The following is a 1,118,233-nucleotide window of genomic DNA, read 5'->3' on the forward strand; positions in this document are numbered from 1 at the left end:
AATTTTTCCTCCTTTAAGACCGATACCTCATAAAATAATTAACATTCATCATTTGTCTTTCTGTTAGCATCAATTTGTAAATGTCTTTTCATTTTTTTAGAATGTTAGAAGGCTTAAAGATTTAGAAGTAATTTTTCACATCTTCAAGAAAATTTCCAAAAGGGGTTGTCCAGTTTCCTATATTGATCCATCCTCAGGTTAGGTGATCAATATAAGATCGGCTTGTGGCTGACTCCCGGCTTCCCGCTGGTCAGCGAACCAGGGTTCCTACGAGCGCTGCTTTCTCTTACCTGCATGCTGTCGACATTGCAGCGTCGAGCAGGTGTAATTACAGCTCCTCCGTCCTATTTACTTGATTCACAATCGCTCTGTAGCATTCAAGTGAATGGGTTGACGGAGCTGCGATGCCGATGAGCAGGTAATCGGTGAAGAGAACTCCACAGGAGCACTGCATTCTCATCGGCTGATCGGTGGGGGTGCCAGTAGTCGGACCCCTGCCCATCTGATATTGATGACCTATCCTGAGGATAGGTCATGAATATAGGAAACCGGACAATGCTTTTTAGTACAAGTTCAGTTCTGAAGTGAGTTTGAGGGGTTTACATATATATTTTAGAAAATACACCCTTAAAATTATTAAAAACTGATTGTAGAAGATTTCTTAAAGGGAATCTGTAACCAGTTTTAAGGTGTCCTAAATAAGGGCAACACAAACCAGTGACAAGTCTCCTTAGCAATATGCTGGGTCACTTTTTTGTTTGACCAACAGCTGGAGCACATGCCGAAGGGGTCTCCATATTCTTGAGCTCACGGCTTTCCCCGCCCTCCTGCTGCCGATTCGTATGGAAAAAAAAATACCTGTCAGAGGCGGTTGGGCGGGGAGAGCCTTTGAATATTGAAACTCATTGACATGTTCTGGAGCTGTTAGAACCAAGCAGCATACAACTGGCAGATTCCCTTTAACCATTTAGGTGTTCCACAGTAATTATAGCAAACTGAAAGTGCAATTTAAAAATTTTCACTTTTTTTGGCAGTTTCAAATTTAAATCAGTTTTTCTATGCACAGCAAGGGTTAACAGCAAAACAAACCAAAATATTTATTACCATGATTCTGCAGTTTACAGAAACATATGTGGCTGTAGACTAACTATTTGGCCACATAGCAGGGCTCAGAAGGGAAAGGGGTACCATATGGATTTTGGAGGGCAGATTTTGCTGAAATTGTTTTTGGGTACCATGCCTCATTTGAAAAGACCCTGAGGTTCTCCTACGGTAGAAACCCCCAAGATATGACCCCATTTTAGAAACTGCACTGCTCAATTTATCGATGGGTGTAGTAAGTGCTTTGACCCACACATTTGTTTCATAGAATTTAGAAGCACTTGGCTGTGAAAATGAAAATATTATATTTTCTAATAAAATGTTGCTTTAGCCCCAGAATTTTTAATTTTCACAGTGAGTAACAGGAGAAAAAGATTACCTATTTTCTCTTGAATATGGGCACAGGGCAGGACTCAAAAAGGAAGGAGTGCCATATGGCTTTTGGAGGGCAGATTTTGCTGGAATGGTTCTCAGGTGCCATGTCACATTTGAAGAGCCCAGGTACCACTACAGTATAACCCCCCCCCAAAAGTGGCAGCAATTTGGAAACTAAACTCACCTAGGGGTAAAGTTTGTCTTGACCTTTTATTTTTATTTAATTTTTTTTTGCTTACCTGTGTCCCTCTTGGTGTTGCTGCTGATTTGTATGTTATGTTATGTTATGTTACTAAGTCCTTGTATAGCGCTCTAGAGGAACTCAAGATGGCCTCAGCAGAGACTGACTCCTTTTCCCTCTGGTAGCTGATCATGTAGTACATTCTTACTTCCTTTTCAAATAGTCAACATGGGATCCTTGGTACGAAGACACCTTGAGTGTGCACTCCATTGGAAACCATTGAAAATATAATGTAGTCAGACAATTGAGCATATACTGGGTTCATATCCACAGAATGCAGAGCTTTACCAAACTAAAAAGCTGAGAAGAAACCGTCTTTGCAGCTATAATACTGTGCTACCACAGAGACTCTACTTCTTTCAGGGCAGACAGCTAGTTCAGGTGGCTGCTGGACAGAGGATCTCTATGCAGAGAGTAACGGAGCATGGACTCAGCTAGTTAGGCGGACATTGCTATACACTGAGCACCGACTGGCGACCTGCAATGGCAGTAAATGTATTAACTTCACTGTATGGGTTCTACATTTACTTCATATACATGAGTTACTTGGGAGCCATTGGTTTTAGTGATTAGTAGAAAGATCTGTCAGTTATTGACAGTTACTGCACTTGTGGTCAGTTCCCATGCTTGTATCCCTGCTGAGATCTGCTTGCCCAACATGTTGGTACGTCTTTAGGGAGAGGTTAAGCTATTGCAATAGAAACACAGCCTTATTCTTGGCTGAATGTCACACAGTGCAGTGTCACTAAAATTTTATCTCCCAGTTAAAACTAGATAGTAGCACGTAAACTTTTTTTCCTAATCTGTTTTTTTTATTTTCTGATTGTAGATTTTTTTAATTCTGACAATCACCTATTGTGAATGGAGGATCCTGTCTTGTCTATACACAGAGGTGATATCCTTGCAGGCAGGATTACAATGAGTTAACTGCAGTAAAGTGATCTGTAGAAACCAAGAAGTGGAGCCAATTATTAGACATAGAGGCCAGTGCGAAAACTGCAGGATTTTTTGTTTAAATCTAAAAAGTGACATAGAAAATGAAAAATAACATAAAAAATTATTTAAAAATGGTAAACATAAAGTGATTTAAACAGCAGGTAATTTTCTGATGACACATAACCCTACTAGTGACACCAACCCCTCAGCCAAGGTAAGATTTGGTAGTTAGTAATAAAAGCTTCCTTATACATCAAAGGTAGGCACCAAGGGGGTCATTAAGTAATCTGAAGTACGCCTAAATTGAGCGTATTTCAGGCACTGTCTGCAACTTTTTTTTGCTTACGCCAGATCTAAAATTGTGGGTGGGGAAGGGGACGAGCCGGCAGTCCCGTCTCATTCAGGATTTCCTACGACTGTTTTAGGCGTAGAAAACGGTCCAAATGTAAGACACCTAGGAAGCTGCCTTACATTTAGAACTAGCTCTGAATGCGCTCAAGTTATGAAAAGCCGGATACACCGCCATGGGCCTTTATTAAGACCGGCCTCTAAAATGTGCCCCCAAATGTTCAGGCACATTGGCTACCTGTTAAGTTTCCAGTCCTGATAGTCCTCTGATATTTGGTCATTTATCTCTTTTTGTAGCTTTTGGGAAGTACCATTCATTTGGCTTCGAATATGCAAAATAATTAGAGGGATTTTTCAGGATTTGCACATTGATGCCATGATAGGTCATCAATATCTGTTTGGTGGGGGCTTGACTCCTGGGACCCCCGCCAAGCTGCTGTATGAAGAGGCCGCTCCGTGAGTGCATAGGCCTCTTCCTAGGCCATGTGACGTCACATTAATCAGTCACGTGACCTAGGCTCAGCCCTGATGAAGTGAATGGGACAGAGTTGTGATACAAAGAAAGGCCACAACGCTCACTGGAGCACGGCGGCTTCCGCAGCACGGTAATCTGATGCCTGCTCTAGGGCTGCAGTATATAGGCACTTCAGGGGGGCGGGTGAAGGATCTGAAGTCCGGTTTGCTTGAGTCTGTGTTGGAGTACTTTATGCCACATTTATCAAATGTCGCATGTTTGATAAATTTGTCTTATCCTTAAACCTAACACTTTTGCCTAGAGCTTCTCCTGTTTTTCTTTTCTCCCACATGTGAATGAGAATTGCTGCAATTCCATTAATATTACTGGTACCCTGCAATGCTGCAGATATGATCCATGAAAGTCAGCAGTAGCAGATCTGCAGCTAATCATTCACATATGAACCTAGCCTTAAAGGGGATTGTGCACTTGTTGTAACCTGTAAAGGAAAGCCTACTTATCGATGCTCCGCTGGGCTCCCTCTCTGAAAAGATTTAGTTTGATGCCTGCAGCCAATCGCAGTGTCCTGTGACAGTTTGTCATGACATAAGGAGAGCTGGTCTCCACCCGGTGTCTTCAACAAGGGAAGGTCTGGAGGAGAAGGAGCAGAAAGCATGCAAATGTACTTCTCTTTACAGAAGTGGCCATTCTTGCACAACCCCTTTAAAGGGAACCTGTCATCAACTTTCTGCTAAATCACTGAGGGCAGCATAAAATAGTGACAGAAATGCTGATGTCAGCGGTGTGTCACTCATGACAGTGGTTGCCGAGAACCAGAATCCTAATCATTGCAACCCAGACCTTGAAGAGTCAAATCTACCTGAGAAGAGTCCTGGTTATCCATAATCTCCTGCTCTCCCCCATCTGCTGATGATTGGCAGTTCTCTTCTAGAGAGAAAGGGAGAAAACTAGGTAGAAGCCGGTCAGTCATCAGCAGGAGAGCAGGAATCCATGAATAACCAGGACTCTTCTCAGGTGGCCGGGACTCTTTTTTCCAGGCCCAGTCTGCAATGATTCAGTTCTCGGCAACCACTTACTTTAAAATGACAGATCGCTGAAATCTACTCACCTGTCTCTGCTTTATTCTGCCATTAGTACAGGCAGCATAAAGTTGATGACAGGTTCCCTTTAAGCATCTCTTTCCATTCTGCATAATCCCAAATCATCCCATCCTTTGTTGTAAGAGATCTCGGTTTCCTTTTATTACTCTTGCTTCGCACCTTTGAAACCTCTCCATCTTTCCTGTATCCATTCCACAATGTGCCGGCTAAAACTGTATCCCCGTATTCAAAATGTGACTACAACAGTGGCAACATTATGCTCGAGTCTTCCTCTTTTTTTTTTTTTTCTTGGTGGCCTGTTTAAGTTGGTTGATAAAAAACGATGGCTTCATATTGTGAACAGGTTAATATTTACGGATTGTAAATTTGCTAAAGTTATGAGTTGGCGCTTCGCCCGAGAATATTCTCACCACAAATGTCATTCTATAAAAACATTGAACATTTTAATGGAGAGCTTCATGGTATTTACACCCTGGTGTTCATTTGAAGAAGCATAGTCCTCACTTGCATCAGTGATGACAGCTTTTCAGTCAGTGGTTCTGCTTAAAACAATGGGCTTCTGATTGAAATTGTTCCTGACATCAATGCTGTATTTTCCTCCTTTTTGTTTTGACCTAAAATTTCTATTCAGCTTTTTTGGGGAGAAAGAAACTTCAAGGGATGAAGAACATTTTGTTGCAAGTCAACTATTGCATTCTTAAAGCACCAAGAGCATCTTCAAGATGCTTTTATTGCTTTGTATGAAGATTTTTTTTTTTAATGCCTTAATATATATTTTGCAGTATGTAGTCTATTTCTTTTAAGTTTTTATGAAGTTCTGCCTGTGTCCAAACCTCTTGTAATTCATAATTTCTTTCTGTTCATCCTTTTCCTTGGTCAAAACATTATATAACAGTCTGCAAACCCCAACCCATAGACCTTTTGGTAAACGGCTTATTCATTTTCTTTTCTAATTATAATGTTATTAGAACAGAAACACATTGATTATATTCCATATGCTCCGATCCGTTGTCCTGCTACAAAACCTTAATTTTCCAGCAGTCCAGTTACCATCATTCTGACCACAGGCCATGATAAAGTAATTTTTCAATTTTATGGTTACTTTTCTCCTGCTGTAAAACTATAAATGTTCTGAAATTACTCTTGTAGAAGAAGAAAAACAAGCCGTTTAACCCACCAACACGTCGGAACTGGGAGAGCAACTACTTTGGCAAACCCCTGCATGAACTTGTGAGCCCAGAGAAACCCATCCCCGTGTTTGTGAAGAAATGTGTGGACTTCATTGAAGAGTCGGGTAAGAAATTATTAGTAAGTCTGATGCAGGAAAAGGTTCATAAATCTATCTTATACACGGAGTGCACAAATGCTATACTGTGCTCAGATGTTTGCTGCAGGCAGTGGCAGTAGATTACCAAATCTGTAAGGAGGTGGCATTTGTTTTATTTCCCTTTTAGATCTAAAGGGGTTGTCTCACTTCAGCAAATGACACTTATCATGTAGAGAAAGTTAATACAAGGCACTTACATTGTCCATGTTGCTTCCTTTGCTGGCTTAATTCGTTTTTCTATGACATTATACGCTGCTCATTTTCATAGTTACGACCACCCTACAATCCAGCAGTGGTGGTTGTGCTTGCACACTATAGGAAAAAGCGCCAGCCTCTCTGGTGCCCGGGACTGTGGCAGTGCGCATAGGCTGAAGCTTTTTCCTATAGTGTGAGAGCACGGCCACCACTGCTGGATTGTAGGGACGTCATAACCATGGAAAAAAGGATAAAATGCAGTGGAAAAATTAGTAAGTGCCTTGTATTAGCTTTGTCTACATGATAAATGCCATTTGCTGAAGTGAGACAACCCCTTTAAACAATTTTTTCTCTTTTCTGTGCAATAAAAGAAATCACAATTACAACCAATACAATTATATGGATTTACATGCACAAAAAAATGGTGGGCAGAAGATAATGCAGAGACAGACATTAAAGGGGACCTTTCATGCGATTTTATTAAGGGATATATATTTCTGTACTTGTGGGGTACCCCCTGCTGATGCTGCCACCCTGCTTAATATTTTAAAAATATGCCTCCTATGCCCCGCCGGATTTCTCCCACTCAGTATGCCAATACTGAGCATCGGAACAGGGAGGAGACGACACCAGGGTTTCTCAATAGGCTTCTCCTTCTCCCTGGCTGTAGCGCTGTCCAATCGCAGCGCAGAGCGTCACAGGAGGTTTTTTTTCTTAGGGAGAAGGAGAAGCCTATTGAGAAACCCTGGCGTCGTCTCCTCCCTGTTCTGATGCTCAGTATTAGCATACTGAGCAGGAGAAATGTGGCGGGGCATAGGAGGCATATTTTAAAAAAATCAACCAGGGTGTACCCCGCAAGTACAGGTGTATATCTCCCTAAATAAAATTTCATGAAAGGTCCTCTTTAAGGTCAACAATGGCATCGCATTTTTGGAGCATGCAAAGGAATTTAAAATCCAAGGTGGCCAAAGTTTATTAAATCTCTACTAATGTTGAATCAGAAGGTCTTTAGTGTCAACAGTCATAAGTTATAGTGTGTTTCTAACATCCCCTAAGCCTTCCTCAGAAAGGGTCGGCAAATGCGGCACAGCAGAGTATTTGTATAAGTGTGTGTTCTCTCCCAACCACCAACGTTGAACAGTGCTGAGATCTTGGCCTAGACACATGGCGATCTGCTGGAGTGATAAAACAAGGTTCAAGATTCTGTCCCTCTCAGTTTGTGTCAACTGGTGATAACTGGCATGTTGATGGCATCACACAAGCATCCTACATGACTTGATCCAATTTTTGAGGTTTCATATAGCTAAAAATATTTGCTTTCCATGCTTTTATGGCCCTCCCACATGCAACAGATTGGAGCTAGGTGCTTGAAAATTTGATTACCCTTAGATCTTAACGACATCTGTCACTCAATTTGTATAAATGTACAGCTTGGCTATTTATTGTGTTGAAATTTCAGTGTTGTGGACTATATTTATATGTTCAAAGAAATTAAAGGGGGTGATGTCATATTAGACATTGGTGGCATATCGCTTGGTAGCATATCCTTGGGACCCGTGTTTTTTTTGTTTTTTGTTTTGTGGCGCCTTCTCTTTACAGCTAAGAACAGGTTCACACAACACATTTGAAAGATTCTCTAGGTGCTATGGGGTACAATATGCTGCCTGAATCCTCATCAAGCTTAACCAATTTGATGGTGGGTCAGCGATCTGGTCTGAGGAGGCATATGCATGGAGGGTCGCACAAACCTCCATGTGATAGTCAACGGTACCCTGACAGCTGTTATGTATGTCATCCTGTCAGACCTTACTCTAGTACAATGGGCTCTGAGTTGCTCCTGGTGCAGGACAATGCTTGGTTTCATATGGCAAGTGTGTAGGCAGTTCCTCCATGATGAAGGAATTTATGCATTAACTTCATGTTCCCCAGACCTAAATTCAATTGAGAACCTGTGGGATATTCTCTAACATGCACCCAACACTACTGGAGCTCACTGATGCCTTTATCCATGTCTAGGAGGAATGCCCACAGGACACCATCCACAACCTTGTATCTTTCGCTCTTTGGAATCCAATTTGTGGATTTGAGCAGAGTGTATGTGTATATGCAGCTGTCCAAAAAATTAAAAGACCACTGCAAAATAGTTTCTTTAGTTTTACAATTTATGGGCATGTGTTTGACTATAATATCAGTTTTCATTTTATTTCTATAAACTACTCTTCGTAGCATCCGCCATTCCCCTCACATTCCAGCTAAGTATTCTTGTAACAGATCCCATAAGAGCGTGTACAAAAATAAAAGTAGGTTAGGGTCACATACATCTCCAAATCCCACAAGCTGCAAGAAAAAGTAATGTTAATCAACATAGTATAGTCTCCCATCTCTTCCTCATTTCCCCCTTCTAGGTGAACAAGGACTGTACGTCTCAACATCTTATAATTACTATCATTAGCACATTTGGCAGTAATAACCTTCAATAAACCCTATAGCAATAGCTGCCATCACATCCTTTAAGGTGGTCTCAGGAGTAGTGATCTCTGGCAGGCCTTCTTCAGTGCTGTATAGGCTATTGCCCGCCTCCCCCTCTTTCTGGCCGAGGGGCTGCTGTTCATCAGCACAGGAGCCTTCCTGCTCCCCTATACCCTCATCTGATGGAGTCAGGGGCCATCTCTTGCACCCCAGTCATGCCTAGGGGACTGTTGTTGTTTATGAGCATAGCGCTCCAGCCGCGCTGCAGCTCCCTGACTCACCGCCGACCGCAAGTCAGGCCAGTCCTCTTCATCGGCGCTATCTTGGAAGCGGTTCTCCTTCTCCTGTCGGCTCTGTGTTTTGCCTTTTTTCGCCGGCATGTTCTCTGAGCACTGAGCTGGATCGCTTGTAGTTACAGCACGAATCGCCACCGCTGAAGGTGAAAAATACAGGATGCTTGCCGGAGCTGATGCGATGTGCGCCTTACTCCATGCGCCGCTAGTCTCCGCCCCCCATTTCTATAAACTTACTAACATCATTTCTTCCAAATTCCGGATAAATATATTGTATTTTTTTATTTTATTTTTTTTATAGAAATTGATGTTAAAATAACAAAACCGCTACAGTAATATTGGACCTCAAATAATGCTTAGAAAACAACCTATAACAGTCATTTTTAAACAACACAGTACTAATATTTCTACTTAGGTGGAGTCCAGAAATCAGTATTTCTCGTGCATGGCATTGGGGGACACAGCACCATGGGTATATGTCCAACTACCACTAGGAGGCACTAGACACAAAAAGTGTTGGCTCCTCCCCGTTGGGCTATACCCTCTCCACAGGCACAAGGCTATTCAGTTTTTGTCTAGTGTCCGTAGGAGGCAGACCTGTCCTGCTTTTTTTGCAGGTCCTGCTGTTTTTTTATTTTATTTTATTTTTTCTCTCTTCTGCAGGTCTAGGTGATCTCCACCGTTATACCTGCTGCAGGCTGGGGCTCCATCGTGTTCCACTTTAGTTGCCCCCCCTGCGGGCGCGTACTTCTGTACCATCGCCGGTCACCCAGTCCCCACAGACTGCATCTGCAGTGGCTTGCCGGCATTCCCACGGTTCCCGTGTTGAGTCTGCCGAAGGGGTGACCCTGCGGCGCCCGAAGACATCAGATGGTGAGTAGCCCTGTCCCTACCTGCCCCAGGGTTAGGTTCCCTCCTGTGGCCAGGGGGGTGGGATCCACCTTAGCTGGGGGTCCTGGGAAGCTTCCATCTTCCTCCACCTTTCTCTTCCCCCTTGGTTGGTTTTTTTCTCTCCTCCCTGGCCACACAGTCTTCTCCTGGGCCTTCCCTGCTACTTTAGTCCCCGGCTTTTGCAGGGACTAGGCCTCATCTTCCATGGCCCGTTCCCGGCTCCCAGGTGCTCTGTTTGCCCTGTTCCGCCCACCCCCAGGCGTCGCTCCCCCCCCTCCTACCCTCCTCACCTAGTTTTGTGGGTCCGGAGGCCCCTCGGTCGGCCGCGATTCGCCCCGCCCCCCTCGCTCCATTCCCGGCCGCCTCATAAATCGAGGCCCCGGCTTTTGGGCCTGCTAGGCCGCGATCTTCCCGGCCCCTCCTCCTTGCTTCCCGGGCTTTTCTGACCCCGCCCGGCCCTCGGGAGGGGCTATCTCCTCCACCCTTTACTGGTCTCTTGTGGGTTATCTATCCAGTGGATAGATCCTCAGTTTTAAAGGAACTGCAGACCCCCTAATTGTCCTATGTACTGTGTGAAGGCAGCTAAAGCTGTACATAGGGATCACTCAAGTCGTTCCCCCCCCCCCCCCCCCCCACCCCTCCTCAATTGCTTCATTTCTCCTGCAGCCTCTATAGCTGCTGCAGCACCTCTTTGGGGAACATGGCATCCGGGTCTAGAATGACAGCCTCTGCTGGCTGCTCTATGAGGGTCTCCTCGGATCGCCACGTGTTTTCACGTGCGTCCGCTGTCTACGAAGGCTGCCATGCGGTCGGCCTGTCCCTGCTTGTGTGCAGTACCTCTTCCCAGACCCCTTTGTGTCCCCTGACCAAATCCTTTTGTGTAGGTCCCTTCTGAATGGTCTCCCTCTTTGTCAACATAGGAACCTTGTCCGACTCTCCCAATCTCTGGCGGAGTCGCTGGACCGCTACCTATCCAATTGCGGCCACCTATGCCCTCCCAGGGTCCTCCCTGCAGATGAGGAATGCTCAGATACCGGGTCCAGCAAGGGGTAGCTCACAGTACAACCTCGGGTGGTCTCAACAGGATTCCACCCCTCCTCGGCATCCTCGGGTCCTCCCCAGGACAGGCCTGAGGCTGGTGACGAATCCTTTCCTGTCATCCCATCCGTTGCCTCTGGGGACACCTCTGCACCGATTCCCTCGGAACAGAGCATCAGGCGGTCTTCCTCCATACAGAAGCCCTCTGGGAGGTCAAGACTAACGTGCACGGAGGAACCTCTCCTACCCAGGGTTGGTATCCCCTCTAGTGGATTTTCGGATGGCGCTCCCCTGACTGCACAGGTATTCAACCGCACAGGTAAGGCAGCCGTCCCCGTGTTTAGCATAATGAGTCACCTACTTGGTGTCTCTGGTACGTACGCCTTCTCCTTAACAGGGGGGTACCTGCACCACTGCCATAGGCTGTACCTGACAAGCCTTCCTGGTTCCCCTATACCAGGGGCTATGCTCTACACATTTGAGTGTTTCCACCGGGTCCCCATCCTGGTGCTGGTGTTCGCCACTCTACCTCATAACAGGGGGTCCCTGTTCTAGGCAAGCGCCTCCTGTAGGTTGTTAAGGAAAAGCAATTACATCTGGCTGTTTCCATCCGCCTTGCTCCTTTTCATAGGTAGAGTACCTACACCTACTCCAGATGCTGAAGCCATTACTCCTGGCTGGCTCTATGGTGTTCCATGCGGCACTATTTCTCCCTTCCGGGCGAGATACACAGGCCGCCTTCAATTGCCGTGGCGATTGCACCTGTCTGTTCCCAGCCACTGTGCTCCTTTCATAGGTAGAGTACCTACACCATCTCCTGATGCTGTAGCCGATACATCTGGCTGGCGCTATGGTGTTCCATGCGGCACTATTTCTCCCTTCTGGGCGGGATATACAGGCCTCCTTCAATTGCCGTAGCAATTGCTCCTGTCTGTTCCCAGACTTTTTTGCTCCTTTTCATGGTGAGTACCTACACCATCTCCGATGCTGTAGCCAATACCCCTGGCGGGCTCTATTGTGTTCCATGCGGCAACATTTCTCCCTACGGGCGAGATATAGAGGCCACTTTCTATTGCCGTAGAATTGCCTCTGTCTGGTTCTAGTCGGCACCAAGCTGCCACCTTGGTCCCTTCATGGGTAGAGTACCTGCACCATCTCCTGATGCTGTTGCTCCTGTCTAGCTTTATGGTGTACCATGTGGCATTTTGTCTCCCTTACCGGACGAGATATTGAGGCCTCCTCCAATTGCCGTGGTCATTGCACCTACCTCATCATAGTGTGCACCAAACAGCCATCTTACTCCCTTCATAGGTAGAGTTCCTGCACCGCCTCTGATGCTGCAGCCGTTACACCTGTCCGGCTCTATGGTGTACTATGCGGCCCTGTTTCCCTTTTTTTCAGGCGAAATAGAGGGCCTTCTTCAGTTGCCATTTCACCTACCTGATTGTAGTGTGCACCTGTCTTGTTCTTTGTGGTACCGTGCGGCCCTATTTTCCGCTTCCCGGGCGGAATATAGGTACCATTGCTAACGCGGTAGCTGTTGCACCTCCCTGGTTCTAGGGTGCACCATGTGGCCACATTGCTCCGATCTTAAAGGTAGTACCTCTACCATCTCAGATGCTGTACCCATTACACCTTTCTGGTCATATCTGCACTACGCAGCCATATTTCTACTTTACAGGTTGAGTACCTGTACCCTCCAAATGCTGTTGCATTCCCAGATTCTGTGGCTATGTTTCCACTCTCCTTAGACATGCAGCCACTTTCCCTATATTTTAGGCGTGTGGTTGTATTACTCAAAGTGCTGGGCCCTATGGTGCAATCTGTGGCCCATACAGTTTCTGTATTACTGGGTGTTTTCTGCCCCAGGTTCTGATCTGTGCTGCGGATGTTGGTTTCACCCTTTTGGTTCTTCCATACATCTCCACTCCGTTTCTGTCGTGCTCAATGGTCTCCTTGTACTTCTCAGGGCACTGTCTACAACAGGCCATCCTGGTTCTGCATATGCATGGTTACCATATCTGGCAGGGGTGGGCCAGCCCAACCCCCACCTTGTCGGTCTAGTGCCACTTATTGTAGCTCCAGTATATGGCTGATCTGTTCTGATCTGCATGGTGGTCCACATACAACCATGCTCCCTACACCATGGCCAGGTGGTTGTTGGCATTTGTGCTCTTGCCATCTCTATAGGGTACTACAGTATGCTGCGCTTCGCGTTACCCCATGTTATAGAGGAGTACTCGCGTTGTTTCCTATTAGAGTGGCCCATTCCTGGTGGAGTACAGGGATCTCCACTGGATCTTCTACCTTGTTGGGGCACGTCGCTGGTGAGCATCGGCTGCTGCAACAGTTTTTCGGTCATCGCTGGATGTCCTCCGCCACATGGAATCCTTCCGGGGTCATCGGCATTTTTCGTCGCTGGACGTCCTCCCTGACGGGTCAGGGACAGGACCACTGAGCGCCACACACCTGCCTGGCAGGTAATTTTTCAGCTGATTGCTCTGGCATCGGACAGGGTCCCGTAGTTCCTTCTGGGTCCAGGTGTTCTCGGTATTCCCTTATATTCTCTGCTTAGTTGTACTACATGTCAGAGGGGCAGTCCCCTTGGACCTTGCCGTCGTTTGCACCTGTCAGGTACTTTCTCCCCCCTGGGAGTTTTCAGTACGCCAGTCGCAGCTGGTTTCTACATTTCTGTGTAGTCTCTCCCGTAGTCTCTTCTGTGTAGGCTTTTTCATGGCGACTTCTGCATTCCTTATGCATATGGATGTCTGTCAATTTAGTGGTACATCCCGAGCTGCTGTACTTGCCCTCTCTGGGACAATGTATACAGTTTGCTAGTCACTGTTCTTGGAATGGATAGTTGTCCATGGCCAATGTCCCTTCCCCTATGTTAGTTCCATTTCTCCTTTCCTGGATATTCTGGCTTGCGTTGTCTTCTGGTGGTTCAGCTCCTGGTTCCTTGTGAGCCCATTCCGGGTACTCCTTTCTGGAGTCCCTGTCCCCGTTCATTTGACCACTCAGGTTCTGCATGACAATCGTTTTTTTTGGAGGGGTCGGGGCCTGGGTTGATTGTTCCCTTTTTGGGTCCCAATAGCCTTGTGGTCTTCTTGGGATTCGTGTCTCTTTTCCCATCCTCCCACGTCAAGTACCTGGTATTGAGTGGTTTAGCGCTACGGTTTGCAATTCCGCCGTATAGTCTCCTTCGGGAGGGACCTCCGCCTGTTGTAGAACCTTTCCTCCTTAGGCTGTTGGGAGTACTCTCCTTCTAGTTCCATGTCTTTCAGTCCAGTGTGTCCTGCTGAGATTTCCTGGGCCTGTATCTGGTTCCTTTTTTCCCTGATGCGTCACATGCCCAGAGTTTCCTCTGGTCTTACGCTTCACAGTGATATCTTGTTTTCAGAGGCTCGTGCCTCGTCTCCTGTTTTTGGAACGCAGGTCTTACTCTTTTTTCCTGGCTTTTTACCTACAACCCCCTCCTTCTCCAAGGGTTGGCGGTTTGCCTTTTTAATAGGGCACTTAACTTCATCACCTGCCTTGCGGTGAGGGGAGACCTGCTCCCTTCACATGTGAGCCTTGTTAGCTTTCTCCCCTGGCCTATCAGGGGTTGGCCACAGGTTTTTTCGCTCTTTGGGTCTGAGACAATTTAGAGCGTTAGGTAGTCCCAACACGCGGTGCTGTCCTAATTTTTTCTCCAGCCCTTGGCTGAGCTCGGTGTTCCCTTTTGCCGCCTTCTTGCATTTGGGATTTTCTTCCAGGCTTTTCTCCTGGGGTGCTGACAGTCTTCACTGACTCTTCCTTGAGGTTTCTTCCTTGTTATGGAACCTCTTGCCCGTTCCGTGTTTTCTACTGTTGGGTCACGTGGTTCTCCTGCACCTGTTTACCCAACCGGTGGCATGGCTGTTCTTTTCCCACCCTCGGGGACTGCTTTGGGACGTCCCATGGTGCTGTGTCCCCCAATGCCATGCACGAGAAAATTGGATTTTTTGTACTCACCGTAAAATCCTTTTCTCGTAGTAGGCATTGGGGGACACAGATCCCACCCTATGTTTTTACTTCCGATTTTCCGGGCTGGTTTCTTGATCTTTCCCGGTACGGGAGTTGTTGGTTCCTTGCCTTTTTTCTCTCTCCTACTGCTTTTGGTACAAACTGAATAGCCTTGTGCCTGTGGAGAGGGTATAGCCCAACGGGGAGGAGCCAACACTTTTTGTGTCTAGTGCCTCCTAGTGGTAGTTGGACATATACCCATGGTGCTGTGTCCCCCAATGCCTACTACGAGAAAAGGATTTTACGGTGAGTACAAAAAATCCAATTTTTGTGGAATTACCCAGATTTTTTATCACAACTTTCATATGTTGTTGCATACTTTCCACCAGTCTTTCACATTGCTGTTAGGTAACTTTATGCCACTCCTTGGGGCAGACATTCAAACAGCTCAGCTTTGTTTGATGGCTTGTGACCATCCATCTTCCTCTTGATCGGATTCTTGAGGTTTTCAGTGGGGGTCAGGTCTCGAGATTAGGTTGGCCATGAAAGGGTCTTCATCTGGTGGTCCTTCAAACGCAGTTCAAAAACTGTGATTGACCTGGCTGTATGACATGGGACATTGTCCTGTTGAAAATAAACAATTGTCAGAGTTGGGGAACATTGTCTAAGCAGAAGGAAGCGGAAGCAAGTTTTCTTCCAGGATAACTTTGTACACAGCTTGATTCATGTGTCCTTCAGTAAGACAAATCTGTCCGATTCCAGCCTTGATGAAACACCCGCACATCGTCAGCCGTCCTGCATCAAATTTCACAGTGGGTGAAAGACGCTGTGTCTTGTAGGCCTCTCCAGGGTTCTGTCTAACCATTACATGACTTGGTGTTGGGCATAGCTGAAAACTGGACTCATCAGAGAAGATGACCTTACGCCAGTCCTCTATGGTCCAATTCTTATGGTTTTCAGTCTGACTTTTCTTTGCTTTTCATTGACAAAGGGCTTTTCTCTAGCTTTGCACGGCTTTAGAAGACTGTTTCGAACCATCCTCGCTGTGCATTTCACCTCCGCTCCCCCTTGCCATTCTTTTTTAGGACACTTTGTCGTCCTATGGTTGAGATTTGAATGAGGTGGTGGTGATCACTGTCACCGGAGAGTTGTTCTTCTGCCAGTCTGTTGGTTTGTTGTGTTCGTTATGAGATTTGGTTTAGCTGTTGGCCTATTCAGCATCTCAATAAGTAGTAGGAGGTGTACTTGTGGTGGAATTCAACAGTCTCTGTTGTAACAACATATTATCAGGACTGTTTTCAAACTCTGCAGTAAATGAATATTGTCTTTACTTGACAGCAAGTAGAGATCTTTCAAAGTTTGCATATTTAAGACCTTTCTTATTCTAAAATGAATGTGCTTTATTTACGTAAATCTCTTTTGAGAGTAGGCTCTTGCAGACATCATGCTCTTTAATCCACATCCTGTTTCAATAATCTGCTGCATTGTGGTCATAGTTATTAGGAGGTTGAGAGCACATATGTGAAAAGAAGGTTGGATTTTTACTCCAGACCTGATCTGAACCAGCAGTAACTCCTGAGCCCTGGACTTCTTTATTCATTAGTGTCCTCTGTGACTGTAGTATATTGAAAGCATAGTTCAGTCTTGTGAATGCATTTATGATGAGATATAAGACTTTGCATCTAAATTCCACCTCCATTCTTTAGCACACCACAACTCCACCACCAGCCGGACCTCCCTTAAAGTTTCTTCCTTATATCAACAAGAAACGATCGGTCGCCAGGGCACATGGGAGGTGATTGGGCTGTGCGTTGGCGACTGTTGCAGTAAATTAATCTGTGCACTTGTGAGTTTACTCTAGGCTCAAAACCAGTCTTGCTGTTCAATGCTTTCCAGCTTCTCCAGAAGTGAAGAAAGTGTTAAGGATCTGTTGGTTCTGTGTGGAGCGTCTGGTAGGCAACACAAGCTGTGTGATTTTGTGCCCAGCCACAGGCTGCTCCAAACAAGAAGGAAGAGGAGCAGATGCTGTCACTATCAGCCACTAAAATAAACAGAAGGATCAATGGTAACAAACATTCCTTGCTTACGTATTGGCTTGATGCTAGAAAATACGGCTGTGTGTGATAAATACCTTTTTAATCCCTTTTAATGTACTGATTCTGCATATTTATTCCAGGTCCTCAGTGCTTTCATACACGCCAGGATGTTGACCTGGAAGTTTTAATTTTTAATGAAACATTTTTGTGGCTTAGTTATACTTTTGAGATTATATGTTCTGACCTGTTTAAAGTGGTTTTCTGGGACTTTAGTCATAATGGCCTGTCCTTGGGATAGGTCATCAATCGTATCTCTGGGATCTAACTCCCATTACCCCCTCAGTCAGCCACAATACTCAAACCTGGTCCTGGGATATCATGTTCATTGGGCACTCACCTTTTCTGCAGCCACGTCTCGATTAAGTGAATAGGAGCACAACAGATACTCTATGGCCACCCACTGTGCTTGATATACTATGAAGAGGCTGCAGCACTTATCCAAGAACCATGGCTCCTTCAAACAGCCGATCATGGGGGATGGGAAGTTTGAGGGCAAGTTATCAATATTTAAAGGGGTTATCCGGGTAAAGATAATAATGACCCAGCTCACTGAATCGTTGTTGTTCGCTGTGGGCTCCTGGCAGTTTTCCAAACACAGCACCGTACATTATACAGTGGCTGTGAGTTGACTTCAATGAGCCTGAGCTGCAACTAGACTATGTGACTGATGTACGGTGAAATCACATGGCCTAGGAAGAGGCCGTGGTTCTCCGAGTGCCCAACCTCTTCTAACAGCTGACTCACAGAACCCCCGCCGTTCTGATATCGATGTCCTATCCCGATGAGGTAATCAGTCGTAATAAACCCCTAAACTGGCAGTAGATCCGCTGAAGGCCTCTCCATAACTTCTGCGCATCCAGCACCAGTTCTAAATGTAAGACGGCTTCCTAGCTGTCTTACATTTAGACCTAAAACAGGTGTAGAAAATGGTGAATGTGGCGGTCCTGCTGGCCCACACCCTTTCCCGCCCCCGCCACGTCCACAATTTTAAACCTGGCGTGAGTGGTATTGTAGCCCACCCCCATTCACTTCAATAGGGTTGAGCTGCATATAGGCCATGTGACCCATGTACAGTGACGTCACATGGCCTAGGAAGAGGCTGTGGCACGCCCGGAACGCCAGCCTCCTCTAACAGCTGATCGTAAACAATATTTATTACAGTATAGGTCAGGGATGCTCAACGTGCGGCCCTCCAGCTGTTGTAAAACTACAACTCCCACCATGCCCTGCTGTAGGCTGTTCAGGGATGCTGGGAGTTGTAGTTTTGCAACAGCTGGAGGGCCGCAGGTTGAGCATGCCTGGTATAGGTCATCAATATTTATTACGGGATAGCCCCTTTAAAGGGCTTCTGTCACCCCACTAAACACTTTTTTTTTTTTTTTTTTTTTTTTTTGGGTCCTAATCCCTATACTGCGATTTATCCATACATAATGTAATTAATCATTTTGGTTCAGTAGATACTGCAAAAAACGTACTTTTATAATATGAAAATTACCTGTCTACCAGCAAGTAGGGCGGCTACTTGCTGGTAGGAGCCGCATCCTCCTATCATAATGACGCCCCCTCCGCATGTTGATTGACAGGGCCAGCGAACGCGCTCGTTCTCTGCTGGCCCTGTCTGAATTAAAAATCTGGCGTCAGCGCCGTACCTGTCTTCAGTCAGCGCAGGCACACTGACGGGAGGACGCTCGCTCGGCCGCTCCATCCTCAATGCGTCTGGGCCGATGACGTCACATCTACACTTGGCGCAGGTGCACTGAGGAAGGAGCGGCCGAGCGAGCGTCCTCCTATCAGTGCGCCTGCGCCGACTGAAGACAGGTACGGCGCAGGCGCCAGATTTTGGATGCAAACAGGGCCAGCAGAGAAAGATCCCGTTCGCTGGCCCTGTCAATCAACATGAGGAGGGGGCGTCTTTATGAAAGGAGGATGCGGCTGCTACCAGCAAGTAGCCGCCCTACCTGCTGCTAGAGAGGTAATTTACATATGATAAAAGTACGTTTTTTGCAGAATCTACTGAACCAAAATGATTGATTACATTATGTATGGATAAATCGCAGTACACAAAAAAAAAAAGTTTAGTGGGGTGACAGAAGCCGTTTAAACGCCTCTCTAGATGTAAAGGATCATTCCAAACTTCATGCTTTTATCCCCTAATTTTGAAGCTGTGGGACAGATAAAGGCATTCGAAGACATGTTTTTGGGCAATTTGGTCAGAAGTCTGGCTCAGATTCTCTAAATTTCAATGCTCCTTGACCTCCTACTGTAAATCTGTAATCTATCACTTTATAAATGTTATTTTATTTTAAGAATGCTTTTGAATACCAGGCACTTCTGCACTAAAATGTTTTTTTTTTTTTTTTTAGAAAATCTAGGCTCCCTACCCACTTCCTCTGATTTCTTCCTTCCTCTTTCATTTTTATTGTGTGCCTTAGCTGCCTGTTACCTCCAATCCAAGTGACAGCCTGTATTGCGACAAACCCAGCTCTTTTGACAGACCCCACTCTTATAATTGATAAAGGGACACCTTTCTATTAAGGTATCACTACATAACAATGCCTTAAAAAAGATAGGATTCCTCTGTTGCCTTAGAATGGTGTTTATTAAAAGCCGGTATACAGCCTGAACATCCAGAACACTTACCGTGTTTGTTTCTCCATAATCCTGAAGCATGCTGTGTAATTGATGGCTTTAAGGGGAAATGCAGATTGTTTGTGGCAGGGGATAATTAGCAACCACCGCTCTGACTCAACACATGCAAATCTGCTTCTTTAATGGTGCCTATCTGGGTACAGTCTGTAAGAGGGTGACGTTTTATATACTCTAACTCCCTGGCTGTGTTTGTGGTAATGACCAAATCAAATTCTTTCACAATTTAGCCTTCTAGAGCAGCTGGCTCCACTGCTTGAGACTCCCCTCATTCTGCTGGGTTCACAGGGTCCGACATCTCACCTGGTCTTGTCAGTCTCATACCTGCACCATTGCTTGAAGTAGCGGTGCATGCGCAGAGGCTCTTCTACCTATGCAGCATAGACTGTCTGGGTGAACCTGGAAGTTTAGCGGCACATGCACAGTCTTCATCTGCGCAGCTCGGGTAGCAGCAGCAGAGCCGCGGTGCTTGGAGCAACGGTGCGGACGCGAGCAGTCCTGTATTTACTTTATCATTATAGGGTACTGAGTGCAAAATGATGGGGAACAATGGGAACTTTTTTTCATTTTAGCACAAGTCTGTGAAATAACCAAAGTGAAATGGTCTGAAGGTCCACTCTGTGTGTGGATGTGTGTGGAGATATATATATATATATATATGTTATGTTAAGTCACACTATTATGACCACTTCCTACTTTCGGCAGCGCGTAGCACATGAAGTCACATGGGTGGGTATATAAGATGTGTGATAGGCTGCCTGAACACTTATCCCTCCGTTGCTGTGTAAAAGGGGATATTTTTAAAGTTGCAAAAAAGGGATGATCACAGGCTTATGGGCAAAGGGTGGCAGTACATTTCTGATACTGAGCAGTTTGTGTGCTGCTGTGGACAAATGGCACCATTGTGAATAAGCAATGTGGAAACTGCAGAGCACCATGTGCCATTGATGTGAGAGGTGAACATTGGCTTCAACAGTGTGCAAGGGCCGACCGCCACGCTATGGTGGAGAGGGTCAGTGCCAGAATGTACTAGGGGTCTACTAGCCGTGTGTTTAAAACAGTTCAGTGAACCCAACTGCATGAGTCTCAAAGCAGACTCTGCCCCTTCTAACAAAGTTGCATCAGCAAAAAAGGCTTACATTTTTTTGTAGTATCAGAATCAGACCTCCACTGATTGGCAAGGGATTTCCTTCAAAATTTAGTTGCGTTTTCTGCTTCACTGAACGTATTGACATTGGCATATCCGGTGGCAACCATCAGAGAACAAACACCCTGCAAACATTGCTGGAAGAACACAAGCTGGTGGTTGCAGCATTATGGTTAGGAGAATCTTTTCTGGGCCCACTCATCCATGTGGAAGGCACTATCAACCGATTTGGGCGCTTTTATGTGGGGGATCTGTGGATGGCGCTGTTATGTGGGGGATCTGTGGATGACGCTGTTATGTGGGGGATCTGTGGATGGCGCTGTTATGTGGGGGATCTGTGGAGGACACTGTTATGTGGGGGATCTGTGGATGGCGCTGTTATGTGGGGGATCTGTGGAGGACGCGGTTATGTGGGGGATCTGCGGAGGACGCTGTTATGTGGGGGATCTGCAGAGGACACTTATGGGGGACCTGTGGATGGCACTATTATAGGGGATGTGTGCTATGAAACATGGGGCCACGAGGGGGCCCAGCATAAGACTCACATATAGCATCTTATGCTGGTTCCCCTCATGGCCCTATGTGTCCCCTCATGTGTCCTAAACTGCGCACATAACTCTCCTATTCATAAAATGGCCAGCCTCTGTACTTTCACTATGAATGCACTGCAGCGAGCGGGCCGGCCGGCGCGTGACTGACGTCACTGTCACGCTCCTCCCACTTAATTCAGGAAGCAGGAGCGTGACTAAGTGACGTCAGTCACGCGCCGGCCGCCTCGCTCGCTGCAGTGCATTCATCGTGAAAGTAAGTACAGAGGCTGGCCATTTTATCAATAGGACAGAGAAAATGTTATCAATAGGGGCCCCTTCATATATAATCGCGGCATTTTCGGGTCGGCCGAATCGCCATATCGCATTTGCCGATTATCGCGATTCGATTATTTTTGCGATATATCGTGCAGCCCTAAAAATTACATAATCGGACTGTTTACTACTTACACTATACACTGCGCTAGTTTGGGGGGTGTTTTGGAGCTTACAGATTTCCTAGAAGTTGAAGTGTCTGCAAGGAAATGATGACAAACTGAATTACCACATCTTGCAAAATGAAGGGGGAACGAACCCTACGTTTAGAAAATATAGTTCTTGTAAGATTCCAATGCAGATGTGGACAGAGCCTGAGCTTTAACATGTATGAGCAGGTTCACAATTTCCAGTTCACGGATCTCTTTCGCTCTCATTGTCACAAGATTTGGAGTGGAGTGCTCTTTTTGTGCACTGCACCTCCAGCCAGGCTTCCTATGTTGTAGGAGCTCCCTTGTATCCTCTCCATATATATCCATTCTAGCAGTATTCTGCTCCGCTTCTGGCGCTTTTTTATATCCCTTTATGTTCGCTGTTAAAAGCTACAGTCTTCTTTTTTTCAGCAGTTGGAGGGTGAGGCAAAGAAATCTTAAATGTTCCATTAACTTTCGTGGACATCTCTGCTCTATAGCTTGGGGTTAAGATTTTCAGCAGAGCGTACTTAAAGATGACTGGCCGTGTACATGCTCCCATTGTTTTACTGCCTCAGGAAGTAAACTTAAGCCATGTATTTTCCTAAAACGTATAAAATGTGTCATTTCATCAGACATTTTGCCTACGACGTAACAAGCCATATTTACATCACTAGGTTTCCCTACAGCACAGTAAAACGACTTTACCTGGAATCGGCAGATCCGAGAACTGCTGGATTGTTACCCATTCTCCGCTTTTAATAGATATGGTGATTGCGTTAGGAGTAAGGCTACTTTCACACTCACGTTTGGTGCGGATCCGTCATGGATCTGCACAGACGGATCTCTTCAGATAATACATCCGTCTGCATCCGTTCAGAACGGATCCGTTTGTATTATCTTTAACATAGCCAAAACTGTGCCAGATTGTGTCTTAGAAAACTGACCCGTCCCCATTGACTTACATTGTGTGCCAGAACGGATCCGTTTGGCTTAGTTTCGTCAGACGGACACCAAAACGCTGTAAGCAGTCCGTCTCCAAAGCGGAATGGTGACTGATCGGAGACAAACTGATGCATTCTGAGCGGATCCTTTTCCATTCAGAATGCAAACTGATCCGTTATGGACCGCTTCTAAGAGCCCTGAACGGATCTCACAAATGGAAAACCAAAACATGAGTGTGAAGGTAGCCTAATACATGATGCCGTTATTTTAATCACTTCTTTATTAGCAGAAGTGTCATGGAGGGAATCTGTAAAGGGGAATCCAAATTCCCAGCACCATCACCAGAATTCAGGCTGCTCTAAAGCATCTGACTTTGCTGACTGCGGTTATACAATAGCCATAGCTAAAACACCAGCAAGTAACTTAAATTAGGTGGTATGTGCATCTTTCAGCCACCAATTGGCTATTTTTAATGTGGATTTATGTTTTTTTTCATTGAACTACCATTCTGATATTGTTAAAAGTTCTTTTTATTTCATATTTTACCCTGGATTTTACTTCACTACATTGCAAAGGGTTAATTTCTTGTAGAAAAGCTTAAAGGGAACCTGCCACCGGGATTTTGTGTATAGAGCTGAGGACATGGGTTGCTAGATGGCCGCTAGCACATCCGTAATACCCAGTCCCCATAGCTCTGTGTGCTTTTATTGTGTAAAAACCCGATATGATACATATGCAAATTAACCTGAGATGAGTCCTGTCCCTGACTCATCTCACGTACAGGACTCATCTCAGGTTAATTTGCATATGTATCAAAAAGGGTTTTTACACAATAAAAGCACACAGAGCTATGGGGACTGGATATTGCGGATGTGCTAGCGGCCATCTAGTAACCCATGTCCTCAGCTCTATACACAAATCCCGGTGACGGGTTCCCTTAAAGCAGGCATCCTCAAACTGCGGCCCTCCAGCTGTTGTAAAACTACAACTCCCACAATGCCCTGCTGTAGGCTGATACCTGTAGGCTGTTCGGGCATGCTGGGAGTTGTAGTTTTGCAGCAGCTGGAGGGCCGCAGTTTGAGGATGCCTGCCTTAAAGCTATTATACCAGACAATAGGCATACTGGTGATTGAAACCTCCACAGTTACAAGAAAGGGACCAGCACTCGCAAGATGGATGTCACATGGTTATAAGGGAAAATAATAGCATTCTTAATACAGAATGCATAGTAAAATAGCGCTGGAGGGGTTAAAACATTTTTTTTATTTATTTTTATTTTACTCTCCTTAATCCACTTGTTCGCGCAGCCCGGCTTCTCTTCTGTCTTCATCTTTGCTGTGCACAGGAAAAGGACCTGTGGTGATGTCACTACGTGCATCACATGGTCTGTCACATGATCCATCACCATGGTAAAAGATCGTGTGATGGACCATCTGAGGAGCGCAGTGACGTCATCAAAGGTCCAATTCCTCAAAGAAGAAGACAGAAGAGAAGTCGGGCTGCGCAAACAAGTGGATTAAGGCGAGATAAAAAAAAATTACATTTTTTTTATTTTTTTAATGCTCCAGCCCTATTTTACTATGCATTCTGTATTCAGAATGCTATTATTTTCCCTTATAACCATGTTATAAGGGAAAATAATACAATCTACACAATACCTAACCAAAACCGGTTTGGGTACCAAACATGCCGATTTTTCTCACGCGTATGCAAAACGCATTACAATGTTTTGCACTCGCACGGAAAAATTGCGCATGTTCCCGCAACGCACCCGCATCTTTTTCAACAACGCCCGTGTAAAACCAGCCTAAAGGTTTTTACATCAAGATGAAGAACCACCGTGAGCAAGAGTTTAAGCAAGGAAACGAGCTCTGCTCATTCATCCAGTGTTATATGAATCCCCAGGGTCCAATTAGTTTCTGCGCACTTGTCCAACAGAAAAACGTTTCTGTTTCTAAGAGCATGTGCGATGGCGGCCTGTGGCTGCAAGCCATGTACATCATTAAAGTCTCATCTTCTTTTAAGGGTCTATTTTATGTGTGGACAGTTTATCTTTTCTTGTGCCCTGTACCATGAATCCACTTTACCCTAAAAGCGATAAATAAACTGCTTGCATTTTATGATTAAAAAATAGGAAAGTGGTTGTGTATTATGTATTTATTTGCATCCGGATCATAATTTTACGTATACAGTTGTATCTAGATGAATTGATATACACAACGGGGTGATTTGCTAAATGTGTCAGAATTCTTACATTTAACTTTTTTAACAAAAAAAAGCTGCATAACAGAGGAATTTGTGTTTTTTGACAATTTTGGCAACTTACTCTGTAAAGTGTTCCCTAGCAAGAAAGGGTGTGATTTAAAGGGTATCTGTCAGCAGATTTGTACCTATGACACTGGCGGACCTGTCACTGTGCACTTGGCAGATGAAGGCATCTGTGATCCTCGGGGCTGTTACTCCTAGAGCAGGGATCAGCAATCTCTGGCACTCCAGCTGTGTTAAAACTATGACTCCCAGCATGCACACTTGCTTGGCCATTCACAGAACTCCCATAGAAGTGAATGCTGGGAGTTGTAGTTTACACTTTGACAGGGCCCTGCATGATGACCATTTCACTGCCTGGCCCTGGGTAACGGTGTGTAGAGGGTGCGGCAGTTGCAGAGCATCATCTAGGTGTAATAGCAACGCCTCATAGAATTAGCATTTATTTAAATATTGTTTTCCTCAGCAATGTGAGGTCATATGTGGCATGGTCCATTATAAACTGTTAAAGTTGAAGATGAAATGATCTCCAAAAGCGGGTGGTCTTATTTTTTATTTTCGTTACTTTTTTTTATTAACGCTCAGCCCTCCCAAAGCCATAACTCAATTTTTTTCATTTACACAGCCATGAGGGCTCAATGTGGAGGGAAGCTGGAACAAAAATTCCAAATGGGATGGAATTACAAAATAAACACCATTCCACCACAAGTTTATGTTTTTTGTTTTTTAACACCGTTTCCTATGCGGGAAAACTGACCTGCTAATTTTATTATCTGTGTCCATACGATTTCTACAATACTACATGTGTATAGTTCTTGTGTTTTAATACTGGGAAAAAAAATTTTACTTTGGGGAAGAAAAACTAATTTTTTTTATTTGCATTGCCATAACTTTTTATTTTTTTGTGTGTGGAGCTGTGTGAAGGCTCATTTTTGCAGGACAATCTGTACTTTTCATTGATACCATTCTGTGGTGTGTGTATAACTTTTTGATTCACTTTTAAAAAAAAATTATGCGCCAAAAAACAACGAATTGGCCTTTTTATTTATTTTTTTTCTCACCATTTGCCGTTTTGTCATCTCCTCAGTTCGAAGTGTAATTAATAAATTGCAGTTAACCGGAACAGTGGAAAAGTTTCATTTCCAGACCTTTCCCTTTTTTTTATTTTTAAAATTTAAAAGCTCAAATTAAAAAAAAACTGCTTTTGCTTAAAACACAAAGGTAATGTGTCATCTTTAACTTTCTGCCTTTCGGGGATCATTTCATCTTCAACTTGCTTAACTGTTCACAGTAACAGTCATTTTCATCAGGGGTGCCACTTTATGAACCTGGAACCAACGGCCTTCTGCTGCCAAGTGCACATGTGACAGGTCAGCCAGTTTCAGAGGTACAAATCTGCTGACAGATGCCCTTTAAGATGCGCCGTCATATTTTTGTCTGTTTTTTCACCTGGGCCTGCAAAAAATTCAAAATGCACCCAGACTGCATCTGTAGTTTGTGAACCTGTGATTTGTAGGCCGCAAAACTGAGGGTCGTATGAATGAGTCCTGTTTGTTGTGCAAACATCTGTGACTAATTTAGCACCAGAAGCAAATGCAGTGATGGAGAAGTGCATTCACTTATTCACTTTTTCTCAGTTCCTCTTCACTTATTTTCTCTTTCCAGTTCCTTCAGCTGAATATATACTGTATCTACTGCTCTTGCAGTTATTAAAATCTAAATTAACATGATTGACTTTGGAGGACCTTTCACTACTCCTAAGGCTACTTTCACACTAGCGTTCAGAGCGGATCCATCTGATTTTTCATCAGATGGATCCGCTCCGATAATGCAGACGTTCGCATCCGTTCAGAACGGATCCGTCTGCATTATAACTTAGAAAAATTTTTAAGTCTGAAAGTTGTCTGAGCGGATCCGTTCAGACTTTACATTGAAAGTCAATGGGGGACGGATCCGCTTGAAGATTGAGCCATATGGTGTCAACTTCAAGCGGATCCGTCCCCATTGACTTCCATTATAAGTCTGGACGGATCCGCTCGCCTCCGCACGGCCAGGCGGACACCCGAACGCTGCAAGCAGCGTTCAGGTGTCCGCTCACTGAGCGCTGGCAGACGGATGCATTCTCAGTGGATCCGCCTCCACTGAGAATGCATTAGGGCCAGACGGATGCGTTCGGGGCCGCTTGTGAGCCCCTTCAAACGGAGCGCACGAGCGGACACCTGAACGCAGGTGTGAAAGTAGCCTTACATGTCTGTCTGTCTATCTATTCTTATGACTCTATGATGTGCCATTCCTCTTATTTCTGCTAGAAGTTATGAATGAATTGCTAGCAGTCTGCAGTAAGGGTACAGAGGAGTGGTAGCAGTTGGGAGTGTGTCCCTGCACAGTCTGACTCTCTCCAGTCAGTGCTGCCATTGTTAGACTGGTAAAGTACACACCCACTACTGGTTAACACCCCTCTGTACCCTTACTGCAGACTGCTAGCAATTAATTCATAACTTCTAGCAGAAATAACAGACACAACATAGTCATAAGAATAGATGCTCCAGAATTGTTACATGGCAAACTCATGTAGACAGACATGTCAGAAGGGGTGACAGGTTCTCTTTTAAGGCCCCTTTATACTAAACATTTTAGTAGGCCATTTTGGGAAGGAAGTGTTCCTTCCTGGCAAGCTTCTGCTTGTCAATGAAGGAGACTGTTGCATTTACATGGCGAAAAGCAATCACTAATGCCATTGCTCATCCCCATACATAGTAAAGTTTATAAGGCTGAAAAAAGACTTCTGTCCATCCAGTTTGGCCTGTTATCCTGCAAGTTGATCCAGACTAAGGCAAAAAAAAAAAAAAAACGGTGAGGTAGAAGCCAATTTTCCCCACTTAAAGGGAAAAAAATTCCTTCCCGACTCAATCAGAATAACTCCCTGGATCAACGACCCCTCTCTAGTAGCTACAACCTGTAATATTATTACACCCCAGAAATACATCCAGGCCTCTCTTGAATTCCTTTATTGTACTCACCATCACCACCTCCTCAGGCAGAGAGTTCCATAGTCTCACTGCTCTTACCGTAAAGAATCCTCTTCTATGTTTGTGTACAAACCTTCTTTCCTCCAGACGCAGAGGATGTCCCCTCATCACAGTCACAGTCCTGGGGATAAATAGATGATGGGATAGATCTCTGTACTGACCCCTGATATATTTATACATGGTTATTAGATCTCCCCTCAGTCGTCTTTTTTTTTTTCTAAAGTGAATAACCCTTATTTTTAAGATCTTTCAGGGTACTGTAGTCCCCCCCATTCCAGTCATTACTTTAGTTACACTCCTCTGAACCCTCTCCAGCTCTGCTATGTCTGCTTTGTTTACCGGAGCCCAGAACTGTACATAGTACTCCATGTGTTGTCTGACTAGTGATTTGTAAAGTGGTTGGACTATGTTCGCATCACGAGCTTCTATGCCCCTTTTGATGCAACCCATTATCTTATTGACCTTGGCAGCAGCTGCCTGAAAATGGTTTCAACAGTTTAGTTTGCTGTTCACAAAAATTCCTAGGTCAGTGTTACCGAGTGTTTTACCATTTAGTATGTACGGGTGACTTGCATTATTCCTTCCCATGTGCATAACCTTACATTTGTCAGTGTTAAACCTCATCTGCCACTTCTCTGCCCAAGCCTCCAATCTATCCAGATCCATCTGTAGCAGTATACTGTCCTCTTCAGTGTAAATTACTTTACACAGTTTAGTGTCATCTGCAAAAAAAATTATTTTACTGTGCAAGCCTTCTACAAGATCATTAATAAATATATTGAAAAGAATAGGGCCCAATACTGACCCCCTGAGGTACTCCACTAGTGACAGTGACCCAACCCAATGTGTACCATTAATAACCATCCTGTGTTTACTATCACTGAGCCAGTTACTTACACACATACAGAAATTTTCTCTCAGTCCAAGCATTCTCATTTTATATACTAATCTTTTATGTGGTACAGTGTCAAATGCTTTGCAGAAGTCCAGATATACGACATCCATTTGATTTGCTGCTGTCAAGTCTAGAACTTACCACCTCATAGAAACTGATTAAATTAGTTTGACATGACCGATCCCTCATGAAGTCATGCTGGTATGGTGTTGTTTGCATATTTTCATTGAGGTACTCCAAGAAACCCTTTAAACAGTTTACCCACGACGATGTTAAACTTACCGGCCTATAGTTTCTATAGTTTTTGGACCCTTTTTGAATATTGGCACCACATTTGCCATGCGCCAATCCTGTGGAACACTCCTTGTCAGTATCGAGTCCTTAAATATCAGAAATAAGGGTCTGGCTATGACCTTACTTAATTCTTTTAGGATATGGGGTGTATGCCATCTGGTCCTGTCGATTTGTCTATTTTAATCTTTTTAAGGCACCGCTGTACTTCTTCCTGGGTCAGACAGGACACTTTTAATGGGGAATTTACTTTTACATTCTGCATTTCATCTGACAGTTTATTTTCTTCAGTGAATACAGTGGAGAAAAAAATATTTAATAGCTTTGCTTTCTTCTCATCGTTCTCTGCAACTCCCCCCTCATTACTCTGTAGAGGGCCGACACCTTCAGATTTATACTTTTTACCATTTATATAATTAAAAAATGGTAGATATAAGTGAAGATATAAGTGAGGGACATTAACATGTGGAGTCACTGTGGGTAGAGATACATGGAGCTAAAAACAACAATAAATTACTAATAGGAGTTTACTATAAACCACCTAATATACCACAGAAAATCTACTACTAAACGAGATAGACAAGGCGGCAAATCATAATGAGGTGGTTATTATGGGGGACTTCAACTACCCAGATATAGACTGGGAAACTGAAACTTGTATATCTCATAAAGGAAACAGGTTCTTGGCAATAACCAAAGACAATTACCTCTCCCAACTGGTTCAGGACCCGACTAGAGGGACGGCCATACTGGACTTAGTATTAACCAATAGGCCTGATAGAACAACAGACGTGCAGGTTGGTGGACACCTGGGAAATAGTGACCATAAAGTAATAACCTTCCAATTATCATTCAAAAGAGCGTTTCTACAGGGAGGAACAAAAATTTCAATCTTCAAAAAAAGCGAAATTTAGCCAACTAAGAGAGGCCATAGGCCTAACTCACTGGGACAAAGTCCTCAAAAATAAAAATACAGCCACAAAATGGGATATCTTTAAAAACATCCTAAAATCTCATTGTGAGAGGTACATACCGTATGGGAATAAAAGGTTAAGGAACAAAAAGAAACCAATGTGGATAAATAGAACTGTAAAGAAAGCAATAAATGACAAAAAGAAAGCATATAAATCACTAAAACAGGAGGGTAGCACTAAAGCACTGAAAAAAATAGAACATGTAAAAAACAAATAAAAGCGGCCAAACTAGAGACCGAGAGATTAATTGCCAAATAGAGTAAAACTAACCCTAAAATGTTCTTCAATTATATAAATGTTAAAAAGTATAAATCTGAAGGTGTCGGCCCTTTTAAAGTAATGAGGGGGGAGTCGCAGAGAGCGACGAGGAGAAAGCAAAGCTGTTAAATATTTTTTCTCCAATGTATTCACTGAGGAAAATAAAAATGACATGCAGAATTCCCCATTAAAAGTGTCCTGTCTGATCCAGGAAAGAAGTACAACAGCGACTTAAAAAAACTAAAATAGACAAATCGCCAGGACTGGATGGCATACACCCCCGTATCCTAAGGGAATTAAGTAATGTCATAACCAGACCTTTATTTCTGATATTTGTGGACTCTATACTGACAGGGAATGTCCCACAGGATTGGCGCATGGCAAATGTGGTGGCAATATTCAAAAAGGGTCCAAAAAACAGAGCCTGGAAACTATAGGCCGGTAAGTTTAACATCTGTTGTGGGTAAACTGTTTGAAGGATTTCTGAGAGATGTTCTCTTAGAGCATCTCAACGGAAATAAGCAAATAACGCCATATCAGCATGGCTTCGTTAGGGATCGGTCATGCCAAACTAATTTAATCAGTTTCTATGAGGTGGTAAGTTCTAGACTTGACAGCGGCGAATCCAATGGATGTTGTATACCTGGACTTCTCCAAAGCATTTGACACTGTACCACATAAAAGGTTAGTATATAAAATGAGAATGCTCGGACTGGGAGAAAATGTCTGTATGTGGGTAAGTAACTGGCTGAGTAATAGAAAACAGAGGGTGGTTATTAACGGTACACACTCAGATTGGGTCACTGTCACTAGTGGGGTACCTCAGGGGTCAGTATTGGGCCCTATTCTCCAATATATTTATTAATGATCTTGTAGAAGGCTTGCATAATAAAGTATCAATTTTCGCAGATGACACTAAACTGTGTAAAGTAATTTACACTGAAGAGGACATTATACTGCTACAGAGGGATCTGGATAGATTGGAGGCTTGGGCAGATAAGTGGCAGATGAGGTTTAACACTGACAAATGTAAAGTTATGCACATGGGAAGGAATAATGCAAGTCACCCGTACATACTAAATGATAAAACACTCGGTAACACTGACATGGAAAAGGATCTAGGAATTTTAATAAACAGCAAACTAAGCTGTAGAAACCAGTGTCAGGCAGCTGCTGCCAAGGCCAATAAGATAATGGGTTGCATCAGAAGGGGCATAGATGCCCATGATAAGAACATAGTCCTACCACTTTACAAATTGCTATTCAGACCACACATGGAGTACTGTGTACAGTTCTGGGCTCCTGTAAACAAGGCAGACATAGCAGAGCTGGAGAAGGTCCAGAGGAGGGCAACTAAAGTAATAACTGGAATGGGGCAACTACAGTACCCTGAAAGATTATCAAAATTAGGGTTATTCACTTTAGAAAAAAGACAACTGAGGGGAGATCTAATTAATATGTATAAATATATCAGGGGTCAGTACAGAGATCTATCCCATCATCTATTTATCCCCAGGACTGTGACTGTGACGAGGGGACATCCTCTGCGTCTGGAGGAAAGAAGGTTTGTACACAAACATAGAAAATAATTCTTTACGGTAAGAGCAGAGAGACTATGGAACTCTCTGCCTGAGGTTAGCCACTTGCTCCTGATGAAGGGGAAACATTGATCCCCGAAACGCGTTGAGCCACATATTTGCTATTAAAGGTGATTTGATCAGAAGCACACTGCCTTGCTGCCATCATTCACTGAGACTCTACACACGATCCTGGCCAGGGGGGAATCGTCACAGGTGTTTTATGCTTATCCTGCTGACAACCCCCCAGTGAAGTAAGTGCCTCATTGGATGTTTGTTCATCCATTTTATTCTTTGTTTTTAACCTCCACCTTCTACCTTCTGTGTTTACCACAGTAGGGACCTCATTTTATTTCAACTATTTTATTTTTCAACCTCTCCTTTTTTTTTTTTTCTAAGTTTTTTTATTTAGATTACAAGTTTTTTATGTATAAAAGATTTTATGTATAAAAGTTTTTGACCTTTATGTATAATATGCCAGCACATTAGCACCTTGATACAAAAAAATAAAAATAAAATTCTAGTGCATTTTCTGCTCGGTTTGGCGCCTTTCTTGTACCTTCCCCCACCCCTATTTTTGTTTTTTCAATATCTGCCTGGGGATGTGGTGATGGTGAGTACAATAAAGGAATTCAAGAGGGGCCTGGATGTATTTCTGGAGCGTAATAATATTACAGGCTATAGCTACTAGAGAGGGGTCGTTGATCCAGGGAGTTAGTCTGATTGCCTGATTGGAGTCGGGAAGGAATTTTTTATTCCCCTAAAGTGGGGAAAATTGGCTTCTACCTTACAGTTTTTTGTTTTTTTTGCCTTCCTCTGGATCAACTTGCAGGATAACAGTCCGAACTGGATGGACAGCTGTCTTTTTTCGGCCTTATGTACTATGTTGCTATGTTATTTTAGGGTTAGTTTTGCTCTTTGGCAATTATTCTCTCGGTCTCTAGTTTGGCTGTTTCTATTTGTTTTTTACATTTTTTTCTTAGTTTTTCAGTGCTTCCGTGCTACCCTCCTGTTTTAGTGATTTAAATGTTTTTTTTGTTTTTGTTTTTTCATTTATTGCTTTCTTTACAGCTCTATTTATCCACATTTGTTTTTTTTTTTCTTGTTCCTTAACCTTTTATTCCCATAAGGTATGTACCTCTCACAATGAGATTTCAGGATGCTTTTAAAAATATCCAATTTTGTGGCTGTATTTTTATTTTTGAGGACTTTGTCGCAGTTAGTTAGGCCTATGGCCTCTTAGTTGGCTAAATTTTAGCTTTTTTGTAGTTTGGTGTTTTTGTTCCTCCCTGAAGAAACACTCTCTTTTAAATAATAATTGTAAGGTTATTACTTTATGGTCACTATTTCCCAGGTGTCCCCCAACCTGCACATCTGTTGTTCTGTCAGGTCTATTGGTTAATACTAAGTCCAGTATGGCCGTCCCTTTAGTCGGGTCCTGAACCAGTTAGGAAAGGTAATTGTCTTTGGTTATTGCCAAGAACCTGTTTTCTTTGTGATGTACAGCTTTCAGTTTCCCAGTCTATATCTGGGTAGTTGAAGTCCCCCATATTAACCACCTCATTATGATTTGCCGCCTCGTCTATCACGTTTAGCGTTAGATTTTCTTCTCCAGTCTCTTCCAGTAATCTGTCAACCCGATCCACGATGTGTCGAACTCAAGCGCCAGGAAGACAACACACCATTCGACGATCCCGGTCTTTGTGACAGATTGCCCTATCTGTACCCCTAATAATGGAGTCTCCCACTACCAGCACCTGTCTGGCCTGCCCTGCTCTCCTGGTTCCCTGCTTACTGGAGCTGACATTCCCCTGACTGGCAGAGGAAGGGTCCGGCTGCAGCAGTGCCATCCCTGGACTGACATCTCCCTCATCTGCCAAACGTGCAAACTTGTTGGGGTGTGTCAGATCAGGGCTAGCCTCCCTGGCACTCTTCCCTCTACCCCGCTTTCTAACTGATACCCAGCTAGCTACCTCACTTTCCTCAGCCTCCTCTCTACCACCCTCCCCCACATCTACCCCATAGAGTGCTTGCTCGGTGAGAAGCAAACTTTTCCAAATTGGCAATGCTTCTCAGTGTTGAAACTCGCCCTTTTAGATACTCAATGTGCGATTCCAAACGGGCAATTTGATCACATTTTGAACAAAGATCTGCACCCTCAAACGGCTGTTCTAGGACTGCATACATTAGACAAGATGTGCACTGGACTGCGCTGTCAGTAATGGAACACATACTAAGTGGGGATTACGCAAGAAAAGAGAAAAATACAATAATTCAGTGATAAGAATCTAACTTAATGTAGTCTCCTCCTAAAGTCCCTCAATCTCAAATCACGTAATCTAAAGTCACGCACTTAATACAAACACACACTGGAAATCAAACACTCGAACGCTCACAAACTTGCGTTGTTTGTTGATTGTATAAGTGCAGCTCTCAAACCAGACAGCTTTCTTTCCTCTGGATTCAAAGGACTGAACTGCCCTCAAGGCTGGCAATTTAACTTCTCCTAATTAGATAGCCTCACCCTAATTACTCACCTGTGCAATAAATAAATAAATAAAATGTAATCCCAGTATACTCTTGTTGCTATGAAGTAAACCAGAATCCTTGTTTCTAGGCAGCAGAGTGGGTTTAGACGGCATAATCTGCTGCCTGCAAACGATGACTTTGGTGTCCACACAAACTATCATATTACGGTTCTTTCCGGTCCCGGACCAGATGTCACAAGCAGCATTTAACTTTCACTGCTTGGGATGGTGCTGATCCACTGGTCACACATCTATAAATTAGCTAGAAAGGTGTCCCTGTAATATTGCCTGGTTACCGGACAACATTTTGGTATGAGCTGTTGTCTTGTGTGACGCTTGGCCATGAGCTAGCAGAAATCTGTGTTCACTTAGCTAGCCATCTGCAGTGAAAAGGAAGCTCTGGAAGTGATCCCCAGTGGATCAGCCTCATCCCATGTAGTGAAAGCTAAATGCTGCTTGTGACATCTGGTCCGAGACCGGAAATAACTGTATGATGATATATAATAACCCACAATGTGTAGTTCCCAGCTGTATCAGATTGGATGCACGTGTTTTTCCACTATGGGTTGTATTTTGTCATTGCTGCTTCGACTATATGTATTTCTCACAAACATTGACGTAACCACATGTAATGTATACTTTTAAAGATCAGATTTACACATCATGTGGCATCTGCTATCCAAAAAGCCAAAGAAGTTTACCAGAGCCCTTTACAGTGTTGGTTTTAAGCTTAATCAAGGGCTAACCAAATATTATACTCCTTCAGTAGCCAATTCAGGAACCCGTTAATCTCTTTATTGGCCAATCAATGCAAAGCTTCATAAATCTCCATGAAAAATGACCACAATACTACTTGGCACCAGGAGCAGATTTCTATGGCCATTGGCTTCCTTGCTCCTGGCAATTGCTGAGTCTTGGTCTCCCCAGCCTGTAAAAATTACTTTCTTGCAAGAAATGTTAGTTTTAAGAAAATATGAATGTTTTCAGTGATTTTTTTTTCCTGACATTTTATGGGCTAGTTATGGTATACGAGCTCTTGTTCTTGATAATCAACATGTACATATGTGTCACCAATCACCCAGCAAACGAGAAAATACACCTTTCATGCATCGCCTGAAAACCTTGTTTGCCAACAGTACATCAGCCTTTGTAAACCAGGATTGTGCTGCTGCTAATACACAACCTGTAAAATCCTGGACAACCCCTTTAAAGGGAGTCTGTCATCAGCATTTCACTTTTTTAACCCTTCCCATAGCTCCCTAGCATGCTTACATTTAATAAAAACGTTACCTCTGGCATCAATCCTGGACTTATAGAACCATCAAAAACGATCTTTATAACTTATGCAAATGAGGGCTCGCAAGTGCCCAGGTGGCGGCGTTACACTCGTAGGTGCCCTGCTTGCTTAGCCTTTTCATTGCGTCCCCCCGCCCCTTCCTACCCTCCGCCCGCCCATCCTTTCCCTCTGACCGCCTTTCTTCTAACTTGTTATTCCGCCGAGATCCTGCGCACTCATCCGTCGACCGGCGCTTGTATGGCATCACAGTAATTAATGCGCATGCGCCGGCTTTGCGCCGTTAGCCGGCACATGCGCAATAGTTACTGTGATGCCGTACTAGGAATGGGCATCGCAGTGCGCATGCGCCGGCCGACGGACTAACTACGCAGGCACGGGATCTCGGCGGAATAACAAGTTAGTAGAAAGGCGGTCAGATGGAAAGGATGGGCGGGCGGAGGGTAGGAAGGGGCGGGGGGACGCAATGAAAAGGCTGAGCAAGCAGGGCACCTACGAGTGTAATGCCGCCCCTGGGCACTTGCGAGCCCTCATTTGCATAAGTTATAAAGATCGTTTTTGATGGTTCTATAAGTCCAGGATTGATGCCAGAGGTAATGTTTTTATTAACTGTAAGCATGCTAGGGAGCTATGGGAAGGGTTAAAAAAGTGAAATGCAGATGACAGACTCCTGGAAACTTGGCACCATGATCCTGTACTATTATCTGCAGTACTACATGTGTACTACTACAGATAAGGAGTCCAGATCTCTACAGTGATCCCCCAAGATACAATGGCCTCAGGTTACAATATTTTCAACATACAATGGTCTTTTCTGACCCATTGTAAGTTGAAACTAGACTCAACATATAATGCCTCAGATCCAACCAATCAAGGCCACTTCTTTGGTAAAATAGCTGTCTTAGGGCTCTTTCACACTTGCGTTATTGTCTTCCGGCATAGAGTTCCGTCGTCAGGGCTCTATGCCGGAAGAATCCTGATCAGGATTATCCTAATGCATTCTGAATGGAGAGTAATCCGTTCAGGATGTCTTCAGTTCCGGTACGGAACGTTTGTTGGCCGGAGAAAATACCGCAGCATGCTGCGCTTTTTGCTCCGGCCAAAAATCCGGAACACTTGCCGCAAGGCCGGATCCGGAATTAATGCCCATTGGAAGGCATTGATCCGGATCCGGCCTTAAGCTAAACGTCGTTTCGGCGCATTGCCGGAGCCGACATTTAGCTTTTTCTGAGTGGTTACCATGGCTGCCGGGACGCTAAAGTCCTGACAGCCATGGTAAGTGTAGTGGGGAGCGGGGGAGCAGTGTACTTACCGTCCGTGCGGCTCCCCGGGCGCTCCAGAGTGACGTCAGGGCGCCCCAAGCGCATGGATCACGTGATCCATGTGATCACGTCATCCATGCGCATGGGGCGCTCTGACGTCATTCTGGAGCGCCCCGGGAGCCGCACGGACTTTAAGTATACCGCTCCCCCGCTCCCCACTACTACTATGGCAACCAGGACTTTAATAGCGTCCTGGGTGCCATAGTAACACTGAAAGCATTTGGAAGACGGTTCCGTCTTCAAATGCTTTCAGTACACTTGCGTTTTTCCGGATCCGGCAGGCACCTCCGGCAACGGAAGTGCATGCCGGATCCCAACAACGCAAGTGTGAAAGAGGCCTTAGTTGCTAGTTAGCAGGTATTCCTGATGTTACCAATGTAGTAGAGTTAATACTCATGATTTCTGAGATGTGTTATCTAAACTAAGCAAACACCTTCAATTATCACCTTGCTTTTCAATGGCTTTTGTTTCAAGATAACACGATTTAACAAATTTGAGTTAAGAGTTTGAGTGCTAACCCTGCTACATCTGTATATGTAAGGACGTGTTTTATCTGTCTTGGTTATCTGCTTATTTTTCAAAAATATTCATTTTCTCTTATCTTGGATGACATTTTAGGGCTTTGGAACAGATTACTCAACTTACAATGGTTTCAACATACAATGGTCTTCCTGGAACCAATTAATATTGTAATTTGAGGGACCACTGTATTTTCTCATACAGCAGTCCGGACTGTGTATTTCAGTACAGCTTTGAGTGCTGAACAAGGGGCAGTAGGCAAATAAAAAATGGCCACCTGGACTCCTTATCTGGAGTGATACTCCTGTAGTAGTGCAGGCAAAAGTCAAAATTTTGGTGACCGATTCGATTTAACACCTCATCAGGCAGCAGCAGAACTCGCATTTATAATTTTTTGCTTTCCATTTAATTTTAGGACTTGGCACTGAAGGTTTATATCGTGTGAGTGGGTACAAAACGGACCAAGATAATATTCAAAAGCAGTTTGACCTGGGTGAGTAGTTTCCATTGTTATGAATTAGAAAATAATTGTACACTTTCCTGGCTAGTATAGTACAGTAGGGTTGTTTTGATACCAAAATTTTGATTCGGTTTCGATACCATAAAAAAGTATTGTGATTCTCGATACCATTTGATACCACAAGAAACAGCGTTCACCGCAAAGGTGTGTGTGTGTGTGTGTGTATATATGTATATGTATGTGTGTATATGTATAATTTATTTATATATATATATTATATCATTTTAATAGTTTGGACTTTTTGGACGTGGTGATAAGTAATGTTTATTGTTTATATATTTTATATGTAAAATTGGGAAAGGGGGTGATTTATACTTAATATTTTGTTGGGTTTTTTTATATTTATTTTTACTTAAAGAGGACCTTTCACCGATTCTTACCCTATGAACTAACTATACAGATATGTAGAGCGGCGCCCGGGGATCTCACTGCACTTACTATTATCCCCGGGCGCCGCTCCGTTCTCCTGCTATGTCCTACGGTATTATCCCCGGGCGCCGCTCCACATGTCTGTATACTTAGTTCATAGGGTAAGAATCGGTGAAAGGTCCTCTTTAACTATTTCCCCCCTTAGGGGCTAGAACCTGGAATCTTTCAATCCCTTGTCCTATTCACCCTAATAGAGCTCTATTAGGGTGAATAGGACTTCACACTCTCCCTGCTGCCCTGTGCATAGCACACACAGCAGCAGGGAGCTTACCATGGCAGCCAGGGCTTTAGTAGCGTCCTGGCTGCCATGGTAACTGATCGGAGCCCCTGGATTACACTGCTGGGGCTCTGATCAGAAGCTGCCACTGCACCACCAATGAGGAGGAGCGGAGGGGACCCTGTGGCCACTGCCACCAATGATTCTAATACTGGGTGGAGGGGGCGCACTGCGCCACCAACTATTTTAATACTGCGGGGTTGAGGGGCGGACGCACTGCACCACTAAAGATAATCAACATTTAATACAGGAGGCAGGTGCGGCACCTGAGGGGTTAACTGCTCCGCGCCAGCACCTGCTACTAACTGCTTGTAACTCTGGTACCCACTCTGGTTTTAAGAATGAGACTCCATTGAGCACTGTAGTGAATAGAGACACACATGCATGGCTGTCTCCATTCACTGCTATAGAACTTCCAAAAATAGGCAAGTGCACGGCCTGCTCTCCATTCACTACAGTGTGCGACGGGATCCCATTCATGAGATGTGAGTGGGTCCCAGAGGTGGTAATTCCACCTATCGGCCTTTATGGCATAACCTTTGGGTTTGTCTTTAATGTCCCGAGGGCAATACCCATTTAACATTGGGTCTTTAGAGATGGCGTCCTCTCCAGACTGGAGGCAGCACCATAGCTGCTAGGTACCTGCTGTTTAACACAGTAGACACCAGGGGCCAGTGTCTGCGATCGACAAAAATACTGATTGCAGACATTTAACCCCTCAGATGCTGTGGTCAAATGTGAACATATATATAAGAGGTAAAAAACCTGGAAGCATGCTCTTCCTGTGCAGGAAAGCCTTCCCCTGACTGAGAATGGGGAAGGTGTTCCTTAGCAGTAATAAGCCAGAGCCTGTATTCAGTGAGGAACAGAAGTATTTGAACACCTTGTGATTTTGAAAGTTCTCCCACTTAGAAATCATGGAGGGGTTTGAAATTCACATTGTAGGTGCATTCCCACTCAGACAGCATTTTAAAAAAACTCAGGAATGCACATTGTATGATTTTTAAATAATTTATTTGTCCTGTACTGCTGAACATAAGTATTTGAACACCTGAGAAAATCTGTGTTGATATCTGGTACAGAAGCCTTTGTTTGCAATTACAGAGGTCAAACGTTTCCTGTAGTTCTTGACCAGGTTTGCACACACTGCAACAGGGATTTTGGCCCACTTCTCCACACAGATCTCCTCAAGATCTGTCAGGTTTCAGGGCTGTCTCTGAGCAACACGGAGTTTCAGCTCCCTCCAAAGATGTTCTATTGGATTTAGGTCTGGAGACTGGCTAGGCCACTCCAGAACCTTGATATGCTTCTTACGGAGCCACTCCTTGGTTATCCTGGCTGTGTGCTTCGGGTCGTTGTCATGTTAGAAGACCCAGCCACGACCCATCTTCAATGCTCTGACTGAGGGAAGGAGGTTGTCGCTCAAAATCTCACAATAAATGGCCCCATTCATCCTCTCCTTAATACAGTGCAGTCATCCTGTCCCCTTCACAGAAAAGCACCCCCAAAGCATGATGTTAACACCGCCATGGTTCACAGTAGGGATGGTGCTGTTGGGATGCAACTCCATCCTTCTTTTTCCTCTAAACACGACGAGTGAAGTTTAGACCAAAAAGTTCTACTTTGGTCTCATCTGACCACATGACTTTCTCCCATGCCTCCTCTGGATCATCCAGATGGTCATTGGCATACTTCAGACAGGCCTGGACATGTGATGATTTGAGCAGGGGAACCTTCCGTGCAATGCATGATTTGAAACCATGAAGGCGTAGTGTTCTACCGACCGTGACCTTTGAAACTATGGTCCCAGCTCTCCATGTCATTGACCAGCTCCTCCCTTGTAGTTCTGGGTTGATTCCTCACCTTTCTTATCAGTGATACCCTCCAAGGTGAGATCTTGCATGGAGCACCAGTCCGATGGAGACTGACAGTCGTCTTTAGCCTCTTCCATTTTCTAACAATTGCTCCAACAGTTGATCTATTTTCACCAAGCTGCTTGGCAATTGCCCCGTAGCCTTTTCCAGCTTTGTGGAGGTCCACAATTTTGTCTCAGAAATATCCCTTTTCTGAAGATACTACCCTTTGGGATAAATGCCCAAAGGTAGACGCCCCTGTAGCGAAATTGACGAAAAAATCAGCACTATCTTTTGAGGACTTGGGTCTCCGAAAAGACCCTATGGACAAAAAAAGTGAATCGTTCCTAAAGAGATCCCGGGAAGCATCAATGTCCATTTTAAGACCTAGTGTGGCATCCACTTACACGGCCAGATCTTTGGCTATCTGGATTAATCAGCTAGAGGAACATCTTATGGCAGTTACTCCAAGGTAGGACATCACCTCTTCCTTGCCCATGATTAAACAGGCGGCAAATTTTTTGGCAGATGCCTCAGTGGACACTATATTAGACTAGCAGCAAAATCAGCAGCCCTTTCTAATGCCACTAGAAGAGCCATTTGGTTAAGATCATGGTCAGGGGACGCAGCATCAAAAAACAAGCTGTGCAGTATACCCTGTGAAGGTGATAGGATCTTTGGATCTGTACTTGATGACATTCTTGAGAAAGCCACTAACAAGAAAAAAGGTTTTCCATCAGACCCCCGTAATTTTCATCCGAAACGAAATTTCACCGGAGCCACAAGGGGCAGGCAAGATGAGAAGAAAAGAGGGTTTTCTTCCAGATGGCAAACGGGTAGAGGAAGAGGAAAAGGTATTCTCTTCAACCCAACAAATTCTTCCCGAAAGTCTTCAGTTCAATGACGCCAGAAGCAGCGTGGGAGGAAGACTAAATAGATTCTTGTCGGCTTGGAAAAGCATTTCCAAGTCTCCTTGGGTTTTGGACGTCATATCAACAGGCCTAAAACTGGAGTTCTCCTCCTTACCTCTGGATGTCTTCCGGGTCACCAGAGAACCAAAAACAATTCAGTCTTTGCTCAGAGACCAAATAAGAATTCTACTACAAAAAGAGGCCATTGTCCAGTTCCCCCAGCGGAAGAGACAACAGGATTTTATTCCCCAGTATTTCTAGTACGAAAACCAAACGGCTCATTCAGAGCAATAATAAACCTAAAGGGCCTAAATAGTTTTCTCCATTACAAACGTTTCAAAATGGAAACAATAAAATCCACCATAAATCTATTAAGCAGAGACTGGATTTAACCGACGCGTACTATCACATTCCAGTCTGCAGTGCCCACCAGAAGTATCTAAGATTCGCAATTCAGGGGGAAGAAGGAATACTTCAGTTTCAGGTTCTCCCGTTTGGCCTAACTTCCTCACCAAGGGTCTTTTCAAAAGTAATGGCCGAAGCGGTAGCAGATTTACATCAAAAAGGCATTTTAATCGTCCCCTACTTGGACGATTTTCTTATTGCTGCCGAGTTGGAGCAGATCCTAGAAGAACAACTGGTTGTTGTGCGGCAGGATCTAGAAAAGTTAGGTTGGATGATAAATCCAGAAAAATCGGATCTTCATCCCTGGAAAAAGAAGATATTTTTGGGAATGTTATTGGATTCAGAGCTTATGAAGACCTTCCTGCCAGTAGAGAAGCGGTTAAAAATCATCCAGGAGATTTCTCTGTTCCGCAGCAGGAAGAAAGTATCCATTCGAATAATTTATGAAGATATTAGGTCTAATGTCTTCCTTGATTCCAGCTGTAAAATGGGCACAGGCTCATTCTCGAACCCTTCAAGCGTTCATGTTAAGAAATTGGGACAAACACAAATCCTCCCTAGAGAAAAAGGTAAAATTTCCCCAGTATGTAAAAAAAATCCCTAGATTAGTGGCAGAAGAGAAATCTATCAGACAACGTCACGACAGTTACCTACTTGAACAAGCAGGGAGGTACAAAAAGCCCATCCCTGTCAAGAGTATCAGAAAAGATATTCAGATGGGCAAAGAGAAATATACATTCTAGCTCAGCAGTACACATAAGTGGAAAAGAGAACAAAATCGCAGATTTCTTGAGCTGAGATACTCTGAAAGAAGGGGAGTGTAGTCTAAAACAAATCTTTTTTTCAGATAACAAAAAGATGGGTTTTTCCAGACCTAGACTTGTTTGCAATAAATTTCAAGATGGTGGCTCACTCCAAGAGAATTATTGGAGCAGGTGCTGCTAACCCAAATAAGAGGGACACCCACCCTCTGAATAGGTATGTGCATTAACTGTTAAAGTAATGGGTGAGCACACTTCATTTGGACTTTTCAATAAAATGTAATTAAATCAAACAATTGAATAGTTTACACGTGTGTACCTTAATAAAAATATAAAACACTATAAAATCCTGTAAGATAAAATGAAATGCAAAAAATGCAATATACACAGCAACGCTTGATCGAACAGAGTCCACACAATTGATGGATACTTCTCAATTTATAGTCAATTCACAATGTGATCAGCTGACTGTATAATGTTGAGTATCCTATTGATATGGATAATGATGGCATACAGATGGATCCATATATGGATGCGAGCCAATATCTGAAATATGTCTCAATTTTCAAGTTCTTGAACCTTTCTTAAATTATTTCAAGATGTTGTTATCGTATTGCCGGCAGTTCTTAAGTATTCATTAGTAATCACTGTGTTTGTAGGCAGAGTTCCTCTTACCTTCCTCGATGTTTATAATGGTTCGGGCGAGGGTCTGGCGGTGCCCGATGATGCCCGCGTCACACTCAGTACACCTCGAGCCTGCTTCCCCGAGTTCTCGCGGGAGTTAGGACGAGACTTACGTGTCTCACGTCCGTACCTTTTTAGTCTTCCGGTACAAAACAGAGGAAGGTGCCTTTTTGGTCCGTGTATAGTTGTTCCGGTGATCTTTCCTCTATCTCGAAATTTCAATTTTCATAGCGTGGCCACGCTTATGGTTGCGGAGGTGCTCTGTACAGGTGTCCGATCAAACCCACTGGTTTGCAACTCGTCAAAACAGAAAAACAAAAAGATTTTGCTCCCTATCCTACAAGGATCGCCCAATTTTCGCTCTCCCAGCCTTGGCCAAAAGAAAATATGTATGCCTTTCCCCCGTTTGCATTGATTCCAAAGATCCTACAACGAGTACTACAGGAGAACCACAAGCTAATACTAATCGCACCTTATTGGCCAAGGAGGTCTTGGTTTCCGTTACTTCTGAGGATGTCGGCAGGGGACTTTTGGATTCTACCGAATATTCCAGACCACATCAGGGTCCAGTGGTACATCCAAAATCATCAGGTCTGCGGCTGACAGCCTGGAATCTGAACGGGAATTACGGAAGAAGGGACTCTCTGAAGCTGTTAATCTCTACTATACTCCACAGCCGTAAAACTATCACGTCAAAAATCTATAATAGAATCTGGAGGGCCTTTCTGAAATTTACAGAAGGTAACACTGGAGCTCCCTTTATGATCCCTAATATCTTAGATTTTCTACAGAGCGGTTTGGATAAAGGTTTAAGCGTTAGCACCATTAAGGTCCAGATTTCAGCCCTCAGTGCTTATTTAGATTCTAGACTTGCAGAGTTGGATTATATTAAAAGGTTTATTAAAGGGGCCAGTAGGAAGGAACCTATGAGTAGAACCACTGTCCCTCCCTGGGATTTAACCTTAGTGTTATCCACTTTAATTGAGTCCCCATTTGAGCCTCTGCCAGAGATTTCTTTAAAATTGCTGACATTAAAAACAATCTTTTTCGTTGCAATTACTACAGCTAGAAGGATAGGGGAGATACAGACCTTTTCATGCAGACCACCATATTTCACAATTAGAGATGATAGAATAGTGCTAAAACACTCTCCCTCCTTTTTACCGAAGGTTGTATCAAAATTCCATTGTGTACAAGAAGTATCCCTGCCTTACTTTGGATCTCCCAACAGGCAGTCAGGAACAAAGGCGGTTTCACAATTTGGACATTCGCAGATCAGTGTTGACCTATCTTAAGACAATAGAAGAGTTTAGGAAGACAGACAGGCTTTTTGTTCAGTTTGCAGGGCCAAATAAAGGAAAAGCTGCAAGCAAAACTACAATAGGCAGATGGATCAGAACGTTAATCCTACTTTGTTATGATCTGAAAAAGGTTTCTCCCCCAGCAGGGTTAAAGGCTCATTCAACGCAATCAGTCGCAGCCTCATGGCCTGAGTCAGCCGATGTACCTCTGGAACAGATTTGCCAAGCAGCCATGTGGTCTTCGCCCTCAACGTTCTTTAGACATTATCAGTTAGACGTGCTAAAAAATAAGGACTGGTCTTTCTCTCGCAGAGTGTTATCTGCGGTTGTCCCTCCCTAGTCTTGAATTTCTCTGTTATTCCTCCTATCAATAGTGCCGCTGTGGGGGGCGTTTGGAAAGATTTCAATTACTTACTAGTAATTGGTTTTTCCTCTAGCCCCCACAGAGGCACGGGGAAATCCCCCCCCCCCCCCACATTATTTTGATTCTGAAGAAATTTTGTTTGTCTCTGAGTATAATCTGTTGTTTAAATAGAGATAAATAATATGATTGCATCCATTTCAGAGTTTCTCGGTTATTTACTGGAGCAGGTAAGGGGAGGGGACTATTTAAAGATCTCCACGTTTCCTGTCCCTGGGGGAGGCGGGGTAATCCTATCAATCATGCCGCTGTGGGGGCTAGAGGAAAATCCAATTACCGGTAAGTAATTGAAATCTTTCCAAACGCCCCCACAGCGGCACGATTGATAAGGAGGAATAACAGAGAAATTAAAGTCACCTTACATCACAAAAAGTGTAATAGCAAGCGATCAAAAAGTCATATGCACCCCAAAATAGTGCCAATCAAACCGTCATCTCATCCCGCAAAACATGAGACCCTACCTAAGATAATCGCCCAAAAACTGAAAAAACTATGGCTCGCAGACTATGGAGACACTAAGGCTACTTTCACACTAGCGTTCGGATGTCCGCTCGTGCGCTCCGTTTGAAGGGGCTCACGAGCGGCCCCGAACGCATCCGTCTGGCCCCAATGCATTCTCAGTGGAGGCGGATCCACTGAGAATGCATCCGCCTGCCAGCGCTCAGCCTCCGCTCCGCTCAGTGAGCGGACACCTGAACGCTGCTTGCAGCGTTCGGGTGTCCGCCTGGCCGTGCGGAGGCGAGCGGATCCGTCCAGACTTACAATGTAAGTCAATGGGGACGGATCCGCTTGAAGATGACACCATATGGCTCAATCTTCAAGCGGATCCGTTCCCCATTGAGTTACAATGTAAAGTCTGAACGGATCCGCTCAGGCTACTTTCATACTTAGAAAATTTTCTACGTTTTAATGCAGACGGATCCGTTCTGAACGGATGCGAACGTCTGCATTATCGGAGCGGATCCGTCTGATGAAACATCAGACGGATCCGCTCCGAACGCTAGTGTGAAAGTAGCCTTAAACATGATTTTTTTTTTTTTGTTTAAAAAATGAAATCATTGCATAAATTAAAAATAAATTGTATACATATTGGGTATCCCCGCATCCGTGACAACCTGGTCTATAAAAATATCACATGATCTAACCTGTCAGATGACTGTTGTAAATAACAAAAAATAAAAACGGTGCCAAAACAGCTATTTCTTATCTTGCCTCACAAAAAGTGTAATATAGAGCAACCAAAAATCATATGTACCCTAAACTAGTACCAACGATACTGCCACCCTATCCCGTAGTTTCTAAAATGGGGCCACTTTTTTGGAGTTTCTACTCTAGAGGTGCATCAGGGGGGCTTCAAATGGGACATGGTGTAAAAAAAACAGTCCAGCAAAATCTGCCTTCCAAAAACCGTATGGCATTCCTTTCCTTCTGCGCCCTGCCGTGTGCCCATACAGCTGTTTTCGACCACATATGGGGTGTTTCTGTAAACTACAGAATCAGGGCCATAAATATTGAGTTTGGTTTGGCTGTTAACCCTTGCTTTGTTACTGGGAAAAATTGTTTAAAATGGAAAATTTGCCAAAAAATTGAAATTCTGAAATTTCATCTCCATTTTCCAATAACTCTTGTGGAACACCTAAAGGGTTAACGACGTTTGTAAAATCAGTTTTCAATACCTTGAGGGGTGTAGTTTCTTAGATGGGGTCACTTTTATTGAGTTTCTACTGTAGGGGTGCATCAGAGGAGCTTCAAATGGGACATGGTGTCAAAAAAAACAGTCCAGCAATATCTGCCTTCCAAAAACCGTATGGCATTCCTTTCCTTCTGTGCCCTGCCGTGTGCCCGTACAGCAGTTTATGACCACATATGGGGTGTTTCTGTAAACTACAGAATCAGGGCCATAAATATTGAGTTTGGTTTGGCTGTTAACCCTTGCTTTGTAACTGGAAAAAAATTATTAAAATCTAAAATGTGCCAAAAAAGGGAAATTTTGAAATTGTATCTCTTTTCCATTAATTCTTGTGGAACCAAAGTTTGTAAAATCAGTTTTGAATACCTTGAGGGGTGTAGTTTATAGAATGGGGTCATTTTTGGGTAGTTTCTATTATGTAAGTCTCGCAAAGTGACTTCAAACCTGAACTGGTCCCTCAAAATTGGGTTTTTGAAAATTTCTTTTAAGCCTTGTAACATCCCCAAAAAATAAAATATAATTCCTAAAATGATCCAAACATGAAGTAGACATATGGGGAATGTAAAGTAATAACTATTTTTGGAGGTATTACTATGTATTATAGAAGAGAAATTAAAACTTGGAAATTTGAATTTTTAAAAAAAAAAATTGGTACATTTGGTATTTTATAAATAAAAAAGAATTTTTTTTACTTCATTTTACCAGTGTCATGAAGTACAATATGTGACGAAAAACAATCTCAGAATGGCCTGAATAAGTCAAAGCGTTTTAAAGTTATCAGCACTTAAAGTGACACTGGTCAGATTTTCAAAAAATGGCCAAGTCCTTAAGGTGAAATAGGGCTGAGTCCTTAAGGGGTTAAGGAGTTAAAATAATTAGGATGGATACAGAAATCCGAACCCGATTTGGCTCAACCCTACTGCCGCACATTTCTCCACAGATATTGTAACTGGACATGTACAGTCGTGGCCAAAAGTTTTGAGAATGACAAAAATATTAGTTTTCACAAAGTTTGCTGCTAAACTGCTTTTAGATCTTTGTTTCAGTTGTTTCTATGATGTAGTGAAATATAATTACACACACTTCATACGTCTCAAAGGCTTTTATCGACAATTACATGACATTTATGCAGAGAGTCAGTATTTGCAGTGTTGGCCCTTCTTTTTCAGGACCTCTGCAATTCGACTGGGCATGCTCTCAATCAACTTCTGGGCCCATTCCTGACTGATAGCAACCCATTCTTTCATAATCACTTCTTGGAGTTTGTCAGAATTAGTTGGTTTTTGTTTGTCCTCCTGCCTCTTGAGGATTGACCACAAGTTCTCAATGGGATTAAGATCTGGGGAGTTTCCAGGCCATGGACCCAAAATGTCAACGTTTTGGTCCCCGAGCCACTTAGTTATCACTTTTGCCTTATGGCACGGTGCTCCATCGTGCTGGAAAATGCATTGTTCTTCACCAAACTATTGTTGGAAGAAGTTGCTGTTGGAGGGTGTTTTGGTACCATTCTTTATTCATGGCTGTGTTTTTGGGCAAAATTGTGAGTGAGCCCACTCCCTTGGATGAGAAGGAACCCCACACATGAATGGTCTCAGGATGCTTTACTGTTGGCATGACACAGGACTGATGGTAGCGCTCACCTTTTCTTCTCCGGACAAGCCTTTTTCCAGATGCCCCAAACAATCGGAAAGAGGCTTCATCAGAGAATGACTTTGCCCCAGTCCTCAGCAGTCCATTCACCATACTTTCTGCAGAAGATCAATCTGAAGCCTTCGCCCTGAAGCCTTCTTAACAAGAATTGAACCTCTTTCCTTGAAGTTCTTGATGATCCTATAAATTGTTGATTGAGGTGCAATCTTAGTAGCCACAATATCCTTGCCTGTGAAGCCATTTTTATGCAACGCAATGATGGCTGCACGCGTTTCTTTGCAGGTCACCATGGTTAACAATGGAAGAACAATGATTTCAAGCCTCACCCTCCTTTTAACATGTCAAGTCTGCCATTTTAACCCAATCAGCCTGACATAATGATCTCCAGCCTTGTGCTCGTCAACATTCTCACCTGAGTTAACAAGACGATTACTGAAATGATCTCAGCAGGTCCTTTAATGACAGCAATGAAATGCAGTGGAAAGGTTTTTTTTGGGATTAAGTTAATTTTCATGGCAAAGAAGGACTATGCAATTCATCTGATCACTCTTCATAACATTCTGGAGTATATGCAAATTGCTATTATAAAAACTTAAGCAGCAACTTTTCCAATATTTATGTAATTCTCAAAACTTTTGGCCACGACTGTAGATCCTTTACACTTGCAAATTGCCAAAGCTAGCATTCCAGCTGGTTCCATAAATGCTCGAATAGTGATAAATCTGGTGACTACTGGGCAGGTCAAGCAATCTGCCTGAGATATTTCCGGAAACCCTTGCTGTGTGTGGGTGAGCATTAGGCCTCATGCACACGACCGTTGTTGTGTTCCGTTCCACAAAATGGGGTTCCGTTGTTCCGTGATCAGTTTCCGTGTGTCTTCCTTTATTTTTGGAGGACCACCAGACATAAAGGAAGGTTAACAAAAATGTCTAAGACAGGTTTGCCATGAAAATGATAGGAATAAAATGGACGTGCAGACGCGGATGACAATCTCGTGTGCCTCTGCGTTTTTTAGCAGTCCCATTGACTTGAATGGGTCCGCAAACCGTTTTCCGCGGACAAGAATAGGACAGGTTATATTTTTTGGACGGACTGGAACCACGGATCATGGACGCGGATAGCAAACTGTGCACTATCCTCATTTTCAACGGCTCCATAGAAATGAATGGGTCCGCATCTGAAACGCTAAAATCGGCGGAACGGACGCGGAGTCAAACAACGGTCATGTGCATGAGGCCTTATCCTGCTGAAAAATGACAATTGAAAGCCATGAGGTAACATATGGCCGCAGGATGTCCTGTGAGCTGTTAGGAGTATAGCAGTATAAGGTCTCATGCACACGACCGTATTTTGTTTGCGTGTCCGTTCCGTTTCTTTTGCGGACCCATTCATTTCAATGGGTCCGCAAAAAAAGCGGACAGCACACCGTGTGCTGTCTGCATCAGTATGTCTGTTCCGTTGCTCCGCAAAAAAAATTGTGCATGTCCTATTTTTTTCTAGTTTGCGGACAAGGATAGGCATTATTACAATGGATCCGCAAAAAAAATGGATGCCATACGGAACGGCATCTGTTTTTTTTTTTTTTTTTGCAGATCCACAATTTGCAGACCGCAAAAGACATACGGTCGTGTGCATGTAGCCTAATACAGCTGTTAGTCACCCTTTCCAATTACAGCCACTGAAGTTCAAATGCTGGTCCAGCTTCCCCTACTTCACTTCCTGATCTGGTTTGAAACGCCAAAAATGGATCACTCGGCTTTGTCATTTCCAGGGTGTGGTCTCTGATCTGGATCATTCAGGATTACGCCAAATTTTTATCCAGAGTCCGCTGTAGATCCAACTAGTATTATATGTTGGTGTCTGATGTTTTTTATTTAAAAAAAAGTTGCTTAATTTCCCTCCTGCGGCTTCTGTGCTTTGCACTTTTGCAGCGTCCTAAAACCGTTCAGTAGCAGATCTGTCTGATGGCTCATTCTCAAATCCATCTCTGACATCTGAACAAATGATCGATTACCTAATCGCAGTTGAACTTTGCTTTGGTCAGTAAATCGGCTTAGTAGATTGTTTATCAGAGGTGAAAGACGGACTGGAGACAGACATGTGAGTCTGACAGATTTGCTACTGAATGGTTTCATGACACTTCTACAGATGTAGTAGAGTTAACACTCATGCTGTATGAGATGTGTTATCTAAACTAAATGTGTTAAGCAAACACCTTCAATTGCTTTTCAATGGCTTTTATTTCAAGATAACACAATGAGTTAAGAAATTTGAGATAAGAGTTTGAGTGTTAACCCTGCTACATCTGTATGTAGGGCAAAGAGCAGAAGCAAAAGGATGCTTAATCCTTCCAGACAGTCAGCTGCTCATTAAGTGGAGGTGAAGAGCTGCATTTATATACAGTGATCACCTCCACAGTATGATAGCTGCTTCTATCGCTCATCCCCATACAACACTTTGCTGCTCCTGGACAGCAATGTCCAGGAACGATGATTGAGGTGTACGCTACATCTGTATGTAGGGCAAAGGGCAGAAGCCAAAGGATGCTTAATTTTCCATAAAAACTATTACAAATGTTTTAGCCCAAAATGTAAGTAAACCAATAATACAAAATGGCTCCAAAGGTTTCTATAGCTTTTGGATGGGAGTATAAGATTAGAAAAGCAAATAGTTTGTTATGGGATGATCAAGGCTATGCCATCCGTTAAATGCTTCTCGCTGTACTAAAAGGTTTTCTCTGATTACAGATAACAGTTTGAACTTGGCTTCTATGGAGGTAAATGTAAATGCAGTGGCTGGTGCTCTCAAAGCTTTTTTTGCTGATCTGCCAGCCCCTCTAATACCATATATCCATCACCCAGAACTTCTGCAGGCTTCTAGTAAGTATGATTCTTTCTCGTCTACCTTACACCTTGCTAGCAGGTACCCTGATGATGACAGTGCTTTAGCACGGTTATAAGGTTATGTAACATTTTGTAATGTTTGGGGAGAAAATTTACTAGGACCTGACCTAGTGTGCTAAACCAAAACATAGAATGTAGCGTATACAAAAATGTAGATGGCTTTCAGGAAGTCTGTCCAAAATAAAATGTTAACCTTAAAGGGGTTGTCCTGCCATATATATTGATAACCTATCAGGATTGGTCACAATATCTGAGCCGCGGGGTGATCAGCTTTTTGAAGAGGAGGCAGCCCTCCACACTGCACGTTGTATCGGAAGTCCAGTATAATGGCAAGTACTTGTAATTAGACTACACCACTGCTACAGAGGAGACGACCCGCAGTGGAACAGCCAGGAAGCCTTCTCCAACAGCTGATCGGCATGGGTGCAGATTTCACCCTTCACATGCTAAACTGTAAAAGTGTGCCACTTGGCAATCCACCCATACACTTTCCACACTTCCCTGCGTTCCAAGCCCCTTAACGACAAGACATGCAGATCCCAATCTATAGTTTTATACAAGCCTTCCTGTTTAAAGGAACACTTCCTTCTGAAAGGGGTATTTTTTATTTTTCGTTTTGGCAATCCTATGCCATTGAAAATTTATAAACAAAATATTTTCCTATTGTAGCAGTCAGCACAGAGGGAAAACTCGTATAGATGGCGAACCCATTTTCTTTTACTGTTGCTGTGAGGGGAAGATGTTATCTGCTAGTATAATAGTAGATTGTATAACCAGGACAACAGTATAACCGTTTTATTGCTTTGATAGGTGTAGATAATACAGAAGAGCATTTCCACTTACCAGTGTAATGTGTAGTACTTTGAGTCACCCTCTCCCCCTCCCTCTCTTTGGCCGCAGTGAGTGAAAAAATCTAACTGTTTGCTGTGCTAAAAGTCCAAACAAAAGAGAAAGAGCCAAGAAAAAGTAGAATACATGGACTACAAAAAACTTATATATTCAGCAAACTATCCACTTCACATATAGGCTGTTAATTTCATAAAAAATGTTGATGGGATAATCACTGTGCAGCGCTGTGGAATATGTCACCGCTATAAGCAACAATAAATACATTTCTAAGATCTACTGTATAAGGAATTACTGAATACGGGTGCTTTGTATTTTGCAGTATGCAAAATGTGGATCCGCAAAAAATACGGATGACATCTGTGTTGCATCCGTGTCTTTATTTTTTTATTTTTTTGCAGACCCATTGTAACTGCCTATTCATGCCTGCAAAACAGACAAGAATGGCACATGTTCTATCTTTTTTGTGGGGCTTTGGAACGGAAATATGGATGTGGACAGTACATGGATGTGCGGTCCGCATTTTTTGCGGACCTATTGAAATGAATGTATCTGTATCCTAACTGCAAAAAATGTGGATTGGATGCAGACTAAAAATACAGTTATGTGAATGGGGCCTTACATGGTTTAGTAACTTTCCACAGAGGTAGATGTATATAATGTATGTATAATATAATAAGACTCAGCTACACAGGAGACACTCAGTCTAAGGCTCCATTCACACGTCCGCAAGTGTGGTCCGCATCCGTTTCCCGAATTGTGCGGAATGGGTGCAGACCCTTTCATTCTCTATGGGGACACTATGTGCTCTCTGCATCCGCATTTCCGGAGCACGGCCCCGATCTTCCAGTCCGCGGCTACCGAAAAAAATAGAACATGTCTTATTCTTGTCCGCAATTGGCAGTACTATGGGGGTGTCGGCCGGGTGTATTGCGGGTCAGCAATACACTACAGACATGTGAATGGACCCTAAGGAAGCTGTCTTCTTCCCCTGCAGAAATCCAGGACAGAATGGAGAGGCTGCATGATTTGAAGACTATTTTATGGAATTTTCCTGCTGCCAACTATGAAGTCTTGAAATACATCATATCTCATTTGAACAGGTGAGTGTTTGTATTTGCAGAAAGTAGGGAATGTATATAAGGAATAATAATTTGTAACCGTGCAATCCCCAGACCTTGGAGAGTGTTTGATATTTCATCTGCAGCGTTCGTATTCCGTACAGTATTAGACGGCTTCTTCAGAAATGTCAAATGCCACAATGATGCAGAATTCACCACGGAGTTCAAACATGTTTGCAAGCAGACTGAAATATGGTTTCTATGGCACACCCATTCGGTCTGAATGGTAGCTGGCATTCATGACTAGTAAGGCTTGCCACGCATAGTCCCGTCAATACGATTACGCAATGTAGAAAGTTTACGCAGGACATGTCGTGATCACTCCTGGAAATGACCAAGCCCTTCTTTATAAAATGATGCAATGGTTTCCCCTGTAAATCGCACAGGGACTGCCCCCCTTATTGTATGCCAGCTAGTTGAAGCATGCATCTGTGTGCCACCTCCTCCCACTCACTTTTTGAGACCGAGCCTGGCATCGTTCTGGGTGAAGCTGACCTAAATAGACGATCACAGTATAACTTTATAATAAAATCAGCCTGGCATAATGAGAGCTTCTCTGGGATTTGTTGTGGTAGGGCTAGCAAGGCTGAATTCTCTGTTAAACAGTTTTATGCTTGCAAATTAAAAGCTGTAATTTGTTCGCACCGCTTCCATTTAGGGCTACACGCGGTTTCTTTATCTCTCCGTCCAACTCAATAAAAGTCTGAGGCGGACGCACATGCTCAGTTCCATCCTTCAGCTGCCAGCAGCCATATTTGTTAGAACCTGTGAAAAGTACAAGGGGAGAGCCACAGTAGAAAGGACAAGTTCCTTAACAAAGAAAAGACAAACCCTCTGGACTGCCAGCTTGAAATAAATGTAGCTGAGCAATGAAAGGGTGGCTACCATAAGGCCCGTTAGTGACCGTAAAAAGACTTATAGGTGATTACTAATGGGTTAATTGTAGCACCACACATTTGGTCTTTCTGTGCACTGTTGGTGTTATGCAATGCCCCTTCCTCCTCGGCTAAGATTGATGTACCCAGTATAAGGAGGAGGGTCTTGTGGTTTATTTTATGCCTTGACTAAGTGCTTTATACGCTCAAAACGCATAGGAGTTTTCCTGTTTTTAGCCTCCTATTTTCCATGGAGTAAATTGTAGTGCTGCTGGAATTTTGGACCTTATACAATAAAGCACTTGGACTGAGACAAACGATTTACCGTAGTTTGTGCATTCTTTGTGGCCTTCCAGTTCTCCCCCCTCCCGTCCATAGACATGTATCAACGTGTGTAATCTGATACTTCTGTGAGTCTTGGAGAAATTTCAGAGGGATGAAACGGCTAATAACAGTAGAACTAAAATATATTACAAAGTTTCTTTTGGCCACTTGTTCTATAGATTTTTGCAAATTTGTGTGAAAAGTTAGTAACCATTTTTAAAAAGGTTTTTTTTAAAAATAAATAAATAAAAATTGTTCATTTAGTGATGAATATTATGGCTGTCTTTTTCTTTTATTTTTAGGGTTAGTCAACACAGCAAGACAAACCTGATGACTGCAGATAACCTTTCCATTTGCTTCTGGCCAACACTTATGCGCCCAGATTTTGAGAACAAGGAATTTTTCTCTACCACTAAGAACCACCAATCGGTTATAGAAAACTTCATTCAGCAGTGCCAGTTTTTCTTCTACGATGGTGAAATTGTTGACTCTCCAAGCGTCACCAGTTCTCCTTCAGCACAGCACTCCAGTCCTGGTCAGCTCGCACCACCTTTGGTCCCTCTGCAGTTACCTCCTCCTCTTCAGCCACAGCTACTACAGCCCACACTGCAAGCCGATCCCCTGGGCATCATATAACTGAGTACCGCTTGGTACTGTTTATTTAATATCTCCAGGTCCTTACTGGAAACAGTCATACAGGAAAAAGGCTAACTTCACCTGTAGTAAAATCTTAATGACACAGAAGCATTTGACTACTTTTAGTTCTCATTTTTTTGTTTGTATTTTTTAAACCCTTTGGAACGTTTAGCAAGAGATGGATCTGTGGCAGGCCTGGTTTGTGAATTTCGCTGCTGCATGGAACTCCTATATAAATACTATACATGTCTTCAGGTGTCATGAAGATACTTATCAGAAGAGAAGATTAAACAGAATAAACAAAATGGTTCTTTTCTATAGAAAACCTAATTAAATTTACAGAAATAAATCATTTATGAAGCATTAGTGCTTTCACAGCCCGGCTAAAGGCTGAGATTTATTTTGGTGTCCGCATCCGTGGTGTGCAGACGTGGGCATGTGTGGGTGCGTGTGGGAGCCTGGCAGTGGGGTGGGTTGTGGATTCGTTGTTGGCGGTGCTTGGAATGGAGCTTATCTTGTAAATGAAACAAAGTAATAATTGTATGTACATATATAAATGTTTGCATATTTGAGGAATAAACATCCATCCATTGAAGCACTGTTTTATTCGACATGAAGGAGCCGCTCTGCAGGTGTTCCTTAACTAGGCAATTGTGACTGCGATTCCAGGTCACAAAATGATCTGGCTACAGTCTAGTTGTTTTTTTTTTTTTTTTTTAGAAATGTAAAGTTTACTTTAAAATGAAAGTCTCACATTGCTCCAGAATCCATACGTATGGTAAGTTTGTAAAGTTTTTCTCTTGTACATTAAGCATTTCTTTTTTTCAGAACTGTTAAAGGGAACCTGTTACCGGGATTTTGTGTATAGAGCTGAGGACATGGGTTACTAGATGGTCGCTAGCACATCCGCAATATCCAGTCCCCATAGCTATCAGTGCTTTTATTGTGTAAAAAAAAACAACTATTTGATACATATGCAAATTAACCTGAGATGAGTCCTGTCCCTGACTCATCTAGTGTACAGGACTCATCTCAGATTAATTTGCATATGTATCAAATCTGCCATCTAGCAACCCATGTCCTCGGCTCTATACACAAAATCCCGGTGACAGGTTCCCTTTAATGTCTATACATTTAAAGGGGGTATTCAACCCATATAATGACCCCCTCCAATGCCTGGGCCCCTCATGTAGGTTATACTTACCCCGCTCATTGGCACCCACGTCGCTTCTGATCCCGACACGGCTGCCGCCACACAAGTCTCTGTAGCATTGTGGGTGACGCGAGGGAGGCTCGTCCCCGTCCCGGCCTTTTATTTGCTGCCTCTCCACCCCAGGGGCCGGATGTTTTTGATCTGCGCGACAGGGAGGTGCAGCGGCAGCCGTGCATGAATCAGAAGTGACGCGAGTGTAAGTATAATCCATATGAGGGGCCCAGTCCCATTTGATCGAAATGATCAAATCCCAATATTTGGTGATTACATCAGCATGTTATTTTGGATTCTAATTACTTCATTTCCCTGCTAGTGAGACAAACCTCTCCCCAAATGCCTGCTTGTTGCCTGCGGTGTTTACGGTGTGACACCTACATCTTGTACATGTGTATGCACAAGAAGAGTCCACACGGTAACGTAATGGCCATGCACCCACTTCATGGAGTCCAGGGAATTGTAATTATATGGTGATGCCATTAAAGGGGTTGTGTCACTTATCATGAAGAGAAAGTTAATACAAGGCACTTACTAATGTATTGTGATTACCCATATTGCCTCCCTTGCTGGCTGAATTCATTTTTCCATCACATTACACACTGCTTGTTTCCAGGGGTTATGGGCACTGCTGCAGAACAAAATGGGGTGGCTGGGATAGGATCAGCAGCATGTGTGCCTATGCATGCTCCTATGGTCCGTGTCACCAGGGGGGGCTGGAGCTTTTTCCTATAGTGTGCAAGCACGATCACCACTGATAGATTGCAGGGTGGTCATAACCACTGGAAACGAGCAGTGTATAATGTAATGGAAAAATAAATCAAGCCAGCAAAGGAAGCAATATGGACAATTACAATACATTAGTAAGTGCCTGGTATTAACTTTATCTACATGATAAATGTCATTTGCTGAAGTGAGACAACCCCTTTAAGGAGGGCGGTACCTAGACACCTTCTATTACAAGGTTCGCTGTACGAAGTGTTCCCTGGCTGTCTTGTCACTCATGTTGTAAGCATATTATAATGCGCCAATTGTGAAGTACCTGTTCTGGAACCTGTCAGTCCTTTATCACGCTTCCATTAGCTAGAGGTTAGTTTACCCATCAGAAATAGATTTTATTCTGCTCTTGTGTCCAAAAATAAGCACAGTAAGAGTTTTCCAATCAAGTGACCTTAGTTCATGGTCACACTCCCGCAGGCGGAGTACTGCTGTGCCACTTCCCAGAATAAGTGTATATTCACACATAGGGGAGATTTATCATTTTCCCCACACCAGTTTTCTGGTGGAAAAAAGTTGCAAACACTGTTTGACTTCCCACACCCAAGTATCATTTCTCCATTGCCCTTGCCACTTTCTCGAAAAGGGGGTGGGCTGGGGCCAGCGCATCCTGTACCTTGTCCATGTATCTTCTTTTACACCAGCTGGGGGCTGACAGATTTCAGTTTAGGCACAATGACTCTGGCGGCTGCGTCTAATTTATGATGAGGTGTACATCTGCCTCTGGCAGCACCTTGGGATAGCATAAATCACAAATTCCACCAATAGTGTTTGTAGTGAGTTTAAAAGCGCATCAGAGAGATGCATGTGCATTTCATAGTTTTGGTGTGGTTGAGAATATTCAGATTTTATTAGGTTTTCCAGTACAAATCAGTACAACAATCAATGAGATGCTGTTCAAACATTACAATGAATACAAAATAAAGCATTCAGCATTCTGGTACAATGTTTAGAATTCTAATAAACCTACAATATTGTTAACAGATAATAGGACAATGTGATCCATAAGAAAATGGTGAACATGGTAAAGTGCTGTGTAGCACAACAACTAAGGAAGAACACCAGTAATTGTGATATGCCAGAACCGCTCATCTAGCACTCCCCCAGACACTCTTCATTTGTTTTTCGGATATAAATGGCTGTGTGATGCATTTCTCATAAGACAATATGTGGAATATGGCAAGCAGAAGAGGATGTGCACCATAAATCCCATCTATGCAGCACTTGCGATCTAGCTTGGTGTGAAGCTGCATATATACATTCATGTTGCATATATTAATTAGGGCTATCAGTTCTGAAAAATTCGGAGTGACAGGTAATTTCTAATGGGTAGCAATTAGCTTTCGTGCCGCTGTTAATATCCCCGACATCACCCAGCGATTGGCATATGGGAGGGTCTCAAACCGAATAGAGAGTATAGCTGGTGACCGGAGAAGGGGAAAACCAGTAACTTTAGACATAAGGTCAAAGACTTCCTTCCAAAAGGGAAATATGGTAGCACAATTCCACCACATATGTGATGGTGTTCCCCTTTCCCTACATCCCCGCTGGCAATATGGGCTATATGTACAGTCGTGGCCAAAAGTTTTGAGAATGACACAAATATTACTTTTCACAAAGTTTGCTGCTAAACTGCTTTTAGATCTTGGTTTCAGTTGTTTCTGTGATGTAGTGAAATATAATTACACGCACTTCAAACTTTTAAAAGGCTTTTATCGACAATTACATGACATTTATGCAAAGAGTCAGTATTTGCAGTGTTGGCCCTTCTTTTTCAGGACCTCTGCAATTCGACTGGGCATGCTCTCAATCAACTTCTGGGCCAATTCCTGACTGATAGCAACCCATTCTTTCATAATCACTTCTTGGATTTTGTCAGAATTAGTGGGTTTTTGTTTGTCCACCCGCTCCAGTCTTGAGGATTGACCACAAGTTCTCAATGGGATTAAGATCTGGGGAGTTTCCAGGCCATGGACCCAAAATGTCAACGTTTTGGTCCCCGAGCCACTTAGTTATCACTTTTGCCTTATGGCACGGTGCTCCATCGTGCTGGTAAATGCATTGTTCTTCACCAAACTGTTGTTGGATTGTTGGAAGAAGTTGCTGTTGGAGGGTGTTTTGGTACCATTCTTTATTCATGGCTGTGTTTTTGGGCAAAATTGTGAGTGAGCCCACTCCCTTGGATGAGAAGCAACCCCACACATGAATGGTCTCAGGATGCTTTACTGTTGGCATGACACAGGACTGATGGTAGCGCTCACCTTTTCTTCTCCAGACAAGCCTTTTTCCAGATGCCCCAAACAATCAGAAAGAGGCTTCATCGGAGAATATGACTTTGCCCCAGTCCTCAGCAGTCCATTCACCATACTTTCTGCAGAAGATCAATCTGTCAGTCTGTCCAGCATGTGCAAGGTGGAGTTCCACCTGGTGGGCACGTCGCATATGAGGCGGTGAGCAGGAAGGCCGAAGTTACGCTGTAGCGCAGACAGGCGAACAGCGGCAGGATGTGAACGCCGGAAGCGCGAACAGACGGCCCGCACTTTATGCAGCAGCTCTGACATGTCGGGGTAGTTGCGAATGAACTTCTGCACCACCAAATTCAGCACATGCGCCAGGCAAGGGATGTGTGTCAAATCGGCTAGTCCCAGAGCTGCAACGAGATTTCGCCCATTATCGCACACCACCAGGCCGGGCTTGAGGCTCACCGGCAGCAACCACTCGTCGGTCTGTTGTTCTATACCCCGCCACAACTCCTGTGCGGTGTGGGGCCTGTCCCCCAAACATATGAGTTTCAGAATGGCCTGCTGACGTTTACCCCGGGCTGTGCTGAAGTTGGTGGTGAAGGTGTGTGGCTGACTGGATGAGCAGGTGGAAGAAGAGGAGGAGGAAGCTGAGTAGGAGGAGGAGGAGAATGTTGCCCTGCGATCCTTGGCGGCGGAAGGACGTGCGCCAAACAGCTCTCCGCCTGGGGCCCAGCCGCCACTACATTTACCTAGTGTGCAGTTAGGGAGATATAGCGTCCCTGGCCGTGCTTACTGGTCCACGTATCTGTGGTTAGGTGGACCTTGCCACAGATGGCGTTGCGCAGTGCACACTTGATTTTATCGGATACTTGGTTGTGCAGGGAAGGCACGGCTCTCTTGGAGAAGTAGTGCCGGCTGGGAACAACATACTGTGGGACAGCAAGCGACATGAGCTGTTTGAAGCTGTCCGTCTCTACCAGCCTAAATGACAGCATTTCATAGGCCAGTAGTTTAGAAATGCTGGCATTCAGGGCCAGGGATCGAGGGTGGCTAGGTGGGAATTTACTCTTTCTCTCAAATGTTTGTGAGATGGAGAGCTGAACGCTGCCGTGTGACATGGTTGAGATGCTTGGTGACGCAGGTGGTTGTGTTGGTGGTACATCCCATGTTTGCTGGGCGGCAGGTGCCAACGTTCCTCCAGAGGCGGAGGAAGAGGCCGAGGCGGCGGCAGCAGCAGAAGAGGCCGAGGCGGCAGCAGCAGAAGAGGTAGCAGGGGGAGCCTGAGTGACTTCCTTGTTTTTAAGGTGTTTACTCCACTGCAGTTCATGCTTTGCATGCAGGTGCCTGGTCATGCAGGTTGTGCTAAGGTTCAGAACGTTAATGCCTCGCTTCAGGCTCTGATGGCACAGCGTGCAAACCACTCTGGTCTTGTCGTCAGCACATTGTTTGAAGAAGTGCCATGCCAGGGAACTCCTTGAAGCTGCCTTTGGGGTGCTCGGTCCCAGATGCCGGCGGTCAGTAGCAGGCGGAATCTCTTGGCGGCAGGTGTTCTGCCTTTGCTCACTGCTCCCTCTTTGTCTTTTGCTACGCTGTTGGCTCGGTCTCACCACTGCCTCTTCCTCCGAAACTGTGAAAGTCAGTGGCACGACCTTCATTCCATGTGGGGTCTAGGACCTCATCGTCCCCTGAATCGTCTTCCACCCAGTCTTGATCCCTGACCTCCTGTTCAGTCTGCACACTGCAGAAAGACGCAGCAGTTGGCACCTGTGTTTCGTCATCATCAGAGACGTGCTGAGGTGGTATTCCCATGTCCTCATCATCAGGAAACATAAGTGGTTGTGCGTTAGTGCATTCTATGTCTTCCACCGCTGGGGAAGGGCTAGGTGGATGCCCTTGGGAAACCCTGCCAGCAGAGTCTTCAAACAGCATAAGAGACTGCTGCATAACTTGAGGCTCAGACAGTTTCCCTGGTATGCATGGGGGTGATGTGACAGACTGATGGGCTTGGTTTTCATGCGCCATCTGTGCGCTTTCTGCAGAAGACTGGGTGGGAGATAATGTGAACGTGCTGGATGCACTGTCGGCCACCCAATTGACTAATGCCTGTACCTGCTCAGGCCTTACCATCCTTAGAACGGCATTGGGCCCCACCAAATATGGCTGTAAATTCTGGCGGCTACTGGGACCTGAGGTAGTTGGTACACTAGGACGTGTGGCTGTGGCAGAACGGCCACGTCCTCTCCCAGCACCAGAGGGTCCACTAACACCACCACGACCATGTCCGCGTCCCTTACTAGATGTTTTCCTCATTGTTACCGTTCACCACAATAAGAAAAATATTATTCGGGCCAATGTATTGAATTAAAATTCAGGCCTTTTCTTACAGACACCTAACACTATCTGGCTATCTATTTAGGTACCGTATTACACTAATACAGGCACACCAGTAATGACAGATTTAGCTGAATATAAATTTGAGGCCTATTATTTAGGCGCTGGGTGACAGGTATACGTTTACGGACAGAATTAGACTTGGATCTGCACTGTAGCGTGTGTGTGAAGTTCTTGAGAATTACCCTATCAGCACCTTGAATCTAATATACCCTTTTAGGGATAGATTTAAAGTAGGCCTGATACAGCAGAAACCACTAATTTTGAGAATTGCAAAATTGGGAATTGTATTTCAACCCAGAACAAAAACTGTGCTTTGACGGACACTAAATAACTTGACCAGCTAAAACAGTAATGACAGATTTGGATGAATATAAATGTGAGGCCTATTTTTTAGGCGCTGGGTGACAGGCTCAACTTGCCCCTGATGTAGTATATGGCCAAAAAATAACCACACTATTGATGGTTAAATGCACTTGGGTGACAGGCTCAACTTGCCCCTGATGTAGTATATGGCCAAAAAATAACCACACTATTGATGGTTAAATGCACTTGGGTGACAGGCTCAGCTTGCCCCTGATGTAGGATATAGCAAAAAATAACCACACTATTGATGGTTAAATGGACTTGGTGGTAGCTTGTGCTGGCGCACCACAAGCCACAAAATGGCCGCCGATCACCCCAGAAAAAAGTGACTGAAAAACGCTCTGGGCAGCCTAAAAACTGTGAGCAATTGAATATCAGCAGTTCAATGATCCACAGCTGTAGAGCGATCACTGAATGAAGTCTTTTGGAGGAGTTAATCACTGCCTAATCTCGCCCTAACGTCGCAGCTGCAACCTCTCCTTATGCTTGTATCAGCAGAGTGACGTGCAGCGCTACGTGACCCAAGCTTATATAGAGGCTGGGTCACATGCTGCACTGGCCAATCACAGCCATGCCAATAGTAGGCATGGCTGTGATGGCCTCTTGGGGCAAGTAGTATGACGCTTGTTGATTGGCTGCTTTGCAGCCTTTCAGAAAGCGCTGAACACCGAACTCGAACCCGGACTTTTACGAAAATGTTCGGGTCCGTGTCACGGACACCCCAAAATTCGGTACGAACCCGAACTATACAGTTTGGGTTCGCTCATCCCTAGTCTTGACATCCCCTTGGGCACCTTATTTCTTTGAGTGACAGGTTAGTAAAACCAGTTTTTTAGCAAAATAAGGCTACGGATCACATTTAGAAGCCCACATTAGGAATCCTGATGAGGCCCTGAACATCAGCATATGTTTAGCTGACAGGGGTTAAACCTGGTGACAGAATCCCTTTAAGTGTAGCACTTGGCATTTATCATGTAGAGAAAGTTAATACAAGGCCCTTACTAATGTATTCTGATTCTCCATATTGCTTCCTTTCCATCACATTATACACAGCACGTATCCATGGTTTTAACCACTCTGCAATCCAGCAGCGGTGGCTGTGCTGTGCTTACACACTATAGGGAAAGGCTGGAAGTGGCATAGCTAGGCCAACACATTTACCTATAGTGTGCAAGCACGGCCACCACTGCTGGCTGTCCTGAGGATCGGTTATAAACGCCTGTAGCTGGGAAACATCCATTCCCTAGTCTAGATCAATAGGCATGATGGTGGCCAGTATATTGCATGTGAACACAGTATGGAGACAGTAATATGTGGGTATTACATAGCAGCATGCTGCGTGTACCTACTATGTGGCAGTATTATGTAATGTTGGTGTTATATTATTATTAGGTGAACACTGTATGGGGTTATTGGTTATATGTGCACATTGAGCAGCAGTAGTGTATGGTTGCTATTTAGGGACTGTAAGGCCTCATGCACACGACTGTGCCGTTTTTTGCAGTTCGCAAACCGCGGATCTGCAAAAAACGGAAGCCGCACGTGTGCCTTTCGCAATTTGCGTAACGGAACGGGCGTTCCATTGTAGACATGCCTATTCTTGTCCGCAAAACGGACAAGAATAGGACATGTTCTATTTTTTTGGCGGGCCAGGGAACGGATGCGGACCCAAACAACGGCCGTGTGCATGAGGCCTAAGCACATGCAGTCTCAGGAGTGGTCCACACCACACCGCTGCCTTGCAGCCTCACAGGAGTACAGGACCAGTATCTGCACACGTATGTATGGCATAATTGGGATCCACATCACAATGACACATGACATGACACAGGTCTTTACCAGGCTGCAGGCCACATGTGCCACATGCCACTACTGGCTGTACAGCCGTTCAGACAGTTCACAGTTCCTCTTCCTGCAAAAAAAGTGAGCCTGCCGTGCACTCCAGCGACTTACAGATAGAGGCAGTGGTGTTGCTATGGCTGGTGTCACCCTTTGCTCAGGGGGGCCCTCATGGTGTGGACTGGTCATTTTTACTAGGTAATATAGTTTAACCGTTTATGTGCAAAAGAGAAAAAAAGAGGTCACTAAGTCAGCTCCAATCAGATATCTGCACATAGACCCAGAGTCTTGGTCTATGTTCAGATATCTGATTGGAGCTGACTTCTTCTTTTCTTCTCTTTTGCACATAAATGGTTAAACTATATTCCTTAGTGAAAATGACCAGTCCACACCATGAGGGCCCCCCAGGCCCCCCCTGAGCAAAGTTTAGTAAATGTGGCGGCCCCAGGCCACAGTTCAGCAGCAGAGTCAGACAGAGAGAAGAACCCAACCCAGCCCCTTATGTCTCCTGGGGCCGTCTGTCTCTATAATAATCACTTATCCCCCACTAATTTATGAATGGTCGGATCTGGGGTTAATTATTAAATCAGATTCGGTAACCTGACCGGTTTCTTCTAATATAAAATAAAGTCAATATATATATATATATATATGCGCAGCAGTTGCTTTACCTTACCTCCTCAGTCCTCCCCTCCTGGCGCGGCAGTGGCCGGTCTGGCTGGCTGTAACTTAAGGTACTACTATTATTAGGTCAGGGGAAAGAGTATCTGTGGATCACTCCAGCTAGACAATGTGGAACAGGTGCTCTTGGTCTGAGTGGCCCACCCAGCCACTGAAGGCAATGGAAAACTATGTAAAGATAGACCAGGCACTCTATATATGTGACCAACAGACGAGATATTTATTATAAAATCAGTTATCTAAAATCATATAAAATAACAGCATACAGTATCAGCATAAAAGTGTAGCACTAAAATATCAATAGTAGCAATCAGACATAAATATCATATATAGTATCAAAATAGCAGCAACAAGCAATGGTGATTTAAAGTCCATCCACATAAACCGCAGATACATAAACCTTACCTCCTCAGTCCTCCCCTCCTGGTGCGGCAGTGGCAGGTCTGGCTGGCTGACTGTAACTTAAGGTACTACTACTATTAGGTCAGGTGACGTGAGTGAGTCACTGGTCTGGTTCTTGTCTGGTCACGTGAGGCCGTGACTCACCACCGCCACCCAATCCCTTTTGCTCCGGACCGGAGGCGGGACTTAGTCCCTGCTGCTGGCTGCTCCGCTGTGGCGCCACTCACCAGGCTGAGGTGAGTCACACACCCCCTTTTACCACGTGACGGACGCCGAAGTGCTTCGCTTGTACGTTCATGTTGTTCTAGTGAAGACTGCTGCGCCGCGCCTGCGCTGCTGCATAGACAGTCAGAGTCAGTGGATGGGAGTCGCGAGGGCCCCCAGGAGCAACTGGGCCCGGGGCAGCTGCCCCTTTTGCCCTGCTGCAAAGACGGCCCTGCATGTAATAATCTAGTAACCACCGGAAGAGACGTGTCTGGCTTACTGAGAGTTAAAGGGGTTGGCCACTCTGTTAGTAAGTAGGGAGATATTACACTAATATATCTTCTTAAAGGGAGTCTGTCACCTCCATATGGCCATATACAGTGCTTACATTGTCCTATAGCACACCTATACATGAATGTAATGGGACCTTTATTTTCTTTACACTTGCAGAAGCTGGAAAAATGAAGTTTAATTCATATGTAAATGTACTTGCAAGGGCCCCGGGGCGGCGTTCACTGTGTTGGAGCCCAGGCTGCTCTGTCTTTTTTCATTGTTTGCCCTCCCTCCTATTCCCTTGCATCATCCTTCGGTGTGGCCGAGATCCCGCGCCTGTGCACTGCCGGGCCGGAGCATGCGCACTGCGATGCCCATTGTGGGCACGCATCGCTTTAACTACTGTGCATGTGCTGGCAAACACCACATTGCTGCTGGTTTTGCGCCGGTGCATGCACAGTAACATAGTACATAAGGCCAAAAAAAGACATTTGTCCATCCAGTTCGGCTTGTTAACCTGCAAGTTGATCCAGAGGAAGGCAAAAAAAAAACCCTGTGAGGTAGAAGCCAATTTTCCTCACTTTAAGGGAATAAAAAATTCCTTCCCGACTCCAATCAGGCAATCAGAATAACTCCCTGGATCAACGACCCCTCTCTAGTAGCTATAACCTGTAATATTATTACGCTCCAGAAATATATCCAGGCCCCTCTTGAATTCCTTTATTGTACTCACCATCACCACCTCCTCAGGCAGAGAGTTCCATAGTCTCACTGCTCTTACCGTAAAGAATCCTCTTCTATGTTTGTGTACAAACCTTCTTTCCTCCAGACGTAGAGGATGTCCCCTCGTCACAGTCACAGTCCTGGGGATAAATAGATGATGGGACCCCTGATATATTTATACATAGTTATTAGATCTCTCCTCAGTCGTCTTTTTTCTAAAGTGAATATCCCTAATTTTGATAATCTTTCAGGGTACTGTAGTTGCCCCATTCCAGTTATTACTTTAGTTGCCCTCCTCTGGACCTTCTCCAGCTCTATGTCTGCTTTGTTTACAGGAGCCCAGAACTGTACACAGTACTCCGTGTGGTCTGACTAGCGATTTGTAAAGTGGTAGGACTATGTTCTTACCACGAGCATCTATACCCCTTCTCATGCAACCCATTATCCATAGTTAAAGCAATGCCGTGCCAACAATGGGCATCGCAGTGTGCAGGCGCGGGATCTCGGCCAGACCGAAGGATGACGCAAGGGAATAAGAGAGCGGGCAGAGGCTGGGGCGGGGAAGCAACGGAAAAAGGGAGAGCAGCCTGGGCTCCAACACAGTGAACGCCGCCCCTTATTCATTTGCATCTGAATCAAAGTTTGTTTTTCCACCTTCTGCAAGTGTAAAGAAAATAAAGGTCCCATTACATTCATGTATAGGTGTGCTATAGGACAATGTAAGCACTGTATATGGCCATATGGAGGTGACAGACTCCCTTTAAGCAGATCTGCCTGGTGTTCCTCCTGTCCTGCTCTCACCACACCCCCCTCCTCTCACCACGCCCCCCTCCTGCCCTCCTCTCACCACGCCCCCCTCCTGTCCTGCTCTCACCACGCCCCCCTCCTGCCCTCCTCTCACCACGCCCCCCTCCTGTCCTCCTCTCACCACGCCCCCCTCCTGTCCTCCTCTCACCACGCCCCCCTCCTGTCCTACTCTCACCACGCCCCCTCCTGTCCTACTCTCACCACGCCCCCCTCCTGTCCTGCTCTCACCACGCCCCCCTCCTCTCACCACGCTCCCCTCCTCTCACCACGCCCCCCTCCTGTCCTCTCACCATGCCCCCCTCCTGTCCTACTCTCACCACGCCCCGTCCTGTCCTACTCTCACCACGCCCCCCTCCTGCCCTGCTCTCACCACGCCCCCCTCCTGCCCTCCTCTCACCACGCCCCCCTCCTGTCCTCTCACCACGCCCCCTCCTGTCCTACTCTCACCACGCCCCCCTCCTGTCCTGCTCTCACCACGCCCCCCTCCTCTCACCACGCTCCCCTCCTCTCACCACGCTCCCCTCCTCTCACCACGCTCCCCTCCTCTCACCACGCTCCCCTCCTCTCACCACGCTCCCCTCCTCTCACCATGCCCCTCTCCTGTCCTCTCACCATGCCCCCCTCCTGTCCTCTCACCATGCCCCCCTCCTGCCCTCCTCTCACCACGCCCCCCTCCTGTCCTGCTCTCACCACGCCCCCCTCCTGCCCTCCTCTCACCACGCCCCCCTCCTGTCCTCCTCTCACCACGCCCCCCTCCTGTCCTCCTCTCACCACGCCCCCCTCCTGTCCTACTCTCACCACGCCCCCTCCTGTCCTACTCTCACCACGCCCCCCTCCTGTCCTGCTCTCACCACGCCCCCCTCCTCTCACCACGCTCCCCTCCTCTCACCACGCCCCCCTCCTGTCCTCTCACCATGCCCCCCTCCTGTCCTACTCTCACCACGCCCCGTCCTGTCCTACTCTCACCACGCCCCCCTCCTGCCCTGCTCTCACCACGCCCCCCTCCTGCCCTCCTCTCACCACGCCCCCCTCCTGCCCTCCTCTCACCACGCCCCCCTCCTGTCCTCTCACCACGCCCCCTCCTGTCCTACTCTCACCACGCCCCCCTCCTGTCCTGCTCTCACCACGCCCCCCTCCTCTCACCACGCTCCCCTCCTCTCACCACGCTCCCCTCCTCTCACCACGCTCCCCTCCTCTCACCACGCTCCCCTCCTCTCACCACGCTCCCCTCCTCTCACCATGCCCCTCTCCTGTCCTCTCACCATGCCCCCCTCCTGTCCTACTCTCACCACGCCCCCTCCTGTCCTGCTCTCACCACGCCCCCTCCTGTCCTACTCTCACCACGCCCCCTCCTGTCCTGCTCTCACCACGCCCCCCTCCTCTCACCACGCTCCCCTCCTCTCACCACGCTCCCCTCCTCTCACCACGCTCCCCTCCTCTCACCACGCTCCCCTCCTCTCACCACGCTCCCCTCCTCTCACCATGCCCCTCTCCTGTCCTCTCACCATGCCCCCCTCCTGTCCTACTCTCACCACGCCCCCTCCTGTCCTGCTCTCACCACGCCCCCTCCTGTCCTACTCTCACCACGCCCCCCTCCTGTCCTGCTCTCACCACGCCCCCTCCTGTCCTCCTCTCACCATGCCCCCCCTCCTGTCCTGCTCTCACCACGCCCCCTCCTGGCTGTGCAGGACTGGCAGGGGCTTAGCAGGGACACTTGTTAAAAGCTGAAATAAAGAAACTTTTGCAGGAGGAAGGGAGTCTGAGGGGAAGCTGTGATGGCTGATCTGACTGCAGACTCTGCTCCCTCTGTTTCCCCTGTACTGAGAGGATCCTGTCAACATGTGAGGAGGTAGCAGAGCTAGGGCAGTGCTGTGGACCACAAACTGAGCAATCCCAGTGTCTGTCCTGTTTACGGCCCCTCTGCTCTGTGTTCTTATCACAGACGTGATATTACAGCCAGACCAACAGTTCAGGAGCTTTAACCCCTTGTAAGCTGTCAGTTTTGCTGATATTTTTCATTCCCTACCTCTGCCAACAGGGTAACCTGGGCACCTTGGTGTGGAGGTCAGGAGGGGCTGAGTTTTTTTTTTTTTTTTTGGGGAAGGGGGGGGGGGGGGCTGATTAGCACTTACTGCGAATAGCTGAAAGACCTTCGATGACATCATAGTCATGTGATCTTTTCAGCAGTGTAAGTTGAGGTAGGACCTGTGATGAGGTCACCGTCATGTGACCAGTGCAGAAAGAGGCAGCGCTCAGAACGGGGGACCTGTGATGCCATGGAATGAATAGAAGTGCCAGAGAAATGCTGGGAGATGTGGTTCTCCCCATTATACCTCCTCCCTGCTTAGTGGGAGGGAAATATGTTACTTAACTGGGACTGTATATTAGTGGGGTTGAAGGGAGGGGAGGGGTGTCAGTTACATAGGACTGTATGTTATAGAAGATTGGAGGGAGATGAGTGGTGTTATTTACATGGGACTGGATATTTTTTAGAAGCCTGGAGGGTAAGGAGTGATGTTATTTACAGTCAGGTCCATAAATATTGGGACATCAACACAATTCTAACATTTCTGGCTCTATATACCACCACAATGGATTTGAAATGAAACGAACAAGATGTCCTTTAACTGCAGACTGTCAGCTTTAATTTGAGGGTATTTACATCCAAATCAGGTGAACTGTGTAGGAATTACAACAGTTTGTATATGTGCCTCCCACTTGTTAAGGGACCAAAAGTAATGGGACAGAATAATAATCATAAATCAAACTTTCACTTTTTAATACTTGGTTGCAAATCCTTTGCAGTCAATTACAGCCTGAAGTCTGGAACGCATAGACATCACCAGACGCTGGGTTTCATCCCTGGTGATGCTCTGCCAGGCCTCTACTGCAACTGTCTTCAGTTCCTGCTTGTTCTTGGGGTATTTTCCCTTCAGTTTTGTCTTCAGCAAGTGAAATGCATGCTCAATCGGATTCAGGTCAGGTGATTGACTTGGCCATTGCATAACATTCCACTTCTTTCTCTTAAAAAACTCTTTGGTTGCTTTTGCAGTATGCTTTGGGTCATTATCTATCTGCACTGTTAAGCACCTTCCAATGAGTTCTGAAGCATTTGGCTGAATATGAGCAGATAATATTGCCCGAAACACTTCAGAATTCATCCTGCTGCTTTTGTCAGCAGTCACATCATCAATAAATACTAAAGAACCAGTTCCATTGGCAGCCATACATGCCCACGCCATGACACTACCACCACCATGCTTCTCTGATGAGGTGGTATGCTTAGGATCGTGAGCAGTTCCTTTCCTTCTCCATAGGATGTTGTTCCAGAACTGTGAAGGCTTTTTTAGATGTCGTTTGGCAAACTCTAATCTGGCCTTCCCGTTTTTGAGGCTCACCAATGGTTTACATCTTGTGGTGAACCCTCTGTAATCACTCTGGTCAAGTCTTCTCTTGATTGCTGACTTTGACACACATACACCTACCTCCTGGAGAGTGTTCTTGATCTGGCCAACTGTTGTGAAGGGTGTTTTCTTCACCAGGGAAATAATTCTTTGGTCATCCACCACAGTTGTTTTCAGTGGTCTTCCGGGTCTTTTGGTGTTGCTAAGCTCACGGGTGTGTTTCTTCTTTTTAAGAATATTCCAAAGAGTTGTTTTGGCCTAATGTTTTTGCTATCTCTCTGATGGGTTTGTTGTATTTTTTTCAGCCTAATGGCTTGCTTCACTGATAGTGACAGCTCTTTGGATCTCATCTTGAGAGTTGACAGTAACAGATTCCAAATGCAAATAGCACACTTGAAATTAACTCTGGACCTTTTATCTGCTCATTGTAATTGGGATAATGATGGAATAACACACACCTGGCCATGTAACAGCCAAGAAGCCAATTGTCCCATTACTTTTGGTCCCTTAACAAGTGGGAGGCACATATGCAAACTGTTGTAATTCCTACACCATTCACCTGATTTGGATGTAAATACCCTCAAATTAAAGCTGACAGTCTGCAGTTAAAGCACATCTTGCTCGTTTCATTTCAAATCCATTGTGGTGGTGTATTGAGCCAAAAATGTTAAAATTGTGTCGATGTCCCAATATTTATGGACCTGACTGTATATGGGACTATGTGAAGGATGGAATCATGGGACTGTATGTTATAGAGAACTGTAAGGAAGATAAGTTATTTACATGGGACTAAAGGGAGAGGACTGGTGTTATTTACATGGGACTGCATGGTATAGAAGACTATAACGCTGGGTTCACACATGAGCGTACCTTGTTGCGCTCTGTATGTGCGATTTTATCGGGCGTCTCACATACGCGGCTCCGAAACTAGCAAACGCCCATTGTCGCGCGTTCCCGGAATTCTATGTACGGGAACGCTCGACCATACGCCCCAAAGAAGCTCCTGTACTTCTTGGGGCGTAGGGCATTTTACAGCGTGTTCGTACGTGCTGTAAAATGCTCAGGTGAGAACCATTCCCATAGGGAATCATTGGTTCTTGCCTGTTGAGCGTTTTACAGCGCGTAGGAACGCGCTGTAAAACGCTCAGGTGTGGTTCCAGCCTAAGGAAGATAGGTTATTTACATGGGACTGTATCATATAGAAGACTGGTGGGAGACGACTGGTGTTATTTACATGGGACTGTATTGTATAGAAGACGAGGGAGAGGATAGGCATTATAATTTATGGGTGCACTACAGAGATGATTATAACTCCGGGGGGTATGGCAGGAGGTATTATAATTACAGGGGGCACTGCAGGGAACATTATAAATACTGTGGGCAGTGGTGGAGGGCATTCCTACTGAGGGCTCTATAGAGGTGCCTTATAGATTATAAGAGGTGCCCTATAGGGAGGCCTTATTAGTACTGAGGGAACTGTAGAGAGCCTCATTACCACTGGGGATACTATTTGGGGGTGGCTTCCGCCTGGCAGTGAGCCCGGTGATGTCACTGGCACTAATGGACATGCTTTAGTGCTGCCTTAGCCTGTAAAATGGCTAGGGCAGCGCTAAAGCCACCCATCAGTGCCGGTCTGTGTTGGGCCCATGTTCATATATGTCTGCATTATTGAGAAAAAAAAATGAATATTTGAATATATGGAAATGATCCTCTAGGACAGTGATGGCGAACCTTTTACAGATCGAGTGCCCAACTGCTCAATATAAGGAGAATAGCAGAAACTCATAATGCTGGCCATACATGTAATAATTGCGGAGACCCTCAAATGCAAGGGCAGTACAAACACCCCACAAATGACCACATTTTGGAAAGAAGACACCCCAAGGTATTCGCTGAGGGGCATATTGAGTCCATGAAAGACTGAACTTTTTGTCCCAAGTTAGCGGAAAGGGAGACTTTGTGAGAAAAAAATAAATAAAATCAATTTCCGCTAACTTGTGCCAAAAAAAATAAATCTTCTATGAACTCGCCATGCCCCTCACGGAATACATTGGGGTGTCTTCTTTCCAAAATGGGGTCACATGTGGGGTATTTATACTGCCCTGGCATTTTAGGGGCCCTAAAGCGTGAGAAGAAGTCTGGAATCCAAATGCCTAAAAATGCCCTCCTAAAAGATACTCATTGGAATTTGGGCCCCTTTGCGCACCTAGGCTGCAAAAAAATGTCACGCATGTGGTATCGCCGTACTCAGGAGAAGTTGGGCAATGTGTTTGGGGTGTCTTTTTATATATACCCATGCTGGGTGAGAGAAATATCTCTCTAAAATGACAACTTTGTATAAAAAAAAAATGGGAAAAGTTGTCGTTTACAGAGATATTTCTCTCACCCAGCATGGGTATATGTAAAAATACACCCCAAAACACATTGCCCTACTTCTCCTGAGTACGGCGATACCACATGTGTGACACTTTTTTGCAGCCTAGGTGCGCAAAGGGGCCCAAATTCCAAAGAGTATCTTTACGATTTCACAGGGCATTTTTTACGCATTTGGATTCCAGACTTCTTCTCACGCTTTAGGGCCTCTAAAATGCCAGGGCAGTATAAATACCCCACAAGTGACCCCATTTTGGAAAGAAGACACCCCAAGGTATTCCGTGAGGGGTATGGTGAGTTCATGTAAAATTTTATTTTTTGTCACAAGTTAGTGGAATATGAGACTTTGTAAGAAAAAATAAATAAATCATTTTCCGCTAACTTGTGACAAAAAATAAAAACTTCTATGAACTCCCTATGCCCATCAGCGAATACCTTAGGGTGTCTACTTTCCGAAATTGGGTCATTTGTGGGGTGTTTCTACTGTCTGGGCATTTGTAGAACCTCAGGAAACATGACAGGTGCTCAGAAAGTCAGAGCTGCTTCAAAATGCGGAAATTCACATTTTTGTACCATAGTTTGTAAACGCTATAACTTTTGCGCAAACCAATAAATATACACTTATTGCATTTTTTTTATCAAAGACATGTAGAACAATAAATTTTGAGAAAAAATTATATAGAAATGTAGTTTTATTTGAAAAATTTTGCAACTGAAAGTGAAAAAGTCATTTTTTGCAAAAATTTCGGTCAATTTCGATTAATAACAAAAAAATTAAAAATGTCAGCAGCAATGAAATACCACCAAATGAAAGCTCTATTAGTGAGAAGAAAAGGAGGTAAAATTCATTTGGGTGGTAAGTTGTATGACCGCGCAATAAACCGTGAAAGTAGTGTAGTGCAGAATTGTAAAAAGTGGTCTGGTCATTAAGGGGGTTTAAGCTAGGGGAGCTGAGGTGGTTAATTAGCAAACCCTGGCCAAAGATTCCTACTGACCCCCTGTCAGGTAATACATCAATCTGATATCATCATGACAAAACCTCATAAACGGGCCTTCTCTCTAGTCTGAGCGGCCCCAACACAGCATGAGTTTTCACACTCCTTATAGGGAACCTGTGTATAGAGCTGAGGACATGGGTTGCTAGATGTCCGCTAGCACATCCGCAATACCCAGTCCCCATAGCTATCAGTGCTTTTATTGTGTAAAAATCCCGATTTGATACATATGCAAATTAACCTGAGATGAGTCCTGTACCTGAGATGAGTCAGGGACAGGACTCATCTCAGGTTAATTTGCATATGTATCAAATCAGGTTTTTTTACACAATAAAAGCACACAGAGCTATGGGGATTGGGGATTGCGGATGTGCTAGCGGCCATCTAGCAACCCATGACCTCAGCTCTATACACAAAATCCCGGTGACAGGTTCCCTTTAAGCCTGGTCACGTATAGAGGCAAGTTGTTTACTGTATAAACAGAAAAAAAGGGCGCACCATAGGGTAAAAACGTTTGGAAATTCGGATTTAACTCCAATTTAGGAGGCTCACCTTATAGGGTTGCGCAATTATAGGCACAACGCTATTGTAGACATGTGGGAGATAAATTCAATCCCCAGAATAACGGTTGGTATGCAGCCACGGATGCAGATGTCCTCGGATAAGCGTGCCTAGGCCCACACAGAGGATAAAAATGTCATGGAGAGAAGGAGCATCCCTCGGCGCAAGGAACCAACCAGAGGCAGATGATGAATCTTCAAGAGTATTTATTGCAATCACACAACGCGTTTCGGGGAAAGGGTCCCCTTCATCAGGTGAAGAATATTGCATAGCAGATAGACAAACATGCTGGATATATATATACATAAAAAGAGGTCACATGCAAACAAGGTCAAAGGGGAGGTGGGCGTCACCTCAAAGAAACCCCAAACTAGAATCCAAGTGATCAGTACACAAACTGGTAAAATAGGATATACATATACAAAAACTAGCCCAGTGGGCTTACAGACTACTCAATAAATATATTTTTAAAAAACATTCACAAGAAAGAACATCGCTTTCAAATGCAGCCCATTGCTGGGGAGGAGGAACAGCATCATACAGGGTCACATGATCGCAACTCCGATCATGTGACTTGTGATGCAGTGCTTGTTGCTGGGTAACGCGACGCTTACAGGCCGGCATGAGAGGAGGCTCGGCATACTGAAGGATCCTGCGTCCTGCTACCTTCTCAATGCGATCGGCAGCGCTGTGAAAGGAAACTTTATAATGCCCTAATTAGCTAGAAGAAGTAAAGGTAACAGCATTATCAACATTATCAAGTAGATCAAGACGAATAAATAAATACATACATGGACGATGGAATGCAAAATACATAAAAAGTATACATGATTGATTCAATGTAATTGATTCATTGAATGCAAAAAAAGGCAATCTGGAGGCAATACCATTGGTATAAATATAAAATATAGAGTATATAAAAAATTCATTAAACCTACAGGACTTCACCATAAAACAGAGTGTGAGGTGTCAGATCCGTCCTTCCTTTGCTTAAAAGAATCTATTAACTTGATTCGATTATTAATAAAAAAATAACACAGTAGGAGAATATAATCTATAAATATGTATATATAGGAATAAGTACACATCTATACAAGATAATGAATGTAAATATATAAATATAAATATAAAAAATATATAAATATGATAGAAATAACAATATCAGTGATTAAAAAATTAATGATAATTATTATATGGTATTAGTGACAATAATACACTCGGTCCATTCTCCGTACAACAATCATGTGACCCTAAAGATTTATTTCAAAAGCCTCATTCAGACCGTTTGGATTAAGGCAATCAAGTTTGAAAATCCAATACATTTCTTGTTTACGAAGGGTCTGAATGGCATTACGACAGCTGTCATTTATCTGTTCAATGGGTGTAACCTTAAACCCGGAGAAGCACCCATCGTGATGTTCTGTCGCATGGCGGGATATACTATGTTGTAAAAATTTATTTTTTACATTTGATCTGTGCTTGTTAAGCCTATTACGTAGAGTTTGGATGGTGCGACCTACATACTGAAGACCGCATGGACATTCCAACAGATAAATGATATTCTGAGAGCCACAACTAAGATGTTTTTTTATGGAAAAGGAATCCCCAGTGGATTTACTGCGGAAAGATGATGTGGTATTGATGGTCAAGCAACATAAACACCTCGATAAATTACATTTATAGCTCCCCAAAAGCCTTGAGACTAAATTGCTCACGGTCGGCTTCACATGTTGTGAGGGTATGCGTCTAAGTCTACTAGGGGCCAGAACATTCTTGAGGGTTTGGGCCCTCCTGAAAATTAGTCTGGGTTGACCAGGTAGCATTTGCCTCAAATGTGGATCCCTTTTTAATATGTGCCAATGTCGGGACAAAACACCCCTAATGGCGTCATGGTTGTTCCCATATGTTGTCAAAAAATTCATACAGAAGTGCTCATTGTTATCATGTGTTTTTTTGGTCTTGGTGAGACACAAACTTTGGGATAGGCCCCTTGCTCTTTCATATGCGGCTTCGATGATCTTTGGGGGATAACCCTTCTTCAAAAACCTATCACGAATGATTTTACTTTGGCAAATGAAGTCCTTGTCAAGGGAACAGTTGCGTCTGACTCTTTTAAATTGGCTGAACGGAATATTCACCTTCCATTTCTTGTAGTGGGTGCTGGAATAGTCCAAATAACTATTACAGTCAACCCTTTTAAAAAAGGTGCGTGTGATAATGGCCTTACCGCTGGCTTGCAATTCTAGATCAAGGTATTCAATCTTAACACGATTGGATGTCCCTGTCATATTTATTCCCCACTTAGTGGACCTCATTTCCTCAAAAAAGGAGGTGATTGAGGCATCATCACCATTCCATATGAGGATCAGGTCATCTATGTATCTGCGATAGAAGACAATATTTTCAGTCCAATATCTAGAACCGTAGATGTATTGATCCTCAAAACGCCCCATAAAAAGATTTGCGAAACTGGGCGCAAATTTCGTCCCCATCGCGGTTCCCTTCCTCTGCAAATAAAGGGAGTCCTCAAAGGTGAATACGTTGTGTGTTAGTATAAATCCAATGCAGTCCTGTAGAAAAACTGCTTGTCCTGCCGGTAAAAGGAGATCATTATCTAAATACCACTTAATGCGTTCAATTCCTTTGGTATGTGGAATATTAGAGTACAACGCTGTCACGTCCAAAGTGATCCAATTGTATGTATTTCTCCACTCAATATCTTTAAAATACTCTATCAAAGCTGTTGAATCCCTTAAATATGAGGGTAGTATAGTAACATATTTTTGTAGCAAAACGTCTACATACTTTGAGAGATTACATGTGAGGGAGGAAACACCTGAAATGATAGGTCGCCCTGGTGGATGCTTCGCATCCTTATGTATCTTAGGTAAGTGGTAAAATAGTGCTGTAACAGGATCAGATACTGAGATAAATGCTTTCTCCTTTTTATCTAGTATGTGGGATGCTGATTCAATAAGGACTTTAAATTCTGAGATATGTGACTCAGTGGGGTCTGTGACCAGAGGTAGATAATATTCCGTATCAGATAGAATGCGAAGCTCTTCCTTGGTGTATGTCTCCCTATCCTGAATTACCACTCCCCCTCCCTTGTCCGCACTGCGGATAACAATATCTAGATTATTCTGGAGGTGCTTGACTGCCGCTTTCTCTTTTTTACTAAGATTTTGACTGCAGGTTGGTTTTTGGTGTAGTCTCCGAAAATCATCCATGACTACATTGTGGAAGGTGTCAATAAAGTTCCCCTTATGTTGCATAGGGTAATATTTAGATGGTGGTTTTAGCCCTGTATGTACATACTCATGGCTTTGAGTATCCGGAGTCACCCCCAGATCCACATTGGCCTTAGGTCTGGAGGATTTTTCCAGAATCCCAAAGTGTCTCTTCAGGGTTAATTTTCGAGTGAAATGATGTAAATCCAAAAATAAGTCAAAACCTTTGGTGGGTGCAGAGGGACAAAAAGAAAGGCCCTTGGATAATAATGATGTTTCTTCAGTGGACAATATGTATTTGGACAAATTAAAAATTTTGACCTCCTCTGGAAGAGGGGTATTGGGGGCTATAATCTTCTTTTTGCTTTTGCCCCCTCTGCAACCTCTCCTACATTTTTTCTTTTGGGGGGTCTTGGGCCTAAAGGGTGAAAATAATTGGCTATTGCCACAGTATTTGGGCCTTTTAGTACCGGGTAGGCCGTAATGGGGTTTAGGATGGGAGGTAGAGATAAAAAAGAGGAAGAGGAAGATGAGGATGAGGAGGAAAAAGGACCAATGGTAGACTGAGTGGTGTTATCCAGCGGATCCATGAGTATTAAGGCAATCGCGGTGTCCCCAGCCATGGTGGTTGGGCCTGATGTGCTAGTATTGAGGTGTTCTAGTCCATGGGGGAATGAGACTTCATGAACGGTGATAAGGGAGTCAACTTCTAGATCAATTGGGGAGGTGGGTGATGAGTGAACTGATGGACAAGGTGGGGAACCTTGGTCAGTGAGAAAAACGTGTGAATATGACTTGGGGGGAGAAAAGGAGGTGGGAGGGAGACTTAGTGGACCACATTTTGATGTGATGTCTGGATCAAATGCGGTGAACGGAATGGCCGTATGAGGACCCGTTGATTCTAACCCTATTACATTAGTGTGTAATGGAAGAATGGTTTCAGGAGGGGCCACTTGTTTGTGGTCCAAGGTGTGCATGGACTGGGAAGAGTGGTCCTGGAAATTGAGTGGGCCCATAGGGGGGATCCTATGTAAGCCGTTTTCGGGCACTGGTAAATCTAATATGGGAGTGGTACCATATACAAATTCAGTAGGCCCAGTGGAGACATTAGTATCTTGTAGTTTTGTTGATGCTTTGGACCGTCTAGAATTATTATAAAAGGTGGATCCCTGGTGGTGACGAGAATGTGAAGGTGGTTTGGATCCTTTGGGGGGAATGGAACCACTGCGTGGGGGTCGATGACCCTGGGTCTCGATGGGAACATGAGATTTATTGGTAGATTTGTAATAGGGAGGGTCCTTGAGCCAATATTTGATATTATCAGTTTTAAAATCGGTCCTATCCCTGATTAATTTTTTGGCTTTTTTATCTATGACATCTTTCTCATATAGAGAGACCTTGCTTGTGGTCATGCGGTCAAACCTGATATATGCTGGATGCTCCTTATGATGGAGGATTCTGTTAAATACATCCATAATAAGGCCTCCAAGGTTGGAACACATGTTCCTGCGTTTCTTGATCAGAAGCTTGACTAATCCTCTGGCACAGTCTAGTAGATAATAATCCCACTCCTTGCATAAGTCTATATCATCATCAAAAGAGTTTTTGAAACGTAAACGGAGACCCCTGGGCACAAGGCCCTCCTGCAGATAGATCTCCAGAAATGTTGCATCAAGTTCATGTTGGATCTCATTAAACATATGTTTTTCCAGGGTTTGAAATTCCGAGAGTAAAGATTTTTCGTCAATGCTCTCATAGACGTTATTACTGAAAGATAGTACCTTAGCAGACACATCCGGGTCAGAACCCTGAATGACCTGGGTCACAAGACGTTCCCGTTGCTCCAGGCGAATAATGGCGTAATCCATTGTAAGGTTATTTTCTCCAAACGTAAAATCTCAGTGCAGCCACAAAATCTGGATCACCAGACGACGAATTACGTATAGAGGCAAGTTGTTTACTGTATAAACAGAAAAAAAGGGCGCACCATAGGGTAAAAACGTTTGGAAATTCGGATTTAACTCCAATTTAGGAGGCTCACCTTATAGGGTTGCGCAATTATAGGCACAACGCTATTGTAGACATGTGGGAGATAAATTCAATCCCCAGAATAACGGTTGGTATGCAGCCACGGATGCAGATGTCCTCGGATAAGCGTGCCTAGGCCCACACAGAGGATAAAAATGTCATGGAGAGAAGGAGCATCCCTCGGCGCAAGGAACCAACCAGAGGCAGATGATGAATCTTCAAGAGTATTTATTGCAATCACACAACGCGTTTCGGGGAAAGGGTCCCCTTCATCAGGCGAAGAATATTGCATAGCAGATAGACAAACATGCTGGATATATATACACAAAAAGAGGTCACATGCAAACAAGGTCAAAGGGGAGGTGGGCGTCACCTCAAAGAAACCCCAAACTAGAATCCAAGTGATCAGTACACAAACTGGTAAAATAGGATATACATATACAAAAACTAGCCCAGTGGGCTTACAGACTACTCAATAAATGTATTTTTAAAAAACATTCACAAGAAAGAACATCGCTTTCAAATGCAGCCCATTGCTGGGGAGAAGGAACAGCATCATACAGGGTCACATGATCGCAACTCCGATCATGTGACTTGTGATGCAGTGCTTGTTGCTGGGTAACGCGACGCTTACAGGCCGGCATGAGAGGAGGCTCGGCATACTGAAGGATCCTGCGTCCTGCTACCTTCTCAAAGCGATCGGCAGCGCTGTGAAAGGAAACTTTATAATGCCCTAATTAGCTAGAAGAAGTAAAGGTAACAGCATTATTAACATTATCAAGTAGATCAAGACGAATAAATAAATACATACATGGACGATGGAATGCAAAATACATAAATAGTATACATGATTGATTCAATGTAATTGATTCATTGAATGCAAAAAAAGGCAATCTGGAGGCAATACCATTGGTATAAATATAAAATATAGAGTATATAAAAAATTCATTAAACCTACAGGACTTCACCATAAAACAGAGTGTGAGGTGTCAGATCCGTCCTTCCTTTGCTTAAAAGAATCTATTAACTTGATTCGATTATTAATAAAAAAAATAACACAGTAGGAGAATATAATCTATAAATATGTATATAAGCCTGGTCAGACCTTCAAAATAGAAGGACAAATCCTTATCACACAGCTGGTTGGTAAAAGAAGGAAGATGACCTAAGGTCACCTCCAATCCATAGACTTCATATTTTTCCCATATTTCCTGGGTTAGGAAAATACGAAATGAACAATCTCTTCAGAAAATGTTTTGGTTCTTCTAACACACCTTCCAGGAAATCCGCAAGTCAATTGGAAATTCCTGCTCTGAGATATAACTGTTCTCAGGCACCCTGTATTATCTTCCAGTCATATTTGGTATCAGATGATGCGTAAAATTGTCCTGATTATAAATTTGACCTACGTGTACAGAGAAACTGGCAAAGCCAAGATTCTGCCAGATTTTCTCCCTCTCAGGGCAAGAACTGCCCCTCTTCCAATTACACAGGGCTGGGCTTGTACGTGTCATAGCCACTCCCAGCTCCAGAGTGGGTAAAACACAGTGACCGACTCAGATCCTGGTCCTTCACCTACCATCTGAAGTCGAATAACATTATGACCGCCTGCTGGACACGGGCACACCGCCATCTTGGATTATTCCTTGCAAAGACTTTATCTTTTACTGGACACTACCACGGTAATTCTGAACTTACAGACATTCTACTCCTTTCCATCTCTTAACTATTTCCATCCAACCAATCTGTTCGACTGGTAAGTATATTTAGTTGTCAGTTTTAATGTATATTTTTGTGTATAGTTTTTAAAATAAAACTAACGATTTAATCGTTCCAGTGCTAAGAACTCTGTCCTCAGAGGAGACATACTACCACATTTATCTTATTTTTATACATTGTTAATTGGTTAGCTAGGTTGCAAATAACAGTTTCGTCCCTTTAGGATTTGCTAGCCGGCGTCTCTTCGTCCCGATTCAATATGACGAGTGGTGGCAGCAAATTAATTTGATTTCCAGCGCAAAATCGATAATTTTATTTTACCGATTGTACATACAATAGCGATTGTATCATACACTGCTCAAAAAAATAAAGGGAACACAAAAATAACACATCCTAGATCTGAGTTAATTAAATATTCTTCTGAAATACTTTGTTCTTTACATAGTTGAATGTGCTGAGAACAAAATCACAAAAAAATAAAAAAATGGAAATCAAATTTTTCAACCCATGGAGGTCTGAATTTGGAGTCACATTCAAAATGAAAGTGGAAAACACACTACAGGCTGATCCAACTTTCATGTAATGTCCTTAAAACAAGTCAAAATGAGGCTCAGTAGTGTGTGTGGCCTCCACGTGCCTGTATGACCTCCCTACAACTCCTGTGCATGCTGCTGATGAGGTGGCGGACGGTCTCCTGAGGGATCTCCTCCCAGACCTGGACTAAAGCATCTGCCAACTCCTGGACAGTCTGTGGAGCAACGTGACGTTGGTGGATAGAGCGAGACATGATGTCCCAGATGTGCTCAATTGGATTCAGGTCTGGGGAACGGGCGGGCCAGTCCATAGCATCAATGCCTTCGTCTTGCAGGAACTGCTGACACACTTCAGCCACATGAGGTCTAGCATTGTCTTGCATTAGGAGGAACCCAGGGCCAACCGCACCAGCATATGGTCTCACAAGGGGTCTGAGGATCTCATCTCGGTACCTAATGGCAGTCAGGCTACCTCTGGCGAGCACATGGAGGGATGTGCGGCCCTCCAAAGAAATGCCACCCCACACCATTACTGACCCAATGCCAAACCGGTCATGCTGGAGGATGTTGCAGGCAGCAGAACATTCTCCACGGTGTCTCCAGACTCTGTCACGTCTGTCACATGTGCTCAGTGTGAACCTGCTTTCATCTGTGAAGAGCACAGGGCGCCAGTGGCTAATTTGCCAATCTTGGTGTTCTCTGGCAAATACCAAACGTCCTGCATGGTGTTGGGCTGTAAGCACAACCCCCACCTGTGGACGTCGGGCCCTCATATCACCCTCATGGAGTCTGTTTATGACCGTTTGAGCAGACACATGCACATTTGTGGCCTGCTGGAGGTCATTTTGCAGGGCTCTGGCAGTGTTCCTCCTATTCCTCCTTGCACAAAGGCGGAGGTAGCGGTCCTGCTGCTGGGTTGTTGCCCTCCTACGGCCTCCTCCACATCTCCTGATGTACTGGCCTGTCTCCTGGTAGTGCCTCCATGCTCTGGACACTACGCTGACAGACACAGCAAACCTTCTTGCCACAGCTCGCATTGATGTGCCATCCTGGATAAGCTGCACTACCTGAGCCACTTGTGTGGGTTGTAGACTCCGTCTCATGCTACCACTAGAGTGAAAGCACCGCCAGCATTCAAAAGTGACCAAAACATCAGCCAGGAAGCATAGGAACTGAGACGTGGTCTGTGGTCACCACTTGCAGAACCACTCCTTTATTGGGGGTGTCTTGCTAATTGCCTATAATTTCCACCTGTTGTCTATCCCATTTGCACAACAGCATGTGAAATTGATTGTCACTCAGTGTTGCTTCCTAAGTGGACAGTTTGATTTCACAGAAGTGTGATTGACTTGGAGTTACATTGTGTTGTTTAGGTGTTCCCTTTATTTTTTTGAGCAGTGTATATGGGCACACCAACCAATCTTAAATGTCTATTGTGCTCATAGTGGATTCGCCTCCAGAAGTATCTAGTGGATGAGACCTGTATGGCAACTGTGGCATAGTACCATGGGATTGGCGGGTGGTTGTCACATTGGTTGGCAGCTTGTGTGGATAGCAGAACCCAAAACCAGCCAGAAGTCCGCTTTTGGGAGATCAGACCAAAAAGAACTGACAAGTGCATTTTTTTGTGCAATTAGAACAATAGGACAGTGGTTACTTAGTATCCTGTCCTGCGAACTTGAGTTCCGGGCGCAAAACGGTACACATTGATAGCGAATAGATTGGTATACATTTTCCCACCTTTTATTCTTTTACTCTTCTTTTCTGAATGTCTGATTCAGTTCCAAATTACCAAAGTTGGTCTGTCGCCGACTTAGAAGCCTTATGTGAGTCGCAAGGCATTGCCATTCTAAACAAAAATCGATCAAAGCTAATCAAAGTTTTGACAAAGAGAGACGGCCAAGCGATGGAGGATTCCAATCCCAGGCAAGAGGCTTCGCTGCCACTTCATTCAATGTCGCCCAGCACCGCCAGCTATTGGAGTGCTGATGTTGCTACTTTAGCTCCTGCTAACCCTTCGGCAAGGAACGAGCAACTCTGGACTGAACTTCACTGCTTTGGGCCCTATGAGCCAGCAGTTGTTACCGGGCCTGACTGACGCGGATTTACGTTTATACCTGCAGATGCAGCTCAAACGACAGGAGCGACTGCAGCAGTTCCAGCTTCAGAGAGAAGCGCTGCAACACCAGCGTGCACTAGAACTGGCCCAAGTGAGAAATGCAGAGCGGTCTTCCTCTCCTAACACTCCTGCTGCAGGAGGCATACCTCTACCCGTGGTCCCGAAAGCAAGGTTTCCAGTTATGGAGAAAAACAGGCACATTGACTTCTATTTACGCTCGTTTGAGAGAGCGTGCCGCTAGTTCTGCATCCCTGAGGATCAGTGGGCTCTACACCTGACGCCTCAGCTGACTGGTAAAGCCCTGGATGGTTTCGCAGAGCTACCCAGAGACCACGGCTGTGATTATCAGACTATCAATGATGCCATAATCGCTAAGTACCAGTTAACTCCTAAGGTTTCCCAGAGAAAGTTCCGTACCATCCAGAAAGGGTCCACAGACTCTTACATGGATGTGGCTAGCCGCTTATGCACCACATTCCGCCAATGGTCTCGAACCCTTAAGAAAAAGACGTATGCTAACCTTGAGGATTTGATGATCCATGACCAGCTCCTCGCTGTATGCCCTACAGACGTGAGACAGTTTGTGCTGGAGCGCAAGCCCCAGTCTGCCAAAGAAGCCGCTGATCTGGCAGACATTTTTGTCTCAACCCGGGTGCCAGACATTCGCAAACCTGTGGTGGCGGATGTTCACAGGCCTATGGTATCAGACATCCGCAAACTCTTGGTACCCGACAGCCACAGAACTCCAGTACTCGACAAGGACAAAGCCTTGTCCCAGAACTGGAGAGGCCGGCCCGCTGGCCCTGTGAACCGTGAAACAACCAGGCCCTGGTGTGAGCTGTGTCGCCGGCCTGGTCACACCAAGCAAACTTGCAACGCAGAGAAGCCAGCCCAACCACCTAGCCAGGCAGCTAGCACTGCGACGACGCCAAGCCCTAAGGGGGCCAACGCCTCCACACCTGCCTCATCTGCTGTATTACTGGTCGGAGGATCCGAGGTGCAAGGCGGATCCCAGAATCACTAGCCCGTCACTGTGAACGGCCAGACTGTCATCAGATTCCGAGACACCGGTGCAGATGTCACCTTGGTCCGTTCACATCTCGTTACGGAAAAGGATATCCTTCCAGGAAAGTACCTTACTCTGACAGGAGTTGGAGTCACTCGCACTCATGTGGCCCAAGCTCAAGTCACCATCGATTGGGGAATGGGATGTCAAAAGCGGGTTGTTGGGGGCCTGGATGATATTACTGTCGCCACAGTGCTGGATGATATTACTGTCGCCACAGTGCTTGGCACTGATTTGGGCACCCTTGTTTGTCAGTTACGAGTACCCTGCGGACACGCAGGAGACCCAAGCAGGCCTCCCTGACAAAAAACAGGTACTGTACAACCCTTTGGGGAAACAGGGAGATGGGAACACTTTACCTGCTATTTTTACCTACTAATGCATCTGGGTGGGAGGTATCAGATTTAAGTGTGCAAGCAACTGAATGTCATTTGCCTAGTTCTGCACCTGTCATTGCTGATCCAAATGCATGTGTTAGTGTTAACAATGGTAATATACAAGATGCTGTACATGTTCTGGCCATTACACGTGCTATGGCCAATCGCCTGAACTCAGAACCGACCGAAGGGACCCCCTCGGGCGATTCTGACCTTCAGGTGGATGAAAATAATGCGAGAAATACCTTGTCATGTGATAATGATTGTGTAACTGCGCTAGCAGACGCTTCCAGTGTCGCCAGTAACCTGGGCTCAGATGGAGCTGTGGGGACAGAACCAACCTTCCCTCTACCCACATATGACCCCAGCGTTAAAGGTAACTCTCCGCAGCTGACATCCTACGTCACCGGTCAGCTGGAGGAGACCTGTGGCACTGCATTTGTTCAGGCCTTGAGGAGTGACCCCAGTCTGGAGACGCTTAGGGCTCAAGCCGGCCAGCCTCCATGCGAGGGCACTCCATATAAGGTCTATTGGGAGAACGACCGACAGTACTGTGAAACTGTGCAGCCTACAAAAAGGTGACACAGGGGCCAACATGAGACAGCTGGTAGTCCCAAGAAAATTTCGAGCATAGGTACTCAAAGCAGCCCACAACATTCCACTAGCAGGACATTTAGGTATCAGAAAGACCCACAAACGTGTTCAGAACCATTTTTACTGGTCCACGATGGGAAAGGACATAACCAAATACTGCCAATCGTGTACCACTTGCAAGAGGGTTAAGAAGGCTGGGGGTACCCGCAAAGCTCCTTTGCAGCCACTGCCGGTGATCACAGAGCCCTTCCAGAGGGTAGCAGTGGATATAATTGGTCCCCTCCCGATTCCTAGCAGTTCTGGCAAGCGCTACATCTTAACGGTCAAGGCGGTAGCACTGTCTTTGCTTAGGTCTTCCACGGTAGCGGGTGCCTTAATCAGGATTTTGAATTTTAACTATTGAGCTGAGTGTGCCTTATTGTAGTTATTTAAAACATAACTTTTATTTTATCTATATTTAGAATATTGTGACACTTATATTAAAACAATGCTAGTGTTGCACTGCTTTATTAGAAGTGTGTCAGGTGAAACTAGCAGCTCAGGTCTTTTTGTTCAAGCGGCAAATTGATCAGAGGGGTCGCCTTCAGAACGATATTTCAGCAGATTGCTCGGCCTAGGTTCTATCCCTACATAAACTAGTCGTGGTGAGCTGGGGGAACCCTAACAGGCTGTAGTCCGGGCACCCGCCCTTAACCCCTTAAGGACCGGGCTCATTTTCACCTTAAGGACCAGGCCATTTTTTGGAAATCTGACCAGTGTCACTTTAAGTGCTCATAACTTTAAAACGCTTTGACTTACCCAGGCCGTTCTGAGATTGTTTTTTCGTCACATATTGTACTTCATGTCACTGCTAAAATTGGGTCAAAAAATTTAATTTTTTTGCATAAAAAAATACAATTTTTACCAAAAATTTTGAAAAATTAGCAAATTTCAAACTTTCAGTTTCTCTACTTCTGTAATACATAGTAATACCCCCAAAAATTATGATGATTTTACATTCCCCATATGTCTACTTCATGTTTGAATTGTTTTGGGAATGATATTTTATTTTTTGGGGATGTTACAAGGCTTAGAAGTTTAGAAGCAAATTTTGAAATTTTCAGAAATCTTCAAAATCCCACTTTTTATGGACCAGTTCAGGTTTGAAGTCACTTTGTGAGGCTTAGATAATAGAAACCTCCCAAAAATGACCCCATTCTAGAAACTACACCCCTCAAGGTATTCAAAACTGTTTTTTCAAACTTTATTAACCCTTTAGGTCTTCCACAAGAGTTAATGGCAGATGGAGAAACAATTTTGAAATTTCTATTTTTTGGAAAATTTTCCAATATAATCAATTTTTTCCAGGAGTAAAACAAGGGTTAACTGCCAAACAACACTCAAAATGGGTTGCCCTGATTCTGTAGTTTGCAAAAACACCCCATATGTGGTCGTAAACTACTGTTTGGCCGAACGGTAGCACATAGAAGGAGGGGAACACCATATGGGTTTTGGAAGGCAGATTTGGCAGGACTGGTTTTGTTTATACCATGTCCCATTTGAAGCCCCCTGTTGCACCCCTAGAATAGAAATTTCAAAAAAGTGACTCCATCTAAGAAAGTACACCCCTCAAGGTATTCAAAACTGGGTTTACAAACTTTGTTAACCCTTTAGGTGTTCCACAAGAGTTAATGGCAGATGGAGAAACAATTTTGAAATTTCTATTTTTTGGAAAAGTTTCCAATATAATACATTTTTTCCAGGAGTAAAACAAGGGTTAACTGCCAAACAACACTCAAAATGGGTTGCCCTGAATCTGTAGTTTGCAAAAACACCCCATATGTGGTCGTAAACTACTGTTTGGCCGAACGGTAGCACATAGAAGGAGGGGAACGCCATATGGGTTTTGGAAGGCAGATTTGGCAGGACTGGTTTTGTTTATACCATGTCCCATTTGAAGCCCCCTGTTGCACCCCTAGAATAGAAATTTCAAAAAAGTGACTCCATCTAAGAAAGTACACCCCTCAAGGTATTCAAAACTGGGTTTACAAACTTTGTTAACCCTTTAGGTGTTCCACAAGAGTTAATGGCAGATGGAGAAACAATTTTGAAATTTCTATTTTTTGGAAAAGTTTCCAATATAATCAATTTTTTCCAGGAGTAAAACAAGGGTTAACTGCCAAACAACACTCAAAATGGGTTGCCCTGATTCTGTAGTTTGCAAAAACACCCCATATGTGGTCGTAAACTACTGTTTGGCCGAACGGTAGCACATAGAAGGAGGGGAACGCCATATGGGTTTTGGAAGGCAGATTTGGCAGGACTGGTTTTGTTTATACCATGTCCCATTTGAAGCCCCCTGTTGCACCCCTAGAATAGAAATTTCAAAAAAGTGACTCCATCTAAGAAAGTACACCCCTCAAGGTATTCAAAACTGGGTTTACAAACTTTGTTAACCCTTTAGGTGTTCCACAAGAGTTAATGGCAGATGGAGAAACAATTTTGAAATTTCTATTTTTTGGAAAAGTTTCCAATATAATCAATTTTTTCCAGGAGTAAAACAAGGGTTAACTGCCAAACAACACTCAAAATGGGTTGCCCTGATTCTGTAGTTTGCAAAAACACCCCATATGTGGTCGTAAACTACTGTTTGGCCGAACGGTAGCACATAGAAGGAGGGGAACGCCATATGGGTTTTGGAAGGCAGATTCGGCAGGACTGGTTTTGTTTATACCATGTCCCATTTGAAGCCCCCTGTCGCACCCCTAGAATAGAAATTTCAAAAAAGTGACTCCATCTAAGAAAGTACACCCCTCAAGGTATTCAAAACTGGGTTTACAAACTTTGTTAACCCTTTAGGTGTTCCACAAGAGTTAATGGCAGATGGAGAAACAATTTTGAAATTTCTATTTTTTGGAAAAGTTTCCAATATAATACATTTTTTCCAGGAGTAAAACAAGGGTTAACTGCCAAACAACACTCAAAATGGGTTGCCCTGATTCTGTAGTTTGCAAAAACACCCCATATGTGGTCGTAAACTACTGTTTGGCTAAACGGCAGGACATAGAAGAAGGGGAATGTCATATGGTTTTTGGAAGGCAGATTTTGCTGGACTGGTTTATTGACACCATGTACCCTTTCAAGCCCCCTGATGCACCCCTAGAGTAGAAACTCCATAAAAGTGACCCCATCTAGGAAACTACGGGATAAGGTGGTTGTTGTTTTGGGACTATTTTAGGGGTAAATTAGATTTTTGGTTGCTCTATATTACTCTTTTTGAGGCAATGTAACAAAAAAATTAAATTCTAAAATTGTTTCTACATTCGCTATTTAGTTTTGTGGAACACCTAAAGGGTTAACGTAGTTTGTAAAGTAACTTTTGAATACCTTGAGGGGTGTAGTTTCTTAGATGGGGTCACTTTTTTGGAGTTTCTAGTCTAGGCTACATCAGGGGGGGCTTCTAATGGGACATGGTGTCAAAAAAAAAACTGTCCATCAAAATCTGCCTTCCAGAAACCATATGGAGTTCCCTTCGTTCTATGCCCTGCCGTGCGGCTATATAGCCATTTACGACCACATATGGGGTGTTTCTGCAAACTACAGAATCAGGGCCATAAATATTGAGTTTTGTTTGGCTGTTAACCCTAGCTTTATTACCGGCAAAAAGGATTCAAATGGAAATTTTGCCCAAAAATGGGTGTTTTGGCACCGTTTTTATTTTATATTTTTAACACCGTTCATCCGAGGCGTTTGGGCAAAAGTTATTTTTATAGCGACGACTTTTACGCACGCGACGATGCCCAATATGTATGGCTCTCAGACTTTGGAGACACTAAGCAGGCATCCTAAAAACTGCGGCCCTCCAGATGTTGTAAAACTACAATTCCCACCATGCCCTGCTGATGGCTGTAGGTTGTCTGGGCATGCTGGGAGTTATAGTTTTACAACATCTGGAGGGCCGCAGTTTGAGGATGCCTGCACTAAAACTAATATTTTTTTGGGAAAAAAAAAATGTTTCCGTGTCTCCAAAGTCTGAGAGCCATAGTTTTTTATGTTCTCTAGTGGACTGTTGGGGATTATAAAAATTTAGTACTCCATGGAAGTGTGATACTCCCTGAAGCAATCGATAATGCAGAGGCCCGGATGATCGGGGCACGTGTCACACTGAGTGGTGGTGTCCTTCCGTATCCCCCTCTTGTGACACACTCTGCACTTTTTTTGGGTTCGTCCCTTCTTTCCAGTATGGGGGACCACACCTGGAAAGTGTTGGCCAGGGACGATCCGGGCGCCTCCAATTCCCGAGGTACTCCGGCCTGCTCTTTCCCGGTCCGAAAAGATCAGGGCCTTGAGGACTGCCTCATAGAATTGGAGGAATGTCCCTGTGCTGCCAGCGCTTCGGGATAGTACAAAAGAGTTGTACATGGCAACCTGTACCAAGTAGACCGCAACTTTTTTGTACCATGCCCGGGTTTTGCGCATGGCGTTATATGGCTTGAGGACTTGATCAGAGAGATCAACTCCTCCCATATACCGATTGTAGTCGACGATACAATCGGGCTTGAGGACCGTTGCCGCGGTACCTCGCACAGGGACTGGGGTGGTGCTGTTACTGTGGATTGTGGACAGCATAAGGACATCCCTCTTGTCCTTATACCTGACCAGCAACAGGTTTCCACTGGTAAGGGCACAGGTCTCACCCCTGGGGATAGGTACCTGGAGGGGGTAGGGAGGGAGGCCGCGTTGATTTTTCCGCACGGTCCCACAAGCGAACGTGGATCTGGCGGCAAGGGACCTGAACAAGGGGATACTGGTATAAAAGTTGTCCACGTACAAGTGGTAACCGTTATCCAGCAGTGGGTACATAAGGTCCCACACGAGTTTCCCGGTAACACCCAGAGTGGGGGGACATTCTGGGGGTTGAATACGGGAATCTCGCCCCTCGTACACACGAAATTTGTAAGTGTACCCTGAGGTACTCTCACAAATTTTGTATAGCTTCACGCCATACCTCGCCCGCTTTGTGGGAATGTATTGGCGGAAACTGAGTCTCCCCTTGAACGCAACGAGAGACTCATCAACCGCGACCTCCCTTCCAGGTACGTAGGCCTCCATGAATTTGGCCCTAAAGTGATCGATGACCGGCCGTATCTTATACAGCCGGTCATAGGCAGGATCACCTCGGGGTGGACATGCTGCATTATCGGAATAATGCAGACATTTCCGGACGGCCTCAAACCGGGAGCGTGTCATGACCATACTGTACAGTGGGGTCTGGTATAGGACGTCCCCACTCCAGTATTGCCTGACACTGGGTTTTTGGACTAGACCCATATGCAGCACGAGGCCCCAAAATGTCCTCATCTCGGCTGCACTGACCGGCGTCCAGCCACCGGGTCTAGCCAAAAATGAGCCTGGGTTTTGAGCGACGAACTGTTGGGCGTACAGATTCGTCTGCTCCACCATCAGATTCACCAGTGGGTTACTGAAAAAAAAACTAAAATAGTCAATTTCAGTAAACCCCACTGTGGGAATCTGGATTCCAGGATTGCCAGCAAAATCCGGAATCTCAGGCTCAAAGTCCACTGGGGGACACCAACTAAGTTCATCGGCAGGGGGCTCCGGTGGACTTATTTGGTGGGCCGGGAAACCAGTACGAACCCCAGGGCGGCTCGTACTAGGGTGGGCCACAGGATCCCTAGCATGTGGGGCCCCTGGCTCCGCCTGGCGGCGTCTCCGCCGCCTCGGTGGCTCATCATCATCCGATGATGATGAGGAGGATGCGGATGACAAAAGGAACGTGGGGTCATCCTCATCCTCACTGGGGCTCTCAGAGTCGGAGGCAATCTGGGCGTATGCCTCCTCGGCCGAGAACATCCGGCGGGCCATGGGTGTGTGTGCGTGTATGTGTGCGTGTGTGGAAACCTTTATTATATGTGCGTGTGTGTGGGGGCAACGGGTGTTCACGTACTAAAAAAGGCAAAAAAAGAAAGGGCAAGTGTTAGGAAAAAAAAGTTCAAATTTGCTGATCAGCGGTACAACACTGATCAGCGGTCGGTGGGGTGGTGCGGTGGTGGGGTGGGCGATGCGCTAACAGTGGACGGACGCTAAAAAGTGCCGGCCAGTCAGCGCACGCAGAAAAAAAAAAAAAAAGTGGTGGTGAGGGGAAGGGGGGCTGGTGGGGGGTGGGGGGGCTGGTGGGGGAAGGGGGGCTGGTGGGGGGCTGGTGGGGGTGGGGGGGGGTGCGGGGCTGGTGGGGGGGTCTGGGGTCTGATGGATCAAAAAAAGTTTTGAAATAAAAGAACTTTTTTTTTTTTTCTAACTTTTCCCTTCTTTCCCTGCCTAACGGTGCCTCTCCCTCACTGACCCTAACCTACCTGGGTGGCGATGGGTGCAGGAGGGTGATGGATGGCGATTAGGGGGACGCAGGAGCTGGTGCCGAACGGTGCTGCACGGTCAGGGTGCTGGACAGGAAGAGGAGGGGAGAGAGGAGCGCAGGAAGTTTGAATCTCGCGCCTCTCTCCCCTGCTCCAATCAGCACCCTGGACAGCGGCGTTCAGCACCAGGGCCAGCAACGCCTCTCCAAATCCTCGGACTGCGATAGGTGGTGTATAATTACGCCACCGATCGCTGTCTTTTTCCGGTTCATCGGGTCACAGGACACCCGAATGGACCGGAAACGCAGAAAACCGCAGGTCTGAATTGACCTGCGGTTTTCTGCGATCGTCGATACGGGGGGGTCAAATGACCCCCCCCTGCATTGTTACGGGATGCCGGCTGAATGATTTCAGCCGGCATCCCGTTCCGATTAACCCCCGCGGCGCCGGAATGCCGATTTTAAGTCAGGACGTACCGGTACGTCCTGTGTCCTTAAGGACTCGGGAAATAGGGCGTACCGGTACGTCCTATGTCCTTAAGGGGTTAAAAGGATGACCCACAGCCGCTGGAACCTCGGATCTATTGCTGCTAAACCCTGACAAGTAAAATTTCTTCCTCAAAGATGTCCGACGCGTTTCACCACAAAGAGTAGTGGTTCTTCAGGGACACAGAATGAAACGCCAGGGCGCCAAGTGCAGTGGCAACAAACTAATTCAAAGTGTCTCTTTTTATGGCGTCTCAACCCCGCCCACTTGGTTAATTAACCAATGGTTGCTGGGTGAGCGCTTTTGGAGCACCTCCCCCTCATGCGTCATGTCATCCAGGACAGACGCGCACATGTATTGGCCCGTTACCTTGTAGCTCGCCCAGTCAGCAGCGCTCTGTCAAACCGGAAGTGACGTTGGTGGGTGGCGTCTCGGTTGCTAAGGGGATCTATCACCACGTCCCCGGCAGGTCCTTGCAGGGTAAAGGTAAACACACTTGGTACATGCGTCCACAGAAGCGAGCAAAGAGATCAACAATCAAAGTTTACATTATGTGTAGTCTGGAGGGTGCACACAAGCGCTCACTCACAGATCTCCCATTCAAACGATTCCAGGAATAAACACTGTAGGTTTGCAGGATTTAAGGTCCTTGCAGGTCACAGGTTCCTTTTGTATATGCAGGTCACTTACTACATTTACAGTGATCTAGAGTGCTTGAGGGCAGTAAGATGCTACAGCTTAGATAACAAATATCGATTATAGCCCTTGAAGGGGGCAGATTTGAATAAAGCTTCTGCCTTCAATGGACCCTGGTTTAGCAGAATGGGCAAATTGAGAGATCCAGGCACATTCTGGCAGGAACAAATGATGGATTATGGCTAGATGTTTACAAAAAAGGCTTATATGAAATTAATTCATTCAAGCCTTGCGGTGTCACAGAGTTTAGTCTATATGTCCATTTTGTTTCGGCTCGCAGGATCATCTTCTCCCAATCGCCACCTCTCTTTGGTTTGGGGACATGTTGTACTCCTATAAATTTAAGGCAGCTGCTATTGCCTCCATGGTGTTGTACAATGTGGCGCGCCACTGATGTGTCTTTTTCATTCAAGACATCATTCACGTGGTCTCTTACGCGTCTCCTGAATTCCCGTTTTGTCTTGCCCACATAATCTAGTGGGCAAGTACATTGGGCCAGGTACACCACACCAGTAGTGAGACAGTTTAATAAGTATCTGATGGTGTATTCTTTGTTGTTGTGGGAGCACGTGAATGTTTTTGTTTTTTTAATATGGCCGCATGCTGTGCAACTGCCACATTTAAAAGTTCCCATGGGCTTTCTAGAGAGCCAGTTTCCTGGTCTTTCTGGTGGTTGAAAGTGGCTATTAACCAGTCTGTCTCTCAGACTACGCCCCTTTCTGAAGGTGATCTGTGGGTATGATCCTAGAACCTTATCTAGATCTAGGTCCGCTTTCAGGATATCCCAGTGTCTAGATAGGACTCGTTTTATTGCCTGATGTCCACTATCAAAGGTGCCAATAATCCGAATATTGTTCTGGTCCATAGTGCCTATTGATCTCTGTTTTTTAGGGATGAGGAGTTGATCCCGCTTCTCACTGCACGCAGATTCGTAATCAGTGCGTAGAATTTCATCGGGATAGCCTCTCTCCCTAAATCTGACTCTCAAGTCTGCTGCCTGTTTTTTTTTATTTTTTCATCGTTGAACAATTCCTCCGAAGTCTGAAGTATTGGCCCTTAGGAATTCCCTTACGTAAAGGGAATGGGTGAGCACTGTCCCAACGGAGAAGGCTATTGCCAGCAGTGCTTTTACGGTAATAAGAGGTGACAATGCTCTGGTTTATTCCTCTTTCGATCAATACATCAAGAAATGGTAGTGCATTTTTTCCGCATGTTGATATAATTTGAGGCCTAGGTCATTGTCATTGATGGTCATAACAAAATCTGCAAAAGATTCCTCCGTACCCCTCCATAGGACGAACACGTCATCTATTAACCTCAGCCAAAGAACTACCTTGTCTTGCCACTTTACCAATGCTTCAGACCCTATGTAATTGGCCTCCCACCAGCCCAGGAGTAGATTTGCGTACGATGGCGCACAAGAACTGCCCATCGCGGTACCCCTGAGCTGGTGGTAGTGGCGGTCGTCAAAGACAAAGTAGTTCTTTGTAAGGCTGAAGTTCAAAAGATCCAGGACAAATTTATTATGTGCTATCAATCTATTGTCACGCATTGATAGATAGTACTCCACCGCATTCAAGCCCAGGTCATGTCTGATAGAACTATAAAGTGCCTCGACATCTATGGTGGCAAGACAAGGTAGTTCTTTGGCTGAGGTTCATAGGCACTATGGACCAGAACAATATTCGGATTATTGGCACCTTTGATAGTGGACATCAGGCAATAAAACGAGTCCTATCTAGACACTGGGATATCCTGAAAGCGGACCCAGATCTAGATAAGGTTCTAGGATCATACCCACAGATCACCTTCAGAAAGGGGCGTAGTCTGAGAGACAGACTGGTTTATAGCCACTTTCAACCACCAGAGAGACCAGGAAACTGGCTCTCTAGAAAGCCCATGGGAACTTTTAAATGTGGCAGTTGCACAGCATGCGGCCATATTAAAAAAACAAAAACATTCACGTGCTCCCACAACAACAAAGAATACACCATTAGAGACTTTATAAACTGTCTCACTACTGGTGTGGTGTACCTGGCCCAATGTACTTGCTCAGTAGATTATGTGGGCAAGACAAAACGGGAATTCAGGAGACGCGTAAGAGACCACGTGAATGATGTCTTGAATGAAAAAGACACATCAGTGGCACGCCACATTGTACAACACCATGGAGGCAATAGCAGCTGCCTTAAATTTATAGGAATACAACATGTCCCCAAACCAAAGAGAGGTGGCGATTGGGACAAGATGATCCTGCGAGCCGAAACAAAATGGACATATAGACTAAACTCTGTGACACCGCAAGGCTTGAATGAATTCATTTCATATAAGCCTTTTTTTGTAAACATCTAGCCATAATCCATCATTTGTTCCTGCCAGAATGTGCCTGGATCTCTCAATTTGCCCATTCTGCTAAACCAGGGTGCATTGAAGGAAGAAGCTTTATTCAAATCTGCCCCCTTCAAGGGCTATAATCGATATTTGTTATCTAAGCTGTAGCATCTTACTGCCCTCAAGCACTCTAGATCACTGTAAATGTAGTAAGTGACCTGCATATACAAAAGGAACCTGTGACCTGCAAGGACCTTAAATCCTGCAAACCTACAGTGTTTATTCCTGGAATCGTTTGAATGGGAGATCTGTGAGTGAGCGCTTGTGTGCACCCTCCAGACTACACATAATGTAAACTTTGATTGTTGATCTCTTTGCTCGCTTCTGTGGACGCATGTACCAAGTGTGTTTACCTTTACCCTGCAAGGACCTGCCGGGGACGCAGTGATAGATCCCCATAGCAACCGAGACGCCACCCACCAACGTCACTTCCGGTTTGAGACAGAGCGCTGCTGACTGGGCGAGCTACAAGGTAACGGCCCAATACATGTGCGCGTCTGTCCTGGATGACATGATGCATGAGGGGGAGGTGCTCCAAAAGCGCTCACCCAGCAACCATTGGTTAATTAACCAAGTGGGCGGGGTTGAGACGCCATAAAAAGAGACACTTTGAATTAGTTTGTTGCCACTGCCTTATATACGTGCGGGAGCGCTGCCACTGCACTTGGCGCCCCGGCGTTTCATTCTGTGTCCCTGAAGAACCACTACTCTTTGTGGTGAAAAGCGTCGGACATCTTTGAGGAAGAAATTTTACTTGTCAGGGTTTAGCAGCAATAGATCCGAGGTTCCAGCGGCTCTGGGTCGACCTTTTAAGGGCGGGTGCCCGGAATACAGCCTGTTAGGGTTCCCCCAGCTCACCACGACTAGCTTATGTAGGGATAGAACCTAGGCCGAGCAATCTGCTGAAATATCGTTCTGAAGGCGAACCCTCTGATCAATTTGCCGCTTGAACAAAAAGACCTGAACTGCTAGTTTCACCTGACACACTTCCAAAAAAGCAGTGCAACACTAGCATTGTTTTAATATAAGTGTCACAATATTCTAAATATAGATAAAATAAAAGTTATGTTTTAAATAACTACAATAAGGCACACTCAGCTCAATAGTTAAAATTCAAAGACACCTCTGAGTAATCATACACTGGGTCACGACTATTGACATCCTGACCCTGAGTATTCTTTTCATTATTAATCAGGATTTTCTCTCATGTGGGTTCCCCGCCGAGATGATCTTTGATCAGGGCTCCTGCTTCATGTCGGAGCTAATGGAAGCCCTATGTGAGAGGATGCAAATTAAGCACACCACTTCCAGCCCAACGGTTTGTGCGAACGATTCAACAGAACGTTAAAGCAAATGCTGGCAACGTTCGTAGAATCGCAGGGGAAGGACTGGGAGCAGCACCTGCCTCATTTGCTGTTCGCTTACAGAGAAGTGCCACAGGAGTCCACTGGGTTCTCGCCCTTTGAACTCCTATATGGACGAGACGTTTGAGGGCCCTTAAAACTGATTCGGGAGACCTGGGAGGGAAAAGGTAACCCCTCAGAAGTCTCCGTGGTTGAATATGTACTAAAGTTTTGGGACAAGATGGAGTTCCTCATGGCCATGATTATGAGAAACCTCTCAAAGGCACAGGCCAAGCAAAAGGCCTGGTATGACCAACACGCCAGAGACCGGTCATACCAAGCAGGTCAGAAGGTATACGCCCTACTCCCTGTCAGGCAGAACAAATTGCAAGCCGCCTGGGAAGGGCCATACACTATTCTGAAACAGGTGAATCCAGTCACTTACCTAGTGAGTCTGGGGGGTAAGCGACAGAAATATGTTAAAAACACATGAGGAGAGAGAGCAGTATGTGTTAGCAGTATGCAGCCAGCTAGAACCAGAAGAGCCAGATCCACTGATAGACCTGCTAGCAGAGCTACAAGAAGTGGCGGAGGATTGGAACATCAACCTCCACCTCTCGTAACCCCAGCAACTTCAGCTCACCGCACTCCTGAGTGCACACTGCGCCACATTCTCAGTCCTCAGAGGAGACATACTACCGCATTCATCTTATTTTTATACATTGTTAATTGGTTAGCTAGGTTGCAAATAAAATGAATAGGCTGAGGTGGCTCACTCCTGATTAGCTCTGACGTGGTGCTACAAACCCAAAAAAGGGAACACCCAACCCTCTAAATGGTAGATAAATGTATATATTTGGAAATGGGCGAGCACTCATACACTCGGCATCCAATTGAGGTATACAGAAAATGTATTCAAATGATGAAATATAAAATAGTACACATAAAATTTTAAACTGCAAACTATGAATAAAAATTAAATTAAAACAGTACAGATGGCTGTAATGGGCAACCTGTATTCAATCTGTAACCATATTGCATACAAAAAGTCGCACTTGCTGTTTGTAAACCACTTCAGACAATTTCCATCTGTGACCGTATATATAAACAGATGTTCCTGTATATTGGAATCAACAATGATAGAATCGCCTAATATATAATATCACATTTGGGCGCATGTGTTGCACCTGTATATAGAGTCACAGAAAAGTCGCACTTGAATGTTTTCCCGATAAGTCGTATCACATTACGCATGTATACTGCGTCTGTAGAGTCTTTCCTTAAACTCCAATTTCGCTGATGCAGAAAAACAATCTTTACAGGTCTTTTTCTTACCTCCTTCCCAGTGTATAATTCGGATATCTTCCGATCACTTTGCGAGGGGCGAACGGGGCGAATAATTGCCGGCGTCTCCCGTCGCACTCCTCAAGCCAGAACAGCACAAGTCTCGAGGGAGCAGCACAGGTCTCGCGGGAGCACACTCGCTCTTCCACCGCAATGTTACCTTAATAGCTGTATGTTCAAATGCTGGGAACGGAGGTGTTATGCTTGTTCCTTATTTTCTGCGTTGTTTCTTCAAAATTCTTTCTGTATGGCCATACAGTTCTTTTTGGAGGACTTTGTCGCGGGTGCGTCCACCTTTCTACCAGACGCGTTTCGGGATGTTACGCTATCCCTTCCTCAGTGGTCAGGTGTTGCCTACCTTGCCTCATCCTTTGTATTGTCTCTAATTGGGCCCAAATTACAAACACCTGCTTCTCCAGACTTTCCGCAATTCAAAGAGGGATTGTGGTATGATGCGTTTTATTAGTAATACTTGTTGCGGTTTTTTTAGTGCGTTTTCTTTTATATATGTGCCTTTTTTTGGCTAAATGTTCCTATTGATGCAGTATACTACTGTATGTAATGGAATTTATATCTACGGTTGCTTATAGTCAAAAACACAAATTGTTGTTCATCGTACTGATAGTATACATATAAATACACATAATAAATATCTATATACACACAATTCATAAATAGGCGACAAGACGACCCAGATGTTGTATCATAGTATCTTAGAGCATTGTTATAATGTGAAAATGTTAATAGAAGAAATATTGATAGAGGAAATTGGATGGGTATCTCGAAACTAAGGAGACATCGCAGCGCCAGAAAAACGGCCTGGCATGCGACATCTAATCGGTGACGAGACACCCAGCCTATAGGAATCCAAATATCTCTAGGTCAGAATTTAATCCTTTCGGTAGTAAGGACCCGAATTCATAAATACGTCGGGATTCTATCCTAGACATTTGTTTGACGTAATCACCCCCTCTCCAGTGTTTTTCTACCTTCTCCAATGCCACAACCACAAGATTTGATGGATCCTGTCTGTGAACATCCTTATAGTGCTTTGATAGAGAATGTTTATCGTATCCTTTCTTTCTGTTAGCTATATGTTCTGCCACTCTTTTCTTTAGTGGTCTTTTTGTCCGCCCTATATATTGTCTATTGCACGGGCATTGGAGAAGGTAGATAACACCGGAGGAATTGCATGTGAGACAATCTTCTATATCCCACTTAAAGTCATTTTGGGTCGAAGAAACAGTAGTTATTTTGCGAGGTTTATTGTTAAGTCTACAACTTATGCATCTCCCACATTTGTAGAAACCCTTTAATGCATCTGGGTGGGAGAAAAAATAGTGGAGGAATCACTCAGCCAAATCAGGAAGCTAGAAAGGAGGGAGTTCTTTGAGAAAAAAGAGCAGAAGAAAAAAGAGCAGAAGAAAAATGAACAGTCAACTAAAGAAGATAATATAAGGGTTATCCTTTCATTTAATGAGAACTATAGGAAGATCCAAAAGATCATTAGAACCCATTGGTATCACGTACTGAGTGATAGAGTTATAGGACATTTGCTCCCAACTGTTCCATCAATTACCTTCACGAAAGCACCCAATCTGGGTATTAAAGTGGCCCCCACTGTAAAATTACGGAAACAAAATAAGATCAGTCTTTCGGGAACCTGGCCAAATTTAAAGGGCTTCTACAAATGTGGGAGATGCATAAGTTTTTAGACTTAACAATAAACCTCGCAAAATAACTACTGTTTCTTCGACCCAAAATTACTTTAAGTGGGATATAGAAGATTGTCTCACATGTAATTCCTCCGGTGTTATCTACCTTCTCCAATGCCCATGCAATAGACAATATATAGGGCGGACAAAAAGACCACTAAAGAAAAGAGTAGTGGGACTCCTTCACTATGCACTAAGTGAAAAGGGCTGGCAAAAATTACAAGGAATCGGCATTCCAATACACACTTTGTTACACATAAAGGAGAGCATCATACACACCCTTGAAAAAATATGATTGATGGCCTGCTGCTGACCCTCTAAAACATTTGGAGCAAGGGCCTGCTCATCTGACCATCTAAAACATTAGGGGCGAGGGCCTGCTGCTTAGCTGACCCTCTAAAACATTATGGGTGAGGGTCTGCTGCTGAGCTGACCCTCTAAAAAATTATATGCCAGGGCCTGCAGGTAAGCTGATCCTGTAAAAGATTGTACATGCGGGCCTAAAGGTGAGATGACCCTGTAAAAGATTGTAGGTAAGGGCCTGCTGGTGAGCTGACCCTCTAAAAGGTTGTAGGTGAGGGCCTGCTGGTGAGCTGACCCTCTTAAACATATGCGAGGCCTACAGGTGAGCTGACCCTCTTAAACATATGCAAGGGCCTACAGGTGAGCTGACCCTGTAAAAGATTGTAGGTGAAGGCCTGCTGGTGAGCTGACCCTGTAAAACATTATATGCAAGGGCCTGCTGGTGAGCTGACCCTGTAAAAGATTTTAGGTGCAGGCCTGCAGGTGAGCTGACCCTGTAAAAGATTTTAGGTGTGGGCCTGCTGGTGAGCTGACCCTGTAAAAGATTTTAGGTGCGGGCCTGCAGGTGAGCTGACCCTGTAAATGATTGTAGGTGAGGGCCTGCTGGTGACCTGACCCTCTTAAAGGTTGTAGGTGAGGGCCTGCAGGTGAGATGACCTTCTAAAATATATGCGAGGGCCTGCAGGTGAGATGACCATGTAAAAAATAGTAGGTGAAGGCCTGCTGGTGAGCTGACCCTGTAAAACATTATATGCGAGGGCCTGCTGGGGAGCTGACCCTGTAAAAGATTTTAGGTGCGGGCCTGTAGGTGAGCTGACCCTGTAAAAAATTGTAGGTGAGGGCCTGCAGGTGAGCTGACCCTGTAAAAGATTGTAGGTGAAGGCCTGCTGGTGAGCTGACCCTGTAAAAAATTATATGTGAGGGCCTGCTGGTGAGCTGACCCTGTAAAAGATTTTAGGTACGGGACTGCTGGTGAGCTGACCGTGTAAAAGATTTTAGGTGCGGGTCTGCTGGTGAGCTGACCCTATAAAAGATTGTAGGTGAAGGCCTGCTGGTGAGCTGACCCTCTAAAATGTTTTAGGTTAGGGTCTGCAGGTGAGCTGACATTCTAAAACATTACATGCAAGGGCCTTCAGGTGAGCTGACCCTGTAAAAGATTGTAGGTGAAGGCCTGCTGGTGAGCTGACCCTCTAAAAAATAATATGCGAGGGCCTGCTGGTGAGCTGACCCTGTAAAAGATTTTAGCTGTGGGCCTGCTGGATAGCTGACCCTGTAAAACAATATATGCGAAGGGCATTATATGCGACGAATAAGCATGTTGATATGATGGAAGAGAAGGAGGAGGATGAGAAAAGGAAGATTCAACCATATACCCTTGTTTGTGGTGGAAGGGGTGCATGGGAATACAGTGTATTCAGTACATTATAAACGGATTTAAAATGCCTTTATGTTCATCAGCTTTCCTCTGGTGCAGTCGAGAAGTTATGGTCAATCCAGGCCTTGATCATTTTTATAAGAGTCAACCTGTCAGCATTTTCAGTTGACAGGCGGATATGCTTATATGTTATAATGCCACCAGCAGCACTAAATACCCGCTCAGACAAAACGCTGGCGGCAGGGCAGGCCAGCACCTCCAAGGCGTAGAGCCCCAGTTTGTGCCACGTGTCCAGCTTGGACACCCAGTAGTTGTAAGGCACTGAGGGATCATTGAGGATGCTGATACGGTCTGCCATGTACTCCTTCACCATCTTCCAAAATTTTTCCCTCCTTGTGAAACTAGGCCACGCATCAGGGTGAGGGTGCTGGCGGGGTGTCATGAAACTGTCCCAGGCTTTGGAGAGAGTTGCCCTGCCTCTGTTGGAACTGCTGTGTGTTCCCCTTGTCTCCCCTCCTCAGTTGCCCAAGGAACTACAGACTCTGCTGCCAGCGTTGTCAGATGGAAATTTTTGGAGCAATTTTTCCACAAGGATTTTCTAGTATTGCACCATTTTGCTCGTCCTCTCAACCTGAGGAATGAGAGATGCGAAGTTCTCTTTGTAGCAGGGCTCGAGAAGGGTGAACAACCAGTAATCCGTGTTGTCTAAAATGCGTATAACACACGGGTTGCGGGAAAGGCAGCCTAACATGAAGTCAGCCATGTGTGCCAGAGTACCAACAGGCAAGACTTCGCTGTCGTCATCAGGAGGATCACTCTCAATCTCCTCATCCTCTTCTGCCCACCCACGCTGAACAGATGGAATTAAACTTCCATGGGTACTACCCTCTGTAGCAGAGGCAACCGTCTCCTCCTCCTCCTCTTTATCGTCCAATTCGCGCTGAGAAGACGAACGGAGGGTGATCTGGCTATCACCCTGTGCAATATCAGACACAACCATGCCTGGTTCTAGGTTGAGTGGCGAGAGCCACAGCTCAGTCTGGTCTCTTATCCCCTGCCACAGCTCTGCGGCGGTGTTGGTTGCTAGTGTTCACGCCCCTGCTCATTTTTGTATGACGGATTTCATCGTTAGGGCCATAGAATTCATTTTAAAACATAATTATTTTATTTTTAACAATACCTTTTATCTACAAACCCAAGGCACAGCAATGGGCACTAAATTTGCACCGTCCTATGCCAATTTGTTTATGGGCATGTTTGAAGAAAAATTTGGCCTTTTATCTCATCCTAATATTAAATTTTATCGTAGATTCATAGATGACATTATTTTTATTTGGCAGGGTGAAACCAGAGAATTATGTGATTTTATTAAAGAACTCAACTCCAACAGCTAGAATTTATCCTTTACCCTAGAATATAATACCACATCGGTGGTTTTCTTGGACCTAAAACTCACCATTGAGAATAATAAAATCACTACTCAAACTCATTTCAAAACTGTAGATGCCAACAGTTACTTGAAATACACTAGTTGCCACCATTCAAAGTGGATTAGAAATATCCCTTATAGTCAATTGAAAAGAATTAGGAGAAATTGTTCTGACCATACCGTGAAGACCCAAATGAGATTCTTAAAAGAGAGATTCAGGGATAAAGGTTACCCGAAAAAATTATTAGAAGATTCGACTAAAAGAATCTCGAAAATATCTCAACAAGAAAGCTTACGACCGAAGATAAGGAATAAAATATCTGATACTAAAGATCCCTGCTCAGTACATCGCTTAAGTTTGGTCACCAGATACAGCTCCCAACACAATCTAATTCGGGAAATTTTGAGAAAAAACTGGTCCATATTACTAAAAGATCCTCTTCTGAATCAACACATCACTCCTACTCCCATTCTGACCTTCCGTAGAGCTAAAACTTTTAAAAATCTATTGGCCCCTTCCTGTCCCAAATTTCACCACCTCCCAAATAAAGATAAAATAATTAAGAAAACCCCAGGCATCTCACAGTGCAAAGTGAATAGGTGTAAGTGTTGTATTATGATTACACATGGCATTAGTAATATAACAAATCCCTTGAATGGAGAAACGTTCACCGTAAAACACAACATGGAATGTAGCACGATGAACGTCATTTATCTCCTCCAATGTTCTTGTTCACACCTTTACGTGGGTCGCACCACACAATCTCTGCGTGAAAGGATGAATGAGCATCGCTCTAACATCATGAGGAAAATACTCACCCACAGTGTCTCAAGACATTATGCCAAAACCCAGATGGCGACCCCTCTTGTTTACGCGTTTCACCAATTGAGCACGTCACACATTGTTTCCAGTCATTGTGAAAAAAAGAAATGTATTGGATATTTCGTTTCAACACCCTAACACCTTTTGGCCTTAACGAATCCCTTGAATAGATATTATATTAATATTTCTGATTATATTTGCTCCTTCCTCGTATCCCCCCATTTTTTATCCTTTTTAATCTATATGTCACATATATATTTATTTATTACTACTTTTTACATACCGTAGCCACTAAATATACTATGTATTCCCTTTTTATTCCTTCTCCTTATCCCCTGGCCCATGTAATTTAGAATCATTCCCAGAGTAAGCTGTCCGGTTTTATTCCTCAGCCCCCTCTATACACTTGAAGGGAAGTGCACCTTAAAACATCTCACCTATCGCGATCCTGTCCGGAAGCGGCTGTGCGTTCCACAGTGGAGCGCACAGTAGTGCCGGGATCCCCGCCGGAAGGCACTGTGCGCTCCATAGTGCAACGCACAGGAAGAAATATTGCGAGCCTAACCGGAAGTCACTTTGCGTTTCACGGTTGAGCGCACAGTTGATCGCGGCGAATATGTATATTTTCCCCTGTTTTCTCCTGAATATCCGCCCGTATATTTATTCTAGAACCTTCGGCGGGCCCTCTTTCTTTTGTTTATATGTGGAAACACGTAAAATTGGCTATTAGAAATGACATACTTCCAGTCCCGCTTTTTTTTTTCCTGTGTACGCCACCCCCATGTGGATCTTTGCTGCTCTATTTAAGTGCCCATTAAAAGGGAAATACACACAGACGGCACATCTTCTCCTAAAGGATAGGAGACCCTGTAGAAAGACCCCTGAAGGTATACTTTGAGTTTTCTGAATTATTTTATTACACTATATCCATCTACTAAACCTTTTGATGAGCTGTTTTGAATGGTTTCTAAAAAACTTTATTTGTAGAAAACCTTCAGATTACGTGGTAGCTCATTTCTATATAACTATTAGCTATGCTGACATGGTATGTAATGTTTTTGATAAACTGTATAGGCCTAGACACCTCTTTTGACTATACAATTGAATTATGTTTTAGTGTTTATTTATATACACTTCTGTTGTTTTTTTATTTATATACACTTCTGCTGTTTTTTTGTTGCCTATTAACATATTTTAACATGTTTTTCTTTGGATGTCACATGTTTGTATTATTATTATTATTATTATTATTATTATTATTATTGTTCTCTCTTTGATACCTCTGAAGAAGGAGGGCTGTGAGACCTCCGAAACGCTTTGGGCCAGCTTTTACTATAATAAACTACATTAAACAGAAGCCTTGGTTGTCGGCTGCCATCAATTGGTATCACCTGATATGCGATCCTGACCAGGGGTGCAGTTAGTCACAGGTGTCTTGAGCTTCATCCTGTGACTATCCCCCCCTGTGAAGTGAGTATTCACATCTTGAGCACCTCTATCAGAAAACTCTAAAATACCTCTTCTTGAGAATATTTTATATAACGACTAGTGATGAGCGGCAGGGGTCATATTCGAATTCGCGATATTTCGTGAATATTTTGTAGAATATTCGTCGAATATTCGCAAATTCGAATATTCGTTATATTTAACGATTTTTTACTCAAAAAATTGGCAAGGTAATGATCGTGTAATATGCGAATTTTCCTAATGCAAATTTTTATTGCGAATTTTTCAACGTACAACTATTAGACAAAGATTATAGCACTATATTAGCTAAATTGCTCTCTATTTGTTTTTGTTTTTTCGAATATTCGCTATATTGCTATAACTTCGTTTTTTCGAATATTCGTAATATTCTAAAACAAGAATATATAGCAATATAGCAAATATTCGATAAAAAAAACCGAATAGAGAGCAATTTAGCTAATATAGTACTATAATCTTCTTTGTCTAATAGTTGTAATTTTTTTCTCATCTGAAGTTCAGATTGGAAAAAAATTACCGGTACAACTATTAAAAAAAAAGATTATAGCACTATATTAGCTAAATTGCTCTATATTCGTTTTTTTTAGAATATTCGCTATATTGCTATATATTCTTGTTTTAGAATATTACGAATATTCGAAAAAACAAAGTTATAGCAATATAGCGAATATTAAAAAAAAAAAAAAAAACGAATAGAGAGCAATTTAGCTAATATAGTGCTATAATCTTCTTTGTCTTATAGTTGTAAGTTGAAAAATTCGCAATAAAAATTCGCATTACAAAAATTTGTATTCTGAAAATTCGCAAACAACACTACTCCTAAAGTCAAATATACTGCAGCCTTCTCATTGGCCCACAAGCTAGAAGCAGGGAGGGATCATGTGTACTGATTAAAAAAAAATCTAATATTCGAAATTACGAATATATATCACTATATTCGAAATATTCACGAATTTTCGAAGAACCTATATTCGCGTTAAAAATTCGAAATTCTAATATTCGTGATCAACACTAATAACGACTACCCTCCAGAGACGGGGGGTTTGATTACTTGACTCACTTTCTTTACATCCTTTGGGAGTGGCGCCTCTAATAGTGTTTTCTTTTGAACCAGGTTACAGTTGGATCCATCCTCCATGGTACCACCAGACCGAGTTCACCCACTATCCATTTTTGTATGGCACAGGTTGCAAATTACAATTCTTTTGTCGTCCGTACTTTCCTCAAAAAAGCACCAGACTGCGGAACATCTACCACTTGGCAAGGGAGATTTCCACAAGGGGTGCTCCAGGGAACAGTTGCAGGTCTGTTTGGTGTGGCCTGCCTTCTCCCTTTTGCCACCCCACTGCCTCTTCCAGCCTGTTGCGGTGCAGCACCAATTTTGGTGAGCTCGTGCAAATTGTAGCCTCTTTTTCCTATTTGTAGTGGAGATGAGTGGTACCCGTGGGGTCTTCTGCTGTTGTAGCCCATCCGCCTCAAGGTTGTGCGTGTTGTGGCTTCACAAATGCTTTGCTGCAGACCTCAGTTGTAATGAGTGGTTATTTCAGTCAACGTTACTCTTCTTTTTTTAATAGCCTTTATTTAATTCTTTTCAGGTTAATACAACAATCCCAAAGGGAAAAATCAATCAGCATGACAATCATACACATAAGCAAGTCCAGATAAAACCATCATTATCATATTGCACAACAGTAAGAAACATAAATGTATCTTTATTACAGAGCATTACTGTCGTCACAAACAGAAATCTGCACTCACTCACTCCACATCCACACACACAAACACACACTTGGGTAATGCAGACCCAATCATCAATGAACCCTCCGCTTGTACCCATATTCCCCAGATTTTGTCAAATCGATCAGGCACTCCTCTTGCTTCGTATGTCAATTTATACATCTGAAGATCTTTGTTAATAAGTTGCACCCACTGATCCACCGTGGGGCACTTGGGTGGTTTCCAGTTCAACAATATGTTCTTTCTACCATAAAACATTAGTAACCGTAGCAATATTCTACTATACTTGGATGGGGTCACATCAGAAACCAGCCCCATAACGCATATTATTGGATCACAGATCCCTGGAAGCCCCAACTTAACACTAATAAAATTGCACACTCCCTTCCAGTATATCTGCATTGTCGGACACCTCCAAACCATGTGAAAAAAGGATCCTCTGTCCCCCCCACATCTGTCACACCCAGGACTCGGTATCTGCCGCATCTGACACAAACGCATCAGGGTCAGATATACCCTATGTATCCATTTGACCTGAATGAGTTGATCTCGAGCGCTTATAACAGACTTCCTCCACCCCAGACGCCATTCCTCCAAGTGAGAGTCTTCCAGTTCTGGGATATCCGCCGACCATCTAACAAATGATCGCTGGATAGGGGATTCTTGCATCTTAATAATTTCAACATAAAAGGAAGAAATTGGTTTGTGTGATTGCTCTCTCCTAGCTGCAGATTCCAGAGGACCACACTTTAAGCTTAGGGTCAAAGATTGGAACTGCTTGTCACAAGCGTGCCTCAATTGGAGAAACCGGTAAAAACTCGTCCGAGGTAACAGGAATTCCGACTGCAGACTCTCAAAGGAGCGAAAGATCCCATCTTGGAACAACTGTCTCTCTTAAGCCCTTTCCTAGGCCAAAATTCAAAATCTGACAGGTGTAAAAGCTCAGGGAGGTGCTTATTACGCCATAGTGGGATATACGGAGACCAGGTTTCTCCTGCTTGGGTATCCATATGTGTATTCACAAATCTCGCCCATGCCTCTATAACCGTCACCATGGCCTCCGTATATCTCCCATGAACCAGAGTTCCGCCTCCCCTATAAACCAAGTTCGCTAGAGCTTCATACGACCCAACTAGCGCCGCCTCCAACACCACCGCTGGATTATTGGCATCCACTCTAATCCACCAGGAAGCATACATCAAGCGTGTTGCTATGTAGTAAATATACATGTCTGGAAGCTGCAAACCCCCTTGCAAGTAGGAAGCTTTCAATGTCTTTCTTGCTATTCTTGGGGTCTGGTGACACCATAAGAATCGAGACATGACTTTGTCTAAAACATCAAAATGGGACTTAGGAATCTTTACTGGAGCTGCTCTATACACATATAATAGCTTAGGCAACAGCACCATTTTAATAATGTTGATTCTGCCTATTAAGGTCAAGGGTAGATTTTCCCAGGCTTCCAGCTTACGTGTAACATATTCCATAGTGGGTCTCAGATTCAAAAGGCAGAATTGCCGAGGGTCTCTATGGATATGAATCCCTAAATAAATAAAGCTGTCCACTACTCTCAGGGGGGACACCAGAGAAATATCTACCCCTTCATCTACATCTACTATGCATAGACTGGATTTAGCCCAGTTCACTCGCAATCCTGAATATCTCCCATATCCATTCACCACATCTAGCAGGGTTTCTAAGGAAGGGCCAGGGTCAGCTAAGTACACCAACAGGTCGTCCGCGTACAGCGACACTTTCTCTTGTATTTCGGCTATCGACCACCCCTCTATCAAGGAGCTATTATTGATTAATTGTGTAAGGGGTTCCATTATCAGGGCAAACAGCAGTGGTGACAGGGGACAACCCTGTCTTGTGCCCCTATACAATCTAAAAGATCGGGAAGTAAAGCCATTTACTCTGATGCGCGCTGTGGGCGCTTGATACAACAGTTGGACCCATTTAATAAAAGAGGGAGGGAAATGAAGGCGGGACATTGTCTCCCAAATAAAATGCCATTCTACTGAGTCAAAGGCTTTCTCATTATCGAGAGACGCCAGGACCCTTGATCCCGCATTATCATGCCTGACCTGCAAATTTGTAAATAGCCTCCTAAGGTTGATATCCGTTGTCTTTCCAGGCATAAAACCAGATTGGTCGGGGTCAATGATAGATAGGACTACTCCACTAAGTCGCTTGGCCAAAACTTTGGCAAAAATTTTGGCGTCAGTATTCAGTAGGGAAATAGGCCTATATGACGCACAGTGGTCCGGAGACTTCCCAGCTTTATGAATAACCACAATGGTAGCCTCTCCAAAGGATTCATAGGCGTAGTTAAACAGTAATCGTGCAGATTGTAACTCAGTATCTAATCTGTACCATTCCACTGGGAAGCCATCCGGACCAGGTGATTTCCCCACTGCCATATCTTCAATCGCAGCTTTAATCTCCCCTTCATCAATAGTTCCCTCTAAGTACTTACAGTCCATCCTCGCTAATGGTGTAAGGGCAATGGCTTGAAGGAAAGATCGGATCTCTTCCGGGGTCAAGCTAATTTTAGAGCTATACAGGTCTGCGTAAAACTGGGCAAACTGCTCGCAGATATCCCCCGGCCGATATACCCTCGAGCCATCCCCACATGTAATGTGCGGGACCACCGTCTGAGGCGCCTCAGTCCTAGCCAGGAAGGCCAAAGCACTCCCGTTCTTATCCCCGTCAGCAAATACTAAGCGCCTTTGATACAATAGCTTCTTCTGGGTATACTCAGTTAGGTGTAAACTAAGTTTCCTCTGCGCCTCATCCCATAGCCTACGACTCTCTGCATTCGGGTTTACAATAAAAGCCTGTTCTTTCTCTACTACTTCTCCTTCTAACTTAGTCCTAGTAGCACTCAACTCCTTCCTGTGCGTAGCTATCGCCTGAATCAGAGTACCACGTAGTACCACTTTAAAGGCCTCCCACTCCACTGACGGGTTAGTTGAGCCCTCATTAAATTCCCAATAGTCCTTCATACCTTGCTGTGCAGACCAAACTACAGGTAGGACCTCCAGCCATTTACTATTGAGTCTCCATATTCTTTCAGCTGGTGTAAGAGGTTGTTTCAGGATTACCAACAGGGGGGCATGGTCAGAAATACCTCTTGGCAAATAATCAGCTACCACCAGAGAGGACAACAGGTCTCTACTAAGGAACACTAAGTCTATCCGGGAGAGTGCTGCGTGAGAGGCAGAATAACAGGAATATTGACGTACCCCCGGATGCAAATACCTCCAACCCTCCGTTAAATCAAACACTTCAGCCCAGGAGCTTAACGCCTCATTGTGGGTGTCACTGGGAGGAAGCCGATCCAGCGAACGGTCTAGGACCGCATTGTAGTCTCCAAGCACAATCAGAGGCATCGGGGCCAAGGATGCTACACGTCTCATAATCTCATCTAATATTTCCCTCCGAAAGGGGGGGGGGACATAAACCCCTACCACAAGGTAGTCAATGCCTCTGATTGCAGCGTGAAGAATCACAAAACGTCCCAACATATCATTATGCACATAATGCAACCGGAAGAGAAGGGATTTCGCCACCAAAATTGATACACCTCTAGCTCTAGAATTATATACAGCGTGGTAGGCTGCGCCCACCCATGGCCTCCGCAGTGCCAAGGGTTTGCATCCCTGCAGATGTGTCTCCTGTAATATCAGTACGTCTGGGTTGTGATTACGTAACAAATTAAAGACCAGAGATCGTTTAATTTTGTCATTGAGACCTCTGACATTCCAGGAGACGAACCGACAGACCGTCATCATGGCGGTTTGATAAAACAATGATCCCAAAAGAACCTGCACCACCCAAGCCATACACTCACACATTCATACCCACTCCTCACATTCAAACCAAAAAACTTCCAAGAAGCCCAAAACACCTGGCACCACCCCCTCCCTGCCCAGATAACCCCAACACATCCAAGCCTAAATACCCACCCCCCATTCATCTCTTAGAGAAAATAGGGACGAAGACCCGTACTCAATCGACTAATCTAGGTAAACCACTGAACCTAACCTAGACAGCAGAGTGTTCTAACCATCACACATTCAGCTCCATCATACAGTGTAGTCATCTGAAAGTATAGACTGAGACCCTCAGCCCAGATGTCTCGTTATACTTAGCCCCTGTGGTCAAGCCAGTCCGAGGCCTCCTCAGGGTTGGTAAAGAATTTCACCAGATCACCATCCTGGATTCTGAGCCGCGCTGGATACATCATGGCGTAGACAAGTCCCTTTTCCCGTAGCCGGGTCCTCACTGCTGTAAATTGTTTACGTTGCTTCTGCACTTCTGCAGAGAAGTCCGGGTAGAAAGAGATCCGGGTGTTGTCAAAATGTATGTCTTTTAGACGGCGGGCAGCCGCCAGCACAGCATCTCGGTCCCTATAGTTCAGGACCTTAAAAATGAAAGGACGGGGTGGGGCCCCCGGAGGTAGAGGACGAGAGGGAATCCTGTGGGCCCGCTCAATTGCAAAAGTCCCTGAGAGATTTATCGGATCCAGGACTTGTTTAATGAGGTTCTCCGCAAACTCCTCAGGTGCGGTACCTTCCGCCTTTTCGGGTAGACCCATAAAGCGGACATTGTTCCGTCTGTTACTGTTCTCCGCGTCCTCAACTTTCGCCATCAGGGTCTTGACTTGAATCTGGAGGGTGTGAATTTCAGAATCTTCACGCTGAGCTCTGTCTTCCACGTCACTTAGTCTCCTTTCCACCTCGGTCGTTCTCTCCCTTATCTTGTCAATATCGTGCCTGAGGAGAGTTAGATCAGCTTGTACATGATCAATTTTAACGGTGAGTGCTGTCTGACAACTGGTGATAGCCACCATAACTTTCGCCAGGTCTCCCTCCGGCTGTGTAGAAGGGGCCCCAACCATTCTATCTTCCGTTTGACTCATATTGTCCAGCATTAATTTAGGCGGGATAGCCGGCCCTGAGGTGCCTGTTTTCCGGCCCATAAAGCGGCCTCTCGTTTGCTAGTGACAGTATTAGCAGGCCACCAACCTTCACTTTCCCCAGGAATAAACGTACTTCAGCTGCGTCACTGAGGTGAATGAGCCTTTACTGTAGAATAAGGGACAACCTCACTACTTCCCAGCACAGCGATCCTCTCCTCCAGGTATGATCCTCTTACAGTCATGTGAAAAAATTAGGACACCCTTTGAAAGCATGTGGTTTTTTGTAACATTTTTAATAAATGGTTATTTCATCTCCGTTTCAACAATACAGAGAGATTAAAGTAATCCGACTAAACAAAGAAAACTGAAGAAAAGTCTTTTCAAGATCTTCTGTAAATGTCATTCTACAAAAATGCCTATTCTAACTGAGGAAAAAGATAGGACACCCTTGCCCCTAATAGCGAGTGTTACCTCCTTTGGCTGAAATAACTGCAGTGAGACGGTTCTTGTAGCCATCTACCAGTCTTCGACATCGGTCTGAGGAAATTTTACCCCACTCCTCAATGCAGAACTTTTTCAGCTGTGAGATGTTTGAGGGGTTTCTTGCACGTACAGCCCTTTTCAAGTCACCCCACAGCATCTCAATGGGATTCAAATCTGGACTTTGACTTGGCCATTCCAGGACTCTCCATTTCTTCTTTTTCAGCCAATCTTTGGTTGATTTACTAGTATGTTTTGGGTCATTGTCATGTTGCATGGTCCAGTTCCGCTTCAGCTTTAATTTTCTAACTGATGGTCTCACATGTTCTTCAAGCACCTTCTGATACACAGTAGAATTCATCGTGGATTCTATGATGGTGAGCTGACCAGGTCCTGCTGCAGCAAAGCAGCCCCAAACCATGACACTTCCACCTCCATGCTTCACAGTTGGTATGAGGTTCTTTTCTTGGAATGCTGTGTTTGGTTTACGCCAAACATGTCCTCTGCTGTTGTGTCCAAATAATTCAATTTTGGACTCATCTGTCCAAAGAACATTATTCCAGAAGTCCTGGTCTTTGTCAACTTTATCGCTGGCAAATGTCAGTCTGGCCTCGATGTTTCTCTTGGAAAGCAAAGGTTTCCTCCTTGCACACCTCCCATGCAAGTTAAACTTGTACAGTCTTTTTCTGATTGTAGAGGCATGTACTTCTACATCAACAGTAGCCAGAGCCTGCTGTAGTTCTCGAGATGACACTTTAGGGTTTTTGGATACCTCTTTTAGCATCTTGCGGTCTGCTCTTGGGGTGAACTTGCTGGGGCGACCAGTCCTGGGCATGTTGGCAGTTGTTTTGAAAGCCCTCCACTTGTAGACTATCTTCCGGACAGTGGAATGGCTGATTTCAAAATCTTTTGAGATCTTTTTAAATCCCTTCCCAGACTCATAGGCTGCTACAATCTTTTTTCTGAAGTCCTCTGACAGCTCTTTTGCTCTCACCATGGTGCTCACTCTCACTTCAACAGTCAGGAGCACACCAAACTAAATGTCTGAGGTTTAAATAGGGCAAGCCTCATTCAACATGCAGAGTAACGATCTACTAATTATGTGCACCTGGTGTGATATACCTGTGTGAGATCTGAGCCAATTTAAGAGGGAATACATGTGAGGGTGTCCTATCTTTTTCCTCAGTTAGAATAGGCATTTTTGTAGAATGACATTTACAGAAGATCTTGAAAAGACTTTTCTTCAGTTTTCTTTGTTTAGTTGGATTACTTTAATCTCTCTGTATTGTTGAAACGGAGATGAAATAACCATTTATTAAAAATGTTACAAAAAACCACATGCTTTCAAAGGGTGTCCTAATTTTTTCACATGACTGTATATTGCAGGAGCAGAAAAGCAGAAGGACAGGAGGGTCCACGGCACCGTAGGTCCAGCACCAATAGTGGAGAGAGAAGGCCCCGAACCTCTGACCTGCAGTTAAGATGGCGCCCGTCACATCAGACACGTGGGGGAAACTTTTACTTCAGCCGGCCAGCCAGCAGAGAACCTGGGGGTCACTCTGACCTGCAGCACCAGGCTCCGCTTGCTCACCGACACCAGCAGGTACAATGTCCGCACGTCCCACCCCTCCCGCTCTCACTGAGAGGTCCGCAGTCCGGGGTGTCTTGCTGTGTGCAGGCCGCGCACAAGGGGGGACCAGTCAGGCAGCGACGGTGACAGCCGCAGGGTAGATGGTCGGGTCACCGGTAAGCAGTCCGGTTGTTGGTTCCCGCCGAGGGTCTCTGGTAAAAAAAAAAACAGGATCTGTGCAGTCAGATAGACAGGATAATGTCAGGATGATAACGGAGCCGAAGTAACTTGCAACCTCACACCATAGCAGTCAGGCCACGCCCCCCCCCCCCCCCCAACGTTACTCTTCTATCAGCTTGAATCAGTCGGCCCATTCTCCTCTGACCTCTAGCATCCACAAGGCATTTTCGCCCACAGGACTGCCGCATACTGGATGTTTTTCCCTTTTCACACCATTCTTTGTAAACCCTAGAAATGGTTGTGCGTGAAAATCACAGTAACTGAGCAGATTGTGAAATACTCAGACCGGCCCGTCTAGCACCAACAACCATGCCACGCTCAAAATTGCTTAAATCACCTTTCTTTCCCATTCTGACATTCAGTTTGGAGTTCAGGAGATTGTCTTGACCAGGACCACCCCCCTAAATGCATTGAAGCAACTCCCATGTGATTGGTTGACTAGATAATTGCATTAATGAGAAATAGAACAGGTGTTCCTAATAATTCTTTAGGTGAGTGTATATACATTTACTCAGTCATTCAGATATTATATATACTGTATATACATACAGGTACATTAGACCATTACACACACACATCACATACATATGTACATAATACAGTACACTACACAGGTGTCATAACCTTGTGTTAAGGTCGTGGCTTCATTTAGTTGCCTGCGGCAACATTTAGAGGTGTTTTCCCTGCTTTGGTGTGCACGGAGTTAAACTTGTTGGAGTGTCAGTTTGAGTTTGCTTGTTGTCAGTCTGTGTTGGAGCTCTGCTACCTGGCTGAATGTGTCATGCTGTGTGAGCCACCCTTAGTTGTCATTGTTATTATTTGTGTCTGTTTCCTGTACCCTTCCTCTTTGGTTTTGTTGTACGTCTAGTGTGGTGTGCCATGTCTGGTATTTGTGGTGTTGTTACCAGCATGGCTGCTTGACGTGTCACTTTTGGTGTGTGTATGTTGCACTGGAGGGGTTTAAGCAATATGCAAGACTGTGTGCTTCCCAGCCTGGAACCTCCATGCTTCTTGTAGCCGCTTCTTGTTGTCATTGGTGCCGTCCTTCCATCTTGGCTGCGGCAGGTAAGAGTTGATAGCATTTGTGGTGTTGCTGTGCTATTTACCTGCCGTACTGTTTATAGTCTTGCACCCTGCCAGCTACTGGGCCTCTGGAGACGCCTGTCATCCGTGTCCTGGATGAACAGGTGTTTTCTGCCCTGTCACCAGCTGTAGGGCAATGCAGGGATACTTAGACTTCTAGGCACGTGGGTATGAGTCCCCTTACCTTTGAAGGGGGCTCATACAGCTAGGAGACTAGGGCCTGTTGAGGGAGGTTTTAGGAGGAGACCAGCTCCCTTTTTCACTGCATTGCAGCCCGGTAGCAAAGGACATTGCGCAATGGGGGGGATTCCCCCACTCCTCGACGTGACAACAGGCATAAGTACAGATATGGAAACACACACATATTACACTGGCACACACTTACCTTCTCAGCAGGTCTCCAGGGTAAACAGTCAGGATTGATGAGAGGACATCTTCTCCTTAGCAGGCAGTGCAGCAGGCTCTCTTCCCCTCTTCCTCTGTCCCGACCGCTGCACGTGGATTACATAACAGCAGAGGAGGACTCTGCACAATGTGCCAGGACAGGAAAGAGGAGCAGAGTGGGGGAGGGAAGCACTGGGGAGGCTTCTGATGGCAGCAGCACATATTGCTGTAGCTTCTGAAAAACAGACCTCTCCTCAGCAGTGCAGCCCCTGAGGGCATGTGCAGGCTGCTGCCTGGAGGCATCTCCTCATGGTAAGAAACCTGCCCCTTGCTGGGGCACATCGTGCACAGGAGAAACAGTGAGGAGAGCTGAAAGGCTGAGCCAGAGGCCCCGGCAAGGACTCTAGACGGAGTTGTTGTGCTAATTGTAATAAGGGGCCTTTCCTCCACAGCCGGGCCCCCTTCCCCTACGGGCCCCATAGCAGTTGCGTGGTCTGCCTCTATTAGAGGTACGCCACTGGACTTCACCACAGAAACGTCTGATTGTGATGATCCACTTCCCACTGAGAAAAAGGACTTGTGGACAGGTTGGAGGAAGTCTCTTGAAGCTTTGTCCAGCCTTCATGTGCACGACCGTATGCTTCCGTGCCATCAACTGAAGATGCAAAGACTATATATCTTTTGCGATGCTTCAGTCAAAGCGATTGCTGCCGTAGCATATCTAAAGACCATTGACATCAAAGAACAATGCCATATAGGATTTGTCATGAGCTGGACCAAACTGGCGCCACTCCGCAAACACACGATTCCCAGACTGGAGCTCTGCGCTGCTATGCTTGCAGTGGAGTTGGCTGAACTTATAACATCAGGAATGAACATGGAAATCGAGGAAGTTGAGTTTTACACGGACAGCTAGGTAGTCCTAGGATATATTTGCAACAAACCAGACGCTTTTACGTCAACGTCAGCAATCGGGTGCTAAGGATCAGGAGATCCACTTGTCCTAAACAGTGGCACTACGTGCCTACACAGCATAGTCCTGCGGATTGCGCGACTAGATCCATCGCAGCGAGCCACCTTAAAGACAATATGTGGTTTACGGGTCCTGCTTTGCTGTATCGTTCGACATCTTGCAGTATCGGATCCGACATGTTCGAATTGGTAGACCCAGATGCCGATGAAGAGATCCGACCTGAAGTATCTGTTCTACGTACAGTGACTTCGGACCACCAGTTCAAGTCCCATCATTTCAACAGGTTCTCCACCTTGATGTTACTTGTTTGTGGTATAGTCTGTTTAGTTCATATAGCTCAGTCTTACGAATAGACATTACCTGTGAGCCAGAAGCCCTGCAAAGGTTGGTATCACTGCAAACACGCCTTTACCGCTGCTAATCTGAGAAAGTCCAAAAACCTAATAATTCGCACTATACAACATGAATGTTATCTTAAGGAAATAGACTACCTCAGCGAGGGCCAAGCAGTCTCCAAAGATAGCGCTTTGAAAAGGCTCGATCCCATCATTGACCAAAATGGGTTGCTAAGATAGGAAGATTCAGTGGTGGCGTCTGTTGAAGTGTTTTGCCCAGCAGGGTTTGAATTTAATTCTATTTCACGTCAGCCAGGTTTTAGTATTCCATCCTGTAGTGATTAATGTGGTAATAGCACCATCTTCCGGTGTTAAAAATGTACTACACTTTGTTTTTACAATTTGTTAATAAAGATTGTTGTATTGTGGGAGGTACAAAGCATTGTGGGAGTGTAATGCATCATGGGAAAGAGAAACCCCCAATCATCAAGGACACACCAGCAGAGCTGTCCTTCTGCATATCTTCTTCTTAAATTCCACCATCCTTGTGCAGGCATATCTGGTGAGAGAGATCTACCTTGTTTCAGGGACATTATGTTATGCAGAGCTGTTTAGTTAGTTGTCATTGTCTCAGGGAGGTTGTTATACTGTTAGATGTTAGACATGCAATCTATGTTAGGCAGCCATTTTACCATGAGCTTCAGTGTTATGCAAATGTTACAGTACATGCTATGCTATATACTTATTCATGTTATTTGTATTCTTATAGTTTTACCACTCAAATACTCCTGTTTTGCCAATAAACAAATTAGACTACAAAGAGCAGTCCTCTTATTTGGAAGACAGGAATGGTTTATGCTGAATGTCACACTGCACACTGTGTGAATGTGTATGAAGACAGAACAAAGCCTATTTGGGCCTTAATGACCAAGCCAGATTTTGGAAATCTGACATATGTCACTTTAGCAGAGAATAACTTTGTAAAGGTTTTGCACATTAAAGTAATTCTGACATTGTTTTCTCGTCACATATTTTACTTTAATTAGGTGATAAAATTTTACTGATAAAATATACGTATCTTTATTAAAAAACCTAAAAAATCTATGAAAATTTGTAAAAATTGTTATATTTTCCTATTTTCAACTGCAATATTTCACATACATACATAAACACTATTCAATATATTTCCACATCTTTACTTTTTTTTGGCTGCACTTACAGAAAACTTTTCCTTTTTTATTTTTTATTTAGAAGGCTTACCATTTTAACATTAATTTAAACATTTTTGAAGTATATATTTTTTCCTGCAACAAGTCAAGTTTTCGGAGGCTTATAAGTGTCAGAATAATAGAACCCCCCCAAAACCCCTTTTACACCAGCGAGTTTTCGGTGCGAGTGCAATGCGTGATGTGAACGCATAGCACCCGCACTGAATCCTGACCCATTCATTTCAATAGGTCTGTGTACTTAAGCGTTTTTATTCACGCATCAGTTGTGTGTTGTGTGAAAAACACAGCATGTTCTATATTCTGCGTTTTTCACACAGTCCTGGCCCCATAGAAGTGAATGGGTCTTCAGTGAAAAACGTTTTTCACTGATGGTCGCTAAGAGACGTTATTTGCAAACCTTCAGTTTTTTATCATGCGCATGAAAAACGAATTGCACCCGCGCGGAAAAAAAACTGATCAACTGAACACAATCGCAGACAAAAATGACTGAACTTGCTTGCAAAATGGTGCGAATTTCAATGAATGCACCCTGAACGCATCCGGACCTAATCTTTATCGTTCGTGTGAAAGAGGCCCATAAGTGACCCCATTTTGAAAACTAGACCCCTTAACGTATTCATCTATGGGTGTAATGAGTTTTTTGAACCCCTAGTTTAAAAAAAAAATAATGCTAAGAAGGTGAAAAAAAATTAAATGTTCATTTTTTTACACAAAAGTGTCAATTTAAAGACAGTTTTTTTTTTCTACAAAGCACATGAAAAGTAAGAAGTACACTGCAAAATGTATCACCCCATTTATCCTGTCTTCAGAAATACCCCCATTGTGGCCCTAATCTTATGTCTTAACACACGGCAGGGCCCAAACATAAAGGAGCACACAGTGGCTTTCAGAACATAAAATTTGCTTGAAAATATTTTAGGCCCCATTGCACACTTGCAATGGCGTTGAGCTACCAAAACAATAGAAAACCCCCATAAATGACCCCATTTTGAAAACTAGACCCCCTAAGGTATTCATCTAGGGTTGTAGTGAGCTTTTAGAACCCTTAGTTTTTTGCAGAAATTAATACTAAGCAGACGGAAAAAAAAATCATTTTTTACACAAAAGTGTCAATTTAAAGACAGTTTTTTTCTACAAATTACATGAAAATGAAGAAGTACACCCAAAATGTATCACCCCATTTCTCCTGTATTCAGAAATATCCCCATTGTGGCCCTAATCTTATGTCTTGACACATGGCAGGGCCCAATCATAAAGGAGCACCTGGGGCCTTTCAGATAATAAACTGAAAATGGTTCAGGCCCCATTGTTAATAAACTTTTCACAGGAAATTGGAGAAAAAATGTTTTTAGATGGGTAACCCTGTTACTGTCTTATAAATATGCCACATTCTAATCTTTGTGGCGCATACAAATGAGAAGTGAAGCTGTGCACTTATATGGGAGGCAGATTTCTAAAAAGGCATTTGCCTGTACATATGACTATGTCTCGCCAACAAAGCAGTTGTCCCGCATTTCTGTCCTTCTGATGCTGTTGTGAGCAGCATTCTGGTCTGACATATATTTGCTTATTGCGGAAAAAAAGAAAACTGAACTGTAGTGAAAAGCAACATGTCCAAGAAAACGGAGCAAAATGTCTCCAACTATGTTGCAAATTCCATTTTGTTCACAAGATACAAGAACACCGATAGGGCTGTAATGACAAGCTGGCATTCAAGGACAGTGACTGTTCGTACGTCTGTTTAGCCCCATCAATCCCTATATGAGAGACGAACGTGCTAAGTGACGCGGTGCACTATAGCAGGCCCCTGCCCGGCAAGGTAGAAACCGATATGCACACAATCAACTAGTCACCTACAGAATATATAAAAGGACAGTGTCCAGAACCGTAGGAACAGTAATGGATCACTAATTCCCAAAATGATGTCAGGATTTCTAGACGTGTTGTGGGGTGTAAGAGGTCCACATAAAAAAATTCTTAATAAAGCCCTTGGTGTACTGAGGAACAACTCAATCATTAGATATCCTCCAAATTAAAAAATATCATGCCAATATCATGATGCAGTAATGTGAATGGAATTAACAGCTTGAATTAACAGCAGGACATAGTCATAAAAAAATGAAATTCGGAAAATTGAGATAACAAATTAGAAAAGGTAAAATATGTTCCAATGTCTGAAAAGAAAATTAGCTCCACAACCAGTGGCGACTCTAGGAGCAATATATAGGGGGGCGCGGCACATAAGTTACCACAGTTAAAAATGGGGGGGGGGCACTAATCATTTTCACTACTTAATCATACTACTGTAAAAAAACAAAATAAGTGTATATAAATAAGATTACAAAATACGAGAGTATGCAGGGATATCTTTTTATTGTACTAACCTAATACTTAAAAGACAAGCTTTCAAGAGTTTTCCTTTCTTCCTCGGTATTGCTTCAGACCTGAGAAAGAGAGAAACACTCTCAAAAACTTTTCTTTATAGTTTAAAGCAGTTTCAGCAAACACCAGGGCTGTGTAAATAATCCCATATGTTAAACATGTCACTAAAGAAGACAAATGAACAGAAGCTCACAGGCTTATTCACAAGAGGGTGAAGAGTTTGGAGAAGGGAACAATCTAGGACAACATAACTAGAGTTGAGCGAACACCTGGATGTTCGGGTTCGACGAGTTCGGCCGAACTTTGGAAAAATGTTCGGGTTCGGGATCCGAACTCGACCCGAACTTCATCCCGAACCCGAACCCCATAGAAGTCAATGGGGACCCGAACTTTTGGGCACTAAAAAGGCTGTAAAACACACCCGGAAAGGGCTAGAGGGCTGCAAAAGGCAGCAAAATGTAGTTAAATCCCCTGCAAACAAATGTAGATAGGGAAATGATGAGTTAACATAAAATAAATAAAAATTAAACAATATTAATTGGAGTGAGGTCCCATAGCACAGAATCAGGCTTCAAGTCACCCACCAATGGAGAAGGTCACTTACTATTATTTTGACCACAGCACCCAGACAAAGGAGAGAGGTCCCACAGCAGAGAACCAGGCATCATATCACCCACCACAGGAGTAGGCCACCATTTAGTTACTTTGACCCCTACACCCAGACGGAGGAGAGAGGTTACACAGCAGAGAATCAGGCATTTAGATCACCCACCACAGGAGTAGGCCACCATTGAATCAGACCCCGGCAACCATGTCAGATGGCACAAGCATAAGCTTTATATCAATCAGCACAGGAGAAGGCGACTTTGACAGACTTTGACCCCTACACCCGGACGGAGGAGAGAGGTTTCAAAGCAGAGAATCAGGCATTTAGATCACCCACCACAGGAGTAGGCCCCAATTTAATGGGACCCCGGCAACCATGTCAGATGGCACAACCATCAGCTTCATATCAATCAGCACAGGAGAAGGCGACTTTGAAAGACTTTGACCCCTACACCCAGATGGAGGAGAGAGGTTTCACAGCAGAGAATCAGGCATCATATCAACCACCACAGGAGAAGCCACCATTGAGTTACTTTGACCCCCCCCACCCAGGAAGAGGAGAGAGGCACCACAGCACATATTCAGGCATCATATCACACACCACAGGAGAAGGCCTCTTTCAGTGATTTAGGCCTTTGGACCCAGACAGAGGAGAGAGGCACCACAGCACATATTCTGGCATCATATCAGCCACCACAGGAGAAGCCACCATTGAGTTACTTTGACCCCTGCACCCAGGAAGAGGAGAGAGGCCCCACAGCACATATTCTGGCATCATATCAGCCACCACAGGAGAAGCCACCATTGAGTTACTTTGACCCCTGCACCCAGGAAGAGGAGAGAGGCCCCACAGCACATATTCTGGCATCATATCAGCCACCACAGGAGAAGCCACCATTGAGTTACTTTGACCCCCGCACCCAGGAAGAGGAGAGAGGCACCACAGCACATATTCTGGCATCATATCAGCCACCACAGGAGAAGCCACCATTGAGTTACTTTGACCCCCGCACCCAGGAAGAGGAGAGAGGCACCACAGCACATATTCAGGCATCATATCACACACCACAGGAGAAGGCCTCTTTCAGTGATTTAGGCCTTTGGACCCAGACAGAGGAGAGAGGCACCACAGCACATATTCTGGCATCATATCAGCCACCACAGGAGAAGCCACCATTGAGTTACTTTGACCCCTGCACCCAGGAAGAGGAGAGAGGCCCCACAGCACATATTCTGGCATCATATCAGCCACCACAGGAGAAGCCACCATTGAGTTACTTTGACCCCTGCACCCAGGAAGAGGAGAGAGGCCCCACAGCACATATTCTGGCATCATATCAGCCACCACAGGAGAAGCCACCATTGAGTTACTTTGACCCCCGCACCCAGGAAGAGGAGAGAGGCACCACAGCACATATTCTGGCATCATATCAGCCACCACAGGAGAAGCCACCATTGAGTTACTTTGACCCCCGCACCCAGGAAGAGGAGAGAGGCACCACAGCACATATTCAGGCATCATATCACACACCACAGGAGAAGGCCTCTTTCAGTGATTTAGGCCTTTGGACCCAGACAGAGGAGAGAGGCACCACAGCACATATTCTGGCATCATATCAGCCACCACAGGAGAAGCCACCATTGAGTTACTTTGACCCCTGCACCCAGGAAGAGGACAGAGGCCCCACAGCACATATTCTGGCATCATATCAGCCACCACAGGAGAAGCCACCATTGAGTTACTTTGACCCCTGCACCCAGGAAGAGGAGAGAGGCCCCACAGCACATATTCTGGCATCATATCAGCCACCACAGGAGAAGCCACCATTGAGTTACTTCGACCCCCGCACCCAGGAAGAGGAGAGAGGCACCACAGCACATATTCTGGCATCATATCAGCCACCACAGGAGAAGCCACCATTGAGTTACTTTGACCCCTGCACCCAGGAAGAGGAGAGAGGCACCACAGCACATATTCAGGCATCATATCACACACCACAGGAGAAGGCCTCTTTCAGTGATTTAGGCCTTTGGACCCAGACAGAGGAGAGAGGCACCACAGCACATATTCTGGCATCATATCAGCCACCACAGGAGAAGCCACCATTGAGTTACTTTGACCCCTGCACCCAGGAAGAGGACAGAGGCCCCACAGCACATATTCTGGCATCATATCAGCCACCACAGGAGAAGCCACCATTGAGTTACTTTGACCCCTGCACCCAGGAAGAGGAGAGAGGCCCCACAGCACATATTCTGGCATCATATCAGCCACCACAGGAGAAGCCACCATTGAGTTACTTCGACCCCCGCACCCAGGAAGAGGAGAGAGGCACCACAGCACATATTCTGGCATCATATCAGCCACCACAGGAGAAGCCACCATTGAGTTACTTTGACCCCTGCACCCAGGAAGAGGAGAGAGGCACCACAGCACATATTCAGGCATCATATCACACACCACAGGAGAAGGCCTCTTTCAGTGATTTAGGCCTTTGGACCCAGACAGAGGAGAGAGGCACCACAGCACATATTCTGGCATCATATCAGCCACCACAGGAGAAGCCACCATTGAGTTACTTTGACCCCCGCACCCAGGAAGAGGAGAGAGGCACCACAGCACATATTCAGGCATCATATCACACACCACAGGAGAAGGCCTCTTTCAGTGATTTAGGCCTTTGGACCCAGACAGAGGAGAGAGGCACCACAGCACATATTCTGGCATCATATCAGCCACCACAGGAGAAGCCACCATTGAGTTACTTTGACCCCTGCACCCAGGAAGAGGAGAGAGGCCCCACAGCACATATTCTGGCATCATATCAGCCACCACAGGAGAAGCCACCATTGAGTTACTTTGACCCCTGCACCCAGGAAGAGGAGAGAGGCCCCACAGCACATATTCTGGCATCATATCAGCCACCACAGGAGAAGCCACCATTTAGTTACTTTGACCCCTGCACCCAGGAAGAGGAGAGAGGCACCACAGCACATATTCTGGCATCATATCAGCCACCACAGGAGAAGCCACCATTGAGTTACTTTGACCCCCGCACCCAGGAAGAGGAGAGAGGCACCACAGCACATATTCTGGCATCATATCAGCCACCACAGGAGAAGCCACCATTGAGTTACTTTGACCCCTGCACCCAGGAAGAGGAGAGAGGCCCCACAGCACATATTCTGGCATCATATCAGCCACCACAGGAGAAGCCACCATTTAGTTACTTTGACCCCTTCACCCAAACAGAGGAGAGAGGTTCCACATCAGAGAATCAGGCATCATATCAACCACCACAGGAGTAGGCCCCAATTTAATGGGACCCCGGCAACCATGTCAGATGGCACAACCATCAGCTTCATATCAATCAGCACAGGAGAAGGCGACTTTGAAAGACTTTGACCCCTACACCCAGATGGAGGAGAGAGGTTTCACAGCAGAGAATCAGGCATTTAGATCACCCACCACAGGAGTAGGCCCCCATTGAATCAGACCCTGGCAACCATGTCAGATGGCACAACCATCAGCTTTATATCAATCAGCACAGGAGAAGGCGACTTTGAAAGACTTTGACCCCTACACCCAAACAGAGGAGAGAGGTTCCACATCAGAGAATCAGGCATCATATCAACCACCACAGGAGTAGGCCACAATTTAGTTTATTTGACCCCTGCACCCAGGAAGAGGAGAGAGGCCCCACAGCACATATTCTGGCATCATATCACACACCACAGGAGAAGGCCTCTTTCAGTGATTTAGGCCTTTGGACCCAGACAGAGGAGAGAGGTCAGAGATTAGCTTCATATCCCCCAGCACAGCAGAAGACCGCTTTATTTGACTTAGGCCTCAGCACCCAGACAGAAGACAGAGGTAGCATGGCAGAGGTTATGGCTTCATGTCACCCGTTAGTTTAACCGGCCACTTTCATCTGGTTAGGCCCCGGCGCCCAGACAGAGAAGAGTTTCATTCAACTGTGGGTTTCATAAAATTTGTATCAAATAAAGAAGTGGCCCGTAGCACAACAAGACATGTTTTAGGCAGTTAATAAGGACTACTCTGCACAAGGGAGGGACAGGTCCTGTGGGATCCATGCCTGGTTCATCTTTATGAAGGTCAGCTTGTCCACGTTGGCTGTGGACAGGCGGCTGCGCTTGTCAGTAATGACGCCCCCTGCCGTGCTGAATACGCGTTCAGATAAAACGCTGGCCGCCGGGCAGGAAAGCACCTCCAAGGCATAACATGCTAACTCTGGCCACGTGGACAATTTCGAAACCCAGTAGTTGAATGGGGCCGAACCATCCGTCAGGATGTGGAGGGGTGTGCAGACATACTGTTCAACCATGTTAGTGAAATGCTGCCTCCTGCTAACACGTTCCGTATCAGGTGTCGGTGCAGATAGCTGTGGCGTGGAGACAAAACTTTTCCACATTTCTGCCATGCTAACCCTGCCCTCAGATGAGCTGGCCGTGACACAGCTGCGTTGGCGACCTCTTGCCACTCCTCTGCCTTCACCTTCCACCTGTTCCCCTGTGACATGTGGGAATGCTCTCAAGAGCGCCTCTATCAGCGTGCGCTTGTACTCGCGCATCTTACGGTCGCGCTCCAGTTCAGGAATTAAAGTGGGCACATTGTCTTTATACCGGGGATCCAGCAGGGTGGCCACCCAGTAGTCTGCACACGTTAAAACGTGGGCAACTCTGCTGTCGTTGCGCAGGCATTGGAGCATATATTCGCTCATGTGGGCCAGGCTACCCATGGGTAAGGACAAGCTGTCCTCTGTGGGAGGCGTATCGTCATCGTCCACCGTATCCCCCCAGCCACGCACCAGTGATGGGCCTGGGCTGCCACCCCGCTGTGAACTTGCGTCATCCTCGTCCCCCTCCACCTCCTCCTCCTCATCCTCCTCGTCCTCCAGTACAGTGCCTTGGCTGGCGACTTGTGAACCTGTCCTCTGCTGCTTAAACAAACCTCCCTCTGAGCCACTTCGAACAGACTGGCCCGAAAGTGTTAGAAACGAGCCCTCATCCTCCTCCTCCTCCTCCACCTGGGCCACCTCCTCTAACATCATTGCCCTAAGTGTTTTCTCAAGGAGACATAGAAGTGGTATTGTAACGCTGATAACAGTGTCATCGCCACTGGCCATGTTGGTGGAGTACTGGAAACAGCGCAGCAGGGCACACAGGTCTCGCATGGAGGCCCAATCATTGGTGGTGAAGTGGTGCTGTTCGGCAGTACGACTGACGCGAGCGTGCTGCAGCTGAAACTCCACTATGGCCTGCTGCTGCTCGCACAGTCTCTCCAGCATGTGCAAGGTGGAGTTCCACCGGGTGGGCACGTCGCATATGAGGCGGTGAGCGGGAAGGCTGAAGTTCCGCTGTAGCGCAGACAGGCGAGCAGCGGCAGGATGTGAACGGCGGAAGCGCGCACAGACGGCCCGCACTTTATGCAGCAGCTCTGACATGTTGGGGTAGTGGTGAATGAACCTCTGCACCACCAAGTTCAGCACATGCGCCAGGCAAGGGATGTGCGTCAAACCGGCTAGTCCCAGAGCTGCCACGAGATTTCGCCCATTATCGCATACCACCAGGCCTGGCTTGAGGCCCACCGGCAGAAACCACTCGTCGGTCTGTTGTTCAATACCCCGCCACAACTCCTGTGCGGTGTGGGGCCTGTCCCCCAAACATATGAGTTTCAGAATGGCCTGCTGACGTTTACCCCGGGCTGTGCTGAAGTTGGTGGTGAAGGTGTGTGGCTGACCGGATGAGCTGGTGGAAGCAGTGGAGGAGGAAGCCGAGTAGGAGGAGGAGGCTACAGGAGGCAGAGAATGATGCCCTGCGATCCTAGGGGGCGGAAGGACGTGCGCCAAGGAACTGTCCGCCGGGGGCCCAGCCGCCACTACATTCATCCAGTGTGCAGTTAGTGAGATATAGCGTCCCTGGCCGTGCTTACTGGTCCACGTATCTGTGGTTAGGTGGACCTTGCCACAAATGGCGTTGCGCAGTGCACACTTGATTTTATCGGACACTTGCATGTGCAGGGAAGGCACGGCTGTCTTGGAGAAGTAGTGGCGGCTGGGAACCACATACTGCGGGACAGCCATGGCCATCAGCTGTTTGAAGCTGTCTGTGTCCACCAGCCGGAATGACAGCATTTCAAAGGCCAGCAGTTTAGAAATGCTGGCGTTCAGGCCAAGGGCTCGAGGGTGACTCAGGGGGAATTTGCGCTTCCTCTCTAAGGTTTGAGATATTGAGAGCTGAACGCTGCTGTGTGATATAGTGGAGACGCTAGTTGACGGTGGCGGTGGTGGTGGTGTCGGTGGCACATCCTCTGTTTGCTGCTCGGCAGGTGGCAACATTCCTCTCGAGGCGGAAGCCCAGGCAGCAGCGGTAGAGGGAGCAGGGGGAGCCTCAGCGAGTGCCTGGTTTTTAAGGTGTGTACCCCACTGCAGTTCATGCTTTGCATGTAGATGCCTGATCATGCAGGTTGTGCTGAGGTTCAGAACGTTGGCAGAGCGTGCAAGTCACTCGGGTCTTGTCGGTAGGACATTGTTTAAAGAAGTGCCATGCCAGGGAACTCTTTGAAGCTGCCTTTGTGGGGCTGGGTCCCTGTTGGCGATGTCCAGTAGCAGGCGAACTCTGGGGGCGGCGGCTCGTCTGCTTTGGCCCCCTGCTCCCTCTTTGGCTTCGCTGTTGTCTCGGTCTCACCACTACCTCTTCCTCTGAACTGTGAAAGTCATCGCCACGACCTTCAGTCCATGTGGGGTCTAAGACCTCATCGTCCTCTGCATCGTCTTCCACCCAGTCTCCCTCCCTGACCTCCTCCTGTTCAGTCTGCACACTGCAAAAAGACGCGGCAGTGGGCATCTGTGTTTCGTCATCATCAGAGAGTCGGTGACTCTGCTGTGGTGGTATTCCCATGTCCTCTTCATCTGGAGACATAAGTGGTTGTGCGTCAGTGCATGGTATGTCTTCCTCCACTGGGGAAGGGCTAGGTGGACGCCCCTGGGAAACCCTGGAAGCAGAGTCTTCAAACAGAAGAACAGACTGCTGCATAACTTGTGGCTCAGACCGTTTCCCTGATATGCTTGGGGGTGATGTGACAGACTGATGGGCTTGGTTTTCAGGTGCCACCTGTGCGCTTTCCGCAGAAGACTGGGTGGAAGACCATGTGGTGAACGTGCTGGAAGCACTGTCGGCCACCCAATTGATTAATGCCTGTACCTGCTCAGGCCTTACCATCCTAAGAGCGGCATTGGGCCCCACGAGATATTGCGGTACATTCTGCCGGCTAGTTGAGGGAGTTCGTTCCCTACTGTGTGCGCCTGGGGCCGAACGGCCACGTCCTCTACCAGCAACAGAGGCTCCACGGACACCACCACGACCGCGTCCTCGTCCCTTAATAGTATTTTTCTTCATTGTTGCGATTCAACTCGCACCACAATGAAATATATTATTTTTTATAAGCAAAATCCCCTCACTGGAATACTTTCAGTCTTTTGACTGTATGGATTACAGATGGAATGACTGTTATATGTGAGTACCGCTTTCTTTGACAGATTCTAGTATGGGTACATATATGTTTTCCCAACCCCAGCACATTAGTTTGCTAATTCCAGATGTATGAAACGCAGGCCTAACTGTATCTAGTATATTGAACGCCAGATAAACTAACTTGGCCTTTTTTAAATAAAAAAAATTCCCTCACTGGAATACTTTCAGTCTTTTGACTGTATGGATTACAGATGGAATGACTGTTATATGTGAGTACCGCTTTCTTTGACAGATTCTAGTATGGGTACATATATGTTTTCCCAACCCCAGCACATTAGTTTGCTAATTCCAGATGTATGAAACGCAGGCCTAACTGTATCTAGTATATTGAACGCCAGATAAACTAACTTGGCCTTTTTTAAATAAAAAAAAAATTCCCTCACTGGAATACTTTCAGTCTTTTGACTGTATGGATTACAGATGGAATGACTGTTATATGTGAGTACCGCTTTCTTTGACAGATTCTAGTATGGGTACATATATGTTTTCCCAACCCCAGCACATTAGTTTGCTAATTCCAGATGTATGAAACGCAGGCCTAACTGTATCTAGTATATTGAACGCCAGATAAACTAACTTGGCCTTTTTTAAATAAAAAAAATTCCCTCACTGGAATACTTTCAGTCTTTTGACTGTATGGATTACAGATGGAATGACTGTTATATGTGAGTACCGCTTTCTTTGACAGATTCTAGTATGGGTACATATATGTTTTCCCAACCCCAGCACATTAGTTTGCTAATTCCAGATGTATGAAACGCAGGCCTAACTGTATCTAGTATATTGAACGCCAGATAAACTAACTTGGCCTTTTTTAAATAAAAAAAAAATTCCCTCACTGGAATACTTTCAGTCTTTTGACTGTATGGATTACAGATGGAATGACTGTTATATGTGAGTACCGCTTTCTTTGACAGATTCTAGTATGGGTACATATATGTTTTCCCAACCCCAGCACATTAGTTTGCTAATTCCAGATGTATGAAACGCAGGCCTAACTGTATCTAGTATATTGAACGCCAGATAAACTAACTTGGCCTTTTTTAAATAAATAAAAAATTCCCTCACTGGAATACTTTATGGCTTTTCACTGTATGGATTACAGGTGGACTGGTATTAGTAGGGGTGACACAAGCACACCCAAGTCCCTGATGTAGGATTTCTATGGCACAGACCACTATTACAAGTGATTAATGGACGTTGGGAGAGATTGTGCTGCAGCACTAGTCCCAAGATGGCCGCCGCCTATCAGCCCAGTAACATGTGCCACAAAATGGTCTGCACAACCTTTAAAAAAAATAGCCTTGGACTGTGCTGCTAAATCGCTATTGGTCTGAATCCCAGGTGTAGATGTCTGACTTGTTTGGAGCTTTGGAATGCACACTGTGGCAGCTTCTGCTGCAACACTACAAGTCGCAAAATGGCGGCCGGCGGTCAGCCCAGGTACATGTGGATGGAAAAATCACTCTGGCCACTCTAAAAATAGCCAATCCCTATCAAAAAAGCAGCTCAGCTGCAGTTGTTCAGATGAATCACAGGTGGAGGAGAGAAATTTGCTTCCAGTTATTCAATTATCCCTGCCTATTCTCGCCCTAGCATCAGCTGCGTCTAACCCTGTTCTATTCACATCGGGAGTGAGCACGTCCCGACGTGCGCACAAGCTTATAAGAGGCTGAGTCACATGCTGCACTTGGCCAATCACAGCCTTGCCAATAGTAGGCATGGCTGCGATGGCATCTTAGGGCAAGTAGTATGATGCATGTTGATTGGCTGCTTTGCAGCCTTTCAAAATGCGCCAAAATACATGCCGAACGACGAACCCGAACCCGAACTTTTACGAAAAAGTTCGGGTTCGGGTCCGTGTCACGAACACCCCAAAATTCGGTACGGACCCGAACTATGCTCGAACTGTTCGCTCAACACTAAACATAACTGAATAGCAAAGTGAGCTGAATTGGAGAATTTTTTTCAAATCAGTTATGTTGTCCTATACTGTTCACTTCTCCTGACTTCTCCAAACTCTTCACCCTTTTGTAAAACAACCCTGTGGGTGTTGTTGGTGTGTGCAACTAATACTACTTACCATGTATCAGTTTTACACAGCCGACCACTTCCTACCTACTTGAAAGTTAAAATTAGACATTCAACTAAGCTACATTTATAATAAAACAATTTACTTACCAAATAAGCTATTCAGTCGTCTGCTGTGCCGTCCTCTGCTTGCTTCCACGGATTCTTTCCCCTCCTTTCAGTCTCTCCTCAGTGCGCATTGTTATTTTGGATCTGTGGATGACTGACTGTTATGGGGAACCTGTGGATGACCGACTGTTATGGGGGCATCTGTGGATGATGCTGTTATGGGGGCATCTGTGGATGACACTGTTATGGGGGATCTGTGGATGACACTGTAGCAATTGACCCCCACACTGCAACCACAGTAGCAATTGTCCCCCACACTACCCCCACAGTAGTAATTGTCCCCCACACTGCCCCCACAGTAGTAATTGTCCCCCACACTACCCCCACAGTAGTAATTGTCCCCCACACTGCCCCCACAGTAGTAATTGTCCCCCACACTACCCCCACAGTAGTAATTGTCCCTCACACTGCCCCCACAGTAGTAATTGTTCCCCACACTGCCCCCACAGTAGTAATGGTCCCCCACACTGCCCCCACAGTAGTAATTGTCCCCCACACTGCCCCCACAGTAGTAATGGTCCCCCACACTGCCCCCACAGTAGTAATGGTCCCACACACTGCCCCCACAGTAGTAATTGTCCCCCACATTGCCCCAGTAGCAATTTGCCCCGACACTGCCCCCACAGTAGTAATTGTCCCCCACAGTAGAAATTGTCCCCCACACTGCCAGTGCCCCCACAGTAGTAATTGTCCCCCACAGTAGAAATTGTCCCCCACACTGCCAGTGCCCCCACAGTAGTAATTGTCCCCCACACTGCTGCAAGTGTTCAGTTTTTTTGGCCTGAGATAAAACCGCAGCATGCTGCGGTTTAATTTCTGTCCTGATAATCAAAAAGACTGAACTGAAGACATCCTGATACATCCTGAACGGATTGCTCTCCATTCAGAATGCATAGGGATAAAACTGATCAGTTCTTTTCCGGTATTGAGCCCCTATGATGGAACTCTATGCCGGAAAAGAAAAACGTGTGAAAGTACCCTTACCATGGAGACCACATGATCAGGGACCAATAGTAATGGTCCCTGATGGTTACTTCAGCACAGTAACTAGTGCGCATGTCTGCACCATTTTGTAATTTTTTTTTATTTTAATGGGGGGGGCCTTCTGCCTTTTATTAAAAACATTGGGGGCCATATTGCCCTGATCGGGGTGCTGCAGGGACCCGATCGGGGCATAAACAATTACTCACTCTCCTCTCCTGAGTGTGCTCATGTGTCGGGCCGCCACAGCCATCTTTGTTGAGGTACTGGGGGGGTGGGGTGAGGATCGGGACCCAGCTTATGGGGAAGCTGGGGGACTCAATCCATTCTCTTACATGAGAGGAGGGAGAAAGCTTACTGCCGGCAGCTCTGCAGTGTATCATTGCGATCACGTGATCAGAGACCGCTTGTCACAGTCCCTGATCACTGCCCCCAGCCCTCAACTACCTCCGGTAGCTGCGGGCAGGAAGCTCCTGCACTTTTTTGTAGCGCTAGCTTGGGCTGAAGTGCCGCCGTAAAAAGGCAGCGTTCCAGCCCAAGGCCCCTTAGTAACCACCGTAAAAACACGTATGGGTGGTCACTAAGAGGTTAATGCATATTGCATATAACCAATCACATTCCAACTTTGATTTTTCAGAGGTTCTTTAAATAATAAAAGGATCAATCTGATTGGTTGCTAGGGGCAATAAAGACAGTTTTGAGTGCAGAATGATGTTGAAAAATTTTTACTTTTTATTTTAGCACGTAAAGACGAAAGGATCTGAAGATTTCCCAATGCACTCTACGCTGGAAAAAAAAGGATGCAAAAGTGTAATATACTATGGTTTTCCATCCTACATCCTTAATGTGTACATGAACCCTATGGAGACAGAAGCCACTATATGGTATCTGACTGAGGCATCCATTTAACGTATACATTAAACGTCTGATCATAATATTATATGAGCACAGCTCAAGAGTGTTTCTGTATATTAGAATAATCTAATAGGTGGTCCAACCACTGGGAACCTATTAATTATGTTTACTATTATTTATTTCACCTACACATTCCACAGCCTTGTACAGAGATGGTCATCACTAACAACTGTCCCTAATGTGACTTATAATCAAAGTTGCCTATCTCAGACACGCTAGAACGATTACATAGGAAGTCAATTAAAGGGGTTTCCTGTACTTAGATATTGGGGCCCTGCAGCTCAGCTCCCATTCAAGAAAGCTACCCTTTTATCTCCAGTGATCCTTCACTGAATATAATTACATTTTGTAACTGAACATTGAAATAAAGATACTCCATTCATGTAGCAGAGAAAATTTCAGAAAATTGCTTATCCATAAATTAATACTATCCAGCCTAAAGCAGGGCATTTCTAGGGGCAATATCCTTTTATTTTCTCTGGGCAAAGGTTAAAAAGATAAAGTATCTCATAGAGATCATCTACTATCCTAAGTTATGGGTGCTGCTGGTTCCATTTTGGGGTCCCAACAATAGAAAATTGCTACCAGGCAGAAGGATGCAGATAAAAATCACAGGCGACGTGTTTTGATCCCACACTGGTCTATTTATAAGGCAGAAGAAATGGGAGAATTACCCAGGAGGTCTAGCAGTAGGCTCAGAAGTCATTAATCTACCAAGGTGCTGCTAAGTATTGTTGTGCCTATTGATTTCACAACCACACCAGGTAGCATTTGTTATAAATAATATCATGGCAACGAGGTTATAGGAGCACTCCTCAATTTTTTTCCCCAACTTTTTTATTACATTTTGTTTTCCCAGTATCTTATTCAGGCCTGATTGTTCGGCCAAATACATATATATATATATATATATATATATATATATATATATATATATATATACACTGCTCAAAAAAATAAAGGGAACACAAAAATAACACATCCTAGATCTGAGTTAATTAAATATTCTTCTGAAATACTTTGTTCTTTACATAGTTGAATGTGCTGACAACAAAATCACACAAAAATAAAAAAATGGAAATCAAATTTTTCAACCCATGGAGGTCTGGATTTGGAGTTACACTCAAAATTAAAGTGGAAAAACACACTACAGGCTGATCCAACTTTGATGTAATGTCCTTAAAACAAGTCAAAATGAGGCTCAGTAGTGTGTGTGGCCTCCACGTGCCTGTATGACCTCCCTACAACGCCTGTGCATGCTCCTGATGAGGTGGCGGACGGTCTCCTGAGGAATCTCCTCCCAGACCTGGACTAAAGCATCTGCCAACTCCTGGACAGTCTGTGGTGCAACGTGACGTTGGTGGATAGAGCGAGACATGATGTCCCAGATGTGCTCAATTGGATTCAGGTCTGGGGAACAGGTAGGCCAGTCCATAGCATCAATGCCTTCGTCTTGCAGGAACTGCTGACACACTCCAGCCACATGAGGTCTAGCATTGTCTTGCATTAGGAGGAACCCAGGGCCAACCGCACCAGCATATGGTCTCACAAGGGGTCTGAGGATCTCATCTCGGTACCTAATGGCAGTCAGGCTACCTCTGGAGAGCACATGGAGGGCTGTGCGGCCCTCCAAAGAAATGCCACCCCACACCATTACTGACCCAATGCCAAACCGGTCATGCTGGAGGATGTTGCAGGCAGCAGAACGTTCTCCACGGCATCTCCAGACTCTGTCACGTCTGTCACATGTGCTCAGTGTGAACCTGCTTTCATCTGTGAAGAGCACAGGGCGCCAGTGGCGAATTTGCCAATCTTGGTGTTCTCTGGCAAATGCTAAACGTCCTGCACGGTGTTGGGCTGTAAGCACAACCCCCATCTATGGACGTCGGGCCCTCATATCACCCTCATGGAGTCTGTTTCTGACCGTTTGAGCAGACACATGCACATTTGTGGCCTGCTGGAGATCATTTTGCAGGGCTCTGGCAGTGCTCCTCCTGTTCCTCCTTGCACAAAGATGGAGGTAGTGGTCCTGCTGTTGGGTTGTTGCCCTCCTACACTTATTTTTTTTGAGCAGTGTATATATATATACTCTCTGTAACTAGTGTTATTGTTATTTCTGTTAATACTACTGTTCAGTAAAGTTACTGTTTTTGCATCAGGAGCTGGTGTCCGTGTCGCTTTCCTTATTCCATGACTTCGCTGTATCCAGGGGTCCCTCCCCGGTTCACGGTCTTACATAGCAACGAAGCAGCCAACATTTTAAAATCCTCCCAGTGGAAATAGGAAATGATATCTCATTAAACTCACAAACGTTGTTGTGTCTTCTGCCACCTGCTGGGGATACCTGCTTGTATATCATCTACTATCAGTGGTGTTTTCTAAGGATTCCAGGGCTGAAAGCTAAATGTGAAAACAGTGTTAACAGAATAAAATGAGGCTGGGTTCACATTACGTTTTTGTCTTATAATTAACGTATACAAAAGCATATAGGTTAAACGGATGCCTCCAATGGACGTCATACAGTGGCATCCATCAGAATAGAGTTCCTTTGTAAATAAATAAATAAATAAATATATACATACAAGTTTTTTTTTTCTGGACTCCGCAAGATGGCATCTCCCAATGGCACCACACCTCTTTTTGCCCCCTGTTAGGCCTGCCTTCAGCTAATTTCGGACAACCATGTGCGCTGTGGGAAACACACTGCGTGTGGGACAGCGTGATGTCCAGTTATGGACACTGCTTCTTTCACAGGACCTCAAGTTATTAAAGATTTATGTGTCACTGCCAGACCTCAGATCTATTGCATTGTATTGAAGGCATAATGTCAGTACAATTCAGTACATCTGAAATAGGGCAGGGACACACAGCCTAATAATTCACTATAATGTTGTGCAGTCCTGTGAAAAGAGCAGCGTCCATAACGGGAAGTCACTCTCCCACACGGAGCGTGTTTCCTGCAGTGGACACAATCGTCAGAAATTAGCCTTATACTTCAGGTCACTTATCCTTCTTTTAACAAAGTATAAGTCATTAGTTCTGGGATTGTGCCGGAGAAATACTGGTGCTTGTTTCCAGCACTGATGCCAGAAACTGGTCAGATCTCTGCCGGATCCCATTATAGTCAATGGGGCCTAGCAGTGCTCCAGCCCTTTCTGGAAACTAGTCTTAGGCTACTTTCACACTAGCGGCACGGACCTCTGGCAGGCTGTTCCGTCAGGTGCACAGCCTGTCGGATCCGTCCTGCGCTAGTGAATGTGTGCCCCCGGACTGCCGCTCCTTGACTATAATGGGGGCGGGGGCGGAGCATGGCAAGAAGCTGCAGGAATAAAACTACGTCATGTCCGAAATTTATTCCGGCAGTCTATCGCCATGCACTGGAACCTCGCCCCGCCCCCATTATAGTCAATGGGGACGGAGCGGCAGTCTGGGGGCACACGTTCACTAGCGGCAGGACGGATCTGACAGGCTGTGCACCTGACGGAACAGCCTGCCAGGGGTCTGTGCCGCTAGTGTGAAGGTAGCCTTACTCTTAACATGGTTATCCAACTTTGGAAAAAAATAAAAAATAAAAACAGCAACTAAACAGTGATACAGCATGAGACTGCTGAGGCCACTGACTGAGAGCAGAAGTTATGTGCCAACTTTGTAAACAAAGACTGTGAGTCTACCAGAGCTTTTTTTGTTATTTTATAACATTTGCAGTTTTTTTTTTAAACTTGGTTCCTGGGGAGAGCTTTTCAGTTCCTATTAACTAGCTCCTTGTTTATATATATGATTATGAGGCACCTTATAATTGAGTCACAGAAAAACTAATGAGAGTATGGGTAACCTTTAAAATATAACTTTTACTATTATATATATAAAATAAATGCCTTTTAGATAATAGTGCAAATTCAATCAGCGGGATGTGAGACCACCCCACTGTAGGGTAGGTAAGTGGTATTACTAGGGAGGGGTAGGAGAGGAGGGGAAGGGGCTGCTGGGTCTCTGCCCCTACTACACACCCTGGTTAAAGAGCCCTTCTCCAGGTCCACCGCAACCTCCTACACTGTCCCTATATCCTTCCCTAAACAGTGCTCTGACTGCCCAGCTTCGTCCTGAAGGGGAAGGAAAGAGAGGGAAGGAGTCCCTAGTATCAATAATACCCACACACAGGGTTGCGCTCCCAGAGCTCTGGGACACAACTAATTTATGCAGTGCTAGGATGATGGAGCCCTGTGTCCTGCATAGACAAGATCGTCAGGTGTCACAATCCGTGAAGCACCCGGCAACCATGAAATTAATGAGAAAAATGCTGTAGAAGACACCAGTTAGCAGCCCGACGCGTTTCTCTGATGTTTGTCAGTTCGTCAAGGGCCTGAACAAATTGATGACAGCACCAGTATCCTTGACTCACCCTCAGGTGGGGGCGGGTCAATAAAAGTTTCACAATTTTTATGCAGTGATCAATAGCGAAAACAAATGCCGTGTTTAGTCAAAGGTTCACAACCTCCCATTGTATGGCAGTATATGGTAGGCCACAATTACATATGGGGGTTTTAACATAAAGAGTTTTACTTATCTTTGGGAAGAAAGACAGTCAGTGGACTTGTTCCCTAAATTCCCAGGCTGGCTTCCTATTCACCGCTAGCCTGTCAGCTGGATCCCGCATGTGGCAGTACCGCCGAGCTTTTTAGTTCCACTAAATACAACTAGATGTCAGGGGTGTTACTACGGCAGGGGTGGCCAAACTGTGGCTCTTGAGCCTCATGCGACTCTTTGCTTCTTCAAGTGCGGCTCTAGCTCTGGAGCCGGGAAGCAGTCAGGCAGGCTCACTTTCCACCCGATGCTCATCTCTTTTCCTGATCGGGCACTGTTGCTACTTTGCAGCTCCAGCTCACTCTCCACTACGTCCTGATGCACACAGTGTGAGAACGTAGTACATGGGGACACACACTATGACCTGACGTTGTGCTCTTCGAGTCACAGTGGAGAGCGTGTCAGATCTGCAGAGTAGCAGGTGCCCAAGCAGGAGCCCAGTGCCTGATCAGAAGAGGGAAGAGATTTTTTTTAAATCATAGAACTGAGCATGGGGGTCTGATCTAAGAATGGGAGGTTCTGATCTGAGCATTGGGGGGGGGGGGGGGGGGGGGGGGGGTGTCATGATCTGGGTAATGGGAGTCTGATCTGAGCAATGGGGATCCAGATCTGAGAAATGGGGATCTGATCTGGGCAATGGGGGTCAGATCTGAGCATGGGGGATCAGATCTGAGCTTGGGGGGGTCAGATCTGAACATGTGGGGTCAGATCTGAGCATGGGGGGGGGTCAGATCTGAGAAGGGGAGATCTGAGCATGGGGGAGATCTGACACTGGGAGTCTGATTTGTATTGTCTGATCCGAGCATTGGGGGTCTGATTTGGAGGTCTGATGAGGTTTGGGGATCTTATTTTAGGTCAGATGAGGATTGGGGATCTGATTTAGGAGATTGATCTGAGGTCTGATGAAAAATATTTTATCTTTTTTTCTCTGCTAATGAAAAATAAGATTTTTTTTTCTATCAGACCTCAGATCAGATGAAAAATATTTTTTTCCTCCTATTTTTCTTTGTTAAAACCTAGGTGACTTGTGTGTAAATGTATAGCTTGTGGCTCCTGGTAGTCATATTTTTTTTGGGCTCTTTGTGTCTGTAAGGTTGGCCACCCCTGTACTAGGGTCTTAAAAGAGTTGGGGCCAAAGCTCCAATGCATATGTGTCAAATTCTTGATCCAAGCCACAACCCCAGTGCTACAGGAATATTTGGATGGACATTACAACCAGCGCTATCATGCATATAGGAGAATACTGCACTACATACCTATTATATTCATGACATTTCCTCTAATGTAAATGTTCTCTTTTCTCATCTTCTACATTCAGTCCAGACACCCATGATGATTTCTTTCAGCCACATTTCTTTTCTGCATCCTCCTGATGCCCCAACGGTGGTATCCTTCTTCTACCCCAATACTGTGCCCACAATGACCTTAAATACTATATTTATGATTAATAGTGCCTTAGAGATAGTCCCCAATGTGCTCCCAAAAGTCCCACCTATAGTATTAATTCTCTCCCATAGTGTCCTCATTAGTAAAAGCGCCCCCCTACAGTGATAATGCTCCCAGAGAATGTCCTTGTTATCAGTGGTGTCCTCCATATTGTGCCCAATAATAATAATGCCCCCCCCATATAGCCCCAGTACTGATAAAGCTCCCAAAAATGCCCCCAGTAGTAATAAGCAGAGAAATGTCCAATAGAAGCAGGCTGAGGAGCGCAGGATACCACAGAATCACTTTATTCATACAACACATTTTGAAAGCGTGGCACTTTTTCATCAGACACAATGAAAGCACAGCATGGAGCAGAATATATACAAATTAAATACCGAAAGCAGACAATAAAAAAATTATAAAATTCGTATAATTTTAAATTGAAATGTATGCATTTTTGCACTCAATAATTAAATAGATAAATAGCATAAATGTTAAGAAGTCAGCAAATAACATGATGGACCAGATACATGTCACGAACCAGCAGGTGTGAACCCACTGTGCCACGTGTCCTACCTCCCCTAAGGGCATTGTCTAAATGAATCCCTTGATTCTTCACAGTACTGATGGTAGGGATAGACTTTCCCGAGGGGAACACCAGGTCGGTACACGAGGCAGCTGGTCCAGGCGGACCAGGAGGTACCTGAGAAAGGTACCAGAAGTACAAGTGTAGTCAGGCAGGTGGAGTCATTACCAGGAGCATCAATGCAGGACCAAAGGATTAGGCAGAGGCATAGTCAGACAGGGAAAAGGTCAGGGCAGGCGGCACAAGTACAGGTCAGGGCAGGCGGCACAAGTACAGGTCAGGCATATCCAGGTCGGCAACAGGAGAGTCAGGGCAAGCAGGCAGGGATCAGACGGTTAGCAGAATCCAGGAACTAAGTACTAGTCAGGAACACACGTAAGTATCAGGATCTTTAGCAAAACACAAGGACCTTGCCCCCCTGTAATACAGGTATAATACACCCTAAAGTGCCCTCAGCAATTATAATGGCCCTCTGTAGTGCCCCAGTAATAATAATGGCCGACTATAGTGCCCCTTTAGATATGATGCACCCCAGAAGTGTCCCCAGTAGTTATAGTGCCCCCCTGTAGTTATAATGCCCCCTATAGTGATGAAAAAAGAAAAAAAATGCTCACCTGACTTCCGGCTACATCCCGCCATCTGTCATGCAGGCCACAGGCTTCTTCTGGCTTGTGCCCTGAGTTGCCGGTGTGTTTGCTCAGTTGGTCGCAATGAAATCAACGCACCACCTGCATTTTGGCGCAGACAGTCACAATGACATCATCGCTTTGTGACCACTTTCACTGTTCTACTGCCTGATAGACTTACGGCCTGGTTGCCTGTGGCCTATAAAAATGTATGATGAGGCAGGGACGGCAATGCAGTTGTAAGGCCAGAGGCCACTACATTCAAGAGCCTGGACAAAACCTCTTTGATCTAGTGATGCTCTTACTAGTTGTGATGTCATAGTACTGTACCTGACAGAAATAAAATTGTGATTTCACAACTGCCTACCTGACTGAAAGAATTTTATAATATCAAAGTATCTTACCTAGCTAAAACTAATTGTGATGTCACAGCATATTACCACTTGCAACATCAGCATTTTACCTCACTTTACTACACTTGTGATGTCACAGAAAGTTGAAAGTTGTTTATCTGACTAAAATCCGATTGTGATGTCACAGCAGTTTACCGAAGTGAAACCCACTTGTGCTGTCACAGTGGCCTACCTAACTAATGTAAAACACAGTTGTGATGTCACAGAAGCTTAGATGACTGAAACCCACATGTGATGTAACAGTAGTGAACCTGAGTGAAAATCACTTGATGTCACAGCATCTTGTCACAGCATCTTACCTGACTAAATACACTTACAGCTCACGTGACAGAAACACATTAGCATACTCAATAAAAATAATTTTACAAGAAATACATTAGCATACCCCCCAACTTTTGAAAAGAATGAATAGGGACAAAATGTGCACCGCAGCAAATTTTTTCCACCCTAGGCCACGCCTCTAACTCCGCCCAAAACATAACTATACACCTAATCCCACCCAGTCCCCTAAATGCCCCCACATAGTAGTTATTCCCCCTTTATGCCACCACACAGTATGTGTGCCCACATTGTGTCCTCTCACAGTAGTTATACCAGATATGTGCCCCTCATAGTAGTTACACCCAGATATGTGCCCCATCACAGTAGTTATACCCAGGTATGTGCCCCCTCACAGTAGTTACACCCAGATATGTGCCCCCTCACAGTAGTTATACCAGATATGTGCCCCTGACAGTAGTTATACCAGATATGTGCCCCTGACAGTAGTTATACCAGATACATGCCCCTCACAGTAGTTATGCCCAGATATGTGCCCCCTAACAGTAGTTACACCCAGATATGTGCCCCTGACATTAGTTATACCAGATATGTGCCCCCCTCATAGTAGTTACACCCAGATATGTGCCCCTGACAGTAATTATACTTAGATATGTGCCCCTCACAGTAGTTATACCAGATATGTGCCCCCTCACAGTAGTTATGTCCAGATATCTGCCCCTCACAGTAGTTATACCAGATATGTGTTCCCTAACAGTAATATGCCCAGCTGTGTCCCCTCACAATGATATGCCCAGTGCTGTGCCCCCTCCCAGTGATATGCCCAGTGCTGTGCCCCTCCTAGTGATATGCCCAGTGCTGTGCCCCCTCCCACTGATATGCCCAGAGCTGTGCCCCTCCCACTGATATGCCCAGTCCTGTGCCCCCTCCCAGTGATAGGCCCAGTGCTGTGCGCCCTCCGAGTGATAGGCCCAGTGCTGTGCCCCCTCCCAGTGATAGGCCCAGTGCTGTGCCCCCTCCCAGTGATATGCCCAGTGCTGTGCCCCCCCAGTGATATGCCCAGTGCTGTTCCCCTCTCCCAGTGATATGCCCAGTGCTGTGCCCCCTTCACAAGCAGTTAAAAAAAAACTTCACACACTTACCTCGCTCCCCAGCAGCAACACCAACAGCAGTCCACACATGGAGCTCCCCACTGGCCCCGCCCCCTGCCCAGACCTGCAGTGTAGAGTGCAGACAGGGGGCTGGAATGATGAAGCAGAGAGCCGATGGGTGGCTCTGCTTCATCATTACAGGCAGCTGTCTCTGCTATCTATGGAAGCAGGGACAGCTGTCAGAAAGTGGGACATACCTCCCCCGTACCGGGACAGCCACTGCAATGCGAGACTGTCCTGCCATATCCGGGATGGTTTGGAGGTATGCAATAGTGTTGTCTCAGCTGTCTGCAAGAGAGAAACATTATAATTTTACAGTAGGTTCCCCAAGGGAAGGCAAATAGAATATTGCTCCTTGACTTCTAGGTGCTAATTTAGGTGGCGCCGAGGGGGTTAAATGAAGGCGGCATAGACTGTGGAGTCGGGAGTAGAAGGGTTAAAAGCTATCAGCAGCTAGCAGCTTGCAGGATGGTCAAAGTTACCAGAATAAAGTGGTGTTTTATTCCTGACTTAGCTGGGCTGCTCATTGTGTTTTCCAGGTGACTCATGGTATCCTCCCCTGCTCCCTGATTGGTGGCTAGAGATGGTTGGGGCCACGGGAGGCAGCAGGTATGGCCACAGAGGAACAGCTTTTTGCAGCTCTTGCTGCACACTTTCAAACTGAGGGCCCGGCTCTTCTATCTCGCCTGATGGCGGGCTTACAAGCGCCCCAGCCATCAATCCCCCCGCCCACCCCTAGCGCACAACTACCGGAGTGGCCGGGTGGCAGGCGGCCCACCAGAAACATCCGCCCACCCGCCCGTCTAAGCCCCTCTCCTGCCCCAGTACCTCGCTGCACCAGGAGCCGGTGGCAGCAGGAGCGCAGCGATCCTCCTGCCTCCAGGGTTCAGAGGACTCCAGCGCTTTGGCCTGCACGTCCGCAGGCCACGCCCACTGCTCCCCAACTTCCGGCGCCGCGGGAACGGCAGCTTCAGTTCCCGCCGGCCGAGTCACAGCCCCTCCTTCCTGTTTGCCCTGCGCACCACACCATGGGGAATCGGCACAGCGAGCGCTCCTCTGCTGAGAAGACTAACGCTACTGCCGCAGATGCAGTCATTTGCCCCTACTGAAGAGGCCCATATGGGGGAGGCTGTTTATAGTACTGCTGCGGCTGTGACAGCGCCGCACACACAGCCTACAGAACAAATCATGCCCCCTCCAGCCCCCCCAATTCAGCTGCTTACTAGCTATGTTCTCACCCCCCCCCACCACTGTTACAGTCAACCCCCCCTCTTCACATCCCAAATGCATCTGCCAACCTACAGATGATCCTGCCGGCTACCGCTCCTCCTGGGCAGGAGCCTGCCCCACGCCAGTCTTCCCGACATAGATCACTTGCAGTTACCCACGACCACCGAGAAAGGCGCAGGTCGGGTTCTCACCGTTGCCGCCGTTCCCGCCATGTATCCAGCGCCCATAGCCGGAGTAGCCGTTCCACACGGTCAAGATCAGTGCGATTGCGGTCGCCTTCATCTTCGGAGTTGAGCTCCTGCGGTTCGGATTCCGGCAGGTCACGTTCTCCTAGTGTGCGGACTCCCAGACATCAGTCACAAAGGCCTTCCCGTGTGGCGGAGTCAGCCAGCGCGGTTCCAACAACAACTCCTCAGGCGAGTTTAGTCGCTCCCACACAACAGAATCCATCTACCGGTGAGTACAATTTTACTGGGGCCTGGGGTGCGGACACAGTAGCCAAAGGTTTAGTTCCTGCGCTTAGGGCCTTGCTAGCACAATTAGACCCCGGTTCTTCCCTGACACAGCCCGCCACGGAGGCTACTCTGCCCAGTAAGTCCAGACCTAGCAACCATAAAGAATCAATATTTTGTGGGTTTAACGCCCTTAGGGGCCCACCTAGATGATGACACCAAAAACAAAATATGGGCTAACCAATACATAGACATTTGGTCACTAATTTCTGTGGATCAGCATACGGTGGACAAAGAGCGGCGCCCTAATGCTGAACGGTTTATAGACCGCTAACCAAAGATAGCTCGTACCATAGGTAATTGGATACAAGCATTCGCAGTCTTGAGTTACACCATGGCTCAGCGCCACCCGGAACTCTCGGCAGACCTCTTTGTGTATATGGACTGTATTTATAGCACGTTCAAGGCGCATGGCGGTACTGCATTGTGGCGGTACGACGAAGAGTTCCGCCGAAGGTTAGCTTTACAACCAGATGTAGGTTGGGGTGTAAAAGCAGCAGATTTATGGCTCCGCCTTATGATGTCACAAAGAACGCAACCCTTTCCCCTCGCGGCCACTGCCCCCTCAGCAAATACACACGGTGCAGTGGCCGTGCGCAGGCCAGGAGCCTGCTGGTTATACAGCGAGGGCCATTGTAAATTTTTCGCCTTCTGTAAATACAAGCACGACTGTTCCGTTTGCGGAGGTTTACACGCCGCTGTCCGATGCCAGCGCCAGGCTTCAGTACACAAAGCCCACATTGCTGCTGGAGGGAAAGACCCCGGTGAGCGTGCACGCGATGTCCCCGTGGCTAGACCAATACCCCAATGAGCAAGCGGCCGCTCAACTTCGTTTCGGTTTTTTCATTCCGTTTTATTTTTCTCCACTACCCACAATCTCTGATAATTTGAAGTCAGCAAAGGATAACCCAGATCAATTGAGAAGCAAATTGGCTAAAGAAGTCACTTTGGGACGCATAGTAGGGCCATTTACGTCCCCCCCGTTTAAAAACATACGTATTTCCCCTTTAGGCCTTATCCCTAAAAAAGAGCCAGGATCATTTTGATTGATACATCATTTGTCCTTTCCAAAGGGTGCATCCGTGAATGATGGTATCTCCAAGGAGGACTCCTCGGTGTCCTATGTGTCATTTGATAGGGCGGTAGCTTTAGTTAGCCGGGCTGGAATTGGCTTTGTTGGCCAAATCAGACATTGAAGCGGCTTTCCGCTTACTCCCTGTACATCCTGATTGCTATCACCTATTAGGCTGTATGGTGGACGACGCATATTACTATGACACATGCCTACCGATGGGCTGCTCTATATCGTGCCAATTATTTTGAACTGTTTAGCACCTTTTTGGAATGGGTCATCTGTTTTGAAACGGGCTCACAAAATATTATCCATTACTTAGACGATTTGTTTCCGCTGGCAATTCTAGAAAATGCCAATTTCTCCTGGATACATTTCGCTTTTTCATGGCTCGATTTGGTGTCCCCCTCTCTGAGGATAAAACGGTTGGTCCGGCGACAATTATCACGTTTGTAGGTATCGAAATTGATACCAACTTGATGGTTTTTCGCCTACCAAGCGATAAATTACAAAAATTATCCGGTTTGATATCGGGTTTTCTCTCAGTAAAATCAGTTACGCTACGACAAATGCGGGAGTTATTGGGATTACTAGTATTCGCGTGCCGCATCATGCCGATGGTCCGCGTTTTTCCCCGTCGACTATCACTGTCTACGCGCGGTGCAAGAAAGCCTTCCCACCACATCCGGTTGACCAAGCAGCTCAAATTGGATTTACATGTCTGGAATTCCTTTTTGGCCCAGTATAATGGCTACACTTGTTACCAATCTTTAGAGATTTCTTCTCCGGATTTGTCATTATTCACGGACGCTGCTGGGTCTACCGATTTTGGTTCCATATTAGGCTATGAGTGGTGCGCAGCACCGTGGCCAGACTCTTGGCGTTTGCGGGGCTTGTGTTCGAACATCACACTGCTGGAGTTGTTCCCTATTATTGTAGCCATCAATGTATGGGGCTCCTGTTTCCGAAACAGGCGTGTTTGTTTCTACACGGACAATATGGCGGTAGTCTGCTGTATTAATTCATTAACCTCCTCTTCCCTCCCAGTTCTCTCTCTACTTCGCCACCTTGTCCTCCGCTGCCTAGAGTACAATGTCTGGTTCCGAGCCCGCCATGTGCCAGGCGTAGACAACCCCGTAGCTGACACTCTCTCTTGTTTCCGTTTTGCAGGAATTCAGGTACCTGTTGCCGGGGGCAATCCAGGAAGGAATCCCATGCCCGCCGACGCTTTGGTTGCGCAGCGTAGATTGTGGGGTGTTGGTTTTTACCTTAAAATACGCAGTTGGCAGGATGTGACTCAGCATTTTCTAATTAGGCAAGCTATTAGAGGTTGGCGAAAGGAGCATATTCGCCGTGAATGTCACCGCCCTGTGTCCTTTTCCTTATTAGTGAGCATATGCCAATTACTCCCCTCTATTTGTGCATCTCCTTATGAGGTGCATTTATTTAGGGCTGCTTTTTGCTTAGCCTTTTTTACTGCCCTTCATATAGGGGAGTTGGTTTCCCCTTCCCTCGCTCGTGCAGGAGGCTTAGGAGCTAGTGACTTCTTCATCAGCGACTCGGCCCTACGGGTCTTCATTAGGCGCTCTAAAACAGATGCTTTTGCGCGAGGTGCCTGGCTTCCATTGCATAAGATTGGCGGCCCAGCTTGTCCCCATGCTGCTGTAGCCCAGTTCGTGTCTACTCGACCCACAGGATCTACTTTCCTGATACATGCTGATGGCACCCCTCTTACCCGTTTTCAGTTTAGGTCCATATTTCGCCGTTGCCTCCTGTCGCTTCACTTACCAGTGGCTGAATTTGGCACACACTCCTTTAGAATCAGGGCAGCCACGGAGGTGGCTCGCGCTGGGTTGTCAGAGTCCGAAATGCAGCGGACGTTGGAAATCTGCCTGCTTTGCTTCATATGTTCGACCTCATTTATTGATCTGATTTTCTTTTAGATGCGGTCCAGCCTACAGTATGTTTCATCGGTCATTCGTACATCTTTTGGGCGGGACAGAGAGCAGAAAGCCGTCCGGGCGGTCGATGCCTCGGTTTTCGTAATATTCAAGCATGCTGGCGGGGTGTCCGGGGCTTACGCTGGTCCCAGGTTCTCCCAGAAGCTGTGGAATTTAGCCATTTAGTGCGATCCCCGGTGATATTAGTTATTCATGCGGGTAGCAATGACCTGTGTCTTCTAAAAATAGCGGAATTGATCACATTAATAAGGGCTGATTTGGAGAGACTCCCCTCTTTCTTCCAAGAGGCGATTATTATGTGGTCGGAAATTATTCCCCGGGTTACGTGGCAAGGTGCCAGGGATGCCACAGCGATAGAAAGGGCTAGGCGCAAGGTCAATAACTGCATTTCGCGGTTTGTCCGCTCTAGAGCTGGGGTAGTCGTACGTCATCGCCAGTTGGAGGGGGACAACGGGCGCCTTATGCGGCCCCACGGTGTTCATCTAAACAACATAGGGTTAGATATTTTCTTGTCTGGTTTACAGGACGGAGTAGAGCAGGCCCAGTTCTTGTTGGGTGGGGGTCGGAGCGCCGTGTAGGAGTACACGGGCTCCTCCGTGCAGGTCGGTGATCAAAGCAAAACGGAGAAGAAGGCGGACTTGCCCACAGAGGGAGTCTGTGGGGCATACCGCTTCTTGAGACTCCAAGTTGTTGATGTTGGTTTGAGGTATACAAAAAAGTTGGTTTGATAAAGAAAATAATTAATAAAGCTGTGACCGACTCTCACCCAACAAAAGAGTATTGTCATGTCGTTATTCCTAGCTGCTAAGTGATAAGGTGGGTATAGGGCTACATTCTCTGCAGTCTAGGTGGCGCCGAGGGGGTTAAATGAAGGCGGCATAGACTGTGGAGTCAGGAGTAGAAGGGTTAAAAGCTATCAGCAGCTAGCAGCTTGCAGGATGGTCAAAGTTACCAGAATAAAGTGGTGTTTTATTCCTGACTTAGCTGGGCTGCTCATTGTGTTTTCCAGGTGACCCAGGGTATCCTCCCCTGCTCCCTGATTGGTGGCTAGAGATGGTTGGGGCCACGGGAGGGTTAAAAAGGGGGATGAGGCAAGTCCCGGCCTTTTTCTCTACGGCACCAGCAGGCAGCGTCCCACCCTCCTGCCCTGGTTTTGATTTGATCGTGTTACAATGGTTATTTGTGGTTCATTTTCAGGTGTTCATGATACTAAATCACAGCGGAGGTCGGTGAACAAAGCAAAACGGAGAAGAAGGCGGACTTGCCCACAGAGGGAGTCTGTGGGGCATACCGCTTCTTGAGACTCCAAGTTGTTGATGTTGGTTTGAGATATACAAAAAAGTTAGTTTGATAAAGAAAAGAATTAATAAAGCTGTGACCGACTCTCACCCAACAAAAGAGTATTGTCATGTTGTTATTCCTAGCTGCTAAGTGATAAGGTGGGGTTTATACATTCTCTGCAGTCTGATGGCAGTGGTGTGCTAGCCACAGACCAGGCTCTCTACAGAATCATTCACCTCTGTAACAATCGACAGCACATAGCACATATGATATGTTTGTCCCTGTTCACTAGAATCTTTGTCCTGATTCTGTTTTTTTCTTTCTCTGATTTTATCATCTGGCTGTGAGTTGTCTAATGGTTATGACTCATGGTTACATGTTCTGGTTTGGCTTTGGTCCATTCCTTTGTCCCAAGCCTATTCTGTCTTCTGGCTATGAGTTTGGCCTTTATATTCTGACTCTGCTCTCATCTGCTGATTCCTGTTTGCTGCTCTGCTTCCCAGTAACAATTCAGAAAGGATTACATACTTGTACAGTGACACACTGCTTGAGATTTATTGAAAGATGCTTACGGGTAAGAGTACATCATTTTGGATGACTTGTCTGACCAAACCATTTTCATGTCCCCATATGATTGAGCACATAGCAAATATATCTGAATTCATCCAAAATTTTCACACAACCTCTGAGGCATACAGGTGCAAATCTGATTAGAATATCATCAAAAAGTTAATTTATTTTAGTAGTTCAAAAAGTGAAATTCTTATAATAATTCATAGTGATCTATTTCAGACATTTATTTCTTTTAACTAGACATTAAGCCTGTTATAATAACGGGCGCTAGAACAGTAGTGTATAAACATTAGTAGAAACAGTCTATATTAAATAGTAAGATAATTTAACCACATTGTATTTCTTGTTTTATTTTCTTTTGTCAAAAATATTTTGGAAAGAAGTCAAAAGTAAATTAATAATAAAAATAAACTGGAAACGTATATATCACGATACAGTAAGTATAGTTTGTAACAATCTGCAATATACAATACCTGAATCAGATATTCAGGAAAAAGGTATTTTTTAACCTCTTGAAATTTTTCTATAAAATTTCTTTATACACAACATTTCTTGTAAATATTCTATCTGAATTTGGCAACAGTTTGCCTTGTTCAGGACCATCTACAACCTTTACAACCACATCTGAAAACGTTCTAACTCTAGATAATGCAACATATAACTGACCGTGGCAGAATACTGGTTCTGGCAAGTAAATGCCAACTTTTTCTAAGGTTTGCCCCTGAGCTTTATTAATTGTCATGGCAAAGGCTAATGCAACTGGAAATTGTCGTCTTCTTAAGGTAAATGGAAAATTAGTAGAGGATGGAGCTAAATAAATACGTGGAATAAAGACCATGTCCCCTTCCGCTGAACCTGTTATTACTTGAGCAATAATGAGGTTTCTTTTCAAGTCTTTAACAAAGAGGCGGGTTCCATTGCACAATCCTCTTTTAGTGTTTATATTTCTGAGGAGCATAATTATTGCTCCCTTTTTAAGGTTCAGTTTATGTCTCGGCATTCCTGTTGGAGTTAACTCATTAAGAAACTCAATAGGATAGTTCTGCATATCTTCCTCAGTTGAGTCATCAATTGAGTTTGAGCTAAGGAATGTCACAGTATCTCCTTCCAAAATGTTTAGCACCTCTTCATTTATGCTATCAATGTATAAGAATACATTTTTTTGTTATCTTTGAGACATCAACAACTAAAATTCTTTCTCCAAAAAAGTTGTTGACAATATTTCTGTACATAAAATTTTTGAAGGGATTTCAATTATTTCTTCAGGCAAACCGTCAATGTGTGGTGTATCACCATTGCCAACTTGGATCAACCAATTGCTGAATTCAGTATCAACTGAACGGATATTGTTTGTAAGGTTAAGTATTTGGAAGTTTTTCCACAGTTTATTATACTTTATACATGCTTCAACAATTTTTGTCACCATGAGGAACCACTGTAAGTGTTTGCCGAAAATCTCCACCAAGTAATAAAACTTTTCCTCCAAAGGGTTTCTGGTTATCCATTATTTCTTTTAGCAGTTTGTCAACCACTGTAAGAGCAATAGACGGGGCCATTGTACACTCATCCCAAATGAGCACTGTAGATGATCTCAAATTTTCAGCATCAGCAGAATTGAGACGCATATTTGATATTGAGTTCTCAACTATCGGAACTATTGGAACAGGTAATTTGAACTGAGAGTGGTATGTTCTTCCACCCTCAAGAAGATTGGCTGCTATACCTGTTGAGGCTACAGGGAGTGCAATGTTACCTTCTCCACGAACTGTGCTGAGAAGGGTTTTGTAAAGATACATTTTACCACTACCTCCTGGACCATCCAAGAAAAAACAACGGTTGCAAAGGTTGTCATTTTTGCTTGCAGACAATATTTTTTCTGAACCTCTTTTTTGTTCTCTGTTTAATGTTTTCTCCATTTCTTCAGCTCTGTATTTTTGTAATTCCTTATCATACATATTCCAAAGTTGATCAGTATTTGGCATTGTGGAAGGCAATCCAAAATCTTCACAGTTTTTGCCATGTAGTACCAGAATGTTGGCTATTTCTTTAAGTGCGATCTTACGACAAATTGTACAATCATCATTGTGTTGTTTATGTTTGTGAACTAAATCTTCAATGAGATATTGCTCATATTTTAGAAAAAGTGCATTCATATTTTGTAATGATGCAAAAACGCAGACATATGCAAATAATTCCCTAAGTTGTTTAGGCATTGTAAAGTGGACAGCCTCTTCCAGAGTGTTCTCCCACACATCGTCATCATTAATAAGTCCTTTTGCAGCCTCTTGGAAAGTGGGATAGACATTACCATGTACTGTCCTCAAATTTTCAAAGGATTCTGCACCAGCCACATGCAGCAATAGTAGACGCAGACAGTAACGCTCTGCATCTGATATTAAGTTGACAGAATACATTCGTCCAATAATTTTTTCTGCACCACGTTGACGCAATTTCCAACAACAATTTTGAAACACATAATGCAAAGGAATGTCAGAATATAATATATTCTTTGCTTCCTCTTTTTGTTGATTCAATTTGAACCAAGCTGTCAGTTGAGTATCACGGTTTAAAGCTCTCTGTACCGCTGTGGGAATGTCATTTGGGTTGAAAAAAAATGATTGTTCTTCAGGCAGATGCACTGCTAATCTATGGATGGTATGGGATTGATAATGCATTTCAAACCCATGCAAACGCCATGCTGCTTCTGGAGCACTGACATACCTAGAATTAATAAATGTGTTTATTTCAACATGATTCAAAGTACCTTGTTCTTGAATGACAACATTTGCACAATCATGACCTTTGTACACATATTTAAAAAGGTATTTGACACTTTTCACTGATGCACAAACTTCCACATTAATGTGGCAATTGTACTTCAACGCTAAGTGAGGATTATATGGTACAACCCAAGAATTATCAATATTCTTTCCGTTAAGAATTATACACTGCTCAAAAAAATAAAGGGAACACTTAAACAACACAAAGTAACTCCAAGTCAATCACACTTCTGTGAAATCAAACTGTCCACTTAGGAAGCAACACTGAGTGACAATCAATTTCACATGCTGTTGTGCAAATGGTATAGACAACAGGTGAAAATTATAGGCAATTAGCAAGATACCCCCAATAAAGGAGTGGTTCTGCTGGTGGTGACCAAAGACCACTTCTCAGTTCCTATGCTTCCTGGCTGATGTTTTGGTCACATTTGAATGCTGGCGGTGCTTTCACTCTAGTGGTAGCATGAGACGGAGTCTACAACCCACACAAGTGGCTCAGGTAGTGCAGCTTATCCAGGATGGCACATCAATGCGAGCTGTGGCAAGAAGGTTTGCTGTGTCTGTCAGCGTAGTGTCCAGAGCATGGAGGCGCTACCAGGAGACAGGCCAGTACATCAGGAGACGTGGAGGAGGCCGTAGGAGGGCAACAACCCAGCAGCAGGACCGCTACCTCCGCCTTTGTGCAAGGAGGAACAGGAGGCGCACTGCCAGAGCCCTGCAAAATTACCTCCAGCAGGCCACAAATGTGCATGTGTCTGCTCAAACGGTCAGAAACAGACTCCATGAGGGTGATATGAGGGCCCGACGTCCACAGGTGGGGGTTGTGCTTACAGCCCAACACCGTGCAGGACGTTTGGCATTTGCCAGAGAACACCAAGATTGGCAAATTCGCCACTGGCACCCTGTGCTCTTCACAGATGAAAGCAGGTTCACACTGAGCACATGTGACAGACGTGACAGAGTCTTGAGATGCCGTGGAGAACGTTCTGCTGCCTGCAACATCCTCCAGCATAACCCGTTTGGCATTGGGTCAGTAATGGTGTGGGGTGGCATTTCTTTGGAGGGCCGCACAGCCCTCCATGTGCTCTCCAGAGGTAGCCTGACTGCCATTAGGTACCGAGATGAGATCCTCAGACCCCTTGTGAGACCATATACTGGTGCGGTTGGCCCTGGGTTCCTCCTAATGCAAGACAATGCTAGACCTCATGTGGCTGGATTGTGTCAGCAGTTCCTGCAAGACGAAGGCATTGATGCTATGGACTGGCCCGCCCGTTCCCCAGACCTGAATCCAATTGAGCACATCTGGGACATCATGTCTCGCTCTATCCACCAATGTCACGTTGCACCACAGACTGTCCAGGAGTTGGCAGATGCTTTAGTCCAGGTCTGGGAGGAGATCCCTCAGGAGACCGTCCACCACCTCATCAGGAGCATGCACAGGCGTTGTAGGGAGGTCATACAGGCACGTGGAGGCCACACACACTACTGAGCCTCATTTTGACTAGTTTTAAGGACATTACATCAAAGTTGGATCAGCCTGTAGTGTGTTTTTCCACTTTAATTTTGAGTGTGACTCCAAATCCAGACCTCCATGGGTTGAAAAATTTGATTTCCATTTTTTTATTTTTGTGTGATTTTGTTGTCAGCACATTCAACTATGTAAAGAACAAAGTATTTCAGAAGAATATTTAATTAACTCAGATCTAGGATGTGTTATTTTTGTGTTCCCTTTATTTTTTTGAGCAGTGTAGTTTGGCCTGTATTTCTTCTCTTTTACTTTGGATAGCCATTGCTATTAGCAATAGTTTTTTGTTGAAATTCCTTCGGAAAATCCTTACAGCATTTGTCATTTGTCATACATGGAGAATTAGGATTGAGTGCTCTGCATGGTCCATGAATCATATGCTTTGTTACAATTGCATGTAAGCGAGGAGCTATTCCTATGTTAGGGATTTCAGCAGAGACAATTTTATCTATCAGTTCTTCATTTTTTGGTTTACAGCTTTCTTTAAGAATGAGAAGTATGTGAGCATGTGGTAAACCTCTCTTTTGAAATTCTATCACGTAGACCATTGCTTTTGGGACTCCAAAAATATGTTTTTTTACTGATGTCATCAATTAGAGCTTTGAGTTTTAGGTGAAATACTCTTACAACTAAATGTGGTTGTCCATCAACAGTTTGTCCATGTTGTAGGTTATGTACAATCTCTTCCCATTTGGGATTGCATGTCATTGTAATAAAAAGATCTGGTTTTCCATATTTTCTGACAATTGCCATAGCATCTTGATAATTTTGTTGCATGTTTCTGGGGCTCCCTGCAAATGAAGAAGGCAAAATATACATTTTTCCAGGACTTAGGCCTGCTTCATTGGCTTCATTAAACAAATGATCCATTAATCCAGAGTATTTTTCAACACGCAATTTAGGCTGATTTTGATGTATATAATTGAGTCTGTTGGCTTCTGTTTTTACATATGCATCAACTATATATTGCTGTGTAAGGCGGCCTGCATTTAAAAAGGGATTAAAATCCTCTCTAATGGAAAGACGGTAACCGTAGTATTGCATTTGAGTGACTCTAACTCTAGGATTGTGTGACTGGTTTGGTAAATTTAAGCTTGAGGTCTGTTTTGCAATGGAATGTCAATTCCCCAGCTTTGATCCCCATAGGGGAATTACAATGGATAAACCATGGGTTCCAAATTAGGATCAAGGACACTAATTCTGTGTGTTTTATTTTTATTTGTATAATCTTCACTTGATTTGCAGTGTATAAGAAGATCTCTTTCAAGTGGTCGTTCGCCATCATCATTTTGAAAAATAAAAGCAACCTCATTATATTTTGGTGCGTTATAGCGCCTTTGGTCATTTTTGCAATTTTGTACTATTGTCATGGACACTTCCTTAATAACATTGTCATTTTTGGCGGCATTCTCTTCATATTCTTTTTCAACTTGGTACAACATTTTGCAGGCCTCGGCAAAAGGATTGAATTGTGCCATAAATGTACTTAATGTTTGCATAAGCTCTGTATTTATTCCTGAGTTGGCAGAAATGTGCATTCTTTGTTCTGCAGCTTCAGAGGGATCTAAAATGTATAATTGCGCAAACTGTCTGTTTTCACCCTGTTGAGGATGCAGTGTTCCTGCTCTGTGACAAATCAAACCATGGATTCAAAAACAGTATGTCCCATAGCCAGAAGGTGGACTAATGTTAGCTCCCATAGATGCAAATGCTAGAGCACTATTTATTGACCTTATATTTTGCATGAAATTTTGGCTGTAATGATGCTGACCCATCATGAGCTGCTGTATAAACGGATTTGTTCGAATTGGTTGAAGATTTACTTTTCCTTTTGAGCAACACTGTGTAAATTTTTGATCAGATGGTCTTTCTCTTTCAAAATGATTTGCTTGACAAAAATTGCATATCTGATTTAAATCTCCACATGTGTGGGGTATAATGTTACCCTCATTAATATTAACTATATCATTTATCATTGCCATTCTTTCTATTGTTGCCCGGGATTCGTTATTTTCCACTCGTTTACTTCGGGCCAGTCTCTGTAATTGTGCATGCCGCAAACATTGTAATTGTCGTTCTTCTGATGTAAGACTTGCTCTCCTAGCTTTTTCTCTTTCAGCATGTCTCTTACGTTTTTGTCTTTCTCTTATATCATTTATCCTCTCCTGTGTGGCTGTTGATAAATGTGTTGTGTCTGTTTGTAGATCTGTTATCCTGCCTCTTTTTATTGCTTGTTGCTGACGTAGTGTTGCTCTCCTAGCATTGTGTGCTTTCACATTTTTCTGACGCTCATTTTCCTTTTCTTCAATAGATCTATTTGCTCGTCTTTGTCTTTCTCTTAGAGATTGTTTTTTACGCTGATTTTCCTGTTCTTCTATAGATCTATTTGCTCTTCTGAATCTTTCTCTTTTAGCATTTTTGTGACACTCATTTTCTTTTTCTTGAATTGATCTATTTGCTCATTTTTTCTTTGTTTTTCAGCCTTTCTTTTTTTGATTTTTACTTGCTGACTTGACTGTTTCTCCAGGAGAATTTGGTTATGTAGGGTTTCATTGTCTGTGTCTTTTGTCCTACTTGATGTGTCCTTTTTTTGGGTGGCATGTTGTTAGTAAAAAGTCCAAGTAATATAGGCTTGTACTTCTATAATTTTATAATATTTTCTCTTACTGTAATACTGACTTATATGTAGCTGTAATATGCGTCACTGGCACTGACTTTTGGCTGAGACTGCAGGCACTGTGTAACGGTCACGTCCACACACACACAGGGGGAAGGATAGTGACCACTGCGCTCCACCCTCACCCCTGGCCCTGCCTACTTGCCTCACGAGTCCTGATGACAGGGGACAACTGGACGACAGTCCCTAACTTAGGATACGTGCAGGGAAGACAGACAAGACAAAATACGGAACATGAACGGACCGGGTCAGAACCAAGAGAGCTACGCAGTACAAAGGGTTAAGCAAAGAATGGTCAGGAGAAGCCGGGGTCAAATACCAGGAGAGTAGAGAAGTACAAGAGGAGTCCTAAGAGAGTAGTCAGGTGGGACCCGAGGTCACAATACCAGGACGGATGCGCAGTACAGGAGGAGCAGGCAAAAGGATCGTCAGGGAACGGAATCAGGTGAGTAGTCAGTAGTCCAACAAAGAGCCAGGAACCTAGAAATTAGCAGGCAACCTGTGGCTAGCAGGCTGCCTGTATTTATAGTCGGGAGTGAGGGTCATGTGACGTGGCCAGCGTCACATGACCAACAGACCAACCAGTCGAGCACCGAGTGATCAGCTCGGCGCTCAAGGCAGACTTAGGAGCAGGGAGCCACCCAGCAGTAAAGCCTCCCTGGGAATGAGGTCAAACACAGATCCTCATTCCCAAAGCTAAGCAACAGTTCTGCGGGCAATGGGGGACCGAGTGCACCTTCGGAACCCCGTTACACACTGTGACTGGTGGCTGATATGACTGCCACTGACTGGTAGTGCTGAGACCACTTGCACTGTGACTGGTGACTGATACAGCTGTCTCTGACTGTTGGTGCTGAGACCACTGGCACTGTGACTGGTGGCTGATACGGCTGGCACTGACTGGTGGTGCTCAGAGCACTGGCACTGTGACTGGTGGCTGATACGGCACTGACTGCTGGCACTGACTGGTGGTGCTGAGACTGTGGGCACTGTGACTGGTGCCTGAGATGGCTGGCACGGACTGGTGGTGCTGAGACTGCAGCTGATGGCTGAAACAGTGGCTGAAACTTACTGGTGGCTGAGACGACTGGCAGTGCTGAGACTGCTGTCACTGTGACTGGTGGCTTATACGGCTGGCACTAACTGGTGGTGCTGAAACCACTGTCACTGTGACTGGTGGCTAATATGCTTGGCACTGACTGGTGGTGCTGAGACCACTGGCACTGTGACTGGTGGCTGATACAGCTGGCACTGACTGCTAGGACTGACTGGTGGTGCTGAGACTGTGGGCCCTGTGACTGGTGCCTGAGATGGCTGGCACGAACTGCTGGCACTGACTGGTGGTGCTGACCCTGCAGCTGATGGCTGAAACAGCTGGCGCTGACTGGTGGCTGAGACGACTGGCACTGACTGGTGGTGCTGAGACCACTGGTACTGTGACTGGTGGCTGATACAGCTGGCACTGATTGGTGGTGCTAATACGGCGGGCACTGTGACTGGTGGCTGATAGAGCTGGCACTAACTGGTGGTGCAGAAACCACTGTCACTGTGACTGGTGGCTAATACGCTTGGCACTGACTGTTGATGCTGAGACTGCTGTCACTGTGACTGGTGGGTGATACGGCTGGCACCAACTGCTGGCACTGACTGGGGGTGCTGAGACCACTGGCACTGTAACTAGTGGCTGATACAGCTCGCACTGACTGCTGGCACTGACTGTTGGCACTAACTGGTGGTGCTGAGACCACTGGCACTGTGACTGGTGGCTGATAGGGCTGGCACTGACTGCTGTTACTGTGATTGGTGGCAATGATTGATGGCTGGCAATTATTGCTGGCACTGATTGGTGGTGCTGGCTAATACTGCTGGCAGCAGCTGCAGTGTGTATCTGAGAGCAATTTCTGTCTGTAATGGTGTCGCTTCTTATGCACTCTGCTCCAACTGACACCACACACCATAAGAGGCGGTTATTGGCCAGCGGCGCAGTTGTGGGGATGGTGTGATTGGACGGCTCCATGCTGTGGGCGGTCCGTATAGCGTGTGGTGCGCCGTGTGTTTATTGGCTGGCGCAATTGTGGGCGGTCCGGGCAGCGACTTTGATTGGATGGCCACGCTGCTGTGGGCTGTCCGGGCTGCATGTGATGCGCCGTGTTTTTATTCGCCGGCAGCCCGGTGCTTTGGGCGGTCCCTGCTGTGTGTGTGTGGAGTGTGTGCTGATTGGTTTGTGCGCTGCGCATGCGCACTTCACTAAGGCTACTTTCACACTGGCGTTTCAGGGTCCGCCTGTGAGATCCATTTCAAGGCTTTCACAAGCGGCCGCAAACGGATCAGTTTAGCCCCAATGCATTCTGAATGGATGCGGATCTATTCAGAATGCATCAGTTTGGCTCCGTTCCGCCTCCATTCCGCCCTGGAGGCGGACACCAAAACGCTGTTTGCAGCGTTTTGGTGTCCGCCTGGCGGTGCGGAGCCGAACGGATCCGTCCTGACTTACAATGTAAGTCAATGGGGACCGATCCGTTTACATTGACACAATATTGGTGCAATTGTAAATGGATCAGTCCCCCATTGACTTTCAATGTAAAGTCAGGAGTCCCTATTAATATACCTTCGGATCTGAGTTTTCTCCAATCCGATGGTATATTTTAACTTGAAGCATCCCCATCACCATGGGAACGCCTCTATGTTAGAATATACCATCATATTTGAGTTAGATCGTGAAAACTCAGATCCGACAGTATATTCTAACACAGAGGCGTTCCTATAGTGGTGGGGACGCTTCAAGTTAGAATATACTAAGAACTGTGTACATAACTGCCCCCTGCTGCCGCACCTGAGGGGTTAATTGTACAGATTTCAGCCCCCTGATCGGGTGCTGCCAGGCAGCAGGGGCTAGACCCCCCTCTCTCCCCAGTATTAAAAGCATCAGTGGCCAGTGCGCCCCCCTCCCCCCCAGTATTAAAAGCATTGGTGGCCAGTGCAGCCCCCCCTCCCTCCCCAGTATTAAAAGCATCAGTGGCCAGTGTGCCCCCCTCCCCCTCAGTATTAAAAGCATTGGTGGCCAGTGCGGCCCCCCCTCCCTCCCTCCCCAGTATTAAAAGCATTGGTGTCCAGTGCAGCCCCCCCCTCCCTCCCCAGTATTAAAAGCATTGGTGGCAGTGGCCACAGGCTAACAACCCCCCTCCCCCCCCTCATTCCCTTCATTGTTGGCAGCGGAGAGGCATTTCTGATCGGAGTCCCAGTTTAATCGCTGGGTCTCCGATCTGTTACCATGGCAGCCAGGACGCTACTGCAGTCCTGGCTGCCATGGTTACTTAGCTTATACTTACATCCGCTGTCTGTGGCCGGCCGGCGCTCCTCCTACTGGTAAGTGACAGGTCTGTGAGGCGCATCGCATCGGCACACACTTACCAGTAGGAGGAGCACCGGCCGGCCACAGACAGCGCATGTAAGTATAAGATAAGTAACCATGTCAGCCAGGACTGCAGTAGCGTCCTGGCTGCTATGGTAACCGATCAGAGCCCCAGCGATTAAACTGGGACTCCGATCGGAAATACCGCTCCGCTGCCACCAATGATGGGGGGAGAGGGGTTGTTAGCCTGTGGCCACTGCCACCAATGCTTTTAATACTGAGGAGGGAGGGAGGGGGGGGGGCCGCACTGGCCACCAATGCTTTTAATACTGTGAAAGGAGGGGGTGGGGCCGCACTGGCCACCAATGCTTTTAATACTGGGGAGGGAGGTTGTTAGCCTGTGGCCACTGCCACCAATGCTTTTAATACTGGGGAGAAGGGGGGCCGCACTGGCCACCAATGCTTTTAATACTGGGGAGGGAGGGGGGGCTGCACTGGCCACCAATGCTTTTAATACTGGGGAGGGAGGGGGGGGCCCACTGGCCACCAATGCTTTTAATACTGGGGAAGGATGGGGGTCTGGCCACTGCTGCGTGGCAGCACCCGATCAGGGGGCTGAGATCCGAACAATTAACTCCTCAGGTGCGACACCTGAGGGGTTAATTGTGCGGATCACAGCCCCCTGTAAGATACCGGTGCTGCCAGGTAGCAGGGGGCAGTTATGTACACAGTTCTTAGTATATTCTAACTTAAAGGGTCCCCATCACTATGGGAACGCCTCTGTGTTAGAATATACTGTCGGATCTGAGTTTTCACGATCTAACTCAAATCCGATGGTATATTCTAACATAGAGGCGTTCCCATGGTGATGGGGATGCTTCAAGTTAAAATATACCATCGGATTGGAGAAAACTCCAATCCGATGGAGTGTGTGCTGATTGGTTTGTGCGCCGCGCATGCGCACTTCACTAATCGGCACACACGCACGGACAACAGCCCTGAGCATGTACACAGGGCTTTTATTAGTACAGATTAGCTTACAGCTAATTAAAACCCAAAAGTCAGTATCTCATAAAATTAGAATATTGTGAAAAAGTTATGTGACTCATGGTGTCACACTCTAATTGGATAATCAACACAAAACACCTGCAAAGTAAGGATAAGCGAACAGAGGTCTGTCCGAACTTTGCTATTTTTCAGACTGCAGACGGCCCCGAATCTTTACGGGTTTGTTTCGGATGAGTCCACTAAAACAGCAAGTAGCCCCATTTTAGAGCGTATATCGGTGGGGAAAAAAAGCACTAGGGAGGAAGAAGAAGGGTTCTCAAGTGACCCTGAGAGAAGTGGGGGTGAGGGATTGCCCTGATTGGCTCCCAGGCTGACAGGCAGCCTGGATGAGCCAATCAGTGTTGCAGCAGGCAGGAATGTGGCCTAGCGGAATGAACAGAATGTTATTCTGTGCTGTGCTGTGAATGAGGGTGGTTGTATGTGACGGTGTCTGCCAAGAAAGTGATCTTAGGGAGTCAAGGAGAGTCAGACATCATTAAAGGGGTTGTCTCACTTCAATAAGTGTAGAGAAAGTTAATACAAGCCACTTACTAATGTATTGATATTATCCATATTGCTTCTTTTGCTGGCTGGTTTCATTTTTCCATCACATTATACACTGCTCGTTTCCATTGTTACAGACCACCCTGCAATCCATCAGTGGTAGTCGTGCTTGTACAATATAGGAAAAAGCACTAGCTTATGTGCGCCCCCATGATCCCGGGCACAAGAGAGGCTGAAGCTTTTTCATATAGTGTGTAAGTGCGACCACCGCTGATGGATTACAGGGTGCTTTGTAACCATGGAAACGAGCAGTGTATAATGTGATGGAAAAATGAATCCAGCCAGCAAAGGAAGCAATATGGATAATAATAATACATTAATAAGTGGCTTGTATTAACTTTCTCTACATCATAAATTAAGGGACAGTCAGAAATCAATCAAGCTTATTGCCAAAGAGAGTGAAGGGAAAGGCTAGGATTCCAAAGAAGAATTGTGCGTATTGTGTAGAATAGGGACAAGCAGGGCAGCTTGACAGACTGGGAGAGAAAAGACAGGAGCTGTGGCTGACTGTGCCTGCTATCAGAAGTGCAGATGCTGCAGTGCAGACCTCAAAAGCAGCACCTGCAAGCAAATACTTTCATTTTTTTCCCACATAGTTCCAAATTTTTTTTTGGGGAGGGATTTAATTTAATGAAGCTGCATATATACATGATTACTGCATCAATACCACCTTTGGAAAGACACAACATTATCGATGAGGGAAAGAGGATGAGATTGTGGATTGGATGACTTACTCCTCCTCTCAGTCGCAGGATGACATGCAGGTGACCTCAGAGACTAGAGCTAGGGGTCACAACGTACCTCCTGCTTCTCCTCCTCACAGCTCAAAAGAAGGCTTTCAGTGGAGTCCTCCCAGTCTTTACTGCCCCTTCCCACTGTCCTATGGAAGATAGTAAAGGAAGTCTCCCTGTTGCTAATGTGGGAGAGCAGTAGACCCCAGACATAGCTGTGTTGGTGGTGGTAGTAGTGGCTTCCAACATCAATAGGCCGCACTATTGATGTTGGAGGCAGCGACAATGGCAGTCGGGGAAGACCAGGGGAAGGGAGCCAAAGAACCACCATGATATACCAGTCTGGTATAAGCAAAAGGGAGGGGGAGGTCTTCAATGACGATTGTGTGCTGGACAGGGCCTGGGAGACAGATCAGGGTGCTGAGGAGAAGACATCAGAGGAAGAGGGTGATCGCAGCAGCAATAAAGAGCAGAAGCCAAGTACCTCCCAAAGAACAGTCAAGGGCACGTCTACTTCGGGATCTGGTGATGTCGCTGACGATGTGGGTGGGTTAGGCCCAAAACATGCCAGAGCTAAGCCCAGCTTGGCTGCCTCTACACCTTCTGTGCGATTATCTCCTGTCTGGCATTTCTTCTCCATTGACTTGTGCAAGCTCTACAAGAGATTAATAAGACGTGGGCAGGCAAACACCAACATAACCACCACAGCTCTATTGAACCACATAAAGCGCAACCCAGTCCACCTTGCGCCAACCAGGCTGCATCCACAAGCAGTACAGTGTATTTCACATTGTTATCATCCCTATCGTCAACCACCAATAATGGAATGTGTCACCAAGAAACAACTCTACACGCCCAGCAATTGGATGGTGCGCAAGTGCAATGAGCAGGACCGTGGTACGGTTAAATGGACGCCAAATTATGCAGTGGGTCCGGATATGGATATATAAGTCTATAGTTTTTGTTTGTGACGCCAATTGCAGCGTGCACAGGGTACTAACACAGGGCCCTTTAAGGTGTTGCAACTCACGTACCAGGTGAGGAATGCCAGAGGGGTATAATGTCTCTGTATGGTAGTAGGTATAGTGTCAACGGTGTCTCCTACCTTGGTACGGCTAGACTCCTGGGTCCTGGCTCACTTGCAATAAAATGAGTGTTGCTAGTAGGAGTAATTGAGGGTTTTGGTAACAGTAAATGAGATCCAGACTTGGGATATAATTCAACTTGTCTTTACTATGACTATGGTAAATCCAGACTATGGCAGGGATCTGTCTTCTGCTCTATCTTCTGCTTGGTGTGGGCCTGACTAGCTGAGGAGGAATTTCACTTCTCCTGGTCTCTGGATAAGTTACTCACAGTTATGCTCACAGGGAATGGCTTTTCCTGGAGGACTGGAGGTGCTGCTTGATTCCTACCAGCACTGAGGCAGAGGGCTCAGTCTAGGGTTGGTGATCTTTGGTCTCAGCCGAGACAGATCCTGGTCTGGGATCCCTATTTCTGGGAGCTCCTACCAACACAGCCTTCCCCTAGCAGGGGTAGCTGGCACACCAACTAAACTTCCTTCTCCTCCCCATGAGACAGGACATGGGTCAGCCCACTTCTGCTCAAAGAGGGGGGAGCTAGACTGGAATGAACTATTCCAGTCTAGATATACTAAACTGAACTAAGACCTGCTAAATACCTTGCTGCCACCTGCTGGTGAACATGAAAATTACAGCAAATTATACGTAACAGGCTTGGATAATGCACATTATTGAGAAAGTGATGTAAACTTATACCAGATGACAGTACAGAAACACTTAACAGGTTGTAGCGGGGAGAAAGAGCTTAGTAACATAACTCTGGGATGTTACATTCCCCTTTAATTTGAGTCAAGCCGTCCTCGGCTTATGCTTAGGAGGGAGAGGAACCAGCTCTGAGGTACCCAATAAATACAAAGTGCTGCGTGACTTACACATAATGACATACATAGACAAAACATGAAACGGATTTCCCCAGGTTCCTGCCCGCTAGAGTAAGGTGTCCAACACACAGTTTCCTTCTCTTGGTATAACCAGGTAACCTAAATACTGCACAAAGAAAAACCTTTACTGACTGACTTTGTATGTCCTGCGCTATAAACACCAAAGAAAGCATGGGGGTGTCTTTACTCTGTAGTCCCGCCATTGTGTAATGGAATGCCCACAAATGAAAGGGTGACTTTATCCTGTATTCCCTTCCTTGCACCAAAGCCTGAGAAATTTGGCTTAAAGCACGATCACTATGGTGACTAAGGGGTAGCTAAATTGTGTGGCTCTAAGGTTTGAGGCGTCTTACCTTAGGCAAATGGCTCAGAATTGGAGGTATTTATCGTCTCCGTAAACCTCTGGCAATATCACAGGAGGATCCCATGGATCTCCTGGAAATAAGACACCTCAAGATGGGAGCAATCCTGAACATGAAACAAGTGGGAAGGAGCAGTCTAGGACTTCTAACGATTCCCAAAGCAGCGGGGGTACCTGTGTAGTAACTGGATCTGCCAGGACTTACCACTCGGTCCTACCCTGGGTACCTATGGATATATATCACCGGGTGTAGGCCATTAGTATTCAGCGTCCGTATGAAGGCAGTCCGTATAAAGGGGGGAGAGAACAAGAGCTGTTAAATACGGCATACTTAGTAAGTTACTAAATTTTTGTTAAGTGCAATGGTAAGTACAATCATCACAATTAGTGCATAAATTCACATTGCGGCACCTAGGATAAGAATACACACAATGGGCAGGTTATCTTAAACGTGGCATAACATGTAACTGGTACAATAAGTGCAAAAATATTAAAGTATGGAAATCACAAAGAGCTCAGGTATCGTTTGAGTCCTTTCCTTGGGTGCAAGCTTTTATGTTGCAATAAAACATTTTTATATTAAAAGTAGTGCAATTTACTAATGCAAGATTAGGCTCAACAATAACTTGAGTCCTTTTTCCAGGAAGTGCTTAAAGTAGTAGAATCCTCTGGAAACTTTAAAAGTCAATTGTAATCCACAGGGATAAAAGAGTTAATTGTAATCCAGGGAGGTATAAAATGTTTAAGAGCACAAGGCTACCATGTAACCTGAGAAAGGGGATAAAACGATGAACTTGGACATGAGGGGGTTAAGTACTGATGGGGGGAGTCCTTACAGAGCATGACCATCAAGGTGAGGACTAACTAGGCAACCTGAAACAGAAAAACGTTAAAAACACACAACTGCCAACAGGTCCTCACCCGTCAGGAATAGTCCATGACGTGGCTCCCAAATGTCATTATTTTTGTAGTAGGACACATTTTAGAGGAGGGCGTCCATGTCCTCCTCGCTGCTTGAGCTACTAAAGTGCATAAGAGGGCGCTCCTGCCTCTGGTAGCTCATTGTAGCAGCTGTGGTAGTGCGCCACTGACCTCTAGTGGTGGCTGGCTGAATTGGCTGTGCTGACAGCCTGGAAAATGCAGCTGTAACATGGTGTAGCCCGGAATCCTTAGCCGGTACAGAGGGACTCAGAACCTCTGGATGAAGGGGCTCTGGCAAGTAGGCAGTAGGTGCCTGAGGCTGCTTCAAAGGCAGTATATATGGCTGCACCTTAGAATAGAATGTTAATACAGAGTTATTAATCTGGCCTACCCGCAGGGTTGGTGGTGCGTCCAGGTCAGGTATAAGTGGAGCAGGTTCAGTCTGGGGCTGCTCTCTAAACCGCATTCTGCCATCCGGGGTCTCTTGTAGGCATCTCACCTTGCCCGCAGAGCCTGGGTCCTCCTGCCAGGTCTCTGGGGTGACTGCTGGGGTGAGTGGCTTGTCCAATAGGGTCACACCAGCGGCAAAGGGACCCTGTACGGAGCGCATGGGGGTATACTCCACCTGGTCCCCCACCTACAGGTTGTGACGGGCCTGCAGCAGGTAGTGTCGCTTTACAGAGCGATGGCCCACGAAAACCTCTGATCCGGAGTAATTGTCCTGTAGGAACCCTGACTCCCCTCTTGACGGAGAACCATAGGACGGTTCCAGTCCGTCTAGTCAGCTTGGGGTCTCCTGGCTGGGGGTCGTCCACTACCTGTTTCACCCATTCCTCGACAGCGGATTTATACTCCCAAGCCGTCTGGGTAAAGGCAGTTATCTCACGGGGCACCTCAGGGTTCAGGCTTCCTGGCTTAATGGGAGGGGAGCTGGGCGGCGGAGTGGAAACACCAGCCACCTCCGCCTCACCAGTGGGTGTCTTCAGTGGAGCAGGCCTAGGGCTGGTGACGATTTCAGGAGCTGCGGGACGCGGTGCAGGGGCAGATGCGGACCGGGCCGGGGCCTCAGGGAGCGCAGCAGCTCCTACCTGTTGTCACGGCCGGTTCCAGTGCCTCTTGGTAGTCATCACAGGGTCCGCGCAACGACATCAACGACGTCCTCCGTGGGAGCAGGTTCGACGTCGGCGCCCATCTTCCGTGACGTCTCGCCTTTTGTGCTGACAGGATCAGAAGCGGAGGGATCCACAGCCTCCAGGGACTTGATCTGAGTCTTGTCTTCCTCCACGGGAACTGGAATCGTGACAGCGGCCTCCTCTAGTACATCAGGAGCGCTGGTCAGGGTAGGTGGCGCAGACTTTTTGGCCGAGAATGAATCCACTGCCTCCGGACTCGTGGCAAAGACGGAGGGTCCACTCTTTTTCAGAGGCTGGGAGACTTGGATCTCCGGCGGGTATTCCTCATAGACTGGCTCTCCACCAATAGCCATCTGATTCCGCCTGGGCTGGGGAAACACCATCTTTACTGCCTCCTTGATCAAGCAGAATGCCAGAGATAAGGGGGAGCCCAGAGGGAGAAGTCTTTATCCCCTTGGCTCACAATAGAAAGTTCATGGTGGGCAGTCTTTAATTTTCCCACTTCTAGGGGGGCGTATTCGACATCTTCGCGCTCTTGAGAGGGCGTCTGAGTTTTCCCGCTTCTGGGGGGCGTATTCGATAGTTATGCGCTCTTGAGATGGTGTTCTTGTCTCTTCCCATCTCTTGGGGGCGGTTACAATAACTTTGCGCTCTTGAAGGGGCGTGTATTCGATACCTTTGCGCTCATGAAAGTCATAAAGATGCTGCGCCATGAGGGAAACATGGCCGATTAACCCTTGCAGTGCTGACGCGCACAATGCAGCGTTTTCTGGGCCAGCAATGAAAGTAATAAAGTCAATTTTTAACGTTTTTACACAATCTGCAGCTCTTGCAATACTGTGAAACATGCGATTAGGTCCGTTTTAGCGCAGAGTTGGATCCGGTTCTGTTGGACAGGGATAGGCACACAATTCAATCCGATCCTGTTCGTGACACCACTTATGCAATGAGCAGGACCGTGGTACGGTTAAAAGGGTTGTCCGGGATTGCGGACATTGTTGTATATGTACAATAGTCCCCTAAATATTACATTCATGCCTGTCCTACCATTAACAGACATTTCTGATGCCCCTTTTGCAATTCACAAAATCTCAGCCGGAAGTGCCGTTCATCTAAGAGTCAGTGACGTACCGGGTCTCTTTCTGCAGAGCGAAGCCTCTTCTTCTGCTTCGCAAGGAGCCCGGTGACATCACCGTCAGCCAAAGTAATTATTCACAGCGCATGGATGGGCGGTAGCTAGGCGGCAACAAACCACGCTAAGCCACGCCCCTCTGGTCCGGTGACGTCACCGGGCAGGGTGTTTTATTATCAGTGAAGGAGGCAGAGTTTAGGGGCGTAACTAAGGGGGAGGAATATGTGCGGCAGGAGGCGGCATATGAATCAGGGGGGCGGATACACGGAGGAGCAGACAGACACCAGAAACCATGCGATGCTGCTCTGCGCTGGGACCCAGAAGTTAGTGCGGCAGGAAGTTACTGCACATATAAACATAGATGTCAACAATCAGTGGGGGACTGTCGGAGCACTGCTGATGTCGAAAAATACATAAAAACATCTGGGGGGACCTTGAAACAGCTATTAATAGTGAGTAAACTGTTTTGTAAAAAATATTTTGATCCCGGACAACCCCTTTAAATGGATGCCAAATTATGCAGTGGGTCCGGATATGGATATATAAGTCTATAGTTTTTGTTCGTGACGCCAATTGCAGCGTGTGCAGGGTACTAACACAGGGCCCTTTAAGGTGTTGCCACTCACGTACCAGGTGAGGAATGCCAGAGGGGTATAATGTCTCTGTATGGTAGTAGGTATAGTGTCAACGGTGTCTCCTACCTTGGTACGGCTGGACTCCTGGATCCTGGCTCACTTGCAATAAAATGAGTGTTGCTAGTAGGAGTAATTGAGGGTTTTGGTAACAGTAAATGAGATCCAGACTTGGGATATAATTCAACTTGTCTTTACTTGTTGCAGCATAAATCCATATGAGTTACAGCATTAGTCTTTAGGTCCCAGCAGGTTTCTGGCAATGTATGGCAGGGATCAATATCTCTTCTGCTTCTATACTATATGCCTGGAGACTATGGCAGGAATCTGTCTTCTGCTCTATCTTCTGCTTGGTGTGGGCCTGACTAGCTGAGGAGGAATTTGGCTTCTCCTGGTCTTTGGATAAGTTACTCACAGTTATGCTCACAGGGAATAGCTCTTCCTGGAGGACTGGAGGTGCTGCTTGCTTCCTACCAGCACTGAGGCTGAGGGCTCAGTCTGGGGTTGGTGATCTTTGGTCTCAGCCGAGATGGATCCTGGTCTGGGATCCCTATTTCTGGGAGCTCCTACCAACACAGCCTTCCCCTAGCAGGGGTAGCTGGCACACCAACTAAACTTCCTTCTCCTCCCCATGAGACAGGACATGGGCCAGCCCACTTCTGCTCAAAGAGGGGGGAGCTAGACTGGAATGAACTATTCCAGTCTAGATATACTAAACTGAACTAAGACCTGCTGAATACCTTGCTGCCACCTGCTGGTGAACATGAAAATGCAGCAAATTATACGTAACAGGCTTGGATAATGCACATTATTGAGAAATTTGCTGCATTTGCTGCTGTACATTTGCATTTGCTGCTGTACAATTTAGTTGAGTCTGCTGCCTTTACAGAGCTAATGGCTTACACTCAGGCTCGCTGGAAGATTCCTAGCCATCATTATTTTTCACAAAAGCCATCCCTGCCTTGTACTCTCATGTGGCGGACAATGTGGACTGTGCCCTGCGATTCTCACTGTGCGGCGAAGTTCATGACATGGTGGAGACCTGGAGCAGCTCTTATAGGCAGGGACAGTACATTTCTTTCACAGCCCACTGGGTCAATGTTTTTTCTAGCAGGGGAGAGGCTGCACCCCGGCAATGAGGCCAGGTCCTTTTGACCCCCCCCACGATTGTGTTGGCCTGGCTCCCACACCAGGCATTAATCCATCTCGAAAGAAAAAGGCTCCAGCACCAGAGTAGACGCTTTAGCAATCCCGGTCTTTATTCACCAAAAATGTTCAGAGTAGATACAGCATACAGTGGCACTGAATCCCACTCACTCCCAGTAGATTTACGCGTTTCGAACAGTAGTGTTCTTAGTCATAATCCATCTCCTCCTCCTACATGGACACGTTTCGTCCCCAACAGCAGCTGGGCACAGTTTCTCGCACTACCCCTCCTTCCTATCAGATGTGTCAGGTCAAGCGTTGCCACGCCGTGTTGGAGCTGATCAGCCTACGAGAGAGTAGCCACACTGGCGAACAGTTTATTAAGTACATTAAGCAGCAAACATCCCGCTGACTGTCACCCCTCTTACTCCAACTGGGAAATGTGGACAGCGGCAATGGGCACAACATTGTGGCTGCCCTGAATCTGGAATTTGACATTGCACATGCTCAAGGATCTGTATGATGGAGGATGACAAAGATGAGGAGCTGCCACTGCAAGAAGAAGAGTCAGAGGTGGAGGAGTAAAAGGACGATGATGAGGATCCACCGGCCAAGACATCTAGCCGTCTCAATGAGGGGCTGAGCTGGAAAGAAGCGGCTCCTCGGGCACGCCGTCCAGAATGAAACAGGCCTTAAAGGGAACCTTTCACTGGGATTTTGTGTATAGAGTTGAGGACATGGGTTACTAGATGGCAGCTAGCACATCCGCAATACCCAGTCCCCATAGCTCTGTGTGCTTTTATTGTGTAAAAAAACGATTTGATACATATGCAAATTAACCTTAGATGAGTCCTGTCCCTGAGATGAGTCCAGTGTTAAGGAGTCCAGCACTGCCCCGCATCCTCAGAATCTCCTCCTTGCTCCCCAACATCAGAAAGCTAAAGCAACGTAATCTCGCGATGCCCGATCCAGCGCATGCGCAGTGTTGTCATAGTGTTCCTTCCCTGTGCTGGCATCAGCCTCAGGGAACGAACTGCGCATGCGTTAGATCGTGCATTGCGAGATTGCGGCGCTCTAGCTTTCTGACATCGGGGAGCAAGTAGGAGATTCTTGATGATGCGGGGCGGTGCTGGGTTTCTTCACACTGAACTCATCTCAGGGACAGGACTTATCTCAGGTTAATTTGCATATGTATCAAATCGTTTTTTTTTTTACACAATAAAAGCATACAGAGCTATTGGGACTGGGTATTGCGGATGTGCTAGTGGCCATCTAGCAACCCATGTCCTCAGCTCTATACACAAAATCCCGGTGACAGGTTCTCTTTAAGGCCTTAGGCAGCAATACATTGAAGGGAAAAAGAGAAGATAACTGCAACTCCCAGCATGTCCAAGCTGTTATTACGGAAAACACGTTGACATACAGGGAAAGGGTATAAGACGAGAGAACTACAACTCCCAGCCCTGATCACATGATGATGACAGCATCACAAGTCATCCAGCTGTAAAACTACTGTAAATGTAATTGGGGGTGGGGCTTTCCTGAACGGCCGGGACCCCTTCCTACAGGGGCTCTATAGCAGCTGTGTGGTCTGCCTCTTTTAGAGGTATGATATCACATGCGATGTTTACTAGTAAACACAAAAAAGGCGCACCATAGGGTGATAACGTACAGCTTGTGGTAAATAAACATAGGACTCCAATTGGAGGCTCACCTTGTAAGGTTGTGCAAACTTTAGGCACAACACTAGTGAAGGCTCATCAAGAATAATCTGGCTCATCAAGAATAATGCCTGAACTCCTCAAGAAGGTTAAACTTGTCAAGATGGATTATCCCTCTGCACAAGAAACCAACCAGAACACTCGTCTCTGTGTGTATCAAGCAATGTTCTTGAAGGAGTGGCACCTATTAGAGGTACGCCCAGGGTGGCCAGACTCCCAGTTTTAGGTCAGACAGTCCGGTTTTCTGGCTCCGTGTCCTCCGGCACAGGGCCTGGATGGACGCAGGAATGTCCTCCTTTTCAGTAGCTCACTCTCAAACAGCATCATTGTACTATCTGAGTGTGAGCTGCAGCAACATATTAACTGACTGACTCTCACCCCCAGCAAGTCACTATAGCCCACGGACATGCTCTGTGGCTGACTGAGGGTAATAAAAGCACCCCGGGCTGCCCCAGTTCATCTTCCCGTCTGAAAGATCTCCCCACCTCCCACCATCTTTTTAGTCGGCAATGGGGGCATGGCTCAACAGAGCAGGGCATGGTTTAGCAGTTTGGGGGCGTGGCTAATGAGGTCCGGCTTCATGGGGTCAAGCCAGTGGCCACCCTAGGTATGCCACCGCTTGTAGTCAATGATGCATTTACTGATGTTAATGTTCAAAATATACAAAATTGTAAGCAGTATGCCCATGTGACAGGTGGCCAGAAAAATGGCTTAACCCCTTAGTGACCAAGCCTGTTTGGGCCTTAATGACCAAGCCAAATTTTGGAAATCTGACGTGTCATTTTAGCTTAGAATAACTTTGTAACGGTTTTGGACATCAAAGTAATTCTGACATTGTTTTCTCGTCACATATTGTACTTTACTTAGGTGGTATAATTCTACCGATAAAATATGCGTATCTTTATTAAAAAAGTGAAAATTTATGAAAATTTTTAAAAAATTGGCACATTTTCCTATTTTCAACTGCAATATTTCACATACATACATAAATACTATTCAATATTTTTATCAGAAATATATTTCCACATCTTAACTTTATTTTGGCTGCACTTACAAAATTTTTTTACTTTTTTATTTGTTATTTAGGAGACTTAACATTTTAACATAAATTTTAACATTTTTGAGGTACATATTTTTTCCTGCAACAAGCCAAGTTTGCAGAGGCTTATAAGTGTCAGAATAATAGAACCCCCCAAAAGTGAACCCATTTTAAAAACTAGGCCCCTTAACGTATTTATCTATGGGTCTAATGAGTTTTTTGACCCACTAGTTTTTTTTAACCCCTTAAGGACTCAGCCCTATTTCACCTTAAGTACTTGGCCATTTTTTGCAAATATGACCAGTGTCACCTTAAGTGCTGATAACTTTAAAACGCTTTGACTTATACAGGCCATTCTGAGATTGTTTTTCGTCAAATATTGTACTTCATGACACTGGTAAAATGAAGTAAAAAAAAAACATTTTTATTTATAAAAAAATACCAAATTTACCAAAATTTTTTAAAAAATAGCAAATTTCCAAGTTTAAATTTCTCTACTTCTATAATACATAGTAATACCTCCAAAAATAGTTATTACTTTACATTCCCCATATGTCTACTTCATGTTTGTATCTTTTTGGGAATGATATTTTATTTTTTGGGGATGTTACAAGGCTTAGAAGTTTAGAAGCAAATCTTGAAATTTTTCAGAAATTTTCAAAAACCCAATTTTTAGGGACCAGTTCAGGTCTCAAGTCACTTTGCGAGGCTTACATAATAGAAACCACCCAAAAATGACCCCATTCTAAAAACTACATCCCTCAAGGTATTCAAAACTAATTTTACAAACGTTGTTAACCCTTTAGGTGTTCCACAAGAGTTATTGGCAAATGGAGATGAAATTTCTGAATTTCAATTTTTTGGGAAATTTTCAATTTTAATCCATTTTTCCCAGTAACAAAGCAAGGGTTAACAGCCAAACCAAACTCAATATTTATGGCCGTGATTCTGTAGTTTACAGAAACACCCCATATGTGGTCGTAAAACGCTGTACGGGCACACGGCAGGGCGCAGAAGGAAAGGAATGCCATACGGTTTTTGGAAGGCAGGTTTTGCTGGACTGTTTTTTTTTACACCATGTCCCATTTGAAGCCCTCCTGATGCAACCCTAGAGTAGAAACTCCATAAAAGTGATCCCATCTATGAAACGACACCCCTCAAGGTATTCAAAACAGATTTTACAAACGTCATTAACCCTTTAGATGTTCCACAAGAGTTATTGGCAAATGGAGATGAAATTTCTGAATTTCAATTTTTTTGCAAATTTTCCATTTTAATCCATTTTTCCCAGTAACAAAGCAAGGGTTAACATCCAAACAAAACTCAATATTTATGGCCCTGATTCTGTAGTTTACAGAAACACCCCATATGTAGTCGTAAACAGCTGTACGGGCACACGGCAGGGCACAGAAGGAAAGGAATGCCATACGGTTTTTGAAAGGCAGGTTTTGCTGGACTGCTTTTTTTTACACCATGTCCCATTTGAAGCCCCCCTGATGCAACCCTAGAGTAGAAACTCCATAAAAGTCACCCATCTAAGAAACTACACCCCTCAAGGTATTCAAAACAGATTTTACAAACGTCATTAACCCTTTAGATGTTCCACAAGAGTTATTGGCAAATGGAGATGAAATTTCTGAATTTAATTTTTTTTGCAAATTTTCCATTTTAATCCATTTTTCCCAGTAACAAAGCAAGGGTTAACATCCAAACAAAACTCAATATTTATGGCCCTGATTCTGTAGTTTACAGAAGCACCCCATATGTAGTCGTAAACAGCTGTACGGGCACACGGCAGGGCACAGAAGGAAAGGAATGCCATACGGTTTTTGGAAGGCAGATTTTGCTGGACTGGGTTTTTTGATACCATGTCCCATTTGAAGCCCCCCTGATGCACCCCTAGAGTAGAAACTCCAAAAAAGTGTCCCCATTTTAGAAACTATGGGATAGGGTGGCAGTATTGTTGGTCCTAGTTTAGGGTACATATGATTTTTGGTTGCTCTATATTACACTTCTTGTGAGGCAAGATAACAAGAAATAGCTGTTTTGGCACCGTTTTTTTTTTTGTTATTTACAACATTCATCTGACAGGTTAGATCATGTGATATTTTTATAGACCAGGTTGTCACGGATGCGGCGATACCTAATATGTATGCTTTTTTTTATTTATGTAAGTTTTACACAATTATTTCAATTTTGAAGCAAAAAAAATCATGTTTTAGTGTTTCCATAGTCTGATGATCAAATAGTCTGAGATGACGGTTTAATTGGCACTATTTTGGGGTGCGTGTGACTTTGGGGTGCGTGGAGAAAGTTTAGTGCGGGCAGCTCCGCTGCCGGCCTTTTCTGTGATCGCCGTGATAAAGTGTATCACGGTGATCACATGATCAGAGACTACTTGTCACGCTTGTCACCTCCAGCAGCTGCGGGCACCAAACTACAGCGATTGATTTTATCGCTAACTTGGGCTGAAGTGCCGCCGTAAAAAGGCGGCGCTCCAGCCCAAGGCCCAGTGTCAGACTGGGGTACCGAGGGCCCACCAGTAAAATTTATTTTGGGGGCCCACCATACGGACACATTAAAATATAATAAATAATCTATCAAGTGTTTTATATGAACATAGGCAGGTTGAGGTGCTGTACACTGAATATATGGAGTGCAGCAAGTCTACTGTGTAATGTGCCACTTGTGCAGGGGGTGGGAGACTAGGGCCCACTTTGCCCAGGGGCCCACCGGGGGATTCCCCAGTACCCCTGTGGGCCAGTTCGAGCCTGCCAGGGCCCCTTAGTGACCGCCGTAAAACACGTATGGGTGGTCACTAAGGGGTTAAAGGGATTCTGTTCGCTAGTTTTAGCATATAGAGCTGTTCATATGCGCTGCTAGATCGCCACTAGCACGTCCGCAATATACATTTTCCATAGCTATGAATGCTTTTATTTAGTCAGAAAAACGATTTTATATATAGGCAAATTAGGCTAGTAAGGAGCCCAAAGGGCTGTTACCAACGTTTCAGGAGCCCAGCCATTCCCACTGTGAAGAATCCCAGCACTGTCCCACATCCTCCAAATCTCCTCCTTGCTGTCCCAACATCACACAGTTGAAGCCCTGTAATTTCGCGCATAACAGCTAGCGCATGCACAGTTTGTTCCCTGAGGCTGAAACTAGCAGAGGGAAGGAACACCATGCCGGCACTGACATGCAGCACACTCGTGCATGCGCGAGATTACGGCGCATTATGCTGTTCACATTTTGACATCATGAGACCAAGACGACACCTAACAATTGATCAACAGTACCTCGCCATTGCAAGGCATCAAGCAGGATGTTCTCAGACGGAAGTGGCCACTGAGCTTACAGTGTCACAGAGTGTCATCAGCAAGTTGCAACAGAAATACAGAAAGACTGGAAGAGTCACAGAAAAGCATAGAAGTTGACGTCTTTTGGCCACATCCCACACTGATGACCGCTTCATTGTGAACAATGCCCTGCGGAACCGGATGATGAATGCCGCACAACTCCAGGCACATTTAAGGGAGGTACCTAAGTGTCATATCAGACCACTCAAAACCATTCATATCAGCATGGTCTGTGTGCTAGATGGCCTGCAAGCGTACCTGACCACACCACCAGGCATAGGCATCATTGTTTTGCATGGGCCAGGGAGAATCTACTTTGGACAAAGAACCAGTAGACCTGATCAAAGTCGATTCACGCTGAGCAGAAATGATGGCTACCAATAATATTGGAGACGTCAAGGAGAGCACTATGCATCTGTTGTCACCAGACAAACCTTTAGTGGTGCTGTTACAGTGTGGGTAGGTGTATGTAGTCAATACACTTTTTTGAATAGTACAGTGACAAGCCCATACTACTTGAATAACATCATTAATCCAAACATTGTGCCGCTGCATGAACAACACAGGCCAAATTTCATCTTCATGGACGAACATGCACCAGCTCATCAAGGTCGCATAGTTAGGGAACGGCTTTTGGAGACTGGGATACCTCAAATGGAGTTGCTTGCACTTTCTCCAGACATGAATCCCATTGAAAACCTATGAGATCAGCTGAGTCGCCGTGTAGAGGCTCGTAACTCTGTACCACAGAACCTCAATGACCTGAGCCTCAGCAGACATTAAGTTGACTGTCAAGCTGTAATTGATGCTCAAGGCCACATGACTAGTTATTGAGACATTGAAATTTTTTGTGATGGTATACCCACCACTGGCGTTGGCTTTTGTTTCAATAAATTGTTTGAGATGAAGAAATCACCATTGCATGCTTATATATAAACTATATACAGTACAGACCAAAAGTTTGGACAGACCTTCTCATTCAAAGAGATTGCGAGGGGATCTCCTGTGCACAGCCCTCTTCAGATCACCCCACAGATTTTCAATCGGATTCAGGTCTGGGCTCTGGCTGGGCCATTCTAAAACTTTAATCTTCTTCTGGTGAAGCCATTCCTTTGTTGATTTGGTTGTATGCTTTGGGTCATTGTCATGCTGAAAGATAAAATTCCTCTTCATGTTTAGAGATGTCCCGAATAGTTTGCCGGCGAATAGTTCCCGGCGAACATAGCTTGTTCGCGTTCGCCGCGGCGGGCGAACATATGCGATGTTCAGTCCACCCCCTATACATCATCATTGAGTAAACTTTGACCCTGTACCTCACAGTCAGCAGACACATTCCAGCCAATCAGCAGCAGACCCTCCCTCCCAGACCCTCCCACCTCCTGGACAGCATCCATTTTAGATTCATTCGGAAGCTGCATTCTCAGTGAGAGGAGGGACAGTGCTGCTGCTGCTGCTGATTCAATAGGGAAAGCGTTAGCTAGGGCAGTGTTCTGTGTCCACAGACTCATCTGCTGTAAGGACAGCGTCCTGACAGCACCCCAAAAAGCCCTTTTCAGGGCTGGTACATCAGTCTGCTTTTTTTTATTTTTATATATATATATATATATATATATATATATTGCAGTTGCCTGCCCGTGTGTGAGAGGCTGCAGGCTCAGTCACAGACAGTACTGTGTACTGTGTGCACACCATTCATACAGGGTGTGACAGAAAATACCTTGCAGATAAAAAAAAATTATATTTAATCTTTTCCTGTGATATAATCACATTTGCAAGCCCGTGTGTGTCAGGCCCACACAGACTGTATTGTGGCCACTGGCTAGGCCTCCACTCATACCGTTACAGGGTGTCACTCACTCAAATACCTTTCAGATAAAAAAAATTATATTTAATATTTTTCTGTGATATAATCACATTTGCAAGCCCGTGTGTGTCAGGCCCACACAGACTGTATTGTGGCCACTGGCTAGTGGCTAGGCCTCCACTCATACCGTTACAGTGTGTCACTCACTCACAAATACCTTGCAGATAAAAAAAAATAATATTTAATATTTTTCTGTGATATAATCACAGTTGCAAGCCAGTGTGTGTCAGACCCACACAGACTGTACTGTGCCCACTGCCTACCACTTATATAGGGTGGCACAGTACCTTGCACGCATAGTAACACTTATCTAATAAAAAATGACAGGCAGAGGCAGGCCACCCCGTAGGGGCTGTCGTGGTCGTGGTGCTGTGATTTCCACTGGCCCTGGAATAATGCCCAGTGTTCAGAGGCCACGTACCCTGAACCCAAAAAATTCGGAGAAAATAGTTGACTGGCTTACACAGGACACCCAATCTTCAACAGCTTCCGCTAAGAACCTTGACGCACCATCCTCCTCCAGCTCAGCTTTGGTCACCTGCTCTCAAGTTACCACTCTCCCGCCCGCCGCCACCACCACCACCACCACCACAGCCACCACAGCCGCTTCACTTGATCCCTCAGAGGAGTTATTTACACATCAGTTGGATGAAATTAGTGATGCGCAACCATTATTGCCAGAGGATGGAGATAACAGGGATATGTCTCAGTCAGGCAGCATTACACACATGGACGTACAGTGTGATGATGATGATGATGTTGTACCCGCTGCTGCTTCCTTTGCTGAGGTGTCAGATACAAGTGAAGTGGTTGATGATGACGATGTGTCCGTGGATGCCACGTGGGTGCCTGCTCGAAGAGAAGAAGAAGAGGGGGAAAGTTCAGAAGGGGAGACAGAGAGAAGGAGGAGACGAGTTGGAAGCAGGGGGAGGTCGTTGCAAGGATCTAGTGGCACAGTCAGACAGCATGTATCGGCACCCGGGGTCAGCCAGACAGCACGCCAATCAACGCATGCTGTTGCCACCACCAGAATGCCGTCATTGCAAAGCTCAGCAGTGTGGCATTTCTTTTGTGTGCCTGCCTCTGACAACAGTGATGCCATTTGCAACCTGTGCCAAAAGAAACTGAGTCGTGGGAAATCCAACACCCACCTAGGTACAACTGCTTTGCGAAGGCACATGATCGCACATCACAAACGCCTGTGGGATTAACAGATGATGACGAGTAGAAGCAGCACACAAGCTCAAAGCCACCATCCTCCTCCTGGTCCAGCATCTTCAGCCACGTCAACCACTGCTGTCCTTCTTGCCCCCTTTCAACCACCCGCCACTCCGCCTCTCACCTTCAGCAGTTCCGACTCATCTGCCCACAGTCAGGTGTCTGTAAAGGAAATGTTTGAGCGTAGGAAGAAAATGTCACAGAGTCACCCCCTTGCCCGGCGTCTGACAGCTGGCTTGACGGAACTCTTAGCCCGGCAGATTTTACCATACCAGCTGGTGGAGTCTGAGGCCTTCAAAAAATTTGTCGCTATTGGGACACCACAGTGGAAGGTACCCGGAGAATAAAAAAAAAAAAAGAAGGCAATCCCAAACCTCTACTCAGTGATTGAAAAGGAAGTCATGGCATCTCTGGCATACAGTGTTGGGGCAAGGGTCCATCTGACCACTGATACCTGGTCTGCAAAGCCTGGTCAGGGCAGGTATATCACCTACACTGCGCAACCTGCTGACGGCTGCCAAGCATGGAATGCGTGGCTCTGCAGCGGAGTTGGTGACACCGCCACGACTTGCAGGCAGGCCTACTGCCACCTCCTCTACTCCTCCTACTCCATCCTCTTCGATAACCTCCTCGGCTGAGTCCTCTTTTGCTGCGGCGTCTGGCTGCACATCAACTGAATCCCCCCAGCTCCCCAGGGGTTATTCCACATCCCGGATACGACAGTGTCACGCTGTCTTGGGGTTGACTTGCCTGAAAGCAGAGAGCCACACCGAACCAGCACTCCTGTCCGCCCTGAACGCACAGGTAGATCAGTGGCTGACCCCGCACCAACTGGAGATCGGCAAAGTGGTGTGTGACAATGGAAGCAATTTGTTGGCGGCATTGAATTTGGGCAAGTTGTCACATGTGCCGTGTATGGCACATGTGTTGAATCTCATCGTACAACGCTTTGTGTCTAAGTACCCAGGCTTACAGGACGTCCTCAAGCAGGCCAGGAAGGTGTGTGGCCATTTCATGCGTTCCTACACGGCCATGGCGTACTTTTCAGACATTCAGCGCCGAAACAACATGCCAGTGAAGCGCTTGATTTGCAACAGCCCGACACGTTGGAATTGAACACTCCTAATGTTCGACCACCTGCTCCAACAAGAAAAAGCCGTCAATGAGTATTTGTATGACCGGGGTGCTAGGACAGCCTCTGCGAAGCTGGGAATTTTTTTGCCACGTTACTGGATGCTCATGCGCAATGCCTGTAGGCTCATGCGTCCTTTTGAGGAGGTGACAAACCTAGTCAGTTGCACCGAAGGCACCTGTAACGGTCGCGTACACACACACACAGGGGGGAGGGAAGTGACCACTGCACTCCACCCTTACACCTGGCCCTGCCTACTTGCCTCGCGAGTCCTAATGACAGGGGAGAACTGGACGGCAATCCCTAACTTGGAATAAGTGCAGGGATGACAGACAGACAAACAACAGGACGTGAACGGACCGAGACAATACCAGGAAAGCTACAAAGTACAAATGGAGCAAGCAGAGAATTGTCAGGAGAAGCCGGAGTCATAAATACCAGGAGAGACGTGAAGTACCAAAGGGGTCAGCAGAGGAACGTCAGGAGGAGGCCGGGGTCAGAATACCAGGATAGCAGCAAAGTACACAAGGAGGAGGCAGAGGATCGTCAGGAATTCAGCAGGAGGTAAGTACGCCAGGAAAGACCAAATCACAGGTGGAACCTAAATTAACAGGCAACCTGTGGCCAGCAGGCTGCCTGTATTTATAGTGGGGAGTGAGGGTCATGTGACATGACCAGCGTCACATGACCGACAGACCAACCAGTCGAGCACCGAGTGATCAGCTCGGCGCTCAAGGCAGACTAGGAGCAGAGAGCTACCCAGCTAGTAAAGCCGCCCTGGGAATGAGGTCAAACGCAGATCCTCATTCCCAAAGCTAAGCAACAGGTCTGCGGGTAATGGGGGACCGAGTGCACCTTCGGAACCCCGTTACAGTACCCCCCCTTTTACGAGGGGTCACCGGACCCAAGACTTCAGGCGATGGCTTTTCAGGGTGTTCTAAATGAAATTTTCGAACAAGTCTAGGAGCATGAACCTCCCTGGCAGGTACCCAAGATCTCTCTTCAGGTCCATACCCCTGCCAGTGAATCAGGTACTGCAAGGAATTACGCACCTTCCTGACATCCACTATTTTAGACACCACATACTCGACAGCATCATTAACAAGAACCGGCGGAGGCGAGGCTTTTGATGGTACTACCGGTTCAAAATATTTTTAAGTAGAGACTTATGGAACACATTATGAATGTGGAATGACTCGGGCAGCTCCAACCTAAAAGATACCGGGTTAATCACCTCCGTGATCTTATATGGTCCAATAAAATGAGGAGCAAACTTTTTAGAATCTACCTTAAGAGAGAGATTCTTGGAGGACAACCATACCTTATCCCCAACCTGAAAATTTACCCCCCTTGAACGTCTCCTATCGGCCTTGAGTTTCTGAGAACTTTGAGCCTTTTCTAAGTTCGATTGAACCCGGGCCCAAACTGTGCACAGTTCAGAGGAGAGCCTATCCGCCTCAGGGTTAGAGGAGGAGACGGATGACCCAGAATGAAAACGGGGATGGAAACCATGGTTACAAAAGAAAGGTGAAACCCCAGCAGAAGAATTGACACAGTTAGTCAAAGCAAATTCAGCCAATGGAAGAAATTTCACCCATAATTGCTGGTCATCAGCAACATACGACCTCAAGAATTGTTCGACAGACTGATTAAGGCATTCAGTCTGCCCATTACTCTCAGGGTGGTAGGCAGAGGAAAAAGACAATGAAATTTTACATTTTTGACAGAAGGCCCTCCAGAATTTGGACACAAACTGCACACCCCTGTCAGAAACAATATTTTCCGGGATACCATGCAATCAAACAATTTCTTTCACAAAAATAGACGCCAGGGTTTTGGCATTCGGGAGTTTAGACAGGGGAATGAAATGGACCATCTTGCTAAACCTATCGACCACCACCCAAACTACAGTCTTACCCTCCGCCGGCGGTAGGTCAGTTATAAAGTCCATCGAGATATGGGACCAGGGTCTACTGGGAATGGGTAGGGGTCGTAGGTTACCAGCAGGGCGAGTCCTAGGTGTCTTGGATCTGGCAAAAACCTCACAGGCTGACACGTAGGACTTGACATCCTTAGTGCCCTCAACACCCGGATGTCCACAAAAGGCAGAATCGTGACACTCACACAACAGCTGGAGACGAAATTGTACGGGAACAAACAACTTATCTGTTGGGGTGGATACCGGTGCCAGATGTTGTTCAGACCTAATGCGAGCCGAGATATCCTGGGTAAGATCTGCTAAGAAGATTTTTGCTGGTAGGATGGATTCAGGTGGTACCTCAGTAGGTTGAAAAGCCTGGAAGCTCCGAGATAATGCGTCCGCCTTTACATTTTTACTTCCCGGCCTGAACGTGATGGAAAAATCAAAACGAGTAAAAAACAGAGCCCATCTGGCTTGACGGGGATTCAACCTCTTAGCAGACTCGAGAAACATAAGGTTTTTATGGTCAGTGACAACAGTTACACAATGCCTTGCCCCCTCCAGAAAATGCCTCCACTCCTCAAATGCTCCTGCGCCGTCCTCGGACGCATCCACCTCCACAATAAAAGGTTTCTCCTGATCAGGCTGGATCAGAATGGGAGCGCTACTGAATGCCTTTTTTAATTTTTAAAATGAAGAAATGGCCTCAGTAGACCAATTCTCCAAATCCGCCCCTTTCTTAGTAAGGTCGGTCAACGGTTTAGCAATTACGGAAAAATTCATAATAAATTTACGATAGTAATTGGCGAAACCTAAGAACCGTTGTAAGGCCTTTAAGGATGAAGGTCTTACCCATTCCTTAATTGCTAGTACCTTACCAGGATCCATCTTGAAGGCGTGAGGAGCCAGAACATGCCCTAGAAACAGAATCTCCTGTACACCAAAGACACATTTCTCTTGTTTAGCGGATAGCTGATTCTCCCTCAACACCTCTAATACTTGTTTAACATGAGACACATGGGATTCGAAGTCAGGAGAGAATATCAAAATGTCGTCAAGATAGACAATAACAAATTTACCTAAGAACTCCCTAAGAATGTCATTCATGAAGTTTTGGAACACAGCTGGGGCATTGCTGAGTCCAAAAGGCATCACCTGATATTCAAAGTGTCCTACCGGAGTATTGAACGCCGTCTTCCATTCGTCTCCTTCCTTGATTCGGATTAGATTGTATGCCCCTTTCAGGTCAATTTTGGAAAACCAGGTTGCCCCCAGAACCTGGTTAAATAAATCCGGAATCAATGGGAGGGAGTATCTATTCTGGACAGTGATTTTATTTAATCTCCGGTAATCGATACATGGCCTAAGACCACCATCTTTTTTCTTAACGAAGAAAAACCCCGCCCCCATAGGAGAGACAGAAGGTCTAATATGCCCTTTACCAAGGCTCTCCTTAATATAATCTTCCATGGCCTTGCGTTCGGGCATAGAAAGATTATAAATTCCTCCTTTAGGAAACTTGGCCCCCTCTACTAACTCTATGGTACAATCATAAGGTCTATGGGGGGGGGGGGTAGAACCTCCGGGGTTGGTGATGAGAATACATCAGAATATTCTTTAACAACAGTGGGTAAAGTATCAGACTTTACTGAGACCCCAGCCTGTACCACGGACAAGCACGAGTCACACATAGGCCCCCATCTCACCAACTCCCCAATGGACCAATCTATAGTGGGGTTATGTAGTCGGAGCCAAGGCAACCCTAGTACCACCTCAGCCGGTAGGTTCTCCAGGACTAGAAGCGAACATCTTTCTGAGTGGCACACACCCACGGTTAGAGAAATCTTCGAGGTACATAAGCTCACCGTACCACCAATAAGAGGAGTAGCATCAATAGCCATGACATGCATAGGAGTTGGTAAGGCAAACATAGGAATACCCAATCTTACAGCATACTCAGAGTCAATAAAGCTAGCCGCTGAGCCAGAATCAATAAAGGCCTTACCCGGCCATTTATCTACTCCCAGAGAAATCGTAATGGGTACCGAAAGCTTACATTTAGAAAATTCAGGGTGTACCTGGTCTTTAGGTTGCCTTGCCTTAGGAGACTTGACAGAGAGGACCTTCTTAGGACACTGGTTGATCCAATGGTCAGGATCTTTACAGTAAAAGCATTTTCCACGTCTGCGGCGAAGATTCCCTCGGGTCATGCCAACCTGCATAGGTTCCTCGGTGGAGACCTCAGCATTGTCTCTGGGATAGGCCTCTGGCTGGACCACCATCTGGGAAGAGAACTGTTGTTCCTGTCGTCTCTCTCTAACCCGTCGGTCAAGTCGGACAACAAGGGTCATCATCTCCTCTAAGGTCTCTGGAAGTTGATAACTGACCAGAAGATCCTTTAATTTATCAGACAGACCTGACCTGAACTGACTCTTCAGGGCTGGTTCGTTCCATCCTGAGGGGACACACCACCTTCTGAATTGGGTGCAATAATCCTACGCTGGTAAATTGCCCTGAACCAGTGCCTTTAGAGCCGTCTCGGCTACTAGAGCACTGTCTGGTTCATCATAGAGGGTACCCAGGGCCTGAAAGAATCCCTCCACAGAATTCAATCAACTGGCGCCAGCAGGTAAAGAGAACGCCCAGTCCTGGGGATCACCCTGTAATCGGGAAATGATAATGCCCACGCGTTGACTCTCGGGGCCAGAGGACACGGGGCGCAAACGGAAGTAAAGTTTGCAACTCTCCTTAAAAGAGAGAAACTTCTTCCGGTCTCCAGAAAAGGGCTCTGGGAGCTTAATCTGGGGCTCAAAATGCGGACTGGAGGCCTGAGGAGTGGAAGAACCTTGCCCTAACTCAAAAGAACTGAGTTTTTCCCCTAACTCCTGCACCCTCTGCGTCAGATAAGAGACATGGTCAGTCAGGGTCACCAGAGGATTCATAATACAGTGGTTATTGGGCCTGTTAATCTGTAACGGTCGCGTACACACACACACACAGGGGGGAGGGAAGTGACCACTGCACTCGACCCTTACCCCTGGCCCTGCCTACTTGCCTCGCGAGTGCTAATGACAGGGGGCAACTGGACGGCAATCCCTAACTTGGAATAAGTGCAGGGATGACAGACAGACAAACAACAGGACGTGAACGGACCGAGTCAATACCAGGAAAGCTACAAAGTACAAATGGAGCAAGCCGAGAATTGTCAGGAGAAGCCGGGGTCATAAATACCAGGAGAAACGTGAAGTAACAAAGGAGTCAGCAGAGGAACGTCAGGAGGAGGCAGGGGTCAGAATACCAGGATAGCAGCAAAGTACACAAAGAGCAGGCAGAGGATCGTCAGGAATTCAGCAGGAGGTAAGTACGCCAGGAAAGACCAAATCACAGGTGGAACCTAAATTAACAGGCAACCTGTGGCCAGCAGGCTGCCTGTATTTATTGTGGGGAGTGAGGGTCATGTGACGTGGCCAGCGTCACATGACCGACAGACCAACCAGTCGAGCACCGTCGAGTGATCAGCTCGGCGCTCAAGGCAGACTAGGAGCAGGGAGCCACCCAGCTAGTAAAGCCGCCCTGGGAATGAGGTCAAACACAGATCCTCATTCCCAAAGCTAAGCAACAGGTCTGCGGGTAATGGGGGACCGAGTGCACCTTCGGAACCCCGTTACAGCACCATCAGCGACCTTATCCCATTTGTTTTCTTCCTGGAGTGTGCCCTGCGAAGAGTGCTGGATCAGGCTGTAGATGAGCGTGAAGAGGAAGAGGAAGAGTTGTGGTCACCATCACCATCAGAAACAGCCTTGTCATCATCGCTTGCCGGACCTGCGGCAACGCTGCAAGAGGAGTATGAGGAAGAGGAGTCAGAGGAGGAATGTGGCTTTGAGGAGGAGGAAGACCAACCACAGCAGGCATCCCAGGGTGCTCGTTGTTGTCACCTATCTGGGACCCGTGGTGTTGTACGTGGCTGGGGTGAAGAACAGACCGTCAATGACATCAGTGAGGACGAGGAACGGGAAATGAGTAGCTCGGCATCCAACCTTGTGCAAATGGGGTCTTTCATGCTGTCATGTCTGTTGAGGGACCCTCGTATGAAAAGGATGAAGGAGAACGACCTGTACTGGGTGGCCACGCTACTAGACCCCCGGTATAAGCAGAAAGTGGCGGAAATGTTACCAAATTACCGAAACTCAGAAAGGATGCAGCAGTTCAAAACAAAACTAAAAAATATGCTTTACACAGCTTATAAGGGGGATGTCACAGCACAACGGGAATCTAACAGGGGAAGAGGTGAAAGTAATCCTCCTCCTACCACGACCACGGCGGCAAGGACAGGACGCTTTACAGATGTGTTGTTGATGGAGGACATGCAGAGCTTTTTCAGTCCTACACATCGCCACAGCCCTTCGGGATCTAGCCTTAGAGAACGACTCGACCGACAGGTAGCAGACTACATCGCCTTAACTGCAGATATCGACACTCTGAGGAGCGATGAACCCCTTGACTACTGGGTGTGCAGGCTTGACCTGTGGCCTGAGCTATCCCAGTGTAATGACCAGCGTCACGCACAGGGAGGGAAAAGGGAAAGCCCTGCCCAAGGGAGAGGGAAAGGTGGTGACCTCTGACTCACCTTGCGGCTGGCACCTGACTGCTCTGACGTCCCTAGACGGGTTCCTCACCCGTGCGGCGATCACGTGCCTAAACCCTGGCTTTCCCTAGAATGAGCCCTAGATAGTGAACGGGCCAGTGGGATCGCTAGTCCGCACCACTGACAGTAAGAGGGAAACACCAGGGAGAGGACAGACAATACAGACAAACACATACACCCAGGTGGGCGACCACAGCAGACCACCAAGGTCCAACAGGGATCCGGAGGGTAACATTCTGGACCAACTACCAGAGAACGCAGCAAAACAGCTCCAGAGGGTCAGTATAGAAATCCAGGCAGGAAGCTCTATATCTGGCAACCAGAGAAGTGGGAGAGGGGAATATAAGGAGGTTGGGAGTGCTGGACAGCTGAGGAGAAGGAGCTACGGATCCCTGAGTGAGCCAAAAAGGGTTGCAAAGCAAACCCAGAAAGCTACCATAAGGAAACAGCCCTATCTTACATAGAGCGCGCAGCCAACCGCTGTGACTTCCTGACCCCGGGTATAACGGAGTCAGGCGTAGGTCTTGACACCCTCGTGACAGTACCCCCCTCTCTACGAGGGGCCTCCGGACACTCAGGACTAGGTCTCTCAGGATGAGAGGCATGAAAAGCCCGAACTAGCCTGTCAGCGTTTACCTCAGACGCAGGAACCCACATTCCTTCCTCGGGACCGTAACCTCTCCAATGCACCAGATATTGAAGAGAGCGGCGGACCCGGGATGTCCCAGGATTAGAATGTACATGGACCTCTGAGGAAGCTAGTCCAGGCACTAGCGATACGCGTCAGGCTTAAGTGCACTCCTCTTGGATGGGTTTTGTATGCTCTGTGTGTTACCATCATGTTTGTATTACCACCACAGGTTTGAGGGAGGTTATTCTGCAGGGATTTGACTGTTGTATTCGTTCATGCATTGCTCTCTCTGTGGGACATTACCACACACGCATAGCCACATATTGCTATATTTCTATTGTACCATCCTTGGGGTTTGCCCCATGTTAATGTTGTTGTTTTTAATCCTTATATTTCAATAAATTGTATATTTCTTTGAGGTGCGGCCACTGTATGGTATTTCTTTGTCTAGTTTTATTCATATTCTCTATATATACCAGGCCAGCACTCTGTTTTCACCATTTTTGGTGTGCCCCCCGTGTTTGAATATTGCAATTTTGGATATCTGAAATTCTAGATTACCATCCACAACAACAGGATGGGGTGGCTGCGGTGACGGTTCTAGAGGTGGAACATATTTTTTGAGTAACGACTTATGAAAGACGTTATGGATTTTAAAAGTCTGAGGTAGCTCCAGGCGAAAAGCCACGGGGTTGATGATGGCTACAATTTTGTAAGGGCCAATGAACCTAGGACCCAGTTTCCAAGAGGGAACCTTTAATTTAATATTCCTAGTAGACAACCACACATAGTCATTCACTCCTAGGTCCGGACCTGGCGACCGTCTCTTATCAGCCATGCATTTGTATTTACCTCCCATATTTTTCAAGTTAGCTTGCACCTTCTGCCATACCGATGAAAGAGATGATGAAAACCGTTCCTCTTCGAGGACCCCAGAAGGCCCCCCCCTCTTTGAAAGTACAGAATTGGGGATGAAAACCATATGCACCAAGAAATGGTGACTTGCTAGTGGATTCCTGACGACGATTATTTATGGCAAACTCAGCTAACGGTAAATATGATGACCACAACTCTTGGTTTTCAGACACAAAACATCTTAGATATGTCTCCAGGTTTTGGTTGGTACGCTCAGTCTGTCCATTCGACTGAGGATGAAAAGCTGAGGAAAAGGACAAGTGTACCCCCAAACGGGAACAAAAAGCTTTTCAAAATTTAGAAATAAACTGGGTACCCCGATCCAAAATAACATTGGAAGGGACCCCGTGAAGCTTCACGATTTCACTGACGAATACCTGAGCATGAGTCTTAGCATTAGGTAGTGCGGGTAACGCAATGAAGTGTACCATTTTGCTAAACCTGTCTACTACTACCAAAATACCTGTTTTACCCGCAGACAAAGGTAAGTCAGTGATAAAATCCATTGACAGATGTGTCCATGGTCTATTGGGAATGACGAGTGGTAATAGAGACCCTGCAGGACGTGTATGTGAAACTTTTGCGCGCGCATAGGTAGAACAAGAAGATACAAAATCCAATACATCCTGACGCAACCTTGGCCACCAAAAAGGACGAGACAATAGCTCCAAGGTTGCTTTACTACCCGGGTGCCCAGCAAGTGCCGAATTATGATGTTCCTTTAATAGTTCAAAACGCAGGTTCAACGGTACAAACAATTTCTCTGAGGGGCAAGAGACCGGGGCGTCCCCCTGGGCCTCTAACACCTTCCCCTCCAGAGCAGAGTGTACCGCAGAAACAACCACTCCTCTTTGAAGAATGGGTACCGGATCACTCACATTACCCCCTCCAGGGAAACAACCAGATAGTGCATCAGCCTTGGTATTCTTTGCCCCAGGACGATAGGTAATAACAAAGTTAAACCTGGTAAAAAATAGCGACCACCTAGCCTGTCTAGGGGTGAGACGCTTAGCTGATTCTTGGTACAGAAGATTTTTGTGGTCCGTAATCACAGTGACGGGGTGGACTGCCCCCTCTAAAAAGTGACGCCATTCTTCAAACGCTAGTTTAATAGCTAATAGTTCCCTATTGCCAATATCGTAGTTCTTTTCTGCTGTAGATAGTTTTTTTGAAAAGAAAGCACAAGGACGCCATTTGCCAGGAGACGGACCCTGAGACAGCACCGCCCCCACTCCCACCTCTGACGCATCGACTTCAACAATAAAAGGCTGAGAGACATCAGGTTGGACTAGTACAGGTGCCGAGGTAAACCTCTCTTTTAGAGAGGAAAAAGCAACTTTAGCGGCGTCAGACCATTTAGAAAAATCAGTCCCCTTCCTAGTCATGTCAGTAAGGGGTTTTACAATAACTGAATAATTTTTAATGAATTTCCTATAGAAATTCGCAAAGCCCAAGAACCGTTGCAGAGCTTTGAGGTTCTCAGGAAGATCCCAATCTAAAATTGCCTGGACCTTCCTAGGATCCATACGGAAACCTGTAGCAGATAAAAAATAACCTAGGAATTGTATCTCCTGATCGGCGAAGACACATTTTTCAATTTTAGCATATAATTCATTCGTCCGTAGGACCTGCAGTACTTGTCTGACATGCACCTCATGTGTTCTCAGATCAGACGAATAAATTAAAATATCATCTAGGTATATTACCACAAACCTGCCGATTAGATGACTAAAAATGTCATTAATGAAATGTTGAAAGACGGCAGGAGCATTGGTCAGACCGAAAGGCATAACTAGATTTTCATAATGCCCCTCAGGGGTGTTAAAAGCTGTCTTCCACTCATCCCCCTCCTTGATACGAATCAGATTGTAGGCCCCCCTAAGATCAAGTTTGGAGAACCACCTAGCACCCGCAATCTGGTTAAACAGGTCAGGAATGAGAGGAAGAAGGTATGGGTCTCGGATGGTTATCCAATTTAATTCGTGAAAATCTAGGCAAGGACGCAGGCCCCCATCTTTCTTTTTAACGAAGAAAAACCCTGCAGCCACGGGTGAAGAAGAGGGTCTGATGTGTCCTTTAGCCAAGCTCTCGGAGATATAATCCTTCATGGCTTGTCTCTCTGGACCCGAAAGATTATATAACCTGGTCTTGGGTAATTTTGCACCGGGAATAAGGTTAACCAGGCAATCATAAGGACGGTGAGGTGGTAACTTCTGACAACCCTTTTCAGAAAAAACGTCCTCAAAGTCCGAAATAAATGTAGGTAGGGTAGTTATGGAGGCGACTAAGCAATTGCTATTTAAGCAATTTTCTCTGCAATGCTCACTCCACTCCGATATCTCCCTGGCCTGCCAATCCACCACTGGATTGTGCGCTACCAACCAGGGAAGACCCAGCACTACCGGAGTGTGAAGCCCCTCCAGAACATAACATGAAAGCATCTCGTTATGGTGGTCCCCTACCCGAAGGTGTAAATTATGAACAATGTGGGTGAGGTTTCTCTGAGACAGAGGAGCAGAATCAATAGCGAATATGGTAATTGGTCTCTGTAGCGTACAGAGAGACAAACCCATAGTGCGGGCAAAATGGGCATCTATCAAATTTACCCCTGCTCCACTGTCTAGAAAGAAAGAAATAGTCTCCGTCTTAACACCAAAAACAATAACTGCTGGCAACACAAATTGCGATGTACATATGGAAGAAACATATACCCCCCGGCTGACATCCTCCACACAGCCTGGGGTTAGTAGTTTTCCGACGGTCTTTTGTTTCTGAGGAAAGAAGGACAGACATTAATGAAATGACCCCTCTCCCCACAAAAAAAACAAACCCCACGCCTATGGCGAGCCTCAGGAGGACGGACCTGACGAGTAGTTCCTCCTAGCTGCATAGGCTCGTCTAAGTCTGTACAGACTAACTGCTGCTTGGGAGGGGTTACCAATTGCTCCGGTTTTTTCAACCTGTCCCTAAGGCGTCTATCTATTCGGATAGAAAGGGACATAACCGCATCAAGGGAAAGGGGGTCTCATATAATGCAAGCGCATCCTTAACCCTTTCGGATAACTCAGAGCAGAACTGACTCCTGAGAGCCGGGTCGTTCCATTTGGTATCCGTAGCCCACCTACAGAAGTCAGAGCAATACTCCTCTACCGGCCGCTCTCCTTGTAGGAGTCTCCGTAAACTTGATTCAGCCAGTGCGACTCGGTCAGGGTCGTCATATATGAGACCCAAGGCCCCGAAAAACTCATCCACTGACCGAAGAGCCGGGGAATCAGAGGGTAAAGAGAATGCCCAGGACTGCGGATCCCCCTGCAGCAGGGAAATAACAACCCCCACCCGCTGTTCTTCATTACCAGAGGAGTAAGGGCACAGTTTAATATATAATTTACAGGCCTCACGGAATGTCAAAAACTTGTCCCTTCCCCCAGAAAATCTGTCAGGGAGAGGGACCTTGGGTTCCGCAACAACCTGGTTACCAGTAGCAACCGCTGGGCTTGCGGTCAGTTGTAATTGCTGCTGTTGCTGGAGGACCGACGCCTTCAATCCTGCCACCTCCAAAGACAGGCCATGAAAGTGTTTGGACAGAGCAGCAATTGGATCCATACTGGATTCTAAGTAGGTAAAAAAAATATATATAATTTTTACCTACACAAAATAAGGGCCAGATATAATGTAATGACCGGCGTCACGCACAGGGAGGGAAAAGGGAAAGCCCTGTCCAAGGGAGAGGGAAAGGTGGTGACCCCTGACTCACCTTGCGGCTGGCACCTGACTGCCCTGACGTCCCTAGACGGGTTCCTCACCCGTGCGGCGATCACGTGCCTAAACCCTGGCTTTCCCTAGAATGAGCCCTAGATAGTGAACGGGCCAGTGGGATCGCTAGTCCGCACCACTGACACTAAGAGGGAAACACCAGGGAGAGGACAGACAATACAGACAAACACATACACCCAGGTGGGCGACCACAGCAGACCACCAAGGTCCAACAGGGATCCGGAGGGTAACGTTCTGGACCAACTACCAGAGAACGTAGCAACACAGCTCCAGAGGGTCAGTATAGAAATCCAGGCAGGAAGCTCTATATCTGGCAACCAGAGAAGTGTGAGAGGGGAATATAAGGAGGTTGGGAGTGCTGGACAAGGAACAGCTGAGGAGAAGGAGCTACGGATCCCTGAGTGAGCCAAAAAGGGTTGCAAAGCAAACCCAGAAAGCTACCATAAGGAAACAGCCCTATCTTACATAGAGCGCGCAGCCAACCGCTGTGACTTCCTGACCCCGGGTATAACGGAGTCAGGCGTGGGTCTTGACACCCTCGTGACACCCAGTTTGCGATAGAACTTCTGGCCTGCTCCGCTTCAAGTGTCCTGTCAGAAAGGACCTTCAGTGCAGCAGGAGGCATTGTCACTGACAAAAGAAGTCGCCTCGGTTAAAAAAGTGTTGATTACCTCACCTTCATTAAGATGAATGAGGCATGGATCCCGAAGGGACTGACAGTGGGGGATACGTTTGACTAACAAAAGGCCTGATGACATGCCTTGGCCTCAAAATGGTCCCCACGCTGCTGTATTTAATGTCTGCATACCGGATGACTTTCGTGAATTCTCCGCCACCAACTAGGGTTCAAGCCGCAATGTTTTAGTCACCTTTCTGCCTTGAAAACATCAATTTTTCCGGCCGCTGCTACAACAGCGGCTGCAACAATAACATTATTTTTCAGGCGTGTGTACATGCCTAATTTTTCTGGCCTCTGGTGCTGCACTGTGGCTGCAAAAACAAAACAAAACAAAAAAGGCACAAACAAGTGTCAATTCCCCTTCGTGATCGTTACCTTGTTGTGGTGAAGGGGCTTGCATATCACAATGAAGCGATCATCACCTCTATGAGTGTGTTGGCAATGTTGCCACAACCCAGATGATAATGCCGTTGCTTCATTATGATCAGACCAAAAGCGATCGGCTGGATAATTTTTCATAGAAAAAATAAATATATATTTTTTTTTTAAGTTGTATGGGTGAGTTTTTAATACATAAAATAAAAAAATCATAATAAAGTCTCTTAATAGTTTATTAGAAATAATGCAGACAATTAAAAAAAATCCCCATCAATTCCAATACAAAGCAAGTACAAAGCTCAGAACTAAATTATTGCAGGATGTCGTAATGGTTCGTTAATTCGACAATGGTTAATCAATTCGACACACGTCCCCGGATAGGGGACGTAACAGGGATTAAACTGATAGGAATAGTACAAACCGGATTCCAAAAAAGTTGGGACACTATACAAATCGTGAATAAAAACTGAATGCAATGATGTGGAGGTGCCAACTTCTAATATTTTATTCAGAATAGAACATAAATCACGGAACAAAAGTTTAAACTGAGAAAATGTACCATTTTAAGGGAAAAATATGTTGAATCAGAATTTCATGGTGTCAACAAATCCCCAAAAAGTTGGGACAAGGCCATTTTTACCACTGTGTGGCATCTTCCCTTCGTCTTACAACACTCAACAGACGTCTGGGGACTGAGGAGACCAGTTTCTCAAGTTTAGAAATAGGAATGCTCTCCCATTCTTGTCTAATACAGGCCTCTAACTGTTCAATCGTCTTGGGCCTTCTTTGTTGCACCTTCCTCTTTATGATGCGCCAAATGTTCTCTATAGGTGAAAGATCTGGACTGCAGACTGGCCATTTCAGTACCCGGATCCTTCTCCTACGCAGCCATGATGTTGTGATTGATGCAGAATGTGGTCTGACATTATCTTGTTGAAAAATGCAGGGTCTTCCCTGAAAGAGATGACGTCTGGATGGGAGCATATGTTGTTCTAGAACCTGAATATATTTTTCTGCATTGATGGTGCCTTTCCAGACATGCAAGCTGCCCATGCCACACGCACTCATGCAACCCCATACCATCAGAGATGCAGGCTTCTGAACTGAGCGTTGATAACAACTTGGGTTGTCCTTGTCCTCTTTAGTCCGCATGACATGGCGTCCCAGATTTCCAAAAAGAACTTCGAATCGTGACTCGTCTGACCACAGAACAGTCTTCCATTTTGCCACACTCCATTTTAAATGATCGCTGGCCCAGTGAAAACGCCTGAGCTTGTGGATCTTTCTTAGAAATGGCTTCTTCTTTGCACTGTAGAGTTTCAGCTGGCAACGGCGGATGGCACGGTGGATTGTGTTAACTGACAATGGTTTCTGGAAGTATTCCTGAGCCCATTCTGTGATTTCCTTTATAGTAGCATTCCTGTTTGTGGTGCAGTGTCGTTTAAGGGCCCGGAGATCACGGGCATCCAGTATGGTTTTACGGCCTTGACCCTTACGCACAGAGATTGTTCCAGATTCTCTGAATCTTTGGATGATGTTATGCACAGTTGATGATGATAGATGCAAAGTCTTTGCAATTTTTCGCTGGGTAACACCTTTCTGATATTGCTCCACTATCCTTCTGCGCAACATTGTGGGAATTGGTGATCCTCTACCCATCTTGGCTTCTGAGAGACACTGCCACTCTGAGAAGCTCTTTTTATACCCAATCATGTTGCCAATTGACCTAATTAGTGTTAATTTGTCTTCCAGCTCTTCGTTATGCTCAAATTTAAATCCTTTAAAATGATACATTTACTCGGATTAAACGTTTGATCTGTCATCTACGTTCTATTACAAATAAAATATTGACATTTGCCATCTCCACATCATTGCATTCAGTTTTTATTCACAATTTGTTTAGTGTCCCAACTTTTTTGGAATCCGGTTTGTACTAGTTAAGACAGCACTCATATAGGGTGTCACAGCACATTGCTCCGTGCACGCGCAGTGCCCCAACTTGGGAGTAAGAGGACTGACCAAGCTGCTTTTTCCATCTCCCGTTTCCTAAAATCAATTCAGTTTGGTGTATCAGAGTTTGGTCTGTCACTGTGAAGGCAGTCGAAGGTTCCCGGCCTAAATTTTTTTTCGCAAAAGGCAATCCCTGTTATGGGACGTAACAGTGATTAAACTGATGAGAATAGTACTACAGAAAATACCACTCATATCGGGTGTGACAGTAAATTGCACGGCGCAGACGCAGTGACCGTGGCGTGGATTCAAACAAAGGGGAGGGAGCCAGCGTTTTTTTAGCCATCTCCCCATTCGAAAAATCTATTAAATAAATGGACCCCAGATTGGGGACGTAACAGGGATTAAACTGATGAGAATAGTACTACAGAAAATACCACTCATATCGGGTGTGACAGTAAATTGCACGGTGCAGACGCAGTGACCGTGGCGTGGATTCAAACAAAGGGGAGGGAGCCAGCGTTTTTTTAACCATCTCCGCGTTCGAAAAATCCATTAAATAAATGGATCCCAGATTGGGGACCATACAGGGATTAAACTGATGAGAATAGTACTACAGAAAATACCACTCACGGGTGTGACAGTAAATTGCACGGCGCAGACGCAGTGACCGTGGCATGGATTCAAACAAAGGGGAGGGAGCCAGCGTTTTTTTAACCATCTCCCCGTTCGAAAAATCAATTCAATTCACCTTTTGGGGACCCTTGGTGTTGTACGTGGCTGGGTGGAGGAAGAAACCTTCAATGACATCAACGGGACATGGCTAGCTTGGTATCCAACCTTGTGCAAATGGGAAGTTTGCGGTTGGGCAAATGGACTGTTTGCGGTTGTTTGCGGTGCATTAAAAGGGGAGTTTGGTCTGTCAATGTCTGTGAAGCGGGCGTAACCCTTACACTACCTGATCGATACAACATCATACCTGATCGTATACACACACTGGATGTTTTAAACCACGTTGTTCAAAAATTTTTTCGATTGTTAGGTGATTTATGCCCTTTATGGATTAAAATCCAACTCTGCGTCAACTATGTAATTTTCCATGGGAGTTTTGCCATGGATCCCCCTCCAGCATGCCACAGTCCAGGTGTTAGTCCCCTTGAAACAACTTTTCCATCACTACTGTGGCTAGAAAGAGTCCCTGTGGGTTTTAAAATTCGCCTGCCTATTAAAGTCTATGGCGGTTCGCCCGGTTCGCCCGTTCGCGAACATTTGCAGAAATTCGCGTTCGCGAACGGAAAATTTTATGTTCGCGACATTTCTATTCATGTTCAGCTTTCTAGCAGAAGCCTGAAGGCTTTGTGCCAATATTGACTGGTATTTGGAACTGTTCACCACCATGCTTCACTGTGGGTATGGTGTTCTTTTGGTGATGTGCAGTGTTGTTTTTGCGCCAAACATATCTTTTGGAATTATGGCCAAAAAGTTCAACCTTGGTTTCATCAGACCATAAAACCTTTTCCCACATGCTTTTGGGAGACTTCAGATGTGTTTTTGCAAAATGTAGCCTGGCTTGGATGTTTTTCTTAATAAGAAAATGCTTTCATCTTGCCACTTTACCCCATAGCCCAGACATATGAAGAATACGGGAAATTGTTGTCACGTACCACACAGCCAGTACTTGCCAGATATTCCTACAGCTCCTTTAATGTTGCTGTAGGCCTCTTGGTAGCCTCCCAGACCAGTTTTCTTTTCGTCTTTTCATCAATTTTGGAGGGACGTCCAGCTCTTGCCAATGTTATTGTTGTGCTATATTTTCTCCACTTGATGATGACTGTCTTCATTGTGTTCCATGGTATATCTAATGCCTTAGAAATTATTTTGTACTCTTCTCCTGACTGATACCTTTTAACAATGAGATCCCTCTGATGCTTTGGAAGCTCTCTGTGGACCATGGCTTTTGCAGTGGGATGTGACAAAGAAAATTTCAGTAAGGACCAACTAAAGCAGCTGAACTTTATTTGGGGTTAATCAGAGGCACTTTAAATGATGGCAGTTGTATGCTGACTCCTATTTAACATGATTTCGAATGTGATTGCTTAATTCTGAACACAGCTAGATCCCCAGTTATAAGAGGGTATGCACACTTATGCAACCACATTATTTAAGTTTTTTTTGTTTTCTTCCCTCCACCTAAAAGATTTCAGTTTGTTTTTCAATTGAGTGGTACAGTTTATAGGTCATATTATAGCCTCATGCACGCGACAGTATTTTTTCACGGTCCGCAAAACGGGGTTCCATTGTTCCGTGATCCGTGTCCGTTTTTTCTTCCGTTGTGTTTCCGTGTGTCCGTGTGTCCGTTTCTTTTGCGTACCGTGAGAAAACAAGGAATGGTGAAAAAAATGTAATTTTAATAACTCCACCCAGGATACTGGTATATATGCTGGTCACCTGAGTGTGGTTTTGTGGCCATTTTCTGTAGTCTTCAGAGGGTACAGAGGTTATTTTGGTTGCTTGTCTTTGCTGTTTCACCATGGCGGATGACTCTGAGGAAGAGGTCTTACTGCATTTGCTTGTTTCTCGGCGATGGGGACAGCGCACTTCTTTGTTGGATGAGGAACCTAGTAGAAGGCGTCGATTTTGGGTCCATACGATAGTTTCCCAACGCTACCGGAAAGGACACTTTCATACCCTCTACAAAGATCTGCGCCTTCATCCTGAGAAGTTTTTTTTCCTTCTGTCGGATGTCAGTGCCTACATTTGATCGCTTGCTGTCGTCTCTATGTACTGTCCTTAACTTTTACACAACATTTCATCTGTTTGCAAGCCCTGGATAGCGGGCAGCACCAGGTGTCTGTTTGATATTAGACGCCAAACAGTCAATAATCGGATACTTCCCGTATCCTACCAATTTATCAAAACTGATCATACCGGGCAGGCTTATTCATGATCAGAGTGATCAGATTGAGCACATCCTCCACAAACTATAAAAAACAAGAGAAGGTGAGTCTCTCGTTAATTCCAAGGGGTGCCTGGGATTTAAACCGGCGGATCCACACACATTCCTTCTGAAGAATTTTACGATACCAGTCGCCACCCCTTCGGGATGGGGGGATAATATCCAGGATCGAAAACTTCAGACAGTTGGGGTTACCACCATGGACGTCGTTAACATGTGACGCAACCGGAGTGATGTTTTTCTTGACCACGTCGTTCACATGTTCGCATATCCGCCGCCTGATTCTCTGATAGTTTTTCCTATGTAGTCCATAGGACATGGACATTGGCATATGTACACCACCCCTTTGCTCCTGCAATTATAGAAGTCTAATTTGAAAGGTCTGTCCAGTTACCGAACATGTGATCACTTTAGCTGTGGATATGAATGCACATGTCTTACACGAGCCACATCTATACATACTGCAGGGTTTGCGGTCGAGCCACGTCCCCACTGCACTTGGTGCTGTGTAGTGGCTGTGGACAAAACGGTCTTTGTGGCTCCTCCCCCGTCTATATGTGACACTGGGTTGCGCAGTAAGCACATCCCTAAGGTCGGGATCCATATGTAAGATGGGCCAATATCTTTTGAGAATCGAGACAACCTGTGTATTTGCTGAGTCAAAGGTCGAGATAAGGCGTACTGGCTGTTGTCCGCTCTGTGTCCTAGGTCTAGGGACAAGAAGTTCTGTGCGGTCCTTATCCAGGACATTTTGAAAAGCCCCCCTAAGGATCGTTTGAGGGTAACCCCTTTCTTTAAATCTAGTCTGAAGTTTCTTAGCTTCACCGTGGAATGTCTCATTCTCAGAGCAATTCCTCTCTGTGCTGAGGTATTGGCCCCTCGGTATACCACGTTTGAGTGGTGTGGGGTGATGACTTTCCCAATGAAGCAGTGAATTGGTTGCAGTCTCCTTCCTGTACATGCCCGCAGTGAGTCTCTCTCCTTCTTTTGTTACGAGCACATCCAGGAAGGTGATGCAATGCAAATCAAATTCACATGTGAACCGTAAACCAATATCATTGGTATTAAGAGCCGCTACAAATTCTCTGAGTTGCTCTGACCCACCCTTCCATACAACAAAGATATCGTCAATGTATCGTGTCCAGAAGATGATCCTTTCGGACCACCAGGTTGATACATCTGGGAACACGTACACATCTTCCCACCAGCCCAGGAAGAGATTGGCATACGTGGGGGCACAAGGGCTCCCCATAGCCGTCCCCCTGAGCTGGTGGTAGAAGCGAGAGTTAAATAAGAAGAAGTTGTGGGTCAGAGCAAACTCGAGAAGCCTGAGAATGAAGGCGTTATGGGTTCTGCAGTGAATATCCCTGGTTTTCAAAAAGTGCTCCACCGCGTATATACCCTTACAGTGCGGGATGGAGCTATAAAGAGACTCGACATCCACGCTGGCCAGTAAACATCCCGGGTCCACGTTAATCATTTCGATCTTGCTGAGGAAGTCCATCGTGTCCCTCGTGTATGACGGAAGGGACACGACGAACTGCCTCAGCACCCGATCGATGTACACACCACAGTTGTGGGTTAGTGAATTCACCCCAGAAACAATCGGACAGCCCTTAAGCGGTGTGATACCCTTATGGACCTTAGGTAGTCCGTAAAAAGTGGCTACAGTGGGATGAGCAGGGAGGAGAAAGTCATACTCCGCTGGGGAGATAACCCTCTCTACCAGGGCTCAGGTTAGAATGTCTTTGAGATCGTCAAAGAAGCAGGTGGACGGATTCGCAGGCAGTATTCTATATCCCTCTTTGTCCTTAAGGAGATCAAGACACATACTCTGGTAGGCCGTATGGTCGAGGATAACCAAATTACCCCCCTTGTCAGAGGGTTTGATTATGATTGATTTATCATTTTCAAGAGAGATTAGTGCTTGCATCTCTGCCTGGGAGAGATTAAAGTAACGGGGAGACATGTGTCCGAGTTCTTCCAGGTCATTAGTCACAATTTGTAGAAATATGTCCACACACTCATAGTTCATAGGTGGGGGCATCTTACTGCTTTTAGGTTTTAGGTCGGTAAATGGACTCTGACCTGGTCTTCGGTTACCTTCCTCCCCTAGCTCACATAGTGTATGCAAAGCCGTGGAATCCCTCTCATTCAGACCAAGCCTTTCACAAGTTTGTCTATTACTATCTTTGAAAAACTTGTGCCATTTAAGGCGCCGGCTGAAAAGATTAAGGTCTTTCGTCCATGTAAATAGACAGAAGTTCGTGGTGGGTACAAATGACAACCCTTTGCTCAATACATTCAATTCTAGTGTGCTCCGTGTACTTGTCGTTAAATTGATGATCTGGAGACCTCCCCTCAGACCTTGTCCGTCCTGCCTCTGTCCCGTAACTGGTACGGGGCCTGACTTCTTTCTAAAAAAGATGGTTGTGGAGAAGAGAGGCTGTTGGAGGAGGTAGCAGCAGAGAAGGATGATGGACCAGCGGGGTATCCCATTCCCCCTACCCAGCCCCTCCCACCACCTCCCCCATCTTTCTGCCATTGTCTACCGCGTCTTTTAGTTTGGGGACCACCTCTACCTCTATATGCACCAGCTGATGGTTCAGTATCAAAGGAATCTATCTCGGATGTAGATATCTCAGATGTTACTGGTTTACTCTTGATGGACAGTTGAGTATACGCCCGGTTCTCTCTGAACTCGGATAGATCCCGAATAAATTGTTTATGTTTTCTCTCTTTTATAATATTTTGGAATCTTTCAACGGATACTTGAAGGGAGGTTTCCCGTCTCGCAAAATCGGGATCGTCCTTAAATGTGAGGTCGAACTTGATCTGTTCTTGTAGATTAACAGATGTTTTATCAAACATCAGTCTCTCTTCCTCAAGGAGAATTTTCATCAAATTTAATAAACTTAGTCAATTCACTCTCCCATCTACTAGTCAGGGACGGTGATGTGATACGTTCTGCAGGTCTCACCTGGAGGCGAAGTCCCTTGGGTACTATCTTGTGCTCTAAGTAGCTCTCGATTGAGCGTACCTCCCACCAAGATTTTATGTTCTCCTTATATCTATTGTATAAATCCCAAAAGACTTGTTTACAGGTGGCAGACGTGCTCAGCCCAGGGATCTCTCTGTCAGAGAAGATGTCTCTGGCCTCTTTAATCAAAGCCTCGGTAAATAAAGTGCCAGATAGAAAATTGGCCATAGTATAATATAAGACATAAACGTCCAGCTGAATTAATGAATAAATTATAATGGGATCATAGAATACACATAGTTCCAGCAAAATTGACCCTCTTAAAACTTAACTTTTACTTAGTTATAATCATAAAATAATACCACGTCCGTGGTTCACCAGTGAGTATCTGTGAAACAAACGATAATCAAAGAAATATAGTGATAGATACTTATACAGGGTCACCAACCATTAATATGGTTATGATGGTTGGTGTACACAGGGCAGGATAGACACTCCAATACTCCCTATTACTGCCCTGTGTACACCAACCATCATAACCATATCAATGGTTGGCGACCCTGTATAAGTAGCTATCACTATATTTCTTTGATTATCGTTTGTTTCACAGATACTCACTGGTGAACCACGGACGTGGTATTATTTTATGATTATAACTAAGTAAAAGTTAAGTTTTAAGAGGGTCAATTTTGCTGTAACTATGTGTATTCTATGATCCCATTATAATTTATTCATTAACTCAGCTGGACGTTTATGTCCCTACCTTCTTGGACACCAATATGAGGCACAGCATTTCTCCAGAGGAAAGGCTCATCGTCACGTTGAGGTAAGAAATATTTTACACTTATAGTTTCAACAGTAATGTGCACTGCTTGTGTCAGGAGGAACATGTGTTAGAAAATGGCTGCTGTTAGACATGTGCTACTGTTTGCAGAAGTAACCTTTCTTTGCCCATAATGTTTTGCGAACATTGTTATGTTTTTTTTTTGTTTTTTTAACTTGAATCCCTGACACATTACCTGGCAATATTAAAGGTTGTCGATTCTTTTTAGCAGGTTTGCAATTTGTGTTCAGCTATCTTCATCATCATGCATAATGTTCACATCATTCTTAAGGCGCCCATAACCTTCAGCATGTCAAGGGTCTAAACACAGTTGTTGTAACTTAGTTGTGGTACTACTGCCAACACCCCAATAGCTGGTAGTTTTTGATAGTGTTGATCACGAATATTCGAATTTCGAATTTTTATCATGAATATAGGTACTTCGAAAATTCGCAAATATTTTGAATATAGTTATATATATTTGTAATTTCGAATATTCGATTTTTTTTTAATCAGTACACATGATCCCTCCCTGCTTCTAGCTTGTGGGCCAATGAGAAGGCTGCAGTATATTTGACTTTAGGAGTAGTGTTGTTTGCGAATTTTCGAATTTTTATTGCGATTTTTTTCAACTTACAACTATTAGACAAAGAAGATTATAGCACTATGGGCTCTTTCACACCTGCGTTATTGTCTTCCGGCATAGAGTTCCGTCGTCGGGGCTCTATGCCGGAAGAATCCTGATCAGGATTATCCTAATGCATTCTGAATGGAGAGTAATCCGTTCAGGATGCATCAGGATGTCTTCAGTTCCGGTACGGAACGTTTGTTGGCCGGAGAAAATACCGCAGCATGCTGCGCTTTTTGCTCCGGCCAAAAATCCGGAACACTTGCCGCAAGGCCGGATCCGGAATTAATGCCCATTGGAAGGCATTGATCCGGATCCGGCCTTAAGCTAAACGTCGTTTCGGCGCATTGCCGGAGCCGACATTTAGCTTTTTCAGAGTGGTTACCATGGCTGCCGGGACGCTAAAGTCCTGACAGCCATGGTAAGTGTAGCGGGGAGCGGGGGAGCAGTGTACTTACCGTCCGTGCGGCTCCCCGGGCGCTCCAGAGTGACGTCAGGGCGCCCCAAGCGCATGGATCACGTGATCGCATGGATCACGTCATCCATGCGCATGGGGCGCTCTGACGTCATTCTGGAGCGCCCCGGGAGCCGCACGGACTGTAAGTATACCGCTCCCCCGCTCCCCGCTCCTACTATGGCAACCAGGACTTTAATAGCGTCCTGGGTGCCATAGTAACACTGAAAGCATTTGGAAGACGGTTCCGTCTTCAAATGCTTTCAGTACACTTGCGTTTTTCCGGATCCGGAGTGTAATTCCGGCAAGTGGAGTACACGCCGGATCCGGACAACGCAAGTGTGAAAGAGGCCTAAATTAGCTAAATTGCTCTATATTCGTTAGTTTTTTTCGAATATTTGCTATATTGCTATAACTTTGTTTTTTCGAATATTCTAAAACAAGAATATATAGCAATATAGTGAATATTCGGAAAAAAAACTAATATAGAGCAATTTAGCTAATATAGTGCTATAATCTTCTTTGTCTAATAGTTGTAAGTTGAAAAAAAATCGCAATAAAAATCGCATTACTAAAATTTGCATATTACACGATCATTACCTTGCCGATTTTTCGAGTAAAAAAATCGTAGAATATAACGAATGTTCGAGTTTGCGAATATTCAACGAATATTCTACAAAATATTTGCGAAATATAGCGAATTCGAATATGACCCCTGCCGCTCATCACTAGTGTTTGATTCATACACCCAAAATCACTTTTTTAAATTATGTTTATAGTCGACAATGGACATAGATAGTTTTAAATCATGTCTTGTATATAACATTATAGGCGCATAAAGTATCTGATGTTCCCTTTTAGTTTCCGCTAACTTTTTTTTTTTTTCTTTTTCCAACAGATTCCTGGCAACTGGGAACTCTTTTGCATCCCTGCATTTTGAGTTCCTTTTAGGAACCTCGACGATATCTCGGATTGTACGTCACACTTGCCATGTCATCTGGCAGCAACTCCGAGAAACGGTGATGCTGCAGCCCAAGACGGACGATTGGATTTGCATCGCTGAGGGCTTCAATATTTCTGAGCAGTTTCCAAACTGCATCGGGGCAATGGATGGCAAGCACATCAGTGTGAAGAAGCCTCCTCACTCAGGGTCCCGATTCTTTAATTATAAACATTATTTTTCGTAAGGGCTGATGGCTGTTGCTGACAGTAACTACCGGTTTATAATGGTTGATATCGGGGCCTATGGAAGCACTGCGGATGCTCGCATCTTTAGTGCTTCTAGAATGGGTGAGCGGCTTCGTGCCAACCAGCTTGCCCTGCCTGAGTCCAGAAGACTGCCCGGATATGCAGGTCCACCGGCTCCATTTGTCATCGTGGCGGATGAAGGGTTTGCATTGACTCCACATGTTATGCGGCCCTTCCCAAAGCGTGGTTTGAATGTCAGGAGGCATATTTTCAACTACTGGTTGACTCGTGCCCGTCGGTATGTTGAGTGCGCTTTCGGGATACTCTCTAGCAAGTGGAGGGTGTTTTTGTCATCCATACAAATGGATCCGGAGAATGCTACCCTGGTGATTCAAGCTTGTGTTGTTTTACACAACTTTACCAGGATTCACGAGGCTTCCTCTTCTGTTGACATGGAAGATCTTCCTACGTCATCAGATTTGGGTTTGGAAAGGACCCTGCATAGACGACCTGGGACTGCAGGCATTGCATTTCGGGAACTCTTTGCAGACTAATTTTACAGCCCAGAGGGGTCCTTGCCATGGCAGAGGGACGCTATTCGTGGCAGTTTTTGAAATCTTCTGGGCTCTTTAGTTGTTTATTATTTTGTAGATAGATTATTAAAATTTACTGTGGTAGCTGAGTGTAGGGACTCGCAAGAGACTGAGGACCCTTGACGTGGGCTTGCGGGCTGAGGTTTTTGGATCCCACATTTAAAAATCCATAATCTTATTAATAAAGATTCTTATGTTGGACTATAAACGTAAAAACACCAAGTTGGAGCTCACCTCACCATACACCACCGAGGAGCACGGACACAGAACCGGAACCAAGGATGAGAAGTAGCAAAAAAATATTGTCCAGCTTCACCTCGCAGTGCGTGTTTTATTAGGAAACGTGCTTAAAAACCAAACATCAGGCTCATGTCATCAACATGTTTCGGATCAACATATATTACAAATATATATATATTACAGATCCTTCCTCATGATACAGAGAATAAGACTGACAAATCTTATATACAGAGTAAAAGCAGTGATTCAGCTGTGGATTATTGATTGGCAATTGGACTGCTTTCACCCCACCCACAGCATATACCACTGAGACACAGGAACAGAACTGCATGAGAAGAAGAGAGGGGAAAAAAAAAATAAAAAAAAATATTTTTTTTCACCCCTCTCTTCCTCCCACGCAAGAACCGCCCCTAAAGGACAAGAGAAGAAGATACATCTAATAATGCAATATTAAATCTTGTCTTTGATTAAGGCCCAAAGGCATACAGGACTGAAATCTAAAAATCCAATAGGCTTCTCTATTGAGAAGAGCTTTCCTATGGTCTCCGCCCCGTTTAGGAAAATTAACTCGTTCAATGCCCTGAACTTTCATGCCAGCAATATTGCCCTGGTGGCAGGAGGCAAAATGCTGGCTGACTGCTGACACATTTTTTACAAAAGCATGAGATATATCTGAGATATGTCTGCATATCCGAACTTTGAGGGCATTGGACGTGCATCCCACATATTGCAATTGACATGTAGAACAAGACACACAATACACCACATGTGTGGTATTGCAGTTAATGTATTGTTGTATCTCAAATGACTGCTGGGCTGCAACAGAGGCCACATTCCGTCCTGTTTGTACGACACTGCAACACGTACAAATGCGGTGCCCGCATTTGAACATCCCTTTAGACCTAAGCCAACATTGTTGTGGTACCGTACCATCTGAAAACCGACTCGGACTGAGTTTTTGAGAAAGTGTTGGCGCCTTGCGGGCAACACATTTTATTCCCTTGTCCACAATCGGTTTCCAGGCGGCATCTGTGCGCAAAACTGTCAGATTCTTTCTGACAATCTTGCAGACATCCAGATATTCAAGACTATAGTTAGTTATAAAGAATGGCATTGCAGTCTGGCCTCCTTGTTTTAAACCTTTGTTTTTTTTATATTTAGGAAAAACCAGGTCTCGCCTGGGTAATGCAAGAGCTGTTTTTTTAGCTGTGTCTATTAAAGACTGGCCGTAACCTCTGATTTGCAGTCGAGCAGTCAACTTTTCTGCCTCTCTGAGGAAGGTGGACTAGACTTATGTTGGACTACTTTTTAAAACATAATGTTTGATTTTTAAATATGCTTCCAAAAACCTTCTAATACCTCATTAAAATATTAATTATGAACCAATTATGTAGCCTAATAAAGTGTGCGTACTTGAAGTATTGTGTGTGTATCTGTTGTGACAAAAATGGTAGAAGTGTTCTAATGTGTTGTAGAATAAAAAGAACATAAGCCACTTTTCTCCAAAAATTTACTGTAACCAAAGAAATCATCCATTCATAAATAACCTTAATTTTGAGGAATAATCAAAATGCAAATAAATTGTTCTGACAAAATTTTTTTACAAAATTAAACATTCACATATCAAATAAGTCTCTAGTGAAGGAACCAGGGGCGTAAGAAGATCCTGGGCGTACCTGTGCCGGATCTGGTGCACCAGCAGAATACATGCCCACATTCATTACTTTTTGGAGCAACTTGTTTATATCAAAATGTATGTCTCCCTGGTATGGGATCGAATACATTTTTAAAACAAGTGCAACGGAGGCCACACAATGATGATGGCTTTCTTTGGGCACATGCCTCATAAGTGGCGCAAGCCCCCTCAACATTGTTTCTTCTTGTCCATCAGTCCTCCTCTGAGCTAGGAACTAGATAACTCAAGCATCTATCATTTCCCGAGTTACTAGCTCAGAGGCAGACTGACGGACATTCCTCCTTCTCCTGGGCTGCTGAGATGTTTGGGGCCTTTCTTGTTCCCCGCCGCTCGTTGCCATAGGCGGTTCTGTGGGCTCCACTGCTGGTGTTTCTTGTGGGCTTGATTCCGGAGAAAAAACGGCTGGGGTTTCTTCACCCCCCAAATCGGAATCGTCCGTGTCTTTTAAATTGTCCACAGTACTGTAGTTAGATGAAAAATTTAAATATATATTAATGTATTATAAAATAACATAACCAACATACAAAATCCTATTAAATTTGAAAACAATATATATGCCTACTATATATAAGGCCAGGCAACATATATCCAAAAAGGGGTCAAAACCAAAAAAGACTATAACTTTTAAAAAAGGACACATAGCATAAACTAGCCATTGATGAACTGTTGCTTTGAACTGTGTGCCAATAGCATAAGTTATGGGAAAAATTTGTTGGGGTGTTGGTTGGTAGCCTGATCAGAAACTTGTAGGTCAGGAGCTAACCAAGTGCTGATATTCTGTCCTTCTATATCTGGCCTGCTCAACCAATGTGCCTCCATATGTTATTAAAATGTAACTCCAAGCATGTCCTAATAGCTGTAAGCTCTCCAGACATGCTGGGAGTTGTAGTTTAACCGCAGCCTGAGTGCCGCAGTATGGATATGCCTGGCGTAATTGAATTAGCCTACACAAGGGCCTTGGTGGGACTTGTATTGTTCCAAAAACTAGAACAATGCTGGGAGAGCAACCCTGGTTTAATTTAAAATGGGCTAATGAAATTACCTTTTTTGGAGAATACCTTTAAAACAGGTTTTTTTTTATAAAAAAAATATTTGAATGGTGTGCAAAAAACATACACCATATTTGAAAGTGTTAAACAGTACTGGAATGAATTAAAAACTCAAACAATGAAAAAACAAAACAAAATCTCTGGTGCATCTCCAATTGAACTATAGAAATTTGAAAGGTGTTTTTCCAACTTATCACACAATGTGGCCTTATTGCTCTGATATGGGCACATTGTCTGATTAGTGTGTGTCCCAACGCTCGAACGTCCAACTATTTATGGCGAACAGAACACGGAGTGCGGTTGCAGGAGGACCACATATTTTCCAGGGTCCGTCCACCACCATGCACTAATCCCCGCCTCTACCATAGAAGTGAATGGGAGGGTGGCGCACATGCCCGGCCCATGCTCCCATTCATTTATATGGGTCAGACGCTATTAGCGGAACATGCACACAGCTATTTTAGGTGTCCCCATAGAAATGAATAGAGGGATGTTGCGCAAGAGCAATGTGGCCTCCTTCTCTTTCATGGCTACGGTTGCAATATAGGTGCAACTCCCAGCAGAGAGACGTGGACCTGAAAGACAATGGCTGCATACCCTATCAATATGCCCCCATTTGATGAGATGAGTAAACACCTTTTGAATACCTTTTGAAATTAACTACCAACAATGTCTCGGCATCATTTGGGGCCTAGCCTCAAAAAAGGAGTAACAACAAAGGTGAAGTGAGATTTTAGACATAATTCTTTGACACATTGGTGGATCAGGGCATCCTGTCTAAAAGCACCACTAACAAGTCTGAAATACTCCAGCAACATTATATATAGCAGACCAAACTTGGAAGAAAGTATGCTATATATATTCGCATTGTGTACAATGACATATATACAGTTCAATACATTGATTGTTAAATAAAGAAGACTTACGGCCTCAACTCCATCACAGGGCGTAGAAAACTGAGTTGTTCAGTAAAAATATATGGACGTTTTTTGGATGAACCATCTCCACTGCGGCTATTTTCAGTGGAGAACTGTTCCCTGCAGCTATTCCACCGAGTCTTGGTGTTTTTAACTGTGAAAACAACCAAAAAATGTTAAACAATATTTGCTTAAAAAAACCCAAAAAAAACGAAATTCAAAAGTGTTCCAAAAAAATAAACAATAATGCCAAAAGGGGATACTGGACAGGACATAGTACAGTCGGGCAGTTGTGGGTGTTATATAATGTTTGTCAATTACTGGAAGGAGGAAATTATTTGTAGATTGACTTAAAAAAAGTCTACTTTCTGATATTGGAAGTAGACAGATGTTTAATGATCAATTCCAACAGGGCACATGTGTCCAAACTTCAGAAAAAACACAGGCAGGGTATACATTACGACTGTGGCCAGTAGGTAAGGTCTGAACAGACATTAAAACATGGTGTGGTGTGGTAAAAAGTTCATAGTAATTGAACAAAACATGGACACAATGGCGTACAGAGAAATGACTGGGCCCAATCACAAATTTGAAAAGGAGGCCCCCCGTACCACAGTAATTTGTTTGCAACACCTTCCTGTCAAGCCGCCCCCAGTCCTGTGGCTAGTAAAGAGCACTCTCTTATACCAGGCCGCAGTTTCTACAGTTTTACACACTGTCTATACTGTTACCAGTGGCGTACCGTCAATATAGGCAGACCACGCACTGGCTATGGGGCCCGTGAGGTTAGGGGGCCCGGCAAGGCTGCATGGCTCCGCCCCTTTCTGACCTGCATACACGCTGCATAACAGTAAGTAGAGAAATAAATACCGGCCCCAGTCCTGTGTTTCCCTCCTTATTCCTCCCCTACTCCTTGCCTCTGCTGATGAATGGAATTGGCCCCTGTCTGTCAGAACAAGTCAAGTACAGCTGGCCAATAATCAGGGATATGCTGTGCTGCCTGCGCTGCTTATTGGCCAGCTGACACCTGACCTCTGCTCTGTGCTCTGCCGGCGTGAGGTGTTACAATCCAGCGCCTTTGGAATGAGAGCAATGTGAGAGAGAGCACTTAGCCCATCCATCTTCCGTGCAGCCCCTGGCCGAGGTCCTAAATCCTAGTGACCTGCAGGAGAGACTGTATGGACGGATTCAAACAGCAGACGGAAGTGCAGCAGTCGGCATCTGTGTGAGTGACTGCGCTGCAATGTGAAGGGAGGAATATAGGGAGGTCTGTGTGGCTTGCACTAGTAGTAATAGCTTACTATAAGTGCAAGACAGTCACACAGCATCTCTGCCATAGACATTCAACCCTTCCCTTATAGACCCAGCACCCCCATAGATATACAACCCACCATCCTGGTATGCTTAAAAGGGACAATCCATTCCCTGCCTCTCATTGCCCTATTAGAAATATCCTATTTTAAAAATGGGCTGGATCCCCCCTGAGAACTTGAAGCATACATATCTCTATGTATGTGTGTGTGTGTGTGTATATATATATATATATATCAAACGAATGATGAGGCAGCACTTCCAGCATAGAGTGAACGGGTGTGGACCCCAAACTTTATTCAAGCGACGTTTCGGCCTGCTCAGTGAGGCCTTTATCAAGCTACATAACAGTGCATAAGACAAGGTATATATACCCACAATTCAATATAAATTAATTACAATCAGTGGTTAGGCGTGTCTACAATTTGATCACATGATCATTAACCATATCATCACATGGCATAAGTGCATACTGAACATTATACATACAAAATATTAGGAGCATACAAAAGTTACATAAGTGATCTGAATAATAATATCAAGAGTAATTCATAAAGAAATAAATAAATTTCTGTGCCTCCATTACAATTAAATAGACTATATATCTATTTAGTACGTGATTCCACATAGTGAACACTGTGCAAGAAGTGTTAGGTGCATAGAGGGTTAAAAACATCGATTGTTGGTACAGCTGTACCTTATCACATATTAAAAACAACAGGACGGAGCTCACCACACTTGGACACTTAGAACCGGCCGGCATTGGCGTCCCCTCGTTGGCTGTGCGCATGCGCCGAGCCAGACGCCTCTGGTCACGCCCCTGATGCCGCCGCGCACCCACGTGATGGCTCCATGGACAGCAGCGTCATCCACTGGAACGCACCATAGGAGCAACAGCTGCGAGGGGAGGGAGGCCAGGGCATGTGACTCAGCGTCAGACGCATCGCACACGGGGGCGTGTTCAGTAACCATAGCGATGTAAACAGTGTGGAGACATGCGGACGATCGCACTGACGCCAGGGAGCATACATGTGCACACGATCAAAATAACAGCGCACCTCTGGGTGTAAGGAACCGGCCCAAAGGAGAGGCATTCAAAACTATGCTAATACGCACAAAGCGATAGCTTAATCCACAATGGCCACCACCATTACACCCTGATTGCGTGTGGTTACAATGGGACACACCTCCCATCTACCTACACCTATAGCAATGATGCGTGTATAGCTCCCCCAGCTCCCAAGTGTGTGGCAAGTGGAATAACACACATCATCCATACAAATTAAACCACTGTTATAAATCCATAGACACAGTGTGCATCATGCTACCAATCCAGGTCATCAGTCGCAGTCCTGCAAGTCTCCACACAATGGTCACTTTCACGTTCATGTATTCAAGGTCATAGGGCGGCTCCATCCAGTACATAGACAAAGGTTCATCAAGCTCATCCAAAGTCATCTAGAATAAATAAGATAAGTATCAATATACATTAGTTGTATTCTCAAAAACGTTAGCACTGTTACATGTCTCGTACACCAGACTAAATGGTCAAGGACCCCCACGCTGGCGAGCGCTGCACACATCCATCACCCACATAATTCCCATCTACATTCCGCATTGAGGCCATCAGGCTTCAATGTATGTAACCTGTGTATCCACATGATCCCAGTGTTTTTTGATGGCATCTGCTACTTGATAGCTACCCTCAGTAAATGTAGAGATGAATGGCACCCTAATTTGTTTGTTAGTGTCCCTAGGGATCCTAGACTCTAGCTCGTCCAATTGTCTGTGAACTAGTCTTTTAGGGTACCCCCTATTGACAAACTTGTTCGCCATCTGCGACAATCTCATGTCACATAACTTAGGGTCTTTGACTATGCGTTGCACGCGGAGAAACTGACTCCGTGGCAAGGTTTTGACCATGGACCGTGGATGACTGCTCTCAAACTTCAAAAGTTTATTACAGTCCGTAGGTTTGGTGAATAAATCAGTCACCAATACCGTGCCTTGTTTAATCACCATGGTATCCAAAAATTGGACCTGCTCGGTGGAGTACGTGAGAGTAAACTGAATCTCTGGATCTATTGTATTCAAAAAAACGTGAAAATTGGCCAACTCGCTCTCAGTGCCGTCCCAGATGACAAAAACATTGTCTATGTATCTCCACCACCCCCGCACTAGGCCGAAGTGGTGGGACACATAGACGTGTTCAGCCTCCAGGCCCGACATGAAAATGTTGGCGTAAGTCGGCGCCATATTCGAACCCATTGCGGTTCTAAGTGTCCAAGTGTGGTGAGCTCCGTCCTGTTGTTTTTAATATGTGATAAGGTACAGCTGTACCAACAATCAATGTTTTTAACCCTCTATGCACCTAACACTTCTTGCACAGTGTTCACTATGTGGAATCACGTACTAAATAGATATATAGTCTATTTAATTGTAATGGAGGCACAGAAATTTATTTATTTCTTTATGAATTACTCTTGATATTATTATTCAGATCACTTATGTAACTTTTGTATGCTCCTAATATGAGTAGGTGTATAATGTTCAGTATGCACTTATGCCATGTGATGATATGGTTAATGATCATGTGATCAAATTGTAGACACGCCTAACCACTGATTGTAATTAATTTATATTGAATTGTGGGTATATATACCTTGTCTTATGCACTGTTATGTAGCTTGATAAAGGCCTCACTGAGCAGGCCGAAACGTCGCTTGAATAAAGTTTGGGGTCCTCACCCGTTCACTCTATGCTGGAAGTGCTGCCTCATCATTCGTTTGATATATTTCGTGGAGGAAGAGCCGACCTCTGTGGGGATTTGCACCCGGTACACCGTGTCTGACTGTGCTGCTGCACTATTTGTGTAATATATATATATATATATATATATATAATATATTTTTTCCTTCCTGCTCTGCTATGTACACGAACAGCATTGTGATGGCAAAGGCTCAAACAACCTGCGCCATCAGCTGTTGGTATAAACCACTGCTTTAACTGTCAGGACTGGAGCTAGAGCCAATTGCACCATTTTAACCCTGATGATGCTCTGTTTGAAAATTGCAAACATAATAAATAATACACATAAAATAAAATAAAAATGTTTTTTAAAAAAGCTAAAATATCCACTAAATAAATTTTTCTCAATTAGGGCTCATGCACACGAATGTATTTTGTTTCTGTGTCCATTCCTTTTTTTTGCGGCTAGAATGCTGACCCATTCATTTTAATGCGGATTCGCATTTTGCAGACCGCAAAATACATACGGTCATGTACATGAGGGTTTATTCCAATTTTCTTCATCAATATCACTGCAACACCCCACAACAACCATCAGCTTTAATAATTGTACTTTTTATTGGGAGGGGGGGGACAATTCTGAGTTTTGCTATGGGGCCCCATGATTTCTATGTACGCCCCTGACTGTTACGGTATATATAAATGTGCTAAAACTGTTGAGGGGGCCCTGACAAAGTATTTTACTCCTCCTCCTCCAGGATGGTCCACTTCAGGGTCATGGTCCAAAAGCAGCTGCTTCACCTGCTTCCCCTATAGCTAGGCCCCTACATGTACATACCACTAGAGCAGGGATGCTCAATGTGCGTCCCTCCAGCTGTTGCAAACTGACAACTCCCAGCAGGCCTACAGCTACAGCAGGGCATGGTGGGAGTTGTTGTTTAACAACAGCTGGAGGGCCGCAGGTTGAGCATCCCTGCACTACACAATTAAGCCCGGGCCACAAAAGGAACATGATTCTGAAGTCACTGAAGTACTTTTCTATATCATAAGGGACAACACAAGGACCGAACCACAAAACGACATTGCTTGCACGTACCTAATTCTGCACGACCTCGGTGATCCGCTTTATCCCATTCGCGCGGCTTTAAGCGACGGGCCACTTTTTCCCACGAAACTTCCTTCCGCACACGGTGCAGATACACAGGGAACCGTGTGTCCCACAGCTCGGGCCTTTCATGGACCAGAGTGATACGTTTGTCCACATTCTATTTTGGCATTTTTAGTTGGTACAGTAAACTAGCCAAATTATGACAGGGAAAAAATATGTGTGTGCCAAATCACCACACAAGGCTCGCCAATCTGGTAGTTTAAACTTCCTGTCTTTTTTTTTTTTTTATTGCCAAAAGGACTTGGAGACAGGTTGCCAGGCAACAGATCCGCAAAAAAAAACGGACGCGGATGACATACGGAAGGCTTCCAATGTGCATCGGCATTTTTTGCGGGCCCATTGACTTGAATGGGTCCGCGAACCATTGTCCGTGAAAAAAATAGGACAGGTCATATTTTTTTGACGGACTAGAACCACGGATCACGGACGCGGATGACAAACGGTGCATTTTCCGAGTTTTCAACGGACTCATTGAAAGTCAATGGGTCCGCAGAAAATAACGGAAAACGGAACAACGGACACGGATGCACACAACGGTCGTGTGCATGAGGCCTAAAGGTGGAACAAGTTCTGAAATGATTTATCTTTGTCTCATTTTTTACAGCACAGAAACCTGACATTTTAACAGGGGTGTGTAGACTTTTTATATCCACTGTATATAATAGATGCAATGGACACAGGTATGTAGTATACCAAGCAGTGTACTGATATGTGAGGTATAGGGTATAATAGATGCAGTGTGTTAAGATATATATATAGTATATACAGCAGTGTACTGATATGTGAGGTACAAGCTAAAATTTATACCTCATACCTCACATATCAGTACACTGCTGTATATACTGGCCAGGAACAGGTAGTCAGAGGGGCTATAAATGGTCCATGGGGGCCTAATTTAGATTCTTCTTATGGGGCCCAGTCATTTCTATGTACATCCCTGGGCAGAGCTAAAACTCAGCTTCGCTGATGCATTACTAGACTAGAGATGTCGCGAACATAAAATTTTCAGTTCGCGAACGGCGAACGCGAATTTCTGCAAATGTTCGCGAACGGGCGAACCGGGCGAACCGCCATAGACTTCAATAGACAGGCGAATTTTAAAACCCACAGGGACTCTTTCTAGCCACAGTAGTGATGGAAAAGTTTTTCAAGGGGACTAACACCTGGACTGTGGCATGCCGGAGGGGGATCCATGGCAAAACTCCCATGGAAAATTACATAGTTGACGCAGAGTTGGGTTTTAATCCATAAAGGGCATAAATCACCTAACAATCCAATTTTTTTTTTGAACAACGTGGTTTAAAACATCCAGTGTGTGTATATGATCAGGTATGATGTTGTATCGATCAGGTAGTGTAAGGGTTACGCCCGCTTCACAGACATTGACAGACCAAACTCCCCTTTTAATGCACCGCAAACAACCGCAAACAGTCCATTTGCCCAACCGCAAACTTCCCATTTGCACAAGGTTGGATACCAAGCTAGCCATGTCCCGTTGATGTCATTGAAGGTTTCTTCCTCCACCCAGCCACGTACAACACCAAGGGTCCCCGAAAGGTGAATTGAATTGATTTTTCGAACGGGGAGATGGTTAAAAAAACACTGGCTCCCTCCCCTTTGTTTGAAGCCACGCCACGGTCACTGCGTCTGCACCGTGCAATTTACTGTCACACCCGTGAGTGGTATTTTCTGTAGTACTATTCTCATCAGTTTAATCCCTGTATGGTCCCCAATCTGGGATCCAATTATTAAATAGATTTTTCAAACGGGGAGATGGTTAAAAAAATGCTGGCTCCCTCCCCTTTGTTTGAATCCACGCCACGGTCACTGCGAGTGCGCCATGCAATTTACTGTCACACCCGTGAGTGGTATTTTCTGTAGTACTATTCTCATCAGTTTAATCCCTGTATGGTCCCCAATCTGGGATCCATTTATTAAATAGATTTTTCAAACGGGGAGATGGTTAAAAAAATGCTGGCTCCCTCCCCTTTGTTTGAATCCATGCCACGGTCACTGCGTCTGCACCGTGCAATTTACTGTCACACCCGTGAGTTGTATTTTCTGTAGTACTACTCTCATCAGTTTAATCCCTGTATGGTGCCCAATCTGGGATCCATTTATTAAATAGATTTTTCGAACGAGGAGATGGTTAAAAAAACGCTGGCTCCCTCCCCTTTGTTTGAATCCACACCACGGTCACTGCGTGTGCGCCATGCAATTTACTGTCACACCCGTGAGTGGTATTTTCTGTAGTACTATTCTCATCAGTTTAATCCCTGTATGGTCCCCAATCTGGGATCCATTTATTAAATAGATTTTTCGAACGGGGAGATGGTTAAAAAAACGCTGGCTCCCTCCCCTTTGTTTGAATCCACGCCACGGTCACTTCGTCGGCGCCGTGCAATTTACTGTCACACCCGATATGAGGTAACGATCACGAAGGGGAATTGACACTTGTATGTGCCTTTTTGTTTGTTTTGTTTTTGCAGCCACAGTGCAGCACCAGTGGCCAGAAAAATTAGGCATGTACACATGCCTGAAAAATTATGTTATTGTTACAGCCGCTGTTGTAGCAGAAAGGTGACTAAAACATTGCGGCTTGAACCCTAGTTGGTGGCGGAGAATTCACGAAAGTCATCCGGTATGTAGACATTAAATACAGCAGCGTGGGGACCATTTTAAGGCCAAGGCATGTCATCAGGCCTTTTGTTAGTCAAACGTATCCCCCACTGTCAGTCCCTTCGGGATCCATGCCTCATTCATCTTAATGAAGGTGAGGTAATCAACACTTTTTTGACCGAGGCGACTTCTTTTGTCAGTGACAATGCCTCTTGCTGCACTGAAGGTCCTTTCTGAAAGGACACTTGAAGCGGGGCAGGCCAGAAGTTCTATCGCAAACTGGGATAGCTCAGGCCACAGGTCAAGCCTGCACACCCAGTAGTCAAGGGGTTCATCGCTCCTCAGAGTGTCGATATCTGCAGTTAAGGCGAGGTAGTCTGCTACCTGTCGGTCGAGTTGTTCTCTAAGGCTGGATCCCGAAGGGCTGTGGCGATGTGTAGGACTGAAAAAGCTCTGCATGTCCTCCATCAACAACACATCTGTAAAGCGTCCTGTCCTTGCCGCCGTGGTCGTGGTAGGAGGAGGATTACTTTCACCTCTTCCCCTGTTAGATTCCCGTTGTGCTGTGACATCCCCCTTATAAGCTGTGTAAAGCATATTTTTTAGTTTTGTTTTGAACTGCTGCATCGTTTCTGACTTTCGGTAATTCGGTAACATTTCCGCCACTTTCTGCTTATACCGGGGGTCTAGTAGCGTGGCCACCCAGTACAGGTCGTTCTCCTTCATCCTTTTTATATGAGGGTCCCTCAACAGACATGACAGCATGAAAGACCCCATTTGCACAAGGTTGGATGCCGAGCTACTCATTTCCCGTTCCTCGTCCTCACTGATGTCATTGACGGTTTGTTCTTCACCCCAGCCACGTACAACACCACGGGTCCCAGATAGGTGACAACAACGAGCACCCTGGGATGCCTGCTGTGGTTGGTCTTCCTCCTCCTCAAAGCCACATTCCTCCTCTGACTCCTCTTCCTCATACTCCTCTTGCAGCGTTGCCGCAGGTCCGGCAAGCGATGATGACAATGCTGTTTCTGGTGGTGATGGTGACCACAACTCTTCCTCTTCCTCTTCACGCTCATCTACAGCCTCATCCAGCACTCTTCGCAGGGCACGCTCCAGGAAGAAAACAAATGGGATGAGGTCGCTGATTGTGCCTTCGGTGCGACTGAGTAGGTTTGTCACCTCCTTAAAAGGACGCATGAGCCTACAGGCATTGCGCATGAGCGTCCAGTAACGTGGCAAAAAAATTCCCAGCTCCGCAGAGGCTGTCCTAGCACCCCGTTCATACAAATACTCGTTGACGGCTTTTTCTTGTTGGAGCAGGCGGTCAAACATTAGGAGTGTTGAATTCCAACGTGTCGGGCTGTCGCAAATCAAGCGCCTAACTGGCATGTTGTTTCGGCGCTGAATGTCTGAAAAGTGCGCCTGAAATGGCCACACACCTTCCTGGCTTGCTTGAGGACGTCCTGCAAGCCTGGGTACTTAGACACAAAGCGTTGTACGATGAGATTCAACACATGTGCCCTGCACAGCACATGTGACAACTTGCCCAAATTCAATGCCGCCAACAAATTGCTTCCATTGTCACACACCACTTTGCCGATCTCCAGTTGGTGCGGGGTCATCCACTGATCCACCTGTGCGTTCAGGGCGGACAGGAGTGCTGGTTCGGTGTGGCTCTCTGCTTTCAGGCAAGTCAACCCCAAGACAGCGTGACACTGTCGTATCCGGGATGTGGAATAGCCCCTGGGGAGCTGGGGGGATTCAATTGATGTGCAGCCAGACGCCGCAGCAGAAGAGGACTCAGCCGAGGAGGTTATGGAAGAGGATGGAGTAGGAGGAGTAGAGGAGGGGGCAGTAGGCCTGCCTGCAAGTCGTGGCGGTGTCACCAACTCTGCTGCAGAGCCACGCATTCCATGCTTGGCAGCCGTCAGCAGGTTTACCCAATGCGCAGTATAGGTGATATACCTGCCCTGACCGTGCTTTGCAGACCAGGTATCAGTGGTCAGATGGACCCTTGCCCCAACACTGTATGCCAGAGATGCCATGACTTCCTTTTCAATCACTGAGTAAAGGTTTGGGATTGCCTTTTTTGAAAAAATAATTTGTCCGGGTACCTTCCACTGTGGTGTCCCAATAGCGACAAATTTTTTGAAGGCCTCAGACTCCACCAGCTGGTATGGTAAAAGCTGCCGGGCTAAGAGTTCCGTCAAGCCAGCTGTCAGACGCCGGGCAAGGGGGTGACTCTGTGACATTGTCTTCCTACGCTCAAACATTTCCTTTACAGACACCTGACTGTGGGCAGATGAGACGGAACTGCTGAAGATGAGAGGCGGAGTGGCGGGTGGTTGAGAGGGGGCAAGGAGGACAGCAGTGGTTGACGTGGCTGAAGATGCTGGACCAGGAGGAGGATGGTGGCTTTGACCTTGTGTGCTGCTTCTACTCGTCATCATCTGTTGATCCCATAGGCGTTTGTGATGTGCGATCATGTGCCTTTGCAAAGCAGTTGTACCTAGGTGGGTGTTGGATTTCCCACGACTCAGTTTCTTTTGGCACAAATTGTAAATGGCATCGCTGTTGTCAGAGGCAGACACTAAAAAAAATGCCACACTGCTGAGCTTTGCAATGATGGCATTCTGGTGGTGGCAACAGCATGTGTTGATTGGCGTGCTGTCTGGCTGACCCCGGGTGCCGATACATGCTGTCTGACTGTGCCACTAGCTCCTTGCGACGACCTCCCCCTGCTTCCAACTCTTCTTCTTCTCTTCGAGCAGGCACCCACGTGGCATCCACGGACACATCGCCATCATCAACCACTTCACTTGTATTTGACACCTCAGCAAAGGAAGCAGCAGCGGGTACAACATCATCATCATCATCACACTGTACGTCCATGTGTGTAATGCTGCCTGACTGAGACATATCCCTGTTATCTCCATCCTCTGGCAATAATGGTTGCGCATCACTAATTTCATCCAACTGATGTGTAAATAACTCCTCTGAGGGATCAAGTGAAGCGGCTGTGGTGGTAGTGGTGGTGGTGGCGGCGGGCGGGAGAGTGGTAACTTGAGAGCAGGTGACCAAAGCTGAGCTGGAGGAGGATGGTGCGTCAAGGTTCTTAGCGGAAGCTGTTGAAGATTGGGTGTCCTGTGTAAGCCAGTCAACTATTTTCTCCGAATTTTTTGGGTACAGGGTACGTGGCCTCTGAACACTGGGCATTATTCCAGGGCCAGTGGAAATCACAGCACCACGAACACGACGGCCCCTGCAGCGTGGCCTGCCTCTGCCTGTCATTTTTTATTAGATAAGTGTTACTATGCGTGCAAGGTACTGTGCCACCCTATATAAGTGGTGGGCAGTGGGCACAGTACAGTCTGTGTGGGCCTGAAACACACTGGCTTGCAACTGTGATTATATCACAGAAAAAGATTAAATATAATTTTTTTTTATCTGCGAGGTATTTGTGAGTGAGTGACACCCTGTAACGGTATGAGTGGAGGCCTAGCCACTAGCCAGTGGCCACAATACAGTCTGTGTGGGCCTGACACACACGGGCTTGCAAATGTGATTATATCACAGAAAAATATTAAATAGAATTATTTTTTATCTGAAAGGTATTTGAGTGAGTGACACCCTGTAACAGTATGAGTGGAGGACTAGCCAGTGACCACAATACAGTCTGTGTGGGCCTGACACACACGGGCTTGCAATTGTGATTACCGTATATACTCGAGTATAAGACGAGTTTTTTGGCACATATTTTTGTGCTCAAAAAGCCTCCTCGTCTTATACTCGAGTCTAGTCTAGCTCCGGTAATACAGGCAGTGCGGGGGGCGGCGCTCAATCACTGACGTCACGCGCCTGCGCCGCCTAGTGGGAGAAGGCGCGTGACGTCAGTGAGTGAGCGCCGCTCCCCGCACTGCCTGTATTACCGGAGCAAAGACAAAGTAAGAATACTGCTGTGAGCGTCGGGGAGGGGGATCTGTGGATGGCACTGTAGGGGGATCTGTGGATGGCACTGTAGGGGGATCTGTGGATGGCACTGTAGGGGGATCTGTGGATGGCACTGTAGGGAGATCTGTGGATGGCACTGTAGGGAGATCTGTGGATGGCACTGTAGGGGGATATGTGGATGGCACTGTAGGGGGATCTGTGGATGGCACTGTAGGGGGATCTGTGGATGGCACTGTAGGGGGATCTGTGGATGGCACTGTAGGGGGATCTGTGGATGGCACTGTAGGGGGATCTGTGGATGGCACTGTAGGGGGATCTGTGGATGGCACTGTAGGGGGATCTGTGGATGGCACTGTAGGGGGATCTGTGGATGGCACTGTAGGGGGATCTGTGGATGGCACTGCCATCCACAGATCCACCTACAGTGCCATCCACAGATACCCCCTCCCCTAAACAGTGCCATCATGGCACTGTTTAGGGGAGGGGGGATCTGTGGATGGCACTGTTTAGGGGGGATCTGTGGATGGCACTGTTTAGGGGGAGATCTGTGGATGGCTCCCTGTATTTAATGCACAGTGTGTGTGTATATAATGCACACACTCTGCATTAAATACAGGGAGTCACCCTCTTGCAGATGTGTGTATATAATGTAGAGTGTGTGCATTATATACACATACACTCTGCATTATAGCTGCATTTCCCACCCTAGTCTTATACTCGAGTCAATAATTTTTCCCATTTTTTGGGGGTAAAATTAGGGGCTCGGCTTATACTCGGGTCGGCTTATACTCGAGTATATACGGTATATCACAGAAAAATATTAAATATAATTTTTTTTATCTGAAAGGTATTTGAGTGAGTGACACCCTGTAACGGTATGAGTGGAGGCCTAGCCACTAGCCAGTGGCCACAATACAGTCTGTGTGGGCCTGACACACACGGGCTTGCAAATGGGATTAGATCACAGAAAAATATTAAATAGAATTTTTTTTTTTCTGCGAGGAATTTGTGAGTAAATGACACCCTGTAACGGTATAAGTGGAAGTCTAGCCACTACCCAGCGGACACAATACAGTCTGTGTGGGCCTGACACACAGGAGCTTTCAAATGGGATTATATCACAGAAAAAGATTAAATATATTTTTTTTTTATCTGCGAGGTATTTGTGAGTGAGTGACACCCTGTAACGGTATGAGTGGAGGCCTAGCCACTAGCCAGTAGCCACAATACAGTCTGTGTGGGCCTGACACACACTGGCTTGCAAATGTGATTATATCACAGAAAAATATTAAATAGAATTTTTTTTATCTGAAAGGTATTTCAGTGAGTGACATCCTGTAACGGTATGAGTGGAGGACTAGCCAGTGGCCACAATACAGTCTGTGTGGGCCTGACACACACGGGCTTGCAACTGTGATTATATCACAGAAAAAGATTAAATAGAATTTTTTTTATCTGCGAGGTATTTTCTGTCACACCCTGTATGAATGGTGTGCACACAGTACTGTCTGTGAGTGAGCCTGCAGCCTCTCACACACGGGGAGGCAACTGCAATATATATATATATATATATATATATATATATATAAAAATAAAAGCAGACTGATGTACCAGCCCTGAAAAGGGCTTTTTGGGGTGCTGTCAGGACGCTGTCCTTACAGCAGATGAGTCTGTGGACACAGAACACTGCCCTAGCTAACGCTTTCCCTATTGAATCAGCAGCAGCAGCACTGTCCCTCCTCTCACTGAGAATGCAGATTCCAAATGAATCTAAAATGGATGCTGTCCAGGAGGTGGGATGGTCTGGGAGGGAGGGTCTGCTGCTGATTGGCTGGAATGTGTCTGCTGACTGTGAGGTACAGGGTCAAAGTTTACTCAATGATGATGTATAGGGGGCGGACCGAACATCGCATATGTTCGCCCGCCGCGGCAAACGCGAACAAGCTATGTTCGCCGGGAACTATTCGCCGGCAAACTCTATTACTGGCTAGACAGACGCTCCCTCAGGGAAGGCAGGGTTAGCTTCCTTCCTCTGAGGTTGGGCCTAATTAATTAAACATTGCCACCTACAGACAGCTTTTTGGAATATATACAAAGCATGAACAGATTAAATAACAAATCAAAAACAATTTGCAAGTACCCTGTTCTGTGGTACTGCATCAGGACCACCTCCATGACTTCAAAGCCCAAAATGAGAAGTACTTTAAATTAATAAAAAACAAGTTTTGCTGAATCTTTTCCCACAAAACTATATGTTAGTCTGGGGCTCCTGCCTGATGATAACTTGAGTGCTCTTGATATTGTTTATTGAGATGGGTATAAGGCACCCTGCCTTAGAGTGCAATGGCCAGAGTATGGTGTAGAAGTCAGGAAATCAGACTAGAGATAGAAGAATAAATGTTTCTCTTTACTGTAGTGCAAATAGGGCATTATGCATCAAGGGGTTAAATCCCTTTTTAGGGTCCTTATACCCTGATGTTTGGGAATGAACATTACTACGAATGTTTATTCACCCACTCATTGCCCTGTGTAAACATGCCACCGACCACCGCAAATGCTTGTTTTTCAGCTGATCACATTTTTTTTTTGCGGCAATAAAATGCTTTTTAGGCAGCACATCTCCCTTTGCATTTGACTGCAGTAAATAAGCAGTGATCGACAGTATATTTAATATACTGTCATGGTTGGCATTTGACCACTGGAATCCACACAATTGTTTGATAGAAACATTTTTCCAGTTTCACTGATTAGTTATCCTACTAAAACTTAACTTTTATCTTAGTTATTTAAAAATAAGCCCCACGTTTTTAGTTATAGATGACTGCGTGTGATAAATCTGGCATATGACAAACCATGCACAAATATAGCAGTACAGTGCACTGAGTAAGGATGAGAATACAGTTAAATCAATTATTACAGTCACCACTCACGGTTTGTTGCATGAGGAATTCGCAATACTTTTCGGTATCCAGGCAGATAGGTGGTCCTGTTGGATCCGCAGAGGTAGCTTTGTCTGCTAAAAAGGTGGTCCAATAATTATTAAGTTACTGACTCTCTTTGTCATGGAACAAATCGATAGGAGAGTATCCCTAGTAGACAATTTGTACCCTGCCTAAAAGCGGAGAGGTCTCCCGCCTAAATGCGGGAGAATCACCCCCTAGGGAGCGACCCCACTTATCGGTGGCTGACCCTGTTATTCTCACCCTACATATAGTCTCTAAGTGCCAGCATAGCCAGATATTTTCATATAATTTCTCCCGACGTGTTTTCTCTGACAGGCGGTACTGTCAGATTCATCAGGGGATGTAAAATGATGAGGGTACGGCTTAATAACCGTTGGCTCAATCGCTCTCTGTTGGTATCCCAGCTGAAAAGATGCAGTCCAGAACGATGTCTGAGACTGTCCCCTTAAAATACCCAGTAAATTATCTTAATTGGCCAGCGGTGAATCACTTACAGCATGTCACGGCGTGCGTTCCACTTCGTCAGTCCTGGATCCGGAAATGTGTCATTCTGCACATGCGCAGAAGACACCGGTGTCCATTGTGGAACGCATGAGGTCAGAATCATACTTGTCAGTTAGTTTCGAGTACTTGTATACATCCGAGTTATATAAAACATCCAAAGGACAATATTTCATTGAGGCCTAGTGGGCTCACTGTTTTTAATCTGTGTGTCCACTCTGCCTCTTTTTGCAGAATTTTTCTGTTGAGGTCACCCCTGGGAGATGGACGTATCACTTCAATTACACAGAACTTTAATGACATGGCATTTCCATCATGGAAGTTCTGTATATGTCTCGCGATAGTGGTGTCTCGTTTGTGTCTGACGTCACCCAGATGGTCCCCAATCCTTCTCCTAAACTCTCTTTTGGTCTTGCCCACATATTGAAGGTTACACGTACACGTACATAGATATACTACTCCTGTAGTTTTACAGTTTGCGAAATCTCTGATGGTGTACGTTTTCTTGGTAGTATTACTACTAAAGGTTTTGGTTTGAATGACATGTGGGCAAGCTATGCAGGAACCGCATTTGAAGGTGCCAAGGGGTTTTCTGTCCAGCCACGTTCCAGGTTTCTTGATAGGTGTATAGTGGCTGTGAACAAATCTATCCCCCAGAGACCTTCCCCTGCGGTATGTTATGGCCGGATATAGGGGGAGGATGTCCTGAATGTCAGGGTCCATCAACAGCATGTTCCAGTATTTCTAAAAAATGTCCCTGACTTCTCTATTACAATTGTCAAATGTTCCTATAAAACGGAAAATAGAATCAGTTTTTGGTTTGATCACTTGTTTTGGAGACAATAATTCTGCTCTTTCTGCGTTTAGTGCCGATCTAAAGGCTTTTTGTAGCGGACGGTCTGGATATCCCCTTTGATTGAACCTGGTCTTTAGGTCTCTAGCTTGATTATAAAAATCTGTTTTGGTGGTGCAATTTCAGCGGATCCGGAGGTATTGTCCCTTCGGAATTCCGCATTTGAGATTTACGGGATGATGGCTCTCCCATCTCAATAAATTATTTGTAGCTGTGGGTTTCCTGTACGTTTTGGTGGTAATCATACCATTATTCAGAGTAATGCATAGGTCCAGGAAAGCCAGGCTATGTTCATTAACCTCTGAGGTGAAATGCATGCCTGTCTTGTTGTTGTTTAGGTCTGCTACAAAATCCGAGAATTGTCTTCTGGAACCGCTCCAGAATATCAATATATCATCGATATAGCGGCCCCAGAAGACAATCCTCGATGTCCAGATGCTATCTTCTGTAAATACCAATGTATCCTCCCACCAGCCCAGGAACAGGTTGGCATACGTGGGGGCACAGGGGCTCCCCATTGCCGTGCCCCTGAGCTGGTGGAAGTATTTGGAATCAAAGAGGAAGTAGTTATGTGATAGGACAAATTCCGTAAGTTTGAGAACAAACAGATTATGGGCTGTGAATTGAGTTCCCCTCGTTTTTAGAAAATGATCGACTGCGCATAGTCCCAGGTCATGGGGGATGTTGCTATAGAGCGCCTCCACTTCTATGGAGGCAAGTAATATACCATCTTCCAGTTGCAAACCGTCAATTTTTGTTAGTAGGTCAGAGGTGTCTCTGATGTATGATGGAAGTGCCGAGACAAAGGTCCTCAATATCTTATCAATATATATGCCTGTATTTTGGGTTATTGAATTGATCCCTGAGACTATAGGACGTCCCTTGAGTGGTGTAAGTCCTTTGAGAATTTTGGGGATCGTATAAAAGGTGGCAGTCTGAGGGTGGGGAGTGAGCATGAATTTGATTTCATCACTTGATATTAGTTTATTTTCAAAAGCTTCAATTAGTAGGGTTTCTAGATCATTACCGAACTCTGATGTAGGGTCCCTCCCAAGTATGTTGTAACATTTTTTTGTCACTTAGGATGGAGGTACACATCTGTTTATAGCTGCAATGATCCATGACCACTAAATTCCCTCCTTTATCTGAGGATTTCAGTATTATGTCATGGTCTTCCTGAATTTTGATCATGGCCTCTATTTCCTCTTTTTTCAGATTCGATTTACCCTTTATTTCTTTTTGTTCCAACTTTTCCAGTTCTTTACTAACTATGTTTAGAAAGAGATCTATAGTGTTTGATTCCATTGGGGGCGGTGATTTAATGCTTTTTGGTTGGTAAAGGGGCCTTCCCCAATGTTCCTATCTCCTTCTGAGAGAAGATCTGCCATTGTTCTGACCAATGGAAGTTCATCCAGGGGGATACCTAATTTAATGCTCTCCTCTAGGTCAATGTGCCTGAAAAACTTATGCCATTTAAGCTTACGGCAAAATAGATGAAGGTTTTTAACCCAGAGGAAAGAATTGAATCTGGTAGTAGGTATAAAGGATGTGCCCTTGGTGAGGACTGCTATCTCTGTCTCAGAAAAGGTTTTGTTGGTCAAATTGATTATCTGATTAGGATCTATTTCTCTTGTCTGGGGCGGTCCCTGAGGTGGTATGGGATTCCCCCGATTCTAAAAAATGGAAGATAAGCCAGATGCTCCAGAGGAGGTAGATCCCTCTGGATATGTGGCCCTCTGATCGCTCCTGGTTTGGTTTCCCCATTTTTTATTTCTAGTTCTGGGGCCTCTTTGTCCTCCATTGCCTCTGTATCTAGGTCTCCCTCGAAATGTATTGTCTGTCGATCTTTCTGTGTCCGAGGATTCTACTTCAGATGAGGAGATTTCTTTTGTGGGCAGTTTGTTTTGGCGTTTAGATGCGTATATGCTCTTTTTTCTTGAATTCCAAAAGGTCTTTTTTGTATTGGTTGTGTTTTCTCTCTTTAATTGAAATATGGTATTTTTCCACAGAGATTTGTAGATTATTTTATTTTTTAGAGAAATCTGGGTCGTCCTTAAATTTTAATGTCTGGTCAATCAAAGTTTTTAGTCTAGTGGATGTCTTCTCTAGAGTAATTCGTTCCTCTGTGAGCAATAGTCTCATAAGGTTCAGGGAACTTTCTGTTAGTGTTTGTTCCCACTTATTTAGTAAATCAGGGGTCTGGGATCTTAATGCTGGCGAGATGGATTTGCGCAGCCCTTTGGGAACAATCTCTGCTTTTATATAGTTTTCTAGAGATTGGGTTTCCCACCAAGACTTGATGTTGTCTCTATAGCATGTGTATAATTCTTTAAACAGTGATATTAGATTACCCGGTGTATCTTTTATCTCAATATTTTTGTCTGAGAAAACCTGTGAGGCCTCAACTAACCACTGATCAGTATCGATGGGACCTGACAGGAAACTTGCCATTATCAGAACACAATTCACAGTAGTAGTTTAGAATAGGTGTGTTGTAGGAACATATAAACTGTTTCACTGATTAGTTATCCTACTAAAACTTAACTTTTATCTTAGTTATTTAAAAATAAGCCCCACGTTTTTAGTTATAGATGACTGCGTGTGATAAATCTGGCATATGACAAACCATGCACAAATATAGCAGTACAGTGCACTGAGTAAGGATGAGAATACAGTTAAATCAATTATTACAGTCACCACTAACGGTTTGTTGCATGAGGAATTCGCAATACTTTTCGGTATTCAGGCAGATAGGTGGTCCAGTTGGATCCGCAGAGGTAGCTTTGTCTGCTAAAAAGGTGGTCCAATAATTATTTAGTTACTGACTCTCTTTGTCATGGAACAAATAGATAGGAGAGTATCCCTAGTAGACTATTTGTACCCTGCCTAAAAGTGGAGAGGTCTCCCGCCTAAATGCGGGAGAATCACCCCCTAGGGAGCGACCCCACTTATCGGTGGCTGACCCTGTTATTCTCACCCTACATATAGTCTCTAAGTGCCAGCATAGCCAGATATTTTCATATAATTTCTCCCGACGCGTTTCCTCTGACAGGCGATACTGTCAGATTCATCAGGGGATGTAAAATGATGAGGATACAGCTTAATAACCGTTGGCTCAATCGCTCTCTGTTGGTATCCCAGCTGAAAAGATGCAGTCCAGAACGATGTCTGAGACTGTCCCCTTAAAATACCCAGTAAATTATCTTAATTGGCCAGCGGTGAATCACTTACAGCATGTCACGGCGTGCGTTCCACTTCACAGAATTGTGTCCAGCTGTGCCCCCAGAAATATGCCCATATTGTGCCCCCAGTAATATGCCCAGATGTGCCCCCAGTAATATGCCCTCAGTGGTATGCCCACATTGTGCCCCTACTAATATACCCAGCTGTGCCCCCAGTAATATGCCCATATTGTGCCCCAGTAATATGCCCAGCTTTGCCCCTAGTAATATGCCCACATTGTGCCCCTACTAATATACCCAGCTGTGCCCCCAGTAATATGCCCATATTGTGCAACAGTAATATGCCCAGCTTTGCCCCCAGTAATATGCCCACATTGTGCCCTCACAGAAAGTAAAAAAAAAACACCACATACTTACCTTCTTCCTAGCAGCAGCAGCAGCAGCAGCAGGACATCAGCTGCTCTAGTTTGTGAAAGAGGCGGAGCTGAGGCTGACTGCCGGCCGGCCCCACCCCCGCATAGACCAGAGGTGTGGAGAGCCGACGGCTCTCTGCTTCATTATGGCAACTGTCTCTGCTTCCTATGGAGGAAGCTGCCAGAAAGTGGGACATACCTCCGCCGTACCGGGACAGCGGGACAGCCACTGTAATCCAGGACTGTCCCGCTGGATCTGGGACGGTTGTGAGGTATGCAAATGAGCCTTGCCATTATTTCTTGAGGCTCTGCTCTCTCTGCAACTGCTGCATCCTCTGCACTTTGACAGGATCAGGCAAGTGTGATCACATTTACACTCTTAAAGTAGAACACATCAGCTTGATGTTCCCTCCGTCCACTGGCTGTAGAAGATGCATACAGGGATGGGATAGAGAGGACCGCGCTACTGTAGATGAAGAGCCACACAGCTTCCTTTAATTGGCAAAAGAGTTTCATTACAGCTTTGCCTGATCATTAAAGGGGTTATCCCATCTTAGACAATGGGGGCATATCGCTAGGGTATGCCCCCATTGTCTGATAGGTGCGGGTCCCGCCTCTGGGACCCGCACCTACAAGGAGAACAGAGCCGGGGAGAGCTGTGACTGGAGGACCGAGGGTTTCCCGGGGTCTGTCCACCACCAGGCACAGCTCCCCGCCTCTCCCATTGAAGTGAATAGAAGCACACCGCGCATGCGTGGCCACTGCTCCCATTCATTTCTATGGGGCCGACGGAAATAGCCGAGCCAGTGCTCGGCTATTTTCAACGGCTCCATAGAAATGAATGGAGGGCGGCTGCGCATGCGCATTGAGCCCGCCTCAACTTTCTCCGCTCCGTTCTCCTTGTAGGTGCAGGTCCCATCAGACAATGGGGGCAAATACTAGCAATATGCCCCCATTGTCTAAGGTGGGATAACCCCTTTAAGTGCTGGGGGCAGTTTTTAAGCTACATAGCCATGGATCAGTTCTGGTGGTACCTTTGAGGATGGGGGCCCTGGGCAGTTGCCCAGTTTCTTTCCTTTAGTGCCAGCCCTGAGTATAGATACTATTGCACTCATGTCTTGCAGCAGATTCAATTCCTAGGATTCAATTCTAACCAAGGACAATCTCTGTGGAGTTTGTATGTCCTGTTTGCATGATACATTGTTGTCTGCACTGTACTATACTACTCCTGGTCCTGTTAATTAAAAGCATATTGTCTTTGTAATGTACTGTAAATGCATTGCTTTACTTGTCTTGCACTGATCCTGGCATTTAGCCTGTACTATAGCTCACAGTTGCATTCACATTCCAGCTGGTTGCCTTTGGGAACAGTTTGCTTGGCTGAATGCCAATGATGCAGTCGGGCTGTTGGTGACTTACTGGCTAGTGCTTCATAGTAACACAGTAACATAGTTTATAAGGCTCAAAAAAGCCCTCTGTCCATCCAGTTCAGCCTGTTATCCTGCAAGTTGATCCAGAGGAAGGCAAAAAACAAACAAACTGTGAGGTAGAAGCCAATTTTCCTCACTTTAGAGGGAAAAAAATTCCTTCCCAACACTAATCAGGCTTCATTCAATAATGAAATGGAATGCCAATTACAAAGAGCAAGCTCTGTAGGGATATCAAGCCAGCAAGGAATGCTGGGTAATATCAGTTCTGCAGCCTTCAGTTTTGTGAATGCAGCTCTGAGATATAACACAGACTGTAATTCTTGATTAGTGCAAATTCTTATTAACTTAAAGAGGACCTTTCATCAGAAAATAGTGTGTTAAATTCTTATACGACCTTATGGGGCTGCGCCCACTGATGTCCGGACACTTTTATTTTTTTTCAAATGGACCCCCCGTTCGGCTGTTATGCTCTCCGTTAGTTTCGTCGCCTCATATGCAAATGAGGCGACGAAGTTATAGTCTGCGTTGTTCTCTAAGTTCTGGTGGGCGCGGTTATGCTCTCCCTGGCAGCGAGCGCATCCAATCGCAGCGTCCCACTCTTAGCCAGGGAAAAGGAGCTCAAGTTCTCGCGAGATTCGCGAGAACTTGAGCTTCTAGACATCCGGACCGAGCGCCATCTTGGAGTCCCCAGCGCAGAGCATCAGAGCATCAGCGCTGCGATTGGATGCGCTCGCTACCAGGGAGAGCATAACCGCGCCCACCAGAACTTAGAGAACAACGCCTACTATAACTTTGTCGCCTCATTTGCATATGAGGCGACGAAACTAACGGAGAGGGTAGCGGCCGAACAGGGGGTCCATTTGAAAAAAAAAAAGTGGCCAGACATCAGTGGGCGCAGCCCCATAAGGTTGTATAAGAATTTAACACACTATTTTCTGATGAAAGGTCCTCTTTAAAACTTGTCACTTGAGGTAGGTTCACACTTACATTTATTGGATTTGGCAGTCTGTTTCAGCAGAAAACAGCCTGCTGGAGTTCACCGGATCTGGCCTAGCTTGGTACATGGAATTTAATAGATGCAATGGACACAGGTATGTAGTATGCCTAGCAGTGTACTGATATGTGAGGTATAGGGTATAATAGATGCAGTGTGTTAAGATATATATATATATATATATATATATACATACAGCAGTGTACTGATATGTGAGGTACAAGCTCAAATTTATACCTCATACCTCACATATCAGTACACTGCTGTATATACTGGCCAGGAACAGGTAGTCGGGCTATAAATATAAGGAATTTAAAGTGGCCCTGTAAAAAAAAAAAGCTAAAAATGGCCCCATGTTGTAGTTGTGTCCAAAGTGAGAGAAAGCAAGGCAACACAAGTAGGTAGGGCCGATATAGTAGGAATGGAAAACAGAGGTAGGCTTGGCCTGCAATACTGTAGTGCAGCACAAAATACCACCCCAGCAGAACCAAATAGCACAGAGCAGCACGAAATACTGCCACCTTCAACACAGTATTGAACTGTATCACTGTCCTGAGGACGGTGATACAGTTGAGGTCAGGAGGGCACCTGCGGTCGTTGTCCAGGTGCACAAGTACCTGATGCTCCTAGCATCAATTAATACTTAGAGCATCAGATCATAATTTACCCAGCTGGTGGCACAAAGGAGGGCAGCCCTCTTGGCATCGACCCACTGGGAAATTTTCCCGTAGGGTCTATGGCCAGTCCGCCCCGGGTACTGCTGTTCACTGCCTGACCCAATTATCTATAATGGGATCTAGCTGGGATCCGGCTGCTTTCTGGACCTAAACCATTCCATTCAATTGCACTACTTACTGGAGTAAAGGTAATGATTAACAAGGCTTATTCCTTAAACCGTTCCCAACCACCAAACGTATATACATGTCGGTGGTCAGGTATTTAAAGATGGTGCCTGCTCGCAAGCGCAACGGGCGCCATAGCTGCAGAGTGCCTGCTGTTTTACACAGCAGGCAGCAAGGGCTAAGGTATGCAACAATTCTGATCACACATATTTAACCCCTCAGATGCCGTGGTAAAATGTGACCACAGCATTTGTGAGGTTAAAAACCGGGAGCACACACTCCCAGACGTGCACCAGTTCCCCTACCGAAGAACGGGGAAGCTGGATAGTGTGTGCAGCAGCCTTGGTCCTCCTGAATGATCAGAGGCTGCCGCACATAACTTCCTATGGATAGCCTGCCTGTGGCAGGATTCCATAGGAACGCAGTGAAATTTTCATATACTCCAATGGTAATGGAACTATTAAAAAGTGTAAAAAAAAGAAAACAAAAGTATAAAAAAATATAAAATTTCAAATCACCCCCCTTTCCCCAAAATTAAAATAAAAGTACATAAACAAAAAAATAAACAGCATGGGCATTGCTGCATGCAAAAATGCCAGCACTATTAAAATATACAAATATTTATCCCATATGACAAATGGCTAAAAGGAAAAAAAGGTAAAATGATTGTGTTTTTTCCAAAGTTTTTATTAGTTTTTTCAGTATTAAAACACAAGAAAAACTATACATATGTGGTGTTGATGTAATTGTACTAACCGGAGAATGAAAGTAACAAGTCAGTTACTGCATAGAAAACGCTGTAAAAACAAAACCCATAAAAGTGTGGAGAATAGTTTTTTTTATTTTTTATTGATTCTACCACATTTGGAATTTTTTCCTGCTTCCCATTACATTGTATGCAACTGTAAATGGTTCCATTAGGGAGTGCAACCTGTCCCGCATATGGCTATGTGAATGGAAAAATAAAAAGTTATGGCTTTGGGAAGGCTGGGATTAAAAAACAATAAAGGGAGAAAAAAATTATAATAGAATTGCCTGGGCATGAAGGGGTTAAAGTGGTTGCCCCAGAATGACACCTTATCAACTATCCTGTGTTTAATGATTGAGGGTTTAACTGCTGCTGCTCCATTCAAGCTGTGTAGGACGGCCAGCGGTAGCCAAGTACTGTACTCTTTCTTTTGCTTACTTATATAGTGCTGACATATTTCACTGTGAACTCAGGGCCGTCTTTAATATTGATTGGACCCTGGGCAAAAATTTACTTGGGCCCCCTGGATCCCGCCTTCCCACACCTTAGCAGGCAATCACGCCCTCCACCACAACACACACACAAAAAATCCACACATCTGGTAGAGTACAGTGAATGACTGTAAATACTTCCAGTTCTGAAGACTCCAGCGGCTCAGGATCAGTGCTCTGGGCAGCTGGGCTCAGGCTGGAAGTGGGCACCGCTCTGCAGGAAGGAGACTAGGGCTCGTCTCACCCTAGCATTACAGTGCACCCCAGCACCCCACAGTATGCAGTATAGCACCCTATAGTATACAGCCCCCCACAGTATACAGTACAGCAGTATAGCACTCCACAATATACAGCACCCACAGTATACAGCCCCCCACACTATACAGTACAGCAGTATAGCACTCCACAATATACAGCACCCACAGTATACAGCTCTCCACACTATACAGTACAGCAGTATAGCACTCCGCAATATACAGCACCCACAGTATACAGTATACAGCCCCCCACACTATAAAGCCCCCCACAGTATACAGGCCTCCACAGTATACAGCCCCCCACAGTATACAGGCCCCCACAGTATACAGGCCCCCACAGTATACAGCCCCCCACAGTATACAGATCCCCACAGTATACAGGCCCCCACACTATACAGCCCCCCACAGTATACAGGCCCCCACAGTATACAGGCCCCACAGTATACATGCCCCCACAGTATACAGACCCCCACAGTATACAGGCCCCCACACTATACAGCACCCCACTATACAGTAGTTTACAGTATATTAGCATAACAGCCCCTGTCACCTTTTTCTGATGTAATCTTCACAAAAAAAGCTCCACGGTTAAGGCAAACTTCTACAGCAACACTCCTGGTAGGACCTTGATGACCTCATAGCCATGTGACCAGTAATATTGCTAGGTTACTGGTCACATGGTGATGATGTCATCTAAGGTCCTAGAGAATCACAGCTCTCACAGTACGCTGCCTGGAGTGCCGGCAGGCATGGCATGGCAGCACCCCCTGTGTAGCTGACCCCTGACCCCCTGACACCCGGGCAGTGGCTAGCAGGGCTCAAGAGGCAGCTGCCTTGGGCCCCCCAGGAGCAACTGGGCCCGGGGCAGCTACCCCTTTTGCCCCTTGTTAAAGACGGCCCTGTGTGAACTACAGACATTATCATGGCTCACTGTCCCCAATGGGGCTCACGATAAGTTCCCTATCAGTAAGGATAATGATAATCAGTATTAGGGCCCATTCACAGGACCGTATTTTTCTTTCCACATCCGTTTGGCAATTATATGGGGCAGGAACTTCCGATCAGCAAGATGCAGAACCCACATGGTTGGTACCCATGTTTTGCAAATCCGCAATTTGTGATCCACAAAAACATAGACAGTCATGTGACTGCATCCATATGTTGTTATTCCTGGACAACCACTTTGATTGCTGTCCACATGTCCTTTTAAAAAGGACAGACTGGGAGACAAGGAGCACAGCAGTTCAGGGGACAGTAGAGTGGGTTATGACATTTGTACGTTACATTTAACCCCTTCCCAACATGCGCCGTACTATTACAGTGCAGCGGGCAAGCTGATCAGGGAGTCCCAGAAGCTGTGCATGCCTAATCAATTCCGGGGCAGGCTCTTACTGACAGCCAGGGCCCTGCTGTATCTACTGGCGTCACTAAAAATGCTGATGCTGGCGGATTAACCCCTTAGATATAAAAATAAGTATAAAGATAATATGTCACTTTCAGCTCCAGTACCGTTTTTGTGCCAAAATTGAGACTTTTTGCACTTTTACAAGACCCTTGCCACTTTTCCTCTATCTTTTTTACAAAAAGTCGGCAAGCCATGGGCAGGAAGACAGCAGGCCATGGGTGGGATCTCATTAGCCCCACTTATTTAACATGTGCACCATTAGACCAAAGATTTACGTGAGCTCCCTTGCTGGCATAGATTTCATTTTCTGGTGTACAGAACTCTAGATGATTATTACTTGGTGCCTAATATGCTGGTGGGGTTTGCTAGTAATACTGGTGCTAGAAATGGCAGGGTGGTGCAAAATGATAGCCTTGGTATGAATAACTGAGAGAACATAACAAACAAATGTATTAACATAAAAAACACTATCCAAGTTCTATCTATACACTACAAATGTTCGATGTGAGTTCCATTGGACATCCTCCCATCCCCAACAGCGGCAGGGTGGAGCATTTCTCTCACTCCCACTTCCTACTATCACATGCATTAAGTGAAGCGGTGTTAGAGTTGATCGGCCTAGTAATTGGTAGCCACACAGGTGAGAAGTTCCTCTCTCCCCGCCAACTCCAACAGGGCAAGGTGATTAGCGACAATGGCTGCAACATTGTGGCTGTGCTGAACCTGGGAGAAATAACACATGCTCCCTGCAAGCCACACATGATAAACCTAGTCATGCAATACTTTTTACAATGTTCTGGCAATGCCCAGATGACTGTCCTTGCATTTCAGCCATTCTTATGTGGCAAAGAACACCCTCCTGGACTTCCTGCAGTGACAGAACGGTCTGCTGTTACACTGATTGATCGGTGACGTTCCAACTCACTGGAATTCCACTTTGCACATTTTAGAGCGTCTGTATGAGCAGCGTAAAGCTGGTACAGCTAGTAAAGCACCCCAGCAGGGAGCATGTGTTGCTTTGAGGTCAGGCAGTGGCAGCTCATGCAAGATGCCTATCACATGCTGAAGCCCTTCGAAGATGCCACAAAATTTGTCAGTAGAGACAACAGCAGCATGAACGATGCCATCCGCCTGATATTTATCTTAGAACAGACGATCACGCTCATGCAACAGGGAACAATAGCGGGAAAGACTGACGAGAACCTAACCACACTACCAACCCAATGTCTTCCGGCATACCTGAATAAAGACAAGGCAACTTTTTTTGTTGGAGTGAGGGTCGGTCACAGTTTATTATTTTCTTTCTCATGCAAAATTCCTCAAACTTTATAAAAAAACTCCAAAACTTCCAGGAGGCTAAGAAGCGCTATGCCAACCCAGTGGGCATGTACGCCTTCTCCTCCTCTCTTATTATTCAAAATCAAACCGACCTCCACAGAAACAAGGCCTATTCCACCCTGACCTAAAGGCCAGATAGGAAAATATCAAGGCCCATGTTATATGTTAAATGTACTCCGTCAGGCCACATCAAGTTCAGGTTGCCCCCTTCGAGTTGCAGAGATCCACGGGAACGAACAAGGCAAGAGATCCTGGCAGTATGTCTGTCTCTCTCTACTGCGCTTGCATCTCTGGCACCCCGCCGAGAGACCCTAGAGCCCATCTCCGACCAGACAACAATCACCTCTTGAAAAAACAAAGGGATACGTTCCAAGTCAGCTCTAATGGACGTAATGAGCTCCGCCACCTTAAGCATGCAGAGGTTATTTCCCCCAGCATGGATGACCAGAATAACAGGGGATTGGACAACCTTACTGATGTTAATGGTCTCTGGCCAGCGAAGACCTCGATTTCCCCGCCAAGTGTCCTCCACATGGCTGCAGCCACCCGGTCAAAACTCGGCTCTCTGCCTGGACCATTAAATATAGTAATGCCCCAGAAAACAAACCGGAGGGAGACCTGAAAGAAAATCAGAATAACAATTCAGGTCTCAATTCCACCCGCTGATGCGCTGCATTTCTGAATCGGGTAACTCCGCCCTGGTGGCTTCCATGGCCGCCTCAATGCAGAAAGAATGGGTGCCGTATTCAGATGGAGGAGGCCCAGGCTCGCAAGGCAGTGATAAAAGATAGAACAAAACTGAAAACGGGTGAGAGGCAAGCCGGAGGCATGGCACAAAGAGCAGTAGCCGACGGGGCGTGAAGCTTGAAACTCCGGCACGGCTCTATAAGGGCAAACTGGGCCCTCAAAACGATACAAAGAAACACAAGCGCCCCGGTGAAAAACATCAGTTTTGGATCGCCGAATAAAACTGAATTGGGGGAGATGTTCTCCAATTCTGAGGGCACCGAAAAAAGAGAGGCAAAAAGCGGCTCGGAAAAGTAACATTTCCGCAGGTGATGCACAAATGTAGCCTGAACCAGTTGGGCAAGGAGCTGATATGAAATAGGGCGCCTGCGCTCCCGCTGGACATGTTCTTTACGCTTGACGAACTATAAAAATTCTGTTGACGTCCGGCCACCCACAAAATTGAAAGTGAAAGCTAACACCCGCTATCCGACGCTATGCGACAACGGCGGAAACCCCTGCAAAAAAAGGGGGCAAAAACCCTACCCATGGGCATGACCCTGCAAGCGAAAACCAGGAGCCCGAGAAGGGACTGTAGCTGCCTCAGGGTGACGGATTTGACCAAGCAAATACCTTTAATGAGAGCAAGGAGTTTGGACAACTTGTCCTGGAGAAGTCGAAAAATCATTAAAGAGGAGTCAATTTCGATTACTAAAAAGGTAATGGAACTAGAGGGGCCAAAGGTCTTGTCTGGGGAATGGAGTACCCCAAAACGAGACATGAAAAAACTAATGGAGTTTAAAAGAAACTGACATTGGGATGAATCGCTGGGGGAGACGAAAAGAAAATCGTCGAAGTAGTGAATAATGGAGCGTGAATCTGTCTCATAGCAGACGACCCATTCCAGGAAGGGAACTAAATCATTTAAAAAAATGGCAGGAGATGAAACAACCCATGGGAAGGCAGGTGTTGTAGTAATAACAGCCATCCACCATGCAACCCAGAAGATGGTAACTAGAGATGAGCGAATAATTGAAAAGTTTGATTCGGCTGATTCGCCAAATTTAACAAAAAAATTTGCTTCATAACGAATTACTTCATCACGAAGCGTATTTTTTTATAAGTAGCGGGTGCAATGACAGGGAGCTGCGATAGCGCTGCCCACATCATCGTACCCCTCAGATGCCGCGTTTATACATGATCGTGGCATCTGAGTGTAAAAACAGTGTAAAATTAACAATAAAATTAATTTTTTTATTAAACTTACCGCCATCTTGCTTTAAGATCTGGAGCGAAATCTTGCGCGGCGCGATATTACGTCAACGCACAGGATTTCGGCTGAGATCTTCAATCAAGATGGAGGCTGGCGGCCCTCACAAGCAAATTGAGGAGGTAAGTTTGAACAGCCCTATCAAAGGAAACGTAGGAGACCGAAGCACCGTCCTTGGGGAAGGACAGGTGGTGAATAAGTCGAAACTTGCTGGATTCCTGCTTGGGGACAAGGCCCAAAGGGGAAACCCGGATGTTAGAAAAGGAAGGGGGGTGTAAATGGGCCAACAATTCTCCCCAACTGCAACTCTTTTAGAATTTTCTTCCGTAACACGTCCGGTTTGGGCTTAGCCAAGGACAGGTTATCAGCATAGGTGGGAAAAATTGAAAAATAAAAGGGACCGAAAAAAACGAAGTAGAGTTGTGCAGCAGCGTCCTTTTTTGGGGTACAGGTCGAGCCACGGGGACATCGCAAACAGCGCTCACCGGGGTCTTTCCCACTAGCAGGCCCTGTGGGTCTTGGGGGTCCCGGGGGCACGGGAACAGCGGATAGCAGCGTGTGGCCCTCCACATATAGAGCACTCATGCTTGTACTTACAGAGGGCAAAGAGTTTGCCATGTCCCTCGTTATAGAGCCAGAATGCTCCAGGTCTGCGAATGGCCACTGGCCCCTGTCCACTGGATGAGGAGGCAGTGGCTGCTGTTGGAAAAGGGTGGGCTCCTTGGGCCATCATCAGGTGAAGCCAAAGATCTGTGGCCTTTACCCCCCAACCAATGTCCTGGTGGCAGGGCCGTCTTTAATATTGATTGGACCCTGGGCAAAAATTTACTTGGGCCCCCTGGATCCTGCCTTCACACACCTTAGCAGGCAATCACGCCCTCCACCACAACACACACACACCAAAAATCCACATATCTGGTAGAGTCCAGTGAATGACTGTAAATACTTCCAGTTCTGAAGACTCCAGCGGCTCAGGATCAGTGCTCTGGGCAGCTGGGCTCAGGCTGGAAGTGGGCACCGCTCTGCAGGAAGGAGACCAGGGCTCGGCTCACCCTAGTGTTACAGTGCACCCCAGCACCCCACACTATACAGTACCCCACAGTATATAGTAGAGCAATATAGCAGCCCACAGTATACAGCACCCCACAGTATACAACACCTCACAGTATACAGTAGAGCAGTATAGCAGCCCACAGTATACAGCACCCCACAGTATACAACACCTCATTGTATACAACACCTCACTGTATACAGCACCCCAAAATATACACGATACAGCCCCCCACACTATACAGTACAGCAGTATAGCACTCCACACTATACCGCACCCACAGTATACAGGCCCCCACAGTATACAGGCCCCCACAGTATACAGGCCCCCACACAGTATACAGGCCCCCACACAGTATACAGGCCCCCCACACAGTATACAGCCCACCACACAGTATAAGCCACCCACAGTATACAGACCCCCCACAGTATACAGCCCCCCACACAGTATACAGCCCCCACACAGTATACAGCCCCCCCACACAGTATACAGCCCACCACACAGTATACAGCCCACCACAGTATACAGGCCCCCACACAGTATACAGCCCCCCCACACAGTATACAGCCCCCCCCCCCACACAGTATACAGCCCCCCACACAGTATACAGCCCCCCCCACACAGTATACAGCCCACCAGACAGTATACAGGCCCCCACACAGTATAAGCCCCCCCCCACAATATACAGGCCCCCACACAGTATACAGCCCACCACACAGTATACAGACCCCCACACAGTATACAGGCCCCCACACAGTATACAGGCCCCCACACAGTATAAGGCCCCCACACAGTATACAGCCCACCACACAGTATACAGCCCATCACACAGTATACAGCCCCCCCACAGTATACAGCCCCCCACAGTATACAGCCCCCCACAGTATACAGTCCCACACAATATACAGCCCCCCACAGTATACAGCCCCCCACAGTATACAGTCCCACACAATATACAGCCCCCCACAGTATACAGGGCCCCACACAGTATACAGCACCCCACTATACAGTAGTTTACAGTATATTAACATAACAGCCCCTGTCACCTTTTTCTGATGTAATCTTCACACAAAAAAGCTCCACAGTTAATTCCTGCTAGGACCTGTGATGACCTCATAGCCATGTGACCAGTAATTGCTAGGTTACTGGTCACATGGTGATGATGTCATTAAGGTCCTTGATCACAACTTTAACACAGTACGATGCCTGTGTAGCTGACAGCTTGACACCCGGGGCAGTAGCTAGCAGGGCTCAAGAGGCAGCTGCCTTGGGCCCCCCAGGAGCAACTGGGCCCGGGGCAGCTGCCCCTTTTGCCCCTTGGTAAAGACAGCCCTGCCTGGTGGAGGGCCAATCGTCTACAAAATTCCTTGTCATATCGCCACCAGGCTGACCCCCCATGTGCCTTGTAGGCACTGTACATGCAGTCTATATAAACAAATAATTCCAAACAGCGTTCAGCGTTTTTAGTTTTTGCGTTTTCGTTTTTCATTCCTTGCCTTTCTGGGGTGATAACATTTTTCCGTTTATCCATATGAGGGCTTATTTTTTGCCGGGCAATTGCACTTTCTAATTCCACCATTTAATATTGCATACGATGTATTAGGGAGCTGGAAAAAAATTCCAAATGGGGTGCAATTGGAAAAAAAAACTATTTCGCAACAGTTTTATCAGTATAATTGAGGTGATACCACATGTATAGTTTTTCTTGCATGTTAATACTGAAAAAAAACTTTTAAAAAAAACTTTTTTTTCTTTAAATCGCCATATTCTGAACCCTATAACTTTATTGTAGTTATGTATATGGAGCTGAATGAGGGCTCATTTTTTGTGGGGTGATCTGTACTTTTCAATGAGGGTGAGTATAACTTTTTATTACATTTTTTGTGAGATCTGAAACGACAAAAAAATGGCAAATCCATTTTACAATTTGCTGTATGGGAAAAATGTTTTTATATTTTAATAGTAAGGGAATTTTTGCACTTGGTGATACCCACCCATGATGTGTATATTTTTATTGTTTACATTTTTTTGGGGGGGGGGGGGAAATGGGGTGATTTTACTTTTTCAATTTTTTATTTTTAAAAACATTTTTTTACGCTATTTTATAGTTCCCATAGGGAACTATAAAAAGCAATCATCAGATTGCTTCTCTCATAGACTCCAATGCATTAGCATTGGAGTGATAAGAGTTACAATGTATTCCTATGGCGCCTTGCAATGGTGGCGGTTGTATAAGGGTCAGCCCCTAGAATTATCAAGTTGCATTTCTAGTGATATTTCACACAGACTGTTATGCCTTCTGCCTGCCACAAGAGGCCACTGTGTCTTTGAGTAAGAAAGAAATTAAGTTGTTGGTCCCAGAGGATGTAGGAGGAGTATGAAGTTCCCAGGCAGGCTGTGTGTTTTTTCCTGGCTGGTGGTGAGCTGAAAGTCTGGCTGCAGTTAGACAGAGCCACAGAGACTAAAATGTGATTCTGAGAAGAGTGATATCGTCCAATTGAGAGACTTGTGGCAGGACACGGAGCCTGGCTAACGTGCTATAGGTTAGCGGGACTCTGGCAGAGGACGGGGACTCCTGGCAGAGTTGAACTTATGTGGATTCCTGCACCTGCAATCTAGAGAGAGGAAAAGAGAAGTTGATGCACATGGAAAGATGGATGAGGTCGTGCTATACCCCTGAGGCTGCCTATCCGGCCCAACAACAAATATCAAGAGGCCCCTATCAGGTGGCCCTGCGGGTTCCTACATCAGAACATCCTCACCCTAATTAACCTTCCCACCACGTTCCTCAATATCCTATACTGAGTCCAGTCAAGTTCTAAGGGCACCTCCCGCACGCAGGCAAAGAGAAGGACGTCAAGAGACACAGTGTTGGCGGTGTGAAAATTACAGACACTTCGCCAGAGGGTGTCGGAGTGATCCGTCTGGAGTAGTGGGGCGTACTGCGGGCGAGGTGGAGAGCTACCGTATTTTTCGCTTTATAAGACGCACTTTTTCCCCCCCAATAGTGGGGGGAAAATGGCAGTGCGTCTTATAAAGCGAACACTGCCATGTTTACTTTGCTGACGCTGATACATCGCAAGCCGCAATGTATCAGAGGGGTGGGAGGAGGGGACGGAGGCTGGCAACACTCGCGGCGGGGCCCGATGCAGTCACTGTACTGTAATACATCGGACCCCGCTCACGGTAATTATCACATGTAAAGTCTATAATCTTCAAGCAGTGTCTCTGCTTTAAACTAGGGCAATCCTCTGTAGTGCAACTCACTATGAAAGCGGCAGGCAGAGCGGCAGCGTAACCTCGCGATTCTCACTCATTCATGGGAAGGAAGTGGGAGGAGCATTAATGAGTGAGAATCGCGAGGTTACGCTGCCGCTCTGCCTGCCGCTTTCATAGTGAGTTGCACTACAGAGGATTGCCCTAGTTTAAAGCAGAGACACTGCTTGAAGATTATAGACTTTACATATGAAAACGGCTTCATTACACTCTGCTTTATTCTATACCAGTACTCACTATGAAAGCAGCGGTCCTGCCGGCGCGTGACGTCACTCACTCGGTCATGCTCCTCCCACTTCATTAATGAAGCTGGCAGGAGCGTGACTGACTGAGTGAGTGACGTCACGTGCTGGCCGGACTGCTACTTTTATAGTGAGTACTGGTATAGAAGAAAGCAGAGCCATTAAAAGATTTTACATATAAAGTCTACTGTGTGCCCTGTGGTGTAATGGGGGTCACTATTCACACAGGGACAATATACTGTGACACATGATACTGTGACCAGCATAAGATCATCTTATGCTGGTCACAGTATCATATGTGTCACAGTATATTGTCCCTGTGTGAATAGTGACCCCCATTACATAAGATGCTATATATGATGCTACATCCCCCGTAGTAGTGCGTCACCCAAAGGTCCCCCATAACAGTGCGTCACCCACAGGTCCCCCCATAACAGTGCGTCACCCACAGGTCCCCCCATAACGGTGCGTCACCCACAGGTCCCCCCATAACAGTGCGTCCCCCACAGGTCCCCCCATAACAGTGCGTCACCCACAGGTCCCCCCATAACAGTGCGTCACCCACAGGTCCCCCCATAACAGTGCGTCATCCACAGACCACCATTAGTTCCAAACCCCTCCAAAAGCACACCATTAGTTCAAAACCCCTCCAAAAGCACACCTTTTGGTTCAAAAATTTTTTTTCTTATTTTCCTCCTCAAAAATCTAGGTGCGTCTTATCATCAGGTGCGTCTTATAAAGCGAAAAATACGGTAAGTTACCCAGCACGGCTCCGAACACCTGGTCGCAGGGTGTCCAACCATACGAGCCGAATTTGAAGGTATTCCTGTCGACTGCTTAGTGGATACCGGGTCACAGGTAACGACTATGCCTGAGTCATACTTCAATCGTTACTTTCAAGCGCTGGCCAAGCCAGAGCGAGAGACATTGGTCCGGGTTACAGCGGCTAATCAACAAAAGATCCCTGTCTCGGGAGTCGTGTGGATGAATGTACGGTTATGTGGACAAGAAGTGGGGAGAAAAGGTATCCTGATGGTCCCCGAGACGTTCAAAGAGGATGTACCGGTTATAATGGGCATGAATATTCTACTAGAATTGGACCAGATCATGTTCACTAAATGGGGCCCGGGTTATTGGAAGCAAGTCACTCCGCACAAACCCACCCAGAAAGCATTTCAACGGTTAATCTGATTCTGTGGGACACAGAAGAATGTCCCAGCACATCAGTCTGTGGGAATTATCCGAGTGCCGGGAAGGGCTACCCTCACCCTCCTGGTCAGGAGACTGTACTGACAGTGCCCGTGGGAACCTTCAGCAAACTTGAAGGTATGGAGGTATTGAACCGGTGGGCCTAGGCCAGGTAGGCCAGGATGCCCTGGTGGCCCGGACACTGGCAGTGGTCCAGAATGGACGAGTACCCATAAGAGCTGTGAATATGGGACATCTAAAAGCCTCCTGGATGCCAGGAATGGAACTAGCTCGTGTGTACCTACATCGGGAAGAAGTGTTGAGTCAGAGAGAAGTGACTCTAGCTCCGGTAGGTGATGCTGTTTGGACCCTGGCAGTTACTGCCAGCGCAGAAGAGGCGCCGACCCGAGAATGGAATTGGATAACCATCTTGGACCAAATGGAGATAGATATGAAGGCTCTCAGTTCGGACCGCTTGCGAGCAGTTGAAACCATGCTGTGGGAGAATCAGACTGCGTTTGCCCGCCATGCCGATGACTATGGCTGCACAGATGCTATCACGCATGAGATACCGACGGGGGAAACTCCTCCAATTCGGGAGAGATATCGGCAGATTCCGCCCAAGTTGTACCAGGAAGTGAAGACATTGTTTAAACAGATGATAGATTCCGGAGTGGTGCAGGGTAGCCAGATCCCCTGGGCAGCCCCAGTGGTGCTTGTCAAGAAGGACTGCAGTATACGATTTTGTGTGGATTACCAGCATTTGAATGCGTGCACTGCGCGAGACTCATACCCTCTGCCTCACATCGAGGAGTCTTTGATGGCTCTAGGACAGGCGAAATACGTCTCCACCCTGGATCTAGCAAGCGGGTACTGGCAGGTACCGGTGGAAGAGCAGGACAAGGCGAAGGACAGCATTCATACTCCCTATGGGACTATTTGAATTCAACAGGATGCCATTCAGGCTGTCTAATGCCCTGGGCACCTTCCAGCGGCTGATGGAGAGATGTCTGGGAGACCTGAATTTTGAAGCCATTCTGATATACCTGGAATATATCATTGTGTACTCCGCTACTTTTCAAGAACACCTGAAAAGACTAGGGCAGGTACTCGAGTGACTGCGATCCCATGGCCTGAAGATATAGCCAAAGAAGTGTCATCTCTTCAAGATGGAGATCAAGTACTTGGCCATACTTTGTCCCAAGATAGAGTGCTGCCATCCCAACCCAGTGCTGCCATCCCAACCGTTCCTCTTATCTACTGATGGCAGTCTCTACGGACTCGGGGGAGTCCTGTCGCAGGTAAAAGATGGACGCGAAAGAGTTATCGCTTATGCAAGTAGGTCCCTGACTATCTGCCTGAATTGGTCTAGGCCTACAATAATCGGGTCCACACCACCACCGGTTACACCCCATACATGTAACTATTCAGAAGAGCTGGTCGGGAAATCGTTGCATTGAACCTAGAACAACCAGAGGACCTAATAGAATGATCAACCACCACATGGGTGAAAGAACACTGTCATCGGCTCCAGACCATCCACCGGTTAGCAGGTCAGTGGTTACAAGAGAGAACTCATACTGATCGTCCTCCAATCCAGGAGGTTCTGTTGCAGCCTGGGGACTGGGTACTGGTGCGAGAGAAACGTCCCAGAGGCAAGTTAAGTGAGTGTTGGGAAGTACAGCCATACAAAGGGATCAAGAGAGTGTACCCTAATGGTCCGGTCTAGGAAGTACGGGTTGAAAATTAGGAGTTTGCCTCAAGGACTTTACATAGGAATATGCTACGGCCATGCCGTTCTGAAGATCCCACACCTGCTCAGAGGACACCTCCTTCTGTCCCGTCCTCAGAACTTATTATCAAGAGGGCGATCAAGTACTTGGGCCATACTTTGTCCCAAGACAGAGTGCTGCCGTCCCAAGACAAAGTGGCTGCAATACAACAATGGCTAGTTCCCAGATCGCTGCGGAAGTTGAAGGCCTTCCTTGGACTGACCGGGTACTACCTGTACAAAGAGGACCGGCACTCGCTGAAGTAGAATTATTCTTATATTTAATGGTCACATACAGAAGGCAAGTGACGCGTTCCGGCTACTATGAGCCTTTTTCAAACATAACGACTGCAGTACTGCAAGACTCATCACACATCAAAGAAAGCTATTTAAATCATAATCACGATTTAACCCTTTAGGTTCCAGGGTTTGCAGGCGATGGATCCAATAGGATTCTCTCCTTTTGAGCATTTTAACCCTGTCACCACCTCTCCTTGGCAAAGGTACGTGTTCTATTATCTGGAAACGCAACTGGGAGATGGTATGTCGGCATTTATCAAAATGATATGGGATGGGAAGTAACAAATTTTTCTTTCTTATTGTAGATTTGTGTTTACAAAAACGATCCTTCATCCTAGTAGAAGTCTCACAGACATACACAAGTCCACAGGGCACTTCAAGATATAAACCAAGAAGTTACTGTTACACGTGAAAAAAACATTTATTTTGAATTTTTCTCCTGTATACGGGTGAGTGAAATATTCACCCTTGATCACACTAGAGCAATGTATACACTGAAGGCATGGGTACGTGCCATTTTTGGGTGTGGAAAAAGTAGCCTGGCGTATATGTTAGATCTTTCGCTACCTACATCAGCTGTAACTAGAATGTCGCAAATGTTCTTTGACCTTTTATAACATATCATTGAGGGAGACTGGAATTCTTGAATATTAGGATAGGCTCTGCTGATGAGGTTGGTGAGACTTCTACTAGGATGAAGGATCGTTTTTGTAATCACAAATCTACAATAAGAAATAAAAATTTGTTACTTCCCATCCCATATCATTTGGATAAATGCCGACATACCATCTCCCAGTTGCGTTTCCAGATAATAGAGCACGTACCTTTGCCAAGGAGAGGTGGTGACAGGGTTAAAATGCTCAAAAGGAGAGAAGCCTATTGGATCCATCGCCTGCAAACCCTGGAACCTAAAGGGTTAAATCGTGATTATGATTTAAATAGCTTTCTTTGATGTGTGATGAGTCTTGCAGTACTGCAGTCGTTTTTTAAATATGCTTTCCTTTTTTTCCACAGAGAACTTGATTCATGAGAACAATTCCTGTCAACTAGTATATTTGCCTGGTCAGGGCGTAAGTTTACCATAATGTATAATGTGTAATATAGTAGTGTTATGTTGCCATTGAGCAACATTGTTGCACAAGTTTGTAATTCTGACATTATGGTGTCCTTTGTTTATCAGGTTGCTATGGTAACATACGTCACTTCCGGCCCCACCGCGGGCAATTTAAATGTGTTTGGTGTCTGTAATCATTATGTTTGAAAAAGGCTCATAGTAGCCGAAACGCGTCACTTGCCTTCTGTATGTGACCATTAAATATAAGAATAATTATACTTCAGCGAGTGCCGGTACTCTTTGTACAAGTACGTGAGGTTTCTACCCTGGACGCGCGCACCGCATCTCTGATACACGGAGTGCCGACTGTGTCTTCTTTGGATTGACCGGGTACTACCGGCGGTTCATCAAAGACTACGCAAAGATAGCAGGCCCTCTGAATGAGTTGTTGAGAGGAATGGCTGGGAAACCCAAGGGGCAAAGTGTTCCCTGGGGACAGAAGCAGGAGGAGGCCTTCCAGGCCCTAAAAGAAGCCCTGACATTGGCCCCCATCTTGGCTTATGCCGACTTCGACAAACCGTTCCTCTTATCTACTGATGGCAGTCTCTACGGACTTGGGGCAGTCCTGTCGCAGGTAAAAGATGGACGCGAAAGAGTTATCGCTTATGACAGTAGGTCCCTATGGCAGAGGACGGAGACTCCTGGCAGAGTTGAACTTATGTATATTCCTGCACCTGCAATCTACAGAGAGAGAGGAAAAGACCACATGCTGGGACAAGTAAGCGACTGTATCAGGAGTCAGACGACACCTGCCCCCACGTACCAGACCAAGACAAGCAGCTATCTTGTGGGAGAATGTGACATGACTGATTTCTGCCCAGCTACCTACAGAACTGTGAGTGTGCACCGGTGCTAACCTGTGATAGGGCATAGAGCAGGAATCTCTAGTCAGAGCGTTGTAGAAGCGTGCCCTGGGTAGCAGGGGTCAGACAGGAAAATATCAGAGGAGAGTAGCCTGTATTTTTATGTTTTGCTGGTTGGAGCGTATTTAGTATATCACGGATCAGTTACCCTTCCTGTAAATTTGTGCAAACTTGTTAACATTGTTCCTGTCATTTGTTGATTGCACCCCTGGTGCATAGGCACAAAACTGTTAAACTTATTTTCCGTCCGTTATATTTTGCTTCAGCCTCCTCGTCTGCGGTCTCTTCCTCCCCTGACCGCTACAGTTACATGCGCGAGCAGACGCCATGTTCAGTCCGGCACTGTACATGTATGGCGCTGGTCGGGAAGGGGTTAAAACACTGCGTTGTCACATGTTATGCTTTTTCATATTCCAAAGCTACCAAAAATTGTCCCTTATCGTGGGAAAATAGTATTTAAACCCACATGATGTTATGGAAAATAAACAGTGGCTTGTTGGGGACCAAATGTCCAAGACTATGCTTTGACAGGGTCAGAATGCCTGCCCATACAAAACACAGAAGCGCTACTTGGCAGAAGAAAGAGTGGCTTGTTGGGACCAAGCCTCCAAAATGATGCCTTAACGCGGGCCTAATGCACGCACAAATGATAATCGTCAGAAGAAAAAGTGTCTCGTTCTAAACGAGCATAGAAAAATTCTCCCTTTCAGTTGAGAGCAGAAGGAATACAGTGTGGAAAAGGTAAGGTAATAGAGGCATGTGGCCGCAGCAGTAGCACCATAGCATGGAACATACAAGGCAGTACAGTTGAGCGAACACCTGGATGTTCGGGTTCGAGAAGTTCGGCCGAACTTCCCGGAAATGTTCGGGTTCGGGATCCGAACCCGACCCGAACTTCGTCCCGAACCCGAACCCCATTGAAGTCAATGGGGACCCGAACTTTTCGGCACTAAAAAGGCTGTAAAACAGCCCAGGAAAGAGCTAGAGGGCTGCAAAAGGCAGCAACATGTAGGTAAATCCCCTGCAAACAAATGTGGATAGGGAAATGAATTAAAATTAAAATAAAAATAAATAAAAATTAACCAATATCAATTGGAAAGAGGTCCCATAGCAGAGAATCGGGCTTCACGTCAGCAGAGAATCAGACTCTTCATGCCATAGCAGAGAATCTGGCTTCATGTCAGCAGAGAATCAGTCTTCATGTCATAGCAGAGAATCATGCTTCACGTCACCTACCACTGGAACAGGCCACTGTCACACATTTAGGCCCTGGCACCCAGACAGAGGAGAGAGGTCCCGTAACAGAGAATCTGGCTTCATGTCAGCACAGAATCAGTCTTCATGTCATAGCAGAGAATCAGGCTTCACGTCACCCACCACTGGAACAGGCCACTGTCACATATTTAGGCCCCGTGTCATGGTCTTACCTTCTTGCTGTTCTCCTTCGTTTGACATGTGCTGGCGGCCATCTTGGTTTCTGGGTTTCTTGTAGCCTTCCACCCTGCGGCTCCTCCTTCCCACTGGGAGGAGCTGGATGCCTAGCTCATATATATAGGAGGTCTGTGGCTTCAGTTCCTTGCTTGGTCCTCCTGTGTTCACATGCTTCTAAGACTGCTGCTGCTTCTGGTTCCTGATCCTGGCTTCGTCTGACTACCCTGCTGGTTCCTGATCCTGGCTTCGTCTGACTACCCTGCTGGTTCCTGATCCTGGCTTCGTCTGACTACCCTGCTGGTTCCTGATCCTGGCTTCGTCTGACTACCCTTCTGGTTCCTGATCTCTGGCCTCTCAAAGACTCTGCTTCGGTTTCACCATTCGTTTGGACTTTTGCTTTACAGCTTTATTTTCAATAAAGCCTTCTTATTTTCACTTATCTCTTGTTGTACGTCTGGTTCATGGTTCCGTGACATTAGGACCAAGCCATGAGTTCTGACGGTACAGGGCCATCCTCGCTACCCATGCTGGTTGCCAGACTTGATCAGCAGGATCACCTGTTGGGTCGGTTCGCTGTGGCGTTGCAAACCCTGCTTGAACGCACGGCTCATTTCGCTCCCGTTGCCGATGGGTCGGTTGTCGCTCCTACTGCCGCTCCGGTTGTTGCGCCAGAGTCTACCCTGACACCTGTTGTTGCGCCTGCGGTGTTTCGGGGTATGACCGGTTCTGCCCCTCTTCCACAGCGCTTTGGGGGAGAGCCAACTCAGTGCCGAGGTTTCCTTAACCAGGTGGGCATTTATTTCGAGTTGCTGCCACATGCCTTTCCTACTGAGAGATCAAAGGTGGGCTTCTTGATCTCGCTGCTCTCGGACAAGGCCTTGGCCTGGGCCAGCCCTTTATGGGAGAACAACAATCCGGTGGTTGCCGAGTTTTCCGGTTTTGTTGCTTCTCTTCAGAAGGTATTCGATGTGCCGGCGCGTGCTGCCTCTGCTGCGAAGCTCCTTATGTCCATCAGACAGGGTTCACGATCCGTAGCTGAATACGCCATTGAGTTTCGTACCCTGGCAGCAGAGGTGGGCTGGAATAATGAGGCTCTGGTCGCTGCTTTCTCTCATGGTCTCTCGGATGCCTTGAAGGATGAGGTTGCAGCTAAGGACCTACCAGTGGAGCTCGAGTCTCTTATTTCTTTCCTGATTTTGATTGACACCAGACTCAGGGAGAGACCTTCCTTTAAGGAGAGCCTGCGGAGGTCTTCTAACAGATTGGCGCCTACATTTGCTGTCCCACCCGTGCCTCCCTCTCCTCCCACGCCTCCTGGGGATGACTTGTCTGGGGGTGAACCCATGCAGCTGGGGTTTGCTCGCCTGTCCGAGGGGGAGAGGGTACTCCGGAGACGCGAGGGTCGATGCATGTACTGTGGTCTCGGTGGGCATTTTCGGTTGGCATGTCCGAACCGTCCGGGAAACGCTCGTACCTGAGATCCTGTCGGGGGCAGATCTTGGGTGGAGTCTCCTCGTCCCCGGTTTCCCGTGTTGACAAACCACTGATCACTGTTGTCCTCTCCTGGGTCGGGGGCTCGGTGACGACCCAGGCGTTGGTGGACTCTGGTGCTGGTGGTTTGTTCATTGATAGTGTGTTCGCTGCCGCCAATTCCATTCCTCTGCAGGCTCGAGGTTCCCCACTGGCTCTTGAGGCGATAGACGGCAGACCCCTTCTGTCGTCACACGTGACTCATGAGACCCTTCCAGTGGGGATAGCCATTGGTGCCGTTCACAGAGAGTCGGTCTGCCTCCAGGTTATTTCGTCTCCACACTACTCGGTGGTCTTGGGGTACCCCTGGCTCCAGAAGCATAATCCGACTTTCGATTGGAGATCGGCCGAGATCCTCTCGTGGTCACCGCAGTGTGGGGCTAGTTGCATCCATGGGTCTGTCAAGTTGCTGTGTACTTCCTCGGACTCTCTGTTGCCTCCTGAATACGAGGAGTACCGGGATGTATTCGATAAGGTGCGCGCGGTTGCCCTACCTCCGCACCGCCCATACGATTGTGCCATAGAGTTACAACCTGGTGCCGTTCCTCCTCGTGGCAAAGTCTATCCACTGTCGGTAGCGGAGAATGAGGCCATGGAGGAGTACGTGAGGGAGGCGCTTTCACGCGGACACATTCGCAAATCCTCGTCCCCGGCAGGGGCTGGATTTTTCTTTGTGAAAAAGAAGGGCGGTGAGTTGAGGCCTTGCATCGATTACAGGGGTCTCAATCGCATCACGATCAAGAACGCTTACCCGATACCCTTGATTTCCGAGCTGTTCGATCGCCTTAAAGGGGCCACGGTCTTTACCAAACTCGACCTGAGGGCGGCATATAACCTGGTAAGGATCAAGGCGGGCGATGAGTGGAAGACCGCGTTTAACACCAGGACTGGCCATTATGAATCCTTGGTTATGCCCTTTGGGTTGTGCAATGTGCCCGCAGTCTTTCAGGAATTCATCAACGATGTTTTCCGTGACCTGTTGCAGCAGTGTGTGGTGGTCTATTTGGATGACATCTTGGTATATTCTGAATCCATGGAGGCCCACATTCTGGATGTCAGACGAGTGTTGCAACGGTTACGAGAGAACAAGCTGTTCGGTAAGCTTGAGAAATGCGAATTTCACCGATCCCAGGTAACCTTCTTAGGTTACATCATTTCCGCTGAGGGGTTCTCCATGGATCCTGAGAAGGTTTCGGCTGTCTTACAGTGGCCCCAGCCCAGTGGTCTTCGTTCCCTGCAGCGCTTTTTGGGCTTCGCCAATTATTATCGGAAGTTCATCAGGGACTTTTCCATGCTGGCCAAGCCTCTCACGGATCTGACCAGGAAGGGCAGTAATTCCCAGGTCTGGCCGCTCGAGGCCATCCGAGCTTTTGAGGCCCTAAAGTCCGCTTTTGTGTCGGCTCCGATTCTGTCGCATCCCAACCCTGGGTTGCCCTTTGTCCTCGAGGTGGACGCGTCTGAGACGGGAGTAGGCGCCCTTCTGTCTCAGCGTAGAACACCAGAGGGTCCTCTGCTTCCTTGTGGGTTTTACTCCCGGAAACTGTCTTCCGCGGAGTGCAACTATCAGATTGGTGACAGGGAGTTATTGGCCATCGTGCAGGCCCTTAAAGAATGGAGGCACTTGCTCGAGGGTTCGGTGGTTCCGGTTCTCATCCTGACGGACCATAAGAATCTGACCTACCTTTCTGAGGCCAAGAGATTGACACCACGTCAGGCCAGATGGGCTCTGTTCTTGTCACGTTTTAATTACGTGGACTCCTACCTACCCGGGTCCAAGAACATCAGGGCGGATGCCCTATCACGGCAGTACTCCGAGCTGTCCAGGGAGGAGTCGATTCCGACTTCGGTCATACCTCCGAATCAGATCCTGGCCGCCATTCGCACCAGCCTGACCTCTCCCCTGGGTGAGCAGATTTTGGCGGCTCAATCTGGTGCTCCCTCTGGGAGACCCAACGGCAGATGTTTTGTGCCTGAGGAGTTGCGCACTCGGTTGTTGCGAACCTACCATAACTCCAAGACTGCGGGGCATCCTGGAAAGAATCAGCTGTCCTGGGCTGTTTCACGTCTGTTCTGGTGGCCTTCCCTACGTTCCGACATCGCCGCATATGTAGCGGCATGCTCCGTTTGTGCCCAGAGTAAGTCCCCTCGGCACCTTCCGTTGGGCCTTCTGCAACCCATAGCCACCGGGGAGCGCCCATGGTCACACCTGGGGATGGATTTCATTGTGGACCTCCCTGCATCCCGAGGCCATACGGTCATTCTCATGATTGTGGATCGGTTTTCCAAAATGTGCCACTGTGTTCCTCTCAAGAAGTTACCCTCTGCACAAGAGTTGGCCACGATTTTTGCCAGGGAGGTCTTCCGGTTGCACGGTTTGCCCAAGGAGATTGTGTCGGATCGGGGGAGTCAGTTTGTGTCCAGGTTCTGGCGCGCCTTTTGCTCCCAGTTGGGGATTCATCTCTCCTTCTCCTCGGCCTACCACCCTCAGTCCAATGGGGCCGCAGAACGATCCAATCAGGCCTTGGAGCAATTCCTTCGTTGCTATGTCTCCGATCACCAAGACAATTGGGTTGACCTTCTGCCTTGGGCTGAGTTTGCCAGGAACACGGCGGTGAACTCTTCCTCTGGGACGTCTCCCTTCATGGCCAATTATGGGTTCCAACCTGCCGTGTTACCGGAGGTATTCTCTCCCCAGGATATTCCGGCTGTGGAGGATCACCTTTCCGTCCTACGTGCTTCTTGGGTACAGATCCAGAAGTCCCTTGAGGCCTCTGCGCAGCGCCAGAGACTCCAGGCTGATCGCAGACGAGCGCCTGCTCCTTCCTACCAGGTCGGAGACCGTGTATGGTTGTCCACCCGCAACCTCAACCTTCGAGTGCCCACTCCCAAGCTGGCGCCTCGCTTTGTTGGTCCCTTCCGAGTGCTTCGCAGGGTAAACCCGGTAGCCTATGCCCTTGCGCTTCCTCCTGGCATGCGGATCTCTAACGTGTTTCATGTCTCCCTGTTGAAGCCACTGGTGTGTAATCGTTTCACTTCCTCGGTTCCTCGGCCTCGTCCGGTCCGAGTGGGCAATCATGAGGAGTATGAGGTGAGCAATATCCTGGACTCACGCCTGGTCCGCGGTCGGGTGCAGTTTTTGGTCCATTGGCGTGGTTATGGTCCAGAGGAGCGTTCCTGGGTTCCCTCCGCAGATGTCCATGCTCCTGCCTTGCTCCGAGCCTTCCACGCACGCTTCCCTCAGAAACCGTTTTTTGCTCCGCGGAGGAGGGGCCCTTGAGGGGGAGGTACTGTCATGGTCTTACCTTCTTGCTGTTCTCCTTCGTTTGACATGTGCTGGCGGCCATCTTGGTTTCTGGGTTTCTTGTAGCCTTCCACCCTGCGGCTCCTCCTTCCCACTGGGAGGAGCTGGATGCCTAGCTCATATATATAGGAGGTCTGTGGCTTCAGTTCCTTGCTTGGTCCTCCTGTGTTCACATGCTTCTAAGACTGCTGCTGCTTCTGGTTCCTGATCCTGGCTTCGTCTGACTACCCTGCTGGTTCCTGATCCTGGCTTCGTCTGACTACCCTGCTGGTTCCTGATCCTGGCTTCGTCTGACTACCCTGCTGGTTCCTGATCCTGGCTTCGTCTGACTACCCTTCTGGTTCCTGATCTCTGGCCTCTCAAAGACTCTGCTTCGGTTTCACCATTCGTTTGGACTTTTGCTTTACAGCTTTATTTTCAATAAAGCCTTCTTATTTTCACTTATCTCTTGTTGTACGTCTGGTTCATGGTTCTGTGACACCCCGGCACCCAGACAGAGGAGAGAGGTCCTATAACAGAGAATCTGGCTTCATGTCAGCACAGAATCAGTCTTCATGTCATAGCAGAGAATCAGGCTTCACGTCACCCACCACTGGAACAGGCCACTGTCACATATTTAGGCCCCGGCACCCAGACAGAGGAGAGAGGTCCCGTAACAGAGAATCTGGCTTCATGTCAGCACAGAATCAGTCTTCATGTCATAGCAGAGAATCAGGCTTCACGTCACCCACCACTGGAACTGGCCACTGTCACATATTTAGGCCCCGGCACCCAGACAGAGGAGAGAGGTCCCGTAACAGAGAATCTGGCTTCATGTCAGCACAGAATCAGTCTTCATGTTATAGCAGAGAATCAGGCTTCACGTCACCCACCAGTGGAACAGGCCACTGTCACATATTTAGGCCCCGGCACCCAGACAGAGGAGAGGTTCATTCAACTTTGGGTTGTTCCGCAATATAATGGTAAAATGAAAATAAAAATAGGATTGAATGAGGAAGTGCCCTGGAGTACAATAATATATTGTTAAGGGGAGGTAGTTAATGTCTAATCTGCACAAGGGATGGACAGGTCCTGTGGGATCCATGCCTGGTTCATTTTTATGAACGTCAGCTTGTCCACATTGGCTGTAGACAGGCGGCTGCGTTTGTCTGTAATGACGCCCCCTGCTGTGCTGAATACACGTTCAGACAAAACGCTGGCCGCTGGGCAGGCCAGCACCTCCAAGGCATAAAAGGCTAGCTCTGGCCACGTGGACAATTTGGAGACCCAGAAGTTGAATGGGGCCGAACCATCAGTCAGTACGTGGAGGGGTGTGCACAGGTACTGTTCCACCATGTTAGTGAAATGTTGCCTCCTGCTAACACGTTCCGTATCAGGTGGTGGTGCAGTTAGCTGTGGCGTGGTGACAAAACTTTTCCACATCTCTGCCATGCTAACCCTGCCCTCAGAGGAGCTGGCCGTGACACAGCTGCGTTGGCGACCTCTTGCTCCTCCTCTGCCTTCGCCTTGGGCTTCCACTGGTTCCCCTGTGACATTTGGGAATGCTCTCAGTAGCGCGTCTACCAACGTGCGCTTGTACTCGCGCATCTTCCTATCACGCTCCAGTGTAGGAAGTAAGGTGGGGTCTTTGTACCGGGGATCCAGCAGGGTGGCAACCCAGTAGTCCGCACACGTTAAAATGTGGGCAACTCTGCTGTCGTTGCGCAGGCACTGCAGCATGTAGTCGCTCATGTGTGCCAGGCTGCCCAGAGGTAAGGACAAGCTGTCCTCTGTGGGAGGCATATCGTCATCGTCCTGCGTTTCCCCCCAGCCACGCACCAGTGATGGGCCCTAGCTGCTTTGGGTGCCACCCCGCTGTGAACATGCTTCATCCTCATCCTCCTCCACCTCCTCCTCATCCTCGTCCTCCTCGTCCTCCAGTAGTGGGCCCTGTCTGGCCACATTTGTACCTGGCCTCTGCTGTTGCAAAAAACCTCCCTCTGAGTCACTTCGAAGAGACTGGCCTGAAAGTGCTAAAAATGACCCCTCTTCCTCCTCTTCCTCCTGGGCCACCTCCTCTTCCATCATCACCCTAGGTGTTTTCTCAAGGAGACATAGAAGTGGTATTGTAACGCTGATAACGGCGTCATCGCCACTGGCCATGTTGGTGGAGTACTCGAAACAGCGCAACAGGGCACACAGGTCTCGCATGGAGGCCCAGTCATTGGTGGTGAAGTGGTGCTGTTTCTGCAGTGCGACTGACCCGTGCGTGCTGCAGCTGAAACTCCACTATGGCCTGCTGCTGCTCGCACAGTCTGTCCAGCATGTGCAAGGTGGAGTTCCACCTGGTGGGCACGTCGCATATGAGGCGGTGAGCGGGAAGGCCGAAGTTACGCTGTAGCGCAGACAGGCGAGCAGCGGCAGGGTGTGAACGCCGGAAGTGCGAACAGACGGCCCGCACTTTATGCAGCAGCTCTGACATGTCGGGGTAGTTGCGAATGAACTTCTGCACCACCAAATTCAGCACATGCGCCAGGCAAGGGATGTGCGTCAAACCGGCTAGTCCCAGAGCTGAAACGAGATTTCGCCCATTATCGCACACCACCAGGCCGGGCTTGAGGCTCACCGGCAGCAACCACTCGTCGGTCTGTTGTTCTATACCCCGCCACAACTCCTGTGCGGTGTGGGGCCTGTCCCCCAAACATATGAGTTTCAGAACGGCCTGCTGACGTTTACCCCGGGCTGTGCTGAAGTTTGTGGTGAAGGTGTGTGGCTGACTGGATGAGCAGGTGGAAGAAGAGGAGGAGGAAGCTGAGTAGGAGGAGGAGGAGACAGGAGGCAAAGAATGTTGCCCTGCGATCCTTGGCGGCGGAACGACGTGCGCCAAACAGCTCTCCGCCTGGGGCCCAGCCGCCACTACATTTACCCAGTGTGCAGTTAGGGAGATATAGCGTCCCTGGCCGTGCTTACTGGTCCACGTATCTGTGGTTAGGTGGACCTTGCCACAGATGGCGTTGCGCAGTGCACACTTGATTTTATCGGACACTTGGTTGTGCAGGGAAGGCACAGATCTCTTGGAGAAGTAGTGGCGGCTGGGAACAACATACTGTGGGACAGCAAGCAACATGAGCTGTTTGAAGCTGTCTGTGTCCACCAGCCTAAATGACAGCATTTCATAGGCCAGTAGTTTAGAAATGCTGGCATTCAGGGCCAGGGATCGAGGGTGGCTAGGTGGGAATTTACGCTTTCTCTCAAATGTTTGTGAGATGGAGAGCTGAACGCTGCCGTGTGACATGGTTGAGATGCTTGGTGACGCAGGTGGTGGTGTTGGTGGAACATCCCATGTTTGCTGGGCGGCAGGTGCCAACGTTCTTCCAGAGGCGGAGGAAGAGGCCGAGGCGGCAGCAGCAGAAGAGGCCGAGGCGGCAGCAGCAGAAGAGGCCGAGGCGGCGGCAGCAGAAGAGGTAGCAGGGGGAGCCTGAGTGACTTCCTTGTTTTTAAGGTGTTTACTCCACTGCAGTTCATGCTTTGCATGCAGGTGCCTGGTCATGCAGGTTGTGCTAAGGTTCAGAACGTTAATGCCTCGCTTCAGGCTCTGATGGCACAGCGTGCAAACCACTCGGGTCTTGTCGTCAGCACATTGTTTGAAGAAGTGCCATGCCAGGGAACTCCTTGAAGCTGCCTTTGGGGTGCTCGGTCCCAGATGGCGGCGGTCAGTAGCAGGCGGAGTCTCTTGGCGGCGGGTGTTCTGATTTTGCCCACTGCTCCCTCTTTTGTTACGCTGTTGGCTCGGTCTCCCCACTGCCTCTTCCTCCGAACTGTGAAAGTCAGTGGCACGACCTTCATTCCATGTGGGGTCTAGGACCTCATCGTCCCCTGCATCGTCTTCCACCCAGTCTTGATCCCTGACCTCCTGTTTAGTCTGCACACTGCAGAAAGACGCAGCAGTTGGCACCTGTGTTCCGTCATCATCAGAGACGTGCTGAGGTGGTATTCCCATGTCCTCATCATCAGGAAACATAAGTGGTTGTGCGTTAGTGCATTCTATCTCTTCCACCCCTGGGAAAGGGCTAGGTGGATGCCCTTGGGAAACCCTGGCAGCAGAGTCTTCAAACAGCATAAGAGACTGCTGCATAACTTGAGGCTCAGACAGTTACCCTGATATGCATGGGGGTGATGTGACAGACTGATGGGCTTGGTTTTCATGCGCCATCTGTGCGCTTTCTGCAGAAGACTGGGTGGGAGATAATGTGAATGTGCTGGATGCCACCCAATTGACTAATGCCTGTACCTGCTCAGGCCTTACCATCCTTAGAACGGCATTGGGCCCCACCAAATATGGCTGTAAATTCTGGCGGCTACTGGGACCTGAGGTAGTTGGTACACTAGGACGTGTGGCTGTGGCAGAACGGCCACGTCCTCTCCCAGGACCAGAGGGTCCACTAACACCACCACGACCATGTCCACGTCCGCGTCCGCGTCCCTTACTAGATGTTTTCCTCATTGTTCCCGTTCACCACAATAAGAAAAATATTATTCGGGCCAATGTATTAAATTAAAATTCAGGCCTTTTTTTACAGACACCTAACACTGTCTGGCTATCTATTTAGGTACCGTATTACACTAATACAGGCACACCAGTAATGACAGATTTAGCTGAATATAAATGTGAGGCCTATTTTTTAGGCGCTGTGTGACAGGTATACGTTTAATCACAGAATTAGACTTGTATCTGCACTGTAGCGTGTGTGTTAAGTTTTTCAGAATGACCCTATCAGCACCTTGAATCTAATATACCCTTTTTGGGATAGATTTAAAGTAGGCCTGATATAGCAGAAACTACTAATTTTGAGAATGGCAAATTTGGGAATTGTTTTTCAACCCAGAACAAAAACTGTGCTTTTACGGTCACTTAAAATAACTTGACCAGCTAAAACAGTACTGATTTGGAGGAATATAAATGTCAGGCATATTTTTTAGGCGCTGGGTGACAGGTATACGTTTAATCACAGAATTAGACTTGTATCTGCACTGTAGCGTGTGTGTTAAGTTTTTCAGAATGACCCTATCAGCACCTTGAATCTAATATACCCTTTTTGGGATAGATTTAAAGTAGGCCTGATATAGCAGAAACTACTAATTTTGAGAATGGCAAATTTGGGAATTGTTTTTCAACCCAGAACAAAAACTGTGCTTTTACGGTCACTTAAAATAACTTGACCAGCTAAAATAGTACTGATTTGGAGGAATATAAATGTCAGGCCTATTTTTTAGGCGCTGGGTGACAGGTATACGTTTAATCACAGAATTAGACTTGTATCTGCACTGTAGCGTGTGTGTTAAGTTTTTCAGAATGACCCTATCAGCACCTTGAATCTAATATACCCTTTTTGGGATAGATTTAAAGTAGGCCTGATATAGCAGAAACTACTAATTTTGAGAATGGCAAATTTGGGAATTGTTTTTCAACCCAGAACAAAAACGGTGCTTTTACGGTCACTAAAAATAACTTGACCAGCTAAAACAGTACTGATTTGGAGGAATATAAATGTCAAGCCTATTTTTTAGGCGCTGGGTGACAGGCTCAACTTGCCCCTGATGTAGTATATGGCCAAAAAATAACCACACTATTGATGGTTAAATGCACTTGGGTGACACAGGCTCAGCCTGCATCTGATGTAGTATATGGCCCAAAAATAACCACACTATTGATGGTTAAATGCACTTGATGAAAGCTTGACCCTGATGTAGGATATAGCAAAAAATAACCACACTATTGATGGTTAAATGCACTTGGGTGACACAGGCTCAGCCTGCACCTGATGTAGGATATAGCAAAAAATAACCACACTATTGATGGTTAAATGCACTTGGTGGTAGCTTGTGCTGGCGCACCACAAGCCACAAAATGGCCGCCGATCACCCCAGAAAAAAGTGATATAAAAACGCTCTGGGCAGCCTAAAAAAAGTGAGCAATTGAATATCAGCACTTCAATGATCCACAGCTGGAGATCGATCACTGAATGAAGTCTTTTGGAGGAGTTAATCTGCCTAATCTCGCCCTAACGTTGCAGCAGCAACCTCTCCCTACGCTTGTATCAGCAGAGTGACGTGCAGCGCTACGTGACCCAAGCTTATATAGAGGCTGGGTCACATGCTGCACTGGCCAATCACAGCCATGCCAATAGTAGGCATGGCTGTGATGGCCTCTTGGGGCAAGTAGTATGACGCTTGTTGATTGGCTGCTTTGCAGCCTTTCAAAAAGCGCCAAGAAAGCGCCGAACACCGAACCCGAACCCGGACTTTTACGAAAATGTTCGGGTTCGGGTCCGTGTCACGGACACCCCAAAATATACAGTTCGGGTTCGCTCATCCCTACAAGGCAGTAAATGGGCTGTTCATGGGTAGCATTAACAGTAGTGGCAGTAGGGGTTTAGCTGCAATGGTGGCAGCAGCTATATGGTACATGTTGACAGGCAGACAGCAACAGTGGCAATGTAGGGCACCGTCAGCAAGGCCAAAAAATAAATAAAAATATTAACAACCTTTGGCCACGGCCTTTATTAGTCAACCTGTGCAATAACTTCATAACTCAAAACCACATAATGTTATAAAAATCCAATCATAACAATCACAGAAAAAACAAGCTCAGCCATAAGCTTGAGCTCAATTAAATATTTACATAGAATACCCCAGGTCAACACAATAAGACCATGACCGAAAAACATCCATTTTATAAAAGGGGTGGGTTGGCAGGACAGACGCTCCTCAGCTTCAGGTAAGGATTTACCACAAACCGGCCCTCTAACTCACATATTTATTCATCTAGTAACCCACAGACCACCAATGGAAACGTGTTACTATGGTTTAAAATCTGCAAATAATTGATATTACAGTGGCTCAACCTGCCAAGACCTCTGGATTAGGTCTACTCTCCACGACACACCCTTTGTCGTTTGATAAAGAAATAATAAACTAATACAGAGCGGAGGGCACTCAATTATCTGTTGTTGCTTAGATTACCAGTACATATTTATTTTATTGTCAACACAAATAAATCAAATGTAAAAATATTAAAATGTACACAAAAATGTATAGTACTATATCATACAGGACACCACATAACAACATCAGTTATACATAAGGCTACAAAGTAAAAAGGTTAAAAAGAATGACTTGATCTCAGTATTAGATGGTGCTAGACAGGTAATTTGTGGTAAATGAGGTTATAACAGTCCACAATAAATCTGGTCTCGATATAGAACCAATATTCATATATTCTACTGGAAATTACCACTTAGTAAATATTGTTTCTTATATAGGATACTGAATAGCCTCCTTTTATACCAATGTGGCTTTCATTATATGTCCATTGCTGCTATTGATGATAATATACCAGTCACTATTATAGATGAAATCCGTTGTTGTATATATAGATGAGATATAGAGATAAGGTATAGAGGGTTAAGGTGAATAATAATGCATGAATAATCTCTTCTATACCATCTCAAGAGTCACTTGTATATTTATAGCAGCTAATATATTTATAGTGGCGTATTCACAAGTTGAATATTTGTAACAAGTTTGTGGTTACATTACTGCTCCTTCTAATCGAGAGCCATTTCTGTGTTCAAGGAATAGTGACAGCGCCGTGTCCGGTAAGTGTAATCAGCTTTCTCCTACAGCGTTCCACGTGATCAGGAGCTGTTGGTTTTGATCCACCGTGGGGGAGCTGGCATATGTGGAGCCTGGCGTAAAGTTGCTGTATCTCGGAGGACCAATTTAGCTTGTATCCGGAACTTGCTGTTATGTATTATTAAATGTCCAATCTGGACTACTGCAGTACATCCTCGATCGCTCCTGTGTTCACTGCTTATGTGGGGGTGAGACGTACTGCAGTAGTCCAGATTGGACATTTAATAGTGGCCCCTGCCCCCTTAACAGTGACCTCCACAGCGGCCTGCCCCCTTAACAGTGACCTCCACAGTGCCCACTTCTTTAACAGTGACCTCCACAGCGACCTGCCCCTTTAATGGTAGGGCTACACGACGACATGTGTCGCGTGACATTTTATCTCAACAATTTTTATAATGATAGTCTATGGTGTTGCACTGAGACATGTGACATGCTGCGACTGCAACAGGACAGTTGCAAAAAATCCATCCAAGATGGATTTTTCGGCGACTATCGCGTCACAGCATGTCACATGTCGCAGTGCAACACCATAGACTATCATTATAAAAATTGGTGCGACACATGTAGCAGTGTAGTTGTGCCCTATGTGTCGTGCAACTTATTGTCGCGTGACACATGTCGTCGTGTAGCCCTAGCCTAAAGCTGACCTACAGCAGTGAAGAAAAATGGCTGGGTTGTTATGGAGACCTGGAGTAAAACTGTGTGTATGTGAAGACTAAGGGCCTGCGAGCTTCTATTGGCTGATAAGGGACATGTGACCATGTGTATGGCAGTTGGTATATGAAGAAAAAGACTTGCAGGCTTGTATTGGCTAATGCAGGTAATTTTTTGGGAATATCTAAGGAACGGTACGTCCTAGGAAGCTATGACCCCCACAAAATTTCTTTCCAGGTAGCAAGGGATGTGCATACCAAGTTTCGTTGAAATTGATGGTTTCGTTTTTGAGTCATCGCGGAACATACACACACACATATATACATCCTTCTTTATATATATAGATGACCATGGTTGTTTCTTGTACATCTATTAGTAGATATACCTTCCACATGACTAAAGCTGTATTACAGATTCTGAATTCCTTAAAACTATATGACTAATAATAGCTGAGATACATCTTATCCTGGTAATGACTGCATGCATGCATATTTTCTTCTGCAGGAATGCATTGACAATTTTATACAATGTCTGACAGTTTACAATAGAGTTTGCATTGCTTTAGGTGTTCATTTTTATCAGGTTGATATATACTGTATGTGGTGTTTCATAATATACAGCCAAATAATACACTTTTGCATCACATTATTATGACCTTTATGTCCTACTTTCGATGTTGGTAGCTCATGACGGAAGTCACATGTTGTGAGACGGCTTGTGGGTATGTAAGAGCTACGATGCCTGTGACTACCTAACAAGACCTTATTGAGTCACTCCCAGCCCATCTAGCTGCTGTCCATGCTGCACACCGCAGTTACTCTGGATATTACCTGGAGGTCATAATAATGTGACTTGACTGTGTATGACTGCGTAACAAAAACATCAAGTAAAATCCAGTGACATTCCCAAACCTCTGGTCACTGAGGTCCCCCGCTGCCTATTAATGTCATTGCCAGAGTTACATAGCACAGCCCTGAGTAAAATGGACATTGACTACAACAAGAAACAGCAAGGGATCCTATTGTCCAGCAGCGCGCTACCAAATTTTGAAGATTCTGGGGGACATTTATCAAGTGAGATCCTTTTCATGTCACTTTTAAAAGGGTTGTCCGGCGGGGGTCACAGGGGAGTGGCGGGGGTCACGTGCTGTCTCTCGTCTCTCTTCCTGTCTGCTGCTGTCTATCATACAGCTAATCGTCGGGGGTTGCTTGGTGTCAGACCACCGTCAATCTGATATTGATGACCTATCCTGAGGATAGGTCGTCAATAGTAAAAGCCCGGACAACCCATTTAACCGCTTCACGTCCGCCCATAGGATATAAACGTCCTATGGGTGGACGTCTATTTCTGAACGGACGTTCCAGAACGTCTTTTCAGAAAGTGCAGCTGCACGCTAATCGTGCAGCTGCTGATCGGGTTGCCCGCTGTCAGTGACAGCAGGGCAACCCTAAGACAAGGCAGGGACAGTGCCCAGGTGTCCCTGCCTTCTAGATCGCTGCAGACACAGCGCTCACCGAGCGCTGTGTCTGCAGAGAAGGAAGCGCTGTGCGCTTCCTGTTCCGGCCCGGCGGTCATGTGACCGCCGTGACCGGAGAGTGCAGGGGCTGTGTGAGGTCTCTCAGAGACCTCGATCAGCCCTGCTGTGAGGCTGTACAGCACAGGATTGCTTCTGTACAGCCTCTCTAGGGGTGCATTTGTCCTGTAACTGGGGCTACTATGTCAGCCCCAGTTACAGGAGAAATCAACTGTGAAAAAAAAAAAAAAAAGTGAAGTAAATGTCCCCCAGAGGTCTTGTATGACCTTATGGGGGACGAAAAGTGTAAAATAAAAAAAATTAAAATAAAAGGTTGAAAATAAAAAAATAAAAAAAAGTTTCACATGTAAAAAAAAAAAAGTTCCCAAGTAAGGAATGAAAAAAACAAATTAAAAATAGAAAAAATAAAAAAAGTATACATATTGGGTATTGCCGCGTCCGTAAAAACCAGCTCTATAAAAATATCACATGACCTAACCCCTCGGGTGAACACCGTAAAAAAAAAAAAAAAAAACTCTGTCAAAACAAGCAATTTTTGTCACCTTGCATCACAAAAGGTGCAACACCAAGTGATCAAAAACGCGTATGTCCCACAAAATGGTACCAATAAAACCGTCACCTCATCCTGCAAAAAATGAGCCCCTACATAAGAAAATCTCTCAAAAAATGAAAAAACTATAGCTCTCTGAACATTAAAACATAATTTTTTTGTTTCAAAAATGCTATTATTGTGTAAAACTTTAATAAATGAGAAAAAGTATACATATTAGGTATCGCCACGTCCGTAACAATCTGCTCTATAAAAATGTCACTTGACTGAACCTCTCAGGTGAACGCTGTAAAAATAAATAAATAGAAACTGTGCTAAAACAACCAATTTTTTGGTCACCTTGCCCCATAAAGTGTTATAATGAATGATCAAAAAATCATATGTACCCAAAAATAGTACTAATAAAACTGGCACCTTATCCCCTAGTTTCCAAAATGGGGTCACTTCTTGGGAGTTTCTACTGTAAGGGTGCATCAGGGGGCTTCAAATGGGACATGGCATCTAAAAACCATGTGGCGCTCCTTTTCTTCTGCGCCCTGCCGTGTGCCCATACAGCAGTTTATGACCACATGTGGGGTGTTTCTGTAAACCGCAGAATCTGGGTAATAAATATTGAGTTTTGTTTGGCTGTTAACCATCGATGTGTTAAAGAAAAAAATTGATTAAAATGGAAAATCTGCCAAAAAAGTGAAATTTAAAAATTTGATCTCCATTTTCCTTTAATTCTTGTGGAACGCCTAAAGGGTTAACAAAGTTTGTAAAATCGGTTTTGAATACCTTGAGGGGTGTAGTTTCTACAATAGGGGCATTTATGGGGGTATCCACTATGTAAGCCCCACAAAGTGACTTCAGACCTAAACTGGTCCTTATAAAGTGGGTTTTGGCAATTTTCTTATAAATTTGAAGAATTGCTTCTAAACTTCTAAGCCTTCTAACGTCCTAAAAAAATAAAATGACATTTCCAAAATGATGCCAACATAAAGTAGACATATGGGGAATGTTAAATAATAAATATTTTATGAGGTATCACTTTCTGTTTTAAAAGCAGAGAAATTGAAATTTAGAAAATTGCAAATTTTTCAAATTTTTGGGTAAATTTGGGATTTTTTCATAAATAAAGGTGAAATATTTTGACTCAAATTTATGACTATCATGAAGTACAATGTGTCACGAGAAAACAATCTCTGAATGACTTGGATAAATAAAGGCGTTCCAAAGTTATTACCACATAAAGTGAGATATGTCAGTTTTGCAAAATTTGGCCTGGTCAGGAAGGGGGCAAATGGCCCGGATGGGAAGTGGTTAAGTCTGGTTTTGCATTGTATGGTTGCACAAAACTTATGAAATGGGTCACAGTTTTCATGTCTTTGGTGCAACTGCATGACTTAATCCTAAAAAATACACCAGGGGGCTGGCTAGCATAGGATGCAACTTTTCTGTGACATTACAAGTGCTGCAGATAGCAAATGTGCCATAATTCAGGTCTAATCTCACTTTTCTGCCTTAAATATAGACCACTTTTAAAAGTATCATGTCTCCTAAATGTTGTCAAAAAGTCGAAATTGGCATGTCGGCCCAAAATGTATACACCATAAACCTGACGTATCTGGTTTGATAAATGTCCCCTTCTCTCTTTTTTTTTTTTTTTTTAATATAGTTCACCTGATTTTTAACCTTTAGATACCAGACCCATTTTGTTGGGCTATAATCCATCTATTATATATATGTGATAATGCTTTGTGACCTTATAAAAGTCTGCATGCAATCCTACCCATTACTGATATTTGTGATAATTTATTGCAGGGAGTACATTATTTACAGGATACTGCAGAACCTCTTTTTGAAGAAGGAGCTTCCTGTACACTATTGAAATGCCTTCGTCATTTTAAAAATCGGGCCTAAAGCATCTATCTATCTATTATCTAAATATCAACATATTTTAGTGTTGGTGACACTGATAAAAAAAAATCTTCACATGTGAGTCCCAACAAATTCAAGTTATCCTGAAGATTCGCTGCTTTTCCTTAAATAGGTGTGTCTCCTGGTGTTGCTTTCTCATAGGAGGCAAATCTAAATTGTCATTGTTATTTCCCAGCCTCTCCCAGGAAGGGTTAAACCTCTGTCTGAAGGTACTTCCCATCATCCTAGTCATATCCATCCTCCCACCCTCCCTGTATCACATCCTAGGTTACTAAGGCAACTGCAACCCTAATGAGCAACATCATCTGAGTTGATGTCACAGCATCCACTAGCAGGTCACAGTACCAGCCGCTCTCCGCCCAGAGCCTCAAACACAGGGACTGCAGTCCAGAAGGAGGTGAGTGAGCCCCAGACCATTAAGTGGCCTCTCCGAGGATGCTGCTAAGGACAGCGGTGACTCCATGTATCTGCTATGGCTCTGAGACAAGTGGTACCCACCCTTGTAGCCTAGGGAGTAGAGGAAGGGAGGGATGGTGCAGATACACAAGGCCTTCACAGGCAGTCTAGAAGACAAAGGCCTCACCGTGAAAACACAGACAGATATTCATCTACAAGAGAAGACACATGGCACCTGCTGCTACACATCTATATAGAAAACTGCCAGTAAAAAAATACACTGCATGTAATAAATGAGCATCCACCTATACACACACATATCGACACACGCTGGGAAATACAACTGCAAGCTGTAACACTATGACGATATCAACCATGGAAAACTAATCCTGTCTCTGTTTATTGCTAGTATTTTATACAATATGATGAATTTTGATGAGCTATTTGCCTACCAGATTTGTGTTAACCAGTGTAAATTATTTTATATTATTTCTGTAAATGGTTACTATGTTCGAATTGTGATGTCTTAGTGAATTATGTATAGAATGATCATTACTGTATCTAGATCTCTGCATAGATATTAATGCTAGGAGCTCACCGCATTTACTCTATTCTGCTGCCAATAACATATATATATATATATATATATATATATATATATATATTCTCATGTACATCCCTCTGGCTCTTGCAAATGAAACTTTATATTCTTGCATTGTGGTATAATTACTGGTTTTGTCTTACTTCTTTTTAATTTTGGGTGTATCACTAGCCTCCTCCATCTGCTGATTTATCATTTTACCATAACACCAGGCCTTGTCATAGATGCTTTGCAGTGTATCATGGTTCTTGTAGTCCAGTTGACTTCAGGGCGTTCCCCGTTAAGCTGTTTTAAAGGGCAGGATGATTTTTGTTTTCACAGAATATTGATTTTCCATTGCCGCCCCTCCCCTTGCTATGCCGGTGTGGTGAAATGCTTCTTTACACAGATGAATGTAAAGAATAGAATTTCTTCCATGTGGTTCTGTTCTTTTCCAGATGTGCTTAACATCTCAACACCCAACTTGGATTAACCCTTTTGTTGCTAGAAGGAGTGCCTCTAACTGGGGGCCCTTTTAAGCCGTGGTCTCTGGAATTGTTATTCAGAGTCCTGCCCTAATTAAAATGTTATTTTAACTCTTTCCTTTCATAACTGTACATCTTAGAAGAGCTTATGTTTAAAAGGTGTCTTTTAAGTAAAAATGGCACAAAATTTACAGGACTTGAGCCAAATTCAGTAAATTATTGTAGGCTTATCTGTAAACTGGATCAAGTACCAGCACTATAAACCAAAATGTAGTTTGAAATGTTGCATTTGCAACTTTTACGTGGGTTTACCTTGCATTGTCTTTAGCACATTTTAGATAAATTGAATTCTACCAACAAATGAAATCCTGTTTTGAGAAAGCTTCATAAACGACATTTCAGGCACTAAATACATGTGGTGCATGCATCATTGCAAAAAATGTCTGTGGAGATCCCTAACCGATGGAAATACTTGACATCTTTGTAGAACTGTTTAATAATCACAAAGAAAGAGTTAATTTGGACCCCCCACTTATACAGTTTAGGTTACCCTTTCTGAGTGGAGAGGCAGCAGGATATAGTTCAGTGACCTTGGGGACATTAATTGCTGCCAGATTCTGTGAACTGCCTGAGGCCTGAAAACTATCCACTATTTATAAGTGTGTACAGATTTCATGCTTGTGACAGGCGGAAATGAGAGGCCACAACAGTAAAATGGGATTGGATGTAAGGGAACAGGAGAATATTGAGATAAGAGGCTCTATGAGGGCATTTAGACAGCAAATATGCTTTATACTGAGAAAACATGAGTGGTCAATGGAATATTTTATTAATATTGTATAATACTCATGTTGAAGAACGCTATCACATGTGTTATTTCAGTATTTTAGTGATTCTTTTAGTGATTTTTTTTCTGTTTTAAATTATGAAAAGTCCGTCACTCATAAAAATATGAATCCATTCCTAGAAAAATGTACTTAAAAGGGTTTTCAGAGATTTTTTACTGATTACCTATCCTCTGGATAGGTCATCAGTATCTGATTAGAGTTGAGCGGACACCTGGATGTTCGGGTTCGACGGTTTCGGCCGAACTTCACAAAAAAGTTTGAGTTTGGGACCCGAACTTGACCCGAACCCCATTGAAGTCAATGAGGACCCGAACTTTTGAGCACTAAAATGGCTCTAAAAAAGTCATGGAAACGGCTAGAGGGATGCAAATGGCAGCAACATGTGGTTAAGAGCATGGCACATGCTCTGCAATCAAATGTGGATAGGGAAATGATTTTAAATAACATAAAATACATTAAAAAAAAATATAATAATCTTGATCTTGAAGGACGAGATCCTTATGGAGTAGGAAGTTGAGGAGGCAGTGGATGTGGCGGTGTAGGTGGAAGCGGCGGTGAAGGAGGGGGTAGCCTACATTGGCTTTTGGTTAAAAAAAATTTTTTCTTTTCTTTAAATTAGGGTACACCCCAAAACATTGGGAAATATAACCTGTGATAACCCCCTCCAGTCGTGCTAAACAAACGCTCAGACAATGCACTGGCTGCAGGGCAGGCCAGCACCTCCAAGGCATAAAGTGCAAGCTCAGGCCATGTGCCCAATTTGGAGACCCAGAAGTTGAAGGTAGCAGACCCATCAGTCAGTACGTGTAGGCGTGTGCACACATACTGCTCCACCATGTCGCACGTCCCCGTGATCTCCACGATCCAATTGAATATCTGCTCTATCAACTTTCAATGTTCTTTTCTGCGCCTACCATGTTGATCACGGTTAGTGGCAAATCAGGGTTTCACACCGGAGAGGGAGCGTGAGAAAGGGATACCACATCCAAGGGAGGTCAATAGCTGCAATGTGATCAAGCTGAAATGTGGGCCAAGTTATTAAAGCGGAAGAATCGAATGAAAAGGCCAATTAAAGACGAATTTTAGAAATTTAAGTCCCTGTCACCTATACAGAGCAGGGGTTTTTCATCGGCAAAAATGGGTTAATGTCACACATCATTGGAACAGACAATTTTAAAACATTTCAGGCCCTGTCAACTATGTAGGGCAGGGGTTTATTCATGGCAAAACTGTGTTCATGTCACCCACCAATTAAACAGACGAGTTTCCAAAAATTAGGTCCCTGTCACCTATGCAGAGCAGGGGCTTATATACAGCAAAATTGGTAAAATGTCACCTGACAATGTAACAGATGATTTTTTGAAATTTAGGTCCCTGTCACCTACGCAGAGCAGGGTTTTTTTCATGGCAAAACTGTGTATATGTCACCCATCAATTGAACAGACGATTTTACAAAAATTAGGTCCCTGTCACCTATGGAGAGCAGGGGTTTGTATACGGCAAAATTGGTAAAATGTCACCTGACAATGTAACAGACGATTTTTTGAAAGTTAGGTCCCTGTCACCTATGCAGAGCAGGGGTTTATTCACGGCAAAAATTGAAAAATGTCACCCAAAAATGTAACAGACAAATTAGTGAAATGTATTTCCTTGTCCACTAGGTAGAGCAGGGGTATATCACAGCCAAAAATTGGTAAATTTCACCCGACAATGTAACAGACAAATTAGTGAAATTTAATAACCTGTCCACTAGGTAGAGCCGGGGTATATCACAGCCAAAAATGTGGGATATGTAACCCAACAATGTATCAGACAAATTAGTGAAATTACTTAAAATAAAATACGTAAAAATTAACAAAAAATAATCTTGATGTATGAGGTGGAGGTCCATATAGAGTAGGAGGTTGAGGAGGCGGTGGATGTAGCGGTGTAGGTGGAAACGGCGGTGGAGGAGGACGAGGTAGTCAACACTGGTTTTATTTTTTTATTTTTTTGTTTAAATTAGGGTACACCCCAAAAGAGTGGGAAATATCAAAAATACAACAATGAGCAATTGCGCTGTAGTATAACAATGGCTGGTAAGGCCGGTATATATGTCTATTCTGCACAAGGTACGGACAAGTCCTGTGGGATTCATGCCTGGTTCATTTTAATGAACGTGAGCTTGTCCACTTTGGCTGTGGACAGGTGGCTGCGCTTGTCTGTCATAACGCCCCCTGCCGTGCTAAACACACGTTCAGACAATACACTGGCTGTAGGGCAGGCCAGCACTTCCAAGGCGTAAAGGGCAAGCTCAGGCCATGTGCCCAATTTGGAGACCCAGAAGTTGAAGGGGCAGACCCATCATTCAGTACGTGTAGGCGTGTGCACACATACTGCTCCACCATGTTGCTGAAATGCTGCCTCCTGCTAAGACGTTTCATATCAGCTGGTGGTGCTGGTTGTTGTGGCGTGCTGACTAAACTTTTCCACATTTCGGCCATGCTTACCCTGCCTTCTGAGGTGCTGGCGGTGCCCCAGCTGCATTGGCGAGCTCTTCCTCTGCCTTCGCTTTGTGCTTCCACTGTACCCCCGCTGTCAGGTGGGAATGCCACCAGCAGCGCGTCTTCCAGCGTGCGCTTGTACTCGCGCATCTTACGATCACGCTTCAGTGATGGAATTAAGGACGGTACGTTGTCCTTGTAACAGGGATCCAGCAGTGTGGCCACCCAGTAATAAGCACAAGTTAGAATGTGGGCAACTCGGCGGTCGTTGCGGAGACACTGCAGCATGTAATCGCTCATGTGTGCCAGGCTGCCCAGAGGCAACGCAAAGCTGTCCTCTGTGGGAGGTGTATCGTCTGTGTCCAGTTATGGCCATGAGCTGGTCTGGGTGCCACCCTGCTGTGAACACAGTTCCTCCTCTTCCATCTCCTCCACCTCATCCTCCACCTCCTGATTCTCCAGAACTGTGCCCTGGCTGGACAATTGTGTACCTGGCATTTGTGAGTGCAGGAACCCACCCTCGGAGCCACTTGTGAATGACTGGCCTGAAACCCTATGAAATTATCCCTATTTCATCTCCTCCTCCTGTGCCACATCCTCTTCCATCATCGCCCGAAACGTTTTTTCAAGGAGGCATGGGAAGTGGGATAGTAACGCTGAGAACGGCGTCATCGGCACTGGCCATGTTGGTGGAGTACTCGTAACAGCGCAACAAGGCACACAGGTCTCGCATGGAGGCCCAGTCATTGGTGGTGAAGTGGTGCTGCTCCGCAGAGTGACTCACCCGTGCGTGCTGCAGCTGAAACTCCACTATCGCCTGCTGCTGCTCGCACAGTCTGGCCAGCATGTGCAAGGTGGAGTTCCACCTTGTGGGCACGTCGTATATGAGGCGGTGAGCGGGAAGGCCGAAGTTACGCTGCAGCGCTGACAGGCGAGCAGCAGCAGGGTGAGAACGCCGAAAAAGCGCACAGACGGCCCGCACTTTCTGCAGCAGCTCTGACATATCGGGGTAATTTTTAAGGAACCTCTGCACCACCAAATTCAGCATATGTGCCAAGCAAGGGATGTGTGTCAAACGGGCTAGTCCCAGAGCTGCTACGAGATTTTGCCCATTATCGCACATCACCAGGCCGGGCTTGAGGCTCACTGGCACCAACCACTCATCGGTCGGTTGTTCCATGCCCGTCCACAGCTCCTGCGCGGCGTGGCGTTTGTCCCCCAAACAGATACGTTTTAAAACTGCCTGTTGTTTACCCCTGGCTGTGCTGAAGTTGGTGGTGAAGGTGTTACGCTGACCGGATGAGGAGGCAGTAGAGGATGATTAAGCGGAGTAGGAGGAGGAAGCAACAGGAGGCAACCTGAAGCGCCCTGCAATCCTCGGTGGTGGAAGGACATGCGCCAAACTGCTATCCGCCTCAGGCCCAGCCGCCACTACATTTAGCCAGTGTGCTGTTAGGGAGATATAACATCCCTGTCCGTGCTTACTGGTCCATGTATCCGTAGTTAAGTGGACCTTGTCACAGATGGCGTTGCGCAGTGCACACCTGATTTTTTCCCCCACTTGGTTGTGCAGGGAAAGGATGGCTCGCCTGGAAAAGTAGTGGCGGCTTGGCACGACGTACTGTGGGACAGCCACCGCCATAAGGCTTTTAAAACTCTCCGTCTCCACCAGACGGAATGACAGTATTTTAAAGGCCAGTCATTTTGAAATGCTGGCCTTCAGGGCCAGGGATAGCGGGTGGGTAGGGGTGTACTTCCTCTTTCGCTCTAGTGTTTGGGAGATAGAGAGTTGAACGCTTCCATGGGACATTGTGGAGATGCTTGGTGACCCAGGTGGTGGCGTTGCTGGGAGATCCTCTGTTTGCGGGGTGGCAGGTGCAACTGTCACTCCAGAGGTGGATGAAGAGGCCCTAGACTGCAGCAGAAGATGAAGCAGAAGGAGCCAGAGACCTTTCTTTGTTTTTGGTGTCTACTCCACTGCAGCTCGTGCTTTGCACTTAGATGCCTAGTCATGCAGGTTGTGCTCAGGTTGAGAACGTTTATGCCTCGCTTCAGGCTCTGATTGCACAGCATGCAAACCACTCGTGTCTTGTCGTCAGCACATTGTCTGAAGAACTGCCACGCCAGGGAACTCCTTGGAGCTGGCTTTTGTGTGCTCGATCCTTTGCTGCGGTGGGCAGTAGCAGGCGTACTGTCGAGGGGACGGCAGCTCTGCTTTTGCACCCTGCTCCCTCTTTTGCTGTGTTGGTGGCTCTGTGCGACCACCTCCTCTTCCTCCAAACTACACAGGTCACTCGCATGACCTTGATTCCATGTGGGGTCGAGGACCTCATCGTCCTCCACATCATCTTCACCCCTGCCCTCCTTGTCGGTCTGCTCCTGTGTTTCGTCATCATCCAAGACGTGCTGCGATGGTCCTCCCATGTACTCATCCTGAAACATAAGTGGTTGGGCAATGGTGCACTCAATCTCTTCCACTTCTGGGGCAGGGCTATAGGGATGGCCCTGGGAAACCCTGTGTCACAGCCAGACAGCTGAGAAGCGCTCACAGGAGCTTCTCAGATCCTCCTCCTTGAATTTCTTTGTTTTGGTTTAGTTTCTCATCTCGTTAGTCTATCTCAGCTGTCATGCAGTCAGACTGATCGCTACCCTTTAAGTTCCTCCCCATAATGCAGTAGTGTGCGGCTGATACAACTTCCTGGAGTGTGTGTGCATGCTGTTCCCAGTTCCCAGTCCTCAGTCCTCAGTCCTCAGTCGTCTGCAGATAAGTGCTGTTTATGTATTTATGTTTTTGTCTTTTCTGGATCCAGGTGACCCTGACTCCCTCCGTGTCAGTGTAGGGAGCCGGTGGTCATGTCCCTTCACTATTGTAGGGTCTTCAGGTAATAGATAGCCGAGGAACGTGGATATGCGGCCATCCACCTTTGGGGTGAGCAGTGAGGGAGAGCGGCAGGTCTATTGCAGGGGTCTCTCTTTGTTCCTTAGTTGTGGATCCAGAGAGACATTGTTTATATGGTTTTGTCTTGTTTCCTGTACACCATCCGTGACATTATCAGCCGCCAAAACAGTCTCAAGCATGGATCCGGTTTCACTTTTGGCTGAACGCCTCCAGGGTCTTTCATTGGAGGTAGCTGATCTCCGTAGGATTTTTTCTCAGTTTCAAGTGACCGGTTCAGCTTGCGTTCATGGAGTTTGTGCTGAGCCCAAGGTCTCGCTCCCGGATACGTTCTCTGGGGGTAGTGAGAATTTTGTGCGTTTTAAAGAGGCTTGCAAACTCCATTTTCGCCTTCTTCCCCATTCTTCTGGTGATGAAGAACGGAGGGTGGGGATCATTGTATCGCTGCTCAGGGGTAACGCTCAGTCTTGGGCCTTTTCGCTACCGGAGGGGGCACGGCCCCTCCGCTCAGTGGATGAATTCTTTTTAGCCCTGGGTCAGATATATGATGATCCGGATCGTATTGCTCTGGCTGAGTCTAGACTACGTCTGTTATGCCAGGGTAAACAATCCGCAGAGATATACTGTTCCGAATTTCGGAGATGGGCAGCTGATACTGGTTGGAATGATGCTGCACTCCGAAGTCAATTTTGCCATAGTCTTTCAGAGGGATTGAAAGATGCATTTTCCTTTCATGAGAGGCCTATCTCCTTGGACTCTGCTATGTCTCAGGCCGTTCGTATTGACAGGCGTCTTAGAGAGAGACGAGAGATCTCTCCTTCCTGTCCTACTCAGTCTCGGAACAGTGCAGCGGTCTCATTCTGTGCGCAGGAGTCGCTGTCAGCCCCTTCTGAGCAGGAGCCCATGCAGCTGGGGTTGATTGCCTCTGACAATAGAAGATTCAGCCCGCATGGGAGGGTTTGTTTTTGTTGTGGAGGTATAAATCATTTGGCAAATGTTTGTCCCTCAAGGAGATTCAGGCAGTTTTCTGGGAGTAATAAAGAGACAAAAAGGAAAAAATCTTTTAAAAATGTTCCGTCTGTTACTATTGGCAGGGTTGAGGCGGAAATTGAAGGTTTTCCGTTTGCTTGTAGTTCCCGTTTTGTCCTGCCTGCTAGGGTGGCGCTAGAGAGCAAGAGCATTTTTTGTGAGATTTTTGTGGATAGTGGAGCAGCTGTCAACCTCATTGATAATCAATTTGCAATAACTCATGGTTTCCAGGTATGCACTTTGGGAAGGGATATTCCTGTTTTTGCTATTGATTCAGCTCCACTTTCTCAGAAATCATTAAAGGGCATAGTTCACAATATCCGTTTAATTGTGAGTGATGCTCATGTTGAGGATGTGTCATGTTTCGTCCTTAGCGGTTTGCCTACTCCTCTAGTGTTGGGGCTACCCTGGCTCACTAAACATAACCCCAACATTGATTGGCAAGCGAGGCAAATAAATGGTTGGAGTGACTTTTGCAGAGAGAATTGCCTCATAACATCTGTTTCTGAGGTTTCTACTAAGACTGTACCACCTTTCCTCTCTGAATTTTCGGATGTCTTCTCTGAGAGTGGAGTTCAGGATTTGCCCCCGCACAGGGAGTACGATTGCCCTATTAATCTCATCCCAGGCGCCAAGCTGCCTAAATCTCGTTTATACAATCTCTCCCAACCTGAGAGGGTCGCTATGCGGGCTTATATCTCTAAGAGTTTGAGAAAAGGACACATACGACCCTCGAAGTCACCTGTTGCCACTGGTTTTTTCTTTGTTAAGAAAAAAGATGGTTCTTTAAGACCTTGTCTGGATTTCAGGGAGCTGAACAGTATCACTATTCGTGATCCTTATCCGCTTCCTCTAAACCCGGACCTGTTTAACCAGGTTGTTGGGGCTAAAGTCTTTTCCAAATTAGACCTAAGAGGGGCATACAACCTGGTTAGGGTCAGAGAAGGAGACGAATGGAAGACGGCTTTCAATACCCATGAGGGCCATTTTGAGAATTTGGTTATGCCTTTTGGTTTGATGAATGCCCCAGCCGTTTTTCAGCATTTCGTCAACAGCATTTTTTATCATTTAATGGGAAAATTTGTATTAGTGTATTTGGATGACATTTTGATTTTTTCTCCTGATTTCAAGACTCATAAGGAACACTTACGTCAGGTCTTGCTCATTCTGCGGGAGAATAAATTATATGCGAAACTGGAAAAATGTGTGTTTGCGGTTCCAGAAATCCAATTTCTGGGGTTTCTTGTCTCCGCTTCTGGTTTTCGCATGGACCCCGAGAAGGTCCGCGCTGTGCTTGAGTGGGAGCTTCCTGAGAACCAGAAGGCGCTGATGCGTTTTTTGGGCTTTGCCAATTATTACAGGAAATTTATTTTGAATTATTCCTCTGTTGTTAAACCACTCACTGATATGACCAGAAAGGGGGTAGATTTTTCTTCCTGGTCGGTAGAGGCGCGTAAGGCCTTTTCTAATATCAAGGAGAGTTTTGCTTCCGCTCCCATCCTAGTACAACCTGATATTTCGTTACCCTTCATAGTTGAGGTTGATGCTTCTGAGGTAGGGGTGGGTGCGGTCTTGTCTCAGGGTTCCTCTCCTGCCAAATGGCAACCGTGTGCCTTTTTCTCAAAGAAACTCTCCTCCGCAGAGAGAAATTATGATGTGGGAGATAGGGAATTGTTGGCCATCAAGTTGGCTTTTGAGGAATGGCGCCATTGGCTAGAGGGAGCCAGACACCCTATTACCGTGTTTACTGACCATAAAAATCTGGCCTATTTGGAGTCAGCCAAGCGTCTGAACCCGAGACAGGCCAGATGGTCTTTGTTCTTTTCAAGGTTTAATTTTGTTGTTACGTTCCGCCCTGGGGTTAAAAATGTGAAGGCAGATGCCCTGTCACGTTGTTTTCCAGGAGGTGGGAATTTTGAAGACCCGGGTCCCATTTTGGCTGAAGGTGTGGTGGTCTCTGCTCTTTTTCCTGAATTGGAGGCAGAGGTGCAGGCAGCCCAGTCAGAAGCTCCTGATCTTTGTCCTCCTGGGAGGTTGTTTGTGCCTCTCGCTTTGAGACACAAGATTTTTAAAGAACACCACGACACGGTCCTTGCTGGGCACCCGGGGGCAAGAGCCACACTGGATCTCATCGCTCGGAGATTCTGGTGGCCTGCGCTTCGTAAGTCGGTTGAGGGTTTTGTGGCAGCTTGCGAGACTTGCGCTCGTGCCAAGGTCCCTCATTCACGGCCATCAGGTCCTCTCCTTCCTTTGCCCATTCCTTCCCGTCCTTGGACACATCTGTCCATGGACTTCATAACGGACTTGCCTCGTTCCTCGGGGAAGTCTGTGATTCTGGTGGTGGTGGACCGTTTTAGCAAAATGGTGCATTTTATCCCTTTCCCTGGTTTGCCCAATGCTAAGACGCTGGCGCAGGCATTTATTGACCACATTGTCAAATTGCATGGGATTCCTTCAGACATAGTCTCTGATAGGGGCACGCAGTTTGTTTCCAGATTCTGGAAGGCTTTCTGTTCTCGCTTGGGGGTTCGGTTGTCATTCTCTTCTGCTTTCCATCCGCAGTCGAATGGCCAGACAGAGCGCGTCAATCAGAATCTGGAGACATATCTGCGCTGTTTTGTGGCGGAGAATCAGGAGGATTGGTGTTCTTTTTTGTCCCTTGCTGAGTTTGCTTTAAATAACCGTCGTCAGGAGTCCTCTGATAAGTCACCATTTTTTGGTGCATATGGGTTCCATCCGCAGTTTGGGACTTTCTCGGGAGAGGGCTCTTCTGGTTTGCCTGATGAGGACAGATTCTCCTCGTCTTTGTCATCTATTTGGCTTCTAAAGAGCATGAGTGAGAGATATAAGCGTGTGGCGGATAAGAGACGTGTGCCTGGTCCGGACCTGAATGTTGGTGATCTGGTGTGGTTGTCTACCAAGAATATCAAATTGAAGGTTCCCTCCTGGAAGTTGGGTCCTAGGTTTATTGGGCCTTACAAGATCCTGTCTGTCATCAATCCTGTTGCCTACCGTCTTGATCTTCCTCAGACTTGGAAGATCCATAATGTTTTTCATAAGTCCTTATTGAAACCTTATGTTCAACCTATTGTACCCTCGCCTTTGCCTCCTCCTCCGATTATGGTTGATGGAAATCTTGAATTTCAGGTCTCTAGGATTGTGGATTCTCGTCTTGTCCGCGGTTCCCTCCAGTACCTCGTTCATTGGGAGGGTTATGGTCCTGAGGAGAGGATGTGGGTCCCAGTGACGGACATTAAGGCCTCTCGTCTCATCAGGGCTTTCCATAGGTCCCATCCTGAGAAGGTGGGCCCTGAGTGTCCAGAGTCCACTCCTAGAGGGAGGGGTACTGTCACAGCCAGACAGCTGAGAAGCGCTCACAGGAGCTTCTCAGATCCTCCTCCTTGAATTTCTTTGTTTTGGTTTAGTTTCTCATCTCGTTAGTCTATCTCAGCTGTCATGCAGTCAGACTGATCGCTACCCTTTAAGTTCCTCCCCATAATGCAGTAGTGTGCGGCTGATACAACTTCCTGGAGTGTGTGTGCATGCTGTTCCCAGTTCCCAGTTCCCAGTCCTCAGTCCTCAGTCGTCTGCAGATAAGTGCTATTTATGTATTTATGTTTTTGTCTTTTCTGGATCCAGGTGACCCTGACTCCCTCCGTGTCAGTGTAGGGAGCCGGTGGTCATGTCCCTTCACTATTGTAGGGTCTTCAGGTAATAGATAGCCGAGGAACGTGGATATGCGGCCATCCACCTCTGGGGTGTTCGCATAGGCTGAGCAGTGAGGGAGAGCGGCAGGTCTATTGCAGGGGTCTCCCTTTGTTCCTTAGTTGTGGATCCAGAGAGACATTGTTTATATGGTTTTGTCTTGTTTCCTGTACACCATCCGTGACACCCTGCTAGCAGAGTCATCAAAAAGCAGAAGAGACTGCTCCATGACTTGGGGCTCAGACTGCTTGGCTGATTTGCAAGGGGGTGAGGTGAAGAACTGATGGACATGGGCTGCAGGTGCCAACTCTGATCTTTCAGCAGGAGACTGGGTGGGTGACAATGTGAAGGAACTGGAGGCACTGTCAGCTACCCAATCTACTATCGCCTGTACTTGTTCTGGCCTCACCATTCGTAGAGCCGCATTCGGCCCTACCAAATAACGCTGAAGGTTTTGTCGCCTACTTGCACCTGAGTACAGTGTTTCACTTGTGTGTGTAGCTGGCACAGATCGATCATGTCCTCTCCCTACAACAGGAGCTCCACCAGCAGCACCACGACCAGGGCAACGTCCCTTATTTGACGCTCTCCTCATTCTTTGCGTTCACCCACCAAACTAACAGATGGTTTTTGTCAGGCAACAATGTAACCGCCAATAGTCAACAATTAGGTTCACTGAGAGTAAGGCTGTGCCGGTGTCATAAAGAAGAAACATTTCTTGAGGTCACACAACAGTGTGACAGGCAAATTTTATACAATTACTACACAGTCCCAAAAAATGTTAATTTGTCAACCAACAATGTAACTGCAGTATTGACTGGTTGTATTTGACTGTGACAAATGCAGCCCCAGATGTAGGATATTGCAAAAAATTGGTGTTTTTGTAAACCCAGAATATAATTGCAGTATTTCAAGCTTGTATTTCACTGTGACAAATGCAGCAAAGGCCCCACATGTAGGGTATTGCAAAAAATGGGTGTTTTTTTAAAACCAGAATATAATTGCAGTATTTCAAGCTTCTATTTCACTGTGACAAATGCAGCAAAGGACCCAGATGTAGGGTCTTGCAAAAAATAGGTAATTTTTTAATACCAGAATATAACAGCACTATCTAACGCTTATATTTCACTGTCACAAATGTAGCAAAGGCCCCAGATGTAGGGTATTGCCAAAAATTGGTGTTTTTTTAAACCCAGAATATTATTGCAGTATTTCAAGCTTGGATTTCACTGTGACAAATGCAGCAAAGGACCCAGATGTAGGGTCTTGCAAAAAATGGGTAATTTTTTTAAACCCAGAATATAATTGCAGTATTTCAAGCTTGTACTTGACTGTCGCAAAGGCACATATGCTGTGCTGGTGCACTGAACTTGCATAAAATGGCCGCCCACCTAACTAACAGACAGATAAAAGTAATTTTTATGTGTCACTGGGCTCATGGCAAGGTAAAAAAATTGTGCACTGCACCCACAAAACAAAATCTAGGTAGATCGCTGAGTTAACAAGCAGTTCTGATAAAAGATTATTTTCTATTCTCTCCCTCACAGCAGCAGCATCCTATTCCTACACTAATAAGAGCAGAGTGACGTGCAGCGCTACGTGACTCCAGCTTATATAGAGGCAGGGCCACATGCTGCACTGGCCAATCACAGCCATGCCATCAGTAGGCATGGCTGTGATGGCTTCTAAGGGCACATGAGTTAAACGCTTGTTGATTGGCTGCTCTGCAGCCTTTCAAAAAGCGCCATTAACTCGGCGAACACCGGACCCGAACTTTTACTGAACAGTTCGGGTTCACTCAACCCTATATCTTATCAGTGGGGGTCCGACACCCGGGACCCCTTTCCGATCAGCTGCTTGAGAAGACACCGGCGCTTGCAGTAACACCACAACCTTCTCTCAGCTTTACATTGGCCATGTGATGTCATGTTCTTCAGACATATGGCTTAGGCGCAGCTCATCCCCTTTGAAGTGAATGAGGCTGAGCTGCGATACCAAGCACAACTGCTATACAATGTACGGTGCTGTGATTGGTGAGCTGAGAAAAGGCTGCAGAGCTACTGCAAGCGTCGGTGCCTTCTCAAACATCTCATAAAATATCTCGTAAAACCCCTTTAATGAAATATTAAATAGTAGTACACATATAATTTAGGCACAGCCAAGCTTAGGGCCTGTTACTTGGCCTGATGCTGGGCCAATAATTAGCGTTTACACACATCAATTGGCACCTTTCGGTAAATGGGGGCCCAATGCAAAGTGAATGGGTGACAAATAATTGCTATTGTGCTTGTTTGTCTCCTATTCAGTTTGCATAATTTTGGCAGCACAGGGAGATATTTAGCGTACAAATGAGGATTCTATTGGTGCCACATGAAAATGTGATTGCATTTGCTCATTTGTCGAGCAATCAGCAGCACATTTACACATTTACACATTTCATTGGCCCGATTCTGTCACGGTGCGGTGTGGGAGGTAAACTCCTAAATTCAGAGCAATAGATCTCAGCAGAACGCTTTTCCTGCCGTAAACCATGTAACTTGGTCTCGGCCAGGGATATCCAATCTGGGTCATCGTAGATAAGACCTAGAGCTCTGAAAAATTAATCTACTGACCGGAGGGGCTGTGATCCGGTCGGTAGAGAAAAAGCCAAAGACTGAGCGTCCCCTTTAAACAATGACATGATAATACCCACTCTTTGACTCTTATCCCCAGATGAGAGTGGACGTAACTCAAAGTACAATTTACACGACTCTCTGAACAGAATGAAATTATCGCTTCCCCCGAAAATCTGTCTGGAAGTGCAACCATAGGTTCAGGACAGGCCTGGTAACTACTACCACCAGTAGTCTGTGATCCCTGGGTCTGCATGCAGAGGTCAGCTAACTCTATAGACAGACCCTGCAATTGTCTAGCCAGCACAGCGATTGGATCCATAGCCTCATTGACATAAACAAAAAATGACGGTTAGTGGCGGTTGATAATGTCACGGTGCAGTGTGGGAGGTAAACTCCACACCGAGCACAGGAGGGAAGGGAAAAGGTACTAGGTATGAAAACTAGGGAAAGGGGAAAGGTCACCACCCAGTGAATCCCTTAATCGAACCCTGACTACTATCAGTACGAACAAACCTCGATGGTAGGAATGTTCATACGCAGGGACCTAGAGCCTTAATGACCCTAAAGGGCCCTGGAAAAAGTGTCAGGACAAAAGATTACCTGTTCCTTCCCAGAAGAAGGAACGGGAGACTCCCTCAGGCCTAATACCAAAATATAGGGGAATACAGCAAACTAGAAATAGGAAAAGACACTTAACTCCGTAGTACGTAGAGGAGCAGGAACTCAGTGGAGAACCAAACACTAGCACTTCCACAACCAAAAAGATGCTATCAACCGCATAGCATGATGGGTGAGACCAGACTAAATAAAGGGGTTGGAATGACCACATAAGCTACACCTGAGATAAGAGGTGTGGTCATAACCCGAAACAACACAGAAACAAGTGAAACCAAAGAGGCTGTCAGATCACATCATGTGCAGCCACTCTCTTAGATCCTCTGACCCCTGTCACGGGAGAGACCGTGACAGATTCTTGGCCCATATAAAATGACCCTTAGACTAAATTCACATCCTTAGTAGCATACATAGAAGATGGGGGTCTAGCAGCAAAAAAATTGCTTCTTCAGATTGTGCTTTACAGCCACTGGGTAGCGTACTGTAGTTATAGCAAAGGAAGCAGTCACATCAGGGCCCTGATGCCTGAAGGGACCCAAAGAGCCCTATTGCAGATTTTGTATTGGGGCCATATTTTGTATTGACACCACCACATTCCTAGTGATTCCTAGACATTTACCAGTGATCCTGGTAAATCCATCCAGTTCCATTTTTCACATTTACTTCCTTGTTTGTTGGCATTGTACTTCTTGTGGAGACCACAAAACATCACTCACAAAAATAAGGACGAAGTTAACCCAGAATTGCCCCCTTTCCAACAGCCCCATAGCAACCCCATGGTCTGCCCCTATTGTATGTAAAAATAAAAACTATACAAAAATGTTATTGTTAGAAATGTCAGGCTTAGGGTGGGTTCACATCTTGTTTTTGCCATCTGTTTAACGTATACTTTTTATTTTATTTTTTTACAATAGAACTCTATGATGAACAGATACCTCTGTATGGCATCAGTCTGAAGCATCCGTTAATGTATACATTTTGTGTGTACGCTAAATGGATGGCAAAAATGTGATGTTAACCCAGACTTATTTCTGGATAGTGTGTTTTTAAAAATAGTAAATAGTTACCCTATTCAGCACCAGGAGCAGAGTAAGGGTACCATGGGCCCTGGGCTGTGTCGAGAGTAGGTAGCCCGATCACCCCAAAATTTTTCAATTGGCTACTACATTATGGGGGAGATTTTTCAAAACTTGTGTAAAGGAAAACTGTCTTAGTTGCCCCTAGCAACGAAACACATTTTACCTTTCATTTTTCACAGCTCATTTGAAAAATGAAATATGAAATCTGATTGGCTGCTATGGGCAGTTCTACTTTACACCAGTTTTCATAACTCTCCCCCTATGAGTGTAATTATTACATACCTTTGCACGTTTACTTTACACACATATTCAAATACAGTAGTTATATACCTATATGTGTATATTTATATTACTCACACGTTCAAGTAACTACAGGGTGGGACATTTATATGGATACACCTTAATAAAATTGGAATGGTTGGTGATATTAACTTCCTGTTTGTGGCACATTAGTATATGTGAGGGGGGAAACTTTTCAAGATGGGTGGTGACCATGGCGGCCATTTTGAAGTCGGCCATTTTGAATCCAACTTTTGTTTTTTCAATAGGAAGAGGGTCATGTGACACATCAAACTTATTGGGAATTTCACAAGAAAAACAATGGTGTGCTTGGTTTTAACGTAACTTTATTCTTTCATGAGTTATTTACAAGTTTCTGACCACTTATAAAATGTGTTCAATGTGCTGCCCATTGTGTTGGATTGTCAATGCAACCCTCTTCTCCCACTCTTCACACACTGATAGCAACACCGCAGGAGAAATGCTAGCACAGGCTTCCAGTATCCGTAGTTTCAGGTGCTGCACATCTCGTATCTTCACAGCATAGACAATTGCCTTCAGATGACCCCAAAGATAAAAGTCTAAGGGGTCACTGGATATGCAAAATTGCTACATGATGATGTGTTTCCCTCTTTATGCACTGAAGCTGGCATGTTCCCTGAGTTTTTCCAGCAAGATGGTGCACCACCACATTATGGGTGTCAGGTCCGAGCATTCCTAGATGAACAGTTTCCTGGAAAGTGGATTCGTCGTCGTGGGCCAGTTGAATGGCCCCCAAGGTCTCCCGATCTGACCCCCTTAGACTTTTATCTTTGGGGTCATCTGAAGGCAATTGTCTATGCTGTGAAGATACGAGATGTGCAGCACCTGAAACTACGGATACTGGAAGCCTGTGCTAGCATTTCTCCTGCGGTGTTGCTATCAGTGTGCTTGCTTTTGCAGATTCTTTCCCCTCCTTTCTCTCTCTTCCTCAGTGCGCAGGCGCACTGTTATGGGGGATCTGTGGATGACACACTGTTATGGGGGATCTGTGGATGACACACTGTTATGGGGGATCTGTGGATGACACACTGTTATGGGGAATCTGTGGATGACACACTGTTATGGGGATCTGTAGATGACACACTGTTATGGGGGATCTGTGGATGACACACTGTTATGGGGGATCTGTGGATGACACACTGTTATGGGGGATCTGTGGATGACACACTGTTATGGGTGATCTGTGGATGACACACTGTTATGGGGGATCTGTGGATGACACACTGTTATGGGAATCTGTGGATGACACACTGTTATGGGGGATCTGTGGATGACACACTGTTATGGGGGATCTGTGGATGACACACTGTTATGGGGGATCTTTGGATGACACACTGTTATGGGGATCTGTGGATGACACACTGTTATGGGGGATCTGTGGATGACACACTTTTATGGGAGATCTGTGGATGACACACTTTTATGGGGGATCTGTGGATGAGACACTTTTGTGGGGGATCTGTGGATGACACTTTTGTGGGGGATCTGTGGATGACACTTTTATGGGGGATCTGTGGATGACACTTTTATGGGGGATCTGTGGATGACACTTTTATGGGGGATCTGTGGATGACACTTTTATGGGGGATCTGTGGATGACACTTAACCACTCTCAAACCCAACTAGTTAAACTTGTTAAATGGATCCCAAACACAATATGCGCAATAATAACACCCCCACCCCCTCCAACACTTAATTAACCCCTTCATGGCCTAAACATTTTTTTTTTCAAAGCAGAACACACAGCTAAATGGGGCTGGGTGGGCTGGCAAGGGAGGGGTTAATAACAATAAATGATGGAGGATCATAGGCCCTGTGGGATAATCCAGAAAACAGCTTTGCATTTTACCCCCGAGCAAAGACCACACAACATTATCCCACAGGGCCATGATCCTCCATCACTTATTGTTATTAACCCCTCCCTTGCCAGCCCACCCAGCCCCTTATGGAAACAAGTAATAACCTAATGGACCTTAATGAATAATTGGCGTCCGTCCAAGTGGTCCAACATGTGTGTGATGGAGTGGAGGCTGAAGCTTCCGCCCGGCAGTGTGTTATGATAAACAAAAGAGCCCGTGCCCTAGCGCAGGGCAAGGGAGCGCATCGGAGCATGAGATGCTCCGATGCTAGCCTCAGGGGGGCTGTCTGGGTGAAAATAAGGGTATGTCCGGGTTCAGCTCTGTAGTAAATGTAGTAAATAGCCTGTGGGGTTCCGTTCCGTTCCGCAACTCTGGATTCACTTGAATCGGCCCGCATACGTGATACAGAATACACACGGCTGGTGCCCCGTGTATTGCTGACTCACCGTATGCAGGCTGCAATATGGCAATGGAGGGGCAACGGCCGTGTGAATGAGCCCTTAATGTATCCACACTCCAAAATCATGCAAACTCCAAAAATCAGTACGTTGTGGAGTCCCTTTTGCCGCAATTACAAATGCAAGTCTCTTGGCACATCTACAACCTGGGATTTTTTCAGGTAAGACTACTACATATTCTTCAAGTTATATGGGTTAGTGCACATCAATCACCAGGTCATGCCACAAATTCTCAATGAGGTCTGGGCTTTGACTAGGTGTCACGGTCTTTGTTGTGCACCATGACACATTAGCCGTACATGGTAGGGGCAACGCGTTGTTGTCAGCATGTATGGGCTTTGCTCTCCTTCTCCTGGTTCCTCCCCTGTCTGGTGCTGGAGGGGTTAACTTCCTGGCTGGGTGTGGTCACTAGGGTTTTATCACCAGTGGCTTCCAGGCTGGAGACTCCAGTCTTTGTTGGTGCTGGAGCTTTGCTCCTGTCCTGGTTGTTTTATCTGGCCAGTCCTTGAGCGCCACCTAGTGGGACATTGATGTCTCTCCGATGTCACCATGATGTCTCACCTATGTTCCCTTTGTCCTTTTCCCATCCTCAATTGTTGTCTTGTTTGGTGTGGTTGGTGTTTTGGGTCTGTGTTTATGTCTAGTTTGGTGTTCCATGTCTAGTATGTTTGGTGTTAGTTTCCAGCATGGTTGTTAGACATTTCCACTGTTTATCTGTTGACCCTCCGGAAGGGGGTTTCTGGGTTCCCTGGAGGGGGAATAACAAGTCGGTGAGCAGTTCTGCCTGGGGCCGCCATTCTTCCTGTTTGCATGGGGGTCCAGTGGTTGATGTGGCCGTGGCAGGTAAGTGCGTGTTGTTTCTGGGCTCTTACTTGCCGATTCATTGGCTGTTCACTGGCTGTCACTTTCCTTGTAGCTAGATCAGTGGAGACTCCTGATTATCCGCATGTGGGATGAACAGGTCGTCTCCTGCTCCTAACCTCATTGCAGGGATCTTCAGGGCGACTCAGGGTCCGAGGTTCCTGTGTATGAGCCCACCTACCATCTGGGTCTGCTCATATGGTTAGGAGTCAGGGCCAGGATTAGGACGGCATTAGGAGGTGACCTGCTCCCTTTTCCTGGTGTCCAGGCCTAGATGATTCCCCATTTTCCTACGCTATACAGTGGGGAGTTTTCCCCCACTCTCCACCGTGACACTAGGCCTGTGATGGCTAACTTCTGGCACTCCAGCTGTGGTAAAACTACAGCTCCCAAGATATACACTTGCTTGGCTGTTCTCAGAACATCATAGAAATGAATGGAACATGCTGGGAGTCGTAGTTTCACCACAGCTGGAGTGTCGGAGGTTAGCCATCACTGGACTATGCAGTTCAAAGACATTTAAAGGGGTTGTCTCATCACATACATGGCTATGCTACCAATGTGAGGTAGGTGCACAGTCACACCTCTGGGACCAACTCCTATTTCCAGAAAGTAAATGAGAAAGCACGGTGCAAGTGTGACCACCCTCCATTCACTTCAATGGGAGTTCCGAAAGTAGACGATTCCTGGCTCAGCTTTTTCAGGCAATCTTATAGAGTTGAATGGAGAGGTGGCCGTGCATGCGCTGTGCACTCCCTATTTATAGGTATAGGAGTTCTGAAAATAACCAAGCACCTCACTCAGCTATTTTTGGAACTTCCATTGACGTTAATGGAGAGCATGTGCACATGCACGGTGTACTTTCATTCACTTTGGGTGGGCCTGTTCACGTAATAGAAGCGCATCCCATAGATGGGACCTGCACCTATCTGAAAATGGTGGCATATCCTAGAGATATGCCCCCAATATATGATATTTTCCAGTTGTAGTTCCTGTCGATAGAAAGCATCCCCACAGCATAATCCTGCTACCAACATGCTTCACTGTCTGCATGGTGTTCTTTGGGTGATAGGTTTGTGCCAACAATAGTGCTTACCATGATGGCCAATACCATACCCAGGTTTGCAGTTGTGCCATATTATTTCCCTTTTTGTTATAATTGTTTTAATATTGCTTCAGGGATCTTCAAAGTTCGATTTAATTTTTTATAACCCAAACTTGATCAATAATTTGCTTCTGACCTGTTTAGATAGCTACTTCATGTTGCTTGCTAAATAGTGTTGCAGATTCACGGGCCTTTCGGAACAGGTGTATTTATACCCACATCATTTAAAAAGAATACCACAGCATTCTCCTGTATGCAAGCAGTTTTTCTTGTCTTTATTGATAGGTCCTCCAGAATTTACAAAAAAATGTCCGACACCAGCGTTTCAGTCCGAAAGCATGGACCTTGTTCATGGCCAGAAGGAGCAGGCAGCGGCTAGTATGTGGTAAGGACATATATACTGTGACTCTCTACGACGGTTCTCTTTCTGTCCATGAACAAATTCCATGTGTTGGGTGGGACGAAAACACTGGTGTTTTTTTTGGAGTGCCGTTGTATTTAAAAAAATTATTAATGGAGTATTCCTACCACTGAGCACCGACCAATCTGCTTGGGTTGCTGGCCAATCTTTTCACTACGATACTCACATCATGTGATAGATCATGTGACAATTGTACAGTCGTGGCCAAAAGTTTTGAGAATTACATAAATATTGGAAATTGGAAAAGTTGCTGCTTAAGTTTTTATAATAGCAATTTGCATATACTCCAGAATGTTATGAAGAGTGATCAGATGAATTGCATAGTCCTTCTTTGCCATGAAAATTAACTTAATTCCCCCAAAAACTTTCCACTGCATTTCATTGCTGTCATTAAAGGACCTGCTGAGATCATTTCAGTAATCGTCTTGTTAACTCAGGTGAGAATGTTGACGAGCACAAGGCTGGAGATCATTATGTCAGGCTGATTGGGTTAAAATGGCAGACTTGACATGTTAAAAGGAGGGTGATGCTTGAAATCATTGTTCTTCCATTGTTAACCATGGTGACCTGCAAAGAAACGCGTGCAGCCATCATTGCGTTGCATAAAAATGGATTCACAGGCAAGGATATTGTGGCTACTAAGATTGCACCTCAATCAACAATTTATAGGATCATCAAGAACTTCAAGGAAAGAGGTTCAATTCTTGTTAAGAAGGCTTCAGGGCACCCAAGAAAGTCCAGCAAGCGCCAGGATCGTCTCCTAAAGAGGATTCAGCTGCGGGATCGGAGTGCCACCAGTGCAGAGCTTGCTCAGGAATGGCAGCAGGCAGGTGTGAGCGCATCTGCATGCACAGTGAGGCGAAGACTTTTGGAAGATGGCCTGGTGTCAAGAAGGGCAGCAAAGAAGCCACTTCTCTCCAAAAAAAACATCAGGGACAGATTGATCTTCTGCAGAAAGTATAGTGAATGGACTGCTGAGGACTGGGGCAAAGTCATATTCTCTGATGAAGCCTGTGTCATGCCAACAGTAAAGCATCCTGAGACCATTCTTGTGTGGGGTTGCTTCTCATCCAAGGGAGTGGGCTCACTCACAATTTTGCCCAAAAACACAGCAATGAATAAAGAATGGTACCAAAACACCCTCCAACAGCAACTTCTTCCAACAATCCAACAACAGCTTGGTGAAGAACAATGCATTTTCCAGCACGATGGAGCACCGTGCCATAAGGCAAAAGTAATAACTAAGTGGCTCGGGGACCAAAACGTTGACATTTTGGGTCCATGGCCTGGAAACTTCCCAGATCTTAATCCCATTGAGAACTTGTGGTCAATCCTCAAGAGGTGGGTGGACAAACAAAAACCCACTAATTCTGACAAACTCCAAGAAGTGATTATGAAAGAATGGGTTGCTATCAGTCAGGGATTGGCCCAGAAGTTGATTGAGAGCATGCCCAGTCGAATTGCAGAGGTCCTGAAGAAGAAGGGCCAACACTGCAAATACTGACTCTTTGCATAAATGTCATGTAATTGTCGATAAAAGCCTTTGAAACGTTTGAAGTGCGTGTAATTATATTTCACTACATCACAGAAACAACTGAAACAAAGATCTAAAAGCAGTTTAGCAGCAAACTTTGTGAAAACTAATATTTGAGTCATTCTCAAAACTTTTGGCCACGACTGTACAAAGGGGACCTTATTAAAACAATTATATGACGTTAGAAGGTAATTGGGTGGAACATACCTAAGGGCTCATTCAGACGACCCATGTGTGCTGTCCGCATCTTTTGCGGCCTTATTGAAATTAATGGGTCTGCACCTGTCCCGCAAATTTTTGAACAGGGCATCCCGGGCAGCTTTGCAACCCCCTCCGCCACTCCTGTGGCTAGTCAAGATCACTCTCTCAGACTAGGCCCGGCAGCCATTCAATCTATTTCCTACAGGGTCTCTTTATATAATTTCATTTTGAAATACTGTTGAGGGGGCCCCTTCTGAGTTCAGGCCCCAAAGCAACCACTTCCCCTGCTTCCCCTATAGCTACACCCCTGGCACTTGTGTAAATAACTGGTTATGGGACATTATAAATCGTACATACTACAAATGGGCTAAAGTCAGCAGCGGGGTAATCAGTGTTAAGCCCAATACTCTTTAATATCAATTATCTTGCATTATCGTATATGTCTTTGAAGGCCCAATGTTTTGTGTGGCAGCGGCGATACAGCACCACATCAACAAGGCCAGGTCCTATTGACATCTCCACATTTGTGTCAGTGTGGCTCCCATACCCAGTGCTTATGTGCCTCCTCCATGTCTTCCTCAATGGACATCTTGTCCCTAACAGAAAGAGGGCAGAGCATTGCTTTTACTCCCTCTCCCTCCTATCATATGTGTAAATTGAAGCATTGCCATGCGGTGTTAGAGCTAATCAGCAATGGTGAGGCTAGCTACACAGCAGATTATTTACTTAAGAGCATCAAGCAGCAAATATCTCGCCACCTGTCTCCCAGCCAACTCCAAAAGATGGTCAGTGACAATGGCAGGAACTTTGTGGCTGAGCTTTATTTGGGGAAAATAACACATGATTTCTGGATTGCTTAGTGATAAATTTAGTGGTGCAACACTTTTTGAAAAAGTACTGCGGATTGCAGAAGGTGCCGGCCTTTCCAAAAGACTGTCTTCGCATTTAGTCCTTTCTTATGTGGCAAGGAACGCCCTCCTGGACTTGCAGCAACAGAAAAGTCTGCCATTGCACCAACTGATCCGCAATGTTCCAATTCGCCGGAATTCCACCTTGCATATGCTGGTGTGTCTGTACGATCAGCAAAAAGTTGTGATTGAGACCATGTCGGCTGATTTCTCCCACTACTCCATGAAGGAGATATCCTGGGTCGGTAGAGTGGCAGCATTCCAGATGATGACATTGCCCAAACTGATATACATATTTAGAGCAATCCCTATCCCAGTCCCAGATCTGTTCTTCCGGAAAGCTCAGGCAATAGTGTCCAAATACATTTGGAAATTATCTAAACCCAGAATTGCCCAGAAACAGCTCTTTTTACGGAAAAAAGCAGGAGGGTTAGGTCTACCCTGCATTAGTGATTATCATACAGCCATTGGCCTGTCATTAGCTAGAGAGTGGTGGGATAAAAATTGCAATAAAGCCTGGCACCAAATAGAATCTCACTCGATTAAGGAAAGCTCCTTAAAAGACTGGTTGATTGGCATATTATGGAACAGAAAAGTCCCTGATGTCCCCCTGCAAATTGTGAAACACGTAGGGAAGCTTTGGCTACAGTTTCATAACACCTATGCGGATTCCACTAATACCCTATTCTCCCATTTAGACACCCGAGCCTTAGAATGGATTTTGAAAGATATAACTCTTCGGAATTGGCAAGAACAGGGAATTAAGAAAGTCTCTCAACTCATTTGCCCAGTAGGAGTCCTCTCGTTCACCACTATCCAACAGTCGTTCCAGCTCTCAGCAGGCGAAATATTTAACTATCTCAGGGTGAAACATCTCCTGACATCGATTATCACTAAACCCCCTCCTATACATGAAGGGATCCTTCAAATATACTGTTCTCAAAACTTGCTGAAAAAAGGAGTGACAGGGCGTATATATGAGTACATGGGGGATAAGTCTGAATTTGCCAAATCCAAATCCTTCCAGAAGTGGGAAAGTGAACTGGGCAGCTCATTTTCTAAGGCTGAATGGTCCTCTGCTATAAGCTTTTTGGCCTCCAATTTCAAATGTGTCACACATTATGAAGCTGGTGTTAAAACGCTTTTAAATTGGTATTTTACGCCCATGAGACTGCATGTTATTTATCCTACATCTTCTCCCAGGTGTTGGAGGGGCTGTGGAAATAGAGGCTCCCTGCTCCACGTCTTGTGGGCATGCCCGGTTGTCACTAATTATTGGAGACAGGTGTTTGCATTGCTAGGTGAAATATCTGGTCAGAGTGACCCCCCGTCTCCTGAAATTGCTCTTTTGTTTCTAGGCATCCAGCATTTCTGCCCGTCATATAGGCCAATACTGGGACATGTTTTACTAAGCGCCAAATTAGTTATCACTCGTCATTGGAAAGAAACAAACCCTCCTAATATTTCGGAGGTGATTGATGAGCTAAATAATACATGCAGATATGAAAGGATGATTCCGCCTTCAGTGATATCTCCTATAAAATACAGGCGCATCTGGAACCCATGGATGGTTCATCCGAAATTCTCCAAGTAGAGAATCTTTAATACTCTGATCCCATGGGAGAGGTAGGGGTTGGGGATTCTCTTTGAAACTGCTCTTATAGGTCCCTCCTGCAGCTAAGCTTCCTGATTAGACGGATGTATGTTTGACACTTGTCACTTAGAGTTTTTCTTAGTGTTTAATGTAAATTCTTGAAGACTAATGATTGCCAAGAAACATGTCCTGATAATGCAACAATTCGATTCTGCGAAATGACCCTTGCTGAATGTTATCAAATCACATTTTCCATTATACCGGAAACTTTTGTGTATGTAATAACATTTGCCATCGGTGGCTGCGTCCACCTCAGATTGTATATGCAGTGTCATGATTGTTACTTTTAAATAAGAAAAAATCTCAATAAAAATGTTGAACTCAAAAAAAAAAAAGTTGTGATTGAGTTCATCATGCACCAAATCACCTCAGCAGGGAGAATGTGTTGTTTTGAGGTCAGGCAGTGGCAGCTCATTAGAGACATATTTTGTGTATTCAGGCCCTTCGAACAGGCCACCAGATTTGTTAATAGGGACAACTACAGCATCAACAATACCATCCCCCTGATATTTATATTAGAGCAAACACTCATGTTGATAGAACAAGGGATGGTGAAAGAAGAACAGCTTCCACATCTTGCTGGCCGACCTGTAGCTCTAGGGGACCCATATGTACAAACTCCCATGGAGGAGAAAGTGGAAGAAGAGATGCTACCACTAGAGGAGGAGTCACTTTTGCTGGAGGACGAGGCTAATGATAATGATGAAGATACTGGCCATGATGGCCAATCATCACATTGGGGGGTGAAACCAGAAAGATCTAGGTCCTCAGTCATGCTAGAGAGAATGGGAAGTTATATTCTTGCTTGCTTATGCATGGACAGGCATATTGTTAGCATCAAGCAATCTGATGATTACTGAATAGCCATGCTTTTAGACCATTGCTATTAGAACAAAATGGGGGAATGTTTTCCTGTTGTTGAAAAGGAGGCAAAATTGTATTAATAGAATACACTGTGTATTCAGCTCGCCACAGCTTTTAATAAGCAGATGCTTGCCGCCTGCGTGTATGACCAGGAGGTCCCTCTCTGCCCCCCACCGAGTCAGCGACCTCCCTCCATCTCTGCTATCACAAGTAGCAAAAGAAGCTGCAGCAGCACCAGCAGCCAGGCTGACGCAAATCAGCAAACGGAGACATACTGCCTGAACAACCAGTTTCAGGCCACTCCCATTGTTTACCTACCTACTGTTGTGTTCCAGACTGTATGGCTGCTGCCACTTCCTTAGCTGCAGTCTCCCTGCTGCCACTACCCAGCCACCACTACTACACCTACACAGCTGCACACGCAATTCTATGGATTGTCTGTGCTGCTTTTGCTGCCTCTGCTATTGCTGCCATATGCCACTATCATGCCTTCACACCTTACTCTTTCCACATCCACACTGTACTGCTTCTGCTCCCAAATAAAATGGACAGAACAAGCCACTTGTGTGTGTGTATAAAACAATGACAAGCATCTGCCTCCATTAAGGCATAATTTTTGGATACTTGTTCACAACAAGTCTTCTGACCATACTGTGCATGTATAAACAGACAAGCATCTACTCTGATTAAGGCATCATTTTTGGAATGCTTGTGGAAAATAAGACAGTTTTTTCCAATAACACAATGTATGTACAACCCCTTCTGTAGGGGCCTATATACTGTGGGGGGCTGTATATTGTGGAGTGCTATACTGCTGTACTGTATAGTGTGGGGGGCTGTATACTGTGGGTGCTGTATATTGTGGAGTGCTATACTGCTGTACTGTATACTGTGGGGGGCTGTATACTGTATACTGTGGGTGCTGTATATTGTGGAGTGCTATACTGCTGTACTGTATACTGTGGGGGGCTGTATACTCTGGGGGGCTGTATACTGTATACTGTGGGTGCTGTATATTGTGGAGTGCTATACTGCTGTACTGTATACTGTAGGAGGCTGTATACTGTGGGTGCTGTATATTGTGGAGTGCTATACTGATGTACTGTATAGTGTGGGGGGCTGTATAGTGTGGGGTGCTGTATACGGTGAGGTGCTATACTGCTCTACTGTATATTGTGAGGTGTTGTATACTGTGGGGTGCTGTATACTGTGGGCTACTATACTGCTCTACTATATACTGTGGGGTACTGTATAGTGTGGGGTGCTATACTGCATACTGTGTGGTGCTGTATACTATAGGGTGCTATACTGCATACTGTGGGTTGCTGTATACTATAGGGTGCTATACTGCATACTGTGGGGTGCTGGGGTGCACTGTAACGCTAGGGTGAGCCGAGCCCTGGTCTCCTTCCTGCAGAGCGGTGACCACTTCCAGCCTGAGCCCAGCTGCCCAGAGCACTGATCCTGAGCCGCTGGAGTCTTCAGAACTGGAAGTATTTACAGTTATTCACTGTACTCTACCAGATGTGTGGATTTTTTGTGTGTGTGTTGTGGTGGAGGGCATGATTGCCTTCTAAGGTGTGGAAAGGCGGGATCCAGGGGGCCCAAGTAAATTTTTGCCCAGTGTCCAATCAATATTAAAGACGGCCCTGCCCCTTCAAGACCCTGCTATTTTTCATCTTCCTGAGCTTTGCTATTTTTGCAAATCTGACATGTGTCACTTTGTGTGGTAATAACTTTGCCAAGCGATTCTGAGAATGTTTTTTGTGACACATTGTACTTCATGTTAGTGGCAAATTTAAGTTGATATAACGTATCAAAATTTAAAGACAATTTGGAAAAACGTTAAAAATTTGAATTTCTCTGCTTTTAAGATGGATAGTGATACCTCATAAATAGTTATTACTTAACATTCACAATCTGTCTATTTCATGTTGGCATTATTTTGAAAATGTCATTTTATTTTTTTAAGATGTTAGAAGGCTTCAAGAAAGTTTCAAAAACTGACTTTTTAAAGGACCAATGCAGTAATGAAGTAATTTTATGGGGCTTACATAATAGAAAACATCCATTTTAGAAACTGCACCCCTCACATTATTCAAAAACTGATTTTACAAACTTTATTAATCTTTTAGGTGTTTCAGAGGAATTAAAGGAAAATGGAAGTGAAATTTCAAAATGTAACTTTTTTGCAGATTTTTCCATTTTTATACATTTTTTCCAGTAACACTTCAAGGGTTAACAGTCAAATACACCTCAATATTTATTTCCCTGATTCTGCAGTTTACAGAAACACCCGATATGTGGTTGTAAAGTGCTGTATGGGGCTCAGAATGGAAGGAGTGTCATATGGTTTAATTTTCAGGTACTTTGTCGCTTATGAATACAGAGGTATTTCTACAGAGGAAACTCCAAAAGGTGCCCCATTTTAGAAACTACACCACTTAAATTTTTGAAAACCGATCTTACAAACTTTGCTAACACTTTTGGTGTTCCACAAGAATTAAATGAAAATTTTTAAATTTCATTTTATTTTAGATTTTTTTATCTATTTTTTGTACAATTTTAATCTATTTTTGCCAAGAAGTGATCCCATTTTATAAACCAGTCCTGTGACAGAATTTACCAAGCGATATAGTAATCATTTTGACTCCACAGGTGTTTTGCAAAAATCAGTGCCCAATATGTTGTGCCCAGAGTACGCAAGTATGACAATTCAGCTCTCTGATCATTATACAATGCTTCCTGGTTTTATAAACACTATACATGTGGACATAACCTTTTCCCTGTACGTACCATGGACATACCACAGGGCTCAGGAGTAAAAGAGCACCATGTGCATTTGAGGCCCAATGTGTACTGATAACTGTAAAAGCTCTGGGGTTAAATATTAATTGAAACCCATGTGAAGTTACCTCATTTTGAAAACTACACCCCTCAAGGTATTTATTAAGGGGTGGGGAAAGCATTTTGACCCTACAGACTGTGTAAAATTAAAATTGCAAGTTTTCCACAGATATGGCATTTCAGTGCCCAATATGTTGTGCCCAGCTCGTGCCATGTGAGACACACCTTAAATTATTAGGCAGATTCTACTGGGTACTGAAATTCCATAAATGTGGATATAAACTGCTGTTTGGGTATGCTTCAGGGTATGGAAGGGAAAGACCACCAATTGGCTTTTGCAACACACATTTTGATGGATTGGTTTATGGAAGCAATATTGCTATTGAATAGCTTCTGTGGTACCAGAACAGCCACTTTCTGAGAACTACAGTGCCTTGAAAAAGTATATATACCCCTTGAAGTTTTCCACATTTGTTTCCCGTTACACTCACAAACTTAAATGTACTTTATTGAGATTTTATATGATAGATCAACACAAAGTTGCAAGTATGTGCTAAATGAAAAGAAAATGATACATGGTTTTCAAAATTTTTCATAAATAAAAATCTGCAAAGTGTGCAGTGCATTTGTTTTTAGGCCCCTCTACTCTGATACCCCTAAATAATATCCAGTGTGACCAATTGCCTTCAGAATTCAAAATCACAGAAATATAGTGGCAAATATGGGGGAACTGCTCAAACCCCAAACACTGTAGCGTGTTTCTCATTGGGGAGCAGTCCCACCGCATGTGGACCGCAGTAAACGACCATCCCCAGCAAAAAATGCGTACAATGTGATTTATATAATTATATTTTTATCCGCACGATGGTCCGTTTTGTGTAGGATGCCTTTGTGGTGCATGTGGACCGCGCCGGCATCCTCCATTGTACGCATTTTTTGCTGGGGATGGTCGTTTGCTGCGGTCCACATGCGGTGGGACTGCTACCCCAATGAGAAACACGCTACAGTGTTTGGGGTTTGAGCAGTCCCCCCATATTTGCCACCATATTTTGTTTTATATGTATTGAATGTGCCTTTACCTGGCATATAAACATTCTTTTGCACCTGGTAACATCCATCACACGGTCTGATATGGGTGTGGCTTACAGTCTTGCTTTATTCACATTGCATTAGTTGTCCTGCTATGCGGTTGTGTGGAAGCTTGGCTGTGAGCTGGATTTCATCACCTTCAGACCGTGTTCACACCATAGTTAGCGTAGTGGTAGGACCCTTGCCATGCTGAGAGACCGTGACGTGGTGCATGATGGGCTCCGATATGTTCCTGACAGGAATATATTGGCAAAAGTCTCAGCTTTTAATATCTGCTTGTATGACTAGCTAGTATAGTCAGTGGCATATCCGTTTGGTGCATTTTTTTCTGTGATTTATGCCTTCAGAATTCACCTAATTAGTAAATAGAGTCCACCTGTGTGTAATTTATTCTCAGTATAACTACAGTTGCTCTGTAAAGGCCTCAGAGGTTTGTTAGAGAACATTAGTGATCAAACAGCATCACGAAAACCAAGAAACACGCCAGACAGGTCAAGGATAAAGTTGTGGAGAAGTGTAAAGCAGGGTTAGGTTATGAAAGATATCTGAAGCTCTGAACATCTCACAGAGCACTGTTCAATCCATCATCCGAAAATAGAAGGCATGTGGCACAACTGCAAACCTGCCTAAGACATGGTAATCCACCTAAACTGACAGCCCAGGCAAGGAGAGCACTAACTAGAGAATCAGCCAAGAGGCCCATGGTCACTGGAGGATTTGCAGAGTTCCACAGCTCAGGTGGGAGAATCTGTCAACAGGACAACTATTAGGCAAGTGCTCAACAAATCTGGGCTTTATGGAAGAGTGGCAAAAAGAAAGCCACTTTTGAAAGCAAGCCATAAAAAGTCCCATTTGCAGTTTGTCACAAGCCATGTAAGGGACAGCAAACATGTGGAAAAAGATGCTCTGGTCAGATGAGACCAAAGATAATTTTTTTTAGCCTAAATACAAAATACTATGGGGCACATTTATCAACAGCGGAATTTTACACGGTGCTGGCGGATGTCACTTTAGGACCAGCGCCGTACATGTATGGCGGGCTGATCGGGCGGGTGCAGGAGCTGCGCCCGCCCGATCAGCATCATGGACACGGCAGTCACTGACAGCCGGGCCCCTGCTGCATACGCCGGTATCAGTGAAGACACCGATGCCGGCGTATTAACTCCTTGCAGAGGGTTTGCGGAGGGTACAGGTGTCCTCTGCATCTCCATCGGGTCCCCGTGCTGCAGTGTCGGTGACCCGATGGCAGAGAAGACAAGCCCAATGCCTTCCATAGGCATCGGGGCTTGCCTTCTACGGAAGGAAGCCTGTGAGATCCACCTTGTTTCCTGAGGCGATGTGAGGTAATTCAACAAACTTTATTCAGACACAAACAATATAACAAAGGTTATAAACTGTCATATCTATATAGCCTACAGGTGGCAGTAAACATGTATAACTCCTAACATCCTCCCTTTCTTGTGAAATCAAGTAATATATAACATAAGATGATTGGATACCACAATACATTCCAAAGGTGACAATGTTTTTTATAATGTATTTAGCATACAAAATCCTTATATCTTGTTGGTGTTCTAATAACCCTAGTTCTAGTACGTCTTGGTGTGGCAGGAGCTTCACATTGTTGCATATGATCATCCATCCCTGTTTCTTTGGGAGTTGTCTCATCTGGAGATGTACCTGGTGTAATCACTTCACTTATTTCAATGTCAGATTTGTCATCTGCAGTCCTCAGAAACTTCCTATTCCTTCTGTACAACTGTCCATTTGCTTCCACTTTATAAGATCGTGGAGCAACTTTCTCCAAACAAATACCTTGTCGCCAAATTTCATCTGTTGACGACGGCCATGTTGTATTCACACTGGCTGACTAATGCTTAGTTCGGGAAGTTCCTTGGCTCCTTTATCATAATATGCCTTTTCTTTTTTGCGTCTTTCAGTTAGGTTCTCGACCACTCCTTTTATAACCTTTGGAAACAGCAGTTTCTGAGCAGTTGGAAGTAAAGTCCTGGTCCTTCTTGACATTAGCCGTTGTACAGGACTACTGCTGGTGCCTTCTGATGGGGTATTTCTCCAGTAAAGAACAGCTTTCCAGATATCCTTGTCATCTCGTTTAGCTTTCTCGCTATTTTTACAGTAGCTTCAGCTTTACAGTTGGACTGACTGTGATACGGGGATGATGTAAGATGTTCAAATTCCCACTCTCTACAAAATCGTGCAAACTCTGAGCTGACAAACTGTGGTCCGTTATCTGTAATTACAGAATCAGGGATTCCATGTCTGCTAAAATGTGCTTTGCAACAATCTATAATTGTTTTAGAGGTGGTATCAGAAACTAAATCAATTTCCCATGCTGGGTGAGATAAATATCTTGGTCAAATGCCAACTTTGTATAAAAAAATGGGAAAAGTTGTCTTTTGCCAAGATATTTCTCTCACCCAGCATGGGTATATGTAAAATGACACCCCAAAACACATTGCCCAACTTCTCCTGAGTACGGAGATACCACATGTGTGACACTTTTTTGCAGCCTAGGTGGGCAAAGGGGCCCACATTCCCAAGAGCACCTTTCGGATTTCACCGGCCATTTTTCAAACTACTTACCACACATTTGGGCCCCTAGAATGCCAGGGCAGTATAACTACCCCACAAGTGACCCCATTTTGGAAAGAAGACACCCCAAGGTATTCGCTGATGGGCATAGTGAGTTCATGGAAGTTTTTATTTTTTGTTACAAGTTAGTGGAATATGAGACTTTGTAAGAAAAAAAAAAAAATAATCATCATGTTCCGCTAACTGGTGACAAAAAATAAAAAATTCTAGGAACTCGCCATGCCCCTCACGGAATACCTTGGGGTGTCTTCTTTCCAAAATGGGGTCACTTGTGAGGTAGTTATACTGCCCTGGAATTCTAGGGGCCCTAATGTGTGGTAAGTAGGTAAATGACCTGTGAAATCCGAAAGGTGCTCTTTGGAATGTGGGCCCCTTTGCCCACCTAGGCTGCAAAAAAGTGTCACACATGTGGTATCTCCGTACTCAGGAGAAGTTGGGCAATGTGTTTTGGGGTGTCATTTTACATATACCCATGCTGGGTGAGAGAAATATCTTGGCAAAAGACAACTTTTCCCATTTTTTTATACAAAGTTGGCATTTGACCAAGATATTTATCTCACCCAGCATGGGTATATGTAAAATGACACCCCAAAACACATTGCCCAACTTCTCCTGAGTACGGAGATACCACATGTGTGACACTTTTTTGCAGCATAGATGCGCAAAGGGGCCCACATTCCTTTTAGGAGGGCATTTTTAAACATTTGGATACCAGACTTCTTCTCACGCTTTGTGGCCCCTAAAATGCCAGGGCAGTATAAATACCCCACATGTGACCCCATTTTGGAAAGAATACACCCCAAGGTATTCAATGTGGGGCATGGCGAGTTCATAGAATTTTTTTTTTTTTGGCACAAGTTAGCGGAAATAGATTTATTTTTTTTTCTCACAAAGTCTCCCTTTCCGCTAACTTGGGACAAAAATTTCAATCTTTCATGGACTCAATATGCCCCTCAGTGAATACCTTGGGGTGTCTTCTTTCCAAAATGGGGTCATTTGTGGGGTGTTTGTACTGCCCTGGCATTTGAGGGTCTCCGCAATCATTACATGTATGGCCAGCATTAGGAGTTTCTGCTATTCTCCTTATATTGAGCAAACAGGTAATGAGATTTTTTTTTTCCGTTCAGCCTCTGGGCTGAAAGAAAAAATGAACGGCACAGATTTCTTCATTCGCATTGATCAATGTGGATGAAAAAATCTCTGCCCAAAAAAAAAAAAGGAGGGGAAAGGCGTCTGCCAGGACATAGGACCCACTTAGCCCATATGCCCTGGCAAACCAGATTTCTCCATTCACATCATTCCGGGATTTTTTATTTTTTTTTTATATACAAAGTGTTTGCCAAAGCATATGAACACCGCCACCTCCTCAGCTCATATGCCTCGGCAAACGTATCTTTTACTGCAGAGGAGAAATCTCGTCTTGCAGCGCCGCATACACCGACTTGTGTGTAATATGACAGCAGCTCAATGCTTCTGTCAGAATGCACATCAGTGCTGCAGCTAGTCGATCGGTTGGTCCACCTGGAAGGTAAAAAAAACAAATCAAACAGTACCAATCAAACAGTCATCTCATACCGAAAAAAATTAGCCCCTACATAAGACAGTTGTCCAAAAAATAAGAAAACTATGGCTTTCAGAATATGGAGACACTAAAAAATATTTATTTTCAAAAATGCTTTATTATGTAAAACTGAAGCAAACAACCCAAAAAGTAGTCATTTTTGGTATTGTCGTGTCTGTATCAACCTGCTATATAAAAATAGCCAAAACAGCAATTTTTTGTTACCTTACCTCACAAAATGTATAATATAGAGCAACCAAAAATCATATGTACCCTAAAATATTACCAACAAAACTGCCACCTTATCCCGTAGTTTCCAAAATGGGGTCACTTTTTAGGAGTTTCTACTCTAGGGGTGCATTAGGGGGTCTTCAAATGTGATATGACAACTTAAAATTATCCCAGTGAAATCTGCCCTCCAAAAACCACATGCGCTTCTTTCCTTCTGTGCCCTGCCGTGTGTGCGTACAGCAGTTTATGATCATAAATGGGATGTTTATGTAAACTACTGAATCAGGGTAATAAATAATGAGTTTTATTTGGCTGCTAACCCTTGCTTTGTTAGCAGGAAAAACAATTGATTCAAATGGAAAATCTGCCAGAAAAGTTAAATTTAGAAATGTCATCTAGTAACATAGTACATAAGGCCGAAAAAAGACATTTGTCCATCCAGTTCAGCCTGTCATCCTGCAAGTTGATGGAAGGCAAAAGAAAAGGCAAAAAAGGAAGGCAAAAAAAAAAGGCAAAAAAGGAAGGCAAAAAAAAAAAAAGTGAGGTAGAAGCCAATTTTCCCCACTTTAGGGGAATAAAAAACTCCTTCCCGACTCCAATCAGGCAATCAGAATAACTTCCTGGATCAACGACCCCTCTCTAGTAGCTATAGCCTGTAATATTATTACACTCCAGAAATACATCCAGGCCCCTCTTGAATTCCTTTATTGTACTCACCATCACCACCTTCTCAGGCAGAGAGTTCCATAGTCTCACTGCTCTTACCGTAAAGAATCCTCTTCTATGTTTGTGTACAAACCTTCTTTCCTCCAGACGCAGAGGATGTCCCCTCGTCACAGTCCTGGGGATAAATAGATGATGGGATAGATCTCTGTACTGACCCCTGATATATTTATACATAGTAATTAAATCTCCTCTCAGTCAACATTTTTCTAAAGTGAATAACCCTAATTTTGATAATTTTTCAGGGTACTGTAGTTGCCCCATTCCAGTTATTACTTTAGTTGCCCTCCTCTGGACCCTCTCCAGCTCTGCTATGTCTGCCTTGTTCACAGGAGCCCAGAACTGTACACAGTACTCCATGTGTTGTCTGACTAGCGATTTGTAAAGTGGTAGGACTATGTTCTTATCAGGGGCATCTATGCCCCTTTTGATGCAACCCATTATCTTATTGGCCTTGGCAGCAGCTGCCTGACACTGGTTTTTGCAGCTTAGTTTGCTGTTTATTAAAATTCCTAGATCCTTTTCCATGTCAGTGTTACCGAGTGTTTTGCCCTTTAGTATGTACGGGTGACTTGCATTATTCCTTCCCATGTGCATAACTTTACATTTGTCAGTGTTAAACCTCATCTGCCACTTATCTGCCCAAGCCTCCAATCTATCCAGATCCCTCTGTAGTAGTATACTGTCCTCTTCAGTGTAAATTACTTTACACAGTTTAGTGTCATCTGCGAAAATGTATATTTTACTATGCAAGCCTTCTACAAGATCATTAATAAATATATTGAAGAAAATAGGGCTCAATACTGACCCCTGAGGTACCCCACTGGTGACAGTGACCCAATCTGAGTGTGTACCGTTAATAACCACCCTCTGTTTTCTATCACTCAGCCAGTTACTTACCCACATACAGACATTTTCTCCCAGTCCGAGCATTCTCATTTTATATACTAACCTTTAATGTGATTCAGTGTCAAATGCTTTGGAGAAGTCCAGATATACGACATCCATTGATTCGCCGCTGTCAAGTCTAGAACTTACCTCCTCATAGAAACTGATTAAATTAGTTTGACATGACCGATCCTTCATGAAGCCATGCTCTAAGATAGCATCTCATAGAAAACCTTCAAACCGTTTCCCACAACAGATGTTAAACTTACCGGCCTATAGTTTCCAGGCTCTGTTTTTGGACCCTTTTTGAATATTGGCACCACATTTGCTATGCGCCAATCCTGTGGGACATTCCCTGTCAGTATAGAGTCTGCAAATATCAAAAATAAGGGTCTGGTTATGACATTACTTAATTCCCTTAGGATAAGGGGGTGTATGCCATCCGGTCCTGGCGATTTGTCTATTTTAATCTTTTTAAGTCGCTGTTGTACTTCTTCCTGGGTCAGACAGGACACTTTTAATGGGGAATTTATTTTTACATTCAGCATTTCATCTGATTTTATCTGAGTTTATTTTCCTCAGTGAATACATTGGAGAAACAAATATTTAACAGCTTTGCTTTCTCCTCGTCGCTCTCTGTGACTCCCCCCTCATTACTCTTTAAAGGGCCGACACCTTCAGATTTATACTTTTTAACATTTTTATAATTGAAGAACATTTTAGGGTTAGTTTTACTCTCTTTGGCAATTAATCTCTCGGTCTCTAGTTTGGCCGCTTTTATTAGTTTTTTACATGTTCTATTTTTTTCCGTATAGTTTTTCAGTGCTTCCGTGCTACCCTCCTGTTTTAGTGATTTATATGCTTTATTTTTGTCATTTATAGCTTTTTTTATAGTTCTATTTATCCACATTGGTTTCTACATCTTCCTTTAATTCTTGTGGAACACCTAAAGGGTTAACAAAGTTAGTAAAATCAGTTTTGAATACTTTGAGGGGTGTAGTTTCCAAAATGGGGTTGATTTTTGGGAGTTTCTACTTTAAGGGTGCATCAGGGGGTCTTCAAATGTGACATGGCAACTTAAAATTATCGCAGTGAAATCTGCCCTCCAAAAAACATATGGCGCTCCTTTCCTTCTGCAGCCTGCCGTGTGCCCGTACAGCAGTTTACAACCACATATGGGGTGTTTCTGCACACTACAGAATCAGGGTAATAAATATTTTGTTTTGTTTGGCTGTTAACCCTTGCTTTGTTACTGGAAAAAATTGATTAAAATGGAAAATCTGCCAAAAAAGTGAAATTCTGAAATGTCTTCTCCATTTTCCTTTAATTCTTGTGGAACACTTAAAGGGTTAATGAACTTTGTAAAATTTAGTGCTATGGCCTGCGGGTGGGTGGCTGAGTATTTCGTTCAAAGGCCTGGGGTATGGACATCTGTATGGTGCGCTGGGACACAGAAGTGGATGTGCTAGCTGATAGTGCTTGTGAAAGTCCAGGTGCAGGGCAGAAGGCATCCGGGCCTTCATCTTGGACAGAGGATTGGCCAGCACTTAACACAGGGGAAAAGGACACTGATTGTGGATCCAGGCATTCGGCACACCTATTAGGATGCTTTGATACCATGTGGCGGATCATGCTGGTGGTGGTGAGGTTGCTAGTGTTCACGCCCCTGCTCATTTTGGTATGGCACAGGTTGCAAATGACAATTCTTTTATTGTCCGCGCTTTCATCAAAAAAGCCCATTGGCAAGGGAGATTTCTGCAAGGGGGTGCTCCGGGGAACAGTTGCGGGCCTGTTTGGTGTGGTCCGCCTTCTCCCTTTTGCCACCCACTGTTTCTTCCAGCCTGTTGCGGTGCTGCGGATCCCTCCCCCTCTGTACTGCTGTCCTCGCTCGGCTTGCCACCTTCCCAGGTTGGGTCAGTGATTTAATCGTCCACCACCTCCTCTTCCACTTCCTCACTCTGATCATCCTCCTGACTTGTTGACCTAACAACAACCTCACTTATTGGCAGCTGTATCTCATCATCATCATCCACCTTGTGAAACACTAATTGCCGTTCCCCACCGCCATCTTCTTCTGACTGTGGATGCTCAAGACTTTGGGAATCAGGGCACAAGATCTCCTCATATCCCTCTTCAAGCGGGATTGGCGAGAGGCCCAAATAAAGGAATGGCGATGAAAAGAGCTCCTCGGAATATCCTAGTGTGGGATCACTAGTTTGCAAAAACTCTCCATGGTGGGAGGAAAGAGGATCAGGGCGATGATTCTGTTGACCAGACTCTTGGCTACTGAGCCTGGACTTTGTGGAAGAAATAATAATGCTTAACCAACTGGAATCATTATCTGCTGCAATCCAACCGACCACCTGCTCGCACTGGTCTGACTTCAAGAGTGGTGTCCTGCGCTGCCCTGCAAACTGGGACATGAAGCTAGGTATCGTGGATGAGTATGTTTCTTGGGCTCTGCCAGCAGGCACAGTTTCACCGCGCCCAGGGCCACGGCCTCTGCGTGCTCCATTAGCAGCACAGCCACTTCCCTGTCCCTTACTGCTCGCCTTCATAATATTAAATGGTATATATGCTTGCAAGTATGTCACACGTACAGTAGCACAGTTTTTTTAAGTGTATGCGCAAATACATTACAGTCAATGTCACAGATATTTGGTATGCGGAAACGTTATACAGGAGAGGTACCACAGGTAATGGCGCTGCTGGCACCAGCGGCTAAGAAAAAATTACAGTCAATGTCACAGATATTTGGGATGCAGAAACGTTATACAGGAGATGTAGCGCAGGTACAGTAATGTCACTGTCCGCATCGTCTACGGAAAAAGTACATTAGATGTCACAGATATTTTTAGGACGCGCACACGTTCAATAGGAGATGTAGCGCAGGTAATGTCACTGTCCGCAGAGTCTACGGAAAAAGAACACTGGATGTCACTGATAATTTTAGGATGCGCAAACGTTATACAGAAGATGTAGCACAGATAATGTCGCTGTCTGCAGCGTCTACGGAAAAAGTACACAGGATGTCACAGATATTTTTAGGATGCGCACACGTTAAACAGGAGATATAGCGCAGGTAATGTAACAGTCTGTACCGGACACCGTCTATGGAAAAAGTACACTGGATGTCACAGTTATTTTTAGTATGCGCACACCTTAAACAGGAGATGTAGCGCAGATAATGTCGCTGTCCGCAGCGTCTAAGGAAAAAGTACACAGGATGTCACAGATATTTTTAGGATGCGCAAACGTTATACAGGAGATGTAGCGCAGATAATGTCGCTGTCTGCAGCGGTCAAACAATTGCAAGCTATTTAGCGCAGGTTGCGCTAAAAATTTATATTGCTGCCAGATACAACAATAGTCCTTAAAAGGACTTTTGGGTTTCTAACAATTGCATGCATTTTAAATTGCTCCAAATTAAAGATGAGTAAACTAGTTTGTACCGAACCGGGTTTGGTCCGAAGTTTGATACTTTTCGGATGGCAGGCGAACCCAAGACTTTTTAGGTTAGTCTCTGACAAATCAAGTAAAACAGCACATAGTGCCATTTTAATGCACATGGTGGGAAAAAAGCACTATGGAGGAAAAAGGGGGGGTCTCACATGACCCTTAGAGCAAGTGGCAGGGGGGGGGGGGAGGTCTTACCCTGATTGGCTCCCAGGCCGAAAGAAGGTCTGGATGAGCCAATCAGTGCTGCGGCAGGCAGGGAGGTCTAGCGGAACGAGCAGAACGTCATTCTGTGGTGGGCTGTGAATGAGGGTAGATGGGTCTTACAGTAAAACCATTTTAGAGAAACAGGGACAGTGAGAAATCGATCAAGCTTGTAGTCTACACCCAGGGGCAGTAAAGGCAAAGGACAGAATTATAAGGAAGATGAGAAATTGTGTGTGTAGAATTGGGACAAGCAGGGAAGCTGTCAGCCAGGCAGTGAGAAGTGAAGAGCTGATGACTCCATGGGATGGAAGATTCTCTGGCTTGTCTCGCTTTGAAATGTTAACCCCAATAATGACTCACCAGCCTGACTTGGTGTAAAGGCCGTAGCGTAAATTTATTAACAATACAACTATTACCAAAAAATTGTACATACGATTATACCTTGTAACATTGTTAACATTAATCCAACATGCAATCTATGACGTGAAGGGATCCTAGAAGGCAATCCGAGTAAAATTATATTCGCCACTCGCGAACCTCCCCACATTATCCAGATTTTAATCCAACTTTAATCCAAATTTACCTTAGCCGCACTCTCCGACCCAAGGGCACCAACTCCTCGCAATTATACCCCTGCAGGGCTATTAGCCCAAACAGGATCCCCCAGCTTTCCATTTACCACAAACCTTGTAGATGCATGCCAAAAAGAGAGAGAGCCATGCACCTCTTCCAATTTTGCCTCCCCGGATCCCCCTTTTAACTGCCACCAGACGAACATACTGTAGGTGTCCCCTCACCTATGCTCGTCCCTCCATACCTTAAAAGCTATTTCCAAACCATCCTGCAAACCCAACGTCCACAGATCAATCCCCACATCATTCAGATGAACTCTGTCCTGCCGCAAAAACATTGTAGATGGCGCCTCCAAATCCTTACGGCCCACCACAAAACCATCCTGTCACCTAACAAAGCAACCTACCTCCTTGTTAATTTTAGCCCGAGATGTATTCAGTTTTTTAACTCACCTCGCAGACCACCAATTCAATCGCGCCACTATATCCGACCAGACCACTAGCAAGGAAGGAAAATCCACCCACAACCGCAGCAAATCCAACTTGACATCCCTAATAATATCTCTAGAGCGCCGGATGCCCAAGTCGTTCCCTCCCGCATGCAACACCACAATGTCTGGAGGACAATCCAAGGAAACGAACCTGTAATTCGCTCACATCAAAACCCAATTGCCTTCCATTCCTACGAACATCTGCTCTTCGGGCCCCCCAAAACACGTAGGAATGACCGAAAATCCAAGTTAAACACATGGCTGCCCCTGCAAAATAGAAAAATACTCAGAATCAGAACATGCTACCACAACTCATACCTTCTTCTGCGCACCAAACACAACAACTAATGGCCGCTATTCCCCGCCTCACAACGCCCCAGCAAGTAAAGACGTATATATGCATGAAAACAAGCAGACTCCCATCTACCTATACGCCGAATAACATCATCCCCCAAACCCCACCTAGATGCTTCCGTTGGCCGCACCAATCCTAAAAGAGTGAGATGCAAACTCATTCACCATTAAACCTCCCGCCGCCAAACACTTGCCACAAACTGAAAACGAGAAAGCGCAGACCGGTCCTGGTGTAGCAACAATGGTCCGCTAATATCCGGCCTTCTAACTAAGAAAGCCTCAACACATCTGACCGGGCAAACCACTGCCCCCGCCAATGGTCGGAGCACAAAACGTGTCCCTCTCCCTTTTGGATCCGTTTTTGATCTCCGCACTACACATTGCAACCCTTCTGCACAACACAAGACATCCTCCCATTGTAGACTGACTATACTCATTCTACTCCGTGCCACCAATTCCGACACCCAGAAAGCACCAAAAAACGCTAATACAAATGCCACCCTAAACAAGCTAATCTCATAGTCCAAGACACAAATGGATCCCACTAGTCTTCATAAAAGTTGCAAAATGTCATACGACACCGGGCGGCGTCAATCCCTAGTAAGTGCATTCCGCTGATAACCCTTTAACGCCTGCCAAACTAAAAAACATTTGGACACATCCATCAGCCCCCGCAAGCGCAACCAAAATGCGGCCGCTGCCACCTGTTTTGATACCACTGAGTAGGACAAGCCCGAACTATAAGTCAATCCCACAAAATAAATCAACACCCTCCGGAAATCGTCCGCTGAACTACAACCCACAGCTTGCTCTAAAAATCATTCCCATTGAGACCACACTGCAGCATAAGCTGACCACGTACCCGTACTCAGGGATTGCCGAATCAACGCTGAGGCTACCCCAAGGCCACGTTCCAGAGCCACCTAGGACAAGGACACCCCTTCTCTTCCGCCCCTGGCACCAGTCGGCGATAAAGATTTCACTGGAAATGAGAAAGTGTGTCAGCCACTGAATTCTCAACTCCTAGAACATGAACAGCCACAAAGTAAGCATTGAAAAACAAACCCCGCAACACCAAATGCTGTGACAAGCGAATCACCGGCGGCGAACTAGCAGACTGCGCATTGATAGCTTGTACAACACCCAAGTTATCACAACAAAAACAAACTTTTTTATTCCGAAACAATTTCCCCCATAACTCAATAGCCAAGACAATAGGAAACAGTTCCAATAAGGCTAGGTGAGTCAGGGAGCCCGCCCCCCGCCACTCATCAGGCCATGACCCCGCACTCCATTGGCCCTGACAGAATGCACGTCTGACGCGTCTGTGAACAGCTCCAAATCAGCATTGGAAACCTGCGCCTCCATCCATACTGATCTATCGTTGAAAAAAGACAAAAACTGCTCCCACACCTCCAGATCGGCCCGTACTTCCGCAGACAACCATACAAAGTGGAAAGGAGAAGCCATACCCACCATAGCCATGGCCAATTGCCGGCAGAAAATCCTCCCCATAGGCAAAATCCGACAAGCGAAGTTAAGCTTGCCCAACACCAACTGGACCTTACGCAATTTTTCCGAAACAATTCCCCCCATAACTCAATAGCCAAGACGATAGGAAACAGTTCCAATAAGGCTAGGTTAGTCAGGGAGCCCACCCCCCGCCACTCATCAGGCCACGACCCCGCACTGCATTGGCCCTGACAGAATGCACGTCTGACGCGTCTGTGAACAGCTCCAAATCAACATTGGAAACCTGTGCCTCCATCCATACTGATCTATTGTTGAAAGAAGACAACAATTGCTCCCACACCTCCAGATCGGCCCGTACTTCCGCAGACAACCATACAACTGCCACCAGACGAACATACTGTAGGTGTCCCCTCACCTATGCTCGTCCCTCCATACCTTAAAAGCTATTTCCAAACCATCCTGCAAACCCAACGTCCACAGATCAATCCCCACATCATTCAGATGAACTCTGTCCTGCCGCAAAAACATTGTAGATGGCGCCTCCAAATCCTTACGGCCCACCACAAAACCATCCCTTCACCTAACAAAGCAACCTACCTCCTTGTTAATTTTAGCCCGAGATGTATTCAGTTTTTTAACTCACCTCGCAGACCACCAATTCAATCGCGCCACTATATCCGACCAGACCACTAGCAAGGAAGGAAAATCCACCCACAACCGCAGCAAATCCAACTTGACATCCCTAATAATATCTCTAGAGCGCCGGATGCCCAAGTCGTTCCCTCCCGCATGCAACACCACAATGTCTGGAGGACAATCCAAGGAAACGAACCTGTAATTCGCTCACATCAAAACCCAATTGCCTTCCATTCCTACGAACATCTGCTCTTCGGGCCCCCCAAAACACGTAGGAATGACCGAAAATCCAAGTTAAACACATGGCTGCCCCTGCAAAATAGAAAAATACTCAGAATCAGAACATGCTACCACAACTCATACCTTCTTCTGCGCACCAAACACAACAACTAATGGCCGCTATTCCCCGCCTCACAACGCCCCAGCAAGTAAAGACGTATATATGCATGAAAACAAGCAGACTCCCATCTACCTATACGCCGAATAACATCATCCCCCAAACCCCACCTAGATGCTTCCGTTGGCCGCACCAATCCTAAAAGAGTGAGATGCAAACTCATTCACCATTAAACCTCCCGCCGCCAAACACTTGCCACAAACTGAAAACGAGAAAGCGCAGACCGGTCCTGGTGTAGCAACAATGGTCCGCTAATATCCGGCCTTCTAACTAAGAAAGCCTCAACACATCTGACCGGGCAAACCACTGCCCCCGCCAATGGTCGGAGCACAAAACGTGTCCCTCTCCCTTTTGGATCCGTTTTTGATCTCCGCACTACACATTGCAACCCTTCTGCACAACACAAGACATCCTCCCATTGTAGACTGACTATACTCATTCTACTCCGTGCCACCAATTCCGACACCCAGAAAGCACCAAAAAACGCTAATACAAATGCCACCCTAAACAAGCTAATCTCATAGTCCAAGACACAAATGGATCCCACTAGTCTTCATAAAAGTTGCAAAATGTCATACGACACCGGGCGGCGTCAATCCCTAGTAAGTGCATTCCGCTGATAACCCTTTAACGCCTGCCAAACTAAAAAACATTTGGACACATCCATCAGCCCCCGCAAGCGCAACCAAAATGCGGCCGCTGCCACCTGTTTTGATACCACTGAGTAGGACAAGCCCGAACTATAAGTCAATCCCACAAAATAAATCAACACCCTCCGGAAATCGTCCGCTGAACTACAACCCACAGCTTGCTCTAAAAATCATTCCCATTGAGACCACACTGCAGCATAAGCTGACCACGTACCCGTACTCAGGGATTGCCGAATCAACGCTGAGGCTACCCCAAGGCCACGTTCCAGAGCCACCTAGGACAAGGACACCCCTTCTCTTCCGCCCCTGGCACCAGTCGGCGATAAAGATTTCACTGGAAATGAGAAAGTGTGTCAGCCACTGAATTCTCAACTCCTAGAACATGAACAGCCACAAAGTAAGCATTGAAAAACAAACCCCGCAACACCAAATGCTGTGACAAGCGAATCACCGGCGGCGAACTAGCAGACTGCGCATTGATAGCTTGTACAACACCCAAGTTATCACAACAAAAACAAACTTTTTTATTCCGAAACAATTTCCCCCATAACTCAATAGCCAAGACAATAGGAAACAGTTCCAATAAGGCTAGGTGAGTCAGGGAGCCCGCCCCCCGCCACTCATCAGGCCATGACCCCGCACTCCATTGGCCCTGACAGAATGCACGTCTGACGCGTCTGTGAACAGCTCCAAATCAGCATTGGAAACCTGCGCCTCCATCCATACTGATCTATCGTTGAAAAAAGACAAAAACTGCTCCCACACCTCCAGATCGGCCCGTACTTCCGCAGACAACCATACAAAGTGGAAAGGAGAAGCCATACCCACCATAGCCATGGCCAATTGCCGGCAGAAAATCCTCCCCATAGGCAAAATCCGACAAGCGAAGTTAAGCTTGCCCAACACCAACTGGACCTTACGCAATTTTTCCGAAACAATTCCCCCCATAACTCAATAGCCAAGACGATAGGAAACAGTTCCAATAAGGCTAGGTTAGTCAGGGAGCCCACCCCCCGCCACTCATCAGGCCACGACCCCGCACTGCATTGGCCCTGACAGAATGCACGTCTGACGCGTCTGTGAACAGCTCCAAATCAACATTGGAAACCTGTGCCTCCATCCATACTGATCTATTGTTGAAAGAAGACAACAATTGCTCCCACACCTCCAGATCGGCCCGTACTTCCGCAGACAACCATACAACTGCCACCAGACGAACATACTGTAGGTGTCCCCTCACCTATGCTCGTCCCTCCATACCTTAAAAGCTATTTCCAAACCATCCTGCAAACCCAACGTCCACAGATCAATCCCCACATCATTCAGATGAACTCTGTCCTGCCGCAAAAACATTGTAGATGGCGCCTCCAAATCCTTACGGCCCACCACAAAACCATCCCTTCACCTAACAAAGCAACCTACCTCCTTGTTAATTTTAGCCCGAGATGTATTCAGTTTTTTAACTCACCTCGCAGACCACCAATTCAATCGCGCCACTATATCCGACCAGACCACTAGCAAGGAAGGAAAATCCACCCACAACCGCAGCAAATCCAACTTGACATCCCTAATAATATCTCTAGAGCGCCGGATGCCCAAGTCGTTCCCTCCCGCATGCAACACCACAATGTCTGGAGGACAATCCAAGGAAACGAACCTGTAATTCGCTCACATCAAAACCCAATTGCCTTCCATTCCTACGAACATCTGCTCTTCGGGCCCCCCAAAACACGTAGGAATGACCGAAAATCCAAGTTAAACACATGGCTGCCCCTGCAAAATAGAAAAATACTCAGAATCAGAACATGCTACCACAACTCATACCTTCTTCTGCGCACCAAACACAACAACTAATGGCCGCTATTCCCCGCCTCACAACGCCCCAGCAAGTAAAGACGTATATATGCATGAAAACAAGCAGACTCCCATCTACCTATACGCCGAATAACATCATCCCCCAAACCCCACCTAGATGCTTCCGTTGGCCGCACCAATCCTAAAAGAGTGAGATGCAAACTCATTCACCATTAAACCTCCCGCCGCCAAACACTTGCCACAAACTGAAAACGAGAAAGCGCAGACCGGTCCTGGTGTAGCAACAATGGTCCGCTAATATCCGGCCTTCTAACTAAGAAAGCCTCAACACATCTGACCGGGCAAACCACTGCCCCCGCCAATGGTCGGAGCACAAAACGTGTCCCTCTCCCTTTTGGATCCGTTTTTGATCTCCGCACTACACATTGCAACCCTTCTGCACAACACAAGACATCCTCCCATTGTAGACTGACTATACTCATTCTACTCCGTGCCACCAATTCCGACACCCAGAAAGCACCAAAAAACGCTAATACAAATGCCACCCTAAACAAGCTAATCTCATAGTCCAAGACACAAATGGATCCCACTAGTCTTCATAAAAGTTGCAAAATGTCATACGACACCGGGCGGCGTCAATCCCTAGTAAGTGCATTCCGCTGATAACCCTTTAACGCCTGCCAAACTAAAAAACATTTGGACACATCCATCAGCCCCCGCAAGCGCAACCAAAATGCGGCCGCTGCCACCTGTTTTGATACCACTGAGTAGGACAAGCCCGAACTATAAGTCAATCCCACAAAATAAATCAACACCCTCCGGAAATCGTCCGCTGAACTACAACCCACAGCTTGCTCTAAAAATCATTCCCATTGAGACCACACTGCAGCATAAGCTGACCACGTACCCGTACTCAGGGATTGCCGAATCAACGCTGAGGCTACCCCAAGGCCACGTTCCAGAGCCACCTAGGACAAGGACACCCCTTCTCTTCCACCCCTGGCACCAGTCGGCGATAAAGATTTCACTGGAAATGAGAAAGTGTGTCAGCCACTGAATTCTCAACTCCTAGAACATGAACAGCCACAAAGTAAGCATTGAAAAACAAACCCCGCAACACCAAATGCTGTGACAAGCGAATCACCGGCGGCGAACTAGCAGACTGCGCATTGATAGCTTGTACAACACCCAAGTTATCACAACAAAAACAAACTTTTTTATTCCGAAACAATTTCCCCCATAACTCAATAGCCAAGACAATAGGAAACAGTTCCAATAAGGCTAGGTGAGTCAGGGAGCCCGCCCCCCGCCACTCATCAGGCCATGACCCCGCACTCCATTGGCCCTGACAGAATGCACGTCTGACGCGTCTGTGAACAGCTCCAAATCAGCATTGGAAACCTGCGCCTCCATCCATACTGATCTATCGTTGAAAAAAGACAAAAACTGCTCCCACACCTCCAGATCGGCCCGTACTTCCGCAGACAACCATACAAAGTGGAAAGGAGAAGCCATACCCACCATAGCCATGGCCAATTGCCGGCAGAAAATCCTCCCCATAGGCAAAATCCGACAAGCGAAGTTAAGCTTGCCCAACACCAACTGGACCTTACGCAATTTTTCCGAAACAATTCCCCCCATAACTCAATAGCCAAGACGATAGGAAACAGTTCCAATAAGGCTAGGTTAGTCAGGGAGCCCACCCCCCGCCACTCATCAGGCCACGACCCCGCACTGCATTGGCCCTGACAGAATGCACGTCTGACGCGTCTGTGAACAGCTCCAAATCAACATTGGAAACCTGTGCCTCCATCCATACTGATCTATTGTTGAAAGAAGACAACAATTGCTCCCACACCTCCAGATCGGCCCGTACTTCCGCAGACAACCATACAAAGTGGAAAGGAGAAGCCATACCCACCGTAGCCATGGCCAATCGCCAGCGGAAAACCCTCCCCATAGGCAAAATCCGACAAGCGAAGTTAAGCTTGCCCAACACCAACTGGACCTTACGCAATTGGGCTTTCTTAACTTTCCGCAATCCAGCCACTTCAACCACCAAATCATTTACTTTCTCTTCTGGCAAACAGCATTCCATGTTTACTGTATCAATAATAATATCCAGGAATTTCACTGAAGTCGCTGGCCCTTCAGTTTTTTCCGGTGCAAACAGAACCCCAAATGCCGCCGCAACATGCTCCATCGTATGCATCAAAATTGAACAAATCCAGGTGCCCGCTGGCCCCAAAAACAAATAATCATCCAAGTAGTGAAGCACAGAATTCCGTCCAGATTCCTGCTTAACCACCCATTTCAGGAATTAGCTAAAAGTTTCAAACAATGAACAAGAAATTGCGCAAAACATAGGTAAACAACAATCCACATAGAATTGCCCCTCCCATTTAAAACCCAACAGGTGAAAACTATACGGATGTATGGGTAGTAAACGAAACGCCGCCTCCACATTCGTTTTTGCTAACAACGCCCCTTGCCCTATACGACAAACCCATGTGACTGCTGCATCAAAGGACGTGTATGACACAGAACAGAGATCCTGATCAATACTGTCGTTCACCGATCTACCCGCCGGGTAGGACAAATAATGAATGAGCCGAAACTTGTTTGGCTCCTTCTTCGGCACCAACTTCAATGAAGACACGCGCAACCCCGGCAACGGCATTACCCGAAAAGGTCCCGCAACACGACCTGCCCGCACCTCCTTCTCAATCTTTTCCCTAACAACCTCTGGCCTGGCTAGCGCCGAAATCAAATTCCGAAAGCAGCCTCCCGACCCCACTGAAGAACACAGAATGTGAAAACCCTGAACAAAACCCATACGTAACAATTCAGCTGCAGCCTTTTTTTGAATATCTATTTAGAAAAGGCAGCATCTCATCCACCCTTACTGGTGTCAGACCTCTTTTGCGCAATCTCATGTCCCTTTCCCTTACCCCAGTTGAAACACTAGACGAGGCTATGAGACCCTCCGCATCCGGAGCATTCGTGCTTAAAACGGCAGTCGGAAAGGAACTTGCAGTACCCCTCATTGAACTGCCAGCAGCAACCTTTTCTACCGCCAGAAGGCGACTCTGCCGCCGAAGCACCCCCTGACGCCCCTCGTAAGGGCTGAGCACCCCTTTTTGGAGCCGCTATCAGCCGCATCCACAAGCTAATATCTTTATGATCCCAAGGAATACTCGGCCGGATAGCCTTACGCTGACGGAACTGCTCGTTGTATCTCAACCATGCCACCCCGCCATATACCCTATACGCCTCACCTATGGAATCCATATATCCAAAAAGCGCCAAACAATGTTCTGGTGCTTTTTCCCCAACAACACTCACCAAGATTGCAAAGGCCTGCAACCAATTCATAAATGTGCGCGGTATCAAACGATACCGACGCCGCTCCTCTTCCTCCTTCTTACTCTCTGCCGGCCGCGCCCTATCCGAATAAAATTTCTCTAACAGAAGTAGCGAAAATATCTCTACATATTCATCCAGATAAATCTCTTCCTGCACCTCCGGTTTCAAGTGTGACCCGAGCGGCCCTTCAAAACACATGTATACCTTGTCTTTCGCGGCATCCGCCAACCGAACCACATCCGCAGTACCCTACTTCTCGCCACTAGTCGTCGCCTCCCCGGGCTGTGAAGTCGCTGGTGTCACAGCCTCCAACGCCGTAACCATAGAGGAAACAGCCCTCTCTGCCTCCACCCCAGGCCCGTTGACCGCTGTAGTCACCCCTGGTCCAGCCTGCACCTGCTATACCCAAGCCGTCGCCGGCACCGGCCCAGACCATACACGTGCCAACAACTCCGCCAGCCCCTCCAACAATTCCCGCACTGCCCGATCCCCTCCAAAAACCACCAGCGTACCCCATACTGCACTACCCCGCACTTCCCAGCCCCCCCTCCGGTCGCAGCAGCCGGCTCAACCCTGGTCCTGATCGTCTCCACTTGGCCATCTTCACCATCTTCTGAGCCCTGGGTCCATTTGCCTTCCTCCGCAGACCACAAGAGCGGCGACTCACCTTCCGGTCCCTCTGGAGCGAGTGTAGCAACCTCCTCTCTGCCCATTCCGGGCAGCCCAGTCGGTGGCCGTAGTCCACTGCCTGTGTCCTCATCCCTGCCAGCCCCTGCCACAGGTGCCTCTGTCCTACTTGCGCTTACTAGGCTCCCACCTACCCCGCAGCCATCTTAGGGGGTGGAGCCGCATCCGCCTCACTCCTCTCTCCCTGCCGCACTTGCCTCCGGCTACCACCAGGGGGCATCGGTGCATTGGTGAGTTCCATGTCTCCCTACCCGTCTCCCCGGCCACCCAAGAGGGAAGCCGTATGTCTGCTGGACCTGGAACCCGCACGCCACACCTGCGCTGCTGCCCCGCCTCTAGGTAAGTTCATGACTTGCTCCCCGCTCCGGCTCTCCAGCAGGGAAGCTGACGCATCTTCTCTGCCTCCTTCATGCCTGGTTAGGGAGACAGGACCGGGGTAAACCCGTCCCTCTCCCGCCGAACCCGACCGCCGTGCAGGATTCCTCCCTGTGCGGTTGCAGGCAGCAATAGCTCCACTACCACGCTGCCACACCGGAGGGTCCCATAAGGGACTCCCTAAGCACCGCCAGACTCAGGGAGTCACTTCAGGGCTCAATCGCTCAGGAGGCCGAGACCTCCTCGCCCGCCCCGTCCTAGCTGGGGCCACCTCCGCTGACCTGCCACCTTGTAATGCTGCCTGCAAGGTCTCCTGCACCCAGTCCAGCAGCTGTTCTAACCTCCGCAATCAATTACTCCAGAGAAGCCATTACATACACCAACGTTTGCACCACGTCGTAAACCACAATAAGCCCCTCCCTGGCCTGCCTTATATACCTGGCGCGAAAACATGTTCCCCCCTTACTCCATGCCCCTTTCTGCTCCTACCAACCCAGAATTAACCCCATACGCCACTGCCTTCTACCGGAGTCAAACTGCATTTCTCTACGGCTGTGCCCCGCTCAATTGCTTTTCGGATGGCTGTGCCTCCTAGCACAACTGCAGCTGCTGCAAACCTCAAAAGCAGCTACCTGCAAGGACATCCTTAATTTTTTTTTTTTTCAATTTCCCAGAATTTCTTTTTTTGGGGGGGTAGGAGCAGAGGTGAGGTAGGAGGGTGTAATAAGCAAAAAAATGCACATCAAGTGCTCTGCCATCAATCTAGCATATCATCTAGAATACTAGTGAGAACTCTCTGTCAGGTCATCTCACATATTTAATGTATTTTTTTAGTTTTTTAGTTTTAGTTTGAAAAACCATATAAATCAGTGATTGAGAACATAATATTAGGGTTAAATCTGTTTATTATCTCTAAACACAGTTTCAATTATTTTTTTGGGTGGGAAGGGGTTATTGAATTTAATTAAACCCGCATATACTTGATCACTACACCAATACACAGGATAGTGCAACAATGTACCTGTGAGTGATAACGTGATATTAACCCCTTCAGAACCCTGCCATTTTTCACCATAAGGACCATGCCATTTTTTGCAAATCTGACATGTGTCACTTATCCAAGCCATTCTGAGATTGTTTTCTCGTCATATATTGTACTACATTATTCGTGAGTACAAAACCTCCTTCACAATTTGACAATAAATATCACTCTTATCAGTATTACCCATGATGTCCAAAACTGCTTCAATACCCATCTTATGATTCCAGTTGTTAGTGCCGCCTGTTCATTTCTATGTCTACAATCCATGAGGGACAAGGTCCACCTGTCTGCGGGCTCAGACTACACTCAAGGGAGAAATAACATGTGATATTGAAGTTTAAACCTTCAGGTTACAAGCTTAGACATATGGCCCTTCTTAGCTTTGTTTGACTTTCCGGGCGAAACCAGCTTCCATGTCTCGAGGCAAGCGAGGTCGGGGAGCGAGTCTCCTTGATCCGCCGGCATCCATGAAGGGATTTCAATAGGAGGGTTTCCCAAAGGGTCCATGCTGCTTTCAGATCCTGGAGATGCCTGATAGTAATTTGCTTCCCATTTTTTAAGACGGCAAGGCCGAAGGGGTACAGCCAGCGGAATGGTGTCCCTGAGGTTTTGAGAGCTTCCAGGAGAGGCCAGAGGATTCGGCGTTTAGTCAAGGTAGAGGGAGCTAGGTCTTGAAAAAACAAGATGTCAGCATTTTCATATTTAAGGTGAGGTGCTTCCCTCCTACTTTTTAATTGCTCTGCAGTGTCGACGTAACTCAAAAGGCCACATACCGTGTCTCGTGGCGGCTCGTTCGCTTTGGGCTTTGGACGTAGTGTCCTATGGATTCTTTCGATTACTATTTGGGCTGCCCTCTCAGGCCCTAGAAGTGTGGCAAACAATTCTCTGGCTGCTTGTGGAAGCGCCTCTGGAGCAACCCACTCAGGTAGGCCGCGGATCTTCAGATTGCGCCGTCGGCTGCAATTTTCTTGGTCCTCTCATTCAGGAGCGCCTTGTGTACATTTAAAACCTCGCCAATTTCTCACCAAAGGACAGGATGGTTTCCTGAGTATTTTCGAGTGCGACTACTCTTTGTCCCAGGTGACGCAGGTATTCTTTTATGTCAGCTATGTATGTCCCTTTTCAGTGACGAAAGCGCTGATTCTAATACATCTTGTAGAATTGCTTTGGATATAGGTAGATCTTTCTTGTTGTCCTATGTTCCGAAGCGTCAGAGATGCTTCCCGTCTCTGAGAGCTTCTCCGCGTCCGAGTGGTGATTTGTACTCAGCGCCATCTTGGCCCCGCTGGGAGTGGCGGGTCGTGGGTTCTTTCTCAGGAATTTGTCCATGTCCGGCTGCTTTGAGCAGGCTGGGGTGATCTCCACTAGGTCTCTGTGCTTCTCTTTCCGACTTTTCCCATGATGGGTCAGGTGAGGAGCATGTGAAGGGGTTATAGAGCCAGTTCTGACGAGGAGCTCTAACTCAGGCGGCCATGCACAGTGTGGTCACTCTCCGCCACCCTAATTATCCATTTGTGTCCAGGTACCTTTAAGCTCCTCCTGGTCACTGGTGCTGGTGAAGTCCCTTGGCTAGACTCAGCTCTAATCTTCACTAGACTTGCTTTATATCCGTACCTAGACTTACTGTCTTGTGCTGGGCTGCAGTAAACACTTGGTTTGTCTTCTCCAGGTTTGATCAGGGCCCAGAGGAAAGAAAGGCTACACTACCACAACCAACTTTATTAACAAACCCCTGGCTATATATCGTATGTGGCGCCAGCACCACCTAGGGGCAAATAGATGTAATGACAATGGCAGCCTGATATTAGGAAATACAATACATTAAAGGGATTCTGTCAACCCATTTTCAGTTCATGTAAATGAGCTTTGTAAGGAGCCCAGCCACGCCCCCCTGTGAAGGAGCCCAGCACCGCCTATGTCCTCCGAATCTCCTCCTTTCGTCACAGATTGCCGTAATCTCGCGATGCGCAGTTCCTTCCCTTAGGCTGATGCTAGCACAGGGAAAGAACACCATTCCGGCACTGCGCATGCGCGAGCTCGCGCATAGCGAGATTACGGCAATCTAACTGTGACGAAAGGAGGAGATTCCGGGGACATAGGCGGTGCTGGGCTCCTTCACAGAGGGGCGTGGCTGGGCACCAGGAAGGTTAGTGCAGCCCCTTGGGCTCCTTACAAAGCTCATTTACATATCTCTAAAATCATTTTTTAAACAAAATAAAAGGACACAGCCCTATAGGACTTGTATATTGGAGACATGCTAGCGGCGATCTAGCCGTGCATGTCCGCAGCTCTATAACCGAAAACGAGGTGACAGAATCCCTTTAAATACTAATAATTATACAGAAATTTAAGGGGACCACTTGTACACACATAAGTGGGACGCTGCAACAACATCGCTGGCACTACCCCTCCTTCCTACGGTATCACGTGTGTCAAGTCAAGTGTTGCCGCAGCTTATGGCGAGCAAATGCCTGCCACCAGCATGTCTGAAAGAGAGGCCCCTCTCAACCCCCCCAGAGTCACCCCTCTCCCGCTGCCACAAGCAGCAGCCAGTTCAGTCTCCTCAGTTTTTCTACGTGCTATGTCAGGCTGAAGCCATTCCGCAAGCCAACAGCTCCTGCCTTTACAACAAGGTTTAGACCTACCTACACTCTGGCCAGTCTCTGGAGCATACCTTGTTCCCTGATCCCATGGATTTCTGAACAGGCAGACTGGAACAGTGGCCTAAACTGGTACAACACTCACTTTTTTTAATCTTGCCCAGCACCGCAGGGGGTCTGGTGACACCCAAGTTCTCCTCCGGCAGTGTCTAATACATCACTTTTGTCAAAATGAACCAAGACTGGATTCGGGAGGATTTTCACACTCCTCTGGCTGAGGCTGGTGAATAGATCTGGCCTTGCTGACTGTGCCCCATCTTGTCACTGTTGCTGCCTGCCTGACTCCATCATGCTGCTGCTGCCATTATGCCACTGCGTGCTAGAAAGACATACGGTGTCGGTCACAGCGGTGGCCAAGATCCATAGGTTAGTGCAAATTACTAAGCGCCACTCCCCAGAACCAGAAGGAACTGACATACACAAAATAACTGTACAACAATTATATCAGAAGGACGTATGTGACAACGGGTAAAATATCACCAGTGCAATGGTAGGAAATTAATGCCACGGATTCAGCATATAGTCAAAGTGCATAGGAAGCATAAGGCCATGCAGATGAAAAGAAGATGGACCTCCTAACACACTCTAATATTAGACTATATAAAAGGTACATTGACGATATTATAATTGTATGGGATGGGACCGCTAAAGATCTATTAAAATTTGTAGAAACTCTCAATGAGAATGAGTGGAATCTGACCTGCTCTGACCTGCTCCCTCAAACATCACCCAGAAGAGGCAGTCTTTCTAGATCTGCATCTGAGTATAGTAAATAATTCGAAACACACTTTAAACAGGTTGACACGAATAGTTACTTTAATTTCAAAAGTTGCCACCATCACCGCTGGAAAAATAATATCCCCTACAGCCAAATGAGGCGAATCCGGAGAAACTGTTCTGACGACAAGGCACTCGTAGAACAGTTGGACTTAATTGGGAAGAGATTCCGCGAGAAGGGCTACCTGTCTGGTTTAATCGACGAATCGAAAAAAAGACCCCTACTCGAAAACCAAAAGGAGAGTTTATTGAATAAAAGAATTAAATCATCGAATTGTAAACATTGCCCCATAAGTTTGATCACATGGTATAATACCAAACATGTAGAGATCAGGAACATCTTAACCAAACACTGGTCAATATTAAAGAAGAATCCCATCATAGGCACGAGTATCCCTATAGCCCCCCATCTCACATTTCGTAGGGCTAAAACCCTTAAAGATATCCTTGCACCCTGTCCTAAATGGAAGGTAGCATCTGACAGACAACTGCCTCTGCCTACAAATACAGTTATTGTACAGTTATTTTGTGTATGTCAGTTCCTTCTGGTTCTGGGGAGTGGCGCTTTTTAATTTGCACTAACCTATGGATCTTGGCCACCGCTGTGACCGACACCGTATGTCTTTCTAGCACCTTGTGGTTGAACGTTGTCAAACACCCGCTATAGCTGCCTACCCTTAACCTTTTTCCACCTTATAATCCCCTTCCTGTCGACACCTATCCATTTCCTTTGGGACTCTTTGTGATCCCCTTGGATTGGAGTAACTTCAACTTTTTCTGTTTTCATTTGTCTATTATGCCACTGCTGCAGCCTACTGAAAATCATGTTTTGTATTGCTGCTGCTGCCTCCATTATGCCACTGCTGCCATCATGTCACTGCTACAGCCTGCTAACCACCATGTTCTGTACTGGTGCTGCTGCCTCCATCATGCCACCATCATGCCACTGCTGTGGCCTGCAGTCCATCATCTTCTGTAAGACTGCTGTTGCCTCCATCAAGCTGCTGTCTACCAACATGCATCATATGGCTGCAGCTGCTGCCATCATGCCACCGCCGCCATCATGCCACTGATGCGGCCTGCCGACCATCATCTTTCGTAAGGCTGCTGTTGCCTCCATCGTGCTGCTGTCTACCAACATGCACCATATGGCTGCTGCTGCAGCCGCCGCTGCCTCAGCTGCCACTGCTCCTAGCTGCTAATCCCCTATTGCCACCACTATTAATGCAAAGCATCTGCCACTACTACCACCACTACTACTATTGCTAATACTACTACTACCCATGGACAGCCTTGTATGTTCCATGCTATACTGCTCCTGCTGCCGCTACTATTTCGGCCACCTCCTGCCACCATATCCGTACCGTACCCTTTCACATCCGCACTGCACTGCTGCTGCTCCCAATTAAAAAGCTGATTTTTTTTAGTTCACAACGAGCCACTTGTGTGTGTTGTAAAAAACGAAATAAAAAGAGATACATTTTCCTAAAAAATTTGAGGCTAGAGGGTGCTATATACCAATTTTCAGGGCAACTGGAGAAACTTTGGTATGGGCCAAATTGATTCGGGTCTGAACTGAACTTTTTAAAAATTTGGCGAACTGAACCCGAAACTAATCTCAAGTGGTTCGCTTATCTCTCGATAAACGGACAGAAAATAGGTGTATACATGGACATAAATGGGGTAATTTATCAAGCTGGTCTAAAGTAGAACTGGCTTAGTTGCCTATATCGACCAATCAGATTCCACCTTTCATTTTTGACAGCTCCTTTGGAAAATGAAAGGTGGAATATGATTGGTTGCTATCGGCAACTAAGCGAGTTCTACTTTACACCAGATTGATAAATGACCCAAAATATGTTCATGACAAACGGACTGTGTAGGCTTTTTTAATAGCCGTTTTGTTTTTCACTGTCATGTGTAGCCTTATACTGTGCTTTTAAATATACAGTATGTTAGGAGTTGTGTTGACAGGCCAGTGCTGCTCCTGCTTCACTCTGCTTACTCACTTTGCTCTGCAAATAAAAATAACAGTAATGTGTAACCCAACTTTGATTTTCCTTCTCAATCCAGCTAAGTGACCCCTTAGCCCAGAATTGAGACAAGAATTCTGTTTCATCCATATTGCTCTGGATTAACTAGTTGTCTGTAAACTGCTATTGATAGGGAGGCTGGTGTGGGGGAGGGTATGTGCGTGGCAAGAAAATAATGTTCCAACTATGTACTGAGCAGTTGTGAATTTTATAGATAGTCTTATCATAATACTTTACATACTAGTCATGTAATGCTGACACTTAAAATGCTTATGACAGGAAAGTACAGGTCACCTTTATAAAACCTACATGTATATCTGAAGGAATCACATAGCAGGGTGCTTCTCTTTGAGCCAAGGACACGTTATGCCCCCTTAGTGCTTCCTCTCAATAAAATGCACCTTAGGGCCCTCACACATTAGAAAGTCCTGTTATAGCCCCTGCACTGTACTTATGCTCCCTTAGTGCCCCCATCACATTAGTTTTTGCCCCTAATTGTCCCCTTACAGTAAGAATGATCCCTTAGCGGCTAGCGCTCCCCTCACAATAGTGCTGCTCCCTTACTACCCCCTTACAATAGTGATGCCTCCATAGTGCCCCCTAATAATAGTGTTGACCCCCTTAGTCCCCCTTACTGCAACCAGAAAACTAACCATGTGGATACATAACATTTTCAATGAGATCCTAAATATATGTTTTTGAGGCTGTGGCAACACTGGTCTGCATGTTCCTGCTGCTGCTTCTGGTTGTCGCTAACTTTTGCTAACCTGTGGTTAAACGCAGGGCCGGTGCAAGGATTTTTGCCAACACAAGCGAAGCCCCCCCCCCGAAGCTCCCCTGGCCCTGGTCCCGTCTGCATCAGCTGGCTTCTCCCCTCCCCTATGTGGTCCTGGTATCTTCGCTCTGCTTCAGACAATCGCTGGTTTGAGGACTGTATTTTTCGCCCTATAAGAAAACCGGCCCATAAGACGCACCTAGGTTTTAGAGGAGGATAATAATAAAAAAAATATTTTCCATTACACCTCAGGTCAGACCAGCAATCAGACCCCCAATGTTAATCAGACCTCAGATCAGACCCCCAATGACTCAGATCAGACCCCCCATGTCAGCCATCAGCCCCCATGTCAGCCATCATGCCCCCATGTCAGTCATGATGCCCACATTTTAGCCATCAGCCCCCCATGTCAGCCATCATGCCCCCATGTCAGCCATCATGCCCACATTTCAGCCATCAGCTCCCCATGTCACATTTCTCCCCCTCAAGGCCTCTATGTCACATTTCACCCCCTTAATGTCACATTTCTCACCCCTCCATGTCACATTTCTCACCCCTCCATGTCACAATTCTCCCCCTCCATGTCAAATCACCTATGTCACATCAGCCCTCACATTTCTCCCCCTCCATCCATGTTGCCACATTTCTCCCCCTCCACCCATGTTGTCACATCTCTCCCCCTCCACCCATGTTGTCACATTTCTCTCCCCTCCATTCATGTTGCCACATTTCTCCCCCTACATCCATGTTGCCAAATTTCTCCCCCCTCCATCCATGTTGTCAAATTTCTCCCCCTTCATCCATGTTGTCACATTTCTCTCCCCCTCCATCCATGTTGCCATATTTCTCCCCCTCCATCCATGTTGTCACATTTCTCCCCCCGCCATCCATGTTGTCACATTTCTCTCCCTCCACCCATGTTGTCACATCTCTCCCCCTCCATCCATGTTGCCATATTTCTCCCCCTCCATTTATGTTGTCACATTTCTCCCTCCTCCATCCATGTTGCCACATTTCTCCTCCTCCATCCATATTGTCACATTTCTCCCCCTCCATCCATGTTGTCACATTTCTCCCCCTCCATCCATGTTGCCATATTTCTCCCCCTCCATCCATGTTGTCACATTTATCCCCCCTCCATCCATGTTGCCACATTTCTCCCTCTCCATCCATATTGTCACATTTCTCCCCCTCCATCAATGTTGTCACATTTCTCCCCCTCCATCCATGTTGTCACATTTCTCCCCCTCCATCCATGTTGTCACATTTCTCCCCCTCCATCCATGTTGTCACATTTCTCCCCCTCCATTCATGTTGTCACATTTCTCCCCCTCCATCTATGTTGTCACATTTCTCCCCCCTCGATCCATGTTGTCACATTTCTCCCCCCTCGATCCATGAAGTTCATCAAGAGAATGCCAAGAGTGTGCAAAGCAGTAATCAAAGCAAAAGGTGGCTACTTTGAAGAACCTAGAATATGACATATTTTCAGTTGTTTCACACTTGTTTGTTATGTATATAATTCCACATGTGTTAATTCATAGTTTTGATGCCTTCATAGTCATGAAAATAAAGAAAACTCTTTGAATGAGAAGGTGTGTCCAATCTTTTGGTCTGTACTTTACATACATAAAAAAACATACTTACATAAAAAAAGATCAATGCATCATATTTGCATGGTTTGTTAGTATTATTGAGTATTATACAGTGGCATTGTAGGGCTCTATTATTATTTGATATAGGAATACATCATTCTGTGGGCATTTTATGGTACTCATATTTATGTTGCAAAAACTTTACTATTATTCTACTCCCCTAGGTATGAAAAGCTGTACGTCATGAGTCTGACAACTACTAGATCCCAAGAAGCAGATATCATGGACCCTAATGATGGTGACTCATATGAAATAGCGCCCTCTTTTGGGCAGGATTGTGTCAAGCGCTCCGAAAAGCCTCCTCCTGTACATACAGCGGCAGACTGGAAAATTATCTTGCACCTGCCTGAAATTGATACCTGGATAAGAAGCACAGCTGAAAGAGTAAGAGGGCTTACACAGTCTGTGCAAGAAGACCCCCAAAGCAAGCATGTTGATGTGCATCTAATGCAACTTAAGGTGAGGACAGTAGATATAGAGAAAAATAGTTTTTTTTCCACTTTATTTTCATGCTGTGCCTACAATATACTCATTGAAAAGTAAATATGTTACTATTTACTATGTTACTAAGTGTGGACTTTCACACTAGCGTTTATGTTTTCCGGTATTGATTTCCGTCATAGGGGCTCAATACCGGAAAAAAACACTTCAGTTTTGTCCGCATTCATTGTCAATGGGGACAAAACTGAACAGAATAGAACGGAATGCTTCAAAATGCATTCCGTTCTGTTTAGTTGCGTACCCAGACCGGAGAGCAAACCACAGCATGTTGTATTTTGTTTTCCATCCTGGGATGCGGAGCAAGACGGATCCGGATTTACCCCCAATGCAAGTCAACGGGGACGGATCAGTTTTCTCTCACACAATCTACCACAATAGAAAACGGATCCGTCCCCCATTGACTTTCAATGGAGTTCATGACGGATCCGTCTTGGCAATGTTAAAGATAATACAACTGGATCCATTCATAACGGATGCAGACGGTTGTATTATAAGTAATGGAAGCGTTTTTGCTGGACCCTGCCGGATCCAGCAAAAACGCTGTGTGAAATTAGCCTTACTTCTGTGTGTCAATGATAGACATAGAAACATAGAAACATAGAATGTGTCGGCAGATAAGAACCATTTGGCCCATCCAGTCTGCCCAATATACTAAATACTATGGATAGCCCCTGGCCCTATCTTATATGAAGGATGGCCTTATGCCTATCCCATGCATGCTTAAACTCCTCCACTGTATTTGCAGCTACCACTTCTGCAGGAAGGCTATTCCATGCATCCACTGCTCTCTCAGTAAAGTAATACTTCCTGATATTACTTTTAAACCTTTGCCCCTCTAATTTAAAACTATGTCCTCTTGTAGCAGTTTTTCTTCTTTTAAATATTCTCTCCTCTTTTACTTTGTTGATTCCCTTTATGTATTTAAAAGTTTCTATCATATCCCCTCTGTCTCGTCTTTCTTCCAAGCTATACATGTTAAGGTCCTTTAATCTTTCCTGGTAAGTTTTATCCTGCAATCCATGTACCAGTTTAGTAGCTCTTCTCTGAACTCTCTCCAAAGTATCAATATCCTTCTGGAGATATGGTCTCCAGTACTGAGCACAATACTCCAAGTGAGGTCTCACTAGTGCTCTGTAGAGCGGCATGAGCACCTCCCTCTTTCTACTGGTAATGCCTATCCCTATACACCCAAGCATTCTGCTAGCATTTCCTGCTGCTCTATGACATTGTCTGCCTACCTTTAAGTCTTCTGAAATAATGATCCCTAAATCCCTTTCCTCAGATACTGAGGTTAGAACTGTATCACTGATTTTATATTCTGCTCTTGGGTTTTTACGTCCCAGGTGCATTATCTTGCACTTATCAACATTAAATTTTAGTTGCCATATTTTTGACCATTCCTCTAGTTTTCCTAAGTCCTTTTCCATTTGGTGTATCCCTCCAGGAACATCAACCCTGTTACAAATCTTTGTGTCATCAGCAAAAAGACACACCTTACCATCGAGGCCTTCTGCAATTTCGCTGATAAAGATATTAAACAATATGGGTCCCAGAACAGATCCCTGAGGTACCCCACTGGTAACAAGACCTTGGTCTAGTAAATGCATCCTTAATATTCATATAGACAGGAGCAAAGCAAACACTGGGGAGGAATTTATCTTCCCCCCTACGTCAGTTGGAAAAAAGTTGCAAATCCTGTGTTTGCGACTTTTTAAACACCACTGCAAATAAATAACTACGCCGACTTTGCCACTTTCAGAGAAGGGCCTGGGACATTTATTTTCTTTTATGCCAGTTTTTTGTTGTAAATGGAAACTAAAATCTACAGCAACCATAAGCTGCCGTACATTTTAGTTCAGGTGAATGGAGTGACGGAGGATGCGCCTAAGTTCTGACAAGGCCTGCGCCTCAAGAAAATTAAGCACATCCTCTGGCAGCATCAAGACCAGTGTACTACATACCAGTCCTGATAAATTTACCCCTAGATGTTTAAAGGGGATGTTTCACTGCATTGGCCTTATGTCAAATTTCCCTTGCTTCCATCTTCACCACCAATTTGTTATGGCAGTCAGTGTGGAACCACTGTCTCAACCAACAGATTTGACTTTGGCTGCTTCTCAGTAGTGATGAGCGGCAGGTGCCATATTCGATTTCGACGAAATTCGCGAATATTCGATAGAATATTCGTTTCATATTCGTCGAAATCGAATATTCGTCATTATTCTAGTTATCGCGATTATTATGCGATTTAAATAATCGCGTATTGCGATTTTAACTTAAGGCTACTTTCCTATTGCTTTGATATCTAGAATTAGCGAAGATGACGAATATGACGAATGTATTCGTCATATTCCTCAATACGAAGATAACAAAGTATTCTACATCTTCGTTTTAGCTACCTATTCGTCAACTTCGCTAATTCTAGCAATCAAATAGGAAAGTTGACTATAGAGACAGCTAAGTTTAATTCGCTATGCGATTATATTACTTTACTTTTTTGAAAAAAAATTAAATAGTTAAATACTATTAGTGCCGATATTCGCAAAAAAAAAATTGATATTCGAATATTCGCGCTCAACACTACTTCTCAGGGAGTTTTCCTGGCATTCCCATGGTTTTTACCCATTAACCCCTGTACAGAGATTTGAACTTTTGCTGCAAGAGAACCACCAGGCCACTATCTCCTGGAGTAGTCTCTGTAAGATTAACAACTCCCTTTTGGAGCCAGGAATGCGTGCCCTATGGAAACAGGTAGAGAGGCCTAGCCAGCAAGCAGGCTGCAGCCTGCATGGAGGGACAGAGCAACCCTGGTGGCCGGACCTGCTGGGGAGGGGAGAGAAGAGGGTGGGTCTGTGCAGCCAGGATACAGAAACCCGGGATCGGTGAGTGAAGCAGTGGAGCCACTGACCGTCGCCATAGCACAATTATTCTAACTTTTCACATGTAATACATCATACAGTTAAATAATTATTATATGATTTTGGATGGTGAAGAGGTTATTGGTTGGAATCTAGGTCAAGAAAGTATACTTATTATTTATTTTTATTATCCTGGAATTCTTAAAGGAATTGGAGTTCAGTTTATCGGGTAGAGGATTCTGAAAGCCTTGCTTCTCTTTGCTCAAGTTTCCATTTAACCCCTTAATGACCACCAATACGCCTTTTCACTTCGGTCACTAAGGGGCCTAAGGCTGGGCGCCGCCTTTTCATGGCGGCCCAGACTAAGCACTGCACAGGTCCTCCATGCAGCAGAGAGCAGAGGCTTGGCTCTCACATGAAAGCCGCGCCCCTGCTTTAGCAGCCAGGATCGGCAGGAGTGCCGATACGGGCTGTTTAACCCCTTACGTGCCCACGAGGCAATGGATGTATGTAAGCTGTCTCCCATCAGCACCCTGCAAGTGATGTGTGTATAAGCAGGCTTGGACCTGGTGCACACCCCAAGCCTGCCTTAAGAGGCGCACCCTGCTGGTCAAGGTCACCATAACACTGACATTAAAATGCAATGTACTATAGGGGATAGTGCATTTTATTGTAGAAGCAATCAAAAGATTGCCTGTTATAGTCCCCTTGTGGGACTATTAAGTGGTTAAAAAAAATTATTGAATAAAAAAATTCCAATAAAAAAATAGTTTTTTTTCTATAGAAAATACGCTTTTCAATGAAAAAAAATTGCAAAAATAAAATCTCCACATGTTTGGTATTACTGCGACCGTAACGACCCACACTACACAATTATCACAAATTTTCCCCTATGGTGAATGGTGTAAAAAGAAAAAAAATGACAGAATTGCTAATTTATTCTTAGTCACCACCGAAAAAACTCAATAGCAAGCGATCAAAAACCTCTAAATGATACCAATGAAATCTCCCCCCTACACAACTCCATAGAAAGAAAAATAAAAAAGTTATGCGTCTTGGGATACAGCAATGGCAATTTCTTTTTATTTTTAAAAGGGGTTTTATTGCACAAAAGTAGTAAACGTTAAAAAAATATGTTTTTGGTATCACTGTAAACGTACTAACCCAGAGAAAAAAGATATTATGTTATTTATGACGAAAAATGATCTCACTTCCAGAAAGAGTTAATAAAAGTTAATTAGAAAGTTACTTGTGCCCCAAAATGGCAACATTAAAAACTGCAACTTGTCCTGCAAAAAACAAGCCCTCATACAGCTATATAGACGGAAAAATAAAAAGGTATAGATCTTGGAAGGCGAAAATGAAGAACAATGCTTGGTCAGTAAGGTCCTAAACAGGCTGATCACTAAGGGGCAGGAGTGTAGCTATAGCGGAAGCAGCTTCTTTGGGGCCCAAACTCAGAAGGGGCCCACCCAGGAGAAGGACTAAAAGATTTCATTGTCAGAGCCACCACAACAGTATTATACAATGGCAGTATATACAGTGACACTATATGTGTAGGAAACAGACTGAGAGGCTGCTGAGCCTCTTCTGAGAAAACGATCTTGGCTAGCTATAGGAGTGGGGTTGCAAAGAAGGAGAGGGTTTCAAAGAAGTTGGGGGGAGACTATTCAAAAATTTGCTCTGAGGCCCAGTTATTTCTAGTTACGTTACTGCTAAGGGGTTAAAATATAATAAAAAAAACCCTCCCAAAATTAAGAACTTTTTGACTACATTGCAGTGGGCTTCCTCCAGTGTTGTCAGCAATATATATATATATATATATACACTGCTCAAAAAAATAAAGGGAACACTTAAACAACACAATGTAACTCCAAGTCAATCACACTTCTGTGAAATCAAACTGTCCACTTAGGAAGCAACACTGACTGACAATCAATTTCACATGCTGTTGTGCAAATGGGATAGACAACAGGTGGAAATTATAGGCAATTAGCAAGACACCCCCAATAAAGAAGTGGTTCTGCAGGTGGTGATCACAGACCACTTCTCAGTTCCTATGCTTCCTGGCTGATGTTTTGGTCACTTTTGAATGCTGGCGGTGCTTTCACTCTAGTGGATGCATGAGACGGAGTCTACAACCCACACAAGTGGCTCAGGTAGTGCAGCTTATCCAGGATGGCACATCAATGCGATCTGTGGCAAGAAGGTTTGCTGTGTCTGTCAGCATAGTGTCCAGAACATGGAGGCGCTACCAGGAGACAGGCCAGTACATCAGGAGACGTGGAGGAGGCCGTAGGAGGGCAACAACTCAGCAGCAGGACCGCTACCTCCGCCTTTGTGCAAGGAGGAACAGGAGGAGCACTGCCAGAGCCCTGCAAAATGACCTCCTGGAGGCCACAAATGTGCATGTGTCTGCTCAAACGGTCAGAAACAGACTCCATGAGGGTGATATGAGGGCCCGACATCCACAGGTGGGGGTTGTGCTTACAGCCCAACACCGTGCAGGACGTTTGGCATTTGCCAGAGAACACAAAGATTGGCAAATTCGCCACTGGCGCCCTGTGTTCTTCACAGATGAAAGCAGGTTCACACTGAGCACATGTGACAGACGTGACAGAGTCTGGAGACGCCGTGGAGAACGTTCTGCTGCCTGCAACATCCTCCAGCATGACCGGTTTGGCATTGAGTCATTAATGGTGTGGGGTGGCATTTCTTTGGAGGGCCGCACAGCCCTCCATGTGCTCGCCAGAGGTAGCCTGACTGCCATTAGGTACCGAGATGAGATCCTCAGACCCCTTGTGAGACCATATGCTGGTGCGGTTGGCCCTGGGTTCCTCCTAATGCAAGACAATCCTAGACCTCATGTGGCTAAAGTGTGTCAGCAGTTCCTGCAAGACGAAGGCATTGATGCTATGGACTGGCCCGCCCGTTCCCCAGACCTGAATCCAATTGAGCACATCTGGGACATCATGTCTCGCTCTATCCACCAACGTCACGTTGCACCACAGACTGTCCAGGAGTTGGCAGATGCTTGAGTCCAGGTCTGGGAGGAGATCCCTCAGGAGACCGTCCGCCACCTCATCAGGAGCATGCACAGGCGTTGTAGGGAGGTCATACAGGCACGTGGAGGCCACACACACTACTGAGCCTCATTTTGACTTGTTTTAAGGACATTACATCAAAGTTGGATCAGCCTGTAGTGTGTTTTTCCACTTTAATTTTGAGTGTGACTCCAAATCCAGACCTCCATGAGTTGAAAAATTTGATTTCCATTTTTAATTTTTGTGTGATTTTGTTGTCAGCTCATTCAACTATGTAAAGAACAAAGTATTTCAGAATAATATTTAATTAATTCAGATCTAGGATGTGTTATTTTTGTGTTCCCTTTATTTTTTTGAGCAGTCTATATATATATATATATATATATATATATATACAGGGAGTGCAGAATTATTAGGCAAGTTGTATTTTTGAGGATTAATTTTATTATTGAACAACATCCATGTTCTCAATGAACCCAAAAAACTCATTAATATCAAAGCTGAATATTTTTGGAAGTAGTTTTTAGTTTGTTTTTAGTTTTAGCTATTTTAGGGGGATATCTGTGTGTGCAGGTGACTATTACTGTGCATAATTATTAGGCAACTTAACAAAAAACAAATATATACCCATTTCAATTATTTATTTTTACCAGTGAAACCAATATAACATCTCAACATTCACAAATATACATTTCTGACATTCAAAAACAAAACAAAAACAAATCAGTGACCAATATAGCCACCTTTCTTTGCAAGGACACTCAAAAGCCTGCCATCCATGGATTCTGTCAGTGTTTTGATCTGTTCACCATCAACATTGCGTGCAGCAGCAACCACAGCCTCCCAGACACTGTTCAGAGAGGTGTACTGTTTTCCCTCCTTGTAAATCTCACATTTGATGATGGACCACAGGTTCTCAATGGGGTTCAGATCAGGTGAACAAGGAGGCCATGTCATTAGATTTTCTTCTTTTATACCTTTTCTTGCCAGCCACGCTGTGGAGTACTTGGACGCGTGTGATGGAGCATTGTCCTGCATGAAAATCATGTTTTTCTTGAAGGATGCAGACTTCTTCCTGTACCACTGCTTGAAGAAGGTGTCTTCCAGAAACTGGCAGTAGGACTGGGAGTTGAGCTTGACTCCATCCTCAACCCGAAAAGGCCCCACAAGCTCATCTTTGATGATACCAGCCCAAACCAGTACTCCACCTCCACCTTGCTGGCGTCTGAGTCGGACTGGAGCTCTCTGCCCTTTACCAATCCAGCCACGGGCCCATCCATCTGGCCCATCAAGACTCACTCTCATTTCATCAGTCCATAAAACCTTAGAAAAATCAGTCTTGAGATATTTCTTGGCCCAGTCTTGACGTTTCAGCTTGTGTGTCTTGTTCAGTGGTGGTCGTCTTTCAGCCTTTCTTACCTTGGACATGTCTCTGAGTATTGCACACCTTGTGCTTTTGGGCACTCCAGTGATGTTGCAGCTCTGAAATATGGCCAAACTGGTGGCAAGTGGCATCTTGGCAGCTGCACGCTTGACTTTTCTCAGTTCATGGGCAGTTATTTTGCGCCTTGGATTTTCCACACGCTTCTTGCTACCCTGTTGACTATTTTGAATGAAACGCTTGATTGTTCGATGATCACGCTTCAGAAGCTTTGCAATTTTAAGAGTGCTGCATCCCTCTGCAAGATATCTCACTATTTTTGACTTTTCTGAGCCTGTCAAGTCTTTCTTTTGACCCATTTTGCCAAAGGAAAGGAAGTTGCCTAATAATTATGCACACCTGATATAGGGTGTTGATGTCATTAGACCACACCCCTTCTCATTACAGAGATGCACATCACCTAATATGCTTAATTGGTAGTAGGCTTTCGAGCCTATACAGCTTGGAGTAAGACAACATGCATAAAGAGGATGATGTGGTCAAAATACTCATTTGCCTAATAATTCTGCACGCAGTGTATATACACTGCCTGTCCCAAAAAAAAGTTGCCACCTGGATTTAACTAAGCAAATAGGTATGAGCCTCCTATTGGATAATTACTGCATAGGCAATTATCTTTCAGCTGGCAACAAGTTATTTAGTAAAAAACAATCAGACTGGCTCACAGTATTTTTGCATTTATTAAAATTACTTTATTGACCCAATACAATGTTACACATATCCTAGTTAATTGTCAACATAACAGCATATATAAATAGGTACTTTAAATGCGGAGCTCTCGCATATACCTAAATGACAGGAGTACTCCAAATATGACCTCTGGTTTTGCTATGTGGTGTCCGTCTGCTACGTATTGAGATAGAATATCTCTAGTGTTCAGATAGTTTATCTGTTGATTTGCCTTGATCTAAACATAAATTGTTCAGCCACTATTCCGTTAGCGGTCGCTGATAGATAGTCTCAGCAACTATGTTGCTTAATATTGCGGTTAGTTTCCTACCTCCTGCCACGAGGTAGTCACTCTGCTCGTTCTTCGCGGCGTCTCACGTGATCCGACCAGAGAGTGGTTTGCTGGTCGGTGATGGTATCCACCTGCGCCGATCGAAGTAGCGGAAGTTGATGTAGCAGTGCCGCGCCGGTGTATTCGGCAAAGACGTCAATATTAGCACACCAATAAGTCAGTCCACTATAATGGTATTATACCGCTTGCACCGCTTGAGGTTATGGCTGATATCGTGCTCACCCTTTTCAAACTGCATCCAGATGAGATGGTCAAGGCAAAAATCTTTTTAAAAAAAATGATGAAAGCAGAAACAAAAATAACGCTCCACTAGCTAGGTCAGGTTCACACTAGTTCGCACTAGACGCGTTTCGGAACCGTAGTTCCTTCCTCAGTAGGCCAACTATGTAAAGAACAAAGTATTTCAGAAGAATATTTAATTAACTCAGATCTAGGATGTGTTATTTTTGTGTTCCCTTTATTTTTTTGAGCAGTGTATATACATACTGTACATACACACAGTACCTTGAAAAAGTTAAAAGTATTCCAACCCCTTGAACATTTCCACATTTTTTCACGTTACAACCACAAACTTAAATGTATTGTATTGGGATTTTATGTGATAGACCAAGACAAAGTTGGAAGTATGTGTAAAGTGAAAAGGAAAGGATACATGGCTTTCCAAAATTGTAATAAATAAAAATATGCAAAGTGTGCCATGCATTTGTGTTCAGGCCCCTGTACTCTGATACCTCTAAATAAAATCCAGTGTGACCAATTGCCTTCAGAAGTCACCTAATTAGTAAATAGAGTCCACCTGTGTGTAAGTTATTCTCAGTATAACTACAGCTGTTCTGTGAAGGCCTTAGAGGTTTGTTAGTGAACATTAGTGATAAAATAGCATCATGAAAACCATAGAACACAACAGATCAGTCAGGGATTAAGTTGTAAGAGTGTAAAGCAGGGTTGGGTTATAAAAATATTTCAAGCTCTGAACATCTCACGGAGCACTGTGCAATTCATAATCCAAAAATAGAATAAGTATGGCACAACTGCAAATTTACCAAGACATTACCATCCACCTAAACTGACAGCCCAGGCAAGGAGAGCACTAATTAGAGAAGCAGCCAAGAGGCCCATGGTGACTCTGGAGGAGCTGCAGAGATCTACAGCTCAGGTGGGATAATCTGTTCACAGGACAATTATTAGTTGTGTACTCCATAAATCTGGACTTTACGGAAGAGTGGCAAGAAGAAAGACATTTTTGAAAGCAAGACAAAAGAAGTCTCATTTTCAGTTTGCCACAAGCCATGTGGAGGACACAAGCAAACACGTGGAAGAAGGTGCTCTGGTCAGAAGAGACCAAAGTTGAACTTTTTGACCTAAATTCAAAACCCAGAGCAGGATACTTTGTATGTTACAGGTCTTGAGCTGTTCACATGCATACAGACTGGCTGCAATGCAAATCAGTATTTAAAGCTACAGTAGTACCCATTTTTTATGTGCGGGAGTCAGCTAGAAGCCCAATTAATATTAATAAAAACTAAATCTTCTGTCTGCTTATGTTTTAAGCATCATAGTTGAACTGGACACTGAAATTTTATTTTTTCCCCCCATAAAACTGTTGAGCACATGTCACACACACAGGGGGGTAGGGAAGTGACCACTGAGCTCAACCCGCACACCTGTCCCTGCCTACTTGCCTCGCAGGTCCTAGTGACAAGGGACAACTGGTCGACAAACCCTCAACTAGGATAAGTGCAGGGAAGACGGACAAAACACACAACAGAGCAGTCTAATGAGCCGAGTCAAAACCTGGAGAGCAGCAAGGTACCAGAGGAGCAAGCAGAGGATCGTCAGGAGGAAGCCAAAGTCAGAACCAGGAGGGAACGCCAAGACCAAGGGATGAGATGGATGGAAGTCTAACACGAGCAGGAGAACAGCAAACGAGGTAAGTATTTGCAGGAAGGACCTCAATAACAGGCAATCTGTGGGCAGCAGATTGCCTGTTTAAATAGGGCGCTGGTGGAGTCATGTGACGTGGCCAGTGTCACATAACTCCTGAGTTCTAATACAGCTGAGCGCCGAGAGAGCAGCTTGGCGCTCAGCCCCATTACGGTTACCATGGGAATGGCCGATGCCGGGCGCGCTGATGACGCAAGCACGCCCCGGCCATCCCCGCCTCCGCACAGAGCGCACAATGACAGTACCCCCCCTTTTACACAGGGCCACCAGACCCAAGGCCCCAGGCGGCAGCTTCTCAGGATGTTCCACATTAAATTTTTTGACAAGTCTAGAGGCATGAACATCCTTAGCTGGTACCCAGGACCTTTCCTCCGGTCCATAGCCTTTCCAGTGCACCAGGTACTGTAAAGAGTTACAGACTCTTCTAACATCCAATATCTTGGAAACCACAAACTCCACGTAATCATTAACCAGTACTGGCGGCGGAGCGGACTGTGAAGGAACAACAGGTGCAACATGTCTCTTAAGCAGAGATTTGTGGAAGACGTCATGGATGTGGAAAGACTCGGGCAATTTCAACCTAAAAGATACTGGGTTAATTACCTCCGTAATCTCGTTCGGGCCTATAAAACGAAGTGCAAACTTTTTGGAGGCCACCTTAAGAGACAAATTTTTAGAAGATAGCCACACCTTATTCCCAACCTGAAAATCCATCCCCTTAGAACGTTTATTATTCGCTTTGATTTTAATACTGTTTGAGCTTTTCTAGGTTCGACTGAACCTGAGCCCAAACTGTGCACAGTTCTGACGAGACCTTATCCGCCTCATGGTTAGAGGAGGAGACGGATGACCTAGAATGAAAACGAGGATGGAAACCGTAATTACAAAAGAATGGGGAGACACCAGCGGAGAAATTAACACAGTTTATCGCAAATTCTGCCAAAAGAAGGTACTTAACCCATAATTGTTGATCATCAGAGACATATGACCTTAGAAACTGTTCCACAGACTAAGTCGTTCAGTCTGCCCGTTACTCTCAGGATGATAGGCAGATGAGAAAGACAATGAAATTTGGCACCTCTGACAGAAGGCTCTCCAAAATCTAGACACAAACTGGACCCCCCTATTCGATACAATGTTTTCGTGAATACCGTACAAACGTACAATTTGTTCTACAAATACAGAGGCCGGAGTCTTAGCATTAGGAAGCTTAGAAAGAGGAACAAAATGTACCATCTTGCAGAACCTATCGACGACTGCCCAAATCACAGTTTTACCCTCCGCAGGTGGCAGTTCCGTGATGAAATCCATAGAAATATGAGACCGGGGTCTACTGGGAATGGGTAGGGGTTGCAACTCAAAAGCAGGGCGAGTTCTAGGGGTTTTAGACTTGGCACAAACCTCGCAGGCCGACACATAGGACTTGACATCCTTGACTAGGGTGGGCTACCAGTAAGACCTCGATACCAGGATGTCCACACAAAATAGAGTCATGACACTCACCCAACAGCCGGAGATGGAATTGTTTGGGGAAAAACAACTTATCTGTAGGTGTTGGTGCCGGGGCCAGATGTTGTTCTGCCTTAATAAGAGCCGTAAGGTCTTGGGACAAGGCTGCTAAAAAGACATTAGCTGGCAGTATGGTTTCAGGTGGTGCATCCGTAGGCTGAAACGCACAAAAACTCAGAGATATGGCATCGGCCTTCACGTTCTTACTTCCTGGCCTGAAAGTGATGGAGAAATTAAAACGTGTAAAAAACAATGCCCATCTGGCTTGACAGGGATTCAACCTCTTAGCAGACTCAAGAAACATTAGATTTTTGTGATCAGTGACAACGGTGACACAATGTTTAGCCCCTTCAAGAAAATGCCTCCACTCCTCAAACGCCCATTTAATGGCTAGCAATTCCCGATTCCCCACGTCATAATTTCTCTCGGTGGGAGAAAATTTTCTGGAAAAGAAGGCGCGAGGCCTTAAATTGGTAAGAGTAGAGGGGCCTTGAGAGAGGACCGCCCCTACTCCGTCCTCTGAGGCATCCACCTCCACAATGAAAGGTCTCTCTTGATCCGGCTGAATCAAAACAGGAGCGCTACTGAAGGCCTTTTTAAGAGTTTCAAATGCTACAGTAGCTTCAACAGACCAGTTATCCAGGTCCGCCCCTTTTTTGGTGAGGTCGGACAAGGGTCTAGCAATTACCGAAGAATTCTTTATAAATCTGCGGTAATAATTAGCGAACCCCAAAAAAACGTTGTAAGGCCTTTAAGGACGATGACCTTACCCAATCCATAATTGCTAATACCTTGCTAGGATCCATTTTGAGAACATACCCAAGATCTGTTTGGCAGCTAATTGATTCTTCCTCAAAATCTCCAAAACTTGTTTAAAATGAAACACATGACTTTCAAGGTCAGGGGGAAAAATCAAAACATCATCAAGGTAAACAATCATAAATTTACCCAAGAATTCTCTGAAAATATCATTCATAAAATTTTGGAACACCGCTGGCGCATTGCTGAGTCCAAAAGGCATTACAAGATATTCTAAGTGTCCAGCTGGAGTATTGAAAGCTGTCTTCCACTCGTCTCCCTCCTTAATTCGAATTAAGTTATATGCCCCCTTCAAATCAATTTTAGAGAACCAGGAAGCCCCCCTGTACTTGATTAAACAAATCGAGAATCAACGGGAGGGACTACTGATTCTTAATCGTTATCTTATTGAATTCCCGATAATCGATACAAGGTCTGAGGCCTCCATCCTTCTTTTTAACAAAGAAAAATCTCGCCCCCATAGAAGATACCGAAGGCCTAATGTGCCCCTTACTGAGACTCTCCTTGACATAATCCTCCATGGCCTTGCATTCAGGCCTAGAAAGATTATAGATGTGTCCCTTGCAAAACCTGGCACTCCCTACCAATTCAATGGTGCAATCGTAAGACCTATGGGGTGGTAAAGACTCGGGGTCAGATGAGGAGAACACATCCATATATTCCTTTATGACTAGAGGCAATGTATCGGATTTTGCTGAGCTTGGACCACAGACAAGCACGAGTGGCATTTAGACCCCCATTTCACCAGTTCTCCCTTGGGATTATGTAACTGGAGCCAAGGCATCCCCAGTGCTACCTCTACTGGTAAGTTTTCAAGAACTAACAGGGAGCATATTTCAGAGTGCCCCCCCCCCCCCCCCACACAGTCAAGGGAATCTCAGAGGTGAAATGCTTCACGGTACCACCCACCATGGGTAGGGGGTGGAATCGATCGCCATGATGTGGATGGGAGTGGGTAGTGTCAAAATCAGAATGCCCAACCCTAGTGCAAATTTATGATCAATAAAGTTTGCAGCAGAACCAGAGTCAATAAAAGCATTATCAGAACATTTGTTATTACCCATGGTGATAGTAATAGGTACTAATACCTTAATATGTCATGAGGAAGGATCGCTATTGTCCTTGATGCGAAACATGTAGACTGGAGTGTAACTGGCTTTGTATCTGCACTGAAAAATAAAGGTAACATTTTAATCGAGCTGGACTTTTCTCACTCCTGTACTAATTAATACCTTACTCTTGACCACGTTTGGATATACCTGGTACCTTGTCTTGGTTGATTTAACGGAGGAAGGCTTCTTGGAGCACTGATTAATCCAATGGTCTGAGTCTCCACAATAGAAACAAGCCCCACGTCGGCGACGCTGATCTTGCCAAGTCATCCCGACCTGCATGGATTCATCAGAAGAAATATCAGCTCTGCTCATAGGACAGACCTCTGGCTGGACTGCCTCATGGGGAAAAAGCAAACGTTCCTGCCGTCTCTCCCTAACACGTCTGTCAAGTCAAACAGCGAGTGTCATAGTCTCCTCCAATGTCTCAGGAAGCTGATAATTAACTAATAGGTCTTTAAGATTCTCAGACAAGCCTGACCTGAACTGGTTTTTAAGGGCTGGTTCATTCCAGCCAGAGGGGACACACTATCTTCTGAACTAGGGGCAATACTCTTCTGCAGGTTGATCTCCCTGAACCAAAGCTTTAAGAGCGGTTTCAGCTACCATGGCCCTGTCAGGTTCATCATACAAAATTCCCAGAGCCTGAAAGAACCCCTCGATGGAACTGAGACAACTAGAAAATGGTTCAGGAAGCTTAAACTGGGGTTCCATATGATGAATAGGTGAATGCGGAGTGGAGAGTGGTCCTGACTAGGGATGAGCGAACCCGAACTGTATAGTTCGGGTTCATACCGAATTTTGGGGTGTCCGTGACACGGACCCGAACCCGAACATTTTCGTAAAAGTCCGTGTTCGGGTTCGGTGTTCGGCGCTTTCTTGGCGCTTTTTGAAAGGCTGCAAAGCAGCCAATCAACAAGCGTCATACTACTTGCCCCAAGAGGCCATCACAGCCTTGCCTACTATTGGCATGGCTGTGATTGGCCAGTGCAGCATGTGACCCAGCCTCTATATAAGCTTGGGTCACGTTGCGCTGCACGTCACTCTGCTGATTGAAGCATAGGGAGAGGTTGCAGCTGTGACGTTAGGGCGAGATTAGGCAGTGATTAACTCCTCCAAAAGACTTCATTCTGTGATCGATCTGCAGCTGTGGATCATTGAAGTGCTAATATTGACTTGCTCACTTTTTTGAGGCTGCCCAGAGCGTTTTTAGATCACTTTTTTTCTGGGGTGATCGGCGGCCATTTTGTGACTTGTGGTGCGCCAGCACAAGCTATCACCAAGTGTATTTAACCATCAATAGTGTGGTTATTTTATGCTATATCCTACATCAGCTGCAGGCTGAGCCTGTGTCACCGAAGTGCATTTAACCATCAACAGTCTGGTTATTTTTTGGCCATATACTACATCAGCTGCAGGCTGAGCCTGTGTCACCGAAGTGCATTTAACCATCAACAGTCTGATTATTTTTTGGCCATATACTACATCTGGTGCAGGCTGAGGCTGTGTCACCCAAGTGCATTTAACCATCAACAGTGTGGTTATTTTTTGGCCATATACTACATCAGGGGCAAGTTGAGCCTGTCACCCAGCGCCTAAAAAATAGACCTGACATTTCTATTCAACCAAATCTGTACTGTTTTAGCTGGTCAAGTTATTTGTAGTGACCGTAAAAGCACACTTTTTGTTCTGGGTTGAAAAACTATTCCCAACTTTGCCATTCTCAAAATAACTAGTTTCTGGTATATGAGGCCTACTTGAAATCTATCCCAAAAAGGATATCTTACATTGAAGGTACTGATAGTGTCATTCAGAAAAACCTAAGACACACGCTACCGTGCAGATAGAAGTCTGATTCTGAGATTAAACCTCAACCTGTCACACAGTGCAAAAAAAAACAGGTCTCACATTTCTATTCAAGCAAATCTGTACTGTTTTAGCTGGTCAAGTTATTTGTAGTGACCGTAAAAGCACATTTTTTTTTCTGGGTTGAAAAACTATTCCCAAATTTGCCATTCTCAAAATAACTAGTTTCTGGTATTTGAGGCCTACTTGAAATCTATCCCAAAAAGGATATCTTACATTGAAGGTACTGATAGTGTCATTCAGAAAAACCTAAGACACACGCTACCGTGCAGATAGAAGTCTGATTCTGTGATTAAACCTTAACCTGTCACACAGTGCAAAAAAAAAACAGGTCTCACATTTCTATTCAAGCAAATCTGTACTGTTTTAGCTGGTCAAGTTATTTGTAGTGACCGTAAAAGCACATTTTTTTTTTCTGGGTTGAAAAACTATTCCCAAATTTGCCATTCTCAAAATTGTGGTGAACGGGAACAATGAGGAAAACATCTAATAAGGGACGCGGACGCGGACGTAGACATGGTCATGGTCGTGGTGGTGTTAGTGGACCCTCTGGTGCTGGGAGAGGACGTGGCCGTTCTGCCACAGCCACACGTCCTAGTGTACCAACTACCTCAGGTCCCAGTAGCCGCCAGAATTTACAGGGATATTTGGTGGGGCCCAATGCCGTTCTAAGGATGGTAAGGCCTGAGCAGGTACAGGCATTAGTCAATTGGGTGGCCGACAGTGCATCCAGCACGTTCACATTATCTCCCACCCAGTCTTCTGCAGAAAGCGCACAGATGGCGCATGAAAACCAAGCCCATCAGTCTGTCACATCACCCCCATGCATATCAGGGAAACTGTCTGAGCCTCAAGTTATGCAGCAGTCTCTTATGCTGTTTGAAGACTCTGCTGCCAGGGTTTCCCAAGGGCATCCACCTAGCTCTTCACCAGGGGTGGAAGAGATAGAATGCACTAACGCACAACCACTTATGTTTCCTGATGATGAGGACATGGGAATACCACCTCAGCACGTCTCTGATGATGACGAAACACAGGTGCCAACTGCTGCGTCTTTCTGCAGTGTGCAGACTGAACAGAAGGTCAGGGATCAAGACTGGGTGGAAGACGATGCAGGGGACGATGAGGTCCTAGACCCCACATGGAATAAAGGTCGTGCCACTGACTTTCACAGTTCGGAGGAAGAGGCAGTGGTGAGACCGAGCCAACAGCGTAGCAAAAGAGGGAGCAGTGGGCAAAATCAGAACACCCGCCGCCAAGAGACTCCGCCTGCTACTGACCGCCGCCATCTGGGACCGAGCACCCCAAAGGCAGCTTCAAGGAGTTCCCTGGCATAGCACTTCTTCAAACAATGTGCTGACGACAAGACCCGAGTGGTTTGCACGCTGTGCCATCAGAGCCTGAAGCGAGGCATTAACGTTCTGAACCTTAGCACAACCTGCATGACCAGGCACCTGCATGCAAAGCATGAACTGCAGTGGAGTAAACACCTTAAAAACAAGGAAGTCACTCAGGCTCCCCCTGCTGCCTCTTCTGCTGCTGCCGCCTCGGCCTCTTCTGCTGCTGCCGCCGCCTCGGCCTCTTCTGCTGCTGCTGCCGCCGCCTCGGCCTCTTCCTCTGCCTCTGGAGGAACGTTGGCACCTGCCGCCCAGCAAACATGGGATGTACCACCAACACCACCACCTGCGTCACCAAGCATCTCAACCATGTCACACGGCAGCGTTCAGCTCTCCATCTCACAAACATTTGAGAGAAAGCGTAAATTCCCACCTAGCCACCCTCGATCCCTGGCCCTGAATGCCAGCATTTCTAAACTACTGGCCTATGAAATGCTGTCATTTAGGCTGGTGGACACACACAGCTTCAAACAGCTCATGTCGCTTGCTGTCCCACAGTATATTGTTCCCAGCCGCCACTACTTCTCCAAGAGAGCCGTGCCTTCCCTGCACAAACAAGTGTCCGATAAAATCAAGTGTGCACTGCGCAACGCCATCTGTGGCAAGGTCCACCTAACCAGTAAGCACGGCCAGGGACGCTATATCTCCCTAACTGCACACTGGGTAAATGTAGTGGCGGCTGGGCCCCAGGCGGAGAGCTGTTTGGCGCACGTCCTTCCGCCGCCAAGGATCGCAGGGCAACATTCTTTGCCTCCTCCTCCTCCTCCTACTCAGCTTCCTCCTCCTCTTCTTCCACCTGCTCATCCAGTCAGCCACACACCTTCACCACCAACTTCAGCACAGCCCGGGGTAAACGTCAGCAGGCCATTCTGAAACTCATATGTTTGGGGGACAGGCCCCACACCGCACAGGAGTTGTGGCGGGGTATAGAACAACAGACCGACGAGTGGTTGCTGCCGGTGAGCCTCAAGCCCGGCCTGGTGGTGTGCGATAATGGGCGAAATCTCGTTGCAGCTCTGGGACTAGCCGGTTTGACGCACATCCCTTGCCTGGCGCATGTGCTGAATTTGGTGGTGCAGAAGTTCATTCGCAACTACCCCGACATGTCAGAGCTGCTGAATAAAGTGCGGGCCGTCTGTTCGCGCTTCCGGCGTTCACACCCTGCCGCTGCTCGCCTGTCTGCGCTACAGCGTAACTTTGGCCTTCCCGCTCACCGCCTCATATGCGACGTACCCACCAGGTGGAACTCCACCTTGCATATGCTGGACAGACTGTGCGAGCAGCAGCAGGCCATAGTGGAGTTTCAGCTGCAGCACGCACGGGTCAGTCGCACTGTGGATCAGACACACTTCACCACCAATGACTGGGCCTCCATGCGAGACCTGTGTGCCCTGTTGCGCTGTTTCGAGTACTCCACCAACATGGCCAGTGGCGATGACGTCGTTATCAGCGTTACAATACCACTTCTATGTCTCCTTGAGAAAACACTTAGGGCGATGATGGAAGAGGAGGTGGCCCAGGAGGAAGAGGAGGAAGAGGGGTCATTTTTAGCACTTTCAGGCCAGTCTCTTCGAAGTGACTCAGAGGGAGGTTTTTTGCAACACCAGAGGCCAGGTACAAATGTGGCCAGACAGGGCCCACTACTGGAGGACGAGGAGGACGAGGATGAGGGGGAGGTGGAGGAGGATGAGGATGAAGCATGTTCACAGCGGGGTGGCACCCAAAGCAGCTCGGGCCCATCACTGGTGCGTGGCTGGGGGGAAACACAGGACGATGACGATACGCCTCCCACAGAGGACAGCTTGTCCTTACCTCTGGGCAGCCTGGCACACATGAGCGACTACATGCTGCAGTGCCTGCGCAACGACAGCAGAGTTGCCCACATTTTAACGTGTGCGGACTACTGGGTTGCCACCCTGCTGGATCCCCGGTACAAAGACAATGTGCCCACCTTACTTCCTACACTGGAGCGTGATAGGAAGATGCGCGAGTACAAGCGCACGTTGGTAGACGCGCTACTGAGAGCATTCCCAAATGTCACAGGGGAACCAGTGGAAGCCCAAGGCGAAGGCAGAGGAGGAGCAAGAGGTCGCCAATGCAGCTGTGTCACGCCCAGCTCCTCTGAGGGCAGGGTTAGCATGGCAGAGATGTGGAAAAGTTTTGTCAACACGCCACAGCTAAGTGCACCACCACCTGATACGGAACGTGTTAGCAGGAGGCAACATTTCACTAACATGGTGGAACAGTACCTGTGCACACCCCTCCACGTACTGACTGATGGTTCGGCCCCATTCAACTTCTGGGTCTCCAAATTGTCCACGTGGCCAGAGCTAGCCTTTTATGCCTTGGAGGTGCTGGCCTGCCCGGCGGCCAGCGTTTTGTCTGAACGTGTATTCAGCACGGCAGGGGGCGTCATTACAGACAAACGCAGCCGCCTGTCTACAGCCAATGTGGACAAGCTGACGTTCATAAAAATGAACCAGGCATGGATCCCACAGGACCTGTCCATCCTTTATGCAGATTAGATATTAACTACCTCCCCTTAACAATATATTATTCTACTCCAGGGCACTTCCTCATTCAATACTATTTTTAATTTCATTTTACCACTATATTGCGGGGTAACCCAAAGTTGAATGAACCTCTCCTCTGTCTGGATGCCGGGGCCTAAATGTGTGACAGTGGCCTGTTCCAGTGGTGGGTGACGTGAAGCCTGATTCTCTGCTATGACATGAAGACTTATTCTGTGCTGACATGAAGCCAGATTCTCTGTTACGCGACCTCTCTCCTCTGCCTGGGTGCCTAGGCCTAAATATGTGACAGTGGCCTGTTCCAGTGGTGGGTGACGTGAAGCCTGATTCTCTGCTATGACATGAAGACAGATTCTGCGCTGACATAAGGCCAGATTCTCTGTTACGGGACCGCTCTCCTCTGCCTGGGTGCCGGGGCCTAAATGTGTGACAGTGGCCTGTTCCAGTGGTGGGTGACGTGAAGCCTGATTCTCTGCTATGACATGAAGACAAATTCTGTGCTGACATAAGGCCAGATTCTCGGTTACGCGACCTCTCTCCTCTGCCTGGGTGCCTGGGCCTAAATGTGTGACAGTGGCCTGTTCCAGTGGTGGGTGATGTGAAGCCTGATTCTCTGCTATGACATGAAGACAGATTTTGCGCTGACATAAGGCCAGATTCTCTGTTACGGGACCGCTCTCCTCTGTCTGGGTGCCGGGGCCTAAATGTGTGACAGTGGCCTGTTCCAGTGGTGGGTGACGTGAAGCCTGATTCTCTGCTATGACATGAAGACAGATTCTGCGCTGACATAAGGCCAGATTCTCTGTTACGGGACCGCTCTCCTCTGTCTGGGTGCCGGGGCCTAAATGTGTCACAGTGGCCTGTTCCAGTGGTGGGTGACGTGAAGCCTGATTCTCTGCTATGACATGAAGACAGATTCTGTGCTGACATAAGGCCAGATTCTCTGTTACGGGACCGCTCTCCTCTGCCTGGGTGCCGGGGCCTAAATGTGTGACAGTGGCCTGTTCCAGTGGTGGGTGACGTGAAGCCTGATTCTCTGCTATGACATGAAGACAGATTCTGCGCTGACATAAGGCCAGATTCTCTGTTACGGGACCGCTCTCCTCTGTCTGGGTGCCGGGGCCTAAATGTTTGACAGTGGCCTGTTCCAGTGGTGGGTGACGTGAAGCCTGATTTTCTGCTATGACATGAAGACAGATTCTGTGCTGACATAAGGCCAGATTCTCTGTTACGCGACCTCTTTCCTCTGCCTGGGTCTAAATATGTGACAGTGGCCTGTTCCAGTGGTGGGTGACATGAAGCCTGATTCTCTGCTATGACATGAAGACAGATTCTGCGCTGACATAAGGCCAGATTCTCTGTTACGGGACCGCTCTCCTCTGTCTGGGTGCCGGGGCCTAAATGTGTGACAGTGGCCTGTTCCAGTGGTGGGTGACGTGAAGCCTGATTCTCTGCTATGACATGAAGACAGATTCTGCGCTGACATAAGGCCAGATTCTCTGTTATGGGACCGCTCTCCTCTGTCTGGGTGCCGGGGCCTAAATGTGTGACAGTGGCCTGTTCCAGTGGTGGGTGACGTGAAGCCTGATTCTCTGCTATGACATGAAGACAGATTCTGTGCTGACATAAGGCCAGATTCTCTGTTACGGGACCGCTCTCCTCTGTCTGGGTGCCGGGGCCTAAATGTGTGACAGTGGCCTGTTCCAGTGGTGGGTGACGTGAAGCCTGATTCTCTGCTATGACATGAAGACAGATTCTGCGCTGACATAAGGCCAGATTCTCTGTTACGGGACCGCTCTCCTCTGTCTGGGTGCCGGGGCCTAAATGTGTGACAGTGGCCTGTTCCAGTGGTGGGTGACGTGAAGCCTGATTCTCTGCTATGACATGAAGACAGATTCTGTGCTGACATAAGGCCAGATTCTCTGTTACGGGACCGCTCTCCTCTGTCTGGGTGCCGGGGCCTAAATGTGTGACAGTGGCCTGTTCCAGTGGTGGGTGACGTGAAGCCTGATTCTCTGCTATGACATGAAGACTGATTCTGTGCTGACATGAAGCCAGATTCTCTGCTATGGCATGAAGAGACTGATTCTGTGCTGACATGAAGCCAGATTCTTTGCTATGGCATGAAGAGACTGATTCTCTGCTGATGTGAAGCCAGATTCTCTGCTATGGGACCTCTGTACAATTGATATTGGTTAATTTTTATTTTTTTAATTTTTATTTTAATTCATTTCCCTATCCACATTTGTTTGCAGGGGATTTACCTACATGTTGCTGCCTTTTGCAGCCCTCTAGCTCTTTCCTGGGCTATTTTACAGCCTTTTTAGTGCCCAAAAGTTCGGGTCCCCATTGGCTTCAATGGGGTTCGGGACGAAGTTCAGTTCGGGTTCGGATCCCGAACCCGAACATTTCCGGGAAGTTCGGCCGAACTTCTCGAACCCGAACATCCAGGTGTTCGCTCAACTCTAGTCCTGACTCATGTAAACTGAGTTTCTCCCCCAATTCCTGAACCATCTGAGTCAAATTGGAAACATGCTCCGTCAGGGTAACCAAAGGATTAATGATAACAGTGGCAATTTGGGCCTGTTATTCTGTCACACACATAGGGGGTAGGGAAGTGACCACTGAGCTCAACCCGCACCCCTGTCCCTGCCTACTTGCCTTGCAAGTCCTAGTGACAAGGGACAACTGATCGACAAACTCTCAACTAGGATAAGTGCAGGGAAGACGGACAAAACACACAACAGAGCAATCTAACGAGCCGAGTCAAAACCTGGAGAGCAGCAAGGTACCAGAGGAGCAAGCAGAGGATCGTCAGGAGAAAGCCAAAGTCAGAAAAAGGAGGGAACGCCAAGACCAAGGGATGAGACGGATGGAAGTCTAACATGAGCAGGAGAACAGCAAACCAGGTAATAATCGCAGGAAGGACCTCAATAACAGGCAATCTGTGGCCAGAAGATTGCCTGTTTAAATAGGGTGCTGGTGGAGTCATGTGACGTGGCCAGCGTCACATGACTCCTGAGTTCTAGTACAGCCGAGCGCCGAGAGAGCAGCTCAGCGCTCAGCCCCATTGCGGTTACCATGGGAATGGGCGACGCCGGGCGCGCTGATAACGCGAGCGCGCCCCGGTCGTCCCCGCCTCCGCACAGAGCGCACCGTGACAGTACAAAAAGCATATTTTCCAGTGTCACCTTCAGCAAATATTTTTTTTTCAATTAATAATAAATAAGTGTACAGTAATTGTATTATCCAGTGTCACTGTTAGTTTATATTTTTGCCGCAGACGGTGAATAATTGCGCTCTTTTTTCAATAAACCTGTTGCAGAGTTTCTTCATTTAACAAGTGTACCAAACCTGCAATCTGTATCTCATTGTTTAACCCAGACCTCTGCTGTACGATGATGGAAGTCTGGTCTTTAAGATGGTGCCCACTAGCAAGCCCAGGGTTGCCATACCGGCCGGGTTTGTTTTTGCTGTTTTAGGGCAGCAGAGTCCCTAGGCTAATGTCTGAAATCAGCAATAATGCTAATCACATACATTTAACCCCCTTAGATGCAGTGGTCAAATGTGACCACGACATCTGAGAGAGCTTATACCAAACCCGCAGTTGTGTGCCTTCCCCTGGCTGAGATCAGGGAAGGCGATCTGTACTAGTAATAGGTTTGAGCCTGTGAAGGCTTCCAGGCCGTTTTTTATTAGTATATATTCCAATGCTGGTCTGCAGATTCTGTAATGCATAGATACCATTTAGAATTGCTTGTTAAAGGCCTCATGCACACGACTGTTGTTGTGGTCCCCATCCGAGCCGCCGTTTTTGCGGCTCGGGTGTGGAGCCATTCACTTCAATGGGGCCGCAAAAGATGCGGATAGCACTTCACAGCAATTGTCTATGCTGTGAAGATACGAGATGTGCAGCACCTGAAACTACGGTCAGAAACTTGTAAATAACTCATGAAAGAATAAAGTTACATTAAAACCATTGTTTTTCTTGTGAAATTCCCAATAAGTTTTTATGTGTCACATGACCCTCTTCCTATTGAAAAAACAAATGTTGGATTCGAAATGGCCGACTTCAAAATGGCCGCCATGGTCACCACAATCTTGAAAAGTTTCCCCCCTCACATATACTAATGTGCCACAAACAGGAAGTTAATATCACCAACCATTCCCATTTTATTAAGGTGGCCTTCAGCCAATGAGGATAAACGGCGGGGTGTGTCTAAGCGGCGTGTCTAAGCTATGAGAAAAGATTATAAAAAAAATTATTAATAAAGTTCAATCCCCTCCAAAAAATACTCTCAAGAGACAAGAGGGCACTTTTTCCATCTAGAGAATTTTTCATTCATTCCAGAGGCGACAAGACTACTTCCCCATGCGAGCTGTGAATCTGTGGAGTAGTCTACCTCAGGATGTGGTCACACAAAAAAAGATTAGATACTTAGAACTAAATAACATTAATGCATATGAAATTGTGTAGAAGTCTTCACTAGAGATGAGCAAATTTTTTAAAAAATTTATTCAGTTTGATCCGAATTTATTTGCGGTGAATTGTGTTAAAAAACAGCTATTTCCTGGCTGCAGAGAGCCTGTATAGTGGTGTAGAACACTGTGCCTTGCAGTAACACGCTGGGAGTCTGCTCTGGTAGTGAAATAATACTGTGAGTCCGTATGACATTCAGATGACAGGCGTCGCTCTTAGGCTACTTTCACACTAGTGGCAAGGAACTCTGGCAGGCTGTTCCGGTGTGTGAACAGCCTGTCGGATTCGTGTTACTGCTAGTGCACGCGCGCCCCTGGACTACCGCTCCGGCCCCATTGACTGTAATGGGGGCGGGCCAAAGTTCCGACGGCAGCACGGCAAACATGTCGTAGTTTTATTCCGATCGCCTCTCGGCATGTTTACCGTACTGCCGCCGGGACTCCGGACCGCCCCCATTATAGTCAATGGGGCCGGAGTGGTAGTCCGGGGGCACGCGTGCACTCGTGGCAGCAAGGATCCCACAGGCTGTTCACCCGCCGGAACAGCCTTCCGGAATTCCTTGCCGCTAGGGTGAAAGTAGCTTTACAATCACTGCACACTTCACTTATTTGGGCAGTCACTGGGCCAAAACTGACCAAATAACTATGAACTCAACCTTACAGGTTGATGTTAGCGCCAAGAAGAAGCGCACTCCTTTTACACAGTCGTCAGCTGATTCCACATAGATGTCTACAGAACCTGTTCTATATAATTGCTTATACAAGTAGAGCCCCCAGACAGAGTGGAGAGGGTGTTAGCAGTAAGTTTGTCTTGATGTCACTGATTATTTTGCCCTTCCTCTGATCCGTCAGAACAATAACCCAAAAAAAACGGATCCTGTCTGTTGAGCATCCGCCTTCACTCGGTCAGCATTTAGTCAGTAATCCATCAGTATACGCTAATGCCCAAAAAATCTAATAAATAAATAAAAAGGAAATTAAAACACCACAAAAATGTCTGTAATTTTCTCACTTCACCACACAACGGCTAATAAGCCCTTTCCCCCCCCACTAATGCACACAAAAAAGGGCTTTAGAACATATAACTGCACCGCTGAATGGCAAATAGGCCCTTATTTTTTCCACTTATACACGCCACAAAAGGCTTTAGAACATATCACTGCACAGCTGAACGGCAAATATATTTTACTTTTGCCACTAATACACGCCAAAAAGGGCTTTAGAACATATAACTGCACTGCTGAACGGCAAATATATTTTACTTTTGCCACTAATACACGACAAAAAGGGCTGTAATTTTTGCACTTCACCACACAACAGCTAATAAGCCCTTTTTTTCCACTAATACAAGCCAAAAAATGCTTTCGAACATATAACTGCACCGCACAAAGGCAAATAAGACGTAGAAATATTTTCTTGTAATAAACCCTATTAATGGCTGTATCAAACAGCACTTGCACCTCAATAAGAGTTTGCTGGAATTAAAAAGCTGCGTAATGGCAATTTGGATCCCCAGTCAGTGCAGCAAGGTGTAATAGGATTGGTCCTATTACCCAGGCTGTAACCTCCCCTACTGAACCCTGTTCAACATAAATGCTGTGGAATGATTTCTCCCTATCCTTTCCCTACACCTTGAATAATCTTTCCCTGCACTTGTAAATCGTATATTTTTAGCACAATGAAGATTTTTCTAGCACTGTCCCTAGCGCCTGTGTAACATCCCAGAGTTATGTTACGAAACTCTTTTACCCCGCTACAACCTGTTAAGTGTATCTGCATTGTCATCCTGTGTAATTTAACGTCACATCCTCACTAATGTGCATTGGAAGCCTTGTAAATGTATTTGCTGTGATTTCCATGTACACCAGCAGGTGGCCGCAATGTGTTTAGAAGGGACTTAGTTCAGTTTAGCATATCTAGACTGGAATAGTTCATTCCAGTCTAGCTCCCCCCTCTTTGAGGAGGTGTGGAATGTTCCCACATCCTGCCTCATGGGGAGGGAAGGAAGTTCAGTTAGTGTGCCAGCCGCCCCGGCTAGGGGAAGGCTGTGCTGGTAGGAGCTCCCAGTTCTAGGGATCCCAACCCAGGATCTTGTCTCGGCTGAGACCAAAGATCATCATTCCCAGCCTGAGCCTTCAGCCTCAGCTGGTGACAAGCAAGCAGCCACCTCCAGAACTCCAGGAAGAACCATACCCTGTGAGCATAACTGTGAGTACCATCCAGAGACCAGGAGCAGCCAAATACCTCCTCAGCTAGTCAGTCTCATATACAGCAGAAGATAGAGCAGAAGATAGTAATTCCTGCCATATTCTCAAGGCACATGATGGAAGCAGAAGATAGATTCCTGCCATACATTGCCAATACCTTCTGGGACCAAAGACTATTGCTGTACCTCATATGGATTACTGCTGCACCAGAGTAAAGACAAGTTTGAATTATATTCCAAGTCTGGATCTCATTCATTGCTACCAAGTTCCTCAATTACTCCTACTAGCAACCCACTCATTTATTGCAAGTGAGTCAGGATCCAGGAGTCCAGCCGTACCAAGGTAGGAGACACCGTTGACACTATTGCCATTATCAAACAGAGACATTACCCCACTCTGGCATTCCTAACCTGGTACATGAGTTAGGAACAGCCTGCCAGAGTTATGTTACGAAACTCTTTTACCCCGCTACAACCTGTTAAGTGTATCTGCATTGTCATCCTGTGTAATTTAACATCACATCCTCACTAATGTGCATTGGAAGCCTTGTAAATGTATTTGCTGTGATTTCCATGTACACCAGCAGCTGGCCGCAATGTGTTTAGAAGGGTCTTAGTTCAGTTTAACATATCTAGACTGTAATAGTTCATTCCAGTCTAGCTCCCCCCTTATTGAGGAGGTGTGGAATGTTCCCACATCCTGCCTCATGTGGAGGGAAGGAAGTTCAGCTAGTGTGCCAGCCGCCCCGGCTAGGGGAAAGCTGTGCTGGTAGGAGCTCCCAGTTCTAGGGATCCCAACCCAGGATCTTGTCTCGGCTGAGACCAAAGATCATCATTCCCAGCCTGAGCCTTCAGCCTCAGCTGGTGACAAGCAAGCAGCCACCTCCAGAACTCCAGGAAGAACCATACCCTGTGAGCATAACTGTGAGTACCATCCAGAGACCAGGAGAAGCCAAATTCCTCCTCAGCTAGTCAGTCCCATATACAGCAGAAGATAGAGCAGAAGATAGTAATTTCTGCCATATTCTCCAGGCACATGATAGAAGCAGAAGATAGATTCCTGCCATACATTGCCAATAACTGCTGGGACCAAAGACTATTGCTGTACCTCATATGGATTACTGCTGCACCAGAGTAAAGACAAGTTTGAATTATATTCCAAGTCTGGATCTCATTCATTGCTACCAAGTTCCTCAATTACTCCTACTAGCAACCCACTCATTTATTGCAAGTGAGCCAGGATCCAGGAGTCCAGCCGTACCAAGGTAGGAGACACCGTTGACACTATTGCCATTATCAAACAGAGACATTACCCCACTCTGGCATTCCTAACCTGGTACGTGAGTTGCAACACCTTAAAGGGCCCTGAGACTGTACCCTGCGCACGCTACAATTGGTGTCACGAACAAAAACTCTTAACTATAATTTACACCTGACCCAGTCATTGCATATTATAGCGTCAGTGTGCATAACCCCAATCTGGCTTACTGCATATTTTGGCGTCACTGGAACAGGATCGAGCTGTGTGCCAACAGAACAGGATCGAGCTGTGTGCCAACAGAACCGAACCCAATTGTGTGCTTAACCGGATCGAATTGCATGTTTCACAGTACTGCAAGTTCTGAGAATTGTACAAAAACCCTGAAAATTGACTTTATTACTTTGTTGCTGTGCCAGAAAGCGCTAAACGTGCGCTCCAGCACTCAAAGGGTTAATTCGCCATATTCGCAAAATTGCGCTGCTTCTTCATGCCCAGAAGCGGGAAAACTCAGGAACGCCCTCTCAAGAGCACGAAGATGCCGAATACGCCCCCCTAGAAGCGGGAAATCTAAAGCCTGCCCACCAAGAACTTTGCATTGTGAGCCAAGGGAGTGAAGTCTCCTCCCTCTGGGCTCCACCCTCACTTCCTGAATGCACCTCGACAGAGGAGCCAAGGAAGATGGCGCTCCCGTTGCCGAAATGGAACCAAATGGTTATCGGAGGAGAGCCTGTGTATGAAGACCACCCACCAGAGATTCAAGTCTCTCAACTGGTGAAGAAAAGTGGTCCCTCCGTGTTTGCCGCAAGCCCGGAGACAGTGGATCCCTCCACGGCTACGGAGCCTGTAACCCCTATTCTTACCAGCTCCGAAGAAGAGAAGGCCGCTGTTGCTGTTACCACTCCTGCGGAAGAAGACGCTACTCCAGCCAAGTCCTCGGAGGCTGTGGATCCCTCCGCTACTTCTGCTGACAGCGTCGAAGGCGAGACGTCCCCCAAGATGGCCGCCGATGCTAAGTCTGCTCCCGCGGATGATGCCGCTGACGTAGCTGCCCAGGCTTCGGACCAGCCTGCACCGCAGACAGCGATTGGACCCCGCGATGACCACCAGGAGGCACTGGAACCGCCCAGTCCGTACTTGCCCCTGTACCACTTCCCGCGGGTCCCGATACCTCCAACAGGCCTAGGCCTGCTCCGCCAAGGACATTTACTGGTGCGGCGGAGGCGGCCGGAACTTCCACTCCGCCGCCCAGTACTACTGCAAAACCGGGATGCTTAAACCCCAAAGTGCCGTGGGAAATTACTGTCTACGCCCAGACGGCTTGGGAATACAAGTCCGCCATAGAAGAATGGGTCAAGCAGGTAGTAGATGACCCCCAGCCAGGAGACCCCAAACTCACCAGGCGGACAGGGACAGTCCTCTGGTTTTCAGTTGAGAGAGGAGTGGTATTTCTCCAAGACAGTCACTCTGGGTCAGAGATCTTTGTGGGCCGCCGCTCAGTCAAGCGACATTACCTGCCACAGGCCCGTCACAACCTGTACGCAGGGGACCAGGTGGAATACACCCCTATGCGTTCAGTCCAAGGACCCTTTGCTGCCGGTGTGACTCTACTGGACAAACCATTAACCCCTTCAGTCACCCCAGAGGTCTGGCAGGAAGACCCAGGCTCTGCAGGGAAGGTCCGTTCTTTACAAGAGACCCCAGCTGGCAGGTTGCGTTTCAGGGAGCATCCCCAGCCAGCACCTGCACCACTTATCCCTGACCTGGCTGCACCACCAACACTACGGGTGGGCCATTTTAACAATTCCGTGTTGACCTTTAACCCCAGGGTGCAACCCTACGTACTGCCTTGGAAGCTGCCCCAGGCACCTGCAAGTAGCCTTCCAGAACCCCTTCAGCCGGAGGTATTAACCGCCTCTGCACCGGCTAGGGATCCCGGCTTGCAGCAGGTTACAGCTGCATTCTCCAGGCTGTCTGCACAGCCAACTCCAACAGCCACCACTAGAGGGCAGTGGCGCACTACTACTGCTGCAACCATGAGCTACCAGAGGCAAGAGCGCCCCCTGATACGCTTTAGTAGCTCCAGCAGTGAGGAGGACATGGATGTCCTTCTCTAAATGCATCCCTCTACAAAAATAAGGAACTATATGGGAGCCACGTCGTGGACTGTCCCTGATGGGTGAGGACCCGTTGGCATTCTGTTTTAAAATTTTTATTTCCAGGTTGCCCTATTTAGTCCTCACCCTGATGGTCATGAGCTGTAAGGACTCCCCCCATCATCATTTAACCCTCATGTCCAAGTTTTCATTGTTTTATCCCCTTTCTCAGGTTACTTGATAGCCTTGTGGAACTATAGTTCTACAATATGCTGCTTTTAAACATTTTATGCCTCCTTGGATTACAATTAACTTTTATCCCTGTGGATTACAATTGACTTTTAAAGTTTCCAGAGGATTCAACGTCAAGCACTTCAAGTCAAAGGACTCAAGTTATTTTGGAGCCTTCCCTTGCATTAATAAATTTGCACTACTTTTATTAAAAATGTTTACCGCAACATAAAAGCTTGCACCCAAAGAAAAGACTCAAACGATTACCTGAGCTCTTTGTGATGTCCTATTCAATATTTTTTGCACTAATTACCAGTCTACAAGTTATGTAACGTTTAAGATAACATGCCCATTGTGTGTATTCTCTCCTAGGTGCCGCAATGTGACCTTCCTGCACTATTTGTGATTATTGCACTTAACAAAAAATGTAGCAACTTACTCAGTATGCCTTACTTTTCAGCTCTTATTCTCTCCTCTCTTTATACGGACTGCCTTCATACGGACGTTTAAAACTAATAGCCTACTCTTAGTGCACAGGTAGGACCAAGTGGTGAGTCCTGGCAGGTCCAGTAACTACACAAGTAACCCCGCTGCTTCGGGAATGGTTAGTAGTCATAGACTTCTCCTTCCCGTTTGTTATGTGTTCAGGATTGCTCCCATCCTGAGGTGTTTTACTTCCAGGAGTTCCATGGGATTATACTACCCTCCTCCTGTGACATTGCCAGAAGAGTATGGAGACGCTAAATACCTCCCCTTCTGAGCCTTTGCCTAAGGTATGGTACCTCAAGCCTTAGAGCCACAATTTAGCTACCCCTCAGTCACCATAGTGATCGTGCTATAAGCCAAAGTCTGCAGACTTTGGTGCAGGAAAGGGAATACAGGATAAAGCCACACTTTCATTTGCGGGCATTCCATTACATGATGGTGGGATTACAGAGTAAAGACCCCCCCCATGCTTTCTTTGGTGTTTCCCGAGCTCAGAACACTTCAAAGTCAGTCAGTAATGTTTGCTTAGTGCAGTATTTGGTTCACTGGTTATACCGAGAGAGGGAAACTGTGTGTTGGACACCCTACTCATGCGGGCAGGAACCTTGGGATAGCCGTTCTATGTTTGTCTATGTATGTCATATGTGTAATTCATGCAGCACTTTGTACTTTATATGGGTACCCCAGAGCTTGTTCTTCTCCCTCCTAAGCATAAGCCGAGGGTGGCTTAACTCGAAGTAAGGGGGAATGTAACATCCCAGAGTTATGTTACGAAACTCCTTTACCCCGCTACAACCTGTTAAGTGTATCTGCATTGTCATCCTGTGTAATTTAACGTCACATCCTCACTAATGTGCATTGGAAGCCTTGTAAATGTATTTGCTGTGATTTCCATGTACACCAGCAGGTGGCAGCAATGTGTTTAGAAGGGACTTAGTTCAGTTTAGCATATCTAGACTGGAATAGTTCATTCCAGTCTAGCTCCCCCCTCTTTGAGGAGGTGTGGAATGTTCCCACATCCTGCCTCATGCGGAGGGAAGGAAGTTCAGTTAGTGTGCCAGCTAGGGGAAGGCTGTGCTGGTAGGAGCTCCCAGTTCTAGGGATCCCAACCCAGGTTCTTGTCTCGGCTGAGACCAAAGATCATCATTCCCAGCCTGAGCCTTCAGCCTCAGCTGGTGACAAGCAAGCAGCCACTTCCAGAACTCCAGGAAGAACTATACCCTGTGAGCATAACTGTGAGTACCATCCAGAGACCAGGAGAAGCCAAATTCCTCCTCAGCTAGTCAGTCCCATATACAGGGCTGGGCCGACACAGAGGCTGGGGAGGCTGCAGCCTCAGGGCGCAGCTTGGGCTGGGCGGAAAAATAAACCTATTTTTAATCTCTTACTTGTCAGCAGCGCAGCGCTGCCGGGCGCCCTCCCCGCCAGTCTTCACTCTAAGCTGCGCTTGTGTTAAGCCACAGATAGGAGCAGGAGGCTGCTGATTGGCCAGTATCAGCTAGCTGCCCTGCCATTGGTCCATCCTTTCACACCCCCTTCTCTCTGGAGCTGAACACAGCAGGAGGCAGGCATTCTCACAGTGGATCATGTGACCATGAAGGAGCATGTGACCTTCTTCTAACAAATCCATTCCAGGCAGCATCTACCCAGCATGTATGGCAGGACTCTGCTGAGCAAAGACCATGTGCCCAGGTGAGGTGACCACAGAAGTGCCCTGGCATCTGTCTTCTGCTGGAAGCTCAATGTGGAGCTTTATGAATGTAAAAACTAATACCCAAGAGGCTAAACAAAACCCTGCTTGTCTGCTTCTGACCCTAATCTTAACACATAACGTTCATTTGATTGCAATTTACTCTAACACCTAAAGGGATTTGTTTAAAGCCTGCTGTTTCTCTAGATGACCTTATGCTGATAGTAGTGTTAATAGAGTCTCAAAGGTCTGTAAAAATAGGGTAACTGCTTTTATAGACCCTTGAGACTCTATTAACACTACTATAAATATAAGGTCACCTAGAGAAAGAGCAAGTTTTTAAAATTATTTTTTTCCTTTAGGTGTTAAAACATAACTTATTTGATTGCTTGAACACCTAAAGGAAATCAAATTAAAAACCTGCTGTTTCTCAAGATGACCTTATGTTGATAGCAGTGGTAATAGAGTCTGAAAGGTCTATAGAAGCAGTTACCCTATTTTTACAGACCTTTGAGGCTCTATTAACACTACTGTCAACATAAGGTCATCTAGAGACACAGCAGGTTTTTAAAATGATTTTTCCTTTAGGTGTTACAGCAATCAAATGAAAGTTATGTTTTAGATCATCTGGAGAAACATCAGTTTTTTTAAATTATTATTTTTTCTTTAGGTGTTAGAGCAATCAAATGGAGGGGGAGAAATGTGACATGGGTGAGGATGGGGTTACATGATGGGCCGGAGACAATGACTGTAGCCTGCCTGTGCCATGGACTGGGAGAAATATGACATGGAGGGCTGATGGCTGACATGGGGGTCTGATCTGAGGCATTGGGGCTGTGCCTGTGAGCTGAGGTCTAATTAACATTGGTGGTCTGATGGCTGACCTGACCTGAGGTGGAATGAAAAATATTGTTTCCTATTATCCTCCTCTAAAACCTAGGTGAGTCTTGGGGTGGGTTGGGGTGCGAGATCATTAATAACAAACATACATATTTAAATGGCGTGGGGGGGGGGGGGGCTTGACTTGAGTCATCTACTGATCAGTGATCATCAGAGCATTAGAGCTGCAGGAATAAATAACCTCTAAATGTCTGGTGGGGCAGATGGGGGGGGACCAAAGACTATTGCTGTACCTCATATGGATTACTGCTGCACCAGAGTAAAGACAAGTTTGAATTATATTACAAGTCTGGATCTCATTCATTGCTACCAAGTTCCTCAATTACTCCTACTAGCAACCAACTCATTTATTGCAAGTGAGCCAGGATCCAGGAGTCCAGCCGTACCAAGGTAGGAGACACCGTTGACACTATTGCCATTATCAAACAGAGACATTACCCCACTCTGACATTCTTAACCTGGTACGTGAGTTGCAACACCTTAAAGGGCCCTGAGACTGTACCCTGCGCACACTGCAATTGGCGTCACGAACAAAAACTCTTAACTATCATTTACACCTGACCCAGTTATTGCATATTATAGCGTCAGTGTGCATAACCCCAATCCGGCTTACTGCACCTGCTGACGTCTCTCCCTGCATTAAGTACACTGGAAAATGGCAGAATCCAAGATGGTTGAGGCTATTTATAGGGCTGTGACGTTACAGGGCTGATATGCTGCATGCATGGCATTATGGGTGATCCCGACTTCTCAGAGTTCCTTGCTCCATGTCCTCACACGTGCAGCAGCCATTTTAGGAAAAAATATGCTTCGCTACCACTTTGTCAGTTTCGACTCTCTCATCTCTAGTCTCCACCCATCCCTTGGTTGAACTTAATGGACATACAGTATATCTTTTTACAACCGTACTATGTAATTTGTGATATTACTTTCAAGAAAGGCATTCAGACCCTTCATGAACTGGTTCAATGCATCAGCTAACATCCTCTGGCAGAGAGCTTCATATTCTCATTGCTCTTAGGTCGTGTTGACATGGCTTCCTTTGCAGGAAGAATTTGCTGCAGATTCCATGCTAGAAAACTGTTGCGTGTCTGCATGGAATCCACGTTTTCAATGGCAGGCCACGGTTTATGGCTGAGACCACGGCAAGAAATGACATGACCTTTGTTGGCCTGGTCACAACTATAAACCGTGGCAGCATGAACAATGGGAAGCAGATCCTGCATGCCGACCAGGCATTTTTTTGGGGTGAGGACTTCGCAACTAGTTCCAACTGCATCATAACGGCCCCTATATTATATAATCCCTGTCTGTGTTGATGATGAAACCTTCTCCCCTCTAGATGTAGAGGATACTCTCTTATAATGGTTAATGGCCTATGTTCAGGGGCATAACTACCATAGCGGCAGACGATGCGACTACTATGAAGCTCAGGGCAAGAGGGGGCCCAGTCTTAGTTGGGATTATCTCCTCTTCTACTGGAGGTAAAAACTTGGTTAGGACTCTACGGGAACAACTTTTCAAATGAAGCAGTGGAGAAATGTCCCAAGGGTCATTTAAAAGGGTTTTGGCAGAAACCCTTCTGTCCTGTGTGGGGGCCTGGTTTGATCCGTGCTATGGGGCCCTTACCTCTCTATGTACCCCACTGCCTATGTCTAAAAAGATCATTAGGAAGACTTCTGTACTATGTATTCATATATTTGTACCAGCCAAATACATTCTCTTTCAAGAGCTGCTTTACATTCCAGAAGTAGCACAACCACTACATGTGAATATACCCTAATAAATAAATATCTAAGCTCACTTGGTACATTATAATAGGGGACACACTGGAATCCTACCAAGTTAGCTCCAGAAGCCTCCAGGGAGGGACAGGTACCAACTCTGGAGACAACTACAAACTCTGAATAAAAATAAAAATGCTGGGCACTCTCCATACAATTTATTATTTATGCTATAAAACCTTAGTATATGACAATAGATAGATAAAGCTAAGACGCTATTGTCCTAAAATCACATACATATGCATTATCCTAAAATCAGTGCTTGAAAGATTCTAAACTTATATCAAATCTACCTTGGTACAGATTTTAAAATATATATTATGTGTTATATAAAATATATATGATCTGGGATGGTACAAAATTGAGCCTCCGTAATCGATGACACAGCAATAGTCTTGAATTATAAGTCTGCGTTTCTAATGATGTCTTATACAGGTTCTCTGAACAGTAACATTATTCGCATCTCCTCCGGATGCAGTGGTGATACAATAGATATGTATTAGATCTCAGTAACTGGTTAGCGGCGTCCCGCTATACTCACTGGTCAGCGGCATCCAGCTGAGCTGTTTCAATAGTTGGCTTTACACTGCTGATACTCCGATTGGTATGCTGCTGGGAAACTTCTTAGGTGCCTCTACCGTATCCCTTGATAGCTCTGGATGCCGCTCCGGTTTGACGAGGAGTCGGTGTCTTACGAGCTCGAACCCACCTTCTCCCACGCTGATGTTTGTTTGCACGTGTTGATTTGCTGTACAGCGTGCAGTGATTTCTGTTAGTAGTGCGTCGGATTTTTAGTTTTCTGGATTGGTTTGGCATCGAGTTATTCAGCAGATGATATTCCGATCCATCAGAGGGGTCTTGAACCAAACGCGTTTCGGGGCTTAAAATCACCCCTTCCTCAGTGGTATTAAGTCCCCCATGAAATCTCCCTTTATATAGGGGTTACAGTTTTCTCTAAAATCCGGTGTGGATTTTTTTCTTTTTTTTACATTTACAAAATCTGGTACGGATTTTCAAAATATCTGGATTCATTAAAATAGTCTATTTCTACTTATTGCAATTATTTTCTTCCTGTGTACCATGCCATAAACGATACTTATATTATTGCCACACAGTTAAAACACACAGTTAAAAACCTATAATATTAGATCAATACTACAGGGAGTCTTTAAAGTCCATTATTTCATATAGACTTCCATATAAGTGGTCTCTATTTGACATAGCACTAAAAAAAAAGCTGCAACCCTCTTGCCGTATTGCTGCGGTTTCAGTGCGATTCCTTATAATTTTAAATATATTTCGTTTTTTTTATATAAAACAGGTATGACGTAAAATCTTATAAAATAATCCCCTATTTTAGAGGACATACAGACCCACATTACCATTAACCCATTAACCATTTATATTTATGCTGTTAATTATCAAAGGTTCACACATATCATTATGATTTTTAAAATTCTTGTGTCTCCAAGTGATCCATAGTTGACGTTGTACTATTTGTTCATAGATTACCTGTAAAGTATTTTTCTTTATATTCTAAGGTAGAGGTGGGGCAAAATGTACAGACGGATGAGCTTGATGGAGGTTCGTGTAAAGATGGAGGCCCACCGTAAAGGGCCGAACCCCCCCAAACATAAATATATTAAATGGGGTTGTGCCTTCGACGGTGGGCGTCCATCACACTCACAAAAATCCGAAAAGCTCAAATTCCGCGTTCAATCTGCCTGGAACAAGTGTGTTCAGTTCTTATATTCTTTGAGTCTCCAACCTTGACATTTTACTTATATGATTTCCCCCCCCTCCAATCTTTATTGACCTTATCAATAGCTGCGAATTTCATACCTGACGGATTTTTGTTATGCATTAGTCTGAAGTGCTTGGACAATACATGTGTCTCTAGACCCTTCTTGATGTTAGTCACATGTTCAGATATGCGTTTTTTTAGGGTCCTTTTTGTCCTTCCCACGTATTGTCTCCCACATGGACACTCTATAATGTATATTACATTCTCGGAATTGCAGGACAAAAAATCATTTATTTTATGTTTATATTTGTTCACTGTTGATATAATTTCACTTGTCTTGCGTGGAAATGTAGTGATTCTACAATTTCCACATTGACCACATCTATAAAATCCCTCCATGTTTATCCAATTCTGTATAGAGCTTGTATCTTTTTTCTCTCTTCTAACTGTTGGGGCCACCGTATTTCCCAAATTTGGGGCTTTAGTTAAAGTAATACGGGGGGTGGTTGGGATTAGGGGTCCTATTGTTTTATCTTTTTTTTAATAAATACCTGCGTATTATTTTCTGGATCTTTTTATATTCGTTATTGAATGGTAATATTATCCGTATTTCCTCATTGTTAACTTCCTTATCTGCTACATTTTTCGTTTAAAAAAAATCTTTTCTTTCTTTTCTCTATTCCTCACTTCGTCTAAAGCTCCATTTATTAGTTCTTTGGGATAATCTTTTTCTATAAATGCTTCTTTCATTTTACTTGCCTCTATTTCGAATTGTTCTTCTACTGTACAATTACGCTTGATTCTTCGAAATTGGCCTTGTGATATGTTCATCAGACAACTTGGTAAATGGCAACTGCTGTATAGAATATAGCGGTTTCTTGTTGTAGGTTTAATATATGTGCAACTTTTTAGCATTTTGTCCTCTACATAAATTTTTAAATCCAAAAATTCCAAAATCTCTTTGCTAATGGTATGTGTGAATTTTAAATTAAGATCATTAAGATTAATCTCCCGCAAAAAATCTAGACCAGTGATGGCGAACCTATGGCACGGGGGCCAGAGGAGGCACTCAGAGCCCTCTATGTGGGCACCCACGCCCTGGAAAAAGTCTATGGCATAGCAATATGCTTTAGACTTTTCCTGCCATTCATCATCCCCAGGACACACTATGAACAGCACAGGCAGCGCATTAAATGTAGGCTATTAATCTATTATAGATAAATGATAAAGGACATGAAAGATATGTTATATTGGTATTTAGGTTAAATTGCCGTGTTGGCACTTTGCGACAAATAAGTGGGTATTTGGTTGCGGTTTTGGGCACTTGGTCTCTAAAAGGTTCACCATCACTGATCTAGACTATTCCTACCCGATTTCCAAATAAAAAACACATCATCGATATATCTTTTCCAGAGCACCAGGTCCGCCCCCAGTCGGGGGGCAATGGCCTGTTCCTCCCAATTCTCACAACTACAAACTCTGGCCTGGAACTGGCAATGACAAGAGAACAAGCTGCTTCTGTTGTAGTCAAATGCCAGTCATGAAGCAGAGGACCATGACAGCCGTAGGAAGAAAGGAAGTAAGAGAAGAGGCAGAGGTTAGCACTGTCTATTGATTGCTAGAGCTGCGACTGGTTGTCTGTGCGCCAGAAACTCAAATCTTCCCCAGCTAGGGGATGGGGTAGACTTGAGCTATAACTTACACCAGTTTCTACCATTAGTCATAGTAAATTCAGCAGGCAACAGTAGGCCCTGTCTCCTCCCATCACAAAAAAAAATAAAAAATCGCAAATGATGGCGTATATATGGCGTGCACCATAATTAGCGACTGTTTAGCATCACTAGTTGTTATGCTACAGTAGCTTAAAGGGGTTGTCCCACGAAAAATATTCTACAGTTTTCAAACAAGCACCTGGATCTGAATACTTTTGTAATTGCATGTATTTTAAAAGTTTTGCGTAGCCACTGAGTTATTCAATAAAATGTATAGCATCGCCTGCTGTTTTTTTTCTTATTTCTTTGACCTGCTCACTGAAATGTTTTCTAAATTAGTCATGGGAGAACCCTTTTAAGTAAGTGAGGAAGTTTGTGATGTCAAATCAGTTGCATGATGGAAACACAGTTGTGATGTGACAGTACAGTAGGTTACTTGACTTTAACACACTTGTGATGTCAGAGCAGGTTATCTTTTGGAAACACAGTTGTGATGTCTCGGCTTCTAACGTGATGACAGTGACATAGGCATAATGACATAGGAAATAGCAATGTGCCATCCTGCCTTCCTGGTGTAAAGAATATGTATTTTTTTCAATATAACATGCAAAGCATCAGATACTCCAGGGGTAGAAGAGGAAATGTAGATATCTTTATTTACAATGCAGAGTACATTTTTAATCATTGTTCTGAATAGCAAAATATCAGCTAATTACTATCCTAGAACATCGAACTGGTCAAAATAACCAGGAATGCTTGTTATGTAGATTATCAGTAGCTTTAGCTGAAACAGGCTAAACAGTGACATTAAAGTACAAAAGAATAGACAGGCAGTAGATAATCCCAGAATTATGCAGGAATGTAAAGTGGCAAGGCTTAGACCTGGAAATAGTCTCCAATAGCACACTTAGGGCGGTTTGGTATTTATGTATTCATCTCATTGTCATCAAAATACAATTTTGTGCGGGAGTGCAAATGCTTCTTCCTAAGCAATAAAGAATTCTGTAGAGATTTCTTGATATTAGACTTCCATCTAGTGGCTTTTTTCAGTACTGCATGTGGAATCAATATATTGCGATGTGAAAAGTAAAAAAAAAAACATGTAAATTCATGCTCATGGGCATCATCTTGATTTATACTATCCTATCCTGTAGAGCAGGGGTACTCAACTAGTTTTATTAAAGGTCCACATACCTGGGTCTGCAGTCAGGTGAAGGTCCGAGCTGAACGCCAACAGTAAAGATGCCATGCGATCATGTGATCCATGCGCGTGGGGCGCTCTGACGTTATAGTGGAGCGCCCCGGGTAAGTCCCAGAATTAGTAATGGCCACATTAGTGCCCCAGTAAGAATAATGCCCCCAGTAAGAATAATGTCCCCATTAGTGCCCCCAGTAAGAGTAATGCCCCCATTAGTGCCCCCCTTCTCTGCTTTTGCAAAAAAAAAAAAAAAAAATTTGCATTCACCTGGCTGTGGTGAACATTCGCTGCTGACTGCAAGCTCAGGACCGGTGCTCCAACGTGATGACGTCTTGTAGGTCCTGTCTTGAGCTTCTAGTCAGCAGGGAGTGTTCTCCACAGCGTGAGCAAATGGAGGTGGAGGTACCGTAATTTTATTAATTTTTTTACTAGCACAAGTTGCGGTGGAGGTAACGGCTGTACTAATGGGCGTTCCATGATGGAAGCGCTCATTAGTAAGGGTACTTTCACACTTGCAGAAGGACGGATCCGACAGGCTGCTCACCCTGTCATATCCATTTTGCCACTACTTCGCCGTGCTGCTGCTCTGTGCCCATCGACTATAATGGGGATGGGGGCAGAGCTACGGCGCAGCACGGTGAGAGGCCGCCAGACTAAAAGTACTACATGTCCGACTTTTTCGTCTGGCGGCCTCACGCCGTGCACTGCCATGCTGCGCCGTAGCTCCACTCCCGCTATAGTCAATGGGGAGTGGCAGTCCGGCGAAATAGCGGCAGGACGGATCTGACAGGGTGAACAGCCGGTCGGATCCGTCCTGCCGCAAGTGTGAAAGTATCCTAACAGTCCTTACAGGAAAATTCTGGCACCGGCAAGGGAACTAAAATACCAGCCTTGCTGGTGAACTACTGGCCGGGTGGCAACCCAAGCCACAGAACAGACATGTGATAGTTTTGTTCCGCATCCAATTCCCATTATTGGGGGATTGGATGCGGCCCCTTAATTACAATGGGGCCCCAAGAGATGCAGACAGCACACTGTGTGCTGTCTGCATCTTTTTTCGCTCCATTGAAACTAAGGGGTCCGCATCCAATGCCCCAATAATGGGAATTGGATGCGGAACAAAACTATCATGGTTTGATGGGGCTTAATCACTTTATTTAATCAGGTTACCTAAAGAAGATGGCCCAGGGGAGATGGGAACATGACACTGGAGTCAGTGACGTGTTCCCGCCTCTCTGTAGCCCTCTCCACGCACCCCTTACTTTCCAAATGTGACATTTATTTCATTGGTGGCAGTGGTGATGTCCCTCCCCTCTCCAGCAGCACGTAAGTGTCCTCTGGAGCTTGAAGCTCCCTTATGTGCTGCCGCTGCTGCAGGGGAGGAGGGACCTGTGAGCGCACGGAGGGAGAAAGCGCTGGTGCCTGCATGTGGAGGGAGCCGTCTCTCACTGCGCCCCTGGGAAGGAGGAAGTTTGCCGGTAAGCTCCGCCTCTTGCACGTACCAGAGTGTGCAGGAGGAGGAGCGCTATATGTGGAGGGAGCCGGCCTGTCTCACTGCGCTCTGGGACAGGAGGAAGTGCGCCGGTAAGCTCCTCCTCTTGCACATACCAGAGTGTGCAGGAGGAGGAGCGCTATATGTGGAGGGAGCCGGCCTGTCTCACTGCGCTCTGGGACAGGAGGAAGTGCGTCGGTAAGCTCCTCCTTCTGCACGGCACAGTGTGCAGGAGGAGGAGCGCTATATGTGGAGGGAGCCCTGTCTCACTGCGCTCTGGGACAGGAGGAAGTGCGTCGGTAAGCTCCTCCTCCTGCACGGCACAGTGTGCAGGAGATAGTGATGGGAAGTTCGGATCTTTTAGGTGAATCGGTTCATTTGAATCAGCTCATTCGGATCAGAATCGGATCTTCGGTTCACTTGGCGAGTCAGACTGCTGAGCTGACTCGCAAGTGAACTGAAGACTCTAGGTGCCGGTGCGCATGCGCAGCTGCTGACTCAGTCAATGACACTGCAGTGAGTCGGCTCTTCAGCTCTCTGAAGTTGAACTCGTCTCTGATTAGTATTGAGTGAGTCAGGAAGAGTGATTTTTTTATAGTAAAGGGAAGCTGAGGCTGACGTTGGACAGGCGGACAGGAGGAAGCTGTCACTGTGGTGTGCAATGTGAATTGTTGTCTGTTGTGCATTGTTCCCCACAGTGACAACAGTCTGACACTGACAGTAGTACAACCAACCAAGTGAAGTGAAATGTGAATGCACAGGGAAAACTATGTGCTGAACTGTGTCATCTGTCCCTTCTCTTATCTCTCTGCTCCTTATCACTGCTGCAACAAGAGCCGACAGCCTCAGTGTAACCTGCTCTACAGTCTGACTCCCGGCTCTTTTAACTCAATGAATCGAATGAGTCACTAACTGAGTCGGATCTTTAGATTCTTGTGACTCATTCCATTCATTTAGACTCCCTGACCCTGCACTACTCCGAGGACTCGAGTCAGAGCTGCTAGTGTGCTGTGCTTGCCTCGCCCCCTCAGCTCTGGTCGGTGATTGGTTGGTGGGCGGGGAGGGGAGGGGCCGGCAGAAGCAGCTTCCACTCTAGGATCATATTACTGACTCCTCCCGAGTCCCTCCCTCAGGCTCCTGCTGCCAGCGTGAGGTGAGCGTCTCTGTCTGCTGTGTCTGTGTGCTGGGACTGAGCTGAGCCGGTTCAAACGGATCGGATCACTCTGAACTGAATCGATTGGAGGAGCGCTCTGAAGGATGGCCGGGGTCCGGACAACTGGCGGCCGCGGTCCGTATTTGGACCGCGGTCCGCCAGTTGAGTACCCCTGCTGTAGAGGTTTAGGCTAGTGCTAAAATGGTCCAGCAGGCTATTCCGGCAGTGGAACAGCCTGCCAGAGTTCATCGTATCTGGTATAGCCGGTGTAAGGGATCGCTCTCTCTCAGGGGGTCGCAGTCACAGACTTTTTCGCAGACAACCGGATTTAATCTCCAAACTGGTGCTTTATTGTGGCACTTCATCACCCACACAAACATAAGCATCAAAATGAAACAAACACCTGCCCGTCTGGGCTCTAACTAATAGACAATAGTTTCCCTGACTCACCTCTAAGCACAGGGTCTCAGGCTCCGAGCCTTAGCAGGTCTGCTCATCAGACACAAGTCCATATGGGAAGAGATCTGGCTTCACATAGCCTCGTGGCCCCTCAGCCACATATGGTCCAGCAGCCTCCAGGCTGTGACCACACCAGCACCCTTGGGGGGAGATGGTCCAGAAGTCCCCCCGACTCTGACCGTGTGACCCTCTTTCTGTAGGCATTGCTGGGCCCCCCAAAGTTCAGGCTTTACAAAGCCTTGTGGCCCCTCAGCCCTCCTGGCTGAGACCACACAGAGCCTCTGTAGGCCTCTGTTTCCAAGTTTTCTCTCTCCAGACTGACACACAGAGGGTTGGTTTTATCCCTCCTTGATTACAGAAGGCGTCACCTGCGATGACCTCAGGTAAAAGACAATACCCGGACTGGAAGGGTGTGGACTGGCAGATCCCACTACCAAACCTATCCACCAGTCCAAATGAAATGCAGCCCAGAACAAAATGTAAACAAAACTGTCTCAGCAAACTATGCTTTGCTGAAACCCCTGCAGCTTTCTGGATTTTATTTATCTCACCCAGCTGAGGTATCTGGGTGGGATATACACACCTTCCAGCACTCATACTGTGAACATTACCACACCGGATACTACCTTTACCCACCTGAGCCCATTGACTATAATGGCACTCTATGGGGATCCAGCATTAGTGCTGGGATTCAGCTGGGCAAAAACTGCTGCTTCCAGTGGTATTTGTTCGGCCAAATCCCAGCACTAATGCTGGAAACAGGCCAGATACCTGCCAAGTCCCATTATAGTAAATGGGGCCTGGCTGTGCTCTTGCAGTTTCTAGCTATGCCAGATGCAATGAACTCCAGCAGACTGTTCCTCTGCCGGAATAGCATACTGGACCATTTTAGCGCTAGTGAAACTAGCCATAGCTTGCAGTCAGGCAGTGGCTCCATGGTAATACAATGGGACATCAGGCTGTTGATCAAGGTCACTCTGTATGCCCCCTTTATGTAAAACGCTTATGAAATGTCCACTTTAACCCCTTCAAGATGAAGCCCATGTCCTTTTTTACATTATCATTTTTTCCTGCCCACATTCCAAGAGCTATAACGTTTTAAAATTTCCAATCAATTCTTCATATTTTGTAGTGGGGAAAAATTATTTGTGGGGTAAAATTGAAAGAAAATTCACAATTCCGCCTAGGTTTTTTGGGTTTTAATATTACGGCATTCAGTGTGCATTTATTCTGCGGTTCAATATGAACACAGCAATACCAGAATTGTATAGTTTTTAATTTGTTTCACTACTTAAAAAAAGATATATAAAAAACTTTGGAAAAAAAATCTAAATTTTCTTAGGATTGCAACAAAAATTCAACAAATTATACTGCTGTGTAAATATACCAGTTACATTTAACACAGTATACTGCAGTTAATATACCAGTTATTTGAAAATTATACTGCTGCGTTAATGTAGCAGTTAAATTTAATGCATTAGGCCTCATGCACACGGCTATTGCCCAGCCATGGCCGTATTGCGGCCCGCAAACAGCGTGTCCACAATATGCATCACGGATGCGAACCCGTTTACTTGAATTGGTCTGCTATTCGGAACTGCGGTGTGGAACGGAGGCACGGAACCCCACAGAAGCAGTACGGAGTGCTTACGTGGTGTTTCTGTCCGTGCCTCCGCACCACAAAAAATAGAACATGTTCTATTTTTTATGGTGCAGATGGATCAAGGACCCATTCAAGTTGTTGACCGTGCATTGGGGACCGCAAATTGCAATTGGCCGTGTGTATGAGCCCTTATACTGCTTTGTTAACCCCTTGAATTTCAGCACCGTACATGTATGGAGGAAGTGGGGGGGCTTAAATGGAACTTCTATGGAACTACAGTCTAAGCAAAACGAAATCATGGGGATCTCCGCATCCCAAAATGATGCAACTATTAAAATATTTATCCCATACGGTACATTGTATGCTATATTAAATGGTGGGATTAGAAAGTACAACTTGTTCCGCAAAATAAAGCCCTCATAAGGCTAGGTGAATGGAAAAATAAAAAAAGTTATGGCTCTGAGAAGACAGGGAAGAAAAATGAAAACGCAAAAATAAAAAACTCATCCGGTGCTCAAGTAGTTAAAGAGAACCTGTCACCTCTCCTGACATGTCTTTTATAGTAACTACTAGCATTCCTCCTGTAAAAACAATTCTGGAGCATCTATTCTTAGGCCCCTTTCACACGGACGAGAATTCCGCGTGGGGGTGCAATCCGTGAGGTGAACGCATTGCACCTGCACTGAATCCGGACCCATTCCCTTCAATGGGGCTGTGCAGATGAGCGGTGATTTTCACACATCACTTGTGCGTTGCATGAAAATCGCAGCATGTTCTATAATCCGCGTTTTTTTACACAACGCAGGCCTCATAAAAATGAATGGGGCTGCGTGAAAATCGCAAGCATCCGCAAGCAAGTGTGGATGCAATGCGATTTTCATGCGTAGTTGCTAAGAGAAGATGTTAGTAAATTGATTAAAGTCAATTTACTGTATTATTTTCCCCTATAACATGGTTTTAAAGGAAAATAATAGCATTCCTAATACAGAGTGCTTGCTAAAATTTTGCTTGAGAGGTTAAAAAATAAAAAAATAAACTCACCTCATCCCCTTGATCGCGCAGCCGGCATCGTCTTCTTTCTTCTTCTTTCAGGACCTGCAAAAGGACCTTTGATGACGTAATTGCGCTCACCACGTGGTGAGCGTGGTGACATCAGCACAGGTCCTGCTGAATGAAGATAGAAGTATCTTCTATTTTCATTCAGCAGGACTTGCGCTGACGTAATCTTCTATCTTCATTCAGCAGGACCTGCGCTGACGTCACCGCGCTCACCACGTGGTGAGCGCGATTACGTCATCAAAGGTCCTTTTGCAGGTCCTGAATAATAACATCTACACAACACCGAACCCAAACCGGAACTTCAGTGAAGAAGTTCGAGTCTGGGTACCACATTCAGTTTTTTTTATCACGCGTGTGCAAAACGCATTGCACCCGCGCAATAAAAACGGAACAACGCAACGCAATTGCAATCAAAACTGACTGAAATTGTGTGCCCCCCCAATGCACCCGGGACGCATCTGGAGCGAATCCGGGACGCCTGTCTGAAAGAGGCCTTATGGCTCTGTGTTGTGCTATTCCTTTTTTATTTCTACTACTTTATTAAAATACCAGTGAGTTGCATTATATTTATTTTGCACATTTATATAGCACTGACATATTCCACAGCGCATTACAGACATTAGCATCACACTGTCCCCAATGAGGCTTACAATCTAAGGTCCTGCATTAATATACCAGTTAATATACCAATTGAATTCAATGCATTATACTGATGCATTAATATACCAGTAATGTACCAGTTAGTTGCATTATACTTCAGTGTTAAAATACCACTTGTTTGTTTGCCAGGACCTGGAAGTCAGACTGAGGTGCAGGGTAGTGTTGGGCGCGAATATTATCACGAATTTAAATCATGGTATATAGCACAATATATATAGTGCTATATACCGTATTTGTATTTGCGAATATTCTAGATTTTTTTTTTAGCAGTAACCTCCCTTCTTGCTTGTGGGCCAATGAGAAGGCTGCAATGGCTTTGTCTGAGCTTAGCAACATCCCTAGCAACCAATAAGAAAGTTGCCTGCCCCTTACTATATAAGAACCTCCCCAGCAGCCATTTTCTGCTGTTTTATGGAGTTCTGAGAGAGAGAGAGAGCAGTGTCATTGCTGTGCTCTGTGCTTTATTGTTTAATTACATTAGATAGTTAGTTAGTTAGTTAGTTAGTTAGTTAGTTAGTTAGTTAGCTTTTATAGATATATAATACAGATAGTCAGTGTATGTTAGATAGTGATATAGTGTAGCTGTTCCAGTGCAGGGTGTTAGGTAGTGTGATAGGTTCTGCTGTCCATACATAGTGCTGTGATGTCACAAGTTCACAACAATACTTAGTGCACCAATCACTAATATGTCACACCTGCTAAAATGTGAAGTTGCACGTATTGCTCAAAAATATGCGCATCATTAATTGCCAATTTGCGCAATCGGGAATATATTGGAGCACTCTATCTGCATATAAAGCTATTGTAATGTTCTTCCCTATCAACCATTTTCTCCAGTCTCAGGAATCTTCTAGTAGCTTAAAAAATGTAGCAACAGTGTCCCACGCCTGTATTGCGCACGCAATACGCGCATATTACATTGCCGATTTTTGCACTCAAGAAAATAATCGCGAATTCTCAAATTCACAAATGATGAATATTCGCCCAAATATTTGCAAAATATCGCAAATTTGAATATTGCTCCTGCCGCTCATCACTAGTGCTGAGGAGGTGACATCTGAGGAGGAGGGTGGTGACCATGGTAGCAACAGAAGAGACAACGTATAGCCAAAACCTAAAAAAAAAACTGCCAGGGCCAGATCTACTTCTATCGCAGTTAGACTGGGAACTGGTGATCCAGCTGAGCACATGCCCAACATATGCCAGACATAAGCCAAGCTTGGCTGCTGATAGCTCTGTTTAAGTAGCTTGGTTTGGCTGCTAATAGCTCTGTGGGAGTATGTCCCGTATGGTAGTTTGTCTCTACAGAGTCACCACAAAAAACACTGCCATGTGCAAGTTCTGCAAGATAAAATTAGCGTTCAAACACAAACATAGCCTCTATGTTTCTGCTTAGTTCTCCAGCCCCTGTACCCCTAGGACACACACACATTTATATCCAGCCTCCTATAGGGCCAGTGCGCACAATTCTAAATGCTTCTCGAGCCAATGGCTAGGGGTCCCTGGGTGTTTAAAGCTCTCTTTTCAAGCAGGGGGTGCCTAAGCATTTAGGTTCCTAGCGACCAGCAAAGGTGTTGAAGTAAAGTGCTTCTCCGATTCTCCTGCGTTTTGCCTGCTTTTATACTACCAGGAATAATGCCCTTAGAGTTAGCTCAAAGCCAAACTGGTTAGCTTGCACAGTGGGTCCACACTCAATGATCTGTATCAACTAATCAGCATTCGGAACAAAATAGTTCTTCTCCCGATATTCTTTGCGACAGCCAGACTGCATCCACAAAAAGTACAGTTTCCTTGTCATCCTTGCCTCCTACTGTTCTGCTCTGTCTTACACCTAGGAAAGAGTCCAATAGATTGACAGAAGAATTACATTTAGGTGAAGGTGCAAACCTAAGCCACATTTAAAGGATGATGAGATAGTTTTTCTTACACCTAGCAAAGAGTCCAGTGGATGACATAGAAGAATTTAATTTGTGGGAAGGTGTGGAACTGTGCCACATTTAAAGGATGATGTGACAAATGTATGTGGAAAGCCAAATCACGTCCATATATTCATATAGAGCATTACATTCCTATGTGATAGCCATTAATATGGAATTGTTCTATACTATTGTTTCATAGTTATGGGCTGACTACATTTTGGAACAGTTTTAGAAAAGATATCACTCAGATTGAATACTGAGCATTAAAGTCAATGGATCAATTCCCATGATCAGTTTTCTGTGTGACCTCTGGTCTGTGCCAAGAAAAATGTAGCATGTACCTCCTTGCTCCGATTTTCCCACAAGACTCATTAATTCAGGTGAATGGGTCTGCAAGAAAAATGGACCACAAATAAGCATAAAAATGTGTAGTGAGCATGGATATCTGAATGCAAGTACCTGCCACGCAAGTATAATACAATACAAGTACCTGCCACAGCTTCCTCTGTATAGTGCCAACCAAAGGGTGACCATATAAAGGGGCACATCACTAGTTATGCTGCCACTTGCTAGTCACTCAAGTTATGTCTTCTCTAAAACAGACACAGAATTATTGCAGCTTTCTGAGCCCTAATAGCTCTCAGGCTTGCTGGTTCTTTTGAGATGGGGTGAGATGTAGAAGGGAACTCCAGGGACAGCTGGACTGGGCGAAGAATCCAGAACAGCCCTGCTGAATCTGGAAAACTTGGGGGTTATAACTCTGCACAGGGAATCTGTCATGCTTGACATAGGACCTTCCTAAAACTGTGTCACTACCAGAGCTTTGGGACGTTCTCACAGCTCTGTTTCTCCACCCCTGTGATGATGTCACTACTAGAGCTGGGAGGAGTTCTCACTGCTCTGTTTACTTTTGGTTTCCTTCCTCCCAGCTGTTCCTCATGCGTTTGATTTCCCTCTCTTTATATCACCCCTCCTCCTATTGTAGGGCGTGGATTATAGTTCTCATTTCAGTTGTAGCTCTTGCTTTAGTATCTTCACTTGTAGCTATCAGTTCACTGGACCTGTGTTCTGCTGCAGCAAGCACTCCGGATATTGCCAGCTGTCCTTGGATCCGTCTTCTCTGCGGCTGCAACACCTTCAGCTAAGTGTACAGACATTGTTGTGTACCTGATTATTTTCTGACTGGATCTGAGGTGGCCACGGTTCCCTCCATATACTGAGTAGGGCACCGGTGGCCGTGCCCCTTCCACTATTGTAGGGGTTACAGTGGTCATCAGTCTTAGGCACGTGGGCATGCCTCGTTCCGCCATTTGGATCCGGGCATGTGCTTTAGCAGCATAGGGAGAGCATTGAGGGTCTGACAGGGGTCACCCTTTATCCTCCCTAGTTTGGGTCCGGTCAGTAGCTCTTTTACTGTGTATACTATTGTTGCTCACATACAGCCGTGACAAACTGTTGTTTATCAGGAAAAAAACACATCTGAACTGTTTCATTCTACGGTAGTTTTGGTGCTTTATATCACATCAGTCTATACTTGGTACTGTGCATGAAGATCTCAGTCTTGCTAGCATACAATGGAAGCCCAATCCATGGTCTTCCTAACCATTATAGATATTTCTGTGTTTGCACTCTAGCTGTCATTATCACATTTTGTGAGCTGGTTGGGCCCACTGATTAATAGTTGAGCTGTTCTATAATGGATGGCGCCATAGTATAACAATGTATTTGCAACAGAGCAATTATTTTGTTACTACATTACAGTTTCTGTAAGTTATACCACATCTAAACAGGGTGGGGAAGATGAGCAGGAGTAGTCTCTGTTTGGTTGACTGCTGATCCATGGGGATGAAGAGATGCCAGTGCAGAACACCAAGGGATCAGGCAAAACCATAGTCAGGGACAGGCCAAGGTCAAAGCAGGCACAGTGCATGCAAACCGATAAACAATCGAAGGTCAGGGAGAGCAGTTCAAAGTTAGTATACAGGGAGACAAACGAAAAAACAGCATGCCTAGCAGGACACTAGAGAACTAGAACCTGTTGCATAGACACCCTCCCATAGAGGAAGATACCTTAAGTACCCCAAGCTGGCCAGCCAGTGATTAGTGGGAATTAGGGTGTGCGCTTGCTGGCCCTTTAAAAACCTGAGGGAGTGCCGTGCCCTACAGACAAACAAAGGGGAGCTTGCTGGCTGGCAAGCAAGCCACAACCTGCATGGAAGAATAGAGCAATCCTGGGTGTCCGGCCTGCCAGAAAGAAGAGGAGGTCAATCCCGGTTGCCAGGGTAATCAGGTCATTTAGGGTAGATGGTTAATCTCGACCTGCCAACTCATTCTTTATGTGCCCTGACAGCCCTGCCCAGAAAACAGCTAACAGGGCCTTATTGTTCTATGACAACTCAGAGGCAAGGGTTCAGAACTGTATAGAATACTGTTCCACAGTTAGATTGCCCTGGTAAAGGCACAGAAGAGATTAGGGAGTAGAAGTGTCAACCAGATTTGACTTGAGGCTACTCCAAAGGGCATTATCATGGCAGTCACCTGGTTTTCATCCTTTAACCTCAGTTCATGAATCTGAACCGCTGCAGGGGAGCCACCAGCCCGCTACCTCCTGAGTAGTGTCTGTTTTGTTGACAGCTGACCCTTGAGTCAGTCTCAGGTCAGTGACAGGCTGAGGTGAAAACAGTCCAAGGTCAGGGTGGGCAGCTCAGGGTCAGTATGGAGATCAGGCTGGGGTCAGGTCAGGCAGAGAAGGGTCAAATCTGGAAAACAAATAACCATATGTCATCACCTTATAAGATGGGGATGCCACTTTAAAGTTGGATGGGAACATTGAGATGTGCTAAATGCAGTGCATACAGTCATGATCATTACAAGACAATGGTCAACACTTTGATGCAGGCTCCTGTATAAAGCAGTTGTTCTCTGTTAGAATGAATGCTTTGAATGGAAAATAGCTCTGTAATATGGTGTATGATGAAGCATGCCACCATCGTCTCTCTATGGTTCCAAATAAAATCAGAGCCATGGAGAGAAGCAGTAGGGCCTCAATGCTGTTATGTCTCTGTATGAATTATTAGTGTATAGAGCTGTAATATGTGTTTGTACAATAGACCTTATAATGTAAAGCTGTAGGAAAGATAAAAACATATAAGGCATTTAGACATGGCTGATTCAACATACTGTAGCGGAAATGATCTCTACATTAATAACATAGCTTGTTCTTCAGCTACATACATTACTCTAGTGTGACTCAGTATTAATGTTACATAGTTCACAGTAATCTGTATTACTGGGCAGTAAAAGACAGATTAGTGTTTCTTTCCACTAACATGACCAGTGAAATGTACCAGCCTCCCAGGCTGCATCTGGGTTAAGGGTCTCTCCCATCTTCTATCACATTCCCCTGGGTAAGAAATCAACTCCTAAAAATAGTCCCTGGGAGGGGCATTGAGGGACTAGCTCCACACAAGACATGGTTCAGTCAGGGCCCTTCCGACTCTGGGAAAGGCCGTAAATCCCAGGTTTGATTGGCAGACCAGGTGTGGAGTCATAAATGGTGGCCAGGTAAGATACATGTGGATTATTTTCAGTTCCTATGTCAGTTATTGTTCTAACAGTCACTGATGGAGACATGTAACTCGTTGTATTAAGACTTCATGACTGTATTTCTTTGCATTACACTTCACCATGTTGCCAGAATGAAACTCTTTTGTAGGAAATGATAATTCGCTTATAAAATGTTATTTTTTTTTGTAATCCTGAAGCTTGCATATACAGAATCTTGTACTTGTAAAAGACCAATTGAAGCTTTATTACAGGTTGTGGGTATTTTAAAGGGGAATGTAAAGCTTAAAGCCTTAGACAGTACAAGCCATTGAAGCAGCTTAGTGTGTTTGTGTGTTTTAGAATCAAAATGTCCCGACAGCTGAAAGTGTAATGGCAGCTGTCTTCTTATGTCATGAATCCCAGGACACGCACAGACACAAGCAGGGGCTGCCCAACGCCATGCTTACTTTACAAAGGCAACAGATTATTTTATCAGAAGGAATAGCGTATTTTAGGACTAAGTTGCAAATAATTTTAGGTCTGAAACATAATTCACAATCGTGGCATTCCTTTTTGTAATTTTATTGCTGTGGACAGCTTGTTATGGTCATATTGAGGTTTTACTAAAGTTCCTTTGTCCATATTAACAAAGGAAATAATTTAGTAAAATATGTTTTTCTAGTTAGGACATTTCAGGTACATTGCCAATATTCTATTTACTCCTGTGTTTATCTGTTTGCATCTGCTTCTTCTGCTGATTTTTTCACCCCTAATATTGATTTTCTCTCTATATGACAGGACATTTGTGAGGATATCTCGGATCATGTGGAACAGATCCATGCTCTGCTGGACACCGAGTTTTCCCTGAAGCTCCTGTCATACTCTGTAAATGTGATTGTTGACATACATACAGTGCAGCTCTTGTGGCATCAGCTGCGGGTGTCTGTGCTGGTCCTGAGGGAGAGGATCCTACAAGGGCTGCAGGACAGCAACGGCAACTATACACGGCAGACGGACATCCTGCAGGCATTTACAAAGGAGGAACAAGAGGCAAGGAATAGCACACAAACTAACCCACCCCATTCTTCAAACCTACAGAATCTACAAAGACATACCTATCCTGCCCCTGCATGCAAAATAATGGATTTTGTTCTATATTTACATCTCTTATTAATCTTCTTTGACGTATACTAACCATGTGTTTACTCACAGCTCACTTCTTTAAATTTAGAAGATATCTTAATACTAAAATAGTTTGTACAATCAAGTACTGAGCACTGGGAAGCTGCTAGTTTATTTTGGGACCCCCATGGCCACTTTATGCCCATGGACCAGTGCCCAAAATAATGTCTTGTCATTACAGCATCTATTTCCTAATGTAAATCATATTGCTATGATCACAGATGCCACTCTCTGACTAATGTAATAACCTTCATCCTTTATAAAATACATATCTCAATGTAGCTTTTAGCAACAAATCAAAATATTCTTTCTGACCAGTTTTTTCACTTTTATGACCAGTACAAAAATGTCAGCGATCTTTGAGGCAGGGTAATGGTCTTCTAAGCTAGAAGGACTTTTAAAGAATTCTACTTTGGAAAATGGCATTTATTATGTAGAGAAAGTTAATACAAGCTACTTACAAATGTATTGTTAGTATCCATATTGCTTCCTTTGCTGGTTGGATTTATTTTTCCATCACATTATACACTGCTTGTTTCCATGGTTATGACCACCCTGCAATCCAGCAGTGGTGGTCGTTCTTGCACTATAGGAAAAAGCGCCAGCCTCTCTGGTGGCCAGGACCATGGCACTGCACATACAATAGGCTAGCGCTTTTTCCTATATTGTGCAAGCACGACCACCACTGATGGATTGCAGGCTGGTTGTAACCATAGAAATGAGCAGTGTAAAATGTGATGGAAAAATGAAACCAGCCAGCAAAAGGAAGCAATATGGATAATAACAATATATTAGTAAGTGCCTTGTATTAACTTCCTCTACATAATAAATGCCATTTGCCAAAGTAAGACAACCCCTTTAAATGGATTTTGCTTAGGTTTATATTTAGCTAGTTATTGAAAGATAGAAAGTCTGATTGCATGAGTTTCCAGTTTATACAAACACTCTTTTAACATGAGAACAGGTATATAGTGGATGGATATAGTGAAAACATTTGGAATCAGTACACCAACTATGTTAAGTTGATATCTTAGGGACTGATATGTATATGACAGTCCACATTTAACTCTTTTCTTTTCTTCAGGATAGGCTGGATGCTCTCACTGAAGTTGATGGCTCTGGTCAATTAACCATTAGATGCCCACCAGATTATCTCTCTCTTGATTGTGGGATTACTGCCTTTGAGTTATCAGACTACAGTCCTAGGGAGGAGGATACGTCACCTCTCCCTGCGAAGCCCTTGGAAGATTGGACATTTAACGCTATGCAACAGGAGTTTCCAGATCTGGTTAAGGGGCCAGGCTTGCTGACAGTGATTCCTGACAAAGAGATAATCCTCGATGCTGAGGTGGAACAAGATTCAGCACCTAAAATGATTGACGAACCAGGGCAGCAGTCTCTTAAAATGTTCACTCCCAGTGAAAGCACCACACCAAAAAGACCTCTTCAGGAGAGTAGTGACCATGGAGGAGACTCCCCCACTCGTCCCTCCTTGCCAAAGAAGGGACTGTTTCTGAATGATGTGACTAACTGGGCACCAGCAGACAACCAGTCGTTCAATGAACCTAACTCTCCTTTACCAGAATGTCCCACCTCCCCCAAAATTCACTTTGGTCTTAGCTTGACTCCCACATACTCCACAGTCCAATCATCTCTTCAAAGCCAGGTACCTGAAGATGATGTCACAAAACAAAATATAGTGGGAAGAAAGAACTGCAGTGAGGGGCACCAGTGTCTGGATAGCAGAGAATCATCCAGCAATGCTGATCATTCAAACTGCAGCACACCAAATGAAAATCAGAAAGATCAACAGGATAACAGACTGCTTGATTCACCACCACAGAATTTAGGGACAGACAGTTGGTATGGGTCAGATGAGTTCCTAGCTTTACCGTCACACTTACACCAAGCAGACCTCCTTACCTTGCACCTAGGTAGCCTTTCACAGCTGGTATCTCCAACTCCTGGAGAGCCCCAACCACCACTGAGGGATGTAGAGGATTGGGAGATCAGTTCAGGCTCAGAGCTTGGGCCCAGCTCTCCCCGTTGTATGTCTCCAAGTACTCCCAGTGAGATGGCATTGTATTTAAATGGCAGTGGCCGATCAACTCCACAGTTTGGTGCTCCAGCAAACAGTGTACGACAGAACAGAGCAGCACTTATACAGAGGCTAATGTGGGATATACAGAGACAGGACAATGATCGGCATGTGTGGGAAAAAATTCAGGTAAGTCACTAATCAATTCACATTTCCCATGTTGTGTTTTTGTACTGTAAGTAGAACATTATAGCAGTTAAACACTAATTGTATAATTACAAGCTCATACAATAATAAAGCCCAAATCCTAAGTCTTTTAAACAGAAGTTGTAGGCATTTTTGGAGGGGACATTAACTCTTTTATGACGAGTCGATTTTCTGTTTTTTCCTTTTTCGTTTTTTGCTCCCTGTCTTCCCAGAGCCATAACCTTTTTAATTTTTCCATTCACATAGCTGTATGAGGTTTTGTTTTTTTGTGGGACAAGTTGTAATTTCTAATGCCACCATTTAATATTGCATAAAATGTATGTGGGAAAAAAAAGTTCCAAATGGGGTGGAATTGAAAAAAAACTCAATTCTGCCAGTTTTCCATTTTTTTTTACATTGTTCATTATGCGGTAAAACTGCTCTTCATTCTCTAGGTCAGTCCGAATCTGGTGAAACCACATATGTATAGTTTTTTCTTACATTTTGATATTGAAACATTTTTTTGTTTTTCGTTGTCATTTTCTGACCCCTATAACTTTTTGTTGTGAATCAGCCATTTTGGCGCCATAAAAACTACTATGCAGCAGCCTCCTGTCATTCTGAAGGACAGGGGCTGCCGCATACATGTCCCGGCACCCCCGATCACCACACGGGGAAGCCGGAACATACCTGGAAGCGCGGCCTTCTGGTATTTCACGCGCTCAGATACTGTGGTCAGATACCGCGGTCAGAGGTTAAATGCCTGTGATCAGTATTAATATAGACTTTTAAGTATATGGTACAATACATTTTATTTGTTGCTTGTTTATTAGTACATAGATTTTTTTCATTTTTTTTGTATGTTTTTTTTTTATGGTTTCAGGTTCAACCCAGCTAATATATGGTAAATCTACACCATTATTTTGGTGGTGGGTGCACAAATTTAGTAGTTAGTTTATTTAAAATAGTTGTGTCATCTTGCTGTTACTAAGGTGGGGTGAAACACAGTATTGACCAACTCCTGGACGGCCGTGCATAAGAGCTACGGAAACAGTGTAGCACAACAAGATATGTTATTTCTGAGTTAAAGGGGCAGTCCAAGTTATTTTTTTGTTATTTTTGGTAACTAACCAAAATGTAAGGGGTTTTCAATTCACTTACTTAAAGGGGTTGTCTGGGTTCAGAGCTGAACCCGGACATATCCCCATCTTCACCCTTCCAGCCCTCCTGACATGAGCTCTCCCTTGCCCTGTGCTGGATAGGGCAGGGCAAGGGCTTTTTTGTTTATATTATTACACTGCTAGGCAGAGGCTTCCACCTAGCAGTGTTCCCGGTGATGTTACTGGCTCTGATTGGCGGGGTCTAGCTCTGCCCTAGCCGTTTTACAGGCTAGGGCAGCGCTAAAACACGCCCATTAGTGCAGGTGATGTCACCGGGCACACTGCTAGGTGGAATCTTACGCCGTGGAAAGCCCGGTACGTCACCAGATCTCCAAAAAATGTCAGGGCGAAAGAGAGCCCTGCTCATATCAGGGGGGCTGGATGGGTGAAGATAGGGATATGTCTGGGTTCACCTCTGAACCCAGATAACACCACGCCCCCCGCACTGCCGATCTGCTGGCTGAGCCGTCTTCCCTGTGTCTCCCCTCCCACTGGATTCTTCAGCAAAGTTTCACACATAAGACATGCTGCTGAGTATCCCAGCAGTCAGACTGCAGGCAGGGCTGCACTTTTATTTACTCCCTTTGCAGAGCAGGGGAGTGGAACGGCAGTCTTTGTTGACACCATCAGAGTTTGTTGTTACAGGACCCCACAGTTCTGCAACTGCATGTAAACTAAGGGGCCAAAACAGAACTAGGTAAATATTATTTTTTTGCCTAAAAGTTGCTTAGCTTATTGTTGACCATCAGATTAACTTTTTTTTTTAATGTAACTCCGACAACCCCTTTAAGGAAACTGCATAGCTTGCTGTGCTATGCCGTTTCTGTAGTTCTTATGCACGGCAATGAGAGCTTCTGAAACAACAAACAACAACAAACAACAGCATTTCCCCACTGAGGGACAATAAAGGGATTTTTTTTTTCTTCTTCTTCTTCAACAGTGCACTGGGGTGCTCTGCTGCTTCCCGGCCGGGAGGTGGTCGGAACTTTGTCTCATCTCACCTTAGTAACGGCGAGATGAGACAACCCCTTTAACACCTAAATTCGTCATAGGGCCAGATATCATATGTAGTCAGGGCTTAGACGGGAATATACTTACAAGGTATGTTTACATAGCCATGCTTGCAGTTTGTGTTTCTTCATTTGTGAATGTTCCCAGGCCTTGGTGGCGCCTGCACAGAATAAGCTACAGTACTTTATAAAGGCGCCAAACACCAGTGTCTGTCTCACAGAAGCTTTCCATGCTTCTGCTCTATTCTAGAAGTAAGTTAATTTCGGTGGGTAAGCAGTTGCTGCTCTCAGTGACTCTCTCATCAGCCATTTTCTAACACATCCAAGACATCAAACATTTTTACATTGATTCAAACTTTCAGACTGCTGTGGTAATGGATCTCTAACAAATTCAATTGTACTTATCGAATGATACAAAATAAAAATATTATCCAAAACTCCAGACAAATGACATTTCCTGCTTATCTTGACAAAATAATTATGAGGATTGACTGCATTTATGGGCATACAAATTCTGTGATTGAAGACATGATTTAAGACGTGCTGTACTGTTTCATATCACCTTGTCATGGAGGATGAGGCTACCATAATTATAATCACACTACTATAAGTGTACTTGAGTTTTCAAAAAAAGTTTGCATAATGGTTGTACATGTTTGTGCAATCATAATTGTGAAGGAACAGGTGTTTTTTGGGCTTCCCTAATGTCTTTCTCAGCCTAATTATTCCCCTCTTCAGCCTCATGGCTAGATGCATTTCTCTCACAAGCAGGGTGTTTCCCTTCTGTGGAATCTGCCAGCACTGTATTGCTGTGACATCCTTTTCCTTACTTCCTACTATGATTATTTTCAGCTCCGGAGCTCACAGAACAGATAGGGAGGGGGAGATCACACTTACAGAAAGGCAGGACACTTCTGTGATGTTCAGAAGCTGTGTAAAAGCATTTTTTTTTTTATCAGGTTCAGGATCTTAGCTGGCTCTGACACGTCCCCACTTCCTCTTTTTCGTCTGCTGTGTCTCTGTTAGGGATGTATCTTGCCGGACAACAGGTGGTGGACTGCAAATTAGGTGGAAGTGAAACCCCTAGTGGCCATGACTTTACAGCTTTTTTTTCAGGTGGATGCAGGCATTTTTTTTTAAAGTGAAGTGATTTAGAAATTTGCTAGTTACACCATTCTCTATTAAATGAAATGAAATTTTGTGAAAGTACAGTGACTCTTTTAGATATGATTCCACTGCAGTCACCGCTTCTATATTGTACTGACACCATAAGGTAGGCCATGCATGTATTTTAAAACCATTGAAGTATATGGGCAACTTACGACATTACTTCCTGATTTTAAAGTCGATAGAAACTTTGTAATCTATAAATGAACTTTTGAGTTTTGGTGGAGAATGGGTGTCGAGCTCAGAGACTTTTTTCTAGTAAGGATTTATGTAAAGGATCTCCTGACAGTCAGGAACAGCTCTTACAAGAGCTAGGAGTTATAGCCAGGGGAGTATAGCAAATCTTCAGCGTATAGCAATCCCCAGACACATGAGAAGAGGCTCTATGTTGAATGTAAAACAGGAACTCTTTATTGAACACACAGCATTGACTTATATACACATGACATACTGAGGACATAACATAGCAGCCAATCCTGTACAGTTTAAACACAAAACTAACCCTATTCAACAAACACACTGGCATTGTCTTTGACGCAATCAACAAAATACAATTACCAAAACACATTGGGCTCTGACTGTGATACCATTACCAAACATAATGGGCTAACTTAATCACTCACAGACAGAAACCACAAATTTTTCCCAAAACACAGAAAACACCTCAAAACCCCACATATCCCCATAATGTATATATATATATATATATACATGGATAGCTCTGATCTGGGTGAACAACATATCCAAAAACCACCCAGATCCGAGCAGGGGTTCCCGAATTCCATGGAAGTCACATTTGGCCAGCCGCAAGCAAGGCTTTCCTGCCCAAAACAGTTCCACAGATTTAAGCTGTGCGGCCGATCTGTCTTCTCCTTCAAAGTTAGCATGGGCCATAATCCTGAGGCAAGAGGCTGGCAAACAGGCCCCTCCAAAACCCAGTGGCGAGGTTATTTTCGCCACACATCTCCCCCTCCCAGGGAAGACTAACCAGATACCTGACCTCACGCCGGTCAGTACCTGAGTTAGTCTGGCAGTCCACCCACAACCAAATACTGGACCTGTTGAATTTGGTAGCCTGTCTCTGTCCAGTGATTCCACCAAGGTTATGTTGGTAACTGGTACTCCCAGTCTCTGTGTTGCTCCCTGGCTTGGAGTGGAGGTTGCTTTGTGGGCAGGGATCAGCGGTACTCTGCCCTGGTGCCAGCGCTACCACGGAAGAAGCCTGGTTGGAGCCTGGTTGTTGGAGGGGGAGACTGACTGTCTCCCGTTTGGATACCCAGCTCTGCTGCTGGATGGGGAGACCGACTGTCTCCCCTTTGGCTAAACAGCCCTGTTGCTGGGGGACAGGACCGACTGTCCCTACCCCCTGTGCTGTAAGTGCAGAGACCACGGTCCCATCAGCACTGTTGTGGGGCTTACTGTCTCCCCCTGGTGCGTTAAGCTGCCGCTGGGGAAACGGGGGTAACGAGCTCCTCTCCCATACATACTTCCAGCCGCTGGGGAGGGCGACCGACCGTCTCCGCTCCCAATACAGTGTCCTGCTGCTGGGGAAAGGAGACTGGGCTCTCTATTCCCTGCTGGATACTCTGCCGCTGGGGGACAGGACCAACTGTCTCTGCCCCCTGTAACTCAACCTGCCGCTGGGGAATGGAGACTGGGCTCCCAATTCCCAATAAATAACATTGCTGCTGGGGTACAGGACCGACTGTCTCTGCCCCCTGTAACTCAGCCTGCCGCTGGGGAATGGAGACTGGGCTCCCAATTCCCTGCAGGACCGGTGGAGAGACCTCGGTCCCATCTCCACTAGCCCCCTGGGGTTCTTCCCAGTAAACCTCCACAATATCTTCCCAGCTGAAGAGGTCTGGCTCTGGGTCTGTCACTCTGCTCTCCTGCTCAGCCTTCTCACTGGAGTGGAACAGCTGCTGGTAGCCCTGTTCCAGCTCCATCTCCCGGGTCACCAGGTGGACCAGGTCCTGCTCAATCTCATGAGTGTCGTCCCAGTCATACCTGCTCTCCCTCCATTCCAAGATATCACGGAACCGGGCTTGTGTAGGGCTCCCAAACTCCAGCTCTGAAAAAGTCTCCCATAATAAGCCAGGTTATTTTCGCCACAATTTATATTTTAACTCCTTAACGCAGAATGCCGTGCATGTACGGCGGGGGATGCATTGCCAGAATGGATTGTGCTGTACATACATGGCGGGATGAACAGGCGGGCACTGGAGCGGTGCGCGCCCGATCACTGCAGGGGTCCGGCAGTCCCTGGTAGCCGGGCCCCTGCTGTATCCGCCGGCATCGCTGTTTACAGCGATCCTTGTGGATTAACCCCTTCTATGCCGCGGTCCGCGCTGACCGCGACATAGAAGTGGTTTGGGGCGGGTGAAGCAGCGCATCGAGTCCCCGCGCTGCTGTGGCGGGGACTCGATGCGTGACAAGGCAGCCCAATGCCGTGCAGAGGCTGCCCAATGCCCTGCACAGCATCGGGACCTGCCTTCTACGGGTGCCGAGGAGATCCAGCCTCAGGCTGGGTCTCCTAGGCAACCTGTTTGTGTACTACTCACTGTAGTACATGAACAGGCAATGGATTACAATACAGATGTATTGTAATGCATTGCAGAGGGGATCAGACCCCCAAAAGGTGAAGTCCCAGAGTGGGACAGAAATAAAGTAAAAAAAAAAAAAAGTAAAACAAAGTGTTTTGAATAAAAAAAAGTTTCAAGTTAAAAAAAAACAAAAAACGCCCCTTTCCCCTGATTTTATAATAGAAAAATTAAGTGGAAGTGAAACCCCTAGTGGCCATGACTTTACAGCTTTTTTTCAGGTGGATGCAAAAAATGAGCCCCTACAATCACCCAAAAAATACAAAAAACTATGGCTCTCAGTCTATGGCGACACTAAAACATGATTTTTTTTTTGTTTCAAAAATGCTTTTATTGTGTTAAATGTAAAAAAAAGTATACATATTAGATATCGCCGCGTCCGTAAAAACCTTCTATATAAAAATATCACATGATTTAACCCCTCAGGTGAACACCGTAAAAAAATTAAAATAAAAACAGTATAAAAAAGCCATTTTGTCAACTTACATTACAAAAAGTGTAATAGCAAGCGATCAAAAAGTCATATGCACCCCAAAATTGTACCAATCAAACCGTCATCTCATCCCGCAAAAATTATACCCTACCTAAGAGAAGCTCCCTAAAAAATAAAAAAAAATATGGCTCTCAGACTATGGTGACATTAAAACATTATATATTTTTTTGTTTCAAAAATGATATTAGTGTATAAAACTTAAATAAATAAAAAAAGTATACATATTAGGTATCGCCGCGCCCGTATCAAACTTCTCTATAAAAATATCACATGATTTAACCCCTCAGGTGAACACCGTAAAAAAGATAAAAATAAAAACTGTGTAAAAAAGCCATTTTGTCACCTTACATCGCAAAAAGTGTAATAGCAAGCGATAAAAAAGTCATACGCACCCCAAAATTGTACTAATCAAACCGTCATCTCATCCTGCAAAAAATGATACCCTACCTAAGAGAATCGGCCCAAAAAAAAAAAAACTATGGCTCGCAGACCATGGTGACACTAAAACATGATTTTATTTGTTTCATAAATGATGTTAGTGTATAAAACTTAAATAAATAAAAAAGTATATATTAGGTATCGCCGCATCCGTATCAACCTTCTCTATAAAAATATCAATGTTTTAAAAAAAAACTGTGTAAAAAAGCCATTTTGTCACCTTACATCACAAAAAGTGTAATAGCAAGCGATCAAAAAGTCATATGCACCCCAAAATTGTACCAATCAAACTGTCATCTCATACTGAAAAAAATGAGCCCCTACATATGACTTTCGCCCAAAAAATAAAGAAAAACTTTGGCTTTCAGAATATGGAGACACAAAAAAAATCTTTTTTTTCAAAAATGCTTTATTATGTAAAACTGAAACAAATAACCAAATGAATGTTGGTATTGTCATGTCCGTAACAACCTGCTCTATAAAAATAGCTCATGATCTAACCTGTCAGATGAACATTGTAAATAACAAAAAATAAAAACAGTGGCAAAACAGCTTTTTTTTTGTTACCTTGCCTCACAAAAAGTGTAATATAGAGCAACAAAAAATCATCCCTAATCATGTACCCTAAAATAGTACCAACAAAACTGCTAGCTTATCCCGTTGTTTTCAAAATGGGGTCACTTTTTTGTAGTTTCTACTCTAGGGGTGCATCAGGGGGTCTTCAGATGTGACATGGCAAGTTAATATTATCCCAGTGAAATCTGCCCTCCAAAAACCATATGGCGTTCCTTTCCTTCTGCGCCCTGCCGTGTGGCCATAAAGCAGTTTTTTACCACATATGGGGTGTTTCTGTAAACTACAGAATCAAGGCAATAAATATTGAGTTTAGTTTGGCTGTTAATCCTTACTTTGTTAGCGGGATTTTTTTTTATTAAAATGGAAAATCTGCACAAAAAGTTAAATTCTGAAATTTCATCTCCATTTCCCATTAATTCTTGTGGATCACCTAAAGGGTTAACAAAGTTTGTAAAATCAGTTTTGAATACCTTTAGGGGTGTAGTTTCTAAAATTGGGTCACTTTTTTGGTGTTTCTACTCTAAGGGTGCATCAGGGTGGCTTCAAATGGGACATGGTGTCAAAAAAACAGTCCATCGGGGGGGCGTGGCCAGCCATGCAGGAGTGAAGACGCTCGTGGTGCGAGCTCCTCCACAGCCCCAGAGAAAACGCTCTCCAGTTATCCACCACCGATGGGCAAAATGTCAAAAAGGGGTAGAGCCGCTCTGTGGTTCCCCTGGCATCCCCCCAAGGGGACTTACCAAGGCTCTTTGCGAAACAGCCCGCTTCACCGGGTCCCAACATGAACGAGCGCACCAAGCGCCTGCAAAATGGCACCGCCGGCCCTGACGCATGCCCGCCTGCAGTACTCCCAGCTGTGCCTGGGTCTCCTCACCCCTCACCGGACCAGCGCAGATCCCAGTCTGCATCTGCATCTGTGCCAACCCTGAGCACCTCTCCCGATCAAGGCCAGCAGCTCCACAGCCTGGAAGATGTCATCCCTGGGCCGCGCTCTGAGCCTGTATATCTCTACCAGAGGGAATCCCTGACAGCCGATGCGCTGTCCTCACGTCCTTCAGCGATGCAGGTCAGTGCAGGGGATCCCCCCTACCACAGAGGTCTCCACAGCCACTGTCTCACCCTACCATCCTGGGACCCAAAGCTCTCAGACCATCTGCAACATCATTTTACCCAGTAGTAGGGTCACCCACAAGACCCCCCTGGTTATGCGCCCCAGATAGCCACGTGGGGCACCCCTTATCACATGGAGATCTCACTTGCCTGGATCAGCTCCGGGGTGATGACCGGGGGACCCCGAGTCAACCACGGAACATGACCTCTCCTCTATACCTGTCGCAGGAGCCCCTCTGCCCCCCTTTCCACTCTCCTGGACCATCCATGGCGGCGTCCCCACACTGGTCCACAGGCTCCTCGTGGGACGGATCCCATCCACACTAGTGTGGCACAGCTTCACCAGACCCACAGACCCCAGCCGCCTGTGCAGCTGCAGCCCTCCAGGGATCTCCACAGTCCTTTCAGAGGCCTTCATCCCCTGCCCCTCTGTTTGATGAGGACTCTCGGCCACCCACTATGGCGGACTTACGCAACCTGATATGCTCGCTACCTTCCAAGGCGGATCTCTCCAGCTTTGCCGCCAACATCTTACAAGAATGTAAAAGAGAGTTTACTCAAGTACGCTCTGAGATGGCCCTACTCGATACAAAGGTGGACTCCGTTAAACAGGACCATGCCTCCTTGTCCGCAGCTGTTCAAACCTTGAAAGACAAAGTACAGTCCCATGATGCACAACTGTACACCTTGCAATATCATCTAGATGACATTGAAAATTGAAGAAGGGATGTCATTTGCAGAATTCATTTCTACGCCATAAAGGAACAGATCCTGCTTAAAGCTCGACAGATGTCCTCTCTGTCTTATGAAGGGACCCCCTTCGTTTTACTACAGGACCTTTCCGGTCACACCTTGGCGCAACGCGCTGCCCTGCGCCCGCTCTTGAACGTCCTCAAAGATCGCAGCATTCCTTACCGTTGGGGTTACCCTTATGCTCTACTTGCGGGTCCCAAGGAACAGGTTGTCACCCTCCGTGACCCTTCAGATATTTCCCACTTTCTACAACATTTGGACTTGCCACCGGTGGATTTGGGACCCTGGCCATCTCTCCTTCCACCTGCTCCTGTGTCATCGGGACGACCCCGTCCACCACCTGTTGACGGCGCTTCTAGATCTTCTGCACCGACCCCACGAGGACGACGACAGAAAAGACCAAGCAGCCTAAAACGCAGATCCCCATCCCACCTCGTCATCTGAAGAGCTTCCTGCGATACCTGTCTGGGACTACTAATGCCTTTGCACATTAGTCTCTCCACTTTAATTACTTGATATTTGCCTATCCTCTTTACCTGTTTTCCTGCTCTCAAACAGCTGGTGATCTTAATTTTCTATCTTTAGCTGCCGGGGCTGTGGTAGGCCGGCTCCTGTCTGGCTGCTACTTTTCCCCAAATAACCAGAGACTCTCCCTTGTGATTTGCCCTGAGTGATAGCCTCTTTAGACCTCTTGGTCACTCTAACTACCTTATCTCACTTCATCTGTTTTTCTCTTTCCCTTTATCCCTCTTACTCTTAATCGTCTCCTTTTCGTTTTTGTCGGCCGTCCTCCCCCTCTCTCCTTGTGTTTTTTTCTGTCCCGGCAGTAATGGCGACATTGAAGGTTGCATCATTTAACGCAAAAGGTCTTAATACTCCTGAAAAGAGGGCCCAGGTACTCCATCACTTTCATCGTCAAAAGGTGCATGTTGTTTGTTTTCAGGAAACACACTTTAAGGTGGGTAGCGCCCAGAATATGCGCCATCGGCACTACACAACCTGGCACTTTGCAAACAATTTGGTGAACAAGACAAAAGGAGTCGCCATAGCGATCCACAAGTCTTTACCTCACCAGGTGCTGGGATGTACTGTCGATCCGGAAGCAAGATACCTGGTCCTTGTACTACTTATTGGGAGACAAGAATTCACCTTTCTTAACGCGTACGTCCCCAACCAGAACCAAGCACCCTTCATTGTAGACCTAATTGACAAAATCACACCTCTGATCCGGGGGACTATTATACTTTGTGGTGACCTTAACCTGACCCATGACCCTACACTTGATAACTCAACTGGGCGCGCTTCCCTTACATACTCCACTTTTAAAAAGGTCAAACGGGCACTACTTCAACTGCAATTACGAGACCCCTGGCGTCTCCAACACCCAGCTGACAAAGATTACACCTTTTACTCTGCCCCTCATGACTCTTATAGCCGTATTGACCACATCCTTATTCAGCAACTGGCCTTATCCTGGCTGGATTCCACACAAATAGGAAACATTCTGTGGTCAGCCCATGCCCCCATATACTGCTCCCTGAATCTCCCCTTTCTTACCAGACAGGAATGGACGTGGCGGTTGAATGAAACTCTCCTTCTTGACACGGGGTGTGCTGCTGACTTTACAAGCTGTATAACAAACTTTTTGTCAGATCACAAAGAGGATACCACCCCGCTCCCGGTCCAGTGGGAGGCCCTGAAATGTGTTCTCTGAGGTGTTCTCATTAAACATGGCTCCCGTCTCAAGAAGGAGAAAGCCCATTCCCTTAAACTCGCACTGCAAAGAGTTACTTCCCTAGAATTTGCCCACAAATGAGCACTTTCCTTGCAAACTCTTCATGACCTCCAGAATGCGTGCATGGAAGCCAAACGCCTCTTGGAGGCATCCTATAAACGCATGATACAAATATGCAGGAGTAAATTCTATGAATATGGAAACAAAAGTGGACGTATGTTGGCAAGAGCTCTACGGGGAAAACTAGCCTCCTCCCACATTCCCGCTGTCAAAAATTCTCAGGACCGTATGGTACACACCACCACGGACAACATTGCGGCCACCTTCCATTCCTTTTACTCACAGCTCTATGACTTACCCCAAACATCTTTACAAAGAATGGGTAACTCCCTGATCCCTCTCTTCTACTTCCCAAATTATCTACACTTGACTCTTCCAGTTTGGAGACTCCATTCACGGACACTGAACTCCAAATAGTTCTCAAGTCTCTATCAGGTGGCAAAAGTCCTGGCCCGATGGGTTCACAGCTAGATTCTACAAGTTTTTCACTTCTATTCTATTCTCTTTCTCCTCTTCTGATCCAGGTCTTCAATGCGGTGTCTCCTGGGCTTCCCTTCCCGGCGCAGGCCACTGAGGCCCATATCACTGTCATCCCAAAACCGGGAAAGGACCAGCACCTCTGTGCTAGTTATCGTCCTATCTCCCTCTTGAATGTAGATCTTAAGATATTTTCCAAATTAATGGCGAATAGATTGAATACTTACCTACCTTCATTGATCTGCAATGACCAGGTTGGGTTTGTGCTGGGGAGGGAGGCCAGGGATAACACTCTCAAAACCCTAGACATTATCCATTATGCTAAATCAAAAAATATCCCCCTCATGATTCTTTCCTTAGATGCAGAAAAGGCCTTTGACCGGATATCTTGGCACGCCATCCATGCTGTTCTTTCACACATAGGTATAGGCCCGATATTCCTGTCAAAGATCCTAACACTATACTAACACCCCACAGCTCGAGTGAAAATTAATGGTGCTCTTCCCCCCCTTCCCAATCCACAATGGGACACGGCAGGGATGCCCACTATCCCCCTTGCTATACGTCTTGGTCATGGAGCACCTACTGGCCTCCATTCGTGCCAATCCAGATATCTTAGGAATAAAGATTGGATCGCAAGAATATAAATGTGCGGCGTTTGCTGATGATCTTCTTCTCTACATAACCAATCCACGCATTTCTTTGCCATCTTTGCTTCGGGAGATATCTCTCTTTGGCGCTTGGTCCAATTTTAAAATTAATATGTCCAAATCAGAGGCCCTAAACGTCTCCTTACCAGACATTCTGACCTCCTCCCTTAAAGCCTCTTTTCCCTTCGCTTAGCCACCAAATGGAATAACATATCTTGGAATAAAAATTACCACTGATCTTTCACGGCTCCACAAACTAAACTTCGCACCTCTCCTCCAACAGTTCCAAAAAGATCTAGATGGCTGGCGCAAACGAGATTTCTCTTGGTTTGGTAGGATTAGTATTTTAAAAATGACCCTGTTACCAAAACTACTCTACCTCTTACAAACCATCCCCCTTCGCATCCCATCCACATTCTGGTCTCAACTTTGTAGATGTTTCACGCCATTTGTGTGGGCACCCGGTCGGCCGCGATTAAAATGGGAAATAATGACCCGCACTAGGAAGCTGGAGGGGTGGGTCTCCGAGACTGTCGACTTTATTACCACTCTGCTGCTTATGCTCGATTATTGGACATGACACATACTGACACATCCAAATCCTGGGTGCAAATTGCACGGGACTCCTCACCGTGTTCCGTAATAGCCCTCCCACGGCTGGTGGGCTCTCCGCACCCTACACCATCGCAACTGTCCTTTACCACCCACCACACCCTTGCAATCTTAGCATCCATAGGTCGACCTACTTCACTGATTGACCCCAAAGGCCCTTTGGTACCGGTAACTGACCACCCCAGATTTCCTCCAGGACATTCATCCCGACCCTTCCTCCAGGGCACAATAACCCGCCCGATCAGGTTCTGGCATGTTCTCTTAGGTTCCGCACTGAAACCTCTGTCCCAAATACTTGAGACCCCATTAGCCCGTAACTCCTTTGAGTATCTGCAACTCCAGCATTTCTACTTCTCTTTAAACAAGACTCACAACACCCTAGTAACATAACATAGTAACATAGTACATAAGGCCGAAAAAAGACATTTGTCCATCCAGTTCGGCCTGTCATCCTGCAAATCAACGACCCCTCTCTAGTAGCTATAGCCTGTAATATTATTACACTCCAGAAATACATCCAAGCCCCTCTTGAATTCCTTTATTGTACTCACAATCACCACCTCCTCAGGCAGAGAGTTCCATAGTCTCACTGCTCTTACCGTAAAGAATCCTCTTCTATGTTTGTGTACAAACCTTCTTTCCTCCAGACGCAGAGGATGTCCCCTTGTCACAGTCACAGTCCTGGGGATCAATAGATGATGGGATAGATCTCTGTACTGGCCCCTGATATATTTATACATATTAATTAGATTTCCCCTCAGTCGTCTTTTTTCTAAAGTGAATAACCCTAATTTTGATAATCTTTCAGGGTACTGTAGTTGCCCCATTCCAGTTATTACTTTAGTTGCCCTCCTCTGGACCTTCTCCAGCTCTGCTATGTCTGCCTTGTTTACAGGAGCCCAGAACTGTACACAGTACTCCATGGGTGGTCTGACTAGCGATTTGTAAAGTGGTAGGACTATGTTCTTATCACGGGCATCTATGCCCCTTCTGATGCAACCCATTATCTTACTGGCCTTGGCAGCAGCTGCCTGACACTGGTTTTTGCAGCTTAGTTTGCGGTTTATTAAAATTCCTAGATCCTTTTCCATGTCAGTGTTACCGAGTGTTTTACCATTTAGTATGTACGGGTGACTTGCATTATTCCTTACCATGTGCATAACTTTACATTTGTCAGTGTTAAACCTCATCTGCCACTTATCTGCCCAAGCCTCCAGTCTATCCAGATCCCTCTGTAGTAGTATACTGTCCTCTTCAGTGTAAATTACTTTACACAGTTTAGTGTCATCTGCAAAAATTTATACTTTACTATGCAAGCCTTCTACAAGATCATTAATAAATATATTGAAGAGAATAGGGCCCAATACTGACCCCTGAGGTACCCCACTAGTGACAGTGACCCAATCTGTGCGTGTACCGTTAATAACCACCCTCTGTTTTCTATCATTGAGCCAGTTACTTACCCACATAGACGTTTTCTCCCAGTCCGAGCATTCTCATTTTTTATACTAACCTTTTATGTGGTACAGTGTCAAATGCTTTGGAGAAGTCCAGATATACGACATCCATTAATTCGCCGCTGTCAAGTCTAGAACTTACCTCCTCATAGAAACTGATTAAATTAGTTTGGCATGACCGATCCCTCACGAAGCCATGCTGATATGACGTTATTTGCTTATTTCCGTTGAGATGCTCTAAGATAGCATCTCTCAGAAAACCTTCAAACAGTTTACCCACAACAGATGTTAAACTTACCGGCCTATAGTTTCCAGGCTCTGTTTTTGGACCCTTTTTGAATATTGGCACCACATTTGCCATGCGCCAATCCTGTGGGACATTCCCTGTCAGTATAGAGTCCGCAAATATCAGAAATAAGGGTCTGGCTATGACATTACTTAATTCCCTTAGGATACGGGGGTGTATGCCATCCGGTCCTGGCGATTTGTCTATTTTAATCTTTTTAAGTCGCTGATGTACTTCTTCCTGGGTCAGACAGGACACTTTTAATGGGGAATTAATTTTTACATTCTGCATGTCATCTGACAGTTTATTTTCCTCAGTGAATACAATGGAGAAAAAAATATTTAACAGCTTTGCTTTCTCCTCATCGCTCTCTGCGACTCCCCCCTCAATACTCTTTAAAGGGCCGACACCTTCAGATTTATACTTTTTAAACTTACTGAGTTTGAGCAGATGTGTGTCTCTCTCTCAGCGGTCCTACATCCCATATCATCCGTGTGCAGGCTACTGATACACCGGCGTTCCTCGTGCCTTCCTCCATATTGTCAGGCCTGGGAGCGGGATCTGGGTAACCACTATACCCCAGCTCAATGGAACAAATGCTTCCTACTATCTCATAAATCCACAATTTCTACCAAACCTCAAGAAACGAGCTATAAAATTGTATCTAGATGGTATAGAGTACCAGCGTAACTCCATAAATGGTTCCCGACAGTGTCGGATCGTTGTTGGAGATGTCTTACGGAGGAGGGCACGATGATCCACGTTTGGTGGAATTGTAGCAGCTTGCGCCCTTTCTGGAACTTTGTACATAAAACAATCAAGGAAGTCACAGGCGTCCCCATTCAGAATTCCCCAGATGCCTTGCTACTGTTCGACTGTGTCCTGGATGTCCCAGCATATAAGGAATCCCTCCTAAAATATATGGTGCAAGTGGTGAAAGCGGTAAATCCTAGGCATTGGAAATCCACCTCTCCTCCCTCACCTGAGGAGTGGTTTGATGAAATCGCCCTATATCAGAGATTGGAAGACCTCATCAGTATTACGCCCTCAGACACCTCACGATATGTGAAAACGTGGGGTCCCTGGGAAGTCTTCCCTTACTCGAACTCATTTCGGAATGCACAGGTCTAGACTCCCTATGGTTAATTGCAGCCTTCTTTCCATTTCCCTCCTTCCCTTTCCGCTCTCCCATTGTCTATCTTCTTATTTGTATGTCTCTTTTCGTTCGTTTCATGTCCACTAGGGCATTTAACTCCATGTTGTTCCATGGTTCATATTGTTCGATACCGGGTTGTATATACCCTTTACAACAATATAAGTACCATAACTGAAGTGTTCATGTCACATGACTTTGAAACTCTTCTAATGTGTTATGTTGGAAAATCTTAATAAAACCTAAATGAGAAAAAAAAAAAAAAACAGTCCATCAAAATCTGCCTTCCAAAAAACATTTGGCATTCCTTTCCTTCTGCGCCCTGCTGTGTGGCCATACAGCAGTTTTTGACCACATATGGGGTATTTCTGTAAACTACATAATCAGGGCAATAAATATTGAGTTTTGTTTGGCTGTTAACCCTTGCTTTGTAACTGGAAAAAATGGATTTAAATGGAAACTCTGCCAAAAAAATAAAATTCTGAAATTTCATCTCCATTTCCCATTAATTCTTGTGGAACACCTAAAGGGTTAACAAAGTTTGTAAAATCTGTTTTGAATACCTTCAGGGGTGTAGTTTCTAAAATGGGGTCATTTTTTGGTGGTTTTTATTATGTAAGCCTCACAAAGTGACTTCAGACCTAAACTGGACCTTAAAAAGTGGGTTTTGGAAATTTTAGGAAAAATTTCAAGATTTGCTTCTAAACTTATAAGCCTTCTAACGTCCCAAAAAATAAAATGGCATTCACAAAATGATCCAAACATGAAGTAGACATATGGGGAATGTAAATGAATAACTATTTTTGGAGGTATTACTATGTATTATAGAAGTAGAGAAATTGAAACTTTGAAATTTGAAAATTTTTCTAATTTGGTATTTTTTTATAAATAAAAATGAATAGTTTTTTTCTCCATTTTACCAGTGTCATGAAGTACAATATGTGACGAAAAAACTACCTCAGAATGGCCTGGATAAGTAAAAACGTCTTAAAGTTATTCACACATAAAGTGACACTGGTCAGATTTGCAAAAAATGACCTGGTCCTTAAAGGGATTCTGTCATCAGAATTTAGGCCTATAACCTAAACATATGGCGAGGTCCCTACTAATACACTGAATCCTAAAGTGACCTCATCAAATGCGCCTGTGGCTCTATAATCATATAAAACAGGTTTATATAAAACCTGTCACTCACGTCACAAATGTGTCCAAGGGGACGTCTCATGATGCAGGGTGCCCGGCTGCAGCCATCTCGTTTTGGTGCCCAGCGCCGCCTTCTGAATTGAAATCGTCGCCCTCCCTTTCATTAGAGCCGCCTACCTCAGTTCATCGCCGCCTCTCTAACGTCCGCTCTCCTCAGCCAGATCCCGCGTGTGCGCACTAGGCATAACCTAGCTGTAGGAGGTTGGATGGCTGTAATAGGGCGGTCAAGGCAGGTTCAAGCGAAGTGCGCCGGCCAGCGCATGCGCACTTTGCTTAACGAGGCCGCTGCCAGGAGTCCGCATGGGCGCATCAGGTTATACCTAGTGCGCACGCGCGGGATCTGGCTGAGGAGAGCGGACGTTAGAGAGGTGGCGATGAACTGAGGTAGGCGGCTCTAATGAAAGGGAGGGCGGCAATTTCAATTCAGAAGGCGGCGCTGGGCACCAAAACGAGATGGCGTCAGCCGGGCACCCTGCATCATGAGACGTCCCCTTGGACACATTTGTGACGTGAGTGACAGGTTATATAAACCTGTTTTATATGACTATAGAGCCACAGGCGCATTTGATAAGGTCACTTTAGGATTCAGTGTATTAGTAGGGACCTCGCCATATGTTTAGGTTATAGGCCTAAATTCTGATGACAGAATCCCTTTAAGGTGAAAATGAGCCCAGTCCTTAAGGGGTAAAAAAATCATACGTGGCAAAATACATAATTGCACGTGATAGCATATTGGCAATATCTTGTACTTTTAAAACTAGGTAAGAGTTCATAAAGGTTCACTTCTCCGAACTTGGATTTAAGTTGGACACGTACACCAACAATCTGGATCCTTTATGTAGAAAAACATTTCCTAGAATCATGAGAACATTGATACATATCTGCTCACACTACACGTTTCTCAACTTTCTTCCTTGTGTTCCAAAATGGATGAAATACTCAATTTTCCCCACAAATATGCAGACCAGCATTAATACAGATGGTCTTGAAGGAAAACGTGTTCTAAGGCCAAGGAATTATGAAACAGTGGCAATAATGCTAATCTTCACAAAGTATATACCGTATTTTTCGCTTTATAAGACGCACCCTATGATAAGATGCACCCCAGATGTTAGAGTAGGAAAATAAGATTTATTTTTTTCATCAGACCTCATATCAGCCCACTCAGAGCCTTTTAAGACCTCAGATTAGCCCATCAGACCCTTATCAGACCTCAGATTAGCCAATCAGACCCCCATCAGACCTCAGATTAGCCCATCAGACCCCCATCAGGCCTCAGATTATCCCATCAGACCCCCATCAGACCTCAGATTAGCCCATAAAACCCCCATCAGACCTCAGATTAGCCCATCAGATCCCAGATTAGCCCATCAGTACCCCCAATCAGACCTCAGATTAGCCGATCAGTAATCCCAGACTTCAGATTAGCCCATCAGAACCCCCAGACCTCAGATTAGCCCATAAATACCCCCAGACCTCAGATCAGCCCATCAGTACCCCAGACCTCAGAATAGCCCATCAGACCTCAGATCAGACTAAAATAAAAAATCATCTTAACTGTCGTGCGCTGCGGCTCCTCTTCAGCTGTCGCGCTCCCATCTTCCCGGCCTGTGCTGCACTGTCACATGACTGCGGCGCAGACTAGGGAGGGTAAGTATTACCTGCACTTGCGGCGCTTCGCTCCTCGCTCCTAATACATACTAATGAGCACTTCCATAATGAAAGTGCTCACTAGTATTTGTTTTATAAGACGCAGGGATATTTTTCCCCCACTTTGGGGGAAGGGGGGGGGAGTGCGTCTTATAATCGAAATATGGTTTATCTATATGAATATATGCATAACATAATCACTCAGGTTATACTCAGGTATAATGTTGACAATTACTTTATTACTCTCACATTTCTCCCCTCTTTTTATCATTATTCCACGAGCTGTATAGATCTCTCTATCTCCCTATTGAAGAGTAAGACAGTTTAGAGAATCTTCCTGCTTACACAAAGTGAAAGAATACCAATTCTTGCAAGTTAGGCAGGGATGTCCGTTGTCCACCTATTATTTACCTTATCCCTTGACCCCCTCCTACATCTCATTAACTCAGATCCCAGAATGCAGGGAATTGGGGTAGGGGCTCAGGAGATGCAGGTTTCAGCCTTTGCCAATGATCTCTTACCATTCTTCTCTAATCTACGCCAAACACTGCGCCCAACCTAAGAGCTGATAACTACATATGGCCCTACTTCGGGATTTATGATTAACCTAGCTAAATCTGAGGCTTTACTGTTGTGAGGCCCTACACCCCCATCCTGGGATCATGACATTCCTATTAAATGGTCTCATACTTCCATTAAGTACCTGGGTATTAATCTTCCCAAAAATCTGAATAAACTGTACTCCATGAACATTAACTGCAAAGAAAAAAGGGGTCAGTCAGCACATCCCTCATTTGAAGGAATTACTTCACTCTTGGCAAGCCTTAACTTTATCCTTTTCAGGAAGGGTCAACTTATTAAAACGTGTTGCTTTTCCCAAACTACTGTACCTCTTCCAATCTCTTTCCATCTATCTCAAGCCAAGAAATGAAAAATTTATCTTGACTATGTTTAGGACTATTATATTAAAGTGTTCCCTTCCACGAATCGCCCAAAAGGTAACATAGTAACATGGTTTAGAAGGCCGAAAAAAGACATCTGTCCATCTAGTTCAATCGTTTATCCTGCAAGTTGATCGAGAGGAAGACCAAAAAAAAAACAGTGAGGTTAGATCATGTGATATTTTTATAGACCAGGTTGTCACAGGTGCGGCGATACCTAATATGTATACATTTTTTTTATTTATGTAAGTTTTACACAATGATTTCTTTTTTGAAGCCCAAAAAATCATGTTTTAGTGTTTCCATAGTCTGAGAGCCATAATTTTTTCAGTTTTTGGGTGATTACCTTGGGTAGGGCATGATTTTTGCAGGATGAGATGACGGTTTTATTGGCACTATTTTGGGGGGCATGTGACTTTTTGATCGCTTGCTATTACACTTTTTGTGATTGAATAACCAACGGTCTCAATAAAATGGTACACTCCCAAAGCATACGATATAACACAACATGAAAGGAGTGCAAAACACACCAATTATGGGTAATAAAATATCAAGTTTATTAATTTCTCAGTAAAAAGTTAGACATGATTTCACAATACATGTATGTACACAAACGGGGACTAACCACAGTTACACATCACCCAACTGTCAGCCCTATCGCAGTATTGCTCAATGATTGTACCGCAGATGACTATTAAATGCTGGAACAAAGTCCCGATAGGTACAATGAGTCAAAAATGAAAGCTATAACATGCAGAAATGTATGTGCCCAAGGAATCAAGGCAACACTGGCATGGCAGAAATCAATCAAGTCTACTAAACCATGAGGTGCAACAAACATGTAAGGCAACATACCAAATTTGCTGGGGCAGACAGCGGGGTGATGGCGCTCCTCGACGCACGTTTCGCATGTGTTCGCTTCCTCAGGAGGAGTGGAAGGTGAGGGGAAAGGGACAGATTAAAAAGCACTGCCTACCAATGAGATACCAGAATTTAGATCATGTGGTATTACACATGACTTCTCGTCACACAAACGGCACATGGCCAATCAGCGCCCGCTACGTCAAACTACTTCCGCCCTTCCCCTGAGGCCGGCGGAGGAGAGGGCGGTCACGCAACAATAATGCAGATCGCCGTCGCCACCGTCAAACCAACGCTAGAGAGAGGGCGGAAGTGGACGCACGGGCCGGACGGTCATGCGCACAAGTGACACAGAAGTTAGTAGCGGTTATCATAATCATATAAAAAATCGCCCTGATACACATTTTGTGTTGAAAACCGCGATCTATGACAAATAAGAACATATCCATATATATCTTATTTAAAACTATCTACTTATCCAATACTATGGCCAATTACATGAGCAGACGTTACATCAGAAAGAGTTTAAAGTAGCATACATTATATACTCAAGACATAATAGAAGAAAGAGTGCATTGTGCAATACAGTTATAAAAAAGAAAAGTGAGCAACATAATCAAACCATTTAGTCCATAATTGTATAATAAATATTAATATACTCATAATTCATAAATAATGTATACAGTGATTAATACATAAATATTACATAAATATTAAGATCAGGGATGATGAAATCATTCCTAATAGTACAGTTTGGTGCACACACGCGAAACCCCGCTGTCTGCCCCAGCAAATTTGGCTTACATGTTTGTTGCACCTCATGGTTTAGTAGACTTGATTGATTTCTGCCATGCCAGTGTTGCCTTGTTTCCTTGGGCACATACGTTTCTGCATGTATAGCTTTTATTTATGACTCATTGTACCTATCGGGACTTTGTTCCAGCATTTAATAGTCATCTGCGGTACAATCATTGAGCAATACTGCGAGTTGGGTGATGTGTAACTGTGGTTAGTCCCCGTTTGTGTACATACATGTAATAAACTTGATATTTTATTACCCATAATTGGTGTGTTTTGCACTCCTTTCATGTTGTGTTATATCGTACACTTTTTGTGATGTAAGGTGACAAAAAATTGTTTATTTAGCACAGTTTTTATTTTAAACTGAGGGGTTAGGTCATGTGATATTTTTATAGAGCTGGTCGATACAGACGCGGCGATACCTAATATGTATACTTTTTTTTTTATTTATGTAAGTTTTACACAATGATTTAATTTTTGAAGCAAAAAAAAATCATGTTTTAGTGTTTCCATAGTCTGAGAGCCATAATTTTTTCTGTTTTTGGGCGATTGCCTTGGGTAGGGTATGGTTTTTTTGGGATGAGATGACGGTTTTATTGGCACTATTTTGGGGTGCATATGACTTTTTGATCGCTTGCTATTACACTTTTTGTGATGTAAGGTGACAAAAAATTGTTTATTTAGCACAGTTTTTATTTTTTACTTTTTACGGTGTTCATCTGAGGGGTTAGGTCATGTGATATTTTTATAGAGCCGGTCGATACGAATGCGGCGATACCAAATATGTATACTTTTTAAAATTTATGTAAGTTTTACACAATAACAGCTTTTTTAAAACAAAAAAAATGATGTTTTAGTGTCTCCATATTCTGAGCCATAGTATTTTTATTTTTTGGGCGATTGTCTCAGATAGGAGCTCATTTTTTGCGGGATGAGGTGACGGTTAGATTGGTACTATTTTGGTGGGCAAACGCCTTTTTGATAGCTTGCTGTTGTACTTTTTGTGATGTAAGGTGACAATTTTTTTTTTATTTAGCACAGTTTTTATTTTTTATTTTTCACGGTGTTCATCTGAGGGGTTAGGTCATGTGATATGTTTATAGAGCCGGTCGATACGGACGTGGCGATACCTAATATGTATACTTTTTACCAATTTTTTTTAACTTTATTTGGGGAAAATGACGTTTTTGTTTATTTTTACTTGAAATTTAAAATTTTTTGGGGGGAAAACTTTATTTTTTCTACTTTTTTTTTCACTTTATTTTTTGGCCCACTTTGGGACTTGAACTTTTGGAGGTCTAATCCTTTACAATGCATTCCAATACTTCTGTATTGGAATGCATTGGCTGTATGAGTAATACTGTGTGTATTACTCATACAGCTTCCGGCCTGTGAGATCCAGGGGGCTGGATCTCACAGGCTCTTCACCGGAAGGCAGCGCGATGCCTTCCTTAGACATCGCGCTGCCTTCCATGCCATCGGGTCCCCCCCCGCCAGCCGCTGCCCGCACAATAAAAAGCCGCAAACCGCAGGTCTGAATTGACCTGCGGTTTGCGGCGATCGCCGACACGGGGCGGTCACGGGACCCCCCCGCGCATTTAGCCTAGGTGCCAGCTCAATAATTTGAGCAGGCACCAGGTTCCGATCACCGGCGGCGGTGATCGGAACTATACATGGCGTACTGGTACCTCATGGGTCCTTAAGGACTGAGGATCCATGCCGTACCGGTACGTCATGGGTCCCTAAGGGGTTAAAGGGGTTGTGTCACTTCAGCAAGTGGCATTTATCATGTAGAGAAAGTCAATACAGGACACTTACTAATGTATTGTGATTGTCCATATTGCCTCCTTTGCTGTCTCTATAGTGTGCAAGCATGGCTTGCATGCGGGTCTGTGAAAATCTTCTTATGTCTCAGTTATATGAAATACCCCCCACCATCTCACATAACTTTGTAAAGTTGATGAATACATCTGCACCCCTACTCTTTCATTGATTTGTGCTTACAAATACACAGTCAATATTCTGCTTATCACAGTACATGCTCGTCTCACATTATGGTAACAGCAGTAAAATGCAGAACTGGTAATTGGTGAATGTGTAGGTAATGGCCTCTAATAAAAATTATATTATTATCATCCTTATTACAGCACAGTGAGAAAGCTATAATAGTTGTAAGGGTAGCAATCACAAATGAGCCACAACCTCTGTGGCTCATAATCTACCTAGAAACAGCAAAGAACAATCAAAAGAAGTTGTGTTATGATACAATATGTCTTTATAAATGCATAAAGATAAATCATACTAGATGGAGCTGAGTCAATGTAGGCATCAAAGGTGTAACTTGAAGTGCAGCAAGCCTGCAGGGGAAGGACTGTGAGTAGGATGGGAGTGGTGGTGGTAATATTCACAGCTCACAGTGAGAGTCTCCCCTCTGGTTCTCCCTAGGGCTGTGCAATGACTGGAGGCTGCCCCCTTTTTTCCTTCAGGGCACACCCTGGACCTTTACGGTCTCCTGCCTGGTGTTAGGTGTGGTGCCCTTGATGTTAGATGTTTGGCAGGGTTCAAAGTAGGAGTGCAGAGGCAGCAGGCGGCAGATGATGGCATCAATAACCAGGCCCATTGGTTGCAATAGATAAAGTCTTTCTTTATTAAATCGATGATGGGAGTAGTAGAACATATAGCAGCAATGCCCTGTTCCAAAGTATATCACAGATCTTACTTTCAAAATAGAGATGAATGGGAAACAAAAATGATAACATTCAGTCTCTCCAAAATAACCACAGGCATGTGATTAGATTCTTATTAACATCTCTACAATTACCATTCTGAGGGGTGCAGAATTCAGGCAAAGATGTACAATCCTTCTCAAAACGTGGTGGGTTCTGGAGGCAATATTCCCTTTCCACAGTAACAAGACAATAACTTACTGTCTGAAGCTTGCACAGTCTGGTTGGTTCTCTGGACTTCTATAAAGTATGGTCTCTTTCTTTTGGTAGTAGAGTGGCTCCTAGTCTCAGAGACAAGAGGTTCTCTGGACTTGGGTTTGGTCTGCAGAAACGCTCACATACAGTCGTGGCCAAAAGTTTTGAGAATGACACAAATATTAGTTTTCACAAAGTTTGCTGCTAAACTGCTTTTAGATCTTTGTTTCAGTTGTTTCTGTGATGTAGTGAAATATAATTACACACACTTCATACGTTTCAAAGGCTTTTATAGACAATTACATGACATTTATGCAGAGTCAGTATTTGCAGTGTTGGCCCTTCTTTTTCAGGACCTCTGCAATTCGACTGGGCATGCTCTCAATCAACTTCTGGGCCAATTCCTGACTGATAGCAACCCATTCTTTCATAATCACTTCTTGGAGTTTGTCAGAATTAGGCTACTTTCACACTAGCGTTCGGAGCGGATCCGTCTGATGTTTCATCAGACGGATCCGCTCCGATAATGCAGACGTTTGCATCTGTTCAGAACGGATCCGTCTGCATTATAACTTAGATAAATTTCTAAGTGTGAAAGTAGCCTGAGCGGATCCGTTCAGACTTTACATTGAAAGTCAATGGGGAACGGATCCGCTTGAAGATTGAGCCATATAGTGTCATCTTCAAGCGGATCCGTCCCCATTGACTTACATTGTAAGTCTGGACGGATCCGCTCGCCTCCGCACGGCCAGGCGGACACCCGAACGCTGCAAGCAGCGTTCAGGTGTCCGCTCACTGAGCGGAGGCTGAACGCTGGCAGGCGGATGCATTCTCAGTGGATCCGCCTCCACTGAGAATGCATTGGGGCCAGACGGATGCGTTCGGGGCCGCTCGTGAGCCCCTTCAAACGGTGCGCACGAGCGGACACCCGAACGCTAGTGTGAAAGTAGCCCTCGTGGGTTTTTGTTTGTCCGCCCGCCTCTTGAGGATTGACCACAAGTTCTCAATGGGATTAAGATCTGGGGAGTTTCCAGGCCATGGACCCAAAATGTCAACGTTTTGGTCCCCGAGCCACTTAGTTATCACTTTTGCCTTATGGCACGGTGCTCCATCGTGCTGGAAAATGCATTGTTCTTCACCAAACTGTTGTTGGATTGTTGGAAGAAGTTGCTGTTGGAGGGTGTTTTGGTACCATTCTTTATTCATGGCTGTGTTTTTGGGCAAAATTGTGAGTGAGCCGACTCCCTTGGATGAGAAGCAACCCCACACATGAATGGTCTCAGGATGCTTTACTGTTGGTATGACACAAGACTGATGGTAGCGCTCACCTTTTCTTCTCTGGACAAGCCTTTTTCCAGATGCCCCAAACAATCGGAAAGAGGCTTCATCGGAGAATATGACTTTGCCCCAGTCCTCAGCAGTCCATTCACCAAACTTTCTGCAGAAGATCAATCTGTCCCTGATTTTTTGGAGAGAAGTGGCTTCTTTGCTGCCCTTCTTGACACCAGGCCATCTTCCAAAAGTCTTCGCCTCACTGTGCGTGCAGATGCGCTCACACCTGCCTAATGCCATTCCTGAGCAAGCTCTGCACTGGTGGCACTCCGATCCTCTTTAGGAGACGATCCTGGCGCTTGCTGGAATTTCTTGGACGCCCTGAAGCCTTCTTAACAAGAATTGAACCTCTTTCCTTGAAGTTCTTGATGATCCTATAAATTGTTGATTGAGGTGCAATCTTAGTAGCCACAATATCCTTTCCTGTGAAGCCATTTTTATGCAACGCAATGATGGCTGCACGCGTTTCTTTGCAGGTCACCATGGTTAACAATGGTAGAACAATGATTTCAAGCATCACCCTCCTTTTAACATGTCAAGTCTGCCATTTTAACCCAATCAGCCTGACATAATGATCTCCAGCCTTGTGCTCGTCAACATTCTCACCTGAGTTAACAAGACGATTACTGAAATGATCTCAGCAGGTCCTTTAATGACAGCAATGAAATGCAGTGGAAAGTTTTTTTTGGGATTAAGTTAATTTTCATGGCAAAGAAGGACTATGCAATTCATCTGATCACTCTTCATAACATTCTGGAGTATATGCAAATTGCTATTATAAAAACTTAAGCAGCAACTTTTCCAATTTCCAATATTTATGTAATTCTCAAAACTTTTGGCCACGACTGTACACGTACTCCCTCTAGCACTGTTCAGGCTAGACTCCTCTCTACTAACTAAGGCCATCACCCTCACAACCTAAACAGTTTGCCAATGTTAACCCTATATTGCCCATATATTGCTGTTAGGATCTCACAATGAGTAAAGGAATTTAACGACAAATCCTAACATTTAACTTGTTAACATTACATTAACTCTTTTGGTAATCGTTAACCCTTTTGCAGTAGTCTTCTGGGTTACTGCAGAAGCTCCTGGACCACAATGCAAAATCTACAACAGTCCCCCCCATTTATGATGCTACAAGTGGATTAATGGGTGTGACTGTTCTATGGTGCATGAAATTCTATGACCTTTGCCGCTGTGATACCTACTGTGTGGCCTATGTGATTACTTCACTAATGGACATCAATGCAGTGTCCCCTGTGCACGAACAGTATATTGGATCTTCAATTTCCAATTGCTAACTTCATGGTACACAAGATATATCTTGTTGGTTTGTATATGGGCCATTATGCTTTGTATCTCATCTCAGTTCAGTACTGCCAGGGTTGACCCTCCATGGCTCTGTGTGTGTGTCTGTGCGCACTGTTTGTCTAATGAGTTAACTTCCCTGCTATATATTTTCTTAATTTGTGTGTCCTGTCCCTGGTTGTGCATCAAGTGCCCTCCGCTTTTTTTCTCCAAGTTCTGTTTTGATCTGTTCAGTTCCTGTCTGCTTGTTCTTTGATGGTGCTTATACAGTATCTGTCAGCCTGGTCTCTCCAGATTGTGTTTGGATCTGTTCTGGTTCTGTGTCTGACTTCTGACCTAGTTCCGTCTGTAATTTCCCTATGTCTGTTCCATGGATTAGTATGTACTTGTCTGATTCAGTATGTGTTTGCCTTTGATTCGCATGTACGCTGTCAGCCTGTTATCTGCCTGGTTCTGTCTTTGCGTTTTGCCTGTGCCTCTGGTGCTTTGTGCTGGAGTCTAACCCCAGAGTGTGTGCTGGCACCTACACCAGGACTATACCAAGAGGTAGCGGCCTGGTGGATCCCCTGCAGCAACGCCCAGATCCTTACAGGGAGTGCAGAATTATTAGGCAAGTTGTATTTTTGAGGATTAATTTTATTATTGAACAACAACCATGTTCTCAATGAACCCAAAAAACTCATTAATATCAAAGCTGAATATTTTTGGAAGTAGTTTTTAGTTTGTTTTTAGTTTTAGCTATTTTAGGGGGATATCTGTGTGTGCAGTTGACTATTACTGTGCATAATTATTAGGCAACTTAACAAAAAACAAATATATACCCATTTCAATTATTTATTTTTACCAGTGAAACCAATATAACATCTCAACATTCACAAATATACATTTCTGACATTCAAAAACAAAACAAAAACTAATCAGTGACCAATATAGCCACCTTTCTTTGCAAGGACACTCAAAAGCCTGCCATCCATGGATTCTGTCAGTGTTTTGATCTGTTCACCATCAACATTGCGTGCAGCAGCAACCACAGCCTCCCAGACACTGTTCAGAGAGGTGTACTGTTTTCCCTCCTTGTAAATCTCACATTTGATGATGGACCACAGGTTCTCAATGGGGTTCAGATCAGGTGAACAAGGAGGCCATGTCATTAGATTTTCTTCTTTTATACCCTTTCTTGCCAGCCACGCTGTGGAGTACTTGGACGCGTGTGATGGAGCATTGTCCTGCATGAAAATCATGTTTTTCTTGAAGGATGCAGACTTCTTCCTGTACCACTGCTTGAAGAAGGTGTCTTCCAGAAACTGGCAGTAGGACTGGGAGTTGAGCTTGACTCCATCATCAACCCGAAAAGGCCCCACAAGCTCATCTTTGATGATACCAGCCCAAACCAGTACTCCACCTCCACCTTGCTGGCGTCTGAGTCGGACTGGAGATCTCTGCCCTTTACCAATCCAGCCACGGGCCCATCAAGACTCACTCTCATTTCATCAGTCCATAAAACCTTAGAAAAATCAGTCTTGAGATATTTCTTGGCCCAGTCTTGACGTTTCAGCTTGTGTGTCTTGTTCAGTGGTGGTCGTCTTTCAGCCTTTCTTACCTTGGCCATGTCTCTGAGTATTGCACACCATGTGCTTTTGGGCACTCCAGTGATGTTGCAGGTCTGAAATATGACCAAACTGGTGGCAAGTGGCATCTTGGCAGCTGCACTCTCGACTTTTCTCAGTTCATGGGCAGTTATTTTGCGCCTTGGTTTTTCCACACGCTTCTTGCGACCCTGTTGACTATTTTGAATGAAACGCTTGATTGTTCGATGATCACGCTTCAGAAGCTTTGCAATTTTAAGAGTGCTGCATCCCTCTGCAAGATATCTCACTATTTTTGACTTTTCTGAGCCTGTCAAGTCCTTCTTTTGACCCATTTTGCCAAAGGAAAGGAAGTTGCCTAATAATTATGCACACCTAATATAGGGTGTTGATGTCATTAGACCACACCCCTTCTCATTACAGAGATGCACATCACCTAATATGCTTAATTGGTAGTAGGCTTTCGAGCCTATACAGCTTGGAGTAAGACAACATGCATAAAGAGGATGATGTGGTCAAAATACTCATTTGCGTAATAATTCTGCACACAGTGTATATAGGGGTTAAGGAGTGAAAACCAGGAAACTTTCAGGATAATGCCACCAGGACTAGCCCAATGTCAAACCAGCTAGATGACACAGTGGTTCCACAACCATTGTCCGTACCAATGTCACAACAGTGCCCTCTCAGAAACACGCATGTGATGTTACAGCTGTTCACATAGTTGACAGATACTGAGGCCCACTTGTAATGTCACAGCTGCTGACTTGTCAGAAATACAGTTGTCGCAATACTTTACCTGATTAAAAATACACTTGTAATGCCACAGTACCCTACCAGACAACACTCTTGTGATATCACAGTAGCTTAGCCGAGACAGACACCAACAATAAAGGACTATTGTACATTTTTGTAAGGTAGAAGTTCGCTTGGATGCAGGAAACCTTTTAGCTGTACATGTTGCATATATGATAGGTCTTCCCGTGGATTAATTTATGCCTACTGGCTGGAGTAATGGTGTAAACAATTTTGTGTGGCTGTTACTGCCCTGGTAGTATTATGTGGTTAACACTGCTGTATGGGCACAACAGTGTGGATTATCTAGTGTGATGTCACTATCTCTTGATACTTACAATCAAAACCAGGATTGACTTTAGTGTTGAAGCCAGAGTAGTAATAAGAGTGTTTTGTGGTGAGGCCTATACCTGACAATTCACAGAGGCATTTGCATTGTATTTATTCACATCATTGAGGCTCCTGGAAGGTGGGTAGCCATTACTGTTGATTTCAAGAGACTGGAACTGGAGCACTCTCCGCTATAGTACTATAAGATTCACCTACATTGTTGGACTGGTCCTTCAGAGTACTAGAGGATCTCTTAGTGGGCCCAGTCCAAGAGAAAAATTGCATTTTGAGCTAATTCTCCACTAGGGTCTATGTCTTAGGTTTTGAATCAATTAGACGTTATCTATGATATAAGGGTTAGGTCCCAGGAGTAATTTCTTCTGGTGGGCCTGGTGGACGAATTCGATAGTGTACACCTACTATTAGTAGGTAGATGTATCATCAGGAATAGCTTTTACATTGTGACTCAGTATAGACAGTGGTGCTTGAAAGTTTGTGAACCCTTCAGAATTTTCTTTATTTCTGCACAAATTTGACCTAAAACTACATATGTTTTTCACACAAGTCCTAAAAGTAGATAAAGATAAAATAATTAAACAAATGAGTCAACATATAAATGGTCATTCATTTATTGATGAAAATGATCCAATTTGGCAAAAGTATGATGCAGTTTTAGGTCAAATTTATGCAGAAATACAGAAAATTCTGCACTGCTTTCAAGCAACTATGTAATTAATATAATTTATAATAATGGCTGTGCTGCAGTAAAATATGTTCATGTGGTCCAATGATTTCATTTTGTGGATTGCACTGCCATCTTGTGGTCACTAGTAGTAGTAGTAGTATTGCACATCATAGAATGAATGTGCTAAGGTTAGAATTTTCAAGTAATCATATACCAGCCATAAATTATTTAAAGGGTTATCCAACCCCTATAATGCCCCCCAAAATGTCCAGGCACGTCATACAGGTTATACTCACCCCAGCACCGACGTCACTTCTGATACCCACACGACCGACGCTAGGGAGGCTTGTCCTTGTCGCGACCTGCTATTGGCTGCCACCATCCATCGCTGGATGTTTTGATCCGCATGATGGGGAGATGCAGTGGCGGCCGTCCGGGCATCAGGAGCGACGTGGGTGCGGGGAAGTGGGGTGAGTATAACCTATATGAGGTGCCCGGGCATTTTGGGCGGCATTATAGAGGTTGGATAACCCCTTTAACTAACTGAATTGGCTTTATTTCTCCATGTCAAAGTAATATATGACAAATTAATGAATTTGACTGTATAGAGTAGAAATATATGATGCGATTCCATTCGGTCAGTTCGCTGAATTACTTGCCCCCTAGACATGTGTTAGGATGGAGCAAAACAGAATGCCTCTTAAAGGCTTCCGTTTTGCATTCCGTCCTAGAATTCCGTTATATAACGTTATAACTCTGTTATAACTGAACCCATAATGGAATTCAATGACGTCAATGCGAACCAGCCCTTAGGGTGCTGACACATATTCCGTTTTATTGATGCAGTTTTTGAAGCAAAAGCTAGGAGTGGATTGAAAAAAAAAGTGGAGAAGTTGTATTTGCCTTTTATGCTTTCTCTCCTGTTATGATCTACACATGATTTTGGCTGAATTTAAAAGCTTGAACATATGGCAGCACCCTAAGGGGCACCTTGAGTGCAAATTTAATGGCACATATGAAACATTGTTATACAATGACAATATTTTACCTTATTAAAATCAGTGGTAATTTCACAGGAATTTAAAGGGGTTATCCGAGCCTGGAAATGCCCTTCCCCACATATGCCCAAGGCCCTCACACTGATTCTACTTACCTGGATCCCCACTCCCTGCGCCTCTCCTGGTCCCCACACGGCCACTGCTGCGTCTTCCCATACGCGGATGAAAACATCTGGTGTTGGGAAGGGGGGAGGGGGTTAGCCAATGGCAGGCGGTGACGGGGACTAGCCTCCTTAGCATTGCGGGTGACACTACTGAAGCTCATCCCTGTCACCGCCTACCATTGGCAGAATTCCCCCCCATTCCCCGACATCCACGCAAGGGGAGAAGCAGCAGCGGTGCGGGGACCAGGAGCAGCCCGGGGAGCTAGATAAGTAGAATCAGCGTGAGGGGCCCAGGCATATGAGGTGTGACATTTCCAGGCTCGGATAACCCCTTTAACTGAATGATGCACATTTGTGATGTGGCAGCAGCTTACCAGTTTGAAACCCACTTGTGCTGTCCTAGCAGTTTACAACACTTGTGATGTCAGTGAAACTGAATGAAACTAACTTGTGATTTTACAGATGTTTACCGGACAGAAAAAACGTGACGTCATAGGAGTTTACTTGGATGAAACCGAATAGTGATGTCATAGCGGCTTACCTGACAAAAACACAATTGTGATGTCTCATTAGTTTATCTAGATGAAAACCATTTGTGTTGCTGCAGCGTTTCTGAGTGAAACCCACTTGTGATGTCACTGCAGCAAATATGAGTGAAAACAACTTGTGATGTCACATCAGCTGTGACAAAAATGCATTTATGATTGCACAGCTACCTGCCACAATAAATGATTCTTGTGATATTGCAACACCTTACACAAAGATTAATAGCATCAGGACTAGTATACTGTATAGTAATTGTATATTAATATCTTGCTGCTAATTTAATGACAGTGGAGTGCTAGCCATAGACCACTTTCGCTATCACACTATTATTTGTAAAATAGAAGTGGCACCCTTGCCTGCAGGGCCCTATGAAGCTGTAAAAGTTGCACATATGGTATGTCAACTCCTTGGCCCTTTAAATATCCTGGGGCCCAGAAGTAGGGATGAGCGAATCAAATCCTAGATCCGAAGTCGCTTCGCTCAAAATTTCGGATTAATGCTAAATCTCCATACAACATTAAAATGTACTGCCCCCGGTGACGCAAAGTCGGCTTCGGTTCCGGGGTACCAATAGGAACCAAATCCGAATTCGGATCCAAGTTTTAAAATGGTTTTCCAGTTTAAAAATCAAATAACGAAGTTATTAAGGGAATAACTGACTTCGCCTCATCTGAGGCCATACATTTTAATGCTGAATGGAGAAGGGTCTCCGTACAGCATTAATCCAAAGTTTTAAGCAAAGCAACTTTGGATCGCTTTGCTCATCACTACCCTGGAGACTTAAAGGGCATCTGTCAGATTTGAACCTGTGAAACTGGCTGACCAGTTACATATGCGCTTGGTAGCTGAAGGCATCTGTGCTGGACCCATGTTCATATGTGTCTGCATTGCTGAGAAAAATTGTGTTTTAATATATTTAAATGAGTCTCTAGGAACAAGAGGGGTGTTCCCTTTACTCCTAGAGGCTCAGCTCTCTCTGCAACTGCCGTTCCCTCTCCACTTTGATTGATAAGGTTAATTGCATTTTCACTGCCTGGCCCTGCAATTTTTTTCCAATTTCATTCCATTTGGATTTTTACCAGCTTTCCAATATATAGTACGGAATGTTAATTGGTGACATTAAAAAGTAAAACTTGTCCAGCAAAAATCAAGCCCTCATATGGCTGTGACTGAAAAAATAAAAAAACGTATGGTTCCAGGAAGACAGGAAGCAAATAATTAAGTAAAGTAAAATGCAAAAACGGAAAATTCTCCTCCTGTCCTTAAGGGCGGTTGTGGACAATCTTTTAATATGCCCTATTAGGATATATAGAAGTCCACTGGTTTGGACAACTCCCTTTATTAGCCAGTGCTGAACATTTTTGCAAAGACCTCTTGCAATCTTGAGATCTCAGCATGAGCCATTCTTGTGCCTAGGCACCATTCATACATTTCCCCTGCAATGACTGATGCAAAGGACATGCATGGCTGCCTGCAGGGGCGGATTGTCAGGGGCTTCAACTGCTGAACCTTTAGCATCTCTGCATTTATCAAAGGGATTTTACATATAGGACAGCCTATTTCAATTAATTAGTGCTTTTAGTAGAGATGAGCGAATTTCATATTTTGAAATTCGTTCACACTTCGATTGTTGGTAAAAGGTGAATTGCACTATGGATTCCGTTACCACGGACCATAACGCAATTCTATGACGGAATGCATAACAGAATGCCTTTAGAAGCAATTCCAATTCCAATTCCGACTGTTAAACTCCTAGATGCATCAGTCAATGATGATTGTTTTTTTAGGTGTCTCCTTTAACTGCGGGGTTAACATAAAAGAAAAAAAATAATGGAACACAAAGCAGAAAATTTTATTAAGAAGTGGGCAGGTATGACTTTAACTCCTATTAATTGCCCTCTGAATGTTATTACATTATGCTAATACTTTATCCTAGCCACTTCAAAAAATGTGAAGCAAAATGTGAAGGCTCATAATTAAAAAAGTGCAATCTAAACATGTCCACATTAGAATAGTCAGCCTCCTGTAGGGAATCTGAAAATACAAGTAGAGTCTTCTATGTATTAGGCCTCCTGCACACAAATATGTGCTGCCTGTTGCCGTATTGCGGACCGCATTTGTCGAAACCGCAATACACGGGCACCGTTCTATGGGCATTCCGCATGACGAATGCGGACCCATTCACTTCAATGGGTCCGCAAATCCAGAGATGCGGAATGATGCGGAATGGAAACACGGAATGGAAACCCATGGAAGCTCTACGGAGTGCTTCCGTGGGGTTTTGTCCCGTACTTCCGTTCAGCAAAAAGATAGAACATTTCCTATCTTTTTGCAGAACGGGCGGATCGCAGATCGATTAGGCCTCCTGCACACGAACGCATGTGCCCTGTGGCCGTGCTGCGGGCCGCAATGCACGAACACCAACCGTGGGGCAGCCGCAGCTAATCGCGAATCCATTCACTTTAATGGGTCCACGATCCGCCCGTTCTGCAAAAAGATAGGACATGTTCAATCTTTTTGCGGAATGGAAGTACGGGACAAAACCCCACGGAAGCACTCTGTAGTGCTTCCGTAGGGTTCCGTTCCGTGCTTCCGTTCAGCACCATTCCTCATCTCCGGATTTGCAGACCCCTTCAAGTCAATGGGTCCGCATTGTGGCAGGCGCAGCACTATGAAGTGCCTTTTGCGCTGTGGCTTTAAAAGAATTCTGATATCTCTGACTTTTTAGTCCAACCAGACTGTCTATTACTCTGTAATTCCTCTAGCGCCGTTCTATGGAAACAGTAGATTTAAAGAGCACACCAAATGCTTGAAATAACTTCTTTATTAACTTCAACTTTTCTTCATGTATAACACTGCTGCCTCCGCAGCAGATAGTCCATGTACAAAACACGTGTTGAATAAAGTATCATAAAATGGCATTATGCATAAGATGGTAGTTCAACTGTTCAATCTTGTCATTCAACATAAAATGGTGGATCTATTTCTCTCTTGAGTATCTGTACTCTCACTTTAAGTTATTTAAGCACTTTATGATCTCTCTGAGAGGTATATCTGAGGTTTAACTAAAAGTTCACTTGCTGAATTTGGTCGCAATTTGAAGTATGCAGTTAGCAGTAACTATTTGCAGATTGGTTGAGTATGATCTGGTATGGTTGTATGCAATTTGGATTGCAATATGGAATTTGAATTTGGATTGTGAACTTTGTAGTTTGCAGTTGGTGGAACTGTAAGTAAACACACATATAACTGGTTCAATATACAGTTCTAATCACTATATTAACAGTAGGAACATTATATAACTGTTTTGAATACCTATTCTGGCCTCTCTGCTTCCATAAAACACGGCTCTTAGTGGAGTGAATGTCTGTTCAGCTTCTCTCCTCTGGTGTAATGATTCTAGCAGCTCCTGCTAGGGGGATTTCCCACATAGGCTGTGTGTGAGGCTGGCTGTGATTGGTCAAAACTCCTGCTGTGTGTGAGACTGGCTGTGATTGGTCAAGACTCCTGCCCAGCAGCAACAGTTTAACTCTATGCTTTCTATTGTTTCTGCTGTGTCAATGAGCTTACCTTACATTATATAATAAATCTTAAAGGCATATTATATTTTCTGCTTCTGTGGACACAAAATAAAACTATTACATGACATCCAAACATAAAGTCACAGTAAATAACTCTGCTTTAGTGTTTAACAGACAAACATAGGAACTGTATTAAGGTTATTGGCAGGTTTAGCTGTATACACATATAAGCTATATTAGCAACCTAGGACAGGTCTTAGCTGGCCATCTACACGCATCTATGATGCAGAATGCACACAGAACAGTGCCTGTGTATTACAATAGGCCATAAAGTGAATGGGTCCGTGATCCTCTGCGGCTGCCCCACGGTCGGTGTTCGTGGGGGAAACTTTATCATGGATTGTAAGCCAGTTTTCTGGCAAATTATGGCAGGCACAATCTTTCTGCTAAAATGTGTGACTTTTTAGAAATTTTCCACTGTTCAGGGCACTTAAACAGTGGGCAAGGCTTAGTGGAAGGGGAAGGACCTTCTTAGCTTGACAGATTGATATGATATCTGTAATGTACACCAGCTCAACACTGGTACAGATTTCAGTCTGTGCTGAACAGACAGACTAAAAATGTACCTTTATTAAGTTGTAAACCAATGTTTAGTTCATATGACAAAATCAGTTGAGGGTACGTAGACTAACAAAGGGTCCCAGCTACAGATGCAACCTGCTCTAAAATGATAAAAACCAGCACGTCAGAATGGCCAAATTTTTACTGTATTACATCGCAGTACGCTTGACTGCAGTACACTTTGTGACCAATAGATGGCAGTGCAAAAGAAGTAAACGGAAGACAAGCTGTTTTGCTTTTTTTAAATTATACACCAGTCTACACCAAAAGTTAAATTTTATTTCCTTTTGTAGAGTTTAAAAGGAATTCCGAAGTTGTTCAAGGTTAAGGATGCCATTAAAACCATCAAAGTTTTCCTAATTAACATTTACTGCACCACCTTCATTCTATTGGTTAGGCCAGCAGGAAAGCAGGAAACTGACTGTCGCGGTAGGGAACTAAGTGAGCCCCAAACTCCACCCGTACCACTGTCCCTACCTACTAACTACTTGCATGATCTGTTCTAAACAACGGCCCTAAACTGGACGGCAACCCCTGCTTAACTAAGTGTAGCTGTCTAAGCGGGAACAAAGCAAGGATAAGATAACAAAGTGACGGATAGTCATCAGGGAAAATTCACAACTACAACAGAGTAAACAGGCGGACTGAGTCAAAACAGGAGAGACAATCACAGACAAAATCAGAATCCAAGGGCAATATCGTACCAACGCCAGGTCAATACCAAGAAGTCACGTCAGGGTTCAAATCGTCAGGCAGATATAGAGTCAGAATACCAGTCAAAAATTCTACAGCAATACACAGCAATTCAGAATGCCATAAGACCTTATTCACAGGTAACCGTGAAAGCAGTTTGCCTGTTTTTAGGGCCACCCAGTGATCATGTGAGACATCCAGGATCATGTGACCCCTGTCATTTCATCAAGCAGGAAGTGCTGGTGTTTGCAGGGATTGGCCGGAGCTCCTGTACTAAGAGTTTCAGCCTGGTAACCATGGAAACTGGGCGCTGGCGGCACTGCTTGCTAGCGATCGTGCCTGCTGGCCTTTCGGGCAATACACTGACCGTTGGAGTGAATGACCTGCCGTGAATATTAATTAAGCAAACTTTGATGTCTGTAATGACAGCGTTCATTTTTAGCAATGTATATATAATTTTGGAATTCCTATTACGTCAACAAATGGAAACAAAATGTCACTTCAGAAACCAGCTATTTTTATAATAAAAGTGTAACGTCCTTTCACTGTATATTTTAATACTATGTAGGGACAGGGATGTGAAGCATTTTTGTTATATACTTTATTAGGGAAATATGTTTTATTTCACTAAGGCCTCATGCACACGACTGTTCTTGTGGTCCGCATCCGAGCCGCAAAATGCGGCTCGGGTGCGAACCCATTCCCTTCAATGGGGCCACAAAAGATGCGGACAGCACTCCGTGTGCTGTCCGCATCCGTTGCACCGTTCCATGGTCCTGCAAAAAAAAAAATTGCATGTCCTATTCTTGTCCGTTTTGCGGACAAGACTAGGCATTTCTACAATGGGCCGACCGTTCCGTTCCGAAAATTGTGGAAGGCACACGGATGGCTTCAGTTTTTTGCGGATCCGCGGTTTGCGGACCGCAAAAAACGGCACGGTCGTGTGCGTGAGGCCTAACAAGTAAGTTACTCAGCATTACTGCAGTTTTCTACTGAACCCGGAAGACCCCTGTCGAGCATATACAGTATAGGCAGGGTGAAACTCTTAGCGCTGGTAATAGGTGTACTAGAGTATCTCCTTGTACTTACCATCAGCACTGACCGCTCCTCTCCCTATCTTCCCAACAGTAAACACCCTAGGAAGACAGAGAGAGCATTGGAACTCTTATCCCTGATACTAAATACAGGGAGATACTGTAGCACACTTAGTATCAGCGCCAAGAGCTTCAGACCCAATCCTCTCCTTTCCAGTTTAGTGTTCGGAAGATAGGGAGAGGATCGGGACTGTAGCGCTTAGTGCTGATAGTAAGTACAGGAAGATAGGACATATCAGGGCATTATGACATAACATAACTGGGCATATTACTGTGAGGGAAGCATACGGTATATCTGGGCATATTACTGTGAGGGGACACATAACTGGACATAACTACTGTGAGGGCACATATCTGGGCATCGCTGCTGTAAGGGGCACATCTTTGGACATAACTACTGTGATGGCACATTACTAGGCAAAAGTACTGTGAGGGGCACATATGTGGGCATAACTACTGTGAGGGGGCACATATCTGGGCATTATACTGTGAAAGGGGCACATATCTGGGCAAAACCACTGTGAAAGGGGCACATATAGAAACATAGAAACATAGAAACATAGAATGTGTCGGCAGATAAGAACCATTTGGCCCATCTAGTCTGCCCAATATATCTGAATCCTATGAATAGTCCCTGGCCCTATCTTATATGAAGGATAGCCTTATGCCTATCCCATGCATGCTTAAACCCCTTCACTGTATTTGCAGCTACCACTTCTGCAGGAAGGCTATTCCATGCATCCACTACTCTCTCAGTAAAGTAATTTTTCCTTATATTACTTTTAAACCTTTGCCCCTCTAATTTAAAACTGTGTCCTCTTGTGGTAGTTTTTCTTCTTTTAAATATGCTCTCCTCCTTTACCGAGTTGATTCCCTTTATGTATTTAAAAGTTTCTATCATATCCCCTCTGTCTCGTCTTTCTTCCAAGCTATACATGTTAAGGTCCTTTAATCTTTCCTGGTAAGTTTTATCCTGCAATCCATGTACTAGTTTAGTAGCTCTTCTCTGAACTCTCTCTAAAGTATCTATATCCTTCTGGAGATATGGCCTCCAGTACTGCGCACAATACTCCAAGTGAGGTCTCACCTGTGTTCTGTACAGGGGCATAAGCACTTCACTCTTTCTACTGCTTATACCTCTCCCTATACATCCAAGCATTCTGAAAGGGGCACATATCTGGGCATAACTACAGTGAGGGGCACATATCTGGGCATAATCTGTGAAGGGGGCCTAATGTGGGCATAACTACAGTGTGGTGGCATAAAGGGGGAATAATTACTATGAGGGGGCATTTCGGGGACTGAGTGGGATTAGGTGTATAGTTAGTTAGGTTTTAGGCTATTTGTTAGAGACGTGGCGTAGTATGGAAGAAATTTGCCGCAGCGCGCTTCGCCACATAAAATCTCTCTTCCTTCTTTTCAAAAGTTGGGAGGTATGTTACAATACTATCAGTCCTAAGTGATGCAGTTCCAATTCTCTCCCTATCTTCCCAGCCTTGGAAACACTGGGAAGACAGGGAGAGGATTGGGATTGAAGCTCTTAGTGCTGAAGTATACGACAGTATGTCCCTGCACCTACTGTTAGTGCTAAGCACTGCAGTCTCGATCCTCTCCCTATTTTCCCTGTGTTTTTAGTGCTGTAAAGATAGGGTGAAGATTTGTGCTGGAGATAAATCAAATGGGATAGTTTGGGCACATACAGTACAATGTGAAAAGAGACAGGCTGAGAAACCTTCATCTGTATGCTCCACAGTGATCTTCAGTGCTCAGTACAACACTAAAGACTGAAGCCTAGCTTTCCTTAGCAATGCTCAGTTAAGGGGTTGCTCAGGAGACTCTTTACACACAGTTTTTAGCGGAAAAAAACTGATTTCCCTAATAAGGTATATTCCAAAAATGCTTAAAGAGGACCTTTCATCGGTCCAAACATTGTGAACTAAGTATCATGACATATACAGCGGCGCTCAGGGATCTCACTGCACTTACTATTATCCCTGGGCGCCGCTCCGTTCTCCCGTTATGCCCTCTGGTATGTTTGGGGACTTGATTATAGTAGGCAGAGACTTTGGGGACTCAGTTATATTAGGTGGAGTCTGCCCTTGTTCTCCTGGGCGTCTGCTTCTCCTAGGCTGTAGCGCTGGCCAATCCCAGCGCAGAGCTCACAGCCTGGGAGAAAAAAACTCCCAGGCTGTGAGCTCTGCGCTGCGATTGGCCAGTGCTACAGCCTAGGAGAAGGAGACGCCCAGGAGAACAAGGGCAGACTCCGCCTACTGTGTGCCAGGCAACGAAAAGCTATCCTCTGTGGGGGTGTATCGTCTGTGTCCTCTGTATCCCCCCAGCCACGCACCAGTGATGGCCATGAGCTGGTTGGGGTGCCACCCTGCTGTGAACACGGTTCCTCCTCCTTCATCTCCTCCTACTCGTCCTCCACCTTGTCATCCTCCAGAACTGTGCCCTGGCTGGACAATTGTGTACCTGGTGTTTGTGAGTGCAGGAACCCACCCTCGGAGCCACTTGTGAATGACTGGCCTGAAACCCTATGAAATGATCCCTCTTCCATCTCCTCCTCCTGTGCCACATCCTCTTCCATCATCGCCCGAAGCGTTTTTTCAAGGAGGCATAGAAGTGGGATAGTAACGCTGAGAACGGCGTCATCGGCACTGGCCATGTTGGTGGAGTACTCAAAACAGCACAACAAGGCACACAGGACTCGCATGGAGGCCCCGTCATTGGTGGTCAAGTGGTGCTGTTCTGCCGAGCAACTCACCCGTGCGTGCTGCAGCTGAAACTTCACTATCGCCTGCTGCTGCTCGTACAGTCTGGCCAGCATGTGAAAGTTGGAGTTCCACCTTGTGGGCACGTCGCATATGAGGCGGTGAGCGGGATGGCCGAAGTTACGCTGCAGCGCTGACAGGCAAGCAGCAGCAGGGTGAGAATGCCGAAAGCGTGCACAGACGGCCCACACTTTCTGCAGCAGCTCTGACATATCGGGGTAATTTTTAAGGAACCTATGCACCACCAAATTCAGCACATGCGCCAGGCAAGGGATGTGTGTCAAACCAGCTAGGCCCAGAGCTGCTACGAGATTTCGCCCATTATCGGACACCACCAGGCCGGGGCTTGAGGCTCACTGGCACCAACCACTCATCGGTCTGTTGTTCCATGCCCGTCCACAGCTCCTGCGTGGTGTTGGGTTTGTCCTCCACACTGATACGGTTTAAAGCTGCCTGCTGTCGTTTACCCCTGGCTGTGCTAAAGTTGGTGGTGAAGGTGTTACGCTGACCGGATGAGGAGGCGGTAGAGGATGAGGAAGCGGAGTTGGAGGAGAAAGCAACAGGAGGCAAACTGAAGCGCCCTGCAATCCTCGGTGGTGGAAGGACATGCGCCAAACTGCTATCCGCATCAGGCCCAGCCCCCACTGCATTTACCCAGTGTGCTGTTAGGGAGATATAACGTCCCTGACCGTGCTTACTGGTCCACGTATCTGTAGTTAGGTGAACCTTGCCACAGATGGCGTTGCACAGAGCACACCTGATTTTGTCCCCCACTTGGTTGTGCAGGGAAGGGATGGCTCGCCTGGAAAAGTAGTGGCGGCTCGGCACAACGTACTGTGGGACAGCCACCGCCATAAGGCTTTTAAAACTCTCTAAAAAATAAATATATCACCAGTCCGCAAAAATTGCTAGGAGTGAAACCCGGGTCGGGCAGAAGCAGCAGACGCTGGGAATTTTATGTGTTTTAAAAAGCTGTTTTAAGAAGTTGTCTTGTAAGTATGGACAAATAAAAGTTTTTAATAAGGAATACGGAGCTTCACTATTGCAGAAGCCATTCTTGTCCACAGAAAACCTTCAGGAATCTGAAGAAAAGAAATATAGATTGGTCTGAGGTATATACCATTTGGGTCCGTGTGGGGATCTAACCAGATTGTATGGAAACGTGGCTGTTCCGATAGAACAAGTGCAACTTACCACGGAGGGATTACATTTACGCTTTGTGTGATACACATCTTGTGAGTATAATCAGTGCAATGCAGGTTACTGTCACATACGGACTTACACTATTATAATTCCATTGGTTGCAGGATATCTACTTAAGGGATATTTGCAGCCCTCAGGCTCTCTTTGTGAACGAAGAAGTAAGAAGGACTAAGAACTTGCACACTGACCTGGACTAGAAGCGCGGTCCGAACCCCATATATTGTACCTGTTTATAACGTGATTGAACCCACATCACTTTTCGGACCTGCTGCATAGCAATTTTTGCGGACTGGTGATATATTTATTTTTTATTGTATCTTGGTGGGACATACGCTGAGTCCAGCAATTATGGATATTTTTGATTTCAGAGCAAATATGGTATGCGATGTTGAAAGTATATTTACTGTAAATGAAGGAATGAAGGAAGAAAAAATGATGGGGGGGTTGTTCGCAGAGCTAGAAAAAGATTTGTGTAAAGAGATTAGAACCACCTGGGAAGTCTTATCCTTAGAGAAATATCTTGCGGAGGGTAAGATCCCAGAGGGTCTACGATGGCAGCTCCCCCTGAATACAGAAGATCCCAAAGACATAGATGATTGGGAAAAACTAATGGATTTCTGTGGCTTTAAAGCCATGGAATTCATTATAAAAATACGTAGACAAAAACTAAAAAACATAGGACAGAATATAGAAAAATTACAAGAAAAATTAAAACCCTTCAAAGCAAACAAAGAATACATTAAGCAAAGTGAAAAATGTCAAGTTAATATTACGGTAGCAGATAAAGAAATAAAAGAAAAGAAACAGAAAAAATATCGCAAAACATGCGAAGAATATGAGAATAAAAAAATATATAAATGGAGATTCAGGTCAGAAGCAAATGGGAAGATAAACAATTTAGAGATGGGTGAGCAGAGAGGAACAGAGGAAAGGAAATATAGTGTCAATATGAGAACTAATGGTTATCCCGGACAACAGTGGGGGGAATGGGATGCTAATAGAAGAAAGGAATATCATGGGGATCGACCCATTGATACATGGGACATGCAGCAGTATAACGGAAACCACTATGGGTATGGGAGGAATGCCAACCATTATCAACGGCCCAATGTAAGGAAACCATACCAACAATATGGGCGATATAATAGTAATCCGTATAAATTTGTAAAAGAGGGCCTCACGGATAGGCAGGTAAATAGGGCAAGACCTATGGAGAGGGGGGAAGAGCCTAGAGTTAAAGTACAAGAAGAGAAAAAGTTAGATCAACAGAATTTTCCACACCAAGCGATCAAGGGTGTACAGAGGGAGGAACAAGAAAAATACGAGAAAGTGCAAGAAAAAATAAACACAATCACACCGAACACCAATACACCGCAAAAGAGAAGGTTCATAGAGGAAAAAGAGGGGGGAAAAAACACAAAATCCGCGAACAAAAAAAGCAAGGTGTGAATGATGGGATATTTAATCTCAGCAGACACACCTTGTCAGAACCCGAAAAAGCGGTACTCAGAAAAGGGTTAAAATTCGCGCCATCGAAAAGTTTAAATAAATTCGATGCCTTTGTAGATGTCCACAAGTACATCAGGAAGTTAAATATAGCCAAATTTTTTGCAGGAAAGGAGTCAGCTAGTAACCAGAATGATGTAGAACAGAAACAAGAATATATACATACGAAATTAAAAGATAAGTCAAAATTTTATCCGAAAAACAGAAATAATGAGTGCATAGATGCCTTTAAGAGAGGCATCTTAAATGAATTGGAAAAAATAGATGCAAAAAAGAAAAGGGGCAATCTAACCAAAAAAGAAAAAGATGCACTAAAAACGTTACAGGAAAATTCAGATATAATAATAAAACCTGCGGATAAAGGGGGGGGGGTGGTAATTATGAATATTGAGGACTATGAAGCAGAGGTATTAAGACAGTTGGGAGACAACAAGACCTATACCGTGCTGAAAAAAGACCCCCTCCTAGAATATAAAAATAAACTACAAACTCTGGTGAAATATGGTGGTGACAAAGGCATCCTGAGCAAAAAAGAGATGGATTATTTAAATATAAAAGAATCAATGACCCCAATTATCTATATACTGCCGAAAATACATAAGAGTATTATAAATCCTCCCGGGAGACCGATAGTATCGGGGATCAATTCTCTTACTAGTAGAATAACGGAGTATATAGATAATTTCCTACAAAAGTATGTACCAATGGCACCTTCCTATCTAAAAAATAGCGGGAGTGTGGTTGAAATAATAAAGGAATTGCAGGGAATTGGGGACAATACGTGGATGGCCACCATCGATGTATCGTCCCTATACACCATCATCCCGAAAAAACTAGGACTGCAAGCAATAAGAGAAACCCTGTACAGTGACCCTGATATGACTAGAATACAAGCGGATTTCATAATACGATGTGTCGAATTCTGTTTAGAACATAACTACTTCTGGTTCAAGGATCAGTTTTACCTGCAGAAGGTCGGGACGGCGATGGGGGCGAAATTCGCCCCCAGTTTCGCTAATATTTTCATGACCAGGTGGGAAAAGCAGTTCATTGACCCCGAGTTAAAAAAATCCAAGAAAGGGGGAACCCTAAAAACCTGGAAAAGATATATAGATGATTGCCTGTTGATATGGGAAGGGGATAAAAACCTACTTGAGACCTTCATTGCCGGTTTGGAAAATAAAGAATGGAATCTTAGCTTTACCAGTACGATCAGTGCGGTTGCTGTGGATTTCCTGGACCTAACTATATATGCCGAAGAAGGACGGCTCAAAACTAAGACCTTTTTTAAACCAACTGATGTAAACGGCTATATAGATTTAACGAGCTGTCATTATGCCCCTTGGCTACTTAATGTACCGAAGGGACAGGTCCAGAGAATCCACCGCAACTGCACTGATTCGGCGATTTTTAAAAAACAAAGCAATGTAATAAAGGAGCGCTTTGTGGAAAAAGGCTATAAAAGTGAAGACCTGGATAGGTGCAAGAAAGATGTAACTGAACAGCAAAAGGGAACCCCCAATAAACTAAAAAAAATGGAGAAGACCATGGATTTCCGTTTTTCTTTCATAACCCAGTTCACACAGTGTTCTGGTGAACTGAAAAACGCAATCAGAAAGAACTGGTCGATTTTAAAAAATGACCCAGTATTGGGACGTGTAATTCCTGAACAACCGACAGTCATCTATAAAAAGGCTCCCAACCTAAAAAATAAATTGGTACACAGCGCAAATCGTTTTGAAAATAAATACAGGAATAAAAAAACGAAAAATAGCTTTAATTGGTGCGGTTTTTGCATTCCATGCAAGAACAGAAAAAGAACAGAAAAATTACAAAAGAATACGCTAATTAAAAGTACCAATAAAGACAAACAATTAGAAGTAGTAGGTGAGATGACATGTCATAGTAAAGGGGTTGTATATGTACTGGAGTGCCCTTGTGGCCTTCAGTATGTTGGACGGACTATTAGACCTCTAAAAGTCCGCATACAGGAACACATAAGAAATATAAAAAAAGGTCTTGAAAGTCATGGAGTATCGGCCCATTATAAAAGATACCACCAAAAAAATCCAGAAGGTCTAAAGTTTATGGGAGTGGAATCCGTACAAAACCATTGGAGGGGAGGCAGTCTTTTGGAAAAAATTAATAGGCAAGAAACCAAGTGGATATACGAATTAGGTACACTACAGCCGGGAGGTCTAAATGTGGATTTCGACCTGCAAGCTGTATTGAATTAGCGAACAAACGATATACAAAAAAGCATGCTCATGTGAATAGGGATTTAATAACATCTGCCTTTTTTGCCCTGGGGATGAGGAGAGTCCAGTATAGGGTTAATAGCAGGATAGGAAAACACTGTGGAGGAACACACCTGACTCCTGATTAGTTGCAATGGATGAATAAGAAGGAGGGGGAGGGTGAAAACAAGTGTGCCCCTGACGAAGCTCTAGGAGTGAAACCCGGGTCGGGCAGAAGCAGCAGACGCTGGGAATTTTATGTGTTTTAAAAAGCTGTTTTAAGAAGTTGTCTTGTAAGTATGGACAAATAAAAGTTTTTAATAAGGAATACGGAGCTTCACTATTGCAGAAGCCATTCTTGTCCACAGCAAACCTTCAGGAATCTGAAGAAAAGAAATATAGATTGGTCTGAGGTATATACCATTTGGGTCCGTGTGGGGATCTAACCAGATTGTATGGAAACGTGGCTGTTCCGATAGAACAAGTGCAACCTACCACGGAGGGATTACATTTACGCTTTGTGTGATACACATCTTGTGAGTATAATCAGTGCAATGCAGGTTACTGTCACATACGGACTTACACTATTATAATTCCATTGGTTGCAGGATATCTACTTAAGGGATATTTGCAGCCCTCAGGCTCTCTTTGTGAACGAAGAAGTAAGAAGGACTAAGAACTTGCACACTGACCTGGACTAGAAGCGCGGTCCGAACCCCATATATTGTACCTTTTAAAACTCTCTGTCTTCTTATAGAAATAAACCGAGGGCTGCAAATGTCCTATTTGTGGATATCCTGCAACTAATAAAAATTCTAATAGTGTAAATCCGTACGGTTGTTTAGCCCTGCAGTGCACAGATTGTACTTACACGGGACTCCACCAACAAAAAGCGTATCTACGATATCCTCCGCAGCTGATTAGATTTTTTGCGGCGAAGATCCACGTTCATACACCACCCAACGGGGCTCAAACCACGGACTTGATTCCAGCACACACCAGATGAGTCTGCTAGTATTCACAATTTCTTTTCCTTAAAAGTTTCTGTAGATACAAGTGGCTCCTACCATAGTGAAGCTCCGATGACTGTTTTAAAAGGTTTATTAGTACATACTTACAAACATGCACTTTAAAATTCGCATTAAAAATCCCAGCGTCTTATTCTTTGCCCGACCCAGGTTTCGCTCCTTAAGCTTCGTAAGGAGCGAAACCTGGGTCGGGCAAAGAATAAGACGCTGGGATTTTTAATGCGAATTTTAAAGTGCATGTTTGTAAGTATGTACTAATAAACCTTTTAAAACAGTCATCAGAGCTTCACTATGGTAGGAGCCACTTGTATCTACAGAAACTTTTAAGGAAAAGAAATTGTGAATACTAGCAGACTCATCTGGTGTGTGCTGGAATCAAGTCCGTGGTTTGAGCCCCGTTGGGTGGTGTATGAACGTGGATCTTCGCCGCAAAAAATTTACACTATTATAATTTTTATTAGTTGCAGGATATCCACAAATAGGACATTTGCAGCCCTTGGTTTATTTCTATAAGGAGAAGGAGAAAGAAAAAAACTGTTTGTATACAGTCTTTTTATGACATGCGCGGTCCGAACCCTATATATATACTGCATGAAAGTGTGATTCACCCCACAACACTCCTCGGACCTGCAGCGGAACATTTTTGCGGACTGGTGACTAGATATTTTTCTTTTTCGTCTCCACCAGACGGAATGGCAGCATTTTAAAGGCCAGTAATTTTGAAATGCTGGCATTCAGGGCCAGGGATCGCGGGTAGGTAAGGGGGTACTTCCTCTTTAGCTCCAGTGTTTGGGAGATAGAGAGTTGAACGCTTCCATGGGACATTGTGGAGATTCTTGGTGACCCAGGTGGTGGCGTTGCTGGCAGATCCTCTGTTTGTGGGGTGGCAGGTGCCACTGTCACTCCAGAGGTGGATGAGGAGGCCAAGACTGCAGCAGAAGAGGAAGCAGGAGGAGCCAGAGACCTTTATTTGTTTTTGAGGTGTCTACTCCACTGCAGCTCGTGCTTTGCACTTAGATGCCTGGTCATGCAGGTTGTGCTCAGGTTGAGAATGTTTATGCCTCGCTTCAGGCTCTGATTGCACAGCATGCAAGCCACTCGTGTCTTGTCGTCAGCCCATTGTCTGAAGAACTGCCACGCCAGGGAACTCCTTGGAGCTGGCTTTGGTGTGCTCGGTCCCTTGGTGCGGTGAGCAATAGCAGGCGTACTGTCTAGGGGATGGCCGCTCCGCTTTTGCACCCTGCTCCCTCTTCTGCTGTGCTGGTGGCTCTGTGCGACCACTGCCTCTTCCTCCGAACTACATCGGTCACTTGCATGACCTTGATTCCATGTGGGGTCGAGGACCTCATCGTCCTCCACATCATCTTCCACCCAGTCTTCACCCCTGCCCTCCTTGTCGGTCTGCACACTGCAGAAAGCCACAGCAGTTGACACCAGTGTTTAGTCATCATCCGAGACGTGCTGTGGTGGTCCTCCCATGTACTCATCCTGAAACATAAGTCGTTGGGCATCGGTGAACTCAATCTCTTCCACTTCTGTGGCAGGGCTATGGGGATGGCCTTGGGAAACCCTGCTAGCAGAGTCATCAAAAAGCAGAAGAGACTGCTCCATGACTTGGGGCTCAGACTGCTTGGCAAGGGGGTGATGTGAAGGACTGATGGACATGGGCTGCAGGTGCCAACTCTGATCTTTCATCAGGAGACTGGGTGGTAGACAATGTGAAAGAACTGGAGGCACTGTCAGCCACCCAATCTACTATCGCCTGTACTTGTTCTGGCCTCACCATTCGTAGAGCTGCATTCGGCCCTGCCAAATTACGCTGAAGGTTCTGTCGCCTACTGGCACCTGAGGAAGGCATTTCACTTGTGCGTGTAGCTGGCACAGATCGACCACATCCTCTCCCTGCAACAGGAGCTCCACCAGCAGCACCACGATCGGGGACACGTCCCTTATTTGACGCTCTCCTCATTCTTTGCGTTCACCCACCAAACTAACAGATGGTTTTTGTCAGGCGACAATGTAACCGCCAATAGTCAGCAATTAGATTCACTGAGAGTAAGGCAGTGCCGGTGTCATAAAGAGGAAAAATGTCTTGAGGTCACACTACAGTGTGACAGGCGAATTTTATACAATTACTACACGGTCCCAAAAATTTTTAATTTGTCAACCAACAATGTAACTGCAGTATGGACTGGTTGTATTTGACTGTGACAAATGCAGCAAAGGCCCCAGATGTAGGGTCTTGCAAAAAATTGGTGTTTTTTTAAACCAAGAGTATAACTGCAGTATTTAAACTTTGTATTTGACTGTCACAAATGCAACAAAGGCCATTAAACATGTTTCTATGTTTCTAAATGTATCATCTTGCCCAAAATGGGTGTTTTTTTATACCAGAATATTGTTATATTCTGGTATAAAAAAAACACCCATTTTGGGCAATATGATACATTTAGAAACATAGAAACATGTTTCATGGCCTTTGTTGCATTTGTGACAGTATATCACACTTGCATTGGACTGTCAGAAATGCAGCAAAGGCCGCAGATGTAGGGTATTGCAAAAAATTTGTGTTTTTTTGAAAACCCAGAATATAATTGAAGTATTTCAAGCTTGTATTTCACTGTGACAAATGCAGCAAAGGCCCCACATGTAGGGTATTGCCAAAAAAAAATATTTGTTTTTTTTAAAACCAGAATATAATTGCAGTATTTTAAGCAAATGCAACAAAGGACACAAATATATTATCTTGCCCAAAATGGATGTTTTAAGAATACCAGAATATAACAGTGGTATATCACGCCTGTATTGGACTGTCAGAAATGCAGCAAAGGCCGCAAATGTATTAACTTGCCCAAAATAGGTGTTTTTTTAATAACAGAATATAACAGCAGTATCTAACGCTTGTATTTTACTGTGACAAATGCAGATGTAGGGTCTTGTAAAAAATGGGTGATTTTTTATAAAACCCAGAATATAGGTTATAGGCAAATGACTATTTGCCGCATTTGTGTGAGGGGAGGCTGGGCATGACGCTTATAAGCCCCAGACTCCTCCTCTCCTTACCAGCGGCTTGTTTCTGGACCGGCGGTTCTTTTCTGCATCACTTCCGGGCGCAGCGGTTTGCACGTGAGTAACAGGCTCTGGCTCCCCATCGGCATCGGCACCAGCGTTGTCATCAGGCAGCGGTAAGATCGGGGCCTTGCGGCCTCATCCCAGGGCAGTGGGGGGGATCGGCACGCCGCATGTTTCTTACCTGCTTCATCTCGGCGGGCGGCAGAGCCGGCTTCCACGTGTTCAGAGCCGTTGTCACGGTGGACAGGATACAAGATACACAGAATACCACCATACAAGTGTCTAGGCAAGAAGCTGGGGATAAAGGTCATCTCCTGACAAATCCCTACCAGCTCTCCCTAGACTTCTATGCCCACGTTCATACCCTGAAGGTGGAAATAAACGTGTCCCCGTGCCTGGGCTGAATATTCCCCAAAATCCCTAAGATGGTGAAAGGGGGAAAGAGGCAGCCTGCTCCCTCAGGACCTGGAGGGGGCAGGCGTCTCTCAAACAGCCTAGACAGACAACCACAAGAAAGCAAAACCAACTTATCTTGTTACTGAGCAGGAACAGCAAATCCTTCCTTCCTTCCTCTGAGCCAGACAGAAGCTGTAACCCGCACAGGACACTGGGAGTGGGCGTAATTTAAACTCAAACCAACGATCCCACCCAGTGCACCTGAAGGGAGGTGGATACAGCTCAACTCAAAACACAAACAAAAGGCTACACACATGCTGCTAACCTGGCAGACCTCCGCACATAACCTGAGCAGGGCATGACAGCCGTGCTCTGCTGCCTCTAGTTGTCCCAGCACGCCATCTGCTGGTCGGCTGAGGCATTACAGCACATAGTTTCTGCTATATCTTCGTTACTACTCTGGTTATGCTTGGGAAGTGTTTTGCCATCTTGTGAGAGAAAAAAAAAAAAAGAAAGAGAAAAAAAGAAATAAAATGTATGGGTCATATGTATATCCAGTCTTATGCTACAGCATACGACGGGGCGGTATACACGGGTTTATACTCAGTCGCACAGGGGTCATATCTGGTTGCAGGGGTGCCGTTGGTTTTGCATTGTTTTATCCTGCTCACGGCACCTCACCTTATGGCAGTCTCTCATGAACTGGTGGGGGGGCATCTCAAACTATATGTTACTTACCAATTACTGGGTCAATTGTCTATAGGTCTGTCATGCCCCGGTCTTGAGGGGTGGTTAGGCTACAGTCCACAACCACATCTTATTATACATGCTTTCCATAGATTCGTGGGTCCTTCTATCTACCGGCTGCACAGGTTCCTACCAGCAGACGCGGCTACATACATAGTGAGCATGTTGGCATCAGGGTCAAGTAAGCTACTATACATCACAGAAGGGGATTATTGAGGTTAGTTGGCATTGAACAGTTGCTAATACTCTGTTTTCACATGTTCAGCTACGTTTCATTCACTGCATCAGCAAGCAAGCAGTTGCCAGGTACAGTAGCGTCGTGGTTGCGTACTCACATTCCACATACGAGGTAGTGGTTGAAAGAAAAAAAAAAAAAGTACACTTTTAAGGCAGGTAGTGGCAAGTCTGTCCGACTGGCAGGACTCTGATGTGTTTATTATACCCTCAGTTATGCTCAAGCCTGTCACGACTACAGGCTACATCTCGATACGTCTGTTACGTCTACAGACACGTTTAAGTCCTGTCACTACTACAGGCAGCAATTCGATATGTCTGTCACGTCTACAGACACATTTAAGTCCTGTCACGACTACAGGCATTAATTTGATACGTCTGTCACATCTACAGACACGTTTAAGTCCTGTCACGACTACAGGCATTAATTTGATACGTCTGTCACGTCTACAGACACGTTTAAGTCCTGTCACGACTACAGGCAGCAATTCGATATGTCTGTCACGTCTACAGACACGTTTAAGTCCTGTCACGACTACAGGCAGCAATCTGTCAAGTCTGTCACCTTTACAGACACGTTTAAGTCCTGTCACGACTACAGGCAGCATTTTGATACGTATGTCACCTCTACAGACACTAAGTTCTGTCACGACTACAGGACACAATCCTACACTGCATGCCTTGTTTCACTGTCATGTTTCAGTCCGCACACGTTCGGGTGCTTTTAAGACAACTTAGGTCACAGTAAATTCTGCGGTGTACACATCTTCCCATATTCAGTCACTTCGGGGAAGCGGTGCTCCACATGCTGCACTGTATCTTGGGGGCCGGTATGGCGGTTCTTGGCACACCGGTGCATTAATCATGTTATGTTTTAGTAGGATGTCTCAAGAATCATTTGTGGGCGATACATCATGATCCCGTGGGAGCGTGGCATCGCATTCCGCAAGAGACTCCACACCATCATTGAGGTCGTAGACTGTGCCCAAATTGATGGCAGAGTTAACCAAGAGAGGCATTCCATTTCCAGCTTCTGCAAGGAAGGCGGAACTGTTTCGTCTTCTGTCTTCATTTCCGGTGGGCCAAAACCAGCAGGAGGTGTCCATGGATACTATTCAGACCTCGCTTACTCAACTGCACGCGGCCATCAACCCCATGGCATCATCGATGTCGAACTTTCAGGCCAGGCTAGAGTCGGTCAAAGCAGGCAATACAGCTGCCTGTTTGGTGGGCCAGAGTCCGGCAGGTTCTTCTAGCTCCCAGGCTAGCGTGGCTGGTGGGTCAGGTTCTACACCCTCTATCGCACCATCCCACTTCATTCCAGCCAACATACGGCAGGACATAATTGACGGCAAGGACGTTAACTTAGCATCCTTACTCATAACAGCCCACGAGGTGCCAGTTAACAAGACCATAGTCTGGTGGGAGGTCTCGGTTGTCCTCAAATCTAAGGATGTGAGGTTAAACAGGAAACTCAGCATACCGAAGTTCATCCTAGCCTTTAGTCTGTACAGGGATGTTGTCTGTACTATTAACCCTCAGCGCAGGGAGGAGTTAGACCTTTATATGTACAAGGTGGTGGATCTAGCCTATAAATATGGTGGGTCCGCCTTTTATGACTGCAGCGGCGTTGGCTCAATTCCAACACACGGTGGATTGGTCCCATATGGATACAGAACTGTTCTGTAGACACTTTGCGGGCCTCAAAGCTCCTGCCTGTTCCAAGTGCAACTCTTACTCCCACATGACAGACTGGTGCTCATATGTGAACAATCCAACACAGTCGCAGGCTAGTAATGTTCCTGGGCCATCAGTCAGCAAAAGTGTCCCCGGGGTAGACAAGTTGGGGCGTCCCATCAAGTATCTGGGGAAGTCTCAAATTTGTAACAACTTTAATTATTCGGCGTGCCTTTACAGCCAGTGTAGACTCCTGCATTTATGTGCTATATGTTTCAGAGCCCACCCCCGTGTGTCTTGTCCACAAAAAAATCAGGATCCAGCATGACTAAGCGTGGTGGACGTCGGTCTCCTTCACACTCTGTTAGGGTCCCATCCAGATGCCGACTGGGTACAGTTTGTCATCAATGGTTTGTCCGCCGGTTTTCATACAGGTCTATTGCCTCTACCACAGACCTCTTACGAGTGCAAGAACCTGTTGTCAGCCTCGAGAGACCCCGTGGCCATTTCTCAGCTCATTCAGGCTGAATTGGACAAGTGGTACCTCATCGGGCCATTCGAATACCCCCCTTTGATTGTTGGAGGGTTAACCCTGTTGGTGTAGTGACTGGGAAATTCAGCAATAAAAAAAGATTAATATATGACCTGTCAGCCCCACATTCATTACCTATACCTAGCCTTAATTCTCTAATCCCTTAAGAAGAATTCTCAATGAAATACACTTCTATCAATAAAGCCGTTCAGGTGATACTGAGGTTGGGTCAGGGGGCTTGGCTGTCTAAAGCAGATATCACAGACGCTTTTAAGCTGCTCCCAATCCAACCTGAGCTGTGGCAATGGCATGGGCTTAAGTGGTTAAACAAATATTACTTTGCCAATAAATTGACCTTTGGCTCTAAGTACAGCCCATGGATTTTTGATCAGTTTGCCAGGTCCCTACATTGGATCCTCCAAGACTTGTTTTGTGTTGTCCACGTCATTCATTACTTGGATGACTTCCTCTTGATAGAACCCCCGGAACATACACCCCAGGACCTACAGGTATTACAGTCATTGTTTGCAGATCTCAGGGTGCCTGTAGCCCCACACAAGGTGGAAGGGCCCAGTACTGCCATTACATTTCTTGGTATTCGTCTGGACACTGGCAGCATGGAAGCTAGCCTTCCTCAAGATAAACTGCTCAGGGTCAAAGAGGCGGTACACAAGCTAGCCCGATTTAGGGTCACTACCAAATCGGATCTCCAGTCCCTGCTTGGTATGCTCAACTTTGCTATGCGCATCATACCCCAAGGCAGGTCGTTAATTTCCAGACTGTTGAAATTGCTGCCACATGCTCGCGATCAGGATAGTCCAATAGTCATGGGTCAGGAAGCTATGGCAGATTTGGTCATGTGGGATGAGTTCCTGTCACAGTGGAATGGTATCTCGTTATTTATCCCGGCAGTTTCAAATAACTCTCCAATAGTTCACACGGATGCGTCATCTTCAGTGGGCTTTGCAGCTATCTTCGCCTCTCATTGGTTTGCCGACCAGTGGCCACCAGAGGTTGTGAGCTTGGAGGGTTTCTCCAGGTGTTCCCCATTATTCAAGATTTACCCCCTCGTGGGGGCCGCTTGGGTATTGGGACCACTATGGAGGAATCAGACAGTTCTTTTTCTAACTGACAACGAGGCATTAGTCGAGATCCTCTCAAAGGGTAGGTCAGGCTCCACACAGATCATGTTCGCTCGACCAGTTAGTAATGGACTAGCGGTTCATCTCGCCACCGCCAGGTCTCTCATGGCTAAAGCCCTGTCCTGTAACACCCTGAGGACATATAAGAAGGCATGGACCTCGTTCTGTAATTTTAAAAGAACCCATTCTTCGGCAGGAGTAGGCAACATTTCTTACCTTACTGGCCTTTGCCACATTTTGCCACTCTCACCTGAAGCTGTCATTTAGCACCATTAAGTTATACCGGGCTGGGATTCAACACCATATGTATCTACGGCATCCTAATCAACCCTCCTTGTTTTCAGCCCATCCTATTAGAATGTTACTAAAAGGTATCCAGAAGGGGTCCGCTGTGGCCCGCCCTACGCGACAGCAATTTACGGGGTCAATGTTCAGATTGCTTTCGGATAAATTACAGAAAAACCCCTTCGGTAAGCACACTAGTTTATTGATCAAGACAGCCATGTACCTAGCCTTCTACGGCTTTCTCAGACCAGGCGAGTTCACCTGCGCCACAACATGCAAAAACTATCTGAGGAAGAATCAGCTGTCATGGGATGGGTCATGTTACATTCTTACCTTAACATCTACAAAGACGGCCCGAGCAGGTCAGCTGACAGAGGTTAGATACTTCCCCACTGGTAATAAATGGTGCCCAGTTGTGGCATTACAGGAGTGAACGCGCTTTATTAAAACTACCTCGGGGGGTGCTCCTCTGCTAAGGCTGGGTACCGCGCCTTTGAGTTGTCAGAACTTTCTCAAATTTATCCGCGTTTTGTTGGGGAATGTTGGTATCAACCACAGTTGCATCACGGGGCATTCATTTTGCATTGGTGCGGCTTCCGCCGCCTCCAAACACAATGTCCCGTTGCATGCTATCAAGAAATTAGGCAGGTGGAAGTCGACTTGTTATGCACGATATATACCAAATCCGCAGTGTGAAATGTACAACGCTTTCAGGAATCTGGTCTTGTAATTCTTGTCAATAAACACTATTGCCTTAAGCTATGTTTGTGGTTTTTGGCCCCTTTAGCCTAGCCTCCGTACAGTAGTCTCGGCATACCCCTACTGCTTAAGGAGAAGTAGGTAGGTAGGTAGGCAGGCAGGTATACTACTCATAAGCCGACCCGAATACAAGTTATAGGCAAATGACTATTTGCCACATTTGTGTGAGGGGAGGCGGGGCATGCCACTTATAAGCCCCAGCCTCCTCCTCTCCTTACCGGCGGCTCGTTTCTGCCCCACCCTCCCAAGTCCCCTTTATTCTAACTACTCAATGGGGTGGGCCCCTTTAGCCTACCCTCCATTCAGCAGTCTCCGCATACCCGTACTGCTTAAAGAGAAGTAGGTAGGTAGGTAGGCAGGTATACTACTCATAAGCCGACCCGAATACAATTGCAGTATATCAAGCTTGTACTTGACTGTCACAAATGCACATATGCTGTGCTGGTGCACTGAACTTGCATAAAATGGCCGCCGACGCCCACCTAACTAACAGACGGATAAAAGTTATTTTTCTGTGTCACTGGGCTCAGGGCAGGGTAAAAAAATTGTGCACTGCACCCACAAAACAAAATCGCTGTAGATCGCTGAGTTAACAAGCACTTCTGATAACTGATTCTTTCCTATTCTCTCCCTCACAGCAGCAGCATCCTATCCCTACACTAATAAGAGCAGAGTGACGTGCAGCGCTACTTGACTCCAGCTTATATAGAGGCTGGGTCACATGCTGCACTGGCCAATCACAGCCATGCCATTAGTAGGCATGGCTGTGATGGCTTCTAAGGGCAGACAAGTTAAACGCTTGTTGATTGGCTCTGCAGCCTTTCAAAATGCGCCATTAACTCACCAAACCCGAACTTTTACTAAAAAGTTTGGGTCCGGGGTCCAAAAATCCTAAAGTTCGGTACGAACCCCAACTTTACAATTCGGGTTCGCTCAACCCTACTTATGATAGTACATATTGTTTGAGGATCACCTTCTGTATAGCTGTTGATTGGCTGACCTCATAGATGTTCATGGTAAGAATATAGTTTTGCTTGTATCACTAGTCAGTCAGTTACTTTACGAAGTACATAGCTGAACTAGAGGGGGTACAGAGGAGGGCAACCAAGGTAATTAAGGAATAGGTTGAATGCAGTACCAGGTTAACATATTTGGGTTTGTTTATGTAACGGTCACGTCCACACACACACAGGGGGAAGGGTAGTGACCACTGCGCTCCACCCTCACCCCGGGCCCTGCCTACTTGCCTCACGAGTCCTGATGACAGGGGACAACTGGACGGCAGTCCCTAACTTAGGATATGTGCAGGGAAGACAGACAAGACAAAATACGGAACATGAACGGACCGGGTCAGAACCAAGAGAGCTACGCAGTACAACGGATTAAGCAAAGAATGGTCAGGAGAAGCCGGGGTCAAATACCAGGAGAGTAGCGAAGTACAAGAGGAGTCCTAAGAGAGTAGTCAGGTGGGAGCCGAGGTCACAATACCAGGATGTATGCGCAGTACAGGAGGAGCAGGCAGAGGATCGTCAGGGAACAGGATCAGGTAAATATTCAGTAGTCCAACAAATAGCCAGGAACCTAGAAATTAACAGGCAACCTGTAGCCAGCAGGCTGCCTGTATTTATAGTGGGGAGTGAGGGTCATGTGACGTGGCCAGCGTCACATGACCGACAGACCAACCAGTCGAGCACCGAGTGATCAGCTCGGCGCTCAAGGCAGACTAGGAGCAGGGAGCCACCCAGATAGTAAGGCCGCCCTGGGAATGAGGTCAAACACAGAACCTCATTCCAAAAGCTAAGCAACAGTTCTGCGGGCAATGGGGGACCGAGTGCACCTTCGGAACCCCGTGACAGTTTAGTCTGGAAAAAGACAGTGTAGGAGAGAACAAATTGCAATGTAAAAATGCATAAATGGACAGTACAGAGATCTTTCTTTTACGCTCCACTTATTTTGCATCTCTCAGCCCTGTGTGAATAAGGCCTCATTCACATTTTCGTGTCAGTGTCACGTCCGTAAAAAAAAGCGTACGTGTTTTATCCGTGAAGATGTCTGTGAAGGATCCTTGATTGGTCCGTGTGTCCGTTTTGTGCTGAAAAATCGATTTAGAAGTTCAGGGAAAGATTATTTAAGTTGTAGGTTAATGATAGGGAGGCATCATCTACACTATAAAAGGAGAATCGGGTGCAATAGGAGAGTGTACAGCCTCGGTAATAGGAGCGATTCTATTACACCTTGCTGCACTAATTAGGGATCCAAATTGCAGTTTATACTGCTGCTTTTGGGTTGTTTGCACTATATGATAGCTCAGTACTTCCAGCAAACCTTGCTTGTTATTGGGGTGCAAGTTCTGTGTGATACAGCCATTTACAGGGTGTATTAATAGGAAACTACTCTTTGGTCTCCTCATGCTGCTAATACCTCAACACTATGTCACTGGGCCACTCTGTAGTCTCCTTCATGCTGCTGCCACTTTACCACTCTGTGGTCTCCTCATGCTGCTGCCACCTCACCACACTGTTGTTTCCTCATGCTGCTGCTACCTCAACACTATGTAACTGGGCCACTCTGTGGTCTCCTCATGCTTCTGCCACATCACCACTCTGTTGTCTCCTCATGCTACTGCCACATCACCACTCTGTTGTCTCCTTATGCTGCTGCCACCTCCCCACTATGTCACTGGGCCACTCTGTGGTCTCCTTATGCTGCTGCCACATCACTGTGGTCTCATCATGCTGCTGCTACCTCAACACTATATCACTGGGCCACTTTGTGGTCTCCTCATGTTGCTGCCACTTCACCACTTTGGGATCTCCTCATGCTGCTGCCACATCACTACTCTGTGGTCTCCTGATACTGCTGCCACCTCACCACTCTGTGGTCTCTTCATGCTGCTTCCACCTCCCCACTATGTTGCTGGGCTACTCTGTGGTCTCCTCATGCTGCTGCTACCTCAGGACAATGTCACTGGGCCACTTTGTGGTCTCCTTATGCTGCTGTCACCTCAACATTATGTCACTGGGCCACTTTGTGATCCCCTTATGCTGCTGTTACTTCACCACTCTGTGGTCTCCCCATGCTGCTTGTACCTTAACACTATGTCACTGGGCCACTCTGTGGTGTCCTCATGATGCTGTTGCCACTTCACCACTCTGTGGGCTCCTCATGCTGCTGCCACATCACTACTCTGTGGTCTCCTAATGCTGCTGCTACCTCACACTATGTCACTGGGCCACTCTGTGGTCTCCTCATGCCGCTGCCACTTCAACACTATGTTACTGGGCCACTTTGTGGTCTCCTCATGCTGCTGCCCCTTCACCACACTGTGGTCTCCTCATGCTGCTGCTACCTCAACATTATGTCACTGGGCCACTCTGTGGTCTCCTCATGCTGCTGCCACTTCAACACTATGTTACTGGGCCACTTTGTGGTCTCCTCATGCTGCTGCCACTTCCCCACTCTGTAGTCTCCTCATGCTGCTGCCACATCACTACTCTGTGGACTCCTCATGCTGATGCCACATCACCACTCTGTGGTCTCCTCATGCTACTGCCACATCACTACTCTGTGTTCTCCTCATGCTGTTGCCACATCACTACTCTGTGGTCTCCTCATGCTGCTGCTACCTCAACACTATGTCACTGGGTCATTTTGTGGTCTCCTCATGCTGCTGCTACCTCACCACTCTGTCATTGGGCCACTCTGTGGACTTATCATGCTGTTTCCACCCTCCCCACTCCATGACTGGGCCACTATTTTGCCTTTTGGGCCTGGTTGACATCATCATTTATTGGACCCTTCTTCTGATCTGTCAGAAGGAAGGAAAAATGAGATGCACAACGGATCCTTTCTATGTAGCAGCTGTAAGGTCTCTATTGTGCATCAGAATTGGCTTATGATTTGGTAGCCAAAAGCAGGAGTGGGTACAAAACACAGAAGACATGCAAATATTCCATTCACGTGTCATCTCTGTTTTGGATCCACTCCTGTTGTTTTTGGCTTTAGAAATACTGATGGATTACTGACCAAATGCTGACTGAGTGAAGGTGGATGTTCAACAAACAGGATCCGTTTTTTGGGGGTTATTGTTCTGACGGATCAGAGGAAGGGCAAAATAATCAGTGATGTCCACACAAACTTACTGCTGACACCCTCTCCACTCTGTCGGGGGGGGGGGGGGGGGGCTCTATTTGTATAAACGTTTAATAGAACAGGTTCTGTAGACATCTATTTGGAATCAGCTGACAATGGTGTAAAAGGAGTGCGCTTCTTCTTGGCGGTAACATAGACCTGTTAGGCTGAGTTCACACTTGAGTTATTTGGTCAGTTTTGGCCCCACAACTGCCCAAATAAGTAAAGTGTGTAGTGATTCTAAGAGCGACTGCTGTCATCTGCGTGTTATACTGACTCACAGTATTGTTTCACTACCACAGCAGACTCCCTATGCATGTTAATGCAAGGCACAGTGTTCTACACCACTATACAGTTTCTCTGCAGCCAGTAAATAGCAGGTTTTTAACATGATTCCCAGCAAATAAATTCGGATCGAATTAAATCTTTTCGGTCCTTGCCTGATTAACCAGACCAGTTGGCTTCTTCTTTCTTCCAGACCTTGCTAAAACGAGTTTGCCTGCTGTATATTGACTTCTGGACTATATTGCGGATCTGCAAGAACTATGCCTGCCCGAGACCACAGCTTGCTTTCTTGTGCCTCCCTTTTGTGTCTCTGATACCTGTGGGTCAGCAGCCTGGTGGCTGACACAGTGAATCTACAACCACAGTAACATTTTAATCAGGCCATAGATTCCGCTGACACAACTTAGATGACTTTGCCTGAAGTATGCCAACAACTGCTGCAACTGCAAGACCACCATGAGTGACTGCTGGATTTCAAATGCAGCATGTCCACTGGCCTGAAAGCTTTGACCATTGCCTCGCCCACTGCCTTACTTACAACTAAAGTCTTGTCTGCAGGAGGTTCCGGTTTACATCTGAACCACGTTATGATGTTTAGAGAATCTCTTCAATTTGCACCAACATTCCAGAGACCTCTGTCTCCTCCATCTTCTACACTGGTCCAGGGGACCATCCAAGTGGATGCCTTCAAAATGGCTGAAGAGGCGCGTCAACGCAGGGGCCCCAGGGACCTGTGTCTGTATGGTGGTAAAGGCGGAGGCATCGTCGTCATGGACTCTTCCTACTATCTGGCAGAATCATTACGCATCCTCTCAGATAGGGATTACTATTGTATTCTACCACATGATCCAACTAATGACTATAAAAAAAGTTTAGTACACCTTATTGATGAGGGTTTCAGTCTAGGTATTATCAATAAAAAAGAACGTGTTTTTCTAAAAAAAAAATATCCCACGTTACCACGTTTTTATTTTTTACCAAAAGTGCACAAGTCCGTGAGTAACCCCCCAGGGAGACCCATTATTTCTGGTGTGGGTTCATTAACATCCAATCTATCCGACTACGTTGACAGTTTATTGCAAAAATATGTCCTACAGCTGCCGTCTTTTTTGCGTGACACTTCGCATTTGATCACCACTTTAAACCCCTTCATATGGAGAGACACCTACTATTGGGCCACATTAGATGTCACTTCTCTTTATAGTAACATCTCGCACACCTTAGGCCTCCGAGCAATAGAGCAAACACTTAGTCTAGACCCTTTGATGTCGAACTCTCAGAAATCATTTGTGTTAGATTCTATACATTTCATACTTCATCACAATTATTTTATGTTTCAGGATGTAATCTATAAACAGTGTAAAGGGACAGCAATGGGGACTAAATTTGCCCCCGCCTATGCCAATCTATTTATGGGTGCGTTTGAGGAGAAATTTGGCCTCCTATCACATCCCAATATTATATTCTATAAGAGATACATAGACGACATCATCCTGATTTGGAATGGAGATTCGTCATCTCTTGTAGAATTTACCGAACAAATTAATAAAAATGATTGGAACATTACTTTCACATTGGAACATCATCGCACTAAGGCCATCTTTTTAGATCTGGAACTAGAAATCATTAATAATAAAATAACTACTAAAACGCATTTTAAAAAGGTCGATATGAACAGCTATCTAGATTATAAAAGCTGTCATCATACAAAATGGCGTAATAACATTCCTTACAGCCAAATTAGCAGAATCCGCAGGAACTGTTCAGACGATATCATGTGTAAGGAACAACTAACCATTTTGAAACAAAGATTTTTGAATAAAGGTTACCCAAACAAATTAGTAAACGAATCAATGAAAAGGGCCCTTGAATTTTCACAAACAGAAAGTCTAAAAGGGAAAAAGAAAATTGTCAGCGAACAAGATGGTACGAAACAATTTAGTCTTAATTTCATCACCCGCTATAATACACGGCATAATGACATCAGGAAAATTATGCATAAACATTGGAACATCTTGTTAAAAGACCCTATTATAGGTACATCTATCCCCAGAACCTCCAAATTAATTTTTAAGAGAGCTCAGACTTTGAAGAACATTTTGGCCCCATCTTGTCCTAAATTAGCCACTGGAGTGAGTAAAGCGACAACACAATCATGTCTTAATCCTTCCATGTTCGGCTTGGAAAAGCCTAGCCCTAAGAACTGTACTGGTCCCCACAAATGTGGCGTAAAAAGGTGTATGTGTTGTGCTATGATCAACGTATGTGGTAAACAACTTACCCTACCCCATCCAAGAGAACACGTAATTTTAAAACGAAATATGTCCTGTAGTAGCACTAACATCGTCTATCTACTACAATGCCCTTGTGATCTTTTATACGTGGGTCGTACTACCCAGTCACTGAGGGAACGTATGAACGAACATCGTTCGAATATACGCCGAAAAGTGAATACACATAGCGTCTCTCGTCACTATGCCCTCTGTCATGAAGGTGACCCCTCCTCTCTGTTGGTTACACCGTTAGAATGGATACCCCACTCCTTCCAAACTCTATGTAGGAAGGAAATGTTTTGGATTTTTAAATTAAATACCCTGTCGCCCTTCGGCCTAAATGAATCACTAGAATATACAAATTACTGACCTCTTTCTGTTTTATGTTTTAAACACTGTCAACCATTTTTTAGTCATATAACAATAACAATTTTATTTAAAAGTCTATTTAATAAAATATCCTCATAATCCTTCCCCCCACAATAACCATTTTATGAAATTGATTTTATATAATTAATTTAATCTAATAGTAAAACATTATTAATATTTTTTTATGTTTATATTTAATTCATATTTATATATATAGAGATACATCCCTCCCTTTAGATTTTTAATCATATTTTCTTGTTAGAATTATAGGTACCATAATACATATTATTATCATCTTTCATTTTTTATTTTTTTATTTTTCATTTCTCATTTTACATATAAAAACTGTTGTTTCGATTAACTATAGTTTTTTAAATATGTGTTTTTAAATAGGCGTTTATTTGTCTTCCCCAGTTATCAATATATATCATCTTACATATTATTATTATTATTATTATTATTACTTTGTATGTTGTTTTGCATACACATACATATGTATAATTTGTATGTACATGTGAGCCACCTTGAGATTTAATTACAGGGGCATCAGCCCCTTTTTGCCCCTATCCACTACGTTGTTTGGGACTGACAGCAGGTGGAACGCACGCCGACAAGCGTGCGTTCCACAGATGTCATGTAGCTCATGGGGCCTCCCATCATTTGAAGCTCCGGCGCTTTACTTGCGGACATCCGGTCTGGCAGCATAATGGAGCGCACGCCGACCCGCGTGCGTTCCATGGTTGCCATAGTTTCCTTGGGGTTTCACATGTCTTCCTGGAGTTCCGGTTTGTCCAAGTGGAACGCACGCGTCACTGTGTGCGTCCCATAGGTCCCGCCCCTCTTTCTATTCTGGTTTGCTGATACGGAGCTACAACCTTTAATATCCCCACTCTGGAGAGGTGATATATGTCTCTATGTAGGGCAGCCTGTCATTTGAAGTGTATTATATGTATGTGTATGGATTTGTTATCTATATGTAGTCTAAGGCCAGATGGAGCACCTTTATGCAAATTTTATGCGTTCCACTGACGTCACATCCGGTTTTTTCAGCAACTACCTAATTCAGTTCAGAATACTCTTATATATATATATATATTTTATCTCCTATGTTTGATTTAGGTATTATTGGATTCTTGCAACATCATTTGTCCCCCAAAGGGACTACTGTAAAACTGTTATAGATAGATTTTTACACCCTTGAGGTCACTGTGTGTGATGTCATTTCTGTAGCCACGCCCACTAGATTTTGGTGCCGATTTTCGTTTTGTTTTGATTCGTTCATTTGGTATATATGTATCTGTAGACAACTACTCACCTTATCTATCTGCTCCTGAGGAAGGGGGATTTTATATGGACCCCCGAAACGCGTTGAGCTTATTTTATTCTCAATAAAGAGAGATTTTCATGAAGTAAAGGATCCGCCTGCTGTTTCCATCTTCACCGCAGATCTGGTCCACTTACCTGGATCTCTACCATTCTACGAACGACCTCGGATCAGGGGGGCATCACCCCGGGTGTCTTGAGTTTATCCTGGAGGTGACCCCCCTTGTGAAGTGAGTGGAAAAGCTCTAAAGCTTTTATTATTTATTATTTGTTTTTATATATTGATCACCTCTATATATATATATATATATATATACACTCACCTAAAGAATTATTAGGAACACCTGTTCTATTTCTCATTAATGCAATTATCTAGGCAACCAATCACATGGCAGTTGCTTCAATGCATTTAGGGGTGTGGTCCTGGTCAAGACAATCTCCTGAACGCCAAACTGAATGTCAGAATGGGAAAGAAAGGTGATTTAAGCAATTTTGAGCGTGGCATGGTTGTTGGTGCCAGACGGGCCGGTCTGAGTATTTCACAATCTGCTCAGTTACTGGGATTTTCACGCACAACCATTTCTAAGGTTTACAAAGAATGGTGTGAAAAGGGAAAAACATCCAGTATGTGGCAGTCCTGTGGGCAAAAATGCCTTGTGGATGCTAGAGGTCAGAGGAGAATGGGCCGACTGATTCAAGCTGATAGAAGAGCAACGTTGACTGAAATAACCACTCGTTACAACCGAGGTATGCAGCAAAACATTTGTAAAGCTACAAAACACACAACCTTGAGGCGGATGGGCTACAAAAGCAGAAGACCCCACCGGGTACCACTCATCTCCACTACAAATAGGAAAAAGAGTCTACAATTTGCACGAGCTCACCAAAATTGGACTGTTGAAGACTGGAAAAATGTTGCCTGGTCTGATGAGTCTCGATTTCTGTTGAGACATTCAAATGGTAGAGTCCGAATTTGGCGTAAACAGAATGAGAACATGTATCCATCCTATGATGGCTACTTCCAGCAGGATAATGCACCATGTCACAAAGCTCGAATCATCTCAAATTGGTTTCTTGAACATGACAATGAGTTCACTGTACTAAAATGGCCCCCACAGTCACCAGATCTCAACCCAATAGAGCATCTTTGGGATAGGGTGGAACGGGAGCTTCGTGCCCTGGATGTGCATCCCTCAAATCTCCATCAACTGCAAGATGCTATCCTATCAATATGGGCCAACATTTCTAAAGAATGCTATCAGCACCTTGTTGAATCAATGCCACGTAGAATTAAGGCAGTTCTGAAGGCAAAAGGGGGTCCAACACTGTATTAGTATGGTGTTCCTAATAATTCTTTAGGTGAGTGTATATTCGCATTTAACATCACAGATTGGAAGTTTGGCGCTCATCCTTCTCCTTCCCCTTGTCGTTTCTTTCACCTCACGGGTTACGGATTTAGTTTTTTCTGTTCTATGTTCATTGACTTAGTGTTTAAACTCTGTTTACACTGATTTGAGCTGCCTACTTCTTTTTAGTGACCTTTTTCTTCACGTTATCACAGTCCTGTTGGCGCCCGTCTTTCCTTCTCTTCAGGGGCATTCAGTTGATCCCCTTATTGAGTTGGGATAACCTTGTTTTCTTTTCTTTTTTTCTTCTTTTTTACGCTCTTGATCTGTATGGTGGTGGCAGGACTCCCAAGCCTAGGGACCATAGTAGAGATGGCTCTGGATGAAGACCATCTCTCTCCAAAGTTGATTTTTACCCTTGTCTCTGTCTTGTAGTGGTATGCAGATTGCCATAAACTCAGCAAACAATCCTGGATTAACCCTGTCTTCATGCCTGTGTGAGGAGAGTCCCCCTATCTCTCGCACATAGTCTCTCAGGGTTCACACTGCACAATATACCTCTCATTAACAGGTTAATACCTGGGGCTGCTTATGAAATGTCCAGAACAAACTGAGTAACTGATTAACGTTAGATGGATGAAAATGATGCTTAATTACTTTCACAATATCCGCCTAGCACAATGCTGCGTTCACTCCCCCCCCCCCCAAAGAGGAAGCTCCACTCACTGTCTGTGTCACTATGGCCGACGGCCCTCACTTGGTTCTTTATGGATTCCTTAGTGATCTGAGACAAACATTATCCTGTTGTCAGGGGCAAATATACAGCAATGCAGCTCACATCACTTTAGTGAACAGTTTTTCCACCAGGCACCAGGTGCCCTTTATACTTAAGGAGTTAGGCCCCATTCACACGTCCGCAATTTCGCATTTTGCGGAACGGAATTGTGGACCCATTCATTTCTATAGGGGAGCACGACGTGCTGCCCGGATCTGGAATTGCGGATGTGCACTTCTGGGTCCGCAATTCCGTTCCCGAAAAAAATAGAACATGTCCTATTCTTGTGCACAATTGTTTACAAGAATAGACATTTTCTCATAAGTGCCGGTGTTGTGCGGGCCACAAAATGCGGAACGCACATCTCCAATGTCCGTGTTTTGCAGATCCGCGGATCTGTAGATCCGCAAAACACAAACGGACGTGTGAATGGACCCTTAGACTCACTCTGTGATGTAATCTGGTGCTAGTGCTGAGATCATGCTGTCCTGGGTTTTGATGCTGGCATACATCTCATGCTCTGCCTCTATGCTGTGACTTGCACATTTCTTTACAACGTTTGCTCTCTGACTTCAGAAGCTCATGCTTGGTGGCCAGCTTCTCCCCCTGAGCCTACAGACACCTCTTTGTCTGTCATTGTTCTGCTCAGGGCATGTGCAGCTTTCCTCCTTCCACACAGTAGCCCTGAAGTGTTCATGAACTTTGGTTCCACTTCCTTCTTGCTGACACACTGTCCTTACATACTCTGGCAGGTTCTGCATACAGAGGAGGGGCAGCTTCTCTGGGTGTTACACCTTAGCATAGTGCAACTGATAACAGTTACTGTATATTATGCCGTCACTGATGATAAACAGTACTATTATTGATCTTCTCCTTTGTTAACACTTATAAATTATCTTTATGATTGCTGAGAAACAAGCAAATAATAAAGATAAAGTTAGGTCGGCGGCCTGGTGCCGCGATGCTACTCACTATGCTCCCTGGACCCATCCTCTGCAGGTTGCAGCCTATACACTTCCTCCCTCTCAAAGGGCCAGTGTGTGCTTCCAAATTCTTACCCAGCCAATGGCTGGGGGTTCCTGGGGTATTTAAAGCACCTCCCTCAGTCACAAAGTGCCTGAGCTTAACGTTCCTGTGACCAGGTGTTGAAGTCTAGTGCTTCTGCAATTCTTCTGTTTTGCCTGCATTTATCCTGTGTTTGTTCCTGTAAGTGCTCCAGTCCTATTAGCTGCCTATGTTATCCTGGTCAGTAGCAGCCACATGTTGTCAAGCAGACAGCAGCAGTGGCATGATGGGGCAATGTCAGCAAGGCCAGATCTATTCATTGGCCGGAGGAATGTGAAAACCCCCTGAATCCAGGCTTGGTTCATTTTGACACTGAAGGAGGACAACTTGGTCCGTTTTGGTGTCACCGTGCCCCCTGCGGCACAGAAAACCCTCTCCAAGATGACCAGGCTGGGCAAGAAAGAAGACAGAGAGCCTACTGGGCCACTGTTCTAGTCTGCCTGCCCAGAAGTCCATGGGTCAGAGAACAGGGTAGGCGCTGGAGACAGGCCAGAATGTAGGTAGAATTGAACCTGGGCATTGAGATGGAAGGTCTCCGCTTGCTGATTTGCCTCAGCCTGGCATAACACATGAAAAACTCCTCCATCATGTTGAGGATACTGAGCTGGCTTCTGCTACTGCAGCTTCTGCTGCTTGTGGCTGCGCAGGGGGTGGCTGGAAGTGGGTGGCTCTGCGGGGGCGGAGAGGGGCCTCCCTTTCCGACACGCTGGTGGCATGAGTCTGCTCACCGAAAGCTGCGACAAGCTGCGTGCACAGTGTTTCCTGGTAATAACTAGAGATGAGTGAAGTTTTCAAAATTTCTATTTGGACGCTTCGCCGATTTTTTCCCAAAAATTTGGTTCGATCAGAATTAATTAGTCACCAAGCACATTATAAATCAGCTATTTCCTTGCCTGCAGGGAGAGTGTATCTTGGTGTACATCACTGTGCATTGCAGAAACATGCATAGCTAGTTCCATGTGGTAGTGAAACTTACTGTGTGTCAGTATAACAGGCAGATGACAGGCATCACTGTTAGGCCTCATGCACACGGCCGTTGTTTTGGTCTGCATCCAACCCGCCGTTTTGGTGGCTCGGATGCGGACCCATTCACTTCAATGGGGCAGCAAAAGATGCTGACAGCACTCCGTGTGCTGTCCACATCCGTTGCTCCGTTCCGTGGGCCCGCTAAAAAAATATAACATGTCCTTGTCTTGTCCGCGCTTTGTGGGCAAGAATAGGCATTTATATTAAAGGCTGTCCGTGCTGTTCCGAAAATTGCGGAACGCGCACGAACGCCATCTGTGTTTTGTGGATCCGCGATTTGCGGACCGCAAAACACACCACGGTCGTGTACATGAGGCCTTAGACTCAGTTCACACTTCACTTATTTTGTCAGTTACGGGTCAAAAACTTACCAAATAACTTAAGTGTGAACTCAGCCTTACAGGTCAATGTTAGCATCAGGTATAAAGTGCTCAACCGTGCAGTGGCCCAAGATTCTACTATAGAAAGAAAGAGCGGTCTCTTTTTACACCGTCTGCTGATTCCACATAGATTGCTAGAGAACCTGTTCTGTTACACGCTGATACAAGTAGTCAGCCCATGACAGAGTGAAGAGGTTTTCCTTTCTTCTGATCCATGTGATGAAAAACCCCAAATAAGGGATCCTGTCTTTTAAGCATCCGCCTTCACATGGTCAGAAGAAGGGTAAAATAAACTGTGTTGTCAACAAGGTCAGACAAGGACACTAGTGACCCCGTCACAGAGTGGTGAGGGTGGCAACAACATGAGAAGTCAATATAGTAGCCCAGTCACACAGGGGTGAGGATGGCAACAGCATGAGGGTGTTAAGCATGAATATTCGAAAAGCGAATTTTTATCTCGAATATCGCCCCTTCGAGAATTTGCGAATATTTTGAATATAGTGCTATATATTCGTTATATCTAAAATTTATCATTTTTTTCATCTGAACACATGATTCCTTCTTGCTTCTTGCTTGTGGGCCAATGAGTCATTGGCCCACAAGCAACTTAAGCAGGGAGGAATCGTGACTTCAGGTGTAACAAAAATCTGAATATTCTAAAAAACTAATAGTTACAGCTCCACATGTCGACACCACCGTGTACTGTACCAAACACCGACAGGCTCAAGGACTGGTCCACCTTCTGCTCAACATACGTGTGCAGGGCTGGTACAGCCTTTTTGGAGAAGTAATGACGGCTTGAGACTCTCCATCTTGGCTCGGCACAAGCCATCAGTTCTGTTTACGGTGCAGAGTCAATCACATGGAAAGGGAGGGACTGTAGTACCAGCAACTTGGTCAGGAGCACATTCAGCTTTTATGCCATTGGAGAAGTGCACGCATACTGTTGTCTTTCTGCAATCACCTCCATGATCGATTGCTGGTGAAATGAGTGACAAGGAGTAGGTGGAGCATCAGGACCAGTCGATGATGGGAAGGAAACACAGCTCCTTTCTGCTAAGGTGGTGGAACCTTGACTGCTGGAAAAGGGTTGTATGATGGTATCATCTGTGTCACCATCTAGTATTCCCTTCTTCCTATGAAATAGCACAGCCAAATAATCCACAGAGCAATAAATCGCTATTATCGCTAGTATCGCTGGTATCGCCGGTATCGCTGGTATCGCCAAATAAGTCCATACATGAGCCAAAGCTGAATGCTGGAACAAGACTTTACTGGAAGCAACACAGCCATTCAAACATACAATTTCTTTTATCCCCTGCTCCCATGCAAGGGAGACACCCACAATAAACATACATTAACCAATAACACAAAGGTTACAACCCACATAACATCCTCCCCTCTGCCTGTGATATAATTATGGTACACAATGGTTAACATAATTATTCCAGGCAGGACAAAACACAATGTCTTCTGTCCTGGAGACAACCGAGGTGTAATTCAATTATCTCTCAGGACAAAGGGAAATCGCCAATACACACGGGGAGACAATAGGACAGACATCACTTACTCAAATATACAATGTCCCACCCTTTACAGTACACATAGACATTTAACACATCCCAAAATGGCACGAATTAGACCAGGAGTTCAAAAGTTAGCAAAAGTCTCTTTGGCCTGGCTGTACTCATGGCTTTTCTGTCCAAAACCGGTTCTACACAGTCTTTTGTCCTGGAGACAATTGAGAAGTGATCCACTTATCTCCCAAGGACAGAGGCAAGACTCCATTAGCCACATGGTAGCAAAAGACAGCAAAATACATGAACTTATATAACTATGCAGCTATTGCATAAAACTGGTGCATTCAACATGGGACCGTAATCACATGGTAAGAGGCTGGCAAGTAGTCCTCTCCAAGTACTCGTGGCAAACTCAAAAGAGGGGAGTTTGTCACAGGTTGCGTCCATTAGGAGATGCCTCAGGCTGTACCACAACATTAGCGCCACAGTTTTCCCAGGCCACTTTATAGTGATGCTCCATGTGTTGATGCAGGGTCGTGGTGCCAACATTGGCACCCTGGCCACGGTTCACCTTCTGCCCACAGATTCTACACACGGTCACGGTTAAGTCCTCCGGCGACTGTGACAACTACCCGCCAATCCCGTTGTACTATGCCACAATTGCCATACAGGTCTCGTCCACTAGAGACTTCTGGAGGAAAATCCACTGCGAGCACAGTAAAAGTTTAAGATTGGTTGGTGTGCCCAAACATGATACAACCTGTAAAATAAAATTATCGATTTCGCGTGGGAAACCAACTTAATTTGCTGCCACCACTCTTCGTATTGAATCAGGGTGCAGAGACCCCGGCTAACTATTCCTAAAGGGAAGAAACGGTTATTTGCAACCTAGCTAACAAATAAACAATTAATAAAAATAAGACAATGCAGTAGTATTTCTCTTCTGAGGACAGAGTTCTTAGCATAGACCAAATATTCAGGCAACAAGGGCAAAACTGCCCTAGTTTTATTATAAAAACTACACACTAAAATATACATTAAAACTGACAGTTAAATATACCTGCCAGTCGAACAGGTAACTTACAGGTCTGTAAGTTCAGAATTATCGTGGTAGAGTCCAGTAAAAGAAAGTCTTTGCAAGGAATAATCCAAGATGGCAGGGTGCCCGTGTCCAGCGGACGGTCGTGATGTTATTCGACTTAAGATGGTAGATGAAGGACCCCGACCTGAGTGGGTCGCTGTGTTTTACCCACTCTGTAGCTTGGAGTGGCTAAGACACACACAAGTCCAGCCTTGTGTAATTGGGACAGGGGGCAGTTCTTGCCCCAGATAGATAAAATCTGGCAGCATCCTTGCTTTGCCAGCTTATCAGTACCAGTAGGTCAAATTAAGAAATAGAATTCATATTTATAATCAGTAGAACTTTTACGAATCATCTGATACCAAATATGACCGGAATACAATACAGTGTGCCTGAGAACCTTTATATATCGAAGCGGGAATCTCCGATTTGCTTGAGGATTTCCTGGAAGGTGGGTTAAAATAACCTCAACCATTTTGGAAGAGACTGTTCATTCCGTATTTTCCTAACCCATGAAATATGAGGAAAATCCGGAAAAAATATGAAATCTATGGATTGGAGGTGACTTTCAGGTCATCCCCCTTCTTGTACCAACCAGCTGTGTGATAAGGATCTGTCATTCTTCTCTGATGTTTCTGACCAGGCTCAGGGTGTTAGGACCCCTGCTGTGCTGGGGCCGCTCAGACTATAGAGAGGGCACTTTTATGGGGTTTTGTCAAGACAATATCAGATTGATGGATGTATAACCTGGCATGGGGTCAGGAAGAATCTTTGGCAAGGATTTGCTAATTTACCTCTGCTCTGTGAGCTGTAACTGAAAGTTTTAACTCTTTGTGTGAATGAGAGGGCTTTTGCGATTTTTGTAATTTTAAAACAGGATGCTTTGGCGATTTATTCGTATTGCCGAGATCGCGAAGCATCACAGCAAATTGATAAGAAATTTCCACACCATCAAAAATTGCATTTTTACCCCCACTACTGTGTGCTGATTGCCTGACGCTGCCTCTATGAACCGGTGCACTACTAGTTGTTTCTGGACAGGTAGGCTCCTGAGTAGCAGACGTTCTACCCCGGGCACGTTTGGCACTAGATCTCATACTGCTGCCACCCTTCTGACTTTCGGCCACGCTTACACCCTGCTGGCTCAGCCGCTGTCTCACGTGCAAGCTGCCACCCTCACTACTGATGATGATGATGAAGCCCCCTGGCACATGCAGTTGGCTACATCATCATCCACTACTGTCTGCATGTCACTGATGTCACCCTTACCAGTCTCATGGCCGTGTCCCTGACTGCTCGCAACACCTGCTCCCATACAACTCTCATCGTCGCTACTTGCCAGCCTACAGGAGGAAAACAAAATAAATGTAAAAATAGAGCGCTTTTTCGCCCCAATTACAGAATCAAGGCCAAATGGAATTACTTATCTATAACACAAGGTGATAGATGAGTAACACAAAGTGTAAAACCAAATAACTGAAACAATTGAGCGCTATTTCACCGCAATTACAGAATCAATGCGCTATAGAATTACTTACAGTATGTATAAAACAATGCGGACACCTTAAAAACAGTAGCATTATACCGCTTTTTAACCCCAATTACAGAATCAAGGCCTAATGGAATTATTTACCTATGGAATGGGGGAGAAGGAGCAGGAGTCTGAGCGGGAGAAGCAGTAAGTGATGATGACAATGTAAAAGTCACTATACTGCTAGTGGATGCAGCCTGGTTGCCGCAAGGGAGACAGAGAAGGAGGAATTCTTGTTGCGGTAGTTAGTGGCCACCTCTTTTTTTCCCATGGGATGAGGTGATGACGCTTCATGTGGTTCAGTAGAGCTGTGGTGCTTATGTCTGTGTTTGACTGCCCATGGCTGTTGTCTTCTGACAGCGTGGAAAAAAACTGTCAGATGACATATATTTCTGCACAGAGCTAGCTGCCACTGAGCTTGCCTTTTCCCTGGCACGTTTCGGGTCTGCTGCCCACACATTATCTGCTGCATCCCCAGTTCCCAAAGCAGATCTAGCCCTGGCAGTGCTTTGGGAAGTTCTAGCCATACGTCACAGGGCAATGCTGCTTTCTTCTGTCAGCGTGGAAAAAAAACTGCCAGGCGGCATATATATATTTCTGCACAGAGCTAGCTGCCACTGAGCTTGCCTTTGCCCTGGTACTTTTCAGGTATGCTGTCCCCACATTATCTGTGGCATCCCCAGTTCCCAAAGCAGATCTATGCCCCGGCAGGGCTTTGGGAGGTTCTGGCCATGTGTCACCTCTGCTCTTTATTGCTGCTGTTCCTCAGCACCCTGATCTGTCTTCCAGATCCTTCCAACACACAAACACCATCATAGTCCTCAGCCTCCTGAAACTTTTATCAGACTGCAATATCATATGGTGGGCTCCTTGGTCCCCCTCTCAATTCCCAGCTTTGTGTTTGCCCAGAGTGCCACTCTCACTATTACTGCCCCTACTGCCACTACCGTGCGTATGGGTGCCACTACTATCGCTACCACCACTGCTATGCATGAGGTCCCCGCCTCCCCCTTAACCTCCTCCTCAGGGAAGTCCAAACGCTGACTGCTCTCACACAAGTCATCAACAGGGAGACTTCCTTGACTATTTGCCAGAGTGCTCTTTGAAGACAGAGGACAGCACTGAACGGCTTCTCTAGGGCTGAAAGAAGGAGGAGCAGGAGGAATACTGTGACCCCCTGTCTCCAGGGCACATCATCAAACAAAGTATGGAACGTTTGCAAGTGTGTTTTTAGGAACTTAAAGATAGAGAGGCACAAATAAATGTTCTTCGCTTTCTACAAACACACTTAAGACACTGCTAATGACAATTAAATTTGAGAATAATGCAGTATCGGTGCCAGTAACAGATTTGGGCATAATGTCTTATGTGCGTTCAAATATGCAGACTTAGAAAAAGCTTTCTCTAGTGTAAAACACTACTATGAGATTATTACCCCCACACCAACACTTGAAATGTCTGGAGATGCTCTATCACAGATTTTGGCCTACTGTTTCAAGTGTTTTCACTTAGAGGTTTAAACGTTACCCTCATGATTGTAGAACACATGTTGCACATTTGTATTGCAGCTAATCCTTCTCCCACACTAACACTTGAACTGTAGAGGGAAGGTGGTTTGATTTCTGTGTACGGTGTAATTTACATTCAGTTTCCCTGGTAGCAAAATTGCATTATACACAGACAATGAGCCCTAACTGGAACTCCGCCCACTTTCCCTGTCTAGTTGCACTACAAGCCCTAGGCAGCAAGTCCACAACAAGTCGTTGTTCTCTACTCTGCTAAAGTGCAAGACATGTATTAAGGCATTTGCCTGGATTTGTGGGAGGGGCTGAGGTCCGCCTCCAGCCTATTTAGGGCACCCCCCTTACCTGGCTCCTGCACCGACTGAGGTCTGAGCTTTGTGAGAGGAAGTCGCTTGTTGGAGTTCTGAGGAATTTACCTGCGAGCCGCTGATTTTCTGAGAGCTTTTTCGTCGCCGTCTGGTTCTGGTTTTGGAGCATTGCTGTTCTTTTCCCAGCTTCACTCGGTTCACTGTGGGTCGCGTTTGCCCGTCAAACTGTGAGTTATTTCGTACGGGTCAGCAGGGCCTCACGGTTGCCCCAGTACCGGTTCATCTCATTTCATCAAGGCGCACCAATGTCACGGTTTTCATACAAGTCACCAGCATTCATTTCTGTCACACCTGTGCATGCGTACTCATTCACAATCCGCACCACCATTCCGGTCATACACTCTGGCGGCATGTGGCAATGGTTCCTGGTTTAAACCCCCCTTTTTCTGTTGTTTTTTTTTTTCACACACGCTGCACCCATGTCACGGCTTCTCGCAGCAGTCACCGGCAGCTCATTGCTCAGGCCTATTCTGACGTCTCCCCACAGGACCGTCACTCCGGTCAGCTCCCTGATGGTCCCAGCCCCATTCCCCGTTTGGTTCACCCCTCAAACATCCATCATTCATGCCCTCCCCCCCCCTCCTCGTATGTCATGTACACAGCACAGGGGCCAGCTGCGGTACACCCAGCACCCCCCCCCCCATTCATTTCAAACTTCACTGGGCTTGCCGCGGCGCGGACATCCCCTCCCCACCGCCTCCTGCCTGTTGCCGCTCCTCCTGCCGCGCGGCCGATGGCGCCCGGCCGCGTCCTGGGGCCTGGTCTGCGCATGCGCGGCCGGGGTTCTGCAAATGCGCAGCGATTTCGTCGGCTCATGCGCAGTGTCCCGGCGGCCGTGGGGGGGGGGACTCCGGACGCATGGGTTCACAAATAAATGGTTTTATTTCACATGCTCCAAATGTCACTCCTTACAGTCACAATCTTCCAAGTATGTTCCACATGACTTACTTTCACTTCACCAACTCACGTTCATGGCCCCCCCCCCCCGGTCATTTACGTGCGCAGTCACGGGGGCCAGCTGCGGTACACCCAGCACCCCCCCCCCATTCATTTCACCTCCACTGGGCTCACCGCGGCCCTGACATCCCCTCCCCACCACCTCCTGTTCTGGTCTGCGCATGCACGGCCGGGGTTCTGCGCATGCGCGGCGATTCCGTCGGCTCATGCGCGGTGTCCCGGCGGCCGTGCGCGCCGCATCTGTTGCGGGGGGCCGCCGTCGGACGACGGGGGAGCCTCCCAGGACGCCCCTCCAGTCACACACTCCCCAGCAGCCCCAATAAAAGACAGGGAAACGCATCAACACCTTTGGAATAAACATGTAAGATCATGAGCAGGCCCTCTTGTCCAAAATCATGTATGGTCTTATAAATGCTCTTCTGGCTGGAAGGGCATAACTTCCCATACGCACTCAGCTGCAAAGTGACTGTCTCAAAATGGTTCTTCACTTTTTGTTTACGATGTTCTACCCCGGGGGATAGGTCATCGAAAAAAAAAAAAGAAAAAAAAGAAATCCATTATAAATTGTTGCATCATAATCAATGAATAGGTGGGAATGGCAGGGGCACGGTCCAAAATGTTCCATTAAAATTGCAGGCACGCGCTTTCCGCCTGGGCATGGCCACACGGCACGCACTGGTCTCTTTCACACCAGGCGCATACTGTCATTTCATGAATAACCGCCATGATCCTCCCGGTCATGTATATGTACCACATGCATTTACACATTTCATCACACTATGTTATGTCTACCCTCCCCCTTATTTTTTTAGGCGGTCAACCTATACTGTTTTACACTACCGTGTATCCGGAGAATTTTTTCTTGGTACCAGGTACGTTCACCTGCTTATTTACCAAAATCTTCCTCACATTTCGGATGGTCCCGTTAGGGTCAGCGTGCTGGCTTAGGGGCACTATCATCCCACTAGGTACCCCCCCCCCCCCCTTCTTTGGCTTCGCCGGCAGTTAGTGGTCCCGCGAGGCCGACACCCCGCCTCAAACGTACAGAGGCACCTGCCCAACGCGCCACCTCGTTAGTAAGCCGTCTCGCATGTTGCATAGAGAGGGCCTCACCTGTCACTCCCGTCCCCTAGTCCTGTCTTACAGTCACCGAGAGGCCAACGCTCCTGCCGCTACCACGAGTGGCCTCATTATCCCCTCGTGCCAAATCATAGGTAGAGCCTCTCAAAGCCGCTTGGCAATTAGCAGGGCCTCATCTGTCACCATGCAAGTGTAATTTTTTCGCCGATCGGCCTAGCTAGCCAGCACGATCCTGCGTGGCCTCAAATTAATCAACTTTTTTATTGTAGTATGTCGCTGGATGGGTTAGAAAACTTCTCCCTACCTGGCACCCCTGCTAGATCTGTCACTGCTACTCATGGGAGACGATCTAGCCAGTCCAGCGTCCATCCGGTCCTGGACAATTCCACGCATCACGGCGGAGTTGAGGAAACTGCATGTTCCCTTCCCCGCCACGGCAAGGAAAGCGGAGCTGTTCCGGCTGCTAGGCGCATCAACCAATACTAGGGATGCGGGGGAAGGACCCAGCCAGTCCGGCACCGGGGACATCCATGCCATGCTGGCCTCTCTGATGACATCTATTTCAACAGTCAACGCCAGGCTGGAGAGGCTAGAATCGGTCACCACGACCCTCTCCTTGGCGGGTCCGCCACCGGCGGCATCACCGGCACCGGCTGGTTTACCGGTGATCACACCGTCCACTAGCGTGGAGGACCAGGAAGTCAACCCGGCGCATATGATTCCTGAGCACTTGAAACGGGATATCCTGGAAGGTAAGGATGTAAACCTGGCCTCCCTTCTGATTGCCTCCCAGGACGTGGTTGAAAACACGACGTACGCCTATGACGAGGTGTCAGTTGTGGTCAAGTCCAGGGATGCCCAGCTCAATAGGAAATTGACCATTCCCGAATTCGTGTTGGCCTTCGGAATCTACAGAGAGGTCATCTGTGCGGTCCACCCCAACAGAAGGGAGGAATTCGACCTCTACTTACACAAACTGGTGGACTTGGGCAACAAATACGGAGGGTCAGCGTTTTATGACTATCACAGGTCTTTTTCGGCGAAGGTGGCGGGGGCTTTCTCCCAGTACGGAGTCCGCTCCAACTGGGCGAGGATCGACACGGTCATATTTTGTCGCCACTTCGCAGGCCTTAGGACCCCAGCCTGTGCGCACTGCTCCTCCACGGCCCACACCACCAATTTCTGCCCGAACACGTCGGTCAGACAGGGCCCCTCCCAGGCAGCTGGTCCCTCCGGACCCGGAAAGACTGGCCCGGGACAAACTGGGTCGGCCGATAAAATTTCTAGGCAAATCCACGATTTGCAATAATTTCAATGAGGGGTCCTGTAATTATAACGGATGTAAATTGTTACATATATGCACCAAATGCTTCCGGGCACATGCCAAGTCCATGTGTCCAAATAAAATGTTTACAAAACCGAATCTAACAACCATCAACATGCCAGTTTTTACCGCGCTCATGTCGCAACACCCCTCCAGGCATCTCTCAGATTTCCTCGTTTCAGGGTTGACAGAAGGATTTCACACGGGCATCCTGTATATGCCAACGGGCACCCTGGAATGTCCCAATCTTTTATCCGCTCTACACAACCCCACCGCCATTGACGCCCTCATAGCCCAAGAGGTAACAGAGGGTTTTGTGCTAGGTCCTTTCAAGACTCCCCCATTCGCCACATGGCGCACCAACCCCATTGGCATCGTCACTGGGAAATCTTCCCAGAAACAGAGGCTCATCATCGACCTATCGGCGCCTCACGGGACAGGCAACCCCAGTCTCAACTCCCTCATTCCCTCGGAGGAATTCTCTCTGCAGTACACCACCATAGATCACGCCATCACGGCCATCAGTCAAGCAGGGGTGGGGGCGTGGCTCAGCAAAACCGACATCGCCAACGCCTTCAAATTACTACCGATTCACCCTACACTGTGGCACCTGCACGGCATCAAGTGGTCTGGGGATTATTATTTTTTCTCCCGATTGACCTTCGGGTCCAAAAGCAGCCCGGCCATCTTCAACGTGTTTGCGGAAGCATTATGCTGGTTGCTATTGAATATAGCAAGGTGCCCACTGGTTTTACATTACCTTGATGACTTCCTATTGGTGGAAGAAAACACTTCCCCCCCTTCCAGCCTCAGAGCCACCATCGAGCTGTTCAAGGAACTGGGGGTACCCCTCTCCACCAAGAAGACAGAGGGGCCAGACACGATCATCACCTTCCTGGGTATCCAGTTGGATTCAGCCTCAATGCAAGCCAGTTTGCCATCCGGGAAGATCCAGGATATTCTCACCCACATAGACGGCTATCTTCAACTCGGCACCTGCAACCGCAAAGAACTACAGTCCCTGCTGGGCTCCCTGAACTTTGCCATGCGCATCATACCCCAGGGTCGCTCATTCATATCACGGCTTCTGCACCTCTTCCCCTTGTTCCTACACGGCTCGCACAGATTGTCCCTGGATGCCCACGCTGCGGCGGATCTGGGCATGTGGAGGAGATTTCTGTCCACCTGGAATGGCAGGAGCTTGTTTCTCCCTCAGCTGTCGGACTCTTCCCCCTCTATCTGGTCAGATGCGGCATCTACCACAGGCTTTGCGGCCATATTTGGGAACGATTGGCTGTGGGGCAGCTGGCCTCCTGCGGTCCAGGGTCTGGAAGGATTCTCCACTACCTCAGCGCTGTTTGAGATCTATCCCATCGTAGCGGCTGCCGTGGCGTGGGGTCATTTATGGGCAAACATGTCGGTCCGGTGCTACTCAGACAACCAAGCAACCTGCCAGATCATCAACAAAGGTCGTTCTAAATCCCTCACAATCATGAGGTTCATGCGAAGACTTACTTGGCTGGCCACCTGCAATAATTTTTTCTTGCATTGTTTCCATGTCCCGGGGGTGTGCAATTCGGCTGCTGACAATTTGTCTCGCTTCAAATTTCAGGCATTTCATCAGGATCTCCCATCAGCATCACCCACTGCCTCCAGCACCCCGTCATTTCAGCAACTCATTCTGGACTAGAGGCCATCATGCGGCATAGCCAGTCTTTGTCCCACTTTTCACTATCAGTCAATACACATAGAACATACAACAGAGCGTTCACGCTTTTCAACAGATTCCTGGTAGAACACAACATCACGCACCCTTTCATCATGTCGTCTGTTTTGGGATTTGCTTCTTTCTGCCACCTCAAACTCAAAATGTCATACAACACCATCAAACTATATCTTACTGGCATTCAACATCATATGCTAATCTTGCACCCTAACTACACTGTGTGCAGAATTATTAGGCAAATGAGTATTTTGACCACATCATCCTCTTTATGCATGTTGTCTTACTCCAAGCTGTATAGGCTCGAAAGCCTACTACCAATTAAGCATATTAGGTGATGTGCATCTCTGTAATGAGAAGGGGTGTGGTCTAATGACATCAACACCCTATATTAGGTGTGCATAATTATTAGGCAACTTCCTTTCCTTTGGCAAAATGGGTCAAAAGAAGGACTTGACAGGCTCAGAAAAGTAAAAAATAGTGAGATATCTTGCAGAGGGATGCAGCACTCTTAAAATTGCAAAGCTTCTGAAGCGTGATCATCGAACAATCAAGCGTTTCATTCAAAATAGTCAACAGGGTCGCAAGAAGCGTGTGGAAAAATCAAGGCGCAAAATAACTGCCCATGAACTGAGAAAAGTCAAGCGTGCAGCTGCCAAGATGCCACTTGCCACCAGTTTGGCCATATTTCAGAGCTGCAACATCACTGGAGTGCCCAAAAGCACAAGGTGTGCAATACTCAGAGACATGGCCAAGGTAAGAAAGGCTGAAAGACGACCACCACTGAACAAGACACACAAGCTGAATCGTCAAGACTGGGCCAAGAAATATCTCAAGACTGATTTTTCTAAGGTTTTATGGACTGATGAAATGAGAGTGAGTCTTGATGGGCCAGATGGATGGGCCCGTGGCTGGATTGGTAAAGGGCAGAGAGCTCCAGTCCGACTCAGACGCCAGCAAGGTGGAGGTGGAGTACTGGTTTGGGCTGGTATAATCAAAGATGAGCTTGTGGGGCCTTTTCGGGTGGAGGATGGAGTCAAGCTCAACTCCCAGTCCTACTGCCAGTTTCTGGAAGACACCTTCTTCAAGCAGTGGTACAGGAAGAAGTCTGCATCCTTCAAGAAAAACATGATTTTCATGCAGGACAATGCTCCATCACACGCGTCTAAGTACTCCACAGCGTGGCTGGCAAGAAAGGGTATAAAAGAAGAAAATCTAATGACATGGCCTCCTTGTTCACCTGATCTGAACCCCATTGAGAACCTGTGGTCCATCATCAAATGTGAGATTTACAAGGAGGGAAAACAGTACACCTCTCTGAACAGTGTCTGGGAGGCTGTGGTTGCTGCTGCACGCAATGTTGATGGTGAACAGATCAAAACACTGACAGAATCCATGGATGCCAGGCTTTTGAGTGTCCTTGCAAAGAAAGGTGGCTATATTGGTCACTGATTTGTTTTTGTTTTGTTTTTGAATGTCAGAAATGTATATTTGTGAATGTTGAGATGTTATATTGGTTTCACTGGTAAAAATAAATAATTGAAATGGGTATATATTTGTTTTTTGTTAAGTTGCCTAATAATTATGCACAGTAATAGTCACCTGCACACACAGATATCCCCCTAAAATAGCTAAAACTAAAAACAAACTAAAAACTACTTCCAAAAATATTCAGCTTTGATATTAATGAGTTTTTTGGGTTCATTGAGAACATGGTTGTTGTTCAATAATAAAATTAATCCTCAAAAATACAACTTGCCTAATAATTCTGCACTCCCTGTACAACAGCTTTATGGCCTCCCACCAAATCAAAACAATACTCAGAGGCATTCAGAAGACGGAACCCGCACGTCCAGCCCAAAGGCTGCCCATCAACAGTCATGTTTTAAAGGCATTATCCGACCTGCTGGACGCCACGCCTTTTGATACAAATACCAACGCTGTCATCAAAACTGCAATTTACTTAGCCTTCTATGGGTTCCTGAGGCCCGGGGAATTCACTACCACCTCTACGTCCCAAACCTCACCTTGTCTCCTTGTCTCCCACTTATCTAAACACCTGGATCACTACATCCTGACCTTACCTCACTCCAAGAGTAGTCAGCATTCACCCGTTAACATCTCATATTACCCCACGCACAACAAATGGTGTCCGGTGAGGGTGCTGGACACCTACAGTCAGCTTCACAGGTTCCTACCCTCTCAACCGCTACTCCAACTTCATGGATCGGTGCTCACCACGACCACCTTCATGATCCATGTCAGGTCATTTCTCACCCAACTGGGCCTTAACGCTGCCAACTACTCGGGGCACTCCTTTCGCATCGGAGCTGCATCCACGGCCTCCAGTGCCAACATCCCTGCCCATGTTATCAAGGAATTGGGACGCTGGAAGTCGTCCGCTTACGCACGATACATTCCCAATCCAGCGCAAGAGTGGCTTTCCAAAGCATGTCGGGTTGAGCTGTTTACGTGTTTTATTGGTTACAAATAAACTGGTTTATTTCCATTTTTGCCCTCTTCTTTCTTAGGCCTACCTCATCCTCGGTTTCGGCACACCACAACCGACTGCATTTCTTTCCCTGCATTCCAGGGCTCTTCTCTGTACTACCGTAAGCACCTAACACAAGTATTAAGGCATTTGCCTGGATTTGTGGGAGGGGCTGAGGTCCGCCTCCAGCCTATTTAGGGCACCCCCCTTACCTGGCTCCTGCACCGACTGAGGTCTGAGCTTTGTCCCTCCCACCACTCCACTCATTTACAACTCATTTCTTTTATGTATTTTCCTTGGGTGGGCCCTCTTCTTTCTTAGGCCTACCTCATCCTCAGTTTCGGCACACCACAACCGACTGCATTTCTTTCCCTGCATTCCAGGGCTCTTCTCTGTACTACCGTAAGCACCTAACACAAATACACACAGACAGAACAACACAGAGAAGGAGTCGTGTGGAAATGGATACAGTACCAAATCGGAAGATGGGTAATCAAATAGCCAAGCCGAAGTCAGAAGAAGATGGGTAATCAAATAGCCAAGCCGAAGTCAGAACCAGACGAGAAACATAGTACCAAAACATGAGACAAGAGTGTGGTCAAAGGCAAGCCGAGGTCAATAATGGAATCCAAACACACACAGAACCGGAACCAGGTGCACAGCTAGGGAATCAATGACTATCAGTGGTACTCATATAAGGCCAGGAAGGGGTTTCAATAGAGCACCAAGTCCCAGGATCATGACCTGATAGAAAAAACGCTTCAGTTTTATCCTAATGCATTTTGAATGGAAAGCATTCCGTTCTGTATGCATCAGGATGTCTTCAGTTCAGTCCCTCTTTCAGTATTTGGCCGGAGAAAATACTGCAGCATGCTGCGGTATTTATTTTCTCCGGCCGAAATTCTGGTATCTATTTTCTCCGGCCGAAATTCCCATGATTCCGGCATTAATTTCCATTGAAATGTATTAATGTCGGATCCGGTACCAAGTGTTTTTCCGGATGACACCGGAGACACAGATCAGGTATTTCAATGAATTTGTTAGACGGATCCGCATCCGGATCCGGAAACAAATGCTATCTGTTTGCATACGGATTTCCTGATTTGGCAGGCAGTTCCGGCAACGGAACTGCCTGCCGGAATCCTCTAACGCAAGTGTGAAAGTACCCTTAGTCAGAATGGTTTGTAGAGTGAAACTAAATCGCACCTCCTCATTCCTATACTATTGACTACTGTATGTAATAAGCAGCATTTCTTATGATAAAACATGGCTATACAGCGGTTATATCAATCATTTGCTGTGCACTATTAAGAGGCAATTAGTATACAGTTTGATCAAAGAGCATAGGCCCACTTACCGTGACAAGGTTGCCTCTTGTTAAGTGGGAACCTACTCTAACCGTAGCGCAGTGCCGTGTGGCGACCACCGCGTCTCCACACTGCTCCAGCAGCCAATGGGATCCAGCAGCCAACCAGCTACCCCGCTGTACAGCGGAGCCACCTAGGCCTCGGATCCCACAGCTCCACCAGCACAGCACAGAAACAGCGACGGCCGCCATCCAGCGCCGCATGTGAACTGGTGCTAAGGGATCACCTGTTCACAGCTTCTCAGGAACTCCAACTGAGATTTGGTAGGAATTAAAACCCTGTGCAGATTACTGCTAATTTAAGTAAAGAGCACCTGTGCCACATGGGGAGGAGTGCTGACTTAGTATGGGGGGAAAAAGACTATAGAGCATTTAAATCATGGTTTGTAGAGTGAAACTAAATCGCACCTCCTCATTCCTATACTATTGACTACTGTATGTAATAAGCAGCATTTCTTATGATAAAACATGGCTATACAGCGGTTATATCAATCATTTGCTGTGCACTATTAAGAGGCAATTAGTATACAGTTTGATCAAAGAGCATAGGCCCACTTACCGCGACAAGGTTGCCTCTTGTTAAGTGGGAACCTACTCTAACCGTAGCGCAGTGCCGTGTGGCGACCACCGCGTCTCCACACTGCTCCAGCAGGCAATGGGATCCAGCAGCCAACCAGCTACCCCGCTGTACAGCGGAGCCACCTAGGCCTCGGATCCCACAGCTCCACCAGCACAGCACAGAAACAGCGACGGCCGCCATCCAGCGCCGCATGTGAACTGGTGCTAAGGGTTTTAATTCCTACCACATCTCAGTTGGAGTTCCTGAGAAGCTGTGAACAGGTGATCCCTTAGCACCAGTTCACATGCGGCGCTGGATGGCGGCCGTCGCTGTTTCTGTGCTGTGCAGTAATCAAAGCAAAAGGTGGCTTCTTTGAAGAACCTAGAATATGAGATATATTTAGTTGTTTCACACTTGTTTGTTATGTATATAATTCCACATGTGTTAATTCATAGTTTTGATGCCTTCAGTGTGAATCTACAATTTTCATAGTCATGAAAATAAAGAAAACTCTTTGAATGAGAAGGTGTGTCCAAACTTTTGGTCTGTACTGTACATGCATCATATGTCCTAGGACAAGTAACACTGGGAGAACCATTTATTGAAAAGGATTTGTGTGTCTTTGTAGATCAAAGATTAAATAACAGCATACAATGTCAATCAGCTGCTTCTAAGGCTACCAGGATATTGTCATGTATTAAACGAAGCATGGACTCGCGGGGCAGGGATGTAATATTACTGCTTTACAAAGTGTTGGTGCAGCCTCATCTGGAATACGCAGTCCAGTTCTGGGCACCAGTCCATAGAAAGGACGCTCTACAGCTGGAAAAAGTACAGAGGAGAGCGACTAAACTGATAAGGGGCATGGAGGGTCTTAGGCTACTTTCACACTGGCGTTTTGGCTTTCGGTTTGTGAGATCCGTTCAGGGCTCCAACAAGCGGACCAAAACGGATTAGTTTTGCCCTAATGCATTCTGAATGGAAAAGGATCTGCTCAGAATGCATCAGTTTGCCTCATTTTGCCTCCGTTCCGTCTCCATTCCGCTTTGGAGGCGGTCACCAAAACGCTGCTGAAACTGACGAAACTGAGCCAAGCGGATCCGTCCTCCATTGACCTTCAATGGTGTTCAAGATGGATCAGTCTTGGCTATGTTAAAGATAATACAAACGGATCCGTTCTTAACGGACACAGACGTTTGTATTATCTGAACGGATCCGTCTGTGCAGATCCATGACGGATGCGCACCAAACGCGAGTGTGAAAGTAGCCTTACTTATGAGGAAATATTCAAATAATTACATTTATTTAGTCTTGTGATATGGCGTCTAAGGGGAAGACACGATTAATCTATACAAGTATACACACAAAAACATGTTTGCCTCTTTAGAGCAGTGTGTATTGTCCTTTCACATCTTTGAAAAATGCTCCCCTCAAAAAATAAAAAAATAACACATAATATATGCAAACCTAGAATATCAGACACTCTTGCAGATAATAACAATTACCCATGTGTGGGGAATTGGGTCAGCACAACCTGTATGTGGTGCACATCACTATGGCGAAATACATATACAAACGAAAAATACAAATGTGATAGCACTCTACATCCAGCAATTTGCCTCCATGCTGGATGAGGCATTGGTGTACATTTTGGCCAACGCGTAGTAAGCCACTCACCACGTCAAGGTCGCCTCTATTTGAGTGGTCCCTAACTCTAGTTCCTACCTGTTCATGGGCCATGACAGCCACACAAAATCCAGGGAATGCAGGTCAGCGTGCACGCCAAGCACACTCTGCTTTTAACCCCGTCCGGTGCCATTACAGCTTTCATCGGATCCAGGGATGCAAGTACCAACATGCACGCTGAGCCCACCATATACTTCTCCTGGAGCCAAATGGCTACTGGTAGGTTCTATATAAGCAGACTCAGTTTTATACTGACTTTAAAACCAGCCTCCAGGAAGGATTGACTGGTCAGGTGTGCAATGACTCCAAGGAGATCGCCACGCCTCCAATATATACTGCAAAGAAAAAATGTGGGGAATTGGGTCAGCACAACCTGTATGTGGTGCACATCACTATGGCGAAATACATATACAAACGAAAAATACAAATGTGATAGCACTCTACATCCAGCAATTTGCCTCCATGCTGGATGAGGCATTGGTGTACATTTTGGCCAAAGCGTAGTAAGCCACTCACCACGTCAAGGTCGCCTCTATTTGAGTGGTCCCTAACTCTAGTTCCTACCTGTTCATGGGCCATGACAGCCACACAAAATCCAGGGAATGCAGGTCAGCGTGCACGCCAAGCACACTCTGCTTTTTTTTTTTTGTAGTATCTTTTTATTTATTAATTTAGCAAAAAGCATAACAAACACATCAAATACAGACAATCATCAATTGAGTCCAGTACAAATCAAATACATGGGATCAATCATAACAGTTCCTCATGACCCAAGTTTGGGACAGAAGAAAAAGATATCACTTTCAGGATGAACAGTACCCAACATATCAATCCTAAGGAAGATTAAAAGTACTGCACACACACACACACATTCACACACGCCTTCATTGGTCAGAACAGTCTTTCAGTCATCTATGGTACTAGAGTCTGGGCTCCAATCCAGGGGTCCCATATCTTCATGAAGCGATCAGGGGTCCCTCTTCTCTCATACACAAACTTGTATAATTCAAGATCAGCATTAACTAGATGTACCCATTGTTGCACAGTAGGATTCTTAGGAGGTTTCCAGTTGAGAAGGATAGTTTTCCTAGCATAATATAAGAGTATTCTATACAGCTTCCTGCCAAATTTGGTTGGAACAATCTCGTTGGCTACTCCCAACAGACTAGTGAGTTCAGTACAGATGTTAGGAAAGCCTAGTTTGTCATTAAAATATTTATGGATCTCTTCCCAGAAGCGATGAATAATCGGACACTGCCAAACCATGTGTATAAGACAACCGTTTTCATGTCCACATCTTGTACAATGAGGGTTCGGCAATTTACCCATTTTAAATAGTCTCACAGGAGTATAATAAATCCTATGAAGCCATTTAACTTGAATCAACTGATCCCTAGCACTTACCACTGTAGATCTCCATGTACAGCTAGATTCTTTAACATGAACATCTTCCAAACCTTCAATGTCCCTTTTCCACCTAACAAATGCCCTGTCTAGGGGGGAGTCCTGCAACGCCATCAACGACGCATACAGGGTCGACACTGGTTTGACCAACGGAACCCTCCTAATCGCTGCCTCAACTGCACCACACTCCAGCTTTAAAGGTTCTCTACCAAACTGAGCCTGACAGGCATGCCTGAGTTGAAGATATCTATACAAACAACGCTGGGGCAAATTAAACTCCTGTTTCAAACTATTAAAGGTTCTAAATAGGCCCTTATCATATAGTTGGGTAAGGTAGCGCACCCCCCTCTGAGGCCAAAATTCAAACTCCAGTAATGAGAACAGCTCCGGAAGCACTCTGTTTCTCCACAAAGGAAAATATGGCACCAAGTAATATCATTCTCATCAGGGTTACATTTCTGACCCCATTTGACCCACATCTGTACTGCAGCAGCCATCGATTGGGTGTAGTGTATTGTAGACCTAGCCCCCCTCCTATACGCCAAGTTCGTAAGTGCCTCATAGGACGCCAATAAAGCTGCCTCCAACACTACCGCCGGGTTACCTGAGTCAGCCCGTACCCACCACGCCACATAGCTCAGCTGCACCGCTACATAGTACATGTACAGGTTTGGCAAGGCAAGACCCCCCCCCCCGCAGGTAAGACGCCTGGAGGGTGGATCTCGCTATTCTGGGAGAAGACTTATTCCATAGAAAGGGAGCGATTATTCTATCCAAAGTAACAAAATGTCTCTTGGGGAGTAACACTGGGGCAGCCCTATATAAGTATAGCAATTTTGGGAGAAGAATCATTTTTACCACATTGATACGCCCAATCAGAGTTAAAGGGAGGTTTTCCCAAGCCTCTAGCTTTCGAGTAATGGATTGCATTGTAGGAGCAACATTCAAATCATAAAATTTTGCCACTTCTTTATGAACAATAATCCCCAAATATGTAAATTGCTCCACAATCTGAAGCTTATTGTTCACCGAAATGCGAGCTGGGTCAACATCATCAACCAGACATAGACTAGACTTAGCCCAGTTCACATGGAGACCCGAGAAACCCCCAAATTGATCAACAACACCTAAAAGGGTATCCAAGGATTTCCCTGAATCTGCTAGGTAAACCAGCATGTCATCAGCATATAATGAAAGCTTTTCTGATATTCCAGCTATTTCCCAGCCTTCTATACCTGAATTAGAGGATATGAGTATCGACAAAGGTTCCATAATTAATGCAAATAACAGGGGGGAGAGAGGGCAGCCCTGTCTAGTGCCTCTACCCAGGGGGAAGGAGTCCGATGTGTACCCATTCACCCTGACTCTCGCCGAAGGGGATCTATAAAGCATTTGTAACCAGCACAAAAATTTCTCCGGAAAGCCCATTTGAGTCAGCACTGCCCACATAAATTCCCATTCTACTGAATCAAATGCTTTTTCATTGTCTAAGGACGCAAGAGCCCTCATACCTCTGTTATCATGTTTGACCTGAAGATTAGTGAACAATCGCCTTAAATTAATATCTGTGGTTTTCCCTGGCATAAAACCTGATTGATCTACCCCAACCAAGGAGAGAATTACCCCCCGCAATCTTAACGCCAATACCTTCGCAAAGATTTTGACGTCAAGATTCAGAAGTGAGATAGGTCGATAAGAGCTACACTGGTCAGATGGTTTCCCCGACTTGTGAATCACTACTATCGTTGCCTCCAGAAAGGACGGTGGCAACGAACCACTTTCCAGTGCATACCTCAACAGCTTCCCGAATCTACTAACCAGGTCTTTAGAAAATCGCTTATACCATTTAGCAGGAAATCCATCGGGTCCCAGGGTTTTCTTGGTTGCTAAGGAACTAATGGCCGTTTCAATCTCCAGGTCAGATATGTCTGCCGCCAGGGCTCCCCTGTCATCTCTGTCCAAAGAAGGAATATTAATACCTGCTAAGAAATTAACAATTTCCTCCGAAGTACACGTGATCTTGGGGGCATACAATGTCTCATAATAGGAGGCAAACTGTCGGCAGACAACTCTAGGCTCCCTCAATAAGATCCCTTGGTCATTCAGAACTCCCGCCACCACCGTTTGCTGTGTCTCAGATCTAGTCAAGTACGCCAAGGCCCTGCCACACTTATCACCATCTGAAAAAATAGTTTGCCTCTGATTTAAAAGTTTCTTCTCAGTATATTCAGTTAAATGCAAAGTAAACCTACGCTGCGCCTCAAGCCACAAAGTCTGCTTCTCAGGGCACGGATCTAGTATATATAACCTCTCCTTATCAGCTAGTTCCGTCTCTAGTTTTATCCGTTTGATATTCAGTTCCTTTCTATGAGTTGCAATAGCAGCAATCAATGCCCCTCTCATTACTGACTTGAAAGCATCCCATTCTACCAGAGGATTCGTAGACCCTTCATTTTCTGCCCAGTAGTTCCCCATTGCATCTAGACTCTCGCTCACCACAGGTAATACCTCGAGCCACATAGGGTTTAACCGCCACTGCTTATCAGTCGAAGCCAGCGGCTGTGACAGTATCAGAAGGAGGGGGGCATGGTCTGAAACTCCTCTCGGTAGATAATCACTAGACCTGATATATGGGGATAAGTCTCTGCTGACAAAGGCCAGATCTATACGAGAGAGTGAGCCAGTAGAAGCTGAATAGCATGAAAATTGTGCATCTGTGGGGTGGAAATAGCGCCACGTCTCTACTAAATCATAAGAATTAGCCCAATGTGATAGGACATTGCTGTGTGAGGCCTGGGGAACCCTTCTGTCCCGTATAGGATCTAAAGTGGCATTATAGTCACCCATAATAATATAAGGTATTGCTGGAAATCCTGCTATTTTAGCTGTAATTAAGTCTAGGACGTCTCTGCGGAATGGCGGAGGAATATATAGTCCCACAAATAGGTACTGCAGGCCTCTGACACAAGCATGTAAAATCACATACCTACCATAAGGGTCTAGCTGCACAGATAGTATTTGAAATGGAAGACTTTTAGCAATTAAAATACACACGCCTCTAGCGTGGTTTGAGTAAACCGCATGATATGTGGGGCCTATCCATGGGCGCCGCAAAGCTAGTACTTTCTGGCCCTGCAGGTGCGTTTCTTGCAATAACATTATGTCAGGGTTATACCTCTTCAGATAATTGAACACTAAAGACTGTTTAATCTTATCATTCAGACCCCGAACATTCCACGAAAGTAGCTTAATTATCGCCATTTATTCTTCCAAAGATAACATCTCCATAGTGTCCGACCAATGAAGGCACATTCACGCACACACACAATCCACATCAAAGAACCCCTCAACAGAGAAACTCTCTTCAACCCACCCATTCCCAACCTCCCTAACCCACCCTGCCCAAACCTTCCTAACATGGTTGAGCCTGATACCCCAAACTAGCAACTCCTGGGTACAATAACCTACCCTAACTCATTAGAACATATATACCATATAGGTACGTTGGTGATAGGAAGCAAGTATATACGTCTACCCACAACAGTGCATAGTCATACAGGGTGTTGCCACCCAGCATACCAATATGGGGTTAAACATCTGATCAATAGACAAAGTCAAAGAACAGGGAATCTAACAGGAGTAATAATGGTGCATTTAAACCAGATACTCCCCCCCTCCCCCAATCATCTTGTCAGCAAAACAATTTAACATTTAATCAAGTATTATATGCTTCAGCTGCCAACACTATAGTATAAACCATCCGCGGTGAGGCCTTGCATTTAGATTTCTCTCAATCCATTCAGTAGCCTCTTCAGGAGTACTAAAAAAACGGACTGTTTCACCATCCTGCACCCTCAAGCGAGAAGGGTAGATCATGGCATATTTCACATTTTTGTCCCTCAGCCGCGCTCGGACCTCAGTAAACTGCTTCCTTTTCTTCTGGACCTCTGCAGTAAAGTCCGGGTAAAAGGACAAACGGACATTCTCATAGCTGACATTCCCCTTCTGTCGAGCAGCTAGCAAAATAGCGTCTCTGTCCCTGTAGTTCAGGATCTTCATGATGAAAGGTCTAGCAGGGGATCCCGGCGGTAAGGGCCTGGTTGGAATCCGATGTGCCCTTTCTATAACAAAGCAACTGGAAAGTGAGATGGGATGTAACACTTCTTTTATGAGCTGTTCCGCAAAAATTTCTGGGGTAGACCCTTCTGCTCGCTCCGGTAAGCCCAGGATACGGACGTTGTTACGTCTATTGCGGTTCTCAGCGTCCTCCGCCCTGGCTTGCAGCATCTGTACCTGTTGCAGCAGCTGCCTGGTGTCATTTCCAGCTGCTCTGGAAGCATCTTCCACATCACTCACTCTTTGCTCCACTGCAGATGTTCTTTCACATATTTTGTCAAAATCGTGTCGCAAACAGCTAAGGTCAGACTGTAGATGGTCTATCTTTGATGTAAGAGCAGCTTGACAGGCAGCTATAGCTTTCATAATTTGAGAGGCTTCAGCAGAGGAACCAGGGACAGGAGACCCCTCACTTTCCTGTTCAGTTTGACTCATGGCGTCCATGAATCGTTTAGCAGATGATGGAGCCACAGAAGAAGTTTTGCGGCCCATAGAAATAGTCCACAGACACTTTAAAGATCTGCTGGGGTTTGTCACTCATGCAGCAAATCAAGATGAGGCTTTATTAAATTCAGCAAGTCCTGCCACACAGCCAAGTAGACTGCCAGATATCTTTACATTCCTCAGGGGGGAGTGGGATAAGTACACCAGCACCACCATTAAACTTTCATATAAACTGTGGTGAACTCTGCAACTTTCATATATAAGGGCTCCCAAGAGGATTACCACTGCAGGACTTCAGGATAATAGTGGAAGTAGGGAGATACAGAGCGTTTCGCCGATCCACTCCGTTTGCTGGGGCAGAGAGGAGCGCCGCTGCACATACACTTAACGGCAAGATGGCGCCCACCGCGCGGCTTCTTCCCGCCTCGGTCTTCGGCTCAAGATTCCAGCAGGTATCGGCAGCAGTCCAAGGTAAGTTGTTAGCAACTTTCAGCAAGCCGTACCTGCACTGTGTATCTTGTGGCGGATCGTGTCCCGGCCTCACTCCACACTCTCCTCAGTTTGCGTCCCTCTGCTCCTCTCCCTCAATCCGTCGGCATCCACAGCACCACAGCCAAAACTCAGCAATCCAGCACTGGGCAGAGTGTCCCCAAGTATGAAGGGGTCCAACATATAGTGAATGCGCTCAAAAAACCCTGATTATGCCAGGTGTATAAAGGATATTTCACAAGATTTTGTAGGAGCACTGCAATCCTGCTTCCTCACTCCATGCTGGCTCGGCCACGCCCCAAACTCTGCTTTTAACCCCGTCCGGTGCCATTACAGCTTTCATCGGATCCAGGGATGCAAGTACCAACATGCACGCTGAGCCCACCATATACTTCTCCTGGAGCCAAATGGCTACTGGTAGGTTCTATATAAGCAGACTCAGTTTTATTCTGACTTTAAAACCAGCCTCCAGGACAGATTGACTGGTCAGGTGTGCAATGACTCCAAGGAGATCGCCACGCCTCCAATATATACTGCAAAGAAAAAATGTGGGGAATTGGGTCAGCACAACCTGTATGTGGTGCACATCACTATGGCGAAATACATATACAAACGAAAAATACAAATGTGATAGCACTCTACATCCAGCATTCTGCCCTGCCTCCATGCTGGATGAGGCATTGGTGTACATTTTGGCCAAAGCGTAGTAAGCCACTCACCACGTCAAGGTCGCCTCTATCTGAGTGGTCCTTAACTCTAGTTCCTACCTGTTCATGGGCCTAGACAGCCACACAAAATCCAGGGAATGCAGGTCAGCGTGCACGCCAAGCACACTCTGCTTTTAACCCCGTCCGGTGCCATTACAGCTTTCATCGGATCCAGGGATGCAAGTACCAACATGCACGCTGAGCCCACCATATACTTCTCCTGGAGCCAAATGGCTACTGGTAGGTTCTATATAAGCAGACTCAGTTTTATACTGACTTTAAAACCAGCCTCCAGGACAGATTGACTGGTCAGGTGTACAATGACTCCAAGGAGATCGCCACGCCTCCAATATATACTGCAAAGAAAAAATGTGGGGGATTGGGTCAGCACAACCTGTATGTGGTGCACATCACATGTATAAAACTGAGTCTGCTTATATAGAACCTACCAGTAGCCATTTGGCTCCAGGAGAAGTATATGGTGGGCTCAGCATGCATGTTGGTACTTGCATCCCTGGATCCGATGAAAGCTGTAATGGCACCGGACGGGGTTAAAAGCAGAGTGTGCTTGGCGTGCACGCTGACCTGCATTCCCTGGATTTTGTGTGGCTGTCATGGCCCATGAACAGGTAGGAACTAGAGTTAGGGACCACTCAAATAGAGGCGACCTTGACGTGGTGAGTGGCTTACTACGCTTTGGCCAAAATGTACACCAATGCCTCATCCAGCATGGAGGCAAATTGCTGGATGTAGAATTACCCATGTGTCCAGCTTAAAAATCATGGTAAAACATGTCAGATTTTTTACCTGCTGCAAACTATTTTATATGGATTCATTTTTGGTAGAATGCATCAGAAATTAATTTATTTTGACTACAGACATATTCGGAAGAGAAATTTGTTGAGCTTTTAGTAATTTCTCAGGGACTATTACAGATGACTTTTGGAATCAATCAAGTGCATGAGGGAGCATATTAGCAGTGTTTCTTAACGCTTGGGTAATTAGCTTTGTACTGCCCACAACCACAGTTCTATTTATTCCATGATTCTCAGAGAAGCAGAGCTGTTTAAAAACAACAAGAACATACTCAGAAAGTTGACTGTATGAGAAAAATCTCATAAATTACTAATGTGCTCGGTTTTGTCAATCTAGGCCCTGATTCTGCATGTTAAACAATGCCAGTTGTATGCATACAGCGAGTGTAGGTACCTATTATTTATCAGAATACAGGCCATTATTTTTGTACTGGCCATCAAGGACTTTCTCTGTGAAGGCCACAGCATCTGTTGATGCTGTAGGATTGGTGGTAGTATCTAGCTTTGAAATGGCCTGTATAAGAATCACATGAAAACGAGCTGTTCCATATAATTTGCCACTGTAAATTGCTTTTATGACCTACTTTTATCAGAGCTATTGTATGTTCCTTCCAAAATGCTACCTGATAGCACCAGAAAAAGAACACACTCGTATACTATTGCTCCTCACATCAATGGCCCTCTAAGCCAGTCATCACCTCATTATGAGTAGACATTCTCTATTTAACCCCTTAAGGACTCAGCCCTATTTCACCTTAAGGACCAGGCCATTTTTTGCAAATCTGACCAGTGTCACTTTAAGTGCTGATAACTTTAAAACGCTTTGAGTTATCCAGGCCATTCTGAGATTGTTTTTTCGTCACATATTGTACTTCATGACACTGGTAAAATGAAGTAAAAAAAATTTGTTTTTATTTATAAAAAAATACCAAATTTACCAAAAATCTTAAAAAAAATGGAAAATTTCCAAGTTTCAATTTCTCTACTTTTATAATACATAGTAATACCTCCAAAAATAGTTATTACTTTACATTCCCCATATGTCTACTTCATGTTTGGATCATTTTGGGAATGATATTTTATTTTTTGGGGATGTTACAAGGCTTAGAAGTTTAGAAGCAAATCTTGAAATTTTTCAGAAATTTTCAAAAACCCAATTTTTAGGGACCAGTTCAGGTCTGAAGTCATTTTGCGAGGCTTACATAATAGAAACCACCCAAAAAGGACCACATTCTATAAACTACACCCCTCAAGGTATTCAAAACTAATTTTACAAGCTTTGTTAACCCTTTAGGTGTTCCACAAGAATTAATAGAAAATAGAGATACAATTTTAAAATTTTTGGGCAAATTTTCCATTTTAATCCATTTTTCCCAGTAACAAAGCAAGGGTTAACAGCCAAACCAAACTCAATATTTATGGCCCTGATTCTGTAGTTTACAGAAACACCCCATATGTTGTCGTAAAACGCTGTACGGGCACACGGCAGGGCGCAGAAGGAAAGGAATGCCATACGGTTTTTGGAAAGCAGGTTTTGCTGGACTGTTTTTTTTTACACCATGTCCCATTTGAAGCCCTCCTGACGCAACCCTAGAGTAGAAACTCCATAAAAGTGATCTAATCTATGAAACTACACCCCTCAAGGTATTCAAAACAGATTTTACAAACGTCATTAACCCTTTAGATGTTCCACAAGAGTTATTGGCAAATGGAGATGAAATTTCTGAATTTCAATTTTTTGGGCAGATTTTCCATTCTAATCATTTTTTTCCAGTTACAAAGCAAGGGTTAACAGCCAAACCAAACTCAATATTTAGGGCCCTGATTCTGTAGTTTACAGAAACACCCCATATGTGGTCATAAACCACTGTACGGGCACACGGCAGGGCGCAGAAGGAAAGGAATGCCATACGGTTTTTGGAAGGCAGGTTTTGCTGGACTGTTTTTTTTGACACCATGTCCCATTTGAAGCCCCCCTTATGCACCCCTAGAGTAGAAACTCCAAAAAAGTGGCCCCATTTTAGAAACTACGGGATAGGGTGGAAGTATTGTTGGTACTAGTTTAGGGTACATATGATTTTTGGTTGCTCTATTATACACTTTTTGTGAGGCAAGATAACAAGAAATAGCTGTTTTGGCACCGTTTTTATTTTTTGTTATTTACAACATTCATCTGACAGGTTATATTATGTGATATTTTTATAGACCAGGTTGTCACGGATGCGGCGATACCTATTATGTATACTTTATTTTATTTATGTAAGTTTTACACAATGATTTCTTTTTTGAAGCAAAAAAAATCATGTTTTAGTGTTTCCATATTCTGAGAGCCATAGTTTTTTCAGTTTTTTGGCGATTACCTTGGGTAGGGTATGATTTTTGCTGGATGAGATGACGGCTTTATTGGCACTATTTTGGTGTGCGTGTGACTTTTTGATCGCTTGCTATTACACTTTTTGTGATGTAAGGTGACAAAAAATGGTTTATTTAGCACAGTTTTTATTTAAATTTTTTTACAGTGTTCATCTGAAAGGTTAGGTCATGTGATATTTTTATAGAGCTGGTCGATATGGACGCGGCGATACCTAACATGTATACTTTTTTTTTATTTATGTAAGTTTTACACAAAAATATAATTTTTGAAACAAAAAATAAATCATGTTTTAGTGTCTCCATATTCTGAGAGTCATAGTTTTTTTTAGTTTTTTGGCGATTATCTTAGGTAGGGTCTAATTTTTTGCGGGATGAGATGGCGGTTGGATTGGCACTATTTTGGGGTGCATATGACTTTTTGATCGCTTGCTATTACACTTTTTGTGATGTAAGGTGACAAAAAATGTATTATTTAGCACATTTTTTATTTTTTACGGTGTTCATCTGAGATGTTAGGTCATGTGATATTTTTATAGAGCCAGTCGATACAAATGCGGTGATACCAAATATGTATACTTTTTTTTTATTTATGTAAGTTTTACACAATAACAGCTTTTTTCAAACAAAAAAAAATTATGTTTTAGTGTCTCCATATTCTGAGCCATAGTTTTTTTATTTTTTGGGTGATTGTCTCAGGTAGGGGCTCATTTTTTGCGGGATGAGGTGATGGTTAGATTGGTACTATTTTGGTGGGCAAACTCCTTTTTGATTGTTTGCTGTTGTACTTTTTGTGATGTAAGGTGACAATTTTTTTTTTATTTAGCACAGTTTTTATTTTTTATGGTGTTCATCTGAGGGGTAAGGTCATGTGATATATTTATAGAGCCGGTCGATACAGACGCGGCGATACCTAATATGTATGCTTTTTTTCCCCCCTATTTTTTACCAATTTGTTTTAACTTTATTTGGGGAAAATGACGTTTTTGTTTATTTTCACTTGAAACTTAGAATTTTTTTGGGGGAAAACTTAATTTTTTCAACTTTTTTTTTCACTTTCTTTTTTTGTCCCACTTTGGGACTTGAACTTTGGGGGGTATATTTCTTTACAATGCATTTCAATACTTGTGTATTGGAATGCATTGGCTGTATGAGTAATCCTGTGTGTATTACTCATACAGCTTCCGGGGCCTGTGAGATCCAGGGGGCTGGATCTCAAAAGGCTCTTCACCGGAAGGCAGCGCAGATGCCTCAGGAAGGCATCGCGCTGCCTTCCATGCTATCGGGTCCCCCCCACAGCCCCATGGGGACCCGATGGCACCGCCGACCACCTCCACCCCGCCAGGTAAAAGCCGCAAACCGCAGGTTTGAATTGGAATTGGTGATCGGAACAACACATGACGTACCGGTACGTCATGTGTCCTTAAGGACTCGGGAAACATGCCGTACCGGTACGTCATGTGTCCATAAGGGGTTAAACGAGTTGTCTTACTGTTAAAGGGCATCTGTCAGCAGATTTGTACCTATGAAACTGGCTGACCTGTCACATGTGCACTTGGCAGCTGAAGACATCTGTGTTCATTCCATGTTCATATGGAGCCGCATTGCTGAGACATTGAAAACATAACGCCTGACCCTGTCAATCAAAGTGCAGAGGGCGTGACAGTTGCAGAAAGATCAGATCATCATGGTATAACAGCTCCTAGAGGCTCATTTGCATACATTAAAACATAATTTTTCTCAGCAGTGTGGGCACATATGAACATGGCACCAACACAGATGCCTTCAGCTGCCAAGCACACATGTAACAGGTCAGCCCGTTTCAAAGGTACAAATCTGTTGACAGATTCCCTTTAAATATGATATTGATCTATAGATATGAAAAATATTGTTTATTTGCCATTTGCTTTAAGGCCTCTTGCACACGACCGTATGGCTTTTTCAGTATTTTGCGGTTCACAAAAAACAGATCTGCAAAAAATACGGATGACGTTTTTTGTGGAATGGAACTTTTGGCCCCTAATAGAACAGTACTATCCTTGTCCGTTATGCGGACAATAATAGGACATGCTCTATATTTTGACGGAACGGAAATATGGAAACGGAAGGCATACAAAATACCTTCCTTTTTTTTTTGCGGATCAATTGAAATGAATGGTTCCGTATACATATACGGAACTGAAAAAACAGAAGGTAAATGAAAAAAACAAAACGTTTGTGTGCATGAACCCTTACCTTTAGTTAAAAAGTAATTAAGTTATGACATTTACTTACACAGTATGGCCCCCAGCTTGTGTTCAAAGCGTATAGCAATGTGCACATTTTGCTATTGAGTGCTGCTGGTTAGGCATACTCAGTTAGTCTCCTCACAGTTAGGACGAACATAAGGGCTCCATGCAATATACGAACGCGTGCACCCTGTGCTGCGGATGCCCGATTCATTGACTTGAAGGGGTCTATAGGATAGGACATAATTGGGAAGCCGACGGAAACACTATTAAGCACTTCCGTTGGCATTCAGGTCCGTGCCTCTGCACCGCAAAAGACAAGACATGGCCTATCTTTTGCTGTATCTTGCAGATCTCTGACCTATTCAAGTCAATGGAGTGCACACGGATGGTGCCCGTGCATTGTGGACCGCTATTTTCTGTCCACAGCACGGAGCCCGAAGAAATGTGGGCATGAGCCCTTAGGTCTATGCATTGTAATCCACGATTCACAGCAGAGAGGAAGGAAGGAGGGAGGAAAGGAAGGTAGGAAGGAAAACTCTGCTCAGAGCTGAGCACAGATGTCATGGATGTAGTAGGGCAGAATTCCAAAAGACAACAAGAAGGAAGGGGAAATACACTAGGCCTCACCGCTAGGGAAGGAAAAGGGTCACCACCTATAAAACCCTGTTCCTGGCCCTAACTCCTAACCGTATGGGCACCTCTCGATGGTAGAGATGCCCATACACAGGAACCTAGAAAACCATGATGACCCTTAGATCCACTAAAGATAATGACAGGGCAAAGACAGCCCGTTCCTTCCCTGGTGAAGGAACTAGCGTCTCACTGAGGCCTAGTAAACAACCAGGGGGGGGGATACAAAATGCAACAAGCGGAGCACTTAACTTCTGAGGATGATGGATGAACAGGACTCCAACAAGAACCACACTCCAGCTCTTCCAAAACCAAATGAAGCTATCCCAAGCAAGGAGTTATGGGTAAAGACAGACTAAATAGGGAGAGGTAAAGGTCACATGATCCACACCTGAACAGGAGGTGTTGACATACCAGCAACACACAGACAAAGTGAAACCAAAAGAGGCTGTCAGATCGCTAATGTGTAGATAATCTTTCAGACCTTCTGAGACCTAGATAAATCAATCAGCACTCACTCTAATGCACGCCGTGCGGGACCAGGACCAGTTTCCACGTGCAATGAAGTAATCTTGCAATAAAATTCCAATGAGCATCAAGTCACTTCTGACACCTGTCACAGATGTGACAGTACCCCCCCTTCTACAGGTGACCTCCGGGCACCCAGGACCGACCTTATCAGGATGAGCTCTGTGGAATGCTCTCACCAGACGACTAGCATTAACATCGATCGCTGGAACCCACATCCTCTCCTCTGGTCCGTACCCTCTCCAATGAACGAGGTACTGGAGGGATCTCCAGAGAACTCGGGAGTGCACAATCCTGCTGATCTGAAATTCTAAATTGCCGTCCACCATGACAGGAGCGGGAGGTAAGGAGGACGGCTCAACAGGTTCAACACATTTCTTTAGCAACGATTTATGAAATGTGTTATGGATTTTCAATTCCTGAGGAAGTTCAAGACGGAAGGCTACAGGGTTAACAATGGCAGTGATCTTATATGGACCAATAAATCTTGGGCCCAACTTCTAAGAAGGTACCTTAAGTTTAATATTTCTTGTAGACAACCACACAGAATCACCGACTCTCCAGTCCGTACCACTCATACGTCTCCTGTCAGCCGCACGCTTATACCCATAATTTTCCGCCAAATAGAAGACAAAGAAGAGGAAAATCGTTCCTGCTCAGGAATGCTGGAATTTTGAGCACCAGAAAATATACCAAACTGTGGATGGAACCCATATGCCCCAAAAAATGGCGACTTATCAGTGGATTCCTGTCTATGGTTATTTATAGCAAACTCAGCGACAACGACAAAAATGAAGACCACTCTTCCTGATTCTCTGAAACAAAACATCTCAAGTAAGTCTCCAGATTCTGATTAGTGCGCTCCGTCTGTCCGTTCGACTGAGGATGAAAAGCTGAAGAGAAGGACAATTGTACACCCAGATGAGTACAGAATGCTTTCCAGAATCTGAAAACAAACTGAGTCCCTCTATCGGACACCAAATCAGAGGGAATGCCATGTAGTTTCACGATGTTGTCGACAAACACCTGTGCAAGAGTTTTAGCATTGCCATTTTACTAAAACGATCTACAACCACCAGAATCACATTTTTTCACGGTATATCCGTGATAAAATCCATGGACAAATGGGTCCAAGGTCTGAAGCAGAGATTCGGAAGACCGAGTATGTGTCACCTTAGCACGTGCACAGGTACCACAGGCTGACACATAGTCCTCAACACACTTACGCAACCCCGGCCACCAAAATCTGCGAGAGATGAGATCGACAGTCGATCTGCTCCCAGGGTGCCCAGCAAGCACCGTACAGTGATGTTGCTCAAACATCTTGTGACGTAATTCGGAGGGAACAAACAATTTCCCCGGAGGACAAGAATCCAGAGCATCCTCCTGTGCCTCCAACACCCTGGCCTCGAGATCAGGATAAAGAGCCGATATGACTACCCCTTCAGATAAAATGGGACTAGGGTCATTAGACTCACCCCTTCCCCCAGTAAAGCTACGCGACAAAGCGTCCGCCTTGACATTCTTAACCCCAGGGCGGTAAGTGACGATGAAGTTAAATCTGGTGAAAAACAATGACCATCTGGCCTGCCTTGGGTTCAGTCGCTTAGCCAACTCCAGGTAGGCCATATTCTTGTGATCCGTAATTACCGTAATAGGGTGAATTGCTCCTTCCAACCAATGCTGCCATTCCTTGAACGCCAACTTAATGGCCAGCAATTCCCTATTTCCCACATCATAATTCCTTTCAGCAGTAGAGAGGTTTTTTTTTGAGAAAAATGCACATGGGCTCCTACCCCTACTTCGGATGCGTCAACCTCAACAATAAATGGCAGTCACGTCCGGTTGCACCAGAATAGGGGCCGAAGCAAAACATTCTTTCACAGCAGAAAAGGCCTGTAATGCCGCATCAGACCAGACAGAAATATCCGCACCCTTCCTAGTCATATCTGTTAAAGGTTTAACCACCTATGAATAGTTCAAGATAAATTTACGGTAGTAGTTGGTAAACCGCAAAAACCGCATAAGTGCTTTCAGATTTTCAGTTCGATCCCAGTCCAACACGGCATGGACCTTCTCGGGATCCATACGAAAACCTGAGGATGAGAGCAGGTAACCCAGAAATTGCAATTCCTGTACAGCAAATACACATTTTTCCATCTTAGCATACAACTTATTCTCTCTTAGGATCTGTAACACCTGTCTCACATGATCCCAATGAGTCTCCATATTAGGCAAATAAATTAGTATGTCATCAAGGAATACAACGACAAACCTCCCCACCAGATGATGGAAGATGTCATTGACAAAGTGTTGAAAAACCGCAGGAGCATTGGTTAACCCAAAGGGCATGACCAGGTTTTCAAAATGACCCTCAGGGGTATTAAATGCAGTCTTCCACTCATCCCCCTCCTTGATCCTTACCAGATTATATGCCCCCCTCAGATCCAATTTAGAGAACACCTTGGCACCGACAATCTGACTAAACAAATCCGGAATCAAAGGATGGGGGTAAGGATCACGGACGGTAATACGATTGAGCTCACGGAAGTCCAGGGTAGCATCTTTTTTCTTTACAAAGAAAAACCCAGCAGCCACTGGGGACTTGATCCATCACCGTGGTGATGGACCATGTGATTGGACCATGTGATCTGACGTCACCACAGGTCCTTTAGCCGGCAGCTCATGATTAAAGAAGTAAGAAGAGACCGGCAGCTACGCGATCAAGAGGAGAAGGTGAGTTAATTATTTTTTATTTTTTAACCCTCAATTGACCACCTGCTAAGCATTCTGTATTAAAGAATGCTATTATTTTCCCTTATAACCATGCTATAAGGGACAATAATAACATCTACACAACACCGAACTCAAACCTGAACTTCAGTGAAGAAGTTCGGGTCTGGGTACCACAGTCAGTTTTTTATCATGCGCGTGCAAGTCGCATTGAACCCGCGCGATAAAAACTGAACAACGGAACACAATCGCAGTCAAAACGGGTTTGCCGCAACGCATCCGGACCTTATCCGGACACGCTCGTGTGAACTCAGCCTAAGTGTCAAAGGAAGCAGTTCCCTTATTGGACAGTACATCCTGAAGGTGAGGACCCCTAGATCTCTCCCTCAGGTGTCTATCTAGACGTACAGCAAGGGACATAGCTGCTTCCAATGACACAGGATTTTCATGAAAAGCCAACGCGTCCTGCAGTCTCTCAGAGAGACCCTGACAGAATTGGCTACGGAGAGCAGGATCGTTCCACTCAGTATCGGTAGCCCAACTCCTAAATTCAGAGCAATAGGTCTCCGTGGAACGTTCTCCCTGCCGCAAACTCCGTAACTTGGTCTCGGCCTGAGCGATCCGGGTCATCGTAGATGAGACCCAAGGCTCTAAAGAATTCATCTAAAGACCGGAGGGACGGTGATCCGGTCGGCAGAGAAAAAGCCCAAGATTGGGCGTCCTCTTTAAGCAATGAAATAATCATACCCACACGTTGACACTCATCACCAGAAGAGTATGGACGAAGCCTGAAGTATAATTTACATGACTCCCTGAACCAGATGAAATTGTCACAACCCCCGGAAAACCTGTCCGGGAGAGCTACCTTCGGTTCAGGGCAGGCCTGGAACCCACCACCGGAACCAGGAGCCTGTGGGCTCAGAATTTGGGCTCTGGATAATGTCACGGATGTAGTATGGGAGAACACCAAAAGACAACAAGATGGAAGGGAAAAGACACTAGGCCTCACCGCTAGGGAAGGAAAAGGGTCACCACCTATAAAACCCTGTTCCTGGCCCTAACTCCTAACCGTATGGGCACCTCTCGATAGTAGAGATGCCCATACACAGGAACCTAGAAAACCCTGGTGACCCTTGGATGCCCTAAAGATAATGACAGGGCAGAGACAACCCGTTCCTTCCCTGGTGAAGGAACTAGCGTCTCACTGAGGCCTAGTTAACAACCAGGGGGGGGGGGGGAATACAAAACACAAGCGGAACACTTAACTTCTGAGGATGATGGATGAACAGGACTCCAACAAGAACCACACTCCAGCTCTTCCAAAACCAAATGAAGCTATCCCAAGCAAGGAGTTATGGGTAAAGTCAGACTAAATAGGGAGAGGTAAAGGTCACATGATCCACACCTGAACAGGAGGTGTTGACATACCAGCAACACACAGACAAAGTGAAACCAAAAGAGGCTGTCAGATCACTAATGTGTAGATAATCTTTCAGACCTTCTGAGACCTGTCACAGATGTGACAACAGATTAGCAGCAGGACGCATAAAAGAAAAAATGATGAGAATTGTATTTTAATATGATAGAAATAAAGGAAAATAACTATTAACAGCTTTTCTGGATTTGTGAAATTTATCCTTGGTTTAACTCCTTTAAGCTTGTGAGAATGAAGTAAAATGAACCAAACTGTAAAGGACAAAGGATCTCCTCTGTGTTAGGGCTTGTTCATACGACCGTATGGCTTTTTCAGTATTTTGCATCCGTTTTTAACACATCTGTGTTTCCGCTTTTTGTTTCAGTAGTGTTTCCGGTTCTATTCCATTTTTCCATTCCGTTTTTCCATATGGCATATACAGTATACAGTAATTACATAGAAAAAAATGGGTTGGGCATAAAATTGTCAATAAATGGTTCTGCAAAAAAGGAACTGATAGAGAAGACCTACGGAGTACATTCCGTAGGTGTTCCTTTTTTTTGCGGACCCATTGACTTGAATAGAGCCACGGAACGTGATTTGCAGTCAATAATAGGACATGTTCTATCTTTGAACGAAACGGAAAAACTGAAATACGGAACCATTGAAATGAATGGTTCCGTATACAGAACTAAAAAAATGGCCTGTATACGGAACGCAAAAAACATTCGTGTGAACGAGCCCTTAGCTGAAGGATAATATTTATATGCGCAGACTGTTTTTGGTGCATTACTGCCTCCAACATATTTTTTATTGCCGCTCAATATCAAAGTTCAGACCAAAAAGATCTTGTACTGCGTTCATAAAGCATAATGCGAAGGCCTCAGATTTATTGCTGCTAATTTTACAGCCAAATAGCCCTGTGTTTCCTGCTGACATTTTTAAAGGTAGGAAGTGGCAGAATTGCAATGTCCTGCCATAGAATAATTTGATTTGTCTTTTGTAAGTGAGGCAACTTAAAAATTTTCTACATAACGTATTGTAAACCTCAGGAATTCACCTTAAACTAGTTTTCCTAATTCATAGTAAAATATGAATTAGGAAAGAAGAAAAGAAGCTGAAGATCTTTGTATAATTTAATTTTTTTTTTTGCAAAAAACAGTAATGTATTCTAAAGAGAGGAAGAATTAGGGCCAGTTTACATGACTAATAAAAAAAATTCATATGGTTTTTTGACATGTCTTTTTTTTTTACCAATGAGTGTTCCATACAAAGCTGCAATTTCAGCTTGAGGTTTTTGAAACAGATCTACGCCAAAAAAGCTCCGAAAACGGTACACAAAAAACATGGACTTACATGGAGCTTTTTTTTAAAGGGGTATTACAATCACATACAATGGGTGCATATCGCTAGGATTGTCTAAAAGGTGCGGGTCCCACCTCTGGGACCCCAATGAGAAAGGAGCAGGGGGAACTATGGCTGGAGGACCCCGGATTTCCCGGAGTCCATCCACCACCAAGCGCTGCTCCCCGCTGCTCCCATAGAAGTGAATGGGAGTGCACCGCACACACGCGGCCCCTGCTCCCATTCATTTCTATGGGGCACATGGAAATTTTTGGCAGCCCCATAGAAATTTATGGAGGGCAGTTGCTCATGCGCAGTGCGCCCTCTGTTCATTTCCCCGTTCCGTTCTTATTGTAGGTGCGGGTCCCAGAGGTGGGACGCGCACCTATCAGACAATGGGTGCATATTCTAACGATATGCTCCCATTGTCTGAGATTGCAAAACCCCTTTAATGCTTACCATTAGAGTTGAGCGAACACCTAGATGTTTGGGTTTGGGTGAGTTCGGCCGAACTTTCATCCGATCTCAGCCCCCTGTAAGAGATCGGGTGCTGCCAGGCAGCAGGGGCCAGACCTCCCTCCCCAGTGTTAAAATCATTGGTGGCCAGTGAGGCCCCCCCCTATTAAAATCATTGATGTCCAGTGCAGCCCCCCCACCCCTAATTAAATTCATTGGTGGTAGTGGCCCCCATACCCCCATCATTGGTGGCAGCGGAGCAGCAGTTCCGGTTGGAGTCCCAGTTTAATAGCTGGGGCTCCGATCGGTTACCATGGCAGCCAGGATGCTACTGCAGTCCTGGCTGCCATGGTTACTTAGCACTTTTAGCAGCATTATACTTACGTGCGCTGTGTGTGGCCGGCCGGCGCTCCTCCTACTGGTAAGTGACAGGTCTGTGCTATAAGCAATGCGCCGCACAGACATTTAATTTACCAGTAGGAGGAGCGAACGGCCGGCCACAGACAGCGCATGTAAGTATAATGCTGCTAAAAGTGCTAAGTAACCATGGCAGCCAGGACTGCAGTAGCATCCTGGCTGCCATGGTAACCGATTAGAGCCCCAGCGATTAAACTGGGACTCCGATTGGAACTGCTGCTCCGCTGCCACCAATGATGATGGGGGGTGTTAACCAATGATTTTAATTAGGGGGGGGAGGGGAGGCCGCACTGGACACTAATGATTTTAATAGGGGGTGGGTGGGGGTGGGGGGGCCGCACTAGCCACCAATGCTTTTAGTAGGGGGTGGGGGGGGGGCGCACTAGCCACCAATGATTTTAATAGGGAGGGGGGGGGGCTGCACTGGCCAGCAATGATTTTAATACTGGGGAGGGAGGGAGGGGGGGCCGCACTGGCCACTAATGACTTTAATACTGAGGAGGGAGGGGGGTCTGGCCCCCTGCTGCCTGGCAGCACCTGATCTCTTACAGGGGGCTGTGATCCTGAGGGGTTAATTGTGTGGATCACAGCCCCCTGTAAGAGATCAGGTGCTGCCAGGCAGCAGGGGGCCGTTATGTCCACAGTTCTCAGTATATTCTAACTTGAAGCGTCCCCATCACTATGGGAACACCTCTGTGTTAGAATATACTGTCGGATCTGAGTTTTCACAATCTAACTCAAATCCGATGGTATATTCTAACATAGAGGCGTTCCCATGGTGATGGGGATGCTTCAAGTTAAAATATACCATCGGATTGGAGAAAACTCCGATGGTATATTAATATTACCCAAACACCGAACCCGAACTTTTACTGAAATGTTCGGATTCGGGTGCCGAACACCGTAAAGTTCGGTACGAACCCGAACTTTACTGTTCGGGTTCGCTCAACCCTACTTGCCATTCATTTCAATGGGAGATTCAGCACTGATTCTGCAACAAGGTAGGACATGCTGCTTCTTTTTTCCATAAGTGCTGCTTTCCATTAAAATGAATGAAAGGCTGTTTTGAGGCATTTTTTGGAGCTGATTTTGAGGGAGAAACACTCCAAAATCAGTGCCAAAAACTCTGCGATCTTTTCCTGTGGCAGGTGCAGCACTATGAAGTGCCTTTTGCACTGTGGCATTAGAAGAATTTTGATATCTTTGACTTTTAGTCTAACCAGACTGTCTATTACTCTGTAATTCCTCCATCGCCGTTCTATGGAAACAGTAGGTTTAAAGAGCACACCAAATGCGTCAAATAACTCCTTTATTAACTTCAACTTTTCTTCATATATAACACTGCCGCCTCCGCAGCAGATAGTCCATGTATAAAACACGTGTTGAAAAGATATCACAAAATGGCGGTATGCATAAGATGGTGGTTCAACTGTTCAATCTTGTCATTCAACATAAAATGGTGGATATATTTCTCTCTTCAGTATCTGTTGTCACGGCGGACAGGAACTCAGATACACAAACAACCAAATACACAAGTGTCTAGGCTAGATGCTGGGGACAGGTCACCTCCTAGCACATCCCTGACTTCTCTCCCTATGCTGCTAAGCCCACTTTCAGACCTTAACGGTAGGAATGAAGTGTCCACGTGCCTGGACTGCAAACACCCTAGAATCCCTGAAATGGTGAGAGGGGAGAAGGGTCAGAAGACACACAAATAGCCTAGACCGCAAACAACACAAACAGAAATCAAACTTATCTGAGCTGGAACAGACAATCCTTCCTTCCTTGAATCCAAGGCCAGACATAAAGCTATAACACGCACAGCCCTCTGGGATTGAAGGCAATTTAGGCCAATGACCCCACCCAGAGCACCTGAAGGAAGGCGGATCCAGCATGATTCCAAAACAAACAAAAGGTTAGACACGTGCTGCCAATCTGACAGACCTCCGCACACCGTCAGAGCCGGGCATGACATCTGTACTGTCACTTTAAGTTATTTAAGCACTTTATGATCTCTCTGAGAGGTACAGTCAGGTCCATAAATATTGGGACATCGACACAATTATAAAATTTTTGGTTGTTGACAGCAACAGATTCCAAATGCAAATAGCACACTTGAAATGAACTCTGGACCTTTTATCTGCTCATTGTAATTGGGATAATGAGGGAATAACACACACCTGGCCATGGAACAGCTGAGAAGCCAATTGTACCATTACTTTTGGTCCCTTAACAGGTGGGAGGTAAATATGAAAACTGTTGTAATTCCTACACCGTTCACCTGATTTGGATGTAAATACCAGCTTCTGTCTCTGGTAAATAATGATTCCAGCAACTCCTGCTAGGGAAATTCCCAGACAGGATGTGTGTGACGCTGGCTGTGATTGGTGAAAACTCTTGCTATGTGAGAAGCTGGCTGTGATTGGTCTAGACTTCTGCCCAGCAGCAACAGATTAACACTATGCTTTCTGTTGTGTCACTGAGCTTACCTTACATTACAAAATGAATCTTAAAGGCATATTATCTTTTTCTGCTTCTGTGAACACAAACATCCAAAACATGATCTCACAGTTAATAACTCTGCTTTTGTCTCTAACACATAAACATAGGAACTGTATTAAGGTTATTGTCAGGTCCAGCTGCATAAACATATAAGCTATACTAGAAACCTAGGACAGGTCTTAGCTGGCCAGCTAAAGGAACTTAGGGTGTTTTATACACTTAGGTCCAGATTTACTAATGTTCGTGTAAATTCAGTCTGAGACACTGTGATAAATCTAGTGCAGGTTTAGACAGCCTACGTAAGTTTATGCCATCTATAGGTTTAGTAAATATGCCCCAGCATTCTTTTAGGAAAACTGCACTACTTTTTTTTTTCCAAAAAAGCCAGAAGTGTACCCAGCAGCAAGGAGAAGTATAAATCCTTCCTTAATATTTTCACTTACTTTTGAATGTACAGGTACTTCTGGGTTTTGCTTTAAAACAAATAAAAAACTAAATGAAAAACAGCCACAGAAAACTGCAGTGAGTGTTTTTTAAAAAAAAACTATATGTGGTACCACCCTTAGGGCTCATGCACACGACCATATGTATTTTGCGGTCTGCAAAACGGATCCGCAAAAAATACGGATGACGTCAGTGTGCATTCCGTATTTTGTGGAACGGAACAGCTGGCCCCTAATAAAACAGTACTATCCTTGTCTGTAATGCGGACAATAATAGGACATGTTCTATTTTTTTGCGGAACGGACATACGGAAACGGAATGCACACAGATTAACTTCCATTTTTTTGCGGACCCATTGAAATGAATGGTTCTGCATGCGGTTCGGACACGGAAAGAAAATACTTTCGTGTTCATGAGCCCTTAAAGAGGGCTTGTCAGCAGTTTTGACATGTCTGTTTTAGTAAATGCATATTTTCCATAAAATAATTCTAGAGCATCTTTTTTCATTTATAATTCTGTACAATTCCCCCTGGAAATAATGGAATAGATTGACAACAAAGGGCATATCTAATCTGTGCTGACATGACAAACATAGATTGACAATGCCCTTTTGTCAATTTATTCCCATATTTCCAGGAGGAATAACTGAGAAATGGCACAATGCAGATTTCTAAGACAAGATGCTCCATAATTACATTTGCATAATCTTTACACTAATGTTACATATATATATATATATATATATATATATATATAAAACAAGAAAAGACACCGCAGCACATCCGTTGGTGAAAAGTAGTGGATCTTTATTCACCCTTGCGACGTTTCAGTCCACTTGCTGGGACTATTATCAAGCAATGCATCATACAGCAGTGTGGGTATTTATGTGAACAAATCAATTAATATACATAAGTGGAAATTAACAACATATATGGAAAAATATACAGTAGAGCATCTCATACATAAATGAGAAAATACACATAGTGTCTGGAAAGCCGTATAGTCAATCCAGTTATTCATATAAAGTACATCCAATATTGTGATCTATCAAAAACATGATACAATTTACAAGTGATAATCAACATGTGTTATACTCATCACCTGTGAAAGTACGAGTGTAGGCAGGACCGACATGGAATCAGGTGGGCTCAATGGCTGGCGGATACACTATTGCGGTATCACCGCATGGATACGGCGTCCCGGAACTAAAGCTGCGCATGTCCGTGATGTCATTCCAGGGATAATTACGTGATCCCTTGTAAGAGAGTAAAACTGTGTCTGCGCATGTCTGTGAGGTCATCCCTGGAGCAATCACATGATCTCGAACAGAGACATCACATGATCCCATACGGAGGCGTCACCTGACAGGCCGCATAGCAGTCTATTGTAGTAAAACATCTAATGCCAATGCAAGCGTATTCCATCAATATTTATAAACAGTATAGGCTATTAAATCCGGATGTAAACTATCGGGTGACGTGCTATCTTGCGATGCACTGTCATCCGAAAATTATGAAGAGAAAAGGTGGAGAGCAGCGGCAGCCGTTATCCTCCCATAACTCTCATTGTGTAATAACCCTATCAGGTGAGAAACATCCTATAAAGCCATAAAGTAACGCTTGCTGGCGTATATTTAAGGGAAACAAAAACAAAAACACAATCTAATAAATATGCAGCTTTCACGGGATGAGTCGTGCATTTGCTAGAGTATCCACCCTCCTGTTGAGCGAACCCTGTCATCCATGGGTCCTGTAAGTGATAAAAATAAAAAATACATTATCCAAATGTATTAATAAAAAAAGGACAAATTTTTCAATATGGGTCGACAAGGACTAGACAGTCGGAGATCATATGAATAGCCATGGTTTATATTCAACATTCAAACCCCCGGGTTTAACCGTTTGTAGTTTAAAAATCCATTCGGATTCCCGCTTTTTTAGCATTTTTATGCGGTTTCCGCCAGTTCGCGGTAATGGGACATGATCAAGGATCATAAATTTTAAGTCACCTTCAGCATGGCCCATGTCCGCAAAGTGATGCGAGACAGGCAGATCCTTTCGTTTCTTACGTATCGAGAAACGGTGTTGATTAAAACGGGACTTGAAATCACAAGTGGTTTCGCCCACATACAATAACTTGCATGGGCACCACAGAACATATATTATAAAGCTTGAATCACAGGTCAAATAAAATTTGATGGGATAAATAACCCCTGTGCGGGGATGAGTGAAGTCACGCCCCTTCACCATGTATTTACAGTTTACACAGTGAAGGCACGGATAACTGCCAGTTTTTTTAGGAGCCAGAAGTAATTGGCGTGTGCTTTTTTGTGGGCCTATATCGTTTTTTACAAGCTCATCTTTTAGATTGCAGGCTCTCTTGTAAGACATAATTGGTCGAGTGGAGAATTCTAAAATATTTCTATGTTCTGTGCTTAGAATCGGCCAGTGTTTGTTGACAATCTTGCTTATGTAAGGGCTTGCTTCACTAAAAGTGGATACAAAAGGTATTTTATGGACTTGATCCCTTTTAGTACCCTGAAACAATTCCCTTCTTTCTTTTTGATTAATACGGTTTAGTTGTTGTTGTAATATGATAGTCGGGTAGTGCCTTTGTTTGAAGCATTGTGTCATGCTGTCTAAAGTTTTGTCTAATGAGGAGGGATCACTGACAATTCTTTTTGCTCTAGTAAACTGGCTATATGGTAATGACTGCACCATCGTCCGAGGGTGAGCACTGTCAAACCTTAGGACGGTGTTGCGGTCAGTAGATTTAGTAAAAACCTCAGTGCTCAACACATTTCCCGTGAATCGAACATTGACATCCAAAAAATGTATTGTATTTTCAGAATACTCCAGCGTGAATTGTATATCGGGGATCAGGCTGTTTAAAAAATTGTGGAACAATTGTAGCTCATTTGCTGAACCCGTCCAGATGACAAAAATATCGTCTATGTATCTCCACCACCTCAGCACATGGCTGAAGTGGTGGGACACATAGACGCATTTCTCCTCCAAATAGGAGACGACCATGTTGGCGTACGTGGGGGCCACATTCGTCCCCATGGCCGTCCCCCTAATTTGCATATAATAATCATCTCCGAAGAGAAAATAATTATTATATAAAATCATTTGTAGCAGAGCCAGAAAAAAAGTTTGTGCCTCTGTAGTATAGTCAGAATTTTCCAAGGCAGATTTCACCACGGTCATGCCCAAGTCATGCTGTATCGAAGTGTACAGACTGACGATGTCGAAGGAGGCCAAAATGGCGTCCTCCGGCATCGTCACGTCTGCCAACTTTATCAGAAAATCAGTTGTGTCTTTCAAGTAGGATTTAGAATTGACCACATAGGTCTGTAGAACTTTATCTAAGAAGATAGAAGCATTACTAAGTAAAGAGCCACGGCCGGAAACAATTGGTCTACCGGGCGGGCACTGAAGGTTTTTATGGATTTTCGGTAATAAATAAAGTAATGGGGTAACCGGATGCTCTATCAATAGGAACTCACTAAGTTGATCATCTATGAGGCCCATTTGTGTGTATCTGCCAACAAGTGATTTCAATTCTCGCTGTATGTCAAATTTGGGGTCCCTTTGGAGTTTTGCATATACAGCAGTGTCAGATAACTGGCGGGTAGCTTCAGCTAAGTACATAGAGGTATCCATGACCACTATCGCACCGCCCTTGTCGGCGGGCTTAATGGTGAGAGAGTGGTCATGGATTAACTGATCGAGTGCCTCTAAATCCTGTTTGGTCACATTTGGATGCTGAATGTGATCAAAAAGGCCCGAATGTTTCAGTTCCTGTATATCTTTCAACACTGCATCTGAAAATACCTCAAAAGCTTTAGAAGATATTTGTGGGGAAAAATCTTTTGTCACACGTAATCCCCAGTTAGACAAGCATAATTCATGCATAGACACACTAGTAGTACTCTGTACATCCTGAAAATGTATCTTCAGTTTGATTAATCTAAAGAAATATAAGAGATCAGCTTCCAGTTCGTACCAATTTATAGCACTAGCTGGACAAAAATTAAGACCTTTTTCAAGCAGTTGTAATTGTGTCGAAGTCAACAAATGAGAGGAAATATTTACCACTGTCCGTTCGGTCAGATGTTGGTCTTTCGCAAAGTTTTGTGACTTCTTGTCTTTACGGTATCGGTTTCTATGCTGACCGCCCCTTCTTGTGGTTTTCTTATGCTGGTAGATTGAGGTCCTACAAAAGTGGCGGAATTGTTGATGTTTGATTCGTCACGTTTCTTCCCTTTCTTTTGGCTTTGATTAAAGCTTTGTCGATTGCCGTCAGTCCAATTGTATATGTGACCTGTAGTATAGTCCATTGTATCCCGTTGCCATTTCCCTCTTTTTGTTTCCTGAATCTCGCTTTTGAGTTTATTCAAATGGGGTTGAAGTTTATTCAAGTATTCATCCAAATCCTGTGGGGACAGAGTTGCCTTTAGGGAAGCCTCCTCCTCCATCTTGCTCACTGTAACGGACGTCAATTCTTTGCGCATAAATTCAATGTTGAGAAGCATCAGATCTAAAGAATATTTATTGGAGATACGTTCATATTGAGAACGAAACTCCAAGTCATGTGAGTACATAGAGGATCTTGGTTGTATGCGCATGCCTCTGGGTATACGATTAGTTTTAACGTATTCAACTAAGGTTGCAGAATGCAGTTCCAGAGTAAGACATTTTTTGACATCGCGTTCATACCTCTTTTTAATGTCCAGTAGTGAGGGAACGGAAAGGAAGTCCACATCACCCGCACAGGTCTCCACGATCCTGTCCTTGTCGGCCTCAGTATATGAAAAAATAGCGGGTGAAAACTGATTGAGCAGTGGATCCATGGTTGCCAATAGTATGCAATAATGATACTGGAGATGAAAAATGGGTGCCAGCTCCTGCGGTATAATGCAGACTGTGTAGAATCAGGGCAGCACTCCTTGTAACAAACCGATGGGTGCCAGCGGTGTAAACACCTTACCAAGGTGTGTGATATAAAACAAGAAAAGACACCGCAGCACATCCGTTGGTGAAAAGTAGTGGATCTTTATTCACCCTTGCGACGTTTCAGTCCACTTGCTGGGACTATTATCAAGCAATGCATCATACAGCAGTGTGGGTATTTATGTGAACAAATCAATTAATATACATAAGTGGTAATTAACAACATATATGGAAAAATATACAGTAGAGCATCTCATACATAAATGAGAAAAAACACATAGTGTCTGGAAAGCCGTATAGTCAATCCAGATATTCATATAAAGTACATCCAATATTGTGATCTATCAAAAACATGATACAATTTACAAGTGATAATCAACATGTGTTATACTCATCACCTGTGAAAGTACGAGTGTAGGCAGGACCGACATGGAATCAGGTGGGCTCAATGGCTGGCGGATACACTATTGCGGTATCACCGCATGGATATGGCGTCCCGGAACTAAAGCTGCGCATGTCCGTGATGTCATTCCAGGGATAATCACGTGATCCCTTGTAAGAGAGTAAAACTGTGTCTGCGCATGTCTGTGAGGTCATCCCTGGAGCAATCACATGATCTCGAACAGAGACATCACATGATCCCATACGGAGGCGTCACCTTTTTTTATTAATACATTTGGATAATGTATTTTTGATTTTTATCACTTACAGGACCCATGGATGACAGGGTTCGCTCAACAGGAGGGTGGATACTCTAGAAAATGCACGACTCATCCCGTGAAAGCTGCATATTTATTAGATTGTGTTTTTGTTTTTGTTTCCCTTAAATATACGCCAGCAAGCGTTACTTTATGGCTTTATAGGATGTTTCTCACCTGATAGGGTTATTACACAATAAGAGTTATGGGAGGATAACGGCTGCCGCTGCTTTCCACCTTTTCTTTTCATAATTTTCGGATGACAGTGCATCGCAAGATAGCACGTCACCCGATAGTTTACCCGGGGTGTTACATCCGGATTTAATAGCCTATACTGTTTATAAATATTGATGGAATACGCTTGCATTGGCATTAGATGTTTTACTACAATAGACTGCTATGCGGCCTGTCAGGTGACGTCTCCGTATGGGATCATGTGATGTCTCTGTTCGAGATCATGTGATTGCTCCAGGGATGACCTCACAGACATGCGCAGACACAGTTTTACTCTCTTACAAGGGATCACGTGATTATCCCTGGAATGACATCACGGACATGCGCAGCTTTAGTTCCGGGACGCCGTATCCATGCGGTGATACCGCAATAGTGTATCCGCCAGCCATTGAGCCCACCTGATTCCATGTCGGTCCTGCCTACACTCGTACTTTCACAGGTGATGAGTATAACACATGTTGATTATCACTTGTAAATTGTATCATGTTTTTGATAGATCACAATATTGGATGTACTTTATATGAATATCTGGATTGACTATACGGCTTTCCAGACACTATGTGTTTTTTCTCATTTATGTATGAGATGCTCTACTGTATATTTTTCCATATATGTTGTTAATTACCACTTATGTATATTAATTGATTTGTTCACATAAATACCCACACTGCTGTATGATGCATTGCTTGATAATAGTCCCAGCAAGTGGACTGAAACGTCGCAAGGGTGAATAAAGATCCACTACTTTTCACCAACGGATGTGCTGCGGTGTCTTTTCTTGTTTTATATCACACACCTTGGTAAGGTGTTTACACCGCTGGCACCCATCGGTTTGTTACAAGGAGTGCTGCCCTGATTCTACACAGTCTATATATATATATATATATATATATATATATATATACACTGCTCAAAAAAATAAAGGGAACACTTAAACAACACAATGTAACTCCAAGTCAATTACACTTCTGTGAAATCAAACTGTCCACTTAGGAAGCAACACTGAGTGACAATCAATTTCACATGCTGTTGTGCAAATGGGATAGACAACAGGTGGAAATTATAGGCAATTAGCAAGACACCCCCAATAAAGGAGTGGTTCTGCAGGTGGTGACCACAGACCACTTCTCAGTTCCTATGCTTCCTGGTTGATGTTTTGGTCACTTTTGAATGCTGCCGGTGCTTTCACTCTAGTGGTAGCATGAGACGGAGTCTACAACCCACACAAGTGGCTCAGGTAGTGCAGCTTATCCAGGATGGCACATCAATGCGAGCTGTGGCAAGAAGGTTTGCTGTGTCTGTCAGCGTAGTGTCCAGAGCATGGAGGCGCTACCAGGAGACAGGCCAGTAAATCAGGAGACGTGGAGGAGGCCGTAGGAGGGCAACAACCCAGCAGCAGGACCGCTACCTCCGCCTTTGTGCAAGGAGGAACAGGAGGAGCACTGCCAGAGCCCTGAAAAATGACCTCCAGCAGGCCACAAATGTGCATGTGTCTGCTCAAACAGTCAGAAACAGACTCCATGAGGGTGATATGAGGGCCCGACGTCCACAGGTGGGGGTTGTGCTTACAGCCCAACACCGTGCAGGACGTTTGGCATTTGCCAGAGAACACCAAGATTGGAAAATTCGCCACTGGCGCCCTGTGCTCTTCACAGATGAAAGCATGTTCACACTGAGCACATGTGACAGACGTGACAGAGTCTTGAGACGCCGTGGAGAACGTTCTGCTGCCTGCAACATCCTCCAGCATGACCGGTTTGGCATTGGGTCAGTAATGGTGTGGGGTGGCATTTCTTTGGAGGGCCGCACAGCCCTCCATGTGCTCGCAAGAGGTAGCCTTACTGCCATTAGGTACCGAGATGAGATCCTCAGACCCCTTGTGAGACCATATGCTGGTGCGGTTGGCCCTGGGTTCCTCCTAATGCAAGACAATGCTAGACCTCATGTGGCTGGAGTGTGTCAGCAGTTCCTGCAAGACGAAGGCATTGATGCTATGGACTGGCCCGCCCGTTCCCCAGACCTTAATCCAATTGAGCACATCTGGGACATCATGTCTCGCTCTATCCACCAACGTCATGTTGCACCACAGACTGTCCAGGAGTTGGCAGATGCTTTAGTCCAGGTCTGGGAGGAGATCCCTCAGGAGACCGTCCGCCACCTCATCAGGAGCATGCACAGGCGTTGTAGGGAGGTCATACAGGCACGTGGAGGCCACACACACTACTGAGCCTCATTTTGACTTGTTTTAAGGACATTACATCAAAGTTGGATCAGCCTGTAGTGTGTTTTTCCACTTTAATTTTGAGTGTGACTCCAAATCCAGACCTCCATGGGTTAAAAAATTAGATTTCCATTTTTTTATTTTTGTGTGATTTTGTTGTCAGCACATTCAACTATGTAAAGAACAAAGTATTTCAGAAGAATATTTATTTTAATTAATTCAGATCTAGGATGTGTTATTTTTGTGTTCCCTTCATTTTTTTGAGAAATATATATATATATATATATATATATATATATATATATATACACACACACTGTACATATATACAATGTGTGAATCTGATCTTTAGGGCAGGCATTAAAATTTCAGTAGTGGTGAAAATAATATAACACTAAAGACATCTAAACACATTTAGGATAGCTTGAATGTGCTAGGCCTAAGGCAATATTTTTGGTTTTAGCCTCTGAAATATGTTGACTTTTCTATGTAGGTATTTTGGTTTATCTAAAGCAAGTAGAGCTGTATTTCTATTATAAAAAAAATAATACATTGAGTTGCAGCTTTTCTATACTTGTTGATAAAACAGAACACCAGAGGGCAGTATTGTTGTGTGTGATTTATCTTTATTTTATTTTACCAATTATTTGTCTTTTTTAAAACACAGGGCTTTGTATCCAAGCTTGATAAATTTATCCACTGGTTGCAAGATGCTATGGAAGCCACCGAGAACTGGACCTCTCCTCAGCCTGAAACAGAGGCCCTACAACTCTATCTTCATACACACCTGGTGAGGGGGATGAACGAAAGGAATGCAAGTTATCAGAACCATATTGTCTGTGTTGTAAATTTTCACAAAATTTTGTTCTGTGTTTTTCACTTCTAATTAAAGGGGTTGGCCGGTTTCCTATATTTATGATGACCTATCATGAGGATAGGTCATCAATATCAAATTGACACCCCCGCCGATCAGCTGTTACATGAGAATGCAGCGCTCGAGCGAGCACTGTGTTTTCTTTACTGTTTACCTGCTCGCCATCCTTATTGCAGTGACATGCAAGTGTTATTGCAGTTTCTCTGTCTCATTTACTTCAATGGGAAAGAGCAGATTATAACTGCTCCTTCCCTTTGAAGTGAATGGGATGGTGAAGTTGTAGTTACACCTGTGATGTTAATGATGAGCAGGTAAACAGTGTATATTTATTTATTATACGCACTTATATAGCGCTACTATATTCCACAGCGCTTTACAGACATTAGCACCAAGCTGTCCCCAATGGGGCTCACAATCTAAGTTCCCTATCAGTATGTCTTTGGAGTTATGGGAGGACACCGGGGGAGAACATACAAACTCCATGCAGACAGAGCCGTCTTTAATATTGATTGGACCCTGGGCAAGAATTTACTTGGGCCCCCTGGATCCCGCCTTGCCACACCCTAGCATGCAATCACGCCCTCCACCACAACACACACACACACACACACAGAAAAAAATCCACACACCTCGTAGAGTAGTAAACTTTAATAATGATGAGTGGCCACTAGAGGTGTTCCTTGGCAGTAATGTAAATACTGCCTTTTTTTCTGAAAAGGCAGTGTTTACATTAAAAAGCTTGCAGAGACATGCTATAGACACCAGAACTACTACGTTTAGCTGTCGTGGGTCTGGTGACTATAGTGTCCCTTAACCCCTTAAGGACTTCGGACGTACCGGTATGCCATGTTTGCCGAGTCCTTAAGGACCCAGGGCAGACTGGTACGTCCTGTGTAGTTTTTATCACGGCCGCACGGCCGTTGAAATCATTCAGCAGCCACCCTGTGACAATGCCTAGGGGGGTCCTGTGACCCCCCCGCATTGCCGATCGCTATAAACCGCAGGTCAATTCAGACCTGCGGTTTGCAGCGCTTATGCAAGTTTCTGATCCCTGCGGTCCGTGACCACAGGGATCAGAAACATCAAAGTGCCTATATCTCGATGTTAACCCCCCCCCCTCTGCAGCCCTCTGCGTTTTTGTGCCTGCGGGAGCAGCGGGGGGGAGGATTGCGGGCGGTGCGGCAGGCGGGCGGGAGGCGTGCAGCAATGTGGGGGGCGGGTGCGCGATCTTCCGCCCGCCCCCCGTTTATTCTCAGGATGACCGAGCGGTTGAATCAGAGTGTCAGCTCATTGCTGACACTCTGATTCAAACGGCTGACATCTGTGCAGATGTCAGCCATTTTAACCCCTTTCATGCCGCTGTCCAGGTCCGCTGTATGGAAGAGGTGAAGAGGGAGGGAGCTCCCTCTCCCATCGGGGGCTGCTGTGCCTTTGCAGCCCCCGGACAGGATGGGGTCATAGAGGGAGGGAGCCAGGGAGCCCCCTCCCTCCCCTTCCCCATCTGCTCAGTTGTGGCAGACTGGGAAGGTTCCCATGGCAACAGGACGCCTTCTCAGTCATCCTGCTGTCCATGGTGCTGAACAGATCTGTGCTAAAGGCAGAGATCTGTTCAGACAAAGTGTGAGCGAAATACAGTGCAGTACACTATATAGTGTACTGTACTGTATTATACAGACATCAGACCCACTGGATCTTCAAGAACCAAGTGGGTCTGGGTAAAATTTATTTAAAAAAAAGTGAAAAAAGTAAAAATAAAAAAAACAGATTTATCCCTGATTAAAAATAAAAATATTCCCTACACATGTTATATATCACCACGTCCGTAACGACCCGATCTATAAAACGGTCATGTTACATTCCCCGCACGGTGAACGCAATAAAAAATAATAAATAAAAACTACGATGAAATTTAAATTTTACCCACCTTACTTCCCACAAAAGGTAATAAAAGTGATCAAAAAAGTCGTATGTACGCCAAAATAGTACCATTCAAACCGTCGTCTCATCCCACAAAAAATGAGCCCCTACAGGAGACAATGGCCCAAAAAAAAAAAAAAACTATGGCTCTCAGACTATGGCGACACTAAAAAAAGTTTTTTTGGTTTAAAAAATGATATTATTGTGTACAACTTAAATAAATGTAAAAAAGTTAATATATTAGGTATCCATGCATCCGTAACAACCTGTTCTATAAAAATAGCACATGATCTAATCTGTCAGATGAACGTTGTAAATAATAAAAAATAAAAACGGTGGCAAATTTTCCATTTTAATCCATTTTTTCCCGTAACAAAGCAAGGGTTAACAGCCAAACAAAACTCAATATTTATTGCCCTGATTCTTTAGTTTACAGAAACACCCCATATGTGGTCGTAAACCTCTGTACGGGCACACGGCAGGGCGCAGAAGGAAAGGAATACCATATGGATTTTGGAAGGCAGTTTTTGCTGGACTTGTTTTTTGACACCATGTCCCATTTGAAACCCCCCCCTGATGCACCCCTAGAGTAGAAACTCCAAAAAGTGACACCATTTAAGAAACTACACCCCTCAAGGTATTCAAAACTGATTTTACAAACTTTGTTAACCCTTTAAGTGTTCCACAAGAGTTATTGGCAAATGGAGATGTAATTTTAGAATTTCTATTTTTTGTTACTTTGCTTCACAAAAAGTGTAATATAGAGCAACCAAAAATCATATGTACCCTAAAATAGTACCAAAAAAACTGCCACCATATCCCGTAGTTTCCAAAATGGGGTCACGTTTTTGGAGTTTCTACTCTAGTAGTGCATCAGGGGGCTTCAAATGGGACATGGTGTAAATAAACCAGTCCAGCGAAATCTGCCTTCCAAAAACCACACAGCGTTCCTTTCCCTCTACGCCCTGACGTGGGGCCATACAGTGGTGTACGACCACATATCGGGTGTTTCTGTAAACCGCAGAGTCAGGGCAATGAATATAGAGTTTTGTTTGGCTGTTAACCCTTGCTTTGTTAGTGGAAAAAATGGATTAAAATGGAAAATTTGGCAAAAAATTTTAATTCTGGAATTTCATCTCCATTTGCCATCAACTCTTGGGGAACACCTAAATGGTTTATAATGTTTGTAAAAATCTGTTTTGAATACCTTGAGGGGTGTAGTTTTGGATGGTTTCTATTATGTAAGCCTCACAAAGTGACTTCAGACCTGAACTGGTCCCTAAAAAGTAGGTTTTTGAAAATTTCAGCAAATTTTCAAGATTTGCATCTAAACTTCTAAGCCTTGTAATGTCCCCAAAAAATAAAATGGCATTCCCAAAATGATCCAAACATGAAGTAGACATATGGGGAATGTAAACTAATAGCTATTTTTGGAGGTATTACTATGTATTATAGAAGTAGAGAAATTGAAACTTGGAAATTTGCTAATTTTTCCCAAATTTTGGTAAATTTGGTATTTTTATATAAATAAAAATGATTTTTTTTTACTCCGTTTTACCAGTGTTATGAAGTACAATATGTGACGAAAAAACAATCTCAGAATGGCCTGGATAAGTAAAAGTGTTTTAAAGTTATCACCACATAAAGTGTCACTGGTCAGATTTTCCAAAAAATGGCCAAGTCCTTAAGGTGAAATAGGGTCCTTAAGGGGTTAATAAAGAGAAAAAAAAGAATCAGCACAAAGGTATCAAATAAAATGGCTGTATCATTATTCTAAAAATTAAAAAAAAACACAACTTCTGACACACTTATATAGTATTTTGCAGATTACTTTTTTTTTTTTTTTTTTTACTATGTACAGATAGTACTGTACTACTAACCCCTCCAACCACCCCTACATACAGGGTAATACAGCGCCACATACCTCTTACATCCAGTGACGTCTCTTTGATGTAGATGTTCTTTTTCCTCATCTTCTCCTTTCAGACCAGACCACCATTTTTCAGCCATTTCTCGTCACTGCAGTTTGACAAACAAAATCTTAGTTTACTACTTTTCCATCATCCTCCCATGTTCTGGACAAATCATCCTACCACCCCCAATACTGTGCCGCTGTGCTCCCCAATACTATACTGCAGAAACAGATAAACCCCCTGATAATAGTAGTACCATGCAGATAGTGCCCTTCAATAATTATTGGCACACAGTGCCCTAAAATAACTGCGCCCAGCAAATCGTGCCCCTGACACTAATAGTGTAAACATAACGTCCCCCAAAAATAATTGTGGTAAGCTGATACTGTGCCAAGGTGCCCCCACAGTAATAGTGCTCCCAAAAGTCCCACCAATAGGAATAATTATCTGCTAGAGCACACATGGTAGTAATGGTGCTCCTACAGTGCCCCCAACATGTCCCCACTGTGCCCCAGAAGTAATAATGCTCCCATAGCGCCCATACTGGTAATCATGTTCCCCATAGACCCCCAATAGTAATAAAGCCCATCATAATGCCCCCAATAGTATAAAATACCCCCTTTTAATGCTCCCAGTTGAGCTAATGTCCCCATAGTGCTCCCATAATGTGCCAGTATAAAATACCCCTATATAGTGCCCTCAGTAAATGTCCCCATATTGCTCCTCAGTCGATGCCCTCGGTGTCCCCCATAATTTACAAGTATAAAATACCCCTTCTTAGTGCCCCCCATAGATGAGCCCATAGTACTCCTCTCTCCCCTTCCCCATAGTACCCACCATAATGTGCCCCAGTATAAAATGCCCCAATACAGAGCCCCCATATAAATACCCCTTCTTTGTGGTCTCAGTAGAAGCCCCCATAGTGTTCCTCTCCCCCCTTCAGCCATATAAAATACCCCTTCTTTATGGCCTCAGTAGATGCCCCATAGATCCCCCCCAATAATGTGTCAGTAACAAGTGCCCCATAGATGCCCTCCAATCATGTGACTGTAACAAGTGCCCCCATAGATGCCCCCCAATCATGTGCCAGTAACAGGAGCCCCCATAGATGCCCCCAATCATGTGCCAGTAACAAGGGCACCATAGATGCCCCCCAATCATGTGCCAGTAACAAGTGCCCCCATAGATTCCCCCCAATCATGTGCCAGTAACAACTACTCCCCAATCATGTGCCAATAACAAGTGCCCCCATAGATGCTCTCCAATCATGTACCAGTAACAAGTGCCCCCATAGATGCCCCCCAATCATGTGCCAGTAACAGGAGCCCCCATAGAGGCCCCCAATCATGTGCCAGTAACAAGTACCCCCATAATGCCCCCCAATCATGTGCCAGTAACAAGTGCCCCCATAGATGCCCTCAATCATGTGCCAGTAACAGGAGCCCCCATAGATGCCCCCAATCATGTGCCAGTAACAAGTACCCCCAAAGATGACCCCCAATCATGTGCCAGTAACAAGTACCCCCCAATCATGTGCCAATAACAAGTGCCCCCATAGATATCCCCCAATCATGTGCCAGTAACAAGTGCCCCCATAGATGCCCCCCAATCATGTGCCAGTAACAGGAGCCCCCATAGATGCCCCCAATCATGTGCCAGTAACAAGGGCACCATAGATGCCTCCCAATCATGTGCCAGTAACAAGTGCCCCATAGATGCCCCCCAATCATGTGCCAGTAACAACTACTCCCCAATCATGTGCCAATAACAAGTGCCCCCATAGATGCCCTCCAATCATGTACCAGTAACAAGTGCCCCCATAGATGCCCCCCAATCATGTGCCAGTAACAGGAGCCCCCATAGAGGCCCCCAATCATGTGCCAGTAACAAGTACCCCCATAGATGCCCCCAATCATGTGCCAGAAACTGGAGCCCCCATAGATGCCCCCCAATCATGTGCCAGTAACAAGTGCCCCCATAGATGCCCCCCAATCATGTGCCAGTAAGTAATACCATATAAAAAAATAAACACTTATACTTACCTCCATCAGGCTGGATGTGTCCTGCGCTGCACGGCTCAGGTGGCGCGATGACGTCATTGCACCGCCTGCAACGGCCTCTGCCTGCAGCCTATCAGAGGAACGGGGAAGGGAGATGACTCTCCCTCCCCTGCCCCGCCGCAGCACATCTATCTGAATCGCTGTCCTGAGGACGGCCATACAGATGACTATGGAGATGAGTGCTTCCACAATGGAAGCACTGATGTCCCTGTGCCCTGCCACCGCCCCCCACTTGTCACCAGGGCCGTGCCACCTGTGGCCATCACCTCACTTTGCCTAATTGGCGGTGTGGCCCTGCTAGCGCCCCCTGGAATTTAGCGCCCGGAGCAATGGCCCCCCCCACACTAAGCCACTGGTCAGCAGGGTTCGAAAGGCAGCTGCCTTGGGCCCCCCAGGAGCAACTGGGCCCGGGGCAGCTGCCCCTTTTGCCCCGCGTTAAAGACGGCCCTGCATGCAGATGTTGTCCTTGGTCAGGTATGAACCTAGGACCCCAGCGCTGCAAGGAAACAGTGCTAACCACTGAGCCACCATGCTGCCCATTCACCATGTGAAGCGAAAGCAGAGCTCGCACAACTGTATTATCCATTTCTCGAATAGGACCAATCAAGATACATTTTATACAATGCTGGGCATTGCAGTTGCCCTCACAATGTGATTTTATAATTATTCAGCTTCTGGCTTTCCATATACAGTATCTCTGCATAATGTTTATGTTCTTGTTTTGTTGTAAAAAAAAATAAAAAATTCAAAATATTCAATCTTCTTAAATAAAAAAAGGAAATCTGAGATTAACTAAATTAATTAAATTAAACTAAATTGACCATCAGAATAAATGTGTTTAGTCAATGTTTTGCAATCAACATGATGCCAGAATGATATGAAAAGTCTTCCTTGATCTCTTGTAGAACTTTAAGCAGAGTGTGGATGGTCACTGTTCACTAAAGGATGCAGTCCTAGAAGAAGGTCATCGACTAATGGAAGTGCTGGTTTCTCACAGACCAGGTAACCGAACCCATATAAAAGAGGATTCTAATAATTTTGTGCTTGATTTATATAAGATTACACATGAAAGCCTTGAAGGACATTATATAAACTATTAAGCTAACCATTATAAGGAGACATACAAGGAAACGGACACAAGGTCTGCCTGGATAGGGAATCCTTCGTATTGCCACGGATGAAGGTCAGCACCTCATGGGCAACGGCTGATGGGAGTAGAAGTTTGTAGTAGCAAAATCAGGAGAGGGAATTTGTAGTTAATCATAATAATATATAACAATACAGTCTTAACTCTTTTAGAAACACACTTATCTGCCACAAATGTCAAGGGAGCCTACAGTAACTGAACAGAGATAAGCTCACGTCTCTACTCAGAATCCTAAAATGCGTGCGCAGAACAAAACAATGTTGAAAGACCTCTATGCCTGTGAAATTGGCATTTGGGACAATGATCTGGAACTGCAGGAGAGACTTATTGAAGCCACACAGAAAATATAAAGTCCTTTGTATATGCTACAGTTAGATCATTTCATAATGTGTGTAACATCTCCTGTGCTCGATTCTAGCTAAACCAGAAAAAAGACATTTAACCACCTCAGGACCGCCGTACGCAGGATTGCGTCTTTGCGGCGGTCCTGTTGTTCTGGGTGGACGCGCCGGTGCGTCCTCTCGCGAGACGCGAGATTTCCTGTGAACGCGCGCACACAGGCGCGCGCGTTCACAGGATCGGAAGGTAAGCGAGTGGATCTCCAGCCTGCCAGCGGCGATCGTTCGCTGGCAGGCTGGAGATGTGATTTTTTTAACCCCTAACAGGTATATTAGACGCTGTTTTGATAACAGCGTCTAATATACCTGCTACCTGGTCCTCTGGTGGTCCCCTTTGTTTGGATCGACCACCAGAGGACACAGGCAGCTCAGTAATATGTTGCACCAAGCACCACTACACTACACCCCCCCCCCGTCACTTATTAACCCCTTATTAGCCCTTGATCACCCCTGATCACCCCATATAGACTCCCTGATCACCCCCCTGTCATTGATTACCCCCCTGTCATTGATCACCCCCCTGTAAAGCTCCATTCAGATGTCCGCATGATTTTTACGGATCCACTGATAGACTGATCGGATCCGTAAAAATCATACGGACGTCTGAATGCAGCCTTACAGGGGAGTGATCAATGACTGTGGTGATCACCCCATATAGACTCCCTGATCACCCCCCTGTCATTGATTACCCCTCTGTCATTGATCACCCCCCTGTAAAGCTCCATTCAGATGTCCGCATGATTTTTACGGATCCACTGATAGACTGATCGGATCCGTAAAAATCATACGGACGTCTGAATGCAGCCTTACAGGGGAGTGATCAATGACTGTGGTGATCACCCCATATAGACTCCCTGATCACCCCCCTGTCATTGATTACCCCTCTGTCATTGATCACCCCCCTGTAAAGCTCCATTCAGATGTCCGCATGATTTTTACGGATCCACTGATAGACTGATCGGATCCGTAAAAATCATACGGACGTCTGAATGCAGCCTTACAGGGGAGTGATCAATGACTGTGGTGATCACCCCATATAGACTCCCTGATCACCCCCCTGTCATTGATTACCCCTCTGTCATTGATCACCCCCCTGTAAAGCTCCATTCAGATGTCCGCATGATTTTTACGGATCCACTGATAGACTGATCGGATCCGTAAAAATCATACGGACGTCTGAATGCAGCCTTACAGGGGAGTGATCAATGACTGTGGTGATCACCCCATATAGACTCCCTGATCACCCCCCTGTCATTGATTACCCCTCTGTCATTGATCACCCCCCTGTAAAGCTCCATTCAGATGTCCGCATGATTTTTACGGATCCACTGATAGACTGATCGGATCCGTAAAAATCATACGGACGTCTGAATGCAGCCTTACAGGGGAGTGATCAATGACTGTGGTGATCACCCCATATAGACTCCCTGATCACCCCCCTGTCATTGATTACCCCTCTGTCATTGATCACCCCCCTGTAAAGCTCCATTCAGATGTCCGCATGATTTTTACGGATCCACTGATAGACTGATCGGATCCGTAAAAATCATACGGACGTCTGAATGCAGCCTTACAGGGGGGTGATCAATGACAGTTGGGTGATCACCCCATATAGACTCCCTGATCACCCCCCTGTCATTGATCACCCCCCCTGTCATTGATCACCCCCCTGTCATTGATCCCCCCCCCCCCCCCCTCTGTAAGGCTGCATTCAGTCTTTTTTTTGGCCCAAGTTAGCGGAATTTTTTTTTTTTTCTTACAAAGTCACATATTCCACTAACTTGTGACAAAAAATAAAATCTCACATGAACTCACCATACCCCTCACGGAATCCAAATGCGTAAAATTTTTTAGACATTTATATTCCAGACTTCTTCTCACGCTTTAGGACCCCTAGAATGCCAGGGCAGTATAAATACCCCACATGTGACCCCATTTCGGAAAGAAGACACCCCCAGGTATTCCGTGAGGGGCATATTGAGTCCATGAAAGATTGAAATTTTTGTCCCAAGTTAGCGGAACGGGAGACTTTGTGAGAAAAAAATAAAAAATATCAATTTCCGCTAACTTGTGCCAAAAAAAAAAAATTTCTATGAACTCGCCATGCCCCTCATTGAATACCTTGGGGTGTCTTCTTTCCAAAATGGGGTCACATGTGGGGTATTTATACTGCCCTGGCATTCTAGGGGCCCCAAAGCGTGAGAAGAAGTCTGGTATCCAAATGTCTAAAAATGCCCTCCTAAAAGGAATTTGGGCCCCTTTGCGCATCTAGGCTGCAAAAAAGTGTCACACATCTGGTATCGCCGTACTCAGGAGAAGTTGGGGAATGTGTTTTGGGGTGTCATTTTACATATACCCATGCTGGGTGAGATAAATATCTTGGTCAAATGCCAACTTTGTATAAAAAAATTGAAAAAGTTGTCTTTTGCCAAGATATTTCTCTCACCCAGCATGGGTATATGTAAAAAGACACCCCAAAACACATTCCCCAACGTCTCCTGAATACGGCGATACCAGATGTGTGACACTTTTTTGCAGCCTAGGTGGGCAAAGGGGCCCACATTCCAAAGAGCACCTTTCGGATTTCACTGGTCATTTACCTACTTACCACACATTAGGGCCCCTGGAAAATGCCAGGGCAGTATAACTACCCCACAAGTGACCCCATTTTGGAAAGAAGACACCCCAAGGTATTCCGTGAGGGGCATGGCGAGTTCCTAGAATTTTTTATTTTTTGTCACAAGTTAGTGGAAAATGATGATTTTTTTTTTTTTTTTTTTTTTTCATACAAAGTCTCATATTCCACTAACTTGTGACAAAAAATAAAAACTTCCATGAACTCACTATGCCCATCAGCGAATACCCTGGGGTCTCTTCTTTCCAAAATGGGGTCACTTGTGGGGTAGTTATACTGCCCTGGCATTCTAGGGGCCCAAATGTGTGGTAAGGAGTTTGAAATCAAATTCTGTAAAAAATGACGAGTGAAATCCGAAAGGTGCTCTTTGGAATATGGGCCCCTTTGCCCACCTAGGCTGCAAAAAAGTGTCACACATCTGGTATCTCCGTACTCAGGAGAAGGTGGAGAATGTGTTTTGGGGTGTCATTTTACATATACCCATGCTGGGTGAGAGAAATATCTTGGCAAAAGACAACTTTTCCCATTTTTTTATACAAAGTTGGCATTTGACCAAGATATTTATCTCACCCAGCATGGGTATATGTAAAAAGACACCCCAAAACACATTCCCCAACGTCTCCTGAATACGGCGATACCAGATGTGTGACACTTTTTTGCAGCCTAGGTGGGCAAAGGGGCCCACATTCCAAAGAGCACCTTTCGGATTTCACTGGTCATTTACCTACTTACCACACATTAGGGCCCCTGGAAAATGCCAGGGCAGTATAACTACCCCACAAGTGACCCCATTTTGGAAAGAAGACACCCCAAGGTATTCCGTGAGTGGCATGGCGAGTTCCTAGAATTTTTTATTTTTTGTCACAAGTTAGTGGAAAATGATGATTTTTTTTTTTTTTTTTTTTTTTTTCATACAAAGTCTCATATTCCACTAACTTGTGACAAAAAATAAAAACTTCCATGAACTCACTATGCCCATCAGCGAATACCCTGGGGTCTCTTCTTTCCAAAATGGGGTCACTTGTGGGGTAGTTATACTGCCCTGGCATTCTAGGGGCCCAAATGTGTGGTAAGGAGTTTGAAATCAAATTCTGTAAAAAATGACGAGTGAAATTCGAAAGGTGCTCTTTGGAATGTGGGCCCCTTTGCCCATCTAGGCTGCAAAAAAGTGTCACACATCTGGTATCTCCGTACTCAGGAGAAGGTGGGGAATGTGTTTTGGGGTGTCTTTTTACATATACCCATGCTGGGTGAGAGAAATATCTTGGCAAAAGACAACTTTTCCCATTTTTTTATACAAAGTTGGCATTTGACCAAGATATTTATCTCACCCAGCATGGGTATATGTAAAAAGACACCCCAAAACACATTCCCCAACTTCTACTGAATACGGAGATACCAGATGTGTGACACTTTTTTGCAGCCTAGGTGGGCAAAGGGGCCCACATTCCAAAGAGCACCTTTCGGATTTCACTCGTCATTTTTTACAGAATTTGATTTCAAACTCCTTACCACACATTTGGGCCCCTAGAATGCCAGGGCAGTATAACTACCCCACAAGTGACCCCATTTTGGAAAGAAGAGACCCCAAGGTATTTCGTGATGGGCATAGTGAGTTCATGGAAGTTTTTATTTTTTGTCACAAGTTAGTGGAATATGAGACTTTGTAAGAAAAAAAAAAAAAAAGAAAAAAATCATCATTTTCCGCTAACTTGTGACAAAAAATAAAAAGTTCTATGAACTCACTATGCCCATCAGCGAATACCTTAGGGTGTGTATTTTCCGAAATGGGGTCATTTGTGGGGTGTTTGTACTGTCTGGCCATTGTAGAACCTCAGGAAACATGACAGGTGCTCAGAAAGTCAGAGCTGCTTCAAAAAGCGGAAATTCACATTTTTGTACCATAGTTTGTAAACGCTATAACTTTTACCCAAACCATTTTTTTTTTACCCAAACATTTTTTTTTAATCAAAGACATGTAGAACAATAAATTTAGAGCAAAATTTATATATGGATGTCGTTTTTTTTGCAAAATTTTACAACTGAAAGTGAAAAATGTCATTTTTTTGCAAAAAAATCGTTAAATTTCGATTAATAACAAAAAAAGTAAAAATGTCAGCAGCAATGAAATACCACCAAATGAAAGCTCTATTAGTGAGAAGAAAAGGAGGTAAAATTCATTTGGGTGGTAAGTTGCATGACCGAGCAATAAACGGTGAAAGTAGTGTAGGTCAGAAGTGTAAAAAGTGGCCTGGTCTTTCAGGGTGTTTAAGCACTGGGGGCTGAGGTGGTTAATGAGCCAAAGAAACCCCAAAGAGAGCTGGTAAGCAAATGGGGAAAACGTAATATAATAACAATTAACAAACAAATAACCTCAGCAGAAAACTACCTTTACCCATATCTAAATGAATTTTAATCTTGGTCTAAAATAAGAAAACACCTAATATAAATGCCTTATTTACACACCGGAAATTTAACACTAGATCCCCAAATTTTCTTAGATAGATTCATATAAGTTGTGACTACCATTACTGCTTTCCCAGGAATGTGAAAAATCATTTGGCTTTATGAACAAAATGTCAGCAGAACTGGTTCAGCACTGGACCTTTTTCAGACATAGGATCCCACTAGAGATGAGTGAATTTCTTGAAATTTCTTTTGGATCTTATTCTATGGGTACTTTGACACTAGCGGCAAGAAACTCTGGCAGGCTGTTATAGTCAATGGGGCCAGAGCGGTAGTCCGGGGGCACGCGTGCACTAGCGGCAGCACGCATTCGATAGGCTGTTAACCCACCGCACAGCCTGCCCGAGTTCCTTGCCGCTAGTATGAAATAAGCCTAAACAGTCAGTCAAATTTTTTTTGATTTGGGTACTAAAACAGTCCAAAAAGATGCCTTAACAGGGACAGATGCCTGCCCATATTTATACACACACACAGTAGTGGCGGCTAACATGATGACAGGCAGACAGTGGCAGTGGCATAATTGGGCAGTCAATAAATAGTCACCATCAGCAATGGCAGATCTATTCATTGGCTTCAGCCAGAGGTGTGTGAAAATCCTCACAGATCGATGATGCATTCATTTTGACACTTGCAGAGGACAAGTTTGTCCTTTGGGTGTGCCAACGTCGCTTGCCACAGAGAATACCCTCTGTGAAATGACATTAGAGGCTGGACAAGACAATACAGTGACACTGCTCAGAAGTTCATGGGGTCAGGGAGCAGGGTATGTGCCGAAGAAAAGACACAGTCCAAGTGGGACTGAACCTGGTTGTTCAGGTGGTACATATCTGTTTCCTGGTGCACATCAGCCTGGTGCAGCAGATGAAAAAAACTGCTCCATCATGTTCATCAAACTGGTGCTGCTGCGGCTTCTGCTACTTGTCATAGCAGAGAAAGTGGGAGGTCAGACATGTGGGAGTCAGGCATCTGCCAGTGAAAGCTGTTGCAAGCTGTGTACACAGGTAATACAAAAATGTTGACTCCCTTTTGTCATCACAAAAACATTTCCCCATTTTGCTATGATAGAGAGGATCACAAAACCATGGCTATCGGTTTGATTTATGCTAATGATATGACTGTCAGCACTTAAGCAAGTTGGCATTCAGCTGGCCATGCTCACCAGCATGCTGAGGATTCAGATCTTTCAGGGTCTGTCCCCGACTGTGATGATTAGTCATGACCAGTGTTGTTGTCAGCATCATCATCATTAGCCTCATCCTCCTGCTTCTCCTCCTCCAGTGGTACAGATGTAGCCAAGCTAAAATTGACTCTGATAACACATGTCACAGTGTTATCTTGTGACAAAAGCCATTGAAATCCATTGAAAAAGTCAATCAACATTTTCTAGCCATTGTTTACTTAAAGTATTAACCATCAATTTGAGTTCAGCTACATCTGTAGAAAGATGTAGATACTGATCTTCTTCCACCATCCCATGTAGCCTCAGTGGGAGTGTTTGTTCTAAATTCAAACTTGGTAATCTCTTCAAAGGGCCTGAGTATGCAACACATGTCCCTGATGAGCTGTGGTATGGTTGTACATGATGTAATCATTGACCACGTTATGCTGCTCCTACTGACTCTCCAGCATGCCGTATGCAAGGTGGAATTCCAGTGAGTTGTTAAAGTCACATATCGAGCAGTGTAATGACAGACCAATCTGTTGCTGCAAGTTCATGAGAGCATTCTTAGCTCTATAAGAACAGCTGAAATGCATGGATACTCTCCTGGACATGGCCAGCACCTTCTGTAGCCACACAATTTCAGCACTAAATTTATCACGTGCGCCATGTAGGCAGCATGTGTTATTTCCCCCAAATGCAGCATAGCCATGATGTTCCTGCCATTGTCGCTGACCACCTTTCCAAGTTGTAGTTGGTGGGGAGATATCCAGTGGGACATTTGCTGCTGGATGCACTTTAACTTCTGATCCTATCTGTTGCTTCTCACTCCCAGGATCATCAGACAGCATGGCCAAGCTTCAGTTTACACCTATGAAAGGAGAGAGGGAGGGTGTAAGCAATGCTCTATCCTGTTTCTGTTGGGGATGGAGGATGTCCATTGAGGAAGATAATGCATAAACACCTGCCCAACACAAATATGGAGGTGACTTGGCCTAGTTGCTGTGGTGCTGTGTCACTTCTGCCATTGAACCAATCCCTGCCTATAACAGCTATTCCAGGCCCACATTCTCTACTATATGAAAGTACAGGTTTGGGATGGCCTTTTGGAGAAATAATGACTGAGAACTGAGCAAAGATGAGGAGCATGATGTGTCATGTTTTACGGCCAGCTGGCCATGAGCGAACCAGTTCGGACCAAACTCCTAATTTTGCTATTTTTTGGGACGGCAGATTAAGGGCTCTTTCACACTTGCGTTGTCCGGATCCGGCCTGTACTCCATTTGCCGGAATTACACGCCGGAACCGGAAAAACGCAAGTGAACTGAAAGCATTTGAAGACGGATCCGTCTTCAAAATGCGTTCAGTGTTACTATGGCAGCCAGGACGCTATTAAAGTCCTGGTTGCCATAGTAGTAGTGGGGAGCGGGGGAGCAGTATACTTACAGTCCGTGCGGCTCCCGGGGCGCTCCAGAATGACGTCAGAGCGCCCCATGCGCATGGATGACGTGTCCATGCGATCACGTCATCCATGCGCGTGGGGCGCCCTGAGGTCACTCTGGAGCGCCCGGGGAGCCGCACGGACGGTAAGTATACTGCTCCCCCGCTCCCCACTACACTTTACCATGGCTGCCAGGACTTTAGCGTCTTGGCAGCCATGGTAACCATTCAGAATAAGCTAAACGTTGGATCCGGCAATGCGCCGAAACGACGTTTACCTTAAGGCCGGATCCGGATTAATGCCTTTCAATGGGCATTAATTCCGGATCCGGCCTTGCGGCAAGTGTTCAGGATTTTTGGCCGGAGCAAAAAGCGCAGCATGCTGCGGTATTTTCTCCGGCCAAAAAACGTTCCGGTCCGGAACTGAAGACATCCTGATGCATCCTGAACGGATTTCTCTCCATTCAGAATGCATTAGGATAAAACTGATCAGGATTCTTCCGGCATAGAGCCCCGACGACGGAACTCTATGCTGGAAGAAAAGAACGCAAGTGTGAAAGAGCCCTAACCTTAATCTTTTCAGGTTCGTTTTGTACGAATCCACTAAAATGGCATGTAACATAATTTTAGTGCATATGTTGGCTGGAAAAAAGCACTAGGTAGGAAGAAGGGTTCTCACATGACCCTGAGAAGAAGTGGGCGGGGGGGGGGGTTTCCCTGATTGGCTCTCAGACCGACAGACAGCCTAGATGAGCCAATCAGTGCTGCAGCAGGCAGGTAGGTGCCCTTCAGAACGAGTAGAATGTTATTCTGTGCTGGGCTGTAAATCAGGGTGGTTAGGTGTAGCGATGTCTGCCAAGAAAACAATCTTAGGGAGTCAGGGACAGTCAGAAATCAATCAAGTTTGTATTCTACTGCCAGGGAAAGTGAAAGAATAGGGTAGAATTACAAGAAGTGTGTGCATAGAATAGGGACAAGCAGGCTGTTACAAAACCCTCAACCGTCTTACCAAGAGCCGGCCACCAGAATCTCCAAGCAATGAGATCTACTGTGGCTCTACTCCCCGGGTGCCCAGCAAGGACAGTATCGTGGTGCTCCTTAAAAACCTTGTGTCGTAAAGCGAGAGGCACAAACAACCTCCCAGGAGGACAAAGATCAGGAGCCTCTGCCTGGGCTGCCTGAACCTCTGCCTCCAAATCAGGATAAAGAGCAGAGACGACCACCCCTTCAGCCAAAATGGGACCCGGGTCTTCAAAGTTCAAAGTTCCCACCTCCCGGAAAACAACGTGACAGAGCATCCGCCTTCACATTTTTAACCTCAGGGCGGAACGTGACAACAAAATTAAACCTAGAAAAGAATAAAGACCATCTGGCCTGTCTCGGGTTCAGACGCTTGGCTGATTCCAAGTAGGCCAGATTCTTATGGTCGGTAAACACGGTAATAGGGTGTCTGGCTCCCTCTAGCCAATGCCGCCATTCCTCAAAAGCTAATTTGATGGCCAACAACTCCCTATCTCCCACATCGTAATTTCTCTCTGCGGAGGAGAGTTTCCTTGAGAAAAAGGCACACGGTCGCCATTTGGCAGGAGAGGGACCCTGAGATAAGACCGCACCCACACCCACCTCAGAAGCGTCCACCTCAACAATAAAAGGTAGAGAGACATCAGGTTGTTCCAAAATGGGAGCGGAAGCAAAACTCTCTTTGATACTAGAAAAGGCCTTAAGCGCATATACCGACCAGGAGGAAAAATCTACCCCCTTTTTAGTCATATCAGTGAGTGGCTTAACAACAGAGAATTCAAAATGAACTTTCTGTAATAATTGGCAAAACCCAAAAACCGCATCAGCGCCTTCTGATTCTCAGGAAGCTCCCAATCAAGCACTGCATGGACCTTCTCAGGGTCCATGCGAAAACCAGAAGCGGAGAGAAGAAAACCAAGAAATTGAATCTCCGGAACCGCAAACACACATTTTTCCAGTTTAGGGTACAATTTATTCTCCTGCAGAATGAGCAAGACCTGATGTAGGTGGTCCCTATGAGTTTTGAAATCAGGAGAAAAAATCAAAATGTCATCTAGATACACCAGTACAAATTTCCCCATTAAATGGTAAAAAATGCTGTTCACAAAATGTTGGAAGACGGTCGGAGCATTCATCAAACCAAAGGGCATAACCAAATTCTCGAAATGACCCTCAGGAGTATTGAAGTCTTCCATTCGTCCCCTTCCCTGACCCTGACTAGGTTGTATGCCCTAGATAGGGTTGTAGCCAGCTCACCTCAACGTCCTGCCCGGCAGTGCACGGAGCGGACTCAAGCCAGTCCTTTTGGAAACAGGAGAAAATGAAAGAAATGCTCCAGCACTACGGTAGATGGTATAAAAGTCCCAGTCTTTAATGTCACCAAGAATCCAGGTGAGTACAGCAATCACAAAAAACACTGGTTGTATGCCCCTCTTAAATCCAACTTAGAAAAAACTTTAGCCCCAACAATCTGGTTAAACAGGTCCGGGATCAGAGGAAGCGGATATGGGTCACGAATTGTGATACAGTTCAGCTCCCTGAAATCCAGACAAGGTCTTAAAGGGTTTCTATCACTTCGTTTCACATAATTAGCTGTCAGACACTAGCGATCCGCTAGTGTCTGCTCTGCCAAACCATCCTAATATAATTGCTTTTGAGGCAGCCGTTTTGCTAAAAAAATAACTTTTATTAATATGCTAATAAGCCTCTAGGTGCTATGGGGGCGTCATTAGCACCTAGAGGCTCCGTCTACCTTCACAAACTGCCGCCGCCCAGCGCGTCCCTCCAGCCCGCCCATCTCCTCCGGAATGCGATCCTCCCTGTGAGCGTATGTATTCTGCGCATGCGCAGTGAATGTCTGACCGCTTCCCTGCTCAGACATCTCCACTGCGCCTGCGCGATGACGTCATAGTGCTCCGAGGAACAGGCGCAGTGGAGATGTCTGAGCAGGGAAGCGGTCAGACATTCACTGCGCATGCGCTGAATACAGGCGCTCACAGGGAGGATCGCATTCAGGAGGAGATGGGCGGGCTGGAGGGACGCGCTGGGCGGCGGCAGTTTGTGAAGGTAGACGGAGCCTCTAGGTGCTAATGACTCCCCCATAGCACCTAGAGGCTCATTAGCATATTAATAAAAGTTATTTTTTTAGCAAAACGGCTGCCCCAAAAGCAATTATATTAGGATGGTTTGGCAGAGCAGACACTAGCGGATCGCTAGTGTCTGACAGCTAATTATGTGAAACAAAGTGATAGAAACCCTTTAAAGAACCATCTTTTTTCTTAACAAAAAAGAAACCCAGCGGCAACAGGTGACTTCGAGGGTTGGATGTGTCCCTTTCTCAGGCTCTCAGAAATATAAGCACGCATAGCGACTCTTTCAGGTTGGGAGAGATTGTATAAACGTGATTTTGGCAGCTTGGCGCCTGGGATGAGATTGATAGGGCAATCGTACTCCCGGTGAGGGGGCAGCTCCTGGACACCACTCTCGGAAAACACATCCGAAAATCCGGAGAGAAAAGATGGTACAGTCTTGGTAGAAACCTCTGAAAGAGACGTCGTGAGGCAATTCTCTCTGCAAAAGTCACTCCAACCATTTATTTGCCTTGCTTGCCAATCAATGGTGGGGTTATGTTTAGTGAGCCAGGGTAGCCCCAACACTAGAAGAGTAGGTAATCCGCTTAGGACGAAACATGACATATCCTCAACATGAGCGTCACCCACAGTCAAACGGATATTGTGAACTATGCCCGATTTTTGAGAAAGTGGAGCGGAATCGATAGCAAAAACAGGTATATCCTTTTCCAAAGCGCATACCTGGAAACCATGTGTTATAGCAAATTGATTATCAATGAGATTGACAGCTGCTCCAATATCTACAAAAATCTCACAAACAATGTTTTTGCTATCTAGCGCCACCCTGGCAGGTAGGAGAAAACGGGAACTAAAAGCAAACGGCAAACCTTCAATTTCCACATCAACCTTGCCAATAGTAGCAAATGAAAAGTTTTTAGAGGCTTTTTTTCTTTTTGTTTCTTTATTACCCTCAGAAAACTCCCTGAATCTCCTAGAGGGGCAAACATTAGCCATATGATTTATACCCCCACAACAGAAACAAACCCTCCTCTGAGAGCTGAATCCTCTACTATCAGAGGCAAGCAAACCCAGCTGCATGGCCTCCTGCTCAGAGGGGATTGAGAGAGACTGAGGCCCCTGCGCACTGAATGAGACAGCCCCACTGTCCTTGGACTGAACATGACAGGAAGGAGTGGTCTCTCCTCTCTCTCTAAGATGCCTGTCAATACGAACAGCTAGAGACATGGCAGACTCCAACGAGGCAGGTCTCTCATGAAAAGCAAATGCATCTTTCAATGTCACGGTTTATAATGTCACGGATGATGTTGCAGATAGCTGGAAGTTATGGATAAACATCCGACTGGCTTGATCCCAAACTAAGGAGCATAAAGGAGACCCCCTGGGTCTCACAGGGTAGCAGGCTGTAAGTGTATTACACTGTGTAATACACTTACAGCCAATGCATTTTTCCCATAATTATATTATATATAAAAAAAAAGTAGATACCTTAGGTATCGACTGGCTCTATAAAAATATCACATGATCCACACTGTCAGGTGAATGCTGTAAAAAGAAAAATAAATAATAACAGTGCCAAAACAGCCATTTTTCGGTCACCTTGCCTCACAAAAAGTGTAATACCAAGTGATCAAAAAATTATATGTACCTCAAAATGGTACCTATCAAAACGTCATCTCATCTCGCAAAAAATGAAACCCTACCTAAGACAATCGTTCAAAAAATAAATAAAAAATATGGTTCTCAGAAAATGGCAACACAAAAACAAGATACTTTTCTTTTCAAAAATGCTTTTAGTGTCTAAAATGTAACAAAACCAAAAAATATTGACACATTAGGTATTGCCACATCTGTAATAACCTGCTCTATAAAAATATCACATAATATGCCCCCTTAGGTGAATGCTGTAAAAATAGAAATAAAACTGTGCCAAAACAGCCATTTTTTGTCACCTTGCCTCACAAAAAGTGTAATACCAAGCGATCAAAAAAATCATATTTACCCCAAAATAATACCAATCAAACCGTAATCTCATCCTGCAAAAAATGTAATCCTATCTTAGACAATCACTCAAAAAATATAAATAAGTGTCTCTTAGAAAATGGCAACACAAAAACAAGATTTTATTATTTTCAAAAATGTTTTTACTGTGTAAAACTTAACAAAGATAAAAAATAGACACATTAGGTATCACCACATCTGTAACAACCTGATCTATAAAAATATCATATGATATACCCTGTCAGGTGAATGCTGTAAACATAAATATATAAATAAAAGCTGTGCTAGAACAGTAATTTTTTGTCACCTAGCCTTACAAAATGTGTAATATTGAGTGATCAAAAAGTCATATGTACCCCAAAATGGTACAAATGAAAACATAACATTATCCCACAAAAAATGAACCCCCACATAAGACAATCGCTCAAAAACTAAAACTCAATGGCGCCTGTAATCAATATCTGCGCTGCAATAGCCATATGGTGCTCCTTCAATTCTGAGTCCTACCATGTGCCCCTACAGCAGTTTACCACCACATATGGGGTGTTGCCATGTTCAGGAAAAAAATAATTAGCAAATTATGGGATGCTTTTTCTCCTTTTACCCCTTGTGAAAAAAAATGGGGGCTAGAGCAACATTTTATAGGAAGAAATTAAACTATTCATTTTCACAGCCATGTGTTTCCAAATTCCGTAAAACGCTTATGGGGTCAAAGTGCTCAGTACATCCCTTAATAAATTCTTTGAGGGGTCTTGTTTCCAAAATGGGGTCACTTTTTGAGGCTTTCCACTGTAGTTATATCAGGGTGTCTTCAAATACAAAATGATGCCCAGAAAACATTTCAGGAAAATCTGCCTCCAAAAACTATATGGCGCTCCTTTCTTTCTGACCACTGCCATGTGCCCCTACAGCAGCTTACTACCACATATGGTGTATTTCTGTAAACTGCAGAATCAGAGTAATGCAGATTGAGGTTTTTTTTGCTGTTAACTAGTGATGGACGACCATCGGCGTTCGTGGCAGGCCCCATTGACTTTAATGGCAGGCGAACCTGAAAAACCTTCAGGTCATATTTGCAGCCAACAAATACTTACTAGAAGTGCACAAATAGTCCCACAACATGGACAGGGGATCATTGGCAAAAATTCCCACAAAAAATATGTATTTTAAACAGGCGCCATTTTTTACCTGTCTTAGTGTTAAAGAGAAACTCTCAAAAATCTGCCCTGCTGGAGCCTAGAAAATTTTTATTTTAGGCCACGGGAGTACAGGCCCCAAAAATTAGGCATTCACCTTACAGAAAAGAACTTGTGATGATGTGGCCACTGGATAAAATTTAGGCGGTCACTGCATAAAATTTTTACTGTAGGCCACTGGAGTACGGGCCCCAGAAATTAGGAATTCACCTGACAGAAAAAGCATTTTATGCCGCTGTATATACATAAGACAATGACCATTCTTTGTTCTGGGTTGTGGCGGATATGTGTGGGCTGGCATGAGGAAATTCAATTACACGTGGTCGTTTCAGGTGTTGAATTCCTCAGAGATCCATGCCTCATTCATTTTTAGAAATGTGAGTTAGTCCACATTGTCGTGAGCTAGGCGAGTGCGCTTATTGGTCACGATCCCCACTGCTGCACTGAACGTCCTTTCGGACAGGACACTCGATGAGGGGCAAGCCAAGAGTTCCATGGCAAATTGTGCCAGCTCTGACCACAGGTCAAGCCTGCACATCCAGTAATCCAGGGGTTCCTTGCTTCTCAGAGCGTCCACATCGGCCGTAAACCAGATTTAGTCGGACACCTGTTGGTCTAGGCGTTCCCTGAGGCTGGATCCGGAGGGCGGCTGTTGATGGGTTGGCTGCAAGAATGATCTCATATCCGAAGTGTCCAACACATCTTCAAACCGCCCTCTTCTTGCAGGTGCGGTAGGATTGGTACCCGCACCTGTTTCGCTGTGGGTGGAAATTCCTCTGCCAGCGCCCGCAACAGCATAATGCAGCTGTCACGGCTGAGGATGGGGAAAACCCTCAGCCGTGCGGTATCAGCATAATGGAGTCGCTGCAAGGCCAGGACAGAGAATTAGGGAGCTGGTCGCCTACTACACATCCATAACTCTGACCCTGTCTCCTATCCGTATGAGCCAACCCTGAAGGTAGGAGGGCTCATACTCCGGAACCTGATATTCCTGCTCGCTCTCAGGGTGGCCCTAGACTAGGAGCAGGGTAAGACGACCCGTTCCTCCTAGACACGGAGGAACAGGAGTCTCACTGGCCATGCTACATAGAAAGGGGAAACATAAACAGACATATGGCAATGACAGGTAAGTGAGACTAGTTCCACACTTACCTGCCACAGACACACAACCTGGAACCCACGTGCAAGTGCTGCTATCAACAACCAACATAAAAGGACACAGCACACAACAGACATCACACGGGAACCCAGTAAACCATATGCTGCAATAACAGATAAACCATAAACTAACACCAGACATAACGTTTATGACAACCAGGGTGGCCCTCACTGGCAGATGGTAAATAAGCAGGAGGATGTCTCCAGCAAGCATGGCTGAAGCACCCTCTCTGACTACTGCCTTCCACTGAGGCTTTATAGGGCCAAGTAGCCACACCCACAGTCAGACACACCCAGTGCACACACACACTAGGAAGGAAGTTAACCGTTCCAACACCAGGGAAGGGAAAACAACAACTTAAAGGGGAAGTGCACACAACACATATAACACCCTGTGCACACCGATAAAAGGCACACCTAAAAATAGAGGTTGCCAGGTGCAACCGCATTCCTACTGTAGCAAGCTGCCTAGCACCGCTCAGGCTGCTCTGCTGCCACACAATGTTGCCAGCGGCAACCACAGGTGAGGCAACATACTATAGCCCTCACCTGTGATTGACAACAACACCAAGACCGCAGGCAACTGCATGCGGTTAAGAGTCACGACCATGACCATGGCCGTGACAGCAGCATCTCTCGCAGCAAGGCCTGGAAATGATGCATTCTGCCAGCCCTCTGTGATGCTGGTAACATGTCTGCTATTTTGGGTTTGCACGAGGGGTCTAAGTATGTTACAACACCCAATACTGGTCCTTGCCTTTTATGCTTTTTATATGGGGGTCCCTTTTCAAACACTGGAGCATGAAGGCCCCCATTTGCACTCAATTGGAAGCGGTGGAGTGCCCTGGCTCCTGCTCATCGCCAAGGAGAATGTCGTCCTCGGTCTCCTGCCCCCAGCCACGGCTAACACCAGGGATCCCCGAAAAGTTTAAAGTCCCCCTCAAAGCCTGCTCTTCTTTCTCCTCCTCCCTCCAGCCACCATCCTCTTTTGACTCCTCTTCAGACTCCTGATGACTTGTCTCAGATAGAGTAGCCCCCCCCTAGGAATTCATTCAGCATTGCGACTTCCTCATCTTCCAGCTCATTCTCCTCGACGGCTTGATCAATGACACGACACATTGCACACTCCGCCTATACAAGGTGGAGTTCCAGCGTGTCAGGCTGTCACAAATCAGGCGACTGACGGGCAAGTGGTGTCGCCGCTGAACGTCAGCAAGGCGAGCCATGGCTGTGTAAGATCTAAAATTGACAGAGATTTTCTTGGCCTGCCGCAAGACATCCTGGACCCCAAGGTATCTGGCAATAAATCTCTGCACGACTAAGTTCATGACGTGCGCCATGCACGACACGTGTGTCATTTTGCCCTGTTTCAGCGCGCTCAGCAGATTGTCACCGTTGTCGTACACCACTTTACCAACTGTCAAACTGAGCGGGGTTAGCCACTGATCGGCCTGTGACCGCAGAGTTGAAAGCAGTGAAGGACCGGTGTGGCTCTTGGCTTCCAGGCACAACAGCCGCAGCACAACATGGCAACATCTCACCTGGGACGTCGAATAGGTTCTGGGGAGCTTGGGGGCGCAGCGGAAGAGGCGGTAGCAGTGGAAAAGGAGGACTCAGCCGAGGAGGAGACGGAGGATGGAGTAGGAGGAGGAGAAGAAGAGGCACGCCTGTATGCAATCCGTGGCGGTGACACCAAATCCCCACGAGAGCCACCGGTTACATGCTTGACGGCCGTCAGAAGGTTCACAGTGGGCAGTAAAAGTTATGTATCTTCCCTGCCCGTGTTTGCTAGACCACATTTCTGTGGTCAGATGTATCTTGGCACTGACACTGTGTGCCAGAGATATATTCACTTGCCACTGATATAGCTCTGGGATGCCCTTCTGGGAGAAATATTTCATTCTGCGGACCTTCCATTGCGGTGTGCCAATGGCCATACATTTTCTAAAGGCCTCAGAGTCCACCAGTTTATATGGCAGTAGTTGGCGGGCTAGTAGTTCCGATAAGCCAGCGGTCAGCCGTTGGGCAAGAGGGTTATCCAGCGTCATCAACTTTTTATGCTTGAACATTTGGGCCACAGAAGCCTGCCTTCTGCCAGATTAACGCGACGACAGCACGGTGGAAGGTGGAGTGGAGGACAAATGGGAGGAGAGAGGAGAAGGAGAAGAGGCAGGACGTGGAGCGCCAGGAGTTTAGCTTTGTGGGTTCTGACGGCGTTGCTCCCACTGGGCTCGGTGATGGGAGGCCAGGTGCCTTCTTAAAGCGGTTGTCCCTAGGTGAGTGTTGGGCTTACCGCGACTTATGCGTTGAGAGCACAGGCTGCAGATGGCAACACTATTGTGAGCAGCTGACACTATAAAAAATGCCCACATGTTCCGGCGTCCTCGGAGCACCAGAAATGACCGTGCATGGTGGATGGCTCACTCCAGATACATTTCCAGTCTCCTTTTGGCCTACTGTGCCCTGCGAGCTCTGCCTGCTTCGCCTCCTTCTACTCCCTCTCTGCTGCTCCGTTTCTCCCTCTGAACTCTCTTTTCTTCCTCTCTTGTGGGCACCCATGTGACGTCCATTGACACAGCATGTCCGTCACCTTCACCACCACTGACCTTTGTGATCTCGGAGTAGGCAGCAACAGTGGTGACCACCTTCCTTGGGCTGATCTGGGTATTGTCGTCAGACCGCTGGGTGGCGGCCGTTGCTACCTCCTCTTCCTCATCCGATGTCAAGAATGGCTGAGCATTGGTAAGGTCTGGAAATGGAGGGGAAAATAATTCCTCTGACTTGAGTGGAGGGGCTATGGTGGTGGTGTATTTGGGGGTGCACACAGCAGAGAGTGAGGAGGGTGCAAATACAGAGGATGAGGAGGGTGCAAAAGCGGAAGGCTGAGTGAGCCACTCAACCCACTCTGGTGCGCCCTTTTAAGTAATCGCACTCGCCTTCTCCAACTTCCCACTTAGGCTCCAGCCTGGTGCACCTGCCCGACCCCTACCACCCCTGCGGAATTGCCTGCCTCTTCCTCTGCCTGTCATTTTAAAAATGACGCTGTGCCTCAGTCCCTAGAGAAGAGCAGTATTTTTGGAAGCAGGTATATTGCAGGCCTCAATCAATATTTGGTAGAAACAGGTATAACAAACCCCTAAATCAGTATTTTGTGGAAGCAGGTATATCACAGCCCTCAATCAGTGTTTTGTGGAAGCAGGTATATCAAACCCCTTAATCAGTATTTTGTGGAACCAGGTATATCGGAGGCCTCAATTAATATTTGGTAGAAACAGGTATATCGAACCCCTTCATCAGTATTTTGTGGAAGCAGGTATATCAATCCCCTTAAACAGTATTTTGTGGAAGCAGGTATATTGCAGGCCTCAATCAATATTTGGTGAAAACAGGTATATCGAACCCTTTAATCAGTATTTTGTGGAAGCAGGTATATCGCAGGCCTCAATCAATATTTGGTGAAAGCAGTCATATCAAACCCCTTAATCAGTATTTTGTGGAAGCAGGTATATCGCAGCCCTCAATCAATATTTGGTGGAAGTAGGTATATCAAACCCCTTAATCAGTATTTTGTGGAAGCAGGTATATCGCACCCCTCAATCAATATTTGGTGGAAGCAGGTACGTATAACGAACCCCTTAGGCTACATTCACACGTCAGTATTTTTCTATAATCCGATTTTTGGTCCGTTTTTTGCGGATCCGTTGTTCCTGAAAATGTTTCCGTATGTCATCCGTATGTCATCCGTTTTTTGCGGATCCATTGACTTTGTATTGTACCAGGATCCGATTTTTCAGGAAAAGAATAGGACATGTTTTATATTTAAACGGACATGCGGAACGGAACAACGGAAACGGACAGCACACATTGTGCTGTCCGTTTTTTTCCAGGACCCATTGAAAATGAATGGGTCCAGATCTGGTCCTGATCTGTTCCGCAAAAAACGGAACAGATCAGGAAAGAAAAAACGTACGTGTGAATGGACGATATACGTATAAGGGGTTCGATATACGTACCTGCTTCCACCAAATATTAATCAGTTAATCAGTATTTTGTGGAAGAAGGTATATCACACCCCTCAATCAGTTTTTTTGGGGGCAACAGGTATATCACACCTGTTGCAATTAGTTGTTCCAATAGCGTTTGTCCCTCTTTATAGCTGCAGTATCGCAGAAGCACCGCACACAACTGCTGCACAATACACATGCACTATAATATACTTTCTATGTTAGAAAGTATATTATAAGTATATCACACCCCTCAGTATATCACACCTATCGATAGCACACCTATACCAGTCCTTAAAATGACTTTTGCGGCCCTATTAGCTAGTGTTTGGTGTCCCTAACAACCTGTCCCTGCGCCACAAAGCAACCTCTCCCTAGACTGGCAAAACACAGAATGTAAAATAGCTGCCAGATCGGATTCTTTTATAAGGTGGGGGGTGTCCATGTGCTGAAACATCTCAATTGGCTGTCCTGTCCCACCTGATGGATGTGTCATCGGTCAAAGTTCGGCGCAATACAAAATAATATGGCGCCGGCTAACATTGCCATATGTTCGCATGTTCGGCGAATCGCAAACGTGCAAATTTTGCCGCAAACCGACCGCCAGGTGAACCACAAGGCCATCTCTACTGTTAACCTTTGCTATGTTGCGCGAAAAAATTGATTAACATGAAAAATTAGCAAAAAAATAAAATTTTTACATTTCACCTACATTTAATTCTTGTGGAACACCTAAAGGGTTAACAAAGTTTGTAACATCAGTTTTGAATAATTTGAGACGTGTAGTTTCTAAAATGGGGTATTTATGGGTGTTTTTCACTACGTAAGCCCCTCAAAATCATTTTATAACAGAATTTTGAAATGTTGGCATTCAGGGCCAGGGATCGCGGGTGGGTAGGGGGGTACTTCCTCTTCCGCTCCAGTGTTTGGGAGATGGAGAGCTGAACGCTTCTGTGGGACATTGTGGAGATGCTTGGCGACCCAGGTGGTGGTGTTGCTGGCAGATCCTCTGTTTTCGGGGTGGCAGGTGGCACTGTCACTCCAGGAGTTGGATGAAGAGGCCGAGACTGCAGCAGAAGAGGAAGCAGAAGGAGCCAGAGACCTTTCTTTGTTTTTGAGGTGTCTACTCCACTGCAGCTCATGCTTTGCATGCAGATGCCTGGTCATGCAGGTTGTGCTAAGGTTCAGAACGTTAATGCCTCACTTCAGGCTCTGATGGCACAGCGTGCAAACCACTCGGGTCTTGTTGTCAGCACATTGTTTGAAGAACTGCCAAGCCAGGGAAGTCCTTGAAGCTATCTTTGGGGTGCTCGGTCCCAGGTGGCGGTGGCCAGTAGCAGGCGAACTCTCTTGGCGGCGGGTGTTCTGCTTTTGCCCACTGCTCCCTCTTTTGCTACGCTGTTGGCTCGGTCTCACCACTGCCTCTTCCTCCGAACTCTGAAAGTCAGTGGAACGACCTTCATTCCATGTGGGGTCTAGGACCTCATCGTCCCCTGAATCGTCTTCCACCCAGTGTTCCTCCCTGACCTCCTGTTCGGTCTGCACACTGCAGAAAGACGCAGCAGTTGGCACCTGTGTTTCATCATCATCAGAGACGTGCTGGGGTGGTTTTCCCATGTCCTCATCATCAGGAAACATAAGTGGTTGTGCGTCAGTGCATTCTATGTCTTCCACCGCTGGGGAAGGGCTAGGTGGATGCCCTTGAGAAACCCTGGCAGCAGAGTCTTCAAACAGCATAAGAGACTGCTGCATAAGTTGAGGCTCAGACAGTTTCCCTGATATGCATGGGGGTGATGTGACAGACTGATGGGCTTGGTTTTCAGGCGCCATCTGTGCGCTTTCTGCAGAAGACTGGGTTGGAGATAATGTGAATGTGCTGGATCCACTGTCGGCCACCCAAATGACTAATGCCTGTACCTGCTCAGGCCTTACCATCCTTAGAACGGCATTGGGCCCCACCAAATATCGCTGTAAATTCTGGTGGCTACTGGGACCTAAGGTAGTTGGTTCACTAGGACGTGTGGCTGTGGCAGAACGGCCACGTCCTCTCCCAGCACCAGAGGGTCCACTAACACCACCACGACCATGTCCGTGTCCGCGTCCCTTACTAGATGTTTTCCTCATTGTTACCGTTCACCACAATAAGAAAAAAAATATTTGGCCCAATGTATTGAATTCAAATTCAGGCCTTTTTTTTTACAGGCACCTAACACTATCTGGCTATCTATTTAGGTACCGTATTACACTAATACAGGCACAGCAGTAACGACAGATTTAGCTGAATATAAATTGTAGGCCTAGTATTTAGGCGCTGAATGACAGGTATCCCTTTTTCGGACAGAATTAGACTTGGAAATGCACGGTAGCGTCTGAAGTTATTGAGGATGACCCTATCCGCACCTTCAATCTAATATACCCTTTTATGGATAGATTTAACCTTGGCCTGATAGAGCAGAAACCACTAATTTAGGATATTGCTAAGTTGGGAATTGTATTCAACCCAGAACAAAAACTGTGCTTCGGCAGACAGCAGACAGTATTACAATTGGCTAGCCACAGCTGAAACACCAGATTTAGGGTACTACTATTTTGGCAATTGTATTTTACCCCTGATGTAGGATATAGCAAAAAAAAAACAACACACTATTGATGGTTAAAAATAAACTTGGTGGCAGCTTGTGCTGGCACACCACAAGACACAAAATGGCCGCCGATCACGCCAGATAAAAAAAGTGACTGAAAAACGCTCTGGGCAGCCTTAAAACAGTGAGCAATTGAATAGCAGAGGTTGTATGATACACAGCTGTATATCGATCACTTCAGTAAATAAATCCCTGCCTAATCTCGCCCTAACAGCAGCAGCTGCATCCTATCCCTACACTGATCAGAGCAGAGTGACGTGCGGCGCTACGTGACTCCAGCTTAAATAGAGGCTGGGTCACATGCTGCACTGGCCAATCACAGCCATGCCAATAGTAGGCATGGCTGTGATGGCCTCTTGGGGCAAGTAGTATGACGCTTGTTGATTGGCTGCTTTGCAGCCTTTCAAAAAGCGCCAAGAAAGCGCCGAACACCGAACCCGGACTTTTACGAAAATGTTCGGGTTCGGGTCCGTGTCACGGACACCCCAAAATTCGGTACAAACCCGAACTATACAGTTCGGGTTGGCTCATCCCTACTAATAAACCTTTTAAAATAGTTACCGGAGCTTCACTATGGTAGGAGCCACTTGTATCCACAGGAATTTTTAAGTAAAGGAAGTCGGGAATACTAGCAGACTTATCTGGTGTGTGCTGGAATTAAGTCCGTCGTTGAGCCCTGTGTGGTGGTGTATGAACGTGGACCTTCGCCGTGAAAAACCTAACAAGCCGCGGTGGAGTGCCGTGTAAGTACAATCTGTGCACTGCAGGGCAGCACAACCGTACGGATTTACACTATTATAATTTTTATAAGTTGCAGGATATCTACAAATAGGACATCTGCAGACCTCGGTACTTTTCTAAAAGGAGAAGGAGAAAAAAACAGTTTGTATACCATCTATTTATGACGCGCGCGGTCCGAACCCTATATGTATACTATGTGAATGAACCCCTGCTGTGCCTGGGTGACAGGGGCCTAAATCTCTCAAAATTCTCTGTTCTATTGCTGGGTGACAAGAACCTACTTTTGCCGTGAATGAACCCCTGCTGTGCCTGGGTGACTGGGGCCTAAATCTCTCAAAATCCTCTGTTCTATTGCTGGGTGACAAGAACCCACTTTTGTCGTGAATGAACCCCCTGCCTTTTGCAGCCCTCTAGCCCTTTCCAGGACTATTTTAGTGCCGAAAAGTTCGGGTCCCCATTGACTTCAATGGGGTTCAAGTTCGGGTCAAGTTCGTCGAACCCGAACATCCAGGTGTCCGCTCAACTCTAGTTAAAGGGAACCTGTCACCAGTTTTATGGTGTCCTAACTAAGGGCAACATAAATAAGTGACTGATTCTCTTAGCACAATGCTGGGACACTTTCTTTAATTGACCCAGTCAATCTGCCAACATCTTGTATTGAAAAGCTCCAGCTGATAATGATGAGTCCTGAATATTCATGAGCTCCTGACTCTGCCCGCCCACCTGCTGCTGAGTGACAGTTTGTTTCCATATGAACCAGCAGCAGGTGGGCAGGGGAGTGGCTATAGCTCAGAATTAAATATACGCTGGACTCAATGACATCACGCCGGACTCAAATCAGCTCATTAGCATGCGGCATCTTTGTGTGTATATTATGAGATAACCATCTGTCACACCAGTAAGTGAATACATCTAAGGCACTTTTTAGTAGTTAATGATTGTATATAATTAGTTAGATTATAATCAAATATCCACATGACAGGTTCCTTTTAAGAGTCCTTCAAATATTTTTCTCACCCACAACATAAGTTAAACTAACTGGTCTATAATTATCTGTGGAGGACCTAGATTCTTTTTTGAATATGGGCACCACATTTGCCTTGCGTCAGTCACTTGGCACTGTACCAGTACCTAGAAAATCTTTAACAATTATAAACAAGGGCACAGCAATGACTGAACTGAACTCTTTAAGAATTCTTGGGTGTAATCCGTCTGGACCCGGAGCCTTGTTCACATTTACCTTATTTAACTTAGCTTGGACCATATCTAGAGTTAGCCAGTTGAGTATATTACTGGATGTACGAACAGCCCTGGCACCACTGATATCAGCTCCTTTCTCTTCTTTTTTTATGTACGGTACAAAGCTAAAAAAGCCATTTTTTAATTCTGCCTTTTCCTTATCTCCAGTGACTAACCCCCCTTTACAGTTATTTAGGAAACCTACCTGCTCAGACCTTGGTATATTTAGCATTTATAAATGTACAGAAGTGTTTGGGATTTGTTTTGCTCTCTTTTGCCACCTGCTGTTCGTTTTGTATTTTTTCTGATTTTATGTCCTTTTTTCAGATTGTATTCAGTGATCCTTAATTTTCTTCCTCCCTCATTTTTTCCCCTCCAATTTTCTAAGTAAAATGGTGCTGGCTGCTGTTTTTATGCAATTCGTCCAAAACAAATTAAAAAACTTTAGACTTGATTTGATGAATTTAGAATTTAGTTTAGAATCGTTTACTTGCAGTTATTGCAGCATAAGAGGGTCACACCAGATACTAAAAGCAACGGTTCACATACTTTTGCCACTCACAGACATATCATATTGGATCCTTTTCCACATTGGATAAATGACCAAGTGTAATTTGTTTTACTTCATCTACTTTTTATGAATTAGGTGAAAATCTAATATAGTTTTAGGTCAAAATTATGCAGAAATACAGAAAATTCTGAAGGGTTCACCAACTTTTAAGCATCACTATATATATATATATATATATATATATATATAGTGGCAATGTAAACATTGAGGTGTTGTTTGCACCAGGAGCGTGTCACCAAGGGGCCCGGCCTTGGTGGAGTAAAAGCCCAAGTCCAGGTGTCCACTAAAGTAGTTGGGGGACACCATATAGATAGTGTAGCTGGTTCAGCTATTTCAGGGTGGGCTTTTACTGGGAACAGGCAATGTGTTGGGTGGGTGCCTGTTCCCCATGCTCCAGTCCGGGACATAGGGCATGCTCACGTCCAGGGATTCCATTTAATCTGGTTTCTGGAATTGGGTGTGTCTCACTCTGGAGAGTGTGCAGACAGAGGCCTGGTGAGGCTCTGTCAGTGTGGTCTTAGCTAGGCAAGGCTGAGGGGCCACAAGGCTATGCAATAGCCTGGACTTTGGGGGATTCAGCAACGCTCGGGAACAAGCATTGAAAGGTCAGAGTCGGGAGGACTGCTAGACCACAACCCCCTCCAAAGGTAGTGCATTTGTTACAGCCTGAGGGCTGGTGGACTGTATGTCTGGGGTAAGCGGCACCTGGTTCCATGTGGGAACGCTATCGTATAGCCGAGTTAGGGATACGATGTTTATTATGTTTAGGTAGAGCCCAGATGGGTAGGCTTTTGTTTTATGCCATGTTGTGTATGAAGAGTGTAAAATAAATCACACTGTTTGGACCTGAAACCCAGTGGTTATGAAGATAATTCTGTGAGAATGACCCCTGAATAAGAGACGATCCCTTACATATGGTGGAGGATGCGGACAAGTTGTCCATGAGAGAAGGACAACGGTCAGTTGCTAGGGGCAACGATGAGACTGCAGGTGCTGATAAAGGCTGTTTTTTTGCCGTGTGTGGAGTTGAAGGGCCGGAAGCTTTTTTTTTTTGTCCAGTGGAGCAGGTGCTGCTCGTAAGAGTGTGGACTATTTTTCTGTGGTGCAAGTAAAACTGCAGTGAATTAAAGGGCCAGTAGCCCAGCAAAAGTGGACTTGTGGCTGAAAGTTTTTCCTGCTACCATGGGTCTCGGGGAAGAGTAGGTCTGGCGGCGCTGGTGCATACAGCAGGCAGAAGAAATGGCCATAGCAATTGGCTACACTAAAAATGAATTGACGAAATTTGATGCAGAGCGAGAGGCTTTGGAGGCACAGTTGCAGCTGGCCTTGAGAAATGGGTCCTCAACACTGTATGGACCCTGTACAAAGTTCCAAGAGGTTGGTGGTGTGCCGGGACTATCGGGGGAAAAGCAAAGATATGCTGTTGCCAAGGGCAACCGTCGGGAAGATAAAGAGGGGGAGAGCGGTTCAGCTCTCAGGAGGTCGAATGTTCCCTACCAGTGGAGACAGAGTCCTAGAGAGGGTGTGCTGAGGATCTGCGAGGCTGTTGCTAAGGGCAACCAACCACAACAGCGCGCGGCTGCCCAGCAGTTATGGAGCAGAGCAAGTGGCTCATATTCTGCGGCTGGAGATCTCAAGGACAGGTCTCCCGAGAGTGTGACTCTACATCTGGAAGGAGGATGGAGTCATAGCGTTTCTCATAGCAACCACTGCAGTCAGGAGTCTGCAGGTGATTTTGTAATGGAGGATCCTGGCGTATCCTTGGATTCTGGGACTGCCGAACCCATGACATCGCTGGGTAAGATATCGTCCCTGTTATTAATTATGTGACAGACCCAGTGACAGTGAGCCGGCGGCAGGGGATACCTGCTGGGATGGTGAGTGATAAATCACCGAGGCGAGTAACTGTTTCGGAAGTGTGTGACATTGGAGAAAACGCAGGGTCTGAACAGGCGGGTAAGCCTGCAGGACTTTGCGGGGGAGAAGGTTGTTGTGTTGCCCAAAATGCCCGTGACCAAGGCTAGGTATGGGGTGGCGAAAATTAGAGACCCTATGATGGCCCGTGTAAGAGGTAGCACAATATGCTGTACAGACATGCGGTTAATGAGGACTATCAGGTAGTTCTCACTGAGTGTGAGGCTATAGTGACAGCTGGGACTGATGGACTTGCTGCCGTAAATTCGCCCGTACAGGAGAGAAAGTTGTTCCGTGATTTGTGGGATAGAAACACTTCTGCGGTCGGTCACGTAAATCCCGCAGAACTGGTACCTAGCCCATTAAATGAAGTGACCATTAGAAACAGTGGAGCTGATAAGGTGCAAAGTGATGGTACCATGTTTGCCGAAATGCATAATGGGAATGTGATGTCATGTGAAATATGTGATAATAATGACATGCCTTTTCCTTTGCAGGCTGTGATTGGTGAAGAAGCTCCCCCTGTTGGTAAACATGTGTCTGATGTAAAAGTGTTGATAAATGTTGAAGGAACACCACTAGTAGACCCCATTCTAGACAATGTGGTGGGGCTAGAGTATGTACCACACATACCAGAAGTGGGTATGCAGTCTCCACGGGGTTCTGTGGTTACTGAGGAAATGTCCAATGTGGGGATTAGCTCGTGTGTGCCCCTAGAGGTCAGGGATGATAATGACAAGAGTGGGACACGTGATATATGTAATGTGGCTGATAGCAGCTCAGAGAGTGATGTCAGTTTCTGGTGAAACTAAGGTGGTTACTAGTAGTGACCAGATGACAGTTATACCTGACGTGACAAGAGCTGAGTGGGGAGATGGCAACTTAGTGTCTGAGACCCATACCCATTCAGGAGTAGATGACCTGACAGGTCAGTACAGCTACAAACTTGAAGATGCTTTCACTCGCTTTGCACAGTCCCTAGATACACTAGAGAAGGGACTAGCGGTAATCGCAGAGCAACTGCAGAAAGCTCCAGAGGAGTCACAGGAAGAGACTCAAAAAGAGAGGAAGGAACTGAAGGATCTAGAGTCACAAATAGAAGCGGAAATTCTCCAACTTCAAGAGGAACTTCTAGCTTCTGAGCGATCCAGACGTCATGCAGAGCAGGAAAGGGATGAGCTGGCTGATGAGGTCTTAAACAGTGCCTCAGAAAAATCTGCTCTCTTGGAGGAGAAAAGACATTTGGAAGCCAGGATGGCTCAACTCGATCAAGAGTTGCGTGATCGGATGGTGGACCTGGACCTAGATTGGAGAAGAAACAGAAGAAGTTTGACCACCTCCTGGTTGAAGAGAAATACATATTGGCTCGATATGCCGAAGAACGTGACCGAGCAGAGGCTGATGCTCGGGAGAAGGAGACCAAAGCCCTCTCCTTCGCCAGAGCCCTTGGAAAAGTGCTTGAGGAGCGAGATAAATATGAGAGGCTGAACAGGCAACTCAGAGCAGAGATGGAAAATCTCATGAGCTTAAAAGATGACGTCGGGAAGAACGTTTTTGAGTTGGAGAAATCTAAGCGTGCTCTCGAGCAACAGGTGGAAAAGGAGAAACCTGAAGAGGAGAGTCCTCTGAAAGACATCAAGAAGTCTAAGCCAGAGCCTGTTAAGAATGGGACTAGAGATGGTGGAGCCGTGGTGCCGGCAGAGGCAGAGAAGAAGATGGAAGATGTATCTGCTGAACCAGTTGATGGGGCTGATGTGGATGCAGAAGACAAGAGATTCATGGCAGTGTGTGGCCAGGACCTGGTCATGAAAGAAATTTCCTCTGCTGTCAATGCCCTCCAGAAAGCCAGCAGTCTTCTGGGGAAGAAATATGGGGAGACGGGTGACCAGTATGAGGATCCTGTCAACTACAATCGACTGGCTCTCCTGAATCCTGCCCGAAAGGATAACAATATCCTGGGTGATGAGCCTATTGAGAAAATACCAGAAGACGACGAGTCAAGTGAAGACCCTAGTGTCCCCAGTACCTCCAACCTTGATGAGAAAGAGGAGGAGGGGTTTAGATTGGAAGTATATGATGCTATGTCTGCGAAAGATGAGAAAGCTAACAAAGTGAATGAAGACCCCAAAGGAGACTCAAAGGCTGAAGAAGCTAAGGCCGATGAGTTGGAGTGGGAGAAATCCTCAGATGTTCCAAAGACCAAGGATAAGGCTGAAGAGGGATCTGCCGAAGTGGGGAGAGCCACTGAAGAAGCAGAAGACTCTGATACTGAAGCCAAACCTGAGGTAACCCCTGTGGGGACTAAAGGAGGAGGCGGGAGCTCCCCGTGGAAAACGCGGCTGTAAAGGTTGCGGAAGTTAAAGGTTGTGGGCCTAAGAAGAAATCTAGAAAATAAACAAGCCAGAAAGCTAAGTTCTCCAGCAAAGAGGAGACGGAGGAGGCCCTTAGACACTGTAGTCTAGGTAGAAAGGCAGTGTTTATGACAAACCAAGCTCTGATGGCCTGGGTATGGCAAAATAAAGGGAAGCCTGTGACGCTGGCCATCTCTTCCAGGGGGATTGTTGAGCCGGAAGATGGCAGTATAATGCGGATGCCTTATCACGAGCATCCGGTTGGTACATGTGTTCACCCCCACAGGTTTGAACAGAGGGTGGGGAATATGTGGCAATGTGAACATTGAGGTGTTGTTTGCACCAGGAGCGTGTCACCAAGCGGCCCGGCCTTGGTGGAGTAAAAGCCCTAGTCCAGATGTCCACTAAAGTAGTTGGGGGACACCATATAAATAGTGTAGCTGGTTCAGCTATTTCAGGGCGGGCTTTTACTGGGAACAGGCAATGTGTTGGGTGGGTGCCTGTTCCCCATGCTCCAGTCCGGGACATAGGGCATGCTCACGTCCAGGGATTCCATTTAATCTGGTTTCTGGAATTGGGTGTGTCTCACTCTGGAGAGTGTGCAGACAGAGGCCTGGTGAGGCTCTGTCAGTGTGGTCTCAGCTAGGCAAGGCTGAGGGGCCACAAGGCTATGCAATAGCCTGGACTTTGGGGGACTCAGCAACGCCCGGGAACAAGCATTGAAAGGTCAGAGTCGGGAGGACTGCTAGACCACAACCCCCTCCAAAGGTTATTGCATTTGTTACAGCCTGAGGGCTGGTGGACTGTATGTCTGGGGTAAGTCGCACCTGGTTCCATGTGGGAACGCTTTCGTATAGCCGAGTTAGGGATACGATGTTTATTATGTTTAGGTAGAGCCCAGACGGGTAGGCTTTTGTTTTATGCCATGTTGTGTATGAAGAGTGTAAAATAAATCGCACTGTTTGGACCTGAAACCCAGTGGTTATGAAGATAATTCTGTGAGAATGACCCCCGAATAAGAGACGATCCCTTACAATATATATAAACACACATATATATATATATATATATACACTGAACAAAAATATAAACGCAACACTTTTGGCTTTGCTCCCATTTTGCATGAACTGAACTCAAAGATCTAAAATATTTTCTACATACACAAAAGACCCATTACTCTCAAATATTGTTCACAAATCTGTCTAAATCTGTGTTAGTGAGCACTTCTCCTGTGCCGAGATAAATCATCCCACCTCACAGGTGTGGCATATCAAGGTGCTGATTAGACAGCATGAATATTGCACAGGTGTGCCTTAGACTGCCCACAATAAAAGTCCACTCTGAAATGTGCAGTTTGATCACACTGCACAATGCCACAGATGTTGCAACGTTTGAGGGAGCGTGCAATTGGCATGCTGACTGCAGGAATGTCTACCAGAGCTTTTCCCCATGCAATGAATGTTCATTTCTCTACCATAAACCATCTCCAAAGGCGTTTCAGAGAATTTGGCAGTACATCCAACCGGCCTCACAACCGCAGACCACGTGTAACCACACCAGCCCAGGACCTCCACATCCAGCATGTTCTCCTCCATGATCGTCTTAGACCAGCCACCCGGACAGCTGCAGCAACAATCGGTTTGCATAACCAAAGAATTTTCACAAACTGTCAGGAACTGTCTCAGGGAAGCTCATCTGCATGCTCGTCGTCCTCATCGGGTTCTGGAACCTGACTGCAGTTTGTCTTCGTAACCGAATTGAGTGGGCAAATGCTCACATTCAATGGCGTCTGGCATGTTGGAGAGGCGTTCTGTTTACGGATGAGTCCCGGTTTTCACTGTTCAGGGCAGATGGCAGACAGCGTGTGTGGCGTCCTGTGGGTGAGCGGTTTGCTGACATCAACGTTGTGGATCGGGTGGCCCACGGTAGCGGTGGGGTTATGGTATGGGCAGGCGTATGTTATGGACAACGAACACAGGTGCATTTTATTGATGGCATTTTGAATGCACAGAGATACTTTGACGAGATCCTGAGGCCCATTGTTGTGCCATTCATCCACGACCATCACCTCATGTTGCAGCATGATAATGCACGGCTCCATATTGCAAGGATATGTACACAATTCCTGGAAGCTGAAAACATCCCAGTTCTTGCATGGCCAGCATACCACCGGACATGTCACCCATTGAGCATGTTTGGGATGCTTTGGATCGGCGTACCTGATCAACTCTATGCGACGGAGATGTGTTGCAAGTGGACTTTTATTGTGGGCAGTCTAAGGCACACCTGAGCAATATTCATGCTGTCTAATCAGCACCTTGATATGCCACACCTGTGAGGTGGGATGGATTATCTCGGCAAAGGAGAAGTGCTCACTAACACACATTTAGACAGATTTATGAACAATATTTGAGAGTAATGGGTCTTTTGTGTATATAGAAAATGTTTCAGATCTTTGAGTTCATATTTTTGTTCAGTATGTATATATATATATATATATATATATATATATATATATACACACTCCCCTAAAGAATTATTAGGAACACCATACTAATACGGTGTTGGACCCCCTTTTGCCTTCAGAACTGCCTTAATTCTACGTGGCATTGATTCAACAAGGTGCTGATAGCATTCTTTAGAAATGTTGGCCCATATTGATAGGATAGCATCTTGCAGTTGATGGAGATTTGATGGATGCACATCCAGGGCACGAAGCTCCCGTTCCACCACATCCCAAAGATGCTCTATTGGGTTGAGATTTGGTGACTGTGGGAGCCATTTTAATACAGTGAACTCATTGTCATGTTCAAGAAACCAATTTGAAATGATTCAAGCTTTGTGACATGGTGCATTATCCTGCTGGAAGTAGCCATCAGAGGATGGATACATGTTCTCATTCTGTTTACGCCAAATTCGGACTCTACCATTTGAATGTCTCAACAGAAATCGAGACTCAACAGACCAGGCAACATTTTTCCAGTCTTCAACAGTCCAATTTTGGTGAGCTGGTGCAAATTGTAGCCTCTTTTTCCTATTTGTAGTGGAGATGAGTGGTACCCGGTGGGGTCTTCTGCTGTTGTAGCCCATCCGCCTCAAGGTTGTGCGTGTTGTGGCTTCACAAATGCTTTGCTGCATACCTCGGTTGTAACGAGTGGTTATTTCAGTCAACGTTGCTCTTAGATCAGCTTGAATCAGTCGGCCCATTCTCCTCTGACCTCTAGCATCCACAAGGCATTTTTGCCCACAGGACTGCCGCATACTGGATGTTTTCTTTTTCACACCATTCTTTGTAAACCCTAGAAATGGTTGTGCGTGAAAATCCCAGTAACTGAGTAGATTGTGAAATACTCAAACCGGCCCGTCTGGCACCAACAACCATGCCACGCTCAAAATTGCTTAAATAACCTTTCTTTCCCATTCTGACATTCAGTTTGGAGTTCAGGAGATTGTCTTGACCAGGACCACATCCCTAAATGCATTGAAGCAACTGCCATGTGATTGGTTGACTAGATAATTGCATTAATGAGAAATAGAACAGGTGTTCGTAATAATTCTTTAGGTGAGTGTATATATACAGTGGATATAAAAAGTCTACACACCCCTGTTAAAATGTCAGGTTTCTGTGATGTAAAAAAATTTAAACAAACTGAAATCTTTAAGGTGGAGGGAAAAAAAAACGAAAAATAAATAAATCAATAATGTGGTTGCATAAGTGTGCACACCCTCGTATAACTGGGGATGTAGATGTGTTCAGAATTAAGCAATCACATTCAAAATCATGTTAAATAGGAGTCAGCATACACCTGCCATCATTTAAAGTGTCTCTCATTAACCCTAAATAAAGATCAGCTGCTCTAGTTGGTCTTTTCTGAAATTTTCTTAGTCGCATCCCACAGCAAAAGCCATGGTCCACAGAGAGCTTCCAAAGCATCAGAGGGATTTCATTGTTAAAAGGTATCAGTTAGGAGAAGGGTACAAAAGAATTTCCAAGGCATTAGATATACCATGGAACACAGTGAAGGCAGTCATCATCAAGTGGAGAAAATATGGCACAACAGTGACATTGCCAAGAACTGGACGTCCCTCCAAAATTGATGAAAAGACGAGAAGAAAACTGGTCTGGGAGGCTACCAAGAAGTCTACAGCAACATTAAAGGAACTGCAGGAATATCTGGCAAGTACTGGCTGTGTGGTACATGTGACAACAATCTCCCGTATTCTTCATATGTCTGGGCTATGGGGTAGAGTGGCAAGACGAAAGCCTTTTCTTATGAAGAAAAACATCCAAGCCAGGCTAAATTTTGCAAAAACACATCTGAAGTCTCCCAAAAGCATGTGGTAAAAGGTGTTATGGTCTGATGAAACCAAGGTTTAACTTTTTGCCCATAATTCCAAAAGATATGTTTGACATAAAAACAACACTGCACATCACCAAAAGAACACCATAAACACAGTGAAGCATGGTGGTGGCAGCATCATGCTGTGGGCTGTTTTTCTTCAGCTGAAACTGGGGCCTTAGTTAAGCTAGAGGGAATTATGAACAGTTCAAAATATGTCACAAGGGTGTCGAGAACCACGCCTGACTCCGTTATACCCGGGGTCAGGAAGTCGCAGCGGTTGGCTGTGTGCTCTATGTAAGATAGGGCTGTTTCCTTATGGTAGCTTTCTGGGTTTGCTTTGCAAACCCTTTTGGCTCACTCAGGGATCCGTAGCTCCTTCTCCTCAGCTGTTCCTTTTCCAGCACTCCCAACCTCCTTATATTCCCCTCTCACACTTCTCTGGTTGCCAGATATAGAGCTTCCTGCCTGGACATCTATTCTGACCCTCTGGAGCTGTGTTGCTGCGTTCTCTGGTTGTTGGTCCAGAACGCTCCCTCCGGATCCCTGTTGGACCTTTGTGGTCTGCTGTGGTTGCCCACCTGGGTGTATGTGTTTGTCTGTATTGTCTGTCCTCTCCCTGGTGTTTCCCTCTTAGTGTCAGTGGTGCGGACTAGCGATCCCACCGGCCCGTTCACTATCTAGGGCTCATTTTAGGGAAAGCCAGGGTTTAGGCACGTGATCGCCGCACGGGTGAGGAACCCGTCTAGGGACGTCAGGGCAGTCAGGTGCCAGCCGCAAGGTGAGTCAGGGGTCACCACCTTTCCCTCTCCCTTGGGCAGGGCTTTCCCTTTTCCCTCCCTGTGCGTGACGCCGGTCATTACAAAATACCAGTCAATATTGGCACAAAACCTTCAGGCTTCTGCTAGAAATCTTTCAGCATGACAACGACACAAAGCATACATCCAAATCAACAAAGGAATGGCTTCACCAGAAGAAGATTAAAGTTTTGGAAGGGCCCAGCCAGAGCCCAGACCTGAATCCAATTGAAAATCTGTGTGGTGATCTGAAGAGGGCTGTGCACAGGAGATGCCCTCTCAATCTGACAGATTTGGAGTGTTTTTGCAAAGAAGAGTGGGCAGATCTTGGCAAGTCTAAATGTGCCATGCTGATAGACTCATACCCAAAAAGACTGAGTGCTGTAATAAAATCAAAAGGTGCTTCAACAAAGTATTAGTTTAAGGGTGTGCACATTTATGCAACCATATTAGTTTATTTTTATATTTTTTATTCCCTCTACCTAAAAGATTTCAGTTTGTTTTTCAATTGAGTTGTACCGTTTATAGGTCACATTAAAGGTGGAAAAAGTTCTGAAATGATTTATCTTTGTCTCTTTTTTTTTTTACATCACAGAAACCTGACATTTTAACAGGGGTGTGTAGACTTTTTATATCCACTGTATATATAAAAAATGAAAAAAGACTGCAGCACTTTCAATTGGTGAAAAAATGTGAAGTCCTTTATTTACCCACGCAACATTTTAATCCGCTTGATGGGACGTCGCGTGGGTGAATAAAGGACTTCACATTTTTTCTCCAATTGGAACTGCTGCGTTCTTTTTTATTTTATTGATGGAATAGTGGTCAAGTTTATACTGCTGGCACTCCTTCTCTTTATACTAAGGTGTGCTGTCCTGGATTTGTTTGTTTGTGTGTATGTGTATATATGTATATATATCCATGCATATAATCTATATATATAGGATGAACCTAAAATGCACTATAACCTTTACAGGTAAACTTAATGTGACCTTCTATAAACTTTTGAATGCCATGTCCAACTGTTCAATGTTTCAGTACTTTTTGCACAACTTGCTGATCTCTAACAAGGAGCTTAATGGCAAAATTTGCAACAGGTGTTTGATCCATAAACTGCCCAATACATTTCCTAGTTCAATTAGAATTAGTATTTTAATAGTCCTCTTCATCATGCTGTTCACATTTTGACATCATGAGTCCAAGGCGACACCTAACAATTGATCAGCAGTACCTCTCCATTGTGAGGCTTCAAGCAGGATGTTCTCAGACGGAAGTGGCCACTGAGCATACAGTGTCACAGACTGTCATCAGCAGGTTGCAACAAAGATACAGAGAGACTGGAAGACACATAAATGCATATAAGTGGATGTCCTTTGGCCACATCTCACACTGATGACCGCTTCATTGTGAATAATGCCCTGCGGAACCGGATGATGAATGCCACACAACTCCAGGCACATTTAAGGGAGGTGAGAGGCACCCAAGTGTCATGTCAGACCATTCAAAACTATTTACATCAGTATGGTCTGCGTGCTAGACGACCTGCAAGGGTACCTGACCACAGGCGTCGTCGTCTTGAATGGGCCAGGGAGCATCTAATCTGGACAAAGGGCCAGTGGGCCTCAGTGCGGTTCACTGATGAAAGATGATTCACGCTGAGCAAAAATTATGGCTGCCAACAATGTTGGAGATGTCAAGGAGAGCGCTATGCATCAGCCACTGTTGTCATTAGATGAGCCTTTGGTGGTGGTGTTACAATGTGGGCAGGTGTGTCTAGTCAATACAGAACTGCCCTACACTTTGTGAATGGTACAGTGACAAGCCCATACTACTTGAATAACAACATTAATCCAGTCATTGTGACTCTGCATGAACAACACAGGCCTAATCTCATCTTCATGGACGACAATGCGCCAGCTCATCGAGGTCACATGAGACATCATTGTCAAGCTGTAGTTGATGCTCAAGGCCACATGACAAGTTATTGAGACAATTTAATAAAATTCTGGGGGTATACCCATCACTGTTGTTGGCTTTTGTTTCAATAAATTGTTTGGGATGAGGAAATCATCATTGCTGATTCTACTTAAATGCCGTACTTTCATGATATATTATCACTGTAGCATAAGCTTTTAGGGTTTTGCATACATTTCACCCGAAAGCCAAATATCCCTTTTTGTGATAAGGATATATTATATATATATATATATATATATATATATATATATATACACACACACACACACAGTCAGGTCCATAAATATTGGGATATCGACACAATTCTAAATTTTTTGGCTCTATACACCACCACAATGGATTTGAAATGAAATGAACAAGATGTGCTTAAACTGCAGACTGTTAGCTTTAATTTGAGGGTATTTACATCCAATTCAGGTGAACGGTGTAGGAATTACAACAGTTTGTATATGTGCCTCCCACTTGTTAAGGGACGAAAAGTAATGGGACAATTGGCTTCTCAGCTGTTCCATGGCCAGGTGTGTGTTGTTCCCTCATTATGCCAATTACAATGAGCAGATAAATGGTCCAGAGTTCATTTCAAGTGTGCTATTTGCATTTGGAATCTGTTGTTGTCAACTCAAGATGAGATCCAAAGAGCTGTCACTATCAGTGAAGCAAGCCATCATTAGGCTGAAAAAACTAAACAAACCAATCAGAGAGATAGCAAAAACATTAGGCGTGGCCAAAACAACAGTTTGGAACTTTCTTATAAAGAAGGAACGCACTGGTGAGCTCAGCAACACCAAAAGACACGGAAGTCCACGGAAAACAACTGTGGTGGATGACCGAAGAATTATTTCCCTGGTGAAGAAAACACCCTTCACAACAGTTGGCCAGATCAAGAACACTCTCCAGGAGGTAGGTGTATGTGTGTCAAAGTCAACACTCAAGAGAAGACTTCTCCACAGTGAATACAGAGGGTTCACCACAAGATGTAAACCATTGGTGAGCCTCAAAAAAAGGAAGGCCAGACTAGAGTTTGCCAAACGACATCTAAAAAAGCCTTCACAGTTCTGGAACAACATCCTATGGACAGATGAGACCAAGATCAACTTGTAACAGAGTGATGGGAAGAGAAGAGTATGGAGAAGGAAAGGAAAGGAACTGCTCATGATCCTAACCATACCACCTCATCAGTGAAGCATGAAGGTGGTAGTGTCATGGCGTGGGCATGTATGGCTGCCAATGGAACTGGTTCTTTTGTATTTATTGATGATGTGACTGCTGACAAAAGCAGCAGGATGAATTCTGAAGTGTTTCGGGCAATATTATCTGCTCATAATCAGCCAAATGCTTCAGAACTCATTGGACGACGCTTCACAGTGCAGATGGACAATGACCCAAAACATACTGCAAAAGCAACCAAAGAGTTTTTTAAGGGAAAGAAGTGTAATACTATGCAATGGCCAAGTCAATCACCTGACCTGAATCCGATTGAGCATGCATTTCACTTGTTGAAGACAAAACTGAAGGGAAAATGCCCCAAGAACAAGCAGGAACTGAAGACAGTTGCAGTAGAGGCCTGGCAGAGCATCACCAGGGATGAAACAGCGTCTAGTGATGTCTATGCATTTCAGACTTCAGGCTGAAATTGACTGCAACCATGTATTAAAAAGTGAAAGTTTGATTTATGATTATTTTTCTGTCCTATTACTTTTGGTTCCTTAACAAGTGGGAGGCACATGTGCAAATTCCTTACACCGTTCACCTGATTTGTATGTAAATACCCTCAAATTAAAGCTGACGGTCTGCAGTTAAAGCACATCTTGTTCGTTTCATTTCAAATCCATTGTGGTGGTGTATACAGCCAAAAATTGTATAATTGTGTCGATGTTCCAATATTTATGGACCTGACTGTATATACACTGCTCAAAAAAATTAAGGGAACAAAAAAATAACACATTCTAGATCTGAGTTAATTAAATATTCTTCTGAAATACTTTGTACTTTACATAGTTGAATGTGCTGACAACAAAATCACACAAAAATAAAAAAATGGAAATCAAATTTTTCAACCCATGGAGGTCTGGATTTGGAGTCACACTCAAAATTTAAGTGGAAAAACACACTACAGGCTGATCCAAATTTGATGTAATGTCCTTAAAACAAGTCAAAATGAGGCTCAGTAGTGTGTGTGGCCTCCACGTGCCTGTATGACCTCCCTACAACGCCTGTGCATGCTCCTGATGAGGTGGCGGACGGTCTCCTGAGGGATCTCCTCCCAGACCTGGACTAAAGCATCTGCCAACTCCTGGACAGTCTGTGGTGCAACGTGACGTTGGTGGATAGAGCGAGACATGATGTCCCAGATGTGCTCAATTGGATTCAGGTCTGGGGAATGGGCGGGCCAGTCCATAGCATCAATGCCTTCGTCTTGCAGGAACTGCTGACACACTCCAGCCACATGAGGTCTAGCATTGTCTTGCATTAGGAGGAACCCAGGGCCAACCGCACCAGCATATGGTCTCACAAGGGGTCTGAGGATCTCATCTCGGTACCTAATGGCAGTCAGGCTACCTCTGGTGAGCACATGGAGGGCTGTGCGGCCCTCCAAAGAAATGCCACCCCACACCATTACTGACCCAATGCCAAACCGGTCATGCTGGAGGATGTTGCAGGCAGCAGAACGTTCTCCACGGCGTCTCAAAACTCTGTCACGTCTGTCACATGTGCTCAGTGTGAACCTGCTTTCATCTGTGAAGAGCACAGGGCGCCAGTGGCGAATTTGCCAATCTTGGTGTTCTCTGGCAAATGCCAAACGTCCTGCACGGTGTTGGGCTGTAAGCACAACCCCCACCTGTGGACGTCGGGCCCTCATATCACCCTCATGGAGTCTGTTTCTGACCGTTTGAGCAGACACATGCACATTTGTGGCCTGCTGGAGGTCATTTTGCAGGGCTCTGGCAGTGCTCCTTCTGTTCCTCCTTGCACAAAGGCGGAGGTAGCGGTCCTGCTGCTGGGTTGTTGCCCTCCTACGGCCTCCTCCACGTCTCCTGATGTACTGGCCTGTCTCCTGGTAGCGCCTCCATGCTCTGGACACTACGCTGACAGACACAGCAAACCTTCTTGCCACATTCGCATTGATGTGCCATCCTGGATAAGCAGCACTACTGAGCCACTTGTGTGGGTTGTAGACTCCGTCTCATGCTACCACTAGAGTGAAAGCACCGGCAGCATTCAAAAGTGACCAAAACATCAGCCAGGAAGCATAGGAACTGAGAAGTGGTCTGTGGTCACCACCTGCAGAACCACTCCTTTATTGGGGGTGTCCTGCTAATTGCCTATAATTTCCACCTGTTGTCTATCCCATTTGCACAACAGCATGTGAAATTGATTGTCACTCAGTGTTGCTTCCTAAGTGGACAGTTTGATTTCACAGAAGTCTGATTGACTTGGAGTTACATTGTATTGTTTAACGGTTCCCTTTATTTTTTGAGCAGTGTATATATATATATATACAGTACAGACCAAAAGTTTGGACACACCTTCTCATTCAAAGAGTTTTCTTTATTTTCATGACTATGAAAATTGTAGATTCACACTGAAGGCATCAAAACTATGGCATCCACACATGTGGAATTATATACATAACAAACAAGTGTGAAACAACTGAAAATGTGTCATATTCTAGGTTCTTCAAAGCAGCCACCTTTTGCTTTGATTACTGCTTTGCACACTCTTGGCATTCTCTTGATGAGCTTCAAGAGGTAGTCCCCTGAAATGGTTTTCACTTCACAGGTGTGCCCTGTCAGGTTTAATAAGTGGGATTTCTTGCCTTATAAATGGGGTTGGGACCATCAGTGGCGTTGAGGAGAAGTCAGGTGGATACACAGCTGATAGTCCTACTGAATAGACTGTTAGAATTTGTATTATGGCAAGAAAAAAACAGCTAAGTAAAGAAAAACGAGTGGCCATCATTACTTTAAGAAATAAAGGTCAGTCAGTCAGCCGAAAAATTGGGAAAACGTTGAAAGCAAGGGCTATTTGACCATGAAGGAGAGTGATGGGGTGCTGCGCCAGATTACCTGGTCTCCACAGTCACTGGACCTGAACCCAATCGAGATGGTTTGGGGTGAGCTGGACCGCAGAGTGAAGGCAAAAGGGCCAACAAATGCTAAGCATCTCTGGGAACTCCTTCAAGACTGTTGGAAGACCATTTCAGGGGACTACCTCTTGAAGCTCAAGAGAATGCCAAGAGTGTGCAAAGCAGTAATCAAAGCAAAAGGTGGCTACTTTGAAGAACCTAGAATATGACATATTTTCAGTTGTTTCACACTTGTTTGTTATGTATATAATTCCACGTGTCAATTCCTAGTTTTGATGCCTTCATAGTCATGAAAATAAAGAAAACTCTTTGAATGAGAAGGTTTGTCCAAACTTTTGGTCTGTACTGTATATACAGGGCTTTTTTTCTCAGAGAAAAGGTGGTGGAACTCACCCCCCCTCCCCTGGCCACGCCCCTACCCACCCCTAGGACCGCCCCTTTAGAGAACAGGGATACACTGTGCCACACAATACTGTATATTGTGTGGCACAGTGTAGAGGTATACTGTACATTGTGGGGCACAGTGTAGCGGTATACTGTATATTGTGTGGCACAGTGTATGCTATATGTCTATAACATAAACATATTTCACATGAAAACTTACTGTTACTTGGCTTGGCCCTTGGGGATCTCGGACACCACTTCAACACTTTGGCCGGGGGCTCGGCGGAGCTGATGTTGTGTTTTATCCTAATGAGAGAGATTTCATAATAAGGATTTGGAGAAGGGGCTGAGGGGTCACAGAACAGGGAGAGGCTGGTGCTGCTACTAGGGGGGGTCATACCATGGGGGAGTAATAAAGCCCACCATAATGCCCCCAGTAGAAATAATTCTCCTTATAATGTGACAATGCAAAAAATACCCCCTTATGCCCCCAGTTGAGCTAATGTCCCTCATAATGTGCCAGTATAAAATACCCCTTCTTAGTGCCCCCCGTAGATGACTCCATAGTACTCCTCTCCCCCCTTCCCCATAGTACCCACCATGTGTCCCAGTATAAAATGCTACTGTACAGAGCCCCCCATATAAAATACCCCTTCTTTGTGACCTCAGTAGATGCCCCTATAGTGCCCACCAATAATGTGCCAGTAATAAGTGCCCTCAATCACGTGCCACTGCCAGTAATAAGTGCCCCCATCACGTGCCAGTAACAAGAGCCCCCATCACGTGCCAATAATAAGCCCCCATCACGTGCCAGTAATAAGCCCCCCCATTACGCGCCAGTAATAACCCCCATTACGTGCCAGTAATAAGCCCCCCACCCATTACGCGCCAGTAATAATCCCCCATTACGTGCCAGTAATAAGCCTCTCCCATTACGTGCCGGTGCCAGTAATAAGCCCCCCCATTACGTACCAGTAATAAGCCCCCTCCATCATGTGCCAGTATTAAGCCCCCCATCATGTGCCAGTATTAAGCCCCCCCATCATGTGCCAGTATTAAGCCCCCCCCATCATGTGCCAGTATTAAGCCCCCCCATCATGTGCCAGTATTAAGCCCCCCCACCCCCCCATCATGTGCCAGTATTAAGCCCCCCCACCCCCCCATCATGTGCCAGTATTGTAATAAGCCCCCCAATGTGCCAGTAACACTATTGTAAAAAAACAAAAAAAAACAAAAAACGTATACTTACCTCAGTGTCAGCGATGCGATGCAGGCCTCTGCCGGCCTGTGTCCCGCACTGTATGGCTCAGGCGGCGTGATGACGTAATCGCGCCGCCTACGCCGGCCTCTGATAGGCTGCCAGCCTAGTGCCTGCAGCCTATCAGAGGAAGGGGAAGGGACACGCCTCTCCCTCTCCTGCCGCAGCACAGGCAGATTACTTTGGAGATGAGCGCAATGGAAGCGCTCATCTCCCTGTGCCCGGCGGCGGCGGCTCACTAGGGGGGGGGGGGGCATTTTAGTTGGGGGGGCACAGCGTGATGTAGGGGGGGGGGCCGTAGGGATGTAGGGCCATCAATATAAAGTACTGCACAGGGCAATACTGAACTTAAGGCCCTCGATGTACGTGTATATTTGCATTATTGCATTTTTCTTCTGTTAACCCTTGCTTCCTGTGACCAGATCATTGTGACAAATATGGATCTGTTTGATTCAGCAAATGCAAAAGTTTTGAAGAAATCCCTTTCACTTAAATAATCTATCAAGATTTTTTTCTACAAGAAACGTGATCACCCACATTTCTAGGTACAAGTTTATTCCTATAGAGGGCGGCATCTGTCAGTGGCTATCTGAGGGTAAAGCTGGCACAGCCTGTCCTTTGTATGCAGTGAGACTCCCAGCTGTGACTTGTTATTGAAGCATGAAATTCTGCATGAAATAGTAATGAGTTACAGGGAAAGCACACAGTGACGCTGAGTATCATACTGTGTGTCTGTAAATAACAAGCTGACTTCTGATGTATTATTAAAATTTACATTAACACTGAGACCTCCACCTAGTATGACAAAGATTGTTATATACACATAGTGCCCCTGAGTCATACATATAATATAGCCCTTACAAAAGCATCTACTAAAGACAGGATTGATCAATGCAGTTTAGGATTGAGATTAAAAATTCAGTATAGGTGCCATTTAATTCACTGAGCAGTAAACTGACAATTCCATACCGGTGTTTTACAGAACAAATCTAAAACATTTCACTAATATAAATGTTGTATTCTCCGTTAATATAAATGTTTGCATATTATGAACCCAACTATATGTTTGCTGTATTGCAGATTTCTAATTGACACTTTTACATTCACTTTGACTTATAGACCCGCAGAATTTACCAACATACATACAGTACATATAACATGCTCATTGATTTTTTGCCCCAAAAGTGTATTTTTGGCATATAATTGTCCCATACAAATGTATTTGCCTCAGCTGTATTGAAAATCACAGTCAATTTCACTTTTCTGTACAACTGTATACTAGAAAAAAAGTTGTTTATACCAAGTGATATGTGTTTTTGAGTCAGTGGAAAACTCATGCAACTGTATAGACTTACAGTTGAATACATCTGGGCATATGATCAGTGGATCATGGAAAATGATTCCATCAGTCATAATTCCCAAACATGGGGTCAATCATGATCAGCTGAGGCATTTATTTTCATGTCTGGAATATGCTATCAGACTGGTCTCCAATTTCCCTGTTTTGCATATGGGGGGCATTTCATTTATGCCCAGTCCATCTCTACATTGACATTAGAACGGAGCAAATCGATTCCAAACTAATTGGATTTGTTACTAATTTCACAAGAATTCTGACAAGCGACACAAAGGTTTTGGTGATTTGTTTTGGTAAATCACACAAAACGGTGCCCATTTTACTGTAAAAATTAGTAGGAAACGGGGCAGGGAGGAGGAAAATGGAGAATCATATGACCCTAGGAGGGAGGGGGGCTTGCCCAGATTGGCTCAGAGGCCGATAGTCTGTGAGCCAATCAGGGAGGAGGATTTTGGCAGGACCTTCAGTCTCTGGGCTTACACAGAGGCCACAGATGTCATTCTGAGCTTAGCTTGCAATGTGAGACCAGTGTGTTGGATGTCTGGCAGAAAGCAAGACATGTACAGGCCAGCAATCTTAGGGTGTTGTTGGGAGAGTCAAGGGACATATTTAGTTAGGTGGATTAAATGAATAGGTAGAAAAGACAGGGTTATATCAGGGAAACATTGTTTTAGGCCTCTTGCACACGAGCGTGTGCTGGCCGTGCCCGTGTAGTGCGAACCGCAAATTGCGATTCGCAATGCACGGGCACACTTGAAAGGGGTCCACGATCCGTCTCTCCTGCAAAAAGATTGGACAAGTTCTATATTTTTGTGGAACAGAAGCACGGAACAGAACCCCACGAAAGCACTGTCCATTCCGTGGTTTCGTTCCGCACTGCATCTCCGGATTTGCGGACCCATTCAAGTGAATGGGTCCGCATCCGTAATGCGGAATGCACACGGACGGTGTCCCGTGTTTTGCGGACCCACCGTATGCGGGCCGCAATACAACCACGGGGCTGGCTGCCTGTGTGTAGTGTCTGTGTGTGTGTTAATAAAAATAAAAAAAAACAGAATGCGGTCCGGACGGGCCCCCAGTGGCGTAGGGCCCCATAGCCACTGCTATGGTTGCTATGGCGATCCCTACGCCACTGCACGGGGGACACATGGCCGTGTGCAAGAGGCCTTATACTGAGGGCAGCTGCTGGCAAGTGGAAAGCTACTGCATTAACCAAAATCCTGCAGTTCCTTTTCTGTGGCCAGCATTTTTTTTAAAGAAAAGCCTGACATTTCTGCAGTTGCTACATGTTTTATATGCATATTCGAACGCAATCCCAGCAGCGTAGCATACATTTCGCTGCTGACTTGTGCAATTGAGCATTTTTTTCCCCTCAAAACCAGCTGCAATTTGACCACTGTTTAAAAGTGTGCAGTTCAAAGCACTGTACTACTCTACTAATATACTAGTCCAAGTTTATATGATATTGCTGAGATAATATACTAATTAAATATGCAGCATTATACTGTTGCATTAATATCCTAGTTAAATTTAACCTAGTTAATTGTGCTATCATAGCCCCCTGTAAGAGATCAGGGGCTGCCAGGCAGCAGACCCCCCTCCCTCCCCAGTTTGAATATCATTGGTGGCCAGTGTGCGGGCCCCCCCTCTATTGTAATATCATTGGTGGCCAGTGTGCGGCACCCCCTCCCTCTATTGTAATTTCATTGGTGGCCAGTGTGCGGCCTTCCCTCTCCCCCCCCCTGCCCGATCATTGGTGGCAGCGGAGAGTTACGATCGGAGTCCCAGTTTAATCGCTGGGGCTCCGATCGGTAATCATGGCAACCAGGACGCTACTGCAGGCCTGGTTGCCATGGTTACTTAGCAATATTACAATATTACAATATTAGAAGCATCATACTTATCTGCTGCGCTGTCTGTGACCGGCCGGGAGCTCCTCCTACTGGTGAAAGATCATTAAACAATGCGCTGCACAGACCTCTTATAGGGGGCTATGGTATGCACAATTAACCCCTCAGGTGCAGCACCTGAGGGGTTAATTGTGCGGATCACAGCCCCCTGTAAGAGATTGGGTGCTGCCAGGCAGCAGGGGGCAGTCATGTACACAGTTCGTAGTATATTCTAACTAGAAGCGTCCCCATCACTATGGGAACGCCTCTGTTTTAGAATATACTGTCCGATATGAGTTTTCACGAAGGGAAAACTCATCTCTGAAAAAGCTTTTATGCAGACGGATCTTCGGATCCGTCTGTATGAAAGTAACCTACGGCCACGGATTACGGACGCGGATGCCAATCTTGTGTGCATCCGTGTTCTTTCACGGACCCATTGACTTGAATGGGTCCGTGAACCGTTGTCCGTCAAAAAAATAGAACAGGTCATATTTTTTTGACGGACAGGAAACACGGATCACGGATGCGGCTGAAAAATGGTGCATTTTCCGATCTTTCCACAGACCCATTGAAAGTCAATGGATCCGCGAAAAAAAAACGGAAAACGGCATAACGGCCACGGATGCACACAACGGTCGTGTGCATGAGGCCTAAAGCAGTTAAATTCAGCACATTAAAGTGGTTGTGCAGCCTGTTTGTATTGATGACCTATCCTCAGGATAGGTCATCAATATCTGATCTGCTGGTGTCTGACACCCAGCACCCCCCACCCCGCGCCGAGGAGCTGTTTGAAGAGGAGGCAGCGCTCCATGCAAGCACTGCTTCTTCTTCATTACACTGCCCACCGTCTTGGAAGTGCAACATAATTACAAATACTCACTCAATTCACTTGAATGGAACGAGTACTTATAATTACATTTTGCCACCTATACAGGGGAAACACTGTGTACTGAAATGAAAAGGTAGCAGTGCTCGCATGGAGGACCTTCTCCTCTTCAAACAGCTGACCAGTAAAGGTGCTGGGTGTTGGCCCCCTGACAATCAGATAGCCTGCCCTATCCCTTTAAACTGTTGTTTTAAATTTAAAGCATTATACAATTGTGTTAAATTCAACACACTTTTCTGTTCTGTTATTATACCAGTTAAATCCAATGCATTATAGTGTTGTATTAATAAAGCAGTTAAATTCAACACTTTTAGGCCTCTTTCACACGACCGTATGGCTTTTTCTGTGTTTTGCGGGCCGTTTGTTCCGAATCCATTGTTCCGTTTTTTGTTTCCGTTGTGTTTCCGTTTTTCCGTTCCGTTTTTCCGTATGGCCTATACAGTATACATTAATTACATAGAAAAAATTGGGCTGGGCATAACATTTTCAATAGATGGTTCTGTTGCCACTTCTACTACCCCTAAACGGCTGCACATCTGCTTTGTCTATTAGGTTCCGCACTGCACTGCTGCTGCTCCCCAAAAAACGGGAGAATTTTTTTTGTGTTTTTCAAAACAAACCACTGATTATTCCGATACTACAGTGTGTGTATAGAAACACTGGCAGGCATCTGACCCCAATAAGGGAAAATTTTTGAAACAATTTTAAATTTAAGCAATATAGCATATACGACGGTACAGTATGTTTTTAAACATGCTGTTTGTTAACACCATAAACCATGTGTTTACCTATAGCTATTTAAGTCAGTGTCACTTTGACATTATTTACTATTCCTATCATTGCATTAAAGAGCTTGAAAGAGGAAGTGAGAGAGAAAAAAACTCCAAAAATAAAATATATAAAAATAAAATAAAAAAATGAGAGTGTAATTTACAAATTTTCAGGCTAATTGATTCATTCATTCACTAATTTCAAGGACTTTGTTAATCTCTAAGGCCTCCTGCACACAACCGTTTTTTCCCCCCGTTTACTGGGAGTTTTTTGCGTTCCGTATAGGGTCCGTATACGGAACCATTCATTTCAATAGTTCCGCAAAAAAAAAGGAATGTACTCCGTATGCATTCCATTTCCGTATTTCCGTTCCGTTTAAAGATAGTACATGTCCTATTATTTCCCGCAAATCACGTTCCGTGGCTCCATTCAAGTCAATGGGTCCGCAAGAAAACGGAATGCATACGGAAGTGCATCCATATGTCTTCTGTTTCCGTTCCCTTTTTTGCGTAACCATCTATTGAAAATGTTATGCCCAGCCCAATTTTATCTGTGTAATTACTGTATACTGTATATGCCATACGGAAAAACGGAACGGAAAAACGGAACAGAAATGGAAACGCAACGGAAACAAAAAACGGAACAACTGATCTGTGAAAAACGGACCGCAAAACATTGAAAAAGCCATACGGTCGTGTGCAGGAGGCCTAATTGGCATCTATGCCAGTGTTAGCAAAAAAAACAAAACAACAACTTGCTGACAGGTGTTGTAAAGTTTCCCCATACTGCCCTCTTAATAAAAGTCTGGCCAAAAACACCTATTTTCTTTCATAGTCAGTTATTTTATTTTTAAAAAGCAGGTAATTTTAAAAAGTGGACTGGTAACCACAAAACACAGGTGTAAACCAGGGCTTAACTTTTTTCATTTGTATCACCTACTATACATATAGTACACTCCACTTTTCTTTGCAGAATGCAGAATGCTCTTTTCTTCATTAGGCTAGAGGGCACCCTTATTTGTGGGAAATGCTGGCAGGAAACAAAGCAGTCCTGGCTTCTTACATATGCAGACACATTTTGTCACTGATAGTTATTTACAACTGATTTACAATGTTGTTAATGGACTATGTCAGGAACAGCTCACCAGCTGTAAGACTCTGTAGAGGTTAAAGTGTCCTCCACCTTTGTGCTGGTGCTAACAATTCTGGCATTGCTGCAGATGTTTACTAAGTGGTCACATCTGTTTGGAGTAAATAGTCATTCAAGGTAAACACCATTTTTAATTGCATTTACCTTACTAAATATCCCCCATATGATCAGAATATTTATGACCCATGAACACCACAGGCTGTGTTGAAGACCGAGCACCTGTGTTGTAAGATGTCACCGGCTGCACCTTGCACAATGCAGGTGATATATGAATTTTGTCATGTACATGATCACTTTTTCATACAGAGCATTTGTCTCAGAATCATCATGTTTGTCCCTTTTATACAGGATTTCAAGAGATGCTGCAGATGATAACTACACAGTGGAAGGAGCTGCAGAAACAGATACGAAGGCAGCATGGCTGGATTATGGGTGCTCTTGATACACTCAAGGCAGAAATTCTTTTGAAAGATGAGTTTCCAGAAGATGTAAGTGAATCACAGGTGAGACAAAAAGGCCTCACAAAAGGGCACACATTGTTATATATGGACTGGTAAAAGGTGTTCATTCTAGGCGAGTCCCAGTTCATATTCATTCTGTCCCTGCCACATGCGAGCAGTTTATACTCATTTGGTAATTCTATTTCTGCCCCAAGCAAGCAGTTCATACTCAGTTGTTCACTCCTTCTCTGCCCTTGCAAGCACTTCATACTTAGGCCTCATGCACACAACCGTTTTTTCTGGTCCGCATGGGGCCGCAAAAGATGCGGACAGCACTCTTTGTGCTGTCCGCATCCATTGCTCCGTTCCGTAGCCCTGCAAAAATAATATAACATGTACTATTCTTGTCTGTTTTGCGGACGAGAATAGGCATTTCTACAATGGGCAGTCTGTTCCGTTCCGCAAATTGCGGAAGGCACACAGGCGGCTTCCGTTTTTTGCGGATCTGCGATTTGCAGACCGCAAAAAACAGCACGGTCGTGTGCATGAGGCCTTAGTTTATAATATTTTCTCTGACCCATGCAAGCAATTTATACTTGATTGGTAATCGTGTTGCACCCCCAAGCAAGCAGTTCATACTTGATTGTTCATTCCTTCTCTACCCCATGCAAGCAGTTCAAATTCAGTTGGTCATTCCTTCTCTGCCTCTTGCCAGAAGTGTATTCTTAGTTACTGTCTCTACTGCCTCTACACGTAAAAAAATAATGGGCTTAAAGGGAATCTGTCACCTATTTTGACCATATCAAACCGCTAACATAGCAATGTGGAATAAAGTACCTTCATTCCTGCATGTGTCTTCTTTCTTTTATTCAACTTTTCATTCTTATTAAAAAGCGATTTTTCTGATATGCAAATGAAGTCTCAAGGTGCCCAGAGGGGTGTTATTACTCTGCTCTAGTGCCCAGTAACGCCCCCCTGCAGTGCCCAGCCGGCCTCTCTTCCAAGCCCAGCACGCCTCCTAAGAAATAAATGTCCTCCCCCATACTTGCCGAATGGCGCCGCCCCCTCCACTACCTCATGTAATTTATTCACTGCACCGTCCTTGCTTCCTCCTCTCTTGGCCTACGGCGCCGCCCCCTCCCCACTACGTCATTTAATTTATTCACTGCACCTTCGTGGCTTCCTCCTCTCTTGTCCTCCAAAATCCCGCGCAGGCGCAGTATCGCTGAGTGCCTGCGCCGGTAGGATATTACTGCTCCAGAGGGCAACAGCCTCAATAGTGTCACTGGGCATGCACCGAGCCCAGTGACGTAATCAAAGCGCTGTTGCCCTCTGGAGCAAGAGTATCGCACAGGCGCAGGCACTCAGCGATACTGCGCCTGCGCGGGATTTTGGAGGACAAGAGAGGAGGAAGCCACTGTCATGGTCTTACCTTCTTGCTGTTCTCCTTCGTTTGACATGTGCTGGCGGCCATCTTGGTTTCTGGGTTTCTTGTAGCCTTCCACCCTGCGGCTCCTCCTTCCCACTGGGAGGAGCTGGATGCCTAGCTCATATATATAGGAGGTCTGTGGCTTCAGTTCCTTGCTTGGTCCTCTTGTGTTCACATGCTTCTAAGACTGCTGCTGCTTCTGGTTCCTGATCCTGGCTTCGTCTGACTACCCTGCTGGTTCCTGATCCTGGCTTCGTCTGACTACCCTGCTGGTTCCTGATCCTGGCTTCGTCTGACTACCCTTCTGGTTCCTGACCTCTGGCTTCGCAAAGACTCTGCTCGGTTTCACCATCCGTTTGGACTTTTGCTTTACAGCTTTATTTTCAATAAAGCCTTCTTATTTTCACTTATCTCTTGTTGTACGTCTGGTTCATGGTTCCGTGACTTTAGGACCAAGCCATGAATTCTGACGGTACAGGGCCATCCTCGCTACCCACGCTGGTTGCCAGACTTGATCAGCAGGATCACCTGTTGGGTCGGTTCGCTGTGGCGTTGCAAACCCTGCTTGAACGCACGGCTCATTTCGCTCCCGTTGCCGATGGGTCGGTTGTCGCTCCTGGGCTCGCTCCTACTGCCGCTCCGGTTGTTGCGCCAGAGTCTACCCCGACACCTGTTGTTGCGCCTGCGGTGTTTCGGGGTATGACCGGTTCTGCCCCTCTTCCACAGCGCTTTGGGGGAGAGCCAACTCAGTGCCGAGGTTTCCTTAACCAGGTGGGCATTTATTTCGAGTTGCTGCCACATGCCTTTCCCACTGAGAGATCAAAGGTGGGCTTCTTGATCTCGCTGCTCTCGGACAAGGCCTTGGCCTGGGCCAGCCCTTTATGGGAGAACAACAATCCGGTGGTTGCCGAGTTTTCCGGTTTTGTTGCTTCTCTTCGGAAGGTATTCGATGTGCCTGCTCGTGCTGCCTCTGCTGCGAAGCTCCTTATGTCCATCAGACAGGGTTCACGATCCGTAGCTGAATACGCCATTGAGTTTCGTACCCTGGCAGCAGAGGTGGGCTGGAATAATGAGGCTCTGGTCGCTGCTTTCTCTCATGGTCTCTCGGATGCCTTGAAGGATGAGGTTGCAGCTAAGGACCTACCAGTTGAGCTCGAGTCTCTTATTTCTTTCCTGATTTTGATTGACACCAGACTCAGGGAGAGACCTTCCTTTAAGGAGAGCCTGCGGAGGTCTTCTAACAGATTGGTGCCTACGTTTGCTGTCCCACCCGTGCCTCCCTCTCCTCCCACGCCTCCTGGGGATGACTTGTCTGGGGGTGAACCCATGCAGCTGGGGTTTGCTCGCCTGTCCGAGGGGGAGAGGGCACTCCGGAGACGAGAGGGCCGATGCATGTACTGTGGTCTCGGTGGGCATTTTCGGTTGGCATGTCCGAACCGTCCGGGAAAACGCTCGTACCTGAGATCCTGTCGGGGGCAGATCTTGGGTGGAGTCTCCTCGTCCCCGGTTTCCCGTGTTGACAAACCACTGATCACTGTTGTCCTCTCCTGGGTCGGGGGCTCGGTGACGACCCAGGCGTTGGTGGACTCTGGTGCTGGTGGTTTGTTCATTGATAGTGTGTTCGCTGCCGCCAATTCCATTCCTCTGCAGGCTCGAGGTTCCCCACTGGCTCTTGAGGCGATAGACGGCAGACCCCTTCTGCCGCCACACGTGACTCATGAGACCCTTCCAGTGGGGATAGCCATTGGTGCCGTTCACAGAGAGTCGGTCTGCCTCCAGGTTATTTCGTCTCCACACTACTCGGTGGTCTTGGGGTACCCCTGGCTCCAGAAGCATAATCCGACTTTCGATTGGAGATCGGTCGAGATCCTCTCGTGGTCACCGCAGTGTGGGGCTAGTTGCATCCATGGGTCTGTCAAGTTGCTGTGTACTTCCTCGGACTCTCTGTTGCCTCCTGAATACGAGGAGTACCGGGATGTATTCGATAAGGTGCGCGCGGTTGCCCTACCTCCGCACCGCCCATACGATTGTGCCATAGAGTTACAATCTGGTGCCGTTCCTCCTCGTGGCAAAGTCTATCCACTGTCGGTAGCAGAGAATGAGGCCATGGAGGAGTACGTGAGGGAGGCGCTTTCACGCGGACACATTCGCAAATCTTCGTCCCCGGCAGGGGCTGGATTTTTCTTTGTGAAAAAGAAGGGCGGTGAGTTGAGGCCTTGCATCGATTACAGGGGTCTCAATCGCATCACGATCAAGAACGCTTACCCGATACCCTTGATTTCCGAGCTGTTCGATCGCCTTAAAGGGGCCACGGTCTTTACCAAACTCGACCTGAGGGCGGCATATAACCTGGTAAGGATCAAGGCGGGCGATGAGTGGAAGACCGCGTTTAACACCAGGACCGGTCATTACGAATCCTTGGTTATGCCCTTTGGGTTGTGCAATGCGCCCGCAGTCTTTCAGGAATTCATCAACGATGTTTTCCGTGACCTGTTGCAGCAGTGTGTGGTGGTCTATTTGGATGACATCTTGGTATATTCTGAATCCATGGAGGCCCACATTCTGGATGTCAGACGAGTGTTGCAACGGTTACGAGAGAACAAGCTGTTCGGTAAGCTTGAGAAATGCGAATTTCACCGATCCCAGGTAACCTTCTTAGGTTACATCATTTCCGCTGAGGGGTTCTCCATGGATCCTGAGAAGGTTTCGGCTGTCTTACAGTGGCCCCAGCCCAGTGGTCTTCGTTCCCTGCAGCGCTTTTTGGGCTTCGCCAATTATTATCGGAAGTTCATCAGGGACTTTTCCATGCTGGCCAAGCCTCTCACGGATCTGACCAGGAAGGGCAGTAATTCCCAGGTCTGGCCGCTCGAGGCCATCCGAGCTTTTGAGGCCCTAAAGTCCGCCTTTGTGTCGGCTCCGATTCTGTCGCATCCCAACCCTGGGTTGCCCTTTGTCCTCGAGGTGGACGCGTCTGAGACGGGAGTAGGCGCCCTTCTGTCTCAGCGTAGAACACCAGAGGGTCCTCTGCTTCCTTGTGGGTTTTACTCCCGGAAACTGTCTTCCGCGGAGTGCAACTATCAGATTGGTGACAGGGAGTTATTGGCCATCGTGCAGGCCCTTAAAGAATGGAGGCACTTGCTCGAGGGTTCGGTGGTTCCGGTTCTCATCCTGACGGACCACAAGAATCTGACCTACCTTTCTGAGGCCAAGAGATTGACACCACGTCAGGCCAGATGGGCTCTGTTCTTGTCACGTTTTAATTACGTGGTCTCCTACCTACCCGGTTCCAAGAACATCAGGGCGGATGCCTTATCACGGCAGTACTCCGAGCTGTCCAGGGAGGAGTCGATTCCGACTTCGGTCATACCTCCGAATCAGATCCTGGCCGCCATTCGCACCAGCCTGACCTCTCCCCTGGGTGAGCAGATTTTGGCGGCTCAATCTGGTGCTCCCTCTGGGAGACCCAACGGCAGATGTTTTGTGCCTGAGGAGTTGCGCACTCGGTTGTTGCGAACCTACCATAACTCCAAGACCGCGGGGCATCCTGGAAAGAATCAGCTGTCCTGGGCTGTTTCACGTCTGTTCTGGTGGCCTTCCCTACGTTCCGACATCGCCGCATATGTAGCGGCATGCTCAGTTTGTGCCCAGAGTAAGTCCCCTCGGCACCTTCCGTTGGGCCTTCTGCAACCCATAGCCACCGGGGAGCGCCCATGGTCACACCTGGGGATGGATTTCATTGTGGACCTCCCTGCATCCCGAGGCCATACGGTCATTCTCATGATTGTGGATCGGTTTTCCAAAATGTGCCACTGTGTTCCTCTCAAGAAGTTACCCTCTGCACAAGAGTTGGCCACGATTTTTGCCAGGGAGGTCTTCCGGTTGCACGGTTTGCCCAAGGAGATTGTGTCGGATCGGGGGAGTCAGTTTGTGTCCAGGTTCTGGCGCGCCTTTTGCTCCCAGTTGGGGATTCATCTCTCCTTCTCCTCGGCCTACCACCCTCAGTCCAATGGGGCCGCAGAACGATCCAATCAGGCCTTGGAGCAATTCCTTCGTTGCTATGTCTCCGATCACCAAGACAATTGGGTTGACCTCCTGCCTTGGGCTGAGTTTGCCAGGAACACGGCGGTGAACTCTTCCTCTGGGACGTCTCCCTTCATGGCCAATTATGGGTTCCAACCTGCCGTGTTACCGGAGGTATTCTCTCCCCAGGATATTCCGGCTGTGGAGGATCACCTTTCCGTCCTACGTGCTTCTTGGGTACAGATCCAGAAGTCCCTTGAGGTCTCTGCGCAGCGCCAGAGACTCCAGGCTGATCGCAGACGAGCGCCTGCTCCTTCCTACCAGGTCGGAGACCGTGTATGGTTGTCCACCCGCAACCTCAACCTTCGAGTGCCCACTCCCAAGCTGGCGCCTCGCTTTGTTGGTCCCTTCCGAGTGCTTCGCAGGGTAAACCCGGTAGCCTATGCCCTTGCGCTTCCTCCTGGCATGCGGATCTCCAACGTGTTTCATGTCTCCCTGTTGAAGCCACTGGTGTGTAATCGTTTCACTTCCTCGGTTCCTCGGCCTCGTCCGGTCCAAGTGGGCAATCGTGAGGAATATGAGGTGAGCAATATCCTGGACTCACGCCTGGTCCGCGGTCGGTTGCAGTTTTTGGTCCATTGGCGTGGTTATGGTCCAGAGGAGCGTTCCTGGGTTCCCTCCGCAGATGTCCATGCTCCTGCCTTGCTCCGAGCCTTCCACGCACGCTTCCCTCAGAAACCGTTTTGTGCTCCGCGGAGGAGGGGCCCTTGAAGGGGAGGTACTGTCATGGTCTTACCTTCTTGCTGTTCTCCTTCGTTTGACATGTGCTGGCGGCCATCTTGGTTTCTGGGTTTCTTGTAGCCTTCCACCCTGCGGCTCCTCCTTCCCACTGGGAGGAGCTGGATGCCTAGCTCATATATATAGGAGGTCTGTGGCTTCAGTTCCTTGCTTGGTCCTCTTGTGTTCACATGCTTCTAAGACTGCTGCTGCTTCTGGTTCCTGATCCTGGCTTCGTCTGACTACCCTGCTGGTTCCTGATCCTGGCTTCGTCTGACTACCCTGCTGGTTCCTGATCCTGGCTTCGTCTGACTACCCTTCTGGTTCCTGACCTCTGGCTTCGCAAAGACTCTGCTCGGTTTCACCATCCGTTTGGACTTTTGCTTTACAGCTTTATTTTCAATAAAGCCTTCTTATTTTCACTTATCTCTTGTTGTACGTCTGGTTCATGGTTCCGTGACAGCCACGAAGGTGCAGTGAATAAATTAAATGACGTAGTGGGGAGGGGGCGGCGCCATTCGGCAAGTATGTGGGAGGACGTTTATTTCTTAGGAGGCGTGCTGGGCTTGGAAGAGAGGCCGGCTGGGCACTGCAGGGGGGCGTTACTGGGCACTAGAGCAGAGTAATAACGCCCCTCTGGGCACCTTGAGGCTTAATTAGCATATCAGAAAAATCGCTTTTTAATAAGAATGAAAAGTTGAATAAAAGAAAGAGCACACATGCAGGAATGAAGGTACTTTATTGCACATTGCTATGTTAACGGTTTTATATGGTCAAAATAGGTGACAGATTCCCTTTAATGTTGCTTGTCCTGCAGATGATCTTTGTATATGTTTAATAGTGTGTATTCCTTTAAAGAGGAGGACTCGAAGTGCTGTGTCCCATAGGTGTACCACACCAGGGCCATAAAATATTTGTTACATTAATAAATCATAATAACGATTTCAATCTCATTTGGTCACATGACTCCATCTAATGAGCAGTTTGACTAATTAAGAAAAAGTGGGTGGAAGCAATAGCAGTTTTTATTTGAGCTCTGTCAGTGGAAAATAGTGTTTGCAGTCTAGTGCAGTTTTTATGCAAATTGTGCAATGCAGGCCTTTCTACCAGCATAAGGGTTAAAATTTTTACTATTTGCCTACAGGAACCCTTAGAGGACACCATTTTTCCTCCTTAGAAGTATAATATATTTCAAAGATACGCTCAATGAACAATACCACGTCATTAAAGTTGTACAAACATACTCTGTTCTCCTCTCTCCTGGCACCCATAAAACCTTGTTTCTTATTACCTTCAACATATGTTCTTGTTGTTGTTGACTGTGTGTGGTGGTTCCCCCTCAACCCTCCTCCTTTTCGTCCCCTCCTAAATGATCCCCCTCAGAGCTGTAAAATATTTTGAATGCTGATTATTTTGTCCTCAGAATCATAATGCAGTAGACCGATTGCCTTTCAAGAATTCCCAGACCGATCTACAGATTTGTAAGGTTTAAAATTAAGAGTACAGGAGGATACAGGCATGTGTGCATATGTTTATACAGTTTATATTCCTCAATGCAGTCTTTAGGGTTTGACCTTGGATACTAATCTTAAAAAAAGGTGATACCCATACTGCATTTCATAACCGTTGTTATCATCATATTTTATATGATTAAGTCCTCATTCAGACTGCAAACCGCAGTTCCGCAAAACACGGATACTGGCCGCGTGCGTTACGCAAAATGCGGCCAGCCCTATGATAGAAATGCCACATTTTTGTCCGCAATTCTGGACAAGAATAGGACATGCTCTGTTTTTTGTGGGACCGCAGAACGAAGGTACAGATGCGGACCCATAAATACGGTCGCGTGAATGAGCTCTAAATGAGAGAGAGTTAGTTTGGACTGTTTGGGGAAATATATGTCCTGAATAGGTTACGCGCTTCAATTATAGTGTTAGCATACATATTCACTGTCTTCTATAGTATATTTTTTATCAGGCTCTTTTTAAAGGGGAACTAAACCAAAATACAAACAGAAAAAAAAAAGAACCAACAAAACGTAACATAATCTCCTTATGTGTCTTTGTTATTTGCTTTTGTTTCGTTAGTAATCACAATTACATACCATGAAACACATAATAGAAAAAAAGTACAGTTGTGTTCAAAATTATAGCAGTGTGTTTAAAAAAGTGAATAAAGCTCAAAATCCTTCTAATAGCTTCTATTTCCATACACACAAATGCATTGGGAACACTACATATTCTATTACAAATCAAAACATGAAGATAAATATATAAAATTTGGTTGTACCTCAAAATTTTTGGAACAAAAGTGAATATTAGACTGTTCAAAAAAATTGCAGTGTTTGTATTCTTCTTTACAAACTCAAACATTCACTATATAAACTGAAAAATGTTTGAAGATTTTGCTTTCCTTTGAATCACTTAACTAATATTTAGTTGTATAACCACTGCTTCTGAGAACTGCTGTACATCTGTGTTGCATGGAGTCAACCAACTTCTGGCCCCTGTGAACAGGTATTCCAGCCCAGGATGATTGGACTACATTCCACAGTTCTATTTCTTGGTTTTGCCTCAGAAACTGCATTTTTGATGTCACCCCACAAGTTTTCTATTGGATTAAGATCCGGGGATTGGGCTGACCACTCAATAACGTCAATCTTGTTGGTCTGGAACCAAGATGTCGCACGTTTACTGGTGTGTTTGGGGTCGTTGTCTTGTTGGAACACCCATTTCAAGGGCATTTCCTCTTCAGGATAAGGCAGCATGACCTCTTCAAGTATTCTGATTTATTCAAACTGATCCATGATCCCTGGTGTGCGATAAATAGGCCCAACACCATAGGATGAGAAACATCCCCATATCATGATGCTTGTGCCACCATGCTTCACTGTCTTCACAGTGTACTGTGGCTTGAATTCAGTGTTTGGGGGTCATCTGACAAACTGTCTCCGGCCACTAGACCCAAAAAGAACAATCTTACTTTCATCAGTCCACAAAATGTCTCTTTAGGCCGGGCAATGTGCTCTTTGGCAAATTGTAACCTCTTCAGCACATGTCTTTTTTTCAACAGTGGGACTTTGCGGGGGCTTCTTGCAGATAGCTTGGCTTCACATAGGTGTCTTCTAATTGTAACAGTACTCACTTGTTGTCTCAGACTTCAGCCATGTTTACTATTCCTCCTTCTCCCCTTCTTATGCAAGTTTAGGGGGGGAGCTGGGTATAGTCTGGATAATTTTTGTAATACACTGCGAGAGTGGCCATTTTGTTGGAAGGAATCTCCTAGTTAGTAATGGTACAAAATGCATTTGGTTAAATCATGTGGAACTATAATAGACTGCAGAATACTAAAACTACCAAGATAAATCCCCCTCCCACTCAAATATATACAAATATAACCCAGACAAGGGTTGTAGCGACAATTAGTAAGATAAAATGCCTGTTCTGATGGAAACCTTCCCCATCTGTCAAAAATCTATTAGTTTTTCCTCTGTAGTGATAGTCATTAATACTGAAGCGTGTAAGGCTTTTATTACGGGGCAACAGTGGATATTATAAGGAGAGGGATTTAAGAGGAGAGGAGCAGGATGAACAGGAGAGGAGGAAGATGAACAGGAGAGGAGGAGGCGTTGGTGGTGCAGGGGGATGAGGCTAATCATGCTGATGATGAGGACACTGGTCATGACAAATCACTGCTGTGGAAGGCGGAGCCTGAAAGAACTGGGTCCTCGGGCGCGCTTGTCAGCATGGCAAGCTGAATGCCCGCTTTTTTAAATGCTGACAGTCATATCATTAGCATCAACCCGGTGCACATCAGCAAATGGATACATACCTTTCTGAAAAACCAAGAACAGTCCTACCTGGACTGTACCCTTTTTATAGCACATACACCATACCCTGTTCCTTGATCCCATGAACTTCTGGGCAGCCAGACTGGAACAGTGGCCAGAACCCCCAGTTTGCTATTGGCGTACTGTCTTGTCCAGATTTAATTAATCCATTAATTCAGAGACAGAATTCAGTGTGGCTGGTGCTGTTATCACACAAGTTCTTCACAAGTGTAGAAAGCATTACATTTGTGAAAATGAATGGAGCTTGTCTCTGTAAGGATTTTCACACACCTCCAACTGAGGCCAATGAATAGATCTGCCATTGTGGACAGTGGTCCTTTATCTCTGGCTGAGTTATGCTACTGAGACTGTCTGCATGTCCATTTTCCATACAGTATCGCTGCTGCTGCACCAGCTGCTACTTCCACTGCTGTCACTACTACTACCTTTAAACAGCCACACAGCTGCTGCCTTGTCTATCAGGTTCCATAATGTGCTGATACTGCTGCCACTACTATTACCCGTACATGGCCACACATTTCCTGCCTTGTCTGTGAGGTTCCACATCCATGCTGTACTGCTGATGCTTAAAAAAAAAAGGGATAATTTTTGGACACTTGATTAGAACAAGCCACTTCCTTTTCTGACACAATTATGTGGGTGTGTACAGTCGTGGCCAAAAGTTTTGAGAATGTAATAAATATTGGAAATTGGAAAAGTTGCTGCTTAAGTTTTTATAATAGCAATTTGCATATACTCCAGAATGTTATGAAGAGTGATCAGATGAATTGCATAGTCCTTCTTTGCCATGAAAATTAACTTAATCCCAAAAAAACCTTTCCACTGCATTTCATTACTGTCATTAAAGGACCTGCTGAGATCATTTCAGTAATCGTCTTGTTAACTCAGGTGAGAATGTTGACTAGCACAAGGCTGGAGATCATTATGTCAGGCTGATTGGGTTAAAATGGCAGACTTGACATGTTAAAAGAAGGGTGATGCTTGAAATCATTGTTCTTCCATTGTTAACCATGGTGACCTGCAAAGAAACGCGTGCAGCCATCATTGCGTTGCATAAAAATGGCTTCACAGGCAAGGATATTGTGGCTACTAAGATTGCACCTCAATCAACAATTTATAGGATCATCAAGAACTTCAAGGAAAGAGGTTCAATTCTGGTTAAGAAGGCTTCAGGGCGTCCAAGAAAGTCCAGCAAGCGCCAGGAACGTCTCCTAAAGAGGATTCAGCTGCGGGATCAGAGTGCCACCAGTGCAGAGCTTGCTCAGGAATGGCAGCAGGCAGGTGTGAACGCATCTGCACACACAGTGAGGCGAAGACTTTTGGAAGATGGCCTGGTGTCAAGAAGGGCAGCAAAGAATCCACTTCTCTCCAAAAAAAACATCAGGGACAGATCGATCTTCTGCAGAAAGTATGGTGAATGGACTGCTGAGGACTGGGGAAAAGTCATATACTCCGATGAAGCCTCTTTCCGATTGTTTGGGGCATCTGGAAAAAGGCTTGTCCGGAGAAGAAAAGGTGAGCTTTACCATCAGTCCTGTGTCATGCCAACAGTAAAGCATCCTGAGACCATTCATGTGTGGGGTTGCTTCTCATCCAAGGGAGTGGGCTCACTCACAATTTTGCCCAAAAACACAGCCATGAATAAAGAATGGTACCAAAACACCCTCCAACAGCAACTTCTTCCAACAATCCAACAACAGTTTGGTGAAGAACAATGCATTTTCCAGCACGATGGAGCACCATGCCATAAGGCAAAAGTGATAACTAAGTGGCTCGGGGATCAAAACGTTGACATTTTGGGTCCATGGCCTGGAAACTCCCCAGATCTTAATCCCATTGAGAACTTGTGGTCAATCCTCAAGAGGCGGGTGGACAAACAAAAACCCACTAATTCTGACAAACTCCAAGAAGTGATTATGAAAGAATGGGTTGCTATCAGTCAGGATTTGGCCCAGAAGTTGATTGAGAGCATGCCCAGTCGAATTGCAGAGGTCCTGAAAAAGAAGGGCCAACACTGCAAATACTGACTCTTTGCATAAATGTCATGTAATTGTTGATAAAAGCCTTTGAAACGTATGAAGTGCGTATAATTATATTTCACTACATCACAGAAACAACGATCTAAAAGCAGTTTAGCAGCAAACTTTGTGAAAACTAATATTTGTGTCATTCTCAAAACTTTTGGCCACGACTGTATGTGTAAAACACAAGATGGCATCTGCCCCTGTTACATCATTTTTGGACCTCTTGTTCAGAACAAGCCACTGCTTCTTCCAATACGATTGTGTGTGTATATACACGGGCAGGCATCTGCCCCTATTAAGGCATACTTTTTGGACTGCCTGCTTGTTGAGAACAAACCACTGCTTCTTCCAATACTACTATGTGTATAAACACTTGTAGGTATCTTCCCTCCAATAAGACAATTTTTGCAACTTTTTAATTTTATAAAAATATTAATCTATGGTACTGTGTGTTTTTAAACAGCCTGTTTGTTAACACAAGCCACCATGCATTTACCCACAGCTATTTATGTCACTGTCACTCTGACATTATTTTTAATGCTGTCTTTGTGTTCAAGTGCTTAAAAGGAAGGGAGAGAGAAAATAATGAAAAATATAAAAAAGATGAGAGAAAGTCTTACATCAGTTTTCAGGCCAATTGAAGCACTTTCAAATTTATTTTGACCAAAATTGAATTTTTGACCAATTCTGAAAGACTAAGAATACATGCAAGGCTATGAAAGACTAGGGGGTCATTTATTATACTGAAATAGACCTATATTAGATGTATTTCAGACACACATGACGGTGCAACAGTTATTTGCGCTGCAATCTGCAACTTTTTCCTGCTCATGTCGGGTCTAAAAAAGTGGGGGTGTTGTGGGCGGGGAGGGGGGGCGGTCTGGCAGGCCTGTCTCATTCATCATTTTCTACGCCTAGTTTAGGCGTAGAAAATTGTCTAAATGTAAGCCAGCTAGGAAGCTGGTTTATATTTAGAAGCGGCGCTGGATGAGCACATCTTCATAACTTTGGCGATCCACTGCCAGCACAGGGACTTAATAAATGACCCCCTAAGTTCACATTACTTTTTTGAGCAGAGGTTTAAATGAATAAATTGTGAGTTTTACTGACTCTTTTCCCACAAAACTATCAATCTGCTCAATCTATAACATTCTGCCTGCAGATTGATGTCATGGTAAGTGGGGATAAGAGGAACACCAAATAAACAAACAGCGACAGGAAAACAGACTAGGCCTCAAAGCTAGGGAAGAGAGAATGGTAACCTCCTAACAATCCTTAAGCCTCTCCCTGACTGCTGACAGTATGAGAAAGTCCCGATGGTGAACAGGGGCAGATTTAGTGCATGATAGGCTCTGGGCTGTCTACCCAACTCGGGCACCCTCTCCCCCCTCCCTCCATTTTAGTTTTATTTATTTTTCTGTATGAAGAGGCTGCGGTGCTTCGTAAGCGCCAAAGTCTCTTCCTAGGCCATATTACATTGTTCACATGGTCTAGGTGTAGCTCTGTCTCATCTGAGTGATTGGGTCTCATCTGTAATACCAAGCACAGTGCTATTAAATGGACAGAGCTGTGCTTGGTAAGGAGCAAAGAGACTGCGGTGCTCACTTTAACATCGTGGTCTCCTCAAACAGCTGATTGGTGGGGGTGCCAGGAGTCAGACCCACACCATCTCATAACTCTCTGAGTACAAATTTCATAGAGGTTACCTGCAGTCCTATGTAACACCCAACCAGTGGCGTAACTACCGGGGAAGCAGGGAAAGCAGCCCCGGCAGTGTGTGTAACAGTTTATTTTCAAGTTAAATATTGATTCTTGTCTTAATGTTCAGGGCCCCTTCACAGCAGCAGCGGCTGACCAGGCCCCCTCGCTAATGTGATCTTACTGTCTCCTAATGTGTCTGGGATTCCCACAAACTCCAATGTATCAGTGTATCAGAGGCAAAGCATATACCCACACAGCCATAAAGGCTGCATTGCAACTGATATGAGACTTCTACTGTTATAGCTGGCTATGTGTACATCTATACACATGACAGCTGCCCCAACACACCCAGCACTGCTTTATCTCTATATGAAAGCTGTCCCAGCACACTCAGCTCTGCTATATCTCTATATATGAGCAGCTGTCATGTGTATAGATGTACACTTAGCCAGCTATAACAGTAGAAGTCTCATATTTTTTCAGTCAGCAGCAAGGCAGCAGAAACTTTTCTGAAATACAAGCACTCACTCCATATATGGACATACAGGGCGGGACACAATACAGGGCGGGACACAGGAAGAGGCTGCATCGCATCGCTGACATGGAGGTAAGTAGAAGTGTTTATTTTTATTTTTTTAATACCCGACCGTTACTGCCATGGGGGGAGCGGGAGGCACTTGATACTGGCACATGGGGGAGGGGGGTTGGCACCTGATACTGGCACATGGGGGGGAGAGAGGCACCTGATACTGGCACATGGGGGGGGAGAGGGGTTGGCATCTGATACTGGCACCTGGGGGGGTTGGCACCTGATACTGGCACATGGGGGGGAGAGAGGCACCTGATACTGCCACATGGGGGGGGAGGGAGAGAGGCACTTAATACTGGCACTTTTTTTGTGGGGGGGGAGATGGCACTATGATACTGGGACATGAGGGGGAGGAGAGAGGCACTTGATACTGACACCTGGGGGTGGAGGGGGGTTGGCACCTGATACTGGCACATGGGGGGGAGAGAGGCACCTGATATTGGCACCTGGGGGGGTAGGGGGGTTGGCACCTGATATTGGCACATGGGGGGGAGAGAGGCACCTGATATTGGCACCTGGGGGGGTAGGGGGGTTGGCACCTGATATTGGCACATGGGGGGGGGGGGGAGAGGCACCTGATACTGGCACCTGGGGGGGAGGGGGGTTGGCACCTGATACTGGCACATGGGCGGGGGAGAGGCACCTGATACTGGCACATGGGGGGGAGAGAGGGGTTGGCACCTGATACTGACACATGGGGGGAGGGAGAGAGGCACTTGATACTGGCACTTTTTTTTTGTGGGGGGGGGAGATGGCACTATGATACTGGGACATGGGGGGGAAGGAGAGAGGCACTTGATACTGGCACATTGGGGGGGAGATGGCACTATGATACTGGGACATGTGGGGGGGAGGAGAGAGGCACTTGATACTGGCACATGATTGAGGGGCATCTATGGGGACACTTACTGGCACATTATTGGGGGGCATTATGGGGGACACTAGGCCGGCAGCCTATCAGAGGCCGGACACTGAGGGGCATCTACTGGGGCACTATATATGGGGCATTTTATACTGGTACATTATGGGGGGCACTAGCAGGAAGGGGGGAGATGAGCACTATGGGGGAATTTACTGGGGGCACTATATAGGGGTATTTTATACTGGGACATTATGGGGGCACTATGGGGACATTAGCTCAACTGGGGGCATTACAAGGGGGTATTTTTGCACTGTCACATTATAAGGAGAATTATTACTACTGGGGGGGCATTATAGTGGGCTTTATTACTCCCCCATGGTATGACCCCCTAGTAGCAGCACCAGCCTCTCCCTGCTCTGCTATCCCTCTGCCCCTTCTCCAAATCCTTATTATGAAATCTTTCTCATTAGGATAAAGCACAACATCAGCTCCGCCGAGCCCCCGGCCAAGTGTTGAAGTGGTGTCCGAGATCCCCAAGGGTCAAGTAACTGTAAGTTTTCATATGAAATATGTTTATGTTATACACATATAGCATCCACTGTGCCACACAATATACAGTATACCGCTACACTGTGCCAAAGGAGTGGGGTTTACACAGGAGGAGGGAGGTGCGAAGCGCGCTGGAGGGGCCCTTACAAATATTTGCTGTGGGGCCCAGTCACTTCTAGTTACGCCCCTGCACCCGACATAACACAGTGAACTATTGTGTTATGTGGGGTATTACATAGGACTGCATGGAACATCTACTACATTATCTGCACACATAAAGTTATCACTGTTATCTGGGCTGTTACATAGGACTGCAGGTGACAAATTAAAATGTTAGTTTTACATACGATTATGATTAAAAAAAAAGACTTGGAGGAAAAGATGAGACACAGGTCACAGTAGTGAGCCAGCTCTACATATAAGGGGAATACAACATCACATACCTGTTACATCCAGTGACATCTCTTGTCATGTAGATCTTCTCTTTCCTCTTCTCCTCCATTTGACCAAGACCGCCATGACAAATTCTTTCAGCCGCATCTCGTCTCTACAGAGTTTGTTACACAGACACGTTAGATTTCTCATAATTTGGGTCCTTTATCAAACTGGTGTAAAGTAGAACTGGCTTAGGTACCCATAGCAATCAATCAGATTCTACCTTTATTTTTCCAAAGGAGCTGTGAAAAATAAAATGTGAAATCTGTTGCTATGGGTAACTAACCCAGTTCTACTTTACACCAGTTTGATAAATTACCTCAAAGGTCCCTATAGTGTCTACAGCTATTATAATGTCCCCTAGAGTGCCCCCAGTAATAATAACACCCTATATTGTGCTCCAGGTAATAATGCCTGTATAGTGTCCCCAAAAATAATGTCTCCTAATAGAAATGCCCCCACACTGCCCCCATATAGTAATTTCCCCCACACTACCCCCATATAGTAATTTCCCCCACACTGCCCCCATATAGTAATTTCCCCCACACTACCCCCATATAGTAATTTCCCCCACACTGCACCATATAGTAATTTCCCCCACACTACCCCCCATATAGTAATTTCCCCCACACTACCCCCTATATAGTAATTTCCCCCACACTACCCCCATATAGTAATTTCCCCCACACTGCCCCATATAGTAATTTCCCCCACACTGCCCCATATAGTAATTTCTCCCACACTACCCCATATAGTAATTTCCCCCACACTACCCCCATATAGTAATTTCCCCCACACTGCCCCATATAGTAATTTCCCCCACACTACCCCATATAGTAATTTCCCACACACTGCCCCCATATAGTAATTTCCCCCTCACTGCCCCATATAGTAATTTCCCCCTCACTGCCCCATATAGTAATTTCCCCCTCAGTGCCCCATATAGTAATTTCCCCCACACTGCCCCATGAAGTAATTTGCCCCCACACTGCACTCCCATGAAATTATTTTCCCCCATACTGCACCCCCTGAAGTAATTTGGCCCACACTGCCCACCATGAAGAATTTGCCCCCACACTGCACCCCCTGAAGTGATTTGCCCCCACACTGCCCCCCCTGAAGTGATTTGCCCCCACACTGCCCCATGAAGTAATTTGCCCCCATTTAACAATCTGCCCCCCCGAACTGATTTGCTACCACTCTGCCCCCCCCAAAGTTGGCGCACGCAGAAACCAAAAAATAATTAAAAGCTAATACTTACCTGTGTCCGACATGGTGAGGCAGGCACGCATTCTTCATCGTCCTGCATGCCTCCCGGCACAGGTGCGCGATGATGTCATCACACACGCCTGCACCAGGATTTCACTACCGCATAGGCCATGAAGCCTATGGCGGTGATCGGCGGCGGGGCAGGGAACTATTCGCTACCGTGCCCAGCCGCAGTATGTGGGCGTTCGGGTCGGCGTTGGGCCCCCCAGGGATGCCGGGCCCGGGGCTACCGACCCGAACAGGATAGGATGCTGCTGCGAGGGAGAGAATAGGAAAGAATCTATCTGAACTTGTTGTTAACTCTGCTATCCACAGCAATTTTTATTTTTTTTGTGGGTGCAATGCAACATTTTTGTACCCTGCCCTGAGCCCAGTGACACAGAAAAATAAGTTTTATCCGTCTGTTAGTTAGGTGGGCGTCGGCGGCCATTTTGTGCACGTTCAGTGCACCAGCACTGCTTATGTGCCAGGGACAATAATTTAATCCTGTTCTTTTAGTTCAGTGGGCAACATATACCCATTTTTTAGGTGCACCCATAGGTAATCCATCAGGGACCCAGGAGGTGACATATTCACATTTTTTTCTGTAAAGTACCCCTGTGCTGCATATGTGAGTGTAATCAATTCAGTAAATCCATCTGTTAGATTCTGGGGAAGACAAATAATTATTTTTTTTTGCACTGCATTTGTGATAGTGAAAGAATATCAGTTAAATCTATCTTTTTAATTGTGGGTGAAAAAAAATCATCTTTTTTTTTCCATAAAGTACCTTTGCGACCTGCACTGCAAATCTGATGTTGAAGTGAAATATAATCAGTGAATACACCTGGCATATCTGTTAGATTCTGGGGGGACAAATACATTTTTTTTTGGCCATAAAGTACCTTTGCGGCCTGCACTGCAAATTTGATAGTGAAATAAAATCAGTAAATCCATCTGTTTCACTGTAGGTGAAAAAAATCTTATTTTTTTTCCATAAAGTACCTTTGCGGCCTGCGCTGCATTTGTGACACTCCAATACAACCGTAATATACTGCATTTTTCTTTGAAAAAAACACCCTTTTTGTGCTAGATTGTACATTTGCGGCCTGCGCTGCATTTCTGACAGTCTAATACAACCGTAAAATACTGCATTTTTCTTTGAAAAAAAACACCCTTTTTGTGCTAGATAGTACATTGAAAGTAGATAGTACATTGCACTGCAGTACATTGCACTGCATTTCTGACAGTCCAATACAACCGGTAAATACAGCATTTTTGTTTGAAAAAAACACCCTTTTTGTGCGAGATAGTACATTTGCTGCATTTCTGACAGTCGAATACAACCGTTAAATACTGCTGTTACATTGTTGGTTGACAAATAAAAAAAAATTGTGACCGTAAAGTAATTGTATTAAATTCGCCTGTCACACTATTGTGTGACCTCAAAAATGTTTTTTCTCTTTATGACACCGGCACAGCCTTACTGTTAGTGAACTTAATTGTTGACCATTGGTGGTTACATTGTCGCCTGACATAAACCATCTGTTAGTTTGGTTGGTGAATGCAAAGAATAAGGAGAGCGTCAAATAAGGGAAGTGGCACTAGTTGTGGTGCTGCTGGTGTTGGTGGAGCTCCTGTTGCAGGGAGAGGACGTGGTCGATCTGTGCCAGCTACACGCACAAGTGAAACACCTTCCTCAGGTGCGAGTAGGCGACAGAACCTTCAGCGTTATTTGGTAGGCCCGAATGCCGCTTTATGAATGGTGAGGCCAGAACAAGTATAGGCGATAGTAGATTGGGTTGCTGACAGTGCCTCCAGTTCCTTCACATTGTCTCCCACCCAGTCCTGGGCTGAGCCCCAAGCAGGCTGAGCCCCAAGTCATGCAGCAGTCTCTTCTGCTTTTTGATGACTCTGCTAGCAGGGTTTCCCAGGGTCATCCACGTAGCCCTGCCCCAGAAGTGGAAGAGATTGAGTGCACCGATGCCCAACCACTTCTGTTTCAGAATGAGTACATGAGAGGACCATCACAGCACGTCTCGGATGATGACAAAACACAGGTTCCAACTACTGTGGCTTTCGATAGTGTGCAGACCGACAAGGAGGGCAGTGGTGAAGACTGGGTGGAAGATGATGTGGAGGACGATGAGGTCCTTGACCCCACATGGAATCAAGGTCATGCGAGTGACCTGTGTAGTTCAGAGGAAGAGGCGGTGGTCACACAGAGCCACCAGCACAGCAAAAGAGGGAGCAGGGTGCAAAAGCAGAGAAGCCATTCCCTAGACAGTATGCCTGCTACTGCCCACCACACTAAAGGAGTTTCCTGGCGTGGCAGTTCTTCAAACAATGTGCTGACGACAAGACACGAGTGGTTTGCACGCTGTGCAATCAGAGCCTGAAGCGAGTCATAAACGTTCTAAGCCTGAGCACAACCTGCATGACCAGGCATCTAAGTGCAAAGCACGAGCTGCAGTGGAGTAGACACCTCAAAAACCAAGAAAGGTCTCTGGCTCCTCCTGCTTCCTCTTCTGCTGCAGTCTTAGCCTCTTCATCCACTTCTGGAGTGACAGTGGCACCTGCCACCCCGCAAACAGAGGATGTGCCAGCAACGTCACCATCTCGGTCACAAAACATCTCCACAATGTCCCATGGAAACGTTCAGCTGTCTATCTCCCAAACACTGGATCGAAAGAGGAAGTACCCACCTAACCGCGATCCCTGGCCCCGAATGCCAGCATTTTCAAATTCTGGCCTTTGAAATCCTGTCATTTCGTTTGGTGGACATGAACAGTTTTAAGAATTTTATGGCGGTGGCTGTCCCACAGTACGTTGTGCCCAGCCGCCACTTCTTTTTCAGGTGAGCCATCCCTTCCTTGCACAACCAAGTGGGGGACAAAATCAGGTGTGCACTGCGCAACGCCATCTGTGGCAAGGTCCACCTAACTACGAATATGTGGACCAGTAAGCACGGTCAGGGATGTTATATCTCCCTAACAGCACACTGGGTAAATGCAGTGGCGGCTGGGCCTGAGGCGGATAGCAGTTTGGCGGATGTTCTTCCACCACTAAGGATTGCAGGGCGTTTCTCTTTGCCTCCTGTTGCTTCCTCCTCCTACTCCACTTCCTCTACCGCCTCCTCATCCGGTCAGCGTAACACCTTCACCACCAACTTCAGCACAGCCAGGGATAAACGACAGCAGGCAGTCTTAAAACTTATCTGTTTGGGGGACAAACCCCACACCGCGCAGGAGCTGTGGACAGGCATGGAACAACAGACCGATGAGTGGTTGGTGCCGGTGAGCCTCAAGCCCAGCCTGGTGGTGTGCGATAATGGGAGAAATCTCGTAGCAGCTCTGGGCCTAGCCGGTTTGACGCTCATCCATTGCCTGGCGCATGTGCTGAATTTGGTGGTGCAGAGGTTCCTTAAAAATTACCCCGATATGTTAGAGGTGCTGCAGAAAGTGCGGGCTGTCTGTGTGTGCTTTCGGCATTCTCACCCTGCTGCTACTCGCCTGTCAGTGCTGCAGCGTAACTTCGGCCATCCCGCTTACCGCCTCATATGCGACGTGCGAGTTCAAGCGCACGCTGGTAGACGCTCTGCTGATGGCATTTCCACCTGACAGCGGGGGCACAGTGGAAGCACAAGGTGAAGGCAGAGGAGGAGGAAGAGGTCACCAACAGAGCTGGGGCACCGCCAGCACCTCAGAAGGCAGGGTTAGCATGGCCGAAATGTGGAAAAGCTTTGTCAGCATGCCACAACAACCATAACCACCAGCTGATATGGAACGTCTTAGCAGGAGGCAGCATTTCAGCAACATGGTGGAGCATTATGTGTGCACACGCCTACACGTACTGACTGATGGGTCTGCCCCTTCAATTTCTGGGTCTCCAAATTGGGCACATGGCCTGGGCTTGCCCTTTACACCTTGGAGGTGCTGGCCTGCCCTGCAGCCAGTGTATTGTCTGAACGTTCAGTTAGCACGGCAGGGGGCGTTATCACAGTCAAGCGCAGCCGCCTGTCCACAGCCAATGTGGACAAGCTCACGTTCCTTAAATGAACCAGGCATGGATCCCACAGAACTTGTCCTTACCTTGTGCAGAATAGATATGTACACCGGCCTCACCCAGACATTGTTATACTCCAGTGCACTTTCTCATTGTTTTATTTTTTATATTTCCCAATGTTTTGGGGTGTACCCAAATTTAAACAATACAAAAATAAAAATAAATACCAGGGTTGGCTAACTCCTCCTCCTTCACCGCTACTTCCACCTCCACCGCCACGTCCACCGCGTCCTCAAACTCCTACTTCATATGGACCTCCACCTCCTAGATCAAGAGTATTATTTTTTATTTTAACGTATTTTATGTTATTTTAAGTCATTTCACTAATTCGTCTGTGACATTCACCAATTTTTGTCTGTGATATACCCCTGCTCTACATAGTGGACAGGGAAATACATTTCACTAATTCGTCTGTTACATTGTTGGGTGACATTCTCCAATTTTCGGCTGTGATGTACTTCTGCTCTACATAGCGGACAGGGAACTAAATTTAGAAAAAACGTTTGTTACTTATCGGAAGATGCGCGACTACAAATGCACGCTGATCGACGTGCTGCTGATGCCATTCCCACCTGACAGCGGGGGCTCAATGGCAGCGCAAGGTGAAGGCTGAGGAGGAGGAAGAGGTCTCCAACTCAGCTGGGGTACCGCCAGCACCTCAGAAGGCAGGGTTAGCATGGCTGAAATGTGGAAAAGCTTTGTCAGCACACCACAACAACCAGCACCACCAGCTGATATGGAACGTCTTAAGAGGAGGCAGCATTTCAGCAACATGGTGGAGCAGTATGTGTGCACACGCCTACACGTACTACTGACTGATGGGTCTGCCCCTTCAACTTCTGGGTCTCCAAAATGGTCACATGGCCTGAGCTTGCCCTTTACGCCTTGGAGGTGCTGGCCTGCCCTGCAGCCAGTGTATTGTCTGAACATTTGTTTAGCATGGCAGGAGGGGGTTATAACAGACAAGCGCAGCTGCCTGTCCACAGCCAACAAGCTCAAGTTCATTAAAATGAACCAGGCAGAGATCCCACAGGACTTGTCCGTACCTTGTGCAGAATAGACATGCATACCGGCCTCACCCAGACATTGTTGTACTCCAGCGCACTTTGTCTTTCTTTTATTTTTTATATTTGCCAATGTTTTGGGGTCTACCCAAATTTAAACATAAAAAAATTATAATAAAATAAAATAAAAACCAAAACCAAGAAGCAGTGTTGGCTACCTCCTCCACCGCCGCTTCCACCTACACCGTCACATCCACCACCTCCTCAACCTCCTACTCCATATGGACCTCCTCCTCCTCAACCTCCTACTCCATATGGACCTCCTCCTCCTAGATCAAGATTATTATTTTCTATTTTTACATATTTTATGTTATTTTAAGTCATTTCCATATCCACATTTGTTTGCAGAGCACTTGCCAAGCTCTTAACCACATTTTCCTGCCATTTGCAGTACTCTAGCCCATTTCCATGACTTTTTTTTATAGCCATTTTAGTGCTCCATAGTTGACTTCAATGGGGTTCGTGTTCGGGATCAAGTTTGAGTCAAGTTCGGGTCCCGAACTCGAACATTTTTGTGAAGTTCGGCTGAACCCGTCGAACCCGAACATCCAGGTGTCCGCTCAACTCTATTGACAGGTCAAAGAATGAGTAACATGTTGGTGCCAAATCAATCTCTATCATAGAGCTTGGAAACATGGTCACTTAACTGATGTATATGGTACTTCATAGCCTTTCTTAAATGACAGAATAGAGTATTACCCACACGTCTCTGAATTTCAGCAATAATCAGCAGCCGTGATGCAAACCAACTAAAATATTGTCTTATTTTCCTAAAGCAAGCAGTGAATTTCTCTTCCAGAAATAGTCAGTTTAATTACACTTAAAAATAACATTTTTTAATTAAACACTCAGGTAAGCAGAAATTGATTTGAATTTAAAAAAATAAAACAATTAGACATCAAAAACCTTAGCAAACTGATTTGCAGTGAGAAATGACGAGAGTGTAGGGATGGGATATAAATTGTTAGATGGTATCATGCCCTTAACACCCCCCACCTACTCTAGTCTGAAAGTCTCCCACATTCAGCACTCTATTTTCCCTTTTTTTATTATTCATCTTGGGGAATCAGGATGAGAAGACAGAGTCAATACTTCCAGCATTTTAATTAAAACCGTTAGCGGAATAAATCCATTTCATTATCAGTTAATGAAATACAAGGTCATTTTACCACGTGTGATGACTGGTGAGGGTGGAAGGGGAAATATAACTCTTTGGCTGCCAGAGGAGGTTTGTATCCAAGGTGGAAAATACTTTACTGACCACTCTGTAAAATGTGGAGAACCTAACTAATCTATTGGCTCATATTCTAATGCTGCATCTTTTTTACAAAACCTAGCTGTCTGCTTAATTCAAAGGTTTTGTAACTTGTTCAAAGTCTTTAGAAAAGGAATGATCTTATAATATTTCATACACCTGCCATGGTAATTCAGGTCACAACCTATCTTTAAAAATGAAGAAGCTATAGCAAACAATGTGTGCACTATTTTGCACAATAGTGCATATGTCTGTAGATTAGAGATTTTCTTGAAATTCGTTTCTGGTCTGATTCACTGAATTTATGTAAAAATTTGATCCAAATATGAACTGATCCTACTTGAATCTAATATGCTCCAATTGCCATGACATAAAACACTCTCTGCGTTCCCACATAATGATTCTTTGGAAAAGAGACATTCAAGCTAGTCTCTTTTCCAAAAAGAAAAGAAAACAGTGATAACAGAGCTGAGCAAAGGAAATTTGCTTGGCTGTCTGTCAGGCCTTTGTTAGGGTACTATTTCTCCTTATGAAGGGTGCCAAATATGCATGAGGACTATCGTAAGCCGATCAACACTCTACTTTGTTTCTTGGAAAAAATATATGAAAATTAGCACATCTTAAATCTGCTGGCATCATATAGGCTTAGGAAATCTAATTTGAATATCTTTCCCAGAAATCCAGAGGTGTGTTGCCTAGACTGTAATACCCTGCTCATGTAACACATATATAGAGTACACACCAGAAAAAGATTTACTGTATATTGCCCAGAAACCCAGAGTAGCATACTAGTCTCTCTATGTCTTTCATCATGTGGGCTAGTTAGAGTCTGAACTTTTTGGGAATTTAGGGATTAATTCTGAACCAGGAAAATGTATTTGTGTCTTTACTGTAGATGTATGAGCAGATGTGTAACTTGAAGCTCCTGGGCCTCAAAGCAAAACATACAGATGTAGCCGAGCAAAACTTGATGGTTAACACGTTAAGTAAACAATGCAAGAAAATGTTAATTGACTTTCTCAAGGGATTTCAATGGCTTTTGTCACAAGCTAACACTGTGACATGTGTTATTAGAGTCAAGTTTAGCTTGGCTACATCTGTATAAAAGAGTCTCCCTATTACCACCTGCTTTTTAATACACTGGCATCTCCATATGTGGGAGAGGGGCATTTGTGCCTTCTTAGGCTTTAGTGCTCAGGTGTGACAACTATGTTCTGTACCCCTTATAGCTTCAACTCTGTTGTGTATAAAGTATTTACATGTACTATTAAATATATCAGCAAGTAACTAAAACTATTATACACATTTTATATTATTAGCTCCTAACAAAGTAAATATTTTATGGTCATGCTTCTTTTTAATTGTAATGTATTTATGTGCAATTTATATGGCCCAAATAGACAATGTTCTGAATTTCCCAATGATCTTTGACAGTGTGAAAATCCATTTTGTTCTAATGCTGTCTAATGCTTTGCTAATTAAAGTGTGCATGTTAATTAAAGCAGAGGCTAATGTTAATTAACTATATTAATGGGATCCTGCATTGCACCTGCCTAAAACACTGCCTTCATTTTTCAACATATCTCAATTAAAACATAATTTATTTTCTTTGCTTATAATTTTTCTTTTCATTTAAATAGCAAATAAAAAATGCTAACTTCTAAAAACCATTGCCATGACAGAATCGTTTAAGTCAGTAGCAGCCAATTTCATGTAAGGCTAGGTTCATAGTTCCGTTTGGCTTTCCGGTAGTTTATTCCTGCAAAGGAGCAGACTACCGGAATTACTGTATGATTTTTTGCCCGCCAGATCCAATTATAGTGAATAAAGATCTGGCAGTGTCCCGCTATGCTGTAGTGGTAATTCCGGTTGTCTGCTCCTCTGCTGGGAAAGACTACTGGGATGCTGAAAGGAGATGTGATCCTAACCTAAAACAGAAAGATTTAAGCAATCAGTCATTTTAGGACATACTAGAACATTTTTAGGAAAGGTAATATGCTTGTAGTAACATATATAGAAATCAGTCTAAAAAGTTAGGAATCCGCAGTCATTTTAATTTGATAATGTACCTAAATTCCATTTTTGTAAAAAGAGAGATATTTAGTCTTACAACCACTTTTCTTGACGTTATGCTCAGTTATGTACATTTTGTATCCGTTTTAGGGCTCTTTCACACCTGCGTTCTTGTCTTCCGGCATAGAGTTCCGTCGTCGGGGCTCTATGCCGGAAGAATCCTGATCAGGATTATCCCCATGCATTCTGAATGGAGTGAAATCCGTTCAGGATGCATCAGGATGTCTTCAGTTCCGGAACGGAACGTTTTTTGGCCGGAGAAAATACCGCAGCATGCTGCGCTTTTTGCTCCGGCCAAAAATCCGGAACACTTGCCGCAATGCCGGATCCGGAATTAATGCCCATTGAAAGGCATTGATCCGGATCCGGCCTTAAGCTAAACGTCGTTTCGGCGCATTGCCGGAGCCGACATTTAGCTTTTTCTGAATGGTTACCATGGCTGCCGGGACGCTAAAGTCCTGGCAGCCATGGTAAAGTGTAGTGGGGAGCGGGGAGCAGCATACTTACCATCCGTGCGGCTCCTGGGGCGCTCCAGAGTGACGTCAGGGCGCCCCAAGCGCATGGATCATGTGATCGCATTGGACACGTCATCCATGCGCATGGGGCGCTCTGACGTCACTCTGGAGCGCCCCGGGAGCCGCACGGACTGTAAGTATACCGCTCCCCCGCTCCCCTCTCCTACTATGGCAACCAGGACTTTAATAGCGTCCTGGGTGCCATAGTAACACTGAAAGCATTTTGAAGACGGTTCCGTCTTCAAATGCTTTCAGTACACTTGCGTTTTTCCGGATCCGGAGTGTAATTCCGGCAAGTGGAGTACATGCCGGATCCGGACAACGCAAGTGTGAAAGAGCCCTTAGCCATTTCTGCCTGAAATCCGTTATTTTAGATAAGGGAAAAAATACTTTGTGTAGAATTTTTTTCCCGTCTAGAACAGGCATGGCCAACCTGCGGCTCTCCAGCTGTTGGAAAACTATAACTCCCACCATGCCCTTCTGTAGGCTGATAGCTGTAGGTAGTCTGGGCATGCTGGGAGTTGTAGCCTCAGGTTGGCCATCCCTGGTCTAGAAAATAATGAATCTCAGGCGGAAATGGCTAAAATAGATGCAAAATGTGCATAACTGAGCATAACCAATGCTTAAAATACTGTATCTGTTTTTTGTTTATTTTTCTGTTCTTCTTAAGGATCAGAAGAATAGAAAACTAAATGGTGATGTGAACCCGGCCTTAGATCCGTTCACCAAATTGGGCCAACCAGTTATCTGAAGCCATTCCCAGCAGCAATGCATAAGAATTTGGAAAAGTTTTTAAATTGTACTTAAAAAAATATATATACATTTTTCCCAAGTAGCAGAGAGAGACTGATTATGTATCTTATATAGTTTTAATGTTAATTGTAATTTCAAAAAGTAAAAATTTTTCACATGTTGCAGTGAGAGTTTACTTATTATTAATGATAAGCGCCCCTATCTCTATGTTCATAGTTTCAATAATCCATTTACCTTCAGAAGCGGAAGAAATCCAGTGGCCATGCAGCCATATTTATTGCCTCAGTCAGACTGCTTATCTCTTTTTCCTTGGGTAAGCAAATTATGAGGTATGTTGAAATACAACATGCCTGATCCTTGTTTTCCTCAAAACAAGTTATTTGGGGACATTTAGGTTGCCCTATACATATTAAGTTGTCAATTGATCCTGCCATCATCTGAAAGATCTATGTAATGTACATAACTGGCTTGGATTAAACATTTGATGCACAGAGACCATTATCCAACAATGGCATCAAGGGAAACTTCACTCTTTTTTATAAACTTAGACCTGGTTTTGCTAAAGAAAGCTACAATTGAATCCAGATACTGCCACATAATGTTTTACTTATCTGTTTTTATTTTTGTAAGGTATATTTTCTGTACATGGGTAAGAGGCGGTACATGATTATGAGGCATCTTGTTTGAGCTGTTGATTACCACATTTAGAGATACGGTGTGTGGTGAGATATGCTATAAAGTGTGTTTTTACCATGTTCTGTGACCTGTGCAGATGTCATTGTGCAGGCAGGGGATGTAGTTAAGCTGTGACCACTACCTAATGTCATTTCAGGACTTTTGAATCCCTTCTCTCCCTGCCTTGCTTTACATTTGTAGCACTCATGTGGTCCAGGAGATGAGTCCAATATATATATTTTTTTGGACACATAATGCTTACCAGCAATATTCTAGCAGTTTAATTTGTTTCATCCCTGCTCAGTTGAATTCATTATAGGCAGCTGTGTCATGCGATCTCCAGTTTGACCAGAGCTTGCACTCCTATGCAGACAGATTAGTCTCTCCTGTGTGGCTGACATTATGTGCACTACAGGCTTGGATCATCATCTATCAAATCCCTCCTTGCAGCTCTCCGATCTCTCCCCTCCCCAACCTGCCCCACCTTTAAACCAAGCACAAGCAAGAGGCAGGGGAGACAGAATAAAAAGGCATCACATGGGATGCACTGGCATTCTGCAGTGTACATTAGGGAACAGCCGTTCCGTGTCACTGATCTATCACTTGCTGCCTCTGTGTACATCTGTGCTAATATTTCTATTGCTCTGCTCCTTTATAGGAGCAGAACAAACATAAGGAAAGTGACGAATTAGCTGCATGCTGGACACAAATTACACTTAATAGATCCCATTATAAAGGGGTCCATCAGGTTTCTAGTATGGTTGAGCGAACCCGAACTGTAAAGTTCGGGTTCGTACCGAACTTTTGGACTTTTGGACTTTTCGTACCGAACTTTTGGACTTTTCAGTAAAAGTTTGGGTTCAGTGTTCGGCGAGTTAATGACGCTTTTTGAAAGGCTGCAGAGCAGCCAATCAACAAGAGTTTAACTCTGTGCCCTTAGAAGCCATCACAGCCATGCCTACTAATGGCATGGCTGTGATTGGCCAGTGCAGCATGTGACCCAGTCTCTATATAAGCTGGAGTCACGTAGTGCTGCACATCACTCTGCTGTTACTAGTGTAGGGAGATGATGCTGTGCTGTAATGGAAAGAATAGGAAAGAATCTTTAATCAGAAGTGCTTGTTAACTCAGCGATCTACATAGATTTAGTTTTGTGGGTGCAGTGCACAATCTTTTTACCCTGCCCTCAGCCCAGTGACAGAAAAATAACTTTTATCCATCTGTTAGTTAGGTGGGCGGCGGTGGCCATTTTATACAAGCTCAGTGCACCAGCACAGCATATGTGCATTTGTGACATTCAAATCAAAGCTTGAAATACTGCAATAATAATCTTGGTTTAAAAAAAATACAAATATATGGCAATATCCTACATCTGGTGCCTTTGCAGCATTTGTCAGTGTGAAATACAAGCTTGCAATACTTCAATAATTTTCTGGGTTTAAAAAAACACCAATTTTTGGCAATACCCTACATCTGGGGCCTATGCTGCATTTGTTAGTGTGACATACAAGCTAGAAACACTGCAATTATATTCTGTTTAAAAAAACACCTATTTTGGGCAAAAAACTAAATTTTCAGCCTTTGCTGCATTTGTCAGTGTGAGATACACATGTTAGATACTGCTGTTCTAAAAAAAAAAAACACCCATTTTGTGCAAAATAGTTAATTTGCGGCCTTGGCTGCATCTGTGTGAGATACAAGCTTAAAATACTGCAATAATATGCAGGGTTTAAAAAAACACCCATTTTTTGCAATACCCTACATCTGGGGCCTATGCTGCATTTGTTAGTGTGACATACAAGCTAGAAATACTGCAATAATACTCTGTTATTAAGAAAAACACCCATTTTGGGCAAAATACTTAATTTGCAGCCTTTTCTGCATCTGTCAGTGTAAGATATGAGCTTGAAATACTGCAATAATATTCAGGGTTTAAAAAAACACCCATTTTGGGCAATATCCTACATCTGGTGCCTTTGCAGCATTTGTCAGTGTGAAATACAAGCTTGCAATACTTCAATAATTTTCTGGGTTTAAAAAAACACCCATTTTGGTAAAAAAACTAAATATGCAGCCTTTGCTGCATCTGTCAGGGTGAGATACACGGGTTAGATACTGCTGTTCTATTCTGTTAACGACAGCAGGCAGTTTTAAAACTTATCTGTTTGGGGGACAACCCCACACCGCGCAGGAGTTGTGAACGGGCATGGAACAACAGACCGATGAGTGGTTGGTGCCAGTGAGCCTCAAGCCCAGCCTGGTGGTGTGCGATAACGGGCAAAATCTTGTAGAAGCTCTGGACCTAGCCGGTTTGACGCACATCCCTTGCTGAATTTGGTGGTGCAGAGGTTCCTTAAAAATTACCCCGATATATCAGAGCTGCTGCAGAAAGTGCGGGCTGTTTGTGCATGCTTTCTGCGTTCTCACCGTGCTGCTGCTCGTCTGTCAGCGCTGCAGTGTAACTTCGGCCTTCTCGCTCACCGCCTCATATACGACGTGCCCACAAGGTGGAACTCCACCTTGCACATGCTGGCCAGACTGTGCAAGCAGCAGCAGGCAATAGTGGAGTTTCAGCTGCAGCACGCACGGGTGAGTCGCTCTGCGGAACAGCACCACTTCACCACCAATGACTGGGCCTCCATTCGAGACCTGTGTTCCTTGTTGCGCTGTTTCGAGTACTCCACCAACATGGCCAGTGCCGATAATGCCGTTCTCACCGTTACTATCCCACTTCTATGCCTCCTTGAAAAAACGCTTCTGGTGATGATGGAAGAGGATCTGGCACAGGAGAAGGAGAAGGAAGAGGGATCATTTCATAGGGTTTCCGACCAGTCATTCACAGGTGTCTCCAAGGGTCGGTTCCTACACCCACAAACACCAGGTACACAATTGTCCAGCCAGAGCACAGTTCTGGAGGATGACGAGGTGGAGGACGAGTAGGAGGAGATGGAGGAGGAGGAACCGTGTTCACAGCAGGGTGGCACCAAAACAAGCTCATGGCCATCACTGGTGCGTGGCTGGGGGGATACAGAGGACACAGACGATACACCTCCCACAGAGGACAGCTTTTTGTTGCCTCTGGGCAGCCTGGCACACATGAGCGATTATATGCTGCAGTGTCTCCGCAACGACTGCAGAGTTGCCCACATTCTAACTTGTGCTGATTACTGGGTGGCCACGCTTCTGGATACTAGTTACAAAATACCGTCCTTAATTCCGTCACTGGAGCGTGATCGTAAGATGCGCGAGTACAAATGCACGCTGGTAAACTGCATTCGCACCTGACAGCGTGGGTATATTGGAAGCACAAGGCAAAGGCAGAGGAGGAGGAGGAAGAGGTCGCTAACGCAGCTGGGGCACCTTCAGCACCTCAGAAGGCAGGGTTAACATGGCCGAAATGTGGAAAAGCTTTGTCGGCACCCCACAACAACCAGCACCACCAGCTGATATGGAACGTCTTAGCAGGAGGCAGCATTTCAGCAACATGGTGGAGCATTATGTGTGCACACGCCTACACGTACTGACTGATGGGTCTGCCCCCTTCAACTTCTGGGTCTCCAAATTGGGCACATGGCCTGAGCTTGCCCTTTACGCATTGAAGGTGCTAGCCTGCCCTGCAGCCAGTGTATTGTCTGAATGTTTGTTTAGCATGGCTGGAGGGGGTTATAACAGGTTATATTTCCCAATGTTTTGGGGAGTACCCTAATTTAAACAGAAAACAAAAAATAAAACCAAAAAGCAGTGTAGGCTACCTCCTCATCCTTCACCTCCGTTTCCACCTACACCACCACATCAACCGCCTCCTCAATCTCCTACTCCATATAGACCTCGTCCTCCAAGATCAAGATTATTATTTTTTATTTCTATGTATTTGATGTTATTTTAAATTATTTCCCTATCCACATTTGTTTACAGAGCACTTGCCATGCTCTTAACCACATTTTGCTGCCATTTGCAGCCCTCTAGCCCTTTCCATGACATTTTTAGAGCCATTTTAGTGCTCAAAAGTTCGGGTCCCCATTGACTTCAATGGGGTTTGGGGTCAAGTTCGGGAACTTTTTTGTGAAGTTCGGCCGAACCCGAACATCCAGTTGTCCACTCAACTCTAGTTTCTAGCATTTTACTGAACAAAAAAAAGTACAGCTTGCTGCCCTATTTTGTCCAGGATTTTGATGGATTTTGTGAAGACTCCTAAAAGAGTCTCCAACACAGAAGTGAACAAAGCTTAAATGGGTTCTCTGGAAATTAAAGGGGTTATCTAAGTTATATTTATTGATGACCTATCCTCAGGATAGGTTATCAATATCAGATCGGCGGGGGTCCGACACCCGGCACCCCCTCCGATCAGCTGTTTGAAGAGAAGGCATGTGCGGTATCAGCGCTGCCTCCTCCTCACTGTTTACCTTCTAGCCGTTGCATCTGCAGTGGTGAGCAGGTGTAATTACACCCAAGCCGTCCCATTCATTTCAATAGGAAGGCTTGGGTGTAATTACACCTGCTCACCACTGCAGATGCAACGGCTAGAAGGTAAACATGAAGAGGAGGCAGCGCTGACACCGCACATGCCTTCTCTTCAAACAGCTGATCGGAGGGGGTGCCGGGTGTCGGACCCCCACCGATCTGATATTGATGACCTATCCTGAGGATAGGTCATCAATAAATATAACTTGGATAACCCCTTTAAGGAAATGAAAATACGTAAATATTACTTTATTATAAATATATTCCCAAATACCTTTTATTAGTTATAATGGCTCATTTTGTCTAGGGAGCAATGATCATTAGAATCAAAATGTCCACTGTCCTATTAGTACACACAAAACCTGTCCTAATTACACAGCAGGACAAGTTATCGTATTTTTCGCCCTATAAGAAGCACCGGCCCATAAGACGCACCTAGGTTTTTGGGGAGGAAAATAAGAAAAAAAAATTTTTTAACCAAAAGGTGTGCTTTTGGTGGGTTTGGAACTAATGGTGGTCTGTGAATGGCACTATTACTGGGGATCTGTGAAGGACACTGTTATGGGGGATCTGTGGATGACGGACACTGTTATGGGGGATCTGTGGATGACGGACACTGTTATGGGGGGATCTGTGGATGACGGACACTGTTATGGGGGGATCTGTGGATGACGGACACTGTTATGGGGGGATCTGTGACGGACACTGTTATGGAGGGATCTGTGGCTTGCACTGTTACAGGGGGATTTGTGGCTGGCACTGTTATAGGGGGATCTGTGGATGGCACTGTTATAGGGGGGATCTGTGGGTGGCACTGTTATGGGGGATCTATGGGTGGCACTGTTATATATGTGCCATCCACAGACCCCCCACCCCATAACAGTGCCATCCACAGACCCCCCCAGCCCATAACAGTGCCATCCACAGACCCCCCACTCCTTAACTGTGCCATCCACGGATGTTCCCCATAAAACTGATCCACAGATCCCCCCCCCCCCGCGCCGCTCCAGTATACAAATATAAAATGTCTTATTCAATTAAAAGTGATTACACATGCCCCCTCACTCCTAATAGTACCGTACATCCTAACAGCTTCTGTACAATCCAGGCAGGCGCGTCACTCACAGATGTCACTTGCCTGCGCCGCCTGCTTCATTCATAAAGTAGGCGGCGCAGGCACGTGACATCAGGGAGTTACGCTGCCGCCCGCCCGGCCTGCCTGCCTGCATTCTACTGAAGCTGTTAGGATGTACGGTAATAATAGGAGTGAGGGGGCATGTGTAATCACTTTTAATTGAATAAGACATTTTATATTTGAATATTGCAGCACTGGAGCGGCGGGTCTATAGTACAGTGACTGCACCGCCCCGCCGCTATTGCCGGCCCCCAGCTCCTCCCAGTCCCTCCCCGCTTGATCGTACATCGCAGCCTGCGATGTAAAACTGTCAGCATTAGCCCCATAAGACGCAGGGGCATTTTCCCCCCATTTTGGGGGAAGAAAAAGTGTGTCTTATGGGGTGAAAAATACGGTACTTCACACTGAGCTAAAGAGCTAACTCATCCTCCTCTCTGCTCTGCTTGTCAGGGATTATGATCCTGAATACAGTTTAATATGATATTTAGCTGAATCTTTGTGGGAATGGAGGACAGACTGTGGTAATGTGGGGCTGTGGTATAGGAGACTGCATACAAGAGCTGCTGCTCATTAGCCAAATCTGCTCATGAACTCAATTCCAACAGAGATTCAGCTAAAGATATTATTATCTGTATTCAGGATCATAATCCCTGACAAGCAGAGCAGAGAGAAGGGTGAGGCAGCTCTTTAACTCAATCTTGTGAAGTAACTTGTCCTGCTCTGTGTACTAATAGGAGAGCTGCCATTTTGTTTCTTTTAATGATTGCTCCCCAGACAAAACAAGCCATTATAAGGTATTTGGGAATATATTTATAATGAAGTAATATTTAAGTATTTTCATTTTTTTAATTCCCGGAGAACCCCTTTAAGGTCTCCTGTACATGGCCGTATTCGTTTTTGGGGTCCGCAAAACACGAATACTGGCCATGTGCATTCCGTATTTTGAAGATTGGTACATTCTGTCCTCTGTTAGAAATGCCTATTCTTGTCCGTAATATGAACAAGAATAGGACATGTTTTTTGTTTCTTTTTTTGCAGTGTGCTGTTCACATCTTTTGTGGCCCCAAAATGAAATGAATGCGGATTGGATGCAGACCAAAACTACAGACATGTGCATGAGGCCTAAGTGTGATGAAGCACCATACCCTCTGCCTCTGCAAGGCCAGAGACACAATGTGAATTGTAGGCTGCTTTAGGGGAACCCTATCTGAGGAGAGGAAGATGTTAAGATGGCAGACAATCCATAAATGGCACATAAACTAAAACAGGTATACACAAGTCATAAATAGGAGCCTCAGCATTATTCTTTAATAATAGCCTATGATGTGCTATTCAGGCAAAAGTCCTTTTAAGTACAACTATGGCTTACTTGAATTTTATTTAAGAACTGTATAATGGTATAGTTCCACAGGTTTATTATAACCCTCAGTGCCATTTACTATTACATAGAGGTGGGTCGAATCAAATAATTTTTTTCGAATCCGAAAAGGTTCTCGAATCTATTGAATCTTTCGAATCTTGAATCTTACGAATCCTGTACATAAGAATTGTGTGAACAGTGTAAGAAACAAAGTGATCCAAACACTTATGTGGATGACACTGCTATGTGGGGGATCTGTGGATGGCACTGTTATGGGGGGATCTGTGGATGGCACTGTTATGGGGGATCTGTGGATGGCACTGTTATGGGGGGGATCTGTGGATGGCACTGTTATGGGGGATCTGTGGATGGCACTGTTATAGGCGATCTCTGGATGGCACTGTTATGGGGGATCTGTTGATGGCACGGTTATGGGGGATCTGTGCGGCACAGGCACATGACGTAGTGAGTGACGCGCCGCCTGCCCGTCCTCCCGGCCTGCCTACTCCCTCCTCTCTGCTATGGAACTTAATGTTGTAATGTAAGTAATACAGATGGATTAATATATCTCAACAATGCAGGTTAGATCATAAGATTATACTACAGTGAGCGGGGCCGGTGCATTAGAATACAAGGATTGCACCGGTCCCCACTGTCATGGATTAGTCGGATTCGAATTTAGTAAATGAGGTCGGGATTCGAGTCCACGAATCCAACAAGATTCGAGGGATTTGTGGATTCGACTGATTCGTCGTCCCACCTCTACTATTAGATAAGCATCTATCCCTTTTTTCAAATGATGACATAGTATTTGCCAGGGGCGTAGCTAGAAGTGACTGGGCCCCACAGCAAATATTTGTAAGGGCCCCTCCAGCGCGCTTCGCATCTCCCTCTTCCTGTGTAAACCCCACTCCTTTGGCACAGTGTAGCGGTATACTGTATATTGTGTGGCACAGTAGATGCTATATGTGTATAACATAAACATATTTCATATGAAAACTTACAGTTACTTGACCATTGGGGATCTCGGACGCCACTTCAACACTTGGCCGGGGGCTCGGCGGAGCTGATGTTGTGCTTTATCCTAATGAGAAAGATTTCATAATAAGGATTTGGAGAAGGGGTAGAGGAATAGCAGAGCAGGGAGAGGCTGGTGCTGCTACTAGGGGGTCATACCATGGGGGAGTAATAAAGCCCACTATAATGCCCCCCCCCCCAGTAGTAATAATTCTCCTTATAATGTGACAGTGCAAAAATACCCCCTTGTAATGCCCCCAGTTGAGCTAATGTCCCCATAATGTCCCAGTATAAAATACCCCTATATAGTGCCCCCAGTAAATTCCCCCATAGTGCTCCTCTCCCCCCTTCCTGCTAGTGCCCCCCATAATGTACCAGTATAAAATGCCCCATATATAGTGCCCCAGTAGATGCCCCTCAGTGTCCGGCCTCTGATAGGCTGCCGGCCTAGCGTCCCCCATAATGCCCCCCAATAATGTGCCAGTAAGTGTCCCCATAGATGCCCCCCCATCATGTGCCAGTATCAAGAGCCTCTCTCCCCCCCACATGTCCCAGTATCATAGTGCCATCTCCCCCCAATGTGCCAGTATCAAGTGCCTCTTTCCTTCCCACCCCCCATGTGCCAGTATCATAGTGCCAAACCCCCCCATGTGCCAGTATCAAGTGCCTCTCTCTTCCCCCCATGTCCCAGTATCATAGTGCCATCTCCCCCCCCCCCAAAAAAGTGCCAGTATCAAGTGCCTCTCTCCCCCATGTGCCAGTATCATAGTGCCAAACCCACCCATGTGCCAGTATCAAGTGCCAACCCCCCCCACATGCCAGTATCAAGTGCCTCTCTCCCCCCCCCATGTCCCAGTATCATAGTGCCATCCCCCCCCCCACAAAAAAAGTGCCAGTATCAAGTGCCTCTCTCCCTCCCCCCATGTTCCAGTATCAGGTGCCTCTCCCCCCCCAGGTGCCAGTATCAGGTGCCAACCCCCCTCCCCCCCATGTGCCAGTATCAGGTGCCAACCCCCCTCCCCCAGGTGTCAGTATCAAGTGCCTCTCTCCTCCCCGCCATGCCCCAGTATCATAGTGCCATCTCCCCCCCACAAAAAAAGTGCCAGCATCAAGTGCCTCTCCCCCCCCATGTGCCAGTATCAGGTGCCTCTCTCCCCCCCATGTGCCAGTATCAGGTGCCAACCCCCCCTCCCCCCAGGTGCCAGTATCAGGTGCCAACCCCTCTCCCCCCTCCCCATGTGCCAGTATCCGATGCCAAAACCCCCCCAGGTGCCAGTATCAGGTGCCAACCCCCCTCCCCATGTGCCAATATCAAGTGCCCCCCGCTCCCCCCATGGCAGTAACAGTCGGGTATTAAAAAAAAAAAAAAACACTTCTACTTACCTCCATGTCAGCGATGCAGCCTCTTGCTGTGTCCCGCCCTGTATGTCCATATATGGAGTCAGTGCTTGTATTTCAGAAAAGTTTCTGCTGGGATTCGAACCCACGACCTTCTGTATCAGAGGCAAAGCACTTAACCACAAGACCATAAGAACTGCCTTGCTGATGACAGCTGCTCATATATAGAGATATAGCAGAGCTGAGTGTGCTGGGACAGCTGTCATATAGAGATATAGCAGTGCTGGGTGTGTTGGGGCAGCTGTCATGTGTATAGATGTACACTTAGCCAGCTATAACAGTAGAAGTCTCATATTTTTTCAATCAGTTGTAATGCAGCCTTTATGGCTGTGTGGATAAATGCTTTGCCTCTGATACACTGATACATTGGAGGTTATGGGTTCGAATACCAGACACATCAGGAGACTTTAGGAGACAGTAAGATTAGATCACATTAGCGAGGGTGCCTGGTCAGCCGCTTCTGCTGTGAAGGGACCCTGAACATTAAGACAAGAATCGATATTTAACTAACTTGAAAATAAACTGTCACACACGCTGCCGGGGCGCCGGGCCCCGAAGCAGCTGCTTCCCCGGTAGTTACGCCACTGGTATTTGCCATTACTACCTCTTGAGGTATGGCATTCCATAGTTTGGCTACTTTAACTGTAAAGAATTATTTCCTGTATTGATGTCTGGATCGTCTTTCACAAAGAATGTCCCTTGGTCCTTTGTAAAGTCCTTCGAATGAATAAATCATGTGACTGGTCTTTGTATTGACCACACCTGTATTTATATATCTAAATGAGATCAGTAAGTGTGGGCCAACTATGCCAACTAATTGGTTTGGCTTTGGGCTAAACCCTAAGGGCGTTATTCCACAGCTCACCTTTTAATCCCCTGTACAGGGATCTGGACTTCACTGCAGGGGATCAACCAGACAGCTACATCTTTGCATAGTCTTAGTATAGTTAGCAGCTGGCCCACTGGGGTCAGGGACTGTGGTGCAAGCACCAGGAGCTCAGAATAGCGAAAATGCACCAAAACCACAGGTACAGACTAAACAGTTGCATACTGATTATGTGGTTTTTGGCAGAACTTGATTGTAGCAAAGTAGGCTGAGAGGCAAGAAAACCGGACCACAATTGTACAAATAGTCATAACAGTCTCTAATACTGAAATTGTAAATATTTGGCAACTGGAGACACTAGGAGAACTTGCGGGTAGGTTAGTGGTGGATTCAGATAGAAGGCATGCTGGAACCAAGACTGTAGCACAGACAGGGCAGACATACTAATAGAACTTAAACATGGACTTGAACTGAAAGCTGAACTATGAGGTCAGGAGTACATAGGCAGGATTTGTACACAGCACAAACACAGATGGGAACACAGACTGGATAATGAAAGAGAATCACTGTCTTCCAAAGACCTTTGCTGGTCACAGGGAACCTGAAAGCTCAGCCACAGTCTGCCTAAAGAGAGTGCCTTAAATACCCAGGGACCTTCAGCCATTGGCTTGGGAAGGTTTAGTAAGCATGTGTCCTGGACAGCAGCATGCGTGCTCTAAGGGCACACTTAAGAAGATAATGGAGGCAGACCACACAACTGCTATGGGGCACAGGGGGAACCCAGTGTTGAACCCCTTTCTATTCTCGATGTAAAAACACCCCATTTTCACACAGCCATCACTAGGGGGAGCTCAATGCAAAGAGATTTTTTTCAACTTCCAGTAAATTGTAATTGCATTAAATTCCTATGCACTGAGCTCCTCCTAGTGGTGACTGCAGGTAGCCACCTTTAAAATAAAAAGGAATCTTTTTTGTGAATGTACGGTATATTTTCCAATGAAAAATATGGTGGCCAGAATGAGCGCCATATTTATTAAGCACCTTTTCCACTTTTTCCGACACAGAAGGTGAGGTGGCAGAAGACCTTTTTTATTATATATATTTTTTTAAGTCTTCCACTTAATAAAAAATAAAAAATAAAACATTTGCATTGCCTGAGAGTGATTGTTGCATGCATATTGGGAAACTTGGCAGAGCAGGGGGCCATTAACTATGGGGGCCTATGAGATCTGTGTATCTGCCTCCAACACATCACAGAAGGACATGATGATCAGGCAGGAAGAGTTCTATGCCGATTGTGATGTCGTAGAGAAGGGGAGGACTGGATGGTGCAAGGGGAGGTACCCAGTGAAGAGGCGGGCTTGGGCTCATGGTAGAGGCCGTCTTGGGCTCCTGGAACTTTTATTCACACCCCGCTGGGCGCTTTAAGGCCACATTAGCATACCAATAAAAATGCTTTTTCTGCCGTTCTAAACTAAGAATAATACTAACAAATGTATGTTTTTGATTATGTTAAGCAGCACAACATAGCATTGCCAAGGGTTGGAGTCAAAATAGGTGAGAGATTCCCTTTAAAAAATCCACATTTAGCTTCAGTGTCCTTATTTACTAGCACCTGATCCCAGTTTATAAGACTGAGCCCTAATCAACTGAATTTAGCTTTTCTAAAGTTCCAGGTTTTTATAGCTCCCTTTTTTTAGGACCTTATTAAATATTATATTGAAACTCATCATATTATGATGTTATCCAAGTGCTCCCGGACTTGTACATCACATATTTACTGTTTGAAAAGACCAGATCCAACAAATTATGTCTCCTTGTCAGCTGCAACAAGTTCGATGTCCCAACCAACAAGCGCGGTCCAATCGCAGCACAAAGCGTCACTGCCAGGGAGAAAAAAAACTCACTTTCTCCCTGGCTGTGACGCTTTCTGCTGTGATTGGACCGCGCTACAGCCAGGGAGAGCGAGACGCCCATTGAGAAATAGGGCAGTCTCCTCCTCCCTGTACCGATACTATCCATTAGCATACCAGGCGGAAAAAGTGAACGGGGGCACAGCGGGCGAACGTAGCGACACCTAGACAAAATAGTAAGCGATATTACATCCCTGCACTATGCCCTACATAACCTGCTATAATGTCTAGACCCATGAAAGGTCCTCTTTAAGCACTGTATAGGGCTTACATTGCCATTTAGTTGGACAACTGAGAATATATTTTTAAAAGATGACTGCTGTCTTAAAATAGAACTGTTCTAACAACTAGGGCACAAGAAGCTTAGCATAAACACAATTTGGAAATAAATCCCATTAACCTTCATACTTTGCCTTTCACATCTCTAAATAATATGCTTTTTACTGTAATGCAATGAAGTGCAATGGCTAAAGAGAGACACAGACCAAACTCTTTTGCTTCATACAGTATTGCCTAGAGACATATGGGGACATTTATTAAAACTGACATTTTATAAGTTGGTCTTAACCTCTGCCCCACTGGCTTCAGATCCTCCATAGTTATTAAGAGGCTCGCGCCCCTTAATAAATATGGTGTATCTTGGTAGGTCTGTGTGCCAGAACTGAAATCTATGGCAGCTGAATTTAAATAAAATGTAAACAAGTTTTCTCTCATAAATTGTAGTAAATTCCGTTTGAAGGCTCTCACAAGCGGCCCCGAACGGATCCGTACAGCCCCAATGCATTCTGAGTGGATGCGGATCCACTCAGAATGCCTCAGTCTGGCTCCGCTTGGCCTCCGTTCCGCTCAGCAGGCGGACACCCGAACGCAGCTTGCAGCGTTCGGGTGTCCGCCTGGCCGTGCGGAGCCAAACGGATCCATCCAGACTTACAGTTGACACAATATGGTGCAATTTTCAAACGGATCCGTCACCTATTGACTTTCAATGCAAAGTCTGGACGGATCCGTCTGACTAACTTTCACACTTAGATTTTTTTGCGAAATATAATGCAGACAGATCCGTTCTGAACAGATACCATCGTTTGCATTATAGGAGCGGATCCGTCTGTGCAGACACCAGACGGATCCGCTCCGAAAGCAAGTGTGAAAGTAGCCTTAACTCAAGTGTGAACTTAGCCTCAGGGCTCATGCACACGAACGTATTTTCTTTCCGATTCCGTTCTATTTTTTTGCGGACCGTATGCAGAACCATTCACTTCAATGGTTCCACAAAAACAACAGAAGGTACTCCGCGTGCATTCCGTTTCCGTATTTCCGTTCTGCAAAAAAGTTGTGCATTTCCTATTATTGTCCGCGAATCACGATCTAAGGCCAGATTCAAGTCAATGGGTCCGCAAAAAATACGTAACGCACATGGAACAAATCCATATGTCATCTGTATTTCATCCGTATTTTTCGGATACATACTGTAGAAATGCTATGCCCAGCCCATATTGCTCATGTGTTTGGTCATTAATAAGTTACTGTATCCGTTTCCGATCCGCAAAAAACGGATCAAATACGGAAACCATACGGATACTGTTAGATCAAATAAATAAATAACAAGGAAATTAAAACATCCCAAAAAAGTTTGTAATTTTCTCACTTCACCACACAACGGCTAATAAGCCCTTTTTTCCCACTAATACACGCCACAAAAGGATTTAGAACATATAACTGCACAGCTGAACGCCAAATACGCCCTTACTTTTTTCCACTTATACACGCCACAAAAGTCTTTAGAACATTTAACTGCACTGCAGAATGGCAAATACATATTTTTTTGCCACTATTACACGCCAAAAAGAGATTTAGAACATAACTGCACCGCTGAATGGCAAATATAATTTTTTTTGCCACTAATACACGCCAAAAGGGCTTTAGAACATATGACTGCCCCACTGAATGGCAAATATATAATTTTTGGCACTAATACACGCCAAAAAGGGCTGTAATTGTGTCACTTTACCACACAACGGCAAATACTTTTTATGTGCCACTAATACATGCCAAAAAGGGCTATAGAACATATAACTGCACCGCTGAACGGCAAATATATTTTTTTGCCACTAATACACGCCAAAAAGGACTTTAGAATATATAACTGCACGCCTGAACAGCAAATATATATTTTTTGCCCATTGTGGGTAGAGATACATGGAGATAAAAACAATAATAAATTACTAATAGGAGTTTACTATAAACCACCTAATATACCAGAATCCACACAAAATCTACTACTAAACGAGATAGACAAGGCGGCAAATCATAATGAGGTGGTTATTATGGGGGACTTCAACTACCCAGATAGAGACTGGGAAACTGAAACTTGTATATCTCATAAAGGAAACAGGTTCTTGGCAATAACCAAAGACAATTACCTCTCCCAACTGGTTCAGGACCCGACTAGAGGGACGCCCATACTGGACTTAGTATTAACCAATAGGCCTGACAGAACAACACACGTGCAGGTTGGGGGACACCTGGGAAATAGTGACCATAAAGTAATAACCTTCCAATTATCATTCAAAAGAGCGTTTCTACAGGGAAGAACAAAAATACCAAACTTCAAAAAAGCTAAATTTAGCCAACTAAGAAAGGCCATAGATGATTAAAATACAACAGTAACAGAATACACATAGATTTGCGTTCACTAATAGTGATCCTATGTGATAAGGATTACCCTATAATGACGTACCCACTCAGTGTACATAAACATACACAAACAGAAGATAAACTGAGACTAAAACGGGTATAGTAGCAAAATATAAATATACTTTATTGGGTGATATATAAAAATAATTAATTAGACATAATGTAATACATCAGATAAAAAAGTGGACTACACCTGAGGGGACATAACGTAGTCACACAGAAATAAGGGAGGCAACCAAGAAATTAAAGACACATATAGAACACCCTTACACATAAGGATATCACATCTATTTGTCATGAATGTCAGAAGAGACAGTATAGATATAGATCTCCAAGCATACATATGCATATAAAAGACCTATCCAATGCGTCTAGAAGTGTCGCAAATATCAAGACCGTATTAGTATGTACCCATATGTCTACTCATGGATAAAAACTGCCTGTGCACTGTAACAAAATCCAACATGAAGACATAAATGTGCAGTAAGCCGGATTGGACTAATGCACACTGGCGCAAACAATATGCACTGACTGGGTCAGGTGTAAATGATAGTTAAGAGTTTTGTTCGTGACGCCAATTGCAGTGTGCGCAGGTTACAGTCTCAGGGCCTTTTAAGGTGTTGCAACTCACGTACCAGGTAAGGAATGCCAGAGTGGTGTAATGTCTTTGTGTAATAGGGGGTATAGTGTCAAAGGTGTCTCCTACCTGGGTACGGCTGGACTCCTGGACCCTGGCTCACTTGCAATAAATGAGTGTTACTAGTAGGAGTAATTGAGGAACCTGGTAGTAATGAATGAGATCCAGACTTGTAATATAATTCAACTTGTCTTTACTGAAGGCAGCATTAACCCATATGAGATACAGCATTAGTATTTTAGGTCCCAGCAGGTATTTGGCAATGTATGGCAGGGATCAATATCTCTTCTGCATCTAGCATGTTCCTGGAGCTCTCTTGCAGGATTAGTCGTCTGCTTATGGCTCTGTAATATGTGGCAGGAATCTGTCTCCTGCTCTGTCTATCTTCTGCTTGGTATGAGGACTGACTAGCTGAGGAGGAATTTGGCTTCTCCTGGTCTCTGGATAGTTACTCACAGTTCTGCTCACAGGGAATGGTTCGTCCTGGAGATCTGGAGGTGCTGCTTGCTTGTCAACCAGCTGAGGCTGAAGGCTCAGACTGGGGATGAAGATCTTTGGCCTCAGCCGAGGCACGATCAGGGCTGGGATCCCTAAAACTGGGAGCTCCTACCAGCACAGCCTTCCCCTAGCAGGGGTATCTGGCACACTAACTGTAACTTCCTTTCCTCCCCATGAGGCAGGATGTGGGAACATTCCACACCTCCTCAAAGAGGGGGGGAGTAAACTGGAATGTACTATTCCAGTCTAGATATGCTAAACTGTTACTAAGATCCTGCTAAACATTGCTGCCACCTGCTGGTGTACATGAAAATTACAGCAAATTACATGTAACAGGATTATAATGCACATTTGTGAGGATGTGATGTTAAATTATACCAGATGACAAGATAAATACACTTAAATGTTGTAGCGCGGTAAAAGTGTTTAGTAACATAACTCTGGGATGTTACATTCCCCTTTACTTTGAGTTAAGCCGCCCTTGGCTTATGCTTAGGAGGGAGAGAAATCAGCTCTGGGGTACCCAATAAATACAAAGTGCTGCATGAATTACATATAAAGACATACAAAGACAAAACATGAAACGGCTTTCCCCAGGTTCCTGCCCGCTAGAGTAAGGTGTCCAACACACAGTTTCCTTCTCTTGGTATAACCAGGTAACCTAATACTGCACAAAGCAAAACATTACTGACTGACTTTTGGGGTATTGTCCACCAATACCAAAGAAAGCATGGGGGTGTCTTTACTCTGTAGTCCCACCATTGTGTAATGGAATGCCCGCAAATGAAAGGGTGGCTTTATCCTGTATTCCCTTTCCTGCACCAAAGCCTGAGAAATTTGGCTTAAAGCACGATCACTATGGTGACTAAGGGGTAGCTAAATTGTGTCTCTAAGGCTTGAGGCGCCTTACCTTAGGCAAAAAGGCTCAGAAGGGGAGGTATTTATCGTCTCCGTATACTTCTGGCAATGTCACAGGAGGAGGGCATTACGATCCCATGGATCTCCTGGAAATAAGACACCTCAGGATGGGAACAATCCTGAACATGAAACAAGCGGGAAGGAGCAGTCTAGGACTTCTAACGATTCCCGAAGCAGTGGGGTTACCCGTGTAGTTACTGGACCTGCCAGGACTTACCACTTGGTCCTACCCTGGGTACCTATGGGTATATATCACCGGGTGTAGGCCATTCGTTTTCAGCGTCCGTATGAAGGCAGTCCCTATAAAGGGGGGAGAGAACGAGAGCTGTCAAGTTAAGGCATACTTAGTAAGTTGCTACATTTTAAGTTAAGTGCAATTGTTAAGTGCAATCATCACAAATAGTGCAGGAAGGTCACATTGCGGCACCTAGGAGAGAATACACACAATGGGCATGTTATCTTAAACGTTACATAACATGTAAACTTGAAATGAAATTAGTGCAAAAACATTATGCAAATAGCAGTGCAATAATACGCTCAAATAAGGCTTGAGTCTTTTTTCTTGAAGTGCTTGACTGTGGTGCAATAAGTCCATAAGTCACTTGTAATCCAATGGGCAACAATAGAGTTAATTGTAATCCAAACAAGGTAGTGGGTGATTTGCACGATGGGTAGTTTTCCTTACAGAAAAGTCTGGAAATCTTCCTCCTGGATCCCATGTTTGAGAATGCAAAAGTTCTTCTTTAACCTGGGTGCTCTCATCAGCTGTAATTCCAGCAGAAACTTCATCTGCAATCTCCTGGTGGCTTTCTGTGGGAGAACTTGGAATTGCAGGATCACCTTTCACTGGAAAATCCTTTGTAAGCCTTGGCTTTTTCCTGGCAGGTGACAGGTTCTCAGAACAGCAATAAAGGATAGACCCTTGGTCTTTCATAGCAAGAAGCTCTGGATTCTGTGGTGGTTCCAGAGTACATGGAGCAGTATCAGTGGATTCCTCCTTATCCTCAAACAAATCAGGGCAGTGCTCCTGTTTGATGAGTTCAGACTGTACAGTAGCAGTAGGCCCATAGATTTCTGTTGCGGCAGTAATAATAGTCACAGACTGGCTCTTTTCTGGCTCTGCTACTCTAGTAGTCAGGGGCAACAGTGGTAAAATTCACCTGGCAGATGGCCTACTGCTGCCTACAGGAGGGACTGGGAGTCTTCTTCGCTGTGGTTGCAGCGGTTGAAAGTCTCTAGGGGCAATGACAATGTCCACAGGGCAGTCCTTCTCTGACTCTATTATGGCAGTAGTTATAGGCATGATGTAGGTGGCTGCAGCTGCTGTGATGGGGCTCCACTGACCTCTTGTGGCAGTTCCTGGTACTGCCTTGGTAGTGAGGCTGGTGATCTCTAGCGGGACCTCTGGGTTAAGGTGGCTTGGCCTAGGGTTGCCTCCTCTGGGCGGCGGAGTGGGAGCTCCGGCCGCCTCCGCCGCACCAGCATGTGTGCGTGGCGGAGCTGGCTTGGGCCTACCAGGGGTATCAGAGTCCACTGGGCATGATGCAGGGGCAGCTTCGGACCGGGCCTGGGCCTCAGGGAGCGCATCTGCTCCTATCTGATGTCACGGCCGGGTGGCCGGTTCCGATGCCTCCTGGTGGCGCGCGGGGACCTCCGCGATAGGTGACGTCATCGTGGCTGTTGCTGAAGCTGTAGTCCGCTCTGCAGGAATCGCAGCTTGCTTCTGGGCCGGGACATCAGTCGCTGGGGCAGACGGTAAGATGGTTGGTGCGGTCGTCACCTCCTGTGTCTTGAGAGGGGCGACATCTGCTTCCGCGGGAGTGGGCTGGAGTGCGGTGACCATCTAGGCTTGTTGTTGGGAGGTATTCCCTGCCGCCGGACTTGCAGACCGGGTGGCCGCAGCTGTAGTGGCAGTGCTGCGCATCATTGGAGACACACGTTTCTCGCCAGGGGGTTCCTCTTTAAAAGGGTCATCATCCCCGAAGACGAGCTGGTCCCACTTGGGTTGCGGCACTGTCGACGCCATCTTCCTTGGCTCCTCTGTCGGGGTGCATTCAGGAAGTGAGGGTGGAGCCCAGAGGGAGGAGTCTGCACTCCCTTGGTCACAATGTAAAGTTCGTGGAGGGCAGTCTTTAGTTTTCCTGCTTCTAGGGGGGCGTATTCGGCAATTTCGCGCTCTTGAGAGGGTGTTCTTGACTTTTCCCGCTTCTGGGCATGAAGAAGAAGCGCCATTTTACGAATATGGCGAATTAACCCTTGGACTGCTGGAGTGCACGTTTAGAGCTTTCTGGCACCGCAACAAGGCAATAAAGTCAATTTTCAGGGTTTTGCACAATTATCAGAACTTGCAGTACTATCATCCGGTTAAGCACACAATTGGATCCGGTTCTGTTGTCAGGGATAGGCACACAATTCGATCCGATCCTGTTCCAGTGACGCCATTTTAATGCAGTAAGCTGGATTGGACTAATGCACACTGGCGCTGTAACGGTCGCGTACACACACACACAGGGGGGAGGGAAGTGACCACTGCGCTCCACCCTTACCCCTGGCCCTGCCTACTTGCCTCGCGAGTCCTAATGACAGGGGACAACTGGACGGAAATCCCTAACTTGGAATAAGTGCAGGGATGACAGACAGACAAACAACAGGACGTGAACGGACCGAGTCAATACCAGGAAAGCTACAAAGTACAAATGGAGCAAGCAGAGAATAGTCAGGAAAAGCCGGGGTCATAAATACCAGGAGAAACGTGAAGTACCAAAGGAGTCAGCAGAGGATCGTCAGGAGGAGGCCGGGGTCAAATACCAGGAGAGCAGCAAAGTACACAAGGAGCAGGCAGAGGATCGTCAGGAATTCAGCAGGAGGTAAGTACGCCAGGAAAGACCAAATCACAGGTGGAACCTAAATTAACAGGCAACCTGTGGCCAGCAGGCTGCCTGTATTTATAGTGGGGAGTGAGGGTCATGTGACGTGGCCAGCGTCACATGACCGACAGACCAACCAGTCGAGCACCGAGTGATCAGCTCGGCGCTCAAGGCAGACTAGGAGCCGGGAGCCACCCAGCTAGTAAAGCCGCCCTGGGAATGAGGTCAAACACAGATCCTCATTCCCAAAGCTAAGCAACAGTTCTGCTGGCAATGGGGGACCGAGTGCACCTTCGGAACCCAGTTACAGGCGCAAACAATATGCACTGACTGGGTCAGGTGTAAATGATAGTTAAGAGTTTTGTTCGTGACGCCAATTGCAGTGTGCGCAGGTTACAGTCTCAGGGCCTTTTAAGGTGTTGCAACTCACGTACCAGGTTAGGAATGCCAAAGGGGGGTAATGTCTCTGTGTAATAGTGGGTATAGTGTCAACGGTGTTTCCTACCTGGGTACGGCTGGACTCCTGGATCCTGGCTCACTTGCAATAAATGAGTGTTGCTAGTAGGAGTAATTGAGGAACTTGGTAGTAATGAATGAGATCCAGACTTGTAATATAATTCAACTTGTCTTTACTGAAGGCAGCATTAACCCATATGAGATACAGCATTAGTCTTTTAGGTCCCAGCAGGTATTTGGCAATGTATGGCAGGGATCAATATCTCTTCTGCATCTAGCATGTGCCTGGAGCTCTCTTGCAGGATTAGTCGTCTGCTTATGGCTCTAAAATATGTGGCAGGAATCTGTCTTCTGCTCTGTCTATCTTCTGCTTGGTATGGGGACTGACTAGCTGAGGAGGAATTTGGCTTCTCCTGGTCTCTGGATAGTTACTCACAGTTCTGCTCACAGGGAATGGTTCGTCCTGGAGATCTGGAGGTGCTGCTTGCTTGTCAACCAGCTGAGGCTGAAGGCTCAGACTGGGGATGAAGATCTTTGGCCTCAGCCGAGGCACGATCAGGGCTGGGATCCCTAAAACTGGGAGCTCCTACCAGCACAGCCTTCCCCTAGCAGGGGTAGCTGGTACACTAACTGTAACTTGCTTTCCTCCCCACGAGGCAGGATGTGGGAACATTCCACACCTCCTCAAAGAGGGGGAAGTAAACTGGAATGTACTATTCCAGTCTAGATATGCTAAACTGTTACTAAGATCCTGCTAAACATTGCTGCCACCTGCTTGTGTACATAAAAATTACAGCAAATTACATGTAACAGGATTATAATGCACATTTGTGAGGATGTGATGTTAAATTATACCAGATGACAAGATAAATACACTTAACATGTTGTAGCGGGGTAAAAGTTTTTAGTAACATAACTCTGGGATGTTACACATGCGCATAGCAATCAATCACTTTGGTGGTCCCACATATGAATAGCAATCAATAACTTTAAATGGTCCCATACTCATGCACATAGTGTCATCTGTCTTATAGGTAGAGAACCAGACTCTATATCCATGTGTGAGCATGCACATAAATATCATAAGGCAAATAAGGCTGTTGCCAATACTTTCAATAGAGCTATACAGTCAGGTCCATAAATATTGGGAAATATATCCCAACATATATTGAAAAAATAAATAGATAGATAGCTGCATAACTAACTCATGTATATATACAATTAATAGTAATTGATAAATAAGTGCTAAAAAAGAGGGAAAGACAATTCATAATAAGGTGGGCCTTTGATTCTGTCACAAAAAGGGTGTGTGGAAGGGTGCAAAACTGACTCCACCCACACCTCTGTCCCTGCCTACTTGCACTTACCTGTCCTAGGTAACGGAGCACAACTGGGCAGCGGTCCCTAACCTGAGTAAGTGTGAGAGAGACAAACAAGACAGACAAACAAGCATAGTCTAAACCAGGAGGTCAAAGCGGTACCAGGGAGCAAGCGAAAGCCAGGATTCAAAACCAGGAGAAGCAACTAGACACAGGGAGCAGGTGAGGACAAGTCAAAAGCCAAGCAGGAGTCAATAGCAGGAGATGAAACCGGACACAAGGAGCAGGCGAGGACGAAGATGATAAACGAGCCAAGATTCAAATACCTAAACCAGGAAATATCACTGAGGAGGATAGACCGAGTGTAGGACCTTAATCACAGGCAACCTGTGGCCAGCAGGCTGCCTGTTAAATAGAGGGGAGAAGGAGTCATGTAACCTGGCCAGCATCACATGACTCGTTCCCCTGCATACAACTGAGTGCCGAGTGCCCAGCTCGGCGCTCAGACTCCTCACCATTACCATGAGGGCGTAGGATGCCGGCCACGCTAAGGAGACGTGCGCGGCCGGGTCCTCCCCGCCCCCCCGTTGCTCTGGAGACGAGGACGCAACGCATATCTTTGCTCTAATCTCACCACAGGACGCCGGCGGCACTGAGGAGGAGGAGCACGAAGCCGGCGTCCTGTGACAAAACCCTGTTAATGGCTGTATCAAACACCACTTGCACCCCAATAACAAGAACGGTTTTCTGGAATTACAGAGCTGTGTAATGGCCATTTGGATCCCCAGTCAGTGCAGCAAGGTGTAATAGGATTGTTCCTATTACCCATGCTGTAACCTCCCCTACTGAACCCTGTTCAACATAAATGCTGTGGAATGATTCCGCCCTATCCCTTCCCTGAACTTCTATACAGCAAAATAATAGTTTTAAAGTTTTTTCTACCACTGTCCCTAACGCCTGCTGACGTCTCTCCCTACACTAATTACACTGGGAAATGGCTGAATCCAAGATGGCTGAGGCTATTTATAGGGCTGTGACATCACAGGGCTGGCTGGCTGCTGATTGGCTGCATGCATGGCATTGTGGGTGATCCCTCAATCCCAGAGTTCCTTGCTCCATGTCCTAACACGTGCAGCAGCCATTTTAGGAAAAAATGCAATTCGTTACCACGAAGTGTGAAGAAATTCGGATTCGAATTCCACTTCGTCAACTTCCATTCGCTCATCTCTACTCACAACAACCAATCACATCAAAGCTTTCATTTTGTGTATAAGCTGTACTGTAATTGGTTGGTATGGGCAACAAAGGCAGTTTTTATTTAACTTAATAAAACAAAAGTAAATTTGTAAAACAAAATCTGGGAAGTAACACTTTGCTTTCCACATTTTATAGGAGTGTTTGACACACATACTGGAAAACTTGGTGGGGCAAGTGGGACCCATACTATGTTTCAGTATGGAGCCCTGCTAGATCTGTGTACATTCCTATGTACAGTGTAGTGATGAAACTCCTGAAATTTTGAAATACATTATAGTATAGCAGGCATGGAAAAACTGCTGCAAAGTAACAATGCTTTCAAAAACAGAAGTATTAATAGTTTACTTTTATCAATTAACAATATACAAAGTGAATGAACAAAAGAGAATTCACAATCAAATCAACATTTGGTGTGACCACCCTTTGCCTTCAAAACAGCATTAATTCTTCGGCACAGAGGTTGTTGCATATGCAGCGGGGGCGCCTCCCCCCAGGGCCTTTAAGAGTAGAAAAAAGTACTTGTTTTGTCGTAATGCCAATTGCAATGAAGCAACAGGGGCACAGGGCCCCTTTCAGTAATACCGTAGGTGGTGGTATCCAGGTGTAGGAATGCCAGAGTGGTGTAGGGTGGCCTATCATGTCCCTTTAGGTGTTGTGCACGTGTCACAGTGCTCCTACCTGGATATGCTGGACCCTAGGCGTTGGCTCCGCAGCAATGAATAGGGGGTTGTTGATGAAGGAGATGATGAAATAAATTGAGTCTAGACCTTGTGTTGAAGCTGATAAACTTCTCTCTGCTACTTCGGTTGCTCTCTGGCTCTGCTGTGCTGACAAGAATAAATAGGAATATTTTTCTTTCCTTTCTGCTGTAGTTAACTGGGTAGTCTGGTCTGTCTCTAACTTTGTCCAGGGAACTTTCTTCTCCTGGCTTCTGAGGTTTCTTTGCTGTGGCCTCCAGATCCAGCAAAGCTGAAGGTGCTCTAGCTGGTCTAGGCAAGGCTCATCCAGCAGGGACAGGCTCCCGCTTCCTTCCCCTAGCAGGGGGTACTCTATTCTGACCTCTAACTAGCTAAACTTCTCCCTAGAGGGAGAAAATAGAATGGAAATAAGGTTCCATTCTATGTAATATAGCTCTGCCATATATGCTGCCACCTACTGGTGAACCAGGCATATTACATGTTAACAGTAACATAACAATATTATGAATACACATTGTGCAGGACCTGGACCTGAGCTTAACCATAGGAGATAGTGGCTGGGTGCAAAGGTGGTAATGCACCTCTGGGGCATTACACATACATCTTGGAGAACTAACCAAAGATCTTCTGTGGATGTAGGCATACTCAAAACTTTCTGTCTCTCCATGTAATCCCATACAGACATGTTGAAATCATGGCTCTCTGGGAGACGTATCATCACTTCCAGGATTCCTTGTTCTTTATGCTGAAATAGTTAATGGCATTGGCTGTATGTGTGGAGTAATTTTGGAGTAATTTTCCTGCTGCAGAATAAATGTGGAGCTAATCTGATGACTCTGTGATGGTATTGCTTGATTGGTAATTATCAGCATGTATTTCTCCGCATTGTGGACACAATTAATCCTGACCAGATTCCCAACTCCATTAGCTGAAATGCAGCCACAAACTTCCAAGGAACCTCCACCAGCTTTCCCTGTTGCCTGCAGACACTCATTATTATACTGTTCCCCCTCCGTTCAGCAAACGGCATACAGCAGTTTCGCAATACACTGGGCACTGGCCGTGATCACCACGGATGCGGACCTATTCACTTGAATGGGTCCGCAAATCCGGAGATGCGGTGCAGAACAAAAGCACGGAACTTATTCAATCTTTTTGCGGAAAGGACGGATCACGGACCCATTCCCGGCCGCCGAACGGACGTTGCCCGTGCATTGGGGACCGCAAATTGCAGTCCCCAATGTACGGAATGAAACCACAACGGCAGTGTGCAGGAGGCCTAAGTATGAAAATGAAGATCATTGTTACCTGTTCGGAAAAATTGGTTAATCATACACCTGACTATAACCCTACAAAATCCCTGATTTTGTGCAAGTGTACCGAGAGGAACTGATGTTATTCTGAAGGCAAAGAGTGATAATACCACATATTGATTTAATTTACTCTAGATTTGTCTTTTGTTCATTCACTTTGCATTTTGTTAATTGAGAAAAGTAAACTATTAACACTATTTTTTTTAAAGCTAAAAACTTTTGCACAGCACTGTGCATTTGAGCAAATCTTTCCTATTAAAAAAATATACATAATTCAGTTTAAGACAATGTATTTCAGCACTATATAGGAAGACAATCCATGCAGCCCAGTTTTAGTCAATGTACCTGAAAACATAAATTCATAGCATGATTATAGACTCTCAGCTGAACAGATAAAAGAGATATTAGAGATTGTGGAAACACACAAGGTGTATAACGTGATAAATTTCTCTGCCAGCTAGGTGCCAAAATGTTTGAATGTGGATCAGAATCACCCTTATGTTGGACCTCACATGCAGTATACACTTTAAATTAAACATAACAGGTTTTTTGACTTGATGAAGGATAAAAAAAAAAAAAGCAGATCGGATGTGGACTAAAACTACGGCCGTGTCCTTACTGAGTCCTTAACAGTCCTTAACCTGAGGATAGGTCATCAATATTAAAAGCCCAGAGAACTCCTTTAACTATAGAACAGCTTGCAATTTGCAGTTGCAATTTAACAGATTTAAAAAAGTTTCAAGTCTATTGAAGTGATCATATATACAGGTATTTTTAAATTCAGGGGTCCTGACTCTTGATGATCTTGTGTTATGTGAATATGAAAACTATTTTGCAAACATTTGTATATTAATTATAACAAAATTGATAAATAATTGAAAATACTGCACTCTTCTTTACTGACCCCCATAATTAAATCTCTTCTGTCTTGCCCCAGCTGTTCAATGTGCAGAAATAAGAAATATTTCTTCTCTTGATCTACCACAAATCTTATACTTCCTTTCTCCAGGAGGATGAGAAATTTAATATAACAAAAGGCATGTTCCAAGCCGGTTGTATTATGCACTAGGTCTCAGTATCTGAGCAAATGTAAATAGCATTTTATTTAAAACATCTGTCCGCAGTGGGATAGATGAATGCACGTGTCTGCCATCCAGCTGTTGACTTATAATGCTGTGAATAATAATAAAATAAAAAGCCCACCGAAATCCTCAAATCCCGAGGACAAGAATGCAGTATTCAGGATCTGACCAGCGGGTGTCCTAGACAAAACCGCCTAGGATTTTATCTTTTCCAGTGCTGCCACTCTACTGTTCTTAGTCAGAATCAGCAATACTCTCTATGAAGGTTCAGATAAGGCAGATAGACAGATGTAAGATCATATTCCAGGTAGAGATGAGTAATCAAAGCTGTTCAGACTATTGTAATGCCAGACGGTAAGTTATCAGCAGCATGTTTATTCACTGAGTTACACATTATTAATATTATTATTATTTATTATTAAAGCGCCATTCATTCCATAGCACAGTACATATGAAAAGGGGTATATATACATAATAATAATCCATAATAATTGGCACTAAGCATAAACAAGGCGAGTTACAAACTGGTACAGAAGGAGAGAGGGCCCTGCCTGTGAGGGCTTACAATCTACATGGTATGGGAGAAGGACACAGTAGGTGAGGGGGAAGCTGGTCATGGTGGTATAGAGGCAGCAAGTTCACTGGTTGTAGACTTGTCTGAAAAGGTGGGTGTAATGGGGCGCCAAAGGCGCACTCGGTCTCCCATCAGCCGCAGACCTGCTGCTTAGCTTCGGGAGTGAGGATCTGTGTTTGGCCTTGTTCCCAGGACGGCTTTGCTAGCTGGGGGAGGCTCCCTGCTCCTAGGTCTGCCCTGAGAGCCGAGCTGATCACTTGGTGCTCGACTGGCCACGTCACATGACCCTCACTCCCCACTATAAATACAGGCAGCCTGCTGGCTACAGGTTGCCTGTGATTTTTGTCCTATAGGATGTGTACTTTATTGTTATTAAGCTACCTCTGGAATTTGAACCTCGATCCGCCTCTTGACATCTCTTCTGCCTGCTCCCTGTACCTTGACGCTACCTCTCGGATTTTGACCTCGGCTTGTTTACAGATTTGTCTTTGCCTCTTCCCTTGTTCTGACGTGACCTCCTGGACTGACCTCGGCTAGTTGACCTGCCTCGCCTTCCGTTTTTGTTCTACCTCTTGTCTGCTTATTGTAACTTCTCAGTGGCTGTCCTCTTCCCTGCTGTCTCTTTCTCTCTGCTTGCACTTAGTAGGTTAGGGACTGTCGCCCAGTTGCGCTCCGTAACCTAGGGTGGGTGGTGCAAGTAGGCAAGGACAGGGGACCGGGTGGCAGCTCAGGGGGTGCACCTCCGCTCTATCTTGATTCCCGTGACTCTACCTGTGACAGTGGGTTTTTAGGTTTCTTTTGAAGGATTCCACTGTCGGTGAGAGTCTGATATGATGGGGTAGCAAGCTCCAGAGTGTGGGGGTAGCACGGGAGGAATCTTGGAGGCGATTGTGGGAAGAGGTGATAAGAGGAGAGGAGAGAAGGAGGTCTTGTGAGGATCGGAGATTGTGTGTGAGGATGTATCGGAAAAGTAGCTCAGAGATGTAGGGAGGGGACAGGTTGTGGACGGCCTTGTATGTATTTGTTAGAATTTTGAACTGAATTCGCTGGGCAATGGGGAGCCAGTGAAGGGATTGGCAGAGGGGAGAGGCAGAGGAGTAACAGGCTGAGAGGTGTATTAGTCGAGCGGCAGAGGAGTTGAGGATAGATTGGAGGGGTGTGAGAGTGCTAGATGGAAAGCCACAGAGGAGAATGCTGCATTATCTAGGCGGCATTTTCACAGATTCAAAGTTGAGGAAAGCACGGATGCGGGAGATGTTTTGGAGTTGGAGGCGGCAGGTGGTGGAAAGGGCTTGGATATGCGGTCGGAATGAGAGGGCAGAATCCAAGGTCCAAGGTCAACAGCATCAAAGGCAGAGGACAAGTCAAGGAGAAGGAGGATAGAGTAATGTTTTATGGTTTTGGCTGTTAGTAGGTCATTGGTGACTTTGATAAGGGCAGTCTCAGTCGAGTGGTGGGGTGGTGGGGTCGGAAGCCAGATTGTAGGCGGTCAAAGAGGGAGCAGGAGGAGAGGTGAGAGGACAGTTCCGAATGGACATGTTTTTCAAGTAGCTTTGAGGCATACGGAAGAAGTGATATGGGGCGATAACTGGACAAAGAAGATGGGTCAAGTGAAGCCTTTTTGAGGATGGGTGTAATAGTAACATGTTTAAAAGCAGAGGGGAAGACACCAGAGGTCAGTAATAGGTTGAAGAGATGAGTTAGGGCTGGGATGAACATTGTGGTGAGGTTAGGGATGAGGTGTGATTGGATTGGGTCGAGTGCACAGGTGGTGAGATGTGATCTGGAGAGTAGAGTGGAGAGTTTTTCTTCTGTAATGGTGGATAAGCGGGTTTTGGGGGAAGAGGACCAAGCAGTTGTGCAGAGGGTCTGTGGGGACTGTGCACTGAAGCTTTCTCTAATGTTGACGATCTTTTCTTTGAAGTATGCGGCAAAGTCCTCGGCTGAGATGAGAGGAGAGGAGAGGAGAGGAGGAGGGTGGGGGTGCTGGGGGACGGAGAAGGAAGTTGCTTAGGGCTGTGGGCCAGTGAAGATATGAGAGATGAGAAGTAGGCCTGTTTTGCATAAGCGAGTGAGGCTTTGAATATGAGGAGGGATTGCTTGTATGCGGTGAATTGATCTTTAGAATGGGATTTCTTTCATCGCCGCTCAGCAGCCCTGGAAGCTTGCCTGAGTTTTTTGGTCAGGTTGGTGTGCCAGGGTTTTCTGTTGATTTTTCGGGTTTTGTTGTGTGTGAGGGGGGCAACAGTGTCCAGAGCTGTACTTATTATCTTGTTATATTGTGTTATATAGGGTGGTGGCAGCATCTGTGTCTTGGAGGGAACAAATAGTAGAGAGTGGCAGAAGAGAGTCAGAAAGCAAGAGAAAGTTGAGATGTTTAAGGTTCCTGCAGAGGTGTGCTAGTGTGTGGACCAGGGGAGCTGCAGAAGAGACCAATGAAGAGAAGGTGAGTAGGTTGTTGTCGGATAGGGGGAGAGGGGTATTAGAAAGGTTGGATAGGGAGCAGAGGCGGGTAAAGATAAGATCCAGAGTGTGACCATCTCTGTGGGTGGAAGCGGAAGACCACTGTGAGAGGCCGAAGGAGGAAAAGAGAGATAGGAGTTTAGAGGCGGCTGAGTGGCAGGTGTCAATAGAGATGGTGAAGTCACCCATGATGATAGTGAGGATGTCAGCAGAAAGAAAGTGTAGTAACCAGGTGTTAAAGTGGTCAAGAAAGATGGTGGCTGGGCCTGGGGGGCTTTAAATGACAGCTACTTGAAGGTTGGAGGGAGAGTAGATGCGAACAGTGGGTACTTCAAATGAAGTGAGCGTAATGGAGGGTGGCAGTGGAATTGGGCTGTAGGAGCAGGTGTCTGATAGGAGAAGACCAACTCCTCCACCATGTTTGCATTCGGGGCGGGGTGTGTGAGTGAAATTAAATCCACTATATGAGAGTGCATCGGGGAGGAGGTGTCAGAGGGAGTCAGCCATGTTTCTGTGAGACCCAGAAAGGAAAGTTTTTGAGTAATGAGAAGATCATGAATGTAAGACAGTTTGTTACAGACAGAGTGTGCATTCCATAATGCTCCTGGAAGAGGAACCAAAAGGAGCAGGGGTCAGAGGAATAGTTATTAGGTTTAAGAGGTTGCAGAAATTTGTAGACTGAGATTTGTACTAGGACGTAGAGGTGATAGTGGGGATTTGCTGAGGGGGGCCTGGATTTGGTGAGATATCACCAGCATTAAGGAGAAGCAGAAAAAGTGTTAGTTGGTGAGACTAAAAGAGGGCAGGAGGTATCTGTGTGTGCTTGGGAAGGTAGTGTTTTACGTTGCCAAACAGGTTTGTGCAAGCGGTCAGATGAGAAGGTAAGATGGAGGGAGAGATGAATAGTTCCTTGCTGGGTGAATGGATGTGGGGGTTTTTCAGGAGGTTTTGGAAAAGTGGGAAGAGTAAGATGAAAAAGTGAAATATCGTTTGCATTAACTATTTCTGTAATTACCTGTGGTCCCCTTCTGGTCCAATTCTGGTATAATTCGGTATGTGCACTTAAAGAGTTACACTTGAAAGATGTTACATTGATAAGACCAAGGCCTGAAAAGACCTAAGGACTTAGATTTATACCACTCAGTGTTCAATCAGGTGTGACCTAGAGGGCTACATTTGGCCTAATCAAGGGAGTACCAGATACAGGGGTGAAATTGTTAATGTAAACAAATACTCCATAAATCCAGCAGTGAAACAGACATTAAAAGTTCAATGTAGACATACCAGGGAATGAGAAGGAAAGATGACTGTGGAAAAGCTGGGTGTAGCAGTTAGCTTTACATAATACATATACACATCACACATCCAATTCTTCTTATGATCCATCCTGACTACTTGGTATAGAAATGCAGACACCAATAAAACATATGAATTATTATAAGGCATGCAAATATTAGCTTTTTACTTAAAACCACCTCATCCCCCACACTTGAAATATTGGTGAAATAAGTGACACAAATCCTTATCCTAAAACTTTACACTAGTTTTTATAAATCTCCACCATTGGATCACTTACATTTAAAACTCTAAATGATGTCCATACACAAACTTATCACTCAATTTTGATTATAAAGGTTTGCTCACCAGACCGACAACATCCACCATGTTAATGTCCTCTATGCCCATAGTCCTCTCCACTTCTGCGTCCTCTACTTGCATGTTCACTGCATTCAAACTCCACTGTAATGGATCCTCATTGCCTACAGGTCCACACTGCATAGTATGGGAAATGGTGGACGAAAAAAAAGGGGGTTGGGGGAGAATGTGTGGAATCTGGTTTAAAAAGGGTACCCCAGCTATTTTATTTAAACTTACAGACAGCATCTTGTACATAGGCAGGTAGAATAAAAGCTCTTAGTACCTGACTAGTTGTTGTTGTAACCAAAACATCCAAATTCCAAAACCTTAAAAACGTTAAACTACAACAACAACAACAACAAAAAACATTTTTGTTTGATCCTGCTCAGTGGCTGTTTTTTTTTGTATGTGTTTTTATTCTTTTGGTACTGTTTAGATGGTTTCATTTTTGATGTGCTTTTGCTGTCTTTTTTTTCATTTGGGGGGCTTTTTTTTTGCCTCAAATTAGTAAGTTGGGAAGTTACTAGGTTTAAAAGATAGGAAAAGTACTGTTCACATTGGTGCCTTAATTTGCTTCTATAATGCTCTGTTACAGTTGCTGACAAGTAAAGTGCATGAGAAGACCCAAGCTATAAATCAAATGCAAAAGCACCAATAAAATAGGAAAGTACATACCAGGGTTTCTTATGCAGACTTACATCTCCTTATTTACTTCTTGGAACAGCATATATATATATATTTCTTTAGCTGGGTTGCCTATTTTCCTTTAGTGACCAGTGTATGTATAGTGTTCTTACCTGTATGCTGTGCCTGCTTTATGCAGTATTATCCCCATGTCTGCTCAGAGTTTGTCCCTCACATGGATTTTGTTCTTCTATTGTATGTGGATTCCTCTCTTTTATTTTTCTTTTTTTTTTTTATCAATATATACTTTTTAATATTATTCAGTAAATGTTATACTTTTAAGTCCTCCTTGGCACTTTTTTTTGTTCTGGGGTATAACACTGTTTTGTCTTCTGATTCATCTATATCTTAGAGTGTGCCCCACTATTAGGTCTATTGTTTGATAGGTTCATAGATTTTAGGATTTGCACAACAGATCAATTTCCACAACTAAATAAAAAAAGTTCCAAAATTTGTTCCATCTCATTTACTTTGCTGGTACAAAATCTGTGCAGAAAAAATGCATGTAATCCGCATTGTGTGCAGCCACCCTTAGGCCTCTTTCACACGGGCATCGTGTGTGAGGGCCAGATAGGATGCGGGTGCGTCGTGGGAAAATCGTGCGATTGCGTTGCGTTATTCAGTTTTTTCTGCGCAAGTGCAATGCATTTTGCACGCACGTGAGAAAAAATTGAATGTGGTACCCAGACACAAAGCCGGACTTCTTCACTGAAGTTCGGGTTTGGGTTAGGTATTCTGTACATTTTAATATTTTCCCTTATAACATGGTTATAAGGGAAAATAATAGCATTCTTAATACAGAATGCTAAGTAAATTTAGGGATGGAGGGGTTAAAAAAATGAATAAAATTAAACTCACCTCATCCACTTGTTCGCGCTGCCTGGCTCGTCTTCTTTCTTCTTCTTTGATGACCTGAGAGGAAAAGGACCTTTGGTGACGTCACTGCGCTCATCACATGGTCAGCCACATGGTCCATCACCATGGTGATGGACCATGTGATAAGCGCAGTGACGTCACCAAAGGTCCTTTTCATCCCAGGTCATCAAAGAAGAAGAAAGAAGACGAGCCGGGCAGCGCGAACAAGTGGATGAGGCGAGTTTAATTTAATTTTTTATTTTTTTAACCCCTCCATCCCTAATTATCTTAGCATTCTGTATTAAGAATGCTATTATTTTCCTTTATAACCATGTTATGATTTTACATTGCAGCCTATGAGAGACTCAATATGTTTCTATGGAGTCCTGCTACTTCAAAAGGCCAGAAGCTGCTATATCACCAATCAGCTCCCTTGACCTTAGCTTGTAGGAGCTGTTCTGTCCCCAAGAGAGCAGTACTTCTGGGAAAAGACCACTCAGATGCTGTGATTGCAATTGACCAAAGTATCTGAGAAGGTAAAAATCCATGATCGGCACGACCGATCACGAACAATGCCTCTGGGTGTCTGCTATATAAAACAGCAGGCAGCCGGGGGCTATGGTGCCCGCTCAGCTCCTGAGTGGGCGCTATCTTTAAAGATGAGACATCCACCATACACGGTGGATGTCAAGAAAATTGTAATTTGATGGACATTATGGATCTGGTGAGCAAACCTCCATAAGAAAAACTGAGCAATAAGTCTGTGTATGGACACTGCTATTTGAGCTCTGAGGCAAATAATATTTTATATAACTGTGTGGCTGACTAAACTAACTACAGCAGACATCATTGCAGCTCTGTTATGTGTGTACACCCTGTTTAATTTTATTATTTTTTCTATGTGCATTACAACTGCTGGCCACCGAGTGGCACTGTTGGGACCATTGTGTTTGACAGTTACTTGCAGCATCTATGTGATTTATTTTTAATTGTTATTGTTGCAAGGACAGGGTGCATACTGTTTGTTAGCAACCTATGACTTATCTGTTCACTCCACAGGTAAATGAACCTCTCAGTCCCTTACAAGCTCAGAGAGATGCAGTAACCAAGATGTCACTACAGCTGAACAGCACAGAGTATACTGAGACCAGCCATCATTTTGATCCACCTCCACCGAAAAGTAGCATGAGATGTGACAGGTGAGGGCATCTCTCTCATTGCAGAATCATCAAATAACTACTTAACTTATGAAACATTTTATATTTGATTATTTAAAGGCGTTCTCTGGGATTTTTATATTTTATATAATCAGCAGGGGCCCAACTTCTAGCACCCTGGCAATCAGCTGCTCTGCATTAGCTGGTGCTGGTATTACACAGCTCCCATTCCCAGTGTTGCAGAACTTTATCCCTTTGCCACACAGAGCTATATATTGTAGCAGTCTGACGTCCTACATTTCTATACTGGTTAGGCTACTTTCACACTAGCGTCGGGGCTCCGCTTGTGAGCTCCGTTTGAAGGGTCTCACAATGCATCCGTCCAGCCCCAATGCATTCTGAGTGGACGCGGATCCGCTCAGAATGCATCAGTCTGGCAGCGTTCAGCCTCCGCTCTGCTCAGCAGGCGAACACCCGAACGCGGAGGCAAACGGATCCGTCCAGACTTACAATGTAAGTCAATGGGGACGGATCCGTTTGAAGTTGACACAATATGGCTCAATTTTCAAACGGATCCGTCCCCCATTGACTTTCAATGTAAAGTCTGAACAACTTTCAGACTTAGAATTTTTTCTAAACTATAATGCAGACGTATCCGTTCTGAACGGATCCAAACGTCTGCCTTATAGGAGCGGATCCGTCTGTGCAGACACCAGACGGATCCTCTCTGAACGCTAGTCTGAAAGTAGCCTTATTAAACCAACCTTCCAGTCAGAAGCTCAAAAATGATATGTATAGTAACAGTCAAAAGTTTTTGGACACACCTTTTCATTCTATTTTATTTTTTTACTTTTTTTTTTCTAGATTGTAGATTCATATTGAAGACATGAAAACGATGAAGGAACACATATGGAATTGAGTAGCAAACAAAAAAAACTGTTAAACAAACCAGAATGTTTTATATTTCAGATTCTTTAAAGAAGCCCCCTTTTGTTTTGATGTGATAATCACTTGAAATGGTTTTCAATTATCATGTATAACTTATTAAGAGTTAATCTGTGGAATTTCCTGCCTTCATAATGTGTGGGATCATCAATTGTATTCTGCAGCTGTTATAATCCATATTATGGCAAGAACCATTACTTTAAGATATTATGGTCAGTTAATACGGAATTTTTCGAGAACTTTGAAGGTATCCTCGAGTGCAGTCATGAAAACCATCAAACATTATTATAAAATTGGCTCTCATGAGGACCGCTCCAGGAAAGGAAGACAAAGAGTTACCTACATAAATGCATTACAGAGATCAACTTGCAGACACATCTCACCATCAACTGTTCAGAGGTGGCTGCAAGAATCAGGTCTCTGTGGTCAAATTGCTCCTAATGAGAAACAAGAATAAGAATAAAATTATTTGGGCCAAAACACAAGGAATATTTATTAGAACATTAGAAATCTGTACTTTGGTCTAATGAGTCAAAATCTGAGATTTTGGTTTCCAACCTCCATGTCTTTGTGAGATGCAGAAAAGATGAGAAGATGTTTTTTTCATGTGTGGCTCCCACTGACAATGTGAAGGTGTGGGGATGCTTTGCAGGTGACCCTGTTGGTGATTTATTCAAAATTCAAGGCACACTTAACCAGTATGGCTAACCACAGCATTCTGCAGCAACATGCCATCCTATCTGGATTGCAATTATTGGGACCAGCCATTTGACCAAGAAGGAGAGTGATGGAGTGCTGTGTCAGATGACATTGTCTCTACGATCACCGGACCTTAATCTAATTGAGATGGTTTGGGATGAGTTTGACTGCAGATTAAAGAAAAAGCAGCCAACAAGTGCTCAGCACCTCTGTGAACTCCTTCAAGATTGTTGGAAAACCATTCCAGTTGACTACCTCATGAAGCTGATTGAGAGAATACCAAGAGTGTGCAAAGCTATCATCAAAGTAAAAGGGGGCTACTATGTGGAATATAAAATATAAAATATATTCTGGTTGGATTACCACTTTTATATCTTCTACTTAATTCCATATGTGTTTCCTCATTGTTTTCAAGTCTTCAATATTAATCTATAGTGTAGGAAAAAATGGAATTAAAAGGTGTGGTGTGTCCATCATTTGACTGGTACTGCAAGTCAATACCTTCAGGGAATGATTTCTTGCTATTTCTTTTCTCAGATCCTGCTCCTTGATTATTTTTTTAGCTGAGCTCTGTTAGGGCAGAGCTGAGATCTCTGACTTCAGTTTAGCTATGCTGCCTAGTCTGTGATAGTCTGAGACACATGCCCTGTCTCATCACTGGTTCAGGCTGCAGCAGCCATGAGACCTTAAACCTAATTGACTGCTATGGGCATCTGTCAAGTATGACATAGAGTGTGCATCTAGTGGGCATTCCATGCATGGGGTACAGAAAATGAAACCACCATTGTCTGGGATTTCATTTTTTTTTTTAAAGGACTTTTTTTTCCAGCAGCTCATATGCCCCACAATCCAAAAACATAAATTCATCTAAGAAAAATTATATTTTATTAAGAAAGCAGTACATTTATTGGAAAATGGTTCTTAATTGGCAGGTTAGACATTTAAGATGATTCAATGGGTCATTTAATAAAAGACATTTCCCTAGAACATAAGTTATGACACGCTAACAGGCTGTATTGGTAATCTTGACCCGTATGTTTTGTTAACTCAAAACTATGTATGGTGGTTGCCCCTTCAAGGGAATCTTTTTCACCATGAAAGCTTGTGCATATGCCATGACCCACTTGGTTTAAGAGGCCTATGATGTCAAGCCTAATGGTGGTCAGGGAGCCCACTGTGGCTCTCTAGTTCAAGCATCTACAATCCAGTATATATGTGTTCACTGTAACATTAACAGTAATTCGCTAATTAAATTGATTACTCACAGAAGCTTGTTATGTTTTTCTCTGCAGTGTCCATGACTTGGAGGGAGACTGCCAGGAATTTTGGGACTGGTTGCTTGACATGGAGGCTACTGTACAGAACAGTCTTGGATTATTGGTTTCTGAAGAGCAACATCTACAGATGTGCAAGGTTGTTAATTAATATACTAGCAATGTAGCGTAACATTTGAAAATCACAAAAAGGGACAATACTAGCAGCGCGCAGAGCACTGGCAGTTGAGTCAGGCCTCTTTCACGTGGTCAGTATTTGGTCAGTATTTTTGCATCAGTATTTGTGAGCCAAAACCAGGAGTGGGTCCAAAACACATAAGAGGCACAAATATTTCTATTATACCTTTTCTCTGTAGGTACCACTCCTGGTTTTGGCTTACAAATACTGACCAAATACTCATGCAAAATACTGATCACATGCTGGGGAGCGGACAGCTCCCTGCTTCACCATTGCAATCAACTGTCTCTGCATCCTAAGACTGCTGACAGATAACCCAAGACAGCTCTGTTCCCCTGCTTGACATTATTCAGTTGCATTGCTAACATTTCATTTATACTGTATATTGTCACAATTGTACGGTATACTGCTTTTGGGCCAAGTGCCTAATTAAGGGCTCACTAGTCCCAGTGCAAAAGCTCAGCTTGCCCCCCAGCACAACTTCTCCGCACAGTTGCCAGCTCTAGCACATCTGTATCCTTTTAGCAGTGTTTCTGGGTCTTTTAAGTGACCCATTATTGCAGCACTAGCAGCCAGTGATTACAATGAAGTTATAGCTTCTCTGATTGGATTTGTCCACTTCACATCAATGAGCATCTAAGGTGTTTGTTGGAGGAAAAGGGATTTCACATCACATTGTGTTTTATGTGCTATTCTATGCATATACTTGCTCTCTGGTGTCAGCTAGTGCATGAACATCCAACTTTAATCTACTTAGGTTAGAGGAGCTGATATGGGCCTTATATTAGTTACTGACTATCCCTCCATCACCACCTCCACTCTAAGTATTGGTAGTGGTGGAGTATAGTTTCTTGTACAGCTCAGCAGTCTCTTCCATATAGACATGTGATATGATACCACTGTAAGCCTTGCAGCGACAACTTTTCTTCCTTTTCTCTGTGCTCACCTACTGCTACTTTTGTCTTTAAAAGGTTAGTGATCTTTCTAAAAGTGCGGGGTGTTCCGCACAGTAAATTTCCTTCCCCTGTCTCAAACACTCCATTGTCTCAAATTAATGAAACTTTGGATGCCAAATATCAAAGCAATTCATAAAAGTGTTCAAACAAATACTCGGCTCCAGAAACCTAAAGGTAGTCACATGTTGTAGGCAAGTTCAAATTGAGAGAAAGTGGGGCAACACAAGTAGGCATAGCCAGCAATACTGTAATTGAGCACAAAATACAGCTTCTGCAGAATGAAGTATCACAGTACAGCACAAAGTACCACCACCCTTACTGCAATATTTAATTGTTTTAATGTTCTGAGGACGGTGATGCAGTTAAATTCAGGGGGGCACCTGCGGCTGCCGACCAGGTGCATAAAATCCTGATGCTCCTACCTTAATTAATGTTGAGAGCATCAGCTTAGTATGTACCTGTCCAGGCAGCAGCCGTGAGAAGGACTCAGAAGAGTCATATCTCACAAGTAGTTATATTTCAGTAAGGATGCCTCAGACTGCATAAAACATAGAGTAGTTCACTGTAATATGCAAGAAACATTGCTGTGCCACACTGCTGGCACACAAATGTAGGCAGATTTTAGAAGTAACAGCTGTGTAGGGAAATCTCAGAACTAGCAATATCTCAGTGGTGCTCCTGTATTAGCTATTCAGTAATTTCTTAGCAGGGATACCTAACAAGCAATTGCATTTGAGACTTTCTGACAGGCCACGAAGCAGGTACAGTATGTGACAACCTTGCAGGATACCTTTGGAGAACCAGAATATTTTTTTTTTCGAGTGGCCATTAAGGTTTAAATAGTGACAAGCTCATTACAACCACGCTAATGAGTTTTATCAATAAATATTGTTTTTCCAGACGCAGGCCTATTCATACTTCCCAACTTTGTAAACAAACAAAGAGGGACACATTGTGCGGTGCGCTTCGCGTGCAGCAGCACATTTTTTCCTCATTAGGCCACGCCTCTAACTCCGCCCATAACTCCGCTCATAACTATACACCTAATCTCACCCAGTCCCCTTAATGCCCCCACATAGTAATTATTCCCCCTTCATGCTGTCATGCACAGTATTTATGCCCACATTGTGTCTTCACAGAATTATGCCCAGCTATGTGCCCCCAGTAATATGTCCAGTTGTGCCCCCAGTAATATGCCTAGTTATGTGCCCCCAGTAATATGTCCAGCTGTGCCCCCAGTAATATGCCCACATTGTGCCCTCAGTAATATGCCCACATTGTGCCCCCAGTAATATCCCAAGCTATGTGCCTCCAGTAATATGCCTAGTTATGTGCCCCCAGTAATATGTCCAGCTGTTCCCCCAGTAATATGCCCACATTGTTCCCCCAGTAATATGGCCACATTGTGCCCCCCAGTAATATGCCCACATTGTGCCCTCAGTAATATGCCCAGATATTTGCCACCAGTAATATGCCTTGTTATGTGCCCCCCAGTAATATGCCCACATTGTGCCCCCAGCAATCTGCCCACATTTTGCCCCTTAGTAATATGCCCACATTGTGCCCCCAGGTAATATGCCTAGTTATGTTCCCCCAGTAATATGCCCACATTGTGCCCACAGTAATTTGCCCACATTGTGTTCCAAGTAATATGCCCACATTGTGCTCCCCAGTAATATGCCCAGCTATGTGCCCCCAGTAATATGTCCAGCTGTGCCTCCAGTAATATGCCCACATTGTGGCCCCCAGTAATATGCCTAATTATGTGCCCCCAGTAATATGGCCACATTGTGCCCCCCAGTAATAGGCCCAGATATTTGCCCCCAGTAATATGCCTTGTTATGTGCCCCCAGTAATATGTCCAGCTCTGCCTCCAGTAATATGCCCACATTGTGCCCCCAGTAATAAGACCACATTGTGCCCCCCAGTAATATGCCCAGCTATGTGCCCCCAGTAATATGCCCACATTGTGCCCTCAGTAATATGCCCACATTGTGCCCCAATATGCCCACATTGTACCCCCAGTCATATGCCCAGCTATGTGCCCCCAGTAATATGCCTAGTTATCTGCCCTCAGTAATATGTCTAGCTCAGCCCTCAGTAATATGCCCATATTGTTCCCCCCAGTTATATGCCCACATTATGCCCCCAAAAAATATGCCCACATTGTGCCCCCCAGTAATATGCCCACATTATGCCCCCAGTAATATGCCCACATTGTGCCCCCCCAGTAATATGCCCACATTGTGCCCCCCAGTAATATGCCCACATTGTGCCCCTCACAGAAGGTAAAAAAATAAACACCACATACTTACCTTCTTCCTAGCAGCAGCAGGACATCGGCTGCTCTAGTCTGTGAAGGAGGCGGAGCCGAGGTTGACTGCTGACCGGCCCCGCCCCACGCACAGACCAGAGGTGTGGAAAGCTGGCAGGGAGGATGGATGATGAAGCAGGGAGCCGATGCTGGCTCTCTACTTCATCATGATACAGGCAACTGTCTCTTCTTCCTATGGACGCAGAGACAGCTGCCAGAAAGCGGGAAATGCCTCCCCCATACTGGGACAGCCACTGTAATCCATCTTTTTTTTAAATTGGGTCTGCAATGAGTGGCAGGCCACAGGAAGGATCTCCGCAGCCCGACACATTTAACAACATGGGCACTGGAAAACTCTTGCACATTACACTGCAATCTACTCCAGCTCCTGGCTGAAGTAGATTTCAGTTCTGGTGGATGGGTCGCCCGAGATGCACCAGAATTTGTAAGAGGGGTTTGCCTAATTGTGGTGCATCACACACCAGCGTGCATGAGCCCTAACATTGATCTCAGTCTGTCCTTGGGAGGCCATTCATGACTATGTCGACTCCTGTTTACATGCAGCAATTATCACAACTAGACCTGTTTTAGGACGTTTTTATCACACCAGATCCATTTTAATAATGATTGCTAATTTTAGCTATGTGCGAAGTTTTAAAAAATTCTATTCAGCTGCCTCACCAAAATTTGACAAGAAATTCAACTCGTTACGAATTACTTTGTAACAAATTTCATTCCATTGTATTGAGCGGGCGCAATGATGGGGAATGGCGATCACGCCGCCCCACATCATTTAACCCCTCAGATGCCGCGTTTAACGCTGATTGCTGCATATGAGAGTCACATTCAGCCTACCAGGGAGTTAATCAGGGGTTAAAACAAAAAAATATATGCACTTACCTCATCCATTCGATTGTGGAGAGGCCGTCGCGTGCCAATTCTCACCCGCGCTGATGTGTGTTGTATCCAAAGTATCAGATATCCTTCATATAGCAACATCAAACTATAGGGTCTCTCTGCAGTAAATATGATTGCTTTAGTCATTGACTCCCTGTTCAATCCCACATCACTATCTATGGCATTTTAAAGAGGTTGTCCGGTCCCAAAATCATTTTTTTTTTTTATGTACTCCTAATACCCCTCACTAATATATATATATATATGCCCCCAATGCCTGTTTTTTATGTCTGTGCTTTCTTTCCCCCTGCCTCGGCATCAGACCATCCACGCAGATCTGTTTACATTCCTAGCTTCCAGGTTTGTTGAATAGGAATCTTTATTGACAAAGCCTGGCTGCACTGCACAGTGAGTCACAGGCTGGCCCTGCCCCCACTGTTCAGTCTGCAGGAGCTCTCACTCAGTGTCTAAATCCCATCACTGACCATCTCCAGAGTTCTTGAATAAGCTTGAATAAGCAAGCACATCCAATCACATCTGTATCTAATCCTGTCATGTACGATACAGTCTGGTGAGCTATGTATCTAATCCTACCCTGTGTGATACAGCCTGCTGAACTGTGTATCTAATCCTATCATGCACAATACACCCACCTGAGCTGTGTATCTAATCCTACCTTGTATCATACTGCCAGCTGAGCTGTCTATCTAAAACTTTATGTACACACAGTGGCGTTTCTTTGGCATCCCCCTTCAATACTTAAAAAAAATTGTACCCACTCAAAGTACTATTGCCCTCATTGTACAACCCTCACAGTAGTTTTGTACAAATGTGTGCCCTCTCACAGTAGTTATGCCCTATCTGTGCCCCTTGCACAGTTGTAATGCCCTCTTTGTGCCCCCTTCACGGTAATAATCCCCATTGTTCCCCCTTCACATGGTGATGGATCATGTGATGGACCATGTGATGAGCACAGTGACGTCGCCACAGGTCCTTTTCCTCCAGCAAAGAAGAAGAAAGAAGAGCAGCCGGGCTGCGCAAACAAGTGGATTAAGGTGAGTTAAATTTTATTTATTTTTTTAACCCCTTCAGCCCTATTTTATTAAGCATTCTGTATTAAGAATGCTATTATTTTCCCTTATAACCATGTTATAAGGGAAAATAATAATGATTGGGTCCCCATCCCGATCATCTCCTAGCAACCATGCGTGAAAATCGCACCTCATCCACACTTGCTTGCGGATGTTTGCGATTTTCACGCAGCCCCATTCACTTCTATGGGGCCTGCATTGCGTGAAAAACGCACAAAATAAAGCATGCTGAGATTTTTACGCAACACACAAGTGATGCGTGAAAATCACCGCTCATGTGCACAGCCCCATAGAAATGAGTGGGTCCGGATTCAGTGCGGGTGCAATGCGTTCACCTCACGCATTGCACCCACGTGGAAATTTCGCCCATGTGAAAGAGGCCTAAGTTTGTGTTGACGTTACTGATTAAATTTGCCCTTCCTCTTATCCGTCAGAACAATAACCCACAAAAAACGGATCCTGTCTGTGGAACATACGCCTTCACTCGGTCAGCATTTGCTCAATAATCCATCAGTATTGCTAATGCCAAAAAAAACAGGAGTGGATCTAAAACAGATGACAGGTGCATGGAATATTTGAATGTCTTCTGTGTTTTGTATCCACTCCTGCTTTTGGCTACCAAATCATAAGCCAATTCTGATGGGACCATACAGGCCTTACAGATGCTGCACAGACAGGATCCGTTGTGCGTCTCATTTTTCCTTCCTTCTGACAGATCAGAAGAGAGGTCAAATAAATGATGATGGCTGAAAGCCAAAATGTCACAGCTGAGGATGGGGAAACCCTCAGCCGTGCGATGCCAGAAGATGTTTGGTCGCTGCTCGGCCAGGACCACAGGATCAGGGAGCAGGTCACCTCCTATCGCGTCCCTAATCTGACCCTGACTCCTAGCTGTATGAGCCTACCCTGAAGGTAGGAGGTCTCATACTCCGGAACCTGGCGTCCCTATTAGCCCTCAGGGTGGCCCTGAACTAGGAGCTGGGTAAGACGGACCTGTTCCTCCAGGACACGGAGGAACAGGAGTCTCACTGGCCAAGCTGCAAGGAAGGGGAAACACATACAGACATATGGATATGGCAGGTGAACAACACTAGTTCCAAACCTACCTGCCACAGCCTTGCTGACTGGAACCCATGCACCAGTATTGCTGTCCACACAAACATCAAGGAGACAGCACACCACAAAACACACAGGAAACCAGGACATCCATAGCTGTAATAAACACGGGAAGGATAACTTGACATCATACATAGGTTTTATGACCACAAGGGTGGCCCTCACTGGAAGATGGTATAATACCAGCAAACAATGGCTGAAGTACCCCTCAGATACAGGCATCCAGCGGAAGCTAAATAGCCCTGCGCCGCGGCCGTACCTCTCTTCAATCTGCGCAGGCGCACTGAGAGGCGGCCGCTCGCTCCTCAATGCTCCTGCGCTGGGTGTAGATGTGACGTCATCGGCGCAGGCGCATTGAGGAGCGAGCGGCCGAGTGAGTGGCCGCCTCTCAGTGCGCCTGCACAGGGCCAGCACAGAACGATTCCGTTCCCTGGCCCTGTCAATCAACAAGCAGAGGGGGCGTCATTACCATCGGAGGATGCGGCTGCTACCAGCAAGTAGCCGCCCTACTTGCTGGTAGCAAGGTAATTTACATATTATAAAAATCGATTTTTAACAAATTCTACTGAACGAAAATCATTAATTAGCTTATGTATGATGAGATCGCAGTGTAGGGATTATTAGTAAAGAAAAAAAAACAAAAAACGGTTTCATGGGGTGACAGAAGCCCTTTAACAACACACTCACCTGTTACCGCCGGCAACGGCATGTGTGGCAACCATGTCCTGGGGAACAGCCAGCAGGCCGAGACACTGCCACCACATGCACACAAGACCACACGTTGCCGCGGACAACCGCAAGGGAAGGGAGGTGTCACAGTGCATGCAAACATAATAAACCCTGTGCACACCAGACATAGAAAGTGCACACCATACAAACAAAAGGCACACCTACAAAGACAGGTTGCCAGGTGTACCCGCATGCACCTGACAGCAAGCTGCCCAGCAACAGCTCAGGCTGCTATGCTGCCAAATACAAACATGTTGCCAACGGCAACCACACGTGAGGCAACATACAAGCAGCCCTCACCATGTGGTTGACAACAAAACCAAAACCACAGGCAACTGCATGCGGATAAGGAGTCACGACCATAACCATGGTCGTGACACAAAATAGTGGACCAGTCATGAAGTGGGGAGGGTGGTAAAAGCATGAGAAGTCCACAGAGTGGACCTATGACATTGTGGTGAGGTGGAAGCAGCATGAGAAGACCACAGAGTGACCCAATGAAAGGGTCTGCAGGTGGAAGCAGTATGAGGAGGCCACGGAGTGGCACAATGACAGAGTCTGGAGGTGGCAGCAGTATCAGGAGGCCATCGAGTGGCACAATGACACAGTCTAGAGGTGGCGGCAGCAGCAGCATCAAGAGAAGGCCACTGAGTGGCACAATGACAGAGTCTGGAGTTGGCAGCAGTATGAGGAGGCCACCAAGTGGCACAATGACAGAGTCTGGAGGTGGTGGCAGCAGCAGCATCAGGAGAAGGCCACAGAGTGGCACAATGACAGAGTATGGAGTTGGCAGCATCAGGAGAAGGCCACTGAGTGGCAAAATGACACAGTCTGGAGGTGGCGGCAGCATCAGGAGAAGGCCACTGAGTGGCACAATGACAGAGTCTGGAGGTGGTGGCAGCATCAGCATCATCAGGATACCACAGAGTGGTAAGATGACATAGTGTGGATATGGCAGCAGCAGCAGGATACCACAGAGTGACAAGGTGACATAGTGTGGGTATGGCAACGGCAGCATCAGGATGCCACAGAGTGGCAAGGTGACAGTGTGGATATGGCAGCAGCAGAATCAGGATACCACAGAGTGTGAAGGTGACATAGTGTGGAGAACACAAAGTGACCCAGTGAAAGAGTGGGGCCGTAGGTGGCAATACCAGTACCCGCTGACGAAGGTGTGTGATAGAAGGAGCACTTGGCATCAGATGTGTGGCATCAGGCAGGTGGCAGCATCAGAGTAGTAGCTGAGACAGGTAGCCAGAAGAAATCTGTCTCTTTTTTCAAGGTTTGGGTGAGGTGGCATGGATGATCTAAATCAGATGCATCAGACATTGGTGGGTAGAAATCCTGGCTGATCCACCTCTGATTCCCCTTGACAAAGGTCAGTCTCTCCACATTTACAGTAACTATGGCCCCCGCTGCACTAAACACCCGCTCTGATGCCACACTACTGGCCGGGCAGGACAGCTTTTCCAGGGCAAACTCTGCTAGTTGCAGCCATAAATCCAGTTTGGCTGCCCAGTAGTCCAGTGGATCTTCAATGTGGGTTGGCAGGGTGCTGTCCAAGTATGCCACAACCTGCTGGTTCAGGTCCTGCTCCAGGTCTACCTGCTGCTGCTGGTGAGAAGTTTCTTCTCTATGCGGGTGAAGAAAGCTACTCATTTGCGTCTGTAGACTCAGGCTGCTGCTGATGGAGCTGGTACTGCTCCTGCCACCACACCACTCCCCAGTAGCCATGTAAGCGCAGAGTGGAATATAAGCGCAGAGGGCCCCCCGGTCAGACCTGTGAGAGGATACACGATGGCGCAGATAGGCAGCAGCCAACTGACTACATAGGATGTCTATGTAGTAGTTCAGTTTGTCCTCCCTCTCAGTGGGTGTAAAAAAGGCCCCCATTCAGGACCGGTAGCAAGAGTCCAACAAGGTGAAGAGCCAGAAGTCATCCCTCTGCCGAATGGTGACAATTTGACTGTCACTACGCAAGCAAGTGAGCATGCATCGGGCCATTTGTGCAAGTGACTGGAAGGGATTCCCTGCCTCCATCTCCACTGCATACTGCCACAGTGTTTCTGGGTCATCTGTCTAGTCTTCCTCATCGCCATGTAGCTCCTCTGGCTGCACCTGCTCCTCTTCTCCTGTCACCTGAGTAGAAAAACCACCCATTTCGCTACACATTGCCTGTGCTCCAATGTCCTCCTCCCCCTCCTCTTCCTGTTCAGCCCCCACAGGGCTCATGTGGCCATGAGATTTAGGCGCCACGTCTCCAGTCCCCTGACCAGACAGATTTACCACCATATGTTCCAGGACATGAAGCACTGGAATGACGTTCTTCATCCCATAGTCCTGGCGACTGACAAATAACGTGGCATCCTCAATGGGTCTGAACAAACGGCAGGTGTCACGCATGAGCTGCCACTGGCTAACCGAAGTTACACAGGGGAGTACTCCTATCCGCTTGCATCATCAAGAAATCGTTGATGGCCTTTCTCTGTTTGTAAAGTCGGTCCAACGTATGGAGGGTGGAATTCCAATGGGTGGAAACGTCGCATATCAGCCTATGTTGGGGGATGCTGTTCTGCCGCTGCAGCTCAAGGAGGATGTGTTTTGCGGTGTACGAGTGCCAAAAGTGCATGCAAAGTTTCCTGCCCATTTTTAGGATGTCTTGCAGATGGGTGGAAGACTTCAGGAACTGCTTGACAACCAGATTGAACACGTGTGCCAGGTAGGGCGCATGGCTCAGCCCTCCTTGAGGCAGCACCGACACAATGTTCTTCCCGTTGTCAGTTACCATGGTTCCAATTTTGAGTTGTTGGGGAGAAAGCCAAGATTCGATTTCTTAACAAAGCACACGGAGCAATTTCTCCCCTGTGTGACTCCGTTTGCCCAGGGAAATGAGGTGCAGAACAGCGTGACACCGCCGTGCCCTGCACATGTGGTATGCTGTAGGGACACTGTGACTTGTCCCTGCAGTGGAGGCTGAGGACATGGTGGAGGATGAGGAGGCAGAGGCAGACATTGTCGCAGGACCAACAGCGTGACAATGTGAAAGCGGAAGCGCCGTGACCTGTCCAAGTTGCTGGTGTGGCTGTGCAGGAACCACATTCACCCAGTAGGCCGTAAAGGACATATACTGTCCCTGACCATAGTTACAGCTCAACACGTCGGCGCTGCCGTGCACTTTGGCAGACACCGACACGCTCAAGGACTTGCCCACCTTCTGTTCTACATATTTGTGCAGGGTTGGTACTGCTTTTTCGCAAAGAAATGACTGCTTGGGACTCTCCACCTCAGCTTGGCACAAGCCATCCATTCTCTGAAAGGTGCAGAGTCCACCACTTGGAAAGGGAGGGACTGCAGCACCAGCAACTTGGCCAGGAGCACATTCAGCTTCTGTGCCGTTGGATGAGTGCACACATACTGCTGTCTCTTGGCAATCGCTTCGGTGATCAATTGCTGACGGAATGACTGACGAGGAGTAGGAGGAGGAGGAGGATCAGGAGCATCTGGACCAGCAGAAGATGGGAATGACAGACAGCTCCCTTTGGCTGAGGTGGTGGAGCCTTGACTGGCTGAAACCATGTGCATGCCACTGGGTGATGCAGTGGTTTCTGCGGCAGGCTGGACCACCACATCGGAGCCCCGGCTCTCCCAGACCACTTTATGGTGATGCTGCATATGTTGACGCAGGGCCGTGGTGCCAACATTGGCACCCTGGTCACGCTTCACCTTCTGCCCACATATTCTACATGTTAACCTCCTCCGGCGGATTAACAAAAAACTGCCACACCGCCGAGTAGGTGATTTTCCCCCCAACAGTCCGCACTGACTGACTGCTTCTGCCTCCGTGAACCCCTGCACCACTACTTCCCGGGCAGGTAGGCTGCTGCAAAGCAGGTGGTCTACCCTGGGCATGTTAGGCTTCCGACCTACCACTGCTGCCACCCTGCTGACTCCCAGCCATGCTACCACTTTGCTGGCTCAACTGCTGCCTCACGGACAAGCTGCCACCCTCTTCTCCCAATGATGATGAAGCCCCTTCTGCACCCAGCTCCCAAGTGCAATCGGCTTCATCATCATCGAGTACTGTCTGCACGTCACTGATGTCCTCCTCAACGGTCTCTGGGTCAGGAGCCTGACCACTCGCAACACCACCTCCCACGCCACTCTCCTAATCATTACTCGCCCGCCTAGTGGAGGAAGCGGCGGATGTCTCCTCCAGAACTTGGCTGGGCAGTAGCTGCTGACTGTCCTTTAGTAGCTCGTCTTCACTGTATAGTGGAGCTGAGCCCACAGCATACAATACTTCTGTGGCTAAGGGAACAGCAAAGGGCAGAGGCAGGTTAAGGACAGGTGAGGGCACAGGGCCTGCTCCCAGGCCATGGCAACTAAGGGTTGTGTCTGACGAACCCACCTACTGTTGGCTGGGGGTGTCTGATGTCACTTGGGATGAAGTGGATGACCGAGTTAACCAATCAAGACCTGCTGGGTTGCTGGGCAAGATACGACACCAGGAGCTCAGGCCCCCTGCTGCGACCTCTGCCTGCTCCAGAAACATTTAGGCCACTCCTCTGTGCATGGCCTGGCACTTCTCTGTCTGACATACTTTTAGCTGAACTAAATAAATTAAAAGCAAATAAAAATACCCCTAAAAGCGACAAAATATATTTTTCTTTTTGTACTGAAATAGGCTACTAAACGCTTTCACCACAAATAACTGCAACAGTGAAATGCATAGATATTTTTCTTTTTGTACTGAAATAGGCCACTTAAAGCTTTCACACAAATAACTGCAACAGTGAAATACGTATATCTTTTTTTTTCTGTACTGAAATAGGCCACTAAATGCTTTCACCACAAATAACAGCAGCAGTGAAGTTTGTATATATTTTTCTTTTTGTACCACTAACGCCACTAAACGCTTTCACCATAAATAACTGCACCAGTAAAGTGCGTATATATTTTTCTTTTTATACTGAAATAGGCAACTAAACGCATTTACCACAAATAACAGCAACAGTGAAGTGCATATATACCTTTATTTTTGTACTGAAATAGGCCACTAAACGCTTTCAACGTGTATAACTGGAGAAGTGAACTGAGAATATATTTTTCTTTTTGTACTGCAATAGGCCACTAAACGCTTTCACCACAAATAACTGCAACAGTGAAGTGTGTATATATTTTTCTTTTTGTACTAAAATAGGCCACTAAAGGCTTTTCAACATAGCACTTGGACCCCAATTACAAGAACAAATTGCTGGAATAACAGAGCTGTATAATGGCTATTTGGATCCTTAAATAATCTTTCCCTGCACTTATAAATCGTTTATTATTTTTTTTTCCACAATGAGGTTTTTACAATTGCTGTCCCTAGTGCCTTCTCACGTCTGTCCCTGCACTCAGAAAGCTCAAAAATGACTGAATCTAAGATGGCCGCTGTATTTATAGGGCTGTGACATCACAGGGCTGGCTGGCTGCTGATTGGCTGCATGCATGTCAGTCTGGGTGATCCAAACTTCCTAGACTTCCCTTCTCCATGTCTTCACACGTGCAGCAGACATTTTAGGAAAAATGTGATTTGTTAAAAGGAAGCGCGAGGAAATTCACATTCATTGCGAATAGGGATAAGTGAACCCGAATTGTATACGAATTTTGTGGGTGTTCGTGACACGGACCCGAACCTTTACGCAAAAGTTCGGGTTCGGTGTTCGACGCTTTCTTGGCGCTTTTTGAAAGGCTGCAAAGCAGCCGATCAACAAGCGTCATACTACTTGCCCCAAGAGGCCATCACAGCCATGCCTACTATTGGCATGGCTGTGATTGGCCAGTGCAGCATGTGACCCAGCCTCTATTTAAGCTGGAGTCACGTAGCGCCGCACGTTACTCTGCTCTGATCAGTGTAGGGAGAGGATGCAGCTGCTGTTAGGGCGAGATTAGGCAGGGATTAACTCAGCAAAAACACTTAATGAAGTGATCGATCTACAGCTGTGAATCATTCAACTTCTGCTAGTTAATTGCTCACTGTTTTTAGGCTGCCCAGAGCGTTTTTCTGTCACTTTTTTCTGGGGTGATCGTCGGCCATTTTGAGTCTTGTGGTGTGCCAGCACAATCTGCCACCAAGTCCATTTAACCATCAATAGTAGTTTTTTTTTTTTTTGCTATATCCTACATCAGGGGCTTGGCTATGCTTATTGTCACCCCTAGAAACTCAGGATAGAATTTTCTATATTTTATTGAGGGGTGAAATTCACTTGCAAAAATAGCAATCCCCTAAATCTGGTGTTCCAGCTGTGGCTAGCCAAGTGTAATACTGTCTGCTGTCTGGCAAAGGATATACACTGCTCAAAAAAAATAAAGGGAACACTTAAACAACACAATGTAACTCCAAGTCAATCACACTTCTGTGAAATCAAACTGTCCACTTAGGAAGCAACACTGAGTGACAATCAATTTCACATGCTGTTGTGCAAATGGGATAGACAACAGGTGGAAATTATAGGCAATTAGCAAGACACCCCCAATAAAGGAGTGGTTCTGCAGGTGGTGAGCACAGACCACTTCTCAGTTCCTATGCTTCCTGGCTGATGTTTTGGTCACTTTTGAATGCTGGCGGTGCTTTCACTCTAGTGGTAGCATGAGACGGAGTCTACAACCCACACAAGTGGCTCAGGTAGTGCAGCTTATCCAGGATGGCACATCAATGCGAGCTGTGGCAAGAAGGTTTGCTGTGTCTGTCAGCGTAGTGTCCAGAGCATGGAGGCGCTACCAGGAGACAGGCCAGTACATCAGGAGACGTGGAGGAGGCCGTAGGAGGGCAACAACCCAGCAGCAGGACCGCTACCTCCGCCTTTGTGCAAGGAGGAACAGGAGGAGCACTGCCAGAGCCCTGCAAAATGACCTCCAGCAGGCCTCAAATGTGCATGTGTCTGCTCAAACGGTCAGAAACAGACTCCATGAGGGTGATATGAGGGCCCGACGTCCACAGGTGGGGGTTGTGCTAACAGCCCAACACCGTGCAGGACGTTTGGCATTTGCCAGAGAACACCAAGATTGGCAAATTCGCCACTGGCGCCCTGTGCTCGTCACAGATGAAAGTAGGTTCACACTGAGCACATGTGACAGACGTGACAGAGTCTTGAGACGCCGTGGAGAACATTCTGCTGCCTGCAACATCCTCCAGCATGACCGGTTTGGCATTGGGTCAGTAATTGTGTCGGGTGGCATTTCTTTGGAGGGGCGCACAGCCCTCCATGTGCTCGCCAGAGGTAGCCTGACTGCCATTAGGTACCGAGATGAGATCCTCAGACCCCTTGTGAGACCATATGCTGGTGCGGTTGGCCCTGGGTTCCTCCTAATGCAAGACAATGCTAGACCTCATGTGGCTGGAGTGTGTCAGCAGTTCCTGCAAGACAAAGGCATTGATGCTCTGGATTGGCCCACCCGTTCCCCAGACCTGAATTCAATTGAGCACATCTGGGACATCATGTCTCGCTCTATCCACCAACGTCACGTTGCACCATAGACTGTCCAGGAGTTGGCAGATGCTTTAGTCCAGGTCTGGGAGGAGATCCCTCAGGAGACCGTTCGCCACCTCATCAGGAGCATGCACAGGCATTGTAGGGAGGTCATACAGGCACGTGGAGGCCACACACACTACTGAGCCTCATTTTGACTTGTTTTAAGGACATTACATCAAAGTTGGATCAGCCTGTAGTGTGTTTTTCCACTTTAATTTTGAGGAGTGTGACTCCAAATCCAGACCTCCATGAGTTGAAAAATTGGATTTCCATTTTTAAATTTTTGTGTGATTTTGTTGTCGGCACATTCAACTATGTAAAGAACAAAGTATTTCAGAAGAATATTTAATTAATTCAGATCTAGGATGTGTTATTTTTGTGTTCCTTTATTTTTTTGAGCAGTGTATTTTTTTCTGGGGTGAAATTCAATTGCCAAAATAGCAATACCCCAAATCTGGTGCTCCAGCTGTGGCTGGACAAGTTTTTTAGTGTCCGTCAAAGCATAGTTTTTGTTCTGGGTTGAAATTCAATTCCCAAAATAGCAATACCCTAAATCAGTGGTTTCCGCTGTTGCAGGCCAAGTTTAAATCTGTCCGTAAAAGGGTATATTACACAAACTGTTAAATTACAATTGCTGAAAGCATAAGCCTTTAAATTTGCATGCACTATTGTGCATCTCACATAGTGTATTTCTGTCCGTAAAAGGGTATATTACATTCAAGGTGCAAATTCAAGTGCTGATAGGGTCATCCTTAATAACTTCACACGCTACCGTGCATCTCCAAGTGTAATTCTGTCCGTAAAAGGATACCTTTCATCCAGGGCCTAAATACTAGGCCTACAATTTATATTCCCCTAAATCTGTGGTTACTGCTGTGCCTGTATTAGTGTAATACGGTACTTAAATAGATAGCCAGATAGTATTAGGTGCCTTTAAAAAAAGGGCCGAATTTGAATTCAATACATTGGGCCAAATAATTTTTTTCTTATTGTGGTGAACGGTAACAATGAGGAAAACATCTAGTAAGGGACGCGGACATGGTCGTGGTGGTGTTAGTGGACCCTCTGGTGCTGGGAGAGAACGTGGCCGTTCTGCCACACATCCTAGTGAACCAACTACCTCAGCTCCCAGTAGCCGCCAGAATTTACAGCGATATTTGGTGGGGCCCAATGCCGTTCTAAGGATGGTAAGGCCTGAGCAAGTACAGGCATTAGTCAATTGGGTGGCCGACAGTGGATCCAGCACGTTCACATTATCTCCCACCCAGTCTTCTGCAGAAAGCGCACAGATGGCGCCTGAAAACCAAGCCCATCAGTCTGTCACATCACCCCCATGCATATCAGGGAAACTGTCTGAGCCTCAAGTTATGCAGCAGTCTCTTATGCTGTTTGAAGACTCTGCTGGCAGGGTTTCCCAAGGGCATCCACCTAGCCCTTCCCCAGCGGTGGAAGACATAGAATGCACTGACGCACAACCACTTATGTTTCCTGATTATGAGGACATGGGAATACCACCTCAGCACGTCCATGATGATGACGAAACACAGGTGCCAACTGCTGCGTCTTTCTGCAGTGTGCAGACTGAACAGGAGGTCAGGGAGGAAGACGATGCAGGGGACGATGAGGTCCTAGACCCCACATGGAATGAAGGTCGTGCCACTGACTTTCAGAGTTAAGAGGAAGAGGCAGTGGTGAGACCGAGCCAACAGCGTAGCAAAAGAGGGAGCAGTGGGCAAAAGCAGAACACCCGCCACCAAGAGAGTTCGCCTGCTACTCGCCACCACCACCTGGGACCGAGTACCCCAAAGGCAGCTTCAAGGAGTTCCCTGGCGTGGCAGTTCTTCAAACAATGTGCTGACGACAAGACCCGAGTGGTTTGCACGCTGTGCCATCAGAGCCTGAAGCGAGGCATTAACGTTCTGAACCTTAGCACAACCTGCATGACCAGGCATCTGCATGCAAAGCATGAACTGCAGTGGAGTAAACACCTTAAAAACAAGGAAACTCACTCAGGCTCCCCCTGCTACCTCTTCTGCTGCTGCCTCGGCCTCTTCCTCCGCCTCTGGAGGAATGTTGGCACCTGCCGCCCAGCAAACATGGGATGTACCACCAACACCACCACCTCCGTCACCAAGCATCTCCACCATGTCACACGGCAGCGTTCAGCTCTCCATCTCACAAACATTTGAGAGAATGCGTAAATTCCCACCTAGCCACCCTCGATCCCTGGCCCTGAATGCCGGCATTTCTAAACTACTGGCCTATGAAATGCTGTCATTCAGGCTGGTGGACACAGACAGCTTCAAACAGCTCATGTCACTTGCTGTCCCACAGTATGTTGTTCCCAGCCACCACTACTTCTCCAAGAGAGCCGTGCCTTCCCTGCGCAACCAAGTATCCGATAAAATCAAGTGTGCACTGCGCAACGCCATCTGTGGCAAGGTCCACCTAACCACAGATACGTGGACCAGTAAGCACGGCCAGGGACGCTATATCTCCCTAACTGCACACTGGGTAAATGTAGTGGCGACTGGGCCCCAGGCGGAGAGCTCTTTGGCGCACGTCCTTCCGCCGCCAAGGATCGAAGGGCAACATTTTTTGCCTCCTGTAGCCTCCTCCTCCTACTCGGCTTCCTCCTCCTCTTCTTCCACCTGCTCATCCAGTCAGCCACACACCTTCACCACCAACTTCAGCACAGCCCGGGGTAAACGTCAGCAGGCCATTCTGAAACTCATATGTTTGGGGGACAGGCCCCACACCGCGCAGGAGTTGTGGCGGGGTATTGAACAACAGACCGACGAGTGGTTGCTGCCGGTGAGCCTCAAGCCCGGCCTGGTGGTGTGCGATAATGGACGAAATCTCGTCGCAGCTCTGGGACTAGCCGGTTTGACGCACGTCCCTTGCCTGGCGCATGTGCTGAATTTGGTGGTGCAGAAGTTCATTCACAACTACCCCGACATGTCAGAGCTGCTGCATAAAGTGCGGGCCGTCTGTGCGCGCTTCCGGCGTTCACATCCTGCCGCTGCTCGCCTGTCTACACTACAGCGTAACTTCGGCCTTCCCACTCACCGCCTCATATGCGACGTGCCCACCAGGCGGAACTCCACCTTGCACATGCTGGACAGACAGCCATAGTGGAGTTTCAGCTGCAGCAGTGCAGAACAGCACCACTTCACTACCAATGACTGGGCCTCCATGCGAGACCTGTGTGCCATGTTGCGCTGTTTCGAGTACTCCACCAACATGGCCAGTGGCTATGACGCCGTTATCAGCATTACAATACCACTTCTATGTCTCCTTGAGAAAACACTTAGGGCGATGATGGAAGAGGAGGTGGCCCAGGGGGAGGAGGAAGAGGGGTCATTTTTAGCACTTTCAAGCCAGTCTCTTTGAAGTGACTCAGAGGGAGGTTTTTTGCAACAGCAGAGGCCAGGTACAAATGTGGCCAGACAGGGCCCACTACTGGAGGACGAGGAGGATGAGGAGGAGGTGAAGGAGGATGAGGATGAAGCATGTTTACAGCAGGGTGGCACCCAACGCAGCTCGGGCCCATCACTGGTGCGTGGCTGGGGGGAAACGGAGGACGATGACGATACGCCTCCCACAGAGGACAGCTTGTCCTTACCTCTGGGCAGCCTGGCACACATGAGCGACTACATGCTGCAGTGCCTGTGCAACGACAACAGAGTTGACCACATTTTTACGTGTGTGCGGACTACTGGGTTGCCACCCTGCTGGATCCCCGGTACAAAGACAATGTGCCCACCTTACTTCCTGCACTGGAGCGTGATAGGAAGATGCGCGAGTACAAGCGCACGTTGGTAGACACGCTACTGAGAGCATTCCCAAATGTCACAGGGAAACAAGTGGAAGCCCAAGGCAGGAGGAGGAGCAAGAGGTCGCCAACGCAGCTGTGTCACGGCCAGCTTCTCTGAGGGCAGGGTTAGCATGGCAGAGATTTGGAAAAGTTTTGTCAGCACGCCACAGCTAACTGCACCACCACCTGATACGGAACGTGTTAGCAGGAGGCAGCATTTCACTAACATGGTGGAACAGTACGTGTGCACACCCCTCCACGTACTGACTGATGGTTCGGCCCCATTTAACTTCTGGGTCTCCAAATTGTCCACGTGGTCAGAGCTAGCCTTTTATGCCTTGGAGGTGCTGGCCTGCCCGGCGGCCAGCGTTTTGTCTGAACGTGTATTCAGCACGGCAGGGGGCGTAATTACAGACAAACGCAGCCGCCTGTCCACAGCCAATGTGGACAAGCTGACGTTCAAAAAAATGAACCAGGCATGGATCCCACAGGACCTGTCCATCCCTTGTGCAGATTAGACATTTATAACTACCTCCCCTTAACCATATATTCTTGTACTCCAGGGCACTTTTTTAAATTTTACCATTATATTGCTGGGCAACCCAAAGTTGAATGAACCTCTCCTCCGTCTGGGTGCCAGGGGCCTAAATATCGTAAACTGGCCTGTTCCAATGGTGGGTGACATGAAGCCTAATTCTCTGCTATGGGACCTCTCTCCTCTGTCTGGGTGCCGGGGCCTAAATGTCTCACAGTGGCCTGTTCCAGTGGTGGGTGACATGATGCCTGATTCTCTGCTATGACATGAAGCCTGATTCTCTGCTATGGGACCTCTCTCCTCTGTCTGGGTGCCGGGGCCTAAATATCTGACAGTGGCCTGTTCCAGTGGTGGGTGACATGAAGCCTGATTCTCTGCTATGGGACCTCTCTCTAATTGATATTGGTTAATTTTTATAATTTTATTTTATTTTAATTCATTTCCCTATCCACATTTGTTTCCAGGGGATGTACCTACATTTTGCTGCCTTTTGCAGCCCTCTAGCCCTTTCCTGGGCTATTTTACAGCCTTTTTAGTGCCGAAAAGTTCGGGTCCCCATTGACTTCAATGGGGTTCGGGGCGAAGTTCGGGTCGAGTTCGGATCCTGAACCTGAACATTTTCGGGAAGTTCAGCCGAACTTCTCGAACCCGAACATCCAGGTGTTCGCTCAACTCTAGATGCGAATCCAATTTTTCCTGAAATTCGGATTGAATTCCACTTCATCAGCTTCGATTCGCTCATTTCTAATAGTGACATCCACAGGGCCCCCATAACAGTGACCTTTCTGAGCTGATCACAGTCATTTGCATGAGCCCTAATACTCATACTGAGCACCCCATAACAGTGACCTCCACACTGCCCCCATAATAGCGACATCCAAAGGCCCCCATAACAGTGACATCCACGGCGCCCCCATAACAGTGACATCCACGGCGCCCCCATAACAGTGACATCCACGGCGCCCCCATAACAGTGACATCCACGGCGCCCCCATAACAGTGACATCCACGGCGCCCCCATAACAGTGACATCCACAGTGCCGTCATGTGCAATCCAGTGCCCCCTTTTCCATCCACAGTTTCACAAATAGTGCAGGAAGGTCACATTGCGGCACCTGGAAAAGAATACACACAATGGGCATGTTATCTTAAACGTTGCATAACATGTAAACTTGAAATGAAATTAGTGCAAAAACATTATGCAAATATCAGTGTAATAATACGCTCAAATATGACTTGAGTCTTTTTTCTTGAAGTATTTGACTGTGGACAGGAACAAAACGTCCATAAGTCACTTGTAATCCACGGAAACAATGAAAGTTAATTGTAATCCAAACAAGGTAGTGGGTGATTTCCACAGTGGGTAGTTTTCCTTACAGGAAAGTCCGGAACTCTTCCTCCTGGGTCCCATATTTGGAGGATGCAAAAGTTCTTCTTTAAGGGCTCTTTCACACTTGCGTTGTTGTGTTCCGGCATAGAGTTCCGTCGTCGGGGCTCTATGCCGGAAGAATCCTGATCAGGATTATCGCCATGCATTCTGAATGGAGAGAAATTCGTTCAGGATGCACTAGGATGTCTTCAGTTCCGGAACGGAACGTTTTTTGGCCGGGGAAAATACTGCAGCATGCTGCGCTTTTTGCTCCGGCCAAAAATCCTGAACACTTGCCGCAAGGCCGGATCCGGAATTAATGCCCATTGAAAGGCATTAATCCGGATCCGGCCTTAAGCTAAACGTCGTTTCGGCGCATTACCGGATCCGACGTTTAGCTTATTCTGAATGGTTACCATGGCTTCCAGGACGCTAAATTCCTGTTTGCCATGGTAAAGTGTAGCGGGGAGCGAGGGAGCAGCATACTTACCGTCCGTGCGGCTCCCGGGGCGCTTCAGAGTGACGTCAGGGCGCCCCACGCGCATAGAGGACGTGATAGCATGGATCACGTCATCCATGCGCATGGGGCGCCCTGACGTCATTCTGGAGCGCCCCGGGAACCGCACGGACGGTAAGTAAGTATACTGCTCCCCCGCTCCCCACTACTACTATGGCAGCCAGGACTTTAATAGCGTCCTGGGTGCCATAGTAACACTGAACGCATTTTGAAGACGGATCCGTCTTCAAATGCTTTCAGTTCACTTGCGTTGTTACGGATCCGGCGGGCACCTCCGGCAAATGGAGTGCACGACGGATCCGGACAACGCAAGTGTGAAAGAGCCCTAACCTGGGTGCTCTCAGCAGCTGTAGTGGTGCGCCACCGCCCTCTTGTGGTGTCTTTTGGAATTGGCTGAGCAGTAAGCCTGGTGAATGCAGCTGTGACATGCTGCAAGCTGGGATCCCTAGCCGGTGCAGAGGTGGACAAAACCTCCGGCTGAAGGGGCTCTGGTAGGCAAACAGAGGGTGCCTGGGGCTGCTTCCGTTTCAGAATATAGGGTTGCACTCTGGGATTGAAAGTCAGGACAGAGTTATTTATTTGCCCCACCTGTAGAGCTGGAGCCGCAGGGATTTCAGGGCTCACTATGGGGACCTCTGGGTTTAAACGTCCCGCTCTGGCGGTATTAGCTTTGGGCGGCGGAATAGAAGTTCCGGCCGCCTCCGCCGCACCAGTATGTGTGCATGGCGGAGCAGGCTTGGGCCTATCAGGGGTATCGGGACCCTCAGGGAGCGGTGCAGGGGCTATTCCGGACCGGGCCTGGGCCTCAGGGAGCGCGTCTGCTCCAACCTGATGCCTCCTGGTGATGTGCGGGAGCCTCCACGATAGGTGATGTCATCAGGGCCATCTCCGGAGCTGGTGATGCGGGTAGGTTCGGAGCTTGGGCAGCTTGGCTGGCGGTGGAATCCGCAGGAGCAGGCTTGATGCTGGCGGCCATCTTTAGGGACGCTTTGTCTGTGCGTTCGGCCATCGCGGAGGGATCCACAGCCTCCGGGGTCCGGACTGGCGATAGGACGTCTTCATCCGCGGGAGCGGGTTCAGGAACGGCGGCCATCTTTGCTTGAGCAGCGGCGGCCGTCTCGCCACCAGTTGAGGAACTCACAGCCTCCGGGGACACTCCAAAAGCGCTGGGGCCAGCTCTCTTCACAAGCTGGGAGACCCAGATTTCTGGTGGGTGAGCCTCGTACACTGGTTCTTCTGGTATCGCCATCTGGTCCCACTTTGGCTTTGGGGACTGCGCCATCTTCCTTGGCTCCTCTGTCACGATCAGTGCAGGAAATGCAGGAAGTGAGGGTGGAGCCCAGGGGGAGGAGTCTGCACTCACGTGGCTCGCATTGCAAAGTTCTTGGTGGGCAGGCTTTAGATTTCCTGCTTCTAGGGGGGGCGTAGTCATCATTTTCACGCTCTTGAAAGCCATGAAGACACTGCGCCATGAGGGAAAAATGGCTGATTAACCCTTGCAGTGCTGACGCGCACAATGCAGTGTTTTCTGGTCCCGCAATGAAAGTAATAAAGTCAATTTTCATGTTTTTTTGCACAATCTGTAGATCTTGCAGTACTGTAAAACATGCAATTCGATCCGGTTAAGCACACAATTGGATCCGGTTCTGTTGGCACACAGCTCGATCCTGTTGGCTTACAGCTCGATCCTGTTCGTCACGCCAAAAATGCAATGAGCAGGACCGTGGTACGGTGGCCAATTATGCAGTGGGTCGGGATAGATGTATAAAAGTCTATGGTTTGTTTGTGACGCCAATTGCAGCTTGCGCAGGGTACTGTTACAGGGCCCTTTAAGATGTTGTAACTCACGTACCAGGTGAGGAATGCCAGAGTGGGGATAATGTCTCTATATAGTGTCAACAGTGTCTCCTACCTTGGTACGGCTGGACTCCTGGATCCTGTCTCACTTGCAATAAAATGAGTGTTGCTAGTAGGAGTAATTGAGGAATTTAGTGGTAATGAATAAGATCCAGACTTGTAATAAAGTTCAACTTGTCTTTACTGGTTGCAGCTTTAATCCATACAAGATACAGCATTAGTCTTAGGTCCCAGCAGGTATTTGGCAATGTATGGCAGGGATCAATATCTCTTCTGCTTCTATACTATATGCCTGGAGAATCTGGCAGGTATCTGTCTTCTGCTCTGTCTATCTTCTGCTTGGTGTGGGCCTGACTAGCTGAGGAGGAATTTGGTTTCTCCTGGTCTCTGGATAAGTAACTCACAGTTCTGCTCTCAGGGAATATTTCTTTCTGGAGATCTGTAGTACTGGAGGTGCTGCTTGCTTGTCAACCAGCTGAGGCTGAAGGCTCAGTCTGGGAAGGGTGATCTTTGGTCTCAGCCGAGACAGATCCTGGTCTGGGATCCCTATTTCTGGGAGCTCCTACTAAACACAGCCTTCCCCTAGCAGGGGTAGCTGGTACACTAATTAAACTTCCTTCTCCTCCCCATGAGACAGGACATGGGCCAGCCCACTTTTGCTCAAAGAGGGGGTAGCTAGACTGGAACGAACTATTCCAGTCTAGATATACTAAACTGTTACTAAGGCCTGCTGAACACATTGCTGCCACCTGCTGGTGTACATGAAAATTACAGCAAATTATATATAACAGGCTGAGAATAATGCACATTATTGAGAAAGTGATATAAATCACACAGGATGACATTATACATACACTTAACAGGATGTAGCGGTGGGTCACACCCCCCCCCCTGCACTGCCAGCTGCTGCTTATTACTCTCTCCCAGGATTCTTAACCCCTTCAGCTGCACAGACTCAGGGCTGAAGTGATTACTGTGTAGCTGTAGGTGTTCTGTCAGAAAACCTTAGATCATCAGATTCCCTTACCCCACGTGACTTCCGTGGGTGTGTGCCTCCGCACAAGTGTAGTACCGCGGCAAGGCGCCTCCGCGCTGTGTTACTGCGCCCTGGCATGGGTAAGGTAAAATTACAGTAAGCATTGACTTGTGGACGCGCGTGCGCTCTTAGGGGTAAGGAGATCCGACGGTCTTTTGTTTTGTTAAATCTCCTTACCCTCACACTGCGCACGCGCGGATTGTAAAATCTCATTACCCTCACTACACAGCGCGCTTGAAGATAAGGAGATTTTACAATCCGCGCGTGCGCAGTGTGAGGGTAAGGAGATTTAACAAGACAAAAGACAGTCATATCTCCTTACACCTGAGAGCGCTCACGCGGTTGGGCGCACGCGCAGTGTCCATGAGTCAACGCTAACTGTAATTTTACCTTACCCATGCACTGGTACTGCGCTTACGCGGAGGCGCCGTCCCGTGGTACTGCGCTTGCATGGAGTCGCACACCCCCGGAAGTCACGTGGAGTAAGGGAACCTGACGAGTTAAAGGGAACCTGTCACCAGGATTTTGTGTATAGAGCTGAGGACATGGGCTGCTAGATGGCCGTTAGGACATCCGCAATACCCAGTCCCCATAGCTCTGTGCGGGGTAAAAAAAAAATGCGATTTGATACATATACAAATTAAGCTGAGATGAGTCCGGTCCCTGACATAAGTCAGGGACAGGACTCATCTCAGGTTAATTTGCATATGTATCAAATCGCTTTTTTTACACAGTAAAAGCACACAGAGCTATGGGGACTGGGTATTGCGGATGTGCTAGCGGCCATCTAGCAACCCATGGCCTTAGCTCTATACCCAAAATCCAGGTGACAGGTTCCCTTTAAAGGTTTTCTGACAGAACAGACAGTGAGGAGACAAATGCTGGGCACAGGAGCTAAAAGAGAAGTTCTGCAGAGCATTGCAGGAAGGGGGAAGATCCTCTGTGTATTAGCAGTGTACAGCTAGGACATGTAGTTCTACACATACAGCATGCTGCTGAGACTCCCAGCAGGCAGACATGTCACTCAAGGCAATACTTGTATCCACTCCCTTAGCAGTGTCATTATACAGCTGGGACTTGTAGTTTTACACACAACATGCTGCTGAGTCTCCCAGCAGTCAGACATGTCACTCAGGGCAGCACTTGTATTCACTGCCTTAACAGTGTTATTGTACAGCTGGGACTTGTAGTTCTACACATACAACATGCTGCTGAGTCTCCCAGCAGGCAGACATGTCACTCAGGGCAGTACTTGTATTCACTCCATTAGCAGTGTCATTATACCGCTGGGACTTGTAGTTCTACGCATTGTAAGGGATCGCCTCTTATTCGGGGGTCATTCTCACAGACTTTAGGACACCAGGTTTCAGGTCCAAACAGTGCATTTTTTTACACTCCAACCAATATAGGTCATCATGAAGTCGCAGCTTCACCTAACACATGTGACATCCACATAAAATAACAAACACTTGCCCGGCTAGGCTCTAACTATCACAGAGTTTCCTGACTCACCTAGGTCACAGTTCACACCCTGTGAACCCATGCGGCTTTGTCAGCCAATGTCCCACAGCCTCCTGGCTGTACAGAGCACAGTATGCCCACTGTCTCTAGTTCACTGTTTCTTGTGGTGGATTGGGGCTCAGTAGTCCCCCCAACTTCAGGTTATCTCCCAGCCTCGTGGTTCCTCAGCCTTGCCCAGCTGAGACCACACAGACTCTCCAGAGTGAGCCACACCCAAGATCCAGTAGCAGGATTAAATAGGATCCCTGGACATGAGCATGTCTCAAGTCCCGGACTGGAACCTGGGGAAACAACACCTCAATGTTCACATTGCCACAGCATACAACATGCTGCTGAGTCTCCCAGCAGGCAGACATGTCACTCAGGGCAGTACTTGTATTCACTCCCTTAGCAGTGTCATTGTACAGCTAGGACTTGTAGTTCTACACATACAACATGCTGCTGAGTCTCCCAGCAGGCAGACATATCACTCAGGGCAGTACTTGTATTCGCTTCTTTAGCAGTGTCCTTGAACACCTGGGACTTGTAGTTCTACACATACAACATGCTGCAGAGTCTCCCAGCAGGCAGACATCTCACTCAGGGCAGCTCTTGTATCCACTCCCTTAGCAGTGTCATTATACAGCTGGGACTTGTAGTTCTGCACATACAACATGCTGCTGAGTCTCCCAGCAGGCAGACATGTCACTCAGGGCAGCACTTGTATTTACTCCCTTAGCAGTGTCATTATACAGCTGGGACTTGAAGTTCTACACATACAACATGCTGCTGAGTCTCCCAGCAGGCAGACATGTCACTCAGGGCAGCTCTTGTATTCACTCCCTTAGCAGTGTCATTATACAGCTGGGACTTGAAGTTCTACACATACAACATGCTGCTGAGTCTCCCAGCAGGCAGACATGTCACTCAGGGCAGCTCTTGTATCCACTCCCTTAGCAGTGTCATTGTACAGCTGTGACTTGTAGTCCTACACATACAACATGCTGCTGAGTCTCCCAGCAGGCAGACATATCACTCAGGGAAGCTCTTGTATCCACTCCCTTAGCAGTGTCATTGTACAGCTGGGACTTGTAGTTCTACACATACAACATGCTGCTGAGTCTCCCAGCAGGCAGACATGTCACTCAGGGCAGCTCTTGTATCCACTCCCTTAGCAGTGTCATTATACAGCTGGGACTTGTAGTTCTACACATACAACATGCTGCTGAGTCTCCTAGCAGTCAGACATATCACTCAGGGCAGTACTTGTATTCACTCCCTTAGCAGTGTCATTGTACAGCTGGGACTTGTAGTTCTACACATACAACATGCTGCTGAGTCTCCCAGCAGGCAGACATGTCACTCAGGGCAGCTCTTGTATTCACTCCCTTAGCAGTGTCATTGTACAGCTGTGACTTGTAGTTCTACACATACAACATGCTGCTGAGTCTCCCAGCAGGCAGACATGTCACTCAGGGCAGCTCTTGTATCCACTCCCTTAGCAGTGTCATTATACAGCTGGGACTTGTAGTTCTACACATACAACATGCTGCTGAGTCTCCTAGCAGTCAGACATATCACTCAGGGCAGTACTTGTATTCACTCCCTTAGCAGTGTCATTGTACAGCTGGGACTTGTAGTTCTACACATACAACATGCTGCTGAGTCTCCCAGCAGGCAGACATGTCACTCAGGGCAGCACTTGTTTTTACTCCCTTAGCAGTGTCATTATACAGCTGGGACTTGTAGTTCTACACATACAACATGCTGCAGAGTCTCCCAGCAGGCAGACATATCACTCAGGGCAGCTCTTGTATTCACTCCCTTAGCAGTGTCATTATACCGCTGGGACTTGTAGTTCTACTCATACAACATGCTGCAGAGTCTCCCAGAAGGCAGACATGTCACTCAGGGCAGCACTTGTATTCACTCCCTTAGCAGTGTCATTGTACAGCTGGTACTTGTAGTCCTACACATACAACATGCTGCTGAGTCTCCCAGCAGGCAGACATGTCACTCAGGACAGCACTTGTATTCACTCCCTTAGCAGTGTCATTATACAGCTGGGACTTGTAGTTCTACACATACAACATGCTGCAGAGTCTCCCAGCAGGCAGACATATCACTCAGGGAAGCTCTTGTATTCACTCCCTTAGCAGTGTCATTATACCGTTGGGACTTGTAGTTCTACTCATACAACATGCTGCAGAGTCTCCCAGAAGGCAGACATGTCACTCAGGGCAGCACTTGTATTCACTCCCTTAGCAGTGTCATTGTACAGCTGGTACTTGTAGTCCTACACATACAACATGCTGCTGAGTCTCCCAGCAGGCAGACATGTCACTCAGGGCAGTACTTGTATTCACTCCCTTAGCAGTGTCATTATACAGCTGGGACTTGTAGTTCTACACATACAACATGCTGCAAAGTCTTCCAGCAGGCAGACATATCACTCAGGGAAGCTCTTGTATCCACTCCCTTAGCAGTGTCATTATACAGCTGGGACTTGTAGTCCTACACATACAACATGCTGCAGAGTCTCCCAGCAGGCAGACATATCACTCAGGGAAGCTCTTGTATCCACTCCCTTAGCAGTGTCATTGTACAGCTGGGACTTGTAGTTCTACACATACAACATGCTGCAGAGTCTCCCAGCAGGCAGACATATCACTCAGGGAAGCTCTTGTATTCACTCCCTTAGCAGTGTCATTGTACAGCTGTGACTTGTAGTTCTACACATACAACATGCTGCTGAGTCTCCTAGCAGGCAGACATGTCACTCAGGGCAGTACTTGTATTCACTCCCTTAGCAGTGTCATTATACAGCTGGGACTTGTAGTTCTACACATACAACATGCTGCAGAGTCTCCCAGCAGGCAGACATATCACTCAGGGAAGCTCTTGTATCCACTCCCTTAGCAGTGTCATTGTACAGCTGGGACTTGTAGTCCTACACATACAACATGCTGCTGAGTCTCCCAGCAGGCAGACATATCACTCAGGGAAGCTCTTGTATTCTCTCCCTTAGCAGTGCAGGGGGAGGGGCAGAGATTGTTTTTATTGCAAGTAAACAAAGGGCCAGAAGAGAACCAGGGAAATGAGGAAATAAATATTAGTTTGCCTAAAAGTTGCTTAGCTTAGTTATATGTCGCTGACCATCAGATTTACAGTGCTATGTCTTTTTTTTCCATAACTCGGACAACCTTTAATTTCTAGATTTAATGCTCCTTTAAAGGGAATCTGTCAGCAGATTTTTACCTATGAAACTGGCTGACCTGTTACATGTGCATTTGGCAGCTGAAGACTTCTATGTTGGTCCCATGTTCATATGTGCCCACATTCCTGAGAAAAATGATGTTTTAATATATGCAAATGAGCCTTTAGGAGCAACTGGTGCATTGTCATTACACCTAGAGGCTCTGTTCTCTCTGCAACTGCCACACCCACTTTAAATGACAGGGCTAGACACTGAAAAGATTATCACGCTTGGAACTGTATAGGTGTAATGACAACTGCCTTTAGCTGCCAAGCGCACATGCAACAGGTCAGGTACTTTCATAGATACACATTTGCTGATGTTTTAATATATACAAATGAGCCTCTAAGAGCAACGGAGGTGTTGTCGTTTCACCTATAGTCTTTTCTCTCTCTGCAACTGCTCCACCGTCTGCACCTTGATTGACGGCCAAGTTAATGATGTTTTCAGTGCTTGGTCATGTCAGTCAAAGTAGAAAGAGCAGGGTACTTACAGAGAGCGCACAGAGTCTACTGTATGTGCAATGGCAATGTCCCCATTGCCCATAGAGGCAATGTGGGCTCATATGAACATGGGACTAAAACAGATGCCAAGTGCATATCCACCAATCAGGCATTTTCTTACATAATACAGCAGATCAGTACAGAACATCTAGCGCTTTTGGTAGCTTTACATTATTCTTCTCTGTGTCCTCAGTTCATGCTGACACCATTGTGAATATCTAATTGAAAGGGACTGAGCTTGAAGTGTGTTTCCCAGCCACTGCACAGTGTTTGGAGCTATGCTAGTTCCAATGCACCAATGTACGTTAAACTGATTGGTGGGGGGCTTCCTTTAACTGATTGGTAGTTGGACCGATCTGATAGTGACCTATTCTAAGCATACAGTCAGGTCCATAAATATTGGGACATGGACACAATTCTAACATTTTTGGCTCTATACACCACCACAATGGATTTGAAATGAAAACGGACAAGTTGTGCTTTACCTGCAGACTGTCAGCTTTAATTTGAGGTATTTACATCCAAATCAGGTGAACGGTGCAGGAATTACAACAGTTTGCATATGTGCCTCCCATTTGTTAAGGAACCAAAAGTAATGGGACAATTGTCTTCTCAGCTGTTCCATGGCCAGGTGTGTGTTATTCTCTCATTATCCCAATTACAATGAGCAGATAAAAGGTCCAGAGTTCATTTCAAGTGTGCTATTTGCATTTGGAACCTGTTGCTGTCAACTCTCAAGATGAGATCCAAAGAGCTGTCACTATCAGTGAAGCAAGCCATCATTAGGCTGAAAAAACACAACAAACCCATCAGAGAGATAGCAAAATCATTAGGCCTGGCCAAAACAACTGTTTGGAACAATCTTAAAAAGAAGGAACGCACAAGTGCGCTCAGCAACACCAAAAGACCCGGAAGACCACGGAAAACAACTGTGGTGGATGACCGAAGAATTCTTTCCCTGGTGAAGAAAACCCCCTTCACAACAGTTGTCCAGATCAAGAACACTCTCCAGGAGGTAGGTGTATGTGTGTCAAAGTCAACCATCAGGAGAAGACTTCAGCAGAGTGAATACAGAGGGTTCACCACAAGATGGAAACCATTGGTGAGCCTCATAAACAGGAAGGCCAGATTAGAGTTTGCCAAACGACATCTAAAAAAGCTTTCACAGTTCTGGAACAACATCCTATGGACAGATGAGACCAAGATCAACTTGTACCAGAGTGATGGGAAGAGAAGAGTATGGAGAAGGAAAGGTACTGCTCATGATCCTAAGCATACCACCTCATCAGTGAAGCATGGTGGTGGTAGTTTCATGGCGTGGGCAATCATGTATGGCTGCCAATGGAACTGCTTCTCTTGTATTTATTGATGATGTCACTGCTGACAAAAGCAGCAGGATGAATTCTGAAGTGTTTCGGGCAATATTATCTGCTCATATTCAGCTAAATGCTTTAGAATTCATTGGACGGCGCTTCACAGTGCAGATGGACAATGACCCAAAGCATACTGCAAAAGCAACCAAAGAGTTTTTTAAGGGAAAGAAGTGGAATGTTATGCAATGGCCAAGTCAATCACCTGACCTGAATCCGATTGAGCATGCATTTCACTTGCTGAAGACAAAACTGAAGGGAAAATGCCCCAAGAACAAGCAGGAACTGAAGACAGTTGCAGTAGAGGCCTGGCAGAGCATCACCAGGGATGAAACCCAGCGTCTGGTGATATCTATGCGTTCCAGATTCAGGCTGTAATTGACTGCAAAGGATTTGTAACCAAGTATTAAACAGTGAAAGTTTGATTTATGGTTATTATTCTGTCCCATTACTTCTGGTCCCTTAACAAGTGGGAGGCACATATACAAACTGTTGTAATTCCTACACAGTTCACCTGATTTGGATGTAAATACCCTCAAATTAAAGCTGACAGTCTGCAGGTAAAGCACATCTTGTTTGTTTCATTTAATATCCATTGTGGTGGTGTATAGAGCCAAAAATGTTAGAATTGTGTCCTTGCCCAATATTTATGGATCTGACTGTAGGTCATCAATATTTAAAGGAATGTTTTTTTACTATGGCATTGTACTCATTTTCAGCTAAAATAATTTTTTTAATTAGTCTTTATTACAAATATGGAACCCTTTTTTCTAGAGGAATCTGAATTTTCTCTCTGCTCCGTCAGCCAGCTCACCTGACGGGCTTCTGTTATAATAATACAACCGGCTGCATCCGTTAAGAACAGATCCGGTCGTATTATATTGAAAATGAAGAAACCGGATCCAGCACTAAAACCAGTGTAAGGTGATGGGTGCTGTGTCTGAAAAAAATTGATCTGGAACCATTGACCTACATGGTTTTTGGTGCTAGATCAGACTTCTTCAGTTTCCCATACCACATACAAAAATGCTCCTCGCAGGGATTTTGTGTCCAGCATGGGAATGCAACCAAACGGAACGGAATGCATTCTGCTGAACTCCATTCCAGTTTGTTCAGTTTTGTTCCTATTGTCTATGAATGGGGACAAAACTAAAGTGTTGTGCTGCGCTTTTGAGACTCTGTGCCGGATCTCAAAACCGGACGACACAAAGCAGATGTGAAAGTAGCCTTAAATTAGTGTTTATGACCTCTTAGTAAATTAGAGATAAGGGTTATTAGATGACCAGCACAAAGTGAAAGTAAAAAGTACTATTCACACAGCTAGACAAACAGTTAACCCTTTGTGACAGAACAGCTCAATATTTTTAATAAAGACCAATTTAAAAAAATATTTTGAGTCCAAATGCAATCATAAAAAAACTTGCCTCCGAAGGTGTACATAGCCTTTAAGTCACAGAAAACCCTTTTGACAAATAAATATGTATGATTTACATAGGAATACAGATAACACAGTGTATTCATGTTAGGGTACTTTCAAACTAACATTAGAAGAATTTGGCAGGCATTTCAGTTGCTGGAAATGCCTGCCGGATCCGTAAATCTGTATACAAATGGATATCATTTGTTTGCGGATCCATCTAACAAGTGCATTGCAATACCGGATCTGTCTCTCCGGTGTCATCCGGAAACCGCATCCGGTATTTATTTTTTTCACAGATTTAAAGGTCTGCGCATGCGCAGACCGGAAAACCGGATAAGTTTTTCTAGAACACTTGGTACCGGATCCAGCATTAATACATTTCAATGGCAAGTGTTCCGGAATTTTGGCCAGAGAAAATACCGCAGCATGTTGCAGTATTTTCTCTGGCCAAATACCGTAAAAGGGATGGAACAAATGAGATCCTGATGCATCCTGAACGGATTGCTTTCCATTCAGAATGCATTAGGAGAAAACTGATGCGTTTTTTTCCGGTATTGAGCCCCTATGATGGAACTCAATACCGAAAAACTTTAACGCTAGAGTGAAAGTACCCTTAATGTACCCTTTAGCAGATGTTCTTTCCCAAAAGCTGGCTTTGGGGTAACTCTGACCATGCCTAATCAATGGAAATGCTATATTAGTTTATAAAACTCATCCCCTTTATTATTCCTACAAGCAATATGATTCCATTTTTGTGGTTTACAAGGTTTATTACTCATTTAAAAAAAAGGAGAGTCAAGCGTGAGCTGAGAAGCTAGTGTTTCAATCAATTAGTTATGCCTTAAGCAAGGTGTACCTCATTTGGTAAATAGATTTTTTGGTGGCATAACTAAATGTGCTCCAAGCATATTGTACATGGAAACCTATTTTTAATTAAATATAAAAAGCTATAACCCAAACATTTCTGGTGCTGAAAGGGTTTGAAAAGATTTTTGACCAAAGCAAGCAAGAAGAAAAACAAAATAATCCGCAATGACAGAGAATAAGGTGGAAACATAAGGAAGAGAGTGAGTGGGGGGAGGGGGGGGGGCATATTCCATCCGAAATACCAACCTTCCATAAATCAAGCTCATTTAGGCAATTTTATGGATGTAAATCTATAAACTGTCATGTCAGAATCACTGAGAACATATGGTGTATTTCACCGACCAGATTGCTACTCATAAAACCTAAAATTGATAACCAGCAACAAAAATACAAGAAAAGAGCCTACCATTAGTTTCATCAAATCCTCAGGTTACTTTCTGATCCTTTGCTACTTATCTATTCTCTTGTTTATACTGATATTTAATATGGTTATGTTTTAAATTCTTCACACCCAAGCACAGTTTTAAGCATATAATGTGATATTTTAGAATTTTAAATGCCGTAAATCATCTATGAACCGTGGCTTATCTATCATTATTAGTACAAGATTGTTCAAATTACACAATCAAGTTTCAGACACAGAAATTATTCTGTTCATCCTGATCCATAATCATTACATGTTTAAAATGGGCATAAAGGCAATACTAAATTGTAATCCCAGGAGCCTGTAGGCACAGAACATCTTCTAGTCTCAGCATATAATAATAATCTTTCTTTGTATAGCACCAACATATTCCACAGTGCTTTACAATCTGGGATTTCATGTACAAACAAAGCATTTAAAGTAGGTCATACCTTAAAGTGACTGGCCACCCTTGAATGCAATGTTTTACCTAAAAAGTTTAAGAATTTCTCAATATATCTACATTGAAGTGGTTGTAGCTTTTCTAATACAAAGCTCCAAATCCCCTATATAAAAACGCACCCAGTTGTGTTTAGCTCTCAAACGCAGACCTTCTGGCCTTATAAAGGGATGCAGGGTATAACTAAAAAAAAACATCACATGCAGGCTGTGTGCAGCCACCACAAGGGGGAGTTTACAAACTAACTGCATACCGTTATACATCAAACTTATTGATTGGCAAACTGGTCCTTTCCTAGCATTTCTGGCAGGTTAAGCAGCAGCAGGCAGTTCAGAGCAACAGGTACCAGAGTAACCATCTTACAGTTACATGGGGATTGCAGACATCAAAATAGTCCCAGGGCTATAAAAGGAGGATGGTTTTCATCAGTAGGTTCTTACACAATCCAAAAACAAGAGCCAGAAATGAAAGCTTTCTACATAGTTCCCAGCTGTATATAGAGCCATGGTACATTTTTAATTAAATTGTTATGGGATGGGTGTGGAACCATTGTGTCAACCAAACAGATTTGATTTGGGGCTACTCCTAGGGTATTATCCTGGTAGTCCCCTGGTCTTCAGTTTTTAATCACTATTCAGGAATTTGGACTTTACTGCAGGGGAACAACCAGGCGCTACCTCTTGGAGTAGAAACCATTTGGTTGACAGTTGGCACACTGGGGTCAAGAGACACCGATGCAGAGCACCAAAGAATAATGCAAAAACCGTAGTCGGGGACAGGCAGGGCAGGTAGAGTACATGCAATCTCCTAAACAGTCCAAGGTTAGGGTGGGCATCTCAGAGTCAGTATAGAGATGAGGCAGAGATCAGGTTAGGCAACAAAGGGTCAAAACCCAAAAACAGGCAGAATTTTATATAATTCTAGAGAAGCTTCACCAGCAAGCTACTGGAGCCCAGCCTATCAGTTACCAGCTGATCAAAAATATAATGCGGAGCTCACACATGTATCTATAAAACTGGAGTACTCCAATACATGTGACCTCTTTGCTTTCAAATGTTATACATTTTCTCCCATATACAAAATAATTCGACAATTTAAGATTATAGCAATCGTATGAGTAAGTGTGATTTTACCAGTAGTTGGAACCTATATGGTTCGAAGGAGAATGTCCTTGTTGCAATTTTTGAATGGTAAAAATTCACACTTAGCGGCGCTTGCAGCTGGTAGATACCTCACGTGCAGCCCGTGCTTGTTCACTGCCGCCTAGCTAACAGTGATCGCTCGTGTCGATCTACGTGGCATCCCACGTGACGAACCAAAAAAAGGATTCGCTGATCCAGATAGATGTAATGTAATACGCAATTCACTGTTGTGTGACGTAGCTAGTATAGCAGAGTCCGATTGGCGTGATTGGTATAACCGAGGCCTATAAAGCAGAGTTTGATTTTGGTATAAAATTCGATTCGATGCAGCAGAGTCAAATCGGTACATAAAGCATACTGACACAGGCGGATCGGCTGAGATGGTATTTTAGCCTGATGTCCATTGATGACGGTATCGGACTCACCGCCCTCGATGTAAACAAATTCGACAGAATAAAAATAATAATAATCGCAAGATCCTTTAGCGATGTTTGGGAGAAACGCACAGAAAGCTGGGTCACATTCACACTAGACGCGTTTCGGAACACAAGTTCCTTTCTCAGTAGTGAAATATAAAATGCATTTTATATTTCACTACTGAGGAAGGAACTTGTGTTCCGAAACGCGTCTAGTGTGAATGTGAACCAGCTTTCTGTGCGTTTCTCCCAAACATCGCTAAAAGATCTTGCGATTATTATTATTTTACCTATTAATACATTTTTATTAAAAGTGTTTTTTAACATATCATTAATAATTTCTTTTTATAGATGTTATATTATTAAATCATTACATATACTATACAACATATAACAGACAATCACACAAGGGCTGTATGCCAAAAGCCAGGTATGTGCAAGCCAACAACCTATCCATGAGAGAGGTACAGTCGGCATACTTTCAAATGGCAGCCTTGTGCACTATGAGATAACTAGCAATAATCACACCTCAGGAAAACCTCATGGGCTATGATATTGCCAGAACCAGCTCTCATCTGACTGAGAGCCAATAAGCCTAGAAGTATAGAAAGGTTATTGAATATAATATTAGGACAATTAGAATACTGAAAATTGTTATGCAGCCGTCCTAAGCAGTGAGAGAAGAGTTAGCTGGCATCCAAAAAGAAAAGTACAATATTTTTCACCCTAATGATAATGATCTAGGTGTGCAGGTCCCCCCAAGCCATCCAACTTAAATCAAGCAACTTTGAGGCTTACTGGTTCTCAGTCAAATGAGAGCTGGATTTGAATGTCTCATAGTCCACAAGGCTGCCATTGTAAGGTATGCTGACTGTACTTGTCTTATGGATAAGTTATTGGCATACAGCCTTTGTGTAATTGTCTGTTTATAATATGTTATAGGTAATGAAATTGCGTGCGCAATATGCGTATATTACATTACAGATTTTTGCAAATTTGTGGCGAATATGTGGCTAAAAAATCACATATCACGAATTCGAATATTGCCTATGCTGCTCATCACTACTCACTAGGGTAGTTATTGTAAGAGAACTCCACCCAAGGAAGCAACGAAACCCAGTCTTCATGGTGTGCATAAAAGAGGTGTCACAAATAGTTAACTAAAATCTGATTAATGCATTCCACTTGCCCATTGGATTGTGGCTGGTAAGGCTCCTTTCACAACACCGTTTCTCCTTTCCGTTCTCCGGCTCCGTTGAGGAGCAGGAGAACGGAAAGGACAGATTCTGCAGATAACTGAGACCTAACTGAGCGTAACGGAGCCTAAAGACCCCATAGACTATAATGGGGTCCGTTCGGTGTCCGCTCATAATATGATTTTTGAGCGAGACGAAAGTCCAGATGTAAGAATTTAAAAATAAACTGCACACCTAGATCAGATACAATATGTAAGGACACATCATGTAGCCAGAAAATGTATTTCAGGAACAATTAGCCAGTTTACAAGCAGAAGGAGGACAGACATGGGCACAAAGTCATCCATTTTAGAAAATCAGTCAGCCACCACTCAGATAATAGTGCATTCCAAAGAAGCAGGAAGATCTGATATAAGATCCATGACTATGTGCTGCAATGGCGCTTCAGGTAGAGGCATATGAGGCAGGAGTTCTGAAGGTTATTGTTTAGGAGTCTTATTTTGGGCACAGGTGGTACAGGAAGCTACATAATCTTTGATGACCCAGAGATTGAAGACCAGCAATAATGTTGGGAGATCAACGTAGCAGTTTTGTGGAGTTTGGAGTGATGCCTCCAGGCCAGGACTTGATTCCTTTTGGCCACAGGGACATTTATATCTTGCCAATCATTATGTCCTTAAGCTGAACTGCAGCAATGGAAATGATGCGAGCAGGATTAATGATGTGCTAGAGTTCCTCTACCCAATCAGCCGGGTCAAACGAGCAAGAGAGGGAATTTGCCTTGACCTTCTTGTTAGCTGAATGGAAATGTTGAATAAAATAAAACCGTACAAAGAACAAGGACCACCAGGTATCCACTCCTTTGCATTTACCCCTGCTAGGCATTCTGTGTATACTGTATTTCTGTAAAACTGTAAAACACACATTGCAAACTTTTAATGCAATAATGTGCCCTACTATCAATATAACAATGCAGTAAAGGTGGTTCTGTCTACTGTGTAATTTGCGTTTAACAACACTGGTTCAAAAAGATTTCTGTACTATAAAACACACGTTGAACCTTGTAATGCGATAATGCAACTGTCTATCACCAATATAACGATGCAGGAAAGGCGATAATATTTCTGTCTATGGTGTAATTTACATTTAATTTCACTGGTATAAAAATGGGGTTATTGCTGTAAAATGCTTCTGCTTTAATGCAACAAGTTTAGTAACACTGATATTATGCACTGAAAAATGTGCTGTGCTGGCAATAAGCCTATGTAGAAACTTGAGGTTTAGAAAAAACAAACAAAAAAAACAGCTTTATTCAAATGGAAAAAAAAATTGTTGCAAGTGGCTGGTTTTGTACTGCAGAAATGCTAGAATGAGGTTCTGCTGCAGGTGTATTATTAAGTACTGTACCCCAGCCCTTACTTTCTCAAAGCTTTCCCTGATCAAAGTCCCTATTATTCTACACAATTATTTCTTTCTATTCCTTCCTTCATCTATTCTGTTACACTAGAATTGATGCTTGCTTTTGCCTATATATACTGTCTAAAATAGTTTTCTGACACACGCTGCAAAGACCCATTCATTCTCATCAACAGCTCCACACAGAATGATGTTCTGCACAGGCATCTTCCTGCCTGCTGCCACCTCTGATTGTTTTTTCAGCCCCGGAGCCAATCATAGCAAGGCTTACCCTTCACTTCTTCCCAGGTTCATGTGACCATTCTTCTTCTTCCTCCCTCGTGGTTTTGCCTGCCAACATGTGCAGTAATATGTCGCTGGACACCGTTTTACTAAATTCATCCAAAGCAAATCAGTAAAGTTTCAGGTTCGTGTGACGGAAGAATTTTTGTGAAATTCGTTACAAACCAGGAGTCGTTTCATTCATCTCTAATATATATATATATATATATATATATATATATATATATATATATATTACCACAAATATTGCAGCAGCACAGTCAGATGTTGTGTACTGGGTGCAAAAAATCCTCACAGAGGCTGGCTTCTCCTCCAGGATATATATTCATATATACACACTCACCTAAAGAATTATTAGGAACACCTGTTCTATTTCTCATTAATGCAATTATCTAGTCAACCAATCACATGGCAGTTGCTTCAATGCATTTAGGGGTGTGGTCCTGGTCAAGACAATCTCCTGAACTCCAAACTGAATGTCAGAATGGGAAAGAAAGGTGATTTAAGCAAATTTGAGCGTGGCATGGTTGTTGGTGCCAGACGGGCCGGTCTGAGTATTTCACAATCTGCTCAGTTACTGGGATTTTCACGCACAACCATTTCTAGGGTTTACAAAGAATGGTGTGAAAAGGGAAAAACATCCAGTATGCGGCAGTCCTGTGGGCAAAAATGCCTTGTGGATGCTAGAGGTCAGAGGAGAATGGGCCGACTGATTCAAGCTGATAGAAGAGCAACGTTGACTGAAATAACCACTCGTTACAACCGAGGTATGCAGCAAAGGATTTGGGAAGCCACAACACGCACAACCTTGAGGCGGATGGGCTACAACAGCAGAAGACCCCACCGGGTACCACTCATCTCCACTACAAATAGGAAAAAGAGGCTACAATTTGCACGAGCTCACCAAAATTGGACTGTTGAAGACTGGAAAAATGTTGCCTGGTCTGATGAGTCTCGATTTCTGTTGAGACATTCAAATGGTAGAGTCCGAATTTGGCGTAAACAGAATGAGAACATGTATCCATCCTCTGATGGCTACTTCCAGCAGGATAATGCACCATGTCACAAAGCTCGAATCATTTCAAATTGGTTTCTTGAACATGACAATGAGTTCACTGTACTAAAATGGCCCCCACAGTCACCAGATCTCAACCCAATAGAGCATCTTTGGGATGTGGTGAAACGGGAGCTTCATGCCCTCGATGTGCATCCCTCAAATCTCCATCAACTGCAAGATGCTATCCTATCAATATGGGCCAACATTTATAAAGAATGCTATCAGCACCTTGTTGAATCAATGCCACGTAGACTTAAGGCAGTTCTGAAGGCAAGAGGGGGTCCAACACCGTATTAGTATGGTGTTCCTAATAATTCTTTAGGTGAGTGTATATATATATATATATATATATATATATATATATAAAACTAAACAGAAAAAACAGAGTCACAGTCAATAAAGGAGTGGTTGCAATCCCTCAGGAACCTTGGGCACAAGGTCCACTAAAATATCCAAATGAAATAAAATGAGGCAGCACTCCAGTGAATGGGGTGTTGGACCCAATTTATTCCCCTGCAACATTTCAGCACAAGCGGGGAATAAATTGGATACAACACCCCATTCACCATTCACTGGAGTGCTGCCTCATTTTTCTTCTTTTGCATATACAGTATATATATACAGTACAGACCAAAAGTTGGACACACCTTCTCATTCAAAGAATTTTCTTTATTTTCATGACTATGAAGGCATCAAAACTATGAATTAACACATGTGGAATTATATACATAACAAACAAGTGTGAAACAACTGAAAATATGTCATATTCTAGGTTCTTCAAAGTAGCTACCTTTTGCTTTAATTACTGCTTTGCACACTCTTGGCATTCTCTTGATGAGCTTCAAGAGGTAGTCCCCTGAAATGGTCTTCCAACAGTCTTGAAGGAGTTCCCAGAGATGCTTAGCACTTGTTGGCCCTTTTGCCTTCACTCTGCGGTCCAGCTCACCCCAAATCATCTCGAATGGGTTCAGGTCCGGTGACTGTGGAGGCCAGGTCCTCTGGTGCAGCAACCCATCACTCTCCTTCATGGTCAAATAGCCCTTACTTTCAAAGTTTTCCCAATTTTTCGGCTGACTGACTGACCTTCATTTCTTAAAGTAATGATGGCCACTCGTTTTTCTTTACTTAGCTGCTTTTTTCTTGCCATAATACAAATTCTAACAGTCTATTCAGTAGGACTATCAGCTGTGTACCCACCTGACTTCTCCTCAACGCAACTGATGGTCCCAACCCCATTTATAAGGCAAGAAATCCCACTTATTAAACCTAGTCTTACACACGCCTCTCCAGACGAGCAGCGACACTCTCCTAGTCACCCGGCTCAGACTTGATAAAGGGGACTTTAGCACCCCGAAACGCATTGTCTTACGAATAAATGGAACACTACTGAAACTAAAATACTGTCTTTGATTGGTTGTTTTGTGCGCCCTCAGCAGTCCACACGCTCCACTTAAGGTTCCGCGTACTCTCTTCACTTATTAAACCTGACAGGGCACACCTGTGAAGTGAAAACCATTTCAGGGGACTACCTCTTGAAGCTCATCAAGAGAATGCCAAGAGTGTGCAAAGCAGTAATCAAAGCAAAAGGTGGCTGCTTTGAAGAACCTAGAATATGACATATTTTCAGTTGTTTCACACTTGTTTGTTATGTATATAATTCCACATGTGTTAATTCATAGTTTTGATGCCTTCAGTGTGAATCTACAATTTTCATAGTCATGAAAATAAAGAAAACTCTTTGAATGAGAAGGTGTGTCCAAACTTTTGGTCTGTACTGTATATACACTGCTCAAAAAAATAAAGGGAACACTTAAACAACACAATGTAACTCAAAGTCAATCACACTTCTGTGAAATCAAACTGTCCACTTAGGAAGCAACACTGAGTGACAATCAATTTCACATGCTGTTGTGCAAATGGGATAGACAACAGGTGGAAATTATAGACAATTAGCAAGACACCCCCAATAAAGGAGTGGTTCTGCAGGTGGTGACCTGACCACTTCTCAGTTCCTATGCTTCCTGGCTGATGTTTTGGTCACTTTTGAATGCTGCCGGTGCTTTCACTTTAGTGGTAGCATGAGACGGAGTCTACAACCTACACAAGTGGCTCAGGTAGTGCAGCTTATCCAGGATGGCACATCAATGCGAGCTGTGGCAAGAAGGTTTGCTGTGTCTGTCAGCGTAGTGTCCAGAGCATGGAGGCGCTACCAGGAGACAGGCCAGTACATCAGGAGACGTGGAGGAGGCCGTAGGAGGGCAACAACCCAGCAGCAGGACCACTACCTCCGCTTTTGTGCAAGGAGGAACAGGAGGAGCACTGCCAGAGCCCTGCAAAATGATCTCCAGCAGGCCACAAATGTGCATGTGTCTGCTCAAACGGTCAGAAACAGACTCCATGAGGGTGATATGAGGGCCCGACGTCCACAGGTGGGGGTTGTGCTTACAGCCCAACACCGTGCAGGACGTTTGGCATTTGCCAGAAAACACCAAGATTGGCAAATTCGCCACTGGCGCCCTGTGCTCTTCACAGATGAAAGCAGGTTCACACTGAGCACATGTGACAGACGTGACAGAGTCTGGAGACGCCGTGGAGAATGTTCTGCTGCCTGCAACATCCTCCAGCATGACCGGTTTGGCATTGGGTCAGTAATGGTGTGGGGTGGCATTTGTTTGGAGGGCCGCACAGCCCTCCATGTGCTCGCCAGAGGTAGCCTGACTGCCATTAGGTACAGAGATGAGATCCTCAGACCCCTTGTGAGACCATATGCTGGTGCAGTTGGCCCTGGCTTCCTCCTGATGCAAGACAATGCTAGACCTCATGTGGCTGTAGTGTGTCAGCAGTTCTTGCAAGACGAAGGCATTGATGCTATGGACTGGCCCGCCCGTTCCCCAGACCTGAATCCAATTGAGCACATCTGGGACATCACGTCTCGCTCTATCCACCAACGTCACGTTGCACCACAGACTGTCCAGGAGTTGGCAGATGCTTTAGTCCAGGTCTGGGAGGAGATCCCTCAGGAGACCGTCCGCCACCTCATCAGGAGCATGCACAGGTGTTGTAGGGAGGTCATACAGGCACGTGGAGGCCACACACACTACTGAGCCTCATTTTGACTTGTTTTAAGGACATTACATCAAAGTTGGATCAGCCTGTAGTGTGTTTTTCCACTTTAATTTTGAGGGTGACTCCAAATCCAGACCTCCATGGGTTAAAAAATTTGATTTCCATTTTTTTTTTTTGTGTGATTTTGTTGTCAGCACATTCAACTATGTAAAGAACAAAGTATTTCAGAAGAATATTTAATTAATTCAGATCTAGGATGTGTTATTTTTGTGTTCCCTTTATTTTTTTGAGCAGTATATATATATATATATATATATATATATATATATACACAGTGGATATAAAAAGTCTACACACCCCTGTTAAAATGTCAGGTTTCAGAACTTTTTCCACCTTTAATGTGACCTATAAACTGCACCACTCTATTGAAAAAACAAACTGAAATCTTTTAGGTAGAGGGAAGAAAAAATATAAAAATAAAATAATATGGTTGCATAAGTGTGCACACCCTTAAACTAATAGTTTGTTGAAGCACCTTTTTTTTTATTACAGCACTCAGTCTTTTTGGGTATGAGTCTATCAGCATGGTACATTTTAACTTGGCAAGATTTGCCCACTCTTCTTTGCAAAAACACTCCAAATCTGTCAGATTGTGAGGGCATCTCCTGTGCACAGCCCTCTTCAGATCACCCCACAGATTTTGGCTGGGCCATTCCAAAACTTTAATCTTCTTCTGGTGAAGCCATTCCTTTGTTGATTTGGATGTGGGTCGTTGTCATGCTGAAAGATGAAGTTCCTCTTCATGTTCAGCTTTCTAGCAGAAGCCTGAAGGTTTTGTGCCAATATTGACTGGTATTTGGAACTGTTCATAATTGCCTCTAGTTTAACTAAGGCCCCAGTTCCAGCTGAAAAAAAACAGCCCCAAAGCATGATGCTGCCACCACCATGCTTCACTGTGGGTATGGTGTTCTTTTGGTGATGTTGTTTTTGCGCCAAACATATCTTTTGGAATTATGGCCAAAAAGTTCCACCTTGGTTTCATCAGACTATAACACCTTTTCCCACATGCTTTTGGGAGACTTCAGATGTGTTTTTGCAAAATGTAGCCTTGCTTGGATGTTTTTCTTCGTAAGAAAAGTCTTTAGTCTTGCCACTCTACCCCATAGCCCAGACATATGAAGGATACAGGAGATTGTTGTCACATATACCACACAGCCAGTACCTGCCAGATATTCCTGCAGCTCCTTTAATGTTGCTGTAGGCCTCCTGGTAGCCTCCCAGACCAGTTTTCTTCTCGTCTTTTCATCAATTTTGGAGGGACGTCCAGTTCTTGGTAATGTCACTGTTGCATCATATTTTCTCCACTTGATAATGACTATCTTCACTGTGTTCCATAGTATATCTAATGCCTTGGAAATTCTTTTGTACCCTTTTCCTGACATACCTTTTGACAATGAGATCCCTCTGATGCTTTGGAAGCTCTCTGTGGACCATGGCTTTTGCTGTGAGATGCAACTAAGAAAATTTCAGGAAAGACCAACTAGAGCAGCTGAACTTTATTTGGGGTAATCAGAGGCACTTTAAATTATGGCAGGTGTATGCTGACTCCTATTTAACATAATTTTGAATGTGATTGCTTAATTCTGAACACAGCTACATCCCCAGTTATAAAAGGGTGTGCACACTTATGCAACCACATTATTTTAGTTTTCCTCCACCTAAAAGATTTCAGTTTGTTTTTCAATTGAGTGGTACAGTTTATAGGTTACATTAAAGGTGGAAAAAGTTCTGAAATGATTTATATTTGTCTCATTTTTTTACAGCACAGAAATCAGACATTTTGACAGGGGTGTGTAGACTTTTTATATCCACTGTATATATGTATATATATATATATATATATATATATATATATCCCACTCTTCTGTGATGTGCCTGTGCCTCTGACCACAATAGGAAATACCTACTCTCTACATTCTTCCTCTTGCACTTCCTTGGTGTCCTCCTCTGAATTGCACAATACTATGAGCATTACATAGCTACTGTATAATTTACACAATGTTTGTTGGGGCCCTTCCACTAGAGGCTTACTGCTGTGCCTGTAGGTTATTCCAGCCCTGCAGAAATTTACCAGTTGTGTTAGATTTTTTACTTTGTATTTAGTGTAAACTGCAACACGATAGGTATGTTACCCACATATGTATTATCCATTCCATCATCTACTAAGAATGCTCAAGATTCAGAACTTCAAAATAACAGTCAACATTCTCCATAATGCATTGTAAGGGATCGTCTTCTTTCAGGGGGTCACAATCACAGATTTCTTCACGGACACCAGGATTATAGTCCAAATGACGGTTTATTTTCACCAGCCCAAACATAAACACCTGCCCGTCTAGGCACTTGCTAATACAAACATCATATCCCTGACTCACCTAAAGAACACAGCTTAGTCAGTCCGCTCATTAACCAACAGTCCACACCAGGAAGAGATCAGGCTTCACATAGCCTCATGGGTCCTCAGTTCTCCTGGCTGAGACCACTCAGAGCCTCTGCAGGTCTCTGTTCCAAATCACTCTCTCTTCCTAACTGACAGGAGGTGCTTTATCCCAGACCTCACCTGCGATCCTCTCTGGACCAAGGGAACACCCATCCTGGAAGGGCATGGATTGGCAGATCCCACTTATTTATTTATTTTATGCACTTATATAGCGCTACTATATTCCACAGCACTTTACAGACATTAGTATCCAACTGTCCCCAATGGGGTCACAATCAGTATGTCTTTGGAGTGTGGGAGGAAACCAGAGTACCCAGAGGAAACCCACACAAACACGGTGAGAACATACAAACTCCATGCAGATGTTGTCCTTGGTCAGATTTGAACCTAGGACCCCAGTGCTGCAAGGCACCAGTGCTAACCACTGAGCTACCATGCTATCCAACTTCCAGTCCTTTCTGCCAATCCAACTAAAATCCAGGCCAGAATATACCAGAAACAAGCTTGTCTCAGCAACCTACATGCTGCTGAGACTATTGCTTCCCGGATTTTAGCTATCCCACCCAGCTGAGGTATCTGAGTGGGATATACACACCTTCCCGCAGTGTCCACCTTATAACAGTATGTTCTCATTTTTTGTTTAGTTGATAAAAAAGTAACACATTTTTTTGTCACGTCTAGTTTAAAGAAAAAGACTATAGCATATATTGGTAAAAATTGCTGCTTTAATTAAAATTCATTGATATGAGTTTGAGGTGCATTTAGATGGGGAATGCCAGCTGTTTACTGTGTCATATAGTAAGCATGAGAATTATTGCTATCACTATGACGTAAATTATTATAGAAATGCATCTGTTCTTATTGAATTGTAAATTATATCAAGTAATTTGTGTGATGACATAGGTATTGTCTAAGCTGTTAGACAATATGCAAAATTTTAGAGCTGTCAATGGTATCTGTAATCTGTTATTCTTCTCTGTTTTACTAAGGTATATTTTTACAGGCAGTTTATACATTGTGGAGGATTTTATTAGTTTTTTTATGCAACATACCGCATGCTGTTGCCTGCGGTGGTTGCCGTTGGCAACATGCTCTATTTATGTGCCTGGCAGCATAGCGGCCTGAGCTGTTGCTTGGCAGCTTGCTGCAGTCTGCATGCGGTTGCACCTGGCAACCTGTCTTTCTAGGTGTGCCTTGTTGTAGGTTTGGTGTGCACATGGTTTGTGTGTGTTCACTGACACTTCCCTTCGCCTGTGGCTGCCCGTGGCAACGTGTTGTGTTGTTTACATGTGCTGGCAGTGTCTCGGCCTTCTGGCCGGCTCCCTTGACACGGCTGCCGCGCATGTCTTTGCCTGCGGTAACAGCTGCAGGGTAATTGTGTGTGTCTATTTCCCTTTTAGTTGTTGTTTTCCCTTCCCTGGTGTTGGAAGGGTTAACTTCCTTCCTAGTGTGTGTGTGCACTGGGTGTGTCTGACTGTGGCTGTGGCTACATGGGCTATAAAGCCTCAGTTGAGAGCTGATGTCTGAAAGGTACTTCAGCCTTGTGTGTAAGCTGGAGGCACCCTCCTGGTTTATACCATCTGCCACTGAGAGCCACCCTTGTGGTCATAAATCTTGTTTGATGTGATGAAGATGTGTCTGTTGTATGTTTCTTATTGCAGCTTATGGTCCTGGGTTCCTGTGTGATGTGTGGTGTGTGCTGTGTCCGTTTGTGTTTTAGGACAGCAGCACTTGCGCATGGGTTCCAGGCTTTGTGTCTGTGGCAGGTGGGTGTTGTGCTTATGGCATTTACCTGCCATTGCCATAGGTTGCAATAGGAGGGATGCGATAGGAGGTGACCTGCTCCCTAATTCTGTGCTCCTGGCCAAGCAGCGACCACCATCTTCCATCATCGCACGGCTGAGGGTTTTCCCCATCCTCAGCCGTGACAGTATGACCACAAAGGCTTCTCATCGGGCTATTCCCTCGAAAAAGGGTGAAGCATGCATCGCCATATGCTTATGGGGTGCATGCGCGTTCTCCGGAGGGAGAGCGTTGTGGGGGTATCGCCGCGGACAGCGCGGTGAGTGGCTTTTCTCTGCCATCCCTTCACCGTGTTCTGTTTTGGCATCCCCTTATTTTTATTCTCTCACCGTGGTGTTTTTTGGTGTGAGGTTGCACGCCTTCGGAAGAGGGTGCAGCATGCATTCGCCATATCTTTTGGCCTGCATGCGCGTTCTCCGGAGGGAGAGCGTTTTTGGGGATCACCGTTAACGGCGAGGTTGGTGGCATATTCCCCGCCACCTTACCTTCCGTGTTGGTGATCCCTCGTCCCTCTCTATGTTCCTATCTCTGGTCGTCTGCTGGCAGCATTCCGTTAGTGTTCCGGCTGTGTGCTGGGTAGGAGTGTCTGTCGGCAGCGACTGGAGTGGGGACGTTAATAGAGAGTGGACGCAGTGTCAGTGCGGTCTCCTCGGGCTGTTTCTTTGCTGGTCTCTGGTTCCTGTGTGTTGTTCCAGAGGCTGGCAGTCGGATCCTGGTTCCTGTGTGTTGTTCCAGGGTCCGGCAGCAGTCCTGGGGAGACTCGCTGGTGCTGACACTGATTCCCCTTCTCCTATCCCCTTGTATTGGGTCCCTCTCTGGTTTTCGTTTTTTTTGGTGGGGGGGCTTTGAGGGGTGGGAGTGTCACGACCATGGTCATGGTCGTGACTCCTATCACAGCATGCTGTTGCCTGCGGTCTCGTGTGGTTGTTTCAGCCACAGGTGAGGGCCGCTTGTATGTTGCCTCACTTGTGGTTGCCGTTGGCAACATGCTCTATTTATGTGCCTGGCAGCATAGCGGCCTGAGCTGTTGCTTGGCAGCTTGCTGCAGTCTGCATGCGGTTGCACCTGGCAACCTGTCTTTCTAGGTGTGCCTTGTTGTAGGTTTGGTGTGCACGTGGTTTGTGTGTGTGCACTGACACTTCCCTTCGCCTGTGGCTGCCCGTGGCAACGTGTTGTGTTGTTTACACGTGCTGGCAGTGTCTCGGCCTTCTGGCCGGCTCCCTTGACATGGCTGCCGTGCATGTCGTTGTCTGCGGTAACAGCTGCAGGGTAATTGTGTGTGTCTATTTCCCTTTTAGTTGTTGTTTTCCCTTCCCTGGTGTTGGAAGGGTTAACTTCCTTCCTAGTGTGTGTGTGCACTGGGTGTGTCTGACTGTGGGTGTGGCTACATGGGCTATAAAGCCTCAGTTGAGACCTGATGTCTGAGAGGTACTTCAGCCTTGTGTGTAAGCTGGAGTCACCCTCCTGGTCAGTGCAGTTTCTAGGTAAAATTTCTCTCAGGGCGAGTGTCCAAAAAAACTCCCCCCCCCCCCCCCCCTCCTCAAAACTGCTCGATGAAATAAGTGTCTTCCCATTGTAAAAAATGTGTAACCACATTGCACGGACGGTCACAGTGACGCACCCAGTGACCCACTGTCCCACAGACTCAGGCTCTCACTCACAGCAGGCTTCTTTCTCAGCACTGCTCCGGGCGGGCGGTAACAGGCAGGCAGTGCGGGCGGCGGTGCTCACCTCACTCACTGTACGTCACGCGGCGCATGACGTACAGTGAGTGAGCGCTGCCGCCCGCAGAGCCTGCCTGTGGGGGGACATTATTTTTAATAAGGATCACTATGGACATTATTTAGAATGGAGGCTGCTGTGGGTGTCATTATAACTGTATAATGTCTTATAGGCCTAGTCCTGAGTTATATTACCCTGCCCTGTATAATAATGTACCCTGATACCCCTTAGTTATATTACCCCAGGGATGGGTACATTATTATACAGGGCATGGGCAGGGTAATATAACTCAGCTCAGGACTAGGCCTATCAGACATTATAGTTATAATGAGTAATGACACCCACAGCAGCCTCCATTCTAAATAATATCCATAGTGATCCTTATTAAACTTAATGTACCCCACAGTGACAGTGGTCCCCATTTTCATGTCTCCCACAGTGGCCCCCGCCCCCATTGTAATTAATTTCCCCCCCCCCCCCACAGACCATCACTCGCCTCACAGCAGGCTTCTTTTCAGCATCAGCACTGCTCAGGTGCTCAGGGCGGGCGGTAACAGGCAGGCAGTGCGGCGCTCACTCACTCACTGTACGTCCCGTGCCTGCGCCGCCTAGTGGGAGGAGCAGGCGCATGACGTCAGTAAGTGCCGCCCGCATGTACCGGAGCTGAGTGACTGGACTCGGTAGTACGTACGGGCACTGTCTGAAGAGTGAGAGCAAGGCCGGCTCCAGGATCATGTGGGCCCTTTGGACGATAAAGTCTCAGTGGGCCCCCTTACACAGTGGTAACTCTCTGAGTACAGATAATACAGTAGATATCACCTGCAGTCCTATGTAACAGCATAGATAACACAGTCATGGCTATCTGAGTACAGAAAATGTAGTAGTGTTACCTGCAGTCCTATGTAAAACCACAGATAACACTAGTGCTGATAATGTGATAGTGTTACCTGTAGTCCTATGTAAACCACAGATAACACTAGTGTAAATCATGTAGTAGTGTTACCTGCGTCCTTATTGTGCCTCCCTGTGCCTCTACCACAGACTCCATGCTGGCGGTGCTGCCTCCTCTTCCATCTTCATCTTGCCCTGCACAGAATGTCCTGATGCAGCTGTGTCAAGACAAAGGGAACACTGTGGGCATGGTGATGGTGACACACACACACACACACACACACACACACACACACACACACTGGCCCTCAGAATACACCTGGATCTGTATGATAAACCCCCTTAATTGCACCAGATTCCACTCCACTTGAACCCCACTGCCCCTGAGTGCTCCACCTGCCCCCTCATATCTCAGCTCCACCTGCCCCCCTCATATCTCAGCTCCACCTGCCCCCCTCATATCTCAGCTCCACCTGCCCCCCCTCATATCTCAGCTCCACCTGCCCCCTGATATATGAGCTCCATATGCTGCCCCTCACAAGTTCTGGTTCTCCAGCAGCACATCCTACCTCACTCTGCATCTTGCAGGTACAGCCCCTCCTCCTTCAACAAGCTGCTGCTGCCGTCAGGGTTTGTCATGTGACCATTGATGTCACAGAACTCCTTCTAACAACTACATTCTAGCATAGGATCGATCATCCACCGAAACAACTCCATCTACCCTGTTCTGAGTCCTGGGGCCGCCCACCCCAGCAGTGCACATGGCGAAAATTGTCTGCATTGCTGGGGTAAGCTGCCCCAGAACTCAGAACAGGCAGGACACAGCTGCAGAAGTGAGCGGGCACAGTGGGCCCCCCCAGGAGCAGGGGGCCCCGGCATTTGCCCGGGTTTGCCGGGTGGTGGCGCCGGCCCTGAGTGAGAGGACTCGGCACTCGGGCGCAGGTCGCAGGGCAGGAGAGATCTCAGAGCGAGGGAGCCAGGGCGCACGGCAGAGAAACGACAAGAGGGCGCCCCTGCCGGTGCCCCCCTTCTGACAGCGCCCCGGGCGGCCGCCCGGCCCGCCCGCCCCTAGAAACGGCCCTGCTCCTGGTTTATACCATCTGCCACTGAGAGCCACCCTTGTGGTCATAAATCTTGTTTGATGTGATGAAGATGTGTCTGTTGTATGTTTCTTATTGCAGCTTATGGTCCTGGGTTCCTGTGTGATGTGTGTGGTGTGTGCTGTGTCCGTTTGTGTTTTAGGACAGCAGCACTTGCGCATGGGTTCCAGGCTTTGTGTCTGTGGCAGGTGGGTGTTGTGCTTATGGCATTTACCTGCCATTGCCATAGGTTGTATATGTTCCCCTTTTATTGTAGCCTGGCCTGTGAGACTCCTGTTCCTCCGTGTCTAGGAGGAACCGGTCATCTTACCCTGCTCCTAGCTTTAGGGATCTGCGGAGGGTTCCTAGGGATCCGAGGTTCCGGAGCATGAGCCCTCCTACCTTCAAGGTCGGCTCATGCAGCTAGGAGTCAGGGTCAGATTAGGGATGCGATAGGAGGTGACCTGCTCCCTAATTCTGTGCTCCTGGCCAAGCAGCGACCACCATCTTCTGTCATCGCACGGCTGAGGGTTTTCCCCATCCTCAGCCGTGACACATACAGGTGAAACTCGAAAAATTTGAATATCGTGCAAAGTTCATTTATTTCAGTAATCCAACTTAAAAGGTGAAACTAACATATGAGATAGACTCATTACATGCAAAGCGAGATATTTCAAGACTTTATTTGTTATAATTTGGATGATTATGGCTTACAGCTTATGAAAACCCCAAAGTCACAATTTTGAGGTACCCTTTTCTTAGGGGGTATGGATTAATTAGCTGACTAGAGTGTGACACTTTGAGCCTAGAATATTGAACCTTTTCACAATATTCTAATTTTAAGCTGCATTAATGTAATTCCTTTTAAATTGCATTACAGAAATAAATGGACTTTTGCACGATATTCCACTTTTTTGAGTTTTACCAGTATAAGTTAATGAGCACCTATATAAAAGTGTATTAAAGCATTGCACGTGTATAACAAAAAAGGGTCTATTTTTGTGGCAGAAACAGCTGCCATTCTACACATAGCCAATGGACTGGAGTGTTGCTCAGTCCTTGAATGGTGTAGAATTGCGATACTACTGTAAATGCAGAATTCTAACAAGAGTGGTGCTGTTTCTGTGAAAAAAAAGCAGACCTTTTAATAACTAAAAAATACCTTGCTCCTTATATCTGTACATACCTAAATAACTTTCTTCCTGAGAAGCTAATCTATGAAAAAAAAATACATTCACAAGCCACAAACAAACAGTCAGGTCATAAGGACAGAAAGTGCAGTATTTATCCTAGAATGTCCTGGTGCTGGAATGTGCACTTTTGGCAGAGCAGCTATCCCTCAGGATGAGCTATGTATGGGTGAGAGTATCCGCACGCTGTGCTGATTAGCATGGCTCTCAGACAGGCTGCACTGGCCTTCTGCCCACAGGAAGTCTCTCCCCACTGTCACCTCTTTATGTTTGGCACAGAAAAACCTTATCTGTATAGAGGGTCAGATGGTCACAACCCCAAATCCCCTGTAAGGTTAACACCTGTACATAGTTCTTTTTAGCTTGTAGTACATTATCCTCTATTACTATCACCCTGTAACTATATATTGTTGGTTCATGTACTAGGATTTAGTATTTGTTATAATTGTAGCAAGTTACATTATAACATTATTTTACATGCCTAGTTACATTATACAGTAGCCTGTAAAAGGCAATATACCGATATAGTATGCAGACAAATGTCACATGGGCCAGAATTCAGATTTTCACAGTCCAGTTTTGAATAATTGTTCAACTGAGGAGGAAGCTGTGTCAATGTAAAGCAGATCATGCTTCCCTGGATGCTGAGGATCTAGCACAGGCTCATAATACCATCTTAGAAAGTTAATTATTCATAAATCTATTCTTCTGAATAGGAGAGTTTTATATAAAGCAATACATAGTCTATGCCAGACAGCCATCAATGAATGTTCACATTACTGGGCAGGAATGTAATTTTGACTAATATCATAATATTTTTTTATTGCAGTATTTCTTTATAGAATAAAAAAAAACTTAGGCTCATGGCCATGGACAATCTACATTTGCATTAATAATGATAAAACTGTCGAGAAATAATTGTTTCATGCAAAACAGTGATAGGCCAGTAAATATTGACATTTTAAGCAAAAGATGATGTAATCAGCGCAGGGCAATGCCAATTACTGATGACACAGTGACTGAAGTGGCCCCCTATCTGCTATGTGAACGAGAGGTTTAGAGGCAGTCTAAGCATTTCCCAGTGTGGCTGCTGTGAATGGGATACAAGTGCACAAAGGGGACTCTGTGCACAGCAAAAAAAGACCCTCCCCAGCATCACCACGACAACCAGAATACACACAGAACTTCCTTCAAATACTGGTTCCATCCATCACGGGCTCCGGAAGAAGCAGAGACAATCCCAGGGCAGCAAGCCTAAGTCTAGAGAACTATTGCCTCTACTACTCAACACTAAGCAATTAATTGTGTGAGCTATATTCCATGCAGTGTACAGTAATACTGTGGCATTTCCTCATGAAATATTCCATACTAATTGTAGAGAATGACCAAAGTAGGTACTGCAAGTACGATATACCACACTAGCTACATTATATATAACTAGCTAAATTATATATAACTATTATATGTTTGCACCCAAATAAATGTATACACCTATTGAAACCATTCAATTTATCTAAACTAAGATTATTTTTTTGAAATCTGTTTCCTGTTATGTTTAGTAGTTATAATAATTTTAGAATAAGTTTTATCTGACTGATGGAGCTTCACTAATCCCAACAACGGGGTAGGCCAGCAGGGAGAGGACAAGCTCTCTTGGTAGGGGTTTCAGTATACTTCCCTGAAGTAAAGCATAAAAGTTATGGGATGGACAACCACACATGGCCCTGTTGCTCTCCCTTCTCCACTAGTCCATAGTATATATTTTATTTATAATATATAATCCTCTTTTCCCTCCTTCTTAGCTTCAGTTGGTTTTACAGAGATTTAAAAGACGGACATTGTTTTAGATTTTTCAAGAGATCAAAGATAAAGGCTACAGGCTGAGCCATTAGAGAGCTCATCAAACAGATTTTACATTGAATGTGGCTGAGCAGGATAAAATGTATGTGAACACATGCAGGCAGCAAAAGACACATGGTTGAAGATTTTTTATAAAACCATATGTAAAAAATGATTTAGCCAAAAAAGCATGCAATAAAAGTAAACATACATACAATAAATTTACCTCCAAAAGTGTCATTAGCATCTAAAAAAACTAAATTTAGCCAGTATACTGTACAGTTACTATAAAGCTTTTCATAAATATACAAGAAATGTAGATATTACACCTCCAAATATGCCCTTCCTGTAAATAAATAACCTCACAAATCACAACAGATGTAGCAGAGTTACGGTACTGTAACAGTCACTACTAGAGTTGAGCAAATCGAAGTTTACAAAGTGGACTTCAATCCGAATTTCAGGAATAATTAGATTCACCGTGAAGCAGAATTTCCTTGTGCTTCGTGATAACAAATTGATTTTCCTCATCCATCTGAGTGCAAAGAGGTTGCCGTGGCCATCTTTCTTGAAGATTCCGCACAATATCTTGTGCGCAGTGACATATGACATCACCACACCGGCCAACATGATGACGTAATTACGTGCTGAACAAGATTTTGCGCAGGATCCTCACAAGGCCTCTTTACGCTCAAATGGCTGAGGTACGTACAATTAAACTTTTTTTTTCAATGAGCAACCCCTAAGAACTTAACATTAACTAGATGTGATAACTCCCCAGAGTCTGCTAGTTGTTAAAACAAGACGTGTTTTTTCTTGCCTTTTTTATTGCTTATACAGTATATAGGACTTGAAAGAAGCCAGGACACAAAGATGTACAAAATTTGATAAAAATTAGAAAAACCATTAAAAATATCATAATACACATGCTACTGTAAAAAAGTGAAAAGGTTGTGTTTTAAAATGAATTTTTTTCATGCATTTGATCAGGGATACATTCAGTTCCCATTTCTAATGGTTAGCATTGCTTTATGTCTTGACCACTAGTAGGTGAATGGTCAGATATGGAGTTGTAAATGATTTGATTCATAAAATTTATTTGGTTTATCATGTACAATGTGGTCAATCTGGGGCACAAAATCGCTTGCAGTGTAGTACAAAGTGATTTAACTCTAGTCTATTCCAGCTGCTGCATATGAATTGACAAAGTTGTACAGTATTTTTAAAACATGGCATATTTTATTTTAAAACTACTACTACTGCCTTTGTGTTGTATTGTGTTGTATTGCAGCTCAGCAATTTTAGGCCACTTTCACGCAGTCAGCGTTTGGTGATATGCATCATTGATTCTGAGACAAAATAAGGAGCTGGTCAAGAACACAGAACAGGTGCAAATTTTCTATTACACTACTCACAAATAGTTTGGTATATTTGGCTTGTCGTTGAAATTTCAGGATAAACAAAAAATGCACTCTAATCTTTACTGGTAAACTTAATGTGAACTGAAAAGAATGGCGTGGTATTAAACAAGCAGGAAGTGCTCAAACCCACATGCAGTTTTGCATATATACAGGGGAGCAAATCCTGCACTTGTGGCCCGTTGCTAAAGACGATCCCCAGCAAAAATGCATACAGTGGAGGATGCCCGCAGTGAACCACAAGTACCACAATAGACATCCTACACAAGATAGCAATTATGTGGATGTGATAATCAATATAACAATATAACAAAATAATAGCAAAGACAGGTGCACTCTGCGGTCTTACTAAACCCTCAAACTGATTTTAAAATTGAGAGATTAGCCAACATATCCTACGGTGTAGGACATGTTTGGGCCCGAGCACCGCGCCAAGGTTTCTCAAGTAGCTCGGGATCTAACACTCACCTACCTGGGCCATGTGGGCAATACCAGGAGCCAGTGGGCAAATTACAGGAGCATGAGGCCGACTCACAAACAACTCGCCAGTTACCTCCAGCATGTAACCATGCTAGCAATGGGAGGAGGGAGGAGTCTGCGAGTCCCACTCAAGACTGGCTGATATGGCCCAGGCCTCACAGGTGCACCTAAATGTAGTCTGTAGATGGAAAGCAGGCACATTTAAATTGGAGTTTATACACCTCCAGGCATCTCTATATATACAAACTTAAAAAAATGGCGTGGTATTAAACAAGCAGGAAGTGCTCAAACCCACATGCAGTTGTGCATATATATACAGGGGAGCAAATCCTGCACTAGTGGCCAGTTGCTAAAGACGATCCCCAGCAAAAATGCATACAGTGGAGGATGCCCGCAGTAAACCAAAAGTACCACAATAGACATCCTACACAAGATAGCAATTATGTGGATGTGATAATAAATATGACAATATAACAAAATAATAGCAAAGACAGGTGCACTCTGCGGTCTTACTAAACCCTCAAACTGATTTTAAAATTGAGAGATTAGCCAACATGTCCTACGGTGTAGGACATGTCTGAGCCCGGGCACCGCGCCAAGGTTTCTCAAGTAGCTCAGGACCTAACACTCACCTACCTGGGCCATGTGGGCAATACCAGGAGCCAGTGGGCAAATTACAGGAGCATGACTTAATGTGACCTTCTCTAAACTATTGAATGCCATGTCCAACTGTTTAGTGTTTCAGTACTTTTTACTCAACTTGCTGTTCTCTAACAAAGAGCTTAATGGCAAAATTCACCACAGTTGTTTGATCCATGAATCTCCCAATACATTCCCTGGTTCAATTATAATTGGTATTTAAACAGTCCTCCTCATCATGCTGTTCACATTTTGACATCATGAGACCAAGACAACACCTAACAATTGATCAACAGTACCTTGCCTTTGCGAGGCTTCAAGCAGGATGTTCTCAGACGGAAGTGGTCACTGAGCTTAGAGTCTCGCAGAGTGTCATCAGCAGGTTGCAACAGAGATGCAGAGATACTAGAAGAGTCACAGAAAAGGCATAGAAGTGGACGTCCTTTGGTCACATCCCACAAGGATGACCGCTTAATTGTGCGCAATGCCCTGTGGAACCAGATGATGAATGCCACACAACTCCAGGCACATTTAAGGGAGGTAAGAGGCACCCAAGTGTCATGTCAGACCATTCAAAACCATTTACATCAGTGTGGTATTTGTGCTAGATGACCTGAAAGGGTGCCTGACCATACCATCAGGCACAGGCGCCATCGTCTTGCATGGGCCAGAGAGCATCTACACTATACGAGGGACCAGCGGGCCTCAGTGCTGTTCACTGATGAAAGTCGATTCATGCTGAGAGTGCTATGCATCAGCCACTATTGTCACCAGACGAGCCTTTAGTGGTGGTGGTGTTACAGTGTGGGCAGGTGTGTCTAGCCAACGGATAGCCAACCTGCGGCTCTCCAGCTGTTGCAAAACTACAACTCCCAGCATGCCCAGACTGCCTACAGCAGGGCATGGTGGGAATTGTAGTTTTACAACAATTGGAGAGCCGCAGGTTGGCCATCCCTGGTCTAGTCAATACAGAACTGCCCTACACTTTGTGAATAGTACACTGACAAGCCCATACTACTTGAATTAATCCAATCATTGGCCTCTGCGTGAACAACACAGGCCTAATTTCATCTTCATGGATGTCAATGCGCCAGCTCATCGAGGTAGCATCATTAGGGAGCTACTGCTGGAGACTGGGGTACCTCAAATGGAGTGGCCTGCATTTTCTCCAGACCTGAATCCCATTGAAAACCTATGGGATCAGCTGAGTCACTGTCTAGAAGCTCGTAACTCTGTATCCCAGAACCTCAATGACCTGAGGAATGCCCTTCAAGAAGAGTGGGATGCCATGCCTCAGCAGACAATAAGTTGACTTGTGAACAGCATGAGACGTCGTTGTAAAGCTGTAATTGATGATCAAGTCCATATGACAAGTTATTGAGACATTGACATTTTTTCGTGGGGGGTATACCCACCACTGTTGTTGACTTTTGTTTCAATAAATTGTTTGAGGTGAGGAAATCACCATTGCATGCTCCTATTTAAATGCCCTACTTTCATGATATAATATCACTGTAGCATGAACTTTTTAGGTTTTCCATAAATTACACCCGAAATCCAAATCCAAATATCAGTAACTTTTTGTGAGTAGTGTATACCTTATCTTTGTGTAGGCTGCACTCCCGACTTTGGTTTACAATCATAGTAACATAGTAGCATAGTACATAAGGCCGAAAAAAGACATTTGTCCATCCAGTTCGGCCTGTTATCCTGCAAGTTGATCCAGAGGAAGGCAAAAAAAAAAAACCCTGTGAGGTAGAAGCCAATTTTCCCCACTTTAGGGAAATAAAAAATTCCTTCCAGACTCCAATCAGAATAACTCCCTGGATCAACGACCCCTCTCTAGTAGCTATAGCCTGTAATATTATTACGCTCCAGAAATACATCCAGGCCCCTCTTGAATTCCTTTATTGTACTCACCATCACTACCTCCTCAGGCAGAGATTTCCATAGTCTCACTGCTCTTATCGTAAAGAATCCTCTTCTATGTTTGTGTACAAACCTTCTTTCCTCCAGACGCAGAGGATGTCCCCTCGTCACAGTCAAAGTCCTGGGGATAAATAGATGATGGGATAGATCTCTGTACTGACCCCTGATAAATTTATACATATTAATTAGATCTCCCCTCAGTCGTCTTTTTTCTAAAGTGAATAACCCTAATTTTAAAAATCTTTCAGGGTACTGTAGTTGCCCCATTCCATTTATTACTTTAGTTGCCCTCCTCTGGACCTTCTCCAGCTCTGCTATGTCTGCCTTGTTTACAGGAGCCCAGAACTGTACACAGTACTCCATGTGTGGTCTGACTAGCGATTTGTAAAGTGGTAGACTATGTTCTTACCACGGGCATCTATGCCCCTTCTGATGCAACCCATTATCTTATTGCCCTTGGCAGCAGCTGCCTGACACTGGTTTTTACAGCTTAGTTTGCTCTTTATTAAAATTCCTAGATCCTTTTCCATGTCAGTGTTACCGAGTGTTTTATCATTTAGTATGTACGGATGACTTGCATTATTCCTTCCTATGTGCATAACTTTACATTTGTCAGTGTTAAACCTCATCTGCCACTTATCTGCCCAAGCCTCCAATCTATCCAGATCCCTCTGTAGTAGTAAACTGTCCTCTTCAGTGTAAATTACTTTACACAGTTTAGTGTCATCTGCTAAAATTGATACTTTACTATGCAAGCCTTCTACAAGATCATTAATAAATATATTGGAAATCATTGATCAAACAGTAAGGTCTCATGCACACGACCGTATAGTTGCCGTGCGCATGTTGTGGACCATAAATAGTGGTTCGCAATATACACGGACACCAGCTGTGTAAATCTCATATTGCGGTGCAGACCCACTGCCTTGAATGGGTCCGCAATCCGCAAAATACTGCAAAAGATAGGACATGCCCCATCTTTTGCGGTGCAGAAGCACAGACCCAAAAGCCCACGGAAGTGCATCCGATCCATGCCTCTTCTCTGCAAAAGATAGGACATGTCCTATCTTTTGCTGTATTTTGCCGGATCACGGAACCGATTCAAGCCATCGGGTTAACGGCCGGTGCCATGTGAAGCAAGGAAGCTGGCTTACATTTAGACTGGCGCTGGACACAGCGAAGTTATGTAGAGGCCGGCGCCTCTACATAACTTTGACGGATTCACCAACAGCTATTATAAGCGTCGTCTAAAGTGCCGCTCTTAACAAATGACCCCCTTATCGCTACAAAATATAAAATACAAATAACAAAAAAAATATATACAGAGCCTGCTACTAGAGACTCCCAAGGCTGTACAGAGAAAGGGGCTTACATTTTTTAATAAAGACCAATTGAAAATATGATTTTTAGCTCAAAATGAGTACAAAGCAATAATAAAATAAACTGCCCCCAAAGGAGTACAGTCGTGGCCAAAAGTTTTGAGATTGACACAAATATTAGTTTTCACAAAGTTTGCTGCTAAACTGCTTTTAGATCTTTGTTTCAGTTGTTTCTGTGATGTAGTGAAATATAATTACACGCACTTCATACCTTTCAAAGGCTTTTATCGACAATTACATGACATTTATGCAAAGAGTCAGTATTTGCAGTGTTGGCCCTTCTTTTTCAGGACCTCTTCAATTCGACTTGGCATGCTCTCAATCAACTTCTGGGCCAATTCCTGACTGATAGCAACCCATTCTTTCATAATCACTTCTTGGAGTTTGTCAGAATTAGTGGGTTTTGTTTGTCCACCCGCCTCTTGAGGATTGACCACAAGTTCTCAATGGGATTAAGATCTGGGGAGTTTCCAGGCCATGGACCCAAAATGTCAACGTTTTGGTCCCCGAGCCACTTAGTTATCACTTTTGCCTTATGGCACGGTGCTCCATCGTGCTGGAAAATGCATTGTTCTTCACTAAACTGTTGTTGGATTGTTGGAAGAAGTTGCTGTTGGAGGGTGTTTTGGTACCATTCTTTATTCATGGCTGTGTTTTTGGGCAAAATTGTGAGTGAGCCCACTCCCTTGGATGAGAAGCAACCCCACACATGAATGGTCTCAGGATGCTTTACTGTTGGCATGACACAGGACACATGACACCTTTTCTTCTCCGGACAAGCCTTTTTCCAGATGCCCCAAACAATCGGAAAGAGGCTTCATCTGAGAATATGACTTTGCCCCAGTCCTCAGCAGTCCATTCACCATACTTTCTGCAGAAGATCAATCTGTCCCTGATGTTTTTTTTGGAGAGAATTGGCTTCTTTGCTGGCCTTCTTGACACCAGGCCATCTTCCAAAAGTCTTCGCCTCACTGTGCGTGCAGATGCGCTCACACCTGCCTGCTGCCATTCCTGAGCAAGCTCTGCACTGGTGGCACTCCGATCCCGCAGCTGAATCCTCTTTAGGAGACGATCCTGGCGCTTGCTGGACTTTCTTGGACGCCCTGAAGCCTTCTTAACAAGAATTGAACCTCTTTCCTTGAAGTTCTTGATGATCCTATAAATTGTTGATTGAGGTGCAATCTTAGTAGCCACAATATCCTTGCCTGTGAAGCCATTTTTATGCAACGCAATGATGGCTGCATGCGTTTCTTTGCAGGTCACCATGGTTAACAATGGAAGAACAATGATTTCAAGCATCACCTCCTTTTAACATGTCAAGTCTGCCATTTTAACCCAATCAGCCTGACATAATGATCTCCAGCCTTGTGCTCGTCAACATTCTCACCTGAGTTAACAAGACGATTACTGAAATGATCTCAGCAGGTCCTTTAATGACAGCAATGAAATGCAGTGGAAAGGTTTTTTTGGCATTAAGTTAATTTTCATGGCAAAGAAGGACTATGCAATTCATCTGATCACTCTTCATAACATTCTGGAGTATATGCAAATTGCTATTATAAAAACTTAAGCAGCAACTTTTCCAATTTCCAATATTTATGTAATTCTCAAAACTTTTGGCCACGACTGTACATTGCCTTTAAGTTCTGCAAACTATGATATTAATAACCAAAACTGAATATTTTATGCATACAGAAATGGCACCAAAACTGAATCCATGCGAAGATATGGTTTGCATTTATGTAGGAACATTATAAATACACCAAGCTTGTATTAATACAAACAGGCATTAACTGATATAATGATCTATGATGCTTGCCTTGTTAATGGTGTCTGTAGTCCTATAGACTCTATGTTCTGTCACAGTGTTATTTATATGTAACTAGAGGAAAATGTATAGTGTATTTAAATTACCATAAAAAATACTGTGAAGAAAAGAAACCACAAGATTCCAAAGGGTTAATAACAAATTTCTTTAGTTCTTGTGTGACACTGTATAAATGGTGATTTACAATTAGGGATAAAACTAAAGCAAATTAGCTTCAGATAATTATAGAATTCTGAGTACAGATGAGAGGGGAAATTCTAAACTCATCAGATTTGTTATAAAGTTTACAAAAATTCTGCTGCCAAATGATTCGTGCAAAATGGCATCTGCACTATTTTACTGTGAAAATTGGAGGGGAGAAGGGCAGGGAGGATGAACAGGGAGTGTGCCCTGATTGGCTCAGAGGCTGACAGACAGCCTGTGAGCCAATCAGTGAGCAGGATTTTGGCAGGTTCTTGAGTCTCTGGGCTAGCTCAGAGGGTAGATTGAATCAATAAGTAGAAAAGTCAGAGCTTTATCAATGTATAGGGTTCTTTGTGTGTTTTATACTCAGGGCAGCACCTGACAAGTGGAAAGCTTCATGTAAATGCACTGCAAATCTGCCAGTCTGCAAATCTGCCATCACCAAAATCCTGCAGTGCCTGCAGAAACATCATTTTATTTAGCAGCCAGTTAAATCCAACGTATTATACTGCAACGTTAATATAGCAGTTAGTTGCATTATACTGATGCATTAATACATAGAGTAAGTTAAATTCTACACAAATCAAATATGTTCCAAATGGCCTAAAAATAGACATTCTGGGGTTTCCTAGGACTCAGATTTTGATATCTTTTTGTTATCTCTTTCCTTTAATTTTTATGAGCTTTTGCTCTTTCTCCCCCCTCCCCCCTTTTTAACCTCTGGAATGCAATGACAGCAATAGCAAATAATGTCAGAGTGACCCTGACATATATAGCTATAGGTACACGTATGGGTGATGGTGTTAAGAGTGTGTTTAAAACTGGCAAAAAGGAGGCAGAATTCCTGCCAACATTTCTACACACATAAGTGTTAATTATCTGAAGAAACAGTGGCTTGTTCTGAACGAGCCTGTAAAAATTCTTCCTTTTATTGGTAGAAGCAGCAGTACAGTGTGGATGTGAAAGGGGTAGGGTAATAGTGGCATGCGGCCACAATTGTAGCGGCAGCAGCAGGAGCACAGCATGAAACAGACAAGGTAGTGGATATGGTAGTGGCAGCAGCGGTATTGAAAGTAACAATAGGGGAATTAGCAGCAGGGCATAGCACCTGTGATGGCGGCAGCGGTATGGAATAGAACATGATGGTAGGCAGGCAGTCAGCGGGAGTTGCAGGATGGCAGCAGTAGCAGCAGCCATAGATTACGGAACATAATGGTAAGCAGAAAAAACACCCATAAAGACCCGTAGGGACACACTTACAAAAAATATGAAACTTTATTAGGTAATTAATGACAAATAATTACAACAACACATGATTTGAGACAAATATCTAAAACAAGTTAAGCAGCAATACAGGTAGTGTTGCAAGAAGTAGCTCACCTGCTGACTGACAAGGTATAAAATCCCAATATCTAAACTTGCTCAACACAAGGGCAAATGAGCAATAACAAATGATATACCAATGATCGCCTGGAAACTATCTCATAATCCCAAATGCCTTGTGTGCAAAAATCCACACAAGGTACCAGTAGGAAACCATCAGTGGATATAAAAACTACTGGCAGATAAAAGGGAAAAGGGACAGAAAATACCTTTGAAATGGTACAATACAGGGATCCAACCTTCAGTCAGCTATGAGCACACCCCGACGCACGTTTCGCTCCGCTTCTTCAAGGGAGCAAAACGTGCTGCTTTACTTGTCTTAGATACTTGTCTCGAATCATGTGTTGTTGTAATTATTTGTCATTAATTACCTAATAAAGTTTCATATTTTTTGTATGTGTGTCCCTACGGGTCTTTTGGTTTTTTATGTGATGTCATGCATCTTACCAACATCTTGTTGGTTTAATAGGTTGTAATAATGGTAAGCAGGCAGACAGCGGCAGTGGCATGATGGAGTACCATCAGAAAAGGCAGATCTATTCATCAGACTCAGCCAGAGGAGTATAAAAATGCTCACAGATTCAAACTTCATTCATTTTGACAAAAGTGATTTTTTAATAGGGGCCAACTTTGTTAGTTTTGGTGTCACAATGCCACCTGCCACGCAGAAAATCCTCTGTGAGATGACACTGGAGACAGGGCAAGACAGTACAGAGAGAACATGCTGGGCCAATTTGGGTCACTGTTCCATTCTGCCTGCCCAGTAGTCCATGGGTTTAGAAAACACAGTATGCGCCAGAGAAAGGCCAGAGTCCATGTGAGACTGAACCTGGGTGTTCAGGCAGTATTGCTCAATTTGCTGATTTGCATCAACCTAGTGCAGCACACTGAAACATTTCTCCATCATGTTGAAGATATGGAACCGGATGCTGCTGCAACTTCTGCTGCTTGTTCTAGCAGAGACAGTGAAATGTGGGTGACTCTGTGGGGGTGGAGAGAAGTCTTCTTGTCAGATACATGAGAGGCAGTAGTCTGTTCGCCGAAAGCTGTGGCAAGCTGCATACACAGTGTTTCTAGGTGATAAAGCAATCAGGCCTTCATTCGGCAATGGGAAAACATTACCCTATTTTGCTCTGATAGCTTGGGTCTAAAAGTGTTGCTTGACAGTAAGCATATGTCAGTCATTACATAAGCAAGCATACAGTTTGCCATTCTGCCAGCGTGCCCATGGACCCAATTATTTCTGTCTCCACCCCCACTAGGATGATTGGTCATCATGGCCGGTGTCATTGTCATTATCATCAGCCAAGTCCTGATGTTCCTTCACCATTGAATACTCCTCCAGTGGTAGTTCCTGATCCTGAACTTTTTTCTCCATGGGACTTTCTCCATGTGGGTCCCCAAAAGCTATATATATAAGCTGTTCTTCTTCTGTCACCCCTTCTTCTGTTGAGCGTCTGCTCTAAGATAAATATCAGGGGGATGACGTAGTTGATGCTGCAATTGTCTCAACTGACAAATCTGATGGCCTCTTCGAAGGGCCTGAGTATATGACTGGCATCTCTGATGAGCTTCAACTTCAATGGCAGACTGTTCTGTCACGGCAAGTTCAGGGGAGCGTTCCTTGCCATATAAAATAGCTGACATGTGAGGACAGTCTCCTGGACATGTCCAGCATCCTCTGAAAGCCACTGTACTTCTTTAAAAAAAAGCATTGCATCGCTAAATTTATCATGCAGGGAGCATGTGTTATTTCCCCCAAATGCAGTGTGGCCACAATGTTCCTGCCATTGTCAACCTTGCCAAGTTGGTTAGTTGGAGACAGTCAGCAGAATGTTTGCTACTTGATGTATTTTATCAAATTCCCTGCAGTTTTTATGGAGGTTCTGGCCATACGTTGCCTCTGGTCTATATTGTCACTGCCACCACTCCCAACACCCTGTTCCTCTGATGTTACCTCCGCCTCAGCATCCCAATCCAGCTTCCAGGTACTGTCCAACACACAGTCATCATCACACTCCACACTTGTGGGCAACTTGGCACCCCTGAAGACTCCCACCCCTAGTGCCACTGTCGCTACCACTACTAACAATAGTGGCTACAAGTGCCACTACTGCCATCACTAACACAGCTATGAATGGGGTCCTCCACCTCTGCCCGAACCTCCTCCTCATTGCAGACCAAACGCTGACTGTTTTCACACAAGTCATCAACAGGGAGACTATCTTGAGTATCTAACACATGGGGTTTTGTTGCCTCTTCTTAGGAAAAAAAGAAAGTGACCCACTAGGAAGGGACAATGAATACAGAGAAGATGCAATTGAAAGGCCTCTCTGGGGTTACAAGAAGGAGGAGCAGGAGGAATGCTGTGACCCCTGGCTCCAAAGCACAGTATAAGACTCAGATGTGACCCACATCATCCTGTTTTGACTGAGAGGAGGAGTGAGCTATCTATTCCACAATCTCATCCTCTTTGCTGTCATTAATAATGTGATGCATATCGGAAGCCAGGGAGAACTGTGACCTAGTACAACTATTACTAGCAGGCTGTCTGGTGCTGCTATTGCTGTTATACTCAAATTCCGACTCTCAGATGACAAGGCCTGGGACATTTTATTTTGAGGACTATAAATGAAAAGTCACAGGTTTCATATAAATAAAAAGTCATGAGTTTGGTAAATAAATTATTAAACATTACTAGCAAAATTTCAAGAGTAATTTAAAGAGCAGAAGTAAATTGTAATTTAAAGACAGAGGTGCAATGAAATGTCCCTCCCCTTGTACAATCACACTGCAAACTTTTGTTGACATTTTAATGCAGTAAAATGTGTATGAACTACATGGTCTAAAACAGTAAAGCATACACTCAGGTATAAAAATGCAATTTTGAACTATAATGTCTCATGTTATAATGCGTTCACTAACACGTGTATAACAATGCAATATTTGCTGTAAAATGTCTTTGAACTACGTGTTCAATAACACGGGTATAAAAATGGTGTTGCTTTTGCTGTAACTACCCATTATTTTGCAGTAATATGCAACGTGTAATATGAAAGCTATCTTGCAATAATATACAATATTGTATAATAATGGCGTTACTGTCCTAAAATGCTTTTTCTATAACTAATCATTATCTTGAAGTAATATGCAATGTGCTTAACCCCTTAGTGACCACCCATATGCCTTTTTACAGCGGTCACTAAGGGGCCTTAGGCTGGGCCAATGTTTTTTTACGGCGGCACAGTCTAATTGCTGCACGGGTCCCCTGTGCAGTGGGGAGCGGGGACCCGGCTCTCACATGAGAGCCGCGGCCCTGCTCTAACAGCCCGGATCGGCAGGAGTGCTGAGTCGGCCTGTTTAACATTTTACATGCCGCGGACAATGGCGCCCGCAGTGTGGGGCATATAAAGCAAATGTTTTATATAAAAGAAAGGATCAAAGGAAAATTTTCAAAGGAATTGATCCTAGAGGTGGACATATAAAACATGTCAAAAAGAGTTTGTTGTTAATTTATTTATATTGTGCAATCAGTAAAACATGGTATTATTATTATTATTTATTATTAAAGCGCCATTCATTCCATAGCGCTGTACATATGATAAGGGGTGCACATACATAATACAGGAGAGAGGGCCCTGACCGTGAGGGCTTACAATCTACATGGTATGGAAGAAGGACACAGTAGGTGCGGGTTAAGTTGGTCATGGCAGTATAGAGGCAGCAGGGTCACGGGTTGTAGGCTTGTCTGAAGAGGTGGGTTTTCAGGTTTCTTTTGAAGGATTCCACTGTAGGTGAGAGTCTGATATGTTGGGGTAGCGAGTTCCAGAGTATGGGGGATGCACGGGAGAAATCTTGGAGTCGATTGTGGGAAGAGGCAATAAGAGGAGAGGAGAGAAGGAGGTCTTGTGAGGATCGGAGAGTGCGTGTGGGGGTGTATCGGGAAAGTAGCTCAGAGATGTAGGGAGGGGACAGGTTATGGACGGCCTTGTATGTATTTGTTAGTACTTTAAAGTGAATTCGTTGGGCAATGGGGAGCCAGTGAAGGGATTGGCAGAGGGGAGAGGCAGAGGAGTAATAGGGTGAGAGGTGGATTAGTCGGGCAGCAGAGTTTAGGATAGATTGAAGGGGTGCGAGAGTGCTAGATGGAAGGCCACAGAGGAGAATGTTGCAGTAGTCTAGGCGGGAGATAATGAGGGCATGTACAAGCATTTTCGCAGATTCAAAGTTAAGGAAAGCACGGATGCGGGAGATGTTTTTGAGTTGGAGGCGGCAGGTGGTGGAAAGGGCTTGGATGTGCGGTCGGAAGAAAAGGGCAGAATCCAAGGTCACTCCAAGGCAGCGGGCTTTGTTGACTGGGGAGTGTGTGCAGCCATTGATCATGATAGATAGGTCTGTTGGGGGGGGTTGAACAAGATGGGGGAAAGATTATGAATTCTGTCTTATCCATGTTAAGTTTAAGAAAGCGAGAGGTGAAGAAGGATGATATAGAAGATAGACATTGTGGGATTCTTGATAGTAAGGTGGTGATGTCTGGACCAGAGAGGTAGATTTGTGTGTCGTCAGCGTAGGAGTGATACTGAAAGCCATGGGACTCTATGAGCTGTCCCAGGCCAAAAGTGTAGATAGAGAAGAGCAGGGGTCCTAGGACAGAGCCTTGCGGGACACCAACAGAGAGGGAATGAGACGAGGAGGTGGTGCGGGAGTGGGAGACGCTAAACATCCAGTCTGTGAGGTATGATGTGATCCAGGAGAGGGCCAGGTCAGTGATGCCAAGAGATGAGAGAGTTTGCAACAGAAGGGAGTGGTCAACAGTGTCGAAGGCAGAGGACAGGTCAAGGAGAAGGAGGACAGAGTATTGTTTCTTGGTTTTGGCTGTCATTAGGTCATTGGTGACTTTGGTAAGGGCAGTCTCGGTCGAGTGGTGGGGTCGGAAGCCAGATTGTAGGCGGTCAAAGAGGGAGCAGAAGGAGAGGTGGGAGGACAGTTCTGAATGGACATCGTCTACAAGCGTTTATGCAAAAATATAAATGATTTATTATACAATAACTTAAAATACAATCAAAGCTTAAGCAATAGAAAAAACTCAATAATATGCAATAATACACAGTTATATGCAGTGCCCTAAATTCGCCACTAGATGGCCCTAACACAAATTCCAGCGTTCCTTATTACTTCTCAAACATAAGTATGTAATACAACGTCCCGACCACAATTATGAGATATAAAACTAAATAGTGATAAAGATAAATACGAACCCTTGCTCTGCTCAAACTATGACCAATCTCGGATATCGGGTAGTATTGCGACACAACTGATAAATTATCAGGACAGATATTGACTATGGAATTGAATATTCCAATCAGAGAGTTTCTCCGATATCTTTTATTCAGTAATATGCATCTTTACTGAATAGTGATAATATTGATGTAGCACTTTAAACATTATACATCCACACTAAAGCGGGGAGTTACTAAATATCAAGCCAATTAATTCAATCAATACTACACATAATAAAGTTATACGCTACCCGAGAACGCAGATGATATGCCGAGTCTAAGGGAAGTTAGCTCTAAAGTCCATTCTGATCATTGGGACTTTTCTCCTGGGGGTCCCTCCTTTTTTCTTTTCCTCCTTTTTTCTCTTTGTCCTCTTTTTTTCGTTATTTGTTTCTCTGTGTCCCCCCCCCCTTCATATGTATGTGGTTTATGATCACAAACTTATCAGTTAGACCCACCTTCGTAACTTGGAGTTTCCCAATCATTGTCGGTTAGGCGTGTACATATGATAATGACTGTGATGTCACCGTATCACCCAGAATGCATTTCGGCTGTTGGAGCAATGCTACCTAGGTGGCACTATTGCATAAGCTATTAGCATCATACTAGTAAGGGTTAAATGTTCAGGTCTGGCTTCATCTTACATTCCATACACATAACATATGGAATCCTAAATCAGAACTAAAGGGATTAACTTTGACACATGTACCAATTAAATCATAGACAATCAGGTATCAGTTTGACATCTCCTAAACTTATCAAATTTATGAGACAACCAATGAATATTTTTCTCATCTATGTATATGTGTCCCAATATCAGAATCATTGGAACCAATAATAGAAAATATATGGATCAAAATTTAAACAAAAAGTAATTTCACTACTCAGTATATATTCAAATAATCACAATTTTTATTAGACATTACATAATTACAAAAAAAACTGGCTTCACATGATTAAGAACATTTAAAATCTTATAGGTTGGGGGTATATGGTGATATTAATCAATATAAAGTGCAAGTGCATCACGGTTGCATACATATAGTATCCTTACTGACCATAGTATATAAATATATCAGCAGATATCAATTGTATCAATTGTTGCTCTACTCAGCTTAAAAATAATCTATAAAGTGCTTCAATGAAGTATTTCAGTGGGGCATCACACAATAATTATTACATTGATGCCCATTTGGTATCATGCAACACTTGATAATGCGGGATCAGAATTTTATATTAGATTATACCACAATATAATGATATGGTTAATAACAAGGGGTTAAAAATAAATAAAAATTGAGATTATTTGAATATATACTGAGTAGTGAAATTACATTTTGTTAAAATTTTTATACATATATTTTCTTATAATCAAATTTATGGTACCGATAAGAATATAATAGACCTTGTATTCTCACAGACATGTCTGCCTCCTCTATCATTTCAATGGGTGATAGATTGTTGGTTAAAATAACATCGCTTTTAAACTAACAAAGTCTATACTTAAAATTCTTCTCATAATTTTTTTAGTAGTACATGCTTTCCTAGTGAGAAATGTATAAGATAATAGATGCATTGACATCCTTCATAATGTTTAACAACATAAAACATCACATATGTTCTATTGATCATCTTATACTAAGAAAACTAAGGTTCATATACGTGTATACAGATATCACAGATTTTCTGCTTCACCAATAGACATCAAACTGTAGGGATAATTAGTACAGGATAGGTCTAGAGAATATCCTTATCTCAGTCATAAATCTATAAGGAGACAAGAATGACTTTTCTCAGACTGGTACATCTACAGAGAAGAAATGATATGAACTGTGTCCTGTCCATGAACCCATTTCGGCCAACTTTAAAATACATACAAAATGGTGAATATATCAGAATATGCCCTCTTATATATAATCAAATCCACTATAATTATGATATTTAGATATAAATGTTATATACCTATGAAAAAGCACAACAAATCCCCATTATTAAAATCTAATACATTGAAATAAATTGGATTTTATTGGAATGTCAAAAACGCTTTTTATACGGGTTCCCCAAAAACTGGGGTGTTTGGACTCGGTTTGTAATGTTCCAGCCAGAGCTTTGCTAAAGTGATTCTGAAAAATTGCATCCCATTTTGTATTTCATTGTGATAGATCTGTGTATTGAAGTCAATACGCTCCTTTAGGAATAGAAGTTCTTGTTTAAATTGTTTGTTACTCTCATGAAGATTTATTGAGTGGGTCTATAACTTTGAATTTAAGTTGGTGGTGACGATAGTGTCCTCCACAACAGAATATAAGTCCAATAGATGTTGCTTCTGATTTTCCATCTCTGCAGGAGTAGTCATCAGATTCCTTTTTAGCGAACCGATCTGAAGTTTCAATGTCTTAATAGAGATGGAATTAGCAGCTGATACACCGGTGGCAACGACAGTGTCTACTACGCCAAAGATTATGGCAGCTGCAATCGCAGAAATGAACCACTTTGGTCATTGACTCGTGGAAAACTGTTCCCTGGTCAGGGTCTTTCTTGTTTGTTGCAGGATTTGTGTAATCCGTTATTGTGAATAACCGATGTGTATTTGATACCACATCTTTATCTCTGGAGACTGAATCTCGGAAACATTGAACTGTCTTTCAACGGAGATGCGTGGATCCAAACTGACGTAGATCTTCTGGGATAGAATCCTCTTATTCGTCAAGATGAATCCCGTGGTATTCTGCAGCATGATCCCAGATGAAGGGCCTAGTACAACGATCGGATCAGCGTGGAACTCCTTCCCCAAGATTTGGACGATGTAAATAACAGCAACAATCCTTGATGCCATTTTGCGCCTATAATATATTGTATGACAAATATAAGCACATACATCTTTCCACTTTTCTTTTTATCTACCCTACAATAAAAGAAGTCATACTACCATACATCTTCAATTTGGCATAGTTTTCTTTCTTTAACAGAGCAAGTTCTTGGTTCAGAAGTGAATCAAGAGATAATTAGTTACAGAGGAAAAAACATGAGGATAGATTAGTACACTCATTTGTTTATATGATACTGATCCTGGGTTTCTGTCTTTAGCTGGAACCTTGATATCTCTTCACTCCTCATCATCCGGTAATCCTTCCATTTTGTGAAGTTGTGACCTAGGATGACAAACACGTAATTGATTAATATGCACCCATTTCTCTATAAATCCACCCCCCTTTGGAATTTTGATCTTGTAGACCACAGGTGACAATTTGTCAATGACGACATAAGGTCCCTTCTAAGAAGGCAGGAACTTGCTTTCTTTCACCTGATCCCTGGCAAAGTTATAGAGATAAACCTGATTGGAAACCTGGTATTCCTTTTGAGCAGTCCTCAGGTCATAGTAGGTTTTGGCGCTTACAGCTTTCTCTAGATTCTTCTGGGCAAATGCATGCTGAAGGTGCTTGCGTAGATTCTCCATATAATGATGAGCTGTTGAAGCATTTATCAAATTGTCAAACTATTTATCAAAATGTCAAACATTCCACCCATTTTGTGAATAAACAAGTCATGGTTAACATATATCTGCTGCCTTTTGATGAAGTTGTTACTGGTCCAATAAAGTCAATCTGCATGTCTGACCATGGCATGGACATCCCCCTTTTCATCGGCGGTGCCCGATGAGTGGGTGCTTTTGGCTGGAATTGAGGACAGATTAAACATCCTTGACAATATGTGTGAACGTCTTGCAACATATGAGGCCAATAAACATAATCTCGTGATAATTCATACGTTAACTTCTCACCTCGATGACCAGCTGTTGGGGCGTCATGGGCGTACTGTAACATCAATTCTCGGAATGCCGCGGGCACCACCCATTGTGAGGTACCATTCTTTGAGGTTCTTACCAACAATCCATCCTGTAACGAGAATTGGGACTTACCTTTCATCAAAATCCATAACTCTTCTTTGCCTAAACAGTCTTCCACAGTTATGGGACAATTCTGTGGATCTTCAATGTGTTTGTAAAAGATACCAATGACTGGATCCCCTTTTGACTCGCAATGAGATCCTCACTAGGGGAATCTTGGCTCCATTGCACCACATTGGCTTCGGCCTCCTTTTGGGCCTGTGTTCTTGTCGTTGCCTCCACTTGAACCGTTCCCATAAGGTCATCAGCATTCAGGAATTCTCCATTAATGGCTCCTTGTTTGGCAAAGGAATCTACCAAATCATTCCCTTCCTTATCCACACTTGGATATTTTAAATGGCCTCTTACCTTTTTCCAGTAAATGGTGATACCGTGGGTGATAACTATCTCGTCGATTGTAAAAAACTTTTTTCCAAGCTTGTTGTTGCTTCTTACCATGTTAGACCTTTTCTATCTAGGGAAGTACTCCACAAAGCTGTTGTGAACATAATTAGAATCTGTGATTATAACAAACTTTCTGGTAACATTTGATATTTGTATGGCTTTATACACAGTGGTAAGCTCTGCGACCTGGCTACTTTTGGGACCAATTTTGTACCCCACGGACACATCTGGGAATATATTATTCCACACGACTGCGATACCTGCAACCAATGTACATTCAGTTCCTATATTGGTATGGAAAGAACAGCCGTCTACATACTGTATACACATGGTAAGGATTTGCAATACTCTTCTTCATAAAATTTGTAAGATAAAGATTGTTCTTCCAGGAAATCATTTCCTGTTGATTCATCTTTATGTCCTGCATTGGTACAATCGTGAAGTTCAGCTAATCCTTTAACAACTGGATTCTTATTATTTTGTTTGTATCTGATTTCCAATGGCCATCCCATTAGGAACATCATCCAGGCGGTTATCCTGCTGTTTGACAGATTTCGATCCTTGTTTCTATCACTTTGCAAATATTGCAGTGGTTGGTGTGCAGTTTCCACAATTATCTTTTTGCCTTGGATAAAACTCCTGAAATATTGAAAAGCCCACACTGTTGACAGTAATGCTTTTTCACAGTCATTGAATTTTACCTCAACCGGTGATAAGGACTTGCTGGCATAGGCGATGATCTTATTCAGGTTTCCCTGTTTCTGGAAGAGGACTGCACTTTTGTCGGTGATGCCTGTCTAAATGAAGAAAGGTTTCCCACCATCTGGTTAAGCAAGGCATGGAGCTTGGGTGAGTCTGGCTTTAAGCTCATTCACAGCTTGCTCATGGCATTCACTCCATTCCCATTTCACTCCTTTCTTCAGCAACTGCAAAAGAGGTTTCATAATCTTGGCATAGTTGTCTATGAACTTACGTGAATAGTTCATCATAACCAGGAAGGATCTCAACTCCTTGAGATTTGTAGGTGACTTCGTATTGGTCACTGCTTCCATCTTCTTTCTTTTTCTGCGGGTTGATTCCATCAGCAGTGATTTAGTGACCTAGGAAATTGAGTTTGGTACAACACCATTGAGCCTTCTGCAAAGAAAGTTTCACACCAGCTTTCCTCAGTTGGGTTAGTACATGCCTCAGTTCCTCAATGTGTTCCTCAAAAGTTGTGCTTTTGATCAGGACGTCATCCACATAGGATAAGGTACCTCGTTCAGTGGCATCAGGCATCGCCTTATGCATGAACACAGCAAACTCCTGGCCTGCATTAATGTACCTGAAAGGCAATCGGGTCCAGGCATATTGCTCCTTCCCAAATGTGAAGGCCAATTTGTATTGATCCTTCTCGTCTACCTTAATCATCCAATATCCTTGCGCACAGTCAAGAGCAGTGAAAATTTTGGACCCCTGTATTTGCGCCAAACACTGGTCAATATACGGCATGGGCCATCCGGACACATATACCCATTTATTTAACTGCATCAGGTCCGAACAGAAGCAAAATTGACCATTTGGTTTGAGAATCTATAGAGATTTGCTCTTCCTCCCGTTCCTGAAATTCTGGAAAGATTTCAGGTTGACTTAACTCATAAGCTTCTTCATGCTCACTAGTTAAATCGTTTTGAGTATGGCATACCTTCTCTTTTCCTTGTTGGCATGACTCATACTCCTTCTCATCGTTCTCATGGTTGAAAACCAAAGATGATTCTTCAATGTGGCATGTTCTAACTTCAGGACTGAAAGAATAAAAGAGTGGATATTGAATAACCCCTCAGGTGTTGAGGAAAAATGTTGTTCCACTACTTGCTCATTCATCAGGAATAATTCCAATGACATCATTCTGGAATCCAAAAGTGTAATACTTCGAATCCATACCTAGACCAATTATGGTACCTTTTTGTAAGGATATGCTATGGGGAGCCATATTATAAATTTATGCAATGGAGTCTGATGGATGTTTACCATAGAAGTGGGCTTTACCTTCAGGCTGAGTTGCTGCATCCGGTTAGACAAACAGATCAAAGCATCTGCATTCTTCAGTTTTTGCCCCTTCTTTACTTGATTGGAAAGAAGAAATGGCTTGCACCCTTCAGGGATTTTAACCTCATTAGCAACCATGATACTTACAGCATAGGGCATCTGTTGTCCCCATCTCAAGGCTTGCTCTTCATCTTGGAACCCCTCCAGGTCTCCAGGTAATCTGGACCATAGAGTAATGTTGACCAGATCAATCTGCACGGCAAATCGGTGTAGAAGGTCATTACCTAAATACATCTGGTACTGTGGTTCATTCAACACGATGAATAAATATTCTGTAGTCTTATCTCCTATGGAAATAATCAATAGACATCTTGCAATCACATTATGACTCTGAGAATCCAGATCATGAATCCATTGGTCCTGTGGGGAGGAACCTTTAATCACTTTAGGGTTGGCGACCTGTTTTAAGAGACCTAGGCCTATATAACTGGCTTTGGATTTTAGATCCAACTTGGCATATTTCACCCGGGCTATATTGTTCACCTGTATGGGAATCAATAAGTTATAACTGACCTTCTCAATCCATACCATGGATTGAGTATGCTTGGTCAGGTCCGCAACTTCGTAATTTCCCCCTACAAGAGAAATAGTTAATACATCCCCACCCAAGGTTACCTTTTCAATTCTGTCCTTCTGGATGGTTATGGTATGAGCAGTACCACTGACATCTTCCCCAGGCTTACAATTTTTCAACATAGTGACATCCGGCGTCCGGTTGTTTCCGAAAACAAACTTTAACCCCTTAAGGACTCAGCCCTATTTCACCTTAAGGACTTGGCCATTTTTTGCAAATCTGACCAGTGTCACTTTAAGTGCTCATAACTTTAAAACACTTTGACTTATCCACGCCATTCTGAAATAGTTTTTTCGTCACATATTGTACTTCATGACACTGGTAAAATGAAGTAAAAAAAAAAGATTTTTTTTTACATAAAAAAATACATAATTTACCAAAAATTTTGAAAAATTTGCCAATTTCAAAGCTTCAGTTTCTCTACTTCTGTAATACATAGTAATACCCCCAAAAATTGTGATGACTTTACATTCCCCATATGTCTACTTCATGTTTGAATTATTTTGGGAATGATATTTTATTTTTTGGGGATGTTACAAGGCTTAGAAGTTTAGAAGCAAATCTTGAAATTTTTCAGAAATTTACAACCTAATTTTTAGGGACCACTACAGGTCTGAAGTCACTTTGCGAGGCTTACATAATAGAAACCGCCCAAAAATGACCCCATTCTATAAACTACACCCCTCAAGGTATTCAAAACTGATTTTACAAACTTTGTTAACCCTTTAGGTGTTGCACAAGAGTTAACCCATTTTTTCCACTAACAAAGCAAGGGTTAACAGCCAAACAAGACTATCTTTATTGCCCTGACTCTGCCGTTTACAGAAACACCCCATATGTGGCCGTAAACTACTGTACGGCCACACAGCGGAGTGTAGAGTGAAAGGTGCGCCGTATGGTTTTTGGAAGCCAGATTTTGCTGGACTGTTTTTTTGACACCATGTCCCATTTGAAGCCCCCTGATGCACCCCTAGAGTAGAAACTCCATAAAAGTGACCCCATCTAAGAAACTACACCCCTCAAGGTATTCAAAACTGATTTTACAAACTTTGTTAACCCTTTAGGTGTTGCACAAGATTTAATGGAAAATAGAGATACAATTTCAAAATTTCACTTTTTTGGCAGATTTTCCATTTTAATATTTTTTTTCCAGTTACAAAGCAAGGGTTAACAGCCAAACAAAACTCATTATTTATGGCCCTAATTCTGTAGTTTACAGAAACACCCCATATGTGGCCGTAAACTACTGTACGGCCACACAGCGGGGCGTAGAGTGAAAGGTGCGCCGTAATGTTTTTGGAAGCCAGATTTTGCTGGTTTTTTGACACCATGTCCCATTTGAAGCCCCCTGATGCACCCCTAGAGTAGAAACTCCAAAAAAGTGACCCCATTTTAGAAACTACGGGATAGGGTGGCAGTTTTTTTGGTACTAGTTTAGGGTACATATGATTTTAGGTTGCTCTATATTACACTTTTATTGCGGCAAGGTAACAAGAAATAGCTTTTTTGGCACGTTAATTTTTTTTGTTATTTACAACATTCATCTGACAGGTTAGATCATGTGGTAATTTTATAGAGCAGGTTGTCACGGACGCGGTGATACCTAATATGTATACAATTTTTTTTATTTATGTAAGTTTTATACAATGACTTCATTTTTAAAACCAAAAAAATGTTTTAGTGTCTCCATAGTCTGAGAGCCATAGTTTTTTCAGTTTTTGGGCGATTATCTTAAGTAGGGTCTCATTTTTTGCGGGATGAGATGACGGTTTGATTGGCACTATTTTGGGGTGCATATGACTTTTTGATCGCTTGCTATCACACTTTTTGTGATGTAAGATGACAAAAAATAGCTTTTTTTACACCGTTTTTATTTTTATTTTTTTACGGTGGTCATCTGAGGGGTTAGGTCATGTGATATTTTTATAGAGCGGGTCGATACGGACGCGGCGATACCTAATATGCATACTTTATTTTTATTTATGTAAGTTTTACACAATGATTTCATTTTTGAAACAAAAAAAATCATGTTTTAGTGTTTCCATAGTCTAAGAGCCATAGTTTTTTCAGTTTTTCGGCGATTATCTTGGGTAGGGTATGATTTTTGCGGGATGAGATGACGGTTTGATTGGCACTATTTTGGCGTACATGCGACTTTTTTGATCACTTTTATTACCTTTTTTGGGAAGTAAGGTGGGCAAAATTTCAATTTTCTCATAGTTTTTATTTTTTTATTTTTATGGCGTTCACCGTGCGGGGAAAGTAACATGACCGTTTTATAGATCAGGTCGTTACGGATGCAGCAATACCTAATATGTGTAGTGTATTATTTATTTTTTTATTCAGTGATAAATGTTTTTTTCACTTTTTTTTACTTTTTTTTTTTACCCAGACCCACTTGGTTCTTGAAGATCCAGTGGGTCTGATGTCTGTATAATACAGTACAGAACACTATATAGGGTTCTGTACTGTATTTTATTTACACTGAACAGATCTCTGCTTTTAGCACAGATCTGTTCAGCACCATGGACAGCAGGATGCCTGAGAAGGCGTCCTGTTGCCATGGGAACCTTCGCAGACGGGGAAGGGTGAGCACGGGGCTGCGGGGGGCTGTCGGGGGGCTCTCTCCCTCTCCATCGGGGGGCTGCAAAGGCACAGCAGCCCCCCGATGGGAGAGGGAGGGAGCTCCCTGACCGATGACAGTTAACCTTTTCCATATGGAAAGGGTTAAACGGCTGACATCTGCACATATGTCAGCCATTTATACCAGGGTGTCAGCAATGTGCTGACACCCTGGTATACCCACTAGACGCCAACGAATTTTCAATCCCGCCTGCCGCACCGCCCGCCTCCCGCAACGCCCGCAACACCTGCGACACCCCCCCTGCACCTTCCACCCACATAAATCATGCAGGGGTGCAGGGGGGGTGCAAATCGGCATTTTGGGCATTTAAAAGTTTCTGATCCTCGCGGTCAGGGACCGCGAGGATCAGAAACTGCAGAAATCGCAGCAAACCGCAGGTCTGAATTGACCTGCGGTTTGCGGCGATCGCCGATACGGGGGGGTCACATGACCCCCCCTGGCGTTGTGACAGGATGCCGGCTGAATGATTTCAGCCGGCATCCCGTTGCGATTAACCCCCGCGGCGCCGGAATGCCTATTTAAAGTTAGGACGTACCGGTACGCCCTGAGTCCTTAAGGACTCGGGAAATAGGGCATACCGGTACGCCCTGCGTCCTTAAGGGGTTAACAGAGTTAAGCCTTTTTTCGATAACATGACAACTACATTAGGGTTGTGCATTGCAAGAATATTCATAGGCAATAGGTGCCTTTAACTGAGTCCAGATTGCTTCATTGATGAAGTCTACTATGGAACTCAATCTTTTCAGGAGGTCGATTCCTATGATCAGCCGATCATATGGAAGGTCCACAATGAGTGTGGGATGTCTAATTACTTTCTTGCCTATTTTAAATTTTAAACATGCTCTACCTCTTATCTTCAAAGCGTCTCCGCCTACGCTTTTCAAAGAGCCATCAAACTATTTCAATTTCGGCCTCTTTGCTGTGACATCCATAACCTGTTGGAAATAACTATATGACAATATAGTGGCTTGTAATCCCGTGTCAAGTAAACCCCTAATTGGCCCGATAAATTCATCTTGGAGATAAGAATTAACAAAATATCATCCTTCAACCTGAAACAAATCACATAAGAAATTAGGATGTTCACTCATCTGACGCTTTTTGAGGATTTGATCCTTTTGCAGCGATGCAACTTCTGGAGAAACCTGGACATTCTTACTGCACGCGGCAGCACCCCCCAATTTTGAGGAAAACTGGATTATATCACAGCTTTCAGACGGCAGCTCACAGATTGACACTGAGATGATGGGATCACTCATTGGAGAAGACACATAAGTGAACAAATCTACATGGTTGGACTGCAAGATAGACAACACGTTAAACACCTTCTCTTTGGCCTTAATTTTAGGGTCAAGAACTCTGCAAGGCAATATAAGATTAGGAATCACATTAGATTTTTCTACAACCAGCTCGGTAGCCTTGACCTGGCCTGGGCTCTGACCCCGCCCTGCCTGCTTTATAGGGCTGAGCTGGGACTTGCGGACGCCTCTAAAAAAGGCTTAAGTTCAAAACGATCATTTAATTTGTGCACAGTTTGGTTTTGTGGTGTATCCTTACTAGAGGTGGGTGAAGTAGAGGTTTTAGGCCTACCTTCCTTCTGTTGTCTGGGCCAGTTATTCCAGTGCCTGTATTCCGGGGGACCCAAATTGTAATATTTGGGATGGTAGTTAGACCTCTTATCCCCCTCTGACCCATTGGGGCTATGAGGCATTGTTTGCTTGGGTCCTATCTGTTGTTGCTGGGTTCATTGGAAAGCTCCTGTAGATGGAGGGTACCTGCATGACTGTGTTTCAAATCCCAGGTTAGGGTTTATTTTAGCTTCTGCTACGTTTTGTTCTGGGGACCTTTTGTATCTTCTCTCACCCGTAGCATGGCACTGACTGATGTTATACAGTGAAGTAGCAGCCATCACCAATCTGTCCAAGGGAGCTTTAAGATCAAGATCTCTAGCTAGGCAAAATTTAATTTGCATAGACATTGCATCATAAAACAGTTGTTTGAATTCCCCAGATTCCCAATATAGGGACCTATACTCTAACCCATTGGCATTATTAGGATAAAGAGGAATTCCCGGGGACTTTGATTGGATCTACATGTGAATTTATAAATATTAAGTTTTGCAGCAGTAATAGTCAGTTAAGTGCCAAATTCTAATTTCACCTCGTGCAAAACATCCTGCCAATCCCGGATCCCCCTGTCTCTTAAGGAAATAAAGTAGTGGCAATACTTATTTTCAAATGCCCATGGTAAATGACCCCATCTAAGAAACTACACCCCTCAAGGTATTCAAAACTGATTTTACAAACGTCGTTAACCTTTTAGGTGTTCCACAAGAATTAATGGAAAATAGAGATACAATTTCAAAATTTCACTTTTTTAGCAGATTTTCCATTTTTATATATTTTTTCCAGTTACAAAGCAAGGGTTAACAGCCAAACAAAACTCAATATTTATGGCCCTGATTCTTTAGTTTACAGAAACACCCCACATGTGGTCGTAAACTGCTATACGGGCACACGGCAGGGCACAGAAGGAAAGGAATGCCATACGGTTTTTGGAAGGCAGATTTTGCTAGACAGTTTTTTTTGACACCATGTCCCATTTGAAACCCCCCCTGATGCACCCCTAGAGTAGAAACTCCATAAAAGTGACCCCATGATTTTTGGTTGCTCTATATTACACTTTTTGTGAGGTAAGGTAACAAGAAATAGCTGTTTTGGCACCGTTTTTTTTTTTTTTTGTTATTTACAACATTCATCTGACAGGTTAGATCATGTGGTATTTTTATAGAGCAGGTTGTCACGGACGCGGCAATACCTAATATGTATAAAAAAAAAATATTTATGTAAGTTTTACACAATTATTTCATTTTTGAAATAAAACAAATCATGTTTTAGTGTCTCCATAGTCTGAGAGCCATAGTTTTTTCAGTTTTTGGGTGATTATCTTAGGTAGGGTCTAATTTTTTGCGGGATAAGATGATGGTTTGGCACTATTTTGGGGTGCATATGACTTTTTGATCTCTTGCTATTACACTTTTTGTGATTTAAGGTGACAAAAAATAATTTATTTAGCACAGTTTTTATTTTTTATGGTGTTCACATAAGGGGTTAGGTCATGTGATATTTTTATAGAGCCGGTCGATACGGACGCATCGATACCTAATATGTATACTTATTTTTATTTATGTAAGTTTTACACAATGATTTCATTTTTGAAGCAAAAAAAATCATGTTTTAGTGTTTCCATAGTCTAAGAGCCATAGTTTTTTCAGTTTTTGGGAGATTATCTTGGGTAGGGTATGATTTTTGCGGGATGAGATAACGGTTTGATTGGCACTATTTTGGGGTGCATATGACTTTTTGATCGCTTGCTATTACACTTTTTGTGATGTAAGGTGACAAAAAATTGTTCATTTAGCACAGTTTTTTTTTTTTACGGTGTTCACCTAAGGGGTTAGGTCATGTGATATTTTTATAGAGCCGGTCGATACGGATGCGGCGATACCTAATATGTATACTTTTTTTTATTTATGTAAGTTTTACACAATGATTTCATTTTTGAAACAAAAAAAATCATGTTTTAGTGTTTCCATAGTCTAAGAGCCATAGTTTTTTCAGTTTTTGGGCGATTATCTTGGGTAGGGTATGATTTTTGCGTAATGAGATGACAGTTTGATTGGCACTATTTTGGGGTGCATATGACTTGTTGATCCCTTGCTATTACACTTTTTGTGATGTAAGGTGACAAAAAATGGTTTATTTAGCACAGTTTTCATTTTTTATTTTTTACGGTGTTCACCTAAGGGGTTAGGTCATGTGATATTTTTATAGAGCCGGTCGATACGGACGCGTCGATACCTAATATGTATATATTTTTTTATTTATGTAAGTTTTACACAATAACAGCTTTTAAAAAAAAAAAAAAAAGATGTTTTAGTGTCTCCATATTCTGAGCCATAGTTCTTTTATTTTTTGGGTGATTGTCTCAGGTAGGGGCTCATTTTTTGCGGGATGAGGTGATGGTTAGATTCGTACTATTTTGGTGGGCGTTTGATCACTTGCTGTTGTACTTTTTGTGATTTAAGGTGACAAACAAATTGGTTATTTAGCACAGTTTTTATTTTTATTTTTTTACGGTGTTCATCTGAGGGGTTAGGTCATGTGATATGTTTATAGAGCTGGTCTATACGGACACGACGATACCTAATATGTCTATATGTCTTTTCCCTATTTTTTACAATTTGTTTTACTTTCTTTTTGGAAAAGGATGCTTTTCTTTTTTTTACTTGAAACTTTTAATTATTTTTTTGAAAACGTTAATTTTATAAACTTTTTTTCCCCCACTTTATTATTTGTCCCACTCTGGGACTTCAACATTACAGGGTCTGATCCCTGTTTTAATGCAGCACGATACATCTGTATTGTGCTGTATTGAACTGTTAGTGTCTTACACTGTAAGACGCTAACAGTTGCCTAGGAGACCCAGCCTGGGGGCTGGGCCTCTTAGGCCTCCGTACATGCCAGGCCGATGGTTGAGGTGAGGGAGCGCAAGCCTCCCATATGCCGCGGTCAGCGCTGACCGCGGCATATGAGGGGTTAATCCACCGACATCAGCATCATCACCGATGCTGGTGGATGCAGCAGGGATCCGGCTGTCAGTAACAGCCGGATCTCTGCTGCTGATCGCGGGACCGCACGCGGGGGGGAGGAAGGACCACAGGACGAGAATGCTCGTCCTCTAGCATTCTCGTCCTGGGTCGTTAAGGTGTTAAGGGGGTACTGACTTCTAGTATTGCATACAGGACTGGTGGCAGCATCTTTAAGAGATGTTGGTCTTTACTGTCGTTACTTTTAAGCACACCAAAATAGGTTAGATGTCTCCTGACTGTACTAAATGATGTCCATACATCCATACATTCTCTCTTGGCTTCCGCCTGCAGCTCCCTTAACCATGCAGTTACTCCCTGATCCAAACCCAACCGTGAATTTACATATTCAACAATGTTGTGGATTAACTGTTCCGGGCTAGATGGAATATCTCCTGTAGCATCACCATAACCCACCTCACTACTGGCTGCGCTTATTTTCCCTACCAATAATTAGTACACTGATATATGAACAATCTGGTTATCTAAAAAAATTTATGGAACGTTTTACTAGTAATGAATTAAAAAATTTCAAAGGAATTGATCCTAAAGGTGGACATATAAAACACGTCGAAAAGAGTTCGTTGTTAATTTAATTACAGTATATTGTGCAATCAGTAAAACATGGTACAAGCGTAGATGCAAAAATATAAATAATTTATTATACAATAACTTAAAATACAATCAAAGCTTAATCAATAGAAAAAACTCAATAATATGCAATAATACACAGTTATATGCAGTGACCTAAATTCGCCACTAGATGGCTCTAGCACAAATACCAGCATTCCTTATTACTTCTTAAACATAGGAATGTAATACAACGTCCCGACCACAATTATGAGATATAAAACTCAATAGTGATAAGGATAGATACAAACCCTTGCTCTGCTCAAACTATGACCAATCTTGGATATCGGGTAGTATTGCGACACAACTGATGAATTATTAGGCCAGATATTGACTATGGAATTGAATATTCCAATCAGAGAGTTTCTCCGATATCAATATTAGATCTTTTATTCAGTAATATGCATCTTTACTGAACAGTGATAATATTGATTTAGCACTTATACATCCGCACTAAAGCGGGGAGTTACTAAATATCAAGCCATATAATTCAATCAATACTACACATAAAGCTATACGTTACCCGAGAATGCAGATGATATGCAGAGTCTAAGGGAAATTAGCTCTAAAGTCCGTTCTGATCATTGGGACTTTTCTCCTGGGGTCTCTCCTTTTTTCTTTTCCTCCTTTTTTCTCTTTGTCCTCTTTCCATTTTCCTTCTTTCTTTGTTTCTCTGTGTTCCCCCTTTATCTGTGTGTGATTTATGATTACAAACTTATCAGTTAGACACACCTTCCTAACTTAAAGTTTCCCAATCATTGTCAGTTAGGCATGTACATATGATAATGACTGTGATGTCACCATATCACCCAGAATGCATTTCAGCTGTTGCTGCAATGTTACCTATTCATAAGTATGTTTCACTATTGCATAAGCTATTAGCATCATACTAGTAAGGGTTAAATGTTCAGGTCTGACTTCATCTTACATTCCATACACATAACATATGGAATCCTAAATCAAAGGGATTAACTTTGACACATGTACCAATTAAAGCATAGACAATCAGGTACCAGTTAGACATCTCCTAAACGAATCAAATGTATGATACCGATAAGAATATTATAGACCTTGTACTCTCAAAGACATGTGTGCCTCCTCTCTTATTTTAACGGGTGATTGATTGTTAGTTAAAATAACATCACTTTCTCTGAACGGGAACTCATTAACAAAGTCTATACTTAAAATTCTTCTCATAATTTTTTTTGTAGTACATGTGTTTCTAGTGAGAAATATATAAGACTAGCAGAAGAAGAACAATTACCTTCAGAGTGTCCGCCCCTTTAACAGTGCCTGCCCCTTTAACAGCGATGTTCATAGTTGCCGCCCCTTTAACAGTGACCTTCACAATGCCCGCCCCTTTAACAGTGACTTACACAGTGCTCACTACTTTAACAGTGACCTTCTTAGTGGCCGCCCCTTTAACAATGACCTTCATAGTGCCCGCCCCTTTAACAGAGACCTCCACAGTGCCCGCCCCTTCAAAATCTACTTTCACAGTGACCGCCCCTTTAACAGTGACTTTCACAGTGACTGCCCCTTTAACAGTGACTTTCACAGTGACCGCCCCTTTAACAGTGGCTTTCACAATGACTGCCCCTTTAACAGTAACCACCTCTTTAACAGTGACTTTCACAGTGACCGCCCCTTTAACAGTGACTTTCACAGTGACCTCCCTTTTAACAATGACTTTCACAGTGACCGCCCATTTAACAGTGACTTTCACAGTGTTCGCCCCTTTAGCAGTGACTTTCACAGTGACTGCCCTTTTACAGCGACTATCACAGTGACCGCCCCTTTGACAGTGACCGCCCCTTTGACAACGACTTTCACAGTGACCGCCCTTTTAACAGTGATTTTCACAATGACTGCCCCTTTAACAGTTAATTTCACAGTGACCTCCCCTGTAACAGTGACTTTCACAGTGACTGCCCCTTTAACAGTGACTTTCACAGTGACTGCCCCTTTAACAGTGTCTTTTACAGTGACCTCCCCTTTAACAGTGACTTTCACAGTGACCGCCCCTTGAACAGTGACCGCCCCTTTGACAGCAACTTTCACAGTGACCGCCCCTTTAACAGTGACTTTTTTACAGTGACCGCCCCTTTAACAGTGACTTTCACAGTGATCGCCCCTTTAACAGTGACTTTAACAATGACCGCCCCTTTAACAGTGACTTTCACAGTTACCACCCCTTTAACAGTGACTTTCACAGTGACCGCCCCTTTAACAGTGACTTTCACAGTGACCGCCCCATTAACAGTGGCTTTCACAGTGACCGCCCCTTTAACAGTGACTTCCACAGTGACCGCCCCATTAACAGTGACTTTCACAGTGACCACCACTTTAACAGTGACCGCCCCTTTAACAGTGACTTTCACAGTGAACGCCCCTTTAACAGTGACTTTCACCGTTACCGCCCCTTTAACCGTGACTTTCACAGTGACTGCCCCTTTAACAGTAACCACCTCTTTAACAGTGACTTTTACAGTGACCGCTTCTTTAACAGTGACTTTCATAGTGCCCGCCTCTTTAAGAGGGACCTTCATAGCGCCCGCCCCTTTAATAACAGTGACCTCCACTGTGCCCGCCCTTTTAATAAACAGTGACCTCCACAGTGCCTGCCCCTTTAAGCAGTAAAGAAAAATGGCTGGGTTGTTATGGAAACCTGGAGTAAAACTGTGTTTATGGCAGTTGGGTTTTGAAGAGAAAGACTTGCAGGCTAGTATTGGCTAATGTGGGTTATTTTTGGGGAATATCTCAGGAACGGTACGTCCTAGAGAGCTGAGACCCGGTCTAAAACCTTCTCGGACACCTGATGTACCTCTGTGCCAAATTTGGTGAAGATCGGTCCAGTCGTTTGGTTGCGCATAAAGAACGTCTAGACAGACTTGACAGACAGACATCTAGACAGACAGAAATTCATTTATTTATATATAAGAGATAATAGATGCATTGACATCCTTCATAATGTTTAACAACATACTGTAAAACAATACATATGTTCTATTGATTATCTTATACTAAGAAAACTAAGGTTCATATACGTGTATACAGATATCACAGATTTTCTGCTTCACCAACAGACAACAAACTGTAGGGGTAATTAGTACCAGATGCGTCGGGCATAAATCTATAAGGACACAAGAATGACTTTTCTCCGACTGGTACATCTACAGAGAAGAAATTATATGAACTGTGTCCTCTCCATGAACCCATTTCGGCCAACTTTAAAATACAGTTGCAAGAAAAAGTATGTGAACCCTTTGGAATGATATGGATTTCTGCACAAATTGGTCATAAAATGTGATCTGATCTTCATCTTAGTCACAACAATAGACAATCACAGTCTGCTTAAACTAATAACACAAATAATTAAATGTTGCCATGTTTTTATTGAACACACCATGTAAACATTCACAGTGCAGGTGGAAAAAGTATGTGAACCCTTGGGTTTAATAACTGGTTGAACCTCTTTTGGCAGAAATAACTTCAACCAAACGTTTCCTGCAGTTGCAGATCAGACGTGTACAATGGTCAGGAGTAATTCTTGACCATTCCTCTTTACAGAACTGTATCAGTTCAGCAATATTCTTCGGATGTCTGGTGTGAATCGCTTTCTTGAGGTCATGCCACAGCATCTCAATCAGGTTGAGGTCAGGACTCTGACTGGGCCCCTCCAGAAGGCGTATTTTCTTCAACATCATTCTGTTGTTGATTTACTTCTATGCTTTCGGTTGTTGTCCTGTTGCAACACCTATCTTCTGTTGAGGTTCAGCTGGTGGACAGATGGCCTTAAGTTCTCCTGCAAAATGTCTTGATAAACTTGGGAATTCATTTTTCCTTCGATGATAGCAATCCGTCCAGGTCCTGATGCATCAAAGCAGCCCCAAACCATGATGCCCCCACCACCATACTTCACAGTTGGGATGAGGTTTTGATATTGGTGTGCTGTGCCTCTTTTTCTTGACACATAGGGCCAGATTTATCATTAGCTCAAGTCAGAATAATGAAGTGAAAAAGTCGCAAATTTTTGCGCATTCGATAAAGCTGCGCAAAAATTTGCGACTTTTTTCTGCTCTGCACTATGCTTGCCAGTTTTCAAAAAAATTGGGCGTGTTTTCTTATGCAAATGAATCTCTAGACAGATTTACTATTGCGACTAGAGTTGAGCGGACATTTGGAAGTTCGGGTTCGGCAGGTTCGGCTGAACTTGAAAAAAAAGTTCGGGTTCGGGACCCGAACTTGACCCCGAACCCCATTGAAGTCAATGGGGACCCGAACTTTTGGGCACTAAAGTGGCTCTAAAATAGTCCTGGAAAGGGCTAGAGGGCTGCAAAAGGCATCAAAATGTGCTTAAGAGCATGGCAACTTTTCTGCAAACAAATGTGGATAGGGAAATGACTTAAAATAACATAAAATACAGAAAAATTTAAAATAACAATCTGGATCTAGGAGTAGGAGGTTGTGGAGGCGGTGGATGGGTGGATGTGGCGGTGTAGGTTGACGTGGCGGTGTAGGTGGAAGCGGCGGTGAAGGAGGAATAGGTAGCCAACACTGATTTGTGTTATTTTTTATTTTTAAATTGGGGTATCCCCCAAAATATTGGGACATATAACAAAATAAAACTAAGAATAAGTGCACTTGAGTACAAGAATGGATGGTTGAGGCTGGTATAAATGTCTATTCTGCACAAGGTACAGACAAGTCCTGTGGGATCCATGCCTGGTTCATTTTAATAAACGTAAGCTTGTCCACATTGGCTGTGGCCTGTGATAATGCTCTCTGCCGTGCTAAACACACGTTAACACTATACACTGGCTGCAGGGCAGGTCAGCACCTCCAAGGCTGACAAAGCTTTTCCACATTTGGGCCATGCTAACCCTGCCTTCTCAGGTGCTGGCAGTGCCCCAGCTGCGTTGGCGACCTCTTCCTCCTCCTCTGCCTTTGCCTTGTGTTTCCACTGTGCCCCCGCTGTCAGGTGGGAATGCTATCATCAGCGTGCGCTTGTAGTCGCGCATCTTTTGATCAGTAACAGATGTTTTCACTAAATTTAGTTCCCTGTCAGCAATGCAGAGCAGGGGTTCATTCACAGCAAAAGGGGGTACATGTCACCCAGCAATACAACAGAGGATTTGGAGAGATTTAGGCCCCTGTCACCCAGGCACAGCAGGGGTTCATTCATGGCAAAAGGGGGTTCATGTCACCCAGCAATACAACAGAGGATTTTGAGAGATTTAGGCCCCTGTCACCCAGGCACAGCAGGGGTTCATTCATGGCAAAAGGGTGTTCATGTCAATCAGCAATACAACAGAGGATTTTAAGAGATTTAGGCCCCTGTCAGCAATGCAGAGCAGGGGTTCATTCACGGCAAAAGGGGGTACATGTCACCCAGCAATAGAACAGAGGATTTTGAGAGATTTAGGCCCCTGTCAGCCATGCAGAGCAGGGGTTCATTCACTGCAAAAGGGGGTACATGTCACCCAGTAATAGAACAGAGGATTTTGAGAGATTTAGGCCCCTGTCAGCAATGCAAAGCAGGGGTTCATTCACGGCAAAAGGGGATACATGTCACCCAGCAATAGAACAGAGGATTTTGAGAGATTGAGGCCTCTGTCACCCAGGCACAGCAGGGTTTTTTTCACAGCAAAATGGGGTTCATGTCACCCAGCAATACAACAGAGGATTTTTAGAGATTTAGGCCCCTGTCAGCAATGCAGAGCAGGGGTTCATTCACGGCAAAAGGGGGTACATGTCACCCAGCAATAGAACAGAGGATTTTGAGAGATTTAGGCCCCTGTCACCCAGGCACAGCAGGGGTTCATTCACGGGAAAAGGGGGTACATGTCACCCAGCAATAGAACAGAGGATTTTGAGAGATTTAGGCACCTGTCAGCAATGCAGAGCAGGGGTTCATTCACGGTAAAAGGGGGTACGTGTCACCCAGCAATAGAACAGAGGATTTTGAGAGATTTAGGCCCCTGTCACCCAGGCACAGCAGGGGTTTGTATACGCCAAAAATGGTAAAATGTCACCCGACAATTGAAAATAAGAATTTTTTTTAAAATTAAAATGGCTCTAAAATAGTCCTTGAAAAGGCTAGAGGGATGTAAAAGGCAGTAAAATGTGCTTGTCACGGATGGTGTTACAGAAAACTAGAAGACACAAATGAAGATCCGACTGACTTGATCCAAAACTAAGGAACAAAAGGGTAAGCCCTGTAACAACCCTAGCTCTCACCCTTACTGCTCAGCCTATGCAAAAATCTCAATGGTAGAAAATTGCATAACCTCGTTCCTCGACTGTATGACACCAGAACATCCTATAATAGTGAGGGGACATGACCACCGGCTCCCTACACTTAATACGGAGGGAGTCAGGGTCACCTAGGATCAAGCCCACAAGAAAACAGAAATAAAGAAACAGACTTATCTTGTGGATGCAGCAGTAACAGCTTCTAGCATCAGCACACTCCAGGAAGTTGTATAAACTGCAAAGTGATGCAGTATGGGAGGGGATTTAAAGGGATGCAATCAGTGCAACTAGATGACAGCTGAGAGAGGGAAACGAGATGACAAAACGAAAGCAAAACAAAAGAACCTCAAGCAGGAGGTTCTGAAGAACGTCTGTCAGAGCTTCTCAAATGTCTGGCGGTGACAGTGCTCCAGTAGTGGGCCCTGGCTGGCCAAATTTGTACCTGGCCTCTGCTGTTGCAAAAATCCTCTTTCTGAGCCACTTATAAAATACTGGCCTGAAAGTGTTAGAGATAGAGATGACCCCTCTTTCTCCTCCTCGTCCTGGGACACATCCTCTTCCATCATCGCCCTAAGTGTTTTCTCAAGGAGACATAGAAGTGGTATTGTAATGCTGATAACGGCGTCATCGCCACTGGCCATGTTGGTGGAGTACTCGAAACAGCGCAACAGGGCACACAGGTCTCGCATGGAGGGCCAGTCATTGAGGGTGAAGTGGTGCTGTTCTGCAGTGCGACTCACCCATGCGTGCTACAGCTGAAACGCCACTATGGTCTGCTGCTGCTCGCACAGTCTCTCCAGCATGTGCAAGGTGGAGTTCCACCAGGTGGGCGGGAAGGTCGAAGTTACGCTGCAGCACTGACAGGCGAACAGCAGCAGGGTGTGAACGCCAAGAGTGCGCACAGACGGCCCGCACTTTATGCAGCAGCTCAGACAAGTCGGAGTAGTTGTGAATGAATTTCTGCACCACCAAATTCAGCACAAGCGCCAGGCAAGGGATGTGCATCAAACCTGCTAGTGCCAGAGCTGCAACGAGATTTTGCCCATTATCGCACACCACCAGGCCGGGCTTGAGGCCCACTGGCAGCAACCACTCGTCGGTCTGTTGTTCTATACCCCGCCACAACTCCTGCGCAGTGTGGGGCCTGTCCCCCAAACACATCAGTTTCAGAACGGCCTGCTGACGTTTACCCCTGTCTGTGCTGAAGTTGGTGGTGAAGGTCTGTTGCTGACCGGATGAGGAGGTGGAAGAAGAGGAGGAGGAAGCTGAGTAGGAAGAGGAGGCAACAGGAGGCAAAGAATGATGCCCTGCGATCCTTGGCGGCGGAAGGACGTGCGCCAAACAGCTCTCCGCCTGGAGCCCAGCCGCCACTACATTTACCCAGTGTGCAGTTAGGAGATATAGCGTCCCTGGCCATGCTTACTGGTCCACGTATCTGTGGTTAGGTGGACCTTGCCACAGATGGCGTTGCGCAGTGCACACTTGATTTTATCCGATACTTGGTTGTGCAGGGAGGGCACGGCTCTCCTGGAGAAGTAGTGGCGGCTGGGAACGACGTACTGTGGGACAGCAAGCGACATGAGCTGTTTGAAGCTGTCCGTCTCTACCAGCCTGAATGACAGCATTTCAAAGGCCAGCAGTTTAGAAATGCTGGCATTCAGGGCCAGGGATCGAGGGTGGCTAGGTGGGAATTTACGCTTTCTCTCAAAGGTTTGTGAGATGGAGAGCTGAACGCTTCCGTGTGACATGGTTGAGATGCTTGGTGACGGAGGTGGTGTTGTTGGTGGCACATCCTCTGTTTGCTGGGCGGCAGGTGCCAACGTTCCTCCAGAGGCAGATGAAGAGGCCGAGGCAGCAGCAGAAGAGGGAGCAGGAGGGGCCTGAGCCCTTTCTTGGTTTTGTCTTGCATGCAGATGCCTGGTCATGCAGGTTGTGCTAAGGTTCAGAACATTAATGCCTCGCTTCAAGCTCTGATGGCACAGCGTGCAAACCACTCGGGTCTTGTCGTCAGCACATTGTGTGAAGTGCCATGCTAGGGAACTCCTTGAAGCTGCCTTTGGTGTGCTCGGTCCCTGGTGACGGTGGCCAGTAGCAGGCGAACTGTTTTGGCGACGGCTGCTCTGCTTTTGCACCCTGCTCCCGCTTTTGCTACGCTGTTGGCTCGGTCTCACCACTGCATCTTCCTCTGAACTCTGAAAGTCAGTGGCACGACCTTCATTCCATGTGGGGTCTAGGACCTCATCGTCCCCTGCATCGTCTTCCACCCAGTCTTCCTCCCTGACCTCCTTTTCGGTCTGCACACTGCAGAAAGATGCAGCAGTTGGCACCTGTGTTTCGTCATCATCAGAGACGTGCTGAGGTGGTATTCCCATGTCCTCATCAGGAAACATAAGTGGTTGTGCGTCAGTGCATTCTATGTCTTCCACCCCTGGGGAAGGGCTAGGTGGATGCCCTTGGGAAACCCTGCCAGCAGAGTCTTCAAACAGCATAAGAGACTGCTGCATGACTTGAGGCTCAGACAGGTTCCCCGATATGCACAAGGGTGATGTGACAGACTGATGGGCATGGGTTTCAGGTGCCACCTGTAAGCTTTCTGCAGAAGACTGGGTGGGAGATAATGTGAACGTGCTGGATCCACTGTCGGCCACCCAATTGACTAGCGCCTGTACTTGCTCAGGCCTTACCATCCTTAGAACGGCATTAGGCCTGACCAAATATCGCTGTAGATTCTGGCGGCTTGTGGGACCTGAGGTAGTAGGTTTAGTAGGATGTGTAGCTGTGGCAGAACGGCCACGTCCTCTCCCTGCACCAGAGTCTCCACCAACACCACCACCACGACCATGACCGCATCCATTATTAGATGTTTGCCTCATAGTTAGCGTTTACAAAGCAAAGTAAAAGTGGTTAAGTCGGTTAAAAAACATAACCGCCAATAAAAACCCTGATGTAGGGTATTGCACTAAAAAAATTTTTTTTTAACTCTATATGACAGCGGTATTTGTGGCCTAAATGTGACACTCACTTATGCACGTCTTATCCCAGATGTGCAGTAAATCAGAGGCTTCACCCCAGTAACCAAAAAGGCGTATTTCTGCCCTAAATGTGACACTTACTTATGCAGGTGTAATCCCAGATGTGGAATATATTAGAGGCTTTTTTCACCCCAGTAACCAAAAAGACGTATTTCTGGCCTAAATGTGACAATCACTTATGCATGTGTAATCAGAGATGTGCAGTATATCAGAGGGTTTTTTCACCCCAGTATGCCAAAGCAGGATTTCTGGCGTTAATGTGACAATCACTTATGCACGTGTAATCACAGATATGCAGTATATCAGAGGGTTTTTTCACCCCAGTAAGAAAAAACCTGTATTTCTGTGCTAAATGTGACAGTGACTTATGCACGTGTAATCACAGATGTGCAGTATATCAGAGGGTTTTTTCACCCTAACCAAAAAGCTGTATTTCTGTCCTAAATGTGACAGTGACTTATGCACGTGTAATCACAGATGTGCAGTATATCAGAGGGTTTTTTCACCCTAACCAAAAAGCTGTATTTCTGGCCTTAATGTGACAATCACCTATGCACGTGTAATCACAGATGTGCAGTATTTCAGAGGGTTTTTTCACCCCAGTAAGAAAAAAGCTGTATTTCTGTCCTAAATGTGACAGTGACTTATGCACGTGTAATCACAGATGTGCAGTATATCAGAGGGTTTTTTCACCCTAACCAAAAAGCTGTATTTCTGTCCTAAATGTGACAGTGACTTATGCACGTGTAATCACAGATGTGCAGTATATCAGAGGGTATTTTCACCATAACCAAAAAGCTGTATTTCTGTCCTAAATGTGACAGTGACTTATGCACGTGTAATCACAGATATGCAGTATATAAGAGGGTTTTTTCACCCTAACCAAAAAGCTGTATTTCTGTCCTAAATGTGACAGTGACTTATGCATGTGTAATCACAGATGTGCAGTATGTCAGAGGGTTTTTTCACCCCAGTAAGAAAAAAGCTGTATTTCTGGCCTTAATGTGACAATCACTTATGCACGTGTAATCAGAGATGTGCAGTATATCAGAGGGTTTTTTCACCCCAGTATGCCAAAGCAGGATTTCTGGCCTTAATGTGACAATCACCTATGCACGTGTAATCACAGATGTGCAGTATATCAGAGGGTTTTTTCACCCCAGTAAGAAAAAAGCTGTATTTCTGTCCTAAATGTGACAGTGACTTATGCACGTGTAATCACAGATGTGCAGTATATCAGAGGGTTTTTTCACCCTAACGAAAAAAACTGTATTTCTGTCCTAAATGTGACAGTGACTTATGCACGTGTAATCACAGATGTGCAGTATATCAGAGGGTTTTTTCACCCCAGTAAGAAAAAAAGCTGTATTTCTGGCCTTAATGTGACAATCACTTATGCATGTGTAATCACAGATGTGCAGTATATCAGAGGGTTTTTTCACCCTAGTAAAAAAAAAGCTGTATTTCTGGCCTTAATGTGACAATCACTTATGCACGTGTAATCAGAGATGTGCAGTATATCAGAGCGTTTTTTCACCCCAGTATGCCAAAGCTTGATTTCTGACCTTAATGTGACAATCACTTATGCACGTGTAATCACAGATGTGCAGTATATAAGAGGGTTTTTTCACCCTAACCAAAAAGCTGTATTCCTGTCCTAAATGTGACAGTGACTTATGCACGTGTAATCACAGATGTGCAGTATATCAGAGGGTTTTTTCACCACAGTAAGAAAAAAGCTGTATTTCTGGCCTTAATGTGACAATCACATATGCACGTGTAATCACAGATGTGCAGTATATCAGAGAGTTTTTTCACCCCAGTAAGAAAAAAAGCTGTATTTCTGGCCTTAATGTGACAATCACTTATGCACGTGTAATCACAGATGTGCAGTATATCAGAGGGTTTTTCATCCCAGTATGCCAAAGCAGGATTTCTTGCCGTAATGTGACAATCACTTCAAATCAACTTGACAAGACTGCTAAATTTTGTATTTCATGGATGAGTTTTTAACCGCAAGCTGAATAAACGCATATTCCTTTAAAGTGGAGCTGGATTCTTCTCAACTTCTTTCTGCAATCACTTATGCATGTGTAATCACAGATGTGCAGTATATCAGAGGGTTTTTTCACCCCAGTAAGAAAAAAAAGCTGTATTTCTGTCCTAAATGTGACAGTGACTTATGCACGTGTAATCACAGATGTGCAGTATATCAGAGGGTATTTTCACCCTAACCAAAAAGCTGTATTTCTGTCCTAAATGTGACAGTGACTTATGCACGTGTAATCACAGATGTGCAGTATATTAGAGGCTTTTTTCACCCTAACCAAAAAGCTGTATTTCTGTCCTAAATGTGACAGTGACTTATGCACGTGTAATCACAGATGTGCAGTATATTAGAGGCTTTTTTCACCGTTACCAAAAAGCTGTATTTCTGTCCTAAATGTGACAGTCACTTTTGATTGTCTAATCCCAGATGTGCAGTATATTAGAGGGTTTTTTCACCCCAGTATGCCAAAGCTTTATTTCTGGACTTGCAGATAGTCTATGCTGGTGCACGATCGTTGCATAAAATGGCTGCCGATCAGGTATTGATATTGATGAAATGAAGAAAAAAAAGTTAGTATTCAGCAGTAGTTGGCTCAGGGCAGGCTTAAAAAAATTGTGCACTGCACCCACAAAACACTTTTTCTGTAGATCGCTGAGTACATAAACCAGATCTTGATAAGATCGCTCCCTGATCTCTCCCTCACAGCAGCTGCAGCCTCTCCCTACACTAATCTGAGCAGAGTGACGGGCGGCGCTAAGTGACTCCAGCTTAAATAGAGGCTGGGTCACATGCTGCAGTTGGCCAATCACAGCCATGCCAATAGTAGGCATGGCTGTGATGGCCTTTTGGGGCAAGTAGTATGACGCTTGTTGATTGGCTGCTTTGCAGCCTTTCAAAAAGCGCCATAAAAATCGCCGAACACTGAATCCGAACTTTTACGTAAATGTTCGGGTGCCGAAAAACCCAAAGTTCGTGTTCGCTCAACTCTAATTGCAACTATTTAAAAAGTCGCAAAAAAGTCGCAAAAAATGCGCAATTTCACTCCAGTGAGGACCTTGCTTATCTTATAAGACTTTTTAATAGAACACGCGACTTTTTCGTAAAGACGTGCGACTTTTGTAAAGCTGCTTACTGACGAATAAACTGCTACCGTCAAACCACATTTATCACAGTATTAAAGGGCCGATCATAAATCTGACTTAGCTAAAACTGACTTTAGCCATATGTGAAAGTGTAGTGAGCTGTCAGAGTAATGATAAATCTAGCCCATAGTGTTGTGTGTTTCTTCCAAACAACTCAACTTTGGTTTCATCTGTCCACAGAATATTTTGCCAGTACTGCTGTGGAAAATCCAGGTGCTCTTGTGCAAATTGGACAGCAGTGGCTTCCTCTGTGGTATCCTCCAATGAAATCCATTCTTGCTTAGTGTTTTACGTATCGTAGATTCGCTAACAGGGATGTTAGCATATGCCAGAGACTTTTGTAAGTCTTTAGCTGACACTCTAGGATTCTTCTTCACCTCATTGAGCAGTCTGCGCTGTGCTATTGCAGTCATCTTTACAGGACGGCCACTCCTAGGGAGAGTAGCAGCAGTGCTGAACTTTCTCCATTTATAGACAATTTGTCTTACCGTGGACTGATGAACAGCAAGGCTTTTGGAGATACTTTTATAACCCTTTCCAGCTTTATGCAAGTCAACAATTCTTAATCGTAGGTCTTCTGAGAGCTCTTTTGTGCGAGGCATCATTCACATCAGGCAATGCTTCTTGTGAAAAGCAAACTCAGAACTGGTGTGTGTTTTTTTTATAGGGCAGGGCAGCTGTAACCAACACCTCCAATCTCATCTCATTGATTGGACTCCAGTTGGCTGACACCTCACTCCAATTAGCTCTTGGAGATGTCATTAGTCTAGGGGTTCACATACTTTTTCCACCTGCACTGTGAATGTTTACATGGTGTGTTCAATAAAAACATGGTAACATTTAATTATTTGTGTGTTATTAGTTTATGCAGACTGTGATTGTCTATTGTTGTGACTTAGATGAAGATCAGATCACATTTTATGACTAATTTGTGCAGAAATCCATATCATTCCAAAGGGTTCACATACTTTTTCTTGCAACTGTACATACGAAATTGTGAATATATCGCAATATGGCCTCTTATATGTAATCAAATCCACTATAATTATGATATTTAGATAAATGTTATATACTTATGAAAAAGCACAACAGCAGCATGTTGCGATCTTGGGGTACCGATGTGTATGAAGGCTGGCTGGGGTCTATGAAACCTGGCTGGTCAATGTCAGAATAGCACTGACATTAAAATGCAATGCACTATAGGGATTGTGTATTGCATTTTAAAATCAATCAAAAAGCTGTATGTTGTAGTCCCCGTGTGGGACTATTAAGTGGTAAAAAAAAGTAAAAAAAAAAAACAACACATTTATTCAATAAAATATCCTATAAAAAAATTAAAATATGCCTTTCAATTTAAAAAATTGCTAAACAAAAAATCTCCCCCATATTTTTGCTATTGCCGCGTCCATAATGAGCCGGACTACATAAATATCACGTAAATTATCTCCTACAGTGAATGCCGTAAAAAAAAAAAAAAAATAGACAGAATTGCTAATTTATTCTTAGTTGCAACCGAAAAAAATGTAATACCAAGTGATCAAAAAGCGTCATTTACTCCAAAATTATACCAATGAAAAATACAAGTTGTCCCGCAAAAATCAAGCTCTCAAACAACTCCATAGAAAGAAAAATAAAAAAGTTGTGGGTCTTGGGAGGCGGCAATGCAAAAACATTTTTTTCTTTTAAAAAACGGGGTTTTATTGCAGTAGTAAAAGTAGTAAAAGTAAAAAAAATCTATATGTATCTATATGTATCACTGTAATCGTACTGACCCACAGAATAAAGATATCATTCTATTTATAACGAAAAATGAACACCATAAAAAAAAAAATTATAATGTAAAAACTCAGTGGCAGTATTGCTGTTTTTCCCATCTCCCTCCCAGAAAGAGTTAATAAAAGTTAATCATAAAGTTATGTGTACCCCAAAATGGCGCAATTAAAAACTTCAACTTGTCTCACAAAAAACAAGCCCTCATAAAGCTATATAGACGGAAAAATAAAAAAGTTATAGCTCTTTGAACGCGACGATGAAAAAAGGAAGAAAATGCTTGGTTAGTAAGGCCCAAAACAGGATGGTCACTAAGGGGATAATAACATAGGCATAATAATGGCATTATTGACGTTATCTTGCAGTAATTTGCAATGCGTTTAATAACACTGATTTAATAATGGCATCATTGCCATAAAATGCCTTTGCTATAACTGAAAATCATCTTGCAATAATTTTCAAGGTGTTTAATAACAGGGGTATAATAATGGCGTTATTGCCATAAAATGCCTTTGCTATAACTACCCGTTATCTTGCAATAATATGCAATGCGTTTAATAACATAGGTATAATAGTTTTATTGCCGCAAAATACTTTTGCTATAACTAAATCTTGTAATAAAATGCAGTGAGTTTAATAACACGGGTATAATAACAGTGTTTTTAATTTCCATGAAATGCTTATGTTATAGCTATTCATTATCTTGCAGTAATATGTAATGCGTTTAATAGCACGAGTATAATGGACTGAAATTATTTTTAGAAAAAAAAAAAATGACTCAGCTATTGGGGTGCCTACAATAAGCCTATGAACTGTAGAAACTTTAGGTTTTCAAAATAAAAATCTGGCTGTCCATATCCAGAAATAATGAGTCTTTTTTTCTTGCAGGGGGTTTTGCAATGCAGAACTAGCTGCCAGCAGCAACTATTTTAAACACATAACCTGGAGACCAGTCCTTCACTCTTTAAAGCTTCCCCTAAAGCTTTTGCTGATCACATTCCCTAAAATCTACCTAGTTATATCTTCCTATTCTCTCCCTGTAGTTTCCCTAATGCAGCTACATTACTGACTTGAGTCTGCTATTGCTTTTTCTCAGTGTTATGTGATTCTTCATCTTCTTCCTCTCTCATAGTTTACCCCACCAATATTGTCAATAAAATGGTACTGGGTGATGTTTTTGTGCAATTTGTCTAAAACAAATTGCAAAAGCTTCAAATTCATTTGGCTGATAAATTTCAGTTAAATCCGTAAAGAATCCGATTAGTTTACAATTGATTCACTTATCTCTAATATAGTCAACAATATAGTTATCTCTAATGTAGTCAACAGGCTGAGTTCAGCAACAAAAACTGAATTTTTTGGTCAGGATACAAAATTCTATGCTTTTCAAACAGTTTGGAGGTTCAGTCCACTTTACACAGTGATAATTTTGGGTTCACACACAAGTTGATCTTTCTCCTCAGACCAACATACAGTTTGCTCTGCTCTCTCTGACAATTTGGTTTTCATCAAAAACAGTGAACTCCATCTGGGCTCCTGTTCAAGTAGACAATATCTGGGATTGAGTACGGGAATCACATTCTTACCCTGGCTATTCAGGTACGCCTAAGTCCTGGACTTGAACTCCAGTAAATAAAACAAACACAATGACAAAGCGTCACTGGTCACTAATTCCCCCAGGACTTACATCACTAAGACAAGACACATAAGACAAGACACATACCTGTCATCCACCACTTGATTGTTTATATATTGTATATTGTCAATACCAATGTGCAGTGTGTCTGTCTGTTAATTACGGAAAAAACACTTGCAATTTTGCTACCATTTAATAATCTGTCACTTGGCATTATTGAAATAGGCCTTATAATAAAATTTCTGGTAAATGACACAGTGATAAACGAACATCCGTTAGCCAGAATGTGGGTGACTTTAGCAGTAGCAGCACAGTCGGCACTGAAGGGTTAAATAGAATAAGCTATATGATCTGTATGAATGACAGGATGTTGGGTGACATCATACTAGAGGGTGAATGTATTTACATTAGCCTTATTTCCATATAAGGAATTGTTTCTACTCAGCACCATTGTATATGTGAACTACATCTGTTTCCTGTATGTATGTATGTATGTATAAAAGGCCGTATTCTCAAGATAAAATCAGAGCTGTCTCTAGGACCATACTGTGTGTGTGTCATTGACATAGCTCTCCAGGCGCCTGTCATTGGGGATGAAGGAGAAATCAGGGTGCATACAGAAGTAGAACCCTTTCAGGCACCACACATCCTGCCAGTAGTAGTGCCATACCCCAGTGAAGTACCGTATTTTTCACCCCGTAAGACACCCTTTTTTCCCCCCAAAGTGGGGGGAAAATGCCCCTGTGTCTTATGGGGTGAATACTAATGAGCCGCTTCCATTATGAAAGCGCTCATTAGTACCGGAGGACTGGGAAGTTGTAAAGGCTCTGTACTCACCACTTCCTGGTCCTCGGCTGTCGGCTGTGCAGGGCTGCGCACAGCATGAGGGCACTCTGTTAACTCATACTGTGCGCGACGGTTCACAGAGCACAGCCGACAGCAGAAAGAAGAGGATCGCGATGGTGAGGACCGGTGGCGTCCAGGAGCAGGAAAGGTAAATGTTTTTTTTTTTTTTATTTGCACTGATGCCTGGGGGCAGACATATGGCTGGGGGCTGACATGAGGGCTGATGGCTGACATGAGGGCTGATTTCTGACATAAAGGCTGGGGGCTGACATATGGCTGATGGCTGACATAATGTCACGGCAGACAGGATACCAGATACACAGAAAATAAACAGACAAGTGTCTAGGCAAGAAGCTGGGGATAAAGGTCACCTCCTGACAAATCCCTACCAGCTCTCCCTATACTTCTATGCCCACGTTCAGACCCTGAAGGTGGGAATAACGTGTCCTCGTGCCTGGGCTGAAGATTCCCTAAAATCCCTAAGATGGTGAAAGGGGGATAGAGGCAGCCTGCTCCCTCAGAACCTGGAGGGGGCAGGCGTCTCTCTAACAGCCTAGACAGCCAACCACAAGAAAACAAAAACCAACTTATCTTTTCTGAGCAGGAACAGCAAATCCTTCCTTCCCTCCTTTCACAGAGCCAGACAGAAGCTATAACCCGCACAGGACACTGGGAGTGGGCGTAATTTAAACTCAAACCAACGACCCCACCCAGTGCACCTGAAGGGAGGCGGATATAGTTCAACTCCAAACAAAAACAAAAGGCTACACACGTGCTGCTAATCTGGCAGACATCCGCACATAGCCTGAGCAGGGCATGACACATAAGGGCTGATGGCTGAAATAAGGGCTGATGGCTGACATGAGGGCTGATGACTGACATATGGGCTGATAGATGGTTCACATGAGGGCTGATGGCTGAAATGAGGGCTGATAGATGGCTGACATAAGGGCTGATAGATGAAGGTTGAAATAAGGCATTGGGGATCTGATCTGAGGTCTGATTCACATTGGGGTCTGATTGGGCCTGTAAGCTGAGGTCTGATTAACCCTTTTGATACCGGAGGTTTTTGCCTTTTCATTTTTCTTCCCTATTTTCTGTGAGCCATAACTTTTTTATTTTTCGGGTGACATACCTGTGTGAGGGCTTATTTTTTGCGGGACAAGTTGTACTTTCTAATGCCACCATTAATTATGGCATAAAATGTTGTGGGAAGTAGTAAAAAGATTCCAAATGGGGTGGAATTTGAAAAAAAAAGCAATCCCTCCACCGTTCTATGGGTCAGTACGATTACAACAATACCTCATATGTATAGGTTCTTTATGTGTAAATAGTGTAAAAAGAAATGTAAATTTTGAGCAAATTTTTTTTTTATATTAGCATATTCTGACCCCGATAACTTTTCTATACTAATGTTTACTGAGCTGTTTAGGGGCTCAGTTTTTGCGGAACAATCTGTACTTTAAATTTTATATAATTTTGGAGTATACATCATCAGGCTTGATGTCACCCACCACTGGAACAGGTCATTGTCGGATATTTTTAGGCCCCGGCACCCAGACAGAGGAGAGAGGTCCCATAGCAGAGAATCAGGCTTCATGTCATGCACCACTGGAACAGGCCACTGTCAGATATTTTTAGGCCCCGGCACCCAGACAGAGGAGAGAGGTCCCATAGCAGAGAATCAGGCTTCATGTCACCCACCACTGGAACAGGCCACTGTCAGATATTTGTAGGCCCCGGCACCCAGACAGAGGAGAGAGGTCCCATAGCAGAGATTCAGGCTTCATGTCATAGCAGAGAATCAGGCTTCATGTCACCCACCACTGGAACAGGCCACTGTCAGATGTTTTTAAGCCCCGGCACCCAGACAGAGGAGAGAGGTCCCATAGCAGAGAATCAGGCTTCATGTCATGCACCACTGGAACATGCCACTGTCAGATATTTTTAGGCCCCGGCACCCAGACAGAGGAGAGAGGTCCCATAGCAGAGATTCAGGCTTCATGTCATATAAGAGAATCAGGCTTCATGTCACCCAACACTGGAAAAGGCCACTGTTAGCTATTTTTAGGCCCCGGCACCCAGACAGAGGAGAGAGGTCCCATAGCAGAGAATCAGGCTTCATGTCACCCACCACTGGAACAGGCCACTGTCAGATATTTGTAGGCCCCGGCACCCAGACAGAGGAGAGAGGTCCCATAGCAGAGATTCAGGCTTCATGTCATAGCAGAGAATCAGGCTTCATGTCACCCACCACTGGAACAGGCCACTGTCAGATGTTTTTAAGCCCCGGCACCCAGACAGAGGAGAGAGGTCCCATAGCAGAGAATCAGGCTTCATGTCATGCACCACTGGAACATGCCACTGTCAGATATTTTTAGGCCCCGGCACACAGACAGAGGAGAGAGGTCCCATAGCAGAGAATCAGGCTTCATGTCACCCACCACTGGAACAGGCCACTGTCAGATATTTGTAGGCCCCGGCACCCAGACAGAGGAGAGAGGTCCCATAGCAGAGATTCAGGCTTCATGTCATAGCAGAGAATCAGGCTTCATGTCACCCACCACTGGAACAGGCCATTGTCAGATATTTTTAGGCCCCGGCACCCAGACAGAGGAGAGGTTCATTCAACTTTGGGTTGCCCCGCAATATAATGGTAAATAAAAAAAAGAGGATTAAATGAGGAAATGCCCTGGAGTACAAGAATATATGGTTAAGGGGAGGTAGTTATAAATGTCTAATCTGCACAAGGGATGGACAGGTCCTGTGGGATCCATGCCTGGTTCATTTTTATGAACGTTAGCTTGTCCACATTGGCTGTAGACAGGCGGCTGCGTTTGTCTGTAATGACGTCCCCTGCCGTGCTGAATACACGTTCAGACAAAACGCTGGCCGCCGGGCAGGCCAGCACCTCCAAGGCATAAAAGGCTAGCTCTGGCCACGTGGACAATTTGGAGACCCAGAAGTTGAATGGGGCCGAACCATCAGTCAGTACGTGGAGAGGTGTGCACACGTACTGTTCCACCATGTTAGTGAAATGTTGCCTCCTGCTAACACGTTCCGTATCAGGTGGTAGTGCAGTTAGCTGTGGCGTGGTGACAAAACTTTTCCACATCTCTGCCATGCTAACCCTGCCCTCAGAGGAGCTGGCCGTGAAACAGCTGTGTTGGCGACCTCTTGCTCCTCCTCTGCCTTCGCCTCGGGCTTCCACTTGTTCCCCTGTGACATTTGGGAATGCTCTCAGTAGAGCGTCTACCAATGTGCGCTTGTACTCGCGCATCTTCCTATCACGCTCCAGTGCATGAAGTAAGGTGGACAAATTGTCTTTGGGGATCCAGCAGAGTGGCAACCCAGTAGTCCGCACACATTAAAATGTGGGCAACTCTGCTGTCATTGCGCAGGCACTGCAGCATGTAGTTGCTCATGTGTGCCAGGCTTCCCAGAGGTAAGGACAAGCTGTCCTCCGTTTCCCACCAGCCACGCACCAGTGATGGGCCCGAGCTGCGTTGGATGCCACCCCGCTGTGAACATGCTTCATCCTCCTCCTCCTCCACCTCCTCCTCATCCTCGTCCTCCTCGTCCTCCAGTAGTGGGCCCTGGCTGGCCACATTTGTACCTGGCCTCTGCTGTTGCAAAAATCCTCTTTCTGAGCCACTTCTAAAAGACTGGCCTGAAAGTGCTAAAAATTACCCATCTTCCTCCTCCTCCTCCTCCTCCTGGGCCACCTCCTCTTCCATCATCGCCCTAAGTGTTTTCTCAAGGAGACATAGAAGTGGTATTGTAATGCTGATAACGGCGTCATCGCCACTGGTCATGTTGGTGGAGTACTCGAAACAGCGCAACAGGGCACACAGGTCTCGCATGGAGGCCCAGTCATTGGTGGTGAAGTGGTGCTGTTCCGCAGTGCGACTGACCCGTGCGTGCTGCAGCTGAAACTCCACTATGGCCTGCTGCTGCTCGCACAGTCTGTCCAGCATGTGCATGGTGGAGTTCCACCTGGTGGGCACGTCACATATGAGGCGGTGAGTGGGAAGGCCGAAGTTACGCTATAGCGCAGACAGGCGAGCAGCGGCAGGATGTGAACGCTGGAAGCGCGCACAGACGGCCCGCACTTTATGCAGCAGCTCTGACATGTCGGGGTAGTTGTGAATGAACTTCTGCACCACCAAATTCAGCACATGCGCCAGGCAAGGGATGTGCGTCAAACCGGCTAGTCCCAGAGCTGCGACGAGATTTCGCCCATTATCGCACACCACCAGGCCGGGCTTGAGGCTCACCAGCAGCAACCACTCGTCGGTCTGTTGTTCAATACCCCGCCTCAACTCCTGCGCGGTGTGGGGCCTGTCCCCCGAACATATGAGTTTCAGAATGGCCTTCTCACGTTTACCCCGGGCTGTGCTGAAGTTGGTAGTGAAGGTGTGTGGATGACTGGATGAGCAGGTGGAAGAAGAGGAGGAGGAAGCCGAGTAGGAGGAGGAGGCTACAGGAGGCAAAGAATGTTGCCCTGCGATCCTTGGCGACGGAAGGACAAGCGCCAAAGAGCTCTCCGCCTGGGGCCCAGCCGCCACTACATTTACCCAGTGTGCAGTTAGGGAGATATAGCGTCCCTGGCCGTGCTTACTGGTCTACGTATCTGTGGTTAGGTGGACCATGCCACAGATGGCGTTGCGCAGTGCACACTTGATTTTATCGGATACTTGGTTGTGCAGGGAAGGCACGGCTCTCTTGGAGAAGTAGTGGCGGCTGGGAACAACATACTGGGGGACAGCAAGCGACATGAGCTGTTTGAAGCTGTCTGTGTCCACCAGCCTGAATGACAGCATTTCATAGGCCAGTAGTTTAGAAATGCTCGCATTCAGGGCCTGGGATCGAGGGTGGCTAGGTGGGAATTTACGCTTTCTCTCAAATGTTTGTGAGATGGAGAGCTGAACGCTGCCATGTGACATGGTGGAGATGCTTGGTGACGGAGGTGGTGGTGTTGGTGGTACATCCTCTGTTTGCTGGGCGGCAGGTGCCAACGTTCCTCCCGAGGCGAAGGAAGAGGCCGAGTGAGTCCTTGGTTTTAAGGTGTTTACTCCATTGCAGTTCATGCTTTGCATGCAGATGCCTGGTCATGCAGGTTGTGCTAAGGTTCAGAACGTTAATGCCTCGCTTCAAGCTCTGATGGCACAGCGTGCAAACCACTTGGGTCTTGTCGTCAGCACATTGTTTGAAGAACTGCCACGCCAGGGAACTCCTTGAAGCTGCCTTTGGGGTGCTCGGTCCCAGGTGGCGGTGGCCAGTAGCAGGCGAACTCTCTTGGCGGCGGGTGTTCTGCTTTTGCCCCCTGCTCCCTCTTTTGCTACGCTGTTGGCTCGGTCTCACCACTGCCTCTTCCTCTGAACTCTGAAAGTCAGTGGCACGACCTTCATTCCATGTGGGGTCAATGACCTCATTGTCCCCTGCATCGTCTTCCACCCAGTCTTCCTCCCTGACCTCCTGTTCAGTCTGCACACTGCAGAAAGACGCAGCAGTTGGCACCTGTGTTTCGTCATCATCAGAGACGTGCTGAGGTGGTATTCCCATGTCCTCATCATCAGGAAACATAAGTGGTTGTGCGTCAGTGCATTCTATGTCTTCCACCGCTGGGGAAGGGCTAGGTGGATGCCCTTGGGAAACCCTGCCAGCAGAGTCTTCAAACAGCATAAGAGACTGCTGCATAACTTGAGGCTCAGACAGTTTCCCTGATATGCATGGGGGTGATGTGACAGACTGATGGGCTTGGTTTTCAGGCGCCATCTGTGCGCTTTCTGCAGAAGACTGGGTGGGAGATAATGTGAACGTGCTGGATCCACTGTCGGCCACCCAATTGACTAATGCCTGTACCTGCTCAGGCCTTACCATCCTTAGAACGGCATTGGGCCCCACCAAATATCGCTGTAAATTCTGGCGGCTACTGGGACCTGAGGTAGTTGGTTCACTAGGACATGTGGCTGTGGCAGAAAGGCCACGTCCTCTCCCAGCACCAGAGGGTCCACTAACACCACCACGACCATGTCCGCGTCCACGTCCCTTACTAGGTGTTTTCCTCATTGTTACCGTTCACCACAATAAGAAAAAAATTATTTGGCCCAATGTATTGAATTCAAATTCAGGCCTTTTTTTACAGGCACCTAACACTATCTGGCTATCTATTTAAGTACCTTATTACACTAATACAGGCACAGCAGTAACCACAGATTTAGCTGAATATAAATTGTAGGCCTAGTATTTAGGCCCTGGATGACAGGTATCCTTTTACGGACAGAATTACACTTGGAGATGCACGGTAGCGTGTGAAGTTATTGAGGACGACCCTATCAGCACTTGAATTTGCACCTTTAATGTAATATACCCTTTTTACGGACAGAAATACACTATGTGAGATGCACAATAGTGCGTGCAAATTTAAAGGCTTTTGCTTTCAGCAATTGTAATTTAACAGTTTGTGTAATATACCCTTTTACGGAACAAAAATACAATTGGAGATGCACGCTAAGTGTAATATACCTTTTACGGACAGATTTACACTTGGCCTGCAACAGCAGAAACCACTGATTTAGGGTATTGCTATTTTGGGAATTGAATTTCAACCCAGAACAAAAACTATGCTTTGGCGGACACTATAAAACTTGTCCAGCCACAGCTGGAACACCAGATTTAGGGTATTGCTATTTTGGCAATTGTATTTCACCCCTCAATAAAATAGTAAGCACAGCCAAGCCCCTGATGTAGGATATAGCAAAAAAAAAAAAAAAAAGCACTATTGATAGTTAAATGGACTTGGTGTCAGCTTGTGCTAGCTCACCACAAGACACAAAATGGCCGCCGATCACCCCAGAAAAAAGTGACAGAAAAACGCTCTGGGTAGCCTAAAAACAATTAACTAGCAGAAGTTGCATGATTCACAGCTGTAGATCGATCACTTCATTAAGTGTTTTTGCTGAGTTAATCCCTGCCTAATCTCGCCCTAACAGCAGCTGCATCCTCTCCCTACACTGATCAGAGCAGAGTGACGTTCGGCGCTACGTGACTCCAGCTTAAATAGAGGCTGGGTCACATGCTGCACTGGCCAATCACAGCCATGCCAATAGTAGGCATGGCTGTGATGGGCTCTTGGGGCAAGTAGTATGACGCTTGTTGATTGGCTGCTTTGCAGCCTTTCAAAAAGCGCCAAGAAAGCGCTGAAAACCGAACCCAAACCCAAACTTTTACGTAAATGTTCGGGTTTGGGTCCGTGTCACGAACACCCCAAAATTCGGTACGAACCCGAACTATACAGTTCGGGTTCACTCATCCCTAGTCATGACCACCACAATGGATTTGAAATGAAACTAGGTGTACTTTAACTGCAGACTGTCAGCTTTAATTTGAGGATATTTACATCCAAATCAGGTGAACGGTGTAGGAATTACAACAGTTTGCATATGTGCCTCCCACTTGTTAAGGGACCAAAAGTAATAGGACAGAATAATAATCATAATTCAAACTTTCACTTTTTAATACTTGGTTGCAAATCCTTTGCAGTCAATTACAGCCTGAAGTCTGGAACGCATAGACATCACCAGACGCAGGGTTTCATCCCTGGTGATGCTCTGCCAGGCCTCTACTGCAACTGTCTTCAGTTCCTGTTTGTTCTTGGGGCATTTTCCCTTCAATTTTGTCTTCAGCAAGTGAAATGCATGCTCAATCGGATTCAGGTCAGGTGATTGACTTGGCCATTGCATAACATTACACTTCTTCCCATTAAAAAACTCTTTGGTTGCTTTTGCAGTATGCTTTGGGTCATTGTCCATCTGCACAGTGAAGCGCCGTTCAATGAGTTCTGAAGCATTTGGCTGAGTATGATCAAATAATATTGCCCGTAACACTTCAGAATTCATCCTGCTGATTTTCAGCAGTCACATCATCAATAAGTACAAGCCATACATGCCCACGCCATGACACTACCACCACCATGCTTCACTGATGAGGTGTTATGCTTAGGATCATGAGCAGTTCCTTTCCTTGTCCATACTCTTCTCTTCCCATCACTCTGGTACAAGTCATCTGTCCATAGGATGTTGTTCCAGAACTGTGAAGGCTTTTTTAGATGTCATTTGGCAAACTCTAGTCTGGCCTTCCTGTTTTTGAGGCTCACCAATGGTTTACATCTTGTGGTGAACCCTTTGTATTTACTCTGGTGAAGTCTTCTCTTGATTGTTGACTTTGACACACATACATCTACCTCCTGGAGAGTGTTCTTGATCTGGCCAACTGTTGAGAAGGGTGTTTTCTTCACCAGGGAAAGAATCTTTTGGTGTTGCTGAGCTCACCGGTGCGTTCCTTCTTCTTAACAATGTTCCAAACAGTTGTTTTGGCCACGCCTAATGTTTTTGCTATCTCTCTGATGGGTTTGTTTTGTTTTTTCAGCCTAATGATGGCTTGCTTCACTGATAGTGACAGCTCTTTGGATCTCATCTTAAGAGTTGACAGCAAGATTCCAAAAGCAAATAGCACAGTTGAAATGAACTCTGGACCTTTTATCTGTTCATTGTAATTAGGATAATGAGGGAATAACACACACCTGGCCATGGAACAGCTGAGAAGCCAATTGTCCCATTACTTTTGGCCCACTAACAAGTGGGAGGCACATATGCAAACTGTTGTAATTCCTACACTGTAAATTACCCTCAAATTAAAGCTGACAGTCTGCAGTTAAAGCACATCTAGTTCGTTTCATTTCAATCCATTGTGGTGGTGTATAGAGCCAAAAATCTTAGAATTGTGTCGATGTCCCAATATTTATGGACCTGACTGTATTTACTGATCAAAGCTAGTAGGCATTACTGATGTGAGAGGAACATATTTGGACACGACCATGCCAGTAGTATCTTAAAGCCTGTATCCCTCAGTTAGATATTATAGCTATAATTGCAAAAGTAGTATTGCCTGCCATAGATTCTGCAGAAAGAGACATTAGAAAGATAGAGAGGAAAGACTACTATAGTCCCCATCCTTGCTTAAATCCATATATTGATATCTGGGGAGATTATGCATTGTGAATTGTTCGAATTGTGTTTTGTACTACAACTCACATTCTGCACTTTAGTAAAGAGTGATGTTTGTTTTCTACCTCTGGCCTGATTACTGACTCCTCCACTATACTCCAGCCATTGCACCCTACCTTTCCTGCCTTGCACCCGCACCAAACCTGCAACATCGAGGGCACCCCAACTACCATCCGACAGGAGCGCCAACATCAGGGTGTTCCCTCCTATTACTGTCCTGGCCCTAGGGAGCATGGGTGTGTGGACTGACAATGGGATTGATTCAGCCAGAGCCACCACCAATCCCATACTCTGCTCTTCTTCTCCTGTACTTTTTGGCACATTAATAGCAGCATACCATCTGAATGTAACAACTGCTACTGCGACTGTCACATCTAGTACTCCCCCTACTACCACTACCATTACCTCTACATAGCCACACATCTACTGACTTGTTACTACTAATACAAACACACAGCCGCACACTTACTGCCTTGTCTGTTTCATGTTGTGCTGCTACTATTGCTGACACTATTACCCCTACACAACATACTCTATCCACATGCATAATGTGTCATAGCGGCATTCTGTGCCCATCACCATACCACTATCTGGGGTGGGCATGGAAGCTTCATCAATTAACTAGCTTCTGTCCGGCAGCCAGACTCCTGTATCCCACATGGCAGGCTACAACCTGGCTGAAAGGTCTCTTCCTGTGTGTGTATTAGAGAGACTTTGCCCCGCAGCACTGCAAGGGTTAATTTTCCTTTCTGATCCAGAGCTCAACTGTTTGAATAATGAGCTAATTAGCTCTCCTATATATGTTGGGCTGTTTTCTCCATCCCTTGCCTGAACAATAGGCCTTTCTAGTTTGCTAGATCCTGTGAAAGAGCTTCTGGATTCTGACTCTCTGTTGCCTGTCCTATCCAGTGCTTGTTCATCATACTGTTCCTGAGCCGCCAGATTTGCATGAACTCTGACTGCCTTGACATCTGCCTGTTTCCTGACTATGAGTGTTGCATGATCCCTTTGTGCTGTGGCGGGCTGTCTCCCAGGGGGCCCATTGTTTAGGAATGCCAAGTAGTATATTGTGGCCTGATAGCTTTGTGTCACGGTGCTCCTACCTGGATACTGTCATTCCCCCTGTGTTAGGCTCAGCAGCAACAAAGAAGTTGTGGTTGGTGGACTAAGTAGAGTCCAGACTTGGTGAAGTTTACTGTTTTTTACTTGAGTAAACTTGCAATAAACTTGTGATATCCAAACTAGTGATGGATGAACATCGGCCGGGACGATTCGCAAACGCTCGAACGCGATCAAATGTTTGCGGAGGGCCTCATTCACTTTAATGGCAGGCGAACCTGAAAAACCTTCAGGTCATTATTGCAGCCACCAAATACTTACTAGAAGTGCACAAATCCCACAACATGGGCAGTGACATACCAGAGGGGGATCAATGGCAAAAATTGCCACAAAAAATATTTATTTTAATCAGGGGCCATTTTTATGCGTCCTAAAGGGAAACTGTCAAAAATGTGGCCTGCTGGAGGCTAGAAAGATGTTATTTTAGGCCACGGGAGTACAGGCCCCAAACATTCACCGGACACAAAACATCAAGTGATTATGTGGCTGGAGGTATATTAGACGGTCATTTGATAACAATTTTACTTCAGGCCAGTGGAGTACAGGCCCCAAAAATGATTCACTCAATGTACAGAAAAGAACAAGTGATTATGTGGCTGGAGGCATATTAGACGATCAATGGGTATCAATTTTACTGCAGGCCAGTGGACTACAAGCCCCAAAAATTATTAATTCACCGTACAGAAAAGAACAATTGATAATGTGGCTGGAGGTACATTAGGCGGTCACCGTATAACAATTTTACTGTTGGCCAGTTAGATTGCAGGCCCCAAAAATTATGCATTCACTGTACATAAAAGATCAAGTGATTATGTGGCTGAAGGTATATTAGACAGTCAATGGATATAAATTTTACTGCAGGCCAGTGGACTACAGGCCCCAAAAATTATTCATTCACCGGACAGAAAACATCAAGTGATTATGTGGCTGGAGGCATATTAGACGGTCATTGGATATCAATTTTGCTGCAGGCTAGTAAACTACAGGCCCCAAAAGTTATGCATTCACCGTACATAAAAAATCAAGTGAATGTGTAGCTGGAGGCATATTAGACGGCCAATGGATATCAATTTTACTGCAGGCCAATGGACTACTAGCCCCAAAAATTATTCATTCACCGTACAGAAAAGAACAATTGATAATGTGGCTGGAGGTACATTAGGCGGTAACCATATAACAATTTTACTGTTGGCCAGTTAGATTACAGGCCCCAAAAATTATGCATTCACCGTACATAAAAGATCAAGTGATTATGTGGCTGGAGGTATTTTAGACGGTCAATGGATATCAATTTTACTGCAGGCCAGTGGAATACAGGCCCCAAAAATTATTAATTTACTGTCCATAAAAGAACAATTGATAATGTGTCTGGAGGTACATTAGGCGGTCACCGTATAACAATTTTACTGTTGGCCAGTTAGATTACAGGCCCCAAAAATTATGCATTCACCGTACATAAAAGATCAAGTAATTATGTGGCTTGAGGTATACAGTGGGGGAAATAATTATTTGACCCCTCACTGATTTTGTAAGTTTGTCCAATGACAAAGAAATGAAAAGTCTCAGAACAGTATCATTTCAATGGTAGGTTTATTGTAACAGTGGCAGATAGCACATCAAAAGGAAAATCGAAAAAATAACTTTAAATAAAAGATAGCAACTGATTTGCATTTCATTGAGTGAAATAAGTATTTGAACCCTCTAACAAAAAAAGACTTAATACTTGGTGGAAAAACCCTTGTTTGCAAGCACAGAGGTCAAACGTTTCTTGTAATTGATGACCAAGTTTGCGCACATTTTAGGAGGAATGTTGGTCCACTCCTCTTTGCAGATCATCTCTAAATCCCTAAGGTTTCGAGGCTGTCTCTGTGCAACTCTGAGCTTGAGCTCCCTCCATAGGTTTTCGATTGGATTAAGGTCCGGAGACTGACTAGGCCACTCCATGACCTTAATGTGCTTCTTCTTGAGCCACTCCTTTGTTGCCTTTGCTGTATGTTTTGGGTCATTGTCGTGCTGGAACACCCATCCACGACCCATTTTCAGTTTCCTGGCAGAGGGAAGGAGGTTGTCGCTCAGGATTTCACGATACATGGCTCCGTCCATTTTCCCGTTTATGCGAATAAGTTGTCCTGTGCCCTTAGCAGAAAAACACCCCCAAAGCAAAATGTTTCCACCCCCATGCTTGACGGTGGGGACGGTGTTTTGGGGGTCATAGGCAGCATTTTTCTTCCTCCAAACACAGCGAGTTGAGTTAATGCCAAAGAGCTCTATTTTGGTCTCATCAGACCACAGCACCTTCTCCCAGTCACTCTCTGAATCATTCAGGTGTTCATTGGCAAACTTCAGACGGGCCTGCACATGTGCCTTCCTGAGCAGGGGGACCTTGCGAGCCCTGCAGGATTTTAATCCATTGCGGTGTAATGTGTTTCCAATGGTTTTCTTGGTGACTGTGGTCCCTGCTAATTTGAGGTCATTAACTAACTCCTCCCGTGTAGTTCTAGGATGCTTTTTCACCTTTCTCAGAACCATTGACACCCCACGAGGTGAGATCTTGCGTGGAGCCCCAGAGCGAGGTCGATTGATGGTCATTTTGTGCTCCTTCCATTTTCGAACAATCGCACCAACAGTTGTCACCTTCTCTCCCAGCTTCTTGCTAATGGTTTTGTAGCCCATTCCAGCCTTGTGCAGGTCTACAATTTTGTCTCTGACATCCTTGGACAGCTCTTTGGTCTTTCCCATGTTGGAGAGTTTGGAGTCTGCTTGATTGATTGATTCTGTGGACAGGTGTCTTTTATACAGGTGACTAGTTAAGACAGGTGTCCTTAATGAGGGTGACTAATTGAGTAGAAGTGTCTAACCACTCTGTGGGAGCCAGAACTCTTAATGGTTGGTAGGGGTTCAAATACTTATTTCACTCAATGAAATGCAAATCAGTTGCTATCTTTTATTTAAAGTTATTTTTTCGATTTTCCTTTTGATGTGCTATCTGCCACTGTTACAATAAACCTACCATTGAAATGATACTGTTCTGAGACTTTTCATTTCTTTGTCATTGGACAAACTTACAAAATCAGTGAGGGGTCAAATAATTATTTCCCCCACTGTATTAGACGGTCAATGGATATCAATTTTACTGCAGGCCAGTGGACTACAGGCTCCAAAAATTATTCATTTTACCGGACAGAAAACATCAAGTGATTATGTGGTTGGAGGCATATTAGACGGTCCTTGGATATCAATTTTACTGCAGGCCAATAGACTACAGGCCCCAAAAATTATGCATTCACCGTACATAAAAAATCAAGTGAATATGTAGCTGGAGGTATATTAGACGGTCAATGGATATAAATTTTACTGCAGGCCAGTGGACTACAGGCCCCAAAAATTATTCATTCACCGGAGAGAAAACATCAAGTGATTATGTGGCTGGAGGTATATTAGACAGTCATTGGATATCAATTTTACTGCAGGCCAGTACAAATACATGTCAAATACATATGTTTAAAAGAACTAAAAAGCTCCATAAATTATTCATTTTACCGGACAGAAAACATCAAGTGATAATGTGGTTGGAGGCATATTAGACGGTCCTTGGATATCAATTTTACTGCAGGCCAGTAGACTACAGGCCCCAAAAATTATGCATTCACCGTACATAAAAAATCAAGTGAATATGTAGCTGGAGGTATATTAGACGGTCAATGGATATAAATTTTACTGCAGGCCAGTGGACTACAGACCCCAAAAATTATTCATTCACCGGAGAGAAAACATCAAGTGATTATGTGGCTGGAGGTATATTAGACAGTCATTGGATATCAATTTTACTGCAGGAAAGTACAAATACATGTCAAATACATATGTTTAAAAGAACTAAAAATATAAAATTGGATTAAAAACATGGCTAACGAAATCCCCCCTCTTGAAAAAAAACCAAATGATAATAGTTGAAATTCGATAACACGTGGTCGTCACAGGTGTTGAATTCCTCCGAGGTCCCAAAAATTAGGCATTCACCGGACAGAAAAGGCCTTTTATGCCACTGTATTTACATAAGACAGGGACCATTATTTGTTCTGGGTGGTGGTGGATATGTGTGGGCTGGCATGAGGAAATTCAATTAAACGTGGTCGTCACAGGTGTTGAATTCCTCTGAGATCCATGCCTCATTAATTTTTAGAGATGTGAGGTAGTCCACACTGTCGTAAGCTAGGCGAGTGCTCTTATCGGTCACGATCCCCCCGCTGCGCTGAACGACCTTTTGGACAGGACACTCGACAAGGGGTAAACCAAGAGTTCCATGGCAAATTGTGCCAGCTCTGGCCACAGGTCAAGCCTGCACACCCAGTAGTCAAGGGGTTCCTCGCTTCTCAGAGCGTCCACATCGGCCGTTAACCCAATGTAGTCGGACACCTGTCGGTCTAGGCGTTCCGTGAGGCTGGATCCAGAGGGCGGCTGTCGATGGGTTGGCTGCAAGAATGATCTCATATCCGAAAGTGACCAACACATCTTCAAACCGCTTCTTCTTGCATGCGCTGTAGGATTGGTACTCGCAACTGTTTCTCTGTGAGTGGAAATTCCTCTGCCAGTTCCCGCAACAGTAGAATGCAGCATCTCTCGAAGCAAGGCCTGAAAATGCTGCATTCTGACAGCCCTTTGTGATTCTGGTAACATGTCCGCCATTTTGTGTTTGTACCGAGTGTCTAAGTACGTTAGCACTCAGTACTGGTCCTAGCTGTTTATGCTTTTTATACGGGGGTCCCTCTTCAAACACTCGAGCATGAAGACCCCCATTTGCACTAAATTGGAAGCGATGGAGTGGCTTGGCTCCTGCTCATCGCCCAGGAGAATGTCATCCTCGGTCTCTTCCCTCAATCCACGGACAACACCAGGGATCCCAGAAAAGTTTAAAGCCTGCTCTATTTGCTCCTCCACCTCCTCCCCCACAGGCACCATCCTCCTCTGACTTGTCTCAGATGGAGTAGCCCCCCTGGGAATTCATTCAGCATTGCGACTTCCTCATGTTCCTGCTCCTGCTCCTTGATGGCTTGATCAATGACACAACGCAATGCATGCTCCAGAAAGAAGGCATAAGGTACGATGTCACTGATGGCGCCCTGGCTGTGACTGAGCAGTTTGGTGATCTCATAAAATGGGCGCAAAAGTCTGCATGCGTCGCGCATGAGCAGCCACTGGCGCGATGAAAAAAAAAACAAGCTCCCCATAACCTATCCTGCCGCAGAGTTCGTACAGTTAGTCGTTAATGGCACGTTTTTGCTCGAACAGTCTATCAAGAATATTAAAGGAGGAGTTCCAGCGCCTCAGGCAGTCACAAATCAGACGTCTGACGGGCAAATGGTGTCGCGGCTGAACGTCAGCAAGGCAAGCCATGGTCGTGTAAGATCTTCTAAAATAGCTAGAGATTTTTGTGGCCTGCCGCAAGACGTCCTGGACCCTAGGTATTTGGCAGCGAATCGCTGCACGACTAAGTTCAGGACGTATGCCATGCTCAGCACGTGTGTCATTTTGCCTTGTTTCAGCGCGCTCAGCAGATTGGCACCATTTTCGCACACCACTTTACCAACTGTCAAATTGAGCGGGGTTAGCCACTGATCGGCCTGTGACCGCAGAGCTGAAAGCAGTGCAGGATCAGTAGGGCTCTTGGCTTCCAGGCACAACAGCCGCATCACAGCATGGCAACGTCTCACCTGGCACGTCAAATAGGTTCTGGGGAGCTAGGGGGGTGCAGGGGAAAAGGCGGTAGCAGTGGAAAAGGAGGAGTCAGCAGAGGAGGAGACGGAGGATGGAGTAGGAGGAGGAAAAGAAGAGGCAGACCTGCATGCAATCCGTGGCGGTAGCACCAAATCCACTCGGGTGCCACGGGTTGCATGCTGACAGCCGTCAGAAGGTTCACCCAGTGGGCAGTAAAAGTTATGCGCCTTCCCTGCACGTGTTTGCTAGACCACGTGTCTGTGGTCAGATGTATCTTGGCACCAACAATCTGTGCCAGAGATACATTCACTTGCCGCTGAACATGGCCATATAGCTCTGGGATGCCCTTCTGGGAGAAATATTTCTTACCGTGGGCCTTCCATTGCAGTGTGCCTAAAGGCCTCCGAGTCCACCAGTTTATATGGCAGTAGTTGGCGGGCTGGCAGTTCCGACAGGCTGGCGGTCAGCCGTTGGGCAACAGAGTTATCTGGCGTCATCAACTTTTTATGTTTGAACATTTGGGCCACGGAAGCCTGCCTTTTGCCAGATGAACACAACGACGGCACGGTGGAAGGTGGCGTGGAGGACAAATGGGAGGAGAAGGAGAAGAGACAGGATGTGGAGTGCCGGGAGTGTGGCTTTGTGGGTTCTGACAGTGTTGCTCCGACTGGGTTTGGTGATGGGAGGCCAGGTGCCTTCTTAAGGCAGTCGTCCCTAGGTGAGTGTTGGGCTTACCGCGACTTATGCGTTGACAGCACAGGCTGCAGATGGCAACACTATTGTCAGCAGCTGACACGTTAAAAAAAAGCCCAGACTGTGGAGCCATGTGCCGGCGTCCTGGGAGTGCCAGATGTGATCGTGCATGATGGATGGCTCACTCCAGATACATTTGCAGTCTGCTTTTTGCCTCTTGTGCACTGCGAGTTCTGTCTGCTTCTCCTCCTTTTCCTCCCTATCTGCTGCCCTGTCTCTACCTCTGAACTCCCCTCCTCTTCCTCTTTTGTGGGCACCCACCTGACGTCCATGGACACTTTATCATTGTCACCTTCACCCCCACTGACATTTGAGATCTCGGAGTAGGCAGCAACAGCTGGGACCACCCTCCTTGGGCTGATCTGTGTACTGTCGTCAGACCGCTGGGTGGCGGCCGTTGCTACCTCCTCTTCCTGATCCGATGACAAGAATGGCTGCGCATCTGTAAGGTCTGGAAATGGATGGGAAAATAATTCCTCTGACTCGAGTGGAGGGGCTATGGTGGTGGTGGTGTCAGCAGATAGTGAAGAGGGTGCTGATACAGAGGATGAGGAGGGTGCAGAAGCCAACTCTGGTGCGTCCTTTGACGTAATCGCATGCAACTTCTCCAACTTCCCACTTAGGCTCCGGCCTGGTGCACCTGCCCTACCCCTACCACCCCTGCGGAATGGCCTGCCTCTTCCTCTGCCTGCCATTTTCAAAATAACCCTGTGACAAAGTCCCTATAGAAGAGCAGTATTTGAGGAAGCAGGTGTATAGAACCCCTTAATGAGTATTTGCTGGAAGCTGGTATATCAAACCCCTTAATCAGTTTATTTTGGGGCAACAGGTATATCACAGCAGTTGCAAGAATTAAGAATAAATGGGTGGTTGGCTCTCACCTAGTGGCTATGACGGGTGCTGCTAGCTCACAAATCGGGTGCCCAACCCCAAGGTAATAAAAATAATGAAAAAAGGAAAAGAGTGAGCACTCACAACACTTGGACCATAGGATATAAGGATAGATTTATTATAATAGGACCTGTTGCGTCCAATAAATAAATCAATTCCAATCACACATAACATACACTAAAATAGAATAAAAAATAATTGGTACCAATACGTGAAAGTATACTGATAACGGGGTGGGAACCCTATTGCCACAATCCTTAGACAATTGGTGTTCCAAAATGTCTCTTTGAAGCACCTAATTCCTAGCAGTAAAAGTCACTTGCAGTAAAAATCACTATTGATGCTTGTGGTGCCGCAAACCGCAAGTCAAATGGTAGTGTCCCAAAAGTACCTGTAACAGGTCCCTCCAAGTGATGATTTATCTCCTAGTGCATACAGATAATGAGTAGTTCTAACACTGCAGCACAGTAAGTCCCTCCAAAGTTATCTTCTTCCAGCTATTAGTATGACTGCCCAGGACGGTAAGTTTTTAAGCCACTCCGTGCTCAGATTAGCGATTCAGGTTCCTACCTGGTTCCTGGTACCGCGTCCCGCTATCGCGTCTCACAGTCCTTCCACGAGAGGCGAGCGATGCCGGCTGCTTCGGCGTCTCGCGTCACACGTCTTAGGCCGATGACGTCACACTATCGCGGGGCTAAGCAGGCAGGATTAGTACCTTATCAGTGGCGTCCGTTGCTGTGTGCTGGAGCAGTGATTGTAGCTGGAGATTTTTCTATCGCATGGCCATGCAACACTTTAGTAGAGGTCCAGTAGATTAGGTGGGCGCTTTTTCTTCCTGGCACCAGACGCGTTTCGGGGCGTCTGCACCCCTTCCTCAGTGGTTGAAATTAGTTATTCCAATTGCGTTTGTCCCTCTGTATAACTGCACTTAAATGCTGAACAATACAAATGCACTATATAGAAAGTATATTATAGGTATATCACACCCCTGCCTCAATCAGTTTTTTATTGGGGGGGACTGGTATATCACACCAGTTGAAATTAGTTGTTTCAATAGCGTTTGTCCCTCTGTATAGCTGCAGTATCTCAGCAGAACCGCGCACAAATGCTGAACAATACAAATGCACTATATAGAAAGTATATTATAGGTATATCACACCTCTGCCTCAATCAGTTTTTTTGGGGGGGCAACAGGTATCTCACACCAGTTGCAATTAGTTGTTCCAATAGGGTTTGTCCCTCTGTATAGCTGCGGTATTTCAGCAGAACCACACACAAATGCTGCACAATACAAATGCACTGTATAGAAAGTATATTATAGGTATATCACACCCCTGCCTCAATCTGTTTTTTTGGGGGGCTTGCAGGTAAACTCAAATACTTTGCTTTATCTTTTTCTGCTGTGCTAATCTATGGCTTCAGTCTGGTTACTGGACCTTCTAGCAGTTCTGGTACCTTTGATTGGGGTGCTTTTGGCCGTTGACCCCCTCTTAATACTCAGTCTATGAACTGTAAGGAGTTGTGGTGCTCTACAAGCTGCTTCCCCTGGAAGACTCCCCTTACTGCGCCATGTCTTGTCTCCTTCCAACTCTCAATTCACTTAAGCATCCTGCAACCTCTCCCTTGATAGGAAGCAGGACTAACCTATTTCTGCCCAAAAGGAGGAGGATTGGAATGGTAAGTTCCATTCTATCTAAAGATCTCACTCTGCTAGATACACTGGCACCTTTTTGACAACAAGGCACAGTGCATGTAATAACAATAAATAAGTAACATAGAAATATTATTAAGCCACAGTATCAAAGGACCTGGAATCAAATACACAGATGATATTATTTGTTAGCCATTAGAGATAGTAGCTAGGTGTAGGAATGGTAGTGCCCACTTTGGGTACTAAAGTGCTTTGTTCAGGTGTCTCTGATTACCATGGGTCAGCAGCCATCCACTCCAGTTGATTAGCACAGTGGTAACACATTCAATATCCGTAACACACTAGGGGATCATTTTTTGAGGCTCATTCAGAGCAAGCCACTGTTTCTTCTAACATTAACATTTCTGTGTATAAACAGAGGCAGGCATCAGCCCCCATTAGGCATACATTTTGGATTATTGTCCTGAACAAGCCACTGTTTCATCTGACACTGACAGTGTGTGTGTGTATAAAAAGGGGCAAGCATCTGATTCCATTAATGCATTATTTATGGACCAAACAAGCCACAGTTATTTTCCCCATTAACATCATGTTGACACACTGTGTTTAAACACCATCTGCCTTAAATAAGAGACAATTTTTGGAACATTTTTCATCTTAAAAAGTATAACACATGCAATGGTGCAATGTATTTTTTAAACAGGCTGCGTTGTAACACCATCGACCATGTGTTTACCCAGAGCTATATTTGTCATTATTGATGTTATTGCATTAAAGAGCTTAAAGGTGGTGGGGGGATTAAAAAAAAATAAAAAGAGAGACAAAACATAAAAAATCTGAGTTTTAGGAGACCTCAAAGTGTTATATACCAATTCAGGCCAGTTGGAGCACTTTTGATTTGAGTAGGATCGATTCAAACCTGAAACCAATTTCAACAAATTTGCTCATCTCTAATTCTAAACTATGCATGCTTGTTCTGTATCTTAGCTTATTCACCCCTCTATAATACAGAAGCCATAAATCTAGCACAATTCTGTCATGGAGGGGTAGGAAAACCTTACCCAAGACAGAGGTGTGAATAATCCATTAGGCTGTGTTCACACAGGCTAAATTCATATTCTATTTGGCCACCACGGTTAAGACATCCACAGCACTCAAGTTAATTTGCAGTTAGAAATCCATTCATTGGTAATACAAAATCATTAGATAACTGTTAGCAGAGCCATTAAATTGACCATTTAGACCAATACTTTAGACTTTCCTCAGCGATGTAGCTGAAAGTATAAAACATAAAAATATGTTAGTCTCATTAATAAGGAGACTCTGGATGTAACAGTATAAAGACAAGTCTGTAATGAGATATACACTGCTCAAAAAAATAAAGGGAACACAAAAATAACACATCCTAGATATGAATTAACTAAATATTCTTCTGAAATACTTTGTTCTTTACATAGTTGAATGTGCTGACAACAAAATCACACAAAAATAAAAAAAATGGAAATCAAATTTTTCAACCCATGGAGGTCTGGATTTGGAGTCACACTCAAAATTAAAGTGGAAAAACACACTTCAGGCTGATCCAACTTTGATGTAATGTCCTTAAAACAAGTCAAAATGAGGCTCAGTATTGTGTGTGGCCTCCACGTGCCTTTATGACCTCCCTACAATGCCTGTGCATGCTCCTGAAGAGGTGGCGGACGGTCTCCTGAGGGATCTCCTCCCAGACCTGGACTAAAGCGTCTGTTGTGCAACGTGACATTGGTGGATAGAGCGAGACATCATGTCCCAGATGTGCTCAATTGGATTTAGGTCTGGGGAATGGGCGGGCCAGTCCATAGCATCAATACCTTCGTCTTGCAGGAACTGCTGACACACTCCAGCCACATGAGGTCTAGCATTGTCTTGCATTAGGAGGAACCCAGGGCCAACCGTACCAGCATATGGTCTCACAAGGGGTCTGAGGATCTCATCTCGGTACCTAATGGCAGTCAGGCTACCTCTGGCTAGCACATGGAGGGCTGTGCGGCCCTCCAAATAAATGCCACCCCACACCATTACTGACCCAATGCCAAACCGGTCATGCTGGAGGATGTTGCAGGCAGCAGAACATTCTCCACGGCGTCTCCAGACTCTGTCACGTCTGTCACACGTGCTCCCACCTGTGGACGTCGGGCCCTCATATCACCCTCATGGAGTCTGTTTCTGACCGTTTGAGCAGACACATGCACATTTGTGGCCTGCTGGCGGTCATTTTGCAGGGCTCTGGCAGTGCTCCTCCTGTTCCTCCTTGCACAAAGGCGGAGGTAGCGGTCCTGCTGCTGGGTTGTTGCCCTCCTACGGCCTCCTCCACGTCTCCTGATGTACTGGCCTGTCTCCTGGTAGCGCCTCCATGCTCTGGACACTACACTGACAGACACAGCAAACCTTCTTGCCACAGCTCGCATTGATGTGCCATCAATGATAAGCTGCACTACCTGAGCCACTTGTGTGCGTTGTAGACTCTGTCTCATGCTACCACTAGAGTGAAAGCACCGCCAGCATTCAAAAGTGACCAAAACATCAGCCAGGAAGCATAGGAACTGAGAAGTGGTCTGTGGTCACCACCTGCAGAATCACTCCTTTATTGGGGGTGTCTTGCTAATTGCCTATAATTTTCACCTGTTGTCTATCCCATTTGCACAACAGCATGTGAAATTGATTGTCACTCAGTGTTGCTTCCTAAGTAGACAGTTTGATTTCACAGAAGTGTGATTGACTTGGAGTTACATTGTGTTGTTTAAGTGTTCCCTTTAGAGCAGTGTATAAACTGTTATGCAACACTGATGGTGGACTCAGTTTTGAAAGTGCTGTAGATTTTTTCATTTTTTAATATGGAGACTACACCAAGTCCTCCATGAGTACCAAGAGTTAACAGAGTTGTGCCAATTTTTAAAGCTATCCCCATCCGTAGCCATAGCCGCTGGGTCTCTGCTGTTTCAAACTGCAGAGGACTGGGGTAAATATCTGCGACTGACAATAACGCTGATTGCAGACATTTAACCCTTTAGATGCCGTGGTCACGGTTGGCATCTAAATGGCAAAAAAAAAACAGGAAGAACATGCTTCTGCATCAAGAATGGTTTCAACATTACTGCTGGTGATATCTCTCCAAATTCAGGCCCCCCTCAGCAAATCCCCACTATCACCTTCATGTCCCAGTACAAATCTTCTTCTAAAAATTTTCTGCAACCCCTTAAACCTAATAACCATTTCTCTGACCCCTGCTCCTTTGGTTCCTCTTGCAGGAGCATTATGGAATGCACGCTCTGTCTGTAACAAACTGTCCTACAATCATGATCTTTTCATCTTTCAAAATCTTTCCTTTCTGTGTCTAACAGAAACATGTCTGACACCCTCTGACACCTCCTCCCCTGCTGCACTCTCATATAGTGGATTTCATTTCACTCACACCCCCCGCCCCGGATGCAAACATGGTGGAGGAGTTGGCCTTCTCCTATCAGACACCTGCTCCTACAGCCCAACTTCACTGCCACCCTCCATTACGCTCACTTCATTTGAAGTACACTCTGTTCGCATCTACTCTCCCTCCAACCTTCAAGTAGCTGTCATTTACCGCCCCCCAGCCCCAGCCACCATCTTTCTTGACCACTTTAACACCTGGCTACTACACTTTTTCTGCCGATATCCCCACTATCATGGGTGACTTCAACATCCCTATTGACACCTACCACTCAGCCGCCTCCTAACTCTTATCACTCTCTTCCTCCTTCGGCCTCTCACAGTGGTCTTCAGCTCCCACCCACAGAGATGGTCACATTATGTATCTTATCTTTACCCGCCTCTGCTCCCTATCTAACCTTTCTAATTCGCCTCTCCCCTATCCGACCACAACCTACTCACCTTCTCTTCATTGGTCTCCTCTGCTGCTCCCCCGGTCCACACACTAGCACACCCCCGCAGGAACCTTAAATATCTTGACTTTCGCTTGCTTTCTGACTCTCCTCTGCCACTCTCTACCATCTGTTCCCTCCAAGACCCAGATGCTGCCACCACCCTATATAACACCACAGCAAGTATAGCTCTGGACACTGTTGCCCCCCTCACACACAACAAAACCCAAAAAATCAACAGAAAACCCTGGCACACCAACCTGACCAAAAAACTCAGACAAGCTTTCAGGGCTGCTGAGCGGCGATGGAAGAAATCTCATTCTAAAGATCAATTCACCGCATGCAAGCAATCCCTCCTCATATTCAAAGCCTCATTCGCTGATGCAAAACAGGCCTACTTCTCATCTCTCATATCTTCCCTGGCCCACAGCCCTAAACAACTTTTTAACACTTTTAACTCCCTTCTCCGTCCCCCAGCCTCTCCTCTCATCTCAGCTGAAGACTTTGCCGCATTATTTAAACAAAAGAGGATAGTCAACATCAGAGAAAGCTTCAGTACACAGTCCCCACAGACCCTCTACACAACTACTTGGTCCTCTTCTCCCAAAAGCAACTTCTCCACCTTTACAGAAGAAAAATTCTCCACTTTACTCTCCAGATCACATCTCACCACCTGTGCACTTGACCCAAACCCATCACACCTCATCCCTAACCTCACCACAGTGTTTATCCCAGCCCTAACTCATCTTTTCAACCTATCACTAACCTCTGGTGTCTTCCCCTCTGCTTTTAAACATGCTACTATTACACCCATCCTCAAAAAGCCCTCACTTGACCCATCTTCTTTGTCAAGTTATCGCCCCATATCACTTCTTCCGTATGCCTCAAAGCTACTTGAACAACATGTCCATTCTAAAGTGTCCTCTTATCTCTCCTCCTACTCCCTCTTTGACCGGCTACAATCTGGCTTCCGACCCCACCACTTGAGAGAGACTACCCTTACCAAAGTCACCAATGACCTACTAACAGCCAAAACCAAAAAACATTACTCTGTCCTCCTTCTCCTTGACCTGTCCTCTGCCTTTGTCTTACTCCCTCTCTGTTGGTGTCCCGCAAGGCTCTGTCCTAGGACCCCTGCGCTTCTCTATTTACACTTTTGGCCTGGGACATCTCATAGAGTCCCATGGCTTTCAGTATCACTTTTATGCTGACGACACACAAATCTACCTCTCTGGTCCAGACATCACCACCTTATTATCCAGAATCCCACAATGTCTATCTGTCACTACCAGAGCTTTGGGACGTTCTCACAGCTCTGTTTCTCCACCCCTGTGATGATGTCACTACTAGAGCTGGGAGGAGTTCTCACTACTCTGTTTACTTTTGGTTTCTTTCACCACAGCTGTCCTTCATGTGTTTGATTTTCCTCTCTTTATATCACCCCTCCTCCTATGATAGGATGTGGATTATAGTTCTCACTTCAGTTGTGGCTCTAGCTTTGGTTTGTTCACTTGTGGCTATCAGTCCACTGGACCTGTGTTCTGCTGCAGCTAGCACTCCGGATATTGCCAGCCTGTCCTTGGATCCGTCTTCTCTGCGGCTGCAACCCCGTCAGCTAAGTGTGCAGACATTGTTGTGTTCCTGTTTATTTTCTGACTGGATCTGAGGTGGCCACGGTTCCCTCCATATACTGAGTAGGGCACTGGTGGCCGTGCCCCTTCCACTATTGTAGGGGTCACAGTGGTCATTAGTCTTAGGCACGTGGGCATGCCTCTTTCCGCCATTTGGATCCGGGCATGTGCTTTAGCAGAATAGGGAGAGCGTTGAGGGTCGGACAGGGGTCACCCGTTATCCTCCCTAGTTCTGGGTCCAGTCAGTAGCTCTGTACTGTGTATTACTATTGTTGCCCACATACAGCCGTGACATTATAATCCACCAAAACCGTCCTTTTTTGACATGGATCCGCTTTCTGGCCTGGTTGACCGCATGCAGGGTCTTTCTTTGGAAGTAGCGGATCTCCGTCAATCTATGACTCAGCTTCAAGCATTGGGCCCTGCTCCGGCTCATGGAGTCTGTTGCGAGCCAAAGGTCTCACTTCCGGAGACGTTCTCCGGGGGCAGTGAGAATTTTGTTCGTTTCAGAGAGGCATGCAAACTCCATTTTTGCTTGTGTCCTCACTCTTCTGGTAATCAAGAGCAGAGGGTGAGGATTGTCATCTCCCTGCTCAGGGGTAATGCTCAGACTTGGGTTTTTTCGCTGCCATCAGGGGATCCCTCCCTTCGATCCGTGGAGGGATTTTTTGTGGCCCTGGGGCAGATTTATGATGACCCGGATCGTGTTGCTCTGGCCGAATCTAACCTACGTGTTTTATGCCAGAACAAACGGTCTGCGGAGCTTTATTGTTCTGAATTTCGGAGATGGGCAGCTGATTCGGGTTGGAATGATGCTGCACTCCGGAGTCAGTTCTGTCATGGTCTCTCGGAGAGATTAAAAGATGCGTTTGCTTTCCATGAGAGACCAACGTCCTTAGAGTCTGCCATGTCATTGGCGGTACGCCTTGACAGGCGTCTAAGAGAAAGAAACGAGACCTCTCTGTCCAGCCATTGTCAGTCTAGGGGAAGTGGTGCGGACTCATTCAGTGTGCAGGGGCCTCATCCTGTCTCGCTCCCCTCTGAGGAGGAGCCCATGCAGCTAGCTCGACTTGCCCCTGATAAAAGAGGATTTAGTCCTCAGAGTATGGTCTGTTTTTGTTGTGGGGGCATAGGTCATTTGGCAAATGTTTGTCCATCTAGGAGATTCTTGAACCGTACTAAGAGCGATTATAAGAGAAAAATCTCAAAAGGTAAATCATCAAGTTCTGCTTCATCTGCTACTTTGGGCAAAGTTGATGTAGGATTTGATGCTTTTCCTCTGACCTGCAGTTCCCGTTTTCTCCTGTCTGCCAGGGTGGCGCTAGAGAGCAAAGTCATTTCTTGTGAGATTTTTGTCGATAGTGGAGCGGCCGTCAATCTTATTGACACTCAATTTGTAGCCATGCATGGTTTTCAGGTTTGCACATTAGATAAAGATATACCTGTTTTTGCTATTGACTCTGCTCCACTCTCACAGAGATCTCTGAAAGGCATTGTTCACAATATCCGGCTAGCTGTAGGTGACACTCATGTGGAGGATATATCTTGTTTTGTCCTTAACGGATTGCCGTCTCCTCTAGTTTTGGGGTTACCCTGGCTCACTAGACATAACCCCACTATTGATTGGCAAGGAAGGCAAATAAATGAGTGGAGTGACTTTTGTAGAGAGAATTGTCTCACAGCGACTTTTGCAGAGGTGTCTACTAAAACGGTGCCATCATTTCTCTCTGATTTCTCGGACGTGTTTTCCGAGAGCGGTGTTCAGGAGCTACCTCCTCACCGGGAGTTTGACTGTCCCATTAACCTCATTCCCGGCGCCAAGCTGCCAAAAGCACGCCTCTACAATCTCTCACAACCGGAAAGAATCGCTATGCGAACTTACATCTCCGAGAGTCTCGAAAAGGGGCATATTCGTCCCTCAAAGTCACCAGTTGCCGCGGGTTTTTTTTTTGTTAAAAAGAAAGATGGCTCTCTGAGACCTTGCCTAGATTTTAGGGAGCTGAACCGTATCACGATTCGCGATCCCTATCCCCTTCCTCTGATCCCGGACCTCTTCAATCAAATTGTTGGGGCCAAGGTGTTTTCCAAATTGGATTTGAGAGGCGCGTACAACCTGGTCAGGGTCAGAGAGGGGGATGAATGGAAAACGGCCTTTAATACCCCTGACGGGCATTTCGAGAATCTCGTTATGCCTTTCGGCCTGATGAATGCTCCGGCCGTCTTTCAGCATTTTGTTAATAGTATTTTCTATCATTTAATGGGGAAATTTGTATTGGTGTATCTTGATGATATTTTGATTTTTTCCCCTGATGTTCAGACCCATCAGGATCATCTTTTTCAGGTTCTGCAGATTCTGCGGGAAAATAAATTGTACGCCAAGCTGGAGAAATGTCTTTTTATGGTATCGGAGATTCAATTTCTGGGTTTTCTCCTCTCTGCTTCTGGTTTTCGCATGGATCCCGAGAAGGTCCGTGCTGTACTTGAGTGGGAGCTTCCTGAGAATCAGAAGGCATTGATGCGCTTTCTGGGTTTTGCGAACTATTACAGAAAGTTCATTTTGAATTATTCCTCTGTTGTCAAACCCCTCACTGACATGACAAAAAAGGGGGCGGATTTTTCCTCTTGGTCGGAGGAGGCGCTTGCAGCCTTTTCTAAGATTAAAGAGAATTTTGCGTCTGCTCCCGTCTTGGTGCATCCCGATGTTTCCTTACCTTTTATTGTTGAGGTGGATGCTTCCGAGGTGGGTGTGGGTGCGGTTTTGTCCCAGGGCCCTTCCCCTGCCAAGTGGCGACCCTGTGCCTTTTTCTCTAAAAAACTCTCCCCGGCAGAGAGAAACTATGATGTGGGCGATAGGGAGTTGTTGGCCATCAAGTTGGCTTTCGAGGAATGGCGCCATTGGTTGGAGGGGGCCAGGCACCCTATCACCGTTTTTACCGACCATAAGAATCTGGCATACTTGGAGTCGGCCAGGCGTATGAATCCGAGACAGGCCAGATGGTCTCTGTTCTTCTCCAGATTTAATTTTGTTGTTACATTCCGACCTGGGATAAAAAATGTGAAGGCTGATGCTCTCTCTCGCTGTTTTCCGGGAGGTGGAAACTCTGAGGACCCGGGTCCCATTTTGGCGGAGGGGGTAGTTGTTTCTGCTCTATATTCTGATTTGGAGGCCGAGGTCCAGGCTGCCCAGACTGAGACACCTGCCCGTTGTCCTTCTGGGAAGTTGTTCGTGCCTCCTGAGCTACGTCACAAACTCTTTAAGGAGCATCATGATACGGTTCTTGCTGGTCACCCTGGGAGTAGAGCCACGGTGGATCTCATTGCTCGGAGATTTTGGTGGCCGGCTCTTCGTAAGTCGGTGGAGGGTTTTGTGGCTGCTTGTGAGACGTGCGCTCGCGCTAAGGTCCCTCGTTCACGGCCTTCAGGTTCCCTTCTCCCGTTACCCATTCCTTCCCGTCCTTGGACACACCTGTCCATGGACTTTATCACGGATCTTCCTCGTTCCTCGGGGAAGTCGGTGATCCTGGTGGTGGTGGACCGTTTTAGCAAGATGGCTCATTTCGTACCTTTCCCTGGTTTACCTAATGCTAAAACGTTGGCGCAAGCTTTTGTCGACCATATTGTTAAATTGCACGGCATTCCCTCTGATATTGTTTCCGATAGAGGCACGCAGTTTGTGTCCAGGTTCTGGAAGGCTTTCTGTTCTCGCCTGGGGGTTCGGCTGTCCTTCTCTTCTGCTTTTCATCCGCAGTCGAATGGTCAGACTGAGCGCCTCAATCAGAATCTGGAGACATATTTGCGCTGTTTTGTTTCAGAGAACCAGGAGGATTGGTGTTCATTTCTCCCTCTTGCCGAGTTTGCTCTGAACAACCGTCGTCAGGAATCTTCTGATAAGTCACCATTCTTTGGTGCATATGGGTTCCATCCACAGTTTGGGACATTCTCGGGAGGGGCTCTTTCTGGTTTACCGGAGGAGGAGAGATTTTCCTCGTCTTTGTCTACCATTTGGCAAAAGATTCAGGGTAATCTTAAAAAGATGAGTGAGAGGTATAAGCGTGTGGCTGATAAGAGACGTGTGCCTGGTCCGGACCTGAATGTGGGTGATCTGGTGTGGTTGTCTACTAGAAACATTAAGTTGAAGGTTCCCTCCTGGAAATTGGGTCCCAAGTTTATTGGGCCTTATAAAATCTTGTCAGTCATCAATCGTGTTGCCTTCCGTCTTGATCTTCCACGGGTTTGGAAGATACATAATGTATTTCACAGATCTCTCTTAAAACCATATGTCCAACCCACGGTACCCTCCTCTTTGCCTCCTCCTCCGATTTTGGTTGATGGCAATCTGGAGTTTGAGGTTTCCAGAATTGTGGACTCTCGCATGGTCCGCGGTTCTCTTCAGTACCTCGTTCATTGGAAGGGTTATGGTCCTGAGGAGAGGATGTGGGTTCCGGTGTCGGACATTAAAGCCACTCGCCTCATCAGGGCATTTCATAGGGCTCATCCTGAGAAGGTGGGTCCTGGGTGTCCGGAGTCCACCCGTAGAGGGGGGGGGTACTGTCACTACCAGAGCTTTGGGACGTTCTCACAGCTCTGTTTCTCCACCCCTGTGATGATGTCACTACTAGAGCTGGGAGGAGTTCTCACTACTCTGTTTACTTTTGGTTTCTTTCACCACAGCTGTCCTTCATGTGTTTGATTTTCCTCTCTTTATATCACCCCTCCTCCTATGATAGGATGTGGATTATAGTTCTCACTTCAGTTGTGGCTCTAGCTTTGGTTTGTTCACTTGTGGCTATCAGTCCACTGGACCTGTGTTCTGCTGCAGCTAGCACTCCGGATATTGCCAGCCTGTCCTTGGATCCGTCTTCTCTGCGGCTGCAACCCCGTCAGCTAAGTGTGCAGACATTGTTGTGTTCCTGTTTATTTTCTGACTGGATCTGAGGTGGCCACGGTTCCCTCCATATACTGAGTAGGGCACTGGTGGCCGTGCCCCTTCCACTATTGTAGGGGTCACAGTGGTCATTAGTCTTAGGCACGTGGGCATGCCTCTTTCCGCCATTTGGATCCGGGCATGTGCTTTAGCAGAATAGGGAGAGCGTTGAGGGTCGGACAGGGGTCACCCGTTATCCTCCCTAGTTCTGGGTCCAGTCAGTAGCTCTGTACTGTGTATTACTATTGTTGCCCACATACAGCCGTGACACTATCTTCTATATCATCCTTCTTCTGCTCTCGCTTAAACTTAACATGAATAAAACAGAATTCATCATCTTTCCCCCATCTTGCTCAACCCCCCTAACAAACCTATCTATCACGATCAATGGCTGCGCACTCTCCCCGGTCAACCAAGTCCGCTGCCTTGGAGTGACCTTGGATTCTGCCCTCTCCTTCCGACCGCACATCCAAGCCCTTTCAACCACCTGCCACCTCCAACTTAAAAACATCTCCCGCATCCTCGCTTTCCTTAACTTTGAATCTGTAAAAATGCTTGTACATGCCCTCATCATCTTCCGCCTAGACTACTGCAACATTCTCCTCTGTGGCCTTCCATCTAGCACTCTCGCACCCCTCCAATCTATCCTCGACTCTTCTGCCTGACTAATCCACCTCTCACCCTGTTACTCCTCTGCCTCTCCCCTCTGCCAATCCCTTCAATGGCTCCCCATTGCCCAGCGAATTCAGTTCAAAATACTAATAAATACATACAACCTGTCCCATCCCTACATCTCTAAGCTACTTTCCTGATACATCCCCATACGCAATCACCGATCCTTACAAGGCCTCCTTCTCTCCTCTTCTCTTATCACCTCTTCCCACAATCGCCTCCAAGATTTCTCCCGTGCATCCCCCACACTCTGGAACTCGGTACCCCAACATATCAGACTCTCACCTACAGTGGAATCCTTCAAAAGAAACCTGAAAACCCACCTCTTCAGACAAGCCTACAACCAGTTACCCTGCTGCCTCTATACCGCCATGACCAGCTTCACCCTCACCTACTCTGTCCTTCTCCCATACCATGTACATTGTAAGCCCTCACGGGCAGGGCTCTCTCTCCTTCTGTAGCAGTTTGTAACTCGTCTGGTTTATGCTTAGTGCAATTGTCTGTATTATGTATGTATATCCCTTTTCATATGTACAGCTCTATGGAATGAATGGTGCTTTAATAATAAATAATAATAATAACATGCAATCAGGAGCAGTGATGGCCAGTTCGCATTGTTCGGCCGCGAACATATGCGGTCTGCCATCTTTTTTCACAAGTCCGGCGAGGCACAGGTAAGCCCTTACCTGTGCCTGTGCCGTGAGCCGGTCTGAAAACAAATGCGGTCACCGGGAGCAGGCAGTTCCGAGAACAGCCCGATGAAGGCCCCGGTGGCTGTTCTCGGAACTGCCTGCTCCCGCTGACCGCACTTGTTTTCAGACCGGCTCGCCGGACTTGTGAAAAAAGATGGCAGCCCGCATATGTTCGCGGGCGAACAATACGATCTGGCCATCACTGATCAGGAGATCAGTTCCTTTGCTCTGATACAATGGGCCTCTTTGAAGAATCCAAGCGTATCAAAGATGTAGTTCATATAGAGGCTGGCAGGTGGCAGGCCTCCATAGGATAACTGCAAATGGAGCTTTGACTGTAGTTCTTTTGAACTGTAGTGTAAGCTAAAAGCAATCAGAAGATCATATTCTAGCCTCAAATTGGGGCTAAAAAAAGTTTGAAAAATTCTGAAAAAAGTTTGAAAAAATATTTAAAAAATTGTAAAAAATAATAAGAATTGGATCACCTGCCGAAAATAAAAATAAATAATAAAAAACATAAAGATCATGGGCATTGCCACATCCCAAAATGCCAGAACTATTAAAATTTTTAAATATTTATCCCATATGGCAAATGGATTCATGGAAAAAAATCTGGGGGGTACTCTTTCTTCTTGGGGAGAGAGCGCCTTAATCCCCGTGAGGAGACTTATAGGTCATACATGCTATAAGGTTGAACATTGACTTATACCTTACATCTGGTAGCATTAGAGGCAGAGCTTTTTTAGAGCTCATTTGAATCCCTTTCTTCCCAGAACTCAAGAGGAGCATTTATGGCCTATAGGTCTCCTCACACTCTCTCCCCAACGTGCTATCTCCCTAAGGAGAGATAGTAGTCCCCAAATCCTGACTTTAGCCAGGACTCTCTGCACTGCACTGATGAGGGGCAATCACACCAAAACCACTTTCTGCAGATGAGGTGTAGGCTTAATATCTGAATCATATTTAAAGGCTTGAACATTGACTTATAGGATAGCTGCCTTACATCTGGTGGCAGTAGAGGCAGAGCTTGGGAAAAAAATCTAAATGGACTTTTCACAATTTTTTCATTACTTCACTTACCCCAAAAAATTGAATAAAATATGCTAAAACAGTTGTACACATTCCAAAACGGTATCAATCAAAACTAAAGATTGTTCCATCTGTCACACAGCTCTGTAAACATAACTATAAAAAAGTTATAGGGGTCACAATATGGCATTTAAAAGAAAAAAATGTTTTTTTTCCCCCAGTAATAAAACATAAGAAAAACTTTATAAATGTGGTATTATTGTAATCATACTGGCCCAGAGAATGAAGGGTGCAGGTCAATTTTACTGCATAGGGAATTCCACAGAGACAAAACTCGTAAAACTGTGGCAGAATTGCATTTTTTTCAATTCCATCCCATTTGGAATTTATGTTTCCCACTTCCCACTACAATGTATCTAATGTTAAATGAGTTGAACCTGGACATATCCCCTTCTTCACCCAGACAGCCCATCTAAGATGAGCATTGAAGCATTTCATGCTCCGGTGCTCTCCCTTGCTCTGCGCTTTTTTGTTTACATTTTTTACACTGCTAGGCCATCACCAGCACTCATGTGCAGTGTTTAGTGCTGCCCTACCCGTTTTACAGGCTAGGGCAGCGCTAAAGACTGCCCATTAGTGCCGTGACATCACCGGCTCACTACTAGGTGGAAGCCTCTGCCTAGCAGAGACCCGATACATCACAGAATCTAATGAAAAAACCCTTGCCCTGTTCAATTCAGCACAGGGTAAGGGAGAGCATCGGATCATGATGCTTATCTCAGAGGGGCTGCCTGGGTGAAGAAGAGCTGAAACCGGACAGCCCCTTTAACATGCTATCATTAGATTGATTCTCCCATAGACTGCAATTATTTAAGATGGACCCCCCACCAAGGCATAGGAGCCATATCTATAGCAATTGGAATTTCTTGTACTTACCGGATGGAGGTTGCCTAACTCCAACTGCATACAAATGTAATGACTATGGGTACGGCTACACGTTCAGGTTTCTGCATGTAGTTTTAGAAGCCAAAATTAGGAGTGGATCATAAAAGGAGAGAAAGTATAAAAGACAAACTTTTTTTAGTTTGGCTTCCAAAACTGCATACAGAAACCTGACTGTGTGGCCATACCCTGATGATGTTGCTGTCATTTTGGGATTGGCATAGTTAGTCTAATATAGATCAGTGATGCCCAACCTACGGCCCGCGGGCCACATCCGGTTCGCGAAGCCGTGTAATGTGGCACACGCAAATTAGTGGAGGCGGAGCTTGCGCACAGTGGAAGAAGAAGGAGAAGAAGGGACACGCCTGGGCGGCTGCTGTGGCGCAGTGCTAAATCTCCATTCTAAATATCAAGAAAAAATTTAAGTGGAATAAGTTCCTGTGGCCCAGTAGTTGTTTGTAATGGCAGTGCTGTGTCTGCCTGTGTGCGCTGCTACGTGTGGAGGAAGGAAGGGCTGACCACCTTATTGCTTAATGGTGGGCACAGGCGACAGTGGTCTGTGTGTGAGCATTGTGGTTTCAGGAGGGCTGCCCCATGTGAGTGTGGCTTGTCATATATCTTCTATATGAAAAAGAATCTTCATATAAAAGAGAGGATAAAAAAAAAATATAAAATTATATTATCCTTCAGGCGGACATAAAAAATGCCTCTAAGTTCTTTTTATCAAATATCTTAATTTGTGCAAGCAGTGAAACAAAGGTACAATTGTATATGCAAAAATATTTAATCATTTATTATAAAAACAAAGAATATAAAAACAATACAACTGCAAAACAAATGATGAAGTTACAATGTAACATCCAAAATGTACCACACGGTGGTGTTAACACACCCCTATCTGATCAGGACAGTATGATTTATTGATTTATGACAACCAGTGTCATACTTTTAACAAACTGACTCCATATACCAAGAGAAACTTAGGATCTTCTGTTATCAAACAGGCTATAACAATAAAACACGGATTTACAGGAAAATAACTGTTATCCCTTGACTCTGTTTTCCTATGACCAATCAAAAATATATGATATTAATATGATAAAATATTCAGCTCGGCAATCAGACTAAGGAAAATAACTTTCCAAGGGTTTAGTCCTCTTTTCAAATAATGTCAGATCTTCCATTAACAATATGCATCTTTGCTAAGAGAATAATCAGCATTATGGAAGCACCTAACACTATATATTCCCACAATATGGGAACTCTTGGCTATATACTGAGAGAAATATCTTATTAATATCACGAGTAGTAAACAAAATATACGTTACCGGGTCAAAGGTAGACAGAGTTCAGATGTGACCAGTTCTGAAGAACTTTCCTAGTAATCCAAAAAGAATAATCCAAGTTTCTTCTGGTAAAGTTTTTCTTTTTGATTGAATGAATGGATCAATGGATATATGGATCTTTTTCTCTAGCTCTCCTTATGCTACTCTGCACACGAGTAATTATTCCCCCCCTTATCTAAGAATCATCCCCTTTAGATTAGGGATTCCCAATCAGGTAAGGTGGGTGTACTCGCATGCTAATAACATCATGATGTCATATCAAACTCCTAATATGGTATAGAACAAATAATGAAATAATATAGCATTGTCCATCTGCCTCCAGATGGCACTGCGGTACTGTAGATGAACATCACAACTTTTAAGCATTAAAATTAAATATCTAATAATATGTTCTCATGACTTCGTTGACCTTTTTATATAAATCATTGAGGAAGGTCTTTTCCTGACACTTTTAATTACCTATATCCTGGACTTGTTGGAGTTGACTGTCTTCTCCTATCTTTTTGAAATATAGGTTGACTTGATGAAAATTTTATATAGCGGCTTTGATGCTTGGCATCGGAACTTGTACATTTCACTTATCTACATCCATGAATAACTATTGTTTTGAAATCCAATTAACATAAACTCACTTGTTTCTGTACCTTCTACAATACCTTCTAAATGGTAAATACATGGTATGACATATATATAAATCGATACATTGTTACACATGGATAACACATTATATGAATTATTGATTAACATATGTTGTAAACCAAATATACCATGCAGAGATATATATATAATATAATTATGAATATATAAATTGAACCTCATACGGCAGGTGTGTCTCAAGGATATGAGTCCTTATCAAGTAACCTTGTTCCCTCCAGACAGACATGTCTTAGGGAGTTGACTTACTCCTTACAGATGGTCCCATATCTTTAGCAATAACTTTTAAATACAATGTCTGTTTATGTTCACAATTGTTTTTTTTATATAAACTGAACTTGCCATGAACTCATCTTGTTTTTTTTTCAGCCACATAATAGAACTTTGGTTCAGGCTGATCTTATTCTTAAAGGCAATGAGATGAGCATTAATTTAGATTATAATGTCATTAGATAATATTGTATACGTATGGAAATGCACAACAGGCTGGTACCTTAGTGAGGAGAGTTGGTATATATCCTGTGTCCATGTGGCAGGGGGTCCAGCAGTACATGCCTTTGAGGGGTAAGAAGTGAACCCCTCGTTGTTTGGGAAGGCCAGGACATGAGTGGTGTTTATTGGTCTTGGTTGGAATTGTGACACTGGTAGAGGTGGTCTGCGCTGTGGCTGAAGTAGAGAGAGTGGCCCCTTTACAGTAATAAAGCTCACATGTGCCCCCTTCATAGTAGTAATGCCCAGATGTGCCCCTTCACAATGGTAATACCCAGATCTGCCCCCTTCACAATTGTAATGCCCAGATGTGCCCCCTTCACAGTGGTAATGCCAAAATGTGCCCCCTTCACAATGGTAATGCCCAGATGTGCCCCATTCACAATGGTAATGCCCAGATGTGTCCCCTTCACAGGGGTAATGCCCAGATGTGCCTCCTTCACAGGGGTAATGCACAGATGTGCCCCCTTCACAGTAGTAATACCCAAATGTGCCCCCTTCACAGTGGTAATGCCCAAATGTGCCCCCTTTACAGGGGGTAATGCCCAGATGTGCCCCCTTCACAGTATTAATGCTCACATGTGCCCCCTTCATGGTACAAAATGCCCAGATGCCCCCCCCTTTACAGTAAAAATGTCCAGATGTGCCTCTTCACAGAAAAACTGCCCAGATATTTGCCCCTTCACAGTAGTAATGCTCACATGTGCCCCTTCACAGTGTTTGCTTTTTCTGGCAAAGCTACCTGGTTCTGGTCCGCGAAATTTATAACATGTAGTGCGGCCCTCAGATGAAAAATGGTTGGGCATCACTGATATAGATCATAAAAATACTTTTCTTCAACATATAGGTACTTGATGTGTTCACAGTGAATTTCGCTAATAATATTCATGTGGTGAAACATGAATATATCTAAGTGCATAGCATCTGCAGAAACTGTTCTGTTTGAACCTCGTCTTTCATGTTTTGCATCATTTGATCATTTTGCATTTGATTTTAGCTCCCCATATTCGCTTGCCCTGTTCATATGATGTATTTATTTGCATTTTTTGTTAAGGACTACATACAAAAAAGAGAAACATGATTATTTCCTTCCAAATTTTCCACTGATTTGAATCCACATTCCACACCTGTCAATGTTATAAAAAAAATGGTGTGCACCAAATGACACTGTGTGAACCTGTGTTTGTGGGCACTTTCATATGATGTACTATTTAGCTACCAATAAAAGCTTCATATCTCTATTTCATTTTCTGCCACACTCACTCCTGTCGCTCTGACTCACTCTCCCTCCTTTCATTCTGTCCCACTGCAGGGGGCTTTAGAGCCAGCACAATTCTACTGTTTTGGCCGTGAGTTCCCCAGAAATGTAATTATGCTCTAAAATGTGGTTAGCATTGCAGTAAATATCGCACAGAGCTTCCAAATTACATTTGGGGTGTAAAGGGGATTGAATTTCATTGCAAGTTGACACTCAATTACAATTTCCATATATCTTACATGTGAGGGGGTTGGCGATTTTAACCATTGACTGCTCAAATGTATTGAAATGCTCTGTCTGGGGACTATATCAAGCCTAGAGAGAAGCATATGATATTGCATGAATTCTGCCAAAAAATATAAATGGTGAGTTCATTTTTTTTTATTAATACACATTCTCTTGTATAAAGATGAGTAAAGATATTTTTAAAGCTTGTACATGGACATAGACAATTGAAAACTCATCAGCAATACTCAGTTCAATTAAAGTTGTAGAAGTAGGAATGATAGATCTACAAAGTGTCCCCCAGGCTGATATTAGTAATAATTATAATAGTACTGTTTCATGCGAAGCTTGCAATATACTTGCTGGAAAACTAAATACTATAGTGTATGCCCTTAAAGTTTGAAATAGCATTTGAACCACTTTTTCTTGAATTCTCATAGAGGTATTATATATGTATCCACCAAGTCACTACAGTTCTGTGGTACATATGTTCCGTATGGATGTGAGTGAAAAGAGGTATGCAGAGGTACAGTATGGGCCCATATAACTTTCACAGAGCCATTATACAGGCATTAATTTGCATAAGGACTAAAAGCTAGATATTTAAGTTTTGGAAATTTGTTATGATGAAACAGAGTTCATTAAACAAGGAATAACGGAGAAACTCCAAGACACCAAAGTGTGAAAAGATTGCCTTCTTTTATTCCGAGTGACATGTTATGAAGGCATATATCCGATGTCTTGAAGTTTGTCACTTTGGGGATTACTATACATGTGCAGCTCTTCTCCAAGTTCAGCCTAGTTAAACTGCACATTGCAATGGACATTAAAAGGGTATTCTGGCTGTGGCAGATTTCACCCAATTCACAAGATAGGGGATAACAATTAGATTGGTAGGGAGAGGACTACAAATCCAAACGTGTCCAGGATGGTATGTTATGTGATATCAGAGGACATTACAGGGAAGAATGTACTGTATAAGAGGAGAGAATGACAACTCCGAGCATGTCCAAGCTGATATTATATGATATCAGAGGACATTACAGGGAGGAGGAATAAGAGGTTATAAATTTAACTCCTAGCATGTCCAGACTGTTATTATGTGATATCAGAGGACATTGCTGGAGGAGATATAAGAGGAGAGAACTGCAACTCCCGGCATGTCTAGGCTATTATGTGATATCAGAAAACATTACAGCAGGGGGCACAAGAGGAGAGAACTACAACTTCTGACATGTCCTGACTAATATGTGATATCAAAGGACATTACACTAAGAGGTACAAGAGAAGGTAACTACAACTTCCATTACATCCAGGCTGTTATTATATGATATCTGAGGACTTTACAGGGAGGAAGCATAAGAGGAGACAACTACAACTCCCAGCATTTCCTGGGCTCTTACGTTGAATCCATACTTCTTCACTTTCTTCTCCTCCACACAAAGCTCAATCCCCTCATGTCACAGGACATCAACACAGGTCCTTTACCACCTTTTTGCCTCTCCACTGCTGAGCTCAGCCCCCTCCTGCACTATTTACATGATGGTCATGTCATCGCAGGTCCTTTACTACCTCTTTGCCCCTTAACTGCTGAACTTAATCCATTCTGCACGGGTCACATGATGGTTACATCATCACTGGTACTTCAGCTCTTGCTAATGGCTGCTATCACCAATTATCAGAGCACTGTTACTATCTATATATAAGGGCCTATATATAGGCAAGCATAGTGGGACATGCAAGAAACCGCCCAGGACAGTGAGACAATGGTGAAAAACCTGGATTGTCCTGCAAAATCCAAGACGGTTGGGATCTATGGGAGTCCTACCACTGGGACTCCTACTAATCATGAGAATGGGGACCCTGTACCCCTTGAGGCCCCCAAACTGAATGGAGTGGCAGGTTGGGTATGCGTCTTATCTTTAAACCTAAAACTTTTGTCTAGAAAAGCCACTCCAGTTTTCCTACTACACCCTCCTTCTGGAGTGAAATTGTGACTTTTTAAAAAAAGTATCACTGATAATTCTGGAGTGAAAATCATTAAGAAAGCTAACTACACCCATTTTTCCACCGACATTTGAAAACTTGAGTGTAAAAATGCAAAAAGTTGCAAAAGCCGTATTTAGTGACTTTTTAAAGCCAGAATTTCAAGTGAAGGCATAATAAATCAGGGCCTTGGTGTTTGATAATATGGAATAACTGCCATGGTCATTAGAGGCACCTGCAATATCTCACCTGCAATAATGACAATGATTTATATTGTTTATTAACTTTTTGGAGTGTGTAAGGGGGATGTATGGGGGTAAAGAAGTATATATCTGTAGGTTCTCTCTCCTCTTCCAAAGTGCAGTTTAAAAGGATTTTTATTCATACCCTTGGAGGGAACAGAAAGAGCATTTCATCTGTTTATAGTCCCAAAGAAATTAGAACAATCCTGCTCCTTTTCCCCAGCCGCCCCCTCCCTCAGTCCAGGCTACTAGAGGGATTCTGGGGTTAAGTTCGCTGCCCACTGCGGTGATGTAACTCCGGCTTTGTGTCATTTATATTCAGCCCAAAGAAAGCAATTTTAGTGAATAGACAGCCGGACAATAATATTGTTCAGGGCTGATTTTACTTTGGATGTAATCCAAACTGCTCCCAGGCAGCTCAGACTTTGCTCCCGTTCTCTCACCACATCTCCTGCCTCTCTCTCACTTCATCTGTGAACTGTCACTTTTCCTACTCATGCTATTTCTATGCACTCATCCATCCTCTCTCCAGGCATTTCCTTCATCGTCTTCCTATATTAATAGTATTTTCTCTGTATTAACCTGCTTTTTTTATCTTGTTTCTTTTTATTTATCTTGTTTTTTTTTTATTTATCTTGTTGTTCACTTTTTCACTAATTCTCAATTTTTCACACCTCATCACTTATTATCTTCATTTGTTCTTTTTACCCTATTCTGTTTGGTCCCTTTTCAATGAAACTCAATACCTGAATTCTTTCACGTTCATCGTTAGGCAAACCATAGTGTAAAACATGTTCCTGCACTTATCTTTTTTTTTTTTGCATAACATTTTTTTTTTTAACGTGAGTTTGTATTCCCAGTGACTCTGACAGAGCTACTGGGTTTTAGCAGATCCAGATCAGCTTTGTTAGTGCTGCTCTTATACATGCCACAGTAACAGTGGAAAAATGCAGACACAAATTGTAAATATCCCCCATAGGTCTCTTGTGCCCTACCGGGCGATGTATTATGTATCAAAAACATAAACACACATAAGTAAAAAAATAAAAATAACTATAAAAATAAAATACAAATAAAGGGAAAAAATAGATAATGAGGGACAACTGTAGTAGCAATCATTTATCTCCCATATTACTTTGCATCAGCCTGTGTAACAGGCCAATGAAAATGAGCACTGTATTTGTAATGGTCAGAGGGTGTAAAACCAGTGCACCAGCCAACGGATTTGACTTAGAGCTAAACCTAAAGGCATTATCCTGTTGGCTCCCGTGGTCAGAGCAGGCAGAGTATGTGCAAATCCGTGAAACAGGTCCGGTGTCAGGGCAGGCAGTGAAGGGTCAATATGGTGATCAGGCACAGGTTAGGACAGGCAGCAGAGGTCAGAGTTAGGAATTGGGCAGAGGTTGGTACAAGGGCAGACAAATGGAAAAGAACACCTTAGCAGAGACTGATGCACTAGAACACCCACAGCTTTCTTCCGTGTTGGGGCATTTTAAGTGTAGGAGGTGCTGCTTCATTCAGTGTGCTTCTGAGGGTTTTTCAGCCAGATCAGGACAAGTGAAAAGATTGGGGAGAATGATGACTGTAGAGTCTGTAATTTTCTTAGGAAAAATGGAATGTAGATTTCTGAATGTGTGATCAGTAGGAGTGTGCTGGCATGAATGAGGATGTCCGACGGTGAAAGAGAGAAAGTTGTGGTCAGAGAGCGGGAGAGTTAGGGAAGTCAGAAACAGAGCAGAGCTGAACAAAGACGTAAAACATAATGAAAACTATACAAACTTGGTAACGCTGTAATCGTAGTGACCTGGAGAATAAGGCTGTCATGTCATTTTAGCACACAGTGACCTTTGTAATATAAAACCCATAGATCTAGGTGGGACTTTTTTTTTCAATTTCATACCCCAATTTTTTTCCCCCCTATTTTCCAATATAAGCTAAGGTAAATTAAGTGGTGCCATAAAAAAAAATATACAGTACTTGTCCCTCAAAACATGTGGCTATGTGAACAGAAAATGTAAAAAGTAATGGCTCTTGGAAGGTCTGTGTGTGGGGAATGAAAAAACAAAAACGAAAATAGGGAAGGTCCTTAAAGGGTTAAATACCCTGGGCCAGCCAGCCATAGGCTGGGAAAGAATTCGGATGGGGAGAGCAGGCCAGGCAGAGAAGTTCAGACTGTGACTTGCAGCAAAAGAACAGGACTCTGCTGTGGGTGAGGCAGAGGAGGGGCAGGGGTCTGGGTCACTGAACAATACCAGAAGGGTGAATGGAGAGGTGCGGCAGGCATGGGCGGCAGGCATGGGGTGCCATTTTGGCACTCTTCCTACTCCAAAGCATCAAGCATTGTAACAGGGCTCTTAAGACAAAAAGCTAAATTGGATGTGAAACCTGGATTACCTAATAAAGGAAGATTCTGAGTAAGCAATAACCCCTTCTAAATAAAAATTATGTCCTTTGAGGGTAGCATTGCATTTATTTGCTTCCAGACATCTTAATTTCAAGTTTTCCCTTTGTCAATCAGCCAACACATAAGAAAACAAATAGCACATAAGCATGATTCAGAAATAGCTATCTACATTCTATAATCCCAAATCTAAGACACCATCATGATGTAATTATTGATTTTTCTATTAAAGGGTTTTTCTGAGACTTTAATACTAATGACCTATCCTCTGGTCCAACACCCGGGACCCCTGCCAATCAGCTGTTAGAGAAGGCAGTGACGCTCACAGTAGCTCTGCAGCCTTCTCGCATCTTTCCATATGCCAGTGACGACATGTTCATCAGTCACGTGGGCTAGGCGCAACTCAGACTTATTCAAGTGAATGTAGCTAAGCCCTTACCAAGCACAACTGCTGTACAATGTACGGTGCTGTACTTGGTAAGCTGCAAGAAGGCCACAGCAATCACAGGAGTGCCTTCTCAAACAGCTGATCAGTGGGGGTCCCGGATGTCGGACTCCTACCGATTAGCTACTGATGACCTATCCAGAGGATAGGTCTTCAGTATTAAAATCTCAGAAAACCCTTCTAATAATAATTCTGCTTCTTCATGTAGTATCTATTATCACTTCCACATTTATACTATACATACTTTTACTGTCTATTAGCTTTCTTTACCACTCCGTGACCCTTGTATCCCATATTCAACCATGTTGAATATACTACTACTTACTACTTTTTATCAGTTCTTGTTCATAATCATAACAGTTATTAACCTTATATTCAACAGAATTATTCCAGCTCGCTCTAAACTTCACTTTCTGCATTAAGTCTTCTTTTACATATTCAATTAAGTTCTCTTCACTTTCAGTTTATTTTTCACACATCTCTAAAAAAAACTTCACTTTCCATTTATAAGCCTTCATTATTACTCCTAGTAATCTTCTTTTCACTTTCTTACTTCAGCATACTTTAAAGATCACTCAAGGCATTCCCTCACTCTCCATTAATCTTCATTCATTTAACAGATTCTCTGTAAACTTTTCAAGGAGCTCCCTGACAGTTCCACTTATTTGCAAGTCAAGCTGTCAGATTAGTGTACTCCATCTTACATTGCATGTGGAAAGCCCATTTGGGCCACCCAACACCTTTAATAGCCATTTAGCATACACTCAAGAAACTTTACCAGGTTTGTCTGCTTTAGAAAATTAATTTTTAAATACCATACTAGGGAATTGTGAGTTAGTTGAATGGGCAACCCTGTTCAGGATCCCCATCTGTTAGCCAGAACGTAGAATCTGATTGTCCCAGTATGTCCATGAATTGTGATGTCAATTCATTGTGTAATGCTAAATTTTACCTTGTGTGGTGCTGTAGGGTAATTGAACATTTACTGCCATGTTCCTCTGCAGCTTACAGCTGATCACTGAGCATCCCAACAGCAAGACACACTGTGATCTGTGTAACATCACGGGACCATTCAAATAGATTGTCAAAATAGACACCTGTCTCTAAAATATATTACAAATGGCTTTAAATTCTAACTCAAAATCTAAAAAAAAATAGGTGGTTCCCAAATATTCAATTTCACACTTACAGGTCCTGGAAACTGATGTCACAGTTCGATAATTTTTCATTCAAGGCAGAAGGACAGCTCTCCAAACAATTCCCCAAATCTGAGCTTCCCTTTCACAGTGACTTTGGAATAGCATGTATTTTTTATGCTCTAAATAAATTTAGAATTTAAATGCTTACTGAAAAAGAAGTTAGTTATTTTTTGGCTACAATAGGTAGTCTCAGAAGAAAATATTTGTCTCTTACATAATACATTTTATGGTAGGGGTCTGTGCCCACCATAGCCTTGCTCTCCTCTGCGGGCAAGAACACTGCACTACTCACCCTGCCACGTCCCTGCCTAACTCACCTGCAGTGGCACTCTCAGTCTTTGGCATCCTTGACAGTGAATGCAGGCTGTGGCTTGCAAAATGTCGGCAAGTCCTCCCTGCCTGTTCTTTAGGTCACGCACATGCTCTTGGCCTTTTAAATGGCCATGTCCAAATGCTTTCTCAGCTGGCTGTTCATGGATATTTTAGATACCCTTTCCAGTAGGATGGTGCCTGAGCTTTAGGTTCCTAGTGTGCTAGTGTTCCAGTGAAGGTGTGCTTTCTTTACCTCTGCCTGTTCATTGACTGTGATAATCTGCTGCCTGAATCGACCATAGCCTGTTTACCATATTGAACCTTTGCTGACAGTCCTGACCACGCACCAGTTTCGCAGATATGCACAAACTGACCTCCATGGATCAGCTGCCAAATACACCAGGACTATTCCAGGAGGTACCTGGTTGGTAACCTGAAGCGAAATCCAAATCCCAGTGTTAGGGTTAAAGGGTGACTACGCCATGATAATACCCTTAGGTTTAGCCCCAAAACAAACCAGTTAGTTGGCACAGTGGGTCCACACCCACTATCCATAGCAACATTAAGACTAAAAATGTGAAAATAAACTATTGAATTGTGATAAAAAAAAATACATGCTCATGAAGCAACTATGTGCTTTATACTTAACGCTTTCATTAACTTACATGCATGTAAACATAACAACATGTTTTACAATCTATTAAACATATCTACTTTTTTGTCATGTAAAATCTTAGGACATCACTTTGACCCTGGTCATCAGCCACTTGACCATGTACTCTAGTGCATATATTTTCTGAGGTCACACTGAGGTCATAAGAAATTTTCATTCAGTTCCCCATTTTTCCCCTCAAGCCTCCAACTTTTCTAAATCTTTCCTAAATCAAAATATTATATTATACTGAAATTTGTAAATTTTTCATTTCAAAAACATAAAATGTAAAGAAATGTAAATAAAAACAGAATGCAATGATCTGCAAATCTCATAGACCCATATCTTATTCACAAAGAGCACATATCACAGAAGTGTCCGTGTGCTGAATTGGCCTGTCTGCAGTACCTTTCACCAATAGAAAACATTTGGCTGATCATGAAATGAAAAATCTGGCAAAGAATACCTAGGACTGTTCAGCAGCTAGAATCCTACTTAAGACATGAATGGGACAACATTCCTCTCCCAAAACTTTAGCAATTGGTCTCCTCACATCCCAGACATTTACAAACTGTTATTAAAAGAAGAGGGGATGCTTACAATAGTAGACATGATCTTGTCTAAACTAGTTTAAGATGTGTTGCTGCCATCAAGTTCTAAATGAGTTAATATTTTTCATGAAATGGTAAAATGTCTCACTTTCAACATCTGATATGTGTTCTATGATCTATTGTGACTCAAATATGGGTTTATGATATTAGCTAATCATTACATTTTGTTTTTATTTGCATTATTTTACATTGAAACTTTTTTTTACAATTGGGGTTAATGTTAATAAGCTCTGCAAAGTAAGCAACACAGTGGAAGATAATTTAATATTCCGAGTATTACGGCTTGGGCAGATATTGTAATGGCAAATGAACTTCTATATTGATAAATGTAAAGATATGCACTTGAGTCGAGGAAAAAAATGTACAATATTTATTAAATAGTAAAAGGCTGAGTAAAACTGCCACAGAAAAAGACAGTGATATTGGAGGATGGTAAACATAACTTTAGTGACCAATGTCAGATACCTGTTGCCAAGGCAGATATAATAATGTGATGCATCAGAAGAGACATAGATGCTCCTGACAAGAACTTACTGGCTCATTGATTAAGACTGGCATTTTAGCCAGTCTTAATAACCCGTATATCTGGCAATGGATTTTCCAAAGTTATGAATTCGCCGGCCTCTACATAACTTCAGCATATCCAGTGCTAGTCTAAATGTAAGACAGCTTCCTAGCTAGTTTACATTTAGACCGTTTTCTACACCTAAAACAGGAGTCGAAAATTATGAATGAAACAGGCCTGCTAGCCCATCCCCTTCCCTGCCCACACCACACCCACTTTTTTGTATCTGGCATGAGCAGGGAAAAGTCGCAAATAACTGTTCTGCTGCAATCTGCCCCAGAAATAAGCCTAATATAGGTGTAATTCTGGATAATAAATGACCCCTTTAGTTGTCCCTCTGTACAAATCAGCAGTCAAACCAGTCATGGAAAATTTTGTACATTTTGGACACGTGTATAAGAAGGACATAGCTGATGTAGAGTGGTACAAAAAAAAAGCAATCAAGGTAATTAAAGAAATGGGTGGATAGTACTATCAAACTATCCAGTTGACAAACCTGCATTTGTTTAGTCTGGAAAAAGAGAGACATCCTCTGTCTTTAGAGAAAAAAGCTTTAGTCCTACTGTAGACAGGGATTCTTTACTGTAAGAGCAGTGAGACTATGGAACTGCCTGCAAGAGGAGGCAATGGCAGGATAAAAATTAGACATGGACCTCCAGTATTGAAAAAAACAAAAAAAAACAAACATAATACTGTATACTTACTTTATGAGTGTAAAAAATATATACACAAACACAAGCAGTGAGATCAGGGGTGTACACCGAGCTCCTACAGCTCCATAGCAAAACTTAATATGGGCACCCTGCCCCATCTAGCTTTCTAGTAAACGTGTCAATTATGCCATATACAAAGCACAATGCCCCATATTTCTGCTGAATTTTTATATATTTTTTCTTTTTATTAAAGGAATATACTGGTTAGAGAAAGTTATCCCCTATCCTGTGGATAACTATTACATCAGTTGGGGTCCTACCGTTCTGCCGCTGGGATCCCCACCGATCATGAGAACTAGAACCCTATATCCTGTGGAGCCCCCTGAAATGGATAGAGTGGCTGGTCAGAAATGTGCACCACTGCTCCATTCATCTCTATCAGTGCCAGAGCGCCAATTGGTACCTTGGAACCGAACCCAAGTTCGTCAAATGGTTTTTACAGTAGGAATCAATTTATGAAATTATTTTGCGAGGTAATAACTTTGGCTCATTGGAGCAAATACATTCTAATACCGTACAGAGCGCTCGCTCTGTACAGTATTGAAACAAAGTTTTATGCAAATCGACTTCGGATGTTTCATCCGAAGTCGATTTGCTCATCCCTAATGACGTCATCATGTTGGCCGACATGGTGACGTCATACGTTACAGTGCACAAGATTTCATGTGAGATCTTAAATCAAGATGGCGGTGGCCATGTCTTTGCGCTCAAACGGATAAGGTAAGTATGATTTTTTTTTAAAAATTACCACCATTCAGGGAAAATATCACAAAGCACGATGAAATTCAGCTTAGTGGCGAATCAAATATTCCCTTAAATACAGATTGAATTCCGTGCCCTAAAGACAGACCTGGGGGCCTTCACAAAGCAGAACAACCTGCAGGAATCACAGGAGATGTCAGTGGCTGGACTGCCACTGTTAAGTAGAAGGTCATTGGTGGATCCTGACTATCACCTGCCGATAAGACAATTGATTAACATGGCACGGGGAGAGCGGGACAATGGTGGGCAGGGGCCACCATTGTAGTAAAATATTTGCAATCCCAAGCATGAAAATACATTATTGATTTATTGTACTTCAATAGCATATATTCAATATTCAGTATTAGGAATAATATGGTGGGATGGGGTTAATCTTTTGAAGATTTAGCTGCTTCTGTGTTAGGGACAGCACAGTGAATCTTTCCATAGGTATGATAGAATGGAGCACCCAGCTTCATTGTCTTGCCTAATTAATGAGGATAATATGCTCGGCTGCTAATGAGTTTATTAGCAAACAATATGCCCGGAACCGACTTAAGCAGCTCAGAGTTTTAAAGGATGGCTTAGCACCTCTCCCTTCTTGATGAGTTATACCATAAACAGGGAGACATAAGGAACAAGAAGAAAAGATAGGTTTGGAAGAAAGAAATGCAGAAGGTGAATTGTACTAAAATAATTAATACAAGGGCCATAAGGTAAAAGGAACTATGAGACATGTGAAGAAACGTGAGTCTACTGACACTTATAATCAGTGTAAACTGGGTGAATAGCTATAACCTAGTAAAACAGCATAGATACAACAATTTTGCCATAGAATTTACATTTGGTAAGATACTACACTGCTCAAAAAAATAAAGGGAACACAATAATAACACATCCTAGATCTGAATTAATTAAATATTCTTCTGAAATACTTTGTTCTTTACATAGTTGAATGTGCTGACAACAAAATCACACAAAAATTAAAAAATGGAAATCAATTTTTTTAACCCATGGAGGTCTGGATTTGGAGTCACACTCAAAATTAAAGTGGAAAGACACACTACAGGCTGATCCAACCTTGATGTAATGTCCTTAAAACAAGTCAAAATGAGGCTCAGTAGTGTGTGTGGCCTCCACGTGCCTGTATGACCTCCCTACAACGCCTGTGCATGCTCCTGATGAGGTGGCGGATGGTCTCCTGAGGGATCTCCTCCCAGACCTGGACTAAAGCATCTGCCAACTCCTGGACAGTCTGTGGTGCAACCTGACGTTGGTGGATAGAGCGAGACATGATGTCCCAGGGAACGGGCGGGCCAGTCCATAGCATCAATGCCTTCGTCTTGCAGGAACTGCTGACACACTCCAGCCACATGAGGTCTAGCATTGTCTTGCATTAGGAGGAACCCAGGGCCAACCGCACCAGCATATGGTCTCACAAGGGGTCTGAGGATCACATCTCGGTACCTAATGGCAGTCAGGCTACCTCTGGCGAGCACATGGAGGGCTGTGCGGCCCTCCAAAGAAATGACACCCCACACCATTACTGACCCAATGCCAAACCGGTCATGTTGGAGGATGTTTCAGGCAGCAGAACGTTCTCCACGGCGTCTCCAGACTCTGTCACGTCTGTCACATGTGCTCAGTGTGAACCTGCTTTCATCTGTGAAGAGCACAGGGCGCCAGTGGCGAATTTGCCAATCTTGGTGTTCTCTGGCAAATGCCAAACGTCCTGCACGGTGTTGGGCTGTAAGCACAACCCCCACCTGTGGACGTCGGGCCCTCATATCACCCTCATGGAGTCTGTTTCTGACCGTTTGAGCAGACACATGCACATTTGTGGCCTGCTGGAGGTCATTTTGCAGGGCTCTGGCAATGCTCCTCCTGTTCCTCCTTGCACAAAGGCGGAGGTAGCGGTCCTGCTGCTGGGTTGTTGCCCTCCTACAGCATCCTCCACGTCTCCTGATGTACTGGCCTGTCTCCTGGTAGCGCCTCCATGCTCTGGACACTACGCTGACAGACACAGCAAACCTTCTTGCCACAGCTCGCATTGATGTGCCATCCTGGATAAGCTGCACTACCTGAGCCACTTGTGTGCGTTGTAGACTCCATATCATGCTACCACTAGAGTGAAAGCACCGCCAGCATTCAAAAGTGACCAAAACATCAGCCAGAAAGCATAGGAACTGAGAAGTTGTCTGTGGTGACCACCTGCAGAACCACTCCTTTATTGGGGGTGTCTTGCTAATTGCCTATAATTTCCACCTGTTGTCTATCCCATTTGCACAACAGCATGTGAAATTGATTGTCACTCAGTGTTGCTTCCTAAGTGGACAGTTTGATTTCACAGAAGTGTGATTGACTTGGAGTTACATTGTGTTGTTTAAGTGTTCCCTTTATTTTTTTGAGCAGTGTATATGTAGTATGATGGTAATGGTTTGGAAATCTGTGGACTTTCATGTTTTTCAGTCACATCTTAGACCTCGATGTACAAGTTAGGGATCCCTTCAGGATGCAACTTTTAGACTTCATGGGAAATTTAAGGATATCTCCACATTCAACCCAACCTTTAACTTGATTGATCCATTAGCACTTTTGAATGTCTAGGAATATTTTCTTTAATAATACAACACAGTTTTTTTATTCAGAGTTTTGTTAGACTGTATGATAGGGGAGAGACATTAACAACTTTCTTGTTAACACTGACCAATGAAATTATTAGTTACTCTCTATTTTCTATTCTCATTCCTGACAAATACCTTTATACAATCATAACACAAACACTAAAACCTTGCACAAAGTAAAACTAACAGGATCTTGTAGACTTTTTTAAACTGGTCCTTGAATGTGATTAAAAGCTCCGTGTTCTTTAGTTACACTCCATGGTATTTCTTTAGTAATAATTATTTTTAAATGTACTTGAAATTATTGATATAGAATGGATATTGTTATCTAGATAGACCATAATCTTACAATTTAGTTAAAGGGGTAGTCGTTTACTCTATAATATCTGATTTTCATTTTTTACCCTATTCACTGTAGGTATGACAATAGTCATTGTTCTAAAGATTAATGGCATCATATATTTGGTAAGATAAAATCATTTGGGTTGAATTTAAGAAGTGGTAATTGAGGATATATGTGCATTGTATCATTGTATTATTTGGTCATTGTGTGGCGCAACAAATAGGGGGTATCAATAGTGATACTACACATGGCAACATCCAACCTAAGACACCTATTAGTCTAATAAGAATTTTAAAATTATCACCCTTGTTGACCTGTTTGTCCATCCCCATATATATATAAAATAAATATAAATCCTTCACCTGCGTCAAAGGGAGACTGTTACATTCTGATCTGATCCATTAGAAAGATTAAGCTTTTCCAACTACAATTCTTGAAAAACCACAGTTTGTCGTACTTATATTCCACTAAACAAGGAAGGAAATGTAGTTTGACTGTGGGAGGGGGGGGGGGGGCATAAACCTAAAATCTGCAGCAAATTGTCTTTACAGGATAAAAATTAGATTGTGGAAGGAGCAAGTGCAAGGATAAGACAATGTAGAAAAAGTAAGATATAAGGTTTTTAACGACTTTTAATGCAAACACCCTGCTTGTAAAATACAAGGTTCTCTGTCGGCATTATCCTGAGTAGATTCCTTTGCTCTGTGTGTCTGTGTGTATGTGCAGATGAGCTGTGGTGCAGAGATGCAAAGATATAAAGGCTCTTTGTTGTCTTTTGAATAGAATTAGACATGGGCTTTAAGAGAACCCACCACAGAGGGAGTACTGCAAATGCCATCTACAGTCACCATTATGTGGAGAAGTGATACAACCGCCAATCCCTCTATGAATATATTTGGCTGTGCTACTTTGTATGAAGAGAGTAGCCTTTGTGAAAGAGAACGGAAGCACTCAAATACATTGCTTTCTGTTGGATCACAGCTTTTAGATTTTTAATAGTATTTTTCATGTCATTGAATGTATTATGACTGTATATGAATTAGCATCCCTTAGAGGTTAATATTATATGTCAATTTTATTAGGGCCTTCCGACTCTCCCTCAAAGGCAGATGTCATGGCCGTGAAGGATCGGGCAGCTTTTGTTTCAACATGCCTGATGCTTTTGTTCCCAGGGGTGATAAACTGCTGCCAGAGGTGTCTGGCAGTGGCTTACTCCACTCTTCCTATTGAGAATACATGCACACTTAACCAAACAGAGCATGCATGTTTATGGGCAGGTCATTTGAATGACCAGACTCCCAACCTGAGACATAACATAATCCAGTATCTGATCATTTTAAAGACTAAAATGTCAATTACTGCATAGTTGACTGTAGGAAATGAAGCAATATTATAATATAACCACAATGTATTACTTTGCAAGAAAGGGAACACATTTGTGGCAGTTACATAATTGTAAAAGTTCCTTTTCTTTGATAAATATACATTGCATATATATTAATACAACTTTCTTCTTTACATCAGTGATGCTTCAGGCAGAGAACAGGTTAAGTGTTTAGCTTCCCTGTTTCAAAAGGATTACAATTGCAGTGCAGGGTGAGGGGTTTCATTCAGTTTTCTCAGCTCTAACCCTACAGCCACCCCATGAAAAATAACTCATAATGAATGTCTTAATTCCTTGTGCAGTCTCCCTTAGTTGTTGTGCTAACCCCCTTTTCTTGACTGTCTTTCCCACCCCTCTTTTTCATTAGCCTTAGTTTTCTGCAGTGTTTCTCCACATCACCTTGCCTGCTATTGCAAGCAAAGGCTATGTATTGAAATTCTGAGGGGGAGGAAAAATTCTCTCTTTATGTTTTTTGACACATTCTTTCGGTCAGGGATTAATTACGATCAAACTCCTCAGCTATGACATTGGTGGGAGGAGATATGGCAGGAGGGAACCAACATATTCCTTTTAGTAAATGATTGTATTCTTCAATGTATCTGGAAGGAATGTATATGTATCTCCCAGTCAGTCCTCAGGTATAACACCAAGACTATATAAGTATATAGGGATCCTGATGCTTTCTTGTTCTGTATAAAATATGGCTTTGCATCAGAATAGTTTCTCATATGTTCACTTTTCTGAGTGACAGTTACAGTAACTTAAAGAGGACCTGTCACCACAAAATGCTGCAGGCAGCAGGTTATAGAGCAGGAGGAGCTGAGCAGATTGTTATATAGTATTGTGTGGAAAGATTCAGTACTTATACTTTTATACATGTAAATCTCTGCTCTTTGATAGCATTCCCAGTATAAGTATGAATACACAGATAGCGGTCAGTCCTTAATAGTGATGAGCGACAGGGGCTATATTGAAATTTGTGATATTTCATGAATATTTGGGCAAATATTCCTCATATATTCGTGAATTTGAGATTATTTTTTGCAATAGGCAATGTAATATTTGCGTAATGCGCGCAAAATACAGGCGTAAGTCACTCTTGCTACATTTTCCAAGCTGCTAGAAGTTTCCTGAGACTGGAGAAAATGGTTGGCATGGCAGAACATTAAAAATGGCTTTATATGCTAACTGCATATAAAGCCATTTTTAATGTGCTCCAAAATATTAGCGATTGCGCTAATTGGCACTAATGATGCGAATATTTTGGCGCAATATGTGAAACTTCAGATTTTAGCAGATCTGACTACATATTTCTGATTGGTGCACTAAGTATTGTCACACTATATCACGATTTAACCTACACTGACTATCACCCACTGACTATCTTTATATCTTTATTTTTTATATATATATATATATATACAGGGAGTGCAGAATTATTAGGCAAGTTGTATTTTTGAGGATTAATTTTATTATTGAACAACAACCATGTTCTCAATGAACCCAAAAAACTCATTAATATCAAAGCTGAATATTTTTGGAAGTAGTTTTTAGTTTGTTTTTAGTTTTAGCTATTTTAGGGGGATATCTGTGTGTGCAGGTGACTATTACTGTGCATAATTATTAGGCAATTTAACAAAAAACAAATATATACCCATTTCAATTATTTATTTTTACCAGTGAAACCAATATAACATCTCAACATTCACAAATATACATTTCTGATATTCAAAAACAAAACAAAAACAAATCAGTGACCAATATAGCCACCTTTCTTTGCAAGGACACTCAAAAGCCTGCCATCCATGGATTCTGTCAGTGTTTTGATCTGTTCACCATCAACATTGCGTGCAGCAGCAACCACAGCCTCCCAGACACTGTTCAGAGAGGTGTACTGTTTTCCCTCCTTGTAAATCTCATATTTGATGATGGACCACAGGTTCTCAATGGGGTTCAGATCAGGTGAACAAGGAGGCCATGTCATTAGATTTTCTTATTTTATACCCTTTCTTGCCAGCCACGCTGTGGAGTACTTGGACGCGTGTGATGGAGCATTGTCCTGCATGAAAATCATGTTTTTCTTGAAGGATGCAGACTTCTTCCTGTACCACTGCTTGAAGAAGGTGTCTTCCAGAAACTGGCAGTAGGACTGGGAGTTGAGCTTGACTCCATCCTCAACCCGAAAAGGCCCCACAAGCTCATCTTTGATGATACCAGCCCAAACCAGTACTCCACCTCCACCTTGCTGGCATCTGAGTCGGACTGGAGCTCTCTGCCCTTTACCAATCCAGCCACGGGCCCATCCATCTGGCCCATCAAGACTCACTCTCATTTCATCAGTCCATAAAACCTTAGAAAAATCAGTCTTGAGATATTTCTTGGCCCAGTCTTGACATTTCAGCTTGTGTGTCTTGTTCAGTGGTGGTCGTCTTTCAGCCTTTCTTACCTTGGCCATGTCTCTGAGTATTGCACACCTTGTACTTTTGGGCACTCCAGTGATGTTGCAGCTCTGAAATATGGCCAAACTGGTGGCAAGTGGCATCTTGGCAGCTGCACGCTTGACTTTTCTCAGTTCATGGGCAGTTATTTTGCGCCTTGGTTTTTCCACACGCTTCTTGCGACCCTATTGACTATTTTGAATGAAACGCTTGATTGTTCGATGATCACGCTTCAGAAGCTTTGCAATTTTAAGAGTGCTGCATCCCTCTGCAAGATATCTCACTATTTTTGACTTTTCTGAGCCTGTCAAGTCCTTCTTTTGACCCATTTTGCCAAAGGAAAGGAAGTTGCCTAATAATTATGCACACCTAATATAGGGTGTTGATGTCATTAGACCACACCCCTTCCCATTACAGAGATGCACATCACCTAATATGCTTAATTGGTAGTAGGCTTTCGAGCCTATACAGCTTGGAGTAAGACAACATGCATAAAGAGGATGATGTGGTCAAAATACTAATTTGCCTAATAATTCTGCACGCAGTGTATATATATATATAAAAGCTAACTAACTAACTATCTAATGTAATTAAACAGTAAAGCACAGAGCACAGCAATGACACTGCTCTCTCTCTCTCTCTCTCTCTCTCTCTCTCAGAACTTAAAAAAACTGTAGAAAATGGCTGCTGGGGAGGTTCTTATATAGTAAGGGGTAGGCAACTTTCCTATTGGTTGCTATGGATGTTTCTAAGCTCAGACAAAGACATTGCAGCCATCTCATTGGCCCACAAGCAAGAAGGGAGGTTACTGATGAAAAAAAAAATCTAGAATATTCAAAACTACAAATATATATCACTATATTCTAAATATTTGTGAATTCTCGAAGTACCGATATTCGCGATTAATAATAGTGATTCAAATATTTGCTAGTCCTTAACAAGTTTTAGGGAATATTTTCCTGCAAAACTTGTGTATCAGTCTGCTCAACTCTTTCTGTTCTATAACCTGATGCCTGCCGATTGCACCACATTTTATGATGGTGGGCTCTCTTTTTCAAATATTAAAAAAGAGGGTTCTAGTTCAGCTAGAAACTGTATATAAGCAGAGCAGTCAGAGCCCCTAGTTGTCTGCAGATAGGTACCAGTGTTTAGTAGGGGAGATTATGCCAGTCTGCAGATAGTGACCAGTGATTAGTAGGGGAGACTCTGCTAAGTCTGCAGATAGGGACTAGTGTTTAGTAGGCAACGCACTGCCAGTTCGTCAGGTAGGGACTAGTGTTGGGCGAGAATATTCGAATCGCAAATTTTAATCATGAATATCGCCACTTCGAGAATATAGTGATATATATTCGTATTCATGAATATTCAAGATTTTTTTTTTCATCAGTAACCTCCCTTCTTGCTTGTGGGCCAATGAGAAGGCTGCAATGTCTTTGTCTGAGCTTAGCAACATCCATAGCAACCAATAGGATAGTTAATTACATTAGATAGTTAGTTAGTTAGTTAGTTAGTTAGTTAGCTTATATATATACAATCACATAGCTACAGGCTAATTTCCTTTCTTGTCCCAGATAATAAAATGTAACTCTTAATGATTCGCTTAAAATGAAGTCAGCACATCTATTAACTATTATAAGTGAGCTCTAAACACTGTGAGTTAAAACTATCTGATCCTCATTATTAGTGCCAGATCACTATGTTATTTATTGAATTGCTTCATTTTTAGACGGTGGCTTGGAGTGCACTTCCCCACAGCACCACTCTGATTGAAGTGCGCACTGGCACACACTGATCGCTTATAGCATAGCATGTATCTGTGTATTAATCAAACACTTGAAGGCACATAAACATAAGAGGTCAGCAAACTAAAACCTAATATTGCCCCCCAACATGTTTCACCAGCTAATCTGGCTTCATCAGGGGTTTGGGCAACGACCATCTGGCCTACCTTGGGTTCAGATATTTACCGACTCCAGATAAGCCAGATTTTTGTGATCAGTAATTACCATAATGGGATGAATCGCTCCTTCCAACCAATGATGCCATTTCTCAAAAGCCAACTTAATGGCCAGGAACTCTCTATTATCTACATCATAATTTCTTTCAGCAGTAGAGAGTTTTTTTTAGAGAAAAAAGCACATGAGCACCATTTGCTAGGAGAAGCACCCTGCGACAAGACTGCTCCAACCCCTACCTCGGATGCGTCAACTTCCACAATGAATTGCTATGACACAGGTTGCACCAGTATAAGAGTAGAAGCAAAACACTCCTTCACTGCTGAAAAGGCATGTAATGCCTCATCAGACCAAACTGAGAAATCCTCACCTTTCTTAGTCATATCTGTTAATGGTTTAACAACAGTCGAGTAATTCAAGAATAATTTACGGTAGTAGTTGGTGAACCCCAAAAATCGCATGAGCGATTTCAGATTTTCGGGTCGATCCCAGTCCACTTTTTCCTGATCCATACGAAAACCCAAAGATAAGAGTAGGTAACCCAGGAATTGCACTTCCGAAACCGCAAATACACACTTCTCCATCTTAGCATACAATTTATTTTCCCTTAGGATCTGTAAGACCTGTCTCACGTGATCCTGATGCTTCTCCATGTCAGGGGAATACATTAAAATATCATCCAGATACAGCACCACAAACCTGCCCACCAGATGATGAAAGATGTAATTGATGAAATGTTGTAAAACAGCAGAAGCATTGGTCAACCCAAAAGGCATGACAAAATTCTCAAAATGACCTTCAGGGGTATTAAAGACTGTCTTCCATTCATTCCCCGTCTTGATCCTTACCAAATTATATGCCCCCCTCAAATCCAATTTAGAGAACACCTTGGCACTGACAATCTGATTGAACAAATCTGGGATTGCAATTCACAGACTTAGGTAATAGGGTGTGCATCTAATAACTAAATATGTATCACTGCCTGGGATAGACGCTAAAATCAAAATAATAAATCTTTATTAGGGTGTAAAGTAAAAAAGGGGAAGTAAACACCCAAAGGAACAGGCTAAGATATAGCAAAAATCTCCGCTAAACACCAACAAATCTCCCCTAGTGTGGGGTAGGTGTATACACAGAGGAGAAAAATAGGTAATATTGGAGAACACTGGCGCTGCAATATAATAGAGCTGGTAGTACTCTGCCCAAGGCCACGTCCGAAAAATGGTTAGGTGAGCAGTTGCATAACACCATATGACTACGGCCAGACAAAAAATAGCACCCAGTCATTCCAATATACCTAGAAATCGCTGCCAGAAACTAGACATCACAGCCTAGACGGCACATATCATGTGCCTAGATAACGCAGCACAGAAGGTATGTGCTAGGAGAATTGTGTACAGAAGTAGGAGACGGCACCGTATAAGGTGAATATGGTTAATAACCTCCACCTATAGTGAATATACGGTCGTCACCTCTGAACACATACACAAGCCCCTACAAAAGCCTATAGTCCCACAGCTAATGTGTCGCTTGATGCAGGGACATGTATTACAAGTGCACATCTAGCAAGTCTCCCTTCCCCCCAGATATATATTGTTATAGGGCACAGTGGCGCATAGCCGGGGCACCGAAGACTATCTGATTGATATACAGGCATGACGCGTTTCAACTTAGAAGTATCATCAGGAGCCAGGACATGCAAACAAATAGGCTAGCAGGGTGGCCGAACTAGTACAGTAGTAGTAGTATGGCCGTGAGCGCGCGCACCACAAGACCAGAGTGGAACAAAGGGACAAGAAAAGGGGGGAGGAGGGAGGGGAAGACACAAAACACAGTAGCAAGGAGGAAGGACCAATAAACATGAGTGGCAAAGCCAATCATTATGAGCCCACTTGCATAGAATCAAGATAAGTACATATAGCGAAAGAGATGGGGGTATATACAGTGGCATGAAGACGTGGGGACTGCAGACAGCAATAAATGATGGCACAAGTGCATACGGTAGCCGTACCAACAGGCTGCTATATCTAGTCAAAAGATCCATTGAGCTTCTTTCGGAAGGAGGAATTTGCCAAAATTGCCCCCACGGGGAGAAGGTCGAATCTTTTCAATCCCCTGGAAGCGCAGCACCTTATCGTCACTGTCATGATGTGTCACTACATGTCGCGCAATGGAGGTATCCCTATCATTGCGAAATTCCTCAAGGTGTTTGCCAATCCTCTGTCTGAATTCACGGGCAGTCTTGCCCACATATTTCACCCCACAAACGCAAGAGATCAAGTAGATTAGTCCTGTAGCTCTACAGTTAATGAAAGACCGTATATGGTATGTTTTATGGTCAGATATGCCCACAAAGCCGTTTCTAGTGCCAATAAAATCACAGGCCATGCAGTTGCAGTTAGCAGTTGTGAGCTAACCAAGTGCAGGGGATGGATGACTCGTACAGACTATGTACCAGGCGTTCACGCAGGTTGAGACCCCGTCTAAAAGTAATAGACAGGGCGGACCCAACCAAATGGCCAATATCCGGGTTCGCCTGCAAGATGCCACAAAACTGTCCCAGTATTTGTCGCACCCCCACAATATGAATGGTACCTTCGGTCTCCTCCCTAGGTTTCAGATGTAGGAGGGATTCCCTATCACTTCCTAAAGCACGTTGATAGGCGGATTTGAGTACTTGTCGCGGATACCCCAGCCGTTGGAACCTGTTGGAGAGGTCACTGGCCACTCTTTGAAAATCCGTGATGGTGGAGCAATTACATCGGACCTGTAGGAATTGGCCTTTTGGAATACCACATTTCAGTGTTTATGGATGCCAGCTTTCCCACCTAAGTAAATTGTTTGTTGCGGTGGGCTTACGAAATAGATCAGTCACCACACGACCATCCGATTCTTTGATAATACGTAGATCCAAAAACGTAATCGTGGTCTCATGTATATTAGAGGTGAAAAAAAGGCATAGGTTGTTGGTATTGAGGGCCCCCGCAAAGCTAGCAAATTCCTCTCTGGATCGTTTCCAAAAGATAAGTGTATCGTCGATATACCTGGCCCAGAGATCAATAAGGGCCGACCACTTTCCCATGTCTTCGCCAAATACGATCTCTCTCTCCCAACAGCCATGGTATAAGTTGGCATATGTAGGGGCACAAGGGCTGCCCATGGCCATGCCCCATAGCTGGTGGAAGAGACGACGATCGAACAGGAATACATTGTGTTCCAGTATAAATTTCAACAAAGACACCACAAATTGATTGTGTGAACAGAAGTGTGTACCTCTTTCACTGAGAAATACGTCGATCTTCTCGCATCCCTGGATGTGAGGGATGCTACTGTAGAGCGCTTCCACGTCCAAGCTAGCCAGGTACGTTCCGGGCTCCATGTATACACTATCCAGTTTATTTAGGATGTTCATGGAGTCCTGCACGTATGATGGTAGCGAGATGACGAAAGGGTGCAGAATGACATCCACATAAGTGCCTGCCACTATGGGTCTACCATTGAGGGGATTTCCTCACTTGTGGATTTGGGGTAGGCAGTAGAAGCAGGCTACCTTAGGATTTGTGGGCAGCAAATATGTGAATTCAGTCTGACTAATGAGACCATCATTGAAAGCCATGAGAGCAATATTTGATGTTTGTGGTGTTCATTGAGTGGGTTAGAGGGAATAACGCGATAACATTGTTTCTCCCCCAGAATGGTTTGCCACATATCAACATAGTCCTTTTCATCCATAATAACAATATTGTCCCCTTTATCAGATGGTTTTATAATAATGGAGGGGTCCCGTTCTAGCGCCACGGGGGCTTCCGTTTCAGAGGGGGTATCCCTCCAAGTGGGTCAGTTGATCAATGACCACTTTAAGGAAAATATCAATAGGGGTATTGTCATTAATGGGGGCCATTCTGGAGGATGGTGGCTTAAGGGTGGTGAACGGACCCTGGCCTAGATCCATTTCTCCCTCCACTAAGAGGTCAGCTAATGATCTGATGTCTTGAAGATCTATGATGTCATTCCCTAGTTCCGCACACTGACGGCGGTCATGGGATGCAAAGAATTTTCTCTATTTTAATTTTCTGCCAAACGGTTGCAGATCTTTTCCCACTCAAACAGATTAAACCCATGCGTGGGGACAAATGAAAGTCCCTTGCTTAGTAGCATATTTTCAGTGGAAGTCAGAGGTCTCTGTGATAGGTTGACAATCTGTAGATCCATATTTGTTAGTCGGACACCGGGGGACCTTTCCCTAAAAAATTCCACCTGTTGTTACCTCTAGATCTATCTCTGGAGCCCCTTCTGGCATCAAAGGAAGGGGATAGGGATCACGGACAGTAATGTGACTAAGCTCACAGAAGTCCAAACAGGCCTAAGGGTTCCGTCCTTTTTTTTTTACAAAGAAGAACCCTGCATCCACTGGTGATTTGGATGGTCTAATATGACCTTTAGCCAAGCTCTTGGTGATATATTCTCGCATGGCTACTCTTTCGGGTTCAGAAAGATTATACAACCGAGACTTGGGCAATCTAGCTCCGGGAATAAGGCTGACGGGGCAATCATACTCCTGATGTGAAGGTAACTTCTGGTCTCCACTTTCAGAAAAATCTGAAATAAAAGAAGGTACTATTTTAGTGGTTACAACAGAAAGCGGCGTGCTAAGACAGTTGTCTATGCAAAAATCACACAAATTAAGAATCTGTCTCGCTTGCCAAACTATGGTAGGGTTATATTTGGATAACCACGGTAAACCTAGCACCAGAGGAGCAGGCAGACCCTCCAGCACAAAACATGAAATAGATTCTTGATGAGAATCTCCCACCTTTAGGTGAATGTCTGCACAATTTGTGACAAATACTTTTGTGAGAGTCGAGCGGAATCAATCACAAACACCAAAATATTTTTGTCTAATGCGCTTGTTGTCAAACCATGCATACGGACGAATTAACCATCCACTAGTTTAACCCCTGCCCCACTGTAAATAAATACTTCAATTCCCACAGTTGTGGAGTCTAGCGCCACCTTGGCAGGCAGGAGAATTCGGGTATTACCGGTAAATGACAAAATTACATTCTCAGATTCCCCACCCACACTACCAAGAGTGAGAAGAGAACTAAACACATTAGTTTTCTTTCTCTTTTTTTTCACCTTGACATTTCACATAAGGACATACATTAACAAAATGTCCCCTTTACCACAGAAAAAGAAGAGTCTTTTCTTAACCCTAACGTTTTTATCACCAGATCCAGGAGTGACTTAACCCAACTGCATTGGCTCATCATCAGCCATGAGCTCAAGTGCCTCCCTACCCAATGTGTCAGAAGAGGCCACTTCCCCATATGATAGTGCATCCTGAGCAAGAGGAACCTTAGATCTCTCCCTTAGGTGTCTATCAATATGTATGGCCAGAGACATGGCTCCCTCCAATAACTCTGGATATTTGTGAAATGCCAAGGTGTCCTTCAGGTTCTCGGATAACCCTTGACAGAATTGACTATGGAGGGCTGGGTCATTCCACTCAGTATCAGTTGCCCATCTCCTAAATTCAGAGCAATAAGACTCCGCAGAACGCTCTCCCGGCCAGGGAGACCCGATCTGGGTCATCGTAGATAAGCCCCAGAGATCTGAAAAATCTACTGACCTGAAGGATTGTGATCTGGTCGGCATAGAAAAAGCCCAAGACTGAGCGTCACCTTTCAGTAACAAAATAATAATCCCCACACTTTGACTCTTGTCCCCAGAAGAGTAAGGACGTAGTCTAAAATATAGTTTGTATGACCCCCTAAATCAAATAAAGTTGTCACTTCCACCAGAAAACCTATCCGGGAGAGCGAACTTAGGTTCAGGGCAGACCTGGTTCCCACTGCTGGAAGCCGCGCCTATGGTCTCTGAAACTGCGAGACGGCTGTGCAGAGGTCAGCCACCTCCAAAGACAGTCCCTGCATACGATCGACCAGTGCCGAAAACAGTATCCATCACTGCACTGACACAAACAAAATTACGTTTTTATGGCGGTTAATAATGTCACAGGTAATGGGGAGGGGAAAACACCAGATAACACACAGAAGGAAATAGACCGGAGTCTAGGCCTTAAAGCTAAGGGAGAGGGATGGTGACCTCCTAGGAATCCCTAGACCTCTTCCTGACTCCTGACAATATGAGTAGACCCTGAAGGTGGAAATACTCATACACAGAAGCCTAAGCCCTGGAAACCCTGGAAAGCCCTAGGAGTGGTGGCAGGGAATGAAACTACTGGTTCCTTCCCAGATGAAGGGACCAGCGTCTACCTGAGGCCTAGAAAACAACAAACAACAAAAATGCTAAACAAAATGCACTTAGCTTAAAGAAGAATGTAGGAGCAGGGGATCCAAAGGAACAACACACGAGCTCAACCAACTCCAGCAGGAAATATCAACCGCATGGTAAGCAGTGTGAGTCAGAACTAAATAAAGCCTCAGTAATGACCACAAGCTGCACCTGACAAGAGGTGTGGTCATTACCAAAGAACAACACTGCAAGGAGAAAACAGAGAGACTGTGAGATACCCTCACTTGCCGCCAGTCTCTCAGATCTTCTCACCTCTGTCATGGGAGGGACTGTGACACTTATTTCCCATTATTATACACCACTCTTTACCATCCCTTCCGAAGAGCAGCAACACGTGGTGACACCTCAACGGTGTCCAGGGGACCCAGTGTAGTGTTGGGGTCACCCCGAAGCCAGCTACAGCATATAAATTTTACAGAACTGAATGTAGAGCATAATCCTAAAATTCCTAATATACTTCTATTTATATTCTGCTAAGCACACATGGAAAAATAAAATTTTGTGAATTTGTCATGCAGATCTGCTGTAAAACATATTTAATGAGGACCTTTCACTTGCCCTGACATTGCCATATAAATACCTCGCAGTGTAGGGCATATTGAGGAGATGTGATATCGCATTTTTTTTTTTCGATGGGCTGCTCTGTTCCCCCACTGTGCCGCCTGTAATGGTTTTCTGGCCCTGTATGCTAATCCATACTATTGGTACAGGGAGGAGGAGACAGCCATGTTTCTCAAGGGGTGTCTCTTTCTCCCTTGCATGCAGCACTTTTTGTTCGGCTAATTCCCTGCATTGTCTGATGGACCTTCCAGCCGCAACACCCAGCCACAGGTGTAAAATTAGCCTAAAATGTATAATTTTAAAGGGGTTCTCCGGGCTTTTGAGATTGATGACCTATCCTCAGGGGGTACGACACCCGGCACCTGCGTCTATCAGCTGTATGAAGGGAAGGCGCGCACAGTGCACACGTGCCGTCTCCCTTCTCTCTTCCTGCTCGCCATAAACATAGCAGCAGCGAACAGGAAGAGAGAAGGGAGACGGCACGTGCATACTGTGTTGGCCTTCCCTTCATACAGCTGATCGGCAGTGGTGCCGGGTGTCGGACCCCTGTCGATCTGATATTGAGGATAGGTCATCAATATTAAAGGCCCAGAGAACCCTTTTAATTAGGCTATATATGTGAACACACAAACAATAAAACTTTACTTTTAATATTGAAATTATTATGAAACACAGCACGTGTAAGAATAAGTTATCGGGGGGGTTGCATACCAAAAATATTTGTGAACAAAAACAGTGACATAATTTTTTGTATATTCCCTCTATATTTTCTTTCAACTTGTGGGGTACAAAAAGAGCGAAAATGATGCTATGGGTAGTGAGAATGATCCTGTAGCGATAAAGTCTACAAGCCTAGAGAACTTACACTGAAGTGTTTCCATTCTATTTGTCAGCTGCACAGAGCTGAGAAGCTGTGTTGCCGTCAAGATTTGTTTAGGCAATGATTTCTTTTATTGGCATGTATTATAAAAAAAAACATTATTTCTAAAATTCTATGATTAAAATGTGTACAAAATTTTACACTTTTAACGACAGAGTGCCATAAAATACTTCAAAATTTTTATAATAATAATAATCCTCATATCTATTTTAGTTGTGACACAGTATATGGATGCATCAAGTTTAGTAATTATAAATATGGATGTATCAAGTTTAGTAATTACACCACATTCTTACAATTATATTTGAGAACATTGGTGAACCCCATAACTCTCTTGCTTAGACTGCATGGAATTGAAACGCCTGTGTGAATCTAAGGATGGGGATTAGGACATATTTTATCCCTCCCCCAGCACCACTCCCCTTTAAGTATTCTGCCTTATTCTTTCCTAAATTGAGTCTCTATAGCAACAATGAAGTTCTTTTTCACCCTCCTTTGCGGGTATTGTTCTGATGGGGTAGAAGAAGAATAAGGGATTCATACCCACTTCCCAGCCAAACATTCCTTGTACACTTTTGTATAAAGACATGTCCAAGTCAGAATGTTTGATAAAAATGTTTCTGAAAGAATTTAGAAGCATTCTGTGTGCAATAGATGAAGGACATGTAGCTCTGATTATACCAGATATGATTTATTCTTGCATTGGCACCCTATTCTGGCAGTTTACCATTCAAGGACTGCACAGTAACTTAAAGGGGTTTTCTGCAAATCCTTAAAGGGGAGGGGTTGTTCAAGCTCAAAACCAATTTTAGATAGGGCTGGGAATGTGTTTTATGTTGACATATTTGTATTTAACTCTGTGCCAACATTTAATATAGTAAGTTTTACAATAGGTTAAATAAGAAAAAATACAGGTAGGTGATAAGAAATGATAGATAGATACAGTAGATAGATAGATATTAAAATTAAGACCAATATCAGAGGGCAAGAGGCTGCCACAGCAACTGCCATATGCAAGTATTTTGTTCAGTATTTTGCATCAGTATTTGTAAGCCAAATACACCCCGGAACAATGTCTGTGATTCGCGTTATCACTGATCATGGAAATTTAACCATTCAGATGGTTAATTGTGACCACAACATCTGGGCTGTGAAACCCCGGGAGCACTGCGCTCCCAGGGTCAAAATGGCTCACTCGCACCAAGATTGAGGGAGCTGTTCAGTTGCTGTGGCAGCCTCGTGCCGAGGCCTACCACAGCACTGTTCATATGGAGCCCATAGACTGCAATGGTAATTCATTGTAATCGATGGGAGAAGCAATCTGAACTTTGCATGGGAACTAGGGGAACTTAAAAAAAGGAAAAAAAAAGTTTTAATATTATTAAAAAATAAAAAACTGTAAAAATTCAAATCATCCCCAGATAAAGATACCAAAATGCTTGAACTAATAAATTATTTATCCTGTACAGTGAATGCTGTAATGCAGGGATGCTCAACCTGCGGCCCTCCAGCTGTTCTAAAACTACAACTCCCACCATGCCCTTCTGTAGGTTGATAGCTGTAGGCTGTCCGGGAATGATGGGAGTTGTAGTTTTGCAACAGCTGGAGGGCCACAGGTTGAGCATGCCTGCTGTAATGGAAAAAAATTAATTTGCCATTTTTGTCGCTTGACCTCCCCAAATAATGAAATAAAAAAAAGTGATCAAAAAAAGTCATACACACTCTAAAATAGTATCAGTAAATATTACAAATAACCCCACAAACAATAAGCCCTCACATAAATATAAAAAAGTTATGGTGAATATGGTGATGCAAAGAAGAAATCTTTTTTTCTGAGTTTTTTAAAGTATTAAAACAAAAGAAAAACTATAAAATGTGGTATTTCTGTAATTGTACTGACCTGTAGAATGAAGATAACAGGTCTGTTTTACCACATAGGGAATGCTGTAAATCCATAAAACTAGGGCAGAATTCCTTTTTTTTTATTTCAATACATTTGGAATTAGTTTTTCAGCTTTCCACTCTATTGTATGCAATATAAGATGGTGCCATTAGAAAGTACAATTTGCCCCATAAGAAACTAGCCCTCATTCAGCTATGTGAATGGAAAAATTAAAAAATGATGGCTCCAGAAAGGCAGGGAGTAAAAAACAAAAAAAGCAAAAACAGGAAATGGCTTGCTCCTTAAAGGGGTTTTCCCACTTTGCTAAATCAGCTTCACCTGCAGCCAGCTCTGCTGGTACTTCCTGGTTTTCTGCAGCTAAGGCTGGGCGGGCTTAGGCAGCTAGAGTGAAGGCCGGCCACACCTCCTTATGACATCACACTGAGCACTGCTCGTTCATGTGAAGAGTATGACTCATCAGTATGCAGTGTCTGTGAGGGGAATGGTCACTCAGAGCCAGGTGAAGTGAGCTCAGTGTACAGTTTTACACATAAAATCTCTGTCTGATCTTTTACAAACCCATTCTGTGCATCAAAAACTATAATTCCATATTATACATTAGCCCAAAAGCTTGACCGACCCCCACCCCCCAGCACTGATGCAGATTTGTTTCCATTACAGCTGTACTCCAGTTGTGTATAAACCTCACACTATGTATCTTTATAGATGCATATACAGCTCTGCTACATCTGACTGTTTATCTCTTCAACCAGCACTGTATCAGAACAGCAGCATATTCAGCTCTACTACATCTGTTTCTCTCTTCAAACAGCACTGTGTCAGAACACCCGCATATTCAGCTCTGCTACATCTGTCCTTTTATCTCTTCAACCAGCACTGTGTCAGAACAGCAGCATATTCAGCTCTACTACATCTGTTTCTCTCTTCAAACAGCACTGTGTCAGAACACCCGCATATTCAGCTCTGCTACATCTGTCCTTTTATCTCTTCAACCAGCACTGTGTCAGAACAGCAGCATATTCAGCTCTACTACATCTGTTTCTCTCTTCAAACAGCACTGTGTCAGAACACCCGCATATTCAGCTCTGCTACATCTGTCCTTTTATCTCTTCAACCAGCACTGTGTCAGAACAGCAGCATATTCAGCTCTACTACATCTGTTTCTCTCTTCAAACAGCACTGTGTCAGAACACCCGCATATTCAGCTCTACTACATCTGTTTCTCTCTTCAAACAGCACTGTGTCAGAACAGCCACATATTCAGCGCTACTACATCTGTTTCTCTCTCCAAACAGCACTGTATCAGAACAGCCGCATATTCAGCTCTACTACATCTGTTTCTCTCTTCAAACAGCACTGTATCAGAACAGCCGCATATTCAGCTCTACTACATCTGTTTCTCTTTTGCCAGCATTGATGCTGACCTGCCACATATACAGAGCTGCTACATCTGTTTTTCTATTCAACCAGCACTGTGTCAGAACAGCCGCATATTCAGCTCTGCTTCATCTGTTTCTCTTTCACCAGCATTGATTCTAAACCGCCACATACACATCTCTGCTAAATCCGTCTATTTCCTTCACCATTAGTACTGTGACTGAACAGCGCTTATTCAGCTCTGCTACATCTGATTCTATATTTCACCCGCATTGATTCTAAACCGCCACATACACATCTCTGCATATCTGCCCCCATAAGTACCTCCTCCATCCGCCCCCATAAGTGCCTCCTCCATCCGCCCCCATAATATAGTTGCCCCCAGTGTACATACATATAATATAGTTGCCCTCAGTGCCCATCGATATAATATAGTAGCCCCCATTGTGCATAAAACTCATATAGTTAGCCCCCAGTTTCCATAGATATAATATAGTTGCCCCCAGTGCCCATAGCTATAATATAGTAGCCCACAGTTTCCATAGATATAATATAGTTGCCCCCAGTGTCCATAGCTATAATATAGTAGCCCAGTTTCCATAAATATAATATAGTTGTGCCCATAGCTATAATATAGTAGCCAACAGTTTCAATAAATATAATATAGTTGCCCCCAGTGTCCATAGCTATAATATAGTAGCCCCCAGTTTACATAAATATAATATAGTTGTCCCCAGTGCCCAGAGCTATAATATAGTTGCCCCTAGTGCCCATCAATATAATATAGTTCCCCCCAGTGCCCATAGATATAATATAGTTGCCCCCAGTGTCCATAGCGATAATATAGTAGCCCCCATTTTCCATAAATCTAATATAGTTGCCCCCAGTGTCCATTGCTATCATATAGTTGCCCCCAGTGCCCATAGATATAATATAGTTGCCCCCATTGTGCATATAATAAATATAGTTGCCCCCATTGTGCATATAATCAATATAGTTGCTGCCAGTGTCCATAGTTATAATATAGTTGCCCCCAGTGTCCATAGTTATAATATAGTTGCCCCCATTGTGCATAAAATTGATATAGTTGCCCCCAGTGTGAATAGACATAATATAGTTGCCCAAAGATCTATATATAAATATGCCCCCATTGAATTCACTATGAACCCACTCTATTGCAGAGTTCAATAATCGTTGGTCGATTAGTGGGCCATTAGATATTATACTTACAGTATCCTCCGACGTCCGTCCGCTCACTCTGCTGTCTCGCCCGAACTGTTCGGACGGCCGCGCATGCGCAGCTCTATCTAAGATGCGGTGGATATACTGCGCATGCGCGGTCGTGCGCGCTCATGTAATGGAGAGGCCGGCCGCTTATTTCTCTGCCTGTAGTGCGCAGGCGCGGCGAAACGATGCGGCCGGCGAAAAGCCGGCCGTATCCATGGGACACCAATGTAAACAACAGCTTCTATTAGAAGCTGTTTGCAGAAGAGCAAAGCATTTTTTTTAATCACATAGATAGGAATAAATGTTCATTGGGGATAGTAAATTGAGTTAAACAGAATTAATGAAGTGGGACAACCCCTTTAAGGGGTTTAAGAAAGAGGTGCATTTCATAAATATGCTCAAAAAGTAACTCCATCCCTAATTATTTCCATTTTGCTAGGATGATTAAAAAAAAATTTTTTTCACAATCACTCAAAAGGGTTGTCTGCAAATACTTAAATAGGTTGTTAAAACTCAAAACCGATATTAGTTAGAAAGTGTTTAACATAAAGAGAAAAAGGCACTCAACCATTGTCCCTAGTTCTTCCAGTCCCTGGAAGAGTGTCCATCAGAGAGTTCTTCAGCAAGTGTGACACCCCACCTATGGTCACATGCACTGCTGCATCCATTAACTGGCTTCAGCAGTAATGTGTCCCTAAGCGGCATGTAACTACTGGCCACTGGGGGATACGTCTCCGCTGAGGCCAGTGAATGGCTACAGCAATGCATGTGACACAGATAGGGACTAGAAGAAGTGGAGACAGGAGCCCTGGTGCTGGAACAGATCAGCATTCATTAGTTGAGTGCCTAATACTTTTCTGGCCCTAACTAAAATTGGTTCTGGGTCGTAAAAAAGAAGAGATTTAAAAGGAGACTTAAATATTGATAACCTATCATTAGGAGAGGTTATCAATATCAGATCGATGCCACTTCTTGGCATCAGCATCCCCACGATCAGCTGAAAGAAGGCATGTCAGAACTAGTACAGTTTCATATTTAAATTAATGCAGTCATATCTCATAATCCAACACCTATGTAGCTTTATTGAAACCAAATTAAAGGAATTTAACTATACATTCAATTTGGAAATGGGTTCTTTTACTCTAGTATCATTTGGATTTAGTAGGTGTTAGATAATCAGGTATTCTGAAATGGTCATCCCTATTCAGCCTTCGTATCATTTTATACTGCTATGGAAACAAGTTAATGATTGCCAGACTTTCTAGATTATTGGATGACTTTTCTTCCTTGGTGCATAAACTATTTCTCTGTCTCTGTTCTACTGTACAGTGTAACTTTTGCTTTGTACCTGCATTTGCTCTATTGTTTATGTAATTGAACCTGCATTGAGTTTTACCGCTACAGTATTTTTTACTAACCCCTATTTGTACTGCATTATGTCAATATAAATCATAATGGTTCTATATTTACACAGCACTATTCTATCAGTATATAGGGTATCGTTTCTTACACTAAACACCACTATAAAATATTTTTTTAATAGCATAATGTATAACCTATATGGTACCCATTCACACAAGTAACTGCATAACGGTCCTGAGGCATCCCTGGACAATGGTAACTGATACATAAGGTTTCCATGTAAGTTTTTATGTATCAATGGTCTTTAAGGCACAAACATGCTTTATTTTCAGATTACTGGTTAAATGGTATTATGGCTAACATCAAATCACAGTAATAGCAATTATTCTTTCCTTTATATCCTTTGTTTCACAGAGATGCAGTGTGGAGTTATCACTGAGAGAGGATCGAGTGCACTCTTTATTACGTCAGCTGGCAACCTTGAGGAGTGAAGGTGCTACATTACCTGACAGTGCTGCTGACAAAGAAGAGTTAATTAGAGAGAAGTGGGATATGCTAAAGGTGAGAGCACATGCTTCAGGATTTATTTGAGGTTTCTGTATCTTTTTTTAATAGAGATATGAGCTTGCTGCATTGAGTGGGGTGCTTGACAGAATGTCTGCTGAGTGTTAAGTGTCTGCTGCTTGCCAAACATCACCAGATCTAATGAAAAAGCCCTTGCCCTGCTCGATTCAGTGCAGGACAAGGGAGAGCATCAGATGAGGATTAAAGATGAGCAAATTTTTAAAAAATTTGATTCAGACGCTTCACCGAATTTTACAAAAATATTTGCTTTGTGATGAATCACCGTCACAAAGTGCATTTTTTTGTAAGTAGCGGGTGCAAGAGAGTAAGAATAATGTTTAAAATTAACAGATTTTTTTTTTATTATTATATTTACCGCCTCCATTTGCTCACGACTGCACGGCCCGAAATGTCGTCGTCACAACGTCATACGTCACCACACAAGGGATTTTGGCCAAGATCTTCAATCAAGATGGTGGTGGTGGCCCATCGCAAGCAAATGGAGGAGGTAAGTATAATTTTTTTTAGTTTTTTTACACTATTTCAGGTTAAATCGACTTGCCACCACAAAGCACAAGGAAATTCGGCTTCACATCGAATCGAATTTATCCTGAAATTCGGATCAAATTCCACTTTGTTGGACTCGATTTGCTCACCTCTAATCAGGATGATGGATAGAATATTTTGTTGCCAAGAACACCTCAACCAAATGGTTTTCTGCCTCCCGGGTGACTGTCACGGCCATTGCTGTGTGTGCCGTGACACTTTTGCCACGCTCGCAGTTGCCCTGGGCAACGTGTTGCTGTTGTAGCATGTGGTGGCAGTGTCTCGGCTTTTGCTGTGTGCTCCGTGACATAGTTGCCACGCATGCTGTTGCCGGTGGCAACGTGTTGCCATTATGCCATGTCGTGGCAGTGTCTTGGCTTTTGCTCTGTGTGCGCCGTGACATGGTTGCCACGCATGCTGTTGCCTGTGGTAACGTGTTGCTTGTTGGCTGGTGTGTGCACTTCCCCTTTTAGTGGTTTCCTCCCTCTGTCTGGTGCTGGAAGGGTTAACTCCTTGACTGGGTGTGGTCACTTGGGTTTTATTACCTGTGGCTTGCTGGCTGGAGTCAGTGGTACTTGAGGGCCACCTTGTAGGACATTGATGTCATCTGCAATGTCATCCCTCTGTCTTCTCCTTGTCCTTTCCCTACCTTATCTGTTGTCTGTTTGGTGAGGGTTTGATTTGGGGATTTTTTTGTTATGTCTAGTTTGTTGATACATGTCTGGTGTGTTGTTTGTGTTGTCCAGCATGTATGCTTGACATTCCCTTGTCTACCTCCGGAAGGGGTCTGGTTTCCCGGAGGGGTGAACCATAAGCTTGTATGCAGCGCTGCCTGGGGCTGCCGTGCACCTCGCTGAATGGGGCCCAGGCAGTAGCTGGTGTGCTGGATACCTGTGTGTGTGTGTTGTCTGTATGGTGTCCTATTTGGTGTGTGGGCACCTGTACTTATGCACGAGTTCCAGTCGTGGTGGTTACGACAGATAAGGGTGTTTCTGTGTGCTTACCTGCCGTTCTAGCTACTGTATTCAGTCTCCTTCTTTTCCCTGCATCTAGGCCATTTGAGAGTCCTGTTCTCCCGTGTCTTGGAAGACCAGGTCGTCTCTCCCCTGCTCTTATTAAAGGGATTATCAGGGCGACTCAGGGCCAAAGGTATCCTGGTATGAGCCGTCCTACCATCAAGGTCCGCTCATATGGTGAGAAGTTAGGGTGAGGATTATGGACGCTTTAGGAGGTGACCTTCTCCCTGATTCTGGCGTCCTGGCCTAGCTGCTCCCCCATTATACTTGACACTGTACGGTGGGGGGTTTTCCCCACCGTGACAGTGACAGGGTTTGGTATGTGCTGGAATGGGTGGGTAAATTACTGGGAGAGACTGGTGATGATCCCGCTGTCATTGTCCATGTTGGAACCAATGATAGAATACATGGAAGGTGGAGGGTCCTTAAGAATAACTTCAAAGAACTAAATTGCAAGCTTCAGGAAAGAACCTCCAAGGTAGTATTCTCTGGAATACTACCTGTGCCATGCGTAAAATGGCAAAGGCAGTGGGAGCTCAGGGATCTAAATGCATGGCTTAATTCCTGGTGTAGGGCTAAAGGATTTGGGTTCCTAGAGCACTGGGTCGAATATTACAGGCTATAGCTACTAGAGAGGGGTCGTTAATCCAGGGAGTTATTCTGATTGCCTGATTGGTGTTGAGAAGGACATTTTTATTCCCCTAAAGTGGGGAAAATTGGCTTCTACCTCACAGTTGTTTTTTTTTTTTTTGCCTTCCTCTGGATCAACTTGCAGGATGACAGGCCGAACTGGATGGACAAATGTCTTTTTTCGGCTTTATGTACTATGTTACTATATTACTATGGTGTTTCAAGGATAGTTTATATCAGAATGGGGAAGATAATTCTAGCAGGGGTTGAAGAGTATTTAGGTAAGAAGGGGGAAAATAAGGCAGAAAGTGAAGTGGCAGATAGGTCAAAGAGGGGTCAGAATATATTGGTGGAGAAATTGATTATGGGGGCTTCTTAGGGCAGTGGATAAGGAGATCCACACATTATAAACAAGCAATAAAAACCAGTGATGGGTGAGTTGCATGTTCACAAATGCATGTTCACAAATGCCAGAAGTCAAGCAAGCAAAATGGGTGAGCTGGAACCCATTATACTGGAGGAATACATAGATGTAGTTGGCATGGCTGAGACATGGTTGGACTCTTCACACAAATGGACTGTTAATATTCAAAGTTATACACTCTAGGAGGATAGGGCCAATAAAAAAAATGGTGGTGGAATATGTCTGTATGTTAGGAGTTATATGAAAGTGAATGTGAAAGAGGCAATTGAATGAAGATGGTGAAGATTTTGAATCCTTATAGGTGGAATTACAAAGGGAAAAACACGCAGAAAAAATAATATTTGATGTAACCTATATACCCCCTAACATCACAGAGGAAATAGAAGTTCAGCCTTATAGCCAACTAGAGCGGGTTGCACAAGCTGGTACAGAGGTCATAATGGGAGATCCTAACTTCCCAAATATTGACGGATAATGGTTCTGCCTCAGCTGCAAAAGGGAGAAATTTCCTCTACTTGCTCAAGGACCACTTTATTGTCCAGTTTGTAGAGAATCCCACTAGGGGCGATGCTCTTCTGGATCTGGTAATTTCTAACAAAACAGAGCTTGCTGGAAATGTCACTGTTCATGAGACACTTGGTAGGTAATAGGGACCTCAATGTAATTATATTCCCCCTGAGCTATAAAGTAAGAAGCAAACATTGGGAGAGCAAAAAAACTTAGGGACACATTTATTAAGACGGGTGTTTTAGATGTCGATCTTAATAAATTCCCGTAGCTGGTGGTGGATCCATCAAAGTAATGAGGAGGCTCAGGCCTCTACATAACTTTGACACATCCAGCAGCAGTTCTAAATGCGTCTTATATTCCCCCTGAGCTGTCTTACATTTAGACCAGTTTCTACACCTAAAACAGGTGTAGAAAATGATGAATGAGACAGGCCTGCCAGCTCGTCCCCTTCTCCGCCCACGCCATGCCTGGCGTGAGCGGGGAAAAGTTGCAGATAGCGGCGCAACTAACCATTGCACTAGCATCTGCGCCTGAAGTATTTTTGTTAAATTTTGTATTTTTTTTTACTAAATAAAATTTTAATTTTTTGACACAATTTTACCACTGTCATGAAGTACAAAATGTGATGAAAAAACTATCTCAGAATGACCTGGAAAAATAAAAGCGTTTTTACCACATAAAGTGACACATGTCAGATTTGCAAAAAATGGCCTGGGCAGGAAGGTGAAAACTGGCCCGGTGTAGAAAGGATTAATAGGTAAAATAAAGTCTATAGGCTTAAAAAGTATAGTTTGTTATTGCATTGAAAACTGGCTGACAGACCGTGTCCAGAAAGTTGTGGTCAATGATTCCTTTTCAAATGTTCCCCGGTTATAAGTGGTGTACCCCAAGATTTAGTGCTGGGTCCCCTATTATTTAACTTATTAATGATATAGAGCATTGTTTCTCAACTCCAGTCCTCAGGGTGCACCATTCTCATGATTTGAGAATATCCCACAGAATGAATACCTGTGGTAGGTCCCAATGCATTGACAGTAACAATATCACCTGCTGAATACTAAGGAAATCCTAAAAATATGACATGCTGGGTGGTAGTGAGGACTGGAGAGAGAAACACTGATACAGAAAGGATGGGATTAATAGCACAGTTTCTATTTTTGCAGATGACAACAAGTAATGTAGTACTGTGCAATCTATGGAAGATGTCCATAAACTACAAGCTGACTTGGACACTGTTTGGGCATCAACTTAGCAAATTAAGTTCAATATGGATAAATGTAAAGTTATGCATCTGGGTACTTATAATGAAATTTAGGGTTATTTATTTAACTATGTAACTATGTAAGAGAGGATGCCAAGAGGAGTACATATTAAGGGGGTCACTTACTAAATAATATATGCCAGTTTTCTGGCGTATATCTGTCGCACATTGTAGTGCAAAGGTTATTTGCTCAGCAGTCTGCAACTTTTCTCAGCTCATGCCAGGGCTAAAAAAGGGTGCATGGAATGGGCGGGGAAGGAGACGGGATGGCAGGCCTATCTCATTTATCATATTCTATGCCTGTTTTAGGCAAGGAAGCTGGCTTACATTTAGACAAGTGGTGGATGCGTGGAAGTTATGTTTGGCGGATCCACCGTCAGTGCAAGGAGTTATTAAGACCGGCTACTGAAACAGCGGTCTTAATAAGTGACCCCCTAAATGTTTCTCTTTGTAGTATCTCTAAAGCAGATGTTGTAAATACAGTTATCTCTGCTGATGTAATTAGAAGGTCTGTTAAAGTGCACTTTAACCCATTTATATTTTGATATGTGAAATTATACTGTTTGTATAAGTTGACTGATTGACAGAATTGAGCTACCTTTTGATATTGTACATATCTGTAGACCTCACTTCACTGTACATGTGCATAGAACTTCATTTGTGTAAGGCCTCATGCACCGGACCGTAAGAGTTCTGAGGTCCACAAACCGCGGATCCACAAAGCATGGATCATGGCCATGTGTATGCCACCATTATTTTACCCCTGTTAAAATGTCCTATTCTTGTCCACAAAACAAACAAGATTAGGTCATATTCTATTTTTTTGGACAACGAAACAGACAAACGCATGAGCATCCAAAAATACGGTCATGTGCATGAGGCCTAATGAACTTGTACCTGATGCTACTAGAGATGAGACCCTTTAAGAGACACCAACAAAGTGTGATTGTGGTATAGAACCCAAATGATTACCATAATTTGTCCAAATCAGGGGCAAGGGTGCTCTAGTGGAAGGCACATTGGACTGAGCTGCAATGCCAGGCATAGCCGCAGATAAGGATGAGTTACCATGCCTGGAAAAAAGAGCATGCTGTGCTGAGGCCCTTTCCTTCTAAGGATTGTGTGTGTGTTTGGGGAAGGGGGGGGGGGGGGTAATTAGCCTCCTACTATTCTAAGGATTGTACATCAATAGGGAAAATCCATTTAAAGGGGTTTTCTGGGATTTTAATATTGATGACCTATTCTCAGGATAGGTCATCAATATTAAAATCCCAGAAAACCCCTTTAAATGGATTTTCCCTATTGATGTACAATCCTTAGAATAGTAGGAGGCTAATCACTGCCCCCCCCCCCCTTCCCGCTTATCGGCGGGGGTTCAAAACCCGAAAACACCCACCAATCAGCTGTTTGAAGAGAAGGCCCATGCAAACGCTGTCTTCTCTTCATTGTTTACCTGCACACCGACAGGTGTAATTACAAGCCGTTCCATTCACTCCAATGGGACGGTTCCTTCCTTGTAATTACACCTGCTCTTCGCTGCAATGTCGACTGTTATCAGGTAAACAACGTCAAAAATTACTAGGTCTGTGGTCAGCTTACTTGTGATTTCCTTGATTCTCATTTCCTACCTTGGATAATGACTCTAACACTGTCTTTTTTGCTCTCTGTTACTGTTTTTCACAGAAATCTCTTGCAGAAGCACTGTCAAGTTGTGTGTCCCATCCTGTACTCTCACCTGGCAGTGGGAATCTAGTGCGGCAGCTGGATCAGCGAGTCAAAGAGCTGAAATCATGGCTTAGAGATACTGAGTTAGCGTTGTATAACTCCAGTTTGAGAGTAGGGAAAAAGGAGAATCGTAAAGAAATACTCCAAAGAGAGCTGCACCAATTCCAGGTAGGCCACTATCTGTCTGACCCAAGTTTTAATTAGCATTTATAATTTCAAATCTGTTAGGTTCTGTATGTGTCAGTTTTGTGCCGAATCTTGCACTTTTGTTATCTGCTCCTATAAAGACATATAACAAGCATTTAATGTGAAAACAGCCCTAGGTGCATTGGCTCTGAAGCAAAATGTCTTTTGAAGTTGGTTCTGGTAATTTTGTAACAGTGACTTCTTTGCTTTACACTAAAGTGCACATGAATGCTGCATCCGGTCACCATGGTAGAAATAAACCATAGATAATACTTATGCTGATGTACAGTTTCTTTGTTTCCTGGCGCTATAGTTTCCCCACCACTTTTGTATGTATAATATATCAATTCATTGTAAATCAGTGCATCAAGCAAAACTAATTATTGACAGCAAAATATGTTTTTTTTAACATAACATCATACAATTAAAGGTGAGACATTTCATATTTATAGAAATGTGATTACTACTTTGCAGCCATTAAGGAATATTTATTATGTAGGCAGACTCCAGGGCTGGACTGGGACTTAAATTCAGCCCTGGCATTCTAAAACAGACAGGCCTACTTACAGTGGGGGTGAATATGAAATCTGTTTGTGTGCCCTTCCCCTTCCTGGCCCCAGTACAAATGGCATATTTAAATATACATTACATTGAGCACTATCAAACATACAGGAGTATACAGAACTACATACCTATTACATCCAGTGACATCTCCCCTAATGTAGATGTTCTCTTTCTTTCGTCTTTACAGAATTTACTGCACATACATCTTAGTCCTCACTTTACCAAACAGCGTTATCCTGCTGCTATCCCAATACTGTACTTGCTGTACTACGCAATTTGATATTTCCCAACATACCAATTGTTCTTTCAAAAGTCTCACATATTATAATTCTCTCTCAAAGTGCTCTTACTGCTAACAAGCTCCCTACAGTGATAATGCTCCCTGACAGTGTCCTATTACTAGTAGTGCCCTCTATACAGGGAGTGCAGAATTATTAGGCAAGTTGTATTTTTGAGGATTAATTTTATTATTGAACAACAACCATGTTCTCAATGAACCCAAAAAACTCATTAATATCAAAGCTGAATATTTTTGGAAGTAGTTTTTAGTTTGTTTTTAGTTTTAGCTATTTTAGGGGGATATCTGTGTGTGCAGGTGACTATTACTGTGCATAATTATTAGGCAACTTAACAAAAAAACAAATATATACCCATTTCAATTATTTATTTTTACCAGTGAAACCAATATAACATCTCAACATTCACAAATATACATTTCTGACATTCAAAAACAAAACAAAAACAAATCAGTGACCAATATAGCCACCTTTCTTTGCAAGGACACTCAAAAGCCTGCCATCCATGGATTCTGTCAGTGTTTTGATCTGTTCACCATCAACATTGCGTGCAGCAGCAACCACAGCCTCCCAGACACTGTTCAGAGAGGTGTACTGTTTTCCCTCCTTGTAAATCTCACATTTGATGATGGACCACAGGTTCTCAATGGGGTTCAGATCAGGTGAACAAGGAGGCCATGTCATTAGATTTTCTTCTTTTATACCCTTTCTTGCCAGCCACGCTGTGGAGTACTTGGACGCGTGTGATGGAGCATTGTCCTGCATGAAAATCATGTTTTTCTTGAAGGATGCAGACTTCTTCCTGTACCACTGCTTGAAGAAGGTGTCTTCCAGAAACTGGCAGTAGGACTGGGAGTTGAGCTTGACTCCATCCTCAACCCGAAAAGGCCCCACAAGCTCATCTTTGATGATACCAGCCCAAACCAGTACTCCACCTCCACCTTGCTGGCGTCTGAGTCGGACTGGAGCTCTCTGCCCTTTACCAATCCAGCCACGGGCCCATCCATCTGGCCCATCAAGACTCACTCTCATTTCATCAGTCCATAAAAGCTTAGAAAAATCAGTCTTGAGATATTTCTTGGCCCAGTCTTGACGTTTCAGCTTGTGTGTCTTGTTCAGTGGTGGTCGTCTTTCAGCCTTTCTTACCTTGGCCATGTCTCTGAGTATTGCACACCTTGTGCTTTTGGGCACTCCAGTGATGTTGCAGCTCTGAAATATGGCCAAACTGGTGGCAAGTGGCATCTTGGCAGCTGCACGCTTGACTTTTCTCAGTTCATGGGCAGTTATTTTGCGCCTTGGTTTTTCCACACGCTTCTTGTGACCCTGTTGACTATTTTGAATGAAACGCTTGATTGTTCGATGATCACGCTTCAGAAGCTTTGCAATTTTAAGAGTGCTGCATCCCTCTGCAAGATATCTCACTATTTTTGACTTTTCTGAGCCTGTCAAGTCCTTCTTTTGACCCATTTTGCCAAAGGAAAGTAAGTTGCCTAATAATTATGCACACCTAATATAGGGTGTTGATGTCATTAGACCACACCCCTTCTCATTACAGAGATGCACATCACCTAATATGCTTAATTGGTAGTAGGCTTTCGAGCCTATACAGCTTGGAGTAAGACAACATGCATAAAGAGGATGATGTGGTCAAAATACTCATTTGCCTAATAATTCTGCACTCCCTGTATATACAGAACCCCCAGTTGTGATAATGTCCTATACTGCCCCTAGTTGTGATAAAGTCCCCCAAAGTAATAAGCCTCCTAAAGTATCCCCAATAGTAATAAGGTCCCGTTAAAGGGTAACTGTCATGTTTTCATCAAAAAATCTATTTTAGCATACAGTATGTTACTGCTGCAGCAGAATTATGCATAAAGCAATCTTTAGTTTCTTCACATACCACTGTTTTCCTTGAGTTTTTCCCTTAGTTACGGCTGTTTAAACATTTACAATATGAGGACCTTCTCAAGATGGCTCCTCTGCCAGTTCTCTGAGGCCAAAACTGCTTTCCCTCACTTGCCATACACACTTGCTGTAGCCAGCAGCTTCCTGCCAGCCAATCAGATTGGATTACTGAGAGACACGCCTCCTCACTCTGAAGCATAATGCAGGCATGCAGTGTGAAGGACTGCACCCTCCATCTTCTTCTTAGCCAGAGACAGACAAGCCATAGCAACTGCCTTTTAAAGGAGCAGTGGAAAAGGATAGAGGACATTAATGAAAGCTGTTATTATAAGGTTATTACAGATCTTTTGACATTCATTGACAGTCTAACTCAGGTATACATGCCTAGCTCTAATAAACTAGCAAATAAAATAAAAAATATGACAGTAACCCTTTAAGTGCCCCAAGTAGTAATAAGGCCCCTCTATAAGGCACCCAGTAGAGCCCCCATTAGTAATAAGGCCCTTCTATAGTGCCCCCAGTAGTTAAATCCCATTTATAGAGGATGTAGTTATGATGGGTCCCTGTAGTGCCCCAGTATTTATAATGCCCCTATATTGCCCCAGTACATATAATATACCCCTGTAATGCCGCCAATATTTAAAATGTCCCCCTTTAGTGTCCCAATAGTTATAATACCTTCCTGTAGTGCCACCAGTATTTTTAATATCTCCCTTTAGTGCTCCCATTAGTTATAGTGCAACCATGTAGTGTCCTCAGTAGTTATACTGCCCCCTGTATTGCCCCAAAAGTGACAAATATTGCTGCTCAATGCTTCAGTATGTGAAGCAGGCCACAGTTCTGATGTCTGATGCTGCCTCAGAGAATTCAGGCATAGTGGCCTATGAGAGTTAATTGTGGGACTGGGAACAATTGATTTGGCATAGCCTGAAGCGGTCCAATCTGGCTTTTGCCAGAATTTCCAGATGGGCACTCCATCCCTGGTTAACACAATCATTTCAAATCTAAGGAACAATTTTAGTGACTCATCAGTAGGTTCTCAGAATTTGCTTTATGACTTACTTGTGTCCCATGCTTAACATTCATTTACATTTTGTAAGCAGTGATGAGCAGCATGGGCAATATTCATTTTTGCAATATTTCGCAAATGTTTGGCCTAATATTCGTGATAAATTCGCAAATTCTAGAATTTGTGATCTCCAGTCATTATTTTCTTCATTGCGAAAATTGGTAATGTAATATGCCCGTATTACGCGCGCAATACAGGTGTGGCTCACTTTTTCTACATTTTTCAAGCTGCTAGAAGTTTCCTGAGACTGGAGGAGATGCACAGTACAGTAATTCCTATCACACTACCTAACATCTGCACTGCAACCTATCAGCTACACTATATCACTATCTAACCTACACTGACTATCCCCCCCTAACTATCTGTATTATATATATGAGCTAACTATCTAATGTAATTGAATAAGGATCCATATGAGCAAAGCAGCCTTCTCATTGGCCCACAAGCAAGAAGCAGGAGGGTACTGATGAAAAAAATCTAGAATATTCGCGATTACAAAGATATAGCACTATTTTCTACATCTTCGCGAATTCTCAAAGTGCCGATGGCGATTAGAATATTCACAACCAACGCTGTTTGTAAGCACCTCAGAGTACAGCTATTCGGTTTACGCTTATAGGTGACTAGATTATTGAAAGGTCTCTCTATTTGATACAAAAAATTTAAGTTACCGTATTTTTCGCTTTATAAGACGTCTTATAAAGCGAATGCTGCCATTTTTACTCTGGTGATGCTGATACATCGCCGGCCGCTAAACTCCAAAAATGGGCTGGACAAAATTATTGGCACCCTTAACTTAATATTTGGTTGCACACCCTTTGTAAAAAATAACTGAAATCAGTCGCTTCCTATAACCATCAATAAGCTTCTGACACCTCTCACCCGGAATTTTGGACCACTCTTCCTTAGAAACTGCTCCAGGTCTCTCTTATTGGAAGGGCGCCTTTTCCCAACAGCAATTTTAAGATCTCTTCACAGGTGTTCAATGGGATTTATATCTGGACTCATTGTTGGCCACTTCAGAACTCTCCTGCGCTTTGTTGCCATCCATTTCTGGGTGCTTTTTGACATATGTTTGGGGTCATTGTCCTGCTGGAAGACCCAAGATCTCGGACGCAAACCCAGCTTTCTGACACTGGGCTCTACAGTGCGACCCAAAATCCGTTGGTAATCCTCAGATTTCATGATGCCTTGCACACATTCAAGGCACCCAGTGCCAGAGGCAGCAAAACAACCCCAAAGCATCAATGAACCTCCACCATATTTCACTGAAGGTACTGTGTTCTTTTCTTTGTACGCCTCATTCAGTTTTTCGGTAAACAGTAGAATGATGTGCTTTACCAAAAAGCTCTATCTTGGTCTCATCTGTACACAAGATGTTTTCCCAGAAGGATTTTGGCTTACTCAAGTTCATTTTTGCAAAATGTAGTGTTGCTTTTTTATGTCTCTGTGTCAGCAGTGGGGTCCTCCTGGGTCTCCTGCCATAGCGTTTCATTTAATTTAAATGTTGACAGATAGTTTGCGCTGCAGGACAGCTTGAATATCTTTAGAACTTGTTTGGGGCTGCTTATCCACCATATGGACTATCCTGCGTTGACATCTTTCATCAATTTTTCTCTTCCGTCCACGCCCAGGGAGATTAGCTACAGTGCCATGGGTTGCATTGTTGCGCACTGTGCACAAAGGCAAATCTAGATCTCTGGAGATGGACTTGTAACCTTGAGATTGTTGATATTTTTCCACAATTTGGGCTCTCAAGTCCTCAGTTCTTCTCCTCTTTCTGTTGTCCATGCTTAGTGTGGCGCACACAGACACACAATGCAAAGACTAAGTCAACTTCTCTCCTTTTTATCTGCTTTCATGTGTGATTTTTATATTGCCCACACCTGTTACTTGCCCCAGGTGAGTTTAAAGGAGCGTCACATGCTTGAAATAATCTTATTTATCCACAATTTTGAAAGGGTGCCAATAATTTTGTCTAGACCATTTTTGGAATTTGGTGTGACATTATGTCCAATTTCCTTTTTTCCCCTCCCTTTTTTGGTTTTGTACACAAAGAGAATAAACATGTGTATAGCAAAACATGTGTTACTGCAATACTATTAAAAATTTCAGGGGTGCCAAAATTTACGTCCATGACTGTATATAGCATAAGATGCTATATATGTGTCATCCACAGATCCCCCATAACAGTGTCATCCACAGATCCCCCCATAGCAATGTCATCCACACATCCCCCATAGCAGTGTCATCCACAGATCCCCCTTAACAGTGTCATCCACAGATCCCCCCCCATAACAGTGTCATCCACAGATATCCCCATAAAAGTGTCATCCACAGATGCCCCCATAACAGTGTCATTCGCAGATCCCTAAAACAGTGTCATCCACAGATCCCCATACCAGTGTCATCCACAGATCCCCATAACAGTGTCATCCACAGATCCCCATAACAGTGTCATCCACAGATCCCTCATAACAGTGTCATCCACAGATCCCCCATAACAGTGTCATCCACAGATCCCCCATAACAGTGTCATCCACAGATCCCTATAACAGTGCCATCCACAGATCCCTCATAACAGTGTCATCCACAGATCCCCCATAACAGTGTCATCCACAGATCCCTATAACAGTGCCATCCACAGATCCCCATAACAGTGTCATCCACAGATCCCATAACAGTGTCATCCACAGACCACCATTAGTTCAAAAGCACACCTTTTGGTTCAAAATATATTTTTTCTTATTTTGCTCCTCAAAAACCTAGGTGCGTCTTATCATCAGGTGCGTCTTAGAAAGCAAAAAATATGGTAGTTCAGTTTGGAGAAAAGGTGCATAAAGGTGCCTATATACATAAACATAAAAGCAAAGGTGGCCAAACACGCCAATTTTAAAGGGATTACAGTATTTGTATGTGGCTTTGTTAACTGTTCCCTGACAGATGCTGCCAAGGGAAGAAGGATCCTTTGAGAGGACATTTATCAAAATGGATTTAAAGGAAAAAACCAATCAGATTCTACCTTTCTTTATTCAGAGCTTCTTTGGAAAATCCAAGGTGGAATCAGATTGGTTACCATGTGCAACTTAACCAGCTTTCCTTTACACTAGATTTGATAAATCTCCCTTTTGTTCTCATTAGATAATTTCTAGGTATTTGCATAGAGTACTAGGATAGGCTTTATTAACACCAGTATCATATTGTAAACTGTCAATACTAGAGCCATGCCAGCTACAGATCCATCCATACAGATCTATATTCAAATAGATCTCAACAAATCTTGACGGGTCCCATTGTCTTATGACTAGGGTTATCAAGTTGCTGTCAACGTTCTGGTATTTTATAAATTAAGTAACAGAGCAGACTATGATTTCCTTCTAAGTTTGAGTGAACCAGTTCAGACTGAACCGAGTTCTGACCAAACTTTGCTATTTCTTGAATGGTAGAAAAACCTGAATCTTTCCAGGTTTGTTTTGGACAAATCCACTAAAACAGTACGTAGGGCCATTTTAGTGCACATGCTGGTGGGGAAAAAGCACTAGGAAAGAAGAAGAAGGGTTTTCGCAGACACTGACAGCCTGAATGAACCAATAAGTGCTGCAGCAGACAAGGAGGTGCCGAAAACAAAACACTATTCTGTGCTGGCCTTTGAGAGAAGGTGGTGGAGTGTTACAGTGTCTGCCAGGAAAACGATCTTAGGGAATCAGGGAGAGTGAAAAAAAGAATCAGGGACAGTCAGAAATCAATCAAGCCTATTGCCAGGGATTGTGTAGGTAAAGGCTAGGATTCCAAAGAAGAGTTTTGTGTGTGCTGTGTACAATAGAGACAAGACCTGTGGCTGACTGTGCCTGCTATCAGAAGTGCAGGTGCATCTCAAAAGCAGCTACCTGCAAGCAAATATTGCAGCAATACCCACGGTGTGGCAGCAATCTACACATTTACTAATTTGAAATTGACCATCAAGCCTCAATTGTCCATTAACATATATTCAGTTTCCACACAATCACTTTTTTTTGGGGGGGGGAGTCTTTCAATTGAATTAAGCAGCATATATACGTGATTACTACAGCAATAGCCATGGTGTGGCTGCAATCTACCTGTGTGTGTTAAGTTGAAATTGAGTCTCAAGCCTCAATTGTCCATTTATGTATATTCAGTTTCCACGCAGTTTGAATTTAAGTGTTTTTTGGGACTTGTTCAATTTAATGAAACCAGCACACAAAAGTATCTGTGAGGGATAACGAATGCAGGCCTAAATCACTTTCCCTTTATTTATTTGTTTACAAACATGTTAACAATTAATTAATTTTTTAAATGGGGGCTGATTATATTCAAACTAGCAGCATAGAGGAGACAAGTCCTGGAACACGAGATCACCCATAATGCCGTGTAGCCGGCCAATCCGCAGGTAGCCATCCCCCTGTGATGTCACAGCTAGGTTGAGCTTTTTAAAGCCTGATTTTGCGCGCTCATCACTGCCATTTTCCTTTGAGTGGAGCATAGGAAGAGACGTTACAAGACGATCAAGCACTAGCAACAGTGCTGCTGCAAACTGTTAACAGAGAGTGTAGGACATTATTGGGGAGGGAGAGTTCAGCGAGAGCATAGGAGATTGCTGAACTACAGACTCTGCTGAAATTTATCACCATGTATATAACTGTGCAGTGCACCAAGATTCATAGCTAATCCGTTCTGTTAGCTGTAGAGTTACTGTGCGTCAGTATTACAAGCTACTGTTAATGGCAAGTCTAACTTATCGCCATGTACATAACTGTGCACTGCACCAATATTCATAGCTAATCCAATCTGTTAGTTGTAGATTTACTGTGCTTCAGTATTACAGGTCACTTTTGCCGGCAACTCTAATTTAACGCCGTGTACATAACTGTGCAGTGCACCAAAATTCATAGCTAATCCGTTCTGCGTTTAGATATTCTGTATTAGATCTCAATTTTTTTAACAGCAGCCAGGATTTCTTTTAATGGGTCATGCGCCACAACAGATGAATCGTTTAACTCTTCACTCCTCACCTCTTCATTCTGGAAATCCTCCTCTGTTACTTCACCCACTTTGGCTCCAGGATTAGTTTTATCGTGTAACTCCACCGTCCCTTTTTGTCCTGCTCTTGTAATTACATTAGTGGACTTTAAAAACTGATCTATTTTCCCTGCTTCCGATGATTTTTGCCCCATTTTTTGAGACGAATAGTCCACTGAGCATCTGTTTTGCATAGGGGCCATTTCCTTTCTACTTTCTCTCTCTTTTATATATATAAATCAAAATTATTATTTTTTTAAAAGATCACAGTCTCCCCAGCGATTGCAGAAGCAAGTGGCCCTGCAGATGCCCTTTCTGGGAGAGCAGCCCCTGGAGGAATGGGTGAAGGAACTAGAGCACCGGGTATGGCATGAGCTATGGCTGGAGGATGCCTACCATGCGCTCTGGTGGTATATGGCACAGTATATACCCTGGACAGCTGAGCATGACAAGCCAGAGGGAGAGGAGTTTGATGGTCCTGGCTTGTTATGGGAGTCCTATGCAGAGCCTGACTTCGGGAGCCCTGCACAGTGCAGACTTAAGGACATTTTCTATGAGAGAGAGGCTAGGCAGGATTGGGATGACCCCCATGAGGTAGAGAAAGACCTGGCTCACCTAGAAACCCTGGAGTGGGAACTAGAGCAGGACTACCGAGATTTCTTCCACTCCATTGGGAAGGCTCAGCAGGACAGCAAGATGACAGACCCGGATCCAGACCCATTCAGCTGGGCAGATATTGTGGAGTGTTACTGGGAAGAACCCCAGGTGGCCGGTGGAGATGGGACCGAGGTTTCTCCACCAGTCCTGCAGGGAATTGAGAGCCCAGTCTCCATTCCCCAGCGGCCGTGTGATTTACAGGGAATTGGGAGCCCAATCTCCATTCCTCAGCGGCAGAGTGTCCTACAGGGAATAGAGAGCCCAGTTTCCTTTCCCCAGCAACAGGACACTGTATTGGGAGTGGAGACAGTCGGTCTCCCTCCCCAGAGGCTGGAAGTATGTATGGGAGAGGAGCTTGTTACCCCCTCTCCCCATTGGCAGTGTGATTTGCAGGGAATTGGGATCCCAGTCTCCATTCCCCAGCGGCAGCTTAATGTACCAGGGGGAGACAGTAAGCCCCACAACCATGCAGATGGGACCATGTTCTCTGCACTCACAGCACAGGGGGTAGGAACAGTCGGTCCTGTCCCCCAGCAACAGGGCTGTTTAGCCAAAGTGGAGACAGTCGGTCTCCCCCCACAGCAGCATGGTGGTTTATCTAAAGGGGAGACAGTCGGTCTCCCCCTCCAACAACCAGGCTACAACCAGGCTTCTTCCATGGTAGCGCTGGCACCAGGGCAAAGTACCGCTGGTCTCTGCCCACTCAGCAACCCACCAAGGCAGTCTACCAGTCCCCCACACAGCCGTAGTGAGGCACATGGACATGGACAAGTTTATCCCTTGCTCAGGTGTAGTAACCATTTATTGTGGGTGGGTTTTACTGCTGTTTATATTTTGTGGGTGGGCTGCTGGACTAACAAGGGCACTGACCGGCAGAAGGTCAGATACCCTGTTAGTCTGTTTGGAAAAGGAGAGAAATGTGGCAAAACCAACCTCGCCACTGGGTGCTGGAGAAGCCTGGTTGCCAGCCTCTTGCCCCAGGAGTATGGGCCCTCTCATCAGCCCATGCTAAATTTAAAGCCCATGGCGATTTGACTGTGTTTGTGGCATCTGAGCGCTGTTCGGATATATTGAGTGCTCAGATACAAGCCATCTGGGGATAAGTTGAATGTGGGGGTTCTGTTCAGTTTGATAGGAGTTATGTATTTTTGTGTAGTTTTGCTGTTGTGAATAGAGGTATTTTCTGTACCTAGTTGGCTTACCACACCTACTTAAGCTAATTATCTCACACAGCCTAACTCTGTAAAAACGGGTTTTGGACAGAAAAGCCATGCTTCCTTTGTTCACAAAGGACTTTTACAAACTTTTGAACCCCTGGTCTAATTCGTGCCATTTTGGGATATGTTAAATGTCTGTGTTTACTGTAATGGTTGTGACATTGTATATTTGAATAGTGATTTCTGTCCTATTGTCTCCATGTGTATTGGCGATTTCCCTTTGTCCTGAGAGATAATTGAATTACTCCTCGGTTGTCTCCAGGACAGAAGACATTGTGTATTCTCCTGCCTGTGATAATTACATCTACCCATTGTGTAAGGTAATTGTATCACAGGCAGAGGGGAGGATTTTGTATGGGAGTGTTTTACTGTATTGTACGTGTTTATTGGTTGTTTTTACAAAACCCTGTGGGTGGTACTAATGTGTAAAAATGTTATATAAGAACAATAAACACACAGCTCTGGCTGTCCACTGCTTTACCCTCAACACGGAGCTTGGTCTCGTTCTTGGGGGGATTCACTGTATGCTGTTAGAGACTGATTGCTAGCAGTGTAAGCCGCGTGGGTGCATTTCCTATTCGTCTGCTAGCAGTTATTCGTGAGGTTCCGTTCAGGAGTTTGGAGCATTCCCTTGTATTCTGTATTACCTTCTTCCACCAAATACTGATTGAGGGCTGCGATACACCTGCTTCCACAAAATACTGATTGAGGGGTGCCATATACCTATTTCCGCCTAATACTGATTGAGGGGAGCCATATACCTTCTCCCAAAAAATACTGATTGAGGGGTGCTATGGCTATATACCTTCTTCCACCAAATACTGATTTAGGGCTGCGATATACCTGCTTCGACAAAATACTGATTGAGGGGTGCCATATACCTGTTTCCACCGAATACTGATTGAGGGGTTTTATATACCTGTTTCCGCCAAATACTGATTGAGGGGTGCTGTATACTAGTTTCTGCCAAATACTGATTGAGGGGTGCTATATACCTTCTTCCACAAAATACTGATTGAGGGGTACTTTTTCTATATACCTTCTTCCACCAAATACTGATTGAGGGCTGCGATATACCTGCTTCCACAAAATACTGATCGAGGGGTGCCATATACCTGTTTCCGCCAAATACTGATTGAGGGGTGCTATATACCTGTTTCCGCCTAATACTGATTGAGTGGTGCTTTATACCTGTTTCTGCCAAATACTGATTGAGGGGTGCTATATACTTGGTTCCGCCAAATACTGTTTGAGGGCTGCCATATACCTTCTTCCACAAAATACTGATTGAGGGCTGCGATACACCTCCTTCCTCAAAATACTGATTGATGGGTGATATATACCTGTTTCCGCCAAATACTGGTTGAGGGGTGCCATATATCTTCTTCCATAAAATACTGATTAAGGGGTGCTATTGCTATATACCTTCTTTCACGAAATACTGATTGAGGGCTGCAATACACCTGCTTCCACAAAATACTGATTGAGGGGTGCCATATATCTGTTTCTGCCAAATACTGATTGAGGGGTGCTATATACCTGTTTCCGCCTAATACTGATTGAGGGGTCCGATATACCTTCTTCCGCAAAATACTGACCGAGAAGTGCCATATACCTTCTTCCACAAAATACTGATTGAGGGGTGCTATTGCTATATACCTTTTTCCACCAAATACTGATTGAGGGCTGCGATATACCTTCTTCCACAAATACTGTTCTTCTCTACGGATTTAGGCAGAGGATAATTTAGAAAATGACAGGCAGAGGAAGAGGCAGACCGCTCCGCAGGGATGGTAGGGGTCGGGCAGGTGCACCAGTCCGGAGCGCAGTGTGGGCTTTTTTTAACGTGTCAGCTGCTTACAATAGTGTTGCCATCTGCAGCCTGTGCTGTCAATGCATAAGTCACGGTAAGCCCAACACTCACCTAGGGATGACCACCTTAAGAAGGCACCTGGCCTCCCATCACCAAGCCCAGTGGAAGTAACGCCGTCAGAACCCACAAAGCCACACTCCCGGCGCTCCACGTCCTCCCTCTTCTCCTTCTCCTCTCTCCTACCATTTGTCCTCCACTCCACCTTCCACCGTGCCATCGTTGCGTTCATCTGGCACAAGGCAGGCTTCCATGGCCCAAATGTTCGAGCGTAAAAAATGATGACGCCGGATAATCCTCTTGCCCAACAGCTGACCGCTGGCTTGTCGGAACTGCTAGACCGCCAACTACTGCCATATAAATTGGTGGACTTGGAAGCCTTTAGAAATTTGTGGTCATTGGCACACCGCAATGGAAGGTCCCCGGAAGGAAATATTTCTCCCAGAAGGGCATCTCTGAACTATATGGCCACGTTCAGCGGCAAGTTAATATATCTCTGGCACACAGTGTCTGTGCCAGGATACATCTAACTACAGACACGTGGTCTAGTTAACATGGGCAGGGAAGGTACAGAACTTTTACTGCCCACTGGGTAAACCTTCTGATGGCAGTCAAGCATCTAACCCGTGGCACCCGTGTGGATTTGGTGTTACTGCCACGGATTGCATGCAGGCCTGCCTCTTCTTCTCCACCTCCTACTCCATCCTCCGTCTCCTCCTCGGCTGACTATTTATTTTCCACTGCTACCACCTCTTCCGCTGCACCCCTGAAGCTCCCCAGAACCTATTCGACGTGCCAGGTGAGACGTTGCCATGCTGTGTTGTGGATGTTGTGTCTGGAAGCCAAGAGCCACACCAGTCTTGCACTGCTTTCAGCTCTGCAGTCACAATTTGACAGTTGGTAAAGTGGTGTGCAACAACGGTGCCAATCTGCTGAGTGCTCTGAAACAGGGCAAAATTACACACGTGCCGTACATGGCACACGTCCTGAACTTAGTCGTGCAGCGATTCGTTGCCAAATCTCTGGCCATTTTAGAAGATCTTACACGTCTGATTTGTGACTGCCCGACACATTGGAACTCCACCATGTATATGCTTGATAGGCTGCTCCAGCAGAAACATGCCGTTAACGACTACCTGTACGAACTCTGTGGCAGAACAGGTTCTGGGGAGCTTGGTTTCTTTTCACCGCGCCAGTGGCTGCTCATGCGCGACGCATGCAGACTTCTGCGGCCATTTGATGAGATAACCAAACTGGTCAGTCGCAGCCAGGGCGCCATGAGTGACATCGTACCTTACGCCTTCTTTCTGGAGTGTGCATTGCGTTGTGTCATTGATCAAGCCGTCGAGGAGCAGGAGCTGGAAGATGAGGAAGTCGCAATGCTGAATGAATTCCCATGGGGTTCTACTCCATCTGAGACAAGTCAACAGGAGTCTGAAGAGGAGTCAGAGGGGTCAGTGGCTGGGGGGAGGAGGAGGAGCAAGAAGAGCAGACTTTAAACTTTTTCGGGGATCCCTGGTGTTGTCCGTGGCTGGGGGAGGAGACCGGGGACGACATTCTCCTGGGTGATGAGCAGGAGCCAGGGCGCTCCACCACTTTCAATTTAGTGCAAATGGGGGCCTTCATGCTCCAGTGTTTGAAGAGGGACCCCCGTATAAAAAGTATAAAGGTCAAGGACCTGTACTGGGTGGCAACGTACTTAGACCCCCGGAACAAACACAAAATGGCAGACATGTTACCAGCATCACAGAGGGCTGTCAGAATGCAGCATTTCCAGGCCTTTCTGCGAGAGATGCTGCATTCTGCTGTTGCGGGCACTTGCAGAGGAATTTCCACCCCAGTAAAACAGGTGCGGGTAACAATCCTACCGCACCTGCAAAAAGAGGGCGGTTTGAAGATGTGTTGGTCACTTCGGATATAAGATCATTCTTGCAGCCAACCCATCGACAGCCGCCCTACGTATCCAGACTCAGGGAATGCCTAGACCGACAAGTGTCCGACTACATCAGGTTAACAGCCGATGTGGGCTCTCTGAGAAGCGAGGAACCCCTTGACTAGTGGGTGTGCATGCTTGACCTATGGCCAGAGCTGGCACAATTTGCCATGGAACTCTGGGCTTGCCTTTTGTCGAGTGTCCTGTCCGAAAGGACGTTCAGCGCAGCAGGGGGGATAGTGACTGATAAGCGCACTCGCCTAGCTCACGACAGTGTGGACTACCTCACGTTTTTTAAAATGAATAAGACATGGATCTCGGAGGAATGCAACACCTGTGATGACCACGTGTAATTGAATTTCCTGATGCCAGCCCACACATATCCGAGACCGCCCAGATCAAAGAATGCTCCTTGCCTAATGTATATACAGAGGCATAAAGGCCTTTTATGTGAGGTGAATGCCTAATTTTTGGGGCCTATACTGGCCGACAGTTACATATTTATCCTGTGACCGCCTAATGTACCTCCAGCCACAGAATCAAAAGTTCTTTCCTGTCAGGTGGATGACTGTTGCCTAATTTTTGGGGCCTATACTGGCCGACAGTTACATATTTATCCTGTGACCGCCTAATGTACCACCAGCCACAGAATCAAAAGTTCTTTCCTGTCAGGTGAATGCTTATTGCCAAATTTTTGGGGCCTGTACTGGCCGACAGTTACATATTTATCTTGTGACCGCCTAATGCACCTCCAGCCACAGAATCCAAAGTTCTTTGCTGTCAGGTGAATGCCTATTGGCTAATTTTTTGGGCCTGTACTGGCCGACAGTTACATATTTATCCTGTGACCACCTAATGCACCTCCAGCCACAGAATCAAAAGTTCTTTCCTGTCAGCTGAATGCCTATTGCCTAATTTTTGGGGCCTGTACTGGCCGACAGTTACATACAGTGGGATGCAAAAGTTTGGGCAACCTTGTTAATCGTCATGATTTTCCTGTATAAATCGTTGGATGTTACGATAAAAAATGTCAGTTAAATATATCATATAAGAGACACACACAGTAATATTTGAGAAGTGAAATGAAGTTTATTGGATTTACAGAAAGTGTGCTATAATTGTTTAAATTGTTTAAATTTAGGCAGGTGCATAAATTTGGGCAGCACAAAAAAGAAATGAAATCAATATTTAGTAGATCCTCCTTTTGCAGAAATTACAGCCTCTAAACGCTTCCTGTAGGTTCCAATGAGAGTCTGGATTCTGGTTGAAGGTATTTTGGACCATTCCTCTTTACAAAACATCTTTAGTTCATTCAGGTTTGATGGCTTCCGAGCATGGACAGCTCTCTTTAAGTCACACCACAGATTTTCAATTATATTCAGGTCTGGGGACTGAGATGGTGTCACGAGGGTGTCAAGAGCCACGTCTGACTCCGTTATACCCGGGGTCAGGAAGTCGCAGCGGGTGGCTGCGCATTCTATGTATAAAGACAGTGCTGTTTCGTAATGGTAGCTTTCTGGGTTTGCCTTGCAACCCTTTTTGGCTCACTCAGGGATCCGTAGCTTCTTCTCCTCAGCTGTTTCTTGTCCAGCACTTCTAACCTCCTTATATTCCCCTCTCTCACTTCTCTGGTTGCCAGATATAGAGCTTCCTGCCTGGACTTCTATACTGACCCACTGGAGCTGTGTAGCTGTGTTCCCTGGTTGTTGTTCCAGAACGTTACCCTCCGGATCCCTGTTGGGCCTTGGTGGTCTGCTGTTGTCGCCCACCTGGGATTATATGTTTGTCTGTATTGTCTGTCCTCTCCTTGGTATTTTCCTCTTAGTGTCAGTGGTGCGGACTAGTGTTCCCACCGCCCCATTCACTACATAGGGCTCATCTTAGGGAAAGCCAGGGTTTAGGCACGTGATCGGCGTACGGGTGAGGAACACGTCTAGGGACAGTCAGGTGCCAGGGGCAGTCAGGTGCCAGCCGCAAGGTGAGTCAGGGGTCACCACCTTTCCCTCTCCCTTGGACAGGGCCTTCCCATCTCCCTCCCTTTGCGTGACGCCGGTCATTACAGATGGCCATTCCAGAACGTTGTACTTGTTCCTCTGCATAAATTCCTTGGTGGATTTTGAGCAGTGTTTAGGGTTGTTGTCTTGTTGAAAGATCCAGCCCCGGCGCAGCTTCAGCTTTGTCACTGATTCCTGGACATTGGTCTCCAGAATCTGCTGATACTGAGAGGAATCCATGCGTCCCTCAACTTTGACAAGATTCCCAGTCCCTGCACTGGCCACACAGCTCTTACAGCATGATGGAACCACCACCATATTTTACTGTAGGTAGCAGGTGTTTTTCTTGGAATGCTGTGTTCTTTTTCCTCCATGCATAACGCCCCTTGTTATGGCCAAATAACTCAATTTTAGTTTCATCAGTCCACAGCACCTTATTCCAAAATGAAGCTGGCTTGTCCAAATGTGCTTTAGCCCACCTCAAGCAGCACTTTTTGTGCTGTGGGCGGAGAAAAGGCTTCCTCTGCATCACTCTCGCATACAGCATCTCCTTGTGTAAAGTACGCCGAATGGTTGAACGATGCACAGTGACTCCATCTGCAGCAAGATGATGTTGTAGATCTTTGGTGTTGGTCTGTGGGTTGACTCTGACTGTTTTCACCATTCAACGCTTCTGTCTATCCGAGATTTTTCTTGGTCTGCCACTTCGAGCCTTAACTTGAACTGAGCCTGTGGTCTTCCATTTCCTCAATATGTTCTTAACTGTGGAAACAGACAGCTGAAATCTCTGATACAGCTTTCTGTATCCTTCCCCTAAACCATGATGGTGAACAATCTTAGTCTTCAGGTCATTTGAGAGTTGTTTTGAGACCCCCATGTTGCTACTCTTCAGAGAAAATTAAAAGAGGAGGGAAACTTACAATTGACCCCCTTAAATACTCTTTCTCATAATTGGATTCACCTGTGTATGTAGGTCAGGGGTCACTGAGCTTACCAAGCCAATTTGAGTTCCAATAATTAGTTCTAAAGGTTTTGGAATCAATAAAATGACAACAGTGCCCAAATGTATGCACCTGCCTAATTTTGTTTAAACAATTATAGCACACTTTCTGTAAATCCAATAAACTTCATTTCACTTCTCAAATATCACTGTGTGTGTCTCCTATATGATATATTTAACTGACATTTTTTTATCGTAACAACCAACGATTTATACAGGAAAATCATGACAATTAACAAGGTTGCCCAAACTTTCGCATCCCACTGTATTTATCCTGTGACCACCTAATGTACCTCCAGCCACAAAATTCTTTGCTGTCAGCGGAATGCCTGTTGGATAATTTTTGGGGCCTGTACTGGCCGACAGTTACATATTTATCCTGTGACCGCCTAATGCACCTCCAGCCACAGAATCCAAAGTTCTTTGCTGTCAGGTGAATGCCTATTGCCTAATTTTTGGGGCCTATACTGGCCAACAGTTACATTTTTATCCTGTGACCGCCTAATGTACCTCTAGCCATATAATCTAAAGTTCTTTGATGTCAGGTGAATGCCTATTGCCTAATTTTTTTGGATGATTCCCAGACACAGCAGATGGGTTACGTTTTAAGGGAAACTACAAGTGCGGACATCGCATCTGCACCTCAACTGACCAAACTGTTGTCTCTGTGTCCAATCAGAAAACTTTTACTTTGAAACAGTATATCAACTGTAACACTAGTTTTGTGGTGTATTGTATCACCTGCATGACATGCCGCCTACAGTATATAGGCTGTACCTCTAACAGCCTTAAAACCAGGATCCGCCGGCACATTTCTGACATTCCGCATGCGCAGACAAGGAACGTCTCTGCGGTCAGTTCACATTATGCGGCTTGTCATGCAGGTGATATCAGTGGCCTCGTTGTGCAGGGGGTGGAACGAGTTAAATTCCCTAAACGTGGAGGTGATCATAGGAGAGTCCTTTTAAATAGAGAATCTTATTGGATCTTTACTATGGGTACCTGTGTACCAATGGGTCTTAATCGCAGGCATGATCTCATACTGCATTACTGACCCCGGTACTTTATTGTTTCCCTTAAAGTTTTTCTTTGTTTCTTTTTTATTTTTAACATATGTTTTTATGTCTCAGAGGTGGAGCTATGTTTTGATTGTGTCCACCTGATATGTTTGACCTGCACCTTATTTAAGGCCAGTGTCTCACACCATCATGTTGTCATAAGTAAGGATCTGAATTTATTGATCTGAAACGCGTAGACCTGATGTACATGTCTGGATTTTAGCACCTTTTTCATTAAAGCATTTACATGTTGTTTGGAAGCTGGATCTCCTTCTTCACTTATATTTCTACTATCGCTGAGTTCCTGGTGAATATCCATGCTTCCATTTCAACCTGGGACCAGGTGAGCCTCGACAATTGCTTTTCTTGGTTTATTCTGACACTAGGTCTGGGTTCACATCCTATTTTTGCCATCCATTTAATGCATACCAAAAATGTATGCGTTAACTTAACAGATGCCTCAGACTGATGCCGTACAGTGGCGTCCGTTCACCATACAGTTCCGTGGTAGAAAAAAAATGTACGTTAACGTATGCATTTTTTTTATGGACTCGGCAGGATACAATAATGTGGAGTGCTACACATTTGTATACATCAAACCGATAGGAAATAAAAAATTTCTAGGCTCCAGTAGGGCATATTTTTGAGAGTTTCCCTTTAAGATGCATAAAAATGGACCCTGATTAAAAGACATATTTTTGGTGGCAATTTTTGCCAATGATCCCCCTCTGGTATATCACTGTCCATGTTGTGGGACTATTTGTGTACTTCTAGTAAGGTTTTTCAGGTTTGCCTGACATTAAAGTGAATGGGGCCCGCTGCGGACGCACGGTTCGCGAACATTTGATCGCGAACGCGAGTTTTCAAATCATCCCAGCCAATATTTGTCCATCACTATCAACCTCCACAAGGATCACGTTTTTTCCCGAAGAATTTCGTAAATACATGATAAAGTCCATGGACAAATGCGTCCAAGGTCGTCTGGATGGGATGGGTAACGGAAGAAGATATCCAGAAGGCTGAGTATGTGTCACCTTAGCACTAGCACAGGTACAACAGGCTGACACATAGTCCTCAACACACTTACACAGCCCCGGCCACCAAAATCTACGCGAGATGAGATAGACAGTGGATCTACTCCCAGGCTGTCCAGCCAAGACTGTACAGTGATGTTCCTCTAACACCTTGTGACGTAAGTCTGAAGGAACAAGCAAAATTTCACCGGAGGACAAGAATCCGGTGCATCCTCTTGGGCCTCCAACACCTTAGCCTCAAGATCAGGATATAGGGCAGATATGACTACCCCTTCAGACAAAATATAACTAGGATCTTTAGAATCACCCCCCACAGGAAAGCTGCACGACAAAGCATCCGCCTTGATGTTCTTGACCCCAGGGCAGTAGGTGACAATGAAGTTAAATCTGGTGAAAAACAGCGACCATCTGTCCTGCCTTGGATTCAGTTGTTTAGCCGACTCAAGGTAAGCCAGATTTTTATGATCAGTAATTACTGTAATAGGATGAATTGCTCCTTCCAACCAATGGTGCCATTCTTCAAAAGCCAACCAAAAGTTGAATGTGGGGGTTCTGTTCAGTTTGATAGGAGTTATGTATTTTTGTGTAGTTTTGCTGTTGTGAATAGAGGTATTTTCTGTACCTAGTTGGCTTACCACACCTACTTAAGCTAATTATCTCACACAGCCTAACTCTGTAAAAACGGGTTTTGGACAGAAAAGCCATGCTTCCTTTGTTCACAAAGGACTTTTACAAACTTTTGAACCCCTGGTCTAATTCGTGCCATTTTGGGATATGTTAAATGTCTGTGTTTACTGTAATGGTTGTGACATTGTATATTTGAATAGTGATTTCTGTCCTATTGTCTCCATGTGTGTATTGGCGATTTCCCTTTGTCCTGAGAGATAATTGAATTACTCCTCGGTTGTCTCCAGGACAGAAGACATTGTGTATTCTCCTGCCTGTGATAATTACATCTACCCATTGTGTAAGGTAATTGTATCACAGGCAGAGGGGAGGATTTTGTATGGGAGTGTTTTACTGTATTGTACGTGTTTATTGGTTGTTTTTACAAAACCCTGTGGGTGGTACTAATGTGTAAAAATGTTATATAAGAACAATAAACACACAGCTCTGGCTGTCCACTGCTTTACCCTCAACACGGAGCTTGGTCTCGTTCTTGGGGGGATTCACTGTATGCTGTTAGAGACTGATTGCTAGCAGTGTAAGCCGCGTGGGTGCATTTCCTATTCGTCTGCTAGCAGTTATTCGTGAGGTTCCGTTCAGGAGTTTGGAGCATTCCCTTGTATTCTGTATTACCTTCTTCCACCAAATACTGATTGAGGGCTGCGATACACCTGCTTCCACAAAATACTGATTGAGGGGTGCCATATACCTATTTCCGCCTAATACTGATTGAGGGGAGCCATATACCTTCTCCCAAAAAATACTGATTGAGGGGTGCTATGGCTATATACCTTCTTCCACCAAATACTGATTTAGGGCTGCGATATACCTGCTTCGACAAAATACTGATTGAGGGGTGCCATATACCTGTTTCCACCGAATACTGATTGAGGGGTTTTATATACCTGTTTCCGCCAAATACTGATTGAGGGGTGCTGTATACTAGTTTCTGCCAAATACTGATTGAGGGGTGCTATATACCTTCTTCCACAAAATACTGATTGAGGGGTACTTTTTCTATATACCTTCTTCCACCAAATACTGATTGAGGGCTGCGATATACCTGCTTCCACAAAATACTGATCGAGGGGTGCCATATACCTGTTTCCGCCAAATACTGATTGAGGGGTGCTATATACCTGTTTCCGCCTAATACTGATTGAGTGGTGCTTTATACCTGTTTCTGCCAAATACTGATTGAGGGGTGCTATATACTTGGTTCCGCCAAATACTGTTTGAGGGCTGCCATATACCTTCTTCCACAAAATACTGATTGAGGGCTGCGATACACCTCCTTCCTCAAAATACTGATTGATGGGTGATATATACCTGTTTCCGCCAAATACTGGTTGAGGGGTGCCATATATCTTCTTCCATAAAATACTGATTAAGGGGTGCTATTGCTATATACCTTCTTTCACGAAATACTGATTGAGGGCTGCAATACACCTGCTTCCACAAAATACTGATTGAGGGGTGCCATATATCTGTTTCTGCCAAATACTGATTGAGGGGTGCTATATACCTGTTTCCGCCTAATACTGATTGAGGGGTCCGATATACCTTCTTCCGCAAAATACTGATCGAGAAGTGCCATATACCTTCTTCCACAAAATACTGATTGAGGGGTGCTATTGCTATATACCTTTTTCCACCAAATACTGATTGAGGGCTGCGATATACCTTCTTCCACAAATACTGTTCTTCTCTACGGATTTAGGCAGAGGATAATTTAGAAAATGACAGGCAGAGGAAGAGGCAGACCGCTCCGCAGGGATGGTAGGGGTCGGGCAGGTGCACCAGTCCGGAGCGCAGTGTGGGCTTTTTTTAACGTGTCAGCTGCTTACAATAGTGTTGCCATCTGCAGCCTGTGCTGTCAATGCATAAGTCACGGTAAGCCCAACACTCACCTAGGGATGACCACCTTAAGAAGGCACCTGGCCTCCCATCACCAAGCCCAGTGGAAGTAACGCCGTCAGAACCCACAAAGCCACACTCCCGGCGCTCCACGTCCTCCCTCTTCTCCTTCTCCTTCTCCTCTCTCCTACCATTTGTCCTCCACTCCACCTTCCACCGTGCCATCGTTGCGTTCATCTGGCACAAGGCAGGCTTCCATGGCCCAAATGTTCGAGCGTAAAAAATGATGACGCCGGATAATCCTCTTGCCCAACAGCTGACCGCTGGCTTGTCGGAACTGCTAGACCGCCAACTACTGCCATATAAATTGGTGGACTTGGAAGCCTTTAGAAATTTGTGGTCATTGGCACACCGCAATGGAAGGTCCCCGGAAGGAAATATTTCTCCCAGAAGGGCATCTCTGAACTATATGGCCACGTTCAGCGGCAAGTTAATATATCTCTGGCACACAGTGTCTGTGCCAGGATACATCTAACTACAGACACGTGGTCTAGTAAACATGGGCAGGGAAGGTACAGAACTTTTACTGCCCACTGGGTAAACCTTCTGATGGCAGTCAAGCATCTAACCCGTGGCACCCGTGTGGATTTGGTGTTACTGCCACGGATTGCATGCAGGCCTGCCTCTTCTTCTCCACCTCCTACTCCATCCTCCGTCTCCTCCTCGGCTGACTATTTATTTTCCACTGCTACCACCTCTTCCGCTGCACCCCTGAAGCTCCCCAGAACCTATTCGACGTGCCAGGTGAGACGTTGCCATGCTGTGTTGTGGATGTTGTGTCTGGAAGCCAAGAGCCACACCAGTCTTGCACTGCTTTCAGCTCTGCAGTCACAATTTGACAGTTGGTAAAGTGGTGTGCAACAACGGTGCCAATCTGCTGAGTGCTCTGAAACAGGGCAAAATTACACACGTGCCGTACATGGCACACGTCCTGAACTTAGTCGTGCAGCGATTCGTTGCCAAATCTCTGGCCATTTTAGAAGATCTTACACGTCTGATTTGTGACTGCCCGACACATTGGAACTCCACCATGTATATGCTTGATAGGCTGCTCCAGCAGAAACATGCCGTTAACGACTACCTGTACGAACTCTGTGGCAGAACAGGTTCTGGGGAGCTTGGTTTCTTTTCACCGCGCCAGTGGCTGCTCATGCGCGACGCATGCAGACTTCTGCGGCCATTTGATGAGATAACCAAACTGGTCAGTCGCAGCCAGGGCGCCATGAGTGACATCGTACCTTACGCCTTCTTTCTGGAGTGTGCATTGCGTTGTGTCATTGATCAAGCCGTCGAGGAGCAGGAGCTGGAAGATGAGGAAGTCGCAATGCTGAATGAATTCCCATGGGGTTCTACTCCATCTGAGACAAGTCAACAGGAGTCTGAAGAGGAGTCAGAGGGGTCAGTGGCTGGGGGGAGGAGGAGGAGCAAGAAGAGCAGACTTTAAACTTTTTCGGGGATCCCTGGTGTTGTCCGTGGCTGGGGGAGGAGACCGGGGACGACATTCTCCTGGGTGATGAGCAGGAGCCAGGGCGCTCCACCACTTTCAATTTAGTGCAAATGGGGGCCTTCATGCTCCAGTGTTTGAAGAGGGACCCCCGTATAAAAAGTATAAAGGTCAAGGACCTGTACTGGGTGGCAACGTACTTAGACCCCCGGAACAAACACAAAATGGCAGACATGTTACCAGCATCACAGAGGGCTGTCAGAATGCAGCATTTCCAGGCCTTTCTGCGAGAGATGCTGCATTCTGCTGTTGCGGGCACTTGCAGAGGAATTTCCACCCCAGTAAAACAGGTGCGGGTAACAATCCTACCGCACCTGCAAAAAGAGGGCGGTTTGAAGATGTGTTGGTCACTTCGGATATAAGATCATTCTTGCAGCCAACCCATCGACAGCCGCCCTACGTATCCAGACTCAGGGAATGCCTAGACCGACAAGTGTCCGACTACATCAGGTTAACAGCCGATGTGGGCTCTCTGAGAAGCGAGGAACCCCTTGACTAGTGGGTGTGCATGCTTGACCTATGGCCAGAGCTGGCACAATTTGCCATGGAACTCTGGGCTTGCCTTTTGTCGAGTGTCCTGTCCGAAAGGACGTTCAGCGCAGCAGGGGGGATAGTGACTGATAAGCGCACTCGCCTAGCTCACGACAGTGTGGACTACCTCACGTTTTTTAAAATGAATAAGACATGGATCTCGGAGGAATGCAACACCTGTGATGACCACGTGTAATTGAATTTCCTGATGCCAGCCCACACATATCCAAGACCGCCCAGATCAAAGAATGCTCCTTGCCTAATGTATATACAGAGGCATAAAGGCCTTTTATGTGAGGTGAATGCCTAATTTTTGGGGCCTATACTGGCCGACAGTTACATATTTATCCTGTGACCGCCTAATGTACCTCCAGCCATAGAATCAAAAGTTCTTTCCTGTCAGGTGGATGACTGTTGCCTAATTTTTGGGGCCTATACTGGCCGACAGTTACATATTTATCCTGTGACCGCCTAATGTACCACCAGCCACAGAATCAAAAGTTCTTTCCTGTCAGGTGAATGCTTATTGCCAAATTTTTGGGGCCTGTACTGGCCGACAGTTACATATTTATCTTGTGACCGCCTAATGCACCTCCAGCCACAGAATCCAAAGTTCTTTGCTGTCAGGTGAATGCCTATTGGCTAATTTTTTGGGCCTGTACTGGCCGACAGTTACATATTTATCCTGTGACCACCTAATGCACCTCCAGCCACAGAATCACAAGTTCTTTCCTGTCAGCTGAATGCCTATTGCCTAATTTTTGGGGCCTGTACTGGCCGACAGTTACATACAGTGGGATGCAAAAGTTTGGGCAACCTTGTTAATCGTCATGATTTTCCTGTATAAATCGTTGGATGTTACGATAAAAAATGTCAGTTAAATATATCATATAAGAGACACACACAGTAATATTTGAGAAGTGAAATGAAGTTTATTGGATTTACAGAAAGTGTGCTATAATTGTTTAAATTGTTTAAATTTAGGCAGGTGCATAAATTTGGGCAGCACAAAAAAGAAATGAAATCAATATTTAGTAGATCCTCCTTTTGCAGAAATTACAGCCTCTAAACGCTTCCTGTAGGTTCCAATGAGAGTCTGGATTCTGGTTGAAGGTATTTTGGACCATTCCTCTTTACAAAACATCTTTAGTTCATTCAGGTTTGATGGCTTCCGAGCATGGACAGCTCTCTTTAAGTCACACCACAGATTTTCAATTATATTCAGGTCTGGGGACTGAGATGGTGTCACGAGGGTGTCAAGAGCCACGTCTGACTCCGTTATACCCGGGGTCAGGAAGTCGCAGCGGGTGGCTGCGCATTCTATGTATAAAGACAGTGCTGTTTCGTAATGGTAGCTTTCTGGGTTTGCCTTGCAACCCTTTTTGGCTCACTCAGGGATCCGTAGCTTCTTCTCCTCAGCTGTTTCTTGTCCAGCACTTCTAACCTCCTTATATTCCCCTCTCTTACTTCTCTGGTTGCCAGATATAGAGCTTCCTGCCTGGACTTCTATACTGACCCACTGGAGCTGTGTAGCTGTGTTCCCTGGTTGTTGTTCCAGAACGTTACCCTCCGGATCCCTGTTGGGCCTTGGTGGTCTGCTGTTGTCGCCCACCTGGGATTATATGTTTGTCTGTATTGTCTGTCCTCTCCTTGGTATTTTCCTCTTAGTGTCAGTGGTGCGGACTAGTGTTCCCACCGCCCCATTCACTACATAGGGCTCATCTTAGGGAAAGCCAGGGTTTAGGCACGTGATCGGCGTACGGGTGAGGAACACGTCTAGGGACAGTCAGGTGCCAGGGGCAGTCAGGTGCCAGCCGCAAGGTGAGTCAGGGGTCACCACCTTTCCCTCTCCCTTGGACAGGGCCTTCCCATCTCCCTCCCTTTGCGTGACGCCGGTCATTACAGATGGCCATTCCAGAACGTTGTACTTGTTCCTCTGCATAAATTCCTTGGTGGATTTTGAGCAGTGTTTAGGGTTGTTGTCTTGTTGAAAGATCCAGCCCCGGCGCAGCTTCAGCTTTGTCACTGATTCCTGGACATTGGTCTCCAGAATCTGCTGATACTGAGAGGAATCCATGCGTCCCTCAACTTTGACAAGATTCCCAGTCCCTGCACTGGCCACACAGCTCTTACAGCATGATGGAACCACCACCATATTTTACTGTAGGTAGCAGGTGTTTTTCTTGGAATGCTGTGTTCTTTTTCCTCCATGCATAACGCCCCTTGTTATGGCCAAATAACTCAATTTTAGTTTCATCAGTCCACAGCACCTTATTCCAAAATGAAGCTGGCTTGTCCAAATGTGCTTTAGCCCACCTCAAGCAGCACTTTTTGTGCTGTGGGCGGAGAAAAGGCTTCCTCTGCATCACTCTCGCATACAGCATCTCCTTGTGTAAAGTACGCCGAATGGTTGAACGATGCACAGTGACTCCATCTGCAGCAAGATGATGTTGTAGATCTTTGGTGTTGGTCTGTGGGTTGACTCTGACTGTTTTCACCATTCAACGCTTCTGTCTATCCGAGATTTTTCTTGGTCTGCCACTTCGAGCCTTAACTTGAACTGAGCCTGTGGTCTTCCATTTCCTCAATATGTTCTTAACTGTGGAAACAGACAGCTGAAATCTCTGATACAGCTTTCTGTATCCTTCCCCTAAACCATGATGGTGAACAATCTTAGTCTTCAGGTCATTTGAGAGTTGTTTTGAGACCCCCATGTTGCTACTCTTCAGAGAAAATTAAAAGAGGAGGGAAACTTACAATTGACCCCCTTAAATACTCTTTCTCATAATTGGATTCACCTGTGTATGTAGGTCAGGGGTCACTGAGCTTACCAAGCCAATTTGAGTTCCAATAATTAGTTCTAAAGGTTTTGGAATCAATAAAATGACAACAGTGCCCAAATGTATGCACCTGCCTAATTTTGTTTAAACAATTATAGCACACTTTCTGTAAATCCAATAAACTTCATTTCACTTCTCAAATATCACTGTGTGTGTCTCCTATATGATATATTTAACTGACATTTTTTTATCGTAACAACCAACGATTTATACAGGAAAATCATGACAATTAACAAGGTTGCCCAAACTTTCGCATCCCACTGTATTTATCCTGTGACCACCTAATGTACCTCCAGCCACAAAATTCTTTGCTGTCAGCGGAATGCCTGTTGGATAATTTTTGGGGCCTGTACTGGCCGACAGTTACATATTTATCCTGTGACCGCCTAATGCACCTCCAGCCACAGAATCCAAAGTTCTTTGCTGTCAGGTGAATGCCTATTGCCTAATTTTTGGGGCCTATACTGGCCAACAGTTACATTTTTATCCTGTGACCGCCTAATGTACCTCTAGCCATATAATCTAAAGTTCTTTGATGTCAGGTGAATGCCTATTGCCTAATTTTTGGGGCCTGTACTGGACGACAGTTAATTTTTTTTATCTCTAGCCACATAATCACACCCCTGTCTCACTCCTCTGCCTTTTATTATGGTGGCGTATGAACCGCATTCACCATAAGGACCTTCTAATATCACAGGGTAATGTGACTTTGCCCCCCATCCCGTAGGGATAATATCTTTATATAATATATATATTCTAGTGTATTATACTGTGCCCTGTATTTCCCAGTAGAAAATGATCCTTGGGAAGCACAGTCCTCATCCCTGACCACCAGGACCAGGTAGCGCTCTGTCAGTACATGGCGGCCTCCCCTCTCCGCCACGCTGCTCCGCTGTGTACTGGTGCTTATTCTGACACTATAAGTGAAGAAGGAGATCCAGCTTCCAAACAACATGTAAATGCTTTAATGAAAAAGGTGCTAAAATCCAGACATGTACATCAAGTCTACGCGTTTCAGATCAATAAATTCAGATCCTTACTCATGACAACATGATGGTGTGAGACACTGGCCTTAAATAAGGGGCAGGTCAAACATATCAGGTGGACACAAACAACACATAGCTCCACCTCTGAGACATAAAAACATATGCTAAAAATAAAAAATAAAAGAAGAAAAACTTCAAGGGAAACAATAAAGTACCAGGGTCAGTAATGCAGTATGAGATCATGCCTGCGATTAAGACCCATTGGTACACAGGTACCCATAGTAAAGATCCAATAAGATTCTCTATTTAAAAGGACTCTCCTATGATCACCTCCACGTTTAGGGAATTTAACTCGTTCCACCCCATGCACAACGAGGCCACTGATATCACCTGCATGACAAGCCGCATAATGTGACCGCAGAGACGTTCCTGGTCTGCGCATGCGGAATGTCAGAAATATGCAGGCGGATCCTGGTTTTAAGGCTGTTAGAGGTACAGCCTATATACTGTAGGCGGCATGTCATGCAGGTGATACAATACACCACAAAACTAGTGTTACAGTTGATATACTGTTTCAAAGTAAAAGTTTTCTGATTGGACACAGAGACAACAGTTTGGCCAGTTGAGAGATGCTTACAGCAGGTGCAGATGCGATGTCCGCGCTTGTAGTTTCCCTTAAAACGTAACCAACTCTGCTGTGTCTGGGAATCATCCAAAAACAAACTAGGACTGATACGTTGGCCCAGAGTAGGGACTCGATGAGCAATACATTTAATATTAGAACTGAGAACATCAGACCACTGTCCATCCATGCGCAGCAAGGACAGATTTTTTCTGATTATATGACAGATCATTTTCAGGAATCAGTGGAGCGAGATCTGTTTGCATTGAGGGATACATGCCAGTCAGTGGCTAAATTTAATACCAACTGTAACCTGTCCATTGCTGAAAAAAGGGCTCTAAAAGAGCTTGAGAATATGAAGGATGTTATCATTAAACAGTTGGATCAAGGGGGGTCGGTGGTGGTCATGGACCGCTCCATATATGCGTCCCAAAATCTTCTCAAGTGAGCTGCTTTCCTTGTTGTCCTTGGGGGTTAAGAGTGGTTTTATGGATCAGAAACAAGCTGATTTTATATATGTTTTACATCCTATTATTCCCATTTTCCACTCTTTGCCCAAGATCCACAAGCCTGGCTTCCCCCCATCTATGCAGCCTATTGTGGCCGGGATAGGTTAATTTACGGAGCGGTTGTCTGTGTGGGTTTATAGTTTGTTGCAGCCACTTGTCCAGACCATATCGGGTTTCCTTTTAGACACCAGAACTGTACTTCAGTCCTTTTATGAATTTCCTTGGAAGCCGGAGTATGTCTGGATAACTGCGGATGTTACATCTTTATAAACTGTCAATCCTCACGCTTCAGCCATTGCCTCTTTATGATGGTTCTTGAATACTTACGCTGATTTCAGCGTGGAATTTCAGGACTACATATGTGATGTTGTCCATTTCCTGCTTAAACATAATATATTCATGTTTAACCATCGTTTTTTGACCATACTGCCATACCACTGTTTGAGGAGTTCCTAAATAATAATACATTGAATTTGAAATTTACCATCAATTTCAACTGTACATCTATTGTTTTTTTGGACCTGACTCTGGTGGATAATGCTGCTGAATCCAACATAGTTACCTGCACTTACCGCAAGGAGACTGCAGGCAATAGTACTCTTTTTGCGTCTTCATGTGTCTTCATGTCATCCTGCCCATGTTGTTTGCAATATCCCCAGAGGCGAATTCATACGCCTCAGACGGAATTGCTCCAGTGACATGGGCTTCAAGGAAGAGCTCAACTTAGTTACTAAGAGTCTTGTTGCCCGTGGATACAGCAACAGTAGTCTGACACAGGCCGCGGCACAAGTCAAACACAAACCACGGGTAGATCTAGTTTTTTTCAAAAAATAGATGTAGCAGTCGTTCTAACTTTAACAGTGAGGTCCCCAAGAACAGAGCCCCAGTTTTCTCTACGAGCTATAGTGCCGAATTCAGCAAGATCTGTCATATAATCAGAAAAAATCTGTCCTTGCTGCGCATGGATGGACAGTGGTCTGATGTTCTCAGTTCTAATATTAAATGTATTGCTCATCGAGCCCCTACTCTGGGCCAACGTATCAGTCCTAGTTTGTTTTTGGATGATTCCCAGACACAGCAGATGGGTTACGTTTTAAGGGAAACTACAAGTGCGGACATCGCATCTGCACCTCAACTGACCAAACTGTTGTCTCTGTGTCCAATCAGAAAACTTTTACTTTGAAACAGTATATCAACTGTAACACTAGTTTTGTGGTGTATTGTATCACCTGCATGACATGCCGCCTACAGTATATAGGCTGTACCTCTAACAGCCTTAAAACCAGGATCCGCCGGCACATTTCTGACATTCCGCATGCGCAGACAAGGAACGTCTCTGCGGTCAGTTCACATTATGCGGCTTGTCATGCAGGTGATATCAGTGGCCTCGTTGTGCAGGGGGTGGAACGAGTTAAATTCCCTAAACGTGGAGGTGATCATAGGAGAGTCCTTTTAAATAGAGAATCTTATTGGATCTTTACTATGGGTACCTGTGTACCAATGGGTCTTAATCGCAGGCATGATCTCATACTGCATTACTGACCCCGGTACTTTATTGTTTCCCTTAAAGTTTTTCTTTGTTTCTTTTTTATTTTTAACATATGTTTTTATGTCTCAGAGGTGGAGCTATGTTTTGATTGTGTCCACCTGATATGTTTGACCTGCACCTTATTTAAGGCCAGTGTCTCACACCATCATGTTGTCATAAGTAAGGATCTGAATTTATTGATCTGAAACGCGTAGACCTGATGTACATGTCTGGATTTTAGCACCTTTTTCATTAAAGCATTTACATGTTGTTTGGAAGCTGGATCTCCTTCTTCACTTATATTTCTACTATCGCTGAGTTCCTGGTGAATATCCATGCTTCCATTTCAACCTGGGACCAGGTGAGCCTCGACAATTGCTTTTCTTGGTTTATTCTGACACTAGGTCTGGGTTCACATCCTATTTTTGCCATCCATTTAATGCATACCAAAAATGTATGCGTTAACTTAACAGATGCCTCAGACTGATGCCGTACAGTGGCGTCCGTTCACCATACAGTTCCGTGGTAGAAAAAAAATGTACGTTAACGTATGCATTTTTTTTATGGACTCGGCAGGATACAATAATGTGGAGTGCTACACATTTGTATACATCAAACCGATAGGAAAAAAAAAATTTCTAGGCTCCAGTAGGGCATATTTTTGAGAGTTTCCCTTTAAGATGCATAAAAATGGACCCTGATTAAAAGACATATTTTTGGTGGCAATTTTTGCCAATGATCCCCCTCTGGTATATCACTGTCCATGTTGTGGGACTATTTGTGTACTTCTAGTAAGGTTTTTCAGGTTTGCCTGACATTAAAGTGAATGGGGCCCGCTGCGGACGCACGGTTCGCGAACATTTGATCGCGAACGCGAGTTTTCAAATCATCCCAGCCAATATTTGTCCATCACTATCAACCTCCACAAGGATCACGTTTTTTCCCGAAGAATTTCGTAAATACATGATAAAGTCCATGGACAAATGCGTCCAAGGTCGTCTGGATGGGATGGGTAACGGAAGAAGATATCCAGAAGGCTGAGTATGTGTCACCTTAGCACTAGCACAGGTACAACAGGCTGACACATAGTCCTCAACACACTTACACAGCCCCGGCCACCAAAATCTACGCGAGATGAGATAGACAGTGGATCTACTCCCAGGCTGTCCAGCCAAGACTGTACAGTGATGTTCCTCTAACACCTTGTGACGTAAGTCTGAAGGAACAAGCAAAATTTCACCGGAGGACAAGAATCCGGTGCATCCTCTTGGGCCTCCAACACCTTAGCCTCAAGATCAGGATATAGGGCAGATATGACTACCCCTTCAGACAAAATATAACTAGGATCTTTAGAATCACCCCCCACAGGAAAGCTGCACGACAAAGCATCCGCCTTGATGTTCTTGACCCCAGGGCAGTAGGTGACAATGAAGTTAAATCTGGTGAAAAACAGCGACCATCTGTCCTGCCTTGGATTCAGTTGTTTAGCCGACTCAAGGTAAGCCAGATTTTTATGATCAGTAATTACTGTAATAGGATGAATTGCTCCTTCCAACCAATGGTGCCATTCTTCAAAAGCCAACTTAATGGCGAGCAATTCCCTATTACTCACGTCATAATTTCTTTCAGCAGTCAGAAGGGTGTGGTCAGACTATAAAGGGTAGAAGTGATGACCACTGAGCAACAGCTTAGAAAAGGGAAGTGGTCATTAACCCTATTAACACTAAATCAAGAGAGATCAAGGAGGCTGTTAGATTCCTCCACGCTCAGCCAGTCTCCCTCATCTCCTGACACCAGTCACCTGAGGGACAGTGACACAAACCTTCCAATCCTGATAAAGTGGAGGCAAGAGATGACTAATTTGTGGAATCAGGAGGCAGCACCTTGACAGACGGAGACATGCAGGGACGGAGGAAATAAACATCCAAGGCTTCCAATCCCGTCAGTAATGGTATAAGAGAAGAAACGCTGAACTTTACGTCGAGCGTGTGGACCTTAGAGGGTGCACTAACACAACCGGTCATAAGCAATATTAAGGTTTCAGCAATTTTCTGTTTTATTCATAGACAACGCGTTTCGGGGTACTGGAGACCCCTTTATCAAGTCTAGGCCGGGTCAGCAGAGCGGATGCCGCGGCTGAATCCAAGTTGCACGAGGAGGACGCTGACCTGTCAGTAATGGCATAGAAGAGACGGAGAAGTAAGCAGGAACTCGAACGCTCCCAAGTCCAGAAAGCACCAGCTCAAGGAGGGCACACCCCCGCTAGACACCAGCAGCACATCGGCACCTCGGCACCTTCAGTATTCAAGCGGCTCTGGCTCAGCTACATGCAGACGCCAAAAATTCAGCATAGCAAGGTGGGAGGAGAGGGGGGAGTGCGTCATTTCTGGACATTTGCCCATTTCCCCTATGCAAAGTGAAAACTTCTCACTTCATTTCTCTTGAAAGGGTTAATACTGTTTATTACTGTGTTACTGAATTTTTATATGTATGTTGTGATATAAATCCTGTTCATTATCACTGTATATACATGGCTCTGTGGAAAGGGTGAATGAATACTGAGGACTTTGAATGAGAAGCTGGTTATTTTCCACAGCTGCCATAGGGTTAAAGAAGACCTGTTTTGGAAAGAAAAAGCCAGACATTGTTTAACACCAAAACCAGACAGACTGACCTTGTGACTGTCTGGTTTAGCCATGTTGTTAACTCTGAAAACTTGTTTTTTGTCTGGAAAAACTGCTGTGTCATTGCCATTAAGTATCATTGAAGATCTAATGTAAGTCTATGCCAGATGGGAGTTGAAACAATGTATCTGTTTGTGCTGAGCTTTTCCACTCCACCCCTCCTACTAGAAGGTTCTAGTCTATATAACTGTATATAAGTAGAGCCGTCAGAGCCCCTAGTGTGCTGCAGTTAGGGATTAGTGCTTGGAATGGAAGACTCATGTCAGCCTGCATGAGTTGGCCAGAAGAAGATGCTGAGATGGGGACACTGAACCACAGACCATGGGTTACTAGACCTGTGACCAAGGAGCTACCCGGACTAACGAGCTACAGACCATGGGCCCTTGACCGGGATGCCAGCCTTCTGAGAGAGAGAGGTACAGCTAGCTCAGACCTTTCCTCAGCATCAAACCATTCTTCTGCCAAGGAAGAGACTGGAGAAGCCAGCCAAATGCCTGCCTGTATTGTTTTGTACCTGAATTCCTTCAGTAAAGAAGCACCCTGGTTAACTGCAGACCCTGACTCTCTGGACTAATTTACCACTGGGGTACACCACGCCTTACTATCCCTTCTGGAGAGCAGCAACACGTGGTGACACCTCAAAGGTGTCCGGGGGACCCAGCGTAGTGTTGGGGCAACCACAAACCCAGCCACTGCATGTGCACCTCTTGACTTTGGACATGCTAGTCTAAATTTTCTTGTAGTTGCTTTGAGGTGAGGCAGTGGCAGCTCATCCGACATGCCTGAGGCCACAAAGTTTGTCAGCAGCGACAACTGCGACATGAATGATGTTATCCCTCTCATATTTATCTTAGAACATACACTGATGCTCATGCAGCAGGGGACTCCTGCGTAAGAAGAGCAGCTGACACATCTTGCTGTTCGCCCTATAGCTGTTGGGGACACACTAAGAGAATCTGCCATGGAGGAGGAGGATGACAAAGTTGATGATAAGGAGGTGCCACTGCAAGAGGAGGAGGAGTCAGAGGTGGAGGAGCAAAAGGACGATGAGGAGGATGGCACTGGTCAAGATACCCAATCTTCTCAGTGGGGATGGAGCTGGAAAGAAGTGTCTCCTCGGACACGCTGGCCAGTATGGCCACGTTTATGCTTGCTTGCTTATGCAGTGACAGACGTATCATTGACATCAAGCAGTCTGATAATTACATGATAGCCATGCTTTTAGACCCTCGCTACCAAGGCAAAAGGGGGGAATATTTTCCTCTGGCAAAAAGGGAAGACAAATTACGTTGCTACCAGGAAACACTGTGTACGCACCTTGCCTCAGCTCATGGAAAGCAGATGCCTGCTGCCAGCATGTCTGAAAAGGAGGCTCCCTCTCTGCCCCCTGCAGAGTCACTACCCTCCCACTGCTACGAGCAGCAGAAGCCACAGCAGCAGCCATTTTAGTCTCCTCAACATGATGGAGCAGTTTTTCCATGTGCTGAGGCCAGTCAGAAAGCCAACAGCTTCCGCCTCAATGCCCAAGGTCCAGACCTACCTAAATTATGGCCAGTCTCTGTTGCCTATCCAGTTCCCTGACCCCATGGATTTCTGGGCAGGCAGACTGGAGCAGTGGCCCGAACTGGCACAGAACGTTCTCTGTCTTCTTTCTTGCCCTCCGGTGTCATCTCAGACAGGGTTTTCATTGCTGTGGGGGTCGTGGTGACACCGAAACAGACTAAGTAGTTCTGCGCCAGTTCCAAAACATCGTCAAAATGAAACAAGCCTGGATTCAGGAGGATTTTCACACTGCTCCTGCTGATTCCGATGTATAGACCTCGCCCAGCTCACCTTGCTGGTGGTGCCCCATCTTGCCACTAGTGCTGTCTGTCTGCCTATTATCACATTCTATACAGCTGCTGCTGCTGCTACTGCTTTCTGCACTATGCTACTAATGGCTCTCAATCAGTTTCCACACAGTTGAAGTTTTTAAATTCTGTATGTCATTTCTTACAGATCAAAAAATAAGTAAATAAAAATTTGGGGGGTGGTTACATTTCTTTAAGGTGCAGCATAAATGTACGTGATTACTGTATCAATATCAACATTTTGTCACACGCCAGGCAATGCTGGGGCCTGCATCATGCCACTAATGCCTTAGGGTCAGTTTCCACGTGCTCACTTTCCACGTAGTTGAAATGTAAAAAAAAAAATTTAGAGGTCGGTTACATTTCTTTAAGGTGCAGCATAAATGCTTCACTACCTCAATTTTCCCACATTTCAGGCAACTAATGCCTGAGGGTCAGTTCCCATGTACTCACTTTCCACACAGTTGAAATTTATAAAACATTGTCAGGGGTTAAATTTCATGAGGCAGCATATGTACGGGAAATGACAGCAATAGTTAATGATGTCTGAGCAACACTGACATGTATAGCTAGTGTTCAGTGAATCGAAGCCAAGCGATTTGACTTTGATCCGAATTTTTGGCCCAAACCAAACATTTTTAAAAATTAAGCAAATTGGAACCAAAGCGAATGTCAACTGGTTTGCTCCTCTCTATATCCTTTCCTACAAAAATAATGGAACAATTAACAGGGCCTCTTGTGTCAATAGAGACTTACACAGTTAATAAGTAAGTATGTACTGTGTGACACATAATAAAACTGCCCAAATATCTAAATAACACCCATTTTACTGGTAAATAAGAATATCATTAAACAGAAAAGGCCAATATAGTATAAAATGTTAACCAATATAATCAACAACACAGCTATTAGGTAAAGTTTGAGAGGAGCATAATTTCTTCCATCTTCATATCTCACTCTAGTAGAAGCTTCCACCACCTTCTGCATTGGCCAAGTATCAGGGTAAGTGATACTGACAGGCACAATAAGAGATCGATATTCTCACTATAATCAGTAATAAAGTCTTGGTGCTAAGGTCACAGGGCCATTGAGCCCTGTACTAGCATATACCCTGCCAGCTTTATGCATTGAGTAGTATGTCTATAGCATCAAAATGCTCTTGATGCATTTTTTGTTTACAAAGGTGTCACTGTATAGGCAAATTAAAAGAGACAATATTAAATCGATCACATGAGATTTCAAATTTACTTTTATTCACCGAGTTTTTATTTATTCAATTTCAAATTAACTGGTCACAATTTTCTGATAAAATACATATTTTTTCTTCATTTTACAAAAGGATGTACATACTATAGAGGTAAATAATGTAGCTCTTTGTTGCCATTAAAGGGAGAGAACCCTGCCCTGGTTGCTGCAATCTACTTTACTACTGCTTGGCAAGAACTTGTGCAGTACTCCCTTCTCCAGAGGAATTGCATTGTTAGCTCATACCCATAGACATGGGTATTCCTATAGTAAGGCAATATGTTATTCTGGAAAGAATGAGAGGGAGTAATAAATTCATTTATGAAATAAATCGTATTTCTCGTGATGTAAAGCCTTAAACTGACTCCTAAGAATCTCATCACTCATCCTGTGTTAAACTACCTGTAGAAAGGGTGCAGAATAACTAAGTACATGCACAATTTTAAAATAACTCCTAATGTAAGTCATTAGTAGAAATGAGCAAATCAATTCTAAACAAATTAATTTAAAATTTCCAAAAAGTTCAGCTTCCAAATGAAGCTGAAGTTTTTGTAATTTGATTCGTGGTGTCTGCAATTTTACATATCAGTAGTCAGCACAGCATGGCAGGGACAATAAAGATGGAAGATCACATTAGCCCAGATGGGAATCTGGCCAGAAGACTTGCCTATAATGCCTTGCAGTCAGCCTCAGCCAATCCAGAGGGAATATATTGACGTGTTACAGGCAGATCCCAAGCAGGGAAGCCATGTGTATTCTCAGCGCAGGACGTCACAGAATAGCGAAGAAAGATGATTATATTCAGACACAAACAATACAGCGAATTCAGGGTTTTACAGGGAAAGATTTAGGGATGTAGTTAGATTTATTAAGTTATTTAATAGACAGAGAGTTTTCAGCTAGGGACAGGAAAAAGGTCAGTTTAAAAATTGAAAAAAAAAATTAAATGTAAATTTAAAAAACAAAATCACATGTACTGGTTAATGATTTTTTGAGCATCATAGTTGCACTAGACACTGTGCAGTTGCAATAAAAAAAAACACAACTGTTGAATAGTTTCTTCATTAAGGCTCCATTCACACATCCGCAATTCCATTCCGCATTTTGCGGAACGGAATTGCGGAGCCATACATTTCTATGGGGCCGCACGACGTGCGGCCCCGATCCGAAATTGCGGACCCGCACTTCCGGGTCCGCAATTCCGATCCTGAAAAAAAATAGAACATGTCTTATTCTTGTCCGCAATAGCGGACAAGAATAGGCATATTCTCTTAGTGCCGGCAATGTGCTGTCCGCAAAATGATGAACGCACATTGCCGCTGTCCGTGTTTTGCGGATTCGCGGATCCGTGGATCCGCAAAACACACACGGATGTGTGAATGGACCCTAAATGTAATAAACTTAGCCAGATGTATTTTGCAGCATCATAGTCAGTGTATATTTTTCCTGCAGACTAGTGTTGAGCGCGAATATTCGAAAAGCTAATTTTTATCACGAATATTGGCACTTCGAGAATTTGCGAATATTTAGAATATAGTGATATATATTCATGATTTCGAATATTCTAGATTTTTTTTATATCAGTGACCTCCCTTCTTGCTTGTGGGCCAATGAGAAGGCTGCAATGTCTTTGTCTGAGGTTAGCAACATCCCTAGCAACCAATAGAAAAGTTGCCTATCCCATACTATATAAGAACCTCCCCAGCAGCTTTTTTGTAAAGTTTATTGCAGTTATGAAAGAGACAGCAGTGTCATTGCTGTGCTCTGTGCTTTGTTGTATTACATTAGACAGTAAACTTATATTTGTGTAAGGGGCTTACGGTAGTACAGTGAAGAGCCCTGGGAAAGCAGGGAATGAGTGCAGTCGGTTGTGGTGTGCCGAAACCGAGGATGAGGTAGGCCTGAGAAAGAAGAGGGCCTACCCAAGGAAAAGATATGGAAGAAATGAGTTGTAAATGAGTGGAGTGGTGGGAGGGTCAAAAGCTCAGACCTCAATGATGCAGGAGCCAGGTAAGGGGAGTGCCCTAAATAGGCTGGAGGCGGACCTCAGCCCCTCCCACAAATCCAGGCAATCTGCCTTAATACTTGTGTAAGGGGCTTACGGTAGTACAGTGAAGAGCCCTGGGAAAGCAGGTAATGAGTGCAGTCGGTTGTGGTGTGCCGAAACCGAGGATGAGGTAGGCCTGAGAAAGAAGAGGGCAAAAATGGAAATAACCAGTTTATTGTAGCCAATTGATGTATCAATAGCTTGACCCGACATGTTTTGGAAAGCCACTCTTAAACTCTTGTGTTGGATTGGGGAATGTATTGCGCGTAAGCGGATGACTCCCAGCGCCCCAATCCCCTGATGCCATGAGTGAGGATGTTGGCACTGGAGGCCGTGGACGTGGCTCCAATGCGAAAGGAGTGCCCTGAGTAGTTGGCTGCGTTGAGGCCTAGTTGTGTGAGGGATAACCCGACATGGGTCATGAAGGTGGTGGTGGTGAGTACCGAACCATGTAGTTGAAGTAGCGGTTGAGAGGGTAGAACTTGTGACGCTGATTGTGAGCATCCAGGACCCTGACTGGACACCATCTGTTGTGCGTGGGGTAATATGAAATGTTGACGGGTAAGTGCTGACTATTCTTGGAGTGAGGTAAGGACAGGATGTAGTGAACCATGTGTTTTGACAAGTGGGAGACAAGAAGACAAGGTGAGGTTCGGGTCGTGGAGGCTGTAGTGAATTTCCCGGAACTCAGGAATCCGTAGAAGGTCAAGTAAATGCCGTATTGATGATGGAGTTGGTATCTGTTTCCAGAGGCGTGGCGTCCAGTAAGTCGGATAATGCTTTGAAGATATGATTGATTATGGGTAGCCTCTGGGCTGGACGTGCGGGTTCCGTTTCCTGAATACCTCTGAGTATGGATTTTATCTGGTGCGAGGACATGAAGCTGATGTTATTGGGGTGTATGATTAGCATATGATGTTGAAATGCCAGTGAGATATGGTTTGATGGTGTTGTATGACATGAGTTTGAGGTGGCAAAAAGAAGCCAACCCCAGAAGAGACGTCATGACAAAAAGGGTGCGTGATGTTGTGTTCCAACAGGACCTGTTGAATAGTGTGAACGCTCTGTCGTATGTTCTATGTCTATCGTCTGATAGTGCTAAGCGGGACAAAGACTGGCTATGCCGCATGATGCCTTCTAATCCAGAATGAGCTGTTTGAAATGATGGAGTGATGGAGGCCGTGGGTAACGCTGATGGGAGAGCTTGATGAAATGCCTGAAATTTGACGCGAGACAGACTGTCAGCTGCCGTATTGCCCACCCCCGGGACATGGAAACAATGCAAGAAGAAAATATTGCAAGCGGCCAACCAAGGAAGTCTCCACAGAAACCTCACGATTGTGAGAGATTTGGAACAATCCTGTTGATGAACTGGCAGGTCGTATGGTTGTCTGAATAGCACCGGACCGACATGTTGCCCATGAATGACCCCATGCTACGGCCGCCGCCACGATGGGGTAGATCTTGAAAAGCGCTGAGGCAGTGGAGAATCCTTCCAAACCCCGGACCACAGGAGGCCAGCTGCCCCACAGCCAATCGTTCCCAAAAATGGCCGCGAAGCCTGTGGTAGATGCCGCATCTGACCAGATAGAGGGGGAAGAGTCCGACGGCTGAGGGAGAAACAAGCTCCCGCCATTCCAGGTGGACAGAAATCTCCCCCACATGCCCAGACCTGCCTGCAGCGTGGGCATCCAGGGACAACCTGTGCGAGTCGTGTAGGAAAAGGGGAGAGGTGCAGGAGCCGTGATATAAATGAGCGACACTGAGGTGGATGCGCATGGCAAAGATCAGGGAGCCCAGCAGGGACTGCAGTTCTTTGCGGTTGCCGGTGCTGAGTTGAAGGTAGTTGCCTATGTGGGCGAGAATGTCCTGGATCTTCCCGGATGGCAAACTGACTGAATCCAACTGGGTACCCAGGAAAGGTGATGACCGTGTCTGGCCCTTCTGTCTTCTTGGTGGCGATGGGTACCCCCGGTTCCTCCTCCGGTATTATGTGCGTCGGGCTGACTTCTTGGTCCTCCAGGCTAACGGTCGACGTGATCACTGGCAATCCGGCCGGTGACGCTGCCGGTGGTGGCCCCGCCAAGGAGAGGGTCGCAGTGACTGATTCCAGCCTCTCCAACCTGGCGTTGACTTTAGACATGGATGACATTTAGGGAGGACAGCATGGTATGTATATCCCCTGTGCTGGACTGGCTAGGTCCTCCCCTGCCTCCCTGTTATCGATTGGCGTGCGCAGCAGCCGGAAAAGCTCTGCTTCCCTCGCCGTGGCGGGGAAGGGAACATGCCGTCACCTTGACTCCGTCGTTATGCGCGGGATTGCCCAGGATCTGATGGGTGCTGGACTGGCTAGACCGTCTCCCTGGGTAGCAGTGACGGATCTAGCAGGGGTGCCAGGTAGGGAGAAGTTCTCTTTCCCTTCCAGAGACATAGTAAAACAAAACAGTTGATTAGCTTGGGGAAACACAGGATCGTGCTGGCTAGCTAGGCCGGACGGCGAAAAAATTATACTTGCATGGTGACAGATGAGGCCCTGCTAATTGCCAAGCGGCTTGAGAGGCTCTACCTATGATTTGGCGCGAGGGGTTAATGAGGCCACTTGTGGTAGTGGCAGGAGCGTTGGCCTCTCGGTGACTGTCAGACAGGACTAGGGGAAGGGAGTGACAGGTGAGGCCCTCTCTATGCAACACGCGAGGCGGCTTACTAACGAGGTGGCGCGTTGGGCGGGTGCCTCTGTACGTTTGAGGCGGGGTGTCGGCCTCGCGGGACCACTAACTGCTGGCGAAGCCAAGAAGGGGGTAACCTAGTGGGATGATGGTGCCCCTAAAGCCAGCACGCTGACCCTAACGGGATTATTCGAAATGTAAGGAAGACTTTTGTTAATGAGCAGGTGAACGTACCTGGTGGTAAGAAAAATTCTCCGGATACATGGTAGTGCAAAAAACAATATAGGTTGACCGCCTGAAAAAAGAAAGGGGGAGGGTAGACATAAAATAGTGTGATGAAATGTGCAAATGCATATGGTACATATACACGACCGGGAGGATCATGGCGGTTGTTCATGAAACGACAGCTTGCGCCTGGTGTGAAAAGAGACCAGTGCGTGCCGTGTGGCCATGCCCAGGCGGAAAGCGCGTGCCGGCAATTTAATGGAACATTTGGACCGTGTCCCTGCAATTCCCACCTATTTATTGATTATGATGAAACAATTATAATATATATATTTTTTTTTTTATTTTTTTTTCCCGGATGACCAGACGATGACTCCTCCCCCCAGTGCTTCCATTATTATTATTATTTTTATATTTTTTTTTTAAGCTGATGACCTATCCAAAGGGTAGATCATTGTTAGCAAAAAGGTGAAGAACCCTTTTGAGACAATCTCTTTGCAGCTGAGTGTGTGTATGGGAAGTTATGCCCTTTCAGCCAGAAGAGCATTTATAAGATCATACATTGATTTTGGACAAGAGGGCCTGGCTTATAATCTTCATGTTTATTCCAAAAGGTGTTTGATGGCGTTTTTTTATTTTTTTTATTTATTTTTTCTTTTCTTTGTGTCGGCTGCTGGGGTGTTATATGACTGTAAGGGGCGTGCTGGAAGGCTCCCCTGCCGTCCTACGGCGCCCCCCCGCAACAGAAGCGGCGCGCACGGCCACTGGGACACCGCGCACGCGTCGACAGAATCGCCGCGCATGCGCAGACCAGGCACCAGGACGCGGCCGGGCGCCATCGGCCGCGCGGCAGGAGCGGTAACCAGGCAGGAGGCGGTGGGGAGGGGATGTCAGGGCAGCGGTAAGCCCAGTGGAGGTGAAATGAATGGGGGGGTGCAGGTTGCACCGCTGCTGGCCCCCGTGACAGCGCACCTAAATGACCGGGGGGGGGGCCATGAACGTTGTTGGTGAAGTGAAAATGAATCATGTGGAACATGCTTGGAGGATTATGTGACTGTTTGTAAGGAGTGACATTTTGGAGCATAGGAAAAATGAAAGCCATTTATTTTTGAACCCATTCGTCCGGAGTCCCCCCACGGCCGCCGGGACACCGCGCATGCGCCGATGAAATCGCCGCGCATGCGCAGAACCCCGGCCGCGCATGCGCAGACCAGGCCCCAGGACGCGGCCGGGCGCCATCGGCCGCGCGGCAGGAGGAGTGGCAAACAGGCAGGAGGCGGTGGGGAGGGGATGTCCGCGCCGCGGCAAGCCCAGTGAAGTTTGAAATGAATGGGGGTGTGCCGGGTGTACCGCAGCTGGCCCCTGTGCTGTGTACCTGGAAAACGAGGAGGGGAGGGAGGGGAGGGGAGGGGAGGGCATGAATGTTGGATGTTTGAGGGGTGAAACCCAGAAATGGGGAATGGGGCTGGAACCATCAGGGGGCTGACCGGAGTGACGGTCCTGTGGGGAGACGCCAGAATAGGCATGAGCAATGAGCTGCCGGTGATTGCTGCGAGCAGCCGTGACATGGATGCAGTGTGTGTGAAAAGAACCATGGAAAAAAAGGGGGGGATTTAATCCACGAACCATTGGTCGCATGCTGCCAGAGCTGTTGACCGGAATGGTGGTGCGGTTTGTGAATGAATATGCATGAAACAGGTGTGACAGAAATGAATGCTGGTGACTTGCATGAAAACCGTGACATTGGTGCGCATTGATGAAGTGAGATGAACCGGTACAGGGGCAACGGTGAGGCCCTGCTGTACCGTATGAAATAACTCATACGCATTTGTGCTCCTGCAGCCGTGCACATGAACATGAGGAGAGGGGGGGGCATGAATGTGGATGATTGTGGGGTGATATGGACTGAAAAAGAAATGGGGAACGAGCCTGGACCCCAGGGGTGCTGACCGCAGTGTTGTGCCTGTGGGAAGATTGCTGAACGAGACATGACAAAAAGAGATGCTGGTGACTGTGAGAAAGCCGTGACATTAGCGCAGCGTCTATGAAATGAAACAGAAATGGGGGATTAGGCCAGAAACCATGCCGCATGCTGCAGAGGTGTTGACCGGAATGGTAGTACGGTGTGGACAAATTGCGCATGAACAAGGCGTGACAGAAATAAATACTGGTGACTTGTATAAGAAAACCGTGACATTGGTGCAGCGTATGATGAAAAAGAAATGAACCGGTACAGGGGCAACCGTGAGGCCCCGGCTGTACCGTGTGGATGACTCAGAAACCACTGCCTGCATGCCGCAGGGGTGTTGACCGAAGTGGTGATACGGTGTAGATAAATTTACGCATGAACAAGACATGACAGAAATAAAATGCTGGTGACCTGGGCGAGAAAGCTGTGACATTAGTGCAGCGTTCGGTGAAACAAAATGAACAGAAATGGGGGATTGCCCAGGAACCGACTGCATGCTTGTCGCAGGGGTGCAGACCGGAATGGTGGTACCATGTAGACAAATTGTGCCTGAACAAGGCGTGACAGAAATGAAATACTGGTGACTTGTATGAGAAAACAGTGACATTGGTGCAGCGTTTGGTGAAATGAATTGAACCGGTACAGGGGCAACCGTGAGGCCCCGGCTGTACCGTATAGATGACTCGCAGTTTAACGGGCAAACGTGACCCACAGTGAACCTGAGTAAAGCCGGAAAAATAGAACCGAAATGCTCCAAATCCAGAACTGATGGCAACGGAAAAAAAAACTCCCAGGAATTCAGCGACTCGCAGGCAACTTTCCCGACAATCCACAAGCGACCTCCTCTCTCAAAAGCTCAGACCTCAATGATGCAGGAGCCAGGTAAGGGGAGTGCCCTAAATAGGCTGGAGGCGGACCTCAGCCCCTCCCACAAATCCAGGCAATCTGCCTTAATACATATAATTCAGATAGTTAGGGGGAGATATTCATTGTAGGTTAGATTGATCTATAGTGTAGCTAATAGGTTCCACTGCAGTGTGTTAGGCAGTGTAATAGGTTCTGCTGTCCATACATACATGCTACAATCATAGTGCTGCGATGTCACTAGTTGCGCATATTGCAAAAAAATATGTGCATCATTAATTGCCGAAAATTCGCAAGCGCAAATATATTGGAGCACTCTATCTGCATATAAAGCTATTCTAATGTTCTGCCGTGCCAACCATTTTCTCCAGTCTCAGGAAAATTATACCAGCTTGAAAAATGTAGCATAAGTGACCCACGTCTGTTTTTCGCGTGCATTACGCGAATAATACATTGTCGATTTTCACAATCAAGAATATAATCTCGAATTCTTGAATTCGCAAATATATGCCGAATATTCTACAAAATATTCTCAAAATATTGCGAATGTCATTACTGCAGACCCTGTCAAATTTGGCATTTTTTTAAACTTTTGAAAAGTTTCTTTAATTTTTGTCATGTACGAAACCTGGCTGAATGTATTTTGCAGCATCATGGTCAGTGTATATTTTTGCTGCAGACACTTTCCAAATTTCCTTTTTTTTTTTTCTTCTTCTTGCAAAGTTTCTTCAATTAATATTGTGAACCAAACCTGACTGGACATATTTTGCAGCATCATGTTTTGCTGCAGACCAATTTCACTTTAAAAAAAAAAAAAAAAAGCTTTTGCAGGGTTTCTTCAATTAATATTAAGGGTACAAGATACCAGATGTATTTTAAAGTGTCACAGTCAGCCTATATGTTTTATGCAGACACTGCCCAATTGTACATTTATTTCTGAGGTATTGCAAATATGACAAAAGTTCCATCTATCACACACTAGTATACCTGACATGTTGTTCTGCATCACTCACTGTTACACTGTATTGTCTAATTGCGTATTCTCCTTTCAAAATTTTTTAAAATGTATTCCTAAAATTCCTGTGGCGAAACCAACCTCGCCACTGGGTGGTGGAGAAGCCTGGTTGCCAGCCTCTTACCCCAGGATTATGGGCCCTCTCATCAGCCCATGCTAAACTAAAACCCCATGGCGATTTGACTGTGTTTGTGGCATCTGAGCGCTGTTTGGATATTTTGAGGCTCAGATCCAAGCCATCTGGGGATATGTTAAATGTCAATGTTACTGTGATGGTTGGGATATTGTATATTTAAATAGTGATGTCTGTCCTATTGTTCCCACGTGTGTATTGGCGATTTCCCTTTGTCCTGAGAGATAATTGACTTACTCCTCGGTTGTCTCCAGGACAGAAGACATTGTGTATTTTCCTGCCTGTGATAATTACATCAACCCATTGTGTAAGGCAATTGTATCACAGGCAGAGGGGAGGATTTTGTGTGGCAGTGTTTTACTGTATTGTACGTGTTTGCTGGTTGTTTTTACAAAACCCTGTGGGTGGTACTAGTGTGTACCAATGTTATATATGAACAATAAACCCACAGCTCTGGGTGACCAGCTTGACCCTCAACACGGAGCCTTGTCTCGTTCTTGGGGGGATTCACTGTATGGTGTAAGAGACTGATTGCTAGGAGTGTAAGTCACTTGGGTGCGTTTCCTATTCGTCTGCTAGCAGCTATTCGTGAGGTTCCGTTCGGAGTTTGGAGCATTCCCTTGTATGCCGTTACAATTGGTGGCGGCAGTGGGATGCTCCAAACTCTGAACGGAACCTCACGAATAGCTGCTAGCAGACGAATAGGAAACGCACCCAAGCGGCTTAAACTCTTAGCAATCAGTCTCTAACAGCATACAGTGAATCCCCCCAAGAACGAGACGAGGCTCCGTGTTGAGGGTCAAGCAGTGGTCACCCAGAGCTGTGCATTTTATTGATCTTATATAACATTGGTACACATCAGTACCACCCACAGGGTTTTGTAAAAACAACCAATAACCACGTACAATACAGTAAAACACTCCCACACAAAATCCTCCCCTCTGCCTGTGATACAATTACCTTACACAATGGGTTGATGTAATTATCACAGGTAGGAGAATACACAATGTCTTCTGTCCTGGAGACAACCGAGGAGTAATTCAATTATCTCTCAGGATAAAAGGAAATCGCCAATACACACGTGGAGACAATAGGACAGACATCACTACTCAAATATACAATGTCCCACCCATTACAGTACACATAGACATTTAACATATCCCAAAATGGCACGAATTAGACCAGGGGTTCAAAAGTTAGTAAAAGTCCTTTGTGAACAAAGGAAGCATGGCTGATGAGAGGGCCCATAATCCTGGGGCAAGCGGCTGTTAACCAGGCTTCTCCACCACCAGGTGGCGAGGTTGGTTTCGCCACAATTCCATTCATCACAGTACCTGATATTTTGTTGTTCATCACTCACATTGTAGCGGTCATCAATTGTGCAAAATTTTATTACAAAATCACAGACTAGTTTACTTGACATGTTGTGTGTCGGTCACTAGTTTATAGTAGTGTACTCTTTCCAGCAATACAGTGTGAATTCTCATTGTTTAAATAGCCTTCAAAATAAAATATTTGGTGAGAGAGTAGCAATAGGCAGGGTAATGGAAAACAAAAGACCTGTGCCATCTGATCTACAAATAGAAAATGTGGATGGCTGTAGTAGTACAAGCAGCAACATCTGGCTAGTAGTAATAGTAGGCCACGGTTCTCCCTCGCTTGCAGTAGCGGACAGATTAGTATTGCGGAGGAAGAAGATGCCATTGTGAACTGGATTATTCACTCATCGTCTCAGTCACTGCAGGATGATGTTGACATTTTCTATAGTCTATTTAGTTATAGTCTAGCAGCGTGCAAGCCATACTTCAGAGTATTCCTCCTGCTCTTTCTGCTTGTGGCCGCAGACAAGCCTTTCATTTACGTTATCGTCAGCCTTTCATTACATAATTTCTGCCAATTCCTTATTTTTTCCTAAGAACAGACAGCACCCCAAATGCTATGGACAATACTCAATTGCTATTGTGTTTTAAACAGCAAATTTTCTGCTGGATGTCTCCCCCCAAATACAACTGGGCAACGTGGTCAGCAACAGTCACAGGAACATTGTGACTGCGTTGCATTTGGGGGATATAGCACATTATTATTATCATTATTTGAAAGCGCCATTAATTGCATGGCACTGTACACCTAGAGAAGGTTACACACACATAACATAAAAAAATACTAATACAATAAACATGAAACGATTAACAAACTGGTACAGAGGGGGAGAGGACCCTGCCCATGAGAACTTACAATCTGCATGGCGCATGTGATAAATTTGGTGGTGCAACACTTTTTAAAAAAGTATCATGGCTTACAGAAGGAGCTAACGGTGTCCAGGACATTGTGTGTGTGCATTTCAACCATTCCTATGTGGATAAGAATGCCCTCCTGAACTTGCAGAGACAACTCTCTGGAATTCCACCTTGCATATACTGGACTGTCTCTATGAACTCTAAAGTGGTCAATAATTTCATCATGCATCAATCCACCACAGCAGGGAGCATGTGTTATTTTGAGCTCATGCAGTGTGAGCTCATCAGGGACATGTGTCTTGTACTTTGACCTTTTGAAGTGGCAACTATATGTGAGTAGGGAGGACAACTGTGGCATCAACGATGTCATCACCCTTATATTTATATTGGAGCAAATGTTTATGTTGATGCAACAAGGGATGGTGGAAGAACAGCTTCCACATCTTGCTTGCCACCGTTTGGCTGTTGGGGACCGACCCGCAAATGAAGTGGCAAGGAGGAGAATGTGGAGGAGGATAAGGAGCCACAACTAATGCAGTGGAGTGTGTGGTAGAGCCTGAAACAATTGGGCACACTTGTGAGCATGGCAAACTACATGCCTTTAACCAACTAGCTACAGCTTTCACCAAGCAGACACCACTCTCAATAAGTAAATAAGTAACAGAAGCCTTCAACAGCACCAGTAGTAGCCAATACAAATTGCTGAACATGATGGAACAGTTTTGTGCTGCAGTAACCTTACACAAACCAGCAAACAGATACGAACCACCTGAACAACAAGGTTCACTAGTTTCCAGACTATACCCTGCTCCCTGATCCCATGGACTTCTGGGTTAGGAGATTGGAACAGTGGCTGGAATTCGCATAGTTTGCCTTCCGTGTACTGTCTTGTCCCCTCTCCTGTGTGCTGTCAGAAAAGGTATTCCACACAGCAGTTAGTGTCATAGTAACATAGTAACATAGTTTATGAGGCTGAAAAAAGACCTCTGTCCATCCAGTTCAGCCTGTAATCCTGCAAGCTGATCCAGAAGAAGGCAAAAAAAAAACCTGTAAGGTAGAAGCCAATTTTCCACACTTTAGGAGAAAAAAATTCCTTTCCGACTCCAATCAGGCAATCAGAATAACTCTCTTGATTAACGACTCCTCTCTAGTAGCTAAAGTTTGTAATATTATTACTAGAGATTAGTGAATGCGAATTTCCTCGCGCTTTGTGGTAATGAATCGCAATTTTTCCTAAAATGGCAGCTACAATGGCGGCTACATGTGTGAGGACATGGGGCAAGGAACTCTGGGAAGGCGGGCTGACCCATAATGCCATGCATGCAGCCAATCAGCAGCTAGCCAGCCCTGTTGTAACGGTCGCGTACACACACACACAGGGGGGAGGGAAGTAACCACTGCGCTCCACCCTTACCCCTGGCCCTGCTTACTTGCCTCGCGAGTCCTAATGACAGGGGACAACTGGACGGCAATCCCTAACTTGGAGTAAGTGCAGGGATGACAGACAGACAAACAACAGGACGTGAACGGACCGAGTCAATACCAGGAAAGCTGCAAAGTACAAATGGAGCAAGCAGAGAATTGTCAGGAGAAGCCGGGGTCATAAATACCAGGAGAGCAGAGAAGTACAAGAGGAGTCCTAAGAGAGTAGTCAGGTGGGAGCCGAGGTCATAATACCAGGACGGATGCGCAGTACAGGAGGATCAGACAAAAGGATGGTCAAGGAACAGGATCAGGTAAGTATTCAGCAGTCCAACAAATAGCCAGGAACCTAGAAATTAACAGGCAACCTGTAGCCAGCAGGCTGCCTGTATTTATAGTGGGGAGTGAGGGTCATGTGACGTGGCCAGCGTCACATGACCGACAGACCAACCAGTCGAGCACCGAGTGACCAGCTCGGCGCTCAAGGCAGACTAGGAGCAGGGAGCCACCCAGCTAGTAAAGCCGCCCTGGGAATGAGGTCAAACACAGAACCTCATTCCAAAAGCTAAGCAACAGTTCTGCGGGCAATGGGGGACCGAGTGCACCTTCGGAACCCCGTGACACCTGTGATGTCACAGCCCTATAAATACGGCGGCCATCTTAGAGTCAGACATTTTCCAGCGTTCTGAGTGCAGGGACAGACGTGAAAAGGCGCTAGGGACAGCAATAGGAAAAACCTCATTGTGATTTTTTTTTTACAGGTGCAGGGAAAGGATAGGGAGGAATCATTTCACAGCATCTTAGTGCAGGGATAGACGTCAGAAGGCGCTATAAACTCTGCTAGAAAAGTGATTTACAAGGGCAGGGAAAGATTATTTGGGGATACAAATAGCCATTATACAGCTCTGGCATTCCAGCAATTTGCTCTTGTTATTGCGGTGCAAGTGCTATGTTGAAAAGCCTTTAGTGGTTTATATCTGTGGAAACAGAAAAATTTATACACATTTCACATTTTTGCAGTTATTTATGTTGAAAGAGTTTAGTGGCTTTTTTCAGTACAAAAAGGAAAAATATATATGCAATTAAAGGGAGTCTTTCACGCAGATTCAACCTATTAACCTAATAACAGAGTTATGTCCACGGCATCCCCCCTATTAAAACGGTGCTTACCGTTTGTTCCTTGCTAGCATCGTTGTGGAGGAAAACACTTTTAATCCGCATGCAAATGAGTCTGTGAAGGTGCCCAGGGGCCGCCGCGTCTGCCCGCCCTTAGTCTCTGTTCTAACCGGCCTGGGCACCGGCCGTTGTAACACCCCCCCTGGGCACCTTCACAGACTCATTTGCATGCGGATTAAAAGTGTTTTTCTCCACAACGATGCTAGCAAGGAACAAATGGTAAGCACCGTTTTTATAGGGGGGATGCCGTGGACATAACACTGTTATTAGGTTAATAAGGTGAATCTGCGTCAAAGACTCCCTTTAACTTCTGCAGTTGTATGTGGTGAAAGCGTTCAGTGTCCTATTTCATTACCAAAAGGAAAAAATATACGCACTTCACTGTTGCATTTATTTGTGGTGAAAGAGTTTAGTTGCCTATTTCAGTACAAAAAGGAAAAATATATACGCATTTCACTTCTGCAGTTATATGTGGTGAAAGCGTTCAGTGTCCTATTTAAGTAAAAAAAGGAAAAAAATATGCACTTCATTGTTGCATTTATTTGTGGTGAAAGAGTTTAGTGGCCAATTTTAGTACAAAATGAAAAATATATATTTGTGGTGAAAAAGTTTAGTGGCCTATTTCAGTACAAAATGAAAAATATATACGCACTTAGCGTCTGCAGTTATATGTGCTGAAAGACTTTAGTGCCCTATTTCAGTACAAATAGAAAAATATTTACACATTTCACTACTGCAGTTATATGTGGTGAAAGCGTTCAGTGTCCTATTTCAGTACAAAAAGGAAAAAAATATACGCACTTCACTGTTGCATTTATTTGTGGTGAAAGAGTTTAGTTGCCTATTTCAGTACAAAAAGGAAAAATATATACGCATTTCACTTCTGCAGTTACATGTGGTGAAAGCGTTCAGTGTCCTATTTAACCACTTTCCGTCCGCCCATAGACTATAAACGTCCTATGGGTGGATCTCTATTTCTGAACGGGTGGATCTCTATTTCTGAACGGACGTTCCAGAACATCCGTTCAGAAAGTGCAGCTGCACGCTAATCGTGCAGCTGCTGATCGGGTTGCCCGCTGTCAGTGACAGCAGTGCAACCCAGAGAGAAGGCAGGGACAGTTCCCAGGTGTCCCTGCCTTCTGGATCGCTGCATACAAAGCGCTCGCCAAGCGCTGTGTATGCAGAGCAGGAAGCGCTATGCGCTTCCTGTTCCGGCCCAGCGGTCATGTGACCGCCGGGACCGGAGAGTGCAGGAGCTCGATCAGCCCTGCTCTGAGGCTGTACAGTGCAGAATTATGCTGTACAGCCTCTCTGGGGGGTGCATTTTTTCTGTAACTGGGGCTACTATGTCAGCCCCAGTTACAGGAGAAATCAACAGTGAAAAAAAAAAAGAAAAAGTGAAGCAAATGTCCCCCAGAGGTCTTGTATGACCTTATGGGGGACGAAAAGCGTAAAATAAAAAAATAAAAAAATAAAAAATGTAAAAAAAAAAAAGTCCCCAAGTAAGGAATAAAAAAAAATGTTAAAAATAGAAAAAATTAAATAAAATAGACATATTTGGTATTGCCGCGTCTGTAAAAACCAGCTCTATAAAATATCACATGACCTAACCCCTCGGGTGAACACCGTAAAAAAAAAAAAAAAAAAACTGTGTCAAAACAAGCAATTTTTGTCACCTTACATCCCAAAAGGTGCAACACCAAGTGATCAAAAACGCGTATGTCCCACAAAATGGTACCAATAAAACCGTCACCTCATCCCGCAAAAAATGAGCCCCTACATAAGAAAATCTCTCAAAAAATAAAAAAAATTATAGCTCTCAGAACATGGACACATTAAAACATTTTTTTTGTTTCAAAAATTCTATTTTTGTGTAAAACTTTAATAAATAAGAAAAAGTATACATATTAGGTATCGCCACGTCCGTAACAATCTGCTCTATAAAAATGTCACTTGACTGAACCCCTCAGGTGAACGCTGTAAAAATAAATAAATAGAAACTGTGCTAAAACAACCAATTTTTTGGTCACCTTGCCCCATAAAGTGTTATAATGAATGATCAAAAAATCATATGTACCCAAGAATAGTACTAATAAAACTGGCACCTTATCCCCTAGTTTCCAAAATGGGGTCACTTCTTGGGAGTTTCTACTGTAAGGGTGCATCAGGGGGGCTTCAAATGGGACATGGCATCTAAAAACCATGTGGAGTTCCTTTTCTTCTGCGCCCTGCCGTGTGCCCATACAGCAGTTTATGACCACATGGGGGGTGTTTCTGTAAACCGCAGAATCTGGGTAATAAATATTGAGTTTTGTTTGGCTGTTAACCATCGATGTGTTAAAGAAAAAATTGGATTAAAATGGAAAATCTGCCAAAAAAGTGAAATTTTAAAATTTGATCTCCATTTTCTTTTAATTCTTGTGGAACGCCTAAAGGGTTAACAAAGTTTGTAAAATCGGTTTTGAATACCTTGAGGGGTGTAGTTTTTACAATGGGGACATTTATGGGGGTATCCATTATGTAGGCCCCACAAAGTGACTTCAGACCTGAACTGGTCCTTAAAAAGTGGGTTTTGGAATTGCTTCTAAACTTCTAAGCCTAGTTCTAACGTCCTAAAAAAATAAAATGACATTTCCAAAATGATGCCAACATAAAGTAGACATATGGGGAATGTTAAGTAATAAATATTTTATGAGGTATCACTTTCTGTTTTAACCACCTCCGGACCGCCTAACGCAGATTCGCGTTCCGGAGGTGGCAGCGCTGCGCACAGTCACGCATATACGCGTCATCTCGCGAGACGCGAGATTTCGCTCCAAGCCGGCCCGCGCATGCGCATCGCGGGCCGGCAAAAGTTAAAGAACAAGTTAGTCACCAGCCTGCCAGCAACGATCATTGGCTGGCAGGCTGGCGATTTTTAAAAAATCCAATCACAAGCCATATAACAGATCATATTAGTAAATATGATCTGTTATATGGCTTGTCTGCTCCTGTGCTGGTCCTTTTCGTCGGTTGGATCCAGCACAGGAGCAGACTTCACAGTGAGTAGCACCAACACTACACCTTAGCCCCAGATCACCCCCCTGCACCCCAATTAACCCTTTGATCACCCCTTTGATCGCCCCTGTCAATCACCAGTGAAAGGAAAAAAAGTGATCAGTGTAAACTGTCACTTTTTTTTTTCCACTAGTATTGGCTGTTAGGTTTTAGGGATAGTTTAGGCCCCTTGGTTAGGTAGTTAGCGTCAGTTAGCGCCCACCCCACCGCACCGCAGTCACTTTTATTCGCTGAATAGCGTATCGCTAATCAGCATTTGTACTTTTATAGTATCTGTAAGTGATCAAAACTGATCACGGTCAGATCTATAATAGTATTAGTGTCACTTTAGTTCGCCCTCCACCCAAAACGCAGTGTTTGCCCGATCAGGCCTGATCGGTCGCCCACACGTGCGTTCACCCACGCCCGCCCCACCGCAGTGACAAAAAATATATATTTTTTGATCACTGCACATTCATTTTACACGCACTGCGGCGATAAAAAAATCAGTTTTGATATTTTTTATCAACCGCAGCGGCCTCCGGTACTTCGCTAGCCTCCCCTTTGTAAGACAGGTTTGCTTTTTTTCTTGGGTAGTCTCAGGGAATACCCCTAAATTTAGTAGTCCAAAATGTCAAACAGGGGGTATTCTTCTGAAGAGGCCTACAGGATTCTGACCCAGTCGGATGAGGAGTGGGAACCCTCATCTGATGAATCTAGCGGGTCAGAATATGAACCTGTGGAAAGCAGTGGCTCTCTGACCCAAAGTTCGGACGAGGAGGTGGAGGTCCCTGGCAGCACCAGGCGTACCCGGCCCCATGTCGCTAGACCACAGGTTATGCAGGATCCGCTTCAAGAGCAGCAGAGTGGGGCTGTCGCTGCCGGATCACGTGGTGAGGCATACACCAGCAGCGCAGCCCTCCCTGGACCTAGTACCAGCACTGCCGTACAACATGGTGACGTGGCGAGCACCAGAAGGGCAGTTGAAGCTGGTACGGTGGCACGTGCACTAGTTACCCCGTCGCAGCCACCGCAAAGACAGGCCCGTAGAGCCCCTAGAATCCCTGAGGTGCTGGCAAACCCTGATTGGCAGTCACCAACTTCAGCCGCACCTGTAGTTCCCCCTTTCACCGCCCAGTCTGGAGTTCGGGTTGAGACAGCTCAAATCGGTTCGGCCCTGGGATTTTTTGAGCTGTTCTTGACTGCGGAGCTCTTGGACTTAGTCGTGGCAGAGACCAACCAGTATGCCACACAATTTATATCCGCCAACCCGGGAAGCTTTTATGCCCAGCCTTTCCGGTGGAAACCAGTCCAAGTTTCCGAAATTAAAATTTTTTTGGGCCTTCTCCTCAACATGGGCCTGACAAAAAAGCATGAATTGCGGTCATATTGGTCAACGCACCCGATTCATCACATGCCCATGTTCTCTGCTGCTATGTCCAGGGCACGATTTGAGGCCATCCTCCGTTTCCTGCATTTTAGCGACAACACCACCTCCCGTCCCAGAGGCCACCCAGCTTTTGACCGGCTCCACAAAATTCGGCCCCTCATAGACCATTTCAACCAGAAATTTGCAGATTTGTATACCCCCGAGCAAAACATCTGCGTAGACGAGTCCCTAATACATTTTACCGGGCGCCTTGGCTTCAAACAGTACATCCCAAGCAAGCGTGCCCGGTATGGGGTCAAATTGTATAAGCTCTGTGAAAGGGCCACAGGCTATACCCACAAATTTCGTGTCTATGAGGGAAAAGATCAGACCCTGGAGCCGGTCGGTTGCCCTGACTACCTGGGGAGCAGTGGGAAGACAGTCTGGGACTTGGTGTCACCCTTATTCGGCAAGGGGTACCATCTTTATGTGGACAATTTTTACACAAGTGTGGCCCTCTTTAGGCATTTGTTTCTAGAACGGATTTGCGCCTGTGGCACCGCGCGAACTAGTCGCGTGGGCTTCCCCCAACGGCTTGTAACCACCCGTCTTGCAAGGGGGCAGAGGGCTGCCTTGTGTAACGAAGAACTGCTCGCGGTGAAATGGAGAGACAAGCGTGACGTTTACATGCTCTCCTCCATTCACGCAGACACGACAATCCAAATTGAGCGAGCAACCCGTGTCATTGAAAAGCCCCTCTGTGTCCACGACTATAATGCGCTCATGGGAGGGGTGGACTTCAATGACCAGATGTTGTCTCCGTATTTAGTTTCCCGCAGAACCAGACGCTGGTATAAGAAGGTGTCTGTATATTTAATTCAATTGGCGCTGTACAATAGTTTTGTTCTCTACAGTAAGGCTGGGAGAACACGATCTTTCCTCAAATTCCAGGAAGAGATCATCGAGAACCTCCTTTACCCAGGAGGTTCCGTGGCCCCATCCCCCAGTGTAGTTAGCCGTCTACACGAGCGACATTTCCCCAGTGTCGTTCCTGGTACCTCAACCCAACCGTCACCCCGAAAAAGATGTCGTGTCTGTAGCAGGAGTGGAATAAGGCGTGACACCCGCTATTTCTGTCCTGACTGTGCTGACCACCCTGCCCTATGCTATGGAGAGTGTTTCCGGAAGTACCACACACAGGTACACCTAGCATAGGGATTGCATCTCACAGGACAGGCACACAGGGCTATTAGGGCCCTTTTACTCTCAGCTGCTGCAAACCTCTCCTTTCACCTGGGATAAAGTGCATAACGTACTTCGCCACATCTTTGGGCGATTTGCGCTTTGCACATTGTCCCATGGGGAAGGAGAGGTTTGTTCTATAAAGGTAAAAAAAACTAAACAAAAAAAAAATTACCGGTAAGTAAAAAAGTTAAAAAAGTTTAAAAAAGTTAATATGTTCTGTTCTAAAGTTAATAAAGTTATTGCTTTGCGGCCTGGTTTTTTCTTTTTTGTTTTGTTTTTTTTACCTTCCAGGTGGACCAACCGATCGACCAGCTGCAGCACTGATGTGCATTCGGACAGAAGCATTGTGCTGCTGTCAGATTACACGCAAGTCGGTGTATGCGGCGCTGCAAGACGAGATTTCTCCTCTGCAGTAAAAGATATGTTTGCCGAGGCATATGAGCTGAGGAGGTGGCGGTGTTCATATACTTTGGCAAACACTTTGTATATATAAAAAAAAAAATCCCGGCAATGATTTATTCATCCACATCGATTGATGTGAATGGAGAAATCTGGTTTGCCAGGGCATACGAGCTGAAGTGGGTATGGATGTTGGGCGGAGCTCCTATGTCCTGGCAGACGCCTTTCCCCTCCTTTTTCTTTTTTTGGCAGAGATTTTTTCATCCACATTGATCGATGCGAATGAAGAAATCTGTGCCGTTCATTTTTTTCTTTCAGCCCAGAGGCTGAACGGAAAAAAAAAATCTCATTACCCGTATGCTCAATATAAGGAGAATAGCAGAAACTCCTAATGCTGGGCATACATGTAATGATTGCGGAGACCCTCAAATGCCAGGGCAGTACAAACACCCCACAAATAACACCATTTTGGAAAGAAGACACCCCAAGGTATTTGCTGAGGGGCATATTGAGTCCATGAAAGATTGAAATTTTTGTCCCAAGTTAGCGGAAAGGGAGACTTTGTGAGAACAAAATCCAAAAAATCAATTTCCGCTAACTTGTGCCAAAATTTTTTTTTTTCAATGAACTCGCCATGCCCCTCATTGAATACCTTGGGGTGTCTTCTTTCCAAAATGGGGTCACATGTGGGGTATTTATACTGCCCTGGCATTTTAGGGGCCCCAAAGCGTGAGAAGAAGTCTGGTATCCAAATGTCTAAAAATGCCCTCCTAAAAGGAATTTGGGCCCCTTTGCCCACCTAGGCTGCAAAAAAGTGTCACACATGTGGTATCTCCGTATTCAGCAGAAGTTGGGGAATATGTTTTGGGGTGTCATTTTACATATACCCATGCTGGGTGAGATAAATATCTTGGTCAAATGCCAACTTTGTATAAAAAAAATGGGAAAAGTTGTCTTTTGCCAAGATATTTCTCTCACCCAGCATGGGTATATGTAAAATGACACCCCAAAACACATTCCTTACCTTCTTCTGAGTACGGAGATACCAGATGTGTGACACTTTTTTGCAGCCTAGCTGGGCAAAGGGGCCCACATTCCAAAGAGCACCTTTCAGATTTCACAGGTCATTTACCTACTTACCAGACATTAGGGCCCCTGGAAAATGCCAGGGCAGTATAACTGCCCCACAAGTGACCCCATTTTGGAAAGAAGACACCCCAAGGTATTCCGTGAGGGGCATGGCAAGTTCCTAGAATTTTTTATTTTTTGTCACAAGTTAGTGGAAAATGATGATTTTTTTTTTTTTTTTTTTTTTCATACAAAGTCTCCTATTCCACTAACTTGTGACAAAAAAAAAAAATTTCCATGAACTCACTATGCCCATCAGCGAATACCTTGGGGTCTCTTCTTTCCAAAATGGGGTCACTTGTGGGGTAGTTATACTGCCCTGGCATTCTAGGGGCCCAAATGTGTGGTAAGGAGTTTGAAATCAAATTCAGTAAAAAATGACCTGTGAAATCCAAAAGGTGCTCTTTGGAATATGGGCCCCTTTGCCCACCTAGGCTGCAAAAAAGTGTCACACATCTGGTATCTCCGTACTCAGGAGAAGGTGGGGAATGTGTTTTGGGGTGTCATTTTATATATACCCATGCTGGGTGAGAGAAATATCTTGGCAAAAGACAACTTTTCCCATTTTTTTATACAAAGTTGTCATTTGACCAAGATATTTATCTCACCCAGCATGGGTATATGTAAAAAGACACCCCAAAACACATTCCTCAACTTCTCCTGAGTACGGCAATACCACATGTGTGACACTTTTTTGCAGCCTAGGTGGGCAAAGGGGCCCATATTCCAAAGAGCACCTTTCGGATTTCACTCGTCATTTTTTACAGAATTTGATTTCAAACTCCTTACCACACATTTGGGCCCCTAGAATGCCAGGGCAGTATAACTACCCCACAAGTGACCCCATTTTGGAAAGAAGAGACCCCAAGGTATTCGCTGATGGGCATAGTGAGTTCATGGAAGTTTTTATTTTTTGTCACAAGTTAGTGGAATATGAGACTTTGTATGAAAAAAAAAAAAAAAAAAAAAATCATCATTTTCCACTAACTTGTGACAAAAAATAAAAAATTCTAGGAACTCGCCATGCCCCTCACGGAATAGCTTGGGGTGTCTTCTTTCCAAAATGGGGTCACTTGTGGGGTAGTTATACTGCCCTGGCATTCTAGGGGCCCAAATGTGTGGTAAGGAGTTAGAAATCAAATTCTGTAAAAAATGATGAGTGAAATCCGAAAGGTGCTCTTTGGAATATGGGCCCCTTTGCCCACCTAGGCTGCAAAAAAGTGTCACACATCTGGTATCTCCGTACTCAGGAGAAGGTGGGGAATGTGTTTTGGGGTGTCATTTTATATATACCCATGCTGGGTGAGAGAAATATCTTGGCAAAAGACAACTTTTCCCATTTTTTTATACAAAGTTGTCATTTGACCAAGATATTTATCTCACCCAGCATGGGTATATGTAAAAAGACACCCCAAAACACATTCCTCAACTTCTCCTGAGTACGGGGATACCAGATGTGTGACACTTTTTTGCAGCCTAGGTGGGCAAAGGGGCCCATATTCCAAAGAGCACCTTTCGGATTTCACTCGTCATTTTTTACTGAATTTGATTTCAAACTCTTTACCACACATTTGGGCCCCTAGAATGCCAGGGCAGTATAACTACCCCACAAGTGACCCCATTTTGGAAAGAAGAGACCCCAAGGTATTCGCTGATGGGCATAGTGAGTTCATGGAAGTTTTTATTTTTTGTCACAAGTTAGTGGAATATGAGACTTTGTATGAAAAAAAAAAAAAAAAAAAAAAATCATCATTTTCCACTAACTTGTGACAAAAAATAAAAAATTCTAGGAACTCGCCATGCCCCTCACGGAATAGCTTGGGGTGTCTTCTTTCCAAAATGGGGTCACTTGTGGGGTAGTTATACTGCCCTGGCATTCTAGGGGCCCAAATGTGTGGTAAGGAGTTAGAAATCAAATTCTGTAAAAAATGATGAGTGAAATCCGAAAGGTGCTCTTTGGAATATGGGCCCCTTTGCCCACCTAGGCTGCAAAAAAGTGTCACACATCTGGTATCTCCGTACTCAGGAGAAGGTGGGGAATGTGTTTTGGGGTGTCATTTTATATATACCCATGCTGGGTGAGAGAAATATCTTGGCAAAAGACAACTTTTCCCATTTTTTTATACAAAGTTGTCATTTGACCAAGATATTTATCTCACCCAGCATGGGTATATGTAAAAAGACACCCCAAAACACATTCCTCAACTTCTCCTGAGTACGGGGATACCAGATGTGTGACACTTTTTTGCAGCCTAGGTGGGCAAAGGGGCCCATATTCCAAAGAGCACCTTTCGGATTTCACTCGTCATTTTTTACCGAATTTGATTTCAAACTCTTTACCACACATTTGGGCCCCTAGAATGCCAGGGCAGTATAACTACCCCACAAGTGACCCCATTTTGGAAAGAAGAGACCCCAAGGTATTCGCTGATGGGCATAGTGAGTTCATAGAACTTTTTATTTTTTGTCACAAGTTAGTGGAATATGAGACTTTGTAAGAAAAAAAAAAAAATCATCATTTTCCGCTAACTTGTGACAAAAAATAAAAAGTTCTATGAACTCACTATGCCCATCAGCGAATACCTTAGGGTGTGTACTTTCAGAAATGGGGTCATTTGTGGGGTGTTTGTACTGTCTGGGCATTGTAGAACCTCAGGAAACATGACAGGTGCTCAGAAAGTCAGAGCTGCTTCAAAAAGCGGAAATTCACATTTTTGTACCATAGTTTGTAAACGCTATAACTTTTACCCAAACCATTTTTTTTTTACCCAAACATTTTTTTTTTATCAAAGACATGTAGAACTATAAATTTAGAGCAAAATTTCTATATGGATGTCGTTTTTTTTGCAAAATTTTACAACTGAAAGTGAAAAATGTCATTTTTTTGCAAAAAAATCGTTAAATTTCGATTAATAACAAAAAAAGTAAAAATGTCAGCAGCAATGAAATACCACCAAATGAAAGCTCTATTAGTGAGAAGAAAAGGAGGTAAAATTCATTTGGGTGGTAAGTTGCATGACCGAGCAATAAACGGTGAAAGTAGTGTAGGTCAGAAGTGTAAAAAGTGGCCTGGTCTTTCAGGGTGTTTAAGCACTGGGGGCTGAGGTGGTTAAAAGCAGAGAAATTGAAATTTAGAAAATTGCGAATTTTTCAAATTTTTGGGTAAATTTGGGATTTTTTCATAAATAAAGGTGAAATATTTTGACTCAAATTTATGACTATTATGAAGTACAATGTGTCACGAGAAAACAATCTCTGAATGACTTGGATAAATAAAGGCGTTCCAAAGTTATTACCACATAAAGTGAGATATGTCAGTTTTGCAAAATTAGGCCTGGTCAGGAAGGGGGCAAATGGCCCAAAAGGCAAGTGGCTAAGTAAAAAAAGGAAAAAATATGCACTTCATTGTTGCATTTATTTGTGGTAAAAGAGTTTAGTGGCCTATTTTAGTACAAATGAAAAATATATATTTGTGGTGAAAAAGTTTAGTGGCCTATTTCAGTACAAAATGAAAAATATATACGCACTTAGCTTCTGCAGTTATATGTGGTGAAAGCGTTCAGTGTCCTATTTCAGTACAAAAAGATAAAAAATATACGCAGTTCACAGGTGCATTTATTTCAGCTAAAAGCGTTTAGTAGCCTATTTCAGTACAAAAAAAATATATATTCTCAGTTCACTTCTGCAGTTATTTGTGTTGAAAGCATTTATTGGCCTATTTCAGTACAGAAAGTAAAATATATATGCACTTCACTGGTGCATTTATTTCAGCTAAAAGCATTTACTGACCTATTTCAGTACAGAAAGAAAAATGTATACGAACTTCACTGGTGCATTTATTTCTGCTAAAAGCATTTACTGGCCTCTTTCAGTACAAAAAGAAAAAAATATTCTCAGTTCACTTCTGCAGTTATATGTGTTGAAGGCGTTTATTGGCCTATTTCAGTACAGAAAGTAAAATATATACACACTTCACTGGTGCATTTATTTCTACTAAAAGTGTTTACTGGCCTATTTCAGAACAGAAAGAAAAATATATACGCACTTTACTGGTGCATTTATTTCAGGAAAAAGAGTTTAGTGGCCTATTTCAGCACAAACAAGAAATATATAGACACATTTCACTTGTGCAGTTATTATTTAAGTACAAAAACAAAATATATTCAGCATTCACTTTTGCAGTTATATGTGTTAAAACCTATAGTGAAGTATTTCGGTTGAAAAACAAAATATATTCCCGTTCAGCGCCACAGTTATACGTGGTAAAGCCTTTAGTTGCGTAATTCAGTAGAAAACGGAAAATGTATTTCGGTAGCAAAAAAAATTAATTCAGCGTTCAGCACTGCAGTTATATGTGGTAAAACCTTTTGTGTCAAAAACCAAATTTTATTCAGCGTTCAGCGCTGCAGTAATATGTGGTAAAATCTTTATTGAAGTATTTTGGTCGAAAAACAAAATGCATTCAGTGTTCAGCGCTGCAGTTGTATGTGGTAAAATCTTTATTGACGTATTTCTTTATTCAGCGTTCAGCGCTGCAGTTATATGTGGTAAAATCTTTATTGATGTATTTTGGTCAAAAAACTAATTTTATTCAGCGGTCAGCGCTGTGGTTATATGTGGTAAAGTGTTTATTGACTTATTTCGGTTGAAAAACAAAATGAGTTCAGTGTTCAGCGCTGCAGTTGTATGTGGTAAAATCTTTATTGACGTATTTCTTTATTCAGCGTTCAGCGCTGCAGTTATATGTGGTAAAATCTTTATTGATGTATTTTGGTCAAAAAACTAATTTTATTCAGCGGTCAGCGCTGTGGTTATATGCAGTAAAATCTTTATTGAAGTATTTTGGTCGAAAAACAAAATTAATTCAGTGGTCAGTGCTGCGGATATATGTGGTAAAATCTTTATTGAACTATTTCGGTCGAAAAACTAAATGCATTCAGTGGTCAGCGCTGTGGTTATATGTGGTAAAATCTTTATTGAACTATTTCGGTCGAAAAACAAAATTAATTCAGTGGTCAGCGCTGCGGTTATATGCGGTAAAATCTTTATTGAAGTATTTCAGTTGAAAAACAAAATGTATTCAGCGGTCAGCGCTGTGGTTATTTGTGGTAAAATCTTTATTGAACTATTTCGGTCGAAAAACTAAATTAATTCAGTGGTCAGCACTGCGGTTATATGCGGTAAAATCTTTATTGAAGTATTTCAGTCGAAGAACAAAATGTATTCAGCGGTCAGCGCTGCGGTTACAGTGGAAAAATCTTTATTGAACTATTTTGGTCGAAAAACTAAATTATTTAAAGTTCAGCGCTACGGTTTATATGTGGTAAAATCTGTATTGAACTATTTCGGTCAAAAAACTAAATTTATTCAGCGGTCAGCTCTGCGGTTATACTTGGTAAAATCTTTATTGAAGTATTTCGGCCAAAAAACTATATATATTCAGCGGTCAGCGCTGCGGTTATATGCGGTAAATTCTTTATTAAAGTATTTTGGTCGAAAAACTAAATTAATTCAGTAATCAGCGCTGCAATTATATGCGGTAAAATCTTTATTGAACTATTTTGGTCGAAAAACTAAATGTATTCATTGGTTAGCGCTGCAGTTATATGTGGTAAAATCTTTATTGAAGTATTTCGGTCGAAAAACTAAATTTATTCAGCGGTCAGCGCTGCGGTTAAATGTGGTAAAGTGTTTATTGACTTATTTCGGTCGAAAAACTAAATTTATTCAGCATTCAGTGCTGCAGTTATATGTGGTAAAATCTTTATTGACGTATTTCGGTAAAAAAACAAATTTTATTCAGCGGTCAGCACTGTGGTTATATGCGGTAAAATCTTTATTAAACTATTTCAGTCGAAAAACAAAATTTATTCAGCGGTCAGCGCTGCGGTTATACGCGGTAAAATCTTTATTAAAGTATTTTGGTCGAAAAACAAAATAAATTCAGTGGTCAGCGCTGCAATTATATGCGGTAAAATCTTTATTGAACTATTTCAGTCGAAAAACAAAATGTATTCAGCGGTCAGCCCTGCAGTTATATGTGGTAAAATCTTTATTGAAGTATTTCGGTCGAAAAACTATTTATTCAGCTGTCAGCGCTGCGGTTATATGTGGTAAAGTGTTTATTGACTTATTTTGGTCGAAAAACTAAATTTATTCAGCATTCAGTGCTTCAGTTATATGTTGTAAAATCTTTATTGAAATATTTCTTTATTCAGCGTTCAGCGCTGCAGTTATATGTGGTAAAGTTTATTAATGACTTTTTTTGGTCGAAAAACAAAATTACTCAGCGTTCAGCGCTGCAGTTATATGTGGTAAAATCGTTATTGACGTATTTCGGTCAAAAAACTAATTTTATTCAGCGATCAGCACTGTGGTTATATGCGGTAAAATCTTTATTGAACTATTTCAATCAAAAAACTAAATTAATTCAGTGGTCAGCGCTGCTGTTATATGTGGTAAAATCTTTATTGAACTATTTTGGTCGAAAAACTAAATTATTTAAAGTTCAGCGCTATGGTTATATGTGGTAAAATCTGTATTGAACTATTTCGGTCAAAAAACTAAATTTATTCAGCGGTCAGCTCTGCGGTTATACGTGGTAAAATCTTTATTGAAGTATTTCGGCCAAAAAACTAAATATATTCAGCGGTCAGCGCTGCGGTTATATGCGGTAAATTCTTTATTAAAGTATTTTGGTCGAAAAACTAAATTAATTCAGTAATCAGTGCTGCAATTATATGCGGTAAAATCTTTATTGAACTATTTTGGTCGAAAAACTAAATGTATTCATTGGTTAGCGCTGCAGTTATATGTGGTAAAATCTTTATTGAAGTATTTCGGTCGAAAAACTAAATTTATTCAGCTGTCAGCGCTGCGGTTAAATGTGGTAAAGTGTTTATTGACTTATTTCGGTCGAAAAACTAAATTTATTCAGCATTCAGTGCTGCAGTTATATGTGGTAAAATCTTTATTGACGTATTTCTGTAAAAAAAACAAATTTTATTCAGCGGTCAGCACTGTGGTTATATGCGGTAAAATCTTTATTAAACTATTTCAGTCGAAAAACAAAATTTATTCAGCGGTCAGCGCTGCGGTTATACGCGGTAAAATCTTTATTAAAGTATTTTAGTCGAAAAACAAAATAAATTCAGTGGTCAGCACTGCAATTATATGCGGTAAAATCTTTATTGAACTATTTCAGTCGAAAAACAAAATGTATTCAGCGGTCAGCCCTGCAGTTATATGTGGTAAAGTTTATTATTGACTTTTTTTGGTCGAAAAACAAAATTACTTAGCGTTCAGCGCTGCAGTTATATGTGGTAAAATCGTTATTGACGTATTTCGGTCAAAAAACTAATTTTATTCAGAGATCAGCACTGTGATTATATGCGGTAAAATCTTTATTGAACTATTTCAATCAAAAAACTAAATTAATTCAGTAGTCAGCGCTGCGGTTATATGTGGTAAAATCTTTATTGAACTATTTCGGCTGAAAAACAAAATATATTCAGCGGTCAGTGCTGCGGTTATATGCGTTAAAATCTTTATTAAAGTATTTTGGTCGAAAAACAATTTATTCAGCGGTCAGTGCTGCGGTTATACGTGGTAAAATCTTTTGTATTTCGGTCGAAAAAATATTTATTCACTGGTCAGTGCTGCGGTTATATGTGGTAAAGTGTTTATTGACTTATTTTGGTCGAAAGACAAAATATATTCAGTGGTCAGCGCTGCAGTTATATGTGGTAAAATCTTTATTGAAGTATTTTGGTTGAAAAAATAAATGTATTCAGCGGTCAGCGCTGCAGTTATATGTGGTAAAATCTTTTTTTAAGTATTTTGGTTGAAAAACAAAATGTATTCAGTGGTCAGAACTGTGGTTATATGTGGTAAAATCTTTATTGAACTATTTCAGTCGAAAAACAATTTATTCAGCGGTCAGGGCTGTGGTTATATGTGGTAAAGTGTTTATTGACTTATTTTGGTCGAAAAACAAAAGTTTTTCAGCATTCAGCGCTGCAGTTATATGTGGTAAAATCTTTATTGAAGCATTTTGGTTGAAAAACAAAATGTATTTAGCGGTCAGCGCTGCGGTTATATGTGGTAAAATCTTTTTTGAAGTATTTTGGTTGAAAAACAAAATGTATTCAGCGGTCAGAACTGTGGTTATATGTGGTAAAATCTTTACTGAACTATTTCAGTCGAAAAACAATTTATTCAGCGGTCAGGGCTGTGGTTATATGTGGTAAAGTGTTTATTGACTTATTTCGGTCGAAAAACAAAAGTTTTTCAGCATTCAGAGCTGCAGTTATATGTGGTAAAATCTTTATTTACGTATTTTGGTAAAAAAACAAATTTTATTAAGCGGTTAGCACTGCGGTTATATGTGGTAAATATTTTTATTGAAGTATTTCGGCCGAAAAACAAAATGTATTTAGCGGTCAGCGCTGCAGTTATATGCGGTAAAATCTTTATTGAAGTATTTTGGTCGAAAAACAAAATGCATTCAGTGGTCAGCGCTGCGGTTATATGCGGTAAAATCTTTATTGAAGTATTTTGGTCAAAAAACAAAATTTATTCAGCTGTCAGCGCTGCGGTTATATGTGGTAAAATCTTTATTGAACTATTTCGGTCGAAAAACTAAATGTATTCAGCGGTCAGCACTGCGGTTATATGTGGTAATATCTTTATTGAAGTATTTTGGTCGAAAAACAAAATTAATTCAGTGGTCAGCGCTGCGGTTATATGCGGTAAAATCTGTATTGAACTATTTCGGTCAAAATAATGCTGCGGTTATATGTGGTAAAATCTTTATTGAACTATTTCGGTCGAAAAACAAAATTAATTCAGTGGTCAGCGCTGCGGTTATATGCGGTAAAATCTGTATTGAACTATTTCGGTCAAAATACTAAATTTATTCAGCAGTCAGCGCTGTGGTTATATGTGGTAAAATCTTTATTGAAGTATTTCGGTCGGAAAAAAAAAAAAATATTCAGTGGTCAGCGCTGCGGTTATATGTGGTAAAATCTTTATTAGCCCCTTAAGGACTCTTATTTCACCTTAAGGACTTGGCCATTTTTTGCAAATCTGAGCAGTGTCACTTTAAGTGATGATAACTTTAAAATGCTTTCATTTACCCAGGCCGTTCTGAGTTTGTTTTTTCGTCACATATTGTACTTAATGACACTGCTACAATTGGGTCAAAAAAGTAAATTTTTTTGCATAAAAAAATACCAAATTTACCAAAAATGTGGAAAATTTTGCAAATTTCCAAGTTTCAATTTCTCTACTTCTATAATACATAGTAATACCTCCAAAAATAGTTACTACTTTACATTCCCCATATGTCTACTTCATGTTTGGATCATTTTGGGAATGATATTTTATTTTTTGGGGATGTTACAAGGCTTAGAAGTTTAGAAGCAAATCTTAAAATTTTTAAAAAACCCAATTATTAGGGACCAGTTCAGGTCTGAAGTCACTTTGCGAGGCTTACATAATAGAAACCACCCAAAAATGACCCCATTCTATAAACTAAACCCCTCAAGGTATTCAAAACTGATTTTACAAACTTTGTTAATCCTTTAGGTGTTCCACAAGAATTAATGGAAAATAGAGATACAATTTCAAAATTTCACTTTTTTGGCAGATTTTCCATTTTAATAATTTTTTTCCAGTTACAAAGCAAGGGTTAACAGCCAAACCAAACTTAATATTCATGGCCCTGATTCTGTAGTTTACAGAAACACCCCATATGTGGTCGTAAACTACTGTACGGGCACACGGCAGGGCGCAGAAGGAAAGGAATGCCATACTGTTTTTGGAAGGCAGATTTTGCTGGACTGTTTTTTTTTACACCATGTCTCATTTGAAGCCCCCCTGGTGCACCCCTAGAGTAGAAACTCCAAAAAAATTGCCCCATTTTAGAAACTACGGGATAGGGTGGCAGTATTGTTGGTACTAGTTTAGGGTACATATGATTTTTGGTTGCTCTATTATACACTTTTTGTGAGGCAAGATAACAAGAAATAGCTGTTTTGGCACCGTTTTTATTTTTTGTTATTTACTACATTCATCTGACAGGTTAGATCATGTGATTTTTTTTATAGACCAGGTTGTCATGGATGCGGCGATACCTAATATGTATACTTTTTTTATTTATGTAAGTTTTACACAATGATTACTTTTTTGAAGCAAAAAAAATAGTGTTTCCATAGTCTGAGAGCCATATTTTTTCAGTTTTTGGGCGATTACCTTGGGTAGGGTATGATTTTGCGGGATGAGATGACGGTTTTATTGGCACTATTTTGGGGTGTGTGTGACTTTTTGATCGTTTGCTATTACACTTTTTGTGATGTAAGGTGACAAAAAATGGTTTATTTAGCACAGTTTTTATTTTAAATGTTTTACGGTGTTCATCTGAGGGGTTAGGTCATGTGATATTTTTATAGAGACGGTCGATACGGACACGGTGATACCTAACATGTATACTTTTTTTTATTTATGTAAGTTTTACACAATAATATCATTTTTGAAACAAAAAAAAAATCATGTTTTAGTGTCTCCATATTTTGAGATAGAGATGGCCCGAAAAGTTTGCCGGCGAATAGTTCCCGGCGAACATAGCTTGTTCGCGTTCGCCGCTGCGGGCGAACATATGCGATTTTCGGTTCCGCCCCCTATACATCATCATTGAGTAAACTTTGACCCTGTACCTCACAGTCAGCAGACACATTCCAGCCAATCAGCAGCCTCCCTCCCAGACCCTCCCACCTCCCGGACAGCATCCATTTTAGATTCATTCGGAATCTGCATTCTCAGTGAGAGGAGGGACAGTGCTGCTGCTGCTGATTCAATAGGGAAAGCGTTAGCTAGGGCATTGTTCTGTGTCCACAGACTCATCTGCTGTAAGGACAGCGTCCTGACAGCATCCCAAAAAGCCCTTTTCAGGGCTGGTACATCAGTCTGCTTCTTTTTTTTATTTTTTATATATACATATATTGCAGTTGCCTGCCTGTGTGTGAGAGGAGGGACAGTGCTGCTGCTGCTGCTGATTCAATAGGAAAGCGTTAGCTAGGGCAGTGTTCTGTGTCCATAGACTCAACTGCTGTAAGGACAGCGTCCTGACAGCATCCCAAAAAGCCCTTTTCAGGGCTGGTACATCAGTCTGCTTTTTTTATTTTATTTTATATATACATATATTGTAGTTGCCTGCCCGTGTGTGAGAGGCTGCAGGCTCAGTCACAGACAGTACTGTGTGCACACCATTCATACAGGGTGTGACAGAAAATACCTTGCAGATAAAAAAAATTCTATTTAATATTTTTCTGTGATCTAATCCCATTTGCAAGCTCCTGTGTGTCAGGCCCACACAGACTGTATTGTGGCCACTGGCTAGTGGCTAGACCTCCACTTATACCGTTACAGGGTGTCATTTACTCACAAATACCTCGCAGATAAAAAAAAATTATATTTAATATTTTTCTGTGATCTAATCCCATTTGCAAGCCTGTGTGTGTCAGGCCCACACAGACTGTATTGTGTCCGCTGGCTAGTGGCTAGACTTCCACTTATATCGTTACAAGGTGTCATTTACTCACAAATACCTCGCAGATAAAAAAAAATTCTATTTATTATTTTTCTGTGATCTAATCCCATTTGCAAGCCCGTGTGTGTCAGGCCTACACAGACTGTATTGTGGCCACTGGCTAGTGGCTAGACCTCCACTTATACCATTACAGGGTGTCATTTACTCACAAATACCTCGCAGATAAAAAAAAATTCTATTTAGTATTTTTCTCTGATCTAATCCCATTTGCAAGCCCGTGTGTGTCAGGCCCACACATACTGTATTGTGACAGAAAATACCACTAATATCGGGTGGGGCAGTAAATTGCACGGCGCAGACGCAGTGACCGTGGCGTGGATTCAAACAAAGGGGAGGGAGCCAGCATTTTTTTAAGCATCTCCCCGTTCGAAAAATCAATTCAATTCACCTTTCGGGGACCCTTGGTGTTGTACGTGGCTGGGTGGAGGAAGAAACCTTCAATGACATCAACGGGACATGGCTAGCTTGGTATCCAACCTTGAACAAATGGGGAATTTGCGGTTGGGCAAATGGACTGTTTGCGGTTGTTTGCGGTGCATTAAAAGGGGAGTTTGGTCTGTCAATGTCTGTGAAGCGGGCGTAACCCTTACACTACCTGATCGATACAACATCATACCTGATCGTATACACACACTGAATGTTTTAAACCACGTTGTTCAAAAAAAAATTGGATTGTTAGGTGATTTATGCCCTTTATGGATTAAAATCCAACTCTGCGTCAACTACATAATTTTCCATGGGAGTTTTGCCATGGATCCCCCTCCGGCATGCCACAGTCCGGGTGTTAGTCCCCTTGAAACAACTTTTCCATCACTACTGTGGCTAGAAAGAGTCCCTGTGGGTTTTAAAATTCGCCTGCCTATTGAAGTCTATGGCCTTTCGCCCGGTTCGCCCGTTCGCGAACATTTGCAGAAATTTGCGTTCGGCGTTCGCGAACGGAAAATTTTATGTTCGCGACATCACTATTCTGAGACCCATAGTTTTTTCAGTTTTTGGGCGATTATCTTAAGTAGGGTCTTTTTTTTTGCGGGATGAGATGACGGTTTGATTGGCACTATTTTGGGGTGCATATGCCTTTTTGATCTCTTGCTATTACACTTTTTGTGATGTAAGGTGACAAAAAATGGTTTATTTAGTACAGTTTTTATTTTTTATTTTTTATGGTGTTAATCTGAGGGGTTAGGTCATGTGATATGTTTATAGAGCCGGTCGATACGGACGCGGCAATACCTAATATGTATACTTTTGTTTTTTCCCCAATTTTTTACCAATTTTTTCTAACTTTATTTGGGGAAAATGACGTTTTTGTTTATTTTTACTTGAAACTTTTAATTTTTTTGGGGGAAAACTTTTTTTTTCACTATTTTTTTTGTCCCACTTTGGGACTTTTGGGGGTCTAATCCTTTACAATGCATTCCAATACTTCTGTATTGGAATGCATTGGCTGTATGAGTAATACTGTATGTATTACTCATACAGCTTCCGGCCTGTGAGATCCAGGGGGCTGGATCTCACAGGCTCTTCACCGGAAGGCAGTGAGATGCCTTCCTTAGGCATCGCACTGCCTTCCATGCCATCGGGTCCCCCCCCACAGCCCCATGGGGACCCGATGACACCGTCGACTACCGCCGCCCACACAATAAAAAGCCGCAAACCGCAGGTCTGAATTGACCTGCGGTTTGCGGCGATTGCCGACACAGGGGGGTCATGGTACCCCCCCGCGCATTTAGCCGTGGTGCCTGCTCGTGGTGCCGGCGGCGGTGATCGGAACAACACATGACGTACTGGTACGTCATGGGTCCTTAAGGACTCGGGAAACATGCCGTACCGGTATGTCATGTGTCCCTAAGGGGTTAAAGTATTTAGTTCGAAAAACAAAATGTATTCAGTGGTCAGTGATGCGGTTATATGTGGTAAAGTGTTTATTGACTTATTTTGGTCAAAAAACTAAATTTATTCAGCGTTCAGCGTTGCAGTTATATGTGGTAAAATCTTAATTGAAGTATTTCTTTATTCAGCGTTCAGCGCTGCAGTTATATGTGGTAAAGTGTTTATTGACTTATTTTGGTCGAAAAACAAAATTTATTCAGCGATCAGCGCTGCAGTTATATGTGGTAAAATCTTTATTGAAGTAATTCGGTCGAAAACTAAATTTATTCAGCGGTCAACGCTGCGGTTATATGTGGTAAAATCTTTATTAAACTATTTCGGTCGAAAAACAAAATTAATTCAGTGGTCAGCTCTGCGGTTATATGCGGTAATATCTTTATTGAACTATTTCAGTCGAAAAACAATTTATTCAGCGGTCAGCGCTGCGGTTATTTGTGGTAAAATTTTTATTGACTTATTTTGGTCGGAAATTATTTTTTTTAAGCACTCAGCGCTGCAGTTATATGTGGTAAAATCTTTATTGAAGTATTTCTTTATTCAGCATTCAGCGCTGCAGTTATATGTGGTAAAGTTTTTTATTGACTTATTTTGGTCAAAAAACAAATTTTGTTCAGCGGTCAGCGCTGCGGTTATATGCGGTAAAATCTTTATTGAAGTATTTCAGTCGAAAAACTAAATTTATTCAGCGGTCAGCGCTGCAGTTATATGTGGTAAAATCTTTATTGAAGTATTTCGGTTGAAAAACAAAATGTATTCAGCGGTCAGCGCTGCGGTTATATGTGGTAAAATCTTTATTGAAGTATTTCTTTATTCAGCGTTCAGCGCTGCAGTTGCAGTTATATGTGGTAAAGTTTTTTATTGACTTATTTTGGCTGAAAAGCGTTAATTTTTAACGGAAATTTGTTTTCCCTTAGTCCAAACAGCAGCACAAGTGGGGGAGTTCTCCCCTGTGAAACTAGTAGGACAGGTGGAATTTTTGATGACAATAAATTTCCTACCAAGTAATAATTAAATAATTAGTAAAACCAACCCCTATAAAGGGCAGACTGCCCATAATTCAGTGCTTTTATAACAAGTAGAAACAGCAAGGGTGGGAAATTTGTGTGCTGCTGTTAGGACTAAGGGAAAACAAATGTATGTTAAAAATGAACGCTTCCCTTACGTCCTAACCAGCAGCACAAGTGGGGACCTAGCAAGTAGCCCAACAAATTGGGAGGGCCTTTCCAGGTATAATCCTATTTTTTATTTATTTTTTATTTTTTTATGAGAGGGCAGCAGACAGAATGGTACGTCCGAATGTTACCCCCTCCGAACGCCTAGAGTCTAGGCGATAGTGTCTAATGAAAGTGCTGTGGGAGCTCCAGGAAGCCGCAGCACAAATCTGTTCAAGTGGAATGAGATTTCTTTCCGCAAAGGAAGTAGATATTGCCCTCGTGGAGTGGGCGGTGACAAAGGATGGAGGAGCCAAGCCTTGGGATAAAAAGGCTTCCCAGATTGCCTCCTTTACCCACCTACTTAAAGAGGGTTTGGAGGATTTTAGACCTTTGCTTTTACCAGAAAAGGAGAGCAGTAGGTGTTCCGATTTCCTAAAGTTCGCAGTCCTGTCCAGGTAGATTTTTCGATTTCTGGAAATGTCCAATGAGTGAAGGGCTTCCTCTTCAGGAGATGATGGAGTAGGACATAGGAATGGCAGGGAGATGATAGTCTGATTTCGGTTACCGAATGAGGGAACCTTAGGAGCAAAGGTCGGTAGAAATCTCAACAGGACAGAGTCCTGGAGAAAGAGGGCATAAGGCTCAGTGGCGGCTAGGGCCTGTAATTCTCCAATCCTTTTGGCCGATGTTATGGCCAGTAAAAATGTGACCTTTAAGGATAGAAACTTAAGGTCTACATTCGCTAAGGGTTCAAAGGGCGGAGAGGATAGCCCCTTTAGAACAATGGATAAATCCCATTCAGGGATAGGTCTCAGGATTCTAGGTTTTAATCTTTCGGCTCCCTTGAGGAACCTCCTGAGTAGGGGGTCTTGAGATAATGGTCTACCTAAAGAGGAAGAGAGAGCACTGATGTGGACTCTGAGAGTAGACGGACTTAGACCCTTGTCCAGGCCGTCCTGCAGGAATTGTAAAATAGGTGAAAGAGGAGGATCTGAGGGTACTACCTCTTTAACAGCACACCACTGAAGAAAGATCTTGTGAATTCTTGAGTACGCCTTGTTTGTAGACTCCGCACGGGAGTGTGAAATAGTTCTCAAGACCTCTGCAGAAAGCCCTCTAGCTTCTAGTAGGGGCCTGTCAATCTCCAGGCTGTCAGATTGAGTTTACTCAGATCTAGGCAGGGGCCTGTGTCCTGATACACAAGGTCCTGCATTAGGGGAAGTCTCCAATATATGCCCTGACTCATCTTCATGAGCTGGGTGAACCAAGACCTCTTTGGCCAGAATGGTATTATTGCAATGACTGGGGTCTGGTCTTGTCTGATTTTCGTCACTACCCGTGGTATAATGGAAAGTGGAGGGATATGTATGCCAGCCTGAACCTCCATGGAATGGACAGAGCGTCTATCGCCAAGGGGTTGTCCTCCTTGTAGAGGGAGCAGAACTTGTCCACCTTCGCGATCAACCGGGTCGCCATCAAGTCGACCTCTGGAATACCCCAACGTAGAGTGATCTGGGAGAAGATGTCTCTGTTCAATGACCATTCGCCTGGAACTGGTAGGCCCTGACTGAGTCAATCTGCAACTATGTTGAGATCTCCCCTGATGTGAACCACGGATAGGTGGGATAGACTGGGCTCTGCCCAGGAGAGAATTAGACCAACTTCGTGGAGAAGAGGTTGAGATCTCGTACCTCCCTGTCTGTTGATGTAAGCAACCACAGTCGTGCTGTCCGAACGGACTCTCACCGCCTTTCCGTGGATGAGAGGAGCAAAGTGATAAAGAGCTAGACGTACAGCTCTTAGTTCTCTCATATTGGACGAGAGAAGCCTCTCCTCTGGAGTCCAGATACCTTGTACTGGACTGTCTTCCAGATGGGCTCCCCAACCTAGAAGGGAGGCGTCTGTGGTCAACGTGATCCAACGAGGTTGAATCAAGGACCTCCCATCTAATAGGTTCCTCCACCATTTGAGTGAGGACCGGACTTTGACAGACAGGGAGTGAGTCTTGTCCAACCCTTTTGGGTTGTGGTTCCAGACAGCTAACACTTCCTCTTGAAGTGGACGGAGGTGCCAAAGGGCCCAAGGAACTGCTTCTGCAGATGCTGACATGTGGCCCAACACCTTCATAAGTGTTCTGATAGACACTCGACGAGGTGCCATGAGAAACTGAGCGGCTCTTATGACTCGATCTCTCCTTTCTGGGGAGAGATAGAGAGTCATCCTTTTAGAATCCACTATAAACCCCAGGAATACCCTGGAAGTGGAAGGCAGGATCTGGGACTTTTCCCAATTTATCAGCCAGCCTAACCGCTGGAGAGTCTGAAGAGCCAGATGAAGATGGGTCTGAAGAACGTCTAGAGACACAGCTTTTAAGAGCCAGTCGTCTAGATATGGCACGATTTCTAGTCCTTGAAGCCTGAGCTTGGCAACAACCGGAGCCACAACCTTGGTAAAGGTGTGGGGAGCGGAAGAGATGCCAAAGGGTAGAACAGCAAACTGGTAATGCTTTACCACACCTTTTATGGAGACCGCAACTCTTAGGAACTTTCGGTGAGTTGGATGAATAGGGACATGAAGATAAGCGTCCTTTAGATCTATGGTGACCATGTGCTCCCCGGGATTTAGAATATTGATTAAGGAACGGATGGTCTCCATTCTGAAGCGCTTCTGCCTTATGAAGCGATTTAGGTAGCGCAGATCTATTATCATGCGCCAGTCTCCAGAAGGCTTTGGGACTAGAAATATGGGGGAATACACCCCTCGCCCTCGTTGGTGGGAGAAAACCTCCTCTAGGGCTTTTTTGTGAAGGTAAAAGAGGACTGCGTCCTCTAAGATCTTTTGTTTGAATTGGGGTAAAGGTCGGGTTAACACAAATTTCTCCTGAGGGGGAGACACGAAATATATCGTGTAACTGAACAAAATTATATTTAGGACCCACTGGTCCGGGATCTCTTGCAGCCAGGTCTGCTGAAAGAAACTTAAACGACCTCTGACCGGAGGATTGCACGGAGGGTCTGGAGGGGAAGGGAGAAGGTAAGCGGGAGAGTCATAGGTCCGCCTTATATTCGCTGCCTCTACCACGACCGCGTCCGCGTCTGGAGGACGCCTGACGCCTCTGGGATCTCGAGGGGCCCTGATGTCTTGTATTTCTGGACCTACTGCGACCCCGAAAGGACTGTTGAGGGAGATTTTTCCCTTTCTTATCTGCCAAGCTTTCCATGAGCTTATCTAGCTCAGAACCAAAAAGCCTTCCTGGCTCATAGGGTAGGCCACATAAGTGAAATTTGGAGGTGTTACCGGCGACCCATGGTCGTAACCAAAGGGGCCTACGGCTGGCAGAAGAAAGCGCCATACCTTTTGCAGCCAGTTTCAAGTGCTGCGCAGAGGCGTCACATAGAAAATACGCTCCCAATAGGAGGGTCTTAAATTGGTCCAGAATGTCAGTTCTGGCTACTCCGGCCTCTAGGTCAGCCTGAATTCTTAAGATGCGGGAACATACAAAGTCCGCGGTCTCAGAGGAGGCAACAGCTACTGACGAGGAGGCTGCAGCAGCAGAATAATTGAGCTTTAAGGTGCATTCGACCTTTCAGTCTAACGGGTCCTGAAGATTACTACCGTCATCTGACGGGACTAGGGTCCTTTTGGACAGTTTGGATATTGCCATGTCAACCTTTGGAGGCGGTACCCAAAGGTCAGATTCCGATTCCTGGAGGGGAAACATGAGTTTAAACCTCTTATTAAGGACTGGACCCTTCTCTGGATGATTCCATTCCGTAAGCATAAAACGCTTAAGGTTTTCGTCCACCTTGAAGGTTCTTAACCCCCTAGAGGTGGACGGCGGAGCTTCCCCTTGCTTAACATCACAGTCCCTGACTGGATGGAGCGTAAAAGCCTTTGAGTCTTCTCAGTTGGAACAGGAATAGTGAATCTTCGTCGTCAGAGGAAGAAGAGGAATGGTCGTCCACGGAGATTGCTTCCAGCATAGGCATCGGACCCGGAGATGATTCTCTTGTTCTCTTTGAGGAGAGGGCGCTTTTAATTTCAGAAATAGAATTTCCCATGAAGTCCTTCATCCACCCAAACATGTCGCTTGCAGTGGGTTGCGACAGAGGGGGACGACATGATGGACACTGATTGTACTCGTAGGAGTCCGGCATTGGAATCTCGCAGGAAGCGCAGACTAAATGTCTCTGCTTGTGAGCGGATTCACCGTGCTGATCACCGTTAGGAGATGCCATCTGAAAATAAATTTTCAGTTTAGTAGTAATAGCCACAGGCTGTAGCTTTAGCTCTCAGTAGTAGTTAGCAGGCACAGAACTGTAGCCTTAGCTCTCTGCTCAGAAAGAGGAAGTACTCCTCTTGTTGTGGACTTATATAGGTGGATAACTCCACCCCTAACCTTAGATCGGCCCCCTCTGGATAGCACCGCCTCACTTAATCTTTCCCCTAGGAATATAAGCTTTTAAAACATATATACATATTATATATCATAAAATATACAGCCCGCAGGGCTCATAAAACTAAAATACACTTGCGTTTTAAGTTTAATACCGCTGGCCGAAACCGGAAGTCGTCATTGACGCACTTCCTGTCGGCCGTGCAGCATGCAGCAGGAGCCGGCGAAGAGACGCCAGCGACCTAAGCGGTCAGCACTGTGGTTATATGTGGTAAAATCTTTATTAAACTATTTCGGTCAAAAAAAGGCATTTATTTAGTGGTCAGCGCTGCAGTTATACGTGCTAAAACCTTTATTGAAGTATTTCGGTCGAAAAACAAAATGTATTCAGCAGTCAGCGCTGCAGTTATATGTGTTAAAATCTTTATTGAAGTATTTCGGTCGAAATACTAAATTTATTCAGCAGTCAGCGCTGCGGTCATATGTGGTAAAATCTTTATTGAACTATTTCGGTCGAAAAACAAAATTATTCAGTGGTCAGCGCTGCGGTTATACAGTATGTGGTAAAATCTTTTTTGAAGTATTTCGGTCGAAAAAAAAAATGTATTTAGTGGTCAGTGCTGCGGTTATATGTGGTAAAGTGTTTATTGACTTATTTTGGTCGAAAAACAAAATGTATTCAGCGTTCAGCGTTGCAGTTATATGTGGTAAAATCTTTATTTAAGTATTTGTTTATTCAGCGTTCAGCACTGCAGTTATATGTGGCAAAGTTTTTTATTGACTTATTTTGGTCGAAAAACTAAATTTATTCAGCGTTTAGTGCTGCAGTTATATGTAGTAAAATCTTTATTGACGTATTTCGGTCGAAAAACTAAAGTTATTCAGCGGTCAGTGCTGCGGTTAAATGTGGAAAAAACTTTTATTGAACTATTTCGGTCGAAAAACAAAATGTATTTAGTGGTCAGCGCTGCAGATATATGTGGTAAAATCTTCATTGAACTATTTCGGTCAAAAAACAAAATTAATTCTGTGGTTTGCGCTGCAGTTATATGCGGTAAAATCTTTATTGAAGTATTTTGGTGGAAAAACTAAATTTATTCAGTAGTCAGTGCTGCGGTTAAATGTGGTAAAATCTTTATTGAACTATTTCGGTCGAAAAACAATAAATTCAGTGGTCAGCGCTGCGGTTATATGTGGTAAAATCTTTATTGAATTATTTCGGTCGAAAAACTAAATTTATTCAGCTGTCAGCACTGCAGTTATATGTGGTAAAATCTTTATTGAAGTATTTCTTTATTCAGCGTTCAGCGCTGCAGTTATATGTGGTAAAGTTTTTTATTGACTTATTTTGGTCGAAAAACTAAATTTATTCAGCGTTCAGTGCTGCAGTTATATGTGGTAAAATCTTTATTGATGTATTTTGGTCAAAAAACTAATTTTATTCAGCGTTCAGCACTGTGGTTATATGCGGTAAAGTGTTTATTGACTTATTTCGGTCAAAAAACTAAATTTATTCAGCGTTCAGCGCTACAGTTATATATGGTAAAATCTTTATTGAAGTATTTCTTTATTCAGCGTTCAGCGCTGCAGTTATATGTGGAAAAGTTTTTTATTGACTTATTTCGGTCCAAAAAATAATTTTATTCAGCGGTCAGCACTGTGGTTATATGCGGTAAAATCTTTATTAAACTATTTTGATCGATAAACAAAATTTATTCAGCGGTCAGCGCAGCAGTTATATGTGGTAAAAATCTTTATTGAAGTATTTCGGTCGAAAAACAAAATGTATTTAGCGGTCATCGCTGCAGTTATATGTGGTAAAATCTTTATTGAACTGTTTTGATCGAAAAACAAAATTAATTCAGTGGTCAGCGCTGCGGTTATATGCGGTAAAATCTTTATTGAACTATTTCGGTCGAAAAACAAAATGTATTTAGTGGTCAGTGCTGCGGTTATATGCAGTAAAATCTTTATTGAAGTATTTCAGTCGAAAAACAAAATGTATTCAGCGGTCAGCGCTGCGGATATATGTGGTAAAATCTTCATTTAACTATTTTGGTCGAAAAACAAAATTAATTCAGTAGTTAGCACTGCAGTTATATGCGGTAAAATCTGTATTAACGTACCTAGATGAACTTTGCGACTCTACCGGGCTCATCTTGACGCTTTGAAGCTATCTTGACGCTTTGTCTTCTCATTGTCTGCAGCTAGTAGAGGACTGTTCATGCCAGGCAGGTTCCCCCAGAAGAATCTGGGTCGATGAGCAGCCGATACCGCACTTGCTTTAATCTTGACAGGATTCGTCTCCAGGTGGAGAGAAATAGATTTTTGGAATGCTTTCTCCATCATAACCACGACGTCGAATAAACTGAAGACTGGCGGATTCTCTCCTGTCTTAAGCAACACTTAATTTTTATTATTAAATGTATTAAATATTGAATATTAAATTGAACCAAAACTTGATTAAAATTATATATTATAAGAAAGTAAACTTAAATTCACCAATATATTATCCAAATCTTCAAGGGAAATTAACGTACAATCAATTTTCCAAGCCTTTTGTGCCGGTGAACGTGTATTATTAAATCGTGTTTTAAGCAATACTTTTAACCTTCTGTTCTGTCCCATATTCCCTATAAATGAATACACGAAGCGGCCTCCTCATGCTGCTGCCACCTCCACAATCTCTTATCGTCGTGCCACTCTATGGCCCCCTCATGCTGTTGCCACATCCGCAATCTCTCGTCATCATGCCACTGTCGCCTCCTCATGATGCTGCCACCTCCACACTATGTGACCTTGCCACTCTGTGGCCTCCTGATGCTGCTGCCACCTCCACACTTTGTCACTGTGCCACTCTGTGGCCTCCTCCTGATGCTGCTGCCACCAGCACCTCCACACTCTGTCATTGTGCCACTCTGTGGCCTCCCACTGATGCTGCTGCTGCCGCCACCTCCAGGCTCTGTCATTATGCCACTCGGTGGCTTTCTCATACTGCTGCCACCTCCACACTCTGTCATTGTTTAATTGTGCCACTCAGTGGCCTCCTCATACTGCTGCAAACTCCAGACTCTGTCATTGTGCCACTCGGTGGCTTCCTCATACTGCTTCCACCTCCAGACTCTGTCATTGTGCCACTCTGTAGCCTCCTGATGCTGCCGCCACCTCCACACATTTCATTGTGCCCCTCTGTGGTCTCCTCATGCTGCCACCACCTCCAGACTCTGTCATTGTGCCACTATGTGGCCTCCTGATGCTGCCGCAACCTCCAGACCCTGTCATTGGGCCACTCTGTGGTCTCCTCATGCTGTTATCACCCTCCCCACTTCATGACTGGGCCACTATTTTGCCTATTTTGCCTTTTGGCCTGGATGACATCATCATTTGTTTGACCCTTCTTCTGATCTGTCAGAAGGAAGGAAAAATAAGACACACAACGGATCCTGTCTGTGTAAGGCCTGTATGGTCCCATCGGAATTGGCCTATGATTAGTTATATTCGAAAAGCTAATTTTTTCCGCAAATATCAGCACTTTGAGAATTTGAAAATATTTGGAATATAGTGCTATATATTCATAATGACGAATATTAGTTTTTTTTTTAGCACAGTACATTTCAGGTGATCATACTTCCCTTCTTTTAGCTTTTGGGCCAATGAGAAGGCTTTGTCACAGCTTAGCAACATCCCTAGCAACCAATAGAAAAGTTGCCTACCCCACGCCAATATTTTGCATGCATTACGCGAATAATACATTGCTGATTTTCGCACTCAAGAATGTATTCTCGAATTTGCAAATTCACAAATATATGACGAATATTTCGACAAAATATTTGCGAATTCAAATATTGCCCCTGCCGCTCATCACTACTTATGATTTGGTAGCCAAAAGCAGGAGTGGGAACAAAACACAGAAGACATGCAAATATTCTGTTCACTAGTGTTGGTCGAGCACCAAAGTGCTTGTGTGCTCTGGTGCTCAAGTAGAACACTTCCCGATGCTCGGGTGCTCTACAGAGCACCCAAGCACAATGTAAGTCAATGGAAGAACCCGAGCATTAAACCAGGCACCCCCTGCTCTGAAGAGTGGAGGGTGTTGGGACTCTAGTTCAGCGTAGGAGTCCCTGCTCTGACTCCATATATATAGCTATGTCCATATATGGAGTCAGTGCTTGGGGACACTCAGTGTATTTAAATCTAATTTAACCTCTATTTCTGAAAAGTTTCTGGCGGGATTCAAACGCACAACCTTCTACATTACAGCCAAAAATCTTAACCACTACACTATAGACCTGCATGGCCAGTTGTACGTATTCCTATGCAGCAGAAGTCTCATATATATATATATACACTCACCTAAAGAATTATTAAGAACACCTGTTCTATTTCTCATTAACCGCTTTACGTCCGCCCATAGGATATAAACGTCCTATGGGTGGACGTCTATTTCTGAAAGCACGTTTTAGAACGTCCTTTCAGAAATAGCATCTGCACGCTAATCGTGCAGCTGCTGATCGGGTTGCCCGCTGTTAGTGACAGCAGGGCAACCCTAAGACAAGGCAGGGACAGTGCCCAGGTGTCCCTGCCTTCCGGATCGCTGCAGACCGTAGTGTGCAGGAGCTGTGTGAGGTCTCTCAGAGACCTCGATCAGCCCTGCTCTGAGGCTGTACAGCGCTGAATTGCTGCTGTACAGCCTCTCTAGGGGTGTATTTGTCCTGTAACTGGGGCTACTATGTCAGCCCCAGTTACAGGAGAAATCAACAGTGAAAAAATAAAATAAAAGTGAAGCAAATGTCCCCCAGAGGTCTTGTATGACCTTATGGGGGACGAAAAGTGTAAAATAAAAAAAATAAAAATAAACGGTTGAAAATAAAAAATAAATAAAAAGTTTCACATGTAAAAAAAAAAAAGTCCCCAAGTAAGGAATGAAAAAAAAAAGTTAAAAATAGAAAAAATAAAAAAAAGTATACATATTAGGTATCGCCGCGTCCGTAAAAACCAGCTCTATAAAAATATCACATGACCTAACCCCTCGGGTGAACACCGTAAAAAAAAAAAAACTGTGTCAAAACAAGCATTTTTTGTCACCTTGCATCACAAAAGGTGCAACACCAAGTGATCAAAAACGCGTATGTCCCACAAAATAGTACCAATAAAACCGTCACCTCATCCCGCAAAAAATGAGCCCCTACATAAGAAAATCTCTCAAAAAATAAAAAAAACTATAGCTCTTAGAACATGGAGACACTAAAACATCATTTTTTTGGTTTCAAAAATGCTATTATTGTGTTAAAGTGAAACAAATAAAAAAAGTATACATATTAGGTATTGCCGCGTCTGTAAAAACCAGCTCTATAAAAATATCACATGACCTAACCCCTCGGGTGAACACCGTAAAAATAAAAAAAACTGTGTCAAAATAAGCAATTTTTGTCACCTTGCATCACAAAAGGTGCAACACCAAGTGATCAAAAATGCGTATGTCCCACAAAATAGTACCAATAAAACCGTCACCTCATCCCGCAAAAAATGAGCCCCTACATAAGAAAATCTCTCAAAAAATAAAAAACTATAGCTCTCAGAACATGGACACATTAAAACATAATTTTTTTGTTTCAAAAATGCTATTATTGTGTAAAACTTTAATAAATGAGAAAAAGTATACATATTAGGTATCGCCACGTCTGTAACAATCTGCTCTATAAAAATGTCACTTGACTGAACCCCTCAGGTGAACGCTGTAAAAATAAATAAATAGAAACTGTGCTAAAACAACCAATTTTTTGGTCACCTTGCCCCATAAAGTGTTATAATGAATGATCAATAGTACTAATAAAACTGGCACCTTATCCCCTAGTTTCCAAAATGGGGTCACTTCTTGGGAGTTTCTACTGTAAGGGTGCATCAGGGGGCTTCAAATGGGACATGGCATCTAAAAACCATGTGGAGTTTCTTTTCTTCTGCGCCCTGCCGTGTGCCCATACAGCAGTTTATGACCACATGTGGGGTGTTTCTGTAAACCGCAGAATCTGGGTAATAAATATTGAGTTTTGTTTGGCTGTTAACCATCGATGTGTTAAAGAAAAAAATTGATTAAAATGGAAAATCTGCCAAAAAAGTTAAATTTAAAAATTTGATCTCCATTTTCCTTTAATTCTTGTGGAACGCCTAAAGGGTTAACAAAGTTTGTAAAATCGGTTTTGAATACCTTGAGGGGTGTAGTTTCTACAATGGGGTCATTTATGGGGGTATCCACTATGTAGGCCCCACAAAGTGACTTCAGACCTGAACTGGTCCTTAAAAAGTGGGTTTTGCCAATTTTCTTAAAAATTTGAAGAATTGCTTCTAAACTTCTAAGCCTTCTAACGTCCTAAAAAAATAAAATGACATTTCCAAAATGATGCCAACATAAAGTAGACAAATGGGGAATGTTAAATAATAAATATTTTATGAGGTATCACTTTCTGTTTTAAAAGCAGAGAAATAGAAATTTAGAAAATTGCGAATTTTTCAAATTTTTGGGTAAATTTGGGATTTTTTCATAAATAAAGGTGAAATATTTTGACTCAAATTTATGACTATCATGAAGTACAATGTGTCACAAGAAAACAATCTCTGAATGACTTGGATAAATAAAGGCGTTCCAAAGTTATTACCACATAAAGTGAGATATGTCAGTTTTGCAAAATTTGGCCTGGTCAGGAAGGGGGCAAATGGCCCAGATGGCAGGTGGTTAATGCAATTATCTAGTCAACCAATCACATGGCAGTTGCTTCAACGCATTTAGGGGGGTGGTCCTGGTCAAGACAATCTCCTGAACTCCAAACTGAATGTCAGAATGGGAAAGAAAGGTAATTTAAGCAATTTTGAGCGTGGCATGGTTGTTGGTGCCAGACGGGCCGGTCTGAGTATTTCACAATCTGCTCAGTTACTGGGATTTTCACGCACAACCATTTCTAGGGTTTACAAAAAATGGTGTGAAAAGGGAAAAACATCCAGTATGCGGCAGTCCTGTGGGCAAAAATGCCTTGTGGATGCTAGAGGTCAGAGGAGAATGGGCCGACTGATTCAAGCTGATAGAAGAGCAACGTTGACTGAAATAACCACTCGTTACAACCGAGGTATGCAGCAAAGCATTTGTGAAGCCACAACACGCACAACCTTGAGGCGAATGGGCTACAACAGCAGAAGACCCCACCGGGTACCACTCATCTCCACTACAAATAGGAAAAAGAGGCTACATGGCCCCCACAGTCACCAGATCTCAACCCAATAGAGCATCTTTGGGATGTGGTGGAACGGGAGCTTCGTGCCCTCGATGTGCATCCCTCAAATCTCCATCAACTGCAAGATGCTATCCTCTCAATATGGGCCAACATTTCTAAAGAATGCTATCAGCACCAGAATTAAGGCAGTTCTAAAGGCAAAAGGGGGTCCAACACCGTATTAGTATGGTGTTCCTAATAATTCTTTAGGTGAGTGTATATATATATATATAGTACAGACCAAAAGTTTGGACACACCTTCTCATTCAAAGAGTTTTCTTTATTTTCATGACTATGAAAATTGTAGATTCACACTGAAGGCATCAAAACTATGAATTAACACATGTGGAATTATATACATAACAAACAAGTGTGAAACAACTGAAAATATGTCATATTCTAGGTTCTTCAAAGTAGCCACCTTTTGCTTTGATTACTGCTTTGCACACTCTTGGCATTGATGAGCTTCAAGAGGTAGTCCCCTGAAATGGTTTTCACTTCTCAGGTGTGCCCTGTCAGGTTTAATAAGTGGGATTTCTTGCCTTATAAATGGGGTTGGGACCATCAGTGGCGTTGAGGAGAAGTCAGGTGGATACACAGCTGATAGTCCTACTGAATAGACTGTTAGAATTTGTATTATGGCAAGAAAAAAGCAGTAAAGAAAAACGAGTGGCCATCATTACTTTAAGAAATGAAGGTCAGTCAGTCAGCCGAAAAATTGGGAAAACTTTGAAAGTAAGGGCTATTTGACCATGAAGGAGAGTGATGGGGTGCTGCGCCAGATGACCTGGCCTCCACAGTCACCGGACCTGAACCCAATCGAGATGGTTTGGGGTGAGCTGGACCGCAGAGTGAAGGCAAAAGGGCCAACAAGTGCTAAGCATCTCTGGGAACTCCTTCAAGACTGTTGGAAGACCATTTCAGGGGACTACCTCTTGAAGGTCATCAAGAGAATGGCAAGAGTGTGCAAAGCAGTAATCAAAGCAAAAGGTGGCTACTTTGAAGAACCTAGAATATGACATATTTTCAGTTGTTTCACACTTGTTTGTTATGTATATAATTCCACATGTGTTAATTCATAGTTTTGATGCCTTCATAGTCATGAAAATAAAGAAAACTCTTTGAATGAGAAGGTGTGTCCAAACTTATGGTCTGTACTGTATATATATATATATATATATATAGAAAAAATGAACTCCGCAGCACATCCAGATAATGAAAAAGTAAACAGAAGCTTTATTCACCAAGCATGCGACGTTTCAATCCTCTCAATGGGATTTTTCTCAAGCAGTGACATAGTGGGCAGTGCAAAGTACATATTTAAACATGTTCACATAATTAATCAATTACTGAGTAAATTACAAGCATTTAAAGAAAAATCATAAAAAGTGTACCCAATAGCAAAGTTATCCTTAAAAAAAGATATTTCATAACATTACAAACAGTGTTACAGTACAACCAATATCTGTATCAAATCCAGTATATAGTGTACAGACAAAAAGCATTATAATAGCAATCATGACTAGTTCAGGTGCAAATCATAATGATAATCAAACTGTGCAGGTGTACCTCAGTGAGAATGATGAATACAGATCACGGGGATGTGCGATGTAGACAAAACACATGGGTCGCGGCGTCTCAAGTGTGTCAATGCGCATGTCTTGAGGACCTTCCTGGGGCTCCCGATCACATGATCACCCCTTCTGGTCATTCTTTGTAATGCGCATGTCACAGGACCTGTGAGCATGTGACCACAGCATGTGATCATTACTCCGGTCATGTGTTTAAGTAAATCGTCCGGTCATGTGCTTCAGTGTATCACATGATCGGGATGGGCGAGTACCAGGAATACAAATGTTCAATGCTTTGAACATTTGTATTCCTGGTACTCGCCCATCCCGATCATGTGATACACTGAAGCACATGACCGGACGATTTACTTAAACACATGACCGGAGTAATGATCACATGCTGTGGTCACATGCTCACAGGTCCTGTGACATGCGCATTACAAAGAATGACCAGAAGGGGTGATCATGTGATCGGGAGCCCCAGGAAGGTCCTCAAGACATGCGCATTGACACACTTGAGACGCCGCGACCCATGTGTTTTGTCTACATCGCACATCCCCGTGATCTGTATTCATCATTCTCACTGAGGTACACCTGCACAGTTTGATTATCATTATGATTTGCACCTGAACTAGTCATGATTGCTATTATAATGCTTTTTGTCTGTACACTATATACTGGATTTGATACAGATATTGGTTGTACTGTAACACTGTTTGTAATGTTATGAAATATCTTTTTTTAAGGATAACTTTGCTATTGGGTACACTTTTTATGATTTTTCTTTAAATGCTTGTAATTTACTCAGTAATTGATTAATTATGTGAACATGTTTAAATATGTACTTTGCACTGCCCACTATGTCACTGCTTGAGAAAAATCCCATTGAGAGGATTGAAACGTCGCATGCTTGGTGAATAAAGCTTCTGTTTACTTTTTCATTATCTGGATGTGCTGCGGAGTTCATTTTTTCTACACAATTTGGAGGTGGATCGCCTACTCAGCCGCTGGCACTCCGTTTGTACTATATTGACAGTGGTGCTGCCCACATTTCTCTATTTTTATATATATATATATATATATATATATATATATATATATTTTTTTTTTTTTAAAGTAACTGGCCATGCAGCTCTATAGTGTAGTGGTTAACATTCTGGGCTGTAACATAGAAGGTTGTGAATTCGAATCCCGCCAGAAACTTTTCAGAAATAGAGGCAAAATTAGATTTGAACACACGCGATATTATGCTCGAGCCGAACTGGTGTTCAGCCGAGCATGCTCGCCCAACAATACCGTTCAAGTGTCATCTGTTTTAGATGTCCTGTTTTTTTTTTGGGCATTACCAATACTAATGGATTATTGAGCAAATGCTGACCGAGTGAAGGCGTATGCTCCACAGACAGGATCCGTTTTTTGTGGGTTATTGTTCTGACGGATCAGAGGAAGGACAAATTAATCAGTGACATCAACACAAACTTACTGCTGACACCCACTCCACTCTGTCGGGGGGCTCTACTTGTATAAGCGTTTAATAGAACAGGTTCTGTTTACATGTGGAATCAGCTAGCGACGGTATAAAAGGAGTGCGCTTCTTCTTGGCACTAACATCGACCTGTAAGGTTGAGTTTATACTTGAGTTATTTGGTCAGTTTTGACCCCGTGACTGCCCTAGTAAGCGACGTGTGCAGTGATTCTAAGAGCAACGCCTGTCATCTGCATGTCACACGGACTCACAGTATTATTTCACTACCAAAGCAGACTCCCTATGCGTGTTACTACAAGGCACGGTTTTCTACACCACTATAAAGGCTCTTAGCAGCCAGGAAATAGACTTTTTTTTAATGTAATTTGCCGCAAATATATTCGGATAGAACCAATTTTTTTTTTTATTCTCTCATCTCTAATTATTACATTCTAGAAATGCATCCAGGCCCCTCTTGAACTCTTTTAGTGAACTCACCATCACCACCTCCTCAGGCAGAGAGTTCCATAGTCTCATTGCTCTTAACGTAAAGAATCCTCTTCTATGTTTGTGTACAAACCTTCTTTCCTCCAGACGCAGAGGTCATCACACTAAAACGGACAAAATTGCCTTCCAAAAATGTGGAAGACATTACATTTGTGAAAATGAAGCAGGCATGGATCCATTCAGATCACATTATGTTGCAGTCTTGTGCTAAATTTTTCCTCATTATTCTGTGCTCAATACTAGGGATGAGCGAACCCGAACTGTATAGTTCGGGTTCGTACCGAATTTTGGGGTGTTCGTGACACAAACCCGAACCCGAACATTTACGTAAAAGTCTGGGTTCGGGTTCGGTGTTCGGCGCTTTCTTGGCGCTTTTTGAAAGGCTGCAAAGCAGCCATCCAACAAGCGTCATACTACTTGCCCCAAGAGGCCATCACAGCCATGCCTACTATTGGCATAGCTGTGATTGGCCAGTGCAGCATGTGACCCAGCCTCTATTTAAGCTGGAGTCACGTAGCGCTGCACGTCACTCTGCTCTGATCAGTGTAGGGATAGGATGCAGCTGCTGCTGTTAGGGCCAGATTAGGCAGGGATTTACTCATCAAAAACACTTAATGAAGTCATCGATCTACAGCTGTGTATCATTCAACTTCTGCTAGTTAATTGCTCATTGTTTTTAGGCTGCCCAGAGAGTTTTTCTGTCACTTTTTTCTGGGGTGATCGGCGGCCATTTTGTGTCTTGTGGTGTGCCAGCACAAGCTGCCACCAAGTCCATTTAACCATCAATAGTGTGTTGTTTTTTTGTTGCTATATCCTACATCAGGGGCTTGGCTGTGCTTGCTATTTTATTGAGGGGTGAAATACAATTGCCAAAATAGCAGTACCCTAAATCTGGTGTTTCAGCTGTGGCTAGCCAATTGTAATACTGTCTGCTGTCTGGCAAAGGATATATTTTTTTCTGGGGTGAAATTCAATTCCCAAAATAGCAATACCCTAAATCTGGTGTTCCAGCTGTGGCTGGACAAGTTTTCTAGCGTCCGTCAAAGCACAGTTTTTGTTCTGGGTTGAAATTCAATTCCCAAAATAGCAATTCCCTAAATCAGTGGTTTCTGCTGTAGCAGGCCAAGTTTAAATCTGTCCGTAAAAGGATATATTACACAAACTGTTAAATGACAATTGCTGAAAGCATAAGCCTTTAAATTTGCACGCACTATTGTGCATCTCACATCTATTTCTGTCCGTAAAAGGGTATATTACATTCAAGGTGCAAATTCAAGTGCTGATAGGGTCATCCTCAATAACTTCACACGCTACCGTGCATCTCCAAGTCTAATTCTGTCCGAAAAAGGGATACCTGTCATCCAGGGCCTAAATACTAGGCCTACAATTTATATTCAGCTAAATCCGAGGTTACTGCTGTGGCTGGTCAAGTTATTTAGTGTCCGTCAAAGCACAGTTTTTGTTCTGGGTTGAAATTCAATTCCCAAAATAGCAATTCCCTAAATCAGTGGTTTCTGCTGTAGAAGGCCAAGTTTAAATCTATCCATAAAAGGGTATATTACATTGAAGGTTCAAATTCAAGTGCTGATAGGGTCATCCTCAATAACTTCACATGCTACCGTGCATCTCCAAGTGTAATTCTGTCCGTAAAGGGATACCTGTCATCCAGGGCGTAAATACTAGGCCTACAATTTATATTCAGCTAAATCTGTGGTTACTGCTGTGCCTGTATTAGTGTAATACGGTACCTAAATAGATAGCCAGATAGTGTTAGGTGCCTGTAAAAAAAGGCCTGAATTTGAATTCAATACATTGGGCCAAATAATTTTTTTCTTATTGTGGTGAACGGTAACAATGAGGAAAACATCTAGTAAGGGACGCGGTCATGGTCGTGGTGGTGTTAGTGGACCCTCTGGTGCTGGGAGAGGACGTGGCCGTTCTGCCACAGCCACACGTCCTAGTGTACCAACTACCTCAGGTCCCAGTAGGCGCCAGAATTTACAGCGATATTTGGTGGGGCCCAATGCCGTTCTAAGGATGGTAAGGCCTGAGCAGGTACAGGCATTAGTCAATTGGGTGGCCGACAGTGGATCCAGCACATTCACATTATCTCCCACCCAGTCTTCTGCAGAAAGCTCACAGATGGCGCCTGAAAACCAAGCCCATCAGTCTGTCACATCACCCCCATGCATATCAGGGAAACTGTCTGAGCCTCAACTTATGCAGCAGTCTCTTATGCTGTTTGAAGACTCTTCTGGCAGGGTTTCCCAAGGGCATCCACCTAGCCCTTCCCCAGCGGTGGAAGACATAGAATGCACTGACGCACAACCACTTATGTTTCCTGATGATGAGGACATGGGAATACCACCTCAGCACGTCTTTGATGATGATGAAACACAGGTGCCAACTGCTGCGTCTTTCTGCAGTGTGCAGACTGAACAGGAGGTCAGGGAGGAAGACTGGGTGGAAGACGATGCAGGGGACGATGAGGTCCTAGACCCCACATGGAATGAAGGTCGTGCCACTGACTTTCAGAGTTCGGAGGAAGAGGCAGTGGTGAGACCGAGCCAACAGCGTAGCAAAAGAGGGAGCAGTGGGCAAAAGCAGAACACCCCCCGCCAAGAGAGTTCGTCTGCTACTCGCCACCGCCACCTGGGACCAAGCACCCCAAAGGCAGCTTCAAGGAGTTCCCTGGCATGGCAGTTCTTCAAACAATGTGCTGACGACAAGACCCGAGTGGTTTGCACGCTGTGCCATCTGAGCCTGAAGCGAGGCATTAACGTTCTGAACTTTAGCACAACCTGCATGACTAGGCATCTGCATGCAAAGCATGAACTGCAGTGGAGTAAACACCTTAAAAACAAGGAACTCACTCAGGCTCCCCCTGCTACCTCTTCGGCTGCTGCCTCGGCCTCTTCCTCCGCCTCTGGAGAAACGTTGGCACCTGCCTCCCAGCAAACAGAGGATGTACCACCAACACCACCACCTCCGTCACCAAGCATCTCCACCATGTCACACGGCAGCGTTCAGCTCTCCATCTCACAAACATTTGAGAGAAAGCATAAATTCCCACCTAGCCACCCTCGATCCCTGGCCCTGAATGCCAGCATTTCTAAACTACTGGCCTATGAAATGCTGTCATTCAGGCTGGTGGACACAGACAGCTTCAAACAGCTCATGTCGCTTGCTGTCCCACAGTATGTTGTTCCCAGCCGCCACTACTTCTCCAAGAGAGCCGCGCCTTCCCTGCACAACCAAGTATCCAATAAAATCAAGTGAGCACTGCGCAACGACATCTGTGGCAAGGTCCACCTAACCACAGATACGTAGACCAGTAAGCACGGCCAGGGACGCTATATCTCCCTAACTGCACACTGGGTAAATGTAGTGGCGGCTGGGCCCCAGGCGGAGAGCTCTTTGGCGCACGTCCTTCCGCCGCCAAGGATCGCAGGGCAACAATCTTTGCCTCCTGTAGCCTCCTCCTTCTACTCGGCTTCCTCCTCCTCTTCTTCCACCTGCTCATCCAGTCAGCCACACACCTTCACCACCAACTTCAGCACAACCCGGGGTAAACGTCAGCAGGCCATTCTGAAACTCATATGTTTGGGGGACAGGCCCCACACCGCGCAGGAGTTGTGGCGGGGTATTGAACAACAGACCGACGAGTGGTTGCTGCCGGTGAGCCTCAAGCCCGGCCTGGTGGTGTGCGATAATGGGCGAAATCTCGTCGCAGCTCTGGGACTAGCCGGTTTGACGCACATCCCTTGCCTGGCGCATGTGCTGAATTTGGTGGTGCAGAAGTTCATTCACAACTACCCCGACATGTCAGAGCTGCTGCATAAAGTGTGGGCCGTCTGTGCGCGCTTCCGGCGTTTACATCCTGCCGCTGCTCGTCTGTCTGTGCTACAGCGTAACTTCGGCCTTCTCGCTCACTGCCTCATATGCGACGTGCCCCCTAGGTGGAACTCCACCTTGCACATGCTGGACAGACTGTGTGAGCAGCAGCAGGCCATAGTGGAGTTTCAGCTGCAGCACGCACGGGTCAGTCGCACTGCGGAACAGCACCACCTCACCACCAATGACTGGGCCTCCATGCGAGACCTGTGTGCCCTGTTGCGCTGTTTCGAGTACTCCACCAACATCGCCAGTGGCGATGACGCTGTTATCAGCGTTACAATACCTCTTCTATGTCTCCTTGAGAAAACACTTAGGGCGATGATGGAAGAGGAGGTGGCCCAGGAGGAGGAGGAAGAAGGGTCATTTTTAGCACTTTCAGGCCAGTCTCTTTGAAGTGACTCAGAGGGAGTTTTTTTGCAACAGCAGAGGCCAGGTACAAATGTGGCCAGACAGGGCCCACTACTGGAGGACGAGGAGGACGAGGATGAGGAGGAGGTGGAGGAGGAGGAGGATGAAGCATGTTCACAGCGGGGTGGCACCCAACACAGCTCGGGCCCAACACTGGTGCGTGGCTGGGGGGAAACGCAGGACGATGACGATAGGCCTCCCACAGAGGACAGCTTGTCCTTACCTCTGGGCAGCCTGGCACACATGAGCGACTACATGCTGCAGTGCCTGTGCAACGACAGCAGAGTTGCCCACATTTTAACGTGTGCGGACTACTGGGTTGCCACCCTGCTGGATCCCCGGTACAAAGACAATGTGCCCACCTTACTTCCTGCACTGGAGCGTGATAGGAAGATGCGCGAGTACAAGCGCACGTTGGTAGACGCGCTACTGAAAGCATTCCCAAATGTCACAGGGGAACAAATGAAAGCCCAAGGCGAAGGCAGAGGAGGAGCAAGAGGTCGCCAACGCAGCTGTGTCACGGCCAGCTCCTCTGAGGGCAGGGTTAGCATGGCAGAGATGTGGAAAAGTTTTTTCACCACGCCACAGCTAACTGCACCACCACCTGATACGGAACGTGTTAGCAGGAGGCAGCATTTCACTAACATGGTGGAACAGTACGTGTGCACACCCCTCCACGTACTGACTGATGGTTCGGCCCCATTCAACTTCTGGGTCTCCAAATTGTCCACGTAGCCAGAGCTAGCCTTTTATGCCTTGGAGGTGCTGGCCTGCCCGGCGGCCAGCGTTTTGTCTGAACGTGTATTCAGCACGGCAGGGGGTGTCATTACAGACAAACGCAGCCGCCTGTCCACAGCCAATGTGGACAAGCTGACATTTATAAAAATGAACCAGGCATGGATCCCACAGGACCTGTCCATCCCTTGTGCAGATTAGACATTTATAACTACATCCCCTTAACAATATATTCTTGTACTCCAGGGCACTTCATTCAATCCTCTTTTTTTAATTTTACCATTATATTGCGGGGCAACCCAAAGTTGAATGAACCTCTCCTCCGTCTGGGTGACGGGGCCTAAATATCTGACAGTGGCCTGTTCCAGTGGTGGGTGACATGAAGCCTGATTCTCTGCAATGGGACCTCTCTCCTCTGTCTGGGTGCCGGGGCCTAAATATCTGACAGCGGCCTGTTCCAGTGGTGGGTGACATGAAGCCTGATTCTCTGCAATGGGACCTCTCTCCTCTGTCTGGGTGCCGGGGCCTAAATATCTGACAGTGGCCTGTTCCAGTGGTGGGTGACATGAAGCCTGATTCTCTGCAGTGGGACCTCTCTCCTCTGTCTGGGTGCCGGGGCCTAAATATCTGACAGTAGCCTGTTCCAGTGGTGGGTGACATGAAGCCTGATTCTCTGCTATGGGACCTCTCTCCTCTGTCTTGGTGCCGGGGCCTAAATATCTGACAGTGGCCTGTTCTAGTGGTGGGTGACATGAAGCCTGATTCTCTTCAATGGGACCTCTCTCCTCTCTCTGGGTGCCGGGGCCTAAATATCTGACAGTGGCCTGTTCCAGTGGTGGGTGACATGAAGCCTGATTCTCTGCAATGGGACCTCTCTCCTCTGTCTGGGTGTCGGGGCCTAAATATCTGACAGTGGCCTATTACAGTGGTGGGTGACATGAAGCCTGATTCTCTGCTATGGGACCTCTCTCCTCTCTCTTGGTGCCGAGGCCTAAATATCTGACAGTGGCCTGTTCTAGTGGTGGGTGACATGAAGCCTGATTCTCTTCAATGTTACCTCTCTCCTCTGTCTGGGTGCCTGGGCCTAAATATCTGACAGTGGCCTGTTCCAGTGGTGGGTGACATGAAGCCTGATTCTCTGCAATGGGACCTCTCTCCTCTGTCTGGGTGTCGGGGCCTAAATATCTGACAGTGGCCTGTTCCAGTGGTGGGTGACATGAAGCCTGTTTCTCTGCTATGGGACCTCTCTCCTCTGTCTTGGTGCCGGGGCCTAAATATCTGACAGTGGCCTGTTCTAGTGGTGGGTGACATGAAGCCTGATTCTCTTCATTGGGACCTCTCTCCTCTGTCTGGGTGCCTGGGCCTAAATATCTGACAGTGGCCTGTTCCAGTGGTGGGTGACATGAAGCCTGATTCTTTGCAATGGGACCTCTCTCCTCTGTCTGGGTGTCGGGGCCTAAATATCTGACAGTGGCCTGTTACAGTGGTGGGTGACATGAAGCCTGATTCTCTGCTATAAGAACTCTCTCCTCTGTCTGGGTGCCGGGGCCTAAATATCTGACAGTGGCCTGTTACAGTGGTAGGTGACATGAAGCCTGATTCTCTGCTATGGGACCTCTCTCCTCTGTCTTGGTGCCGAGGCCTAAATATCTGACAGTGGCCTGTTACAGTGGTGGGTGACATGAAGCCTGATTCTCTGCTATGGGACCTCTCTCCAATTGATATTGGTTAATTTTTATTTATTTTGTTTTTATTTTAATAAATTTTCCTATCCACATTTGTTTGCACGGGATTTACCTACATTTTTCTGCCTTTTGCAGCCCTCTAGCCCTTTCCTGGGCTATTTTACAGCCTTTTTAGTGCCAAAAAGTTCGGGTCCCCATTGACTTCAATGGGGTCCGGGGCGAAGTTCGGGTCGAGTTCGGATCCCGAACCCGAACATTTTCGGGAAGTTCGGGCGAACTTCTCGAACCCGAACATCCAGGTGTTCGCTCAACTCTACTCAATACCCCATAATGAGAAAATGAAAACAGAATGTTTAAAAGGTAATTTATTAAAAAGGAAAAATAAAAATATTGCACCAACATAAATATTCAGACCCTTTACTCAGTATTTAGTTGGAGCACCTTTGGCAGCAATTACAGTCCCCAGTCTTTTTCTGTATGATGCCTCAAGGTTTGCACACCTAGGATTTTCTACCATTCTTCTATGAAGATCCTCTCAAGCTCAGGTTGGATGGGGACTGTCGGTGGACAGCCATTTTCTCTCCAGAGATGTTTGATTGGGTTCAAGTCAGGGCTCTGGCTGGGCCACTCAAGAAATATCACCTGGTTGTCCCTAAGCCACTCCTGTGTTGTCTTTGCTCAGTGGATACAGTCATTGTCTTGTTGGAAGGTGAGCCTTAGGACCAGTCTGAGGACTAGAGCACAGTGGATCACGTTTTCATTAAGAATATCTATGTACTTAGCTCCAATTATCTTTACCTCAACTCTGAAAAATATCCCTGTCCCGGTCACTGAAAAACACTTCCACACCATGATGCTACTACCACCCGGCTTAACTTTAGGGGTGGCCATGGGCAGTGCCGGGTTTTCTTCAAACATGATACTTAGAATTGACGCCAAAAAGTTCAATCTTGGTTGCAACAGATCAGAGAATTATGCTTCTCTCAGTCTGAGAGTCCTTTAGGCCCTTTTTTGTAAACTTTCATGTGTCTTTTACTGAGGAGTAAAGTAGAAAACAGGAGCAGGGTTGCTTACCAAGGGAGGAAGACAGCTGCCAGATCCAGGATGGTAAGTGGAAAGTTCTGTGCAAGTACTAGAATAGAGTAGAAAATAGAAGCAGGGGCTCCCTACTTCCAATTTTACTGAGAAGTGGCCAGGGGCGGACTGGGAACTTAAAGTGGATTTAAGGCGGGGCCAGCAATACCATATTGTGGCTTATTATACCACCCTAATAGAGCCAAATGCCACAGTCTATCACAAAATACTGCCCCAGTAGCACAAAATACATCCCCAAAAACTTCCACTGACCAGCCGTGAGGAGGGCTCAGCTTGCCCCCTGAGCATCAGCCCAGCGGGAAATTTCCCCTCGGCCATAAACTCAGATTGGTGGAGGGCTGCAGTGATGGTTGACTTTCTGAAAGTTTCCTCCATCTGCACACAGGATTCTTGGAACTCAGTTAGGGTCACTATTTGGTTCTTGGTCACCTCTCTTATCAAGGCCCCACCTCCCTGATTAATTAGTTTGGTGGGGCAGCCAGCTCTGGTCCTGGTTGTTCCAAACTTTTCCATTTAATAATTATGAAGGCTGCTGTGTTCTTTGGAATTTAGAGTGCAGCAGAAATTGTTTGGTACCCATTATCAGATCTGAGCCTCAACAAGATCACGTCTCTGGGCCCTACAGACAGTGCTATTTCCTCCTGATGGGCTGGTTTTAGCTCAGATATGCATTATTACCTGTGAGACCTTCTATAGACAAACATGTCTTTCCAAATTATGTCCAATCAACTGAATTTACCACATGTAGACTCCAATCAAGATGAAGAAACATCTCAAAGATAAACAAGAGGAATAGAAAACCCCATGGGGTTGGCAGATTGATGGGGGAAAACGTGAATTTTTTGTATTGTAGCACAAGGCCGCAACATAACAAAATGTGAAAGTGACTGAACTAAATACTTTACAAATGCTCTGTAGATCTGCCATTGCTGACAGTGGCTATTTATCACTGGCCCAATGATGCCACTGCTGTTGTCTACCTGTCCATCATGCTCCGTACTGTACTGCTGCTGAAACTACTACTACCCCCTACTGCAACTACTACTATGCTTATACAGCCGCACATCTCCTATCTGTCAGCTTCCATACTGTATCGCTGCGACTACTATTGCCAATACTAATACCCCTACACAACCTCACATCTCCTGCCTTGTCTGTAAGATTCTATATTGTACTGCTGCTACCGGGATCATTTTTGGACCGCTTCTTCAGAACAAGCCATTGCTTCTTGCAATACTGCATGTGTGTTTATACATGGGCAGATATCTGCGCCCAATAAGGAATAATTTTTGAAGCACTTGTTCAGAGCAAGCCATTGCTGTTTTCAGTACTACTCTGTGTGTATAAAGACCATCAGGATTGTATGAAATTATTGTGTGTGAGGTTTTCTTCAGTAACAGCACCACTCTAGTTCATGGGTTGTGACTAGTAATGCAACTCACCCCTACATCATTGAGCAGCCTATGGACAAGAGTGACGCTTTTGAAAAAAAAAACACAACCTCTAGTAGCACACAGTAATAATGCCCTGACCAAATGATGAAGTGTGCATAATGACTCTTGGAAATATGCAACTGTTATGTGTACATAATAACTAATTAAATATACAGTACAATCCAGTAGTGTTACTTTCCTGCCTTTAGTGTACTTGTGCTGTAGACTGTGGCAAATCCCTGGTGACCTAGTTGTTTATAATTACTGTATTTACTTTCCTTTAAATTAGCATTGTATTCTGGGGTCAGTATCTGGTCGTTTATAGCTTTGTATAGAAGGAAATCTGTGTACTGTGACTACTACCTGGTAAAAATGTCATAACAACGACAGAGTGGCCTATAAGGCCCCTTGCAGATGAGCGAGTATTCCACGCGGGTGCAATGCGCATTGCTCCTGCACGGAATCCGGACCCATTTATTTCATTAGGACTGTGTACATGTGCGTTGGTTTTCACGCATCACTTGTGCGTTGTGTGAAAATCGCAGCATGTTCTATATTCTGTGATTCTCACGCAATGCTGGCCCCATTGAAATAAATGGAGCTGAGTGAAATTCACAAGTGCGGATGCGATGGGTTTTTACCGATGGTTGCTAAGAGATGTTGTTTGCATGCATTACGTTTTTTATCACACGCATGCAAAACGCATCAATATGCATTGCACGTGCTCGATAAAAACAGAACAACTGAATGCAATCGCAGGCAAAACTGAATGACTTTGCCTGCGAAACCGCGCACTTTTTCACTGAACGCATTCACAACACATCCGGACCTTATCCGAACACGTTCGCCTGTAAGGGGCCTAACAGTGGCAGCCATCCTGCCCCCCCCCCATAATAGAGATGGAAACATGGCCTCAATAAGGGTTACAGGGTCTCCATAAGAATGGCAGACTAAGTATGTACCTGTATATTAGTAGCTGTGCATAAGACTATCAGTTGAACAGGAGGAGTTTCTCTGTTTCAGAACTATCCAGAACAAAAAAAGACAAGAATGCCTATAGTTACACCAACCTACAGTGGATATAAAAAGGTAAATCATTTCAGAACTTTTTCCACCTTTAACCACCTCCGGACCGCTGTACGCACAGACGCGTCCTGGAGGTGGTTGATTCATTCCTCCTGGACGCATATACGCGTCCTCTCGCGAGACGCGAGATTTCCTGTGAACGCGCGCACACAGGCGCGCGCGCTCACAGGAACGGAAGGTAAGAGAGTTGATCTCCAGCCTGCCAGCGGCGATCGTTCGCTGGCAGGCTGGAGATGTGTTTTTTTTAACCCCTAACAGGTATATTAGACGCTGTTTTGATAACAGCGTCTAATATACCTGCTACCTGGTCCTCTGGTGGTCCCATTTGTTTGGATCGACCACCAGAGGACACAGGTAGCTCAGTAAAGTCCCACCAAGCACCACTACACTACACTACACCCCCCCCCGTCACTTATTAACCCCTTATTAGCCCCTGATCACCCCTGATCACCCCATATAGACTCCCTGATCACCCCCCTGTCATTGATTACCCCCCTGTCATTGATCAACCCCCTGTAAAGCTCCATTCAGATGTCCGCATGATTTTTACGGATCCACTGATAGATGGATCGGATCCGCAAAACGCATCCGGACGTCTGAATGAAGCCTTACAGGGGCATGATCAATGACTGTGGTTATCACCCCATATAGACTCCCTGATCACCCCCCTGTCATTGATCACCCCCCTGTCATTGATTACCCCCCTGTAAAGCTCCATTCAGACGTCCGCATGATTTTTACGGATCCACTGATAGATGGATCGGATCCGCAAAACGCATCCGGACGTCTGAATGAAGCCTTACAGGGGCATGATCAATGACTGTGGTGATCACCCCATATAGACTCCCTGATCACCCCCCTGTAAAGCTCCATTCAGATGTCCGCATGATTTTTACGGATCCACTGATAGATGGATCGGATCCGCAAAACGCATCCGGACGTCTGAATGAAGCCTTACAGGGGCATGATCAATGACTGTGGTTATCACCCCATATAGACTCCCTGATCACCCCCCTGTCATTGATCACCCCCCTGTCATTGATTACCCCCCTGTAAAGCTCCATTCAGACGTCCGCATGATTTTTACGGATCCACTGATAGATGGATCGGATCCGCAAAACGCATCCGGACGTCTGAATGAAGCCTTACAGGGGCATGATCAATGACTGTGGTGATCACCCCATATAGACTCCCTGATCACCCCCCTGTCATTGATTACCCCCCTGTCATTGATCACCCCCCTGTAAAGCTCCATTCAGATGTCCGCATGATTTTTACGGATCCACTGATAGATGGATCGGATCCGCAAAACGCATCCGGACGTCTGAATGAAGCCTTACAGGGGCATGATCAATGACTGTGGTGATCACCCCATATAGACTCCCTGATCACCCCCCTGTCATTGATTACCCCCCTGTCATTGATCACCCCCCTGTAAAGCTCCATTCAGACGTCCGCATGATTTTTACGGATCCACTGATAGATGGATCGGATCCGCAAAACGCATCCGGACGTCTGAATGAAGCCTTACACGGGCGTGATCAATGACTGTGGTTATCACCCCATATAGACTCCCTGATCACCCCCCTGTCATTGATCACCACCCCTGTCATTGATCACCCCCCCTGTCATTGATCACCCCCCCTGTCATTGATCACCCCCCCTGTCATTGATCACCCCCCCTGTCATTGATCACCCCCCTGTCATTGATCACCCCCCTGTAAGGCTCCATTCAGACATTTTTTTGGCCCAAGTTAGCGGAATTATTATTTTTTTTTCTTACAAAGTCTCATATTCCACTAACTTGTGACAAAAAATAAAATTTGACATGAACTCACCATACCCCTCACGGAATCCAAATGCGTAAAATTTTTTAGACATTTATATTCCAGACTTCTTCTCACGCTTTAGGGCCCCTAGAATGCCAGGGCAGTATAAATACCCCACATGTGACCCCATTTCGGAAAGAAGACACCCCCAGGTATTCAGTGAGGGGCATATTGAGTCCATGAAAGATTGAAATTTTTGTCCCAAGTTAGCGGAACGGGAGACTTTGTGAGAAAAAAATAAAAAATATCAATTTCCGCTAACTTGTGCCAAAAAAAAAAAATTTCTATGAACTCGCCATGCCCCTCATTGAATACCTTGGGGTGTCTTCTTTCCAAAATGGGGTCACATGTGGGGTATTTATACTGCCCTGGCATTCTAGGGGCCCCAAAGCGTGAGAAGAAGTCTGGTATCCAAATGTCTAAAAATGCCCTCCTAAAAGGAATTTGGGCCCCTTTGCGCATCTAGGCTGCAAAAAAGTGTCACACATCTGGTATCGCCGTACTCAGGAGAAGTTGGGGAATGTGTTTTGGGGTGTCATTTTACATATACCCATGCTGGGTGAGATAAATATCTTGGTCAAATGCCAACTTTGTATAAAAAAATGGGAAAAGTTGTCTTTTGCCAAGATATTTCTCTCACCCAGCATGGGTATATGTAAAAAGACACCCCAAAACACATTCCCCAACTTCTCCCGAGTACGGAGATACCAGATGTGTGACACTTTTTTGCAGCCTAGGTGGGCAAAGGGGCCCATATTCCAAAGAGCACCTTTCTGATTTCACTGGTCATTTACCTACTTACCACACATTAGGGCCCCTGGAAAATGCCAGGGCAGTATAACTACCCCACAAGTGACCCCATTTTGGAAAGAAGACACCCCAAGGTATTCCGGGAGGGGCATGGCGAGTTCCTAGAATTTTTTATTTTTTGTCACAAGTTAGTGGAAAATGATGATTTTTTTTTTTTTTTTTTTTTCATACAAAGTCTCATATTCCACTAACTTGTGACAAAAAATAAAAACTTCCATGAACTCACTATGCCCATCAGCGAATACCTTGGGGTCTATTCTTTCCAAAATGGGGTCACTTGTGGGGTAGGTATAATGCCCTGGTATTTTAGGGGCCCAAATGTGTGGTAAGGAGTTTGAAATCAAATTCTGTAAAAAATGACGAGTGAAATCCGAAAGGTGCTCTTTGGAATATGGGCCCCTTTGCCCACCTAGGCTGCAAAAAAGTGTCACACATCTGGTATCTCCGTACTCAGGAGAAGGTGGGGAATGTGTTTTGGGGTGTCATTTTACATATACCCATGCTGGGTGAGAGAAATATCTTGGTCAAATGCCAACTTTGTATAAAAAAATGGGAAAAGTTGTCTTTTGCCAAGATATTTCTCTCACCCAGCATGGGTATATGTAAAAAGACACCCCAAAACACATTCCCCAACTTCTCCCGAGTACGGAGATACCAGATGTGTGACACTTTTTTGCAGCCTAGGTGGGCAAAGGGGCCCATATTCCAAAGAGCACCTTTCGGATTTCACTGGTCATTTACCTACTTACCACACATTAGGGCCCCTGGAAAATGCCAGGGCAGTATAACTACCCCACAAGTGACCCCATTTTGGAAAGAAGACACCCCAAGGTATTCCGTGAGGGGCATGGCGAGTTCCTAGAATTTTTTATTTTTTGTCACAAGTTAGTGGAAAATGATGATTTTTTTTTTTTTTTTTTTTTTCATACAAAGTCTCATATTCCACTAACTTGTGACAAAAAATAAAAACTTCCATGAACTCACTATGCCCATCAGCGAATACCTTGGGGTCTCTTCTTTCCAAAATGGGGTCACTTGTGGGGTAGTTATACTGCCCTGGCATTCTAGGGGCCCAAATGTGTGGTAAGGAGTTTGAAATCAAATTCTGTAAAAAATGACGAGTGAAATCCGAAAGGTGCTCTTTGGAATATGGGCCCCTTTGCCCACCTAGGCTGCAAAAAAGTGTCACACATCTGGTATCTCTGTATTCAGGAGAAGTTGGGGAATGTGTTTTGGGGTGTCATTTTACATATACCCATGCTGGGTGAGAGAAATATCTTGGCAAAAGACAACTTTTCCCATTTTTTTATACAAAGTTGGCATTTGACCAAGATATTTATCTCACCCAGCATGGGTATATGTAAAATGACACCCCAAAACACATTCCCCAACTTCTACTGAATACGGAGATACCAGATGTGTGACACTTTTTTGCAGCCTAGGTGGGCAAAGGGGCCCACATTCCAAAGAGCACCTTTCGGATTTCACTGGTCAGTTTTTACAGAATTTGATTTCAAACTCCTTACCACACATTTGGGCCCCTAGAATGCCAGGGCAGTATAACTACCCCACAAGTGACCCCATTTTGGAAAGAAGAGACCCCAAGGTATTTCGTGATGGGCATAGTGAGTTCATGGAAGTTTTTATTTTTTGTCACAAGTTAGTGGAATATGAGACTTTGTAAGAAAAAAAAAAAAAAAAAAAAAAATCATCATTTTCCGCTAACTTGTGACAAAAAATAAAAAGTTCTATGAACTCACTATGCCCATCAGCGAATACCTTAGGGTGTGTACTTTCCGAAATGGGGTCATTTGTGGGGTGTTTGTACTGTCTGGGCATTGTAGAACCTCAGGAAACATGACAGGTGCTCAGAAAGTCAGAGCTGCTTCAAAAAGCGGAAATTCACATTTTTGTACCATAGTTTGTAAACGCTATAACTTTTACCCAAACCATTTTTTTTTATCAAAGACATGTAGAACAATAAATTTAGAGCAAAATTTATATATGGATGTCATTTTTTTTGCAAAATTTTACAACTGAAAGTGAAAAATGTCATTTTTTTGCAAAAAAATCGTTAAATTTCGATTAATAACAAAAAAAGTAAAAATGTCAGCAGCAATGAAATACCACCAAATGAAAGCTCTATTAGTGAGAAGAAAAGGAGGTAAAATTCATTTGGGTGGTAAGTTGCATGACCGAGCAATAAATGGTGAAAGTAGTGTAGGTCAGAAGTGTAAAAAGTGGCCTGGTCTTTCAGGGTGTTTAAGCACTGGGGGCTGAGGTGGTTAATGTGACCTATAAACTGTACAACTCAATTGAAAAACAAACTGAAATCTTTTAGGTAGAGGGAAGAAAAAATATAAAAATAAAATAATATGGTTGCATAAGTGTGCACACCCTTAAACTAATACTTTGTTGAAGCACCTTTTGATTTTATTACAGCACTCAGTTTTTTGGGTATGAGTCTATCAGCATGGCACATTTTGACTTGCCAAGATTTGCCCACTCTTCTTTGCAAAAACACTCCAAATCTGTCAGATTGCGAGGGCATCTCCTGAGCACAGCCCTCTTCAGATCACCCCACAGATTTCCAATCGGATTCAGGTCTGGGCTCTGGCTGGGACATTCCAAAACTTTAATCTTCTTCTGGTGAAGCCATTCCTTTGTTGATTTGGATGTATGCTTTAGTCGTTGTCATGCTGAAAGATGAAGTTCCTCTTCATGTTTCTAGCAGAAGCCTGAAGGTTTTGTGCCAATATTGACTGGTATTTGGAACTGTTCATAATTCCCTCTAGCTTAACTAAGGCCCCAGTTCCAGCTGAAGAAAAACAGCTCCAAAGCATGATGCTGCCACCACCATGCTTCACTGTGGGTATGGTGTTCTTTTGGTGATGTGCAGTGTTGTTTTTGCGCCAAACATATCTTTTGGAATTATGGCCAAAAAGCTCAACCTTGGTTTCATCAGACCATAACACCTTTTCTCACATGCTTTTGTGAGACTTCAGATGTGTTTTTGCAAAATGTAGCCTGGCTTGGATGTTTTTCTTTGTAAGAAAAGGCTTTCGTCTTGCCACTCTACCCCATAGGCCAGACATATGAAGAATACGGTAGATTGTTGTCACATGTACCACACAGCCAGTACTTGCCAGATATTCCTGCAGCTCCTTTAATGTTGCTGTAGGCCTCCTGGTAGCCTCCCAGACCAGTTTTCTTCTCGTCTTTTCATCAATTTTGGAGGGACGTCCAGTTCTTGGTAATGTCACTGTTGTGCCATATTTTCTCCACTTGATGATGACTGTCTTCACTATGTTCCATGGTATATCTAATGCCTTGGAAATTCTTTTGTACCCTTCTCCTGACTGATACCTTTTAACAATCAGATCCCTCTGATGCTTTGGAAGCTCTCTGTGGACCATGGCTTTTGCTGTGGGATGCGACTAAGAAAATTTCAGAAAAAGACTGACTAGAGCAGCTGAACTTTATTTGGGGTTAATCAGAGGCACTTTAAATGATGGCAGGTGTATGCTGACTCCTATTTAACATGATTGCTTTATTCTGAACACAGCTACATCCCCAGTTACTGTATAAGAGGGTGTGCACACTTATGCAACCACATTATTTTAGTTTTTTTTTTTTATTCTTCCCTCCACCTCAAAGATTTCAGTTTGTTTTTCAATTGAGTGGTACAGTTTATAGGTCACATTAAAGGTGGAAAAAGTTTTTTTACAGCACAGAAACCTGACATTTTAACAGGGGTGTGTAGACTTTCTATATCCACTGTATTCCATTAGTATTTGGAGGATTTTGCAATGTCAGTAATTCTTCTATTTGCTCATGACTCTGCTTTCTATATATCTATCCTATCCAGAAATTATTGTGAATTATTTAAAATCTGCTTATATCTCTAGGTACACACAAGATCCAGATTGTCTCTCACACGGACAGCTGTGATACCTTGTGGTATTACTTCATCTTGGTTATTTAATAGTATATCTTTGTTGAATCCTTGTCCTCCTTTCATCCACTTGGCTGGTTACCAGTCTGACATGTACTTGGGTCCATCTCCCCTGTGAGCAGTGATTAGAGTTTTGTCATGTGCTTCATTATCAGCGAACACTTTAATAGTGCCATTTAAAAGGCCATATTTCTGCCTACCTCGTTGGGCCAGGGATGATACATGGTGATAATTGGCAGAGAGATGGTTCTCAGTGGCCTTTTAATCGGCCTATTTGTCAGACTTGGTGTCTGTGTAAGACGAATCATATTGATGGGCCCTCTTGGTTCTCCTGTAGCTGACACTTACAGTAACTTGTTCACTGCCATCGCTTTTTAGAATAAGCATGTCTTCATTGACGGAAAGTGTTGCGGATTCAGAATCTGCAGTTTGAGCAAAAAGTGAAGTAATATTTTTCTCATTATTGTTATTATTCAAAAATAAAATTCGGTTTGGTTGAGGCCACATGGGTAACATCATGTGCCAATGTGATTTGCTGTATTCAGAAAATATAGCATTAAATGGTAGCCATTTGCCTTTATGAAAAAATCCCTTCAATGATCATCACACAGTGATGAAGAAAAACATAAAATAGTTATGAGCAAATGATATGATTGAAAATTTAAAGATTCTCACCATAAGTGGTTGCTGAGAACCAGCATCATAATCATTGCAGCACAGGCCTTGAAAAGAGTCAAATCTACCTGAGAAGAGTCCTGGTTATCCATAATCTCCTGCCCTCTCCCCCATCTGCTGATGATTGTCAGTTCTCTCCAAGAGAAAGGGATAAAACTAGGTAGAAGCCTGTCAGTCATCAGCAGGAGAGCAGGAATCCATGAATAACCAGGACTCTTCTCAGGTGGCCGTGACTCTTTTCCAGGCCCAGTCTGCAATGATTGTGATGTTGGTTCTCGACAACCACTAACTTTTAACTTATAAATGACAGACCGGTCAAATCAACTCACTTATCTCTACTTTTTTCTGCGATTAGTATGGGCAGCATAAAGTTGATGACAGGTTCCCTTTAAGCCAGTACTCTCTGCTCTGCACTGATAAGGGGCAATCGCCCTGAAACAGTTGTCAGCAGATGAGGTGCTGGCTTAATTATTATCTAAGTCATGTCTAAATGCCTATTCAAAAGATAGGTAGAATACCTACCTTACATCAGGTGGTATTAGAAGCAGAGCTCTCCATAAGGAGACACAGTATGCTCTTTAGCAAGCATTCTCCTGATAAGCTTTACGTGGAAAATCCAGGTATAACTCATACACAGAACTGCTATACAGGGTAAGGCCTATTGCACACGACCGTATGGCTTTTTCAGTGTTTTGCGGTCCGTTTTTCACAGATCCGTTGTTCCATTTTTTGTTTCCGTTGTGTTTCCGTTTCTGTTCCGTTTTTCCGTATGGCATATACAGTATACAGTAATTACATAGATAAAATTGGGCTGGGCATAACATTTTCAATAGATGGTTCAGCAAAAAACGGAACGGAAATGGAAGACATACGGATGCATTTCAGTATGTGTTCCGTTTTTTTTGCGGACCCATTGACTTGAATGGAGCCACTGACCGTGATTTGCGGGCAATAATAGGACATGTTCTATGTTAAAACGGAACGGAAAAACGGAAATACGGAAACGGAATGCATACGGAGTACATTCCGTTTTTTTTACGGAACCATTGAAATGAATGGTTCCGTGTACGGACCGTATACGGAACGCAAAAAACGGCCAGTAAACGGGAAAAAAAAACGGCCGTGTGCAGGAGGCCTAAGTGAGTGAAGGGGTGCACCACCAATGAGGCGAGGTGAGACAATTGCCTCAGGCAGCACCAGGTAGGGGCAAGAGGGAGGCAGCAGAAGGGGGATTATCTGTTTATGCAATATAGTATTGGGAAGCACAGTGGGTACAGTATGTGGCACTGTATTACTCTCTATGTTTTGTAGCGCTGTATGTAATGTTTTCCAAGTATGTCTTTAATAGTAGAGCATGAGGGAAGGGTTTAGTTTAAGAAATTGGCATTGGAGGATTGGGGTGCCGTTTCACATTTAGCCTCAGGCAGCAGAAAGGCTAGGTGCACCCCTGAGTGAAGGGTGCAAGTTAAGAAGATCAGACAGCAGTCTTTACTATACATGGCCTAGACTGGCTAGGGACATTCATCAGAGAAGTGTATTATATACCACCGCTCTCAGACTTTGTACTGTGTGTAATACAGAGTGGGAATGGTGTGGCATGTGACACGCTTCCAACAGGTGCATACCAATAAGTTCTACATAAAGTGGAAGACATTCCCAGATCTTCATAGTAAAGCAGGTAACTGAACAACGGTGGTGGAGGCCAAGGGCAGACTGGGAACTTAAAGTGGCCCTGGACAAAAAAACTAAAAGTGGCCCCATGTTGTAGGTAGGTCAAAATTGACAGAAGGCAGGGTTAACCCATGTAGGCAGGGACAACAGAAGTAGGCAGGTCCAGTAATACTGTAATACAATACAAAATACTGCCCCAGCAGATCCAAGAACCACAGTGCACCACAAAATACTGTCCCAGCAGAACCAAGTACTACAGTGCAGGACAAAATACAGTACTGTCCCAGCAGAACCAACCACCACAGTGCAGCAGAGAATACTTCCGCTCGCTCCACTGTATGAAACTGTATCATCGTCCTGAGGACATTAATTAATTGATTGATACATGAATTTATGCTGACAACATCAGATCTTTATACACCTGGCTGGCAGCCATGAGAAGGGATTGGACGGCCCCTGGGCATCGGCCCACTGGGAAATTTCCCTGTAGGGTCTATAACCATTAAAGCCCTGGTCGAGGCGCAGTTTGTGAACATTCCTGGGATTTCCTTTTAAGCAATTGGAGTATGCTTCCATAGATGTGCTAGAATAGGATTCATAGAAATAATAATTACTAAGCTTTTAGAAGCATGATATTTATTAGGCCTGCAGTAATACACTAAAACAAGTGATTTACAGTTCTTACATTTCTATTTGTCAAGTTATTTCACTACTATATACTAAATAAATTTATACCTGTCTTTCCCTATAGAGTCTATGCTCTGAACTCAAGTTGCGTAGACGTGGTGTGGCATCCATCCTGCGTTTATGTCACCATCTTCTAAACCTCCAGGAACAGATTCCACAACATGATGCTCCCAACCTTCAGCTTCTTAGTGTCAATTTAGAGAGGAGGTGGGAAGCCATTGTGATGCAGAGTACACAGTGGCAGAGGCGCCTACAGAGAGAACTAGGAGAAGAGCAGGTGAGTTTGGAAATTAAGAGTGATTATGCTCAATTTACTGTTCTTTTTATGGCTTGTCACACTGAAATGGATTTAATTTATCTAGCTAATTTTAACTCCAGAGCATGTATCACATATTAGCAGACAATTCATAGGGGTGCTGCTGCTAATAAAGTCGGAATCTTGCCTCACCTTCTTTAAGAATAGGTGGTAAGAGGCTATACTATGGTAGTTTAATGCATTTCTAATGTGCACATTTGAGATGTGACTTTTCTACAGTGCAAAATGCAGATACATGGCTAGGTTTTGGCTTCAAGTTAAACTTCAAGCATGGATATAGTATGCTTTGTGCCTAAATGGAGTATGCCCACCTTAGAGACATTTTTACTGTCCCAATTCCTCTAAGATGAAAAAGAAATAACTTTGTAACTTGGTCTGAATAAAAATGTCCTATCTTTTTGTGTCTACCATGATAAAAATGCCTATGTGTCTCCATGGCTATGGACTTTTGCACAATAAGTCTGTATTTAGACACCGTTTGGTAGGATACTTGCAATTGAAGCCATTGTTATTTATTATTTCTGATGCAACTGTATAAATATTGTTGCAAGTGTGGATATGTCCTTTAAAGCTGAAGTTATATGGCATCATTTTACCAGTTTTGCTGTGGTCACATAGTTTCAGATAGTCCCTGTAACAAACTCTATTTGGCTACTGAACACTATTTAATCACACCAACTGTACAGACTTGCTTTATTTCTAAAAGAGCATTCCTACTGAATGCAACATTGCAAATGTCAACGTCGGCTGCATTCTTATATTGCAATATGAGTTGTCTGTTATAAAGTAGTTCTAATGAGTACAAATGATACTACAGGGTGGGCCATTTATATGGATACACCTTAATAAAATGGGAATGGTTGGTGATATTAACTTCCTGTTTGTGGCACATTAGTATATGTGAGGGGGGAAACTTTTCAAGATGGGTGGTGACCATGGCGGCCATTTTGAAGTCGGCCATTTTGAATCCAACTTTTGTTTTTTCAATAGGAAGAGGGTCATGTGACACATCAAACTTATTTCACACGAAAAACAATGGTGTGCTTGGTTTTAACGTAACTTTATTCTTTCATGAGTTATTTACAAGTTTCTCTTTGTTTACAGCCATTGACATTTCGCCGAGGTTAACACGTGAGGAGCAGATAGAAATTGTGTTTATGTCTGGTGAACGCAGTAACCGGGTCATTGCAGCAGATTTCAATGCAAGACACCCTACGAGACCACCCATCTCCCATGCTACAGTTAGCAAACTGCTTGCTAAGTTTCGTGAAACTGGGTCAGTGTTGGATTTGCTAAAATGTGGACGCATGAAATCTGTCTCTAATGAAGAAACATCAGTGGCTGTCCTAGCTTCATTCAGCAAGAGCCCACAGCGTAGCACTCGCCGCATGTCACTGGAGAGTGGCATTAGTCGAACATCCCTTCGGCGGATATTAGCTACTCACAAATGGCACCCTTACAAACTCCAGCTACTGCAGCATCTCAACGAGGATGACCCAGATCGGCGCACTGAATTTGCAGAATGGGCAAAACAAAAATTGGAACAGGACCCTCAGTTTACGCAGAAGATTTTGTTCAGTGATGAGGCAAACTTTTATGTGAATGGTGAAGTTAACAAACAAAACCACTGCTATTGGTCTGACACTAACCCACATTGGATAGATCCCTCCAAGACTGTTGGAACAAAAAAATTGATGGTATGGTGTGATATATGGGGTACAAAGATAGTGGGGCCATTCTTCATCAATGGAAACCTCAAGGCCACTGGATATGCGAAATTGCTACATGATGATGTGTTTCCCTCTTTATGCACTGAAGCTGGCATGTTCCCTGAGTTTTTCCAGCAAGATGGTGCACCACCACATTATGGGTGTCAGGTCCGAGCATTCCTAGATGAACAGTTTCCTGGAAAGTGGATTGGTCATCGTGGGCCAGTTGAATGGCCCCCAAGGTCTCCTGATCTGACCCCCTTAGACTTTATCTTTAGGGTCATCTGAAGGCAATTGTCTATGCTGTGAAGATACGAGATGTGCAGCACCTGAAACTACGGATACTGGAAGCCTGTGCTAGCATTTCTCCTGCAGTGTTGTTATCAGTGTGTGAAGAGTGGGAGAAGAGGGTTGCATTGACAATCCAAAACAATGGGCAGCACATTGAACACATTTTATAAGTGGTCAGAAACTTGTAAATAACTCATGAAAGAATAACGTTCCGTTAAAACTAAGCACACCATTGTTTTTCTTGTGAAATTCCCAAAAAATGATGTGTCACATGACCTTTTTCCTATTGAAAAAACAAAAGTTGGATTCAAAATGGCCGACTTCAAAATAGCTGCCATGGTCACCACCCATCTTGAAAAGTTTCCCCCCTCACATATACTAATGTGCCACAAATAGGAAGTTAATATCACCAACCATTCCCATTTTATTAAGGTGTATCCATATAAATGGCCCACCCTGTAGTATCACTAGTATAATGAATGTATTAAACATTATATTCACTTCTGATTTCTGATATTTTAGGAGATGGATCTACTGGTGGACCCTGATTGGGCTGATTTAAGTAGTGCTCCTGGTGAGGAAGCCTTGGAATGGGATGAGACTGATATCACAACTGAGGCCATATGTGGTGATCAGGATAACGAGAAAATAAAAGAGGAGACTTTTCTTTCAGGTGTAAGACATTGTTGGAGACAAGGCGATTCAGCTCAAGCTCAACAACAAAGTTCCCTCCAAACATCTGCTGTGTATCATGTCTATAGTGTGCATGATATGGAGCTTTTCAGAACTAACCTAGGGCCTTCACTTAAAGATGCATCAAAGAAATCTGGCACCGTAGCACCTCTCTCTCTTTCTCTTCTACAAGGATTTCCATTTTTATCATTGCCAGACTTAGCAAATGGATCTTCTCAAACTCCTGATTTCCATCTGACAAAACATCAAAAGGACTCATGTGGCCACTCTGAGAGTGAGAGTGGAATTGCAAGTGGAGAAGGTGTGACTGCTGCCAATTCAGAAGGATGTTTATCCCTTGATGGGGAAATACCACAAGGGTGTTTAGTTCAAAATGTGGATGTTGGGCAAGTTGAGGAGAAAGAAAATGGACATAAACAGTATTCCATAATAAAAGCACAAAGTCAGCTTGCATTTATTGATACTTCACAATTACAATCTGATAAACTAAAACTTGTGATGCTGGAAAAGACTCAGAGGCTAATGCCTAGTTTTTGTCTCCCAAGTATTCCAGGTCAGACTTGTACAAACAGAACAATGCTTAAAGCTAGCTCAGAAGACCATAGTCCAGTAGATGAAGTTGAGGACTTTATTGAAGTACTGAGTGCTGAAAACACTACCCTTAATTCATCATCACTGGAATCTCTGTCAGGAGCTGGTGAAGTTCTAGAATCTGCAGTTCTCAGGCGTAGTGTGTCTCTTGAGAGCTGGCCAGCCTCATATAAGAGCAATGAAGACCTATTTAGTCAGCAAGGTTCAGCTGATGTTACCCCAGGTAGTGAACCAGGAGAAGAATTAAGTAAGCGTACCTTGGACCTACTAAAAAGACTGGAAGACATTGAATGCCCATTGGAACAGAAAATGAAGCGTAGTCTTTCTGATGAAATTACTCTAAGGAGTGGTTCTCAGAAGGCATCACTTAATGGTTTGCACTCCCCACAAGATAAAGAATCATCAGGAAATGAAGATGTTGGTTCTGAGCTGACCGAACTGAGTAGCAGTGAGGAAATTTCACTAAGATCTGAAGATATGGTTATGTTAAAAGGACGACTAGGGCTGCTCAATTCCAATGCCTCTTTCCGCAAGCACTTGAGTCGTTCTCTAGGGGGAGAGGAAGGTGAAGCCAATCTAAGCATGATTGTTAATGTATCATGTACCTCAGCCTGCACTGATGAAGAAGACGACAGTGACTTGTTGTCGAGTTCCACTCTCACATTAACCGAGGAAGAGGAGGAAGAGGAACTTGAGGAGCCAAACTCTAGTTTGGGAAGTGAAGATGAAACTGGGGATGGCACAGATTTGCCCCTAGGGTCTGATTTCATTAGAAGAGAGCTGCAGGCCTGGATAAGGCCTTCATTCTTTTTTCCAGGAGAAAGAAGAAAAATTAATCGACTAGTACAAGACTTGTCTGGGGCACCTAAATCTGAGAAGGGTTTGCAGTTTTCTGTACAAAGACAGAAAAAGAGCAATGGAAATGAAAAAGATACTAGCAAGGTTTTGACAAAAGTAGGTGATAAAGAGACATTAATGAACTCAACTCAGCTGGTTGATGATATGGAGAATGGAAACATAAATAATAGGGAAATTACAATGAAAGACAGTCTGGCCAAAAGAATCATCCCCGAAAAAAAAGTGAAATCTGGACCATATCCATCAATATCAATTACCAAGACAGAAAAACTTCATCCTCCAAGCATGCCGGCATTGGCCTTCCACAAGCCCCGTGAGCTAGGACCATCTTCTAAAAGAAAGAGCAACTTACGAGTTACAAGTGATTCAGTTGCTGATGTAGATATGCTTGATAGCAGTTCATTGCCACATGAAAAAGATCCAACTTCTTCTATTGTTTCAGGGTCAGCAAATGAGGGGTCTTGTTCTTGTCATAGCCCTGCACATGAAAGGTCTAGTACCCCGGATTGTTCTGTACAAGACTTTGTAAAGGAAATTCTGGGCATGACATCTAATGCACTCCACAGATCATCACCACAATATGCCCAGAAGCAAGGAACTGGGGCGCAAATCAGGGAAAAAGTGTTGGAACATTCTCGCAAACAGCTTGAAAGAGGTGACTTCTACTCTTACCTATCTCTTTCTTCTCATGACAGTGATTGTGGAGAGCTTAGTGGATTGGCCAGAGCTACAACACCCCATATGCCAGTAGATGGATCCACAGAAGATCAAATAGAGACTATGCTTGAGGCATGTCCAGATGAAAAGACAGAACAGACAAGTGATGAGTCTTTTGAACTTAAAGATTCTTCCAAGATGACATCCTCAAACCCAATAATAAAAGCCTTGCCACTAAAAGATACTGCTATTAGGAGCTCTCAGAGCAGACCCACAATCTCAGGGCAACAATCTACCAACATAGTTTCGGCCCGGAAATTTCCAGATCATTCAACTGTTGCTGCAAAAGGAATCAATAACAAAATATCTTACAAGAAACTGCCTTCCACTAAAGAAGTTCGCCCAGAGCCTAAAAGCAAAAGTTCTGTAAAGCCTGCAGTCTCTAGCCTGCCTATACTGCACAAGAGGGTCAGAGACCAAAGGACAATGCCAACAAATGGTGCAAATCTTGGTGCAGGGCATCAGAAGGTAGGTATATACATACTGTGAATACTGTAGTTGTTATTTCCTAATTTATATTTAACATTTTTAAGCAACACTAAAATTGTAATAAAATAAATAGTTTTATTACAAACTTATAACACGCTTATAATTCACTAAAGCTCCAAATCACTCAAAAAAAAACTGGAAAAAAAATATTAATAGCCATTGGCTCATACCCCCAATATTTTTAGTGTAATTAAGGATTAGCTTCTATGTTATAATATACTATCTGCATACGTGACAAAAAGGTAAATGCTAGTATAACTGTCATCTATTGATAGACACAGTAAGTAAAGCAAAGCATGAATATGCAATTTCCCTTTAGCAGTTGTAATTAGAATAGTGTTACTATTATTAACAGTACTAGCATAGAACGTACCATTTCTTAATACCAAGACAGTAGACATTTATAAATGTTACATTATTTACTATAATAAATCCAAAGCCACTGAACCACTCAAATATTTAAAACAGAAGCATCATGCAGAAATAAAGAAGTTGTCTCACTTTAACAAATGGCATTTATCATGTAGACAAAGTTGATAGAAGGCACTTACTAATGCATTGTTATTGTCCATATTGCATCCTTTGTTGACTTGATAAATTTTTCCATCACATTATACACTGCTCATATTCAGGGATTATGACCACCCTGCAATCCAGCAATGGTGGCCGTGCTTGCACATTATAGCAAAGAGCACCTATTCACACTCCCGCAGTCCCTGTCACCAGAGAAGCTGGCACCTTTTACTATAGTGTGCAAACACAGCCCCCACTGCTGGAATGCAGGATGGTCCTTGCAGGATGCACTATAATATAATATACATGTGGCAAAACTACACATAAAAATAAATAACGATTTATTTTTTGTTATGTATGTTTGCTCATTAGGTTTTTACTAGTGTTGAGCGAATCGAACTCCACCAGGTGGAATTCAATTCATATTTCAGGGATAATTAAATTTGATTCGAAGCCCAATTTCCTTGTGCTTCGTAGTAACAAATCGATTTTCTCTGAATGGCAGTAAAAAATTAAAAAATTCATACTTACCTCATCGGTTTGAGTGTGAAAATCCGTCCGCCTCCATCTTGATTGAAGATCCAGCGCAAAATCGCGTCAACACGGGCCGCACTAGATTTTGAGTTGGATCTACAATCAAGATGGTGGTGACTCTTTGCGATCAAATGGATAAGGGTAAGCATGATTTTATTATAACTTTTTTTACACTGTATTATTACTGTCAGATGCTGCGATCAGCTTTGAACGCGGCATCTGAGGGGTACTCCCTGTCATTGTACAAAGTAATTTGTCTTGAAAATCAAATTTGTCAATACTTTGCTCATCAGTAGTTATTACCGTAGAAAAAAATGGTATTTGAAGTAATTTTCTTTTAACTCTGTTAACCTGTATATTCAGGCAACGCACTCGCATGGGAATTGACGTATAGAGGGAGGTATATTAAGAGGTTAGCGGTTGCAAGACATGTATGCCATGAGGAAGGATGACAGTATTCATCAAAATACAGAAATATACCAATATTAGGTGTATTTCAGGCACAGATGGCGGCACAAAGGGTTAGTGACCTTTCCCCGTTCACGCCAGGTCTAAAATTGTGGGCATGTAGTAAAGTGAAGAACCGCACTCAAATCAAATGTCTCTGGTGCCAGTCAAGGACTGCGAACAGCCAGTAAATATAAAATGAAAATTGCGGCACTCAGATTTTAGATTATTGCATACAAAACTTTTTTATTTTTTCATATTTTCAAGTATTAGCAGTGATTCCATCCAAAGAGCCCAATTTGGATCCTTGGTGCAAACAATGTTTAAAGACAAGACGTTTCGGTCATAACAGACCTTCATCAGTGGTCACATATTTTATCTGTTCTGGTAGGGTCCGGACATCTGGGCTTGGATGCTATTCCATCTGAGACAAGTCAGCAGGAGTCTGAAGAGGAGTCAGAGGAGGATGGTGCCTGGGAGAAGGAGGAGGAGAGGAGCAAGAAGAGCAGGCTTTAAACTTTTCTGGGATCCCTGGGGTTGTCCGTGGATGGGGGGAGGAGACCAAGGATGACATTTTCCTGGGCGATGAGCAGGAGCCAGGCCGCTCCACTGCTTCCAATTTAGTGCAAATGGGGGCCTTCATGCTCCAGTGTTTGAAGAGGTGCCCCCGTATAAAAAGCAAAAAGGGAAAAGACCAGTACTGGGTTGCAACGTACTTAGACCTCCGTTACAAACACAAAATGGCGGTCAAGAATGATCTCATATCCGAAGTGACTAACACATCTTTAAACCGCCCTCTTCTTGCATGCGCTGTAGGATTGGTACTCGCAACTGTTTCTCTGTGGGTAGAAATTCCTCTGCCAGTGCCAGCAACAGCAGAATTCAGCATCTCTCGCAGCAAGGCCTGGAAATGCTGCATTCTGACAGCCCTCTGTGATGCAGCATTTCCAGGCATAATGCATAATTTTTGGGGCCTGTAAGCTAACTGGCAAACAGTAAAATTGTTATACGGTGACCGCCTAATTTACCTCCAGCCACATTATCAATTGTGCTTTTCTGTATAGTGAATGAATAATTTTTGGGGCCTGTAGTCCACTGGCCTGCTGTAAAATTGATATCCATTGACCATCTAATATACCTCCGGCCACATAATCACTTGATCTTTTATGTACGGTGAATGCATAATTTTTGGGGCCTGTAATCTAACTGGCCAACAGTAAAATTGTTATACGGTGACCGCCTAATGTAACTCCAGCAACATTATCAATTGTTCTTTTCTGTCCGGTGAATGCCTAATGTTTGGGGTCTGTACTACACTGGCAGTAAAATTGATATTGAATGACCTTCTAATATACCTCCAGCCACATAATTACTTGTTCATTTCTGTCCGGTGAATGCCTAATGTTTGGGACCTCGGAGGAATTCAAAACCTGTTGACAACGACCACGTGTTATCGAAATTCAACTATTATCATTTGTTTTTTTTCAAGAGGGGGTGATTTTGTTAGCCACGTTTTTAATCCAATTTTATATTTTTTTTCTTTTAAACATATGTATTTGACATCTATTTGTACTGGCCTGCAGTAAAATTGATATCCAATGACCGTCAAATATACCTCCAGCCGCATAATCACTTGATGTTTTCTGTCAGGTGAATGCCTAATTTTTGGGGCCTGTACTTCCATGGCCGAAAGTAAATTTTTTCTAGGCTCCAGCAGGCCACATTTTTGACAGTTTCCCTTTAAGATGCATAAAAAGGCCCCTGATTAAAATATATATTTTTGTGGGAATTTTTGCCATTGATCCCCCTCTGGTATGTCACTGTCCATGTTGTGGGACAATTTGTGCACTTCTTGTAAGTATTTGGTGGCTGCAATAATGACCTGAAGGTTTTTCAGGTTCGCCTGCCAATAAAGTGAATGGGGCCCGCCGTGAACTTGCTGTTCGCGAACATTTGATTGCGTTCGCGCGTTCGCTAAACGTCTCGGCCGATGTTCGTCCATCACTAACTGTCATCACTCCTGACATGCCTGTTTTAATAGCATCATGTATTCCCCATGTAATAACAATTCTGGAGCATCTATTCTTATGACTCTATGTTGTGCCATTCCTTTATTATTTCCACTAGAAGTTATAAATGAATTGCTAGCAGTCTGCAGTAAGGGTACACAGGGGTGGTAACAAGTTGGGTGTGTGTACCTGTTTTTGTGTACCTGCGTGCAGTAAGGATGATTGAACCAGTTTCAACCGAACCCATATCTTTTCAGATTTGTTTCGGACAAATCCACTAAAATGATTTTTAGTGCACATGTCGGCAGAACAAAAACACTAGGGAGGAACAAGTAGGGCTCTCACATGACCCTATGAGGAAGTGGTGGGAGGGCTTGCCCTGATTGGCTCCCAGGCTGAAAGATAGCCTGTATGAGCCAATCATTGCTGCAGCAGATAGGGAGGTGCCCTAGCAGAACACCATTCTGTGCTCGTCTGTGAAAGAGGGTGGTTGGGTGTTAAGGTGTCTGCCAGAAAAATTATCTTAGGGAGATAGTGTCACGCCTTGCCCTGTGAATGTGCGGAGATCTGTCAGACTGGCTGCACATGTCTGACTTCTTGGTTTGGTTTGATTTGGATTTGAGCTGGATCCACCTTCCCTCAGGTGTACTGGGTTTCATCGTTAGTGAGGCTATTTATCCCTCCTTCCCCCAGTGGACTGTGCGGGTTATAGTTCTTTTCTAGGAGCTCTTTATTTGTGGTGGATTGTCTGCTCCAGCTCTGGTTAAGATAAGTCCTCTCCTTCCTTTGCCTTTGTGTGTGTTATTTAGGCCTCTAGGGAGACGCTTGCTTCTTCCTGTTTGGAAGAAGCAGGTTGCCTCTTCCCTTTTCCCTGCTGCTTAGGGTTTGCCCAGGGTGTTCAGATTTAGGCACGAGGGCATGTGCATATTCACCCTAAGGGTATGCACATGGGTACAGCAGTCTAGGGAAAGCTTTTAGGGATCGCTAGGAGGTGACCCTTTTCTCCCTAGCTTTTGGGCCTAGTCATTTGTTCTGTTGGTTTTTCCTGTGTTTGATTGTTTCCCCACTTACCCACCTGTCGTGACATTATAACCCGCTAAAAAACTGTCATATTCCTGCTGTTTGCGAAATGGAGGCTATGGATGCCTTGGTTGATCGCATGCAGGGATTATCGCTGGAGGTTGCTGATCTCCGCAGTTCTGTTGCGCGGTGTCAGAATGCTCTGGCGTCTCGCGCTGTTAGAGGAAATCAGGTCTGCTTAGAGCCAAAAGTCACTCTCCCTGATAGGTTCTCAGGGGGTGGTGATGACTTTATATGGTTCAGGGAGTCCGGCAGGTTGTATTTTCGTCTGCGGCCGATGTCATCTGGTGACGAGAATCAAAGAGTGGGGATCATTATATCTCTGCTCAAAGGGGACACGCAGTCCTGGGCTTTTTCTCTGCCGACCGGTTCACCATCCCTCTGGTCGGTGGATGAATTTTTTAGAGCCTTGGGCTTGATTTATGATGACCCAGACCGCGTCTCTATGGCTGAATCTAAGCTGCGCAGTTTGTTACAGGGAGAACGTACTGCGGAGTCGTATTGTGCAGAATTTTGAAGAAGGGCAACTGACTCGGGGTGGAATGATCCTGCACTCCGGAGTCAGTTTTGTCAGGGGCAATCTGAGAGGTTGAAAGATGCCCTTGCTTTTCATGAGTATCCCGATTCATTGGAGACAGCCATGTCTTTGGCAGTGCGGCTTGATCGACGTCTTAGAGAAAAGTATAAGATTCCTCTCGAGCAGGGGGTCCCGTCTGTAAGTGGATCCGTCCCACCTAGTTCCCGGGGTAAGATGACTTTTGAATCAGGGGCAGAAGAGGAGCCTATGCAGTGGGGCCAGGTTTCCTTTTGCTCAGGTAAATGGGATTTTAGTAAGCTGAATAAGCTATGTTACTTCTGTGGAAAAGAAGGTAATTTTGTCTGTGCATGTCCTTTTGTTAAACCTCAAAGTGGTAATGAAAAACTACGGATGTATTCACATAAAGAGAAAAAAAATACTTTCCTGACTCTTGGTAGTGTGAATGGGGAGTCTGAGCAAGCAAATATGCATTCTCCCTGCAGTACCCATTTCCTCTTGCCTGCCATGGTGGCGCTAGACTCAGGAAATTGTGATTTTCAGGTATTTGTTGACAGTGGTGCGGGGGTAAACCTTATTGATTTTCAGTTCTTCCAAAATCTTGGTCTTAGAACTAGCACTTTAGACAAAGAGATACCAGTGTTTGCTATTGATTCCTCCCCTATCTCACAAAAGAGTCTGACTCATATAGTTCATGACATTAAGTTAAGGTTGGGTGATTCACATGTTGAGTCCATTTCTTGTTTTGTCATGAAGGGCTTGCCTGCTCCGATGGTTCTGGGTTTACCGTGGTTGATAAAGCATAACCCTACTATTGACTGGCAAACAAGACAAATCAGTAGCTGGAGTGAATTTTGTCTTGGTGCTTCTATCTCAGGGGTGTCAACTATGGTCCTTCCTCAGTTTCTCTCTGATTTTGCGGATGTATTCCCAGGAGCTGCCTCCACATCGAGAATATGATTGTCCGGTCAATCTCATCCCTGGAGCTAAAATGCCAAAATCTCGACTATACAACCTTTCCCAACCCGAAAGAGAAGCTATGCGGAAGTATATTGCAGAGAGTTTGGCAAAGGGACATATTAGGCCATCTAAGTCCCCTGTGGCCAGCGGCTTCTTTTTCGTAAAAAAGAAAGACGGAACACTTAGACCGTGTTTAGATTTCCAGGAATTGAATCTCATTACGGTCCATGATCCGTATCCCCTTCCTTTGATTTCTGATCTATTTGATCAAATTGTCAGAGCCAAGGTGTTCTCCAAGCTGGATTTAAGAGGAGCTTATAATCTGATCAGAATCAAGGAAGGAGATGAGTGGAAAACGGCCTTCAATACACCCGAAGGTCATTTTGCGAATCTTGTCATGCCCTTTGGTTTAACTAATGCGCCAGCGGTCTTTCAGCGATTTGTGAATGATATTTTCCATCATTTACTGGGAAGGTTTATTGTTGTTTACCTTGATGATATACTAATTTACTCACCCGATTTGGAGACCCATCAGGATCACGTGAGATAGGTGTTGTCGATCCTTCGGGAGAATAAATTGTATGCAAAATTGGAAAAATGTGTATTTGCTGTCCAGGAGCTACCGTTTTTAGGATACCTGCTTTCTGACTCTGGTTTTCGTATGGACCCCGAAAAGGTCCGTGCGGTACTGGAATGGGACCGGCCTGAGAATCAGAAAGCTCTGATGCGGTTTTTGGGTTTTACCAATTACTACAGAAAATTCATCTTGAATTATTCCACCATTGTAAAACCTTTGACAGATATGACTAAAAAAGGCGCCGACTTTTCTGTCTGGTCGGATGAGGCATTACAGGCCTTTTCTGCTATTAAGAAATGTTTTGCGTCTGCTCCCATTCTGATGCAACCTGATGTGTCTCAACCGTTTATTGTGGAGGTTGATGCATCACGCTGGGTTCAGACTAGAGCGTACTGAACGTACGCTCTGTATGCGCGATTGTACGGGCGTTTACAATCACGCCGCGGAAACAAGTGAACGCCCATTGTCGCGCGTTCCCGGAAGTCTATGTACGGGAACGCGCGACACTACGCCCCAAAGAAGCTCCTGAACTTCTTGGGGCGTCGGGAGTTTTACAGCGAGATTGTACGCGCTGTAAAACGCCCAGGTGAGAACCATGACGATAGGGAAGCATTGGTTTCTCCTTGTTGAGGGTTTTACAGCGCGTAGGAACGCGCTGTAAAACGCTCTGGTCTCAACTGGCTGTCAGAAGTGGGGGTCGGAGCAGTTCTGTCGCAGGGTCCATCCCCTAGCAAATGGTGTCCGTGTGCTTTTTTCTCCAGAAAGCTCTCGGCCGCTGAAAGAAATTATGATGTGGGAGATAGAGAGTTGCTGGCCATTAAATTGGCCTTTGAGGAATGGCGTTATTGGTTGGAGGAGGCTACTTATCCTATTACAGTATATACTGATCACAAGAATTTGGCTTACTTGCAGTCTGCTAAGCACCTGAATCCTAGACAGGCTAGATGGTCACTGTTTTTTACTGGGTTCAATTTTGTAGTCACCTTTTCGCCCTGGGGTTAAAAACGTCAAGGCAGATGTGTTGTCACGTAGTTTTCCTGAAGGTAGTGATTCGGAGGATTCGATTTTGGCTGATGGGGTGGTGGTTTCCGCTTACATTTATTCAATTACTACATGGTTGCAATTATTATTTTTTTAGACTTGTTCAATTTAATTAAACCAGCATATAGGTGATCAGTACATGGGCTACAGTAACAATTTAACTGCGAGTGTTAATGCGATATTAAAGCCGGTATTAAAAAGGCAGATCAGCAAGCAATTGTCAGGATGGAAGCGTTCCCTCCCGACAATTGCCCGATGAACAAGCATTGGCAAACGCTCGTTAGCGATTCTCAGCCAAAATATCGGCCAGTGTAATACAGTTTTAAGGGTCAGGCCTCAATCGTCCATTTCCGAATATACAGTTTCCACACGGTTCGAATAATATATTTTTTAGGGACATATTTATGTCTTTACAAAACAAAAGGTATAGCAGCAAGCTACGTACGAGTGTTAATGTGAAATTGAGCATGAGGCCTTGCCCTTAATCATCCGTTAACATTCATTTATTTCTCCACACACTTTTTTTTTTTGTGTGACTTGTTTGATTTAATTAAACCAGCATATAGATGATCAACACCAATACACAGGCCAGCACACAAAAGTATCTGTGAGGGATAATGTTTCCCTTTATTTCTGTGTTCACAAACACGTTTCCAATAAAAAAAATGTGGGGGGTTGCTGTGTATTCAAACTAGCAGCGTATATACATAATTACTACACCAATACACAGAGTAGCATACAAAAGTATCTGGAAGTGAAAATGAATTTAGCCTGAATCTGTTTACCTTTACTGACATGTTTTTAATCTTTTTTTTGTGGGGGAAGGGGGGGGGGGGGGGGGGGGTGTTGTTGATTATATTCAAACTAGCAGCATGTATATGTGATTACTATACTAATTCACAGCACAACATTATCTGAGAGGCCCAAAAATGTCAGGAGTACAAATGGGCTCCAAACGAAAGACCCAGAGCCAGAATGTGGGTAGCAACAGCACCAACTATTTGGCCAGAAGTAGTAGTAGTAGGCCGCAGTTGTCCCTGCTGACCTCGGAAAGGCACAATATTATAATTGAGAAAGAGGATGAGATTGTGGATTGGATTGCTCACTCCTCTTAAGCCTCAGTAGGATGACGTGGAGGTGACTTCAGAGTCCAACACCGTGCCGTGGAGCCAGGGGTCACTGTGTTCCTCCTGCTCCTCCTCCTTGCAGCACCAAAGAAGAATTTCATTGGAAGCCTCTCAGTCTTCACTGCCCATTCCTAGGGGGGCACCTTCCTTTTTCCTAAGAAGTGGCAAGAAAACCCTACCACGCCCTATGGGCGATAGTCAAGAGAGTTTCCCTGTTGACGACTTGTGTGAGAGCCCTAACCATTTGGTCACCATCCTTCTGAGAAGGAGGATGGTGACCCCATGCATACCTGTGGTCATGGTGATGGTAATAGTGGCACCTCTAGCCACGACATTGGCATCGGGGCAGCGACAGTGGCAGTCTAGGAAAACGCAGAGCATATCATGGGGCTGGTTCCCACAGCAGGCACTTATATGCCTCCTCTACCTCCTTCTCCATGTATACAGTCCTGTCCCCAAGAGCAGCAAGGCACAGTGTCACTCACACATCCCATCCTTCCTATCACATGTGTCAAGTCAAGCGTTACCATGCCGTGTGGGAGCTGATCGGCATGAAAGAGAGTACTCACACTGGCGAGCAGTTGCTCAAGTACATCAAACAGCAAACATCCCACTGGCTGTCACCTTGCTGACTCCAACTGGCCTGTAAAAAAAATGATAATTACACTTACCGGTAATTGGATTTTCCAGAACCCATGACAACATCATCCGCCCCCACAATTGGACACGAAGCCCAAAAGTAATCAAAAAGGGAACACCCACTTCCTCCCTCAGTGTTGATTCCAGAGAAGATCAGTAGGAGCCTTACAAAATAGAATTCCTATAACTTCATTCTTTCTTCCTTCGTTCCTTTTTTTTTTTTTTTTTTACTTGAAAGACAGAAACAATTCTCATCAACCATAAGCACCAGGGGGGGAATTAGAGGGGTGCTGTTATAGGTTCTAGAAAATCAAATTACCGGTAAGTGTAATTATCATTTTTCTCTTCACCCATGACAGCACCATAGAGATACCAAATACCAGATAAAAAACACCCCTCGGGAGGTACGGTGCTTGAAAAGTAATCGAAGCTAAGAATTCCCAGAAGGAAGCATAAGGAACCCAAAGGCTAACAAGAGGTCCGTACTAAAAAAGTTGGAACAATACACATCCTAAAACCTAAATTTTAATACTAGACATATACTTTAAACCCAGCATAATCTTATAAAAGAAATCTCATATGGGTTTCTATCAAGTGTTAAAAATAATCATAACAGATTTAACAAAACATCTTTAGAGAAGTACTTATCTTGACACAGAATGATCCAAACTGAAGATGATTGCTGAACACCAATTTCTTTGGTGCAGATTATATTGTTATACAGATTTTTTGTTCCAAGATCCACTGCTCGCAATCTGGCATCCATGATGGAACCCTACAGAGGCATCTATCCCTTTTCTGGAGGAGCTCACGAATCTGCAGCAAGAGATCCAAAGAGCCCCCTGGCCCCTTCAGACCTCCTAGGGACTTCACTGCTGGAAACTACCGCACGAAGGACCCCAGCAGACAACCGCCGACCCTCCAGGGACTCCCTGGGAAGTTCTAGATCGGCGGCAAATATATATATATTTTTTAATCAAGTATATTTTTTATTGTGAAAAAATATTTATTGTACATTGATTGATCCATATATCTGAGTCAAAGCATAATAAAGTATTACCTAATACAAATATTGCATATTTTGTCATTATTGCGATATAAATTTTTATAAAATACCAAAACACATAATACATACTTTAGAAATCACCTTAACTTCCCTTAGGAGAGACGGCTACATCAGCACATATTATGAAGGTACTGCATCACGGTGCATGGCAGGTACGATGTGACGCAATCTTCACAATTGATTGCATAGTCGAGATTGCCGGGTTTGCTCACGGTCGGAGCCGTAACAGGAGTCCCCAAGACTTATATAATTTGCCCTAGTACGGATATTTGATCCCGTAAACAGTCTCTTGCTAAAGCCCACGATGCCAATCGAGGGGCTTCAAACCATCCCTGCCAAATAGCCATAAACTTAGCTGGGCATCTTCTTTTTAAATATATTCCTCTTTCATAAATCAGAATATTGTTAAGTCGGTTTACTTATTCCCGTTTAGTGGGTGGGTTCTGTTCTATCCAGTGTTTGGCTATCAATATTCTAGCTTGGAAGAGCATTCTTTAAAAACTTAGAGACACTCTCTGCTATCTTCTCCTGACAAGTCTACGAGACTCTGGGATCTCTTGGCAACTTTATCTGAGTCATCTGGGCAACTATCCACAAAACTTCCTTCCAGTAGACCTCTAATGCAGAACATTCACAAAACATATGCATCAGGGAAGCCTCCTTTTCTTCACACCGGGGGAAGCATGAGTTCGTCCGAAGACCTATCTTGTGTAAGAATACAGGGATTTTATACACTCTATGTACTAGGTATAGCTGGGATAACCATGGATTTGGGAGAAAGAGACCTCCCTCCTCTTAGCCCCTTTGGAGAGTCTCCATACGAATTCTAGGTTGCTGCTTTTTCCACACCAGGAAGCGGAATATGCCCTGGATCTTATAGAATACCCTTTGGGGAATCCACACGGGGGAATTATGTAGTATATATATCAGTTGTGGCATCAGTATCATTTTAATTAGATTACAACAACCAACAACTGACAAGGTTAGTTTACACCAGGCATTAACCTTGCCCGTAAATTTATGAATCAGGCAATCCATATTAACTTTAACATATTCTGCAATTGTTGGTGTTATTACCACACCCAGATACTTAAAGCTGTGGGTGACTTGTAGCTGGATTTGCGTCCATTCTATCTGTGATGGAAGGGGATCAAGAGGAAGAATTACAGATATGTCCCAATTAATTGTTAATCCAGAGCATTTTCCAAATTCAATAATGTACCGCATAATTGGGTGAATAGATTGCACTATGTCCCCTGTATATAGAAGCATATCATCAGAGTACAGGGAGACTCTTTCCTCTTGAGAACCCAGCGGAAGCCCTTTCCAGTCAGGAGAAGCACGTTGGAGGCAGGCCAGGGGTTCTATAGCTATAGCGAACAATAGAGGGAATAGTGGACAACCCTGCCTTATTCCCCTGTGCAATGGAAATTGTGCAGATAACTCCCCTTTTGCCTTAATTCTGGCTACTGGTGAACAGTAGAGAAGCTTGACCCATGACATGAAACCTTGTCCAAACTCCATGACCCCCATAACCTCCCACAAATATTTCCACTCAACGCTGTCAAAAGCCTTGGCAGCGTCTAGAGATATTATTGCGCGACAGTCCCCAGTATCCACTAATCTTTGGAGATTAAGGAAAAGTCTCCGAAGATTAATGGAAGTACTTTTGTCCAGCATGAACCCTGACTGATCTTCATGTATGAGGGAGGTAATAACCTTATTCAAACGATTAGCCAATACCTTCGTCAGTATTTTCACATCCGTCGACAGAAGGAAGATGGGCCTATAGGAGTCAGACAAAGTTGGGTCCTTTCCAGGTTTTGGTAACACTACCACCACAGCCTCCCGCATAGATGCCAGCAATTTCCCCAATCGCAGAGCATCATTAAAGGTGTCTAATAGATGAGGGAGAACGGTTTCCTGTTATCGCTTAAAAAAACTCAGCCGGTAAGACATCAAAACCCTGGGTTTTCTCATTGGGAAAAGAACGAAGGGCCGCCCTAAGTTCATTCCAACTCTAAGGGCTCATCTAGTTATCTGGCTGATTCCAGAGACATCACCGGAATAGCTATATTTGCGAGATAAGATTTGATATCACCGATCTCCATTTCCAGTTCAGAGGTGTATAACTCTTTATAAAATCTATAAAACTCATTAAAGATAACCGAATCATCTGCAGAATGAACTCCCTCTCTAGTTCTGATAGCCACTATTCTGGATGGGCCCTCCTGCGAACGGACCACTCTGGCCAGCAAACTGCCCACGCTTTCACCTGCTTCTAAATATTTCTGTCTCAGGAAGAAACGTTTGTTGTCTGCAGTTTGGTTCAGATGATCATTAAGTTTATCCTGTGCCTCCTTCCACACCGACTCAGTCCGCATGGATGGGTCCCGTATATAAGCAGCCTCAGAGTCTTTCACCTCCCGCTGCAAGGAGTCAGAAAGTCCCCTAGTCTTAGTTTTGTGCCGTTTAATTTTTTTGTATGTATAAAACCCAGACATAAGCTTTCATAGTCCCCATGGCCGCTGAGCCTAAATTAGAGCAAAATAACTCATTAATCTGATCTCCCTTATCCGATAGCTGGATCCAGAATGGGTTAAGTTTCCAAAGAAATGGTCCCCTGTACTCCCCTACCTCTCACAAGTTGCATCTCTAAACGGATGGGGGAGAGGTCTGACAGACTAGGTTGTAGGTATTCTATAGAGGAAATATATGATGGGGCCTCCAGGGACCCAATAGGCAAGTCTATTCTGGAGAGAGAGTAATAAGATGTTGAGAAACAAGAATATTCGCGTACGTACATAAGGATATCAGAGTCTCCACAGATCATGAAGATCTAACTTGCGCAATAGCCTTGCCAATGAGGTTTCCGGGGTACCTGCAGGATTGGAGCCCTGATAGAATTTATCTAGAGAAGGATCTAAGTACTTATTAAAGTCTCCCAACATGAGTATCGGCACAGGAGGGCCCAGAAATACAGCTGTCATCGCCTGTCTTATCACATCGCAGGAATACGGTGGCAGAATATACATAGTAATTGGAAAAAAATTGCACTTTATATAAAGAACAGTGTAAGCAAACATATCTGCCGTCAGGATCAATTTCCTAAGAATATCATTCAAAGGGTAGAGCCCTATGAACTCGGACACTGACCCCTCTGGCGTGCGTAGAGAAGGTGGAATGGTAGGCGTGTGAGATCAATGGCTTATGGAGCAGTCTCTGGGAGTGTTTAGAAAGGTGTGTTTCTATGAGACACTTTTCTACAGCCACAAAGACTGCCTGACGTTTTGTGGCATTTCCCAGGCCTCTGACATTCCAGACTATAAGCTGAGCCTTACCCGCCATAAATACGTTCATTAACTTTACATATATCTTGTCGGATAAAAAATACACTCTCTTGAAGGGACCCCATGGATGTATTTAGGGTCATTAATGCAGAGCTGCAGTTTTGTATTGCCAGAAATATATCTTTGATTGTAGGCTCTATATCTTGTGGCAGGGTAGGGAAAGGTGGCTGTGGTTGTAGTATGGACTGTGTGTTTAGCCCTTTATGGGCTCCCCCTTCACTAGCTCCTGCCTCCTCCACGTGGGATCCGCCATCTTAGCGGGCACTTTCCTCCAGGGTATTATTAATAAGGGAGCTCACCTCTGATTCCTCCATCCTCCTCAGCAGTGCGTCCGTGCTCTCAGGGTCTCCTTCTGCACGAGGAACCCGGGCAAACTGCTCTAATCGGGCCGCCACATCCATGGACCTGGACGACGCGGCGGCGCCATTTTTTTTAGCCAGCATTGGTCCCGGTCCCTCCCGGCCCTCCCTCTCCTTCTTTGTAGTACAGGTCATGCCCAAAAATCATTGCAGGGATCTCGCCCACCCTCCTCCACTTCTGTTCAGTTGATTAGGAGGCTCCAACCGCAGGATGGCACAGAAGTCCTGCTCAGGAGCTCAGACGTACGCGTCTCCTCACATTGCCGGCCAGGCCACGCTCCCTGGTGGCAAGTATTTATAGGGTTTTGCTGGGGAGACATATCTCCTGTAGGCCATCCAGACTAAATGGACCAGCCCATCTTCCTACACCCAACTAGGAGCCATATAGGGCTTTTTTGGTATACCATGTCCTGTAGGCCTTCCAAACAACATGGTCCTGCCCATATCTTCATTCCCAACCAGGAGACTTAGAGATCTACTGGTACGCCCTACTTCCTAAACGTCCCGAAGCCATGAGGCAGACAACCAGGCCCCAAAGCCATGAGGCAGACATCCAGGCCCCGAAGCCATGAGGCAGACAACCAGACCCCAAAGTCATGAGGCAGACAACCAGGCCCCGAAGCCATGAGGCCATCAACCAGGCCCCGAAGCCATGAGGCCATCAACCAGGCCCCGGAGCCATGAGGCCGTCAACCAGGCCCCGAAGCCATGAGGTCGTCAACCAGGCCCTGAAGCCATGAGGCCATCAACCAGGCCCTGAAGCCATGAGATCGTCAACCAGGCCCTGAACATATCATATCAAAGATTCAAACGTATCAATCATGCTAAAGGCACCAACAGAATCATACTAACCACATAACACAAATATTCGCTGTATAACCCAAGTTCAATCCTTCATAAGGTGTTCCTTGTATCACAGCACTGGAGGCTGCACTCTCCAGGCTCCTCTGTCCGGAGGACAGGAAACCACACGGAGGGAGGAAGTGGGTGTTCCCGTTTTGATTGCTCTGGGGCTTCCTGTCCAATTGTGGGGGCACATCCTTCTCTCTATGGTGCTGTCATGTGTGAAGAGACAAAAGCACTGGCTTGCCCAAGGTCCTGGCAATATCCAGGAGCCTGTCCATTTGTTCAGCTATTCTCACGTGGTGAGGAACGCTCTTCTGGACTTGCAGCATCAGAATGGTATGCAGCTACACCGCTTAATCTGTGAGATTCCAACTCGCTAGAATTCAGCATTGCATATGCTCGAGCGTCTGTACGTGCAGTGGAAAGCCATGAACAATTTGGTCTTGCACCAGACCCTCTCAGCAGGCAGCATGTGTTGTTTCCAGGTCAGGCACTGGCAGCACATGCTGCAGTTGTCCTTCATACCCCTCATATATATTTTTTAAGAGACGCTGATGCTCATGCAATAGCTGGCCCTATAGCTGTTGGGGACCCACAATGAGAAACTCCTATGGGGAAGAGGAAGAGGAGAAAGAGGATGATGAAAATTATGATGACACCAGCCACGACACTAATAGTCACAGTGGGGGGGCGCAGCTCCTCGGGCACTCTGGCCAGAAAGTTTATGCTTGTTTGCTTACGGAGTGATAGGCATATTGTTGACATCAAGCAGTATGATGATTACTGGATAGCCATGCTTTAAGATTCTAAGATTCTGGCTAGCAAAGCTAAACGGGGGAATGTTTTCCTCTCGCAGAAAGGGAGGCCAAATTACAATTTTACCAGGAAACACTGTGTATGCAGCTTGCCACAGCTTACAGTGAACAGACGTCTTCCGCTAGCGTCTCTGAAAGGGGGAAATTGGGAAAACTTTGAAAGTAAGAACTATTTGCCCATGAAGGAGAGTGATGGGGTGCTGCGCCAGATGACCTGGCCTCCACAGTCACCGGACCTGAACCCAATCGAGATGGTTTGGGGTGAGCTGGACCGCAGAGTGAAGGCAAAAGGGCCAACAAGTGCTAAGCATCTCTGGGAACTCCTTCAAGACTGTTGGAAGACCATTTCAGGGGACTACCTCTTGAAGCTCATCAAGAGAATGGCAAGAGTGTGCAAAGCAGTAATCAAAGCAAAAGGTGGCTACTTTGAAGAACCTAGAATATGACATATTTTCAGTTGTTTCACACTTGTTTGTTATGTATATAATTCCACGTGTGTTAATTCATAGTTTTGATGCCTTCATAGTCATGAAAATAAAGAAAACTCTTTGAATGAGAAGGTGTGTCCAAACTTTTGGTCTGTACTGTATATACCGCACCCTTCTTGGTGCCCCATCTTGCCACTGTTGCTGTCTGTTTGCCTACCATCGCGTTCTGTACTACTACTGCTGCTGCCACCTCCATGAAGCCAATGCTGTGACCTGCCAATTATCACATTGCGTAAGGCTGCTGCCGCCTCCATCATGCCCCTACCGCCATTATGCCACTGCAGTGACCTGCCAACCATCATCTTCCATAAGGCTGCTTCTGCCTCCATCATGCTGCTGCCTTTCTGCCAACATGTACCATATGGCTCTGCTGCAGCCACTGCTACCTCAGTTGCTGCTGCTCCTCGCAGTTAGTCCCTTACTGCCACCAGCACCTCTTTATAACTTCGGCGGCACCACCACCAGCTTAGGGCTTTATTAAGAGCGGTGTCTTTTTTTTTTTTTTATCCAATAATACAGAGTGTGTTCATGTGCCCCTGATAAGGGACAGTTTTTGGAAGCTTTGGAATATAAAAAAGCATAACACATGCCACTGCAGAGTATTTTTAAACACGCTGTATGTCAACACCATCAAATGTGCATTTATCCTTAGCTATGTACTGTATACCAGAGTCAATCAGACATCATTTGCTATTAATGTCATTGCGTTCCAGAGTTTGGGAGGGGGACGGGAAAAAAATCATAAACAAAAAGAGATGACAAGTTTCCTAAAAATTAGGAGCCCCAAGAGGCTAGAGGGGGTCATATACCAACTTTCAGGTCAATTGGGGCAACCTCAGTTCAGCCAGAATCGATTTGGGTCCAAACTAATCATTTTAAAAAATTCTGCGAACTGGACCAAAACGAATCTCAACTGGTTTGCTCATCTTTAGTGTGCACCTAAGAAAACCTCAAATTCTGATATCCATTATCCCAGTTACAACAACAAAGAACAGCAATTGGAAAATGAAGTAGTTATAGGGATTTTAACCCCTATGATAACACCGCCGTACATCGACAGCGCTGTGGGACGTGACATAAACTCCAGCACTGTACAGGTACGGCCGGCTGATCGGTTGGGTGCAACAGCTGAGCCCCTGCTGTATGCATCGGCATCGGTGAAAACACTGATGCCGGCGCATTAACCCCTTCTATGTATTGTAATGCATTGCAGAGGCGATCAGACCACCAAAAGTTGACGGCCCACAGTGGGGCAAAAAACAAGTTAAAATAAAGTGTTTTACATAATAAAAAAAAGTAAAAAATAAAAGTGCTCTTTTCCCATAATAGGTTATATAAAATTGTAAAAAAAAAGAAGAAAAGTAGACATATTAGATATTGCGTGTCCGTATCAACTGGCTCTATAAAAATATCACATGATCCACCCTGTCAGGGAAACCAAAATCATTTTTTGTTACCTTGCTTCTCAAACGGTAATAACAAGCGATCAAAAAGTCTTCTGTACCCCAAAATGGCACCAATCAAGAATTCATCTCATCCCGCAAAAAATGATACACTACCTAAGACAATCGCCAGAAAAATGTAAAAAATATGGCTATCAGAAAATGGCAACACAAAAACAAGATTTTATTCTGTTCAAAAATGCTTTTACCATGTAAAACTTAACAAAAATAAAAATAATAGACACATTAAGTATTGTCGCATCTGTAGCAACCTGCTCTATAAAGATAACACATTATATGCCCACTTAGATGAATGCTGCAAAAAAAAACTGTCAAAACAACATTTTTTGTCATCTTGGCTCACAAAAAGTGTAATATCGAGTGATCGAAAAGTCATATGTACTCCAAAATTGTATCAATTAAAATGTCACCTCATCCCACAAAAAATGAACCCCCACATAAGACAATTCACTTGAAAAATAAAAACCATGGCGCTCATAAACCAATCCATCAAAATCTGTGCTGTAAAAGCCATATGGCGCTCCTTTCTTTCTGCCATGTGCCCCTACAGTAGTTTACCACCACATATCGGTTGTTGCCGTATTCAGGAGAAAATGAGTAATAAATTATGGGGTGCTTTCTCTCTTGTTACCTCTTGTGAAAATGAAAAATTTGGGGCTAAAGCAACATTTTATTGGAAGAAATGAAACTTTCCATTTTCACAGCCAAGTGTCTCCAAATTCTGTAAAACTATTATAGGGTCAAAGTGCTCAGTCAGTACACCCCTTAATATATTGTTTGAGGGGTGTAGTTTCCAAAATGGTTTTTCAGGGTTTCCACTGTAGTGGTATGCCAAGGTCTCTTCAAATACAAAATGGTACCTTCTGACCACTGCCATGTACCCCTACAGCAGTTTGCCACCACATATTTCTGTAAACTGCAGAATCAGAGTAATGTATATTGAGGTTTATTTTGCTGTTAATCCTTGCTGTTTTGCAAGAAAAAATTATTAGCATAAATCTACAAAAAAAAAATGAAATTTTGAAATGTCACCTCTATTTTCCATTAATTCTTGTGGAACACCTCAAGGGTTAACAAAGTTTGTAACATCAGTTTTGAATAATTTGAGGGGTGTAGTTTCTAAAAGTTTCCATTATGTAAGTTTTGAAAATTTTCTTGAAAATTTGAAAAATTGCTTCTAAAATTCTAAGCCTTCTAACGTCCTAAAAAAATGTAATGACTTTTACAAAATAATGCCAACATAAAGTAGACATATGGAAAATGTAAAGTAATAACTATTTTGTGAGGTATTACTATTTGCCATAAAAGCAAAGAAATTCATATTTCAAATTTTCTCTAATTTTTGGATTTTTTTAATAAATAAAGGTAAAACTTATTGACTCAAATTTATCACTAACATGAAGTACAAAGTAACACAAGAAAACAATCTCAGAATGGCTTGGATAAGAAACGGCTTTCCAAAGTTATTACCACAAAAAGTGACACATGTTAGATTTGCAAATATCGGTCTGGGCTTTAAGGGGGAAATTGGCTCTGTACTGAAGGGGTTAACTCCTGCTTTTAACGCTGGATTTATAACATCTGTAGTAAGCAGGCACTTGACACAGCAGCTCTGACAGAATGCTTAAAAGGGATTTTCCGGGATTACTATGGTTTTTAACAGATATGGTCATGTAGTTGCTTAACTCATGTACATCTTCCCCAAGCTTTTTTTCAGTTTGGACTCTCCTGACCTAATTTCTCCATGTAAACAAATCACTCTGGTTTCTCTTCATCCTGTATGTAACATTTCCTGTTGCTGCATACAACCAAACCCATGATGTACTTCACCTTTCTATGCCACAACTCCAGTACAACCCCTAACAATGCCCAGCTCCTCCTCCCCAGCTAGTTACATACTGTAGACACTGCACTATCCCTGTTGTTTCTTTGACATGCCCATGGACATAAAATCCCAGTAAATAAAAAAAGAGCTGCATGGACATGATCATGTGACCACAGCCCAGAACGGAAGATAGGAGCAATAAAGATTAAAGAAAACATTAAAAACTTAAAGGTATCATCATAAGTTATTATTTTAATTGAGGTTGAGGTAAACCGGAAAACACCTTTTACAGTGGGATGCAAAAGTTTGGGCAACCTTGTTAATCGTCATGATTTTCCTGTATAAATCGTTGGTTGTTATGATAAAAAATGTCAGTTAAATATATCATATAGGAGACACAAACAGTGATATTTGAGAAGTGAAATGAAGTTTATTGGATTTACAGAAAGTGTGCTATAATTGTTTAAACAAAATTCGGCAGGTGCATGAATTTGGGCACTGTTGTCATTTTATTGATTCCAAAACTTTTAGAACTAATTATTGGAACTCAAATTGGCTTGGTAAGCTCAGTGACCACTGACCTACATACACAGGTGAATCCAATTATGAGAAAGCGTATTTAAGGGGGTCAATTGTAAGTTTCCCTCCTCTTTTAATTTTCTCTGAAGAGTAGCAACATCAGGGTCTCAAATCAACTCTCAAATGGCCTGAAGACAAAGATTGTTAACCATCATGGTTTAGGGGAAGGATACAGAAAGCTGTCTCAGAGATTTCAGCTGTCTTTTTCCACAGTTAGGAACATATTGAGGAAATGCAAATACAGTGAAGGAGTTTAAGCATGCATGGGATAGGCATAAGGCCATCCTTCATATAAGATAGGGCCAGGGACTATTAATAGGATTCAGATATATTGGGCAGACTAGATGGGCCAAATGGTTCTTATCTGCCGACACATTCTATGTTTCTATGTTAAATGGAAGACCACAGGCTCAGTTCAAGTTAAGGCTCGAAGTGGCAGACCAAGAAAAATCTCGGATAGACAGAAGCGACGAATGGTGAGAACAGTCAGAGTCAACCCACAGACCAGCACCAAAGACCTACAACATCATCTTGCTGCAGATGGAGTCACTGTGCATCGTTCAACCATTCGGCGCACTGATGCTGTATGCGAGAGTGATGCAGAGGAAGCCTTTTCTCCGCCCACAGCACAAAAAGTGCCGCTTGAGGTGGGCTAAAGCACATTTGGACAAGCCAGCTTCAGTTTGGAATAAGGTGCTGTGGACTGATGAAACTAAAATTGAGTTATTTGGCCATAACAAGGGGCGTTATGCGTGGAGGAAAAAGAACACAGCATTCCAAGAAAAACACCTGCTACCTACAGTAAAATATGGTGGTGGTTCCATCATGCTGTGGGGCTGTGTGGCCAGTGCAGGGACTGGGAATCTTGTGAAAGTTGAGGGACGCATGGATTCCACTCAGTATCAGCAGATTCTGGAGACCAATGTCCAGGAATCAGTGACAAAGCTGAAGCTGCGTCGGGCTAGATCTTTCAACAAGACAACGACCCTAAACACTGCTCAAAATCCACTAAGGCATTTATGCAGAGGAACAAGTACATCGTTCTGGAATGGCCATCTCAGTCCCCAGACCTGAATATAATAAAAAATCTGTGGTGTGACTTAAAGAGAGCTGTCCATGCCATCAAACCTGAATGAACTAAAGATGTTTTGTAAAGAGGAATGGTCCAAAATACCTTCAATCAGAATCCAGACTCTCATTGGAACCTACAGAAAGCATTTAGAGGCTGTAATTTCTTCAAAAGGAGGATTTAATAAATATTGATTTCATTTATTTTTTGTGGTGCCCAAATTTATGCACCTGCCTAATTTTATTTAAACAATTATAGCACACTTTCTGTAAATCCAATAAACTTCATTTCACTTCTCAAATATCACTGTGTGTGTCTCCTATATGATATACACTGCTCAAAAAAATAAAGGGAACACAAAAATAACACATCCTAGATCTGAGTTAATTAAATATTCTTCTGAAATACTTTTGTTCTTTACATAGTTGAATGTGCTGACAACAAAATCACACAAAAATGTAAAAATGGAAATCAAATTTTTCAACCCATGGAGGTCTGGATTTGGAGTCACACTCAAAATTAAAGTAGAAAAACACACTACAGGCTGATCCAACTTTGATGTAATGTCCTTAACACAAGTCAAAATAAGGCTCAGTAGTGTGTGTGGCCTCCACGTGCCTGTATGACCTCCCTACAATGCCTGTGCATGCTCCTGATGAGGTGGCGAACGGTCTCCTGAGGGATCTCCTCCTAGACCTGGACTAAAGCATCTGCCAACTCCTGGACAGTCTGTGGTGCAACGTGACGTTGGTGGATAGAGCGAGACATGATGTCCCAGATGTGCTCAATTGGATTCAGGTCTGGGGAACAGGCGGGCCAGTCCTCAGCATCAATGCCTTTATCTTGCAGGAACTGCTGACACACTCCAGCCACATGAGGTCTAGCATTGTCTTGCATTAGGAGGAACCCAGGGCCAACCGCACCAGCATATGGTCTCACAAGGGGTCTGAGGATCTCATCTCGGTACCTAATGGCAGTCAGGCTACCTCTGGTGAGCACATGGAGGGCTGTGCGGCCCTCCAAAGAAATGCCACCCCACACCATTACTGACCCAATGCCAAACCGGTCATGCTGGAGGATGTTGCAGGCAGCAGAACGTTCTCCACGGCGTCTCCAGACTCTGTCACGTCTGTCACATGTGCTCAGTGTGAACCTGCTTTCATCTGTGAAGAGCACAGGGCGCCAGTGGCGAATTTGCCAATCTTGGTGTTCTCTGGAAAATGCCAAACGTCCTGCACGGTGTTGGGCTGTAAGCACAACCCCCACCTGTGGATGTCGGGCCCTCATATCACCCTCATGGAGTCTGTTTCTGACCGTTTGAGCAGACACATGCACATTTGTGGCCTGCTGGAGGTCATTTTGCAGGGCTCTGGCAGTGCTCCTCCTGTTCCTCCTTGCACAAAGGCGGAGGTAGCGGTCCTGCTGCTGGGTTGTTGCCCTCCTACGGCCTTCTCCACGTCTCCTGCTGTACTGGCCTGTCTCCTGGTAGCGCCTCCATGCTCTGGACACTACGCTGACAGACACCGCAAACCTTCTTGCCACAGCTCGCATTGATGTGCCATCCTGGATAAGCTGCACTACCTGAGCTACTTGTGTGGGTTGTAGACTCCGTCTCATGCTACCTCTAGAGTGAAAGCACCGCCAGCATTCAAAAGTGACCAAAACATCAGCCAGGAAGCATAGGAACTGAGAAGTGCTCTGTGGTCACCACCTGCAGAACCACTCCTTTATTGGGGGTGTCTTGCTAATTGCCTATAATTTCCACCTGTTGTCTAACCCATTTGCACAACAGCATGTGAAATTGATTGTCACTCAGTGTTGCTTCCTAAGTGGACAGTTTGATTTGATTGACTTGGAGTTACATTGTGTTGTTTAAGTGTTCCCTTTATTTTTTTGAGCAGTGTATTTAACTGACATTTTTTATCGTAACAACCAACGATTTATACAGGAAAATCATGACGATTAACAAGGTTGCCCAAACTTTCGCATCCCACTGTATCTGTATTATACTGAATACAAGAGAGTAGTGCAATTTGGGAGCATACTGTAAATGATAGTTACACATGCAGTTAGAGTTGCTGATTTTCAAGATTTAAATGTGTCTACAATGTTATTATTTTTACTTTTTTGTGCATATAGGATTTTTATTGCACTTCGTGCACATGAATTCAAGTTAATATATAAACAATAATAATAGAATACAGAAAATACACAGCCAAATAATGGATGGACCAAGGATCTGAAATGTTTGCTGTTGAAAGTGGTCTATGTAGTATTCTAGGATGTCACAGGATATATTTTTAAGCTTATGGCAATGGTTAGTCAAAACCTAATCTATTCCAGAATATTTTCCACTAACCCATATTATAAAGCACCATATGCACAATGGACCCACACAGGTGTAGCATATTTGATTTCAGTAGCTCGTTATATGTGGTATAAAGAGTTCTGCATGATGTAAGGACCAAACATTAGCAAGTAAACCCCTATGCTGCATTGTGTATGGAACTTTCTGCCACATATTTCTATGTGAGCAAGTTGAGATTTATCAAAGAACAACATGAACGCTGTCAGGGGGTTATACATACAATATATACCGACACTATTCACACATGATACACCCCAAACAATGTTGCCCACCACTGCACCCACCTCTGGTTGATGCATTTTCAGACCATACCAATTTATTCTTCTGTAAAGATGCCGTTATCATGTTAGATATCTGTTATTTCAGCAAAGTCAGTGATCCTGCAATACTAATATACTGTATCACACTCCCAGCATTGCACTAAAATAAAAGTTTTGCCTGAACATCGCTTTTACCAACAGTTGCTGTATTCAAGTCAGACTTTTAAATAGATCAAGATAGAAAAATCCCAAGTTGTTCCCTTTAGTTATTTTAATTGTGTTTTTTTGTTGCCGCAAAAACATGAAACACTACCTGTAAATGTGATCATAAAGGTATTGTTTCCCATAGCATGTGCTATGCAATATGTGTATCTGAACATCGGTTTTTGGTGGTACAGTCTACTGTTTCTTACATGAGGCCTAACTAGATAGTAGACCATCTAGGTTGCCACAGATAGAGGTCGACTCTTCTGGTCTAGAATTTGTAGGCAGTGCCAGACATAAGTAAAAACCAGATCATACTTGCAGAATCAGAAGACAGAATTTGTCATCAATTTAGCAAAAGGTCAGGGCTGAAAGAGGTCATGCAATACAATAATCAAAGCATACAAGATCAAAGGCAAGCAGAAGAAATACTAAGAGGTAATTCAAGTCAGATCCAAGCACTACAGAAACTAACAAAATCTGTTGGTCAGGCAAGGAGATGAGGGGGAGGAGTCCTTAAATAGCCATAGAGTACTGAGGGGATTAAGGACTGTTTATTAATTGAACTGGTCATGGCCAGGTAACATAGTAGAGTCAGTGAGCACAGACAGCACAACTGACTTAGAAACATGGAATCATGTCAGCGGCAGTGGATATAGCAGGCAGAGAGTGTGAAAGTACCCCTTTCTTTACGCACCCTCTTCTTATTGTCATGTATTAATATGCAAATGAGATCAGGAGAATTGATGCTCCCAGGATCTCTCCTCATGAGCAAAAAAAAACAAAACAACTTTAAAAATGTCTCTGATGTCATGACCACGTACCTCATGGAGTCATCAGGGCATTGTTTTACCTGAGGGTAGTCAAGACCTGCCCTCTGTCTCTCCCACACTACCCTTTTGTTTTCTGATGTCAGCGCTAACCGAGCAAAATCTCACACCAGCATATAAAGCTTCCATGCACTGTTGTGATAAAGCCATGCACAGTGAGCGTAGGTGAATACACAGGATATGTTTGCTATGTCACCGACAGTATACTGTAAATACAAATTGTTGTTATGCCTATGTTGGTGCTCTTCTACAGAGAGATTGAGCGTTTCTACTTGCAAAGGTTCTTCTTGAGATGCATATGCTGAAAAGGTATTTGAAAGTTTGGAGCTAACTGAAATATCCAACTGGTACAATTGATTTCCTGTTGCCTTTCCTGAAAGCTGATGACAATATGGTTAGCTAAATTATATCATCTCCGATCTCACACAAGTCTCATTCAGCTAGCTCATCTTTAATATGACTGGAAAGTTCTTCCTAGAAGGTAGCTACCAGAACCCCATTATTCCAGTTCAGTTCTGCAGGCAAAGTGTGAAGGTGTACTGTCCAACAGGAGAGGTACTTTTGCGAAGCTGAAGCAAAGAGGATGCCGCAGATAAAGCCTGACCAGGTTCTTTAAAGATTTTTCTGAAGGACTTAAAGCACTGTAGATTGGAAACAAGATTATTTTTCTGCTTCCAAAGTGCAGAATCTCAGGCCTGTGCTTCTTTGGGCAGCAAAGACAAGATGAACATCACCTTTACCATTAGAAGGAAACTCATGTGCCAGGAATTTAAAATGATTGGTATATTGATTATTAAATTCTCTGCAGAACTTCGGGTTGCCATCATGTCGAAGAGGAAAGGGCAAGTGCAGCCCAGAATTGCAGGTAGCTGGCAATGGCAGGAGAAGGAAAATAAGCTGCTAGCTGACTTAGGAGGTGTCTCTTGTCCAAACAAGACAATATGTTCTGTTGAATCTGGAATAATAGCTGTGTTTGCAGTGTCGCAGATGAGACGGTTATTTGACAATGTCAAAGACCTCAGGCAAGGGAGAGTCTGCAGGATCCATGGCATGAACAAACTGACCTAAGACCTACCTACCTGGATAATGGATTCTCTAGGTTGCCATGAAAGGAGGCCAGCACCCATGATGTGGAATTCATAAGTAATTGTTGACATGGATAGTAACCAGTTCATAGTTGCTAAATCAGGAAACAGAATTCATAGTTGATCAAGCAAATGGTCAGTCCTGGCAGAGTTCATGCAATACGATAATCAAAGCAGACAAGGTCAAGAACAAAATCACGGGTAGTTCAAGTCAGATCCAAGCACTACAGAAACTAACAAAATCTGTTCTTCAGGCAAGAAACAGAGGAGGGGTCCCTAAAAACCATAGTGCTTATCACTGAAATAGGTACTGTTTGTTTAGTGCACTAGGTGTAGTCAGTTAACATAATAGAGTCAGAGAACACAAATGACAGAGTTGACTTTTAAACAAGGCATACTGTACTGTCAGCGGTGACAGACAAAGCGAATGTAGAAAAAGTGGAGGGCCACAGCAGCATATCCAAAATCCTTCTTTATTTCAATCGATCACCGCATAAAAACAGCAGCAACGTTTCGGCTAGGAATAGCCTTTGTCAAGCATATTTTACAATTAAAACATCAAGTATATATCCAACATATCAAGAACGCCCACTATGATCACAATCCAATCAACTGTTGTTTCTCTATATTCCACCCACCTAGTTAATATGCACCAAGCTGCTATACAACATTCATTAGCTGTTTCAAACCAACATGAGCTGAATTCACATAATCACCTGTGTGGTATAATGGCGTACAAGCATCCTCATGGTAGCTGGCGTCTCAAGCTAGAAAATGCGCATGCACGTGGGCGTCATCAAAAGGCGACACAAATCGAGCCGCGCCGCAACCACTATTGACAAAAAAATTCAACGTGGTGGCTAGCGTCCCAAAGTTCACACTGCGCATGTCCGTGAACGTCATCAGAGGGTGGCCGGCTAGCGTCACGATGCCGCAGCTATTAGTGACGTGACAGGCAGCGTGACAGGGGAGGCAACATAGCTGCAAACGTGGAGTATCCGCGTTGCTAAGATATAAAGCAACGTGCAAACTGGTAGATACAATAACACATGGTAAGGATACAATGTGTAGCGTACCTCAGTTAAAACAAAATTCGCCAAATAGATGAATGGACGCAATACCCACACAGGTGTATACATGTGATAATATACAAGAATACAGAGGTATAAAACATGTGTAGCCAGCGTATAGCATTAGAATAAAAGAAATCAGTGACGTGTCAGTAGAAACTGATGATCGGATGGTTATCAATCGCAAGACTATGCATATAGCATTATAATGAAAGAGATCATCCTGACTGGTGAAATGTCAGTAGAAACTGATGATCGGATGGTTATCAACCGCAGGGCTATGCATTGTGATATATTACAACAGTTTTCAAATACATAAAACATAACATAAAAATATACATATAACAGAAAAGAGTCTAGCTGATTCCTGCCACATTGAACTCAAGATTGAGTCCAAACGGCTGTAAGGACCTCAGCGTATAGATCCATTTGAGTTCCTTTTTTCTCAATATCGCATCCTTATCACCACCTCTCCATAGAAAACCCACACTATCAATAACTCTAAAGCGAAGCTGGTTGACAGAATGTCCCGCCTCAACAAAATGTTTAGCGACGGGTTTGTCCATGTTCTTCTTGCGTATAGTGCTCTTGTGCTTATTAATGCGTTCCCTAACTTCCATGGTAGTCTCTCCCACATAAGTGAGGCTACACGGACATTGGATAGCATATATCACGTCCCGTGACCTACAGGTATAATAGCCATTGATTTTATATTTTTTACCACTATATGGATGGAAGAAGTGATCTCCTTTAAGAACATTGCCACAATTGCAGCAGGATAAACATGGGTAAGTACCGTTTTTACGCGGAGCAAGCAGTTTTTGTGTAGTCATAGACTGATCGCTTACATCAGTTTTAACCAGCCTATCACGTAGGCTAGGGTTCCTCCTGTATGCCATCATCGGCGGGGACTTAAATTCTTCTATCTCTGGTAATCCCCTTTGGAGTATATGCCATTCCTTCCTGAGGATATGGGCGATGTCGCCACTGTCCTGGCCGAAGATGGAGACAAAGGGAACCCTAAGCTTGGATCTGGTTTTTGTAGAATTCTGAAGTGTGGAACATCTGTCAACCAGCTTCACCCTACGTCTAGTTCTGTCAAGCAGATGTTTGGGGTAGCCACGTTCAACAAATCGTGCGCACATGGCGTCCACCCTTTTTGTACAAACATCTTCCTCAGAAACTATGCGTCTAACCCTCAAAAGTTGACTCCAGGGTATGGAATCAAGCATTTTACGCGGGTGATAGCTATCATGCATAAGGAGGGTATTTCTATCAGTGGGCTTCTGATAGAGGTCCGTGGCTAAAAGACCCTCCATCACATACACCCGTACATCAAGGAACTGTAATTCACTAGCTGACGAAGTAATTGTGAACTGTAGCCCTGGGACACCCGCATTCAAATGTGAGTGGAAACTGTCCAGCTCGTCTGTCGTACCTGTCCAAATCATGAAGATGTCGTCGATGTAGCGCCACCAACACAGGACCCTCCCAGAAAAGGGGGAACAGTACACCACCCTGTGCTCAACCTCGGCCATAAAGATGTTAGCGTAAGTTGGGGCCATATTAGACCCCATGGCCACACCCCGCTGTTGCTGGTAGAAGGTGTCCCTGAAGAGGAAATAACTCCTCCTCAGGACCACCTCCAAGAGGTGGAGGACAAACTGGCACACCCCCGGGGAGAGTCCCATGTCGGTCAGGGCCACATCGACGACACCTAACCCATAGGTATGGTCAATCGATGTGTACAAAGACACTACATCAAAACTAACCAATAAAAATTGGGTGGGTAATAGTAACCCGTGTAGTTTGGATAGAAAGTGTCCCGTATCCTTGATATAGGATGGGGCGGAGGTCGCCAGGACCTGCAGCAACCTGTCAAGAAAGACAGACAAAGGGTTGAAAACAGAACCCCTACCGGAGACAATCGGTCGACCCGGAGGGTTATTCAGTCGCTTATGTATTTTGGGGAGTATGTACAACATCGGGGTGATAGGGTGAGGCACCATAAGGTATTGATACAAACCATCATCAATGATTGAGTTTAGTCGGGCCTCATCTAGTATCACCCCGATGTCACGCATGATATCCCATTTGGGATCCCCAGATAACTGCTTATAGACTTCAAAGTCACCCAATTGTCTGTCAATCTCACAGATGTACATCGCAGTGTCCATGACGACCACCGCCCCACCCTTATCGGCAGGTTTAATCGTAATGCGGGTGTCACGTTCTAATGACATGATAGCCTGTCGCTCTAGTTTAGAGAGGTTACTCCTATCAGGATAAGTGGTTGTGAGAGCATTGATCTGTCTATGCACAATGTGTATATAGGACTCCACCACATGATTAGAGTGAGGTGGTGAGAAAGTGCTAGGTTTCCTGAGCTGTAATTCTTTGCAAGTTAACAAAGTATCACTACCTTTGTCAGATAAAGACACTTTGTTATCAACATTCTTAGATGCAAAAAAACTTTTTAAACGTAAATTTCTAAAAAAACGTTGTAAATCAAGCTCTAAAGAAAAACAGTCTCTCTCAGTGGTGGGGGAGAAACTGAGACCACGACTCAGTACCTGTACCTGCGCAGGAGTGAGTTTCATTGATGAGATATTCACAACAAGTTGTGTTATCTCCTCGGATTGCGCCTGGTTGACCTTGCAGGCATCGCTTGGTTCGATGGCGGTTTCCCTTTTATATGACCGGTGATGCTTCCTTCCGCCCCGGCGACATCCCCATCGCCTTGCTGACCTAAAAAAGGCGCTGACGTGGAGGGTTCATCCGTAGAGTCTGAGTCAAAGGTGGAAAAGCCAAAATGGCCGTGGTCAAATCTTCTGTTGCGTCTTCTCCTGGGTTTACCTTGTGACTGCTGAGTGCGCCAATTATACACCTTTCCAGATTGATAGTCCTCAAGGTCCCTATGCCATTTCTCCCTTTTAACCCGTTCGGTTTCACTTCTATGGCGTTGGACCTGTTGTACAACTTTGTCAGTGTGTGCTGTAAAATCCTCTGTACTACTGAGGCCTTGGATTTGCGCATTCAGGTCAGTCATAATTCTCTTAATATTCTCAACCTCTTTACATAGATAGTCAATATTAAGCAGGATCAGGTCAAAGGAGTATTTGTTACTCACCGCCTCGAATTTGGCACAAAAATCTATGTCATTTGGAAACAGGTTCGGCCGCAAATGAGAACGCAGTCCCCTTGGAATGCGTCGATTCCTATAGTACTCTCTCAAGGTACTGAGGTGTAACTCCATTGTAGTCAGCCTCTTTGATTCCTGTTCACATTTGCGCCTGAGCAGATCAATGGAGGGGGTGCTGAGAAAGGAAACATCACTGGAATCTGTACCAATAAGTTTCTGTATCTCTTCATCTGTATACATATATGCCGTGTCATTTGGCGTGTCGACGCTCTTACCGGAGCCTGAGAGTGAATCCATGTTCACATGAAGTGTAGAAAAGCAGGTCTACTCCCCGGTGCTCGCTCCACGGATCAGGTAATGCAGAAAGAAAGGTGTGCAGGAGCAGCACAGCAAGCGGCTAATGTAGAGCGATAATGGAAATCATGCAGCAGCTGGGCAGGAGATCACAGATCCAAAGCAATCCAAGGTATGTAGAAAAAGTTGAGGGCAACAGCAGCATATCCAAAATCCTTCTTTATTTCAATCGATCACCGCATAACACAGCATAAAAACAGCAGCAATGTTTCGGCTAGGAATAGCCTTTGTCAAGCATATTTTACAATTAAAACATCAAGTATATATCCAACATATCAAGAACGCCCACTATGATCACAATCCAATCAACTGTTGTTTCTCTATATTCCACCCACCTAGTTAATATGCACCAAGCTGCTATACAACATTCATTAGCTGTTTCAAACCAACATGAGCTGAATTCACATAATCACCTGTGTGGTATAATGGCGTACAAGCATCCTCATGGTAGCTGGCGTCTCAAGCTAGAAAATGCGCATGCACGTGGGCGTCATCAAAAGGCGACACAAATCGAGCCGCGCCGCAACCACTATTGACAAAAAAATTCAACGTGGTGGCTAGCGTCCCAAAGTTCACACTGCGCATGTCCGTGAACGTCATCAGAGGGCGGCCGGCTAGCGTCACGATGCCGCAGCTATTAGTGACGTGACAGGCAGCGTGACAGGGGAGGCAACATAGCTGCAAACGTGGAGTATCCGCGTTGCTAAGATATAAAGCAACGTGCAAACTGGTAGATACAATAACACATGGTAAGGATACAATGTGTAGCGTACCTCAGTTAAAACAAAATTCGCCAAATAGATGAATTGGCGCAATACCCACACAGGTGTATACATGTGATAATATACAAGAATACAGAGGTATAAAACATGTGTAGCCAGCGTATAGCATTAGAATAAAAGAAATCAGTGACGTGTCAGTAGAAACTGATGATCGGATGGTTATCAATCGCAAGACTATGCATATAGCATTATAATGAAAGAGATCATCCTGACTGGTGACGTGTCAGTAGAAACTGATGATCGGATGGTTATCAACCGCAGGGCTATGCATTGTGATATATTACAACAGTTTTCAAATACATAAAACATAACATAAAAATATACATATAACAGAAAAGAGTCTAGCTGATTCCTGCCACATTGAACTCAAGATTGAGTCCAAACGGCTGTAAGGACCTCAGCGTATAGATCCATTTGAGTTCCTTTTTTCTCAATATCGCATCCTTATCACCACCTCTCCGTAGAAAACCCACACTATCAATAACTCTAAAGCGAAGCTGGTTGACAGAATGTCCCGCTGGCTACACATGTTTTATACCTCTGTATTCTTGTATATTATCACATGTATACACCTGTGTGGGTATTGCGTCCATTCATCTATTTGGCGAATTTTGTTTTAACTGAGGTACGCTACACATTGTATCCTTACCATGTGTTATTGTATCTACCAGTTTGCACGTTGCTTTATATCTTAGCAACGCGGATACTCCACGTTTGCAGCTATGTTGCCTCCCCTGTCACGCTGCCTGTCACGTCACTAATAGCTGCGGCATCGTGACGCTAGCCGGCCGCCCTCTGATGATGTTCACGGACATGCGCAGTGTGAACTTTGGGACGCTAGCCACCACGTTGAATTTTTTTGTCAATAGTGGTTGCGGCGCGGCTCGATTTGTGTCGCCTTTTGATGACGCCCACGTGCATGCGCATTTTCTAGCTTGAGACGCCAGCTACCATGAGGATGCTTGTACGCCATTATACCACACAGGTGATTATGTGAATTCAGCTCATGTTGGTTTGAAACAGCTAATGAATGTTGTATAGCAGCTTGGTGCATATTAACTAGGTGGGTGGAATATAGAGAAACAACAGTTGATTGGATTGTGATCATAGTGGGCGTTCTTGATATGTTGGATATATACTTGATGTTTTAATTGTAAAATATGCTTGACAAAGGCTATTCCTAGCCGAAACGTTGCTGCTGTTTTTATGCTGTGTTATGCGGTGATCGATTGAAATAAAGAAGGATTTTGGATATGCTGCTGTGGCCCTCAACTTTTTCTACATACCTTGGATTGCTTTGGATCTGTGATCTCCTGCCCAGCTGCTGCATGATTTCCATTATCGCTCTACATTAGCCGCTTGCTGTGCTGCTCCTGCACACCTTTCTTTAGACAAAGCGAATGGAGATTATGACAAGATCGTATAAAAATAAAGTCTAATTGGGTCTTATTGCCTATAGCCAAGTTTTACTGTGGGCTAATATGGGCACATTTAAGCAATTGTATTTCAGATGGAAACACGGCCACTGCTGCTGGATTACAGGGTGATTGTAACCATGGATACGAACAGTGTATGATGGGAGGGAAAAATGAATTTAACTAGCAAAGGAGGCAATATGGAGAATCACAATTCTTTAGGAAGTGCCTTGTATTTAATTTCTCTATACTATAAATACTATTTGCTAAAGTGAGACGACTCCTTTTAAGAGTGCAACTCAGTAAATTGCCATTTAGTTGTATACTGGCCCCTGTGCTACTCACTACTACTTTATTTGAACTTCTGGCAATTTGACTGTCGCTTGTTTTCGGACTGCAGCTAGTTTCTGGGATAACCCCTCGTTCACTATTTTGGCACTATCTCTCTCTGGGTATAGACCCTGCATGTCTACTCTACTATTCTCTACACCCCAGCAGTTCTGGAAGGTCTGCTTCTGGTGAGCTTGCACATGTTTTCTGCTAACTTACTCCACAGACATAAACTGGGTCCCGAGCAGCCAAGTCCATCTGGCCTTGCTGCAGGCTCTGGTAAAGAACCCAGGGATAGCCTTAGCATCCTATCAACCAGAGTGGATAAGGAAGACTTGTAACAGTTTCTGAGTTTGCTGGCTGTGTTTGCAGACAGTGACCATAAAATGTTGTGATTAAATTTCTCACAATTTACAATGTACTATGCCAATGGTTTAGGTTAGTAAGGCCTATTTCTCACATCAATGTTTTGGTCCGTTGTTTGGTCACTGATTTTCATCAGTAATTGTGAGCCAAATCCAGGTGTTAGTCAAAAACACAAGTCAGGTGCACATCTGTCCATTATACCTTGTCTCTGTGCAGACCTCATTCCTGGTTTTGGCAAACAATCACTGTGTGAATTAGGCCTAAAGGTACTTACATGGGACATAAATTGCTGTGGAAAAACTGCCACCTGTTTTGACATCTGTGACAAAATCTGCAACAAATCTTCTGTAAAATCCACACCACAGGTCAATTTCCTTTCAGCCATGCATATTTTCTATATAGCCTGTGAATAAGATTTTGTCAATTCTTATCCTTTTTGCTGCTACTGTAAAGGCTACCGATTGTCTGTCCACTGCTTTGCAGCAGAAAATCCACATGCCAAATGCAAATGGCTGTATTAAAAATTGTCTGTGCTGTGGCTGCAACACATGCCAGTTTTTAACACACAATGAGGTCTGTATGTCCTAGGCCCCTAGGGCATGGACCTGGTAACTACCGGACACAATTGTCTCCAAGGGTGTCCAAGGTCTGTGTTCGGTGAGAATCATACTAGAATAATGCCCTCGATCCATGTGGAAAATTGAATCTGGGAATTGCACTTCTGACTTGTATATGTCCTAATGCTGTTTGTGTGTAGTTTGTTGCGCATATGAATAATACACAGGTGGAAAATATGCCTGTCTGAATCAGGCCTAAGGGTTTTCAGCCTTTGCAAGTTAAGAAGAATGTTCCTTTCTACTGACAGCAAACAGAAATCTTTTACACAAAGTATATTTATTTTTTAATTATTTTATTTGCTTATATAGCACCAACATCTTCTGCATCGCTTTACAGAGATTATCATCACACACTGTCTGCTGCAGTGGGACTCACAATCTAAATTCCCTATCAGTATGTCTTTGGAGTGTGGAAAGAAACCCAAGATCCATAACTTTTTATTATACTGCACAATGAATAACCTGCATTTACATAAATGTAAAATACCTGTTTGAACCAAATTCATAGATTTTATCAGTATGTACATCTTAAATGTCAGTCTTTCTAATTTTTGAGGTACAATGAAGGTAAAATAATCTTCTCCTTTTTTTTTCCAGAGATCATTAAATGGATTCAAAACCAACAAGGACTTGTAAATCTTCTTTGCTAGGGCAAATCCTTTACGAGGGTGATGGTAGCAGTGTTGTATGCACTGCTCTCATATCTATGCTTCCTCTCGCACAGCATCTTGGGATTTCATCAACTTGCTTTTTGTGAGAAACTAAAAATGTATAAACCCTTTGACTGCTTGGATATAAAACAGGGTATAGATGATAAATTGTTCTATGCCTGGCAATCACCAACAACACTGAGTATGAGCCTTGCATTTTTTGGTAAGACAGAAAAGACCTGAAATGTTGGCTCTTGGGTGCTAATATAAAGATACAAGCTCCTGGGGCTTTAAAACTATTTGTTTTGGAGGCAGTAGATGAAAATGTGTTATTGACGATGGACATAGTAAAGCAAAGTGAGACTCTAAAGGGATAACATTTTACCAATCATATAATAACCGAGGAAATGTAGTTTGTGAGGATCTAGGAAGGTAAAATTAGTATGGACAGAAAGCAAATAAACAAGCATGTGAACAAAGAAAAATGAAAGTTTGAGAACTGAGAAAGCCTAGCATGTAAGTGCAAAAGGGGTTAAAATAGTGGAAAATGCAAAGGTGAAAATGCGGGTTTGTATTTCATCAAAGAAGAACTGCACCAGCTGACTTCAAAAATGTCTTTTTTGTTATATCCAATTAAAAATGTTGCAGTACTTAATGCAGTACCACATGAAACGAAGAGAAGCACTGATGCATTTCCGACCATTAAGTTCACCATAGTCAAAGCCCCAGTACAAACACAAGTTTTCACTGAGTTCAATGGTTCAGAAGTCAGCTGCTTTTGGAATACTATTGCTATAAGTGATCTCAAGATGTGCACACTAGGCAGACCTCACATCAGTCTCCTCATCCTACAAAAACAGAGGCTAGGATAGGAAATATGGCAGGGTCTGTGTTGGATTAATCCATTGCCTGCCTAAGTGGGCATCTTTCATTGCAGTATTCAGTTCTCTTTACTAAAAGAAGACATTCATTTACCGTGGCTGATATTCAGAGGTGACGGTAAGCAATAAAAGGGACTTGGAAAATAAACTAATATAACCAATTACTCATACTGTACCTATAATTATCTAAATATATGACAAAGTATGCTAGGGCCTTAGCATTACAGATTCACTTAGGTCTGTTAAATATTTTGAATGCCAAACTTAGCCATTTTTTCATTTTATATTTTTTAGAGGAATTTTCAAATCAATCCTTCACGTCTTTATTAGTGTTATAACTCCATAGGATCCTACAGTATGTTCCAGATAAGGCTACTTTCACAATTGCACTCTCCCTTTCCGCTATTAAGATCTGTCATAGGATCTCAATAGCGGAGGGAAATCACTTCAGTTTTATCCCCATTCATTGTCAATGGGGACAAAACTGAACTGAACAAAACGGAATGCACCAGAATGTATTCTGTTACGTTTGGTGCATCCCCATCGCGGACAGAATAAAGCTGCAAGCAGCGTTTTTCTGTCCGCGATGTGGTGCGGAGCAAGACGGATCTGTCCTGACACACAATGTAAGTCAGTGGGGATGGATCCTTTTTCTCAGAGACAATAAAAAACGGATCTGTCCTCCATTGACTTTCGATGGTGTTCATGACAGATCCGTCTTGGCTATTTTAAAGTTAATACAACTGGATCCGTTCATAACGGATGCAGGCGGTTGTATTATCAGAACGGAAGCATTTTTGCTGATCCATGACAGATAAAGCAAAAACGCCGCTGTGACAGTAGGCTTAGTAGCTTATTGCCTGTTCAGTATTGACATCCTATCGCTGTGGCAAAATCTTGTACACAACACACTTCCTATATATAGTGACTATAAACACTAAGTTCATATATTAGTATGCCTGGCCAGTTGTTTTATGCTGTATCCAGACACAACTGATATGTACACTGCACTTCAGTGCATAGATGCAGAGTCTGTACAATGATAACACCGGTCAGAAAAACTGAGAATGCTGCGTTTTATTGTCCGGCGCTATTTCACATCTGGCATCACAACTGATGTATCAGATGTATAAGAATGATCTCATAGATCAATTCTGACCCAGTTTCCCTCAGGCATTTTCTGCTTCACGCTGGATAACTTAGGGCCCTTGCAGATGAGGGTTGGTTACGCTGCGAGTCCGCATCGCAGCTCCCGGTCTGAACTCCCGGCACTGTTGGGGGTCACATAGCATTAACTGATTTATGATGCTATGAAACCCTTACAGTTCTGGAATGTATTGGATAACAATGGCAGAATGCTGCAGGAACTGAGCCGGATAGCCAGATATATGTGTAGGCGGCCTAAGGGGGTAATTTATCATTGTAGGTGTTTTTGGGGCTATTTTTTAGACCGCAGTTGCTTTGCTCCATTCGCCAAATTTAAGAAGATCACGCTCAGCTTTATTAAATTTGGCTCAAGTGTGATGTTGTTTCACCAATTTCAATAAAAGTACGTCAGATTGTTGCCTGGTAGATGCAACTTTTAAAAAGCTGCATATCAGAAATCAGACATAAAAATTTTCGAATCTGTAATTCTAACCAACTTTTCTATTTTTGAAAGTGGGGACGATCATAAAAAGTTACAAAAAAATGCCCAAAACGTTGCACGCTACATCACTTGCGACATTTTTACACCACAAAACAGAGCAGCAGATTGACAAATGTCCCGCTAAGTTATAATACCTGACGTTTTTACCTGACGTATCACAAACATTTTTTGATTCAACACATTTTGCTTCCATGACATAAGGACGTAGAGGGGAATTTATCATGCCCTGTCCAGAATTCTGGCTTCAAAAAGTCACAAATTAAGGCCTTTGCAACTTTTTGAGGATATTTGCACAAAAATTTAGAGACATTTAACATTTTTACACTACTCACTCCAGTTTTTTTAAGTGTTTTGTAAGTAGTTAGCTATGTTAATTTGTTTCACTCCAAACTTATCACTACCACTTTTTAAAAAGTCACAAAAAAGTTTCAAACTCACTCCAGTAGGGGGTGGAGTACAAAAGCTGGTGTAAGATTTCTACATCAATGTTTTTAAGATGCATTAAATTTAACAAACTTGACATTTGTTAAATTTAGTGCAAAGTACACTAATGCAGACTGGAGCAAAACTGACTTCAAATATTATCCTCTTGATAAATTCTTCCCTTAAGAGGTAATGCATCAATATGCAACTTTTTGCTCTCTTATGGAGTGTCTGCTTGGTTTGAAACCATTTTTTTGTGACAAATTTTCAAAATGTAGCACGTCAATTTTTTTCATTTGCTGTATGATACACCTTTGGATTTTTTAGCCTAAAGTCTAGTCATATTTGTTTCTAAGGCTCTGTCAGTTTGTGCACCACCTGGGAACTGGTGTAAACTTGCAACTTTTTGTGACTTTTTGCAAGAAGTCACTGTAATAAATCTGGCAAAAAATTTAGCTACAAACATTATATGTGGGCAAAGCCCTCATTCTGATATAGAAAAACTTGAGACCCTCAGCCAATATATTTTGGTCAAAACACATCTATGCCCACCTACCAGCGCCAAAATATATTTGCTGATGGTATCAGATTTCCTCATATCAGAATGAGGGCTTAGTCCATATATAATGTTTGCATCTATTGTGTTAGTGCATTATTTTCTGTGATTTTTTTGCATACATGTAGCCATGCACATCCGCATATCTACTTATCATATCGTGCAGGATGTTTTTTATCTTTACTTTTCTGTAAAAATGGAGATCTGTCAACAAAACATTTGACCACCCCGTAGTAAATATAGAGGCATGGCAAAAAAACACACAAAAATGATGCAAATACTTCATAGATTTGTTGCAAATGCCTCGTTCACCCACAAAACAGGCAAAATCACTTCAATTTTCTGGCACAGCACACTTGATTATAATTTAAAGAGTTTATTGTTTAATCGTATTGAGTAGTATCATCCCCTTGTGTGGCTCTGTTTGATAAGTAAAGATGTACTCCTGGATCAGTGGTGACTTTGTTAAGGTTTATAAAGTGGACCCAGCCTTTCAGCTAATCATACTCTGCAAAATTAAAGGGGTTTCCAGGGCTATAGCTATTGATGGCCTACCCTTAGAATTATTACACCCCAAACCCTAGGTTACTGCTGCTTAGTTCCCATTCAGTTGACCTCAGCAGTCTAGTGCTGGGGCCAGCGACTGCCTGCAACAGTCACATGTGATATACGAGCACCTCATAATTCCAGCAAAGAACACAATGTCATGGCTGCAGCGGTGGGGAGGATTGGACTGGTGGTGCTGAATGGAGGGGCTTCTAGACGATGAGTATACTCATTTTTATTATTCTAATAGCTTCTATGCCTACTTTTTTATAATTCAGACAGCCCATATAATGTTCAATGAAACTATTGCAGGCAACTCTCTTTTTTTATCACTTCTTACAAGGTGATCATAGGATATTATCAGCCTTAAAATTGAAAAGTAATGGCACTTTCCCACATTTGTAACAACTGGTGTCACTTAAAGCTTGTGCTGACAGATTTCTAATATAAAATTGAGTTATGTTCTTGCACAACATTTTTACAACTGTTCTAAAAGTTTTTCATATTAGAATCTCAGGGTTACTTTTAAAGGGTATCATACTTGATGGCATTAGTAGAAATTAAATTTAGGGATCATGCTTTCTAAAAAAAAAAGAAAATAAATATTATTATTATCCATATATTTATATAGGAAAACTGTATCACTATAATTTTTTTGTGTTAAAGGGGTTGTCTGAATTATTTAAAAATAAAGCCCTCTCCCCCTTAGTCAGAAATGGTCATAAAATAATAAAAGAACATATACTCATCTATTTTACTCACTGATGTTTTCGGCACTGACGTTCCAATACGCCCCCCACGTTGTTGCAGTTATTGTGATCTCAACTGCAGCATTGATGTGCCTGTTTACCCCAGACACCACTGAAGCCAATCACTGGCCTCAGTGGTATATGACACATGACAGCTAATGCCCTTTAATTCACCTTTAAACCGGGGCTGTTGTTGGTATGGGGTTTGGCTGGTTAGGTGGGGGCACAATATGCCCATTATTGCTGTTCTTGCCTGCTCTGGCATGCCCACTTTTCCAACATCAGGGCTCTCCTGCCCTAAAGGTGGGAGCCCTTCATCTGCCATCTGATTTTCCTCCTTTACCACATCATCTAATATCGATGAGAATATGTCATAAGGAACATCCATCTCCTCCTCTTTTTGCATCTTGTTGACTTTTCTAGGACATGTAGACTGTGAAATATAATTTGGAAGAAGTAAAGCCAACAAACGATGAGGATGGTCATCATTAAGACCTGCCTTCCCCCCAAGGGGTGCAGGCTGGATGGTATTGGTTGGCATGCTGGCAGTGGAATAATAAAGGCTTCCATCTTATTGGTACTGAATTACATATCTTAGTTTACACTTGATTTCAGAATAAGTAAATGATGCAGCATCAGTCTCCCTGCACTCTCCAATAGTCGTCTATTTATGATTTTCAGCAATCGTTTTTGCATGAGCATTTACTATGTCTCTCAGTATGCTCAGCTCACAATGGCGGAGACCGCACGGGATGAGACTTTTATAGGGCTGCGACATCACAGGGGATGGCTATCAGCGGATTGGCTGGCTGTACGGCATTATGGGTGATTTTGTGTTCCCCCGCTTGTCTCCTCTACACTCAGTTTTGCTTTTTAACACATGCAGCTGCCATTTTAGGAAACTCTGATTTGTTACCAAGAAGCGCAAGAAAATTCCCATTATTTTTTAATCTAAGTTTTCCTAAACTTCGGACTGAATTCCACTTCGAATGATTCACTTCCCGCAACACTAATAGCGAGTATATGTTCTTTTATTATTTTACAGCCATATAACCACTTCTGCCTAGGGATCTTTTTTATTTACTCAGAAAATGTCTTTGAGTATTGTTATTCAAGTTATGAAGCTTTCTAAGATACTCATCATCAGTCTGTCAACAGTTACCAATAGTTATTTTTCTAAAGAAAGCTTGTGAGTAAGACAGGACATTCAAAATCACAACAAAACCTGTGGGAGCTTACTTCATGCATTGATTGGCTCCTGAACTGTTCATCAGGAAAGCCACAGATAGTAGTAAACATATTTGGGCAGTTGTAGTGCCAGTACGAGTCTGATGATTGCTCACTCAGCCCTATCCACTGAATTTCAGTCTCATATAAAGGACTAAGACCGGCGTTTTAGATACTGGTCTTAATAAAGACCCATAGCTGTCGGTGGATCCACCAAAGCTATGAAGAGGTGCAGGCCTCTCCATAACTTCAACGCATGCAGCACCAGTTCTATATGTAAGACAACTTCAGAGTTTTCTTACATTTAGACCATTTTCTACGCCTAAAACAGGCGTAGAAAATGATGAGTGAGACGGCCCTACAGGTCCTTCCCCGCCCATACCACGCCCACAATTTTAGACCTGGCGTGAGCAGGGAAAAGTCGCAGATAGGGGCGCAGCCATCTGTGCCTGAAATACACTAAATTTAGACGTATTTCAGATTAATAAATGACCACCTAAATGTGTGAGCAACAACCAACTTTAAACATCCTATTTATGAACCTTCTCACTGCTGTCAGAGGCTGGAATGAAAACTATGGTAGCCTGATTGCTCAGATAATGGTTCACAGTCCTATAAACATACATTTCCACTAGTTTTGTTTTTCCAGTAACCTCTCCTAGTGATAAGATTACTGTGCAGTGGCAAAAATTTGCACAGTGACACAGCACCCTTTCTCAACATCTCTTGACAAATTATAGTTAAATTATCATGAATCTTCATATTTTGGTGGTGCAAATATACATAACATTAGAACTGTGCCAACCCTAGTAAATGAGAGTACACAGCAAAGCAGGTCATCATTTCCTTCATGTGTTAACTTCTTTTGTCTTGGATGCCTTTACCACTAGGGACTTAGGCCTCAATCACACCACATTGAAAAACAGCCATGTTTGGGTGTTTTTAGAACTAATTAAAGTCTAAAACAGGAGTCCACCCATCTAACAGCCATTAAAGCTACAAGGGCCTTTCAAGGGTTAAAAATAAAAAAGATAAATAAATACTCTTCCTCTCACTCCTCGCATCCTTACTCCTTACAGGATCTAGCAGAACCTGTACTCTCAGATGGATGACATCACATGATTATACTGGGAGGGCAAGTCCTGCAGCATCCAGTGAGGAGCGAATGTCCCGATATGTTGAAGTGGATAATTTTTTATTTTTTTTGCAAAAAGGGGCATTTTATAATATATGGGGCAAAAAAGGTGCCATTATCTATACTGAGGTCACAAAGAGGGCCATTATTTATACTGGAGGGGCACAAAGGGGGCCATTATCTATACTGGAGGGGCACTAAGTGGGTCATTATCTATACTGGGGTTCACCATGGGGAAGGACATTATATATACTGAGGGTACTACAGGGGTTGGGATAAATAAAAACTGAAATGTATCCACTTTTAATGGCCATTTTTAACAATCAATCACTGCCTACTAGGACGGTAAAATGAAAATAATAAATCTTTATTCAAATACTTGTAAAACTTGGCTAATCCCTCTCCTAGTATAGAGAGATAGGCAGTTGGGATATAACCTATTTGGGGGTCACAATTAATTTGTATAGCCCCCAGGAGGTGACTGCTGGCTGATACCACACTGCTTATGGATATGCGCAGTGATAATACAGTTAGCCGCAATAATATCCCAGACAGTTAGTGGTGTCAACAGAATGTGTTAGTTATTTGTTTGAAGTAATCACAGATATGTCACCTCCTAGACCGTAGTGGCGGTAAAAGGCTGTGCTGATTAATGGTATGGTAGCTATGCCACCACCTAACACCGTTGCCCAACCACCGTAAAACATGCAATTGGCATCAGTGGTTACATAAACAATGGGTCCATATTCAGGCGACCTAGAGAACAATCTGAATGGTGTCTCTATTTTTTGTACACCACACTGGTCACCAATCGGATCCCTTGCTACCGTTAAGAGTAGAAGATACCGAAATGTACCCAACCCACACTCAACGTGTTACTGGCTGCCCTGAATCGAGCACCTCGTCAGGAGCAATGGGCAAAGGGTTGCTGAGTAACTGATAGGCTGCCTACTAACAGAACTGGCGGAGACGCTGCACGTGTTTTATGCAGCGTTACGGGCGCTGGTATGGCTGTACGTCGGCGCCAGACTTAGCCTTAATATAAGGGGATGAGCCAGGAGGACAAGCAGGGGAGCTGTCTCAAGCGGCCAATCAAAGGAGAGGAGCGTGGTAAATCGATGTGACGTCCCAAGTCCTGAAGCGGCGTCTCTATTACAATGGGTATGCGCCTCTGCTATACCTAATACAGGTACAGTGGGGGGACCTTTAGGCGGCCGCAATATTATCGGAGAGAAACCAGACACAGGTCTTGCGGTTTTCTGAGATCAGGGATGAAATAGAGGATATATATAAGAACATCTTCCATATTCCTGGATAAGGGATAGTCCTAGGGACATATATTATATGGCATAACTTGCAATAGAGCTACATAAAGTCCTGCTATACATATACCACCACAATTTGTGGTGCCAAATCCTAGCAGGACTGCAATTAGGGGACTAATGTCACCCCCTTGATGGTTAGTCAAATTGTAGCTATTGAGAAGGGACTACCATATTGTGTCAAAGCCTATGCACACTGTACCAGTGCAGACACTACCAGAATTGTAACAAACCTGGAAAAATTTGTTGCAGGTAAATTACTATCAGGACCTAAATAAAACATGTATAACTGCTTCGGTCATTGAAGCCATTTTATCTCTTTCCTCAAGCGAAAGATCCACTCCAATTCCTTCCTCAGGAGTCTTTTTATCAATTTCTCCCCCTCTAGGTGACTGAAAAATCCTTTCTATTCCTTGAAAACTGATTGCGCTTGAGTCACCCGCATGTTTCTCGACAACATGTCTGGCCAGGGGTGTCCCTTTAATTCCTAATATCCCCAGATGCTCACCAACACGTCTTCTGACCTCACGGGTAGTTTTGTAGTTTTGCCCACATACTGTAGGCCACAGGAGCAGATCATGAGGTAAATGACTTCCGTGGTCCTACAGTTAATAAAGGTCCTGATCTCGAATCGTTGAGATGTCACCGTACCTGTGAATGTCTTACTCAATATGAGAGATCTATAAGCAATGCAGCCACTGCATCTGTAGTTCCTCCTGATATCTGCAGATAGCCAAATGTGTGTCTGAATGGGTTTAATAAAACTGTGGACCAGCTGGTCCCTCAGATTCTGTCCCCTCCGAAATGTAATGGACGGGGAGTCACCCACCAAATTGCCAACATCAGGGTCAGTTTTGAGGCTACTCCAATATCTCTTGAGTATTGTCCTCACTTCGTGGTGACCTGTGTCAAAGGTGTCAATAATCCTAATGGCATCATCCTTGGATTTAGGGATCAGCAGTTCTTTCCTATCACAACATCAGGCGTGGTGGTATGCATTCTTTACGGCAGTATCTAGGTAGCCTCTTAATCTGAATTTTTGTCGCAGATCATCAGATGCAATTTTGAAATCCAGTGCGTCAGAGCAATTGCGTCTTGCTCTAAGATACTGCCCTTTCGGAATGCCTTTCCGTAGTGCCCACGGGTGCCAGCTCTCCAACTGCAAAAGGTTATTAGTTACATAGTTACATAGTGAATACGGTTGAAAAAAGACATAAGTCCATCAAGTTCAACCAAGGGATAGGTGGGGATGCGAATCCCAGAAGGAGTATGAGACTCCGATTTCTACACATTTTCATAATCATTAATGTTGTTCACTTTTAAGAAATCATCTAAACCCTTTTTTAAACTGTCCACTGTTCCTGCTGTGACCACGTCCTGAGGAAGTCTATTCCACAGATTCACAGTTCTTACAGTAAAGAAGCTTTGACGCTTCCAGAGACTGAACTTTTTCCTCTCCAATCGGAGGCAGTGCCCCCTTGTCTTTTGACCGCATTTTACATGCAATAGTTTTTCACCGTATATTTTGTATGGCCCATTTATATATTTTTATAGGTTAATCATGTCCCCCCTTGGACGTCTCTTCTCAAGACTAAATAAATAAAATTCTTTAATCTTTCTTCATAACTAAGACCCTCCATTCCCCTTTAGTCACTCTCCTCTGCACTTTTTCCAGCTGCAGTGCATCCTTTCTATGGACTGGTGCCCAGAACTGAACTGCTTATTCCAGATGAGGCCGCACCAACGCTTTGTAAAGTGGTAGTATTACATACCTCCCCCGCGAGTCCATGCCTCGTTTAATGCATGACAATAGCCTGGTGGCCTTAGAAGCAGTTGATTGACATTGTATGCTGTAATTTAATCTACCATCCACAAGGACACCCAAGTCTTTCTCTATAAGTGACTCTCCCAGTGCTACATCCCCTAGGAGGACATATGAAGCACAGAGATTATTACTATCAAGATGCATAACTTTACATTTGTCCACATTGAACCTCATTAGCCAAGTTGATGCCCAATCACTCAGAGTGTTCAAGTCGGCTTGTAGTTTGTGGACATCTTCCATAGACTGCACAGTTCTACACAGCTTAGTGTCATCTGCAAAAATAGAAATGGTGCTATTAATCCCTTCCTCAATATAATTAATAAAAAATTAAATGATAAAGGGGCCAGCACTGAACCTTGGGGTACACCACTTATAACCCGGGACCATTCTGAATAGAAATCGTTGACCACAACTCTCTGGACTTGGTCCTTCAGTTTTCAATCCAATTACAAACTATACTTTCCAAGCCTATAGACCTTACTTTACCTATTAAGCGTCTATGAGGGACAGTATCAAAAGCCTTTGCAAAATCAAGAAACACTACATCCACAGCCGTCCGTCTGTCCAGGCTACTACCCACCTCCTCATAAAAACCAATCAGGTTAGTCTGACAACTTCTGTCCTTGGTAAACCCATGTTGGTTATCACTTATAAGATTATTTACAGTCACATAGTCCTGTATATAGTCCCTTAAGAGTCCTTAAAACATTTTTCCCACAACAAAAGTTAAACTAACTGGTTTATAATTACCTGTGGAGGACCTTGATTGTTTTTTGAATATCGGCACCACGTTTGCCTTGTGCCAATCATTTGCCACTGTACCAGTACCTAGAGAATCTTTAAAAATTATAAAAAGGGGCACAGCAATGACTGAACTGAGCTCTTTAAGCACTTTTGGGTGTAATCCATCTGGACCCGGAGCCTTGTTCACATTTACCCTATTTAAAGGGATTCTGTCACCAGGATTTACGAAATGTAGATATTTATATGTGCCCATTAGTCTTCATGCAGTGTTTACAATGATCCCTCTGTTTATGCTCTGTGTGCCTTATATTCTTATAAAAAGCGATTTTATTCATATGTAAATCACCTCTGTCAGGAGCCCAAGGGGTTGTTCCACGATCTCCTGGAGCCCAGCCGCACCCATCGATCCGGAGCCCAGCACCGCCTACTACTTAATTTATTCACTGCACTATCCTGACTTCATGTAATCTCTGCTCCGTAGTCTCGCGCAGGCGCAGTGGACACTGTAGTCTGCGCCTGTGCGGACTACTGGAACGGGCTTCAACTTGTCCACTGCGCATGTGCCGGCTCCCTGCGCACCCCGATAGGGCCGGAAAAGACTCTCTCTGCGCAAGTCGGTCCTAGGCGGAGGAATCTTCTGGCAGCAATCGCTCCTTTGACAATTTTGACCGCTTGCGCAGGGAAAGGAAGTATTTTCCGGTCCGATCGGGGTGCGCAGGGAGCCGGCGCATGCGCATTGGATAAGTTGAAGCCGGTGCCAGTAGTCCGCACGGGCACAGACTACAGTGTCCACTGCGATGCGCGAGACTATGGAGCAGAGATTACATGACGTCAGGATAGTGCAGTGAATAAATTAAGTAGTAGGCGGTGCTGGGCTCCGGATCAATGGGCGCGGCTGGGCTCCAGGAGATCGTGGGACAACCCCTTGGGCTCCTGACAGAGGTGATTTACATATGAATAAGATCGCTTTTTATAAGAATATAAGGCACACAGAGTATAAACAGAGGGATCATTGTAAACACTGCATGAAGACTAATGGGCACATATAAATATCTACATATCATTAACCCTGGTGACAGAATCCCTTTAACTTGTCTTGGACCATATCTAGTTAGCCAATTGAGTATATTACTGGATGTACTAACAGCCCCATCACCACAGATATCAGGTTCTTTCTCTTCTTTTGTATATACAGAGCTAAAAAAAACATTCAGTAGTTGCTGTGGGTTTTCTGAACATCATTTTTAACAACCATAAAAACTGATGCTAAACAGCTGTCAAAAACAGATAAATAGCCATAAAATGGATGAACCCACTGATGCAAAATGGCCATGAAATACTGACAGTGTATCTATTTTTAACCGCTTTTTTTTGCAGTGTCGCATGAAAGTGGTTTTAGGTGTAAACTAGACTGTTCCCTATAATGCCCGCATTAGTGGCTCCAGTATATAATAATGCCCACACTAGTGCCCTTCAGTTTTGCTTCTGCTTCTATTAAAAACAAAACAACTTATCCACTTGCACTTAAAAGCACAATCGCTCCTCTCTTGATGCAGAAGGACCTGCACTCCCAGCATGATGTCATCACCATGCCCTCCCAGCCTGATGTCATCACCATGCCCTCCCAGCCTGATGACATATATGCTATGCACATGGTGACGTCATCACACTGGGAGCGCAGGTCCTTCTGCATCAATTGAGGAACGACTGTCCCCTAAAAGGCCATTTTTTATTAGTGTGCCTCTTGTTTAATGATCTTTAGACCGATGCACTCATGACTAATTTATATGCGGTCCATCTGGCCATGAAAACAGCCAAAAATAGGACATGCCCTATTTTTGGATGGCCGACCATTCCCCTGCCAATGAAATAATGGCCATGTAAATAGTCTCATTGATTTGAATTGGTTCTGAAAATGGCCGTGTGGCAGCATGTGTCACTGTCGTTAAACATAAATCTTAAAGGGGTTGTCTCACTTCAGTAAATGGCATTTATCATGTAGACAAAGTTAATACAAGACACTTTCTAATGTACTGTGATTGATATTGTGCAAGCACGGCCAGCACTGCTTTATTGCAGTGTGGTCGTAACCATGGAAACAAGCAGTGTATAATGTGATGGAAAAATGAATCCTTCCAGCAAAGGATGCAATATGGACATTCACAATACATTAGTAAGTGCCTTGTATTACCTTTGTCTAAATGATAAATGCCATTTGCAGAAGTGAGACAACCCCTTTAATAACAGGAGAATGAACTTGATAGTTAGGAGCTGGTGCCAACCGTACCTACAAACCACGAAGATTTGTAAGTACAAAAGTTCAAAAAAGTGTAAATGCAATATTCTGATCCTGCAGGGATAAGCATGTGGTTTTTCAAGATAACTTTGTAATGGTATATGGGCTAGGCAATGTGCAATACTTGGTATGAATTGAGAAGTCTAGAGGGAAAGAGAAATTAGAATGGGCCACATACGATGTAGTCAGGGCCACATACTATGAGTATGTGGCCCTGAGGAGAAGACGGATTATTATTCTTTTTTATTATTAAAGCGCCATTCATTCCATAACGATGTACATATGAAAAGGGGTATACATACATAATACAGACAATTGCACTAAGCATGAACAAGACGAGTTACAAACTGGTACAGAAGGAGAGAGGGCCCTGCCCGTGAGGGCTTACAATCTACATGGTATGGGTGAAGGACACAGTAGGTGAGGGGGAAGCTGGTCATGGCGGTATAGAGGCTGCAGGGGCACTGGTTGTAGGCTTGTCTGAAGAGGTGGGTTTTCAGGTTTCTTTTGAAGTATTCCACTGTAGGTGAGAGTCTGATATGTTGGGGTAGCGAGTTCCAGAGTATGGGGGATGCACGGGAGAAATCTTGTAGGTGATTGTAAGAAGAGGTGATTAGAGGAGAGGAGAGAAGGAGGTCTTGTGAGGATCGGAGATTACGTGTGGGGATTTCATTCTTCCATTCAGAGCACTACTCAGTCTTTTTTAATGATGGTAAAGACTAATGGTTAACCTCCTACTTTTATGCAAACATACCAGGGACAATTGTATTTAAGATAGATCAGATTTATCCTCACTCTCAGGCTCCATGCGCATAGCAGCATCATGGGCATGAAGCCTCTACAGAGGCATATATAGACTACCAAATATACAGGATCGAAAAGGTGGTAAAAGTGGAACATTATATTGTCAGCAATAGCAGTCCCAAGTAAATATATCCATGTAATGAAGAAATACCACAGTATCATTGGTATCTTCACATGATCAGAAGGGAGTGAGTTGGGGTCAACTCACTTTACTCAGTACAAAACAAAGTTGCAAACTAATGGTAAGTGGCGTGCCGTTCAATTTTCTTCATTACATGTCAATAGGGTCCCTACGCATTTCTATGGATGCCATACAACACAGAGGTTTTACTGAGCTTTGATATGCTATTGGCCTAATGTGAAAAAAAATCAAGCGAAAATTATCAATATTATGCTAACAACATGTGTGTTAAAACTAAGAGTGTACTAGTAAAAACCAACATTTTGACAAAAAGTGATTTCAGCGTCATAGTGGGCACCAGTTTATTAAATTTCACCTGCTAAATGTAGGATAAGTGTTGTATCAAAGCTTATTCACATTATGCAAAGGAACTTAGTCTATGATATTGAAATATATTCATGGCAACAAAATTGTGAGTTATTCTTAATTTGTCACTTCACTGAATTGGAATTCATATTTATTGTGTAATGTACCTTTCTAACTAGCATTCAAAAATAAAAATAAACCTTTACAATGGGAGATGTCTTCATATATAAATTTTTAAATTGCATAAAACCACGGCTTGGTTATTACACATATCTTGCAGGTAACTTTATGTACAATGACAAATAGTGTTGCTTTGAGAAACAAAAAGACCATGGGTTCAATAAGAGCATGGTGGTAAAAAGTTATATTAACATTACACAAGAAACATAGGGAGTCATTTATTTATTTATTAGAGGTGTTTGCCTCTACATAACTTCGGCACATCCACCACCGGTCAAAATGTAAGCTAGCTTCCTTGTTGGCTTAAATTTGGCTAAAAAAGGCATAGAAAATGATAAATGAGACGGGTTTGCCAGCCTGTCACCTTCCGTGCCCACGCTACACTCCCTTTTTAGAGCTGGCGTGAGCGTGGAAAACTAGCAGATTGCTGTGCAAATAAGCTACGATAGATATATGCCAGAAAAGTGGCATATATCACTTAGTAAATGACCCCCATAGTTTCAAATTTTAAGGGATTATACATAATAAACCTACTACTGCAGTACAACACCTCTCAATATTATAATAGATCAGATTGGCACATATGTCAGCAACAACATACCGTCTGAGCCTTTTCCATTATGAAGTGTGGAGTTAGAGTAAAAAGATTTGTCTTCTATAGGCTCGTCCATTCTCTTTTATCTAAGGAAAATACAAAAGTCTTATCCAGAATTAATTTCAATTACTGCAATGTTCATAAGCATATTACACTAAGGGGGACATTCACAGAAAAGGGTGCCTTGCCATATGTCTTATTAATTCAATAGTTTGATAAATGTGGTTATCAGAAGTTTTTTTCGAGAGGAAAAGAAAGATCCATAAATGTGTGAATATTTTCTGTATATATATATATTGATGTATTATATCAGTGACAAAAGCTTCTGTGTCTGTAGTGCAGCATTGGGGGGGTATTGGCCTTAAATTCATTAATATGCATGGGAACTTCAGTAATAAATGATAACAAAACCACCATGTTTTGCCTACTGTTTTTTTTTTTAACTAAGATGGTAGTTTTCTAAATATTTTCTCCATTTGGATGTTTGTTAACTGAGGTAATTATTAGTAATGCTATTAAATATTCACATATCAGTATGTATGTAATAAATGGCTATGGTGAATTACAGCCCCTACAATCCTAGAGAGGGTTGTATTTACCACTAGGCACTGGAGGTCCTTGATTGGAATGGTGCTATCATGATTTCACAAATAATGTCCATATACTAGCAAGACTAAAAAAAATTAAATGACTGTCATATTTGTATTATGCATTTATTGCTGTTTTGTACCACTCTGAACTTGCTGCTAGAATTCACCGCTGGACCTCATTGACAATAATGGGATTCGGCTGCTTTCCGGCATGAGTGCTGGGTTTCGGATGGATAAAGCTACTTTCACACTTGTGGCAGAGTGATCTAGCAAGCAGTTCCGTCGCCGGAACTCCCTGCCAGATCCGGCAAAACGTATGCCAACTAATGCATTTGTAAGACTGATCACCGGCACACCTCCTTCCAAAGCTGGGAACATCATGTCCGGTACGGCCGGAAGTGACAAGGGTAGGGAAATTTTATGGGTAGGGAAATTTTATAGAACACCGGATCCGACACTAATACATTCCTATGGAAAAAAATGCCGGATCCGGCGTTCAGGCAAGTCTTCAGTTTTTTTGGCTGGAGGTAAAACCGTAGCATTCTGCAGTTTTATCTTTTGCCTGATCAGTCAAGAAGACTGAACTGAAGACATCTTGATGCATCCTGAATGGAATGCTCTCCATTCAGAATGCATGGGGATATAACTAATCAGTTCTTTTCCGGCATTGAGCCCTTTTGACGGAACTCAGTGCCAGAAAAGAAAAACGCAAGTGTGAAAGTACCCTAACAACTGTTGCATGCAATGATTTTTGTCTGGCAGAAACGTGACACTTATGTTGGATCCCTGCCAGATCCCATTATATACCTACACAAAAAAAGTCTAAGTCTGAAACGGCTCCAAATAGATAATAAATTTCATTCAAATACATGATTAAAATAGAGACAAAAGACATCAAGAATAAAGTGCTATGTCAAAACACCATAAAGGCACCCCTCATATTTGCTGATGAAGGTGTTGCCGAAACATATGTTACAGCAAGTATGAGGGGTGCCTTTATGGTGTTTGGTATGAGTACTGGGATACACCTATGTTTACATGACACACTTTGTCCATATGCTGACTTTTTGATGTGGGGATGATTGTTATTGCCCCTTTTATGATGCACTTGCATCTTTATACTGTTATGCAGTAGTTCAGATACATTTGATTATATGTCGGCTTTTGGTCAAGATGCGTGTAAATTATGGTGTGCATTACGCTGTTTGTTTTTACCTGACACATTTGATTATATATAAGCTTATAGCCAAGGGATGTGAATATACTATATCCCATTCCCTCACTGCTACTAGGTTACCTCAGGTGGACACGGCACTTTATTCTTGATGTCTTTCGTCTCTATTTTAATCATGTTTTGTATATGTATTTGAATAAAATGTATTATATATTTGGAGCCTTTTTTTGTGTAGGTATATCCATTCCATGTTGAGTGGGTTTGTTGAGGGTTTGTGATGTCGTCCAGTATTGTTTTTGGGCCTATGATTTATTTAATTCTGTGTAACCTGTGTTTATTAACCAGATCCCATTATAGTCTATGGGATCCAGGGGTGAGCAATAGTATACTGCAAGATAAGATCTAGTGAAGACACATCCAAGACACATGGAAGTTGCTAGGAATGCAAATGGATGGTGGGAGATTCAGCTGGTAACAATCGGAGTTGATTTGGCTCAAAACATCAAATGTACCTAAGAATCGAAATGCCAGCTTGTAGGAAGGTACCTTATAGCTGAATATTTCTGACAGATAACCAGACTTTGTCCCCAGGAGAGATGTGCAGAGCCAATCCACATCTCCTGTTTCAAATCTCTACATACGAACAGATGCTTTTTCCAGGTAAGTTTTAGTCTCCCGACAGATTTGAAGGAAACATTTGAGGGTGGCATCTAAAGCTGGTAGTTCAGAAGAGTTGGAAATGGGGGGAGGGCAATGTACATAATGTTCATATACAACGTAAAATGGTGACTTGCTTGTAGACACATCTGAGTGATTGTTATAGGAGAACTTGGCCCATAAAAGTAAGGACACCTAATTGTCTTGGCTGGAATTAAAGAAACAAAGTGTCCTAGGTTATGTTTACAGGATCTGACTGGTTCACTCCACCTGTCCATTAAATTCCATGTGGTAGGCAGAGTTAAAGTCCATTTTGATGTTCAGCAATTTGATCTCCAGAACTTTAATATAAATTGCACTCCTCTGTCCAGGTTTCGACTGGCCCACAAGGGTACAGGTGAATCCCCCGATGGACCCCTGAGCAAGGTGAGCCCCTAGTCTCCTGCCTCCTGCACAAGTGGCACATAACACAATAGACTGACTGTACTACATGTAAGAAGGCAGCGTACAGCACCTCAACCAGTCTATGTCCATATACAAAACTGGGAAGATTATTTAAGAAACTACCCAGTTTATTATTATAGGTGCAATGAGGTGGCTGAGATATAGGTACAGACTACTGAGGACTGCCAGTATCCTCTTTTCTCATGCACCCACCTTCTCAAAGTTGCTGCAGGGACCCCCATAAACAATCATCTTGTAGCCTCTTGTTGCTCTCTGTTGCTGTTCAATGGACAGATTTGCCAGTTGAACTGCAGAAGGAAGACAAGACAGAGGAAAAAAATGTGCCATCTTGGAAAAACCACCCAGATCACTGTGCATCCAAAAGATGGCGGTATGCAACATTATGTACAGCCAAATGGAAAAGTAGACCCGCAGGCTCCTCCTTTGTAGACTTGTTCTGGGCACATGTGGCACAGCAGGTTGCAACAAAGTTTTGGTAGTCTAAGACAGAGTAGGCCACCAGTTATGTTGAGAAATAAGACAGAGAGTCTTGCGGAAACCTGGATGACCTGATTGCTTAGATTTATACCCCTAAGCGAGGATGCACCGGCTTTTGCATATTGGAACATATGTCCGACCCGGAGGAACATCCTTTACCAAGACAGCAGTAATACAGACATACACAGGCTGTATCAATGATGTGTTGAGGTTCTGATCCTTGGTCAATAAAGTCAAAATACGAGGAGAGGGCATCTGCCTTGTCTGCTAGACAGAAATACAAAACCAAATTAAAATGGGTGAAAAATAGTAACCTTCAGTTTTGACGGGGATTGAAACAGTTTGGAAACTGGAGATTTAAGTCAATTTATTAGTGTAAGGCATGAGAAAATGACAGGTGCCCTCCAGGAGATGTCTTAATTACCCCAGAGACTACTTGATGGTGAACAGTTCCCTGTTCCTGATGGAATAGTTGCATTCTGCTGAGGAAAAGGATTTGGGGATAAGCCACAAGTGACTATCATACCGGAGGAACTTTTCTGAGTAAGCACAGCTTCGAGTCTTGAACAAGAACCATTGATTGGCTCTCAGACTCATAAGACAAAGCCAATCCACTCATCTTCTCTGGATCCATCTGATTAACAAGGTCTGAGATCACATTGCCCAGGAAAAGCAGAGATGTTTTCTCAAAAAGGCACTTCTCAAATTGGGCATAAAGTCTGTTCTCCCACAATCATTGGAGGACAGCACAAATATGCGTTGAGTGAGATGTCAGGTTAGACAAGCAAACCAAAATGTCATCCAGATAAACCATGACACAGATTACAGTAAGATGCTTTTGATCAATTCCAAAGAATATGACAAGTTTATTATAACGTCTGCTACGGGTGTTAAAAGTGGTCTTCCACTCATTGCCCACTCTAATGCAGATCAAATCCCGGAGATCCAATTTAGGGAAAAAAAATACTCGCCCTATGATTCCTGTGAAAGAGCTCAGAGAACAGTGACAAGGGGTGCTTATGCTTCACTATAATGTTCTTTAGGCAATAATAATCTACGCAGAGCCAAAAAGATCCTTGTTTTGTTTTTTTACAAAGGAAAATCTGGCTCCAGCTTGAAAGGAAGACTTTCAGATTAATCCTCTTTTTAAATTATCTTTAATGTACCATAGCTTTGGTCTCCAGCAGAGACAACGGACACACTTGACCTCAAGGAGTGGTTCTTGCAAAATTTATGGGTGATCTGGTGGCAGCGTCTTTGTATCCTTCTTGTCAAACAGATCTGTATAGCTGGCAGGGCCAGCGCTTCCATAGAGGCAAGGGGGGCAATTGCCCCCGGGCCCCCGAGTCCTTAGGGGCCCCCCCGCCCGGCCCGCAACTAACTTTAGGCAGGACAGTCACACGGAGATGAGCGTTTCCATTATGGAAGCGCTCATCTCCAGTCATCTGTATTGCCGTCCTCAGGACAGCGATACAGATGGCTGTGCGGCAGGGGAGGGAGAGGTGTGTCCCTTTCCCTTCCTCTGATAGGCTGCAGGCACTAGACCGGCAGCCTAGTCGTACACAGCGCGGGACACGGGCCGGAAAAGGCCTGCATCGCATCGCTGCCAAGGAGGTAAGTATAAGTGTTTTTTCTTTTTTTTTCTTTACAATACTGGTGGCTAGTGGCAAATGATAGGGGGGGGGGCCCTATGGCTAGTGGCACATGATGGGGGGGCCCTATGGCTAGTGGCACATGATAGGGGGCCCTATGGCTAGTGGCACATGATAGGGGGGGCCCTATGGCTACTGGCACATGATAGGGGGGGCCACCTATGGCTACTGGCACATGATAGGGGGGGCCGCCTATGGCTACTGGCACATGATAGGGGGGGCGCCTATGGCTACTGGCACATGATAGGGGGGCCTCCTATGGCTACTGGCACATGATAGGGGGGGCCACCTATGGCTACTGGCACATGATAGGGGGGGCCGCTTATGGCTACTGGCACATAATAGGGGGGGCCGCCTATGGCTACTGGCACATGATAGGGGGGGGCGCCTATGGCTACTGGCACATGTTGATGGGGGCTCAGGCTACTGGCACATGATTGGGGGGCATCTATGAGGGCACATTTTACTGGCACATTATTGGGGGACATCTATGGGGGCACTTCTTACTGGCACATTATTGGTGGCACTATAGGGGCATCTACTGAGGCCACAAAGAACGGTTATTTTATATGGGGGCTCTGTATAGGGGCATTTTATACTGGGACACATTGTGGGTACTTTGGGGAAGGGGGGAGAGGACTACTATGGGGTCATCTACGGGGGCACTGAGAAGGGGTATTTTATGCTTACAAATTATGAGGGACACTGAGGGCATCTACTGGCGCACTATATATCGGGCATTTTATACTGGTACATTATGGGGGGCACTAGGGGGGAGAGGAGAACTATGGGGGCATTTACTGGGGTCACTATATAGGGGTATTTTATAGTGGCACAATATTTATGGTGGGCTTTATTACTCCCCCATGGTATGACCCCCTAGTAGCAGCACCAGCCTCTCTCTGCTCTGCTATTCCTCTGCCCCTTCTCCAAATTCTTATTATGAAATCTTTCTCATTAGGATAAAGCACAACATCAGCTCCGCCGAGCCCCCAGCCAAAGTGTGGAAGTGGCGTCCGAGATCCCAAAGGGCCAAGCCAAGTAATTGTAAGTTTTCATATGAATTATGTTTATGTTATACACATATAGCCTACACTGTGCCCCAAAATATACAGTTTCTTCTGTAAAAGTCATCAAGTGTCATGGGGGGGGCCCCTTATTGTTTTTCGCCCCAGGGCCCCATTTCACCTAGAACCGGCCCTGATAGCTGGCATAGGATGGAAGCAGACTCTGTAAATTCTGAGGAACCTGAGGTCCCTGGACAGTCAATATGGTGACCAGACAGGATGAACAATGTCATGACCCCATGCTTAGGATTTGCCCATTGTCCCAATCAATCACAGCTGCATAGAGGCAGAACTACAGAAACTCCAGCAAGAGAGGATTAGACGATCATGGCACAATGTAGAAGGACATCTTTTCAATATCTCAGTACTACTACTTGGTCCATGGGTGTACCAGATAGATTCCAGAATAGGTACTCCATTAACGGACACCACCACCAAAGACTTTTCCAAGCACATAGTATGTGGTATTTGGTCACCAAGGCCGGATGCAGGAAGTTGCCTGCTGATCTACAATCCTAGGCATTGAAGTTTCCCAACTTGAGTGGACAAGTCTTCACTTAATGACACTTGCCACCGCAATAGAAGCATAGGTTGTTACTATGTCGATGTTGCCACTTCGCATGATTAACACGGCTCTTTCCAGTTACATAGATTACACTGGAAAGGATAAAGAAGAAGGGAGAAAGGGTCTCTGGAATAAAGGTGCTTGTCATGGCATTCTTGTCATGCAGTTCTTCTCTCTTGAGCTGATTCCCTGAGATGCTTCCTGAATCTGAGATATATCGGGGTCGCCAGTGAGAACAAGTTTTTCAGGGTAGCTGATAAATCCCTGCCTGCCAGTTGGAAATGAGTGAATTTCTTAAAATTATTTTTGGGTCCAAATCTAATAAATCAGCCAGAACATTCAATTAGGGTACAAATAAATCTGACATGAATCAAAACCAATCCAGTTGGCCTTAAAATTTGTGATTGACTCTGAGATCTCCCAGGACTCAAATTGTTCTCTCCTGTATTTCTCTATTTATTTTTTCAAAATTTCTCTCTCTTTATTCAAGCTCTTTATCACAAAGAGAGTAACACCCTAAATGGCGGTGTCACAGCCACTATCTCTGGCTGTGACCTTCCGTCCTTGCTCGTTCGCCGCTCCTCGCTGAAGTTTTGTTTCTGTGTGTTATTTGTGGTTCTGTATGGGTTAACTCCCCTGTGTGCCTATTAGGGGTTAATCCTCTGTCTGCTCCATGGGTGTGGTCTCTCTGCTGCACCCATGGAACCTGTATATAAGGCTGAGGTTTCCTCAGTTCTGGGTCAGCTTTCCTGGTGTGTGTTATCTTGTCCTGTCCTGCTCCTGGTTTGTACTCTCTCTCCCATGCTGCTGACCCATGGGATCCGTGTCTGTCTGTCTGTGCTCTGTGGGTTTCCCTACTTGTTCATTTACGTCCTTTCCTGTCCTCTTTGACGTCTTCTCGCCCGTCCTCGTTCCTGTCTTTCTGTTATCTGTTCTGCCAGTTATGTTTTAGTTACCTTGTGTGTATTTATATGTCTCTTGTAACGGCACCGTTTCCGCAGACCAGGGGTTAAAATCCGTTTAGGCGATAAGCCCCTTTCTGAGAGACAGGCACAGCTACTGCAGGATACACCAAACTCCCGAACTGGATACAAAGTAGCACTCCAAACTGGAACCTCACGAATAGCTGCTAGCAGACGAACAGGAATCAGCTTACACTTCTGGCAATCGGTCCTCTAACAGCATACAGCGAATCCCCCCAATAACGAGACAAGGCTCCGTGTTGAGGGTCAAGCAGTGGTCTGACTGTACTTCACGTACAGCCTCTTTTATTAATAAACCACAAACATAGTACTGCCCACAGGGGTTTGAAATACAACCAATCAGTAATTTACAACACATACAATGTAAGTACAGCCCATCTGGTGTACACGCCCCTAGGGGACCAGAATGAAGACTGTGACATAGGACAGATAAACAGCACTTAGGACACATAGACACAACACATCCCCACAATGCATCATGGTTTCCTCCTCTCTGCCCTCGAGACACCCGAGGCGTAATCCAATTATCTCTCAAGACAAAGAGAAGTCACCAATACACATGTGCAGACAATAGGACAGACATCACCCTTTAAACACACAATGGGACAATGGCACAATAGAAACACACCCAGCATTTCCTCCCAAGCTGACAAGTTACACTTATTATAAATAGTTACAACTTTGTGAGTTTACATTGGCCATACATATAACTTACATCAATTTAACCACCTCAGCCCCCAGTGCTTAAACACCCTGAAAGACCAGGCCACTTTTTACACTTCTGACCTACACTACTTTCACCGTTTATTGCTCGGTCATGCAACTTACCACCCAAATGAATTTTACCTCCTTTTCTTCTCACTAATAGAGCTTTCATTTGGTGGTATTTCATTGCTGCTGACATTTTTACTTTTTTTGTTATTAATCGAAATTTAACAATTTTTTTGCAAAAAAATGACATTTTTCACTTTCAGTTGTAAAATTTTGCAAAAAAAAACGACATCCATATATAAATTTTGCTCTAAATTTATTGTTCTACATGTCTTTGATTAAAAAAAAATGTTTGGGTAAAAAAAAAATGGTTTGGGTAAAAGTTATAGCGTTTACAAACTATGGTACAAAAATGTGAATTTCCGCTTTTTGAAGCAGCTCTGACTTTCTGAGCACCTGTCATGTTTCCTGAGGTTCTACAATGGCCAGACAGTACAAACACCCCACAAATGACCCCATTTCGGAAAATACACACCCTAAGGTATTCGCTGATGGGCATAGTGAGTTCATAGAACTTTTTATTTTTTGTCACAAGTTAGCGGAAAATGATGATTTTTTTCTTTTTTTTTTTTTTTTCTTACAAAGTCTCATATTCCACTAACTTGTGACAAAAAATAAAAACTTCCATGAACTCACTATGCCCATCACGAAATACCTTGGGGTCTCTTCTTTCCAAAATGGGGTCACTTGTGGGGTAGTTATACTGCCCTGGCATTCTAGGGGCCCAAATGTGTGGTAAGGAGTTTGAAATCAAATTCTGTAAAAAATGACGAGTGAAATCCGAAAGGTGCTCTTTGGAATGTGGGCCCCTTTGCCCACCTAGGCTGCAAAAAAGTGTCACACATCTGGTATCGCCGTATTCAGGAGACGTTGGGGAATGTGTTTTGGGGTGTCTTTTTACATATACCCATGCTGGGTGAGATAAATATCTTGGTCAAATGCCAACTTTGTATAAAAAAATGGGAAAAGTTGTCTTTTGCCAAGATATTTCTCTCACCCAGCATGGGTATATGTAAAATGACACCCCAAAACACATTCTCCACCTTCTCCTGAGTACGGAGATACCAGATGTGTGACACTTTTTTGCAGCCTAGGTGGGCAAAGGGGCCCATATTCCAAAGAGCACCTTTCGGATTTCACTCGTCATTTTTTACAGAATTTGATTTCAAACTCCTTACCACACATTTGGGCCCCTAGAATGCCAGGGCAGTATAACTACCCCACAAGTGACCCCATTTTGGAAAGAAGAGACCCCAAGGTATTCGCTGATGGGCATAGTGAGTTCATGGAAGTTTTTATTTTTTGTCACAAGTTAGTGGAATATGAGACTTTGTATGAAAAAAAAAAAAAAAAAAAAAAATCATCATTTTCCACTAACTTGTGACAAAAAATAAAAAATTCTAGGAACTCGCCATGCCCCTCACGGAATACCTTGGGGTGTCTTCTTTCCAAAATGGGGTCACTTGTGGGGTAGTTATACTGCCCTGGCATTTTCCAGGGGCCCTAATGTGTGGTAAGTAGGTAAATGACCTGTGAAATCCTAAAGGTGCTCTTTGGAATGTGGGCCCCTTTGCCCACCTAGGCTGCAAAAAAGTGTCACACATCTGGTATCGCCGTATTCAGGAGACGTTGGGGAATGTGTTTTGGGGTGTCTTTTTACATATACCCATGCTGGGTGAGAGAAATATCTTGGCAAAAGACAACTTTTTCCATTTTTTTATACAAAGTTGGCATTTGACCAAGATATTTATCTCACCCAGCATGGGTATATGTAAAATGACACCCCAAAACACATTCCCCAACTTCTCCTGAGTACGGCGATACCAGATGTGTGACACTTTTTTGCAGCCTAGATGCGCAAAGGGGCCCAAATTCCTTTTAGGAGGGCATTTTTAGACATTTGGATACCAGACTTCTTCTCACGCTTTGGGGCCCCTAGAATGCCAGGGCAGTATAAATACCCCACATGTGACCCCATTTTGGAAAGAAGACACCCCAAGGTATTCAATGAGGGGCATGGCGAGTTCATAGAAATTTTTTTTTTTTGGCACAAGTTAGCGGAAATTGATATTTTTTATTTTTTTCTCACAAAGTCTCCCGTTCCGCTAACTTGGGACAAAAATTTCAATCTTTCATGGACTCAATATGCCCCTCACGGAATACCTGGGGGTGTCTTCTTTCCGAAATGGGGTCACATGTGGGGTATTTATACTGCCCTGGCATTCTAGGGGCCCTAAAGCGTGAGAAGAAGTCTGGAATATAAATGTCTAAAAAATTTTACGCATTTGGATTCCGTGAGGGGTATGGTGAGTTCATGTGAGATTTTATTTTTTGTCACAAGTTAGTGGAATATGTGACTTTGTAAGAAAAAAAAAAAAATTCCGCTAACTTGGGCCAAAAAAAAGACTGAATGCAGCCTTACAGAGGGGGGGGGGGGGGATCAATGACAGGGGGGTGATCAATGACAGGGGGGGTGATCAATGACAGGGGGGTGATCAGGGAGTCTATATGGGGTGATCACCCAACTGTCATTGATCACCCCCCTGTAAGGCTGCATTCAGACGTCCGTATGATTTTTACGGATCCGATCAGTCTATCAGTGGATCCGTAAAAATCATGCGGACATCTGAATGGAGCTTTACAGGGGGGTGATCAATGACAGAGGGGTAATCAATGACAGGGGGGTGATCAGGGAGTCTATATGGGGTGATCACCACAGTCATTGATCACTCCCCTGTAAGGCTGCATTCAGACGTCCGTATGATTTTTACGGATCCGATCAGTCTATCAGTGGATCCGTAAAAATCATGCGGACATCTGAATGGAGCTTTACAGGGGGGTGATCAATGACAGAGGGGTAATCAATGACAGGGGGGTGACCAGGGAGTCTATATGGGGTGATCACCACAGTCATTGATCACTCCCCTGTAAGGCTGCATTCAGACGTCCGTATGATTTTTACGGATCCGATCAGTCTATCAGTGGATCCGTAAAAATCATGCGGACATCTGAATGGAGCTTTACAGGGGGGTGATCAATGACAGAGGGGTAATCAATGACAGGGGGGTGATCAGGGAGTCTATATGGGGTGATCACCACAGTCATTGATCACTCCCCTGTAAGGCTGCATTCAGACGTCCGTATGATTTTTACGGATCCGATCAGTCTATCAGTGGATCCGTAAAAATCATGCGGACATCTGAATGGAGCTTTACAGGGGGGTGATCAATGACAGGGGGGTAATCAATGACAGGGGGGTGATCAGGGAGTCTATATGGGGTGATCACCACAGTCATTGATCACTCCCCTGTAAGGCTGCATTCAGACGTCCGTATGATTTTTACGGATCCGATCAGTCTATCAGTGGATCCGTAAAAATCATGCGGACATCTGAATGGAGCTTTACAGGGGGGTGATCAATGACAGGGGGGTAATCAATGACAGGGGGGTGATCAGGGAGTCTATATGGGGTGATCACCACAGTCATTGATCACTCCCCTGTAAGGCTCCATTCAGACGTCTGTATGATTTTTACGGATCCGATCAGTCTATCAGTGGATCCGTAAAAATCATGCGGACATCTGAATGGAGCTTTACAGGGGGGTGATCAATGACAGAGGGGTAATCAATGACAGGGGGGTGATCAGGGAGTCTATATGGGGTGATCACCACAGTCATTGATCACTCCCCTGTAAGGCTGCATTCAGACGTCCGTATGATTTTTACGGATCCGATCAGTCTATCAGTGGATCCGTAAAAATCATGCGGACATCTGAATGGAGCTTTACAGGGGGGTGATCAATGACAGGGGGGTGAACAGGGAGTCTATATGGGGTGATCACCTCCGTCATTTATCACTCCCCTGTAAGGCTGCATTCAGACGTCCGTATGATTTTTACGGATCCGATCAGTCTATCAGTGGATCCGTAAAAATCATGCGGACATCTGAATGGAGCTTTACAGGGGGTTGATCAATGACAGGGGGGTAATCAATGACAGGGGGGTGATCAGGGAGTCTATATGGGGTGATCAGGGGTGATCAAGGGCTAATAAGGGGTTAATAAGTGACGGGGGGGGGGGGGGGTGTAGTGTAGTGGTGCTTGGTGCAACATATTACTGAGCTGCCTGTGTCCTCTGGTGGTCGATCCAAACAAAGGGGACCACCAGAGGACCAGGTAGCAGGTATATTAGACGCTGTTATCAAAACAGCGTCTAATATACCTGTTAGGGGTTAAAAAAATCACATCTCCAGCCTGCCAGCGAACGATCGCCGCTGGCAGGCTGGAGATCCACTCGCTTACCTTCCGATCCTGTGAACGCGCGCGCCTGTGTGCGCGCGTTCACAGGAAATCTCGCGTCTCGCGAGAGGACGCATCGGCGCGTCCACCCAGAACAACAGGACCGCCGCAAAGACGCAATCCTGCGTACGGCGGTCCTGAGGTGGTTAAACAGTATAACTTGGGGACAAACCTATCCAAAATTCATTTGAATAGGTTCAGGGGTTTAAAAGTTAGGATATGGCCCATAATCCAGGGGCAAGAGGCCAGCAGCCAGTCCTCTCCAAAACCCAGTGGCGAGGTTGGTTTCGCCACATCTCTGTTCAGCAAGCCCATGCTGCACCCTTCTTTGCAGCAGAGTGGTATGCGCAAGGCCATGCAGTTTACTACTGGTGGAGCAAGTCCTTCTCTGCTCATTGCCACTCTTGCTCCCTTGCGTGAACTCCTGCTTGTATTATTAGTTGCCCTGTTTTGTATTTGCCTGTCTGTTATCTTTGCCTATGTGCCGTCGGTACCTTCTGGTACCTGTTGTCCATTTGTTCCTGCTGTCACTGTCTAGTTCACGCTCCAGAGTGGACCCTGGCAACTTCCTGCAGCAAAGTCTAACCCTACCCTCTAGGGCTCTAGTGAATACCAGGAGTTGCTTAGTCATGCCCCTCTGGAGTATTACTAGACAGTGGCGCAGTGGGGGTTTTCTCCCACTGTGCTGACGGTACATAGAGCTCATGTTTTGTCTGTGCTGCCTTCCCTGTTTTGTTTGTGCAATAAACTCTTGTGTGTCTGTACCTGATTTCCGTTTATTGCTTGACGATGCGGTGGTCTCTCTTGGGACCCCCTACTCGTGACAGGCGGCCCCCAACTTGGCGATGGTACCTAACTTGACTAAGTGAAGGGGCCTAAAGTTAGTGGGGTAAAAGAGCAGATCAGAATCCAAAAGCTAAGTCAAAATCAGACCAGAGTCCAAACCAGACAAATAAGTCAGAACCAACACAGGATACAAACATACAAATTCAAGATGGAGTCAGTTCAAGGGCATAATGTCAGAGGAATAGTCGACACTCAGGGCCAATCCAAAAGTCAGAATACCAGGATTCAAACAATATTAACACACGCTAGTGAGGCTAAGAAGACCAATCACAGGCAAATATGGGCAGCAGATGCCTGTTTGAATAGTCCACTGACAGAAAGCAAATGACGCCAGTGCCATGCCTGATTGGCCAAGTGTCACTGCCCCACTTTCAGTAGGGCAAGGTTGCTGCGGCAACTGAGTGATGCCAGTGGCAACACCGCAGCGAGTTAGGTGAGTACATGACAATGCCCCCCTTTTTTTACGAGGGGCCACTGGACTCTTAACCAACACTGCAGGCTTATCTGGATACGTTTCAAGAAATGTTTTAATTAACTTGTCCGCATGCATGTCTTCCAGAACTTATAAACAAATTAAACACCATGATCAGGCACAATGCTCTCCAGAATGCCATGCAGTTGTACAATGTGATCGATGAAAAGAGACAGCTCTTTAGCATTATGCAACTAATCAAGAGGAACAAAGTGATACATTTTGATAAATCTATAAATTTTACTCTGAGAAGAAGACAGTTCTGTGATGAAATCCATGGAAAGATGAGACCAAGGCATCTTAGGAATGGGTAAAGGACAGCGGAATGTGTCCTTGGGGTTTTGGAACAAGCACAACGCTTAATAAGATAAAACATCAGTCTTTATATTCTTTGAACCAGGTCTAAACATATTTAGAGAATAAAAACTGGTGAAAATTTGTGCCAACCAAGCCTGGGCAATCTGGGATTCAGATGTATTGCAAAGTCTTGAGGTCTGTAAGGACCGTTACTTGGTGTTGAACCTCCTCCAGAAAGTGGCACCATTCTTCACAGGCCCACTTAGTGGCCAGGACCTTACCATTGCCAATATCATTATTCCTTTCAGTGGGATAGAATTTACATGAAAAAAACCACATGGTGTAAAATGAATGTATGAAGACATCCACCACACACAGACTAGTCGGATCCAGCTCTACCAAAACCGAAGCTTCAATCACCTCTGGTTGCCAATGAAGTAGATCCGCTACCTTCTTAGTCGTGCCAGTAAGAGGCTTTGCTTTAACAGAAAACATTTTTATGAACTTGTGGTAATAATTAACACTGAGAAGTCTTTGCAAAGCTTTAAGACTAAAGCAGCGGACTCAATAGATAATTGTTTGGACCATGGTAGGATCTATACTAAATGCCTTTGGGGTAAGAATGTATCCAAGAAAGTTTTCGAGTTTAACATACAGTTGGCTATCATAAAATATCTGTAAGGACAGGTTCACATCACTGTTTTGTTTTCCATTCATCTGATCTGGTCAGAAGAACAGAAAAATAATAAAATAAAAAAAAACAGATCCTGTATCTTAAAGGGGTTTTGCCATCATATACAATGGGGAATATTGCTAGGATATGCCTCCATTGTCTGATAGGTGCGGGTCCCACCTCTTGGAACGGCACCTAAACGGAGAACGGAGCGGGGAAAGTAGTGGGACCAGCTACCACCAAGCGCTGCTCCCATTCAAGTTAATGGGAGCGCACAGCACATGCACAGCCACCCTCCATTGATTTCTATGGGGCCGCCGAAAATAGCCGTGGGCTGGCTAGGCTATTTCCATCAGCCCCATAGAAATAAATAGGAGCGGGGGCCAGATCTGCGAGATCCAGCTTAGACTCAGCAAATGCAACTCTATCGGCTTCATCATAACGTAAATCAAGGAAAGAAAATTATCTACACATAACAGTTCAAGAGAACCTGGGGAAAGAAAGAAGGCCATTCCTGTGTATCGTCCTGTAGGAGAGAAATAATGATCCCCACTTTCTGTTGCTCTGACCTTAAGAAGAGAGCTCTTAAACGAAAATATAATTTGCAATTGTCTCTGAAAGAAATAAACTGCTTCCTATCACACATAAAGCAATCAGACAACTTAACTTGGGATTCTAGGAGGTGTGAGGGAACAGTCAATAGTCGCAATAGGTGGAAACTTAATACTTTACTAGTGTCTGATTTTTTCCGCAAGGTCCTGCACCAGCTGGGTGAGACTGTGCATTTGGTCTACCAAGGCTCAAATAGGATCCATGCCACAAACAAAAACACCACAGAGAGGTTTTGGTACAGCCTGTGATTCTGTAAGATAGGGTGGGAACAATGAAGCCCTGTACTTCACTTGCAATACCTACTTGGACAATACTCCAAAAAGAGTATATGTAGTTAGATAATAAATCACTTAATAGTCACACAGTAAACATGATTATACCATTATATTTTATTAAACACATATTAACAACATTAATTGGCATACACAAACTAGTTAAAAAATTAAAAACAACACAAATGTGGTGGTCGGACAGCAGGATAGACAAAGTCATTCTCAAATTGGGGTGAATAAGCTGTCTAATACTGCTGTTATTGAGATGTCCACATGAACATTGAATAATTTTACATATACAGTTACTGTTAATGTACAGTATGTCCAACAAACAGGTCAGAGACGTAGGGAAAAAAGAGAGGGTTAGTCACTCTGCTACCGTGATGGGTAGCTCCGGACTAATATAGCACGGCGCCAAAGGTTGGAGTGGTAGAGAAAAGAAGAGACACTGTAGGATGAGAATACAGAGACTGCCAGTGGTAAAATATCCGGCTGGAGGCTCCAGGCGGATACGACAGTATAAAAATGGCAAAAGAGCAAAAGAGTTTTTTACCACTTAGAAGGCGCCTCCTGAGTCAAAGAATAAACTAATAGTGAACTAAAAATCTGGTTAAAATCAGATTTACTCACTTCACCCAGGAGGAGAGAAGAGGGATAAGCACATAACACCCTCTTCCACTACCTCCTGCGCCTGGTTCGCTTGGAAGATTTTCCTGGAAAGACAGCAGTCCAAAGTCTGGATATCTTGAAATTCCAAAAATACTTTATTCAACATAAGGTATTGGAATTTCAAGATATCCAGACTTTGGACTGCTGTCTTTCCAGGAAAATCTTCCAAGCGAACCAGGCGCAGGAGGTAGTGGAAGAGGGTGTTATGTGCTTATCCCTCTTCTCTCCTCCTGGGTGAAGTGAGTAAATCTGATTTTAACCAGATTTTTAGTTCACTATTAGTTTATTCTTTGACTCAGGTGGCGCCTTCTAAGTGGTAAAAACTCTTTTGCTCTTTTCCAACAAACAGGTGCCAGGGCCCTCTGAGGAAATGTGCCGTAGCAAAAATGTTGCTGTAGCCAACAGAAGTAGCATCAGAAGGGGGGTGGTAGCAGCAGTTGCAGTAAGAGGCCACAGCCGCCACTGTCATCCAGTGGTTGTGTTTTAACCAGCAATTTAGCTGTCCTTAAATGGTTGACACCCATTCAACATCATCTCAATTGACATCAGACAGGAGTCAGTGGGTTCCTCTTGCAGTAAGCCGGATTGGGGCAATTGCACACTGGCGCAAAATTAATAGTTTTTAGTTCGTGACGCCAATTGCAGCTTGCGCAGGTACTGTAACAGGGCCCTTTAAGATGTTATAGCTCACGTACCCGGTGAGGAATGCCAGAGGGGGAATAATGTCTGTGTAGTGTCAACGGTGTCTCCTACCTTGGTACGGCTGGACTCCTGGATCCTGGCTCACTTGCAATATAATTGAGTGTGGTCAGTAGGAGTAATTGAGGAACTTTGATAGCAGTAAATGAGATCCAAACAGGTTATATGATCCAACTTGTCTTTACTGAATGGCAGCATAAATCCATACAAGTTACAGCAATAGTCCTTTAGGTCCCAGCAGGTATTGGCAATATGTGGCAGGAATCTATATCTATTCTGCTTCTTGACATATGCCTAAAAGATCTGGCAGGTATCTATCTTCTGCTCTGTCCGTGGTCTGCTTGGTCTGGGCCTGACTAGCTGAGGAGGTATTTGGCTTCTCCTGGTCTTTGGATTAAACACTCACAGTTCTGCTCGCAGGGAATGGCTTCCTGGAGATCTGTAGATCTGGAGGTGGCTGCTTGCTTGTCAACCAGCACTGAGGTAGATGACTCAGGCTGGGAAGAGGATCTTTGGGCCTCAACCGAGGCTGGATCCTAGGTTGGGATCCCTGTTTCTGGGAGCTCCTACCAACACAGCCTTCTCCTAGCCGGGGTGGCTGGTACACACTGGATCTAACTGGTTTCTTCCCTCCCTTGAGGCAGGACATGGGACCAGCCCACTTCTGCTCCTAGAAGAGGGGGAGCTAAACACTGGTATGTACTATTCCAGTCTAGCTATGCTAAACTGAACTAAACACATTGCTGCCACCTGCTGGTGTACATGAAAATTACAGCATAATATATGAAACAGGCATGGAAATACATATAATGGAAAATGCAATGCTAGACTACACAAGATGACAATATATATGCACCTGACATGTTGTAGCAGGGAGAAAGAGTTTAGTGACATACTCCAGGATGTTACACTCTGACACCACACTTAGTTGGCATGGCCCAGGAACAAGCTCTGTGCTCTTACCTGTCCTGAACCTGCCTCTTTTCTTTTCTGCTCCTTCTTTTCAGGAAGTATTGTATGCTGCCAACTCTGCTCCGAATTTCAGTAAAGATGAGCTTATTGAGGACAGTCAACAGCTACTGCCCAGCCAATATTTAGAGTAGAGGTCCGCTGTTTCCTCCTGTAGGAGTTCAAGTAGTGACAATGAGAGTCACATGAGTGCAGGTGATGCAAGCGGTTAGGGACGGAGCCATGAGACTCGTTAGGGTGAAATAATTGAGGAGCAGACAGTAGTAGATGATGATGTAACTGATCACACGTGGGAGCCGGTTGAAGAGGCGGCTTCATAATCATCATCAGGGGATGAGGGTGGCAGCTTGCGCATGAGACAATGACAGGGTGGCAGCATGTGGCTGAGCCAGCAAGGTGCAAGCATGGCCTTAAGTCAGCAGGGTGGCAGCAGTGTGAGTTCGGGAGCCTAACGTGCCCAAGGTAGACCATCTGCTACTCAGGAGCCTACCTGTCTGAAAACAACTAGCGGTGCATGGGTTCATAGAGGCAGCAGCAGGCAGTCAGCACTCAGTGGTGGGGGTAAAATGTAATACTCGTGTGGTAATTTTTCAAGTCGCCGGAGGATGTCAGTGTGGCTGTATGTAAGATCTGAGGGCAGAAGGGGAAGCACCTTGTTGGCATCACTGCAATGTTGGCACCCCGGCCCTGTGTCAACACATGGAGCGTCACCATAAAGTGGCCTGGGAAAACCATGGCGCTAATATAGTGGTACAGCCTGACACAGCAACCAGTCAAGGCTCCACCATCTCAGCAGAAGGGAGCTATGTTTCTTTCCCATCTTCTACTAGTCCTGACGATCCTCCTCCTCCTCCTTGTGGAAGTGTAAAAAGACAACAGTATGCGTGCACTCATCCAACGGCACAGAAGCTGAACATGCTCCTGGCCAAGTTGCTGGTACTTCAGTCCCTCCCTTTCCATGTGGTTGACTCTGCCCATTTCAGAGAACTGATGGCTTGTGCCAAGGTAGAAGGTCCCAAGCCGTCATTACTTCTCTAAAAAAAAGCTGTCCCAGCCATGCACACGCATGTTGAGCAGAAGGTTGCCCAGTCCTTGAGCCTGTCTGTGTTTGGTACAGATCATAGCAGAACCGACATGTGGAGCTATAACTATGGTCAAGAACAACATATGTCCTTTACAGCCCACTGGGCAAATGTTGTTCCTGCTCAGGCACATCAGCAACTTGGTCAGGTGATAGCAATGCTGCCTCTGCGTTCTCATGCTGTGTTTGCGGCACCAATGTCCTCATCTGCCTCCTTATCCTACTGTAGACACAGTATGGAGTGGTCCTCCATCATTCCACATATGCAGAGCATGGCGGTGTCACACTTTCCTGCACCTGGCCAGCCTGGACGAATAAAGTCATACCAGGGAGGAACTGCTCGACGTCATCAACCAAGAAATTGAATGCTCGCTGTCTCCTCGCCAACTGAAGACGATCGGAACTATGGTCACTGATAACAGGAAGAACATTCTATTGGCCCTGCGTCAAGGAGGGCTGACTCATGTGCCTTGCATGGTGCATGTCTTTAATCTGGTTGTAATCTGGTGAAGTCTTCCACCCATATGCAAGACGTTTTGAAAATAGCCAGGAAACGACATGCACTTCACTCATTCTGATGGTGCAAAACACGCCCTCTTTGAGCTTCAAAGGCAGAATAGTGTTCCCCAACATTGCCTCATATGCGACATTTCCACACATTGGAACTCTATTCTCCACATGTTGGACTGACTACAGTTAGGTCCATATATATTTGGACACTGGCACAAATTTTGTTTTTATTGCCTGTTTACTAAAACATATTCAAGTCATAGTTATATAATGGACATGGACACAAAGTCCAGATTTTTAGCTTTCATTTAAGGGTATCCACATTAAAATTGGATGAAGGGTTTAGCAGTTTCAGCTCCTATACATGTAGCACCCTGTTTTTTTAAAAGGACCAAAAGTAATCGGACAATTGACTCAAAGGCTGTTTCATGGGCAGGTGTGGGCAATTCCTTCATTATTTTATTCTCAATTAAGCACGTAAAAGGCCTGGAGTTGATTTGAGGTGTGGTGCTTGCATTTAGAAGATTTTGCTGAGAAGTAAACATGCGGTCGAAGGAGCTCTCCATGCAGTTGAAACAAGCCATCCTTCATCTGCAGAAACAGAAAAAACACATCCGAGAAATTGCTACACTATTAGGAGTGGCAAAATCTACAGTTTCTTACATACTGAGAAAGAAAGAAAGCCCTAGCGACCTAATCAATGCAAAAAAAACTGGACACTCACTGAAGACAACAGTGGTGAATGATCTCAGAATAATTACCATGGTGAAGAGAAACCTCTTCACAACAGCCAACCAAGTGAACAACGCTCTCTAGAATATAGACGTATGGTACAACTCATGATCCAAAGCATACCATATCATCTGTAAAACACGGCGGAGGCAGTATGATGGCTTGGGCATGCATGTCTGCCAGTGGCACTGGGTCCCTAGTGTTTATTGATGATGTGACACAGGACAGAAGCAACCGGGTGGGGGGGGGGGGCATGGACAGAAACCAAGCTGGGAAGACGTGTTACTGTACAGCTCCGTTTAAGATTTCACAATCCACCGACTTCTACGCCCAAAAAACGCAGTTATCAACACATCGCTGCTCCCGAAGTGCAGGAATCACTTCCAGCTACAATTTGAGCCGTCCATTGGGCCTCCCGACCTTCCTGACCCGACTATCCATCTACGGCCTACTGGCGGCAAACAGCCGCAGACTAAAGTTGGAGGTACGTCCAGCCCATAGCAGCCCGCTATATCTCCACAGCCGCTCAATCCATACTAAGAAGATCTCGCTGACCTCTCGTGGAGGTAGCAGGAGAAAAGACATGGACTAAGATGTAGCTGCAGCTTCGGCACAGGAAGCAGCTTTGAAATAAGTGTGAGCGCCATTTACTTGAAGGTAGCGCGTGTTTCTCACAGGGCCCGACCCGACCTTCCCCACCACTCTCTGGTCCGAACAGCCATACTCCGGACCATTCTACAAGCACAATAGAGGCTCTCTGGACAAGTTGCAATGTCTTACCTGCCCACGACAAGACCGCCATCCAGATGCGGGAACTCGCCTGCAGCTCAATTCAGATAAATAAATGGCTCTATGTATCGTGTTACAGGTCACTAGGCAGAGGAGGTCAAATATCCACTTTTTACAGGCACTTTAAGCCCACCGGGGTTACTGAACTTGCCCCTCATGACCTGCTTCTGGCCCTACCCCCCTTCCCCCTCCTAGTATACTTCACTACACTTTACTCCACCTCATAAGATCCTTTACAGGACCAACAAGGCTCTGCCAAAAAATTTCTGTACCTTGATCTATCGACAAAGGTCTGCCTTTCTGATTAGGAAGATACAAAGGGTCACAGAGCCAATTTTTCAGGCTGCATAGTCGACCACTATTTTAACAACTTACTACTATGTAGAATACCAAAGCACAGTGGATGTGAGAACTGCACCCTCCACAGTTTTTTCACCACTACCGCTACCTACAGAAGAGGTGGTTTTCAGCTTCAAAAGGGACAGAAGATCCTTAGCACATATGCTGAAAGTCGGCAGATATAAAGGCCTGAGCCAAGACACTCACAAATCTTCAGGAAGTTCCACTCTTTCACAATCGGACCTTGACAGGTACATGATGAGGAAAACTCAAGTACATGGGGGAGCACCATCCTCAACGCCCAAAGGGTCTTCACAACGCCAAACGCTCACACAAACCGAAAAAGACAGCGATGAAGAGGACCATACAGATGCCTCTGCCGACCTCCCTATATCCATATCAATTATTTCCCAGGCACTATCAAAAGCACTTAACCCAGTATTAGAGGAACTGTCAGAAATCAAACGTGAAGTGAGACAAATTGGCCATTGAGTAGAAGTTTTTGAATTCAGGCAATATGCTCTAACAAATTACATAAAACAAAATACCAGTACACTGGCCATGTATCAACAGCATATCAACCATCTATACGACTACATTGAAGACCAAGACAACAAAGGCAGACGAAACAACATCTGCCTAAGAGGAGTCCCAGAAATGGTAGCCCCTGACGCAATACCCAAAGCTGCCTTCGAAATCTGTCAAATGTTACTGGGTGATGACTACTCGGAACCTGTCATTATTGAAAGAGCCCACATGCCTTACGCCCTAAACCAAAACCAAATGACCCGCCAAGAGATATAAATGCAAACTCCACAACTTTCCACAGAAAGAACAGGTGATGAAAAAAGCTAGGGAACTCGCGACCATAGAATACGAAGGATCACTCATCCTCTTATTTCAGGATCTTGCCCCTGCAACTTTAAACAAGAGACGCATTCTCAAACCTCTGACTGACTATCTGAGACACAGGCGCATTGCCTTCTGCTGGCTATTTCCATTTGGGATGCTGATAACTTGGAAGGACAAGAAATACGCCATTAGATCCCCGAAATACCTTCCAGATGTTCTTGCCACCTTGGAAATAGAAGACATAGAAATTCCAGACTGGTCAGCTACCAACGAAGTCTGCATCCCTCCAGAGATCGCCCCATCAACACCCTGGGAAACAGTGCTATCGGGAAAAGCACAAAAAAAGCAAAAAAAAAGCTGTGTAGACTGACCCCAAGACATATCATCTCTGAAGAAGACTGAGGTCCCCAATAACTCCTGAGTTACCGTGACCTATGGTCTGGTAGACCTCTATTGCTGTTCTTGTTGAAATAGTTACTTGACAGCGGCGAAACAATGGATGTCGTATATCTGGACTTCTCCAAAGCATTTGACACTGTACCGCATAAAAGTTTGGTATATAAAATGAGAATGCTCTGGGACTGGGAAAAAACGTCTGTATGTGGGTAAGTAACTGGCTGAGTGATAGAAAACAGAGGGTGGTTATTAATAGCGATGTCCCGAACTATTCGCCGGCGAACAGTTCCCGGCGAACATTGCTTATTCGCGTTCGCCGCGGCGGGCGAACATATGCGATGTTCGGTCCGTCCCCTATTCATCATCATTGAGTAAACTTTGACCCTGTACCTCACAGTTAGCAGACACATCCCAGCCAATCAACAGCATACCCTTCCTCCCAGACCCTCCCACCTCCTGGACAGCATCCATTTTAGATTCATTTGGAAGCTGCAGTCTTAGTGAGAGGAGGAACAGTGTAGCTGCTGCTGATTTAAAAGGGAAATCGATAGCTAGGCTAGTGTATTCAGTGTCCACTCCAGTCCTGAAAGACTCATCTGATCTCTGCTGTAAGGACAGCGTCCTGACAGCACCCCAAAAATCCCTTTTTAGGGCTAGTACATCAGTCTGCTTTTTTTTTCCTGTGTAATCTAATTGTAGTTGCCTGCCAGCCTGTGTGTCAGGCTCACAGGGTATACTGTGCCCACTTGCCCAGTGCCACCACTCATATCTGGTGTCACAGTAGGTAGCATTAAAAATAAAAACTTTTTTGACTGTAATATAATAGCAGTCAGTTGCCTGCATGCGTGTGTGTTTCAGGGCCTGCAAGTGCACAGTGTCACCAGCGCAACTCCTATCTGGTGTCACAGTAGATTACATTTAAAAAAATAAATAATTTTGACTGTAAAATAATAGCAGTTAGTTGCCTGCACGCGTGTGTGTTTCAGGCCCTGCAAGTGCATAGTGTCACCAGTAGAGTTGAGCGAACACCTGGATGTTCGGGTTCGAGAAGTTTGGCCGAAAATGTCCGAACTCGACCCGAACTTCGCCCCGAACCCGAACCCCATTGAAGTCAATGGGGACCCGAACTTTTCGGCACTAAAAAGGCTGTAAAATAGCCCAGGAAAGGGCTAGAGGGCTGCAAAAGGCAGCAAAATGTAGGTAAATCTCCTGAAAACAAATATGGATAGGGAAATGAATAAAAAAAAAAAAAAAAATTAACCAATATCAATTGGAGAGAGGTCCCATAGCAGAGAATCAGGCTTCATGTCACCCACCACTGAAACAGGCCACTTTCAGATATTTAGGCCCCGGCACCCAGACAGAGGAGAGAGGTCCCATAGCAGAGAATCAGGCTTCATGTCGTAGCAGAGAATCAGGCTTCATTTCACCCACCACTGGAACAGGCCACTGTGAGATATTTAGGCCCCGGCACCCAGACAGAGGAGAGACGTCCCATAGCAGAGAATCAGGCTTCATGTCACACACCACTGGAACAGGCCACTGTCAGATATTTAGGCCCCGGCAACCAGACAGAGGAGAGAGGTCCCATAGCAGAGAATCAGGCTTCATGTCACCCACCACTGGAACAGGCCACTGTGAGATATTTAGGTCCTGGCACCGAGACAGAGGAGAGAGGTCCCAAAGCAGAGAATCAGGCTTCATGTCACCCACCACTGGAACAGGCCACTGTCAGATATTTAGGCCCCGGCACCCAGACAGAGGAGAGAGGTTCCATAGCAGAGAATCAGGCTTCATGTCATAGCAGAGAATCAGGCTTCATGTCACCCACCACTGGAACAGGCCACTGTGAGATATTTAGGCCCCGGCACCCAGACAGAGGAGAGAGGTCCCATAGCAGAGAATCAGGCTTCATGTCACCCACCACTGGAACAGGCCACTGTCAGATATTTAGGCCCCGGCCCCCAGACGGAAGAGAGAGGTCCCATAGCAGAGAATCAGGCTTCATGTCATAGCAGAGAATCAGGCTTCATGTCACCCACCACTGGAACAGGCCACTGTGAGATATTTAGGCCCCGGCATCCAGACAGAGGAGAGAGGTCCCATAGCAGAGAATCAGGCTTCATGTCACCCACCATTGGAACAGGCCAGTTTACGATATTTAGGCCCCTGGCACCCAGACGGAGGAGAGGTTCATTCAACTTTGGGTTGCCCCGCAATATAATGGTAAAATTAAAAAAAGAGGATTGAATGAAGAAATGCCCTGGAGTACAAGAATATATTGTTAAGGGGAGGTAGTTATAAATGTCTAATCTGCACAAAGGATGGACAGGTCCTGTGGGATTCATGCATGGTTCATTTTTATAAACGTCAGCTTGTCCACATTGGCTGCGGACAGGCGGCTGCCTTTGTCTGTAATGACGCCCCCTGCCGTGCTGAATACACGTTCAGACAAAACGCTGGCTGCCGGGCAGGCCAGCACCTCCAAGGCATAAAAGGCTAGCTCTGGCCACGTGGACAATTTGGAGACCCAGAAGTTGAATGGGGCCGAACCATCAGGCAGTAGGTGGAGGGGTGTGCACACGTACTGTTCCATGTTCCACCATGTTAGTGAAATGCTGCCTCATGCTAACACGTTCCGTATCAGGTGGTGGTGCAGTTAGCTGTGGCGTGGTGACAAAACTTTTCCACATCTCTGCCATGCTAACCCTGCCCTCAGAGGAGCTGGCCGTGACACAGCTGCGTTGGCGACCTCTTGCTCCTCCTCTGCCTTCGCCTTGGGCTTCCACTTGTTCCCCTGTGACATTTGGGAATGCTCTCAGTAGCGCGTCTACCAACGTGCGCTTGTACTCGCGCATCTTCCTATCACGCTCCAGTGCAGGAAGTAAGGTGGGCACATTGCCTTTGTACCGGGGATCCAGCAGGGTGGCAACCCAGTAGTCCGCACACGTTAAAATGTGGGCAACTCTGCTGCCGTTGCGCAGGCACTGCAGCATGTAGTCGCTCATGTGTGCCAGGCTGCCCAGAGGTAAGGACAAGCTGTCCTCTGTGGGAGGCGTATCGTCATCGTCCTCCGTTTCCCCCCAGCCACGCACCAGTGATGGGCCCGAGCTGCGTTGGGTGCCACCCCGCTGTGAACATGCTTCATCCTCATCCTCCTCCACCTCCTCCTCATCCTCGTCCTCCTCGTCCTCCAGTAGTGGGCCCTGTCTGGCCACATTTGTACCTGGCCTCTGCTGTTGCAAAAAACCTCCCTCTGAGTCACTTCAAAGAGACTGGCCTGAAAGTGCTAAAAATGACCCCTCTTCCTCCTCCTCCTGGGCCACCTCCTCTTCCATCATCGCCCTAAGTGTTTTCTCAAGGAGACATAGAAGTGGTATTGTAACGCTGATAACGGCGTCATCGCCACTGGCCATGTTGGTGGAGTACTCGAAACAGCGCAACAGGGCACACAGGTCTCGCATGGAGGACCAGTCATTGGTGGTGAAGTGGTGCTGTTCCGCAGTGCGACTGACCCGTGCTGAAACTCTACTATGGCCTGCTGCTCGCACAGTCTGTCCAGCATGTGCAAGGTGGAGTTCCACCTGGTGAGCACGTCGCATATGAGGCGGTGAGCGGGAAGGCCGAAGTTACGCTATAGCGCAGACAGGCGAGCAGCGGCAGGATGTGAACGCCGGAAGCGCGCACAGACGGCCCGCACTTTATGCAGCAGCTCTGACATGTCGGGGTAGTTGTGAATAAACTTCTGCACCACCAAATTCAGCACATGCGCCAGGCAAGGGATGTGCGTCAAACCGGCTAGTCCCAGAGCTGCAACGAGATTTCGCCCATTATCGCACACCACCAGGCCGGGCTTGAGGCTCACCGGCAGCAACCACTCGTCGGTCTGTTGTTCAATACCCCGCCACAACTCCTGCGCAGTGTGGGGCCTGTCCCCCAAACACATGAGTTTCAGAATGGCCTGCTGACGTTTACCCCGGGCTGTGCTGAAGTTGGTGGTGAAGGTGTGTGGCTGACTGGATGAGCAGGAGGAAGAAGAGGAGGAGGAAGCCGAGTAGGAGGAGGAGGCTACAGGAGGCAAAGAATGTTGCCCTGCGATCCTTGGCGGCGGAAGGACGTGCGCCAAAGAGCTTTCCGCCTGGGGCCCAGCCGCCACTACATTTACCCAGTGTGCAGTTAGGGAGATATAGCGTCCCTGGCCGTGCTTACTGGTCCACATATCTGTGGTTAGGTGGACCTTGCCACAGATGGCGTTGCACAGTGCACACTTGAGTTTATCGGATACTTGGTTGTGCAGGGAAGGCACGGCTCTCTTGGAGAAGTAGTGGCGGCTGGGAACAATATACTGTGGGACAGCAAGCGACATGAGCTGTTTGAAGCTGTCTGTGTCCACCAGCCTGAATGACAGCATTTCATAGGCCAGTAGTTTAGAAATGCTGGCATTCAGGGCCAGGGATCGAGGGTGGCTAGGTGGGAATTTACGCTTTCTCTCAAATGTTTGTGAGATGGAGAGCTGAACGCTGCCGTGTGACATGGTGGAGATGCTTGGTGCTGGAGGTGGTGGTGTTGGTGGTACATCCTCTGTTTGCTGGGCGGCAGGTGCCAACGTTCCTCCAGAGGCGGAGGAAGAGGCCGAGGCAGCAGCAGAAGAGGTAGCAGGGGGAGCCTGAGTGAGTTCCTTGTTTTTAAGGTGTTTACTCCGCTGCAGTTCTTGCTTTGCATGCAGATGCCTGGTCATGCTAAGGTTCAGAACGTTAATGCCTCGCTTCAGGCTCTGATGGCACAGCGTGCAAACCACTCGGGTCTTGTCGTCAGCACATTGTTTGAAGAACTGCCACGCCAGGGAACTCCTTGAAGCTGCCTTTGGGGTGCTCGGTCCCAGGTGGCGGTGGCCAGTAGCAGGCGAACTCTCTTGGCGGCGGGTGTTCTGCTTTTGCCCACTGCTCCCTCTTTTGCTACGCTGTTGGCTCAGTCTCACAACTGACTCTTCCTCTGAACTCTGAGAGTCAGTGGCATGACCTTCATTCCATGTGGGGTCTAGGACCTCATCGTCCCCTGCATCGTCTTCCACCCAGTGTTCCTCCCTGACCTCCTGTTCAGTCTGCACACTGCAGAAAGACACAGCAGGTGGCACCTGTGTTTCATCATCATCAGAGACGTGCTGAGGTGGTATTCTCATGTCCTCATCATCAGGAAACATAAGTGGTTGTGCGTCAGTGCATTCTATGTCTTCCACCGCTGGGGAAGGGCTAGGTGGATGCCCTTGGGAAACCCTGCCAGCAGAGTCTTCAAACAGCATAAGAGACTGCTGCATAACTTGAGGCTCAGACAGTTTCCCTGATATGCATGGGGGTGATGTGACAGACTGATGTGCTTGGTTTTCAGGCGCCATCTGTGAGCTTTCTGCAGAAGACTGGGTGGGAGATAATGTGAACGTGCTGGATCCACTGTCGGCCACCCAATTGACTAATGCCTGTACCTGCTCAGGCCTTACCATCCTTAGAACGGCATTGGGCCCCAGCAAATATCGCTGTAAATTCTGGCGGCTACTGGGACCTGAGGCAGTTGGTTCACTAGGACGTGTGGCTGTGGCAAAACGGCCACGTCCTCTCCCAGCACCAGAGGGTCCACTAACACCACCAGGACCATGTCTGCATCAGCGTCCCTTACTAGATGTTTTCCTCATTGCTACCATTCACCACAATAAGAAAATAATTATTTGGCCCAATGTATTGAATTCAAATTCAGGCTTTTTTTTTACAGGCACCTAACACTATCTGGCTATCTATTTATGTACCGTATTACACTAATACAGGCACAGCAGTAACCACAGATTTAGCTGAATATAAATTGTAGGCCTAGTATTTAGGCCCTGGATGAAAGGTTTCCTTTTACGGACAGAATTACACTTGGAGATGCACGGTAGCGTGTGAAGTTATTGAGGATGACCGTATCAGCACTTGAATTTTCACCTTGAATGTAATATACCCTTTTACGGACAGAAATACACTATGTGAGATGCATAATAGTGCGTACAAATTTAAAGGCTTATGCTTTCAGCTATTGTAATTTAACAGTTTGTGTAATATACCCTTTTACGGACAGATTTAAACTTGGCCTGCAACAACAGAAACCACTGATTTAGGGTATTGCTATTTTGGGAATTGAATTTCAACCCAGAACAAAAACTATGCTTTGAAGGACACTAAAAAACTTATCAGTAACAGCTGGAACACCAGATTTAGGGTATTGCTATTTTGGCAATTGAATTTGACCCCAGAAAAAAATATATCCTTTGCCAGACAGCAGACAGTATTACACTTGGCTAGCCACAGCTGGAACACCAGATTTAGGGGATTGCTATTTTTGCAAGTGAATTTCACCCCTCAATAAAATATAGAAAATTCTATCCTGAGTTTCTAGGGGTGACAATAAGCACAGCCAAGCCCCTGATGTAGGATATAGCAAAAAAACTACTATTGATGGTTAAATGGACTTGGTGGCAGCTTGTGCTGGCGCACCACAAGAGACAAAATGGCCACCGATCACCCCAGAAAAAAGTGACAGAAAAACGCTCTGGGCAGCCTAAAAACAGTGAGCAATTAACTAGCAGAAGTTGAATGATTTACAGCTGTAGATCAATCACTTCATTAAGTGTTTTTGCTGAGTTAATCCCTGCCTAATCTCGCCCTAACAGCAGCTGCATGCTCTCCCTACCCTGATCAGAGCAGAGTGACGTGCGGTGCTACGTGACACCAACTTAAATAGAGGCTGGGTCACATGCTGCACTGGCCAATCACAGCCATGCCAATAGTAGGCATGGCTGTGATGGCCTCTTGGGGCAAGCAGTATGACACTTGTTGATTGGCTGCTATGCAGCCTTTCAAAAAGCGCCAAGAAAGTGCCGAACCCCGAACCCGAACTTTTATGTAAATGTTCGGGTCCGTGTCACAAACACCCCTAAATTCGGTACGAACCCGAACTATACAGAGTTCGCTCATCCCTAGTCACCAGCGCAACTCCTAACTGGTGTCACAGTGGATTACATTTTAACAATTTTGACTGTAAAATAATAGCAGTCAGTTGCCTGCACGTGATAGGAGTTGCGCTGGTGACACTATGCGCTTGCAGGGCCTGAAACACACACGCGTGCAGGCAACTGACTGCTATTATTTTACAGTCAAAATTGTTGTTGTTTTTTTTAAATGTAATCTACTGTGACACCTGATAGAAGTTGCGCCGGTGACACTATGCACTTGCAGGGCCTGAAACACATACGCGTGCAGGCAACTGACTGCTATTATTTTACAGTCAAAATTGTTGTTGTTTTTTTAACCTCCTCAGGACCGCCGTACGCAGGATTGCGTCTTTGCGGCGGTCCTGTTGTTCTGGGTGGACGCGCCGGTGCGTCCTCTCGCGAGACGCGAGATTTCCTGTGAACGCGCGCACACAGGCGCGCGCGTTCACAGGATCGGAAGGTAAGCGAGTGGATCTCCAGCCTGCCAGCGGCGATCGTTCGCTGGCAGGCTGGAGATGTGATTTTTTTAACCCCTAACAGGTATATTAGACGCTGTTTTGATAACAGCGTCTAATATACCTGCTACCTGGTCCTCTGGTGGTCCCCTTTGTTTGGATCGACCACCAGAGGACACAGGCAGCTCAGTAATATGTTGCACCAAGCACCACTACACTACACCCCCCCCCCCCGTCACTTATTAACCCCTTATTAGCCCTTGATCACCCCTGATCACCCCATATAGACTCCCTGATCACCCCCCTGTCATTGATTACCCCCCTGTCATTGATCACCCCCCTGTAAAGCTCCATTCAGATGTCCGCATGATTTTTACGGATCCACTGATAGACTGATCGGATCCGTAAAAATCATACGGACGTCTGAATGGAGCCTTACAGGGGAGTGATCAATGACTGTGGTGATCACCCCATATAGACTCCCTGATCACCCCCTGTCATTGATTACCCCCCTGTCATTGATCACCCCCCTGTAAAGCTCCATTCAGATGTCCGCATGATTTTTACGGATCCACTGATAGACTGATCGGATCCGTAACAATCATACGGACGTCTGAATGGAGCCTTACAGGGGAGTGATCAATGACTGTGGTGATCACCCCATATAGACTCCCTGATCACCCCCTGTCATTGATTACCCCCCTGTCATTGATCACCCCCCTGTAAAGCTCCATTCAGATGTCCGCATGATTTTTACGGATCCACTGATAGACTGATCGGATCCGTAAAAATCATACGGACGTCTGAATGCAGCCTTACAGGGGAGTGATCAATGACTGTGGTGATCACCCCATATAGACTCCCTGATCACCCCCCTGTCATTGATTACCCCTCTGTCATTGATCACCCCCCTGTAAAGCTCCATTCAGATGTCCGCATGATTTTTACGGATCCACTGATAGACTGATCGGATCCGTAAAAATCATACGGACGTCTGAATGCAGCCTTACAGGGGAGTGATCAATGACGGAGGTGATCACCCCATATAGACTCCCTGATCACCCCCCTGTCATTGATTACCCCTCTGTCATTGATCACCCCCCTGTAAAGCTCCATTCAGACGTCCGCATGATTTTTACGGATCCACTGATAGACTGATCGGATCCGTAAAAATCATACGGACGTCTGAATGCAGCCTTACAGGGGAGTGATCAATGACTGTGGTGATCACCCCATATAGACTCCCTGATCACCCCCCTGTCATTGATTACCCCTCTGTCATTGATCACCCCCCTGTAAAGCTCCATTCAGATGTCCGCATGATTTTTACGGATCCACTGATAGACTGATCGGATCCGTAAAAATCATACGGACGTCTGAATGCAGCCTTACAGGGGAGTGATCAATGACTGTGGTGATCACCCCATATAGACTCCCTGATCACCCCCCTGTCATTGATTACCCCTCTGTCATTGATCACCCCCCTGTAAAGCTCCATTCAGATGTCCGCATGATTTTTACGGATCCACTGATAGACTGATCGGATCCGTAAAAATCATACGGACGTCTGAATGCAGCCTTACAGGGGAGTGATCAATGACTGTGGTGATCACCCCATATAGACTCCCTGATCACCCCCCTGTCATTGATCACCCCCCCTGTCATTGATCCCCCCCCCCTCTGTAAGGCTGCATTCAGTCTTTTTTTTGGCCCAAGTTAGCGGAATTTTTTTTTTTTTCTTACAAAGTCACATATTCCACTAACTTGTGACAAAAAATAAAATCTCACATGAACTCACCATACCCCTCACGGAATCCAAATGCGTAAAATTTTTTAGACATTTATATTCCAGACTTCTTCTCACGCTTTAGGGCCCCTAGAATGCCAGGGCAGTATAAATACCCCACATGTGACCCCATTTCGGAAAGAAGACACCCCCAGGTATTCCGTGAGGGGCATATTGAGTCCATGAAAGATTGAAATTTTTGTCCCAAGTTAGCGGAACGGGAGACTTTGTGAGAAAAAAATAAAAAATATCAATTTCCGCTAACTTGTGCCAAAAAAAAAAAATTTCTATGAACTCGCCATGCCCCTCATTGAATACCTTGGGGTGTCTTCTTTCCAAAATGGGGTCACATGTGGGGTATTTATACTGCCCTGGCATTCTAGGGGCCCCAAAGCGTGAGAAGAAGTCTGGTATCCAAATGTCTAAAAATGCCCTCCTAAAAGGAATTTGGGCCCCTTTGCGCATCTAGGCTGCAAAAAAGTGTCACACATCTGGTATCGCCGTACTCAGGAGAAGTTGGGCAATGTGTTTTGGGGTGTCATTTTACATATACCCATGCTGGGTGAGATAAATATCTTGGTCAAATGCCAACTTTGTATAAAAAAATGGAAAAAGTTGTCTTTTGCCAAGATATTTCTCTCACCCAGCATGGGTATATGTAAAAAGACACCCCAAAACACATTCCCCAACGTCTCCTGAATACGGCGATACCAGATGTGTGACACTTTTTTGCAGCCTAGGTGGGCAAAGGGGCCCACATTCCAAAGAGCACCTTTCGGATTTCACTGGTCATTTACCTACTTACCACACATTAGGGCCCCTGGAAAATGCCAGGGCAGTATAACTACCCCACAAGTGACCCCATTTTGGAAAGAAGACACCCCAAGGTATTCCGTGAGGGGCATGGCGAGTTCCTAGAATTTTTTATTTTTTGTCACAAGTTAGTGGAAAATGATGATTTTTTTATTTTTTATTTTTTTTCATACAAAGTCTCATATTCCACTAACTTGTGACAAAAAATAAAAACTTCCATGAACTCACTATGCCCATCAGCGAATACCCTGGGGTCTCTTCTTTCCAAAATGGGGTCACTTGTGGGGTAGTTATACTGCCCTGGCATTCTAGGGGCCCAAATGTGTGGTAAGGAGTTTGAAATCAAATTCTGTAAAAAATGACGAGTGAAATCCGAAAGGTGCTCTTTGGAATATGGGCCCCTTTGCCCACCTAGGCTGCAAAAAAGTGTCACACATCTGGTATCTCCGTACTCAGGAGAAGGTGGGGAATGTGTTTTGGGGTGTCATTTTACATATACCCATGCTGGGTGAGAGAAATATCTTGGCAAAAGACAACTTTTCCCATTTTTTTATACAAAGTTGGCATTTGACCAAGATATTTATCTCACCCAGCATGGGTATATGTAAAAAGACACCCCAAAACACATTCCCCAACGTCTCCTGAATACGGCGATACCAGATGTGTGACACTTTTTTGCAGCCTAGGTGGGCAAAGGGGCCCACATTCCAAAGAGCACCTTTCGGATTTCACTGGTCATTTACCTACTTACCACACATTAGGGCCCCTGGAAAATGCCAGGGCAGTATAACTACCCCACAAGTGACCCCATTTTGGAAAGAAGACACCCCAAGGTATTCCGTGAGGGGCATGGCGAGTTCCTAGAATTTTTTATTTTTTGTCACAAGTTAGTGGAAAATGATGATTTTTTTTTTTTTTTTTTTTTTTTTCATACAAAGTCTCATATTCCACTAACTTGTGACAAAAAATAAAAACTTCCATGAACTCACTATGCCCATCAGCGAATACCCTGGGGTCTCTTCTTTCCAAAATGGGGTCACTTGTGGGGTAGTTATACTTCCCTGGCATTCTAGGGGCCCAAATGTGTGGTAAGGAGTTTGAAATCAAATTCTCTAAAAAATGACGAGTGAAATCCGAAAGGTGCTCTTTGGAATATGGGCCCCTTTGCCCACCTAGGCTGCAAAAAAGTGTCACACATCTGGTATCTCCGTACTCAGGAGAAGGTGGGGAATGTGTTTTGGGGTGTCATTTTACATATACCCATGCTGGGTGAGAGAAATATCTTGGCAAAAGACAACTTTTCCCATTTTTTTATACAAAGTTGGCATTTGACCAAGATATTTATCTCACCCAGCATGGGTATATGTAAAAAGACACCCCAAAACACATTCCCCAACTTCTACTGAATACGGAGATGCCAGATGTGTGACACTTTTTTGCAGCCTAGGTGGGCAAAGGGGCCCACATTCCAAAGAGCACCTTTCGGATTTCACTCGTCATTTTTTACAGAATTTGATTTCAAACTCCTTACCACACATTTGGGCCCCTAGAATGCCAGGGCAGTATAACTACCCCACAAGTGACCCCATTTTGGAAAGAAGAGACCCCAGGGTATTCGCTGATGGGCATAGTGAGTTCATGGAAGTTTTTATTTTTTGTCACAAGTTAGTGGAATATGAGACTTTGTAAGAAAAAAAAAAAAAAAGAAAAAAATCATCATTTTCCGCTAACTTGTGACAAAAAATAAAAAGTTCTATGAACTCACTATGCCCATCAGCGAATACCTTAGGGTGTGTATTTTCCGAAATGGGGTCATTTGTGGGGTGTTTGTACTGTCTGGCCATTGTAGAACCTCAGGAAACATGACAGGTGCTCAGAAAGTCAGAGCTGCTTCAAAAAGAGGAAATTCACATTTTTGTACCATAGTTTGTAAACGCTATAACTTTTACCCAAACCATTTTTTTTTTACCCAAACATTTTTTTTTAATCAAAGACATGTAGAACAATAAATTTAGAGCAAAATTTATATATGGATGTCGTTTTTTTTGCAAAATTTTACAACTGAAAGTGAAAAATGTCATTTTTTTGCAAAAAAATCGTTAAATTTCGATTAATAACAAAAAAAGTAAAAATGTCATCAGCAATGAAATACCACCAAATGAAAGCTCTATTAGTGAGAAGAAAAGGAGGTAAAATTCATTTGGGTGGTAAGTTGCATGACCGAGCAATAAACGGTGAAAGTAGTGTAGGTCAGAAGTGTAAAAAGTGGCCTGGTCTTTCAGGGTGTTTAAGCACTGGGGGCTGAGGTGGTTAAATGTAATCTACTGTGACACCAGATAGGAGTTGCGCTGGTGATTAGGGATGAGCGAACCCGAACGTAAAAGTTCGGGTTCGGTGTTCGGCGCTTTCTTGGCGCTTTTTGAAAGGCTGCAAAGCAGCCAATCAACAAGCATCATACTGCTTGCCCCAAGAGGCCATCACAGCCATGCCTACTATTGGCATGGCTGTGATTGGCCAGTGCAGCATGTGACCCAGCCTCTATTTAAGCTGGAGTCACGTAGCGTTGCACATCACTCTGCTCTGATCAGTGTAGGGAGAGGATGCAGCTGCTGTTAGGGCGAGATTAGGCAGGGATTAACTCAGCAAAAACACTTAATGAAGTGATCGATCTACAGCTGTGAATCATTCAACTTCTGCTAGTTAATTGCTCACTGTTTTTAGGATGCCCAGAGCGTTTTTCTGTCACTTTTTTTCTGGGGTGATCGGCAGCCATTTTGTGTCTTGTGGTGCGCCAGCACAAGCTGCCACCAAGTCCATTTAACCATCAATAGTAGGTTGTTTTTTTTGCTATATCCTACATCAGGGGCTTGGCTGTGCTTATTGTCACCCCTAGAAACTCAGGATAGAATGGACCTCAGGAAGATATACACACAGGCGTATTTCTGAAACCGTTCTGGCTTTATTCTCATAATTCAGCACCTTTATAGACATTCTTCCACACATATTAGAAACAGATGTGATTCACATATTCACTGTTGCTGGGCAGACTCCATTCCCTATATGGACATAAGGCTAATGTAAACATTTTCTCCCTCTAGAATGATGTCACCCAGCATCCTGTCCCGCATACAGATCATATAGCGTATTCTATTTAACCCTTCAATCCCTTCTTAAGTCATGAATATGACTTATCTTCTTTCTCTCATAGAGAGGTAAGTAGCATATGATTGTCCAGGGTCTGTGGGTTTTGGACACATTACGCAAAACATCTGTATGAGGGAAGGGATACATTGAATACAACAACATATAACAATCAAGGAAGCAATTATAATTATAATACTGATAAATAATGTTCTCAACCAACTCCAATCCGGCAGCCAGCTCGATAACCAGTCCCACCAAGAGGATGAATCAACATCTTTCTTGATATTATTAGCAATTTCATGTAACCCTTGAATATGGGACTGGATTGATCTGGAATGGTCAGATAAATTAAAACAACACATTCCTTTAAAATCTTGACATCCTATATTATGTTTAAGTAACAAATAATCCACAGCAAATCTAGTTTCTAGCACTGCTCCTCTTATGCCTTGTATATCTAAAGCATATCTGATAAGGCCATAGAGGTATGATTCAGAGATTTAGCTAAGTCACATGCAATAGAATTTATAGTACGAGTATTATATATAGCCTGTCCTGGCACTCCTAATATAGAGGCGCCCAAATTTGTGTATTCTGTACGGCTGAGAAGGGGTAAAGTAGAGTCACAGTCTTCTGATAAAGTCTTGGTAACTGATCTGTAAGCTCTCCTGATAGGGGGTTGACTGGGAAGGGCCAAATTCAGCCTGGATAATGCACAGGGACCTCCAATAACATTAGCAGGAATGTAATTGTAGGTGCTGTTACCACAAGACAAAAACCATCCCTTAGGGAGCATTATATTATAGATAAAACTGGGAGTCACAATGGTCTTATTACAACTCATGGAATTATTCAGGGAGCTAGCAAGTCTACTATTCTTTTTACAGGTGTCGTCAATATAATCATATACACTATTCTTAGGTAATCCACTTTTTATGTCTCTACCATCACAATATTAAGTCATATCTTGGGAAAAGGTAAAACAAGTATCTGCTGTCATACATTAATAGTATTAATACATACATTAATACATTAATAGTATTTATTCTAATATTATCCCTGCTATTTCCTGATTTCTGACACTCCCCACAGAAGTCATACAAGGAAATAAAAGATTGTATATTGTTAGCCGTCGACCAGACTTCAAGGAGGGATTCATTGAGTGTAGGCACAGCAATAACACATGTTTGTATAAGATCCCGTGGGCTCTGTAAGTCTTTAAGGCATAATGAACTAACATTTAGGGCATTTGCCATCCTGACTATACTATTCTGTTCAGACTAAAAGGGGGCGGGAGCAAAGGGATCTTGCTCCTGATCTCTTTTATTTACTGACTGATTATTTGCTGCACCGCAGAAGAAACTCATATCCTCTGGGTGATAAATACATGTAGTAATAAGCCAGACTGGGAAGAAAACACAAAGATTAATAATTATCAGCAGACAATCATATCTCCCAGAATATTGTGGGGTCATCATCTTCAGCCTGTGGCAAGGCACTTTTCAGGGAAACTTCTTCTGAGCTCCCCTCTTTGTTCAGGGAATTCACACCTGCTTCACCCTCTTTGTCTTTGTCTGTCACCGGAGAAGAAGTCTCAGGGACCCTTTTCACTCTGCTAGCGTGAATCCAAATTGGAGCCTCTTCTGTGAGAATCGCTGTTCTGGTGACTGCTACCACTCGGGTGGGTGGTCCAAACGGGAACTCAGTCTGTTTTCGTCCTTTTGCCAGGCGCTGGACTATCACCACGTCTCCTGGTTCTAAAGGATGTGTAGGTTCCTGTGGAGAGAAAGGAGAGGCACGAGCAACATCTCGTTCAATTTGATCTAAAGTTTCTACAAGTTTCCTCACATATTTTGCCTGTACTACTTCTAGATCCCCTTTTTCTATCACAGGGGCCTTTGGACCCCAAGGGGTGGGGAAGGGTCTTCCCATTAGGACCTCAAATGGTGAGTAACCAGTATTCTTATTAGGCTGCATCCTAATTTCTGCTAGGGCTATAGGCAAGAACTTTTTCCAATTAGTGAATGTGCCTCCAGTAATTTTCCTTATTTTCTCTTTAATTGTTCTATTCATTCTTTCTACTACCCCTGAACTCTGCGGGTGATAAGGAAGATGAAATTTCCAGTCAATCCTAAGGGCTTTGGAAAGCTCCTTACATACCCTGGACGCAAAAGCTGGGCCATTATCTGAGTCAATTTGAACAGGACACCCCCATCTGGGGATGATCTCTTGTAACAAAATTTTTACCACAATTTGTGTGGTTTCATTGGTGGTAGGAAAGACCTCCGGCCATCTAGAGAACATATCCACAATTACAAGGGCATACTCCTGCTTTCTTCCTGTCTTTGGGATATGTGTGAAGTCAATTTGTAAGTGAGTGAATGGTGAGGTCGGGTAATTCAGATGCTGATGTTGGGCCTTCTTTGAATTATTTGGATTGTTTCTGAGACATATAATACACCGTGAAACATAAGATTGTACCTTTGATCTAAGACCTAGTATAAAAAAATCTCTCTGAATGAGGTCAGTGGTTGCCTGTGCCCCCCTATGGCCAAGACCATGATATTGTGCAATTAAAATCGGGGCGCTTGCAACTGGGATACATAGCTTCCCCTCTTTGCAGATAAGACCCGTATTCGGGTCTTGTACTGCACCTACCGACTGCCATTCTATTTTGTCACTACTGGGAGCCAAATCCTGGAGGCTGAGCAATAGATTGTCAGTAAGGGTAATGTCTGGAACTAGGGAGGGCATTTGAATTGTTGCTGCCGTTCTAATAGCAGCCTCTTTTGCTGCCTGATCTGCTAGGGCATTCCCTTTAGCTATATGTGTTTGGAGACCAGTATGTGCCTTACAATGGATAATAGCAACTTTGCTTGGTAATTAGATGGCGGCAAGGAGATCATGTACTAGGGTGGAATGTGAGATTTGTCTCCCATCTACAGCTATGAAGCCTCTCCTCTGCCAGATTACCCCATGATCATGCACAACCCCAAAGGCATACTTGGAATCGGTGTATACACTCACCTAAAGAATTATTAGAAACACCTGTTCTATTTCTCATTAATGCAATTATCTAGTCAACCAATCACATGGCAGTTGCTTCCATGCATTTAGGGGTGTGGTCCTGGTCAAGACAATCTCCTGAACTCCAAACTGAATGTCAAGAATGGGAAAGAAAGGTGATTTAAGAAATTTTGAGCGTGGCATGGTTGTTGGTGCCAGACGGGCCGGTCTGAGTATTTTACAATCTGCTCAGTTACTGGGATTTTCACGCACAACCATTTCTAGGGTTTACAAAGAATGGTATGAAAAGGGAAAAACATCCAGTATTCGGCAGTCCTGTGGGCAAAAATGCCTTGTGGATGCTAGAGGTCAGAGGAGAATGGGCCGACTGATTCAAGCTGATAGAAGAGCAACGTTGACTGAAATAACCACTCGTTACAACTGACGTATGCAGCAAAGCAATTGTGAAGCCACAACACGCACAACCTTGAGGCGGATGGGCTACAACAGCAGAAGACCCCACCGGGTACCACTCATCTCCACTACAAATAGTAAAAAGAGGCCACAATTTGCACGAGCTCACCAAAATTGGACTGTTGAAGACTGGAAAAATGTTGCCTAGTCTGATGAGTCTCGATTTCTGTTGAGACATTCAAATGGTAGAGTCCGAATTTGAAACAGAATGAGAACATGTATCCATCCTCTGATGGCTACTTCCAGCAGGATAATGCACCATGTCACAAAGCTCTAATCATTTCAAATTGGTTTCTTGAACATGACAATGAGTTCACTGTACTAAAATGGCCCCCACAGTCACCAGATCTCAACCCAATAGAGCATCTTTGGGATGTGGTGGAACGGGAGCTTTGTGCCCTGTATGTGCATCCCTCAAATCTCCATCAACTGCAAGATACTATCCTATCAATATGGGCCAACATTTCTAAAGAATGCTATCAGCACCTTGTTGAATCAATGCCACGTAGAATTAAGGCAGTTCTGAAGGCAAAAGGGGGTCCAACACCGTATTAGTATGGTGTTCCTAATAATTCTTTAGGTGAGTGTACATTTACATCTCTCCCCTCAAAAAGACAACAAGCTCTAGTGAGGGCAATCAGTTCAGCTGCTTGGGCCGACTGAAAAGGTATAGGATTCGATTCCAGTATAACATCAGGGAGTTGAACCACAGCATATCCTGCATGATAAGTGTTGTCATTAGGGCGGGAGCAAGATCCATCCTCAAAAATATCAGGTGCTCCTTCAATGGGTGTGGACTGTAAGTCAGGCCTAGGTGAGGTATGTTCATGTATAAGTTCAGTACATGCATGGGGAGGAGGCAAATCATCCTGCTCTCCCTTGTAGCCAAGTAGGGCATTCAGTATAGCCATTGGACCGAATGTGGGTGCTGAGTATTTGATATGAAGTTGAGGATTAGATAGCAACAAAACTTCATATCCACTCAGTCTTTGTGCTGAAATATGTTGCGTATGTATGTTCCTCAATAGGGCCTGAACATTGTGTGAGGTATGCAGAGTGGTGGGATGACCTAGGGTGATAGGCGTGGCCATCTCAGAGACCATAGCACGGCTGCCAAACTCCTGAGACACGTAGGCATGCCCTGAACCTGTACGGGAACCACTTTTGAGAAAAAAGATCATGAATTTGCCTCCATGATCTTGCGCCAGGACTCCTGCCATGGTTTTACAATTGTCCCTGGCAAATAAGTAAAATATCACGCCATAGTCGGGTAGGCCCAAATCAGGACTTGAAACCATCGCACATTTCAAATGACTAAAAGCTTGTAACATTTCATCAGACCATTTAATGAAGTCAGGCATCTCAGTATTAGTGGCTTGTCTCAGAATATTATCATAGTAGGAACAATCAGCAATCCATTGGCGGCAGTAACCAATCATGCCAAGAAAGGTCAACATGTCTTTCTTGGTTTGTGGGCGGGGCAGACCCAGTACGGAGGTAATTCTGGCATGGCTGATTTTCCTCTCACCTTTACTGAGAACAAAGCCCAAATACTCAACACTTTCCATACACCATTGTAATTTCTTCCTAGAAACTTTGTGACCACATTCACATAACCACAGTAATAAACTAACACAGTCTGCCTGGCCGGCCTCCCGAGTAGGACTACATATGAGGAGATCGTCCACATATTGTAGAAGGACAGAACCCTGAGGGGCAGTCCAAGGGCGCAGTGTAACTTGGAGGACAATGGAGTAGACTACTGGGGAGTCCACATAACCCTGAGGCATTCTACACCAAGTATACAAGCGAAATTTAAATGTGAAAGCAAAAAGTGGCCTAGTCTCCTTGTCAACTGGGACAGAAAAAAAATGCATTCTTTAAATCAATAACAGAGAAAAACTCTGCATGGGCAGGAATAGCTGATAGCAGAGATGGTACGTCTGGAACCACAGGGGCTATGGGTATGATCTGTACATTTACCGCTCTAAGATCCTGGACAAACCTAAAGGTATTATCTGCCTTTCTCACTAGGTTGATAGGTGTATTATAGGGGGAGATAATTTCCTCAATAACCCCTGCTTCTAGGAATTCTATCAACATAGACTCAATCCCCTTTTCTTTTTCTGGGGAAAGGGCGTATTGTTTAATGTAAAGAGGTGCAGCGCTGGGCTTAAGCATTGCCTTATATGGTGTACAAGAGATAAGGCCAACATCTTGGTCAGTATTTGCCCATACCTCAGGAGGAACCGGATCAAGTATCGGATCCTGAGGTTGGCATTCCAAATATAAAAAACAATTATCCTTTGGTACATGAATGGGCATAACTGAGGATGTGACATGTAGATGTCCCGTCTTGTTAATCCCCAACTGCAACTTTAACAGATCAAACTAATCTCTCCCTAATAAATTCACATTACAATTTGGAATGATCCTAAAACTGTGTGTGAACATTGACTGGTGCTTGTATGGATGTTAGATCGAGAGGGGAGGAGTTTTATAAGATCTGGTCAGTATCCCATTAATTCCCACAGAGTGTTCAGCATCCTCTCTTGGACCACTATAATAATCCTCACATATAGTACTACTAGTAGCACCAGAATCCACAAGAAAAGGGAGAGAACGTCCCTCTATGGTTAACACAATCAGTGGTGATTCCTTATAGTGGTTTGTGATGAGAGTGAATGCTGGGATACTGTCCCCCGGGCATCCTCATTGTGATGTCTGTTGCCCCCAGGCTATGGGAAAATGAGGGGTAGTATTCTGGGATAGGGATGAGCGAACCCGAACTGTATAGTTCGGGTTTGTACCGAATTTTGGGGTGTCCGTGACAGGGACCCGAACCCGAACATTTTCGTAAAAGTCCGTGTTCGGGTTCGGTGTTCGGCGCTTTCTTGGTGCTTTTTGAAAGGCTGCAAAGCAGCCAATCAACAAGCGTCATACTACTTGCCCCAAGAGGCCATCACAGCCTTGCCTACTATTGGCATGGCTGTGATTGGCCAGTGCAGCATGTGACCCAGCCTCTATATAAGCTTGGGTCACGTTGCGCTGCACGTCACTCTGCTGATTGAAGCATAGGGAGAGGTTGCAGCTGCGACGTTAGGGCGAGATTAGGCAGTGATTAACTCCTCCAAAAGACTTCATTCTGTGATCGATCTGCAGCTGTGGATCATTGAAGTGCTAATATTGACTTGCTCACTTTTTTGAGGCTGCCCAGAGCGTTTTTAGATAACTTTTTTTCTGGGGTGATCGGCGGCCATTTTGTGACTTGTGGTGCGCCAGCACAAGCTATCACCAAGTGTATTTAACCATCAATAGTGTGGTTATTTTGTGCTATATCCTACATCAGCTGCAGGCTGAGCCTGTGTCACCGAAGTGCATTTAACCATCAACAGTCTGGTTATTTTTTGGCCATATACTACATCAGCTGCAGGCTGAGCCTGTGTCACCGAAGTGCATTTAACCATCAACAGTCTGATTATTTTTTGGCCATATACTACATCTGGTGCAGGCTGAGCCTATGTCACCCAAGTGCATTTAACCATCAACAGTGTGGTTATTTTTTGGCCATATACTACATCAGGGGCAAGTTGAGCCTGTCACCCAGCGCCTAAAAAATAGACCTGACATTTCTATTCAACCAAATCTGTACTGTTTTAGCTGGTCAAGTTATTTGTAGTGACCGTAAAAGCACACTTTTTGTTCTGGGTTGAAAAACTATTCCCAAATTTGCCATTCTCAAAATAACTAGTTTCTGGTATATGAAGCCTACTTGAAATCTATCCCAAAAAGGATATCTTACTCTGAAGGTACTGATAGTGTCATTCAGAAAAACCTAAGACACACGCTACTGTGCAGATAGAAGTCTGATTCTGAGATTAAACCTTAACCTGTCACACAGTGCAAAAAAAAACAGGTCTCACATTTCTATTCAAGCAAATCTGTACTGTTTTAGCTGGTCAAGTTATTTGTAGTGACCGTAAAAGCACTTTTTTTTTTCTGGGTTGAAAAACTATTCCCAAATTTGCCATTCTCAAAATAACTAGTTTCTGGTATTTGAGGCCTACTTGAAATCTATCCCAAAAAGGATATCTTACATTGAAGGTACTGATAGTGTCATTCAGAAAAGCCTAAGACACACGCTACCGTGCAGATAGAAGTCTGATTCTGTGATTAAACCTTAACCTGTCACACAGTGCAAAAAAAAAACAGGTCTCACATTTCTATTCAAGCAAATCTGTACTGTTTTAGCTGGTCAAGTTATTTGTAGCGACCGTAAAAGCACTTTTTTTTTTCTGGGTTGAAAAACTATTCCCAAATTTGCCATTCTCAAAATAACTAGTTTCTGGTATTTGAGGCCTACTTGAAATCTATCCCAAAAAGGATATCTTACATTGAAGGTACTGATAGTGTCATTCAGAAAAGCCTAAGACACACGCTACCGTGCAGATAGAAGTCTGATTCTGTGATTAAACCTTAACCTGTCACACAGTGCAAAAAAAAAACAGGTCTCACATTTCTATTCAAGCAATTCTGTACTGTTTTAGCTGGTCAAGGTATTTGTAGTGACCGTAAAAGCACATTTTTTTTTCTGGGTTGAAAAACTATTCCCAAATTTGCCATTCTCAAAATTGTGGTGAACGGTAACAATGAGGAAAACATCTAATAAGGGACGCGGACGTGGACATGGTCGTGGTGGTGTTAGTGGACCCTCTGGTGCTGGGAGAGGACGTGGCCGTTCTGCCACAGCCACACGTCCTAGTGTACCAACTACCTCAGGTCCCAGTAGCCGCCAGAATTTACAGGGATATTTGGTGGGGCCCAATGCCGTTCTAAGGATGGTAAGGCCTGAGCAGGTACAGGCATTAGTCAATTGGGTGGCCGACATTGCATCCAGCACGTTCACATTATCTCCCACCCAGTCTTCTGCAGAAAGCGCACAGATGGCGCATGAAAACCAAGCCCATCAGTCTGTCACATCACCCCCATGCATATCAGGGAAACTGTCTGAGCCTCAAGTTATGCAGCAGTCTTTTATGCTGTTTGAAGACTCTGCTGGCAGGGTTTCCCAAGGGCATCCACCTAGCTCTTCACCAGGGGTGGAAGAGATAGAATGCACTAACGCACAACCACTTATGTTTCCTGATGATGAGGACATGGGAATACCACCTCAGCACGTCTCTGATGATGACGAAACACAGGTGCCAACTGCTGCGTCTTTCTGCAGTGTGCAGACTGAACAGGAGGTCAGGGATCAAGACTGGGTGGAAGACGATGCAGGGGACGATGAGGTCCTAGACCCCACATGGAATGAAGGTCGTGCCACTGACTTTCACAGTTCGGAGGAAGAGGCAGTGGTGAGACTGAGCCAACAGCGTAGCAAAAGAGGGAGCAGTGGGCAAAATCAGAACACCCGCCGCCAAGAGACTCCGCCTGCTACTGACCGCCGCCATCTGGGACCGAGCACCCCAAAGGCAGCTTCAATGAGTTCCCTGGCATGGCACTTCTTCAAACAATGTGCTGACGACAAGACCCGAGTGGTTTGCACGCTGTGCCATCAGAGCCTGAAGCGAGGCATTAACGTTCTGAACCTTAGCACAACCTGCATGACCAGGCACCAGCATGCAAAGCATGAACTGCAGTGGAGTAAACACCTTAAAAACAAGGAAGTCACTCAGGCTCCCCCTGCTGCCTCTTCTGCTGCTGCCGCCTCAGCCTCTTCTGCTGCTGCCGCCGCCTCGGCCTCTTCTGCTGCTGCTGCCGCTGCTTCGGCCTCTTCCTCTGCCTCTGGAGGAACGTTGGCACCTGCCGCCCAGCAAACATGGGATGTACCACCAACACCACCACCTGCGTCACCAAGCATCTCAACCATGTCACACGGCAGCGTCCAGCTCTCCATCTCACAAACATTTGAGAGAAAGCGTAAATTCCCACCTAGCCACCCTCGATCCCTGGCCCTGAATGCCAGCATTTCTAAACTACTGGCCTATGAAATGCTGTCATTTAGGCTGGTGGACACACACAGCTTCAAACAGCTCATGTCGCTTGCTGTCCCACAGTATGTTGTTCCCAGCCGCCACTACTTCTCCAAGAGAGCCGTGCCTTCCCTGCACAAACAAGTGTCCGATAAAATCAAGTGTGCACTGCGCAACGCCATCTGTGGCAAGGTCCACCTAACCACAGATACGTGGACCAGTAAGCACGGCCAGGGACGCTATATCTCCCTAACTGCACACTGGGTAAATGTAGTGGCGGCTGGGCCCCAGGCGGAGAGCTGTTTGGCGCACGTCCTTCCGCCGCCAAGGATCGCAGGGCAACATTCTTTGCCTCCTGTCTCCTCCTCCTCCTACTCAGCTTCCTCCTCCTCTTCTTCCACCTGCTCATCCAGTCAGCCACACACCTTCACCACCAACTTCAGCACAGCCCGGGGTAAACGTCAGCAGGCCATTCTGAAACTCATATGTTTGGGGGACAGGCCCCACACCGCACAGGAGTTGTGGCGGGGTATAGAACAACAGACCGACGAGTGGTTGCTGCCGGTGAGCCTCAAGCCCGGCCTGGTGGTGTGCGATAATGGGCGAAATCTCGTTGCAGCTCTGGGACTAGCCGGTTTGACGCACATCCCTTGCCTGGCGCATGTGCTGAATTTGGTGGTGCAGAAGTTCATTCGCAACTACCCCGACATGTCAGAGCTGCTGCATAAAGTGCGGGCCGTCTGTTCGCGCTTCCGGCGTTCACACCCTGCCGCTGCTCGCCTGTCTGCGCTACAGCGTAACTTCGGCCTTCCCGCTCACCGCCTCATATGCGACGTACCCACCAGGTGGAACTCCACCTTGCATATGCTGGACAGACTGTGCGAGCAGCAGCAGGCCATAGTGGAGTTTCAGCTGCAGCACGCACGGGTCAGTCGCACTGTGGATCAGACACACTTCACCACCAATGACTGGGCCTCCATGCGAGACCTGTGTGCCCTGTTGCGCTGTTTCGAGTACTCCACCAACATGGCCAGTGGCGATGACGCCGTTATCAGCGTTACAATACCACTTCTATGTCTCCTTGAGAAAACACTTAGGGCGATGATGGAAGAGGAGGTGGCCCAGGAGGAAGAGGAGGAAGAGGGGTCATTTTTAGCACTTTCAGGCCAGTCTCTTCGAAGTGACTCAGAGGGAGGTTTTTTGCAACAGCAGAGGCCAGGTACAAATGTGGCCAGACAGGGCCCACTACTGGAGGACGAGGAGGACGAGGATGAGGAGGAGGTGGAGGAGGATGAGGATGAAGCATGTTCACAGCGGGGTGGCACCCAAAGCAGCTCGGGCCCATCACTGGTGCGTGGCTGGGGAGAAACACAGGACGATGACGATACGCCTCCCACAGAGGACAGCTTGTCCTTACCTCTGGGCAGCCTGGCACACATGAGCGACTACATGCTGCAGTGCCTGCGCAACGACAGCAGAGTTGCCCACATTTTAACGTGTGCGGACTACTGGGTTGCCACCCTGCTGGATCCCCGGTACAAAGACAATGTGCCCACCTTACTTCCTACACTGGAGCGTGATAGGAAGATGCGCGAGTACAAGCGCACGTTGGTAGACGCGCTACTGAGAGCATTCCCAAATGTCACAGGGGAACCAGTGGAAGCCCAAGGCGAAGGCAGAGGAGGAGCAAGAGGTCACCAACGCAGCTGTGTCACGGCCAGCTCCTCTGAGGGCAGGGTTAGCATGGCAGAGATGTGGAAAAGTTTTGTCACCACGCCACAGCTAACTGCACCACCACCTGATACGGAACGTGTTAGCAGGAGGCAACATTTCACTAACATGGTGGAACAGTACCTGTGCACACCCCTCCACGTACTGACTGATGGTTCGGCCCCATTCAACTTCTGGGTCTCCAAATTGTCCACGTGGCCAGAGCTAGCCTTTTATGCCTTGGAGGTGCTGGCCTGCCCGTCGGCCAGCGTTTTGTCTGAACGTGTATTCAGCACGGCAGGGGGCGTCATTACAGACAAACGCAGCCGCCTGTCTACAGCCAATGTGGACAAGCTGACGTTCATAAAAATGAACCAGGCATGGATCCCACAGGACCTGTCCATCCCTTGTGCAGATTAGATATTAACTACCTCCCCTTAACAATATATTATTCTACTCCAGGGCACTTCCTCATTCAATACTATTTTTAATTTCATTTTACCATTATATTGCGGGGCAACCCAAAGTTGAATGAACCTCTCCTCTGTCTGAGTGCCGGGGCCTAAATGTGTGACAGTGGCCTGTTCCAGTGGTGGGTGACGTGAAGCCTGATTCTCAGCTATGACATGAAGACTTATTCTGTGCTGACATGAAGCCAGATTCTCTGTTACGCGACCTCTCTCCTCTGCCTGGGTGCCTGGGCCTAAATATGTGACAGTGGCCTGTTCCAGTGGTGGGTGACGTGAAGCCTGATTCTCTGCTATGACATGAAGACAGATTCTGCGCTGACATAAGGCCAGATTTTCTGTTACGGGACCGCTCTCCTCTGTCTGGGTGCCGGGGCCTAAATGTGTGACAGTGGCCTGTTCCAGTGGTGGGTGACGTGAAGCCTGATTCTCTGCTATGACATGAAGACAGATTCTGTACTGACATAAGGCCAGATTCTCTGTTACGCGACCTCTCTCCTCTGCCTGGGTGCATGGGCCTAAATGTGTGACAGTGGCCTGTTCCAGTGGTTGGTGACGTGAAGCCTGATTCTCTGCTATGACATGAAGACAGATTCTGCGCTGACATAAGGCCAGATTCTCTGTTACGGGATCGCTCTCCTCTGTCTGGGTGCCGGGGCCTAAATGTGTGACAGTGGCCTGTTCCAGTGGTGGGTGACGTGAAGCCTGATTCTCTGCTATGACATGAAGACAGATTCTGTGCTGACATGAAGCCAGATTCTTTGCTATGGCATGAAGAGACTGATTCTCTGCTGATGTGAAGCCAGATTTTCTGCTATGGGACCTCTGTCCAATTAATATTGGGTCATTTTTATTTTTTTAATTTTTATTTTAATTCATTTCCCTATCCATATTTGTTTGCAGGGGATTTACCTACATGTTGCTGCCTTTTGCAGCCCTCTAGCTCTTTCCTGGTCTGTTTTACAGCCTTTTTAGTGCCCAAAAGTTCGGGTCCCCATTGACTTCAATGGGGTTCGGGTTCGGGTTCGGGACGAAGTTCGGTTCGGGTTCGGATCCCGAACCCGAACATTTCCGGGAAGTTCGGCCGAACTTCTCGAACCCGAACATCCAGGTGTTCGCTCAACTCTATTCTGGTACTATGGCAGTGGTGGGGGAAGATCTCTGACTTGAGCTTGTGGAGATGGTTGGGTGCCTTGAGCTTGGGTATCATTCAGGGCAGGTTGCCTAAGTGGGTAAGGGCATCGACTGATGCCCTTACCCAGGCCAGATTCTCTGTTACGCGACCTCTCTCCTCTGCCTGGGTGCCTGGGCCTAAATGTGTGACAGTGGCCTGTTCCAGTGGTGGATGACGTGAAGCCTGATTCTCTGCTATGACATGAAGACAGATTCTGCGCTGACATAAGGCCAGATTCTCTGTTACGCGACCTCTCTCCTCTGCCTGGGTGCCTGGGCCTAAATGTGTGACAGTGGCCTGTTCCAGTGGTGGGTGACGTGAAGCTTGATTCTCTGCTATGACATGAAGACAGATTCTGCGCTGACATAAGGCCAGATTCTCTGTTACGGGACCGCTCTCCTCTGTCTGGGTGTCGGGGCCTAAATGTGTGACAGTGGCCTGTTCCAGTGGTGGGTGACGTGAAGCCTGATTCTCTGCTATGACATGAAGACAGATTCTGTGCTGACATGAAGCCAGATTCTCTGCTATGGCATGAAGAGACTGATTCTGTGCTGACATGAAGCCAGATTCTTTGCTATGGCATGAAGAGACTGATTCTCTGCTGACGTGAAGCCAGATTCTCTGCTATGGGACCTCTGTCCAATTGATATTGGGTCATTTTTATTTTTTTTCTTTTTATTTTAATTCATTTCCCTATCCACATTTGTTTGCAGGGGATTTACCTACATGTCAGCCCTCTAGCTCTTTCCTGGGCTGTTTTACAGCCTTTTTAGTGCCCAAAAGTTCGGGTCCCCATTGACTTCAATGGGGTTCGGGTTCGGGACGAAGTTCGGTTCGGGTTCGGATCCCGAACCCGAACATTTCCGGGAAGTTCGGCCGAACTTCTCAAACCCGAACATCCAGGTGTTCGCTCAACTCTATTCTGGGACTATGGCAGTGGTGGGGGAAGATCTCTGACTTGAGCTTGTGGAGATGGTTGGGTGCCTTGAGCTTGGGTATCATTCAGGGCAGGATGCCTAAGTGGGTAAGGGCATCGACTGATGCCCTTACCCAGGCCAGATTCTCTGTTACGCGACCTCTCTCCTCTGCCTGGGTGCCTGGGCCTAAATGTGTGACAGTGGCCTGTTCCAGTGGTGGGTGACGTGAAGCCTGATTCTCTGCTATGACATGAAGACAGATTCTGCGCTGACATAAGGCCAGATTCTCTGTTACGCGACCTCTCTCCTCTGCCTGGGTGCCGGGGCCTAAATGTGTGACAGTGGCCTGTTCCAGTGGTGGGTGACGTGAAGCCTGATTCTCTGCTATGACATGAAGACAGATTCTGCGCTGACATAAGGCCAGATTCTCTGTTACGCGACCTCTCTCCTCTGCCTGGGTGCCGGGGCCTAAATGTGTGACAGTGGCCTGTTCCAGTGGTGGGTGACGTGAAGCCTGATTCTCTGCTATGACATGAAGACAGATTCTGTGCTGACATCAGGCCAGATTCTCTGTTACGGGACCTCTCTCCTCTGCCTGGGTGCCTAGGCCTAAATGTGTGACAGTGGCCTGTTCCAGTGGTGGGTGACGTGAAGCCTGATTCTCTGCTATGACATGAAGACAGATTCTGTGCTGACATAAGGCCAGATTCTCTGTTACGCGACCTCTCTCCTCTGCCTGGGTGCCTGGGCCTAAATGTGTGACAGTGGCCTGTTCCAGTGGTGGGTGACGTGAAGCTTGATTCTCTGCTTCGACATGAAGACAGATTCTGCGCTGACATAAGGCCAGATTCTCTGTTATGGGACCGCTCTCCTCTGTCTGGGTGCCGGGGCCTAAATGTGTGACAGTGGCCTGTTCCAGTGGTGGGTGACGTGAAGCCTGATTCTCTGCTATGACATGAAGACAGATTCTGTGCTGACGTGAAGCCAGATTCTCTGCTATGGGACCTCTGTCCAATTGATATTGGGTCATTTTTATTTTTTTAATTTTTATTTTAATTCATTTCCCTATCCACATTTGTTTGCAGGGGATTTACCTACATGTTGCTGCCTTTTGCAGCCCTCTAGCTCTTTCCTGGGCTGTTTTACAGCCTTTTTAGTGCCCAAAAGTTCGGGTCCCCATTGACTTCAATGGGGTTCGGGTTCGGGACGAAGTTCGGTTCGGGTTCGGATCCCGAACCCGAACATTTCCGGGAAGTTCGGCCGAACTTCTCGAACCCGAACATCCAGGTGTTCGCTCAACTCTATTCTGGGACTATGGCAGTGGTGGGGGAAGATCTCTGACTTGAGCTTGTGGAGATGGTTGGGTGCCTTGAGCTTGGGTATCATTCAGGGCAGGTTGCCTAAGTGGGTAAGGGCATCGACTGATGCCCTTACCGAGGCCAGATTCTCTGTTACGCGACCTCTCTCCTCTGCCTGGGTGCCTGGGCCTAAATGTGTGACAGTGGCCTGTTCCAGTGGTGGGTGACGTGAAGCCTGATTCTCTGCTATGACATGAAGACAGATTCTGCGCTGACATAAGGCCAGATTCTCTGTTACGCGACCTCTCTCCTCTGCCTGGGTGCATGGGCCTAAATGTGTGACAGTGGCCTGTTCCAGTGGTGGGTGACGTGAAGCCTGATTCTCTGCTATGACATGAAGACAGATTCTGTGCTGACATAAGGCCAGATTCTCTGTTACGGGACCGCTCTCCTCTGTCTGGGTGTCGGGGCCTAAATGTGTGACAGTGGCCTGTTCCAGTGGTGGGTGACGTGAAGCCTGATTCTCTGCTATGACATGAAGACAGATTCTGTGCTGACATGAAGCCAGATTCTCTGCTATGGCATGAAGAGACTGATTCTGTGCTGACATGAAGCCAGATTCTTTGCTATGGCATGAAGAGACTGATTCTCTGCTGACGTGAAGCCAGATTCTCTGCTATGGGACCTCTGTCCAATTGATATTGGGTCATTTTTATTTTTTTTATTTTTATTTTAATTCATTTCCCTATCCACATTTGTTTGCAGGGGATTTACCTACATGTTGCTGCCTTTTGCAGCCCTCTAGCTCTTTCCTGGGCTGTTTTACAGCCTTTTTAGTGCCCAAAAGTTCGGGTCCCCATTGACTTCAATGGGGTTCGGGTTCGGGACGAAGTTCGGTTCGGATCCCGAACCCGAACATTTCCGGGAAGTTCGGCCGAACTTCTCAAACCCGAACATCCAGGTGTTCGCTCAACTCTATTCTGGGACTATGGCAGTGGTGGGGGAAGATCTCTGACTTGAGCTTGTGGAGATGGTTGGGTGCCTTGAGCTTGGGTATCATTCAGGGCAGGTTGCCTAAGTGGGTAAGGGCATCGACTGATGCCCTTACCGAGGCCAGATTCTCTGTTACGCGACCTCTCTCCTCTGCCTGGGTGCCTGGGCCTAAATGTGTGACAGTGGCCTGTTCCAGTGGTGGGTGACGTGAAGCCTGATTCTCTGCTATGACATGAAGACAGATTCTGCGCTGACATAAGGCCAGATTCTCTGTTACGCGACCTCTCTCCTCTGCCTGGGTGCATGGGCCTAAATGTGTGACAGTGGCCTGTTCCAGTGGTGGGTGACGTGAAGCCTGATTCTCTGCTATGACATGAAGACAGATTCTGTGCTGACATAAGGCCAGATTCTCTGTTACGGGACCGCTCTCCTCTGTCTGGGTGTCGGGGCCTAAATGTGTGACAGTGGCCTGTTCCAGTGGTGGGTGACGTGAAGCCTGATTCTCTGCTATGACATGAAGACAGATTCTGTGCTGACATGAAGCCAGATTCTCTGCTATGGCATGAAGAGACTGATTCTGTGCTGACATGAAGCCAGATTCTTTGCTATGGCATGAAGAGACTGATTCTCTGCTGACGTGAAGCCAGATTCTCTGCTATGGGACCTCTGTCCAATTGATATTGGGTCATTTTTATTTTTTTTATTTTTATTTTAATTCATTTCCCTATCCACATTTGTTTGCAGGGGATTTACCTACATGTTGCTGCCTTTTGCAGCCCTCTAGCTCTTTCCTGGGCTGTTTTACAGCCTTTTTAGTGCCCAAAAGTTCGGGTCCCCATTGACTTCAATGGGGTTCGGGTTCGGGACGAAGTTCGGTTCGGATCCCGAACCCGAACATTTCCGGGAAGTTCGGCCGAACTTCTCAAACCCGAACATCCAGGTGTTCGCTCAACTCTATTCTGGGACTATGGCAGTGGTGGGGGAAGATCTCTGACTTGAGCTTGTGGAGATGGTTGGGTGCCTTGAGCTTGGGTATCATTCAGGGCAGGATGCCTAAGTGGGTAAGGGCATCGACTGATGCCCTTACCCAGGCCAGATTCTCTGTTACGCGACCTCTCTCCTCTGCCTGGGTGCCTGGGCCTAAATGTGTGACAGTGGCCTGTTCCAGTGGTGGGTGACGTGAAGCCCGATTCTCTGCTATGACATGAAGACAGATTCTGCGCTGACATAAGGCCAGATTCTCTGTTACGCGACCTCTCTCCTCTGCCTGGGTGCCGGGGCCTAAATGTGTGACAGTGGCCTGTTCCAGTGGTGGGTGACGTGAAGCCTGATTCTCTGCTATGACATGAAGACAGATTCTGTGCTGACATCAGGCCAGATTCTCTGTTACGGGACCTCTCTCCTCTGCCTGGGTGCCTAGGCCTAAATGTGTGACAGTGGCCTGTTCCAGTGGTGGGTGACGTGAAGCCTGATTCTCTGCTATGACATGAAGACAGATTCTGTGCTGACATAAGGCCAGATTCTCTGTTACGCGACCTCTCTCCTCTGCCTGGGTCTAAATGTGTGACAGTGGCCTGTTCCAGTGGTGGGTGACGTGAAGCCTGATTCTCTGCTATGAGATGAAGACAGATTCTGTGCTGACATAAGGCCAGATTCTCTGTTACGCGACCTCTCTCCTCTGCCTGGGTGCCTGGGCCTAAATGTGTGACAGTGGCCTGTTCCAGTGGTGGGTGACGTGAAGCTTGATTCTCTGCTTCGACATGAAGACAGATTCTGCGCTGACATAAGGCCAGATTCTCTGTTACGGGACCGCTCTCCTCTGTCTGGGTGCCGGGGCCTAAATGTGTGACAGTGGCCTGTTCCAGTGGTGGGTGACGTGAAGCCTGATTCTCTGCTATGACATGAAGACAGATTCTGTGCTGACGTGAAGCCAGATTCTCTGCTATGGGACCTCTGTCCAATTGATATTGGGTCATTTTTATTTTTTTAATTTTTATTTTAATTCATTTCCCTATCCACATTTGTTTGCAGGGGATTTACCTACATGTTGCTGCCTTTTGCAGCCCTCTAGCTCTTTCCTGGGCTGTTTTACAGCCTTTTTAGTGCCCAAAAGTTCGGGTCCCCATTGACTTCAATGGGGTTCGGGTTCGGGACGAAGTTCGGTTCGGATCCCGAACCCGAACATTTCCGGGAAGTTCGGCCGAACTTCTCAAACCCGAACATCCAGGTGTTCGCTCAACTCTATTCTGGGACTATGGCAGTGGTGGGGGAAGATCTCTGACTTGAGCTTGTGGAGATGGTTGGGTGCCTTGAGCTTGGGTATCATTCAGGGCAGGATGCCTAAGTGGGTAAGGGCATCGACTGATGCCCTTACCCAGGCCAGATTCTCTGTTACGCGACCTCTCTCCTCTGCCTGGGTGCCTGGGCCTAAATGTGTGACAGTGGCCTGTTCCAGTGGTGGGTGACGTGAAGCCTGATTCTCTGCTATGACATGAAGACAGATTCTGCGCTGACATAAGGCCAGATTCTCTGTTACGCGACCTCTCTCCTCTGCCTGGGTGCCGGGGCCTAAATGTGTGACAGTGGCCTGTTCCAGTGGTGGGTGACGTGAAGCCTGATTCTCTGCTATGACATGAAGACAGATTCTGTGCTGACATAAGGCCAGATTCTCTGTTACGGGACCGCTCTCCTCTGTCTGGGTGTCGGGGCCTAAATGTGTGACAGTGGCCTGTTCCAGTGGTGGGTGACGTGAAGCCTGATTCTCTGCTATGACATGAAGACAGATTCTGTGCTGACATGAAGCCAGATTCTCTGCTATGGCATGAAGAGACTGATTCTGTGCTGACATGAAGCCAGATTCTTTGCTATGGCATGAAGAGACTGATTCTCTGCTGACGTGAAGCCAGATTCTCTGCTATGGGACCTCTGTCCAATTGATATTGGGTCATTTTTATTTTTTTTCTTTTTATTTTAATTCATTTCCCTATCCACATTTGTTTGCAGGGGATTTACCTACATGTTGCTGCCTTTTGCAGCCCTCTAGCTCTTTCCTGGGCTGTTTTACAGCCTTTTTAGTGCCCAAAAGTTCGGGTCCCCATTGACTTCAATGGGGTTCGGGTTCGGGACGAAGTTCGGTTCGGATCCCGAACCCGAACATTTCCGGGAAGTTCGGCCGAACTTCTCAAACCCGAACATCCAGGTGTTCGCTCAACTCTATTCTGGGACTATGGCAGTGGTGGGGGAAGATCTCTGACTTGAGCTTGTGGAGATGGTTGGGTGCCTTGAGCTTGGGTATCATTCAGGGCAGGATGCCTAAGTGGGTAAGGGCATCGACTGATGCCCTTACCCAGGCCAGATTCTCTGTTACGCGACCTCTCTCCTCTGCCTGGGTGCCTGGGCCTAAATGTGTGACAGTGGCCTGTTCCAGTGGTGGGTGACGTGAAGCCTGATTCTCTGCTATGACATGAAGACAGATTCTGCGCTGACATAAGGCCAGATTCTCTGTTACGCGACCTCTCTCCTCTGCCTGGGTGCCGGGGCCTAAATGTGTGACAGTGGCCTGTTCCAGTGGTGGGTGACGTGAAGCCTGATTCTCTGCTATGACATGAAGACAGATTCTGTGCTGACATCAGGCCAGATTCTCTGTTACGGGACCTCTCTCCTCTGCCTGGGTGCCTAGGCCTAAATGTGTGACAGTGGCCTGTTCCAGTGGTGGGTGACGTGAAGCCTGATTCTCTGCTATGACATGAAGACAGATTCTGTGCTGACATAAGGCCAGATTCTCTGTTACGCGACCTCTCTCCTCTGCCTGGGTCTAAATGTGTGACAGTGGCCTGTTCCAGTGGTGGGTGACGTGAAGCCTGATTCTCTGCTATGAGATGAAGACAGATTCTGTGCTGACATAAGGCCAGATTCTCTGTTACGCGACCTCTCTCCTCTGCCTGGGTGCCTGGGCCTAAATGTGTGACAGTGGCCTGTTCCAGTGGTGGGTGACGTGAAGCTTGATTCTCTGCTTCGACATGAAGACAGATTCTGCGCTGACATAAGGCCAGATTCTCTGTTACGGGACCGCTCTCCTCTGTCTGGGTGCCGGGGCCTAAATGTGTGACAGTGGCCTGTTCCAGTGGTGGGTGACGTGAAGCCTGATTCTCTGCTATGACATGAAGACAGATTCTGTGCTGACGTGAAGCCAGATTCTCTGCTATGGGACCTCTGTCCAATTGATATTGGGTAATTTTTATTTTTTTAATTTTTATTTTAATTCATTTCCCTATCCACATTTGTTTGCAGGGGATTTACCTACATGTTGCTGCCTTTTGCAGCCCTCTAGCTCTTTCCTGGGCTGTTTTACAGCCTTTTTAGTGCCCAAAAGTTCGGGTCCCCATTGACTTCAATGGGGTTCGGGTTCGGGGCGAAGTTCGGTTCGGATCCCGAACCCGAACATTTCCGGGAAGTTCGGCCGAACTTCTCAAACCCGAACATCCAGGTGTTCGCTCAACTCTATTCTGGGACTATGGCAGTGGTGGGGGAAGATCTCTGACTTGAGCTTGTGGAGATGGTTGGGTGCCTTGAGCTTGGGTATCATTCAGGGCAGGTTGCCTAAGTGGGTAAGGGCATCGACTGATGCCCTTACCCAGGCCAGATTCTCTGTTACGCGACCTCTCTCCTCTGCCTGGGTGCCTGGGCCTAAATGTGTGACAGTGGCCTGTTCCAGTGGTGGATGACGTGAAGCCTGATTCTCTGCTATGACATGAAGACAGATTCTGCGCTGACATAAGGCCAGATTCTCTGTTACGCGACCTCTCTCCTCTGCCTGGGTGCCGGGGCCTAAATGTGTGACAGTGGCCTGTTCCAGTGGTGGGTGACGTGAAGCCTGATTCTCTGCTATGACATGAAGACAGATTCTGTGCTGACATCAGGCCAGATTCTCTGTTACGGGACCTCTCTCCTCTGCCTGGGTGCCTAGGCCTAAATGTGTGACAGTGGCCTGTTCCAGTGGTGGGTGACGTGAAGCCTGATTCTCTGCTATGACATGAAGACAGATTCTGTGCTGACATAAGGCCAGATTCTCTGTTACGCGACCTCTCTCCTCTGCCTGGGTCTAAATGTGTGACAGTGGCCTGTTCCAGTGGTGGGTGACGTGAAGCCTGATTCTCTGCTATGAGATGAAGACAGATTCTGTGCTGACTTAAGGCCAGATTCTCTGTTACGCGACCTCTCTCCTCTGCCTGGGTGCCTGGGCCTAAATGTGTGACAGTGGCCTGTTCCAGTGGTGGGTGACGTGAAGCTTGATTCTCTGCTTCGACATGAAGACAGATTCTGCGCTGACATAAGGCCAGATTCTCTGTTACGGGACCGCTCTCCTCTGTCTGGGTGCCGGGGCCTAAATGTGTGACAGTGGCCTGTTCCAGTGGTGGGTGACGTGAAGCCTGATTCTCTGCTATGACATGAAGACAGATTCTGTGCTGACGTGAAGCCAGATTCTCTGCTATGGGACCTCTGTCCAATTGATATTGGGTCATTTTTATTTTTTTAATTTTTATTTTAATTCATTTCCCTATCCACATTTGTTTGCAGGGGATTTACCTACATGTTGCTGCCTTTTGCAGCCCTCTAGCTCTTTCCTGGGCTGTTTTACAGCCTTTTTAGTGCCCAAAAGTTCGGGTCCCCATTGACTTCAATGGGGTTCGGGTTCGGGACGAAGTTCGGTTCGGGTTCGGATCCCGAACCCGAACATTTCCGGGAAGTTCGGCCGAACTTCTCGAACCCGAACATCCAGGTGTTCGCTCAACTCTATTCTGGGACTATGGCAGTGGTGGGGGAAGATCTCTGACTTGAGCTTGTGGAGATGGTTGGGTGCCTTGAGCTTGGGTATCATTCAGGGCAGGTTGCCTAAGTGGGTAAGGGCATCGACTGATGCCCTTACCCAGGCCAGATTCTCTGTTACGCGACCTCTCTCCTCTGCCTGGGTGCCTGGGCCTAAATGTGTGACAGTGGCCTGTTCCAGTGGTGGGTGACGTGAAGCCTGATTCTCTGCTATGACATGAAGACAGATTCTGCGCTGACATAAGGCCAGATTCTCTGTTACGCGACCTCTCTCCTCTGCCTGGGTGCCGGGGCCTAAATGTGTGACAGTGGCCTGTTCCAGTGGTGGGTGACGTGAAGCCTGATTCTCTGCTATGACATGAAGACAGATTCTGTGCTGACATCAGGCCAGATTCTCTGTTACGGGACCTCTCTCCTCTGCCTGGGTGCCTAGGCCTAAATGTGTGACAGTGGCCTGTTCCAGTGGTGGGTGACGTGAAGCCTGATTCTCTGCTATGACATGAAGACAGATTCTGTGCTGACATAAGGCCAGATTCTCTGTTACGGGACCTCTCTCCTCTGCCTGGGTGCCTGGGCCTAAATGTGTGACAGTGGCCTGTTCCAGTGGTGGGTGACGTGAAGCCTGATTCTCTGCTATGACATGAAGACAGATTCTGTGCTGACATAAGGCCAGATTCTCTGTTACGCGACCTCTCTCCTCTGCCTGGGTGCCTGGGCCTAAATGTGTGACAGTGGCCTGTTCCAGTGGTGGGTGACGTGAAGCTTGATTCTCTGCTATGACATGAAGACAGATTCTGCACTGACATAAGGCCAGATTCTCTGTTACGGGACCGCTCTCCTCTGTCTGGGTGTCGGGGCCTAAATGTGTGACAGTGGCCTGTTCCAGTGGTGGGTGACATGAAGCCTGATTCTCTGCTATGACATGAAGACAGATTCTGTGCTGACATGAAGCCAGATTCTCTGCTATGGCATGAAGAGACTGATTCTGTGCTGACATGAAGCCAGATTCTTTGCTATGGCATGAAGAGACTGATTCTCTGCTGACGTGAAGCCAGATTCTCTGCTATGGGACCTCTGTCCAATTGATATTGGGTCATTTTTATTTTTTTCATTTTTATTTTAATTCATTTCCCTATCCACATTTGTTTGCAGGGGATTTACCTACATGTTGCTGCCTTTTGCAGCCCTCTAGCTCTTTCCTGGGCTGTTTTACAGCCTTTTTAGTGCCCAAAAGTTCGAGTCCCCATTGACTTCAATGGGGTTCGGGTTCGGGACGAAGTTCGGTTCGGATCCCGAACCCGAACATTTCCGGGAAGTTCAGCCGAACTTCTCGAACCCGAACATCCAGGTGTTCGCTCAACTCTATTCTGGGACTATGGCAGTGGTGGGGGAAGATCTCTGACTTGAGCTTGTGGAGATGGTTGGGTGCCTTGAGCTTGGGTATCATTCAGGGCAGGTTGCCTAAGTGGGTAAGGGCATCGACTGATGCAGTGGTCAGTCTTACCGCAATTAAAGCAACCTGCTGAACGAGTTCTATTATTCCCCCCTCTCCCAGAACATGGCCCTCTACCCCTTCTCCTGCCACTTTACCTTCTGAGGTGAACCCCTTGTCAATTCTTTTTCTAACTCATGTTTCTTTTTTATATCCCTCCTGATTATCTGCCTTCTGTTTCCTAACCTTTTTATTTTAATATGGTGCATAAGTAAGCCAATTTTCCCCTCCCAACTTCATATACTGCATGTCCCACTGGGGGTCTTGACCATAATATGAGTAAGCTTCAGTGTCACCCAAACATAACCCTTTTACCATATCCATATGGAAGGTGTCATTAGCCCCTTCCTGAGGGAACGAATTTATACTCTTCATCCCTTCTGTCCCTCCTGCCATATTATCCACCCAGGGAGTAACTAAATAATAATCAGTACCACAGACCCGGGCTACATAATCCTTACATGTTTCTCCTACATTCGGAGGGGGTGGAGAGACCTTTCCTTGCTTTGCACCCATTTCTTATAACTGAATTGAGACGGAAGCAGAGCAAAACTCTCCCCAGGACTGGCTGTACTGAACCATGAAGGCTCCGACAATCCTGTCAACTGAATTAGAGGACTTATGTCTATGCTCAACTTCCTCCTCAATGGACTGTTAGTATTATCCCTTCAAACCATCACTTGCGTTCACTAGCTTTGGGTTAGCGGGTTTCCCCTCGCCAAAGTAGTGGGGCGTCTTACAGTTATCCAGAACACACAATAAAGTTAGTACAGTTTTCACAGTATCATTTGCTGCTTACCTTCAGCATAAAAATTACTTAATTTGCTGCTTACCTTCAGCATAAAATTACTTAATTCTTCATAACATCATAAAATACAAGAGAGCATAAAGAAAGCGACAGATAAGAAGCGATAGAAATTGGCTTACAAGGGAAAAAAAAAAAAAACAGGGTGCAGACACTATTTGAATTCTTCCCAAAAGAATTCCTCTTTTATATCCTTCCCTAAAGGATTCCTCTTTTAAATTCTTCCCTAAAGAATTTATCTGTTAGACTTGGCCAGTAGTCTATTTATAGTCTATCTTGCCTAAAGATAGGTACTATTCCTTTCAGTGTGTCTGAAGTGGATTCAAAAAAGAAGCAACAGCATGTCTTTGTTCGGAAAGCATCGGAATGTCCCCAGTCATTAAAACAGGAATATTCCATACTTACCCGAGATGCTGTATTGTTCTATCCCGGACAGAGCCCCCAGTTGAAAGAAATCTGCTTCTTAATGCACCCTGGTTCTTCCTTTGTTTGTCACAGACGGGTACCCGGAGAACGGACCTCAGGAAGATATACACACAGGCGTATTTCTGAAACCGTTCTGGCTTTATTCTCATAATTCAGCACCTTTATATATATTCTTCCACACATATTAGAAACAGATGTTATTCACATATTCACTGTTGCTGGGCAGACTCCATTCCCTATATGGACATAGAGCTAATGTAAACATTTTCTCCCTCTAGAATGATGTCACCCAGCATCCTGTCCCGCATACAGATCATATAGCGTATTCTATTTAACCCTTCAGTGCTGTGATTCCCTTTGGCCCTAGAATAATGCCCAGTGTTCAGAGGCCACGTACCCCGAACTTGAAAAGTTCAGAGGACATAGTTGACTGGCTAACACAGGACACCCAATCTTCTACAGCTTCCGCTCGGAACCTTGATGCACCATCCTCCTCCAGCTCAGCTTCGGGCACCTCTCAAGTTACCACTCGCCCGCCTGCCGCCACCACCAACACTAGCACCACAGCTGCTTCACTTGATCTGTCAGAGGAGTTTTTTACACACCAGTTGGAAGAAATGAGTGATGCGCAACCATTATTGCCAGAGGATGTAGATAACAGGGATATGTCTCAGTCAGGCAGCATTACATATATAGACGTACGGTGTGATGATGATGATGTTGTCCCCGCTGCTGCTTCCTTTGCTGAGTTGTCAGATACAAGTGAAGCCGTTGATGATGACGATGTGTCCGTGGATGTCACATGGGTGCCCGCTCGAAAAGAAGAACAGGGGGAAAGTTCAGATGGGAAGACAGAGAGGAGGAGGAGACGAGTTGGAAGCAGGGGGAGGTCGTCGCAAGGAGCTAGTGGTACAGTCAGACAGCATGCATCGGCACCCGGGGTCAGTCAGACAGCACGCCAATCAACGCATGCTGTTGCCACCACCAGAATGCCGTCATTGCAGAGCTCAGCAGTGTGGCATTTTTTTTGTGTGTCTGCCTCTGACAACAGCGATGCTATTTGCAACCTGTGCCAAAAGAAACTGAGTCGTGGGAAGTCCAACACCCACCTAGGTAGAACTGCTTTGCGAAGGCACATGATCTCAAATCAAAAACGCCTATGGGATCAACACATGAGTACAAGCAGCACACAAACTCAAAGCCGCTATCCTCCTCCTGGTCCAGCATCTTCAGCCACGTCAACCACTGCTGACCTCCTTGCCCCCTCTCAACCATCCGCCACTCCGTCTCTCGCCTTGAGCAGTTCCTGCTCATCTGCCCACAGTCAGGGGTCTGTCAAGGACATGTTTGAGCGTAAGAAGCCAATGTTACAAAGTCACCGCCTTGCCCGGCGTCTGACAGCTGGCTTGTCGGAACTTTTAGCCCACCAGCTTTTACCATACAAACTGGTGGAGTCTGAGGCCTTCAAAAAATTTTAGCTATTTGGACACCGCAGTGGAAGGTACCCGGCCGAAATTTCTTTGCACAAAAGGCAATCCCCAACCTGTACTCGATTGTGCAAAAGGAAGTCATGGCATGTCTGGCACACAGTGTTGGGGCAAGGGTCCATCTGACCACTACCTGGTCTGCAAAGCACGGTCAGGGCAGGTATATCACCTACACTGCGCATTGGGTAAACCTGCTGACGGCTGCCAAGCATGTAATGCGTGGCTCTGCAGAGGAGTTGGTGACACCGCCACGACTTGCAGGCAGGCCTGCTGCCACCTCCTCTACTCCTCCTACTCCATTCTCTTTGATAACCTCCTCGGCTGAGTCCTCTTCTGCTGCTGCGTCTTGCTCCACATCAACTGCACCCCCCCAGCTCCCCAGGGGCTATTCCACATCCCGGATACGACAGTGTCACGCCGTCTTGGGGTTGACTTGCCTGAAAGCAGAGAGTCACACCGGACCAGCACTCCTGTCCGCCCTGAACGCACAGGTGGATCAGTGGCTGACTCCGCACCAACTGGAGATTGGAAAAGTGGTGTGTGACAACGGAAGCAATTTGTTGGCGGCATTGAATTTGGGCAAGTTGACACATGTGCCGTGCATGGCACATGTGTTGAATCTGTTTGTACAACGCTTTGTGCATAAGTACCCAGGCTTACAGGACGTCCTCAAGAAGGCCAGGAAGGTGTGTGGCCATTTCAGGCATTCCTACACGGCCATGGCGCACTTTTCAGATATTCAGCTAAACAACATGCCAGTGAGGCGCTTAATTTGCGACAGCCCGACACGTTGGAATTCAACACTCCTAATGTTCGACCGCCTGCTCCAACAAGAAAAAGCCGTCAACGAGTATTTGTATGACCGGGGTGCTAGGACAGCCTCTGCGGAGCTGGGAATTTTTTTTCCACGTTACTTGACGCTCATGCGCAATGCCTGTAGGCTCATGCGTCCTTTTGAGGAGGTGACAAACCTAGTCAGTTGCACTGAAGGCACCATCAGCGACCTCATCCCATGTGTTTTCTTCCTGGAGCGTGCCCTGCGAAGAGTGCTGGATCAGGCCGTAGATGAGCGTGAAGAGGAAGAGTTGTGGTCACCATCACCACCAGAAACAGCCGTATCAGCATTGCTTGCTGGACCTGCGGCAACGCTGGAAGAGGAGTCTGAGGAAGAGGAGTCAGAGGAGGAATGTGGCTTTGAGGAGGAGGAGGAAGACCAACCACAGCAGGTATCCTAGGGTGCTCATTGTCACCTATCTGGTACCCGTGGTGTTGTACGTGGCTGGGGGGAAGAACAGACCTTCAGTGAGATCAGTGAGGACGAGGAACGGGACATGAGTAGCTCGGCATCCAACCTTGTGCAAATGGGGTCTTTCATGCTGTTGTGCCTGTTGAGGGACCCTTGTATAAAAAGGCTGAAGGAGAACGACCTGTACTGGGTGGCCACGCTACTAGACCCCCGGTATAAGCAGAAAGTCCCTGAAATGTTACCGAATTACCGGAAGTCGGAAAGGATGCAGCAGTTCCAAAATAAATTAAAAAGTATGCTTTACACAGCGTATAAGGGTGATGTCACAGCACAACGGGAATCTAACAGGGGAAGAGGTGAAAGTAATTCTCCTCCTACCACGACCACGCCGGCAAGGACAGGATGCTTTACAGACGTGTTGTTGATGGAGGACATGCGGAGCTTTTTAAGTCCTACGCATCGCCACAGCCCTTCGCGGTCCACCCTCAGAGAACGACTCGACCGACAGGTAGCAGACTACCTCGCCTTAACTGCAGATATCGATACTCTGAGGAGCGATGAACCCCTTGACTACTGGGTGTGCAGGCTTGACCTGTGGCCTGAGCTATCCCAATTTGCGATAGAACTTCTGGCCTGCCCCGCTTCAAGTGTCCTGTCAGAAAGGACCTTCAGTGCAGCAGGAGGTATTGTCACTAAGAAGAGAAGTCGCCTAGGTCAAAAAAGTCTAGATTACCTCACCTTTATTAAGATGAATGAGGCATGGATCCCGAAGGGACTGACAGTGGGCGATACATTTGACAAAAAAAGGCCTGGTGATGAGATGAGCTGCCTTGGGCTAAAAATGGTCCACACGCTGCTGTATTTTATCTCTGCATGCCGGATGACTTGCATGACTTATCCGCCACCAACTAGGGTTCAAGCCGCAATGTTTTAGTGCACTTTCTGCCTGGAAAACGTAAACTTTTCTGGCCGCTGCAACAATACCTAATTTTTCTGGCATGTGTACATGCCTAATTTTTCTGGCCTCTGGTGCTGCACTGTGGCTGCAAAAACAAAACAAAAAAAAGGCACATACATGTGTCAATTCCCCTTCGTGATCGTTACCTTGTTGTGGTGAAGGGGCTTGCATATCACAATGAAGCGACCACCTCTATGAGTGTGTTGGCAATGGCAATGTTGGCACACCCCAGATGATAAGGTCGTTGCTTCATTGTGAACAGAACAAAAGCGATCGGCTGGATAATTTTGCATAGAAAAAACATTAAATCATTAAAGCCTACTAGACTAACAATGGGCCCACAATGCAGAATCATTGTTTTCTGGGTGACTTAACTGTCACTGAACTACCTCAGCACGACCATAGGCTTTGAAAAAACCCCATCGCCTGCAATCTCCCAAACGTGCGCACGAGCACAGTCATCACTACACCAATATTGACGCATAGAGGAATAAAATTTATGTCATGAGTGTGTCAACTATTGACAACTCTTTGCGGTTGTCTAAAATCTATTCCATACACGTCCCCTGATAGGGGACGTAACAGGGATTAAACTGATAGGAATAGTACTACTTAACACACCACTCATATCTGGTGGCACAGTACATTGCACGGCGCACGCGCAGTGCCGCAAATTGGAAGTAGGAGGACCAACCAAGCATCTTTTTCCATCTCCCAGTTCCTAAAATATATTCCATACACGTCCCCTGATAGGGGACGTAACAGGGATTAAACTGATAGGAATAGTACTACTTAACATACCACTCATATTGGGATTGCACAGTACACTACACGGCGCACGCGCAGTGCCCCAAGTTGGAAGTAAGAGGACCGACCAGGCATCTTTTTCCATCTCCCAGTTCCTAAAATCTATTCAATACATGTCCCCTGATAGGGGACGTAACAGGGATTAAACTGATAGGAATAGTACTACTTAAACACACCACTCATATCTGGTGGCACAGTACATTGCAAGGCGTATGCACAGTGCCCCAAATTGGAAGTAAGAGGACCGACCAAGCATCTTTTTCCATCTCCCGGTTCCTAAAATCTATTCCATACACCGGCCCCTGATAGGGGACAAAACAGAGATTAAACTGTTAAGAACAGATTTTTTTTAATTTAAACAAAAGAGGACAGCCTCTGCGGAGCTGGGTATTTTTTTGCCACGTTACTGAACGCTCATGTACAATGGCTGTAGGCTCATGCGTCCTTTTGCGGAGGTGAAAAACCTGGTCAGTCAAACCCAAGGCAACATCATCGACCTCATCCCATATGCTTTTTTTCTGGAGAGTGCCCTGCGAAGAGTGCTGGATCAGGCCGTAGATGAGCATGAAGAGGAAGAGTTGTGACCACCATCACCACCAGAAGCAGCCTTGTCATCGTCGATTGCTGGACCTGCGGCAACGCAGAGAGAGGAGTCTGAAGAAGAGGAGTCAGAGGAGGAAGGTGGCTTTGAGGAGGTGGAAGACCAACCACAGCAGGCTTCCCAGGGGGCTTGTTGTCACCTTTCAGGGACCCTTGGTGTTGTACGTGGCTGGGTGGAGGAAGAGACCTTCAATGACGTCAGTGAGGACAAGGAACGGGACATGGCTAGCTTGGTATCCAACCTTGTGCAAATGGGGATATTGCGGTTGTGCAAATGGACTGTTTGCGGTTGTTTGCGGTTTGTTAAACGGGGAGTTTGGTCTGTCACTGTGAAGCGGGCGTAACCCTTACACTACCTGATCGATACAACATCATACCTGATGTTTTCAAGCACGTTATTCCAAACAATTTAGGAATGTTAGGTGATTTATGCCCTTTGTAGATTAAAACCCGACTCTGCGTCAACTAAGTAATTTTCAATGAGAGTTTTGCCATGGATCCCCCTCTGGCATGCCACAGTCCAGGTGTTAGTCCCCTTGAAACAACTTTTCCATCACTATTGTCGCCAGAAAGAGTCCCTGTGGGTTTTAAAATTTGCCTGCCTATTGAAGTTTATGGCGGTTCGCCCGGTTCGCCCGTTCGCGAACATTTGCAAAAATTCGCGTTCGCTGTTCGCGAATGGAAAATTTTATGTTTGCGACATCTCTATTAACTGTACACGCTCAGATTGGGTCACTGTCACTAGTGGGCTACCTCAGGGATCAGTACTGGGCCCTATCCTCTTCAATATATTTATTAATGATCTTGTAGAAGGCTTGCACAGTAAAATATCAATTTTTGCAGATGACACTAAACTGTGTAAAGTAATTGACACGGAAGAGGACAGTATACTACTACAAATGGATCTGGATAGATTGGAGGCTTGGGCAGAGAAGTGGCAGATGAGGTTTAACACTGACAAATATAAGGTTATGCACATGGGTAGGAATAATACAAGTCACCCTTACATACTAAATGTTAAAACACTCGGTAACACTGCCATGGAAAAGGACCTAGGAATTTTTGTAAACAGCAAACTAAGCTGTAAAAACCAGTGTCAGGCAGCTGCTGCCAAGGCCAATAAGATAATGGGTTGCATCAAAAGGGGCATAGATGCCTGTGATGAGAACATAGTCCTACCACTTTACAATCACTGGTCAGACCACACATGGAGTACTGTGTACAGTTCTGGGCTCCTGTGAACAAGGCAGACATAGCAGAGCTGGAGAGGGTTCAGAAGAGGGCAACTAAAGTAATTACGGAAATGAGGGAATTGCAGTAACCTGAAAGATTATCAAAATTAGGGTTATTCACTTTAGAAAAAAGATGACTGAGGGGAGATTTAATTACTATGTATAAATATATCAGGGGTCAGTACAGAGATCATCTATTTATCCCCAGGACTGTGACTGTGACAAGGGGACATCCTCTGCGCCTCGAGGAAAGAAGGTTTGTACACAAACATAGAAGAGGATTATTTACGGTAAAAGCAGTGAGACTATGGAACTCTCTGCCTGAGGAGGTGGTGATAGTAAGTTTACTAAAGGAGTTCAAGCTGGGCCTGGATGTATTTCTGGAGTGTAATAAAATTACAGGCTATAGCTAGTAGAGAGAGGTCGTTGATCCAGGGAGTTATCTGATTGCCTGAATGAAAGGAATTTTTTTCCCCTTAAGTGGGGAAAATTGGCTTCTACCTCACAGGGTTCTTTTTTGCCTTCCTCTGGATAAACTTGCAGATTAACAGGCTGAACTGGATGGACAAATGTCTTTTTTTGGCCTTATATACTATGTTACTATGTTACTTATTGGCGGGCTTGGGAGAACCTGCGTCCTAACTGGCCGCCCGTGGACCATATACCATCTCTGGTGTTAGCTGAGGACGCAGGGGTCTCTCATGTCATCAGCCCACTTATCAACAATTAAGTTCCTTTGTTTCTCAGTCGTCAGTTAAATACTACTGATATACTGCTAATGTTTGTATACACACACCACTTCTTCTGGACACACAATGTCCAGGACGCCACCTGTGACTTCAACAGGAGGCCAACTTCTCACCTCGTTGAGAAGTATAGACCTAAATTGGTCTTATGTAGGGTTGTCAAAATTCCCTATGGTTCTTCCTATATGGAGGATTGTTTTCATTAATATTTTTCTGTGTTCTCATTCCATGTGTTTTAGATCTTTCCTTCTCACTTTCTCCTTCCCCGTTCCTCTCAGCGCAAGCGTGGTGGTAATCCTCCACCAGATCATCTCCCACAACAGAACTACTCAGCACAGGGTATGTACGCAACCCACTTTACACACCTGACATCACACTATGGCTGATCTCAGAATAGTAACATACAATATAATGTAAGAGGCTTTAAGTCCCCTGCAAAGAGAGGCCAAATTCTCCAACATTTTCATAAGGAAAGAGTCCATGTAATATTTGCCCAGGAAATTCACTTCAAGCACAATAAGATCCCTAACTTCTCGCGTTCCTGGTACAACTTATGGTTCCATAGTTCATCAGATCATTCGAATAGGCTAGGAGTGAGCATAGGAATCCATAAACACATAGATTTCGCCTTAATTGACCAGAAAGCAGACAGCTCAGGACGTTTCCTATTCGTCAAAGGAAAAATAAACACACAATTATACACATTTGTCAATCTTTATGCGCCTAATGTAGCACACAGACAATGGTTCACAGAAATCTGGCAACAGATTTAAGAGTTTAGAGAAGGACTGACAATTGTAGCTGACGATTTTAATGTCTCCCTTAACTCCCATCTAGACGCTTCGTCAGGTAGGTCTGCTATTCCCAAACAGACTTTGAACACCATAAAAAAAATCTGAACCATAAAAGCACCCTCACAGATGTTTGGCGTATGCTTCATCCTGATACAAAGGATTTCTCCCACTTCTCATACCCTCATAATACGTATCACAGACTAGACTATTTCCAAATTGCAATTTTGTACAGAGACCCAGATAGGCTCTCTGGTCCATTCCGACCATTCCCCGGTCTATCTCACCTCCAGAATCCCAAACTCCATTCCCAAGATGTTTGTTTGGTGTCTGATTGAAACAATTCTAGACAGGCCCAATGTAAAATAAAAAATAGAAAATAAACTAAAAGAATTATTTTCCATCAATACCTCGACAGACACCTCTCCCCACATGATTTGGGAAGCACACAAATCGGTCATAAGAGGAGAGTTTATCTCGGTAACTTCCCACTTAAACAAAGAGAGACGCAAGGTAATGTCTATACTACAAGACAGGATCTCCAAGTTGGAATGCGCACACATATGTATCCAGAATAAACAGCACCTTGAAGAACTATCTAATGCTAGATTAGAATTCTGAAACAAATAGCTAAAGGGAAGTTCCCAGGACAAGACGGGCTCCCCATGTTATACTACAATACCTTCAAAGACACCCTTATGTCACCCATGCTTCAGGCCTTTAATGAATCATTTTCAGGGAGCCCCTTCCCCCCACAAACCCTAATGCCCACATCACCTTGATTCATAAACCTCAAAAAGATCCAACCCTCTGCTTCAGCTATAGACCTATTTCACTACTAAATTTGGACCTAAAGATCTATGCTAGAATACTATCCTCAATAATAAAACCCCTTTTAATAGATCTGATACATCTTGATCAGACAGGATTTATATCCAGCAGGGAAGGCAACACATACAAGATAATAAACTCCATTGCTTTAATAAAAAGAAGAAACCAGTCTTTGGTTATGTTGGGAACAGATGCAGAAAAGGCCTTTAATAGAGTGGCTTGGCCTTTCATCCGGTACACTCTATCCAGACTGGGCTTCCCACCTTCCAACAGTCGTGGCCAAAAGTTTTGAGAATGACACAAATATTAGTTTTCACAAAGTTTGCTTCTAAACTGCTTTTAGATCTTTGTTTCAGTTGTTTCTGTGATGTAGTGAAATATAATTACACGCACCTCATACGTTTCAAAGGCTTTTATCGACAATTACATGACATTTATGCAAAGAGTCAGTATTTGCAGTGTTGGCCCTTCTTTTTCAGGACCTCTGCAATTCGACTGGGCATGCTCTCAATCAACTTCTGGGCCAATTCCTGACTGATAGCAACTAGGGATGAGCGAACCCGAACTGTATAGTAATTTTGGGGTGTCCGTGAAACGGACCCGAACCCGAACATTTTCGTAAAAGTCCAGGTTCGGGTTCGGTGTTCGGCGCTTTCTTGGCGCTTTTTGAAAGGCTGCAAAGCAGCCAATCAACAAGCGTCATACTACTTGCCCCAAGAGGCCATCACAGCCTTGCCTACTATTGGCATGGCTGTGATTGGCCAGTGCAGCATGTGACCCAGCCTCTATATAAGCTTGGGTCACATAGCGCTGCACGTCACTCTGCTGATTCAAGCATAGGGAGAGGTTGCAGCTGCGACGTTAGGGCGAGATTAGGCAGATTAACTCCTCCAAAAGACTTCATTCTGTGATCGATCTGCAGCTGTGGATCATTGAAGTGCTAATATCGACGTGCTCACTTTTTTGAAGCTGCCCAGAGCGTTTTTAGATCACTTTTTTCTGGGGTGATCGGCGGCCATTTTGTGGCTTGTGGTGCGCCAGCATAAGCTATCACCAAGTGTATTTAACCATCAATAGTGTGGTTATTTTGTGCTATATCCTACATCAGCTGCAGGCTGAGCCTGTGTCACCCAAGTGCATTTAACCATCAATAGTGTGGTTATTTTTTGCTATATCCTACATCAGCTGCAGGCTGAGCCTGTGTCACCGAAGTGCATTTAACCATCAACAGTCTGGTTATTTTTTGGCCATATACTACATCAGCTGCAGGCTGAGCCTGTGTCACCAAAGTGCATTTAACCATCAACAGTCTGGTTATTTTTTGGCCATATACTACATCTGGTGCATGCTGAGCCTGTCACCCAGCGCCTAAATAATAGACCTGACATTTCTATTCAACCAAATCTGTACTGTTTTAGCTGGTCAAGTTATTTGTAGTGACCGTAAAAGCACACTTTTTGTTCTGGGTTGAAAAACTATTCCCAAATTTGCCATTCTCAAAATAACTAGTTTCTGGTATATGAGGCCTACTTGAAATCTATCCCAAAAAGGATATCTTACATTGAAGGTGCTGATAGTGTCATTCAGAAAAACATAAGACACACGCTACCGTGCAGATAGAAGTCTGATTCTGTGATTAAACCTATACCTGTCACACAGCGCAAAAAAAAACAGGCCTGACATTTCTATTCAACCAAATCTGTACTGTTTTAGCTGGTCAAGTTATTTGTAATGACCGTAAAAGCACACTTTTTGTTCTGGGTTGAAAAACTATTCCCAAATTTGCCATTCTCAAAATAACTAGTTTCTGGTATATGAGGCCTACTTGAAATTTATCCCAAAAAGGATATCTTACATTGAAGGTGCTGATAGTGTCATTCAGAAAAACATAAGACACACGCTACCGTGCAGATAGAAGTCTAATTCTGTGATTAAACCTATACCTGTCACATAGCGCAAAAAAAAAAAGGCCTGACATTTCTATTCAACCAAATCTGTACTGTTTTAGCTGGTCAAGTTATTTGTATTGACCGTAAAAGCACACTTTTTGTTCTGTGTTGAAAAACTATTCCCAAATTTGCCATTCTCAAAATAACTAGTTTCTGGTATATGAGGCCTACTTGAAATCTATCCCAAAAAGGATATCTTACATTGAAGGTGCTGATAGTGTCATTCAGAAAAACATAAGACACACGCTACCGTGCAGATAGAAGTCTGATTCTGTGATTAAACCTATACCTGTCACACAGCGCAAAAAAAAAACAGGCCTGACATTTCTATTCAACCAAATCTGTACTGTTTTAGCTGGTCAAGTTATTTGTAATGACCGTAAAAGCACACTTTGTTCTGGGTTGAAAAACTATTCCCAAATTTGCCATTCTCAAAATAACTAGTTTCTGGTATATGAGGCCTACTTGAAATCTATCCCAAAAAGGATATCTTACATTGAAGGTGCTGATAGTGTCATTCAGAAAAACATAAGACACATGCTACCGTGCAGATAGAAGTCTGATTCTGTGATTAAACCTATACCTGTCACACAGCGCAAAAAAAAAACAGGCCTGACATTTCTATTCAACCAAATCTGTACTGTTTTAGCTGGTCAAGTTATTTGTAGTGACCGTAAAAGCACACTTTTTGTTCTGGTTTGAAAAACTATTCCCAAATTTGCCATTCTCAAAATAACTAGTTTCTGGTATATGAGGCCTACTTGAAATCTCTCCCAAAAAGGATATCTTACATTGAAGGTGCTGATAGTGTCATTCAGAAAAACATAAGACACACGCTACCGTGCAGATAGAAGTCTGATTCTGTGATTAAACCTATACCTGTCACACAGCGCAAAAAAAAAACAGGCCTGACATTTCTATTCAACCAAATCTGTACTGTTTTAGCTGGTCAAGTTATTTGTAGTGACCGTAAAAGCACACTTTTTGTTCTGGGTTCAAAAACTATTCCCAAATTTGCCATTCTCAAAATAACTAGTTTCTGGTATATGAGGCCTACTTGAAATCTATCCCAAAAAGGATATCTTACATTGAAGGTGCTGATAGTGTCATTCAGAAAAACCTAAGACACACGCTACCGTGCAGATAGTAGTCTAATTCTGTGATTAAACCTATACCTGTCACATAGCGCAAAAAAAAAAAGGCCTGACATTTCTATTCAACCAAATCTGTACTGTTTTAGCTGGTCAAGTTATTTGTATTGACCGTAAAAGCACACTTTTTGTTCTGTTTTAAAAACCTAATCCCAAATTTGCCATTCTCAAAATAACTAGTTTCTGGTATATGAGGCCTACTTGAAATCTATCCCAAAAAGGATATCTTACATTGAAGGTGCTGATAGTGTCATTCAGAAAAACCTAAGACACACGCTACCGTGCAGATAGAAGTCTAATTCTGTGATTAAACCTATACCTGTCACATAGCGCAAAAAAAAAAACAGGCCTGACATTTCTATTCAACCAAATCTGTACTGTTTTAGCTGGTCAAGTTATTTGTATTGACCGTAAAAGCACACTTTTTGTTCTGTTTTAAAAACCTAATCCCAAATTTGCCATTCTCAAAATAACTAGTTTCTGGTATATGAGGCCTACTTGAAATCTATCCCAAAAAGGATATCTTACATTGAAGGTGCTGATAGTGTCATTCAGAAAAACATAAGACACACGCTACCGTGCAGATAGAAGTCTGATTCTGTGATTAAACCTATACCTGTCACACAGCGCAAAAAAAAAACAGGCCTGACATTTCTATTCAACCAAATCTGTACTGTTTTAGCTGGTCAAGTTATTTGTAGTGACCGTAAAAGCACACTTTTTGTTCTGGGTTGAAATACTATTCCCAAATTTGCCATTCTCAAAATAACTAGTTTCTGGTATATGAGGCCTACTTGAAATCTATCCCAAAAAGGATATCTTACATTGAAGGTGCTGATAGTGTCATTCAGAAAAACCTAAGACACACGTTACCGTGCAGATAGAAGTCTAATTCTGTGATTAAACCTATACCTGTCACATAGCGCAAAAAAAAAAAGGCCTGACATTTCTATTCAACCAAATCTGTACTGTTTTAGCTGGTCAAGTTATTTGTATTGACCGTAAAAGCACACTTTTTGTTCTGTTTTAAAAACCTAATCCCAAATTTGCCATTCTCAAAATAACTAGTTTCTGGTATATGAGGCCTACTTGAAATCTATCCCAAAAAGGATATCTTACATTGAAGGTGCTGATAGTGTCATTCAGAAAAACCTAAGACACACGCTACCGTGCAGATAGAAGTCTGATTCTGTGATTAAACCTATACCTGTCACACAGCGCAAAAAAAAACCAGGCCTGACATTTCTATTCAACCAAATCTGTACTGTTTTAGCTGGTCAAGTTATTTGTAGTGACCGTAAAAGCACACTTTTTGTTCTGGGTTCAAAAACTATTCCCAAATTTGCCATTCTCAAAATAACTAGTTTCTGGTATATGAGGCCTACTTAAAATCTATCCCAAAAAGGATATCTTACATTGAAGGTGCTGATAGTGTCATTCAGAAAAACATAAGACACACGCTACCGTGCAGATAGAAGTCTGATTCTGTGATTAAACCTATACCTGTCACACAGCGCAAAAAAAAAACAGGCCTGACATTTCTATTCAACCAAATCTGTACTGTTTTAGCTGGTCAAGTTATTTGTAGTGACCGTAAAAGCACACTTTTTGTTCTGGGTTGAAAAACTATTCCCAAATTTGCCATTCTCAAAATTGTGGTGAACAGGAACAATGAGGAAAACATCTAATAAGGGACGCGGACCTGGACGTGGACATGGTCGTGGTGGTGTTAGTGGACCCTCTGGTGCTGGGAGAGGACGTGGCCGTTCTGCCACAGCCACACGTCCTAGTGAACCAACTACCTCAGGTCCCAGTAGCCAGCAGAATTTACAGCGATATTTTTTGGGGCCCAATGCCGTTCTAAGGATGGTAAGGCCTGAGCAGGTACAGGCATTAGTCAATTGGGTGGCCGACAGTGGATCCAGCACGTTCACATTATCTCCCACCCAGTCTTCTGCAGAAAGCGCACAGATGGCGCATGAAAACCAAGCCCATCGGTCTGTCACATCACCCCCATGCATATCAGGGAAACTGTCTGAGCCTCAAGTTATGCAGCAGTCTCTTATGCTGTTTGAAGACTCAAACATAAGGGGTGGAAGAGATAGAATGCACTAACGCACAACCACTTATTTTTCCTGATGATGAGGACATGGGAATACCACCTCAGCACGTCTCTGATGATGACGAAACACAGGTGCCAACTGCTGCGTCTTTCTGCAGTGTGCAGACTGAACAGGAGGTTAGGGATCAAGACTGGGTGGAAGACGATGCAGGGGACGATGAGGTCCTAGACCCCACATGGAATGAAGGTCGTGCCACTGACTTTCACAGTTCGGAGGAAGAGGCAGTGGTGAGACTGAGCCAACAGCGTAGCAAAAGAGGGAGCAGTGGGCAAAATCAGAACACCCGCCGCCAAGAGACTCCGCCTGCTACTGACCGCCGCCATCTGGGACCGAGCACCCCAAAGGCAGCTTCAAGGAGTTCCCTGGCATGGCACTTCTTCAAACAATGTGCTGACGACAAGACCCGAGTGGTTTGCACGCTGTGCCATCAGAGCCTGAAGCGAGGCATTAACGTTCTGAACCTTAGCACAACCTGCATGACCAGGCACCTGCATGCAAAGCATGAACTGCAGTGGAGTAAACACCTTAAAAACAAGGAAGTCACTCAGGCTCCCCCTGCTACCTCTTCTGCTGCTGCCGCCTCGGCCTCTTCTGCTGCTGCCGCCGCCTCGGCCTCTTCTGCTGCTGCTGCCGCAGCCTCGGCCTCTTCCTCTGCCTCTGGAGGAACGTTGGCACCTGCCGCCCAGCAAATATGGAATGTACCACCAACACCACCACCTGCGTCACCAAGCATCTCAACCATGTCACACGGCAGCGTTCAGCTCTCCATCTCACAAACATTTGAGAGAAAGCGTAAATTCCCACCTAGCCACCCTCGATCCCTGGCCCTGAATGCCAGCATTTCTAAACTACTGGCCTATGAAATGCTGTCATTTAGGCTGGTGGACACACACAGCTTCAAACAGCTCATGTCACTTGCTGTCCCACAGTATGTTGTTCCCAGCCGCCACTACTTCTCCAAGAGAGCCGTGCCTTCCCTGCACAAACAAGTGTCCGATAAAATCAAGTGTGCACTGCGCAACGCCATCTGTGGCAAGGTCCACCTAACCACAGATACGTGGACCAGTAAGCACGGCCAGGGACGCTATATCTCCCTAACTGCACACTGGGTAAATGTAGTGGCGGCTGGGCCCCAGGCGGAGAGCTGTTTGGCGCACGTCCTTCCGCCGCCAAGGATCGCAGGGCAACATTCTTTGCCTTCTGTCTCCTCCTCCTCCTACTCAGCTTCCTCCTCCTCTTCTTCCACCTGCTCATCCAGTCAGCCACACACCTTCACCACCAACTTCAGCACAGCCCGGGGTAAACGTCAGCAGGCCATTCTGAAACTCATATGTTTGGGGGACAGGCCCCACACCGCACAGGAGTTGTGGGGGGGTATAGAACAACAGACCGACGAGTGGTTGCTGCCGGTGAGCCTCAAGCCCGGCCTGGTGGTGTGCGATAATGGGCGAAATCTCGTTGCAGCTCTGGGACTAGCCGGTTTGATGCACATCCCTTGCCTGGCGCATGTGCTGAATTTGGTGGTGCAGAAGTTCATTCGCAACTACCCCGACATGTCAGAGCTGCTGTATAAAGTGCGGGCCATCTGTTCGCGCTTCCGGTGTTCACACCCTGCCGCTGCTCGCCTGTCTGCGCTACAGCGTAACTTCGGCCTTCCCGCTCACCGCCTCATATGCGACGTACCCACCAGGTGGAACTCCACCTTGCATATGCTGGACAGACTGTGCGAGCAGCAGCAGGCCATAGTAAAGTTTCAGCTGCAGCACGCACGGGTCAGTCGCACTGCGGATCAGACACACTTCACCACCAATGACTGGGCCTCCATGCGAGACCTGTGTGCCCTGTTGCGTTGTTTCGAGTACTCCACCAACATGGCCAGTGGCGATGACGCCGTTATCAGCGTTACAATACCACTTCTATGTCTCCTTGAGAAAACACTTAGGGCGATGATGGAAGAGGAGGTGGCCCAGGAGGAAGAGGGGTCATTTTTAGCACTTTCAGGCCAGTCTCTTCGAAGTGACTCAGAGGGAGTTTTTTTGCAACACCAGAGGCCAGGTACAAATGTGGCCAGACAGGGCCCACTACTGGAGGACGAGGAGGACGAGGAGGACGAGGATGAGGAGGAGGTGGAGGAGGATGAGGATGAAGTATGTTCACAGCGGGGTGGCACCCAAAGCAGCTCGGGCCCATCACTGGTGCGTGGCTGGGGGGAAACACAGGACGATGACGATACGCCTCCCACAGAGGACAGCTTGTCCTTACCTCTGGGCAGCCTGGCACACATGAGCGACTACATGCTGCAGTGCCTGCGCAACGACAGCAGAGTTGCCCACATTTTAACGTGTGCGGACTACTGGGTTGCCACCCTGCTGGATCCCCGGTACAAAGACAATGTGCCCACCTTACTTCCTACACTGGAGCGTGATAGGAAGATGCGCGAGTACAAGCGCACGTTGGTAGACGCGCTACTGAGAGCATTCCCAAATGTCACAGGGGAACCAGTGGAAGCCCAAGGCGAAGGCAGAGGAGGAGCAAAAGGTCGCCAACGCAGCTGTGTCACGGCCAACTCCTCTGAGGGCAGGGTTTGCATGGCAGAGATGTGGAAAAGTTTTGTCACCACGCCACAGCTAACTGCACCACCACCTGATACGGAACGTGTTAGCAGGAGGCAACATTTCACTAACATGGTGGAACAGTACCTGTGCACACCCCTCCACGTACTGACTGATAGTTCGGCCCCATTCAACTTCTGGGTCTCCAAATTGTCCACGTGGCCAGAGCTAGCCTTTTATGCCTTGGAGGTGCTGGCCTGCCCGGCGGCCAGCGTTTTGTCTGAACGTGTATTCAGCACGGCAAGGGGCGTCATTACAGACAAACGCAGCCGCCTGTCTACAGCCAATGTGGACAAGCTGACGTTCATAAAAATGAACCAGGCATGGATCCCACAGGACCTGTCCATCCCTTGTGCAGATTAGATATTAACTACCTCCCCTTAACAATATATTATTCTACTCCAGGGCACTTCCTCATTCAATACTATTTATTTCATTTTACCATTATATTGCGGGGCAACCCAAAGTTGAATGAACCTCTCCTCTGTCTGGGTGCCGGGGCCTAAATGTGTGACAGTGGCCTGTTCCAGTGGTGGGTGACGTGAAGCCTGATTCTCTGCTATGACATGAAGACTTATTCTGTGCTGACATGAAGCCAGATTCTCTGTTACGCGACCTCTCTCCTCTGCCTGGGTTCCTGGGCCTAAATATGTGACAGTGGCCTGTTCCAGTGGTGGGTGACGTGAAGCCTGATTCTCTGCTATGACATGAAGACAGATTCTGTGCTGACATAAGGCCAGATTCTCTGTTACGGGACCTCTCTCCTCTGCCTGGGTGCCTGGGCCTAAATATGTGACAGTGGCCTGTTCCAGTGGTGGGTGACGTGAAGCCTGATTCTCTGCTATGACATGAAGACAGATTCTGTGCTGACATAAGGCCAGATTCTCTGTTACGGGACCTCTCTCCTCTGCCTGGGTGCCTGGGCCTAAATGTGTGACAGTGGCCTGTTCCAGTGGTGGGTGACGTGAAGCCTGATTCTCTGCTATGACATAAAGACAGATTCTGCGCTGACATAAGGCCAGATTCTCTGTTACGGGACCTCTCTCCTCTGCCTGGGTGCCTGGGCCTAAATGTGTGACAGTGGCCTGTTCCAGTGGTGGGTGACGTGAAGCCTGATTCTCTGCTATGACATGAAGACAGATTCTGCGCTGACATAAGGCCAGATTCTCTGTTACGGGACCTCTCTCCTCTGCCTGGGTGCCTGGGCCTAAATGTGTGACAGTGGCCTGTTCCAGTGGTGGGTGACGTGAAGCCTGATTCTCTGCTATGACATGAAGACAGATTCTGCGCTGACATAAGGCCAGATTCTCTGTTACGGGACCTCTCTCCTCTGCCTGGGTGCCTGGGCCTAAATGTGTGACAGTGGCCTGTTCCAGTGGTTGGTGACGTGAAGCCTGATTCTCTGCTATGACATGAAGACAGATTCTGCGCTGACATAAGGCCAGATTCTCTGTTACGGGACCTCTCTCCTCTGCCTGGGTGCCTGGGCCTAAATGTGTGACAGTGGCCTGTTCCAGTGGTGGGTGACGTGAAGCCTGATTCTCTGCTATGACATGAAGACTGATTCTGCGCTGACATAAGGCCAGATTCTCTGTTACGGGACCTCTCTCCTCTGCCTGGGTGCCTGGGCCTAAATGTGTGACAGTGGCCTGTTCCAGTGGTAGGTGACATGAAGCCAGATTCTCTGCTATGGCATGAAGAGACTGATTCTCTGCTGACATGAAGCCAGATTCTTTGCTATGGCATGAAGAGACTGATTCTCTGCTGACGTGAAGCCAGATTCTCTGCTATGGGACCTCTGTCCAATTGATATTGGGTAATTTTTCATTATTTTAATTTTTATTTTAATTCATTTCCCTATCCACATTTGTTTGCAGGGGATTTACCTACATGTTGCTGCCTTTTGCAGCCCTCTAGCTCTTTCCTGGGCTGTTTTACAGCCTTTTTAGTGCCCAAAAGTTCGGGTCCCCATTGACTTCAATGGGGTTCGGGTTCGGGACGAAGTTCGATTCGGGTTCGGATCCCGAACCCGAACATTTCCGGGAAGTTCGGCCGAACTTCTCGAACCCGAACATCCAGGTGTTCGCTCAACTCTAATAGCAACCCATTCCTTCATAATCACTTCTTGGAGTTTGTCAGAATTAGTGGGTTTTTGTTTGTCCACCCGCCTCTTGAGGATTGACCACAAGTTCTCAATGGGATTAAGATCTGGGGAGTTTCCGGGCCATGGACCAAAAATTTCAACGTTTTGGTCCCCGAGCCACTTAGTTATCACTTTTGCCATATGGCACGGTGCTCCATCGTGCTGGAAAATGCATTGTTCTTCACCAAACTGTTGTTGGATTGTTGGAAGAAGTTGCTGTTGGAGGGTGTTTTGGTACCATTCTTTATTCATGGCTGTGTTTTTGGACAAAATTGTGAGTGAGCCCACTCCCTTGGATGAGAAGCAACCCCACACATGAATGGTCTCAGGATGCTTTACTGTTGGCATGACACAGGACTGATGGTAGCGCTCACCTTTTCTTCTCCGGACAAGCCTTTTTCCAGATGCCCCAAACAATCGGAAAGAGGCTTCATCGGAGAATATGACTTTGCCCCAGTCCTCAGCAGTCCATTCACCATACTTTCTGCAGAAGATCAATCTGTCCCTGATGTTTTTTGGAGAGAAGTGGCTTCTTTGCTGCCCTTCTTGACACCAGGCCATCTTTCAAAAGTCTTCGCCTCACTGTGCGTGCAGATGCGCTTACACCTGCCTGCTGCCATTCCTGAGCAAGCTCTGCACTGGTGGCACTCCGATCCCGCAGCTGAATCCTCTTTAGGAGACGATCCTGGCGCTTGCTGGACTTTCTTGGACGCCCTGAAGCCTTCTTAACAAGAATTGAACCTCTTTCCTTGAAGTTCTTGATGATCCTATAAATTGTTGATTGAGGTGCAATCTTAGTAGCCACAATATCCTTGCCTGTGAAGCCATTTTTATGCAACGCAATGATGGCTGCACGCTTTTCTTTGCAGGTCACCATGATTAACAATGGAAGAACAATGATTACAAGCATCACCCTCAAGTCTGCCATTTTAACCCAATCAGCCTGACATAATGATCTCCAGCCTTGTGCTCGTCAACATTCTCACCTGAGTTAACAAGATGATTACTGAAATGATCTCAGCAGGTCCTTTAATGACAGCAATGAAATGCAGTGGAAAGGTTTTTTGGGGATTAAGTTAATTTTCATGGCAAAGAAGGACTATGCAATTCATCTGATCACTCTTCATAACATTCTGGAGTATATGCAAATTGCTATTATAAAAACTTAAGCAGCAACTTTTCCAATTTCCAATATTTATGTAATTCTCAAAACTTTTGGCCACGACTGTACATTGAAGCAATATTTGCTATGTATGCATCCCCTAAAGCATACATCAAAGTAAATTACCAAATCTCACAGGCGGTAAACATAAACAATGGAACCAGACAGGGATGTCCCTTATCCCCAATTTTGTTTATACTCTCGGTCGAACCTTTACTACAGCTCATCAGACAATCTCGAGAGATAAAAGGCCTGTATTATGGAGACTTGGAACTTAAACAGGCAGCCTATGCTGATGACTTGTTATTATTAGTATCCAACCCATCATAAGCCTTCCCACCCATCTTTGAAATCTTTGATTCCTTTGGATATCTCTCCAACATTAAGATTAATGTTTCTAAGTCTCAAGCCATGGGAATAAATATATCACCCAAGAAACTAGAAGCTCTGCAATCAAATTCACCCTTTGAATGGACAACCACGTCACTCAAGTTTCTGGGAATTAATATCTTCCTGGAACTTAACCGCTTAAGGACACAGGGCGTACAGGTATGCCCTGATGTCCTGGTACTTAAGGACACAGGGCGTACCTGTACACCCTGTGTATTTCCGATCACCGCCGCGCAGCGGGCAGTGATCGGAACAAGGGGCCTGCTCAAATCATTAAGCAGGCAGCTTGGGTCAATGCCGAGAGGGGTCCTGTGACCCCACCCCCCCCCCCCCCCGTATCGGTGATCGTGGCAGATTAAGCCCCTCTATGCCGCTACTGTGGCATAGAAGGGGTTTGTGTTTGCGGGAGTGCATTGAGTCCCCGCGCTGCTGTGATGGGGACTCAATGTCTCAGAAGGCAGCCCGATGCTGTGCAGAGGCTGCCCAATGCCTTGCACGGCATCGGGACCTGTCTTCTACGGGAGCCGAGGAGATCCAGCCTCAGGCTGGGTCTCCTAGGCAACCTGTTTGTGTACTACTCACTGTAGTACACGAACAGGCAATGCATTAAAATACAAATGTATTGTAATGCATTGCAGAGGGGATCAGACCCCCAAAAGCGAACATCCGAAATAAAGTAAAGAAAAAAAAGTTAAAAAAATATGTTTTGAATAAAATTAATAAAGTAAAAAAAGAAAAAAACGCCCCTTTCCCCTTATTTTATAATGAAAAATAGAAAACAAAAACACACATATTAGGTATCACCACGTCCGTAATGACCGGCTATATAAATATATCACATGATCCACCCTGTCTGATAAATACCATAAAAAATCAAAATAAAAACGGTGTAAAAAAAAGCCATTTTTTTCACCTTACAACACAAAAAGTGCAACACCAAGTGATCAAAAAGGTGTATGCCCCCCCAAAATAGTACCAATCTAACTGTCACCTCATCCCGCAAAACATGAGCCCCTACCTAAGCCAATCGCCCAAAAAATCAAAAGACTATGGCTCAGAATATGGAGACACTAAAACATAATTTTTTTTGTTTAAAAAATGCTGGTATTGTGTAAAACTTAAGTAAATAAAAAAAGTATGCATATTAAATATCGCTGCATCTGTAAGAACCTGCTCTATAAAAATATCACATGACCTAACCCCTCAGATGAACACCGTAAAAAATAAAACGGTGTAAAAAAGCAATTTTTGCCCAAAAACTGAAAAAACTATGGCTCTCAGACTATGGAGACACTAAAACATGATTGTTTTTGTTTCAAAAATAAAATCATTGTGTAAAACTTACATAAATAAAAAAAAAGTAGACATATTAGGTATCACCACGTCCATAAGAACATGTTCTATAAAAATATCACATGATCTAACCCCTCAGGTGAACACCATTAAAAAGAAAAAAAAAACTGTAAAGAAAAATGCAATTTTAATAGCAAGCAATCAAAAAGTCATACGCACCTCAAAATAGTGCCAATTAAACCTTCATCTCATCCCGAAAAAAATGAGCCCCTACACAAGACAGTCGCCCAAAAAATAAATAAAACTATGGCTTTCAGAATGTGGAGACACTAAAAAATCATATATTTTTTTTTATGCTTTGTTACGTAAAACTGAAACAAATAACCCAAAAAAGTAGTCATATTTGGTATTGTCACATCCGCGACAACCTGATCTATAAAAATACCACATGATCTAACCTGTCAGATGAATGTTGTAAATAACAAAAAATAAAAACCGTGTCAAAACAGCTATTTCTTGTTACCTTGCCTCACAAAAAGTGTAATATAGAGCAACCAAAAATCATATGTACCCTAAAATAGTATCAACAAAACTGCCACCCTATCCCGTAGTTTCCAAAATGGGGTCACTTTTTTGGAGTTTCTACTCTAGGGGTGCATCAGGGGGGCTTCAAAACCGACATGGTGCCAAAAAAAACTGTCCAGCAAAATCTGCCTTCCAAAAACCGTATGGCATTCCTTTCCTTCCACGCCCTGCTGTGTGCCTGTACATTTTCCATTAATTCTTGTGGAACACCTAAAGGGTTAACAACGTTTGTAAAATCATTTTTGAATACCTTAAGGGTGTAGTTTGTAAAATGGGGTCATTTTTGGGTGGTTTCTATTATGTAAGCCTCACAAAGTGAATTCAGACCTCAACTGGTCCTGAAAAAGTGGGTTTTAGAAATTTTCTCTCACCCAGCATGGGTATATGTAAAAATATGCACCTAGTCTGCAAAAAAGTGTCACACATATGGTATCGCCCAACAAGTGACCCCATTTTGGAAAGAAGACACCCCAAGGTATTCCGTGAGGGGTATGGTGAGTTCATGTAAAATTTTCTTTTTTGTCACAAGTTAGTGTAATATGAGACTTTGTAAGAAAAAAAATATATATATCATTTTCCGCTAACTTGTGCCAAAAAAATAAAAATTCTAGGAACTCGCCATGCCCCTCACGGAATACCTTGGGGTGTCTTCTTTCCAAAATGGGGTCACTTGTGGGGTATTTATACTGCCCTGGCATTTTAGGGGACCTAAAGCGTGAGAAGTAATTTGGAATCCAAATGCGTAAAAAATGCCCTGTGAAATCCTAAAGGTGCTCTTTAGAATTTGGGTGCCTTTGCGCACCTAGGCTGCAAAAAAGTGTCACACATGTGGTATCGCCGTACTCAGGAGAAGTTGGGCAATGTGGTTGGGGTGTCTTTTTACATATACCCATGCTGGGTGAGAGAAATATCTCTCTAAAATGACAACTTTGTATAAAAAAAATGGGAAAAGTTGACTTTTAGAGAGATATTTCTCTCACCCAGCATGGGTATATGTAAAAATACACCCCAAAACACATTGCCCTACTTCTTCTGAGTACGGCGATACCACATGTGTGACACTTTTTTGCAGCCTAGGTGCCCAAAGAGGCCCAAATTCTAAAGAGCACCTTTAGGATTTCACAGGGCATTTTTTAGGCATTTGGATTCCAGACTTCTTCTCACGCTTTAGGTCCCCTAAAATGCCAGGGCAGTATAAATACCCCACAAGTGACCCCATTTTGGAAAGAAGACACCCCAAGGTATTTCGTGATGGGCATAGTGAGTTCATGGAAGTTTTTATTTTTTGTCACAAGTTAGTGGAATATGAGACTTTGTAAGAAAAAAAAATAAAATAAAATAATCATCATTTTCCGCTAACTTGTGACAAAAAATAAAAACTTCCATGAACTCACTATGCCCATCAGCGAATACCTTAGGGTGTCTACTTTCCGAAATAGGATCATTTGTGGGATGTTTCTACTGTCTGGGCATTGTAGAACCTCAGGAAACATGACAGGTGCTCAGAAAGTCAGAGCTGCTTCAAAATGCGGAAATTCACATTTTTGCACCATAGTTTGTAAACACTATAACTTTTGCGCAAACCAATAAATATACACTTATTGCATTTTTTTTTAACAAAGACATGTAGAAAAAGAAATTTAGAGAAAAATGTATATAGAAATGTAGTTTTATTTGAAAAATTTTACAACTGAAAGTGAAAAATGTCATTGTTTTGCAAAAAATTCGGTCAATTTCGATTAATAACAAAAAAAGTAAAAATGTCAGCAGCAATGAAATACTACCAAATGAAAGCTCTATTAGTGAGAATAAAAGGAGGTAAAATTCATTTGGGTGGTAAGTTAGTAACATAGTAACATAGTACATAAGGCCGAAAAAAGACATTTGTCCATCCAGTTCGGCCTGTTATCCTGCAAGTTGATCCAGAGGAAGGCCAAAAACCCTGTGAGGTAGAAGCCAATTTTCTCCACTTTAGGGGAATAAAAAATTCCTTCCCGACTCCAATCATGCAATCAGAATAACTCCCTGGATCAACGACCCCTCTCTAGTAGCTATAGCCTGTAATATTATTAAGCTCCAGAAATACGTCCAGGCCCCTCTTGAATTCCTTTATTGTACTCACCATCACCACCTCCTCAGGCAGAGAGTTCCATAGTCTCACTGCTCTTACCGTAAAGAATCCTCTTCTATGTTTGTGTACAAACCTTCTTTCCTCCAGACGCAGAGGATGTCCCCTCGTCACAGTCACAGTCCTGGGGATAAATAGCTGATGGGATAGATCTCTGTACTGACCCCTGATATATTTATACATATTAATTAGATCTCCCCTCAGTCGTCTTTTTTCTAAAGTGAATAACCCTAATGTTGATAATCTTTCAGGGTACTGTAGTTGCCCCATTCCAGTTATTACTTTAGTTGCCCTCCTCTGAACCCTCTCCAGCTCTGCTATGTCTGCCTTGTTTACAGGAGCCCAGAACTGTACACAGTACTCCATGTGTGGTCTGACTAGCGATTTGTAAAGTGGTAGGACTATGTTCCTATCACGGGAATCTATGCCCCTTCTGATGCAACCCATTATCTTGTTGGTCTTGGCAGCAGCTGCCTGACACTGGTTTTTGCTGCTTAGTTTGCTGTTTATTAAAATTCCTAGATCCTTTTCCATGTCAGTGTTACCGAGTGTTTTACCATTTAGTATGTACGGGTGACTTGCATTTTTCCTTCCCATGTGCATAACTTTACATTTATCAGTGTTAAACCTCATCTGCCACTTATCTGCCCAAGCCTCCAATCTATCCAGATCCCTCTGTAGTAGTATACTGTCCTCATCAGTGTAAATTACTTTACACAGTTTAGTGTCATCTGCGAAAATTGATACTTTACTATGCAAGCCTTCTACAAGATCATTAATAAATATATTGAAGAGAATAGGGCCCAATACTGACCCCTGAGGTACTCCACTAGTGACAGTGACCCAATCTGAGTGTGTACCGTTAATAACCACCCTCTGTTTTCTATCACTCAGCCAGTTACTTACCCACATACAGATGTTTTCTCCCAGTCCGAGCATTCTCATTTTATATACTAACCTTTTATGTGGTACAGTGTCAAATGCTTTGGAGAAGTCCAGATATACGACATCCAGTGATTCGCCGCTGTCAAGTCTAGAACTTACCTCCTCATAGAAACTGATTAAATTAGTCTGACATGACCGATCCCTCACGAAGCCATGCTGATATGGCGTTATTTGCTTATTTCCGTTGAGATGCTCTAATATAGCATCTCTCAGAAAACCTTCAAACAGTTTACCCACAACAGATGTTAAACTTACCGGCCTATAGTTTCCAGGCTCTGTTTTTGGCCCCTTTTTGAATATTGGCACCACATATGCCACGCGCCAATCCTGTGGGACATTCCCTGTCAGTATAGAGTCTGCAAATATCAGAAATAAGGGTCTGGCTATGACATTACTTAATTCCTTTAGGATACGGGGGTGTATGTCATCCGGTCCTGGCGATTCGTCTATTTTAATCTTTTTAAGTCGCTGATGTACTTCTTCCTGGGTCAGACAGGACACTTTTAATGGGGAATTTATTTTTACATTCTGCATGTCATCTGACAGTTTATTTTCCTCAGTGAATACATTGGAGAAAAAAATATTTAACAGCTTTGCTTTCTCCTCGTCGCTCTCTGCGACTCCCCCCTCATTACTCTTTAAAGGGTCAACACCTTCAGATTTATACTTTTTAACATTTATATAATTGAAGAACATTTTAGGGTTAGTTTTGGCAATTAATCTCTCGGTCTCTAGTTTGGCCGCTTTTATTTGTTTTTTACATGTTCTATTTTTTTCCTTATAGTTTTTCAGTGCTTCCGTGCTACCCTCCTGTTTTAGTGTTTTATATGCTTTCTTTTTGTCATTTATTGCTTTCTTTACAGTTCTATTTATCCACATTGGTTTCTTTTTGTTCCTTAACCTTTTATTACCATACGGTATGTACCTCTCACAATGAGTTTTTAGGATGTTTTTAAAGATATCCCATTTTGTGTCTGTATTTGTGAGGACTTTGTCCCAGTTAGTTTGGCCTATGGCCTCTCTTAGTTGGCTAAATTTAGCTTTTTTGAAGTTTGGTATTTTTGTTCCTCCCTGTAGAAACGCTCTTTTGAATGATAATTGGAAGGTTATTAATTTATGGTCACTATTTCCCAGGTGTCCCCCAACCTGCACGTCTGTTGTTCTGTCAGGTCTATTGGTTAATACTAAGTCCAGTATGGTCGTCCCTCTAGTCGGGTCCTGAACCAGTTGGGAGAGGTAATTGTCTTTGGTTATTGCCACGAACCTGTTTCCCTTATGAGATATACAAGTTTCAGTTTCCCAGTCTATATCTGGGTAGTTGAAGTCCCCCATAATAACCACCTCATTATGATTTGCAAGTTGTATGACCGAGCAATAAACCGTGAAAGTAGTGTATTGCAGAATTGTAAAAAGTGGTCTGGTCATTAAGGGGGTTTAAGCTAGGGGAGATGAGGTGGTTAATTTCCTTCCTCTACTGAGGTCCATACCAGAGATACTTAGCTCATGGTCTCCATCATTTGTTTTGGGGTTGGGACGTAGAAACATATTCAATGCACTAGTGCAGGGCTGGCCAACCTGTGGCTCTCCAGCTGTTGTAAAACTACAATTCCCACCATGCCCTGCTGTAGGCTGATAGTTGTAGGCTGTCTGGGCATGCTGGGAGTTGTAGTTTTGCAACAGCTGGAGATCCGCAGGTTGGCCAGCCCTGCACTAGTGGTACTGAACCTACGGTCACATACCTATTACAAGTATTACCTATACAAATTCCTTGCAGCTTCTTTGACTACTGTCGCAGACTTTGCTCCTCTTATGTATGGGGAGATAAAGAAACCCGGATTTCCAATAAGATCCTCCTACTTCCACTACATAAAGGTGGTATTGGTCTACCCTCTATATTAACATACTACAAAGCTATCCACCTTAGTAGAGTGATAGACTGGATAAGAAGACCAACCCACAATCATTGGATTTTACTAGAGGAGTGTTTGGCTGCCCACCCATTAAGAGCTTTGATTTTCTCCAACCCTGCAGATATCTCACCATTCCCAAAAGGCAATACTTTGGTTACAGCAACACTTAAGATTTGGAGAAAACACGAAACCAGAAATTTGTGCTCCAAATTTCCCTTTCCTTTACTGACTATGTGATTGTCTACTCTCCTCCAAGAGTGGATATTCTTCCCTACCACCACAAATCCGCAACTCTAAAGCTGTAATATCAGAGTTTCTAGACCAAGACAGAGCAATTATAGACCCACCCACAATAGTGTCAAAATTCCAACTAACGGTGCTAAATGACCTGCAATACACTTACATTAGTTCTTCCATTAAGGGTGCCGTATCACCAGCTAGCCAGACACCTTCACTCACTTGGTTTGAGAAGCTTCTGTCCCAGACACAACATCCAACCAAACTAATCTCTATCTTAAGCCAGAATCTGTTAGAACTAGAGACCCCAACCTCTCTTTAATGTATACGAGAGTGGGAGAGAGACTTGGATGTGAAATTCTCAGACAGAGACTTGCACAATATCTTAATGTTACCTAAACTCACCTCCAGATTCATTACCATTCAAGAAAATGTTTACAAGTTGCTGACCAGGCTGTATTTGACACCAGATAAATTAAGCATGATGTATGGCTCCACTTCAGATTTATACTGGAGATGCCAGTCCGACAGAGGTACCTTCTTACACATATGGTGGTCATGCCCCCTGCTTAACACCTTTTGGAGAGAGATTTTCAATAACATCAAGGCTATCTTCAAAATTGCGGACACTCAGCTACCCACTTGCCCAAAAATTGCTTCACTAACATTACTACCAGACACACTCACAAACCAGAAAAAAATCACTGTTGCGTGTCCTCCTGGCAGCAGCAAGATTATTAATAGCCTTTAACTGGAAGTCCAGTATCAGCCCCTCCATTCCTCTCTGGATTGACAAGACTGAATCCCTTTCCAGGCTGAAGGAACTCTCCTACTGGGAGAAGAGATCCCACCATAGGTATAGCAGTATTTGGTCACCATGGATACTAAGGAGGGCTGGTAGGAAAGTGAATGTTTGGTAACCAAAATTCATCATTGCCTCTCATACATATACCCTCCGCCCTCTTCCCCCCGCATCCCCATTTATTATTTCACAGGTGTACACCTGGTATACAGGGATTCCTAGCTCTCAATCCATTTATACCAAACAGCCAGGGGCAGACATACCGCCTGTGCAGGCGGTACGGTGCTCAGAGCAGGAGGGGGCCCTTTCTTGCCGGCAGCAGGGGGAGATGAGAGCTTCTATTGTGGAAGCGGTCATCTCTATTCATCTGTATCGCTGTCCTTAAGACGGTGATACAGATGAATGCTGCGGCGGGGCAAGGGAGAGGCTTTTACCTTCCCCAGTCCCCTCATAGGCTACAGGCACTAGGCCTGCAACCTATCAGAGGGCGGAGCAGGTGGCGCAATGACGTAATCACGCCGCTTGAGCAGTACAGCGCGGGACACAGGCCGGAAGAGGCCTGCATCGCATCGCTGAAAGGGGCAAGGAGGTAAGTATGTGAGTTTATTTTTTTTTATTTATTTACACTTTACTAGGGGCCCTATCTGGCACTCATGGGGGCATCTACTGCTGGCCCTATCTTATGTACTGGCACACATGGGGGCACTATGAAGGGGGGAGTACTATTGGGGCCCTATTTTATATACTGGCACACATGGGGGGACTATTGAGAAGGAGGAGCACTATGGTGGCCCTATTTTAAATACTGACCCACATGGGGGGCACTATGGACGGGGGAGTTCTATTGGGGACCTATTTTATATACTGGCACACATGGGGGGCACTATGGAGGGGGAGGAGCACTCTGGGGACCTTATCTTATATACTGGCACACATGGGGGGCACTATGGAGAAGGGGGAGATGAGCACTATGGGGGCATCTTCTGGGGCTCTATCATATATTGGCAGACATGGGGGGCACTATGGAGGGGGAGTAGCACTATGGGGCCCTATCCTATATGCTAGCACACATGGGGGGCACTATGGAGAAGGGGAGCACTATGGGGGCATCTACTGGTGACCCTATCTTATATACTGGCACACATTTTATACTGGTAAAAATTATAGGACACTATGGGAACCTTGGCTCAACTGGGGGCACTAAGAGGGTTTTTAGGGCACACAGTAGGGGGCATTGGCACACATTATGAGGGTACTATGGGGACATTGGCTCTACAGGGGGCACTAAGAGGAGGCATTTTTTATACTGCCATACAACAGGGCCCTTTTTATGTACTGGCGCACATTATAAGGGGGCATTTTTCTACTGTTACACATTATAAAGAGAATTATTACTACTGGGGGCATTATGGTGGGCTTTATTACAGTTGAGGGACTATGAGGAACTTGAATACTAGCATGAGCACTATGGGAGCAGTATTACTTCTGGGACACAGTGGGGTCATTATTATTGTAGGGGCACTATTACTACTACGTGTTGTCTGGTAGATAATTATTTCTATTGGTGGGATTTTGGGGAGCACTGTTACTGTGGGGGGCACCCTGGCACAGTATCAGCTTAGCACAATTATTTTTGGGGAACATTATGTTTACACTATTAGTGTCAGGGACACTTTTTCCTGGGCGCAGTTATTTTTTAGGACACTGTGTGCCAATAATTATTGAAGGGGAACTATCTGTGTGTAACTTGTATAGGGAGCACCGAAGGCACAGTATTAGAGGGGTGTTGATTAGGTGGGAGGATGATGGAAAACTAAGAAACTAAGATGTCTGTCTGTCAAACCCTGCAAAGAGAAGAGATGACCGAAAGAAATCATCATGACGGTGTGGTCTGAAAGGAGAAGATGAGGACAGAGAACATCTACATCAAAGAAGACGTCCCTTTACATCTGAGTTAGTGATTCTGGCAGGCTCTTCCAGCAGAGAACAGCCTGCCGGAATGCTCCAGCACTGCTGAATGCAGACAGAATGTCCGCCGGCCACATTAACTATAATGGGGTCTGGCAGAAATCGGCCACAATCTGGCAAAATGCAGACAATCAGTGGGACACAAACCGCTGCATGCCTGAGTTTGTGTCCGGCCAATTCCATGCATTCTCTGCCAGATCAGGTGGCCGGAGCGTAGTGCTGCAGGTGTGAAAGTAGCCTTAACCTGTATGTTTTGTATCGCTATAAGTAATGTTAGGACGGAATAGGTTATGTTGAGAATTTGGCTTGGGGGGGGGAACAGGCACATTCTTTGCACAGGGGACCTCTGCTGTCTGTGTCCGCCCCTGCAAACAGCAATTTATTAGCTGCTCCATGGGGATCCACCTCACACCCTCTCCTTCAATCACTACTACAATGCTAGCTATGGCCGCTCTGTAGCTTGTTTCTACCACACCGCTCCCCCCTCCTCCTCCTCGTCCGTCCTACCCTCTCCTACTCACACTCTCCTTTTTCATTTTCTTGTAGTTATCTTAGTTCCTATACAGGTCTACCTCCACACTCCAGTACTTGCTTATTAAATAAGGGATAATGCATATCTTCTCTGGGACCTGACCCTCCGCTGTACAATTGTTTCTTGCATATTTTACCGTCTATACTGCACCCAGTTGTTGTTCACTGCTGACACATTATTTATCTTTATGCTGTTCACTTACATTTGTACCTGTATAACCTATTTCTCCTTTTGTAAATCAATAAAAAGATTTTAAAAATAAAAAGAAGCTGCCGGGTGAATTCTGGGGTTTTCAGAGACATGTGTGCTCAAATCCAGACAAAATCCAGCCAAACTGATTGGTCGGCGTTTCATAATAAAGATGGACAATCACCCAAAATATAAAGCCAAAGCAACCTAGGAGTTTATTAAAGCAAAGAAGTGGAATATTCTTGAATGGCCAAGTCAGTACCCTGATCTGAAATAGAGCATGCATTTCACTTGTTAAAGACTAAATTTAAGACAGAAAAGCCCACAAACAAACAGCAACTTAAAACCGCTGCAGTAAAGGCCTGGCAGAGCATTAAAAAGGAGGAAAAACAGCATCTGGTGATGTCCATGAGTTCAAGAATTCAGACAGTCATTGCCAACAAAGGGTTTTCAACCAAGTATTAGAAATTAACATTGTGTTTACAATTATTTAATTTGTCCAATTACTTTTGAACCCCTAAAATGAAGGGATTAAGTTTAAAAAAAATGCTTCAGTTCCACACATTTTTATGCAATCATTTTGTTCAACCCACTGAATTAAAGCTGAAAGTCTGAACTTCAACTGCATCTGAATTGTTTGGCTCGCCTGCTGCCATGGAGACGAGGACGCAGGCTATGTCCTTGCCCCTCTTCTTGCGCAGATTGCCTGCAGTGCTGCGAAGGATGCACGCGCCGCCTGCCCCTCGTTACAGCACCCCCCCTTTCTATGAGGGGCCACCGGACCCAAAGTCATAGGATTGGGTTTCTCCGGATGAGCCAGATGGAACCTCTTCACCAGTCTGGCAGCATGTAACTTACTCATCGGCACCCAAGACCTCTCTTCTGGCCCGAAACCCTGCAAATGCACCAGATACTGGAAAGAATTCCGGACCTTTCTAATAGCAATAATCCTTAAGACCTCAAATTTAATTTGTCCGGCAACCTCCACTGGAGGCGGAGGTTCCTCTGAAGGAACAACAGGTGACACATACTTCTTTAGTAAAGATTTGTGAAGCACATTGTGGATGCGAAAGGAATCAGGTAGTTTTAGTTTAAATGATACAGGGTTAATAACCTTAATAATCTCGTAAGGACTAATAAATCGTGGAGCAAAATTATTAGATGGTACTTTCAGAGACAGATTTTTGGTAGATAGCCATAACTTCTCACCCACCACAAAATCTGCCCCATGAGAGTGTCTATTATCAGCCTTGATTTTCTGAACCTTCTGGGCGTTCTCTAACCAATTTATCTGCTTCCGGAACTTGTGAAGAAGATGGCGACAATGAATTAAATCGTGGATGGAACCCAAGATTACAGAAGAATGGCGACACTCCCGTAGATGAGTTCACCCGGTTATTGATAGCAAACTCAGTCAAGGGTAGATGTCGCACCCACAACACTTGATTATCAGAAACATAACATCTCAAGAACTGTTCCAACGACTGGTTCAACCGTTCGGTTTGACCATTAGTTTCAGGGTGAAAGGCGGAAAAAAAGGACAAAGAAATATCACATTTATGACAGAAGGCTCTCCAGAACCTAGAAACAAATTGAATGCTTCTATCAGAGACAACATTCTCTGGAATCCCATGGAGACGTACCACATAATCCACAAACAGAGAAGCCAAAGTTTTAGCATTATGGAGCTTTGCCAGTGGAACAGAATGCACCATTTTACTAAATCTATCAACCACTACCCACACCACTGACTTACCCTTGGAGACTGGCAAGTCGGTGTTAAAATCCATGGAAATATGTGACTACTGGGAATGGGCAGTGGTCGTAACTCGCCAGCTGGGCGAGTTCTGGGAGTTTTGGCTCTGGCACATACCTCACATGAAGACACATACGAGTTCACATCTCTAGATAACATGGGCCACCAGTAGCACCTGGAGATGATTTCCTTGGTGGCATAAACACTGGGGTGTCCACATAACACTGAATTATGACACTCACCCAAAAGCCGGAGACGTAAGTGAACTGGAACAAACAATTTATCATGGTAAGACGGTACCGGAGCTAGATCTTGTGCCGCCTCAATTTCGGTGGTAAGATCGGAGGACATTGAGGCCACAATGATACCCGCGGGCAAAATAGGTTCAGGAGGAGTGTCTGGCGGTTGAAAGGCATGAAAACTTCGGGATAAGGCATCGGCTTTTACATTTTTACTTCCTGGCCTGAAAGTAATAGAAAAGTTAAAAAGCGTAAAGAATAACGCCCACCTTGCTTGTCTAGGATTCCAACGTTTTGCGGATTCCAGAAACAATAGATTTTTATGATTCGTAAGAACAGTGAGGCAATGCTGAGCCCCCTCCAAAAAATTTCACCATTCCTCAAAAGCCCATTTAATAGCGAGCAGTTCTCGGTTCCCAATGTCGTAATTTCTATCGGTAGGGGAGAACTTCTGGGTGAAAAACGCACATGGCCTTAAATTAGTAAGATTAGATGATCCCTGAGAGAAAACTGCTCCTACTCCGTCCTCAGAACCATTGACCTCGACAATAAATGGCTTTTCTTGATCCGGCTGAATCAGGACCGGAGAGTTACCGAAACACCTCTTGAGGGTTTCGAAGGCTTCTATGGCCTCAGATGGCCAATTAACAAGATCCTAAGTATATAACCTAAAAACAAAATCTCTTGTACCCCAAAAATACACTTTTCTTTCTTGGCAAATAATTAATTTTCCCTAAGAACTTCCAGCACTGGTATGGGTGACATGGGATTCCCAACTAGGTGAAAAGATCAGTATGTCATCCAAGTAAACTATCATAAATTTGCCAATAAAGTTTCTGAAAATGTCATTAACGAAGTTTTGAAATACAGCCGGCGCATTACAGAGACCAAATGGCATGACCAAATATTCGAAGTGACCCTCAGGAGTGTTAAAAGCTGTCTTCCACTCGTCTCCCTCCCTATTACAAATCAAATTGTAGGCTCCTTTTAAATCAAGCTTAGAAAACCAACAGGCCTCAAGCACCTGATTGAACAGGTCTGCAATCAATGGTAGGGAATACTGATTTTTAATAGTGATTTTGTATAAATCCCTATAATTGATACAGGGTCTCAAACCTCCATCCTTTTTCTCCACAAAAAAGAACCCTGCCCCCATAGGTGAAACAGAAGGTCTGATATGACCCTTTAATAATTTTCTTTGAGATACTCCTTCATAGAGATTCGCTCAGGACCGGATAAATTATAAATACTGCCCTTTGTAAACTTAGACCCTGCAACGAGATTAATGGCACAATCATATGGTCTGGGGGGTAGCAGCTTCTCAACATCAGATGAGGAAAAAACATCAATAAAGTCACTAATGTGTGGAGGGAGGTTTTTAGATTCAATCGCGATTCCAACCTGGACAACCGGTAAACAATAGGAAAAACATTTAGGACCCCACTTCTCAACTTCGCCAGTAGCCCAATTAATGACAGGGTTATGAAGTTGAAGCCATGGCATGCCCAAAACCACTTCTACAGGCAATTTCTCTAATACAAGAAAAGACCAAATTTCGGTGTGACAAACCCCCACAGTTATAGTAACCTCAGGAGTACAAAATTTGACTGTCCCACCCACTAAGGGAGTAGAGTCAATGGCAACTATGTGGATGGGGTTAGAAAGAGCCAACATGGGTATTCCCATAGAGAGAATACATTTATATTCAACAAAACTAGAGGCGGAACCCGAGTCAATAAAGGCCTCCCCAGTACCCTTACTGGAACCAAAATAAATCATCACTGGTACTAATAGTTTTTTCCTTACCACCTCTGGAAGTACCTTATCCTTGGAAACATCCGGTTTGGGTGATCTTCCGGAAAGAAAGAGCCTTGGGGCAATGTCGTACCCAATGGCCGAAGTCACCACAATAGAAACATGTACCGCGCTGGTGACATTGGTCTCTCCTCGTCATGCCAAGTTGCATGGGCTCATCCGAAAGAGTTTCCACCTTAACCCCCACAGGAAAGAAGTCAGGTTTGGTCGTAGCCTGTAGAAAGAACAGATGCTCCCACTGATATTCCCTAATGCGTCTGTCCAGTCTCAGAGCAAGAGTCATAATTTGTTCTCAAGTGTCAGGACAGGGGTAGCTAACTAGCATGTCTTTAAGACTTTTGGAGAGTCCTGCCCTGAACTGACATTTCAGAGAGGGCTCATTGCAGCTCAAGGGAACACACCACTTCCGAAATTGAGTGCAATATTCCTCTACTGGTCGGTTTCCCTGGGTGAGGGATTTCAACTGGGACTCAGCCACGGTCGCAGTATCCGGTTCATCATGCTTTAACAGATATAAGACACGGGTAATCAGTGGGCAGGGAGTATGCCCATTCCTGTGGGTCACCTTGTAACAGAGAGATAACAATCCCCACTTTTTGCTGTTCGGATCCAGAAGAATAGGCGCGCAAATGGAAGTACAACTTACAGCTCTCCCTAAATGCAAGGAAACATTTGCGGTTCCCCCGAAAACCGATCCAGCTTCTTAACGTGGGGTTCCATGTGCTGTACGGAGGAACCCGGTACAGGTAGGGTCTGAGCAGATTCCTGTTTTTGTAATCTTTCCCCTAACTCCTGTACAATTTGCGCAAGGTTATGGACCTGATCAGTGAGCACTCGCATCGGGTCTATAATGTAGGTGGGCCTGTGATTCTGTCACGGACGGGGGTAGGGAAGTGCGCACCCTGACTGCCACCCACGCCTCTGCCCCTACCTACTTGCATGATCCGTCCTAGGTAACGGGGAGCAACTGGACAGCAGTCCCTAACTTAAGTAAGTGCAGGGGAAAACAAAAGACAGGACAAACAGAACACAAAGCAAGTCAAACTAGCCGAAGTCAAATACCAGGAAGTCATATCAGTACAAGGGAGCAACAAGAGCGAGTCCTAACACAAGCCGGAAGTCAGTACCAGGAGATCACGACAAGCAACAGGGGATGAGCAGAAGCAAGTTCAAACGAGCAGAGCCGAGGTCAGGATTCAGGAACACAATGCCAGGAATACAGGAGCGTATAATGACCGTAATCACAGGCAATTGCAGTGGCCAGGAACGGGTAGTTAAAATGTTCAGTATTTTTTGTGACGCCAATTGCAGCGTGCGCATGGTACAATCACAGGTCCCTTCAAATATGATATAACTCACATCCCAGTTTAGGAATGCCTGAGTGGTGTAATTGCGTCTAATGTCCATGTATGGTGGTGATAATGGTGTCAACGGTGTCTCCTACCTGGGTACGGCTGGACTCCTGGCTCCTGGCTAACTTGAAATAAATTGAGTGTAGTGATAGTAGGAGTAATAGAGGGATTTGTCAGCAGAAATTGATATCCAGACCTTTGGTTAAGTTCAAACTCGTCTTTACTGAGGGTAACTTTCATCCAAGCAAGGTACAGATTTTTGTCTTGGGTCCCAGCAGGCTTTCAGCAATGGTTGGCAGGAATAAATCTTCTGCTCTATAAACCTGGAGCTTGCAGGAAAGGACGTCTGCTTAGTAGCTCTATAACTTTGGCAGGAATTAGACTTCTGCACCTCTTTCTATCTTCTGCTTTATGGGGACTGACTAGTTGAAGAGGAATATGACTTCTCCTGGGTCTCTGGACTTTAGTCACAGTTATCTTCTCAGGGTATGCTTTCTTCCTGGAACTGGAGGTTGTCTGCTTGCTTCATCCAGCTGAGGCTGTAGGGCTCAGGCTGGGGATTTGATCAATGTCTCAGCACGAGACTTGGTCCTGGCTTTGTTCCCTATATCAGGAGCTCCTAACACGCACACCCTACCCCTAGGGTGGGCTGCACTACTCACTAACTTCCTTCTCCTCCCAGGGTGTAGGCTGTGGGAATAGTCCACACCCCCACAGAGGGGGAGCTAAGCTGGAATGAACCATTCCAGCCTAGAAATAATAAATTGTAGCTAAGTCCTTACCAACACATTGGAAATGACAACATTAATGGTATTTAACATGGTTTATAATGCACAGTTGTGAAGCCATAATATAAAATCATAGGAGATGACAAGGTAAAGGCTCTTAACACATTGTAGCGGGGTAGAAGAGTTTAGTAACACAACTCTGGGGTGTTAAATTCCCCCTTCGAGTTAAGCCGCCCTGGGCTTATGTTTAGGAGGGTAGGAACCAGCCCTGGGGTACCAAATTGAATACAAAGTGTTGCATGTAATACACATAAAGACAAACGAAGACAAGCATATAACTGCTACCCTGAGGTTCCTGCCCGCATGAGTAGGGTGTCCTAAGTAACATTTTCTCTCTCGGTATAACCAGTGAACCAAAAGTCTACACAAAGCACTCACTACTGACTGACTTTGAAGTGTTCCGGATCCTAACACTTAAGAAAGTATGGGGGTGTCTTTACTCTGTAATCCCACCATTATTCAATGAAATGCCCGCAAATGGAAGGGTGGCTTTATCATGTATTCCCTTCCCTGCACCAAAGTCAAAATATAAGGCTTATAGCACGATCACTATGGTGACTATGTGTAGTTAAAAGTGGCTCTAAGGTTTGAGGTGCCATACCTTAGGCAAAGGCACAGAAGGGGAGGTATCAGCTTCTCCATGCACTTCTGGCAGTCACAGGAGGAGGGTATCATAATTAGTGATGAGCGGCAGGGGTCATATTCGAATTCGCGATATTTCACAAATATTTTGTAGAATATTCGTCGAATATTTGCAAATTCGAATATTCGTTATATTCAACGATTTTTTTACTCGAAAAATCGGCAAGGTAATGATCGTGTAATATGCGGATTTTCGTAATGCGAATTTTTATTGCGAATTTTTCAACTTACAACTATTAGACAAAGACGATTATAGCACTATAATAGCTAAATTGCTCAATATTCGTATTTTTCTTTTGAATATTCGCTATATTGCTATAACTTCGTTTTTTTGAATATTCGTAATATTCTAAAACAAGAATATATAGCAATATAGCGAGTATTCGAAAACAAACTAATATAGAGCAATTTAGCTAATATAGTGCTATAATCTTCTGTGTCTAATAGTTGTAATTTTTTTCTCGTCTGAAGTTCAGATTGGAAAAAAATTACAACTATTGAAAAAAATGATTATAGCACTATATTAGCTAAATTGCGCTATACTCATTTTTTTTTTCAAATATTCGCTATATTGCTATATACTCTTGTTTTAAAATATTACGAATATTCAAAAAAACAAAGTTATAGCAATATAGGGAATATTCGAAAAAAAAAAAAAAAAGAATATAGAGCAATTTAGCTAAAATAATAAATTCACAATAAATTCGCAATAAAAATTCGCATTACAAAAATTTGCATTATGAAAATTCACAAACAACACTACTCCTAATGTCAAATATACTGCAGCCTTCTCATTGGCCCACAAGCTAGAAGCAGGGAGGGATCATGTGTACTGATTTAAAAAAAAATCGAATATTTGAAATTACGAATATATATCACTATATTCGAATATTCGTGATCAACACTAATCATAATCCCATGAAACTCCTGGAACACACCTCAGGATGGGAGCAATCCTGAACAAATAACAGACAGGAAGGAGGGGTATATGACTCCCCTAGCCATTCCCGAAGCAGCGGGGTTACCCGTGTAGATACTAGACCTGCCAGGACTTACCACTTGGTCCTACCCTGGGTACCTATGGGTATATACCACCGGGTGTAGCCCATTAGTATTAAGCGTCCATATACAGTAGGCAGTCCGTTTAAAGGGGGTAGAGAACAAGAGCTGTAAAGCAAGGCACACAAGAGTAAGGTGCTATATATCTGGCTAAGTGCAAAAGTTAAGTGCATGTGACCCAGCCTCTATATAAGCTGGAGTCACGTAGTGCTGCACATCACTCTGCTGTGCTTAGTGTAGGGATAGGATGCTGCTGCTGTGAGGGAGAGAATAGGAAAGAATCTTTAATCTTAAGTGCTTGTTAACTCAGCGATCTACATAGATTTTGTTGTGTGGGTGCAGTGCACAATCTTTTTACCCTGCCCTGAGCCCTGTGACAGAGAAAAATAACTTTTGTCCGTCTGTTAGTTAGGTGGGCGGCGACGGCCATTTTATGCAAGCTCAGTGCACCAGCACGGCATATGTGCTTTTGTGACATTCAAATCAAAGCTTGAATTACTGCAATAATAATCTGGGTTTAAAAAAAACACAAATTTTTGGCAATATCCTACATCTGGTGCCTTTGCAGCATTTTTCAGTGTGCAATTTAAGCTAGAAATACAGCAATAATTTTCTGGGTTTTAAAAAACACCCTTTTTAGGCAAAATACTAAATTTTACAGCCCTTCCTGCATCTGTACGTGTGAAATTCAAGTGTTATATACTGCTGTCATATTCTGTTATTAAAAAAACACCCATTTTGGGCAAAATACTTAATTTGCGGCCTTTGCTGCATCTGTTATTGTTAAAACAAGCTTGAAATACTTTAATAATTTTCTGAGTTTTAAAAAACAAAATTTTTTGGCAATACCCTCTATCTGGGGCCTCTGACGCATTAGTAAGTGTGCAATTTAACCCTTTCATGACTAAGGGTCATTGATGCCCCAGTGTCCAGGTCAAATTTTATAAATCTGACATGCGTCACTTTATATGGTAATAGCTTTGGAACACTTTTATTTATCCAAGCCATTCTGAGATTGTTTTCTGGTGACACATTCTACTTCATGATAGTCATAAATTTGAGTCAATATATTTCACCTTTATTTATGAAAAAATCCCAAATTTACCAAAAAGTTTGAAAAATTCGCAATTTTCCAAATTTCAATTTCTCTGCTTTTAAAACAGAAAGTGATTCCTCATAAAACATTTATTACTTAACATTCCCCATATGTCTACTTTATGTTGGCATCATTTTGGAAATGTCATTTTATTTTTTTAGGACGTTAGAAGGCTTAGAAGTTTAGAAGCAATTCTTAAAATATTTAGGAAAATTTCTAAAACCCACTTTTTAAGGACCAGTTCAGATCTGAAGTCACTTTGTGAGGTTTACATAGTGGATACCCACTTGTAGAAACTACACCCCTCAAGTTACTCAAAACTGATTTTACTAACTTTGTTAACCCTTTAGGTGTTCCACAAGAATTAAAGGAAAATGGAGAATAAATTTCTAAATTTCACTTTTTTGGCAGATTTTCCATTTTATTAAAAAATTTTCTTTAACACATTGAGGGTTAACAGCCAAACAAACTCAATATTTATTACCCTGATTCTGCAGTTTACAGAAACACCCCACATGTGGTTGTAAACTGATGTAAGGGCGCACGGCAGGGCGCAGAAGAAAAGGAGCACCGTATGGTTTTTGGAAGGCAGATTTTGCTGGACTGGTTTTTAGATGCCATGTCCCATTTAAAGCGCCCCTGGGCCCTGACCAATAAATCTGGCACCTTATCCCCCAGTTTCCAAAATAGGGTCACTTTTTGGGAGTTTCTACTGTAACCCCTACAGTAGAAACTCCCAAAAAGTGACCCTATTTTGGAAACTGGGGGATAAGGTGCCAGATTTATTGGTACTTTTTTTGGGGGCATATGCCTTTTTGATCGCTTGGTGTTGCACTTTTTGTGATGTAAGGTGAAAAAAATTGCTTTTTGGCACAGTTTTTATTTTTTATTTTTTACGGTGTTCACCTGAGGGGTTAGGTCATGTGATATTTTTATCGAGCATGTTGTTACAGACGCGCCAATACCTAATATGTAAAATTTTTTATTCATTTAACTTTAACACAATAATGGCATATTTGAAATAAAAAAATTATGTTTTAGTGTCTCCGTGTTCTGAGAGCTATAGTTTTTTTATTTTTTGAGAGATTTTCTTATGTAGGGTCTCATTTTTTGTGGGATGAGGTGACGGTTTTATTGGTACCATTTTGTAGGAAATATGCCTTTTTGATCGCTCAGTATTGCACTTTTTGTGGTGCAAGGTGACAAAAATGGCTTTTTGACACAGTTTTTATTTTTTATTTTTTTATGGTGTTTATCGTACAGGGTCGATCATGTGATATATTTATAAAGACTGTCGTTACGGACACAGTGATACCTAATATGTGTAGTTTTTTTTTTCATTTTTTATAGGAAAAGGCAATTTATTTTTTTTAATTACATTTTTATTTATTTATTTATTTATTTTTACTTTTATTATTTTCACATTTTTTTTATCAAGTCCTACTTGGATCTTGAAGATCCAGTGGGGCTGATGGCTGTACTATACTTTGCAATGCTTTTGCATTGCAAAGTACAATACTATCAAATATCCTGTAGATGGCAACACCGGGCGCTTTTGCATAGCGTCCGGTTGCCATGGCGACCATCGGGCGCTGCCATCACAGTGCGACAGCCCCTCCCTCTATTAACCCCATGGATGCCGCTACCACGGCATCTAAGGGGTTACAGCAGAGTGTCAGCATACTGCTGATGTCGGCGGCTCAGGAATGGAGCCGCCGACATCAAATAAAGCAAGGGGACCGCATGGGGGCAGGAGGCACAGATAGGGGGCAGCGCTGTAAAGGGGGGAGGCATGGCCAGCAGGAGGGGGCACATTTGGGGGTTGATGCATGCATGGGGGGACCGCATCAGGGATACAATACAAGGATGGGGGGGCGGGGATCGCATCGGAGGCAGGGCTCACAGGAGGGGTGGGGGGGTTGGAGGCGCACAGATCGGTGGGCAAAGATTGGGGGCACAGATCGGGGGGCTTCATTACACATTACCTGATTTCAGGCTCTGATCTGCAGAGTGCAGATCAGAGCCTGAAACCGGCATTTTAACACTGCCGCGATCCAATTGGTTAGTCAGCACAGACTAACCAATCGGATCGATTGCCGGCAAGGGACCACTCTGATTGGTCCCTTGCCGGCATTACTAGACTGTATGCTGTCCCTGACAGCAGCAGGGCAGGGGAAGAAGCTTTAATCCAAGCGCTTTGCAGCGCTTGGATTAAAGAACTGCCTGACGTCTATACATGTGGTAGCTGCACGGGGTATGTGCAGCTATCACGTATATAGACGGATTGCGGTCGGGAAGGGGTTAATCTAGAAATACAGCTATAATTTTTAAAAAAAAACACCCATTTAGGGCAAAATACTTAATTTGCGGCCTTGTCTGCATCTGTCAGTGTAAGATGCACGCTTTAGATACTGCTGTGCTATTCTGGTATAAAAAAAAAACTCCCATTTTGGGCAAAAATCCTAATTTGTGGCATGGTCTGCATCTGTAAGTGTGAGATACACGCTTTAGATACTGCTGTGCTATTCTGCTATAAAAAAAACACCCATTTAGGGCAAAAATCTTAATTTTGCAGCCTTTGCTGCATATGTCATTATGAGATACATCCTTTAGATACTGTTGTTCAATTCTGCTAGTAAAAAAAACAACCATTTAGGGCAAAAATCTTAATTTTGCAGCCTTTTCTGCATATGTAATTGTGAGATACACGCTTTAGATACTGCTGTGCTATTCTGGTATTAAAAAAACACCCATTTTAGGCAGAAATCTTAATTTGCAGCCTTGTCTGCATCTGTACGTGTGAGATACACCCTTTAGATATTGTTGTTCTATTCTGCTATAAAAAAAAACACCAATTTAGGGCAAAAATCGTAATTTTGCAGCCTTTGCTGCATCTGTCATTGAAAGATACACCCTTTAGATACTGTTGTTCTATTCTGCTATTAAAAAAAAACACTTATTTAGGGCAAAAATCTTAATTTTGCAGCCTTTGCTGCATCTGTCATTGTGAGATATACCCTTTACATACTGCTGTGCTACTCTGGTATTAAATAAACACCCATTTTGGGCAAAAATCTTAATTTGCAGCATTGTCTGCATCTGTACGTGTGAGATACACGCTTTAGATACTGCTGTGCTATTCTGGTATTTAAAAAACACCCATTTTGGGCAAAAATCTTAATTTGCGGCCTTGTCTGCATCTGTACGTGTGAGATACACCCTTTAGATACTGTTGTGCTATTCTGGTATTAAATAAACACCCATTTTGGGCAAAAATCTTAATTTGCGGCCTTGTCCGCATCTGTACGTGTGAGATACACGCTTTAGATACTGCTGTGCTATTCTGCTATAAAAAAAAACACCCATTTAGGGCAAAAATCTTAATTTTGCAGCCTTTGCTACATATGTCATTATGAGATACACCCTTTAGATACTGTTGTTCAATTCTGCTAGTAAAAAAAACAACCATTTAGGGCAAAAATCTTAGTTTTGCAGCCTTTTCTGCATATGTAATTGTGAGATACACACTTTAGATACTGCTGTGCTATTCTGGTATTAAAAAAACACCCATTTTGGGCAGAAATCTTAATTTGCAGCCTTGTCTGCATCTGTACGTGTGAGATACACCCTTTAGATACTGTTGTTCTATTCTGCTATAAAAAAACACCCATTTAGGGCAAAAATCTTAATTTTGCAGCCTTTGCTGCATCTGTCATTGTGAGATATACCCTTTACATACTGCTGTGCTATTCTGGTATTAACTAAACACCCATTTTGGGCAAAAATCTTAATTTGCAGCATTGTCTGCATCTGTACGTGTGAGATACACGCTTTAGATACTGCTGTGCTATTCTGGTATTTAAAAAACACCCATTTTGGGCAAAAATCTTCATTTGCGGCCTTGTCTGCATCTGTACGTGTGAGATACACCCTTTAGATACTGTTGTTTTATTCTGCTATTAAAAAAACACCCATTTAGGGCACAAATCTTAATTTTGCAGCCTTTGCTACATACGTCATTGTGAGATACACCCTTTAAATACTGTTGTTCTATTCTGCTATTAAAAAAAACACTTATTTAGGGCAAAAATCTTAATTTTGCAGCCTTTGCTGCATCTGTCATTGTAAGATACACCCTTTACATACTGCTGTGCTATTCTGGTATTAAATAAACACCCATTTTGGGCAGAAATCTTAATTTGCGGCCTTGTCTGCATCTGTACGTGTGAGATACACCCTTTAGATACTGCTGTTCTATTCTGCTATTAAAAAAACACCCATTTAGGGCAAAAATCTTAATTTTGCAGCCTTTGCTGCATCTGTCATTGTAAGATACACCCTTTAGATACTATTGCTCTATTCTGCTATTAAAAAAAACCCACTAATTTAGGGCAAAAATCTTAATTTTGCAGCCTTTGCTGCATCTGTCATTGTGAGATATACCCTTTACATACTGCTGTGCTATTCTGGTATTAAATAAACACCCATTTTGGGCATAAATCTTAATTTGCGGCCTTGTCTGCATCTGTACGTGTGAGATACACCCTTTAGATACTGTTGTTTTATTCTGCTATTAAAAAAACACCCATTTAGGGCACAAATCTTAATTTTGCAGCCTTTGCTGCATTTGTCATTGTGAGATAGACCCTTTAGATACTGTTGTTCTATTCTGGTACTAAAAAAACAACCATTTTTGGCAAGATCCTAAGTTTGAGAAAAATGAGGAGAGCGTCAAATCAGGGACGTGGCCCCGGTCGTGGTGCTGCTGGTGGAGCTCCTGTTGCAGGGAGAGGACGTGGTCGATCTGTGCCAGCTACACGCACAAGTGAAACACCTTCTTCAGGTGGGAGTAGGCCACAGAACCTTCAGCGGTATTTGGTCGGGCCTAATGCGGCTCTACGAATAGTGAGGCCAGAGCAAGTACAGGCGATAATAGATTGGGTTGCTGACAGTGCCTCCAGTTCCATTACATTGTCTCCCACCCAGTCTCCTGCTGAAAGATCAGAGTTGGCACGTGCAGCCGATGTCCATCAGTCTTTCACCTCACCCCCTTGCAAATCAGCCAAGCAGTCTGAGCCCCAAGTCATGCAGCAGTCTGCTTTTTGATGACTCTGCTAGCAGGGTTTCCCAGGGCCATCCACCTAGCCCTGCCCCAGAAGTGGAAGAGATTGAGTGCACCGATGCCCAACCACTTATGTTTCAAGATGAGTACATGGGAAGACCATTGAAGCACAGGTGCCAATTGCTGTGGCTTTCGAAAGTGTGCAGACCGACATGGAGGGCAGGGGTGAAGATTGGGTGGAAGATGATGTGGAAAACGATGAGGTCCTCTACCCCACATGGAATCAAGGTCATGCGAGTGACCTGTGTAGTTCGGAGGAAGAGGCGGTGGTCGCACAGAGCCACCAGCACAGCAGAAGAGGAAGCAGGGTGCAAAAGCGGAGGGTGCACCTCACTACGGATACGTGGACCAGTAAGCACGGTCAGGGACATTATATCTCCATAACAACACACTGGGTAAATGCTGTGGCGGCTGGGCCTAAGGAGGATAGCAGTTTGGCGCATGTCCTTCGACCACTGAGGATTGCAGGGCGCTTCAGTTTGCTTCCTGTTGGTTCCTCCTCCTACTCCGCTTCATCCTCTACCTGCTCCTCATCCGGTCAGTGTAACACCTTCACCACCAACTTCAGCACAGCCAGGAGTAAATGACAGCAGCGTTTTTTCAAGGAGGCATAGAAGTGGGATAGTAACGCTGAGAACGGCGTTATCAGTACTGGCCATGTTGGTGGAGTACTCGAAACAGCGCAACAGGGAACACAGGTCTCGCATGGAGGCCCAGTTATGGTGGTGAAGTGGTGCTGTTCCGCAGAGCGACTCACCCGTGCGTGCTGCGGCTGAAACTCCACTATCGCCTGCTGCTGTTCGCACAGTCTGGCCAGCATGTGGAAGGTGGAGTTGTGGGCACAACACATATGAGGCGGTGAGCGGGAAGGCCGAAGTTACGCTGCAGCGCTGACAGGCGAGCAGCAGCAGGGTGAGAACGCCGAAAGCGCGCACAGACGTCCCGCACTTTATGCAGCAGCTCTGACATATCAGGGTAATTTTTAAGGAATCTCTGCACCACCAAATTCAGCACATGCGCCAGGCAAGGGATGTGCGTCAAACCGGCTAGTCCCAGAGCTGCTACGAGATTTCGCCCATTATTGCACACCATCAGGCCGGGCTTGAGGCTCACTGGCACCAACCACTCATCGGTCTGTTGTTCAAGGCCCGTCCACAGCTCCTGCACGGTGTGGGGTTTGTCCCCCAAAGAGATAAGTTTTAAAGCTGCCTGCTGTCGTTTACCCCTGGCTGTGCAGAAGTTGGTGGCGAAGGTGTTAAGCTGACCGGATGAGGAAGCGGAGTAGGAGGAAGCAACAGGAAGCAAACTGAAGCGCCCTGCAATCCTCGGTGGTGGAAGGACATGCGCCAAACTTCTATCCTCCTCAGGCCCAGCCGCCACTGCATTTACCCAGTGTGCTGTTATATATAACGTCCCTGACCGTGCTTACTGGTCCACGTATCTGTAGTGAGGTGCACCTTGCCACAGATGGCGTTGCGCAGTGCACACCTGCTTTTGTCCCCCACTTGGTTGTGCAGGGAAGGGATGGCATGCCTGGAAAAATAGTGGCGGCTAGGCACGACGTACTGTGGGACAGCAACCGCTATAAGGCTTTTAAAACTTTCCGTCTCCACCAGACGGAATGACAGCATTTCAAAGGACAGTAATTTTGAAATGCTGGCATTCAGGGCAAGGGATCGCGCGTGGGTAGGGGGGTACCTTTTTGAATCCAGAGGGAAAACAAACCAGGCTGTTGTAGTGAGCTTCATTTATATTAATATAAGCAGATATATAATGCGAGTTTGACCGTGACGTGTGGTTGATTAAGTGTGTGGTTGTCTAAGTGTGTGACTTAAGATTAAGTGACTTTAGATTCAAGGACTTCAGTGGGTGACTGCAATTAGCCAGTTTCTTATTACTACATTATATTGTATTTTTCGCTTTTGTGGTGTAATCCCCATTTAGTATGTGTTGCACAATTGACAACGCAGTCCAGTGCACATCTTGCATGATGTATGCAGTCCTGGAACAGCCGTTCAAGGGTGTATATCTTTGTTCAAGATGTGAGCAAATTACCCATTTGGAATCTCAAATCAAGTCTCTAAACGGGCAAGTTGCAACACAGAGAGGCATTGACAATTTTGCTTCTCACCGAGCAAGCACTCTTTGGGGTAGATGAGGGGGAGGGTGACAGAGAGGAGGCTTAGAAAAGTGAGGTAGCTAGCTGGGTAACAGTTAGAAAGCGGGGTAGAGGGAAGAGTGCCAGGGAGGCTAGCCCTGATCTGACACACCCCAACAAGTTTGCACGTTTGGCAGATGAGGGGGATGTCAGTCCAGGGACAGCACTGCTGCAGCCGAACACTTCCTCTGCCAGTCAGGGGAATGTCATCTCCAGTAAGCAGGGAACCAGGAGAGCAGGGCAGGCCAGACAAGTGCTGGTAGTAGGAGACTCCATTATTAGGGGAACAGATAGGGCAATCTGTCACAAAGACCATGATCGAACAGTGTGCTGTCTTCCTGTGCTAGAGTTCGACACATCGTGGATCGGGTTGACAGATTACTGGGAGGGGATGGAGAAGATCCAGCGGTCATGGTCCCTATCGGAACCAATGACACAGTTAGAGGTAGGTGGAGAGTCCTTAAAAATGATTCAGGGATTTAGGTCAAAAGCTTAGGGCAAGGACCTCAAAGGTAGTATTTTCCGAAATATTGCCTGTACCACGGGTCACACAAGAAAGGCAGAGGGAGATTAGGGAGATTAACAAGTGGCTCAAGAACTGGTGTAGGAAGGAGGGGTTTGGGTTCCTGGAGAACTGGGCCGACTTCTCTATCGGCTATAGGTTCTATCGTAGGGACGGGCTGCTCCTCAATGGGGAAGGGCCAGATGTGTTGGGGAGAAAGATGGCTAGAAGGTTGGAGGAGTGTTTAAACTAGGGACTGGGGGACGGAAATTACATTGCAAGGTAGTGGGACGGGCAGGAATGGAAGGAGGGACTAGAACAGTTCATAAGGAAAGGTGTAGGGTAAAAAATATACATAAATCTCTCAAATGTATGTATACTAATGCCAGAAGCCTGACTAATAAAACTGGGGAGCTGGAATTAGGGATGTGTGAGGAGAACTATGACATAGTGGGAATAACTGAGACATGGCTGGATGATAGCTATGACTGGGCAGTCTGTTTAGAAAGGATCGTCAAAACCGGAGAGGGGGAGGGGTTTGCCTTTATGTAAAGTCTTATCTAAAGCCCACACTCCGTGAAGATATAAGTGAGGGACATGAACATGTGGAGTCACTGTGGGTAGAGATGCATGGAGCTAAAAACAATAATAAATTACTAATAGGACAAGGAAAATCTAAACAAGATAGACAAGGCGGCAAATCATAATGAGGGGGTTATTATGGGGGACTTCAACTAACCAGATATAGACTGGGAAACTGAAACTTGTATATCTCATAAAGGAAACAGGTTCTTGGCAATAACCAAAGACAACTGGTTCAGGACCCGACAAGAGCGATGACCATACTGGACTTAGTATTAACCAATAGGCCTGACAGAACAAAAGACGTGCAGGACGTGCAGGACACCTGGGAAATAGTGACCATAAAGTAATAACCTTTCAATTATCATTCAAAAGAGCGTTTCTACAGGTAGGAACAAAAATATAAAACTTAAAAAAAGCTAAATTTAGCCAACTAAGAGAGGCCATAGGCCTAACTAACTGGGACAAAGTCCTCAAAAATAAAAATACAGCCACAAAATGGGATATCTTTAAAAGCATTCTAAAATCTCAGTGTGAGAGGTACATACTGTATGGCAGGGGTGGCCAACCCGCGGCTCGCGAGCCGCATGCGGCTCCTTCCGACGTCATTTGCGGCTCCTCCTCTCTGCCGCGCTCTGTCTACAGATGCGGCTCGCAGGGGAGTGTATGCGGCTCGCAGGGGATCAAGGCAGATTATAATAGTGCCTACACAGGGATAACGTCCTTTGGGGTCACAAAGTGTTAACAGTGCCTACAGTGATAACGTCCTTTGGGGTCACAAAGTGTTAACAGGCCTACAGTGATAACATCCTGTTGCTTGAGGACGTTCTGCGCGGGACTTAACCAGCACCGCCTCCTTGCTGTGTACAGGAGCAAGAAGAGAAGACCGAGGCTGCTGGAGGTGAAATTAAGGGTGAGTTCACTGTACTGGACTTTCGCTGGGCAACTTATGCAACTAGCTTGTGGTTGCAGGTCATCAGTGCTGCCTGCACATTTTTAAGCTATGTGAGGTGCAATGTGCGGCTGGTAAATCACCCAGTCACAGTGGTTGGGAGGGACATTTTGACAGTCAGACATATTTGTATTTCTTACATACCCATAAAGACTGCAATGCAAAATGGCCACAAAAATTCACTGGTTATGACTGTCTGTAATTGCCTCCAAATGATAATGACACTGCTGCACTCCTATTTTATGCTGCAAAATAAAATAAAAACTTATGTGAAGTATTATATACCCCTGTTTGGATAATTAACTCTACCACGTATGACTCGCTAGCGATATTGTTTTTTAAAACAGCAACTGGCCAATTTGCCATTTTTTTATCTCTTCATCTGCCTAAGCCTCGTGCACACGGCCGTTGCCCGGCTGTGGCCATATTGCACCGGCTGTGTGCTTCCCGCATCACTTGAATGGGTCCGCAATCTGGAGCTGCAGTGCTGAACGGAGGCACAGAACACGGAGTGCTTCCGTGGTGTTTCTGTCCGTGCTATTTTCTATTTTTTTGCGGTGCGGACGGATCACGGACTCATTCAACTTGAATAAGTCTTGATCCGTCCTGGCCGCCGTACAGACGTTGCCCGTGCACTGGGGACCAAAAATTGCACAACAGCTGTGCATGAGGCCTAAAAAACATGGAAAAAAATGTGATACACACCAAATTGACACAAAATTGGTATCAATAAAAGTTACAGTTCACCCCACAAAAATGAGCCCTTACACGTAACTATAAAAAAAAGTTATGGGGGCCAGAATATAGTGATAAAAAGAAGAAACATTTTTTCCTAAGCTTTTATTCTTTTCAAGTATTAAAACTAAAAAAAAAAAAAAAATACAAGCTTGGTGTCGCTATGATAGTTAGTATGTACTGGCCCGCGTTCTGACCTGACCCTGTGCACGTCAGGTCACTGTGGATCGGGCAGCAGTGCTCAGAGCAGCAGCACCAGAGGTACGGCAGGATAAGCCTCCTACTCATGGAGAAGAGCCCTCAGTTTTTTATTGAACTACTGATCATGGGGGTCTTATCTGACATGGGGGTAGTATGAGCTTAGATAAGACCCCCAAATCCTCATCAGACCCACAAAATAAGCCCCCCAGTGCTCACATAAGACACGACAAATCAGACACCCCACCATGCTCATAACTCCCCCCATGTCAGATCATCTGAGCATGGGGCGGTTGTCTGAGCATTGTGGGTGATCAGAGCATGGAGGTGTCTGATTTGTGATGTCTCATCTGAGTATTAGCGGTCTCATTTTGGAGGTCTGATGAGGATTGGTTCTATTTTTTTCATATTTTTCTCCTCCAAAACCTAGGTGTGTCTTACATAAGACAAAAAATAGTTTGAGGAAACCAAACAAAACTAGGAATCCAAACAAAACGTCAGGTCACTGTGGAGAGAGCGCCACGGTCCTCAGAGCAGCAGCAGCAAAGGTACGGCAGGATAAGCCTCCTACACATGGAGAAGAGCCCTCGGTTTTTTATTGAACTACTGATCATGGGGGTCTTATCTGACATGGGGGTAGTATGAGCTCAGATAAGATTCCCAAATCATCATCAGACCCACAAAATAAGCCCCCCAGTGCTCACATAAGACACTACAAATCAGACACCCCACCATGCTCATAACTCCCCCCATGTCAGATCATCTGAGCATAGGGGGGGTTGTCTGAGCATTGTGGGTGATCAAAGCATGGAGGTGTCTGATTTGTGATGTCTCATCTGAGTATTAGAGGTCTCATTTTGGAGGTCTGATGAGGATTGGTTCTATTTTTTTCATAGTTTTCTCCTCCAAAACCTAGGTGTGTCTTACATAAGACGAAAAATAGTTTGAGGAAACCAAACAAAACTAGGAATCCAAACAAAACATCAGGTCACTGTGGAGAGAGCGCCACGGTCCTCAGAGCAGCAGCAGCAAAGGTACGGCAGGATAAGCCTCCTACACATGGAGAAGAGCCCTCGGTTTTTTATTGAACTACTGATCATGGGGGTCTTATCTGACATGGGGGTAGTATGAGCTCAGATAAGACCCCCAAATCATCATTAGACCCACAAAATAAGCCCCCCAGTGCTCACATAAGACACCACAAATCAGACACCCCACCATGCTCATAACTCCCCCCATGTCAGATCATCTGAGCATGGGGCGGTTGTCTGAGCATAGTGGGTGATCAGAGCATGGAGGTGTCTGATTTGTGATGTCTCATCTGAGTATTAGGGGTCTCATTTTGGAGGTCTGATGAGGATTGGTTCTATTTCTTTCATATTTTTCTCCTCCAAAACCTAGGTGTGTCTGCAACGTCACCACACTAAACATGGCAGTGTCTGGGAAACATAAAGCCAAGCGTAAATATGAAGATGAACACAGAACATTTCTACCAGAGTGGGAGGATTTGTATTTTTTCATTGAGAGGAAAGGGAAGCCATTCTGTCTGATATGCAAGACATCAATATCACATTTTAAAGCTTCAAATCTTCAGCGCCACTTTGCCACACAACATGCTAAAATTGACCACGACTTTCCGGCTGGTACAGAACTGCACAAACACAAGCTAAATGCATTGAAACGCCACTCTGAACAACAGACTCAGTTCTTTAAGAAACTTACAAAACATTCAGAAACTGTCACTCTTGCATCCTATCAACTGGCATGGAATATTGCTCGCGCCAAAAAACCATACAATGAAGGGGAATTTGTGAAAAGTTGCCTTAGTGACGCCATTGCAATCTTGTCTCCAGAAGATGAACGTTTGAAACGAATGGTATCAGACCTCCAATTGTCACGACATACAGTTGAACACAGAATATCAGACATTAACAGTGCAGTTGAAACACAGCTGTACTCTGACCTTGAGAAATGCCAGTATTACAGTATTGCACTGGATGAGTCTACTGATATACAAGACAAGCCTCAGTTGGCAATTTTTGTACGGTCTGTATCAGACAATTGTACAATAAAAGAAGAGCTACTTGATATTGTCCCGTTAACAGACAGAACTCGTGGCATCGATATAAAAGAGACACTGATGACTGTAGTTGAAAAGGCAAATTTGCCATTATCAAAACTCACAGCCATAACCACAGATAGGGCACCGTCTATGATAGGATCTGTGAATGGCCTTGTCGGGCTATGTAAATGTGATGACCGATTTCCACAGTTTTGGACATTTCATTGCATCATTCATCAGGAGCAGCTGGTGTCTAAAAAGCTAAATTTGCACCACGTCATGATGCCTGTTCTGGAAATTGTCAATTTTATTCGCACTCATGCATTTAATCACAGACAGTTCAGAAATCTCATTGCAGACCTTGATGAGAACCTTCCCAGTGATTTGCCACTTCACTGCTCTGTAAGGTGGCTTTCAAGAGGTAAGGTGATATCAAATTTTTTTGAACTTTTGGGTCAGGTAAAGTTGTATCTGGAAGAAAAACACAAAGACTATCCTGTGCTTTCTGATTCCCAGTGGATTTTGGACCTGGCATTTCTGGTGGACATGCTGCACCACCTGGAAAGACTCAACCTTGACCTCCAAGGTAAATTAAAGATGCTGCCCGATCTAGTGCAAACAGTTTTTGCGTTTATTAACAAGCTCAAGCTTTTTAAAACTAATCTGAGAAAGGGAGAACTAACACATTTCCCCTCTGTGTCCAATGCAAGTGCCCAAGATGCTAAGATCCTAAAAAAGAGAACTTCTTACTACGCAGAACTTCTTGAAAACCTACAGCAGACCTTTGAGGACAGATTCCAGGATCTACAACTGAAGAGGCCACAAATTACATTCTTCGTTAACCCATTTGCTGCCGATTCAGATTGTTTGAAACCCCCGCTGGTGACAGATGAAGCAACAACACAAATTGAGATGATTGAACTTTTGGAAGATGACCGACTCAGGTCAATTCTGAGTGAGGGAACCTTGGAGTTTTGGAAAATCATGCCTATGGAGAAGTATCCCAATGTAAAATGAGCTGCACTGAAGCTTCTATCAATGTTTGGCTCAACCTATGTTTGTGAATCTGTTTTTTCCACCCTGAAACATGTGAAATCAAAGCATCGTTCTGTTCTTACTGACACATATGTTAAAGAATTGCTTCGAGTTGCAACGACTGAATACAAGCCAGATTTGAAACACATTGTGAAAGAAAAAGATTGCCAGAAGTCTCACTAAAGCTGTCTACATTACAGGTAGGAAAAGTCGGTTTAAATACACTTTAAAATGTTTGAAAACTCAATTGCAGTAATACTGTCGTGTGCACGCATATTTGTGTAAATGTATATATAGCTTGTGGCTCCTGGCAGTCATACGTTTTTTTTTTGTGGCTCTTTGGGTCTGTAAGGTTGGCCACCCCTGCTTTATGGGAATAAAAGGTTAAGGAACAAAAAGAAACCAATGTGGATAAATAGAACTGTAAAGAAAGCAATAAATGACAAAAAGAAAGCATATAAATCACTAAAACAGGAGGGTAGCACGGAAGCACTGAAAAACTATAAGGAAAAAAATAGAACATGTAAAAAACAAATAAAAGCAGCCAAACTAGAGACCGAGAGATTAATTGCCAAAGAGAGTAAAACTAACCCTAAAATGTTCTTCAATTATATAAATGTTAAAAAGTATAAATCTGAAGGTGTCGGCCCTTTAAAGAGTAATGAGGGGGGAGTCGCAAAGAGCGATGAGGAGAAAGCAAAGCTGTTAAATATTTTTTTCTACAATGTATTCACTGAAGAAAACTGTCAGATGACATGCAGAATGTAAAAATAAATTCCCCATTAAAAGTGTCCTGTCTGACCCAGAAAGAAGTACAACAGCGACTTAAAAAGATTAAAATAGACAAATCGCCAGGAGTGGATGGCATACACCCCCGTATCCTAAGGGAATTAAGTAATGTCATAGCCAGACCCTTATTTCTGATATTTGCGGACTCTATACTGACAGGGAATGTCCCACAGGATTGGCGCATGGCAAATGCAGTGCCAATATTCAAAAAGGGTCCAAAAACAGAGCCTGGAAACTATAGGCCAGTAAGTTTAACATCTATTGTGGGTAAACTGTTTGAAGGTTTTCTAAGAGATGCTATCTTAGAGCATCTCAACGTAAATAAGCAAATAACGCCATATCAGCATGGCTTCATGAGGGATCAGTCATGCCAAACTAATTTGATCAGTTTCTATGAGGAGGTAAGTTCTAGACTTGACAGCGGCGAATCAATGGATGTCGTATATCTGGACTTCTCCAAAGCATTTGACACTGTACCACACACTGGGAGAAAACGTCTGTATGTGGGTAAGTAACTGGCTCAATGATAGAAAACAGAGGGTGGTTATTAACGGTACATGCTCAGATTGGGTCACTGTCACTAGTGGGGTACCTCAGGGGTCAGTATTGGGCCCTATTCTCTTCAATATATTTATTAATGATCTTGTAGAAGGCTTGCATAGTAAAGTATCAATTTTCGCAGATTAATTAACACTGAAGAGGACAGTATACTGCTACAGAGGGATCTGGATAGATTGGAGGCTTGGGCAGATAAGTGGCAGATGAGGTTTAACACTGATAAATGTAAGGTTATACACATGGGAAGGAAAAATGCAAGTCACCCGTACATACTAAATGGTAAAACACTCGGTAACACTGACATGAAAAAGGATCTAGGAATTTTAATAAACAACAAACGAAGCTGCAAAAACCAGTGTCAGGCAGCTGCTGCCAAGGCCAATAAGATAATGGGTTGCATCAAAAGGGGTATAGATGTCCGTGATAAGAACATAGTCCTACCACTTTACAAATCGTTAGTCAGACTACACATGAAGTACTGTGTACAGTTCTGGGCTCCTGCAAACAAGGCAGACATAGCAGAGCTGGAGAGGGTCCAGAGGAGGGCAACAAAAGTAATAACTGGAATGGGGCAACTACAGTACCCTGAAAGATTATCAAAATTAGGGTTATTTACTTTAGAAAAAAGACGACTGAGGGGAGATCTAATTACTATGTATAAATATATCAGAGGTCAGTACAGAGATCTATCCAATCATCTATTTATCCCTAGGACTGTGACTGTGACAAGGGGATATCCTGTGCGTTTGGAGGAAAGAAGGTTTGTACACAAACATAGAAGAGGATTCTTTACGGTAAGAGCAGTGAGACTATGGAACTCTCTGCCTGAGGAGGTGGTGATGGCGAGTACAATAAAGGAATTCAAGAGGAGCCTGGATGAATTTCTGGAGCATAATAATATTACAGGCTATAGCTACTAGAGAGGGGTCGTTGATCCAGGGAGTTATTCTGATTGCCTGATTGGAGTCGGGAAGGAATTTTTTATTCCCCTAAAGTGGGGAAAATTTGCTTGTACCTCAGTTTTTTTTTTACTTCCTCTGGATCAACTTGCAGGATGACAGGCCGAACTGGATGGACAAATGTCTTTTTTCGGCCTTATGTACTATGTTTCTATGTTACTTCCTCTTCCGCTCCAGTGTTTGGGAGATGAAGAGCTGAACGCTTCCATGGGACATTGTGGAGATGCTTGGTGACCCAGGTGGCGGTGTTGCTGGCAGATCCTCTGTTTGCGGGGTGGCAAGGTGGCACTGTCACTACAGAGGCGGATTAAGAGGCCGAGACTGCAGCACAAGAGGAAGCAGGAGGAGCCAGAGACCTTTCTTGGTATTTGAGGTGTCTACTCCACTGCAGCTCGTGCTTTGCATTTAGATGCCTGGTCATGCAGGTTGTGCTTAGGTTGAGAACGTTTATGCCTCGCTTCAGGCTCTGATTGCACAGCGTGCAAACCACTCGTGTCTTGTCATCAGCACATTGTCTGAAGAACTGCCACGCCAGGGAACTCCTTGGAGCTAGCTTTGGTGTGCTCGGGCCCTTGCTGCGGTGGGCAAAAGCAGGCGTACTGTCTAGAGGACGGCCGCTCTGCTTTTGCACCCTGCTCTCTCTTCTGCTGTGCTGGTGGCTCTGTGTGACCACTGCCTCTTCCTCCGGACTACACAGGTCACTCGCATGACCTTGATTCCATGTGGGGTCGAAGACCTCATTGTCCTCCACATCATCTTCCACCCAGTCTTCACCCCTGCCCTCCTTGTCGGTCTGCACGCTTTCGAAAGCCACAGCAGTTGGCACCTGTGCTTCGTCATCATCCGAGATGTGCTGCGATGGTCCTCCCATGTATTCATCTTGAAACATGAGTGGTTGGGCATCGGTGCACTCAATCTCTTCCACTTCTGGGGCAGGGCTAGGTGGATGGCCCTGGGAAACCCTGCTAGCAGAGTCATCAAAAAGCAGAAGAGACTGCTGCATGACTTGGGGCTCAGACTGCTTGGCTAATTTGCAAGGGGGTAAGGTGAAAGACTGATGGACATCAGCTGCAGGTGGCAACTCTGATCTTTCAGCAGGAGACTGGGTGGGAGACAATGTAAAGGAACCCAATCTACTATCGCCTGTACTTGTTCTGGCCTCACCATTCGTAGAGCCGCATTAGGCCTGACCAAATACCGCTGAAGGTTCCGTCGCCTACTCATACCTGAGGAAGGTGTTTCACTTGTGCGTGTAGCTGGCACAGATCGATCACGTCCTCTCCCTGCAGCAGGATCTCCACCAGCAGCACCATGAACGGGGCCACGTCCCTTATTTGACGCTCTTCTCAAATTTAGGATCTTTCCCAAAATGGGAGTTTTTTTAGTAACAGAATAGAACAACAGTGTCTAACGCGTGTATCTCACAAAGATAGATGCAGCAAAGGCTGCAAAATTAAGTTTTTTGCCCTAAATAGGTGTTTTTTTAATAGCAGAATAGAACAACAGTTTCTAAAGGGTGTATATCACAATGACATATGCAGCAAAGGCTGTAAAATTAAGATTTTTGCCCTAAATGGGTGTTTTTTTAATAGCAGATTAGAACAACAGTATCTAAAGGGTATCTCATACGTACAGATGCAGACAAGGCCGTAAATTAAGATTTCTACCCTAAATGGGTGTTTTTTTCTTTCTTTCTTTCAAATTTATTTTTATTGAAAGTGGAAGGAAGATCAATACAGTCTTGGACAATAGCCAATGACAATCGGTTTACAGTCGGGTTACATACTTAAAGCAGAATTGTTAGCTAATATAAATAAGTATCTAACTGTGGCAACTGTCATCAGCATCACAATACATAGTTATACGAGAGTATACTGATAATAATGAGAATAAAGAACATACAGAGAACATGTACTGAAAGAAAAGAAAGGAAGGGAGGGGAAGAGGTTGAGAGCGGAAGGCCAAGAAAAAAGGGAAGGGGAGGAAGGAAGGGTTGTAGAAAATTCCACGCATATGGTTTATCAGTGTCACCTGAGAAAACTAAAGACGCAGATGTTTTAACATCTATATGAGGCATTAAATTAGCATGTAGTTAGGGTATATATATAAATATGCATTCTTAAGCTTGAGAACCCTGGCTCCTGTATTTTCTCCAGGGATCCCAGAATTTTACAAATCCCTGATGTTTCCGTAGTTCCCAGCTCACTAATTTCTCGAGTCTGTAGATCTGGTCAACTTTATCAATCCACATCTCCAGTGTCGGGGATCCAGTGTCCAGCCATTTGAGGGGAATAAGCAGCCTAGCTGCCTGTATTAGTTGTGTCGCGAGATCCCTTTTGCTCGGGCACCATGTATCGTTGGGGAGCCACAGCAATACGGATTCTGGAGACAGCAATATACTTCTACCAGTGATACGGTTAGTCTCTAGAGCTACCTTATGCCAGAATTCGACAATTTTAGGACAGAACCAGAAAATATGACTCAATGTGCCTGGACTTTCCCCACAGCGCCAGCACGCTCCTGACTCATTCAGTCCTACTGTGTATAATTGTTACAGAGTTTTGTACCATTGCGTTAGAACCTTGTAAGAATGTTCCTGTATTCTGACACACCGTGAAAAGCCATGGGAACACAAGTGTGCTCTCAGTATATCCCTTTCTGTGAAAGATTTATCTAGTTCTTTTGACCATTTAGCGATAGCCAGGCGTACTTTTATTTTGCCCAGTTAGAAGTGAGTTGTAAAGGATAGAAATAAGCTTCTTAAGTAATTCCGTCCTAGCTAGCAATTTTTCAAACCATGTGAGTTCTCCTATTGGGTTTTTATTAGTAGAGAGGGTCTTACAGGTTGCCAATAATTCTGCTTTTTCAAGAAAGTTAGAGGTTACAGTATCAATATCTGGAGGTGGGGGGATCCCATCTTTGCTTACAATATTAGTGTTAAAGGCAGCCCACTTCTGGTCCCTAAATGTATTCCAAACCTGATTCACAGTTGTAATCTGGGGTCTCAACAAGAAAGGGATCAATGAAGCAGGCATTAGCGGCGAAGGTGAACCCAAGATGTCCCTGTCTTCCGCTACCGTCCGCATCATCACCACTATGCCCTGAAGAAATGGATTAGCTAGGAAGGAAACATTTTTCTTCAGTCCCCAAAGTCCTACTAATTGGGGAGGAGTCAAAGAGAGTTCCAAATCTACACCAAGGATTTGCCTACTCTTAGAGTTAAGCTGGAGCCATCTCTTCATAAGTATTGCTTTATAATACATGTATGGGTCTGGAAGCCCAAAGCCTCCGTGCTCCTTCCTTATGGCCAACCTAGCGTAGGGGAGTCTCGCTCTGCGCTTATTCCACAGGAATTTGGAGAAGGCAGTTTTGATTAGCTGGAAGAAGCTTTTGGGAACAAAAATTGGGAGCGTTTGTAAAACATATAGTAGTTGTGGCATAATAAAGGTCTTGAGTAGGTTTTTTCGGCCCATCCATGAGATATATGGGACTGCTAGGCACTCAAGCTAATTTTGAATTTTAGTTACCAAAGGAGGGAAGTTGATTTTGTAAGCATCTATAGGGTCTTTTGGGATTTTAATCCCTAAGTAGGTGAGGGAGGACGACTGCCACTTAAAAGGGGTAATTCCCTGTAATTTAGTAATCACCGAGGGGTGTGCTGAAACATTCATGGCTTCAGATTTGGTGCAATTCACCTTAAAATTGGAAAGGGCACCATATTTTCTAAATGGGTGTTTTTTTTATAACAGAATAGCACAGCAGTATCTAAAGGGTGTATCTTACAATGACATATGCAGCAAAGGCTGTACAATTAAGTATTTTGCCCTAAATGGGTGTTTTATAAAACCCAGAAAATTATTGAAGTATTTCAAGCTTGTTTAAACAATGACAGATGCAGCAAATAGTACAATATTAAGTACTTTGGCCAAAATGGGTGTTTTTTCAATAACAGAATATCACAAGAGTATATAACGCTTGAATTTCACACGTACAGATGCAGCAAGGGCTGTAAAATTGTGTATTTTGGCCAAAAAGGGTGTTTTTTAAAGCCCAGAAAATGAAAGCTTTATTTCTAGCTTAAATTGCACACTGACTAATGCGGCAGAGGCCCCAGATGGAGGATATTGCAAAAAATGGGTGTTTTTTAAAACCCTGAAAATTATTTAAGTATTTCAAGCTCGTTTTAACAATAAAAGATGCAACAAAGGCTGCAATATTAAGTACTTTTCCCAAAAAGGGTGTTTTTTTATAACAGAATATGACAGCAGTATATAACGCTTGAATTTCACACATACAGATGCAGCAAGGGCTGTAAAATTTAGTATTTTGCCCAAAAAGGGTGTTTTTTGAAAACCCAGAAAATTATAGCTGTATTTCTAGCTTAAATTGCACACTGACTATTGCGGCAGAGGCCCCAGATGGAGGGTATTGCCAAAAATTTGTGTTTTTTAAAAGCCAGAAAATTATTGAAGTATTATATGTTATGTTTTAACAATAACAGATGCAGCAAAGGCTGCAATATTAAGTACTTTGCCCAAAAAGGGTGTTTTTTTTAATAACAGAATATGACAGCAGTATATAATGCTTGAATTTCACACGTACAGATGCAGACAAGGCCGCAAATTAAGTATTTTGCCCAAAATGGGTATTTTTTTAATTCCAGAATAGCACAGTAGTATCTAAAGCGTGTATCTCACACTGACAGATGCAGACAAGGCCGCAAATTAAGTATTTTGCCCTAAGTAAGTGTTTTTTAAAACCCAGAAAATTATAGCTGTATTTCTAGCTTAAATTGCACACTGACTAATGCGGCAGAGGCCCCAGATGGAGGGTATTGCAAAAAATTGGTGTTATTTAACCCCTTAAGGACTCAGCCCTATTTCACCTTAAAGGGCTTCTTTCACCCCACTAAAGTGATTTTTTTTTTTGGGGCTAGTTAAATTAGTTATATAGCGATATATGAAAATATAATTGTGTTACTTACATTGATCCAGCAGTTTATTCAAAAAACGAAGTTTTATCATATGCAAATTCGGTCTCTACCAGCAAGTAGGGCGGCTACTTGCTGGTAGCTGCTGCAGAAATCCGCCCCCTCCTCTTGTTGATTGACAGGGCCAGCCGGGATCTCCTCCTCCGGCCAGCCCTGTCGGCATTTCAAAAATCGCGCGCCTGTGTGGATTCGGCGCAGGCGCTCTGAGATGAGGAGGCTCGTCTCCTCAGAACTCCCTCAGTGCGCCTGCGCCGATGACGTCTTCTATTTCGGTGAATAAACTGCTGGATCAATGTAAGTAACACAATTATATTTTCATATATCGCTATATAACTAATTTAACTAGCCCCAAAAAAAAAAATCACTTTAGTGGGATGACAGAAGCCCTTTAAGGACTTTTTTGCAAATCTGACCAGTGTCACTTTAAGTGGTGATAACTTTAAAACGCTTTGACTTATCCAGGCCATTCTGAGATTGTTTTTTCGTCACATATTGTACTTCATTTTAAAATGAAGTTAAAAAAAATTATCAAAAATTTGGAAAAATTTGCAAATTTCTAAGTTTCAGTTTCTCTACTTCTGTAATACATAGTAATAACCCCAAAAATGGTGATGACTTTACATTCCCCATATGTCTACTTCATGTTTGAATTATTTTGGGAATTATATTTTATTTTTTGGGGATGTTACAAGGCTTAGAAGTTTAGAAGCAAATCTTGAAATTTTTCAGAAATTTACAAAAACCCAATTTTTAGGGACCACTACAGCTCTGAAGTCACTTTGCGAGGCTTACATAATAGAAACCACCCAAAAATGACCCCATTCTATAAACTACACCCCTCAAGGTATTCAAAACTGATTTTACAAACTTTGTTAACCCTTTAGGTGTTGCACAAGAGTTATTGGCAAATGGGGATGAAATTTGAGAATTAAATTTTTTTGCCTAATTTTCCATTTTAACCCATTTTTTCCACTAACAAAGCAAGGGTTAACAGCCAAACAAGACTGTATCTCTATTGCCCTGACTCTGCCGTTTACAGAAACACCCCATATGTGGCCGTAAACTCTTGTACAGCCACACAGCGGGGTGTAGAGTGAAAGGTGCGCCGTTTGCTTTTTGGAAGGCAGATTTTGCTGGACTGGTTTATTTACACCATGTCCCATTTGAAGCCCCCCTGATGCACCCCTAGAGTAGAAACGCCATAAAAGTGACCCCATCTAAGAAACTACACCCCTCAAGGTATTCAAAACAGATTTTAGAAACTCCAAAAAAGTGGCCCCATTTTAGAAACTATGGGATCGGGTGGCAGTTTTGTTGGTACTAGTTTAGGGTACATATGATTTTTGGTTGCTCTATATTACACTTTTTGTGCGGCAAGGTAACAAGAAATTGCATTTTTGGCACCTTTTTTTTTTTTTTGTTATTTACAACATTCATCTGAAAGGTTAGATCATGTGGTAATTTTATACAGCAGGTTGTCACGGACGCGGCGATACCTAATATGTATACAATTTTTTTTATTTATGTAAGTTTTACACAATGATTACATTTTTAAAACAAAAAAAAGTTTTAGTGTCTCCATATCCTAAGAGCCATAGTTTTTTTCAGTTTTTGGGCGATTATCTTAAGTAGGGTCTCATTTTTTGCGGGATGAGATGACTGTTTGATTGGCACTATTTTGGGGTGCATATGACTTTTTGATCGCTTGCTTTTACACTTTTTGTGACGTAAGAAATTGCTTTTTTTACACCGTTTTTATTTTTATTTTTTTACGGTGGTCACCTGAGGGGTTAGCTTATGTGATATTTTTATAGAGCCGGTCGATACGGACGCGGAGATACCTAATATGTATACTTTTTTTATTTATGTAAGTTTTACACAATGATTTAATTTTTGAAACAAAAAAAATCATGTTTTAGTGTTTCCATAGTCTAAGAGCCTTAGTTTTTTCAGTTTTTGGGCGATTATCTTGGGTAGGGTATGATTTTTGCGGGATGAGATGACGGTTTGATTGTTACAATTTTGGCGTACATGCGACTTTTTTGATCACTTTTATTACCTTTTTTGGGAAGTAAGGTGGGCAAAATTTCAATTTTATCATAGTTTTTTATTTTTTATTTTTATGGCGTTCACCGTTTGGGTAAAGTAACATGACCAGGTCGTTACGGACGCGGGGATTGCCCAACTTCTCTGGAGTACGGCAATACCACATGTGTGACACTTTTTTGCAGCCTAGGTGGGCAAAGGGGCCCACATTCCAAAGAGCACCTTTCGGATTTCACCAGCCATTTTTACAGATTTTGATTTCAAACTACTTACCACACATTAGGGCCCCTAGAATGCCAGGGCAGTATAACTACCCCACAAGTGACCCCATTTTGGAAAGAAGACACCCCAAAGTATTTTGTGATGGGCATAGTGAGTTCATGGAAGTTTTCATTTTTTGTCACAAGTTAGTGGAATATGAGACTTTGTAAGAAAAAAAAAGAAAATCATAATTTTCCGCTAACTTGTGACAAAAAATAAAAAATTCTAGGAACTCACCATGCCCCTCACGGAATACCTTGGGGTGTCTTATTTCCAAAATGGGGTCACTTGTGGGGTAGTTATACTGCCCTGGCATTCTAGGGGCCCTAATGTGTGGTAAGTAGTTTGAAATCAAAATCTGTAAAAAATGACCTGTGAAATCCTAAAGGTATTCATTGGAATTTAGGCCCCTTTGCCCACCTAGGCTGCAAAAAATTGTGTCACACATGTGGTATCGCCGTACTCAGGAGAAGTTGGGCAATGTGTTTTGGGGTGTCATTTTACATATACCCATGCTGGGTGAGATAAATATCTCGGCAAAAGACAACTTTTCCCATTTTTTTATACAAAGTTTGCATTTGACCGAGATATTTCTCTCACCCAGCATGGGTACATGTAAAATGACACCCCAAAACACATTGCCCAACTTCTCCTGAGTACGGCAATACCACATGTGTGACACTTTTTTGCAATTTAGGTGGGCAAAGGGGCCCACATTCCAAAGAGCACCTTTCGGATTTCACCGGCCATTTTTTACAGATTTTGATTTCAAACTACTTACCACACATTTGGGCCCCTAGAATGCCAGGGCAGTATAAATACCCCACACGTGACCCCATTTTGGAAAGAAGACACCCCAAGGTATTTCGTGATGGGCATAGTGAGTTCATGGAAGTTTTCATTTTTTGTCACAAGTTAGTGGAATATGAGACTTTGTAAGAAAAAAAAAATCATCATTTTCCGCTAACTTGTGACAAAAAATAAAAAATTCTAGGAACTCGCCATGCCCCTCACGGAATACCTTGGGGTGTCTTATTTCCAAAATGGGGTCACTTGTGGGGTAGTTATACTGCCCTGGCATTCTAGGGGCCCTAATGTGTGGTAAGTAGTTTGAAATCAAAATCTGTAAAAAATGACCTGTGAAATCCTAAAGGTACTCATTGGAATTTGGGCCCCTTTGCCCACCTAGGCTGCAAAAAATTGTGTCACACATGTGGTATCGCCGTACTCAGGAGAAGTTGGGCAATGTGTTTTGGGGTGTCATTTTACATATACCCATGCTGGGTGAGATAAATATCTCGGCAAAAGACAACTTTTCCCATTTTTTTATACAAAGTTGGCATTTGACCAAGATATTTATCTCACCCAGCATGGGTATATGTAAAATGACACCCCAAAACACATTCCCCAACTTCTCCTGAGTACGGCGATACCCCATGTGTGACACTTTTTTGCAGCCTAGATGCGCAAAGGGGCCCACATTCCTTTTAGGAGGGCATTTTTAGGCATTTGGATCCCAGACTTCTTCTCACTCTTTAGGGCCCCTAAAATGCCAGGGCAGTATAAATACCCCACATGTGACCCCATTTTGGAAAGAAGACACCCCAAGGTATTCAATGAGGGGCATGGCGAGTGCATAGAAATATTTTTTTTTTTGCCACAAGTTAGCGGAAATTGATTTTTTTTTTTGTTTTTTTCTCACAAAGTCTCCCTTTCCGCTAACTTGGGACAAAAATTTCAATCTTTCATGGACTCAATATGCCCCTCACGGAATACCTTGGGGTGTCTTCTTTCCAAAAGGGGTCATTTGTGGGGTGTTTGTACTCTCCTGGCATTTGAGGGTCTCCGCAATCATTACATGTATGGCCAGCATTAGGAGTTTCTGCTATTCTCCTTATATTGAGCATACGGGTAATGAGATTTTTTTTTTCGTTCAGCCTCTGGGCTGAAAGAAAAAATGAACGGCACAGATTTCTTCATTCACATCGATGAATGTGGATGAAAAAATCTCTGCCAAAAAAAAAAAAAGGAGGGGAAAGGCGTCTGCCAGGACATAGGAGCTCCGCCCAACATCCATACCCACTTAGCTCGTATGCCCTGGCAAACCCGATTTCTCCATTCACATCAATCGATGTGGATGAATAAATCATTGCCAGGATTTTATTTTTTTTATATACAAAGTGTTTGCCAAAGTATATGAACACCGCCGCCTCCTTAGCTCATATGCCTCGGCAAACGTATCTTTTACTGCAGAGGAGAAATCTCGTCTTGCAGCGCCGCATACACTGACTTTTGTGTAATCTGACAGCAGCGCAATGTAAAAAAAACAAAACAAAAAAGAAAAAACCAGGCGGTAACGCAATAAATTTATTAACTTTGTAATAACTTTTGAACAGAACATATAAACTTTTGAACTGAACGTTAACTTTTTTGCTTACCGATTTTTTTTTATTTTTTTTTACCTTTATAGGACAAACCTCTCCTTCCCCATGGGACAATGTGCAAAGCGCAAATCGCCCAAAGATGTGGCGAAGTACATTATGAACTTTTTCCCAGGTGAAAGGAGAGGTTTGCAGCAGCTGTGAGTGTAAGGGCCCTAATAGCCCTGTGTGCCTGTCCTGTGAGATGCAATCCCTATGCTAAGTGTACCTGTGTGTGGTACTTCCGGAAACACTCTCCAAAGCATAGGGCAGGGTCGTCAGGGCAGTCAGGACAGAAATAGCGGGTGTCACGCCTTATTCCACTCCTGCTACAGACACAACATCTTTTTCGGGGTGACGGTTGGGTTGAGGTACCATCAACGACACTGGGGAAATGTCGCTCGTGTAGACGGCTAACTACACTGGTGGATGGGGCCACGGAACCTCCTGAATACAGGAGGTTCGCGATGATCTCTTCCTGAAATTTGAGGAAGAATCCCGTTCTCCCAGCCTTACTGTAGAGAACAAAACTATTGTACATCGCCAATTGAATCAAATATACAGACACCTTCTTATACCAGCGTCTGGTGCATCGGGAAACTAAATAGGGAGCCAACATCTGGTCATTGAAGTCCACCCCTCCCATGAGCGCATTATAGTCGTGGACTGAGAGGGGCTTTTCAATGACACTGGTTGCCCGTTCAATTTGTATTGTCGTGTCTACGTGAATGGAGGAGAGCATGTAAACGTCGCGCTTGTTTCTCCATTTCACCGCGAGCAGTTCTTGGTTACAAAAGGCAGCCATCTCCCCCCTTGCAAGACGGGTGGTAACGAGCCATTGGGGGAAGCCCCGGCGACTAGGTCGCACGGTGCCACAGCAGCCAATCTGTTCTAGGAACAAATGCCTGAAGAGGGGCACACTTGTGTAAAAATTGTCTACTTAACCACCTCCGGACCGCCGAACGCAGCGACGCGTCCTGGAGGTGGTTGATTCATTCCGCCTGGACGCGCCGGCGCGACCTCTCGCGAGACGCGAGATTTCCTGTGAACGCGCGCACACAGGCGCCCGCGTTCACAGGATCGGAAGGTAAGCGAGTGGATCTCCAGCCTGCCAGCGGCGATCGTTCGCTGGCAGGCTGGATATGTGATTTTTTTCAACCCCTAACAGGTATATTAGACGCTGTTTTGATAACAGCGTCTAATATACCTGCTATCTGGTCCTCTGGTGGTCCCTTTTGCTTGGATCGACCACCAGAGGACACAGATAGCTCAGCAATATGTAGCACCAAGCACCACACTACACTACACCCCCCCTGTCACTTATTAACCCCTTATTAGCCCCTGATCACCCCATATAGACTCCCTGATCACCCCCCTGTCATTGATTACCCCCCTGTCATTGATCACCCCCCTGTAAAGCTCCATTCAGACGTCCGCATGATTTTTACGGATCCACTGATAGATGGATCGGATCCGCAAAACGCATACGGACGTCTCAATGGAGCCTTACAGGGGCGTGATCAATGACTGTGGTGATCACCCCATATAGACTCCCTGATCACCCCCCTGTCATTGATTACCCCCCTGTCATTGATCACCCCCCTGTAAAGCTCCATTCAGACGTCCGCATGATATTTACGGATCCACTGATAGATGGATCGGATCCGCAAAACGCATACGGACGTCTGAATGGAGCCTTACAGGGGCGTGATCAATGACTGTGGTGATCACCCCATATAGACTCCCTGATCACCCCCCTGTCATTGATCACCCCCCTGTCATTGATCACCCCCCTGTAAGGCTCCATTCAGACATTTTTTTGGCCCAAGTTAGCGGAAATTTTTTTTTTTTTTTCTTACAAAGTCTCATATTCCACTAACTTGTGCAAAAAAATAAAATCTCACATGAACTCACCATACCCCTCACGGAATCCAAATGCGTAAAATTTTTTAGACATTTATATTCCAGACTTCTTCTCACGCTTTAGGGCCCCTAGAATGCCAGGGCAGTATAAATACCCCACATGTGACCCCATTTCGGAAAGAAGACACCCCCAGGTATTCCGTGAGGGGCATACTGAGTCCATGAAAGATTGAACTTTTTGTCCCAAGTTAGCGGAAAGGGAGACTTTGTGAGAAAAAAATAAATAAAATCAATTTCCGCTAACTTGTGCCAAAAAAAATTAATTCATGCCCCTCATTGAATACCTTGGGGTGTCTTCTTTCCAAAATGGGGTCACATGTGGGGTATTTATACTGCCCTGGCATTCTAGGGGCCCTAAAGCGTAAGAAGAAGTCTGGGATCCAAATGTCTAAAAATGCCCTCATAAAAATAATGTGGGCCCCTTTGCGCATCTAGGCTGCAAAAAAGTGTCACACATGTGGTATCGCCGTACTCAGGAGAAGTTGGGCAATGTGTTTTGGGGTGTCATTTTACATATACCCATGCTGGGTGAGATAAATATCTTGGTCAAATGCCAACTTTGTATAAAAAAAATGGGAAAAGTTGTCTTTTGCCGAGATATTTCTCTCACCCAGCATGAGTATATGTAAAAAGACACCCCAAAACACATTGCCCAACTTCTCCTGAATATGGCGATACCACATGTGTGACACTTTTTTGCAGCCTAGGTGGGCAAAGGGGCCCACATTCCAAAGAGCACCTTTAGGATTTCACAGGTCATTTACCTACTTACCACATATTAGGGCCCCTGGAAAATGCCAGGGCAGTATAACTACCCCACAAGTGACCCCATTTTGGAAAGAAGACACCCCAAGGTATTCCGTGAGGGGCATGGAGAGTTCCTAGAATTTTATATTTTTTGTCACAAGTTAGTGGAAAATGATGATTTTTTCTTTTTTTTTCTTACAAAGTCTCATATTCCACTAACTTGTGACAAAAAATGAAAACTTCCATGAACTCACTATGCCCATCAGCGAATACCTTAGGGTGTCTTCTTTCCAAAATGGGGTCACTTGTGGGGTAGTTATACTGCCCTGGCATTCTAGAGGCCCAAATGTGTGGTAAGGAGTTTGAAATCAAATTCTGTAAAAAATGGCCGGTGAAATCCGAAAAGTTGCTCCTTGGAATGTGGGCCCCTTTGCCCACCTAGGCTGCAAAAAAGTGTCACACATGTGGTATCTCCGTACTCAGGAGAAGTTGGGGAATGTGTTTTGGGGTGTCATTTTACATATACCCATGCTGGGTGAGAGAAATATCTTGGCAAAAGACAACTTTTCCCATTTTTTTTATACAAAGTTGGCATTTGACCAAGATATTTATCTCACCCAGCATGGGTATATGTAAAATGACACCCAAAAACACATTCCCCAACTTCTCCTGAGTACGGAGATACCACATGTGTGACACTTTTTTACAGCCTAGGTGGGCAAAGGGGCCCAAATTCCAAAGAGCACCTTTCAGATTTCACCGGCCATTTTTTACAGAATTTGATTTCAAAGTCCTTACCACACATTTGGGCCCCTAGAATGCCAGGGCAGTATAACTACCCCACAAGTGACCCCATTTTGAAAAGAAGACACCCCAAGGTATTCCGTGAGGGGCATGGCGAGTTCCTAGAATTTTTTATTTTTTGTCACAAGTTAGTGGAAAATGATTTTTTATTTTTTATTTTTTTCTTACAAAGTCTCATATTCCACTAACTTGTGACAAAAAATAAAAACTTCCATGAACTCACTATGCCCATCAGCGAATACCTTGGGGTGTCTTCTTTTCAAAATGGGGTCACTTGTGGGGTAGTTATACTGCCCTGGAATTTTAGGGGCCCAAATGTGTGGTAAGGAGTTTGAAATCAAATTCTGTAAAAAATGGCCGGTGAAATACGAAAGGTGCTCTTTGGAATGTGGGCCCCTTTGCCCACCTAGGCTGCAAAAAAGTGTCACACATGTGGTATCTCCGTACTCAGGAGAAGTTGGGGAATGTGTTTTGGGGTGTCATTTTACATATACCCATGCTGGGTGAGAGAAATATCTTGGCAAAAGACAACTTTTCCCATTTTTTTATACAAAGTTGGCATTTGACCATAATATTTATCTCACCCAGCATGGGTATATGTAAAATGACACCCCAAAACACATTCCCCAACTTCTCCTGAGTACGGAGATACCACATGTGTGACACTTTTTTACAGCCTAGGTGGGCAAAGGGGCCCACATTCCAAAGAGCACCTTTCGGATTTCACCGGCCATTTTTTACAGAATTTGATTTCAAAGTCCTTACCACACATTTGGGCCCCTAGAATGCCAGGGCAGTATAACTACCCCACAAGTGACCCCATTTTGGAAAGAAGACACCCAAAGGTATTCGCTGATGGGCATAGTGAGTTCATAGAACTTTTTATTTTTTGTCACAAGTTAGTGGAATATGAGACTTTGTAAGAAAAAAAAAATCATCATTTTCCGCTAACTTGTGACAAAAAATAAAAAGTTCTATGAACTCACTATGCCCATCAGCGAATACCTTAGGGTGTCTACTTTCCGAAATGGGGTCATTTGTGGGGTGTTTGTACTGTCTGGCCATTGTAGAACCTCAGGAAACATGACAGGTGCTCAGAAAGTCAGAGCTGCTTCAAAAAGCGGAAATTCACATTTTTGTACCATAGTTTGTAAACGCTATAACTTTTACCCAAACTATTTTTTTTTTACCCAAACATTTTTTTTTTATCAAAGACATGTAGAACACTAAATTTAGAGCAAAATTTATATATGGATGTCGTTTTTTTTTACAAAATTTTACAACTGAAAGTGAAAAATGTCATTTTTTTGCAAAAAAAATCGTTAAATTTCGATTAATAACAAAAAAAGTAAAAATGTCAGCAGCAATGAAATACCACCAAATGAAAGCTCTATTAGTGAGAAGAAAAGGAGGTAAAATTCATTTGGGTGGTAAGTTGCATGACCGAGCAATAAACGGTGAAAGTAGGGTAGGTCAGAAGTGTAAAAAGTGGCCTGGTCTTTAAGGGTGTTTAAGCTATAGGGGCTGAGGTGGATAAAGATGGTACCCCTTGCCAAATAAGGGTGACACCAAGTTTAGACTGTCTTCCCACTGCTCCCCAGGTAGTCAGGGCAACCGACCGGCTCCAGGGTCTGATCTTTTCCCTCATAAATCCGAAATTTGTGGGTATAGCCTGTGGCCCTTTCACAGAGCTTATACAATTTGACCCCATACCGGGCGCGATTGCTTGGGATGTATTGTTTGAAGCCAAGGCGCCCGGTAAAATATATAAGGGACTCGTCTACGCAGATGTTTTGCTCAGGGGTATACAAATCTGCAAATTTCTGGTTGAAGTGGTCTATGAGGGGCTGAATTTTGTGGAGCCGGTCAAAAGCTGGGTGGCATCTGGGAGGGGAGGTGCTGTTGTCGCTAAAGTGCTGGAAACGCAGGATGGTCTCAAAACGTGCCCTGGACATAGCAGCAGAGAACATGGGCATGTGATGAATCGGGTTCGTTGACCAATATGACCGCAATTCATGCTTTTTGGTTAGACCCATGTTCAGGAGAAGGCCCAGAAAAAAAAATTATTCGGAAACTTGGACTGGTTTCCACCGGAAAGGCTGGGCATAATAGCTTCCCGGGTTGGCGGCTATAAATTGAGTGGCATACCGATTTGTTTCTGCCACGACTAAGTCCAAGAGCTCCGCAGTCAAGAACAGCTCAAAAAATCCCAGGGCCGAACCGATCTGAGCTGTCTCAACCCGAACTCCAGACTGGGCGGTAAAAGGGGGAACTACAGGTGCGGCTGAAGTTGGGGAAATGCCAATCAGGGTTTGCCAGCACCTCAGAGACTCTAGGGGCTCTACGTGGCTGCGACGGGGTGACTACTGCACGTGCCACCGTACCAGCTTCAACTGCCCTTCTGGTGCTCACCACTTCACCATGTTGTACGGCAGTGCTGGTACTAGGTCCAGGGAGGGCTGCGCTGCTGGTGTATGCCTCACCACGTAATCCGACAGCGCCAGCCCCACTCTGCTGCTCTTGAAGCGGATCCTGCGCAACCTGTGGTCTAGCGACACGGGGCCGGGTACGCCTGGTGCTATCAGGGACCTCAACCTCCTCGTCCGAACTTTGGGTCAGACTGCCACTGCTTTCTACAGGTTCATATTCTGACCCGCTAGATTCGTCAGATGAGGGTTCCCATTCCTCATCCGACTGGGTCAGAATTCTGTAGGCCTCTTCAGAAGAATACCCCCTGTTTGACATTTGGACTACTAAATTTAGGGGTATTCCCTGAGACTACCCAAGAAAAAAAGCAAGCCTGTCTTACAAAGTAGAGGCTAGCGAAGTACCAGAGGCCACTGCGATTGTTAAAAAATATCAAAACTGATTTTTTTATCGCCGCAGCGCTTGTAAAGTGATTGTGCAGTGATCAAAAAATAATAATTTTTTTGTCACTACGGCGGGGCGGGCGTGGGTGAATGCACGTGTGGGCGACCGATCAGGCCTGATCGGGCAAACAATGCGTTTTGGGTGGAGGGCGAGCTAAGGTGACACTAATACAATTATAGATCTGACTGCGATCAGTTTTGATCACTTACAGATACTATAAAAGTACAAATGCTGATTAGCGATACGCTAATCATCAAATAAGTGACTGCGGTGCGGTGGGCTGGGCGCTAAACAATCGCTAAACTACCTAACCAAGGGACCTAAACTATCCTAATACCTAACAGTTAATACCAGTGGGGAAAAAAAGTGACAGTTTACACTGATCACTTTTTGCCTTTCACTAGGTGATTGACAGGGGCGATCAAGGGGTGATCAAGGGGTTAATTGGGGTGATGGGGGGTGATCTGGGGCTAAGTGAAGTGTTTGGTGCTACTCACTGTGATGTCTGCTCCTCTGCTGGAACCAACCGACGAAAAGGACCAGCAGAGGAGCAGAGAAGCCATTTAACACATCATATTTACAAATATAATGTGTTAACTGACTTCTGATTCAATTTTTTAAAAATCATCAGCTTGCCAGCCACGATCATGGCTGCCAAGCTGATGACGTGCCCCCCCTCTAACTTTTGCCGCGATGCGCATGCGCGGGCCGGCTTTGAGCGAAATCTCGCGTCTCGCGAGATGACGCGTATATGCGTGACTCTGCGCAGAGCTGCCGCCTCCAGAACGCGATCCTGCGTTAGCCGGTCCGGAGGCGGTTAATCAGTGATAAATGTGTTTCTTTACTTTTACTTTTTTTTCACTTTTTTTTATTACCCAGACCCACTTGGTTCTTGAAGATCCAGTGGGTCTGATGTCTGTATAATACAGTACAGTACAATATATAGTGTACTGTTCTGTATTTTACTTACACTTTGTCTTAACAGATCTATGCCTTTAGCACAGATCTGTTCAGCACCATGGACAGCAGGATGCCTGAGAAGGCGTCCTGTTGCCATAGGAACCTTCCCCGTCTGCATAGTTGTGGCCACAACATCGCAGACGGGGAAGGGTAAGGACGGGGGCTCCCTCCCTCTGTCACCCCATCCTGTTGGGGGGCTGCAAAGGCACAGCAGCCCCCCGATGGGAGAGGGAGGGAGCCGCATGTTACTGTTAACTCTTTCCATACAGCGGTCCGTACGGACCGCTGTATGGAAAGGGTTAAACGGCTGACATCGCATCACAGATGTCAGCCGTTTATACCAGGGTGTCAGCAATGAGCTGACACTCTGGTATAACCACTGTACACCAACGATTATTCAAGGGGAGGCGGGTGGGGATCGCGATCCCGCCAGCCACAGCGCCCACCTCCCACACCGCCCGCACCGCCCGCAACACCCCCCCTGCACCACCTGCCGCCATAAAACCATTCAGGGGTGCAGGGGCGGTGGAAAAAAATGTATACGGGGTATTTAGAAGTTTGATCCCCGCGGTTAGGGACCGCGGGGATCAGAATCAGCAAAAAGCGCAGCAAAACGCAGGTCTGAATTGACCTGCGGTTTGCTGCGATCGCCGATCGTCATATGACCCCCCCCGGCGTTGTGACAGGATGCCGGCTGAATGATTTCAGCCGGCATCCCGTTCCGATTAACCCCCGCGGCGCCGGAATCGCGATTTAAAGTTAGGACGTACCGGTACGCCCTGAGTCCTTAAGGACTCGGGAAATAGGGCGTACCGGTACGCCCTGCGTCCTTAAGGGGTTAAAACCCAGAATATTATAAAGTTTTTTAAACTTGTTTTTAACAATCACAGATGCAGCAAAGGCTGCAATATTAAATACTTTGCCCAAAATGGGTGTTTTTTGAATAACAGAATATGACAGCAGTATCTAAAGTGTGTATCTCACACTGACAGATGCAGCAAGGCCTGTAAAATGGAGTATTTTGGCCAAAAAGGGTGTTTTTTTAAAACCCAGAAAACTATTTGTAACAGACGGATAAAAGTTATTTTTCTCTTTGACAGGGCTCAGGGCAGGGTAAAAAGATTGTGCACTGCACCCACAAAACTAAATCTATGTAGATCGCTGAGTTAACAAGCACTTCAGACTGAAGATTCTTCCCTATTCTCTCCCTCACAGCAGCAGCATCCTATCCCTACACTAAGCACAGCAGAGTGACGTGCAGCGCTACGTGACTCCAGCTTATAAAGAGGCTGGGTCACATGCTGCACTGGCCAATCACAGCCATGCAATTAGTAGGCATGGCTGTGATGGCTTCTAAGTGCACAGAGTTAAACGCTTGTTGATTGGCTGCTCTGCAGCCTTTCAAAAAGCGCCAATAAATCACCAAACCAGAAACCGAACTTTTACAACCCTACTTGCAGGCTTTAGGTGGCGATTTATGCTCAAGTTACGGATCAGCGCAGGGCGTAACAGCGTGTGAGGACGTGAGGTAAATCAGCCTGAAGGGTACGTGACAAATGGGACTGTATGTCGGAGGGGACTGGGGGAGGCAGTGATGTTATTTACATGGGACTGTATGTTGATGGCGGCTGTGGGAGGAGTGATGTTATTTACATGTGACTTAATGTTACAGGGGTCTGAGGAAGGGATTGATGTTATTTACTTTGGACTGAACGTTGAGTGGGCCATGTTATTTACATAGGACTGTATGTTGAAGGTGGCTGGTGGGGGGAATAATGTTATTTACATGGGACTGAATGTTGAGGGGGTGATGTTTACATGGGATTGCATGTTAGAGGTGGCTGGGGAGGAAATGATGCTATTTAAATGAGACTGTATTTTGAAGGGGGCTGTAGATAGAGAGGGATGTTATTTACATGGGACTGTATATTGGAGGGGGTTGGAGAGATGGTATGATGTTATTTACATGGGACTCTATGGCGGGGGGATTGAAATACTGTTATTTACATGAGACCGTATGTTGGAGGGGCTAAAGGGAGGGGAGCGATGCTATTTACAAAGGACTGTATTTTGGAGGGGGCAGGAGAGATGGTGTGATGTTATTTACATGGGACTGTATGGTGGAGGGAGGAATATAACTACAGGGGGCACTGCAAATCTAGGGGACATTATTGGTTATCAGGCCTGATTCCTTGTTCCCCCCCTTCCCTCCTACACCGAAGCGTGACATTATAAACCGCCAAAACCGTCATTTTTTGTTTGTTTATGTGCAGCCATGGATCCTATAGCTGCACTGGCATGTCAGCTGCAAGGGCTATCTTTGGAGGTAGCTGACCACCGCAAGACCGTCTCGCAGATGCAGAGATCACAGGCTGTTGGTCCTGGAGCCTAAAATTGCCCTCCCAGACAGATTTTCTGGGGGACGTGATAATTTCATTTTGTTTAGGGAGGCGTGCAAACTGTATTTTAAAAAAGTTCAAAAAAGGTGAATGGGCACTCTTATGTCTGAACACACAGGTTTATTATAGCATCACTAAATACATTTATTGTATATATGCATAACAAAGGAAATATAGATATATATTAAAAATCAGTATCCGTACCGATAACTCCCAGGTGGGGTAAATGATAAAATAAAAAAACAAGCGTAATATATAAAATCAGCAGTACTGCAAATAATGAATAAGATACAATAAAATATGCATACTAATTGTTATAGACTGGGTAAGATGGCTGCTGGTATATCAATAGTTGCGACCCAAGCAGAGTACATTCAAATCTCTGTTTGGAGCAATTGAATAAGTCCTCCTATAGCAATACACTGGTTTTTGAGTTGTGGCTGAACAAGTGTATCGAACACAAAACTGTGACCTGTAAGTGAAAAAATCCAAGTCCATGTGAAGTCTATAATGCTGTGAGAAAAATTGGAAAAAATGTACAAATGGTGAACGTGCAACAAAAATAAATATTATGGGCTTTGGTGCCAATGTGCTCCCAGAAAGGATATAAAATATTTGATCAAAGTAATGAATCGTGTATTGCCCACGATCTGAAGGAACTCTGCAATGGTGATGGTACAATCGCTTTCCCAGGGTATATATCTCTAATAGCTCTTTTGGGAATGTTGCTTTACTAGATTATTTCGCACTCAATGTTGCAGTCTGTGATATTTTGATTCATAATATACTCTAACAGGAGGTTTCCGTATTGGATGTTAGATAATAATATTTATCAGAGAGCGGTCCAGTACTCACATGTATGGAGATAGTGTCCAGTTCGTGGCGTCCCACGTGGCGTGAGTAGAAGGTAAGCTTACCTCTGATTTTAGAGTTTCGCTAATACCTTACTGGTGCGCATGTAGTCCAATATGTCTGGTGAGTAGATCCTGCTGTAAGTCAGGGGTATTGCTCTGGTTACCCCGGAGTCGACTTGTAGTCAGGTTCCCTGTTTATATCGGGCGTCCCTCGTGTCTCTGGCAGTACCTGTGCAGGTAAATAGACTTGGCTAGCTTCCTGCTAGTTCCTGTAGCACGTCAGACGCTACCGAAAGGTCTGGGCTCCTTTTGAATGAAATCGCTTTCTCCAACAGCGGCTAATACAGCAATGTTGGTATTTCCATTTGCCGGTTATTGCCAGATACAAATCTCTTATCCTCCACGCCAGACGCGTTTCGAAGGCTATCCTGCCTCCTTCCTTAGTGGCTATCTTTGATCTGTCTGGCTGACCGGCTTTTATCTCCCAAGGGAGCTCCATAGTAAATCTGGGATGGATCTAGTGGATCTGGTACTAATACATAGAGTTCTCCTTAGGTTGCGGTTCTGTTGCGTTTCTCTTGCGTTTTTTCTGTATTGATGCGTTTTTTGTTCATAAGCATCTCTAGCTTATATATAAGCCTTTCTATGGATTGTTTTGAGTAAAGCTAGTTGCATTATCATTCGGTATGGGCAATTGTGCAGGATACATAACACGTATGCAATAGAATATATTTAAATATTAAAGCATGTTAAAAATATTAAAAATATATATAAATATATATCTCCCAAGTAGAAAATATCAGTTCCACCACAATATAAAGGGCAATATATGGTGCAAGGATATCTTTCTATGGATTAACAGACACATGGCTATCTGAATAGCTCATGGTTGTCTAGTCATAGCCACTTTTTGAACACAGAATAGTGTATGTCTTCTTTATAAATATCATGGAGATAGTTTCCCATAGTATAAGTCATTTGTATGTGATTTGTTAGTGCTGTGGGATATCAAAAAATATATATATCCTTCAAGTTATTCGCGGGTGGTATCTGAGGGCTGCATGAGGTAGATGGAAGGGGGTGGAGGCCTCCAGGCCAGGGCGGGTCATAGTGCTGGTAAATAGCCCGACTAGTACCCCTCGTGAGCCGAAGGCATCCACACCTGTTATAAAAACCCGAATATTTCCAATTCGGCATTAAGCCCCGCTGGCGCCAGACTGCCGAATTCGAAATTCCTTCTTGATTCGGCTCTGGACATTCGTGCAATATGATTGCCTCCCCTCCAATGGCGTTCTATCTGTTCAAATGCTGCAAATGTTAGGTTTTTAGGGTCTTGATTATGCATCAGTTTAAAATGTTTGGATAGAGAATGTTTTTCGTATCCTTTTTTTATAATATTTATATGTTCCGCTATCCTGATTTTGAGAGGTCTTTTAGTCCTGCCAATATATTGTTTAGCACATGTACATTCTATTATGTAGATCACATTAGAGCTGTTGCACGTAAGAAGGTTTTTAATTTCAAAGGAGAATGTGTTTTGTGTTGAGTTAATCCATGTGTTTTTTCTGGCAAATGATGTATTTTTGCAATTAACACAACACCCACATCTATGGAACCCACTTCTTTTGAGCTATTTATTGATAGATCCATTATCCTTTGTATAATGTTTAATAGATGGTGCTATATTCAGGCCCAGATTAGGGGCCTTAGTATAGACTATCTCTGGTACTATAGGGACCAGGGGGCCTATAATCTTATCCTTCTGAATCAAGTGCCAATGTTTTTTTATTATACGCTCAATTTTTTTGTATTGTGCATTATATGGCAGTATTATGTGGAACCTATCTTCATCTTGTTTCTTCTCATCATCAGTCGGATTAGCTACAAAAAACTGATTCCTATCCATTTCCCTGACTTTTTGCAATGCATTTTCAATCACTATATCCGGATAGTTTTTGGCCTGAAATTGTTTTCTCATATTGATAGCTTCCTCTTCAAATTTTTCTCCACTGGTACAGTTCCTCTTAATCCTGCGGAACTGCCCTGTAGGTATGTTCAGCAGCCAGGAGGGTAGATGACAGCTGGAGAAGAGGATGAAGCTATTTTTTGCCACCAATTTCTGGTAAGTATTACATATAGTGATCCAATTGAGTGGTAATGAGTATATCTAGAAACTCTGTGCAGTCTTGATTAATATTAGAGGAGAAATTAAGGTTATATGGATTATGATAAATTTCTTCTAGGAAGGTGCGCAGTCGTGTTTCACCTCCCTGCCAGATAAAGATAACATCGTCGATGTACCGTTGCCAGAGCACCAGATCCGACCCAAGCCTGGGTGTGATGGTCTCCTGTTCCCATTGTGCCATAAATAAGTTGGCACAGCTGGGGGCGAATCTGGTGCCCATGGCGGTACCTCGGATCTGCAGGTAGTACGCACCCTCAAAGAAGAAATAATAATGTGTCAGTATGTGTCTGACACCTTCTGCCAAAAATTCAATTTGCCTGTCCTTTAGATTCCCATGATTTTTTAATTGTGATCTCATGTTCTCTATACCCTGTTCATGGCTGATGATGGTATAGAGTGATTGTACATCCAAGGTACCTATCAACCAGTGTGGTTCCACTTTCAAATTTTCCTAAATTTGGACGATTTGTGTGGTATTTTTGATGTAAGCTTGAGTTTTCTTAACCGTAGGTTGGATAAATTGGTCAATATATTGGGACAGGTTGGATGTCAATGACTCTATGCCTGATATAATCGGGCGTCCTGGTGGTTCTGTCATATTTTTGTGTATTTTTGTGCATTCTGCGTTATACTTAACCATTTCTAAGAGGACAATCGCCCCTCCTTTATCCGCAGGGCGGATAGTAAGATTATTGTGGGTTTGTAATTCTTTAGTCAGGTCCATAAATATTGGGACATCAGCACAATTGTAACATTTTTGGCTCTATACACCACCACAAAGGATTTGAAATGAAATGAACAAGATGTGCTTTAACTGCAGACTGTCAGCTTTAATTTGAGGGTATTCACATCCAAATCAGGGGAACATTGTAGGAATTACAACAGTTTGCATATGTGCCTCCCACTTGTTAAAGAACCAAAAGTAATGGGACAATTGGCTTCTCAGCTGTTCCATGGCCAGGTGTGTGTTATTCCCTCATTATCCCAATTACAATGAGCAGATAAAAGGTCCAGAGTTCATTTCAAGTGTGCTATTTGCATTTGAAATCTTTTGCTGTCAACTCTCAAGATGAGATCCAAAGAGCTGTCACTATCAGTGAAGCAAGCCATCATTAGGCTGAAAAAACAAAACAAACCCATCACATTAGGCATGGCCAAAACAACTGTTTGGAACATTCTTAAAAAGAAAGAACGCACTGGTGAGCTCAGCAACACCAAAAGACCCAGAAGACCACGGAAAACAACTGTGGTGGATGACCGAAGAATTCTTTCCCTGGTGAAGAAAACACCCTTCACAACAGTTGGCCAGATCAAGAACAATCTCCAGGAGGTAGGCGTATGTGTGTCAAAGTCAACAATCAAGAGAAGACTTCACCAGAGTGAACACAGAGTGTTCACCACAAGATGTAAACCATTGGTGAGCCTCAAAAACAGGAAGGCTAGAGTTAGAGTTTGCCAAACGACATCTAAAATAGCCTTCACAGTTCTGGAACAACATCCTATGGACAGATGAGACCAAGATCAACCTTTACCAAAGCGATGGGAAGAGAAGAATATGGAGAAGGAAAGGAACTACTCATGATCCTAAGCATACCACCTCATCAGTGAATCATGGTGGTGGTAGTGTCATGGCGTGGGCATGTATGGCTGCCAATGGAGCTGGTTGTCTTGTATTTATTGATGAAGTGACTGCTGACAAAAGCAGCAGGATGAATTCTGAAGTGTTTCGGGCAATATTATCTGCTCATATTCAGCCAAATGCTTCAGAACTCATTGGACGGAGCTTCACAGTGCAGATGGGCAATGACCCACAGCATACTGCAAAAGCAACCAAAGAGTTTTTTAAGGGAAAGAAGTGGAATGTTGTGCAATGACCAAGTCAATCACCTGACCTGAATCCGATTGAGCATGCATTTCACTTACTGAAGACAAAACTGAAGGGAAAATTCCCCAAGAACAAGCAGGAACGGAAGACAGTTGCAGTAGAGGCCTGGCAGAGCATCACCAGGGATGAAACCCAGCGTCTGGTGATGTCTATGCGTTCCAGACTTCAGGCTGTAATTGACTGCAAAGGATTTGCAGCCAAGTATTAAAATGTGAAAGTTTGATTTATGATAATTATTCTGTCCCATTACTTTTGGTTCCTTAACAAGTGGGAGGCACATATGCAAACTGTTGTAATTCCTACACCTTTCACCTTATTTGGATGTAAATCCCCTCAAATTAAAACTGACAGTCTCCAGTTAAAGCACATCTTGTTCGTTTCATTTCAAATCCATTGTGGTGGTGTATAGAGCCAAAAATGTTAGAATTGTGTTGATGTTCCAATATTTATGGACCTGACTGTATCTCTGATATAGTTAAATTATTTCTCCTCATAGACTTGTCTGGTATTCTTCTCAGTTCAGTTTCTATGTTCCTTTGAAAAGTGGCTTTTTCTGCGCTAATTTCCTGTCTTGGAAATTTTTTGGACTTCGGTTTTAGTTCTGTATGTTTAAATTCTGCATCCCTATATTCATATGTATTCGCTGTGACAGGGTTTGTTAAAAAGTATTTTTTTAAACAGAGTTTCCTCACAAATTTCTCCACCCCCACATATGTATCAAATTTATTCAGTTTTAATGTTGGTGCGAATTTCAAGCCCTTGTTCAGTAGTCTTGTCTGTAATTAAAAAATCATGGCAAATTGAATTTTTGGCAGAAGGTGTCAGACACATACTGACACATAATTATTTCTTCTTTGAGGGTGCGTACTACCTGCAGATCTGAGGTACCGCCATGGGCACCAGATTCGCCCCCAGCTATGCCAACTTATTTATGGCACAATGGAAACAGGAGACGATCACACCCAGGCTGGGGTCGGATCTGGTGCTCTGGCAACGGTACATCGACGATGTCATCTTTATCTGGCAGGGAGGTGAAACACAACTGCGCACCTTCCTAGAAGAAATTAATCATAATCCATTTTGTGTAAAAAAAAACGATTTAATACATATGCAAATTAACCTGAGATGTGTCCTGTACGTGAGATGAGTCAGGGACAGGACTCATCTCAGGTTAATTTGCATATGTATCAAATCGGTTTTTATACACAATAAAAGCACACAGAGCTATGGGGACTGGGTATTGCGGATATGCTAGCGGCCATCTAGCAACCCATGTCCTCAGCTCTATACACAAAATCCCGGTGACAGGATCCCTTTAACTATGATGATCCAGATGATCCTTCATCAGGGTGATCGTTCCACTTAGATTTATTGCTCTGAGTTTAGGAGGTGGGCTATGGATACGTAGTGGAACGATCCTACCCTCCGTAGCCAGTTTTGTCAAGGGTTATCAGAGAGGCTGAAGGACGCTTTGGCCTTTCATGAAACCCCAGTGTCTCTGGAGGCTGCTATGTCTCTTGCTATACGCTTTGAGGGAGAGATCTAGGGGCCCCTACTCTCAGGATGTACTACCCTGACACTTTGGGTGAAGCTACTCCTGGGTTTATGTCTGGGGACGAACGCATGCAATTAGGGGAAGCTACTCCTTGATCCGCATTTAAGCATACTGGTAATAGGAAGAGTATGTTTAAGCATACTGGTAATAGGAATAGGAGTATGTTTTTTCTGGGGACAGAGGGGACATTTTATCAGAGTATGTCTATACATTCAACGGCAAAAAGAAAAAAGAGGGACGTTTAATTCCCTTCTGACTCTTGGAGGGGTGAGAGGAGAGTCAGAAAATGTGCATTTGTTTTTGACGGGTAGTACCTGATTTCTTCTGACTGCTGAGGTTGCGCTAGAGTCAAAAACTGTGGGGATTGAGGTGTGTATCAACAGCGGGGCTGGAGTGAACCTGATTGATGCTCAGTTCATCCGTATGCACTGGTTGTCATGTGCATTCGAAAAAAACATTTCCGTTTTTGCTATTGATTCTGCACCTCTAACTCAGAAGTGTTTATCTCAAATGGTGCATGATATCAGATTAAGAGTGGGTGACTTTCATCAAGAATTTATCTCGTGTTTTGTGTTGGAGGGTCTCCCTGCTCCAGTGGTTCTCGGTTTATCCTGGTTAAGCATGCACAATCCAACCATCAATTGGCAAGCTAGACAGATTTTGGATTGGGGTGATTATTGCATTGACAATTGTCTGAATACATATTTTTCTGTTTTAACTACTAAGTCATTACCCTCTTTTATATCTTATTTTGCCAATGTATTTTCTGAGGGTGGATGCCAGGATTTACCTCTGCATCGGGAATATGATTGTCCTATCAACCTTATTCCCAGAGCTAAATTTCCAAAATCTAGATTGTATAATCTTTTTGGACCTGAAAGACTGCCCATAAGAGAGATAATATTGCCGAGAGTTTGGATAAAGGACACTTAAAACCTTCCAAATCTCCAGTGGCAGCAGGGTTCTTTTTTGTTAAAAAAAAGGACGTAGGTCTTCAGCCATGTCTGTATTTCCGTGAAGTCAATCGGATTACTGTCCGTTATCCTTACCCTCTTCCTTTGATTCCCTATTTGTTTAACCATATTGTTGGTGCCAAGGTGTTCTCCAAGTGGGACTTAAGGGGGGCATATAATCTGGTTAGGATCAAGGAAGGGGATGAATGGAAGACGGCTTTTAATACTCCTGAGGGGCACTTTGAGAACCTGGTCATGCCTTTTGGGTTGACCAATACTCCTGCGGTTTTCCAGCATTTTGTGAATGACATTTTTCATCACCTTGTAGGGAGGTTTGTAGTTGTGTATTTTATGACATTCTAATTTATTCTTCAGACGTAGAGATACATCAGGATCACGTTAGACAGGTGTTACAGAACCTAAGAGATAATAAATTGTACGCAAAATTAGAGAAGTGTGTTTTTGCTGTACACGAAGTGCAGTTTTTGGGCTACTTGCTGTCATCTTTAGGTTTTCAAATTGATCCAGAGAAAGTCTGTGCTGTATTGGGCTGGGATCGAACCGAAAATCTGAAGGCTCTTATGCGGTTTTTGGGGTTCACCAACTATTACCGAAAATGTATTCAGAACTATTCAACAATAGTAAAACCCTTAACGACTAGAGTTGAGCGGACACCTGGATGTTCGGGTTCGACGGGTTCACAAAAAAGTTCAAATTCGGGACCTGAACTTGACCCGAACTTGACCCCGAACCCGAACCCCATTGAAGTCAATGGGGACCCGAACTTTTGAGCACTAAAATGGCTGTAAAAATGTCATGGAAAGGGCTAGATGGCAAATGGCATCAAAATGTGGTTCAGAGCATGGCAAGTGCTCTTCAAACAAATGTGGATAGGGAAATGACTTTAAATAACATAAAATATGTAAAAATAAAAATAATAATCTTGATCTAGGAGGACGAGGTCCATATGGAGTAGGAGGTTGAGAAGGCGGTGGATGTGGCGGTAGAAGCGGTGGTGGAGGAGGAGGTAGCCTACACTGCTTTTTGGTTTTAAATTTATTTTTATTTTTTTAAATTAGGGTACACCCCAAAACATTAGGAAATGTAACCTATGATAACCCCCTCCAGTCGTGCTAAACACACGTTTAGACAAAAAACACTGGCTGCAGGGCAGGCCAGCACCTCCAAGGGGTAAAGGGCAAACTCAAGCCATGTGCCCAATTTGGAGACCCAGAAGTTGCAGGGCCTGCCCCCAGTCAGTCAGTTTGTGTAGGCGTTTGCACATTTACTGCTCCACCATGTCGCACATGTTCACGATCCAATTTGATATCTGCTCTATCAACTTTTGATGTTCTTTTATGCACCTACCATGGTGATCACGGGTGGCGGGGAATCAGGGTTCCAGGCCGGAGAGGGAGCCTGAGAAAAGGATACCACATGCAAGGGACATCAATGGATGAAATTAAATGTAATCGAGCGGAAATGTGGGACAAAGTATTGAAGCATAAGCTTCCAAGTTAAGGAGGGGACGCGTGGCAATTAACCACTACCGAATCGGGGAGGTAGTGACGATAAATAACAATACAGGACTCTTAAGATGCCCTGTTATTGGAATGATTAATAAAAAATTATAGGGAATGTCACTGTGGTATTTTTGATTTGTAAGCGTTAGCCAGGAGAGGCCCTGCTGCCGCTTTGTTGAGTCTAGATAACTTCTGCCTGATCGCAACCCTGTGACGTCCCTGTGACGTCCACCATCCATTTTGATATCTTCTCTATCAACTTTCAATGTTATTTTCTGAGCCTACCATGTTGATCACGGTTATCGGCGAATCAGGGTTCCACGCCGGAGAGGGAGCGTGAGAAAGAGAGACCACATCCAAGGGAGGATTAATTGTTTCAAATTAAAATAATAGAGCGGAAATATGGGACAAAGTATTAAAGCGTAAATGTGGGACAACTTTTTAAAGTTTAAGCATTGAATGAAAGGATGTGGCGCGCATCAATTAATGAAGAATTTCTTAAATTTTATTCCCTGTCAACTATGCAGAGCAGGGATTTCTATCTGGCAAAATATGAAAAATGGCACCTGACAATGTAACAGACGATATTTTTACATTTATGTTCCTGTCACCTATGCAGAGGTGCCCCAGTGACCACCATCCATTTGGATATCTTCTCTATCAACTTTCGATGTTCACGGTTATCGGCAAATCAGGGTTCCATGCCGGAGAGGGAGCGTGAGAAAGAGAGACCACATCCAAGGGAGATAGATGTATTAAATTTTTTTGGGATCGAGCGGAAATATGGTAAAAGTTATTGAGGCACAAATGTGGGACAAATTACTGAAGCGCAAATTTGGGAAAAGTTATTTAGGTGCAAATGTGGGACAAATTACTGAAGGGCAAATGTGGGAAAAGTTATTGAGGCGCCAATGTGGGACAAATTACTGAAGCGCTAATGTGGGAAAAGTTATTGAGGCGCAAATGTGGGACAAATTACTGAAGTGCAAATGTGGTAAAAATTTGTAAAGCGCAAATGTGGGACAAATTATTGAAGCGCAAATGTGGGACAACTTGTTAAAGTTTAAGCATTGAATGAAAGGTGGCACGCATCAATTAAAGAAGAATTTCTGAAATTTTATTCCCTGTCACCTATGCAGAGCAGGGTTTTATTCACGTTCAAAATTGTAAAAAAAAAAATTCTAATAGGTATAGCAGTGGTACATCACACCCAAAAATTGGTGAATTTCACCCAAAAATGTAACAGGAAATGTAATATTTTTTTTAACTGTCTACTAGGTATAGCAGTGGTACATCACACCCAAAAATTGTTGAATTTCAACCTATAATGTAACTGACAAATTGTTATTTTTTTTTTTACCGGTCTAATAGGTATAGCAGTGGTACATCACACCCAAACATTTGTGAATTTCCCCCGAAAAAATAACTGACAAATTTTTTATGAATTTTTTTTACCTGTCTACTAGGTATAGCAGTGGTACATCACACCCAAAAATTGGTAAATCTCATCGAAAATGTAACAAAGTAGTGAAATGACATTAAAAAAAAAAAAGTACAAACAAAAAAAAAAATTGATTTATGAGGTGGAGTTCCATATGGAGTAGGAGATTGAGGAGGCGGTGGATGTAGCGGTGTAGGTGGAAGCGGCGGTGGAGGAGGACAAGGTAGCCAACACTGGTTTTTGGTTTTAATTTTATTTATTTTTTAATTAGGCTATACTCCAAAAGAGTGTGAAATATCCAAAATACAAGAATGAGCAATTGCGCTGCAGTATAACAATGGCTGGTTAAAGCCAGTATACATGTCTATTCTGCACAAGGGATCCATGCCTGGTTCATTTTAATGAACATGAGCTTGTCCACATTGGCTGTGGACAGGCGCCTGCGCTTTTCTTTGATTATGCCCCCTGCCGTGCTAAACACACGTTCAGATAATACAGTGGCTGCAGGGCAGGCCAGCACCTCCAAGGCGTAAATGGCAAGCTCAGGCCATGTGCCCAATTTGGAGACCTAGAAGTTGAAGGGACAGACCCGTCATTCAGTACGTGTAGGCGTGTGCACACATACTGCTCCACCATGTTGGTGAAATGCTGCCTCCTGCTAAGACGTTCCATATCAGCTGGTGGTGCTGGTTGTTGTGGCGTGCTGACAAAGCTTTTCCACATTTCGGCCATGTTAACCCTGCATTCTGAGGTGCTGGCGGTACCCCAGCTGCATTGGCGACCTCTTCCTCGTACTCTGCCTTCGCCTTGTGCTTCCACTGTGCCCCCGCTGTCAGGTGGGAATGCCACCAGCAGCACGTCTACCAGCGTGCGCTTGTTCTCGCACACGATCATGCTCCAGTGAGGGAATTAACGGGGATCCAGCAGCATGGTCACCCAGTAATCAGCACAAGTTAGAATGTGGGCAACTCGGCGGTTGTTGTGGAGACACTGCAGCATGTAATTGCTCATGTGTGCCAGGCTGCCCAGAGGCAACGAAAAACCTGTCCTCTGTGGGAGGTGTATCGTCTGTGTCCTCTGTATCCCCCAAAGCCACGAACCAGTGATGGCCATGATATCTGCTGTGAACATGGTTCCTCCACGTCCATCTCCTCCTCCTCATTCTCCACCTGTCACGGCTGTATGTGAGCAACAATAGTATACACAGTAAAATAGCTACTGACCGGACCCAAACTAGGGAGGATAAAGGGTGACCCCTGTCAGACCCTCAAAGCTCTCCCTATTCTGCTAAAGCACATGCCCGGATCCAAATGGCGGAATGAGGCATGCCCACGTGCCTAAGACTGATGACCACTGTAACCCCTACAATAGTGGAAGGGGCACGGCCACCGGTGCCCTACTCAGTATATGGAGGGAACCGTGGCCACCTCAGATCCAGTCAAAAAATAATCAGGTACACAACAATGTCTGTACACTTAGCTGAAGGTTAAGTAACTGATATGAGATGCACAGGAGTGAGTGAAACCACAGGAGGAGGTGCTCTCAAGAATAAAGGATTCGCCCCTCCTCTAACAAATGAACAATATAAAACAATATACTGGGCACTCACACTACAGGGAGTGCAGAATTATTAGGCAAGTTGTATTTTTGAGGATTAATTTTATTATTGAACAACAACCATGTTCTCAATGAACCCAAAAAACTCATTAATATCAAAGCTGAATATTTTTGGAAGTAGTTTTTAGTTTGTTTTTAGTTTTAGCTATTTTAGGGGGATATCTGTGTGTGCAGGTGACTATTACTGTGCATAATTATTAGGCAATTTAACAAAAAACAAATATATACCCATTTCAATTATTTATTTTTACCAGTGAAACCAATATAACATCTCAACATTCACAAATATACATTTCTGACATTCAAAAACAAAACAAAAACAAATCAGTGACTAATATAGCCACCTTTCTTTGCAAGGACACTCAAAAGCCTGCCATCCATGGATTCTGTCAGTGTTTTGATCTGTTCACCATCAACATTGCGTACAGCAGCAACCACAGCCTCCCAGACACTGTTCAGAGAGGTGTACTGTTTTCCCTCCTTGTAAATCTCACATTTGATGATGGACCACAGGTTCTCAATGGGGTTCAGATCAGGTGAACAAGGAGGCCATGTCATTAGATTTTCTTCTTTTATACCCTTTCTTGCCAGCCACGCTGTGGAGTACTTGGACGCGTGTGATGGAGTATTGTCCTGCATGAAAATCATGTTTTTCTTGAAGGATGCAGACTTCTTCCTGTACCACTGCTTGAAGAAGGTGTCTTCCATAAACTGGGAGTTGAGCTTGACTCCATCCTCAACCCGAAAAAGCCCCACAAGCTCATCTTTGATGATACCAGCCCAAACCAGTACTCCACCTCCACCTTGCTGGCGTCTGAGTCGGACTGGAGCTCTCTGCCCTTTACCAATCCAGCCACGGGCCCATCCATCTGGCCCATCAAGACTCACTCTCATTTCATCAGTCCATAAAACCTTAGAAAAATCAGTCTTGAGATATTTCTTGGCCCAGTCTTGACGTTTCAGCTTGTGTGTCTTGTTCAGTGGTGGTCGTCTTTCAGCCTTTCTTACCTTGGCCATGTCTCTGAGTATTGCACACCTGTGCTTTTGGGCACTCCAGTGATGTTGCAGCTCTGAAATATGGCCAAACTGGTGGCAAGTGGCATCTTGGCAGCTGCACGCTTGACTTTTCTCAGTTCATGGGCAGTTATTTTGCGCCTTGGTTTTTCCACACGCTTCTTGCGACCCTGTTGTCTATTTTGAATGAAACGCTTGATTGTTCGATGATCACGCTTCAGAAGCTTTGCAATTTTAAGAGTGCTGCATCCCTCTGCAAGATATCTCACTATTTTTGACTTTTCTGAGCCTGTCAAGTCCTTCTTTTGACCCATTTTGCCAAAGGAAAGGAAGTTGCCTAATAATTATGCACACCTAATATAGGGTGTTGATGTCATTAGACCACACCCCTTTTCATTACAGAGATGCATATCACCTAATATGCTTAATTGGTAGTAGGCTTTCGAGCCTATACAGCTTGGAGTAAGACAACATGCATAAAGAGGATGATGTGGTCAAAATACTCATTTGCCTAATAATTCTGCACACGGTGTATACGTGGAACCATAAGACGATAATATAGTAGTTAAACAATTTATTAATATAGCTTGATGTGAATAATACTAAAATACAATACAATAGACTGTGCTATTTAAAAGTCAAAAATGGAATATATTGGTATAAAATACAATAGAATATACAATAGACTGAAATTAATAAAATATAAGACTCAATTAATAGACAATTATAATAGACAATAGCAGGGAATTAATAATGCAGCTAAAATGTAAAATAGCAGAGGTGGTGTTTCATAAATAATGTCTCATTCCAATCTAAGGAATATTGATAATAAGTTGGAAAAAGGTCTCCGATTGTTCCAAAGGATCAAAGAAGCAATGAAAGGCAGTGTTCTGTTATAGTGAGTGTTTAGTTGCGGCGTCCCGCTTCTACTCACTGTTCAGTAATTGCTGGTGTAAGTTTCAGTGCTGTAGTTCCGGTTCTCTGTGTCACCGACTGCTCGCCTTCTGGTTGTCTCCGCCTCCGGTCTATATGGCTCTGGGCACCGCTCCGTACAATTAAAGAGCCGATGTCCTCCAAGCATCTGTTTGCCTGCTTCCACTTTGGTATGACTCTGCGGTCACGAAAAAAGAGCTTGTTCTCTGGATATGAGAATTACAGGCTCCTCGTGAGTCAGCGTGCCAGGTCCTCTTCGCTTGTGAAGCGTTCCGGATTTATAGTGCCAACCTAGAATGACTGCGGCAATGGGTACAACAGGAGTCCGTATGAAGGTAAGCTGGGGGTCTTGGATCAAACGCGTTTCGGGGCTTCACGTTGCCCCTTCCTCAGTGATGAACAATCCCCCTTACAAAAGACCTTTTTATGTCAAAATGTGATGCTGAATCCAATTATCCAATTTAATGTCGCTCCTCCTATTTTTCACATTGTGATGTCAATCAATATGATGTGCATTTCCAAGTCTTTGTTACTCTATCTGGATCTACCTTATTACCAGTCACATTGTTAAGTTTAATCTATATATAAGCCGCTTATTCATTTATACGGCAAGATGTAAGATTACATAGATAAGGGACAAGCCTGTACAACAATTATCAAGGAATAATAGTCACAAACTCCATAAACATATGTATATAACATCCATATAAATAAGATAAAAAGATAGACCAATACACCCTATTTCCCTATTTATTAGCTAGGCTATTTCTATGTTTCTATATTTCGCCCAGTTTTTTAAAAATGTCGCTGAATTGAAGTCTAAAACATCTATAATGGCCATATATTCGATAACCGATTATTACTAGGCATACAGCGATACTGATAAATAATGTATATACAAGGGTAATCAATAAAATATTTAGAAACATTTGCATTAATAACCTTTTTATCTATAACAATAAATTCCATTGAATAGCCTAAAATGAAGTGATATCTGACATTACTAGTAATAAAACTCAATAAAATCATCAATAAGATTATTACATAAAATAGTTAGCGATCCTTAATTTCCCCAAAAATACATTAATTTTATTGATTTGAGTGCATCCTTTCAGTATTTTGATAATCTTGGCGTTTTTGATCATTACTTATTAACTTTGATAATTCACTTATGTCATTTCTTGCCGACAATGACAATGTGGGACTAAATGGTCTGTGATTCTGAAAATAGAGAAGAAATATGTATAGGAAGAATATTCAGAGATTTAGAAGGGTTACTTATACGCCAATTAAAACAGAGATGGGAAATTTAAAACCCTTCAGAGATGCATAGATATTGACCAGATACCAAAAGGGTTAACACATAACAAAAATCCGGCCCAGGATTTATGTAGCGTCGAATTTGAATTGGAATGGAACAAACTGCTACATGAACAGTCTGTAGCACTCACAAGTTTGATTATTAAAAGACGCGGCATAATTTTGGAAGAGACCACTAAAAAGATTGCAGATATGAAAATTTTGACGGACAAACTCCCACAGACAGAAGAGTTAGTTATACTACAAACCAAAGTATGTAGTAACCTTGATAGGATTGAACGGGAAATTATGGAGAAAAAGATCAAAAAACTTTTCTTTTATAGGAAGGATAGGAAAGACAATAAAGATCAACAGATGGAGAGGAGAATAGTAGAGGACATTAGAGAGGATAACAGTAGCACGACTAATAAATCACGGGAAAATTCCACTAATGACACTAATAGATACACGAACTTTAGTATACCTATTCAAAATAGGTTTGAAATTTTTGAAGAGAGGGATTCTTTTTTAGATCGGACCCCGCCTCACCACCGTATACGCACAAGACACTTGTCACCACAGAGGGGAGCACAGAAATCACAACACGAATCCCAAGCAGATCACCAGTACAATTTGAGAGACAGGACACAGTCCCACAGAACACCACAGGAATACAGGACCCAACAAACAGGGAGATATCACCAGCAACACAAACAGCACAATCACAATACACAATCCAATGCACAGTATCACAAAGAAGTAAGAGTAAAATACGGAGAGGAAGGAGGAAGGGAACGACACCATCACAGGTAATAGACCCTTCAATATCTAATGACTCCATCATAAATTTAAGTTCAACCATAATATCAGATGTTCAGAAACAACTCCTTAATAAAGGTCTCAAATTTGCCCCTACAGAGAAATTAAACAAGTTTGCGACCTTCATAGGGGTGGAAAAGTTTGCACGGAAGTTGTGCCTTAAAAAATACTTTGCTAAAAACCCAATTGAAAAACAAGTAATGGACACAATGCACTGCAGAAAGTATAACCATACTCAGTTAAAAAATCGCTCAAAGAAGTACCCAAGATGCGAAATAAGTCAAGAAATATCGACATTTAAGGAGAGTGTTGCAAACGATATACGAAAAGTGAAAGACACCAATAAATATAGGTGGAAAAATTTAACAAAAAAAGAGATTGATGTGTTAAAACAATTACAAAAAGATAATAACATCATCATCCGCCCTGCTGACAAAGGGGGGTCAATAGTCGTACAAGACACAGATAAATACAATTTAGAATGTTATAGACAATTGACAGACGCTGACACATACCAGAAATTAAATGGGGATCCCACAGACGGGTTTTTCATGGAATTAACTAGTCTAGTGGAAGACGGCAGAAATAAAGGGGTTTTAACGGACGATGAATATAACTTTATATTAAATAGATACCCAAGATTGCCGGTATTCTATTGTATACCAAAAATTCATAAAGATTTTATTAATCTACCCGGTCGCCCTATTGTTTCTGGTATTCAGTCATTAACATGCAATCTGTCAAAATACATTGACGTCTTATTACAACCCACGGTCAGGAAAATCCCATCATATACCAAAGATTCCACACAAATAATTAATATTATAGAGAATTTGAAATTTGAGGATGAGTGGTGGATGGGCACCCTTGATGTTCAATCATTATACACAATTATAAGACATGAGCAAGGAAAAGAGGCAGTGGATACACAATTGAGGAAGGAAGGAAGATTACAAGAAGGACAAATAGATTTTTTAATACAGAGTGTAGATTTTATATTAACTCACAATTATTTTAATTTTGAATCTGATTTTTACCTACAGACACGGGGCACGGCCATGGGTACCAGGTTCGCCCCTAGCTATGCCAATTTGTTTATGGCAGAGTGGGAAGAGCGAACTATAGCCCCCCGACTAGGGGTGGACCTGGTACTATGGCAAAGGTACATTGACGACGTGTTTTTTATTTGGAAGTCGGGTAGGGAATCATTGGACAATTTTTTATTAGAGATCAATTTTTATAATTTTAACTTAAATTTTACCCATAATATTAATAAAGAAAAAGTTGAATTTTTGGATTTAATTTTTTTTACAAAAGACACAACATTACAAAGCTGTACTTATATAAAACCCACAACTAGGAACAGCTATATTTTATACAGCAGCTGTCATTTACCTAGCTGGCTAATAAATATACCGCAGGGCCAATTCCGTAGAATAAAGCGCAATTGCACAGCAGACGTTCATTTTGAGGAAGAAGCTAGGGAAATGAAGAAGGCATTTTTGGAGAAGGATTATCCCGAGGAATTAATTAATAGTTCCTTAAATAAAGTTAGGAGTATGAAAAGAGAAGAATTTTTCCTAGAAAGTAAAAAGGATAAAGAAAGAGAGAAAGAAGACTTGAGGATTATTTTGCCCTTTAATGAGGAATACAGAAAGATACAAAAAATAATAGGCAAACATTGGCATTTACTCCAAAAAGACAAATTAATAGGTTCCCTAATACCAATGAAACCACAAATCTCCTTCACTAAAGCTCCCAGCCTAGGCACTTTAGTAGCACCAACGATAAAAAGAAAAGACACAAACAAAGTATACAAAAATGGTTACATATGGAAGGCTTCCATAGATGTGGCAAATGTGGGAACTGCAAGGAAACCACATTTCCCCGTAAAGCTAAAGAAATCACGTCCAGGACAAACAATCATAAACATGTAATAAAAGAATTCCTCACTTGTAACTCGGATAACGTCATATACATTATTGAATGCCCATGCGGACGTCAGTATGTGGGAAGAACAAAAAGAACCTTAAAGAAACGCATCTCCGAACATGTTGCGAACATTAGAAAAGGCTTGGACACGCATGCTTTGTCTAAACATTTTAAATTGAAACATGACAAGAATCCAAAAGGATTGATATTCGCAGCAATAGACAAAGTGGAGAAAGGATGGAGGGGAGGAGACCATATAAGCAAGATGTCCAGGCTAGAAACACAAAGAATTTACGAACTGAACACTTTAATGCCGGGGGGACTGAACGCAGAATTCGAATTGTTCGGGTTTCTGTGAGCTTGGGTGGATGTGCCCCGCGGATGGCAAAACCCCTTCCAGTGTACTCAAGCTGGGGGGTTCGGCCCTTCGCGAGACACATCCACTTATACATCATATCTTCAGAATCACAGACCATTTAGTCCAACATTATCATTGTCGGCAAGAAATGACATAAGTGAATTATCAAAGTTAATAAGTAATGATCAAAAACACCAAGATTATCAAAATACTGAAAGGATGCACTCAAATCAATAAAATTAATGTATTTTTGGGGAAATTAAGGATCGCTAACTATTTTATTTAATAATCTTATTGATGATTTTATTGAGTTTTATTACTAGTAATGTCAGATATCACTTCGTTTTAGGCTATTCAATGGAATTTATTGTTATAGATAAAAAGGTTATTAATGCAAATGTTTCTAAATATTTTATTGATTACCCTTGTATATACATTATTTATCAGTATCGCTGTATGCCTAGTAATAATCGGTTATCGAATATATGGCCATTATAGATGTTTTAGACTTCAATTCAGCGACATTTTTATAATACTGGGCGAAATATAGAAACGTAGAAATAGCCTAGCTAATAAATAGGGAAATAGGGTGTATTGGTCTATCTTTTTATCTTATTTATATGGATGTTATATACATATGTTTATGAAGTTTGTGACTATTATTCCTTGATAATTGTTGTACAGGCTTGTCCCTTATCTATGTAATCTTACATCTTGCCGTATAAATGAATAAGCGGCTTATATATAGATTAAACTTAACAATGTGACTGGTAATAAGGTAGATCCAGATAGAGTAACAAAGACTTGGAAATGCACATCATATTGATTGACATCACAATGTGAAAAATAGGAGGAGCAACATTAAATTGGATAATTGGATTCAGCATTACATTTTGACATAAAAAGGCCTTTTGTAAGGGGGATTGTTCATCACTGAGGAAGGGGCAACGTGAAGCCCCGAAACGCGTTTGAGCCAAGACCCCCAGCTTACCTTCATACGAACTCCTGTTGTACCCATTGCCGCAGTCATTCTAGGTTGGCGCTATAAATCCGGAACGCTTCACAAGCGAAGAGGACCTGGCATGCTGACTCACGAGGAGCCTGTAATTCTCATATCCAGAGAACAAGCTCTTTTTTCGTGACAGAGTCATACCAGCGTGGAAGCAGGCAAACAGAGGCTTGGAGGACATCGGCTCTTTAATTGTACGGAGCGGTGCCCAGAGCCATATAGACCGGAGGCGGAGACAACCAGAAGGCGAGCAGTCGGTGACACAGAGAACCGGAACTACAGCACTGAAACTTACACCAGCAATTACTGAACAGTGAGTAGAAGCGGGACGCCGCAACTAAACACTCACTATAACAGAACACTGCCTTTCATTGCTTCTTTGATCCTTTGGAACAATCGGAGACCTTTTTCCAACTTATTATCAATATTCCTTAGATTGGAATGAGACATTATTTATGAAACACCACCTCTGCTATTTTACATTTTAGCTGCATTATTAATTCCCTGCTATTGTCTATTATAATTGTCTATTAATTGAGTCTTATATTTTATTAATTTCAGTCTATTGTATATTCTATTGTATTTTATACCAATGTATTCCATTTTTGACTTTTAAATAGCACAGTCTATTGTATTGTATTTTAGTATTATTCACATCAAGCTATATTAATAAATTGTTTAACTACTATATTATCGTCTTATGGTTCCACGTATAGTGTGAGTGCCCAGTATATTGTTTTATATTGTTTTATACTTAGCTGAAGGTGTTGCAGCCGCAGAGAAGACGGATCCAAGGACAGCTGGCAATATCCGGAGTGCTTGCTGCAGCAGAACACAGGTCCAGTGAACTGATAGCTACAAGTGAAGATACTAAAGCAAGAGCTACAACTGAAATGAGAACTATAATCCACGCCCTACAATAGGAGGAGGGGTGATATAAAGAGAGGGAAATCAAACGCATGAGGAACAGCTGGGAGGAAGGAAACCAAAAGTAAACAGAGCAGTGAGAACTCCTCCCAGCTCTAGTAGTGACATCATCACAGGGGTGGAGAAACAGAGCTGTGAGAACGTCCCAAAGCTCTGGTAGTGACACCACCTCATCATACTCCAGAACTGTACCCTGGCTGGACAATAGTGTACCTGGCGTTTGTGGGTGCAGAAACACACCCTCGGAGTCACTTGTAAATGACTGGCCGGAAACCCTACGAAATGATCCCTCTTCCTCCTCCTCCTCCTCCTGTGCCACGTCCTCTTCTATCATCGCCAGCAGCGTTTTTTCAAGGAGGCATAGACGCTGAGAATGGCGTTATCAGCACTGGCCATGTTGGTGGAGTACTCGAAACAGCGCAACAAGGAACACAGGTCTCGAATTAAGGCCCAGTCATTGGTGGTGTAGTGGTGCTGTTCCGCAGAGCGACTCACCGTGCGTGCTTCAGCTGAAACTCAACTATCACCTGCTGCTGCTCGCACATTCTGGCCAGCATGTGCAAGGTGGAGTTCCACCTTGTGGGCACGTCGCATATGAGGCGGTGAGCGGAAAGGCCGAAGTTACGCTGCAGCGCTGACAGACGAACAGCAGCAGGGTGAGTACTCCGAAAGCTCACACAGACGGCCCGCACTTTATGCAGCAGCTCTGACATATCGTGGTAATTTTTAAGGGATCTCTGCACCACCAAATTCAGCACATGCGCCAGGCAAGGGATGTGCGTCAAACCGTCTAGTCCCAGAGCTGCTACGAGATTTCGCCCATTATCTCACACCACCAGTCCGGGCTTGAGGCTCACTGGCACAAACCACTCATCGGTCTGTTGTTCAAGGCCCGTCCACAGCTCCTGCGTGGTGTGGGGTTTTTCCCCTAAAAAGATACGTTTTAAAACTGCCTGCTGTCGTTTACCCCTGGCTGTGCTGAAGTTGGTGGTGAAGGTGTCACGCTGACCGGATGAGGAGCCGGTAGAGGATGAGGAAGCGGAGTAGGAGGAGGAAGCAACAGGAGGCAAACTGAAGCACCCTGCAATCCTCGGTGGTGGAAGGACATGCGCCAAACTGCTATCCGCCTCAGGCCCAACCACCACTGCATTCACCCAGTATGCTGTTATGGAGGTATAACATCCCTGACCGTGCTTACTGGTCCACATATCCGTAGTGAGGTGCACCTTGCCACAGATGGCGTTGCGCAGTGCACACCTTCCGTGGGACATTGTGGAGATGCTTGGTGACCCAGGTGGTGGTGTTGCTGGCAGATCCTCTGTTTGCAGGATCGCAGGTGTCACTGTCACTCCAGAGGTGGATGAAGAGGCTGAGACTGCAGCAGAAGAGGAAGCAGGAGGAGACAGAGACCTTTCTTGGTTTTTAAGCTCCACTGCAGCTCGTGCTTAGCACTTAAATGACTGGTCGTGCAGGTTGTGCTCAGGTTGAGAACGTTTATGCCTCGCTTCAGCCTCTGATTGCACAGCGTGCAAACCACTCGTGTCTTGTCATCAGCACATTGTCTGAAGAACTGCCACACCAGAGAACACCTTGGAGCTGGCTTTGTTGTGCTCAGTCCCTTGCTGCGGTAGGCAGTAGCAGGTGTACTGTCTAGAGGATAGCCGCTCCACTTTTGCACCCTGCTCCTTCTTCTTCTGTGCTAGTGGCTCTGTGCTACCACCGCCTCTTCCTCCGAACTACATAGGTCACTCATATGACCTTGATTCCATGTGGGGTCGAGGACCTCATCGTCCTCCACATAATCTTCCACCCAGTCTTCACCCCTGCCCTCGTTGTCAGTCTGCACACTTTTGAAAGCCGCAGCAATTGGCACCTGTGCTTCGTCATCATTCGAGACGTGCTTCGATGGTCCTCCCATGTACTCATCTTGAAACATAAGTGGTTGGGCATCGGTGCACTCAATCTCTTCCACTTCTATATAAGAGTATATAACCCTTGAATTTCACACGTGCTGATGGTGCAAGGCCAGAAAAATTGTGTATTTTGCCCAAAAAAGGGTGTTTTATTAATAGAAGAATATAACCCCAGTATATAAAGGGTGTATCTCACACGCCCTGACCCACACTAGGCTGCAATTAAAGATTTGTGCCCCAAATAGCTGTATTTCAAATAACTGAATAGAACCACACTATGTAAAGGCTGTATCTCACAATGACATATGCAGCAACGGCTGCAAAATAAACTTTTTTGCCCAAAATGTGTGTTTGTTTAATAACTGAATATGACAGCAGTATATAACCCTTGAATTTCAATCGTGCTGATGCTGCAAGGCCAGAAAAATTTTGTATTTTGCCCAAAAAAAGGGTGTTTTATTAATAGAAGAATATAACCACAGTATATAAAGGGTGTATCTCACACTCCCTGATCCAGACTAGGCGGCAATTAAAGATTTGTGCCCAAAATGGCTGTATTTCAAATAACTGAATAGAAATACAGTATGTAAAGGCTGTATCTCACAATGACATATGAAGCAAAAGCTGCAAAATAAACTTTTTTACCCAAAACGGGTGTTTGTTTAATAACTGAATATGACAGCAGCATATAACCCTTAAATTTCACACGTGCTGATGGTGCAAGGCCAGAAAAATTGTGCATTTTGCCCAAAAAGGGATGTTTTATTAACCCCTTAAGGACACAGCCTTTTTTCACCTTAGGACCAGGCCATTTTTTGCAAATCTGACCAGTGTCACTTTAAGTGCTAATAACTTTAAAACGCTTTGACTTATCCAGGCCATTCTGAGATGATTGTTTTTTCGTCACATATTGTACTTCATGACACTGGTAAAATGAAGTCTAAATTTTTTATTTTTTTTGCACAAAAAAATACCTAATTTACCAAAAATTTGGAAAAATTTGCAAATTTCAAAGTTTCAGTTTCTCTACTTCTGTAATACATAGTAATACCCCCAAAAATTGTGATGACTTTACATTCCCCATATGTCTACTTCATGTTTGAATTATTTTGGGAATGATATTTTATTTTTTGGGGATGTTATAAGGCTTAGAAGTTTAGAAGCAAATCTTGAAATTTTTCAGAAATTTACAAAAACTCTATTTTTAGGGACCAGTTCAGGTCTCAAGTCACTTTGCGAGGCTTACATAATAGAAACCACCCAAAAATGACCCCATCTAAGAAACTACACCCCTCAAGGTATTCAAAACTGATTTTGCATACGTTGTTAACCCTTTAGGTGTTGCACAAGAGTTATTGGCAAATGGGGAGGAAATTTGAGAATTTCATTTTTTTGTCTAATTTTTCATTTTAACCCATTTTTTCCACTAACAAAGCAAGGGTTAACAGCCAAACAAGACTGTATCTTTATTGCCCTGACTCTGCCGTTTACAGAAACACCCAATATGTGGCCGTAAACTACTGTACGGCCACTCAGCGGGGTGTAGAGTGAAAGGTGCGCCGTTTGGTTTTTGGAAGGCTGATTTTTATGGACTGGTTTATTTACACCATGTCCCATTTGAAGCCCCCTGATGCACCCCTAGAGGAGAAACTCCCTAAAAGTGACCCCATATAAGAAACTACACCCCTCAAGGTATTTAAAACAGATTTTACATACATTGTTAACCCTTTAGGTGTTGCACAAGGGTTATTGGCAAATGGCGATGAAATTTGAGAATTTCATTTTTTTGCCTAATTTTCCATTTTAACCCATTTTTTCCACTAACAATGCAAGGGTTAACAGTCAAACAAGACTGTATCTTTATTGCCCTGACTCTGCTGTTTACAGAAACACCCCATATGTGGCCATAAACTACTGTACGGCCACACAGCGGGGCGTAGAGTGAAAGGTGCGCCGTTTGGTTTTTGGAGGGCTGATTTTGCTGGACAGTTTTTTTGACATTATGTCCCATTTGACGCCCCCCTGATGCACCCCTAGATTATAAACTCCATAAAAGTGACCCCATCTAAGAAACTACACCCCTCAAGGTATTCAAAACTGATTTTACAAACTTTGTTAACCCTTTAGGTGTTGCACAAGATTTAATGGAAAATAGAGATACAATTTCAAAATTTCACTTTTTTGGCAGATTTTCCATTTTAATATTTTTTTTCCAGTTACAAAGCAAAGGTTAACAGCCAAACAAAACTCATTATTTATGGCCCTGATTCTGTCGTTTACAGAAACACCCCATATGTGGTCGTAAACCGCTGTACGGGCACACGGCAGCCAGCAGAAGAAAAGGAATGCCATACGGTTTTTGGAAGGCAGGTTTTGCTGGACTGTTTTTTTTTACACCATGTCCCATTTGAAGCCCCCCTGATGCACCCATAGAGTAGAAACTCCAAAAAAGTGACCCCATTTTAGAAACTACGGGATAGGTTGGCAGTTTTGTTGGTACTAGTTTAGGGTACATATGATTTTTGGTTGCTCTATATTACACTTATTGTGCGGCAAGGTAACAAGAAATAGCTTTTTTGGCACCGTTTTTTTTTTTATTTACAACATTCATCTGACAGGTTAGATCATGTGGTAATTTTATAGAGAAGGTTGTCATGGACGCGGCGATACCTAATATGTATACAATTTTTTTTATTTATGTAAGTTTTACACAATGATTTCATTTTTAAAACAAAAAACATGTTTTAGTGTCTCCATAGTCTAAGAGCCATAGTTTTTTCAGTTTTTGGGCGATTATCTTAAGTAAGGTCTCAATTTTTGCGGGATGAGATGACGGTTTGATTGGCATCTATTTTGGGGTGCATATGACTTTTTTATTGCTTGCTATTACACTTTTTGTGACGTAAGATGACAAAAAATGGCTTTTTTTACACCGTTTTTATTTTTATTTTTTTACGGTGGTCATCTGAGGGGTTAGATCATGTGATATTTTTATAGAGCCGGTCGATACGGACGCGGCGATACCTAATATGTATACTTTTTTTTATTTATGTAAGTTTTACACAATGATTTCATTTTTGAAACAAAAAAAATCATGTTTTAGTGTTTCCATAGTCTAAGAGCCATAGTTTTTTCAGTTTTTGGGCGATTATCTTGGGTAGGGTATGATTTTTGCGGGATGAGATGACGGTTTGATTGTTACAATTTTGGCGTACATGCAACTTTTTTGATCACTTTTATTACCTTTTTTGGGATGTAAGGTGGGCAAAATTTCAATTTCATCATAGTTTTTTATTTTTTATTTTTATGGCGTTCACCGTTCGGGTAAAGTAACATGACCGTTTTATAGAACAGGTCGTTACGGATGCGGCGATACCAAACATGTGTAGGGAATTTCATTTTTTTCATTTTTAATCAGTGATAAATGTGTTTTTTGATTTTTACTTTATTTTCACTTTTATTCACTTTTTTTTTGACCCAGACCCACTTGGTTCTTGGAGATCCAGTGGGTCTGATGTCTGTATAATACAGTACAGTACAATATATATTGTACTGTACTGTATTTTACACTTTGTCTGAACAGATCTATGCCTTTTAGCACAGATCTGTTCAGCACCATGGACAGCAGGATGCCTGAGACGGCGTCCTGTTGCCATGGGAACCTTCCCCGTCTGCTCAGTACTGGCCAGAACTGCGCAGACAGGGAAGGGTAAGGAGGGGATCTGTCGGGGGGCTGTCTGGGGGCTCTCTCCCTCTCCATCGGGGGGCTGCAAAGGCACAGCAGCCCCCCGATGGGAGAGGGAGGGAGCTCCCTAAGCTGTTAACCTTTTCCATACAGCTGTATGGAAAGGGTTAAACGGCTGACATCGCAGCACAAATGTCAGCCGTTTATACCAGGGTGCCAGCAATGTGCTGGCACCCTGGTATACCCACTAGACGCCAACGATTATTCAAGGGGAGGCGGGCGGGGGATCGGGATCCCGCCTGCCGCCCGCCTCCCGCACCGCCCGCACCGCCCGCAACCCTCCCCCTGCACCTCCCACCGGGCTAAAATCACTCAGGTGCAGGGGGGGGGGATACAGATATATTTTAGAAATACTAAAGTTTCTGATCCCCGCGGTCAGGGACCGCGGGGATCAGAAAATGCAGAAATCGCAGCAAACCGCAGGTCTGAATTGACCTGCGGTTTGCCGCGATCGCCGACATGGCGGGGTCACGGG

General features: G+C 44.6%; 2 protein-coding genes and 2 long non-coding RNA genes across 4 annotated transcripts in view; 3 read left to right on the forward strand and 1 right to left on the reverse strand.

The window, feature by feature from the left end:
• ARHGAP5 (Rho GTPase activating protein 5) overlaps positions 1-55,749 on the forward strand; it is a 127,704-nt gene extending 71,955 nt beyond the window's left edge. Inside the window, exons 3-7 of the mRNA XM_040412796.1 lie at positions 5,726-5,870; positions 37,969-38,046; positions 51,203-51,334; positions 53,202-53,307; positions 54,827-55,749. Of these exons, the coding sequence (XP_040268730.1) occupies positions 5,726-5,870; positions 37,969-38,046; positions 51,203-51,334; positions 53,202-53,307; positions 54,827-55,160 (795 nt within the window). The 3' untranslated portion in view covers positions 55,161-55,749. The remainder of the gene's footprint in view (positions 1-5,725; positions 5,871-37,968; positions 38,047-51,202; positions 51,335-53,201; positions 53,308-54,826) is intronic.
• Positions 10,107-19,068, forward strand: LOC120982556. Its single transcript, XR_005774940.1, has 3 exons — positions 10,107-10,242; positions 17,361-17,365; positions 19,059-19,068. It is a non-coding gene; the product is annotated as an uncharacterized LOC120982556 (long non-coding RNA).
• On the reverse strand, positions 10,127-31,089 carry LOC120982555. The gene is made up of 4 exons (XR_005774939.1): positions 31,078-31,089; positions 22,974-22,981; positions 15,761-15,771; positions 10,127-10,246 (listed from the first exon to the last, which is right to left on the reverse strand). It is a non-coding gene; the product is annotated as an uncharacterized LOC120982555 (long non-coding RNA).
• A 298,634-nt stretch (positions 55,750-354,383) lies between the features above and the next one.
• On the forward strand, positions 354,384-941,613 carry AKAP6 (A-kinase anchoring protein 6). The gene is made up of 15 exons (XM_040411001.1): positions 354,384-354,831; positions 354,990-355,606; positions 377,348-377,452; positions 378,233-378,484; positions 379,701-380,843; positions 498,224-498,346; positions 505,226-505,322; positions 553,739-553,893; positions 614,837-614,976; positions 617,871-617,991; positions 786,883-787,029; positions 793,103-793,312; positions 900,661-900,873; positions 903,435-906,239; positions 941,003-941,613. The coding sequence occupies exons 1-15, from the start codon at positions 354,384-354,386 to the stop codon at positions 941,039-941,041; spliced, it is 6,615 nt and encodes a 2,204-aa protein (XP_040266935.1). The 3' UTR covers positions 941,042-941,613.
• The last annotated feature ends 176,620 nt before the right edge of the window (positions 941,614-1,118,233 follow it).

The sequence above is a fragment of the Bufo bufo genome, chromosome 11 (assembly GCF_905171765.1).
Source record: "Bufo bufo chromosome 11, aBufBuf1.1, whole genome shotgun sequence".
Lineage (NCBI taxonomy): Eukaryota > Metazoa > Chordata > Amphibia > Anura > Bufonidae > Bufo > Bufo bufo.

Bases quoted from the DNA above. Each gene is read 5' to 3' on its own strand.
- AKAP6 (XM_040411001.1), top strand. From the start codon at position 354,384: ATGGCGCTCCCGTTGCCGAAATGGAACCAAATGGTTATCGGAGGAGAG. The intron at 505,323-553,738 runs GTAACCGAACCC...CCTTTTATACAG, and splicing joins GCTGGTTTCTCACAGACCAG to GATTTCAAGAGATGCTGCAG. The intron at 793,313-900,660 runs GTAGGCCACTAT...CTTTCCCTATAG, and splicing joins GAGAGCTGCACCAATTCCAG to AGTCTATGCTCTGAACTCAA.